This window comes from Diachasmimorpha longicaudata, chromosome 2 (assembly GCF_034640455.1).
Source record: "Diachasmimorpha longicaudata isolate KC_UGA_2023 chromosome 2, iyDiaLong2, whole genome shotgun sequence".
In the NCBI taxonomy this organism is placed as follows: Eukaryota; Metazoa; Arthropoda; class Insecta; order Hymenoptera; family Braconidae; genus Diachasmimorpha; species Diachasmimorpha longicaudata.
The window spans coordinates 9,586,922-10,704,178 of NC_087226.1; the positions used below are offsets into that span (position 1 = coordinate 9,586,922).

Genomic DNA, 1,117,257 nt, shown 5'->3' on the forward strand with positions numbered 1-1,117,257 from the left:
ATGGAGGAGGTTACTACCAAAATTCCTTCGCTTTATTTTCAGAGATATTCCCTGAACATTTGCTTCTTTTCACCCCTTCACTACAGCTTTCCTCAGCTATTGTCGTGAAATGATCGCTACTCTTCACTTCACAATTTAATCTAAGTTTGTCGACGAGCTCACCCTATTCAACATTTACTAAATAATTATTCTGCTCCAAACAAGTCAGTAGTGAAAGAGTTTGCATCGTATCAGGCTTTCGTCAATGAATAAATTTCGTGGAGATGGCGAAAATTTTCTACGTTTTATTTTGCAGAGCAAAATACGAGGTGCATTAGAAGTTGTTTTACAAATTTCATTATTTCCTTCCTTTTGCAAGGCATTCGCCGATAACTTATCCTGATCAAACTACACTTACCTCCCTTTACCACTTCACCATTGAATTCGAAGTTACAGATTTAACGAATCCAACATTCGTGATCGGAAGCGAGATCCTGAAGATTTCCGTCAAAGCTGAAGTTTTCTTCTTGAATAATGCAATGTTCCTTCAAAGTTGGACAACTCCCTTCGTAATTTCTCCGGGGCAATGAAAATCCGAACCTTTCCACCCATTCTCACATTTTTTTAACACTCCAGTAACTGTCGCATTGTAGAATGTTTATTTCCCTTGAAGATTATTTCATCGAAGTATTAGTAGCTCCGTGGGTGTAACGAAATGTCAACACAATATCATCTCCATGCTCTTCAATATCCATATCAATTGCACGAAGTCGTTGATATACGATTTTATGCGAAATTGTTGCTGGAGATATGAGTTCCACCCACGTTCACAATGGAATGAGCTTATAGGTGGTGCGTAGGTTTGAACGATCCACTATCATCAGACAAATCTGAAACTTTGTGGAGTCTTTGCCATCACTGTACACTGGGATGAGTTATCGCATGTGGCAATGAGTTTCGCGTACTACAGTTTACTTTTACCCACTCCCCTTTCCACCTTCCTTCCTTCCTCCTTCCTTTTCTCCCTCGAACTTGCCAATCGATACAACAAAAAAGTATGAATGAGCCGACGAGTTTATCATGGGTCGAACCAATCAAGTCTGCGCCAAGTTTTTTTTTTTCCCCTCTGTTTTTCTTCGACTGTGTTGCTATTTTTACCCAGGCCAATTCGATTATTTATGCTGCCAATGGATCTTTCGGGAGAAGTTCCTCGGTAATGATTTTATACGAGGAGATCACGAAATTTCTCATCCTCATAGGATGACAAGGTGGCGGTTGTTTATTCAGGTCCTTTTTTTTTCTCCTAAGATGATTGATATGAAATAAGCCGCGTTGGAACGTGAGCGGCGGCTGCAGGAGGGAGATCAGTAGTATAACCACACGATGGCCAGACGGATCAGAGAGATTGAAGGTATGAGCACTCTGGGACGCAGGGAGGATAAACACAGGTGGTCTAGACGAATCAGGAACAAGTGTACGATACACATAAAAGACAGAGAGCCTTTTGCAACAGACTTAAGAGACAAATTTGAAGACGGCGTGTAAGTTATGATGACAAATATTCAGGTATGTGGTTTTTGCACATTTTTCACGTGATGTACCAATCTCAACATTCATATTTCAGCGATTTTCAGGGAAAATGGGGGGCGGGGGAGCTCATGAATATTTTCGCGCAACGCCCCTTCGTTTTCTATTATTCGAAGAGAAAGGAAAATACAATGTATTTGGCCCTCCCTCTCATTGATTTGAATGTCCTGTGGAATGAGTTTTGTTCGTTCGTGTCGCACATTTATCTTCTATTGATTTCCGATCCTCTCTTCGTTTATTTGACTCTTCAGACGTCATTAGGTAAATGACCCTAAAGTGAAAAGACATAAGTTCTTGTGAAGCACATCTTTATGTGTTTAAAAAATCATGGCTGACAAAGATTAAGCGGACAATATCCTACGGAGTTTAGCGAGGGGCTCCAATCGTCCCCTGGTGATTGTAATGATATAGTGCTATTGATGATTCTAGTGATATTGTGGTTATGCTATTTATCAATGATTGTTAAGTCTTTTTTCATTGATCTACAGGTAAATAATTCGAACATTACGGAACATTACCAAAAATGGAATAGAGTTTACCGTTATGATAAATATGAGGTACATGCCTTAATAGAACACCAACACAGAATAATTCAAATCGTTGTGAGAGGGGGAATTTGCATGAGGTTAAAATTCTGAATAAAAAATAGCCATTTCACCCAAAAACATGGAGTTGTGAGGAAGAACGGGTGTAGCTTTCAATCCTATGGATATTATCGATTTATTGATGAGTGTATACATTTTTTATCGACTAAAGAGATAATTTAACGGAGAAATGACGCAAGTGGTTTTCTATGGAGACGGACAAGGGAGTTAACTCGAAAAAACCAGACACTCCGCAAATATCATCAAGTATCATCGAATCACTGGTGATTTCCTGTTATCCAATTAAATGTAACTATCAAATTCAGAGTTATTTATGATTGGGATGACGCAAATGGTTGATAGCGAAGAGGGAGGTAATGGATCTCATTAAATAAAAAAAAATTATTTGTAAAGTGTAAGTGGAGAGTGAATTCTAGAACACGGCTATGTCAAGATGGTAATTTAGGAATGTCTTAAGCGTGAAATACACTTAATGAAACGCAGAAGAACCTCTCTCTGTGTCTTCAATTTAATTTACATTTTTCATTTGCCCGCTAAATACGTTTTTTTGATGCTGCAATTTTCATTTTCACGTGTGAATTTAAGGCCATAAGTCTCAAAATGAACCTAGTGCCTTATGTTTAATGTGCTCATTCCCCCTGGAGCTAAAAAAAAGCAGGAAAATAGCCGATAAATGAAATACACTGTAAAACAAACAAGAGGTGGCAGTTGGTAACACGAGCGGGGCCAAGGGCAACTCGTAACGTTATACGTCACGCCACCCGCGAACGTCCACATTGTCTTTTCATAATAGAATGACTCATTCCAATTGAATCAATTAGCGCTGTGAGCACTCATCAAGCCCGGTGAATTAAATAAGTTTCCAAGAACATATTATCTTCCTTATTCAGAGAAGATTAAAAAGGCAGGTAGGGAGAGATTATGAACTAGACGAGTTTTGTTTTTGTTCAGGAAAGCAGTTCGTTAGAAAAATTGCAATAATTATTATTCAACGAAGCTCCATGAAAGTTGTTAGCCGTGGAAAATTAGACGGATACGGCTCATTAGCGGGGGATAACATCTCCAATAATGTAAAAATACAGATAAGAATCGATGAATGAATGGATAATTTAAAAATTCCATTATTTTCTTGGAATAGATGTTTTTTCATTAAAACATTTCCCTGAAATACGACGTACGTTCAAATACTGCACACTCCCTTTTCTGCAGAAATCAGAAATATCTTTGCACACAGCATTTGAATAACTATTTTGAATTCATAACTCTCCCATTCCACTCATTTATGTACTAAAAGCCTGAGTTTGCCCAGTACGTAGACACGGAACAACATCTCCAAAATCACATATTCGTTATTCGCATACGCGGGAGCTGTGGTTGAGTTTACCAGAAATAGGTGGAGGGAGGTGGGATGAGAGAGTGCCAGGGGGGTGACAAAGGACTTCTAAGATGATGTAGAGGTGGGTAAACACGAATATGTGGTCAGGAGGGAGTCGAAACGACTAGGAAAAACGTGAGAGAATCCACCCTTTCCCGAGCCCCCCGTCTAACTGCTCCCTCCCCAACCCCCAATATCATTATCACAAAAACCAAAAAATTTTTACTGTTTTTTCCTCTCACACCCCCCTAAATTCTTCATAAGACAAACAAGATGAAAAGAAAATCAACCGACGTCTTCCCACACTATCCACCAAGGGTTGTATGAGCCCGAAGTGTCCGGGAGGGGGTTCGAGGGGTAGGTGAGGAGACACAGAGAGTCCAAGTGTCGAGTTTACGGTGGGGTATGCGCAACGCATTAGAACGATGACGCGCGTTCGCGCAGCGTGGGTGTTAGTACTGGTGAGGGCGCCAGCCGGCTCGCTCCGCTCAAAACTAACCCAACCATCATCTCCACCCCGTGCTTTAGCTACCCTCGTACCGTTCGCCCCACCGCGCCCGTCTGTATTATATCCCAGGGTGGTGCGGACCGAATGTGCCACCTCTATCCCCCCAATACCGGTGGAGCAACATCGAGGCTGCTCCAGCATCATCAGCTGCAGACTCAACGTTAAAGGCTGACCATTCGTATCTCAACGTCAAAATCTCGAAACCAAAGCCACAAAAGAAATTCTGATTGAAGAAGAAGAAGAAGAGGAAGAAGGAATGGAAAAAGAAGAAGAAAGTTCTAAAGATTGAACTAGACTATATTTACTCCAATTACTTTCATCAGACAGAAGTGCGAAGGGCTGGAGCAGACACCGGAGGTACTATTCCAGTCTTCGTCACACATTATTAAAAAAAAAAAGTTGCCGAGAACGAGGGACTGAGTATGAGATTAATAGAGGAGGAGAAAGATTAAACGAGAACCACGACAGTGCCATTTTTTAATAATGTTGTCATTTTGACTTTGTTTTACGTTATCTACGTTGTTTCTTCGATGAAAGAGTTTACAATCTAACATTCCGATCTATCCCGGAAGTGCCTGAAGAGGATTATTTAAAACAAAAGTAAGGAGAGGTGTCGAGACATCGGTGCAAGCCGGTTATATTTTTCTTCTGAGCCTAATTATCCTGCATCATTGAAACTTGTGTGGAAGAATTCGAGTACTGTCACGATTCATCGCTCAACGGCAAATAAGCCACATCAATCGATTAATTTGCCCTGAAAATGTGAAAACCGTGGAAAATTGTAGAAAAAAATCAAAGTGAAATAGTCGAAAGGGAGGGTAAACTGTTGACTTTCCTTCGGGGGTATTAAAAAGTGAAGTGACAAAAGTGAGGTATCGCGGGTGACTCCCGAATTGATGTACCACCAATGCACCAAGCAAAAGCCTGTGAGTATGAATTAATGTGAAATAGAGAAAGAAGGAGTGGGAGAGGGAGAAAGAGAGGCGTGTGCAGATAGGAGGCCAATACTCGTGTTGAGGGTGGGGGAAACAGTGAGACAAGGGTGCCGAGAACGAGGACGAGGTGAAAAAACAGTTGGGGATTGTGTATGGAAATGAAAAACCGAAATAACCGAGGTGTGAATGATTAAAGTGCTAACAATACCGTGAGTTTTTAATGAATGACCTGAAAAATAGAAAAAAAATTATACAGAAAAATACGTACGTAAAAGTAGTCAACATTGCCGTTACACAGACAGTGAAATTGGTAAATAAAACGGGGAATTAAGCGATCAGTGACGTCAAAAAGTGGGTAAAAACGGCATCAAGAATAGTGAATCAAAGCTGGGGGAGGAGGAGACGGAGGAGGATAGAGTATATTTCGCTGTTTGTACATAAAACTTTGTCGTTCAAGAGAATTCCAATAAATTCCACAACTCCGGGGCTGAATAAATATTCAAGTACATCTTGTAACAGTGTACGTCAGCAATTGTTCGTCGCATCAACATCAAATCATCGACGCCGGCTAACAATATTTGGTGCATCCTCAGCATCTGTGACGATTCGTACGTAAGCGAAAATCCAATTAAATTGAAATAATAAAAATCGATAGAGGGAAATAAATCAATTGCAACCAGCGGTGACAATTGATCAGTGATTGGTTGAATATATTAAAAAAGTATAGCAGCACCAATTTTTCACGTATCTATGATTTTTATTAAAACGTGTAAACATATTTTTTATGCACTTTTGAGACACCTGTTGATTACACCGGAATTCCACCTACTGTATATTTCAACCTGTGATTCAACTCGGACACGATACAAGAGAGAAATCATTTAGCTCTGGCTGATCATCTCTGTTTGATATTTCTTTCATCCTTCTACCAAACAGAGAGATTTAAAATCAAAACGTTATTGTTACAACTGTTCATTGTTACCAATATTCACTGAATGTCACTGTTATTCCTGTTGAATGAGAGTTAATTTTTCCCCCAATTTAAAAGCACTTGAAAGATAAACATTTCCTATTTTTACAATTTCATTTGATTCCTTTCGTGTTAATTGGCGAAAGTCTGCACCAGCTGAATTGAATGAAAAATAAATAATTCAGAGGCACTGTATTTTTCCAGCACGTTTTACACGGCCACAAGCACATATTTATTGTTACACAATCCTAATGAATTTTAATACAATGATAAACCAACAACAAAGCACCATGCAAGCCTTAGCATGTAAGCGCACACCTATGTAAACAATGTACCTATTCATAAATGAAATAACGTATATTTGTAAGTGAACGACGTTGTCTCGTTTAATCGAGGGACAGAGAGAGCGAAAAAGAGTAAAGGAATAATAATAATAATATTACAAATGAATAAATTTCAAAGTGATGAACAACAAATAGAATAACTCCCAATTATGTATACACGCACAGATGTAATTTATATTATTAAATGGGCATATATATTTATATACTTAGATGCCGTCCAATGAAAATGCCTAGATGAGATCCATATACATGAAAAATGTTGATTATATACATAGATTAATAGAGTTCATAGATATATTTGTACGTAATTTACATAATTTGTGAAACTGACAGGTGATAAATATTGATGATAAAGAATAATAGGCGAGTGATTAGTTGTGATAAATCGTCGAGTACGAAAAGATAGTAAAAAATATGTTGAGAATATCATAGTAGAAAAACATTAAATTACGGTAATAAAAACCCAGAAATTTTACCAAAGAAGGAGGATTATAGTTTTAGCGTGGGTGGAAATGGTGAAGTGGACAGGGGTTGAGTAGAAGTTTTGTGAGTTGCGCGTGAAGGGTATAAAAGGGGCGGTGGATCCAGTGGGTGGTGGGTAACGGGGAGAGGATTGGTGGAATTCATCAAGAAACGGGAACAAAGAGAGCGAGGATAGCATTCGAGTTGTTTTTTCTTCACATTTGCATTACTGATAGTGACAAAAACGCCCGTCAGTGACTAACAAAAAATAAATCAAAGATCATAAATGTGTGATTATGTTGATTGCCTGTTGCTTGTGCCACTAAAATTATGATCAACGACATCGCACTATTTTATTTAACTGCACTCAACGCACCTGCACTCAATGCATTGATAAATCATTGATAATGACCACCAAGAGCACCACCAGCACAGTCACGCGTTACCATACGCACAATTACGTATTGATGTGCAATAATCATACGGTTATAATCACCTGATTTCAGGTAATCGACGAGTGCTGGGGAACGTGAGACTGTGACAAATTCAACGTGAAAAAAACCCCTGAAAGATAAAGGGGGAAAAATAGAAAACAACGAAGGGAAAAAAATCTCAACCACCGAAAGAACAGACTGAGTGTACAATTGATTCTGTTACAGTTGTTCAGTTGAGTCTCAATTCTATTTATTACCTACCTTCTACCCCGTTGTTCATCCACTCTGACCTCTCTTCTTCCTCTCCCCATCTTTCCTTTTTCCTCGTGTCTTCTTCCTGTGTAGCGCGCGCAATCACTCGCCAGACCCCCTCAAACCTCCTCCTACCAATCTTCCTCTTATTATTTCTCTCTCAATAACGTTTTTTTTTTCCCTCAATCTCTCCTCCTTGGTTTTACTCTCTTCGTATTTTTTTCCTCTCGTCTCTTTTTTTTTCCTCTTTTTTCTTTAATACTCGAATCACGTACAAAGCGCCGTGCGTCGATGCCTGAATAAAACTTGGCTAAACAAAGAAGAGGAAACGTTAGACGGATCGATTTTGAAAGTGGTGGTTGGCTGGCAACGTATTTTCCGCGTAGGTGGAAAAAACAAGTGGTCGCAAGCGTCTCAAGTGGAAATCACGATAATAGTAAACTATCAATTGAAAAGTTTCATTGCAGCAAAACGTATCTACCGCGTTGGATACACTTTGTAAAAAGAAGAAGAAAAAAATACAGTAGAAAATTGGTTGTTAAAAAATTGATAGATATGGCTTGTCAAATGATATGGTTATTCGGTTATGTGAGCCTTGGATTGGCATTGACACTTGGTAATCGTCCAAGTGTGCATATTAATCAACGTCCACAGGTTAAATCGAGATATGATCATCGCTCGCGTACATCTGACAATGAATTACCATTGGCATCAACGGCCACCGTTGTCATTGGTAAAAATGATAAAAATACTGATATTGATTCGTCGTACAGATTTGGTATGGAATCAGTGCCCTATGATTTACCACCAGATTGGTTGATGTACGACAAGAATGCCTGGAATTTGCCAGATAAGCAGGATAGATTAGTTGGAAGTAGAAATGGAATTTATGATAATGGAGTTATTGATGATTTCACGAGTGCTGTTATTGAGACACTTTATCCACATAAAAATAATGATAAAATGAGTGGTGATTATTTTCATGATAGAATTGATGATACATTGAAAAGTGTTAATGATAGAACATCAATGTATGATGGTACAAGTGATAATGCGCTTCCAATTGATAATCACTATGATTTTATGAGAAAACGTATCTTACAACGTAATTCACGTAATGGTGGGCTTACGGTGATCAAGGGAAATGGTGTTTTGCCGATGAAAACAGCTCCAGTATGGCCATTAGATAATGTAGATGAAGCGTGGCAAGTACATGTCGATGATGACATTAGGAGAAGCAATGATGTTGCTTATGCTAGGCCAATGGGTAAACGTAATTATGGTAGTGCAACAGGACGTAGAAGGTCAACCAGTGATACACGATCGCAAACGAACCTTCAAGTACAGTCGCAATCTTCATCGTCAGTGCCATCGTCACCTGGTGGAACAGCGGGTGGTATGGCGACGCAAATCATGCTGAGGGCATCACGTGGAAATCGACAATACGACGTACCACAAATTGGTGAGTGTCTTTCCCTGTTATTTTCTTCTCTACCGTGTTTCGCTTGTGCTGGGGTGGCTTTTTCTTTCTTTCTATCGTTATTCTATCTATCACCAGTATGATATATAATTGGACAATTGTTTTGTCCGAGGAGATGTGGGGATCTATGGCGCTGAGTCATCGGGGGTTATGGGCTATGGAATGGAAGGGATATTTACCCGTTTGGGGCTTTTTTATTTTCTTACGGGGGAAAATATCTGTGGACAAAAAGTGAGAATCTTTGGGAAATGATTTACCCACTCCAACTTTATTTTATAATCCACTTTTCTTGACGAAAATTTCAAGGGAACAATTCCCTTTCATAGACCCTCCGAGGGTTAAAATTAACAAAAAATATATTTTTAAATATTTAATGCAGACCAAATTAATTTAACGTCGCAATATCCATAAGGGTTGTATGGATATATAAATATTTGAATTATATTGATCGGTAAATATCCATTCATTTGAAAGCTTTTGAAAGCTTATTTCTCTCAGTTAATATTCTATCTATCATGGGATATACAATTGAAGAATTATTTTATATGCGGAAATGTAGAAATGTGTGGTGAGTGCTGAGTCATCGGGGAGTTCCGGATATGGAATAGGAGAGATATTTACCCACTCGGCGCTTTTTTATTTCTATGAGGGAGGAATATTTCTGAGCGAGAAGTGAGAATCGTTGGGGGATTGTTTGCTTTTTCCTTCGAGACTGATTACCGGACATTGAAAATCACATATTTTTATACGCAAATTTTTCGTTTTTCTTTCGGAATAACTGGTTTTCATTTCATGCGCGTTAGGGGACTTTTTTATTTTCCACATCGTTGTTCTACCTATCTTCAGTACGACACATATAATTAGAAAATTATTCTATGTGCTGAGATGTAGGGATGTCCGATAGCTGCTGAGTCATCGGGAGTTCCCGGATATGAAATAAGAGGGATTCGCCCTTTCGGGTATTTTTTACATCGTTGAGGGAAGAGTATTTCGATTCGTTTTTCGACCGATGATTTTACGACAGTTATGTAGCGTCACATTCTCCCATCATTATTTCAGAATGTCATCATTTCTGCCCACTGATAGATTGACTCATTTACTCTCAACGAACTGCCTTGGTTATTAAGTAATGGACGGGTGGAATATGACGAAATAAATATTTACCAATAGTTAATAAATAGGTCGCTCGCATTCATCAGCTATTAATGAATGTACACTTAGTAAGACCAGCAGACCCTCCTCTTCGATCAAATTCGTTCGTTAACCCTCCTGAACTGGCTCAATGACCGGAGATTCGTCGACGGTTTTTTTTTATTTTTCAATGCAATGAGAGACAACTCAATCTCAAATCACTAGAATGTGCATTGCTGACTCTATTCAATTTATTTATTTATTTTTTTTTGTTTTTATTTTTGTTTCTGCTCACACTGAGGGTGTGGGACTGACTGCACGCTGAGACACACCCCTTACTCCATAAAATTTTCAATGGTAAAAATTGTGAAAGATCATTTCACATATTGTTTTTACAATCTAAAGGTAATGAAAACCTGTCACGCCTCTTTTTCAATGAATAAATGAATATCTTATGATAAAAAATAGTGTGACTAAACCACTAGCCAATCATGCGTGCGCGCATTCCGTATCCCTCCGTATCACTCACCTAGATTAAAAATTTTCACATTCCATGGCATTTGACTTTTCCCCAGAATTACATAAAACAACCTAGGATAAAACCGGGAAGTCCTGGGGATAGTTATACACAACAGCTCAGGGCTACGTGCGCCCTTTCGCTTGCGTTCTCTTCACACAGGTATTCCTCGCTGTAACGACATAATGAATCTCGGGGTTAGAATATCCCGCAGGGGATCCAGGAACTTCGATCCAACCACTCATCTTCCATCTCGCTCTTTTCTATCTCCGCATCGTTTTTTTAAGCTCATCTGTCCCTCTCATAGTCTCCTACGTGCGCTTTCAATTCCCCTCGCATACGCCCGCGCTCTCCTTTTTTTTTTTTATTTTGTCTCCGGTTTTTTTCTCTTTTTGGTCTTCTACTTTACTGCCGAGTACCTATAGGTTCTTGCCCGTTGGGGCTGGGCGTCTATATCGAGTCGCCCACGCCGCTCCCTTTTTTTCGGCTGCGTGGGGAGTTCCCTTGATTTAGAGGGCCGATGGACCGAGCACGACGCCTGAATAAAAGTCGAGCTCCAAATGTGCATTTCTATTGTTTGGGCAAATGTGCATTATCCACCTGTTTTTTTTTCCGGTCACCACTTGGAACAGCACTATTTCAGGTTTTTTGTTCGTTGTTTTTTATTAGTGCTAGAGATGTGGGAGGATAATGAGGGGATCGGCGAATGAATGGAAAAATATGCTCGGGGGATTCTGAAAATTTGTTGAGAGTTTAACCTCGGAATTTTAGAGCTTTTTCGCAGTCAGTTTGTTTATGTTTTGGATTTCTTTTGTCACTCAAACATATATTTTGTTATTAAACGAGGAAAATTGATAGAGTCATTCCTGTACACGGACGATGATGAAGCATGAGTTTGTGCTTAATTGAAAAATGTCTTTATTCTTTTTTGAATTTGAAATTTGAATTGGGCGAATTTTTTAATATTGGGTTTGTGAGTATTTCCGATGAGATCATCGCTTGTAGCGTATTTATTTTTAATTTTCCGCAATATAAATAAATTTAATTAAGGAAACAGTACTAGGCTCAATATTGAGCCAATATTAGCAAGTATCCCCAAGGCATGAGCTAATCTGACGGGCTCCCTAATTCTAATTCTCTTAGAATTATTAAATGCCCGAAAGGGATTACGCGGTGTTTGAGGTGAATTCGAGTGAGAATTTCTGCGGTTTCCGGTAGCTTAATGGGTAAAAGTGCTCAGCGCGTATGTGAGACACCTGAGTTCGATTTCCGGTTGGATTAGGGGGAAATGTTTACTCCTGCATCGAAGAATGAGCTCAAGTAATTCTTCACAAACGAAACATGAGCATCATCTTGAGGGAGAATAAATTTTCTGGTGCATTAGTGTACATAAAAAAATCTTTTCATTAGTTTTCATCGCAGATGAATCCATCACTAATGAGTCCATCTACCTGAAATGCCAAGATTGCGCCAACATTCATCACCTTCGTCACCCTTCCTCCCGCCCCATCAAGATATCAGCACTCTCCTAGCCACCTCAATCATGCATAATTTATGGCGCTGAAAGTATCAGGCTTGCGTGAAGCTTGGCGCAACTTTGGCGTTACCTCTGAGCCTCTGGTTGCTCTAGTTTAGGTCATTAAACTCTCGGTGAAGATGTAACTAAAGTTCTTTGATGCATAATAACCGAAATTCATCCAGTTTTACTCCTAGACACATCTACTTGTGGATTCTGGCATCAGCCAACACTCGACCAGTCCTCAAGCAGCTCTAGAATGTTGGTTACTTCCGTCCTATTTCTAACTTTTCAGGATGTCATTCCCTAAGAAAAAAGAATAACAAATTCGCTCTGAAGCTTCAGAAAATTAAGAGGAATGTGTGATGTCATTTTACTGCAGCTTCAACCCGTGTATAAAATCAATATAAATTTTACCAATATCGTTTCCTCCGCTGCAATGACTCGTGTCGGCAATTCATCTCGTCACTGAGGGATTATGAATGACTTCTCGAATTTTCCTCTTCTTCTATTTTTCCGTTGAATGCGATATTCAGGGTTATTCTCGGCGCTCGATATATCTACGTGATAATCGATCGAAGACGAAGACGAAAGCGCGAGCGTTGATGGATTATTCTGATATGCCAGTGGCGTATCTCTGTTCGTCCTCATCAATGGTGACATCGGTCTACAAGTCAGCGAAAAGAAATCTAGGATATAAATGGGCCGCGGGGTGGGAAGAAAGTGGAGGGAATCAAAGCCGTCAAATCATTCTTAAAATAATTGACTTCGCAATCTATGAATGGCTAAAAGTAACACAGCGGCAATTGAACTAAAAAAAACGAGATATTTATTTTTTAGAGAGGGAAAGAGATTTAATTTCGTCCCGCGTTTCCAGCCAAATTGGTCTAGAAAATTATGATTTTTGTTTCATGTTACTCATTGGAAATTGAATAAAATTAGAGAGAAATTTCTTATGAAGGTAACACGACTATTCGCTGAAATATATCACGTCTGATTGTTCGGAATTCTTAGTCTAGTCAGCTGCATTATTCATTTTTTTTTCTCGGACAAAACGAGACCACCGAGGCCGATTCCTCAATCAGCTTCACATTGGGAACAAATGACTACGCCGTGTATGAGGTATAGCTTACATCCTTGGAACAGAAACAATAAAATCATTGGTTTTTCCAACCTAGTGTAGAGCGAATAAATGTTTGATGCCGCACATCGTTCTATAAAGTCAGCTAGATATTCAGCCCATGGTCCAGGTGTAGTGTTCTCACCTTCACGATTACGATATTGGAAAAATAGTTATGATGAACAAATATCCGTTCGGTGTTTTAGCATAATCTTTAGCCCAAGGCTCGCTTGAGGTTGCGCCAGCAATTGATAATAACTCTGGGTGGAAATGAAAAATTTTCCATCCCTCCGGGAGTGTAAAAATTCTCCGACTTCATGATTTGAATTTCCCTGTATAATTTCCATTCTCAGTGGCTATTATTCAAGAATATATGACTAATTAAGGACACATTATGTAGATTGAATCAGACGTTAATGAATTTCACTTTGGAATTCAAGTGGATGGCGTTTTCATCCATATTAATGAATCGTAAATAGTTTTTCATTCACCTTTCACTCAGAATGAACGAGGCCTTTCAGTGAAAGAACCTAAGGAGTAATGGATAATTAATAATAGAAGCAGCATGCATGAATACTTCATTTCAGTGTTCAGGAAGTAATTCCGTCTGAGTTGATCAATGACTCTGTAAAACTATTTGAATCATGAGCCTTCAGATCAACTACACTGGGAGAAGTTTCTTGAGAAGTACGTTAAAGTTTTATGAGTACACTTGTATGAAGAGACTCACGGTTCAAAAATTGTCGAGAAAAAAATATCTTCAGCTGAGAGAGAAAATAAACTATTGCCAAGAGATTTTTAATTTGTGTCAAAGTGGAGGATAATTTTTTCCTTGATAAGAAAGTGGGTTCTCAAACCAAATCCGGTGAAATTAATTTACTCCGTAGGTTTGTCCTCCTATATCTCGCTCGCACTAATAAAACTTTCAATCAAGTTTTTGGGGTTGATTTGGTAGACGTCATTCGAACCCCCGATACTTGCCTTTTTTGTAATTACGAGGAAAATCATCTGCATCGATTAATCAATGGTAATTGTCCACCTATTGCGTACAGCGTGTTTCATACCTGAAAATATCCAACCGCATCCTTCCCTTTGTTCTTGTTATTCTGGGCGGAGGGGTAAAAAGTAGTGTGGGAGATGAGGAAAAAAAGGGATATACTACCCAGCGAGAGTGACATAGTCATACCAAGGTACAAAGAAAATTACATTACAAGCTTTTGTGGGATCTAGGTAAGAAAAAAAATGATGTAGGAAAAATAATAATGGAAGACAATTGCGGCAGGATACCACCTCGAGGGTTACGTGACATTTTCATTCGCTGGTTAATTAATCTCGTAAACCTGACATATACTTATTATCTGCGTGCCACTGTTGACATTATATCAATGTAGCTCATCCCCAGTATTTAATCATGAATAAAAATAAAATAAAAATGAGATAGATGAGGAGGAATGGAATGAGTGACAAAATGCGTTCTAAAATAATCCGTAATGAAAAATAAATGGGTGGAACGAGAAATATTGTTTTCTTTTTTCGAGATAAAGAAATGAAAAATCACAGTGAGATATGAGAGGATCTTACCTGCTGTGTAAATAACAGTCTCGCTTTTACCCAGTATCATATATCATTCAGAGTGAGCCAACATGACTACGTGTCACGGGTACCAACGGTGATATATTGCAACCACTGCGCACCACCAAAATCTCTTGGATCATATAACGGATATCGTCTGTGGATTTAGTGCATTAGTTCTGATCCCGAAAATAAAAAAAAAATAGTGAAACTGCGTCAATGAATTATTTATCGGTTGATGATGGAGGCGAGTGAGGTAGAATATGAAACATTCAGCGAGATCGTTTGCGAGAAATTCCGGAACATTGTCGATTGATTGCCAATCATTTACCTGACTCTCAATATTTTTGAAATACTTTTAAAATTAATAAAATTGCAGGAGAGTTGGTGGGATTAATAATTTGGGCAATTTTCACAATTATATGATGGTCATTTAAATAACTTTTTGCCTTTGGATTGCCAAGTCTCTGTTAAACTTTTGATAGATGTTTGTCCATCTTTTTGTCTCGTTCGTAACTCTTCAGTTTATGCAATAAATTGTTTCTTTGTTTCATGATAAATCCTCTACCTGAGTCACTGGTAAATAATTAAACTCTTATTTTCTCTCAATCCCAGAGTACCAGGGAAATTCAGATGAGTTTTACTTCAGTGTTATCATGATCGCTTTTCATTGTATCAATACCTTGGTTTAATCTTTCTGACATCGGGCTTTGATTTCACAATTGGTTTAGGAGAATTGAGGGCCTTTATAGAGCACTTGGGTAGTCTGCCATAGCAAGATACTCTCGCCCGGGGGTATCACTAATTACGATCATTGCTAACAATGGTACAATGGATTTTGCGTTGTAACTGCAGGTGAAGCTGTTCAATTTGGTGATTAGAGGGGTATTTAACACGCTAATATTCCCTCACATTCTTTCCCGTTGTGTTCCCCCTTCATTATGAATAGTTCATCAGTTGAGTAAATCATTCCTCAATTTCCAATCCAATGAATATTCTTTTTTTTTCATATTGGATTGAATAACATTGGAATGTCAGAGTTTGTCAGATTTATCCTGTTAAGTGGAAGAAGTTGTTAACTGGGAGACTGGTTATACCATGTTTCTTGGTTTTTCGGATGAATCATTATTGAAAGGTCCAACCAATTATTTCTGCTGTTAGCTGTTGTACTTTTACCCCCGTTAGTTGAATAAAGTGAACAACATTGAGAGCCCCCGGGTTTATTATCGTTTTTTTCTGTCGATCTGGTGTTCATCGCCGTTCTCTGAAATAATGAAGCTGTTTCGGCCCTCCAGTCTCTAGTATTTTTTTAATTATCGTAACGATTGGATTGAATAACTCATATTATTCCTCATTTATTCCTGACAAAGGTAACTAATTCCACCTCATGATATTTATTTCATCTTCCCTGGTTCTTATTAATTTCCAATTAATGACAACTAAAAAAATCTCCTGAATTGATTTCCATGGGCTTGCAGGGGCAGTAATAACAACCGAGTATTTTCCACGATAAAAGCGGTTACCGAAATAACTTTCATCGTGTAATTTAGTTTATGTTATTTTCACCAATGCGAGCACACATATTGTTGAAAATCCCCCAGTTGTCTGTCCAAACTTTTGTGATGATCTATTTAAAGCATCAGTGAGCCAAAAGTGTTTGAGAATTTCTAAATGGTTAAATTTCGAGGCAGCGTATTCACCATAAATTGAATGAAATTAGTGCCAAACGACACCGAGTGAGTTGCAGTAATACTTAACCAGTGAATTAACCTGTCTTGAGCCCCTGGATCGTTCTCAACTCCCCTCACACTGTGAGCGCACCCACGCTTTCACCCTCTGACCTACATATTGCGCAACAGGATTTTATATTCTCCATCTATTTCTATCGTCGTTCTGTATCCATCTTATTTCATCGGCACACCTTGGCTCGGTAGTTATAATTGAAAGCATAGTTACCATAATTAATATCCAATAAAAGTTGAAATTGAATGATTGAAGATGGTGGGCAGTGAATCGAGGAGAAGCGTCGTCCTGCCCGGTTGCATGAGCAAACCGAGTGCTTTCATATGCATACGAGGGGAAGCCAGAGCCGCCGACAGGGTGACATAAGCGGCGCCGCTCTTAAGCGACCATTGCACCCCAGTACCAAGGGTCGGCTCACTGCCAATAGACCTGCGACGTGTGCGCATATCCACTATGCATTCCAAGCTTTTGTGGTCCCACAGGTATAATGTCAAATAGTATAGATGTATCTCTGACATAGATTTTTCATCTGTGGAATCATTGAACCGGTTGACGTATTTCTGATGCAGATTTTCAGGCTTTTTTTTAACGGAAATTGGCAAACCTTTTCATAGAACAGTTTTAGAAATATTTCCTGCGAATTCTGTGAAGTACCTGGTGGAAACTCAACCTGAATGGGAGATTGAACTATTCAAGGGGATTTCGAGTGGGGGGAAAGCAGTTGACAGCAGTGTAGGGCTCTGTATTTTCGTCTCTGTCGCATTGATAAATAGATTTTTTGTGGGGGTTGTCGTAGGTCCCGGTGAGGAAAGGTGGGGAAATAGAAGGGGAGAGGAGTTCTTTTTGGGGAGAGTCTCTCATATAAAGGAGGAATTTCTTAGGTTTTTGTCACAAGCGTGGGATTGCGATATTGTCCAGTACTTGTAATTAAATAGAAAATTTTTCTCTGTGTATAGAATATATATTACTGTCCTCGAACCTTCATTTATTACCTGCGTAACAAATTACTGAAGCGGTAGGTAATTTTTTTTCGAAAAATTCTCCTCGTGTGAGTTTGAAAGCATCCACTCACGTGTTAAGTACACAAAATGACAGGAGAGAAAATTTTTCTTTCACGAAGAAACACTTTTCATACGATAAGCAACATAAATTACACCGAGATAAATCATACAGTTTTGTGGGAAATTATGTATGCAATATCAATAAATTTCCTGCAGTACACAGGTATATTGATTATCCATAGATTGCATCACGCAAAGAAAAGATGATGTCACGCAGACATAAGTCATGTGCACTTTAGCAAATATTACTGCTCTACGTGCATTACCCAACTTCATCGGGGTTACACTATTTTTCCACCCGGAACGCCGTAACCCCTCTGAGTCCACACCATATTTTCCGGAGTGCAAACAATACCTTGTGGGTTTACTTATGCTCGTAAAGTAATTTCCCATGCATTTTATCTTCATTCGCCGAGTAATAACTCTATGTAGTACTGGCATGGTAAAAGCAGTAAACCCGTATCCAACTAGAAAAATCATCCCTTCCATTTAAAGCTTTAAATTTATCCCAGGCAATATCAAAGGAAAGGGGAAAGGTTGATAAAATTTCCAATCTCTCTAAAAACTCACGTAAAATCCAAATTTATTAGCTCTGAAGAAACTGAAATTCCACAATTTACGTGAATTTTTATGACAAAATTCATATTCACCGTCGAATTTCTTTGAATTTCCCGGATACCTCGAAAGATGTCCAATTTTAACCGATTCCCCTAAAAATTCAGACGAACCAGGACGCCCCAAAAAAATTCTCCGCATGTTATCGATTTTTTAACTGAATTTCCACGAAATAATTAAACTGATGTCCATCAATTTTTCCCACGTAAACATAGTAAACCCATTTTAGTTCGACTTTTGTCTGCAAACTCTCTCTCCCGTACATCACAAAGGAGATTACCTTTCCCTCTTCACCACCCCCTCAGCCCCTATCTACACCATAATGAAGACCCTGGCGATTTTAAGCGATCCAAACTTCGTTTAATCACCCGAATGTCATGAGACCGGAGACAAAGAGAAATCCCCGTGGGCGATATTTCAGAATTGACGTTCCTGTAGAAAGATCGACAGCTAATTTCAGGACTATGAAGGGGACAAGTAAAACGGCCAGTTGTTAATCATCAATTACTAGAGAGGGTCAGAGGGAGATGGCTCCCCAGCTCTTTCATCTACTAGACATTTCTTCGAGTTCTATAATGAGTCCTGATTTCGCCAGATCCGCTCTTGACGCTTCCCAAGAACGATTCTGCCAATTTTTCCAAGCCTAAAATCCCAAGTGCCAGGCCCTTTACTAATCATCTAAATATCTGCTTCAACGAAGATGATATCACGGTGAGATGAACCTTTGAACAAACAGGTAGAAGTGATAATGCAGAGTGTCATGTCATTCTCAGCGTTTGGACAACCCCTTCTCCAAATCACGACAATGATACGTCAACTGGATTATCTAGAGTTTCTCATGACAACGAATACATTTGTTGTGAGAGTAGTAGGGAATCAGCCCTCCCAGATACATACATACATACCAATTATTGTAGCTCAGATAGATAGGTGTATCAATGCAACGGAAATGAAGGGATGAGCACTTTATCACAATTTCAACAGTCAGATTGTCCCGATAGCTGCTCACACTGCTACGTACAATTCATTCACCCATTCTACCGTATATTCAATATTTAGCATGGCATTACACGGAATAACACCCCAACACGAGCCCCATCTCCCCCAGGATTATTCAATCCACTGATTTGATATTTGTTCTCATGCACTACGCCATTCTCTCCGATACATTAAATCATTGAATATACTGCAGAAGAGGGTTCTGAAGAAACCACTGTCAATCGAATGTAGAGTTATATGTGCACATGTCAGCAGCACAGCTGCTACGTAGGTCATGGGTCATGGTTTGTTAGTATCGAATATTATGGTAAACCAACCGTACACGATTGAACTCCCCATCAGCCAACAGCATATAGGTGCATCATACTCTGTCCTCGTCATAAATCTTTTACCCACCTACGGATTATCCAGGATTTTATCCAATTTAACGGAGGCCAATTGGTGAAGGAGGAGGGGGGGAGGGAGGCAACGATAAGCAAGAAATATTGGAGCGAATTGAACGAGAATGAGGACACGAAATGAAAGAAAAATTGCGAACAGTTTCATCGATATCTATGAGAATCTCTGGTGATGTTATCTAGAATGTAATCGGTCAATAGATGCGGATAATCAGGGGGTTTTTCGGTGAGATGAGTCGATGCGATGGGAAATTGCGTGCACCTTTTTTTGATGATAACGAAAAAATATTTTATGGCTTTAAATATTTATTGATTAAATATTTTTTCCTCCCCCTCCCCTTTGGCTGGTGTCTAAAACTCAATATTCTGCAGAAATTCTTGATAATTTAATTTTTTATAGTTCTTTTTCTCCCGAGAATATTTTGCAAAATATTTTGAAAAAATGCCTATAGAGCTGCGACTGTCTCGCATAGCAAACAGGAGAACGAGGGATGGAAAAAGTCGCTCAAATGGTGTATCGCAAGTTCTTGCAATTCTCATACGCTATATCACCACCTGTATACACTATACAACAAAGTAATCTTGGGTAGCTCTTGGAGAAAAGCGTCGGCGGCGACGGCGTCACGGTTAGTCTACCTTTGTATGTATGTAAGAGGAATGGTAGTAGGGGGCTCATACGACAGAAGCACGCCCGGGGATTCTCAAACTGGAGCACCACCACAACTCTTTCACTACCTCCTCTTGACGTCTTTTTCAGGTTTTTTCTTCACTACTTTTTTTTGAGCATTTTTTTCGTACTTCTTATCTTCTCTTTTTCACTGTCAACTGCATTTCTTTCAGTACTTTTCACTCGCACATGTCAACTCCTCGGAACTAAACTGTTCAGGTGGACTACTTAATTTAACGCTTTATATTTGAATTTCCTTTTTACTATTTTATTGCTAACCTTTCAAACTGGATTTTTCGAGATCCGGAGGACATGTGAATCCGTTTTAAAGTTTTTTATTTTCACCCTTTTGGGATTTTTTCCGGCGATACTAGGAAATGTGATTGAGATTTTGTTGATTCGGGGTTAAAATATCGAGTTTCAAAAACTATTTTATTACTGTTGTTACCTCAATGGAGCGGTTTAAATACGAAAACAATGATTACATAAGACTTTGAGATTTTGATGCAATTATAAATCAATTGGGTTGAAGTTCTGATAGTTTTTATTTTTAGCGTCTCGTAATTCTTCCTGAGAGTGCAGCAAAATTTGACTTATTCCTTTATCGACTTTGAATTAAAATATTGCGCTTTAACAACTGCTTTCTCTGCGAAGTTTGTTCTATCACTGAAGTTGAGTTGGTGGGGAGGTGAAGTGCATAGTGGCATGTACAATAGGTGTATGAAATGTGAAAAGTTATTTTTAGAGGAAACCATTAGAATTGATTGAGAAAGTTCAAAAATGTTGAATCTAGATCTTCGAGGCTTATGGGAACGGAAAAAATTGATTTCTCGTATGAATATTTTTGTATTTCAGACAACAATTGAAATTTCAATTTTTTGATGCATATTATTCACCACAACAACCGTTACATCGGGCTTTCATCTCGGCGTTGTATAAAATTTTTTTATTAATATACTCCCACAAAATAACTATGTGCTAACGTTATACTGATTAGATGAAATCATGAAAGTTACGTGGAAAAAGTAATTTCAAACACGAATATCCCACTATTTTTCCAACCACCCCAGTTATCCAAGACATTTAATAATTCTGGAACATGAGAATAAATAAATGACAATAATGACAATAAATCTGGAACATGAGAGGTCTTCCTTTCTCACATTTCCCTCGTTAGTGGAGAAAACCTGGTGAGATAAGTCTGTTTAACTCTCCCAACTCATCTGCATCGTAAAGCACAATTAATCATCGCTAAGTTAGGATAATTTTTATCGAAAATTTCTGTTTATCCGTCGACGCTGTTCTCAATCATAAATTCGAATCTCCTGACGGAAAAAAACATGAGACATTCTACTGACGTTGAGGGTAAATTAAACTTAACAAATCGTGAATTCCGCTCAGAAAAACACGATTTACGTTCAAGTTTTTCCATGTGCCATGTGCACCGATCGATTGATGGCATTGATTTCGTAATATTTCAAACGCATTCTCGCTCTATTGAACTGTGGAATTTAATGAAATTGACAACGCTCCAAATAACATCCGTGCTTGCTCTTTCACCTTTCATTCATTAAAATCACTTTTATGCATTCTCGGTTGATGTGAAATTGCGCACAGGAGTATGTCGCAGCGCTATGAATTTCACTGAAATGCCTTTATCATTCATTGCTATCATAGTGAGTTTTCATGAAGATTTAACACTCTCCAACTCTGTGGTCTTTTCGCACCGGTTTTAGATCCCAACACGCGAACAATTTTATGGATCATTAGAAGATTATTTATAGAACGGTGAACACGGAAAAGATATTCTGGAAGCACGAACGGTGTGTATACGCTTTTCAAGATGTATTTCGGGGTTGAATAAGGAATTTGGGGGGTTTGTCTGGGGAAAATAATTCTCCAGAGAAAATTGTTCCCCAGAAAGTCGAAGAATAAAAAAAAATCAATTTGAAATGTAGTGATAACTGTAGTCTGACTTTACCATCACAAATTGTGGTGCACTAGATGGGCTTTCGTTTTTAGGGAGTTTTCCACTTTCACATTAAATTGAATTTTCTTGAGTGAAGTGCGTTTTATTTTCATCCCTAGTCCACAAATTATAACTAAAAAAATCCAGCGTGGTAGCGAATGAAGTGGGATTTTCCAGGTGTTGATATTAAATTTTCTCACTCAAACTCGAGAGATCCACCATCGCGATATTTTTCTCAATTCTTAACACGGAAAAAGATCGATCCTGTTGAGTGACTTCTTGCCGTTGACTGCTATACTGTGAGGTTCATAGTCACGTACAGATTCTTACTTGAGATTTCTCATGACCGTAAGATTATAAACTGGGGAACTCGTGGTATGAGAAAGACAGAGAAGGGGGTGAGCATGAGACCGAGAACATTCCGCGATAAAAATAGTTCCCATTATCTTTGATATTGAGAATGAAAAATGGAAAAAAATGGAGAGTGAAAACTTCTATATTAATTTAAAGTTTGAGTGTCTTATAACGCGATGCACACAGATATCGCGGAATCTCTTCCAGTTTGATGATAATAGAACGAGAGATGGAGGAAGAAGGAATATCAGGTGAAAAGGAGGGCAAAATAAGAGAAAATAACGGGATACTTGAGGATGATTCGAATAACACCCAGAGGCTGCTTCCGTCTTGCAGTCGGAAATTGGAAATGTCTCTAAAGTGTTGCTCATATTTACCTACTACGAGTTATTGGATTTTCCTCTATCGTCTTTTCTCTCGATTTTTATTTCTCGAGATTTATAAGGAAATCACCGTTGGATAATTGTACTCAATAGCAGTTAAATTCATTATTTTTATTTTAATACGCTTAACAGTTTTATGCGAGACGATTGCTGAATGGTTCTGTGTAATCAAATCAATAATCACTTAATCCCTTAATTAAAGAACAAAAGAAAGATGTTTGTAAAAAAATGAATTCATTACTCACTTGTTTTAATAGATAACAATCCTTTGAAGTCACATTCATGACGATTATTTCAAAACTTGATGAGGTAAATGTCATGATAAGAACCTGTTAACGAAGGTAATTATCTAATAAAACTGTCATAGCTTCTGTAAGTACTATCCTCATATTCTCTCGCTACTAAAGATACTGTAGAAATTATTCATTATCTTGCATTTTACACTTTATTAAGGCACATGAATATTAAATTCACGAGTGTTCGGTACTCTCATACTACTTGTAAGACGGATAATTGGCCTTTAATCTTTTCACTGGAATAATCTGACCAAATTAATGAAATAAATAATTGACTATATTTATGCTGAAATCTACTATTTTCTTACCGAAAATTATTCCATTGATGGAATCCACTGGGTTTTTCCAACAAAACAATTTTTATAAAAATTCAAAATATATTTTTAATGTGGGCAATATTGGTCAGGTAATAATGGAAATTCGGAACTGATTTAACTGAGTTCATCGCTTCGCTACTGATTTTTCTTTCACCGTGTTCGCTCCAATTAAACAATATAATTAGAATACCTTCGAACCCGCACATTTCACTGAGGGACGACATAAATTCCACCCACCAGCCGTTAATATACACGTACAATGGATTAAAATTATTACATTATTAATGAACAACCCCATTACTCAATTGGGTTGTAATCCTGCTTTATGGCCACTAAATAAAACAATAACCAGTCTCCAATTTAGATCTTATCGAGCATCGAATATCAAATTATATTCCAAAATTTCCAATAATGCTAATACCGTACAAGTAATAACAGAAAAAATTCTTTCCAATGATAATGAATTACGTCACATGTACCAATCCCCAGACATCCTGGTTGGCGGCGAAACATCTGTATGTGGTAAAACAGAATGAAAAGCCTGGTCTAAAAATAGAGCCTATCGATCGGTCTAAGCTCAGCACCTACCTGTAGCATGTACAATCACATGACGGTAAGAATGAAATGGTTAGAACGAGGGGTAGGGGGAGAAGTCTAGTGTGAGTCTTCGCATTGTGTGTCTGAATGTCCTCCCATTCTGTGGGCATCACAAAATGATTTCCTCCTAACCATATGGGTATTATACTCCCCTCAGCAGTAAGAGAAAAAAAACTATTCGAAGAAAGAAATGAAAAGAAAGTGGAGAAAGATTTTACAGTTGTAATCTACTGTTGCGAGAAATTTTTGCGACTACAATTTCAAGAATTCGAGTTATGATGAATTAGAAAATTATTATTCAAAAAAAAAAATTGGAACAATTTGCCCAATATAGGAATCTTTATCTGTCAAACAAAATAATTTTTTTGTTTGTTTGTTTGGTTTATTGAAAGCTAAGATAAAATTTTCATTGTATGTCAGCATAAAATTATTAATTCTGGTGCTCAAATAGTGTAGTAATTGAATGGGTTGGATCGTAACTATTATGTTTCATGCTTGCTTCAGAGATTCGCGGTAAAAAATTCAGAGTTATCCCTAGGTCGATTTAATGACGATTAAAGCGGACTGCCGAGCCCGACTACAAGGAAAAAGACTCTCTATTTATTATAATTGGATGGGTAAGGTTGTCGCAGTTTGTCGTTTTATTCCGTAATAAAAAGAAAAAAAAAACCCCTCGAGTCTACCATCGCTGAGGTGTAATTAAGGCACTTGAGTACGGTTACGTGTAGTGCATTCCGTCTGACGGAAGCTTTACCCTTTCTCCTCGCTGATTCCAGTGTACGTATTCATTATAAAATAATCGTAAAGGGGGAGGATAGTCGTGTTGAAATGATTGCCTTTATCTTCTAGGCTTTGAAGTAGTTAATCCAAGGACATGTTTGATGCACTGAAAGATAAAGGAGACTGAACATTTCAGGATCAACACAGCCTTGGGATTTTCCCTAGTCTGATCTTGGCAATGATAGGAAATTAATTTCAATTAATTAATTAACTCTCAGGATATGAAAATCCGTGGTTGTTCGTTGTAAATTCATCAGGGCCGGAGCAATGTTAGTCATAGAATGTCGACGGGGATTTAGATGTTGGCACTTGAGACGTAGGTGCTACATTAGTTAAACACAACATTGATTCTCACCGGGAATATTGCAGCTTTTGCGCCCTACGTGCATGTCGATCCACTATAAGCAAAAGACTTCGTATATGCAGTATATATGTGTGATAAGTCTTCTATGTATTTTCGTATACAAGCTGCAATAACGCGTTGGCACATGGGCCAAGAATACAAGGGAGGCGGCTTAATAGTTTCTCACGAAGCCTATCAAGGCTTAACCCTCTGCATGTCACGTTTAAGTATCTTAATAATACAATTAAATTATTATCACTTTGTTATAATGACACAAAAAATATTGGTTAATACTGATAGCAAAAATTATCTACGAGTGTCATCTGACAATCGAAAAAAGTTAGTACTGGTGCTGGTTATTCTTCTGTTTATTGTAGGGTACAAGTATTTTCAATTTAAAAAATAATGAAAAAGCAATTAAGTAAACTATCGGATCACGGCATTGTTGGCACATTTTTTAAATCAATCCGTCTCAATTCACTACTCTAATGAGGTAGTTCAGAAGTATAAAGTACAAATGACGAAGTATTCTGTTTGGATCCGGACTCCTCCAGGAAGTTGCAAAGTGTCCTTCAAGGGGCCATAACTTCTGAGTCGTTAAGGAAGTTGTCGACAGACATCTCAATCCTGAATAAAGTAAATGATACTGAGTAATAGTATTTTTTATTACTCCAGGTCTATTTTTCCTTCAGTAGCGTCATAATATTTTTATGCCCGTCTTTATTGTCTTTCATCCTCTGAACTTTCCAAAATCCATGAACCAAAGTTTGCAGTAAGTCATTTTCGGGATAGTGAGAGTATTACAATGTGAGATGCATGCTTGTGTGCAAATGTAGTTATCGCGTGACCGTTAACCACTTGAGGGTCTCGCACATATTCACATCCTGAAAAGCCCACATGCCAGGCTTTATTACGCCCTGAGGGATACAGCTTCGAAATTATGGCAGTAGCGATGGCTGAAAAGTTTTTCGTTGAATCACTCGGTTATTTTGTTTTTTTTATTGAATTAATAGTTGAAATGGTTTTTTGTGATAATTCTGGGTTAGAGTAAATGTCAATTTAATAGCGGTTGAATGTCATTATTGGAATGAGAGAGTATGATGGTTATGTCGATACCAAAAACATCCTGGAACAATATGTCGTTCATGCACGATTCAATAATTTGTCAATATTATAAAAGATAATAATTCTCTTTGAAACGTTATTTGCATAAGGCCATTCATCATTACCATTTTTTCTCCCGCAGTGGAATTAATAATTTAATGATTCGATTTATTCAATTTAGCATGCGGTCTATACTAAATTGAAAGGCAAAGAACATGGCGCCCTTAATGCAAAACAAGTCAGTAAAGTTCCATCAATTTAAGAGAGAACCGTCACATGTCGGATTGCCAGTGATAAAGGCTCATCCTCAATATCGTCTGACTAAGGAAAAATATCATCTGTCAATTCCGACAATCGATAAACCTCTGATGATCATCAGATTTTGTAGTATTTTCCGACTAGTTTTCCCAGTGTTTACCCAGCGTAGCCTCATGAATTTCCACATCGCATTAGCCAGCATGTAAAATTCCCATCAAATTACGATTGACGATCCCTCGGGTGATTATAATTACGTAAATGCATACAGTATTCGCCAGTAATAATGGTGGCACAAAGACCCACAGGAATTATTTTGAGCCCTTACAGGTGAGTTACACACAGACTACAAAATTTAAAATTTCCATGGTTCATCCATATATGCAAAGTTTGTTGGTTACCATTAGCTATTGCCCTCCAGTTATTTATCGTGGGCACAATTCAAGGATTTATTTATGGAAATGATGAGAAATTGAATATAAACCGCTGAAAAAATAGTCCAAAAAGGACATTGAGGTGAACAGTAGATTTTACATCGAAAAAAAATTTCCATTGGAAATTCTGAGGAACATCATTTGAAATTTTAAATAATTACAGAGATACCTGAAATTTCATTGGTGGACTTTATTAACGAAGCTGTCAACTTCGCAAATGTGAGCGTAATTAAATAGCAGCGAAGAGAAAAGCATTGAAGTATATTTTATGAAAAGTGTAAAGTGACTTTTACTCCTCCTAGGATTACAACTCGTAAAGGATTAAAAACGGTGGAATTTTCCAAGGCATTTGCTTCCGAGTGAACACGGCATTAACATTCAACATTCATCCACGAATGTGGAAATTCTACATATATTCAACAGGCAGCGAAATGAAGTTGAGAATACAAAGTACTCTCTCACCAGAACTTTGATAACAGTGTTAATTAGTGTTGGCGGAAATATATCACTCGTGCGGACGCGAAAAGACGTACAAACTCAGTGTATTCATATCAATTACACCCTTCTGACTCCAAGCCAGACTGTTAATTCCACCTGGAATGCATATTCCGTGCCAATCCTTTTGCATTAATACGAATAGTGTACACTACATTCGCATGAGCTGTGAGTAGGGTGAATTCAACACCTCTGACAATGATTGTCACAAGTTGAAATTGCAACATCACTGGACACACAATACCACCACAACTTTGGTTGATAATGAATGATCGAGGGCAGGACGGACGTGTCGTAAAAGAAACAAACTCATTTATGCCAACAGTTGCTAGAGAGGACTTTGCATACACTGATGAACTGATTAATAGTTGACCTTGTCAATTTGGCTTTCAAATTTTCATTCGATTTATCAATTTTTTATAAATATAGTGCATATGTGCACATGTGTGTTGCAGATATTTACAAAGTTTTTTGACGAAAATTTGTTGGATTGCAAATACTGAATTACTAGACTTTTTTTAATTGATTCTGGTTGATGGGCGTCTGATGAATTGACATCGGTTGATTAATACAAATTATATTTGGCGAAGCCAAATAACAGAGGGAATCAGGATGAGGGTCAAGCGTTAAACGATTTAAGATGGAATATCAAGCTCATTCATTTCCGCAGATTGACTCACTGCGACGATTAATTAGCCGATGCTTTACTGGGTTCATTGATTACTGAACCTCTCCATTAGTTACCTTTTCTATCAACCGCTCCAACTTTCATGTGATATTGATGACTTATAGACGTACTTCGTCATTCTTCTTCCATTGAAATTATGTCTTCATCCTTTTTATAGAAATCCATAAAAATAGATTCATTGAGAAACCTTCGGTGCAATTATTATTTCTGACCTTTCATGTATCACAATAGATGTCCTTGATCACTGCATTTGTCCATAGTCATCATTGACTGGCCATTTCGGCTGTAGTTTTTTCTCTATTAAGCCTTGTACACGGAGACAATAAATACAGGAAAAAGAACGAGATCGTCATAATCGTCGGCTGGAAAATCAGTTTATTTCTGTATTTGGAATCTTCTATTTGGAATTTTTATTTCCACTATCATCTACTGTTTGATTTTTATGTATTTAATTTTTTTCCAGTGTCATATTCAGTCTCAATAATTTTTCCAATCTTCGGAAAGCAATTTTTCCGAAATGTTCCCTTCCGGTCACAGCGCTGATTCCATAGAATATCGAAATTTTGTTCTACTTGTTATATAAAAAAAATTCTAGTGGGAGGGGCGGCTCTAATGAAATGAGTTAAAAACTCATGAAACAATCAGTCAAAATTCTAACAAGTAGATTATTCTATGATTTATTTGCTACTCGTATTTCTCGGACGATAAAATATACCAAGATTTTTTGGATCAATTTCCCTCAAATATTCTCTCTATATGCACACTACAGAATCAAGTTATTATCGGGCAGTTGTGAGTATTAGTATCATAAAGTTAGTCTGGTGATTCCCGAAAATACAATTTCGCTTGAGGGATAAACGTCGTATTCAGTTGGCTTTGACTGCTAGCAACTTCCACCACCTGTTGCATACAACAAATATTATATGACTAGTTTTAAACCCGAAGAATGTACATATTTACTGAAACAGTTTATGAAAGGGGACGTTTAATTATGCAACTGCTGGAGTGTTAGTATTTATGGATAATTCTGAGTGCCTGTGAAGAACTGCTTGAGATTAAATGGAAAGAGTTACTAGTGTCGTTGACAGAATAAATTCTGTTGTTGAAATTTGAGTGGATTTTTATGATGCCTTGAGGGGTTATTACCTGAACATTGAAATTAATATCTACATTAATACGGGCACTAATTATAAATTATTATTATTGTGGCAACTGTGTTGCTTAGATATTATCATCACCGATTAAGATAATATGTAAACAAATAACGTGACCAGTGACCAAAACTGGAACAATATAAATATTTACTGAAACAATATACATATAGAAAGGGTCTTTTGATTATTCAAATGTTGAAGTTCGGAAAGTTATCTGTAATTTTGAGTTTTGGTCAAGGACAATTTGGAAGTGATTTCGAAAAATATAAATTGTTATCAGTGACGCCGCGAGCGATGAGAATTATTTGATTCTCTTTGTTTGTTAAAAATGCTTTATGAAAATTTAACGCAAAGCCATAGCACTCATGAAATCCCCCTGAATTCTTCATTCGTTCGAGGTTGTCCCATATTTTTGAAAAAAGAAATCTATAATACTCTTTCCAGAATTTTTTCTCCATCTACGGCGATGATAAAAAGCTGTATCACAGTTTTTACAGCAAACATTGCTCTTTATGGTCATGGTAATGGTCAGATAAGAGGAATGGAAAAGGTCACCCGTTTTTCGACCCATAAACTCCACTCTATTCAAAATTTCATCCCATCTCCGGCTTTCGCTTTTATTTTCCCATATCTCTGGCCGATATTGCAAAAATGCATCACCACTTTTGTGCAACAATGGCTCTCCTAACCCATTGAAAATTGATATTTTCAGAGTGTCCATCATCGGAGGATGGCATGGAGAGATTCGCGTGTCCCACACCCGACAGAATGGGAAGATATCGTTGCATTGACGATCACGTACTCTGCGATGGATTCATCGATTGTCCAAATGGAGAGGACGAGGATCGTCAAGCATGTATGTTCTACAAAACCGTAAGTGCATAGAATTTTTAATGTATTAGTTTTCCACGATAGGGTAACTACTCAGGGGAAAAAATGGAGGAAAATAATAGAGGAGATAAGTAATTATGAAAGAAAAGAAAAGACAAGAAAACAACATTGGATAAGAGTAAACAATTTTCGACAAACAAAATAACACAATCGTCTCCAATATTCGAACCCGATGAGGTCTCGTATAAATAGCATTGAACAATAATTATCTGATAACATTCTGGTTGTATACATACATGCATATGTATAGTACATGTACGGATATAAGCTAAAAATGTTATATTCGGAATCAAGAAATCAAAATAAGTTGATTCGACACAAAAAATGGGCACGTTAGGGGTTGATAAATACAATGCTTTCATTGGAAAGCTTAGATGTGGATATTGTTTATCTCTATGTCTGTTTGTTATAATTATCCTCTCGTTGATAATCCCTCTTTTCATCGATATTTATCCAGCGGTTCGGTTATCTCACTCTAAAGTAAGGCAACATGTTCCCCGACAAGTCTTGCTCGTTTGACCTGCCTCGAGCTTTTCCTCAACTATCACAATTATTTTCGCCAACGTATACCCCTCGAGGAACAATCTCCAGGAGAAATCGGGAGATAAAAAATATGCTTTTGTTGGTGAATGGAGCGCACGGTTATTAACAACATTTACCTCTTATGTTTCAGACAAAAGCACACTTGGATGTCCTAGCGGATGCTCTGTTACGATGGGTGAGAGGTCGCTAAAAAGTATTCTTATTCCATACATGATTCTCCATCAATTATCTCCAATCTTTGTTAATAAATACAATCGATGAATGCATCGTTATCAGTAAACTATGATTCATGGAAGCGAGAACGAGGTAAATCGAGGATTCGTCCATTAATTGAAAAATGTGAACAAAAAATCCAAATCCGATACTTCTGATAGATTTTTCATGATTTAGTGAATTCCATAATTGTTTGTCCTTGTTATTTTATGATTCAGCAGAGTGAATAATCATTAAAAATTATATTAAAAGTTGGGTTGAAAAAAATTTTTAAAATAAAATGAGGACTCGACTATGCTGCCACGTAACGCAAGCAGTTATTACGAAGCATAATGGATTTGAAGGAAGTTCAGTATTTATCATGCGATAGATAGTTTATGTCAATTCTACCATGTGCATGTGAGACAATCTGAAACAAAATGAGATTAAGGGTAGGAGTGAGCTGTTTTTTACAATTGATGTTGGGTATAAAAACAAGACAAACAGAATTCACCACGAGTATTGATTCGGGCTCTATTCTCAACTAATCACTACTTCTTTTTTTACTCATTTGATAACCAGTCTGAAAAAGGAATATCTAAAAATAAGTACATTTGCCAGAGTGACCTTTTCTTTCATTTTGTTTTTGTATGCTCACTGCACGCGCAAAAAAAAACAACAACGGCCCTTCCGGCCATTTACCATTGTCGCATGTGTTTTTCTTTTTGAACGGGTTAACAGCGAAAATAGTGTAATTTCGGTGGGTAATATTTCCAGGGGGAAAAACTATGATATGAGAAAAGAAAAAAACATGCCGACGAAACATAATGCCCGGAAATCGTTGCGTCATTCTATACCAAGGTGAAACACTCAATTTAATTAACCAAAGTGAATCCAGCCCGGCGTATACATGTATATAGGCAGTATATATTGTTAGCTATGTACTCTGTTACCCACTCTACTAGAGTGATTCGTCGATTGACTGAAGGATTCACTTCGTATAGATAGAATGAATCAATCAATATTATTACCCATATATATGTATCAATTGCCATTACAATTCCTGTTAAAATTAGTATTATTGAAATATTATTATACGATTTATTATTAGATTATATCTCATTTTTATGATTGTAGATATGTATTTGAATATAAGAGTTTTCGCGGGGGGATGGATAAGACAATTTTTTATTGAAGAGATTATGATGAAGATGAAAAAAATATTGTTTATTTTAGTTGAAGAGTTAATAAAATTTCTAATTTATCAATAAACAACGGGAGGATCAGTATAATTTTTCTCAAGCACTTACTTTCTAGTTTTATTATTTTCAATTTTACTTTAGAGATTCACAGACACTTCGGTTATACACCTGAAATATATGTTATTCGTTCGACTTGGCGTTTAGTAAATTTGGCTCCCATGTGAATATGAACGTCTCGGGGAAGGGGCTGGGGGAGGGAGAGGGATATTTTCCGTTGATATTTGTACATATATGCATTTATGTACAGTGAATCTAGATGAATGCCGAGTCGAACGTTGGCAGAGAACCAAAAAATCCAGTAGTTACACGTACTATCTGTCGTTGCCATAATATTCGCCAGACCCCTTTTTCAGACAGGCAGGCACTGGGTGGGTTCACGGAGAAGGGGACAACTCATCAATTTTTCTTTCCTTTTCTTTCTATCTTACGTAACCACATCCCAAAGGCAACGACCCGGGGGCAACATTCGATCGTCAGCATACCTATATATTTACCTTCTTTTTTCAACAGTTTCGTGTCTCATGCGCTCGCTTGTACCATTTTACCAATGCTTATATGTTCATTCTTCATGACAATTTATTTTCTTCTTTTTCACGGACTGAATCAATTTCTCATTTAACCGATAAACAGCTGTGCACATTCCTAACACGAGGATGACAATTGTCGAGTCATCGTATGGAAATTGTTGGACGATGGGGAATATTTAGGGGTGAGCATATGATACGCCAAAATTTTTTTTTTAGATGAAACTGGGAATTAGTTTCGGGGACTCAACGGGGGAAGGGTTGTCAGGATAAACAGGGGAATTTCATAAATCTGGGGTAATGAAATTGTGATGAGAGTCCTGAATTTAATTAAAGTTTTCACATTCTCTGAAAAAATTTTCATTTGCAAATTGACGAGGAAAATTATAGTTCTGAGTCTATTTTGCTGGAATATCGTGGTTGCTTTATTCGCACTGAGATTTATTTTTTTGTATTTTAAATTAATCTCAGGGTTTGGATTGTGGAACCGCGAAATTTACAGAGAATTCAATAGAAATACATAGGATTTTTTCGCACATGTATTCCTGCCCGAGTCAGACTCTAGAATAATTTCCCTTTTCGTTCATCGGAATGTTCTATATCAAAAACTTCACAAAGCATGTCTGACCACTTTCCAGAGTGACGAAAAGTTTCGCACAAAATATAATCACCTAGCTATATTGATTCCCCCTCAAAAAGGAGGAAGGAATATACCAAACTTTGTCATGAATTTGATAAATTTATTATTCTGACGCATTCCCAGCGTTAATTCATTAATAATTCACCGACGAAATAGAGGGAGCAATTGCTGAAAGCCATCAAATCTATGAATTTCTTTAAAGCAAATTTTATTACCTCCACCAGTCAAACTGTACATCGTCGATCGTCACGCGAACAATAATCACCGATCGGAAGGAATTTTGCAACGTTGAGCATTACACACTTAAAATCAAACTAGAGTTATCCTGCGCTTACGTAGACACCTTAGAATAAATTATTCAAGTTGCGTGCTTACTCGAATTCACAGAATAACCTGACGTTGGTCAAGCTGGTTATAGTAGTCACAAGCGGATCTAGTAATGACATTTAGAAGTGAAAAATAATGTAAGAAGGTTGATAAGAAAAGAAAATTGTAAATCGATGGAAGCTATAGCATCAAATCGGGTCGCCGACCGTTCTCCTGCACTTTACGATTATTCCCCCTCTTTTTCCACCTTATTTTGCATTCGAACTTTTGCCTTCTTTAATTTGCAAAGTTCCATTTTTTTTTTCTACACAAATATTTTTATAAAAAGTATCACATGTCCGTATAATTTGTTTTGAGCCTATGAATGATAGCAGATTTCTCTGTTATCAACAATTTATCATGGCCTACTGTCCTATATTAGCTCCACTCGACGTAAGTTGTTTACGTCAGTATGCGTTAAAGGTTGTCTTCAATAGTACCTATAACCCCAAGCCACAATCAATTAAACAAGGCCAAAGGTAATTTTGTCCATGAATGCAAGTGTAACGATTTGCATTGAACGACATTAATAGAAGCAATCCCTATCACGCCCGTAAAAAAACGATCCTATTATTTATTCAGGATAGTTCGTCTAATACTCTGCTACTTGTTTTACTGGCCCAACAATATCTTTATTAGTAAAAAAAATAATTTAATTTAATTGTCATTGTGAGTGCGGCAAATTTCTCTGATTCCTCCGGGTTTTAAATATTCTGAGGAGTTTATTAGCACAATAATAATAATAATAATAGTATCAACTGTTAGTGAAAATAATATACTGTTAGTTTCAGTATTATAGCGATATTAAATATCGAAAGTTACGTAGATGGTAGAAGTATTAGGGATAAGTGTAATTAGTGGTTTATCGAAGTATTTAAAATTTATGGAAATAATTTAATGGATGTCAATTATTACCCAATTTTATGATAGCTCTGGGCTTCAGGAGGCTGGGTCGATGAGGTTGAATTTCCGTGAAGGTAAAAATTCTCGGAGACATTAATAAAAATGTTTGAAAAAATTTAATTGAAAACCTTCAGTAATAAAAATATCTACTGTTGTGAGCGACGGGCGATGAGCAGATTTTGCAAATGCAATTGCTGTTTATCTTGAGCCACCCGAATCCTCGCTACTGGAGATTTAATAAAAATCTTAGATGCAAGACATTGAAATGAAAACATGGAATTCTTCAAAATCGACTCAATGAACCCAGTGCAAAAAATATCTAAAAGTACGTATGTATTTGATCGTTTAATGAAGAGAGAACTATTATGGAAAGTATTTATTCAATTATTCGTCTAATATTAAAAACATTTAGTGGCTATTTGATGTATCGTAGCGTAATTTGCCGCACTCGCGAATATGTTTGGATGGTGAATAATTAAGTAAAAATAACAGCGAACCGTGAATTTTATTTATTTGTTTTTGCCGTCTGTAGTCAAATTTCCCGGATTGGCACAGAGCAAGAGGGCTATAAAAATGCTCGAACCGATACTAGAAAAATTCAAATGTTGAACGATGACATTTTTTGGAATTCATGGCAGCATTTCTGGGAATTTTTGTGACCCTTTTCAGGAAAATGCTGGGTTTTCCCATAAAATTTCCAGTGCCACCATTGCAATTCCTTCCTCGCCACCACTGAGTACCGGGTCTTTGCACTAGCATGAGAATTTTCGAATGCAAATGAGTTTGGAATAACATTCTCATCTTATGCAAAAAAAAATATGGGCAACATTGAATAACCTTTAACGTTCATCCAGACATTTTTTACAGAACTGAAGAATAAATTTTACAGTTTCCATAGAGTTACGTTTAGTTGGTTTTCTTATAATTTTCTGTACCCGCCTTGAATTTGTTTTTCTTCACGTATTTTTCTTACTAAAATGTTTCCTCCAATATTATGACAGATATCATCGATTTAATGGGGAGCGCCCGTACGTTCCGGAATATTGGATCCGCTTGGAGAAAATACAAATAGAGAGCTTTTATCAAAACAATGATAATCAAACGAATAATTCGAATGCATATGCTATGCGTACATTTTTTATAATTTCGTAAATATCTCAGAATCGAGGGGCTTTAACAGAGTTAATCATGCGAAAATTCTATAGAAAGTTCTCTTAAGCACAACAAAATTCCCTTATCAACACCAATATCGCACGTGCTTATTGTTAGCAACTTTGCTTCGTCACCATTCGGTGGTAATTATTCCTTCAAAAGAAAATTTCCCTCACCACGGATATCCATTCATCCCCTCGCTATCGACCACGAAAGGTCACAATTTGTATAATTGCAGTAAAATTCGCCGCTGGAAAACATTTGAAATTAAAATGCATCAGCAGTCAGCCATACTCTCCATTTACGGTCTATTTTCATGAATATTAATCATGAATATTAAAGCCCGTTCTGACCGTTTGACTCTCCAATTAAATTCCTCCGCGATCGACCGATAATTCCACCGTTAATTTCATCTTTATAATAAGATCAAACTTTATATGACTAATTGATCACGAAAAAAAATTTCTAATTGACCACCTTAAAGCCAATATGTTTGGAGGGGTGGGCAAGGCCAAATGGAATATTTTTTAACGTCAATTGTTTATCATTAATTCATGAATTAAAATATGCTCTACCAGTGAACACATACAGCATTGTTTAAAATTTATTAGACTCCATAGTCTGACGCTGAGAGTATTAATGTTTAAAAAGCCACTTCCCAGGATGGAAATGAGTGAAATAATAATGCAAAATTAATAGTTTTTTATCACCTAAAATTCACTTGAAACTGGAACTGTAAATTTTTTAAATTTTCCCAACGTCAATCGTCGATCAATTTATTTTAATTTGGCGAATTTATTGGAAAAATAATTTATTTATCCCTCCCCTACCTCTCATCCCTCATCAATTTTTGTTAAAGAAATGAAATGATAAAATTATGAAAATGGTTAAATGTTGCTTCGTGAAGTTGAAACAATTTTCCTGAAATAATTCCTTCACAAAAATGAAATAAATATCAAATCTAATCATTTTTTATGGAAAATATTTTGTGTTCTTAATTGTAAACTAAGAACGCTAGAATTTTTGCGTGGTATGATGGCAAATAATTTCGTCGAGTCTTTGAAATCCGCGGGCAAAGAAGAATTAACTCATAATGAACAGAGATGAAGAAAATTTTATCGCATCGATTAATCAAGAAATAAGGAACTATCTAATTAACGTGAAGCAATAATTACATATTATAATAAGAATATAAAAATGAAGGAAACTTCCAACATGTCGCTTGAGGTGAATTGAATTAATACGAAAGCGATTGGGAAAAAAATAAATAAATTCGATTGAATATAACTCGACAGTTCGATACTACGTTAGTTCGAGTCGACTGAGACTACGACTATAGCATAGAGTGTATAGGGTTTATATACCTGAATCAAGTTCGATCGTGATAGTAGCACACCAAGATCAGGGTTCGTTCAGGCTTTCCAAATAAAGTAAATAAATAAATGATAGCTGAATAATTAAAGGAGTGCAATTGAAAATAATGACAATTCGGTGTTTTAGGTGGAACAATAATCTAGTCAATTTTTTTTTATCACTGATGCGGTAGGGGGATGAATATATGGGGGTAATAAATACATTTTTATTGATCCTTTGCATGAAATAACAGTAAAAAAAGTCCAATAGTGAAGGAAATACATTTATTCATTTAAATTTCAACAAATTGCTTTTATTCCTAAGCAATTCGATGAAAAATCTTGGAAATGGCGGAGATGGAGCACAATAAATGTCCATAAAATCACAGGGAAAATCCCCTTTCTGCAAGATAACCTCGGAACGGTTATGCCCTTTTTCAGACTGTAATTATATTTCTCGATGTAATCGAAAAACTTTTTCACAATGAGAAAATGTTTTCGAGATATTACTACAGCTGAGAAAAGTTGAAAATTTAATTTTTGTAGAAATGTCGGAGTCTTTTCTGGATTTTTAAAGACACAAAGTACATCATTTGTATTGCAACTCTGCATCGCTGGGGGTCTTGAGTCAGATTATTGCATGTTTGTCGGGGGAATTAGGTGGATGAACGTAAAGTGAAATCCTTCCTCATTACCGCGATACGGAAAATTAGTGAAAAGGTCATGGAGATACTGAGATACTTTGCTCTTCTTATCTTTCATTAGAGGTGTTCTTATTAATCTTATGAAAAAGAACAAAAATCAACGTAAAATTGTCGAGGTTTTCTTACACTTTTTTCATCAACAACTGATCCTTTGGGGGTAGTTCGAGAAAAGGGATATTTCCTGTTGTGTCGGATCCATTTACCTCATTGTTTAATTCGGTCGCTACTCTGGGTGTTTCCAAATGTAAATTTGTCGGGTCCGATTGATTGCCTCCAGCATAATCCATTAATTTTATTTCTCCCAAACTCCAATAGTTGATGAACATGAAACTTTATTTGCCACCCTAGAATTGAAAAATGTTTACATTGAAATATGTAGCCTTCACGCACCCTGCAATCTGTCGATACTGGCGCGGTCGTAATTGAAAGAGGAATAATCGTATATGTTGTTATTGATTGAACTTGTAACGCGTCATTAATTAACGCTCATTGGCTGGTGGAATACTGTATCAATTAAAGTAAAAATTGAGTACTGGGGTCATGCTGTCACTCACATACATCCTCATCAGCATACATACACCCGCGTGAGATGAATAAATGGGTACGTTATCGAGAAAATATGTACTGCAGAATGAAAATTTGCGAAAGTTATGAGGAGCGTTAGAATTATTCTTGTACGTGCCATTCTCGTAATCATAGATCGTAATATTGTGAGTTTATTATCGAGGTTTAGCTATTTGGCTGCCGTATGATCATTAAACTCTCCTCGACTACTATTCTGCTTCTCCATTGTTTCCACAGTTGAGTTGATCTCAGTTTGAATTAGAACATTTCCATATATCAGCATGTCAGTAACAATCGTTAAACTTCATGAACTTGTGTGGGATTGTCAGATATACTATTTTTAACTTGCCAATTTCAAACATTTGATTGCTCCAGGTAATTTGACGGGGTCCACACAGTGGAAAAATTTCAGAAATGATTCAGCAAGCGGGAGGCATAATTCCCTCTTGATTAGAAATATCAATTGATTTCAAATGAATTCTCGTGAAAATATTTGAATTTTATAATGTAATACACCAGGCAATTCTCAATTTTCTATCAGAAACCAAAAATCCCCGTATTTCTGGCCGTGTGAACCAATCAATCGCAAAAAATTTGATTACAGTCAATTGAAAATGCAAATCACGGCTTTTGAAATGAACAGAATTCTATTCTGAATTTCAAATGAATCGCGAATCCAATTTCCCGTAAAATGGAATCTCGTATATATACTTCTCGGTGATGTTTTCCGTTAAAAAAATGAGTTGTAACTGTCCCTAGCCGCGAGTACCATTATTCCACTGTCCATAAATCCAGTGTTTAATTTAACCCGCATTTTACTACCACGAAAATCATATTATCCTGTCGGTGAACGTTGGAACGATCAACGACACATTTTCTGACTGATTATACAGACTGACGCCGGGTGCACGGCACGGCACAAATGTCCTAATTATGTACATTGAAGACAATACATAGATCCCCTCTGTGTCATTTCCATTCTGTACTTCAGGAATTTTAAAATAATTCTTTTAAATTCATGAATAATTCTTCCGACTCATGTATTTTTAATTTTCATTCGACTGAGTTATGATTGAATGACGGCTAATGCTAAGATAAGAGAGTATCAAATTTCATCCGTAAAACTATATTTTCTGTCTGACTTATCATTTGGTATTTCCCGTGGCGTACATGTAACTCCATTCACCTGTATGATTTATTTATCCATGAAATTGTACATACGTCAACTATGGTTGATTATCGAGTAATTAGCGGAGATAGAATAGTTTATAATAATTGTATAAAAACAGAAATAATAACAGTTGATTAAAAAAACAACGTTTTTGTTGATTGTTAGAAATTTTTTTAAAATTTTTTTCAGATCTTGTAGATTCCCCGTAGAAATTATTTTTGTCGATTGAACAATTTACTTTGAGACTTCTTAAAAAAATTTATTGTAAATAATTTATTTATTTTAGTTGGATCTTTGTGAAGCCTATTGTTTTTCGAGACATCAACCTCATTCACGAATGGCACAAAAAAGTGTTGAAGTGAAAAAATGGTTAAGAGTTAATTAAATTATTAATGATTTAATATTTACAAAATAAATAAATTTTCTCTTGTAAATACCGAATTTATTTGAAACTGTATTTTTTCTAAATTGTCTATCACACACAGAAAAGCATCGAATCCAAAAACGGAAATAATTTATCAAATTGCGCCAGTTTTTAGAACTTCATTCATAGTAATCTGTAAAAAGCATTTTTTCTTATTTTCTTCTTCAGATGAATCGAACATCCGTATCAATTCATAGATCACGAGATTCGAGTACATAATAGGGGAGAGTGGGGTAGTACGACCCACATTTAATCGTCAATATCTTCTAAGCAAGCAGTGCTACTCGGATGATTGTATTCTCAATTTCAAGCGCAAAAAAAATATCTGGGAAATGAGAAGAAAAATGAAAAATGATAAGATAGTACAGTTGACCCCACTCTCCTTTTACACATCCCATGTGAAAGCTACGTTCACCCTCCAACACCATCAACAAATTAATAGTCCATCAAAATAATACTTTCTCACCACCAGAAACGAGTGCAATGTAGAGTAGATAAACATTGAGGACCCTTATTTTTTTATCGAGCGACAAATTATTTTGGGAAAGCGCGAGGCAGTGACATACGCAAGATTTTTTCGCTGCATATGTATATTGAGATAAATGCGATAGATGGATATCATCTTTGCTCTTGATTTTAACCTTCGAAAAACAGTTCAATTGAAAATTGAATAATTGTCAATTACGATATTACTTCATCTGTAAAAACTTGATAACGGGCCTAGTAATTCCATTCATTAATTTCATCGTCATTGATCAATATTCACAATATCTTAACAAATAAAACTACAGCAATATTATACTTTTTTTTAATATTATTTTTTATTTTTATTTTTAATTTTGGTGGTCGAACTTCACTTTTCTTGAATGAATTGGAAAAAACAAGAAATTAACTACAAAAACACTCGAATGAATAGTGTTATTAATTTTTCCTCCCCGAGAGGGGGTGTAGTGACCCTTGAAGACGAATCTATGAAAGAAAAACCCGTTAAATTAACGGGAAATCTTATTTTGGATACCTCAAGTCCTGAAATAAAATCCTTCATGTCATTGCGATCAGTCAGGACCGATAAGAAAACCTCCTTCATTAAACCTCATCAGCGCGAATGATGTCGAAAGATGAATGAAAAAATCTATAATCTAAAAATAAAAAAATGGATCTGTGGCCTATCCTGACAGGGTGTTATCGAAACACACGTTCGATCGTTCAACTTCACAATAAATAAAAGTGTTGATCTAAATGTTTCAAAATAGACTATAATTTTGATGACAGAAATTCACACAGTGGCCAGGCATAACAAAAGAGAAAGAAGCGAGCTACGATTGTCAAAAGACAAATCGCCCTCAATTCGATGGAAAACCAAAAAAAAACTATTAGACGATAAGTGATATGCGGCAGCATAGTTAACGACATAAATTTCGCTATAAAGTCTTGTTAAACTCCCCAAAAGAACGAGAAATTGTAGCGAGATGTCTCAGCTCAAAGCAAAAAATCAATTAAAAAAACATGTTAACACGCTCATCGTAATAATATCGATCGACAGATCTACCGTTATTTTTCATCTACTTTTTCACACTTTACTTTGATTAATCACAATGACATTAAAAAAAATATGAAAAAAATACAAAAAAATGTCGTGTCTTGAATATAATCTGAAACACTCCAAGAAAAAAACCTGTCTCTATATGTACCTGCTTTTTCTAGATGTAAGAATTAAACAATTTTCTGTGTCGATAACAAAAATGATTAAACCGCCTCGAGAAAACAACCTTTTAAAATTAAAAGAGCTCCTCAAATATCTATATTCGAGATAATGATAATAATGAAATAATCTAAAATCGTCTTTAAAAAAACTCCACCCTATCATTTTTATCCGGTTGTTGTACTCAATTACAAAGAATACCTAAAATTCATAATAAAAAATCAATCATTACTGATTATTCAACTTTTATGTGAAAATTATCTCATCCCTTGTGTCGCCCAAAATTCAACAGAAGAACGTAGAACCCTTTTTAACGATAGAAGACAATGGCAACCGACTGTAATAACAAGGTTGCACCATGAAATTCGATATTAATATAAATAACAATGAAATGGCATTACAGAGCCGATGACAATCTTTAATGACGGATGTTACAGGCGCTAAACAAAATTAATTATGGGTGGGAGGGGCAGAGAGCATCATCATTAACCGTATGCTCTCTTAACTGATACAAATAGTTATTAAAACTGCTGACATGTTTTACCCGAGTGTTTTACATTCATGGCATGAAACCATTATTTTAATTGGAAGAAAAAACGGAAAAATAAAAATTCATCGAGTTATTCTGTATTGATTTACTGAAATTCCAATTAATTTTCAATGGTGATCAATTATTATTTATCAAAATACACCACCAATATAACTCCATCTAAAGACTGCTCATAAATAAAAAATAAAAAAAAGATATATAATATTCTCACGAATCATGATAAGAGTTATTCGACGATGATTGTGTATTTTTGGCGTGATCACGATGACTCTATTAAGAACATGGATCAATAAGTTGATTGATCAATGATTGAAAAAAATATATTAAATGATACAATCAACTGACTTTACAGTTCAAGAGTTTACATGTCAATCGATTCCTATCCCAAGTGAAAAAACAAATAGTAGATGAAAACTGAGTACAGACTCCCATAAATAACCAAAAGATAAAAAAAACTAAATGATAAAATGAATACTGTAATTATATAGATATGTATTATGCATGGAGACCCTTTGTCTAATTGACGAGAGGGAGAAATATTTATTTTAGATAGAGAGTATTTTTTATTTTTTGATGGGGAAAGGGCGGGGGAAAGGAAAACATAGTGGCAAATTTTATAGTTATTTTTTCTACATTATAATGTTAAAACTTCCAGAATTCATTGTTCAGATAAATATAGAATAGAGCATGGTATTTTTTGGTTCAATGTTCTTCATTGAATATTTGGTTAGACAGGGGGCCTCGGTGTGTATGAAAACTATTATAGTAGCTAGCTCGCAATTGTTGATATTTAAAAATCGATATATTATATCAATAATATTATACATTACTCAACGATGAATATGAATTATGTGTATATTTTACTATAATGAATGATAATGAAAAAAAAATCTATTGAAAAAAGTAAAAAAAAATGATACTTACCTTACCATAATAACCCAATAAATGAATGATTGATGTAATGTCATTAAAATTATAAACGTTATTATGGATAAAGTCATTGTGGATATAAAAATATATAATTTGACTGTGTCTGCAGCAATAATGGACACTTGAAAACAATACAAACTACATGATGACAACCTCCAGAAATTCTCACCTAACAAAAAAATATATATGAGAGTATATATGTATAAAAGAGAAATAAATGAATAATAAATGCCTCAACCGATCAATATCGTTTTTATGATTTATGGAAATAGCGGCGATGTCTACCTTCCTCAGAACTATCTACCATGCCAATGATGACGAATGTACGTACAAAAAAAAGAAGAGTTGAGGAATTATCGGGAGAAAACATAGCTAACGTCCTTGGATATCCGTATACGCCACTGAATTTCATGAAAATTTTCAGAGCGTTTCCACGTTTCTTCAACCGAATTCTTCAATGGAAAATCCATGACACATTGTTGAAAATTTCCTGTAATGTCAGTCATAATGTTGTCTGAATTTTCAATGTTGTTAATTTGGATTCAACTGCAAGACGACTTTGAAGACGTTCGCTAATTCTCGCATTTGTCTTGCAAATGACCAAATTGTGTTATTCATGTTAAATCATTATGAATTCTCGCGTTAAATTTCCAATGTAAATTTCCAACAATGAAGAAGAATTCCTGTGGACAATATTTTAACAGAATGAATGCGATGTAAAAGCCTAACGCAGTTTTTCTATTAAATGCCAAAATATTTCAAATGCAGTAGGAGAAAATACTTTTTATAGCACCTCAGTAGGACATTCCCTCTTTGATTAATTAATGCATCAGCAGTGCATTTGTAAGGCAAATGTATTTTTAATTTAGCCTCATTCAAATTTCCAATAGTTTGTGTGCTATTTCTTCGACGGAGAATTGAGATGATTGCGCTGGTTACATCATCTGAGAACAATCCTTAAATAATACTGACCTGAATAATTGCTACTTGCTGTCAACTTTGACTGAACTCACCTGGATTTCTGGTGATCCAGTTTCCAACTTGACGGTTGGCTTCAGGTGATAACATGATTCCAGAAATAGAAGATAAATAAGGTAAAGCATGAAAGTATCCATCAGCAGTACTTCAAATTTCAAAGCAGCACCGATCGCGCCATCTCCCATCGCCCCAATCATAAGGAATTTCTGTTTTACCAGCACTCGTACATCATTAGTCTTTAAAACTAACTAAAATAATCTTGAAAATTACATTTCCACCGACAATAATTCAAATAATTCTTCATAAAATCCCTTCCATCAGTCGTTCACTAGAAAATCCAATAAACAAGCTTCAATCTCCTAACCAAACATTATCACACACTCGTACTCACCCCTCACATAAACGTACCGCCCCAATGTACTTAGCCAACGGAGGGTTGCAAATGGAAAAACTAACTAATGTACATCATTGTACATCTATTCATTTTATTTGCAACCCCGTGGATAATTAATAATCATTTGAATTTTGCCCGCACGATCTAACTGCTGCCCCCTCTCCCTTCGCCATTACGCGCCAGTAAAATAGACTCGAATGGGGAGTAATCACAATTTTTATTTGATTATATTCGATGATTGAGGTATATAAAAACAAGCAAATCATGAACTACAAACGATTTCCGACAAAACTAGCTTCAGTTCAATTAAAAAAGTTGATTTTTTTCTTCAGGCTAACATCACGGGCAAAATTAAAATGATGATGATTAATTATCCACGTGGCTACAAACAAAATTAATATCTGTACAATGGTGTACTAACGATATATAATCATATACACTAGTTAGTTTTTCCGTTTGCAACCCCCCGCGGGTTAAGTACATCAGGGGTTAGTCGACCAGCTGTTCCTTAAGTTCTCAGAAATGACACTAGATACCAGACCAGACCGGTATGGAGTCTGTGATCAGAAGGGATAGAAGACGGGAGGTTCGATCGACGCGTCCGTGGAAAAAAAATATATAAAATTGGTGGCTAAAAGTGATTTGACAGAAATGGTAAAAGTTTGTAAAGTTTACAACAAGAGAAATCAGTTAATTTCCAATATCCAAGAGTTCATCAGGCGTGTCGTGTACCTCCCGTCTTCTATGGTAAACCTCATCCATCGCGAGTGACAGCCATAACCCTTTCGAAGCAATTGTCCACTGCGTCGTTTGTGTTATTCCATCGGAGACAAGTGTTTTCCAACAATTGACAATGGCAATTCTTCCACCCGATCCGATCTATGTGTTTCGGGGTGACATGGGCCCTGTTCACAGCCTGCTCTTTAGAATTTCACCGTATATTGAGCATTTGTATGCCGGAACTGAGAGCGGAAATGTCCATATTTGGGACCTGAAGGTAATGATTTATTTATGACTATTATTCCTTTTTATATAGATGCAAAAATCATTTATAAAGCCAACTGGCTAGAGAATAAGACCAGATTTCTATTGAAAAATTCCAATTAAAAATTTGCAAGATCTATTGAAAAATTGGAAATCATTTTGGGAAAAACTCTTTTTGTATAGTTTTTCCCGCATTAATTCCTCAACATAATTCCTTTAATTGCTCATCACTGTATGTTATTTCTCTTCTCGTTGAAGGCAGAAAAACCGTATAATTGATATTAGAGAAATCATGTATTATAGAAGAATCAAATTCAATCGATTTTTTGCATGGAACACCGGCACTGAAATATTTCTATTAATGGGAATAAATATTAAGTCAGATGTTCTGAGCAATAATTCATTCAGGCGCATAATTTATAAAGATTGTAGACGGGATCTTGGTGTCATTCATTCTTCGGTAAATCGGCTAATCTCATTTATTCTGCGAGTCACTGGTTTATGAAAAATCAATGGATTTTGTCCGCTTGGAGTGATTCACTTGTTCTAATGCCATGAAGAGTCATTCATTGTTTTACATTATTTACGTTGCGTGGTTTAAAACCGTTCAAGTTCAATGATGATTGATTTTTGGTGTATCCAATGGCAATTTCCGCACCAAGTTACGTTGAAGGTATTCAAGTAAGCATATTAAACACTGCATGATGAGAGCGATTGGACAGTTTCACTGAAACTTAGGAAAAACTAAAAAAATGAGGAAAATTGAGTTCGCCTAGATGATGCAATTATTCGTTAAGTTAAATTATTTATAATATAACGATAATAATTATTATTCAGTCGCTAACACCAGGAAAATTGGGCATGTTGTCATATTAGAAACACCGACAGGCATCCAAACTGAAAATAAACGATACAAACAAGGAGCAGTGCCTTTCACTGCACACCCTTGGTGATGAATACCTGATTGTACAAAGGAAAGGTGGAGGTGTAGATTTATGGAGTGCGGATGGTTCAAATTGGATTTTTGAGAAGAGAATTGACACTGAGTACCATGGATTTTGTAGGTAAATGCTGCGGGAAATTTAATTCAGTAAATAATAAAAACTTTCCATCACTGTATTATTTCCAATACCACACTGAGAGAAAATAGAAATATATCGAGATATTGACAACAGACAAGAGTGAATTCTAAGAGTCTTCAACGTAGATGTTCTTCATGTATTTAAACGATTGATTTTTTGACTTTGCTGGTGTTTGCAATGATCTAGGTCCCAGATTTTGTCTGAAGATCTCGTTCTTCTTCCACTTCCGAGCTCTAACGTGGGAGTTTACTCGTTAAAAAGCAACAGCATTGTAAATAAATTAGATCCATCCCAGATCTCAACGTCCAAGCCGCTGGGTGAAGTGATGGCTATTAAGAATTGTGGTCTTCAGAATAATATTATACTTGTTGCCTACGAGAGTGGTGCTATAGCAGCTTGGAACGTTAAAGAAATGGCTGTAAACAGTTGGCTGGAGACTGATACCTGTCCAATGGCAATGACTTTCGATAATTACTGGATGAGAGGAATTATTGGATATCCAACTGATAAATTAGAGGTAAATATTCACAATATAATTATAAACATACTGATATTTTCCTTATTTTTAAATTCTTCTTCTGAATTGGTGGAAATATCAGACAGTTTGAACAGCTTCTGTTGCAGACCATAAGATCTAAAAGACCAGCAGGGTTCAATGACTGAAAATATTCTTGTAGAGTCTATCTGTAGATATACACGAAGAAAATTTATTTTTTCACTATTTTTCGTATTTCCTTCAATTTCAGGTATTCCAGCTTTCAAAAACTGATCAACTCATCCACAAGACGACAATCTCAGTAAAAAATTCTGGTATATCAGTTCTTGCATCGCGACACGACTCTAAAGTATTTTCATCAGGTGGTTGGGATGGTAGAGTGCGTATATTTTCCTGGAAAACATTGCGACCATTGGCTGTACTGGATCAACACAGATCAACTATTTTTGATATTATTTATTCAATGGAGAAGGTTGAGGCGCACAACAACAAGAATTTAATGGCAGCAACCGGAAAAGATGGCACTGTATCACTCTGGGATCTCTACAATCAGTGAATCAATGAAGATCTGTTTTATCAAAAAAATCAACGAAAAATAAACATCATAGAAATGTATCTGATTATTGTTTTGTAAGTGGAGAGAGAATAATACAATTGCTTTCAAGTATATTATATTGTTTTATACCATAAAATTCATGAAGATTTAATTCATTTTTTTCTGGTTATCAGAAATGACTCATTTGGATAACGAAATCCATCATTTTGTTTCAAACAACTTTTTACACATTTTCATTCAACACCAACTTATCGGCATTTCACAAATAATTACATATAAATATATACAAAAACAAAGACGACAAAAATAACATAAATCGTAACGATCTCACTGTTTCTAAACATAAAAACACAGTTTTCGTATGAGGCACCTAACAATACAGCGATGAAGAAATCACTCAACTGATGGCTAGATACCATTCAGTATTAGAAAAATCATCAAATATGATCAACATTATGCACTAATTAACAATGAAATATTGAGTAAAGCTCCAAGGGCAACAAAATCATTGCCAAATCCTCACTAATAACGTCATTCAGCAGTTGAACGAAGCAAAATTATTTCAACAAATGAATTTTCTTCGAACAATAAATCAACATTAATTTACTGATAGTCGAGTATAATGGTCGTTATTTCAGAATACAATCATAACTAAACCAATACCTTACGGAGGCGACTGCCTGAAATTCATAATTCTTATAATTATAATATGACTGTTAGGCGATCGTCTTGATTGGTGCACCTGCACGAGAGAAGTTGAGAAGATCCCATGACAGTTATATTCTAATTGAGGGATTGCTTGGATCAGATTCCTTTCTACCCTCCCCCCGCTATCAACACTCTGTTGGTCCATTTACACTCAGTTAGTCAATTTAATACGCTGAATATTAAACTGATAGGCTCATAGTAAACAGAGAAGCTAGAAGGGATTCTCTATCATACCTCAAGAATCTTTGGCATTTACCTTTATCAAAAAGTGCGATACGGTACTCCTAGCGCGACCAGCGGAGTGATAAACATCCATCTGTTCAAAGACCCAAATCTCTCAACTACATAATCAAACCTCAATCACCGCAGATTACACAGATTGTACGTTACTTCTCCTCTTGATTCTCCCCTCAACATCCTCGGGATTCCCCCCAGAGAGTCGTCGTCTCTTCCTCAAGGGTCTCTTCAAATTGACTATTGTTTCTCCCCCTAAATCAACCCCTTCAGCCTCTAAAACAACTGTCGGCTGATTCGAAACACCAGCAACAGGTGGTGAAGCAACTGGCTCATCGACCCGCAGAATTTTCGCACCCAAATTTCTACAGTTGTCATCGAACTTTCGGTGTCTGGATAGATCTTGAGGGCTCTCACTAGAGGACTCAGTGCTTCTTTCACATTCTTTCTTATTACTATCTTCGGAATTTCGGGACGTGAAAAATTTACCAAAAAGTGGAATGGGAATTGGTATAGGAATGGGGATGGGGATGGGAATTGGGTAGGGGACCAGCACAGTTACTGGGGGTAACAATCCTGTTTGGGGAGTATTCATTTGTGAAGGCATTCCTGGATGGTAGGGGTGGCGAGGTGGTTCCATTGGTCCCATGACGCCCATCGTAATTTGTTGACGCAGTGGGTAGTTCTGGGGATGGGGAACGTAATTTGGGATGTCTGAGGGGTTGATTATGCCACCAGTGGATCTGGGAACTTGGAGATCTATCGGAATCGGATCTGTCAACCATTTTCTGGGCCTCGAGTGATTAGAGGTCCTGTGGCTTCCCTTGGACATCAGTTTTTTTATGTCTTTCAGGTGAATGCAGTTCTCCTGGGGCATTGGCTTTTTCGGAAGTGAATTATCTTTGGGACTAGCAGATTTTCGATCATCGCGATTATCAGTATCTTCAGGGTCTTTGGATTTTGACAGGAACTCGTCTTTTTTACACTGAGATCTCCTCTGCTCTTCGTCTTTCAAGGATTCTTTTATCGCTTCCTCGACGATCGCTTCTTCTGCGTCGATGTTTGAGGAGGTCATGTCGTCCTGGTTGGACGAATCTGTGGGGATTACACCGGGTGAAGCGTCTTCGGGGTGGCAGGGACGGGGCTCATCGTCAACTATGAGGGGATCTTCTTCGGGCTCTTCGGGACTTGGCGGAGGGGACCGGCAGTCCCGTAGCCAAAGATCGGGGGTTATCAGACCGCCGAGATTTAATGGGTTCGTGGAGAGGGCGGATGGGGATGCACTTGTTATGCCGTGCAGGGCTAGGTGGGTCTGTGTCTCGTGACAGAAAATGTTCATTTTGTACTGGTTCAGGCACTTGTCACTGCAAAATTGAAGCTGACTCTCTCCGTCCTGTGAACGAGGAAACGGAAGAAGACAGTTAATTTTTAAAAATTTACACTGACATTATTACATCGAATTTGCATTTCTCAAGAGTCACACGATTTTAAGAGGTTTCTTTGAGGCAGTGAAAATGTCAGGAAGCAATGGTCAATTGTCATTTGTTACTGGAAGATATAAATTCTAATTTTTTAATTGAGAAATAATTAAATTACGTCGAAGTTGTGAAAGTCGAGTAAAATGATCGCTTGGAATAAAACGTTCCTGTCGACATCACGGAAACTGAAGTTTATTTATTCTCCCAGCTATTTACGCAGATTATTTACCTGGAAGTCAACATAACTGACGGAATGTCGAACGTGCCTGCACCAGTCGCAAGTTCTGGCTCTTTTGAATGCAGCACGTCTGCCTGCTGCGAAGCACGCTTCACTGCAGAAACGACTGGAATTGTTTATCACACCGTATGACATTGAACCAGTTGAACCCGGCTCCCATGTTCCACCAGCCCTACCGCACCATGAACACGTCGTTGAACTATCTGAAATGAAAATAGATTGGATTTAAAGATGCGGATGAATATAAATTTACCCTTCCTAAGCATGTTTATAGAGCAGGAAAATACAGGAATTACTCAGTGTGAAATACGATATCTCATTCGTTGCGCCCGAATTTTAATGAATTATTCTTTTTAACCGATCGACAATTAATACAATTAATTTTCGATTATGCGTCGAGTAGAAGAAGCAATATGTTATCGTTTAAAAGTTCTCTCAACTGGCTAATCTGCGTTGATTTTGACAAATCATAATGAAATAAACATTAATTTTTGCACGATGAGATGAGCGAATTTTTTTCATATTTCCAACACACCCGCATATGTGTGAAACTAGTGTATTTCCAGAGGCAGAATCACTGCGAGAGTTTGTTAATTATCATATTTCGTAATTACAAACGTGATGATTTCTGGGATATATTTCGGTATTTTCATTCTGATTTGAGGCAAAATTTCCTCTGTGTGCAATTAATTTACAGATATCATACATATTCATTAATTCCATTTATCAATTGTAAATGTCATCATTATATTTGCGTGATATTTAATTATGCGGCGCATCCAGTCCAATTAAAAAGAATTCATTTATGATGTTTATGCAAACATTGCATGAAGTGCTTTTGAAGAGGAATTACGGAATTAATGTTACATGAAATGCTATATTAATTGAACTAAAGTGTGGGAATGGTATTCTTATGACTACAAAAATAGTAGTGAATAGTAATTTCCATTTAATATGAATCAAAAAATTGCTTTTATTTATGGTTTCCTCATGTTTACATCTCCTACCCACGAAAGTGAATATTCCACATTTTTGATAGGAATTCTGTCCACTAAAATTCTTAGCGAGTTTGAGTAAAATGTTAAATTTATAACTTTTCAACCCCTCAATCGCTTTCCTGAAAATTAATCATCAACTCTTCATGAATTTGCCTCTAACAATGTAGGTGATAGGGACATGCCTTATCGCACTTGTGTGTTGAATAATTCGCTGATCGATTACAACCTTGTACTTGAAAATAAAAAGGAGGAAACAGTGTTCAATCTGTAAAACATTAACAATCTATGCAAAAGCCAAAATACGTATAATGTTTGCGTGGATAGAATGAACCAGTGAAATACACGAGGGAAATGGAAAAGAGGTATATTCAGGATGAAATTCAACCGTCATCCAGTTGCAACGTATCAAGTTGCTTGATGGACCAGCCACCATCCTTCACCTCTCCACCTACGCACCAAAAATCCATATTTCAACATGCATTTGGCTTTAATCACGGTGATATGAATACATCATTATGTTTATATTCCCAACATTGATCAATTCGCAGAGAGAATGTACTCAATCGAAATCTGGGCACTTTTCTACAGAATTTCGACTGTCATTTAGTCGAAATGCTCAACCCTTGAGGGTTTATTTCCCTCATCTACGGTTCATTCATTGACTTTCAATAAAAATTCAACATCTGATCGTAAGGGACCCCCTACATTTTCCTACATTTACCCCGGCGCTCCTGTTCATAACTAGAAGGACTTAAATTTCGTTCTTCAATGTTGTAAACAATTCTTTCTTCACAATTATTCAGCGGTTCAAACGTGGAACAATGGTTTCCTGTGTCACACGCCTCCGAATAATTACAGCTACATTCTCAAATCTGCACTTCTCTCTTTTCTGATACCGGGAAAGGGTGATGCTGCAGCAAAGTGGAAAGGGGCAAGGATTACCTTTTGCTCATTCGAACCATTTCCCAACGGAAGCTTCTAGGATTTCAAGCTCTGCTACCTGGCTATAACACACCGTTGCTATCCTGTTCTGTGGCTCTCCGTTCATTCTGTTCATACATGTCAATGCGAGGTAAACGAGATGGACGCTCTACACTATTTCTAACAAAAATCGCTCTCACAATAGTTTTTCGCTTGTTATATGACGTAATATTTCCAATTATAAGGAAATAGATATGCGGACGCGTAACGTAGCTCATCATGTGATGATGTGATTGGTATTGGCAATTAAAATTCTTTATTCCAATCGAACAGAAATTTCTTATTGATGCGTCAATTGGAAAGCAAAAAATGTGTAATAACATCTGTTACGTCGTGTTTCATTTTGAAGCCACCACAAAGCTGTGAACATAGTACAGACATCCATGATAGACAGGTATAGCATAGAGCTTTCAACCTTTCAGTTCATTTAATATGTGAAGAAACAGAACCAGAGTATTCCATCCAAAAAGAAATCTCTCCTCGATGTTTCTGAATTTAGTTCACTTTGTCGTGCAATAATGACTGTTACGCCAATCTCTTCAGTTGAAATTCTATCTCCATATATTCATTCCAAATTCTTTGGAATTTTATTCGCTGTTAGTGTAGCCACCATTGGGGTGGAAAATGTCAGACAGGTGTAAAATAACAGGCTGTCGCTAATTATTACTCCCAAGTTTCCGCAAAGTTTAATGCATGCGGTCCTTCAGTGGCGGTTACACCGAAGACCTTTCGAGGCCCAAGATGGCGGGATATTAATTGGGCACTACCTAGGTTTCCAAGGATCCTAGAACCATCTCTAAGATATTGGGGTTCTTCGATTATAGTACGTGAGCCAAAATTTTCCGCAAATTATTCCGGTTTTATTTTGTTATGATCCAAAAATCTGAAAATTGTATTTTTTCACACGTGTCCTTGTGTGGCTGGGGTGATATAGGTACAGGGTGAATGGATAGAACATATAGGGTGAACTTTTGCTTCAATTCTTCACTTCTGAAAGTATGGAGTTAAAGACAGAAGCAGTTTCCCACTTGACAACTAGTTGTATGACACTCACTTCATTTTGAATTTTAACATCTCTAGTTTTAGTCTTTGGGGGTGAGGGGGTGCATGGTTTTATCAGTAATAGAAAGAATTCATAATTACCGGGAGTGTCGGACGCTGAATCACTGTTTTCGATAATCCTAGGACTCGCCGGTCCCGTTCTGAGAGACAGCGGTGGAGATGATTGGACAAGACCATTCTCTTTGTATGATACAACTGAAATACTTGGTGAAGACCTTGAGGTCCTTGATGTGGGCGACCTTGAGGTACTCTTCCGGGGAATCCCTGGAGATGTAACTTTAGTGGACAGCCGTGCTGTGCCATGGTGATGGTACTTGGGACTTGAGGAGGAGGCAAAGTGATCCAGATTGAGACCACGGGTGCAGCCACTGTCGACTTTGTCGTAGCCGTACCAACCGAGGAGCTCACTCATTGCGTTTGCCGCATACTCCTAATGAAGAAAAGATAATCACGTGTTATTTTATTTTATGTGGTCAAATAAAGTTTCATATTTCTTTTTTCACTGAACTTGTATTTTTTTTGAAAAAAAAAAACCATAAAATCTGAGCCGATGAATTTTTGTATTCCATAATTTCTGTGATTTACACAAAAACGTAGGAACTTTATGAGACTAAGATTTTCGCCTTTGTCTAGTGTTCTTTCAAACACATAGCTTGCTTTCTCGGAAAATATGAAGAGTAAATTAATGAAGAGATAAAAAATAGTGATTCAATCCAGAACACGATGATATCGTCATGAAATTACATATCTTAACCTTAGGTTTTGTCATCGTAACTGGTACCATCTGCATTCTATTGTAAACACGTTTAATATCCACTTACATTTACATCGATCGATCATACTGCCAGCGTTCGATGCCAATTTATCTGATATACAAAAATCCTTCTCCTTGAACATCAATCATGTCCAATTTCACAATGTAACGAGGATTGTTAAAATTCCTTTGAAATATCAGATAACATTGTACTGAGATGAAACCAATATGAAATATTCCATTTAACGATCACCCGCAGTCATTTCACTTTCGTATAAAATGAAATAGAATAATAGAACAAAGGAAGAAGAGAAAAAAACTCGCGAACGTGAATCTAGTTACCAATTCGAAACTTGATTATATTTTCTCTTATAAATTTTCCTCTGGTGCCAATCGTTCTCAATTCATTCAATTCTATCCCCATTATATTTGAATGGAGTGAGTTTCATCGATGAGCAATGAAACTGATACATGTACATAAAAACGAAATGGATATTCACGAAATTTGACGGCACATTGATCAATCCATTAGTCGAAGGACCGAATTACAATGGAAAGGACGGTCTGCTTATGCGAACAATTCCATCATCGTTTATTTGAGGTATAATCAACAAATCATTTGGATTCATTTTACTCTTGGTGATGTAAAAAAATCCATTTTATCGGAAATGATTTTTATTATCGGAAATATAATACCAAAACCGTGGCATTCAGATTGATCAGTCGGTGAGAAACCTTCCAAAAATGCGGAGAAAAATTATTTCATTCATTTCATAAAAATCTTCAGTCTACAGTTTTTTTATTTAAAAAAATGTATGATCCCCTGCAATATTTTTTTGAAAATATTCATACTGTCGAGGTGTGATAACAAGAAAGATGCCAATGCAATGGCTTTATATAAATCTAAATTCATAGACGTTGTACTATTTCGATTCAATTATTATTTCATGTTTTAATTTTATATTTCTCAAGACGACAATACTCCTTCTAAATTTTTTAATACTGAAAGAGTAATCTGGAATGATCCAGGGAATAATTAAGACAAAACACGCAGAGAAAATTTAATGAAAATTACCAGAAAAAAAGGCAAAAATTACTCCAAAAGGTAAATCGCGAAGAAAAAAAATTGATGAAAAATCAATAGAAAGTGTGAGTCTGAAAATGAAATTGTCAGAATCATCACGAAAATTTTATGATCTGTTCCATAAAATTTAACCAATCGACTGATGGCCCTTTCACACGAAACACCCTAAAATGCCCCGAAACGATTTTTCAAATCATTATGTCGAACTGAAATTCAACATGCGCAGAAGTAGAACGCGATTTTTTTCTCAGATGAGTAACGTTTACATCGCACATATGCAAGGGGTAATTCAATAACGCGGTGTTGGGTTACTTCTCAGTTACTATTCAGTTCAATGTGGCATAAAATATACCCTGGGAAATCGTAAACAGGTTCTGGGAAATATCTCTTTACCTCTACAAATTTGTGATTATTTGGTTCTTACATCTTGACACTAGCAATTAACTACGGATAGGATGGCATTCCGCAAACCTTAGCCACCTTTTTGCAATAGTGAAAAAAACATGTTCAATGTATTATACCAATCCGCGTATTACACTCGAACTAAACAAAAAATCATTTTCCTCAGATCGGGATAAAAATTCGCATAAATAATCGAAAAAATTGTTCTTTAATTATTAAATTCATGAACTCATTAATTTGTTAAGCATTAAGGTGACACTAAAGATGTGTTAAAACAATCATTTAAGTTTTTGTCGCTCTAGGGTCCCCCTAACGCGTCCGGAAGCTGCTCCTAATGAGCGTCCGGAAACTCGTCCACCCACTGTAACTCTATCTCAAAATGATTCGACTCGCAGGATGAAAATTAATCTGCTCACATCGGCAAATTTTCTTTCAATCAAAAACACGACTGTATCGTTAATGTCATGATAAAAGGGGGGTTGATCACCTTACCTAGGCACATGTAAATATATACTTAACGTAGCGAAGCGTGACGTCAACGACTAACGTGGCATGCAAGGTGGTTGTGTGGTATCATATTACCCACGTTAACTCGTGAATACACATGTACACAACACTAATACCTGTATCCAAGCATCCCCTATAACGATACCCATATCACTGACACGCGAAAGAGTGTTGGAGTAAATGAAGAAGGGTAAAGGAGGCCGGGGGTGAGACGGAAAGAGGAGAGAAGAGGTATACATTACTCTGCGCATACGTGTTTGTGTCTGGACTAACGTTGAATATACGCTGTATCTTGGTATAATCGGTCCGGATGGTGTTGCCGAAGGATCATTTGCAACGCGTTGAATTACTGATTTACGCCCGTTGTCAAATGATACGCCAGAGTTGTAACTGAACTGCGCGAGCCTAGCTGGAGAATCTAAAAACTGGGTATTTAACTGTCATATGAATGTAAATAAAATGTTACGAAGTCTTGAGAAATATGGGGTTTCGTAGCAGGGATGGGTTTTAGTAGACGTTGAGAAATTATTCATTTGTGAAAGTTCATTTCATAGAAAAATCTTTAAAGGCGAATGTTTTTTCTCAAACTAGGTAAAATATGTACATACATATATAATGCACATCGTTGAGTATGTAAATAAAAATTCGAAAATAGTTGGATTTAAATTCTTGATGATGGGAATTTAAATCCAATTTAAGATTAATGAGTGTAAGGAATTTCTTAATGGGGTTAGCAATTCTGGAAAGTTGAGAATGTTATTGCAAGTGAGCTTGAATTAATTAAATTTAGAATATCTGAGCGATGCATTCCAGGTATGTTAAATATTTAAGATACTTTTAATAACAGCAATCATGAAGTCAAGTGGATCTATCAATGAATTTCCTCTCAGCATGATTAACCAACCGTCAGACTTGTTCGCAACTAACAACTTCAATGAAATAAAGTAGATATTTTTATTTCAGACCCGGTTTTTTTAGTGATCTTGTAATGGAATTTTGGAAGTTTTATCTCGGGCAATAAAGGTGTAATCAAACGCTGCATTGCGGTTGTAACTCACCGCTCATTTACTCACCCACCCTCCCCCGAAAACGAAAAGCTCTCCTGCCCCTTTTCTCTTTTAACCCTGAGTTAGCCAAAAGTTCTGTAGCACGCGAAAATAAACTCAGACTGCTTATCATGTACGGCTAAATTGTATACTTGCACAGGGGTACAATTATTCGAGGACGATTAATCAAAAAATTCAATGATTAGCTGCAATCGTCTGAAAATACATATTATAAAAATCGATTTTGTTCACTCTGATAAAAGCACGTGTTTCGAAAAGTTCACTTGTTCGCATATAAAAAAACAAAATCCTGACTTGAAAATTTTCGTAGAAAAAAACTTTACAGGAGAAGAATGTCCTACATACAGTCAGATCCTTAATAATTTTCCTGAAGCTTTAAAGTCGTAATGAGGGACCTTTTTTATGCCACACAAAAGTTGGTATTAGCTCCTACAATTCATCATCTTCTGGACGGTTAGCATGGCCCACCCGCTACTTCTCATATATCCTGAGGATTGTTACTCAACCCCCTAGGATACCCGCCCCCTCAATTTTTATCTGCCTTTTTGGAGGCGAAAACACGACAGAACAAGAAGAAGTATACATTACAAAAACGAGAGAAATACATGAAAACACGAAGTCTGATGCTTGCACAAAATAGCAGAAAACCTTTCGTAATGCTCAAAGACGCAAAGGTCCAAAGGGTAGGGGGAGTTCTATTCCGGTCCCAGCCGTCTGTTTATTTAAAACCTCGGGCACGTGCTTCTCGAGTCCATCTGAATCCCTGACACATACTCGTGTGTATTCATCTGTCCAAATCCAAGAATATTGAAAGAATAAATTTCTTATTTTTTATCGGCTTCCATAGATGTTTAGGGTACTATCACACTCCACTCCAATTAGCTAAATATTTCAACGAAATTCTTGGATTTATGCCAATCAAATGATTGAATTTACTGAATTTCTGCACGAGTTAATGAACTAATACCGTAAAATTAATGACCTGATGATACTTAGCAGGAAATAAATTGATTGCTCGATGAAACGTGCTTATTTTATTTCTTCTGTTACCAACAAAAACGAAAACTCTTCAATATTTTATTGTCGATTTGGGAAAATTCATTTTCTTTTTATAGCTAGAATGCTACTCAAGTCCTTCAAATTTGCGGAAAAAACTTGAAAAGAGTTTTGAACTCAAGGTCGTGCTGTGAATAACAAACGGAGCGTTTTTTTATTCGGATTTTAAATATTAGATGCATTGAAAATTATGAAATATGAATTATAATCGAATTCTCTGATTTTTCTGCTGGAAAATATTAATTTTTCAAATATTACTGTGTCATTCAACCTTCCTCAGTCAACATTATCAATTACCATTGGAAAACATTTGACTCTTTTAATATCAACACTGTTAATTACGATAATAATTATACGACATCAAAGCCCTCCACAGAACCATTACGTACACTCCCTTGGAAGCGCCTTCACACATGTAAAACTCATGGATATACCGTAAGAAACTGAACGGGCTCAGGTGATCATACAAGACAAAAGGTATAATGATGTGAAGCGAGCCGTTCTGGTGTCGCATTTCAGCCTATTATGATTCCGAATAAATCAGGCGAAGGAGATGTAATACGATATATAGCCAAGATATATATAAATATACCTACACCCTGCACCATCTTATTTCTCTTTTATACGTTCCCTTCCTCGTTTTTTACCTCCTTGGAAAGCAAACCTATCTTCCCTCGATACTATATATATATTGTTCAATGCCGAAACTGAAGACGACTTCTCTCTTATTTACGATAGCATGAGGTACAGCGCTCTCTCCTCATCTTTTTCTTCCTCTCTAGTTTTTCTTACTGGAATACATGGGCTTTTGTTCGGTTATTTTCGCAAGAATGAAAATAGATACCGATTACATGAGGAGAATACCACGATATTTTCACTTGGGAGTGCCCGGGTAATCGTTTCCTCCTTTTAACTCGATTAAACAGTTTTTGTGATTTGTTTCAATGAGGGAAATCGTGGATATGTCATTTTAAAAAGTTTTTTCATGTGTAAACAATATTTAGAAAGCGAACGCACGTCACAAATGTTCATAGAAAAAATTAGAGATGTTATTGGACTTCAATTTCTACGGGACTTTCTAGGTGGAGAGAAATATCTTGTGAAAAGTACGAATCGTGCAGTGCTCTCACCGATTGGAGAGCGAACTCAGAAATTTTACATGACGATATCGTTACTTTTATGGACAATGCAGATGGTAATTCCGGAATGATTGAGGAAAAATTCGCTGTCTCATGACATTCTCACCACATTTCGCTCTAGAATTGCGGAAGAGGTACATCATTTTTATTTAATTTTTTCGGTTTATTAAGCTCCAATTAATATGATATTGTATCAACAATTATTGATGAATTTGTCGATTTGAGAGATGAAAGAGCGCAACTTCAATGTGCAGCCGAGTTTCATCGCTTTACCTCGTAAAAAATGTTAATAGTAAATGTTATCTTGACGATGGAAAGTTCCTGCAATTATTTCTTATTTGAATCGAACAATTAATTGATAACCAGTTCCTCATTAAATTCAGTAGTCATTGTTGACTCCATCCACAACACGGAGGATAAAAAGGTTCAACAACTCATCAGAATTATATATTAAAATTCGCTGCAATGTTCTATGAAATTTCATCGCACGTGACAAGATTTTATAATTTAATTTTACCTTTATCTCATCCTCCGGCGGTTCTTTTTTAACTTTAGCGTTGACACTGTCCTGATCACGACAGCTGTTCTGACTCGATAACAATGAATTCAAACGGCTGGATTTTCTTCTCACACTAATTTCACGTTTAGAAGACAACGAGGAAGATGACGAGCACGATGATGACGACAATGGAGACAGTCGGAATTTACTACTCATTATACATACAACTCATTACGCAAAATATTCAATGTTTAATTTTTATCATTCACTCATCACACGTTACAGAGCAAAAATCAACATCATCTCATCTCTCGTTCTGTACTTTATTTCTCTTAGCAATAAATTACTTCGACAATGGCGCGTAGTGCGTGTAGTCATGCACCACGATAAATGCACTCGAGAACAGTTTTTGATGATTCAAAACAAAAATAAATATGTGTCATGTCGTCTGACCGTAGTAACAAAAAATAAATAAAAATAAAAAATTCTTTGAAACGCCGAAATTTGAAGACTCAAGGCTGAAATTATTCAAATTAAATTGAGTTGTTTTTGGCGCGTGAGATTTTCTGTAAAAAGATACTATGTGGAATTTACATTTGAAAGGAGAAAAATAATGCTGATAAAAATAACCGCGTACTATTCAAAACGGATGAGAATACACGCGCGGCAGCATTGAGTGTTGCTGGCTACGATACGTTCGTAACTTCCCGTGAACAACTGAGCGCAACTACTGGCTTTTGCTGGCGCGTTTCTACCCGATGCCACGCAACGGCGGCGTCTCGACGCCTATGTTGTAGGTACACACGACGCAGCGATTAATTATGTTTTCCAACGGATTTATCAGTGCAACATTAATTTTCATGATTAATTCCGAAAATGAATCTCGATTATTCATTTTATTTGGGATTCCTATTATAATCAGGGGAGAAGAGATATTCCTGATTTTATATTAATTACAGAGCAATTAAAGTCATTATTACAAATGAGACGAAATCATCATATTATTCATGATATTGTGGAACAAGCTGGCAGTCATCTGAAATACGTTATTTGGATTAATGTTTTAATTAATTGCAAAAACCTTCGACTTTTCGGGCAGGAAACCTGAAACTTGTGGTATGTAGCGAATATCATTATTGTTAAATTTATAATATTCACAAACATTCGATGTACGGTTGAATATGGCTTCAATTAGAATAAAAAAAGCTAAAAAATCTCCAGGTACAACAGTGGGAGGAGTGACGGTCCCGGATGGGTCAGACACTAACTATCAAGTAGTTTTACATTCAACGTGTCGTACGATCAGTGGAAAAAGACGCGCGAGAAAGACATGAATGTGAATTATTGCAATTCCATGAGATGTTTCTATTTAAATTGTTGAGACACCAATTTTTTTTTCAGAAAATTTGAGAAACCGACAATTATTGCCTAGCTTTCGTCCTTGATGCGAAATCTGACCACTCACTCTCAAAATTAAGACTCCGAAATCATAGCTTACGCTATCTGAAGTATGCAAATAAAATATTCAAATGAGGTAATTTAAACTAGATTAAAAAGACGTACAGAATCGCAATCGGACAATTCCTATAAAAAATGTATTTATAGAATAGGTTCAATAAGGGGATGAAACTCTACTAATAATTTCTATAAAACATTTTTTATTTTAATGATAAAATTCTTAACAGAAGTTCAATTAGCACCAAATGTTAATCAGTTTCGAAGAAATTATCAACGATTCAGAAGTTCCTCGTTTCTAAGGACTTTTGCCGATTTAAATATTTGGCTTGTTCACTTCGAAAGTTTTTTTTTCGTTTTACAACTAATTCAAAGAACGCGAATGCGGAAATTTCTTAATAATGGAAACGCAATGGAATTTTCACGCAATTCGCTCGGTTTTTCTATGATTTAGTTTTATAAGAACGTTTGGGAAAATATACCAGTTATCTAAGTTGTTATCTGTACGTAATTTACTAAACATTCCAGCACTGTTTCATTTAATTGATAACGTCTAGTCACCATAGGTACATTGTGTCTAAAGCCCGTCTAAAAATATGAATTCTTGTCGATGTTTGGCAGGTACATCATGAAGACACTACAATTTCTGATCAATGTTCGCTATCATAAAAAAATACTTATGATCAAGGCGGTGATATATTTTGGAATTGACGAGTGATGACCTGTTATTTTGTACTTTCGTCCTCTCTGAACGGGTTCAACAAGCCTATTTTCCCTTTCCAATGAACTGACGTAAATGGCTTTGAGCAAGTGACATGGGAGAATAGTAATGGCAATTCGAAATTATTGTTTTTCTCTTGTAGCGTAAGATTTAAGTATCCTCATTTGTCTGAGTGACTGATGTAGGGGTGGTTCCATTAATCCGCAAATCTTTTAGCTCCTTTCGTCCTGGAAATTCAAAAAATTGCCTATTTTCACCGTCATGGAAACCGGAACAATTTACCAATACCCACAAATCACAGAAATCAAATAGATAAGATTTTTTAAAGATAGGAAAGGCAAACGAAAAAAAGTGCAAGCGTTTGAGAATTGATAGAAGTTTATTCAAGTGTAGAAAGAACACGCAGACGTGCAGTTATCTAAAGTATCATCATCACTTCTTATGTTCTTCATTTTCTATATTAAATAAAAAAGCCAAGACAAAAACATCTTCAATGCAACAAATAGGAGACCACTACTCACAGTTAAGTAGTGAAATGGTAAAACAAGATGAGTCAATTTCATTTGGTGACTATTTCTTCGAAATGTTTAGAATGAATTTTCACTGTATGAATTTGTTTTTTTAGAACGGTCACTTCAGATTTTATTTTTATCTTAAAATGATAAATGTTCCTGTCATCCTGTCTAATATTCTGTGAAGAGAGTGGCAACAAAATCCTAGTCACCATCATGACTCATTTACTTTAGATTCAAAAATATCTTTGAAGGAACTAATCACCAATTTATATTCGACTCGTTCATTCACGAGAAAGCAGAAAGAAGAAAGATAAAGCGGATTTTTCCATAGCCAAGAGGATGATTTCAGAGCGACAAATAGAAACATCGATCACTCCACTTTAGTAGAAAAAAAAAATCATTTTGTTCACGATTGTATTCGTGACTTGGCACCACGAAACTAATGATAACACAGCTCATACAGCAGATAAAAGTGAGAAAAAATGATTATCAGTCTATTATTTCGAGCGAAATATTTCGTGCTTTCAATCACTCAATCAATTTAGTACTAATCAATAATGGAACACTTTCAGAGTATGTAATGCATCCACAGCCATTACGCTGAATTTCATTGGAGCATCTGTAGTAGGTGACTGGACAGTCCATGAATGGCTCGGAGTAACAGGCACGATCAAGGTTCCGTTGAAATTTAGCATTGCAAAGTGCAGCGGCTGATAAATTTTGATTTTTTGATGACCTACCTTCCTCTCTCCCTCTACCAGATCCATCGAGTAATTCGCATCTCGGCTTCGCTATTCCTGTGAATCACACATTGAACCACCACCATACCGAGACTCAAACTATAAAGCAGGAGGACAACAAAAAAAGCCAAATATTTGAGGATGAATTAGCGGATTATAGAAATAACAGGGTGAAGAAACGTTAATTATTTGAGTTTTGCATTCGACTTCGAGGAAATCGATTATGAAATTGAATGGAATAAGATGAAAAAATCTTCCCATGACAGATCTTCAGTGATTTTGCGTTTCAAAATCATCCTCTCTATCGAGTATATATTTAAAAATACTGAAAAATGGAAAAATCAATAAGATCGTAAATAAACAAGGATTCTCCTTATTCCCTTCAACTACACAACTCATTTTTGAATTACCAACCATTGAGGCAAGCATCGTCGTTGATGGATTCTTCAGTTAGATGGTTCTTACCAGATTCCGATTCGGAATCGTCCACAAACCACACTAGGAACATGGCGCCAGCTCCAATTATCGGGGGAATCCCAGCCAGAACTAGTGGTAATGTATAAGACCCTGAAAATCAATACAATACAAATGACTCAGGCAAAATTTTATCCTGGTTTCTCTCAATCAACGATTGCGCGCTCTTTTCTCACTATGTCATAAATGTTGACCAGCTCCGATGAAATAATTGTTCGTGAGGTACGATGATTGAGAAACTTACCTGTATGATCGAATAATAAACCCGCTATGGGTGGACCAACAGTTAGAGGTATGGAACACATTCCCAGGAGAAATCCAATGGCTTGGGTTGCTCCTTCCCTTCCACAAATATCAAAGGCAATGGGACCAAGTAATGATATGAAACATCCATCAAATAAACCCATGATCAAAGTTATCACAAGAAGAATTGAGTAGTAAGGAGGTGTCAGTGGCAAGAGCATCGTTAAGACACCAATACTGAGGAAGGATATCTAAAAATGGGACATTGCTCATAAGATTTTCCAGCCTGCAGAAATTCAGATAAATCGAAATGTCTCTCACTCACTTGTTGTAATAGTATTCTATTAATCCTTGGCAAATCCGCAATGTATCCAAAAACAAGACGACCAATGCCAGACGTAATTCCAATACACATAATCGGGAGACGCTCGTTGGCATTTTGATCAAATACTTTCTGTACGAAATTTGCTATGTGAACGTAAGGAACGAAATACCTGGAAATAAATGAACACTCATTAGGAGAAATTCAAGCAGAAATGCCTTTTTTTGCCTAGTTCTAGAAGTAAGTCCAACCCGAAGAGTGCTAAGGGGATGGCACTGGCCCAGACAACGTATTTTTTCCGCTTCCAGATGGACGTGTTTACTACTGTCTTCATCTTTGACCTGAAGGTAGCCTTCCGAGGGACTCCAGACTCCGGTGTGTGCGCTGCTTTATTCGCTACTGAAAAATTTATAAGATTGAGAAGATTGGACTCGAGGTGTTACCCTTCATGCCATGCCCTTGTTAGTATATTATATATTATTGTATTACCAGGTATTGGCTTGAAGAGAATCGCACACATCATAACTACCGATGTAAGGACCGCCAAACTTCTGAGTGTACCGACCAGTCCAAATCGCTTCAACAAGCTACCCATTAAGTAAGGCATAATTGTAGTAAATACAGAGCTTCCGGCGGTTACAACCCCATTAACGAGCCCCAAATAACGTTTGAAGTAGTGCCCCAAAATGACTAAACTCGGTGTGTACGCCAGACTCGCACCCAGACCGTACATAACACCGTAAGTTAGGTACAGAATTTCAACCTTGAAACAATTCAACAATCGTGAAGCAAAATAGAATGGAGAAAATTGTATACAGCGTAATACTTACCCTAGTGGAGAACATAGAAGACAATAACATTCCTCCAAAAGCCAGTGCACCACCGATAAATGTTGTCATCTGAATTCCAATTTTGTCAGTAAGAATACCAGCAACAGGAGACAAGAAAAATGTTGTTCCTATTGTCAGTGAGCCAACCAATGCTATAATGAAATAATTACATTATATTATTCATGGATTTACCAATTCATCCCATCAATTGTTAATTTGCCCGTTAATCCCTGCGATTCCGCAAATGCTATTAAATTATCTTGTTCGTTTATTTAAACAACGTGACCGCAAGGGTGCATATTTAGCTATCGCATAATGAATAATTAAAAGTGATTTTTTCAATACTAATTTGGAGTATTTGTTTATCTCAAACAACATTATATTTTTTCTCTCAGCGTAAGGGTGATTGTTAATGAGTTTTCTCATTAAGCATTTCCGAACTTTTCATTGAAGTTCAATTTGCATAGGTAAAATTCGTTACGGCTAATGAGGTCCATCATTTTTGCGACAGATGAAATCTTTTGACTTAATATAACAGTAATTTATTATGGCGGAGGGTCTATGGGAAAGATGATTGATGTTGTCAACTTCTCTGGCCACCGTACTCACGATGAAGAATTGACAACCCTCCACTGTCACTTGACCCTTTCATTACGGATGGAGTACAGATAATTGCTCGGTAGATTCCAACAATGACTGCTTAGGAAATCCTATTGTCGACTTCATTGACAGACAAAGTAAGGTATTCCGCGTGCATATATGATTTGTTTATTAGTCGGCAACTTGACAATTAATTTCACTTTGATTTGTTAGAAATGGTTGGGGTCTACTCGATTCCATTAAAGGTCCATGCGTTAACATTTAACGAATATTCCCTTGGGCTAAACAAATTACTCTATCAGCGTAAAAATATACGCAATTCTCTTGGCGTATTGATTGAAAGAAAATCCATATATTCATTCTAATTTGGCTTTGACATAAACAATCAGAGTAAAGTTTGCCAGCTGAGTTTACTGGCTCATATTATCACATCCACGGGATGCACGAGACTTAGTTTTCTACATTTCTTATGAGAAAATAATTTATGGATGTTTGTGGCAGGTCAGACACTTCGATAGGGTACTATCAACTACGGGAAATAATGCGGGAAACTTCACACGATATCAATGCGGTTCAGCGTCCAATTTACGCACATCGATATGTCTGTAAGGAAAAACTATGATGATAATTACACAATACCACGATTCATTGCCATTTTTAATGGTATTGCATCGCTACGCATGTGACAACTGCTGTCCCTAACTGAACGTGAATTCTGCATCCTGATTAATCAACAATTTAAGGACATGATCAGTGAAATTTTCATGGCTTTATCCACATGTCCGATTACTAGAATTCAATGAATTGTTCTCCCAGATTGTCGTCTCTATACGACAAAAAATATGATTTTACAACCTGCAATAATTCGCAGACGTTCTACGTCTGTACTTATTTACAAATCTCATCATACTATTTACATGTATTGAATATCGCAACACGGATATCAGAACAAGTACTCAAGTTTCAATCTATTCCAACCGGTATTGGAATCGATCGTTCCTGGACTCCCTCCAGGTAGCGCAATTATATTGACTTTTTATGATTTGACATAACATCAGACAGGTGAATATCTAATCGGAACTCTCGACTTTATATAAATAAAATATAGTTCTTGGTGAAGGTCTTCGAGGAGTGACTGCGGTTGCCAGTTCTGAAGGGGGATCGCAGTGAATTTCGTGGTAAATCAATAAATAATGAATTTAAAACTCACAAGCTTTCGACGAGACCTCCGTTTCCCCGGCGTCTCTCAGAATTTCCGATAATTTGAGAAAAATTAGGGAATAGGAGTTGATGACACTGAACAAAATTCCATTAATAGTAAAACTTCCTAGCATTATCATCCATGCCCGGACTCCGCCATCCGGTGGTAATTTGTCATCATCATCATCCTCATCCTCAGGTTGGGCTTTCTTTCGTGGCAATTTATTCGGCGAAAGATTGCCGGACTTTGATTGTCCGCTTAATGAAACTATTTGAGGATGATTATTATCAATAAAAGCTTCACTTTCGTCTCCGTTGTCACTGGACTGCCTTTCTATTGGTGTCACCTTGACACGTGTCATCATTTCTTCAGTGGCTCTCTGATTGTCAATGACGCATCTCGTGTCTGCTGAGCCGACATTTGTTCCCACAATTCCGTTTGAGTCGGTGTATTCGGTTGCAGTCATGGTGGTTCAGAGGTAGTTTATTGTTACAGATAAGTTTTTAAACTCCTGGAAATATAATGCAGATCACAATGTTAATGGATGGTATTGGAAATAGTGACAATGAACAAGAATTAATTGAACGGAAAAAAAAAATTTTTCCACTCTTGGTTGGTTTACTAACAAATTCATTAATTTGTTTTGAGATATATACGATTGGTCTTGAAAGTATAAAAAATTCCATTTCAAACTCATATTAGTCTCCACGTAAATGCATTCATAATTAGTTTTACCCAGGAATGTGAAATATTTCTCCTAAAATCATTAGCCAGGTTCTAAAGAGGCAATCGACAAGATAAGTCGTCTCTGTTTCAGAGTAATTCTTCGGGGAATCCCATCTAATCTCATAGGGAAAGAGCAAAAGAGCGTGAAAGCTCATTAAGCGATATAAATCGAACATTATTTCCTTCGACCCGGCTTGTAAACCTCACCAACGCGAAACATTGAAAGAGTTAGGGGCACGAGAAGTGTTTGAAAAATCGTGTATAACTAGCAGTACAAGTATCTGTGACACTCGCAGTTGTCTCTACTTGAGAACTTATTTTTACTCGAATAAATTGTAATTGAAAATTAAATATAATCGTCTTTGATGTCACAGGTTCAAAGATCATTCGAAGTTTACTCGATAATCTTACAATTGTTCTTTACAGTCTGGCTAAATATTACCCTCACTTAATCACGTCTACAGAACTACTGCCGTCAATCAATACCCATTTTATTAATGACGACAGATTAATTAAAGTAAAATAACGCTGATCACTCGTCTTTTCTTATTCTAAGTTAATCTAATATTTCTTCGCTTTTTATGCCGCGAATCGAACTAATAACATTGGACACTTAAACGAAGCTCAATAGAAATGCAATAGAATTGTGTATTAAGTTCCCTTCAATTTTCTATCAGCGTTTGTACGTGACTGGGACAATCCTAAATTGAAATTCCAACTGTTATACAATTTGCAACCGAAAACAAAAAAGGGCAACGATTCGCGAACAGAGAAGTTAACGAAAAAAATTACTTCACCATTGACATAATAAATTTGATCTGATAATTCGAACCGCTTCATTGTTAACAAATTATTGAAATATTTACGAACCATCGAAGCAGTCAGTGGAGCGAAAATCGGTGAAATAAGTTGACATGAGGGAGAATAAAATGCAAGAAAAGAAAGAACAACAATTCAAATTGATTCTTAAATTACACGAAACTCGAGTGGAACAAGAAGTGAAGCACACTCGACACTCGTCACTGCCACCGAGTGAATATCAACTGAAGCCACTGGATTTTACGCACATCCTACGGCTACTCCGATCGGCGACGATGTACTACGCACATTAGTGGTTCGGCCGGTCGTCTCCTTGTTGAAATTACGAGTCTATTACCGCGGCTATTGCATGGAGAAATATACTCAATAAAAATTAATCATCTTTCCTGAAATTCCGAGGCGAACTGAATTGTAGAAAAATTTCCGTACCTATCACGTTATTAGGATCTAAACTGTCAGAATTTTTACATTATTTTTTTCAAAAAAAAGTTACACCATCGATGTAAGATATATCGTAAACTAATTCTGAAAATATTGAAAATATATTTTAGAGATTGGGCGGAGAGTTCTTCTGCCCGTATCAGGTCAATGGCACATTTTGTTTTATAAATAAAACCAAATTATAACGAAATACCGTATTATGAGGAGTAAAACCAATAAGAAGTTCAATCGAAATTCAATAATTTGATCTGTAAGTTCGCTGGGTTTTTCTACGAAATTTTCTTCCCCGAATGTTTTTTATTCGAAACATTTTCGGGTGCAAATACAATATTATTTTAACTTTGTAAAGAAAAATCTGTAGTGTATTTACAACCAAAGTTGATAGGATAAAAAAAATATTTTTGCAGTCCTATGGACGTTTTCAGATTTCAGGAAATATCGCAATCCATGCATAATCAGAAAAAATAAATAAAAATTCTCTACTCAACCTGTACATTATCGTAAACTCTTATAATAAATACCTTATCGTTCTACATGCCCGGAATGACATGCTATGTCTACACTACTTAGCCAAAAGAGGGAAAATTATTTTAAACAATATTTTCAGAGAGAATTCAATGGATCAATTTATGCACTTATCCAAGATAAAATTAATGGGATAAATAACCGATAATAATTAATTTTTTTGGCTTTACATTCCATTCTTCCTCGTTGCCTTCAACGACTCAACGGGAATTTATTCATACTACTTTAAAGCGATCCATTATGACTGACGTGTATTTATAATCTGACGAAGGAGGGGCTCTCGGGCAACCCTTCATTGATATCAGTCCTCACGGGTTCATTATATTGTATTTACATATGATACATGCATCATGTTTTATGTCTAAAACCAGTGAAATTATCAAGTGTATATCGGTCAAAATTTGAAGCGTTGGGGGTATTTATTATTAGAATTTTTAGAACGGAAGTTTACCGGGGTCGATGACCTTCGACATTCTTTCTTCTTATTCACGAAAAAATTTCACATATGAACCTAGCAAATTGATTGATCATTACATTCTGAGTATGGAAAAGTCGAGAAATGTTCACAGAAAATGTGTACTTTCCAAGCTTTCAATTTTCTTCTATAAAATATCTTCTATTGAACATTGGAATTTCCACGGAAAAACGCATCTATCAAAATTCTAAACCAGGTCCTTCGGTTCTTCTATAAAAATATTTGTTTTTTTTCTTTTATCAGAAAAACAAAATTGATATAAAGCAATACTCCCATTCGGTAGCGAAAATACTTTCACAGAATAGTAAATTAATGAATCAATACTTCACAAATCATCAACGTGATCATACACAGATACACCGGTTAATCAATTTTGAAAACTCCAATAGCGGTATCGAAGCCGGTATGTCTTACAATTTTCTTCCAATGTTGCACCACTCCCTGCCAATCAATATCTATTATGGCACATGCATTGGCTTATCAATCAATTTCCGAAGACAATTAGTTGCAGTCAGCGAAATACATCGTCAAGCATTGACCTGAATTGAATGTCTGGCTGTGTCAATTAAAACAAATAGTTTAATTTGGAACAAAAAACATACATGACTGTGTGAAATGAGTTCCGCTCGATACTGCAAGGGTATCGGATTTTCACTGATAACTGGGTCTCAGGGGACAGTAGTTAATGCTCGATATATGGAACCACACGTGGCGCCTAACAACAGTGCTGGTCATAATTATGTTTAACCATCCAATGAATGTTCAGTCATCACTTTGTTGATCTCTGGCACTTTGTTCACAAGTACTGGCGCACATTGTTATCACTGATGATTATGTGGATGAAAGAGACAAGGTAAGAGCCCCCACTGGCATCGACCAAGGCGCTAAACCCTGACCTTACTCGGCAAAGCTCACACACTTTCCCTCACTTCGATCTATTCCACGTGCGCGATATAGCAGATGTTCGAATCGCAAAAGTCGACTACCGCTCCTCTTCTCTTTTCAATGATCTTTAATGAAACTTGTCGAATTTCGTACCGGAATAATATCAGAGAGAAATGATTTTTGAGAGTATTTTACTGGCGAAATTTCAAAAGCTTCAGACCTCAAAGAAATCATAGACTGATCGATATTCAACTGGCAGAGGTCTATACTTTTACGAGCGGGAACTCTTCCGCTTTCACATTGAAGATGGCGGCACCTTCCGCTAGCCACTTTGAATTCAAATTTAAGTCAACAATGCCTCAAAGTTTTCGATATTTCCAATCATCAGATTTATCAATTAAATTGCATGATGCACCATTCGCAGTATATTATTCATAGCATTACGATTTTATTAAAAAAAGTTGACTATCAGCTGCGATTGTGATTGTTTCAATTATTATCTTGTGATTTTTTGTTGTTATGCCAAGTTATTGTAGAGGGCATCAGAATTTTTTCCATGTAGAAGTTGTTTAGAAAATTACAAAATAAGTTACGAAAATCACGTGATATCTGCGTCGATAAAACAAATCAGATCCAATGAAATTTCTTCGCTCATATGGCATGTTCTTCTTTCAATGGAGTAAAAATATCAAGGTCAAACAATGCTTACATGATACTTTGATGCAATCACTTCAGCGCTACACGATGACATCTGCCACAATTGCGCATACATAAGGCCTCTCTCAGTTAATCTGTTCAGTTCAGTCTAATCTGAAATATTTAAGTAGACGGTTGAGTCTCGGGTCAACAGTTCAACGTTTCTATATGTCAATACGAGAGGAATATTAATAAGTCTTCGTTATTGTTCGGCCGTTCAGTTATTTCAAGTTTTATTGTTAGGAGTGGTTTTGATTGAAGGCTTCATTATTATGGCATCGAAGAAATTTATCAATTCCGTTGACAATGTTGTCCATGAGACATTGACTGGACTGTGCGCTGTTTATCCGGGATTGAATTATCATTCATTAAAGAGAGTTGTGCTCGCTTCCAATGTATGTATATTTTCGGTGAAGATTCTCACGATTCCTCGGTGGGAAGTTAATATTCTGTACTTCCCAATGTGTGATAAAGTTCATTTATCCTTATGATTGACCAGTCTTTATCTTAATTAACATTTAAGTTTGGAAGCAACATAATCACGGCTAAAATATAATTAGCTCTGGGTTGAAACCTCGATTGGTTGAATATTTCCATTGACAGTGCTTCTAAATACTTCAAATTAGCCCGTTATTTTTTTCAAATTTGCCGAGACTTCAGTGCAATGCGATTCGAAAAATCTGAAGACAGGAAGACGGGCAAAACGAACTCTAATCCCTCCTGGTTTTCTTCGCTTTTTAGGATAATGAAAAAGACAGAAGTAAAGTATCTGTTATCTGCGGTGGAGGAAGTGGACACGAGCCCTTTAGTGCAGGTGTCGTTAATTATTTTCTTCCCATCTTCTATGGTATGTTTTACTCACGTAGAGCAAGTTCTCAATTTGATGTTTTACCTTCAGGATTTGTGGGAACTGGAATGCTCAATGCTAGCATCGCTGGCTCGGTTTTTGCTGCACCACCACCTAATCACGTTCTCTATGCGCTAAAATCTGTTCAAGGCAATGGTACATAAATTCGATCAATGGAGTATAATAGATACGCATATGATAAATAAGTATATCATCAATAACACTGCACATACATTGTGGGCGTGGAATTTTAGCCTGTTCGTTACGTTGCGATGAAAAATAGGGCTCGGTATTCGTAGGAAAATGCTCTTTGGCCCTTACGAGAGTCCAGTGTGTGGGTCCAAGACTTAAAAGCTCGTTACTGAAGTAATTTAAAAGATTAAAAATTCTCGATTGTCCACTTTTAGCGGGAACTTTGGTAATCATTCCTAATTACACTGGAGATTGTTTGAATTTTGGCATTGCAATCGAAAGAGCTAGGCAGGAAGGTCAAAAGGTAATTATGAAATAAAATCAATAATTCTACTATTTTTAAGAACTTTTTAAATATGTTACTGTTTCCAAAGCGCACTTTTCAGAGTCGTATAAAAAATGGTTAGATTTTAGAAATTGTCATCGGTGAGGATTGCAGCATTCCTAGTAACGAATTAGGGAGAGCAGGGAAACGAGGGCTAGTGGGTATGCTCTTCGTCATAAAAATTGCAGGAGCACTCTCACAGAGGGGTAAATCACTAGAGGATGTTCATCAACACGCTACAATTATTTCTGAGAACATTGCTACATACGGAGTTGGCTTGACGGCTTGCTCTCTACCGGGACAAGGACCCATGTTCACCCTCCCGGATGATGAGATGGAAGTCGGCTTGGGGGTTCATGGCGAGGCTGGGTATAATAGAATGAGGATTCAGGAAGCAAGAGACATTGTTGCCATCATGTTAAATAGAATTTCACAGTCATTGTCTTTGCGGAGAGGAGATGATATCGCTGTTATCATTAATAATTTCGGAGGAACCAGCCAGCTGGAACAGGGAATTGTAGCTCATGAAGTGGTCGACTATTTGAGTATGTTCGTTAATTATTCATCAAATGAAGAAAGCAAAGTATTTCTAGTATATATTGTGCAATAAGGACGGAAAGTCGTGGTTGCCCGCCCTTGGGTGCATAGTATTCTATTCTATTCTCCATTTTAGTTGGATTTTTCAATTTATTAACTGGTATATTTACTTGAACGGAAATGTTTAACTGTCTGAAAAAAATAATTTATACAGTTTCACTAAATTATGCACTAGAATCAAATACAAAAAAAATCATTTATGACAATTTTAGAAAAGAAAGGGATAAATCTGTTGAGAATTTACTCTGGAGTACTCATGACATCGTTGGACAGTACGGGAATTCATGTGTCTATTGTGAAGCTTCCTCAGGCTCATAAAGATCTCTACATTCAGTGCTTGGATGACCCCACTGAGGCCCCCTGCTGGCCAGGACGTTCATACAGTTTGCCGTCAAACTCAACACCACAATTTACAGATGAGAGCCATGTAACTGTTCCTGAAATGGGGAAACAGCTCGGAAATGAAGCAACTAAGATTTTAAGAGAATGCTTGAGGAATGCTTGCCAAGCCATTACCAAGAATGAAGAGAAATTAAATAATTTAGATCGTGGGTGTGGAGATGGTGATTGTGGATCTACTCACAGAAAACTAGCTGAGGGTAAAGACGTCTAGTAATTCAATGAAACATTCCTCGTCATAATTAAAATTATCAGAAATTCGCAAATTTGTGTCAAAAAAATCCTATAGAAAATATTTCAGTAGAAGGAACTCTAGGAAGAGATCAAATTCTGTTTTTTTTCAGTAGATAATCGAATGGCCCAGCAATTTTACTACGCTTGTTCATGCATTTTTTGTGTATCTAGGAATTCTTTCATCATTGGAAACATTTAAAATATCTCATCCGGCTTCTTTATTGATCGAACTCTCCGGAATCGCTGAGGAGGGCATGGGAGGCACTTCCGGGGCTGTTTACAGTTTATTCTTTGCAACAGCTGCAACAACTCTGACTCAAAATTCATCAAAGGTCAATTGGAATGAATTGTTGACTGATGCTTGGAGAAGTGGTATTGATGGAGTGATGAAGTACAGTAAAGCTCGGCCTGGAGATCGAACAATGGTAAGAACAATCGATGATGTCAATTTGTTTTAATAATTTACCGTAAAAAGTACCTTTTTTACGACCATGGTCGTCTTCCATTTTTACCTGTAACTGCCCATCCGTAAATTTCTAATAGAATGAATTCCATTTTACTCCTTACAGTGTGAATTTAATAAAGAATTTTTTTTGGTTATTCATTCCAGCTAGATGCCCTAGACCCAGCTCAGAAAGCGTTCGACGATAATTCAACAAAACCCCTGAAAGAAGCACTGAAGGCCGCAGCAGACGCGGCACAGAAAGGTTGCGCAGCTACTGAGAAAATGCTCCCCAAGTAAGAATTCATTGACAATCGATTTGTACATTGATATGACACGTTTTCAATTTAATAAAACAAATTAGGAATCCATATCACTTGAGTTCAATGGTTACCTTTGGTGCATATGGATTATTAAATTATTTAGAACGTTATCCATTAGCTGAAGAATAGAAAAAGTTTAATTTTCGGATTTAATATGAACGGTAATGAACGATGTAAAATTCAATTTTTCTAACACTTGACTCATGTGAATCTTGCTTATAAATTTTTACAGAGCTGGAAGAGCATCGTACGTCAAAAACTCCGATTTCCTTACGAACGTGGATGCTGGTGCATTCGGTGTAGTGATCTGGCTCAGAGCAGTAGTAGAAACGCTATCGAAACTTTAATAAATCGAAATTGAAATAAAACAAGACCGTTCGTACATAAAGAGCCTCTTTGGTTTACATAATTTAATGCGATGAATACTTTACACGTTTACGTCGCAAATGAGGGATTATAAATATTCTAACAAGGATTTTTATGAAAAAATAGAAGAGCAGTGGTTAGACCGAAATTTGTCAACAATAAATGAAAATGCACAAATTTTCTTAAGAGTTCTACAGAAGATCCCTTCAGCCTACGTCTCTTCATTTTTCTCCAAAATCATTCCTCATCGAGTTGTTTGACTTTTATGACAGCCACTTCTCACCCTATTTTTCTTGTTACGTTTCAGTTTTACCCATTGAATTAAATTGAGAAATGCATTCCTCATGTGAAAAAACATTATGTAAAAACTTAGCAAATTCCTTCGACAATTCTACAGAATTATTATTGTACTGTTTTTATCGATTTATAAACAAAATAGTAATTATCCCAATAAAATAAATTGTACAGAAAATTGAAATGGCGTTGAATTATGCCATAGAATATGTGCTATTAAATATTTCAAGAAATTCAGTTCAATAGAATTGTCTAGTGAATGTTTTAAGTCTCTCCATTAACTGTTGACATGCGTTCCTACAGGTATTCATACACACGTTAACTTGTGAAATAGAATAAAAGTAAAAAAAACACGTTCATTCATTGCTAAACACTCACATTCTGGAAAAAATCACACTGCTTAGTTTAATCGACTTTGTCTAGTGCCTCGAGACGCTCCAATAGAGGTGGATGATTGTGATGCCATCCCGAGTATAATTTATCAAACAATGGATAGGCCAAATTATCCTTCTGTAATTTAACTAGAGCACGCTTGAGTGCTGAGGCGTGGCCAAGTTTCTTTCCGAAGGCGTCAGCTTGGAATTCAAATCTCCGAGAATTCACTGTCATCAGGAATCCAAACAACTGCAACAGAAATATACAAATTCATTTAGTTGCATGATCCTTGTTGATTATGAATGACAAGGTAATTACCGTGTTGAGAGGAGTGAGGATATACATCGTCACGATGATGAGTCCGATAAAGATTGGTTGGCTGTTGGTGAAGCCAAACGCTACGTACATCGGTGCATAGTTGATTAATTTGGCGAAGGGAATAAAATTCATGATGAAACTTATCTGGAAAGGTTTCAGAGAAAATTAATTATCCAATGATGAAGGGCCTCTGATCATGAATAAATTTAATTTTAAAACTTCCTCAGGATAATGAATTGATACGGCACCAAAATTTTAAATTGAAATCGAAATAAAAACAATGTCAATCATGATTATCCACTAACCTGAGCAAGCATAAGTCCCTGCAATGTATGGCTATACTTCCAGTGTCCCAGTTCATGTGCCAAAATAGCGAGTACCTCATCCACCTCACAGCCACTTTCCTTATTATCATCATTTTTATCGTTCTTACAAAATTCTTTCACAAGAGTATCGAAGAGAACGATTCTCTTGTTCTTATAAAAACCATACAAATAAGCATTACTATGGGAAGACCTCTTGGAGCCCTCGACAATGTACAATTTATAAAGTGGAAAATTGAGGGAAGCAGCAAGTGCCTCAATTTTCGTCTTAAGCTCGCCCTCGGGAAGAGGTGAATACTTGTCGAAGAGGGGTGCTATCACCTCTGGATAAACCACTGACATAAAGAGGGTGACAACTACTACGAAAAGCCAGACGAAAAGGAAGAAGTAGTCTCCTCCATTCTTGACGATCCAGATTAATCCGCACAGGAAGGGTGGACCTATCAGTTGGGAAATGAGGAATTTGAGGGCTTGATCTCTGATGAAGAACTTTGTCGTCTGTTTGTTGAATCCGTGTCTCTCCTCGATAACAAAAACGTTGTAGGCTTTGAAGGGAAAGTCCACGATGAATGAGACGGTGCTCATTACCACTAGGCAACCAGCACTCGCCAGGATTTCATTATCACCAGAGGCCCCGAGGGCCTCTATCAACATTATCCCCCATTTCCAATAGTAGTGGAAGGCAAACGTTAGGATAAGTACCTTTGGAGAGGGAAAAAATGAATTCAGGGTTTCAGGCATTTGATAAAAAAATAAAATCAATGTGCCCTGAGGCTCAAGGACGAGAATTGAATTCTCCAGAATAATTCTGATTGTGAATTTCCATTGCTATTCATACCGTATTAATAATTGTGGAGTATAAATCATGAATATTACTGTACGCATTCCTATCCAATGCGTAAAGTCTTGCTTTTTTGTAAACCTCAGCTGACATAAGGCCATCCAGGCTGGATGGAACGGTTACCAATTTGTCCATAAGTTTCCTCTGTAACATAAGATAGTCCAAGACCCTTTAGAAAACGACAGCGGAAAACCAGAGATATTGCACCGCAACTACGCTCCATAACTTCTGGTTCAAGCAATTTCCTTCCTTATTAAATTATAATGCGTATAGTGAAAAAAAATAATGCGTATAATGAAAAAATCAGTAGATTCAGAAAATCCGAGTTGAGGATATTCTGTGTAGAATATTCCACTAGAATATATTGTATAAAAAAAGCGAACTCAATTGAATAGTTACTTTATGAAGCATTTTTCTCGATGAATTACTCTACTGTAACTACAATCCAACAATATATAGAACTTTTCGAGAGTAATTAAATGTATCTAACCTGCCGCAAGCTGAGGTACAATTCCCAAATGTACAATAGCCATATTACAGCGAGTATCTCAAAACGTATGTGTTCTTCAACAAAAATCATCAAGGTCTCCATAATTAATTAATTACATAAATTAACCACTCCGATATTATCATATGGATGGTGAACTTGATTTTACGGATACTCGTTTACGGTTAGAGCTGAAAACTAGAATTAATCGTCCAAATGATACCGGTACGAAGGTGGTTACAAATCACACTGATAACAAGGAACGACCGAGCGGACGAAACGAGGATAGACAGTGGCTCAGTCAAAGAGGATAGACCAAAGTAGAGGCTCAGTTCTGGGGGTTTGACTGACGCCAGTTTCTCCACGTTACCGACACGATTTCACCCCCGAGGAGACGGGGCGCCACGAGTCCTACTGGGGTATCTGCATATCGGCCAAGCGGGGGGGCTCCGTTCGTACTTGTTCAACTGTACAAATGATCAACTGTACACAGAATTTTCAAACGGTAAGAGCACCGTTTGAAAATTCTAAAATTCTAAAAAGCTAGACTGTACATGTGGCGCTGGGTCCACATGTACAGCCTAGCTTTGTCTCTCGACAGTTGAATCCCTACACAGCAGTGCTCTCACCGTCTAAAAATTCTGTGTACAGTTGATCATTTGTACAGTTGAACAAGTACGAACGGAGCCTCCCCGCTTGGCCGATATGCAGATACCCCAGTAGGACTCGTGGCGCCCCGTCTCCTCGGGGGTGAAATCGTGTCGGTAACGTGGAGAAACTGGCGTCAGTCAAACCCCCAGAACTGAGCCTCTACTTTGGTCTATCCTCTTTGGGCTCAGTTCTGGGGGGTTACCGACAGGCACATTCACCACCGTAGTTCATACGCCACCGGTACGAAATTTTGCGATCGAAGACGCTGCACAAGCGTCGACAATCTACCCTATACGTTCTGCGTAGAGGTCAAGAAACTTTGTGTTGGAGTCCCCAGCATCTCCACCAACCACGTTCGACGTGGAACGAATGTAATTGGACCGCGTACATTTGACGCGAGGTAATTATTTTCGCAAACATTTATTTTCAAAAGATGTTTTACGTCATTACAATCGACAACACGCTTCTAATCGAGTGAAGCAAGGTTAGGAACGTATTTTCTCGGGCACAATGGCTTACAATAACATCATAGCCACGATCAAAAACCTGATTCTAATTGCCAGAAAAGTGAATCCCTCTTTCCGGTCCAGGTGTGAAAGTCCTATTAATGATAGAAATTATTATTCTTGAATCAAAAAATTCAATGAATGCTTCGAATGTCCAGGTATTCTGTACAGTATCGAACATATGAGATTCACTAACAAAAAAAATGAAACTATTAATCCAACAATTCCCAATGATGAAATGGGTAAAGAACATTTGAAAAGTTCACGAATCATGAGTCAGTTCGTCATCTCTATTTTCGTCCTGCGAAAAAATAGTTCTACTCATAAAGATGAAAAAATATTCGTCCAGCATGTTAAATCAACCTTTATTCCAGTGTCACAAAACTTCAGACAATTTATTTCGAAGTACAACCTTAAATAGAAAATTGTTTCAATATTTTAAGTCTGAAAATATTTCTCGAGAAGCTCTTCATAGATGTCTTTGTCTGTCTGCAGGAAAAGGCAAAATATAACACGATCGATCTATAAAAAAATTACACGAATAGTACATTGATAAGACTGCACATTTACATTAACGGTTATGATTGCTTATTAAAGTACAATTTTTATTCTACCTTATCTGCATTTTCCTGGAGAAAACTTTTGACAGTGTTAATGGCAACATCCGCAGCAGGTCTCTGAGGATAACCATAAACTCCCGTTGATATACACGGAAAAGCAATAGTCTTTAAGCTATTGTCTTTAGCCAGTTGAAGGCAATTACGATAACAGTCTTTTAGTTTGTCTGGCTTTTCCCCTCGAGGTCCCACCGTATGAATGACATCTGCACAATAAAATGAAAATAATATACGAATTGCATAAAATTAGAGCTTCAGAATTTCAATGAGAAATGATTGATTCAATGTTGTGGAGCCATACATTTAGCTGGCAATTTATATCCTCCAGTAATTTTTGCTTCTCCAACGGAGCATCCGTTCAAGGTGGCGCATTCTTTTTTCAGATTTGGTCCCGCCGCTCTGTGAATTGCTCCATCAACTGAAAAAACACAGATTTTTGGGATTATTAAAAGAATCAAAGAATATTGCGATAAGGAGAAATGATTTGATTTGTTGGGTAAAATCCGGATTCAATGAATGTTCAGATACATACTTAAATAGTTGATGAAAATTGGGTAATGGAGTTAAATAGGACCTTCCAGATCATAAATGAATCACCTTGACTATTTTCTAATGGCATATATTACCTCCTCCACCTCCCATCAAGCTTGAATTAGCAGCATTGACAATGGCGTCGATTTCAAGGGATGTTATATCACCCTGCCACATTGAAATTTTTTTTGCTAACTCAGATTTAATTTCAACACCTCCTGTGTTTTTCTTAAAATATTCCGGCAGTGTCATGACCTGCTCCAAATTGGTTATCTCAGATTTATAATGCTGCTTCTTCTCGTCTCTGGACATCATCAAAAACTTTTCTGAAATCATTTTTTGTGGTTTAAAAATACTGCAGTAAAAGCGCTCAGAAAGTCTCCTGATTATTAACTTTCTTTAAAAATTCAGTAAAATTCGATTTTTGCATTTACATGAGACATGTACATGAAAGAGAAGGGTCTTTTCTTCAATTAAATACTATTCTGAAAACTCGTCCGAAATTCAATAGAAATATAATTCAATTTTCTAATGACTTCGCTAGGCTTTCCGATAAATTTTTTTCGTCCGTGAAAAAGCGGTCTAATCTGTAGTGTGGCTGATAATCTGGTACAAACTCTAACAGATACGTCGACGTAGATATCCATGAATCCATATCAGGATCACACTAGACCCAGCGGTGCATTAATCCGTATGCATAAGAAATTTATAATATTCACCTTTCTCCTCCTCGAATGACATTGTAGACAAATCCTTAGCGACTGGATTCACTTCCACACCAAAACGTCCCCACAATTTTTTCAAAAAAAGAGGTCTGTCAATCCCCCTGACCACCTGCAATTTTCAAACAGTTCAATATCAGTCGTTGCGCATTACTCTGGAACACTTACTCTGAGTATTTTCATGACGAGCTACTACAAAATGGAGGATATTTTACCTCTATAATTAATCAAAAATTATTTTGATCAGACGTAATGAACGTTCCCGAACAATGTCGTTAAATATAAGAATAAAATTTTGATTTTTAATGTGAATGATTACAACCGGCGTATTTCTACGTTACAGGTCAGCTGGAGTGTTACATGTGTTGCAATCGATTTACACCAGTGCATTTGTGTGCACATATATACGTATTTTTGCCACCGGTCGGTAAGTCAATAATTCAAATTTAATGCGAATATGAGGACCCGATTTTCTATTCTTTCCATTTGTTATTTTAAAGAAAAGCGCACATACACTTTTTTATTTCAACAGCGGCAACATACGACTTAAGCGAGAAAACAATTTCTACAAATATAAATAATTTCGTTGTATGTAATAGCTTCTTCTGTAGATTTTATTGATACATAAGAAAGAATAGTAAGATTGATCTTTATGACAAGGTATTAGCATAACATTAGTGGTATACAAGGTGGTTAATCTGTTGCTTTTTTTCTTTTAAATCAAAAATAAATGGAATTACAAAATTATTCTTCAGATTCGTTTGCCAAGCGCCTTTTGCGTGGCTTCTGTCTTTTTCTGGGCAGCCTGTTCCTTTTGCTTCTTCTCGTCCTCCCTTCGTTTAGCAGCTTCTTCTCTTTGTTGCTTAATTATGGCTAATCGTGCTAGGTCCGCACGCGCTTCATCGGTCTTACCAGCAGCATGTAGCTTCTGATAATACGCGTAGGCGCGCTGTTTTTCTAATTGTTCTCTGCAAAATGTGAAAATATCCGTTATAGAACAATATATCTATTTGTTAATGTCTACCATGTCTCGTAATATTCTTAATAACATTGCATTTCAGGAGGCCTCATTTTATCACACCATGGGTCACTCACAAGTTTTTAATTCATATAAATTCGTCAATTGAATTCACCGTTATTTACCTTTCTCGTCGAGATAACTCAGGTTTCGACGATTGTTGTGCTAAATCAGCATTCAGCGTTGAAAGCTTCTTCGTCTTCTTCTGAACTCTGTTAGGATTCTCCACCTCAATTAACGCTTCAACACCCTTCGCCTTTCCCTACATTAATGAATAAACAATAATATTATTTTTCGGTGTTATTCAGGAAAAAATGACTAACATTTCTGGTACAATGAACTAAAAAAATCGCTTGGAAGTGACCCAAATTCTCCAAATGTCAAGAAATGACGAAATAGCCGATAGTTATTTCCCCATCCTTATCTAATTCTCTTAACATGGATATCTGCAATTATTTTTCTTTCATCAGTCGATCTCTAATCCACCTCAAATAAAACAAGAAAATAACACTTAAAAACATCAAATAAATAACTGCTATACTGCCATTTGTCAAGGTCAATAACTTAAAAAATCGAGTTAAAAATACTTCCCTCTCCTGAAACGTTCGGAGATTCGGCTGATTTTGGCCTCACAAGTTTTCTCTAAACCCTTGGGAATTCTTCGACTCCCTATAAATCCAAAAAAATCGATAGTACGTTCAAAGTCCTCACCTCATTCTCGGACTCTGAAGATTCTGACTCGCTCTCGGTCTCCGATTCCGACGCATGTTTTGACTTGCTCGGCTTCTTAGCTTGTTCCTCCTCTTCACTGGATGAGTCGCCTCCCTTTTGTTGCTGAAAGCCCAAAAAAAATAATGAAAAAACCCCGAAATCACTCGCCTACATCAATCGACTTAACCTCTGAGAGACTCACCCTCCACCTTCTCTTCTCCTCGTCCGCTTTCCTCTGTTCCTCCAGCTCCTCAGGATTCGTAAAATGACGATTACGTCCCTTGTGATTGACAAATTTACCTGTGTGAAAAACCAACCATCCCCAGAAGACCATTAAAAAATGATAAAAATGTGTTCAGGGTCATCCCGACATTGAAGATTAAAAACCCACGTCTTCAGGGTTATAAAAAAACGTGGGCTTGGTTGAACATTTTATTCAACAAAAATTGTCAAAAAAAACATAAGAATATTAGTCGTCGACTCACCACGTGGCATTTTTATTCAACTAAACTTTTTCCGTAGAAAATTTTCAACACAATCTTTTTGGTTGGAGTAAGGTTTTTGTTTGTAGATGTTAATTTACGAAAATTATCTTGACGTAAGAACCGTGAGACTGCTGTCCGCCGTGATGTCAAGCTAAATAATCAACAGAGATATCGTTCCCTTGGATTTCACAAAGAATTGTAATTGTTCTGTTGGTGAAACTGTCTGACTCGAATAATCAAGTTTAAATTATTAGCTCGTAGAAACTAAGGAGAATATTTTCTTGTCAATGTTCCATGAACAAACGAGATTGTTTTTAGAAAATTTTCTCCCCCATTTCCAATTATCCTCTGGCTATAATTATTTATTGAAAACTGGGGATATTCCCATGTAGTGTCCAGACTGTCAACTAATATTTTGGTTTGACTGTAAGAGGGCGTACCTGAGGTATGAAAATCATAGCTTAGGCGTACCTACTGGTTGTTTGGACGCATAACCTCAAATTCGCAGCCTCTGAACACATTTTTATTTACTTACGTGTGTTTTTGCGGACAATTAAACATTGATTAGTGATATAAAAGTAGTATTTGAAGATGCCAAAAGTGAGAAGGAGCAAGAAATCACCTCCAGAGGGTTGGGAACTGATTGAACCGACTCTGGAGGAATTGGAGCAGAAGATGAGAGAAGGTATGTTTTGAGAAGATGAGAGAATACAATTCTGTTGAACTTCTCCTTTTATTAACAGATATATTACTTTTTCGTTGATTGTATTGAAGAACTCGACTGACTTACTTTTTTTTGTCCGAACTTTCCAATAACAACTGTTTATCACAAACATTAGTTGAGTAACTAGCTAGTAGACGTTCAGGATCCAGAGGATAATTTTCCATAAATAAGTAGACTTATTGCTGATAAAGGAGTGAATGAGTTTTCTCCAAATGGATTCCTGTCTCCTCAGTTTTCATTTCAATATTCATTTCTTTTTTGTCGAAGTTCTTCAATAGAATGGATCAAAAACTAATAAGAAGGCTCGTAAAATATCTATAGCATTTTTGAGCTAATTTTCAACGATCTACTACGAAATGTTGATGATGAAGCCAAATGCTGGACCTTTATGCGATTGCATTGATGTGTATTAAGTCTTTATGACGTAAGGCCGATGTTTTTTTTTTAATCACTATGAATTATAATGTTCACATTTGATTTCAGCCGAAACCGAACCACACGAAGGCAAACGAAAACAAGAATCTCTGTGGCCTATATTCAAAATTCATCACCAGAAATCCAGATATATTTACGATCTGTTCTACAGAAGGAAGGCTATTAGCAGAGGTAAGAGGAGATATTGATCAAATTTTCGTAAAGTATGGCAATTAAATTCGCAATAAAGAATTTTCGTGTGCCTGCGAAGTCAGTCGTTTCATTCTATTATTGAAAAAAGTTTATTTACGGTTATTAACTTGTCGACATCTAATTCAGTTATTCATAAATTATTTGCAGAGTTATATGATTACTGTCTTAACGAGAAAATTGCAGACAAGAATCTCATTGCCAAATGGAAAAAAGTGGGATACGAGAACTTATGCTGCCTTCGCTGTATTCAAACCAGAGATACAAACTTTGGGACGAATTGTATATGTCGTGTGCCAAAGGGCAAACTTGAGGAAGGGAGAATCGTTGAATGCATCCACTGTGGATGCCGGGGATGTTCTGGTTAATTTTAAGGAATTTATAATTATCTTAAGACTTAGGAATTATCAGTTGTATCTAAATCAATTACTCTTGTAAATAATAAGAAATTGATGAATAAATGACACATTATTATAGTAATACAAACCATTTTGTTCGGTACATAAATTCTGTGCTTCAAAAATCGCTTAACATTTATTCAATCATTAACATAGATATATATAAGATAAACCGATTTATTAACATATGTATAAAAAATTTATTTAACCATTACATTCCACCTTTTCGACTGTAAAAATCTGGCAGCGAAATAGAGTGGAGTTTCAGCGTTCCAATAATAAGTGACTGCCTTATCCGAACATTCGATATTAACTCGTAAAGTTTCTTTATCCCTTCTCGTAATAGTAAATATGATTCTGGCACCAGAATGGACGGAGGGGAGTTGCATGAGTTTCTCCTCTCCATCCATGAAAATTTTGCCCAGTGCAGTAATCATCAGTGATCCCCTTCGCTTCAAAGAATCACTTTTCCCTCCAAGTTCTGATAATAAGGCAATTCCCTCATCACCTAGGGCTTGAGCTGGAACTTCTAAAAACTAACGACGAAGGGATTAACCGAATGCTCTGAAATCTACTCATTCTCTCCTTCGTTTCTAATCTCATTACCTTGAACTCAATTATTTGATTGGCGTCTATGAGGGCATCACGGGAAAATACCGCGCTGGCGTGATCGTTAATTTTCGCTGCGACTGTACCATTATTCGTGATCATGTAATCCTCATTGTCGAAGGACCAACCTGTAGAGATGAATCTTGTTATAGGAAATACAGTCAAACGATTGAATTGCTGATCATAAAAGCACTTGTTATGAATTTCCGAATATTTTTCAAACTATTTAACGGGTTTTTTTCTTGTAAAAACCATTCCAACCAAATTGTTCAATAATGTATTTCAGATAATTTTTTTACTAATTAGCAAAGCTTCCCCAGAAATGAATTATTCAAATTGAACAAATTGATTATTAAATTCCCATGTCATCTACCATAGTGGGGCACTGATGTTTTGGTGATTCTCATTGAACTCCAAGCTGACTCCATCGATTGAATTCCAACTCTGAGAGTAATCGGACGATTAATCTCGACATTCTTAACGAAGCAAGACTCCTCACTCCCCTCGTAGATTGTCGCAAATTCGTTGGAGGTGGGATCAAGGACCTCTCCAAATGCTCTTTGAACAACGTAAATGTGATCCTCAAAAGCATATTCAGGATCAGCGATGCCCCACTTGACAAATACTGACCCCGGTTTTTCTTCTACATCGGTTATCTGAACTGGACCTAGTCGCAAGATCGTTCCCATGTTATAGAATCTGTGGAGTAGTTCATTGACTTGTGTTCTTGATGGCGCCTTGAAGTTTAGGTAGGGGAGCTCGTCCAAGAAAGGCACTGCGGGTATTCTGTGAGAAGTGGAATGCTATTATTACTGCTAATACCACTATATTTGGAACTATGGTTTCTACTAGAAATACATTTTTTGAAGAAATGCTGTAGAATCCAAGAATTTATGAAATGCATGGAATTTTATTATTATGAGTGAATTTATTCACTTCCATTTCATTCCACTTCAATCACGGTTCAACTGAATTCTTGAATAAATAATGGTTCATGTACCCTCCAATTTGTCTGTCTGCACTTAGCAATTCATAGTGTTCCACATGGCTGACACAGTCCTCTTCATTTTTCATACTTCCAACTGTAGAAATCGACTTTTTGGTCTTCAATATTTGTCTATGGATTTCTTCACGACAGGCTGTCAGCGGGACTAGGCTTTCATTCTTGAATACTTTGGCTTCCAATTTCATTAATTCCCGCTTTTTGTTTATCTCTTTTGCTATATTCGATAGCAAGTAATCGTACGAGTCATCGATTTCCTGCATTACGCGATCTGTGGTTTTGATAACCTGAAAGGATATTCATAAATATTAAGGCCTTTGACAAATTGACAGAGGAACTATTCTGTGCTTATGCCACTGTCTTTATTTGTTTTAACATTATTATTTAAAATTTTGAGCGAAATTTCTTGGAACGTTACAAGCCTCATGATATTTATCCCTTAGCAATTTTCGAGTCTCACCTGATCATCGGCTTTATCCAATTCCTTGAACTGTTCCTCCAATTTTCTAACATACTCCTGAATATTGGATATGATCTTCAACGAGTAATCGTTACCTCTTTCCAATCTTTTATTTACAGACCCAAGAACAATGTCCGAAGACGTTTTCGATAGGCTTGAGATACTCTGCTCATATTTATCAATGTTTTCTTCAGCAGATTTCAGTTTTTTCGTCAATTCTCGATAACGTAATTTATATTCTGCATCGTCTGAGGGTGCGTTAGATTTGTCCGAAATGCTTTCTAATAATTGTGAGTCTTCCGTTAGGGTGGAGTTCAAGTCGTCAAGACTTTCATCCTCTTTCGTATCCATGATTAATGTGCGATATTACAATAATTCATCTTTCAAAATTCTGGAAAGAGAATCAGGAAAGTTACTAAATGAGATAATTCAGTCCATCTTAGACTACGAACGCCAGAAATAATTGTCAAATGAATGTTTGTGAAAGTTTAAGGAATTTCAATTACTTATTTGCATGCTAAAAAATAGTTATTATCCAAAATATACATCAAATAATGCTCAATACTCGGTATCGCAGAGCGTGATAGGTATAGAACTGTAAAATACTAGAACATGCTTTGATTTTTTCGTGCATATATTTATTGATATTGGAAAATAACTTCCAATAAAAATCCGAAAGAGTCTCAACCATTACCTCATGACAATTTTCCCGAGTGTAAATAAGCCTTTGTCAAATTCTGCCATGAATACTTGACTGTACAGTCTGTAAGATCAGTATGCACTCCTTTATCTGCTGTGCATTGTGTGCCTGTATTACAGACAAAGCGAGGTTTGTTAGATACATCATAACAAGGAGTGCTATTTCCCGTGGTGACATTTTTCCCGGACGATCCAATCACAATTCTCCCCTCCCAGTAGTCATTATCACTCATCAAGTAGGATAAATCATGCAGAGAAGCCTGAGTCCCCATTCCAATCACTTCCCACGAATACTTGATTCCGCAGGGATAATTTCCAGATGTTCTCAAATTTTTTAACTGTTCAATCAAGGTCTGGGACGTTTGAGACGCAATCCCAATTATTTCCCACGAATATTTGATTTTACATTCGTTTATTGTCCGCCTATTTTTCTCAGAGGGCGGAACCCAGGTTTTCAAGTCTTCCCAGGAATATTTTTGCTCTACTTTTAATTCCGCAGGATTTTCGATTGAATTAACGATATCATGAATTCCTTGAGAATCAGCAAATGAATCATGAGGTGAGAGAGCAATTTTAGAATTTGGAAAAGGGTTACCGGAATTTTTCCCTGCGGTTTCTCCCGGTGAAAATAAAACTGAAGAAATTTCGGTTGATTTACTCGAATAGGTACTTCTCGATGATGTCGAACATTTATGTAATTTTGGTCGCTTCCTGCTTTTATCAGGTCGATATACCGATTTTTTATTGATGCTCTGGGACTCCGACGCGGAATTTGGAAACTGAAGATTTTTCATTTGTTTATTGTTCATGATCTTGAAATAATCATCGATGATGGATGAATTTGTTTTTACGAACAGCGATTTGTTAGACATATGTTTGCTCATCTTAGAGATTTTTTAATTTGCAGAGTGAGTGATATTAGAAGGGTGGAGTTGTCAGTACCACAAGCATCTGAAAGTGAATATTAAGGGTGAGAAGTGCAGAGGAGTCAAGCAAATGCAAAGAAATGTGCCAGAGTATCGAGTGTACAGGACTTTTTGATTATTTATGGTACTCACAGCCGGATTTCACGAAAATTTTCGAACCGTGTGTAGAGTTTGGAGGTTAGATTTCTAATCTGTTGACAAAACACAGGAATGATTGTGATTTGTGTTATGAGTAGACCCAACGAACACCGTTGGCAACACCGGGTGTTACGTTATTAGTCAACGAGAACGGACGCTTGGGAGTTATCGGTAGTCGGTCGTACAGTCAGTGGAGGGAAGACGCTCAGAAGCAACGACGCTTTGTTCAGTCGCGTAATAGATTTCGGGAGTGTTAAATAAATAAATTAATTGCTCGTGTTCAAGCGCATAAATACTTTTTATGCATTGATAGCTGGTTATGGTGAGTATAAAGTTGACTAGTATTCGATCAATTGATGAAACTCATCAAATTATTATGTTCATATCAAACGAACATATCAAAGGACCAAACCCACATATCAGGGAATAGTCTCTGAAAATTCAACAAATATGGCCTCCTCATTATATATTATGTTCTCACAGAATGATACAAGCCTACGACTATTAGTTTTGGATTCTAATGGATGTAGACTCTTTCTTATTCGCGTGAAGCACTCAGGGAATCTTAACAAAGCAAAGTAGTTGTTTATCAACAAAAGAATGAATATTTTCTGAGGAAAACTTGACAAAATATTCCATTCGAACAAAAACCATGCAGCCAGCGTCTCTTGTGGAAACTTTATAATTAGTAGTCTAATTTATTTATTATCATGGGAATGCGAATGACATCATACTCGTGTTAAAGATTTGATTCCCCTGGATGAATACTCAGGGGGACAATTATTTGCAATCCACATTTTCCGGTTATGGCACATGGAACTGGATGCATTAATGTGGCGGGATCACATTATGTATCGCTAATCTGGTTAATAATCCATGAGAGCACCCACTAATTCCATTACATTTTCAAGATTCTGTGGGATTAGCCGAATTCATTAAATTATGCAGCAGCACTGCTCCATCATTTTGGATGTTTCGTTAACGAAGGTGCGATAGTGTCAAGAGAAGTCTTTGTATGATTTGTTTTTTTAATGGATCAAAAATTAATGATGCCATAATTACGTAGCAGTGGTATACTTTCATTGATTACATCTCCAATATTTTTAAAGAGAGGATCAACTACAATTGTCCATATTGGTTATTGCAATAATGTTCCAATGCAGCATTAGATAAATTTAGCAGCTTTTTTTGATCATCGAGGAACAACTAGAGGATTTGGAAAATTTTAGAGTTCGACTGACACAAAAAATGTTGAAAGAAAAGTCCTTTGGGAAAAGTTTTACAATAAATTTATTCATACAAAGGCTCATATTTCTCGAAGGCACTACGACACGATGGGAATTTCTAATTTTGTTAGAATCTACTCTTCTAAATATCCCTAGACAATTCGAAGCAACTGCTTGTATTGCAGTTGGTAAATATTATTTCGATTCACTCCCATTTACACGACAGTCGGATAATATTTGTACGAGAACTTGGTGGCAAGTTCACTGACGAGTTCTCTGTAGACAATGGGATTGACATTCTGGGCAAGTTGATGAAGTAGGAACCAATCACCAAAATTCAATCCTCCAACAACAGTCTGAACTTGGGTATTTGTTAAAACACGTGTGTTAGCACGTAAAATATAAATACGTGCTTTGTAATGGGTGTAGAGGATGATTCTGTACAGGAGATTAAGGCTACCAATACAAGCGAGAAATACAAGCCAGAACCACACAAAGACAAAAGTTTTCTCATTCACAACATTAAGTGGTAGTACGCAGAGTGCATCGTGAGTCTGTTGGGAGCCTGAGGAGCCAAATGTATGGATTGTACATTTAGTTACTTTGGGAAATAGACGAGACATAGGATCGACTCTCTCAAAGGGCTTTGTTTCCATTCCAAATGCCGCAACTGCCGGTCCATAATGAGTAAATTGACCCTCCAGGAAGGCATCCAGGAGATATATTTGGGCAATCTGTAAAGTTTTATTTTTAATGAGTGTACAATTGACTGAAGTTTCACGTCGGCGCGGCAGTGGCACCTACGAGCAAATTTTATTTTTTCAAAAATATGCACAAGTCATCAGAAAACTGCGCTGTACACTCTATAGACGATATTTATGATTGAAATATTTTTATCGCCAACGGCGCGACAGTACGCTGCCAAATTTATGGATGAAATCGGCCAAAAATTAATACAGAGTTCTATAAAAATCTTTGCCGTGGAGACGTGATTTACGAAATTTATAGCAATGTATAATTTATTTTGCATTTATAGTGCATTCAATTCTTTTTCGATTATTTCTAAAAAGGGGGGGGGCGATTCGGATTTTATGATGTCGAAGCTGTTTTGCGACACAATCATCGCAAAACATGCTCCCACATATTCCTAACTTTTTTTTCTTTGCTATTGAGATCAACTTTTTAACGAGGGCGGGAATATCGATTGGAACCGCAGTGAAAAGCGAAACGTCCTTCAAGTTTCAATTTTTTTCTTCATTTATTGTGGATAAAAAGTGAACAGTCGTTTATATCAAACCAAAGTTTAAATTGGTCTCTAGTCTAGTTTTTTTCCAACTTGGCTTTTGAGAACACAAAATGAAGAAAAATGAAAGTACGAAAATTGGACCGGTTTTTTTGCGGAAAATGGAGCAGAATTTAAAGGAAACTGAGAAAATACTCTACTCACTGAAAACTTTTTTCAGAGAGGAAATTATTTTCTCCGTTGCAGTTCTGTTATAAAAATTTTCCCCTCAATACTGATAAATTAAATGATACCGGCGCTTCGTGCTGGAAGGAGGGAAACTTATTTGAAGGAAAAATGTTATGATGAACTTGAGAAATTGGCATTTTGATCGATAATTTCCCTGTCAAAGTGGTTGGAAGAGATGTGATGGAAATTCTTCTATGAAATGTTTTATGAAATATCCTGGAAATGAAGTAACTTATCAAAATTTATCGAAATTTTGTTATTCAGTGAAGAACCTATCATGATTCAAGAAAAATCTGGCTATGTCGATTTTCAGAAAATTAAATTCGAGTTTCAGTAGTGCCATTACTTGAGAATATACAAAGTGCTTAAATCAAAATTTATCTACAGATCGTAATATCAAACATTAAACCCGAGGAATTGATTCAAAACTTTTTAACGGGATCTTGATTGTGGCTTCTAGACATATCTCATGATAAGAATTTTCTTATGGATCTCTCCACCAATAATATGCTGAGATAAGGCATGAAACAATTTCGTTTATTGCATCGCAAATACCGATTAATGTTTATCAATGAATTTGCAGGCACTGCGAACATGCAACAGAGTCAATCGATTGATTTTAGATTAACTCTTAATTGGAAATTTATTATAAACCCCTATGCCACCCACTCAATTCAATTTAGTAAAAAAACTAGACATAAAATCAACAGCGAAATTTTGTTCGCTCGGGCCCCGTATTTTCCCGTGTGTTGGCTATTGTCCAGCAATTTTGTTCCCTCCAATCATCGCGATCCCTGTTAATCACGTTCGCAATCCTATTGCCGAATGTAAACAACTTTTCAATTGAAAAATGACGAATTTGTAAATAAAAAATTTTGCGTTTACCACGGAATTTACCGATTTTTCCACTGGATAAATAACTCTATGGATAAATGAAAAAAAGGAAAGAAAAAAAATCCACAAAATACACATTCCAGAAAAATACCACTCGACTCCTCTCCATAACTCACTTCACATATTTCGGAAATATTCGCAACAAATATCAATGGATATCATGCTCCAGTGGTTCCAATTAAATTAGAAATGGGTTGATGTATACCACTGTTATACGATAGTTTGTTCGACTGATGGAAACACGTCAGTGTCAATATTTTAGTATTTTTATTATGATCGTTCCATATTATTCTACTGAATCGAATGGAAGTCCTGACTCAATGCTATGGATGAAGAAAATGACAGTAAAGTAAAAAAAAATCAACTTTTTCATAGTTTTTATTTTGATTTTTCTCACGAGACGAAAAGAAAAATAGACTGATAAAAATGCGAACAGTCAGGGAAATTTGAGTAGAGGAAATTCTGCAAAAAATATTTAAAGAATATAAATTATACAGAAAAATCATTCGATTTCTTCTATCATTTCAATAGAATCCACTAAAAGTGTGGAATTGTCAACAGAAATTGGATGACATTTCGCGAATTCGCTAGATCTTTCTGCTAAGACTTGACTATTTACGAAAAATTCTGTAACAGGAAGTGTTTTTAGGAGAAGAGTTGTTACTAAATTTTTTACTTCACTTTATTTCCCGCGATTTACTTCCTTAGATTTTTGTGAAAGATCTCATGCATATAAAAAATACAAGGGCTCTAAAAATAATAAATCGATAACAACATACCACATTGATAAAGTTGAGTGTCTCGCAGAACAGATAACACAATGCATAAAAGTTATGGGTATGTAAATGTGTCGATGCAAAATATTCCACAAGCTGTTCTTTTCTCTCTTGACTCCAGACATCTTTCAGAAAGGGTGAGGTGAGATCTCGGGTGAGTAGTGCGACAGTACCACGCTCCCAGACACCCCACAGTGCCCTCGGTGTATAAAAGATTATTGCTTGGAGACCAAGAACGAAACAAACCTGTTGCACAGTTTTGTGACAGTGAAATAAAAATACGTTAATCCTATGGGTAATCAAGTTTTAGTAGTTTCTAGATACTGACCCATTGGTAATAGCGGTGATGGTGTATCTCGTCGTTTTCAAGTACTGGACCAACACCGGGACTGGCAACATTACGTCCTGGAATACCCCTCAAGTGTCTCGAAACCGTAAATGTACTGTATATCCAGCAATAGGCATTAACTGGCTCCTTATCTGATGTAAGATGGATTTTGGAGTTTACAATTCGCTATTTGTCACAGAATCATTGAAATTTCATAAACATAGTAATATTGTTTTAATAGTCGATTTAACAGGAGGATTAGGGGATGTTTACGTCCAATGAAAAATTTTTTCAAGGACTGACTATACCCTTATCCCTAAATTATTTATGTCGCCTCTCAGTTGATTCTGTATCGGAATATTTTCAAAGAGTCAAACATTTCAACCTTGACATGATACAACTTATCCATTTGCGACTTTTTCTGATATTAAAGTTCCTCCAGCAGTTACGGCAATAACTTTTAATAGCTTTCCGTAATTTCTCGTCGGTTCTTTATTCACCTTTGAAGCCCGAAGTTATCTGAATGAAAAGTTCAATTTTAAAGCCGGCCAATACAGAAGCTCGAAAACTAGTGCAATCGACGAGTAATTACCAATAGCTCCCATAAAATTGGACCGTAAAATACCACAAACGCTCGGAAATTCACTATTTGATGTTCTCAAACTTATTGATTGGGAAGTTATTATTATTGGTTTTGGTCCAGTAGTCACGGATGAAAAAGCTTAATCGAAAAAGGTAGTGTATTCGTTGGCGAATTTAATATTTTGTCACATCTATTCAATTTTGTATAAAAAACCTTTTACGGTGTAGGTAGGGAATAATTGTGAATCTGGGAAGAAGTTATTCAGTCCCAGGACTAATTTTTTATCATTTCACATGATCCGCAAAAAAATCATGCGCATGTTATTTTTATTCCCGCATTTTACCGTAAAACGAGCTAATGCCACAAGCAGGTATATCCGGTGGAGGGATTAAGTCTCCTACAAACCGGAGAGGCTTAACCCGTAACTCTATTCAGATGCTGTTTTCGTGTTTTTGGTGAATGGGGAGAAAATCCGTTCCTAAGTTACGTGCTACAAAAGCAATGACGTATAATTTCCAAGTGTTTTACCAATTGATCCGACCGCTATAGGGTGGGTTCGTAGAGCAGGCTACAATACCAAGTTTATCCAAACTAGATGTCCACTTACCAAATCTGTCCCTCGTCAAGTTCATCATAACAACTTCATGGGCATAAACAAGAAATTTTATCATAAATTCATCCACTTTACCTCCTTCGTATCAGGGAGATCAATAACTAATAGTTCAATATTTTCTATTGCGTATTGTTTTTAAAAAAGTCCATTTTTTAATCCACTAGACAACAGATTCTTCCAGCGAAGTCGCTGTCTTTTGCACTTGTAAGATGACTTACCGATTGATGAGTCAGTTATGCATGAGATTGGCTCGCCAACATATTGCTTGGCTGAGATGATGATAGAGCAGGTGACGAGGATCACAACAGTCACCCGTGAATGTAACCTAAATACGATATTGTCAATAATAACTGGCTCTCGTGACAGAAGACACTTGACCGGTTGAAGCAGTTCAAACATTCTTTTGTGAAACTCGATAAGGGGGAGGGAATTGAAGGGATGGAGAGGAGCAGCGTATTAAATAACGAGTCAGTTTCAAGTTGGAAATATTACCCCGGAGAGTCTTCTCACAGAATCAATGAATGATCTTCGAGTGGAAAATGCACTCATTTGAAGTTACGTTCAAAACTTAGAGACAATTGAATAGTAACCCAACGGTACCTTTACTATGCTCTTCTGGGGAATCTCCTTTTGTTAATGTCGACATTCTATTGTCAAAGTTTCGAGGACACTGGGTAGATATTCGGACGCCGAAATGGCATTAGGTTTGGGGTAAGTTACTTCTGCTGTGAGGGCTGTTGAAACTTTTCGATATATCATTGGTGAACTTGGAGAATTGGAAGAGATAAGGGGATATGAAATTTTTTGGTTTGCGCTTTGATGGTATGTAGAGATATTTTTTGTTAGGGAGGAGAGATGGGTTCGAAGTTCTCAATTGATGGGTTTGGACTAGGGGACACTGGGTCCGGTGGGATTATTTCGGGGCGCTTTGTTGAAAGGAAGTTTGGCAGGCAATAATTATTTACCAGGAGTTTCTCGATATTGGAGAGCTAACAGGAGGTAGCGAAAACTGATTTCTGATTGATTAATGGATGACCTGGAAGTGTAGAAGTCAGTGGCGTAGCGATAAGTCGGATTAAACTGATTTTTACTTCTGGCCACTTTTTGGCGAATATCTCACAATTTAAAGGAGATACAAACATTTTTATTATAGTCTGTCAAATAGAGACAATTCTGTGGTGGAGTACTAAAAATATCTGAGCTAAATTATTGGGCTCACTTGGTTTTTGATAAATATGTCCAAATCTAGAAGTAGTGAAAGAATTTTCGTGGAGACTTTTTTTTAAACTTATTTGTTGTTTCCTCTCTTTTTCCAGATATTCATGAGGAAAGAAGGTTGGAGATAAGCTCACTTACTTCGTTTTACGACTTCACTTCAGAATGGCGAGGTATAAAGAAGGTATGACCAAAATTTGATTACTTCTCTTAGAATCAAAGCAACTTAATTCATTATCGAAGTATAATTTTCGTGAAATCATTATTCTGAAATGCATCGTGACAACCTCATAAGTTTCATCGTCTTTATTTGTAAAAAATATAATAATCATTGATACAGTAATAATTACAATATTAATTGCGTCGATATATAATTGAAATCTAAACTAATTCAATAATTAATCTTCATATTTTCTTTTTTTTTTCGAAAACAAATGGTAAATCAATGCCTACCATCAAGGGGAGGGGGGTATTTACAAGCAGAGATATTCATATTTGTCATTCTCTCTTCAATTTTAATAATATCTTACTTCTCGATCTATTAAATTACTTCTTAACTGGATTATCAAATTTGGCGGAACGATTATTGTCTCAGTCCGCCACGTTGGAAGTGAAAATTGGGTCAACAATGTGCGCGGAATTACGCCAAGCAAATGTCAGAAACTTCATTCTGTCTTGTCGAATATTCCTTCATCAACACTGGAATTTAATTATACCTGTCATAATCAATTTCTGAACAGGTATTTGTAACAGGATTCCCCCAGTGTAGCTAAGGTCTGGATTAATTCAAACTGTTACGTATAAAAATTCTATAGGATGTTTGATAGTGCCGTCTTATACCGTTTGTCGCCAGAAACTGTAGCTTTTCTCGTCTGTGTGCATAAAACACCTCTAGAAAATTTCATCTCACGGGGCAATTTATCAATAATTTCACAGATGCAGCATCAGAGTACCCTCCGTAAATAAATCATACGATATGTACATCGATATAACATAAAAATCGTTATTCACGATTGCTTATATTTCCAATCCAGTGAATAAATATGAAATTCAGATGAAATACATAATTTAATGGTTCTCGGTGACATTCGAGGGTGGAGCAGTGCTCCGAGACCCATTTCTATGTATTTTTTTTTTACATTTCTCGAATGCATATGACCGACGGACTTGTTATTTACTGAGATCCGTCGATCTCGACTAATGAACTTGATGCATCCAAAGCATGGATACTATAATTTTCAATATGAATTTCCACCGTAGATCTTATTCACCGAGTAAGAACTATTGGGATTCTCGGCCATCAAAGTGCATTCAACTGTCTAGTGGCTGTGGGCTTATTTTTAATCACTGACTCGATTATATACCGGATAATGCGCTTCGAAATCTTGTGAAAGCTTCATGTTAAGACTTTGAAAGATCGCAGTTCTGTAACGAAGTGGTAAACAAGGATGCAACTTTGGATTTAAGCAATAGAATTTTTTTCAAAAGTATTGCACTTATCCGAGTTTACGACTTTGGCATAGACTTTGAGAGCTTCATAAACTCAAGTTGATATTTCATGAACTTAGGAAAATTTCGGCACGTCTCATCGAGCCTTACGATCGCTTTACCCCTTTAATACGGAACATGAATATCTCTGGATCTGCTCCTCCGCCTGCACACCCTACAAACAGCAACAAGACAAGCAAGACCAAGCATAATAGCTAGACCAGCACCAAGTCCAGCTCCCGCCCATCCAGCTGGACCACCCATTGCACCACTCCCCCCAGCTACAGGTCCCCCGCATGTCTCAATCGACTCGTCGTCTGGCTCCATCAGGCTGACATTGTACGTGCCCGCAGCCAAATTTACCGTTGGACAATTAACAACTCCATTGCACACTAAATGCTCCGGTATACATCCCGTGTTACCCGGACACTGAAATCCACATCCCTCAAGTTTCTGGGTTTTCAATTGCCCGGAACCATCACGCGGTAATCTAAATAATTCTGTCCATGCAATCTTAAAGGCAACTCGAGCTGGTGCCATTGAGCCGGTGAATAAAATAACAACTGGTGGTGGTTCGCCATTGGCAATTTTCGGCTGGCCAAGCTGAATAGCTGAAAATATTGGCATCTCCCTAACATAGCTCACATTTTCACCGCAAATGGCCAAATATGGCTCCACCATACCACCGAGAAATATCTCCAACTTTCCATCCTCACAGGATCTCGATGCAAATTTAATTTTATCAAAATGCAGCCACAAATCCTTCTCTGCATTGACCCGTAATTCCCAGATACACTTGATGGATCGGGGTGGTGTCACATAGCCAAGCGCCTCATAATTGGGAAATTCAATTTCTCCATCAGTTGCAGGTGGTAGTAAAGCTGGCCCACACAGTGGACTATGTACAAATTCATAGCGTGCCCTGAACAGAGCAGCTGAGTGTTTGAAATAACTGTTTGCAGCATGACCACCATCGACCATGAACTTCAACTCGAGCCTGTCACCGCGTGAGACAATCTTCAATGGTGCCAGTGGTGGTGATAATCTGCAAAGACAGTGTCCTTTGCCGGATTCTGGTGCTGGTTCACGTACAATAATACGATCAGCACGACTCTCCCAGCAGTGGCCACACTGGCTGTATGGATTATCTTTGAATGTTACTGATTCAACAGTTAAAATAATACGAGCGAATAGCCTCTTATCGGTGATGAATGTGTACGTGCAGACCAGATCATTGGGTGGATCGCCAGGGCGTTTATACAATAATGTATTCAATGGTGACCTCATTTTACCGGACTGAGTTTTCCACGACGTAAAAGTCTCATCGCACTCGGTATTTGGCACCGGTTCGCCGAACCTCGTAGCATTGAAGAAATCATAATGGGCCCAGTAGTACAGTGAACTACCCGAGTAACTACCAGTTTTACTCTCAAATCTGACAAACATTGCGTTGGACGTTGATACAAAATCATACTTCTCCATTGGCTTGCTGAATGTATCGCAGAATGTCTTTATTATTCTGGCATCATCTGGCCAATTAGCATCGTAGAGGGTGAGACTCTCACCGCAGTCGCCGTCGTAAGGCAAAATTGGTGATTCAATGCGATTAACACGGAAACTTGGAAAATAGAGACGTGCTATTTCGCCAGGTCGTCCTTTGAGAAGATACGTACAACTTGTGTGGGGTGGATACCAGTGAGCAACCGATAGAAATATACCTTCGTCATTTGCAACAAGGGATTCACTGTTTAGGAGCCAATCGCATGAGCCATTTTTAACACCAGCTGTTTCAACGTGTGCTGGCCAATTGCCAACGTTAAAGTGAAAGCCAGTGTTTAGGAGTGGTCCAGCTGGTGATGAGACAAATTCAACGTACAGATCAGCACTTGTACCGATGATGCTGTATGGAAATTTTCCCATACCGCAGAATGTACCAATAACGGATGATGTTTCATCTTTGCCATCGTAAACTCGTATGTAGTCGTAGGGGCAGTGTTGTGAGCCAGAACTTATTGGTCTCATTGGGCATGTCATGATGTTCTCGCATCGTTGACCATCGATATTAAACTCCTCGTTCTCGATGTATAATTTTATGAAGGGCTGCCTAGTGTTTAGACGGTATTTGCAGTGTAGTGCACGAGGATATATACCGGGATAAGCTGGACTCTGGACGTAACATGTCTGGAGACGACAGTCCTTGAAATCACGCTCGCAGTAACTACCTGGCACTACCTCACCACGACGATTTGGATATAGCTCAGGATGTTGGCCGTAACGCAAGTAAACTTCGAACTGCTGCTCTGCACGTGAGTCAAAACTGAAGTAAGTTTGGTCAGTGAAATTGTCAGCGTGGAATAATACGCGGACAAAACTCGTCTCGGAGATGAAGGTTTGGGGCTGCTCCGATTCACCGCAAAATATTCCGGGATCTTTGCGATTGCTCACTGCGGTTTTTGTGTTTCCATCGATTATCTGGAACATTAAGGAGAGATTACGGGTGAGGATTGACTCACTGAAATTTCAAAATGTCCAAAATAAAACTTTTAGTGAATATAAGTCTGAATTTTCAATTTATTGAAGATTTGAAAAAATCTCGATATTGAAAATTCAAGGGAATTGGGGAATGACAATTTTTTTGTTATTTAGTGAATTATCACCGTCGTAATTGTTCTGCGGCTTTTACGTGGTGAACGAGTTTTAAAAAAAAACTTTTGCTGCGCTGTAGTTTTCGGTATCAAGTTGTTCGGGGCAATGAGTTTTGAAAGAAAATTGAGGAATGGGGAATGTAGGAAATATCATGAAGCTCTTTCTCTTCTGCCCCTCTCATTTAATTTCCGACATGCGTTGCCGGAGGAGCTTCGTTAACTCAACTTTAGGGAGAAAATTATCATATCACCGTTGAGGATACTTTTCTCTCTCTCTATCTACCGTCGCGAGACAATTTGATAGTCCTGCACAGGTTAAATCGAGTTTTATACGTCGAACAATCTGGTAATTCGTTGAATATATAGCGCCAAGTATTCCAGGTTAAAATTGAAGTTGAAAATTCAAAGCTCCGGGTGAATTTCAACAGTTAATAGATTGAAACTCCATTTTTTGAATTGACGTTATGCAGACGACTGAATAAAAGTTCAAACTGCCGAGAGTTTTCATAAAATTTCATTGTAACGGGGATTTTCGTTGAATCGATACTTTTGGTGGTAAATTACTGGTATCGATGGTATTGAAAATTTCAATTTTCATTATTTCATTTACGGTCTTTGGCTTTAAATTTCATTACAGAAGCAATTAATTCACGTTCGTGCATACATTTCAAATATATTTAATGATTGAACACTTTTCCGAGCTTTTGCCGTAACAATGGCTCTTGATAAAATTGATACTGGCGGGGAAACGAATATGAATTGTTCTCTCCATCTCATGTTTTTTATCTAGGGTGACGGTCGAGTCTGTGTAATTTATTCTGGCATAGAATCAATTTCTCTTTTTCATCGAATTCATGTCCTGAAACCCCCGTGATTCATAATTCTCGTAATTTTGTTGTTCAAGTTGTTTTAATATGTCCTAAATTTCGGTGACGTTTCCCAGGGGCAATTTATATTATTGTAGCCCTATTTCTAGTAGAAATCCCTGTGTCGCTGATTTTTATCGACGTTTGGGGTCATCTTTACATCCAAAACCTTTAGACAACAAAACCGCAGGAAAATTTTGTAATAAATGCTCTAGATCTTTCCACAATCTTGCCAAGACGTAAATTGTCACGTGCCTGAAAAATCTCTAACCAATAATCTCTAAAACAAAATTGATTTTCTGTTATTACTTTTATTTTCAACATCAATTGCTGCCCAGGAAGGAAGTGGAGCATGGATTTTGGGTAGTGCCTACGAGGCTATTTCATACGGTTACAATAGACTCGGAGTGGCGTCCAGTTGATTTGGCCACATGAACACAACTGTACTGGACGCTCGTTGTTTCGTGTTAATTAGGCGTTGCAGGGGTCACTGGGTGCACCCACAAATTCAATACTCGCTTAACCCTATCTACTCGACAGCGTTACCCAGCCATTAAAACGAGAAAATGAGACTGCACGGGCTTTTTTGGAGGAATGGGAGAATATTTATATCACAATTATGGTAGGAATCTCCATTCAGTAGTGAAATCCGCGAGTAGTCAGACGCGAGAATTTGAATAAATCCACAGTTAGTGGAAATTCCCAGCGAAATACTGGCCCATGTATTTACGAAGGTTGTTAGAAATATTTATGTAATTGTAGGGGATGAGTCCAGTGAAATTGCATTATAAAGTCCAGATTTTCTGTTTAATGGAGATGAGTTCATAGAATTTTTTGGGATTGTAAATATTCTCATTCTTTAGTTAATGAAAATATTCAGACTATGTTTGATGGGGTCCTGCATTTATTATTAAACACTATTACAATGAGATATTAATAATCCCGTAGGGAAGCTGTCTTTACGATCATTAGTGTTTCTAACTTAGTAAAAAATTCATCTCATTTTAAAATAAATTGAATAGTAATCTTAAAATATAGTGGTGACTTCGGACTTTTCCATGAAATATTTTCCACTTAAATTGTCGAAATTTTAATGTTCTCTTCAATATAATGAGAAATATTGGGAAAATGTTTAACGCAGTGCTCCATCGAGTGGAGGATTATAGACTAAAATCTCTGATTAAACACTACTTAGCAATTAAAAACGCAATTCCCGAATCCTCCCACTGTTGATATTTTCATTGGAACATTTTCCACCCCACTTTTACTACTTTCATATTAAATGAGTGTGGGCTACTTTATTTGAGTTATTTTACATCTATCGAACTAATTCTGTTGAACTGAATTGAATGTTTTTCGAGTAAATAAATGGGTTCATCCAAGTAGTTCCTTAGTTCAAATATTAATACAATAACGTAACGTATTATTTTCGAATAGACTGGGGATTTTCCTTTTCGAGGCGGATGAGTCAATGAAAATTTTATGAGCGGCAGATGTTTACAGGCGCATATATTTTTTGTTTCATGGAAATATTTGGGGAGATATTTGGTATTTTATTGAATGGAGAATGATGCAGTTAAATCGGTGATTTAATAGCACTCAGCAATGACAAATGCAATGTCTGAATGCTCCCAGAGTTTTCATTTTTTTTCGTTACGAGGTTTTCCGCCTCTATTTTTGAAAATTGCTGTAGTCTCTATATTTAATGTGTGGTACTGCCATTGGAGTTGCTAATTATGATGTTAATTATGATGTGCTGTATCATTTCACAATCACAAAAATAGTTTTCTTGATGTGACTAAATGTTATTTAAATTAGGGTCATTTTCGAATTTCATGGAGTTTTTGCTTTGTAAATATTTCTGGATACATGCGTTTTTTATTCAACGAATACACAGGTTTTCGTTTTTTTGTATGTATCAAAGTTCCGCATTTTGCATTACAATCCTCCATCGAAATTGTTGTGAATATTCCCGACTTTTCCCGGATTAAATTTTAATATTTTCCAGAGGAGTGGTTTCAGTGTGAGGCAAGAGTTATTATTCCCCACGGGGGGATGTGTCGAACAGAATTGAGGAAAATCAAATAAACCCCGTTGAATATTCATTCAATTATTTGCCTGGCTTTCTGCAGTATGATCAATTACATCGTAATTAATAACCCATGTATTACCCTTTGGTAAACATTTATTGTTGGACATTGGAAAGAATGACATGAACAATGATGTGAGATAGTTTGCAACAGAATAACGAAGGAACGGGAATCAATGAATATTATTTATCTATCGGCTGCAGTCTATGGGGGTAGTCAGGGAGGAATGGAAGATAATTGCACAATGTAAATATGAGTAATTTGGCTGCCCTCCGATGGGTGGGGGGGAAGTTAGACAAAATTAGCCATAAAATTTCACTGATCAACACAAATTTTAAATTGCTTCTCTCCTTGCAATTTGGGTACATTTGTATTTCCAAAGACTTATTTTACAAATCAGCTTTTTATGTTACGTATCATTCATCGTTGCATATCATTTTTTCCGATGAAATTAAATTTTTTCATTGATTAATGGTATTTTATTTCTTATTAAATTTCTGCTATGAATCAAATCTTCATACGGAAGATTCGCCGACTCTTGCCATATTTTCATCCAAATTTTTTTTACATATTCTTCATTTGCTCCATTCGCCCTTTACAACCTGATTCGTGCACTAGTTTTTGTTATCCCCCAAACCTTCTCATTCCAGGGTCATTGTGCAACGGCTTACGTGCTTCAAGACTCTGACCGTTAACTCCTCGACGCTGGTCCTACGTGTGTCGCATATTTAATTGTAAATCCCTGTGCTACCACCCTGAGTGTTTCTTCAACCATGAAACGTGGCTGGAAAGAAGACTTTGTTTCGAAGAGGGACTTTCGGATTAGCGGTGGAGACAGAAGGGCCTACCCCCGACAAACTCATTTTATCCTCATATGAGAATGTAAGTAGTAGCCATCTAATACAAAAAAATTTCATGGAAAACGCTGATTTATCAAAATGTTGTAGTAGCTCTCAATTGGATTTCTATTGATAAATTTGGCCACTTCGATCGCTTAAAAACGACATTCGATCGAACATTTCCAACTATAATACCCGGCTTGGTGACCATTCACTAGATTACTCCCCAAATTCAAATGTCGACCAATGTGATTCCACTGACAAAAATAAATTCTGTGAAATTGACTCTATACTGATTGTAATATTGACACCAATTTATTTTTGTCATTGTTCATATTGAGTTATCTCTGCGATGAGTTCACATGATGGATTATCTGTGTGACGAATGATGAATTGGCATGATGTATTATCAAGATGAATTGTCCATGAGATTAATAGTCCTGTTGCCATTCCACGGAATATCGAAGTGAAAAAATCTACTCTAAACTCAACACTCTTTGACTAAAGCCTCTCGGATAACTACTCCATCGGCTCGTTAACCCTTCAAACGAAAAACTGGTCAAATTTTCTCATTAATGCTGCACATACAGAAGCACAAAAATTTTTCACTAAAAAAGGTACAAAGCAGGTTGAACTGAACATGACACATCGTGATTGGACAAAAAAAGGTCCGAAAATACTCAACTAGATCAACTCCCTCATGTCTTGCATTTTTCTCCGTCCTCCATTTTTCAATTTTTTTTTTCCTGCCATTTCCCATCCCAGGAAGACGAAAAATTCCAACACAATTATTCTCTCCACGTCTACACGCGCTGTCTTTTTATTTTCTCATGTTTCCAACAATTGTACTTTTTTATTTTCCTCCTCCATCTCCTCCTTCACCCACTCGGGTATCTCCGTCTGTCCGTTAGAAATTCAAGCAGACAGCTCCTAACCCCCTTCCCCTTTTTTTCTAACTCAGTTTCATACCAATGCACAACCACACCTCTTCCCTCCCTTCACTCCCACCCCTTCAATTCCCTGCGTCGTTGCATCCAGCAGGCGCTCACTCGGTGCATAATGCAATCCCAACTTCGTTCACCCCAAGAACGTCGATTACCTCTGGAAAGCGTCAACGACAGAAATTCAAGAGAGAAAATTTTCATCTTTATGGTCGACCTAACTCAATACGAGGAAATGTCCCCCATTGACATTTAATGTCAGATTGATTGACACCGGGCTGTCTCAATTTATTACAGGAGGATTTGATTCAATAACCGGGATTTTTTCCTTAAAAGCTAGGACTAACTTTGTTTATAACCAAATGCTGTACTACCCAAGTGACACTAACAATGCACTGCATGCATGTGGCCATGCAAGTGATACCGAAATTAGTAAAAATATAGTGCGACCATTTCTGGACGTCAATCGGTCTTAAATTAACAGCGAGTTCAGGTACGATGTCCTTATGGGACGATGTGATTTTAGTAAATTAAATTCTAACGTAGTATCTGAACTCGTCATCATTAAACCTCTGAGAATCAGAGCTCTGTGGGAAATAGGAATCTGCTTTAGTCTTTTCCTGGCGATACTGGAGCTACAATAAATATGTAAACAAGATTATCCATCCGGCTTTCACGGTATGGTACATACCTGTACGTATATGTATATGGGAATGAAGCGACCAAATAGGTCTATGTGTATTCCGATAAAAGCAGGGCGCACAGTGAACAACTCTCTGGGCGTTTCTACGGTATTATAAATAGATCTCTCTCACAGAGAGAAATAACGTGAGATATCAGTGGAAGTATAAAAGGTTAATTCCTTTCTTATCACAGTGGTGTAATGCGTCTTTCGTGCTTGCTTTTGTGACATTTAAAGATAGAGGAGGGGATGAACAATGGGGATGAGATAGTGTTCAGGTAAAAAATATTGAAGTGGGTGGAGAGGAAACTCAGAGTCGGTTATATTAGGCCCAGGATGTTGCATGGAGACAACAAATTTGTTCTAACAAGAACTAAAGTTAATTATTCTATCGATATCTCATTTTTATCGACGATGTTACGAAAATAGTATTTCAGTTGTCATGGTTTCCTGACAGCTTGTCGCATTTATTTTATCCCGGGACATTTCAATTCATTTATATATAAGTGACAGGAAACACTCGACGCATGCGTTCTAATTTGAAAGTTCATATTTTATTGGAATCGAAGGAAAATTGACGTAAAATTTTAAACGAATGTCGAATACCTCCGGTTAACTGTGTTCAAGTTTTGGTTCTGTCACATGTCATATTTCCCTTTACAGCGAACCAGCAATTCGATAAATGACAATTTCACGAGAGTTTTCCAATTATAACAAGATCTATTAAACGTTCAATTTAGTATCACTGTTTTTCGGTTGAATGTCAAGTATAATTCTTCATCTTATCGATCACGAAAGTCGATTACCGTTGCCCTGGGACGTTCGATGCTCCCATCATTCTTCCCTCCGGTTAAGACAAGACTATTAAATTGCATTCGTCATAGAAATTTTAAGACGCCATCGTGCACTATGCAAATTTCCATCGCAAAACACAGCCACACTGACTCATCAAACTTAAATCCCTGATTGACTCTGATTGATTGAAAATGTCGTTCTCTTTTCATTAATATTTTATTGGCAATGAAATACCTCAAAAGGGAGTTTTGTGCGACTGTGTGATTGTTAAAAAATAGTGAGCTTTTCTATGTGAAATATCAGGAGTAATTTCCAACAGCCCATGGGTCTGTCCCCAGAACCAGCAAAAAATCTTAAATCCACCAGCCTTGATCAAGCCTCCTCCATTGTTCTCACCCTCCCATCGAGATTTACTTCCGGACTAGTGGTGAAATGTTGGCCCATGTCTGGTCCATTTCTCATGTTCTACCCAGAGAATCCAATCTTTTACAGCTTTCTCGTCTTTTCAACGATGAAAACAAAACTTAAAAGATACTAATGCCCATTATGAGGGGTTTGCCGTTCATACTTATTCATTTGCAGAAAAAGAACGTCCAGAAGGAGTTGAGTTTCAGTAGATGATGAGGAAACTTAAGATATAGGTTAGACACCGCTGCACCGGGACACAACCACTACTCCTGCCATGTCCAGGTGTACCATTAATCTTCACCAGGCCTCTCACTCCCACTCTCAGCTTCACCACTATCGCATTTGTACATTGTATACCACTATACATATTTATATATAGTTATCTATAAATCGCACTTCCTGGTGCAAACATGTATAACGTTGAAGTTAAGGTATAGGTGAGTGAGAAGATTGAAGAGGGCTGTGGCGGCTTTTCATCCATTACTTTGTTTTCCCTCATACAAACTGAAATTATTTCTGGAGCTAGAGGTTTACCTGGTACATGCCTCTTGGATTAGGATAAAAGCTTCTAACGGGCTTCATTTCTCTAACGAGATTAATTAGTATTCTTGTGTTGTTGGATCTGTTTTACTCGTGCACGGTTACAGTAGACGAAGAAACATGCCATATTGTTCTAGGCAGTTTTGCAAGGTAGTCCTCTGGAATGGAGGACTTGGAACCTTTTTGCTGTGATCTTGCTTTTGATGGTCCAAGTTTACTCAGCTCAGATTGCGCACGGGAGTAATTAGTTCAAGGGTTCTAAGATGGATCTTAGATGGGGCAATCGTGAGGCTTTTTGTCGTACTACATTCTCTCATCGGTTTTCATTTTGATTCGCTAGAGCACACGCTTCGTGGATTTTTAACGGTAATTTAGTGTAGGATGCGCCCTCTATCTTTTTATAATGTCAAATTATATGGATGATATCGTAATATAAATTGAATTTTATTAGGAAATTCTGGTGTAGCACCAGTTCTGGAGGAGATCGAAGCACTTGCATGGTTTTTACTGGGACTTAACTTTTAATAGCCCAAGTTTACTCAACTCAGATTGTGCATGGAAGTAATTAGTTGAAGTGTTTCTACATATAAATTACATGAGCAGATGGAGAAGTCATGATGATTGCGGGGATTGAATGCGGCTTGGGTCTAGATAAGGCTTTTTATGCGCGTGTGAATTATTGAACGCTTAAAAATATCCAGGGGAATAATGCAGCACTTTATCCGATATATTGTTTAAAATTTCTATTGAAACTCAATTAGAATTCGCTGACGCCTGTACTAGGATTTTATCTGAAAAGTTCCTTTCAAACCCACGATCAAGACCACTGTTTGCTTAAAATAATAATCATTTCCAAAGTCTCAAGTTCGAGTTTAAGAGTTAAATCCGAGGAGCTGAGCTCCTAAAATTGTTGTAAAAGTCCGGGAATACCCAATGAGACAAACATTTCAGTGGAAAATAGCTATAAACAAAAAGTTCTTATCCTCTACCAAAAAAAGCTCAAAACCGGAGCCCCAAAAACCGAAGATCCTACCCAGGGCTTGAACGAGGAGTTGTATTCTCCGATACTCGCCGTAATGTTCACCTAGAAAAGTCTGATGACAGAAAATCCGATATTTTGCTATATCAGGAGTGAATATAGTGATAGCGTGTAGTGTACAATGTCCATAAAAGGAAAATTCTCGACATGCCCGAAACAAAAGTGAATTGAATATTTTCTGTGCAGTGATTTCTCTTTCTATTCTATGGAAGATCCCGATGATCATAAAGAAGTCGTTATGTGTGTCTCATGTATATCCACAGAGCTTACGTTTATATATTTTTCCTGCGCCCGTCGTGCCATTCATGGGCTACTGTGTCAATTTTTTCCCCCATTATGTGTAAATGTAAGAGCTTCGGCTGTAAAACGGTTGAGAGAATAAGGGAGAGAGGGTGGAGGTTGGGGTATTATGGAAGACCTCGTAAAATAGTTTTTTTCAGCATTCTTCTTTTTCATTCTACCTCCAGTGCGACAAATCCACCGTTTTTTATAGCCTAGGTGGTTCAACCATAAAGGACATTACCAAGTAATACACGTGGGAAACGCTCATCAAATTATTTAATTTTTTTCCGTTGAAAAAACTTAAGGTATTACTCAACAGCAGTTTATCAGTTTTTTCAGTGCACAACCTCACACTGGAATTCACATCGTGAACTTTTAGTGAGTGCTATGAGTCATGAATATACTCAAGGGCAGTTTATTCGAAGTAAATGCATTTTTGGATTATCTCTTGAATTCTTCAGGTATTTCTCATGTGATTGCGGTTTAGTTCGCTTTAACGTTCTTTCTGTTTGTTTCTCACGCGATTGGAAAAGTTAAGCTCAGCGCTATTAATGTTCTCACGTGTCGCTGTAAATATTATTAACGCTCCAATAGTTTCAGTACTTCACGCTGAGACTTTGGTCACGTCCTGGGGGATCGGATGTTATGCGAGGCATAAGAAGGCAATTTTAGTTTGAGGTAATAGTGTGTTGGGAGGAAGGAGGAATTTCGTGAAAAGTTCTCACTAATGTGACGATTGCGATTGAGGATATGTTTAATTGATGAGATTTCAGGAGGGATGGGTGGGGCTTCGTTTAAGAGATGTGTGATGACACATTTTGTGGAATAGGAGAGGCTGAATAATTATTGAAGACAAAAATATAATAATGATTACCATCCACTGGTTTCCGTGTGGGTGGGCATTTTAAGTTGATTTATGGAAACTTTTGATTAGCAAAAAATAATTCTTCTGTTGAATATTCAGGATTGGTTTCAAGAACTTTGTTATTTAATCCAAATAAATGTAGTTGGAAAAGAACTCATGCATGTTTAGAGTAAGATTTTATCCATTTGAAATTGGTTCAAGGATACAGGACTTGTTTCAAGAGAAAGAAATCTCGATAAGAGATTTTTTCTATTCCTGTTCTATCGGTGTATGCTTAATAAAACCTTATGTGTCTTTGGATTTTGCAGGTATATCCGGAGGCCAACAAGAAACTTTAACAGAAATCTACTCAAATTTTCCATCGGAGGGCTATCGTACAAGAGATCCCGTGCGATTGCTGTTTCCTTATGAAATTATACAAAACCCTGGTCATGTCGTCGAGTTCTTCACTGGGCGGTTGGTGAGTGGAAATTTATTTATAGTCGATGAATAAGTTATTCGTTGACCGAAGATTTTGCTATGAAATAACTGATAAAAGTTCGAAAAGTTTTCATGGACGTCTTTTCTGGTATTTCTCGAGGCGATATACATAGAGTCAGAAAACCGATATTTTCTGCTCACTATTTGTTCAGTTTTATCGACTTTTCTGTCGAAAACAATTAGTGCGGAAATAACATGAACAAAGTTTATCTTGTGCATACTCATGGAAATAATAATTGAACTCAGTGCCAACAAGTCAAACTCGACATTTTGAAGCGGTCACGTGTGTTGTTGGAGTAAAGAAGGCAATTTTTCTGTGGAATTTTGTGGCATGTCATTCACTTTATACCCGCTTTATGCTCAGCTCTATGCAACGGGTAATCCCGCCAACATGCAATTTGACCGTATGGTCGTTAGGAATCATGATGGAATTTACGGGAAAATCGATGTTTCAAAGGACTTCATAGAATAGACGGTAAAATGAAGGGTATCAAACGTGAAGACATTGTTATGGCTGATCATAAAGTCCCAATAGACGAATTATCCCACTGGAAGAAATGACCGAATGACACAAAAATAAATTGCCAAAATCACACAGTAGCATACGCCGGGAACAAATTTTTTAGGAAAAATTAGCGAACCGATTGCTAATCGTGTTGCATGTCGGCAATTTGCTGTAAAAAGTTTTTTTTGCCCGAAACTTTACTAAACAATTAGTTCTATTTTTAAATGACCGATGAATGACTCGTAAATGCAATTTTTAACAGTTCTGCCGCAACGGAACAATAGTCTTTGCTCCAATTCCTCGTTTGGAGTTTATTCATTTCAAAGAGATCATTTCCTAGCACATGGACTCGTTTCAATTCTATACTCCAACTTCTCAATACCAGGGACTCATTGTATCAATTTGAGAGCAAAAGGAAATGCAGCGAATTCCGTTAAAAAGACAACAGCATCGAGTTGAAAGGGTACTTGGTTCCTTTGTTCTTATGGAGAACCTCGCGAATGGTCTGAAAACGACCGTTGCAACAGAATAAATTTACCAAATTACTGTTTCACGTGCTTTGCACTATAGTCCCCTGGAAAGATTGAAACATTCATTTGAGGTAAAGTCGTTATTGAATTAAATTCTTCACTCTTCGGTTACAACCATTCAGGTTTCCATTTAACAAACCATAAATGAATTGATTTTTCATTTGTTTGAAGGAAAAATTCCTCGGAGTTTCCCTGAAATTGAATGAAACGTGTTTAAAAATATCTTTTAAAGTTCACGAAAAACCTAATATTCTCACGGTTCGTCACTTTTGTCATCGTTTTCCATCCTAGCACGAGGATTAAAAAAATGTCTCTCCCTGAAAATAGTTGTCCCTCGAATTTTTCCTCTCCGAAAATAATACTTCAGGGAAAAAGGGATTTGTTAAAGCTCACGCATCTCCTTCATCATTATTCGGACTCTTCAGTATTACCTAATTGACAATTCTCTCTACCCTGTCCTCAGTTCTTTCTCCCGATCGAGCAGAAAGGGCCTTTGGAAACCCCCCAGCAATAATACGACCAAGCGCGTCAACCGCGTTTCTCTTTTTATCCTCAGGACCTTTTGTTTTTTTTTTTTTTATCACATCGAATTGTTCAGAGAACCAGCAGTAAGAATGCAGCTCTGGCGTTTCTCTAATCAAAATCAGAGAAGTAAGATGGGATAAACAGAGATGGAAGGCCAAAAGAGCGAGTATTGGGCATGGCGGATAGTCCCGGTGGGTCGTGAATTGCAGGAGAATTGAAAGTAAGAGGGACAGAGGTAATTGGAATGGGCGAGAGAAGGGAAAATAGAGGGAAAACGATGAGTATTCGGCTTTTGCTTTCTTTCCATTAGACTTCATACGTCGGGAGGTTGGAGACGAAGAAAAACGTGCCACAAGTTGATTTCTTACTATCGTATATGTATGTACAAACAGTGTCTATATCCCCACAGGTATTGACGAAAGATCAATACTCGATAGATGAGATTGCTTGTGAGCCGTTTACAGCTACATGTCTGTAGATTTTTCCTCTTATTTCCTGAATGCGTCGGGTAGGTGGGGGGGTCGTTCAAGCAGATTTACCTCTCGGAGTCGCCTGTTATATTGCGTTTCAGAGAGATACCTCACATTTGAGATACTTACGAGGTTCAGGGATATATGAAATTTGTGAAGATATAAATTCAATTATTATAGAATCCATATGGCGAAGGGTGGGTAAGCGCCTATTTGATAACTCTATAATCTCGAAGCTGAGGAAGTGGGGTTGGGCATCTTTCCAAAGAAATATTGGCATTTTTTCAAACGATTTTATGATAATCGCATTGGATTATAATTAAATTGAACTTTCAGTTGTTCTAACATCAGATTTTTCGTGTTTGAAGAGATATTCCGATGTACTGAATTAAACACTGAACTTCTCAGTGAAAATCACCGGAACATTTCTGGGAATTACCAAAATTATGATAACAACGTACAATCAATTTATCAAAATTCACTTGCTAATTCAATCATGTTGTGAATTTCTATTGAATATCCTCCAGATGAATACCGAAGTGAATTAAAAAGGAGGATTGAAAAAAATTATACCATTAATGAGATATAATCCAGACTGTGCGAATGGTGGAATGAAATGACGCAATTAATTAACGGAATTAGTAGTTGGTGGTTTGGCCAGTGTAACCGAGGGTGAGTGCACGGTATGGATGGGAATGAGTGCTCATAGTTGTGAAGCCTTCGAGCATAAATATAGTGCATAGTTTAAAGAGACAGTGAGAGGTACACGCTTGTATGGCTCTACATAATTATCCTCCACTAAAATTCACGTTTTATGTTTTTTTAAATTTTTTATTTTCGTTCCCACTTCAAAGAACTTGAATCCCTCTACAATTTTCTCTAATTTAATGATGCTACCTAGCATATCAAGTGCGACGTTGATGTTGAAAAGTGTAGTTATGTTTTTTCTCTCCTTTGATGAAAAAAAAAATGTGATGCAATTGTTCCCGAAAAAGTCATGTGGAACAGTGTAGCAACACAAAACAAAGAGATGAGCAGAAAAAATAACGAAAAAACACCTCGTTTTTTTTTTTTTTTGATGCATACAGAAATGTAATGGTTTGATTCGATTGGCACCCATCGTCAAGCATACTTCATCGAAATTCCCGATGGCCTTGTGGGTATGCTCCGCGCCCAACCATTGAGTTTGCGTGCATCCACGCGTGAGTGATCAAAAGCTTCTATGATTGGTTGCGTCAATGCACCCGTAAAATCACGTTTCAAAACGACACGCTATTCAATTTCACCGCGGATACAGTACAATCGCTATTGTCAGACATCAGTGGATACAAAACTAACGTATTCATTTGAAGTACATGCACTTGAGAATGCAATTATTTGAAATTATTTCCATTCAAATGAGTAGATGGGCATTCGTATTCGTTTTGTTGTTAACGAACGGGCGAATTGGGCTGCAGCAGACTACGATCAAACATTTTGATTTTCGAAAGGGAATGGGGTAGCATTTTGTGTTATGAGTGAGGAAAATTGGGAACATTATTGATTCGGGGATATTAAACAACGGGGATTTAGTTTAGGAATTAATTTACTTTTGGGAAGTGATTATAATTTAATATTTGGTGATGTCGAATGATTAATTTCCAGTCATTGGTGGGACACTGAGTATTTTCTGGTTGAAATATGGGAATATCTGGGAGATGATTGGGAAATGTGATGAATTATTTACGTAGACATGTGGAGATGGAGTCACTCAAGTTTTAATGATTCCTATGAATTTAAAAACTCTCCCTTACCTGAAGAAAACCACCCAGACATGTCGTGGCATTGGCCAAGACACCGACTTTGAATTTCTTAAATCTCACTCGCAATATCCAGTCCCTCGGTGTACCACGAAATGCCCTGAATCGGTACCAGCAGGTCAATGGTTTGCCCCAGGTATCCGGTGTCACTGCTGGACTAGACACATCCTCGTAAATGTCCACAGTTTTGTTGCAGTGATCGCGTTCCGCTGCAAAAATACAATATTTTTTACTGAGCTTATATCGTACCCAAGCGCTGTTTGCTATAAAATTCTTATCAGTCTTCCCAGGGATGTTGAAAATTTGTAAACACGAGAGATACTATTTCCATTGGATGGGAAGGGAATTGAGTTTTGCATGTGAAAAACTCATATTTTCTATTTCCAAAAAATTACGTGTATAAATTTTCCGTTCAAGAGCTCATACATTCGTGACATTTTTTTTTGCTCATACATCAGGATCGTAATTAAATCAATGAAGTCATGAAGGTATGAGTGTAGATGAAACAGTGGAAATGATTAAATGACGAATCGTGGCTATGAACAAAACCAACCCACAGTTATTAAATTGAAAACATTTTTTAATACAATCCGAGAGTTTCAACAACTTTTCTACATTGAAAAAGTTTGTTTAAACCCTCCAGAAAAATAAGTTGGAATACTTTCTCTACTTTCTACTCCATAAAATGGAAAAATACCGGGGAACGTTCGTGAATTGTGCTTGAGCAATTTTAAATCCAAAAAAAAATCAAATACAAATTGCCTCAAATCCTCATAGAAAATTCAAAGCCACATCCACGTACGTTCGACATAATAAGATTGACGCGTCTGCGGCCCGAGGGAAACGTGACACAGGAAACCGCTTTTACCCGTGAACACATTTCGCAGCGCTGAAAATGTATATTTTTTTTCTCGCAATCGTTGTGGGCGAAATATTATTCCTATTTCGACATATTTCGATTTTGATGCACCGACGCCTCCATTACTGATGAACCAAAAGTTGTTCCGAAGACGAAAGTTTAGATAGCGATTTGCATCATGTGCTATAACATGAAAATGTTCACTGATGAACAAAACAGCAGAACTTTTGAACAAATTTTAAATGAACCTCGGAAATTATTTGATCCGAATTAGAAATTCAATTTTTTTTTACTCTACCATTAGTTTTCAGCTTTAAAAATCCCTTCACATTAGAGTTCTATATAATTAACGATCGATTTCTGCAAATAGAAAACTTTTTCACCGTTAATTCACAATTCAGTGGTGAAAAGTTCCATTCTACACATAAACTTCATCCCTTTCCTGCAAAATTGTATCATGAATACCCCAATTCACAATCGCAATGGTGAAAGCACCCCGGATGGTGATCTTGACTTCTGAACTTAGTTGGTGTATATGCAAAGCACGTTCATCCTGATTACCGCTGGCTGACTTACTGAAAGTTATATGAGCAACATGACAAATGCTTTGCACCTGTCCGAGTCAGCAAATTGTCAAAAGTACGACTGGAGATGAAAGGAGTTGAGCAGCGGTGAGTGTAGTGACAAAGTGAATGAGTGAGCTTGCGACAAAAAATGACGAAGGAGCTGTAATGAAGATCTGAGAAACTTCTTGATAAGAATTACCAATTCTACCGCCCCATAATAGTGCATCGTAAAATGACGAGTCTATTTTTCTGAGGACAATTAAAAATTTTGAGCTTTACTGAATTTATTACGGTCTGAGCTTTTTCACGTGCCCACAAAAAAAAATTGAGGGTTAATTTGCACTCTGAGTAAACACCAAATGGAATAATTGCAGGGAATTAATCTGCAATTAAATAATCAGTTTTTGCCGCGTGCGCATACAAAAGATGGTGAGAAAATACAATGCGAGGGTATATAACAGCATAAACCCCGGTCATCAGTGAATGATTACCCCATTTGACTTGGTCCCATAGCCAGCGAGTTGGTGCCATAACCATAACTGCAGATGTCGAAAAAAAGTTGTTGGTGCGTCAGAGGAGTTAAACAAAACAGCCGAATATCGTGTATTATATTGCCCTGGATTTCAGCGCGTGTGACATGACCCACTCGTTGCGAATGTCCTGTTTTACTCCCTCTATGCATAATGCCCCATGGTAAATGGCAAAGGGCCATAGAACAGGGAAATATCTGTACAAAAAAAAATGTTCATCGTTTCTGTGGCCATTGCATAAACAGCTTCTAGCGTGACCTAAATTTTTGATGGAACCACCTGAAATAAAGTGATAAAACCAGCAGATGCTTCTGTCCAATTCAAGCTAATCGTTTCATAAAAATTTATAAGGGTCGTCAATCCCAGGCAGCACCCGAGCCTCAATGATCGGCCCAAGGTTGGCTCAATCTCACTTGGTAGAGTTTAAGTGTGGCTGGGCCGACCATGGGCTGAGAATATGGGCAGGTAATTTTTAAATAGTTATTCTCCCCGTGTAATCATAGATTATATTTTTCCGTAATGATTTTCACGTTTTTCCCAGTGACAGGAGCAGGACGAAAAAATAATTGTCAAGTACCGCGTTCTTGTCGCCCTATTTTTTGCACAATCGGCAGTTGGATGGATCTCTCCACTCGCTAAAAGACACCCCATACAAACTTCGCGTCCCTCACGATCCGAAGGATCGCTCCGAAAATAGGTAAAACACTTTCCCCTCCGAGAGTAATATTCCGGAGAAGTATATTCGGTTCGTGCATGGCCTCGATTCGTAAATGATTGGTCCTCATTTTCTTTCTCATATCGAACAAAGAAACTTTGATGGCCGGAAGTAATCTCCTCGCCACGGAAAAGATGCAGAGTATGAAGGGCGACCCGGACGAGGTCAGCAGTCGAAAAGCCGAGAAAAATACCCCCTCTGTTATACTTTTGGCTTACCCTCGGAAACGCGAACGAATCGATACTCGACCTCCTTTCGTTAGACTGGATATCCTATCTCACATGTGAAAGCATTTTCACTTCTCAATTCAGTACGAAAGTTGCCAGTTGCGACAATCAAATCTCTCGTCAGCAGTTGTCGTCCAGGGATTTTGCAACTTTAATCTCGTCAATCTGTCATTGCATACACTTGGCATTGTATAAATCCCAAAGCACATGAGATATTTATCGACACTTTGAGTGCTTACGGCCATTCATTTGAGTGGGCAATAAAAACTGAGCCAATATATTTTTACGAATCCAATGAAACTGGCGAGATGAAAACAGAAAGGAACTCAAGAGATGAAAAAAAAAAAAGAAAAACCGCCGGCAAAGGGGCGTCAAAATACACAAAACGTGATGTAGGTGTGCGAGCGCAAGTACGTGTATACTTTAAGACCAACGAGACTGGAATACGACCCAACGACTCGTAAAACTTGAGTGAGAAAAAAAATAAAGTAGATGAAGGGCAAAAAAAATGCGATGGAAAAAAATGTTCAAGGACTATAGTATGTGAGAAGTACTTGAGCTCGGACATTCTAGCCTCGGCCACCGCGATAAAACTTGAACGAGCTTGCCGTTCGACTTTACAAGTCAATTCATGGAGCATTTGACGGGAAAAGGACTTGGTCAGGCGTTTCAAACTTCGTTAGACTATTCACCGCTCTCTTTCATTCTCTCTTCAAAGCTAGACTCTAAAATTTTTATATCCTTCCCCTTTTTTTTTTCGACAAATATTTGAGAAAGAAATGTGTCTACTTTTCTGGGAAACCCGTTGAACAATGGAAATTGTTGGCTCGAGTGAAAACCATCACGTTTAACACCTACGGCAATTTATGAATTGATTTCTTCTTTTACATTTTTATTTTTCATCTCGCCATCTATATTATGAATTTTTCGGGTTCATTCAAGGGAAAAAGGAGAGAAGTTGGCGAGGGAGATTAACAGCTACAGTGAAACAAAAGTGTTACTGGGTTGTAAAAAAATTGAAAGTTTCCTCTTGACTGGGAATTGAACACAAAAAATGGATATACGTGAGGACGGGAGGAGAGTTTCACAACAGCACGAATGCGGGTCACCAAGTGAATCGATCGATCGATGGACATTATTCAGTTTTTTTTTTCTCTTCCTTTTATCCGCCTCCATCCTAGTTTTCTTTTTTATATTTTTCCTCGATTCAAGTCATTCTGGTCCACCTTTTTTGTCCCGTTAACCACTTTTTTTTCCTTTGTCTCACCTTTTATGTACGCTGTGCGGTATATGTAACCACTTAGAATTTTATTATTACTTTAGGGTGGGAGAAACAGGGATGAGATGACTTCCTTAAAGAATTACGAATATGCGCAGAAAAAAATAGTATAATTACACCAATTCTTACATCTCCTTTTCCCCCTAAATAAACATTTATTTTTGTACTTATGAAATCGCGTTTTATTGCAATATAAAAATGGATTTTGTCCTGAGGTGACAAAATCGCTTTTCAGAAATTCAGGGTAAGAGGGTGGATATAAATATACTGCCGCTCTCACCCTAAATTTCTCAAGTGATTTTGTCAGGGCTTGACAGTGACGAGTGAAATCGCGAAATACTTAGTACAAAAATTCGCCCTTACTCCCCTGCGGAGTTTGATATTCGAATATTTTCGATTGAGAATACTTTTAAAATATCCGGTGAAATCAATGAAACCCAGGCTTATCAAATATTCCCGATATCTCAATTTTATCTATTATAATTTTCCATAGTATTCGCTTTTATTTCAAACTCTCCTACTTCTCTCCTTTTTTTTCCTTTAATAAATGGCGTAAAATACGAGATATGGGATTTTAATTGACCATGGTCCCGGATGGGTACTGGAAGAGCTGCGAATAGTCCATTGAGAATACCCGATAACCCTGGAAATTTAACGCGCAGTCCCCGGATGCTCATTGTAACGCTCGAAAAATATTCCAATAATTTAATAACACTGGTGGATTTTAAGCTGAACGAGAGTAAGAGAACGATCGGCGTCGATCGGAATCACCGGAGGGGGTGGAAAGGAGGTAGAGTAACTGTGTTATCACCAGCACATATCGTTGGACTGAACGTTCGATAAAATTTTCATGCGCACGTGAGGCGAGTGTCAATGTGCTTATCGTTAGATGTTTCAGTTCGTAAAAAAAAAAAATTCTGTTGAACAATGAAACTGAAGAATCATTCTCAGATCCCTGATAAGAGTTTACTTTCGTGATTTGACTTTTTTTCGACTTGAGTGAGTTGGGGAGCGGGTGCCCCTATCGCTCAGTTCAGGGAGACTGACTATTGGGAAAAGAGTGATTTTGAAATGTTCTTTTATTGCTCACATTTATACGTTTTACGCTGAACAAATAATTTTTGATGCCTGAAATATTTCACTTGAGATGATAATTTTTTACTCGAGGACTTGAAGTAATTCGCTATATTTTTTTTCCATTAATTTTTTCAAATCTCACTGCACAATAACGTTAATTAACTCCTGAAATATGCGAGGTTTCATAATGAGGCTTCACTGTTGGTATTGATTTCATAGTTTGATGGAAATGTTTATGCAATTACAAATCGTTTCATATTTGTTAAACTGCATCACACGAAAACCGCAACGTGAATTTGAAGGGATTCGTTCAGTTATTGTTAAATGACTAATATTACACCAAGAGAAACGTTATGTAAAAATAGTCTTTTGTTTGGTCGTTTTGCTCCAATTTATTTCTCCATATAGTAGTGGCTGTATTAACGTTGGCAGAGAAATTGAATAACAGTTCTTTGAATGAACTACTGTCACATGCCAGTATTGAATGACCAGATCAATATGACTCCTCGAATATCTCCAGATGCCGCAGTAGAACAAAGTCTATCAAGTCAGACATCTTGACACTCAATCGTTTACTATGTACTCTATTTACTATATTAGACCCTGAGGATCCGCAGCTTTTCCGCTTGAAATTCCGTCACAAATTCGCAAAAATAGGAGACGAATCTTAAGAATTAAATTTCCCTTTCTCATACTCCAATTTTTCAAAATTTTCTTCATCAAATTTCCCAGGGGAATTTCTAGGACTGAAAGTGCTTCAGTCATTCAGTGTTAATAACTCTGATCCTTGTCCCGCGTGATTTCACACAGCCGCCCCCCCCCATCCCCATCCCTCAGATTCCTTGAACAACCACTACAAAATTGTCATGCTACTTTGCAACTAATTTACAATGCGCAGAAATAACTCTGAACTCAACTTCCTCTCCACACGTACAAAATCAAATCCATTCAGTGGCACTCGTAAATACCTAATTGACATGCTTCAGGGTGCTTTTAATCTGTAGCTCTGTTCTCATGCAAATGTACTGCAAAGTCCCATCCTAAGTAGGCAACAGTAGCGCACAACGTGAGAGAAGGTTTCATGATATATATGTGTTGGGTAAATGTAACAGTGAGAATGTATGCACTGAATACATCAATATACGATATAAGAGGATGGAAAATTGGAGAGTGGGTGTTGGATAACAGCAGCAAAGTTTTGCCCTGGGGAACTGTGGGAGATGCTTATGGCACACTGATACCCCAGTACCGACTTTCTCGTTGGGAATCGTGAGAGAAAAGTTGGAGGCGTTAAGCCATTCTGAATGATTTTATGAATAAATATGAGATGTTAATGAAAATTGTTTGTACTTCATCCTCACTTCATCATTCCGGGGACAGTGATAGATGTCAGGTTATTTGATACCTTCAATTATTTTTGTGTTTTAGACTGAGATGAAATATACTCGGAAAAATGGACGATTTTAATTAACTGAAGTGTTTTACTTCAGTCGTTTTTCTTGGGTTTGGATAGTAGATGCTTGTGGCTTCATCCGATAGAAAGATACTAAGGAAGATATACGGCATTCGTGAATGGGTGGGTGTTGTGGTCTGCAGAAAAATACGGAGTATATAAAGGATTGGGAAAATGCTGTGTCAGATATTTAGAACGAGGATTCATTGATGGGAGAATTATTTACTTAAAATTGTGTAATTATAATGAGTTTGGGAAGGAGGGAAGTAAATTGTTCTGAAACTGTCAGTAAATATTTTCGTCTGTCACGGAAAAAGTACGAAAAAGAGATAATTTTAGTGAGAATTCATAAAATTTCCGTAAAAGTTCCAGAATTATTGTGGCTCCGAATATAAAAATTCCTCGATCCTCAATAACTTTTACGGAGCGGGCGTCTAGATTTCGGATTCCAGGATACGTAAATTTTCACGGGTGGATGAGCTATCCCTATGGAGTAAAGATTACGTAACGGAAATATAAAATCGCCGCTCTGACTCATAAGTTTCATTCAATTGGCATTCGCTCGCTGATTACTTTTTTCAGATATTTTTTACTGAATATTCCTCGCCTTATTATCCACAAAATAAAGGGGTAGGTCAAGTGAAATATGACGTCTTAATGTTTTAAGTTGTGTGACAGTGTCGGTCGAATTATTTTTGAGCATTGTTTGATAGAGTAAGGGTCGATTCACCCGAAAAATGACAAAATCTAACAACACGGACCAGATCCATTGTAAAACAAAAAATTACTGAGCTAAACGTTCCATCAAACCCGGTAGCGAAAGGAGTACAACTATTTTTCGAGTTACTATATCCCGAGTAAGAGACAAACTTTTCCAACTCTCAAATGTCTGCATTTGTGTTTGTGCGAGGGAGTATTATCGTTCGCGAGTGTGTCTAAACTTGAAGAAAATCCTCCGTCGAATGCATTCGCCCTGCGGGTCGAAAAGTTTTGTCGTCAGTTCGCGGAGATAAAATATAAAAGGAGAATTAAGAAAAAAATACGGGAAAAAGTAAGTGAAGGAAAGCACAACTGGTGGAGTATAAGTCGGAGGACTGTGCCTCTGAGAAAAATAAGGGGGCGAAGGAAGTAGTGAGTAAAACAAAAAAACTAAAAAATACGTTGAGACTGAGAAGTCTTGCGGGGCGTGTGGATTTTGTGAGAAGTATAAAAGGCACAAACCGCGTCTTGGCACGAGCTGAGAAAATCCAGCGGGGGATTAGGAGGTGCTAGGTAACCGGTTTTCTTCACAATCCCCACAGCGCCAATCTACTGAGAGTTCACGCTTTCTACTTTCATCTTTTTTCATCTCCACTCACACCCCAGTCACTCCTTTCATCCCTCGTTTATTTCTCGTCTCATTATCCAGTTAATTGGTTTCTTTAACGTTATTCTGTGTTTATGGAGGAAAACAATATATAATTACAGCTCACTTTATTTCAGGTTGTTTCACGCTTTTTTCATAAAGGAGGAGTGAAGCAAAGAAACACAGAGAGAAAAATAATTGTCAAGATTTTCCTTCTCCTGTTTAAAGGATTCTTCTTTCACCAATAATGTGACGTGTGAGTGGGGAGTGAGGGGTCTGATAAATATCTAACCGTATCTCGGGCAGCACACACGATGACATTTTTAATTTCCCTCAATGTTTGATGGAATCTAAAGTCCGAGGAACAATACAGAATTTTAAAAAAATATTTCTTGCAAGAAAGTCGATATTTGACCGGAATAATTTCTCGTCTTAACGTCGAGCTTTCGTAAAGCTACTTTTATCCCTCCCTGCATTTTAAGACCGTTGAAGTCTTACTATAATTTTAAAGACAATTTTTTGTAGTCCTTTCAAGCATTTATGTTGCATTAAAACTAAAAACTCTACGATGATTAATCCCAGTTAAATGAGAAAAACCTCTGTATGAAAAAGACTCACTGACCGTAGAAGGTCCGTTAACGGTATATGTGACCCAGCTTAATTACTCCTCCATGAAAGCTCCAAAGAGAGATTAATTTCCGTTCCTCATTCTCTTCGCATAAACGCCTCCCTCCCTCCCCCCTCCCGCCCCCATTTTATTAGAAAACAAATCTCAACTGGGGAATGCCATATCTCTTACTGGATAAAAATTATCCAACGGATTACGTAACAAGGAATAAAACGTTAGCTGGATTCCCGTATACAATAAATCACATGTAAGCCGACACCATTGGGGTTGGCGGTAGTAACCCATGGTGCATTCACATTCGCTTCGGCCATTTGTATCGGGGCGATTAGATGGGTTGCAGGTGCAGTATAAGAGAAAGAGACAGAGTTGTGGTTGGGTGAGTTGCATTGCTCTTTACCTTTGCGGATTGCCGCTGGACTGGGAGTAACTAGAATGAGAAGAACGACACCGAGATACGGCAACAACCACTTCCCCATTGCGTTAACCGCCATCTTTGATGGTCCAGTTTTAGTGTTTTTTCCGTCCGAGGTACGTTGTTCTTCCAGTCACTTCGGACTGTCAATCATTCACTTCCATCACCTGTCTCATTTGCCTGACGTTCCATCTGAAACACAAATTTGCAGTGGACATGTCATAATTGGCGGTAAATGAGTTTCTCGAGGGTGGTATATTATATTGTGGGTTCATGAATGTGTCAGGGATTCCTCGTACAAATCAGTCATTTCCGGATAGTCATTGTCTTGAAATTTGTAATTTGGTGAAACATTTTCATCAATTTTTACGATGACGAGGGACCACCTGAACTGACCCATTTGGCGTGAAATACCATATGTGTACTTCGGAATCCAGCATAGTATATTCTGGATCCTGGAATATTCGGTTACCTATTCGGAATGTATCCCATGGGAACGTATTCACAATGTTTGCATCGGTAATTATAAAATATCTTGAATTACGAGAAATCCATGGTTACATGATAGTTCAATTTCATGATTGACAATTATTCGTTGTAATTGAATACAACAGTTTCTGTAGTACAGTCTAGGGTACTGAGTACCGCACCGTATCAATGAATACCTAAACTAATTTAATTAGCCTATAAGCCTGACCGTATGAGCATTCAGATGAGGCAAGTCCTATAGAACCAATATTTACCAAATAAAGTGGATGGCCAAGATCAAAATTTCATGCGACAATTTAATTAGTACTATATTGTACAGTTATTAATGTATTGATAGATCGGTAAACTTACGAGTTCACTGTCCCGTTATTTCAATTGTGGAATGGGATTGGGCGATTTTTGATAATAGAGATGATGTATTTGGAGATTCTGGTGCGTCACGAATAAACAATTAATCAGCTCATATTAGTGGTAAATTTGCGCGTGTAATCCATTTGCATGGAAGTGTTTTGGTGAGGTTGATTGCATAATTGTTAATCGCAATTAGTACCTTAGCAAAATTAAACGAATGATGCTATGAATTGAAATAACGAGTAGGCAGATCAATTATTTCTAGAAGTAATAAATAATTTGCTGAATTGTATTTTTAGTTCCACTCTCGAGCTGCCAAGCCACCATTTTGAAAACTGTACAGTTGTGATGTACACTAATTGAAAAAATACTGACAGAAGAAAAATTCTGACATTTCTGTCACTCATTCACTTCCACCATTAATTTTATTTGTTTGACGCTCCATCTGAACGTCATCATTATGCCATGTTGTTATTAAAATGAGAACGTTAATATATCCGAAAAAAAAATCCGTCCGTCACTCATTGACTTGTACCACTTGTTTCATATTACTGACGTTCTTCATTGTAATAAAGAACGTACATTTTCAGTTATATTTCTGGCTGGATAATTCCGCCTTTGAAATGCAGCACCAAAAAATGCCATTATACCATTTTCATTATTCGATAAATGTCATCGAAATTCAATACCTCCAATTAGTCAATGAAATTCAATTTAATTAACAGTCTTCTAAAACTTCAAAGGAAATGTTATATTTAATCCCATAAAAGCAGTTCTGTTGCAGTAACATGGATGAATACTTTACATGGCATTTACTTTTTTTTTCAATTTCCCTCTCGACTCTTTTTATTCGGTACTCACCCCTCAATTTGTGACTGTGGTGAACTGCCCACCGCATTTGTATGAAGACAAAAGGAATCCCAAAAACGTGTGTGAATATTTTCATGTGCAATTTCTCGCATACCTTCTGATTATCGAAGGAAAAAATTTTTCATTTTCTAGTACATTTCAATAATATTTAAAAATCTATCACAAATTCCTGAGCATTTGCCATTGTAGCATTCCACGAATGCAACATTTTGCGTGAGTAGCGGTGAGTCGCATTAGACTGACTGACTAATAGTCACACCTCTCATTATATTCGGTCATTCGTGTAAATAGAAAATTCCAAACAACAAAGGAATTAAAAATTGTTTCCCTAACAGGTAGTGTCAATCGTTTTTTTTTGTTTATTCTCTTTGATCCCATTCGTTATATTCCAACTTTCTTTGTCTTCCGTTTTTCCAATTCGCTCGGTTTTAACATTCTATTCACCATCTATTTTTGTATTCATGTGTTTCACTATATTCTCATCCCTTTCCATCCCCAGTGGAATGGTCAGTTCTTCCGTGTTCCGTTTTCAAAACCATTCATCGTTCATCTCGGACTCACCGAGTATATACCATGCCAAAAAGAGCCATATCTCACAGTGAATAAAAAGAAATTTACATGAGGTATCGATGCTTTTTTTTTGTTGAATCTATTTTTCTTCTTTTGATTTATTTTTGCGGCTTTCATACCGACATTCACTCGTTTTCGAATTATATCCATCCACATCTGCATTTACGCTGTCTTTCAGTTCCACTGGGATTTTCCAATTCTATGGCATGTTTTGGTTGGCATTCCGATGAAGGAATAAGTAGATTAATTAATTTCATCCGACAATCTTGACATTCCTGTGATATTTGCCACGGGGGGAATTGATCATCTAGAGTGCCAGCGTCCTTAATTATTTTGGAGGAATTTCCGACATTCCTGATCACCCATATGGGCTAATAACTGGAGAAAATTCATATAATGCTGTACATTGCGCAGTTGTGAATTTAAATTAAACCATAAAAATAATAATTCGAGGGAATTTTTAGCCGCTGATTCTCGATTTCTGTCGTTCATTGCATTGAATCTAACGAAAGATAATGAGAGCAAGATAATTAATTGGGTATTGTTCCTTTAGTTGAAAAAATCCCTAGAAAACTATTTGAACAATTAATTCGGAAAGTCAGTATATTGACTAGAGATGTAGTACGATGTCAGTTAGTTATGAAGAGGTATGAAGATGTTGAGGTTCACTTGGTATTATTAGGACGTAATGAGGTAATTGTAATCTTTTTAGTTCATTATTCTTGTTCGGTCGTCGCTTTTGGGTTACTCGCCGTTATTGATAAATATTGTCAGAAAATATTGATGTACCAGAGTGTACACCTGACCCTTACAACCTCAGGGAAGGTTCAATTACGAAATTAAGTGGAGTTCGGCGATCGCGTCAATAAAACGATATTATAATTTTTTTAATAGAATCGCAAACGGCTAAATGTTTCATTGAAGTCAAGTATCACTCAGACATAATCTGAATATCTCGAGCGAGTTACTCATGTATATAAGGACAGGGGTGGAAGTTGAATACACTGTGAAACCATTTCACCTCAAATTCCGAGTCTAAATTGTTGGAACAGCTACGTAACTTGTGCAAACTCTAAATAGGGTGCATCACTGAATAATCGATCAGCTTTTTTCTGACTTTCCTGGGAATGTGGGGTTGAGTTCGAGGTAATCAAATTCTGTGCTGTATAAATGCGATGCAGTGTTCATGATGAAACTGTGGGATAAATATAAACTTCACTTTTGGGGAGGTCTAGTAGACAAATAACAGTGAACAATGCACCCAGTAGTACTGTATTTTATCGACTATCAAATCAACGCTAAATGTTGTACCGAAATTTTTGTTTCCATCACTTGATCATGAGATGGATGAGACCCTTCTCACGCTTAATTTTCCAGAGTAGGATTTTATTTTTTTAGTGTAAAATGTCATACAGCAGTCTCCACAAGTGCTCTTTCCAATCTCATCGTGTGTATTTCAAACCAAATAGGTTGTGAGAAATGAAAACTTGATATTCAATACCGATATTGGAAGCCATGAAGCTCCCGCAGTATTTATTTGTCACAGTGAAATTGTCAGGGTAGCTTTTCGATGAATTGGATGGATCTTTCAATTTATTGAATAATTTTAGATATTGCTGCCGAGAAAATAAATATCAGTTATGTCAATTTATGAAATATCCAATTGCTCTAAAAACATTAATCTCAGGTGCCTATAATTTTTGTCATGTATATATCATATATGGTATAATTAACTGTATGGTATGATTAACTCCAGAATGGGATTGACATTCGCATTTACTATTCCATTGATTAAATAATTATGGTCAGTTATATTATGGAGTTGGAGTATGGTGTAGGGATGAAAATGTACACATCAGAAGTGAATTGAATGACTCGTCTGCATGTGATCTATTTATTAGAATTTTTCCGGGGAAATTATCAGTACAATTTCGGAGAATATTGATGGATTGATGATTGTGTAATTATTACTTTCCCAGAGGAACTTGGAATTTTATTAACGCTTCCTTTCCAAGGACATTTAAGGTCTTCGTTCACATTAGCAATTTTTTCTCTACACACACAAAAACGAATAAAGCTGTTTCGCTCCTTACCCAGGGAAAATTCAGCCCTTCGTGGAGGTGTTTCAGTACTTACTGTGGGAATTTCAGCTGTATGGTGAAACACTCTGTGTAGAGGTAATTTACACCCAACGTTAAGGAATATCACTATTCGCCCCATTGGTGTGAATGACCTACATTACTTTGTTAATTTGTGGTAATTCTCCCCTTCAAGCTTGAGGGTGAATTCACTCGCGTCGAGCATGAAGCAACCTTGCCTTTTTCATGCCTACAGTCAAAGGCACTTTTCCAAAATTTTAGTGAATATTCTCCGCAATATTCTATTTAATATTATCCTGCGGTTCCACTCAGAGAGAAAAATTAAGTAGAAATTACCATAGCGTTTAGAAAAATTTATCAACTTCTTAGTAACAATTATCAAACCCTTCGATAAAAATCAGTCCACTGTTTTGTATTATTTTTCAAACGATCAAATGACTTCCACAGATTGTATTATTTACATCGGCAACTCACTGCTACATGTGTGTTGCCGATGTAAATAATTCGTCCAAAGTTCGACGATTTTTCAATGAGCTTTTCAATTGACAGAGAACAACCCCTCCAGTGTACCTCGGAGTGTTGACTTTCTCTGTGGAAACGTTCATTTCAAATGGACGACGTTGAAAACCGGTAACGGAACAGAATTTTTGCTCCAACGATACTGTGTGCCTCCCAGCCTATACTATATTCTATAAGTAGAATTGTCGACATTTTTGGTATATACACATCGACGAACTCTCTCCTCTACTCATGCAGATGTTTCGAAATACATCATATCATCATGTTCGACAATCTATTAAAGTCATCCAAGCGTAATCGAGCGTTTACCGCTGACCGCGGAAAATACATCGACATTTTCATCTATCGAATTTTGTACTATAACTGGATGTGGAAAATCTGCAGATATTTTTATGTAAACAGTAGCAGTCAATATCTATTTGTGGTGATTCCGCAAAACGAGATGGAACGGAAAAACGTATTTTATGCGAGATTTAGTTCCATGAGATACCAGAGATATTTCTCTTATCGTCTCACCGAAAGTCCAAAGATTCTCTTCCCTTGCTTCTCTCACCTGGGGTCAATATACAAAAGCCAGAGTGACAAAATACGAGTGAGGCAATGAAAGTAAAAAAATGAGAGTCAAAAGATCTGTCCAAATCTCCTGTGGTAAAAAGTTTTTCTTTTCACGTCAAAAACCCAAAGGATCACTCGACAATCCCATTCTTATCAATACTGTTATTGTTATTGATGATATAAACCTTTTGAGTCTCGCTGACATCAGTCCCCCATGAATAACTGAAAGAATGATTCATAAATATTGCACTCAAACTAATTGAAATTGGCTGCATTACAACGTCCGAGAAATATTGATTCGTACTACTGGCGTACGTCCCAAAACCTTTCACCGTTCGCGTACCCTAAAGTTATCGATTATAAAATTTAAGAGTGCAATTTTGGAAATGCTTTCAAACATCATGCGATGTGCTTAAACTCCTAAGTAGGAGAGATTAATTTCCCACTCTTTCAAACTATTGCCCTACTACCTAAGCGACTGCGCTAGACAACTCGACTTGTCCTGCAATTTTGAGCTTCGAACATTATTAATGCTTCTGACTGATTAATCGCATAATTAACGAGTTTCTCCTCGGGATTAGGGGCTAATCAGGAAATCAATAATTCAGGCGAAAATTAAGATGAAACTGGGGCAAACACTCGATGTACTATACACGAGGAAAAAAATGAAAAACCATTGAACAGGCGGTGGTATCATAGAGTAAAAAGTAAGATATGGATATTTAATCTCATGGATCCAGTGATTTAGACAAATAATGGGCAGCACGAACAGTTCACACGAAATTATATATTCTTGACAAAAATAGATTTTCTCGTAGCTTATCCCGCCGTTATGATCCGCTTTTGCAAACCCAATTCACCAAATAGGGCATGGGAAAATCGCTCACGCAATATGTGCGAATTCAGTCAACGCCAATAACCACTGTGGACGATAACCATGACCGTATTTCCTGTTATCATCGTTAGAACAATTAAAATGATATAATAATGATTTTCCCACTAGTGCACCTGCCAGGTAACTCATTACTAGTTCACAAGCGCCCTGAGCATTGTACACGGTTTTCATTTTATTTGAAACTGAATAATGGCGAAATGGAGAAGATAAAAGGATAAAAAAAAAATGGTGGAACGGGTGACACTTGAGAAACCAGGACTATCTGCTACGTCATGCGAGTGCTATTATATTCCCATGGGAGTCCATCGAGCCATACTGTACGCTGACGTTGTCTCTATCGTTTGCCATTTGCCTCCCCTTCTACTCCCACTTTTTTATTCTGCCATCACCCTTGTGTCAGACCCTATGACGAATCAACCCATGTTCCCACTCGGATAACATAATTTTTTTTAGGACAACCATGAAGCGGATTGTTCTCGTCTCTCACAGTCGAAAGATAATGTTTCCACAATTAAAAGGCGCATTCCGGGAATTTGCGAGAACTTCGAGAATTTTTAGGTAAAAACTGAAAGAAAAGGTTTACTGAATTTTTAACGGTATGTAAACTTAGTTACATTATATACCTTGTGTGGTATACATAAAAAATATACCTAACAAAATGTCAAATAAAACGGGAAACTCTTGTGGGAATTATTGCGTGAAAAGTCGGAAAGAAATGCAAAACGAAAAATAAATTCTTCGTGTTGTTGTACTCGGGATATGTTATGGATTGAACAGTAATTTCTGTATAAAGCTCCAAAAAAGTCACACGACATCCAGTGATTTCTGGGAATTTATAGCTATACATCACAATTACGTCAGACAATGTAATGTTCTCATGTTTTCAACGGTCTTTTGCCCCCAATTTTTTATCCGCACCCCTTCGAATAGATTAATCTACAACATTACGAGGTAGTCATGCCAAAAAACGGATTTAGAAAATCAAAGTTAACTTTCTCGGTAGAAATTTTAGGGGGTGGATTAGAGGTGTGAAATGTTAAAAATTCAAATTGAAGTTCCCATAATACTATTGCTCAGGCCTGGTGGGGTAATAAAATAGTCTGTACAATTCTATAATAAATTTCTCTTCGTGTACGGGATAAAGCTGCACACGGGGAACAAATTGCTGAAAGCCACTGGATTTATTCCCTCTGGATCCAAATTGGTGGATTGGAGAGGTATTTAGTTGGAATTCGATCCAAATTGAAACAAGCAGCGAAGTCAATTGCATTATGGGTAGAAGCAATATGAATATTTCACATCATTTATATATATCGCACTCTAATGAAGACTTTAGTGACCCAAAAAGATTTTCAAGAAATAAATTAATACGAGAAACGACTGAATTATGCTTCATTCAGTAGTTTTTTGATAATTTTTCATTGGGCTTTGGGCTATTAAAAAGGTCTTGACAATTTTTTTTTCGTTTTTTAGATTTCATAAACTCGCGGACTGAACAATAGTCAAAAACAAGATAATCGTATTACCCATTCGCTACTGATTTCTAATGAAAGAGGCTTAAACGTGCGTTTTAGCTTTTCCCATATATCCCGAGGAATTTCATATTCTCGGTTTATATCTTTATGACAATGTTTATAGGCCAATGAAATGTTGGAAACTTCATTAATGGGTAAATTTTACTTGGAATGTAATTAGAAAAGTTTTTAATTGATAATAATTCATAAATCAAGCACTTATTCACCTAAACGGTGAATAATTAAATAAAACTGAAAATTAAATATCAGTCATTATCGAATAGGTCAACCATTCTTCGATCACATCAATCTCCAAAAATTCATGTACCAGCACAATGAAAGTCGAAACCTCACGACATCCTCCCCCAATCGTGTCTACATATAATCACACACAAAGTGTCAAAACTTAAGAAAAGAAATCACGAAATAAGTCTTTCACAGCTAAAAATTTCCATCAATAACCGCGACCTCAGCGATCGTTCGTCTCCGTGAGATAAAAAATTTTCCAAAAAACCGAATGACCGTGAAATATCGTAACTTTCCTTTTAAAAACTGTGTAATAACTCTTCTAGTACCAATACCCTCTAAAAATGATGAATAATCACCTAGTGTTGGCCGCAGTATCCGTGTCCTTGAACTTAATAACTCACTATTTAGTCCCACGCACCCCCAATTCCCCGGTAACCATGTGTCTGAACCAAACTTTATAAAGCACAAGCACCAATCAAGCCAAATCCCTCGTGGTCATCAGTAAAAAAATATTTGCGTTCATTATTTATCGAGCAATAACTTGGCAACGACCTTGATGCAAACGGTTTCGCGTGTTCAGTTGATTCCGCGCAGAAAGCAGAGCTATCACACCGGGAAAGTTGTAGCGACCGCACGGCTAAGCTCACCGCGGTGAACATCAACTCTGACCGAGTGTCGCTCTGGTGGGTCGAAGCTCGCGCAAGCTCTCTCGTTTAAGCGTGGCGCGCATCACAGCTTGTGGTAGGGGGGGAGGAGGGCAAAGGGACAGATGTATCATGGAAGAATTGAGGGAGAAATAGGGACACGGGGGAGAGAAGAGTGAGGTTTGATGCGAGGTAAATGTGGAATGAGAATTCGGATGGGAAAGGGGATGTACCTGAGGACTTTGCAAGCTCAGGAGATAGCTTGTGCAGTGTTTGTTTATTAAATGCGTTCATCTCACCCTTTGCCTGACATTACTCTCCGAAGTATCGAGGAGTCTATACCATTCGTCACTTTCTAAAGTCCGAAAGAGAGGGGGCTTGCTTTGATGGAGTGAGAGTGAGTCGAGGAAAAGGCTTTCGGAGAGTCGAAACTTTCTGGGATAAAGAGAATTTTTTCTCTTTGCTCATTGACTTCTAAAGACTGGTTCAGTGCTAATAGAGTGTGGGATACATTTGCGTTGATTTAAGGGTTGAGGTATGAAGAATTTAGAGAGAATATGGAGTATGCGAAGCTGGATTCCCTGAAGTTGGAGACATATTTCAAGAACAGGTGCCTAAACATCTGAATTCATTTTTCAAATTCAGATGAATTTTCATTTTCTTCAGACGCTTTTTTCCAAAGCCCATTTTCTCTGAAATCGTGAGAAATTTTACCTCAACTCCATTTTTTCATACCTGACGATCTGTGATATTTGGAAGCACTCGTACTACAATTTTCATACAATTTTTACTGAATATTCTTCGTGGAAGTTTGTTTATCAAATATGTTCATTCTTCACTCTGTCCCTGAAACTCTCGTGTTGTCCCCGTTGCACGGCAATACTCTTCAAAGTATCGTGGATTCTACACCATTCGTCACTTTGCAAAGTCCGAAAGAGGGGGAGTTACTTTGATGGAGCGAGAGTAGATGAGTGAAGAGGCTTTCGAAAAGTCCAAAGTTTCAGCGATGAAGAATTTTTTTTTGTTCAACGATTTCTGAGGGCTCATTCAGTTTTAATGGAATGTGGGATACATTTACCCTGATTTATATGTAGAAGTATGGAGGCTTGATGGGAAATAGAAGTGTGGGGAATTGGATGCCTCGTCTAGAATCAGAAATCAAAGTCTTATATAACCGAGGGAGGCGACCTGATATGTCTACCAGTCAGACGTGTTGAGAATCGGTTTCTTCAATACCGGGATCGACGGCCTAAATGAAGTACTCCACAACAGTCACTTCAACTTCATTGAAGTACTTTCTGAACTTTTACTCGCAGACCCGTACACTGTTATAAAATTACGCTTGAAATATCAAGGGAAAAAGCTGAAAATTTTTAATAATGTCGGTCCCTTCCGGAAATATTAATAACATTCGTCAAGAGATTCAAGTAATTCTTCATTTTCAAGATTATACGGTAGTGAGCACTACGACAATGATGACGATTCAGGTGCTAATTTCATTGAATTTTTAAACTGTTAAAAATTTAATTGCTTCATTGAAGAGTCAATAATCACTGAGCATAAAAAATTCACTGTCGTTGCACTTGTAATGTCCATTATAACGTCGGTGAATGTTTCCAATTGAAATAGAATTGAAATCCAGCATTTCAGTGATGTTTCACGACGTTTTGGAGCTAATGTCATAATGGAAATTAATAGAAAAACTTGAGTGCCAACTAAAACGTTTGCTAAATCAGTGTTCCCTACGTTATGTACGATTCTTATCACTTTAAATTAAACAGTTTTCAACAAAAACACATATAACCTTATTACGTACATTAGTAATTGGATGAAGAAGACTGCGATCAACGCAATGAAATCTGCAATTAGCAAATTACTATCCAATGAATGCTGGTGCAGTTGGCTCTTACGCTCACTGTGTGTATAAATGGAAGCTTGAAGCTTTCGGCTTCAACGTATATATGTATATATATACACTCATGGTATGAAATGGGAATTAACGAGTCCTGGTGACAATCCCCCGGGAACAATTCATGATTGGAAAATAAATAAATACTGAAATAAATATTGAAGGAAATACAGACAGAAATGGATCGGTAATTGTCGCGTGAGAATCGGAATAGGACTATTTGAATTCAATAAAAAATGTTCCCTTGTCGATTAATATGTGAAAATACCTACATCAAGGGAATTGATGACACAAAGGGAATTATTGATGGAATACCTACCATGTCAAAACTAATAGGTTACAGTCAGTTATGATGGACGTTAATTAATTAATATTGAAATCAATTCATTTTGGGAATAAATAGAGAGGATGCAGCAAAATGGAATAATTTGCGGGGGATAAAGGGGTTGGGGATCGGGAATGAAACCCGGTTCTCACGCATGAGTCCCTCGTACAACCCCGTCAGTTTTCAACTTTTCATTCATAATTCATTTTCCATCTAATCCTCAAAATTCCAATAATGCTTATACGACTTCAAAGTAACGCAAAACCGCCACCATTCTGGCATTTTTCCCTCGGAATAGAGCAAAAAAAAATCCAGGGTAGAATTTCACTCGGTGATTACTCGAATCGTTCTGGTAATTTGTCGTTTATTTTCTTTTTTCGTGTGAAATATTCCGTCAGTGGATTTCCATTCCCCTCCAGACATTGATCTAAAAAAGCATTTCTCTCCGTGCATATTGGATTAATCTCATTCTATCTGTATCCCTCGGATACATGTTGACCAGAAGGAAGTATGTATTGAACTCAATGAAGCCAAAACGGTGGTACTAGATAAGGGACATATAACTCTGGGTACATATGATGCTGTAAAATGTCACTCTCCAACAGACACAAACTAATTTCCTGTACATAAACGGAAGAGGGTACACCAAGTTGATTCTATCAGAGCTGACGCCAAAGCGACGAAGTGAGAGCTAGCTCTACGGGTGAAGGAATGGGTGAAGGAGAGAGAAAAGTGGTTTGGTGTTTTGTTGAAGGCTATCCAACGTCCGGTTAGTAGTGTCTATTGTTTTTACGGTTTAAAACGTTTCAGTTTTAGTATCGGAGTCAGTATGTAACGGTGTTGAATGTATTGTTATGGTTGCCTCCTTGAGTTCAATGGACTGGTGGATATGGAGACTCGAAATTTGATATCTTGGGATAATGAAACATCAAGTAGACCGCCCAGAAATGTTGTTGTTGTTGTTGTTTGTCTTTTGATAGCGTAAATGTTAGTGAACCAACGGGGGTAATCGAAGCAGAATTTACTGACATCGGGACTTCATGAGGAAGTCGATTTTATGTGCTTTCAGCTGAATTTGGAGAGTACATTTGCAAGGAGTTTGTTCCTTCCTAATTCGACAACTCATACATGAATAACTTCAGAACTCTGCTGTAGACACCTGAAGAAGGGCTCTTGAATAAACACGAATTACGTTATAATCTCGTGATTTTTAATTGGGAATTTTTAGTTGTAATTTTGTATTGCGGTGTAATTGGGCCAGCGAACATTTGGAAAGATAAAATTCAGGCAAATATTACCTGGAATATCACTCGAGCGACAAAATTATACTTAACGTAATCAATTATTTATGCGCAAACGGTTCGTTCATCAATTAATCAATTTGTGCTTTTTCGAGCCTCATATGTTCTATTTATACGAGAGAGTCTCGTATTTTTTGGTCGTTGACGTCATTATGAAGTTAAAGCATTTTCATGCTTTAATCGCGAAATCGATAAAAATTTCGATATGGATCTTTAATATGTATTAGTACGAAGATAGAACAATGATTCACTTAATGAACGTTTTGTAAAATGGATTTCTGTGTTAGCGGGTGGGGAAGGAAAGAAGTAGAAGTGATGGAAAAGGAGTCAGACGTAGGAGACTCCTGGTGATAATCAATTCCATCGGATCGGCGAACAACGGTACTAAATCAATTTGTGATTGTAATTTTCACATACAGTTAGCATGGGAATATGCGAAGAATTCAATTACCAATTCATTTAATCAATTCGACATTTTAACTGTTTTTACTCAATCCCCGATATAGAGCGATCAATATATCGGGAGCTGTGCGACTAACGATATATTTTAAAACCAAATTAAATGCTCCAAGCGTCTTTTGAAAGCTAGGGGAATTCTCACTCAATCGTAAAGTTAGTTACTCCTAAATTTGTGTTTTACTTTCCTACTAAATGATAAATTAGGTCCATGAAAGAGTAATTTACGGTATTTCTGAACATAAAAAACCTCAAATTTTCCATGTTCCCGTTGCATGAGGAAAAACTGACTTAACTCAAACATGAAATGAAAGACGTGTCTACGGAAAAAATTTCCCTTCCGCTGGATGGTAACCAACTCAGCAATGAACTTCTGAAGTAAAACGGTGTGATAAACATCGTTCGCTTAAGCCATCTTATTGGCTGTGTGTGAATCTCGCAAGTTTTTACCCCTCAACTGAAGAAAAGCGATATGAGAAAAATGAAATCATACAGAATCCTCCGAAGAAAGCTTGGGCTCGTTTATACCTCCACCATGGATTTTCCACAGAAAACGTGGGTTGTTTGAAAGGAATGAAAACGAAAGAGTTTCAAAGAAAGATGGAGGAAGTGAAGGAGGCAAGGTGTGTGTAAGAAGGTAGAGGAATGAACGCTTCATGGCTCACAAAAGTCGCTTTTGGTTCATCCTGTAAGCCGAGCCCGGCTTGAGCCGCCGAGGCTACATGAGATCGACAAAGATGGAACCAAGTGAGAGATGAAGAATAAAGTTGGAGTATAGAGGCTCTGTGCTGGGAGGGGACAGGGAGGATAGATGGATGGATGTGTGCCTCTTCCATCCACGACGAAAGAGCCGACCGAGGGTAAAATATTCCCATTACGCCTTATATCCATCGCTGGGCGGGATGCAGAGACAGGAAAGAGAGGGAGAGAGAGTTAATGTCAAGAGTAAAAAAGACATGATAGGATTCCTTCACTTTTCCAAATCTCATTTCTTCATTCCTGTCTCTAATCTAGAATGTCAAAATAACTCATGCTTGGTAACGCTGAATGGGAATTCTCCTATCTGGCGAAGAACAGTGAATCATATAAGTTTAAAATGTGTCACGCATTTGCTGATCCACCAATGAGACTTATGATTTCGCTGGCTGAATGCAAATTTGTGAAAGGAGCTCTCATTGTCAGACGCGCAATTTGACGGGAAATGTTTAGAAACTCTCCTGAAATGGTGATTCGTGAAGATGACTGCAGTGTTGTGTAGTGCAGGGACGCTCACACCAGAGGTCGTTGTCAAGGGGAAGTAATACGAGAAGGAATATATCGCGCGTGACGCTCCACTTGTGTGAACAGAATCTGAGATGAGTGGTTGACTGTCTTTGAAAGCATTTCGGTAGTAATAAGATGTATGATGCATGACTATGAGAATTTGAAAATAATTTCACTCATTCACTGGTGTGATGTGCCTGGTTGAGACATTCTCCGTTTATTTTGAAATAATTGTGAATGGAAATGCTGATGCACATGATGGCCCGGGTATATTCGTGTGGTATATGGTGTATAATATTGATGTTCCTCTGGTAACAGGTACGAGTGGTTGGTGCTTCCTCGTAGTATTATATCTATTTATGAAAGATTACAAAGGAGTGCAGCAGGTGCTGACTTGCGATGAAGGAGAAGCATCTCAGAATGAGAGTAATGGTAACGCGGAAAATATTGTTGTGGGAATAAAATGGTTGAGACGAACAAGTTGTGGTGGGCTGAGTCAGCTGGTGAGAAGCTTCGTTCAGAATATATTGTAAGACTTGTAATTAACCGGAGGGAACAAAGAGTTTTGCCAGAGGTCATGGCAATTACCTTTCGTAATTTACCTCTGGTATATTACCGGCTAGGTTTGATAGTCCTGGAAATTGCTGTACTGATATGTGTCGCAGGTATGATGAGCCATAATGGTGCGAGTACCGATCTCTTCATCATGGATTAGTACTAGGATTTAACAATTTTTCGGAATGTCATTGGAAAAAGGAAATTCGTCCTCGCAATGAAGACATCGACTCGGGGATTTTTCAATAAAGAAATTCGATATTTTCAAATGAGATTTGTAGCTCATAATTTCCCGATCATCGAGCAGGTTTCGATGAAATATACTGGCCCGGGATGATCAAAGAAATCTGTTGGATGTTGTATATCAAATGAATTACTTTAGCCCGCTGGCCAGTTTGTTGAGGCAGTAAACTACACACGGCGAGTTTTCGCACATTAAGAGGAGTTACTGCCTCCAGGGCTCTTACCCCATTAGTGGCCATGATTGCACCAATTTATCGACCTAAAAGAACTGGACGCGTGCGCGTTCAATTCAAATCTCAAAGTAAATTAAGCCCTGTATTTTTCACGTAAGTGCGGGACGGGAGGGGTATTTTTTTTTAGAAGAAAATAATTTTCACTGGAAAACTTGATGGTGGACGATAAAATGCAGGTGGGATTAAAGGCGCAACGTCGACGACGCGTAATGGAACAAGGCATTTTCTTTCTGTTCCCTCCATTCTACAACAAACAAAAAGTAGTGTATTCAGCAAAAGAGACGGACTAATTAAACTTTCAGTAATAACCCTTCTCCCTCCTCTCTCTCTCCCGCAACTCTCTACAACACTTTTCCACTTCATTTAGTCCCTTTCCCTCGTTCTCATTTTCGTTTCCTCGTCTAGCACTGCGCGAGGTCTTTATTTATTTAATTTTTTTTCCAAAGTTTGTATTTTTTTTTTTTCAAGTTTCGTGGAGGGTTGAAAGTTTACGAAAAGGTGTGGGTCGAGAGTGTCCGGGGCAAAGCCCTGATGAAAGAACGGTCCCCTTCGAACATTCGTAGAAACGATGGATCGAAACTTTTACCCTCAGGCACTCATTGTTTGGGAAGAAATAAAGGCAAACAATGAAGGTACCATTTCCTGTCAGTTCTTTCGCTCAATTAATTTTCCACTTTTGTCTGATGAAAGAGAACATCAATATAAACTCCCTGATAAAAGAAGATATATATTTATCATTTTTACGAATTAATTTCTCGAATTAAATTTGAGATATTCTCCCCGTTGCTTGTGGATGGTGAAGAGGTCGGCATTTACGTTGAGGAGGAATATATAATGCAGACAAAAAGTGGAGGAATGAGTTGAAGGCCCCATGCACATGGCTTTCAAGAGTCTGTGCGAGAAATTACGCAAGAGAAAAAAGGCTCCTGAGGAAACGAGAGCGGAGTGAAAAAAAAATGAAAGCGGATTAAAAAAAAAGAGGGAAAAAGAGGTTGAAGAATCCGTTTCAGCAGGGAGGAGGATTTTGGACGGGACACACATTTTCCGTCCTCATTTCCGTGCAAATTTTCGTTCCTCTCAAACGGAAAAAAAATTTCCAGTCATCCGAAAAGCTCTCAAACGCATGATTATGTCAATATCCAGATGACAAGCGCACCAATTCCGTACCTTTTCCAAGATACTTCATTGAAAAATTGACTGACGATGAGCTGTCACCTTCCACCGGACATCACATCGCCGTCGGGTCCCCAAGGGCGACGTGATATGAACAATTTTAATTATAATTATTAATATATATTTATACAACTCTTATTAATGGATTTTCAATTCCAAACGATGTCTCTCAAATATTCCTCCGAGATGGAGCTGTTATTTGAGAATTTTAAATGGTTCTATCTTACCCAGATTTTCATTTTGTCCTTTCGTGAACTACGTTGTACCCGGTGGCCCATAAATATTCGGTCAGAATAATACGCCCCGTAGCGAGTGGGTGTCCATATATATACGTCGAGCCGAGAAGGCGGACATTTGCGACTATCGTTGAAATTAAATACACTAAGGTATAAGCAGAGGGCCCCGTGTCAGCAAAACTTTTTAATGAAAAATTATTGAACTAGACGCAATATCAGTCCTTGTATTCAAAAATACCCAGCTTTGCTGTGTTGATACAGTATTTATGGTTTATAACTTTCGATACTGTATTGACTCATGAATCATTTATTGTCGTTATCGTCGTGGCCCTTGTGAAAATAAATCTCCAATAACATGAATTTATCGATGGTTAAAATGGCAGAAAAGTTCTTACCTGCTGTTGACACAAGTAATGTACAGTAAATGCTTGCGATATGTTTTAAAAAATCGAGGTTTTATGCTTCCAAACAAATCATCGCTCTGAGATACGAAAGCTATCGGCGTAAAGTATTGGTATTATTTATAAGTGCGGAAAGGGCGGGGGTGTGCTTTTGAGGGTCGTAAGGAAAGCGCGGGTGCTCACGTTTCCAGGGACAAAATGATGGGGAGTCGGGGCCCCGTGAGAACGTTGAATGGGTTAATCTTGTAAACTGCATATTGTACTTTATAGTATTTGGGTCGAGCCAGCGAGGGCGGGAGAGATGAATGCCAGCGTTCGCGCGCGAAAAAAACCCTATTTAGGTTACAGGGTCAGACCCGGAATACATTTGAGATTTATCAAGGGTGATAGTAGAATATTGTGTTGCTGTATAGCCCCGTATTCTATTATTATCCCATGATCTTGAGTCAGTAGTTACCAAGTTGAAAAATTCTCATCTTTCTGCGTGTTTAACAATTCAAAACTCCATTCGGTTTTCAAGGAAGTTGAAAATTTCATGATTAGTCGCTTCCTACATTGAAATCAATATTTCTCCCGTGGAAAGTACGCTTGCACGGGCGGGAAGTTGGATAAAAATGACAAGAAATGGCGTGACAAATTTCACAGTACACATGGGGGAAAAAGGTTCAATATAAATTACCGGGAAGTTCCGTAATGCGCAAGTGGTCCGATAAAAATTACTGAGGATTCAGAAAAAAAGTACTGAACGCTCTGTGAATAGTACCCGGAAGTTACATAATTTTTACGGAACGTTTCGTACATTTACTGGTTCCGGAATTTGTATCAGACCTTTGTTCTCACTTGGTAATTACGGAAGTTCCACGTAATTTTGATTGAACTATTTCTCTTCACGGAGAAAAAAATTGAAACGTCTCCGTTGCACAAAAATTTATTGCTCTTCGTCTAAAATATCTTAAAATTTCAAGGAATTTGAAAAGGTAATTTTTGGAGAATTTTTCTCTTGATGAAAAAGAAGGGAAGACAGACTCATTGGTAATCGCTGATCACTTCAGGACAATGAGTAGTCATCTGATTTCAATAATTGATTACCTTCGCAAGGTGGAATATATTCAACTAGTATTATGCAGTCCATTAACCCGCATATTGAATTATCGTGTAACTTTCTCTGACGCTAATTCCTCCTTTATCAATCGATAATTTCATCCTTCTTACATACGGAGAGGTATAAATTCGAATGAGTTCACGGGGTCACTGGCACCCCAGATATTACGGAAGCATATATCCGGGAAATATAGATATGCAGTCATCTGGATTGGTGCTGCATACCACCGAGTAAGAGGCGAAGGGTGAAATGGAAGAGCACACACTGCATTATTCAGTTTCCATTTGATCAGCTTATGGTACAACACATTTGTATAGAGTCCCTGATATCGCATTCTCGGACTATCACATATCCTTCTGTATCGATTTTCCAAACGTATAAAAATCCTTCCTTTTTCAACACTCTGACACTTATTTGAATAATATTGTTCGTGAATTAGAGAAAATTTATAGAGAATTTTTTTTCCATAAACAGAATAATTCGTTTGTATCGTTGAGAATTTTTACCTGAACATTCCAACGCAATTATCAGAAATATTTCATAATTTTTCACTCATAACACAACTCCACACGCGCAAAATTGTATCGGTTTTCCGGAAATTACGTTGAAATATTCAGCTCTTCTGCACGTGATATTGGCCCCAAAATACTCCTGAAAAAAAATTTCAACCATAAAAATATCGAAGCGATTAATAATCTTCTGAATTACCAGAATGAAATAATTTCAATCACGGTGGCTATCAGAATGAACTTGACAGACCCAACACACCTCGCTGGATAATTAATAATAAAATACTCTGAAATTCGAATGTAATAAAACACCCTCAACATTGAAAAAATATTGCACGAAAGATTTCTGTTATGTTCAAACACACGCGATTATTCATTATGAAGAGTACTTAATCTCCTGACTTGCAAATTAGTTGAGATCAGATTTGCACATTAAAGCAAATGATGATAAGAACTGCGAGTTTTTTTCCGACATACCGACAAAATCAACTCCAGTGATTCGGTCATGTATGCACGATGCATGGCTAGTAATTATATTTATGACATTGCCCGATAGCGCTTTTAAATTCTCTGCCTCATATCCATTTCAATCTTAACAATGTTTAATCTCGTGATGGAACTCTAACAGTTTCAAATAACAGAAAAACGTTTTATCTCCTGCACTCCATATGCATGATCATTAAATTAAAATCTTGAAGGAGAAATTAGACTGGATTTATGTATTCTTTTTTTACATAACTGACTCACACGGTAGAGGGCTAAAAAAACAAGGATTTAATTAACATTATAAAACTCAGATCGACGACATTACGAGTATTAATCCCACCCCTCTTCTTACTCCAATTTTTTTTTCGTGGTGTACTTATTCCCGGAAAACTTCAACTCTTTATGAAATTAGGGACTGAAAATTCCCACTGTTGAGATAATGTCGGCGCTGATTGAAGTCCGTCGCTGTAATTTTCACATTGCGGAGCTTCTCAACTTCCTTTTCCTTTCTCAAACACAATGAGAGAGCTTGATCCCACCGCCTAGTCATTACGTAGTATAGATTCCTGCCAATTCTAGCATATCCGACGTATTTATCCTAACGGTCTATATCAATATAATGAAGGGATATTTGTAATTTCCCGAGAAAACTGACAGCCACATGCTGAAGAAGAAAATTCACTCGAAATTGTCAATCGCTATGGAATTGAAACTTCTCCAGTTTCTCATAAATTTCGATATGAAATACATAGAATACTCCAAAGCAAGGGTCCACATCCATGCTGATACAGTATCAGCCCGAAGTTCGATGTTTATCCTGGAAATATTGGATAACCCTTATGAGTGAGGTTCCTGTCAAGAGATGACGGCTATTCACTCAGGAAACAGAATAGTCTACTGAGGACAAACTGAGGATGTGCAATGGCTTTGAGCATAGCTTCACCCTCCCCTGGAACGCTAGACGGGCTTTCCATTGTTCGATAGCGATTCGATGGTGTAGCCAGACATAGAAGGCATGTTTCTCGCGTCATTGCGGTATTCTACTGAAATACCGAGTGAGTAGAGGAACAGTGGATTCAATGTGGACAATGCCTATTATTTCCTGAATCTGGGAATTGAAACTGAAACATTCAGCTTACACGTTTGTACAGATAAATGGAGAAGTGACTACATCGATCACACGGGAAATACTGAGGTGAAAGCTATGGAAACCCATTCTATCAAATTTTTTTTCCTGGGGGTGAGAAATTTTTGATAAAAATTTTTTTACATCGAGATCGCAAGTTGAGACTGAAGTATTGAATGGAAATGTTCAAATGTGCCAATTTCAGAAGTGCAGATCTCACTTTGAGACCGTTGAAAGGCAGACAAGTTCTTCAGAAAAACTCTAGTGATGTGAAAAATCTATAAAATATTTGTTTCATTTATAATTGTCACGGGCGTTGAACAAATTAATGAAATATCGTTGTCGTACTCTCACTCTAGCGTGTCATTATGTGGAGATTATTTTCAGCCGGCAGTAACCATTTCCAATCAATATCTCACAATGGGGAAATTGCTCGGAGTAGTAAAACCCAGTGTTTGGTCCGCCGATGAGAAATATTCCACTCCATAGATATTCTTGAAGCCTCATTCCATATTGGTACGGAATAGGAGAGTAGAATTTCAATTGTCCATTCATGAGGAGGAGCACGAATGCACGGAAAGGAAATAATGGATCGTATCTACTTGTCATTTTATTCCATTAGTGAACATTGTTGCCATTCTTCGAATATATCTACATTATTGATCATGTATGGAGTGCAGGACTCTTGATTGTTAGCCGCGGGTCAGTCAATCGCAGGAATAAACTAGAGGGACGAAAGAAGAACCACTCGAGGCAATAAAAAAAAAATCTTTTGGGGTGACATGTGCATCCAACTAATTTATTATGCACTTATTACGGACAATGGAAATGCAATCCGCTTATGTTTCAATTAGTCGTAGCTCTTAATGACGTTCTTCACTGACAAATCGAGTGGAAAAATACACTAGAGAACAGATTTGATTTTTCTTGATTTTCTCTAGTACAATTCATATGATAAAAAATGTTTTAACAAATTGAATAATTACTCACGGGGCATTACTATATATAAATGTACGACACGCGCATACTCTGTCCTTGTGAAATTAATATTCAAAGGATATATTGATTATTTGATCCAAATCTGATATCTGATTTGATAAAATCGCTGTTCAAAAACCTTGAATTGAGGAATGAATTCACCACGTTCCACACCTTCGCTGATGAATTTGTCATCCATCCAATTCCAAGCGCAAAAGGAATGATCCGAAAAAGTCCTCCATTTTCATATCAAGTCTCACAACTGTGCGCCTCAAGAGACTTAATTAGCAGTGGCCCCCAAGCACGGAGCCCTCTCTGTCTCGAGCGGTGAAAAAAATACCGGAGAAAAAGTTCCAATAGTATTCTAGAAATCACTAGCGAGCTGAAGTCGCTTGAGGTGGAAAGAACTTTTTAATTTTTATCGTTGAAGTCGGTGAAGCAAGAAAGATATCGACGGGGGAGCAAAAGAGGGATGCATTCAGGCACTAGAAAAATGATACCGGCTTTGGCTGGGGGGGAAAAAAAACCACTGACAAAAAATACGGTTGGTTCAATATTTTCGAGTCGAGGCGCGTAGTGTGTCGGTTCGATTATTTCATATTATTTCTCCTCCATTCTTCGACGAGAAAAAAAAAAACGTTTCTGCTGAAAACGATGGTTGGTTATATGGGATTGCATGTGGTGAAACCCCACCCCCGTCGTCCTATCACCCTTTTTACGACAGTATAAGAGTATATAAGGAGAACATAAGAAGGAACTGGACGGGGAAGAATGGAGCGGAGGAAACGATGAAAATTGGCAAAATGAAAAAGCTGTCAATAGAAAAAAAGAAAACAAGTAAAAATAACCAAGGATTTTCATCTGAAATTCTTTCACGTCCGAAAGTGTCGCGACTGGCAATTTTTCTCGTTGATCTACGAATAAGCAATGTCCGTGTGCACGCGAGGGTGGATTGAATCTCGACGTTGATATCGATGGCTCGGGCAAACTGGATTTACGACTTAAGGAGGGTAGAAAGAGGAGGGTGGAGAGGAGTGCCAGGGGGGGGAAGGGAAGGGAAGGGATACCGGATAAGAGATGGAAGCTAAGGGGAAACTTCTCGCCATGTGTATACTCCCTTACCTCCCTCCCCCTCAACTTCACCCACCCAGCCATCAACCAAACACCGGTTTTCCAGCGTTTCGGTACCTGCACACTTATACCACGAATAACCGTAAGCATCTGTGAACTCGATGTGAGGGGAGAAAAGGAGATGGGAAGAGGGCTGTGTGCATGTGTGAGTATAGACGTACATAAGAGGAGAGGGAGATGGAGAAAAGGCCTCGGGGGAACGCTGTGGGACTGCTTGACGAGCCACAATTTGTCCGCGTGACAAATTGCTAGTCGCAATTAGTTGCCCCAAGTTTCGGACCCAGGATGTGGTGGAGGAGGTGAGATGGGGGAGATTTTCGAGACTACCGTAGAATCCTTCTCTCTACGGGTATCCTGTCGTTATGCTGCTTTTGGGGTTTTACTCCTTCAAACTGGCAAAGTCATTTCATGGCAATGACGAGAATGTTGGAAAAAAAAATATGAGCTATGCGGCAGTTTGGATGGTATTGATCCTGGGGGTGGAGAGAAAGTTTTTAGTGAAACTGGTCATCAGTGGTATGGAAATACCCAGAGGGTGGCAATATTGTGTATTCTTTATTCAAATATTTCTTTTCGTATTTACAGTCTCTAATGCTACTATCGTTTATTATGAACCGTATGAGGCACATTTTTTTGGAATGACTAACGTACAGTTTTTGCTTGTGTCATCTTTAGGTGAATGCTCAGCCTCCTTAACAAGACACCCTCCTTCCCCTCCATTATAGAAAAAACCCCAGATCCGTTCGAAATTAATAAAAAAATCAGAAAACCCCAAAACAATAAAGAAAAAATCTTAGAAATTTAATTAAAACCTTTGGGACCTTTCTCCTAATGTCCCAAACTGGAACGCTTTTGGGTTCGATGTCATACCAGGATGCTACAGAATTAACCCCTGAGATATTTGACTAAAGTAATGTTTTTCCCAGTGCACATCTATCCTTCTGATTGGTGGCTTCGCTGAACTGCCATGACTCTGTAATCAAACCATCCATCCATTCTCTCAAACATCACTTCATGACGTCCGTCAATATTTCCGTAGCCCACAAAAGCCATATCTCCGCACATTAGCCCGGTTTTGTCCTGTCAAGACAGGACCAGCCCAACTAACTCATCTTTGACACTGCATCATACGCAGCCCTGACATCTTCATTCACCAGTTCGATTTTCATGCTCCACCGACGCACTCACTCTCCTCTCAAATCGATAGCTTCCACGCTCCAATACTGACCTCGTGCATTGTCGCTGTATGGGTATGAGTACATTCCTGGGAATCTCATGTATATTCAGTTGTCAGAGCATCGCGATTTTAAAACAGTCTTCTTGCAACTTCGCTGAAATATGGAATAATTGACACCTCTGCGTCGGTGACCTACATTATATTGTACCTTCTAAAAATGAATTTGGGTATTTGGCTGAAAATGGCACAAATAGGAGAGCGAAAATAAGTAGCACTTTGTCCCCCGAAGAGACGAAGGACGTATTCAAGTGATTTTTGATTAAAATCGGTTTTTCCAAAAATTCCATTCCAAAATTGGCTGAGTGAGATTCTGGTAATCGATTCCCTGGATATTCCAAGTGGATAACTGGACTCACGTTTGCGAGACCCCAAGACAGGGAAAATCATGGTTTAAGCTGCAAAGCGTCTGCCTCTCTTCTACACTTGACTGTCACCTTAGCAAACGAACTTCTCCGGGGGGATTACATAAATACTGTTAACCACAACAGCAAAGCTATAATGGGGCACCTGCAGTACTTATTCACAGCAGAACCCACAAAAATCAGCCCCCAATTGTATAACCCTTAAGCGTAACCAGTGCTTACGTATGCAGATGCCAATTGCTCCGCCAGTTCCAGCAGCATCCACCGAGAGAAATATCAGTAGTAATTTCAATCATGTGCGGACACAAAGAAATGATTACATTAACAATAAAAAATGGAGATTCAGCTATTCAATTAAAATAAAAATTACATCACGATCGTAGTAAATCCAGCGATAAATTCTAGTTTAATCTGCCTTTGTAGTTGAAATTATCATTAAAATTTCTCTCACCGTGAACTTCATTCCATAAAGTCTTCCCTTCCATCTGCCCAAGAAAGCTTCATCTTCAATTATCATCAGAGAGCAGTATGTGCCAGGTTTTTAAATTTTAATTTAATGGCTCCTACCTTTTCATCAAAGTCTTTGAATCATTAAAGTTACTCTTTCACAAAAAAATTCTCGTCGATGTTAAGAGAGAATTAAATAACGAGATGCGCTATTTTCTTTGTACTTCAGCTGCTACTCCAATTTACACATTTTTCGTTATTGAATTCAGAGTTTTCTTCTATCAATATATCCTACCATGAAGTGAATCGATTCACGGTATGATTCAGTCTACTCCGTATCGATCACATCCCTCGACCTATTTTACCAAGTTTTCTTTGTGAAATTGAACAATTACTCAATTAATTCCGACCACGCATACTTCATTTGAAAATACCTTCTATTCCGTCTGCATGAGAAAATGTTTTTCTCAATTATCACTATAATCAGTATGTACCAGGTTCTTTCGTCCTCATCTGATGGGTCGTGCCTTTTCATCAGAGTCTTTGAACTATCCAAGTTCCTCCCTTACAGAAGCCGTCTGGTTAATACTGAGAGTATAAAAGAGAACTGAGTAAAGAGCTGTAACGCTTCGCCCAATTTCGACAACTGTCATGGCTAACAGCTAGCTTTTCTGACTTAATTAGACGCTATGGACGAGAGAAAATGGAGCCAGGAAGTAGCTCGAGTTTCATTCCAGCTCACAAAAGTGGGGATATTAGACAAATTCGGCCATTTTCATGCATCCAATTACTGTGGGCACTCGTGTATGAACAATGTGGACGTTAAATTTTCTGTAATTTTTCCCAATATTATTTACCCTGTCGTGCTCATGTCACATCGAAGGTTATACCAAAAACAGCCGTCTCATCATAACAAAAATGGGAACTTAAATTTCTTGGCTGGAGGAAATGTATTGGGTGAAGTCGATCAAAATTTGATATTCAACTTTATGAAAATTGTGTAGACGATCGAATGAAGTTCTAAAGAGTGTTTCCAATCATTGTTATTATTACCGACTTCCCGGCGATTAAACATGGAAATCCAGACTAAACTTACCCTCAGAAACCCTGAATAGTTTGTCTGAGTGGGGTTCCTTCATGCAAAAATCATGTCCCCTGCCGTGATATTATGGAAGACCACGTTATCGGAAATACCTCATCATCCGGGTCTGATGATGAACTATTCTCACCGCTCTACACTTCACTAATTCACGAGGTAATTGAATAATCGAAGACTGCCCATCAAATTTTCCAACCCTCAGTAAATACTTCATATTCACATCAGATCCGCTGTTCGCTTGAGTTCAAACGCAGCATGATATGGATAATTTAACTCAGAGCTCATTATGTTACCCGCAACGATCAAAATCTGTCTATTCTGCGTGAAAATTCTCCCCCAGGATTTTCCTGTTGATTCAGCGTTCTTGCCAGGCTCTGGAGTCGAATAAATATTGGAAAATATTGGCTGGCCAGTAGATGAAGGTAGAGCGGAGTTCCATGATCAACCACCAATGTGGGTTGAACATTTATCCCTTGATTTAATGAGACTAGGATGTAAGTGGCTGGTCAACGTTGGACCCAGCTGCGAGTCGACAACCACCATTTCGAGGGATATCAAATAGCCTCGTCTGTCACTCATGTTATTGCAGTGGTGTTAGTGCGTGCGTATTCAAGGGTGAGAGGGCAACGGAGATGGGGATGAGTAGTGGAGGCACACCGGGATATCCTAACCAACGCACTCGGATTAGGAGCATCGTAACCACGATATACGATTTACGAGTTTGTGCATATATACCTTGTACACATTGCCTGAACACTAGTGCACGTAATACAAAATATTTTGGGAGTTGGTTGAAATGGAGGTGGTTGGTAGGTCGAGGGCTTCTACGGTGCGGGGAAAACAGATCCCCGTACTACCTGGATGAATACAAAGTTAGCTTACCCAGTGTTGTATGTGTATACGCCTCCGGACACGGATATTTCATTTTAGCCTCACCACATCGATCCACGAAGTGTTGGAAACTTACGACGTGCTTTGCTCTCCTGCATTCTCGATGAAAAAAAAAAGTGATAAGCGGGGTAGATGAAGCTTTATTTTTGTTAAAGGCATCAATTATCGATTCGATTCATGTTCAGACATGTGCGATAACCAGGTTTTAAAGGGCAACAAAGTGAAATGGGAAATAGTAAAGTGATTGAATTGAAATTTTTATGAGAATTTCGAAAAGATACTGCGCCGCATTGAGAGAGACTTTTTAATGGAGGGAATCCATTGTACGATAAGGGGATCTGATTTCCATTACTTGAATTTTGTTATAGAATTGTTGAACTTGGTGAGAATTTTTTCGCCATTTTTAGGGCTCAGGAGGTAGGGAAAAATCGAAAATAAATTTCAATATGTCAAGATGAAATATTAACTTCGCATTCCCTCAACGGCATTGGCAATGGCGGAGAGATGAATGGGATGGTTTGATATTTGCAGTGGAAGAACCTAATGTGGCGTCAAAGTCTGCAATTTAATAAAGTGCTGGAAGGAGTGAAGTTGATTTGCACTCTGCGGTAGAAATGGGAACATTATCAATCCTTGAAGGATTGTACCCGCGGTATAATCAATCGAGAAAGTTTGTCCTGAGAAGTACCCGGGACTCAGTCAGGCAAATATAACTCTCAAGAAGGCATCCCATGAATTATCGAAGGTCTTCTTGAAGAAGTATCATGGTAGAAGAGCTCTGTATCGATTGCAGTTTCCGTACTTAGTTTTACTAGGATAGCTGTAAAGTTTATAGGACTCGTCATGTGGTCGTCAAAGCACGTAAAAAAGCCCCTTAATCTCTTATTTGTTTGACGCTTTTTGTATGTCCTAGAGTTTGGAGCGTGATGTGTATTTATTTTTCTCAACGCTTTTTTCTCTCGGATGTGTATCGTTTCCTCACCAAAATTCATGTGAATGGGAAAACTACAATTTCGAAGTGCATCCTGAATTACTGGAAAAACCACTTGATACGGTGCCCAACAAATAAAAATCGGTGATTCTTTTGTTTTCATGACTTCATGAATTTTTTATTGCTTTGGTAAGTCCTATTTTCCAAATCAAATGGAAATTTGCAGCGACTGTAACTATTTTTAGAGTTCCGGAATGTGATAAGGGGACCAGCCACGTAAAAATAAGAGTCGTTTTGTGTTTGTGTGCATGGGACGTCCATTCAGAAAAGTGGGACATTCGGATCATATAAAGCTGAGTTGAATAGCACTCAATAAAGCTTTGCTTTTAATTAGATATAAATTTTTATTTTACATTTCGTTAATAGGGACTAAATGGTATCTTACTGTTGATGAATTTTCATTGGGTTCAAGTGAAATCTTTAGTCTCAAACAGACAATTTTCTCACACTGACCTTTTTTGCACAGGAAGAAATTCAGTGATGCAGTTGATGGTTTAGATAAATTTTCCTCGAAGAATCAACTCTGAATTGAGGTGACATGCCTCACTTTATCACTTCACTCCTGATATATTTTACCATAAGTTATGCATCCGGGGCGATCAGAAACTCCATATTCGTGAATATATTATTTTTCTCGATCCTCTGGCTTCATTGTCATTACTCATTTCCCAGATGTTGGCCGTCTGTTTAATACCATTCCTCACAATCTTGTTAGTGATTTTTATACGACTGGAGTCAGCATTTCTCTTCGCAACACAACGACAAATGACGGGCTGAACATGAACATGGGGAATGAAAAGAATGAGGTGAAACGCTTCGCTTGTTTGTTCAAGTAACATGGAACTCTGTTCGTGGTGTACTTGTGGAGACGAAAAAGATTCCCGAGATAACGAAGTGTTCTCGACCCAAACCCACACTTGACAACGCCAGCCCACACCGCTTGTCTCTCAATTTCGTTGTACTTGAAGTTTTCAAATGCAATTGATTTTTCATTTTTTTTTTCCTCCTTTCGTGAAGTAACAAACTTTTTCACGATATAAAGTTCATTGAACTTTTTGTATATGCAGAAGAACGATAACATGGGGAGGCTCATCCAATTAGCGTCAGCGTTGAACGGTAAACTACTTAATTACTTGGAGTTACTGGATCGGACATCGAGCGTCTGCCTCTGAGAGCACTGCCAGGGATAAAAATGAGTGGGGGAGTCTCGACCCAAGATTGCTAACATCCTGTTTAATGAGTTAGTTGAGGTCAATGAATTCGGCGTTGACATTTTCATTTCGATTGAAGAGAAATATGACGAATCATTCAAAACAAGATGCCTCATTTTATAATTTTTTTTCCCCCGATTGCCACCCTCTTCCGGTGATTTTCATTTTCACTGAACTTCTCTTTCTGATTGTGCTCTAGTTGACGTAAAAATCCGGAATTTAACTTTAAAAATTCCGTGAAGTTCCAGGCGTCTGAGCGACAGCATAATACGACTTAGAATAAACATGAGCAATATCACTCCGCTACTGATGTGTTTTGATCTATCGATAAAATTCCCTTGGATTATTCAATTCTCCCATCAATGAGTTTGCTCAACTACCGTTCCTGCCCATCATGAAAAGTATTGAATTCCCCTCACACCGAATTTCCACAATTTTTAGAACAAATTCCTTATTCGGAAAAGCAATAATCTCGTTTCTCCTCGCTTTTCAACATGATTTTCCTCAGAAAGATAAAAGTTTTTCGTATAAAATTTCTTTCCAATCCGATTTCAAAATTGTTTCTTCAACAGAAAATGTTTTCTCATTGACTGCACGTCTGTGTCTGCTGATAAATCTCCGTCGTTTTTGCGACATATCCACGAAACATTTGCCCCACCTCCCCTATAACCCAAGTTTTTTCAACTTTCCTCACCAGTTGTCTTGAGTCTTCCTCACGGATAAGTTCTGTACGTTGGGTTGGACAGATGGGGGTAGGGGCGATGGCAAGGAAGGAAGGTTACAAAAATTTGTGGAAAAACGATGATAAAGTGGGGGAGTGGGGGAAAAGAGTGGTTCGCGGATCATCGCAGACAGATATAGCCATATTCTCTCGTTTGCTATTGAATGGATGTACAAACGAAGTCAGTGAGATATACATCTCTACCTCAGCGATTCTGGATGGAATTGAAGAGCCAACCCATCTCGTTAATTTCCCATCGCTCAGCAGCACTCTTGTGTATAGGGATCTGACCGTCGGGTAAGGAAGAAGGGGACGGAGGAATTTTTAGGACAGCTCCCTCTCGTACCTTTCAGTCCACGAGTCATGAAGGATTGAACTTGAAGATTGAAAAAGGGGTTGGATGAGATGAGCCATTCTATGGAGCCTAAAGTTCAATAAATATTACCTAAACAATCGCAAAACGTACATTCTGAGTAATTTTTGAAAAATTATGCTATTATGCAGTTAAATAACGACATTTCCGTTTAACATCGCTTCAATGGAATACGAATTACTAATTAAAATAGCTATATGTACAGAGAGCATTCAGTGAACCATATTTCTGGACACGAACGAAACTTTTCCGTAAAGTTTTACTTTCAGAAAATAGTTGTTTGCTTGATGCAGACATTATAATTGTATGCGTCGGTCAGTCCAATTTTTGATACTAAATAATTCCCATGTGCATACTCACGAAATTGGGCCATGCATATCCAACTCGCTTGCATTAAAATCCGGAATTTGCGAATGGAGAGAAACTACTGGTTTTCATCCTCGTAAAGTTGACAATCTGAAATGTTAAAATTCATATATACTGAAAAATCAGTCTCCCTGTCTACCCATTATCACGATCCAATCATTCCATCTCACAGAATTGCCCTGAAGACTTCACTATTCGTAGTATTTCACTCACAATTAATACTCAGAAAAAATTTATTTAAAAAATTTTATTTTAATACAGCAAATTAGTGCTGAGGTATTGCATATCATAAAGACGTTGTGAGATCACTTGTTCTTACGATAGCACATTCGCGTTTTTCGTTCCCTTTACAACCCCAATGACAAACCTGACGAAGAGTGACATTAGGTAGTCGTCAACTCTACTCAAGTCATTCTCCATACCCTGTTCACGCACTTTCCTTTCGTGCTATTATCCCGTACTTCCTCCCATTGTCGTCGGCAATTCTCGCCTCCAGCTCTCCAATCACTACCTTCGCACTCGCTATCTTCACGAATTCACGAGTTCCAACATTATCGCATCTTCCTTCGTGTGTTATTCCCATTCACAAATGGATTTCTGTGAATGTACATGGTATTAATTAGACCGGGTGTAATTAATTAGGCGTGTACCTACAAGCTTGTACGCGTCGGAAATATTATAATACTGTTCACCCTGCGCCATTGTTGGCTTTAGAATAAAGTTTCAGTACGTGGAGTAAAGCTCTCGTGTTCATTAGCTCTCATAGTCCACGATTTTAGTAAAAGTCTGAGTGATATGATGCGAAATGGTTTATCAGCGTTTGGATACGTGAGAGGAAAGTTGCTGTAAAATTCCGGTAATTGACTGCTTGTGTCCTATTATATTTGGACGTTTCATGAGACGTTGCATCCTTTTATGACATCTTTACGGATATGTATGAGTGTTTTCAGTTATTCAATTGCCTTAGAAAATTCTTTGGAATAGCTATATTTAGCCATTACCGAAAAATCCCGGGAATATGTGCTGGTATTTCCATTTATACAATACTTTCTCCGAAAACTTCTATCTCTCTACATCTGAAAAGTTCCGACATCCTCGATGTTAGTGAAAAAGCACGTATATGAGTGCCGTAATACCCACGAGGATGATAGAACAGACGAATAAAGAAGGGTAAAGGCACGTAGACATAAGAGAGGACAGATGGTACGAAATACCCTGTGCAAGACAAGGTTTTGTAAGTACACTGAAAAACGCAAAGTATTCCGGGACTGGTTCTCTTTGTCTAAGACCTATGGAGTGTGTGGCGTCGAGAATTCAACTTTCCAAAAGAAAACAAGGAAAGAGGGCGGGTTGCAGTGTATTCCACTCACTCCTATCCATTTCCATTCTACCAGTCTCAGGCTGTTTCTATATATTTTTACCACTTTCACGCTTCCCTGATTGTAGAATGCGCTTCTTTCATTCTTTGCACACCTCCTTTTCTATGTTCTTTCAATTGTGAGTTTTTTTTTTTTTTGAATCATCAAATTTTTACCGAGATCAATTTGATATTGGAACGTGAGTTCTATACGAATCGGTGAAATTGAGAATGTGCTATTCCTTTTTGGGAACAAATGAAGTCCACATGTGGTTCACTTTTATGATCGCGTTTCGAAATTACTGCGATTTATAGCTCCAGTGGTTGAAGACTTCGCTTGATGTTAACGAGTTTGGGTAATGATTAGCGAATAGCGCTGTTAAAGTCGAAGAACTGAATATTCGTTAATAGTTGCCGAATGATTCAGTCGATCGGTGGCATGTTAATCCGAGTAAACCATTCGGTAATAATTGCTGAATGGTTCTTCGAGAAGAATAAAACTTGGGAAAATGTAATCAAAGTCATTCAACATTGCACAGATATAGAGAATATGTAATTATTGATTTGTCGAATGGAAAATGTGATACTGCCAGTCAATCATTCCAGTTCCTTCTCCTGGTTCGGCGAAAAACATTGTCGATAGTAACCAACTTTATCGACTTCGAATAATCCGATTGAAAAGTCTTTCCAGCGAGTTGTAAGCTCCTCATTTATAAAATACCAAGACCCTCATCAGTAATCCATTTGAGGATAATATTCTTCCCCAGAAAGTATCATGAAACAGTGGGAAAAGTGTTTTTTCTTCCTATCTTACAAATACAATTACAGCACTTCAAAGTAGTGAGTGTAATGAAGAGTTATCGGATTCTTTTTGCGTTTCCATGGAAAATACCAATACCCAGAGTGCATTGTCATTCAATATTGGAATAAAGTCGATGAGAGGAAAATCTAATGTACTTGGAGAAATTTTTCTTTGATCAGTATACCTTAATTAAAAGCAAATTATGACAGAAAATATCACCGAAAATTATTAATTGGTAATTTACCCTCCCTTCCCCAGCCCAACTGGATAATCGCGTTGGATTCAATATGTTAAATCAGATAAAATCAGCTATCAAACTTAACATTTCTCAACGTGGACAGATCAAAAACCTAATTGATTCTCCTCCATGATTATTATTCACATTAAAATTCAAATTAGGAAAGATTTCAACGAATGTCCGTCCAGTCATTTTCACTTTGTCTATTTACTCGTGATTCACCAGTGCCATTGCCATCCTTTACGAAGCCGGAGTTGAGAGAATAGAGATGTTCCCTAGAATGTCATTTCTGGTTGTAACATTCACCGGAATTCATTCGAAAGGAGAGATGTATGCTACTCTCTCCTTTCCCTATTCAGTTAAAAGAATCGTCGTTGTAGCTTACGCTGGTCTCCCCTGGCTGGTGGCATTAAGCGACGTCATGTCAGACCGGGTCCGTTGGAATTTTCAAAGGAATTCCAATTTTACGAGAGAAACTCAGTGATATATATACCACAGCAATGAGACCCTTTCATCTCAATAAATGGAAGCGTGAAAAGAGTAATTTTCCCAAGAAATGCGAGGCCAGAAATGCATCAATTGCTTTGAAGTTTGTTTTCCATTTCTTTTGTTTCTCATCATTCATAACTAATGACATAATTTTCTACTTTATGCTGATTCAATTTCCATGAGTCGTATATTTTAACGCTGTATCACTTTGGCTAGTTCATTTGATTTTCCAATACACCACTGAAACGTGATTCCAGTATAGTCGTGTGCTATGTATATACGATGTATGTGGTTGTCGCCTTGTGCAATGAGAAAGTTATGGAAAAAACGTGGAGGAGGGCAATATAGCATGGAGCACAGAGTGGTTTTTGTTGCCAGTGGAAAACGTGACACTTGTCGGCATGATTAATGTTCCTCGTTTCCCGCCAAAAGTCGTATCACTTTTTTCCCCCTCATTTTTATTCACGTAAAAATTGCCATAAAAAAAGAGAGATAGAGAACGGGGAAAGTATTTAATTATTTCGATGATCTCGCTTTTTCATTATTTATGAGAGTTTAATGAAAACAGCAATTAACCTTTGAATGTTTGTTAAATATTGCAGCTGTGCACCTTAATCTTGTAAATATTTGGCGAATTTCCCATGACTTCAATATCATCAAGTTGAGTGATTGAACTGGTACTCATCATCATATTCTTCAGTTGAAATCTTTGTCAATATTCGCTAAGCTCGTACAAAGCATCCAATCTAAGGTACAAATAAAGCACGAATCAACAGAGATAAAACGCACGAGAAAACAAGATAAAAGATATTGTTTCGTTTACCTCAGACATGTTTCATTCAATCCTCGTACGAGGAAACAAAATCTGATCTATGACAGAAATCGGAAGGACCAATAAAGAACAGTCGTCCTATCTCGTCTGCTGGAGGCAGTGTAACCTATATATACGAGATACGGAACAAGTCACTAACGTATATCTACCAAGAATGGAGGGTTGCGAGAGGTAGACAAGAAAAGGAGGATAGCCAGGAGGCGCCTCGCTGGCTGCACGTATGCAGCAAAAACCCCAGTGTCATCTCGATTGTACGGAGACAACTTAGTGCTTTGTTCCGGAAGTCACGTTATGAAAACATATCGACGAATTAATTCAATCTTGGTGCACGCCGAAATCAGACCTAATGAAGAGTAGTGGTGCTGTCAAAGACTTTGTCGGACCACATTTTGGAGAGATGGTTCCAATCTCAATGACGGAAGAGATTAAAGTCTTTGGTATTGTCTTGGTACCCTAGTGTCAAGTATTGTCACAATGTCGTACATGAGAAGGAATTTTGAATAAAAATTAAACCTTTAGAGGGCGAAATGACAATGAACAACTTTTTAGGTCAAGTTTCGTGGGAAATATGAGACTTGGAGGGATAATTTTTCCCCAAAATTTCTTTCCGTCTAGAGAAAAATTACGATCTCTTTCACCACCCAACATCACCTCAAAAGTAGGAAATCAGAACGACGACAGAATTGATATATTTTCAAAATAAAGCACGAATTTTTACTCCAACAAAATCTCAAGAGGTCGGAAAGTGGACGGTACATCGAATGCCGATAACGTACACTGGATGGGCTGAATGGATTCGATGTTTGCCCGTTTCCCAAGGGATGGGTCGAGTGGTTGGATGGAAGAAAGGGGGAGGAAGAAATGAGGGGCGTGAGTAGGGAAAAAGGGAATTGAGTGCAGAGGGTTACAGTAAGAGCGACGAGAAAACCACGACGTACGTGCATTAGGTTGCACGGTTGCTTTTATTGAACTCAAGGCACGTATACACCAGCCATTACGGATTAAACGCCCGTAAGGATCCATAACCAATGACCAAATGCTCAGACCCACCGGCTCTCTCGTAGTGCTGTATGCTAGTTGCATTGCTTTTCCAACAATATATGGTGTACTTTGAGCTCTTACTTTGACCTTTATGCTGGGGCACTTCAACCAGCCACCTGGTTTCCTTCCTTCATATTCTATTCATTTGGCGAATCTCAAAGAACTGGGTTGCACTGGGTTGTATTTTTTGGTAGCCTTCTATGGAACAGGAGCACAATGCACTCTGGAGAGGGGCAGGAGGGGGAGAGATGAAATATATAAAAAACTCCTAATAATACCAAAAATAATGACCGAATTCCTCAACACCATCAACTGCAATGAAGGAATACCATCAACTAATGGACTAATAACTTAATTTACCCGATCGTAATTTCATCTCTGTTTCCAAAGAGCAATTTCTATTTGCTATTGTTATCATAACGATAACTTTAGACGGTTTGACAAAGTACTCGATTTTCTGTCCTCACATTCAGTTCATTCGTAAAATCTCTAAGACGATGGCCTGTATTTTAGATCTAGAGTTATTTGGAATACGGGCACAATACGGCGAAGAGAGACTGAAATGCATGAAAAGCTTTTGATAATGGTAATATAGCTTGCTTACCTGAGAGCCGGATGAAAGGATGCAGTTTTCATGTTGAAATATAGTAAGAGGCTACGTCTCAAATGGCCCCACCACTAGTGTACTCTAGATGTCTGTGAATACGAGGTACTGTGGCATGCAACATAATCGTGTGAATTGAATTATGATAGTTTAAATTGTCATCTCATTCCGTGCAATGAACTCACAAGGATATTTCATGGTGAGATTACATTATCATTTGTGATTTGATGTGTATGATGAGGAAGCAGTACATGATCAATTAAGATGGCAGTGAGAACATACTTTGAGAATACTATTTCCTTCCAAAAAAGGATACGAGAATCGCTGAGTCCTGGACAAAACAATGGAATTCTCCAGGGAAATGCTGATATTCGTAAAGCAGTTTTTAAATTGAGATTTTGTATCGTTACGGACGCGAAATTCGCAGAAAGAAAAATTCTGGAAAAATTACGTGCCTGTTCTGTAATCTGCCAGTCAAAATAATATAAAAATTACGGAACAGGTAGACAACTTTTCAGGGAAAACATGTATAACTATTTCGTAACTTTGACTGATGAACAGACAGATAATTTTTAAACAATTTTGCTCTCCGTGTATCAAAGTTGATTTGTACGCAACGAAAAAAAATCATCCATTGAATTTATACATCGCACTTTTCCTCTTCTCAGCAAAAAAAAATACCGCATAGATTTATCTCCCTGAGCTACTTGACATAATTTATGCACGAGAAGAGAATAACAAAAAGAAGAGAGTAAAATAGAGAGAGTGGAGAATGGGTCTCAACACCTTCATATATGAACAGAATGGCAACTCCCAAGGGTTGACCCGGCTTTAATTTCCAACAGCAAAATGCTTTTCCAGTTGATGGGAAAACGGCGACAGGCCAAAACCGTGGAACGACACACCGGACGTGAGGGGGAATCAATTTCACTCGAGGCAGTTAAGTCGACGAGGGATGAGTGTTTAATATTTCACGCCTGTCTCTCCAGCTGTTATGTATGGGAAACAGAACAAGTATATATGTATTTTATATTCATGACACTCTCCATTTTAGTGCGTAGTTTGTATCACCTGGTAATTACTAGAGCCACTTCGAATTATTGCTTTAAAATGCGCCTATTGATGCTGATCAGTCATTATTTCCATCCCATAAATACCCCGCTACCGAGTGCAACAGTACGCAATTAATCGGGAATTAGTGCCCAGGGTCAGTGAGAGGAAGATGAGGGCACTTAATGAAAAGCCACTTATTTCGTGCTATAACGAGGCTGCTCAGTGTCACCATCTTAGGTAACACTAGGCCGATAAATTATAGCTCCCTGAATGTGATTAGCATACAGATGGTCCCCACCCCGCCACCCTCACCACCACCATGTCCTTCCCACTAACGCTCGGGAAAGTCTCAAAGGTAACGGGGAGGAGAGCATCAGTCATTGAGAGAAAACTTAACAAACCCAAGATAGGCAAAGAAAAAGAACATGAAGAACACAGTGCACTATGATTAACTCCAGTTAATCATCATAAACTGCGTGACGGTAAATTAAATGGAGTAAAAAACTTTTTATTACGTGCTAGTGAAAGATGCGATAAATGGAACGGAAAATGCGAATATGCAATTTAAAAGGGTTCTGGAAACATCGGAAATTTTGTGAGGCTCGATAGCCACATCCCCGGCACTTTTCCCAAACATCGTAACTCCAGTAGAACGACCGTTTTATTTTCGAATTTCCCGTTGAGCCATTTCAATGCAAACATTTAATCCTCTCGTTATTTCCGGTGAATTTAAATTGATAAAACAAGAATACGCAGAGAAAAAAAATTATTGACATTACGAACTTTCCTTCTAAATTCCAGAATCTGTGGTTTTTGCCTCCAGATTTGTAAAGTTTAAAATCTTTTGTTCAAGTTGTAGAAAATAAGTGGTTTCAAATTCTGATAGAGCACTTTCTCGCTAATATTATGGAATGAGTTCAGTAGGGGTGGTCTATCAGGCAGCATCAGGGGGGAGGAAGGTTAACCGATAAATTCTTTCCCACCCTTCAAGGAGATAATGGCACAAAGAACATATAATTATGCACAGAATGCATCGGAAATAGTGAATAAGAAACTGGACATTTCATGAGCAATCATCATTTAATAATAAAATCGCTAGTGAGGGATGCAAAGTTGATGAATTGTTTACAGGGTGCAAATTTGCGGGGAAATACATTGGTTTATAAGAGCCGCTACTACTGCCTTTATTTATTCATCCCCGAAAGTGCTTACTACACTATTGACGTCCTCTGCACTGTCATTTGAATGATTTACGTGAGAAGATATAAACTCTGTATGGGTTTACAGCCCCCACAGTTGGTCCATATTTGGTATAGCCGATTCATGGAGTTCGAAAATCTGATTTTCTCAAATTGCATTTCTCTAAAAATAATTTTCAACGTGCGGAGCAAATTATTTTGCCGATAGAAGCGAAATACTGGGACAAATGGAATCAATTCAATTTGAGGAACAGAAATACAAGGGAGCCATTACGGTGATTTGTCAAAAGAAATTATACAAAATCGTAAAATCATTCTGAGTAATCACTTAAGTAGATTGTTGTGAGACACCAGAAATACGTCAATCAAACTACGTAATATTAGTATCCTATGAATCGAGTAACTTTCTATTTAATTTTTCGCACCTGTCCATACAAAAAGATAGAATTGTTAATGTTCATTACAAACTACATAATTATATGGAAAGTAGGAGTACATAATTCTGGTGGACACATTTTAAATTACAAAATCTCTACCAGAGCTAATATTGCGTTAAAAAATCTATTTCGTGTCTTAGTTGTTAATCTGGCAGTTTGTAAAATGGTTTTAAATAATTCCACAGGTAAATTGAGTAAAGTATCCGCACACTATAACGGTGAGTGGACATAGAACACTCCTGAGAAACCAACGCTGATACAGTCGATCCCTCGATTGCCCATTCCGGTTCTCACGAACTGCTGAGGCAATACCTCCAGCCGACCTGGAAGATACTTTCAATTCCCTATTGACGTTTAGTAAATATACCAAGCTACCAAGCTTCATTTATTTAAAAAATACAACATATACGGGTATACAATCCGATATATTGATTATCCTAATTAACATTTGAAAGCTCCAACTCATAACAACTTAAAATCACAGATATTTGAAGACGGGAATATAATTCGATAAGGAATAAACTATTCTTTGTTTTAGACTTTTCTGTATTTTCCACTTTCCCACTGAAAATCCCTCAAGGTCTTTTGTGGCTCTTCTGCCCGAAAGGACTCATATTTCAAATTGCCCTGGAGTTACCCACGTAACCGAAGAATATCTCAAGGAAAAATGTAGCTCGCGGAGTCTGATCACGAATTTTCTACTGCCGCGGGGAAATAAGATTGTTGTCAATTTGAATAACAGTATATTCTAACGCAATACAAATGCTGATACTGATGAAGATTCATCGATACGGAATACCACATCTACACTCAAAGAAAATTTCAGTCTGCAGAAAGATGACACGTTCCCCTGAAAAAACTGTTTCCCTGTTCTTCCATCTCACTACTGAGATCGAGAGATCGATATTAATTGTCTAGCCAGAATATGAAGGAATATCATCGGTATGCTCAATACCTAAAAAAAACAACCAGTCATGGAATTTATTACATTCCATTCTTCTCAACTCGCTCCTCTTGTCAAATGAAAAAAGTATGTCCTCTCTAACCGGTCAGATTTACTCCCGCAGGCTTAGCAGAGAAGACTCTATTCAAAAGAATTTCGATAATAATAAACTGGGGCAGATCCCCCGCTCAAGTATTGCTCCGTCCGATCAATATCCACCACGAATGCAATATTACTGGCAAACTGTCAAGACGAGTGAATAGATCGATTTAATGGACCTTAATGTATGAATTATTGAATGCACTCGCAGTAATGGACTTAGCAAACCGCGATCATCATTATCATCCGAAATTATCACATCATTAGACTTTCACTTCAATTATTGAAAAATACAACTGAGAGACGCGACAAAATTCGGACCCCATAGTTCCCTGGTGAAGGTGGTGATGATGTAGTAAACGATAAAAAATATTTTTTTTGATGAGAAAAATAATAGAATGACACAGAGATAAGGAATGATTATTTCTAAATTAGTGTAACCAGTCTCTGGTGTAGGTCACATTATTCTGTGCAGTTCTCTGTACCTCACCACGTACATGTCCTTTATCCGTAATAACGATATTCGTTAAACTAATTTCCTCGAAAGCTGAAATTCCATTTGTTGGAATCACAAAACCCACCGTCAAATTCATCTTCGTCCGTTGCCAAATAGACCTCAAATATACATCAGAGAACGTTCTGTGATAAGATTTATATTTTTATGGAGACTGCTCTTGGCATTAATTCCATCTCTGCCATTTGTAATTCGAGTTATAGAGGTAGAATGGCCTTCATCTTCATGACAAATAGTCAGAAAGCATCGTGAGTTAGAATGTCATGGAGAAAACGCATTGCTTGTTTGTTGGTATGTCCAAGTTCCCAACCCCGATCTGAATTAATGAGTAAACTAATCTCACTGCACCGCATACTTCCTCGCTAATTGATTGTTTGTTCAAACAAACCGGAGAATCGTAACTGATAATGTATGTAGCCACGTGTAATCAACTACTTCATCATCAAACAGTGATCCATCAATACGCCTCCTATTGGAGCATTTCATTGCGTGGCATATCAGCACTTCACGCCTGATACAGTTTACTAATTAGCAGTAATAGCATTTAAGTCGCTGTGGGTGATGTCAATGGACCCAGATTTCAATCTTGCAATATTGAATGATGAAAATTAGTTACAGGAAAATTGAAATATTGATGTGATTACAGAGAGAATCACGTGCAATAGACGAACAGAAATTTGAGGTGAAAATTAAAAGAATTTTTCCAACAAAACTTGACCTGAAAGTGGTCGATTGGAATTTCGTCCCACGTTGGCTCCTCTGGAGGTTTCATCTTTATCCAATATTTATTTCCGTGTACAGGAAGGAAAAAATCAGATGAAAAATCAATGTCCAACGTTGGTGACCAGTGAGAAATTATATTTCATAAATTTGGGATAAACGGTGAATGGCTGTGCATAATGACAAGTAAATAATAATATGTAATATCTTATTCATAGGTCACGGCTATCATTGCATATATTTTCCTGAAAATTTCTTTCTTGTTCCTCCATATCCATAATGGTCTTGAGTTTTGTGTAGAAGTTGTATTGTCAAATATTATTCACAGTGATGAATTCATAAAGTTTTCCATCATTGAAATCGCAACTCAGTAATCCGATCCTATATTGTCTACTTTCGGGAGCGTTCTAGTTGCATTCTGTTTATCCCTCGTAGCATTACAAATGAGTGTGCAAATCTCCCACTGAATTATGCAAATTCCATCGTGGACATGAACGAAACTCTCTTCTCCCACAATAGTATTGCAGTAAGTAGTATTTACTTATTAACGAGTCAGACATTTTAATGCAATGTCAATTCCGTCTCAACCTTTTCTATCAGTGTTATTGCCGAGTGTATTTTATATTTCACATAGTAGAGCAAAACTTGTTCACAAATATGATATAATGATATTCATATGAATCATTTGGCTAAACAGCCATTCAGGGTTTCTTCAACTGGCCCCAAAAATGCTCCCAGAATCTTCACAAAAATGTCAACCGGGCGGGGTCCCATCTTTAGACCCTCGTTACTAATTTCTAGATGACGTCCTTCCACTCCTGACTCCGCCCATTGAATATTCATAACTTCCTCCTCAGTGACATTGGGTGTTGGATTGCTGCAATAATAATATGAAACCTTCATCAAAAGCAATTGCAGCGAATTATAAACTATATCTTCCGGAGAATTTCCTAATTCTAATTATTTTTCTTAGCACTATAGACGAAAAGTTCACATAAAGAACATTCAACTGAATTAATTCTGAACAAACGACAAACTGTACTGGATTTTGAAAATTATTCCAACATCACGTTCCTGTAAACAGCTACCCTATACTTAAACCAATTATTTCATCTGCCTCTTATGACATTTACCCGAATTTAGCGAAATTCGTCCACAACCTGACTAATCTCCGTCGTTGAACAGCAATATCACTAGTAGGATCGAGTGATTGATTTTTTTCTGACATCCAAAATAGATGAGCGAGATCGTCTGAATGGGCTGTTCCTATCATAAAATTAAATGAAATATTATTCCATTCCAATTTTTCTACAATAACCGATTCCCTCACATATCGGCTACGAACCATTTATTGGGAATCCCTCAATTTTGTGCAATGCCGCATCATAGTCAAAAGAATTCCGATAATAATAAACCGGCGCTTTTCCTTGACTCAAATACTGCTGGGTGCGATCAATGCCAGCGATAAACCACAGATCACTACTAATCTGGAAGATAAATAAATCATCACACATATGGCCATTTAATCGAACGTAAATTTCGTGTAATACTTACGGCAATACTTTGAGCAATGATATCCGGGCTGACAACATCAAAAATTGATGAGTTTCCAGTTGCCGATCGGTGGAAATCAATGACTTTGCTTATAATAGCTGAAAGATAACTTAAGAGGTACAACAGTCTCGGGATAACTTTATTTATGTACTTGTGAAAACTTAATTGAAAGATAAGTCAACTTATCTCCTGTTTTTCACGTTTTTTGGAACTTTTAAGAATATTATTAATTATTTAAATAGCTTACATGGAGCAAGATAGATTGTTTCCGAACTGACCATGCCCAGCATATGCGGTAAATCCACATAATTATTTGATTTATACCTGTGAATTGGGCATTCAGTGATGAAAGCATGTTCACTACTAAAGTCCCTATTTTCCACTGTCGGTATAAAACCCATGTCGATCTGTAATGAAATATCTCGATCGTCATATTAATTGTTAACATTCCTTGATCAGTTGAGCTGAAAATATTCAGAACTATTGATGAAGTTACCCCGGTAATCGATCGAAACGTCGCCATCACCAAGTCTTCAGCAGGTACATCATACAAATCTCGTAGGAGATCCTCCACATTCGTTGTCGTTAAATTTAATTCTTTACCCAGAGCAATCGCTTTAGAAAGGGCATTGCTCGATGTTGCAAAGCCCCAAGGATTTAATGGCGAACCACTCATGGCGATGGACCCCCTGAACAGTCCTGGGATGAGGGTGTGATGTCTCATGAGTGTTTAAGAGTTAGCTGATGCCTTGATGAAATTCATTGTCCTTCTAGTCATTTCCTTACCTGCTGATTGATCCGATACTTTGTGAAGCTCAACAGCTGCCCCACCAGCACTGTGTCCAAATATTGTAACTTTCGCTGGATCACCACCAAAATTTTGTATATTTTTCTGCACCCACTTCAGGGCCAACACTTGATCCTTCAGTCCAGCATTGCCACTGGCATTTGGATGGTTGAGAGACAGAAATCCTAAGTAAAGGAATGAATCATTTTCATTAACTGCGATATTAAAAATTCCAAATTAGTGGTACGAACCTAGTGCACCGAGACGATAATTCATGGCAACTATAACAACGTTATCTTCAATTAAAAAATCAGGACCAAAAACAGAACTGTTAATAGATCCCTCGTAAAAGCCACCACCGTGTATCCATACCATTACCGCTGATAATTCTCCATCGGTGGAATTGAATTTTGTCTGAAACGTTATTACAATCCCCTGGTTCATTATGCAACATTTTCATCGTTACTGGGTGCATCGAAGTGCGGATTTTTCGATAATTTGGGGCCACATTCAGGGAATTTGACAGATGATATTATTAATTAGGTGGAATCATGACATATTGAAATTAAGATGAACACCAGCTACTTTATCACAATCGACTTTTCAGTCTAATATCGGAAATGGTTGAAGTGAATGGTATGTTTTATTCATCGGCACTTGGTGACACTGGCTAATGTCAAATAATTCTGAATGTTGTATCAAAGAAACATCAAAGTCATTATCCACTAGTCAGCTAGCAGAAATTCTTTATGAAAGAAGCTAGGATTTTCAGATTTGCTTTTGAATAGATTATTCGCAACTCTGAATAATTAAATTCCTCACCTTTGGCGTGTAGACATTGAGATAGAGACAGTCTTCATTACCGGTTGAATGTCCAGTTCCCGAGGTAAATTGAGGACAACGTTCCGGGTCAGATGTAGCATCCACAGTGGTATCCCAACTATCTGCTTCAATCGGAGCCTGGAAATTATTCGAATATTGATATTTTTCCATCGATCAACTGCCTCTTGGAGCGATCAACTACGTGTGTTTCAACCTGAAGCCTCCCTTTAAAACATTTTTTTAAATAAATTAAATATCACCTTAAATCTTAAATATCCAAGTGGTGGTTTGCCGTAGGGAATCCCTTTGAACGCCGAATATTCCACCGAATTTTGAACCGTTTTTAGCAACACACCGCGCACATATCCCTTGTCCGTGAGAACAATTTCTGTAAATCTCTGCTCCCCACGTGTTTCTAGTATGAACAATGTTGTAATTATGACGATCAGTGGAATAATCCGTTCCATGGTAGTTCGCAGTTCTGCAGTCGATCGCAGTTCTAATCGAAGTGAACCTCGATTTGAAATTGCGGGAGAAACAAGCTGGGTACTAATTCCCGTCTTTCTTAACGGTGCTGCATGAATTATTCAATATTTACCATCACTTATTCCTTATATCAATATTTTTCGATGAATCATTGAAGGTTGCAGACAACATTGTGGTTCGATTTCAAAGTCTGTTTATGCAGCAAAATAATGTTTACGATTGGCCACTGATAACATTCGTGGGTAATAATTTATTGATAAATGAGAAGCTCTTCACCACTTGGATGACTTCGTATTAGATTACATGAGGAAGTAAAAGTTCGAATAAAAATGGCAATATATTTTCCTTTAAATGAATTTTAATATGTACGAAGGAAGCATTGATTTTCTGACAAAATCTGTACAACTGATTAAAACTAAAGGGACTTCTCAGGCTCTAGGTCAACGTGACAACTTCTATTTTCGGTACTTTGCGTCTCGAAAAATATCTTCCAAAGATTTATGAAAAAATTATTTTTTTCTTCGCTGGTGTCGACAGTTTGTTGCCAAATGATTGTCTAGGGGAAATGTTGAACCGACGATTCATCAGTCATCCACTGAGTACCCAGGTCGACAAGCCAGGTCGCTATTCAATGACCATCAATCGATCTTGCGGAAATACTACTGTCGAATGGAAAAACACAGACTGATAACATGCCGGGATTGTTCAGCTCTGCAACATCCGCATCTTTAATGTCATTCTGTTGCCTTGGAAATATATTTTAAATAAACCAAACGATCATAAGGCACATGAAGTTGAATGCGTTGGGTTCTTATTCATTACTAGAAACCCTCTGGATTTGATACCCAGAGGCCTATACTTTTCAATTCAATCAGAGACAGCAGCTCACGAGAAATGAATAACGCTGGCCTTGGTGAGAATTAGATAACTGAGAGGCGTAATTAAATGATAGTGAAGTCCATCAATGAGCCCATGCAGTCTTTTCCGACGAATGTAAATTTATCATCTAAAGTGAAGGCAATAACAGTTGCAAAACTGACTTAAGAGAAAACAGGAGCCTCGTGTTTTCAAAATAAAAAAATTATTGCGTATCATATTATTATTCATTTTTATTTGTGAAACTAGTTGAGCGTCTCCGTCGTTACATTATGCATTCGGTGAAGTGATTTCCTGATTACAGATTAATAATTGGGAAAGAGAAAACCAGTAGAAAATTTATATAGACCCGAAAATCTGGTTACTTCTTAACATTTGTTTAGCGGATGTGATAGTAGAGTTAAATATTTTTTAATGGTGCTCTAAAATGACCGTGAAAAGTTACGAGCCAAATTTTAGCTTCCGGGTCCATTCAACATTATAGTAGAAGAATAGGGACGGAAAACGACGTACTCTCTAATACGATAGTTAGATAATCATTCCACGCATGTCGGAATTAACAGTGAGACTGAGCAGAGAATCAAATCCCAAGAGAAAGGAAAAAATAGGCGGGTCAAGTGCGTCTTCCTCCAGCATAGAATTTTAATCCATGTGGATGATTTTATTGTAACGTTGTTTATGCCCAAAATCGACAAGGAAATTTTTTATACCATTTGTTTATCATGTCATCGCTGAGAGAATTTTCAATCAGAGTTGATAACTCAACCGCTGTTTATTCTCCTGGTGATACAATTACTGGAGAAGTTTTTGTGGACTTGAATGAAGCACAAACATGCAGAGGCAAGTAGGACTTGATTTTCAAAACCAAACTTTATGTTAAGTCCCTCCTGCCTCTCTTGACATCTCAATTTGAGGTTAGGTTTCTCTCATGCACAAGTTTATTCATTCTGCCACCTGTGGGATGAGGTGAAAAAAAATAAATAAAAAAACCGGAAGCATTAATTGACAAATTCTGTTGAATCCTCCTTCACAACATCATGTTTTGGGGCAATTTTCAATCGGAATTCTGAAGTAAATAAAAAAATAATGCAGAATTTTTGGAACGAATTTCAACTCAATTAATTGAAATTCATATTGATTCTTTTTTCATCTGCTTCATCTGATTAATCAATGCATTTCGTTTAATTGTAATGATCTTTCTAGCCTAATATCTCTAATAGAAATGACCCAGTAATCATGACATGAGTGATAAAGTTGTAGAAAAAAACGCATCGCCATGCTTTAGTACACAAACAAAAGAAGCATTTATTCCTGAATCAGCAGAGGGCTATTTCTTCCTTTTTGAAGTTGTCACATGCCTTTTTTATTGCCATACTAATAATTAACGAATTTCTCAATTACGAAGGCATTACGATGATAGCCTCCCTGTTTATATAATTAATAATTTATTCAGGAATTTCTTTGAGATTCAAAGGAAAAGCAAAGGTCAAGTGGGTTGAGAACAGACATAGTAGCAACAACAGAAGAACTTATTTAGCAGAGGAAAATTACTTTGGGACGGAAGTTTATGTTGTTGGCGCATCACGTAAGTAATTTTTACGTGTACATTGAGAGAATGATCTGCATATATTTCTCAAATATCAAAATTTTCTATCCATTTTCTAGATGGCGAAATTCAATTGGTCGGAGGCCAACACATTTTCCCTTTTACCTTTACATTACCACTGAATATCCCCAACAGCTTCACCCATGAATATGGAGACGTTGTGTACAGCATCAAAGCAGTAATGGATATAGCATGGGCACTGGATCCTGAAACATGTCTTACCCTCACCGTATATTCTCCTTTCGACTTGAACCAAGCTCCGTCTGTAAGTGATAAACCAAAGTAATGAGGAATGTACCCCCTGTTGCATCGTATCAATATTTCGTTGTACATAACGTCTCAAGGGAACAAGTCAATAAAATAATATTTAATGAAAGAGGGATTGATGCGATGCAACCGTTGGAAAGAATTAGAAGAATTGGAATTCGATTGGAAAAAGGAAAGAATTTCTTACTAGAATATTCTGTTGAGTTTCTTCATACTCGATTTTCTCGACAGCACGCTATCGAGGACGAGCTGCATGAAGAGTACTGCTGGTGTGTACTCCCCTGCGTCAGTGAAGGCTTCATGGAGGCACAGATTTATATACCAAAGAGCAGTTGTGCAGTTGGCGATCAACTTGACGTTTTTATAGAGATCGACATGAATTCGCCATCTGTGGATATCTTTGGAATTGAATTGCGATTGAAACAGGTGACACTAAAAAAAAATCCCTGCAATAATAACAGATTGAACTTCGTGTCAAGTCTCTAATGACACATCATATCACGCTTTTAACGTCTTTTGTTGAATTCCTTTCAGATATTAGAATTTCATGCTGATGGTAGAACTAAAACTCAGAGTGAAACCGTCGAGAGATCTACCAACAACGGTCCCTTCGAAAGGAACACCCGTATCAATCTTAGACTGCAGGTACCGTCGGTTCTTCATTCCGGTCTTCAACATTGCAACCTTATAAACATTATGTATCATCTCGGTATCAAATTCCTCGTTTCTGACTGGTATGGCTTACTATTGGTATCGTAAAGAGTGGTGGACTACTTGGTGTAAAGACATTATTCGTTTCACAGCCATTGTGATACTAAAAAGTACTATGCCATTATGATCGGTGCCAAATCAACCGTCCCGACAGAGGAACAGGCGAGGCCTATTCCACCTGCAAGTGCTCCAAGTGATTTAGAAATAATGGGAATACCTTCCATTCCTCTAGTACCAATTCCAGGCATGATAGGGGATTCGACAGCAATCTCAGAAACATTAAATCCACCACCTTACGCTTCAGCACCACCGATAGGCTTCCAAATTCCAAATCCCTCAGCACCTGTAGATCCTACCGTAGCAACAAGTGAGTAGAAATATCCCATCAACACTCTAGGGATTACCGTATTTTGTTTATTGTGGCTTATGAAGAATGCGTGTGAAAAGTTTATGAACGAGAAAAAACCTTCTAGAGTGAACATGAGAACTCTGTCATTTGAAGAAGGACATGGATTAATTTAGATCCTAACTGCTCAGCTGATTCATTCTTTTTTTGATTTCCAGTGCCCCCACCATCTTATGAGTCTGTGATGGCCGAGGAGGTCAAGAAGTGATTACTTCAGGGCAACGAATGGACGAATATGTTAATATTTCTTATATATCGCCTCGCCAGCCTCGTGGCCTCCATAATTGGCTGATATTTTTTTACTCGAAGGAAAAGAAGTGCATTATTTTATGGAATCAATGGTACCTGAAGATTACCAAGAGAAAATTTATCCTTGAAGGATTAAATTACTTGCCTCGCAATGTGCTTAATTGAAGATAACATATTATTATATATTCTGAATACAGAAATAAATGTGACTTATATTTTATACTTGGATTTGATTTATTACCATTGCCTTCTTCAGCCCCTATTCCTGTTTTGATTTAAGACTTGAGTTTATTTGCGTGCTGTAATGTTTTGGTTCGACATTTTTCAGTAATGGAAATCTCCTCACGATCCACTGAAGGTGATGAGTTACGGCGAAAGCTATAAACGAACCGAACATCTTCAACTTATTCGAGGCCTATCGACTGGATTGTAAAATGTATGTATGAATACCTCTCTTCTTTGAAGTTTAACCAACAGTTTGAAACAAAATATTGTCAACTATTATTTATCTTACGATTGGGGATTACGACGAATTGAAACTTTTTTCGGTAAATCCATAGGGCTTTTCACTGAAAATAAATATCATCTTAATACTAGGAAAATAGAAAAGAAACGCAATACATGAATAATCTGGAATTCATATATTTCCTCAAAATTTATCCGAAAGCCCATAATATCTTCCTTCTCCTCAATCATATTACTCTCCATCACTCCATTATCTCTAACCCATCCTCATATCGTCATAACTAAATTTGATAATTCATTCCTACTTGTCTCAATCGTCTCAACAATAATCTTCCACCAATTACTGTTCGTATATCATCCCTCATCCAATATCTTTAAACTGTCAAGCATTGTTTTCGTCATTCATGAATGAGCCGTAAGCAAAAATAATACAATTTGTGTTCTATTAAAAATGAATCACTTACAATGACTCAAATTATGCGGTCCAATTCGTCGAATAAAATTGTAAAAAGCATTTTATGCCTAGATCACCCTAATCATCAGATTTCTTCCTTCACATCTGATATCCACTGACCAAAACCATCAAAACTTTTTACTCAATTCGTGTCTCATTTCCGTGATACAATTCGCGAAGGATGGAATATTAATCTCTCTTTCACGATTATTTCCTTTCCACTAAATAAATGATGATTATACCTTCTATGCATTCACATTTGTATTTTCGTATCTGTTTACGCAATTTGCAGGCGAACAGAATCACAATACTAGCAGCAGCAGTGCCAGCCTCTACTCTTCACTACCAATATATTCCATGATTCCTGGTATGTATTTTTTTGCACAACAATTTTATGTGCTTTTCACAGAGGAATAAACAATTTATTTATTGTACGTGCACAGTCTTGAAGTCCACAAGACACTCCAGGCCCCCTCGCACCTCCCATATCCGTACTTCTATTGTTTTTAATCTTCTCCCCTTACTTCAGCAAATTATGTCCATAATATAATGTTCAGATTTTTTCCACTCACAATATTCCGAGGATATCCTCCAATAACACTATCGACCTACGTCGTTGGTTTTTTAAAAAATAAATATAAAGCTTTCACATTTTCAAATGATTTATAATCAGAAAAAGGGGATGTCACATTCATAAGTAATACCTTTATCAGAAATGTTGGGTGAATTCAAATGAGTCATTTATACAATTAATTTTTTTTTCCTTCTGTTCGCTGCACATACTTCGTCTCTCTACTATGATTATTAATTCGCTTTCAGCGCTTTCATTCGAATATCCCTAAATCATTTCGTCTGTTATTTTCCCATCTTTTTCTAAAATTTCTATAATCATGCTCTTTACACGCTAATCGTCACAAAAATAGATGTCACTTGCTTATATATAATTTGTTTAATTTACTCCCCTCGTTTACCATTTTTTATTCACTTATTTCTTCCTCTACAAAATCATATAATAAACATAATTAACGATTTGCCTGCGAAAAATTGAAATTTTATAATACATATTCTTTTTTACTGCTTTGTTCGAATTTACTCCGATCCTGAGGTATTTTTCAGCATTCAGGATTGAGGATGTAGATCAACCGACTTTATTCGTTTTCCTAGTGATACTCGGGAGAGGGGTGAGGGAGCAAGATAATGGGAATAATTATCACTGAGTCCTAAGGGAAAGAGGCACCTCAGGGCGCCCCATTTTGTTCTTTTCGATAATAGACCCTTAATATTATTCAATCGAATATATCATATATTCATTCAAATAGACACACACACACATATACGTGTATATACGGGTATAAATATATATAATATATACACATACATATGCGTATCTACAAATTAGAATTGTTGTGTTCCTTTATTATTATTATTTTTTTCCATTTATTTCATTCTGTTCTGAGCTGTACAACGTGACGAAGGAAAAAAATATGATTTGTTCCATAATTTATATCTCGCTCATAACAGCATTGCCATCACTTATCATTTTCTTTCAATAGAAAATAAATGCTCTATTGAATGATCTTGCAATCATGTCGTTAAAATGACAAAAGGAGACGGCGAAAATATTCACATGACATTTTTGCAGACATCTCTGTAGAAGCAGGCTTAAAAAAAACATTTTTCATAAAAAATATAATGAACTAAGAAGTACTCTACTGACATGTTATCTTGAAACTATTCGCATCACAAGTCCAAATATTTGTTTATCCAAATTATCAGGGAGAATGTCAGAAAATCAAATAGATTGAGCACAAAAATAGTGGATTTTTTTTCTAGTTCCTGAAATTTTCTACAAAAAAGTTTTTTTTATTCTCCTCCTAGGTTTTTTCGCTTCATTGTTTGCTACAAAAAAAATTGAAAAATTTCTAAGTTCATCTCTTCCACCAATTACTCGAATAACAGTAGAGCTTGCAGATACTTTTCCATTTCGAATGTGACAAATTTTACGAGTTCTATGGAGTAGTTGGAAATAAGCAGATTTGACAAGCTATTAATCGTAATTATACTGGGAAAAGTTTGCAGCTGATTAACATTATTCAGTGACAAGCAATTCGTAATTTCATACTGAACTACAGTGTTTCGATAGTTATCAATCAATAATCAACAGCTAAATTTCTATTACCTAGAAACATTCAAATGCCATTGAGATTATCTTGTCGGTGAATGCGGAATAGCTCGGGGTTCAATCAAAAACTGTCAATCATCTTGATGAAATAATGTTGACCGATTTCTCACATTCTTCTCTCCAACTGTGTAATTAAAATCCGCTCATCTGTGTCACGATTTTCACGGGATAAAAGCCAACTGTGAGTATGAAACATTTACCTTTCCCAATATAAATACGTACATATGTTTTCTATACATTTACATCATCATTTTTTCTTTCATTTTCACGAATGGACGTATTTGAAAATTAATGAATGTTTAATGAAAAACATGACAATTTATACGAACAAAAATAGTTTTTACAATCTTTAGAAGATTAATTATGAAACTCAAAAACCATGAAAACTAAAAAAAAAAGTCAATTCATGAATGGTTTTAGATTATTGATAAATCTTTTTAATATGAAACAATGAATTTTACCGTATGACTTTGATTAATTAAAAGTAACAACATTCTTGTTATAATCTGAATAACTGGGATATTAAGAATTTATCTGGGGGAGGGATATTTTCAAGAAACTCATTCGAGTTTCAAGTCAGACGGATCATCCACTCGCGAAATAAACGAAAAATCATATTTTCCATGGAACAGATATTACCTGGCAGTTTATAATGAATAAAAAAAATGATTGACAGCGAAAAAAATTATTATCGGTTACAATTGATCATGAAAAAAGACCTATTATTACTAAATCCCTACGTTTACTTTATCACGGCCATTTAACGACTTTTTCTCATTAATTACCATCTAAAAAAAGAGGAGAGGGAGAATAAAGTAAACAATTCAAGTCAAAGCGAAAAAAAAATATTTTCGCTCTGAAAACTATCCATTATTAAATTGTAAATTGATCGTGAAATTGTACCTCATCGTTCGCATCGTTGCAGATCGAGCGGACGATTCGTCTGACGATTACCAAATTGTAATCATAACAACATTCTACTTTTTCTTTTGTATGTTTTTGTTAAATGAGAAAATGTGCAGCCTACTGAAAGTTATTCAATGATCATCCGCGTCGTGAACGCGCTGTCGCTTTTGCTGCTGCTGTTGATGCTCTGGAGGCTCGGGACTCTCGACAATTGCAAGTGGTGCTGGGGAGCCTGGAGAACTGTCTGGCTCCTCGTGGGCACGCTTTGTCGCCCCAACGCCTGCGTCAGGGCCAATGAATGTACCACTGAGGAAATAAATATCATTAGAATATTTTTCCTCGGCGAATTTTTAGAAATTAGAAATTTTGTTGAGATAAAGTCCACGATTTTTCGACATGCTCTTGAATTGTCCCAGCGAAGGAGAGAGCCACTAAGGGAACTAAAGGTCAACGATGCTTCTACCCTTAATATATTTTGGAAAAGCCCTCTAGTTCTTCTTACCATGCTACATTGAAAATAAATAGGTTAAATTTTCCATAAAAAGCCACATAATATTTACCTGTAATTATATGTTGTTTGTACAATAACTGGAGCTGGACTGTATTGGCCAGCCGGTGATAAGGATTGCTCTTCTATTATATTTCCAGGCACCAAATATTTTTCTGAAAACAATGAATAATTAAGTTCCATCAAGAGTAAAATACCTTTATCTTCTGAGAATTGTCAATTGCAACTGCATTAAATCAATGAGATATATACTTTTTTTCATATTTTTCAAATGAAAAAAATTTCAAAGATAAAAAAGTGAGGCCTACGACTTTTCTAAATGTCTACCTTCGCGTGGAGTATCGTTGTTCACGCCATTTGTAACGACAGCAACCTGCTGAGCAAGGCGACCTTTGTGAGTTGGTGGTGCTGGAGAAACGTAGGGATGTCCTGGTGAGCCAGGGGCTGACTGACTCGACAATTGTCCAGCAGGTGATGGTACAGAACTATCAGGATACGACTCTGGCCCTGGGGAGCCTTCTCGGCTCAGACATTCAGGGGTCATTATACCACTCATGCCCACATGAGAGGGTGACGCTGGGGCACTCCTAAAATTCAATGATAATTTATAAAAATTAGTTAAATAATCAATATTTAATTGAATCAATCCTCTCGGTATTAATGTCATGTTAGAAATGAAAAATTTCAAAAATAATTCCCAAGGGATCGCTTTTACTTAGTAAGATTCATCAATCAACTGAGGTAAAGCCTCAAGTGTCTCAAGGTGAAACTTTTGAATACATTTGATATAATGAACAATGTCGTAATTATCTCATTATCGAAACAATAACGATGTCATTCGCGTAGTCATTGACACGACCTTAAAAGGTAAAAAACTGGGAGTCATCGTATGTTTTAACAAAATACTTTTTCTCTAAGCATTTGCAGATTTTTTTCATAACAATCGATTTCCACTCGGTTTAAAGTTCAAAATGGCAGAATGGAATATTTGCAGTGACGACAGCCTTGACCAATTTTCACAGGCTGAGTAATGGAGAAGTTCAAAAATAGTATGTATGTATTGTCTCTTAGTGTATTCAATGGAGACGAAAGTACTCAAATGCAACAATTGCCTCTCATGCATGACAAAAGTACCATTTACATCGACTACATATGTGCAATTCCGCATTCTTGTTATTTCTCCTCGAGCGATTAAAGGACGTATTGTTCTACAATCCAAGGAAAATCATTTCGTTCTCGAAGTAATTCGATCTCAGAAAAAAAAATTACGAAACGGAAAATTGATTTATAACTTGGAAAAATAAAATTTTTTGGTAACAATTGACTCAGCCCACTGAAAATTCGTAGAGCAATCCTGCACAACTCAAACAATAAAATTATGTAAAGACCAACAAACCTGGATGAGAGTCCAAAAGGAGCCCTGAAGCAGGGCACTCCCCTCTGCCTCCGCCTCCTGAATGCCTGTTCAATGAGTTTCGCCTCAGACTGTGGATCTATCCTCCAGAATGAGCCCTTTCCAGGCTCCTCCTGGCTTCTGGGTACCTTGATGAAATACCGATTCAACGAAAGATTGTGCCGTATTGAATTTTGCCATCCTTTATCAGCAGTACGGTAATACGGATAATTTTTAGTGATGTACGAGTAAATACCAGACAGCGTTAGCTGTTTATCCTGGGCTGATGCAATAGCTTGTACGATTAATTGAGCATATGAGTATGGTGGCTTTGAATCGTCTTTCGGTGGACTGTAGTGTGATGATGTACCATTAGCCCCCTGAGCAGCGTTATTACGATAACGTGAATCAGGACCTGGCTCTGGACTCATCTGTTTACTTGTACTCTGTCCAGCCTCTTGATGTCTGTCACCAGAGCTTGGCTCATTGGCAACCGCTGCTGCATAAGCAGCCACCATTTGCAAATCAGCTGATATATTACGTCTACTCTGACCAGCTCTTGGACTTGCTGGACAGGAATTAGCAGCACTTATTGTGCCTGTTGGTGATGGAAATGGACTGCTGTAGCCAGTGTCTGGTATGTTTATACGCAATGGTGGTAATGGGGCACGTTGCTTTGGCGGTGATGCCATACGAACGTTTGTCTGCTCTTGTTCATCAACCAGAGATTGAAATACGAGGCGAATGTTTGTACTTGGAAATCTGAATGTACATCTGTAAAAAATTCATAAATTCCATTTGCAATTTGAAGAACATGGGTAATTACAAGATAATAACATCTCTCGCTGATTTTTATCCATTATCTGTAGCTTTGTGTCAAGATGAAGATAATGGAGATATTCATTAGACAATAATCACAAATTAATTTTTGAGGTCATCATCATGGCAAGATGCACATCGATGTAGTCTGCTTTTAAAAATCAAACTAGACAAAATCCATTTTTGAAATTGCAATACCAAAGTAATTATCTGGGTTAAGTCAGTGGGGAAATGAAACGACTAGTGTGATTATGGAACTATTCCGACAATAACTAATTAGAAAAAAAAACTATTAGGACCATTCGGGCTGAAATATATCATAATTTTTTTAAACAAAAACTAGGGTAATCCCAAGATGAATAACTCATTTTTATCATTTCCACTGATTCATTAAGTCAATAATATAAATTTAGATTATCAATAGATTAAATTATCGGCATGATTTGTAAATCCAATCCCAAATGAATCATCGAGGTCACCTCAGCTAAAAATGAAACCATTTGTATAATAATCAAATTATACCGACAATTACCTCTCATCATTTCATCTTAAAATACTCTTTCTTTCATTTTCCATCTAAGAATGTCATCATATTATTCCTCCAGGAAACAGAAAATGCAGCAACTCATGCAACCGGTGAGCGATTATCTTGACGACTAATGCAAGGGAAAATTAACTGACTTTTTAAACCAATATTATTAAAAATTGCGCCCCAGGAAAGTCCACAACTATGTCCCCCAAAGCCTTAGACTCTAAATTCGAAAAATGTAGGCATTCCACTCCTGACTCGATTTACAAAAATTACAGGCAAACTTTGATTACCATCAGACATTCAATCGTTATCACGAGAACATCGGTTACGTAGATATTGATTAACCAATGCTAAAAGTGTCTCAAGCCAACAATAAATCCCCAAGAAACCTCAGTCCTCAATTCCGATACTTGGACTCAATTCACCCAACCAGAATTATCATCTCCATTCATTAATATAAGTTCATGGTGAAACATTTCCACAGAGAGCTTACCGCTTCTGTTTACATCAGAATCAACAACATAACAGAAAGGGGGAAAGGGAGAGGAGAGTGAAAAGATAAATATAAACATGGCAGACTAAACCAATAGCAACATTTTCCCAAGAATTCTCAACTATCAATTAAAAACCGAGAGTTTGAAATTAGCTCAGAATAATCACTGTTACATCTTATGACGTAATTCACTGGTGATGTTTTGGCGATGTAGCAGTGACTCTCATTGTCAATGATCAATCATTGTTTATCAGGGTACGTGATGTGCACAGGCTAATGGAGCATTTGTTTACACTGGACGATTAATAATACATCAACATCACCACCATTAACACACGAATGAACTCAGCATCATGATATTCATTGAATTGAAAAACTGTAATCAATAATAAATAGAGCATCGATACTCACGTTTTGGGTAATTGAAAAGCCGGTGCTCCTTTTCGTTGAAAGACCCCATCAACGAAAACTCCATTTTTACCATTACAAGTCATGTAGAAGTACGGATGATCATAAAATACTTCCAAATGTCGTCGTGATATAAAACTCGAGTGTCCCATATTAACATCAACTTCACCCTTACTACTATTACGTCCAATTGTTATTCTTCTCTGTCTGACCATGTATTCAAACTCACGTCCCTCTAATCTAGCTATTGGGGCACCCTTTGACTCGGGATTCCATGGCATTTTAGTTGGACTTGCTGGTGCTGATTTAAGGGCAAGTAGCGCCCACGCGTCACTCTCCTGTGTACGTGAATATGTTGATGACATCTTGACGAATTTATGTTGAAAACTCCAATGATTTAGTCCAAATTGTTGTGGAAAAAACTATTGAACAGGAAAATCTTCACAGGGGGAATTCAACTCTTTTTATCTATTTTTTTTATCTCTTCTATTCACCTCCCGATCTCTCTCTCACTCTCATCCACTCACTTATGTATTTGTTTTGTTTATTTTTAACATCAAATCAATTGTTCATATGTCCTAACCCCTCCCTCGCTGTAGAATAATGTTTAATGTGCACGCGTTCACGCACACAATCGCAAATAGTGGGGAAAATGAGACGAAAAAACAACAAAAATGAGGAAAAAAAGCGAGATACCGACTCTCTTGGCCACACTTTATTTCTTTCACGTAATATGGCCGGCCCACCCGATTTATTCAGCCTTTTCACTAATTGTTATTATAACTCATTGATACAACTACGAGGTTATTTAGAATTCACTGATTATGATGCACTCGTTACCTTGTATTTACGATTTATATTTCACGTATTATACGGAATCTGTAGATCATCAAAACTCTATTGCCTTCCACCACGTCCCTCACCCCTCTGAACCGTCCTGTTTGATATCTCTTTTGCTCTTTAGAACGTTGTTACTCTCTCTCTCTCAGTCACATACACACTCACTCCTGCAATATATGTACTTTCTCACTCCCACTCTTGTTCGAACTGTTCAACCCCCCGGTTTGATGTGTATTTTCGGGTTTTTTAGTTGTCGGGATGGCTGGTTTATACACGTCGAGTTGTTTAATAAACGTTATTTTTTTCGAGAGATACACAAACACAATCGTAAGCGGAACAAATGTAATTTTTGGCCTTTGTTTACCCACAATAAACCGAAACGTGGGTGGCCACCACGTGACACGAGACACTGGGTAAAGCGGTATTTATGACGTATTTGAATTGGTTTTTAGTCTTTTAGGGTGAGTTTTAATTGAGAATTTTCAATAGAATTATTTGAAACCAGTTGCCAAATGTTTCCATTATTTTTTGAGTCAATTGACGATTCAGGCTGACGCCAGTTCCTCGTGTTTTAATGCAACTGTTGCCATCTTCGTTTCGTGTCGATGAGATTGGAAAGAAACCGGATGACGGCCGGACGCCATTGCCGTCTAGTTTTTGTAGGTTGGCAGCGTTGCGATGCTTGAAATTGTACAATTTTTTTAGAATGAAAGCCATCAAAGTGAGAAACGAAAGGTTTTTATGAAAGTTTATTTAAATTTTTGAATTTTTTTGCAGCATTTAGAAAATCGTCAAGTCGCCTGGAGGGAGGGGCGGGGGTAATACTCGGAGAGACCAATCGATTCAATTCGTTATTGAACAAACATGGGTGACACAACCGTAAACACCTTCGGTTGCGTAACAACTGGTGGAAAGATTGCGGGATTAGATGTGAACTTTTTAAAATATCTATTGGAGAATTTTATTCTGACGATTTGAACGGCAGAAAGGTTTTCAAGGATAAGGGTTTATGAGGGCGAGACGGTGGGAGGGAAGGAGTTCACTTCCGGTAGGTTTTTGATTTGTATATGAAGGACTAAATATCAAGTTCGAACGAAATTTGTGTCTGGGGGAAGGGGGAGAGTATTTTTTCAATTAATTTTATTGAATCAATTTATCCCAGATTTATTGAATCGTATCAGAAAATTAATTGACTAGTTGATATACTCATGACTAAATCAATAAATTAATTAAGCAGTTTATTGCGATTAAATTGTTCGTACAATTATTTAAGTATTGAAAAATTAGTCATCAAGTTGCGTAAGACAAGCGACACCTCTATTGATCCAATGAGACTCTTGCAGTCTTGTTGGAATCAGTATATACATCACAAAATTGGATGAGTGACCTGTGGTAGCTAAGACTCCTCGTCTTGCGCTGGTTTTATATACCGGACAGGCATAACTCGGTGCTGGTTTGAATTTCGATTTTTCGCCTGGCTTCAACCACAGCACTGGGAGAACATCGAATATTATTTTCGGTTTGGATTCATCTAGTTCATTGACTTCTTTATTCCAACGTGCACCTTCTAAGAACAGTCCCTGAAAAAATAATAACGAAAATTAATGAAAGGCAATCTTTATGTCAGATAATCGATTCAACTCTAAACGAATTTTTCCAATCGAACCCATTCTGAGTTTCCAGTAAAATATGATTGAAAATTTCTTACATGAGTGAAAACACCTGAGCTCGCAGCCCCACCCACCTCCTCGACACTCCCCATCACCTCGAACTCAAAGTCCAGATGATCAATCGGAATTTTATGACGCCTGGCATAATTTTGCATAACTCCTGTCAAGAACGATTGCGTGAAGAAGAATCCAGAGAGCCAATAGACATTGGGGGAATCATGATCGATCCAATCTTGGAAGAACTTGATCCTCATCATCAGATCATTCACATAACTCCCCAGAGGCTTCAGGGAGGGGTATGACTTCTTATCCCACGCCCCAGGTACCTTTCCAATACTCATGCTGAAAAATACATCCTCCAGCTCCGCAGACATCACCACCTGTCCCTTGATTGCCTTCTGGACATTCTTCAACGATGCCTTGATAACAGCAGTCAGTCTATTGAACCTGATCAGCTCTTGTCTTAAGACGGTATTCATGCTGTTCATGTAGAGCACCGGGTACTTCTGGGCGACTTCTTCGATGTTAAACTGTTCTGGCATTTTTGACAGAATATCACTCGCCAGAAGAGAGACCATGGCATCAGCGTCTCCCTCGGCTCCACCGACGCTTATCTGCGTCTGGGTGAGAAGAACTCCCCCCAACAGCTGCATTGATTCATTATTATCCTTTGTGATATCAGCATTATCATGTAATCCGAAAACCTCTGGCCACACGTTGATGGGCAGAGTCTTTATGTACTCCAAACACCCTTCATAATCCGTCTCTTTTGGAATTTTGAATTTTCCACTCGGCGAGAAGGTATAATCCTTGTTGCTGATCACTTCAGGATTGTAATAATTCTTTAACAAAGAATTCAACAGTCTTCGGTCCTTGTCATCAGTGACTCGACCTCCATAATTGCATTCTCCAGTTAAATACAACAGAGCTTCGAAAGGAACCTCTTCGTAATCATTCAGGAACATCTGGAGTTGAAGGACACTAATACGAAGATCAGATTCATTAAATTCATAAGGTATGTTCCAACCCAAAGGTCCGAATTGTCGTCGTTCTTGGACTACAGCGTGGAAAAAACATAACGAGAAAAGAAGGGACTCCCACTCGATAATTCGCTTGCAGTTCCTGAAGAACTTCTGGTCTGATATTGGATCGTTCAGGTAGCTTCTCAGAAGATTCTGCTTGACTCCTTTAGGAGGCTCATTGGTCATCTTCACACCGTTCTGCAGAATTGATACAGGGAATGCTTTTGACGGATAGCTTGTCAACCAGATCCGAAATTTATCGTGGGTATTCTCTGGAATTATGGTCTCGTCGCAGATTCTGTCTAGTTCCTTCATCCAAGACTCCGCAAGATGACAATTTTGTAGAACTACCCATTCACCAGATTGAATCCCTTTTTTGATCATGTCTGCAGCGAGAGGTCCTTGGCCCTGTCCCAGGGAGATCGTCATGAGATTTTTCTTAAGGATACCTCTTGTCTCTGCGAATTTTATAAGGCCCGCCATTGGGTCAGATCCAGGCGACAGGATGAAGATGAGAGGAGATGTCTTGGTTGAGTCGTCGTAAGAGGCTTGAAGGTCGAAAGGTGGAGGTTCTATGAAGGCCTGACTCATATTCAAGGAAATGAAGCTCTGAACTGCTGAGACGAGCTTATCCGGCCTGATGCAACGAAGTATGACTAAGTTTCTCAGTTCCTCGCGAGTGACCGTGTTAAAGGGCTTCGGAAAGGAATGATCCTGAGGATTGGCTAAATCATAGTACTCCTTCCAGGATAAAAGGTTCTCCTCGAAAGATCGTCTGAGGCCTTGGAGGCCGGTGAAGGCATCAGCTCTGGTGATTTCCGACCAGGATTTTTCTGTTAACCAGCTGGGATCAGGGTTTTTGAAAGGATTCCGAAGAGCAACACCTCCGGTCAACAAGAAGGACCACAGGTCTTCGTGAATTCGTCCTTCGGCTCGGTGAATGCCAATCGTCAGAACCAGGGAGAAGATCAACTTGTCCTTCTCAAAAAGCGATCGACAAACATTTCTGTAAATGCTTCTAGTGAAGATTGAGTTCAGGCTCTCGATTCGAACGCTCAAGTCTTCTGATTTTTCACTACTGGCGATAGCTGATATATAAAGGTTGATGAACCAGGGAAGAGAGTACTGGTACATTGGGTCGATATTCGCTAATTCGGAAATACAGAAGAAAAGAACAGCTCCATGCCGTGAGACTGGCTTGTAACCATCACGAGCATCATCAATCTCAATCGTCGTTTTCGCCGCAACTTTTTGCTTCGCTTCAATATCTTCCGATAGCAGTTTTGAGGATGATAGAATTTTGATGGCCGTTTCATCCTCGAGGATGTTGCCCTCGGACGACGACAAAACTTCCAGGATTTTGTCCTCGATTTCTTTGAGAATTCGCTTGTTGTTCGCTCCTTCGACAATCAGCTGATTCTTCTTGTCCTCCAGGATTGGGAGATCTTTAGCAACTACTATCCCCAAGAGTTGATCTTGAAGCCCTTGAGGAGTAATCATGAAATTTAACAGAGTCACCTTGACCGCTATTTCCGGGAGGTAGTGAGGATTTCGGAGTCTTGTAGTGATGTAAAACCGAAAGTTGTCATTATACTCCAAAACATTCTCCCCGAATTTCATGTACAGCACTCCTCGTTGTTTGTAGATGTTCTTCAGGAGAACAGGCTCAAGAATTGCATCCAACTCCGTCAGAATATTCTCCAGCAACACTGGAAGCCCCAGTTGAATGGCGTTTTCCATAATCCTGACATAATTAGGATCAGTGAGTTTGATGACATTCAACTTATTCTGTTTCTCCATGTTCTTGATCCATTTGTTCGCCGGTCCCTGCGGGTCGATCATCAAGGGCCACCTGTCAGCATACCTCACGATGATTCCATTTTCAATAGAGAAGTTATCGGCTGGTAGCCCATGGATCATCCAAGCTCTTATCTCCACAGCTTCTCCTAGAATGTCCGGAAGACTAAATTGAACGCTGCAGGGGATCTTCATATCTCGGCAGGTCTTGTGCCACTCAGCAATCAGATTATTACGATATTCCACTGTGAAGGCCCCGAGATAGGCAACGATCCCCGAGGATAACAGGACATCGCCTATAACATTACCGAGACTGGCTCCAAGATTCGAAGCTGTCTCACTCCACCTGGTCTTCTCTCCTCCCAAGCCACCGAGAAGCTTTTCAGCTCTGTCCAATTTCTGCATACAATGGTCAATTTGATCCTCGAGTTTCTTCTTCTCCCTCATACACTCCGCAAACTCGTCGTTCAAAGTCTGTAATTTATCGGTGACTTCTTGCAAAAGAGTTCTTTTTGCATTGAGTGTCTCCATTTGCGCAGCAAGTTCAGCCTCGGCCTCCGCAAGCATTGCTTTCTTAGGAGCTACGACCTTGATAACTCTATCATAAACCTCCATCGCCCGTACCCATTTGCACAAACCCTCGCAGGCAGTGGACACCTTCTTAATAACTTCCGGTTGAAAGCTTCTGTCGTTCATGAATTTCTCTCGAATTCGTTTCATGTAGGCCGGTGGAATATTGTCCTTGTCGAAAGTCTTGAGACTCTCCAAGAACTTCATGTCTCCGAGAACTTTGATGGACGCCGGCCAGTAGTCGTCTATTGTTACACCTGAAGGATCCTGAACCCGTTCTGGTTTTACTCCTTTGAGAACACAAACAGCTTCCATCACTAGACGAACGCCAGCAGGTGGACTTTTCATGGATTTGACAATCGTCACGTCAGCTGGCTTCAAGGTGTCCAGAGCTGAGAGAGCGGCTTCCAGGGCTGGTGTAGCCTCCGCAAGGTCACTCTCGCAGTCATCTTTGATAGCTTGTGCTGCAGCTGCGGCTTCATTCGCCAGTGCTTCATCCGCAGCCACGACTTCTTTCTTCGCTTCGACATTGACCGTGTCCTGTTCGATCCTGATCATCAATTTGTCACTCAACTGAGACTGAGCCACTAGTTTGGGCTGCAAAGCATGGAGTTCTTCCTGCATTACGGCAACCTGACCCGCAGCAAAGTCCAACTTTTCCAAACCCACTTCATAGCGATTCTGCTGAGAGGTGATCTGATCAACTTTCTGACCGTACAATTTGTACAATGACTTGATGAGCTCCAAGAAGCTTGTTGGAGTGACGTAATTTGTTCGACCCTGGGTTCGTTGATAGTCTTCGCTGGAGTGTTGGACTGTTTCGTGGAAATTCTTGCACACGATGACGCATTTTTGTTTTATTTCGTCATCGATATCTAGGTCCTTCAACGAGATTGTCGCGACTTTTTCCAGAGCGTCGGGAGGCCATGGCATGTACCAGTCAATGGTGCAACAGTTGATCAGCGAGGGAAACATGCGGATACGGTTTCGAAAGGCGTCACCGATAGGAGACATCGTAAGCACAATATGGAGGAATTTCTTTACTCGTTCGATAAAGAGATTATAAAGGGCCATTGGGGTAGTCTCAACTCGTTTCCCGGAATCCTCTCTCGCCACATTCGTCATCTTCTCGAGTATCTCAGCTTTCTCCTCGGTTCCGTAGAGATTTGGCACATCTCCAGTGTTCAGGATCATGTTGATATCTTCTACAAATGATTCGTCTTTAATCTGATTGTCGGCAAACAGGAAGACTGTTGGTTTTCCATCACAACCGACTTTCAAGAGTAGATGTTTTAAGTCGTCCCTCCATTCGGATGGCCCATAACTCCGGGTGATTTCAACTTGGTGTAGGATGTACTCACAAATTCCAGTAGCTAATTTCGAGCAGGATGAGCGCCCTGAGCCACCGACTCCAACGAGCAATGCATTACCATTGTCCTGCATCAGGACTCTTGAAATCCTCGAGATGTGTTCGATGGCGTATCTGAAGAGAACTAAAGACATCGGGGTCTTCGACATCATGTTGTATTCCGTTAGATAGTACTCCATCTTCTCTTGAAGATCGTTGAGATCTGTCACTTCATCGTAGATCTTTGGATCCGCATCGGGCTCCATGTACATACCGAAGAACAGATCGCGAATGTGAGTACTTGTGATTGTTTTCTCATCCTCTTTTAGGTAATCCGACAGGACTTTGTCCAGTGGCTGACGAAGTTGATCGTAAGTGACTCGTTTTATCATTTTGAAGAGCGTTTCTCTGTCCTGTTCGTCTACTAAACGATCGTGGAAAACTCTATAAACCTCGTGAATCCAAAGTTTTATGAGTTTATCAGGGTCTCGCATTCTAGATGATGGGACGAGAACGATTCCATTGATGACTCGGCTGAAATCTCTCAAATTGAAAGTGTAATGGCTTTTTGCGGGAATCGGGAGGAAGTTTAGGATGGCGTCTTGAAAAATATCCATCGTTGCTGAGACCAGCATTTTTCCGAGGCGAGAGACACTAGAGTCAAAGCCCTTGGCGAAGTGCCAGTCGAGAATTGAGGTGAAGATCTTCGTCATCGTGGCGTCCTCGAAGGCGTCGATTCCGATAATGTGCATATGACGAGTTAAGCGAGGGGTGACAACATTGGAACCACCACCTGGAGGGCCCATTGCAGCTATCATGAGGATGTCCATCAGATATATAATTGTTGTATCCTTTGGATCGAACCAGTAGCCGTGGTCTATCCAGTGACGAAGGAGTTCTATTGGGGGCTGGGCGCCGTAGACCTCCTTCTGGGGCATTGACAAATCATCGACGAAGAGGATGCACTTTTTCCCCATTGTTGGACCGTAGACACCTTTTCGACGTCTGTCCAATTTCGACATGACGATCTCTTGGGTCTGTGCGGCGCTGGTTCGAGCGCTGAAGTTCACCACGTTCTGGATATATTTCTCCTTGGGTAGGTTGACCAAGTAGTCCAGTACTATAGCCGACTTTCCTGTACCTGTAGGTCCCACAAAGAGGATTGGGATAGAGCGATCCAGGAGCCTCTTTATGAAAAATCGTTGCATTGACACCTCATTCGTTTGAATAATTAGATCACTGACTTTCGCGGTTGGAGGAAGTGTTATTGGAGGAGCTGTGTCCATCCACGAAATCCAACTCCCATTATTCCTCTTATCGTACAGCCACTCGTAAATAGTGCCTCTATCGGGGAAGAGTTGTTGCTTGGACAACTTAAAAGCCTTCGGCTTCGGGTATTCGTCCACCTTGCCGTCTAACAACTTTCGGAAAAATAAATCGAACTCCTTTCGACTGTCACTCACAAGTGTTGACGCGAATCCCCAGATCATGGAGAAGAGCATCATACACTGCAACCATACCGTGCTCACTTGGCTCTCTCCTTCCAGCATGGTACTCAACATTCTCGTAAAAGACAGGAACATATGCAGATCAGAAGTATCGACAAATGTTCGGCAGTTGATTCTGATGAACCAGAAAACCGGTGGTGTGAGCCACTCAACAAGTTCGACAATCAACTCGAACTGTTCCACTAGAATCCTTTGTCTCAAATCTTTTTTATAACTCTCGAAGATCGGTTGCCATCCGAGCTGTGACGGCTCCATGTAGATCATTCCACACCTACTGACTGTAGCAGGTGATGCCTGATCAAGATCAGCAGGCTCAAACATCATATTCATTTTATTCGACATTATAATTATCTCACCGGACATTAAACAGAGCTTTTTGTTATCGTCTAATACTGTATTCATGTTCTCAATCCACACAGCATCAACAGGTCCATCAAAGACGATCCATTTCCGGTCAAAGCTCAGAGACTGGGCGTACTCTCGGAATGTGTTTGCGAGAATTCCATCGCTCCACTCGTGAGAAATGGGATCGAAAGAGCCATAAAGTAAGCCCATGGTGATCGCCTTGGGATTGATGATCCTGTAAATCGTCTTGAATTCCTTGATCACAGCTTTGCGTTTTACAGAGAGCTCTCCAAGAGCATCGGCGAGGGCTTGATAGGCCTGAGTCTTTCCTCCTAGAGTGTCTCCCACGACCATCAAGCCATGCCTAACCAATATCATCTCATAGATTTGAATGACCTTCTCAACATACCAGTCAGTCGCTTGGAGATTCCTCTTCTCCAGGTTGATTTTTAACAGTTCAATTAATTCATCCCTGTCAGGATTGGGCAGATCCACTCCCGGGAATAGATCACTGTAAATTCCCTTGAACAAGGGAACATCCTGAGCCAAGAATTTGGGAAGATTGACATCCACAATAGCCCTCAGGACGAGAATGGCTTCATTCTGGTTTGGATACTTGAGCTTCAGATTGCCAGCAGCTGTTAGCACAGTCTTGACAGCTCGCATACCGTAATCGTAGTGACTCTGAGAACTCAATTGTTCAGAACACAACTTATACGTATGAACAATCTTCTCAGCTAAACTCCTGGCGTCCATGAAGCCGTACGAGTACAAAGTGATCTCTCCTATCATTCCGTAATCAGGGACCATCATAGCGACGGTCCTGAAAAGAACTTTCAGATTATCAGGAAGCTCCTGACGTCCAGCGTACCCAGGATTCATAGTGATGAAGACATTACAGGTGGGATTTAGCTTCAATTCAGTACCTTCAAAGAGGAATCGTTCGACCTTCATGCTGATCGCCATTTGAATGGTGTGGATTTGTTGAGCAATTACAGACAGAACTTCTAACTCGATCCTATTGAACTCGTCGAAGCAGGCCCAAGCACCTGATTGAGCAAGACCTTTGAAGAATTTCCCCATGGCCTTGTAATCAAGACCTTCGGAGCAGTTGAATACAACGCACTGTTTGGCGACAGCTTTAGCAAGATCTTTAGATGTTTCGGTCTTTCCTGTACCAGCAGGGCCCTCTGGTGCTCCGCCCAAGTTCAATTTCAGTGCTCCCATCAATGTTCGATAGCACCTGTCAGTTAATGGCGTGATGACGAGACGAGGAGTGTTCCCCAGGTACTCAAATCCATACATGACGTCTGTCGTGATCATCGATACAGTGATGGCACCTTCCAACCAATAGTATCGAAGCTGGCAGATCCAATTGAAGTCTATTGCGTCACTCACTTCTCGTTCCACCAGCATTTTTACAACATCTCGAGCATGGACATCAATAACAATCAGAGCATTCAACGTTATCCTCGTTCCTGGGTCTAACTTTCCCCGGACAAGCGCCACTGTTCTGTCTATTTGATCACTGCACTTCTGCAGGTAATTCGACGTAGAGGCATCCTCGAAGCTCTCGATGACTTCACTGGTCCAGTGAATCTGACTGCCACAGAGAACTATTTGTCCTGGCCAGGAGAGAATCCATTCTTCCCTCACTGCTGTAAAGTAAGCAATTACGCTGTCCTGCGCAATATCCCGTAACGACATGATCATCATCTCTTCTACCTGACAGAGCCACTTCTCTACCATTCCTTTCGCATCAGCCGGATAGATCTTCCCGCTCATTGGAACGTATTCATCTTCATCGGAGAGCATCCCTATGATCTCCTCGTCCTTGGTGAATTTAAGCTTGCTGATACCTTCAAAGCATTTTTTCAAGTGGGGCTGAACTCTCTGAGGGTCTTTTGTCTCGGATAGAATCTCCAACAATTCGTCATTTGAGAGGAAGAAAAATCGCGGAAAGAACAATCGTTTCTTCTCAAGATAATCATTCAACCCTTTCTGGATTTCGTCGAGAAGCGAATTGCAGAGTCGAAACTGATCAAGCATATTTGGGATTCCTGTCGCAGTGGTGACTTTCTTGTCCTCAGCGACAGACGTCATCATCCCACGCCACATTTTATCGACTTTCCTAAAGTTGTTAGCTTCCGTGGGCATCTGTCTCATGATGTCTTCACTGCTAAAGATCGGTTCCAAGTACATCCAAGTGGCTTGACACGTCAGCCACTGATCGATGATGTCTTGCATAGTGATCAGTTTGTTCTCCCAGCTCTCCATCTCGTGTTCGAAGGCTTTTACAAAAGGCGAACCCCTCATTGTTTGAGCTTTGAGAATGTGATCATCAAGAAGCATTTGGATGTCGTCAACGGCCGACAAAATCTGCACACCTGTTTCCCGATATGGAGTCAAGTCAAAATAGATCTGCTCCCACTCTGCCTTCATCTTCTCCAAATTCTTCTCCAACGTATGCTCCTTCGTAGCTGCCGACGAGATCTCTTCGAGTTTAGCTATGTGGACAGGTAATCCGTACTCAATCATCTGAGACAGACTACTCTGCTCACTCGCGACGATAGTCTCTCCCACTACTTGACTGATTTGATCCCAATGACGTACTTGCAGTCCAGGATTGCAAATCGTCTGAAGAACTGGAATGAATTGCTTGAACTTTTCGACCTTTCCTCGTATCATCTCCGCGATTCTCCTAGCTCCGGGGATGTCTGTCAGCGCTCGTCCAAGTTTATACAATGTCCTCCAGGCATTATCAGTCTCCTCTCTTACTTCGTCGGCGTCCAGACCCGAGAAGGGGCCGTAGTACCACTTTTCATAATTTCGATGGAACTGGAGAACAGTATGCCAGAGTTTGTCAAAGGTCTCCACTGTTGATGTCATCCCAGGGAGAGACAAATATGGACTGAGTTCCATGTCTAAAAGGCCCTCTTCTTCGTTGATTTGCTCAGCCTCCTTTCTCATCTCCCCCATTGTAGCTGATAGCTGTTCAATTTCTTCGGTCGCTTGCTCCATCTCCTCAACTGTCAAAACTGGCGGATCTTTCTTCTTGAATTGATCAATCGCCAGTTGCATTCGGCTTATCTTTTGCTCGAAGTTGTCCCGTCTGGTCCTTAGGACTCCTTCAACGAATTCCTTCCTCATGTTCAGTCTCGTCGTTGCCAATTCCATTACCGTTTCCATCTCCTTCGGCCACGTTAGGGTGCGAGTATTTAAATTAATGTCTTCATCGCTTGGAGGCTGATAATCAAACAGGAATAGAATCAATTCTGCGCATCTTGCTAGCTTACTTCTCAGACTGAACATTGTATTGTCCCGACTGTCCACCAGGAAGTTGAAGAGATCAACAACTTCTTGAGTTGTCTCGGGCATGCCCGAGATCTTGTCTGCAATTTCATCGAACACGTGACAGAGTTCACGGTTATTCGACCGCAATTCTTCGAGAAAAAATTCACAGATCGATGCTCGGAGATCATACAAAGTTGATCTCATCGAGTCGTTGACAATCGAACAATCGATTTCGATCATGTTCAGGGGGATCTTATTTCGAAAAAGGCAGATTTCCTTGCTTAGGCTGTCATAGCCGTCGATTCGGTTCCCGAATTCACGGAGGAAGGGGATTGGGTCTATCTGAAAGTAGTTTTTGAGATTCTCGGTGGCTTGACCGTCCAGGATATAGGATAAGTCTTGGTAGTGTTTCAGGTAATCTTCAGGGCCCTGCCTATTGCATTTTATGGCATCCAAGGCTTCATTGATGATTTGAGAGACTGATGACTCGGCTCTTGAAATTAGGAACAGACAACCGGTGCACTTGAACTCTGGGAAAATGATTGTTTCGATTCTTGGAACTTGAGCTCCCACGCGAAGGATTTTATTGAAACATCGGGAAACTGTATCATGGAGTTCCTTGATGCTGGGGATGAGACGAAGTTCAGAGGTGCCTAGGACTGGTTCCACGGAAATAGTAATAAATGGGGGTCTAATGAATGTCAGATCCTGGTAGTTGCCCTCAAAGGAGTTTCCGTCTTTGTATTGGATGAGAAAATCTTTGAATTCTTTTAGGGTCTCGAGCATAATGATGCGGAGTTGACGGGAAAGAAGACTGTTGACGGCTCGGAAGTACTTTTCGATATGAAAGGTAGGGGTGGTAGGACTCTTCTCGAAGAGGGAACACCATGCGTGCTTCTTTTCGAGGAAAAGCTCAGCCACATCTGCCAGCCACTGATGTTCCAGCTTATCGATTGCCAAGGCACACAGAGATTCTACAGCTGGTTCTAGAGCGAGAGCTGGAATTGGGAGAATGCCCAGGTCTTGCACGTCGATAATGCGCATGGAGCTGTATCTACAAATTTCAGAGAGAATTCAAAAACATAGTCACACTATTAGGGGAAGGCTGCAGTCTTGATTCATCATCACTATAATTTATTTTTCAATATTATTATTCAATAATTTATTTTTCATTCCGCCTATCATTTGCTCAGAACTTGTAATTAGAAAATTACCTCGAAAACCACAGATCCCTTATGTCCCTGAGAATCTCATTAGTAATGAACAAATTATGCTCGTTAGAATGAGTAGCGGTAATAATAGACTGATGCCAGGGCACAGGTGCACGAATATGAAGCACTGGATACTCGACAGGAATTTCTTTCACACCAAGACGTTCTCGCTCATCTTCATCCAATACAATGTAATGAACAATGGCGATTCGCACGCTCCTCTTATAATCTTCAATAATTTCTTGGTCCAGCTCCTTCAAAAGGTCATGGAAACTGCAGAATAAATCATTGGCTGTAAAAATTAGTAGACTTTTCCAGGGAATTCTACAAGAATTCATTTAGTATGCAAATTTGTTTTTATGACTTGTTTTCCTTCTAATTCAATACAATACCCACTCTTTCCTTCTCCTTAACTTGCCATCTATTCGTGCTTTCGCCATTTCAATGTTGATATAATCGTAAGGCTCCAAATGATGATCTCGGATGCCTGAATTCCCCAGAAATCCAATCTTCTCGATATCCTCAGGCTTCATATTTTTATTCATCTCGATTTCCTTCGCAGTCGACAGCTCAGCAAGTTGAGACTCTACAGATCTTGGAAGGTCGGCCTCACGCTTCCTCAAGTCCTCTCTCTCCAACAGGTCCCTTTCAATTTCCATTTTTCTTTTTTTCGTAAGTTTTTTCTTCGCCTCCTGAAGCCTTCGACTTCTCTTCTCAACCTTTCGTCTGAGCCACGTCCCATTAGCGAGATCAACGAGACTGATGACGTTTTCAGGCAGAGAGTCCAACAATTTTGTTTTCTCGTCATTTCTTCGCACTACCTCTTGCTCATACGCACGAACCAGTGAAATCGGCGGGTACTGGAGTTCTCCGTCGTTCCCTAAGAAATCTTTTATCAGAGGTTTAACCTTACGACGTCTTTTTAACGTCTGGAGTCGAAATTTCAAAGCAGAAGGTGTGTAGAAACTGGCGATACTCTCGGAGGGTTTCACGTACTTGAAAAAGTGCTTGAAGGGTACAGTCTTTGTCCAGGAACGGTCTTGGATAAGTGGTTGAAGTTGCTGGTACTTCAGGGCCTCTGGAAAGTGGGGGGTTGGCTCAGGGTCGACTACTGGTATCCAGGGAATTGATGGCTTACACTTTCTCCCCTTCGACGACATATCGCAGACTTCATGTCGCTAAGGGAAATATCGAATTCAATTGCAACTTCACGGTAATTCTATTTCTTGGCATAGTTCCGGGACTTCGTTTGTCTCCACATGTTCCTCACATTTTCTGAAAGACATTACTGATATTGTTGATTATGGATACGCAAGAGATACTTTGTGTCCTTAGCAACGGAGGAGTCCTAGAGTCGCCAGTACCTTTGAATGAAGTGTTTAAATTAAAAAATATGTACACAAAAAAATTTCACTGGTTTTTTTATTTAAATTTTCATGTGAATATGCAGGAATTTCATTAAATAAAATATTTTTGATGGAATAATGAAAATTTGAAAGATACTTACGATCTCGTACTTTAATTATCTTCAATTTTAATTTTTTTCCTTAACCCTAGTGATGAACTCTGGTTAGTCTTTTCGATAATACAAATACTTTGGCATATGTAATTGGAAGACTTGTGATACAAATATTGCACAAAGTGACTAATTGATCTGTAGCTGATAAACAATTTATAATAATTATCATGCTTAATTTAAAAACTCGTTATCAAATGTCACGTAATTTCTCGAACAATTCGGCGAGGATACGTCGACATTTGTGGATTCACGTATCTCATTTGAGAACTTTTGATTCACAGTAGCAGATTGTCGGCCCGACATAACACTGCGACGATTCTCGTTGGCTGTCCTCCTTTTTAACCACTCTGGGAACAAAAATCGTTACGAGATGAAATTCTCTCAGAAATATTGTAGAATTTAATTTCCATTCTCACCTTCATCAGCTACTTTAGAAAATTCATTCAGTAAAAACTCTTTATCTCTTGATTGTAACACCAACATTTCCCTGAGTATTTGCACCATCTCTCTACCAGCTAGAGCTTTAGCGCGTAAACAATAAACTGTCATACTGAAATGAAAAAGAATAAGGATAATGTAATGGTAACCATTGCCTCACATACGACAAAAGTGTATTAAAAAAACTGGGTGACTTCTTTATCAGAATTGCAGTGAAATTTCTAGACTTACACCATAACAATTAAAATGGCAGCTCCTACTCCAGGTCTCGCAAAATTCGATACAAAAGTCCACAATCTGCTGTCTCTTCCTAAATTCAGCACTTCCTCGATGATGACATACCACGTGTAAGCATAATTTCTAAAAGGTCCACAACTGTTGCTCTCCACACTGGTGATGACGTATCCCAGGACAGTGAGGGCCCCGGTCATCCCCAAAAATGCCAGTGCCAAGAATAACGTGTGAGTCTGAGCAGCTCTCCAAGGAGTCGAGGGGGGTTCACAATGTCTCATAAGCCCAAATTTCTTTATATAAAATGTTAAAATCATCTTCACAACCATGAGTAACGACAGAGGTGGACTGAAGTAGAATGCAACCCAGAATAAAATCTGGTTGTAGATGAGGTTCAGGGTGTTCAAAGCAATGTCGAATTTCGGGGCTGAAATTGCACTCCAGCGTGTAGATAACTGACATCTAAGGAACTCCATGATGAAACTCCCGAGAGTGAAGACTAGAAAGTCGAAGATTATTAGGCGATAAATCTCTTGAGCAAGTTCAGTTTGCCAGCAGTAGTACATGCTTCGGGTCAGCCAATATGCGAGCAATGTTCCTATAATCACTACTGTCATTATGTAGGTTCTTATCATGTTGACGAAGAGAGATTTACGTTTCGAACTGTAACGTTCTAATTTCACCTGCAAATGATGAACACAATATTTATTTCGTATGTGATTGAGAAACTAGTCATGTATTATGCTCATTAACGTATTTTTGACTTTTTACAGTGTCTTCCTCCCCTCAGTTTCATCTAAGCCGTGAAGTTATTTCATTCTCTAAAAAAGATGATAGTAATAATGATTGTTGTTGCTAGTCCCCGAAATTATTGAATCATACTATTAATTTAATTGGAATTACCAATTGTGAAGTAACTGCAGGAAAAATATTCATAATCCCAGTAACCACTAATGGTACCATGAGCAGTGATGCAGAATTCATACTCTGAGGTTTATGGTTCAGCAAGAGATAGCCAAGAAGACAACTAGTGCCGCCCATGGCACCCAGTACCACTGCTGTCATTGAGAACTGAATGGACAATGCAGTCAGTCGTTTCAAGAAGTTTGAATTTTTCTTGGTGATCGACTCGGCCAAAAGCTCCTTCAATTCTCTGTAGATTGATTGGTGACAACGATTTGCTGCTTTTAGCGAAGCGATGCTGTAGTCCCATCCACAGAATATTTTCGTCGCGTATAAATTGTGAATTCCACCGGAAGTTTCGATATAGCATTTTCGATAAGAACTAGCAACTCTGAAAGTTTTGTTTCGATTGTTAGGGCATTTTTAATTTCTGCATTGAAGAATGTTTGAACATTGCATATCTATAAAAGTTCCTAATACTTGTTGGCGAATTCTATAGCAATGTAAAATAGAAAATATTCTACAGAGAAAGTCAAAAGAATTTTATGTTCTATGCTACTTATTCTATTGAGCAACCTCCTCGAAAATTTCCTCAACGCGACTTTCCTATTTTCTCTGATTGTTGGACGAAAAATAAAAGAAATGGACGAAAAATAACTCAGAAATTAAATGAACAGACTGCTGATGGCTCATTACAATGGTAGAAAAATGTGCACTTACTTCATAGAAAGAAGAATAATCGTGAAAACGTAACAGAAAATCATTGTTAAAATATAAGCCGATGGTATGCTATAGTGAACTCCAGGTATTGCTTCAATTGTACGATTTGTATAAAAACCATAGTAAAAAATAGTTTTCTCCATAAAACCCTAAAATAAAAGGCAACAAAAATCATACTAAGTAATGAAAATTATATGTGAAGAATAAATTGGTAAGTAAACAATGATACATAATAATGATAACGATAATTACATTTCCGATGAAAAAATCTCCGAAATTGAACGTCGAGTTTCCATACGTGGCAAACATAGATTGTGGAAGAACGATAAAAAACATGCTGGAAATAATAATGGTATTAACAATAGGGCTTGCAGACATCTGGAAGCGTTAAAAAAATTTTTTTTCATAAAAAGAAAAAGCGATTGTACCTAAGAATACAATTGATTACATTCAAGATGAGTAACCAACGAAGAAATTTGAAATATGTCGCAACTCCACTGCCAAAATGGCCTTCGATTGACTTGATTGGGCCGTACCACAACTCAATAGTTGATGAGAATTCCCTCATCGCAACAAAAGACTAGAAAATTAAGAAGGAAAGCGAGTAAAAACAATTCAGTCCTGGAATTCAACGTTTTTCAATTTGAATATTGGGACCTCCACGAAAATTAATTAAAATATGGCAATTTCCCTGGATAATTGGATGCATCAGTAAGGATGGCACTACGTTTGATCGGTTTCATAAGCAAAAATTGTTGAATTTATAGGTGTAATTGTCCTAAATTATAAAAGATACGTGGACATCTTCAAGAATTACCTTCATGAAAAAAATACTCATTGTATATTTTATCCTCTTCCACCTACTAAGGACCCTCCTGTCCCCTTTCAAATTTATTGAACGAGTCAATTTAGCTCTGATGGACCTTTTGACAGTGAGACATTGCGGCATGTCCCTCAGAGCCTCCAACCTTCTCATCTCAGACACGGGATCATTCTGCATGAGGTCCTCCTGCAGCTCGAGATGGCATGCAATGGTCTCAGCATTTTCTTCGATCTGCGATCTGCTGCCAATCGGCGAAGGTGACTCAACCTGGGGAGCGACCAGCTTCAACGTAGAATTGTTGGCTTTTCCCAGAACAGCAATGGCCCTGGATGGCAAATGCCGGGTGTGTTTTGACTGATAACGTTGGGCCGAAGCTCGTCGAGCTGTTAAACCGAACCGCTGAGCCATCTGACCTTCACTGCATGCTGACGAGCCCTCGGAGGCTGTTGAAACTCATTGATCACATCAACTATCTCATCCTAGAATTGGAATAAAAAATGGCTTACCTTCTGATCGTATGCACACGTCCTCCTGCACCATTTCCATTCTACCCAATATGGGAATTGATTTTTTTTCTGGTAAAGATCAAGAACAAATCAATCGGTGATAAGCATCGATAGCTATCACGTTATCAGATAACAAATACTAAAAGTGTGATATCCGTTTGTATCATGCTGGTTTGACAGCTACGTATTCATGTGGAACAACAAAACTACTTGGAGGTTTATAAATAGTACAGATATTCCGCCATAATATTGGTCTTGTCACTACATACATAATTTATTTAAAAATAAATTAAAAAGTAACGAAACATTTTAAATTCAGCACAAACGGGCACAAACCTAATACAAACGATAGAATTAATTCATTTTGCAACAAGAAATGACCGGTCGGTTATATACATACGAAACTTTTTACCGCTGACTGTCACCAGAATTGACGGTGGTGCCTCTACATGCCGGGGACATCACTAACATTGGCGCAACCGTCAACGTTAATCTTTCCCCTTCGCCAAATAAATGAGAAACTAACGCACATTTTAAGCTCAGGACAAATGGGCATAAACTCAGTACAAACGATAGAATTATTTCATTTTCCGACAAGAAATGACCTGTCAACGATTTAAACACGAATTTTTTTGCGGCTAATTGAATGTACCTAATGAGGCGTCATTATCCCAGTTACCCACGAAGATCTCACTCCAAATAAATAATCAAACACGTTTTAGAGACATACAATAGTTTCTGAATTTTTATTAAAACTTATCATCACAGAAATGTCAGAAAAACTATATAATTTCATGAATACAATTGTACATTGTTTTCCTTCATCAGTTGCCATGATTTCCCCATTTATTCCTGCGAAAACAGTTCAACTACATAATTCCTTTACTTTCTTTTATCACTCAACTAGTGACGAATTCACTGATTACTATTAGAAAAACTGAAAAAATGAGAAGAAAATGCTGAATGTAACTGTAAACATAGTTAATACAGTGTAAGAAAAATAATTCTCATCTCAAATGAATAACAAGAAAATGTCAAATTAATGTGAAGACCATAGTCGTATCTAACTTATACGACATCTAATTACGAACAAACGTAAAATAAAAACATGATTGGATAGCTCCTCCTTTTCATTGAATCTTCACACCGGTAGTTATATTTATTCATTCGTTATCTATGTTTTAGAGTAATTAAAATTAAAGCGTAGCCATCAGTCAATGCTTCTCGCGCAATATTTTCTTTTTTAATTCGTATAAAATGAAGGGGAAAGAGTAAATAGTATGAGTACACTCGTGGAATCTCGATACTGTCTCGATTATTAGGGGGGACGTTTTTTTATTCGTCTTCGACTTGTTTCACTTAGATTTTGTTATCGAGTGTCATCAATATCTTACTATGGAAAAGTAAGTACAGCTGGATTTTAATCCTTCACCACATACTGTAGTCTGAGTCATCGTGATCGAATGTCATGAAGAAGCCAATGAGTGTCGAGTAGACTACAACGTTTCCAGCTAGAGTTAGAAAACAGGCACCTGGTTGAATCTGAAATTTGAAGTATTCATTAATTTAAAGTACCTCTACCCTTAGGGTAAATTTTAAGATTATTGAAAACCACAAATCAATTCCAAAGAATCAAAAAACAGATTATATTCAAATTCGCAAATTTCTTGTAATTAATTATCGCTTTTTGGTTTTTTCAAATAAAACATGTTGAGCAATCGAGATTTAAGCCAGTGAAGAAAGGTCTACTACGTCTGGGTATATCTTTATGAAAATTTTTCACATGCAATTACGTTGGATAATTGAAAAACATCAAGAGTATTGAATTAAATAACTCGATTGCCCTTGATTTTTTAACTCAGAACCAAGTAAAAAAATTTCGAATCGAAAAAAGAAGCTCTTACCGTTCCTACATCAGCTGGAGCTCGCGCTAAAACGATGGGAAGAGCGAAGGATGACACAACAATACCCATTGTTATAAATATTGCTAGCTCCAAACACGGATTACTGTTGCTACCAGAGTCTTCAGTGTATCTCCGTGCTATCATAGTTGGAATTGGGGCGAGTACATAAAATAGAATGACGAATAGTGGCCACCAAGATCTGAAAACAATGGCATTGTTCTTATCGTGGATTATCACTACTTCAATTCAATTAAATCTTCAACAAGAGTCTCTTTTTAAGCTACATCCAAAATTAATGCAGTGCGTAATCCTAATTTTTCGAGACTCCACTTACCCATATATCGGGAGAGCGCAGCCGAGAATGACAAGTGTCATTCCTATGGAACCAGCAAATGCCAATGAAACCAATCTAAAATAAAATGAAGAAAAATTTTAGAGAGACAACAACTGGAATAAAAAATCCAGATTTTTCTGAGCAAATCAACAAAATAAATTAGATAAATTAAAGTGCTTTACTCACGCTGTAGTTGTCCAGTCGATCCACCAAAACAGGGCATGAAAAATAAAGAAGAAAACATCCTGTTAATTAAGTCATCAAGATCTATGACATATTTATCATGAATTTTAAGGCTAATAGAGAATGGAATGTGTCCTAGAAACAATCATCAACAATTATGTAATTCTCCACTTATTCAATGGTGCCCAAAGGCCCTAGAATAATTTACATTTTTGTAGTTTGTAAGGTATCTCATCATGCAAGTTCAAGTTCTGTCAATAATTAGACAACTAGAAATCCCCGAGCAGTAAAAAAGGTTAACTCCTGGAGAACAGAAAAACACATCTGAGATTCAACAATTAAATAAACCGAAATGTCAAGTCGTGACCAAACAACGAAGAATGTATCTGATCTTGTAGGTTATGTTGCCTTGAATTCTGAATTGTTTTCACTTTAATGAAATGCCCACACAATCCATAATGATCCTCGTAAAAATGGAGAATTGTACAATGTCGTCAAGATATGTCCTTTTTCTTATCTATCACGTTCAATGAGAAGTAATTGTACCGAATAACCTTTAATCCCGGCCATTGCAGATGATTTTGACAATCGACGATGAAAATTAACTCATCGAACAGTGTCACGAGAAAGTGGCGTACGTAAACTCAAAAACAGCCTCCAGCAAGCATTGTTCGTGAAGTTCGCACTGGTAGGAGAAAAAAAAATGGTGGAGTTTCATGAAGCGCCCATAAGAAAGGCGGGACATACGAACCGACAGACATTCCTGTTTTTGAACGGGGGATTCGTAGTCATTTGAATTTTAATTGTTTCATAGATCAAATAGATTTATTTTTTATGCTATATCGCCGCCTGATCATGTTCAATATATAACAAATCTGTTACCTATTTTTCCGCCACAATTCACACACTTTTGCCCGCAGCATGATGAAAATATTTTTTTTGGCCTGCAGTAATGAATAATTCGAAAAACAACAGGACTCCAACTGAAACAATGAAAAACAGAAAAAGGGTTAATGAATTCCAGTTTATTTGAATCGGGAGTTTCCATCAATTTTTTTCAATTTTCTAATCTTGAGGTTGGGACTCATAAGAAGTAATTTTTGATTCCTTAACTGATATAGAAATCCAAAGGATTTCCAAAGGATTTCTATATCATCCAAAGGATTTCTATATCATACGAGGATTATGTGAGTGAGAGATTAACAAAATGACTCTTCAGGCAATTTCCCTGTTGAGACGCCTATAAATTCCATACCTTTCCTGCCTTTTCATTTCCCTTTTAACACTCCCATATTGGTTGACTTCAACTTTTTCTTCATTTGTTTCAGGTGACCTGCTGCACGAATAAACCAAACATTCTCCAATAAACACGATTACAGCAAATGAATGTCCCAGAAATGTGAGTACTATAATTTGTCGCAGAAACTCTGACGTTGATTTGTTTTCTGCGTCGTTGTCTTCAATTTCCTCATTCCCTGGAATCGTTGCCTGGTTCAATGAGTAGTACCGAGCCATTAACCCCATTTCCCGATATCGTTCAACAATGACATTCATTTTTTTTTTACCAGGCAAACCGTGACGAAAAGCGGCAGTTAACATAGCAAAACAAAATATGGGTTTTCCGATTTTCAATCGATGACGACCGCCATCCCTATAAAACCAATATTTATCCTCCGCCACCGCCTTGTACATCAAACAACTAACATTGTGATGCAAAGCCGCCATTTCAGCACAGTCAATGTCCTTGAATGCATCTGGGGATGCAGTTTTCTTTCTCAAATTTAATTTGGCCCCATCAGCTTCCGCATAAATGCTGTTGATATCTCCCTCAGTCGAGATGATCGGCAATCCTACCTCATCGATCTGTTCAAAGGTATCATACTCCTTCTCCACGAGAGGATCAATACCGAGATTCGTGAAGGAAGCATAAATTTCATTAGAGTACATGAACCCCAGTGTGGTGACGACGATGAATAGAATTCTCTCATGATTCTTCGAGGGTTCACGAGACATTCCGATGGAAAATATCAAGCTAAAAATCGCAAAGAACTTCCAAATATTCTCGTGAAACTTCAGAAGAACAGTCACGATCCAAACAGCCATGAGGATGAGCAATATGTAAGTACCACTCACTAAACTGCCGTTAAGTATTTCGTTATTGAACTCATACTCATTAGGCATGAGCATAACGATTGGTCGTATTGTAATTAATCTGGATTTGGAGAACTCCGTATCATTAAAGAGAACAACAAGACTAAATATGTCAACTAAGCTTGTGTTCAGAAAGTCCTCGTAAGAATCGGCTGGCTGATCCGATGGAAATCCCGTTACTGCTAAAGTAGTGACGTTCAAAGTTCGAGTGATGCTGTCAATCATATCATTAGTGGTGTCCGAATACTGTATTCTTATCGCATGCCCATGCATATTGTCCGCGAAATTGGGGAACAGCCGAACATCAGAAGTCGCTTGTTGGTGATAGAATTTTTTGGTGAAAAAATTGAACTGATGCATTATTACTTGGACTGGTCTGTCTTCTTTGATTTTTCTGATCGTACCATGACATTTTAAAAGTCCACAGGTGAGGAAATGGGAATTATCGGAGGATCTTCCAGCTAATGTTCTAGTTTTTGTCCGCAAGCGATTCTCAACAATCAAGATATTGGACATCGACTGGTTCCAGGCATGTTGCAAGATCCTTTCTATACCTCCAGTTAAATTCGACGATGTCCTCAATATGATGAGGATATAGTTCACAGAAAAATCGACTAATTTGTTCATAGCACGCATCGCTGCAAAAATATGCGCATTGTCTCCAGAGTAATCAGAATAGAAAATGAACAACAGAGAACTGGATTCTTTCGATACGACGAAATCCACTGCTTTTATCTGGACTCGATCATCCTCTATTTCAACTGCTACACTTGGCATTGTCTCCATAATTTTTGCAAGAAATTCGTTGTTGATTACGTCAGCAGTACTTGCATTACGCGGATGTATCACAAAAGCTGTGTGGACATCATGGGAGGGCAAGAGGCGCGAAGCTATACTTTCAAACCAGTGGATTTCTGGATGACTGTGAGTTTCATTAGTTAACATAATAAACATCGCCACTAAAGCTCTTGTCATATACATAATTAATGTCTCTTTTAAGAGGAAGAACTATTGAGGAAGACGACAACTGCTACCGTAGGTAGTAACACCCCGCTATCAATAGACAATTAAATTTAAATTTATTATGATAAATTGAATAGTTGTTTAGTCTAAGGAATCACGAGGGTAAATGAGTAGCTTAATACGAACTCATTTATAGGACGAAGTCACAGAAAGGGTGCGATTATATTTACGAAGAATTAAATTGTCCTGAAAGAGGGCTTTCACGAAGCTGATGAGTTTCGCTCTTGATTTATGGGGATGATATGAATAATTCGTTGACACTGTCACATTGATTTTGCCAGGTGAATGATGCACTGATCTGATATGTCAAAACTTCGTTAACTTAATTATTTGCAAGTTCAATTGAATTGCGTGATAAATTCCGTAATGATACAGAGATGAAATACATAAAGATTAACAATAGATGTATGAATGTGGTTGAATAACTTCTGCTTCGAGAGATGCCGGGGAACTATCGAATGTTGTTGTTTAATCATCGAGTATCGGTCAGGAACCTTTATCCTCACGAGGCGGTGAACCACCCGCACCCTGAGGGGTGATAGACCCAGTTATGGGAGTCCATATGACATATCGTACCCTTAAATACGTTGACATGCGTCAGAACTCAGTAATGAACCCCTGAGACGCACTGAACAACACCCTCTCCAGAAGGGTGATAAACAATTTGTCCTCATGAGGGGAGATGAATGATAATATTTCAAATATTTTTGATAAGCGATCCATAATGAATCATCATCGATGTAAACAACAATTTCCATGTTTACCATCATGATATGGAGTGATACATGGTAAAGTTTTTGGAAAAATGAAGACTGGTCGGCGGTTGCAGAATATCGACAGATAAATTCAATCGATAAATCCGAGGAAAGTATCTGATTCAATTACTACAACAAAAAATGTTTAGACCTTTTTTGTTCGTCAATGGAAATCGTGTCATTCAAAAACACCTCGCTCTTCATGAAAACTTCCGCTATTACTATCGGAAATCGCCACATCAGCGACATGACAACATTGGCCTATGGTAGGACAAAGCTATGATACAGGGAGGTGTTGTAAAATTTTTGTTGTCAACATCAAAACAAGTTCCTAGGGATGTTCCATGCGGCGCTGTGTAGCACCTTCTCCTCGTGCGGGCTTCGTCCCCGCCATTCAGCAATTAGCGTCCAGTGTTAAATGTCAATGAAATGAGTTAATTTTCTTTCACTTTCTCTGAAAAACAGATGCGCTAATTGACAGTAAAAATTATTTATCGAAATTGTGTATCGAAGGGAGAGGAAATAAAACAAAAATCGAAAACAATTTCTTGCTTATGTTTTTCTCCGTTATTTTCCTATTTTTCAGAATAAGTTTCAAGTTTTTTGGCTTTATTAAATATTTTTACAATTTTAAAAATAATCCCACCTGTGCCGAACAGCTGCAGAGTGGGATGAGAAAGCGTGGAGGAGAGGGTCAAAGTGACCGCAGCGCCACCTCGTGGTTTCTGCGAGAACTTGCCCCCTGTTTCTGGCTTCACAATCCCCTCTGTATCATACGTTAGCCATGACTATTTAGAAGCTAGCCTGCAGCTTATGACGTTGGGAGTTGGAACTCTCAGAACAGCTCTAGTAAACTGTACATGTTGATCGTGCATTACATTGAAACGCAAACAAACTAGATTTGTACATTTAGAAAACACCGATAGTAACCATGGGTGATCAGAAGAGGTAAGTAATTCCCTAATTATCATATTGAAGTATTAATTTCATTGTACCTGCAATGATTTTTATGATTTTGGTGTGTGGGAATCGCCGGCGAATGTGATTCGTGCACGTAGGACGTTTTCAACGCTACATAGGCACTCTACCCCCTCAATTCTACCTTGTCATCATGTCGACTCTGAGAAATTTTCACATAAACTTTCACTGAACAATTATTTGTGGATGAGAAAAAAATCACGGAACGATTGAAAAAAATACAGATAAATCTTTTTTTTAAAGTAAACATTGGGTTTGTTGCCAGGGGTGACCGATCGTCTTTTTTAATTCAGAGGCATTTACTCATCGGTTCACTTTCGATCATGGCCGTTTGCGCCTCCTCAGCGGCAGTAAACCATGACAAAGGAATTTTCACAGCTGACATGATATAAATAAAATGAAAAACTCTAGAATGAATCTTCAACCGTCATCAGTTTCTTCTATCGTCTTTTTTCCGAAGCCTTCGTGGAGAGCAGGAATATCCTGACTTTTTTTCATGGAATTTTGTGTATTTTGCTAAACCAAAAAACAAACGAATGGGACAGAAAAGTCGAATTAAATTCTCTACTTCCAATTCCTACCAAGGCTCTTATTTTTGTCTCGTAATCGAATAATTTTAACGGACAATGATAAAGGATAGTTTTTACGGAATTTAACATGAGAAGTATTTTTCGGACTTCTCGAAATGGGGAAGTTTTCAGCTTGCAAAAGAATTTTCATGCCAAGTTAGGTTACAAAGAGCGTGATCTAACCTTTTCTCGTGTTTGAAATCATGATTCATCGAACAATATTATCATTCGAACTAATCATTTTAATGAATAATCTCATAAAATCATCCTTGAAACTCCGACAGTCATCTCCCAAAAACCAATCTCGAAAAATAATGCACTAATCCAGAATAATGAAATAGAGTATCAAAATACTGTAATTCCTTTTCTGAAATTTTCAGTGGTGATTTGGCAACAGCAATCCTTCGCAAAAAGGACAAACCTAATAGGCTCCTTGTGGAGGAGGCTGTTAATGATGACAACTCTGTCGTTGCCTTGTCGCAGGCCAAAATGGACGAGCTTCAGCTCTTTCGTGGTGATACAGTCCTCCTGAAAGGAAAGAGACGTAAAGAGACTGTCTGCATTGTACTATCAGACGAGACATGTCCAAATGAAAAAATACGAATGAACAGAGTCGTCAGGAATAACCTTCGTGTTCGTTTGAGCGACGTTGTATCTGTTCAGGCATGTCCCGATGTCAAGTATGGAAAACGCATTCATGTACTGCCCATGGATGACACTGTCGAGGGGCTCGCTGGTAATTTATTTGAGGTTTACTTGAAGCCTTACTTCCTGGAGGCGTATCGTCCCATTCATAAAGACGATAACTTCATTGTTCGTGGGGGTATGCGAGCGGTGGAATTCAAAGTTGTGCAAACTGATCCTGGTCCTTACTGCATAATTGCCCCCGATACCGTTATTCATTGCGAAGGAGATCCTATTAAAAGGGAGGAAGAGGAAGAAGCTCTCAACGCAGTGGGTTACGATGACATCGGAGGTGTCCGCAAGCAGCTTGCTCAAATTAAAGAGATGGTGGAGCTCCCCCTCCGTCATCCATCTCTCTTCAAAGCGATCGGAGTTAAGCCCCCACGAGGTATTCTCCTGTACGGACCCCCAGGAACCGGAAAGACGTTGATTGCCCGAGCTGTTGCCAACGAAACTGGTGCCTTTTTCTTCCTCATCAACGGCCCCGAGATCATGTCGAAGCTTGCTGGTGAATCAGAATCCAATCTTCGTAAGGCCTTCGAAGAGGCCGAGAAGAACTCACCAGCTATTATTTTCATTGACGAGCTTGACGCCATAGCTCCAAAACGTGAGAAAACCCATGGTGAAGTTGAGAGGCGTATTGTCTCCCAATTGTTGACCTTGATGGATGGTATGAAGCAGAGTTCTCATGTTATTGTCATGGCAGCGACGAACAGACCAAACAGCATCGATGGAGCGCTTCGCAGATTCGGTCGTTTCGATCGAGAAATCGATATTGGAATTCCAGATGCAACTGGACGTCTGGAGATTCTTCGCATTCATACGAAGAATATGAAACTTGCTGAGGATGTTGAACTGGAGCAAATTGCTGCTGAGAGCCATGGGCACGTGGGTGCTGACTTGGCTTCGCTTTGCTCAGAAGCTGCACTCCAACAAATTCGAGAGAAGATGGATCTTATTGATCTCGAAGACGATCAAATTGATGCTGAAGTATTGGCCTCACTCGCTGTCACCATGGACAACTTCAAATATGCTATGGCTAAGAGTAGCCCCAGTGCTCTACGTGAGACCATCGTCGAAGTACCAACTGTCTCCTGGGACGATGTTGGAGGACTTCAAAATGTTAAGAAGGAACTGCAGGAGCTTGTTCAATATCCTGTCGAGCATCCTGACAAATTCTTAAAGTTTGGAATGCAACCGTCAAGGGGTGTACTGTTCTATGGACCTCCTGGGTGTGGTAAGACACTGTTGGCCAAAGCTATTGCCAACGAATGCCAGGCGAATTTCATCTCAGTTAAGGGACCTGAATTGCTAACAATGTGGTTCGGAGAATCTGAAGCCAATGTCAGGGATGTCTTCGATAAGGCAAGATCTGCAGCCCCTTGTGTGCTTTTCTTCGACGAGTTGGATTCGATCGCAAAATCTCGTGGTGGATCAGTGGGTGATGGTGGTGGTTCAGCTGATCGTGTCATCAATCAAATTCTCACTGAAATGGATGGCATGGGAGCGAAGAAAAATGTATTTATAATCGGCGCAACGAATCGTCCAGACATTATTGATCCAGCAATCCTTCGGCCAGGTCGTCTCGATCAACTCATATATATTCCACTGCCAGATGAGAAATCACGCGAAGCTATTTTCCGAGCTAATCTACGCAAATCACCAGTAGCTAAAGATGTTGATCTAACGTACATCGCTAAAGTCACACACGGATTTTCGGGTGCTGATTTGACTGAAATCTGTCAACGTGCCTGCAAATTAGCTATTAGACAGTGCATCGAGACTGAGATTCGCCGGGAAAAGGAGCGCATGGATAATCCATCGGTGTCCATGGATACTGACGACGACGATCCAGTTCCGGAAATTACAAGGGCTCACTTTGAGGAAGCAATGAGGTTCGCTCGTCGTTCAGTGTCGGATAATGATATCAGAAAGTATGAGATGTTCGCACAGACGTTACAGCAGTCACGAGGCTTCGGCACCAATTTCAGGTAATTATTATGTAGAGTAAAGTGAGGACAGGAAAAAGGGATTAGCAAAATCAATAAACGAGTAATTTAGGTCATTTCAATTCGTATATTTCCAATAAAAAAAACAACGTGAGGAGGAATTTATTGCTCATGGGCTTTTATTAATGTTTCAGATTCCCCCAAAATGCTGGTGGAGGTCCACAAGATTCGACGCAGGGTGATCAAACCTTCCAAGACGATGGTGACGATGACCTCTATGGTTAAGTCTTCGTAACTGTAATGTTCAGTGCAGTGAAACGCATTACAAAAGGGGCTATCTGATATTCTCATTGTTTACCTCCCTCTCTTTTTCGTATGTAAGTTTTTACGCCTGTCACGATTTCTAGGGCTATCATTATCCATAATTCAATAGAAAATACGAAATGAAAAGTGCTGATTAATGGTGATCCTCTTCATAATTAATTGGGTGGATGAATAAAGCAATCTTATCACTGATCATCTCAGATCATAAACAAAATTTGGGCCCAGGGAACTAAGTAATTAAACAAAATATGAATGAAATAAATAAGTAAAAATATAACAAAATCATCTTCTAAAAATGAAGGATTCGTTTATCATGTTTTTATACCGTTTTGATGATTCAATTAAAAGAATTTTATATGCCCCAGAAACCTCATCTCGCATTCCATTTTAACGAAAATATGGGAATATTTTGACGTTTTCTTCCCTAGATTATTGTATGATAGACCCTTTTGTTGTGTCGTCACTCTGCAAGTTTTTTCACGAAAAAAATCGTCACAAGTAGGTTTGAAAAAAAAAAATTGTCGATAATTCAGAAGTGAAAGATGTTAAAGCGTAACTGAACGAGTTGACTTATCGTATTTCGTTGAATCTGAAATTATCTCGATAGCAAACGATTCTAGGGGAAAATATGTGATTTCCGTTGCAAATTCTTTCACTAACGAAGTTCTGATATCTTCCCCTGAAATATCTTGGTCTGGGATGACTACAGAATTAACAAATAGGAAAATTCTACTCCTTACGTTTTACCCTTCACACCATAATTCATACTGCGTTAAGGTTAAAATAATAACAGATAAATAAATGAAATAAACAAAAATGAATAAAATATTAAAGCTATGCATTGATTGAATGGAATTCCTGCTGATTTTGCCCATTTTTTTGAAAACATTCACTTTTGCCATTTTCAAGTCTTGAAGGATTATCTTAATTGTATGTGCCACATGGAGGACTCTTCTTTCCTGACAATATTGGAAACAATATTCTTGTCGTAATGGATTGATTGTTCATGAACCATTAATTCAAAAACATCGGAAAATAGAAGAGACATAGTATGTCAATTTTTAAAATTATTTTGATTTAAAAAATACTTCTTTTTTTACTCACTTCAAATCTTTCTAACCACTCCAAGACGAGAAACATCACTGTTATTCGATAATTTCAGGCTAAGTGAAAGCTTGAATGGCAAATGATCGAATGGTGTTCAACGAATAGAAAAAATGCTCAAGTATCCTATCAATGAACGAATTGCACGAAATTTATGGAACTATCATGGGGTTCAATAAAGTCTAATAAGATTTTCTTAGATTTTATATGTGTCATTACAATCATCTCTCATATCTTTTTCACCTTTTTCAGTTTAGTTTTGAAGTAAATTAATTCATCTTTCAAAAAGAATAAGAAGAAATTATCGCGAATGGAAAGGAGATCATAACTATTCACCAAAGAATAACCACATAATCACGTATATTCACGTATATTCATTGGATTTGTCTATAATATTTGCAATTAACGACAATGCACAAGCATTCGCAATAGTATTTACATTGGATTATTTACGCATTAATTATTCATTAATTACTTATCCACATAATTTTTAAATCTTTTTTGTCTCTTTTTATTTTCTCATTTTTATAAAAGTAAAACTATGTCGTTTTATTTCTTTTATTCATTTTTTTTCATTTACTAAACAAAGACGCGTTAGTATAAAACTGTCGAAAGGACACGTATCGTGGATCTATTGACTGTAGCCAGGGTTATTAAACCACTTCGTTCATACCCATCACATTTTTCACCTATTTTTGTCACCATAATGTATCAGAATATCATGTTAAAAATTTCTTTTATTTGGATTGTAAATCCTGCCTTGAGCGCATGTGCGTGAAACATGCACATTCATACATAAGAAAGAGACAAAATTTCTTCGACAAATGAAAAAAATCATTACGCTTGATTTATTCATCAAAGTGATGATTCCTGAAATAAAATATTTGAAGAAAGCGCGTCGTTGTTGCTAGTTATCATGAAATCCTCGTGAATCTGCGAACAAATTGGCACCGATCGTGACTCCGTGGATTCATCAATGATAGTTCATCTAAGTATCTTTAAATTAAATAGACAACAAACGTCTGAGTTAATTCTCTTATCAATTTTTTTGTTCTTTTGTATTTTTATTGATTTTTTTGCCTTTTATTCAGCATGAAGAGTGTCCGTCATTAGGCGCGACGTTAATTATATTTTTAAAAAACGTCGTCAAAATAACCAGTTGAAAGGGAAATATCTACTTCGAATAATATTAAACGTACGTTCATATTAATCGTTCTTTTCACTCTTACGTTTTATTTATATTTTTTCGTGATTTTTTTCTCTTTTTGTTTCATTTTTACCATGCATTTCCTTCGGAACAATCTTTTCGTTTGAACTCTTGCATTAATTCCCTCTTTTCTTCGTTTTGCCTTTGATATGTTTCGATATATTATCGAGGCTTTAATTTCTTCAATCCGTTCTCTGTGTCACTGGTGGAAATTCAGTGTCATCGTCCAATCGGAAGGTCCCGCCTCCCTTCGGTGGACTCTCCGTAGCTGCTATCATCTCGTGGTATTTTTCCGATTCTAGAATCCATTATCATGGTTAATAATACGACTTCATTGTAGAGTTAAGAGTTATTCATTTTTTTATGCACAAAATCTTCAACGAGAAAAAAATTGGTGTGAGCATGATTTAGTTTTGATTGATGGCTATTGTTATTGTCTCGGGATTATTTCCGGGAGATGATGGGGTAATTACTTGAATTCGCTGGATGATTCCCATGGAGGAGGATGGGATAGTGGGTAGATAGGATGAGTGGATTTCACTTAAGTGTCTCTTATTCATATCACTCCATTCGAGGGAGACAATAAACAGAACATTTCGTCATTGGGCCGAAAATAATAAATTATGTCGAGCGATACACCTGGACCCTGGGACCAACTATCACCGGTCAATGTGTGATGATTGTTCAATTATCGATCAACTGTTACACTGATAATTGGGATCGACTAACCGCTGACCGACAATGGGCCAATGATCGACCATCAATCGACTGATAAACGTCTAGCAATCAACCAATGATTAAAAATTGACTAATCCTTCATACCAACTATCGAATGATTACTCATTAATTAATTGCTTGCATCGATCAAAGAATAAATCACATTTGATCGGCCATCAACCGAGTGAACCAGCAGACAAATCGAGCCATCATCAAATGACCATCGATTGATTTGCCAGTTCCATGACGGTTGCATCATTTCTTTGCTTCATTGAATTTTCATTTCAACAATATATATTTTTTCAATCGATTTTTGTAGGCCAGTGCCAAGAGTATCATTCCGTCTCCTCCCATGTTAAGTCATTTTCTCCTCATTTTTGGTCGATATCTTTGTTCTACGGGGCTAAAAATGATCTGGTGCTCAAATAACAAAAAATAGCTATCAACACAAGTGCCTAAAACTGTTTTTAATAGATAGATGGCTACACATGTGAAAAAATTCAATGTAAAGGTCTAGCAAATTTGATTTTTCTATAAACAGACATTCTATTGATACTTTTCCTGTAATATTCCTTCGCCTCTAATTTTGCAATATTTTTGAGATCAAAACTGTAAAAATAGAGACTGCAAAATTGGAGCTGAAGAAATTCTACAGAAAATATTTAAAAGCCTCAATGAAAATGATGAATCAGGTCAATTATTCCATGAAAGTTAACAAAAATAAGGAAAACCATGATCAATACTTTGTTTAACTGTCAATTAGTTAAACGTTGCATAATTAGCCAGTCAATATTGATGTTTTCATTAAAAATCCACTCTCATGACTTTGCTCCTTCTAAATCAAATTTAGGGTCCCCTCGTCAAAACATATTGCTCAACTGGCCCAGGAATTGTTGGATTATCCCATCTAAAAACAATAGTTACAATGATTCTACGAGACAAATACAATTATTCAATCTCATGCTACGTACATGCCACACATGAAGGTTTTTCGTTTTATTTTTATATATTTCGTTGATAGTCCCGCTATCACTGCCAAATAATCTTGAATTGTGGACTTCGAGATATGAAAATTTGAAAAATATCACACCAGTGATTGTTATTTCGACTGGATAAAACAGCAACGTCATTATGAGGAGACTGGGGAATTTGGAGATTTCGCAGTTTTTTTGTTCTTCAATGAGATTCAGTTTATTTAAACTAGTTGCTATTTAGTGGATAAAAAAATTCCCAAGATATTCATCAGAAACTGGCCAAAAATTGAAGCCTATTCAACCGGATTTACCGCATTGCTACTGAATCCCAGAACCAAAATTAAAAAATTAAAAAAATCTCTGGTAATTCCTACAAATTTCCCCAGCCGCAACCAAGGGGACTGGTTAATTATATTAATAACAAAATTATAAACAAAGAAACAGAGAGTTAACTGAATTGAAGAAGGTGCATGCTTCAATTTAGTATCGATCGTGCATTAATTAAAGTTATAATCCACAGATTTCCCAATCGTATTTAATTTTATACGTAAACTCGCCCGTCAGAATATCTCAGCACCCACTACCGTAATAAAAATATTAAGAAAACTAAAATTATGATTAAATTCCTCCTTGGAGGTAACAGCATTGAGTGGCCAACTATAAAGTTGTGCTCTTCCCCTTGAAACCCGCAAAATAATTTTTTGACATCATTATTCATAATTTCTGATGTCAAAAAATCTACATTAATAATCGCGCGTGTGTGTGTGCGGTTAAATGTTAATAAAATAAATCATTAAATCCATTTCTGTCAATTCACAAGAAATTCGACGATAATGGAATTAATTTTTTTAGCAATTAATAAATAAAATGGGGTAAAACAAATCACTAATTTATGATCAGATAAATTATCAATGATTCGTGTAAAACTTGAACAACTTTTTACCAACGAGACGAATTATTTTGTTCAATATTTTTTTTTTGAGATGAGAGCGAATACGGGGGTGAATTTGAATAGTGGACATACCAGTACCTGACATGGAGTCTGGTGAGCGGCCGCGCAACGCACCCGCGTAGCTATTTATGCAGGCTTCAGCGGATAATAAAAAGAAAAAATAAAAAATCACATCAAAAGTTGAGGTCATAAACTAATGAAAAAGAAAGGTCTCCGGCTCCCACTACCCCACGACAGAGATTGTTTATTCATTTATTATTCATTTTTTGTTCATCAGTCAGTCTCATTGCGGGGGTTAAGAAGCGAAAGAATGAAGCATGTGCTTTTCACCGATATTCATAGAAAATGATAAAGAAATTTTATGATGAGAGAATAGAAGAGCGCACACACGCACCCACATGGGTCATGATGAGTAAATAAAAAAGATAAGAAATTCAATTATGTGGAATTCAGCGGCTGCGGAATAAATGTAATAAGTGGACTTTCCATGTTTTGGTAAATGTGCAATATTATACATAGCAAGGATGAGAATTTTCGAGGTTTTTCTATGAAACTTTGTCACTCTTAAGTAAACACACTCATTTTTACCAATTATAGGTAACGGAATTTTTTAATAAAAAAATCGTTTGACATTCCTCGTAAAATCAAGGTTCTCTGCAACGAGTACATAATCTCCAAAAACTAAAAATTCTACTTATTACGTTTTACCACTCCGCTCGAAAATGACTCCTACGATTCCTACGAGTTGACGAGAGCAAGCAACTAATAAAAACAGATTTTTCTGTTTTTATCATCAATAAAGACGAAAAAATCCATTTTAATTACTCTATCGCAATTGAGTTACTAAAATAATAAAAGAACAATATAATTAATCTACTCATTATTTCTGGCGGCAAGTAACGTATAAACTAAATTCGATAAATGCTCATACATTTTGCAAATGTGTGAAGATCATCATTCGTAAGTATGTGTAATTTTTCCCAGAAATTACAAAGAAATTCAAGAGAGGAGTTTATTCATGCATTACAGTTACTTTTCCGCTTTCAAAATGAAATATCATCTTAATCATCTTCAAATCGGAGGAATGTTTTTAGCGAATGGCTAATGATACGATAAAAATTTCTCGGAATTTTTCAATGTGAACAATCTTGGAAATTTTTCAAACGTATCAACGTTCATTTGCTTGTGTGCGTGTGTGGCATTAACACGAGGGAACGACACTGTTATTATTGTGTCGCTCACCGATCCCCAACAATACGTGCAATAAATCACGGAAACAATGTGATATGTAAATTTTCAGCTAGAACTATTACTCGGACAATGGAAGTTAAAGGAAACAGGAAACAATAATTTCTTATAATATAACAAACGTTCATACTCTTAAGAAGAGATTATCCTACTGGTCACTTCTCAAATGATAGTGTCCATCCGTGATTTATTTTTGCACATTTCATCGGTTCCCTGGGTGTTGCCAAAAATTCTTGTTTGATGACAGATTGTCATTGATTTTCATTGTCATTATCATGCGACACAAACTTACTTCGTAACCTAATTTCAATAAAATTAATTTTGTTGAAGTAATTTTCAGCAATCTTTATTACCTGGATTTTGTACTATGGGGGCTGCAGGTGTCACGTTAGCTGTGGTTTCGCCTGCGGTTGACGCACTAGCGCAGTCTACTTCGTCCTGTTTTCCATCTAATCTGGTTTTTATAGAACATAAAAGAAAGTTACAAATAATATTCAACTAGTCGACCCTTTTTTCATTATTAAACTGCATTTAGAAAATAATTGCCGAAGAATTGCATTGGAACTGATGAGGTATTATTGTATTATTGAAATCGGTTCATTTTATTGCTCTGGGTGTTAATCAGATTTTGAAAGATACCTGTGCTGCTTCAAAAGTGTGCAGTCGCCGCCCTCATTGGGATCCAAATTGTAGACATATAGATAACCATCTACATTTGCCACGAGTAGCCTCAGTACTTTTTGTATTCTAAATCAAAATAGAAAAATTAATTCATTCCCCCTCGACTAATTTGAAAAATTCCATCACAACAAAAACCAAATGAGAGAAAGCGCCAATCCAATATATATATATAGCATACAAGCTTCTTTGTTAAATAAAAATAGTGAACTAGAAATGATAATGAATCTACGATTTAGCAAAATGAAAGCGAGAAAACCATGGTGGAATATTAATAACGATTAAGCAATAGATAGAGATACTTACGTAGTGATGGCACAGACGTTTTTCAATCCTTGAAATGGCAGGTGCACACTAGCGAATGCACGGCCTTGATTGAATACATCAGTAACTTGTGAAGGTAAATAATTTGCTGAGGCTGACACTGCTTTCGTCAGGTAGCCCATCCAGCTTTGGGTCTCCTCAGGTGCCTGTTTCGGCCTAAAAAAAGTTTCCATTATTAATAAGGAATCCTTTCTATTCGATTTTTTTTCGGAAACTCCTAACTTACTAAATTGTGTCACCTACAGAAAATTGAACAGAAAAATAATCAAAGAATTCTTACGCTTCTTTCGGTTCCTCCAGTTTAAATATGTGTACCGTTTCTGTATTACTAGAGCAACACAAAAACATGGAGTCGATGCTGAATGCCAAACTACTGATTGACACGCATCGTTTCACACCTCGGCGAAATTCAAATAATTTAGTTCCATCGTGAACCTTAAAGAGGATAAACAATAGGTTAATTAATTCTTCAATTGTAATGACAGACTTTTTTGTTCTCAACGTCCTTCGACTATACTTACTTGAAAGACTCTAATCACAGTGCCTTTTTCTGATGCCGTTGCAACTTTGGTACCATTTGGACTGAATGCAAGCGCTGCCAGGGGACTGTCATGAGCTGGGATCATTGTTTTTGCTTGCTAAAGGAACGAATCAGAATAATCAGTCCAATTATTTCGTGACGAAAATTGTCACGAAATAATTAGTAAACACATTTTCAAAAATTCCGCATAACTTGACAATATTAAGGAAATCTACAAATACTGTTGGGAATTTTTTTTTATATCTCAAATGTAAAAGATTCGGGAAGTGCATTATGGATCCACCATTATTGAAGGCTGACGCGCTTTCCGAATAATTAAATTTCTGGACGATCCAATTAATTTACCAGATTGATGGCATCGAATATTTGGACTTCGCCAATGGTATTGGACCCAGGGTAGGCGAGGTAACAGTTGTCACTGTTTATCGACAATATGCAGAGGCCTGCAACGTTAGGCGGTGTATCTCGAATCGTGTGTAACACCTTCATGTCCCGTATATTGTGGATATACAGAGATTCCTCGAGACAGACTACCAGTCTCTGCAATCAGTGAAATTATTTTCATTACCCTCCACTTATTCCAATACACATTTTGTTACGATAACGATACATTAATGTTAATATTCAATGAATTTACCGCTCTGTTAAGTTTCACAGCCAAAATTGTATTTGAGTAACTGTAGTTGCATATCTCCGTTCCCTTCCTGAAATGACAAACTTTGAGTTTTCTTGGAGATGAGTAGTTAACAACCGCCATGAGGCTGCTGCTGAACAGCCTCTCGACAATGCAAATGTCTTCGGAATCTGAAAAATAATAACACAGATGACGAATTAAAATATATACATGTATTGGCAATACAAATAATGATTAAATGCTAGACAAGTGATTTCTCTTGCTCCTAAAATTGGCCGTCATGACTAGTGGTTTTTAATGAAAGACACCACACCTTGCAAAACAATTTGATATTCATAGGGCCTTCACTCCAACAATCCGCTTTAAGAAAGAAATTACATTTACTAAATATATAATTTTGTAACAGAGAAATTAGAGGAGAGCAGTACCACAAATGTGTTATCTTCTGAAAACATTAGATTAGGGTAGAATATCAGCTATTTTCGAACCTTTTGAAATATCTAACGGAAAACATTCATGGTCAAAACCTGTTTTCGTCGAGGATACACATGCGAAGAAATTCAGTGGAAAACCCAATGCTTTCAATAAATTTCGTCATCGAATTTTGAGGGAATTCATTATTAAATGATCTAAAATGACTGTTTTCCATCGGCCCAAGAAATCTCCGTGGTTTAATGCCGACAGTACATTTCTCGTTAGCATTTTCTAAAGACTCCTACCATTTATCTGCTCTGACATTCTCTTTCATCATTCTTTCGACTCTCCCCCCGCGTCACCACTTCTGATAGAATTATTATCTTCCGTGAAATATTCTCAAACTTATGTCGACCTTTTCATCCAAGATTTCCAAGTAATTTCCTGTTTTCCATACATATTTTTTCCCTCCATGCATTCGTCGTTTTTTCGAATCCGTTTATGTTGACGGAGATTAATTAATTAACGAATTTCTACGCTGCTTTGAAAGCAATGCACAACAATAGTGCACAAAATTAGCGAAACTCACCATTTTCAAATATTTTCTCCAAATAATCAACGGAGGTCAGTGAAAATAGTTTGTAACCGGACTTTGACCCAACAGCCAATGACCTGAAAACAAAAAATATATCAATTACAGGGAAAAAACACGTAAATCAACATTTTATTCACCCCGACCTTCGCTCAATTTCGGATAAATCCCACTCATTATCACAGCACGTACTTTCATTCTATAAATTACAAGGTCAAAGACCTTGGGAGCACTCCATTACCTCATACTGGTATTTCTTTTGTCCTCAAGAGCACCGGAGTGACCAAAACAAACGAGAAACAAACTATCTCTCCACTTTTTCATCAGTAAACTCTCGCGAGACCCAAAAATTTCGAAAAAAATTCTTCTCTTTAATTTTTGAATCTTAACAAAATTATCATTTTCCCATTCAAGCCTAGAACACAGTGTGATGCATGGACATAAAAATTGTACGCATTTAGATTGTGCACAAGTGTAAAAATTTAACAATACATGCACACCAGTATTTCAAACGTTCATAGCTGTACGCGATAACATTTTTCTTGTGTCAAACAAACGGAATAAAATTTTAAACTCTTTTGTCGCGGGAAAAGAAATGCTCTCAAAAAGATTTTCATTCTTAAGAAAACCCTCATTTTCCAAATCTTTTATTTTCATAAATAGGAGAGCCATCATCATAGTCGTAAAGAAATTTGTTTATTTTCTCCCCGACAAATCCGGCCAAGGCCTGAGTACATAAAAAAAACACCAGAGATTTTCCATTCCTTTCCAAATAATTTTCCAAATCGTGTCTACACCACTACAGCTATATTTTAAAAAAGGTAATTGGAGGTCGTTGAATACCATCACCGACACACATCGCCGAGAGATTGGACAAGGACTCGTGTGGCAATCGAACTACATAAGAAACAAACAGACTGATTGAATAAAAAAAACCCTCATAAACGCAATCTCGCATATTTTCCAATGAAATCAACAAAAACAAAGGAAAAAAAAACTATTAGAAAGGACAAGCAGTGGCTATCCCCTTGGTATTCCCCGGGTCTCCCTCAAGTTATCGTCAATTAATGACTGCCCAACCCCTTAATTAATCACCGCGTAACAAATTAATTTCCAAAGAAAGAGAAACAAGCTTCAAGTTCGGGGAGATGTGAGGGCAAGCCTAGTTGAAATAGGTAGGTGAATGACGCATGCAACGAAAACATAAGCAAACGGAGAGGGACAAAGAGGAAATAAGAGGGGCAATACGTTGTACCAGTTGCGCGAGATGAGAAGCGCATTGATGCACTCAGTGAGGGTGACGCCAACAGCAGTTTCCACTAAGATAATTGATAAAAATATATAAACCACGTATTTATGATTTAATCGAGAGAACCAAAGGGACAAATCATCCAATTTTGTTTGCCAGATGCAGAAAAGGGATGGATTTTGAGTGGAACGAAGCAAAACAGAAACAAATGACGATAGAGGGAAGAACAACAAAATAGACCAAGACACAATGGAATAGCAAGAGCATAGCTGAGGACATGAACTTCGTAGTTTATGAAATGTCCGTAAAATCCTTGACAACAAAGACAATGACATCGGTCATTTCAAACTCACGACTCACGCGTCTCATGTTGTTTATTGTTTTGACTATGGTAATGAAGATTGTACTATCAATTTATTGGATTTTAATGGCTGTTTGTAGAGGTTATAGGTTGCAATGGTACTTACGTGCAGTCCTGATTGAAATTAACAAAATAAGCTCCACTCTGAGGTTCAGTTGTTCGATTTGCGAGGTTCATGAGTCCAGATATACTGTATTTAAGTCCTTGCGTCAATACATCCACGTTGCGCGCTAGATTTTGCATATATTTTGCACCCAATAATTGTATTTTTAATAATTGTTTATTGAGAATGTCTGGGTGATGTAATGGAGTTGCACTGTTAACGCACTGGGAAAAAAATAATAATATTGTGAAAGATTTTTGATGGTTTATTTGGTTGTTAGGGGGGGGAGAGAGTCGAGTGGGTACGGTCACTATCCACTGAACTGACGGGACTGGCGACTATGCTATTATTCCATATTGAGCCAAACAGCTGACAAACCGTTTGCACTGAATCAGCGGAACGATGGGGGAATGGTTATTGTCAAGCGCCATTCCCTGTTCCATTCGTTCCGTTTCCATAGTGATGCACGCAGCTTGCGTGCTTGACGCCGCGGGATGAAGGGGTTTGAGTGTGTACAAGGTTGCCGGATTTTCATCATCTGCTCTCAAACAGTTTGTCTATTTTCTTTTGGTATTGTGGAGAAATGAATTTATTTTTTCGATGCTTCTACAATTTTTATTCTGTAGTAAACAATGAGATAATGTACAATATATGGGATTGTAAAATAAACATCGTTTCGAGTAATTAAGTCAATTCTTCATCATTGAGTTTCATCGAAATCTCCTTATTCCTTTCTTTGTCCTCAAAATTACTAATGGACTTGATGATCGTCTGAATGATGCAGAGTATCAACTTGTCGATGAGGTAACGTGTTCAGCCCTTAGGTTTTTTTATAGTAAAAAACGTGGATATATGTCAGAAAGATGGAAATATAGATTTGTTAAAGCTCGTAAAGAAGAAATGGAATGGACATCAATCGGAAATTGATAACATCAAGAAAATTTATGAGTGGCATCGATTAAAATTTTAATATACTCATCAAAATTGGAAAATAGTCTAATGCTTGACGTCAATACGTAATAATATAATGATGAATCACCATATTCTGTACAAGAAATGTGAACAGGAAAATTCTTATGAAATGATCTCTCCTACAGCTGTTCCAGTTTACCATGTGTTTTCTCCCCAACCCCAGTGGCCTGTCCAGTTTTCCCCGATGAATGAGGGAAAACTTCGCTTCAAAGAAAAACCTTTACTGGGCCAGGTGTAATCCTTCCCTTTAAAAACTCCTAGTCGTTAGTGAAACTGCGGGATTTGAGTCTTCCAAATGTTGTCCTCCCGAGCCAGGTATCGAGGACCCGTACCCTCGGCATATGGCAACCTCACACTTTACACTGAGAGAAAAACTCGGAAAAATGGGAAATTCCGTTTCAACAGAGTCGAAGAAGATTTTAACATTAAAACCTCCGCAAAGGTCATCAAGATGATTGATAATTTATTTCCAAAAAATATCTCTTCGATGCTGTCCAAATGGACATTTTCATTTTTGATTGAAAAATAGCTAAGAGTTTGCATTGACTATGTATGCCATTATTCCTGCAATCATAAAAAAATACAGTAAAAGTTTCTAAAAACTGGATTTTTAAAACATACAACATAAAATGAAAGCCAATGCATAAATAAATAAAACTTACTACATAATTTTGATTGCAAAATCGTGTGTACTGAACAAAACAACATAAAACAGAATACTTTATGACGCAAACTTGCGTGAAAATTGCCGATAACAACACTGAAAAAAAAATAATTTTGCCAATGATAGCGTGTCCGGACAACCAAATATCCAAAAATTCCATTGAGATGCGCTTTAAATTTTTATCAGAGGAATACTTGATTAACAAAATTATATTTTTCTCTCAGTGTTCCTTCGTAGATATTCTCGCTTCCACCGACCCCTTGAAATATCCAATTTTATCATTGTTATACGGAATTTAAAATGCGCATTAGGAATTGTTTTTATCCCACACACGAAGTTTATGAGAGCAACAAGTATATCAATAATACGTGACAAAAGAGACGCGAGAAATATGTTCCATAAAATTTATCGTTCACCATGGATATGTATAAATTTTCCTCCATTTGGCATAAAGGGCTCTAGGGTAAATGTTACGCTATCAGTATAAATCACCTTAAAATTGAGAAAATTTTCCTGGCTAAATGGGTCGAGATAACCCTTTCACCTGATCACATTAATTTCTTATCATTTCCCTGCATCGAAATCTCCCTAATCCGCTCCTTTGTCGAATTCATTAGATTACAAACTACTCTAGATTAAGCTAAAGTAGGAAGTAAGTGATCAGATGATCCAGTGAAACCTTAAATTCGTAACAGTTAAATAAAGCTCCATTATCAATGATGCTAATTACTCTAAACCGTAATGAATTAAATGCCGACTATTTAAAGAAATATTCATTCAGGAAAAGCAATGTCCAGTGTAGATCTAAATCTCCTGTCCCTTCGTTGCCCTTCCGTTTTAGAACCACTTATCTGCACGTGGCAACATCGCATCGACCGTTTCTCTGATTGGCCCCGACAAGTTCCTGCCTACCAGCTGTTTGCCTCATAACTTATTCTATTTTTATTTATATTTTTCCTTCCTTTTTTTCCTTCACTTTGCAATGACGATAATATTAAGGTTGACGCAACATTCGTTATAGTCTAGTTATGTACAGTGGAACGTGGAATGACACTAGCTCTACAGTACCGATTGCAGAGTACGCTGGGGAGTTTAGAAAAACCATCAGCTGATTTTCGGAGCAAATGAAAAATTTCACTAGCTGTCACTGTAATAACTTTGTTCTTTTCCTGTGAATTTGAGTTAATGAATAAATGAGGATAAGTACAATTGTTGAATAATTGAAATGGCAGACTGACTAGACCAGACAATAATTGTTGAATTATGCATATCATGTGGAAAATTGAACGCAGCAATTCTTGATATCAAAAGGTGACGTGAACTGCGTAAATACATACAGGAAAAAATGTCCAAGAAATCTCCCACATTTGCTAATATTTCTCTGAATTTCTACTGAGCTATTATGACAATATTTATTAGTTTTCGAAATTTATTGTCAATATTTTCGTTCATGTTAATAATTTGTTGTTTAACCATTCATCTGTATATGGAAGAAAAATGCTTGAATTGATCTATTCTTATTATTACAGCACTAGGTTCTAATGTTGTATTTTCTTTTAATTTTAGCAATTGCTGGGCCCTCAAGCAGTGTGATTGTATGTTTGAAAACAGATAAATATTTATTTGCCTAATTGACTCACGAAATGGAGACTGAGAAGGACAGTGGAAATAATTCTGTAAGTGGTTGTTGGATTCTGTAAAAAGAGTTCACCCTAATAATCAATCAAGACTTAATTATATTTGTTACTTATCCCTATTAGGGTCCTGATGATACAACAAAAACAGACAAGAAACTTAATAAAGAAGACCTTGAGGAGCGTTATAATAAGGTAAGTAAAGACTGGTCAATCGATCAATTTGTTTGTTTAATGTAAATATTGGGATTTCAGCTGAAAGGATTCGCACTTAAGTTGAAGAAGAAAGTAAACGATTTGTCTGATGAGTTGAAAATTTCCGAAGCTGAGAAAATCAAAGCTGTTGCTGAGAGGGAGGAAATACAAAAGAAAGTATCTCAAATATCAGACAATGCTAAGAAATTACAGGTAATGCGTCCATACTGGTAAATTAATGACACGAATGACAATCAAAAGATGTTTTCGAGTTGAAACTGCTTAGACATTCATGAGGGAATTTTTTTTCATGAGCGTTTCAAGAATAATGTCTACAATTTTGTTTACACTCGTTTGCATCAACTTTCAATACCTTAATTCGATTTCTAGACAATTCAACTCGAATACGACAGACTCCAAGATGCTCTTGAGGCGCAGAAGAGTGAGAATCGTAAAATAACAAAAAACCTGGAGACCCTCGTTCTAGAAAACACAACCCTTAAACAATCCCAGTACGAGCAGAGAGAGAACGTCGCGCACATCAACTCAGATTTGGAGAATCGCACGAAGGAATTGGCGGAGTTGAAAGCAATCTTCAAAAAAAATCAGAGCTTAATAAAAAAATTGGAAGATGAGAAAAGGGCGGAGGTGATGATCAGAGAACAGAGAGAGAAGGATTACGAGGAGATGAAAAATCAACTGGAGGCGGAAATTCAAGCTCACAGAACGACAAAGGGACAGTTGGACACTGCGAGGCAGGAACGAGCCACTAATAATGTTCTGTTTTTGGAGGTCGATAATTATGAGGTGAAAATTGAAAATAAACTTCACATACGAAATGAAATTCAATAGAATCCTCAATCTGAAAACAAAGACCTATCGATTTTTCTAGGCATTTAAAATTCATGAACGATATCATAAATGTTTTTAATTTCATGTACTTAATTTAGGCCAAAGTCTAAGAAACATCTCATATCTTATCACCATTTGCTGTAAAATTCTTGTTTATTATTTTACAGAGAAGCATTGAAGACTTGAAATCAAAACTAGCTGACGAATCTGATAGTCGACGAGCGTTGGAATCTACGATAGAGGAGCAACGTCAGCTCCTTAGTACTTCAGAGAGTCAATTAACGGAGCTCAGGGACACGTGTTTCGCGAAAACAAATCAATTAACCACTTTGGGCGAAAAAAATGAGAGCCTAAAGTCTGAATTGTGCGATATGCGACAAGAAATCGTACAAATGACAAGGGAGAAAGAGGGTCTGCTGGAAGTAATGGAGACAATAAAATCTAATTCCGATAAATTATCGAAAGAGTCAGCTATTCACACAGCGGAGAGGAATAAACTTCTCTCAGATAATGAGAATCAGAGAAAAAATCACGCGCAGCAGGTGGAGATATTGAAAGTTGACATATCCAGGTTGAATGATGCTCTTAAGCAATCGAACGACGAAGTCGAGTCCCTGAGGGCAGAATTCGAGGGTTACAAGCTTCGAGCCCAGAGTGTTTTGAGGAATAAACAGAGTCAGGATAAAGAGTCGGGCTTAAACGGCCGAAGTATTAGTGAGATTCAGGCGGAGATTAATCATCTGCGGAATCATTTATCCATACTACACGAGAAATTAGAGTCCAGGGACAGTGAAACCAAGACACTGAAGACAGACTTGAGTTTGGCGAGGGAGGAGAGGGACTCGGCAAGAGACAGTGCCAGGGATCTGGGAAAAAAACTGTCAAAATTGAGCCAGGATTACTCGACATTGAGGGAGCAGTATAGAGCGCAACTGAATGTTGTGGAAAAAATTAAAGAGGAGTTTGAAGCGAAAGAGGAGAGCCTGAAGACTAATCACGAGGTAAAAAATTTCAGGATGTTCTATTGACATATTCGTGGCTTGTCTTTGCTCGATATATATTTACAATTTGACCGCAGAGAGCAGCAATTAAGAATCCATAATATATTTTGGATGCCTGTACGTTTTTCAATATTTGTGCTTGTCAATCGTTTAAAACTTGACATGTCTATCAATGTGGGTTGGGTGAATTTCTATGAAGTTAAGGGTAAACCGCAGGGGTTTATGAAAATCTTTTGATTTCAGGTTCAAATTTCAACTCTAGAACAGAGATATCAACACGAAATTGAGAAACTGCGGTCTGATGTTAGCAAAATTTCCTTAAAAACCACAGACAAATCATCAGAGTACAGATATGACCTTGATCATAATATCTCTAGAAATGATATGCACTTACTGGAGCGGGAGGATGGCGAAGGCTCTGAGAGTGTGGATTCCTACACAGTCGGTGGATTTTCAAATGAAAAACAAAGAAGACCATCATTGATGCCCCTGGACGAACTGTTAAATTCATCCGACGACTTTTCGAAATCAAATGGTCCACCTTTACCCTCCAAAGTTGATCGCCAGGAGCTGGAAATATCTGAAAGAAGAGTTAAACATTTGACCGTTTTGCTGGCGGATGCTGAAAGAGATGTGGCTAAATTGAATCAGCTGAATCAAATGCTGAAAGAAGACATCCGAAGGCAACAGAGAAGTGTAGAGAGGGAGCATCATGCCAACAACTTTGAATATCTAAAGAATGTTATTATGAAGGTACAATATTTTAGTGGAAAATCTTTTTTATTCTTCTGGGTAACGAATAACATTTTTCTCTCAATTTTTTATAGTTCGTTACTTTGAAAAATGGAGACGAAAGGAGTCGCCTCATTCCAGTTCTCAATACAATTCTCAAGTTGAGTCCTGAGGAGACTCATCAACTTAATCAAGTTGCTGGAGGTAATTTAATTCATGGATAAAAGTACAGAATTTATGATTGATATTAGATCCTGGAAAAATAGGGAATGATCTACTGTGATGATAATTTAAATCGCTTTCCTCGACATACTTTTTCCCAATTTATGAGACTGTTTTCAGAATTCACTTTATTTATTTATAATTTTGACTGACTCTCCCAAAATTAAATTGTCGGTAACACATTGAACTCAAATTTGGATTTTTTTCATGTTCAGTTTCAGGACGGGGATGGTTACCCTCTCTCCCCATTCCTGGATGGAGTCACGACTAATTGGCCTCATTGTTTCGCGAAGAAATACGAAATATTTACTGAAGAGTATTTTCAAACCCCGAGAATAGCAATAAAACATATTTTCAATCGAGGAGAGGGATCACTTATTTATGGACATAATTATGTAGGACAAATAAACAGTAATTTTTCAACTATGATAGTGCATTTACCTTATTTAATGATTGTGGAGGTGTTACCACCCACATCTAACTATGCTTTCCTCTCAGAGTGGTACATCTCAGTTGCAAAAAATGGAGAGATTTACAAGACTCTTCAAGATTCGTAGTGGCCAATGCTGGAAGTGTGCAGCAGTAGTAGTAGTAGTAACGGCGAAGTAGCAGGTGCTGTATTCAGCACCTATCACGATTATCCACACGCTAAACTCCATTTATGTTTACTTTCTCAGTAATTGGTATATTTCACTCTATTTTGATTCTCCTTGGACTACAAGAACTAGTTTTTCCGTACATGTGTTATTTTCCTGTTTGCAATACTATCATTGACTGCGAAGGCAGTCGCTCCAATAAACCAGTGGAATAAACGGAGATATAATGATTAAACATAACATGCAATTAATAACGGAAACCAAGATTTTTCCGAAAAGTTGCACGAGGGAATCGTTCCCATTCTAAATTTATCAACTGCAGTTGTTGAATTTTTTTATTGGTCAACCTATTTCTCTGACGATGAAGAACTTGCTCAATCAGAAAAATAATGAGGGCTATGATGAATGCCCCAGATAGCGCAACGAAGAGTGATATGACGCTTTCTAGCTGTACAGACCCATGAAGGGGTTCAGGTGGACCTTCCGTATTATATTGTTTCATCCATAGGCTGAGCAGTCCTCTCTCTGCATATCGCTGAATACTTTAATTGACAAGAATTAATTTTGATTACTCAAGTTCTTATCTCACTGTGACATTTCACTTACTAATAATTGAAAAATGCTGTATACTCGCTACCTAACGGCATGACAATCCCTGAAATTTGTATGTAACCAGCCACAATCATGGTGATTTTACAAGGAAAATTATCGTCCAGATAGTTTGTCGTATATGTGGCACTTAGATAGAATCCAACTTGTTCCGAACAGACCTATATATTCAATATTCAGTCTTACATTCTTCCGCGCCATTAACATTTTTTCTCGGAATTTTTCGTATCAAATCATGGAAATTTATATATTTATAATTGAAGAATAGAATATTTCATTGAGTTTCAATTGAAAATTTATAGTCACATGACGAGAGTAAACTCTCGTCACTTGTCAAATTAATGTAAATACAGAATACCTGGTGGAATGCTTGTTCTTTATTTTGAGGGAGTGATTCTTCAGGCATCATCAGGGGCCACATTTTTCGTAAGACTGGGTCGTTAGAAAGCTGGAATGAAAAAGTGAATTCATCTTCGTCATTTGGAATAATAACCGTATTAATATCATTATTTAGTAAATGCAGTAAATACTCTACCTTGAACATTGTGTAATCTAAACTATCCCTTATCGTGATTAATCCATAAGTGCCATCTTCAGCGAATCCTGTGATGGTGTTAAATGGTAACTGCGGTGTGGACACAGTGAGGAAGCTAGTAAGAGATGCAGAGTATGTTATGCTCACAACTAGCGCTGTCACCAATGTTGATGTGTACAGTATCCTCGAAGACGTCTCAGTAGGAAATACTAGTGGAGAAATTTTTCTATTTAATTGTCTCAGAATCACTTTTCCATCCTTCATTACCTGACAATCCTTGCTGGCAGTAAATCCTCCATACAGATGTATAATTCTCAAAAATCAATGGAAAGAAGGGCAATCGTTTCCTGTACATGATCAAGGTTGAAAGAAGGGGTATTGTTACAATGGTACCTATGATAACGGCCCATATCTCCTCATGAAAGGCCTGTCAATAAATTGTCAATTATGCAACTAGGCATATCACTATGAGGTAAAAATAGTTAATAGTAGCAGTAAATACCTGAAAGTAAGCATTCCAGAGGATAACAGTTGCATTTGGTTGCTTGATGTATATTTGCGAATCTTCGTCGTAAATAGGCAGCGTAAAATCCATGACTTTTTGTCGCTTAGACGTTATGATACATCGTGATACAATCATATCAACTTCCCCACGGATAAGTCTCCGAAAAGGACCGGTCCATTCTGAATTATCTGGATCCCGAAAACCGGCACTATCTTCCTTTATGATTGATGATATGGTAAAGTTCAATGATTCAGACAGTGCATTTAGAAGTTTTCCGATAGGTCCACGCACATGACCATCTTCCTCCCAAATCTGCGCCGAATCCTGAGGAGGATGATTAGTTTAACGCATGTCGTGAGAAAAAAAATTATCACCAAGAGTATAAATAAAGTATTTCGTAGAATCCATAAGATCTGCTGACGGTATTCATGGCATCTCTCTCCCATGAAGAACTAACAGCTCTGCATTTTGCCCTCAGTGTATTGGTACGTATCACCAGGATGGGAATAGATTTCACAATAAATCAGTACTTAATTATTTTCTAATAGGTTTTACCTTGGCGATGACTATACGAAACGTCCGACCACCCATAGATGTTCTCCGTTGAACTAGAGCTTCGTTGGACGACCAATCAATCCCACGGTTTTCATCAATCCACCGGCCCAGTTGCCCTACGCTTGTGTGATTATTGTCAATCGACCACCACTCTTCGATAATGGTTGAGTCACAACACGCAATTATCATTTCGGAATTGAATTTTAAATTGAATAAATTGCCCACTGGATTGCGACAGAAGCTACAAGGATTCTCATCGCTATCGTTGGAGAATAGTAACACCCATTTAGCTTTGCTCATATTCAAATTCATTGCCAGTTTGCTGAAAATGTATACATCTTCCATACTGCCAAGAACAACTGCTACGAGTGGAGGAAGAGGGTGTGCAGCATGGATTGTGAATTTGTCGCTGAATGATTGGTAATCGGTAATTGTTGTTGCTATTCCTCTGTTAGACATTTCTATGGAAATGGCATGCCAGAACGTGAAGCTTTCAAAAGCTAAAATAATTTATTCATTTGAATATTCTGATAATGTTGAAGGTTTTCGATATGATATCGACTGATAGCGATTAGTTTTTAAGCCGATTCTTTCCTTGTTCAATTATTACTCACAATAGGCCTTTTTCGCCGATATAATGATGACCCCAGAGGGATTATATCTGCGATAAGAGCTATCAATTACAGATCCGTAATAATTAATCTTTTTATTGCCATTCGTTAAAAGAGACGCGTGCATAGCAGTGAAATACAGTGTCAATACAATACAGTACTTCATATTGCTTTATCGAAGAATTCAACTGTAACTTGAAACAGGTGAACGTCTAACAATGGAGCACACCTCTGTTATGCTTCCTCAGGAACGCTGTATACTACGAATACCCGGTGTCGCTACATAACAAAATTGTTTGCATTCTATGGATAATAATTTGCTCACTTTCATATAATATAACGGAGTAAAACCATCATAATAAACAATACAATACGGTGCCTTTATATTTCTACAAGGCCCCTAATGGTTGTTATCTATATCACTCTATCAGTACTTTCGTAATTCTGGACTCTATCAATACTTCCTGCATATTGTGGCCTTGCAATTTTCGGAAATAGTGCCCATATCGATCCACCAAATGCAAAAATATAGCATGTCAAAAACGACACGATCGTAAACACCAAAAAGCTGCCACACGAAAAATGATTTAAACTAAAAAAATCGAAATGCATTTGGACTTGCAATTTTGTATCTTTAATTTCTATCACTATAGATTCATTTGTAAGACCATTAATATGAGAGTCATTTCTTCACAATTGAAATCGGTAAATTTACACCAAATTCGAAGGGCAAATTTTTGCAATGCAAAGCATGAGTTGTTGCTATTGTTTATCCCTGTGTAGGATAGTTAATATTATTGCAGAGCACATGTTTTAATTTTACAACTCAAACTGGTACGTTTTGCCTCCGAATGGAAGTTTTTTTTCAAAGTTCCCGTTAGAAATTTCCCGATCATTTCGTCATTTTGCATCTGTAACTACTATTTACTTGGACGCCAGAACTTGAAATACGCTCTTTGGTGTATATTCTTTTTACTACTATGTGCTTTGTTTACGAGTGAGTAAATAAATCTTTCCAAGCTGAAGATTATTAAGGCCCCAAAAACTCCAATAATCAAAATAAGCATAATCAGAGAAACTTGCTGTAGAGGCACCGGTACGAAACGCTCTTCATTTTCCTGTGGCTGGGTAGAGTATTTTTCCTCGAGACGTTGCATCATGCCATTTGTTTTCAACTTTTGAAGGCTTGAACAAATGTATTCCGTTTAATTATTCATTCGTAAACATCCACATACACTGAGATTAAAATTAACTCCACCAAAAAGGTGAATGTTTACCTGTAACTGGTTATATCAAGTGGAATAAATACCTTTTTAGCAGAACTAATTTTGTCTCGCACTATACTTAAACTGTGAAATGATAATGAATCTCACTAATAATTGATAAGTTCCTTGAATTCGCTGCCCTTTGGAACGATCATCATCGAGGGCATCAGTACTCTCGGTCCTATGGACGCAATTTCGCAAGGTATCAGGTGATTATAGAACTTTCTTGTTATGTCACTGGCATAAAATCCTACTCGATTACTGCATACCTGGAAATTATTACGTAACAATACCATGAAAAACTAAATTATCTACGCACTCCTAATGATAAATACCATTATGGTATGATTCATGTGCTCGACTTTGTATAATTCAAAATAGAATCGGTTTTCAAGTTCAGTACCTGTTCAAAACCTTCTTGTTGAGTTTGAGGGAGTAGATGTGGTGGTTTCATAAGAGTCATCATTTTTTTCAAAAACGTGTCATTGGAGGTCTGTAAATGTTAACAAGTGAATTATGCACTTTAATATATTATACGGACGTCCATTGGAAGGGACTTTCGTAGGTGGAACCAAAATTAATCGTACTCTACTCGTCTTCAATTGATGATGTCCAATTCCAGGACATTATAATTCTGAATAAAAATCAGTACATTGAAATTGGAAGAAAAGATTGATTGTCACATTTTAATTATTATTGTGAAATCATAATAAGTAATAGGTTTTTTCTACGCGGACACCCATGCACACATTATAAAACTCTTATTGATCACCTTGAACATGCTATAAAATAGAGAATTGTTCAGCACGATCAATTTATAGGAGCCGTCTTCAGCGAATTCTTCAAGCGTGGTGAATGGTGAAAATGTTGAAACCACAGCTAGAGTGCTGGTCATCAATGCAGTAAACGCCGTATAAATGATAAGCGCCAGCAGAGATAGTGAAAGATAAATTATTTTCACTGGTGATCCAGTGCATGACCCTAGTTCAAGTATTTTATGTAAAATAATGAACATATAAGATACATATTAGCTGTTGACGTTCTTTACCTCCCAGATCGTTGCGGCAAAACATAGCCCAAACCTGTAAATAGTTGTCTGACAGGAGAGGAAGTAGAGGGCATTTCTTTCTATTCACCTCAATGAGAGTTATAAGAATGGGCGTTATAACAATGAACCCAATAATTACCACCCACACGTCCAGTGCCAATACCTGTAGATCAATAAATGAAATTTTGAAATATCATCAGTAAATTGTCATCAAAACTGATCTGCTCATTCAATTTAATTTTTTTTCCACTGATTTTTGCATGCAATTGCATTGACATGCAAAAATCAGTGCCGGCCTCCGATTGGGTAATTTCACAGACAAATCTGCAAAATTTTTCGAGAATTTTTCTCCCCGAAGTCTTTGCTGATGTTTCAACTCAATTTCTGTGCTAATTACAACAGTCTGTTGTTGAACTACATGTTATGCGAGGTAATTTTTTTCTGTGCTCGCTAGGAGCTTTTAAAACCTTGAAATATGCGTTCCAGGCTACACGAGCAGTTTCAAGTTTCCTCAGGTGTACTTGCAAAGCTACATTAAAAACGGGATACGTGAAATCAACTGCATTGAATCGTGCACTATTCATAAGGAAGTCGGGAAGCCCAATATCAACTTCTTTTCGAAAGACTCGGCCCATGACCCCATCCCAATGTAAGAGTTTATCATCCCAGCGTCCATAGGCCTTGTCCCAGATTGGCGGACCCAACGTAAAATTCATTAGTCGAGATAGTTCAGCCAGGATTTCACCGACATATCCATGGTATCATCCATCCACTAGTGTGCATAGTACCGTGTCCTGGAACCACAATAATTTCACATAAACACATACGGAGAGAAAAGTCAATAAAAAATCACCAGGTAAAAAAACGCAACAATTATGTTTGGAAGGACAATCCACGAGTGAAAAATCGATAAAGAATGTGCGTCACAACCGATATTTGATGTTAACTTTAACGAAACAAATTATGGAATCATTAGAAACCCATCTATTAATAATATTTTCTAATACGTTTTCTCATGAGCCCATGGTAATTTTTACATTTTGACTTTCTTTGTACAATGTGCGCAAATTTTACTACTAAATGTTCACCGAAACTGCAGTAATTCGTAATTCTCGACCGTGCAGCGATTTCCTGTAACGATGAATCGATGGGTCGGAGGCCCAATCAATTTTTTGATCATTAGTAATCAATCGGCCAATGTCTTGAGTCCATGTGCGGTCATTTTTAATAGACCACCATTCTTGAATAACCTTTGAATTACAGCATAAAACGAGTACTTTAGAGTTGAAGCTAAGATTCAATAAATTTCCGGGTGGATGACGGCAAATATCGCAGACATCCTGGGTGACACCTCCACTGAAGAATATCAGCCAAACGGAAAACTGCATGTTTATGCCTCTGGTGATTGCTTCGAAGTTACGCAATCCATCAATTGTTTCCAAAAAAATTACAATGAGCTGGCGATTGTTTTTTTTTTTATAAACAGTGAATCTGTTTTTCAATTGTCTGAAGGTGAGAAAATGTGTTGTCAGTCCTTCATTGAATAGTATCCTGGCTGTCTCGTACCACATTGTCATGGATTCAAATGCTGTAAATTAAATTCGAAGAAGTTTTTAACTGTATAATGATTAATCTCTGTATCAATAGAAAATCACTCGAAGTACATCGGTTGTAAAAAATTAGATATCATTCCTATGATTAATAAAAAAAAATCAGATACCAAATATTTTCTTATCTTGGTTTGCCTTACATGGCTGATCCCTTTCTGGTGCAATAAGGACCTCAGCAAGTTTATATTTAACATAAACCTCTTTGATCAGTATTTTGAAATAATTAAAATGACCGATTTTTTGCGAAAACACTGTGGACATTGCACTGAGAGTGCTCAACACCATAATTGTTGTTAGGAATTTCATTTTTTTTTGCAAATTGGAAAGCCAAATATTTTCGTTAATGTACTGATTAGTTCTGTTGATTCAGAGAAGCGAGGTAATACCGGTAAGAGACTTTGGAATCTGAGTAACACGTGGTAACATTGTCCTTGCACCACTGATCACAAATTATTTTTCCTTTGAGGATAATTTTCCGGTTATATTTTCGACCCATATGTGAATGTAATTTTGGCTAATCCTACACTGTCAGTTATTGCCACGGAATGAGGTGTTATATCGTATCGAGTGGACTGTTGGTTTACCCTTTTTGCAAAGACTGAAATATAATACTTTTTACTTATCTTTTTATTTTTATCTTAATATGGACTTAATTTGGAGGGCGTCACCCATAAGAAAATTCTCGCAAAAATCCTGGTAATTGCGGTACTGTCTTATCAATTTTTGTTGACTATTGCCTTCCATTTTACATATTCTTTTTAACAGAATACTGTTCCATGTCCCAATTGGGACATGGAACATGCTTTGGACTTATCGACAACTTTCCATAAATATTCTAATGGAAACATTCAAATATTGCGATAGATATTTGCGAGTCACGACTCCAGCGATCTGTTACCCTATGAACTGATAAAAAAATAGAACCATCATGATAAAAACGCCTGACCAAGTCTACGAAATTCTGATTGAATATCACGAGTTATTGGAGTTATTGATTGTTGACACCAACTCGATATGATTCAGTTTCTATCGATTTATGAATATTATGCCAACAATGTTATACAATGGAAACCATAGGAACTTGAAAATTTCCTGCAGGAAACACTGTCCCACGTCTAATTAGAGGGAATCTGTTAGTAAATAGAAATTGTTTCCACAGCAAATAATTACTCATCAGGAAAACTAATGATTCAAAATGACTCTTCCAGAATCGATAGAAATTGGAACACAATTAGGTGTATGTCAAGCTCCAACCGAAATGAATGGCTTAACATCCACTTCTAAGTATAAGAATAATTTTGAGTATCATGTCATTGTGGAAAAAGAGCGATAACAGACCTGTAATTTGTTGATTCCTAGAATTACCCCCTGTCATAATTACTAAGTTCATTATAAGTTTCGAGAAAATTTCCGAATTTATGTATGAAGTGGGTAAGATCCTAATCATTATGGGTTACCCAGGAAGCTATATAAAAACGCAATTCTATTCCATTGATGTCAATACAAATTTAAATGTCAAAGTGAACCAAACTCTATTTGGTATTTCTAGTCAAGAATTAATCGAACAATCAGAAAGGTTCGCATACATAGAGATGATAACCGTAGGTGAAAGGAGGTGGTAAATAAATTTCAGGGATTAAATAATACCTATTAATACTAGTGTCTTTTTGAAAAAACTCAAATTTCTATTCTGGAGGAGAATGATATCCCTCACGTTAGTAATCCTGTGTACAACTTGCATAATTATTCCCATTTCATTGTCTCATGAACTTACCCGTTATGAGTCTGTGATAAAAAATACTCATGATAAATCTCGAAGTGTCGGGGTAGTTGTAGCGCTAGCGAGGAACCATCTCTGTGAGTAAACTAGAAAATTAAGTAAAAAATAAAAAATATTTGAGTTTTCATGTGAAGTGATTCAAATAATTATATCAGAAGAACGAGGTTTATCAGAAATGAGAAAAATTAAAAAATATTTGTTCTTTCCTTAAATCATTTCTTCCATAAGAAATTGTTTAAATTACGAAAGATATTCTATCAAGAATCATAAAATGAGTGAAGAGAATCCACTTTAAATTGAATTTCTTCTTTTAAAAGGAGAGCAAGTGCATGAATTCTGCAACAATACTCATGTATTGATATAGTATATAGATATTATTTATTTTAAAATGAATTTCAGCTTTCGAAAAGACAACAATGTGGCATGAGCTAACGAGGACGTTATCTAATAAAGGAATATCGACGATTATCATTGACTTCCAGCAATTGGAAAGCCAATTGACATTCTACATAGGAAAGACTTATTCTCCGCTGATTGTGATTGATATCGATACAATCGAAGATTTGCGTAAGGTCGAGATGATCACAGAGACCGCAAACATGAATTATTTCGGGTGGCTAATATTTTTCAATGGAGAAGTTGATCCCGATGTCTGTAGATATTGCCATGAGCCACCTGGGAATTTATTTCATCTCAATTTCGCCTCAAAATTTCTCATTTCATGCTGCGACTCGAATATTCTCCAAGAATGGTGGTCTACCCGGAAGACCCAAACCAAGAGACAGAATAGTGCACGATTGACCAATGAAAAATCCGGAATTGTGTGGCTCTCTCCGAAATTATTTAACATAGTCGATCGTTCAATGGATGGTGAAGTATTCCGTATTACCTCACTCCTGGTAAAAATGAGTCAACTTTTAGTTAATAATGTGTATCAACCCTGTCAACAGTACTTGTCGATAAACTGCCCATATCCTTTTTCCACCGATAAAAAAAGTCTCCATGGAAATTTTGTTATTTCCCTGAGTTTAAAAAATATTCATAAAAATTGGACAATAGTCAGGAGCGACTTATCTCGTTTTACTACTTGGATACTGTATTTATTGGCGTTTTAAGTAACTATTTTCCAAGGATATATAGTTCATTATAAATTTCTAGGATTTGCGCAGTACAAAGAAGGAAGGTGACAATTTCATGGCAATTGCGGCAATTATCAAGAAATTATCTCAATCAATGAATTTCACACTGGGAAAAATTTTATGGGAGAAAGCATATGGACTTCGCTATAAGGGAATGTCAAATTGGACAGGAATAATTGGAAGAATCCAGCGAAAGGAAGCGGACTTGATTCTTAGTCCTTTAATAATGAGCAGTGAACGATACGATTACTTGCAATTTACTAGTCCTATACTCTATGGAGTTTATCAACTGCACGTCAGGAAACTTGATACGGCTCAGTTATCATGGAATGCTTATTTTAAGGTTTTGAAGAGTAACACTAAATCTAATATTAATTACTTCCCGTAGTTTCAATTGAAAAAGATTAAATTATAAATTTAATTATATTCATTAAATCAATTAAAAAATGACGCAAACCACCATGGCGTTCCTCAGAGTAATTTACACAAATGGTCTCGCAATTTTTACCGAATATTTATCAGCACACATTAATAGGTATTTGCAGCTGATGTCTGGATAGTCATTATTGGATTAATTTTGACGGTACCTATTATTTTGACTTTTATGGAACGGCATACAAAAAAATCCAGTTTTCTTGTCCTTCTCAGCAAACACTACACATTTGTTTGGGGTGTATTCTGCCAACAAGGATTGTCAGGTAATCAGGAGCGAGAGATTATTAGTGATTTAATCTTATGTTCAAAATATTTCCAACAGACTTCCCCGATGAATTACCTTTGAGAATTACCTATATATCACTGATAACGTCGTCATTGATCGTCTCAGCCACGTATGGGGCATCATTCATGAGCACCCTCGCGGTGTCATCATCCTTTGCACCATTCTCTTCAGTGGAAGAGTTCTTGAGAGATGGACGTTACAAACTCATAGTAACGAGAAATTCCACATTTTATTATGAATTCAAGGTAATTAAATAATTAAGGAATTAAGTGACTGCTTCACTCAATGATAGAATTTAACTGACTACGCTTTCACAGAATTCTAATTTGACATTCATGAAGCAAATGATGTCCCTCATGAAACCAGTGAATTTGCTTCCCATAAACTACGAGAACGGATTCGAGCAGGTGCTTTCATTAATTGGAAAGGGAACTCTAACTGAAATTTAGAATTACGTTTTCTCCTAGAAATACTGATCCTTATCTATAAAAAAAGCACAAAGTAACATTATTGGTGAGGTATAATTTATCAATCTGCAGATATGCACGGAAAGAGTTGCCTTTTACACACATGAAGTTGCAAAAAAAGGGCTGGTCAATAACTTCTCCTGTGAAATTGCATCCATCAAAGCTGGAAACATGGAAACCCTAGCACTGGGCATGCCACGAAACAACCCATACTATGAGCCTATTAATCATTTGTAAGGACTATTACTACTGACGAATTGGAATTCCAATATCCAAATTATGCAATAAACAAGTAATTAAATTCATTCAAGTGTGCAGAATATGGCCTTGAAAGGAATATTCCAAGAATTGCTGACTGAACACTCCACGACACCCAGCCTTGAGAATGGCTTTGAATCGGTGTATCTTCAACGAATAACACCACTTATTGTCGTCTGGCTGATTGGACTCGGTATTGCCTTAATCATTTTCATCTTCGAGAAAAATTTGGATGTGTCTATAAAGGAAGCACGCGACAAGAATAGAGGAGTAAAAAACAATAGAAAATAGCCCATTAATTGCCTGAAATTAGTGCATTCCATACTTGCTTGGGATTGAGGCAAAACTGAAGTGTTATTGTCGCTACCAAAATATGTTAAATATATTGTTATAGATTCTATTTATCCAATACATTTTTTTATCTGTGGTCCTATGTGAAAATCATGGGATCGCCCCAAACGCTAGCATCGCAAAATTCTGCACCTGCACCTGGCCAAAGTCTTTGCTCTCAAAGGCCAGTTACTTCGTGGCTCAGGACGAATGGATTATAGAAAGGTTGCGGGGTGACATGAGAACAAATTGCAATAATCCAAAATTTATTTTAAAATATCATAAATCACTTCATGTCCAAAACCTGAAAATAATAACGAAGAATACTGATTGCTTTGTGGTGGTTAACTCGGGACATCATCATCAATGTGCATTGTGCATACATCGTCTTCTTGGGCTCATTATTTTTTTCGTGAAATTTTGAGGATTCGTAGACGTCGTAAGTTGCCTCTTAAAAAGTGAAAACTCCGTTCCATCAAATAAACTATCGAAGCAGCAATTAATCCAACTACTAGAATGATCAAAATTGGTATAACTCCGGACAACTGCACTGGCTTGTGAGCTGTATTAGAAAGCCCATCGTACAGAGCATATTTGTGAACCAGCCGCTGTAACACGCCATTTATTTTAAGCCGGTGAAGTCTATAGAAAATAATATTTCATTTATTTTTCTTCTCATATCCCACTTGCCAGGAAACGTACTGATAATTAATGACGCTTTTGTACTCGCTTCCTGCTGGCAAGATAATGCCCGACAATTGATTCGATCCAACTTTAACCGAAATTGTCTTACATGGTATAAAATTAAACCCTCGTCCACTTGAAGGTTCGTAGTGAGTGTAGAAAGCCACTTTCTCATTACATGTCTATAAATAGTACATAAATTCTATGAGTTATTGAAGAATTATTTGAACTATTATAGCTCGGATCTCGGATACCTGGCGAAAACCTGAAGAGTAACTTTTAGGCAAACTTTCAGCAGGTTTCATGATGGTCATCATTTGGCGCATGATTGCGTCACTAGCAAACTGTTTGATAACAGATAAGTCATAAGTTAACTCATATATTTATGTTCTGAGTGTTTGGAAGTACAATTTTCCAACACTAAAAAAGAAATTAGTGTTCATCAAAAAAATTTACCTTAAATTTATTAAAATCCTCACTCTCATATATGGTTATCAATGGATATGTGCCATCTTCGACAAATTGCTCCATGTTACTGAATGGTAGCGGTGAAACGGCAAGAAAACTAATGAGTGATGCGGAATACGCAGATAATACAACCAATGCTGATAGGGATATCGAAATATATGATGTTCTCAAGGGCATTCCATTGGGAAATTCTGTTAAAAATTATTTCATCATTACGGGTAGCTGAACGCATAATTATATGTAATTACCTGGTATGCCTTGTTGACAGAAGATACCCCAAACATGTAAATAATGTTCAGCGATGAGACAAAAAAAATTAAATCTTCTGTTGTATTTGATTAATGTCAAAAAAAGAGGCATTATTATAATTATAGCAATAATGGCTTCCCACAGCGGTTTAGTGAAAACCTGTAAATTAATTTGCAATTTGGAAAACGTGCAAATAATTAGTCATAAACTATGGACAAACAGCAGTCAAGCAACCTGAAAATATGCATTCCAGCGAATAGTTGGAGAATCAGATTTAATGTATATTCGAGAATCGACATTTATTATCGGAACAGTGAAATCGGCTACTTCACGTCGCGTGCTCGTTGTAGTAAAGCCATCGACACCTATATCAACCTCTTTTGCGGCGATTCTCCCAATAACCCCACGTCAAATAGGCGGTGGTGAATCAAGAACGCCATATACATCTTCTTCAATAACAGTTGATATTGTAAAGTTCATTGCTTTACCCAATTCCTGAAGAACATCAGCTAAAAATCCCTGAAGCTGACCATCTTTCTTCCAAATGTAACTCGATTCCTAAGACCAGAATGTATGATTCGAATATTATATCATGCTGATCCTAGTTTTTCATCTGATTTGACATTACCTTAACAAAACTGATCCGAAATGACCTGCCTTCTAGTGAACTTCGTCGTCTATTGAGAGATTTCTCGCCAAACCACTGAATTTCGTTTTTTTCTGCGATCCATGTACCCAGATGGTGTGTATTCGTTCGATTTGGTGTAACTGACCACCAGTCTTCGATCATGTTGGAGTTACAACATACTGTTAACATTTCCGAATTGAATTTCAAATTGAACACATTTCCCTGCGGATTCCGACAAAAATTGCAGGTATCTTGATCGACGGTTTCAATAAAGAGTAGCATCCATAAAACGTCATCCATGGACATATTCCTGGTGATGTGTATCCAGTTCTGCAGATCTCCCGGTTCACGAAGCACGATTACAACAAATGGGCGGTTGTAATGTTTTTTGTAAGACTCCAATCTCGTCATGAAGTACGTAGAACTCACCATTAGCGATGGTATCCCTTGCTTAGAGAAGGTCATTGATAGCCCATGCCAGTAAGTGACTTCATTAAATGCTGCAATAAAACTTTCAAGTACAATACCCGAATTTTCAGTGATTTAGAAACAGTGTGCTGCATAACATGTGTGACGAACGAGTACATTAACATAGCACCAATAAAAAATACTAGGGCACGAGTTAAACATTCTCTCTTTTTCCATTTGTAAAATAAAATAAATGTTATTTGTGAAAAAAGCAATGTACTTACAGTGGAGGGAATCCGATGGCGACATGACAAGTATACCAGCGGTGTTATATTCGTTATATATTTGTATAATCATAGGTACATAGTAATCCAGATCTTTTACAGCATAAGTTGAAATTATGGATGGAATAACAGTGAAGGATAGTAACAATATGCCAATATTGTTCATCTTGCCCCTACGTTGGTTGTTTCTTATGATGTACTCTGGCAAAGACTATCGTGAAAACTTTACATTTGGACCTTCCTCAGTGAACCTTTAGATACTTCGATGTTATTGGTAGCAACGTATTCTCCCATGAATTCGCATGGAGTTATTGCATGTAATGATAGGCCGACAAAGCCACCATAATGTTGTTAGAGAAGATTTTAAATGACAGAAGGAAAAAATACTTTCTGGGATGCAGTGATGTCAGATAACAACAACGATATAGAAAGGTAAACCTTTCACCCTTTAATTCGCACTTTGTTCCAACCAATAGCAGAACACATTGTCACCCAGAAAATGTCTAGTCATTTCAGTTGACTCCATTTGCAGTTTTAGTGGGATACAAACGTTTTCTCGGAACAATATATTAGTTTTTCTGCAGACATACGATTTTAGATGGTATCGATGATGTTCGATATGATCAGCAGGCTTGTCATCGTTTTCCATTTTCAAAGAATGCGAACTGAATATGAAATAAGTAATTGGCCTCGTGACAACCGATTTTCTGTTCGGTCATGCCTTAAAGGATATGACAGCAGTGTTAAGGAATATAAAAATAAAAACATTAAGAATTGATTGGATGAAAGATTTTCAGCATCAAAAACCCAAGATCTGGAGTTGACAAAATAACTGGTTCAAAAACTGCGCATGAAGACAGACTCAAACTGCAACATATTGTCATCTAGCAGGTTGTTTTGGAATTTATAGAAATTGTTCCATCGGAATTCTGCATTATCGACTCGTAATGGCGTGCTCATGTCGACCGTAGGCGATGGCACAAAGACATCTGACGCTTTCGAATCGTTAATGAGAGGAATCGACTCAGTTATTCCATGTACAAATGAATAAATCTTCAATAAAAAGTGAAATTAACCTGACATAATTATGTCTATTTGTGCCGTGAGAGATTGCACACCACGTCATACTTTAATCAGATGATTCGCGGTGCCATCTAGAATGGCTTCAATATTAGACACTATAAACCAGAGACCAGAGACCCCATGGTCTCTGCTATAAACATCCAGGAACATACGAAACTCCCTCCACGCCACTTGTCTGCTAACATATCATGTAAACAATTATAGACATATTTATCTTCTTTTGATCCTCATTATTTAGTTGTGTGCAACTCTAATCGCCATTATGAAAAGAATAAAAGCCACGAGAATAAGGCCCAATAAATTATTTGAATCATGGTTGGAAGAGTGGAGAGATGAGGCTAGCCTGCGCAGTTCTGGATTGCAAGATCATTTTTCAAAAGCACTCGAAGCACTCAGGAAGTATCCACTGACCTTGGAAAGCGGTAGGGACTGCATTATACTTCAACACTTTAGTAGTAAATTATGTGCCATGATCGATATGAAATTAGAACAACATCAATGTGCCCAAGCACCTGATCAATTTGAGAGTAATCCTGTCACGGTTCAAACAGAAATGATAATCAACTCTCAGAGCAAGACACAGCAGGGGCAAAATGGAAAATCAACTGTTATGAAAATTTCGGACGATGAACTCCCAATAAATGAACCGTGTAGAAGTAAAAAGGCCAGGGTTACTGCTCTTGACAATGATGGATCTACAACGGATGACTCTAGCAGCAGTAAGAATTCTAGAGTTATTCTCTCAGATGATGAGTGTATGATGAATGATCCCGGTTGCAGTAAAAATTTCAGAATACCTCCTGTAGATGACCAACCAGTGATGGGAATTCCAAACTACGAGGAAAAGGACGAAGAAGAAGACGAACCTGAAACTTTAGTCAGATCGACTTTTACCCTATTACCCGGATGTTTTGATATAATTTTGTTGGTTGATATTCAGGAAGTTAAAGGGTAGGATCGTATTGAAGAGAACCATTTTCATTTAGGAACCGTAGTTTAATGAAATTCCTGCTGGTTTCTAGTCGGCACAAAACGTTTCAATACAATAGAACTGGTTTCTTAGAACGTTCTATTGAGTTTTTATTAAAAAAAATATTTCTATTGAATTGAATTTGCAGTTAAAGAATAACACACTGTGGTTCAATGTAAAATAGCGCGAGTTTAATATTTCTCTTCTTGGACATTTTCCAGAAAAGATAAGGATGATCCTGTAATTACACAATTAACGCGTGAAAACATATCCTTCGAGATTCGTCGTCTCACTGTAGGGGATTATCTCTGGATCGCTCGCTGTCATAGCACAAAACAAGAACTAGTGCTTCCCTATATTGTTGAACGCAAGCGAGTCGATGATTTGGCATCGAGCATCAAGGATGGACGCTACCACGAGCAGAAGTTTCGACTGAAGGAGGCCGGGATTCCGAATATTGTGTATCTGATTGAAAAATTGCCTAATGAACCTATCAACACGTTGCTACCTGTGACGACTCTTTCACAAGCAGCAGTGAATGCAGTTGTTCAGGATGGTTTCAGCATAAGGCATGCCGAAAATCATCGAGATTCTATGCTATATCTAGCAACGTTTACGAAAATACTTATAAAATTATTTAAGGTGAATGACACAATATGATGGAATTTTTTCACTTTGGTTTTAACATTTCTGCTTCTGCTATGCACCGACATTTTCCAATTCTTCGCAATTCCGTATGGGGGATTCCATTCACGAATTCACGTCTAGCGAATTCGTTAAGAAATTTCATTAGACTTCCACAGGACTATCCATCAGCTATTGGACTATTATATTAATATGTTTAGCGATGAATATTCAATCAAACAAGTCCACAGAATCTAATTTTTTTCTATGTTTAATCTACTGATATTTCTCCGAGAAAATTGCCTCCGTTCAATTTTTCTACGCCCTCCGTTTCATTTTACTATAATTAATTCTACCATTCCCAGGATAAATGGTTGATCGAATGTGATAGAAACAGTCCTCAGAAGAGAATCGACGTTAAAAGTGAGCGAATATCGCTGATGGAATTTAAAACATTTAATCAATCCTCAACAAAAGCACAAGTAAGTAGAACAGTAATCAATACTATGGAGAAAATAATCACCTGCAATATTTCAATCAATCATCCAAATTAATTATTTTGTGCTATTATTCACAGATGCTAAAAGTCAAGGACGTGTTCATCAAACAACTAATCCAAATAAGAGGGTTATCCCTCAATGCGGTCCTAGCAATCGTCAAAGCTTATCCATCCCCTCTTGTCTTGAAAAAAGCGTTCGAGGATGCGGGAAATAATGGAGAAACGCTCTTAGCTACTATAGAATTTGGTGAAACTAAACGGAAACTGGGACCAGTGCTCGCTAAAATAATATACCAACTTTATTCATCAGAAGATCTCCGCTGAATAAAAATGTAGAACCTGTACTAGGTGTTTATGAATTATTATTTCTAAAATAGAATTTATAGCATATACAATATAGACAAGCAATATATATTATTATGATTTTTTAAGTTACAACGAAAGTGGTGAAGGCTGATGAATTCAAGATGCATCGACCAATCACTTTGCGAGATTTTTTTATAGAAAATATCACCCGTAGGGAAGATCCCTTAAGGTCGTTCTCTTCGAAATACTATCTACGAAATGTACAAACTTTTTACAGTTTATTTAGGAATTATTGTTCATCTCAGTAATTTTTGGAAGGAAAGACGCTTATTAATTAGAGTTTCTCCAATGTACCATATCATTTTCGGCGATTATCCATTAACTTCACCAATTATTCAAATGTTGTTCACATGACGTTCATCGTCATCAACTCGTTGATTCGAGTTTTTGAATGACATTTTCCTCAAATTTCTGAACTCACCCGTCCTTCACCATTTTACTCTAGTCTCCCTGTCCCTCAGCATCATCAGACAGTCGTTACTCCAGTGGGAACATTCGCAACTGTAGGATGATGCTGCTGCTCTTGGGGCTGATTGTTGGTCGAGTAGTTGGACGATGTATGCGCGAGGCTCGAAGAACTCAACATAATGGAAACTTGTTCAGGCAGTGGGCAAGCGATCAAAAGTTGTTCCTCACTGCTGTAATTTCCATGCAACCACTGCGACAATTGTGTAAACATTGCAACAATATTATTTCTAATCGGCCTAAACAGAATCGATTCAGTCTCCCGATTGGCCAAGTACAACTGCATCGACTGCTGAATACTGGGTAGCTGGAATTTAATCAGTCTGATGACTTCATTCACCACTTGTGCAACTACCTGAGGATCCACTTTAGCTAGAGCACTACTTTTCTGAGCATTGCCACTCCCCGGAGAGCTCGTGACATTGGCATTGCTGTTGATGACAGAGCCAAGTGATTTATCAATTGGGTCAACAAGCAATTTCGTACAGTGCTGAATGAGGGTCTGACAGGCAGCTTTGAGTTTTGAATCCACGTGCTTCCTGGAATCTATCAAATGCTCCTTCATTCTGGGTGCACCCTCCAGTAGAAATTCTAGCAAGGCATTATTTGATAATGCAAAAACTCTGGATCTTCTCTCAAGTAATCCAAAAGCTGCGGTTTTCACTTTTGAAAAATCGAGTGAATACTCCTTCACAGTAAAATCAACCTGGAACGGTGCAATCTGCTCTCTTAGGATGAGCAAATGTTTTACTTGGAATAATAAAGCGTCCAATGTTGTCGCTCGAGTCTCAATTTTTTCCTTGGCTCTTTCGATGCTTTCGATACAAAAATTGATGGCTTCTCTGCTCAGTGATTGAAATACAGGGCGGTCTAAACATCTGTAGAGTCTTGACAGGCAGACGAGTGTTCTTCGTACTGTTGGATACCACATTCCGTGTAGATCAGCCGGAGAATTAGTGACGAGGTTAAAAGAAGAGGAGGATGGAGCTGATAATTTGTGAATGGGATCGAAGCCAACGATTGGAATGAACTTGGAAGCTTCCGATTGTTCCTGATTATTTGAAGTTATGGAGGAGACAGAGGATATCGAGGAGACGGATATCTTCTTGATTTTTGCCTGACGATTCTCTTCTCGCAGGGACTCGGCTATGTCCTCCATCATTTTTAGTTTATTTGGATAGGCGAGATCCCCGGGGGATGGATTGTATCCCAGAATATCTGACTGTAGATACAGATGTGTGCGAAAGACTAATCTCTCTTGAGCGTCGTGAAGCAGCTGGAGACAAATATTGCCGAAGCCCTCGAGAGCCTCTATGTGATTCTGCACGTGCTCCTCCAGCATTTCTACTCTCAGAATGCAACAAATCTCGGCGAGTGTTTCCAGGTGGTTGATGTGGATTATTGAAGGCCTTAGAATGTCGTACAGAGACGTACAGAGACCCTCAAGGTAGCCAGCAAGTAAGTGGGATTTCTTCTCGAAGAATTGGTAGAAAAGACGATGTTCGTCGATGGACGCGTGCAACAATAGGGAACATGCGTGACGAACGAAACTACAATGATCGCCATTGTATTTTTCTTTCACAGATTGAAGTCCCTTTTGGACACTTGCGCTTATTACTCCTCCTCGTTTCATCAAATACCTAGAAAAAAATTTAGTTCTGTTTGTCATCGATTTTTACACCCCATGGAAACTTTGTTTCTTGAATGAAACATTACATTCAAGGGTATATTGCTATTGTTTAAAATCCGGGACAATTATTACGAACTTATTTCCTAATCTTCATAGAAATATTTGGCGATAGTCCATCAGCTTTTGTAATTTTCTTATTATTCATGATTGTAAAGGACTTTTATGCGACAAACAGTCCAAAGAAATTGTGAAACCTTTTCAATTATGAAGAAAAGATAACGATTAAATGTTTTTCCTTAACTAAGCACAAATTCTATTCGAACGTTTAAGTAATTACCTCTGATGACACTCCAGCAAGAGCGTGTCATATTCCTGCCGTTTGAACGATCGTTTCTCCATAATTATAATAATAGGTTTTATTTTTGGTAAAATTCTCTGGAACCTGCCGTATAACAACGCCAGCGTCTGAGTATCAGCATCTGGAGATGTTGGATCATCCCCAGTGGATTCTGAAGTTGGTAAAGAGTTCATAATACTGTCAGTAGCTTCATCCAATATATTCATTATCCACTGGTGCATCATCCCAATGACCTTTGACTGACAGTGTCTGTACTTTACGAGATAGACTGCAGACTCCTTGAACTTATCATTTTTCTCCATGAAATCCATGTTTGTATCGATTTTATCGGTTATATCGATGAATGTATCACTTCTAACTGACAAGTTAGCGGACTCCAACTTGTCCATTATTAAGTCAGCCTCTTTGAAGTACTTAACATATCTAGCTATCTCATTTCCTATTTCGTTCAGCTTTTCCTGCTCAGATATTAATTGTTCTGTTGCTGAGTGAAGGGACATTGTCTTGTTGGAGACGATTCCATACTGTCTCGATAAGGCAGACATGTCCTCTAGAGCTTTATCAATGTCTTTGCATAAACTATTACAATCATCTTTGCGAATATTCAACTCTTCCAGGTACATGCAGTACCTTTTGTATTCTATAGATTCGTATCTAGATTCCAGGGCAGCATAGTACTGCAGGAGTTCGTGGCACGATTCTATTTTTTTGTCAATTGGAATAATAGGCTCATTATCAGTGAAATTGCCTTGGTCTTGGTTAACAACCGGTATCGACGTGTCACTATAGCTTCCCAATGTTTTGGACACTCTCTCCTCCAATGTCTCGATCCAATCTCGTTGACTGTCTGACAGAGGTGCCAGGCCATCTTCTAACTGATCCCATTTTATTAAATTCATTCTGTCACATGTGAATAATTTGCTGAACGCCTTTCGCACCTATTAAAAGCATTAATAGATTACCTCCTCAGGGGTCTACTGTGCAGACAAATTCTTTAGATACTCACGTGGCATGTAGATATTTTGATTGTCAGCAAGAGGATTTAATTGACAAATTAAAACGTATTGTGCGGAAAACATTAAAGGCAACTGCCAGGAACTTTCGACTGACAGCAAATGACATATGCACAACTCATCACCGCACTCACACGTCGACCATTCGTACAGTGTTAATAGAAGGAATACTTCTGTTACATGACAAGTTGGAGCATAAGCTGTCAGAAAAGAACATGACTTTCGCAATATTTTGGAAAATTTTATTCCTATTTTAATCTTAAAAAACCGTTCATGTCACCCCACTTTACCCTACTAAAAGTATAAACTGTTGGAAATGGGGTCCATTGTCGAGTAATAGTTGTGTCCGACTAATGTCGGAAACTACTTATGCGATGAAAATTATGAGCAATGTGGCGTTGCCACTGTTACCAACAGCGGGTCTGCCAACTCCTATACCGACAGATTTTCCAACGACGCCATCAAACACTTAGCACTTATTTTTAAATGAATACTTAGAAATCCAACATGAGAGAATAAATGACAAACTAACAAAACATTTTAAGCTAGGTACAAACGGCTATAAGCCTAGAACGATCCGATCTCCCGCTCGAATCAGAATCTTCCAGACAGATCCTATATCCTCCCCTTCTGCCAGTTCTCATGAGCTTTCTATGCCTGGAACCAAACTATACTCATTTTCGTCGCCATTGTGTATATGCTCCCTCACACTCACGTCTCCCACTCAGAAAGTATGAACAGGGAATATCGTCACTCTAGCGTAATGGACGACTAACCCCCTCTTAAATGACACTTCTCCTCCCACCCACCCCTCCTTCCTTAAAAAATATGAAAAACGTGCAGTCAGCAGAGTCAGCTTCATGAATACAGCCGAACCTCTGGATATCTGGACTTCAACCAGCAAAAAGCCAATAAACATCCATTTAACTAACTAGCTTTGCACTTCATGTTTCTTGGACTAGTGTACAAAGTGTCTGCTCTAACTGTTGGTGCCTCAATGACAATGATACAGCCAATGTTCATGTCAGTCAATGTGTGGACGTGCACACCGATTTACACGGTTGCAGGAATCCCGAATACGTCTTATTAATAACAAACACTGTAAGTGTCGGGCATTGTTCATCGTACGAAGATGTGTCCTTAAGCCATATCTGTGGGTTGATATCAAACATTCATTTGGGTGTTCAGAGCAGTGCACACAACGACAACAGAAATTATATGTGAGTTTTGGTTAAACACTAATTAATAAGGGGTGTTACTACCAATGAATGAAATTGTAAAGTGCTAACAGTTGCGAGATATTTAGATGGCGTTTGTCATTACGGAGATGACTAAATATTGAAGTATTTCGAGAATTATTTAGGTTTCTCTGAGGTTATACATGTGCTAGGAGAAATCATTTTTTTCGTTTTCATATTTTCGTCTAATCGCCATCTTTTCGTTGGAAAATTGAGTCAAGAATTCCCATCAATCGGCTATTTTGTCTTATTGATTTAGGGTGGATCTACTGATATCTAACCCTTTATTATTTTGCAATAATCCACAGATCAATTTCACGAGTCTCAGATTCCTGCAAGCCTGGACAAAATGCCGAGTAATCCACTAACAAATTTATTGGAACAGTACAACTCTGATACTGATGAGGAGGACGGTCATCAGCCGAATAAAGTATCGAAAACCAAATGTCTGGATAAAAAAGTGGATGATTTTCTGAAAGAAATCCAACACATCACACCGACTAGTAATGAATCTGTGGCTCGCAAAGATCAGGAGGGCCAGAAGAGTGGAGGGTATTGGCAGGAGTGTTTTGACGAGTCCACGGGTTACCCCTATTACTGGAACACGCAAACTAATCAAGTGACGTGGGAAATCCCGAAGGATCTGGAGGCGATAAAACAAGGAAACAATCAAGAAGTACCCCAAACATCAGGCAGATTTCAGGCCTACGAAGCACCGAGGCAGAACCCGCCAGTAAACAGATATAAATTATTGCAGGATAAAATACCAGAGGGAATGATACCAAAGGAAGTGGTGGAGAGAAGTAAGAATAGATTTAGGGAGAAGAAAAAAATTATTGTCAGTAATAAAGTACAAAATAAGAGCCGGAGTAGTTTTAAGGAAAGTAGAGAGAGTGATTCTGATGACGGGAGGATAGAAATGATCACGTCGTTTGGTAGTGATGGCAGTGAGACTGATGAGGAAGATGACACTGCTTCTAAATCCAATAATTCACCTGTAAATATTAGTTCCGAATTGAGTAATGCCGCTAGTAAAAAACAAGAAGTTAGGATTGGGCCTAGTCTCCCCCAATTTCATATCAAAGAACAGGAGAATTCAAGGGAAAATGGAGGAGAGAGGAATGATAATTCAATGGACAACAGTCATAGATGCCAGTCAAATGTGAATTTGGAGGAGCAGAGGATAAAATTTTCGTTGGTCCCAGGTTATGCTGATGATTCTGACAATGATGATGAGTCTATGATGGAGAAAAGCCGCAAAACTTTATTCCCCATCAATGATTTTGATGATAAAAATTCAGATATTGTTAAGAAGTTGGTAGACCATAGATCACCTGACTCGAGTGATTCAAATTGTCCCAGTAATGATAAGAAGTCTGGGAAGAGTGAGGAGACTGTGAAGACCAATATGTTTCTGGAGACCTCTGAGACACCTACAAAAGCATTCCAGAGAAAACGACGAATTGGATTTGACGTGAGACCGAAAAATGAAGTGAAAGCTGTTCAGATTGAGCCGAATAATGATGGTGATGAGCAATCCGAGTTGATCAGGGGGAATGACGAGAGACTTGGTTTTGGGTTCTCCAAGAGTCCGTCGGCTGTTGATGCCACTGACGACAATATCAACACTAGTGATTCAAATAAGAAGTCTATGGAAACAGAGAAGAATGAGAGTATTTCCTTTGTCCGGGGGGAAACGTTGAATTTACCACCAGTTGTCAATGAAAAAACCGAGACAGAGAAGATTGAGACAAAACAAGAGATTGAAAATATTCTGGAGAAACTGAAATTCCTGTCGGAGGGATTTCAAAGTGCGTCGGCGGTGCAGATTATGACTATTCAGCTTCAGGTAATTTGAACATCATGTTTGAAAGTGCATATTAATAAATGTAGCCAGTAGCCACCATTGAATTGAACCGCTTTACCAATTGTCTACTGCACGCTTCACACATCCATCCAATTTCCAAACATTTTAGACACTTTTGACTGCGTGGGAAGCTGGTGACCTGAAGGACCGTTACCTCGACAACTGGCTGAGTGGAACGAGCCGTGAGCTATGTCGTTTAGAAAAAGCAGCAGCCCCTTCAGGATGGAACTGTCAGTGGGATAGGTATGGTCATTCAAAAATGCCACAAGTTAAAATTCAATCTAGTTCTATTATTCACATTTCTTTGATCTCATATAATTTATATACACATCATGTAATCAACATGATGAAGCAACTTGAAGACTCACTGATCGTGTTGATGATAATAAAAACCAAAAAAAAACTCATTCAATTTTATGTAAAACAATGTCTCAAGCAAAACCAGTGATTTTTATAATATACATTTTAATGTGATTTTTCAGAATGTACGTATTATACTATTAACATCTGCATAATTTTTCGTGATTTACGCTTTGTCTTGCTGTTGTAGGTCCTCAGAGAGCGAGTATTATTTCAGTGGATGGTGTACCGGAATGTATGATAGTATGGGCGATCATTGATTTAATGTTTTGACCCTTTTACGATTATTTATTGGGTGCCAATTCATTTGACAGAATGTCAATCATTATCAATTATATCGATCGATGTTCGAAAAAAAAAATAGAACTATCTATTTACATATGTTGGGCGTCTGTCTACGACATTTTTGTCATCCCTTTGGTCACCACGAACATCAGACTTTCAGGAATGCATTGCACTCCGTATTTTCTTGTTGGTCACCTTTTTTCAATTTCACTCATATCTGTGATTGGAGAATCTGAATGATACTTTTTTGTTTCATTGATTTTACCAATCCAGAGAAGCAGGTAGGGATCCTAGTGTACATATAATTATACATGAGAATAATAAAGACCAAATTCCGCGGAAATATGTATTTTACAATAACAAAGAAGTACACTTGTTTATATGGCATTCTCATTATTTTGCGTTTGGAATCTGGGGGTTGTTTCTAGGTCTCATAAACGGTACTATTATCAAAACGAAAGCACCGGTGAAACGAGATGGAATTATCCGGATGTTATTGGAGGAGCCGAAGAGATGGAACTGTGCACTACACCTCCACCAACCGATAATGATGTTGAAGAGATGGAGGAGGATAAAAATGGAATGAATAATGGGATTGATGCGTCGAGAGTGGAGGGAGCCAAGGGAGATGCCAATTCGCCGACGAATGAGGCGAAACCACCAGGTTTGCTATTGATTTTTGTTCGAAAAAAAATAACGAGTAGTTGCAATTGTACTTGGAGCGCTGCGTTTAGATTTGTATTGATTTTCATTGACAACTCATTGATTTGGAGGTGTGCGGAAACGGTGCGGAGCATGAAGATGCTGTCCAAACTAATATCTTTCTGATATTCAACATGCTATCAATGTTTTTACAGAAATCAATGATGCGCCCAAGGAAATGATTCCTCCACCGCCACCACAAATTTCTAGTCCAAGTCCACCACCACCGCCGCGGATCAATGCGGAGGATCTGAAGAGGGGAAAGAACTCGCAAAAAAATGGTGAAGATGAAAAACAAATTGCTGGTAAATGAAAACGATATTTATATTTTCTAACATCTTCTATAAATTCGGTTTTCATTGACAGATGATAAGTCTTCCTTGTCCGAAACATCTGAGGTTTCGTTGGTAGTTCCACCGTTAGTGGGATCAGAACCCCTCCCACCTGGAGTTGACTCACCGGAGATATCCTTCTCGATAGGAGGACCTCATCCATCGATCGAGCCCACTGTTATTTTTGCTGCTACTCCACAGTCGACGAATCCTCCGTCCATGTACGCAGCAGCAACAATACAGGATCCAACAAGTGTTTCTATCATTGGACATCATCATCCGGCATTACTACAGAGCCAACTGGTTCATTATCCAGCGTATCATCAACACTTGCATAATGTAAGTTACCATTCTTTGCTTGAGAAAAATCACAAGAAAAAATTTGCAGCTCAAACAATAAATACGAGGAAATTTGTAAATATGTTACTGAGTGAATTTTTTCTTCATTATGTTTCAGCAAGCCATTCTTGCGGCGGCCAACAGACTCACCGGCCAGGACACTGTCCAGTTCGTCCTAGATTTTCCCAGAATCTACACAAATACTCAAGTAATAGCAAAACCACCGATTACGACGAATAAGGAGTCGCTTGGGTCGGCACTGAATTCATTCTACAGTGACCTTGCTTCATTAGAGAGACCTGTGGATGAGCATCAGGCAATTCCATCTCCACAGTTAATTCCTGTTGAACCACAGCCTGTACCAACGACGACCCCACAACTGACGGAAAAATTATCAGTGGTGGCTGATACTTACAAAGAGAAAAGAAAGAAGAAGGTTTGTTCACCAAAATTTTGTGTAAAAAATATCTGGAATTTTGTCTAATATTCGTCGGGAGATCCTTTTCATTAATTTTGGATGGATTTCTGTTTCAGGTGAAAAATGTTGTCAGCAAAAAACAAAAGCAAGTGTCTTCAATGGTTGCAAAGTGGCAAAAGGCTCAAAACTACGAGGAATCCAATTGATACAAAGAAATACCAGTTCTGCTAAACTTCTACTCATACGTCAAATACAATATTATTTTGTAACTCCCTATACTTGATTTGTTTGTTGACATTAACAACTATGTAAAAATGAGAATAGAGATATAAATAAGAAGATTTTCTCATGTAGAAACAGGAAGAAACATAAAGGAAAAAGAATAATAATATTTTTCATTGGAAATATGTAGTTTTTATTTAATAGCAAAGAGTTTTACATGTTACGCCACAAGAGCACTTGCTGTGGAGCTCTCGTATTTCCAGGTTGGTGGAAGTGATCCCTTGGATTTGTAGTAACGAGCGAGCCTGTGGATACGCGACTCAACAAGAATAAGACGGAATTTGCTGTCCTTATCCTTGCGATTCCTCTCCAAGTGCTTGCGAATAGCAACAGCTTTCTTGATGAGGTAGTAGAGATCCTCAGGTAGATCAGGGGCTAGACCCATGCTCTTCACAATCCGAAGAATTTTGTTTCCAGTGCGGAAACGAACTTGCGCGACTCCATGTGAATCTCGAAGGATAACACCTTCATTGGGATTGAAAATGATAGTTATTAGAAATTCTGCGAACTGGTTAAATGATGCCAATCATTGTGATAACTGAAGAATAGATATTCAACCGTACAAATAATATGTTTAGAATCAGAATATATTTATGCATATACCTAACTTGATCCGAATCGATTGAAAAAAAAAAGAGTGCCCCAGAAATTTAAACAATTTCAATGATTTATTAATAAACAACAAATGTTTAAAAAATATTTCTGTCCAAAAGAGGCATCAATTTATAAAAGATGGTTGAATATGCTTGATTCATTATGAAGCATCTGCATCAAGCAGGTTACACTATTAATGGAATTTTCATGTCCTGAGAATGATTTCGACAATAATGAGAAATGGACCTATGAATTTAGGAATTTCATGTTGTCAGATACCTATAACAAACTGCACGAATAATTCAGACAAGTTTGCCTCAAACGCTGACAGAATGATTACTTTAGCAAGAGCATTTTTCCTTAATGAGTTTCATCTCAGGAAAGTTAAACTGATGATTAACCTTCCCGCAGAACTCTTGCCTCAATTGAAACAATTCTTACTCCGTCGAAGTTATTAGAAGGAAAATTAAAATCACATATGAACAACTAGTAACGTGTAAGAAGGTGGTAAAGCAAACAAAAGGAGAATGCCGCCAAGATTATTTTGGAAATATCCCTGAAACTAGTGAGATAACAGGAAATAGTCAAGAGACATTTTTGTCTTACATACTAGGGTTATGTCGTAAATTTTTTGAAGCCTCTCCACTTCCGACATATTTCCAAAATATTTCATATCACATCTCAGTCCATTCAATCATGAATAAGTGTTGCAAACGGAATAATTACCAATTTGTGAGGGAGTGTGGCCTTTTTTAGCAAGTTTGTAAATGAGGTCTTTGCAATCCTCAGGCGTGAGCTTCAGCCATGTCGGTACACTTCGTCTATATGGTAATGCAGACTGGGAGATACCCTTTCTGGAAAAGCCAAAGACATATCATCGATTATAAAACAATTCACAACAGCTTTAACTCGTAAATTCCTTCTTTCCCAAGTCCTAAACAATGGCTTCGAAGAATAAATTGTCCCCAAAATTCAACCACTTCGAATAAACCTCGCTTGACAATGGCCGGAACACATGGTCACGATGTCCCATGCCCCGAAAATCCCTTATCCCTCTCATCATATGTGATTATCCCGTTTTCTATGATTCCATTACTCAAAAAAAAAATGGGACATTTCAATAAACCATTCGTGACCTTTAAAAAACCCTTGCAAACTTATATTTATATGATTTTACATACCCAGGAGCGTGCATGCGACCCATGATGGCGGCTGTATCGTAGACAAAAAGGCCTGTGTTCACCGGATCATGAACTATGCGAACAGTTGTCTAAACCTAGTGTCACCATCTCCCGTCTTTTTACGGATTTACTCAGCAACTCACTTCCAGCTCCCTCTTGCTTGGCGGGCTTCCGCCCTGTTCTCCATTGCCGCCACTTTTCTGCACCGTTTTGTAATAAACACGTGAATTACTCGTTCTCTTAAAAGTGAGATTAAATAACGATATCCGCCGAGGAATTCAGGGAATAATTTCCAGCAAAGACTATAAATCCTTAAAATAGTATAGACAACTCCCAATCATTCACTGGAAAATTCCATTTTAATTCTAAAAAAATTGTTGTGGTTCTTTTTTCAGCTAAAACTAAAATACATTAAAAAAATTAGTAGATTGTTCCACCAACTGTTTTTTTTCAGCGATTTTTTCGTAAATTAGAGCAAAAGCCATAATCCTTCTCAGATAGGCTGACCAAATTTTCAATTCAGATTTATATTTTTTCCCCACGTGGCGGAAGTATGACTCTTCCCTCAAATTTTAAAAAATGTAGTAAATAACCCAACCACCAAACAGCATTTTATTTCCCTCCACATTTCCCATCGACAAGCAAACCTCTCTACAAACTGCCTACCCAATGCCTCAGCGTGCTGTGAATTAAAATGGCTACTATGTATCGGCCATGATGGCGTTCAAGCACAGGGATAGTCTAACGCAAACATGTACTCTCAGTGAAATAAAACAATTGTACCAAGTGCATGAGTGTTAAGGGTGCATCAATAATGATAATCATTGACCAACGATGAGACCTTGATAAATACCACCGTGGTGGGTGTTGTGGGGCCTTTTGTGGGACCCCGATACGAGCCCCACGTTGAATAAGAAAAAATAAAAAGAAACACAAGACGGTGGATCCAGTGAAGCTGAGAGAGAGGTAGTGAGGGAGAGAGGGCACTGAAGTGAGACAGATATACACGATATACACGAATTTGCAGTGAGTGTGATAGTGACATTCACTACATACAAGTACGCCCAGAGTCTCTTGGCAGTCGTGCATACACAATACACATAATACATAGTACATAGGTTGTACATATATACAATGTCCATGCATACATGTGAACACTGAAATACATGGATGAGCAGTGATTATGTACACGGTGTCCATGCATATACGTACGTACATGTGTAATATATATTTATGTGTACATAATTCAAAATTTTATGAAAAATATACACAATTGTTGTAGAGTGGCTTGATGCTCGGGCAAGTGCAGACACATTCCCAGAGAACTCTGTATTATTATTTTTTTTCTTTCATTCGTAAATAGGAGTGATTGTGCGGTTATTTTTTTTTCGTCCCTCGTACGGTGATCGAACACATGGAACATTTGTAAATTAACATCAGTGATTTTTTCACTTCTGCTCTAGGGGAGGGGACAACATTCGCGGGTGTCTTGTGGACATCCTCCTGACTCGCGAGACAGTGATTTTGAGGTTATGTGACACTTTTTTTAATGGAGAATGTGGTTATTCAGTGAGATATTGATTCGAGAGATGTTGAAGTGATTATTGGGAACATCTGTGATTCCATGGGGTTGGGAAGTGTTTTTTGAAGGTTTTTTTATTGTTAGAAGTGAGGATGAGCAAACTGTCATTCAGGGCTAGGGCCCTGGACGCCTCGAAGCCTATGCCTATTTATATGGCTGAGGAGCTACCTGATCTACCGGATTACTCAGCAATTAACAGAGCTGTTCCACAGATGCCTAGTGGCATGACCAAGGAGGAAGAATGCGTGAGTTTTGAGGGTTTTTCCCCCGGGTAGACAGGATTGGAATCAGACATGCTAGCATGTTTTTACAATCATCCGCCATTTTGGAATTGTGCACGATCTGGAGGGATTTGTAAACAAGAGGGAGATGGAGGTTTCAGGGGTTTTTGGGGATACTGGATTTTCGTGGCGGGCACTCGTATCAGGGTTGTTCCTCAATTTGGGTAGGTTTTTTGGGGTCCTTTGGTGATGAGACTGACGATGTTGATTGGGTCGACTTCAGTTGGGGACGTATACACTGCAAGAATCAATCTCATCAAGAGAATTTGCTTCGGATGCAGCATCATTTGGTTGTTAACTGTTAAAAGCAAATGATTTTGTATCAGAATGTGAGATTAGGAATCCACAAACACTTTTAAAACTTCTATTTGATACTTCAAGAAGTATTGTTCAAAATCTTTATGTAGTTTACATTGTCAGGAAGAAAAGAATGTTCTTTTCGCACATAACAGGCTTAATTTTCTGTCGATTTAATTTTATTATTATCGGTATTAGAGCATTATTTATTGACAAATTATCGATATTATTATTTATCGAGGAAGTTATTGAAGATTTCAACATGAAAATGCTAATAATGATATTGCCTTTCGCAAAATGAAAAAACAGCGAAAATTTCTTTAATGACGATGTTAGTCTGGAATTGGTTGACTGAGATGAATCACGGAGAGCGATGCGGGGAATGTTGACATTGCTGGAGCATATCGCTGGAGCTTTAGTAATTGTTTACGTTGGAGATATGAATTAATACCTCCACGTTTTCTCTCCTCATTTTACTGATGTGTTTGCCTGAAAAATCATGCTTCAATGCACGTTCCAGGCAAACCTCCAGGACGTGATGAATTAATTGCTTCCGAGATGAATCTGGAATTAGCAGTTGAATTCAGGAATCATCTGTATTACCAGTAAAATTCATAAAATCCTACGTATCTGCGTGCAAATATTTTTCGATCGCAATAACTACTGTTGGGTGGGAAGGGACAATAATGTATTGAAGAAAAAAATTTTTTTTCATTCTGTTAATCGAGGTGGGACGAAAAAAGAATTTAGAAATTAATCGTTTGTCGCACAATAGCAAGGAATTAATTGAATACCTGCTAACTACAGGAGCATCACCTCCAACGGGCAATATGCGCGGGACTAATAATCCCCACTCCAGAGGTCACCGACTTGACGGATGTGGAGGCATACGACAAGATTTACCCGGCTGATTACAAATTACCTCGGCAGTTGATTCACATGCAGCGTAAGTGAACATCAGTTGAAATCGATATGGGAAACTGTTAAACCGTGAAATTCAAGGAAAAATATTCCATTATCTTCGATGGTTTTGGAGGGAAAATGCAAAAAAGCACTCAAGCGATGTAGATTTTTTCTGATATTGTTGAATTTTACAATGAATCGATTATGAAGCTCCGAATTGTCAATTTGATAAGAAAGTTGACGATTGGATGACTCATAATGTTTTCTTTTCCTTGTGACACGAGTGGAATGAAACAATGAGTGAATCTTTCCAAATGTTGAACAAAAATATGAAGCGATGACGGGAGGAAGATTTTTTTTTCAATGTTATGTTAACTAATATGGACGATCAATATTCTGTTGCAAAACTGAGCTTCTTCCCTTTGCCAAACAGTGAATACGGCAATAGTGCCGAAGTACTAAACACGAGATGAGATACCTCATCTCCAACTTTTCTTTATGATACATATGTGAAAATCAAAAAGCAATGCAAGAATTTTTATAAACATTTTTTTTAGAATTCATTCACCCTTAGAGGGAAAGTAATTATGCCTTTAAAAATAAAGCTCGAGATAAGTTAACTTACCTCGCTCTATCATTTCACTACAGCATAATAATTGGATATTTTCAAAGATATGAAAACAATATAGAAACGGAGACAATCAACGGATATTTACAAACTGAATAAAAAAACACGACGTTTTGTAGCGTTCGCAATGGAACAAGATATTCCAGACTACGACATGGACTCGGAGGATGAAAGATGGGTGGGAGTCCAGAGTAGAAAGATGGATCTCACACCACTGCAATTCGAGGAGATGATGGACAGATTGGAGAAGAGCTCTGGCCAGAATGTTGTCACTCTCAATGAGGCAAAGGCGTTACTGAAGGAGGATGATGATCTGATAATTGCTGTATTCGATTATTGGCTAAATAAACGTCTCAAAACGGTAAATTCACAATTTGTTTCGAATAAACGACGCACAATAAGTCCCATTATCTTCTAATCTCATGATGGATTTTTTTTTCTGTTCGCTTCAGCAACATCCCCTCCTACTGACGGTAAAGACTGATCATCGTTTGGGGTCAGCTGCCAATAATCCTTATCTAGCGTTCAGGCGGATCACCGAGAAAATGCAAACGAGGAAAAATCGCAAAAACGACGAGACAAGCTATGAAAAAATGCTCAAACTACGAAGGGATCTCAGTAGAGCAGTCACTCTTCTCGAATTGGTCAAGAGACGAGAAAAAACGAAACGTGAACATTTACATTTGACTATTGAAGTCTATGAGAAGAGGTAAGTGTATTGATATTCATCAAAGACATTATTTTTTCATTACTCGTTGACTTTTTTACTGCATTTTACTGCCTTTTTTTACATTTGAAAGCGCCGTTGTATGGGTTATTTGTTAGTTAAAGGGGTGAATCCATTTTTCAGAAACATATGAGATACATTTTTGATTATTTGAAGATTGAGAATTCATGTCTGTACGATTTGTAGGTACCAAGCGGAAGATTTCAATGGCCAAATACTATCTGACGTGTCGGCATTGAAGACGACTAGACCTGCATTCGCACCTCTATTTACTAATCAATTCGGCGTACACCAGAATTGGGCGAACAAACTTTCGAACAAGGTAAGTCACATCAGGGCATGGGCATTTATGAATTTACTGACCTGAGAAATAAATTCTGTTTGTCTATTGGTCAGTTTACAATGAATATCGCGAATCTAAGGCGAATAGTTGAATTTTTGTAGAAAATATTAAGAGCTTACGAATAATTGAATATCTTGTTTAAATGTCTCTGTCGCTCTTTTCTCACTGTACACAATTTTGATATTCTAATAATACATTCATTTTCAGGAGGATGGATTACCTCGTAAGGAGAAACGACAGTATAAGAAGAGAAAACACAAAGTCGATGGTAGAGCTGGTGGTATCGATGAAAGTGGTGTACGAATTGGTTCAGGTACTGGTAGCAGTAGGAGTACGAAGACCAGTGTGATTGGTAGTGGGCTGGACCCGCTGGCTAGCTCGGATGAGGACAGCCCCTTTCCGCACACACAAATGTCAATGTCGTCGGATCGCGATGAGGAGGATAATACCGAGGATGGTCTTTTTGCCTTCCGACGAAATCGATATTCCACTTATCTTCCAGTAAGATGCATTCCACATGTGCCGGTTTTTTTTTCATCGTATACGAAGAGAAAAAAAATTCTTTTTCAGCGAAGTGGTAAAACGAGGCAGGTTAACGTATTGGCAATGTTTGTCGTTGGTGAATATCTAAACAAATAGAGGAAATGACGAAAGTTTCCTCATTACTTTTTTGTTGAGAAAACAGTCTATGAAGATATTTCCATTGGTTCTAAATTTTGAGATATTCATAAACAACGAAGGCTGGACATGAGTTAGGTGTCTTCGTTTTACCACACCACTACAGAATTGTGCCAATTATGTTTGTTCCGGACAAGGAAATCTGAAATTTATGATCTATGATCGAATGTCCGAACTGTCGAGTCGATAATTTACTTTCAATTCTTGTCAAAAAAATAGTTGATTGGAAAAAGTTTATTTTTTTTTTCTTCAATGTAATAATGCCGTTATCTTTTTTGATCTGGAAAACGGCCATGTAAATTATCGACTCTAAGTGAGAATAATAATTTATCTGTATTGCTATATTTTTCTTAACAGCCTGTATCAAATGGCTACGGCAATTGGCCCTGGTGTGAGAAAACCGAGGGGGGTGCAGCTAATAAAAAATACAGATTTGCACTCACCAGCATTAGTAAACCTAGTCCGAGGTGTATAGGCCTTGCGAGGCGGAGGCTAGGTCGTGGAGGAAGGTAATTTATCCATTTCACGTAATTAATTTTAATTATTCAATTATTACTTATGTAGTTGTAATTTTTTTCAACATAAGGGCACCGCATTTCAAGAGAAAAAAATCTCTTTATGCATTTACTTCGCAATGAATTGAACAGATGATTTTAGAAAAAAAATAGAAAAAAGGAAAATACAAATACTAGGGGTCCAGTTTGGTAGAAAGATAACTATAAGTTCTGAAAAAAACATTTAGTGATTAAACAATTTTTCATTTTAATGATTTCATTGTATTTCTTTTTAACGCCAATAGGAATTCACAAGGATGTGCAAATTGAGGACTGCATAATGATAAATGGATTTTGGCAAATTAACAAATTTTTTAAATTATTTCAGAGTTATTCTAGATCGCTACTCCAACAGTATGGATGACATATGGTCATCGTTAGATTTTACAATTCACGAGTCACAGAACGACGTATCAGTAGATCCTATGGCGACGGCAGCCGGTACAACAACTATTAAAAAGGAACCGTATGTATCAATGCTCTCATGCACTGGTAGACCAGTGATTGGGTTTTTTTTTAGAAAAAAAAATTGCGAAATTGTTTTTCCCATTTGAAATGAAATTGAAATTCGGAGTGAATAATATTCTTCTAGTTCGGATGACGGGTGATGGTCGAATCTATCTAAAAAACTTGTAGCTCATTAATATTATTTATTTAATTCACTCATCGTAAAGTTCATGTTGCATCGACTAATTAAGTGAACGATCCTTGTCACGATGGGCTTCATAACAGTAATTCAATATTTACTAGAACAGTAATACAAGAAAAATTTGAAAATAATGAAAATTGCCATTGCAGATTGCACTTTCGACCAAAAACCCCAGAATGTGATTACCAAGCTTCAGATGCACTCCAAAGTTCCTCACCAGTGGCAAACAATAGCAGCAGTACCGAAGAATCCGACAATGATTTGGAGCCAGATCCACGCACAAACCATCAAGTTTATCAATTCCCCCAGGAAGCCACATCCATATGCGTCGACTTTGAACCAGACAGGCCAGGTGATGACTCTCCATTCACAACTGAATTCAATGTATCGGATTATTTTGCTGTCGATACACTGTCGGAATTTGATCTTGGCCTGTCATCATCCATAAATGACGAGCAGTATCAATTTGGCAGTTCGCGCTTCAATGTGATACAATTGACAGACAATTCTATATCATACCGTGGTAATCAGTGCAGTGTTAGTAGTGCATCTGTAAATACAAATGTCCCCATAGTGACAACAAATTCTACACCATCATTGTCGTTATTATCATCGTCAGTATCATCAGCAACATCGTCATCCATCACTACCTCAATTGCCAATCCTTCCACATCGACAGTTATATCGCCAGTCATAAATAGTACACATCAGCATCAATTTGTTGACAATGGTAATTATCAACAATATAAAAATCAACAGAGACAGTCTTTATCGCGCAGTGGTAATTCATCGATATTGAGTAAATCAGTGGTTACTGGTGGTGGTAGACATAGTGCTAATGTTGATTTAACTGGTATAACGAACTTTGGAAATGGACATCAGAATGGTCCGTCCAGTCATTTGCATGGTACTAGTGTTGTACTGCAGAATAGTGGTGGTTATAGTGGACATAGTCAGGGGGCATTGTTGTTACCCCAGAAACATCCAACAACTGGACTGTTACCGGGTTTCATAGCACCCAACAAATTGGCCAGTCTTGCTAGGCAACAGCAGCATCAGGTACAGCAGACTGGAAATATTCAAGGACAACAGTTGACGATGTCTAAGGACATTACGCTTAATAGTAATAATAGGTAAATATGGAAATACTGTTTTTGGTTTCATTAATTTTTCTTGAAAATAGAATAGAGAAGGATTTGGGATTTTTTCATTAAAATAAAAAATCAGTACTTTGTAAAAAAAAATATTAGAGTCTATGTATATTATCTTTACTTCCCACTTTTTCTATGAATTTTAACTGTCGAGAAAATTGTAAATTGATAATTTTAATAGTCAATGCGTTCCTCCATTTTAATTGTTATCAAATTTAATGATAGTTGTGATGTATTTACAAAGATATCCAGTGGTTCCGCGCAAAAATTCTCATTCCCAAACTCAATACGAATAAATAAATAAATAAAATAAATGAATCCCTTATTAATACTTTTCAGTGAAGGAATGGATATGGAGGTAGACGGTGTTGAAGGATCATCATGTGATACAAATTCACAACAGCAGCAACTAGTGCGAACTAATAAGACAAACTCACTGGCAATGGAAGTGACATGATGCCTGTTGTTAAAACCCCCGTCATATATTTCACGTTACAACTGGGGGCTTCGCTTAACAATTTCACAAAAATTTCAAGCAAGAGACCGGAAATATTACTTTCCAATGGCTCTTCAAAAATCTCTCATTCGTCATTTTTTTTATCTGTAAATGGAGAACTAATGTTGGATGATCATTGAGTTGACAAAGTGCGGACTACGCTTATTTTTTATTCATTATGTGTAATATCCGTTGAATGATGAAAAAAAAATTGAGCCCTCGGGGCACTCACTGATTGGATTGCAATTAATCTAGAAGAAAAAATAAACATTTAATTTCGGACTACAATTTATGGTGAATAATATTCTCCTGTTCCCGACAATGTGTTATAGTCAAATGTAGCTAAAAACTTTGTGAGTCACTAATTGACTGGACTTCCACGGGAATTCAAGAAATTAACATTAATATTGAGTAATGCGCATTGCTCAATTTTTTGGGAAAACACGGCGTATGCGGATGATACAAAAGATTTTCATTAATGATAATTAAAAGTTATCAATATACCTTCATGTACATCGATACCAGATAATTTACAAATTCGAGATTTAATTGTGGAGAAATGAAAATAAATTGTATGTGAATTCAAGTTTTTCTTTTAAGCTCAAAAGTACTCGCTCTTGGAAGTATTAACTCATTTAGTCAACACATTTCTCAGTTTTATGGTATATCACGAGTGATAAAATAGAATTGAAAAAAAAAGTAATAATAATAATGAAATATTAAAAGTCGTGACATTCGAGACGAATTGGATAATTCATTGTTAACAAAATGAGTAGAGAATTTCCATGATGACCATGTAACACTGAGTGACTCTGCAGTGAGGAAACTGTAAAAAAAACTAATGAATGGGGCTGACGATGATGATGAGAGTGAATGAATAGGTATATTCATTTGAACGATTTCAATTAAACATATAAATGAGAGAAAAACTACAAATATAAATGATAATAAGAGAAATTTTGTAAATACAAAAATAATTACGCTTACTGTATCTTTTAATTTAAGGCGATTAATTAAATCAATGTAATTAAATGTTGTTGTGGTAGGTGCGCAGTGATGTGTAAAAAAATATGACTAATTGAAGGATAGAAAGAGAATAACACGAAAGAAATTAATTGAAACAAAATCACAGGGAGAATAATAAATAAATTTGATCCTGACATTGAGAGAATGTTTTTTCCTGTGTTTTCATTGTCCTTGTCTTCACTTTTGTACATTCCAAATTTGTTTTGTTTTGTAAATTCCAAATTATTTTTTTAACCAATCATTTAACTGAAACCATAGACGACCTATCCTCATTTTATTATTAAAAAACATTCAATTTGTGGAGGTTCAGGGAATATTTTTTGATCCGCTAAATGATCAAAACGACCACTACATTTGATAAGAAAAATAATTTACTACAGGGTTATACACGACTGGCATTATTCGAAAGTTAGATAATCATAATAATATTCATTCTATTACCTGAGAAATATCCACTGAAACTTGAAACTGTCCACAATTTCATCTATCAATTACCTGTTGGTTTTTCTGTCCTCATTCAATTGAACCGCTCTTTTCAGAGTATCGTTGTAGCTTCATGGAAACCCGCCCAGATGTTATCGTCCTGGTTGCTCCGCCACAATTGGTGGATTCCCATTTCCTCCTCACACAAGTGAAACCGCAATTTTATGACTTGGACCAATAGGCGAATGCCAAATACCCAGAAAGCGAAGAATAACCATTAAAAAAATGCCCTCCCTCACTCAGGCGTCCTCCATCAGTCATGTTGTGATGCCCATATCTGCTCTCGTTATCGCTTCGACAACACCATCATCATCGAAATAACATTGGTAAAAGCGATAATGCATTAGTAAGTGTGGCGTGATCAAACGATGCGGACGTTCAGGTAATCTCCAATAAAAAAATATACATCTGTGTGCATCACCACATCAACTGCTCCAATTGTTCTCCATGAGCACACTTAGCAGACCAAGCTGATGTTCAATTGACGTAATACGGTGGACAGTGCCGACAGTCTCAACAATAAAACTTATTCGTAAAAATCAGTCGCCAGAATTGGGAGACAGTGACTTGCGCCATTCGTAATGACTTGATTGTTCATCGAGTTGGCAATTGTTTTGATGGACTTGGAGTATTGATTGGTCTATTATCTCACTAATTTAATTAAAATTCTTGGAAATCGGGGGAATCAAATTGCTCTGAATTCCGGAGAACCGAGAATTCTTCATCGTTGAAAAGTTTCAAGTGAGCAGATGTAATGGGGCATAATAGTGACATTGGTGAGATGATAAGTCTAGTTGTTAAGGCACCGGATCAACAGATTAGTGATCAAATTGTCAAGTGTCAGCTTCATTGGACTGTTGGAAGGTTAAAGGAGCATCTAGAAACCGTTTATCCTACGAATCCAGTGAGTCATTAATTTACTTGATGTTGTTGGGGTTTATCTCGTCAGATAATTGATTGTAAATATTTTTGTAGATGGGAAGGGAGAGAGATACTAGTTGATTTTATTGTTTGGGCAGCTTTGTAAATAATGTTTGAGTTATTAGTCACGATTTCGCTATATATGGAGTAATTGCTTTTTAATTTGTAGTGTTCCATTAGGATCCAGTGTTTCAAGTTCATTTAGTCGTAATTAAATGCTTAAATTGTCCTTCAATACTTACACAAAAAAATCCCTACCAATATCCTTTGAATGTATATGTGTTTTCTACACAGAAAAAGTTCTAGAAACATTTGGTATGTCACCCAGATATGGCTATCTTTGCTGACGAATAAAAATTAGCTTAATAAGACTAATGATTCCCTCAATATTATCCTTTATTATCAAGCCATTGTCATCATAAAATACTTGTGATATTATACAGAAAATTCCTTGGAATTCAGTTTGAACCTCCACTTTGTTTATAAGTCAGACATTTTTTCCACAACGAGGTCCATTCTTCAGCTATAAAAGATATTTATGAACGGTTTAAAAAGAAAAATAACATTTATTAATTGATCCCCATATCAGCGACGTGCAAAATCATTTGTTTTCCTAAGATTCTTAATTAGTTTCTTTATCAATTTCACGTTGATGATAATTTTATTGGAGCTGCCTGTGAATATTGGATTATTCGTCATTGCAGAAACGATGCGAACAGAAAGTAATATTTTCTGGTCAGCTCCTGAGGGACTCCATGGTCCTGCAGGATGTCCTTCCACAGCACTACAATCAGAATACCCCCCTGGACAACACGTACATCATTCATTTGGTGTGCACGTTGAAACCAACGACCTGCCGGCCATTGCCGAGCTGTCAGGTGACACCCAGTGCAGTTCACACACCTGATATTATGACGTCGTCGTCGACGGTACAACAGTACTATAGTCAACTCAATAGTCAACAAATGGCGTGGATGCAGCAAGCCTATGCTCATTATTTAACGCAATACATGCATCTGTGAGTGGACCATTTTATCTTGACTTATGTTAATGGGTGGAAGTGGTGGAAGATAAGATAATGACTCAAGGGAATAACTTTACAAAATAGTTTGGGAACAATTGAAGTTGAAAAGTTATACTTTCCAAATATAACAATGTCGATATTCATACCTGGGAAATTAATTGAATTAGGTGTTGTAATAAGAACCTTCATTTTCGAAACAAAATGAAAGTACAATGAAAAAATATTATAATTGGAATGTCACAGAAATGTTGAAATCCCTTATGAGACTAGTTTGAAGGTAATTGGGTGGAATTTCAGAATGACAGCCCAAGGAATTCAGCTACAGAGCACGATTCCCTACGTGCAGTCCTCAAATGCTCGCAGGTCAGAGCCAACCAATAACGCCAGTAATCAAGTCCACAATAATGCTAATCAGGACGAGGGCAATGATGATAATCATGGAGCCGAGCAAGATGGAGTCGATGCAGGCGTCAACCCAGCAAATAATAACGTTGGAGAAAATCGAGAACCTGGTCTCAATCGAGATTGGCTCGATGTCTTCGATGTACTTGCTCGTATCGTCGTCCTGTCCAGTATTGTTTACTTTTATTCATCCCCCTGGAGGTTTCTGGTAGTAACTTGCCTGGGATTCGCGATTTATCTGTACGTATTCTTGGGAGATGAATCACTTGGAGATATCAATATTTACCCTGACCCTGAGCGTTTTTAAATGAATTTTTATGATTTATAGGATCCAAAGTGGATTCTTCAGAGGCCAGCCAATATTTCCCAACGATAACGGTCGAGCTGAGAACGATAATAACGCCGATAATGAAGCGGCTCAACCAGCAGACTCGATACATCAAAGGAATCAACCCCCAGCTGCTGAAACTCCACCCCAGGAGCAGAGGGCGACAAATCCCAATGAAGACAATGGAAGGCCCGGTGCTTGGGCACTCACGTGGACTTTCTTCAGTTCATTCTTTGCATCTCTCATTCCTGAACAGCCGCCTCCTGTTCTTTAAATTACTTCGGTACCAAAACTAGTTTTTCAGCGAATTTATCTTTTTACGATCGTAACGTTTTCTCCACATGTGCAATCAATAAATTGACGGTACGTAGAGGGACTTTGGATGCAGGAAAGAGTTGATACTCTATTAAAAAACTATTGAATGAATAAAATACGTTCAAGTTGCCCGTTGTAATTAGGTAATTTCTGAGAAAGTGTTTCAATTTATTTTTGTCTATGGTTATCGATGGAAGATATTCAGGAGAAAGTGTTTTCTCTCTTGTGATATAAATAAATCATTCATCAATGTTGAGTGATTTTTATTGCATTGAAAATAAAGGGTATTCCAAAGATTTACATAAGTTTGTGATATTATTTTAATAGATTTTAAGGTTATAATCTCAAAAAGTTTGCAATCAGAAAGCTGCAGGAAATCTAACACGACTGAGTAAAGATAACTAATTCCATGAAACAAAATGATGTACGATAGACGCAAATCGTGAAACAAATGGCGGATTAATAAGAAGATAACACCGACAAAACTTCTGTATTCAGATGTCTAGAATATCAGACTTACTTGATGGTCCTGATGGCTCTCAAATGAGTCCATGGGGAATAAAGTTCATCGTAGCAACAACCATCACTTGGTCATGAAGCAAGTATGGTCGGGTATTGATAAAAATCCCCAGTATCACGCGAATTTGTTTTTCATAAGGTATGCACCACATGAGAATTCTTCTTCATTTAGATTTTCTTTCAACAAGATGAATATTTCTAAATTAACTTTGCACCAAGGTCTCTCCACAATGAAATAATTTCTCTGAATGTCAGATGAGATCGAGGTCTTCTTAAAAATCTGGCTGTTAGGCAATGTTAATGTTATTGTGCGTTATTAATTCTTATAAACATCTAGCCTCTGCAAAAAATATCCTCAGTACTCGAAGTACTTCACCACCGAACAGAACGTTCCCCTGTCCGTGGACGCTCGAACGAGTGCCAAATTCCGATTGATTATCGAGGCACTAGGTTATTTACTACTCGATTCATATAAAAAGCAGGATCAATCAGACTACATCACTGGGTACATTGCGATGGTCCACAAGGATATGGACTTGATGCGTTCGGATATGTTTGTAAGTTCTTTATCCATTTTGAGACTATTTTTTGATGAAAAATACATTGGAAAATAGTTGGTTTGAACACTCGTTCTCACCTGATTATTTTCAAGTCAATGATGAATAAACGGTTTCATCAGTGAACTCTTGAAATTTTCAAGAATTTCGGCGAAAGCCTGATTGACTACCTGGCCGCGACATTTCCTCGATCTATGACTCCGGACTGTCAAAACATTGTTTCTGGATACATTCACAACCTCTTGAATGAAATATCCCAGAAAATGGAGGCTTTGAGGGAAGATGATGTCAATGCAACTGATTTTGCCAGACAAAATGAAAAAGTAATTCGACAATTCCAATTTTTCATTAATAACATTCCTATCTCTATTCACACACTCATGATCATGAAAATCATTGAAATGGAATGGCCTGGAAGTGAATAACAGTCTTATAGAATGTTCATCTTCAGAGATCTGTTAAAGAAAGATTACGCCGCAGATCGGATTCGATCTACGGTCACCCAGTGGAGTATTGGGTAGAGAGGAAGCACCAGTGGGAGGAGCGGCTGGATTCCTGGAGGCGCCAAGCCGAGGGGGTAAATAGTGAAATTGAAGTCCCTGCACCTGAAGAGGTCCCGAAGGAAGCTACCAAGGAAGTCGCCATAGCATGCGTCGGTTCCAGTGCCGATCAGTTTCTCAAGTCCTACGGGGTCTTAGAGGCGATAAGGCAGACGGTATAAATTATCTACAACGTTCACAGGAGACGATCCCCCAGGAAATAATGCGAATTCGAAGGAAAATTGTGTTGGATGCTCTAGGGCAGTTTATCTGCAAGTCATCCCTTCACTACTGATTTATTACGATGATAGAGTACCTTTAAGTCCGTTCTATGAAACGATACCTTTTTTAGAAAAATCGAATTTTATTGCATTGGTCTACAGAACATTTTCCATTGAACATTTTAATAGCAGGTTAAAAACTAATGTCAAGTTCAATGGAGAAAAAAAACGTTTAGTAGGAATCCAATAGAATTATCCAGCGAATTCCTCGGTTTTTTCCACGAAATTTTTTCATACGAGTCATGTTCACGTGTTTTTGGACAGTCCCACGACTCCAAACGTCGACGACCAACCTTGATGACGAAGAGATCCGGTGAAATGCAGTACAAAATCGTGGAGACGATGATCGATGCTCTCAATAACTCTGATCGAGACGGGAATCGGATCACCACTGATTCCATAGCTAGACAGAGACGTCGTCAGAGGCACTCAGACTCTCCCTGAATGGGTCTGCTGGTCTTCAGGTACGCATAGTTTATCGTGTCCAGTCACTTCATTCTTCATCCGGGTCATTTTCGTGGATCTAGTTTTCCAATATCTCGGGATCTCCCTCCACGCGACGGCTTTATCAGACTCACGTTGTTGTCACTCGCCACTCTTCGTAGCTTATTGTCCCTACAATGTGATGAATATATAGTAGAAGAGAATGATTACAAGTATCTGCAGAGAAAATTTCCAAATTTTGAAGAAGTGTAGTTTCCCAGGAAAATATCAGGCCTTCCATTTCTCTTTCCTGGAGTACCTCAATATTTAATATCTCCAAAAAACCAGGACCAAATAATTATTTCAACAATAAAAAATCTCATGAATGGAACAATGAACTGAAAGTATTCCTGCAAAACCCTCCCCGATGAAAAAAATGTAAACTTACTTTGTTCTCGACACGGTCGAAGAAATCGGCGGAAATTTGAATAAAGCCGGCGAATCAAGGGGCCTAACAATAGGCCCCATCACGCTCTCGATTTCCCTGGGCTCTGGAATTGGCGGCAGTGGTGATTCCCAATCAGAATCCGTCGAGCTACTGGCCATCCTGCTGTCATCCAAGACCTCAACATTCCGGGAAATTGGCGGCAATCGGTTATTGAAGAGCATCGAGGAGACAGATAAATCTACGAGATTGCTGTCATTGTAAGCAGCTGCGTGAATCTCCTGCTGGTACATGAGGTACAGCCCCTGGAGATCTGTCGGCAGCTCGAGTTTGCCGTCCTCCATGATCCTCCGCTGTCTCGTAATTATCTCGTCTGATATCTGTCTCTGTCTGTCGTATCTCAATAGCAGTAATTCACGTCTTCTCAACTCATGTTGTTTCACCAGCCTCTCACTCTGCAGCATCATCTTGTCGGCTTCCAACTCGTGCACTCGAAGCATCAGCGCCAACAGCTCTCGTTCTTGGTCGGAATTTATTTGGGAAGGAAGTTCATCCTCAAGATTTGCGCTACGTTGCCTGCAGGTTTCTAACTCCCGTTCTGTTAGGGCTCGTAGTTCTGAGTAACGTTCTTGCTCTTTGCTGATTTCTGACAGTTCGTTCCAAGCTTGTTGGACGGTTACGTCATCTATCTCGACTTCTTCGGTTGAATCTGGAAATTACGAAGTAGAAGCGGAAGCAACAACATGGTCTGAGTTAGCTTCACTCAACCGGGGGCTAATTTGATATAATTGGAATCCACATTTGTGTGGTAGCCAGAATTTTTCTCATTACCTTCATTGTCAACTTCCTCGACTTGGCTGTCTCCACTGGATCGTCTTCTCGTTGAGTCTTTACTCGCTCTGTAAAGTTTATTGTTCCGGGATTCCCAGTGGGCGATTATCGCGTGCTGCTGCTCCCCCGCAATATTCAAACCGAGTAGGTGACTGTCCAACTCCATCAGCTTACGTCTGGAAGAGATTAATTGCAGGAATAATAGCACAAATTGTTTTGTCTGGAAAAATTGAGTGATCCCGGCCACTGAATATTTTAAAATTAATTGAATGACTTAATTGATATGATCATCGGTGATTTTACCTCAATCTCATCTGTTCCTTGAAAACAGAAACAATTTTCTCCCGTAATCTTCTCAAGTCAGTCGACTGAGCTTCTGTGATCGGTTCGTCGGTGTTGGATCGCGGTCGATCTGAGTCATGCATTTTCGTCCTGAGCCTTGAAATTTCGTTCTTCAGATCACTGATGATGTCTCGGTACTGGGACACGTGGTAGTTCACATCGACGATGTTTCTCTCGACTTTATTCGTGATTCTGTTGGCTCGATCTGCGTACATGAGGGTGTTTTTGCTCTCGTCTCGGTGGGCTGCGACAGGAGATACGTGAGCGATCATGACGGTCCGGCTGTTTCCCCCGAGGGCGTCCTTCAAGAGACGAGTCAGTTTAGAGTCGCGGTAGTTGACATACCTCGCACCACATGACAGGGCTGTGATGCAGTTGCCCAAGGCCAGGAGGGATCTGTTTATGTGGCCACCTTCTTGAAGTCGTTTTCCTTGGTTCTAATTCGTGGATTAATTGAGCTTTACTAGCTGGCCATATACTTTTTCATTTTTTCCAAAAACTACTCGACAAAGATTTATGAGTCCTTTATGATTGGGTATACTCCGGACTCGAGAACAATTTAATTCCAAACAGGTGTATGAATTCGAAAGACTCAGTGTCTTCTTGAGTCCTAAGACTTTATCATTTTATTTAGGTTTTATCAGGTAGAATTTTTCCTTTGACAATATGTAGTCTTTGGACATCACACAAGAATTAAAATTGTAGTCACTCTTATTAATCGATATGTAAAGTGTCAAAATTATTAGGGGAAAAAACATACTTTTGTTTGCTTAGCACGTTCCGATCCAGCAAGATCAATCATAAAAAGTTTCCCCTGTTTAACCCTCGTCCTCTGTCCAATGTCCCTCCCTGACTTGGGTTTACTTGTTTGCTTGACCAAAACACTGAGCAACGCATGACTTCTGGATGACGTCTCATTCGCCGCTGTCGGCTCGACTGTTCTGGCGGTGTTCCCCCGGTGCAACAACTTCATCACCTTTAATCAACAAATTGAATCTGTTAGTCAGTGGGGAAGTGAAATTTAATTAGAAATTAGTTGAGTGAAGGGAGGCAGAATCAACTTATTACTTCCTCCGTGGAATTTGTTGATATCTCCGTGAGACCCGCGACTTGAACATTACGACCCCTAGACTCGTCACGCAACTCCAAGTAACCGGTACTGGGATTCAACAGGTCGCGTATGTTCTCATTGTATATTTCGAGATATGACATTGTTACCTGAAACAGGGGAATTGAATTTTAGGGTTCGATGCACAAAGAAAAATATTCAATGAAAATTGAGTACACGAAAACGAAATATCCATTTGTGAAAAATATGGTGTAATGATTTTTTAAATTACTAGTCCGTTTATCAAGTAATGTAATTTGATGTGTTTATTTATGCACTGCAGTCTTTTTGTTATAGTTATGACAAATACATAGTCAAGGAGATGATGGGGTATGACGGGCTTGTGGCAACTAAATCACTCATAAATAAGGAAAATGCTGGAATATTAAATGTAATAACTTCAATTACTTGAACATCAACGTTATCAGGGGTTTGTCGACTAGCCAGGAAGATATCGTTGAGCGCTCGAACCATGACTCCAGGCTCTGCAGAACTGCCGACCATCGTGTGGGTTTTCCCAGCACCAGTGGCCCCATAAGCGAAGACTGTTGCATTGAAGCCATCGATAATATCCTGGACCAGGGGTTTTGTCGTACCTTCATAGACATCTGCTTGTGTGGAACCTTCCCCGAGGACCAGATCGTACAGATATTGTCGCGGGGAACTTCGCTTGAGCTTGTCTACCTCCAAGTCATCCAACATTACCATCTGGAGTCAAATATATAATTACATGCACCCGAAAAGTGTAAGGAACAATAATTACAAATTTCTCACAAATATCGAAATTTTTCAAGTCAAAACTATTTTTTGTTATGTTATTTCCATGAGGGGAGGAAAACAATTGTGTAAAAAAGGGGAAAAGATTATGACTAGGGCCTTCAACAGAAAATGAAATTCACGTTTCAATGGACCTTGATAAGAATAAATTGCTGTCCAATAAAATATCCCTGGTCATTCCATTGAATTTCATTTGACGTGCGGAACACTAATCAATCACCTCTCCATTATCATCACCTTATTATTAACAGCATGTATAACCCGAGGGCCGGATTTATCATCACCCAGTGGTCTGATCCTCACCGCCACCTGATCGCCAACCAGAAAAGAAAAAAAAAATATTCATGAGAATTCAGGAAAAATCGATGAAACTCCTGGTGACCTGCAAACCAACAGTGGTAATTTGTGTGCAAACTGAGCGGTCAGACGTTCGCTCTGGACTCCACACAATTCATTGCCGGCACAACGACCCAATATCGATCAATTCTTTGCAGGTATCCACCCCTCTTCCTCACTTCGCCACTCGCTGATACATCTCAACGAGCCTCGTGCACGCGACTCAATTCATTTGTTATTATTTCATAAATTATTCACAGTGACAAATTTTGCTTCGCATCCCTCACTCTTATTGACAATGAATCCCAAGGGCTGTAGAATGGACGAATAAAAAAATTGAATAGTACAGTCTAGCACTTGTAAAAACTTGTTATGTGCCTCTGTTTTATTTAATTTCGTTTTCTGTGACATTAGACTAAAAATTTCTTAGCATTCCAAGAATTGTATTGAAATTCTCAGAGCATTATATGGGGTAATTGTATTGGGTTTTTGCTGTTATTGTCATCAAACATACAACATCTAACAACTAAAATTTATGGTCCCCCAATTTTACCATAAGTTTTTCCTCGATAGCCCGATTGGACCGGTCCTTCGGCACTCTTCTGCAACTGCCACTAGAGCTAGTGGTGCTACCACTCGCGCTGCTACACTGTGTCATGTTCACAATAATGATCACCGAAGTAAATCAAACCGAGATCATCATGTAATAAAAACAAAATCACCACACAATTTTCTAAAAATTTAGTCGCGAGGGGAGATTCTCGGGGAATTCCCTCGGCAGAGTTCGAACCCTCCGAGCATCGCACTGTGTTCGATACGAGCAACTCAATCGAACGCAGATCCAAGCACGACTGGTCTGGCGAGGTGTCCAGAAGTCCTCCAGAGCGTCCAGTCGTCCACCCACCCACCTCCAACAGCGCAAGTCCCCCAGAGGCACGCGTACCTTTTCGATTTCACCCCTATGCCCGCGCTTTTCCGACGTAAACATCACTCTTGGCATTATCATCAGCGTAATGAGCCCCATACCCACTCATTTCCAATTGTCAATGTCAAAAATCGAGCAGGGAAATGCCGTTACCTCGATTATGCTAAATACATGACATTTATCTTCGTGCACTACAACTTCCTGGCTACAATGTAGTATTTATTTTTATTTTCAGTTGCTAATTCTGATGATTTAATCCGGTAATTTGCCAGTTACAGATGACTACTTACCGGGTTTATTGAAGGATAGATGAATTACCTATGGACGGAGCAGAAGAAGAACTACATCAAAGGGGTGGATCGATGGGGCAATTCTGGTGAGCATTTGAAGCTAATGATATTCTTATGGCTTCCGCAAATAAATTTGATTGCGAGAACGTGGAGTGGTATGAGTCGGTTCAAGGGTAACGATCGGTTTTTAAAGGCCTCAGAATATAAATCTTATTTTTTTCCAAGGAAAGGAAAATTCCATTTTCTACAAAATTAGTTCCCCAACAAATGGGACAGAAAAGAATTTAAAAATTTCAATTTCACTTCATTCAACTCTTTATTTCCCTTTGACCGACTCTATCGAAATGCTCGATGGAGAAAGTGATTAGAATTTCATAATATAAAAAGTCAAAAATTGATATTTGAAAGATTCTGATCCTCTCATTCAGGAGCGAAAATAAAAATAGAAATTCCATTCAAGATTGAAGTCCACTGTCCCTGGCCACCTCAACAAGTCCTGACCCTCATTTACATTAATGAAATCATTGACATTGACGATTGCCGTAGCATCAAGCCCTACTCCAACGAGACTCACTCTCGAATAATTATAAATTCACCCTATCGATAGTACGATGAATTGAGGGCGACTATAGCGTCGCCGGTGCAACCATCGCGAATACATTTCTTCTCTAGTCATCCTTGCTCTCCATTTCGTCGACACGAATTCGTAATTGGGTGTAGGCCAATGAAATACAGAAAGCTGCCCATTACGTGCGTGTTCTCTCGTATAATGGAGATGCTAATCTCAGTACTGTAATCTTCCGGGTACATTTAAACGGGGGGGGGGGGGTGGTGTATTTTACCCCTTGTTTCAATGGCTAGCCCGAGTGGCCCCAAAAATACACTGAGGAGAGTCCTTTTATCGGGAAGTGACGAAGGTCGTCACCTTCGTGGGACTCGAGAAATTTTCGTGACTCACGCAATCCGTCCAAGGTGTTATTACACGGGGGGAGGATAGATTAGCTGAGGTTTTTCTCAAATGTGCGTCAGGCGAAAATCCAGGCCTAACGTTCGAAAAATTAGGTGAAGTCGGTCACTTTCTTTATGTTGGTTTCCTTCCGTCATTCTGCTCGCAACGATAGGTCACAATGAAAATGGGTTGCACATTTTTTTAGGTAAATACACGTGTCAAAAAATTTTATGGAAAAGCCTAGTCGACTTCCTTGTAAAATCTGCTGCATTTCTGCTTTTTTATTTTATAATTTTAATCCACAACATTCTAGAGGTAGAGAAATGAGCACCGACTTCCCCAGGCTCCGTATTCGAGCGGGGAGGGTAGCCCCCAGCACATGAAGACAAATAAATTTTCCGCTTATTTTTTTCATAATTGACCGAGGAATAAACATGATGTAGAAAACAAAGTTTCCTGATTAAACAAGATTAAAAAAATTAATTCCATGTTTTTTAAGTCGTGAGGGTAAGGAACCCCTACGGAAACTTCTTTCTTACCTGGAGTTTTGGAGGAAATACTATATCACACGGTTTATTTATAGCTGTTGCTAGAGTCTCTAGAGTTCCACAGAACGCATAATATCCATTCACAAGTCACGTGGGAAAGGGTAATAAAAAACGAGGAATTATTGCATGATCCCACGAAAATGAATCACTTTCATTCATGTTTCCTAAAAAATTGATAATCCTTATGCACCTGTTTCGTGGGCAATAAAAATAGGGGGATCTTTCGCCTGTTCTGGGTTGCATGACCCTTCGAACTCACCCCTCCCCCACCGTCGGTGGGCTCCAGAGAAAGGCGAGTGTCCGCGAGTATTCCCAATAAATAAATATTCAGGAAATCGATGGAAAACAGTTATATCCATATAAAAGACCAGTACAGAATATTAAAAATAAGGAAAGCAGCCGGGAAGACGATTCTGCTCCTCTTGTCGATCCACTGGGCTATTTCCTGGGGAGTCATTGTGGTGAAATTGTGGAGTTTAGCTAGAGTTGGCCTCCTCCCTGCACCACTCCCTGATGGAGCTGTTGCGACACTGTCAATTGTCATTACACTACTCGACAGCTCTTGGGTTTTCTCCTCATCTTCAATCCTTACTGATGGGATATTTATGGTACTTGGAAAGCTCTGCAATATCAATAATTTGTCCCGTTATGTCGATTTCATGGAACGTCAATGTTCAATGGAAAACAAAAATTGGCTGTTCTGCTATAACATTTTTTCGTGTGTCAATACTCACATGAACTGTCAGATAATTCTGACTACTGTAATCGGGTTCGCTCGTTGACTTGTCCAGAGAGGACCAAGACCGAGATCGCTCCAAGTTCGTCGCATTCTTCTGGAATTGTTTCCGAGCTAAATGCGGCGTCAATGTTGATTTTAGGATGTATTTGCTATTGACTTTCTTCAACGGCACATTTTTCCTGGGAAATCAATAAAATGGATGAAGATACATTGACTGGGAAGTCAACACACAAAATATTGAATATGTCACTGGGGTAATTGAGGGGGAAGTACTCGCTGGGCGGAGCGAAATAGAGAATTAAGACTTATTATCGTTGTTCAAACTGATTTTTAAGCTGATCACGTGCAGTTGAGGGTGTCAGCGACAGGAGTAATTGAGGGTAATGATATAGATGTAACTTTAAAAATGAATGGAATAGAATGATTCAAAGCCACTCCCACCCTCTCATGGAACTGCACATAATAATTATGACCCCATTTTTAAATTTGTCAGAAAAACGAAAAATTTTCTTTGATTTGGTCGTCGTTGGGCCTGACGTACTCAAATATTTACAGTGGCTTTACACTATTGAAAAGTGGAATGAGATTTTACAATTCTGTCTGATTTTTCCTCAAAGCATACAGAATTTTTCATGTCAAAATATTTTGAAGTTTCAATGTCATGGAAATACAGTAAAAAACCTCCAGGATTTTCCGCGGAAAATTTAGACAAATTTTTTCCAACGTGCGCCCACCTCACCCCGCCCTCCCTTACTACCGGTAGTAATGATCATACTTTCTCCTGTAGATAGTGTTGACGAAGGCAAACTCCACCATAGCAGCAAAAAGAAAAATAGTGCATCCCAGGAACCAGATCTCACTAGCCTTGATGTAGGAGACTTTCGGCAATGAATTCTCCACCTTCGATGCCAGTGTCATGAATGCCAAAATTGTGTTTGATCCAAGAACAATTCGTGGAGGGCTGGCATCCATATGTAGCCAAAATGACACCCACGAAATTACGACAATCAATATCGAGGGAATGTAGTAATCCATAACGAAAAAGCCCATTTCACGGGCGAGTTTGAAGGTGATGCTTATGGAGCTGAAATTGCCGGCTGTAAAATACAGTTCATGAGGGGCTAGATTTTTATTTAGAGGGTAAATGACTGGGTCAGTGAGACTTATGGTTGTGAATTAGTGGACATTACCAAAATGACCGTAATGCTGTTGCGCAGCTGTGTACGATACCTCAGTCCCATTGACCCATTTTTCGACCAGTCGATATTCAGTCAAATGTAGTTCGTCTGCGACTACTAATGGCGACTCGTCCCAATCCAGTTTCATTTCTTGAACGCTGTTAGTCCCTGGGGGGGAAGATTAATCACCATGGTGAAAAGAGTTCGGGGAAAAAGATGAAGAAGATATTGGGAAATTCTAGACATTATTTTGTACGAAAAGTTGATAGAAATTTCTCAATTGTAATCAGACATTTTCTGGAGAACGTTTTTGGTTCCAATTTGAATTTTTTTTTGATTGAAGAAATTCTATCGAAAATGTGTGACGGGAATAAATTGCATGGGAGAATCTAATTTTGAGGGGCTGTTCTACTGAATACTGGGAGCAAATTTTCATTTTGTTTTTGAGAATTAAAAAAAATGAGAATAACATGATGTTGATCTACTCACAACTCTCAAACACCAGTGGACACTCCTGAACGTCGAAGGGAAATTTTTCAAGTCTCAATCCGCAATTCAAAGTAACTTCAAGCCTGAAAGATAAATCAACTTCCTCTTTAAAGTGTAAAATTACATCAGAATTAATACGCCATGAAATAATTTAATTAGAAGACCTAGTGACTGTTGGATAATTCTACTGGGTTTCCATTGATTTTTCTCTCAATTTTTGTTATAAAATATTCCATAGAAAAATCAATAGTTTTTTAATGACTGTGAAAGTTATTGTTTCCATTCATTCAAAAAATTAAGTGAACATTCAATGACTAATAAAATTATCCAGCGAATTCGCCAGTTCTTGCATTAAATTTTTTTACGCGTTTAACAAGCTCATGAATAATAAAACTTCTGCGGCGCGTAAAAGTAATACTGCACCTGGTATTTAAAATAACCATGCCAGTGGGATCGATAGATACGAGTAAATCCTTAACACCGTTTCCCATAATTGCGGAGCTCCTTTCGTTGGCAACGTAGACTGTCGGCGTCCAGATGAGATCGTGAGTAGATCTTCCGCCGTAAATTTGGGTGAAATGAGGCGCTATGTCCGAGAACTTCAGTCTAGGATCGCGGTAGCGGAATTGAAGCATCATGTGCACATCAAATTGCTATTTGTAAAATGCATCACGATGATATTAATAAGTTTCGCAACGAAAATATGTTTCATTCCTAAGGTTTTCAATGGAATACTTTGGCCCTCCGCCTGAGGAGTTCTATTTAATTTCTATTAAAATTCTGTTAATTAAGTCTACGGGATTTCCAATAGATTTCTTTTTTGCTAATTTTTTTATTGAAATCACTGAAACCTAATGAGAAATTTTTAAAATACTTCATGTCCGCCTGGTTTTTCCATTGAATTCTTTCTGAACTATGAAAAAAATGTAAACAAAGTACTTACAAGTGTCTTAGCCATGTTAGACTTTATCGTGTATATGTTGGCCCTGCATACCACATGAATCGGGTCACTTGCATTGATCTCACCTGGTGGCCTGACCATTTTATCGTAGCGGCAATCGTTTGTTAATTCTTGAAGCAGTTCCGTTTGTGTCAATGTACTCACTGAGGTGAAGGTCGGGCATGTACCATCTTCTACGGGTCTAGTGATAATTAAAATATAAATAAGATGGAGTATAAATCAAATAAACTGTTCCATCAAAGAATTCATCAATCGAATTCGATTTGTCTACACAATTTATTTCGACAAATATGTTCTATTGATATTACTTGGTTATCGAATCTGGAGCTGATTTTTTAAAGAATTTTTGTAAATTTATTCATTTGAAAATCCATAATTTATCAAGGAGCTTAATTAGTTAATAAAAATTTGTTTATTAGATTTCTTTTTCACTTCTCAGGGCTGACAGAACTCAAGGGGGGTTTTGGGGAGACTCCCATTGGTTCCTCTGATGATTTTTCTGGAAAACCTATAGTTGATCGCAATTATTGTAGGCAAATTAGGCAATAAAAACAATATTGACATTAACCTTTGAAGGCATTGTTAAGTAATGATTAACGACATTTTTAATCATCTTTTTTCGACTAATAGAGGTTTTGCTATAAGAAAGTTAGTTATACTATTGCATAATGTGACATCGTTTAATGACGAGGAAACTAATCACGACATTAAAAACTAATTGTAATTAATTTCACAACCGCAAATCAGTGAATTTCGGGAATTATTTCCTCTCCTCATTATAAACCGATTTTCAGAGAAATATCTCACAAACTAGATATTCTAAATCACCAACAAATTGCGCTATTACCGTGTTATCATGATAGCATCAAAAGGGCATCAGCATTAGACTATTAAACTATGATCAATGAGTCAATGACAATTTTTAGACTCACGCAATCGTAACAAAGTTTGGGTATAAAAATTCAATTATATTGTGGTGTAATTCGATTACAAATGACGCAGGTACGGTCACTGCCGTTTAAGTGGACTTTAAAAAAAGATTAAAAAATCTTTTCCACTCGCAATTCAGTAGATTTTAATTATCATCTTTTTAGCAATCGTTAAAAATCGGCGTTTCGAGGCCAAACGATTCTCATTTACCGCAAATCTTTAACTTTGTGAAAAAAAGAATTAGAATGAATTTGTGAGCAGTAATTCGGTTAACGTTAATCATCTGCCGCGGGTAATTGTTAAAAATTGATTTTTGGAATAACATCTCCTCAATAATCTATTATAATTCATTAACAATTGATTTCATTGTTATATTTAGCATCGATTTATCTGGCAAGATTGTGAAATGCGTATTTTTATTTTTCATCTCCTACATACAAATTTCATGACTCCATTTTTTAAATTATTTCATGATAAATTATCTCTAACGATGTCTTTAAATTTGCCGATTGGAAAAGATTGTAACAGTTGTGCCGAAGAAAACAAATTATTCAGGAGGGAATCACCGCTTTGTAATATCCAAGATAAAATTGAAAAGCAAATCATTGAAACAAAACGTATCTATCCAGCTATTGACCTAAAACGAATGAATGAATGACGATGGTCATTATGGTCCACAATACTATGAATTCATTAGTGATAATTGTGAACTTTCTGCGTCACCGAAACAGTGCAATAGCACCAAGTAGACTAACAATGTAAGTTCAGGAGAACCATTCAATTGAATGCTCATTATGCTTCCACACGTCTGCAGTAATTATTTTAGTATGAATAGTTGACTAGGTGTTTTTTCGACCTTAGGCAAGAAGTCCTCGGAGTCGATCAATTAGTTTCTTAGCGATTTACCCAGTAAAACCAAATCGGGTAGCAATTATTTCAATTTTTGTTAGACAAACAGATACGAGAAACAAATTATTAAAGGGCGTACGTGTGGAGTTGTAGCTTTTGCGGTGAAAAATATTCATATGTGTCAAACAAATTTGTTTGAGAATTCAAACAGAGATTTCAACAGGACATTTTCGGTATTCAGCTGTGTCAAGGTATATTTGTTTTCTGGAAACCAAATCTCATTCATTTTTGACAGCGATAATTTACATAAAAGAGAGAATAAGAAGAGGATAAGAATTTACATAAAATTTAGTAATTCTGGAGCGCAATATGCTCCAGAAAAACAATACAAAAGCTCAAATTTTTATGTGACAATGAAGTTTACATTCGGAAGCCACAAAGAAGAGCATAAAAAAATCGGATGACGAACATTACATGATGTTGCGATGACAGCTCATGATCGCGTTTTCAAACTCTCGCAAACAGAATTTTCTCCGTCCACAGTAGATGATAAAGAAGCTCAAATAATCTCCTGATAAAATTATTCAGTCTCAAACATTATGACTCAGGTAAAACAAGTGGTACCATTTGTTTTTCAGTGGAGCCTAGACACTCCAGTAAAGACTGAATGACTTATCTATGCGCGATTGATTCCAAAAAAATACTTCACCCTATCGTTTGCACAGGTGAAATCACTGGAATGCGAGAAATCCTCAGTGAATTGAAAAAGTTCCGGGAATTCTGAATAATTTCATTGTTCTCACTTTTTCCTCAATCCCTCATGTTGTTAAACGTATTAATGACCTTGCATTTATTTAACCGTTATAAACATTTCCATCGAGACCTTGGGGTAATCTTTTTTCGTTAAAACCAGAGAGAGAAGGACGCATTGTCATGCACTAGTAATCGTGGAAAGACCTCACTAAATCTGAATTAATGATAACTTCCGAAATAATTTATTACTGGGTGTTAAAATCTGTGGTCTACCGCAGCTACATTAACTGTGTCACTGCCAGAAAATTATGCTTCAGGTTTAAATATCGAACAAATGCAAAAACTGATAGACTTGCCCACAGGAAAAATTTACCAGAAAAAAATGAGAATTAAAAAAAAATCTATTGAATTTCTGTTGATCTTTCTATTAATTTTTTACCATTTCCATTGAAATAGTCAATAGATTCGATTTGTTTGGTTTTTTCTGTATATCTTAGTCTCTTCAAATCTTTGCTGGACAATTTTTCCTCATTATTCATTACAAAATGTTTTGAAAAACTGGAACAGTTTGAGTCGAGGAAATTGGACCAAAAAATTCTCGTCCCCTTGAATAACGTTCTTTAATACATTGATTAATTCATTAATTCGGGTTTTTATACGGGTAATGATCTAAAGGAAAGATTGTTTAACAAGCCAAATCCTTATCCTCAAATAAAAAAATATATAAAATCTCAAGTTTTAAAAAATAATATTTTCTTTCATTATTCGATTAATTGAATAATAGGCAAGATTTATTACTTACTTTCGTGCACTGATACCAGAATGCTGCATCACACAGAACAAACCAAGAATTATTTCCACAAATAATCTGATTGTTCTCATTTTCACGGGTGAAAAAAAATTAAGTAAAAAATAGCAGACTAAGTAAAAAAAATTGGAACTGATATTTTGATCGAATGCGAACAGCAGCACTGGCTGACTGTAACTGATGTCGGTACTCTGAGAATTAAATTATCTCACTTGTTTTGGTTTTAACCATTTGCTTGCGTAGTCAAGCGCCAAAGTCAAATGTTTAATTTCCCCTTGCGGCAATCGACTGCTTGCTCACCTCACACATAAACGTTTAAAAAGCCATCCCAAGCGACTGTCAAGATGGCACAAAGTGGGTATTATGTACACCTCGAGAAGAAAATTAATACTTTAATTGCCCTCACGTGTACTCCACAAACAGTTGGTGAATTAAAAAGTTTGGCGAGTCTAGGGAGCACATGATCGTCTATTAGTCTTCCGCCATTTTTTAAATATTTCATTGAATTGACAAATCGGAAGTGAAGCTTGATTGATTTTTATTTGATTTTTACCGTCATTCAGGGAATTCGGAGGTATTGTGTGGCTTTATGTAATTGACAGTGTAATTCAAGAAGTGTAGATCCTGCAGCAATCTTGTGACTCTTTTGAAATGCCTGTCGGTGTAGGGAATCAGTGCCTCCAGTGATGATGACAATCCACTAGTTTCTAAATTACTGCTTTCAGGGTCATTTAACAATGCGTTTATCACGAGCTGAAAGAAAAATGGACCGTAATTACAGGGTTTTGTATTGAAGAAAAATGGAAGAAGTGAAAAGAAGGGGTACGATTGAAAAAAAAATCACATCGAATCGCTGGTTTACGTTTCTTTCGATGCTACAAAAACAGAGGATTTTATGATTTTTTCCCCACATTATTGAATCCATTTATTTTATTTATATACTTTGTGCTACCAAAATGATCTTCTCTTCTCAAGGCTATTATACGATTCCCAGCAGCTTTAATTTTTGAAAATAATCGAGTTGAATACTACAATAAATGTTATTACGAAAAATTTCGCTCCCAGAATAGCAGATAACGCTCAGAAACGACCAACTTATCTCGTTTTACTCCCTCATATTAAAATTTTGCCCTTTAAATCCTCACCTGTGCAGCTTGACAATTCCTGCTATTAGTATTCCACCCAATAGCGGCCCTCATGAGTTCCTCCTTCTCCCTCATCTTGAGTTCACCCACAGCCTCTCCCAATCCCCCCTCACCCTTCTTCAAGATATTCTCCACGATCTTGAGAACTTTGTGAGGCTTCTCTAGCCTCAATGCGAGCTTCAGCGCCGCCACCAGCTGCTCTCCCTTGAGCAAATTCGCCAGTTTCTGTTCCTCCAGAATCATCTCCTCGCGCTCGGCAATAGCCTTCTGCCTCTTCTCCGCTGTCACGTCCCTCCACACAACCATAACCGAGTCAGCCCCTCCAGAGATGATCCTCCTCTCGTCCTGGCCAATCGCCAATGCCCAGACCCTGCTCTCATGCTCCTCAAATGTGCCCACGCACTCCGACGTCTTGACACTCCACAATTTCAACAATCCATCAGCACCAGAAGTCACTAATTGCATTCCCCTACTTATAAATTCCGCTCGTAAAACCGACGACTGATGTCCCTCGAATGTCTTCAAGCAATTCAACTCAGACAGTGACCACAATTTCATTGTACAATCGGCAGAGGTTGTGAGGAGGACCTGATCAATCGGCGAGAACCTGGCGCACCAAACGCCCCTCCTGTGGCCCCTCAAAATCCCCAACAGCTGCAGGCTCTCTGAACTCCAGAGTTTCGCTGTTTTGTCCTGTGATCCTGTTGCTATCAATTTATCATTTGGCGAAACAACCGCGCAATTTATGTCCTTCTGATGGGCAAGAACTGTGTGCGCCGCATTGAGAGTACACCCTGAGTCAACTGTCGTCAACTTATCCGGAAGTTGCCATAATTTCAAGCACTGATCCTGACTGACGGATACAAAGAACTTTGCAGAGGCCTGAGACAATGCAACAGAGCCGACAGAGGCTGTGTGACGGGTGCCAGAAGCTATTGATACCATTGACAATGTATCGGGTGACATTAGCCAGACTCGCACACTGTTGTCCTTGGCCGAGGACACCATCAGATTCCTATTCGCTTGGGTAACGCAGAGGGATAGTACAAGATCGGTATGACCTCTCAGTAACTGACAGCTCATGGTTGAAGTGTCGTAGAGCTTAATGTCACAGCTGTTTGTCGCAACTGCCAGGTGACTACTGGTATCACCTACATGTACAATGTCCAGAATTTCATCAGTGTAACCGACAAATTGTTTTTCACATGAGAAATCGGTTAACGAGTGGATGATTATGTTGTGATCCACTGAGACAACGGCGAAGGTTTTTGAGGACTTGTTGGAGAGGAGATGGGTCACTGCGAGACCCCCATCTTCCTTTGACGGTTGGACAAGAGGGTGTTCTTGGGTATAAACCTCTCGACCTGATCGCATCTCCCAGACCCTGATCGCACCCTTCTCCCCGCCGCTGGCAACGAGAATCTCGTCCTCTCTTTGAGGATTGCTGTTAAGTGAGAATGAAGCTGCAGGGAATATGAAAAGCCCTTCCAGGGACTCGTAGACTGGAAGTGTGCGCAGGGAAACGCCTTTGTTGAGGTCCCAAAGGATGAGGACTTTATCTCGTCCTGATGACACCAGGTGGATATCGTCGTCGTGGAAGGATAGGCTGGTGATACGGCTGAAGTGACCTGCGAGTAGTCGCTGGAGAGCTCCGGTGGTAATGTCCCAGCAGTGGATTTTCGTGTCATCCCCGGCGGCTAGGACGAGATTTCTGGTAGGATGAAACTTCAGGACACTCACGACTCCCTGGACGCCCTTCAGATTGTGAGTGCATGCGTGGTGGTGGAGGTCCCAGAGGCGCACGCTGGAGTCACTGCCTCCGGAGGCCATCAAGCGGTCGTCCGAGGAGAGGGCGATCTGGGGGACTGGCCCCTTGTGAATGGACTTCCAGAGTTTTTTGGGGGCTGGATCGTTCCCCGTGAAGAGCTTGAAAAGACCGCTCTTGTGGTGGGTTATTACTGTGTCAGAAGTTGGACTGAGGGTAAATGTGTTGATTGTGTCTTCTTCTGAGGTCGGGGGACCCAGGGCCGCTATCACCGTGCCTTTTGCGAGGGAAAGGACTGATATCGAGGCACCATTCTGACAGAGAAGGTGCTTACCATCTGCACTCCACTGGTTTTGAGAGAAAAATGAGAGAAGAATTAAGAAAAAAGTTCGTGCATGATTTTAGAAATCAATTCCAATTGTTCAGTAACAACCAATAAATGTTAATGAATATCAATTATATGGAAAATATTAATGAAATAACAAGTTGAAACTTGTTGAATCCATTTGGTCACTTGTATCAGAAAACTATCAAAAATGTTTGGATATTTTTCGAGAGATTTGATGAAACACCAGAGCTTTCATTTCACAAATGTTAATTAATAAACATTAGAACATACCTGAACATTTCCCCCTGTGTAAAAAGGCCCATGTTTGGCTTCTGCTTCGAATCTGCAAACAAGTAGAACGTAAATATAACCTCCAAAACCTTCCCATGCGGCAAAACCATGCAAAAATGCGAATACTCACGTCTCCTTGATGTTCGATGAGACACTCATGATAAAACTAGTTTTTCACTTTTGTCAATTCAATTTATTCTCCAACAATTGTCAATCGTGATGTTTTGGAGCCGAACCACGTGCTGCTCTCTCACATGCTGTCCAAAACAAGGCCTGGAGACAACGCCTCTAGGGGACGTTTTCGCCACTTCCTTCTCCCCTCGCGAAGATTAAAATAAGGGGAAGTAAATAACAGAATAAATACTGAGTCGGGAGGGTCAATAAATTGTTGAATTATTCAAGAATAATAAGATAATTCAGTGAAACGCAATGTCACTGTTGGTCAACAATTGTTGGAGGCTGACATCCCTCAGCCGAGGGTTTCTTCGTTCATCAGTTGTTTCTTCCCAATTCGTACCCCATCAAAATTCGTCTGGAAAGTTTGAGTCCAAGAAGTGGCCAGGGTATCACGTTATATACAACCTGCCGCATGTGAAGAGGCTCAGTATAATAAACCGAATGAAGCTCAAGGGGACGATTCTCTCGTCAATAAGCATACCAGCGGTCCTCCTGATGGAGGTTAACTTAGGAACCCTGTCAGCAATGGCTCATAACGCAGCAATGATATGTGAGTGTATAAGAATTTTTGTTTATTTATTTTATCAGGGATTCCGAGACGCGAGTTTCATTCTTGCTCTCGTTTTTTGTTGTTCTGTCATTCACAACATTACAGTGGAAATTAAGTTTCATCTCAGGTGCGAAGAAATTGTATAAAAGTTCTATTGGTTTCTGTATATGATGTGGGAATATTTTTATATAAATAGTTTATGTAGAAATTATTGATAGAACTAAATTAATATGTGACAGTGGGTTCGATAGTCTCAAACCCATAATCATCGTATACAAATAATTTTTATAAAAAAGATTTCTACTTTCTCCGTGAATTCTGCACTTGATAAAAATCATCCCAAGCAATCACCCAACTATCTGCAGCAAAACTTTGAGATCAGTCAAAAATATCGTCTTTCTTTCTAGTTGGAATTATAACGGTATTTTTCCATTCAATTGGCTACTTCGCCAACAACGTAATTGGAATAATCTATGCAAAGAAAGACTCCAATGATATAAAAATATCATATGTAACTTACTTTGGCAAACGAGTGGACCTTGACACGACTTACGACGACATCAGCTGTCCAGAACCCATGTCCAGGTTCAGAGATCCTCTGTTCAATCCGGTAATAGTTGCGTCACAAAAAAAGAAACTGCGGCTGTTCGCTCAGGGGAACATCATCGATGACGAGAAATTTTCGAAAGTAATCGGCGCTGAGTTCTGATCTAGTGTAATTAGTGATTAAGAAAATAAAGAATTGCGTGGTTAAGAAGATTTAATTTATTTACAGTACATTATATTTTCAGGATTTTTATTAGCCAGACCATCTGAAGTGGGCGTAGGCACGATTTGCCTCGCACATTTTGTGGAGTTCCTGTTTCTTTCTTACGACACGTCCCTGGGGGAGAAGAAAATTGCTAATTAATTCTGAAGGAACTATAGAGCTACTAAATCCTGTAGAATTCCTTGCATTCAATATCCGTTGTTGAAATATTTCTTCCTTTAGACCTATTTTTCGTAATCTTTCTTGATTTTTTAAATTTTTGCTCGCGATAGATAGGAAATATATTTATAGAATTTCACTGTAAATAATCCATTGTAGGTTCATATATTGATAGAAGAAAACAAATCTAATCACTAGTTTTTCACAGCCAATGGATTACGATTTATATTAGCACTCGGAGTAGAACTTTTCTAAGAAATTGTTCACTGTGTATTACTCAGATTAATCCCGGAATTATTGTTATTATTACCTGATTCTCGGCTGCATCAATGAGTTCTTTAGCTAATTGCGTTGAAAAGGGAATACGCCCATTTTTATCTTGAGCAGCTTGGATCAACCAATTCATCGACAAAAATCTTTGGCGTCGTTCTAAAACAGGGATAGGGACCTAGAAAATAATAGGAGGTTATTCACATCCTCAAAAATATTGCATAGAAAACCTTTAAAAACTTTCTATTGTTCAAAAATTGTTTGAAAAATCTCTTAAAACCTCCAGGAGTTCTTTGACCTCATAAGACATTTTTCAGAATTACCAAAGAAGTTCTCCCTTTTTGATGAATGAAAAACTTACATATTTCTCTTTTTTAATTTTTGTATTTATTTTCAAAATTATGATGAGAGCCCCAGGAACTTACTCGATAGTTAGACCCTCCTTTCTTCATCGACATGAGCTCCATAACCGGCTTGCAATTGGCAACAGCAACGTGTAGAATTTTCCTCGGACTCAGAATAATCTTCACTCGTTCTTCAGGTGTGGCTTTGTGGTACCTCTCCAACTGCGCTCGTTTTATCTTTTCAAATGCCTCTTCTACCAGGTTTCTCGCAAGTTCCTTCTTTCCTTTCCGTAGGACAAAATTGATGAACTTGCTAAGGAAGGACAGAAATGATGCAGACTTTTCATTCACGTCTGACGGAAAATTAATTGTTTTTTTTTTCTTACTCAACGACAGGATCGAAGAACTCTGAGGATGTTTCTGCCTTCATCGCCGGTAGAATCGGCACATGAGCCATTTTCGCGAACTCTCCACTCTCCTCCATACGTGCTTGCTCGTCTTTGCTGAATACCGGCTTGACGTGATAGGGGCTGAACACACTGTACGCCCTGATTGCTCCAGCTCCCAACATTCTAATAAACGAGAATTTGATAATGTCCCGTCTTTCGGACCTAAACGATTGACTTTGGAAGAGTGTGGGTTCATGTTGGAGGTCTCAAACAAGTATTTAGAGAAAGAAAAACCTGTCAAATTGTCTCTGTGAATGTGGGGAGATCGATGATAAAAGTTATTTGGAACCCCCCGCCGATGTTACTTGAATGGCTATTTTTGGAAAATATCTTGATATCCGGAAAAATGGTCAAATTTTTTCCATAAGGTTTTCTATAGGAGAAATCGAGATCTATAAAAGCCTTTCCCATAACATTTAGCTAACTTTCTTCAATAAGGAGATATCGCCCAAAAAATTAAAGTTCAAAGGGAATAGTCCTAAGAAGAATTAAAAATAACACTCGTCTTCAATCGTCAACAACTCGAAATCGGCAGAGGGAAATTCCCTGATTCTTTCACATTCCCCAAATGCTTTTACAGTCTTCGGAATAGAAAGTGTTTGATCAAAATCATACCATTTGATCCTACAATATTAGAAACAAAAAACATTGAAACCCGGATACTGCTGAAATCCCCAATTAGAGGTTATGTCCTCTCCGCTATCCAAACAATCAGAAACCCCCCATGTCACTTCCAAATATTCACCCCCCTGCATTCCGAAAACCCACCAAGTAATCGAAAGACCAAATAAAAATATAAATACCTGTTAGACACATGTTTAACAAGCGATTGAATCCTGCCGACAGTTCCCATGATTCTAACCTCAAAACCGTTTTTAAAAAATCCAAAAACTTCACCCCTCTGCCCCTCCTTCCGAGAGATAAATCACTGCACCCCAGCCTCTAAAATCTCCCCAATAACACCTCAATCACCTCCAATTTCCTTTAAAATCCTGACCACTCGGAGTCTCCCAATAATCGAATTACCCCCTCACTTCGTTATCTCCCTCAGCCAATCGCATTCGAAGCCTTCCTCCGGTGCTATTCACGTCATTTGCGTCCACCCTCCGTCTTCGTCCCCCACACATCCACCCGGACATCCATTCCACCCCCCTGCCCCCCAGAAATTCCAGTTGATTCCACTTCCACAGTGGAAAACCGTAAGGGCAGCACTTGTCGCTCGAAAAATCGATTAAACGCAGGTGCTGGTGTTGGACAAACGGTTTTTCCGTCTAGTTCACGTTGTTCCTCACTTGTTTCATGATCACCAGAGTAATAATAAGTCTCAGGAGTTGTGACAAATGCCGATAATCATCGGAAAGAGCCTCCAGTAAAAGTTTCGACAGTTGCTTCCAGCTCTACAGAATATCGAGAACGTGATATTCAGAGAAAAAAGTGTTTTTTTTTATGTAATTAGTTCGTGAGAACTCTTGTGATTTACTCTTTCATGTGTTTGGGGATATAGCATCGGCTTTATGACATCCGGAAAGGAAACTATGGGGTAAGTTGGGGCAATTCGTTCCCTTAGTTGATTTTATAAGGGATTTTGAAATGAATGAAGTTCGTGTCGGGGTTTTACTATCTTAATTGGTCGGTCTGAGGGTGATTGACACAGTTTGAGCTCCTCCACACGATCATTAAGTCGTTGGTGTCCCTCAAGACTCGATTACGACAGACTGGATGATTTATTTTCTGGGGTAATTGGGGCAGAAGATTTTAGTCAACAATTATTTCAGTCGGTTATTGATTGTTGTTTGTGGAGACGAGGGGCTGGAATTTTATGTGTTAACTTTTTTGCGGGGCTTACTGCCTTTGGGGAACAGGGGATCTCTCAATTGATGCATTTATTGTTCTTGATTGACTCCAGTGAACAGCCAATTTTCACATGCAAAGCGCATGTCTTTCACATCGACCCCAAGACCAAACGGTCATGGGTATCAGCATCAACTGCTGCTGTTTCTGTATCGTTTTTCTATGACTCGACGAGGAGCTTGTACAGGATTATTTCGGTGGAGGGAACCAAGGTGAGTTGATGATAATGAAGAGGAAACTAGAAGATTTGCCGTGGGGAAACCTGGCGTTGTGTCTAAGAATTTCAATTGAAAGTCCATTGCAAAAATCATCCAGACACGGGGATGCCGTTTCACCCTTGCTGGATAATCCACTAGTTTCAGATTTAATTTGCAAAAGCTTTTGGGGTAGTACTTTTGAAGAAGAGATTTTGCTTTTACAGGCGGTTATCAATAGCACTATTACCCCCAACATGACATTCACCAAAACATCGCAGAAATTTGGACAGTGGTCTGATGTCAGAGCCAATACTGTTTATGGGCTAGGGTTCTCCTCAGAGGCTGAATTGGGAAAGGTAGGTCTTTCGCCCTTCCCTAAGGACCTCTCCGAACAATAATCCTCTCAATGCAAACTACGATTTTTCCACACAAGTTTTTTTAACCAAAATGTCTCAAATAATTCACAGTTCATCGAAAAATTTCACGAGGTGAAAGAGGCGACAAAAATAGCTGGTGCCAAGCTCCAATCAAACAGTTCATCAGTGACCCCATCGACAAGTGCAAATGTCAGTCCCATAACCCAACGCTCCTGCATGCCATCGTCTGAGCAAGATCTCATTGATCCACCCAATTCATCCATGATAAACTCAAATCTGTCAGCCTCGAATAATCCCAATCCCAATGCCAACATGATATCCGCACAAAACAGTGTGTCCTCGGTCAGCAGCAGTCCACTGCCAGGCACATGTCAGAACAAAGTCGATGAGGAGTTGAAGAACGCTGTACATGCCAGGTCGCAGATTATCAATCAGCAGCAGAACACGGAGAGCCCACAGCATCAGGGGAAACAGGGACAAATGGGATCCAATCAGGGACAGAGTATGGAGATGCAGCTCAAGTATGAAAATGATAGGCTAAAGCTTGCATTGGCACAAAGCTCCGCCAATGCCAAAAAATGGGAGGTGAGGGAGATTTATTTTTGATTTATTAAGGGTGTATTTCACTAGAGAAATTAAATTATGTTGGATTAAAAAATATTAATTCGATGCAATTTTTATGCGAATTAAATTTCCAACTTGAAGTCCGTGAGAAACATTTGAGATGGGACTCAAATAAAGGTTTGAAATGTGTCTTTAAAAGAAAATTTAAATAATTGCAAGGCTTATATTGAAAAAAACAACTCTGGAGATTGTCAGTATTCTGTGGTTCGAGTGCTTATTTCGACGTATTATTTCTGTCTGTTTCTGCACGTGGCTTTTACGAAGAAGATATAAATATACCGATTCTCGACGTTTCGCAAGTCCAAGCTCTGATAACTTCCCAGAATTTTCTCCAGATGAATCATACATTCAGCTTAAATTCTCTTTGGGAATTTCGTTGGATTGAAATTGGCAATCGATATCTCGATTAGCCGCCGATTTTTTCATTAAATAATGCAAATGGGTTAATTAAGTTTTCCTTCAATTTCGTAATTACACTGGTAGAGCCCACATTTGCTCTAATTATTTTGATCATGGGCAACTAATTATAATCATCATTGATTGGCGTACCAGGTCAATGTTTTCCGTTCAATTGTTTTGTAAATGTTTTCTGAATTTTCCTCTGAGTACCAATACATAATGACATCTTTCGTAAGAAAATATCATCATAATTTATGCTGCTAATTAAATTTTTAGATAAAATTGTAAACGACGAATTAATCATTAAGACAAATTTTACGAAATTGTCCACTTTTCATTAGATTTAAAATCAAATGTAATTTTTTTCTCAAATTCATTTTCAAGGTGGAGCTTTCGACCCTAAAAATGAACAACGCAAGACTGACAAGTGCCCTCCAGGAATCAACAGCTAATGTAGATGAATGGAAGCGGCAGTTGCAGCTGTACAAAGAGGAAAATATGCGTATAAAAGCGAAGTACGCTGATTTGGAGTCTGGAAAAGTGGCTGAAGGTAACAGTGAGGCCCTCAAACTACGTGTGGAGGCATTGGAGAATGAGTTGAGGACAAGAAACGAGGAGTTGAAAGCCATGAACATGGCCACCAAGAACAAAGACTTCGTGGTGAGTACTTCCAATGTCAATTAATTTAAAGAATCCTCTGAAATTGTTAGTATAACAGGGATTTCCAAAAACCGTTCATTTCCTTGACATTTTTGGTATTTTCAATGTTTTTAAATTTTCAGAACTGTTAAATGGAAACGATAAAATATTGAATTCCTTTTCGGTAATAATATAATAATAATTTGATATAAAAATATATATATTCATTAGATCGCTGCAATAGCGCTAAAGATAGTTCCAAAAACATTACACTGGATTGTTTAAAAGAAGCATTTTTTCGTAACTGTTTCATTTGAATTATTACCATGAATTTCTCATGATCCCTAGGCCCTACAAAAAGAGAACGACGAACTCCGTGAGATGCTGGGTGTTGTCCACGAGCAGCTTGAGCTTGCATTGAGTGCAAACAGAGTGCAGAAACAAAATTTGGATACATTGAACTCACGATTAGCTGGTTATATTCAAGATTTGGCGACAGTGCATCGAGAAATAACCAACACACTTCAAACTTAAGTAAACATTCTTTTTTTATTTGAAAAGAATTTAAGAGAATTATTGTGACGCAGGACGTGACGACCTGATCATGAAGTAATGAAGATGCAGGATATGATTTTAAAACAGTGAATAAAATGCAAGAGGTGAAACACCACATAGAGGAGGATGAGAAACGAAGGGCCATGTTCCAAAAAAATACATATCTTAGTAAACTCCTTCCAGAAGAATTTCCACTGTGCCACTCTACGAGGATTAACTTTAGTACAGAATGTGCCAGATTATTTTTTCTTTTTTATTTTGTGAGTTCATTAGGGAAGTTGTAAAACGCATAGGAAAATAGTTGAATTTTTCCTTGAGAATTTTTAATTTATCTCGAGGATTAGTGGGTTTATGGGATAATGTGGAAGGATCTCCTTTTGTAGATGGGAAATTTCAAAAAAAAATTCTAGCGAGATAATTTACTGTCTAGTATTGAAAATATCTCGAGAATTACTACAATTTGAGTTTTTATCCATCGAAATATCGCGAAAACAAGTGGTTTCCTGAGAGTATGTCACAAAATATTTTTTGTGGGGAAAAAAATTCTTTACAGAAAGTTTATTATGACATTTGCCTGTAGGATCACTGATTATCAAAATAATTGAAAATTTAGCACAGTGACTAACGTATGTAATCCAGTTTTTACGTTTGACTGTTTCATTATTGATTTTTTTACGCTTTAATGCTTGCAAAGGCAGATTCTAATAGCATTTTCCAGAGCAGTCATTAACAACGATTCTTTACACATCGTTGTTGAGCACAATCCGCCATAATTGTATAAAAGGCTTTGAAATCAGAGGGTGACCTAGAGATTGAATTTTTTTTTAACACGAAATCAGTTTCGCATCAGTGGCTAGATATTATTAAACGTAACTATTATTAATATAATTTTTTTTACAAATGAGACTGATCGTTCTTTAGAGTATTTTGCGTTTCTATTGACACGAATTTTCGTCGCTTAAATGAACAATGAGAGCTTCAATATGTGGAGGAGTTGAGGAAAACAGATCAAAGGAGATAAACATATCAGTGTTGTTGATATGGAATAATGACAAGATGCTGTAGTTTTTTTTTGGAAACTGCCCCTTTGATATTTGTAGGAATAACTATAATTGCAAAGTGCACGAAAAACAGTTAGCGAATAATTGAATGAATTATTTCAATTAAATGACAAATAACTCACGTAAAAGTTAATAGGGAAACCTTGCGCATTTTTCAAAAACTGTATTAAAGAATTCTCTTTTTTGCGTCGATTCTATTACAAATTAGTTCAATCTTCAATGAAATTGACGCATAAAGTTATTTAATTGTTAACAGAAAGTGATGGATTTTTTAATAAAAATCCTCTCGTACGAGTTCACACAAATTATTTCAATTTTGTGGTATTTTCAGAGGGAAGTTGAACTCCTTGTGGCAATGTTGCCTTGTAATTAACAATTTTGGGAACCACAATTTGCTTAAATTTACAATTTCTCTATTACGAAACCTTGACCCCAGGACATTTTCTATTCCAAATGTTCAAAAAAATTTCGATGCGCAAGTTGGGAAATGAAAAGAACCAACTTCATGTAAGTCCGCGTTAAGAAAAGTAATCAATTGAGACATCGTTTTGCGCAAGGAAGTTGTTAATAATTTTGTATCTTTTAATTTTTTGATGAATTTTCAAAATGCCTGCAGTACGTCCATTTTTTCAACCAAATAATTCAATAACAATTTTGCCAACAATGTTCGCACAACTCCAGTTGATCAACAATTACCATTGTCAATTTACAGAATTATTTGTTGATATTTTAGTTTTAATTACCAATATTTTGGTACAATTAATGAAATATTTTCCCTCGACTTACGATATTGCATTGTCAGTGGATGTTGAAAGAATAACTGAAGTGTTAATGTAATGAAAATCAGGGAAAACTATAAATCTGAGCTTCGCTTCCTCAAAACTTAGCCAATGACACTCTCGTTTTACAATTATCACTGTTATCAAGAAAAATTTTTAAAAATGAAAAAAAGTGAAAAAAAATATTAAGAAAGACTCAACGAAGTTGTTGATGGAGTTTATACAGTAGTCATCTAGTCCTCGTCGTATACGTGAGTCTATGCACAAAAGAGATGTGAAAAATAAAAATCATGAGTGACAATTACCTAATTAATGACTTGAGGATACGTGAAGAGCGAACGCGCAAGTGCAGTTAATCTCCAAATAACTACTATCAAATCATACTAGGACTTTGTTGTAAATTTTAATGATACATTTTTGGCATTTACAATAGTTGAGAGTTCAAATGGGGGGAGGGAGGGATAATTATTTTAACAAATGCACGATCATTGTAAACACCGATCGGTCCTATTGGGATACACTGAGGGGAAAAAATACACGTGTTCAATTGAGGAAACGAATTAACATGCGATAAGTAAATCATTTTGAGGGGTGAGGGAGGGGGGGTCAGTTTTCTGATGTATTTTCTAGGAATAAATTCATCAAAAACATCGAATAACATTGTCCTCCTGACAAATGTATCGTTTTCCCTCGGTGCCATTAACGAACGAGATAATGTATATTTAAATTGGTTCAATTAACCTTAATGAAATTAATCAACCCATCGATTTATTTAATGCAAAACAAGTATGCTCATCGTAAGACAATATTTTTCAATTAATTTTTTTAAAACTATTCTTCCAGGATTTTAACTTTGTACTCTTGTATTGTATTTATCAGCAGCTAATAATCGTCGTATTAATGATTTTAAAGTAATCAGTGTTATGAATCTCAGTGGCATTTTATTTGTATTAGGAATGATATTAATTTTCTCTCGGCTGTTTTTTTTCGTTGTTGAATTGTGAGGATTAGCGGTGATTAATTGATCTCGAGGGGATTTGGAAGTGGAAAAAATTTACAGACAGGGGGAGGGTAAACTGGAACTTATTACTACTATTTTTCAAATGTAAATTCCTAAACTGAAGCTTTTGTTTGATTATTATTAATGGGAAAAAATCTTGTGCTCTTAAATTGAGAGATGGATAAGTAATTACCGATAAAATCTAATCGGAATAGATAATCAACAGAACAAATTGTACAGAACCATTAATTGCATTCGATTGTTCTATCGTCGTTATTCAATTAAAGAATGTTCTGTGGAGAAAGACACACATTAAATTCTATATAATCAACAAAATTTAATAGAATATTAACTAAACATTCGATACAATTTTTGTTGCATTTTAGTATTTTTTTCCACTCCCAATACCTCTCACTGATATTGATCTGATAAAAAATGAGAAAAGTAGGGGAAAAAATGGGAATACCAAATATTTATTCCTTGATAGGAAGTAATTAGTCACGTATTTAAACATTTTATATGAAAGAGAGGGAAGAAATTATACTTTACATGTTTTTAATCATCGGAATGAGTAGATAAGTTTTTAACATACATAAGTGATAATTTTTTTAACAAGTGGAGACGATAAAAATCATATTGAACGATGTGGAGTGTACACGAGGCATTACTGATTGTTCCATTTGTAATGCCAGTTATTTGTCCAATGAGTTGCCACAGTTTCTATTGACATAATGATGAATCTCGTTAGATCTGATTAACCATTTGTTACTGTATCATTTGTAAGAATTCATGGAAATGTTCCTCAATCGGATGATCGGTACAAACTATTAATGATGTATATACAACACTTTTATTTAATTGTCGGGGGGGAGGAACGTGAGGGGTTGGGGATTTTGGTTGATCATCGGGACAACACGATTTACTTGAGGCGAAGTAATAAATGAAGTAATAACTATGCAATTGTTTGTAAAATTGTGCATGTTTTTAAGATGAACCGAGAGAAAATAACGTGGATACGTAGTGATTGAAATGAGAAAAAGGATACAATAAAAAATTGATGAATAAATAAATGAGAGTTTTTCAATACTTATTTATAATTACCTCTTAATCTCAGCGGTATGTCTTATGGATATCATTCATTGTCAAGGTAGTCGGGTTATTATTGGCTGAATCAGCTTAAGAATTGCTGGAATATACCTCCTAAAACTTAACCATACCACGTGATTTACTACTAGATATTTAATGTTGCAATGACTCTTAGTACCCAAGTCACTGTTGTCCAGAAATTTTTTATTTACAAAAAAACAGTGGTGATGGCAAATGGTTTTTTCAAAACTAGTATGTCCCTCTGCCAGCTGTGTTTGAATGTTTTTGAATTCCTCCCCTAACCTCAAAACACAAGCTCATGCCGTCACCATGAGTTTCTCAGTATCAAATTCCATCTTAGTTTTGTGCACCTCCGAGACAATTCTCGTGTTCGACCTGTCAGATCACTCTCTTCGGACGATAATTCTCCCAAAACTGGTCATCGCGACTGAGATAAAGCATCACAACAACGTGGAAATCGACTCGTTTCACGGGATAACCTCAGTCTCAATCTCCAACGATGGGCAATACCTCAGCATCTGCACGAATCGCAAGCAGCTTTGCCTCTACAAGACTAAGGATTTTTCCCTGGTGTCGAACAGGACTCTGGTGAGGGCAGCTAGTCGAGTGAGGTTCACACCTGGAAATGACGTGATTGTCGCTGACAAGTCCGGCGACGCTTACCTGTTCGCCACACGCTGTCCTGAACAGCCTGGGGAGCTCATTCTGGGACATTTGTCGATGCTCCTGGACATTCTAGTCACAGATGATGGAAAGTTCGTTGTCTCAGCTGATAGGGACGAAAAAATTCGTGTGTCCCGCTTCCCGAACGGCTACAACATCGAGTCATTTTGTCTGGGGCACACGAAATTCGTCAGCAACATTTCGGAGCTGCCACATGACAAGAGAATCTTGGTCTCCGCTGGCGGAGATGGGCAACTCAAATTTTGGAATTACATTGATGGGGTTGAGGTTAAGAGGGTTGAATTTATGGGGCACATCCAGGAGAATCACGTGACGAGGCTGAATGATAGCTTGAAGGATCTGGAGCTCCAGGAGCCTGTAAGGAATCTTCCGATGAAGAGGCTGGCATTGGAGATGATAAATGGAAAATCCATTTTGATCTGCAGTTTTTATGGCTCTGGGGTTGTGCTAGTTTATGACATTGATAGCGATCTGGAGGTGGAGTTCCTGCAGATGATTTGTGAGGAAGAAGAATCCTTGGAGTGTGTGATGTCAGGGGGGAAACTGTGGATTTTGTTTGACTGGGGGATTAAAGTTTATCGTTTTGATGGTACTTTTGTAGTTGATTCGGAAATGAACGGGTCCTTGATGGAATTGAATGACAGGTGGAAGGAGTTGAGAACGAAAGTTAGTGAACAAATGTTTTATCCAATTTTATACAAGAGGAAATTTGATAATTTTCAGGAGTATCACGACAGAAAAAAATCACGAATGAAATTGTCTAATTGACCTCGGGGCTCCATTCAGCGTAGATTTAAAGACTTAACAACATTATTTGTATATTTTTTATAATGAAACTTGTTCCATTAAATACAAATTTTAAAAGTATAATTTGTGTAATTGTCTCATTTTCTTCTTCATCTTTTTAATTTGCTCCTCTATCAAGGGCAAAATGAATGACGAATGCCATACAATTTAGGAAATATCTGTATATTCATTTATTTGTATATTTTTTTTACGAAACTTCAATTAAATACAAATCGCAATTGTCTGAGGTCTTCTTTTATCTGCCTTATTAGATATTCAAATGGTAATAAGCGACAAAAAATATTTCAAATGATTAATGATATTAAACTGGCTTGTAGTCTAGTTTAGACTCGAGTTTTTTGTTGTCGGATACTTTTCTCACTGCTTTCATGAAGTCTTCCTGGATAACATACTCACGCTCAAGACGAATTGCGAAGAGACCCGCCTCAGTGCAGACGTTACGGAGATCGGCGCCGTTGAAACCGTCGGATAATTTGACAACTGCTTCGTAATCTAAGAAAGCAAAATCAATAGATCCATGAATCAGTGTATTTTCTTCTTAAACAGAGGACTGAATGAGCGAATAATTTTCTAGTTGAAGATTCGAAAGTTCCAAGTCCTCCAACAAATAATTAATAAATGATTGACCGAATGATTTTTTTTCTCACCAATCTCTCCATGTTTAGCAATGGGTGCAGCATGAATCTTCAGAATTTCAAGTCTCGCCTGTTCATTAGGCAGAGGAATTTCGATTTTCCTATCCAATCTACCTGGTCGTAGAAGGGCTGGATCTAGTGTGTCTGGTCTGTTCGTAGCCATGATCATCTTGACTTGTCCCAGCGAGTCGAATCCATCCATCTGATTCAACAGCTCCATCAGGGTTCGTTGGATTTCACGATCTGCACTCGTACCTTCTGAGAATCTGCGTCCACCTGAAATACGTGCATTTTCAATGACAGAATTTTTTGACATTTCATTTTTTGACACAATAATTTATCGCAATGTCAATTGGGTATTGTAGGAAAATACTAACCAATAGCGTCGATTTCATCCATGAAGATAATGCATGGCTGATGATCACGAGCATAATTGAACATCTCACGAATCAGTCTGGCAGACTCTCCAATGTACTTATCCACAATAGCACTGGATACAACTTTGAGAAAGTTGGCATCAAGTTGGCTGGCAACAGCACGCGCTAGGAGGGTCTTTCCAGTACCTGGGGGGCCGTACAACAGGCATCCTTTGGGTGGAGTTATCCCAACACGTTCAAACAATTCGGGATTGAGCAAGGGCAGCTCGATTACTTCACGAAGCTCCCGAATCTGTTCACTGAGACCACCAATTGCTGAGTACGTCACGTCTCCTGGGTCTTCGTGGGACATGTTGTAGACTAAAGGATCAACCTGAGAACGAGATTGATCACGAATTGATGGTGATGAAAATTCAAAAGTAGTCATTGTGATAATTAATAAGAACTGAAGTTTTTATCGACTTGGGGACTCACCTCGCGAGGTAAATAGCGCATGATCGTTAGGGTAGTCATGTCGAGGGCTACCCTGGTTCCAGATTTGAGTTTATTCTTGTCCAGCTGACGTCTACAGCCTACTACGTATCGAGGGCCATTCGTTGCTTTCACAATAACTGAAATTGAAAAATTTTATAATTTATTTCTCTCCATTGGTGTTTATAATTTCTGCACAATTGTTTCAATGCTCAGGTACAATTTACTCACATTTTTCTTCAGTAAGTTGCTTCAAAACCTCTCCCACAATCTAAAATAACAAGACATTAATAAATAATAATTCAGGGAAGAAGTTTTTTTCAAAAAGCAATTGATTGCGAGTGATGATGATGTTTGTCATTAGTTCTACCTGTCCAACACTCTGCAGTGCCTTGAGATCATTCTCAGACTTGTCGTACTGTTTTGTGAGGTCCTTGAGGTGTTCTCGCACTAAAACAAAAAATAGAAACAGGTGTGACAAACACTGAAAATTATTGACAACCATTAATCCATTATGTTCATGAAATAAATTAAATGTCCTGATTGAATGAGCCATCAAAAGGGAGTGGATGACAGACTCCAAACGCACACAGGTTAACCCCAGAACTCGAGTAAAAAAGTCAACAAAGGACGACAGTGTTTGCACCAAATAATGAGTAAAAGACCTCTACTTACTTTCCTTTAAGCGAGCCTCCACCTCCTTGTGCTCCAGGAGTTTTTTCCTGTAATCTTGGAGGGCCTTTTCTCTAACTGAATCCATGGGAGCTGCCATTTCTCCCGGATTTTGCTGTATAACGATTGAGAAGTGAAAATTCTGTTTCTCTAGATGTGAAAAACATGGGTCACTGTCACTAAATCATAGATCATAAGAGACAGATGGCCATAAAATTTTCTGTGGAAGCATTTTCACTCACCAGAGGACAGCCTACCCGAAAAGATGGCGGAAAAGTTAAAAAAATAATTCGTATGTGTTTCTCATTAATGTTTAAATAAATAATGTAAATAGTGACCTCGGTCTGCTACCGGCGGCATCCGTTAAATATTACGTTCAAAAATTGGGAAATAATTCTTAACCGTCGAACCGCCACAACAATTAAAAAATTATGAAAAATCTACTGGAAATATCTACGATTATCCGTCGATACTCAAGGGAAATTGACGACAAATGGCCGATGTGAAATCAGAGTTTATCTAAAGATGATAATTGAATTCTTACGATTGATCGTTGTCGCCACTTGTCACGATAATTTATAACATATAATTTAATTTTCGAGGCATCCTTTCACCTGTTTGTTGAATAATATTTTTCAAGTGAAAAACATCACTGTATACGTACGCCAGATTATTGAGTGCGTCGAGGTAGTGCTTAATTTGATAATCGAGAAGACAAGTCAGTTTTTTTTCTATTTGGCAGGTGTTCAATATCACACCCATGACCTCTGAGAGCATTCAAATTACGTAAAAACCTTGGAATTAATGCTTTAATTTTAGTAAATTTCCTCATTTGAGCGTTTTGTGTCCGAAAAATGGTTTATTGGATCCTTAAGAAACGATTTGTCAAGAGGTACTGTACCCCAGTGATTAATTACTCGTTAACTGGGGTTAATTGGGGAGTGCATGTGGTTTCATTCATTACTGCTTTTGAATGGAGTCTTTAAATTCCTCAAATTCCGTTTGAAATTCACGTCTGCTGGGTTTAGAACTAACAGTTTTCTAGTCTCCATTAAGAGTGCTTTTAATCTCCAGTCATCAGTTCATCAAATTTTTTTCGGCCTCCAACGAGTTATCATGGAGACCTTGACAGTGAACTAGTGAAGAGTCTCGTCAGATGTTGGCACATGATTCTCATTGAAATAGCAAAACTTTATGAATGTATCCAATTTTTGCTGTTTATTTGGCCCAGTAGTATGATCTTTGTTGATTGTTGAACCAAAGAGTCTCAGAAAAAATTGAACGCGAGTCATAATTGAAGATTTACGGAGATCAATCATGGAATGGAACAGGTACGCATTCACTTGTTAATAGCATTTGATTTTGGTCATGAGGGTTGGGGGCCACTATAGGGAAAATCATCGTCAAAATAAAAAAATTATTCATCGAACATTTGCAAAGCGAAACAGAATTGCCACCCCTACGCACGACAATTGCTGATTCACGAGAAAATATGGGGATAAGACACAATAGCACACAACGCTCAAAGTTGATTCATACTCCAGCTGTTGTTTTACTGTACCACATGGTGCTCCCTCACACTTGATCGATTTTTTTTGTTTAGGTTTTGTCTGTCTGGTGTAGACAATAACGATTGAGAGTGCTGTGTACAACAATTATTTATTTTTCACTGAAATTCTTGGAAAGTGTCAATTAACATAGAGCTCCAGCTCATTTTGAACCTAGCCAGTGATCAGTGTTTTATTGACAATAAGTCAATTACTAACAATGCAGTCGAAATACCTCCTCATTGCTGGTCTGGTGCCATTCATCGCTCTTGATTTCTGGCATACCGGAGCGTAAGTTTATGCTGACAAGTCTTTTTTGTCGAATTCATGGACTAGTTTGTTGTTGTATTAAAATCACGGTTTTTATCATTAAATGCATGGTTAGTGTTGTAACGTCTCATAATCCATTTTCATGCAAAATCGGTTAAATAATTCAAAACTCATCAATAAAGCCACATAACATAAAACTTTGTTAAACATCTTGCCGATGTTACTTTGAAACAAATGCTAAAATGTAAATGTTAAAAAATGACGATTCTATGAACGAGCTACTAGTGTGTAATGTCATTCATCTGCACGCTTACTGAAACATTATTTTGTGTATTTTAAAGTCTATTGTTAATTTCGACTGTGAGATTTCTGTATCAATAAATAAATCATTTTTTATTTCCCTGGCAGTCACTTTTGTCAGCTTTTTGTGATCACCTCCAATTAATGACATATTTCCATTTTCGTCGTTTCGTCTGCATTCCAAACACTCATTACATGCTTTACATATTTTTTGCTCATCTACGCATCAACTTGATGATAAAAGGGGCTGAGGAAGTGAGCGATTTATCATCTGAGAGCAATGGATTTATTATTCATCAGTAGCATTGCTTCTTGTGTGTTCTTGTAACATTAGATTTTCCCTCAATATGTAAGCCATTTCTTTAATTACTACCAAATTTACTGGAATACAATTGAATTGTCATAATTTACTTCACAGCGAGTGCGAATTTCCGGGACTTTCTATACCATTTCCTGGGTCCACATTTCGTTAGTTTCTTTTAATATTTTTTTATTTATTGATTCTGCTCACCAAAAGAATGAAAAAACCCAACCAAATTGGGCCAAAGGGTCCACTGACTTTCCCATAGAATATTTTCGATAGAATAGGACCAGTAAAACCAACACGTTGAATGCAGCGCCATATTTTTAACAGAATTCTCAGGGGAATTAGAAAATTTTCCAGCAAATTCTCTGGTTATCTCTGTAATTTTTTTTGCAACTGGTTACGTGATCAGTTATCTAATATTGAAATATTCATTTACAGAGTCGTACTATGGACAGCCAAAGTGATGATCGTGACGTACCTTATAATATTCGGCATCTGTCCGCTGATATTCCATTATTCATATGCATTTCAACGTAAAGTACTCTTCTTAAACTTTGGTGAGACACATTTTTTACTACCGTTCATTTTTTTGTCGTTCACTCAATCTTCCTCCACTACCTATTTGTCAGCAGCAATAATAAGAGAATCTTTTTTTTATGTAGTACATTGGCCCCCATCAGTGGATTTTGACGATCCCCAGAGTGTAGGACTCCAGGGAGCGCGAAATTTCTATTTAAGTACAAGCGAGGGTGTTAAAATAGGTGCGTGGCAGATTCTGCCGACCTCACTGGTGAATGAATCGGCCAAGTGGACTGATGATGATTTCAATGCAGCACTGAGCAACCCAAAAAGGCCTGTATTCCTGTACATGCATGGAAATAGTGGAAATCGTGCTAGCAGTCATAGAGTGGAGCTATACAAGGTCTTTCAGCAGTTGGATTACCAAGTCATTGCCTTCGACTACAGAAGTTATGGGGACAGTGATCCTGCCGATCTGTCGGAGAATGGAGTCGTTGAAGACAGCAAGTTTGTGCTGCAGTGGCTGATGAAGAAGGTCAATGGGACTGTCCCAATATTCGTCTGGGGACACTCTCTGGGGACTGGAGTATCTAGTCATGCCCTGGCACTCCTCGCTGAGGAGAATGTCAGTCCAACAGGACTCTTCCTGGAGTCTCCATTCAACAACATGAACGATGAGCTGAGTTATCATCCCTTCGCCCAGATATTCAAGCATTTGCCCTGGTTCCATTGGGTGATCGTGCAGCCGTTCTATGGTAATGGGTTGAAATTCGAGTCTGACAAGCACATTGGGAATATCAAATGTCCTGTAATGATCCTGCATGCTGAGGATGACAATGTTATACCAATTTCACTGGGGGAAAAGGTAAATCTCTCACAAGAAATTCATATTTATTAAGTGCGGTTTATTCTTGAATTGAGTACATGTTTTTTCATGTTTCACTGGCAGTTATATAAGGAAGGACTGAGATTACATAAGGATGATCCCAATCAACTGGAAATGGTCAGGATAAACGGATCCTTAGGGCTTGGACACAAGTACATATGTCGATATGAACCTTTGCCAAATATAATTGAGTAAGTTTTCTGCTGTATAGACGTATTATTTGTTGAATACTTTCTTGTGTGATTTAAAAAATATTCCAATTTGATTTTCGTCTGTAATTTTGCTTTCTTGTTTCTTCCAGGACATTCGTTGCAAAAGCTCAGTCTAGACATCGTCAATGAGGAGATTTACATAAATTCAGGAAATTTAGTATAATATTCGTGCCGAAGAAATCCGGCGAGTTCAATCAATTCTCATTTGATTTTACCAGAATTCAATAATACTTAATTACGTATTATATGAGCGACTAGTGCCCAGTATTTTTGTGATAAACAAAAAAATTGAAAACATGTGGATTAATTCGTTACTAGGTTTTTCTTGGAAATAAGTCTGATCATTAGATATTGTGTGAGTGTACATGCTTCAGTGAGTATTGATTTCAATTTAGATGTTTGCAGTGATAATTAGTACATTTTTAATTCACGAAGGAAAAGAAATGACTCATGCTATACGTCGAATTACAGGTAATTAATTAAGAGATAAGCACGTGGGTCAGACGTTAGTAAATGGGAGGTGGAGATTTTTATCTCCACCTAACTTTTTTCTGGCATTCTGTAAAAAATCTTCGACGTATCTGTTTCATTATATTCGTGAAGTCTCTCGGAATAAATTATTTTTATGGGCTGTTGATTTTGTCATAAAAAAGAGAAGGGAATAATCGAAGCTTCATATTTTCGTCATGAAAGTTATATTTTCCTATAGTTTTGCACCATGTTCTTGTTGAAATTATTTAATGCAATAAATTCAGAAAGATTAGGGTGATATTGAGAGGGCTAAAATTTGGCGAACTGACCTAATTCTTGTGTTATTCCACTAGTATTCAATAATTACGTACTATATGAGTGACCCGATCCCAATATTTTTGTAATAAATGCAAAATTGAGAACGTGTACATTATTTCGATATTAACTTTCTTCTTGGGAATAAGTCTGATATCACATGTTGAGAGTGTCTATGCTTCAGTGAATATTTGTTTTAATTTATGTTTGAGTGATAAAAGATATAATAAATGTGAAGATATTCGTCTCAGCCTCATATTTTTTCCTGACATTTCCTCTTCATCTGCTCTATTCTGTCCAAGAATTATTTTTTTCAAGTAAATTAGTTCTAGTGTCAGTCGGTTTTCAGGAAAAGAGCGTACAACAGTGCGTCTACAACCATTGAATTAAATTTTCATTGCACTTACTAACATCAGGATTTATATTCACATTAATTAATGGCAAGAATTAGCAATGTCTTGAAGCAGTAATTTTAAAAATTCATATCATCGTGTGACTTGGAGTTTTGTCAGCTGATTAGTAATTCCATAAATCCTCAACAGAGGAAGATTTTGCTAGCTGTTTGAAACTAAAATATTGTTGTCATCGTCCCGTTCAATTGTTTGAACTTCTCCGAAGATCCAACTCCTCAACGAGATAAAAACGGTAGCACTAAGTAGAAAAAGAGGTATTTCAACATTACAAATATTTCTGCATGAAACTTCGACCCTAATTTTTTAAACAAATACTGTTCAATATAAATTCGGTGGAATTTTAACCTCAAAAATATCACCGTCACTGGGATTTAGAGTGATAAATAACAAAGGACAGTTATCGTATTATTGAAATAATTGTTTTTAGGAGAAAAATGAGTCGAAAGGAAGCACTTTCACAGTTTATTCAGCAAATCCATGGACGCCCGGTGGTCGTAAAGTTAAACAGTGGAGTTGATTACCGAGGTAATATTTCAATCTTGATCTAAAAAATGTTTAAATAGTTCAATCCAAGTAAATTCAGTGTAATGACAACTAATGTTGAAGAGTTAATTTGAGAGGAAAATTATATTTGTTTAAAATGAACGACAATTTATTAGGAGTTCTGGCCTGCCTGGATGGATACATGAATATCGCGCTTGAGCAGACTGAGGAGTACGTGAATGGACAGTTGAAGAATAAATATGGAGATGCATTTATTAGAGGGAACAATGTCCTCTACATTAGCACCCAAAAACGACGAACATGAGAGGCTTTCACGTCTAATTAAAAATTAATTACCAATCACTTTTCCATCGCTCTTAGTCACTGTATGAAAGGACAAGGCAGCATTTCATTTCTCAATAAATCATCTATGAACATTTTGTAGTACAAATGGTCTTTATTATATCATATGTGCATTAGAAATCTCCCAAATAACGAATAAAAAATGGAACGTCTTAAGGATCTCCGAGAATGGAATTAATTATTGAAGGGACGAACGATTGCCCTTGACAAACATGTTCACAACAGCGCCAATCTCCTTATCAAGCTCCTCCTCAGTCAGCAGTTTCTTCGAGGCAGTGGTTTGGGTGAGACCAGAAGACGAGGCAGTCGATATTTTCGAAGTGTCCAGGCTTTCTTCATTCATCGATACTTCTTTCTCCACTTCTCCTGTCATCTCCTTACCCAGCTCCATCTTATCTCCATCTACTTCCACTTCTCCAACGTCTTCCGAGGCTTCGTAATCGTGTTGAGTTCCACCAAGTTCATGCGAAACTTCAGCTGTCTTCTTGCTTTCAACATCAGGAGGGCCTGACGATTCTACGTTTTCCAATGGATTCTGTGTGTCCTCTACTAACTTCTGTTTCATTCTGGCCAGTCTCCTCTCTATCGCCAACTGCCTGTTCCTCGCGATCCTCTTCCTCATCTCCTCTTCTTCATCAACATCTTCACCAAGAGCTGCTGTCTCCTGAGTGTTCCCCTCTGTCTCTCCAGTTTTTTGGGAGATGAATCCCTGAGACTCACCATCGACTTCACTCGCTTCTTTCTCAGCCTCAACTCTCTCCCTCTCCCTCATCTTCGCCAGCCTCCTCTCCATCGCCATCTTTCTGTTTGCCTCCGTCCTCCTCTTAACTTCCTCATCAGACTCCTCCATCACCCGTGGGCTCTCCTTCCCTAGGTGACTGCTCACCTGCTTCGTTCTCTCAATCTGCTCAGCAATCAGCATGTCAAACTCATCGGCAGGCTCAGGGGATCTTGCCCTCTCCTCGCCCATCTGCTCGTCCTCCACCTCCATGGCCTGATCATCAGTCAGCATGTCTTTCCTGTACTTCGTCAGGTATGTCTGGAGTTCCCTCTTCGTTCCCAAGTGCTCCACCTTCTCCAGAAAGTCGTCAAACTCGTACTTGGGGAAGAGCCTGTGCGCCCAGTGCTCCAAACGCTTCATAACTCGGTCCAGGTCCGCCTTCTCGTGACCCTTACCGTGGAATTTGAAGCCCTCGAAGTACTTCTCAATCGTTGCCACACCCTTGGGTCCTTTCAGGCGAGCTGGATTCAATGTTGGAATCTCTCGACGAGTTATCCTCTTCTTTGATGTTGCTGGGTCTACTCGTTTTCCCTCATCCTCTTCACCGTCTTCATTTCCTGAGAGCTCTCTTGCCTCCTCGGGGTTCTCTTTAATGGACTCTGGGTCTGACAGGGACATCCTGGTGTCCTCGTTGTCCGATTGATTGTGAGACATCCTGACTGATTGATCCAATTAATGATTCAATTTTCGTTTTGATTTTAGCTCTAATTTTCGAGTTTTCTTAGGAGCAAGTTCGGGCAAGTCTCGATCCTTTCAAAGTTTTCCAACGATCGGTGAGCTTCCACAATGAGAAAATGATGATTGTCGATGGGCTGTTGATGATTTTGATGCTGTTATCGGTGAATAAATGATCTTGAAAGTAAACTTTGAGTTTTCGATCGCCTTTTTGGATTTCTTGGAGAAGTTAATTGCTCTATATTGGCTGTGAATTTTGCTGGATGTTTACTACTCAATTTTTTGATTATTTGGAGATCTTGGGATTTAATGTTTTCAATTGTCCAGAAATTTTTTATCGCTTGGAGAGTTTAATGATTTTTACTGGTCTTGGATAGATGTAGGGATGACCTCCTGCTATTTTGATCCTGGAAAATTAATGATGATTATCAACGATTGCCATATTCTAATTAATTATTTAAAGATTTAAAATTTGTTTTTCACGATTTAACAGAATTTTTGATCGTTTGGAGAATTAAATTTTTAATCGTAGGGAGAATGGTCTACATTCAATTTAAAATGTCCTTAACACCGTTGATCCCCCAACTATTTTTCCCAAAATAAGAAAAAATTAACAATAAATATCCATTTATACGCCGTAAATCGACAATTGAATTATAAGAGGTGAGAAAAGAGGCCCTCAAAATGTCCATTATCATTCATTACTTCATGATTTAGAAGTGTAACTAATGACTTTCAACAAATCATTCGAAAGGGCCTCAGAAATTCCGTTATTTTTCATCAAACCGCCGTGTTATCCCCGTAGGCAGTTTCCCGCCACTTGTTTTCCTGGAGAGTTTGTCAAAATGGTCGCAGACTGTAAGTTGATATTTTATAATATTATTATCGCTTTGGTTAATGTTTAGTGGCTTCGATAGTTCAATGGCGAGCTAATATATATTATTTTGAGTTTCAATCAGTGGTAAAAAAGGGTTTCAGTTGTTACTTCATAGCGTTCATCAAAACATAACCTCACCCTCGAGTATCTCCAAATTTTCAATGATACAATGGGTGTCAGATATTATTTGAAGTCACTCTTGTCCTCCTCTTTTTCAGTCTCATGACACTCCCATGCATCAAAATCACCGTCTTTAGTCATTCGTTGGAGAATAGATTCCACAAGTTTTTTATTCAACTTATCTGTCTGCGTTAACTCGCGCACCACGTTGCCTTTGTATTCGGTATTGCCTTCGTCATCGGACCGGGCAATATGTTGATCAACGTTTTTGTGGATGTTCTCCTGATTAATCGGTGTACCTGGCATATTTATCAATTTCCCGTACAACAAAGCGATTAATTATTCACAAGGAGTGACGAACGTTGGTGAGGAAGGTCAAGTGTCGTGTTTCCACTTTTTCCGAGCAACTGATAGGAGTTGGCGCGTAGGTAACAAATTTTTTTGCCCGTCGAGGGAGAGCGGGGAGTTATCGTTTTAGTGACGATTCTGAGGATGGGAGGGTGGCGGCATGAGAGATTTCAATTTTTAATTCATAATAATTACAGGTTGCGAAACTGTTGGCAAGCAGACAATTGCTATATATTTTTGTAATTTTCATTTCTAAGCAGAATAAACCATCAGATTTGAATGCATAAAAAGAAAATTGTGAAACAGGATGTGATTCGTCGTCGTGAGGGTAACCACGTGGACTTGCTTTCCCACCTGTGTCATGCAGCATTATTAGTGTTGAGAGGTCAGAGGTAGGGAGCACAGGGAAAATAAAATCTGAAGACCTGAGCGTGAGAAATGGAAGGGATAAGGTCATCTCTTCGGACACAGCAGAATGTAATTTTTGTCACGGTTGCATTAATATAATCCACGTTATCGTGACACTAAACAACTATCGTGTGTCGATTACAATTGTGTGGGGGGTAATGTTTTACTGGTTCAAGAGTACGAGTTCAGTGCAGTCCGTCCCTTGATATTGTCCCGTAAATATCGCTCGTTGTTGGAGTAATTTAATTTTTACGCTCAAGTGAAAACGTGCGGTACTACTCTCTTGCAGAAATATTACTCTGGAGTAATTATTTTGTGAGTGGATTGAACAATTATTATTCAAAAGTTTATCATTCAATGCCGAAGTCCATCGATTTTTTCATTATTGGATTTTCAATGAATTATTTATGCCATAAATGATTTTATAATTTATGGGATTTTATTGATCCAAACAGAATATGTAAAAACTATTTCGTGGAATCTAAAAGAACATATGATACTCAAATTTCATTTTGAAATCGTTGTTTTGGAAATACGCTAAGCAATAACTCATTAATTATTACGTAATTAAATCATTTTTAATATTCATTTTTGGAACACTTTGTTTTTCATATATTCACGTAGTCAACGTATGGATACGGAATAATTTGAAGTGATAGGAGTCGATGAATCTGTTTAATTATCTTTTTCTTATCCGTTATGGATTCAAAATTACTGCATGACATGACGTTAGCGGGATTAGCAAATGTTAAATAGAGAAACACGTGTGCAGTCAGGGCGCATTCTTTTTCGCGCATAATTTTCAACACATTTTTTTAACTTTCCGCTCAATGTTCAATTACCACATGAATAGAAATGTGTCCGGGGTTAAGGTACAATCGTAGATTTATTAGCTCTTGGGAAGAATGGAGAATTGTCGAAGATCTTCTTCAGCTGCTTATGGGGTAAATTTAGGGAATTGTTAGTTTATTTTGGTGCTTGGTTCATCTCGTTGGTTGAAGTCAGCTGGAATGCGAGGGTGATTCCGAATATACCGGCGTTTTACGTTCACGAAGTGCATTCCCGACGTTAAAAGTGGTCACGACGCTATTGCAGTTTATCAGCTTTTGGCGGATTTTATTGATTGTTTTTCGCATTCTAACTGTAGCCAATAGACGCAATATTCAACGGATAATTTTTTATAACTTTACTGATAACTTTTCAAGTTCGCTTATATTAAACAAAACAAAAAAACAATTGTTGGATCCATGTAACTCTTCATGGAATCGAATAGATTGACTAGATATAAATCCGAATTTTGTGAATTTTGAATTATAATTTTGTCTCACGGTGTAATTGAAGTGGCCGACATTCAGATAAAAAAATAACCCCCGAATATGACTGAAGCCCTAGAATTACTCGGGTTTCACACTCAAAGTTCATTACGAAGAAGTGAAGTCATCAAGTTTTCCACTTCATCTCACCTTATCTCGTCCTTGATTAATGTACATCGCCTCGATATCTTGAAATGCTCCAGTCATACATTGTATCACTCGTAATTTTTTACACTACTTTTATTAGCATTTTATTTATGCTAACTAAATCATCAGTTTCTAATCGCTCGCCGAACGTTGTGCTTCTGAACATGGAAATTAATGAGAAGAAAAATATCCAGATCATCATTCAGTCAAGAAGGAAAAAGAAGCATTAACAAACACCCTCCACGTTCTACTTTTTTTCCTGATGTCGTGTGACACGGAAAGAATATCACAGGATATGTCCGTTTGCCCTCGTAGAAGTTTTTTCTAATGAGAGGAATGTATCATCTACATTCAGAAAGAATTCCAAGAAACTGAAGGTCTGTGATAGATCGAAATTTAATTGAAGAAACTTTTGCTGAGAGAAAGAAATATCGATTTGAACTGAAGAAAGATTAGTTTATACGGAAACGATTTTATTATAGTAGAGCATATTTTATTTATTTATTTACTCATCAATGCCCTTTTGGAGTTCTAAGTTTGTTCAATGGCATCGATTTTATACAGCGCGGATTAGAGTTACATAAAAGTCACAAGAAAATACAGCAGAAGTATAGTGTTTGAATTAGCAATACAAGTCGAGAGATAAATCAGTGAAATAGTAGTCTAATGAGTAGAAATGTATGTGCAGAGTACTTCTGGATAATTACATGGTGTATTCGAAGAAGATATTTAATGATGAGAGATTGATATGCTTGTACCAAGTAGTAGATAATAGCAAAAAAAACTTTACATAACTGATCACACTTCCATCAATCGAAAACAGTAAAATTAATAATCATTTTTTTATAGCTAATAAATCGATATTTCTGTCTTACCACCGGATTTTATTTTACGACTATTCAATCGATGAACGATTTCGATTGATCACAGACGTTTTACTTAAAAATTATCCATCGTGATCAATGAAATTACACGCCATATTGGATTAATAAAATAAGGAGAAAAACAACTTCCTATCGGGAAGTTAAAAATGAACTTGAAATACACATCGAAATCTCTTACAAATATTCGATAAATATTGATAAAGTTCTACAAGTTCAAATGACACTGAGATAAACACTAGGTTTATCATACATACCTTACAAACACTAAGCTGCATTCATTATGTAATCTTTACCCAATAGCCGCCTGCTGATTATCAATAATTAAACAAATTGTGGTACTTGGTTTTTTCAATGACAGAATGAGTCGGAGTACATCATGAAAAAAATGATAATGAATAGGTACAAGGAATGACGGGTGTAATTTTTTGTATTTCAGTTGAGGAAATGCATAACTCTGGAACGCAAATAAGTCGTGGGGAAGAAGATTGGGAATTGTAATCCAAAGCTGGGGAATTTTCTTATGATGTTATTTTGATGCTGTAATGTTTATTTTTTGAGAAATAGCAACATTATTATTACATACTTTTTTATAGAGTGAACTGAGCACTGTAAAAAATTGTTTAATAAGAATTTCTCTATCTCCTTTAGATTGAGAGATATCAACACCCAAAATTCATATATCAATACTCAAAATTGATGAGCAGTATTTCTTCGCTTTGCTGCGAAATCCATTTGGAATAGATCTTTAATCTCTCAATGGAGGGCTCGAATGAATTATAATTCCCTGGAATGGATTGCAAGCGGATGAATAATTCAATAAACTTAGGAAGAGTCAAAGATAACTGATTTGGCGCTTTTACCGTTATGTTGTTATATCGTAAAAACGGGTGATGCGCGTGAGTCGGCGAACTCAGTCTAGTGGTTTAGTTTGTATCTCCTTCAAGGTGTGTCAAGTACGGCTTAAATTTGCCGCCAGAAAGTGGGGTGATATTTCCCTCGAGCTCTATTGATTTCTGTAGGGCCAGGTTTCTGTCCACTGCATTTTTATTCCAAAGCCATCTGAGTGCTCGCGCTCGTTTTACCGTTGTTAATTCGCTAAATTTTCACAAGTGCAATGGTTATCCTACTGTACAAAGGTATTAAAATTGTTTTTTTTTGGGGGTGAAGGGAGCTTTCTTGGTGCAAGTGCTCGGGGAATTTTTGAAGGGTTGAAAAATTTTTGAGCGCCGGTGAGGAAATGCATTCGGGGTGTGCAATGTCGGGGCGGAAGCCGTTAGAATGCCAGGAAATATTTACGCTTCAATTATTCATATGTCATTTTACAATTGTTAGACAATCAGATCAATGACTTTGATATTTTTTTTGTTGTTGCTTTATTGCAAATTAGAAATGACTTTCGAGGCATTTGATGGGAGTTTCAACTGTGAGAGGAGGATATTTTTTAATTCAGTAATAAAGGTCCATTGAAATATTTTTTATCTACTCAATTTGATGATCTCCACTAAAGTTGATGATCTTGGCTCTCACCTGATTTCTATCTCCTGGATATCACTCCCTGGATCACATCATTCTAGCATTCTTCACGTAGTAATTGTTGTCGCAAAACAATCATGGGATTATCGTACTCTTATTATCGTCGATAGTCGATAAGATATCTGTGTAATTAATCACACATCAATTTAATGACGTAAGCAACTCGAGGTTTGAAAGACGGTATTGTTTTGATTTGAGAGAATCCACGTAATAGATCATCGCAATTCTGATCACTATGCGTTCATGATGGGGAATGAGTCATATTTATAAGATTTCTATCATATAATATAATTAGAATACTTGAGATAATAAAGATTTTGTTCATTTTGTTATAGATAACATGTCGGCAATACAGCCACTGTCGAACGGACTCCTGAATGGGTTCGCGCACGACGAGAAGGTGAGGATAGAGACTTTTTTCTATTTTAATTACTTTCCAATAGATTAAATTCAATGAAATATATGCCTTCAAAAATTGGCTCATTAAATTATCGTTAACTATCATTATGTAAACAGCTGATAGGTTATGGGTACCGTCAAATCTATATAATAAATTAATGAATTATTTTCTGCTCATTGAGTCGAGGTGTAATTACAATTTTTTTTCTTCTTCAGGTGCTTCCCATGGCTGACGACGATGGCTATTTGTCACCGAGTTCAACGGGAAGAGATGGTAAATATATAGGAATAATTATAAGGATAATAACAATTTGATTAATTGTGGGACAGGGTAATCCTAGACTCACGGGCAAACTTAGTTGAGCTGGAATTTACCACTTCCTGTCATAAATTGCGTGAATTTTGTTCATATTTCTTTGAATTCAATTTTTAAAAATTCTAGGGCCTAATCAGATCCTCGTGGCAGACATGGACACAACCCACGAGCCGAATGGACGAGTCAGGATTAAAAAAAATCCGGACGAGGGACAATCTGACGTTTTATCAGTGCCCGGCCTGTTGATGAGAGTGGCCAAGAAGCACCCGGATCGTCCAGCTTTAGTGACATGTCCCCAAGTCGATGGTGCACGTAAAACGTGGACGTACAGGTATTGCAAACAATAAAAGGACTTCTTTATCGGTAATCAAAATTATTACTTCTGAGAATTACTGGTCTAGATCGACAACTTGAAGCCCTTTGAAACAATTCATCTTATGTAGCGGAAATAGTTCAATCAGGATTTAACAATATCAATAAACGATTAATTACTACAACACATAATACCATTTTTTATGTGATAATTACCATTCAGGGACTACGAGCGAGACGTGAGGACAGTCGCCAAGGCATTTTTGAAGTTGGGATTGCAGAGACATCATAGCGTCGCAATTTTGGGATTCAACAGCCCTCAGTGGTTCATCGCAGACATGGCTGCTATCTACGCGGGGTATTTACTTTCTCATAGAATGAAAAAACATTTGCAAGACAACAACCTGATTTTTAAAATATCTCAAAAAACAGAAATTGAGTTTTCACATAAGAGCATGTGAACGATATTGCGTTTCAATATTTTACATATTATTGTTAGGCCTTAACATTGCGAATTACAGGGTCCTTAATAATTACAGGGGATTCGCTGCTGGAATTTACACTACAAATTCAGCAGACGCTTGTCAGTACTGTGCTGACCATAGTCGTGCTAATATAGTTGTCGTGGAGGATCATAAACAGTTGGAGAAAATATTGAGTGTCAAGCATACATTACCGCACTTGAAGGCAATTATTCAGTACGAGGGGTCACCAAAAGATAAGAGCGTACTAAGTGTAAGTTCTCTGTAATTTTTACGATTAAAAATAACAATCAACATATTAAATGGATACATAACTGAATCAATTTCAATTATTAACGATCAATTAATGACCAATTATTATTGGTGTTCTAGTGGAATGACGTACTTGCACTTGGAAAAGCCGAGTCGGACGATAAGTTAGAAGCAGTATTGAAGACCCTCGGTGTCAATGAATGCTGCACACTAGTCTACACGGTACCATATAAATCCTAATAATCGATCAAACCCTTGGCACAATTATTGATAATTATTAATCACGAGCATTTTACTGTCAGTCAGGTACTGTGGGTCGTCCCAAAGCTGTTATGCTAAGTCATGATAATTTAATTCATGATGCAATGTTGATAAGAGATGCAGTACCTAAGTCTAATGAGATAGAAACTGTAGTCAGCTATTTGCCTCTCTCTCACGTTGCTGCTCAGGTAATAATGTAACAAATTAACTCATAGATATGAACAAGAGAATATTATTTGCGGTAGATAATTTTGATGATTCCAATGATGATGAAGATTTCTTTAACGGATTTTTTTCAATGTTTACTTCGTGTAACACCACTTCAGCACAAGTTTGACGTCCATGGATAAATAAATCTAAAAAAAAACGTGTGTTTTTCTATTAATGTCAGGTTATTGAAATATTCACGAGTCTGTGGATGGAAGCAACGGTTTACTTCGCTGACAAAAATGCATTGAAGGGAAGTTTGGTGGAGACACTGGTATACGCAAGGCCTACAGCATTCCTCGGTGTACCCAGAGTCTGGGAGAAAATCTACGAGAAGATGATGGTGGTGGCCCGCAACAATGGGCCCATTAAAACGTGGATTGCCACATGGGCGAAAAATCAGGGACTCAACTACAACATGAATAAGATGAATGGTGTTGATTACAAAAGTTGGGGATACTTGATTGCTAAGTGGCTCGTGTTTAATAAGATCAAAGCCACGCTGGGCTTGGACAGGTGTGGTATGTTCGTCACAGCTGCTGCACCACTCAGTATTGAAATTAAAAAATATTTCATGAGCCTCGATATACCTATTATGGATGCTTTCGGGATGTCCGAGTGCGCTGGAGCTCATACACTGAATTTGAACGATAATTACAGGTAATATTTATTGTAGTATAGGGTGGGGTGGGGCGAACACGTGGAGTAAAGAGGACATACATTATTTTTACTTTTGACAAATGATTAGAGGAATATTTGATTGCAAGAAATATTGTGTTGTAGATTGGGGAGTGTTGGGAAATTCTTGAAGGGTTGCAAGACGAAATTGGATAATCCTGATAATACAGGAGAGGGGGAGATATGCATGCTTGGCCGACACGTCTTCATGGGATATCTGGGGGAACCGGAGAAGACGAGGGAAGCTAAGGATGATCAGAACTGGCTGCATAGTGGGGATTTGGGAAGGCTCGATGGCCAAGGATTCTTATACATTACAGGTGAGTTTAATTATTTCTCGTCAGATGGATTAAATATATCTTAGATACCCTTGGATTTTCTGCAATAAAAAAAATAGAATTTGAGCATATAATTTTTCATGCCTGTGTTTATTCTAACGTTAATTATTTTTTTTAAGTATCAATGAACAATAGAAATTGTTTATTCCATTATGAGGGGATGTATTTAAGATATTGTTCTTACAGGAAGGATAAAAGAATTGATCATCACTGCTGGCGGTGAAAATATTCCCCCTGTTCAGATTGAACAGGCACTATTGAAGGAATTACCAGCACTAAGTAATGCAATGCTCATTGGGGATATGAAGAAATATTTGACGATATTGGTGACCCTCAAGGTTCGTATATGTAGAACTCTACTTTATGTCACGAACACTTATTGACAACCCTTATGCATTTAATTTTTGTTCTATGCATGGATCCATAATTATCCTGTTAACATTCACAGACGAATATGAATCCTGACACTGGTGGACCTCTAGATAGCCTTTTTCCTTCAACAAGGTCTTGGGCCAAATCTCTCGGCAGTAAAGCCACTACAGTCTCAGAAATAATTCGCACGCGAGACCCGGCAATTTACCAAGCCATTGAGAAAGCAATAGAACGGATGAATCTTCAGGCGACGAGTAATGCCCAGAGGGTCCAGAAATTCACGATTCTCCCACATGATTTCTCCATTCCTACTGGTGAATTGGGCCCTACTCTTAAACTGAAAAGGGGTACTGTTATGAAACAGTACGAGGATTTCATTGAGGAGATGTACAAGTAATGGATTAATTGAAATGAATTATTATATCATCACATAATCAGCTCACGTGGCGGAAGACGTTGGGTTGGATTAGGTGGGGTACTTTGGCCTAGTGTCTGCAATTCATGCCCAAGGAACAGCCAAAAATTATTATTTAACTATCTGTTAGTGGTAAATTTGTTTGGAATGACTGAGGTATTCGGTTTTTCTTGCAGCAAAAAATTCCATTGAAAAATTTTGTGAATTCGCTGATACAATCTGCTGAATTTTTGGTGAAGTTATTCGCTTTCAATCAGAATGTTCCATTGAAAGAATGTCAAAAATGAGTTCACTGATTTTTTTTAGTTGAGAACCTGTAATTGAGAGTTTTTTTATGAAACTAATAGACTTTTTCTGCGAATTCGCTCATTTTTCCTTTAAATTTTTGTTGTGCCTGCACTGTACACAACAGAGTCGTTGAATTATTTCGAGAAAATTCGATGCTGAACAAGTCTCTAATTACGATCGAATCCCGAAAAAAACTCAGCAAAATTATGATTTAAAATTAGGATAGCTTTTCATACTGTGTAAATTACTGGGGAGAAGTGTAAATACAGAGAATTATTTGTAATTCTCTGACCAATCGAAACGTATGGCAAAAACATGAGAGTAATGGTCCTGGTTTTTCATTGTAAATGAAACATAGAATTTTTTTGTTAAAATGATGATTTATGGCGTATGGATACTTAAGTAATAACACTAAGAAAGTGCCTTTCAACAGCTGAATTATAAAAATAGTTGAGGAATTGTGAATTATTCTTGTTCTAGAATAATTTTGAGTGAACAGACCAATGCATAATGAAATGGATCTTCAGTTATACCGAGAATTGATTAGAATTAATTAATTAATTCAAGATAAAGGTACTTATCCTTTTGAAATTAGGGAAAATTAAATGACGAATGAGGAATTTTTTTTCACTTTCGATTTGGTAAAATAATTGATGAAACGTGATATATGTATTTGTCATTAATTATTAGAAAAAAAATACATAACGTCCCATTGAATATCACAATATCTACGTAAATACGTCGCAATTGAGGTGCATGGAATATACTGGTAGTTAATTATGGTTTTGCTGTAGAAAAATTGAGACAATTATATTGACAGGGTGACAATAAACACGATTTATGTTATTGGTTTATTTTAATTTAGCGGAGGTAACAGGCACTTTTTGTATTTGCCATAATCGAGCGGTGGAAAGTTGATTATAATGTAATATTTATAATAAAAAACATGCAACATGATATGCTCTGTTAATCATTCATTTATCAGAAGGAATTTTTCAATAGAAAAATCTTCCAGGCCAATGACAGTTCTTATTGTAAGTCATTAATAAAAGAAAGTGATATAACCAAATCAATGATTACCTATTCGGGGCGATTGAACAATAAAATTTTGAATCAGAAAAAGAGTTGAATAGGATTTGATATATTGAAAAAAAAACCATTCAACAAGATGTTATTTCTCAATGATTTATTCATTACACGAGCAATTCTCTGAGACTAAAACTATGGCTAATTTCTCATATAAAAATAAATATGATTTTTTGAGGGGGAGACAAACGTTGAGAGAAGACAGTGCATTTTTTCTTCTTTAATTATTCGGTGTGTGTTACTACAAGTTTTGTTCAGTTGATTTTATTCATCTTTACATTATCTCAAGCTGCATTTTCCACTCCCATTTTTGTATTCTTATGTTAGTGGCTAGATGATACAGATTTTAGTAACAATCTGACTCGTTATTTTTTCAATAAGAAAAATATTCTAAGCAAATCACAGCGATTGGCAAAATGCAGATCTATTAATTGTCTATTTTTAATGTGTTTGAGTAATTGATTTCATCAGCACAGAAAAATAATACGACCGAATCAACGATTGTTATTCTATATGATTGATGTAAAAATTCAGGAAACTCCCACGAGGGAAAAATGATTAAGGGTTTAAAAATTTTACAAGTACATTTTCAATCACTGAATTAATTCCCATGTCCGGCATTTCTCTACTCTCACTGAGGAACAGAATTAATTATTTAATTACAGTACAATACAAAAAAAATATCCTCTCACATGTGGACATGAACATGCGACGCATAAATACAATTAATTAGTTGGAATCGTTTTCAACGACCAATTGATTACTAATAATGGGAAACCGATTCGTTCTACTTCTCATGTGATTCAGGCGTTCCTTCGAGCATTCTTGAATTATCTCTGATCTATATCGAATTAACTATCAAATCGTAATAAATTGTCCTCACGATTATAATTGTCAGTGCTGGTGTTTTACGAACTAGTCGATGTGTTGAATTTCTGTTGGATTATCGATGTTTTACGCTGGGGGACTGTCTCCGGAGTTGGAATAGCATCGCCAGTGGAGCAAACACCCAACGGCCCTGGGGGCTTCGGCTTTGCTGTTGATTTCTGTTTTGCCATTTGGTAATCACCGGAATCGAAGAATTTTTGCTGCAAGGGAGTTTCGAAAATTCGTTAGTCGAATTAATTTATGTTTGTTAAGAGCACATTCCAATCAACCAGAATTTTTCATAAATTTAATTTTGTTAATTCAATAGTTCAAATTTAAATAATACATGTGTAGTAAAAATCCCCGAAGCCTATCTAACTAACATAAAGATAAAAAATTAATTATTACCCCTTTGGCCAGTCTTTTCTGGAGGAACGCCGAGTGCCCACTTATTGGCCGGCCACCAGTATTTGGAAACTTGGCCTTGAGTTTTGCCTCCTCCAGTTTTTCAATGGCATTGGACGATAACTACACATCAAGTAAAAATGATAAAAAAATTACATCACTCAAAACGATTTTCAATGAGACAAAATTATGAATGAACTTAAATAAACTACTGTTGTGCTGCAAAATCACGACAATTGGGACAAATTGTAGGGTTAAAATGCAGCACACAATAGTGAACCTCCAATCATGTGACGAATGATGATAATAAAATAATTTCTGTAATTATCACCTCGGGAACTTGAGGTGGTTCCATCGTCGTCTGCTCGTCGCTCATTTTTGCTCGTTTCGGCGTAATGTTGCTTTCAATAAGTACACGCTTGACACCAGTCACCCTTGGCAGTCACCTATTGAAGCCTGCGAAATCGTATGACATGGAGATGGCGGTTATGATCAGTTGTAATGAAGCCTGTATTTTATCGATGTCTCAACACCAATGAGAAAATAGTCTCGTGAAATTAATTAACACACAGTTATTGTGAATCTAATGGCAATTATCGCTTTTACGTTACTGGAGATCAATTGTTGAGATAACCAATAAGGAAATTTAATCAGCGAATTGTCAACAATGAAGAGATCTCGACGAATGAAGAAAAGCGGGATATTCATGTATGTGGGGGGGGGTACACGGTGAGAAAAAGATGGCAGCGCCACACAGCTACCGGCCATTTCAATTGCTCAACTGTTCATTCGTCAACTGTCAACATGAGAAACATGGATTCAATGAGAAAGGTAAGAAATCAATCTTTTGTATTGTATACTAAAGAAAAGATAGTAATGTCGAATCGTGTTGGCAACCTGAGGTTGTTTCATGGGGTTTTTATGGCCATGATATGATGGGAGAATTTTGTGGCAGTTCCCCCACAGAAAAGCATTCTTTAGTCGACTAAATAACAAACTCTTCGCCTTGTTGTCTCTCCCCAGATGAACTGGCATTCGTCAACTATATCTCTGAATGCGAGTTCAATAACAGGAAGTCAAGCGAGCACAAGAAGTACCTACCGTCCCCGTGATCCTCAGCAAATTCGTCAACCAGACGAGACAAAAGAAAAACTGGAGCCCCTGATAAAGGGGATTCACGAGACATCAGCTGAGAACAATGCCTTCATCAAGGAGTCGATGACTCTCCTGAAGGCCCTGGATATCGAGCCAAGATCACTCTCACCAGAGACGAACGACCAACTGGATAAAGTATCCGTCATCTTGAAAACCGAGAATCTGGCAGTCCTTGACGAAACTCTGCTAACGATATCTCGAAATAGAAGGAGACTTGATGACATTCAGAGATCGAGGATTGACAGAAACTTGAAGAGAAAGTACGAGGATCTCTGCAGTCGTTATGCGAGACTCGAGGAAAAGGTGAATAACACCCAGGAGCGGGTGAGTTTCATAACCGATTTTGTGGACACTGCACGAGAGTTCAACGAGAGAGAGTACTCTGATATTATTCATAAAGCGACGAAGTTGAATGAATACAGAGAGGCTGCACGTAATTTGGAAAATGAACTGTGTGGACTTGATGTGGCTGATGATTATCCAGAAAGGATTCTGGAGAAATACAGTTATTATTTGGGGGCCACTGGAGAGCTTGCAGAGCTGAATAAAACTGTCAATCAGTATGGAGAACTACCGGCTGATATTCTGCAGGCGAAGGCTGCTGTCGAGCAAAAGGAGAGACGACGTGTCGAGGTGAAAAATATGTTGGACGAGCGGATGATGAAGTAGTCGAGTGCCTGTGTGTGAGGGTAGACTCTTGAGACTCCATCTAATGAGACAAATAGTTTGTAATTTATGCAATGAAAGAGATAAAATGACGGTCGTATTCAGAAGACGAATTTGAATGAGTATGCTGTCGAGCAGAGACAGGAACGACGTGTCCAGGTGCAAATTTGTTCGGACGACTGGATGATGGCGTGGTCGAGTCGAGTGCTTGAGGTTTGATTTGGTAGAATCATTTGTAATTTACGAAATCGAAGCTAAATGACGAAGATAACCTTTGATCAGGGTGAGATATTATTTATACGAAAAAAATGGATAATGAGACACAGTGAAAAGACCATCTTCATAAATCAAAAATATTATTCATACAAAAAGAAGAAAAATTTGCATTTCTTTGTACAATTCACAACTTTAAAATCCATATTTAGATTTCGTTTGTTTTCTAGCCATTTTGTTTGCAGCCCATTGGTTCTGCAGCTCGATTTCCATGGCTTTGGCTTGATGGGCCAGGTAGGTGATCTGGTGCTTCTTCTTGGAGGCAGTGCTGGGGCCAGCACTGGACAATGACACTGTCCGTTGTACTGGCTCCTCTGTCAGGGCCTTCACCAGCCACTCCCTCTCGTCGGGCTTTATGTCGTCTCCACTGATATCGATGATGTTCGTCCCCTGGATGAGTTCGTTCTTCCTCTTTATTCCTCGTTTTCCACAGAGATACTCGATTGCTTTCTCGTCGAATGCCACGTTCCCCTCAGCGTCCACGTGATACTCCTGCTCGGGTACTGGTAGTTTCGGACCAACTTCAGCCTGATTCTTCAGGAGAATCTCCTCTCGTGGAAGATTCATCACTGTGCTCCTCAGGGTCTGAGTGTCCCCAGATGTTGGGGTCATTTGTGGGGTGTTGTCCAAAGTTTTTTCGTGAGGATCCCTCTCCGGGGGAGGAGGCAGCATGAGGGAGGCCATCGCCTCTTCAGGCACTGCGATTTCGACTGATTTCGAAAGTGAAAAGAAATCAAAATTCTTTTGGGGTGCTAAACTTTTCTCGTCGTCTTCGTCTTCAGAGTTTGAGTCGTATTTTAGTGAATTTAGGGCGGAGGATATCGTTGGGGGCTGGGGTTTTTTCGTGGGTTTGCGTAATTGAGAGGGGGTTAAGGAGGATGAGAGGGGCTTGGGCTTTGTGAGAACCTGTGGCACGAGGTTCTTTGCACTTGGTAGGGATCCTCCTGGGGCTGGTAACATGCTGAAGAGGCCACTTCCACTCTGTAATATATAGAAATAAAAAAGTTTTCGTTAGGAATTTGAAGTTTGACACCCCTCTCTTGAGATTAATAGTGAAAAGTCCAGTAATTTGAGAGGGTAAACTAACATTCAATATATCCTTTTTTTAGGGAACAGTTGAATTTATACTGGAATATAAAGGAGTAGATTTTGGGTTGGAATTTGAAGAAATATTTACTTACCGAGGAAGGTTCTTTTCTCGTTTTCTTCTTCTCCATTTCCTCGTCAACATCTTTGAACTAGAAAAAATAGTCAGGAGAGATAAACAATATTAAATAATAATAGATAAATTGACGATGAATCGTTAACTGTGCTGGACAACTAGAAAACTTATCTTGAATTTTTTCAACTCACGTCAGATAGAGATGGAACTAGAAATTGTACAGGAGCTTTTTCCCTCTTCTGTGGGAGTTCTGAAGGTATTTGAGTGGTTTTGGTGACAGGCATTTCATGATCTTCTGCTAAAGGAGGTTGACAGCTCCTAGGTTTGGGTAGAGAGTTGAATAACGAAGATTCAGGGAGATTTTCATATTTGTTGGGTTCAGTTTCCTGAGTTTCATTCGCTACTTCTGGAAGATTACTTATTCTTGGGGCATTCCCATTGTTTATTATTGTTTTTGGAGGAACTAAAGCATTTTGTTCATCGGACGTAACCTCGTCTCCACTCTCGTCACTGCTGTCATAAGCCACTAGACCTACGAGACTCATTCCGGGCTTTTTTTTAAAGGAACTCAGATTTTTTTTTTAATAAACAAATTTATTAAATCACATGTCCTAGGGGGTTTTCAATTAATTTATGGCTAAACTCGAGTGAAAATTGTTGAAATTATTGGAATGACATTTTACTAACAAAAAGTGTCAACACAAACTCACGAGGAAAACCTTGAGGTGGGGTAGCGCATGCGTAAATGTTTTTTTGTTTTTTTTTTTAACCGAAAAGCTGCGTAAAAGCAGTGAAAAATGTATCAGCCATCCAGTCATTCATTAATAACAATCGATGATAATAATTTAATTACAAAATTAGGCCGTTTTATTGGGCATTACGGGCAGTAAAGATGTGTAAAAGCAATTGGAACACATTCTAGTCCACAGCGCAGCCCTGCGCGCACATCAAATATGGCGAACGGCCTGTGGCGTTGTAAGGCACGTTTGGCGTTCGTTCTACGTTTTGTTTGGGAAATTGGGGAGAAAAATACGTAAATTGAGCGAAATACTGTCTAATAAGGTAATAATTAATAGATAATAGTGGAAAGTAATGATTTAATGACGAAATCGGTGATCAGTATGAGTTATTACATGTGAAAACATGTAACAAGCCTTATGACCAAAATCTCCAACCCGTGCGCAGCTCCCCGGCGCACGTTCAAAATGGTGGCCGGTTTTTTCTACGCAGCAGAGGTGTTCGCGTGCACTCTACGGTTTTTTGGAGTAAAGGGACGGTATGATTGACGAAATAATTATTAATAACGCATCAATCCAGTAGCCAGTTGGTCAGTAAATAATTAATTATCGAATCACTATCTATTATGGAGTATTTTACATCCATTAAATATGGAGAGACAAAAATTCTCCAGGCCTTTGCGCAATCTCTCCGCGCATGATATGCCGGACGGCCGCAGTGTTCTCTGTACAGATTTTGCGAGAAAAAATGGATTCAATGAACGAAAGAACTCTTAAAAACATATTACTTAATTAATGAGATGGACAGTAACTAATAAGTCACATCATTGGCATTTATTATGGAGTATTACATGCAGTAAACATGGACGAAATGCACATGAAAAATATTTGCCAGGCCTCTGCGCAATTGCCCCGCGCATGCCCAATATAGCCATCAGCCTTCGGTGCTGAGTGAAGGTTTTGGAGTAGGATTAACGTGTATTGGGATACAGATAGCAGCAACTCAATGCAAATATCGTCAATAATACACAAACGGATTAACAATCATGGATGACAATAATTTTGACACAGGATCCCTATCTTATGGCGCCAATTCAAATAAATTACAAGTCAACCGAAGAATACAAAATTGTCAAATTGTCAAAATTGACGTTCTGTCATCCCTACATGGTCGACGTCCATGGAGGGTCACTAGATGGCACCTGGTGTTGTATTCTGGTCAAGAGACAAATGTCTGAGATGTTTGGACGAATGGTTATTAACTAATAATCAATTGAATCCAATCGGTTGAAGGACTGTAAAATCAGTGAGAAAAATGGACGTGGAGGACATAGTTTGTGATTTTGTGATAGTGTCATGTGATAAAGTGTTTCGTGAGTTTCGTCATTGTCGATGAGGTGATTGATACGCCAGATGTCGTTCTGTGGTATTGCTTTTGCCGGGTAAATCGGGGGTTTTAATTTTTTGAATCGTGAGTGAGTAAATTGAGTGAATTTAATTAGGAAGTGTCGTAGTGTCATTAGTGGTTGTGGAAAGTGTCAAGGAAGCAACGAATTTTTGGATGATCCAGAAATCTTGGGTATTGATTGGAGACATCCTGAGCAGTACCTGGACGAGGCCTTACTCGGTGAGTCATTAATTATTATAAATATATTACGATTTTATTTTTTTTCTTGTTACGTTGCTCGAGAAATTTTAAGAAGTCAACCTCGGTTGTCCTTCCAAGAGGAAAATTTATTCAACCGAGGTCTATAATGGATAACAAATCGACCGTCGGTTAAGAAATCTGGTTCTTGGAAAATGTGATTAGTAGGAGATAATTATGTTACTAAATTAATTCATTTTATTCTGAATTTTTAACTTCCCTTCACTCTTCACTTAATTTTTCAATAATGGAAATGAATAGAAAACATTCGTGATTACATTTTGAATTCAAGATATTGAAAGAATTAATTGAGTAAGATGATTAATTAACACTTCACTGATCTATTTAATATTTAATTAAGTTCACACCCACCTCTAATGATTCAAAAAAAGAATAGGAAAAAAATCTGCCATTAAATTCTCATCGAACTTGTGGATACTTTATGTTATTGTGAATTATTGACATGACGATATTAATTAAATTCAACTTCAGAAAATGAGTCAGTTAAATTTTTCTATCAGTAATTATTAAATCATTTTCAAGTCATAACTTAAGCCAAATAATAGGAGTCATAAGACGATAGAATTATTATTTTTTACAAACGAGCTCTTCGTGTCACCTCAAGCATTAAGTAATATTTATTTCAGCAATTTCTTTTAAATTTAGATTTTTGTAGTATTTTAGTTCTATTTTTAATTATCGGAGTTTCTAGTAGAAAAAGAAGGGAAGAATGATTTAATTATGATTTAACTGATTCCAAATCCACCTTCAATGATTCGAAAAAAAAGATTGAAAAAAAAATCCCTCTGATTACTCTCGTCTGCAAAACCTTGCTCTTTTACGCAATTTTACCGTTTTATTAAAGTTTGCTCGCAAATGAAACGAAACCCATATAACCTACCTAATTTAGCGAGTAGCATTTTCGAGTGGGTACCACTCCAAGAGGAGTAGTAGGGCAGGGTTCTATTGACAGCGGTTATTGCCTAACTGCGTACCTCAACCTAATATGCGCCCTCTTCGTACCCCTTCTCATCCCTCTCTGGCTTTCTCCGCTGCCTCTATCCCACGTAGACGGGGTGAATCCTGGGTATATCTGCCTATGCGAAATGGGAGTGGGGATTTTTACCAGTTTGTAGTTAAATTGAACAATGACGTAATTGCCTGAACAAGTTTAATCATTGCAGTGGTAACTCGATTAGCGGTATTTTATTACAATAAATTTATTTAACAAATGAGATGAGCGAGACAAGTAGTGATTTTTTTATTTTTCTCATTCGGGTCATATTCTAAAAATATTGTCTTATTTAATGTCGGTAATTGCTTAATAGACTGCCTAATTTGTTATAACAAAAAATGTTTGTTTATGGCATGATGTCCTATGAAGCTGGGGCATTCGTAACTCGCAAAATAAATTCTAAAAAAATTTGAAAAAAAATCAACAAAAAAATTAGAATCAGGGACGAAAGCTTTTTGAAAATTTATTATTTTGAGAATAACCGGAGTCGTAATCTTCCTATGGGAAATCGATAAATTTTTTTTTTCTCGGATAAATTCGGGAGAAACAAGATGTGCTCGTATTTCAACAAGATTGAAACGTGATTAACTGTATGATTTCATTGAAAACTTAGTTTGATTGTGGTTATATTGGTTGACGGTAGTTTTGGACGTAGATTAAACCCTATTGTATTGCTGGTGAAAATGATGACATCACTATTAAACTCCCGTCAACCCACGGAAATTGATTAAACCATCAAATTAGCTCTACCAATATTAACACATCAACGTTTGAAACTGCCACGGTAGGACCTCTGCACTGGCATACCTATCAATCTATCTCCCTTCCACTCGTGGCTGTTACTATTTCACTTCAGTTTGACTACATCCTCTGCCTCTACCTTCGGAGACGGGTTCTATAAACCCGATCGTTCTATGGGCCATTCCACATTCTGATTATTCTGTAAATGGTTTGCAACAAGTTTGGCCCCTGGGTAACATGTAATTTTAATGTCACTTACTCGATGTCAATGTCGTGGCTAATGTCGCTGGATTGTGCAAATAAGTTTGGGGTAATGGCGATCTCATTGATGGGGGTTGTTGGATTTTTTTAATTACACGATTCAATAACTCTGAAAGCTGTCTGAAAATTAATACACTAGGTAACACGTGCGGTAAAGATTTTTTGACACATCTACATCGAAAGTTCGTAACTTTGTTCCTAGCGAGCGAGAGAAAAGTGACAATTTTCCGTCCTCAGGTAGAAAGTACTCTCTCCTCGATCGAAAATATCGATATTGAAATATTAGAATATATCGTAAAGTGTTTGTGCATTAGAAGGATGAAAATTAAACTTCCCATAAGACTAGTAATTTTCAATTATTTATTTATCAACAACATTCCATATTACCAGATGCAATATCAATGGCACACAACACTCCCAATTTATTCAATTTTTTTCGTGCACTGTCATTGATTAATTTGACGAGTTAACTATTATTTAAACACGTCGAATGTTTTTTTTTTATTTTACGAACACCGAGTTTTTAATTTCACTTATGCAATTAACACTTGAACGTAAAAATTCGCAAAAAATCTTCATTTCAATTTCGATAATGTTCCCTCATTACGGCGGGGGAGGGGAGAGGGGAATTTTTTTCATTCATATGATGATAATTGGACTAGACATGTCGTAATCGAGCGATTTAAACGAGGTCCCCCAGGAACTACGGTGTGTCGAACGTATACAGTGAATGTCAAGGGAAGTGTGAACAATTTAATGCATTGTACAATGTAGAGATGAGACATCCATGGGTAGTAAGAATAAAGTGAGTGTGAGAGAGAGGGAGAGAGGGAGTGTGTGTTGAGGATTCACATGGATACGGGTATAATTATTGGTAGGCCGTTTGAAACTAACTGTTTCCTTCATTAGCAGTCTCAGTTCGTCATAGTCGTTTTCCACCCGCTTCGCAAAATTTGTCGTGGCGCGCGAGAGACGAATTGCCCACCATTATCATAATTGCGCTATTACCGATAATATCAGAAGGTGGAGGGTAGTTTCAACGTCGTTTTCCTCACTGTACCAAATGCGCTTATAATCCATTTTCTATTTATAGTTATATAGTTATAATGTTGTGTTGAGCTATATAGGGCTTTTTAGTTGAGTGCGAAAATACCTGGGGGTAGACTACTGCGGTTACCACTTCATCCATCTCTATATTTCGGCTGAGGGGTTGGAGGAAGGGGAAAACTTTTCGACAGTATTTACGTGATATTTCGAAAGTTAGGGGATTATGGGAATTAACAAAAATGTTTATTTATTTGTGTACTTGTGTATCTTTTTAAAGTTCAGGCATTTGGTCTTCATTAGCTATTGATAATTGCATTTATTTTTATTAGAGATATGATTATCGATTTGATGATTGATTTTTCGAGATTTAGGATTTTTTTGGGAAACAATTGAATGGTTAGGATGAATTGATAAATTCTGAGGGAAATATTTATTTAAATTCTTTTTTTATTAAATATTTCGTCGAGAATGTGACTTTTCACATTTTACAGAGCATTTTTTTTTTTCATGTCATAAACATGCATTTTCATTATTGCAATAGATAGATTGTTTTCTCTATATTTTCATCTAGTTTGTACGACATATTGATGAAAATAGAGACATTCAATTTGCAATTAGTTAGCACAGTGGGTGGTCCAGTGATCCTGAACGTGACAGTTTTTACAAAAGGGGTTTTTGATGTACAATGAGTAGAAGGGTAATGTAGGAGCGGTTTGCCTCAATCCTTCAAATAAAATCTCATGTGCCATTAGGGCCTGATACGCTTTCCCCACTTACCCATGTTTCATCCCTGTACTTTGACCCCCACAAGGCGACCTATAATATGCCAGGTATAATAAGGATGGAAAAACCACAGGATATTGATCTCTTGTCTCTGCTACAGCAATATCCGTAAAATAGGAAAATTAAAAAGGAAAGGGGTAATACGAAGACAAAAGTTGAATGAAAATTGTAAAAATTTACAAAATAATTATATGATAAATGATTGTTTGTAACATGACTCGAAATTTCTGCTGAAAATTTGAAAAATAATAATAATGGGTATTATGTTAATATTAACATTCATTTATTAAAATACCTCCGAACGAGAGTGTAAATTCATTATCATATAGTTATTTCTAGTAAATTTCTAGACAAAAAGGGAGAAACAGTGGAAAAATTTAGGGAAATTTCACGTAACTCTTTATGTTCTCATTGTTAAAAATGTTCGATCTCTTTTCACAAACATATATTTTCGCTGAAAATTCTTTATCCAGTAAAATTTGCCACAATCTTTTTGATAATTTTATTTAACATCTCTCTCCACGGGTATAATTGAAGGATGTAAATTATCAGAATGAGTATTTTAAGGATCTTGAATGAGATACTTGATGAGAATTGATTAAAGAAAAACACTTAAACCCATTTTATTATCATCTTGAGAATATTCAATGTAATTAGGAATATTAATTTCGTTTTTAGTAATAGGACAATGTTGGGGACATTGAACGAGTGGGTGTGGATGAGGGGGTGGGGTATGCTCCCGCGTTTTGAATGCAGATGTCAACCCATTATCATTCACCATACCCCAACTGTACTGTTACAATGGATACGATATTCTCTCTCCCTCTTGTTCGCCCCCGCCTGTTTTCTGACTCTTGCCAGCTCACTCCCTCGTTATTGTCGCATTTCAACGAACGTTTTCACCGTCAACTTGACAATGTTACTTTGGATTCTCAATTCTTCACGCTTGTTATCGTTATCGAGTCAATTATGCTTAATGAGAATAAATTTTTCTCAGCCTCATTAAAAATAATTCCCTATTTTATTAATCATTAATTAAAATTTTTCGGTGATAGGGCAATATATAAAAATTGAAAAATTTGAGAAATTTGCGGGGAGAAATTTCTGGTCTTTAATTTCTTCTGTGTCGGTGTTTCAATAATTTTTTCTCGTCATCCCCTTACATACATTTAATTTTCAGCTGAAACGAATAAACTGGGATCTTTATACCTAAAGAGGAGAAACGTTGAATTGAGAGTGAAGTAGAATAAAAGGGGGTGTGGGTAGTATTTTAAAATGGAATAGGATGGGTGAATGGGATGAGGAGGAGGGGGAGGGGGGGGGAGACGTTTAATAAAAGTACGAATATCGCCAATAACTCGGTCTCTCATTCTTGAATAATTTCCACTCTATCGGAAAATAATTATACTTTATCGCGGGTGCCTCTCGACGATTCTCAAATCGCTCAATTATACTTTTTATCCTTTATCCCCACCCTCTATCTCACAGTCGGTCTCTTATTACTCATTCTACCTTTCATTTTCTTCCGTCGCCCGTAGCCCATCATTGTCTCGATCCAATCTGGATATGGGCACAAGTATCACTGGTAGATGGCTTTTGCTCTTTTTATTCGTTAATGCCTATTCTTTTCTGCTTTATTTATTCATTGTCTGTGGGAAAGCCATTGGAATCTCGCTGTAAATGGTGAATTGATGATTTTCATGCGTATAATAGAAGGGACGATGAGTGACGGGATGCTGGGAGAGATTTTTTCTATAAAAGTTCTAGTCCAAATAGTCAAAAAATTCCAAGTTGTTGATTCTTAAACAAATCTAATGCTGTAACGTGCAGTTTTGTGAGATTTTTGGTGGAATTATTCGGAAATAATGACAGGAACTCGAGAAAATCTACATTTAAGCCAAGAAAATTTTCAGTGTCAGTATTGACTTTTTTTCTATCTACAACTTTACATCTTTTTCCGTGCCACCAGAATAAAAAAAAAATTTCTCTCATTTAAAAGAGGTGCCGGGCACCTAGACGGGCAGTAGACATTTTATTGGTTAAATGCGAATTTTTATAAAATATTTCTCTACGTGTATGATCACTGTCATTTATTTGTAAATTTTTTTGCACATCCGCTATAAAATAGTTAATTCTCAACCAATTAAATTTCATTATATTTTCTCTGCTATTCAACTTTATCAATTGAATGATTCCACGCACCTCTAATCCTACAAAATGAATGGCAATGAATAACCGTCCATTGGATACTGTAAAAATTGCTCGATGGGAGCAACCCAAGGCAGCCATTCGCCATCGAATATCCCCAAAGGATCGTGTAATAACCGCTCACTTATATCAATTTACCTTTCCGCGCTCTTCATAAAAGGTGCATTCACGCATTTCCAATTGAAAAGGGGGAGGGAGCGATGGAAGAAGAGAGGGTGATCCACGTTACGTTGGAATCCTCATTCGTTACTGGGCAAATGGCCCACCCTTCGTACCTCGTGATATCTGACCTTTAGCCATGTTACTCCCTTGCTAACTCATCCTCTCTCGACTTTCTTCAATCCGTCACGTACTTCCGGGCTCTTCTATTTTCCAACGTTTTACATAATCCCAGGATTCTCACTTGATGCTCCATGCTATGGAACTCACGATTACATCGTTTTATTACCGAGAACGATTGATTGAAATATATTGCATTTTTTAGATTGAAAAAGGGACACGATTTCTTTGTGCTTTTTCTCTTCATAAGATATAAGACTGCAATTTTTTCATGAAATTGATCTTGAGTTTTACAAAGACTGGATGAAGAGTGATTTAAGAATAACTGAAAATACAACAAAATTTATACTATTTCCATTAATTAATAAATTTTTTTCACAATATTCTACGGAATTCTCCCCAACATTAACAAACTGGGAAATTTTCCGATGCCAACTTTAGAATTTTAATCGCATATTCATTCCGATTAAAATTTTTTCCCATCTCTTTCTCCATCCATCGCAAATTCATTTCATACTGTCCGCAAAATTTTCACAAATTTCCAACGCTCCTAAAACCGTTTTTTTTTTCCACAAAATCTTCATTATCTCTCACCTCAAAGCCCCTCCATCTTCCAAATGAAATCCAATCACCTAAAAAAAAAAAAAAATTGACGTGGAAGAACTCGAGGAAATTGTTGAAAAGAAAACTACCGGAAGTGAAAACGTGAGGTAAGTGTTCCTCCGAAGAAAATAAACGCTGTATACAAACACAATAATTACTATCCCTTTATTTGGCATGTTGAAGTTCCTCTTTCCTCTCCCCCGCAAATTGTATCGTACTCCGCTCGTTTGCTCATTCAGCTGTATCCTCTCCTCTCTTCCATCCCACCCCCGCCACTTCCCCCAAGTCCTACACACCCACAAACTGATGATATATCGAGTAAAAGCTAAATCGTGGAGCCACAGGAGTCACGGATTTCCCAGCGTCGTTGTACAGAAAGTTAATAAAATCCCAGTTTGCTAGCAGAAGGTTGGCGCACGACGCCGGGGGCCAGTTTATTTAGCACTGTGGTGACAGTGTGGTGAGAGTGTATATACCAATCGTCTCGTCTCATTTTCACGCGAATCTTTCTACTATCTATTTGTCTCAATAGGTTTTTTTTTTTCACTCACCATTGATTACGTTTCACCAATCTTTAGTTCATTTATCCTATAAAAGCTGGTCCTCTGATGGTCTCTTGGCTCTGTGTGATGGCACAACAAGCGACCTGAGGGACGGGAGAGCACCCTCAGGGGATTAATAAACCCCATACGCACAATCCGTTGGGAGAAATCGTCGATTTTTAGGGTATAATTAAATATGGCATTTAATTGATTATTCGGCTTTGTTTCCTGATTCCTTGTTTTTTTTTTTCGCTCTGAATTTGGGTCTTAGGGCAGCCTGAATGCCTCAGGGAGAACATTTTTTTTTACTTGAACGGAAATTTGACTGAACTAGTTATAAATTCGTCTGTTATAATGAGATTAATTAAATGGAATAAATAAACACGTGAGAAATGGACAAATTGGGGCGTTTCTGGGGTAGTACTTTGACAAAATGTCTTTTAACAGTCACTTCCATGAAGAATATCGAAATGATGAGAATAAAGGCGGGAAATGTGCGAACGGAAGAGAAATGCAGGATGAGTGAGACAGGGCTCAGAGGTATGCAGTGATGTTAGATGACTGAGAATAGGGCATCGTTTAATCTGCAAAAGAGGGATGATATATACGTGTGAAAAGATGAAGATGATAGGAGGGTGAGAGAGGGGGAGGGAGGAGAGGGGGGAGGTAAAGTGATGCCATATAACGTTATACAATTGACAATGGGCTCGACGAGCCGATTTCAAGATCAAACAGCCACGTTACTGAGCATTCAATCGTCCATATAACCTTTTCAACTGGTGTCAAAGGACCGTGGAAAATTGATAAAGTTTTTATGGAGTTATTTTATCGTCTGGCTAGATATTAACCTAAAAAATTTAGTAGAATTGCATTCGCTATATTAGATCAATTAAAATTGTGCAAAAAAATATTTTCTGTTCCACTGATAACAATGTCAATCAAAATTACGAGATCTATGAATTCAATGAATGAATTCACTGTTCGCTCGTCGATAATGGAGTGGCCTGGACAATGTAAGCTAGGATCGTGTAATTTTTATGGTCTAAAATTCAATTTTCTAATTTCCTTCGGAAAATTGATTGGTAAAAAGATGTAATTTTGAATATTTCTTTCGATCAAAAAATGTATCAACGTCAGAACCGAGTTTTGAAATGGTTTTTCACATTAGAAAACCATTACTTCTGATTTTTTTTCATTGAAATTTAGAGGATATTTTTCAATTGAGTGATGCATAAGGTCTTTAACGTTAAGAGGATAAGGAAAATTCCCTCTGTAATATTCCTGGAACTCTTAATGAAATGTTTGATCCAACCCTTTACCCTGAAAATCTTTTCCACCCAGTCTTAATGAGTATTAAGTTTCATAAGCAAAAAAGGATAGAAAACCATTGACAATTAGCCTTTGGCGGAGGTACACATTTACATGATACCTGACACGAGATTATTGCATACATGCCATTGTACCAGATTATTAATATAAACTTTGTTGCAGTTTCCAGATGAGTTTCGTGAAGTTGTGAGGAAATCGTGTACCTGAGTTTGGCGGAAAGGAGCCGTATGATTCATTTTCGAGGAAATACTGAGTAGGTGATTGTGCAAGTGTAGTGTTTTGTCTGTGTGGGACAATGTTCAGTGAGTAACCAGTATTTTTCAACATTGACTACAATGATGCAGATCGGTGAGTCAATTAATATCATATTATATATTTTTATGGTAATAAGCGTAATTTTGAGGTCCTTGCATCGATGTGGACGAATTGATTATTAAATTCGTGGACTCGTACACTTACATTCTCTCCCTGTAATGAATTTCATACAGAGGGCCGAGTCTCTGGTCCACATTCAAAAGCATATAGGGCGGTTTATTTGCATCATAAAGCCCCGTTATAACCAGGATATATCACCTCTCGTCGCTCCACCCTCGGTTATCGCCGGGTGGGTGTGGTCGAAATAACGCGGAATCTGAAACCAAATGAGTCTGGGATACGTATATGTTGCTTCGAAAAATTATCCACAAGAGATGGATAAAATGAAAATGGAAAATTTCAACTTTGTTAACGATACACTGGGGATATTTCAGTCGTGTAACTCTGTGATCCAGTACTATCGATTTAGGGAGTGGGAGGAATTGGGAATATGATGCGTTCTTTGAAACATTTATCGTACACTGGAATTATTTACTATTCTAGGGGACATTGACATGAATAAATTGTTTAGTTGCATCAGGAATTAGCGTAGAAAAATATGGATTTTTTCATAAATCCTCGCAGGAACCTTCAAAATATCTTCGAGAGATTCACTTGACAACTTCTTTGATGAGCCAAAAAAATCTTATTGGAAAACAATATTATTCAAGATCTTTGGAATACATTTTGTCAGACTGGGAGATGAAAAATATATGAATGCTATAGGTCCAAAAAAAAGTTTATTGCTATCCCTTGTGTCTGGAAAAAATATCTTTCCCAGATCTTGAGAAAAAATTATCCTGGCAAAATTGGGAAATAATAAAATTCTCTTCCATAGATCTTTACGGTCCACCATAAATGTATCCAAATGAATCTATCGAAGATATTTGTAGTAATTTTCCAGGGATTTCTGGAAGATATTCGAAATTTTCACATTTTTCAACACGGAACCAGAATTATTATTTGATCGTTTTTTTCTTCATGTTAATTTCCACGTCCTTATAAAATACCACAATCATACGTAAGCAATAATAATAATTATTATAATAGGTCAGAGTAGATTACCACCATTTCAGTTTTCCCCAATGGTGATCAGACCCTGATAATTTATCCATTAGAGTTGCCCTTTTTTGTTAAGTGGATTAAGACAAACTCATTTTAAAAGTTTAATGGTTATTCCCCAATAGTCTTAGCAATTGTCTATACTATAATGACCTATCACAATTCCTCATGAGGTTAACAATTTCTCTCCCGTTAAATTCACCGAACATATATATCCGATTATTATTTGGCCTCGTTTTGCGGAAAATTGGAACCAGATACAGTTGGTCCAACCATCTGTGAAAATTTATCTCCGGAGATAAGTAAAAATTGATTTAATCATGCCGAGGGACAAGTGCATTATTTGTGTTATTCTTCCTTTTGTGACATTGTTGAAAATGGTTAGTAATAAGACCCAATAAGTAGTGAGGCGTCGGACTCTGCTTAGGATTAAACTAGTTGATTTAAGCTCCAGTGTCTAGCACCCAGGCCTATTACTGGCAAGGTGTTGTCTTAGAATAAGTAAGGATAATCACGTAAATTTTTGTGGATTTTGGAGACTAAACGTGAGAAGAACTGCTTTTGCAAGTTTTATGCTTGTCGGTTTTTCTGTTTCGATCTCATTTTTCGTCATTTACGGAGGAAATAGGGATTTCTTTGACGGTAGCATGAAGTTAGTTGTGTAGATTCTTTCAATTTGTTGAGGAACTCTAATCGTTTAAATACGACATTTTGATTTTTCATGTTGTATCGAACCGTTCGATTATTTCAAATTCGATAATCTCATTTTTAGATCGTGAGTGTATACGTATGTTTCTATGTGCAAAATGATTTCAGTTTCCTCAAATGTAGTTATTATGGCGTCCGGTACATCTTGATTACTTTAAATTTAATTGAATAATTGAATGATGCGATTAATTTTAGGATTTCTCAAAAATCCAAAATGTTTACTTTGGATTATTCATAGATGATCAGATTATACAGATTTTCAGGGAAAAGGTGGTCTTTTGAAAAGTAGAGTATTTCTGGAAGAATTTGATTTTTGAAGATATTTTTGCGAAGTAATGACTAGCCCCTGCCAAAAAAAAATGGTTCAATACTCATTTTCGCACTCGTAACGAAATACATTATTATAATCACTCGAGTTATTGGTACTGTGCGAAGCGGGAAATTAATAAGAGGTGGGTTAGAAGAAATGCCACGAATCATCTGCGAATTACTGATTAAAGTGAGGGGTTGCAGTTGTGTAAGTCACTGTAAAATGAGTGATAGAGTGGTGGAAGAATTAAAAAAAAAAAGTGATGGAAAAAAATAGCCGGGAGATTTAACGCGGCAGAGTAAAATATTCTCCGCCCCAAAGCATCATTCAACCCTCAACGAGTGAGGGAGCTTGCGTAACGGCGCTGTAACACCCCATTGGCTCATTGGCTAATATGGCGGTGTTGCTTTGTGGAGGAGTGGTGGGGCGGGTGTGTGCGTTATTAGGGGCTGCTTTTCACGTTTGAGGGTTAGTCCGTGTTGCGCCGTTGAATGAAGCAGTTCACTCAGCCTTTCAATAGAAACAAATTGTGTTTACAACGGTATTAAGCTGTTTTTAATACGTCGATGAAGGATTTTAAGTTTACTACGACGACACAGTTCAAGTAATGAATATTTGAATATTTACTGGTATTTTGGACATTTTTCTTGGGACATTATTGAAAAGTGTTGGTTAACAATTGGTTGAGAAGTTTGATGATGACACAGACTTGCAATCAGAAGCGCAATGCTTACAGCATTGAACAACTACTTGGTCATTCGACGAAAAATGAAGGTAAGTATTTATATATTTTATTTTATTTATTAATTATGTAGTTTTTCCATTATATGTTTTTAAACGGAACGTCGGAAATAATTGGATATTTAACGATGATCTTCAAGTATTTGTTAACTTGTTAACAGTCTCAGAGCTTTCAGACAGGCACAATTTTGTTATTGGAAATTAAGGATAATTTCGTCAAGAATTTATGAAGATTAAACACATTTTACTTTTCGAAGTCATTGGAGAGGGTGTTATTTATTTAGAATCGTTTGAAAACAACTTGTCTCTTCGATTGACTTTATCTTTTGAATTAACCCAGTTTAATTGAGTTACAGAAAAGGTGGGATTTGAGACAGCTTGGGAGAAATTAGAACTCAGTGTGATATTTTTGTAATAAGTATATATTCGTTGGCAAAATGTGTTTACATCTGATGAAAATATTAGACTCGTCGGTGTCGTATAGTGCACCAGTTTAAATAGCTTCCTTTATCGACGAGTCGAGAATTGTCTTAGAATTTCATGAGGGATGACGATAGAAAATGTCTCTCTCAAATTCCGGCCTTCGGAATGTGCAAGACATTATGAGAATAGAGATTGAGGAATTAATTTAGTGTCGCACGCGCCGCAAAAAATTAGTCTCGAAAAATCCTCAATTTCTTTCAATATCTGTAAATAATCCGAATTAAGACAATAATCACAAAAAATAATACATAATCAGCAGTCAAAGATTTCAACTTTTAAATTTAGTTCGTACTTTTAAAAATTTATAAATTCTTTTAGTAATCAGAAGATTTTTCTCGTGGTCCAAGAAAATTATTTGGAAGATTTTTAAAGGGCATTTTTTTTTCATGAGATATTCTGATTTTTTCATCAAAAAATATCCTTAAAAACTGTTCTAAACATTTTTAAATAAACTTTCCATATGAAGATCTTGCAAAGAATTTTTGGTGATCGTCGAAGATGTTTCGTTGATTTTTTTGAAGATATTTGACAGTTCTAACAGAAAGAAAATTTATCTAAGCGGGTCTAAACGACTTTTCTCATATTACTTGAACGATCACAAGCAATCAATAGTCACTAATCAATGATTTAAATGTCGATCAATACTTTATATTGGCCAAAGAAACCTAATAAAGATTGAAAGACCGTTGGTACATTTAATATCAGTTTGATTGGCTCTCGTTCCCCGATTTAATGAAAAACCAAAATGAGAATGAGAAAGGGGGGTGAGTGGAGTGAGAGTAGGTGGGGGTGGTTGAGGGCTGTTGGGAAACGAGAATAGAAAGGCTTTGGGCATCAAGTGGGTAGCCCCCATTGTGCCACCATCATAAAAACATTAAAATCTCTCTATTCATGATGGATTAGCTCCTGCATACGCTGTGTATGTGTATTTCCCTCTTCCAAACGTGTGTCTGTGCATTTGCGATTACCTGATGTGTCTGTGCGAATAAACGAACGATAGCACGCGGCTTCCCAATGGTATATGAAAATCCGAGTAATATACCTTGTATAGGCCAAGAGTTTCCAACTAATCAGGGGGAGATATATCGCGTTAGTGAATATAATAAGCTATAGAGTTACTCGGTGAAATGATGCGTTAATGATTATGTACATTTTTTTCGCTATTACTTAATTGGCTGAGCTATTCAACGAGGATTGGGGGTATTTAGCTTCTGAAAATCCGGGTATCGGTTAAATGAGGTAATTTTAGATAATTATCATTGCATTTAGAGACAAAATTATCACCATAATTCATACAATTCTTGATAATAACTAAAAACTAATTGCTAAGTTATAGTTCATCATCAAAATTAATTATTCACTCGAGTCACTATTAATTTGCGATAAAAGTAAAAGTTGAAAGTAAAAAGTTTTTCAAATTTTTTTATAAAAAGTCAGTGATAAAGACAGGAATTAACCCTTTTTTCATGTGTGCATGCATATTTATGTTTGTATTTCCCCATTCTCTCACAATTTATTTACTAAACACTGATAAACCCTCGAAACCTTCCACCCCTTCTCTAAAAATATTTGCTAATCACTCTTTAAGTACCAATATTGGTAAATGTGAATACACATGTAGTATCAGATGCACATCTCCAATGAGGGGGTGAGAGGGAGGGAGGGAAAGGGGGGGGGGGACAAGTGAGCTGACGAGAAGAGTGAATCCATCAGTTTTCCGTGATGCAAAAATAGAATGAAATGAAAGATAAAAAATTGAATAAAAAAAAAAAATGGAACAGTCCAGAGCTAGTCAAACTTCTGCGCCCTCCTCGCCCCTCCAATAAAATGAAATACTCGAGGATTAAAAATTGGCAAATCCGTCGGTCAGACATCATCGACGTATCATATATTTTCGACGATTCGTAAATCGCCTCGCCTCGTAGTTTTACGTTTGACGGGGGAGCTTAAAAATTTAATAAAAACGATAAAAAAAGGTGAGGGGGTATTGTCACCGAATTTACAGCTGGGTTTTCGTAGCTGACATTCGCTCACCTCCGCAATTCTTGATTTTAGTTTTTAGTTGGGGATGTCGGAAAATATTTGAAATGGGTGAGAAGATCTGAGGGCCATAGATTTTTCTTATTTTACGAGTGAAACTGTATTTTTTTTTATTCACAACAGAAATATTTCGTTTAAAGAAATTTATTGAACTAAAATAATGAAAGCTAATTTTAATTTAACATCGAAGACGCTCAATTCATTCACCTGAATGATTATTGTTAATTTTCATAAAATAGTTGAATTGTTTTCATTTCATTTAGTTACTCTGGAAGTTCTGGAACTTTCAGAAAAACTAAATTATTATTATTTCAGATAAATTTTATTGGAAATTTCATACAATCATCTTGGAAAGTAAAAATATGAAAATAATTCAATTATGAAAAATATTCAGTAATTGAATGTAAAATTGTACGAAAGCTCTGATATCCATGAAACCCAATAATAAAAACATTGATAGGAATGGAAAAACTCCATAACACGTGTATAATTAACAACTAGACTGAATTTTTAAGCTCACAATTAAACATAAATTACGAATAAATTCAATAATTTTTTGACAGATGATTCGAGACCATCACAAACGGTGGGTCATCTCTCCACCGATGATGAGGAACTACTTGCGGGTAGTCAGGGATATAATTCAGTGGTGCCAGTAAAAATAGATGACATGGATAGACCAAAAAAGGTCAGAAGATCGAGAACAACATTTACAACTCATCAGTTACATCAGTTGGAGAAAGCATTTGAGAAAACTCAGTATCCAGATGTCAATTACAGGGAATCACTAGCTTCCAATTTAGAATTGTCCGAGGCTCGAGTTCAGGTCAGTTATTCACCAATTAGTTATTCATCTTAACGGTAACATGCTCCCAGGGATTAGTCCCAATTTCCCACTGAAACTCGACGATTTGGTGAATCATTTAGCAATTTAATGAACACATTAGCCAGTGCTTTTGTCTTTAATTTCTAATCGCCTTAATCAGCGATACTCTGATGAAATTCAATCATAACAAACGTTCTTCTCTTCTAATTGTTTATCTTGCCATTCTTGGGGGAAGTGAGTTTTTTTTTTTTTTAACATCGACTCATCACGAGTGCCTGCATAAAGAATATTCCTGCCTCTCTTTTATCTACGTAGTAAAGCCACTTGACTAATTAGGGGTGGCATTGTTCCTCGTAGCTTCAACGCTTCTCTGTGTGGGCGTAACTGAAAATACACTCGAGGGTCTATTAGACGATGAGCGTCATTAAGAATCGGCTTTCAAATTTGCACTATTCTATTCACGAAAAAAAAAAAATTTTTTGTTTCTGCGAGGATATTTCCCTTAGAGTTTGGGACAAAATCCCTTTGACTGCAGCTTATTCGATCCGATCAATCCAATTATTATCAATAACCCGATCATTTCCACTCCTCCACTATCTATTCACGTCAGCCATTTTCAATGAATATTGGTGAGAATTTTTCCTGAAAAGCGTTAGGGAAATTTGTGACACGTTTCATCATGTTTTGATGTTTGAATCCCCTCATGATAATTTATTTTCCTCAATTTTGATGTTACGTAAACTGAGTGATCTTGAGTTATATCCATGAGTAATCAAACGACTCATTATTACTCAACCAATTCAATCAAATTTGTAATAATTTCTCCGGCCATCGTTCAAAAGCGTCGAAACTATAATAAATCCAGGGAAAATATTCCCAATTCTTATCCCTCCCTCTCATCTCATTAAAAAAAATTGACCAATAATATCCCCTCTCTCACCATCAATTTTCCATGTCATTCACCACAATCCTAAATGCCTCATTCACCATCAACTGCTATAAATCACTTCATACTACCAGCAAAAATGACTTTTCTATTGCTGTAAAATTGGTTACTCGATTAACGTAACTATCCAACACCCGGTTCACGCGCATTCCGGCTCGAAGGGTGGTCCGTGGAGGAGGGTTAGGGGGGGGGCGGTTGTCCTATACTACCCTCCCCAGTGTCAAAGAGCGAGAGAGATGGAGAAGAATCACTGTTCAAGGATGAGAGAGGGAAAGTTGATAGAGAAGAGTGAATGACAAAGATACAGAGATGCTCTCAGTGTTGCTCAGGAATAGTAGAATGATGAGGGGGGGGGGGCGGTGAGGAGGGGAGGAGGAGAATCACAGTAGATTGAAATGTGTGGGTGAACAGTAGGCAGGGGTTGATGGTTTCAGATGGGGGAGAAGGGTGTAGGTGAATGAAAAGAGACAGAGAGCATTCCGATTGGCCCATTGTGGTACAGCGAAGCGACAATGCCGGCAATTGGCTGTCGCTCGACAAAACCGCTAAATGATCCGCCGGGCGCAGTGGTGCCACGGCCACTTTATTTCAATCTGTCCTATCCCCCTACCCTTCCAACCTCTATGTACCCTCATACCCTCCCATCACCCTTCCTCACCATTTCTGTTATTGTCGTACACTGTACTCGGAAAATTTTACCTACAGATTTCGTGGGGGGTTAGGTAATAGCCCGTTCACGCAAAAATTTTTTTTTGGGGCCCCTTTTCGTTTTATTGTTGTGTGAACTCACATTAATGAGACGGTACAACTGAATTGTGAATTATTTGACAACGTCAAATAGTTGGAATACGATAATGGGAGAAATGATATGGGTGATGAACATTTTGGCAGGTTATGGATTGGTAAATGGGTGTGGGAAGTGGGAAGTGGTCATTCGTAGTTCATTATTATTGATTGGAATGGTAATTAGAGAGCTGAGAGTGTAGGTTTGATTTTAGTGGAATCGATATGTTATTCGTGAAAATGTGGGGCGTGATGTTGAGTTTGATGGGGATCAAGAGTTTTTCATTTTGATGATGTAAATAGTTTGGTGTGAGATGATGGAGTATAGAATGATAGGTGGGGTAACAATAGATGTGCTTTCGGATTTAATAAGGGTCTTTAATTGCTGACACAATTACAGGTAGCATGATTCATCAGCATAAATTACAACAATTGTACTGTATTATTGTGATAATTTATATATTTTTTTTTCATTGAAGTAGTTGACATGGGAGACAAACAAAAATTATTGAAACTTGATTTTCTAAAATTCTTGGCTTCCTCGGTTCATCATAACGATAATTCGATGATTTGAGAAGGAATTCACCCTCAATAGGGTGTGATTCCGGTTTCTGATTGGACAGTTAGTTTCCGGAATTTTTAACTCTCACGGAGTTGATTCATACAGTGATGGAGGGAAAGGGAGATGATTTAAATTGGCGAGGGCACTTGAAGATTTGGTCGGGTGATATAAATTGTGGGAAGCTATTAAATAATTACATGCTATTTACGGAATGAATGCAGTCGTTAACTCGTGTGTTGGAGGGATAGAAAGTACCAGGGGATGATTCAACTTGTTTAAATTTTTGTAAAAATTTTCTTGTTGACTGCCTGTTATTTTTTTGATAGTAACAAAATTTCTTACTACACACACAGATTAACAATTACCATGGCTTGATTACGACAATCTGGAGTCAAAGGGACATGAAATCACGGTGGGACAATAGGTATTATCCCGAATGAAATAATTTACTGGATTCTAGGAGGGCAGAAAGTAAAATCCATGAAAAAAGAAAAGCGAATCAACTGGAGTGGAAGGCAAAAGCATTTATACACAAGGACGAGCGAAAGAGAAAGAACAGTTCAGGGGGTGGGTGAGGGGCAGGGAGGGGAGGGCGGAGGGGTTGTTAGTAAATTGGCCTGTAATGCACTCAGAGGGCCAGAGGAAATCAGGATAATTGTTAACAATTAGCTTAATCAGCCTCAAGAGCATGCTTTTGTTGCCGTGGGCTTCGATATATAGCGCTTGGGTCTACTGTTTATGGGGTTCTCATACAATTTTTCTATCTCCCCTATCATCCTCTGCACCCTCTACCCCATGTCGATATTGGAGTACACTTTTGCTAAAATCGTGTAGGTATTATACTGTTTGAATTTCACATCGTGTTCGTGGCTGTTATTTTTTGCTCATCAAAACTATGCAATTTTCAATGGACCGAGAAAAAAAATTTAATAAAAATTGCCAGAACAAAATGTGAATATTATATTTCAAAATGTAATTCGTGAGTGAAGTAAAAATGGATAAAAATGGAAATTGGAGATGACATTGTACGAACTGCCATGTGAATTTTGCGATTTATTCCATCAAAGTAATTACAGAACGTATAAATAAATCACGAGTTTCGTAAAAATTGTTGAATTTTCACAATTTTTTTGTTCTCGAGTAGCAATAAATCGAAAATTTTCTCTTGCAGTTCTTCAAAGGTCTCCAGAAAATATTCCGTAGTTGTTATAGTTTCGTAATTGTTAATGAATATTTTTCTCGATGGGAGTAAATTCATGTAACATTGTCGTGATACATGTCAGGTTTTCCTGGTGCATCTTATCATTCGCAAATTTTTATTTAAATTGTTTTCAAGTCAAGGATCACCAATTCGTCAGAGAGATAATTCGAATTGTCATTTTACCCCTTCGATATTACTAGAAAGAGGATATATTCTCACCAATAGTTTGCGAAATAGTGTTGATTAATTATTATGTCTTATGTTCACACAGGTATGGTTTCAAAATCGTCGTGCTAAATGGCGAAAGAAGGAAAAAATTCTGGGGCGTGAGCCAACTTATATGCACGTTGGACAAGGAGGTAGCAAATCATTAACCGCATGCACTGATAGACAGAAATTTTTTTTTCCGAAGTGTAGGGTAAACTTATCGATACATAGACGATTTCCATTTCTCAAATGTCGTGTAAATATGACAATGAAAATTAAATCAATTTCTGTGAAAAATTTTCTGAGCTTCTCAGAGAAATTTTACCTTGAGAACATTAGATTTTTTTTTATAAACGAGAAACTGTGATTTTTTTCCAGTACTCATACGCAAATTTTCATGGAAAATTTTTCTTCATGTACTTGCAATACCTCGAAGAACCTCAAATTTCCCCTAATCGTCTATCGAATGGGTAGTTTACCCTATACTTACACTATTTTGGTATGATTACACTGGAGGCAGACGCCTCGAATTGTTGTGCACCTGCTCCAGCGGGTAAAGAGGGGGGGAGGGGAGGGGAGGAGATCAGGTGATTGTGGAGGTGGTTGGGACATCACGTGTTGAAAATTACCATCTAGTATTATGATATATATAATAAATTCCCAGGTTAATACAGGTATATAGATAGGAGTTTATTTCCAGGGCGACCACATCGCCCTACTGATCTTAACACACAATATCACAAATGTGAGTGATTAAACAACCATTTCCAGGGTTCATAATCGATTTCTCTTTTCTATTTATGTGTATTGGTCTACTAGCAAGTGAATGAGTGAATAGACATAAATGACTGGGCGGAAAGGGGCTGTACTGTTTTGTTGTTTACCGGGCAGTTATTTGGTGTTTGAAGAAAGGGATCTTTCATTATTTCTTTGTCTTTTGAAATCAAAGTCAATGAATGCGGGAGATAATAATCGTCTAGTGGATTTGAGTATTTATTGAGTTCAGGAGAAGCGAGGAGATATTAACATTGATATCAATGATATTGCGGGAAATTTTGTTATTGAATATTTATGATTTTTTTCGTTGGAATATGGAGGGTAATTTCAACCTTTGAGTTATTTATTCAGGGAAAATTGTTAAATCTGAGTACTTAGGTAAATGTATTTTTAAGGTATAAAGTGGGTAAATATTCAGGTAAATTCGGAGCTGAAAATGCACAGGTTTAGTAAGTTGGATGTTCAAGTGTTTATAGAATTTATGGTTCATCTTGGACATTCACTAAAATGAAATTAGTTATTATGAATGTTCATTAACAGTATTAAAACTGAAAATGTCGTTTCCAGTCAATGTAAAAAAATGTAAACATAAATATAATTTCTCGAAAATTTCTGTTCTTGTTTTTCAGATGTCAATGAATTATCTCTTCACGCCCATTTTCTCCAATCGGCTGGAATCCCAGGTGGAAATCCATCGGGGCCTCCCAATAGTTTTCTCTGGCCAGCTCTGATGCCACCGATGTTCACAGCCCCATGGCTATCTAATGCTCTGAAGATGCCCCAACTCCATGCAATACTATCTCAATATAATGGACTGGGTCCCCAAAACCTCGCATCCCTTATTCCACCGGGATTTCCATCAAATATTCTAGCGCAATCGCAAATTCAACATCCTCAACATGGACGAGGACCTCAACATCCTCTTCTCGTTGACATTCAAAATATTCCGCAGAATTTGAGCTCGAAGCATCAACCGGAACGTGATGATGATTCAGCTTCCTCTGACGATGAGATGAGGAGACAGGTGCAGAGCGCTCATGGCCTCAGGGCTAAGGCCGAAGAAGTCATTCGCAAGTCTGGTAATTAGGGGATGAGCGGTTTGGCAGGTTACCATTGACACTCAGAGTCATTACCGCGAAATATTTGACGATTGTTGGGGGTTTTCGGCAATTTCCTCTTTTGTTGATCGTTTTATTGGATTTCACTGTGGAATTTGCGAGAATTGCGAGGGTTTTTTTTAGGAGAGATGAGGGCTTCTTCATTTTTGGGAGTTGTGCGGGGACATCTTTATTATTTCATGCGAACAATTCTGGGAAATTGATCAAGTATCGATTTTTTGTGAAACATTTTGTTCTTGGAAATAAAGAATCAAAGTCGTTAAGAAAATAAACGATTGATAGTGAATGATTAAGAAATTATTAAACTATTCGATTAAATTGAAAGTTTAATGAAAATGATTTTGAATATTTGCTTGCAAATATTCAAAATCATTCAATTTAATTGTTTGAAATATAGGCTCGATCGTTCTGAAAATACGCCCAATCGTCGCATAATTCCATAAAAAAACGAAGAGATTCTGCTCTGTTTGTTCTGCTTTGCTCTGTTCGACTAGTCTTGTTTTGTTGATTCACGCGAAATCTCGTGCATATTTAAACAATTAAATTCAATTGTGTGTATCGTATTTAACCTCAACATGGCCATTCACCACACATGCGCATATTTCACTGATGTTAACGATACTCACCACGAATAGTCGATTGTGCGGTTTCGATAAACAATACACCTGTGGTTCCTGGATTTTCTCTTTACACTTGTGTCTGGTTATCTATCCATTCGTCGAGTAAAGTAAACAAATGAGTGAAGATGTCCCGGACGATACCCGAGGATTGATAAAACCACCCAATTTTTGTACAATAAACGTTGTATCATAAATATCAATAACCATGTAAATATGTAGGTATTGAATTATTATAATATTTCATGAAGGGGAGGAGTGGTGGGAGAATGAAAATACATGAGAATATAAAACATATGTTGTTGTATCGATAATTTCGCCTGTTTTATTCACAGTATTTTCATTTTTTTCGTTTCTAATCAAGAATTCAATGCGTTAAATCCAAAATGACCCTTTTTTTGGGTGAGGATAATTAATTTTGGCGTCGCGAGTTGAAATTTACTCTTCCGTAATCAACGCTCAGGGCCATAATAGTTTATTTCGTTACGAGTGCGGAAAATTTGTTTTCTCTTTTGGGAGAACTTCTTATGCCTCAGAAAACTCTTCTTCCACTAGAATTAAATGGAAAAAATTTAATGCGGGCGCAATACCGGCAGTTTAAATTTTAACAATATTAAATTCAATGAATCATTGATCTTCAGAAAACAAATTGCAGTAAAATTGACTATATTATGATAAATACTATTTCCCATGTGCTTAATAGCCTGAAGAATATGTAGATGAAAATCATGGGCGGGGAATTGAGTTAAAAAACAGTTCTTCAGTGCCAAAAAAAAAAAAACATTCAGCATTTTTCCCACGATCTATGCATGCGAACCCCCTTCCCTGTTTCAACCCCAAAACTATTATTACGTTACAATTTTTAAGGGACGTCTCATGGTTGAAAACGGAAAGGAGAGAAAACGAGGAGAATCTATTGTACGGTACGTGTCGTGCTCGACTTTGAGCAGTGACACGCACAATGGCAATTAACAATCGGGCCAATTTATTTATTGTTATCAGTAAAATCGGTTTGACATAATTTCTCTTTCACTCCCTTTGGAACGATCAAAAATCGTTATTCGTGTGACTGGCAGAGTGATGAGACGACTGTGCAATTATCGGGACACCTGTCGTTCCCATTATAGTGATAAAACATTGGGGATAACAAAATATGAGGGAATTATTTCTTTGACATGGGAAACGTTGATTAGATAAATGGATTTAGTTGTTGTCTACTCTGTTGCTGTCGTTGTTATAAAATAATTCCCATGAAAATTATTTGAGGACAACTATAATATTCGGTCCGATCGTTTGAATTATTCAATTGCAATATTGGTTGTGATATGTCAAACAATTGAATTTAAAAAATCTCTGTCGTTAGTTTAGCGATAAATTAATGTTTTAAATGAGAGTTATGGGATGATTATTGTAGATATAACCTTGAATGAACCCTCTGATTATTTTTCAATTTTATTTTCCTTTTTCTCGAGGAAATATTTCCTCGGTAGAAGTATTTCTTAAATCAGCACACGAAAATTTTCACAATAACTAATTCCATAGTTTTGATCCAACTTTCATCCCGTTGTTGTATAGTTTTTTTAATGGAAATGTTTGAATTATCCTGCTGACAACCACTGGTTCGAGATCGTCGTCTATGCGAAAGGACAATTAGATTAAAAGCAGCGCCTCTCGCGGCGGCTTGAGATCCATTAGTGCCCATTGTAACCACCCCATTTGCACCCCCTCACCCCCTCTTCGCGTTTTACCACTGCCCCCGCGCGAAGAGTTTCATTTCTCCCCCCAAGTCAATCCCCACCCGTCTTTATTCTCAATAGTAATATGCTCACTTTATACGTCCACTCACCCCCTTTTTTCCATTTGGACATAACTCTCACGATTTCTTCGTCTTCTACCCCTTCGTTTTTTTTTTCCTTTTCAGGAGCATTTCTGCATTTCGCATTTTTTTTTTTACCTTGACGTGTGCGGGAATAAAAGTCGCGACCGGAATTTAACGGAGTGAATGGCATTGCAGGGGGTATCACGTACTGTGAAGTGAGACTTGATGATGCACGAGTGGTGAATGACATCAATTAGAAGTGACTTCAGTTTTTACAATTGCTGTCATTTATGAGGATTTTCTCGTTAAGATTATGAGCCGTGGGGATGGTCTCTTGAAGGGTTTATCTCGAGGAGGGATGAATTTTTAAGGAGTGATATGAAAATTACCCACACAGAGAGATATTTTCTGTAAAAATTCTGGTACAAATAGAAAAAATTCCAATTCTTCGATTGTGAAAAAAACTTGTACCAGAATTTTTTTTTTAAATTCCTCTCTGTGTAGATAATTGTATCCACTTTAACAGGTACGGCAATTTTTCCCTGTATTTTCACCCTGAGATTCTGGATATTTTTTTTTCTCTCCTTGTTGTGATGTTAAGTTCTACTGTCTATGTCATTCCGGTTACCCCCTCACCCCTCTCCCCTATTTAATCCCCGGAATTTTTCCATTCGAACAAACCAATTACCTAAATTATAAAATGGTAATTACTCCAAAATTGATGTTTTTAATCCGTTCATTGAACATTCCCCCTTGTCATGGCTCCCACCCAGTTACGCTGTAAAGGGTGATCATTCAGCTCTTAAAGTGCTCGGTATATTCGCTATTTTCGAATCCCCTTAATCGCTCTGCAGGGACATATCAGTTACGGGAAACCACCGAGCACTCGGTGGACTTTTTTTTTTTTTTTTTTTCTCTATCCCCCGAAGAATCGAAGACATGAGGCACACAGGGCCCTTGAATACACCATAACCCCGTGGGTTATTGTATGGAGAGACGTTCTTATTGGTACGAACCGTGTTTTAGGCATCGACGCGCTCACCCAGTCGACCCCTTAATGCCCTGATGCTCTCTAATAGCCTTAATGAAGTGTGTACACTCTGGCAATGGTCCATTTGGGAATAGGGTACCAGCTTATGCTTATTATAATGACACTAATTTTTAAGCATAACTGTACAGTTAACTTAACAACGTGCGAAAGTGAGTTCTTATTCTCACGAGATATGTCTTTTGTGATGTTGGAATGGTTTTGCACTGAGAAAAAAAAATGTTTTGTCAAAAAATTTTATATTTCAATTAATATTAATATTTCTTGCGGTGTATGAATCAATTTAAGATTTTAAAACTCGTTAATGAATTTCTTCTTCAATGAATTAAAAAATTTATTCACTTAAAAAATTAAAATTTGATTCATTAATCATTTAATCGTATTACGAATTTTCAATGGTCATTTACACTATACGTTTACAAACTATTTAGTGATATATTTCTGAACGATTTCCAGAAATTCGTTGCATTCAGAAATGAAACGTAAATTACACTGGAGTTAAAACCGACAAATTGAACTGAAATTGAGCGATTTATTGCTATCCGGGTTGTTGGTAATGTATAATAGATAATGTCCTGAATGAGCGAGATCAAAGCATCCGATATATATCTGGATACGTATCGGGGCTACACTGGTACACCAATGCCATAGGGCTTGGAACCTTTTTCATACGTGATCGATTGAATCTGAATTGACGGGGGGGTTGAGGGGGCAAGAGGGAAGAGGCGTTTACCGCTTGATGAAAGGTGCGTCAAGGCATGCGTGTGCATGCATCCCAGTGTCGGGGATCTGTCGTGCCTGGTGTCTAACACACATTCAATGTTTATTGAATACTGGACATCTACGGCAATGCATCATGTAAATGCCGTTGTCAAGGCCCTTGTCGGGCTTTTCATTGCTATTTTTTTTGTCCCAGGCTTATCTAAAATGCCTTCGAAAGGTTCATCAAGATACTGGAAATATCTGCATTCATTTTCAAGAATGAAAACATTTTTAATTGACAAAAAAACAAAATATTCGGTCATCAAGAATGAAAAGTTTTTTGGAATTTTGAAATTCCCATGTGATTCAATCACAGTAGAATTAATTTTTGAATCTTATTACGTGAGAGTTTAAATCGTCTGCAGTTCACCTTAAAAATATATCCAAAAAGCGACAATAATCACGCTTAACCTTTCAGAAAATGCATTAAAAAATTCCCCAAGTTCACCCCCTCGAGTGGATTAAAAAAAAAGCTACGACAAAGCGTAAAGTGTAATGAAACTTGTATTTTTTCATCCACCTCTTTGCATACCCCGCCGAAAAAAGAGGGAAATTCCAAGACCACAGTCACTCTACTCCAGTATCCATTTAGCTTCAGTTATGCATTTGTCAAAAAACCAAGTCCCCTCCCCTCCTCGTTTAATGTTTGGTGGCGTCGGTTTAATGGCAGTTTAAGGGGATTTTCGTCGGGTAATTATGGGGCAAAGAGAGAGAGAGAGAGAGAGAGAGAGAGAGAGAGAGGGAGGGAGAGAGCATAGAGTCAGTCAAAATGTGAAGGCGAATGAAGAACCTTGAACGCAACGTCTGTCCCTGTTTCTCACCCTGAATGCCACCGACAAAGGGTCTCAGTTACGCGATTACTTGCGCCTCGTCTACTCTCATATTTTTTTTTTATTTCCCATCTCCAGCGACACCTCGGGCCCATTGGCCAATGGTATGGGTATTACTGGTTGCCACCTTCAATTGGCTCCGCGCATAAACGCTAATGGTATCGTCTAACCGCATAATGAGCCTATCCGAGCCTAAACCTCGAGTGGCCTGAAGAAAGCAGGAAACTCAAGTTGTCGGGGATGTGAGTGTTTACTGCGCACGCCACTGGGCGGATACTCTCGATTCTTGATCCTTTATAGTGAGGTAGGGCCACTCTAGCCAATCTACAGGACCTCCCGCTGTCAGCCACCGGCAGATGCGAACACTCGGCATATTATTCCTGCAATTTTTATTGTCCTTTGAAAATCCCCTCGATTCAACGGAAGAAAAAAATGAGATGTTTGCCCACAGAAGTATCTTCCATTGTGGAGGTACTGGGTACTTTAGCGAGTGAATTTGAAACCGGGAGGGATGAAATTTGTAACTGTTTATTTGGTTGGGTTGACCCGGAGAGATTTTTCAATGCGGAAATTTTGAATTTCCGTTTGACATTTTTTTTTTTGGGTGGAAAAGTGAAGGGTTGGGCTGAATCAGGGCAGTGGCAACTGGAATAATTAATTTTTTTGAGCAATATTTGTTGTAAAGAATTGGAAAATTTTTAATCGAGGGAAGACAATTTTTTGTGTTTACTTCAGCTCTCGATACAAAGATTTTAATTCAAATTGAAATTTAATTGATTGAATAAAATCTCCTCGGGAAATTGGGCACTTTAGTCAGTGACTTTGAAGGGAAATAGAAATGAATCTTCAGTTTGAACCTTCATGAATCATTATTCGCAAAAAAAAACCGGGGGTATGTAAAAATTGAACGAATTCAATGCGTCCATATTGCGAGAAAAAATATCGCGATACCTCGACAATCCCCGACAAATCGATGAGTATCGATGGCAAGTGGCGTAATCCCAGAATAAAAAAAACAATGAACCAGAAGGTAGAATCCATGAAAAAGTTGAACGGATCGCTTCGTTTTCCAATTTCTCGATGAGAAAAGCCAAAACGGATATTACGACTCGGCTTCTTCTCATCCATAGCCTTCGCTCGTCAATCTGACAGGTATAGTTTTCCGTTTGATTTTGGGACAAAAGCACGTCAGTGGATGGGGCTGATATCTGATGGACTGATGGCAGGTTTTATTTTTCACAGCGATTAAGCGTACCTAGTTTTCACGACGTTGCTTTTGAAAAAAAAAAAGAAACAAAATGGACGATTTATCGCGTATAGTTTATCGTTCCTCCAAATTCACAGTTTATTTCAATAAAAATCAGAATTATTTTCGCGTAAAAATCAGGTAATTCCCATGAAAAACCACTTGACGATTGGTGGTTAATTCACCTGCAACGATAGATCGGCGATCGTGCAATGTCGGCTTTATTACTAAATGTAATAATAAACCCAAACCCCCTCACAAGACCCCAACCAAACTCACCCCGTGAGACAGAGACGCAACGAAGGAAAAAAAAAACTGTCAAGTGGAGCCGCGCAGAGCGCGAGGGGGATGAAGAGGGAGATCGAACAAGAGGGTAGGGCCATGCCATTGTTTCATTCGATTTACACCCCGTGAAACTCTCTCGCGAGCTGAATGATTTGCGCGTCGGTGGTTATGCGCATACGCGATACACTGAAAACCGAGCAATTTACGGGAGAATGAAAAGTTAAGCTGCTACGGAGCTTAGGGGTTGCTGTCCAGACAATGGGCGGGGTGAGGAAGGGGGTGGGGTGGGGGGGTGGGGGAAGAGGGGCGCAAGCTTTGTAATCGCAACTGCAAACAAACGCCACGATCTATAACCCCCTCTTATGGCTCCTGTCTTCGCTGCCATTTATCTCAGGACCACAAACCTGAGGATGGTAATTGAGATATTGGGATCTGATTAGCACATGATGAAATATCGATCAACTCCAGATGTTATTAAGGTTCAAACTCTGGTGAGATTGAATGGATCAGGTGGTGGAATATTGCGAATGTATTTGTAGAATTTACACTCAGAAAAAAAATGTATTTTGGTTGATAATATTTATTTTGGACCAAAAAAATGTCCAAAATTCTAATTTGAAAAACCGCTTTTAATTCATCTCAGCAAGAATTTGATGAGTAAAATTGTCTTGTCCTCAGATTGCGATGATTTGATTTAGATTTTAAATTTTTTGAAGTAGGGACAGAGATGGAATTAATAAAAAGTGAATTAGGTTGAATTTTTTTATCCAATAGTGGAATATGCTCAGTAGATGAATTAAATAGTAAGGGTTAATCCTTAACTTAGTAATTTAATCAAGTTCCGAGCCTCGGGGCTTGACCAAACATCCCAATACGATGACAGATATATTAGAAACGCCTCAATAGAGCTGCCTGCATTGCATTATTCCTCCGTCAAATCTCTACAGCAAATACGAACGAGTCTTTTCCCATGAAGAGGCCCCATTCCAGTGGCTCTCACAGTGTCAAATATTCTGTGTACTGATAGAAGAATTGGGTTGGTGTTATTAAGAAGGCTAGGTAACTGTTACTGAATGACGCTATTGAATTACACGGAGGAGAATATTTAATAAAAATGATCAAAACGTATTATTTCGGTATTAATTTGGGAGCGAAATGTGCACAAGAGCGAAGACTTAATTCCTGGCTACGACTTTGCGCTTCTTTTTATCTCCTGCTACGAGAATTTTTCAAGAAAAATTTCTGTCATGCGATTGAAGAAAGTTTTATGTACTTCATTAAAGCGGATTAAAAGAAAAATATTCAATTGAATTCATTGGTTTACATTAATCCAGTCTTTCTTGAACTGTAGAATTTTTTTTCCCCCTTCGACGATGCAAACAGAGCTATCGATAAGCAAAAAAATTCCTTCTGAACTCGATAAATGCATCTTGTGGCGTTCAGACGATGTATTAACTGTCCCCAAGAATCTCATTAACTGAACATAAAAGAGATAAATGAAAAAAACGATTGACAAAGGTAAACAGTGTGGCAAAACAGAAATGGAAAGCGCTGGACTGGTATAAACAAGGGTCGACAATGCAATATTAGGGGGCATTAAGTCGCCATAAAGAGCGCATTAGAAGCTAAGGGAAGAGAAGTGGAGGGATGAACGATGCCCTTGAGGGGTAGTTTAGCGTTTAATTGTCCTCGCTCCCCATTTTTTTTTTGGTCGTATCAAAGGTCTCGATTCCTCGTTTTTCGGTTGAACCATCATCAGGTTCTACGGTGGTCTCAGTCCACGTGTGTATCACACGTTTTTTAATTCACCGGGGTATTGCGTCTATTGCTAATGGGATGGACATGGTACGGGGTATCTATCATTATTAAGGGGGTGAATTATCGATTTTACGGGTAATGGAGGGACAATTTGGTGTTGTGGTATTTAGAGAAATTGGAAATTTGTAGACGATCGCGTGAGGGATTTTAAAGAAAAAATCATAGGTCATCGTTATGGTTCCATTTAGGAGGAAGGGGAATCTATAAAAGTTTAGATATGACTTAAATTTCAATGAAATTTACAGTACCTGTGCGGCTGTGAGCATGAATTTTTTCATTAATTTAAAGTTGGAGAAAAATGTACTTCGACATATTTTTGTGGAAATATTCGACTAAAGTCAACAGTGAACTATTGATTTACTCAAATAGTTAGATTGGAAATAACAAAATCCCATATATTTTCAACCATTTTTTTTCCATTGAAAACAAATTAATATCTTTATTTTTTTCTTTATTTCAACCGCGTATTTGAAACGAATACGCGAAATTGAGTAAAAAATAAGTAAAAAAATAAAATAAAGCGCCCGGAAATATGAATAAAAATCACCCACAAATGTAGTGAAGTAAATATCAAGAGATCCCCTTCCACCAAATTGACCATCATGTCAAACAAAACTACCCCTTCAACTCGCTGACAAATCTCTCATCTGCACCTAATATAAACATTAAGTATCATTCAATGGAAATGGAGAATAGTGTTGAAGGATAGACAAAGTTCAATTCAGCGGTTGAAGGAGCGAGAATGACGTAGAGGGAGGGAAAACGTATAAGGGAAACCTTAAGCGAGTATCCAACTTGCTATTGAACCGATTTTGAGCAAATATTCACTGGGAAGCAGATCGGGGAGACGGAACTACCAGTGGTAGCGAGTGAAAGAGACTGCAAAGGGGCTGCAGGAGGTTGGGGGGGGGGAGAGGAATGGAGACAGAGTAGAACGAGTATACGACGAGCATCGATGGTGAGGGGTTTTAGAGGGAAGAGGTAGAGAACGCTCACAAGCCCTTCGGCAAATTTCATAACCGAACTTGTCGTATTTACCGAGATTATTTCAATATATTCGACTCAACCTGGCAATCTGTTTGGTGAGGAGAGAAACCGGTGTATATGCGTGAATGGAACTTTGCGCGGCAAGCCGACTCTACGCCGGTGTCTATAGGGGCTTTAGATGGATATCGTATGTGCATTACATATACCTGAGGGGTTTTACAAGTTGAGAGTACATTACAACCAATATCAAAATCATTTGAAAATGTCACTTCAATGAACGATGCGAATGGTACATTTCTTTTCCAGATGAATTTCAACAGTTTTTTTTTTTTACTGAAAATGGTGTGATGATTCATCATGTTGTGCGATCCAAGATATTGGGTATTGATGTACAATTTATTCATTGGAAGAATTATGACACGTGGATTCAGTCTTTTTGAATCCAAGGATTGGGCTAGTTCAGTCCCAAAATTTACCCTTTTTTGGTGTCATGTTCTCTGCGTGTGAGGATATCTGTTTGTGATTTAAAATATTTTTTCGAAGACCATTTTGATCAGCAATACGGTAATGTTGATCGCCAATACTCAATCCAACTTATCAAATTCAATGAAATATTTTCCCACGAAAATTTTGATTAAAAAACAATTGCCTATTTATTGTCAAACATATATTGACTTATTTTAGTTGCACATGTCGTGTTAGAGGTATAATATCTATAGAATTTTGATATCTATATGTATATAAAAATGGCCACCGTATTCAATATGGTTTTACGAGGAAATTGGTGGAAATTAATGTTTCAAATGGGCTAATTAAATAAAATGTCTTCTTGGTGAAACGAGGCGTTTGGGGCACGCGACATCGACACGTGATGTCGGCACGTGCCGTCCTCAGTGCACCTAGATATACACTGCTATAGTCGGATGCCCTCTCAACTCCCAGCATCATTCACAGCCCATCGAATTCTTACTGGTTAACTTTGATCCCTTTGCCATCATTGCGCATCGTCCGTAATACTGTCGTTCATTGAATGAATTCGACATAATGCTCGTTTATTAGCACGAATAACATGGGCGTTATGCAGGCTATTTATATCTATCATTCCGGGGCATTTGGAAATCAATTTTAGGGGTTGGGGGACAATGATACTCGTTAATTTCTTTCATCCGGGGGCTTTCTTAGGCGCCATTGAACATCTAGTGGGAAAAAAAGAATTGTTTAATAAATCAGGAACGGTTTCCTGAGGTGAGAATATCGCAGTAAAATTATGTTTTATATTTTTGCATAAACATTAGAGCTTCCATGTGACTCCGAAGTTTCTGGAGAGTTTTACAATGATTTTATTATTTAAACTTTACTGGGGAATTTCAATCGCGATTCTGAGTATTCACAAAATGTTTTTTAAATAAAGAAAAATTAGAGGGCGCACTTTTGGAAGGAGATTGATAATTACTGGACCAATTATGCGCCTCTGATTGGTAAGAAATTTATTAATATTATGAATTTGACCAGAAATCGATTTTAGGGGTGGGAAATAAGGTAATGATTATTTATTGAAAATTCCCTTGTAATTGAAATGACCATTGAAATATCTCTCAGTATATCCCCCGAAGATACCTGTCCAAAGCGCAAACCTCTTTTTTTTCCACTTGACACAGTGAATGGTGTTAGTTCTAACGCCTGAGGCGGCCAACACCATGACAACTGATGCCATTCAAACGCTTGAAGGGGAAAAATAGGAGAAGAAATGTCTCTTGCCTTCTCTTACCAGATCGTATACATATACAAGACGGGTAAGAATGAGAGATATAGCGGTACAAGGGATTTTCAGGAGTTTCGCAAATTCGGTTCATTTGTCACATTGTCACCGGCTTAACGAGAAATGAGACCCTCTTGAGTGAAATCGCGGCCAAAGACGCTTGAAGTTTTACCGACGCGACGATGAGTGGTTGAAAAAAAAGTGAGAGAAACGAATCTAATGCATTTAGAGGAGGTTTTTCAGGGAAGGAATGTCTTCGTTGAAAAGCTGATACTTCAACCATATTTTTTTGCTATTGCTATGGGTTTTTTAGGGTTTTAATTCATTAGAAATTATCATGTTAGGGAAATAGTGGAATTGCGGTACAAAATTTCCCAGAGATTTTCAGGAGTGCGATATTTAATTCCGTTAAGGGATGAAGAATAATGTAATGCAGGTTTCATTGGAGATTTGAGGATAATTTTGTTGAATTTTTTCATCGGAATTTTCTCCATTTCTCTCCACCTCAACCCCAAATCTTCCACGAAATTCCCCAAAATCGACTTCTTCACGTTCACCAATTTTCTCCATCCCCTTCCTCCCCAATTCATCGTCCATCAATTTCGTCTCTCAATTCAATAAAAATCACCTAAAGTTAGAAGAAAAGAACAATAAAAAAAAAAAAATCAACATCCCATACCAAAAACATCGTTTAGTCGTTTTGAGAATGAACGAGACACGACATGGCGTGAACGCGTTTTCCGTCCAGAGGCTTTAACCCCAAAGAGTGAGGGAGAGAAAGACCAAAGAGGACAGCTCTATATGGTCAACCGTTGGACCCCAGCATGTGCCAGCAACGAATTTGTCGGCTCTGAGTGAAAAATGTTCGCGACGCATTCGCGAGGACAAACCCCTCACCCTCCCTCACCCCTCTCCCCCTTCCACTATATATTTTTTTTTATCTCCGTGCCACATCACCATTTTCCCAAACTCCCACACACGCTCAATATTTTTTTTTTAGCTTTAAACTAATCTATCGACAATTTGACGATAAAAAAAAAAATACACAACGTCCGCCATTTTTGCACTTGTTTGCGGATTACTCATTCTATCACTCTTTTTATTTCTATTTTAGCCCGTCCCATCGTGCCTCATATTTCTCTCTCTTTCTCACACACTTCATCCCTCCCTCCCTCCCACCAACCATCCAACTCATCCCCTACACCACTGGGGTCTCACTCACACTCTAAAACCCGGAGTAAAGCTATTAAAATTCATAACGCCGGACATACACTGAGCGAACGGGTTAAAACACAGCGGTTATATGCGAGAGGGGGAGATCCTCAAATGAAGTAACCAAATTTTCTGGAACTCGTATACAGTTGTGTGTGCAACGTTTCGAGTGAAGGCTCAAAAACAAGGGACAAACCTGGATGCCCCCTCCGGGTGAATTTTGAATATGCATTGCCTCCTGGGTTTCATGGCACAGGTTTGTTGAACGTATGGGGAGGGTGTGTGGGTGTATTTTATTCTTGTTTATGTCGTTGGAATATGCCTCGAGGTTGGATGAATGAACCGATGGAGATGAGACGCTAATGTCTGTCGCCCTTTCGATTATCACGTACTGCGAATGGCTGTTTGGAGTTGGATGAAAGTGCTTTCGAGGACGATGTGGGGGATTTACATATTGTTGGTTGGATTTTGGGCGAGGGGAGGTTTGATTTTTTGGGACATGTCAGTGGCTTTTCGATACTGTAATGGAATCGTTTGAAAAAGTATTCAATAAATATTGCGCAGGTGTTAGGAACAGATATCGAGTCGCTCGAGAAAAATTACTAATTACAAGTGTTTAGCACTTCTTCTCAAACGATTCAATTATTTGTACCAAGTAACCAATAAATTTTGCTAAGCGATACGGTAATTTCTACTGATTTTCATATTTAAAAAAATCATTGAGTTTTTCTCTTCGTATTTTGGAATGATTACGACTGGTTTTTAAAATTTTTTGTCGATAGCGTTCATTGTTATTCGAGTGAAGGCGAATGAACATGTGCTGGCATATTCAAAAATTTAGTTGACCAATAATTTTTTGCAAATAGTATTAACGAAAATGATTTACTGAATAGGTCCTTAAATTACGATGATAAAACATATGACATGTGCGTCGAAGGGGAGCACCGAACAATTTGACGCTGACTCTCTCCCTCAACAATTCAATTTATACGTTTCAACGTTCCCCGTTTTTGTACTCAGCGTGAAATTTCATTATATCATTTTGGATATATTAACGATTATTTGATTATCGTTGAATTATTGGTAGTTGTTTGATATTTTCGGTGATGAAATTGCCATTCGAGAAGGGAATTGGGTTTGGTGGAAATGTAGGGAATACATTCTATTAATTCCTAGCTGATGAATTGATAGAAAAATCCCAATTCCCAATATTCAATTGATTCCCTAATTTACAATTTTTTAATCACTCGTTTTTTGCACTTCTATTTTTGGAATTTATCCGCTATTTGACAGTCTATGTTATCCGTCGAGGTTATGCAGGTGTCTCAAGGGGTAACGACTATCGGCAGGGGTAATTTGGGGGTTTTGGAGCTTTTCGGCCGCCCCTTCGTGTGGCAGCACGTGTTCCACCACCAGTGCTCGGTGCTCGGGGTTGACTAGGGGTTGAGGGTAATTTATCGATGGATATGAAGGAATTCCTCTTCATTTGTTGATAAATTAAACATCAAAGTGTGAAAATTATTTTAATTTTCAATGCATGAACGATCAAATACGTGACAATATTAAAAATCTGAAATGATAAAGTATTTTATATTGATAACAGAAAAATTTTGATTTTATTGAGGTGTCGTAGGTCCCGAAGTGATTCAGAGAATCATTTCATCGAGAACCATCCCTCCTTTTTAATTAGGGATTCCTTAGTATTTGAGGGTAACTTACCTTTATGATGTGGCTCTTATCGAGACGAAGTTGACGAAAGAATCTAAATATTTTTCATTTACGAAAATAATCAATTATATGATGTTTTAGCACAAATTATGATTTTCCAACATTGATTGTTCATGAATTATCCGTAATTAACATTGTTTGAGACGTTGAAAACTGACTATATACTATTACTATTATTTAGAAAACATTATTGATTCTAATTGCACTCATAGCGAATAAATATGAATTCCAGACTGTTAAGAATTTCATTCAAGAACAGTGAACCGTAAAATTTTCACTCCGCGAGCTCCACTCACCCTGAATTTCACCCGTTTCCTCCCTCTCGCGATATCATTTCCACAACTAGTGCACTGTTATAATTACAGAGTAGCAATCAATTAGTACACCAATCATGCGTCGATTAAGGGGTCGATTGGGAACGTAATGGGCCCTGTAGGTGGTCAGTGATAATTAACGTACGCGGAAACCGCCCTGAATGCGTACTGCATAAAATCAAATGCGGGCCACTCTGGTACCGGAAGCGAAATACACCCCATCCCCTTCTATACTATCCCTCTCTCTTTGTCCCACAATACACCTGTCTATGTCCCATCCCTGAATCCATCTGTGGGATTGAGCAGGTGATTGAATGAGATTCACGCCAGTGCGGTGGTCGAATATTTTATTTCCTCTTCGAAGATACACTGAATGGTAAGTCCAAGGTAGATCGGGAGTAGTGTGTCCGAGGAAGGTAGAGGAACGACTGTCTAGAGATCGGGAAGAGTGTGGGCTTATAAAGGAAAAAGTGTAGGAAAGGGAACGCCTTTGGATCTCTGGTTTAGGGTTCGGAATGCGCCGGTTCTGGGGAGTTCCCCAGTCTCTAAATAATGGTTTATTGCCTGTAGATGACCAGGGTTTGGGGTGTTCCCCAAACTGATGATGGTCGAGAGGGTAATTAGCCTCCGAGGGTCAGGTCCGGGGCTAGACTCGGTTGGGGAATTTCCCATCGAGTTGATGGGGTGTCCTGGCGACACTGTCACCACAGTACCCCCCTGCCAGTGATTTGGATCACGATGATGATGCTACTGTCCTGCCTGGTAGTGGTTGGTGAACCTGACGCGTCTTCCTGAGCGCGTTGTTGGTGGTGTTGCTGGTGGTGGTGGTGGTGGCTCTGGTACTTCCGGCTCGGGTGTTGCTAAATTCTGGGTGGCTTGTTGGAGACCTGCTTCATCGTCAGCGATGACATAAGCTGGTTTCAACCTGTCGATGGAGACGTTCACGTCCTTGCCCCTGATGTGGATGGTGAACGTCTTGGCGCTGCGGCGGATGACCCTGTATGGACCTTGATACGGCATCTGGAGAGGTCCTTTTGGTGCGTCATGGCGGACGAAGACTTGCTCTGCCGTGGCTAGGTCTTTGAACACAAAGGTTTTGTGAGCTCCGTGTCTGTTGACCTTAGCCGGGCGCAGGTTGGCTAAGTGCTGGCGAAGTTCCTTGACGTAGTCCGCTGGGTCGTCTTGGTGACTGACAGCTCGGGGGGCCAGGAACTCTCCAGGTAGGCGTAATGGCTCGCCGTATGCCAGGTCGGCTGCTGATGCCCGGAGGTCTTCCTTCCAGGCCGCTCTGATCCCCAAGAGCACCGTGGGGAGTACCTCCGTCCACGTGGTGTTCTCATGGCACTTGATAGCTGCCTTGAGTTGGCGATGAAACCGCTCGACCATGCCGTTGGCTGCTGGGTGATAGGCAGTTGTCCTCAGGTGAGTCGTGCCTGCCAAGTAATTGAGGTGCTTGAACAGGTACGACTCGAATTGCCGACCTTGGTCTGTGGTGATGCGGAGGGGAACTCCGAAGCGGCATATCCATCCCTCGTAGAAGGCTCTAGCGACTGTGGGTGCCTCCTGGTCCTCCAGGGGAAATGCCTCCGGCCACCTGGAGAATCTGTCGACGCACGTGAGGCAGTATCGGTAGCCCTCGGAGATGGACAGGATGATCAGGTCCATGTGCACGTGCTCGAACCTCGAAGATGGTGGGGCGAATTCTCCCACTGGCGCTGAGACATGCCTGGTGATTTTGGCCTGCTGGCACTGGATGCAGGCGCGAGCCCACTCGCGGCAGTCTGCTTTCACGGACGGCCAAACGTAACGTTGAGTCACGAGTTTGACCGAGGCTTTGACTCCAGGGTGAGCCAGGTTGTGGATGATGTTGAAGGCTGCTCGGCGGTATGGAGGTGTCAGGTATGGTCTTGGTGATGGTGATGACGTGTCGCAGAAGACAGCTACGCCTGCTCCTGGGATCTGGATTTGCTTGAGTTGCAAGCCTGATCCTGAGCGTAGGTATGTTTTCATTGTGTCATCGGCCTGCTGTGATGACGCCAGGGCGGTGTAGTCCAATGGTGACGAAACTGCGTCGATGCGGGATAGTGCGTCCGCGACGACGTTGTCCTTGCCGGACACGTGTTGGATGTCGGTGGAGAACTGCCCGATGAAATCCAGGTGCCGTGCCTGTCTGGGTGAAGCCTTTTCCAACTTCTGCCGGAATGCGAACGTGATTGGTTTGTGGTCCGTGAAGATCGTGAAGGTCCTGGCCTCTACCATGTGTCTGAAGTGTTTGATGGCGAGGTAGATTGCCAGGAGCTCACGGTCGAATGCGCTCCACTTTGTTTGTGCTGGACTGAGCTTCTTCGAGAAGAAAGCCAATGGTTCCCAGTCCCCGTTGACTCGTTGCTGCAATGCTGCACCGACGGTGTGGTTGGAGGCGTCACAGATGAGCGCGAGGTTGGCGTCGGCCTTGGGGTGAGCCAGGAGCGCTGCGTCAGCTAGTCTGGCCTTGCAGGTGGTGAAAGCCGTCTGGGCTTCCGGAGTCCAGTTGATGGGAGTTCTGCCCTTGATATTCCCCACCAAGAGCTCGTTGAGTGGTGCCTGGTCCTGTGCAGTCCGGGGTATGAATCTCCGGTAGAAATTCAGCATACCCAGGAACTGTCGGAGTTGCTTCGCCGTTGTTGGTGCTGGATAGTCCAGGATGGCTTGGACTTTTTTCGGCAATGGACGTGTGCCCTCCTTGGACACCAGGTAGCCCAGGAACTCCACCTCAGGCTGGCCGAACACGCACTTCTGTGGGTTGATGAGGAGGCCGTAGGATTGGAGGCGTTCAAATAAGGTCCCCAGGTGCTGTTGGTGTTGTTCTGGTGTTTCGGAGGCTATCAGGATGTCGTCGATGTACGCGTAGCAGAAGTCCAAGTCCCGTAGCACCTCGTCGATGAAGCGTTGAAAGGTCTGGGCGGCGTTGCGAAGACCGAACGACATGTAGGGGAATTCGTACATACCGAATGGTGTGGTGATCGCCGTCTTCGGGATGTCCGCCTCGGCGACCGGAATTTGGTGGTACGCCCGAACCAGGTCGATCGTGGAGAAGATCTCCTTGCCTCGGAGTGCCTGCGCGAAGTCCTGGATGTGCCGCACTGGGTAGCGGTCCGGAACGGTGCGAGCGTTGAGCGCACGGTAGTCTCCGCATGGTCTCCAGTCATCCGTCTTCTTCTTGGCCATGTGGAGAGGTGAAGACCATGGGCTATTCGATGGTCGGGCTGTACCTCGTTGGACCATGGCGCTGAACTCCTTTTTGGCATCGGCCAGGCGGTCTGGGGCCAAACGTCGTGGTTTGTTGGCGACTGGAGGTCCTGGAGTGGTCTGGATGTGATGCTTGGTGTCATGCCGCGGGGATGTCCCGGTTCCATCGGGTCTGGTGAGGCCGGGGAACTGTTGCAGGAGCTCGTGGTACTGAGAACTACCTGTAACTATTTTAATGCTTGATAAATTAACCAATTCGACTTGCCCGGGTGAGGTGAGCGAGGTGATGGAGTCCACGAGTCTGCCGTTGCGGAGGTCCACCAAGAGTCCGTAGTGGAACAGGAAGTCTGCTCCGATGATGGGTTTGGAGACGTCGGCGATGACGAAGCTCCACGGGAATGCTCGCCGCAGCTTCAGATTGAGGTCCAAGGAGACCGTCCCGTACGTCGCAATGGTGCTGCCGTTCGCCGCCGAGAGCTGATAAGTCGACTTGCGTTGCGGCCCGCGCACTAACCGTCGTGGGAAAACGCACAAGTCGGCTCCTGTGTCGATCAAAAAACGTACCTTGGTTTCCTGATCGGTGATGAATAGGCGGCGCGTCGTCGAGGCAGAGTCACTACCCGCCATTAGTGACTGCTCGGTCCGTTTCCCTGAGCGGTGAAATTGCACGGTCGTGTGCACATTTTAGCCTCAGGTCCGAAGCGCCGATGGTACCAACAGATGCGGTCGGTTCCGTGCTGCCGGTGCGTGGAGCGCGACCTGGACCTCTCTCGCCTGACGTTGCGGCCGCGGGGGGATCCTCCGTCTCCTCTGCTCGACCGCTTCAGGCTCTCGATTTCAGAGCGTAAGTCGCCGAATTGTTCCTCGAGGTTGAGGGCCAACTGGGACAGCTTGAGGCTCAGGAGCGCCTCAATGCTGTGCGCCGCTGCCTCAGCGACCTGTGGAGCAGCAGGTGGGATCCTTGGTCTCAGGATCTGGATGGTTTTGTCGGCCAGATCTGCAGCGTCGTCGAGGGAGGCCTTGCGCTGGGTGGCCAATAACACCTGGACGTCGGCCGGAAGGCGCGTGACCCACAGTGTCCGGAGAGCATCGTCCGGGAAGTTGGGTCCCGCCAGGTTTTTTAGGTGGCGCAGAAACTGAGACAGTTTCATGTCTCCCATTTCTGCGCCTTCTAGGAGTTTCCTCGTCTTCTCCTCCTGGGAGGAGCTCAGGCGCTTTATGAGCTCCGTTTTTAAATAAGTGTAGGGGTTGTCCGCCGGAGGGTTCAGGATGATGTCCCTCACGTCGGTGGCGTACCTTGACCTGGAGAGCTTCCCGCAGATGTGGCCGAATTTTGTTGATTCGGAAGTGATCCCGGCTGCGTGAAAACTGCGATCGGCGATGCCGAAGAAGAGTTCAGGGTCCTCCGGCGTGAACTCTCCTAGCTGCACGGCTACTCGGTTGATTTGGGCCGTACTCTCCATCAGGTTCTGCTGCTGTTGTGGAGGCCACGTGTCCTGCGATGGTGGTGAGGGGCACTCGTCGGATGGTGCTCGTTGCTGTAGTGGCCGCTCTCGTTCCACGACCATGTGGCGTCTGCTGGTGCTCAGTGTCCACGAACTTCCGCTGGATCACGTCGGGGTCACCAATTTGTGGGATTGAGCAGGTGATTGAATGAGATTCACGCCAGTGCGGTGGTCGAATATTTTATTTCCTCTTCGAAGATACACTGAATGGTAAGTCCAAGGTAGATCGGGAGTAGTGTGTCCGAGGAAGGTAGAGGAACGACTGTCTAGAGATCGGGAAGAGTGTGGGCTTATAAAGGAAAAAGTGTAGGAAAGGGAACGCCTTTGGATCTCTGGTTTAGGGTTCGGAATGCGCCGGTTCTGGGGAGTTCCCCAGTCTCTAAATAATGGTTTATTGCCTGTAGATGACCAGGGTTTGGGGTGTTCCCCAAACTGATGATGGTCGAGAGGGTAATTAGCCTCCGAGGGTCAGGTCCGGGGCTAGACTCGGTTGGGGAATTTCCCATCGAGTTGATGGGGTGTCCTGGCGACACTGTCACCACACATCCGCTTCTCCATCCGCATCTCGTGATGTGCTTTGCCCAATTGCAACCGTTTACGGTGGTAATTAAACAATTTTTCAAGAAAATTGTCTTTCTATCAGACCTTTACGATTTGAACAGCAATACCATCTAACCATTATGACCCTCAAAAGGTTTATAAGACACTGGTCAATAAGTAAAATAAATAAATTTTCTCTGGACGAGTTAATTCTCTGAAAATAATTTTGAATCGTCTAATCACTCTTCAGAGTAATCAGGGTATTTGACAGCCAAATATTTTTTTACCCCGATTACATATGAGATAAAGGAGAAAAATTGTCTCATATTTTTGTCGAATTTATGACTTCTATTTCGCCACAGCGAGCGTGAAATTTGATTGGAAGCTCGTCAAAATAAATAAATACAGAAAAAAAATGTACTCATCACACCGTGCGGAAGCGCGCCAATGGTCAACTTTTAAATAAAGTCCGTTTTATTTCCCTTCTTCACCCCCTCCCCCCCCTACTTCACTATTCTACGATTATATGGGGGCTTTGAAATGCAAATTAACGCGAGTTTGGCGGGACAGCGTTCTCTCCTCAACCCGCCACCATGAAAAAGCGCGCAATTAGCGGCAAAAACAATCATGCCGTATTTGTCCGATACTCATTTTCCGGCATAGCCAACACATATACAGATATTTCATCCGCTCTCGGTACTCGTGACCATTTGTACATTGGTTTTTTTTTTTCAGCATTGTGATCGGTACGATTCATTCTATGCTCTCTCGAATTTTTTCAACAGCTTTTTTTTTTATCCTCCCCCTTCTCCGTACGAGCGATGACAATTAGAGTCGCGATGAGATTAACTCAGTCGAAATGAAAAATTTTTGTTCGCGATTTCATTGTGCCGGTAGTCCCCCTTTTTTTTTCATTTATTCGTTACGTTTGTAAATTCAATTGAAAAGTCGATGAAAAAAGAATTGTATTTTGCGAATAGCGATGGACAAAATAATTGGGTCGCGGGTATTAAAGGGTGCTTTTGTAAAAATATAAAAGTGATAGAGTTTTTTCAGTTGTCGTGGAACAAGGAAAATTTGCGAATAGGACTGCCGGAAAAACGAGGGGACAAATTAGCGAATATGTTAATTAATGGTGGGAATAAGACTTGCGGATGTTTTTGAGATTTGAGATTTCATTTCAAATTTGAAAATGACATTTCATTTATATATGGGTGACAATATCATTTGAAAGTCCCAATTGTCATCAACTGTCAAACTGAATGGGAGGTTCGCTTAACAATTTTATCTTAAATTGAATTGAAATTTTCAACATTACAAGTTTAAGTGTGAATTTGTGTATAATTATCGTAAAATTTCCAACAGTGAAGCTGAACGTGAAAGTAATATTTTCCGAATTTAACATTTCGTGCATGGTAATGAAAATATTTTTTTATACTGAGTAATTGCAAAATATTCTCCATAAAAATGTATTTTTTCGTCGAATGACGTTTTACTTAACTGCTACCGTTCGTACAGTTAAATTTGCCACTATTTTCTCCGTAATTTTTATTCAACCTTTCTCTCCACATGTAATTATGGGGATGTGGATCACTTGTGAACTGCCACAACCAAACGAATTCTCTTATTATACTGGCAAGGGCTAGTCGGTGATGGAGGGGAAGGTGGTGAGGGTGGGTGCCCTCTCAGTGCGGTTATTTTAATGAGAATCCGGCTCGTTTGAGGCGCCATCTTCCTCTCCCACTCGGCATTCACCGCCCGAACGAATCCTTTAATGAACGCCCGAGTAAATATTATTTCTGCTTATGTACTTGGGTAACTTAGTGTGTCTTTGGTCTTAATTAATAATGCTAAACAGCTTTTACGGTGGTTGTTGATAGCTAGTTTATATAACTTGACTCGACATTTAACCCAATAACATTCCATTTGCTTGATAATGTTGGGAAAATTTGGTTTTTAATATTTTCATGCTGAACGTTTCATTAAAATGATTTTCGCTCTCCTGAGTTGTTCCGTCGGACTTCCATGAATTCTTTCGTGTATCTTCGGATAATTTATGTCTGAAAGAGAGCGATGAATTTCTTATTATTTTTGACAAACGAAGAGCGAAATTTCTGTAACTTTTTCCAGCAAAATAGAGCCACATTGCAATTACTTTAATTTTGTTTATCGCAATCAGTTCATTTCTCCATTTTGGAGTCATTCATTCATTAGGAATTTTCACGCAACCCTAAAATTTCCTGCAACCAGGACTCACTCTGGAATTCCGAAAAAGAAACGTATTTTTTTATTGAATATTTCCCTTCGTGCATTCGAGTTTTTTTTTCTTCATGTATAAGACGTCACACTCGAAATCTAACAAACGATATCGCTGTCGAATAGGTCCAGCCCACCCTGTGCATATAAAATTCCCCCCCTAGCTATTCAATTCCCATCCATATTGGTCTTAGGAGTTAGGGAGAGGTTACGCACAGACTCGAATTTCCAGACTCGCTCGCATGGTTAACTCTCACAAACAGAAATTACCATTTTATTGGGTGAGTTTTAGCCCTGACGGCCCTCTTAAACCAATCCCCCAAACCTCTCCTATCCATTCCTCCATCTCGACTATGGTTGATTCGTTCGATCAGTGTCTCTCTTTTCACACTTGAGAATAAACTTCCCCTTCCAAACTTCTGACGCAACGATTGGAATACGTAATGGAGCCTGTGACCATTCGAAATCAATTGTTGAATCCCCTTGCCCACTAGCCATTGGCCCAATCTCTTATTTATCTCCTCTATTCCAATGTTTTTTCATCTTAAATTCATTTAAATTCTATTCAACTGCTTCTTTCGAGACTGATTGGCTGATCAATTCAATTGTCTTAGGTCTTTGTTTTCACATTGGTGGGTGGAAAGGTGAGAGGGTGGAGGAGGAGGAGGAAAGGCTGGAAGAGAGGGATTGTCATTGTAATTAAAGTGAAAGGTGAAAAAAAAAATCGGCCAATAATCAAATGGCCGAGACTCCACCGAGCGAAATTAATTGAGTCTTAATTAAAATCATCCTTTGATATGCTAATTCCTTAACAAACACTATCCTCTGCCTTTCTGTATATTCACTCTTTTCCTCGCGTAATTCTTTTTTAGCCTCATCTCTTTGATATGCCACAAAAGTGGATTTATTGATTTTACATTTCCAAATTTATGAGGATTATGATTTTTTTTTTCGTGCAATTAAAATGACTCCGAGACAGTCTGTTTAAATATGTACATCAAATTTCTTTTTTTTTATTTTATCACGAGCAATTATATACAAATAGATGTTTGGTTGGTGTAGCGACATTTCATGGGGCACAAATTGAAAGGGTTGTTGTCATTAAATTGATCTTAAATCATTGAAAAAAAATTTAAATCACCATAACACTAGAATTTTCGAGTTTCACATTGTTTGTCGCCTTATAACTTATTAATACTGCATGATATTGTTACGTGAATGTATCTCCATGTTACATTACAATTTCTCACACTTCGGTTTTTTTTTTCTTATCAATTTCACCGTCTGTTTCGTCATTTTCGTCTACGTCTCTAGAATCCGCCAGTTATCCACTTCAAACGTCTACGTAATCTACATATAAATTTATATATTTATAATATTTATAATATTTTAGATCCTCTAATAATAGCGATTCGATTTTAATCAGTTTCATTCTCGTGAAATAATCAACACACTCAACAAATCTTGAACTATTATCTCATCACGTCTGTCTACATTCTTCATCAGATCTTGGTGTTAATCGAGATAAATGAAAATTGTAGTTCATTTACTTGAGCTACTCTCTAAGTTATTCTCACCCACGTTTCTCTATATTGCACATTGCAACTCTTGACTCGAGAAACGTCTCCGGAATTTCCAATGATAATGGATCGAAGAGCTGTCACATGGGATCTGTATTATCGGACAGTTGTGACCGTGTGTCAGAGACACCGGTATCCTCCGTATTTCAAACCATCTGAAGGCCCTTGGTGAGACTCTCGACGTGCTCCTTGGCCCTCATTCTCAGGGCTTGGATACTTGATGTTCGTGGATCGTGTCCTGGTGGGCTCGGTGATGGCTGCACGTGGGGAACTGAGGTTATGCCAGATAGACCGCCGTTCAACGCTCCTAGGGAAAGTATAGACGAACTGTGAGTGATTAGTACTGATCTACATGGTTAATTATGAAATTAATGGTTCAGTGAGTACGATATTTGGTGTGTTTGTACCTGGAATTCCGTTGCCAACGGATGCAACATTTGGAGGTGATGGCAGTCGTCTTGGCGAGGTTAGATAGCTTGGATAGCCGGTGTGAGGAGCTGCGAGGAATCCTGGGAGGGCTGTTAATAAACCTGGTGGTGTTAACCAGGGATCACCAGGAAGACCTAGCGTCGGGGCTCCATGATTTCTGCGGAAAAATATCAAGCGTTTTTGAATATTATATCTGACTCGAGAATAAGTTTGGAGGATAATTCGGAGGCTGTCGAAAGGGCAAAGAATGTTCCTAATATTCCATGGAAAGACCTTTCTAACTAATGACATGACAAGCCAGTCTATACTTGAGAGTAGCGAATGCTGTGTCGAAAAGATAAGGAAAGCCCATCATTTTGGACCCAAATTTTCCCAGGAATTCGGCCTAATGGCATCGCTGGTCCTCATCAATCTCGTCAACTCTTGTAACAGGTGAAAACAACGTGATATCCATCCATTCTCACCTGATAGCTGCTGGATGATGATGATAATCGGCAATTCCCAGTCTGGCAGCTTCCATTTTCTCCTGCCTTCGCCATTTTGCTCTTCTATTTTGAAACCACACCTGTAACAAAGAGGTACCACAGTCAATAACCATTAATTTCCTACGTCAAGTTCCTTCCAATTTCTGTATTAGTATTGTACCGGCTTTCAAACGCTTCCATCCATTCCCAAACATTCAGCCTCAACATTCTTCATATTCAACAATGAACACGTGTAGTCATCAAGAGTCATTAGTGCCGTAGCACCTCTTAAACGGTAGCTCTTTTGAAGTATTCAGCGTCGGAACACATTATCCGAACTCACGGTATCTCGTCATCTCCTAATTGGTGGTTTTTAACAGACTACTGCCACTGCACTACCGCCCAAAGTACATTATCGCTGAGTAATCGGCAAAAAAAAAAAAAAAACTCGAGTTGAGTCACTCACGTGACCTGTTCACCTTCAAAGATCATTTCCACTATCTTGGCTATTCCCAACCACTTCCCCTGATATATTGGACTGCGGAAAATCGGTGAAACGTTGAAGGATATAACGAGACAGGAGGAGTCGATGGAAGTGGGTAATATAAGTAGTGAGAGAGGTTTTTTTTTGTATTGCTACTGCAGAGAAAAAAAAATAAAGGAAAAAAGGTGAAGGGGGAGGGGTTGAAGAGAAGAGTAAGGAGAAATGGGCGCGAGGAAAGCATACAGCCTGAAGGCGAAACGTCTGGGGCGGAGCGGGTTTGGTCCACCCCTAAACTGGCTAGTAAGAAAAGGCAAGAAGGGGAGAGGATAGAGGGATAGACGGGATTCGGGCTCCACACCCTTGCTGGGCATCAAGGAGAGTAACAAGCTCGAGGGCGAAATCGAAAGTGAGGGTTCGCGGAACGTTTGCCACAGGGAGGGGTACTCTCATGTCGGCCATGTTGATTTCTTCATTGTAACGTGGCCCTGCTATTGGCAGGCTTCATTAACGGCTTAAAAGGGGAAACAGTTTTTTCTCATGATTGCAATCATCCACGGAGAAGTGACGAGAATGAGAGGGAGAGGGAGGGGGAAAAAAAGGTGAATGAAGGAAAAATTATGATGAGATTATTATGGGCTAAACTTCCTTTCTTAAACCATCACGGAGTAATTCAATTTTCCTTGGCGCATTTTATCGTAAACTTGGAATCTCATATTTTCTTGTTAGAAAGTCATTTTAAAAGAAAATAACCCCAGCAACGGGAAAATATTATTTCGATAATAACTCCTGAGTAAATTCAATAGAGTTGTACGTCTTGGCGTTTAAGTTGAAAAGGCAAAATCATCGTCGGGGTGACGACTAAAGTGTAAGAGTCATAAAGAAAGTGGAGAAGGAAGAGAGTGGAATGGTGAGGGGGACAAAGCAAGCGCGTTCCTGTAGACGATATTTCCCAAGCTCATCAGGACGATATTCTATTTATGAAGAGGAGGCAATTTTCTTTCGGCGCATCGTTGAATGAGAAAAGACTATGGGACAAGATGCCATGCTGGAATGATGGGAAAATAAGCGAATTTCACTTTGTCCTCTTATTTTGGAGGGGGCTGACACTGGCGTACTCTTATCTCAGGAGAGACGAATGGCGGCGAGGAAGGAAGGATGAGAAAGAGAGGGAGTGAGGTATTGTAGTGCAGTGACGCTGCCCCCAGGGGGGACAACAGTCGCAGTCGCCAAACCGACGATTGGATATTCGGGGAGGATAAGTAGAAGTTAAGGAGCCAGTGTGGGTGGAGATGGGGAGGGTATGATGTTTTTTTACCTCGCGGAAATATAAAGAACTGTAGTAACGTAGTTTAACCTTTTTAGGTCATAAATCCATTACCGTAGATATTTGCCTCCGACGGCAGTGGAGTTGGTCTCACACCCTCCGACGGGCAGAATTGCTGGAAAATAAACTCATTTAAGGTTGATTTAACTGTTGAAGAATTGAAAGAGAATGAGAAGTCAATATTTTTTGTCTCCCTATTAAATTATAATTTAACAAAGGGCGGACTTTCAATGCTTGAATTTTGTCGATGTTTTAACAAATCAGCGAGCACTCTATGAACCATTGTCTACGATATATTGTTACGTGACACATTGAGTTATCCAACGGACGAAAAAAATTTGACAGAAGGTACCCAAGTACTCAAGAACGCATCCCAAGTGCTCGATATCGCGCGAAAAAATCACATTTTCAAAACTGTTTTTTCTTTCTTTCTTTTTTTTTTTTTGTCTCCTCACTTCTCATTGAAGAGGCACCAAACACCGGTCGGTATTATTCTGTGTGTTGGCTTGGGTACTTTGGATTATTGTCGTGAAATGGTATTCGAGACCGATTGACACGCAGCAATGATCACATTGTTGAATGCACTACGATGGGTACGCATTAAGAGATTTTACGCTATTGTTCAACGTGTTCTCACATGACCACTCGAAGCAGGAATGAGGAATAAATAGTGCAGGAGAAAAGAGTTGGGAAGTGTTGATGTGTCTGAACGAATTTCATGGTTGACTGCGAGTTTCTCTTTTGGGGATATGGATGGATGCCACCCGGTAAAAACCACCAGAGCTCGTCGGGAAACAACTCAAAATGGTGAAGAATTGATTTATAATTATTGCTTATTATTTTCTGAAATCCCACGTGCACTTCACAGTATGAGAACTCTGAACTACCGAATCATAATAATTAGACCAAGGGTTAATATGAACCCACCAGGGGAATGTAATTTCCATAATAACAGACATAAATCCCATCGGGGAAAACCAATTAGAAGAAGTTCCGCGAGGACTTTTTCATTTTACACTCTCAGGAAAGATCCCGCAGCAGTAAACTTCAAAATAAAAGTGTTTAAAAAAATACGGGAAAATGTTCGCACCGTAAAATTTTCCTTAACCCCAGTGCACTCTGGACTAACGTCAAAACATACGTAATTGTTATTGAATATCACTCTCCATGAAAAAAAAGGAATTCCATGAGTAATTCTCCACCTATTTGCGACCATGAAAATTTCAAGAGGACCAATCAAACGAAGATCTTCGATTATCAGCCGATATCACTTACAACCTATAACTGCCTGTCCACTTACAGAGCAATCCAGCGATCTTTATCAAAGCACCCACCAATCCAAGAGTATACCCTGAAAACATTTCATTGAACCAATGATAAAGCGAAGATATACCAAAGCGTGTGGTGTTACAAGCGTCAAATACGAGGGCGACTGTTTGCCGAGGGTTCAGCGAAGTCTATTATTCAACGTTGCTTTTTATACACAACCCCATGTCAAACTGTCTAGCTAAATTCAATCTTCCACCGTTGGTTCTCATCTACCCACACAAACAATTGTCATATTTCATCGTAAAATCAGTACCAGGCAATTCAATTTCCATTGAAACAGTATATCATCGTAAGGGGTGGGAGAGAGAGCGAGAGGGAGAGGGAGAAGGATAAATTAATTGCAAGTATTAATAGTTTCATCAGTTGAAACTGGCTGAACTGTTTTCCCTTGTGATGCGATGTTAGATAAGCATTTTGATAATGATCTGGCTGATGGTATCTCACCGCATGGGGCACCCGTTGCCTTTCAGGGTTTTGTCTCTTTCCAAAATGAATTTACTGTTCCCATAGTATACACTACCGACGGGTACGTAATCGGATCCCGAATGCTGTTATTGCATAGATGGTGAGTTGAGAACCACTGGGTCATGAGTTCCTCCAATAAAGCCACCCCTGTCGTCGCGTGTAATCACCCTTAAACACTCCAACGCTCTGCCTCTCCCCCCCACCCCTCCCTTTCCAGAATAGTATTCTCTCTCCTTTCGCTTCTCCCTCCCCCTTCCCCCGCAATACAATACTAATGTGCTACAAATAACATTTCAAACCGCGTATAAACGATTTTGCGCCTTTTATGACGGAAAAAAGAGGTGTAAAGGAGCGGAAAATCAAGGCCTCAAGGGGAAACGGGCCATCTTGAGTCAGACAAACTATCTTTGTTATTTTCAAATTCTTAAAAATCTTTTTTGAAAAGAGTCTGTAGGGAATGTAAGCTTTTTTTCCACCATTTTATTATATTTGTGTGATTATGTGAATTCTGAATGACGACAATTAACTCATCGTAGCGTCAACTCGTAAAATTTATGACATCTAGAATTTATGGGGACGACTATGAATGACGAGAGAGAATTTTGTTGTATGGTATAATAGTGAAATGAGGTCACGTTATGGGGTTCGCGGTTTTTTTTTCAAGTAAAAACAAATTAGCCGTATGGCCCAAGTATTTTGACACCGAGTATTGTCGTCACCGGGCAATTTTTTTCGTTTTCAATGAGCCTATTGTGCTTAGTTAGCTCACGGAAACATGTAAAACGACGACAATGTGACTGGCAAACGAATAGGTATACGATTGTTGATAAATGTTGGAATAATTTGTGTATATAAACAATGTAATTTAATGTGTTTTCAGTAGCAAGTAAAATTTAGTAACCATAGTTTATTTTTACGGTGAAAATTTTCACGGGAAAATATTTTTCAACGACAGACAACTCCGGGAACCGTAAAATGTAAATCTGTGTGAGTATCGGCACACGTTTGGGGATGAAATTTGAGAATGGCAACATGAAAATAATAACTCGTAATAAATCCCAGTGGAGTCATATTAGCACCAGGGACATACGCGTGGCCAAGTACAAAGGGTCGACCCTTCGGTAAACACTGTGACTTTTGATGATTATTAACTCAGCTAAAAGGGAATGAAAAAAGAGAGAGATAATGGTGAGCGTCACCCACATTCACAAATAACCTCCCTTCACACCGATTTGGTGAATGGGTACACATAGGCCTCTGGTAGACAGTAATCTGCTTCATACCCGGAGGCTGTGTTTCTCCTTCCCTATAGTTGCTCTCTTGGTGTATGTGCCACGTCGATATTTCTCCGGTTTCCGCATGAGAACCAAATTAATAGTTGCGACCGTTTCCTGGCGTCTTCCGATTTACCGCACCATATCTTCTGCCGGTGACAGCCATCTTTTCGAATAGTCCCACTAATTACGGACATGAGTTACTTTGTAGGTTGTGTCAGTGGGGGATCTAAATTAGTGGGTCGATCAAAAGAAACAGACGCTATTTGAGTGGGGGGGGGATAATGATCATTCATTTGTTTAACAGTTTACGGATATTTTTGAACCCTCAAACGATACCAAATTTCATAATTATCTAAATGTAATAACTGTTCGGTGCCAGTCAAGATGGGGGAAAAATGCTCAGTACTCAATGTTTTAAAAATAGAGATACGAATTTGTATATATTTTTAATTTTTTAAATTTTCGTGGGCGAAGAAAACGAAAAACTCCGTGATTTTCTCATTGTACGATCATTAACGAGTTAAACATTCGCCGTTGCAGTCCATCGAAGGCACCATATAAATATAAAGTTCATTAGTCAATGGAGTTGAAGCGTAATTCAAGTTCCAAAAGTATAAAAATTGTTACAATCGTGTAATAAAAAACCGGGAAAACATATTCCCTATTGTAAACCTATCATGATCTCAGGAAAGGGAGGGGGAACCTCTCGCCATCCCCAAAAAATTCTTGAAACGGATATATTTTCACAAAGTGACATTCATCCAGCGACACACGAGTCCCTATATCCCGAAAAAGACGGGTCCTTTTGCCTTTGTAAGAGATCTCACTGGCGGGATCAGTGGGACCCACTTTCGTTGGAAAGTTATGCATCTACCTACCTACTAGGTATACCCCCACTCCTCATCTCTTATTTTAGGGCGGTAGGTAGAGTGACGGGGTTCATCTTGCTTGTAAACGACAAGAAGCGGCTAGAAATTTGATCTGAGGGTGGATGTGATGTTTCATAAGGGAATTGTAAGTTGAAATAAGAGGGAAAAATTTAGCCGAGGTCGATGGTGGGAATTGAATACGTTTGTACCTGGCGTACCGACACAATAGTCCACGTAATTCGATTACAAGGACCGCCGGCTAATTGTTAATTGCCGGTACATGGTAATAGCACTGCCGACAAAGGATAATAAATAGATTTTTTTTTTTCCTATTTCATTGAGGGAGAAATATTAAAACGAGGAGTTTTTTTAATATGCGCACATGCGATTTATGAATTTTTAGAGTTGGGGATCTCAGTTGTGGGGAATTTTGTGGGAATAGTCAAGTAATTCGGGTGGTATAATCGCTGTGGCTCAGAATTTGATAAAGTGTAAATTTTTAATAACAATCGCTAGTTTTCTGGCCAGTTACCGAAATGGGATTGAAGAGGAACAACAAAATCAGACAAATTTAATGTTCAATAATTTCTTCTGCGTATCTATTTTCGGTTTCCCGTACCAAAAACTATGTTTCTCACCCTCTTGAGCGCTTTTTTTTTTCGTTATTCAGGGGTGTCTGCTTCTCTGAATGACACGTGTACCCCTCTAGCCCCCAAAACGGTGTTTAACAGCTAATCTGCCAAATGAAGTGTTTTTGTGTTTGAGCACAACACTCCGTCTCAATGGATCGGGCAAAACCGCCCTTGGTAAAGGGTTGCCGACATGATTGATGCTCGAAGAGTGAGGGAGAGGGAGGGGGGAACTGGCAGAAGATAGAGGTCGAAAGGGGCTTCGGTCCCTTTCGCTCTTCTCCTTCAGCTTCTCCCAGTTTTAGTCAAGCGCACACTGAATGAAGTACTTAATTGAGCGCTACAGTCTTCGTGGTTTCATGGACAGCTAATTTAGGGCTCGTATCCTTTCCTTTATTTCGGTAGACCTTCCTGGTTTTTAATCCTAGTTGTAGTTTTTGGGGGAAATAATTAGGACTGCACAAGGGTCAAATATTTTCGAGGGAATTGATGAAAAACGCAGCATTCGAAAGTCATAATTATACAAATTGAATAGACTAATTGTTTCAATCATTCATTAATTAGCTAGTCATTAATTCTTTTAATTGTTTTGGAATTGGTGATTTACGGGTTTGTCGAGTTGCGTTTGAATTCATTTTTAAACGTTTTTTTTAAATTTTCTGCTATAAATTTCGAGGATCTCTGAATTTTTATTTTTGCATATGATTTATAAAAAATAAAATCAAAATTATCAGACAAATGATTATCTGCATCGTTTCATCTCAATTAATCGCTACATTCGATCTCCATTTTCACGATAATATTCCAAACTCGGTGGAAAATGGACTATAAATCTCTTTAGTGGTTAATACCACGAACAATATCATAATTATCTACAACATCATCATCACTGGACGATCCTTAACACACTTCATGGTGAGATTAAAGCCATCGTCTGGGTCTCTCTTCCCAGTATCTCATTCTCGCCGTAACAGCAGGGTGTATACATGAAGTTAGAGGGATAGCGAGAGGATGGGATTTATACTACACACGAGAGAGGCTTGGGTTACTGCAACGAAAGGACCAAACACTGGCCCCGTAATGGAGTTTCCAAATATTCGGGGAGCCCTCGCTCAATTTCGAACAATTTGCATTTAGGGTGAAGCGCAATTAATAGCTGCAGGGGTGGGGAGGGTGTAAGAGAGGGTAACGAGGGGGTAGGGAGGAAGTGTGGGGAGGGTAGTGTTGCCCTGTTCTGTGCCATTCCACGCCTATTAACACTATATTCCACAGAGTTTAGCATATCGAGGGGGCAATATTGAGTTACCCGACAGTAATTATAATACTCGTTAGATGACGCTGAGAAAGTTAAGGGGGAAGATGCATATGTGGGGGGGGGGGGGTGAGGAACATTGGATCTTGTCTAGGGTGCTTCAGGATTTATATTTCAATGCTAATTGCATTTTCTAACAGAATATTTTTTTTTTAAATATATTGAGAAATATTCCGGGTCTCAAATTTTCTTCTATCGAATCAAATGATCAAATGTTTTGTCGACACCTGGACATGCGAAAAATTGTATTTCCTCGTTCTCTCATCGCAAATTTGTCAATTCCTCTGGCAAATGCGGGATTCAATTTATCACAACTCGAGATTAAATAATTTCTCATCTTTTACTGAGACAATTCCGTCCCGACGCGAAAGCTCATCGAGTGGTTTTTTTCCCCCAAAGATAGACTCAGATATCTTCGCATTATATTTTTTTTTCCCCCGCACGTCGTGACAAAACAGGTGTCAGAGATCTCACGGTCTCACTTATTTCTCGGGGTTCCTTAGACTCTCGCCTTCTCTGTTACACCCGATGTTTTGGATCACACTGTTCGGTCTGGTTTGGACTAACCCCTGGCATCATCCCCTCGACATGTAACACCTCTTGGTCCCAGCCATTATCTTATTTTACGCTTGAAAACATCACACGCCCTCGCTTACGTTCCAGCGGAAGGAAAGACACTATAACTAAGGGGACATTATGATCTTTGTTTTTCGGTGATATTTTTGCCGGATATTATGGTGTTTATGATAAATAATGGAATACGGGAGTAGATGGAGAGTCTTTTTCTTGAATTTTTTGAAGATTAAAAAATGTTACGGAAATTTTTGGACGTTTGACAATTTTCACGAAGCTCTTGTAATCGCCATTTTATGTGACTGATAGATTACATTTCCAAGTGTCATTTTATGATTTTTCTGGTAATTTTTACTGAGCCATTATCACCGCTCGTGCAATTTCTGTCCGAAGAAATAAAATCAATCTTCACAGCCAACACAAATTCATAAAATCTCATAAATTTAAATTGAATTGAATTAATTATTTCCCGTTAATCAACATTATTTACTATTTGACATCGGTACACGTAACGTGTCATGAATGACTAACCACGGGATGTTTAACTCGTTTGACTGTGGCTCAAGCCCAACAACATTACATTGATAAAATATTAGGGTAGAACGAACGATGTCAAATCAGTCACGCACAAGACGAATGTATCCATGACTGTTTGAGCCCCGAATCCTCCGAAAATACTCGTGATATCGCCCCGAAGGGTGCTACCCCCCTGAATTAACAAATGATCCCGACGTAATGTTCCTCTCTCTCTCTTTCTCACCTTCTCCTGCTCGTCCCATTTCCGAGAGTCAAAACAAAAAAAAAAACTGTTCGAGGGAAAGAAGCGCGTGACAGAAGTCCGAATTACCTTTCGGAAATTGACGCAAATCGTTGGATAATCCCCTTAGTCTCACGTCGCTTGAAGTACATAATATTCGTTGGTGCTGAAGATTGCTCAACCGTGAAAATATAAGCCCTACTCTCACTTTCTCACTCACTCGTGTGCGTGGAAATGGCGATATCTTGGGATGTAGTAATGATGCCAATATGTGTACGAGAGCGAACACATAAATCCGTTAACTGGGGAGAAATCGGTGAGAACCGCGACACTGGACGATTTTTATTATGCCCCATAATATGAGAATATGAGGGATGACGGATAAATCATGTTAATGGGGATCTGCAGCCGGATGGGGAATGTTCAATTTGTTGATGGAATCATTGAGAAAACTGTACCTCACAGGGAGAGAATTTTTTTTATCCTTCCAATGCAGTTATTTATATGCAGATAATAAAGAAAGTTATTAAAATGGTGGGTAAATTTTAAGGGATTGTTTTTAGGGAATTGTACAAGAGGGTAAGAATTTTTTGTGCACTTTTCCTGTTTCCATGCCGACAATTCAGTAAATAAAATCGACCAAAATCCCCCCCCCCCCTCCCGCCCGGGGGGTTACATTCGCGTGATACCCCGGAGACGTTAGAAACGTCTCGAGCATTATCGTTCATCCGCTGATTCTATTCGTAAATGACACTTGTAACTCCACCGTTCAAAAATCAAAGTCAAACGATAGAAATAAATACAGCGAAAAATTTGTTGGGATACGGCAGAAATATGAGTGGTCGCTGTGAATTGTTAATTTCGCAAATAGACAGTTCGGGTTTTTGCTCGAGAAAGGGAGAAAAAAGAATTGAAACCAAAAAGATGTGAAATTGAAGGACATGCAGGCGATCCAACTAGGAAATTAATTTCGGGCTACCGCGAAAAATCAATCTTCTTTTTTATTCCGCTTGTAGCTCGTCCATTCTCTCGCCCCCTCCCCGCTCTCGTCAAATCTGTCATTGGCAATTTCGCGTTCGAAATAGAATCACGCTCGAAATAGTTCAATTTACTAGGCCAAGTGAAATATCTTCTAATTTAAATGAGACCGTGGCACGCGATTTAAATTAAAAGGAAAAAAAAAAATGAAAATGGATGACTGGAAATTACCCGAATGGAGAACAAACTCATGCCTTTGGAATTAATTTCAATCCATCAAATCTCAACCCCTCAAGTTCGTCGGAAATGTAGAATTCTCACACATAATTGAATGAAACCACTGGGAATTTTCAATTTTATTACGCCAGAGCCACTAAAAAGGGCTCGTTACGCATTTTGACAGATAAAATCCTCAATTTTTGGAATTTATCGAGACATTTTCGTTACATCTTCTTCACCCATTGCCAATCCTCGAGTTGATTCGTTTCAGGAGAGAGCAAGACAGGGGCAATCGCGCCTGATCGCGTGACAGAAATGGTAATGCGCCCCCCCCCCTGCTCCCCCTCCCCCGCGACAATGGGCCGTGTATAATGGATCGGCGTCGAGGCCGTCCCGCGATGCTTTCACCTTTCCACTCATCCCACCCCTCCAACAAACGAATAAAAAAGACAATAAGAATGAATACGCCAGGGAGGAGTGAACGTACAAAATTTTGTGGCGTAAGCTGATTTTGAATTTATAAAAACAATTGTCATGGGTCAGAAGGAGTTTCTGGATTGGAATTGCACCACCAAAAGAAATCGCTGAATTTTATATAGATTTTTTTAGAGATTTTCCGAACCCCGACGGTTCTTATTTTAAGAACCCACAGTAGTAAGTTTTTGCGGAGTGAAATTTTGGGTAAAAATTAGACCACCGGGGGGTGAAACGAGGGACGAAGGTGAGTTTTATCACGAAAATTAGCCTTCCGAGTCTCATTTTTCCAATAAAACTGGACCGATAAAGTGATTGATTGGCATTTCCTCCCACGTTTCACCCTCTAAAGGTCTAATTTTTATCAAAAACTTCTTTTCGTGTGGTATTCGTCGGCCGTCATCGCAATCCAGAGCTCTTATTCTCAGGTATTACAATTTAATTGAAAATACCCTATGAGCCCTATAAACATAGTGAAATATTATTGGCCCAGCGCAGGGATGAATCCGATCAGTGTCCTGGGTATTCCCCTCCCAAATGCAATTACAGAATGAGGAGAAAAAAAAAATGTGGGCGGATGCGCGCTCCCTTGTGGTTTCGACGCAAGAGGCAAGTGCGCGCGCATTCGCGGACAAAACGTTTATGGTTTAAATTGGATGGTGAACGGTGGTGGGTGAGGGATGGAATCCCACTGCCACTGCGGATTTCAGAATAAATTAGCGAGGATCGGGTGATATGGCGTCGAGGGAGAGAGGGAATGATATTCCAGGGGATTTAATGCACGTGCTAAACACATCCCTCCGTCGTTCATTCCCCTCCTCCAAGCCACTGTCATTCGATAATACCGATCACTGAAATCGGGTTTTGCCATGTGAAGGTAAACAGGAGTGCCGCGAGCACGTCCGCTAGTTTATCGCTTGTACGGAGATACCTAATCATCGAATTAACTGTCGTATACGATGGATGTTGTTGCTGTTTAACATTTATTGGGAGAATAAATTGACATCTATTACATCAGTTAATTTGCGCGAGTTTTCGTAATCATTTTGAGGGACTCGTTGATGAATGAAGAATGGGGTAATTTCATGACTCTTTATGACATGATAATTTTGATTGACGCTAGATGAATTTATGGAAAATTAACCGAGATTAAACTGAATTAAATTAGTTATGGGCATAACGACAATCAGGAGGATTTTTCAAGACCTCAATCTGGACATTTCAATGGAATCATAATCCATTTCAGTTGGAAAAAAATTAACATGTCCACTTGATAAATAAATAATTCTTAATTTCTCGTCTTTTCCTTGATTAGCTATTAATTAATTACTGCCCTTGTCGTGACCCGCAAACTCTCGATTTTTAAAGCGTCAACAACTTAATAATAGAAATGGCAACTTGTCATGTTGTAAATAGATAAACACGAGAATGATTTAATGTTAACACTAAAATTTATCAGTTGAGCTATACTTTTAAAAAACCGTAACTCAATAAACCCGAAAATTGAATAATTACCCATAATCTCTGTAGCCACAAATGACTTCCACTGTAGTGTCCCATAAAATCCCAATCCTCGAAACCTCAACATTTGAATGTAAAATGGAAATGGCAAATCCTCATGTGGTGCAGCACTCGTATAAAACTAAATTAAATTAATTACGTGCGTGACAGGGATAATACCACGCAGTCGCGTGCGTCGACATATCGATTAAGCCAGTAAACTACAAGCCCTATGAAAACCACTGCATCAGCTGAAAATTCACTCTTTCCACCTAGACCTTTTCATTTCCATAACATGAATTCATTTTTCCGGAATAGTGACTTTATCCCACTATTCCTAGAAAAAACCCCTCGTAATTTAATTTTTCAAATTAATCCCCGTCGGATAATTGCCCCAATTCGTGTCATTCTGAGTTACTTATCCCCTCGAATAAAAAAAAAAAAAAATTGAGAGAAGTGGACTCAAGGACACACAGTGGGAGACGTGCCAAACGAAAGAGCTCAGTAAAATAGTAATTAAAATTTTTAATTGCGTTTAGGAGCCTCCTGTCGTCCACTGTCGTCTCATTCTCTCTTTCTTTATCCCCTCAACCCCCTTCCCTCATCACTCCCTCTCACTCTCCCGTAAAACGACAAGACTTTTTCCAATTTTCACAAAGTGGAGTGACGCTTACTCTTCTCACTGCTTTTATTTTCGTTTTCTCTCTTTTTTTTCTCATTCCGTCCCTTTCTATCTCATTCCACTAGTACCAACCGCCCCCCCTTCCCCCCTTGCTGTCCCCCTGTTACTCTGCGTGTGCATCACTCTTTCCTCTCCTAATCCCTTAAGCTTATTACTCGAGATAAAATAAAATAGGATGAAGAAAAATAGACAAGTGGAGGAGGGAAGGAGAGAGCTGAGTGATTTCGTCATTTTTAATTGACAATTGATAACGCTGAGTGTCAAAGTCTCATGCGAAAAGTTTATAGTGATAGGGTGAGTGAGTAGGGTGGGGGAGGTAGGTAATTAAGGAGGTTTTTACTGCATACGAATGGTAGGAATACCGAATTTTTAAATGCTAATTATTTAATTTTAGCATTTGGTGAATTACGAGGAAAACTGTAGGTCAATTAAAAAATTGAAATTATCCTTTATGAAGTAATTATTTTCTTTTTGTATTTGATGAATAACATTCACTAGAAATATTGGTAGCACTGGAAAATTTTAGGGTCTATGGATTTTGTCACGCACATAATTAATTTAATTTATCTTAATACGATTACCGAACCACATGAGAATTCGACATTTCAATTGTAAAGTCAAATGTTAAAGTTGTGAAGATTGACATATCGGGTCACGGCACGGGGAGTGATTCGTTGATGAAAGTGATTATGTTGAATGATTTAATTTTATGATTAGTTTAATTACGATGAAGAGAAAAGGTGCAATGAAAATTGAGCGTGTTTTTTAAAAATAAAATGAAAAATTCTCCAGCCGTGAAATAAATTGTTGATGCTGACGAGAATTCAAGAAAATTGAAATTAAAATTAACTAAAAAATTGATAGGTCCTTCAAATTTAATAATAGTTGCAATTTTTCAACTTGTCTCCCAGTTTTGTTATTGGTAAATTAACAATTAAATTTACCTGAACACGGACTTCCGGTAAATTGACCTTCACAGCCAGCTCCTCACGCGAATAAACGTCCGGATAATGTGACTTTTCAAAAGCTCGTTCGAGTTCATGAAGTTGATAAGTCGTGAATGTTGTACGATTTCTCCGGTGTTTCTTTTTGCTTGGATTTACATCGTCACAGTTGGCACCCAGTTCCTCGTCACTTCCACCACCCGTTGAATTGCAAGAGTTCTCACCTATAATTTAATTAAAAATCCTTCATTGGGTTGAAAAAATTTTGGGGGACTTCAAAATAATTCAAAATAATTTAAATTATCGTCTTGCTGTTCTGGAATAAGTTTCATAAATTATGCTTTGACATCACAACCTAGACAAGTCTCTCATCTCCCCAAGAAACCGTAAATTTTTTATTGTCTTTGTAGTATTCGAAATATTACAACTGTGTAAATCCAAATGAAGAACAGAGATGCTGATTCTCTCGGGCACAACTCAACCAGTTTTCGATTCTAATTTTTTTCAACTCCTTGTATTATACGAAAAAGAAATATGAGATTGTATCAACGGCGAAGTGTGTAAAGGGGTCCTTACCAATGCCCAGTGAAACGTTCTAGCTACTTAAGAGATTGACACGTGGAGATAGGATAATGGACTCGGCGGACGAAACGTTTTTTTAACCTCTAATGGGTGCTCTCCTTCGATCTCATCGATAAATTTATCTCACAGGGAAAAAGCACTTGGCGTTATTACAGTTGTCTTAATACTACCTTTTGGCTCCGATTTAATCGAGTTAAACTTTGAGGCGATCGCTGCTGATGGAAGCATCAACTCAGACGAAAAAAAAAATTTCAATCGAGGTCTGTTAGAATTAAATAAATCGCAAGGTACAAATTTTGAAAACTAAATCCGATGATGAGATGAAGATTTTTCGTCGCAAATTTTTTCTACACGGAGAGAACTCCAGTTCGATTACCGATTTGCGAAGGTGACTGGCAAAATTTGGGTGGCGGTACCCTGATTTTTCACCGATTTTTCCCCCACCCACTTGAATCAATAAATCATTCAATGAGTTTAACATATTGAAATTATAATTTCAATAATTAAAGAGAGCAGGAAAAAAATATAGTGAAGTGTAGTGAAATTTTTAATGATTTTTTAATCCTCTGGGATATGAAATTGTTTTATTTTCGGGTGTTTCATGAGTGTCGATTCGTCACTGGTACGTCGACTCGCTTGAGAGGATGCAGCCTTCGGAGGAAAAATAAAATGAAACATAGACGAGAACTCTTAAGAGGCAATGGGTGTTAAATAGAGAGTTCAGCCTCGCCGCCGTCAAAAGACCAAAGAGGATTAAGGAATTTAGTCCTTTCTGCTGCTGACTTCACTTTGAGTCTCGTGTTTAGCTTGCATTCGTTTTTGTCAGATCGTATTTTTGGTGCTGTTGAATAAATTGATAAATCTTCAATGAATTAATCAAGTGCAAAAATAACCGTTGTTTCGGGATCCATTACTTTAAGGTTTTGGGAACGAACCTTCGCCATCTGTTAAATTTTACAACAACTTTATTATTTGACTGTTGTCAACCCGAGTTTAAATCTTGATATTGATCTGGCAAAGTGCATTTCTCAAATCTTAATTTCATACGCAAATTTTTACAGTGGAAATGAGGTAAAATAAGAGAAATTCGAAATCCCCGAGAGTATTTCAATGAAAAACCTCTTAAGCTGTCATCGGATTTTACTCGCTACCTTTCTACTCAGTATAACGTTACATTATTGTGCACCACCTATACATTGATTTCGCTTTTGTGCATATGTCCTTGGCACACTGGCATTCCTCATGCGAAATTCAACTACCATCGAATATATGTGTTTGTGTATTTGCCAACGAGGAAAATCAAGCTGTCGAGTACAAACAATCTCATGTCAAGATACAGCCTCTCAATTTCCCCCCCGTGGAACAGAGCATACCTCAAAGGAGTTTTCTTCATTTCATTTTAAAATTGTTTTCTCTCGATTTCTTGCTATTGTCATATTGCAAAAATTCTATTATGAAAATTTCTAGCTATTTTTGAAGAATCGCTTTTGCTACATTCTTAAATAAGGATTGAGCTCATTAAAAAAATGGCGAATTCCATCGAATTTTTCGAATTTTCATCCCACAATTGAATTCTAAAAATCCGATAAATTTATAAATTATGTAAGAATGGCCCGGATAATGTTCACTTGCAGCCTCTAACCCCATTAACATCTCCCACCACGAGTGCTCCTCTCTCGTAGCAAAACTCCCTCCAAGTCGATTATGCCGCCGGAAAACCCAACGAAAAAAATGATACAATTAAATGGAAAATTGTGAGTCCTTGCACACAGGCTTCATTATAATAGTAATCAGCGCCTACCATGCCTCGTTATCGCTACCGGTTAATAATTTAATTGTTTGGTGGCGTGCTAGGCTTTATTGGGATATCTCTGGTGGCATCGGGCTGCGGCGCGCGCTTCCAATGTGTCGAGCCGTCGTCTGCACAATACAATTGAGGGAAAGCTTGCCTTTCCTTCCACTTCCACATGCACTCTCATTTCACCCGAATTTTTTGGGTACAAACGGCAAAGGGGTACCTGGAGAATTTTTTTTTAATAAAATTGTTCGACATCGAACGCTTACACAGCGATAGAAGAATATATTTTTCTACAAATTGCACGCCTCAATATATTGCCCGACGTTGACATGGAGATTTTATTGATAAGTCCCAACTTCGACCCCCCGAATGCCCCTATCTAAATAACAATTGGACGGGTAGAGGGCAAAATGTGGAACAAAATGACGTTTTGGTGCAAAAGTCCGACTTCGGCGGCTGATTTTTGTAATAAAATTAATTTTCGTCCCTCCTTTCACCCCCTGGAAGTCTAATTTTTACCTAAAATTTCTTTTCGTGTACTCAACAACATTGTCCCCACAATGCGACACCTCATCCCTCAATTTCCTCTCTCATGCCCTCACCATCCTCCGTCTCCATCCACTGCAATCGCCAGAAGGTGAAAAAAACCAATCACTCCCAAAATTGAGTTTGTCTTCTTTCTAACGAGTTGAAATTGATAATTGCTCGTTACCCAATTGCAATTGCTCGTGCCTCTGGTATTGATCAGTAGTCTGGGGGTATCCCAGCTAATGTGCAGTAAGACCGGAGTGCATGTTTGATTCATCCATAACAGGAACGGTAATTCGTTTAAATCGTTCTACCGATCTAGAGTTTGATCAGCCGTGAGAGAGAATTTCACGTGACGGGAAATCATTCAACCGGCATTCACCCCGTCCTTCGAGAATTTTTCCAGTGCGACTCGTCATCAGACGATAATTACAAGGCATTTTGAGGATGAAAAATTGGGAATTTACCAGACAGAGATTTCTATTCCCCGTTCATTCTGATTGAGAAAATTTGATCGATTCTCAACATCGGTATGCGGTTGTACCACCTTCCACCGCGTGATCATGCGGGTGTTGGTGGTTGTGTATGTGTGTGTATGTGTGTGCGCACACGGGGCGATTCGCTTCCGTTGGCCCACGTGTCCTAGCAACCGAATAGGGAGAGTCGTTTTATTCCCAGGTGTTGGTTTTTATATTTTTTTTTTTTTTCGTCTCGAAAGTTAAATAGTGAAAACGGAAATTATTACGCTACATTTGTCTTTTTTAAATGTATTGCTTTGATAATTTTTTATTATCTTCGTGTAAATGAAGATTTTTCTACTATATTCCAAGGATGGGGTTTTAGTCAGGATAAAAGAAATTTTCTCGAAATATTTGGAAACAAAAAATGTTGAGATTTATTGGAATTTGATTTAACGATTTTACAGAACCAAAAAAAATCTGAAACAAAATACGAGCATTGAAAAAAAATCATCATCGGTGATCATCTATTCGCAATAACAAACTTAATAAATTCTGATATTTTTAATCCAGTACAAAGTTCCATTAAAGCATTAAAAATATGAAACAAGATATCCCTTCATCAGATCTCCAATAATAAATAATGTGATTACAGTTACGATAAGAGTTTTAATGAGCCCAGAGGATTGAATAATAAAACCCCCCGAAGGTAAATGGATTGAAGCTCGATCCGATTAATTTACTTCGATAAGTTTGATCTCGCACGCTTGTACATGCCTGGAAATGTTGGCCTGTCTGTAACTCAACTTTCTATTTTTATTTTCAACATTCTACTCTAATCCGTTTTCACTGGTTTTTTTTTTTTTTTCAACGACGTTTCATTTCGGCAGTAGTCCCTGGGAGAGTGTGACTTATGGCCGAAAAAAAACAAGGTATCCAGTATAAATGGGTATGAAATTACACGTAATTGCCTCGGTGGGGCCCGTGGCAGTGTCACGCGATCAGTATTACTCGGTATTACCCCTATAACAAAGCCTTTTACGACTGCCACCCAATGCACTTTTACCACATTTATGCTTATACGCCTTCAACTCACCCCTCTATTACCATTGCTCGGTGTATTTGTATTGGTACGTCAGACCGTTACATTCACGATCTTCTACAATACAGACATTATCCCTTCCTCGAGCTATTGCACAGGAAAAATCAATTAATTTTTACTTTCTCACCTACTTAGCAAATTATTTCAATTGATTCTTCAACAACAATTATCATTGATCTCACGACTTCCCTTTTCTGCTGTAGAGGCATCTCCTCAATCTTCTAAGACTCTGTCTGCAGAAATTAATTTTTTTTGCTAAACAATTGTTATTTTCGATTGCAAGACACTGCAGAAAAAGCGATTATTTTTAAATTGGAGTATCTCCAAAGTGGCTGAGTAAAATTTGATAATTCGAACCCCATTTTCAAGATCTTGTGTAAACCTTCAAAATGAAATGTGTTTTACGGAAATAACGTCGTTAGTAATTTATCAAAATTAATTTAAAATATGAATTTGCAAACAATTATGCAATTATTACGTTCATCACAAGAAATTGGAAAATTGAGGAGAAATGTTGGGAAAAAGCCCCTTAGGGACAACTTAGCCGGTCACCAGGGGTATCGCTCTTCAACAAATTAGTCGTGGCAAAGCGCTGCACACCACACACTCTCCCGAGAGAGATTGTTACGTCGATTATAACGATTTTCCAATTATACGCTGACATTGTCCCACGATATCTACGTCAGTTTTGCACAGTGTACACTGTCTCCAACTTTCCATCCTCCTATTTTTTTTCTCACTCTGAAGCACTATTTTGTTCCATCGATTAGCGTCTCTCGCGTTTTCACGATCACGCACTGTGAAATTTCATTCTTCCAGTTCCACCGATAAAACTACCCATAAAAATTGTTCAATGCATTTGCCCCATTTGTCACAGTTAAATAATTTTTATGGTAATTTTCAAGGACACTTTCGCGCAACAAGGATTTTTATCACTTAAACTTTATAATTTCAGTTCTATTTTTATCTCAATTTCACGATAATTTGATTTTAAAAAATTCTGAGTTTTAGTTTTTCATTAATCAAACAATTTATAAAATATTAAAAAATCCAAATCATCCTATGTCTGAATAATATAATAAAAATTTATAATTTTTGCTGATGAAATCCTGTAAACTCCCCTAACTTATTCAGAAGTATTTTCCCTCACCCATTCATTCCCTTTTCTTCTCTCAATTAAAATTAACATCTCCATTAACTCGAACGTCGATCAACATGACGAGCCTCTCACCCGCTGTTAGATTAATATCTAAATTCCGCCTCCAGTCCTAATTAAATATGAATTATTTACGACCAGTTGGTAAAACTGGGCATCAAGAATACTTTATGAATTGTTTTAGCCTCGATTTTAATACGCATGTGGGTAAATCTAGACACGCGGTCTAACTAATTCTGATTATCGTCGTGATTAATTGCACAGCTACCCATTTGACCTGTTCACTGAGGGTGGCGGGAGGGGTGAGGAGGGAGGCTTATTAGTCAACCGAGAGGGGTACCTTGTGCACTCGCCGTCGGACTACCTCGCGGCTTATGACGAGGGGGAAAAAAAATATTAAAACATATCAGATAAGAAAAATAAAAAATAACCTAATTCCAATTAATTATTCACCCTTAAAACAGACCCCAAATAACAACTAAAATAATAGAATTTCTCATTAGCAATTGTCCCGTCAACGTGAATGTCATTAATAATTATTTTAGGATAATTTCTCTCGGATAAATAATGGAACAAAAATTATTTTTGTCTCGATGTCTCGTTGACTCGATTGCATTGATTTTCTTAAAATGAATAAATTACCGGTACTCTCTTGAGTATCCTTCCCAGGAAACTGGATATCCCTAGTCCCCTCCTCCATCTCCTGATGATTTCTCTTCTGTCCTCTTCCGAGTATCGCATCGATACTGTGCCTAGGAATACTATTAGACGGTTTAGGCAGTCCCAAATCTTCGGAATTCGATGCCCTCTCAATCATCTGTTCAGACTCCATAATCAATATCACCAATCACAATTGCATTAAAAAAAAAATCCACAACGAGAATCAATCTCTCGCGTACTGTGTCATTGTCTCCGATTGTTCTAATTCAACCCCTTATTTGACCGATGCAGTACCGCGTCCCTCGATCAACTATTTCGGCTGGTATCACTCATAGTTTAAAAAAAAAAGATAAAATCAATGCACTTGATAAAATCAATGTAACTGATTTTACAATTAAAACAACACTTCAATTTGGCAAATTATCATTGCAAATTTATTTATTACTCGTTCGTTATTGATTCGCGTGATTATCACGCGGTTTTTACAACTGTTATCCGACGTTACCGGGACCGTGTTGATCGTGCGTCGTGTGAGCATGCACTAGGAGCTGATGGAAAGTGGTGGCTCACGCTTAGGGGTTAGACACGTCACACATACTTGACTGGACTGGATGAACGGAGAGAGCGAATTGGGGGAGGAGAGTGGTGGCACACGCCGGTTTACGGTGGGGTAAAGCAGTGATGTCGGTTCTGTTATGTTCTGTTCTGCAATATCCCCCAGTATTTTCTCACTCCCTCCCCTTTACCCTCCTTCCCTTCGCCCCTCAGCCATCCAGAACGTAGGGGAGAGGGGGCGGTGGGCGTGGCTGGACGATGGCCAATGTCAGGTACGTCCGCCAATGCCGATAACCAATGGTGAGAGAGTATCGCGAACATGGCGAGTCAGTGGTGCTCAACTCTCACTTCAACTAATGGCTGGAGGGGGGTTGGGGGTGGAAATGGGTGGGGAGGGGGAGGACGGGGGAGAGATCCAGTGGAAATGCGTTTTACGGTGAATTCTCTGTCGGATTCACACAAATGCCGTACGATTTCTGTCGCTGTCTCACGGGTGGGGCTAATTCGCGGGTTTGGGGCGATGATAACGGAAGATGCTGGTGCGAAAGGGAGAGCTGAGAGTGGATATTCAGGAGGATAAGTTTGGGCTTCCGTGATACTACCTCTGTGCTCAAATGTATTTTCCCTCCCCGTGTGCTCTTGGGGGAAATTGTTAACTTTTGTTTGAGGATAAAGGAATCTTGGGTGAGGGGTGGACGCATGCGCTAGGGGGATGGGGAGGGTGGGTGATTCTTGTGGTGGATTTCTGGGGTGACGGGTAATTGTGGGGAGTGAGAGGGAAATACTGAGTGCAGTTTTCGAGGCTGAAAATTTAGGGGGAAGAGGGGGGGGGGGCTAATCAGTTGGAAACTGGGGGAATGGTTTAGGTATTTTTAAGGATTTTGCAGAACGAGAATTTTTGTAAATGAATGTCAGTGGCAGTAATGATAAAATGACGATCCAATGGGTGGGAACAATTTTAACACTTGATATGAAATTTCTGAGAATTTTGTAAAATTTTGAGAATTATATTGTGTAACAGGGATTCATGTGTTTATAATAGCTGACATTTTTTTGCAAAACATCTCTTCGTATAGGGGTGTATGTTCTCTCTGGTGGATTGATTTTCTACAGGGTATGCATACCATAAAAATGTTCTCTGGCATTTTTTGTTGATTAAATTTCAAGTGAATGAGGAATACTTCCCCGAGAAATTTCATGGCAAAGGAAAAAATTTGAACAAAAAATTTCAGCCTCCCAGGTCCTTGGAATTCCATGATTAAACAATTGATTGATGGAATTGTCCAAAATTGTTCTCCGCTCTTTTATAAAATAGGAAATGGTGGATCCGGAAATAGTATCCGGTAGTTCCATCAGATTCGTCTCAACATAAATAAAACCAATTCCTATAGTTTTCCCTTTCTCCAATTCGTCCTTTTTGTCCCTATTTCCTCTTACCCAATATTGCGGGAGAAACCATTGGAAATAAACCGAAAAACCAAATTAGCTCTCCCTTCCACAAAAGGGAGACTAAAAAAAGCCATTCACTTTTCTCAATTGGCCCTCTACTCGTATGCACCCACGCTCTCGGTACACAACAATTTTCTCGTTTATATACAACGTATCGTTATATTCCAGTTGGCGTTTTTGCCCTCAGGGGGGGTAGAGGGGGATGGAAGTGAGGGTATCCGCCCACAGAAAACCCCACAAAAGATATATGAGATGTAACGAAACAGTGGCCACTGGACAAAAAACAGAAAATCGATTTCCACTCTCAATTCGTCAGCAAATTATACGTTTTGACGAATGAACTTTTCTCTTTCAATCTTTATTCGCTCGGTCTCTCTCCATATCAATTCTCGAATCTCTTGTTGCTGGAATACTGCGGTTAAAACTCTTACTCATGATGTTTTTTTTTTTATTTCGATTGAATGGAAGGAAATGGAATAAGGGAAATGATTAATCAAAGAATTCACATGTAAGCGGAATTATTATTTTTTTCATTTAGAAAGGAATGTTAATTCACGGTCTCTGATTTTCTTACACGAAAAGAAATTTTAGGTAAAAATTAGACCTCCAGAGGGGGGGGGGGATGAGGACAAAGGTTAGTTTTATTAGAAAAATTAGCCTCCCAAGTGGAATTGATTATTATTTAGTCTCACGTCATATGCTAAATCGTGAAAATCACTTTGAGCGTTAAAACCACTTACGCATCCCCTCCAGATCAGCTGTCGAAAGTCGCACTTAACCGGATTCCCATTCGTGCAGATACCGAATCCGATAAAAATCAGTGGATGAGCGAAACAACAGGGAATGTAGTTCACTTAAGTCCACTCTCCGTCCTCTTTTTCACTTATAACGTCAAAAACTGGACTCCAGTTTAAATCGTCTAATTGTTGGGTACGATCTCTGAGATTTAATACCACTGATACCTCCCCTCGTTCTTTGTCTCAACGAGATATTACCTAACACCCAGGTATGAGTCTTATGCGTTATCTCCACCGCTTTCGTTTTTCAAAAATTCCCCCTCGTCATTCTGACTCCTCAGGACCGGGGAAATACCTGAATTTCACAGCGAGGGGGAAAGGAAGATTGCTCGAGATTACGATGCCATCGTAACAATTTGTATCTCTCGTATCTCAATTTCAGAGACGGAAAACGACTTGAGTTTGTGAGAAATAAAAAAAATATACTTTCATTGGGATGTTGTGAGGGTCGTGACCAGCCACGTCAGACAGATGATTCAGGATCAACCTCCGATAATTTTCCGCAATTCAAACCCTTTAAAATTACAAGAAAAAAGATTAATAATCTCCAAATTCCCAAAAATTCACTCACAATATTCTCAAGTACATTTCTACTCTTTTCTCGACCCGTGCGGAGTGTTATTCCAATAATGCCCTTTCACTATTTTCATTTTTCATCAATTCAAAAGCGAGATTTTCTCAAAACGACTCCTGGAGTGGTGGCTGCAGACTATTGCGGTCGAGTGGATGGGGGATCGATCGGTCAACAAATGTTTTCTTTGAAAGAAAAGCGATTGGCCCTCAATAGCTACCAAAAAGAGCAGCTACTGGAAACTCAAGACTTGTTTGCAAATCCGTGAACAATAAAAAAAAAAAAAACCTATAAAAGCCGAAGATTCTTCGGGGAGCAAGAGAACTCTGTTGATTGTGTGGGGTATATGGAGTGAGTGCCGCGTGCAGCTGCGGCACTAGTGCAGATCAGACTGTGCAGATAAGTCTAATTTCGTTGGGCGTTCTCTCTGCGGCATTCAAGCAAGAAAATCCGCTCCAATTTTCCACTGTCTCGAGTCGTACGTCCTCTTCGTCATACACATCATTGTGAATACATGTTCTCGCTCTATTTCTTGGATTGTGTTAAAGAGAAGGAATGGGGAAATAAAAGAAATCATCCCCAGATTTACCACCCGTCAATGTTTACCGGATTGAACGGCATTTACATTATGAGCTGGTAATAAAGCGAGCGCGAGAGAAAAAAAAAATGGGTAATCTCTTTGAACAGTTTTCAATCTTTTCATTGGTTTTGTACACAACTCGATGGGCTTTACTCTCACTCCGCGGTGTCGGTTTTACTGCATTGTGGATAGTTACAGTTGTGTTCAAAATAAGGGATTTTTCCTGCGGTGAAGAGATTAACAAGTTTGGGAAAAACTCACTGCGGGAGATTTTTCCTACTAAAAACCCGATCGCCTGTGCCTGGCCGGTGGTTTTGGACTCGTCGTGATGTATATATTAGCGAGAATTGATGTGTCATTAGAGATTGTGAGTGTATGCATGTCTAATTGTACCCCTCCGCGATAATAATTTTTTTCCTCTACAAAATTATTAACTACCCCGTCAGCAAACAAATGAAAAAAGTAAATTTTCATTAAATGTGAATTGAAACATCGGACAAATTGATTTTTCACATCGATGGGATTTACCCAATCAATTGTAATCGATCTATTAAAACATTTTCTTAACCGCACATCACAAATTCTAAAATACTGCTATGATATTCACTCTTCCAAAATTAATATTTTTCCTTATAATTGAATCCCCCATTACCTCCCTCCCCCTCCCCCTCCAATCTCCCCAAAATTATCAGAGATCCGTACATCCGTTGAGTAAATTGCTGTTGCGGACTAATAATGGAATCCTGAAATTCAAAGTTTCTACGGTTAAATCCCTCTCCCTTTCTCTCTCTCCTGCACATGCAACCGCAGCATCTCTGTCTTAATAAACTCGCAAACTGGTTTGGATGTCCTCCTCTAGCATGACGACTCTATCCTTTTCGCACCGATGCACAGTGTCAGAGACTAGGCAGAGACGAGGAATCCACTCACCCATCTCTGCTTCGGGGCTCACCGGGTACTCTGGCTTAATTAACTGTGTATACACCGCAGCCAACTCCTACTGTTGTCTTGCCCCCGCCAATTGGCGTCGAGCTACAGTGCTACACCCGCCATACTCCGGCGTTATTCCTCATGGATATGCGGGTGATAATACGTACTAGTGGGAGTTCACCGGCTTCAGGGATAAAGTGTGTGTATACGTGCGTTGGAGAAAATCAAGGGGGAATGGCAAAGTAGTTTGTCTGTGCGCGGGCGGCATTTGGGGGGTGGATGGGAATGGAGGGGGTGGCAGGAGGGGGAGGGTATATACTCGCTTAATTTTAGCTGTATAATTTCATCAAGTCGCGACCGTCGTATTCGCATTTTGCGGCGCATAAATGAACGATGTGGTAATAAACTTGGCGTTTTCGTGATACCACATCACTTGTCGTTTTGGACTTCAATAAATGGTCACACAAAAATGAATTTTAGGCAAAATTTAGACCTACGGGGGTCGAAACAAGGGACAAGGATCAGTTTTATAAAAAAAAAATAGTCTTTTAAAATTAATTTTTCCACTAAAACCTGATTTAAAAAAAGAGGTTTGATTTTTATCCAAAAGTTCTCACCGTGCAGAGAAAAATTTTCTAGAAAAATTCTAGTGCTAGTACTAAAAAAAAAAGCACAATGCCTCAGTTGGGAAACAATCTAATGATAAAAGCCATTGAATAAAATCCAAAAAATCCGTAAAATGCAAATTTCCGAAAAAAAAAAACATTTAAAAAACCATTACTCTCATAAAACGATAACTACAGTTGTTCCATAGCATTTATGTCACCCCAGATCGAGTGAAGCAAGCAGCACGCCAGTGATTTTGGTCCCCAGGTTATGTATACAAAAAGCACAAAATTAAATTTCACTTTCCCCTCTTTGCAATATAACGAGAGATGAGAGAGCGAGTATAACGCGGGGACAAAAAAGGGGGTCGCGACACAGGGCAACAGGGGGATGAGAGTGCTGGCAAGGGCGGTATAGACAAGGGGGTGATGGAGGGGGAGGGTGATGAACGAAAGAGCGGTGGAGAATGTCGTCCTCCAATGGCGTTTAGCGGGTACGTTAACTATCATTTGGTCTCGCCCTGGGGCCAATTCGCTAACCCCGGTGTTTACCGATGCCCTGGGCGCTGTTAAATAAACTGCGGGACCATGTCATCGAGGGGTGGCTTCTCGCGTTTGCGTTTAAAACTGTCTTTTCATTCCCTATATTTTTGAATACGTGGGATATTCTTTTTTTTTGAGTTACCGCTTCATTTCCTTTTATTAATCTCACGAATTATTGACGATAATTGGATTTTGGGTGTTGGGTTTGCATGTGGATGTAGATTGGACGGATAGGGTTCTCATCAAGGTTCTAAAAATGTAGGGGTAGAACTTCTACCATGTCTTATAATTTTTTTATGCAAAAAGCAATTCGTCGATTTCGGGCGCCTTTGGAAATGTTCATATTTTATTATTAAATCAATGAAGGGGAAGTGTAGATGAACTTCTCCAATGATTTCGTCAGTAAATGCAGTATATATATATATATAGTGCAAGTAGGATTATTTATTTCATAAAGGAATTGACAAATAAATACATAAAAAAATTCAATACTCCCGCAATATCACGATTAATACCAGCGTTGAAACATCTGATTGCTCTTTAATTACACAAATCTCGTTTATCGGAGAATTCAATCGCACACAGATGCAAGAGGACGGTTACCCGCTGTGTACATATGCCCTCCACCTATAACTCCAAACTTGTGAGACGCATTTATCTCTGTTGGATACTTTTGTAGACGAATTCAGAGTACCCTTTGGTCACCATGTGTCCCGTTGATACATATAACTTTTTTTTTTTTCATGTCAATATCTTTCTCATCAGGACGTAATTCAATACCCTTTTAATACGTGCCTTCATTTTCAATTTTCTCTGTCATCTTGTTTCTTTTCATGGTCCAAAAAAAAAAAATACTATTGTCGTTTATGCGAGTGTTCAATTCTCATAAAAATTTATGAACACGCAATAAACTTTTCACGCTAATCTAGAATTTCCTAATTCGACTTTGCACTCCGTGTCTCTGATATTTGCAATTACAATAAATAATTTGAGCATTCTTGAAATACCCATGATATCCCCCTCAGTAAACATATATCTGTCGATTATCCCACGCGCTCCGTCTGGCCAATGAATTTTTCCCCCGTCTTTCCACGCGCCGCCCACAAAACCCTCAAAAACGAATAGTCACACACGCACGCGAATGGTGGAATGAAAATTCCATTGGTACAACAATATTCTCACCGCATAAACTGCCACAAAGGTGCTTGAAAAAAAAAAAATATGTAGAAAAATTTGTTCCACATCGTTTTCTCCTTTCACGACAATGCAGGGAGGGTTTCCTTTCTTCCTGCCCTCCTGTGTCGAAAAACTCGTCGCTTCAACGCGGTTTTATAAATTTGATGTTTTTCACTCACTTCCTCTCACTCATGCACCATGCCAAGGCAACGGTCCCAGCCATGTTTGCGGATTTATAAATTGGTTTCGGCGCTGGGGATTTTTCTATTAGGGTAAAATTGGTTCTTTCAACCGCCGCCCGTAGGGCACACACCCTCACACATGTACATCGTGTGTTAGTCTCGTTTTATCGGGTATTCTGTTGTATAGGTCTGTCTCACTTTGGCCACCCTCACCTCTATAGGTTCACCGTTGGGCTCGCGATCTTCGTCTTGCGAACGGAACTCTCCGGGGAACGATGGAGGCCATGCGGGAGGGGAAATACGCCAGGAGTCAGGGCTTGCGGCAGCTCGAAAGTCGATATTTCCGTCACCGGTGTTATCGGTGTTCTCTACATTCTGTCCAGCATCCCTACAAATCAAGTTAGCGATCAAAGTGTCGCAGATGATTTTTCGGAGATGTTCGGGCTTTCGGGGATGATAAATCGTGGGGAGGGAAAAATTCTAGGGATAGTGTATTTTTATTTTTTATTATTTTTCCTCTGGGACTGAGAGAAAAATTTAATTTTATCAATTATCTTCGTTTCGGACAGCTAATTGCTCAAAATTTTCAGTCGCCAAAATTAAGGGAAACCGGGGTAAAATAGCTGTCTGAAAAACTGCCGATTTTTCCTTCCTCCGCGGTGCTTTCAGCCAAAATTTAATAATTCACATCGTTCAAATTTTTCACAGAAACATCTCTATCAATTGCAAAACTTGTTCCATCCAACTATCAGTGAAAATTTCCCACACAATTCCGAGGGAAAAAAAAAATACCTCCGCTATTTCGAGGTGGACTAGGGGTAGTGTGGGGACAAAATTGAAACAAACAACGTAAAATTTCTATTGTCCACCGAGCGATGGCCGATAATCGATTGGCCGATAAATGAAAAATTTGGGGGGAAAGTTTATTACTCGTGTGGAGAGTCATCGAAGAGGGGTGGGTGGCATTCAGGGAACCGCGGAGGGTAAAAACCGAAAATTGGAAAAGCAAACAATCAAACCAGTATGCAGGCCTTCATTGTAGATATATAATTGTATTTTGGGAGGACAGCACGATACAACGCATCTATGGAAAAAAGCTCGATCGTAGAAAACTCGTTTGCGTTATATTTCGTTGTGACTTTTATTCTCTCGGCAATTTTTTACTGCAAATTGAGAGACAACTGATGATTAACGTCAATTCTTTCTGCACATTTTTCAGGATGAAAAAAAAATGTTACTTGATTCAATCGTCACTGGGACGATGAGGGGAATATCAAAAAAAAAAATCTGTAATCTTCAGAAATCTGTCGTTGTGTTGAATTGATTTACATTGTCCCTCAAAAAAACCGGAGTTCCATCAACTTGCAAGCACTCATCGAATCCCTCCAACATTCCCTTCCCCCCTTCCACACATCACCAATTCCCTCCAAACATGCGGCCTCTCCAGCCCCTCTATCCTCCATAATATCCAAACTGTTGCGGTTTGCACTTAGCGGTTGATTAATACAGTCCCACAATCCAGCTCCTCATCAATTCCCCCCCTGTCCTCCCTTAATTAAAAACTTAACACTTTAATACTCTAAAATTTCAAACTACATTAAAATCAACGAAGTTAAATACTTTCTTTTTATCAATTTATTTTCACATTGTGCGACGAGTCGTTTGTGTTGGTCAAGAGATTAAATTACCCCGTCGGTGGTGAAATTGAAAAATCTCTTAAACCGAGGAAACTGCGCATGAGAGGAAAATAAGTTGAGTAAAAAGGAAAGACGTGAAATACAGTGGTGGGAGGGTGGAAAGAAATTTGACGTGCGCACCGGCGCAAAACTCGTTTAAAGATGAAAGAACGTCTAACGACTTATTTTCGATAAGAAGGAAAAGTTAAGGCACTTGCGCCTGAAGAGGGTGCGGCAACGTCAGAGGATTGCCAGGGGGAGTGAGGTAAAGAGGGAGATGGGGTGGAGGGTTAAACTTGAATGTCATCCCCCCTTTCCTCATCCCTTAGCAAGAGCTCCTTCGGCCTCTCTTTTACCCGCGGTGTCTGCTGCAGAGTCAGAATCTGGTCTTTGAATTCATACTCGTCTCCCTCAACACGGATACAACACACGTGTGATGGGTAAAATACAACAGTTGCGCAATGGCCCAACTCAATTGCCATGTCAAAACGATGTGAAATGGGATTGATGTAATTTGGTTAGTCGAGACTCCCTTCTCCCTTCATCTTCTAAATGCGGCGTTTATACACTCGTGTAACGGGTGTTTCGTGACAAACTACGGGTCTGGGGGTGGGATTCTAATGACTTATGAAGTCAAGCCAAATGACCAGGGCCATACCCCCTGCCAGTACCGGGGAGTGGAAATGTCCTGGGTTTGGTGAGTTTTCGAGTGGAGGGACTCGAGTGCAGGTTGACTTCCTGCCCAATGGGAATTTCATAATTTCATTTGACTGGATGCTGGGGGCTTCAGTGGGGAACAATTGTCTCTCATTTTTATGGGTTTTTTTTGGGGTTCGCCTGCTTGGAGAGAAAGGTCGGGTTGAATTATCGTCGGCAGAAATAACGAGGCGCAAACTAACAGTTTTTAATCGAATCAAAGACGAAACTTTCTTCTCAGTCGGATTGGGAATTTCCAGTTGCAAAATTCTGGAAATGTCAATGGATATTTTCGAATTGATATATTTCCATATGGGAATAATGATTTCACGGATTCGTGTGTGTTGATGCGTGTTTATATCTGACCGGTTGCGGCAGCCCAATGGGGAGATGCGTATGGTTTACTCCCGGGTCGCACACAATGGGTAGAGAGTGAATCCGCTTAGGAGAGTGACATCTTTACGCAATTACCAGTAATTGGACGCGGCTGTGGAGCTTTGAGGCTCAACGAAAACCTAATTAGACCTTGAATGCAATCTGAGATGTGACGTTGGGGTAAACTCAATGGCTCCTGACATATTGTGGAGTATTTATGGTGGATATTTAACCACAAGAATCAAATTTTTTTTCAGCACCACCATACTGCCATTAAAATTCTCGTGATAAGAACCGTTGACGTTATCAAATGTTGCCGTTGTGATTTTATTTCAATTTTTTCTCCGACTAAATCAATCAATCGTCAAATCGCGAATATTCACTAAAAAAAAATAGGGAAATCCATTTAATACTGTTATATCAGATGGAATCTATTCACTTGACCAAAGACCATGAACATTTTAATCGGAAAATCTCTCAACCATCAGATTATGATGAAGTGCTTAAATGCCGAAGAAAATTAAAAAATCTGAGAACGAAAAGTGAGGAGAAAAAAAGTAGGTGGCAAGTATGAGAAACGTCCGGCACCGGACGAGAAAATTCATTTACCGAAGGCGATGTCTTTTCCAACGTCGATGAGGCTAACGGAATTACATCGGAGGCCCGATAATTGCTGATAATTCGTTGGAACTTCATTAAGACGCTCATCAGGCCTTCAAGAGGGGCATCAGAAACTGGTGGGTGTGAGGCTGAGATAGAAATGCTTTCATTCGATTATTACTCAATTTTGATAACGCGATTATCAGTGACAGTGTAAATATCATGGCAGTTCATCACTGTGCGCCGAAAATATATTCATTGTTGAGGAAAACAATGTGCCATCCAATAACATTAATCAGAATCAATTAAAAATAAAAATTTTCAAGATATCTTCTCTGAAAATTGGGCCGTCATTTTTGAAGATTCTGAAAACTGGCGATTTTTGTACTGCGAGGGGTAAAGGATGAACGGACTTCCTTCGTAGAGTAAAATCCTCTCCCCTCTGTCCCCTCACCCCCACCCTGAGTAATATTTCTAGTCTGTTTTCCAGCTCGTGCGTGTACACATATACCCCACCGCGGATTGAAGTATTTTGACACCCTGAGAATAATGGGGCAGCATGGGGTGAGGCACCCAATTAGGTATCGTCGGGGCGTGAACACGTATTCTACGCCGGTCGAGATACAAAGTGTCTTTTACGAATGTACAATGAGGAAAAAGAATGGGGGAAAAAAAAAACGTTTCAACCTGGGACAATTCAATGTATATCTGGAAGAGGGGTGCAATGGACAATGGAATTAGGACCTGAGTTTACAAAACATGGACAACTTTTCTTTTCGTAATCACACGTCGTGGGAGATTTTTTTCTTCTCTTCGTCTCTTCTATTAACAAATCCACGAAAGATGACCCGTTTGTCCCAAGAGATTCGAAAAATTGAACTGAATGTTGAAAGCAAAATACATAAAATGGACGAGGAGATGAATTTCGTGATGGAATTACTGGAATATAATTGCACGGCATCTATTCACCTCCTCGATAATGAAATTTCTGACATAATCGGGGAACGATTCCATTATCGTTTAATATATAATGTCACAATCTGCGCATTCCATCATCATGATTACTGAAATACATTGGCCCTGGAGACAATCTCCCGCGGAGATGGCTCTGCTGATTTTTCCACAAATCTTTTCACTGTACTAATTCACATCATCCGTTTTATTCCTAGCTGTTTCAATTCCCCATCGATGTAGATCTATTTCCTATCGGGTGTTGGGTGGAATTTTTTTTTTTATTCACTTCATCCCAACGTCCTTCTGAAAATACTATTACGCGCGTAGAATTCTCGGTTAATAATCTGGAGAAGGATCCCAACGGGAAAAGGAGGTAGAAGTATAGTACCAAACGAACGGAGGTTGAATGAGGAGTGGTAATTTTAGGTTGGCTAATGTAGTTTCGCTTTTAATGAACTTCTACGTTCGTTAAGTACGTTTCTCCATCTCCGTCTCCATCGTTGGGGCGCTTCTTCGAACATTTCATGTCCGATGGAAGTGACTCTATCCATTTTTCCTCTAGATTCAATCATTTCAAGATTTTGTACTTGAAATGTTCACTTTATATTTTTACATTTTTTCGAGTACAAGATATTAACACACGGAGAGAAGGATCAGATAATTTTTGTTTGAGTGGCGAACGCTAAAATTTTCCCTCGGGAATTTTTTAATCCCACACCGAATTTCCTGGGCAGGATAATTTTTATCTTGTATTTGTTGAAATAATTTTATGTTGGACTGTAATCTATTTATTCATTAAATTACAATTCGCTTCACAATTACCTTTCGCCCTGTCGAATTTATCCCGATTTTTGAGTAGTTGTTATCCATTTGCAGCCTTCACTATAGATTCGGAATACAGAAAACCAATTAAACAATTCTCGACAAATTCCCATCACTATTTTAAAGAATAACGTGTCCAGTATCGAAAACCCTGCAGTGAAACCATAATATCCAATTGGAGTGGAATTCATTGGAGGCTGATAACCCGCGGGTGTGTTGCCGAGGCGATTGTTTCTACGCTCAATCGCATGTTAAATTGTTTGTTTTCATTCCTCATTATCTCCGGCTTTATTATTCTCCTCGTTATCGAAATTATAAACTGTGACGTCAGAATTATCACTAACAGAATTACAACAAAGAGCCATAACAATAAGGACGAATAGTGGGAGGTGGTAGGATTAAAAAAATTTGATAGCACTGGGAAAAGTGGAGAATTGCAAAACATCGATTCAATCGTTACTTCTCCACTGTATCGCCATTCATAAATTAAATTTTTATCTCACCAATTCAACTTCCGTATCAACAATAAAATTAAAAAAAAAATTGTTCACAGTGCAACCCGTCAAGTCCCCAAACTTCGATTTAACTTTCGGAATTAATTGTCTTCTGAAATTACATAATTCGGTGATAATCCCAGATATAACAGCAACCGATGAGGCAATCCGTCATGCAATGCCAATGATAATCATCACAAGGATTATTTAATTATGTTCACATTTACCGCGATTTGATAAGCAAAACAATTCCTCATTAGATGCTTGGAAAATAAACATTCGCTATCTCACAATTACTTTTTCCGCCTAATCGATATTATTTTCATCTTCTTCCCTCAAATATATCGCATTATTAAATTGCATCAGAAAGGTCACTTACGAAATAGTGGCCATATTCTGCGAGTCTCTTTATCGAGTTCTAAGAGATAGTTTGCGGAGGGGAGAGGCTGTTTTAAAGGGGGGGGGATATATATATATATATATATATATATATATATATACTAAAACTGTCTAAATATTGCTATCGCTATATCGGTGAACAGTTTATCATTGGCTTTACTTTTACGTCTCGAGGCTCGATAGCTTCGCCGAGGCTTGCATCATTCATTCACGCTGGAGTTGAAATTTTTACGTGGGTTACATCATAGAAAACGGGTCATTCATTCATTCCGTTGAATTCAATGTCTTTCCCGTGGTAATCTGATCGAACTTACGTTATATTGATAAATCTTTATCGGAAGCGAGGGGATTCCTTGAGGAACCAATATATGCATATTTTTCCTGGTATTATATGAGAAAAAACTTAATGAAAAAATCGAATCTCATTAGATTATATCATAGTTATGACGATTACGATTTTTTTTTAAACACAAGGGGGTTTTTCAATCGTCAATAATGAGGGAAGAACAGAAAGGAATTTTTTTTTTATTTAAATATTTTATTTAGAGCATCCCAACGTCTGCTTTATTCTGCTAAAAAAATTAAAACTCTTTGATTTATTGTAATAATAATTAAATATATACATTTAATTTTTACATAGTCCTATCTGTTTAATCCTCAGTGATAATGACAAGGTATAATGGCAAGTTACCCCAATTATAACGAATTATTTGATTAAAATAAATTCATTGATAATTTAAGGCAGCCACAAACTGCACTATATCACATAAATATGTTTTCACAGATTTTTTATTCCCACGCAGAGGGAAATGACATTAATTATGTTATTGTAAGCCACATCGATTAATTGAATATCAACAAATGTGGGTGAATCTACACTTACGCTGGTAGGTCTAGGTGGCTCCGAAATTTACGATATGACGAGTTGTCATTATCGTTGACTGAATTGCGAAATAAACACGACTCTACTGATTGGATAGTCAGTGGAATGACGATAACGAGGGTTTATTGGAACAGATGTTCGGCAACTTGAAACAAGTAGCCGAACATCTTTACTGATTGAAAAAAAAAAATATCGCGAAGAAACGATAATTCATTTATGAAGATTTCGAAAGTAAGTGGTTGTCGATTATTTTGGATGATGAAAATTGTGAGAATCTTGATCATATGGAATGATAAGCTGACATTGCAAAATCAGCGCAAGTGTAATTTTACAGTCTGTTTGCATTTGATATGTCTGATCAGACATCAGTAGAAAAATAATATCTCATCGATAACATTAACTTGCAAAACTGCATTATTCGTTTACGAAAGATAATGCTGGTACAAAAAAAATGCATTTATTGCTTTTTCCTTAATTTCACAGAAAAATTATAGCATTCATGACGCAAAGAAGATATCGATCTTTCTCGCTGATGAAAATTCGTGAAAATATTGATCATACATGCTGGAGGAAAAGCCATTACCGTAAAATTCCTGATAATAGAATATTCGTATTGTTTACATGTTCATGATCAGTAATTATGGTGTTGACAATACTAGAGATTGATGAATGAACGGATAAAAAATCAAGGAGGAACATCCGAGAAAATCGGTAAAATCGCGAGTTATACTGTTCGTTAAAAAAAATAATGATTCAACATGATATAAAAATTTGCTAAATATTATTTTTTTCTCCAATTACCTCAGCCATATGGTAATGTAGCAGTTTAATCGTTGTGAAGTGTGTTCCCGATCGCCTTCATTGACTCCCAAATAATAGTCAAGAGATGCAAGACTGTGATTTTAATAATTTCAGTGCAGAATATTACAATTCAAAGGTAATCTTGTCCCAGCATATATTAAATTCTTATCTGACGCAACGTAAGAGTCATGTCTACAACGCTCCATATAAAAGCGGAGGAACAAACGGTCGTCAAGTCAGTGTTTTCAAGACCGGTCAAGAGTGAAGTGCTAAGGCCGATAATTACAAGTGCAAACGAAAAGCGTATGAATAATTTCATCAACGAATCATAATCTATTTCATATTAAAGTGTGACAATAAATCTAGAAAATTGTGCAATGAATAAAACAAAGGCTAATGTGACAAACGAGATTCCTCGTAAATTGGATAAGATGACGAAAAAATGCAAGGCACAATTCAACATCGACTACGCTTACTTCAAGACTGCAATGTCAAAGCGTCGAAGAACTGCAGCAACTCGAGAGCTGAGTAAGATTAAATTATCTTCATACCCTTCAATCTCCACCGATTTTCCAAATTGCCGGTACAAAATTAACGATGAATTGTTTCTAGCAAAAATAGCTTACTCGATGCCACACAGCGTGATATCATTAGCGGAGGGTATGCCAAATGAAGAAACTTTCCCCATCGCTGAAATTTCCCTGAAGTTGGTTGATGGTACGAGCCTCGTTCTGGATGGTGAAGAACTTGGGGTTGCACTCCAGTACATTCCGAGCCAGGGATATCCACCGCTTGTTGAGGTAATGAGAAATTGCATTGGAAATACTCTAAGATTAAACAAATAATTCGATACCGCAGTCTATCCCCATTCATCAGGATCAGTATTTGTTGTGCTTCATCTCCAATCAGCCAACACATTCTAATTGTCCCCATGCATGTCAACAATTCACATTATTTATCTAAATAAACATTTGCAATTGTTCTTCTCTCCAGGCGATGAGGGACTACCAAAAGAAAGTGCATAACCCTCCCCTGTGGGAGAGTCGAGACGTCGTGGTGGTGTCCGGAAGTCAAGATGGCCTGAGCAAAGCTTTGGAAGCCATCATCGGACCCGGCGAGCCAATACTCGTGCAAGATCCCCTCTATCCCGGAGCTAGTGTCGTTGTAAGTCTTCAACAAAACAACCTGCCGTGTTCCATAAAAAATTACCCCCATAATCAAATGACTATGATCCTCTTAACCAGCTTTCGCCGTTGCAAGCCGAGATGATTCCCGTCAAGCAAGACAAACTTGGCATTGACCCGGAGAATCTCCGAGGGATCCTGATAAAGAGGGAGTCGGAAGGAAAAGAGATGCCGAAGTTGATGTACATCAACGCATCTGGGGCAAATCCGACGGGCACAGTCATCCCCTTGGATAGACGAAGGGAGATTTACAGAATTGCTTGCAAATATAATTTTCTCATTCTTGATGACGATCCCTATCACTTCATGTGCTTTGACGTAAGTGATAATTCATCGCTTCATTCTTCTGATTAAATTCATGAAATGACGGCATATCACAGACATAATTTCCTCAGCAAAAAAAATTAAAAGTTTTCGCATTCACGTGATAAATGTTTGTCTTAAAAAACGTGGGAGGATAAATATAAAAAAAAATAGGAATATGGAAAGATTTAGAGGCAACAAGAAATTTTATGAAGGTGTCCTGTCATTTTTATTCGAAATCATGAAATTTTTTCGGCCGTTAATTTTTACGTGAATGAAAAACGACGATAGTGTCACGTAAATATTCCATAGTTTCTACCTCGCGTGATATATTCAACTGTGGTAATAAGTTTCGTGTTATTACGTGCTTCAGGAGCAGCCAAAGTCTTTTCTATCCCTCGACACTGAGGGCAGAGTAATCCGATTAGACTCCTTCTCGAAAGTCCTGGCTAGTGGCTTGAGATTGGGCCTAATCACCGCAGCAACTCCCCTCGTCGCAAGCATAGAGCTACACATGCAGAGCAGTCATCTACATGCATCAACGTTATCACAGGTTAGTGGCACCAGTTAGTAAACAAGCAACAAATCCAATTGACATGATCGTTGACTATAATTTTTTCACCGCAGAGTTATGAGTAGTTCAATGTAATCATTTGATTTCACTGAGGAAAAAAAGGGAACTATGACCGCGTCGCGTGTCTACTTATCGGGAATTGATTGAGGAAGTTCAAACGGGTCGTTAAGATTCATTTTAATCTGTGCATTGTACGTCACATGAATTATTGACGATTAATCACTAAAACGTGTTGTCGATATTCTTCTTGTCAGGTCCTGTTTTATAAAATATACAAAACCTGGGAATACAAAGGTTTTATGGAGCATTACGCATTCATCAGGTCGTTTTACAAAGAGCGACGGGATAAGATGATCGAATTTGCCCAGAAGCATCTCAAAGGTACGAGAACGAATACTGAAATTTTACTGATTTTTCTGAATCAAAGATCTTCGGATTTTTTCCTCGTGAATATTTTTCCATCTACAAAATCAAATAAAAATCAACAGTTCTTCTCGGTATTTCAATGATTAGCTACATTTTCCTCCTAGTGCATGAATCCTGAGAAAAAAACGAGTTTGCAAATTTTGTAAATGGACTATGGTTTTCATTTTCACTAGAAAATTACGCAGTGTCTTTCGAACGTTCAGGAATTTCAAGCCGAATGGAAAATTACAGTACCATAAGAAAATCTCACCGATTTAACCCCCTAATTTTGACTGAACATTTTTCTTTATCTGAACAAATACCTAAAATACAATTCATGAAAACCGGGAGAAAATTTTGCATCGAAAGCATGAATGAGGGGAAAAATTTCAAGGAAAAAAGTCCACTGGGGAAAAATCCGAGAACTTTTTAACGGGGAAAAACGTCCAACCGGAAAAAATTTCAAACTAACTGAAAGCTCACATTACATCTAGATTTGGTTGAATTCGATGCACCGAGTGGTGGATTTTTCTTGTGGATGAAGATCAAAGGTATTGAAGACACCTGGAAAATGGTAATGCAGAGTGGGGTGAAGAACGGCGTATTGTTGGCACCGGGTGCTGCATTCATGGCAGATCCTTCGGAGTCTTGCTGCGCCATCCGTGCTAGTTATGCCAAAGCTTCATACGAAGAGATGGAATTGGTAAGTTATCGATTGCAAATGTATCACTCATGAAGGGCAACAAATAATTTGAACGTTACCCTTCATCACTTCTAAAATTCCGAAGGGTAGGAAGGAGTAGCGGATATAGTTACCCTTTACCGCTATCTCTCAGATGTCCTTCTAAATCTACCCCTAGTTATGCAGAACTCAATTGTTCACTGTTCACAGGCAATGGAACGGTTGTCACGGCTCATAAGGGAAGAGTTGCGATTGCGGGCCGATGATAACACGTAACCATGGAGTCATTTGATCATCGATAGATGAAGATACTTCTGGGATAAATACAAGTGCAGTGATAACTGCCTGTCAGTATCTTGACGCAATCTAGGGGACATTAGATGCAGTGACTATAGATAATATTGTAATCTTAAGGAATCAAAGGCTTTTTTAATGTGCCGGGAATTACGTCTCGCGTAATGGATTTCTTGTACACAAGAAGAGTAAATGCTCAATGAGACTATTTGTTTGAGTTCTCCTGGTAACGCCAGGTGAGAGAGATGAAAAAAAGTAAATTTTTTGCATATGAAATATTCCCGAATTATAGATCTAAAATTTATTTACGGTACCATCACTATGATTTTATCATTATTATATATTTATGTTCACAGAGCTTGCTGATAATATCCTTTTAGGTATATCCTCTTATGTATTTACATAGCTTCCATATAAGCGTCGTCACTCGGGTCCATAAATTTTTTAATAATGAAAGAACAACAAGTCGAGTTTCTGAATCGATATAATAACTTATTTCTTTGGATATCGTTCAGTCACCGGCATAAAATATTTAAAACGGCAACTCGGGTCATTAATTATCACAATTCTGCATTAAGAGACGTCAGGATGATAGGGGTTTGATCTGATGTAATATTATCACAGTCTTAACTATTGAGTTTCTATTAATTTTCGTATTTTCAGTCCAGCAAATGATGTCAAGAACTCCTTTCAAGTAAACGATAATAATTTACCGATAGAGGGTAACCGAACCACCGCTCGATCATCTCCTGGCCGAACAATATCCTCAGGATCGAACATACTGATTGAACAATTGAGTTGTGCCAAATGTGGCTTCTTAACCACTGCCTCGATTCGTCAATAGTTGACGAGTCATACTGACAGTTAAGAATCTTCAATTAATGAAGTGAATTGGTTATTCGGTGCTGTTAGAGTAGATTCCTTCGTCCTTCCATCATCAAGCGCCATCATCACAGCAATCGCGTACTACCGCAGGAAGTCGGTTATTGGTCTTTCAGGAAAAGTTGAATGAAGTCAATATCATTCAATAGTCGATAATTGACGATTTGTGGTGATTCGTGTGATGCCATTCATAAAATGTCCCGGATATTTACATCAAGATGACAACTCAATGAACTTTTTTATTGTCATTCCCTGGACATAGTATCGACAATCTCGTCGAAAATGACTGTGTCAATTTAACACACCTTTAACATGACTCAACGCATGCGCAAGTATTACTAATGACGATGAAACAGGTACAGGGAATGAAATGTAAGCAAGCCGCAAGTTGAAAATGAGCAGAACAGACGAAAGCCAACTCAACTCCTCTCACTTAACGCTAAACATCTTAACGACCAATTAATTTACTGGAAATTAATTTAATCTCGCTGGTAACATAAACAACAGGGAGTTGTCCTGCTACCTACGCTCTCAAATCTACACTTTGATGCCATTAAAAGTTTCGCTATGCAATCATTCCGTTCTGAATAGGTATGAATTTCTGAATAGGTATGAGGACGTTGGAATATTTTGTTCAGAGACATGTGTAGAGAACAATGCGAAAAAAATTGGAGAAAGGAATAGTTTATTAATTTTTGGAGGGAAGGAACAAAGAGATTTCGGTGGTAAAGTATTTTTTGGAATAAATTTTGGGGCTTGTTTGGCGACAAAAAATTATGTAGAGACGGAAGAGGTAATATGGACAACTCTTCATTTGAATTAAAGTAGTTAGTTTCGAAGAGGAAATTTTATTGAGTTGTTTAACAACGTAATAAATTTTGCGTAAAAACATGGTTGAACTCAAGCAGAACTCAATAAAATTTTCAAACCCCATTTCGCAGATGTACATAATCATCAGCGAGTTTTTTGCGTTATTTATGTTTTTGTGGTTTTCGGGAATGTCACTTGCCGCTCTATTAATTTACCAATTGCTAAACATTTCATCTATTTGCGTTTGTTGAAAGATCGAAAAATTTCAAAAAGTAATAATGAAATGTTTTTTAGTAGGAGTCAATTTAAAAGTTAACATTGAATATTTTTTTTTTTCATATTAGAACGGTCCATAGTGAGAAATATTATCGCAAATAATCCTCAATTTTTCCCTTCCCAAAATTACAACCGTGGATTTAGGGTTACAACCACTACTTTCTACATGCACAGGAGGGTAAAATCCCATGGTGCCATGGGGAGATATAGTGTATATTAAAAGACGTTTCGGGAGTTACCGGGAAAGTCGTGTAGGGCATCAGCCCGATCATACGAATGGCCACATTTTCGTCCGCGGGATTTGGTAAACAAGCCATTTACACTTCCTTCTTATCGACTCGCCGGAAATACTCACTTCCATCACCCGATCAAAATTCCCCAAAAAATCCAACACCACTCCGAAACACATATAACACAAACTCACCTAAACTGCATTTTCGGGGGCTAGATACACTAGTCACATAAGATGATCACATCCCAGCAATTTCCGCGGCATTTCGACCTCATAAAAAATTTTACAACCCGAAGGAGAAACAGTATTTTACGACACAGGTAAAGAGAGCCTGAGTAAAATGACTCCACTGAACAAACCAAAACGAAAAAGCGACAAAATGATAAATGAGGGTGTTACAATAGCGAGACGATTGAAAATCGTGACTACCTCGAGTCTCGGAAAAATAAACAAAAAACAAAAATTGAAGCAAATAACTAGAGTCACTGAATGCCTAAGAGAACAGGAAAAAACGAAGAATAGTTTCAATATTGAAAAAAATCTAGAATTTAATGTAAATGTTCACTCAATTTCGTTAATTTTTTAATCCTCTTAGGGAGTGACGATATTGAACGAAATTCATTGAGTTAATATTAATGCGAAATAGCATTCAACATTCTACTGACAATTCAATACGTATACAAAGCAAAAAATAAGGGACCTGCAATATCGAGGTGATTGAAAATCGTGACTGTCTCGAGTCTCCGTAAAATAACCAAAACAACAAAGGCAGAGGAGAAAAAAAAATAGTCACCAAATCCGAATGAGGGACAGAGAGACAAATAAAACGCAGAATGAGAGAGAGAGAGAAATAAATAAATAAGACCAGACGAAGGGAGAAAAAACGAAAGAGACAGGAAGTGCTGGAGATTCTGGCGTAAGTCTTGACAGTGGCTGGGTAGGGGGTTGGGTGAGGTGCAGAGGGGATTGTGTTTCGCTCTGTCTCTCAGTGCGATGTATACCGTAGTGGCAAGGGGGTTATTCCCAGGGGGTGGGCGAGAGGGTGGGACGATGAGCGCTAGTCGAGCGAGGAGATTCTGCGGAGGTGAATGCAAGGCTGGAGTTCTGCCCAGGGTGAGGGGCCAGAGGGGCTGGATGAGAGGAATGGGAATGGTCGGCAAGAGGGTGAGGGGGTAACAGAGGGGTAGTGCAGTTTCGTGTTGGCATTACTCTTGATTTCCGTGGTGACGTCGCTACCTCTCGCTATATACCTCTAGCCACTGCTCCCCCTTGTCTTGTGTTTTGCCGTTTCTCTGAGTCCATATTCCCTCTCTGTTTTCATCCCCCTGTGTGTGGGCATAGCCCACGTGTACGAATGTACTTGGAGAGGTTGATGTGCCACTACGGTAGAACCATTGGCCATGGACCTATCCGGGAGATAGATCTCCACGATTTTCTGGAAAATCTGGTGGACTTCAGCTCGTTTTTTTTCTTCTCGGGGCTGATTCATTTCTTTTTTCCCAGTTTTTTTTTTCAATGCTGGCAAGTGCGAGATTTGCGGGGGTGGGGGTGATTGGAAATTGGAGTTTAATGGGTTTATTTAGAGAGCGAAATTATAATGCCTGGAAATTGTGGTAAAGATAACAGAGATATTGAGATAGTAGTATATTGTCCAGGAAGTGCGGAAAATCGTGTTTTTCTCGCGTATTCCCAAAGGGTTAAACTCTGGGATATTTCCCTAGATCGAATTCAATGTTTGATTTTTTTCTATCCACAATATGACATCAGAGGCAGCAATGAAAGACACATTTGCATGTCTCCGATTTGGTGTGATATAAAAAAAATGTCTGATCTCATTGAGGGACACAGAGTAGCCGCGCTGGCAATATTGCCAACGATTGCCCAGTAAATATCGGTGCGAAAGGTTATAGCCGAGGCTCTGTGTGGCCCCGTAAACCAAGACATTAAATTTTATAATATTGCCCTGTGTCTCGTGCTACACCGGCCCCCCTTTCGTCCCCAGCCCTGCGCATATCTCTCCACCCATCGTTGCTTTTATTGGCTATTTACAGAGGAAATGGCTTCTAAATTAACTGCAGAACTGCCAGGATCACCTTGATATTTTCACCGGGAAATGCAAAAAATTTTACAGAGTAGTTACTCACTGAGAAAAAAGTTGATGATAAATTACCCAACTAGTTGAGTTATCGTGACGTCAACTCCATTTTCGGGAATTCGATGGGGGTCATTTATGCCGAAAAATGTTCTTCTTACATGAACAACAATATTCAATAACAATTACCCGCAAAATTGGGTAATTCTGGACCAAACTGTCACTCGTGAAAAACCTACCAAATGAACTTGAATTTTTTCATCGCGATAGAGAAAAATTATGCTGCAGTCATTTATTTAACAAAAAATCTAATTAAAAATTGTTTTCTGAGATCTTTCAGAAATCAGACACACGATTTTAATTTTCCCTATCAGTGGATCATTTATCCTCGAATTGCCGAACTTTTCGGGTGGTTTTTATTCATATTTTCTCTTTATACTGTTACCCATCATTAAATCGAAATTGTTGGTGAATTGTTGGCTCTCGATCAAGAAATTTTGAATGTTTTGAAAATAAAAAATGATTCAATTCGATAGAGTCATGTGAGGAATTCGTTGGTAATGCAACAACGCATGTAATAGCGCCCCCTCCTCCCCCCTCGCCCCTCCTGGAGTAAATTTCATATCTCAATTAGTTTTCGCTCACGTGTCGACACGTGCTGGCCATTGCGCATCTCGTGTCGTCGGGACACAGTTGAAACACCCTCTATGGGGAGCATAATTCAAACGCAAATATATTAGGTGTTTCTGGAGCCCCCGGGTTTGCAACACATTGTACTAAATATTTTGGTGTGTGGGTTTGTCAATGAGAGAATCGGGGGGGATGTGTTGCGTTTTATCTTTTTGAGGTGCCTACGATTTTGATAAAAATCTACGTAAGCTCGGGGTGATGATGTTCATTGAAATCGATGGGGTGGAATTTTTATGTCATGGGATACTTTGACGATTTTGTCATCGGGAAAATTTCAAATGATTTATACGTCAGGTGGAGCGATATTTACCGTGAAATCGATGAATGAGGGTTCTTAATTGTTCGGCCAGTCGAACTCTGCCGATGTGGACCGGGGGTGGAGGGGGATTGAATAAACGGGAAAATTCTCCAGAGGCGCAATAGAATTTCTAATAATTCAGAACTTTGAGGACTTTTCCCGGTGACAGCTCTAGAACTTTTCTCCTTTTTTCCTTGGAAAGCTCATCTAGAATTTTTATTTTTGGTTCGATGACTTTCTACTAAATTTCAAGATACGAATGGAGAAACGATAGTTCATGACACAGTTTTCGAACAACAATTGGATAATTTATATTGAAAACTTCTCATCGTGAAGCAAATCTGTCTCTCACTGTGGCGATGTTCAGTGCAACCCTCAAATATTAAGAACACCATTCACTTTGGTTTTCCCATACTCATTCCGTGTTATTCATGGGTGTGAACAAACAATGCAGCCCTCGGGGGTTGCGCCCTTGCGTTGAACCGTATCCTTCAGCAGTTAAAGTTAAAATTACCCCGAAATCGATATATCGACGATTCGTCCGTACATCGTGGACGAGATTTACCAGGCAAATTGCCGGTCACCATTCTTAATTGGTGGCTCCCGCTGGGAGGTATCGCGAGTCAAGGAGAATACTCATTCAAACCCCCAGATTGTTCCATTGATAACAACAATCCCAATGACGTAACAAAAAATTATAAAAATGCAAATGATTTTTATTCGACAATTTCCACTTACTCCGGGCTATTCGATTGAGTCAAGTCAGCGACAGTTATAAAAACCCAGTGAAGTTAGTCTCCATTCGCCCAGGCATCTCACCCCATCGGATTACCCGGACCCCATAGAGGGAAAAATGTAATATAAAAGGCTTAGGTTGCTAAGCCGTTAATATGTTGTACGGCGATGCCACGGAAAAGGTGATGTGTATGTATGTCACCAACGTACAAACATATGTCCCAGGATGATCATGTATATGCGTATCACCCCTGCTGGGTGAGGGGAAGGAGGGGGGGGGGCTATTTTGGGGTTGACTTTTATCGTTGCATTAGGGCCATTTGAATTCGATTCACTGGAGGAGGTCAATCTCGTTGATTTTCTTGAGAAGAAATAAATGTTCGATAAATAAAAAAGTGTGTGAAGGGAATGTATTTGAAAATTTTAAAGAGAACTTCATCGCATGAATTCAAATTGCGATTAATTGCAAGGAACATTTCGGGAAATTTTTTAATTATTTCAAAGCTGTGGGATATTTTAACTGAATGATTATCTTTGTGCAAATAAAAAATAATCAAGGAATTTCATAGATGATTCTACAACACATTTTTTTTCCGGGAATGCAGTGATTCGGTAGCCCAACGAGTGGCAATAAATCTTGAGTTTGGAGTCAAGTTTTTCGTGTAAATCTTGCCACGTTTTAGCGGTAAGTCCGGCTTCTCAGGCTGAGGGGATCAAGCGTTGCAGACTGGATGGCGTGTTAGTATCCCAGGGAAAGAGGTGGAATCCGCTGGTGCTGGCGTGTATAGTTCGCTCTCGATGTTGTAAAATCCACTTGTCGAGTTTTAAATTGAGGGTTACATGCAGGAACAATACAGCCAGAGATACATGAGTTCCATTTGGATGAAGAATCTACCGACAAAATGGTGTTATTTTGGTAAATTTTGCCGGTCTTCATTGGCAAGGTGCCTTCAAAATGGTGGCTGACCTGATAAAATTTATTCTACTTAGAAAAAAGAAGGAATCGGTCACGAACGACGTTGCAAATGTTTTTTTTAGGCCTCTTCTCACGTGAGGGTAATGTAGCCCCACTAAAGGACTAAAAAAACGTGAAAAAACTCTGTGAATTTTACGCGACGATTTTTTGACTCATTTCGGACACTTGTCCCAACTTTCCTCTCGTGCAAATACCGATACCTGTACCCATCGTATTTTACCCCACTTTGTGTTTTAGTTCAGAGTATCATCACCCCCTTATTTTCAATCTCACGTCTATTTCTATCTCCCAAACGCCAATAAGCACAGAAATGGGTATGAGTGGACTTCAGGTCGGACTATTCGTTGAGGGAGTTTCTCATGAATGGAGAGAAAATTGAAAAACTTCAACGTTGGAAGAAAATTGTCTCGGGCCCTGTGGCACAATTCTCTCTCTCTCTCTTCTTATCCTGGAAAAACTTAACTTTCCCGGGCGTCCCCATACATTTCGAAAACTAATTAAACTTTGGACACCCGCATGGACCCTCGGGCCGTGGAATAAGGATAAAAAGGAGGTTTTCTTTATACGTTGTTTATAACCGAGTTGGTTCTGCTGAAAATAGAATCGAGGGGGTGAAATAAAAAACTATTGTTCTTTAGTTGAATAATAAATTTTAACTCTAATAACGGAACGACGATATTGCGGAGAGAAATGTTCAGTAAAAATTACGGACAGGTATATCAGGTAAATATATACGCCGTTTGCATTCCCGACGTAATGATGTGTAAAATAATATCGTTACTTCGATACGGGAAATGTGCCAATTTGATTTTTTCCATTGAAAATCAGCGAATCGTGAGATATATCTAGCAACGCGATGCCATTACAAATGAAGTGGTAGTGCGATCGACTAGTGCGCGGGGCCAGGATGTTATAGACTTGTAAACGAGGCTTGAGAGTAGCTTCACCGTTAAATTGAAACGCTCGAAGGTAACGTCTAATGAATGCATCCCGGTGTGCCGGGGCTAATGTGCCCCCCACATACACCTCTGCTTTATCCACCATTGCCCCCCTTCTGTTCCTCGTATTTCTCCCTTGAAGCTGCAATTTTGCAATCCACCACTAGAACGCAATAATTTGAAAACGGTACTTCAGATTCTGTGGATTGTATGTGCGCGTCTGTAAACACAGTATTTCGGATTATTCGAGTGCTGGGAAAATTCACGAAAACTCGAGTCTGGAAAATTTTCCGTATCGACTGTTCACTACTACAATTTGTAACGAGATGATTATTGTTTCCATAGGAATTCAGGATTAACTGGCTGATATGGAGATGAAATATAAAAATATAAAGGAAAAATCAGTCAGAGGGAATTTTTTGATAAAAGGGAACGGTCTAATCACATTTCTGGATTTTCCAGGGAAATGACACGAATAAATTTTGGGGAATCACTCTAGTGGTGGGAACGGGGAATTGGGTCAAAATGATGGTCAATGAGAAATTGGATATTTGAAAATACCTGACTAAATTATACATAGAAATTTGTGATTATTCATTGATAAAATTCATATGGTCACTGGATGTAGAGGGAGAGTTCCAGTAGTGAGAGAATGCGCGACGGGACTAGCTGCCTGTAAGCACAAATTGCCACAAATTGAAGAAAATTGAATGAAGCTCCGAGCTTAACGAAGGCACTAAATCCTCATGAAAATGACCTATCTCAACCGTTCAACCCACTTTTAGTCACAAGTGGCTTCATACCTAAAATCTATCAATCAATGAATAACACGATTTTGATTTTTCCATTTTTCATGATACAAATTAACTGACCGCTACTCAAACTCCAACAACTCAACATTGGCTGAGTCAAACTCAAAATTTTTACAATCCTTCAAAAGCTGTTCCTCAGACCTTACCATAACATATGATTCATACAAATCCCATCATTTGATCTCCACATTTTCACTCTAGAATCTAACAGCCGAGTTCAGTTCAATTTTTTCATGAGGAACATTTCAGTCCACAGTTTCTTAATGTTCAGGTTTAGTTCGATCCCAGAGATTCAGTTTGAGGGTCAAGACCCTAATCAGAACATCCACAAGATCTCAGTCTCAATGTTCCTTCAAATTTAACATTTCAATTTTTTCACATAATTACATTTACCTTAATTATTAATTGATATTTACTCAATCCCCCTCCGTAAGGCCTCTAGAATGAAATCAAAACTGTTCAAAAAATTAATCAATTAAATTACCCGATAATTACCATGAAATAGTCACAACTGCTGCCCAACACCTCACCTCATCTCATTTCATACACTCTCACCACAGATATTTCAAAGATATCTGCTCCCCCCGCTCCCTCTCCCTTTTCGCCCACTCCTCATATTCACGTACAACTGTCGGAAGTACACGGGTTATAGAATGTACAAGCCGAATCCCGCGATACACATACTCTCCTGGGATTGTTACGTGGGGCAACGTGGTATAGCATTCCAGATTCAGGTATGTAATATGAGAAATTCCTGCCTGAATGTTGTCGTATGTTGCGAAACTCGCGGGAAGGTAGCAGTTGTGAGTGTACAACCCATTGAAAATGGTATGCCTTTGCAGTGTTTGTACCCGTGGGGTGAAGGGAGGGCGATGGGAGGAGGGGAGGGAGAGGGAGGATTCTGTGCACGCCCGATTTTCCATCGATCCACCAGTCGTCTCTGGCCCAACACCACTGGGATGATGTATCTCTGTCTCGTTTTCGACGAAACACCCGAAACCCCAGTCGAGTATCAAACGATATGATATTCGGATGCCTCGGTGAAGATGCTACTAATCCCACTCTAGAAACTCATTCAGTTCGGCCACTTGAACTTATTACATAAATTGAATTCCTCGGATTTTAGTGTAGTGGATCTGCCAAATAAAAATTGTATTTCAGAGGGTAAAAAATAGCAGAAAAATTGATGCACATAAACGGTAAAATTCATTATTGGATTAATTTTTAAAAGTTGATGCATGCATGGAGAGGATACATTAAATTTGCTGAAGGTTTATTTATACTCCGTTCAATAATAATAGAAGGTCAGAGGAATATTCTGTATCTTTTAGCACCAAAGGTATCGACGTGTAATATAATTTGTAAAAGATGAAAAATTTTTTGGGTTTACTTTTTATGGTTTTGATAGGAATTATCGTCGCATGGGGTATATTTTGGGATTCAGGTGTAAATGACAGAGAGTTTCATCGCCACGTGCCCTTCATCCCCGAGAATATGCCTGGAATCGTTTAAAATCGATCAAGCACAGGCTCCCATCACCCTCCCATGTCCTGAGGATTCCGAATCCCGCAGCGTTCGCCGCCAAAAACAAAAAAATTCCACCCCCTTCCAAACCTCTTCATCAATTTCAGATTTAATTAATGCGTGTTCTTGGTACAATTCAAAGTGAACTCAGAATAACAGTTGAACCAGCCGGTTTATGAAGTTGTACAAAACGTTTGGGTATTAAATTAGAGATTGCGAGGGAAGAAAATTCGCGGGGACAGAGTCTACAGTGGAGAGGGCAGATGCGATAAATAAAAGTGGAAAGAGGATAGAGAGTGTGGGGGTGAGGGAGGGAGGGAGGGAGAGAGTGAAAAATAAGAAAAAATATAAAATGAAGAGACAAAAAACGAAAGCAGGGCTGAAGGAGCAATCTTTCCTTTGGCTGGGCCATTCGTCCCCCCTCACCCCCCATTTCCCACACCCTCTCCCACCCCGCGGGATAGTGTTCCGTCTCCCTCGGTGTACTATCACCACTGGAGTCTGCTATCCCGCGGGTTGCGCTCTCTCGCCCGTTCCATAAAAATAAAATTTCAATAAATCTCAACAGCACGACGGCGAACCCAGTGGGGCATCCAGAGGGCGGGCTACTCGCTCATTGGAGGGTGGCTCGCAGCGGTTACGCCTACTCAACTTACACAGGGATACAACTGGGTATGTGGCGCGGGTCAGGCTGATTCACTCCTTTTTTAAGTTTTTTTCTTTTCAGTTTTTTCAGCGGTTACGGATGTACAGGGGCTTGCAATAAGGAGTCGTTCGGAGGTTCAATTTTTATTTATTTTGGTTTTGAGGAATTGAAAAAAAATCGGAGGAGGGGAGGAGAGAAGAGCTATCAATACGTGAGAAATGGAGATGGAGATGATTTTGGTGGGAGAATGATTTGACGATTGAAAAAACATGTTCATTAGTCAAGAGTTTATTTGATTAAAAAAACATTATATGAATGAAAATGGTTTTGTAAATTTTCGATGAGTATTTGGTAATTCAAATAGAGATCAGTAGTTTGGAGTGAAAAATCGCTTGGTCATAATTCTTCATTTGGAGTGAGTGAAGTTATCGTGAATGAGATATTTGACTCCTCTAGAATAAAATAGTATATTTCTAATATTTATGGATTTTGGTACATCATAAAAGTTTCAAACAAAAATCACTTTAAATGCCCGGCTCTCCTCGCAGAGGTGATCATACTCGTCATGTTCCCAGAGGATTACTGACCAGAATTAAACGACAATTTCACTTCACGATTACTTTTTCTCTGATGGAATGAGAAATTAATTCTCTTCGCGGTTTAAATTTGTAAAAAAAATTAAATCCTCGGGCATCACTTCTGACCGTTACGCTCCTGCAGTCGCAAAACCGAAGTCGAAGGATAGGCGCGATTTAATATCACGCCCCCAAGTGAGAAAGCATTTGGAAGGAAACGGGAGGGCACCACCCGCATGTGCGAGGAAGAAGCCGATAGTATCTGTGTGCGGATCGCTGATATGTGTCAGACAGAGTGAGCTCAGTAGAACGGTGCGAGTTGATCGAGAGGTGGGGAGTTTTGGAATGGCAGCTGGACAGTTCGCCGTTAGCCTTCCGGTGGTTCGGTCCGACGCTGGTTACACCGGTCATTGGACGAACTAATAATTATAAAATAATTGTGGTGTTATTGGGTGATTGTTGTCATTTTAACTGGTAAATCAAAGTGTTACCATTGAACGAAAATTCCCTCGCGGTGTGCAGGAGTATTGCTCCTGGGGAGGCATGCTCAACAATATCTCCGCTGGAGCTTCCGTTCATGGCATCACCGGTGAGTATTCATTATTACTAATTACAGTACTAAATATTATTTCTATTAATTTAATGAATTAAATACACTCGATTTAACTATTCCACCGATTGTCCCGGCGCCGTCGGGTCTTTGCGACCCGAGATCATTTGTTTTCTTTCAATTTTTGTAATGATAAAAATTATTTGTTATCGTATCTCCCAATTTGATTGTCTGGAAATTTTTATCTAGAGCTATTTTCATGCCCAGATTTTCTGAAGATTATTTTCATATTTTCTCTCGTGTGTAAATTATAAATTCTGGGGAATTATTCATTGATTTTGAAGGGTAGTATCCAAAGAAAATAGTTGGTAGAAATTACTTATTTTTTTCGTAATCTCAGTCTGAAATAAGATTGTAAAAAATTAGCAGTCCGACACGTGATGTTCTTTAAAGGTTCCCTGTTTTTCCTGATCAGTTATCTCCATCGGGGAAAAATCGTGAAGTTTTCGATGTCACTAAAAAATTAATGTCTATTGGCACTCAATATTTGTCTTAAATTGAAAATTATAACGAATGAAAAAATTACCGTTTTCATAGAGCGTAAAAGTCTGTAAGTTTATTAAATTCGCAGAGCTTATGTTTCGGTTACACATTACAAAATTACTTTTGGAAATTCTACTGACGTATTTTTGGAAAAATTTTCGAGTAATATTTATGGAATATTTAATTGTAATTTTGTAACCCCTCAACTGAATTGAGTGCCACTGCCATTAAAAGTGATATTCAACTCCCCACGCAATTTCCTTTTTCCTTTCCAACAGTTGTAGTTGTAGTTGCTTGTTGACAATGGAAAGTATCATCCATTTTCGGATGCCGAAAAAAATAAACAAAAGCACACAGAAGCCGATGCTACAACCGGTAGACGTCCGACTGCAACTAAATGATGAGGATCAAAGCGACTAAGCCGAATCATTTTTAAGTGTCTAGTGCCTCTCATAAATCCCCAGACCCTCGCACCCATCTACATCTACCCAATAAAATCAGAAAGGCAAGCGTCAGGAGAAGAGGTGAAAATAAAAAAAAAACTCAATGCGGTATGAAGCACTGAAAGTCGTAAACGGTTTTCCATTCATGACTCTTGGATTGTTTCACGGTTATTCAGTTAAACATCAACAGGGTGGTCTCCATCTCATTCCCCCCCGCCTATTCACCCCCAGGGTATTAATTTCTTTGAGTCAATTCGATGGAGTAGATATTAATTTTAAGCGAATTTAATTACCAGCATTTTTTATTTTGGATACAAATTCGTAAGCCTTGGCTGACATTATTAAAATTATTCCACTGAAATTTATCGTTAGAGTTTTGACAATTTTCGTTCAATAAACCATTGAAAATTTATAGTTTCATAGAATTAAAAAAATTATGGATTAAATTGTATCATTTACATGAAAATTTGGACAATTTTACTTCCAATTCATATTTTTCCATTTTTTTCTGATGATTTTTCATTGAATTTTTCTCTCGTTGTAGATCAAGTAGAGCACGGTAATTCAGCTCAGTGCATGTAAACCGAGACATTGTGTTCACTTCATCCATAAGAAGAGCAACCAACTCTTTCCGATATCACACACGTGGTGTTTTAATGCCCGCGTAAAGATGTGTTTTCAGTTGCGTATGTATTTGCTCTCTTCGCCTAGAAGCCAAGAGGCCGGTGACGATTCTCACACCTCGGTGCTAAGTGACCCCGTGCGTCCCTCGCCACTACCCGGTCGGCTTCTGCTCCTATACAAATTTAAACTATACACGTTAGTTCTTTTGGACAATTCCGTGGGTAAAAAGGAAAAAAGGAGGAAGGGCGCAAGAGGGAAAAGATCAAAAGGCTGGTGATACGTGAAAAAATACGGTTTTAATGAAATTAGGTGGAGGAAAGAAAATACGGAGGAAAAAATTCACTAGAATACTTTTTAACAGAACTCAGGTATTTTTGGTTTCAATTCCCCTCTTAATTTTAATATTTTATGTCTCTCAAATTCCTCCATTCTTCCTTTCATTATTTTATTGTCATGAATGTGGTCTCAATTCCAATTACAAAATTTTATTCTAAGTCAGGAAATTTAATCCGAATGAACTTCAATCCAAATAAAAAATAGACATTGAATGAAATGCAATTGAAATCCAATTAATCCACCATTCAGTTACGGTTGATAACAAGTGGGTAAAATGTAGAAGAAATCTAGCAAATTTCATTTGAAATTTTCTCCGGTTTAAAATTTGTTTTCAATTGATTATTGGAATTTTAGGACCAGTATTTTTATTAGTCATTTCTCTCTATGCGTTTAAAGTAGTTCGATCAGGGATAATTTAAGACAGTCGATAAATTCAATGAATTGTTTGATTTTCTCGTAAATACGTCTCGGAAGATTGTAATAATGAGAATAATTTCACTTGTACACAAGCTTCAGCAGGACAACGGTAATTTCCGAATTTTTCTTATATTGCTGACGTTTCGATAATGTCAGGAAAAGAGATGAAACGTTGGATAATTATTTTTTGAGTAAATTGACTCTGATTCCAATTAAGAAATAATTTACACCGTTGATTGCCTGGGATTGTTTCCTTATCCGTAATAATTCATGGAAAATAATCACCAGGAACGAAGGAACTTCACGCACAGGAGCTGAAGCACGAGAAATTGGAGAGCGTGCTGGGGGCTAATTTGGCTGGAACTCTGTCCAGTGGTGGGGGGCTGACACTTCATCAAGAGTTGATAATGGGAATGCCTGGAGCAGGTAACATCTCGCTGAATTATTGATAAATCGAATATGTCTTTAATAATGAAAAAACTTTCAGGGATTCTGTTGTCATTTTCAGGGAATGGAGGAACAATTGGTCAGGGTGATGATAAACCCGCGAAACAGAAGAGACACCGGACGCGGTTCACACCGGCACAGTTGAACGAGTTGGAGAGGTGCTTCGGAAAGACCCACTATCCGGACATATTTCTCAGGGAAGAAATTGCAATGAGGATTGGCCTGACTGAGAGCAGAGTGCAGGTAAGTTTTATTTATTCTTTATGCTAACATTACTGGACAATAATAAAAAAAAAAACATTTTTTATTTCTCATATAAAAAAATATATTTGAAGTACAAAAGTTGTTTTTTTTTCTCTGAAAAAATTGACAATTAATATCACAAGTGCGTAAAATATAATAAATTATATAAACCTTTTTATTATTCAATAATTATACGTTTACAACATAATTTATTCTCACGCGTTCCTTATCAATTTGATGTCCTCATCTTGAAGATATTCTCCAAGGCGTTAGATTTCAATTGTCAAGGGCACGAGTGGCTTTTACGGATTAAACTGAAACTTGGAGTTGCTAAGCCTCGGGTACACACCACCCATGGGGTTAGAATATTCGTCCCCGTGGGTGATATCGCCATTCGGATCTTCTGGTCTGTGCGAGGGACAGAAGTAGACAACCACAAACCGCGGCGACGTCGTCCGACGGTCAACCACATCCGCGCTCACTCTCCCTCGGTCTCTTGGAGTGTTTAAAATTAAGTCAATACGTACCATTCCGGGGGTAATGCGCCATTTATAGCTTCAATAATAGAATTATGCAGGGAGAAAGGAGGGAGGGGTGAGTGTGGCTAAAGAAAGAGGATTTTTTTTTATCAGTTTGGAATCTCCGGGGCTCGCGGAGAATACGCAGCTAATAGAAATTCATGAAATTTTTATTCGTGAAAAACTCAAAGCGTCAGTCAAGTGAATGCCAACCCGCATATAAAACAGTCACTGCTCCCATACGGGAATTTTTCTGTTATATTCAGCCACGTTGTGCTATAACTCGGGCTTCGGGGCCCTTCGAGGCTGCATAATGAGACGAATTGACGCTTCATTCAGATACCGGAGAGCTTTCACATGTCATAATCGTGGAGAGCTTTGGGGGAGGGGGTGACAGTGAATTTTGGGAGACAATATTTTCGTGAAATACACGGAGTGAACGATTCGGTGGAAATTCCCCTCACGAAGATAAAAATTCTATAAAAATCATCAGAAATAAATTAAAAACTACGTTTCGATATTTGTTTAACGAGTGCAGGAAAATTCAATAAAATATTTTCACTCTTGACTTGTTCATGATAGACCTATAAAATTCTTAAATATGCTTTGCCGGTATTCGGAATACGCCAAAAAATTGATTTTCAAACTAGAAATTTCACTTGGTTCAGATAAAAACTATAGGGGATTGAATGTGGGAATAAAAACAGTAAACGATTCCGAGAAAAAGCTCTCTGAATCGAGCTCGTGAAGCGAGGATACACACAATTGAGGGGCTCACCTACACCGATGCTACCTCCAAGATAGTCGCATAGTTGATACGAGAGAAAGCACGAGACATTTGAGGGTGGCGAGGATGGTGAGGGGTGAGAGGGAAAAAGGTAAAAGCGAGGGAGACTATAATTGAAAGAGGCCTTCTATCCGTGAACACAACGGGGGTAGATATCAGCGGACGAAGCGTTTCCAAGGGAACATGCCCGCGAGTATTCCGCGTTCAGATGGGTTTCGGGTTGAAGCCACCAATGGGGCTGCGGAAACAAGCGCCGGCGCTATAGTGAAATCCAGACGCTATTGAGCGTCAGCTATCAAAGATTTCTTGTTTTACTATGGCCGGTGTGGGAGGGGATTTTTTTTCAACCGAGTCTCCCTTTGTCGTCTGAATTTTAACCCTCAAATTCATTTTATTTTCCTGAAATGATATTGCGGTGGGAAAATTTTGTTCATTTATTTAATTTAGGGTAGTTAATTGCCAAAGCCATTTTAATATTTTTATTTCTTTTATTTTTAATCTGGGGATGGAACGTTAAATATTCAATTTAAACTACATTTGAAGTAAGTGAAAGTTGAGAACAGTATGTGATCATTTTCGCATTTAAACTTTGAGGACTTAAATTAAATTATTTCCAAAAACTCGTCAAATTTTATGAGGGAAATTTTTATTATTATCGAACCAAAAACCGCTGAGATTTCCTACCTAAAATTGTCACCAGTGCATTATCAATTGCTCCCCTCAAATTGAATGAACCCTCCCACCTCGGTCCGCCATTAATCACTTCAAAAAAGAAATCTCACTAAAATCCCCAGACATTTGAATGAAACTGCCCCATTGACGTGCATAACATCGACACTCGTCATTGCTCATCATAACTCCGCGATAAAATCAATTGAACAATCACAACAACCGAGACAAGAGCTTCCTAAATTATACCTCCCACCCCCTCCTCACCCCCTTCACTCACCCAAAAACAAACGTGTGAAACCGTGCTGTCACTAATTCGTTTGGAATATCGGAATTAAATCCTCACGTTCATCCACAGCTGCTCATTCCCCTGCAGATACAGTCGTTGAAAACTTTTCGTTGAAACATTCACGTCCTTTTTTTTTTTTCATTTTATTTATTTATTTTCATGCACACCAACGGTTCGTCGGACTAACGATCCCTCCATTCTGTGGCATAAATAAATAAAAATACTGGATAACGAGCGAGACCATTATTTTGAATAAAATAATAGCAAAAAACGGTAGAATATCTCGTAAAAATTGACTGGAATAGCAGTGAGTTGTAAAAAAAAAAATTATTAATTCCCAGTGGCGCAAAAATATGAAATGAATTTCTCGCCGGAAATCGTGTTATACTACTCAATATATTTTCAATGATATTAATCCAGTGGAATTCATAACTCGACACTCGATGGACTTTTAATTTGTACAGTTTCTAGAAAAGGGTAATTCATTAGTTTCGTCAATCTTTATTCAACTCAATTAGCATCACATCGTCATAAAAAAATATTCGTTATTGTTTTTTCATAAAGCTCACTGGGTGATAACTCATATCGATAAATCATTTGACCGAATGTGAACTGAATGGAATGCAAAAATACACGCTGGTCGGAGCCGGGGGTGTGGGGGACGAGGGGATGGAATGAACATACCTCAGGAAATGTCGAATTTACTGAGTGATAAATAAATACAGGGGAAGTCAATGATTTCAGCATGAAGATGTGTCAAAAAAAATTTGTTCACTGTGGCAATGTGAATCAATTTTATTTTCGTCCCGAGGTGAATGCTCGCGAATTTTCAATTGACAAAGGGATTTGGTACACGGGATTGTGTTGAGGTGCCCCAGCGGGTGGATTCTTTCGTCCCGTCAGTTGATGAAATGCGCTGAATTTTCACGGGATTCACCCATTCTCTGTCCTTTTAATTAGTCTCAATCAGTTGACATCGACGTATTATTTTTTTTTTACCTCTGATGCAACTCTTTTGACGTTATTCCGGGGATTGATTGAAATTCCCCAGGGCTTCTATTTTCAAAACATGTTTTTTCGCTCAAGAGGATTTAATTACGTGGCAGTTTCAGTCCGTCGCGGGATGTTTCTTGTCTCTGGCGCACCGGCAATTGAAATGGAATAAAGTGAATAGTGGAATTGCGCGAAATACGCAGAGGGATTCTGGAATTTTTGGGGTGTTCGGAACATTTGGGGGATTCTATGAGAATACGGAAGGATTCGGTGCAGAAAAATGTCTGTCGTTGGCTGATCCTTCAGAGATATTTGGAAGAATTCCGCTAGAATCACGAAAAAAAATTTTTGTTCCTAGAAATAACTTTTATTTCCCTTCGCGGAAAAAAGTAAACAGTTGGTCCTCCACCGAATATCCTCAACCCCCACAAAATATCGAATCAAGACCCCAGCGACGGCCAATGAAAAATTCAAAAGCCTTTCATGCACTCCAGACACCAGTGCCACTCCCAAAGCCTGCAAAAATGATGCTGAAAACAATGTATGGATTACATTAACGACAGTACAACGCAGGTGAATATCCCAGCTCGAGCTTTATTGAAGGCCCAGCACAACGATTTAAATTTAATCGTAATGAAGTGCCGATTAAAATTGCAATCGTCCGCGGAATAGGAACTCTCGGCGCACGGTTGGCAGTTAACGTCTGCTAACAGGGGCATTTAAGTTAACAGCCCGGGTGGACGCGGGTTGAGGTAACTGCCTCGTTTCTAGGCTGAAGGGTCCTCTTTCGATTACCACTATCTCCACCCCCACCTCCGCGACTCCCAGAAATTTTATGTACACTCTGGACGCGATCGGCTCTACTTACGCTGCGGCTATTTCTCCAACTCCTCTCCAGATCAATTTTGCAGTGAGAGAAATAAATATATGGTCCAGCAGGATAAACTTTGCACGGAGAGGAAAATTTAGTGAAACTGGCTACAAACCAGACGGGAAAATTATCTTTTGGAAGGGTTCACTCTATTCTTTCTTAGTAATGATTCCCTGTCTTCTAAAACTATAAAATGTCCAAAAATTAAACTTATGATTTTTCCACGTTTTTTAGGCTTTCACAATGCGGGTTAGTTATCGGTTTCGAGCTGTGGATGCGGTTCATCGAGTCTTGATTCTCCCTGCGAATGGTCAGGGGTGTCAGGAGTCACCATATGGGAGACTCCCGATCGCTCTCAAAAGTATTCCTCGGGGGTTAACACTGATGGCAGTGTAAGTCTCCTTCTGTGTCTCTCGCGGGAATGCGGGATTCACGGGGACACAAATGTTTATGGCGAGAAGAAAAATTAATGGTACAATGAATAGTCAGGAGTATTTCCCCGACAATGAAAATTCTGTGCGAAGAAAAATAGTTTTTCGATTCAATGTTGTTCCGGCGATAGATTTCTGGATTCGTGGAACTCCTGGAGATATGCAGAATAAATTAATTCAGTACTGACCAATTTGATAAATAAATAATTAAAAATTCATGATGTAAAAATTCTCTTAAAAAATCGTAATAACTCCGACACAACACAATCTTTTCTATGCAACGGCCTATGCATTTTAAGGCGAGAACGTAGGGCTCCCCGTGATTTTTAATGCGGTATAAATATGCATAGACTGTGATATGAGCTCTTACGTGTCGTCGGGACGAAAAATATAACGCGTATAATGCGAAAAGGGGCGCACAACCCACCACTGTGTACGCGAGCTTAATACCGCCAAAGTGCGAACGAGAGAGTGAGAGAGAAAGAATGAAAATGAGAGAAGAATATCAGCAGGCTGAGGGGTGAGGGGGGTGCGTGGTAGAGAGTGGTCTGGTGTATATATATGGGGATTCTCAATGGATAAACTGTGTCGCTGTGGTCCACCCAAGGGACCATCATTCGACGCCCATTTGGTTATGATCTCGCACCCACTATACCCCTGCTAGAGTCAACCATGTCAAGTCCACCCCAATATTTTTTTGATCACGATAAGTAATCGCATTAATAAACATCGATATTTAATTTTCGAATTTGTGACGATTTGCCCCACTTGTGACCATTAAAAATCTCTGATTAATTGAGGAATTTAATTTTCATCTGATGGTGGGTGGATGTTTTTCGTTGGTTAATTAATTAAGATATTCTTTGAATAGATATGCTAATTTGTAAGAAATTTAAGAGATCCACAGAAACCAAAATTCGCGATTTTTTCGGGATCGGAAATAAAGAAATTCCAAAGTTAATGAAAATGCCTTTGTGGACATGATATGACACTCACTTAACCCCTGATAGAGTCAACCAGTCAACCACGTGTTCCTCCCCTTTTATGTGGATCGCGATAACTAATCGCATTAACAAACATCGATATTTAATTTTCAAATTTGTCTCGTTCAACCTCAGGTATTTTTATTAAAAACCTGTGATTCATCGAATAAATTTTATCTCGTGAAATGACGTGGGAATATTTTATTGATTTATCAATAAAGTCGTTCGAGTAAATAATTTTTAAAGATATCCCTTCAGTATTTATCAAGTTTATGATCTCGTATATTTTATATCATTGTAAAAAATTGAATAACCTGACTTTTCATTCGGAAAAATATTTTGTAATGAAGCTTTATACCAGGGTGGGTTCATTGGCGATTTATCGTGTCATTTTGGGAAATAAAACAGTTTGAAAATGGAAATCGATGATTTTCATGCAACCAGAACTGATGAAGGGGCCAAAAAAATTATTTGTACAATATTTTTGAAAATTTTTACGTCCTCTTTCAGCCACGAGATAAAGTCACCATTGCAGTTTTAGTTAATTTGACGACGTGACGCTTTCCCGAGTAGGTACCATATACGGCCAACGATATTGCCCAGGTATCCATGAAATAATAATAAAATATAAATGGATCAAGTTTACGATCGGCCTCTGTAGCCCAGGCCCATGTGCTTTCCCTGGGTTTTTATGGTCCACCTTTTTCACGATCTCACATTTTCTCCAGCTTTTTTTTACCATGCAGTTTATTCCGAGAATGGCCCTGTTTCCCGCTCTTTCATGAGATACTTCATTTCGCATTCCTTGAGAGATTATTTTTAAAAACACATATTCTTGATACATGGTGAGATATTCCATTGAGCTGTCATGAATGGAAGGAAATGACGCAAAACACAAGTTTATACGAGTGTTACGGCTCTAGAATTTTATTTTATTAAAAAATATGCATTATCCCACGATGCGACATCGTAACCGTTAATATTCATTATTATTATTTTACTATTTTACTTATATAAATTTTATTTACGAATATCAGACGTATTCATTCTTTATGGCATGTGAGAAACAGGGAAAATGGATTTTCCCTTCATATCCATATTTTTGGTCCCTCCCGTTTTGCCCCATCATCCCTTATACAAACTATTACTATGTTCCAATCCTCTTCTATCGATTCATCTTTAATTCCACTGTTAAAATTCGGATTTATCCCCAAACGTTAAAAAAAAATCAACGAAATGTTATTTGAGTGAACGTTAATAATTTATTATTCCACTGTCCCCCACTCTCCGGATCGATTATTGAGGTTGGTTGGAGGTGCTAATGGTCCCCTCCGAAGACTGTTACCATCCCACATAATCAAACATTATAAACGTGTGTGAAGAGATAGAAGAAGCCCAGTAGGTGGTCCAAAGTACAGGGCAGGGTAATGCGTCTTCGCAACCCCTCGGACAGGGTTCTCCTACCATCATCGATCAGGCCACCCGAGTTTATACAATATTTATTCTCATTAAATGTATCCCGGAGTCCCCTCTCCTCGAGTCAAGACGAGAATGTGGACTAGTTTCAGGGTACTTTGTTGTGTCTTCATTTTGGTGCTCCGTCTCTGTCGAACGGATTTCATTTATTCAAACTTTTTAGCTCAACTCAATTTTTAGATTTGCCTCTGATATGTTGGGCTTGAATTGTATTGGTTGCGTTCGAATTAACGTTTTGGGGGAAATTAAGAGAAAGAAATTAAGATTTGCATCGTCGTTGTTGAATAACGGGTAAATAAAAAATTCGGAAATTTTTCATGAATTAATTTCTCGAAGTTGATGAAATTTTCCATCATTCAAACAATACCCGAGAAGCCTGCACCCCTTTCCCAATAATTTCACGTAGCCATCATCATCAAAGTCACCCTCATAATGAAATAAAGTTTGAAGCCTCCGAGATTTTCTCATTCTCCCCGGGCAGAACCGAGTGGTTTACTTCGAGCTTGCAGTGGCCCATGAGAAGCCACCATGGAAATAAAAAGGAGTAAAAGCCAAGACCCTGAAGATTGAGAAAACGCTTGGGGAAAATGAGAGAATCGTTGAAGACGGTGGAGAACGAGAGATAGAGAATAGTTCGATAGTTATATGTGGTGCCTATGAAAGGCTTCGTAACGGGAGTTCACTGGGTACTGATATAAATTGAGCTTGCCATCAAGGCAAGCGCTGGGATCACTGAGACCCTGGAGATATATACGAGTAGATTTTACACTGCCATTGAGTGATCGTTTTCTCGAAAACACGGCGTCGAGGTGAAAACTGGTAGTAAGTGAGGCGAAATTTTGCGGTTATTGAAATAGTCGATATTGACTTGAATAAATTCTGGAAAAGTTCATTAAAAGGAAGGGTTTTTCATTTTTTTTCAACAAACAAAGTAATTAGTAATTTCCAAAAGGATTGAAAACATGGAAATGTCAGTCAAAAGTTAATAATTGTTGAATATAGAATAAAAACGATATTCGTGAAGTTGGACGACGAATAAGGAACTTTAGGAATTTTTTGTGACCTCCAATTTTCCGAGAATTCCCGGAAATCTCTGAGTTTTTATTTCCAATAAGAAGAGAATGGGGTTCATACTTTCCCCTCACTTTTCCCATCACTGCCAAATCCCGTTGTTCCCCACAATTTCGACCAAATTTCCCTGCACTCATATCTGACAAAATATACTATTACAACTATCAATTTTATCTACAAGATTTAACAAAATTAACTGAATACTTTTCATCATCATTATTACTCTGATTAAATGGCAGGGAGATCACCCCCAGCGGTGATTTAATCCAGGTGCGTGAACTTCACCATCTGCAGCCACTAAAGAGGTGTAACACCGATGATTGACCAATTTTCGAAGGCGATATTGGCCCCCACGGTGTGCAGGCTGCTCTCTTAGTCATTCACCAAGGCCCTTTAACTTCATTGTTCTCCCCTAAAAAAATAGATATGAATCTCAACCACATCATAAACGTCGGAGTGACTTTGCTATACACACCCTCTGATTCTTCATTCTCCGTACTGATGGGGCCAGGGAACACGTTCCTGGCACATTGTTGAATTATCCACGGGCTTTTAGCTTTTTTCTCTGGCGTGAAATCGTCGAGACCGCACCCACTAACCCGCCGGATCTGCCAGACTCGGTGGGGAGAGCTGGAGTGAAGTCTCTTTCGACGTCCTAGAACTTTAAGATAAAATGGTGAACAATCCTTCTGAACAAATTTGTTTTCAATATCATATATCATACTTTATCATACTACATTAACACTACCGATGACAATAATAATTATGACATTACTTTTCGCCAATAAAACCACATCGAGATAAAAAATCACATTATAGTACCCCACACAGAGACAAAAATTCTTTAATTCTTTAATTACCTGTCGATACTATAAAATTACATATTCGGTAAATTAACGGAACAGTTATGAACTTTTTCAGTGAACATTCAGGAAAAAGTATGAAACGTTCATTAAAAAAATGCATAACTGTTCGCTAATTTTGACTGATTACTGTTTTGATTGGCAGATTGCAAAACAGACCCGTAATTATCAAAGAATTTTCTTTTTCGTTCACGAAAAACCAGATGCACGCATTGCGCGTACATTTCTACTAACTCAAAAAAAAAAAGCTCAATCCCCGGAACTAGACCACTGAAAATCCTTTCCCCCCCTCCCCCGAAATCCAATAAATCCAATTAGACTGAAATAATCCATGCGCATTTGTGCAGAAAGCCGCCGGCATACACTTTCGCCAGTATCTCCCGCTCACTACAAGCACCCGGTGTACGTTTGCGTGCTAATGCCAAAGCACTAATTTATGGTGCAAAAGCACGAGTACACGGGGAAATATCATCGCTGTTGGTTGAAGGTAGTGCACACAGGGATGTATACAACACCAGGGCGAGCACATTCGCCCAGTGGTTATAATGTTTGAGGGGCAAGAAAGAGATGGACACATTAGACGAAGCGAGACAGGGTGTAGCGGAGGGGGGCTTTGCATGCGATATCAATAAATCAAGTCTCTGGGCACCCCCGCAAGCTTAGGACGGGGTGGGACCCACTACGTGGCCAGAATCAACAGCTCATAACGTCGGCTAATAGCTACCGGTGGGCTCTCCTCCCTCTTGCCCTCTCTTTCTCGCTCGTGTATGTGCTGGGGTCCAAGATATTGTAGTAACGCCGAGGGACACCTTATCGTTCTGCCTGATACCTTATGTACCCGGGGAACATTATATACCGATAGCCAACACACACAAACACCATATTAGGTCGGATTTTCCTTTGAATCTCGACTTTTCCCCTCGCTGTCTCGTCAATTTGTTCTAACAAAGAAGTATTTTTACCGGTGGTTATTATCGCGTCGTTGGGGTGATTATTCATTTGGGGATGTGCCGATTGGATTTCTTCAATGGTGTCCATAAAATGCTGATTATGAATCAACGGAAAAACTTTATTTGGATTTGTTTTACAGGACAGATTTCTTACCGCTCAATTTCATTTTTAATTTTATATTTAATGACAAATTAAAAATATTATTGACTTGTATTTTGCTGCCTCCAGAATAAATGAATTATATTAAACAAATATCAGCTATTTCGTTCCCTATTGCAGGTCTGGTTTCAAAATCGTCGAGCCAAATGGAAGAAACGTAAGAAGACGACGAATGTCTTCAGAACTCCAGGAGCATTATTACCTTCTCATGGATTGCCACCCTTTGGAGCAATGGGTTCAGACCTGTGTGGTGCAGCTGCTGGAATGTTCCACGCGCCTACTGACCGCTGGGGCATGGGCCCAGGTTGTTGTCTGATCACATATTACGATAACTACTGGGAGATAATGGGGTTGTCGGGATGATTGAGATTACTGGTTGTTTTCAGGGCTTGGACAGTTGGGCCAGGGTGGAATGGGCATGGCTGGCTTCGGCCAGAGCCTCGGACAGCTCAGCCAGCAGGGCACCGGGGGTCTTGGCTCGAGTCTTGGCTTGGGGAATTCAGGACTTCCAATCAGTAGTCCTTCGCAGACTGTTTATCAAGCTAGTTATGGTCTTAATTCATTGGGTGAGTTTTTTTCAAATTGAAGAAGTGAAATTTCCCATAAAGTTCCCGATTTATCACGTCATCAGAAATGAACATTTTTCAACTAGGAATAATTATTATAAAGCTCGGGACTTCATATTTTTTTCCTATTGATTTTCCCTATTGTTATTATCAAAATTATTTGTACCTTCGTATTGAGTTCGTAGGCCATGAGAATTTTGGCGCGGACACGTAGGTGACAGTAGTTACGTCCTCGCTTTGGTCAGACTCCACTCTTTTGCGGAAAATAGAAAATTCAATGCATCGGGCTAGTGTTTTGATAAAAGACAATCACTGATATTGATATTGAAGCGACCCGGGTTACGTCAAATCGCCACTTCACCCTAATCACCGTAGTGGAATATTTTTATTGCATAAATACTGAACTTACACAAATTTTTAAACAGCCGTTGAAAAATTCCGAAAGTTCATCAAATCCGTAAATCCTAAAACCTCGCGATAATGAATTCAAGAAGATCTCGCACGTAAAGAATTTGAGCCAGAAACATAAAGTCCATCCAAGTCGACTGTTTGCACAGCGAGACCTCAAGGTGGTCGCACCTAGGTGTGAGATCTTTCGCTGTTATGTTTACCATAACATCCCGATGCAACTTGTCTTGCTTCACACAAAATTCCACCCGCCAAGCACAATATTGAACATTATCTTCCAAAAAAGGGAGGGGGGAGGTGAAGGGAGGGTCCTGGTGTTCGGTTCGGAGTACATGAGCCTCAAATATTTGGGCGCTCACACAAGTCCGAGGGACACTGACATTCTTTTGCCAGAAATTCTGACAATTCTCGGTTTTTTGTCCATCCCGGCGACAGTTTTTTTCCGATGAACAACAATTTCGTATTTCCTCGCGAGGGCACTCACACCCTCGGACATATAATGCAGCATTTCATTGCATGGACCGTCCAATTAGTGTAGATTATCACCGTGAGGCAGTATCTCTCGTTACTTAAAAATGGATCGTCTTTTACGACTGCAATTATTGGTGGCTGTCGTTGCTACTGTTTTCTCTTTTTATCTTTCTTTTTCACTCGTGCAAATGTATCGATGGGATTCTGCACGGTAGTGGAAGCCTACAACGATCAAGACACGTCTCCCGACGGATAACAAGTCCCGCAAACACCGGGAGAGTTCGGCTCTACTTTTTTTTTTCTCTTCAACTTCAGTTTTCAATGATAATTAGCACATTGGAGGCGTGAGACGCCGAACGACTCATAGAACGATTATTATGCGAGGGCGGTTGTGTATGTGTGTTTAAACTATGGAAACAGCTACCGAAAACGTAACTCCTATGAAGCGTTAATTAACACCAACGAAAATGGCCGATTTAATGTTGTCCATTGATTTGTTTTCATTTTCTGGCTGAGGGTCAACGGGTTTAAGAATTTTAGAGGTCTTTTTTGGAATTTCGATGACCAAATTGGGGGAGAGAGTTTGCTCTGAGTGTTCACGGCTCGTATGGACATCTTTTGAAAAAAAAATATTGGTTTTGAAAAAACTTGGAAAGAGTATTCCTGGATCACCAAGATCTGCCAGAGGTCTTTCAATGATTGTTGTGAAGATTTGCAGGGGATAGAATTTCAAGAGACAAAATCATTCCAATGGTTTTCTTTCAGGTGGTGTTCACGTATCGGCGTCCCGTGGCTCACCACCGGGTGCCTTGACAGTGGGTACTGGTGGTGGACAAGGTGGTGGTGGCCTGGGTGGCGGTATGAACTGCGGACAGGGCTCACCGGGTGCTGCATCCGGCAGTGGTGGTGGTGTATCCTGTGTGGGTAGTGCAGACGGTAGCGCCGGTGAGGCATCAGATTGGAGAGGTGCTCACAGTATTGCGGCGCTGAGGCGTCGGGCATCCGACGCATCCCAGCAGTACAGTCCACAACCACCACCGCCCCCAGGACCGCCCCAGTACTCATCCCACGATCTCGAATACAGTTCCGTTTACTGAGGCTGAATCATCACAACGTCTAAATAAATATTGAATTGAATGGGTAAAAATTCCTGGGGGAGAGATTAAACCGGAAATCATTGGTATACGAGGAGAGTTTTAGTTTTATTTCATAATTTTATTTATCTCGGGCTGTCGTTTGTTGCTGAGCTAAGCCGAGGGCGATTAAGTGAGAATTGAAACATGTATACGATAAAGAACGAGAAATTTAAATTAGTTTTAATGTGTGGGAGTTGTGTAAATAAATAACAGTCGAGGCCGATTCTGCGACGATTTTGCATTGTTGCAATTGCAGCAATGAATATTGAATTCGAGGGTCGTTCGGATTACTTTAGGGCGATGATTTTTTATGACTATCGGATCTCCCTGGAGATCCTGTGTCTAGGCACTGGGAGGTGACCAATATTTCTAGTGACGACTATTTGCTGAGATAAACGATTTTGGGGTATTTATTGGTTCTTGTGTCTCAATAAATTTTAATTTTTTTTTCAGTTGATCAGAAATTATGAATTGAGTATCGTATGAATGATACATTAAAAATTCCGCCGGTTCTCATAGCAGAACGATTATTCATGTTGGAAACATTTAAATTTAAATCCAAGGATTAGTTTCCCACAATCTTTGCAGGGAATTTATTTATTCAAACAAGACTTATTAGTTACCCTCTCAGTGCAGGCTGGACTGAGGTAAAACGGATGTTCATCAATCAATAAAGATTTTCGGAGCTATAGATTCAGTTCTCGATAATTAAATCTCCTTTTAAAGGCTACAGAAATGCACTTGAAGTGAAAGAAAATTCAACAGTCCATTTTACCCTACTCGCTTCAACATTTTCTTCATTTGGGACAGCCAACGTGGCCAATGGCTTTGGTATTCATGAATGACGAGAATTACAAGCGACATGATAACGGGAACGTAATGTCGTATGATGTTGCTCCAGGAAATTCAAATAATGCCTTCCTGTCTAATTGATTTCTCAGTAAATAATTCACTTTCCATTGATAATTAATAGTAAAGGAGAAAAAATTATTTTCCTCTCATAATTTGAATTCTCGGAATTTCCTTGAGCCTCGGCATTACAGGAAACACGCGGCGGGAAATGTTCAGTAAAAATTACGGAACTCACGATTGCCTCACCAATTACGTGTAAAGAATTTTTTTCCCATATAAAGATCTAATAATTTAATTAATTCACGTAATTTTTGGCAGGCTATTCAAATAACAAACTCTGAGCCAAAATGGCGTGACAGTTTCGCAAAATTTCCTGCAAATACATTTCACTCTGAAATTACGCAACAGATACGCATTTTTTATTGAATATTTCTCTTGGTGCACATAATATAACAATTCTAGGAATAAAGCAGAAAAAAAATACTTGAAGACAGTTGATTGTTGCGCATTTGGGAAACATGTGCAAAGATTTTTGTAAATAAAGTATACATCTTACGGTCAACATAATAAAATATATTAAGCATCAATAAGGGATGATAAGTTATCGTATTAAAGAAATTGATGATAAAAATGAATGAAAAAATAAATAATGAAACGCGAGTATACTTGGACATTGTGATATTAAGGAGCATAGACTGTTTTTTTTCTCTCAGCCAACGCTCCATTATGGTATTACATAATTTTTTTTTGATGATGTAATAATGAACATTGAAATGAATAATGTAAACATCGAGCGGTTCATTGGATATTCGTCAATGCCGCGTGCAAAGATTGAATATTCTAGTTACGAATTTAACTGGGTAGAGTTTACCATAAATTTAATCGATTTAATCGTAATTAAATTTAGGCAAGTTGTCGGTGTATCACAAAATGTATACGATTTTTAATGTACAAAAATGAAGGTAAAGATAACTAAAAGCAAATAGAATTTTTATTTGAAATTTAATTGAAATATCCGGGCGAATCATGAGTAACGAGAACTACACGAATGATTCAATGGAATGTAAAGGATGGACGACGCCATTTTAAAAGTATGTTAATTTAAAGTGTTGATATGTGTAATTGTTGACGAATCATTTGTTTTCCGTTATTTACCAGTGAACATTCACAGCAATAATTTGATATATTTTTTTTGTTCTTCGATGAGTTCCAGTGGAAATCGATAAATGAGTGAATTATCATTTTCATCGTTGTATAGTTGTGTATAGAGGTCAACTGAATGTATAAAATAAATAATTAACGAAGATATGAACTTTCAATTCATTCAATTGATGATAAACCCAAATTGTCGAATTGAAATTCATTAATGTGTAGACTCAAACCATTCACTTAATGACTTTGTAATCAACGTTTAAGCCACTGTGAGCATTTATTATTATCCAGAGATACATAATGGGGTAATCATTGAGTCACTTAACACCATTTCGCATTAGTTATCTTGGCAAGCACCTCGTACTGGCCATTCATGTCCTCTCTTATCCCCTTTTTACGGTGTATAATGTCAATTTGCACACACTGACCTCTCGCCAATGGTCCCCCCCCCCCCGGCCGTCCACCTCGAGGAAAAAGGTAAATGAATTAAAAATCCATGGAGAGTCTCAGTATTGTTTGGTAATGAACGTTATACTCACACAAACATTGATTTTTTTTATTGAAAATATACACTTTCAGGATTGGAATTTAAATGTTAGAGAAATGCATATTTTTCTACGTCAAGCTACAGTTAAACCGGTGAAAACTCACATTCAATTGGATTTTTTTTCAGCCTCTAAGGGTACACTGGGGCTGCTCATCCGCGAAGGGCTAATACTGATTCAACCTTTGAAATCTTCCGATATGTTGTTCGAAATTTTATGTTGTCTGATGGTCCATTAAGTTTCGTCTAATGACGTAAATATCGGGGGATATTTTTACTTAGTTTCAGGTTCATACCCCTCGCCTCCCTTCATTAATAATTAACATCGGGATAAAATAATCATCAATTTCCTGCAAGTTGCGGGCTTCAATGATTATTGCAATACGAATGAAGTATATTCATCGCGTATCTATTTAATTCCATAAATAACCAAAAATCGTCTGGAATTTCTTAATTTGTCATAATCATTCGAAACGAGAAAATACTCTAATACTCGCCCTCTCATAAAATACAATAAAAAATTTCACGCAAAGACATTTGACAGGAATAGAAATGACACGATAGAACGAAATGAAAATGCAATCATCGATTGATTACATTATTTTGAGTTGTTATCTGTAATTAAATAATGAGACCCTCTTCCCCACGCTCGTCTTCAGATGTCTCGGGTTCGGTGTTCAATTTGCTGAAGTCCTTGGGGTTGGGACGTTTATCAAACCGACGAAAGCCTTTCTTACCCTGTCGCGATTCCAACACTCTTGACAGCTTGAAGTTTTCTTTTCTATCGCTCTCCCAGTAGGATTTTCTACGCACTGATAATAAGCACCCTGTGTTTATAAAAAAATATTCTCAAACATTATCATCGAAATTGAACAATTGTTGACACAAATCACATCTAAAACCAAAGGACGAAAATAAAAAAACACAATGAAGGAAAAAAACAGTAAATAATAAATAATGCATTTTAATTGGTGTATTTGCCTTTAAGAGTTGATGGGACATTGCTAAATAACACACGAAAAGTATAATACGATTGATAACTTTCTCCAGAGAAAGACATCAATTCAGATCAATTAGTCTATGTATACGTCAGCACACCCAGTGTCTTAATTAATAAAGTCCTTACGTGAAAATTCGTGGAGCTGCTGACAGCTGATCTTAAGCGAATTATTATGGTTTTAATTGAGCACTCTGTGTTCGTAAGAAAATGCTCTTGAATATTACCATCGTAATCAATACAAAATAAAAATAAAATATTATCATCGAGATCACATAAAATCCACACAATGAAAAATTAAAATTATCATTGCAATTACGTCGATTGGCCTCTAAGACCAGAGGGAAAAGTGCACAGTAGCTTAGAAAAAATATAATGCTATTGATTTTCGTTGTCGTTAAGAGCGACGGATTCATTGAGCACAACCATAGTGTCTTAATTAAGAAATTCATCGAGTACGAACTGGTTAACTCAGCACTTTTCAAGTTAATTGTCATGCATTCGAATAATAAAATATCGAAAGCAAATAAACAAAATAAGATCACACGGGAGGAAGACAATTAGTTCCCACAAAATACTTGGCTAAAAGAGAGCAAAGGATGAGGGCATTGTGGGAATGCCAATGAGGTAAACGAAATATTAATGATTTCAATCGACTAGTCGTCTGAATTCCATACTGGGCTCATCCAGACGTGATAAACTACCTCTCTTCTGGCATCTGGCGATGAGAGCAGCCACTGCTATGCAGAGCCCGATGACGATCATAGAACTGATGATCGTCACCAGAGCTATCGCCATGCCTCCCATTTTCTTTGGTTCGTCACTGATTGTTGTACTTGTCAGCAGTTTAGACCCATGTCCTATGGGTGCTTTCTCAGTGGATGGCCCAGGGGGGGAGGAAACTCCGACTGGAGAGAAATTAATTGTAACGTTATGATTATTACCAAAAGCTAGGCCCAGTCTAGGGAATTCATTCTCAAATGAGAAAATACTCATTTGGGTCCGATACGTCCATAAAAATAATTACCCTGTAAAAATCTGTAGATAGCATGGCTATCCAGCTCAACCACGTAGATCTCCCTGCCATCCCGGCTAACAGCAATATCGTGAGGTGCTTTCATGTCCTCTCCAGGACCAAATTGCGACACAACATCCCCAGAATTGACATCCAAGCTGTACCCCCTGACGTGAAAGCTCTGTAAATAATCATTTCCATTGACTGTATAAATCCTCCCCTTGGCATAAGCAACACTGTAAACTTTACTGCCGACAGCAGGATGTCTGTACTCTCTATGGAAGCTCTCGTTTTGCGCGTGAAAGCAGAGAATCCTGCCGTTCTCCCTGTCGGCAACGTAGAGAAAACCGAGATCTTCAGCCAGTGCCAGAGCATGAGGTATGTACAGGGAGTAGGCTGAGGGCTGCTGCGGATGGATTCCAACTGACCAGGCCCTCCCAAACTGGGAGATTCTCTCTCCCTTGAGATTGAATTTTATAATGCGAGAATTGCAGTAGCCATCACTTACAAAAAAGTCACCATTCTTCATGACAGCGACAGCTGTTGGTTTACAAAAACTCTGATTGTCATTGCCTGGTTCAAAAGGTACACCGAGTGCTAGCGATGGTTTCACTATCGAGTCTCTGAAGAGATTATTGAGATCAATTGTTATCTCTCGTTGAGCTACAGAGGCTTCTGCTTTCTTCAATGCTTCCATATTTTTCTCTATTTCTGATGCAGTGAACTTCATGACCATGTGCATTGCTACATCGGTCACCCAGTAGTTACCCTCGGCATCGATCGTCAAACCGTGGGGAAGGTAGAACGTGTTACTTCCCCACTCGATTATTTTTTTACCCTCCTTATTCAGGAGTTGTATTACATTCTCTGAAATGGGGCCATTGCGTGGATCGAATTTGTCGTTTGTGGAAAATGTATCCTGTCCCCAGACGCGCGTTCTTCTGCAGAATATTGCTATGTTACCAGCGGGATCTATGTCCACAGCAGATAGTTGGCCAAGGGACGAGATTGACGTCCAGTTTTTGTCCCATTTTATGTCTGTAATTCATTGGAATGTGAGTGGAGATGAGGACAAGTGGATGATACCGTGTATTAGAATGCCGTAATTAATTGAACCGAATTTATACGACATTCTTCATATTTTGCGACTCTTCATTATGGCGATGCTGGGGTATGATCTCTTGTGGATCATATGTAGAATTTAGAAATACATACTTGGATCAAAAATGTACGATATATTCGATGTCTTGGGTAGGCCTGGCGCACTTCCAAGTAGTCCATCTCTCCTTGGATTCCCAAGGTAGTTGGGATCTTGATCCTCCATTGGGATCTGCTGGGTCTCCTCCATTTCCTGATCGAATTCATTCTCATCGAAATTCTTGGAAGGATGATGAGGTCTTCTATGCTGAAATAAAAGTATTAGTAGTATATTGGGCTCCAGGAATGAGAAATTGTGATGACCCCGGCTCATGTGTACATTAATATATTCCCACGTTTCTCCGTGCAGTGCACATCTCATTATGCGCGCTGGTGTAGGGATCGGAACGTCTCGTTTAGGAGGGAGCAAGATATGAAATTTCGAGGGAAGTGTTTGGAAATAGTATATGGTACATCCCGGGCAGACAGACATTTCTCCGGTCAAGGTGCACATGCTATTCAGTTCGAAAAAAAGAAAGGAGAGAGCAATGGCGCATTGTTGAAAGAACAATTAAAATGTGATACAATTATTACTTTAGATCAATTCTTAACGATTGATGACTCTTAACTCATAAATCTAAAAAATCTTGAGCTGTTGAAGATAAATTGCAAAGTGAAATCGAGCAAAAAATAAAAAGTAAAAGTATCATAATCTCGTAATAAAAAATCGGAATGTATAAAATACATATTAAATTTACACTCCCGCTGATTACAATAAAAATGATTGTTCACTCGCTCACTAGGAACATGAATTTTTACCTGGAGATCTAAGAAATCCTGGAGATCGCCACAAACGCAAAAGACTAAAGCGAATAAAATAAAAATTTTGAAAATTCCATGGGTTCGATAGTGCGTCATCTTTTGTATCCAAACGTCATCAGGACACTGTCAACCACACCAGTTGATTCGCTGGTCTCACATCAACTCCAAAACGTTTCAAATGTGCCACAGTCCCCACACGTTCCTCATAACTTCCCCGTTATTGTAATGTATTCATGAATAAATTAACAATCAGCCTCTCTCGTTATTAAATCAGTCAAATATGAGAGATAAAAACGGGAAAAAACACAGCTGTTGTGACCTACTGTCACGGGTTATCACTGCTGCTCCGAAATTACACTATCAATTTGGGAGAAAATTTAAGTCAAATATAGGAACAATTTGCCCATTAAAAATTAAAACTTTGCGCGGTTAAAAATCCGGCGAATTGGATATTGTTTATTGAAGTTGTTCCTTGTACACTGGCAATGCGACGTGTCAAACAGGTGACGCTAACTCCTGTGGAGTACCACTGACCGGTAGAAAGCACTATTATCGACAATCACGCATTGATTTTTAATAAAATTCCTGGAACTTCCCTGACAGATGGGGCTGTCCGTACTATATTCAGTGGATATTTGTTGTTCTCCACGTACTTGAATATTTCAAATCTCAGTGTAATTAAAATAATAATTATTAATTACCTACGGGGCTATCAATAAAATCAATACATGTACAATGATCTACTAACAATTTACAATCATATACATTAGTTTGTTTATCCGTTTGCAACCAGTTCGGACAGGCGCCACAAGGTAGCGCAGTGGCCATTTTGTATCTCGCCAAACGGTAAACAGCACCCCGCACGGTGTCCAAAGGTACTTATCCACTGTTCCGATAAATAGAGTGGACTAATATAGGGGACCCACGCTAATGTTAGTACTGACCCCGGCGATGAGAGGGCCCACCATCACTTCAATTTACTTATCCGGCGGCAAATAACACGTGAAATAATTTTCAAAATGCAATTTTTTAATTTTTTTCACTTCAGTATTATGGGTGACTGGAATTCGAAAAAAAATAAATTTCTTCTCATGTCCTTGAAGTGAACTGTCAGAAAAATGAAAAAAATCGAGCATTACCCTTTCCAGGCCCCGATTACAGAAAAAAAAACGAGATCACTTTCAAAAAGGGGGAATGACTATCATTTAAGCCGCGGTAATTTTTTCCCCTGAATGTGTACTGAATTCTTAATACTCTCATTCGCAGTTAATATATGACATTCAATGCCCTTATTTATGTCAAGTGATACACACCTGCACTTGACATGTTTGCCCTCATTCGACAATTTTTATCTTCACTTGTGCATAAAATAAAAAATAGGATTCGACGATCGTTTGAGCGCGTGAGTCACACAGAGTCATGTTAAGGTTTTGTACAAGAAAAATTGAACCATTCATTTGCTCTTGATTGTTGATTTCCCAGGGAAATGTACAATTAATTATTCACCCCGTCAATGTCACCCCTGTGACAATGACATACAACCGAGTATTAATTATAACGAGATCATCAATAATTCAATGGAGCTATTCCTCAAAATATCGAACGCTTCAATTTTCATTCATCTTGAATTCCATTTACTTCCCCCTGTGAATAAATGGAGCAGTGAGGGATGTACGGGGGTAAGAGTTTCCAAAGTTGGACTCTGCTTTTCTCAACTTGAAGTAGGTCGGTTGTTTGGGTATAGGTACGAGTGTGTACAATCTTCGACGAGCAGACCGGTTTTCCGTGGATTCTTGTATAGTGATACAGCAGTATTGTTGTTGAATGGACGAATAAATGAGGGAGTACGAAGTGAAAAGAAGTATTAGGGGAAAATCGCACCCGATTCAATTTTGAGTAGATTGAACAGAGTTGTCGATTGACTTCTTGTAATTCTAGGCAACTTCATTTCAATGCGAAGATTAAATTGCATTTTGATCGAGTGCAGCACGATAATGGGACTAATTAATCACCTTCAACGAGTGTATTTGACGAAAAATACATTTTCCCCTGAAGAGATATTTTGTTATTTGAGAACAACCGCCTTATGACCAATTTTTTTCAAAAAATATAATTCACTGCCAGAACATTAAGTCAACGTATCTCACATTATCACTTCACTACTGCGCTTCAATTTAAATTTTCACGTTATGAAAAATTAAATAGGTGATGAGACAGAGTATTAAATTCTTCATCACTTAAATAATGTTAAGTTGAATGTTGGATTTCACGGAATTTAATTGAATATAGATCAATATCTCTAACGAAATTATCAGTTAATCACATCATTGATAATATAAATATTTCAATGCATTACTGTGGTCATTGAAAATTTAAGAGCGTCGTTCATGGCTTGACTACTTGGAAATTAGACGCCAATCATGATTTATGAATGCAGTTATCATCGATGCAAGGCAATTTCAATAATGCTGAACAAAATTAGCAATTGATGAAGAATGTATCGATTCTTTTCGTTCGCAGTAAGTTGGAAACTCATCGAGCTGAGTTGACATTTACGGCATTGAATTAATTTTACGTCACCTCCTTTGATGTCCTAGTTCGTCCAAACTCAAGACTTTCAAGGGAACTCCAGAGGAAGAAGAAATGCCGAATAAAATCGATAGTGAATTTACATTTCAGACGAATTCAACCAATTGCCAAATTGATTTTAGTTTATTCTCACTAACTTTGAATATCCATGACGTGATTGGTCTGCATTTTCTCCACTGTAATTTCCCTATATTTGTATCCGACATAGCCGGGAATATCGAAAACTCCTACTGTTCATGAATAGACCTGCTCTTCGCTTTTCATTTTTTTTTACTATTTATCTCTACTCAATATTGGAGGTGCAGCGATGCGTATTTCATCGTGAGAAGCTTCAAAGTTCATCGCTCAACACTTGTACTGGTGCACGTGATCGTGATAAAGTTGCAGGCATTGTGATACAGCAACTTGATGCACGCTATCTACTTCAACGATCCATTGTGGGCTCATTCGAGGCTCACTTGCACGATACTTATGAATTCATGTAAAAGAGCAAGGTGGATTAGATGGTGAGGTATTGTTCATGTGGATTAATGGCAAGTGATCGAGTACACGAAGAGAAATTTTTGATAAAAATTATCCTGGGATTCTATAAAAGGGTATCATGAGTCCTCGTTTCCTAATTTGGATAATCATATTTCTATTTTAAAAGCGAAATGGACGTTGATCGAATTAAATCGAACCTATCGACTGATGAAGTCTAAATCTGTCGAATTAATTTCTCACTGTTCATTGGTCACGACTTCTGCTCATTTCTACTTATAGACCATTTTTAATTGTCGAATATATACTTTACTGTACATTGAGAATCTGCAATTTACTTTCGTCCAGTGAAAAGTTTGAGTTTTCACGTTCGCTTATCGATTACAAAAGTGATGAGACCAATTAAGGTGGTGGTATCGTACATTTTTCAATGAACATTCAGATAACCCAAAGAGGTCAATCCTGCATTGACCGCCAAACAGGTCAATACTGCATTAGAGAGATCTGTTATCGAATCCCTACGACAGATAGACTAGTTTGTACAAGGAAAAGTGATTGGATGATTCATCCGATGGGTCATTGACAAGACATACACGAGTCCAGTGAATGTGTACCCACCAATGAGGGGAGACACTTAGTCATATCAGGGGCATTTGGAGCTCACCGGTAGTCGTGCTCCAGCACTTAAGATTACTGGACGGTTAATGCGTGATGGGAGTAGCGGTTTTACAGAAGGAAAATAAATAATTTGGAGTGACAGTGGTCAAAGTGGATTTTACAATGATCATTAGTCGACGAACCGACATTTTTTGGTGGACGATGACCTCCGAATGAATATAGATATTGAAGTAATACAATGATTACATTGTTCGGGACAACAGTCCATTTTATTGGAATCGCGAGAGCCTACGAGAATTGTAACAAGGAAAATGATTTCCAAAGGTCCGAATGATAAAAAAATTTCAGGGATTTCATTACCCATTTAAGGACCATAAAAATAAAAAATAAAAATGAAAATAAAAATTATTGATGAATCGTAAAATTTTTACAGCGAGAAATTTTTGATGAAAATTTCGGATAGTTCTGCTTCCCATTTCATAAAAATAAAAATGCACATTATTGATGACTCATGATGCTTTTAATGAGCGCTAGGATAAAATCCATCAAAAATATTTTTCTCTATATTTTCTATATCGATTTGGCGCATGGGGCATTTTTATTGATTATTTTTCCCACCCAAATTTCAGCCAATAGAATTGTACCATTTGTTGATATTTTGTATAGCCTACCTCGAATATCAGCGATAATTTTTTGAATATTTTGGTAAACAAACGACACTTAACCAAATAAACCTCTTTTCATGTCATGGCACAATTCTCTTGGCCGAAATTTGGATAGGAAAAATAATCCCCTGAATACCACTCGAGCTTCAAAATTATAGAATATTTCCCTCTAGGTTCCCTGCATACAAATGAAGTCGTCAAGTTTTTCAGGAAAAATCACTCGTGCTTCGCACTCGTGATTTTTTAGCCTGAAAAACTTGACTCCTTCATTTGTTTGCAACGAATCTATCGGGAAATATTCGATAATTTTGAACCACTTGTGGTATTATATGTGAAAAAAATTCAAGTCCTTGAATGGACCGCTACGCCTTTGGTATACGATAGCCATTTATTTCAGTGTAAGATGTTTTAAAATCCCCTAAAAAAACTTTGCGATAAATTCTCCGTGTTTTTTAAACGAGAAGTGGAGAAAAATGTCTCGTAAAACATTGACTTCAGGGAGTACTCTGAATAATCTCAAAACCGACTGAGCGCACTCTGAAACAATTCGAATATTCATTTCCCCCGATACATAGCGATTTGCGGGAATTGCTGTTCGCGACGATGCAGTAAAAAATACAGAGAAAGTTTTTGATAAATGGGGGCGAGAGGGATGTGTAAGGGCGGGTTGGAGAGCTGTCTTGGGGTTGGCGACTGGCCACAAATCTTATCCCCATGGCAGGGCATCCTCGCGAATAATGTAACCCATGTACGCATGTATTCAGACAAAATGTCGGGGATAACGGAACGAGAAATTTGTGATGAATCATTCTGGATTACTAATGAAATACCCAATACCTAAAAAATGATGTGAATAATTTATCACGGAGGGACACTAACGAATTGATCTCCACTGATCATTGAATATTCGAGGGAATTGATGGAATTGAATTGAAAACAACTGGTTGATGGCATCTAGAGAGCTGGTGCTATTAAAATTATTTTTATCCTAATGGAAAAACACTCACAATGCCCATCACATTCACCAATCAATTGAATTATTTTTGCACTGTAAAATATTACTGATAGTTATTATAAGAAATTTCACGAGAGAGTGCATTACACGAGGCTTAATTATTAATGAATCACGGTAATAGTAGAAAAGTCACCTTCGGTACAACTAAACTAGTCCACCAGTGCATACTTAAAGTAAAATATGATAAATTATATTTCAAGACGACATAAAAATACTTCTCCTGTCACCGTGCTACCTAAATATATTCTAAAATTCCCCCATCATGAAATCGACTGCTACATCTGATTCACTCTTGAAATGTCTGAAATAACGACATACCTTCAGAACAGAACGCGAAATGGCTCAGAAATTATATTCCATTTTCAGAAATATCCACGTCAGTGAAAATAGCTTCACAGTTTGCAGAATTAAACGTGGAAAATGATCGAAAAAAATTTTACATCCACATATATTCATCAAAATGAGGAACTATTTCTCCTGCCTGTCATAGGATAGAATTTGTGCAATCAATTGTAGCCCTTCTAAAACATCTCTAAACTTATCCACCCTCGTCAAAACGGAAACAGTGACGCAGGCATAAATAACATCTCTCTCTGCTCTCTGACGTTTGAAGGAATGCTCCAGCGGATGATGACGCAAGTGGGGGACGCGCTAAATTGGAATGTGGGTTAAATTCGCAGACTGTGCCACGGGGGTTAGTTCCAGGGACGGTTCCTTACCCCTCGCCTACAGCTGTTTCCGTTGGTATGGAACAACAACGTGGAGAGTCCGAGTGGACTGGTAGAGTTGGACTGTGCGATGAGCTCGTGTGAGGATGCTCATCATGCTGGTGGTTTGTTTCTGGTGTCATTTGGGTGAGTGGAGAGAAGAGGCACTGCAGCTAGGCATCCTGGAGACCCTGGTTGGATACATTCGGCCACTACACACACAACAAAATATTTCAGTACAACTGTATTTTGATTAATTCGAATGGAATTGTTGATGCAAAATATTTTTATGGTGAATATTTATTTTTTCGGTCGAGGTAATTTCATCCCTCGATTGGGGATTTTTCACCCACTGCAAACTGCAAAACTATCTGATTTATGGTATCGCATTAATGAGCACAGGTGAATGAACAATAAAAGGAAATCAAGAATGCAATAATCCTCTTACTCCGGAGGTATTCGTTGTATCGGATATGAAGCAGGTCACGGGTTAATTGGGTCCAACATCTCGCGGTATTTACGGTACGCAAAGTGGGTCATTATTGACCACGATGTGATCCCTCATCACGGCAACAATTTATACTTGAGAGTAAAACACAACTTCCGTTAGCTGTTATGTATCCAATCGAGCCTTTCGGCTGGTACTCGCCTGTCAGTTATGATTTATCGTTAATTTTCAGGGATTACGTTTGACCTGGACGGTTGGAGGTGGAATGAAATATCCTTTCGGAGTATTCATAGTTCAGGGGGATTATTTATTAGTTGATATGACGTTCCTGGGATTTTCCAACGCGAGAAAAAATTCAGTTAACGTCAGACGGTTTTTTTTTATTTCAATAAAGTTTTCTTCCGTTAATCTTCTACGCTGTTGTCTTTGGAAACTGTTATCACAGAGAAAAATAATTCGTAAACAAAGCGTACAAATATTAATTTTCAATTGACAATTTTAAAAAATTTTCAGACCTTTAAAAAATAGCACCCTCTCCTGAATGACCAGAAAAACTTAAATTTGCCGAGACTATTTCCCCTTGAATCACCATAAACCTCTTGAAAAAAATTTGAACATTTCCGAAAGAAAAATAGTTTCATTGGAATTTTTTTATGACTTCAGAAAGTCAGAATCGGATTTTTTCGTTTGAAACAAGAATTGTCTGAGGAAATATTTGCTTTTCTCTCAATGTGAAAAAATATGATGGAAATTATTCACCTGGGCGAGCGTTTCCGGATGATTATTCACTCGCCTTGATTCATCCTATTCTTCAACGGATGCTCAAAGTTTAACGCTAGTTAACGTTACCGACCGGGCGAAGTTACTTGACGGAGAAAGGGAGGTTTTTTCCTCTCCCTTCCTCCTGCCACCCCTCAAGACGTGATAGCGTGGCTGGTGGGTTTTTACACAGGGACTGTAGGGTTATGTGCTTCGGAATTGGCCTGGGGCAAAACATCGGCAATGTTCCTGAGTTTTCTTCTCGTCTAAGTACTTTCTCGAAAGTTCGATGTGGGGTAAAAGTTTAATAATTTTCGATGGGGAGGGAAAACGACGGGAACATTGTATCTTAACAGCGTGTTATGCTGTGGGAGGCATTTCGACAATGGGCTGTGATGATAATACTTGCATTGATGGGTTTTTTACGGGACATCTTTGGTTGTGCATCGTAGAAAAAAAATGGTGAATTAAATATTAAAATTGTGAATTTTGACTCGAACTAAAATTATAATAATAATAATCGCATGGTTTTTTTGCCTGTAATTGTTGATTGTTAATTATTCATTCTTTTGAATTGAAAATAAATGCATGTCATTTCAACATTCGGCAAACAGAACAGAAAATCAAAGGAATGTTCTCTATAAGAAACCAGTCTCAATTAATTAGAAATTCGAGAGTTTAATTATCCTGATAGTGTTACTTTTATAAAATAATTGCCACCATAAATTTACAGTTGGCATTTACGTATTCCTAAACCGTGGAATTTCCACTTTAAAATTCCGTCAAATTTCACTGCTACCATACTATAAAAAAATGATACGGTACATTTAAATATTAATAAAAATTTAATGATGAGAGTTTCTCATCAATTTCCAGCAACATTTTCCACACTTTATTTCTCCCTCATTATCCACAAGGTTTACGATTTGAGTGATGTTTTCATTAAAACCATCTTCCACATTTACACGTCGTCAGAGTTAACTCGGGAGTAAACTTATATGTTCTCGGGGATCCTTGGAGTAACGGGTGATAAAGCCACGATTCACGTCTTCATATCTCTCCTATCTGAGTGTTGTTGCGCCCAATGAAAGCAACGAATGTAAAGGGCTCGCGCGCGTGCCAGGGATATTACAAACAGTGATCAGGGGTGGTGAGGGGTGACGGAATTACATGAAGTCGGTTTGTACACGAGATAACCGGGATAATGTCCCTCGTTATTCGGCGGTCCACCTGCACACTCAAATTGCAAACGCACACGAGATATTTTTTCGCCTTTATCCTCTGTTCGTTCATAAAAATTTCATATCAAATGCCATATCATGAGACCCTTGTATTCATCAAAACGACTCTAATTTTATTACTAAAAAATTTCGGGAAATTCAGGGGAAATTAATTAGGAGGGAATCAATGACCTATCACTTGGTCCAATTAATTAAATCCCCTCTGATTGTGATATTCACGATTCATTGATTTATTATTTCGAGAATATTAATATTTTTATCAGATCATTTTTTTTAAAAGGCGACCCTTAAATTAACAAAGTGGAAATTAAACGTATTTTCTGCATGAATTTCCCAACAACAGCTCGTCAAAAGCAATACTGACATCCTCCCCACTCCCAGCCCCCTTCCCACCCCCAACCCCAACTCCACAAACACTTGCAACACACCCCAGAAAAACCAAACAACCTCCCCGGAGCATTAACTTCCCCCCTCCGCCATCCAGCCCCACTCGAACAATCTCCAGAATTCGCGAAATAGCCGCGGGTTATCTCAAATCCAAATATAAAATATACACAGGAGAATCGTCCACCCAGAAGACACTGAAGTGTGTTTGCCTCTCAAAAGAACCCGCTTATCGTACACATCCCCCTCATTCCAAGTTTACGAGCTTCTCGACCGTTAGAATGGCTCGGATAGACTCTCCTCACTCCACCCTCTTATGCGAAAACGTTGGATTATAAAGTCTGGGTCGTGTGGCTGTTAGCAATTTTCCCGGTGAGGGATTGCGGGGGAGTAAATGAAAAAAAAAAAAAAAACCTAAAAACAGTGCCCACACTTTGCCGAAGAGAAAAATTCAAAAGAACCTGTTATTCTGCCCTGATGGGTCGCCATGGTGATGCTGTATCGCGACATCAACACCGTCAAAAATTCAATTCACCGGCGAGACTATTTCTCTTCAGAGTAGAGCCAAAGGAGGGCATTCTTCATTTTTATTTTTTATTTCTATTTATTTCTCTCCCTCATGCATGCCCTCGCACTTATCTCGCCTCTTTGGCTCGTGCTGATGGAGTGGGGGAGGAACAGTGTCTCTGAATTCTTAACAATTTTCAGCCCCAGAGCCGAAGAATTCCGCGGCGCGTGCGCCAAGGCCTCGGGATTAACTTGGAAAATTAATTAAACCCGGGAATAGGAAAGTGTTTGGAGAGGGGAGTGCGTTCTCTGGAGAGAGATTAATTCTTCTGTCTTTCTCTTTCGCGGCTGTTCGTCTTATTTTTAGGGGACTTTGAGAATATTTAAACATTTTTTGGTTTCACACTGATCACAGTATAGAGGCAAACGATTTCTGTCACGTAATTTGTTAATTAAATGGCGTCAGGGTTTTTAGGAAAAATCAGGAATATTAAGTGCCTTGGAAACGATATGTCACGCTGAATTATTATTTTTGGAAATATCCACTGTTGCTAAATAAGTGGTTAAAACAATTTTGTAGAATTTTACGACAGGAGGATCAAAAAACTGATCATCATGAATATTGATTGTGCACGGAAAATTCGCATTAATTATGCAAATGTTCTCTGACAGCGCAATATCGGAGATTTCAATGCAGACTTGCAAATGAAGGGATGAAATTCACGTGTGTCTCAAACTGTCTACATTCCATCTGAGAAAATGTAATCAAAATGATGTGCCATGTTCATGAAGAGAAATATTCGATAAAAATTATCGCTTTTCTGTAATTTCAGACCAAAATGTCGGTCTGAGAGATGTGACGGATCTCGCGACACATCACGTCACAGTATTTTTTCAGAACACCTCTGTCAGTTTTATGCGAATAATTTATAAAAAATTACGATACCACTATTTAAATTATTCAATTACTTCCGTAACTGATAAGCGAAGTCAAGTTCCGTGATTTTTATTGATTTTTTCTTTCCGTGAATTTAAAATTTACTTGGAAGACCTTTCCACGTGTTGAGCAGCTCCTGATAATTCTAATTCAACGTTGATTTAATTTAGTTAGGGTAAGTGGAGGGCGATTAAGGAATGTTTGCAGGGGAGTTGTTTTGCGTTCACGAGCTCTGTTCATTCGAACAGGTAAACAGTCAGGGTCGGGTGGCCAGCCACAACATTTTGTGGTGGTGTCGCTCCTCTTCGGAGCCTGCAGCCTCTATCGGGGTTAGGAAGGGCGCGAAATTGTTGCCGGAGGGATAAACGGATTTGAGAGAATTTCTTCTGGTTTTCTTCCAGAACGATCCATGGGAACATGAATATATGTAATCCCGGTTTATGGTGATTTTTTAATTCGTTGACATTATACCTTACAGTTTATTTATTCTGCCAATTTTTGGAAAATCATTAAACTTCATTTTAGGATTTCAGAGTCTATTGCTTTTTCCTACGATTTTACCGTAAATTGTTTAATTTTACCTGATGAGGTTGTGGAAACCTTCTGTTTAAAAACGAGAGAAATTTCAGAGGAACTTTTCACTGACATTAACATTTAATTAATACGAAAATTCACCGACGGTGGTGGGTGTGCGGTTGGAGTGCCAGACTAGGATGCCACTGATCCGGGTTCCATTCCCGGCGACGGTGGTCAAAATTTGTAGCGCTCTAATCTCAGGGTTTCACTGCCAAGTGGTAGCCAAGGGGAGGTTTTCCCTAGTCCTTCGGCAAATGGCGTGTCAGGGGGTTGGGGGTGGGATGGGAAGAAATCGTAAAGACCCGGATGGATACGCAGGGGGAGCATAATTTTTTTGATGCGAAAATTCAAGAATATATTTATTTGAATTCTTCCGACAAGGGAAATTTCCATATAATAATCATATATTAAAAAATTGGTGAACCAGTTGCTGCCACCGATGTATTTCATTCAGTTATATCACGTTATTAGATCATTTCATTTAATACTTTCTCCAGCACTTTTATGCATTATGGAATGTGGCAAATGAATATATTTTTAATGAAATTTTGATGAAACTGCGCGACGAAAATAGTGAACAAGTGTAGCGTGAATTTCAACAAAAAATTTTCAAGTCTAATTTTCGAGAGCCCCTTTACAATCAGAAAACAGACGATATGTACTCACCGAGATGGTGAGAGCCCTCGAAAAGACAAAGGAAAAAATAGAGAAAATAAATCGAACTGTTTGCAGATCGTTAGTCGTTGAATGGAGTCGAAGCGATTGAGGTAACGAAGAAGAATAACTCGAATCCGGGCCCTCGGTTTTCCATTACTCGCTGTAGGTACTGTACTTCTTTGGACTTTCTTCGACTACTCCTCGGACAGGACGGAAATTCTACCCTCATTTTTAGCCATTTTTTTCATCCCCCTCCATTACCTCGTTTCTCCTTTTCGTATATAAGTTTCAGGGTGGCATGACGTATGGAGTCTCGTAGGTCTTTGCCCCTTCCCACCCTTCGCTCAGTCATAAAGTCACGGGGTTTACATGATATTCTTTCCAACTTTTACTGAGAATTCTTTCGTTTCTTTTTGGAGAGTGAGGGATGTGGAAAAATGGAGGGTTAATGCAGCCGGAAAAATGGGCATCTTATTTTAATTATAAAAATGCGAATCCTCCTGCTGAATACTGTTAAAAGGTTTTGACTGACATTTTCCACACATTTTTTAATTGTTTTTACTGCGTTAGGGTTTCATCAAATTTACGGACATTTTGCAATCGCAAATGGGCATTAATTTTCTTTAAAAAATCCACCAGGAAAAATCAACAATTTTTCCGGGTTAGAAACTCCCCAGACTTTCGACATTTCTCCAACTGTATGAATAAATTCCGTCGTCCTGAACCACTCACTCTCCCCTCCACCAATAAATCTGTCGCGAGAAGCATATCATAAAAATATACCCCTTCACATTGCATATCTTGTGGTGATAGCCCACCCCATGCCCCGATAGACTCAAAAAAAAAATTCATAACCCCATAATCATCACTCTCCGCGACCTCACCCCTCCCCAGGCCACCCACAATCCCCCTCCCATGCCATTAAATCGCGCGGTCAAGTCCCGCGCGTCGTAAACCCCCCCCAAAACCGCAGCCCCCCTCCCAAAATTCCATAAAAGACCGATCGGGCCCTTTGGCGTGTCGCTGACCCGTGTAATTTGCCGCACGTATCCCGCGCCATCCAAACACATAGATTTGACCTTGCGGATTTAACGCCCCCTCGACGGGTCGCATTTTGAGCCACTTCAACACGCGGTGGCTCTCCTCCACGACCCGGAGGACCCGTAAAGTGGGTGGTCCGTGGGTGAAGTGATGGCTCAAAGGGCCACGAGAGGGGGAGGGCAACCCGCCCCCCCCGCCCCTCTCGAGAGCATTGCGGACAAGTGTAGTTGCCTATCTTCGAGGGCAACCCTCTCTCATTCCATCCCCCACGCCGCCAACATTGGCCGTTTCTCCCTCGGCCCCGAGGCGAGGAGCCACCGACGTCAGGCGCTTTTGGTGCGAGGAGGCCACTCGTGTGGCGCACTTCGCCCCGACAGCATCGCACCAATAAAACCGCTCATCCCGGCTTCACCACGACGTCAATACCACGCGGTATTCCGCACAGTTCGTCTACCTGAATTTTCTCCATTAAAAAAAAATAAACAATTAAAGAGGAGAAGAAATTTAAAAACTGAAAAGGAAAATAATTAAAAAATCTCTTCCATTTCGTTGCCGAGTCCTCGAGGCTCACCTGATTTTTCAGGAAAAAAAAATCCTGTTGAAGCTTTATTGTACTGACGCGGAGGGAAAAAAAAGCTCACGTCGAGTTTATTGAGTTCACGTCACGTTTGCCGACGACACGGGATTTTCAAATCAACGGTGGTGCACGGTGAAAAGCTTCAAGAGGGAGGGGAAAAAAATTTTCCGAAAGAATTGAGAAAGTGAGAGGGCTGGGGGGGTCCTGGGGAGGGGGTGTAAGTGGTGAGGCCACTTTAAAAGAGTCGCAGTGCAACGAATCTCGGGGACAGAGTGAGAGAGGGAGGAAAAAAGTGGTGAACTCGAGAACAAAATCCACGGAAGTCTCTTTGTGGTGACTTTTTTTTTTGTCTTATTTCCTTCGTCCATTCGTGCGAGGGCCTACTGTTGTGTATGAAAAGTGAGGATATTGGGAGTTTTGTGGGGATCAAAGTGAAACGTGATACGGAAGTTTAGGGGTTTTTTTTACTGTTGAGAACAACAAATGTGAACTGGGGGTTGGAGAATTAACGTGTTTACGATTGAGGGGCATTCAATTACCGCTGTTGAAGCTATGGATTTTCTGCTGCTGCGGATTTTCGTGAGTACAATTGATTCGTTATTTTTGGAAGTTGGAAATGCGCAAACGATTTACTAGTTAAACAGAATGTCAATAGATTCATCAATAATTAAGCATGGAGAGAAGTTAGGACGTTCAATCCACCAAATTGGATAAATTAATGGAATAAATTATATTGGAATTCATTCTGGAATTTTCCCTTAAGTGACAACTAAAATTGATTCATTTGGCGTTTTCAATAGGAAGTACATTTCGCGGAATTAAAGCGAATTGACGTTTTAGCATTAAATATCTCTTGAAATAATGACCCTAATTGAACAGTTATTTTATTGTCAAGATATTTATGAAATGACTGTGAATTGATTAAAATTCACTCTGTCAATCTCCAGATATTGCCCAGGAAATTCAGTTCATCGTATCATGTCAATTATAATTTATATTATCGGAACGAAGGACGATTGCCATTGGTTCAGTTAAATGTCCCTCGACCCACCGATTCAAATTAACTTTCCATCTTCTCAAATGTATAAAAAAAATTTTGTAAAGAGATAAATGAATCATAATTCGCTGTATCAATCCTGTGTGATTGCTGATCATAATTTATTCCTCTTACCATTTCCATTCGGATATAATTACGCTAAAAATCCATTGAACCGTTGATTCGTATGAAACCTGTTTTCCTGATTAATAATTGAAAATATTTAATAATAGAAATTAATGCATTTTTCAACTCCAATGGAATTTGAATTTTTGGAAAATGAAGAAAACGTTAAACAGAAGAAATAAATATAAAAAATCAATATGAATATTCAATACGAACAGAATCGGTCGGATTTGGAAACCTTGACAAAATCCCCCAAAATACCGTCAAATACGTCCCAATTCCCTCACCCAATCTCGACAAATCGCCAATCAAAAACATTTGTCCTTTCTATCACTTTTCTTACTCAATAAATTACGATTGACAAATTACATTTCCCCGATCACTTCTTCCGTATTGTTCTCGCCCCATCGGTAAAAAAAAAAATTGGTCTGACATCAGAGCGATGAAATAAAGGATGCCGTCCACAGCAGTAGAAAAGAAATCCCAAGGAAATTAATACAACGGGATAAATAAAACCTTGAAGCTCGAGGGGTAAAGAAAGAAAATGACAGACGTCTGGGCAAGAAGAAAAGGGGATCGGGGTTGCGCGGATGCGTCCCTCTCCTCTCCTCCTCATCCTCCTCCTCGCGCCACCTTGAGAATCGACCAGGGGCCCCACTAATAAATCCATTAACCGATAACGCACGTTTTTTTTTACTCTTCCTCTCCTCCAACTCATTGATTTCACCAGAAAGCGCTTTTGTGGCCTCTAATGATATCTTATTTTACGCTGTTAGGGTGCCCTCGCGTATCGAAAGTGCATTTAACGGGATATCGATATAGAATCGAAGGCAAACTCGATCACTCGTGGATTGAAAAATGGAGAAAAAATATTTCTTGAACGTTAAAAGGGTGCTCCCGTTATATTTAGCTGGGGTATTTCAGGTTAACGGGGTGTATTATGCAGCACGGGGAAAACAGTTGAGGGAAAATCATTCGGAAAATTGTGATAGATTTTTATCAGTTTTTCAACGGCATGGAAATGTCACATTTTGCGACGTTAAACATTAACCCGTGGGCAGGACAGATTTTAAATATTATCATATCGTTATATCAAAGTGGATCATGAGTCATTGGCACCTCATTCCAATCCTGAAAATCAGTGAAAATTAATATGTGATGATCGAACTTGATTCGGGATGGGATAAATTTTTATCCTGATATAAATGAAAATTACTGCAGCAGTAGAGTAAAATTACTGTGCCCCAACGGGAAAAGTGACCACCAGTTTCAATTTTTCGGGAGAAATACAAATTCGCTGGAGAATTTCCCATCTTTTCTGATAATTTTCATTGAACTTTTCATTCCGTGTACATTGTGAAAATTTTTATGAGAAATTTTTGGAAAAAGTTGGAAAGCAGTTGACACTGAAAGATTCTAAAGAAAATTTTCTTCCTAGAGTTGTGGGGATTGGACCCCCCGCTGATGCTCAAGGAACCACTACTGGTTTTTCATAATGGTGAATAGCGAATTCCCGGTGAGGTAGAATTTTCCAAAAAATGATACAAAATTCTTTTGATATTCTTGTCAAAACCACACGAAGGGCGCTTCAGAGGGGATAATTTCAATTTTCCTAATGCTCAATTCTGGATTGATAATCACTGACTCATTGTCATTTCTCTCATGAAATCCTTGATGCGATCACTCGACTCAATTCTCTCGCATGAATTTCGCGCAACATGTTATAAATTCACAACACGTCGGTTAAATCGGTGAAGCACTATTATGGGCTAGCGCTTACAGAATTTATTCGGTGAATATACTTCCCTTTGAACCAAATATAATTTTACTAATATTCAGCTGAATTATAATTCTTATGTATTTGTTTAAAACCTATTCTGTAGAGGCAAGTGAGATTTGTCCTTCAAGACATTAATAGAATTAAATTATTTCTTAGCAACAATTTGTTTCTGGGACAGTAAAATTTACCGACACAATGACCTGATGATTGAAAAAAGAATTTAGTTGGAGACTTGTGTTGAGAGAGCTTTCAATTATAAATCCAATTGCAAGGAATTTTCATAAAACAATGGTGACGGTAACAATAAAAATGGCAGCTTCAACTACTCCATTAAAGTGAAAATTCCCTCACAATGTTAATGACAACACTGTTACTACTATTAGTATTACTTACGATTTCACATAGTAAAACCTAACGATCAATTCTAATTTAATCTGCAGAGTTTATTGTTACTGTTAATCTAATTTCATTGTGAATTCTCTTGTAATTGAAATTACCATTGAAATTTCTGTTACACTGGTTGGTCGTTTTTTTAATTTTTTGTTGGTCAACAACTAAATTAAATTGATTTCATATTGTTCAACAATTTTTATACGTATGAGTAATTGGAGCTCGTGGTGATTTTCACGGAATTCAGGCGGATTTAACCTGGCGATACTTTTACCTCTATCTTCGGATAGAGTCTGAGACGATGGTTTGACGACACGTCAACTCTAATGCTCTCAATTCCACTCACGCCTCTCGATAAGTCCTCCTTGCGGCGCTTGGGAAGGCGTGCTCGGATAATAATGATTCTCATGCTGGGGTGACACACACGGGTTGGAATAGACTAGAATCCACAAAATGGAACGACGGGGGTTGGTGGGGTGAGTCGAGAGATGGAGATGACTAATAAGTGGATTTCTAGAATGTTTACCAATTTACGAATTCAATAGAAGATATTTTGATCATCTGAATTTCACTCTCTGATCATTTTCTTTTAGCCCACCCTTCCTCAACTCAAAAGAACCATTTGTTTAATTGAATATAGTCAACCCATAGGGGTTTCACAGCGCTAAAAAATTTTTTCTAAATAATTGATAAAAACTTCCAGACTTTCACTTGTAATTTGGAAAAAAAATTTCCAGCACTGCAACTTCACCCCATCTCCAGCTTTACCCGCGGAATCCCGTTATGTTCCCTCACCACTTCTCCCAACTTCCGCATTTCGGCACTCTCTATGCTGACTCCAGCTCGGTCCATTGACTCACCCAAAAAAAAAATCACGATAAACCCTCCCCCGCCCTGAAATAAGGCGACCAAAAAACGTCACCGTAAAATGGAATTTCGAGAAGTAATTTTCTTTCTTGTCTCGAGTGCTCTCCCTCGGGCGTAAAGTGAAGCGTTTCTCATACGGGGGCGCTGAGAGAAAGGTTGAGACGTAGAAATAGATCTCGAGGTAAAAAAAAATACTAGAATAGAATAGACCAGAACAAGAGGACAGTTTCCTCGAGGTCCAATCCACGAGGTATTTCTCACCTTCTCGTTTCACTGGTAAAAGATAAACCTGCTGCTTGGGTCACCCATTCCCAGGCATTTATTGCTAGTCAATTTAGCGTGGGTCATTGAGAATAAGAAGTGTCTGGAGGCGCCCCTTGTGGTGAACGTCGCGCCCTCCCTCCTCCCCCCTTTCCCCATTGTCAAAGCTGTCCTTTTGTTGACTCTCCCGTCGTCTGAATTTACCTGACGTACCTGTTCCTCTCGGAATTATCTCGGTAAAAATGTTCTTTCGGTGCCTCCTTGGGGGTCAAAAGGACCGCACATTGGCGCGCACCACTTGGCAGGCTAGGGCACCCATGACGCTGAGGAGTTTCAGGAGTCGTTGGGAAAAAATCTCCTGGGTCACCTGTCTCATTGAGAATTGAGTGATCTTAAAATAACGGAAGTGTATCGTTCCATCCTATTTTCATTTATTTTTAATGAAGAGCTCTTCAATTTTTTTACTACCTCGTGGTTTAATTAATTTTCTTATTCGTCGAGGGGGTCGTAATTGTCAAAGGATATTTTCTAATTAAAGTGATAAGGGTGTATCTTGAAAATGACGCTTTTTCAATTTTTTTTGTTGGCAAAAAGTGAAAAATTTAACGAGTGGAAGGGAAAAACACGTTGAGATTTCAATTGGATTCTGAGGGAAATGGCAGTTTAGGAGAAAATTGATGAAAATATTTAATACTTTTGGGGGAATTTCCGGCTACACTCGTTGTTGAATAAAATGCCGAGTAGAGAGAGTCCACAGAAATTGAATCGAAGCTCATAAAAGACAATTTATATTCAGTGGGAATATTGAGAATGAATGGGTGATTTTTCGATGCTACAGTTAACACTTGAATTAATTTCATTGAATAGGGCCCCTTTCAATCACTGCCAATACAATTCCATTTGCCATATTCAGTCATCACTCGTGGAATTGATGGGATAAATAGATCACCAACGAAGAGGATATTCTATCAAACTAATTTACTTCCATCCAAATCTCATATTTTTTTCGCTCTCGAGACAACGACCAGATGGATAATTTCTAATGAAATGTAATGAAAAATGAACCGATCATTTTTGACTAAAGTTCGAGTTATTTAATTCGTTTGTTTTTTTAATAATATTCTGTGGAGTCCACGTTAAATTGGGTCAATTAAAATTCACCAACAGGATATTCAAGTGAAAAATAAATGGCGAAGTTCACTCCAATTATAGAGTTTCTTCACGAAACAGTTACTGGACTGAATAAAAGACGTTCTGATGTAATAAACTGATGAAGTGGTATCTAACATAACAAATTGAAACTGAAGAATATAATACTGAAACGATCCCGAAGCGTGAGCGGTAAAACAATCCTAATTAGTAGGAGGAGTCACACCTCGAATTGCAATCACAATTTTCATTGTCCCTCCGTACTGTGTGCCAGTTTCGCACGTTCATGGATATCGTAACGAGGGGATGAGACTGTAAGAACCCTGGGGCTGTGAAGACAGGTGGCAATCGTTACCTAATTATTTTTCCAATTTCTCGGGTATCGTCAGCTCTTTTTTTCGTGAAATCATAGACCATCTGCTACACAATTTTTTTTTCAAATTCCAATTGCTTTTTGGTTCAACTTTTTTTCAGCTTTTCATGGCTTATACTCTATTTATAGTTTTTTTCTAAACCCCTGTGTGTCATCCAACGAGTGATTAAATTCGCGCGACGATTCGTACTAATTCAGATCCGACTCACGTTTTTATTGAATTTTTTTTGATGATTTTTATTGGTTTTTTCACAGCGCAAATATCTCACTGTGCGTATGACTTTCAAGCGAAATGAGAAACGGTGCATCCGAAGATGGGCAGCAATTTAGCGCGTCACGGTAGCCCATTTGGCGTCCTCCAGTGCACCAAGGAAGGTGAAGGTCCACTGCGGGTGGGCCAGAGGTAAGTAGGCGGCCCAGCAGAGGTGTTTTGCGATGGTATATGTTACCCCCATGTTACACGCTCGGTGCAGTTGGAGCGAATTAATTGCATCGTGGGGTACATCGGGATACCTAAAGTTGGCCTGAGTTGCATATGCGATGGAATGAGAGAGAAGAGAGAGAGAGAGGAAGAGAGAGAGATCGTGAAACGTGTAAAGAAGTCAGGTGGAGAGATTTCCACGATAACTCGGCGATTGAAATTACCAGGGGAAACTAGGAAGTAATAACATGGCCCAGTGGTTGGCCAAGGGGGTGTTGATCCATCATTTATGCAGAGTGGAGGAAACCGGTCACGAAATGGTGGTAGTTATTACCCCAGTGTGAGGGATGATCATTGAAGGGTTGAATTGAATTTTTAATTGAATGAAATATTCGTGAATGGAAAATTTGAGAAAATTGTTTTGAATTTCCATGTGAATGAGTGACTGGAAAATTTAAATTTTTCCACTTGAGATTGCAGAAGTTTTTTTCCGTATAAAATTTTTTTAGAAAAATCATCCGAAAAGTTTGGCGATTCGGGAGCAAAGTCTCGTTCAGGGAAAAATTACCAAATGGGGGTGAATTGTTCGAGGACATTGGAGAAAAATTATGCCAACACTATGCTATAGTGAAGGCTCATTTCGTAATTTGCCCCTAGACGATATTGCCCTCCAGAGTTACTAAACTTTCCAAAGTCATGGAAATCGCCCGGAGAGAGTGACAACATTGCGGTTATGATTACGCGGAGGGAATTTGATAAGTCTATTTGAGAGGGTCACCTTTTACCGAAGGAAAATGTAAACAATGAACTCTTATCGTTTATCGATATACACGGGAAACTGGCCGTCACCTCGCGATCGTCTCGAGAGGATCTCGCCTCTTCTGCGTTTTATCTTTCTCCCGTCGCCTCTTAACCCGTCACTTCGTGCCACGGAAGGCGTGAATTCTCGTGACACCAGACCATTCTATTGAAAAATAGAAATAATCGAGAGAAGATATCAATTCTAGTCAATAAAAATAAGAGTTATTGTTGTATCGGAAATTTATGAAGTAAAAAGACAAGTTCTTCAATATTCCGGACGTGTATTTGAGTCACGTAATTTTTCCTCAACCCTTCTGTTCGCCCATAAATTACTATTATTAATGTGATAAAATCATCGGGAATTATTACCGAGAGTCCATCACTTTAAAAAATTCAAACAATTTTTTTTATAAATAATCCTTCAAACTTGGAACGATCTGACTATGTAAATGCTTGGTAATTTCATTTCTGTAATCTTCCCCTAATGAGAGAACGTTCAAGAGTTATTCAACCGATACGCGTTCAATTCGTGTCCATTATCTCATCGATTGACATCAAAGCCCGGTACTCGACGATTGTTGGTCACCGCTATGTCCGTAAAATACCAGTTGTAACGACTCTGAACACCATCACTGGAGATACAACTGACCTGATGCCACTCGGCATAATCCCTTTAGGGCGGCAACATTCATCTTTTCTTTTCACTTGAAAAAGCGATTCAACTGGAGCCCGTTGAGTTTATGGAAGCACCACATAGTGGAGATTAACCGCTTATTTTACCATGGTGTATTTAGGGGGTCCTTTTTCCGATCGGCTTTCCGGAACTGGGCTCAAAGTCAGCTCTAGAACCGTTTATTTTCGATGTAAACACCGGCCCATGAGCGCTCATCACATGAAACTCAAAGAACTGTGATGGGCTCGAGGGGATGTTTTCTCATATTTTCTCATGATGAATTTTTGTTTGATCTCGCATAATTATTCACTGAATCAATTGATCAGAGAGTGAACGCCGGTACTTGGTATCCGATAAATTTCTTTGAACGGGAATGAAAAATAAACAGACATTGATTTTTTCGAAAGATCCGGGTACTGCAGTAATTATCGTGGATTTTCGAGAATTTTTACTCCCCAGCAGATGAATCTGTGAGTCAATGTTTGAACGGATAAATTCAAATCCCACATGTGCAATTAAAAATTTATCGTTTGTATTGGGTAGTGGGAGTAATAACGGTTTAAGAGGGGCGTATATTTTTAGACACGAATGAATGTGGAACGTTAATTTCGTCAATCGAGTATTGACGTTTTCATAATGAGTCCGTTGGTCAGAGGATGGAAACATGTCAGTCGACGGGTGAATTGAATGACGGGTGGTGGAGAAAAAAATCAAATTGATGATTGGCGTGTGAAGAGGTCAATGTTGGCTAATCGTAGCTATCGAATTGATGTAATGGGAAATATTTTCACTGATTGTTGTTGATGAATCCGTGGTGAACGTAATAAAAAAAATAAATTTTCTAGTTTTCGGGACGATCCCAGTGATTTTTGGCAGTTCATGGTTATCAATTCTCTTGAAATATCAATTTTCCATGAAATTCATCATCCCTTTGTCCGGATAACAATTTTATGCGAGTAATTAACCCACAATAACCCAGCAACACCTACTCACTTTCCGTTCCAGCCGTTTTCCCCTCAATTTATCTCCCAATTTTTTCCTTCTTTTTCAACTCTCCCACCCCCTGGCCATCCTGGCGCTAAATGTTCGTAAAAAGTCAGTAGCCACAACAATGAACTAGAATTTTTTTCATCCTATCCGCGCGTTTTTACCGCCGTATTTACACGGGATAATTAATGGTAACATTCCCTCGTAATAAAGAGGAGAGAAAAAAACCAAACAAATTATACCCCCGTGAGCGAGGAGTAAAGCGTAAAATCGTGTAGCGGGTTTAAAAGAAATAATTGCGTGTCCGATCAATATAATAAAAAAATAACGGCCCGGTTTGAGCGGCGGATGAGCCTCAAAACGCTCCGTGTCGCAGGTAGTAATTTCTCCCCATTCATTAGAGGGAGGTTTTTTTTTGCAATTGGCCACAATTGAGAGAAAATCAAATTTTTGACTCTCGAAGAAATATTTTTTCAAGAATAACATACTACTTCGAGTCTCTCTCCACCGAAAACCTCTTGAAAAATATTTTTTGAATTTGTTTTACCGGCGCGAAAATTTTTCATTTCTCCCTGACGACTGATGAAACCGCGCGATACGCTGTCAATACCTCATATTTATCAGAATCACCGGTAAAACAACATCTTGGAGGGGTGAAAGATGGAGGAAATCATTCATGCTGATCCCGGGGTATTCAGCGCTGCGCTGGAGACGAGGTGGGGTATTTTCAAACACCCGATTATCCCACGATCGACGTCAGCCGGGAGGACGTACTACCCTGGAGGTAAATTCATGCGCTCCTCTCTACCAACTTGATTCTTCCCCTCATTCTTTTTCATCCCCGAGGATTGCTGAAACGAGGTCAAACGTTTTGGCATCCTCCTCGGATGATATGCGCAGTAGATTTTCATAACTCTTTATCAACAACGTTAAATATTCAGGGAATTGTGTAGAGGAAAGGTATGTTCGTTTTGCAATAATTCAACAAATCTCTGAAAATCTCTGGATTTTCCCCCGCGAAGGATCATGAATTTGGCGCAAAAGAGTACAATTAAATCAAAGAAATTTCAAGTTTCCCTGAACCTTCAAGGAATGATTATTCAATAGGCCCATACAACGATGAAAATTCTATAAACAGAAACCAATTTCATCAACTCCCTGTCGATGGATATCGAGAGTGACATTTGAATTTCTATTTAAAGTCTATCATTGCTATACGAAAAGTGAGAATGCGTTGTAAATGCCCATGAATATTCGAAACTCGACCCCTTTAAAATGTCACTGAAATTCGACAAATCTCGAGTGAGGACGGAATTCAACACCCATGTGGTTATATTTTCAGGAGTATATTTCAGATAGATGTGATATGGCATACAGCCGTGATGCTATAATCGTCGTATACTCAGTGCATTCATACCCGGAGTCATACGACGAAGGGAGGAACTACGGCTGACCCCAGTCGTCTATTTTACGAGAGTGTAAAGTTTTAACTGGACGATATATATGTTCACTGTGTCGTATTGCTCTGTCGTTGAACTTTCCAGCGATTGTGGAAATGATATTCTTGTTTCATTTAAATATTGCTTTATTCAGCGATGCAGATGATTTATAAACAAAATATATATATATATCTCTGAGAGAATTTATGAAAGATTATTATTTTAGGTGAATAAATCGCAAGATAGACTAATTTTCAGAATATACGGTATTCTCCACTTTTTACGAATTATTATCATGCGCGGAGTAACAATGTACCGTCAATTTCTCTGCGCAGATGTTTTATTTTCACCGTTAAAATATAAATACCATCATCTGCTGGCGCATTCGTCACTCTGTGTTAATGAATATAACGTAAATATTGATAGTTTACCGAAGTACTCTCGCTTCATGATATATCACCCGAGTTATGGGTCACGTGGAGATATTGAATGTATCCCCGGGAGCGAATAACCATATGTTCCACAGTAAGCAGTGGTGAATCTGCATGTTTAGCGTTCTGCCGTGTCATATGGACACTCTATGGGGCCCTTTCCTTTAAAGTACGTAGTTTTCTGTCACATCACAGGAGTTGATGGGAACGGTATGGTCCATGGTATTGGGAAATATTTACAGCGATTTCAGGAGTTACAGGCAGTACTTGTTAGTGAGAGTCGAATTTCTTTATAAGAACTACCCATAATAATGGAATACCTATGGATAGAAATGGATAAAAACCTCTACTGGAATTTTCAAGTTAACTGGGCATTATTCTCCTTAAAAATATCCCTAAACTTATTTATTTCATTGATGGAATGATAGAATGATGGAGACAAAAATTCTTCGAGTGTTCACGGTTCGTAGTGTTGAATTCGACGAAGAAAAAATATTTGCTGCATGATAAAACCACAAAGGACATTTTCGACGACTATTTGAACAAGCGAGAAACGAAAATGACAAACAGGATTTGAAATAAAATTACCCTCTATTTATTTTTACCCCCGTCTGTCACGTATGTAACGAGAAATCAGAATTCTCAGGGCACTCGGTTGGAATTTCGAATGAAGTGAGTCATGGAAAAATCTTGAGATGCGTAAAGACTCGAGGTAAGCTGTTTAGACAAAGCGATTTCACCGCAAAAAGAACCAGTGAAAAGGAGGAATAAAAGCACGATGAGGAAATAAAGGAGATGTCAAATAAGCATGCGGTGGAATAAGAAGAATTCAATATTTGTAGAGCAATGCTTTTTGATAAGTTGCCGGAAGGCATCACCCTCCTAGATTTTTTCTTCCAGCTCACAAACTGACGTTGAATGCTCTTAAAACAGAATTTTCATTTCCCGTCATATCACGATGCCAGAAAGTTCAAGGAAAAATGGGAATGTAATATTCTCTACGGCTGAGACAAACGGGTTGTAATAATAGAGGGGGATTTTCTGGGTTAGAAAATTATGTCGATTCCTATATTACTGTGAGGTCATTGCATTTACATTTATGAGTGATTTGGGGTTCGCCGGGGGATAATCAAGAAAATCGAAAATTAGAGAGAACTAGAAAAGATTCTCCGGGGAAATATTTGGAATAAATAAATTCGGTAAAAAATCCCTGAGCACGAGGACTTTTTGTCAATTCAAATGATCTATTTATCTCTGTATATAACTTCAATCAATCGATTTCCACTATCGACTATGGTGTACTAAACGTCTCTTTAAAAAATTAAAGACAAATGTGAATGAAATATCAATTTTTTTCAACGCTGCAAAAAAAAACTCAATTGTCGTAGAAACTGACAACTGACGTTCTATCCCTCCCCAAACTTGTGGGATACATCTAGATAAAGGCGGTAAAACGTGTCCAATGACCAATGCCCTCTGACCGGATAAGTTTCGGCCACAAGAGGTGTGAGAGGTGCGCGATGCCCGCGGGACAACACTTTGCTCGGTGTCGCACTTATTCCTGGAAGATTTACTGTCCCCTCCTCCCTATGTACTTTACCTTCGATTTTCCCTGTCCCTGTCGGGCGTTACGGTAGGAAATGACATATTCCCGTTGACAGGTTTTATTTATTTATTTCGACGTCGCACGATTGGGAATAGTAACCACTCGGATGTGACAAGATCAGTCGGTGAAAAATTCAAGACTCGTTGAGTAGGAAGATATGAACCGAGAGAGGGAAACGACTTCTCCAGGGAATTCTCGGATATTTGGCGGTGGGTGAGTTTATGTGTGTGGGTTTGGGGGCGAAAGTTTAAGGTTTTTTTTGTGTCAACGAGGGGGAAAATGAGGGTCTGGAGTCGTGGATTGTGCTGTAAGCATAATTTTAGAGGCTGAAATGAGAGGATGTGCTTATCTTCTCGCGTTTACGGAAAGAAATATATTCGGTAATAATTTTGAAACTATTCACATAATCTCCAATAGAAAGTAATTTTCCGATAATTTCCATAGTAACTGGAGGGAGAAATTTGAAATGCTGAGGGAATTGTCATCGTTCTATTCATTTTTCGTCCCTTTGTCATAACGAATAATTGAAAAACATTGAATCCATCAGTTCAATGCGTTTTCCCGAAATCGAAGGGAGGGAATTTTTTATGTCATTCAATCGGATAAAAAAAATCTCTGAATACACCCACATGCGAGAGAACTCCATCGCAACCAATTACCCCCGAATTTTTTTTTTCATATCTCTATTGACCTCTCAACAAAAAATCTGTACGATAATTTTTACAACATCGTTACTAGCCATCATCTCTGTGTCGAATCTAGCAATAATACTAACGCTGGAAAATGTTGGTGCAGTGTTTTATTTGAATTTTTTTTTTTCGGTGGAGTGACTCGTTGATATGTAGAGCAGAAACATGGGGTATTGAGCGTTGCAGCAAAAGGTACGTTGAGGGGAGACATTTCACCCACTTGCTGCAGTGACGCGAAAGCTTTTGGCATTCGATGCAACCTGAATGCCATTCGACATTTTTCCGGTGTGCTGTTCGGGGAGTAAACATTGAACTTGATTTTTTTTTCTCAGTTTCGAAAGGGGATGCGAGCTATTCAGAGGGAGAACAGAAGGCTAAGCCAGATGAGATCGACGTTGCATGAACCAGTTGTTTATGAATTATTGGTTAGTAGATTTGGAAAAAGTCATTTTTCTCAATCTAGTTTTCCTATACGCGAAGAAAAATATTTACTTCTGAAATATCGTTCAAAAATCCTGGGGAGAATCTGTGGAGGATAAATCGAAAGAGCTTTTCGGTATTTCAACCAGCAAAAATTATCGTACATCAAAGTTTATTTTGGGGATCGAGTACTAATTGCACTCTATCCCTAAATTGGAAAATACAATTTACACTTGTTTACTCAAAACTCAGTGATGGAAGTTTCCTGGTATTGGGTGTTGATGAGATGGTGATCCAGTGACAATTTAACTGACTGAGTTTAATTTTAACCATGACATGTTAATACCCGGCATCGCTCACCCAGCGGTATTTTTGGGACACTAAGGACAATTTTTTTCCCCCTAATCCCCTCGAACTGATCGCAGGCAGAGTTTTTTGGGGTGACACCTGGGAATTAATCCGGGTTCTTGGATTTTTCAATGTTTTCTTTGGAAGGGGTTTCGCTCGGAAGAACAATAAATTTGTCGTAAAAGTGTAAAGTTTATGAGGTGAGATTATCGAGGGAAGTGGAAAATTTTTGACGTCAATATATATATATATATATTTTTGTTACCACCGAGGATAATATGATGCCTTCATTCGTCGCAAGACTTCCGTCTCAACAAAAAAGCCGACAAATATATCCAAGAAAATAAATAAAAAATTAAAGTCCATTTTTTTTTACGCTCTCGGATAGTTTTCTCTACCTATCGATTATGTATCCAGGCCTCTCTACCATAATACTCTCAGGATAGTTCGTTCGTTCGATAAACTCAGTGAATAGAAAGCCACCCAGCACGTGCAACACCTACCCCCTGCCCTCCCACTTTTCCGTGCACTCTGGCATTCTGTATAACTCCCGTAGACGCGCTATGTATTCCAACTGCATCCGAGAGAAAACGCCGTTATGATAGTGACTCTGCACTCTCCCAGGGGAGCAGAGAACCTGCAGAACAGGGACACAGGGTGGGTTCAAGTAACCGAGAACCTCTAGTTCTCATCTTATCCGATGGTTCCACAGTCGAAAAAAATCCGAAAAAAATTACCAAACGAATCGAAGGATCCTGCATTATCCACGAAGTCCTCTCCTCCCTTGGAGACTTCAAGCGCTCACCGAGGAAAAGGGTGCAATATAAATTTTCCAATTTTTGTGCTAAATTATGACTGAAATAATATTCGATTGGTACAAGAATTATAATATGATCATATCATTTATTAAAATTGGACAATTTTATGATTAATAAATATTCAAAGGGGAAAGAATAGTAAAAGGTGCCGAGATCAAGTTTTAGAGGGGGTAAAATGTGTCAAGATGTTCTGAATAATTTTCCTCAAACCTCCCTTCCTTTACGATATTTTCATGGCTCGTTTTTTCGTAATGGCTGTGAAAATATCGTGAAAAATACTTTGACATGTAATTCCACGAGAATTCGATATCGCGGGTAAAGAACTATTCGGGGAGAAGGATTTTGATCGAAAAACGTCATAACCAGGGGTATGTCCAAGTTTCTATTCATATATTTCCGTGTCCTGAGAATCGACCCGTCAAACTAAACAGGGTGCTTTGGGTGTGGGGAGACGTGCAGAACCAACACAAAAGCCGTCCGGGCCGTCCGCAGTTCGTATGTCAATTTGGCCGCTCCACAATGGCTCAATCAGAGGGCAAACAACGCTATTTCAGAGAGGGCGAATTGCATTTTACATTGGAGATCTTCAATGTAAGCTGGTGCATCGCTCAACAAGGATTCTTTCAAATATGCGGTAATAGAATTTCGTGAAGTCGATATATTCGAAAAATGGAATTTCCATTCAAGAAAAAAGAAGAAAAATTATCTATTCGGGATGTGCAAAAATTTTGTGACACCGTGACATGAAAGAGGACAGTTACGTCTGTAGTGATTTCTGTTAACTACCATATCTACCCCAATTACATGGTATAAAAAATTGTGGAGTTTTTAAAATGAGTAAAATACGGTAGATGATGAATGAAAATTACTTTCAAAGTTCTCAACCAAATTGATAACGATCAGCCACAATTTATAAATATGTCTTCGAAGTCAAATTAAATAATTAGTCTAATTACACATTAAAAAGTATTCCTGGAACGGTCAAGATGTCTGGAATGCAATAGCTCACGAACAGGAATTATTTAACAAATTCTCAACACAATCGGCTGCAAGCGGTAATTATTTCCTAATATGCATTCAAATTCAAATAAACGCAAGTTCTTTGACCCACACTGCCCGTGGAATGCTTTCCACTGGTTAATTTATGAGGATATCAAGGATTACAAATGATGATTTTATGTGGAACACACCACCTCGTCAATCTCGTACAACGATGAAAGGCAGAAGTCCACAAAATGGAACAATAAAAATATATCCATACGAGAGACGCAACAAAGAAGTCTCTCGTATCGTGACGAAATGGTACACAATGATGACGTTCTCAACGCATAATTGAATCCCCATTGTAAAAGCCAACAACGCCTATTTTTCCTTTTTCCTCTTATTCTTTCTGTTATTCATTTTTTTTTTTATTTATTTCTTTGTTAGTGAGTGAACGGGGCGGGAATCAACGCGCGTGCACAAGGCACAGGGCGAGAGGGGGCGGTCTTGACTGCGCGGAGGTTATTCAAGATGTAGGCGCGATAACGAACTAATATGGGTTACGCCACAATCTGCATAATAATACTGGGGCGTTATTGGCTTGAGGATTTCACTCTTTCCCTGCATACAGATTCAAAATTATGGGAGATACTCTTGAGCCTCTTCTCCGACTCACGCGATAACGAGTCAATGGTGAAGACATGTTTTTATTATTTATTAATTCTTTGGTTCATCATGGTGGGGGTTGGGATATATATCATAATTGTCGAATTTGTCCAGTAAAACTCTGAGGATTTTGTAATTAAAAATTTTCCGTTTCAAAAAAAAATTAATAAAACTGTTGACGTCACCACTTCACTTATTCCATTAAATTCCATCAAATCTGACATCATATAATTACTTTCATTAAATGTAATTTTATGTCACGCTCTTAAAAGGAAAAAAATTATGATTAGTATTTTTAATGAGTTTGAATTACGCTAAGCAGAATTATTAGTAAAACCGCACACCTTTGTGGGTGATTTTCATAATTTATTCATTAGAAGTTGATAACATGGCCTGATGAACGAATAAATCAGAGAATAATGCAATGGAACTGTCATTATAATTCCCGCCCCTCCCAGAATAAAGTGATTACCGAAATCCTAACTTTCAAATGAGTTCAAGCCCGCGAGTGAGAAATATCCGAGGGGTTTTCTATAATCGCGGACAATAGGGGAAGCTGGAATGTCAAAGGTGGTTTTGGTATCCTCCCACTGGGTTCCCGGGTGCTCCACGGAAAATACCCAAGCCGGCTTTATTAACGGCATTTAATTTGTGTCAGACTGTGGGTAATCAACATACGGGACTTTGCTGGGGCCGTCACAGTAGCTGAGGGAGGGACCGGGACACGTGCTGCATGAGTTTCTAACAATGGCGAGTGGTGTAACCACCACATACATTGAGCTCGTGTTTGTAACTGTTGTTAATCAAAAGCTGCTGCATGCATTGTTCATTAAAATTATTCAAGATTTATGAAAAATGTTTAGCAAAGTGTTTTCACTGGAAGAACTAGGGTATAAAAATATCCGTAACTTTTATTACCATTTTGAATTGAGAGAGAAGAGAAAATTTCGAAAAATCATTAAGAAAATTAATGAAATTTCTGAGTGTCAACTGTTGGGAGGAATAATAACCTTTAATAACCAAAATGCCCGCTTGATGCAGATACCTCAAATAATAAAAAATCTCGAGTAGAAAATTATGAAAAATTATCAAAATAATGAAGGAAATGGAAAAGTTTCCAACGATAGAACAACTCTACTTGTTTACTTTTCCCAATGACCTATCAAATGTCTTCATCCCTCTCTCGAACATCGACCACCTAATAAATTCTGAACGACCAAAGTTGCCGAACACATTGAGAAATCAATTCCCCCCCGCATAATACAATTACTTTTTTTTTTCCTGTGAAATCAATAATGTTGACATAGTAGACCAGTTCCGCTAGTTTCAATCCTCTCCGCGCTCCTGAATAATAGAAGACCCACTGATGTGTCTGTTGACCCTGATGCCACGTTACCAAATGATAGATCTTATCTGTCCTATTTAAGACACCTTAATGCCTCAGCGAGAGAAAACCTCGAGGAAGAAGTGGTACCTTTTCTGCTGGAGTAGAGGTTTTTGCCCTCATTTGCCAGCCGCCCATTGCCACATCTCTCGTACATGGCAATCTAACCCTCGGGGGGTTGAAAAACTCCTGGAGGCGAGTTATGGTGGGATCGACTGGGCTTTTATTTGTACATCATGGGGATCTTTGTGAAAAATCAGGCGAAATTTTTTGAAGCGCTATTTTTTTTCCTTTTTTGTTAACCGGTGCTTTCTAAAAAGTGGTCTTTAGTGCTTTATCCAAGAGCGCTAATTGTTCAAGTGTCATCGAAGATTGATTTAAGTAAATTCTTCATAAAAAGTATCCTCAACCCACGACGATAGGATATTTTTTCAACAATAATAATTGTCATCTTTCAAATTTCCAAAAACCCTTTCCTCTGCCCCTCCGCACAGATCTCCACTGACACGAGTACAACCCCCAGTTGTCTTTTCCTAAATCCCCGAAAAAATACTTCACCGAGACCTGAAAAACCCGAGTGATGATAAAAAGGAATCTCAAAAAGTACAATACCCATCTCAAGAGATTTTCTCCACCTTTCAATATGTTCGCACACACCTTTCATTTCTCGAAGTGGTGAGGAAACATCTCGTCTTATCCTCCCTCCCCCCTGCCCCTTTCTTCTCACCCGACTACAGATATAAAAAGGCGCATTGCTAGCATAAGAGGTAGCGCCTGAAAATCGCGGCTGAATATTTTCCATTTTTCCCGGACATTTCAATTTTTTTTTTTCTACCCTTTTAAGGATTTTCCCCAGCACGCGGCAATGAATTCCGTGGATATGCGACGACGATCCACGAAGACTGACGTATGTACGGCCTCTATGTATCGTTCGGTGGTCGACCGAGTTGAAAATCCCGCGGGATGTAACGACGAGTGTTACGTTATGTACTAACATTTGGCACACGATGGCCTCGTAAAGCAACACACACAAAGCGATGTGCTTCGCACATAGAAAGTGCATCTCAAAGGTATTAACTGCGGTGTATCAGTACAGCTAAAACCTTTTTCTGGCCCTCAACCTTGTTGGGTATGATGTGCTGCGTAGGTATGTGTGTGTGTGTATGTGTGCATATGCATGTAGGGGGCATATGCCTTGCGTGAGGGGCTTTGTTGCCAGGCGAATGGTGAACGTGCCGTGGGATTTGTAAGTCGGCGAGTGAACACGATTCGTCATGTACAATAGTGGTGGAGCACTTCTGTGACCATGTGTGAAAACATTTGTGAGTGGGTCAATGGGACTCTTGCATTATGCAATGTACCTGTCTCGTCGGTTTATTGAACAGGATCATCATTATTCAACGATGTGGGAATTAATTTTTGAGACTGATGGAGAGAGGGAAATGGAGTATTTTCTCGATTCGAGTAATTTTGAATTATTTATTGTTATGGGAGAGAGTAATTCATTGGCGGCTTCCAGAGGGGGATGTTTTATTGTATTGGGAAAGAGTGAAATCGGGAATTCCAGATTTCAACGGAATTTCGAGGAAACGTCGATGCGAAGCGAATTCTCTTCAACCGATAATCATCAAATGAAATTCAGTTGCAATTAAAAATTGAATATGTACACGGTGACTTGCCACAGAACAATTCCTATTAGCCCATGAAATTAGCACGGCACTCGGCAAAGTTACCAACAAACTTTCCCATCTCATCTTTAGGTACATTGAGTTTTTTCTTTTCCACTTTTCCCTCGTTTTTCTCTCCTTCATAAACGGCCAACTCCCTTCAAACTCAAACTCGCTGCAGTTGGGTGGACTTGGACCTCGCTTCCAGTGATACTCACTTTTCTCCTTGCGCTCACTGGTGCATCTTGGCAATTATCCTTGGGGACTGTTTTCCACTCGGTACCTCCTCTGCTCCCATTTACGCGGGGTATTATTCACCCGTCGTTGGAGGTGGAGAGAAAAAAAAAAGAAGGGAAGATGGACAAGGAGATAATTGATTCAGTGCTGGTGTCGTTTAGTACTTAGCTTTGCTTATTTTCTGAGGTCATGAATTTTATTAACAGGAGTAATTAATTAAACGAATTATTTCACGGAAAATGTGGCAGTAATTGAAATGAATAATTGATTTGCTTCATTCCAGTTGATTTAAAGTTGTTATTAGGAATTCTCTTAGTTTTTGGGCGCGAGAAAATTACCAAATAGTTTACCCACACGTTTTACCCCAACAAAGTAATCGTTCCACTCATTTATTTCTGATTGGGAAGATTTGAGAATCGATTAGAGTAATGAGTGAGACAGTGCCCAAGACACTTTGCCAATAATCAAAGTTCTCATCGAGACAAAATTTTCAACAGTCAGTGCCCGTCACTCCCCTCCTGCTCTACTCTCCGAAGGCTGGAAACTGAGTATTCCCAAGGTCCAATTCTGAAGGCTCTGTTAACCTCCCAAGATCCGTATTACCTAGACAGTGGGAGATCACCAAGGGTTTCATCCGAATCGGGTCGCGCTGGGGCTCAACAAACTTGAACTTTCCTCAACCCGGTAACTCGAAACCCGTTGAACCACTGGGAAGACCAACTACTTTTCACCCAGGAGCGTTTACAAAGTATGGGAAGAGACTCGTGAAGTTTTTTTTATGCTCTATCTTTTGAGTTTGCGGTGCGATTAACGATGGAGGCGAGGTAACGAGATCTCAGGGAAACAGATATTTACGGTTTTATCGTAGTTTTATTTTCGCGTAAAGAAATCAATGTGCGGGGAAAAAGTTGGAAAAAAATGACTGATGTAGTTAAGAGATCTCCTCGGAAATTTTCTAGAAAAATTCTGGGATGAGAATTGAAAAAAAAATTGTCAGGAACGCGAATAATAATAATTGAAAATAAATAAATAATGTACGTTATTAGTAAATAGTAAATTTCAGATGGAAAAAAATATTATCCAGATTTCTAAACAACTCACGAACTGATTGTTGAGATTTTTTGTCATCTCGAACAATTAATGGAACGAAAAAAAAATATTTCATGAGTAAATGCGTGAGATATAATCCTAAACAAAACTGTTGTCCAAAATTTCATCGTAAAAATACCCACATTATTCCCGTTGATTTTATATTCTCTCCATCACAAAACCCATTCAGCAAAGTTATTCCTCGTAATAATCCAGCGACTCTCATCATTTTCCAAACCATTCCAGTTGGCATATGAAAAAAAAAATTGCCATCCAACGAACAATAGAGTCCCGATTAATTGAAAAATGAAAGAGCAGTTGGAATAATAATTTACGAAATACAAATGTGAAATAAAAATAGAGAGATGTCGAGTCTTTTGATATCACCCTCATCAGCTTTGCAGTGAATATATCCATGATGTGCGCTGAGGTTTTAATTGGGTCTATTGGAAAAAACTTTACCGGCTACCGCAGTCGACACAGCCCACTTCCTCCCTCTTTTCTATCTGAATCTACGTCAACGAGTGGTTGGACGTGGTCGATATACTGTCGAGATCCACTAGTTTGTCTGCACCCACTCGTACTTTCTTTCCTCGTTTCCACTTTTCCACCTTATTTTTTCCCCTTTTTATCTTAATTTTCTCTTTCACCTACTTTTTCCTGCAGCAATTTTCGGTACATCTCCGCTCTGCAGATCTCATTCCAATAGCCAATGCAGTATTCATGGATTTTGCAAGGCCTTTTTTAAGGTTTTACTCTGCATTTCCCTTCCCTTTTTTCACAACTTTTCGTGGTCGATTTCTAATGTTTCAATGATTAAAAAATAGCACAGGAAAACACTTGAGTATTATAAAAATTAATATCAATAGCTTCGCTGTACGAATTTTAATAACCCGTTGTCACATGAACTTCTGGAGTTTTGTGATGTGAGAGAGACATTATTTATGTAAACAAGTGCTTCAAGTCTGTTCATGTTGTTTTCCCGTAAATCTTAATTTACAACATGAATATTCAATACTAAATTACGTTGAATTTTCCACAAATTGTGTCAGCATAAAACTTTCGCTTTTTTTCCCACAAGATTTGAACCGTAAACTTTAAATTACGAAACTTTGGATTATCAACAAATGAGGTCATCTATTTCCCCCCCTAAAAATATTTAATTTCAAATTTTCATGCACTCCTACCCTCCACATACCATTTCAATAACTGATATAGTATTCTAGAATTTTCGGAGAATTTATTTGGCTAATGTATATTTTCGTAGAGTTCACTAATTAGTGAGTTTCACAGATTTCATTGTTTCCCGAAGCAACGCATTCCTCTCGCGCGCGTAAATTGCACTGGTTTAATTATAAGTTAGTCTCGTGACATAAATAGACAACGGCTGAGTGCCGTTAAAATCCTAAAACTTGTGGGTAACGAGAGGAAAATTATATTTATCAGTATACGGTAGGTGAATCGGTAAAAAACAAGGAGAGCAGAGGTATTGAATAATTCGTTACGTTGCGAACTCGATTTTAATGGTATTTTTAATGATTGTGATTTTGAATTCAATTAAAAGTTTGACGTAGACCCCTTCATCACTGGATTTTTCATGATAAATCCCGAGTTTTATGCTGCTCTGAAAAATTCTTTTACGTGAAAAGTTTAAACGTTGAAAGCTACAATGCACCATTCCTCAATTTGTTGGACAGTTACCATTGTACGAAGGGACAATTTGACCTCAAAGAAGTTTGTCTGGGGTTGTTAAATGAAATATAAAAATGAAAGCTATTTTAGAGACATGAAAAGCCAGTCTGGCTAATGAAGTTTAGTATTTTAATGGTCTCCTTCGTGCTTTAACGCACACAGGACTGGACAGTTCTTATTCCACTCGCAGATATAAGACTATTTCAACCGAGATAATTATCAATTAATCCCAGATTTTTTTCAGCGGCGACACTTCCCCCGATTTCCCTCTCCACATCGCGAAATAATTCGTAGAAATGACTATACCGATCACTAAAATTCCCGAACGATTCGGTGAACATGATCTACCCATTTGATAGAAAATTATCCAACAGTTAATTTTTCTCGTGTAAAATATATAATTGTGTTGGATAAAATAAACGGCTATAAATACCTTCTCCGCATCACCATCATCAATGCACTTGACTCGTCAAAAAAAAATTTATTCCCCCTGTTTTCGTATGGGCAATGTGAATAGTTTTGTGAGTAATCACAGTGGCAAGCGTTTTGGATGAGGTTAAAATCGCTGGTCCGTTCCGGTGGCTCTACTACCACGTTAACCTGCAAATGTCGTACCAAAGCAGGGATGGAATTTGTCCCTCGGGACACACTCTTCCTCGTACCTAGGAACTTTACACACCGGTTCAGCATCAGAATAGTGTTGGGGGGGGGGGATGGTTTGCGCGTTACTCCCCCTGGTCTCACACCTCTGCCCAAGAGTAACGTGCCCGCTCATTCTCACCCCCCTCTCTCCACTCCAGCCCCTACCAGCATCAATTTTCTTACACGACTCTTCCCCCTTAACCAACACAGAAGCTACTTGGCACTTCCGTCAGACTACAGTGGTTGCAGTTACTCTGCAAAGTCCACCCTGTGCCGCAGGCAGAATACTAAATACCATTTGGTGAAATGCACGCCCTTCTCTACAGCCGTTGGTCCGGGGAGTTGAAGAGTCGTTCAAATCCCAGCAACTAGTTTCTCGTTCGATATTTATTTGCACCCGGGGTGAAGCGAAAAATATAGTCCTTGGAGCACGTGATTTTGAGAATTTTACCGGATCAATTTATTGCACTTTAAAAAAAAAAAATCGGTGATTTAGGTCCGCAGGGGTTTCGGTGCGGAATTTGACTGTTAAAATTTCACTGAACGATGGGTTAAACAGGAAAAAATATAACTATTTCAGTGCTTCCATTTGGAAGCAGAAAGAGTGAAAGATTGACGTTGAAGCTAAACAAGTTTAAAACACTGGCTCGTCCCTGGTGGCGATGTTCAATATGTTATTCTTTTAGATTTCTCCAAAGACTTTATTAAACGCCACTGGTTCACTCGAGAGAAAACTTTTTAACGTGATTTTTTTATACTCTCCTTCGCGATACTTATTTCGTTACCAAGTTTTGCCGTAAGAGTAGCAGCGACAGCGCTCGGTGTATCCCCCATGGTGGTTTTCCCGTAACGGCTTTTATCGTCAGGTGAAAGATCTTCTGATGTTATTTCAACTCCCCTTGTTCCATTTCCAGTGTAAACAAACTCTGTTTTTCTTTCTCCATGTTTTTCATTTTGTTTTTCATTTATTTACCGTTTAATTCGCGGAAAAAAATCGTTGGCTATTTTAGGTAGTTCAATAAGCGTGTCATTAGCAACAAGTTCATTTCTACGTTCCATACAATAATATTTATTGGGAAATCGTAATTGAGATACATACGGGTCAAGCGCTGCAGAATTGTTAATTACGAATTCAATGAAATTTTTGGATGTAAACTACAGATCTACATTCACAAACGATATTCCCATTAATTAATTATTAATTATGATTTTCGACCTGCTCGTGACATTTTTCATTAGCAAGTTATTTCAACTGTAATTTCACATTGTACTGCTATCGTGAAAATTTTCATGTGGAAGAAATTCTTCAATTTCTCGGGATTATCCTTTTCATGCGAGGAAATTATTCACCGCTTTCGTGAACACTCCTCCTTTATTATTATATTCATAAATTTTGTGTAACCCGTTAATTTTTTTTCTGTTACAGAAACGATAATTTGGTACTTTATTCTGGACTGCTTGCAAAAAATTCGGATTTTTCATTTTGGAAGATGCAGCACTTTCTTTTATTGGTGAGTGAAATTTTTGTGAACAATTATCCTACCGATCTACATATAAAAGTAAATCATGAATCATCTTATCTGATTCAACAAATATTGTGATTAAACTTGATCAACATGAAAATAATATTTTTGAATAGCGCTTTGAATAATTGAAATTATGATATATTTAATTAGTTAGATTCACTTAATTTTTACCCCATATAATAAAACTACCAATAGCTCAGTTGGATGCCTGAGGTCAATTGGATATTCTATAAAAAAATCGGAAATTTGGAATTCCGAGAATACAATGTCTCCATTGGAATGCAAAAAACCATCGGAAACAAGGGCGATTCATTCCACCGGTACTTGCCGCCCCGAAATTTGGCAATATCAACGACTAGGAATAAAAAGCCGGAATAATCGTGAGAGTGAGTTCGATAAAACCCCGATGGTCTGTACACATTCCAGAGCATCGGCAGAAAGGCGACCGCGAATAGTGGAGTATCGACCTCCCAGACATAGCCAGGGGGAGTAAAGGGGGAGTGAGAGAGGGATGGGACATGGGCGAGGTTGTGTGTCGTTGAAAGGCAGCCGTCGTGGCGCCTAAAAGAGCGTCGGGACGCCACTGGGAGGGTGAGGAAACTGGTTACATCATCCGATACGGTACCCACGGGAGATGACTGGAATATCTCTGTCAGGATGTCCTCCATTTCGTTGGACGAGATGGTGAAATGACTGCTTCACTTCCGGTGGAGCTGTCACCCTAACTTCTATTGATTCGGGAGGTTAGTCCGGGGCTCATTAAAATTCTCGAGTAACGCCGAAAAATCTGGAATGCACGAGGCCCGGTGATACCGACACCGAATGCAATTTGTAATAGTTTGTCCGGACGTTTCGCATCATAAACACAACTAACTGCCGTATTATTCAAATGAACACTGGGCGCGTATCTCGGGTGGAATGGCTTGCCCTGGGAAAGTTTCTTGGTCCTTTTTTTGAAATATTGGCGCCGTGTAAAACCCATTCCTGACGATGTATACAGTAAAATCTTTGTGTTAAGGTATGAATCTTGAAAATGGCCGGGAGGTGGGTGGTAAGAGTCATTTTTTGACAAATTTTCGTCTTGAAATGTGAAATATTTGCCGCTCCCTCCGACACCGTTTGTCATAAAGTATTTTAGATTTTAGGATAAAACTGTAAAATTCTTTCTTTAAAATAAATTGACAAATTTTTAGATTTTTTTCTGTCCTGATTTTGAGGCCATATAATGATTTATCTTTACTTTAGATTAGGAGAAGTAAAAGTCGAGTCATTTTCCGCGTAATTTTTCTGCTCTAGAATTGTCGGATATTGTGATAATTTACGAATATCTTGGATCCATTCGATCCGATTATTAGCCGATCCCCGGAGTTTACATCCCGAAGTAGAGGTATAATCCGAGGAGATAAAATGACGCTCGATATTGCTACGGGATTTTGTCCATTGTAGACTCCGCAATACTGTTCAGTATCAAATATCGGGAGATGAGCGCTCCAGGCTCATGCTGCGCCGATCGTAATCCATTCTAGTACAACTTGTCCATTTTTATCCCTTCGTTCCCAAGAAATTCATTCGGTCAGGAGAAGTAAGTACCTTAGCCAGCTGCATCGACAATACGTGTACAGAAATATGGGTTTACAACGTGTCTGACTGTAGCGCTGCCGTAACTACTGGAGTTTTTCATGGATACGAGCGCTCAATTTACCAACTGAGAGAAAAAACCACAGAATATCACACGAGTTATTCTGGACGTTATGAAAATAATAGTTTAAAGGAAGAAGAAGAGGTCATTCATATTTTAGTTTTATTTTCTTAAACTGTTCATTGAAAACGAACTCTCAGAAAATCACCTGGAATTTGATGAACCTATTGTACGATCGTAATTATTATTAATTACCAATGTTCAGAATGGTGACATTGGAATGGATCTGCGATTTTATTTCTGTTCACTCCATCAGATCAGCAATAATTATAATATAATAAAATTATTTTCCCCTTCATTGCAATTTTAATTCAATTATCCTGAAATAATTCAATTGAAATAGAGCACTTCCATGGATTTGTCCATAAAACTCCGATTTTTTTACGACGATAATCCTTCGAATTTAGTAATGCCAATTGATTTTTTCCTCTAGTACATAGATTTCCCCCCCAATAAATTCTTTATCCTGCAACTGACAACTGACTGTTGAATGAAATCTCGCTGTTCGAATGTCTCTCATAACGAGAATCTCTCTAAAATCTCCCCCCCCACCTCCCCTCCCATTTCACCAAACTGCAAACTCTTCCCCGAGATTATTTATCCCCCGTTCAATTGTCCTCATTTCGTTTATCAGATGAACCACCCACCGAACAACTCCTCTCAGACAGAAGTGGTAGATTCGGGCTTGCGCCAAACTTCTCCTCTTTGTCACTGGTTATGCCAAAAAATCCCACACCCTCTCATTCATCCATCCACGTTTTTCCATCCTTTTCATCCAACGAATGGATGCACATACACTGGTAGATGTGGTCTGGCGCCAGAATGGCTGTATCTACTAGCGGCGCTTACGCCCGAGTGAGAGGCACAGGGACAATTAGGTCGATATTCATACGTAGAAGTGCGAGTGAGAGAGAGAAAGAGCGCGCCAAGAAGTGGGAGAGCAAGATGAAGAGGAAGAATTCAGAGGGATAGAGATGAGGAAGGGAAAATGGGTTGAGAGGGGGTAGGGGGGGGGGGGGCAAAAAATGGAGAATCCCCGGGTCATCCAACGAGATGAGAATGAAATATGATGTTCGTGCTTGGCGAGAAAAGTCGGGTTTAATAAAGGCGATGGAAATCCTATCGAATATCATTGGCTTAGTGGGTGAAATGAGATTATACGGAAAATCGTGGAATTGCAAATTTTATCTGCATGTCAAGTGTTATAAAAAAATAATCCACAGGCAGTTATTTTTGGTAATAATTATTCAATGTTGAAAAATTTATGGTGCGAACCCTGTTGAGTATGAATTATCAGTCAACCAAAAAATTCAACTAACTTTCATCATTTAAATTGACTTTAAGGTTGACTCTGGTATAATTTATTCATCGTTTCATATTTTCAACACCACATCGCCCATGAAATACGATCAATGCAACATATTAGATCCCCCAGATGTCCTGAAATTATAGCACACTCCTAAATCAAAACCGTACGTCATCGAACGTTTAATCGGCCCACGTATTCAGGGATATATAGCTGTCCGCGGTATTCCTGTATCGTCGGAAATTGTAGACGTAGCTGGAGTTATATCGCGTGCAGGCCGGAAGGTGCCACTGACAGGACACCCAACGGGGCGCGTAGCACCGAAGCGCATATAAGCTTTTGGGGATGGAGTTGATGCCCACGGAATTGGCAGTACCTGCGGCACCACGTTGGCACATAACCCAATCGCTCCAGCCTCCCTCCCTCCCTCCCACCCTCTTTCATCTACACGCATCACCATACATGGATCTACAATGTATTCATCTCAAACTCGAATGTTACGGTAAATTTTGGGAAGCAATGCACATATCAGATTGATGAAGCCTCGTTTGACGAAACTTATCGGTCTACTGAGGCCTCTTCAAGCATACCCTGAGTCACAGAGTAGATTATATCGATTCACAATCGAGCGGTACCAGTCGCCGGCTGGAGGGCCTCTTCCTTCGGTTTACGTAAATTTCGCGTCCTCGTCACGTAAACGTCAGGAGTATCTTCCCCCACGTATTTCCATCATCGTTGATAGGCATTTGCAAAATTGTTTACGAAACTGAGCGATATAAAATGTGATATTGAAAAATATGGGGGTAAATTAGACTATTCAGTGGCAACTGCCATGAATTGTTCACTAATTGAAAGTTCAAAAATATATTCATCTCAATTAAATGAAGAACCTTTGAACAGTTGACGAAATTTTTGATTTTCGATGAGCACAATTGGAAAAACATTTCCACGAAAAAGTACGAATGAAGAAAAATGTCTGACAGTTTTTACCCTCCCGGCGAAAATAAATAAGAAACAAATAAAAAAAAAATGATAAAAAAAATCTGCTCAAAACTGCAACGTAGTTGTGAGAATAGATCAAAGTAGCCGTGTATCTCGGTAAATTTACCACCAGGCTTTCTCTCTTCGGTTTCCAAACGACAACGACGCGACCCCGACACAAGATACGAGCTTGGACGGCGCCTTGGCGCCCGTGGATTTATTCCTATTCTGTTTCCTCTCCTCAGCATTTCTCTCCCTCTCATTCCACACTTCCACCTCGTTCCATCTCTTTTCCACTTCCTGATCCCGTAAACTCACTCTTCTATCCCCCTTTCCAACCTCCTCCCCGCAGCGCATTTTCTGGGTTCTCGCATTCTCTCAACCCCCGTCGACACTTTATTTCCATGAATCCTCACAATGAAGATTTATCAAAACGAAAGCCCTTTCGATAAGTAGGAAAAGCCTTTCAATTAAGTAAGATCAAAATCTTCGGTCTAGAGGCTTTCCTCTATTATTGAGAACAATCTCATCAATTACGGGACAGAAGGGAGGATTTGCATCATAAAAAAATCGTAATTGACAAAATTAATTGGGAAAAATTTCGGTTCAATGCGGTAATACAAATCCACTTACATTAGCGGTATAATAATAATCCATTTTCAGATAAAATGACCCAGAAATTGAAAGCATACGATGCGTCAGTTCTATCGCACTCATCTGAGACGTTCTAATGCGAAAACTCTAGTTCCATTAGTAACGAAATGGTTTGAGTGTTTCGATTTGAATGGTAGGTCACTCTGTCGTATATTTCAGCCATCGAGAGCGTGATGTAAAATCTGGGTGAACTATTTCCAGAATGATACCTCCATCTAGTCGAAACCACTCGCAGTTGCTTATAGAGACCATTTAAATTTTTTATTATACTATGTTCATCTCTGAAGCATGCACTCGATCGCTAGTAAGTTTTTTATAGACACCGTGATGGCATTATCCAGGAACATTTGATCTTCGAGTGCTCTCACTCGAGGTGAATATAAGTTCGATATCAAAGGTGAATATGAATATCTCCAGTGTCACCATGCGACGAAAAAAAAAAACTTGACGACTTCTCCTCGGGCTTCACAACCGGACGTAGGATGAAGACAATTGGGTTATGGATTTGATAATTTTACTCACCGTAACATGAACTTTGACAGTTTTCCTCGATGTAGAAATTTACATGAAAATTTGAATAAATCGATTATATGAAACCTCCTGCGTTGATGGGGGAAAGGGAATAGAAATCGATAGCGATGGTGCTCCTCGGTACTCGCGATAATTAATTCATTGATGGACCTTTCCCTCGGTATGACATTGTCGTGTGTAATTACTCTGATTATAGTTCACCTTGACAGAAAATACGGGAGGACTATCACTCTCCAGTTTCCACTGTCTGTGTATCCAACAGATACGTAATACCAGGAGTTCCTTACTGCGGTTCGGTAGTCATGGAGATAAGTCGTCTAGTGGATGCCGAGGTGGATGTTTACTCTGGTAAATGGAAAAGGGATGAATTTCATGGGGGTAGTGGCATTGTCAAATGCCTTTGAATAACTCGATTAATGACTTTTCGAGAATTTGCCACAATGATTGGGGGTAATATCACTTCAGTTCAATAGTTGGGTATAATGCATTCAGAAAATATTGACAGGGTGAGAAAGTTTGAATCAAAATTATCCAACGAGCTCGGAGAAACTGGAAAATGAGCTTGATTTTTCAAGTGCTGTTAAAGGCAAACGATAATCTGTTTCGTGACGTTTCTCTGACGTCATCTAAAAATTCAAGTTGGTTTTGTAATATTTCTTGAATGACAGCTCATTTCAGAATTACCAAACTTTTTGATTAATTTTTCTTCAACTTTTCTCTCCGTGTCATCGGGCAAAACGAGGGTTAGTAAATGCAATTTTTTTCTGATGGACCAAAATTTTTGTCATTCATTAAAAAAAAATAGCAATGGGAGGAGGAACTGAAGTTGAGGACATTCTTGAAAGTACATTATAAATGAAAATTCCAAAATGAAAAATTCATTATTGCGCAATAAAGAATAGTATGAGTATTCAGACAACGTTTCTAAAATGGAGTCCAAAATATTTAAAAATTGTGCACATGTTTTCACTCCGTCCAGTTTTTTCGGTGAAAGTATTTTTGATCTCGTGGAGTCGCCACCTCCCGTTCTCCATACCTTGGTATCATGAGTTTGACGGCCCCCAGGCGACCAAGAATACGTGGGTAATAACTGCCCTAGGGCCACCGCTGTACTTCAATATTAACGCATTTGTGCATGGCACATGCCCTAGCCCCTCGTCGATGAGAAAACTCGCACACCATGTGCAGTTTGTCCATGCGGCCGAATGCGTGCCAACGTGCTATGGCTACCTATCGATTTATCGATCATTCGAGGCATCAGCTACTCCTTGCTCGTTGGGACATTGCTGTTATGTGAGTTATCAGCGCGGAGGTATTGACACAAATAGGAAATCATTTCGTGGAATGATGGTTTTTTTTTATGAGCGTATTGCGTAATCGTAGTTAAGTCTATTTTGCGTTCAAGTTTTATTTGCCGTGAGAGTTATGAGGGCATAACTACGACCCCTCCACAAATTGGATTTTGCTTCATCCAAAGGGCATATCTTTTACTTTTATTCCCACACTCGGAGGGATGGTATGACGCACTTGAATCTAATGAAACTTCATTTATAATTTATTTTGATACAGTTGCAGGAAAAAATTCATAACCTCGTATATTTATTTTATGTTCTGATCCCGGTATGATATGTCGCATTTCGAGATAGCAATAGATATTAGTCGACAAAATAAAAAAAATTCAATTCAATTGAGTGTTGATAATTAGAGATGAATTTAATCTACTGATGTCTACATAATCCCTCAGGTGATTTGTTCCTTCGTTCAATCAATAATTAAATAATTAAAAAATTCCATGCCCATAAAGAACAGAACGAATTACAAATGTTCCCAGGGCACAACGCACTTTAGACCAAAACAAATATCAATTGATCGGTAGAAATGTTTTGAATAATATATTTAAATGTTTAAACACTGTCGGCCTTTTTTAATTTTAGAAGCGAGATCTTCAATAAAATTTTGCTTTCGGACTTCAAGTTCGTGGTACACTCCGAGAATTAAACAAAGGGTTGAGACGACTTAACCTGGTTGACCACTTTTCTACAGAGTTCATTACCAATTGCCCACGGTGGGAGGGATTATCTTTCCATCCGAAAGGATGATGAGGGTCTTAAATTTTCAGCAGGTTCTTATGACGTATAATCATGAATATTATAAACACGAGGAAATGAGGAGGATTAACGTACAGCCAAGGGAATGCTACATTTGATTGCAATATAAAATTGGGGTTATCCTTTGTATAAGTTATTTTGAAAACTTTTTATCGAAAATTGCTTTTCGCGAAACAAAAAATCATCGCAAGTCCTCTCGATCTCAACAAAAATGTGTAAATAACTTTGTCGTCTTCCTCGAGCTTTCATAACTATTTTTATAATTTTTGTTCATCATCAATTCGACTTGGGCTCTTATCATTAAATTCAGAATTTTGGAATTCTCCAGTTGGTTGCAATTACGAAGTGTGTCCTGAGTCGCTAATGGATTAGGATAGTCATGCAGAATATTAGTGGTCCACTGAGTAACTCGACGATACCCACAATTTCTGGGTGTGTTGTTACCTACAATATGAATTGCGAAAGCTCAGGTTTGTAGAAAGAGATCATCTTCAATGTGTACCCGAAGCCCGGAATATTAATTCATTAGCGTCGAGCCGGTCAAGTATGGTATATTGAACCGAGTTTATAATTTTATACGATACATTGAGAGCACCGCTAAACATTGGATAGCCTCTCAAGATGTGGGTGGGCCATTATTAATTTTCAGATTCTCTCGTAAACTTCAATTTGTCGGATGATGAGTATTTTTGGGGGAGATTAAATTTTGTAAGTGGTGTTATGGAAGGACAGGAGTATTTTCCATTCAACTTATCTTCAAAATAGAGCAGGAATACTCTGCGAAAATTTTCCGTCATATTATTTAGACACCAGCGTCGGTGAATTCACCCTACACTCGTCGAGGGCATTTACCGGGGTTCCGGTAACGTCGCATCCCGTCTTCATTCAATACGTCAAAACGTGTGAATAAAATAAAAACTTCCCTCTCAAAATTGTAAACATGAGTGAATATGAATTTAACTTTTTAGACGAGAAAAAAAAATTCAAAAGTTCCCTTTGCAGTGGTAATTAGTGAAATTGTTTGAAAAAGGACATATTCAAATTTGCCTCACACAATGTAACCGACAAATTTTATGATTGAAAATGGAATCTCGGCTTTACGAGTTGATACAAGCCATTTCACAAATGAATTATAATTAATAAATTAAAAAATCAATTGATGAAGTAATTAATTAAATTTTTAAATTTATTTCTCGACTCTGAATTTGCAAAATTTGCAGAATAATCTGGAGCAATAATGGAAGTGAAATGAACGTTATTCATGATATAATAAATTCTCGAATTCAAAGTGACATGCCATTACTGCAAATATTAATTAATTATCAACGTATATGAAACAGGGACTTCAAACAACTTCTCTCCGTGCAGTATAACTCATCTGTTTGTCTGTTTGACTCTGACATGCTGCCACATCTTCCAATGCAACACGATTTACGAATCCCCTAAATTGAAATTTACCGTTTGCCTATCTGCTTGAGAATATCGAACACCATGCTATCCCCCATCATCAACTGCCCAATGCATTTCCCCGGTCACTAATGCAAATGTGTTCTAAATACGGAAATTCCAGTCATTGCCATTAAAGCACCATCGCACCGAGAATATACGCGACATATTAGAGTATCAACGAATCGCGTGTATGTGTCGCACATCTAGAACTTCAGCCAATTGGATTCACGCCATATTATCAAAGTTCGATACCATTTTACGATGGAATGTTGTTTTATTGTGATGAGAGAAAAGTTGGGAGAAGTGATTTCAATGTCCGGGGGAGGGGTAAAGGAGAAGTACGGATAGCGGAATGAAATTTTATATGCGCTGAGGAAGAAGATTTAATGGCCATAGTTGAGTTATTGTTATGAGCGTTGAAGATATTATGTGCAGTTTTAGCGGGTGATCATCGAAATGGATATTGTCTCATCTGAAAATAAGGAATTCCAAATTGGAGTAATAACATTATTAAATAAAATTCATTTATCACGCTGTATCCAACATGAGCGTGACGGCACACCCACTTTTCCCATTATTAAACAATACTCATAAACAAAGTGTTTTTTTTTTTCACTGATAAAAGCCCGTACCATTCTGCGAAGGTTCGACCCTGCGCCCTGCGACTCATTTTCCAACCCTCTCAGACCTCAGAAAATCATTGGCGCATGGAGTGCGTAATGTGCTCATTCCGCACTCGTGTCCAAACAGTCTTTTTCATATCGACGTACAGTACATTGAATAATCAAATAATCTGCCACCCCCTCACCCTCTCCAATAGCTACTGTTTAAAGAAGATAGCAAGTTCACGAATAATTTTCTCACAAACTTCTCCCACGATACAATTTAAATCTTCTCTGTTGTTCTCCACTTCTTTGTACCCCTTATCACAGTCGGAAATTTTTTATCCACAGCAAAATGTATAAATCAAGTATTTTACGCGGTATAAAAAGAGTATTTAAAACGTATGCGAGCTCTCAGAGTTATCGCTTTTTGTATTCTACCCGCCCTCCCCGTCGCTATTTTGTATGCAGCAGTGGAGGAATAAAAAAGAAGAAAACAGTGTGAAAGACTTCGAAAGGAAACGGCGGATTTATCAAAGAGGATTTCACTCCTGCAATAAAATCAGAGAGGGAGATACCTAAGAGAGAGAGATAGAGGAGGGACAGCTGATGTGGGAGTATAGTAGCTGTACGATGCGCGGTTTTGCGGTTTGTGAGCGTCATCACAAAACTCACCTATAAGTCCATCGAGGCGTCACAAAGGCTAACCCACCCCTCTGCGGTCCCCGGGAGACTCTCACCGGTTACTCTGGCATCAATAGGAACGAATTCTCAACAGCATGTTGGGTACCTAATGAAAGTATTCGCTATAAATCAGGAAGCAGCGGGGGCGTGACTCTTCACGCGTGACCCAGCACTTTCATTCAAAGCTCCTGCGGCTTTTATTATTAGATGTTTTTTCTTTTCCTTTTTGTTTTCATGAATTTTTAGTGCATGACAGTGGGGAAGCTGGACCGGTAGGAGAAACTCGAATTTTCAGTTATTTATATTTTTTTGCTGACACTTATTTTTGTTAAGAGTTTGCAAAGGGAGAGGGAAAAATTAAAGGGAACATTACTCCAGTGTTGCAGAAATTTTCATCATAAAGAGCATTAATTGCCTTAACAGAATATAGCGAATTTCTGGAAAATTTCAAATAAAGTGGATTTATCAATAAATGGATTTTTCATTTTCAATTGTTTCGTACATTAAACATTCGGGTGAATGTTTCGCGACAAACAAATGTTATCTATTTTTTTTTCGCACATGTATGGCTATCTCCCTATGGTTGCAACGGTATTTTCAGGGGTGGAAGTAGGGGTAATACACTTTTCTGTTTTGCAGCGATTCGACGGAGGAGTATGGAGTCGAATAACGAGATAACCCCTTTCTCCGAGTGGCATTCAAACGCTCTCATTTTCCGAAAGCTGGTTTTTCGTTCTAGAACGAAGGACGAGGGAGACAGGGGTGGACTAAGAGTTTTCCGAGTTTTCGTTTTCAGTATTTCTGTTTCACCCCGAGTGCTACCATTTTGTCTGGCTTGGACCCAATAATACGGAATCCCAATATCTAGGGGATTTTCTTTGGCGAATTCCCTTTTTGTGCGGAGCTTTTGTTTCAGTATCGTCGGGATTTCTATTGATTTACATGTTGAGTGTTTATTGACGTGTGCGAGTCGAGAGGATGTATTGACTTCAGAGGGCGTCCGGGAACTTCATTCAGAGGAAATAATTTTTTTGAGGGAACGGAAAAAAATATTCAATGAGAATTACCAAATGTTTCCGTAATTCTGAATCAAAATGTGACTGTTAAAATTTTATAGAACTGTCATGGGGTCTTTCAGAGCATTCCATTATTTATAATGAACATGTTTCTCCGAGAAGTCAATTTTATATGATCGTAAGCTGCAATTGAATATCTGAATTACTGATTCTTTCTAAAGTAATTTTTTTCAACAAGAAAGAATTCTAACTGTCGTTATTCTGCCATAAAAAATAAGAAATTTCCAATGTGTCGGACACAATGGATCCATTGAAAGGCAAAATACAATTAATGCATCTGATTACTCCGCCATTTGAATCACTCACGTCATGACTACGTCAAGATTGCCGTTCGTCTCGGTTCTATCATGTCCCGGCTATTATTACCCCGTGACGGGGCGCATCGTCGGGTACCCTCCGGCGACCGCGGGGAGGACACAGAGTAGACGTATTGTCATTGTCAGATGTTTCGTCTCGACAACTGGAGTCTAGCGCCAATGAGGCAACTCGATTTGCCAATACACCCGAGATTGAAATTCTGTTGTTGATATTACCTCTGTCGTCTCTCCGCCAAAATCACGGAGAGGATCACCATAAAATCTCAAGAAAAGTACATATATACCGTCTACCTCATTATCCTCACCGAGACCAAATGGAGAATCTCCTCCGAGAAATGTGCACATATTTTCTCCTATGAGGGCATTGTCAACATCTTGCAGGTTTTATTTTAAAAGATATCTCCATGAGAAATTGAAAGGGACAAACAGATCTTTTCTGGTACGGTTGACAAAAGCGATCTGTAATGTACCTCACTCGGGGCATTACAAAGAGCCCTTGACATGTCCACAAGACTGAGAATGTCGTAAAACGAAGACGTGATCTCCAGTTACATAAACGCGTGACACAATGTCCCCTCATGCCTGTAGAACTGAATTTCGCGGTGTTATTTTTCCTCTCTCCCCTCCAATTTTTTTGTTTTTCCCGATGTTTTTGTTTAAAAGTACGGGAGATGTGCCGGTACAATAGCTACTGAAACAACACACCGTCTGGCAGCTCTTCAGGAAAGTTGGCTACACCCAGTGGAATACGTTCCATCATTTTTTTCTGGTGCAAGATTACAATTTGTGTATGATTTTAACATTGACAGTTGTGCTGCCAAGAACTGTAATTTTAGATGAGGCCTTTATTGTTCAGTCTCAATATTTTATAATGAATACGAAATGAGGGCTACCTCGACAACAATTTTTCTTGTTAACAATCTAATTTTTATTTTGAGCGTAACATTAGTTACCTCAGCACCAAAAATAAAAAATCGGGAATTAAAAAAATATAATGCTTTCCCTTCAGAAGGAAAGACAATAAAAAGTAAATGAAAAATTAAGGCTGTGACTCTTGCCCCTGGAACTCTAGATGGACAAACCCACCCGTAATGCACCTCCACAAAGGCTGTCAACGATGTACTTTCGTTTATACTTTCAACCACTCCAACCAACTGCTGTCCCATATTTATTTTATCGATTCCGTGTAAATCTAAAGTTGAACTGATACATACAGTCTTCAGAACATATTTCCCCTTCGGTTTTTCCCCGTAAAAAATAGTTACCCTCAGCATATACTTCAGGTTATACTGCCAACGATTTTCGTAAAGTGTGCACACTTCAACTTACTACCCTCTCGTCCTGTGACCCTGCGGCGTCGCATTATCAGAAACCTTCGAGGTTATCTCTTTTGCTAGATTATAGCGATTGGTAAGGTATGTGCTTTCTTAGGTATGAATTTAAGGGTTATGTTCTTCGTAAGTTAGTGATATACGGATTTATGTGCGGACACCCTAGAAAAATTGTACTTTTGAATCGAATAAAACTTCAGTCGAAATTCCCTTATTGAGGGGGAAAAAAATTCTCAGAGTGAAACTATGGCACGTGAAAAAAGTGCAATTCCATCGGCAGTTGATTATTAAATTAATTGTTCATTCTGACATGAACTTCATGATGAAATAATGATATTTGGATTATCATAATTCGCGCTTATACTCAACATAATAATCAATATTCATGCAATGGAAAACCTTCAAGTGAATTTCCAAAATTACCATATTTATAAATATATCGGTAAAGAGACTCGGGGAGGATTGAATCCGCGCGTGACTTCAATTTGCCTTGTCGATTCTGCTTCTATCGATAATAATAAAAAAAATGGGGAAGAAAATTGTGTACCTTAGCCACTGAGCAACGAGCCGGAAAAGAGAGCGGCTGAGGGGGGGGGGATGAAGACGGCGGGTAAAAATGGGGATTGAACATTACGTGATCGACGAATTGCTTGAGCGTTGAATTTCGAGTCAGAATTCATCTCCCATCCAATCGATTTCGCCTATCTGTCAATGATTGAACGGGAATTCTACTCGCGTCTCGATAACGTCGCAAAAATTATATCAGACATTTTTTATTTCATTAAATTACGGGGTTTCCTTCTAGCCTAGGGATCACATTGGAAAATTGATGAACCGAGAAAAGAAAAGCCATACGAATTAGGTGGATTATTTATAATTGAAGAACATTTATGTTTAACATCAGAATATTCCGAATATTAATTGATAATTTGCATTCTTTGGACACAATTACCCTTCTCGTTGATTAACGTGTATTTGTACGTGGTTTTTATGAAGTGGACACATCGAATACATATCCCATACGTCAAATTCAAGTGTCAGAAATTAGTACATAGCAAAGAGATGAGATTCTTCAGTGTAAAACACAACTACCAGCAAAATTAAATGACTTTACTCATCCCCAAATTTGTCTCCTTTATTTTACCATCAGCTTGAGCACAAGCTACCACCAGTATGAGAGGAAAAATCTCAACAAGATATTTCGGAATGTTGTTTCGTTCGCGTAATCTAGGGGATCATGCTCTCCTGGGGACACCAGCCATAACAGTGATATTTGAAATAAAGGGAAACTCAAGTTATCACCTTACGAGGGCTCGTTTCAGGGGAAAATCTCATTATCGTGGGCTAAGCTTTAGATGGTTGTCCTCTCTCTTGAGTTTGAGACTTTTGTGGATCTATAAGAGGTAGATGGAGTTTCGGAGGGGAATGAACATTTACTTTTTTTTATCGCAAGTGTTCCTTCCACAGGCGAAATTCCTAGTTTCTCATGTTTCTAATGAATTAACTCAGCGGTGAAATTAGTAATTCGGTTCAAATCGACGGAGACCTCGACTATTTTTAGCAGAATATCTCCAATTCTTAGAGAGATAGTCAAATTTTCAACCAGATATCTGTATCATACCCCTCAATTGGGTCTACATGAGAGGTAACGATGAAAATGTCATTATCTCCCGTATGTTCTAAGGTATTGATCGCGAAGGAATTAATAGTCATTACGGAATTACGTAAATTATTGGAAATTGTTCGCTTGAAGGTGCAAACTATTTTTCCTGCCATTAAATAATCTCTCAATTTTTCTCATAATGAGACATCCCTCGTAGATTGCCAGATACTACTCATGTGAGTGAAAGATTTAAACTACTGAATCGTGAATGTCATCATCATGAAAAATAAGAAATGACATTTTAAATTAGAGCAGTGAATGTGGGCTCTTTATTGCGGTTGAGCCAAGGGGTTAAAGTATCCTTTGGTTTCACCAACGCAGGTCATGTTCGCAGGGACGGTATCCTCGAGAGGCCACCAAATTGGGTTTTACTGGGAGTCTGCAAGAAATCCGATTGAATGCAGTCGAAGAAAAAATTCATACCCTCGTGCACTCTAGAGGGGACGACTATTCGAGGGAAACTGGGCCATATACTATCCACCTCACGCACTGATAATTCAGAATGAGAATTTATATGGACTCCTTCTTAGGACGGTGAATGTCAGGGAGTTTCGAGATTGAAAAATCAATATTTTATGCAACTAGAGGAATGTTTTTTCGAAGACTTTTAATGTAGAGTCCGATTTTTTTTGGAGAGAAAAACGAATTTTGTCTCCGTGTCTGTTTGATTTTTGAAAAATTCAGAGGAATTTTCAGCAGTAGCTCTGGTATAGAATAAAGATCTAGCGATGCTTCAGTTATCCAATTATCCCGCGGTAGTTGAGCTGTGAATCGCCAATTCGTGGAAGATCAATTTAATGCAGCAGTGGTGCGCGTGACCACATGTGTTGCTTTCCCATTGCGAATTTGTCCCCCGGCTCCATTCGCTAGAATGCTGAGTAGCTAAATGCGGCTGAGTGAGACCCTAATTGCTATCGTTAATCTAGCAATCGAAAACAAGAGGTAATTATAATTTCATTACGTAATTTTCTCGAGTACAGCATGAACACTTGGTTGTCCCTGTACGCTGGTACTTGTACTTCTGTTAATGAGTTGTGTATTTATTTGGGAATAAATCATTGAGATTGGCAAAGTGTTTTGAAACGCATAAAATAAGAATTTGTGATATCAAATGAGTTGGCACAAATGTCAATGATGAAATGCTTGTGATCAGCGATTGAATCCTCTTTTAGATTTGATCTTTGTTGGGTAATTCAAAAACGATGACTCGTAATTAAAGACTCATTAGCTGGGAATTTGTAGAGGGCCATTTGCAACCGCTGATCCTAGCAATTTTTTTTCAAGACTCATGAACCCTTGAATGGATTTTTCTACGGTATACAAAAATAATACCCTCGTTCGTGGGCATTAATTCAACAAGCTCTTTTCATTCTTTTATTCCCGGAAATTGGAGAGAGTGAATGTAAAAATATATTGAAAGCAAAAGATATTGAAGAAAAATACTCATTGTGGTGAGCGGCTGATCAATTTGAGAATTCCAATTTTTTTCCAGTTTTAAAATGCCCTCAAATATTTTCATGAAATTATTCCCAAAAAAACTGGATATCCGAGAGGGTTTGCCCATTGTTATCCAATATTTTTATCGTGCGAAGTTCCAGAGCTTTTAGAACATAAATATCCCCACATTTGAATAACAAAAATAAATAGTGCAGTTTAAGAATTTAATCCGAATATATATTCGATTTTTTTGAATTTTCATTGTCTCAATGAAGACCTCAACTAATATGAAAGGAAAAAGAAGGATTTATGAGGATATAAAAGCGACAAGTACGTACAGGAGGAGAGAGCCCATAACAAATATATCGTTCGTATTGTCTTCTGATGATAACGTCCAACTAATTCATCGCGTGTGACCCCAAAGAATTTCTCGAAGCACCGTAAAACGAGGTAACGATGCCTCCTCAGATAATAAAGGACACTGATTAAACCCTAAATCGTTTGGTGTAAATGCCGAAAGGGGAATTGGCGTGTAACCCTGGCCAACGTTATCATATCGATGGATCGAAAAGCAATTTGGTAGCAATAGAGAGCTCCTTCATTGACCCCTTATCCGATCGCGTTACTCCCGCAAATTTATTTTCAGTGGAGTTCCATCAGGAACACTTCCGTTATGACTCGGCACGAGCTTTCACCAATGCATTTGCACTTACTCTGGCCTAGAATACCGAAATGAAACTATATTACTCTTCATTTTCAATCGTCAAATGGGGAAAATGCGTATCCTTGGATTTTCTGATGGACGAGAAAAAAATAAAAATTTCGTCGTAAATCGCTGACATGTCATTGTTCGCAGCGACTTAAACTTTCTCAATTTTCTAGACTTCGATTAATTGCCCTAGAATGATTAACCTTTGGAATTAGAATCAATTTTTCTGACAAATTTAATGTTAGAAACATGAAACTGCTGGAGTTTCTAAGAAAATTAAAACAAAAGATACATTTTCATCCGAAAATCTTTAACGATTCTCTCTTCCCACATGAAATCCAATACTACTCTCATCCTCAATGAAAGTTTCGTCTTTTCTCCAACTATGAAATTCAAACTTTCCAAAAATATTCCACACTCCAGAATCCGCGCATTCCATCCACAACAAAAAAAAAACGTGAATCCCCTTAGAACTGAAGCCAGAATATTCTATTCAACGAAACAATTTCAATTGTTACCCCACAGATTCTGAGACAGTTCATTCAATAATTTATGCATAGCCTCCTCATACCCTCCCCACTCACTGAGCAACATAGATTCGATTTTCGGGAGTTTAGGAAGTCCCGGTGTGTACGACCAAATAAGTCGAAGAGCCACGTTTCCAAGATTCCAACTGTGTATTATATTCCAAACTCAAAGTTTCATCGCATTATCACTGGGAAACTTCTGCATGTACGTTGAGAGAATGGTTGTCAAGATACTTCATCCCTTTCATACTTTTACCACAATATAACAAAACTAAGCAGCACGCGAAGAAAACAATTCTAAATAAATCAATTATTTGAAATTAATGGAAAAATTCCATTTATGTATAAATGTGAATAAAATAATAATTTAATAGTGTTAAATAAATTATTTAGTTCAATGTAAATCAATGAGTGACTACGAATTTTCATGAATAATATCTCCATTCACATTTCGTATATATTCGCTCAAAAACCACAAATATAAGATAAGAAAGATTCTACTGTATCTTCACTTCTCGCGTATGTGAACGTTGTGACAAACGATTGAGAAATAAATTTCAATGTTTCTCGGCTTAAGGGACATTTCCTCCCGTGTGCACAGGGGGTGTCCTTTATTTTTACCGATGGAAAAGTGGTTTTTGAGGATAAAACGAGAAAAGTCTGGATTATAAATTTGAAAATCCACGGGGTGGAATTCTGTGGTGTTTAGTCCACCTAATTGGGCAGTAAAATTTGTTTTCATGTCGGTTGGTGGCTGTGGTGAGGAACTCGATGGTGGGAGGTAACCGCCACTGGCCAACGGGTCACATTTCCACGATTTACAGAACGTGGTGTTTTTCTTGAAGGACCACCAACCACTCGGACAACCGGTCAACATAATTGTTTTACATTGGTGTTTTCAATGTTGAAAAATTTTTGATAAATATTTCCGATTCGTCTTTAGGAAATTTTCTAATTTTCTTCATGAGCATCTTAATTTCAATACTTTTTCAATACAGTGTTCTAATACCCTACTTTGTTCATTCTCGTGCCCAGCTTCAAATTGAAATTTATGACTTCTTGGAAGCCGGGATTATCCTCGCTTGCGAGATGCATTAATACAGGGAGTGAGAGAGAAATATATATAGAATAGAGGGAGTGGGATGTGGGTGCCGGTGGCTATTATCAACGGGGCTGATCATATCGGGAGGATTTTATTCAAGGGGTTGAACGATTTCTCCAAGGCTATTGGTTCAATGTGAGATCTAATCGATTAATGGATGAGGAAGGTGGAAGGGGTTTCTTTAAGTGGATTTTTAGATGACTGAATTCAATTATCAATGTGCTAAGTGATGTATCCCACGTATTAGTCAGGATGATGGAGTATTTTCGTTGGAATTGTCAAGTTGACGAGGGAAAAAAAATTGTTAAAGCCATATTCACTTCCAGTGAAAAATCATTTCATAATCACCTGTTCTTCAACCCTCAATCATAAGTATGTATTCAAAATATTCATGATTTACTTATGAATAAATGATTCCATCTTATTTTCAATCCCTGAAAAATCCGGTTAATAACAATTTTCGAGTAACATATCACGAGAAAAATAACAGAAGAATAGACCCTCTCGCATCGTCTACAATAGAAATTTCCCAGTATCCGCAGTTCACCCCGAATATTCACCCAATACCAGAGAGCCCATTGAGAAAGTTTACAACCACTTCTCCAGAATTTTCCGAAAATCTCGTGTCCCAGAGACAAATAAAATTCCAAACATGGCAGTTGGTTAACAACGCTCCCCACACATTTCCCTCCCGCCCATATCCATGTAATGGGCTGTATTGCCTTCAGGTAGGCGCGACAGATCGCGCCCAAGATCCTTATCTTCTTGCCTTTTACGACATACCTGAAAGTTACGGGAAATAAAAGAAAAAGGGAAGAGTCACTGACGTCGAGTGACATTCGAGGGATATTTCCTGAGGCCCATTCATCCTCCACTGTTCCATACCCCCTTACATTTCCCTGTCCCTCATCAGCCCCATAATGGAAAAGAAATATTGTAGAGGACTGGAGGAAGTATCTCCAGTGGAAATGGTTGAATTCAATTTTTTATTATCTTCATTTCGACTATCCCGTGAATTTTCTTCAATTTCCTGGTTTACATCGTTCACTAGAAAGTTCAGTCAAACGTTAAAGGAATGGAAATGCGATATGCAAATATCCAATTAGCCGAGCGCATACACGAAACACGGGGCCAAGTTGGCAAGGTTTTACCATCCCTTATTCCTCCTTTGTTCTTCTTTCATCTCCACCGGGAAAGAATCGAATGGAAAATCAATTTTTTCGGAGTGAAATGAGAAAAAAAATATATATATATGTATATGCCTGGAGGCCGAGGCTTTGTCGTAAATGCATCGGGGGAACAGGAGGCTGGCACCCTGCGGTGTTTCGTATTTCTCCGGAGGAATAATACGTGCGCAGAAGATAACAGTGGGAAACAATTTTCGAACAATTTGATGATAATTTATCGGTCATCCGAGAGATTGATTGATGGGAAATGTTTTTTTTTTTCTGATGGTGTGTGAGAGGGGGCGGGTTGACGCCGGCGTTTGAGGGAAATTGATATTGGGAATGGGGGTAACAAGGGGCTGAAAGTGGTTTGGTACCTGAAAACCATGACCTGGGGGGTCTCAGTTGTGTGATGTTATCCACCAGATTATCGCTGAAGAACGACAAATTTAATTATTCGAGTGATTTTTCATTTTTTTTTTTGAGGAGGGAGGGGGACAGGTGGGGGTGGAAGAGATCGGGGTTTTGGGTGGTAGCGGATACGGGCAGGGTATTCCTGGGGTTTTTCCCCGTGGGACTATGGTTCGTGGGTGATTTAAGCCATTCTCACACATCACGATATCCCACTTAGATGGGGAGTAAAAATTTGTTAGATGGACAAGAAAAATTTCATCGTGATCTGTCGATCTTCCTCTTATTTCTAAATTATAAACAATTTATACAAAAATTATTTGGATTTTTCAACAATCTCTCTATGGAATAAGTCGAGAATTTAGAAATGAGAAATTCTCATGGGAATGATTTGTTATTAAATATTTGTATGATCGAAAAAAAATTTGCAACAAGTCCTGAGAAATACGTGTGAACGATATTATCTGCTGTTATATAACGACTACTAATCGACAACTATTACATAGTTCCCCCTACTCCTGTAGAAGCTCCATCGACTTCCCAAAATAATTGTGCTATGCACCAAGAACACCAGAATTTACCAATATTATCATTCACCATCGGCTCATTGTCTCTGAACATTCCGTACACCCACTGCAAGCTCAATATTTGTAGAATAACACGGCTGGAAATATCACGAGTCAGTGTAGATATTATCAACACAAATTTGAAAATTACTGTTCGCTCTACTGACTCCATCATATTACCATCATGTTGGCAATTAAAATTAATAACCCTAGAACGTCTCGCTTATTTTTTCTTCCAGAGTAGACAGCCCCCTAATTACCTCGATAAATTGAAACAAAATATTTTGTACAGTGGGTTAATGAAGTTCCATTTGTATAATTCAAAGAAAATATTCTGAGCTGCTGTATAAACAAGGCTCAAAGTATTTCATCTAGTGGGTCTTGGCATCATCTGCATACGTTCTTGTCTTTAGGTTTTGGCCAGCGGCAGCATGTGCATTAATTTTGATTCACTCCGCCCATTATGAAAATACAACTGTGTCGAGCCACCGTGTGGTCATGATCATGATCTATTTACGTGGCCATGATTAGGGAATTAATGACAATTGTTAATTGTAATAAAGTCTGGGATTTGATATACCAAGCGGAAAAATTGGAGAGAAATTATCCGGGAAATTTCAATTTAAACTATTGATCAGATTTCAATAAATTAATTTCGTTCAATAAATTATTTAAAAACCCGTAAAATAATTTTGTCGCATGATTAATCTTGAAGAAGTGAAATCTCAGAAAAAATCTGACCTTTTGTGCCGCTCCAAAAAAATTTTCAAAGGTTCAGCAATTTTTGGGAATTTAGTAAATTATTTGTTCACATTTTTGCCCTAATAGCGATGAAGGAACGAACGAATAGAGAATTTTTACGGAGCAAATCGTAGGAATATCAGTATGAAAAATAAAAGATAACGCAGTATTTGCCGGAATGGCCGCCTGAGTATTGTTCTGTTCCCATGTAATGGAGGACTTCTGTATCTTAATGAACTGTTCAAATATTCCCTCTTACCAGTACATGGAACAGATCTCAAGTATATGACTGTAATTCATTAACACCGGCGTATAAAGTTGATGGAATATGAGATTGTGAATGATAATATTATTCGTGAATGGTTTAGTCTCATGTCCATTGTAGTATCTATTGTTCTACGGGATGTTGTTAGTCGAATATTTCTGTAAAAAGATTGCGAAATCACAAATACGCCTGAGAGTGAAATTAATTATGACAATTACTATTATTTCAGGAATAATTAGAAAATGAATTCATGTTCATGGTTCTGCTTTATTCCTTCTTATTTCAGCTCTACTTTCCATCTTCAGCTTAAGTCTCATTAATTATGACCTCTCATAATGAATTTACTACATTATTTACCTTTCATTTTCACGTGTTGATTTTATTCCAAGCTTTCTTCTGTTCCTTGAATCGATATCTGTTTTTTGCCTTTATTATAGCGCATGGTGTGCCACTTATTTCAATTCGACACTTATAATTTTTCTTATTACTTCCGGTATGTGATTTATGCAATTACTGATACAGTTAATAAATAGCGATCGATAAAGCAGGGCAGCACGTAGGGGCTAGTAATTTTAATGAAATTTTCCCCTCCAAGATTTGCACCCAGATGAATAAGAGAGCGAAAATGCCCAAATTTCCAAAAAAAATATTAACAAACAGTCGGAATTGAACATTGACCTTGATTTTCATTAATTATTTTTTTTTTCATGTTTAAAAAATTTCTTTGAAGACTTTTCCTAATGAATTATCAATATTCTAAGCCTGACATAATAACCGTCATCATATTTCACTCTCAGAAAATTCCTAGCACTGTCAAAACGCCTGAAACCCCGCAGCGACTGGCATGCGAACGTCCATGTGCACATTTACCTCAAGAATTGTTCGAATCTCAGTATAATTTCTTTTCAGCAAACGTTTGCATGTCACGAACATAATAACATTGTATTCTACTTTGTGATGACCTTTGCTATACCCCGGTAAAAGGGTCAAACATCGAGAGACTCGCTAACCGATTTCTCATCAGGTGAATTTTCAACTGCGTCCGGAGAGCAGTGTCACTTGGCACCGGATATCGGCTTTCAACTATGAAAGTTCTGAACCAATGGACATGTCCTAGAATCGAAAGTGTATGATATGTGCCAATCCGTGTGTGCAAAGAATAGAATTTTTTTTAAATTACTCGCAATAATTTTACAAATCATTTCGATCAGTTCCAAATCCCCTGAATAATCAGTACTAAATTTTCAGAGTGCAATGAAATGCGTTAGAGTGGAAATAACTTTCAGCCAAATGAGTTTTGCTATTTCTACATTTATCAGAACTCTGCACACATTTTTTGGCAGAAGTGCTAGTCCAAGCGTGAACTCGATCGTGCGTAAGTTTTCTTCGTGATTTTTTTTTTTTGGGAATGGGAATGGAAAAAAGATATGGCAAACGAAATTGGCGGCACTCCAAGTACCGGAAACCGTAGGGAACTGCCCAAAAAAAAAGCCTTTCTTTCACTTCCTTCGTGACCACCGACTCGATAAATATCTCCGGTGAAATCGGGAGTTTTTATTAGGGAATTTCTACATTTTTTGGTTTACACTGCGCCACTATCTGCAATGATTATCAATGTGAATTATCAATTTTTACTATCGTCAAATAAATTTGTGGAGTACCACAACACCACCGCAACAGATTTTAATCAAATGTGTAAAAAAAAATGCTGAAATTGCCTAAGTTCGACAAATATTTCAACAGAAATGTAATTCTTTAAATTGAATGGTTTAAAAAAAATTCTTAAAACTCCCTCCGACTATCCAATCAATAGAGAACATTCATTTTACCTAATCCGTCACAAAAAAAAAACATTTAAACCAGTAACTTATTTCCTTTTCATCAATTCCCAGCTTCATTATACTGTTCACTTCTGCCTGCAGGCCACCGTAATCCCCGGAGTCCCGAGAAACAGGGGTAAATAACAGTTAGGTTCGTTGAGAGAATAAAAAAAACAATCCACCTCTCATCCCAAAAAATCACTCGTGAGGTTCAGCACGTACGAGCTGCGAATGGCTTGCATCCCTTTAATTACGTGGAAATTAATTAAAACGCAGCGGGCGTGTTGATTACCACATGCGTGGCACGCGATTCTATACAAACATGAAAATTATGAGGGACTAGTGATGGCAAAGCGCGCCAATTGGTGCTTCGACACCTCATTAAATTGTGCCCAATCTGGATTTGAAATCTTCATTCTAAAGCTAAATACATGGAGATATATCATGAACACCATCGGAGGATTATTAATGATCGTTTTGCGGGGGAAGAGGGGATGGGGGGGGGGACGGGTGGAAGGGACTACAAACTATCGGTTATGGGTGAATTCATGAGGATCTAATGGAAATCTATAACTATTTTACGCTGTATTTCTTCGGGGTTAGTCAAGTGTTTGGGGGATCCGGAGCGATTGAGAATGCGGATGGGCAGTCGTCCGTGGTATAGGTTTTTTTGATTATAGGGGGATTTTTATCGATATGATTTATTACATCAGAGAATTTTTTTTTTCAACGAGATAGCGCCCTTCATTGCCGAGCGATTGCTCGTGCTTCGATATTTGATTTGATTAAATATAGCTAGTATTGAAAAACTGGGGTAATTTCACAGCGAATGGATTTTTGAGGGACAAAAGGGGAGACGGGGCCAAAATGAGAGCCAAGTTATATCTCAGATTGACCTTTCTGCAATTACTGATTAATTGAATATCTCATAATTAAGAGATTTAATGTAATACAGGACTAATTGAAATGTCAAAAATTGCAATCTAAGTTTAAGTGATTCTTTTAATTGTAAGTGACATTATGGTAAAATTTTTCTTCTAAATTCATAATGTTTTTCATTCAAAGAGTTGGCACAATGCCAATTTCCCGATTTTTATGATTAATGCATAAGCATTGTGGATGAGTTTGAATCAAACATGAAGTTTTTATTAGGAATGCTCCATATTTCAGGTGAGACGAGAAAATTAAACATTCCATTATTATGAAGTCCATTCCGTACACTCGTTATTCCAGACTAGAATAGTTAAGCCACTGGAGAGGATACACTCGTTATTTTAAAACTCGTGGATAACGCTTTTTGCGGTGAATATATACGAAAAGTGTCTGTTTTCCAGCCAACTGCGAAGACAATTAAATTGGATTCAACCCGGCAATTGCAATTCGAGTTGCATGCAATCTCGTTCGTGTCACTCGCGTAACAGTACGTAGCGTGAAAGAAATAATGAAATTGAATCACTTTGACATTGACGATTTCAACTTGCAAAAATTTTGATTTTTAGTCTTTTTTTTTCAAATTTTCACTTTGTCATTTTTCATCAGATGGGCAGAAATTCCAGGGGCATATGTACACATGGAGACTCTCTGAGAGAGAATAATAGAGGATAATGGAGGATGCGGAAACAATGAAATTCACATGACTTCGTGTTATTCATTTATTTATGGTCGTTTGTTTCAGATGTGCCTTGTCGGCACTGCACTCGGGGAAAATAGCACCGTGGACGATGTTTTTGGAATAACTTCCACCGGAATTCATGGAGAAAACGAAGGGGTGAGTGATAGCCTGATTTTTTCAGGAAAAGTTTGTTGACGTTCAAGGGATGACACTCCATTGCACAATAATATTACTAATAATATATTGTCCATCAATTGAAAATTTCTGCGTCATCCGTAAATTTGGATCCGGTACGTGAGGTGTTAGAAAAATTTGTAGGAAAATTCCGCGGATGATGATGCGAAGTCAACCTTAAATTCTCTCCAGCTCGAAGCAAAAAAAAATTCGCATCCACTGAGAAGAGATGAGAGAAAGAGACGATTTTTCTCACACTCGCAGTATTTTTCGCGGAATTTATTCACTTGTAAAAATATTATTTCTCGTCTCAGTGTGTGAAGTGAAAGAGACGTGGGTTATAAGACGAAAAAAAAAAATGCCTACGAGGTTTGTGTAAAAACTTCAGGGAAGAATTCGCCTTTTCCGTTCTCCATTTCCACCTTTTTCTCTCTTGTAACCACTTCACGCCGACTCACACACATACGTGTCAAAGAACCGAGGAACACTCGTGACCCCGAGACTTTTTCAACCCCCGCAGTTTTTTTTTTTACCTCCATTTCAACTCTTCATTGTTCGTATTCCACTTGTTCATGGTAAAAAGTAACGTCTCTCGTTTTGCTCTGAAGTACATGTACGTCGCGTCAATATCTTGAAGATGTGGGGAATAGAAGTGAGCATTTCTGACGTTAACATCGGAGGAGAAGAAATTGCGAGAGATTCTGGAAAACGTGTACACATGTATCCAGCGAATTTCACTGCTGCGAGTGTTTTTTTTTTTTTTCACGATGAACGAGAGCTGAGGAAAATGTTTGAGAAAAATTCATCCCCCGAGGGGATGAAAAAAAAAAATCAAGGAGACATTTACATCGGAAAAATTCATCCTCAAGGAAAAATACAGGAGATCGTTGTGAAATATTAATCAGGAAGGGTAGATTTTGAAAGTTTATCAACCCCCTATATTCAGAAGTACATGCAACATCGGAAGTAGTCCAACGCGAAATATCCGAAATACTCGTTTGGCTTTACGACCAGTGCATAAAGTTTTCAGAGTGTACCGTCCTATTGAAACGCAGCTTCATCTTGTTACCCACTGTGCCATTTTCCTCGTTTGAAGTACGTTGCAAAAGTCAGACGGTTGCATTCACCAGGGGGATGGGCGCATTTCGTATGTGCTTTAAAGGGTCATGTGACAGTCGTATAACGAAAATCCAGGGTAAATTCACTCGTTCGTTACACTTGCATCGAAGTGAATTAAGAATTGGATACATCTGACTGGATTAGAAATACTAAGTTGGGGTATTTGCTAGTTCTGCACATTAGGTCGCCGCATTGAAAATACAAAATTCTTACCCTGAAGATATTTACTAAGGATATGAATATTTACTGGGAATTAATATGTCTTATGAAAATATTTACTGTTCACTAGTGAATTATGGAGATAAATATGGAGATAAATTTTTTGGCAATTATCGAGACATCGAAATTTCACTGAAATTCAGAGGATAATTTAGTGGCTCCAGTGATTAACTTTACAGGTCTGATTGACTAATAGAAAATAAAAATCATCCATCTATCCGGGTAAAGATAATCCTCTGTAATCAACTTCACTCTTTAACTCTAATTTTGGATACATAAAAGGATTCCAGTAAATTGCATCACACATTGGCACGCGTTTCATCAAATCCTTTGAACCCTCTCCCACCCCAAAAACCCAGGGATAAACAAAAAGAATACTCGAAAATTCATATGAAAATAACAAAAACACGAAGCTGAACATCCGAGTGTTAGTCGTGTGTGATGCAAAGCGAGGAACCACTGGAGCGTGAGGCACACAGGAAAACCTTGTTAGCTTTCACTGTACAAAGCACAAAGTTTAAACTAACGCCAGTGAGAGACTCACGTCAAGTCGCTTAAAGTGATTTCCGAATTGGACCGGCCATTGCGTCTGCACTACTCTCTACCATACGCCTTTGTGTGTGTAAGTGTTAGCATCTCACGATGAAAATTGTTTACAAAATTTGGTTTGCGAAGTTTGACGTGAAATTTTGGGGTCGTAACATTCAGTGATTATGACTCGAGTGTTTAAAGGGGTAAATGTGGGCACAAGTGGCGAAACAGGATAATCAAGTCAACATGAGGATGCGTTGTGTTATATATCTCCGGGTCTGATCGCACATATTAAAATCAGTGATTTAACGTTTATTTTAAAGAAACATTAATGGAAAAAAAAGTGACAATTTCATAAAAATTGAACATAATGTTCAGTAGTTTATCGATACACCCCGATATAATTTATTATGAAACGTTAGATGAATTTTACAGCTTCAGTAGAAGTAAGTTTTACGTTCAATCAATTGTCTCGGGTCAATGGGATTTTTCCTCGACACAGAATAAAAATGTACTGAAAATCGTGTTCCCTCAACAATTATTGAATTTCCATTGCTATTTTTTTTCAATTTTTTCTTTATATGGAGATAGTTTAAATTTTAACTCTGTTCTGCCTCTTTTAATTCTGTTGAATTTGAATATTACATTAATGTATTCATATCATGTTTATATCATTTTCATTGCGTCGTTTTCAGTGTTACGCTGGAGTCATTCCACTCCCTACTGAGAGCAGAAACAACAGAATATGACAAAAGGCACAGACACACAATTTTTATTAGTCTGTACTAAAAAAAAATTAACGCATATCCCCCTATATTAACCAAAAATATCCCGAAAAAAAAATTTTAAAAAGTTCTACTAATATTCTTCAATCTGTTCTCCAATCTCAAAAATTAAAAGAAAAATCATACGACTGTGTTCCTCGCACTTTCTTAAGTAGACAGACGACTGCATCGATTTCCAGCAGAAGTGTCTCTCTAAAAGTCGGATAAATTCAATTTCAAGATAAAGAAAAATACTGAAGTCAGAAAAATAGAGATACGTCGACTGCCGTAACCCAGATATGTATCCTATCCTCACTCTCGTCTGATCCGTTTTGTCTATACCTCCTGCCCCCCCCCCCCCCTCCCTAGCACCAGCCCATACATCCACTATTACACTACCAGTAAAATAGAATGGGAAGGCATTCGCAAGAGACACACTTGCATTGGTAAAGTTAGTTTTATGCGACCGTAGAGGGAAGACTGAACAATATATAAATATAGATTGAAAGGTGCAGTGAAAAGGGTGATGCGCAATCAGACCACGAAGGAAACTCCAGAAATGCTGAGAGGATATCGATATTCGCGCACGCAGTGTATATATTATTCTATTCCTCTGCAAATATCGCGTACGAATGAAACTCGTTATGGGACAGCAGAGGGGAGGGAGAGAAGAGTGAGTGAGTGAGTGAGAGAGAAAGGGGGAGGGAGCAAGAGCAACGGAAATGGAAGTTGTCGGTCGAAGTGCCACGGGGGCTTTTAGTTTTTATGTGCGAGTGAAGTTACATCAATTTAGTTTACCTTTTGCATGTATGCTACCTGCTAAAGCAAAAATTACATTGGATGCCAAAGGTATGGGATATGCTCGGTGCAACTGAAATATGTATATCAACGGGATTAAATTTTAGAAGGTATATCTGCGCTTGATGGCTACTCACAGTTAGTGGGATGTTAACTGAAGTTGTGTTTATCAGAGTTATTTGACGGAAGTTTGATAACTGACTGGTATTGCGAATAATACTGTTGGGAAGATGATTTTTCTACGAGTGATTTCAATGGAAAATTCTATTTTGTTGAAGTTTCAGGGATTATTACGGTTTTAAATAAATTTTTGACGAGGATTGAGTGATGCTATACGGACTAAATAGTGTTTCATAAGGTTCCTAGTTTCATTAATTTATGCGGAGAGAAATTGATTAATAAAAATGACGTGTTTTTTCCATAATTCCAGAGCGAAATGTGCTTGAAAAAAAATTGACGAAACTGTAAATTAATGAAGAACAACGCATGAAAAATTAATCAAGAGTATTCCTGATTTTCGCATCAACTTTAATAAAAGATTGTGGAATTTCTTCCCTCCAATATTATTGGCAATATTTCGTATCGGCTCAATCGACTCTTCATTTAAAAAAACGACAATCTCCAATACTCATTTATTTTCCTCTCTCCGAATTCATCCCAGAAGCCAATCGGGACCTGACGTCATCGAAGTGGGCAGTAAAGTTTGTTGCCGATATGAGACATCACGATGAGAAATGCCGACAATCTTCTACTCACGAAAAATCGTACAAGTAGAAGGAGATATGGTTATAATCGTAAACACAAGGGAATAATCCATTTTATTGGAGAACGTCGAGCATCAAGTCTGGTGGTCGTCTCCTCGTGAAAAGAGAAAAATCCAAAAGAGTGAAGAGCCAGCGAATGGAGAGAGAAAGAGACAAAGAAATAACAAAAAGAGTAACAGAATTGTTAGACATTTGGAGGAGGGGGGCCAAAGCTTTTACAATGTCATAAAGTTCCTGTCTGTCTTGGATATCATTCCGTATTTAACGGACACTTGACTCGAAACATCCAGCCTCTCTTCACGACTATAACGAATGGAAATTTGTACTTTACGCGTGGGCCAAAGAGTAGCCTATTCGAATTCTCGTATAAAATGTAACGATCTTGCGCCTTCGACATTGGATTTTTCGATTGTCCAGGCGTCGCGCGTAAAGAGGAATGAAAAAGGCATCGACGAAGCTGGAATATTCACGCTTTTATCACCTATCGTTATTCCTCTATTCATCGTCTGAGTGATTTTTTTTATTTATTTTCGAGACAAGTGAGGATTGTCAACAGGACCATTAAACAAACAGCGAAATTTTAGGAGAAAAACTCCAATAAACATTGAAAAAATTCATGAATTAAAAATGCAGTATTTTGACTATTCAATATCGCCCTTCTCGAGTTTAAAAATATGGTAATTGATTCGATCAGGTTTTTCCGAAAAAATTGTCTCCTTAGAAATTTTTAACCAAGAAAAATCGTCTTGCCAGCTCCCTAATGATGTCATTAGCCGTTTTCAACCTGTTCACTCCGAAAATCATTCGAATCTCCAATACCTCCGATGGTTACCACTGGAATCCCCTTGGAGTGTTCTCCAGATAAAAAAAAACTATCCCCGAAAATTGATGATTAAACGATACCCAGTTGACCACACTTAACCGTGTACCAAAATTAAAGAGTCCAGTGAGGTCAGACGTTGAATCTTCTCGATACCGTTATCTGAGATCTTTTGAAAGTGGCCCTACCCTATCCTACCCTCCACCACCATTAGCAAAGGCGAGTGGAGCCACTTCCTCCGCTTGCTTTCAATAATTTGGAAGTCTAATTTACCCCTCCCTCCTCCTTCTCCACCACCCCATCTAAAACTACCCGGTACCTTCATGTCTCGTCGCCTATTCCCAAAGACTATTTCGAACGCTATCTGAAATCACACAGAGGCAAAGTTGAATCGACCTCAGTCCCGGTATCTAGCTGTCTGTCTCTGGCCTTCTTCGGTAAAGCTACCGAGAGAGAGGTGATTCGGGGATTTGTGGAGAGAGAACAAATTGACACCTACAATCGGCGTAAGGGGAGAAGTACTTGAGGGCTTGGAAAAGCCTTCGGAGAGGCCGCATTTCACGTTGGAGGGTTTGAATAATGCAGTCTGCTCGAAATGCGATCACCGGACGGTATTTTTGCTGAATGGAAAGCCTTGAACTTTTATGGGATTGAGATTTTTCGGTGGATTAGGGAGAATTAACATTAACAACAATTATGAACGGAGTTGGGAGGGGCGGTAATCTTGGGCAGAATGATTTGCGGTGCACAGAGAAAGCTCACTGGCTCACTGGCTGATATTCACGAATACCATGGACTTATGTTTTATTTAGACTGCATCTTGATTATTTTGAAGTAATCCTTTACATTTGAAAATCAGTGCTAGTGCTAGTGCTCATTAATTCGACTACATTGCTGGGATGCTTTTTGAATTAATAAACGGGCGAGAAAATGAGCTTACAATGGCTTCAATTTCTGCTCGGTAATTCATTAATTTTTTAGATTCATTACCGGTGGAATAAACGCAGAGTTCATATTATTATTTCACAAAGCGTATAATTTTCCATTCTGAAAAATGTTGTGGAAGGATTAAATCGACATTATTATGTAGGGAGGACAATTTAATAGAAATTACCGTACGATTCAATAAAATTGGTCAACTGCTTAGCGATTCGAGAAAAATGAACCAAGAGTTGAGTAATATTTCTCAAACGAGCAAGTAATTTTCACCAAGCAATGGACGAATCCTCTCGTCATCTCAAATTATCAACTTCCGGAATTATCGAGCACTCGACCGAATTAAATCAATAAAAGTAAATGGAGTAATTCAAGTAAAAGTCAAAAAAATTCATGTGTTTGTTCCATCGTCAATTTTTGTCCGTTGGCAATCGTGAATTTCAAACTTGGTGATGAGTCCCCTCAGCATCCCGATGATTTTCAAATAAAAGCAAAACGTTTTGAATTCTGCAGTTGATGGCGCAGCGGTTAACCAATACGTTTCCCATTCGTATTTCCAATCGAAAATCAATCTTACGTTTTACTCGAACTGAACGGAAGAGAACGGGGAAAAGGGAGAAGTGGGAAAGAATCACAGACGTAGGGAAAAGGTGGATTTTCGATCAATTTTAACCGAGTCCTCGAGTCTGCATTATTCAAACGCCGTCTTGGTGGTTTTCGGCGGCACTACCCTTGCTTCAACCGTGAACCCGATAGCTCGTGAGTAACTCCTCCTCCACATCTTAGTACCCCACGAGCTTTCAGGCATTCTGCGAGGCCAAAACAACGGGGCATTTCCTCTGTCACTCCTTTCTTCCTCTTGACACGTTTCACTCGCTGGCATTCCTTTCAGGGAAGTATTCATTATTCCGAATGTACATTGTAATTTCAGGGTGAGTGGGAATAGATGAATAAGGAGTTGAAGATATCCAAGATGCGGACGAAGACTGTTGGCAATTTACTACATTTTTCGCAACAATATATTTATCAAATTTCTGAGTTTACGCGCTTTTGAAAAATTATTTCATTATATTCCATTTCATTGAATTGATGGTTGATTGGCAGGCAACATTATTAATGAAACCCTGAATGTTCAGAATGGATATCATATTACACCAATTGATTGAACTGAAATTTTTTATGCTTTCTGGCTCAGAGAAACAATTAATTCTGTTGAAATAGTATATGACGAAACAAATAGAAAATAAAGTAGTAGCTGGCCGGAGAGTATTGAATGGCTTCATTTCAATATCCCTGGGATCCCGAGTGGACCCATCAAAAAGTTTGAAATTCCCAATTTACCAGGTACTAAAATCGAGGAAAGACCGAAGTCAGAAGTTTTGCTGAATTACAATTGAACTTCAGTTTGAAATTAATTCCATCCAGCACTCGATAATTTCTGCAATTGACAAGGTGATGAACACAAGGGAACATGTGGAATCATCAACTTCTGATATCGTTAAGAATAATTTATATCTCTACAGGATTTTTCAAAATTTTTATCTTGAAAACCGTAGGAGTAATTAAATAGTCCCATCATCCAATATTCAATCTCCAAATAAGCGTCAAAATTTTCGAATTTCTGGTGAGATAAATCACAAGGAGGAAATTTTCAACTAGCATTGAACATCAACCGAACACCCCTTCAAAATAAATTCGCCCAAGTCCTCAATAATTTCTGGAATTGACAATCTGACGAGCTCAAGAGAATCAATAACTCTCTCACTCTTCTATTATTCACTTCTCCCCGTTCTACTGAAATAATAAATTCATAGTCCTCCAGCTCGTCAACGATTTCTATAGTTTCCTATCCATAACCTCAAGTCTGTATTCTCGAATTGACTGAAAAGTACAGAGACGTCACCAGCACGAGACACCACCATTGAGACACCTTTTGTCACTTCTAACAAGCCAGCCCTTCCACCATCAGAAATCTCTCGATTTCGTCAAGCACATTATCCCTACGTATTCCATTGAAAGACTACAAGTGCCCTCTCAATTGAAATCCCTCAGCCTGTCTGTCCGTCTCTGATGGTGGGGAGAAAAAAAAATTTTTTTATACGTCTGGTGCAGCCAAGAAGAGGGGTCAAAATGAAGGGGTGTAGACGCACGTGATGGTACATCACGGTGGAACAGTAGGGTAGGGATCAGACATTCATTGACTAATCGAGAGGCAAAGTGCCTGGTGAAGCTTCAAGATGGGCATACAGCTGCCCTTCTCACGGCAATCGATGAACGCACAAATTTATAATGAAAAAGCACTTCACGCGGGGCTTCCCTCGCCCTCTCGAATTTCCGCCATCGTTGCTCATCGAAGATCGAGAAGAGCTAGGGAATGCTGGCACTACGTCGAGTGAATCGATTTCACGGTCTCCTTGGTTAGATTTTCTTCTTTTAACTCAGCAGAAACGACGCAATGTCATGCGTTAGTTTCCAATGAAAAAAATTCCTATTTGATGATCCGAAGTGATCTTCAGGAGAAAAATTTTCTAGGAAACTCTGAAAGCCCTTCCGAAGACAGTTACAGAAGATTATCAATAAACAATCGATTGGCTTCGGAAGAATTTGCGAAATTTGTATTCCTCTTTATCTGTGTCAAAGAGCAGATGGATTATAATCGAAATAATTCTGTATCACTTAATGATTTCAGTAATTCCACAGTTGCAATTCAATTGCTGGTGATGAAGTCCGTAATTTATCTCCGAGGATTGAATTTATGTACCTAATGCAATCTGACAATGCCTTGAAAAATTCAAGAAATTAGATTTTTCACTTAGTGGCCAGTTAGCACTATCGAGACTATCCGCCGAGTAACATATTACAGTTGGTAAGCCCTCATCGATCTTTCAGAGTGTTTCTGCTTCACCTCCTACCTACTTTTCTTTCACACCCTGTGAACCCGAGATACTCCAGAGTATGTCGTACCAACTAAAGAATTCATCTCACCGGTTGCATCTCAATTCGTCCTGTTTTTTTTCACTTTTTGATATTTATTCACGATGTCTCTTTAGTTGAAATCAATGGCTTTAGACGATAGCACATCGATAGAAGTGACCAGCCCCAATATATTACCCTATATCTCAAACCAAAAAGCCATTTTTTAAAGACATTCAATGCCGTGGGCGCCTTTAATACAGAGAACGTATTTCTCTCAATGTTAAAAAAAAAATTAGTTCAGAACAATCTCATTTTTCTCTCAGCGTACGAGCGAGGCCATGGAAACACTTGAAAAGCTCAGTAAATGATGAAGCATCGATAGCCGGTGTTCTTGATTTAAGAAGAAAATTTTCTCTGCGTTTAATTTTTAAACTCATATCGAAAGAATGATGTTGTAAAATTGATAAGCCAAAGTTATTCCGCACTTTGATCGATCGCAAGACCTTCATTAAAACTTTGTGGAGGGGCTTGAGTTACAGGCGTTGACGAACCTGAAGTATATGAGTTATTAAGAGTTGTGAGGGCGAGGACTAAATACCATCCACAAGTTCAATAATTGATAAACTTGTGGAAGGATTGTCCTATTTTCATATGTTGAATAATTAATAACTGAGATACATGTTGTGAGTCGAAAATAATTCACACGCTTTTTGTGTTTCAGGCGGTCTCATGGGGTGAGTGGTCACCGTGGTCGAAGTGGTCATCATGCACCAGGTAAAAATCACTCGGTTGTTAAAAAAAATTCAGACGTTAAAATTCACGTGTTTCTTAAATATTCAAAATTCATTCATTCATTGGAAATAAATTATCCTGTTTGTCTCGACAACTATGTCAATCACTACAGATGTGAAACAACACTATTGACATGATAGGTGAATTCACATATTCCCATAATAACATTCACGTTTGAGTAAATGAGTATTTACCAAAGTACAATTTTGAAAAATAAAAATCCAGGAAAAATGTATTTCGAATAAATTAATTTGTGAATCAACTCAAGTCGATATGATCCACTCACCGTGTTCAATGTCCCACAAAGACTTTATAGTTTACGACTTGCTCCAATACACCGTACAGACAGCAACTACGTGAACTACAGCATCTATTTTACGACCCATGCCAAATAAAACTCTCACACCCTCGATAATTCCAAAACCCTCCCCCGGACTTTTATATTTCTTCTCCAAAGTTTTTTTTTTTTAAATCACGGGGTATATCACAGTGCCACGTTCATTCTCATAAAGTGTGAGTTTCCAAGCGGGTCGGTTTAGCCAGACCTACTTCTGCCTTCTCGTGTGCAGGAAGGAAGAAATAAAAATAATTCTGTTGCTCTGGATTTTTTTTTTTCACTTTAAATACAATTCTGGGTGTAATTGAATGCAACATTTTTACTGGTATGAATTTAGGTGGAATTCAAGTTTGAGAGGATGAAGTTTGCAGTGAAGGACAAGCGGATTTCATGATTTACCGTGGTAGATGCATTTTGTCGAAGAGAATGGAGAAAATTTTTGTTTCATTAGATGACGACACTTTGAGAAACTTTAGATTATTCAATTCACTAATTAGACGAGACAGGGAAGTTCAGCGATAATTGATTCATTTTTGGAAAAGAGGAACTATCTATTGTCTAACAAAAAAATGACAAATCGCATGAGCATTAGTAAATTTTTTTAAACAACTTGGGAAAACTCGCACTTCCATTCGCATTTTGCTGGGTAATATACAACAAAAGCTCGTAATTACTTAAGTTCCTTAGAAATCCCTTCGTTGAATCCTACGAATGAAAAAATCAACGTCATCCTTTAAACTTTGAAGCAAGGATCTGATTAAATATAAAAAAAACATCAGTTTTTTGAAAACCTCTTCATCCCTTTCCACGAATTCCACAATAATTTACTTAATCCCTTGTAATTCCAGAAACTGTGGGGGCGGAATATCACGACAGCAGAGACGCTGCCGGCGTAAGCCCTGCAAAGGTAAATCGTGGAGCATAAAATACAAGATCTGCAACAATCAGGTAAGTCACCAATATTTTTCAAATAATGGTAGATGAAATGAAGTAGAAAACCAATGATACGACAGTCGTTCCTGCCACCCAATAGTCTTGCGGTTGACTCTCAGTTCCTCGACAACACACAAGTACATATTCCACGTGCGCTATAGCGATTATAAACTGTGTTAACGCGGTTGGGAATTGGCGAAAGGGGGGAGTAGGAGCTTATACGAGATACCACTCGAAATCGAGTTAACTCGGGCTATATTCGTTTGATAACTTTGGGGAGTCTGTTGGTGTTTCCCTTTAACGTTTGATCTTGCAAAACTTCTGGGTAACCAGAAGCTGTTATCATTGATTTTTCAGGGCTGATGTTGGTGAGAAAAGTTTTATTTCCTGGATCAGGGAACAATGCTAGTTATTACATTATGAAATTGGGGGAATTTCTGCAATATTATGACCACACATGGACAAACAAAAACTAGAATCATTGCTGGACGAGACTAATTATGTTGTAGAAATAAGAGTCACGTTGACTCACAGGATAATTATCAATTCTTGAATATTTTCAAAAGACATTCGAAGGAAATCCTCGTCCAAAGATCTTCTGAAGAATGAAATGTCTCCAAAAGTATTCGACTGAATAATCTCTGAAAAATTTTGTCAGAGACGTTTGAAAGACATTACAAAAATAGATATTCTCCTATACAAATAATTTCCCAAATTGATAAGAGAAAAGTCATGTCACACTTCTAGCAAAAATCCCAAAAAATCTAGAAATGTCCAAATGTGGAACAAAATCAAAATGAAATAAATTTCGCTATAAAATAACTTCACGTAATTTTTGACGGAGAAAGTAAGCCCTACTTGTACGAAATATCTCAAAGGAAATTCTAATGACACTCACATACGCCGAAATTATTCCCATAATATTGTGTATGCGGCGCATGTGATATAAATCGTCGAGTTTCGCTGAAGATATCTGAAATATGTTAATCCGTCTCACTGAAGTACGAAGATTCAGTGGCGGATGAAACTGGAGATGAACATATTCCGTTGTCACAGTACTACATAGATCCTTGGGGGTTGGAATTGTTGGAAGGGGTGGGAGTGAGGTAGAGAGTCAGGAACAGGGTTTGTGTCGAAATTCGTGCCAGATTCGAATGTAGGTCGGGTCACCTGCATCGCAGCATGCCCAGAGGGACCGGGCGTATCTGCAGAGAGGGTTTCTATTCCAGCAGTTACGTTAGCAGTAACATTCAGCTGTACACATGGATATTTCAGTCTCAATATCGTTCGGAGAAGACACTCTATATCCTGTTTTGAGATACAACTGTCAGCCAATTCACTTTCCATTTCAATGAATTGAGCCTCTCCTGACTGTTTCTGGGTTACTATCAATTGAAGATATTTTTTTTAATTCTTAAATTTCGCTTTTTAATCCGCCAGAAAGAACAAGCTCCACCAAAGAGCTACAAATGCTCGTGAAAATATTTCATGAATTTAATTTAAGATAAAATTTTAACGTATCAAATTTAAAAAATAAGATACAATAGTTCATGCAATTTCTCACTGCAGTTTAAAATTCATGACTTGACACTGATTGTACACTATCAGAATTCATAAAAATTCGGTGTGAATAAATAATGGATTAAAAATCAGCTGTCAGTGTTGAAAATTCAGGAATAAGTTTCCAATAATGATACACTGAATTCATCTGAGAAATTTTTCTTTTCCATTTGAGGAAATGTACATTCGCACTATTTTCTTTTAGTCTACTCCAGATTTTATAAGTGGATAAAACACTTTGTTTGATCCACATCTAGCTGTGCATATACAGTGCATTCAAGTACCCCCACACCACCATATACGGCGCACTAAAGGAGAGTTTTACCAGCTTCTGTGGAATACCCCTAAAGCTGTCTATTACACCGGAGGTATTTCGCGAAACAAGAGCCCCAAACTGTTTCATAGCGTCATCCGGTTTCACCAGTTATAACCGTAAACTTGTGAAAACTATTCGCAATAGATTAGTTTATCCCTTTCCCCCCTCCCCCTTGCTTGCAAGTCTTCTGAAAGCCTTAGCCGTTCAATATATTCACGTAACTAGCCTTCACCTAGAGAAGTATTTAATTATCGCTTTTCTTCAATTGAATTAATGAGAGAGAGGGAATTACTTGTCCTTGATTGGTTGTTTGATTAATTTGCAATTTGAATTCCTCTCTCTCTCTCTGTCATTGCACAAAAAATCCACTGTCAATCTAGTGATTTATTCTCAAATGAAATATGAATATTCAGGATGACGTATTTAATTGACACAACCCGGTTTCCACGAAACTGATATATCCCAGGGTGATAAATTTTTATGTGACCTACAAAGCAAAGCTCATCACTGCTGTCGACCTGAATGTTATTTAATGAATAGAGGGCTATGAAAGGAGAGGCTTGAGGGAATTCAAGTCTCATCTGTAGATTTCATTTGATCGCATTATTCAATTTTCAAATTGTCGATTTATATATTTTTGTGATAAACGAAGATGAGATTGAATTTTGAATAACTGTTGAAAAATCGAAAATAGCGATACTCTTCAAAATAATGAAAAAATATTATTTTGAATTTTTAATTGACTTCATTAATTTTTTTTCTGACTAAATGAACTCGTTGCACGTCGTAATGATTTGAATCAGTTAATTTAGAATTTTTATTATTGATTATATTGCTTCCCTCAATTCACTTACCCCAAGCCCCACTCACAGCAGTCGTATACTCGGGAAAGGCAGTTTGTGAGACAATAATTTCTCGGGTCAACAATAAATTCTAAGTTAAAATCCAACCGGATGGGATTTACTCCGTGGAATACCCCGGGGTTTCTCTTTCTCCCTCTCTCTGCCACTACTTCCGTCTGCACTTCCTGCTAACTCTGCATGTATGTATGTTCTGGGAATACAGTGCGTATACATGAATCACACACAGCTTAGTAGATCTTTGCCGGCAACTATCTCTGGGGAAAGGTACTCTTGCTTCGTGCTCGATAATTAAACTTAACTAGTTGAAAATGTTTCGTGTTGTTTCTTTCGGAACTTGGGGAGATTTATTACATCACGCTTAGTGTTTATTATTTACGAGGGTTAATGGGCTTATGGAAATGCGGAAATATTAATTTCACAATTGAATTCAGTTAAAATTTTCGTGAATAATTCATTTACAAAATTTAATTGAGTAAATTAACTAAACATTTTTGCGTCATACTTTCAGTTAAATTGACAGTAAGAACGAAATATCTTGTACTAAGAAAAATTGAATTTACTTAATTAATTTTTCTGTCTTTATCTCAATATAAACCAATTACCCCATTCTTCCAAACGAATATAATTTTTTTACGTAGATTATTGGTATTAATTTTAAATCCAACAATTGCAGGAATTATCATTTTCAATTTTCATTTGAGTAAGAATATGGTAGATTATTTTTCCCATCCAAATCTTGGCCAATAGGATTGCACCATTCGACGTTATTTTGTATAGTCAACACGGTATTTCAGCGGATATTCTTGGAAATTTCACTGGAAATTTTGCATGTTGATATATATAAAAAAAAACAAATGTTGAAGTAACCCTCAATTGTATCTGACAGATTAAATGGCAATTCGTTGAAAATTATGTCTCATGGTGCAATTCTATCGGCCAAGATTTGGATGCAAAAAATAATCCCCCGAATACCACTCGAACTTCGAAATTATCTGATATTTCCCTCAAGGTTCCCTGCAAACAAATAAGCTCGTCAAGTTTTCCAGAAAAATCACTCGCGCTTCGCGCTCGTGATTTTTAAACTGGAAAACTTGACACGTTCATTTGTTTGCAACGAACCTATCGGGAAATATCCGATAATTTCGGAGCTCTTGTGGTATTATATGCGAAAATTTTCGAATTTCCCCTTCAATTATCTCAATAACATAACCCAGCGCAATTTCTAGTCAATATTTCGTGGTTGAAATAGACATCACAAAATTTCCATAGCCCTCTAATGAGCATTATCGATTACCCTCATGTTTATGGAGAAAAATACATATTTCAAAAGTATACTCAACGAATGAACATTTCCGAGAGTCATTGGGGGGATGAAATACTGTCAACTCCGGTTGCCAAAGTGTCGGGCCAACGTAGATATCACGTTTTTATTACGTGCATTCACCGCGGAAAAGTACAACGGGGCCAAACAACTTTTCAACCTCTGTACAGTTTACTGCTATTTCCACTGTCGTTTCAACATTATCGGGCGTTCGTTTATATTGAAACGAAAAACGTTATTAAACGGCGATTCGTGTCACTGGGCATCGATTCAACGTTGCGAGAATTTTCAATAAACCCAAACATTGGTAATTATTTTTTTCGCGTCTCGACGAGTTTGGCGTCATTTATTGCTGGGGTAGAACGGATCAGTTTATGATATTTTTTAAAATTTTTATTACTGTAGAAAAACTGCTGTCGGAAATTGTGACATTTTTTGTTCACTAATTTCAGCAATTTTTACTGGTTGAAATTCGTTTGTTCGCATGTCTGACTATTTGCCGTCGTAACCACTGGCCAGTGACACAGCTCGGGGATCGGCTCATTTGTATGACCAGTGGACGCCTTCAAAAGTACACTCATTAAACCATCGGTAGAAAAGCGACGCGTGGCGCACTCGTAAAGCTAGTTTGAGCAGACCCTATATGATCCTCATTACTATGCTAACGACAGCGAGTAATATCTGTCTTTCCTCGTTGAATTTTTATCTTTTTACAAGCTCTCAGTGTTTATTTTATTAGTGAGCGTCACTCGCATTTCTGTCGCATATTTGCAATTTTCCCGCTCCGGGAATAAAAAATTTATGAACCTTTTCTTTTTTTTTTCATGATGCGAAGCGGGGAATTGTATCTTCAGTACATCGTTGATTTTGATTTGTTTTTATTTTTAATGCTATTCGAACAAACGATGAGAGAATTTCAGCCAAGTTATTGATAAAAAAATTAGTGAACGAACATTAACTTTTTTTATGATTCTGTTTTTTCATTCTTTTAGAATATTTTTAGAAGAACAGGAGTACAGCTACTCGTCTTTTTGAAGTCACGGCTCAATTACAAGGGGTGGTGGAGACTTTTATTCGATAGAATATAGGGAAGAATAGTTTATGCTCTTTTAATGGCCTTCGACCTTAACCCCTGGACTCGTTGCCACAGGACTATAATCCCGAACGATTTCCCGGTGATTACATCGAATTTAGGTTAATTACATCGACGTGCCGATTTTCCAGGCGTTATGGCTCGCGTAAGAAGAGAATCGGTTCGTTACATCAGGAATTGACCCGTACACTGTACACTGATTTTCTCATTTTATACGACGGATGTCGGTGCTTCCTCACCCTTCGAGTGATGCTCCAACGAGCCCCGTCCTCCGTTCATCGTTATGAATGTCACCAAAAAGTTAATAAAAAAAAAAAACCAACGGGAAATTCTCGCATGAGTCGAGTTTATTTTTTGTGACTGCAATTGCAACGATATTTTTACATGCAATCCAATTAATAAATTAATTATTGACTGATGGATATTTTTAATTGGAACTGTAGAGTCCACTTGAAAATTATTCACGTTGAAAATTTTTCCTCCTGATTGACCGCTTCTGTTGTATTTCCAATTCAATTGGACTGATATCTGATGGAGGAATGAGGGAGACAGAAATTATTGGAGTTGAAAGAAAAATCAGCTCGTTAACAATATTAAAATCAATTTTGTAAATTAATGGGGCTTCGATGGAATTGCTGTGAGCCTTTAAAGTGCAGGAGAGTTCGTACACTCACGAATGGAAATGGATAATAGTAAAATGAGAGTCCCCCAGGCGAATGAAATGTACGAAATGAAAAATCGCTCTATTCATAAGCCATTTCACTTCCACCCGAGTCTATATCCTCTCCAGCCTCTTCCACGCAGTAAAGGGATCTCTATCTTCAGATACTCTACGAGATCCTTCCCCCAATCCAATCGAGGATCCATCTCATCCTCAATTTAATCCAAAACAACTCGGTGGGACAGAGTGAAATTTCAGGTTTTTTTTCACATTTTACGGATTTTTTTTTATTGTTGAAGATGAGGCGTAATTCTGCTGCATCGCTGCATTACATTTACGTAAACTTCGTCTCGTTTCTACCAATTTTTATTATCACATCCAATCATCGTATTTGCACGAATAATTTAAAGATGAATAGTTGCTCTAACAAAAAAATTTTTACTTGATCAGAATAAAAAAATTTAATTTATTTAATGTAGACTATTTCTCTAGTGGTACCATCAAACAATATTTACATTCCTAATATGCGCCTAATGATTCCATAATGAGCGCAAAACTTGGCCAAAACTTTTCGAGTATCTCCCAATCTCCTTCAATTTACACACGCTGACGTACAAATCACGCTCGTTAACCATTTCACTATGTAATTGCGCGCACGTTTCACACGAGTATACGCGCACACTATCAACTGGAGAATTCAAATAGGTTGGTATGGTTGGGGGGGGGGAGGGGACAAGGGGAATGGAAGAGCGACGCTATCCTCGGCATGTAGCACAATTGTGTGTGCCCACGACCAAGTTAATTTCATTACGCGCCACCCAAACTTGTCCCCATGCAACTCAACCGAACTATACTCTCTCGATAATGACAGCAAACAAACCCCGAGGATGACGTTATTTTCAATAGTAAATAGAACACATTGGGGAGTATCATGAATAACATCTGAATCCAACAATTCGGTGGGTCCAGTCCTACAAACTGTCGCGTTATTACCGGGTTATTAGCGTGTCCATGTTGAATTTTCGAATAGAAATTGAGAGCAAATACACTGGGGATTTTTCGTCATTTAGATGAGAGGGGATTGGATAAATCGAGAAATTCAATGAAGCAATACAGGATTATGCTGTTTACTGGGGATATGGATATATTGTAAATAGGTGGGATTGATATAATTGGAGGATCACTTGATGAGTGATTAAAGGTGGTGAAGCACTTCTATTGAGTCGAGGATTTATCAGAAGTTAATAAGGGAGTCATAGGGTGATTGAGTGCAATTAATTCATTGATATTTCAGATTGATCGAAAACTTTGAATTATTCATAATCCGCATGTGTGATGAAGCAATCCCACTCCCACCATCTCATATTTTCCATTCTATTTGGTGATTTATTCATGCGATAGTTTCATTAAGAAAATTAAACCCCCAAATTATATCGATAGAATGAAATTACCTCTGAATTCTTCAGTAAAATTTAATCGAGAATTTTCCGAATAAAATTGATGAATAATAGAATATTATTGATTAATCGCCATCATTCAGTCGACTAATGTGGTTTAATGAATCTATCGTCTAAAATGAATGTCTGTTCCAATTTATATTCAAGAATTAATGCGCTCCAATCGTCTGATCATTGCTATTCCATTTAATTGACGATTTATCGGATAATTCTATGAAACTGAAATAAATCGCCCGACTCATTACCACAAAATTCCCCAGACGTATTTTCCCGACTATTACAAACTCCTGAATATTTCACCCCATCACCCATCCGAATAATTCAACAGCTCCAGAAAATTCAATTGTTCTTAGAAAGTGTAAATACAGAAACCAAAGGAAAAGCCCATGCATACTCTCTTGTGCTTTATTCCCCTTCCCTCCTGGTACTGCACAAACTCAACGATTCACCTCAACTTCTTGATATAACTTGATGTTTCAACTTGGAGTTGAAAAGCGTTCAGCCATGATCCTGAGCCCGCAGGGCCAACTTCACTTGTACAAACCGTAGTCTCTGCGTACATTTATACTGTTACAATTATTATTAGGGCAATCGAACCGTATTTTCTCAAACCCCTCTAGTTATTTCACTAAAAAAATTGAATGTATTTTTACTCCTAGAATTTAAATGAATGGCAGAATCCAAATAACCATCAACTTTTTTTTCAATAGTGAACCAAAAATATCAAAGAACTAGATATCCAATGATAAATATTCCATTGAAATCCCTCTGAATTTGACGATGTTAAATTAAAAATTAAACCGTATAAATTCTAAATGTATTTATCCAGCAATAAAAGCTTCGAGTTTGAATTCTAAAAATAAAAATATTCCATTCACAGTCAAAGAAAAGCTATCCTCCCATTAAAAATTAATTTCCCCCATCCATCGCCAACCTAGATATTCTCGAGAGTCAAAATAGATATGCCATCATGGAAAATAAAATTTTCTTCTTGCATAATGATTGCTCTTACAATTGAGTACTTGTCTCTCCAGAATCTCCGATATTTCTGAGAATAAAATTCAGCCCAACGGGTAAAAATTTTAAATCCACGTGCCTGGCAAACTGCCACGCAATCTCAACTCCTTTGACATTTTTTCCTTATTTTTGATTCACAAGAAACCAGGAAAAAAAAAATGTGTAGAGATAGAACTACAGGGGGTAGCGTTATTTTTGAGAAGCGAGTCTACCTCTGCTGGAAGGACTAATCTATAAAAGTGCCAGTGATATAGGTCTGAACGTGCCCCGATTTTCTACTCTCAACTACCTGCTGTGTCCAGTATTTCTACACATGAAAAGAATTGCCCATGGATACAGTGGTCTGCAGATAGAGGAGTGGGAGTTTTAGGGGGATAAAGGGGGAGAGGACAATTACCACTGACCAAAGAAGAGTAATGGCTGGTGGAATCATCCGTCTCAAGCTCTCATAAACTACCAATGCGTTTTACATTCATCTTTTATCCCCACAATTGAATTTCACTGGGAGGAAAAATTAGTTCTTCTGATAAATCATATATTTGAAAGAAGTCTGTTGTCATATCGGGAGAATTAATTAATTAAATGATATCCATTTAATAATATTGAGGAGAAAATCTGTTTCACTGGATCAAATATTCTATCTCAAACCGTAATCATTCGACAGACTAAATTTGTCTTTTCAGTATTGATATAAAAAAAATTTCTGAATTACAGCCGTGTCAAGTACCGAGTGATTATCGTGCTGAGCAGTGCACCAATTTTGACAATGTACCATACGGTGGACAGTTGCTAAAGTGGTATCCCTACTACGATGAGTCAAAACCGTGCTCTTTGATCTGTCGTGGAGTACAGGTGGATAAAGTTACCTCGGAGGCATCGCCAAGGGAGGCATTTGACAAGTCCGAGGAAATTAGAAACAAAATTGATGGAACTGGCGGGGGATCGATTGAGCCTGGTGAACTGGAGTCTGATGAAACTTTCGTGGTGCAGTTGGCGGACAGAGTTGAGGATGGGACCAAGTGTGGGGATGAGAGTGTCGATGTTTGCATTGGAGGGAGCTGCATGGTAAGTGTAATATTTTCATCACCTAGTGATGAATTATGAAATTTTTTAAATATTCAAATACATTTCCAAGAGACTAGAATATCATCAAAATTTCCAATGATATCGAAAATAAACTAACAAAAAATCATTGGCAGTGCCAGGAATGGGGGCTGGTAGGTAGGTATGTCCTCGTGAATTCTGTCCTATCGTCATCCTCATAAATAATTTCAATAATAATAAATGTTGAATTAAAATTCCCACTCCAGTATCAGGTTTTATTCACTTCAATCACTCCGTTCCGACCACGTCAGCCAATCCACTGAAGAAATTATCATAAATCAAGTAAAACTCCAACAATATGTAATCAACGTTTTCCACTTTTCATGACGAGTGTCTGGGCAATTAAATTTCAAGCGGAGGTCGGTGAACGCTAACTAGCTTTGCATTATTTAATGGATGGGTTCCTCAGCTCTTCGGTACTGCTGAGTAAAAGAAGATTCTCACGTCTGCGAGAGAATACGAAAGTACTCAACCCCAAAAATTTCGACCCAATTTCCATCCACCCATGTATCTCTCTTAGATTTTACTTAATAATTACTACAGATGAATAGAAACCTTTCAAGCCCTTGCACTCTAGAATGACAGGTTCAATCAACGCTGAATTTGTCTCGTGAATCCCTTACCCCCGATGAGAAGATACAGTGAAGAGGCTCGTTTGAACTGCCTCACCCACATCCACATCTCTCACACTCACTTTCATCTTTACTGTTTCGTCATACCATCCCTTGTTTTCTTCTGTAAGCAACCAAGTGCATGAGTAACCCTCCCAATCCCATTTCCCGCCTTTCACACGTGCACGCGCACCGATGATAACTCGCGATACCTCTTGCTCTCCATACACTAGGCTTCCTTCATTCTCTCGTGTTACTTTTTTGTAAAAAAAAAAAAAAAAATGTTCTCATCCCACTACACGTCTCGAAGCTCTTTCGTTATTTCTCTCCTCAGTTCTTGTATACATCTGTGTTCTTCACCTTTTTCACTTTCAACCTGAAGAAAAGTCTGGAGTTATGAATGGAAGTATTTCTCTTTTCCATAAAAAAACAGTTTTATCAATGTTTTTGGTACTTTATGGTTGTAATTTTTTTTCAACTGATGAGAGAAATGTCAAAGGCTTTGTCAATTTGACAGCTCTTCAACGGTTTTCTGCCAAAACAACCTGCAAATCTGGAGTAAGTTTTATCACATAAAATCATCTGAATGCAATTTTACAGAAATAAATTCTCAAAGCGAAATCTCCTATTCAATTTTCCTCTTCATCGAGATAATTCGTCATCGCACATGTCCGGGAATAATTTATTAGAATTACAAATGAATTCCTTAAAAAGACTTATTCCCCTCTGAACCAACAGCTGCAAATTCAAACCCACTAGTTTGCGGATTTCAATTAATTCCAGAAACAAGTGATAACCGACTGGTGGGTAAAATTTTGAGGACAATTAATGCTTTACAGCGTTCTAAGCAATGTACCTGGGATTTCAGTGAATCCCAGAACATTTCACTGGGCTCTCTGGCCAGGGTCACAAGCTGCAGTATAAGTCGAAACCCAGTTGTGGGGTAAGATAAGGGGATGAATAATACAACCCACCAAGCCTCTGAGTCCTCCAAAGTTGCAGCCTGAATGACAAATCAGTCTTATGCTTCGTATGACGGGTTAACATGAAAATTTTAGTCGAGAAAGATGAAAAATCGATGGATTGGGGAATCATTTACGACTATATTTATCAAAAGTGGAATTATTCAAAGAGGAGAGATAATATTTGCACCCAAAATTTGAATATTACCGTGAAATAAATCGAGCAAATATTTCATTAATGTTTTATGCTGTATAAATCCTCTTTTTCAAGTGAAGAGATTTTCATAATATTTTGAAAATGATCCCGAAATAATCCCAGCGAACGTTGCATTAATATTTAATATTTTTTTTAATGACCCGACGCTGAATTGGGGGTTTTAAAATTGTTTCACGATAAATTCAACACACAGAAATATTCGTGTAAAGTTACATGTCTTTCGGTAATTCCTGGGGGATATGACATAATTTTTCTATCGCATCTCCCACATTGGGAAAGGAAATTAGTGACTCCTAACACTACTCCTAGAATTTATATTTTTTTTCAATTTTTCCTCAACATAATTTTTATTTGAATCACCAGTGAAAAATTACGATGCCGTCACACAAATTTTCCGGTTCAATTTCCTAGTCAGGGTGTGACCAATGAGTTACCTCCCTTTTAATAAATATTCTCCCTATGTAATGCTCATAATTTTTACTGATCATTTATCAGCGTATGAAAAATAATTGATAATTTAATTAAGTTTCCCATGTAATGGTCCATTTAATCAACGTCAACCTACGTTATGAAGGTAATTCAATTTTCCAGTAACACTTTTTGTCTCAATATATTGCAGAAAGTCGGATGTGACATGAGAGTAAACAGCGGCAAAACTAAGGACGCATGTGGTGTATGCGGTGGAAATGGTTCAAGCTGTCAGCCAAGATACTCCTGGAGTTTAGAATCAATATCAGCATGCTCCAAGTCCTGCGGAGGCGGTTAGTCTATTTACCCCTCCATTCCACCCTCTGGCTTGCTTTTATTATTATTATTAAAATGGAGCATCCGAATGCCTCGCAATCTGTTAAATGCAAAGTCCGGCCTGTCAATAACGCCCCTTTTATCCACCCACTTTTTATTTTTTTCTTCATCCTTTCTTTTTCACTGCTTCTTCCGACGATCCAATTAAATTAGCGGTGTATATAAAGCGTTTTGCCTTCCACCAGGACAAACTCAGTTTTCAATGATGAGGTCAAAGGTTGAGAGTACAGCATTTTACATGAATAGGTGGAAGAGAGCTTCGTAAATAGAGAATTTTTTTTTTGTTCTAAAGGTTCGGGGTAAAGATTTGTAGGAATGCTATTCCAACGTTTGACAATGTTTGAGAATTCCATTCATAAAAGTCATACGAATGGCAATGCAATTTGAATGATGCCTAAAAGCCCGAATTTTAAGTAAATTTATTTTTCAAAAATTCCTCAAATTAGCCTATCAAATAATTCAGCGAAATTTTTTTACCCATCTAACTCAATTTCCCCGAATATACCAAAACTATTAAAGGTTTCAAAATGGCAATGGCAATCTGCAAATCATCACCAGACGACAGTATAGTTGACGAGATCAATTGCAATACCGACCAACGACCAACGAAAATGTCAATGGCTTGTAACACCCACCCATGCACCACCAAGTAAGTACAAAAAACTTAATTCATTAAATTTTCCCACAAACTGAAACAACAGAAAATGAGAATAACATTTACCACCGCTTGTCAACCCAACGACTTTTATTATTTCACCTTCCTCTCTGTTGAACGCCCCTTACCCCCTTCCCTGTCCTTCTATCCCCCAACAATTCAACACCACCTAGAACAGTTTCCCTAAATCACAAAAGCAGAAAACTGCCAGCAGGCCGGTTTGTCCCAGAATGAAAAAAAAAAAAGTCTGAAATAAAGTGAGCGAATACATTTTACTGGAGTGAGGTGAATTTAGTAAAAGAAAATGAGAAAGATGTTGGTATGTAGTTCCCTCCACTGGTAACACCGCTTTTCATCCCTCTCTTCTACCCCTCCTACGGCCCACCACCCACTTGAACGGCCATTAGGGTGGCGAAAGGCCTGCGGCCGTTCTTTCTTGCATTCTCCAATTTCCCCCTCCCCCCCCCACTCCCTCTACCTTTTATTTATAAAACTTGTGGGAAGCAAAAATATAGAGACAAACGACACGCGATATCAGACTCGACTTTTCGTGTTTTTCTCGATGAAAGCAGTCTTTTGATCATCGTTCCTTGGCACTTGATAGAAAAAGCGCTTTCACCCTTTCTCTGTCTTCCCACCCACCGCCCCCCCCCCCTCTCTTGCCCACCAACTATTTGTGTATTTTTTTTTTCTTTGACGTTTTGTTTTGTGCCTGCGGTTAAATCGATCTCACCATCCGCGAGATAGTTTGAAATGAATTGAGGCCAGTGACAGATAGGCTATGAGGGAAGGGTGTGGAGAGGGGAGGGTGGTTATACGTATTGTTATCAAATTGCGTTGGCAATACGGTATTTCTATGCGTTGACGAGGCCTCTCGGAGTTTGCAGTGCAAACTGTTATGTGGAACAGTATACCAAGGCTATAGCATACGCACCACAAATCGTTAATAAATCAATGAGTATATTGTTGGGTGATAGAAAGGGGGTGAACATTACATTGTGCTAATTACTTGACCGTTGGATTTTGGATCAGTTTTAGTGTTATGTGGCCTGATAAAATACAGAATAAATAGAGCAGGGAAAATGAAACGATTTTTCAATATTTTCAAAGGGTTTTAGTGGACAAGGGACATTCGATAAAATAGTGACAGTTAATCAAGTTCGGAGCTGTCAATAAAATTTAGTAAATTTTGGAAATCTGTCAAGTCTTTACTTTTAGTTCTGAAGATCTTTTATAAAACCTATTGGGGATTATAAATGAGGTTCTATGAGGTTTGTCTGCTGGGGAAAAATTATGTGATATTTTTGTGCTTAATTCGGTGATAAACGTAAAAATTCAGTCACCGCTTCATATTTTGTCCCTATCTCCCCTAAAAAAATTTTCGGTATATCCTCATCGCGGATAACGTGAATAATTGTTCAATTTTTATTGATTATTTATCCCTGTATATATTAATGCTCTGACAATATTATTCAGATGGGTGACAGGCGATTGGACGAGATGCAGTACAACATGCGGAGGTGGATCACGAACTCGTGCTGTTTTTTGTACCGAGGAGAATGGAAATGAAACAACTAAGGTAAAAAATAAACAATTTATGCGCCTGTTGTGAAAGCACTTCAACTGAATCTGTTGTGGGAATTTTATCAGCTGCCAGATCATCGGTGCAACGCCAGTCATAAACCGCGTAATCAAGAGATGTGCAATACTATTTCGTGTCCTATGTGGGAGACCAATCAGTGGAGTGAGGTGAGTTTGTTTTTTTAATAAAAAATACAAAAAAAAAAACCTCCAACAGCCGATGAAATTCCCTACATTTCCCCTCTATTTGCCAATATTTCCCCCCCGTCCCTAACTGGGAGTAAAAAAAATTGAATTGCAAATTTTTCCACAACATTATTTTTGCCAGGGAATTGCGTGAAAGCAGTCGAAAGAATAAAGAGAATAGTGAAAATCATAAATACATACGACATCTTGGAATGATTTTTATTTACCCAACGACACTAGAAACATCATACGCTCGATTTAACGTCAAAGACGATGAGTACAGAGAATATTTCAAGAAATGAAATATGAAAAATGGCACAAGTGAAAATAAACATTTTAGAGAAGAAAATAAACGAAGTGGAAAATTCAAGCGACCACTGACGTCAAGAGCGATAATTATTTCTACAAATAGCCACACAGTTTATTGAGAGAAACAAGGCAACAGACGATAGAGTAATTAAATCATAAAATAGAGAAAATACTTGTTTAATTTTATAGACAAACGACCCAGAAGCATTTTATCAATAATTGAGAATGCATGCAGTCCATTCACTTTTCCAATAATTTCCATTAGATTAAAATTCTAAATTTGCGAAAATCGTTCTTGTAGAGAATAATTGCACTAGAGAAACTAATATCATAGATGAGAATAGAATTTTTTTACATTCCACACTAAATATCATGTCACCATAAATGCATAAGCCCAATAACCCCGAGGATGTGTGCGCTGAAAACTTTCGAATGGAACACTTGAAAGGAGAAAAACGAAAATATCCAGAAAAATGGTTTTACACCCTCCGACCAGCCCAAAGTGGTGGCATGCCTTATTCATGGGGTTTATTCCTTAATACACGACACCATTGGCATTTTATGTATCCAATCTTTTGGACAACAAAGTAGAGCCATTAAACATCAGGTGTCAACATTTCGAGAGGAGTGAAAACAAATTGGGGAGACTTTGGTGGCAAAAAAAAAATTGTAATTTTTTTTTTTTCAGGGTGAACGAGTAATGTATGCTAAATAAAAACATGATAAAAGGGATTTGATTTACGGGTATGCATCAGTCTTGGGTGGGCTCACAGTGGAGTACCTCGAGAAAAAGTAGAGGGCACGTTCCACTCAATAATGATTTCAAGAATGGAAGATGGTGGATGAATAAAAACGGAAGATAGAAATTGATAGATTTACGTCTATTGTGTATGGGGGCAAGCAAATATAGGGGGTAAAAGCACGTAGTGTTGCGGGAGGACGTATTGGATAACAGTGAATAAGAGCTTTTCCATTTTTCCACCGCATCATCTTCCATTTTCTGGTGGATAAGTCGGCAAATACAAGGGAGAATTTCATTGTGGCTTGTCGAGAGTATTGATTAATATTTATCTACGTTCTCTCGTTATTTCTGTGATTACAGTTGAGAAAAAAAAAATCTAAGAAGAAATTCTATGATTAATCCTAATCGCTGAACGGTTGAATAGTCGAAAAAGAAAATGCTATTGTGAGAGAGAAATATCGATGAAATTTTAATGTTTTCCATTGAATCAAAATGAGAGCAGTTATTTGAAATTTTTTGGTAGAGATGTAGTGGATAACAGGGAATAAAAAAAATTGGTGGGTCGTTCAGGATATTGAATAATATTTATCTGAGTTCTCCCACTATTTCTGTGATTACGGAATACAGTCTGGCATTTCGATTTTTATTGATTGATTGTCCGGAGGAAGAAATAATTTTTAAAAGTATTTTCAAACCCTATGAATTTTAACTACCCATATTTTATAGGAGGAAATAGTAACAACTTCATGATTGAAAATATTGTTTGAAACTCATTGGCATATTGTTTACGTAATATAGTCAACATAATCACTAATATAATTGAACAAGTCATGAGGCGAATATTAGAAAAATATTGAAAGAATAGAATGATCAATGAAAAAATTTTAATGACCTCTTCAATTTTATAACTCTACTGTGAATTGCACCCCTCAGGTATTTACGACCTCTCTCATCAAATTTTCACGACTTCCCTTGGGTCAAATTCATTAGATTGAATCTAATAAACCACCACTGTTAATTCCAGTGTTCAGCGACCTGTGGTAGTGGTGTAAGAACGCGAAGGATTGAGTGTAGAGATGGAAACGGTAGATTGTCCAACGATTGCGATCCAGGGGAGCGTCCACGTGAAGAGCAGGAGTGCAAGAACAGTGTTGATTGTTCTGCATGTGAGTTTTCAAGTTTATTGTGGGTTGGAAAATTTTAATTATCTGAAAATGACTGTTTTTTTGGGGATTACAGATTCGGGAGAAATGGCACAGGAGCCCTATGCAGCCCCGCCTTTGCCAGAGAAATTAATTGATCAACCAGTGCCCTCTGAATCTACGTAAGGGATTGAAACTAATATACGAGATGTGAGGTAAAACGGATATCATTTCATTTAAACTGTTCTTGTATTTCTAGATTTATTGCGGACGAATGGTCGCCATGTTCGGCCACCTGTGGCGAGGGTATTCGTCATCGTCAGGTCCACTGCAAAATTTTCCTCGATTTTAGTCGAACAATAGCTAAACTACCGGACAACCAGTGTGCTGGTCCAAAACCCCCTGAAACAGAGAGGTGTATGCTACGAGCTTGTCCACCACTGGACAATAGTCTTTCTTACAGAATTGATACTGTAGGAGACAGTGGATACGAAGAATCCAATTTGATGGATTCCTATAGATCCTCAGGAGGGAGTGGAAGTGACTATGAGAGCACTGTTAAAGTTGCACCTGGAAACTCGGGACAGACAACCTATTCATGGAAGGAAGGTGGATACAGTGCCTGCACAGCATCTTGTTTGGGAGGTACATTACAAAAAATTTCAATTAAAAAAAATGGAAGGTGAAAAATTTATATATTGAAAAATATATCGATAGATCACTAAGAAGAGATATCAAGGCAATTTCAGTTTATAATTTTGTGCCGAATTTTAATAAAATAGATTATTTTTTTCTATCAACTAGGAGTCCAGGATTTGATAATAAACTGCGTACGCGATGATACGGGAAAAACTGTGATTCCCCTTCTCTGCACTAAGGAAACAAAGCCAGAGTCACGCATTCGTACATGCAACGATCACGCCTGTACCCCCAGGTAAATCACCCACAAATCACTCCTCATTAATATTTTATTTCCCTCATTCATATGAATCATGTTTGTTTGTCGTCATGTTGGCTCATTTCTGGTTGAATATATTCTGGACTACGGCAAATCAATTTGGGTCAACCTAGAGATTGTGTTGTACGTTATCCCGTTCTCTGTTCTTGATTTTCTAGGTGGAACTACAGTGACTTCTCACCGTGCAGCGTTCCCTGCGGTATTGGTATACAAACGCGTTACGTCACTTGCATACATGAGGTGGCACGGGGTGCTGGGAATACGATAGTCGTACCAAACCATATGTGTCAGGCACCACCACCGGTAGACAGGCAGCATTGTAACGTGTGGGACTGCCCACCAGAATGGAAACCCAGGAATTGGGAAAAGGTTGATTGTTAACGAATTTTTAATGAAATTTTGATACACTCATTGGATATTTTTATCCTATCAGAGTTCCTCTAATATTGTAGTTAATTTGATCTATGAATATGAATAGTTGTGCCGTTTCTACTGAATATATCACTCCATGTGAAAGGACCTGAAAATTATTTAAAAATACGAGGACTGTCCCCATTCTTACCAGTTGAACAAGTCAATGAGGATGATTCAATAAACTCAGTCTCCTTTTCGACAATAATATCTTGACATTTCTCAAATAGCGAAGATATTTATAAGATACTTAAGACAATGGAATATTGGATAATTTCATTTTACTACTTCGTAACCGAAATGTCTGTTTTTGTCTCTTGTTATGCCGGTTGATATTCGCCATGAACGCCAGAATCAACCAAATTATTTGGCTTCTACCAGTGGAAGTCAATCAATAGTTAATTACGTTAATTTTCTGAAAAGGCGTTGATGGAAAGTCAGGACAAAAACGAGGACAGTTGATTGAACTTCGTTACAGGGTTGTGATAATGAAATTACCGGCTTCTGTTCTGCTAAGATAAATCTGTCTGAATGTTTCACATTTCAGTTGTAGGTTGAGTAAATAAGAGAAAGAATTAAATTTTCGTTCTAAATATATTCGTTCGTTTGATATGTTAAATATAAAAAAAACTAGTTCTCAATTTTAGTTGAACTATTCCGTTAAAATTAAGAGACATGAAAATTGGAGTAATTTGTAACGATTTTTTATTACCTCTGGAATTGGAAATTTCCGGATATTTTCTCTACTAAATCAAACACTTCCTAGAAGAATAACTACTAGCCCATCCCTAAAATTTCAATTTTTTTTCTTCTAACAGTATAATTAAATTGTTAAACAGTGTTCCAAAAGTTGTGGCGGCGGAGTGAAAAGGAGGGAAGTTGTATGTGTCCAAGTAATGGCACAGGGACACGAGAGAACAGTACCTGACCGTGAATGCCATGGGAATAAACTAGCAACTGAAAAGCCTTGTAACACCCGAGCATGTCACGAAATCGGATTGAGTGTGCAACCAGTGATATTCAGTCAAAATTCAACATTTACCCAGAGAACACCGGAGGAAAAAGTTGATTTAAAAATTGGAGGAATAGCTACTGTATTTCAAGGGATACCCATGGTCAAGATTCGTTGTCCTGTTAAAAAATTCAACAAGTGGGTCCTTCTTGTACTCTAGGGAAAAATAAACGATAAGTAAATGTGAAAATAATATTTTCCATCTTTTTTTTTCTTATTAGACAGCAAATTTCGTGGACCAAGGACCGAGCGGAGATCCGTAAATCGAGGAAATACAAAATTAGTAAGAAGGGAGCTTTGAAAATTGTGGATATTGGGGTGACCGATGGAGGAGTGTATTCATGCAGAGGTAATCAATGGCTAATCAAAGCCCGATGGCGATGCATCGAATGAATACTATTGGCAACAAAAAGCGATGAGAAATGATAAAAAGAACCATCAATTATCGATAACAATTCCTCAATAACAAAAAAAATATATATTTCCACGATTTCAGCGGGAGGTACGAGGGCTGAGCTTCGATTAATCGTGAGACACCGTACCAGAGAACAAATGAGTAGTGAGGAAATTCTGCGATTTGGTAATGCCGTTAATCATCGTCCGGACATTAATTTGGATCAATCCTCCAGTTCCGGGGAAAATCTACAAATTGACCACGCCGGTATGATATCAATACTGAACAATGGACGAAGATAAATAGATTGAGCCCAACAATGGAAGACATGATGAATTATTTTTTGTTACAGCTCCAGCATTCCAGGGGGCATTTGCCTATGGTAATGATGATCAGAGTCATGAATTTAAACCGGAAATTCCCAGTGCTGCTAAACCCACTAAAAAATCTCGTGCTCGTAATCGTCGACCCAAGACAAGTCCACCACCACCTGATGGTGGATCACCTGGGGAATTTTCAGTTACTTCAATTCATCAGGTATTTGTGTGTTGTAGATGCATTTATGTATTTCACTACTGGTTGAAAAATTATTCTCCATCAATTTAATCAATACAAACACTAAACTCTAATACTTCAATAAGGAAATAACGCAAACGAATGGAATTTCGATGAAGGAAATTCAAAGCCTGGATCAATAATACCTGGTGGGATGATTACCATTTGTTAATTCATCATAACAACGGAAATTACGAGTACTGAAATCGCGATAGGCCAGTGATGGATGAGAATTGTCTCCATAAATAATTCCAAAATCAGTGATTGGCTTGATTGGTCAATGGGGAAATTTCATTTACATGCATGAATAAATTCGAGGGCTGTCTAATGCCATTGTACTAATGAATTATTCTTCCACTTTTTCTGCCTGCTAACAATTTTTCAATTGGTGATGGGGGAATTTTTTTTCATGGAAACAGCCTGGCTATCACGAGTCCGTGGAGTCAACCGCTTCTTCGGGGGCTAACACCCTTCTGCCAACGTTCAGCCATCTAATATCTACTTTGAAGGTGAAAACACATCAATCAAACACTCCACTCCAGTCCTTTTGTCATTCGAAATGATAAATCTCATGAAAAAACATACGGAAACTGTCAATTATACTTCAATCATTCCCTGGAAATAAACCGGAAATGACATTCTTTTATTACGCCCCGCTTTCTGGCTCGTTCGATATACTATTTTCCGATTCACTGTTCACAATTATTTTTATTGCAACAATTCCGAACAACGATCCGAGCCATATATAGCAACTTATAAGTTGTTTAATTACAGATAAGTTCATGCAATAAATATTGTCCGCCTCTTCGGTATTAGTATTATTTGTTCAATATGAAAAAATCACTCGTCACTGTCATTATATCGTATTCAGTTTCATTCGTCATTAGCCTAAAAAATATGAGGTAATGTTACACCTCGCAAATATTAATAAAGTCTATTCTCCTCTCTCTTAATAGCTTGAACAATCATCCGTTCATCTTTTAAACTATACTATTATTCGCTTTACTTCCTCCATTCGATCCAGAAGTTCTTAAATAAGATTCAGTGACACTCCTCTGAAATTCGCAAGAGAACTGTCCATGAAAATTCAATCTCCTAGTAACACTGTACCATTTATCGATTTTTCCCAATTTCGTCTCTCCCATTTCGTTTCTTATTTCAAAAGCAGATAATCATAAAATGAAATTAGTGAGCCCAAAACAACCTCTAAACTTCATCAATATTTCTCCAGTCTTACTGGCCCTTCCAAGGAAACAGCGGATCATCACGCAACCACCGAACAGTGACATCGCCCGATGAAAATCCCCACGAAAAAAAACGCAATTTACGTTACGACAGCGGGGAAAAAGATTTTAGTTTATTCAATGACAACACAGTACTCCCTGACGAACCCTTCGGCCCAGACGAGGAGAGAATATTCATCGATGACGATCCCTTCGACATGAACACAGCCATTCTATCCCTCGATCAAATGGAGGAAGCTAAAAAATCCACAGAATCACTGATCAAGGTTCATAATCAGCGTTCAAATACCAAAGACACCAAAGACTACCTCGAGGAATCCTTGAAGCAGGCGAAGAGACACAAACACGGAGACATCGACAATTACCTCAGGAATGAACGTGGAGCAAGTCACTCGCACGAGCATTCAAAGCCACCAGAAACTGATAGATATCATGATCAAACCACTCACGCTACTGTCGACACTAGGTCTAACGAGCGCACCCAGGGAGGAACAGAGATGACAATTCTGGTGAATCCGACCAACATCCCTGAAGACTTCACAACGTCAAAAAGAGAAGAAGAATCACCAAAGACTGATTACATTCAAGCGTCCCTGACGTCAACATTACCAGCCGAAAGTATCAAGAAGTCACTCGAGACGTCGACACGCCCTCAGGAGGATGATGACAGAGGATTCGATTCTGGCAGTGAAATGGAGCAGACAGAGGACTCTTATGAAACAGAACTGACCCGTCAAAAATTCAACAAAAGCGATACAATTAAACTGCTGTCCAACAGCTCCAACGGCAGTGAAATGGTATCGAGTAATGAAAATGCCAGGGAGATGGATTCCGAGGGTGATGACAGGGGAGCTCTAGAGGTATTGAGCACCGAGGACGGTACAAATAGGTCCATTGATATCAGGACTGATTTGATGATGGAAATTGGAAGACACTTGAGGAACAAGAGTCATGTGGAGCATAGGGGAAAAATTGGGGAGGGAAAGGAAGCAGTCCAGATTCTTGGATTTGACAATGATGATGAGCAAGCAATCAACGTCTTCAGCAAGGGTAACATAATGTCTTGAATACTAAGAAGAAATTCAATGTTAACGGCCGCTATTAAGATGGCGGATAATTAATAGCAGTTTATTTCTCAGGAACTGGCGAGGACTTGGTTTTCGAATGGGTCACCACCGAGTGGTCCAAGTGCTCTCAGACTTGTGGAGGCGGTGGTTTTCAAGTGAGTTATTACGGATTTTTTTTTTTATCGGGTAATTAGTGAAGAGGGAGCAATGGTGTTTTAGCCGGGAATTTCTTTTTAGATGAGGGGTGCTCAGTGCACAGTTCGCTCGAACAAGTTAGTTAATTCCACGAGAGTACCATCGAGGAGTGTTATAGGTGCTTCGTTGTGCGAAGACGCTGGATTCCCAGTGCCACAGAAGGTCAGAGCTTGTGGATCAGGAAGGTGTCCACAGTGGCACGCGGGAGAATGGACTCCCTGTGAATCGTCACGGTGTTTCAATTGGAAAACTGGTAATTTTTTATTGGCTTCTATGGGGGTGAATTAATCTCAAAACAATTATTATTTCTTGAGAAAAAAGCGAATTTGGAAAAAAATTGCCACGACAATCAATTTAATTGTGGTAACTGCGTTAATCAAGTTATATTTTTGTGTTAACAGCAATGCAAAGAAGAGATGTAACATGCCGTTTAGTTGAAGACATAAATGGCACAACAAACGTAACAATTCTCGAATCAAGTAAATGTGATGATGGAATAAGGCCACCGCAACGACAAGAGTGTTATAATGACGTTTGCAAGGGGGTTTGGAGAGTTGGCGAGTGGTCCGAGGTAAAATATTTAATGAACAACATTTCCCCAAATTCTCTCAGCTCAAAAATTAATTGTGTTCTCGTATTTTCAGTGTACCGCATCGTGCGAAGAAGACGGTATAAAATATAGAATTCTCCAGTGTGTCTGGTTCGGAACGAAAAAACCGGCGGGAAATGCCTGCAGGGACATACCAAATCGTCCAGCTGTGATGAAAATTTGTCACGGTGCCCCGTGTCCAAAAACTCCAGGTAAAAATATGAAGAAACGAAATTAATCAAATTTTTTCAAAATTTCTGAGATATGGAGTAATCAAAAATGTTTAATTTTGATATTTAGGTGACTGTGAGGACCACTCACCACTCTGTAATAGGGTGAAAATGATGAACATGTGTCAAGTACCACTGTATCAAAAACAGTGCTGCAAGTCTTGCCACTAGACACTCAAAAAAAAAACTATCAACAACTAAAACACCTTTCGTATCCCTATCAACGAAAGTAAGAAAGACAAAAAAAACAATTAAAAGTTAGATTGTTCAGAGCAGATAGAACAAAGTTCTGAGCGAGTGTAGTACATGATTAAAACAAACACTACGAAAGGCCAGAATAAGTGGTGAATTGTCACCAATAGACAGATAAAATTATTTATTTTGCGCACACTTCGAATCTGTACCCCTTGCGATAAAAAAAAAAAGGGAGTAACTGTACCTCGAATTTTACGGAGCCACGAAAATCCTTCTTCCTTGCATTCCACGAGAAGAATGATAATAATTACCTGAGAAACGATTGAGATGTTGTTAAAGTTCAATGATAAATTGCAAAAGATTTAACCTGTCCTGAAAGGATTATTGATGTAAAATTTTAATACTAATAATTTATTGAGTTGTGAAAATTAATTTTTTTGACAAATCGTACTGATGGATATTAACGGTATTAACTGGACAATTTAAATAATTATTATCATAACTAACTAGGTAAAATTTTTTTAACAAAAATCTACTATCCATTTTTTACATACTCATTGAATAATTTAGCCATATTTAATGAATATTTTTGTTGAATTCACATGTAGATCTTTTTTAAGACTGAAAGAGACATTTACAAATATTCCTTTCTGCATGAAATGGGAAAAGCCCTTCAATTATCTACATTCCATGAATGGAAATGAAAAAAATAAACCATGAAAACTTTTCAAGTTGATTTAACCTATTGTCCTGTTATCGTTGAATTTTACGGTGAATTATTTGATAGATTAAATTATATAAATAGATATAAAGTAAATGACACTGAGTAAACTATTAAACGCCTACACACCACCCTCAAGGATCGTACGTAAACCGATTGAATGTAAGCGATAAATAAGTAATGTAATATAATATTTTACTAAGATAGCCAGTGATTAAAGAAGAATAATAAATTATTCATTGAATATTTTATCATTCATCGACGTGGCTCGAGGAGTACGTGCCTCTCTTTCATAAAAAAAACCATCAATCAGAGCTCCTTTTATCATTTAAACAATTGAACAAAAAAAAAAACTGTCATTCTAGGGGAAAATAAATTTCATGTAACTGCTAATTCCAGCACTGATGCATTAGATATAATAATCGAAAGCTCTCGACGAATTTGCCATTATCACTTAACGAATAAGCGCCAAAATTATATAGTACTTAAAAAAAATATAGTTAGACCTAAAGGAATGAAAAATAAAACCCTAACGTCGCATATTCTCACAATGATTTTTATTTATTTTTTATTGATATCAAATCATAAAGGAGTGTTGATTGGAATTTCATTTGATGTTAATTATGAATTTCGTATGTCAACGCCGAAAGTATAATAACCTAATTACCTAATTATAAATTAGATCAACGATTTTTGTATATAACTAACACAACACAATGTAAAATGGTTACTGCAATATTATCAAATGAAGAGTATTAATATTGTTCATTGAAATCTGTATGTAAATATTGTAACTGCCTACGTATAACTGGATCGAAAATAAAATGGGGAGAAGGTATATCACTGCATAATAACAGAGTAAATTATTTTTAAAAATTTTAAAGCCCCTTATGTTCAAAACCTTCTATTATTCTGCCTATCTATTATTTATCATTTTAAAAATCCAAATATCCCTCATCATGAATATAACATAATAGAATTATCTGCATTGTTCCACCACAATTCATTCAACATTACCCAAATAGTAACAATTATGTTATTACTCTATTTCGAATAGTGATAATGACTAATCTCCAGTATAATTGACAAAATTATGTACATATAATCTAAGAACAAATCAAGATAGGAATGAAAATATCATGTTCCACCGTTTTTAAATCCCCCACATTTTGAAAACTGCTTCCTCATCCATGATCCACAATTCCCTCAATATTTTCCACCCATTAGCAGCTGTCACTATAACGTAATCATTCTTAGGATTATTCAAATGGGAGTAAGCCCCCATGACAAGACTCTGACACAATCTAGCACAGACTCCAATCTTTAAAATTTTCCTCTCCAATTCTGTTATTTTCTTTACACTCAAATACCCATGTATCACATGTCTCCCCCTCTCTATATCTTTCACCTGAATTATCATATAACACAAGGCAATTATTAGTTCGAAAATAAGGCACGAGTACTGAGAGTCCCCAAAATCAATAATACCAGAAATTGTCTGATGATCAGAATCAACAAGCAGATTCTGTTCATTAATATCACCATGTATCATTCCCATCTCAAAGTGATCAATATTATCTAGTACACTGGTCTCGAAACGAACAATCACCTTTTCCACTAAAATTCTGTCCCTATGATCTTTAATGACGTATGTGTAGTCACGTAATTTTGGTATTGAAAAAAGCATCCATATGAAGTCTCGGCTTTTCAACGAGGAATTAGAAAATCCCTTCAATTTTTCATCTAAATCCGCCGAGAAACGTCCAACGTCTCGGAGGAGAGCGTCGGAGGGTTCTAGATTGTACAAAATTTCTCCTGGACGATAGACTAAAAGACGAATCTAAAACATTGGAGAAAATTTCTCAACCACTTGAATAACATTTAATTAATTTATCGAAGAGAACCAAATCTACCGATTCGAGAGTAAAATTCATGTTTTAATCATCGTATTACATGTTGAAGAACCAGAACTCCTTTTGAAATGTTCTATTCCCGTAAACCGATCGTGGAAATTACTTGAACTTTCGAAAATCAGAGTAATTCTTCTACGCAAATTTCTACTTCCGAATGGAAATTTCGCAATCATTAACTAACCTGAGTGACTCGAATGCTGATATGGTTAACATTAATTATCCACCGATATTAATTGAAATTTAATGAATCCAACACTTTTCAATGTTCAAAAAAATAGGAATTCCAAAGTATTTGTAAATACCTCCTTCAAATGAATACAATGACAACTTTGATAATTATTTTCCCAAATTTTCGAATTTCCCGTCATATTACAATAGCCGAGCAATACGTGGAAAGAAGAACCGACGAAAAATACAATTTCAAGAGCTGGAAAATCGTTGATTGATAATATACACATCGAGACGCAAAAGGCAAAGACATTTTGTGTTGAAAATGCCAAATTATTAAAAACGCAATGGCAGCCCGCGACGAAACAGAGATACGAGGAGAGATAGAACGTCACAAAAGAGATAATCGTTTGTACGAAAGACCGGAAAATTATGCGCAAAATGACCATTCGGAATTTGATTGTTAATTTATTCCTGAGAAAGCTCTACTACATGAAAAGAAACCGAATTTCCCGCCTTTTTCCAATTTTCCTCCCACTGATCATTAGGCAATAATAACTGCCAGATATTATAAATGCAGGGGTAAAAGTACTTCAACAGTCTACATTAAAATAAATTAAAATAATTAATAAACACCTACAACATTTTTATTGTTTTTACCCTCGCCAAGATCCTCGAGTGAGTAATAACTTCCTTTCGAATTCATCACTGGAATGGGACACGAAACTGATTGCTGATGGAGATATAACATCATTGCGTTCTGTCCCTCGACCAGAGAAATGTTCTTCGAATCCAGAGAGTTCATTATCTTCAATACATATCCATCTTTCTCGACTGATTCAACATGAGGATTATCAAAATCTTCTTCTAGACACTTGATTCGTAAATTTTTATCATCGTATCCATTCAATTCTCTAATACTTATCACCTTGAACCCATACAAAATATTTACGAGTTCGATGGCAGCTTTATCGTTTACATTCGGACGATTTCGAACTTCAAGAGTGGCTTGATCCATATCAATAGCTTTAATCTGCCAAATACCAGTTATTCTCGATCCAATATTTTTTCAAATGAAAAAAGTGCATCAATTACGATGAAAAATTGATGTCTTATCACAGATCGTCAGTAATTGATTCAATTTTTATCGCACACACAGTGAGAATATTCTATTATTACTTGGAAATAAAATTCCACTGGTCCCTCATTCGAGGGAGAGATAATAGAGTGGTCAACTGATTGTCTTGAACGAGACTAAACACAATTTTACTCATTGGGCAGTATGTACAATTCCCCTCTCTTCTCCGTAGTTCAATAACGGAGTTAGCATGATAACAGAGGATATCTGTACTGAAACATGAGATTTTATCAGTTTCTCCCGCAAATTATCTGACAATTATCATAGTGTTCGTGAATAAATATTCAAACAAAATAGGAAATATTAACGAGTGAACCGATCGAGGAAAGATGTCAAAGTATTTCCTTACCGACTGTATGCAACCGATACCGACCGATGATAAAAACCAAAAATACCTTCTTTACCTACTATCGCCACGATTACATTCAATTCTACAATTTTTAATTGAAGGGAAACTGACAAATGTTGTGAATGATGAAACTGACGACCAAAAATCCTATCCAAATGATGAAAAATAAATAGACTAGGTGTTAATGACTTTCGGAAATGAACAGTCCGTAACGTGCAAATTAAATGTCCCCGACCAGAGGAAATTTTGTTAGAAAATTCATTAAATCACTGTAAAGTAATGGTCCCTTATGCAGCGAGTAGTTGATTCAACTTTCTCCCCCCTAATTTTTCCACCGTACCGTAGCTTATTTCTTTCCCCTCATTTCTCCTTCACCATTAGTACCAGCAAATCTTCCACTCTCCAGTTACCGAGAGGATAAAAAAAAAAATAAAATAAAAATGAAACCTCGAACAAAGTAACAAACGGTAAAGACATGAAACAGTACTCGTCTATCCGGTTGAGATTGAGTTTAGACGAGGACAAAAATATGAAATGAAGAGCCTTAGAACGAAACTTTCCCGTGAATGGTCGCGTTATCCTCACGTACACGAAATACTAGTGAACGATCTATACTGTATTCGCACATCACTATGTTCTACAGTTAGGTGAGGTCAGGTCAAAATCCAAGGCAGGTTGAAATTTACGAAGCATCCTGTTTGACCACTTCCTACCCCACATGTCGGTAAATTTTTTTTTATTCAAACAAATACCCCCAATCGGCCTCTTTTACTCTCGACTAATCACTATTGAAACACGAAAAAATATAATTTTACTCTAAAGACAAATTATCTGATGGAGATTGACCGATTACTTCATGAAACTATCTTAAAAATCAAATTTTCAATTTCATAAATCCAGTCGTGAGAACACTAATAAAATCTGCTGAGCATCTGCAAGACAGTAATTGATTAAAAATTATAAAAATTATTATTTCTATTTTTGCAAAAAATTCTGTTCAACAGACACCCGTTTTCTTCATGCTGAACATAAAAAATTTATGATAGCATTAACATAGACTGATACTCAAACTATATAGATCACGGTCCTTCCCCCATTTCATGACATATATTTAATGACAATAACTTTGTGTAACCGTTATATTCTATGTAAACCATTGCTCCTAAATAACCACCAAAAATCTATGAAGTCACGGAAAAGCGACAATAACTCTCTATTTTCACTAAATCCTCAGACTCTAAAATTGTTGGCTAAATCCACGAATAGGCAAAAAAAAAAAAAAAACAAATGTGATTTGTGATGCTAGTCAGAGGGAACAAAATTCCAGAGATTTAAAAGAATAAATATTTCAGAAACATACGATAAGAGAGACCACCTGTATGTGCTTTCTGCGATGTCCCAATTCTCCTTATTTTAATAATTCCCTCGAAATAGAACCGACTAAGCGACATTTCCCCTTCCCCCCCCCTCCCAATAAATGACCCGAATAATTAAATAAAGTGAAATAAAATGTCCTCCACCACGTGAAAAGTAAAATCGTTTGACAAATGACGGTTAACTTGCCGTTTCAAGGGACTGAACGATAAAAAAAAAAATTAAAAGGCCGTGATGAGTTGATAATGAGCTGAGAAGTACAGGAGAATTTTCCTCGGTGTACATCTATATTTAGTTGAATACCATTAAGCGAAATGCATATAGGTTAGGTCGGTCGAAATAGCCACCGGCGTTCTCTCAATCGCGACATGCCTCGTGTGAACCTCCGGCACTCACAGATGAGATAAGACCGGTGTGATATTTCATATCTCCAGTCTAATCCCATTTCGTTAATTTCTTCGTAAAGACGATGAATTCGAAACTAAAGTGAAAATACAATCCATTTTGACTATATTCATCGGCAAATACAATTTCAATGTTCATTATTTTCCCATCACAAGCATCTGATATCGGCTAATCGATTTCCGTTGCGAGGGGCATGTGTAATGCTTCATTGCAACCGTACACAAACAATTAAAAATTATTGGTAAAATCGCAATGAATTTTTTCATTTGGTCATTTCGGATATTAACCCATTAATTAGTGGCTTCTAGGTATTTTAATGTAGAACATCGCAAGCAAAAATGTGTCTAGAAAGCATGTCTCAATGTCTGAAGGATATTTAAGTATCGTTTGCAGGTTGGTAGCAGGTAGACTAGACTTAATTATTTTTAATCATTACATTTGTTAATTATTTTCTGGTGGGAGATTGATTTCTAGTAAAATTCTGAATATAAACTAATTTATGACAACTTTAAAACGTATTCTATTTTTTTTTAATACAGATTTGAATTGAAATTGAAATCTCCAAAAGCCACTGTAATTGGTAATTTCGCAAGGAGTAAATTCGCATAAATTATTCTCCCATGTCTCCCACACTTGTGTAAACGTACAAATGCCAAGTATTTCAGCCTTATCATTTTTATCATGTTCTATTCGCCACTAGAATTTTGTTTTATCTGATTCCCTCAATCTGATTACGATTCGGACAAATTTCTATGTGCAAACATGGGGGAATACATCATAACCATTAATAATACCGAGGGATTTCCCACTGTAAAAAAAAAAGAAAAATTTCCTCTTTGAACACCGGCGGTGGGTCGTCCCTAAAAACGGTACATCTGCCCCGTGTCTTCACCTGCGCGCTCAACCGGCAGCTGTTCCCCCTTCGAAATAAACCCGTACTCGTCGGTCTTACGTTGACTGGTGGCGCGTGCCCCATCATACGAGGTATAAAAAACGAAAAAAAAAAAAATACCAAAGAAGAAGAAAAAATTATAGTCCGGGTGAAAATCAAAACTCCATGCATTGGTGAACGGAATTTGAATTCCAATATCAGCAGATTTACGATAAATCTTATGCATGAAATTGACTGAAACAAATTGGGTATTTTTCCAGAGTTAAAAATATGTTTTCAGTTAGTTATTACTCGCCACATGTTAAATAGAGCGGTGTCGATCCATAATCAATGGTACGCATGCTCAGACACATGCGCATAACGCTCCACAGAGCCACCCTCGTGTGAAATTCTTTAGGGATAAATGTGACAATAGCACTACAATGTTGCCCTATCATTGTAAGAAATTATTCATTATCATCATTCGTTAAATATTAACAAGTACTGAGAACAATATTTTTTTAATGCATATCATGAGAATTATATTTATTTTGAATGAATCGAATTTTATTTGATAGTCATTTTAGTTTATCTTATCAAGTGAGCAAAATTATTCATAATAATCTCAGTCTTTAAATGAAGGGGGAGTATTCCCATGTTTTCCAGCGAAAACAACATTTAACAGAATTTCTTGGCAATTGGTTTATTCAAGTTAATTTTAAGATAATATTAACTACTCATACTCATTGGAAACCATTCAAATAGCTATGGAATATATGTCAAACATATTGTTTGAAAGTCTCAAAATTTTTAAAAACGCAAAGAAAATAAGAACTTTGCCGAATTAATAGGGAAACTCCAAAATACTCTTTCATCTACATATTCACCAGAAAACGAAATGTTTAACTCCAAAATTCAAAATCCCCCTTGTCAATGCCCAATTACAATAAGTATTACATAAACAAAATATCGCGAGAGCTAAATCCATTCATTTTATCAAAACCACGTGCCAATCTAGAGCACTAAAAATGTTCCTCCAATACCCCTGTCCGATAATATCCCATCAATTCCCGAAAATCATTCCCAGCGACCCGTGTCACCACCAATCCCCAAAAAAGAAAAAAAAAACCGCTCTGTACCATTTATTCAATCACTATGTTATCCGCGAAATCTTAAAAAGAACCCGATAAGCAATTGTGAAAAAAAAAAATTCCAAGAACGAAATCCAACTCTCAGTCAATCATTCCGAGGGATAGATCGCACCGGAAGTGTAGGCCACCGCGAAACTTCTAGAACTTTCCACAGCCCCCCCCCTCCCCTTCCGTTCTGCGCACAGCGCATCAGGCGTACCGCATGAAAAACGTGGGAACGAGCTTCAAAAAATTTCCAGAAAACGTCTATCACCTCCATGCATACGAATGGAAAAAAAAAAGAAAGCCCATTTTTCCGGACAACAGCCACTCACTAGATGGTGCGGAAGGGGGGCTGGGGGGGGGGTCAAGAGACTCCTAGTGCCGTTCCTGCACGAACCGGCACTACAAACTCTCGATTCACATCCGGAACCCCCCGATCTCGAAGACACACACAGACACACACAACACACACAACACACACATGCACACATAAGGAAAAATCCCCCGTAAAAAGCAGAATAACCCCTGAAATTGAGCAAATAAAAAATCGATAAAAAATCATCACTCACCGATGAAAATTGTCAGCCCTTATCCATGATAATCACCCCCCTCTCCCTCTAACTGTGCAAATGAAACAATGAATAATGAAACGAATTGCGCGTGTGCGTGTGACTAAAGAATTGTCCCTCCCCTGAAAGGTGAGAGAAAAAATACGACATAAAATGAGAAACGAGTGAGAGAGATGATTTGGGTTAAAGCCAGCGACATCTGCAAACGAGCGGGAAAGACTGTTGTTTGAAGGCCGCTAGTGCCGCCGGCCGGGTGATGGAACGGGGAGTAAGACCAACTCTGCCATTTGCGCGTCGGTAGGCAGCCAGTAGTGTTACAACTGATTCTCCCTCGTCAACACGTACACCGTTAATCCACGGATTTTCATTATCCAAGTGTGTTTTACGATTTATAAAACAAAACCCAAGTGCTTCCACTGTTAATTTATCAATATAATTATCAATATCAACACATCATAATGGCAGACGTTGAGACAAAGTAAGTAATAAGTGACAATTACTCCCCTAAAAATTATTAGACTCATGAGAGAAGCCGTGTTGAGCCGTTACTCGTGGCAAGAACCACGCTATCGACATAACTCTGATAAATTTCCCTAAACTAGTCAATTCTCACCTCACTATACATCTCACTAATCACCTCAACACCTTATCTATGAACTTTCCCTCTCCTGTAAAAATACCAAACATTCCCATAATTTTTTCCATTTTTGTTTTCACGAGAGAACCGGCGGGAAGTGAGGCCACGCTGTCGCGTGTGTGTGTGTGTGTGTTTTTTTTTATCGCGATTCACCAATGAACATTCACAAAATCCCAATTTCTCCCGATTAACCAAAAAAAATAATTGATGATACACATCGCTAATTGAATAACCCCGATGGGAAAATAATGAGAATTTACGGGAGTTATTCAGTGGCATCGTGACGCTACGAGGGGGAGGGAGAACGGCAATGGGGAAAAACGGGGTTAAAAGAGAGGGAGGGGGGGACACGAGAGAGTGAGAGGGATGGAGGAGGGGACGCCAAGCGAGTTATTTTTTGCACATCGGCCCACGCACCTTTCGAATAAGCGGGATTTGACAGTGTTTCTATAGTTTTATGCACTCAATCCATAAACAAATCCACTTATTGACCTTGTTAATTCCAAATAATCGGTGAATAAACGACACCGAAGGATTTTTAAGTGAAAAAAAAAAAACATTTTGAATATATCGACTTGTTTATATTTTCGCGGGGATCCTCGTGAGGAGTCAACAGTTGAACTGACAAAACTTGTCGGCAATATATTTATTCTCCCCCTTCCTTCATGACTCGTTGAGAGATTTATTCATTTAGTCCCGGATTTAGGTCGTTGGCAAATCTTTATGAGGAACGAGACTATAAACAGGGGGGGATGGGACTTTTGTTTAAGACTGTACGAGCCGAGCGTCGCGTCCGAAAGAGAACGGCCGGAATATCGATCCACTTTGCCTCGCTATGTTGGCCCCCCGACAGTCAATTCCACGTATCTAGTTTGTTTTGTTTCGGCAGCATGGTGATTTCCTCCTCAGGGGGTGGGCGGGGGGAGGGTTTTTAGAATTCATTTGATACTCGCGCTGCTGGGATTTATTTTTTCGATAGTGTCATCAAGACACCGGTGAAATTGACGAACGAAGAGCGTAAGGTAAAAAGAGACGATCCATGACGCCGGTTTTAGATGAGAGAGAAAGACAACTCGAGGCCTTTGGTGATTTGCCGCGCTTGTGAAACACCGGGTGATGGTCGGCTAGTAGAGGGGCAGAGGGGGATCGTTTGAGGTTGTAAGGAGGGCGCCACTGGCGGGACACGCGCGCTGATACTCGTCCATGGCGGGACGGGAAAGTTATTTATTTATTTATTTTTTTTCTAAAAACGATCGGGCAATATCTCTAATTGAAAATGGAAACTCGAACGAGTGGAGAAAGTGAGATAGTTTTCATGAGTACAATCGGCTTGGGTTGAATTTTCATGAAGCCTGCTTAATGGAAAATTAAAAACATTTTGTGGAAGACCAACGAAAAACCGTAACTTTCAAAATTATTTGAGTCTAAATTCTTCTGAATGGTAAATGAAGAAATTTTTACACTAAACGATTTTTTTTTTTTTTAATGGAAATCCTCAAAAATTCAAGAGTTCTGAGGAGATGATAATCACCTGGGCCTTCAGAACTCATTCATAATTGTTTGTGACAGTATGCGAAGGCAAAAATACTTCAATGTTATTTTAATGTGCTCTAGGGAAACCACAGTTGCTTCGCCAGAGAAGAAAGTAGTGGAGGAGGTTATTGAGAAGAAAGAGAAAGAAGTTAAGGAAGTAGAGGAGGTGGACGAGGATTCAAGGGCATCTGAGAATGGTGATGCCAAAGAGGTCAAAGAAAATGGTGAGGAGAAGCCAGTCGAGGAGAAGGAGCCAGAGTCCACGGAGAACGGTGATTCCACAGGTATAATTTATAACAAAAATTAAATGATTTTTCTTGTCTCGAGAATAAAAAAATTAATGAGGAAAAATATATGCAGATGCCCCGGCCGATGCCTGCTGCATAAAGAGGAAATCAACAGCGGGTGTTGAGGCCAGTGCAGATGCACCAGATGGCGTAAGTCCCGAGAAGAAAGCTAAAATCGAGGAGAAACCAGTGGAAACTGCCGAGAGCAACGGTGAAACAGAGACCGCGGCCTAATATATCAAAAAAATAAATACTAAAACATTAACAACAAACCATCCCCCTACACTTTAATGGACATTATCACACATACAAGCGTGGAGTCAGAACATTGAAAATAATTATTTCATCGTCGACGCATCGGAGAAAAACCGTGAAAAATAATATACAAAAGATTTTTATTAATTAATCTTGTCCAGTTTTCTCAACAAAAGAACAATAAAGTTGTACTTAAAATGCGAGCACTTGGTCTACGATGATTAAATTTGATAAATAAATGTGAATTGTGTACATGCATTGTTGCAGTATAATTTAATATATTATTTTTCATTTTCCCAGGCGTTTTCTCCGATGCACAAATTTACACACACACAGACACATTTAAACCCGTTATATTGTTACAATTTTGAGATGAAAATGATAAAAGTTTGGTGGATATTTATCCATTGACTATATTTGTAATTCGGAGAGTTGAATTTTTGATGCGGTGCTGTAAGGGGTCCGATTCTTATCAAATGCCGAATTAATGATAAAAAAAAAGATATAAATTTTAAAGATTTAAAAAAGTCTATGTGCACGGCATTAATGGTAAAGATAGTTATTTTTCTGCGAAACTAAATACATTCCTGTATTACAAAAATGACAATTTGGCGATAAAAACAGAATAGTTTATGTAATGACAACCTTTTGAGACATAATATAATTTTTTCACGAAAATATCTTTTTCCATTATATCACTTAATCGTTTGAGAATTATTATTCAGTTTAAGACTGGTTACTCTCAAATTAATTGGGATATTAATGGTGTTTATCCAGTAGGAAATCGACTTTCCTTGACAAATCATTAAAAAAAAACTTGAGACAACTGAAACAAGTTGTTGTTCGTTGTGTATTAATGTGAAAATGTGTAGGTTTGACATTAGACAATTTTTCGACAAAAAAGTAATGATTCTTTTATTCTTCTTCTCATAATTATCATTAAGTTCATTCTCTTTATTTACATATTTTTCGTTTGAATCAAATACTTCAGATAATAGTACTTTATTTATTGATTCAAAGTTCATTTTCAGTTAGTTTTTTCATTATTTTTGAGGAAGAAGCTAATGGTGCAATTGCGCAGCTAAGAATGCAAACTTCATTATTTCTGACTTGTAACAGTTAATTAAACAGATGTTATATTGCAGGAACGTAATAAATGTGTAATAAAATATCACTTGATTACGAGTTATTTTGATTTACTTTGAAATTGAGTTTTTCATTATCAGTTTAAAATGCGCTGTAAAAATTAAAACTCAATAGGAACAAGATTTTAATTCAATTAACCCTTGAAAATTACTACGAGAAAATATTATTTAGGTATATCAAACATTCACTGTTTATTTTGAATTTCAGGTGAACCTGAAAACTGTTCGAAACTTGATAATTGCATTGAATTTTCAGTGAAATGTAATCATCACTGCCCTTAATAGAATTCGACATCGCTTCCCTCAAAATTACTTGTTAATTGCCCTTACAATTTTAGTTCGCGAACCCTTTGATGGTCGTTTCACCACATTACGTTTCTTTTGAAATCCCGATAAATTTCATAAATAAAAACCAAAGGATAAATGAGAATGTAAATTTTGATTCTCATCGTGTAAATTGAGGAATCTCATTCTATTCACCAAAAACGAAATGTCTTATGGAATGTACAATGTATTTGTCTTATTTAGTTAGGTTAAAGGGGAGTTTACACAACTCTTGTCGCCATACACTGACATATTTTTTGTTTGAATTTGAATGAATCACCATTCCAGGGATTCCCCTATTTAAGAACAATCAAAACCCGGGCTTCAGTGTCGCATTGACTTTATCGCGGCGCACCGAACCTTTTAGAAATTGAACGGTAGTTTTTTTGTAAAACTTTAGACAACAGAAGATGAATTTCAATATTCGCTCGTTCGCAATATTTTTCGCGTTTGTGGGAACATTTACGAGTAATTCAGCATTTGTGTAAGTATTCCGGATAATTTTAACTACTCAATCATGACAGTTTTTTGTTTGTTCATGAAATTGTGAATGAACCAATGAGTGAAAGAGAAAAAAAAACTAGTGAGTAAGATTTTTTAAACATGGACTAACGATATTTCTGCTGGCTTATATTTAATGAAAAAGTGCTAGCTACAGAAGTCTAACCTTATCATATCAGAGAGAGACGTAATATGAATCACCTTCTCAGTTATCGGTTGTGTATTATACGCAGAGTTATATACTGCCCTTTTATGTACGCAGAATCGACATATACCGAGACGATAACAGTTACTATGGGGATCATATAATTGACGATTTGAATACTCCGAAGGATGCTTGGGATTACGAAGTGGTGACTCTATATAAATTCCTCAATGTATGTAGAATGAATTTGTTTTGGGTAATACAATCTAAGAATATGTCTTTTATGTTTCATCATAATTTTGATAATTCTCTGTTTCAAAAGTCTTCATAAAAATTTCGTTACCAATAATTGGAAAAAAAAAATAATAGAACATTATTTTATCGGCTTTTTCTAGGCAGAATATTATGGAATCATTCGCATTGGGCGTCCTGCCCAAGAATTCAGGGTAGTATTCGATTCAGCATGGGCCGACTCGTGGGTTCCCTCCCAACATTGTGGATTTACAGAACTGGCATGCAGTAAGTGAATAAACTTGAAGAAAAAATATTAAAAATTTTCTTGATTGATTATAACCCTGGATTTATTTTCTAGTGCTTCATAATCGATACGACAGTTCGAAATCTTCAACTTACAAGGAAAATGGTAGAATATTTTCTCGAAAAAGTCAAGAATTGGAGCTTGGTGGATTTCTCTCTGTCGACAATTTCCACGTATGTAAAAAATTGGAATGTTTAACATTTTCGATTATCTAAGATTAACCGAAATAGGAAATTTCTATTTCAAAATGAATTGTGAAAATTCAACATAACATCTCATTGATGTTGGCCTCGATACATGCATCCATTCATCCGTTCTTTAAATTCATAGTTAGAGCACATAGAGGTGGCAAACCAAACCTTTATCGAAATGACCCACATGTCGTGGAAGCCATTCGCACTTCAAAAATCCGATGGAATCATTGGCTTGGGATGGAGAAGTCTAGCTACCAATGGAACCATTCCATTTTTTTACAACATGATCAAGCAGAAACTAGTAAAGCAAAATCTCTTCACATTTTACATGAATCGGTGAGTTCTTCAAAACGAAAAAGAGCATAAAATATTTTCATAAGTCGAATAATTGCAGAGACGAAACAACTAATAAAGCTGGAAAACTAATTCTGGGTAACACAGACAGATCTCATGCCAAAGACAATCTGACGTACGTGAGAGTCGTAGATAAGGGCTATTGGACAATTCAAATGGACAGGTATTGATCGAGCTTCACCTCGTATGATATCATTCGCACAAACATATTTATATATTTTTTTTTGTTATACTCTAGGGTGACGATCGATGTGAAAAAAATGAACAAAACATACGCTTTCTGCAAAAATCATTGCCAAGTTGTGATGGACACAAGTGCTAATACTATCAGCGGGCCTGCCAATGAAATTCAAGCTATAAATAATTTATTGGGGGCAAAAAACATTTGGCCTTACTGGCCTTATAAATATATGGTGAATTCACAGTATATAATTTTTTTCCTCAATTGAAAATTTATTCTGGGGAGATTGTAAATATGTTCAAATTCATCGCATTAGAAATTCAATTCCCTATACGAAGAAATTATCAATTTACTTCAACGCTAGAACGATTACTGAAATATATTCTCAAAGAATCTCTTCAATAAAATTATAATTTAATTTAATAGGTAGACTGTCGTCAATATGCCTTGCTGCCACACGTTAGCTTTGTCTTCAATGATAAAGAATTTACAATAGATTCTAAATACTACGTTCAACATGTAAGTATGCTGTAGATATTCAAAATTAGCCGTACATTTATCTTCACTGAATTATTTTCAATTAATTAGGGTGACTATTGTGTAAGTTTTTCTAAAGAACATAAACTTTAAAATTGAAAATTGATTGGCAAGAGCAGAGAAATATCCCGGATTGCACTATTTCATATCCTTGAGACTGAGAAAAGCATTCCTTTCGAAAAAAGTTGGATAACAATTTGTCTTTGATTGATTATAAAAAATTCAAAAAATGATTAGCTGTCACGTCCTTCTGTATTTCTTGGAATACTGTTTGTCTCTCATTTAGAAAATTCACGGTAAATGGATTTTGATACGGAATATTATAGAATTGCAGCAGTGAAATTCCCTACAATATCACAATTGATAATGAAAGATTTCGAAAAATTTCAATATTTATTACTCAAAAATTCAGGGGTTAACTTTTAACAGCCCAGAAGTAAATGAATTCGAGAATTTCCAACTAAATTACACAACGAGTTATTCCTATACCCACGTGTGTAATAATTTAATAATCAATTCCAGGTGGTTTACCATGGAGTACAAGTATGCTTGTCTCCATTCGTGACAAGTGCCATTGGAACTTGGGAATTAGGAGGTGCATTCCTAATGCAATTTTATACAGAATTTGATTTTGATAACGAGCGCATTGGAATTGCAGAAACCGTGTTCTAAACTATCGATAAAAATCATCCTAACATGCAATTATATCCCCTCACTTAACATACTTTTTATTCAAAAATATGTTGTAAAGATACTCATCTATTTTTTATCTCAAGTCTTAATAAATATTTGATGAATCAATATTTATATTTTATTCCACTCTGAATATGTACAAAGCTTGCCTACATTGTAAGATTGCAATTGAATTACTGATTAGTGACACCAAAGTCCGGTGTACATCCTATAGACCCGTAAAGCAGAGATTATGTTAAAGCTCATACTTGGTTGGGTGCTGAGAGTCACATGACCTACGATGATTCAACAATAATCCACGGGAGGGGGTTACAGAACGCGTTAGAGTACGGTGGAATTGTCATAACGTTGCGCCATTCACAGCTGACCGCAGTTAAAATTTTTCATTCAATTGTTCATTAAGACATAAAATCATTAGCATTAGCAAAATGCTACGTTTCGTGGCGTTTTTCGCCTTTATTTTGGCACTCGCCAGTGCTGATCTTGTGAGGTGAGTTTTTTTATTTATCCAAAAATAAACGAGTTTTAGAAATGAATCAAAAATAAAATTATGCTAGAAGTTCGATAGATGTCCAATTGAAATCAACAAATGGAATAATTAATCCTCCATAATTAATCATACAGTGTTTGGTTATTTGTTCCTATTTATTCTTTAAATTCAGAACACCATTCTTCTTCCTTAAATTAGCCTTCTCATTTTTTTATTTTCTTTGTTCGGAAGTGACTCAGTTCGGCTTTATTGCTCTTCCCGGACGAAACAATGATAAAATGAAAAATACCAAGACTCTGCCAAGAACTTGAATAGCATAGTCTCACGTTTATATCGCCGAGAAAAATTTACAAAAATAATAACCTAATATCTTCTTCATCTACTTTGTCTTCATTCTATCTGTTTCTAATCTTCCTTTCTTCCTCATGAATTGTATCTTTGTTCTTTGTTACCGCCTTCCCAAAAAGAACCGAGAAATTTTCCTGAACGATCAAACTGATAATGAAACGATAAAGCTGAGAATAACCCTAATAAGAAAATATCAAGAAAATCCACAACGAATTGATTTCCTCCATTCCACATATACTTTAAATATACTTGTGAAGACAAAAGGTCACCTTGATAACCACTTTGACCTTATCAATTAGAAAAACCCAATACAACACCACTCATTTGAATTCACTCACTACTCTACCCAAACATATGATGATGATTAAAACTAGCTCGTAAAATTGTATTTAACCGAGTGAAGCCTTCATTATTGTCTTGCCTCGAATTAACTTATCGTGAAAATTGATTGATTGACCTCCAGAGTTCCAATGCGCCGCATACCGACCATTAGGAAAACTCTAATGGAAATGGGAACTGAATTATGTCAAATTCGATTGAGATATGGAAGCCAAGGTCCAGGACCAGAACCACTGTCGAATTACATGGATGCTCAGTACTACGGGGAAATCGGTATTGGTACCCCTCCCCAGAAGTTCAAAGTCGTGTTCGACACGGGCTCATCGAACCTCTGGGTGCCATCAAAAAAATGCCACATCACCAATATCGCCTGCCTAATGCACTCCAAGTACGACAGCTCTAAATCATCAACTTTTAAGTCCAATGGGACAACCTTTGCCATTCAGTATGGATCTGGAAGTCTTTCTGGATTTTTATCTACTGACATTGTTAATGTAAGTCCTTTGAGTGAATAGTTGTATTGTCCATTAAAAAAATGTCAGAATTTACTAGAAATTAATTTTCATTCTACTTTTTAGATTGCAGGATTCGAAATCAAAGACCAGGGCTTTGCCGAAGCCCTGAGTGAACCAGGACTGGCTTTCGTGGCAGCTAAATTTGATGGTATCCTGGGTATGGCATACAAGACAATCGCAGTTGATGGAGTAACTCCCCCATTCTACGCAATGTACGAGCAAGGTCTGATAAACCAGCGAATCTTCAGTTTCTACCTCAACAGGTAAAAGAATGAATTCTCACAATTTTAGCTCTTTCCTCCATTATTCATTTTTCGATCAAATTTTCCTATTTTCTAGAGATCCGAATACTGATCCTGGCGGTGAAATGATCCTAGGAGGTTCGGATCCAGATCATTATGATGGAGAGTTTACATACGTCCCGGTAGATCGTCAAGCTTATTGGCAGTTTGGAATGGATTCAATTGTCATTGGGGATAAGAAATTCTGTACAGGTTGTCAAGCAATTGCTGACACTGGTACCTCCCTTATCGCTGGACCAGTACAAGATGTTGCAGCAATTAACAAAGCAATAGGTGCTACTCCCATTATTTCTGGAGAAGCCATGATCAACTGTAATCTTATTCCCAATTTACCTATTATCAAATTTGTCATTGGCGGAAAAGAATTCTCACTGACTGGAGACAATTATGTTCTCAAAGTTAGTCAATTTGGAAAGACTGTTTGCCTGAGTGGCTTCATGGGAATTGATATCCCCCCACCAAATGGACCTCTTTGGATCCTTGGTGATGTATTCATCGGTCGTTACTACACGGAATTCGACATGGAGAATAATCGCCTTGGTTTCGCTATCGCTAAGTAAATTTTCCTTCGGAGATTAAGTGATTGCTTCATTGAACGAAATTATTGAGCTAAGAAATTTCAAGGGAAGTCAATCGTAGAATAAATGAATTGACCATTTGTTCCTCATTTTTTGATTTTTATAATTTTTGTCTACTATCGCGAGGATTCATACTCGCAGTGGCATTAAGATATTTTTTCAACTAAGTTTTAATCGTATGTATTCAGAAATTATGATTGAATTTGAATAAATTGAAAAGTTCTGATATTTTCTATCAAAGATATTTGAATATTCCGAATGTTACTTTTATCAGGCTTTATGGTGCCATCAGCGAGGAGACAAGATTCAAGAATTCGATGGTTTTGTGTAAGTACGTACTTTAATGGATTAAAAAACGTAAAAATTATCAGATGGCCGAGAAGAATGGTAACAACTAATATTCATTTCTAAAGTGGCGGACACGTGAACCCTATAAGAGCAATCTCGAAATTATCACCATTTGATTTGAACTTATGCTTAAGTGGCAATTGAAAAAGTCTGTTTCATTATAATTCTCCTACGCTATCGCAGATTATGTACGTCCTTTCGCCAAAATTTAAAGCACGTTCCAGGTTTGTTAATTTTCAAGTCTGATTCTAGTAATTGAAAAAATCACGCAGAAAATTAATTTTTACGGCGTTTAAGGGAACGAGAAAGGGAAGTAGAATTCATCGTGAATTCTGTGCCAATCGCTTAGCTCCTGCCTCATATATTTGCGCGAGGAAGTCTCGTTTCCACTTAGGAAACAGCATGCAACAAATTGAAGAATAATGTTTGTATGACCCACCAATTACTGGAACGTACAGCTTTACCTCTGGATGTCGATTGATGATTCTTCTAAATTGTAATCCATTTGATTCCTTGATTGACACTTCTCACAAACACTAATCACAGCACTTATTCACACTTCACTCACGATTTTTAAAAAATTGAAATTCTCCAAATCTGCCGGGCACAGATACAAACACTAAACGCAATCTTACACTCTTATGACAGTGTCGATAAAAAGGGAACCAGCAAAAACACCACATTTCACAGCTACAGATTCAACCCTTAATGTCCACGTCTGTCACTCATGTTAACATAGTCCACTTCCATCATAGAAAAAAAAATTTTTTTTTGTTAAAATATCAAAAAAGACCATAAAAAGTTTTGAAGACTTGTCTTTTGACCAAGTCAACAGACCAGGCGCTATCTTCCGACAGTACGAGTACGTCGGTCATGTAGAAATAATACTTTTGATGGACGAAACTAATTTTTTTCTGTCGTTTACACAGGTCATAAAAACCTCCAGTTTGATGATGAAATAATTATTACACATAGTGTGTAATTATTTAGTATTAAATTATTCGTGATCATTTTATCGATTCTATCCTCGTTTCTCCTGACAATAGACTTTAAACGAACGCCATAACCTCTCTACCGGGCCACGAGGTTGGCCGTTCAACATGCGCGCAGGAGCTGCGTGGCGAACTTGAGTATTTTTCTGAAATGAACGTTTTCCACGTTTAGGGTTAAGAATGCTCCGTAATAATCTCTAAATTCATCATACAATCATTCCCACCCTCATGATTAAATAAATTATTACCTCATAAACATATTCTCTCTGAATTTTATCTTCAATTTTCCCAAAAAATAACTAAATGCACGTCCCAGCTAGCGTTTACTGCCGAGGACTGGGCGCCATGTTCGATGGATGCGCAGGGCAGTGCGCACACGACTCGATAATGATCATATGTACAATTTCTCGCCAATAAACTTTATATACGTTTATCGTTTACAATACCCCGTCATGAACTCCAAATTCTTTCTCAAATCATTGCCACCCTCATGAATAAATAGATTATTACCTCATTAATAATTTTTCCATGACTATTATCTTCAGTTTTTCCAAAAAATATGTAGATCGAACGCCCACAGGAGCGTTCACTACCGAGGACTGTACGCCATTTTCGACGACTGCGCGGTAAGGTGCGCACGGGACTCGATAATAATACGCATAATATTTTGCCAATGAACTTTTTATACGTTTATCGTTTACTATACCCCATGACACTCTAAATTCGTTATGATATCATTGCCACCCTCATGATTAAATAAACTATTACCTTATTAATAATTTTTCTATGGATTTTATCTTCAAAAATTCCAAAAAATACGTAGAGCGAACGCCCAAACTATCGTTCACTACCAAAGGCTCTACGCCATTTTTCATGGATGCGCAGTAAGATGCGCATGGAACTCAATAATAATATATACAACTTTTGGCCAATAAATTTCCTGTACGTTTAACGTTTATAATGCCCCATCATAAACTCCAAATTCGTTATCAAATCATTGTCACCCTCATAATTAAATAAATTATTACCTCATTACTAATTTTTCTATGGGTTTATCTGCAATTTTTCCAAAAAATATGTAGACTGAACGCCAAAGCTGCTGTTCCCAGGGAGAAGCCGGCTACCATGGTGGCCATGCGCGGAGGAGATGCGTACACGACTTGATAATTTATCTCAAATGAAATTCTGACACGTTCAGCGCTTACAATTCTTCATAACAAACTCCAATTCCTCCTAAAATAACTGTCTCCCCTTATGACTAAATGAATTATTACCTCCTGTATAATTTTTTCCTCTGTTTTACCTTAAATTTCGCCAAAAAACTGCAGAACCAACGCCGAAAGTAGCATCACTACCGGAGACGGGACGCCATGTTAGACGAGTTGCGCAGGGGTGTTGCGCAGGGGGGTAAGCATTTATCGCTGGTACCATTGAACACAGCAGAGTACAGTCATTCCTCGACATGACTCGGTACGTGCGGTAAGTTAATTTGCGAGGCTCTGCAGAAATTTGTAATTTCTCAATCTAAGAAAAATATTGTTCTATGGTGTCATGTGCTCATTTGATACATATGTATATGCATATACATACTTTTTATTTAAATGATTTAACAGTGATGTGCCCAGTGATTATCCACACTGCATGACGTGTCATTGTATTTCATTCTATACGACAATGTTCGTAGATATCACATTTGTTTGATCACATTTTATCCCAATAAGTATTTTTGTCTATTTTCTGTACAGATTAGGAGTGTTACTCCTTTCTCTCTTGTACTTTGCTGTCGCCGTTGATAGAACCAACTTCAAGACCTGCGACCAGAGTAGCTTTTGCAGGTAAATAATCATCACTTCGAATGCTCTGAACCTGCACAATAGAATTTATCCCTGTAATATTTGATTTTCAAGTGCTTCATTTTTCCTCGTTATATACATATGAAATAGCAGTCGGTTGAAGGCAACTAATTGTCAGGATGATTGAGAGATTAAAAAAGAACAATTACTGTAAATGGACCGTTTGACATAGAACTTTACACGCATTTAAAACTTGTCAATATCACCTCCCTGACGATGATGACGAAGGTCCCTGACCTTCGAAACGAACAGAAATTGCGAAATATTTTATTAATTTATTTGTTTTTCACTCATCATCTGTTAAACTGACAGGTGGTCTTGCTTACCTATTAGTTGTTTTTTATCTCTGAGTTATTCCATTATTTATTATGCAATAATTTTAATTCTATATCCTGGTTCCTCCTTTTCTTGCCTCAATAATTACAGTCACATAGTCATCGCAATTAGTTCAGATATTGACGAGGTCCTAACAGCCAGTAAATCACTTCTAGCCTCACATTTTCAACATTATACAACTGATAATACCTAATAAAATCTAGTCAAAACGTGATGATAATGATGATGACTGGTATGCTTATGTTCATTAAAAGAATTCCCAGTAACATTCAAAATCCTTTCTAATTTTGCAATTATCGACATTGAAACATCCCAAGAACATTGAAAATAACTTCCAAATACGCAATTATCCTGACTTATTGGAATTTCCAGACGATGTCGTAAAGTCAAACCTAACGAAACCCCCTATGAGGTTGTCTCCTCGACAGTAATCCAAAATGACTCCACCCTCCAAGCAGAATTATTCAACAAAGACACAGGAGTAAGCTACTTACTGCAGCTAACATCCCTCAAAGATAATATCTTTCGCCTGCACATAAATGAAAAAAGCCCTCTCCACAAACGTTACGAGGTGGAGAACGCCCTTCAAGATCATCCTCGCCAGGCTGAGCTAAAGATTGTCGAGTCGTTGTCAAATAACGTCACAGTGACGAGTGGTCCCAACAAAGCAGTCCTTCACTTCTCCCCCTTTAGAGTGGATCTCTACTCGGGCGATCAACTAGTCGTGTCTGCTAATGCACGAGGTCTCATGCGATTTGAGCACCTGCGAACAAAAGCAGTGAAGCAATCTGAAGACAACACCGATAACAACGCCGGTAATCCAGAGGAGACGGCTCAGTACCCAGGAGATGGTGCCGAGGACGACCCAGGGGCATGGGAGGAGAATTTCAAGTCTCATCAGGACTCAAAGCCCTATGGTCCTGAGGCCGTTGCTATGGACTTCAGTTTTCCAGGTGCTGAGCACGCCTATGGTATCCCCCAGCATGCTGATTCATTGGCCTTGCGCTCTACCAAAACTACCGATCCTTATCGTCTCTACAATCTCGATGTGTTCGAGTACGAGACAAACGAGAAAATGGCCCTGTACGGATCAATTCCTGTGCTCTACGCTCACGGCAAGGAACGAACGACTGGTGTCTTCTGGCACAATGCTGCCGAAACATGGGTAGACATACTCCCAAGTGCTGACAATAACATGGTAGACAGTATCGTCAACTTTATGTCTGGCAATGTCAAGAAGCCACAAGTTGAGTCCCACTTTATGTCCGAATCTGGTATCATAGATGTGTTCTTCTTGCTCGGTCCTAAGCCCCTGGACGCCTTCAGGCAGTACACACTTCTCACCGGAACAGCCCCACTTCCCCAAATGTTTACACTGGGTTACCACCAGTCAAGGTGGAATTATAATGACCAAGAGGATGTTGCGCAGATAGCAGAGAAGTTTGATTTCTATGACATTCCCATGGATGTCATCTGGTTGGACATAGAGTGGACCGACAGTAAGAAGTACTTCATCTGGGACGCCCGAAAATTCTCAAATCCCCTGGAAATGGTTCAGAACTTGACAACCAAAGGAAGAAAGCTCGTTGTCATTATAGATCCCCACATAAAACGTGACAACACGTACTACATCCATAATGAAGCCACTGCCAACAACTACTACGTTAAACATACTGATGGCAAGGACTACGAGGGCTGGTGCTGGCCAGGTGCCTCCTCCTATTTGGACTTCTTCGATCCAAAAGTGAGGGAATATTTCGGTGGTCAATATGCCCTTGATAAATTCCAGGGAACTACCAACGACGTTTACATTTGGAATGACATGAATGAACCGAGTGTTTTCAATGGACCTGAGATAACCATGCCCAAGGATTTGATCCACTACGGTGGCTGGGAGCATCGAGACGTTCACAATCTCAACGGTATGATGTACACCCAAGTGACTTATGACGCTCTCTACAAACGATCAGGTGGAACTCTGAGACCATTTGTCCTCACTAGAGCACACTTCGCTGGCTCCCAGAGATCAGCTACTGTTTGGACTGGTGACAATGCTGCTGAATGGGAGCACTTGAGAATCAGTTATCCCATGTGTTTGTCGGTTGGAATTGCTGGTATGTCTTTCTGCGGTGCTGATGTCGGTGGTTTCTTCAAGAATCCCGATTCTGAGTTACTGATAAGGTGGAATCAGGCTGCCGCTTGGCTTGCTTTCTTCAGACAGCATTCACACATTGATACCAAACGTAGGGAGCCTTGGACTTTCAACGATGAAACAACTCAGATCATCAGGGATGCTATAAGAATACGTTACTCTTACTTGCCGTATTGGTACACACTGTTTAGAGAACACGAAATCAGTGGCTATCCTGTTATGAGACCACTGTGGGCTCATTATCCAGGAGAAACAGCCACTTTTGCCATTGATGATCATCTGCTTGTTGGTGATGCTATTCTGGTCAGGCCTGTGTTTGAGCCCTCGGTTACAGAGGTATCTGTTTATTTCCCAGGAGAGGGGAAGGACACTTGGTATGATGTAGATACTATGCAGGAGAATAAAACACCAGGGGCAACCAGAATCCCTGTTACTTTACACAAGATTCCGGTTTACCAGAAGAGTGGTACTATTGTACCAAGAAAAATGAGGATCAGGAGGAGCACGGTTCCTATGAAGAATGATCCTTATACTCTTGTTGTCATTGCTGATGCCGAGGGAAAAGCCACCGGGAAACTGTACATTGATGATGAATCCAGTTTTGAATATCGTCATGGAAAGTACGTTTATTTGAGGCTCAACTTCGATGGAAAGATGCTTAGCAGTCGCTATATTGATAATCAGGCTAATTTTGAGACTGCCAGTTGGCTGGAAAGAGTTGATATCGCTAATCCACCCAAGGGAGTCAAATCTGCGAAACTTACTTCACAAAGTGAGTAGTCACCATATTTCAATTATAGTAGGAAGAGTGGGATACAAGGAAACAGTAAAAAAACAATTTCAGCATGTCGGTACCTTTGAATCCTTTATCATTATTTTCTTTCCATTAATATCTCACCGAATAGAAAAGACCCTAAAATTTTGGGCTTCTCATAATGAATTTTGAAGTTTGATAAATATAATTAATACCTTTTTTTATTTACAGGTCTTGGAACTGTGAATTTAGAGGCCAAATACAATACCAACAACAACGTATTGACATTACGTAAACCAGGTGTAAATATGGGTGAAGAGTGGTTCATTGAGCTCATAAATTAAATTTCATTAATTGAATTTTTAGATGTATTTTTCCAGTTGTAAACATCAATTTACTGAGAAGCAAGTAAATGTGCGCTTTTTTGCTCTTCTTTTTTTTCTGTTCATGTATGCAAAAAAAAATAGATTGTCTTCGGAGGGTTATGTGGCAATTATGATAAGATTTTTCATCAATATCGTAAAAAAAATAATAGTGATAACAATGATGAACAACGAAAACTTTTATTATCTTCATAACCGTTCAGTGGGCGCTTGTTTGTGAGCCAAATATAGAAAGACAATTGATGACAGTGCAGATACTAAAAATATAACGTCAAACCATCGATGATAAAAGTTGAATTGAAGATCACCAAGTACTTGAGTTATTATCATTCTGTACTCGGCTGGCATATTCATCCGCATCAGTAGCACTGACGAGACAAAGTACATTCCCTGAAAACAAAAATGATAATTAAAAATTTTCAACTCAATAAAACGAGATTAAATGAAAAACTAGTAATTACGATCCCTTTTTATTACCATAATCTGGGCAAGTATCATCACTATAATGTTGGAAGACTTGCTGCTGGATATCGCGTAAAAAAACTGAAATTAAAAATAAAAAAGTCATTAATCGATATACTCTGTAATAATATGCTGTTATCAATACAAATATTGATGATAAAGACTTTCTCTCTCGCCTCCTCAAATTCTCCCCACCGTAATAATCACCACAGAAGTTTAAATGAGTTCATCTTGAGGAAAGAATGATAACCAGTAAACAGAAAACAGCATGAATTATTATATTATTGAAAGTACATCAAGTTCTTTCCAATCATCCCCACGCAACTATCGATTGTTAAAAAACTTCAACATTTGAATGTTTAATTGTTAATTTATTTAATAATTCAAATGTCATTGGCAATATTAACCAACTGACTAGTTCAAAACTTATAGTTGTCATCTAAACATGCTACAAAAAGGAAAATTTTATTATTGAAAATGAACTCACCTTGGTAAGTGTGAGGAGAAGACCCCGAATAGATGTGACGACGATGCATCCAACAAGAAAAAAGGATATATGCTGTGACCAGAAGGTTACGTCGATGTTGAATCCGATCCAGTGGACCGCGATTTCAATGCCTCGAGTCACAGGATCCTTCTTCCCCACTCGGTCAAAAACAATATTTATCGTTGACTAGAAATCGAACAATTACATAAATTGCAAAGAAATATTTCAAGAAAAAATCGTACTTAGTCCACAAAATTTCCAAGTGACTCACTATAAAAATTTTCCACGTGCAATAAATTGAGAAAAAATATCCTAAGAAGTTAAAGTATTTTCCCTGCCATGTGGCAGCCCACTCCAGTCGCTCCCTTGCATTCTGAATGTCATGAGTCTCCAGGAACAGCTGACGGGATAATTCTTCGAGGCTTGAGACCTCTGACTGCAATTGTCTGATATCTAAAAATTATTTCAATTATTCTCTGGCCGGAACATTGAAACAAAAACCACCTATTTTTGGATTTACTCTAATCTACTAAGATAACTAATGGTTCGTATAACTACGCACTCTCTTGATGCCCTTTGGAGCTAGTTAACGGCGACAACATCCCCCAGAGTCTTGAACGATTGTCTGAATGCGAGACAACATCTCCTTTCTTGGCCAGTGCTATTCTCTTTTTTTTAGCAACGATCATGTCCATTGTCTGCAGGAGCCTCCGTTCAATTGCCTGGAGGTCTGCATACGATACGGGCCTCATGAAATATGCCATCGATGAGTATGGATAGTTAACAGCACCAAAACCGGATAACAGTGCCATCACAGTGACTCCAATCACTCCGATTCTACTCACTCCTTGTTCTATTGACAGGAGGCCTTTCTTGGGGCTCAGTATTGGAAAGGGATCGCCAATTTTCCAAAATAAATAGAGGTAGAAGAGATATATTAAAAAGGTCAGAGGACGAACCAATTTTTTTCTAACTGAAATTTGAAATATTACCATATTAGTAGATCTCAGTGTATTAAATGTTCCACATTTAATTCTTACCAAAACCAATGTTACTGATGATGAAATATGCAATATAAAATGGTATCAACACAATGACCATGAAGAGTATCATGTAGAGTCCCACATTCCAGTGAAAATATCTAGAACTATTTGAAGATAAAAAGTTATTTAGACAATCCTTTGCGAGCTTCAAATTTTTGTTTAAAAAATCTACGTAGTTCACCTAGAATCAAGGATCCCCGCAATCTCGAAGATTATCAACTCGAACATCGTGCAGGATAACGCGAATGTCGATGAGAATATCAACTGAACCAGTCTATGATGGACCTCATAATCTCGGAATAGTTTTTTCACAAAAAATACCCATCCGCCTATGAAGAATAATACCTGCAAAAAAATATTGAATAGGTATATATATATCTCAGCCTCCAGCATCCCTTATAAAAATTTTTTAATGATTACACTCGGAATTAGGAACTATTGCTTTCGTCTCGCAGCTGACTCATATGAATCTTATTAAACACAAGACTGAAATAATTTTAATTTTGAGTGAAATCTCCTGTCGTTGAGGTTAGGAAGCACAAATTAACAGAAGAAACGTAAAGTTGAAAGAATATTTCTTACCTGTGTGATAAGAATGATAAAAGTGTCTTCAATGAACCCCATGATTGCTAAAGTAACGAACAATTATATCATTTCTTCTAAAGAATTTCTAAATCAACTGAAAGTTGACAGATTGTCAGAACGCCGGACATTTGTTGTCATTGGTATTTATCGTGTCATACATACACGTCGTCGTTTTGCTGCGGCCAATGAACGGCTCTTCGATGAACAGAGGGAACTGTGAACTGTTCAATCCATCGACGAATTAAATTTTCATGAATTAACATGAATAATTAATTTTCTTTCCAAATTAATTCGGTAATAACGACCCAAAAATATTTATTTCCAACAAAATATTTATTTCTTTATCTATTAATGTCCATTGGAATCTATAGGAGCTACTCGGTTTTTCCTATTTTTTACGAATCAACCACCACGATACAATTAAAAATAATACATAATAAACAAATTCTAGGCGTTTAGGCGGGTTGTATATATATTTTTTTTAGAAAAATAAATCACCGCAATTGATGCCTAGTTGCGCCCCGGTGTGTCCCACGGTGGAAGCGCCCAAGTAGTACACACCACACCGAAAGGAGCACCTGTTGCTGAACACCTCGTACCTGTTTCTCCTTCCAATCGTGCCTAGTAGAGTCAGTACGTCGTACGGTGTCACAGTTGTCACGCGAAAGACGTTCAACCCTCTTAAAACCTACGTGGCATTCACTAAAAAATATCCCCCAAAGTTCTCGCGATCAACCCGATCGTCAAAAAATGAATTGCAGCAGTTGCTTTATTTCCAAAGAGCAGTGTAAATGATGATTGAACATCGGCATTGTGAATAGTGTCAACAAGTTGTGCGATTGAGAAATCATGAATGTCCCAGAATCGGGCAGTTTCCTGATTGATTAAAAATACAATCCACGAAGCGAGGGCGAATCGAGAGGAGAGAGAGAGAAGCGAAAATATGGACGAAGCCGATCAGGATTCTGTGTGCTACGGCCCGGGTAGCATTGCAGGGGCTGTGATCGGTACATTTTTGACGACTGCACTTCTTTTAGCCATCGCTGCCTTCTTCTACAGGCAGTGGCGTCGACATAGGGGTGAGTTGCATTCGTCCAGGTATTTTAAGAGTAAAGAATTCCAACAGATCTTACACGATACCAATTTTACTCCTTTCGCCAACTCATTTGCCTCATTTTCCTACAGAAACGAGTCACATGATTCACGAACATTCGACATTCACGCCTATTGCGTCGTAGCGCAAAATAGTTTTTCCTCAAAAAAATATATCCGAGAAAATTGAGGTGAAATAATCCTCGAAATTGTGAGCAATCGGTGCACATGATAAATGTGGAATTCCAATGGTTTCAGTCCAATCCTTCACGGCTAGCACACCAGTCACGTTTTTGATGATTGAAAACACTGCTGTACATACATGTGTACGTGTTTATCGGCTTTGTATTGGTACTGGATTCAGTTTGTTAAGGATACTCGATTGTACGTATTACGAAGCGTCTCGCTCCGATGCACCTTCGGCACGATCATTCTTTTATTTATCCTCTCATTCAGTATACATTCCTTCAAAAGAATGGCCAGTTCGCAATGCATTTACCATTTACTATTTTTACCTTTTATCCATCATTTAAAATTTCGACATGACCCACCATAGCTCACAAACCAATGCACTTTCCCTGTGGCATACCATCGGTTTGGGTCAATTACTCACGATAAAAAGGGAAATGACAAAAATGTTACTGCATTTGCCGAGTTAGAAAAGTGAAATTTTCGATGGAATTTGTGGTATTTCATGAGTAATACATAAGCATTGGCGTTCGAAGTCGAATGTCTGGGTGTCGAGTTTTACAAGAGAGTAATTTCCTGCTGGTGGTTTTTAATCAGTCGTAATGATTAATTGCAATGATTTTCTTCACTGGATATCAAAGTGGAGTGAAAAAATGCTTCGTTTATATTCAAAAAAGCAAGCACAAGACAATCAACGACAATTCCAACCACTACGGTGTTAATAATTATGATAATGTGCATCAGAAAGCAAAATTTAAACTTTTTCATTATCTTTTACATGTCCCACTGCTATAAATTGACAGACTGTTGATAATCAAGCGAATTGACTATGAGTTCATGAATATTCATAATCCACCTTTAAATTCGTTAAAACTACCCGATGGAGAACTTTGTTATGAATTTTCCATTTAAACAAATTCATTTAAACCACCACACTAACCGTTATAGCGGGACGAAGTTGAGGATGAGAAAGTAAAAACTACAATAAAATAACCTGACCCCTGCGTTGGGTCCCATACTGGCCGTAAAAAACGTGTCAGGAAGCAAACATCTACCTGCTCATAGGTATATAATCCGAGAATGTAAAAAAAAAATCGGGCGAATCGGTATACACACAAAAGCTCGTCGTATCAAAGAGACCCAAGCGGCGGCCTTGTGAATGAGGATCTGTCCTTTTGTTTTCATTCATCGTTCGCTGCACACGAGTTTTATTTTTCATCTTCAATCTCAATACACTACAATCCCAATACTCAATTCCCTCATTTTACTCTGAAAAGTGAAAAAAAAAATCTAGATTGAAAAATTGAGGGGATCCCTCTTGACGATTTATGTTAGCCAGATACATCCCGTATTATGCACACACTCATGTACATAAAAATACCTGGGCGAAATCTGTGGAGGCCTTTAGAAAGTGTACACACTTGGATTTGTTAAAAGCCAGTGGGTCTGCGTGCGGGCCTTGCGTCCAGGTCGTTGGAGTTACCGATAGCCAGTGGGGGTTGGCATGCAGCAGGTATGCACCTCTGTCCCCTCTTACCCCTCCTGTTCTATGCACCGACTACGCGTGCTGTACTGTGTCTGCATTTTCTAATACAAAATCACGGAGAAAATGAAATAGTTGGGACTACATGTACACTGAAAATTTCAACGCTCTGGTGATGTTAATGCGTGGAACTGAGTAATAGTGATTTGAGTCAAGTTGTGTCGAAGCATTCGATGGGATACGTGACCGGGACGATTTATTTTTCAATGATATGGGATCTAGTTTATTTAAATTTAAAGCCCAGTTATTTACCCCATCATTTGGCTCCCAGGAAAATCCTCAATCAGGGGATTTCCTTATTTTTATTGAAATTATGTTGGACTAATTAAAAATTTATGTGGGTACATAGATAATTACATGTATTTCCTAGAGTATTTAAATGGTAATCAGCTATTTACCCTTTCATGAATTGGTCTTACGGATATTTGGTTGATGCTTATGTTATTTTTCGTTTCCTTCTTTCTTGTCCCCCTTCAAAAAGGTAGGATGTGTGCTGGCCAAATCTCAACAGGTGAAACCTGTTGGAGATTTTATCCCACTATTTCTCTCTCGTCCGATTCCCCTACTGTCATAATAGGTAGCCAGACTCGGGTGAATGGTGTCCTAAATACCGGATTTTTGACAGATTTTGGATATGATTTTTTCGAGCTGTTTACATTATTCACATTTCAAAAATAAAGCGAATTACTCAATATTTCGGGTGGTAAATTGACACGGCGTCAGGGCAATTAATTCTCTATTATCTAAGCATATCTAGGAAAAAAAAAAGATAGAAGTCATTACAGCTAAGGTAATCGTTATTTGTGATAACCCACGAACGTAATTCAGTAGCAAAGTAATAAAACCGTTTAAATATCACCAAATTGAAGAGAAATAATGAAATCTTCGTTAACGCCTCCCAAAAATCTCTTTAAAAAATGTTGTTACCTCCTTTAGATTCCAAGATATTCATTGAAAATCGCGGAATAGTCAAAACAGATTCCAGCAATTTTATCGCTTATCTACTGAATTAATAAATCATAATTAATAACTCAAGGATAATTCAGATATTCTTAAGATCAAGGTTCTCCAGTTATATTCAGAAGAACATTTTGGCTCCGAATACTTTATAAAAACTTAGAAAGGCGGTAAGATGACAGAGCGCTAAATACTTTTTCGTGATAATTGAGTTTTCATTTCCATTATGTCTAAATTTTCGGAATTCAATGGTTTATCTGGGTTGATGAATTTTTGGAATATTTGACATGCCTTCGCTCCTCTAGTTTGATTGATAATTGAGAACTAATGAATTTTGGACTATTAAACATATCTAAATAATGAGGTCACGATGAAAAGTTGTTTACAAAATCGGAACAAGATAATGTGAATATTTAGCTTTAGTAGAATCGATGACACCGAGCGCTTTTAGATATAAAATCTGTAGAAAAATTTATTGTGTAAATAGTGTGGGTTACTTTGGTTCAAAATTATGTCATAACATGACTGATAGTTATTTGTATTTTAATCTATTACGCTTTTCTCGAGTCAAAAATTTATTTATATTCTTATTTCAATGTGGAACGGTCACACAGAAGAGGGATGGAATGAGAATGCGCGTAAACCGATGTCCCACGCTTTCCTCTCGCGGAGGAGGCGCCTGGAATTTCTAGTCTCTTAATGTATTTTGAATGAAAGAAACGGCCCATAAATACACATGATGCTTTCATGGTATACCCACGATAAGTGAGAGATACATTGCTTTATTCGTATCGTGTTCAATGACATGAGTTCAACATTACGATTGATATCACGTGCGAATCTTATCGAGTGTCGAATTGTTATCAAAGCTATCGCACTCGTAAAAATTTCACCCATCCACGGTTTCTGCACACGTGGTCGCATCCAAGTAGAATGAAGTATCATATGCCATTAAACTAATGAGAATAATCTCTTAGGTGTGGGAATTAATTTCTACGGCGACAAATATTTATGTGGATATTTACGAATTTGGGCAGTCAATTTTATGAATTAAATTGAATGAAATGTGTAAAAAAAAATTAAAAAATTTTAATTGTATGTAATTGATAAAAATGTGAGAAAATATGTGTCTTTGGAATATCTCCCAGTCATCTGTGGAAGAATCTTTCAAAGATTACTCCGAAACGCTTTTTGGTGACTCAAAAAAGCTTTTAGACGAGTAATTCTTCCAAAGCGAGTGTTTTAAATATTTTAGAAAGATCATATTTTGTAAACGTCTTCAACCACAACAGGATCTTTCCCTGGAAAAATTTGTCTTCTAAAGATCTTTTTAGTTTATCAAAAAAAATGATGGAATGTACTCCACAAACATATTTCTCTATGCGACTGGTTCTGAGTAATTAATTACCTTCATTGCACAGCGAAAATAAATCAAAATATGAACTTTCTACCTATTGGAATGTTTTATTCTTCCAGACCCTGATGCTCAACCGTTGAACACAAGCGTCGTCGTCGCGAAAATGATAATCACATAGGAGAACTCAGAATAGTAGAAGATAATCCCAGTACCCGGTCGCTGGATATTCGCAATGCGTAAACAGCCAGCTATAAACCCCCACCCCACCACTATTTTTTATCCACAATCGTTTTTATTTCTCCTTCAAACATATACATATTTTCCCCCTCGACTACCACGCCTCAAATTTTTGCATAATTGTCGCTTCCCTGTCACACACCTTTACTCATTCCTCTTACATATCCCCACTATCTCCTGGTATGTTTACAACCTTTCGCGTCTTTTGCGACTGGTGAATTCCATTTGGAGACTGACCGGCCACTTGGATCCTACCATTATACTCCAAAGCTTTGCTATGCGCCAATGATTAGTTGTCCCCGATGTTCACTATTGTGGCACTCCGCAAAACTATTTCGAAATCGAGTGAGGGTGTGTCTCATCAGAATTTCAACAATACTTTTCCGGAGAAAATATCTGGACTGACGAGAAAAAAATTGTTTCAGAATAATGTGAATGTATTTAAATACATTCAAATTATTATCAAAATGGCTCCATTTTCTTAACAACCAACGAATTACGTTGATAGTTTAGCCTCGTTAATATCAACTAAATTCTTCCGTCCCCCTAGACATCATTGAGATTCCTGAATACTGATATTAATTTGCTATTCGAGTAACGGAATATTTCCTGTTACTTATCCACAAACCTAAGTCCCTCCAAGGTCCCAACAAGTCCCCATTCTAGTTTAGCCAAATAAATCCGTGCTTTCCTTATACAGCAATGCAGCTATTAAGCCTCGACCGACATTTCATTTTCCCCAAGTTAAGACTTTAGGGTTTCGAGTTGCGCTTCAGTAATTGGAATAATTCGAAGCCCCTTACTATTTCACTTAAATATTTTTCATCCCCTGAAAGGCCTCGCCCAGACAGCATTTTGTTAATGAACCATAATTTTCTCGGACAATCATTACCTACCTGACAAATCCCAACAAAATTCTTCAGTCAGTTCTGAACGTCTTCTCGAACGAGCAGGACCTGATTCAAGATTTCCAGTACAGACTAAAAGACTCGCTCTTTCCACTTCGCATTATTTAAATTCCAATTTCATTGCACGATCATCGAACGATCCAAATGAATTCGATAAAAATCCATCGTTAACGCGGTCAAATATCTGGGTGCACTGGATTTAGTCAGAGATGTCTTCGAGCAATTTGCGAAGCGCTCAGCTTTAACGCAAAAGGCTCTAGCGCTGAATCTGACCTCGACGGTTTATCAGTATCGGTGCCATAAAATGATGGAGGTGACTAGCGTGAAGAACCACTTTGAAAAAACAATTAACCAGAGAAGAGCCCGGGACCCCTACAAATGCGACTAATTATTCTCGCCAAAATTGCATAAATACTGGCGATTTACGTTTAGAAACATTCGGAGGAGAAAGAGTGACGGGGACATCGCTGACGGCTTGCGCTTAATAGTTGATGCGATGCAACTTAAGAATCATACGGGTTGAGGGAATTTTACAGAAAAGAAGAAGAGAAAAATGGAAGATATGTACATGTAAAGGAGGAAAAAGAGATGAAAAGGAGAGAGAAACGTGAGCCCGCTCACCTTGGTGCCCATGGTATGCGCCCACTGGCGTCACCGTCAAAGGCGTAGTCACTTCAATCTTCTGCTGGTCTTGAGTTCCCACCATTCTGCCCCGAGTTCTCTTCCTCCTCTCTCTCTCTTTCTATTCCGTCATCGGAACGAAGTTTACCTTTCAGCAGTTTTTTATTATTGGGACTGATAATAGCAGATTCATCGACGATGATTTGCAACTGTATCGCATAAATATTTCTTGCCCATTTCGTTAAACGTATCAAACAGATTGTCGGGTGTGCGGTAATGATACACATGATTTACCAGTTACCGAGGTAACGTCATTCTATGTATTATCCTCACCTTGTGTCAAGTGTTAAGGATGATTAATCACAGATTCATGCCGCGTGAATCTTCACTTGGCACGAGCGTGGGTACGACGATTGTTGCATGCTAGAGTAGAAGTCGGAGGAATAAAAATTTATGTACCTCCAAGACAATAATTCTACTATTTTTTCGATAGCGGGTAATAACTGGATCTATCACCGATTGCGAGATAGATTCGGAAATTTTCATTGACCTTGTGAACTAACGACGCATGCCCCACCAATTTCCTAAAATTTCCTACCCAATACCCACGTTATAGACAATCTTTAGTGCACCTGTCGTTTAATGTACTAGTAGATAACTCATGTTAATGAAAAAAAATCATAGCAAACCACAGGGAGCCATTGTATGAAGACAGCAAGAATAAAATGAGAATTGATTTGCTGAGGCGATATAGCGGGAACACGTGACGGTGAAGAATGCGCTTCCTTCCTGTGGGGGAATGATCCTTAATATGGAATTGTCGGTATTATAATCATCCGAATGGCTGAGATGTATATTGATCCCCCTTTAAACCCAGCTGATAAAAATTAACACATGAATAACTATAAATAAATATATTTTCTAAACCTGTACCTTTATTCCAATAAAAACAAATTAAAAAAGAAAAAGCAAAACATGATGAGTAATGTTGTTACCAAAGAGTTTGAGCTCCTGTTTATTCCTTATCATGTCCGTTGAAGATAATGAATACATTCATAGCACCGATTAAAGCCGATTAATCAGCTATCATATTAATATCATTAAATGAATGTTCACACAGTTAAGGATTTAGCTATTTATAATTCCACTTTTCTTCATTCTCAAAAGAGAATGAATAATTACACCTCGTTACTTGTTTTTATCTTACCGTACAGGCCCATGTTAGCAGCATATATCGTTGGCCTACCGTTCACTCATGATGATTATGAGCAAGAATGAAATTTCATTACATAAGAGTCAATAGTGTCAATTGATGGCAATAACATGTCAGAATCATTCAATGATGAATCACGACTATATTCGTGAATCCCAGCAGCTCATAATAATACTTCATTGCAGGAAAACACCTTGTGCTGGTGACAGATCCGGAGATTGTCGAGGATGCCTATGCATTCGATAATCCCTGTTTCAAGGACGCATCATCAGGACAAATAGGAAGTATGGAGAGGCCACTGTCTGTTGCAGCTATTGAGACACAAATCAAAGATACACCAAAGTGGTCAACCCCGTGGTCAGGATTAGGACTAGGGACTGGCAATAAGCATGACAAGAGACGAACACTCGATGATTCCTGTCTTGGGGTGAATATTTATTGCATATTAATTTTATACCAGTGAAAATTGGAGTGACATTCAGCTGATTTATTGATTGTCAGCCAAAAGCTACACGAGTCAGTGTAGTGAGCCTCCGGAGTAGAGACTTCACCGGCCTTGGGTTTAACGTCGCCGGAAACATGAGGGAAGGTATCTTCGTGAAGGATCTTCTGCATCGCGGTCCAGCTTCTGAATCCGGTCGCATTCATCCAGGTCAGTTTACTAGATGTTACTTTCAAATTGTAAAATGTCAGCCACTGGCAGTTTCAATTGTTCGATTTGATTCGTCTTTCTGGAGCAATAATTTTAGTGGATATAGAGTTCGACAGAGCGTCAGTGTAGTCGTGTATATGTAATTGCAACGAATGCCAAATATTTTCTCGAATCTTTTCTAACGAGGTCATTATCTACGCTATCGCGATATCCTTGGGCTTTAAACACATGGAATGTTATCAATATTATCGGAGTATACATAACGTCATATGGACGTAGTGCGCCTCTTTCATGTGCACATCCACATATTATAGTGAGCGTATTATTGAGTGACGCTTCAATGTATTTTTTGTCGTTGATAATTTGATGATAGTTAAATGTCTGGAAAGCGAGTGTCAAATGAAGCTTTAAAAAAACCTTCATTATTCGACTGCAGAAGCAAGAGCAAATTTTAGCAGAAAAATAATAGCCCAAGTTCTTGGATATCTTTTATTTAACGTGTCTCAATCATGTAATTTAATAGTACAGCTGGCAAATTGCTATACCTTTCCTAGGAAAGTCTTTGTGTTCGCCTGTGCAATTACGTGAGAGTCTATCATATTATACGCCTCAAAGAAGATTAAATTCATTAGCAGGCCGCTCCATGGAATTATTGAAACGAATTTAATTGTCTAAATTAATTTGCGATATGGTCACGTAATTTTAGTATTACCCATGATTCATCCTCATTAAAATTGGCCACCACATTAGTCATATCGGCCACCATAATTGGAGTGTAACAATTTTCCCCGGTCTCAATTATTCCAATGGCCTTATTCATCATTGCCTCTAAATTCCTCTGTTACAGGTGATCGAATAACAAGCGTAAAAATAAGCTTCCGAAGCATGGTGTACGAGGATGCTCTAACAATCCTGAGTTATGCATCGCCTTACGATGTTGAACTCGAGGTCGAGAGTGGTGGCAGTGGTTCGCGTCCAACGACCCTCTTAAAAAAGACAGTGGGTCCAAGTCCCGCCCGCATTTGTCACCCTATCTACCGAAGCCAATCGATTCCCGAATTATCGAGAGCCCACAAGTCCTCAGCAAAGCGACTCTTCATTGCTGACCCCAATGACTCCCTTAACTGCTCCAACTACTCCCCATTAAATTGTACTCTAAAATCATCAAAATCAACACCAGGAAGTCACACGTTAGAACGTCAACATGAGGAAGCCAAATCCAACAATCACCACCAGAAATTTGGCATCAAAGTGCTGCCCACACTGGAGGGAACAGTCCATAGAATTGAGAATCAAAATGAGCACAACACAAATCTCGAGCGAAAAAATTCACGAAAAAAGCTCGATGTAGAGAGACGAGAGATAATCTCCTCAACGCCAATTCCCACGGAGAAGATCCAGGAACGTCTGCGCCAGCGGGAGAGCCGCAGTATGGCGAATGGTGTAGATTCAACAGACTCTAAAGTATCAAACACACGTCCCCAGGACGATGAGAAGATGGTGATCCCCTCGGAGGTACCTGAAGAGGTCCACAACGCCGCGATGGCAGCGAGAAGAAATCGAAAGAACAGTGCAGAGCTGTTGAGTCCCTTCAAGCCTGACAATGAGTTGGGAACTAGTAACCCAGAGGAAGATAGAAAGAGCCCTCAAAAGAACAAACGAAAGGCCCCAGCGCCACCTGCATCGCCCATAAAAGATGACCAAATGACCTCAATTAATCACCAGCTGCAAAACAGAATCGATACAATCGCCGATTACACTGAATCATTGAGTGATTACGTTGAGAAGGTGATCGAGGCTGAGACTGATGGTGATCAGGCGCAATTGTCCCGTGTGGATGATCACTCAGAGCGAAGAAATTCAGCAGAATCAGACACTGACTCCGAGATGCAGCACAGTTTTACAACGATTGAGCTCAATCCATCGGACATTACAATCCATCACACACCAGTCCCAAGGGCACCTGAAGACGAGAATGAGGATGATGTCTACAGGAAAGCAGCGAGTCTCGGTGATTTGTCCAAATACGAGGCGAAGAGTTCAACGACCCTGGAGCGAGCACAGAGCCTGGACATGGCGGACGCTGGCTTGAAGAAACGAAAAGCTCCCCTGCCTCCGGAAGACATTGCTGAATTCAACGAGGACTTGAGCAAGCTCGATGACATGGAGGCGTTTGACAGAATAAAATTGAAGAAGTCGAGCGAATGGGGTACCCTGGAGGATGCCATTTGGAGTAAAACAGACGGCGATAATGAAGAGGTCAAGCCAAAAATAAGGAAGAAAAGCAGTGGTACCTTGGAGAGGTCGAAATCTGCAGTTGAAATCAAGCTGAAAGAGGACAATTCCCTCGGTCAGTCTCACACAACTCAGGACAAGCCCAACGATTGCAGCATAGAACTATACAATCTTCCTTTGAGCAAGCGCCTCACTAGGGACTTCATCCATACTGAAAGAATGTTTAATCCTGATGAGGATAATGCCCTCGTGAGAATCGTCAACAACGGACGGGTCTTGAAAAGTCCAACACCTGAACAGGTTGAATTGGATTTTAAACCAGCCAAACCTATACCTGATAGTCCCGACCAAATGGATACTCCAGCTGTTGTGGATTCTTTCGATCAAGCACTGAGATTCTCTGACCTTCATTCACGCTTGTCCAGTAAACAACTTGAAGCAGACCTTGACACGATTAATGGAGATAATAGAGAGATGTACGTGGGCATGAAGCAAGTAAGGGAGGAGCCAGTGAGGAAAATTACAGTGAATCGAACGTGTCCCATTTGCGAAAGAAATGGTCATCATGACAAGCACTGTCAGCTACACGTCAAAACTAATGGCAATTACGATGACTCATCCAAGTTGGCTGGAGAAATAGCACCTTCCACGCTGACTGATATCGAAAAACAGATAGAGAGCATTACTGGGCGAGATATTGAGAACGATGATGATGTTGATGATGGCTGCGATCTGGAGTTGGGTGTCACTATCAACAGCAAGAGACTCACCCCCGAGGATCAGCACAACATCAGTAATATCAGTGTTTCGAGTGAGGACAGCGGTTTGGTTGGAGAATCTGGCGAATTTAACGCTGACTCACGGCCGCCATTACCGAACACCCCTGCCCCGCCTCAAAAACCTTCCAAAAAACAGACTTATATCACTGAGATCAAGGTCTCCCCCAGGGACACCAGGGAAAACCTCCCTGAAGTCAATGAAATTCACCCAAAACCACCTAGGGGTCAGGTTACAATAACTTCCAACGGCAAGCCAACACCTGCAAAAAAACCACCAGTTCCCCCCAGGCGAAGTGACTCCTCTAAGAGCAGTGGTAAAGATATTGCCATTGACAAACAAGTTGTTTATGTCTCGGAGTTCAAATCACCGGAGATAAGTCAGACTGAGGTGGCCGATGACAATGATAAGTCATTGGGGAGTAAAACATTTGAGCGCTGGATATTCTTGGGTGAGAACAAGGATGAAAATTCTTGGGGCAATGGATCGAATCAGGCCCAACCGGTTACAAACATCGTTGTCTCCTCAGGTGAGGAGAAAATTATCAAATAACAGTAAAAACAATTTTTTATTTTTTTATTTATTAATTTGTTCAGAGGGGGAAAGGGTTCATAGTCGCAAATGTGTTAGTCACGATTAAGTTTTACTGACGTTTGAATGTTCTTGGGATGGGGATGCTCCTTCGTAGGGGTGCGCCGTCAAAATTTTTATCCTACGCTACATTGAAGGATGAACCTCCAAAAATCTGTTAGAATTTCGCATTAAAAAAAAATCGCTCAGTTTAAATCAATTATGCAGGAAATTTCATTAAAGCTACTAAACCTATAATTTATTAATTATGGGGCCAATTAAGTGTCCACTAAAATTCATGAATAGAGTACAGTTATAATACAACAAGTTCGCATGATTTTGTATTTTTTCATACGGTTTTATTCTTTAAAAAAATTCTCTGATGTTCTTAAAACATCATAGTATTGAAATGAGCAAAACTTAGCATCCCCTGTAGTTGAAATAGAGACGTAAAAGTTTGCACACCTATTTTATTATTCGTTTTGAATGAAACGAGCCGACGATACGACCAAAATTGACCTGCACCCCTATTAAGGACTCCTCATTGACGATCGAATCACAGGCAAAGTGGTAAAAGGGCTTGAGTATATTTTGACTAGACGCCTTTCATCCCTTCCCTAATGAAACAGAAATATTACACCCGTTATGTTTGTCTTTATCGAAAAAAAAACAAATATCGTGATATAAGGTGAATGCAAGTATTACTGGAAAGCTATGTGCCATAGAGGAAAAATTTGAAAAGTCAAAATATCGTGACGTGGCAAACGCTTTCTGAGGATATGGTGAAAATTGTTGTGAAGTAATACCAATTTTCCAGATATAGTCAGCAGTATTTTTATTCACCTGCTGATTCTAATTCCCTGTTCACTAAAGATAGTTTCCTTAGTTTATTGTATTCCAGTGGAAGTATAGAATGCATGTTGCAAAAATATTCATTAACATCCCATTTAACTGATTAAAAAAATGTTATAACAATTGATATTGGACTGTACATTCTCCATGAAATTAATGTAAGAAATGTTGGTGCCGGAGACATGTCTTTCTCATCGGGTGTTTGAATCTTTTTCACACAAAAAAAATCCCGACTCTAAATGATAGAATTGTATATAATACTCATAATGTATAAATTCAATACCTACTTCACACATTAATTAATATGTATGAATGGATACTGGGACTATTTTACAAAAGAAAGAGGAAAAATTATATATATAAAACATATTATTGATATAAATGTTACAATAGTAATCACACAATATTGTAAATTTTATTATTATAATTATTATTTTTTTCTAATCTAGCGAGCAGTTGTTGTATTGTATGTAGTAATAATTTATACTTTAAGAAAAAATAAATTTTTGTTCATTACAATTCATGAGGATTCGTTATCAAGTGATTATGTACAACAGAAAATTATTTAGCATTATTGAATTTTAGTTACGTTGCGGATTGTTTATAATTCTTAGTACTCATGAGTTTTTTTCCACACATAGCACAGATAGCTTTTTTGTAGGCACAAGACTGACAGTAATGGGAACCGACTTGATGTACCTTTTGCCTACATATTTTACATATTTCAAATTTTGCTGTGTAAGGATTGAAGCGATTTTTCGCTGCTGACAGGGCCTTGTTTTCACCTATTTTACGTCCACCACTCTCTACTGTATTTCGGGCACCTGACTTCCATGGATCTGGAGTTATTACTTTTCCCAGTTTCTTCTCACACTTGTCACACACCATCTTGACGTATCTGAAATTTTAATTGTGGATTTGTATTAAGTGTTGGAAAGTATATTATTCATATGTCACTTTAATAATAATAGCATTGCTATCATAACCACTCCATTGATGTAGGAGAGACTCACCTAACAGGAGACCAATATTCGAATGTCTGAAATCACTTTAAAATGTCAACCATTAATTAGTCCCTAAGGACTGTGGTGCGGGGATACTACAATTGATGTATCCCAGGTACAGATTCAAGGCAACTAACGATTCCTTTATTGTGTCAATACACTGGTGTCTTGTTACTAGTGAGTACAAACATCAAATGGCTGACAAATCACGTAGAACGACCTTTATAAAGAACGACACAGGTGACTGATCGATCATTTAACAATCGATTAGTGAAAAAGCACAGGTAAAACAGACATCAGACGTGAACTAACTGCCCGAGTACCCTAAGATCTCCCATTGGTTGGCTCAGTCACGTGATAGCTGATTGCCAGCGCCACACTTGTTCCTCAGCGGTACTAATCTTCGTGTAATGACGGCGACATCAAAGCTCTCAGCATACCTCCCTATACCATATCTTACGCCGTTGTTTCTCCTCCACCACCACCACCTCTTCCTCCCCAGCCCCCCTGTCGTCTTTCGACAGTATTTTTTTTCCACATACACAACCAACAGTGCACAACAGACTTTCAGGACTGAACAACAAGGGATTCAGCATTCACCAATCATGTCCATGTTCCTCGGTGTTGCTGTACGTACCCTGATGAACATGTGTCCTCATCAGACACCATCAATCCTGTGCTAGAAAATCACTTCAGGAGTGCTCCCTCGGGCTAGTGAATTTGAGGCTGTGAAAATACACCCAGATAATCCACGTTATTTGGGTTATAGCGAGCATTCAGTGAGTGCACGTAAAATATTCGTGGAAAAAAACAGAGAGAGAGAGCGAGAGTGAGAACGTGAGTGAGTGCAAGGGAAAAAAGGGTAGAGAAAAATAAAGAACCACTTGGAAAAATAAAGAGTCGAAAAATACGGAGTGCAAACCTACAGTATGCTCAGAATTTTTAATATCGAATTATTATGGCTGGGGGTGAGGCTGCTGGGACAAAGCCTCGTCAGGAGAAACAGTACGATTATCTTTTGAAATTTTTACTCGTCGGGGATAGCGACGTTGGCAAACAGGAGATACTCAGTGGCCTCGAGGACGGCGCATCCGAGTCACCTTTCTGCAGCGGCAGTGGTATGTTATTTTACGTTTGCATCATCATTTCATGGATTTATTTGACAATTTTTTTGTAATGGAGAAATGAGTTTCTAGCAGGAAGTGGGGAAATTGACACTTTTATTAGTATTTCCTGTAAGTCAATGGGTTCCAAATTCTGATAAAAATGATGGTATTGGCCTTGAATTTCGATCTATTTATTGAAAACTAATTAGTCTTCTAAATTGTTAAAAGCCCATCAGTTGCTGCGTTAGGAACATCAAAAACAAATTTCAAAGTATCCAGTCTACCCCTCAGTACTTGCATGTCTATTGTGTGTTGATAATGAGGATGATTTGACAGTTATATGAGGGACATTTATTTACAGCTTACAAAACAACAACTATCCTGCTGGATGGGAAGAGAGTTAAGTTACAGCTGTGGGATACGTCGGGGCAGGGGAGATTCTGTACAATTATCAGGTCTTACTCCAGAGGGGCACAGGGAATCCTTCTTGTTTACGATATTACAAACAAATGGTCGTTTGATGGAATCGATAGATGGCTCAAGGAAGTTGAAGAGGTGAGAAGTAGTTCCTATCCACGTTTTTCTGGTCTAAAGGCGAGAGCATTGCATGTAGGAAAATTCACGGAGTCTTGCATCGAGTTTAATTGTTATTAATTTTCTTTCTTAAGCACTTCCCATCGTTCCAGTCACAACAAACTTGTTTATTAAAGTTTTTGCTTTTGAATGGAAGCATTATAATCTTTAAAAAATTAAATGTCATGAATTTTTTCTTAATCAGCACGCCCCAGGTGTTCCAAAGGTATTAGTCGGCAATCGCCTGCACCTGGCATTCAAGCGACAAGTTGGGGTTAGAGATGCTGAAGCATACGCTGCAAAAAATCGTATGGCATTCTTCGAAGTGTCACCATTATGTGATTTCAATATAAGGGAAAGCTTTTCGGAACTGTCGAGAATGGCACTGCACCGTAATGGGATGGAACGTTTATGGAGATCGAATAAAGGTAGTTCCCTCATTAAGTGTCATTAACTAATCCAATTTTAATGGCCTATTTGAATATAATTATACCTGTTGTTGGTACGACCTGTTAAAGTCTATTTTAGTCGGCCACCCGAAGGTTTATTACCTTTCAATTCATCCCCTAGACCCCAATAAATACCTCAGAATGGAAAAAGTGCCACATTGAAAAAATATGTTTCATCGACTTCTGCCAAAGAACATATTGACAAAGACTTCCATTTCTCTTAAAACCGATATTCGTCCTCAACCGTTTTAACCCTTTCCTACTGAAAATGCACTACCATTTTTTTTAGTCCTCAGCCTCCAAGAACTTGCCTGTCGGGCAATAGTGGCACGCACAACAGTGTATGGAATTGATCAGCTACCCTTACCCACGTCGATAAAGTCCCACTTGAAATCTTACGCTATGACGACAACAACGCAGCTACGTTACAACGGAAATCGTTCACAAAATTCGAGCAAGAGCCTTGGATCTTATCATCGCAGGTTACGATTCGTCGGAGCGTGTCACAATGGACTGACGACACCGGGCAATTCACCTGGCAGCATAACAGACTCTCGTTCCAGTTGCGCTGGCCGTAATTCTTGCACAATATCCTGAGGGTATAGGAAACAACCAAATCTTGTATCGTTCAGCAGTCATCCTTGGAACAAGCACTTGTTTCTTCATTCATTGGAAATCATTTTAATAGTTAACGCAGTTGACAGGTAGGATGACAGATATTGTTGGGGATAAATCATTCAAATCGCAATATTTTTTTGGCAGCACGTCTTTCCAACACCGATATATCAACTAATTTTATTTCAATTATTTGACTTTGAAGGATTAAACGAAACCCGTTGACGCATGCAATGTATAGACCATTATTTTTCCATGAACAATTGTAAAGAAGTTTGAGTTTGAAAATTAAATTTTCAATTCAACGTTTGTTATAAACTTGCGATCACTGCTTCAACGCACAATTCCGTAAATCATTAAAGAATAAAAAATAGATGCTGCTCCAATTAATAATCTAACACTGATCAACAAGTCATTGATTCAAAGTGTAGCAGTTACAATTTAATTAGTTGAAATATCGCTTAGTTGAGGAGACATATATTTTTTAAAAATCAACTGGAAATTTATTTCATTGTTTACATTGAAAGCAGTTTCCCGTTGAAATACAGTAGTTGAAGACTCAATATTATATATCCAATATACGTAACGGTAAAAATGCGGAATTACAGCGAGTACTTACATGATTTATTGTGGAAAAATGATCAGTTCTGAAGAAAATTAGCCGGTTAACATTTGGTAAATGAATATTTCCTCGTGAATCAGTTATTTTAGTGATTGATTATCCAAAATGATGGCGCAGAGCCATCCGTCCGAGCGTTAGTTAAGAAACTTTCACGAACAGTGAAAAATAAACAACAAAACTACCATCATATGATTACCGTAAGTTTTATTTATAAGAAGATTTTTTATGTACATATATTTATAATAATAATTATTACTATATTTTAAATGTTGAAGTTTGTAATTTGTTGATGGATCAGACTCTAAAAGAAATTATGTACACGGTGGGTGCACAGAAAAACAATGTGAAGAAAATGAAAAATTGAGTGTAGGGTATAATGCGTGAATTTGTTTAACTAGTCCTTTTGAGAATAATTCGACGTAGCATAAGAGAAAATGAAGATTAAAAAATCGAATCAGGCAATGATGGGCAAAAAAGTATTTACTAAATTTTAAATAATCAAGTACTGAACTATTTAATATTTTCAATCGAACTGAGTATTAAATGATGGAGTATTTAGTATTTAAATTGACATTTTATTGGAAAAGGGTTCAGTTTTGCCCATCATTGTAATCAGATGACCAGTTATGGAATATTTTATACACTCATGACTTTCTCAGGCTTTCAATTTCATAGCAAGTGTCAGAGACACCGTCCTTGGATTGGTAATTCACTATCGCTAATCCTCGTTTTTTGTTTTTAACCCCCAACACCCTGCATAGACCAAATAATTCGAGTTACATTTGTTCCTGTATATAATTAGGTTTAGTCCCCAGTAATAATTGCTCCATCGACGTTGCATTGGAGTCCCCACTCGACTGCCTCCTGGTGATTTTATTGCATTACCCAGTTTTATGATGATTTGAGGTACAAGTGGTGAATCATCTGCAATAAAATGGGATTTATGACATTCTTTTCTTTCTCAAACCGTTGTCAGTAGTGAATGACCACAACTAATATTCCCAAGAATTAATTCTATTACGGAGACCTTTCTACTTGGACATTCTAAACGATCATTACACAATTCTTCCTTGTTCATAATCGTTTTCTTTATACAGTTCATTTGAAACAACTTCAACAGGTGAGACACGTCCAGTATTTTCATACTTCACTTTCACCTGTCACTTTCTACCCAGTACCATTAACCGAAGTAGGGCTAACTCGTTTCCAATAGCAGATGAACCCGATTGTACCCTCAATTACCTGCAGCAGATCAATTGTCCCTTTTTTTCTCAATCATCGTGCCATTACGCAAAAAGCAAACCACAACTCCGTCTTTTGAATGAGAAAAGAGGCAAGAACGAGAATAAATGAAAAAAAAAATAGTAATATTGGAGAAGATTTTTGCACCGACAATATAGGATATATGATGCAAATTCGGATCTTGATAATTATTTTTGAAATATTTACTGACGTGAAATAAAATGAAATAGAGCTCATAGACACTGTGTTTGATAGAAGCAAGTGCGTAGGTGGAAAAAATAGGCCAAAATTTGTGTCAAAAAGCATTAAACTACCCTCGATTGTCTGTAGCGGGCCCATATCTCTGTGGCCTATTTTTTCCTTCATCAAAGAACTGAAAGAAAAAAATACAATTCACTGAAGAAAAAAAAATACAATGGACACTCAAAGAGATGATAGAAATACTCAACGCATGATTCTGTTAGTCGCAGTGCAAGTAGTGACATTCCATTCACTGTCAAAAATGATCAGTGAGCAGTGATTATTACTTATCGGAAGAATGAAGAATTTCAAAGATAGCTTATGGAATTTTTCATGAATCAGCGAATGTACGATTCATGTTAAATAAAAACGAGAGTGATGGTGGGTGACAAATGTAATCGTAAGCCGAGGCATATTTTTGTACACTGTGTATAAAGTATGTTAACTGAAATCTCATAAAACCCATCCAATAAATTTTCAAAAACTGGTTTCAATCACAATTTTCCAATGGCGGTACCTTAAAATTACTCGATAATCTGAAAAACAGATGTTATTTCAATTTATAGCATTTTTCCCGCTGGAATTTCGTAAGGAAAATGATTATAAAGTAATGATTGGAATTAAAACTGGGAATCCCAGTCTTATCGTGGAATAAGCGCCTAACAGCATTAGTAATGAAACGATCAAATATTTCAAGTCGTTTTCGCTGATTAGTCAGTTTTCAGTAAATATCATGGAATCTAAGGCACATGGCGAAATGTTCATTAGACTTTTTGTGGTATGAGTTAAGGACTAGAAAACCCCTCGACAAAAAGTACATTACAAAAATTTCGTTATCTCCCTTGAGTTCGCAGATATTCTGATTTGAACAGTTTAACCGTTTCGATAGTGCATTCTGAACGCAAATAAATTGACAGTAATTGACGGAAAAAAATTGACCGTTGTAAACAGTAATTATCACTTCTTTTATCACCAACGATGAAAAAAAACAAAAAGGGTAATTATGTGTATTTCTGCAAACGTCGTTTTACTTATCCTAGGCTAAAAGTAACAATAAACTAAAGGCAAAAAAATTGTATCATAATAATTTATCTATAATATTTATTTAATTCAATTATATACATTGCTAAGTACATTTGACTTTAATAAATATGAAGTAACGAATTTGACACTGAGGAGACAAAGAAAAGTCGTTTCTCTATTGTTTTTTATTTTTTTTATTTTGTCAATCTTTCTCTTAAAATTATCATCGACCTTTTCCGGCGTCAACTATCCCTAAAGCTTGGGAATATGGAGAACATTCATCGGGGTGAGCCGGATGACGATGGAAATACCTTGGGATCAATGCGATCCGTGGATCCTGTTCCACAGTCGTTGAAGGAAGTCGTTGAATTAATGACCTCCGTGAACGGACATTTGGAGGATTGTGCTGTTGAATGGCAAGCGACACTGTCCAGGAAACAGTGGAGAATTTTAGAAGCACAATCTACAGCTCATACCCCGTGGGAACACTCACTACTGGCGAGAACATATTTCACCGAAAAAAATCTTGATGACGACTTCACAACATTGAGAATCAGTGGGAAAAAATTTCTGGCCGATTTGAATAACTTCATTGGTAATTAATGACTCCTTAAATCATTCTGCGACTTGCTGCGAAATTTATTTTCCTTGAACAGGTTTATTGAGAGGGGAAAATCCGCTGTTGGGCCCGAAAAATGTTGAAAATCAGCCCTCGGATTCTACGAAGACTAGAAAACCTGTGACACCACTGGACCTTTCACCTCTCGCAGATCATAAGAACCCAGAGGAAAATTCTAGGAGACGAAGGAGCAAAAGATTGGCAGGAAATGCCATCAACACCGTTCAAGAGTCTTTTGCTGATCTTATAAAAGCTAAAATTGACCTTGACACAAAATTTCTGGGTTTTGAGGCAGCACTCAATGGCACCGTCGCCATCACCCCCTCTGCACCCTCCGAAGGGGCCAAGTGTTTGTGCCAAATTTGCTCGAGTGTTTTGGTAAACAAAGAATAGAAATAATCTCTCTATAACACCGGAAATTAAAAATTTTAAAATAGGATAAAAGTGGAGATTGACTAATGCTTTTACTTTTATCATTTCATTGCTTTTCATTGCATAGGGTAGCGTGATTCATAACAATTATTTTCGGAGAGAAGCTGCGATGAAGCCAAAAGTACGCAGGGTGGCCAGGACAAAGACTAAAAGACTGCGGAAATCGCCGAAAATTTGGAAACGCAATTCCGAGAGCATCACGCATCAATACCCTAAATAATCCTCCCTGCATTAAGCCAATGATAAAAAAGCCCAATAAATAATCCGCAAGACACAGAACATGCTTTTGGAAATAATTTATAAACATTCTTCGTTGAATCAATCGTCATTGCACGGTCAACTTTTATTGTTACAATAAAATGTGAAATATATCATTTTTTAAATTCTCATCTCCTTTTTTTAACTATTAAAACGTAATTGAAATTCTCATCTGTCTTATCGTCAATTGTATACAATTTAAGATATCTCATCGATCGTGCTTTCAATTTACGTCTCTTTTCCCCTCAATTTCTACCTGATAATTTTAGAAAGGATCATTCATAGTGGCATTCGGTCATTGCACGCGTCATAATGATGATTACAGACTAGAAATAATTGTCATCACTTGGAATATCACATAAGATCACCTAAATAACGATGCACTTATCACGAATGAATTAAAAGAGAGGAGAGACATTGATCGAAAATTATTATCTACTTTTTAGCTTGAACAGCCACTATTGGGCATCAGAAAATGTGCCTGCAATTATTGATCTAAAGAGATTACGTCCCGAATTCACAGATAATTGAGTGAAAGGAGAAATTGAAAAAATTGTTTTTGTGCGAATTCGTAAATCAGAAAGGAAGTAGTAAACCGGTTTTAATTATTTTTGAGTGGTAATTTTGAATGAATATCTTGGAATTCGAGGCAGACTGCAAGTCATTCCTGAACAGTCTCATCCATTTACAACTGAACTATAAAATTAAAAATTTGAAATACATTCTTCCTCATTGCGCAATACCACATTATCACCGTCTTCCGATCTCGTTCTCTCTCCTCCCGAATTTAAACTTCACCCAATTAATAGTGGCAAACCAAAGGTATGCATAGAGTACGTATGATCGTTACTTCCATTATGCTTTGTTCATAAGAATACGTACATTTACATCCATAATTAATGATAATTATCAACGGTTATTATAATATCTGTCGATAAAGATCTCATGATTTCATCGTATGATTAAAAAAACAGACTATTTTTGTCCGAAAAATAGGCAAATCTCCCTCCCAATCCCTCCTTGATTTTCTTAATTAGCATTTTCATGTTAAAAAAATTGTATCAAAGAAAGATGTGATGATAAAACAGTACTGTAGTCGTCAAATGATCTAGTAAGCTTTCATTCAATATTTGTACTGGAGTTTATGCTTTATATTTTGCAAAAAATGCCAGTGTCGCCACAGCATTTGGGAAAACTACGAAAAAAATAGCAATAATTATATATTATTCGTTTTGTCTCTTTACTACACTCAAAATTTTCAACATATTCTAGCAGGTTTTCAACATACATTGCGCACCAAACCCATTCACACTCAAGTCTTTGAATAAAATTTTCAAGCAAACAGATCTCACATTTAGAATATCAGTATGCCGATTTTACAATGAAGTCAATTACTAACGCAATTGTAAATTTGTTCTGCGTTTGAGTGTACAACAAATAAACCCAATGATGTTAATTTACAATTTAATGATACACCTAAGATTTTACAATTCAAAAATTATTATTGTTGTTCTTTTTTTTTACAATTAATCATCGTACACTATAAACAAGCTTATCACGCAATATTGAGGCACTCAATTCCCCAAGACTATCACGATTTGTCGATATTCTATATTGGAGAAATTAAAAATCAATGCTGATGATATTTACGTCATGTTTCAATTGAAATTCTGGGTTCTAGTATGCTGTAATTTTGAGATCTGTTTGTTTCAGTTAAGAAGACGTAAAGCAATAGAGGGTAATTGCCATGGATCGAGCCGCGGGCATTTATTTCACCTGAACTCGTAGATTTGTATACTGTGTTCTGGTACGTGTCTGAGGTACAATGATTGATACCTGAAAATTATGATAAAAATGTGAATTGGTTTCAAATTGGATTAAGGATTGAGTGAAACGGATTTATGCATTTTCTTCAATAATTTCAGTTTCTCAACATGGATTATGATTAAACAATTAATTGAAAAAAGGCACAACAATTGAATACAAAAAAGGGTATTAAGAAGCACTAAAATTTTTATTTTAATCGCAACTGATGAAGATCAAACTCACCACTCGGAACTGCGATGGTAATAATACCCCTCGATCGAAGCGGCAGATTTTTCAAAGCATATGTAATAAAATCCCGCAAAAGATGCCCCATTAATGTCCTTTATAGTATGATCAGGAACTAGAAAATGTTCCTTCCATCTCATGAAGACGAAGTCAGTCCCTTTCAGTGCTTCATAGTCAAATGTATCGGAATTAAAAGACTTAGCGTACTGGCAAAATGATTCGAATTTACTCTGCAAAAAAATGCTCATGCTCAACTTGCTCATGATTATCGAAATAATGTCGTAATTATGAGTCGTTGACTCATTCTGGGAAATTCCATACCCAGTGTTTTTTATCAACGTCTTCATCTGCGTCCCATTTACGCGTGAGAAATGGATATTTCTTCGATATAATCTCACCATCAAAAAACGTTGTTAATGTGGGAAATTCCTCGGTGAGGCCTTTTATTTTTAAATAACCGCAGAGATAACTATTTTCCTCATCCACATGCTGTAAAAAAATATTAAATAGATTCATCAGAAATAGAAAAGCAAATGTGATGACGAATGAGTAGAGGAAATGGAAAAAGTCAGCGAAAATTAACGATTTTGTTGAATAATTTTTCCGAAATGTTACTCAGCTTCATGAAGAAAGGAAACCGAATTTAATTTTGCTATACAACTTGGTCTGCTGAGATATTTTCTATAGAACTTCGTCACAATATTGCCAAGTGCGTTTCATTCTATTTTTATTTTATTTCTACCAAAATGGCAAACAAATTGTGAATCAAAGAAAGAAAATCCAATTCCCTTAAATTTTCCTATCTAATTATTCTCTATTTAACATGCCAACAGGAACAAAAATAAATGAATCTTGCCTGGTCAATTCACCAGGTTTTTACATGAATTTTTTAAATATTTCGACTGGCACTGGTAGATCTTTAACCCTAAAATATGACTCAATCCCTTGAAACATCATAATGAGCATCACAATAGATTAATAATTCACTCGCAAATAAATCAACCCCGAAGATGATGTGAACTGCAACTAACCTGCAAAACCACTTCTACATCGTAGCTATTCCCCTTGGACTTTTGAGATCCCTGGAATCTCGATCCATTGTACAACAGTGACTTAGTGACCCCCGGTTGTTTTGAATTGGCTGGTGGTGGCGGTACCACATCTACTTTGACCGGCATTATCTTCCAAATCCACTCCAATATTACACTTTAAATAACTTCACTTATCAAAATCGTAGTAATCATCACAAGGTCAATGTTCAGCAGAATATTTAACTCGTGCTTCGTTCCGTTGTTCGGAGATTATCGGAGCATTGAAGACTCGTTGATGGATGGAGTTGTAGAAAATAACTAAATAAAATCTTCAACTTTGCAGAGACGTAGAAATCAAACGTCGAAGTCTGTCTGCGTAGGTCAATTACTAGCCACTCCCCTGTTTCACTCTGCGAAAACTTGATTCACCTCTACGCTGGAATATCCCACAGAATAGCAAATACCGCGTGTGTGTAGGTGTGCCTGTGAAATCTCAGATGCATTGGAAATGTCAAAAAAGGAAAAAGAAGAAAAAATGAAAGAACGAAGTGGGAAAATTTCTTTTGGAGGTTGGGATTGATGAATTATCGGAATTGTCACTCTTTACAATCGACTACGGGATCATGTACGTGAATGTGTACATACCGGATGTTCATCTGGAGCATTCAACCCTATCGTGCTCTGGGGATTATAGGATGGAATAGCAGTACTTGGAGTCTCCCCACCAACGAGGAGGGACTAAAGGAGAGGCTCTCACTTCTGGGGGTTTGACTTGACGCCAAGAGCATCGTAGTACCTCACCCCAGAAGAGGGAGGGCCCCACATGTAAATCCTGGGATGTCTGCCCGTCAACCGAGTCAGGTAACTCCTCGGTAGCAGTCCTAAAGTGCTCCTGGAAGTATTGATTCCTATGAAATTAGCCACCGGGCGATTGGTATTCGCAAAATCAGCTAATTGTAAGGTTTGTATTAGGCCTGCACCCGTTTTTATCTGAGGTTAAGATGAGTGGGAGGCGCCACCGTCGATCATGGCGGCTGGTAACGCCAGCCTCCTCAAACAGGATCACCACACATTTTACAAGTATTTTCGACTCAAGAATTTATAGAATCCAATCCACTGAAAGTTCAGGAATCAATCGAAAAAATCCCCAATTCATGAATTTTGTTCTGGACCGCCTCAGAAAAGTGGAGCTATTTCGGTAGCCATTTTACTGGGTGTTGTGTTCGCCATGCAGATGGCGCACACGGTACCGTCTGCGCCACACTCGATAATCACGGCATTTTCGTGATATTCCTCGGGCAAAGCACGAAAAATGGCTTGCTCAGCAGTGAGATGTCCAATTTTACGTAATTCCACAGTAAGTAATTGATCCCAATCACCTCCAACGAAGAAAAATAAATTAAGTCCATATTTTTTGGAGTGCAAACTCGAGTTGTCCATTTGGTATGTGCAATTTTTTGTTCCTGAAGTGTTATGTAAAACCGTGGACGTTTGGGACAACTGTGATAGCTATGGACACCTCATTGGAAGATTCTCACTGACAACTGACATATTGTCGACGGTTCAATGATGTTCATTGCGCAAAAATATCGTCTTTCTCGTGACAGCATTTTTTCCCACCCGGGATGGGACTTTCAAGTTTTTGGATGAATTGATTTGTAGTGTTGTCATGTGCTTACAGGTAAGGAACTATGCTGCCCTCGCCAAAGCAGCCCAGTCTTCACCGGCGGCCACTGTTGACACCCAAGTGCTCAGTAACAAAGTGACTGTTGCTGCTCTTGATAACAACAGTCCACTTGCCCAGGTGTCAATTATTTTCAAGTAAGTCTAAACCAGAATTTTTCGCCAAGGGGAATGTACGTTATTCTTGTGCAAATGCTGCTAGCTATTACATTTTAATAATGTTGACAGTCTAAAAATCCGTCAAGCAGTGAAATACGACTTGATTATTTTATTTAATCAAAAAATCTACAGGGAAGGGTGAGGTAATATGGACTTTTATGGGGTTTTATGAATCACTTGCCGGATATTCCGCCATTTTTGATTTCAATCTTGTAGAGGAATTCCTCTTACTTGTTGTGAAAATTACCAAACTGTCATTCTCCCAGAACTGGCTCTCGCAACGAGACATACGATACCCAGGGCATAACTCATCTGCTGAGGATCGCAGCAGGTTTAACAACCTCGCGATCATCAACCTTCGCGATAACCCGGAATATTCAACAGCTCGGGGGCAATCTGTATACAACAGTTGATCGGGAATCCATTGCCTACACTCTCCAGGTCACCCCTGACAAGCTGTAAGTCTTTTTTCCTCCAACAATAACACAAATCATGACAACACCATTCATTGAATTTCCACAGAGAAAAGGCCCTTATATTCTTGGAGGATGCAGCGACACGTCAGGTATTCAAACCTTGGGAAATATCGGACTCGACACCTCGATTACGGTACGAACTCTCCACCATTCCCGAAAATGTTCGCATCGTTGAGCTTCTGCATAAAGCTGCTTATCGCGAGGGCCTGGGTTACTCTCTCTACTCGCCAAAACGTCAACTTGATAAAATTTCATCAGAGACTGTAAGTTTTGTCTTATGTCTCAGAAGAAAAAATAAATTCGTTAAGCCAATGAAAATTATTTATAAATGAATATTTTGTCCGTGAATTTTCACTTCGATGAATGTGAGATCGCAATTCATCAAGTGATTTTGCCATTTATTACTTTTAAAGGGTCGGAAAGAAATATCAATCCTACCACAATACCCCATTTTAGTTGCAGCATTACGTGAACACATGGTACACAGGTGATCGATGTGCAGTAGTGGCGACTGGCGTATCCCTCTCGGAGATATCTCCACTGGCATCACGTCTTCAGCTCGGTTCTGGTGCTGGTAATACCGTACCATCGAACTTCAAAGGCGGTGAAATTCGCAAAGAGCGTAATTCACCGCTTGCCAGTGTAGCACTCGCTGTGGAGGGCTCGGGCTTCGATAAGGAAACCGATGCCCTAGCCCTCGCGGTCCTTCAGAAGGCTGCGGGCACAGGGCCACATGTCAAGTGGGGAACTTCAACGGCACCGCTGCAGAGAGCTGTTGCCTCAGCAGCTGGATCCGAGCCATTTGCTATCACCAGTTTTAACGCCAGTTATTCAGACTCTGGAATCTTTGGATTCCTTCTTCAGGCACCTGCTAATACCGTGGGATCCGTAAGAACAATTTCCTAATTAACATTTTCGGTATTAAATAAAAATTTCATTTGCATTTTTTTGTATTAGTAGAATATTTATAAACTAGCTATTGGAAAAATGACTATCGGATCTGTTTGCCATAAGGCTTTGTCTTTCTATCTAGCAATTATTTTGTCCTCCAGTTAACTAAAGCTGCATACAAATGGATGTCATCACCAAACATCACAGACGCTGATATTGCACGTGGAAAAACCGAACTGAAGGCTTCCATTCTTTATGATGCTGATAATTGCACAAGCCAGATTGAGAATTTGGCACAGCAGACCCTCTTCAAGGGACGCGTCACCTCTCCAGCTGGCCTTGCAGCTGAGGTCGATAAAATTAGTCCAGCTGATGTCAAGAAGGTAGAAAAATGAAATAGCAATAATAGTTGGAAAACGGTAATTGCCTGCATTTTGAAAAAATTTTCCATCCTTTCAGGTTGCTGGAAAACTCACTGGAAAATTGGCACTTGCGTCAATTGGTAACCTATCTACCGTACCTTATGTCGATCAGCTGCGTTAGATTTTCTAATCTAACATTCCGCCGTTAATAGTGTTGAGCTGACTATTTATCAGAAATGTCGAAACCCATCGTGACGTCATTTTCATGTGCGTTTTCGGCAGTTCGCGTCTGCAATTCATGTAATTGTGTACATAATAAAAAGTAAATGAATAAAGAGATAAATAGTTCAATCGGAATGTTAACTTTTGTTGACCCAACGATTGGCGTAATAAAACACGAAATCAATGCTTCATTTACAATTTTGTCATTTATTTATCATTATAAAATTAATACAATTGAATCATCTCTATCGAATAGAACTTGTTGAATCCTTTGGAAGATATTTTTAATGGTTTTCCGTTCAATATTCGCTGGAGCATGGGTCTCAGCTCTTCCATCTCTTTCTGTACCTGGAACTGAGTAAGAAATAGGAATTAAAATTTGTATTCCGTTAGCAGCCCCCACATTAAATTCTAAATGAAATTCGCAAAATTTAAATGGAGGAGCTCAAATGGAAAATAAGCCACATAAACTCACATGATCATTCAGAATGTCGTGCAGCTTCCCGAACAACCTGAGCACCTGAGGGTCTTTAGACAGCAAATAATGTTGATAATGCGAATCCATAATCAAACTGCACCACTCATAAAGCTGCTTATCATTGGCCTCCAGGTCACCCTCCCCCTCTCCCTCTTGACTCAGTTTTCCTATAAAATACTCCATCAGCCTTAGCACCTCATCGAACATCAGACTAGCCTTCAGATGAGGTAGCAAGCAAATATCAGAAAAGCTGACACTGAATATCCTGTCCAAAAATTGATGCCTGGTGATGATGCTTCCGTGTTTCTCTGAGGCGCCATTCTGCATGGGAACAAAACTTTCCTCCGGGGTTCTAATTCCAAACGCCAATAAATCAATGAGCAGTTTCTCCGGGAGATCCTTAAAATTATTTAAACACCAGACAATTGCCCTCACGTCTTTTCCCTCAATCAACTGAGGAATCAACTCCCTCTGAATGGTGGCATCGCTGGCCCCTTCATTCACGTGAACTGTTATCTGTTTGGCGATATTTTTGGGTACCCCTACGATGGGAACTCTGTCAGGTACCTTGATTGACTCCTGCCAATCAGCAATAGTGGATTCTCTGATCTCCATGACATCGCAATCGTCACTGGTCTGATCGTCGCGCTGAAATCTCAGGGAGGACCCAAGCATCGTTTCTATTCTCTGGGAGGCCAGGCGATAAGAGACAACAGCTAAATGTTGATTGGCAGCTAACAGAAGCTTATTATCCATCTGCCAGAGTTTGGCCCCTTTGGTGTAGAGCTTGAGTTTGTGGATCGCTTGAGCGAGTTTAAACTGAATATTGTAGATGATGATAACAGCCCCTTCCTCATTGGCATCCGCTCCATACATCGCTATTGTTGATTCGTTGAGGGCAGCCATTGCTACTGGATGTTTGGCACTGATGGAGGTGATGACGCTCACGAGAATTCCTGGAACTGGCTCTGGACAGGCACCGGTCAAGGGATAACTGTATAGACGACCGTGAGACCAGAGAGTCAGGAGATACGCGTTGTTCTGGTCCTGGAGAATGACGTGACCTACCAGCTCCTCCGATGGCCTTTTTAACTCTATCCTCACGTCAGTGTCACTGTTACCAACGTACGTCTCGCTGTCTACCTCGCGTACCAAAAAACTAGAGTGCTCTGGAGGTGTTTTTGTGGAACTCAGGGCACAAAGATACGTTTTATTGTTGATGCAGAGGAGGCGACAGTCTGAGAGCTCTTCGCTGGGTGAATTTGGGGGAATCTTGCTGCTCCAGGTCTTACGATTCTCAAGGGCCCATGATAGGGAAGCTGTTGCTCCATCTCGTCTAACCAGGACTGGCGAGTCTTGCTCAGAGGAGGGAACGACTATGGCACGAAATGGAAGTTGGAATTTATATTTTTTCACTTTGTGCAAGTGCTTCTCGGTCTTCTCCCATAATCGGAGGTATTTCTCGTTGAAGACGGCAACGTAACTGTTGGTCTGTCGATCGTAGACGACTTGCGTTGTCAGCCACTCCTGGGATGACCAACAGCTCGCTTCTTTGAGATCTTGGAGCTAGAGGGTGTGTAAGATTGGGTAGAATACAAGGAAAAAAGAATACTCGTGTCAACTATCACTAATTTAAGACGAATAATATAATAAATGAGCTATAACAAAAATATTGCCATCTTGCTTGAATATCAAGTAGTCAAAAGTGACTAATCTCGTCTTACGTTCATGGTCTTTTTAGTATCGGAAATTAACAGATAAAAGCTTTCATACGAGATGAAGAAGTCATTGGTACATTGTAGAATATTTCTTTACTTCATCAAGGGTTGCAAGGTTCTTTCTATTATGCATAAGACATATAACAAAAAGGATCAAGAAAAAAATGACATTCCTCTGTATCAATTGTTTTCTTTAACAGTAAATCAATGACGTCCTGATAAGTCTCATTGCTTTTGTTAACAATTGAAATAGCAACAATAAGAGTCTATCAAAATAAACTAACCTTATATCTGTACACCATGTTCCTCCCCAAAGTAACAATTGCACATCCCGAGTCAGCATCCTTTTCAACACCAAGTAAATTCTGTGGATCAATCCCGGGGCACAACGTATGATATGAACTGAATTTTGCCATTGTTTGTATTTTTAATTTTTCTAAATTTTGGTTAGAGTGTGAATACAACGTGTTGCCATGCCGCCAGCAGCTAAAGAGCTACGCGGACGAACTACACTCGATCGGTACAGAAGATTGCGCGGCGGGAGAGCACCAGCTAATTTGAAATAAGGTATTTACGCATTTCACCCGTTAAATGTATAAATGCAAAAGTACAGCTCTCGAACCATAATTTCTTTGTAATAAATAACTGAAGAATTTGGTAAATAGCATAAAGTGCGAGAAGCTGAGACAGCCCCTTCCCGGGAGGGTCGATAAACTTATAGGAAAGTTCCTAAATAAAACTTTATCCAAGTTAGTTGGAAAATAAATTAGAGGCCAATTTTTTATTCAGCTCCCTCGTACTTCTGAGGGCCTGCCTCACAGGGAAACTGACATCCACGCATATGCATGTCTCCTCCGATGAAGGCTTTCGTCTTCATTTCCTCAAAGTGGTTCCACGAAAAGGGTTGAAGAGCAATTGAGCTGTCAAGCGCAAGTGTTGCATTTCGTCAAGTTCTCGCATACGTAGTGAGCGTATTACGATGTCAGTCTGCAAGCGGAGCACATGCAATATGGACTTTTGGGACCAGCGATACTACAGCACAACAAAAACTCTATCTTGTCTGATGGGATTGTGGCCATATCAGTCTAAAACCCAGCTTATTGTCCATCGTAGCATTATTTTTTTATTATTTATTATTCAAGTCATACCCGAGGTAGGTTATTAAACTCTTGATTGTTTAATCCATCTGCGATTATTGTTTTGTTAAGTGTAGTCATACAGGTGAAAACTATTCGGGAAATGCCATCAGCCTTAAAAATTCATTTTCGTCTCATTTTTTCTATTCATATTCCTTAAATTTGTAGATTAAGATTTGATATCTAATTTTTGACTTCTTGGTTTGGTAATTTTCATAGAATTTTTATTTTCTTCTCTTGGTGTAGATTCTGGCTGTTTTTCTTAACTCGGCCGATCTTGATGTTATCATGGACTCGGTAGGAACGTTCATAATGGATGCGGGTTTTTTAATAAATGCATTTACATATTTTTGGAATTTTAAAAAGGTAAGACGCACATTTCATAATCATACTTCTCTCTGATTCAGCAATGGTATGAGCCCGTCATGGAAAATTTTCAGATGAAGATTCTTCTAGATAATGTCAAAGAAAACTGGAAAATATTTCCGAAGAACGAAGGACAGCAAATATTGGAGAAATATGCTAGAGATGGTGGCAAGCTGGCCACCCTTTACGCAGGTTTAATCCACTGAATAATAATTATTCAATTTATTCTTTACCCCGCGTTCTTATTTGATTTTTTTTCAAAATATAATATTTGTGAACTATTTCAGCCGGCATCTGTGCATCCGGAATTTTTTTTACAACTGAACCATTACAGTGGAGACTGCTCAACACAATGTTAAACGCCAATTTCAGTGTTCCGCTGTTCTGCACTCCAATGGAATATCCGATGATTGATGTTGAAAAATATTACTATGTTATTCTATTCATCCAGGAGATATCTGTAGCTGTTGTCATCAGCATGGTTGTCGTTTATGATTTATTATTCTTCCTCTTCTCTCAACATGTTTGTGGATTATTTGCCGGTTTAGGGTGAGAATAATTATTCGAAAAATGTAGAAACTCAACAGTAGTGGAGACCAATTTTTTAAATTACATCGCACATTCTTCTATAAGGTATGCAATTGAGAATTTGCCAGTTGACAGGCACAGTCGATCCGATGACAGGGGATTTCGATATGTCAAACGTTGTATTCAAATACACAGTCGTGCGATAAGGTGAGTGAGTAAAACAAAATTTATTTTATTAAACTGCATGTATTACCATGAGCTCATTTAAAATGTGAGATTATTTATAATTAAAGTAGTTCGTATCAGTAAATCATTGTTAATCGTTTAGATTCTCTAATTCACTTGAAGACCTTGTGGTTTGGAATTTCTTCTTCATGATGGGACTGAACATGATAATCATGAGTTTAACCGCAGTTCAGGTGGAACTGCTTGACGATGTGAGAATAAGTTCTTTTGATAAAATTAGACATTGTTTTTATAACAGGTAGTCAGCAACACCAACGCCATAGGAAGACTTTTGAAGAATTGTGTATTCGTGATTTCGCAGTTGGTGCATCTCTTCATAACGTGTTTCATGTGCCAACGAATCATAGATCATAGCTCGGATCTCCAGGCGAAAATGTAGAAATTAATGATTCTCACCATTTTAGGAATGAATTTGTAAGGTGATATAAATGCTACGATTTTCTTTCTCTAGAACAAATTCCCGATGGTGTTTTAGTACAGTGAAGACCCAGCAGTTGATAAAATTGATGATCCTGAGGAGTCAAATTCCGAATCAGCTGACAGCAGGGAAACTTATGGTCATGTCACTGGAAACATTCACAGTGGTGAGATGACTAAAAATGACAGCATTCACATTCACCTGCGAGGCCTCTTTTCAAATTCGATATTTTCAAAAATATAACTTTAGAATTTTATTCACACTCTGTGACAGGGAGAGAAATTAATGATAAAATTCATTGACACATGATATTTCAGATCGTGAAAACATCAGCATCTTACTTTACCGTATTTTTGGCGATGCAATAAATGGGGAAGAAGACTGGATGAGGAGTGAATTAAAATATATCAATTATTTTAATAAGCGCTTCTTTATCACCAGCAATTTTAATGTACAGTTAATTTACATAGACTTGTGCAAAACCTGACAATAAACATTACGAGTACCGTACTTTTGCGTGCTACACTTTTGGCTATCATCGGCCATTCGGAGAAGCCCTCACAAAGTTCTAGAAGTCAAAAGTAGCGAACACGTGCCGCCACCCGCTGATTTTCCGTCTAGACACATTGCAACGGGGCAATTCCGAGGGGTGTAAAAATCCCTTGCAACATAGAGAGAAAAAAAAGTAGAAGCACGTGAGAATTTCCCAGACATTTTCATCTCTCACCCGTGCCAAACCCATCAATAATTACGCAATTCTGAATTAATGATGAGACCTTTGAGGAGTTACCGTCTTATGATGTGATGCAACTCTTTTTTCACTTCCCTCTCATGAAATGTAACGGCATATTCCCCTAAGCAATTTACCTGTCATCTAATTCCACAATCTTTCTCTTCACTCCGGAAAAATATCGAATCTATGTGTGTTCTAAAGGTGTATGAGTTGTCCATAAGGGAAAACTATTTTATTACCGCGAGGGGCTGTTTTACGTGGGAAATTCGGAGTCAACTGGTAAAACGATTCAAGTCAACTATCGCAATCGTCCAGTTTTCGATGAATATCTCGAGATCTGAGGCAAATAGCAAAATTTGGTTGAAACCTTTTTTGTAGCTCTCAACTAGTGTGATAAGAAAGGTTATAATCAAAATTTGTGTATCTCCCTTAGATTTGGACATATTTTCGAAAAACTCAGCCGAGGAATGGGTAGACAACTCGTTTTACCGCTTCTAAAATTCTAAGGGAACTGCAAACGAACAATGGAATTCTGGAATCAGCGTCATTATAGTTGTCTAAAAGTTTTGTCATGTTTGTTGGGACTGTGGCCATATCAGTCCTCAAGGGAGATTCTTATTTATCGAACGGCCGCTGTCGTGTTATTTATTCTTCAAACAACACCTCAGGTGAGTTTTTGTCGACTTGTCCAGAGCAAATGTAAAATTTCTGACGTTTAGTCATAATCCAAAGTTCATTAGAGGCAGATATCCTCGTAAAGTTAATCCCTACGACATTTTTCTATTATTCCAGATATTAGCACTCAAAAGTTATTATTACGACTTTCAACTTGTTATGGAATCTATGACTTATTTCATGATTGAAATTACATTTATAGTAAACTTTGTCACATATCTCTTCCAATTCAATAAGATAAGTAATATGAATCACCAGTCGTGACAGCCAAAAAATTATTAAAATCGTGAGAATCCCATGCAGGGTTTGCCGACGGTGCCAAAGGGGCCGATCATTGGGCCGAAATCGGCTGGCCGATCAGCGGCTAACTTGTTGCCGACTTCGGCCCAATGTGTGGCCGTTGTGTACAACCTTACGTGGGTGAATGATTGGTGAAATTGGCAAAAGGAAAAAATTAGTGAATGTTCCGAATTAACAGAATGTCACTTGAATGAATTTTAATTATAGATGAGAAATATGCTGGATATGATTAGGGAAGATTGGGGCATATTTACGGAAGACAATGGACTGAGAATACTTCATACATATGCCAGTCAAGGGCAGAAATTTTCAGTCTTATACGCAGGTGAATTTGATAAATAATAAGATATAATCATTCGATTTATCGTCTATTTCCCGGAAAATGGAGAGAAATTACAAAAATTTACAAAATTCTCTTTTATTTTTATTAGAAATTTCTTTCTGTGCGGTTTAGGAACATCTCAGGGCACCTGGGGATGATATAGAAGTTGATATTAATTTTTCCTGTTCAGTATTTCTGCGCATAAATACTCTGGTAATATTTTCCTATGCCTTAGGCAGCCTTTACGTCTCCGGCGTCTTCACCACGTTAAAACCTCTGCAGCTGAGACTCATGAATATCCTTTTCAAATCTAACATCAGTGTTCCGAAATTTTTCATACCGATGGACTACGGCATGATAAATGTCGATAAATATTACTACGGTCTTCTGTGTCTCTCGGAAATGTCTGTCAGCATCATTGTGGTGATGGTTCTTGCATATGATCTGTTCTTCTTCCTCTGCGCTCAACATATTTGCGGACTATTCACTGCACTAGGGTATTGTGCACTTTGGTAACGTACATTGAGTGCACTGAGACAGAAAAATTAGTGAAATGATTTCCTGGGGCGCTGCACAATAATTATTTCAGATAGACAAATTGGAATTTAATTATTTGTATAATTTCTGTGATTTAAGTGTTGCTGTTGAAAAAATTCCAACTGATTGTCAATTGTTGGTTGATGGGACATATAACTATCTGAAGACCTGCGTTACAGTTCATAAACGTATACTTAGGTATGGAATAGCAAAACCCATCAGTGAATGTGATTTTTTCCTGTTAAAAACGCATTTTAATTCGTCTAATTTTCACAGATTTGTCAATCTACTGGATGAAATTCTTCGTTGGAATACTTTCATCTTGTTAGGATTCACCATGATCGATCTCAGTATGATTGAATTGCAGGTGAGAGGACTATAAGGAGAAAAATATTAAGGAAAAACTAGGGAACAATTGGCGAAGTCCGTAATAAAGAGTCGTTGGGTAAAAATTGCGGAACAACTTGCAGTTGATTTTCGCCGAAGAAATTTTAGAAAATCTACGCGACGATTTTTCCAATTTATTTCTCGAAGCACACTTTCCTATTTTCCACTTCGTGTATATATCCATAAGTCATCGGGGACTAATGTCAGTTGAATATATTTTATTTTTTCAGCTAGCGCTGCATTTGGACGACATTGGAGAAGTTCTGAAGAACCTCGTGTTCATTGGGAGCGTAATGACGCGTTTCTTTATCATATGCTTTGTGGCTCAACGAGTAACGGATCACAGCGTTGATTTCCAGAATAATCTGTACAATGAAGTCTTCATATTTTTCAACTTGAATTTGGGTAGCGAAGGGGTAAAAACTACGATATCTCTGAATCAGGGGAAAATGCGGTCAATGATCAGACCACTTGCACTCTCTGTTTTACACTCAACTCACTTTTCAAATAAGTTTTTAAACGAAAATTGTCTGTCTTCGATTCCGAGATATTCAGTGACTTGAATTGTCTAATTTCTTCGCTACTGATGGTTTTCCATCAAATAATAAGAATCGTGGTTTCCAGAATCAATTCGCGATGGTGCGATATCTCTCTGAAGTCTCGACACTTGATCAAATTCTTCATAATGAGGAGTCAAAGACCTTGTCAATTGACCACTGGTAAAGTTCTAGTAATGTCCTTCCAGTTGTTCACAGTGGTGAGTACTTTTGATTTCAGAGTAGAGAATAATTGTTGTTCCTTCAAACATTAGTTAATATTTACAGGTGGTAAAGGCATCGGGCTCGTATTTTACAATGCTCCTGGCCATGCAAGGACATTGAAATGATAAACTCTCAAAATATTATGATAATTATTGAAATTAATTATTACGATTCTATCTCAACATACGTTAATGAAATTCACTGGTGTAATTTATTCAATAATTCGTTGCTCTGAATTTCAAATTTGTTTAAAATTCATACTAGAGGTACATCATCGCCAATGCAGGGTTTGCCGACCTCAGCACCACGGCCGATCATCGGGACCCCGTTGAATGTTTTTTGAGGAATCAGCTGATGATTTGTCATATACATATGACCACTAGTTTATTCCTAGGTCCATGGGTAATGAGCTGCAATGTAGTGTAAACTATGATTATTAATAAATAGTCAAATATTGTACCATCAACCTGTAATCAAATTAATTTTATTGATTTTGTTAATTGGTTCAATTGAGTAGACAGTGTCTGGGCGATGATCGGTACCGATTGGGCGCAGATGGAGCTGAGAATCCAAGGGACAGCAGATGATCGGCAGGTCATTGATGTTGATCATCGATTAAGTCCGTGCTGACCTCACCCCAATGAGTGGCCGTTGTGTACGACCCTACACCGATCGAGTACCTCCGAATTCTTCGCCTCCTGGTGATGTAATATCAGTACATTGTTAAAAAATCGCTTCTGCCATGTGGAAAAAAATTTTGAAATGTCGTTCAGCTAATTTTCCCGTTGACCACTACCGGTTTTTTGACATATTGATACTTCCATGAAATTTTACACATGACAAGTTGTCTGCGAGGTCACTACACTGTACCCCTGGAACGAAATTTTCTCCCTGTCTGATTTTTTATGACTCTGATACTCCGCCCGTCCCAATATCGATTGCTATATCGCTCCCATGAGAAAAACTGAGACACAGAAAATGAAAATAAAGTGTAATAGCACTCGTGAAGCTAGAGAAACATAAACGCTTCAATTCCAAGGTGAAAAAAAAATACAGAGTGTGAAAAAGGGGAAGATAAGTGAACATTTAGGTCCCATTAACTGAGCGATTACAAATCAATAATAAAACTTGAGTGAATGGTAGCGACTGAAATCGGTGCACCTGCACCACTGCAACTCTTTTTTCCCCTTCTGTCCTGTAAATTATTGCGGAAAATTGTGCTGAACAACTTGCCTGTCACTCACGACTGTTCGATTTTCCCTCTCAGACGAATATCGAATTCATTTCCATTGTTACGAAACGGAGGGTTCCTTCTACTAGGAGTTGAAGCACTTTTGAAGGAAATGAAAGATCTATGCGTTTGAAATACGGGAAAATATATTGTGGACTAGTAGCAATACACATATCGAGTTTATAGACAAAATGGCGAACAGTATGGACTTCTGGAATCAGCCTTACTACAGCTGCCTAAAAATTTTGTCACGCTCACTTGGACTCTGGCCATATCAGTCCCCGAGGGAGAGTTTTATTTGTCGATCGATCGCAATATTCTTGTTCTTCTTTCAAACAATCCCTCAGGTGAATAATCGCACGTGGAAATTAATATTTAGGGAAAAAAGTTGCGTGAAAGTCCCATAATTTGTCAGAGAAAATTCAGATAAAAAATATAAAAAGCTCCTAAAAGTTTTGCAACTGTTCCATCAATTTTTCCTCAACATTCTGTATTTTTACAATCACAAGATTGTTGGGACTTGAAGAATCTTCCGAACATTATTCCGATGAGCTTTTTAGTGATCGAAAACAATCAGAAGACCAATTCTTCCAGAGATGACTTATATTTCACACGTGAATTTCACATTGTTGTAGACAATAGCTCTCCGAAATTATTACAATGACTTTCAACTTGTTATGGAGTCCATGACTTATTTCATGATTGATCTTACAGTCATATTGAACTTCATCACGTATTTTTCAAAAACTGAAAAGATAAGTTGCTCTCATTAAAGTGTAGCCAGGAGCTGGTTAATCGAAATTGCATGCGTTAACGGGAATTTCATCTGCTTTAATTTCATTTATAGATGAGGAAGTTATTGAATAGAATCAGAGAAGATTGGGAACTATTCACGAAAGACAATGGATTAAATATACTTCACAAATATGCCAGTCAAGGACGGAAATTTACACTTTTCTATGCTGGTGAGTTTAATTAAAAGCTTGTGGTTCTCTGAATTTTCATTTTTTTAAATTAAACCCTTTGTTAATGTTAATAATAGGAGAAAAATATTTAAATTCTTTCCCATTTAAAATTCAATTCTGTTTTTTTATGCTCTATCGACCTGTTATAATCCTGGAAATCCGAAATCGCGATTTTTTAAAAAATCACTGTTGAATCACACATTCACTAAATCAACTGATCATTCATATTAATTTTCTTCAGGTAGTTTGTACTTATGTAGCATGTTTGTAACGCTGATACCCCTCGAATTGAGACTCATAAATATACTATTAAAAACGAACATCAGTGTTCCGAAATTTTTCATACCGATGGAATATCCTATGGTCAATGTCGATAGATATTACTACTGTATCTTCTGCCTGACGCAGATGTCGGTCAGCATTATCATGCTGATGATAGTCACCTACGATATCTTCTTCTTTCTCTGTGCGCAGCATATCTGCGGATTATTTGCCGCTCTAGGGTACTTACCCATTCATCAGCATCTTGTTTTGTGTGCCATATTGTGACTAATTGATGATAATTCCAATCATGATTTATGTCCCACTGTCAAGCGCTGCTATCGAAAGAGTCCCGACTGCGCCTCATCTGGACAAACGGACGTATGATTATCTTTGACGCTGCGCCCAAATTCATGAACGTGTCATCGGGTATGAAACGACGTGTATTATCATTGGAATTATATAGATCAATTACTTTATTATTATGGAAAATACATTTTTTCATTACGCTGTGCAAGAATGGTATATTATGCCCCTACTGTGCAAATTTGTTTTCTGAAAATCCGTTTTTCCGTTTTTATTTCTGATTTTTTTTCCAATTTGTCACAATTAATGTTTGTCTTATTTTATCTGACAGACATGTCAAATTACTTGATGAAATTCTTCACTGGAATACTTTCATCCTGTTAGGATTGACTATGGTTGATATGAGTATGATTGAATTGCAGGTAAGAAATTCTATCCACACATGACAATATGATATTTTAATTATTAATATTGTTTATTAGTTGGTACTACATTTGAAGGACATCAGTAGAGTTTTGAAGAATTTCATTTTCATCGGTTCCGTAATGATGCGTTTCTTCATCGTATGCTTCGTCTCTCAACGGGTGACAAATCATAGTGTTGATTTCCAGAAAAATATGTGAGAAAATCCATATTTCCTTAAGAGACGGGTAAAGTGGGTAATTCGGACGTTTTTACGTGGCAGTGACTCATTGAGTTATTGATGAAGTGCGCCACACAGCCGATGAATTAATAGTAGTTATTGTGACCACTCGCGTGTTAGAAAAGTTGGAAGTTCTCATACTCCACTATTCCCTCCTGATTCTCATGTGCTTGAAACGATTAATTTCAGAATGAATTCACAGTGGTGTGACACCTCACGAAGATCCCAAAATTTGATAAAATTCGTCATGATGAGGAGCCAGATACCATGTCAGTTGACTGCGGGTAAGGTCCTAGTAATGTCATTCGAATTATTTACAGTGGTGAGTACATTCCCAAATTTTATCTTAATCTCTGGTTTATTAATTGCAATAATTCTTTAATATTTACAGATTATGAAGACATCTGGTTCGTACTTCACAATGCTTTTGGCAATGCAATGAAGCACCAATGAATCTTGCCAATGACTCGTTAAAATTCTGTAGAATGATTTCAACTGAATAAAAATGAAATTTTGTGGCAGTTTGTGTTGTGCCATTTTTCAACTTCGTATCCTAATACGAAGTTTAAAAATCATAATTCTTTGTTTTAAATTTCTTTTCTAAGAAATTAATTTGTCGAACTCTACAAAACGCTAAATACAAATCTTTGAAATTATGAGGAATCAGGAAATCATCGAATCACCAATCAATATCACAATTCTTTGAGTTGATAATTCCTCGAGGAATAAATTCAATTACGATGAATTTATCCATTTCAGGATTTTTTTTGTAAATTTAACGACAATCTGGTGATTAAGTGTTTACTTTGGAATCCCTCGGGGCGACAGGAGGTCCTGATGCCACTATATTTATACAAAAAATATAATTTCCCGTTGTGAGCCGGAAAAACCACCACGTAAGTGAGATACACCGGGTCTCCAAAAAGTCACGACAATGATCCCATTATGAACACATACATGGGGCGTCTTCCGATCTAAATCAATTTTCGCTAAATGCCCGTTAAATTCAGTGGGGAGTGCAGATGTTTTTTTTTTCAACCTGAATTGAGGGTTCGAAGCCTCAAGACTAGCGGGGGCCCACCCAAGTGAGATTTCTCAATTTGGTCCCATCCACGCGTCACAAATCTTCTTCACGAAACGAGTCAAACCCCAAAAATCTTCAAACTATCAATACGAGACCGAGCGTTTTTTTTCCCTAACAATAGTAGGGAAACCCCGAGAGGGATGTGATGCCCCGGATATAGTTGTCCATGCGGCTCCTGGCATTCTATTGTGGTCGGATCTAAATGGAGGGAGGTGGCCCTGCATTTGGGAAAACCTTTGAAAATTTGACGAATGGGAGAAGGAAAATGAGTGGAAGACTGGCATATGTATGGGGAGGGAGTGTCCGAGGGATGGATTTAAATCGAAAATTTGAAAATTGGATTTAATCTGTGTCAATAGGTGGTTGGTACATACACTGGGGAATAGAATTTCTGACAAATCGAAATTCCATGATTGATCAAATTTTTTGAACCATTGAAGGGTCGCAAAATAAAATCCTATTGGGAAAATCGATTTGAATTGAACTAACATTAAATTGTACAAAATCCATTGTAGTTGAGTAGAGCATATTTTGTTTATTCCATTGAATTTATAAAATACATGTTTATGTTGACGTGGAATTTACTCGGTCAGGACGACTATTTCCGGTTCCTTTTTTCCGGGAAATGAATCAGGAAATATTTTTTAATTTGGAGAACAGTGATACTAAAAGTGATTTAGACACAGAAATCATGAAATTTCCAATCGAATTAAAAATTCAATGTAAAATTCTGAAATTTTCAGTGAAATCCATCATTTCCAGATTTTTTAAACCCCTAAATCGCATTCGGTGCCACTGTCGTGAAAGTTAATTGCCCACTGTCCATGAAATTGTTTTTTTTACAAGTGTTCTCTGCATGAGCAATACCTCGTGACTTTCAAAATTCCCAGCAGTCTCCCCAAAAAAAAGGTCTCCAGAAAAACCTAAAAAATTCTTGTTGTATCATCCTAGGATGACAGCCAGTGACATTTCGTGTACATCATATCTATCTCCGTGAGATTCCGCTGGCAGGGCGAGCTATCAGTTTTGAGAAAGATAGCTGGAGCAGTGGAGCCTTGAAACCCTCTCAGCGGGTATCTTCGGTAGAGAAAGAATTTTTCGGCTTGCCGGGCCCTGCCGCCACCGAGGCTGCACTCAGGACCCACGCTGGGAGAATAGTGGGGGAATAATGTATATAGCTCTAGGGTTGGTCCCTCGGGGTCGACAGTTCTCTACGACTTCTCATCCCATACGTTTGTGATTCTATTTTACATCCCGCGTGCTCACTATTTACGGTGTATCATCGACAATATGTGATTCCGATAGATCGATACGAGATCAATTACTATATCTGAAACAATGGTCGCGCGGAGAACAGTGTTATTGTTGTTTATAATAATAGGTAAGTGTAAAAATAATTATTTGGTTTTGCAGTTGAAATACCGGAAGTTTATTTTACAATCTACGCATAGAATTTGGAGGATCTTTACTGCACGACCATTTTTACCATACGTCTCATTACCATACGAATGACAATATTGTGTTCCAACTTGTGAAATTGTTCTGAAATTTTTCTGCGCGTATGATAAGTCAACGAGATTATCATAATACCGAGGCTCTATTATCATACCGAAAATAATTTTTTTTAACTTTCTGTGAATCTTTAAAAATACCAATTTGAGGCAAAGACTCTCCTTGAAGAATCCCACATAGCATCACGCTCTCGAAAGGCTCTCGTTCAGGTATGAATACCAATTGAAACAATAGCGACCGGGTATAAAGAGTTTGATGACCACCGATATCGGAAGGATGCTAGTGTGTAATCGACTGCCAACGTTCCCATCACAATGGAATAACTAATTTTTCCGTTACCCCCACCAACAATTGCACCCGACAGACTCACGTACATAATGATGTAGAAACCACAAGTTGCAAGGGAAAGTGAGGGACGACAGTTCAAAATAAAATTTCAATATTTTTTCGAAACAATATACCGGTCTAGATGTGCGTAAAGAATCACTTTTCCGCACGCACACCTAAAATGACCGATTTTTGTGATACTGACATTGCTTTTTATCGCAGGGTGCGTAAAGGAAAAATTAATATGTTTCACCGGAACGTGCGAAACGCTGGATTTTTCGCACATATCGCAGGGAAATTGTGTTTAAAAATTTTTTGTATTAAAACCAGTTGTATAAAGCACGAAAAATCCAAACCCTCAATGCGATCGAATACTTCCATTCGGAAGCAAGAAACGTCCGCGCCTGTGTTCAAACGTCATGCGTAATTTGAAAGGGCAGAGCTAATGTTTTTGACGGTTCCCTTGTCGATTCTGTCCTTGTAGTAATCCTAGACGACCGGTCGGCGCTCAATCAACCCCTAAATACGATTTTCCCTACAATAATACTCGCACACACGTGCACCCCTGAGCGGCATGTGGGGAGAACATCCTGCGGGGGCTTTACAATTTTCCCAAAATCTTTCAGAGTAGATGGTGTTATGGTCCTCCACCAGTTCCCCTATTTATACTGGTTAACCAACCGTTCCCATTCATTATCGCTCCCTTTTTCATTCGTAATGTGATAATCTCACAAATGTCAGATGTTTCGTGCTGAGATTTGTCGAGGTGTTGTGGGGATATTCACCAATTTCGCTTCTTTCACATAAAATTTTCCAAATCAATCAATAAATTAATAAACCAAACACGAATGAATGACTAAATTCTATATCTTCAAATGTTCGGATACTTTAAAGTGTCCATGGAATTTGTTCAAGGTCCTACCATAATTGCAATATTTGAAAATGGGTATGGACCACCTGGGAACGACTAGTTAGCAAAAAAACTGTTTGTTATCTCTGGAAAAAAAAATTCCTGCGTAGAAGGAATTTTTTCTCACTGTTCAGCGAGACAAAAAAATCCTCATGCAATTGCCAATTGAAATGGGATTCACCTCACGATGTACCCTCTCCTTGAAAAAACCATTCCTCAATATTCATCTCGTCACCTCGGCCCTTCCCCGGTGTTTTATATCCACACGAGACGGTGACGGGTTCGCCAAGAAACTCATAAAATGACAAAAACTCGGGGAAAAAGAGAACTGCGAATGAAAAAAGGGAAATAGGCGGTGTTTCCTGATTTTGAGCTGTGAAATATCCGAAAAGTCCAGTCTCCCCCCCCTGGGATAAAGATCGGAGCTTGTCACCTGGGTCCTCACCGCAGGGTATTCACTCTTCCTCTATTTCTCCTGTTATTTTTTTGTCTTTTCCGCTTCGTCTTCCTTGAGCGCGACTGCGCCGATTCAGGTAGTAGCAGGGGGTTGAATCCACAGGGTGAAACGTAGATAATCCAATATACGTGAGTATTTATCTTTTAGAATCTGTCAGGCCCTAAATCTACGGTCCCGGCCAGCGGGTGGGCCCTCTTCTCTTCCATCTCACTCGAGAATAGACCTACCTGCTTCAGAGATATCTCTCATCCTCTCTCTCTCCTTCTCTGGCGCGTTGTTCTCTCGCGGGACTATGCAGAAGGAGAGCACTGGACTCCCGTGGACAAACGTCCGGGATGGCCGAGATATGTACGGGGAAATTTTTATACACGGAAGATATGACACGAATTTATCGTTCAGCATCTAAACACTGGCTGCGCGACAAAAGAAATGCTTCAGTTTTTTTTTCCTTTCTCCGCGTGTATCAGAGCGATAAAATCGAATTGTTGGGAATCTGAAAGGAGATATTTGGGTAAATGACCTGGGGAATTAATTTCTTGGCATTTATTTTTGTCAAGAAAACGCCCCCATCCCGACTTACTCCCCTAATTTAAATACATTAATTACAATTAATTTTCTAATACTTTTTTCAACATTGTCATTTTCATTTTTTTTTAAATAACAATACTATGTGCAATATTGAAGGAATTTTTTATTTTATTTTTTCTTCCTTTAGGTGTCTGTCACAGCTATGGAATTTGGAGCACCGACTGGACCGACACGTCGGGCAGCCAGTGCGATAGCGCGATCAGGGAGACAATCCAGGAGGACAGGGCAACCATCGTCGATGAGACACCAGACAGACTTCATTCTACTTGGCTATCTCAAGAGTGAGTCCCTTCCGTCTTTCTTATCTTCCTCTTCTTTTTTTTCCCGTTTCCCTTCCTCACCAGTTGCCGGCGTGCACTTTTCTCGCCCCTCATTACGAACACATGGCGTGAATTCGGGGAATCGTTATAGTTTTTGGAGGTCTCATTGCTTTTAATGGGGGGAACGTGGACCCAAACCGGATGATAAAATACTTAACGGTAGTTGAATGCTTAGAGATGGTTAGAGATTTGCCTCTCATTTATCATAGAGTGAATTGAGAGTCGAATACAAATGCCAGGGGCAATTCGGTTGAGCGATTTTTGTTAAAAGGCTCATAAGTGTCAGGGACTTGTATTCAAAGTTAAAAAATGAGGAGAATCGATCGGCCAAATGTGCCACTCAGATCTGTGGATATTCCGATTAAATTCATTTTTGGTCGGGGAAATTTTTGGCTTCTCCTATTGTCCTGAACTTTGTGGAGCAAAATCGATGGTCTGGGGGATATGCATTGTCACGAAATGGTGACACCGGTGTGAAGGACGGGAGACGTCTTTCAGCTATCCCCCGAGAGCAACACCAGACGCCCTGCACTATTGTCCGATTATTTACGAGTGTTACCAAGGCTTCCGCTGGCGTGAAAAATTTTCTCCTCTCAATTCTCAGAAAAGTAGGAGCTTTCATTTTTGGCCTTTGCAAGGTCCTTGTCAAGGAGATTCAACAGACTCTTTGACATGTGTGGAACGAATCGTTCTATTGAGCGTTAATGACGAATTCGAGAGAAACGAGAGATCGGAAAAAGTTTGAAAGAGAAATTCTCAGTTTTTTGAGGGGAAACATTTTCAACAGTAGTCCTCCATTTTCACTCTATTATTCGCGAGAGCGTTAGACATATTAATAATCAGATGAGCAAATTTTATTAATTAGAAACTACTGTGTCAATAGGACAAAAATTACTGTACCGTTAAATTATCCTCTGTGAGCACCGAGGTACAGATCGGGCCCGTTCGTCCTTGTTCGTTAATCTATTCTCAGTTAAATTTTGGAGCTTTCCAGATGTTCCGAACATAATCATAATTTATGAGAATCCTCAAGGTTCAATCTGTCCATTTATTTACCTAAACTTTCTGAAGTATCTTACCGACAAAAACACCTCAATTTTCGCCACATCCAAGACCCACCGAAATAGTTTAATCCTCAGAAAAAAAATTCACCCTCGATTACACTCTTAACACTCACCCAAGAAAATGCCTTCCACAATGTTGTTTTAGGATGACCACGTTATTTAGAAAAGATCATAATTCTGTTATTCTCCCGGCAGATGTGAAGTGAGGGCGGGCCCGGAGTATGTCATCAGGAAATACACATTCTTCAAGAATGGCACATATTTGCTTATAAGGCATCATTATGCTGAGGAGTCTTGTAGCGTGGCAACACACACTGTTGTGGCAAGAGGGGTCATTCGAATCCTGTCATCATCTGGATTAGCTCCTGGTGCTACGGAAGCGAGTTACCAGCTGGAACGCGTTTATATTGTACCCCTCACACGACAGGTCTGTAAAAATGTTTTGAAATGTTTTCTTTCTGAGGCAGATGAAAATCTATCACAATAAAAAATGCACGAGGGGGTCATCAGTGGAGGAGAAAAATAAAGATAAACACTTATCCGTTTCAGTCGACTGCACGCCGATCAATAATAGAGATAGTGATCGTTATTATTTTTTTTTAATAGGTTGCACACAAATTAGGCCATCGTGTGAACGTAACTTGCACACCGCAGCCCCGTTGGCGCCCCTACGTGCCCCAAATAATCTACGAACAACCGCCGAAGCGATTGTCGAAATTCAATTGGGAAGGACCTACATTCAATTCCTTTCAACTTCCAATTCCCTCGAGAAAACACGGAGTCCTCAATTGTCTGGAGCCCCTAGGTATTGATTTCAACGAACTACGACTTGTCAGGGTTCAAAAGAAGCCCCCAACATCGACAGTATTTGGATTGGGATCTAATGAGGAGCCGAAAGTGGAGCTCTTCCTTGGAAGTTTACCTCCAAACGTTTATCTCAGAGCATCGCACCGATCTACGTCGTTACAACCTACCGGACTCCTTCGTGCGGATACGGTAATTATCCATTTATCATTTTCATATCCATTGGCATTAAATAATTTAGCTCCCGGGAGGACTTGTTGCTCCTTTCGACGACACCCTAAATCCTCATTTATTTGTTCTCTTCACAGATAAAAGGATGTTTAGTCTGCAGTGCAATATCTCGAGGCACTGAGAACAGTCCACCCCTTCTCCACGAGGTGGCAGCCCTTCCAGCCCTTCTCGGTGGCTCGTGGATCTCCTCCAACTGCGAGAGCTGCGAGGGTGGTTTGTGGATAAAACGCCAGCTCAATGTTTACTCCGGTGACTTGTTATGGACCGGACGTTGGGAGTACTACGGTGATTCCGGATGCACCAGGTTCATCTACGCCGTGACTGCAGCCGGAAGTTACATCCAGCGGGCCGGTCGCCTGCGCCGTCACCAGCTCAGTGAGCGGGACTTTATCGAACCACAAGAGACTGTCCTCAGTTACCCAATTGACGAGATGATTGACTCTGAACAAAGTGACTTAGGCATGGAAAACCCGAAGAGATTCAAACGAAATGCTGACCAAATTGAGACGCAGAAGAATTTTTCACCGCGGATTAAATCGGAAATGGCGAAGAAGCTGTTGGACATTTATGAGGAAGACCGAAGCCTTAGCGCTGCCATGATACCGAAAATAAATTTCGAGGAAGCCAGGATTGAAGCAAAAACCAAGACAATATCAACTACCTCATCACCAACAACGATGACAATGACAGAAAGACAAACGGAAAAAATAACACTCGAACAAACAACGGAATCTCTGGTGGATTCAGCTCTACGAAGAACTTTGACCTCTGACGACTCCTACCGACATCTTCTTCGGAGTACACACCCCTCGTTGGCCGAATCATTTGCCACAATGCTTCGGGGAAATCAGAGACGCGAGGAGACAACACAAAAGCCCTTTGTATCTCCAATTCCCACGGGAACAACTGAACTTGATCTTCATGTTGCTGAGAGTCTACTTATTGCCGGTGATCTCTCGATAGCGGCACGATGTGGGGCTCAGATTGTTAGTGATGGAAGTGGAGGATTGAGAGTTAAACCGCTGAGTTCGTGGCCAAGACATTGTGTTAGACACGCTCTCGAGGCGCCCTCGACCCTTGGATTGAGGGCGAGGGTGGGAGTCAATTGGAGGGAACAGTATACATTGCTCGTTGGCCCGAGGGATGATAATTTGTGGGAGGCACCCCTGAGACGGTGTGGGAAGACCCCCAGTCGCAATTCCGCACTTAGGATTCATCTTAGGCAGAGTTTAGGGCACAGATATGGGCTTTTGACTTCTGGTGCCGCAAATTTTGGGACATGTGGACATTTTTATCTATTGTCCATTGCTCTAGTGACACAATTGTTGCTGCCATTCGCTATCCACTGGCATGGAATGTAGTGAGGGATAGGAAAGTTATGGAAAACTGAACTGCATTTGAAATTTCCTTTTGCAGAGACTCAAGCTATTTTTAAATTGCTCCGTTAAATACTCAAATTATTTTGTACAGTTAATCCCTAGGTATTTAAATTCATGTAAATAGAGATATCATTGTATATATGTATATTATATTGACGCGCAGTTGATCTTTTCACTGTATATGGACGAACGAAACCCAGTGACTCATTTGGCGAATACATAGACTTACAATTTAAGATTAAAAATGGGCTGACTTCGGCGCCTGAGGGACACCACCCCAGTGAAATCTTTTACGATTTAAAATTGTGTACAGTAGGATAAGAAATGTTAACGGACTGTGTATATTTAATGTTTCAATATAGCTATGTTTGAAAAACACGCAGGAATAATGTTCTTATCTACTCATTTGAACCGTTGCAGAATGGAATTGTGAATTTTTGGTGTTTGCTCTGTAGTGACGCCGGGACAACTGTAATGCGATGTCAGGGAGACAGCAATGTACTGGGCATTAAATGTGTGTTATCAATGGTAATAAATAACTCGAAGATGTATGATAACGTTTTCACTGGAGAATTCAGGATGAGTGGGCACATCCGAAAAACATTGCAGTAACGTAAATGTCATCGCAAGATTTGTATCGTTCATCAACTCGAAAATTTGTTTTGCAAGAGATTGTAATCAGTCGAAATGGTTATTAATAAGACTGATGAGTTGGACTACGTATATTTGACATTTGGATGGATTGATTACACATTTTTTACGCTGCTGTTGGGGGTCAGTTTGGCTATTGGCATTTACTTTGGATTTTTTAAAAAACAGGACAATACGACTGATTATTTCCTTGGGGGGAAGACTATGAACTACTTCCCCGTAGCTATGAGTATTCTGGCGAGGTAAAGTAGATCTTAAAAGTCGTTTTGCATTAATTCTTTGCTGATATCAAATAAAGTGATCATAATGGAATATAGTGGAACCGTAGATTTTTAGAAAATTTAAATATCTTCATTGAATTGTGAAACAAACTTCACAGATTAAAACAAAATTAGATTAACTTTATTATTTCCAGTCACGTTTCTGGGATGACGTTACTGGGGGTTCCTACAGAAGTCTACTTTCACGGGTCTCAATACTTGGCTGTAGTGTTTACAGTTTTGTTTATGGTTCTGGCGACGATCTACATATTTCTACCTGTTTTTTCTAAACTTCAAATCCCCAGTGCATTCGGTTATCTCGAGGTCAGGTTTGCCCGTCCAGTGAGACTTCTCTGCTCATTTCTTTACAGTATCTCTCTGTTGATCTTTGTACCGATGGTTGTCTACGTCCCGGCGTTAGCCTTCTCCCAAGTCACCGGATTCAGCCTTCATGTACTCTCCCCGATACTCTGTATTGTCTGCATTACTTATACGACCATCGTAAGCCTGTTTTTTTCTGCTACGAATTCTTTAGAATGCTTTCTAATTGAGAATTTCAGAGGAGAAAAAAATGTTTGAGTTTAAGTGATCTTTTATAGACATTTTTCATACGTCAACAATCATTGGGTACAGCGAAAGCTTGGTTGGACCTCAAACGAACAGGTACCTGGGCCTTTCTCAATTCATATTTAATATATGAAATCAGAGATTGTTAGAACCCGAAAAATGTCTACATAAGATTTTTCGTGTATTGCACACTTTGATCTCTTAAATTAATTTTACGGTAATTGTACATGACATTATCAGGGCGGATTGAAAGCGGTTGTCTGGACGGATACAATACAACTGTCAATCACCTGTGGTGGTCTCTTAGTCATTATCGGATTGGGAATAAAAGCTGTGGGAGGATTTCTGGAAGTCGTCAGAATATCCGATGAAGGAGGACGTCTCATATTTTTCAAGTGAGAGTTTAAATATTTTTTAATATCTTGAAACTTCAGTGACCAAAGCATGAGATAACTCGATTGAAAAAAATTATTATTCTTTTTTATTTAGCATGGATCCGAGTCCTTTTCAGAGAAATACATTCTGGGGCATGAGTATTGGAATGACATTTCATTTCATCAGCCACATGAGTATCAACCAAGGATTTGTGCAGAGATGCCTAGCGGTACCCAGCCGAGGGGACGCGGTGATGTAAATGATTTTAATTGTAACTCGCTATTTAAAAATCCCGACTCATCAGATATTTCTCAACTATTATTTTTGTCACACAGTTCGATTGTCTTCATGGGAGCAGGAATGGTGCTCCTGAAGGCTTTGTCAGCATTCGTTGGACTCATCATTTACGCGTATTATCACGACTGCGATCCTCTAGCAATTGATGTGATTTAACATTCTTATTTCATGAATTTTAAGGGCATCGTCTTCTGGAAAATTCATTCCCTTACAAATGATTTTAGGCGATAGAAAGGAATGATCAACTATTCCCCTATTACGTGATGGATGTGGCTGGACATTTACCTGGACTTCCAGGTCTATTTCTAGCTGGATTAGTCAGTGCAGCTCTATCAACGATGAGTGCCAACCTTAATACGGTATCGGGGAGTGTGTATGAGGATTTTATCGAGCCGTGGATCCCTGAGGGGCCGCGAAAGGAAGTCATCGGGGCGAATATTATGAAGGTAATAATTCTAATACTTTGATGTTGTGCAATTCATCTAATGCTTTATTTTCTAAAAACTTCAGGTAGTAGTTGTGATATTCGGCTGTTTGGCTGGGGGTTTAGTCTTCGTTGTTGAGCATTTGGGAACTGTTTTTCAAATGGGAATAGCCTTGAAATCTCTGTTAGACGGCCCAGTCCTTGGACTATTTGTCCTTGGGATGATGGTGCCTTGGGTTAAAACTCGAGGGGCTATTACCGGCGCCCTGTTGTCCATTGGCATTATGGCATGGCTGATTTTTACAACTCAGTGGTATCAGTCCCAGGGACGAATCAGAAATGATCCATTACCGGTTAATGTGCATGGATGTGCTGCACCGTGGAATGAGACCATCATACCAACCAAACCATCAATTTCACCCGATGATGAACCTTCGATGATTTATCAGATTTCCTTTTTATATTACACACTTATTGGATTTTTTTTCACTCTCCTGCTGTCAATTACTGTCAGCCTTATGCTTGGGGAAACCGATATCTCCAACATAAATCCTGATCACATTACTCCGTGTATTCAAAGGTAAATTATCGATCATTCCATTTGGATTCTTAATTTTTAATTGATTTCTTTTCTTCCGACAGATTTTTAGAGAAAAGAAAGTACGCGGAAGTTTCACTCAAGGATGTCGACACAGGAATAATAACGAATGGTGAAAAAAAATGAATCCACTTGTCATTGTTTGTCATATATATATTTTTCTCACACATTATCAATTACAGTATTTATATCCTTGTATATTTGTAAATGTTTTTTTTTCCTATTGCTATTCCGTGCATATTGTCTATTTTTTATCTCAAATAGCGTAAATATTGCACTTTCGTTTGTAATAAATATTAAATCAATGACATGAAAAAAACATTCGTCGGTATACCACTCTATACATGTACATGAAATGCCTTTTATGTGATTATAATTTGCTTAGTCAACAGTTTAAAATCATCCATCACCTACACTTGTTCACCCACGTACCCAAGAAGTATTCGATGTTTTTCATTTTAATAGCGAGACGGTAAAATGATTAAATTATAACGTCAAAAGATTAATAAAGAAGGAGAATAGGATATTTATTGCTTTGCACTTTTACAGTTTTACGTATATACCGGAGCATTATACAGTTCATTAATTAGAAAATTATAATTAAATAATGATCAACTACAAGTTGTAGAAAAACTTATTTATCATGGATCTGCATTGAGACTCAAACACATGTCAATTTTGCGTGAGTCCCATCGAAAATACAGTAACCAAAATTATCTTCAACCATTTTACCGCTCAACTATTTAATTAATTATTGTATAATTATAATACTACGTTTTAATCGTTGCGTTTTCGAGCCATAAAACAACCTAGGGAAGCATTTAACAATTACGAGATAGGGTAAAATGACCAATGGACTGAGATGGACAGAGCTCTTCACCAATTTCTTTGTGTTGTTTTCAGTCTCGTAGTGAGCATCGCCCCAGACAGACGTGCCCCCATTGAATAAAGTTAGTTAAAGCCAAAAATACCCAGTAAACAAACTCATTTATTTTCAACAAATATTAACAGTTTACAGTTAAATATTCAGCATAAGTCGTCCATCTTGTCGGAAAATTACCCTACCCTGTAACATCGCATTTTAAACCATCGTTCATTCACATCAGTATAAACCGGAAATAATATCGGTCACTTTTCCCCTCTTAATAGCCGAACTTCCTGAATTTCGTCTGCCTCCTATTCCCTCATCAACAGTGGGATTTCCCGAGTACTTTCCCGCATTGAATCGATTTTTCCCCAATCCAAAAGCATCGTAAGGCCTTCCCGAGGGCAAGAAAATGCCTGCCTCATTAACTGAGAACTTATTCATCCCCTTCTCCTGATAGAACGACGTGATAATAGGGAGATTGTTATTAGTAAAGTTATGAATTTTTTCAAAAGACGTCATTTCATGATTGACTCTCTCGACACTCCACCGAGATCGCTCCTTGTACAATTCATCATTTCTCAGGGCCCCCGTTGGATGAAATTCTCTGTAGAGTTGATCACTCTTCAGTTGTCCGTGCTTACCTTCGTTGCCCTTTATTCCTGGCTCCTTAGCAGTCCCTCGTTTTACTGAATTAGTCTGTCTCCCCTTTCCCTTATCACAAGATCTCGAATACTTGGCATTCCTCTCGCTGGCCAACCTCCCCTGCATCCACCGTTCAGATTCCCCGATAACAATGTCAACCATAGTGTCCAGTCCCTCGTCAATCCTGTCCAAGGATTTTGTCAACTGATTTTCCCCCTCCGCAAGCTCCGGCTTTCTCATCGTCATGACAGGCTCCAGATCAAAATCTGTGATGTAATGAAGTCCACTGTCACTGCCAGCACGACTGTCTCGTCTCACGGGATTGTAAACATGATGACAAGATTCTGATCGACGAATCTTTCGACAATTATCAGGATTAGATTTTTTCTGATTATTCCAATTGCCGGAGTTGTGAGAGAAGTTCTTCAAACTCGTGTTATCGAATGAATTCATACTCTCAAATTTTCTGATTCTTCCTTCGACTTTACTACCAGATCGTCGTGATAAGGGACTTGAGTGTTCTGAGCTCAAGATGTCGTGAGAAACAGATCTTCTGAGGAGTTTTTTCCGCTCAGGATCCTTCATTCTGTACCTTGAATTACCAATCTTCGTTGTGGGCTCGAACTGATGATAAACATCCAGCTTCGACAGACAGTTGAAGGAGTTGTCTTGGTTAGTCTTGAGAGAGACATCAAAATTTCTGATTGTCTTCTTACACTTGCTATCGTTATTCTCATCACTTTGACAGGAGTCCTTGGCCTGAACTCCACTCTTCCCCGGGTACAATCCGTGACCTTGTACGCTCTCCTGATTCTTGATGTTGTACTTGAGCCTTGAAGCACTCAAAAGAGAATCACTGCCGTCGCCGAGAGTCTCCTCCTCACCATCCTCGTCGTCCTGAAGATTATAAACCACCGGATGATCTAAAAAATCCTCTTGTCTCGTTGCGAGGATCGTCGATAAACATGGAGGAGTCCTCCTAGGTGGTTGAGGATACAAAATCGCCGGGACTATAGCTTCCTCGACATCTGGACCCTTGACAACGATCTTTAAGCTTCCTCCGTCGATGCTCAACGGATACTGAGCTTGATTATTCATAATTTGTTGCTCATCATGAACGTAGTAGCTGACAGGAACCTCTTTATTATCGACATTCGACAGAAGATCTTTGACTTTCGATTTGCTTTTTGTCTTGGTCAATTTGGCTTTCTGATTGGAATCCTTTCGGCTCTTGTGATCCATCCGGTCCTGTTCTTCAGCGTCTTTGACGATTATCCTCAGTTCTTCGATAACATCGTCAATCGTTGTCTCCTGATCATTATCGTTGTCCATTGTCTTAGCCTGGTGAAGGTCTTCAGGGCTGCTGGATCTCTCGGAGGAGCTTATTCCCTCGTCCTCACCATTTGATGACAATCGTTGCACCTTCGGGTCACTCTTAGTGATTTTTATTTTACGATCCTCCATGTTGTTGCTGTTTCTCTTCTCCATATGTAGTTTGTCGAGCTGATTCTGGAGGAGGGAGACCTTATTACTGAGCATGGAGCAGGCCTCTTCGGCTCGGGCCAATCTTTTCTGCAGAAGGTCTACGTCGACGCAATTTTGCGACCATTTGAGTACTTCTTTCTTCAGTAAATCCATTAGGGCATCCTCACTACGGCCGTCAACATCCGTCAGCCAGTCTTGGAGGACCCGGGGCTCTAGGCCCGCCTCGCACGCCTCAGCCTGCAGTTAAAAATACACCTGATAGCTCCACATTTATCATGCAAACTACTGATTCGAGTTGTAAGGGACTGGAGAGTAATGTTTTATTTATTTTTTGGAATTCAAGAGGTGATGATGATTACCTGGATGTAGAGTCTTGTTTGTGTTCGTGAAGCAGATGTTAAGAAGGCGTTGAGGAAGGATATTCCGGCCACCCTCAGCGCTATCGCCGCCCTCGGGGCTAGGAGGGCTCCGGCAAGAAATCGGAACCTACCACCCTCGCCGTATCTTAATCTCAAGGTCGAGACAGCTTCAGATACCGCCAAATGTCCGTTGGGTGTCTGGCATACCTTCGTCAATAGCTGAAATCATGAATTATTTGAACAAGAACTTGGAGAAATGACTATAATTTTTTACGGTAAATATTTTATGTGAAAAATTATTTTCGATAGAATTTCGAAATTTAATGAATGAGTGTTTTGTCATTCTCGTCATTTCTAATGTTTGGGAAATGTAATAATTTCGGAAAATTTTGCACGATTGCACTTGGCGTTCTGCAACTTTCGGTCATTTATGGAAAAATTTTATTGATATCCACATGTGAAGATGGCCTGGTTAAACGAACCGTGAATATACCGATGAATTGGTCATCAAAAAAAGAACCGCTCGTCGATACATTCTGGAGGACCCAAAACAGGTTTTCCTACGGTTTACGTTCGTATGAAGGGTATCTCAGGATAACGGTCGTCCACCCAAAAACCCCTTGACCAAGAATAACTGAACTCAACCACATTCCCCCGCCTTATCGATTGTTCGAGCAACCTGTTCGATTGATTGAGGAATTTGATAATTGGAAAGACAAATTAAATTATTTACGAAGTCTGATGGTCTCAATGACGATCAACAATGTCCATCATTGCATCACATTCCAAGATCTACAATAATAATCTTCTCTCAAGTAATAAATAAATTTTCGAGAGAACTATTTTGCCGAGGAGAGCGGAAGGTCAGGCTCTTACTCCTAATGCCGACAATCTTTCAGTGTCAAAATACAAGTACCGACAAAAATCATTAATAGAAAGAATGTCGTCTCTGGGGGAGCGGAAAACACGACAAATAAAATCCAGTGACTCATGTTTGGGAATGGAGTAACGGTAACGCTGAGGCGCGTCAATTGGACACGGGAGAATCCACAAGTACCTGAAGAGCCAGAACCCGAGACCGGTTCAGGCTACTGGTAAGACATACTGCCAGGGCGAGAAGTCCGGGTTGTGCTTGGGCCAGGAGTCGCGGTGCATCAGCGCATCTATCGGTGCATGCTGCCAAGCACTCAACACATCCAAGCTCATCAAGGGCTGCTCTCCTGGTCCCAATTCTGGGGCCATTCTGACCAGACGGTGGTGTACTCTGCACTAATTGAACGCCGCGTAGGGTCTCGAGGAGGAGAGTTATCCCGTCGGCTGGGGCTGACGAAAATTCCTGAACAAAACTGAAACAAATAACTTCATTAATATTTCTCGTTACACACGAAATTATACGCGAAAATATACACGGAAAAAAATTCTAGGGAATTATTATTATATCTCTCAGAAAATGTTCTCCCAGTATGTGCGTAATTGCATTGCGGACTTCATTATAAATTCTTGTGTCTCTGATGTTATTGAAATATGACTAAAGACACGAAAAAAGACAAAAGTGCTGGTTCCCTGTTCTATCGATCCCTGGACACATAAATTCAATGAGCACCAGCAGTTGCTTCCCAGTCACGTAGTATCATGACTCGTTGGCTTCTCTTTATCATTGTTTTTCCATTATTTTCACACCAATTCTATAGACTCAACAATTTTCTCGGCAATTGACGATGTAATTTCTTTCCAAGTTATTTATTAAATACAGGCGAAAAAGAATAAATTAGCAAATAAAAACACACGCGAGAATTCATTCAGAATATAATATTGAGAACGATTTTAATCTCTCGAATCATTAGGATTCAATGAGTTATGAATGAGCGGGGAGAAAAAAAAATTAAAATAATTATTTCTACCGAGGTACGTTAGAAGACATGGAATAATGTGGCGTGCCACAGTACCATCATCCATTATGGATATAGACTCTTAAATATTCAAAAAGTCGATTGGAATGGGTGAGGCGTCCGGTTCTACGATATATTTTATGATACAGCAGTGTCGATAGTCGCTCCAGTGAAAAAAGGGGATCGGAACGATTCGATGTGCACACGTGCTTCATATATTATCATGCATAAACACTTATGAGACAGTAAGATTCATTCACATCTCGATTCGAAGAATTTTCTGATTTGGTTTTCAGAGATATTAATTCATAACCTGGGGATGTCCGAGATGGAGACGAGACTTCATTTTGTACGCATACAGTCACTCAATTGATCAATATCAATAATCCGTAAGAAATCACTTCTTCATGAGTTGTTCAGTATCATAACAAATTTATTCATTTTTTTTTATTGTCTTTCGATGAAGTCTAGAGCCTGAAAGTTGTTCGCAACAATCAGGAGGTTTCTCTCAAATATTTCTAAAAAAATATTCTAAAGACAGATATTTTTCAGCGCGGGATTATTCGCTCGTTTGCGGAATTCTCTGGTAGAAACAGTTAAATATGAAGACTTTATAGCACCACAATTTATGTTCTTCGCACGGAAAAACGTTCGGTGATTGGTGAAAAGTATTATAAACAGCAAAGAGATAAAACTGGCTGAAGAATGCCGGGAATTTTCAACTTCCTCTTGGTAAAATACAATTCAATAATGGATACATGGGAATCGAATTTGCGAATGAAATGGTAAAAAGACTTTTGCATCGCCGACGCACAATACGTCTATGTGTATCTGTTAAGGAATCCGTGGAGCAACTAGCTGGACAGGAAATCCCAAGGGGTAGACGACACGTCTTGGATGTTTTGATGCCGTTATGTGGCTCTCAACAACGCAATTAAATCACCACATGTTGAATAGAGGATCCAAACAGTTCCGGTACGAAAATGCATTTGTAAAAATGTTCACATCTCCTTTAAAAATTTTTATTGCTTCGAGTCCTTTTTTTTTTAAAGTGGTACTATAGCACCAGGTCTAGTCGAGGAAGTGGGATCCGGCATTGGAGGGTTTTTTGTCATTAAAAAAAAAAATAAGAAGAAGAAGAGAGAATCGAAGGCACACACAATGGGTTCAGAGTGAAGAAGACCCTCAGACCTTCGACCTGAGAAATAAAACTCGAACGAGCGTTGTGCACCCCGACCAGTTGGCGTTACACTGCATCGTTTGTTATGTTCCAAGACACCGACTTGTTCCCCTTACCCACAGCATGAATACCACCGATATGTATTTTCTTGTAGGTAACCAAGTAGTCCCTTGTAACCCGTCCATGTAGCTCTGTATATTCTGTCCAGACTGGTATGCCTCTAAATTTCAGTGTGAAATTTAAAGGATAGACTCCTCTCCTGTTTTGAATAGAAAGGGTGCAATCGGGGTATCAACTGTATCGAAACATAAAATCATTTTTTGTAAAAACATGAAAAATCCCTTCCCATTCCATCAGATTCCAATAACAGACTTCCAACATTGTTTTAGAAGACCCCCTAGTGTTTGAAATAATGGAAAACCTGATTTTTGCAAAATACTTCGTTCTAGTTTCTTTCCAATAATAAAAACGAGCAAATTAATTTGCAAAAATCCAAGTGAATGTTGTAAAATTGAGTCAGCATAACATTTTCCTCGGCTTGTAGAAGTGGTGGATACGAGCACAAGTGATCGTGTAACCAACTAATGCCGATGTTAGTGGATCCTGAGAAGCTACTGCGGTGGCAGCAGTAATATTAAATAAAGGATCGAATTTCGAAGAAAAGAAAGCCGGCAGCTCCTTGATCCAAAAGAACGAGCCTTCATTGCTTCTGAAGTTCGTTCTATATCCGTGTTTCTCTCTAACATCGATCATTCCGCCACAAAAATGCCCCACTATTCATCGAATTTAGAACCGTAAGAAGGCACTCGGTGCAGTAACAGTATCACTTATAGCGCCTTGAGTTATGCTGGCCTGGAGTTGCAATACAAAACCACAATTTACAACTTATCCCGTGGTAGGATTACGAGGACCACGAGGAATCATACGGATTATTACTCATTTATGTGGGACAAGAGCGCAGACAACGTTGGCCAGATGCTGTCGGCTATCGCGAGTGGCGCTTGTCATGAGAAAATGACAGACGATTTCTCGAGCGCTGATTGCACCACTAAAATAACGAAAAACAAATACAAAAAAATCTGAAATAAATTGTTTACTATTTTTCATCAATTTTTTAAAGGCATTACTCTGTATGCATATGAGTTTGAGTGAGTTTAGAGAGAGGCTGGGATCGAGCAAAAGAAGTGTGTAATGATGGGGTATCCATAAAAACTAAACATAAAGTGCAATCCCGGCTGACTCGCGCGGCCGTATCTACTTGACTACTCGTCCCTTTGTGCTGAAGCTCTTTTTGCACTATCGTTGTTTTTTTATCTGCTCCATCTGCCTGGTCGATCGGTATCGGCGGCTACCGATCGACTACCGTCTTACCTCCAGCTTTTCGTCAGTGCCCATCGTAATTTTACAAAGGAGTTGTTTTTCCATTGGTTGATCAAGTAGTAATTAGCTTAACGTTCCGCTTGGGGGTTCCCCGTTGTAGTGGATACAAGAGAATTTTTAATGAGAGTCTCACAAGGAATGATCGAGCGAACGATATATCGAATTATTTTTTTTTTATTTTTCGTTATGAAATATATAACTAATTCTTGGTACGTAATTGGAATAAAATTTCATGCTATTTTTTAAAAGACAGTTGTAACAATATAATTATATAATATGTAATCAATGTATGCGCTGAAGTTGTATGTAAATAGGTATATTTTTTTTGCGTGGGACGTCTTTGAAATAAAAATAAATAAATAAAGTCTTCTCACCTGGGAAATGCTAGTCTGAGATCAGCTCGGAGTTTATTGAGAAGTTCACTGACTGATGTGAATTGCCTCAATGTCATCTCTCCACTTCCTGATACATATCCCGATGAAGAACTCGTTGTAGACGGTAAAGTGCCCTGGGAGTCTTGAACACTTGTCATGGGTCGTCTTCCCCAGCGTCTCAGTGCAATTGCGTAGTCCTCGGCGTTGTACGTAGGTGGTCGAAGGCGTTCCTGGATATAACCACAAGTGCATATGTAAGTGGAAAGTATCGATGAGATGTATCGATTTTTATGAATCATGAATGTCTCTCAATGAGAGGGTGAGGTGTACAAAAAATTAATGTCAAGTCGTTTGGAGGTGATGAGTACCAGAGAAGAGACACAACTATATATTTATCGTCGTGACAGCAACTCTGATATTAGTTTCGTCATGAATATTTCATGGACTATTCCACCAGGCACTATAATTTTCACGATCGTCAGTAATAAATACGATTATTACAAACCCTATGGCTGTGATGAAAATTATATTACATATTGAATGTATCGGGGACATAGTGTTTTAGTGAAATTATTATTATTTTTTCACTAGTGTGTGAGGTGGGTTTTAGCCTGGGGCATCTCATTTGTCGTGAATATATATTTTTAGTGCATTTGGATATCAAGACAATTTTAAATTTTGATTCAACACGGAAAATTAATATTCCAAAAAATTAATAGTGCTCTCCATTAAAAATATCAAAAGGGGAATTTTGGACACACGTAAATATCCACTAGCCGAACAATTTTTTTTTCCCAGTCTGGGTAAACAGTCTACATTGTTCCGAAATGATGACAGTAGAGATAATTCCAAATGCTATTAATCATTCATTTCATTAATTCAAGCCAGAAAATTCAATTTTGAACTGTAAAGTATTCACCACTGGGAGAAGACAAACGAAGCCACGAGTAGAAGGGGAGCGATTAGATCAGCATATTTATCACCGGAAGTTGGTGACTGGAAGGTAAACGAAAAAAAAAAGAGTTGAAAAAGGAAAAAAAGGCCGCGTATGCACGAGCGTACAAAAACTTGCGGTTGGTTGTCTCGGTCATGGGGAAGGGGACGTGGATAGGGAGAAGAAATTTCTAGTTTGCGGTCTCTTACAGGGCCAGTGCAACAGTAAAAAAAAGGGGGGGGGGAGGGTGGAGAAGGAAAAATTTCCATGTATTCGTTTCCTTCACAAAACCACACCATCATATATTCATGCCAAAAAATGTTTATGTGAAAATCCTCGAGGCAACTCTTTTACTGGTAGATTTTACGGACAAATTTATTGTCGCTTGTAAAATCGTGTAAATATGGAAATGCGGTTGAAGATATTTTGTTGTTGGAGTTTATGCGCTATTTTCCATTATTCCTCGGAGCTATTTAATTTTCTTTGAGTTAAATCCGTTTCCTCATGATAAATATTGTGGGAGTTGTGGAGATTTACCTTGTGCCGCAAATTTACCTCTTTATTTGAAATAAAAAATTGCTAACAAGGCATCTGGACTCACTCGTGTGAGGAGTTTCTTGATATTTTAACTGGATCTTTTTCGTCATGAATGAATGAATTGCGTGTCTGTAATTTGGCTCTGGCTAGAGTGAAAATTATTTAGTCATCATGGCGGATTTAACGCTGATTCCCCTATCATCTTTTTGTAATCATCGCAACGTGTGCTCGAGGTATCTGGAGTTTATTGATGTACGAAAATAGCGCAGTGTTTGAACAGTTCACATGCGGGGAGAATTTTTTTATAAAAATTATGCTACCGTTTTCTAACAGTGTATCGTCGGTTATTCAGGTGTACTAAATTTGCAGAATTTCGAGATAGAGATGCGGAAACGATGACCCATGATATACTTTCATAATAATAATTATTCTGTAGTTAAAATTATTGTCATTCCATTGAAGCCGATTGATTGATTGAAACAATAATTCATCCGTTTTACTACATTTTTCCTTTAGGGCACCCACTTTAAAATTAATGTATAATAACGGAAATAATGACAATTTTTTTTCATAAAATCTTGATCAATTTCAGCTAATTAGTCCGTGAAAGAAAAATCCCGAGTAGAAAGGAAAAAGTAATGTCGCACAACTAGTTTATGGTTTTATTTCTTCTTCGTTAATCATCCAGAGAATTTTCTACCTAATGAAAAAAGGAAATGTCATAAAAGACATTTATTTTCTGGCAGTGCACAGCATTGTTTTCGTAATGACGCGGTTTCTTGCAAGTGAGACCTTATGAATTAATTCCAATCGAGTGTCTTTAATGAGTGTCTCAGATTAATGATAACAATCATCATGATATAAACCCGACAGTTTCCTGGAGGACTAGGAACACAAAGTCATTAATTATATTTTGCAAGAATGTTAGTCACACGAAGTCCTAACTAGGAATATATTGCTCATTAATGCACTCTCGTTCTGAGGGTGTCCGATGAATGAATTTTTCGGTGAGGAATTATGTTTTCTTTTACTTTATCTTGTTGAAGACTCCAGGGCTTCACCGCCAGCATCTCCTCCTCGGCGTTTGGCGCCATTTCCGATTCGCTGGAAAAGTAAATAAAAAATAAATTAATACTCTCATTTTTTCCAGTAGATAATCATGGTTATTGTTACTAATGAATTAAAAATTTGTTTTCAGAAGCGCTTTCGTTCTTAATAATTTTCTTTGCACAGCGTCCATTCAGACGCAAAAAAGGAGCCTAAAAATTAATTAGTTACATTATTTAATTGGTATAGTTTTATTTATATGAAACCTGGGGCGACATTTGAGTTTATGAATACCGGAAGGAAAGACGCCAGTGAAGTGACTCGCCAGTCTGTACACAACATATGCTGGATATGTGTATCGACGGACCCGGTGAGTCCGGGAAATCTATCTTTCTCGGTTCCCCTTCCCATCGTGGGATTTTCAAACGGTAAATAGCCGCGATGCGGTCGTTCCTTCCAGATGGAACGGAATCAACGTGTCGATCACCTCTTGGATTAACATTTTTAAAAAAATCTTTTCCATCAAATTTCACCATTCCTAGCCTTTTCCAACAAAATTTGTGGATTATCCCCCCATCGATTTTCCTCAAGAACTACTGATTAAAAAAAAAATCCAACATTTCCGTATACATATACAGGCCACATATATTGTTTGATTTCGCTCATTGAAATTTTTTGTTTAAAAAAAATATTGCTCTCCTGTAATTCATTCAGCTTCATTCAAGAGGACTGTGAATTGATGGGGTCTCTTGGAGACCAGAATTGGGTTATGATCGTCTGATTCCTATTCAAAGTGAAAATAACAGTGGTCGTCGGACCGACGTTCGTGAAAGAAGTAGAAAAGGACGAGCAGTGTGAGGACAGCCGAGGCATTGACCCGTGTGCTGTTAGTCACGGGCACACACACAGTACAAACCACCTCCTCCCCCTGTGCTGGACGATCGAAGAAACCGACACACGCGTTATGTTCGAAGTCTCCGGTCGTGGTATATACATATGCCATCGTCGTGCTATATACATATGCCATCGTATGCACCGTACACAAGACCAACCCCTCGTGCAGCCGGTGCATCCAAATTAAAGTAGCACAAACTTACGTGAAGACTGATAGCGTTTGCGCTGAATTCACTCGAGTATTGTTAATAACAATTCGTGAATTCTCTTCGTATTGCTAAAAAAAAGAAGCGAATATTCGGCTTACCCCGACTGCCTTGAGGAAACCACATCCTTCATTACGAAACATAATTTGATGGAGCAAAATTCTCAACGAATGTGTGAATACAATCAAAACAGATCAAACGCAGAAACCCAGCGGAAAAATATGAAGACAATACAGAATAAAAATCCACGTGATTATAACAACTGACAAGAACCATCCACTCCCTCTTCACTGATTTTTCCGCTACTGTGTCGTGACTTCCTCGTGTGAAACTAACGCATTAAACACAAGAGTTCGGGGATAATTGCAGTCTCAGATGAGTCGCAGATCTTAAAATAATTGCAAGTATGTTGATATTTTTATATCACACCGCATAACGGATTGCAATGACTTTAGCAAACAACAATTATAATTTCTAATAGGCCATACGGGGGAACAGAACCTCTTATTATGGTAAAACGTAACACAATGTAATTACAAGAGAAATTAATCAGTATGAAAATGGCTTTCATTCATTCACATTTTGAAATCGCATATGGGAGGGTTATTTACATGTGGAGATTGGGTTTTACTCAAAATTTAATTACAAACAGTTCCAACTAAATTCCATGAGAAAGAATAGTAAAAAATTATGAATATTCAGCGTTATTTGAATTAAATTTTCCGCAGAATTATTTTTTTTATGTCACGCTGTGCAATAAGTCGAGTTTATCGCACGCTGCGCTTCACATGACGTAAAATATTGCAGATCACGGGGGTATAAACTTCGTTTTCAACGAACTTCGCCTACAGCTTGAACTATAAAACATCACATTCGTCGAAACCGAAGTTTAAAAAATGTTTCCCACATATCCTTCCATCGAGCCGAATAACACTTTCAAATTATCACAATTTCCCAATACAACATAAATATTCCGTGTTAAATTATCCTAAATCTTAAATATTAATTTCGATTTCCTCATTCTCTCTACAAAATGTACCGTAATTTTCCAGCTCTCATTGATATCTCCCTGAAATTCCAAATGCTCAATGTCAATATATTTTGAAACCCCCGAGTAATTGCGATACGAAAAAATTTCCCGACTGTCACTTAGAATCCAGACAAAATTTTCAACAGTGAGATCGCCTCGACGTTCCCCCTCGCGATATTCAAGCGACTTTTACCGTTGTTGGAATTCGTCACGCATTGAAAACAGCAAATCGTGGAAACAGAACGATGTTTGACGCTTTTCACTGACGCACTAGATTCCCAGGGTAATGAGGCCACTGCGTAGCCACAAACTCTCATACAGTGAAATATCCATAGACAGCGTTTATGATCGTTAGGATTGCGCGGACGAAGAAACATGTATTGATTTTGGATTTTTGATTCAAGTTAGGAAATGGTAATCGCTGAAGCATGCCGATATGCAATAACACGATCCGCCAGAGCCGATCCAATCTCCCATTTATTATCCCTCGTGCTTCTATTCTTGTTTATCCACTTAACGGTCGTGATATAGTTGGTCAAGCTGGCTCTGCAGTATGGGAATCTCTCCTACTTGCAATCAATATATTGCCTCGAAAGATCCTGGTTGGGCCAGTCATTCAAGACGAATGGCCTTTTCAATTTGTAAACCTGTGCATACGATAATTTATGGATATTCATTGACCACTTTACTTTGTATTTTGTCGAATGCTGGGAGATTTGTGGAGCTTTAACCGACACATTGGCGCCACTGGCCTCGGCATTCAGCAACAGTTGTTGCTTCTCCATTTGCCGTTTTCTTCCTGGATTTTAAACGCCCCTCTTGGAGACTCCAGTGGCTATCTTACGTATAACTTTGAGATAATAATCTGATTAACAGAAGCGTGAAGCATTATAAATACGCAACACGTCGGGCAACAGAAGCCTTCAGGGCTTTCCTTTTATTACGCCCGTGGACGAGAGGAGGAAGTTATTTCGCACGCATTTTGAACTTCTTTTATGGTTCTTTTTTGCATTGTGTTTCCATGAATTTTGATTTCTTTTCTACTGCGGGGGAATTCTTCGCTTCGCCCACGTCTATCGAACGATTTTTTTCGTCACAACTCGTGTAGACAACAAATGGATTTAGAACGTTTTTTATAAATGCTTGGAAGAATATTTTAGAGATTTTTGGATGGAGAAAAATTTCCATTCGGGGATAGATTTATATACTTTTTACTGACAATACTCGTACAAATTATCGCTATTAATATTATCTTGCGATTGAAATTCACTGCGGATTTTAATCTTCAAAATTCAAGCTATATTTATGCTTTAATGTTCAGTGGTTGGATATTCCCTGATATCGCACGAATTCATCCTTCTCCAATTTTCCCCATACCCTCGCGAACCATAAGTCAATTACGCGATCGCGTGTCTGGAGGAATCTCTCAGGTTGCTAGTTGGTGTTACAAAACACAAGCCATATATCTTCACAACTGATCAGTATAATAATTACTATATTTACGATGAAAAGATTGTATTATCGGTTTTTCATTCGTTCATTAAATCAATAATTGTTGCATAATGATCAACAAAAATGGTTTTTCATTGTACATCGGAATTAGTCAATAATCGAGGGAAACGTGCATTGAGCTGATGAGAATTTTAATTGAAGATATTTTCCAATTATCGGAGAGAAAAAAATCAGGGAACAAAATGACAAAATGTCGGTTTTCTTTAATGAATCCCCTTTGCAGAGTTATTTGTATGGAGTGAAATTTCGAGTCTTGAAAAGAACTTTCATTTTGAAAAATGATAGTGCTGGCCAATGATTGTCAGGAAAAAATAACAATTGTCATTAATTGCCTGGCTATTAAACCTTAATGTTAAAAAAGAATACTTTCTAAACATAATTTCGGTTGAATAATAACCTCCTGCGACAGTCATTCCCGGTCTTTTATTTCCATCATTCGTTCTAGGTCGCCTGCATTTACCAACACAACCGTCATTACCACAAATTGCTTTTACTATCACAAAAAAATAACTAATGGCATTGTCAATGCACGACAATTCTATTTTGCTGATTGTACATAAATTCCGTTATGAAATATGCTAGTTATAAAACCAGGTCCACTTCTGCCTTCATCTTCCAGGCTCATCCTCATCTCGAATATGTTGGTAGTCAGGAGTGCATAACTGTATCTTTTCCGTGCGCGTTACACGCGTACCCATTGCGCGTAATGCGCACAACTCATGCAGGAAGTCAGGGCCAGTCATCCGCGAGAGAAAAAAGTGGATAATTTTCGCACTGGAAGAGACAGAATTCTTGGAAAAATGAACGACAGATGAATGTCCTGCAGGGAATTTTTCTATTGATTGAAGTGATGGAAGAAAAGCTTTCTGGAGCGATCTATGATAATGAGGTGAAAAAAATTATAGTTTAAAATTTTCCAACGGCAAAATATTTTTTCACGGGGATGAAACTGCGGGGATGAGACACTTTCGCCGAGGACTTGCGTTCTTTCTGGACGGAAGACTTTTGTTTCCTTCGTTCTCTGAAGTTTGTTCTCATTCACTCAAACCAATCTAATGCGATTGTTTCTGGGCGTATTGCGCGATCGATTGATGTGAAAAATTCCCAAAGGGTTCTTTCAATTCAGTCAAGAAGAAATGGAACAAGATATTCATTGTTTCCGTTGAAGCAATTCGTCTTTGATGATTATGTGGAAATTTTTGGTTTGACAACTTTTCCTTCCCACTTTGGTTAATTTGTGAAACACCATATATTGATGCAACTTCCTCGCTAAACTGTACACCTTGTAAATTCGTAATACGATGAAAATTAATGCGACAAACAATCGTATGTCACACTTTTCATTCGCCTTATGAATGAGATCTGGGACTCGAGGGTTTTACGCTACAATTTCTCGAGTTTCATTCGAGGGAAAAAAAGAAATTCTTCGGGTTATTATATTATTGTGGAGACCGGATCTAATATTCCCCCATGAAAGTTGAGAAGTAATGAAGGAATAGATTGATTTGGATAACGGAAATTACTTTTTTTTCATTTTCTTAAGGCTACTACCATTGGAACGGAGTTGCGACCACATTTTTATGGGACATTACCTCAATATTGCGATAATATATTGATCCAAAAATTCACACAACGCTGTCTAACAATCTTGGGACAATCTTGAGACGAATTTCACATAAAGTACATCGTCATGGAAAAGCCTTTCACAGGGAAAAATCCACTGAAAAGACTTTGAAAAATAGCAATTGCTCGCAAGCATAACTTTTTAATTAAAAAAAAAACATGTTGAGAATTGATTGCATTTAATGCGGCATTTGTTGCCATCAAGATTGATATTTGCGTACCAGGGGCAATCATTATGCGCATTCTACACCCACGCATACTGAATCAAGATTGTGGATAGCCACCGCGGTGGTCTGCCGTGATTGATCCATTGCTAATACGTGCGATCAGGAGTTGTTTGGTATATAACTCGTGTTGTGGCGTCAGGCTCGCATATACCTGAGCAATTCTACAAGAGAGTATCGAGTTTTATTTGCAATGAAAACTCGATCCTTCCGTTTGCTGGAAGGATACTGACGGCAAATGATCGTTGGGCAATGCCATGAAAATTCTACAACCAACAGTGTCAGTGGTCAACGATATAATTTGCGGAAATTATTCCACCACACTGACATCCCAATGATTTAATCATTAATTGGTGTTTAGAATCTCATTCTGAATAGATTTAGCGAAATTTCTCTCCTTCAATTGCTAAATTTTTTATCAGTCTCAATTGGACAGACAACCTCTCACTTTTTACACAATAACCTCGTTAATCCTGGGGAATTATGAAGTCAAATGACTGGTGACAATAATTACAATAATGCAACAAAATTAAAGTAGGTTAAAGACCCTTTGATTTTGCTAGTTGGAATCAAGAATTAATTCTCAAGGAGAGTTAATGTAAAAATAATGTGTCCAGTATTATTGATGATCAGTAATTTAGAATAACAAAAAGAATGCAAATGAATTAAATTTCTATGTTCACTATAAAAATTACCAGTTGAATGTTGAATGGAGGGATTTTTTTTTTGATGCGTTTGAAGGTTTTTTCGTTACACTAACGACTCAGCTAGAATTTATTTACACATTTTGAATGGAAAAGTCGAGTATTCCAAGTTTGAGGAGATTTCGAAATCAGGATGTCCCTAATTGTTCAATTATCTCAAATGACCTCCGTAATTTTAATAAATCCTTCGTGTCCCGGTGGAATTCCTCCCACCCCGGTACAAAATATTGTCGCGTGACTGAAATGGACATCGTCCTAGGACGAAAAAAAATACGTCATCTTCACTCCCCTGATACGACTGAAGCATTCCCGTCACGCTCTAGATTTGCATTGGCGATCCAACACTCTGTAGTTATGCTAATCTTCACGGGACAATTTCTAATCCGTTCATTATTATTTCTTGGTTTCTACTCGACGGGATAATAGTCAGTTCTCGTACCGCTGATTCAGCCGTGCGAGACATCCATCAAGCCCTAGTTCGATTATTTCAGAACATTATTGGAGAAATCATGTTATCATTCTCGTCCCGGGGATCACTTGAGGATAATCTCCGGTCCCATTTCTCAGGTCAATCGAGGAATCAATAGGCCATAATTAAGAAAGTGTTAAGGATTTTTCTTTCTTATATTTAATGAATTTCACGAGGAAAGTGGAATAATCGAGGGGAACTAATTTTTTTCGTCATGATTGGGAGATATATCGTGGTGATTATCGACTAGCAATGGAAAAGCAGATTTTCTCTTTACTTTTTCTTTTCACTCTTATCCGCAGGATTTTTCATACTCTCCAGGGCCTCATCGCCATTAATGTAATGACTACCCCCTTTGAAATCATCACATCGTCGTACTTTCCCCACAACCCCATTCACAAAATTACTCAATACTCCTTTGGCTCGCATTCAACATTTTTCTTTCGATAAAATCAATACCGAGAATCCTCTTTTTACCGCGGATTGTCTTGATGAACGGAAGAGTTTAAAAAATAGAAAATAGTAGAAAAAAAAGAACAGACGTGAACAATGGGATACGATGGCCAGGAGGGTAATGAGTGGAATGTAATTCACTACTACTTGAACCCCAGCAATCATATCTACATACATTGAGAGCGAACGCGAAGCCACAGACGAGGCGTGCGGTAGATTTTTGCATTAAAGGAGTATTCCTTCAATTGCAGTAGTGCAAGAAAGTAATGGTCGGACATTAAGATAGTTAAATGTAAATAAAAAAGTGTAACAGCTAGACAATTGTACAGAAAAAAATCATAATATTTGTGGAACGATATTTGTCTGTTCATTTGTCGAAATAATTGGAGAATTGATGAGTGGGGCGAGACGGACACGCAGGGGAAAATGGACCGCCCTAAAAAAGTATTTCGTTTTCAACTTTTTGATTTTTGTTGTACTGATAAATATAAGTAGATGAGTAAGACTTGTTGATAATACAAAAGCACATGTAAAACGAAAAATTCGCTAGCGATTCAGCACATTTTACGACTGCATTTTTTTATCTCAGAGTTGGTGTATTGCTAAGCGATAAAAAATGTTCTGAAGACCTGAATCATGCATTCCCTTTGACAATAATGGATGATAACAATAAAGTACTTTTTTTGTATATTTATTCCACAGTGTCCGTTTACCCCAACTTCTCCTGTAATCGGGGTAGGATTTTCCGTTGGATAAACAAATTACGGATTTTACTTTTACACAAAATGCATATGAACTATGTACGTACTTTCTCGAGGAATCAATGATGACTTTTTTGAATAACAATCATGATACGAAGAAATGCACATCAGTTTCACTCACTGCGGGTCGATAGTATTAACGTAAAAAAAAATTTGACACAAATTTGAAATAGCGGGCACACTCGAGGGCAGCGTCAGTCAGCGCCTGGCAAGATAGCCGGGAGTTTACTGACAAGTCTGAGTACCGGTGTAGTGCCACCTGCTTGTGGAGTTGCCCGTGTGCTCGCTCGAAAGGGGTATGCGTCATGCGTCTTGGAGGGGACAGGGAGAATAGGGATAAGCTGATAGTTGCAAGCACGAGCCACAGTTTAAAACGTGTCATTAGATTTTTTTCGTCTCCATTTTCCCTCTATACAGCCAAGGAACATAATACTGAGTATTTTTTTTGCAGATCATCATTGCAACTGCTGCTTATTGGACACTTGCAGGTGTTTGGTGGAGTGATATGTTAGGTGCTGGGCTAGGAGGCCCTTGCAACATTGTTCAACGATCTAGGTCGGGCTTTGTCGGGCCCATCAGCCCCGGGACGAAGGGCTGCGACGAATCACAGAAAAAATGCTCGGGGCAGACCGAAGACCACCGAAGCTCCTGATTCAGGGGTAAGAAAATGCTACTCAAAATATTTTGACAAAATCAGAGGACATTAATTTTGTGGAGGTGGTGGTGACTGTTAATTTATTTTATTCTGAAAAATATTAATATATCTTGAGCAAGAAACTGGATTAAAAATTTCTGGAGAGTCATTAACATTGTGGCTTTCTGGTTCCATTGTCTTTTTTTTTCGATAATTGATTTATTATCAGCTCATAATCAGGTATAATTTTCTACTGATTGTATTTTTCCCATGTTTTCCTCAATAAGTTTAGAAATTTGAAATAAAAAAAGACTTTGTTCCTCTAAACGGCAGAACAGACTTTCACACTGACACCGGTCGATTAAATTATTACCCGTCGACACGGGAGAAAGTCCCAGCTCCTGCAATCGGTAACGAGAAGTTCTGTCTTACCTGTCGAAGATAAGTGAGCCTGGATGATAATTACATATTTCACATCCACTGCATTTTGATGATACTTCTGAATTCCTATCACTATCGCCAGCCTTTCGCAGCTCCCTGTCACCCCGTAACCCATTCCACGTACGATTGATGACATAAAGTAAATAAGTTTTCTTTCTGTGCCTCCGGGGCACCTGCGATCTGGAATTTCCCATTACTTTAATGAGATTATCCGTCGCGTCTTATCCAGTCTCGTTCCACAAATGAAAAATAGGAAAAAAAACGCATGAGCGTCTTCATTAACGGTTTACTGGACTTGCTGCTGTAAACCAGACGCTCTTAATTTACTAGGTCGACTCGCCGATGAATTCAATCCTCAAATTAGCAATCTTAGCGTTCCATTCTCTGCTTCTGGAATTCGTGACTTGGATATTTGCAAAAAACCGCACACATCCGTTTCTAATCAATTCACAATCACTGACATTTACCATTGAAGCCTCCATTAATGACCGACTTGCGGAGAAACTTGAGATGCAATTCATCCGCCGATGATGCGTTCACTTGACTAATTAAATATTTACTTGCAATTCTCGCATCAATATAAACCGTTTACTTGATCAACAACCCAGTTCTCAAGGCAGCATTGACATTTTTCCAGCTCTCACAACACAAATCAATTTTTATGAATAATTACACATTAAAAAATTCTACTCAATTAATTATATTTTCCTCCTTAATTCGGCCCGATGACTTGATAATTCAAGACTCTATTGCACCTCAAATTCAACCTCAACACACTGAAAGGTCCATGTGCAGTCTCACATCCCACCGTCTCGAATCAACAACTTGGCCAATCCACTCTCGACCAGGTAAAAGATCACGCCAACTTGACCCACACACGAAAAATCCCAATCCACTCCGTTAATCAACCCGAATGCATAATTTCTGGGCAAGTGGGTTGAATTTACATTCCAATGGGCATTGCCATAAATAAGACATAAATAACAGGCCGTCCGATCCGGAATTTAATCTCTCCCACCGCATTTGCCGCACTTCGTTATGCAGAGTGAAATCTCAATGAAGTCGCAGTGAAGTTTAAATTTTGGAGCGACTTTATAACGTTCCCCAGGTGTGAAGACGCCGATCTAACTCGTTGGAGAACAGCCGAGCGCTAATAAAACCCCGGAAGTTTTATTATTTTTTTTTTCTTCCACTTGCTACCGTTTCGGATGTACTGCACACTTCCTTCTCGCAACTGTTGTTCTATCCTGTCATGTGCATTGTGGACAGGTCAATGGTATCCACTTGATGAAATCGGAGAACACTGTTACGATATTGTTTGATATACTTCACCGGATACTTTGCGCAACGTGAGGTAAATTATTCACAAATCGATGATACAATGATGGCTTTTATTTATGGAAGAATGAGGGATCGACCGGTGTTCGTCGACCTGGTGAACACGGATGCCGAGTGGGAGAGGTATCAGAGGGCTTGGCACGAGTGTTCGATGATAACTGAGGATCTGGTGGAGGCTTGTTGCACGTGTATATCTCACGAGAGCTGAAAGCCGGTGTCTTGGTGTAGGGAACAGCAGAGAGACTGATATTAAAGCAGGATGAGAGGGTCTGAAATCGCCACGCGAAAGCAATCGACTGTAAGACACGGAGGGATGTGGGGGATTGGAGAGGAGCTAGGCGGTTTGTAGTGGACGTTGGAGGAGGACAGCTAGGTGGTGGACGATTGACCTCATAGGTTGCGGTCACCAGTGCATCAGTTGTAACGGAGACGGTGTCGGGCAAGTTTTTTTTCACCTTCCTGTCTCCATTCACGAGGATCTTATTCATTGGAGAACCAGCTGCGAACGTCAGCCTGATTTTTGACGTCGTTTCCATAATTTCGATCATCTTTTTCGATGATTGCAGCAAAACAATTTAATATAATATACAATAATTTTAACAACTACATCATAATTCCGGTGACGTAAATTAGACACATTGAATCAATAGAAAAATTCCATATCAACAGATCTGAATGCCGTCTCATATTTATGAAGTAACCCATCACCGTCTGTCTAAAAAAAATTGTATTGTTCAATTGTTCTCTCGGACAGTTGAATAAGTCACGTTAATTCTTTCTCCTCACCTCCCAGGATTGGAAACTGTTCATGTGGGTGTGGTTTCATGCCACCGGTCGATTGACCGTGGAATTAACGTATCGTCGATGGTTAGCGAAGGCGAGATATGATATGAAAGCCATCATTGTAACTGTCTAGGAGGTGCACTGCAACAGCACCGCGAACTTGCCCAACACTATGATGCTTGACCTCAGCGGCCATTGCCTGTAATCATTTTTCCGTATTCATTTTTTTTCCTCTCATTTTATTATCCTTCCTTCGTGCACTCAATGGGTGTGACCGTGTGGAATTGCCAGTAGAGAGATGATGCAGTGAGGTCAGCCAACGAGTCACGGATAAACACCACTTCTCATCCTTGTGGGAGAGAATTATCTCATGACTTTTCTTTTACTGGATTTTTACTCTTTTTCAACATCCTTACTTGGATAATGTACAGGTTCCTGCCACGAAGGTATAACGCCATATTTTTCCGGGAAATGGGGTAAAGCGGCCAGGGGAATGGGAGTTAAGAGTTCAAATTAAATTAATTGTTCAATTAATTATTTTCAAAAGTTTTTCAGATGTCTCGGAATATATATAATATGCAGGTACTGATTATTTAATATTTAGGGCTTTGATAAGCGTGAGAACAATTTCCTTTTTTAATTATTAATTTATCTGACACCTTTAGCGACAAATTTTTCCACAATTATCAGTTCTTTTCGCACTTGTTTTGAAATAAAAATAAATGCAAGTGAGAAGCAGTTTCTCGATTCTTGCTTGCAGGAACGGAAATGGGTGCACGAAGCGGTTGACTTGTTCCACTAGGCGAAAAAAATGAAGTAGTGAATTCGCCAGATTCGCCACAGGAAAAAATAAATCGGTGATTCATTTTTTAATTTTCTTTTGATTTGTTTTTCCCAGTTACAGCCAGTGACTGTGAGAGTTTATCCATACGACTTTTCCAGTGTGATTTCAGATTAATTATTAGATACCATTGTGGGAGACATAATACTGTCGTGAGACTTTTACTTTCCGCTGTGTAAGAAAGTTTTTCCTCGGGTTCCCCCCGCCCGGGAAATCCTGAAAACATGAGACCGCGAGGAAGTCAAGTGTTGGGTAACCGTAATGGTAAGATAACCGAGAGTTCAGCTGCGTCAGGAATCAAGTGCTAGTTCTCATTCCTTGCGTTATGTTCTCCGATCGTCTGATCTCCTACACTGCGAGAAAAATATTGGAAATTCTCCGGAAAATGTATTTTTAATGAATATGATTCAAGCAGTTCCGTCAAATTTCCCTTAACATTTCGCTCCGGAATTACGGAAGAGATACGTAATTATTACTGAACATTTTCCTCGGCGTTATTTATGATCGGCTCCCATCAAAGGGGGTTTACCTCGTGTATGGGAATGGCGCGCGTCTCCTTATGTACATGGTAGCCCGTTCCAGTTTTCCTTTAACGCGAAAGTAATAGATCCAGGCATCGAGACTGCACCTTGCTCGTAGAACAAAAATTCCAGTCAGAAGAAGATGAAAAAGTCTGCACGAAGGAGACACCATATTTCCTCGCTAGACTACGGTTACGCCCATTTTGCATTTTACGGTGTACCGTTACAATATTCATATAAGAGTGCAGAAATTTTATGCTGTAACGTCTATTCATTCCACGTTACTCGCCTCATTAGGTGTCACATTTTTTTAAATGTCTGCACATTTTTATTTTACTCTCAGTGAGCGCAGTAGTTCATTATCACAAAAAATAATGTAATACCTAATTTGGAGGTTGCGGGGAATCCATCAAGGAATGATTGACGTCCAAAAATTTATTTCAAATATTTTTCTTTGTTTAAGACTTTTATAATATATTTGTTTTTAATTTTCGACCGATAAATTATCTTCTGGGAAGTTGCCTGTTGCAGATAAGTTCACCATGTCTGTCTATTGCTGGTAATGATTCACCTACCCCTGATATATCTGCCCAGGATACCCCTTCGTCGATATAAATATTTAAAAGAGATGTTCCACCCTCAGAAATTCCCAATTCCTCAGCTCCGGGATTGACACATAGGCCCGCAACATTTGGGTCTCACATTTAGCTCTCAGATAGTTCTAGACCTTCTCAGGAAGTCATCGCTGTAAAAATACGAGCACGTTCTGCCATGGCCAGGGGGAAGCTCTAAATTTAGCATGCATAGCTTAGACGGCACCCACAAAAGTTCCAAAGACACGTTTCGTGTTTTTGGAATCAGTGCACATCGATCTTCTTAACATTTGATTAATTTTCGCATTATAAGAAATTCACAAAGGAATATTCAAAAGTTTACGAACCCATACCCGAGTGATTCTGCCGAATTTCAAGATTAAATACTGGGCTTTCTGCACGCAATGTGTGCAGCTGAAGCTTGACGCTTCGTACACGACAATAGTCATTTGAATGGCCTGCAGGCATTTTGGTGATTTTTTGTGTACAGAGATTGAGTCATCAAGATGACTGGATTTACTCTGACATTATTTTTCTTAGCTGTGATTCCAATAGGATTTACTGCGCCGAGACGTTTAAAAATTGGTAAGAATTTTCCAAACACTAGGAAGAGACGTTCCATTTTTTCGAAATCGAGTGTAACAATTTTTGAAGCATCTGTCCGTTGTAGAGGAATCGACCAAATATCTGTACATATCTCAATAATATTTTATTTTGTTTGAAATATAAACTGGGAAATTCAAAATTCGCTTTCAATACATTTTTCAAAATTACATTTTGCTACTATGGGATTCTGGTTTGTGCAATACTGTTTGTTGACAATAATTGTAAAGAAGGGAGTGATTTAAAAAGCTGCAGATTCCATCTAAATATAATTCAAACCCATTGTTCTATAGGGGCCATTTTTCATGAAGAAGAAGAGACCAATTATTTGGCGTTCACACGAGCTCTCAGTGAAATACGAAGGAATTCCATCGTAGCGAGTTTTCAGTTGGAGCCCATTATCAAATGGGTCAATGATAGCACGGACAGCTTCAAAACATATCTCACAGGTGAATATTATCAGTAATCATATTCCAAGGCTGCGAGAAGAGTCGATTGAAATCGAAACGTTGCAAAAATGTTAACTTTGCAACGAAATTTCACTCAGCCTTCGGTGAACTAAGTTATGACAATGAATAATTTCTTATCCAGCATGCGGTCTCATTGAGCAAGGGGTGGTCGCAATATTCGGACCTGGAAATTCATTTACGAGCAATATCGTCTCCAGTGTCACATCGCGATATGATATTCCCCATATCGAATATATATTTCGGCGAAGCGATGACACCGACTATAGTAACACCACTATCAATATGTATCCAGATGCTGACATCATTGCAGACGTTAGTAATAAATTATTTCTCTTATGAAACTCTGGAAGAATTTATCTTGGGAAGATTTTTTTATGCTACAAAAAAGCTCTGCGGAGCTCTTCTGATTGAAAAATATATTTTTTTTACACTTACACACCAACTTACAGACCAGTTTACAGCTAATGATACTGTTGCATCCTGTTCTACCTCTTTCAATTTCGAAATTACACCCGAGCTCAAGGACGCCTGTTAAGGCTATTATCAATATCAGACGTCCTTCCATTCTCTGAATTTATCACAAAAAGATCTTCGAATCTCTCCTGCCCAATTACTTATTGACGCCCTTATTATTTTATTAATTACATTTTATCTATATTATCTCACTAGATATAACAATTCTATCGCAGGCTCTCGCCGACCTTCTGAACGTCACGCATTGGCCCCAGTTCACGGTGCTGTATGAGACAGACGATGGACTATCAAGATTACAGAAATTACTGGAGAAACATGGCCCACAGGACTTTCCCGTGACGATACGGCAATTGTCTCCGAGTTATGATAATTTTACGAATGAACCGGACTTTCGATCGTTGCTGAAAGAAGTGGCCAACTCATCTGACTTCAATGTCATCCTGGAAGTTACTCCTGGCAATATTAAAAAAGTTATACAGCAGGCCCATGAGGTCAAACTTCTTCAGGATTATTACCACTATTTAGTGACAGATTTGGTATGCCAGCAGAATTATAACTGTCAAGAATGAGATATCACCCTAATTATTTCAGAATTAGCAACAAACAACTGATAATTTTGGTTGCAGCACACACCGACGGCGATGATGGCGGAAACTCTCAACAAATCACGTGCAAATGTGACAGTCCTTCAATTATTAACTGATGAAATTACTGAATTCGATCTGACTACGGTAATAATGAGTGAGAATAGTTGAAAAACTGTTGATCATTGTTGTGAGTCGACTCGAGTTTATCTGATGGAATTAATAATCGCCATCGATAAGAATAAATATTTTGTCACTGGTCTGTTGCAGGTGGAAAGTGCTGTGCTTTTTGACGGTGTTTATCTTCTCAATGAAGCTTTGGAAGTTTTCAAAAGACGAAGGGAAAATGATGAGGAGGATAGTGCAGATATTGGACCGGATTTTTACACCTGCAGTAATCCGGATAAATATCTGGCTGGACCCAGTTTAGTGGCTCTTATGCGGAAGGTGGGTATATAAGCACTAGTGGGGTAAGATTCCGCATATATTTACCGGACAGGTCCTCCAATAATGGAAAGTCCCTCAGGAAAAAAAATTAAAAACGTAGAAACCATCTGCGCATTTTTGAAATATAATTTTTAAGACACCTGGAGATTACACTAAATAATATATTGCTAATGATAAAGGTCAGGATAGATGGAACCGTGAGTGGACCAGTAACCTTCCGCGAAAATGGTGGAAGATCCTTCAAGTTGACATTCACAGAATTTCACAGTGAAAGAATTGCTATATCCGGTTATTGGGAGGATGGGGAATTGCAAGTCATCAGTAGTCAAGAGGATCGCGAAGCTCAGGCACAACAAAGCATTGAAAAAAGAATGTTTACAGTTACTTCAAAATTGGTACGTGCTGAGATGATAATTATGCGATTTCGTATGTATCGAAGATCGATTTTAATATTCGATGATATGATATTCAATTATCTGCAGAGTTAATTTGTTAATTTTGAGGCATACAATCGATCTCCGATGGATTTAAAATATCCTTCCAATACCCTGTGACTTTTGAAACCCCTAGGAATTGTGATTAATGTAATCCTTTTAAGGGAGAGCCTTATGTGATGGAAGTAGCTGACGGATCTGCAAGAGGAGTTCCCTTTCTGCGTACAAATAAACGACACGAAGGCTATGCTATTGATCTTATCGAGGAGCTCTCACAACTACTAAAATTCAATTATCAATTTGAACTTGTACCGGATAATGAGTACGGAAAGGAGGACTCAGATACGAGACAGTGGAACGGTCTCATCGGTCGTCTCCTACGACGAGCAAGTATCACTGATCATATCATACTCTGCAAACCTAGAATAAGTGACTGTTGTTATTTCAGGAAGCTGATTTGGCAATATGCGATCTTACGATAACGAAAGCCCGGGAAACTGCTGTTGATTTTACGATGCCATTCATGGACCTGGGTATTAGTATCTTATTTGCAAAATCAGAGAATAAAGAGCCGGAGCTTTGGTCGTTCCTTTCACCTTTCTCAGCAGATGTTTGGATATACATGACCACAGCTTATGTTGCCGTATCTGTGTCACTTTATGTACAAGCGAGGTACTAACTCTTCGCATCTTTCAGTTACACACATTCAGAAAGATTGGAGAATTAATTAAAGGCTAAAGATCAGATTATATATGTTTTTGGCAACAATATATAATTTTTTAAATGAACCGTCACTACCTGAAGATCCTTGTCTTGGAGGAATATCTTTAAACATTTTTTTTCTGTCAACAATACTAATCTTCAACTGAAAGAACTTTTCTCGTTGTCTGCGATGGAATTGAATGAAGTAATTTTCCTTGAAGGATAGCTCCTGGCGAGTGGAATGCTTCTCATCCATGTAATTTCGAACCGGAGGAGCTGGAGAACGATTTCAATATGAAGAACTCACTCTGGCTGACTGCTGGATCACTTGTACAACAGGGTTCAGACATTCTTCCCAGGTGAATAACTTAAATTTGAATTTAAATTGACTGCATAAGGTTGAATATGATATCGGTAATGTTCCCTTTTCCCTTACATTATCACCATGAACACCATAGAGCTAAGTTCTGCAACTTTATGTTTGCACGTCTTTTGACTTCCAATTTAGGACTCCATCAATCCGTATGGTAGCAGGTATGTGGTGGTTCTTCGTTCTGATAATGGTATCCTCTTACACCGCCAACCTGGCTGCCTTCCTCACAGCTACGAAGATGGATGTGTCTATCAGTAGTGTCACCGAACTCGCTGCCCAAACGAAAATCAAGTATGGGGCCATAAAAGGCGGTTCGACAGCGGGATTTTTCCAGGTAAATTCCATTTCCATTTCATTTACTAATGAAATTAATCGAAATATATCTCAATGATTTTTCAACAGGGTGCGAACAGTTCAGTGTATCAGAAAATGTGGGCTGCGATGGTTGACGCTAAGCCAAGTGTCTTCACTAAAACCAATGCTGAAGGGGTAGAAAGAGTCGCTAAGGGAAAGCAAACTTATGCTTTTCTCATGGAATCAAGTGGTATTGAATACGCTATTGAACGCAATTGCGAATTAACGAAAGTCGGCGATCTACTTGACAGTAAAGGATATGGAATTGCTTTGCCACCTAGTAGGTTCAGAACTTATCTAATAAGAGGAGACTATCACACTCATAGAAAAAATTTATTTAACCGGAGCTTTAAAAGCCCTCCTCTTATGGTTATTAGCCTGATTGTGAGATTTTTGGAGTCTTTAACAAATCAATTTTCAGATTCACCATATCGCACTCAGTTCAGCGAGGCCATTCTCAAACTTCAGGAGAGGGGTGTCCTACGTCAATTGAAGGAGAAATGGTGGCTGCAAGGGAGTAAAAATTGTACGGCCAATCAGCCAGAACCATCTTCGGGAGAACTGACTATGGCTCATGTTGGGGGTGTTTTTTTGGTCCTGGTGTTTGGACTTATCTTCGCTTTTTTCTTTGCTATAATTGAATGCATATGGAACGTTCGAAAAATTGCCGTTGAGGAGAAAGTACGTAGAATTCATTTGAGTGCATATCGACACATTGAGTTAAAATAGAATACGATATCTGAAAATTACGTAAATACTTTCAGATTACACCACTTGAGGCATTCATCGCTGAATTTAAATTTGCGATAAATGTCACTGCCCAAACGAAGCCAGTTAAAATGGCAAAATCGATACAGAGTAGTCGCAGTTCAGCTGAAGAATTGACTGATGCCGCTGCTGCTGAACGTTCGATGGGAGGATCATATCTGCAACTGGATATTCTAGATAAAATAGATCACAGCAGAGCTCTTCTGAATAGCAGATCTCCTCGTTCAGACTGACCATCACGTCCCGAAAAAACTGTCACGAGTATTCGATACATCTCCATGGGATTTACTGTTATTAAGATGTATATAATACCACAAATTATATCCTATGTTTCTTGTCAAAAAGGCTTTGCTAATTAGAGGGTACAGTGACTAAATAATTTTCTGATTATATTATTAGCTGTATCATCAGTCAATGTTTCACATTGTTATGAAAAAAATCGTTCGATACTCGGGGAAAAACTACTTTTTGTAAACTACCCTACCTCCACCCCTCTGCAAAAGCCAAACAATATTTTTCCACAATCTTAATTAAATATACAATTATAGCTATCAGTGTTGAATCTAATGTACGTGAAAGTTACTGCAAAATTACCACAAAAAATATAATATTTATCAAAAATTACAAAATTCAATAATTATAATGTTTAATAAACCAGATTTTTTTAATCTTATTTCTTTACAATCAGGAGGTTGAATTATCATTCATCCATACAACATTTTTTGTACATCGAAATCCACATTTTGATAAAGAATTTTCTCCTTTTAATCACTCATAACGCAATGCAATTCATAACGTGGCGGGACGAACACGAAAATGGCGGAACCAATGGGAATCCGTACTTCTCATTGCCAGTGTCTCAGCCTCCATAAATTTCGAGGTCACGTAGGTATTCGGTGCTAAAATGGTATAAATAACACACACAACTACGTCATGCGTGATATGGCTGTGAGTTAACATGTGTTGTTGATTGGGGAGAAACGTGAGAAGGGAATCTCATTGCTTGGACGTACGTAGCACATCATCGTAATCATCAAATGTGAGCGGACGTTTTAGATTACAGAGAGAATTTATGATAGTTTGTTTACTATTCAGTGGATACTGCGTCTGTCTTTAAAGTGCTTTATTCGGGGTGAGAATACCATTTGCTGGCATTATTCAGCGAAAAATCAGTGAAAATCAATTTTTTCTGACTAGATTTTTAGTTACAATAATTTAGAAACTATTTATTATCGTGAATGTAATGCTGCCCATTATTCAGGAGTGAAAAGTTTTTTAGTGTCTAAAAATATTCATTTGAATGATTTTTGAGAGTTTAAAAAGCCGTTGGCCAAGTATTTATGAGACGAATGGAATTAGATTTTTTTTTACGCTTTCTTATTTTCCTGAAAGCCGCCTTTTTGTGAATCAAATAGGTTACAGTAGGCTCTGAGGTACCACACTATCAATTATGAAGAGCTCAACGACGAAGTATCTTCTCCAAAATGGACTGCAGTTCTTGAAAGTTGATGGAAGGATCCTGCCACGTTCCAATTGCAACATTTTGCTCAGGGGATGCAATACAAATCAGCAGACTAGGTGAGTCGGAAAAATGAATCTATTATAATCTATTATAAATGGATGAACGAGTGAACGTGATTCAAAGCTAAATATTTTTTAATTAGATGAATTCTAACCGTTTCCTTTATCATTGATGCATGCTCCAAGTCAGTACAATTTTCATTTCATCGTTTAACAAATATTTCGTGGAAATTAAAATGGTCTATGGAAATCTGTCTCCAATGAATCTATAATTATCGAAAGTAAATTAAAATTCTTGCCGATCATTAAGCCTTATTCAATCATCGCTTACGCATTTAAGACAGAATAAATAAAGAGGAACAATAAATGTAATAAAGTACAAAATGAAAAAAAATCCATTAACTGTCGTTCAGAAAACAGCAAACCCATTTCGAAATGCTCAATTATGTTCATTGTTCTCGTTATTTTCAAGTTAAAAAACTATCAAAAAAAAATAACTTTAGATTTTTTGTTCCCAAGGCAAAAAATATTTCCTGCAAATAGGTAACGTTGAAATTTGAAGTAGCTCGAGGTATATCGTTACCACTTTTGAAGGCTTCACATTTTCCGATTTCTTATCAACTTTATGAAGTCACTTTTTGTCGCTGTTGGGGGGCAGTGTATCACAGTTTGCATTCCACGATGAGTAATTTTAATTTTCACAACGTCACGTATAGACTCACTGATTTTAGGATCAGGTGGTATGACACTCTAATGAGGAGAGTAATTTGTTAATTATTCAGAATAATAATTTAGTAGCGAAGTGATCAATACAGTTAAGTAACTTCCAGTTGGAAAAAATCTCTGGTCCGTATTTCCAAAACTAAGAGACATAGCGAGATTGTACTGGATAATATGTCAATTTAATTGTCTTAAGTGCGATCAGAAACCGGAAGAATCAGAAAATTTATTACCACAATTCATTTTGTCCCCCTATTCCGAATATGAAACAGAAAGTTCCGGAGATTCGTATCGATTGGCCCTTTCGCTACTGAGTTCAATACGCAAGTCCTTAGAAAGTTCGGATTTTAACTTGAAACATTTTTATGTTATTGCCTACGCTTGCGTTTTTGTTATTGGTACCTCTAGACTCGATGTTCTGGGTTCCATTGGTTGAATACTTCTGCTCAGTGGCGGCTTAACACATGACACTGCTGGGGATTACAGGGAGGGGGATGTTATAAATATTATGGAAATCATCTGGACTAATGGTAGCTCAGAGTCACATCACTAGGTCATGGGGATGTCGATGATCTTGTAAATTGAGCGGTTTCTGTGAAGGAATATTTCTCACCAGATATCAGATTCCAGGAGCAAGCCAATGTTAATTCTTTCTAGTGTTATCAATTTGCATGAAGATAGCACTCAGCGCTTACATGACAAATGAATGTTTCAAGGCCATTCGTGGATAGATATCTCCAGTTACAATCATATAATCACGCAATAACACCAGTTCTCGGTGAGAAAAAATAAAATGATAAAAACTGGGATGTTTATCAGTATCTATCGCATCTATTGCCATATTTTCACGCTTATTTTTATTTTTGTGAGCTTTGAACTCACGAACTCTGAGCCATTCAAATCTATTTTCATTTACAATTCTTTACGAACGTCACGTTTTTCGGCCCAAGGGTATATAATGCCAGGAGCCATGATAGAATTTTCAGAGTCCAATATTATGATGTTGGAAGAGGGCTACTTGTCAGTGAGGATATTTTGTCACATTTAGATCTGTGAGATTGGCCCATAGCATGGCTCAGACCAATTGGGTGTCCAACAGGGACGAGAGTCGTGAGATGATGGGAGTATGGCCCGACATTGTCAGGGATTTGACTGAAGCTGGTCGTCATCTGGAGATTCCAGATGCAACGAAATGGATGGCCAAGGTAATACACCAAAACATTGAATAATTCCAGTCTAATTCCGATGAAAATATTACTCAAATTTGAAATTAGTTTGTGCGGATAAGTTCGCTTGAACCACGATAATGACATGGAATTAAGAGGGAATGATTATATTTTTGAAAATTGTAACATATAACACCCACCCCAGGTACTGCAATACAATGTTCCAAATGGTAAAAAAAATCGTGGACTAGCTGTGGTGTACGCTTATCGTAAACTGGCTGCCCCTGAAGATCTGACTGAAAACAATCTGAGGAAGGCTCGGATACTGGGCTGGTGCGCCGAGTTGGTGGGTATCACCGCACAATGGATATTATCCAGAAGGTGAATTAAAATATTGGCACATTTTATCCTGTAGTTTCAAGCCCACTTTCTTGTGGAGGACGACATCATGGATCATTCCACGACCCGAAGAGGCCAGCCCTGCTGGTACCTCCACAACAATATTGGTCTAGCTGCTATCAATGATGGGCTCATATTGGAGCAAGCTGTGTATCAATTATTGCGCATGCATTTCAAGACAGACAAGAGCTATGTGAATCTTATCGAGACATTCCAAGAGGTATAGGAAGGATTTTCAGTGGAATAGTTTCTATATTTCCTGGTATTATTCACCAGGTTTAGTTTTGAGTCTCATAAATATATTTTGTTTCCAGACAACGATGAAAACATGCATGGGACAAACACTCGACATGATCGCCATGAATTTCGGAAATCGACCGAATTTAAATCTATTCACGATGGATCGATACAACGCCATTGTTAAATATAAGACAGCTTATTACTCATTCGTTATGCCGGTCACCTTAGCCATGTATTTTGTGAGTAATATAACAACATTTTGAACAAGCTTTATTCAAAGAATTGCCAGTTATCTGCGAATTAGTTTTGTATCATTGTAAATTTTATTATTCTTACGAATTCAGGCTGGAGTTAACGATTCTGAGATGCATCGACAGGCGAAAACAATATTATTGGAAATGGGACATTTCTTCCAAATACAGGATGATTATCTCGACTGCTATGGTGATCCCAATGTCACTGGAAAGCAGGGTACTGATATTCAGGAAGGAAAATGCTCATGGCTGGCTGTTGTTGCTCTGCAACGAGCCACTCCTGCACAGCGACAAATTATGAGTGTAAACATTTATTTTCTTTATCGGTCATACAGTCCGTCGATTGAATTATCGTAATTTTATTTATGACATTTTAATGCTTGTTCAGGAATGCTATGGATTCGATGATGTTGAAAAAGTGGCACGAGTTAAACAGTTATACGACGATCTGGGATTGTCCTCCACGTATGCTATTTATGAGGAGGAAAGCTACAACCTCATGAATACGCATATCCAACAGATATCACGTGGCCTTCCCCATGATTTATTCTTCAAATTCCTGTCCAAGATCTACCGCAGGGATGCTTAGACAGCCCCAGATATTGTGTTTCCAGTTTAAAATATTCAATAACTCAGACGATATTCAATCAGTGTATATAGAATTCCATGAACGGTACTAGTTTGTCGATTTTCGTTCAAATGAATTTTGTAATTTTTTGTACGAGTGAATAAACGATTTCAACAACATCTAAGTACCGGCTGTTAATGTCAGTTGGATTCCTTTGTTCATTTTGCGGGAGGATTCAATGAGATAACGAGTTCGGGGATGAATCGACGTACCGAGATATCTGAACATAAATAATGATTTCAAATGGAAATTATTATATTTGAATGGCGACTTATAGTCTGCTGGGACATTTCCTAAGGTACATACATTTCCTCCTTCTAAATTTGAGTATTGACTCTGATAATCGAAACTCTGAAAAATTGAATAAAAATGCATCATGAGTATGTCAAATATAATAACCATAAAATTACTTGAAACGATTTAGGGGGCTCACCATATCGCTTTCGACATTTATCAGGCAAACTCTGGGAAGAGAATTCTCTGAGGACACTGTTCACAGCGAATATTTCTCAGTTATGCCCTGGGCGTCTGTAGGTGAAGAAAAAAAAAATAAAATGAATGAAGGTGCAGAAGAAAGGCTGAATTACTAGACAAATGATGAATGATATCGTACACTGAAATAAAGCAACTCTGTAGATACATCATCTGCGTCTGGCGTATTCTGTGGACTGAGCAGCCTAAGGGCTTAATAAATAATTAATCCGTGAGTATACAAAGTTCGAATTAAAAAATCACTTCGTTGTCTGCTAGATTGAATCCTCAACTCACTCATCAGCCGATGAAGCTTCAGTAGTCGGATTTTTCTTTGATTTCTTTTTATGCGCTCTGGCCTCAGCAGGTGCTTTCTCATCTCGCTTGCGCTTTTCAGCAGCCCTTAGAGTGGCTTCACTGGGAAATGGTATTTTTATATCAGCCAGCAGCTTCATCAATTGCCTGTGATTGATGCCGGAAGCAATGGAACCTAGTTCGATATAAAATGATCCATGAAACAAGGTTTCTCAATCAATGAACTATTTCTAAGTAAAAAACCTTAAAAATTCATTCAACAATGACTCACATGTCACCGCTTTGCAATTGACCTCGTAAGAACGATCGTTATCCTTCGGAAAATTACGAGAAGTGTTAACACTTTTCACCTCTGAGCACCCATCACATCGTATCTTGAAGATCGAAGCCAGACCAATTTTCGTTTCAGCTTCGACTCGGGAGAGACTCAAGCGGGAGTGACAGCAGTTGCATATCATTTGTTCGGTGAGATATCCCATGTCCATGATCCTGCGACCTCGCAGAATGTATTTTGCCTGTGATTCAGTCACTTCACAATCAGCAGCAACAGGCTCCTGTCCCTCAGAGCTGTCATTGGTCTGAGTCTCCAGCCTCGTTTCACGTCGTTTTTGTTCAGATTCCTTGACTGATCTTCTGTTCTGTATTGGCTGAGTGGCTGATACCGGTGTACCGCTGGATTTACTCATTTTTCATGTCGTAAACTCGAAACGATGGTCAAGAGTGACGTTCTGAGAGGTTAGGAGTTGCCCGCGACATTTGGAATCCTTAGGGCGGATTCACATTAGGTTTCTTCGAGGGCCATTGTCTACAAGTGCGGGAATATTTGAAATAATTGTAGACAAAGCACTGAATTTATGGTGGCACAGAATATTCCGTATAATAAATTTAGATTTGTTAATGACAAATTCAGTCGAAAATTAGACTTGTTTGTGATCAGCCGCAACTATTAGAAAAGTCCATACATCATGAGACAGGACGGAACTTTCCACTATTCCTTGGTCACTATTTTTCATCTACTTAAAGAATAAAATTACTATCTCCGTAATATAGACGTAGGTTCATTTTTTGAATGATGAATTCATGTATCGGTGAAGAAAAATTGCAGTAATTTTGAATCTACGTTTAAAAAGTTTTTTTTTTTGCAATTCTCTCAAGCCCGGCTAGCTCAGTCGGTAGAGCATGAGACTCTTAATCTCAGGGTCGTGGGTTCGAGCCCCACGTTGGGCGATCTTTTTTTTTTTTATAAATATAAAATATTTAAAAATAAAAAATTCCAAAATGGCACCGGCATTGTCTATCTAGGTACACAGATGATTTTTAACAATTTGCGAATATGTACAATTGGAAAATTGCAGTAAGAACTCGGGGGATTCACCCCCCATGACTGGGCCGACAGATATAGTAGATTATAGCATGACCCTGAAGCTAAGTAGAGTCCTCTGTGTGATACGGGCGGAACACTCATGCCTACAGGGTGTGCTTAATAGTGAGATTCACCTTTATGTTATAAAATCAGCTGTTTCACAGGGCTCTTTAATTTATTAAAGCAATTGTTGTTGGAGAGAGTCGAAATTATGCTGAGGGCAGTTGGACAATTGTCATCGAGTCAAGTATGGCTAACACATAATAAAAATTATGCCTTAACACTTATCGAGAAAAATATCTGGATAGACTTTTGGATTTTAATAATGAAACACATTTCCATTGTTAACCTCTTATGGTTTAATTATATAAAATTGTTCTGGTCCATTTGAATGAATTAGTGCATTATTACAATGATTTAATATGACTTGCTGCTGTTCCAAATATATCCTTTGGCCCACATCCTCCATGAGTTTGATACCATTGACATGAACAACATTAATTTTCGTTAATATTTCAGCTGAAATCGTTGCCTGTGAGACTTTACAGTCAAAAATCAGGAGCTGCAAGCACTAGTCAGCCACCTCCAAATCCGGATGTACCTGGATTAAGCGAAAAATGTGTTGCAGTGCCCAATAAACGTACGTCTAGCGTTAATTTATTAATTAAGCAGTATCCCATGATTTTCTATTCATTAAAAAATTTATTTCTCGTTGATTGTTTTTTTAAGATTTTCTGTTCAAAAACAAATACTTAAGATAGTACGACAATTCTAATTTTTCCAATGGTTTAACTATTTCGGTATTTTACTGATGAAACAACAATAATATTTGGATATCCTGAATATTTATTGAATTACTTGTTTCGCAGCTGTCGGTCCAAACGCCAGCAAAAACACAGATTACAAAAATCCCGAGTACTTCTGCTACCACGTAGACAGCTTCGCTGAAGCTGAAGTGGAAATGGCCAAATTTCGTCTACCAGCCCCAACCAACCGGGAAAAATTCACCCGTAATTTATAGAGCTCTGGAGGGTAAATAGATAATTTATTGAGGATTTGAAGTTTATTGATGTAAAGATAAACCATTAGAATCAACCTTTGGGAATAATAATGGTACGCATTATTCATTTCAATATATTCCACAGTTTGATATTACTATTGTCTTCCTGGGTTGTCCTGTTTTTGTTCCTAGATCCTCGATCTGTGATAATTGAATGAAATATTATAAGGAGTCAGCATGAATTATGGAAAGCGGTGTATTTGTTTTCTTCTATTACTCTCGTGCACGTCAGCTAATATAGAAGAGTAAAAGAAGAGAATCAATTCAGGAAATGGAAGATCAACAGATTCATTAGAAAAATGCCTTTTCAAAGAGCAAACACCGAATTAAATTTGAAACAAAAACTCTGGAGTGTTGAAATACTTAGGGGCCATTCAAGTACAATCCAGATTTATTGTTTATAAAAATGGACGGGATTGAAATACTTTATAGATGTTATTGAGTCCTTGAACAACTTTTCCAAACACGACGTTTTGCCCGTCCAGCGTTCTCAACCTCTTAAAAATCAAATTAAATTTAGAGTCATTAGAGTCCCTCGCATCGTCGTTTGAGCACATGGAGAGAATGCCGGGGCCACTGTGGACGAGCTCAAAATTCTCATCTGGGAATTTTTCTCCATAAATCGAGATCCCCCCGGTTCCGTTGAATTTTGTGATATCGCCTCCCTGGCACATGTACCCTTTGATTATTCGATGAAGGGGGGTGTTTCTGTAGGACAGACCATTATGACCGATGCAAAAGGATAGAAAGTTCTTGCATGTTTGGGGTACCACGTCGTCGTATAGCTCCATCACTATCTTCCCCAGGTTTTCATTTGTGTTGAGTATTTTAAATTCGAAAAAACATCGAGGTCGTTTAGACAATGGGGGCATTTTTAGAGGAAGTAGCTTTGAGGAATGGGTTTGTAATTTTTTCTGCTTTGAAATCGATGATTTTTTCGTACGTCGTGGGGAGGAGGCGCATTGCCTGCAGGTAGACAAATTAATTAAATAATAAAGAGGGTAAAAAAAATTGAAAAGCTCTTCCGGTCTTCTCATCGTGGAAAGACTCCAACGAGAAATGATATTCACTCATAACATAATTATTTTGGAAATAAAAAAAAATAAGAGAATGTGTCAAGAGAAATAATTTGCTAAAATTTCTCTGGAGTTTTTGTTACTTATCACTGAAAAGAAAAATTCATTACTTTGCATTCTTCTCCCTCTTCTGTTTATTTTTCTTCCAATCCTCCACCAAAGCGCGAAAGGGATACATGGTAACGGCGTTTTTAATTCTATTGTAAATTTCAAGATTTTCTTTATAAATTTTCATATTATCTGCCTCGCGATTAACAATACTGTAGTTAGCTTTGGCCTTCGAATTGTCGTTGTCTATATTTCCCTACATGGCGAACAATAAAATCAACAAGCTTACATCACAAGACAAAATGAAATTTTTCCTCACTTTGGTTTGACTGATGATATACATGCTTTTTATAATCGCCATGTTCTCCTTGTCGATCTCCATAACCCGTTTTATCTCATCCTCAAGAATTCGGGGTTTGTACAAGGTCTCGATTTTCAATCTTGGCGGCTTATTATCAATTTTTGCTGGTACATTTGCGAAGTCCATGGCTTACAATTGAAGTAATTGAAATGATTGGCTAAATTGACACTTGTTCTTTTTTGTACATCGAATGAATATTTTTTTCTAACTTATGACAGAGAGGACATTCCAGAAACAACTGAAGTGAAACTGAAACGCGGCTCATATGATGCAGACATTAAATTAGCAATAGAATTTTCGACGCAACTGTTTCATTTTTTACCTATTTTTCTTCCAACTTTGATAGCTCAGTAATTAACATTTATTAATACAATTGACACGTTTCAAACTTCGAGTAGAATTTCAGCTACAGTTTAAAGATAGATGATTCAACAGACAATTCCATCGGACGTTTATAGATTTGTGAATGAAATCAGTGGTGAATTTGCAATAAAAGTCGATTCAACTCAAGCGAGATCGACTCCCCGTTTGTCTTCGCCACTGATTCTATCGTTGATACGTATAATCAATAACGACGCGTTAATAATTGCATCAACCACATCGAAGACACGATTTAAAAATCAACAGAGTTATTAAACTCTCCATCAATACACCCGGAAGAATATACCACAGTTTTAATAAAAAATAAAGAACTTTCGAGATCTCTAAAACAATAAAAAAAAGTAAAATCAAAAACAGGAAATTGACTAGGAAATAAGAGATTTCTTCTGTTACAAAATTATGAACATAAATCTGGAAAGACATTCTGAGAAAGTCGGGGACCTTGACCAGAGGAAAAAAACAATTTCTTGCGCTCACTCACTGATTCAGTGAGTGCATGTGAATTAAATTTAACTATTTAAAGTTACTTGCATCCTTGTAATATTCATTGTATTATTGTCAACGTTTTCTCAGGTTACTTCCATACTGCTGAATACTGGCAGATTCAGTTGATTTATTTAATACCTAGAAGATTTTCAGCAACGCCGAGGTAGTAGACGGTTTGTGCTATACCGAATAGAGGGGCTATGACGATCATACGACAGGCCCCGCCCTTGAAAAATGCTGTTGGGCCTTCATTTTTCAATGTAGTCCTGCAACGAAAATATCCACAAACCCAATTAATTTTTTTCACTAATCAGATAATTTCTGAGGAAAAATTACGGGAAAATATTGATGGCTGACGTTGAAGTTATTAAAATTAATTTAAAATACACCATCAAGAGCTTCATTCAGAAGCAAATCTCTTGTTTACCAATAATAATATAATGATTATGTTTGTCAAAAAAAAATTGAGGAAAAGAATAAAATACTCACATAATGCAATCCATAACGCCATTGTACGTGGGCTCACCAGGAGCTTTGTTAATGGCTTGTAATCTAGTCTTGATGACATCGAACGGATTCACTAACAATGCAGCAGTGGAGCCAGCTGTGCATCCAGCCAAGAATGAGCACCAGAAGACAGCTAGAACAGAGAAAAAAAAATGAAATTCGGTGCTGGAGTGCTGAAAATCAATTGGATACTTACAAGATCCATCTTCACGCTTTGGACCCAGATCATTCAGCCGGGCGAACAGTGGGAAGTAGATGACAGAGAAGGTGACATCCCTGAGCGCAGTTGCACCAGTGCCCTGGTAAAGTCCCATAATTCCACGTTTTTTGAACAGTTCTTGAGTTAGTGACCATGCCGATATTTTTGGAATACTTTTTCCAGCTGAAACGATAAAGAGAATGAAGAAGATTAATATTATTTGTCATATTTTTCGTTAAAAATTTATTAAATTTTTCATAATCCAGCTATCTTCAAGAAATTCATCATTAAATGGGATGTAAAAAATTGAATGACGAATAGAACTGGTTTTACCTGATTTAGCTGCAGCTGCGACACGACCAGCATCTTGCATTTGTATTTTTAACAGCTCCATGGGAGTCGTTATCACAATTTGACAAGCCCCGGCTGATCCACCAGCCAGCATTTCACGTTCTAGTGGCAGTGGTTGTCTGAAATATCCAAACCCATGCGACATTCATTCGATAATACTTGAAATTCAATTTGAAAATATTATTTTCTCCATTAAGAACATTCTGATATTCAATAAAAGTCATTTGATGAGCTGTAATAGCTATTTACCCAGGTCCAGGTGATAAATAATGTCGGAACATATCATTGGCAGTCAATTTAATAGCTTTCTCTGGAGTAATTAGTAGAATATTTACACCAGAACCCTTGTACATTCCAAAATAGCCTTCGGCCTTGTATGTTTTTTTGAAACAATCAAACCTGGGGAAAAAAGTCAGAGTATTATCGACCTGTGGAGGATTACTTTGAATATATCAATCGCTATAAAGTGGTGATAGATGTTTGACTCACATAGAGGCGTACATTCTCTCTCCTTTAGGCCCTATCACCTGGTTTTGGAGCCTCGTCTTCACTAGATCCAGGGGAAACACCACCGATACCCCGATTATCCCCGCAATTCCCCCATTCACGATTTTTGGAACTAATTTGAATTTTTGGGGAGATGCTGCTGGCACCTCTTGCTTTGCCATTTTGCTGACTATTAAAAAAATGGAATGCTGCGTCAAACAACAGTTTATATTTAGAAATGTTATTCAACAGAACTTCGAACAAAATTCCAATTTTATATTTTTAAAATTTGAAAAAGAAATTTGTACTCCTGAAGATTTTATGTATAACGTCAGTGATTTTCATTCTTATCTCTCTTCGGTTCTTGCTCACGAGATTACAAATGAATCACCTTTTAAACATTGGCTCTCGATTAATAATTTTTCAGTTTATTATTTCTCCTCCGAGGATAGTTAACCATACGTTGAATTTTAGGAACTGAATTTTTAAGTATTGAAAATTGTGAGTTGAAATGGTTGAGCTAGACTTTCACTATTGATCAGTTGTCACTGAATATCTCGGTATTGACTGCAGATAGTGAAACTTTTTTCAGGACTTTTTTTTGGAGCTAATTAAGATTTTCTGAAAAAATGACAAAAAATCGACTTTCCTTCGATAAAATTTGGCTAGCAACGATTAAAATTATTAAATAAATGGTCGAAAAGCAACTGCACAGGTAAGTGTACGAGAAAATGAAAGCAATGGAATGTATTGTCATTATAAAAAAATCCATATCTGACCTTCCAGCATTTTTAATAAACAATACGAGTGCTGAAGGGCACTGAGTAATAATTTCGAGCAAAGTCTGATTGCATTATATTCATAAAATTCTCCTTTTGCTCGTGAATTTTCAATTCGAAATGTAAATGTGCCTTCTATTCGTCCCCTCAACAATAGTTATTGTTGAGGTGATTTTATCAGTTAAATTAATTGAATAACCAAAATTATCAAAAACTTCCTCAGGTATCAATCTGCTAAAGATATTAAACATTAACCCAACACAACAGTATCAATTGTTAATGCTTGACGATTAGACATTTAATTAACAACAATTACTCACTCACCCGAGTCTCAGTTAAATCGCGTTCAAACAGAAAATAAACTCCTCGATAAACACATGAAGATAAACTATCACTCACTCTCTTCTCCCCAAATGTCCGATAAGACAAATGGAAAAGAGAGCTGTTACGCTAACGTTACTCGTCAATTTCACCACCACCGTGTCACCGGTGATAAACTTTTTTTCTCATCAAATGTTCCAACGACTCCCCCTCCCGAATCGATTGACAAAAGTGGCTTTGGGTGAATGGAAGACAAGTGGATGCCTACTTGTACGGCATCAGCTTCATCAGTGTCGTCAATCGGTTTTGATAGAGAAGATTATTGAGCAGCTGCAGCTGGTGTTTGACCTCGGGGTATTAATGCAGCCCAAGGTGGTTCCTTAATGCCTGGGGGAGAGGAACAATTTGTGTCATTGGCTGAAAAATTGATTTTTCGCCAATTTTCAGCGTCGATAGAGAAGCTTCCTGAAATACTCCATCAAGATAAGGACGGAAACGCACTCGTGCGGCTCGTCATGTGTTTCACGGAGGGAATCAAGATGGCGGGGTAGGGGAGTTCCCCGATTTCGTCGTATTTTGTGACAGAGAGAGATGGGCAATATTTTTGAAAATTTCCATTCCCGACAAATCGAAATGGTCGAGGAATCGATAATGTAAATTGATTTTCTTTTTCCACAAGTCCATTCGAAAAAAATCAATTAATAATTGAAAAATATTTTGAGTATTTTTTTAGGAATGCACCCCGAATGGGGGAATCCCCTGGGACAGTCGCTCGTTGACTAATTATACACCGAAGTATTCATCCATAATAATTTATGCAAAATTCTATTGGTCTCGCTCCGGTTCTCTGATCACGTGTAGATATCCATTATGTTCTCACATCGACTCACCCAGTAAATATCCTTAAATACAACGTAGCTTTCTTTCCCGTCTCGCGATTGATCCACATTCAACCCCATTCCGACTATGTGATGAAAAAAAGATAAAGAAGATGGTAACAGTTTTTTTACAATCCTACATGTCTACTATAGTTGTAAGTACGATTGAGTTTTCTCACAGGTCATTATCAAGTGAGTCATCTTGTACGGCAATCCCATAGTGTGATATTTTTTACCGTTTTGTTTGACGGCAACGACACAGGGACAAAAAATCACTAAAAATCACCAGAAAAAACCCGAAAATTATGTTTTGAATCGCGATTCGCGAGCGCATTGGAATTCAATAGATCACTGCAGGGACAACAAATTGTTCCATACTTTTTACGGAATATTTTTCATTCCGAAACATCAATTGATTAATTGAGACGTGTCTACGGTATTTTTTGAAGAGTTATTTCTATACTCATGAGACAAAATTTTCTAATCATCCATAATCCATGTTATATTATATAACATGTCGTGCTGCGTATAGAACATTTTCTTTAGACAAGTCCAATCCATTTATAAGACAGAGTATATTTTATAAAATTATAAGCCTAATATCCACCGAAAAAATAGCTCGACGATGAAACGACTTTCCCAAAATGTTTCTCCTTTGTTATATGGTAAATAACAATGGAATTATTGCGTCCAGTGTCAATAATACTAGTGCATTCTTCGAAGCATTCGGCCAAGTCCCAGACCGAAAGATCCTTTTGATCTTCAAACTTATAAATATTAAACAAGGATCCGAATACTCTGATAACATCGACGTTCCCATCACTCAAAAAATTTGAAGATAAGAAATCTATACCGGTTCCCTTCTTCTCTCGAAGAATGAGCTCGGAGAAAATTAATGCTCTCCAATCATGGGAGACATCGACAGAAGAAAAGTGACAACTCCTTACATTTATCAAACGTTCATTCATCTGAACTATTTTTTGTTCACAGACGTTGTACACCACCAGTTAATTCATCTCACATACATCATAATAGTTACGAAACATAATTTTCAAAACGTTAGGTAACATTGAAAAGCCGAACTAAATTCATCAATTTTTCCATCACAGGCGATAAAACCCCGTAATTATATAACTGCAAGTGTTATTATATCAATTACAACGTCAATAATGAACTGCAGACCTATTTAATTGCAACACTTCATAGACCGCTCTTCAAATTGATACAAGATGGTGAAGATGATACTAGTTCAACAATCAGCAACATCAAGGGAAAATTTCCCATATTACCGAAGATCCATAAATGTTTCATATTCATTAGAAACTATCATTAGTGCATCCTGCAGGTACTGTCAGGTGGTTGTGCCGAGGGGTACGACGAACTAATGAAATTTTCATGATAGATTTTTGCATATCTGAAGATCTGTGAAGAAATCACTTCTGCCAACGTCAAAGTCATTCAGAATAAAATGTCTCATTTTAAGGCACTATTATTACTAATTATCATTATTACAAAATAGTAATATTAGTGGAATTTACTATTATTTATGGACACTAGACAATTTTTATTTAACTCGTCTTTAAATTTATTCCAAAACGACTAATCAGGGCGTAAATGTCATTTCGCTAGACGATGAAAATTCTTGTTATTATTCTACTTTTTTTGGGCATTATTTTTGTTCAGTCGGCTTCGACGTGGAGTATCCAGGGGTAGAAGGTCTCACGTGTATCACATCGGTGATTTGTGTATTACAAGTCCATGGATGTTGATGATGCTATCAACGTGGAGATCCAGTGATATTTCTGTTTTTTTAGTTTCTCAGTTGTTACATTGTTTCATCTGTTATCAATTATTGTCGTATAGTAGGTGGAAATGGAAGATCCCTGATAGAGTCTTTAACGACCGGAAGACGTCGTTATTTCTCCCGATACCGTCAAATTTTATTGTTATATTCATAATTTTTTTATGGAGCTACAGAAACGTTAGTTCGTTGGATTGTCTAGTTTTCGGCTGGAAGTCTTCAAAATGTAGTAAAACGTTAATGATGGATGATGATTTCAGGAGATTTTAAGGTGCATGTGTGTAGGTTTGCTTGAAACTGTGTCAATAGGAAAAACCGTACACGGATCATAACATCCAGAAAAAACTTTTTTTTACAAAATAAACATCTTTCTTCGAAGTTTTTTACTTGTCCAACGAAAAAAAATTTAATTATGTTAAGCCAACAATTTATCCATTTCAAATAAATTTCTTCATTAAAGTTGAGAACGTAATTTAGTTCAAATATGTGTTTTCTTTTATATCAAATTAATAGTTTTTCTGCTTCATTTTTTTTTGTCAAAGAAATTCAAAAGTTCTTTTAAAAAATATGAGTGGGCTGCGTGGAGAAAGGTTCTATAATCATTTATTTATTTATTTTCTCCCTATTAAAAGTCTTCAAAATTAAAAAAAAAATCATTCGTCTCGGAAAGCCTCCCTGACGATGATGTCATAATTTTTCGCAGACGATTCGCATGAAAAGTCTTTGGTAGAAATTACAAGCCAAAGAAATTTTTTCTATTCATCATTTTTAGATGTTACGCTTCAATATTTAATATCAAATGATTTCCATCCTCATTCTTCAGTACACTCGCTTAACGAGATGAGGGGATATTGTTGATATCGAAATCATTTACTCGGAAACTACAGGGGGAGGAAGGTCTCTAGTACCCACTCAGCAGGTTTCTCCAGCGAGGAATTTCATTTTTCCTGTTGTTACTTTGTTCCGTAGTAAGGGAATTTCCTTTCTTTGAGAATACACACTTTGTAATCGAATGAACGATAGCGTTACAATAGGAGGTTCATTATAATAGAAGAACCATTTAGGATTTTTCTCGAGTGAGGGAAACAACTTTCATTGAAAGTGGATTTTTGTAATGAATAAAACTTTCAAACTCGCACACGTGATAAAACTATGAGAGAACTAGAAATTTTCTTTTTCATTGGTTAATTAAAAATTTCCACAGCTCCGTCTCAATCGTAAGAAATTTAACAAGGATTTTTTCTCTCTATCCTATTCTTTCATCCTTTTTTCTATCTTTGAAAGTGTCGTTCAATTTTTTTCCCCTCCAGAGCCTTCACTTTTATCCTTTTTCATCTTATGGCAATTATCATTCTATTAGCGATCGCCAGAGCGCGACGAAATCCGGAGCGAACAAGAGAGAAATCCTCCCTGAATTCATCACATACCAGCGATTATTTTTTTTTTAGATTTCTGGAACTTCCTAAAAGACATTAGAAAGTCCCCGTCAATTCATACCTGACGTGTACTGCCATGTTTCATGTCCTCTGGGGGACGAAAAAATGGCAACGGAATTCATTGAACACTTTCTCCGCATTAAAAAATATCAACATGAAATCGATCTGACGTTCGACGTCAAAATTTCCTCTCCTACTCTATTTCCCTTTCCTCCCCATTTTCCTATATTTTTCCCCCCAAAAATGTATTTTTAACGCTACGTTTCATCCCATATATATTTTTATTGTCACCTAAGAGGGTAACAAAAATAAATACCATCAAAAAAAAATGTTAATATGTTTATTTCCCAAATAAAATAATTCTGATTCCACTGGGATGACATGACTCAGCGGAATATATCGGTGACAGAAAATGTTCCACGAATTTTTATTATAAATATAGGATCCATGGTAATATGAACTGTCATTCCTCAAGTGGCATGTGTACCTATTTCCTGGATACATAGTCCACAGCCATTGAGATATGAGTGAACGGCAATTTCAATATGAAGCATGCGCCTCACCTGACTCTTTTTTTTTATTCATCCCCGGTATTTCTATTTATCTTCCATTTCCACGATTGCCCGTCTTCGTACTCGCGGCTCGGCACTTCTACCAGCAATTTTGCGTTTAAATGTACTATATAAAATTACAATGTATACGTGCACTAACCGTTAATCTGGGATACATTGTAGAAACTGGAAACGTAATTAAGAAAAAAAAAATAGAGTAGACAGGGAAGAGGGCGGATGTTGGCGGAAGAATCCAATCGTGAAATAAATTTTACTTTTGCCGCGATAATCAACGTCACCTCAGGAAATTCTTGTCAAGGTGGATCGCTTTCATAGAGTGACAATCGTGATTGGAGCAAGTCAGTCACTCTCATTTTTTATTGAGTGTTTTATTGATGAGTTTGAATGATTAATTGGAATATTTGTATTTCGTGGTGTCGGGACACGAGGCCTTTCATTATTTGTTTTAGTCTAGATCACGTGATACGTTTATATTTGCTTTTTCCACAATGACTCTTCTGGATTGGACATGTTGAACCCTGGATCGGAATGGAGATGCTAGTTATTCATCAAGTGGATACGCCCAGGTGTAACCAATCGGTCAATTGACCCAGATAACGTTCGAATTCAATGGATCTTTTGTGTACATTATAACCACATACCGACACGTGAAGTTTTTAAATATTTTTGTGCATTGTGAAGTCTGAAGAAAGTCGTATGGGTTTGGTACTCGTGGAGGCAGTGATTGAGATGTTGAAAAGGATGTCAATGATTTTTTTGAATTTTTGGGAAGTGGTTTTTTCAGGGAATTCCAGTTTTTCGGTTCCAGATTGAATGTACGAAATTATCGGTCATTATTTCAGGTCTATAAAAAATAATTGAGAACAGAGGGGAAGGAGAATCGCTCTAGTATTGCATACAGAAGAGTTGTATAATTTATCGTTTATGTGATGTCGTTAAACTGAATCCGTCTTTCTCTAATTAATCTTAGGAAATGAACAAATGAGGTTTAATTATAAAATTATAGAAAATATTGATAGCATCGACTGAAGGTCCTCAGGTAATGTCGGTTGTCAGTTCGTGGGCGAAATGACCTGCTGGCTGAAATGATTTCACTTATTTAAAAAAAATATCGCTAAAAATATACAGATTAGTTCGATTTGTAGGAATTTTTTATCAGGATCTATTAGAAATATAAATTTTCAAAATTCAAATTGTGATTCGACATTTCCTATAATTCAACACAATCCACAATCTCCAATCTCAAAAAAACGTTTCCCACCGATTTCAATTAGATTTCTCGAAATGCGACGTACATTTACAGTTAAACCTTTCGTCCACGCCTGATTTAGAGATTGCAAACGACGAACGTGAGGCGATTCACAATAAATCGGCGATCCCAGAAGCTAATTCCTCATTGCTCCTCGCTATCAATTTACACTTAAACCCTCACATGTCTCGAAACATGATTGAGTACCCCATCCCCATCCCACCAAGGGCAAAAAATTAAAAAAAAAACAGAAGCTCTGTGAACAAAAATCTTCGAATGACCTTGATCCATTGCACAAAAAAATCAGCACCAAAATCGTTGAATGATATTTCGATTACATGAAAATAAAAAAAAATAACATGAATGTAATTTCATTTGGAATTAATCAGAGCCTTTCTATCCCACGATGTACCGCTTTAAATGCGGTACCGTTTCCGAAAGTAAGCAAAGGATACACATATCTCCAGTACCTTGACTTATATATTATTTTTTGCATACTTTTATTTTTTTTTTACCACTACACTTTTTTTCCCCTCGGTGCTCTGCTCAATTCCGTTAACTTGGCCACGCGTTATGCTAATTTAACTTTTTCGTTAATTGTTAGCCACCTTCCTGCGCACAGCATAATTCCCCACTTTATCACGTGTTACGTACAATTCTGGTGGTTTTTTTATATTCGTTTAATCGGCTTAATTGTGGCTTGAAAAAATAGTTCGTCGAAGGGGGGAGAGGGAACGGAAGTCATTTGTCGTTTTGGCGTGTACGAATTCTCACACTGGGTTTTAACACAGTGAGGGAAATATTGAGCAAAAATTACGGAACTATTTACGTAATCTGCAAGAAGAAATCATTATCCGGAAATTTGTATAGAAGTTGAGGAGAGAAATGTGGAACAGTGAGAGAATTGTCGGTTTTATCACCGAACTGAAGAAGGGAAATTTTGCAAAAAATTTCCGATGGGTTCTGTCGCCATCAGGAAAAACCCTAGAATGTTCACCAATTTTTGGGAATCTTGTGAGTTATGCTACGTTCTGTCGCGGAAAAATTGTCCATCCTTGGGAAAAAATTACGGAACGACTTGTTGTTCTACTGCTGTGAGTCATGAGGCGGTTAATTCAATTTTACGGGATTTTACGCTGGCGTTTATTTTGTAGTGATGTTCGTTGAATTTTTTGCAAAAGACCTGAGTAATGTCTTTAAATGAGACTGACATTCACACTGAGAATAAAAATTATCTTTGCCAAATATCCATTTACTTGAGAGAAGTGTTTTCTCAATATTGTGTTTTTCAGACGCGTCATTCCCGGGCAATTCTCCTTCAGATTTAATTATGAAAATTGTGTTGCCTCCATGAAAATAGAAAATAATCATGTCGGCGATGGCCGTGAGTGAATTCCCCCGGTAATTCTAAGAATTAATAAATCAATTCAATTCTTCCGTTTGGTAATGAATTTCGCTGAAGTTGAAATCTCTTGAAATCTGCTTGTCCCGCAAGGACTGGGCCAAGGTGAAAGCATCGATTCCTAGTCCTGTTCTACACTCGTTAAGTCCTACCGCAATTACCCTGCAGTTGTTTTTTTATTCATTTATTTAACAATAAAAAAACCTCGGTTTATGTAATCAGGGGAATGCAAGTGATTTGTTGTGATGCCGGTGACCATGAAGTTTCGTTCCCATTCGTGATCATGACCCACAGACACTCATTGATTGGATAGACATGAGACTGAAAATTAGGATGACTAAACGATTTAGTTTCCATTTAATTTCATCGCAGCGAAAGTTTTCATTTTCACCGTTCCATTCGATCGAACGATTTAATCAGTCGTCTTCCCCACAAATTCTTCCGATTTGTATCCGTCTCTTCTCTCTGAACAAAATTATGGGCGGTGTTGAATTAATTAGTGAATTTCACGTGAAAAAATATATGTTCTGCAAAAATTGAACAGAAAAAAATATTGAAAAAGTCTATATTTTATATTTTACTTTTCATTTTAAATGTTAAAAGTCGTCGAGGAATAATTTCACTTGAAGAAAAAAACTTTCCTGCACAGGATCATTTTTAGAAATAAATTTATTTTGTCAGATACAAATCCATCGTCCATTAATATCAAATATGTTCTCTTATTTTAAGAAAATTTATTTATTTGAAGTAGAGGAATCTTCGTGAGTTTTTCAGTCACTGGAATGCTCGAGCCCTCTTGCATTAATATGATACATTTCTGACCCTACGGGTTCTCTACATTCCCTCCTACTCCATTTCTCCGGCACCAACTGGATGAGACGGAGGATCTGAGATCACTTAAAAGCATCTCAAATTACAAAATTTAACGCAGAATAATTTTCTAGAAAATTTCTAGTTCAATTTCTAAAAAAAATACAATCCATCAGGTGTGAAAAATTCCAGTGGTGTTAAGTCAAACTTTATCAGGATTTCTCATCAAATTATTTGACAGAATTTTTGAATGAAATTTCCTTGAAATCCTTTGAACCCAGCGATCCCCATGTCATCGGATTTCCAAATGAAGGCCCCTCGTTACTTCGGATTTCCAGACCAAATTCTCTTGAAACGACATTCTTGTAAACATCATCCTCAGATTCCTCTCCCCTTTCTCGCCACGCCCTTTTCCTATTCCTTTTTCCTCGCCGCTAATGCCCTTGGTCCACGACTTTTAAGTCATCTTGTCTCAGGTGCTTTCTCACCGGTAGCTCGTCCATCCTGGAGCTCATTTCTTCCAGCGCAGGTCTATGTCAAATGTCTAGTGATGGAAAGGTCACATTTCTGATTTTCGTTTCTTCATTAAGATATTCGTGACGGTTCCTCAACGTTCACTCGAAATAATCATTGACCTGACGGCTCATTAGCCCAGACAAAATCGATGGATGTGGGTAAAGAGTGCATGGGCCGTGTACTTCAAATGAGAATTCTGGAATTTTCCGAGTTATCTGGGGAATTAATTAAGGCTAAATGGTAATACTCAGCTCATCGAGATTTCTCAACATTATTCAGTTTGTTGGTATTTGAGTCTTATATTTTTCATTATGGGAGAGATGGTAGCCGTCGGGGGTTAATAGAGCTTGGAGAGAAATCGTTGGGGCGATCGACGTTGTGGAGATCGATGGGATTCTTTTAGGGAATCTTAACACGCAATGACACTCTGTTCTCATGAAGGTTTATGAGTGAAAACTCCAGTTGGGAAATTTCACTTTTTAGAATGTCAATGGACAGTTTCCCTTATGTGGGGGGTACGGAGAAAATCTTGGGGTCTGCATGATCACTGATCAAAATTTTTTCCTAGATTTTCAGCGGAAAATTTCGGTAAAAAAATAAACAATTAATTAATGAAATAAAATTTCTATACGGATTGGAATTATATGGGAAAGTCATCAATGAGGAATTCAATTTCCTTCAAGTTTATCGCCGCCACTGTAATGATCATCTCGTCTAAAAACCAATAGAGAAGAATATTCTGTCGTCTTCGAAAACCAGTTTTTCCACTAAAATAAATCATTTGCCAGCTCTAATTCCCATAATTATTTGTTCTCAGACTCATTCCGTTTGTATAAATTCATCATGAAAGACGTAAGTACAGATTTATCTTGCACGTTTTACAAACAACGGGGGGGAAAAAAGATATATTCACGGGCGGAACTGAGTACCTGAATTTCATTAAAACGGTCCTGGGTAGCATTCTTGACGATCTGGTGCAACGGTCATGGTGAACTAGAGCGACCCCTCTTCACCAGAAAGAAGAGAAAACTCCGCTGTATCACTAAATCAGGGAAGAAATCTTTCCCTCAAATGTTTCATTTCCTTTTAAATGTACAAATACACCGTGAGCGTTTGAAATAGCAAACCGTAGTCACTTTGCACCAATTAGAATCATTCTGCGAGATAATTATCTGCCATTTGTAAAATAAATCTTTAACTTTCTGGTATGGAAAGGGTCGTCAGCGGAAACACCGCTTTCATCTGTAAATTTTCTTTCATACACTGGAAAATCGTTGTACTTTCTAATGAGTTAGAAAAAATCTAATTAATGTATCAGTCGATCTATTCGAATTTTTGGCATTCACCGAACACGAAAGTCTCAAGGGAAAACGAATGCTCCCGTCCAATTTGAATATCGCCTGACTGATTGCGAGTGATTTGATCGATTTCAGGTGATATTAACAGTTGAAACTAAAATTAATTTAATTAAATATTATTTGTTCTGTATTTTTTAGAAAATTACCACTAAAGTAATCCCCCACAGAGACCAAAAAATAGGGAAATAAAATTATTAAAAAATTGCAGTGTCATCTGCAAAATTTATCCTGTCTTTTGACAATTTCCTTGCAGCTGAAGTTACAATTGAAAATTCTCTCATTTCACATTTTATAACCAAACATTTGTAATTTTTTCCTTCCCTGTAATTAACCTTTTCCGTGGAGGGAATTTCGTTAATCAGATTAAACCGATAATCTCCCTCGTCCGTATGCGCCATCGATACCCGGCTGATTACGCTAATTATCACCTGGTAAAACTATTGAGAAGTCATCTCACCTGGTGAAAAATCATAATTAAATAGCAGTGAGGAAGAAAACCCCTTCTCCTCAACTCATTAGATTTTATCCCCCATGAGGTGCTTCAATAGACGTATGAAAATGATGGGAGAAATATTTTAGCAATGGATGTACCAGAGGAAGAAAAAAAGGAGAAAAAACCCTAGGGGTACATCCCATCAGGTGGGCTGGTGTGAAAATTGAAAGGCGAGCAGCCGTGAAATGTCCGTGTGAAATCTTTTGGTTAAAAAGCCTACGTAACACCACGACTACCAGGAGGTGGAGAGTTTGCCCCGTTGGTTCCGACTCAAGTGAGACGCAGGGAGCGTTCTTCTTATACCTGAAGACGCGAAGAGCGCGAAGATTCCGCTCCGCCACTACAAAACGTAAACCCGGTAGTGGGGAACTCCGCATAAGAACGGGACAACCTTAAGAAAAGCCTTCATTCTGATAGCCGTTGGTATTCCATCCAGTGGAGATGAATATTTTTATTTCAAATGTTTCAATATTTTCTGCATCACCAATAAAACAATCCCATGAAATCAACATTGCGAATAGTTGAGAAATATTATACTTTATTTATCTGTGATTTTTTACTCCGTGATAATTTTATTTTTGGTTTTTTATTAAATTTGTGAGAGATATTCCATCGACACTGTGGTGATCGTTCTGTGAATAATATATTTTATTGTGAACATCGGACTGGATGGAGGAGGACAACAGGGGGATCCAAGGGACGTCTATTGGAGTTTTCTGGGATAATAAGGTGTGTGACATTGCTATCAATATTTTATAGTCATAGATTATTGAACCAGCGGCCTTCGCGCTATTCCTGTGTGCACGTAATAACTCGTATGAATATTATCCAATATTGCCGGATGCTCGAGGACGTACGACAGACGTACCGTTCATTGACACTTATTGATCATATCGATTTCCGTTTATTTATCGTGCAATGACTCGTCGAGTGGAGGAATTATTGGCGGGTCGGTGAGCAAGGGCGAATTTTTTTTCGGAATTTTTACTGTGAAAATCACATCTCTCCGGGGAAAAAAATCTTCACGCTAGTCCGGGGATGGACAAATCATCGGCAAAGTGAACGACATTCTGGGACACGCGCGGTGTATCAAAGTGGAACTTGGGAATGAGATGCAATTCGCACGTGTTCAACATAAAAAAAAAATCTTACTGTACCTAAATTGAGCGTGACCTTTTGTCGTTGTGAAAAAAAAAACGTCTGAAAATTGTCAAGTGAATTAACCGTTTTTTATTGTGAGAAAATGTCACTCAAATTTTTATCAGTCACAACATGACAAAAAATCCCCAAAAAGTCAACGCTACCTGGCAGTTCCAGTCGTTATGGCGAACCTGTTTAACACTTTTAATTTTTGATATTATCAAATTACTTGTCTGTAAAAACTTGTTGTTCCCTATCTGATCGTCCAGCTGACATAATAAGTCTTATTTATAGTATTTCGGAGCGGAAATTTTCCCGGATGACACAATCGAAATTGATAAATTCCCCCCGCTCCCCCCGAGAAATTCACAACAGAAGAAAAAACAATGCACTAATGAATTCTTCAGCGTGAAAAAAAAGTTGGTCTCCTTCGACTCGCGATTCATTCCAGACTCGGCGCCCGATATATAGTGAAACGATAAATCCGGAATAATTGAATGGAAAAATGATTGACATTAATAAATCGTCCCGAGACTGGGACGTTGAGTCGTGCAAAAAGTGGCGTTTTTTAACGAGTGAGAAAAAAATGTTTATCCAGGTACGGTAACCGGGTGTCGGAGCATTGGACGTTTTCAAGTGTTGAAGAGGAGAGTGAAGGCGCAATGTGTAGCCTCGTTAAGTGACTTCGTAACTTTGAACAGACGCTGATGAAGTCTTTTCCCTGTTGACTGAAGTGTGATTCTTCCCCGCCGGTTTTCATTGCGAGTACTTGAGGCTAATAAGAATTACCAGCAGTGCGCAATTAAATATAAGTGACGATGGGGAGAAACAAGATCGGAATTTATGGATTTGACAGATTGCTTATGTTATTATCCCTTCAAAATGGAATTTAATTAAATTTTTGAATGACCTGTAGAGGCAGAAAATTTTAATAAAAATTATGCCACTTTGTTGACCATTTTAATTGGCATGGCACGATTATTTGTGCTTATTATCATTTCAGTTATTCTTCACACCAAAAAATGAGAATTTAACATTAATATTAATCATATAAATACAGAGACTAGTGTATAGTATCGCTCATCTTGTTGAAATTGAGATTAATGTCGATTTAATCAATTATTTTCCGTTTTATTGCACCAAACAGATAAAACGATTGATCAGTAATTAATTGATCGAACATGAAACGACTGGAAATATGTTGAGTCTAATTGACCGATGCAAATGCTGAATATTCCGATTGATCTGGGATTAACGGAAATTCCAGGGTAAAAGTAGATGATTTTAATCCAGGATAGGCGATTTAAGCCCCCGGTAATGCTGCATTATTACCTATACGCTGGTTTCAGTTCGTGTATAGATATATTTATGCATTATCACGAGAAGTGGCAGTGGCCGTCCTTTACCTGAATCACCGGCTCATTATATCTTCCAACGATATACCTTCCATCCAATACATATCGATGTGTTGCTGGTCATCAACGGCTATCGCGTGTTACAAGTTGCAGCGGCTATCTGGGATACGAAATATAAGTTGTGGAGAAGTCGATGTTACGTAGTACTGCATCAGTTACGGTTTTGAAGTGATATGTGGGTCTTAACTTGTGGGCATCATAATTTATTAGTTTAATTGAAATTTATTTACCGTGAGATAAATTTTTTTCGTGTCTTTAGATAATGAATAATTCCGGATTTTGAGAGCACGAAATGAAGATATCTCTCGTTTGGAGACCTTTTGATTTTTTTCCACCGTAAAAGATGGTGAAGTCAAGAATTGATAGTTTTTTTAAATTGATGTCATTGGCTTTGGGATGAATTCCGTGTTTTGTATCAGAAAAAAATCAAAGTGTAAATAATCTATTGGAAAGAGGAATTTTAAAACTAAACTGATTATGCAGATGACAGGTTTAAAAAGGTGATAGTAATTCATCATAGTCATATAGCCGTATTAAGATCTAATTGGTGTTGTAATATGACTATGAAACTGAAGCCCCAGCTCTCGCTATTTATTGACTCAATTGAAATGTCGGACTGTTATCCTTCTGTGGTGGCTCCTCGATTGGTTTATAGCAGCAGGAGCCACGTTTAGCTGCATTAAAATGACCCGATGATGATACCACTATCGTTTATTGCTCCATATAATTCCCTGTAATTACGGATAATTACAATCTCATCGGATTTGATAACTGCGGCTGTCCCGCAAATCAATTCGACGAGTTGAACAATCCTAAAAGGAAATTAATGTCAAACATTGAGACTGCTGAACGACTGATCCATCAATGTAAATTATTTCAATCGGAAACTTCCTCAACTTTCCAATGGCACATATCATTCGTCGTATTTATCTCCAGGATCTCCGGGAAATGAAGATCAAGAGAGAAAACCAGTATTTTAATTTAAATCAGTATTTTTTACTTCTCTATTTGCTGAACACTGTGGGACTACGGCAAATTCCCATGATAAAATTTCACTCAGTATTTTATACGTATTCACGTAGCCATTTCACTGTCCATCTTCCCACTTGGACATCTGCCAATCTCATCTCTCCCATCTATCACCACATCCTTTGCTATTTTTATTGGAAACTCTTTCGGTGCAATAATTTTAAATTCCATGACGTACGAAATGTTCATCGAGTCGGCTGGAGAAAAGACGATTAATTGGAAGCTCATTAATTGTCGTCACTTAGTGAGGCGGCTTTTCAACTCCAAAATTGGAGAAATGATTGTCAAATTGAAAACAAAACAAATTACTGTAATAGATCAAATCAACATCAAGTATCAGTCATTGACATTGTTGAATGTTACTGATGATTAGGGAACTCGTTTGATTGAACGGTGAAGCTTGTTCCGCCCGACAAAACGGGCCCAATTAAATTGAAATCGGATGAAAGCTGTGGCATAAAAAAAATGTTTCTTGACTCGAGGTAGTATGAACACGGAGTATGAGTCGCTGAGCCTAATCAAGAAAGTCAAGAAAAAGTCATTCATCTATATAAATAAAAATGAAATCGCCTTCGTTGGTAACTTAATTCAATTAGAATTTTAATTTTCACCTCATTTATAGAAAAACCTACTACGCTTTTATTTTATTTTCACATTTGTCAGCCATTTCCAAAGGATTCTATGGAATTCGGAGAATGATGGAAAAAAAATTATACACATTTTAGACATTAATGAATTTTACTTGAACTTTTTATTGAGAGCCTTCAAAATTCACATGATCTGTGTAAAAAAATAAAAACTTCGAACGAAACAATTCTTTCCTTCAATGGGCAATTTTCAGTTTTTTTTTCACTTTCACAGAAAATCGGAGAGGCCATCGAAAGTCGTAATATTCGTCGTGACCATGAATGGCATTCCTGTCGTGAGTCCGTAAAAGAATAAAAATCCGTAAAAATGACACTGATGGAGGCACCATTATAGCCTAAGAAGCATGCAACTTTTTTTTTTTTTTTTCAGATATTTCTTCACTCCCATTTCGCTGCTGGCAAGTGCTTCCCTCCCATCAGCATTTCATACGGTCATTATATAACAATGTCCGCTATCTAGCCGTATACCGTAAATAATATCTGAGAAATCGACACGAACTCCCCAATACATCTACCCTGCATTCGATTCTTTAAACATTTTCAATAATCATTATCTTCGCGAGGTGAAATAATTGAGGATTAAAAATAGATTTCGCTCGCCATTTAATAACTACTACCCACGCCAGACAATTTGTCTCCCCTCCCCTTCCGCGGCTTGATTTTAGTAGTGAAAGGTGTATCATGATTAATAGTCCAGTGAAAATGACTCGTCGCCGTGAAGAAGAGAGTAATTGAGATGTTGCTACGGCTGAATTGTTAATTTCATAAGAAAGTACTTGAGAAACAAAAACTGTCTTCTTGCATGATAATTCATCCTGTCATGCACATGATGCGTTCATCCCCCCTCCCCGCCCCGAATCTCAACCATCTACTTTTAGTCCAACAAAAACTGTGACTTTTTTTACCGCAAACGAAATTGTTATTCAATTCATAATGAACTTGTTCCAAATGCGACAGGAGTAACGGAGAATTCAAACATCCGGAGAAACATAAATACCATTAATTAAATTACGAAAGCAGAAAGTTATTGCAAATCGGTCAGCAGTGGACTGCAATAATGGTACCCCGACATCAAAAGCTCATCCATTGAGGTCAATTGAGTTTAAATAAGTAGACAAAATTAATAATTTTTAAAAATTTTTTTTTTGCGTGCAATTTTTTGAACAGCGGTCCTTTGACCGTGAGCTGTCGGGAAGGAAATTTATAATTCTTGAGGAGTAAATTTGATGGAATTCCTAGCGACACATGTCGCCTTAAATATGGCATTGAATACCCGATGAGAAATGAATGAATTTTGCTCGCGGACTGTAAATTGCCCTAGAATAACGTGACAATGTATTTGGAATTCTGCGTAAAAGTGTGCGCCACGAATGCGACGGTGATGTAAATGTTATTCGGTGAAGGCAGCGGGTACGTCTGAAAGGCTAACGAAGTCAGTGTATAACGCGGTTGGCTGACCACCCTGGGAAAGCACTACTCACCACCAACGTCTTGGTATAAAAACCCAAGTGTGCCTTATCTTGTCCTTCGATTCGATAATATTTCCGCAATTATAATTAATTACACATTATTACGCAATGTGAATTGAGAGTCGTGTCACTTCCGGCGGATGCTGTAGTTGACGTGAAATAATTCTTCATCTTATCACATAAATTTGCATATAAATTCCCTAATGATAGTTCAGAGTCATTGAGCGCATTTTATCGAGGGAGAAAGCTGTTCTCAGGGGGAAAGAGTACCTGCGCTTTGCGTCAATTATCCAATGGATAAAATAAAAACTACTGATGATCATAAATAAAATTTCATCAGTGGGCTGAGAAAATTTACAACTTGCGAATGAGTGATTTTGTGGAATATAAAATTCTATTCAAATTTTAACGGTTCAACGATGTTTTACCGTTAATAAATTGCATTCGCTCAAATGTTATCCAGACACTGGAGGAAAAAAGTAGCTCAACTAAAGATATATTTAAATTAATAATCTGGTTCCTGAATTTTTTGCAGCAAAAAATCACCTCAAACTTCTTCTTCGGAGTATTTTTTAAAATAATTAGGCAAATATACTATCATAGATAATAATACCCGAAGGAATTTATTCATTAGGGTTCCACAAAATCGATAATTTACATTAATTTCTGTCAGTGAATATTCATCCTTCCGACAGCAGTTAATATTCTCCAAATAAACAAATGATTAAGCCCCCTTGGAATTTCCCCGTAACCTCTCTCTCTCCCTCCCCCAACTGAATTGATATAAAAATAAAAATGTACTCTTAATTAATCGATGAATGGAATTCCCGATTGGGGCTCCATGCATTATCACCAGATCCAGCCAATTAATAGCACGAAGATCGTGCGTTCCTAGGTGCAATAACAAGACATCCTCCTCGATCAAACATATCTCTCCTTCTTCGTTATAAAATTCCCTCTTATGTTTACACCAGAGCTGTACAATCGGGCGCCGCGAAAGGAGCTTCTTCCCGCAGGGATTCGCGAAAGCGCGCGATCGCGCGAGCGCCAGTACTTCAATTTTCGCACGCCTCAGCCTTATAACAAACGGGTCTCTCCAGCGCTTGCCCGGTTAGAGTTTCACTTCCTCGTGACGTTGTAATACAAATAGTAAACCTCCCAGCGAGTAAACGCCGGCTGTCATGTAAATAAATTCTTAAATAACACGCGTCGAAGAATTGTGTATTTTATGGCCTGTAACCAACTACTCTGTGAAGTATATGTGAGAAGACCCAGAGGTCCAGCAATGAAGATCGGTCGTAGGCGATACTTGACCTGTACGACACCGAGTCAGAGTCTAAATTAAATGACTATATTTGTCGTCAACTTGAACGGCTCTGACATTAGGGAGTCATCGGCACCGGAAAATTTCCTCATTTTTACCGGAGAATTTTAGATACGATTTGATGGAGTGTTTGACCGACGTTCGACTTTATATTTTCAGGGATTTCCTATTTACCTACTCAGAATAACTCTCGCGGCATTTCCAGCCCTTCTGACCCTAATGACACATCAGTTGAATTCGTCAATCCCACGAGTATTAAGTGTTCGAGATGATTTATAAATTATTAAAACTTTTCAAGTCACAGCCTTTTCATTGGTCCTCAACCTAAAAACCCCAAAATCTAATTATTCATTGAAAAATCTTCCTCCCCCATCGATTCGTGCGAGCATATCGAATTAACACGTAAATAAATACCACGGACTATTGACATTCTTCGTGTCTCAGGTGCTTCTTCCCATGCATCTAACGAATTACGAAAGCCGCGGCTAGCGGGAAGAGAATAAAAAAACCCACACGCAACATCCATTAATACATTTTATTTGGTTTGAATTCACCTCGAGTCTAGTCCCTAGAATTAACAAACCATTCTGAAACAAAACGCTGGGTATCACGATAAGATTTAATCAGTGACAATCCGTAGGAATTAAAATACGGTTTCACGGTGAATTCATCGTGTTTGAGAAGTCGGGTCAATTTCACTGGATGAATTGCAAGTTTTTTTTTTTATTTCCTTCAACGTGAGAGGAACCGTTTCACACTTAATTAATTTCTTCATTAGACGAGTACCCCGCTTCGCTTTTGTGCTTGTAAATTTGGGACTCTGAAATGCTCGCAGTCATTGTTCATTTTGTTTTTTTTAATTCAACCATTTCCAACGTCAAATGCCTTTTGTCGGTTTCGTTTTGACTGTTAATGAAGGAGCATTGTCTAATTTTAACACAGGTCCTTGGAGGTCAGGGGGAAACATGAACGTTTGTCTTTTCAATTTCTCCAGTTTGTACTCCCTATACATCACCTGCCTTTTTCAACCTCATTCTCATCTTTTTTCTCATTTCGTTTTCTCCATTTGTGTTAACGGGTTTACTTGTCACTCACGTCCGTCGTTATTTCTATTGATTGGATGAAGAAGAACTGCGGGTGAGTGAGTGGATTGTTACACGTTCGAGCGTTAAATTCCTGAGTGTCATCGGGTAATTAATGACGAGTCGGGAATCAACGGATGAAAAATGATCGCCCTCATTACGAAAATTCTCGTAATTCAAATGAAAAAAATTATCCAAATATGGGACTGTCGATAAAGCCACTCTCTACGATTAACCGTTGGAATATAGACCGACATCTGCTGTAACGACTGATGGTGGTTACAGCCGGGAGTTCGCCGACATTCATAGGTGGCAGAAGCTTTCATAGAATGAATTTCTCAAAAATAAATGGATTTATAATTAAAAAAAAATCGCAACCGCCGATGGGGGGAGAGAACATGAGTCATCATAACAATTAATTGAGTTTCACATTCAGTTTCAATTTTTTTTTAATAAAAATTTCCCGATAAATAAATGAGGAACTGAATGATTCAAGATTAATAATTGCAATAAGGTCCCTAATAAATCAGAAAATTTTACTTTTCCTTTGTAAATGTCCTTTGATGTAAATGTAAAAAATTCATTGAATTTTTTACCATCCCCTGTTATTCAACCCCCTCAGCAGTTCCCCTGAAAAATCCCCTCGATCAAACCACTCGAAAATAGGGGGGGGGGGGAATAGCGCATAAATATTGGCATTGCACGAATTACATGGCTCCGATCAACAAGCAAGCGTGCGCACACACTGCGGTATTATTGAGTGATTACTAAGATCGAATGAAAAAATAACTCCGAGAAGGGGAGAATTTTTCCAGTAGTACAGATGGCTGAAGGGACGACCACCAGTCCGGAAGGCATGGCAAGTGAAACCAGGCGATATTCATCGCAAACCCGATAAAAAAAAAAGGGGAAGAAGACGAAGAGCTGAACCGGGAGGACGAGGTGAATTTATGAAGGAGGTGGGGATAAAACTCGGGGGATGGGTGAAAAGGAGAAGAAAATAATATTGGACAGCTTCAAGACTTCGGCGTCTTCTTCGTCGTAAAAAATATGGAATGAGAATAAAATTAAAAGAGCGACTAAAACGGACGTCGCCAATCCCTTGGCGCCAATTTATACCTAATGAATTATCTGCGAATAAGGGGAATTATTGTTGCGGTTACGCGCACCCCCACTTCTCCCTCACTTTTGAAAGCTCCTCCATAAAAGTTATTTTTATGAAAAATATTACATTTATCATTCCTCGACGAAATAGCGATAGTTATGTATTTGAGAAAATGCTAATAAATCGCCGGAGGTTGGGCTTACCCACACGGTTATCTACTTCATTACCATCCCACTGTCTTCGTGACGCGCTGGGGTGAGCTTCAGGTAATGTTAAACGAAAATTATCCGAACGTCCTTCGGGAATTCCTCACAAGGCCATTCAACGAACAGTCAATCCCAATTTTCTTTACTCGACCCATTCGTTATTTTTTTTTATCATCACAGGGACATTGATTAGGGATGTGGGATGATGTCACGTCTGAATATTTTTCAGGCGATGAAAATGTGAGTCGACCTGTCCCTTTATCTCTATTTGTCACCTCGTCCTTGAATTCTTCCATTTTTCGTTCGACCAATTCAATATTTTTTCCTCCTCTGTGCAGATAACCACAATGACGTCACTCCTCCTGCTGCTTCTCATCGCATCATCAGTGACATCAGCCCCAGCGCCCAGAAGTTCAAGGTCCGAGGAGTCGAATGACGTGGATTTACCAAAGAGGCGCATGCAGTGGGACGAGAGCCCCAAAGATCCTGGGGAAGAAGAACCAACGGACCCAAAATCCCAACTCACATCGGATAATTCTCACTCCCTGAAGAAGGGCCGAATGCACAAGGCGTCCTTCCTGAATTATCCTTACGCGCCTGAAATCAATACAGGCGTGACGGTATCGACCCCAGTGGAGGAGCACAACGACGTCACTGAGGAGCGATCTCTGGGGATGAGGAAGAAGTACAAGGACAGCAAGATTTTCTACATTCGTCTGCCTCCCTCGCCGTATTTCTTCGTTCCCGGTTTGGGATACATCTCGAACCCCCCAAAATTTACCGCGTCATCACTGGGGCCTCAGGAGAATTCCAACAGGTCCCAGCGACCTCATCGTCCTCAAAATTCCTTCATCAATTTGCCTGTGGAATTTGTTAGCAATGGAAAACCCACCGGTGTCTACCAGTACGAGAGCCCGAGGAAGCCGCCAAAACGGAAGGACACGATTCTCTCGAAACTCCGCAAGGGGCCCTACCCCTTCAACGGACGACCCACGAGTCTCTATCTCTTAGGGCCCAACGGAGAGGAAACCAGAAGACAGCCCATTATTTATTCGGATATCAATGGCAATAATATTTATTAAATTTAGTAATTCGTTGATTAATTTTCAATTGCATTTTACGAGGAGAGGACGTGATAGCAAGACTTCTAATGACTGACGAGAAAATATTTGAAGGTTCCAATGCAGGCCTCAAGTTGTAAATTTGCAAAATTGCAACGATTTGTCTCAGATATTAACGACTCTCGGGGCATCACTCCATCAACTGGGATTGAAACCTTGAAAATAGATGAAATATCGTCGGTTCATCCCATATTTTCCTGCATGAAAATCAAGCGTGCGTGACTGTGTCGATGATTTTACCAAGTGGCAATGGGATAACAACTTGCGGTGGCAATTTATCCTTCAGTGTCCTTGAACGATACATGCCAAACCCACTTGGAGGACTGAGTTGCCTCGTCCTCTTGATGCTACTCTCGACACATCTGTAAAATTGTGTACGTTCGACGGGATGCTGTGTTTAACGAGTGAAATGACATTCAACTGAAGAATATGACACTCTCCGACTTCCGCGAAGCAGTGACAGTTGTGAGAATCATCGTTAAAGAACAAATTCACGAGTACTGTGGAATAAATTCACTTTCCGATGATGAACAAACTTCGTGTGTGTGATCAAACTAAACATAGCAAATTATTTTTGCTCAATTATTAGTGCTAACTTATGAATTTTTACGTCCAGGGCATAATGTCGGTATCGAAATGGCGAAGCGATATATGTGGACTTCCATAAACAGAATTTGACTTGAAAAATTCTAACTCTAATTCGGTACAAAAATTATACTCCATACATTTTCGGACATTTCTGGGATTTTTTTTATAGAAATGAGAATCTCTCAGTCGAATTTTGGAGCGATATCTCCCAACGTGAGAGAGATAATGCAATTTCTGTAATTATTTTAATTAGCTGCATAAAAAAAATAATTGAAAAATTTTATCTCCCTCAGATTGCGATATTTATCGAAAACTGGCCCAGTCAAAATTTACTTATCTCGTTTCACCATTTCGCTACTAATTTTTTGTTCACAAACTAGTTTAATGTAAGGAATTATTTTATGAACGTCAGATTGTTATAGTTTTTATCGAAATATCACAATCATTCTTTGCTCTATCGTATCTCCATAATCTTACTGTAAATATTTGCCAACAGAAGAGAAAACTTGAAGTTGTTTAACTTTATTTGGAAACCTTTTACTCCGATCCCTGGGGTGTGAAAAACTGCAGTGCTTGTTGATTTAGGATAACAAAAACCTTGTGAGAAAATAATACTCAGGCTTTTTTCGGGGAGATTTATGATTTTTATCAGACAAGAAGGGGAATTACTCTTGTTTCTGTCCGGCGAACCGATCCCATTGCTCTCGCTCTCTCTCATCTTTTTTCACAATCAGCCAAGGACGAGTGCAATTGACCACCTCTATCAGCTACTCTTAAAATTATAAAAATATAACGCTTCAAGTGCAAGAGCGATCGAGCAGGATATTACGACTCTAATTGCGATTATTACGATGGGGAGGGGAATAACAGTCATTACCGTAACTCATTCAACACCTCAGTGATGTTGAATAATGTAAGCTGTTGCCGCGCCCATATTTATCCTCAGGGAGGGATGGAGGATCAGTGGGGTAACAAAGGGCTAGATGAAAACCCTTCTACTTCGGCTGATCATTGCACGGTGTGTAAGTAAACTAATTTGATTTGAAATAAATAAAAAAATCCAAAAACTAGACATTCGCCCTTTCAAGTGCGGAAATTAAGGACGAAATGAGAATTTAAACCCTTCATTTCCGGATGATCATTACACGGCATTACTCCGGCGAATAATTTATCAAAAATTATATGGTTTGATTTTTTTCTCATCCAGGGAGAACAAACTCTCATTTTGATGAATATTCAACAGTCAGTTCTACATTCTTCGTAATTGAATTGGCTTTTTCAGCGAAGTAGCCCTCGGTTATGATTTTCCCTGTAATTTTGAACAAAAATTCGCGAATGTAAAAATATTGGGGTCTTACGTGATGAAACTGGGCGGCTTTTCCCCGAGAATGTAACATCCCCGTTATTTATGAACCAAAATTTGTAGCTGAAGGAAGTATAGACTGGCGTAAAAGATTGCTCTTCAATGGTCTCTCATCACGCATCCCTCAGCAAGTAATAAATCCCCGCGGTGTACAAAGAATTATAAATACTTTATTGGCTACATTATTTTCATTCTTCGTCAACTTACACCTAATACTTATACATTACATTTATGTATACGAGTACAAAATGTTTGGAATGTTCCTTACAATTACAAATAAGTATCAATAAAATCATGAATAATTTTACAAAATACTCGTGAAAATGTGGAGTCGAGCTCCGTCAAAAAATTACTATCAATAAATTGTATAAAAATTCCACTCCTCATCTATCATCTACAAATCGTTGAATGTGAAAAACATTGGAGTATAAAAATGAGTGTCAACAGTGGAGGTATCAACTATACAATGCCTATTATTGTACTCAATTCGACAATAAATTCCAACGATTTGGAATTGAAATAAAAAAATGATGCAGAAAAATTACATGAGTCAGATGTGAAAATTGACATGACCTGAAGTACATCGATGAAGAAGTTTCCAAGTCTCTTTCTCTCTCAGTCAATATTAAAAGAAAACTCGAAAAATTGTTAGTCGTACTGGTCTTTTATCGCCATAGCATAATTAATATCATCAGTCAAAAATTGAATTTTCCCCTTGGCTTCCTCCCTCTCTGGATTAATCGATTGACTCCCAACAAGCCAATTCAATTATGGAAGGAGGGGATGATAGTAAACGGGTTTACGACTTTTCTCCATAACGTAGAAGGCCTTAGGTTTCCCGTTCCCAGGGAAGTTCTTGTGGATGCTGGTTGAGCCGGTTTTAGTTGTGATGGGTGCGTAGTAGGACATGGCTGCCTTCTTCCGGTGTTTCTTCGGTTTCTGTAAACCACTGGTCTTCATTCCATGAAAGTCATTGGACATGGACCAGGTGGCAAGACGATCATTCGACTTATGAGCAACATGATACATCATTGAGTCCTCGAGTCTGAACATCTTGTGTGTACCATTGGCCTTGGCATTGTCAAAGATACCATTGACACGCCTCGTGTCATCGGGATAGTTCAGTATTTTGTCATTATTTCTCGTGTGCTTGATCGCCGATTGATCGTTGGGATTTGTCAGACTGTTGGCCAGGAATCTCTTGGTGTCATCCTTCTTCAGAAGCTTCATGGGGACATTCAGAGAGTTATGATTCTGTTTAATGGTTTCAGCTGCTGTTCTTTCAGCCTCAAATTTTTTTCTCAACTGATCCATTCGGAATTGCGCATGGAGCCGCTTCTTCTCACTGATTTTCTTCATGACTGGAAGATTCCAGTGATATATCTTGGCTGGTTTGCCATTGCTGTGAAAACCAACGGGCGGTGATTGATGTATCACACTTGAGCTGACGGAATTCTTATTCATCGGCATCTTATTCCCTAGTTTATCATCTTTAACCGGTGACTTGTGGGGTGTCGTTATGGTGTAGTAAGGTGGGCTTGCTGGTAACTTGACGACATAAACGTGACTGTCACGATTACCATGACGCCGGCTGTAAGGCTGATGCAGGCGTGTCTGGAGGGCCGATAATTCTGGGGGTTCTGGACCCGCCAGGCGTTTCTTGTGATGGCCATCGGGTATATCCAGTGGTGCCAGGCCTAAACGATTTAATATTGCGGCATTGCTGTTGTGGACTGTCTCAAATGTGTTCTGCGATGACCCCGTCACCCAGGAAAAGAAGAATATCGCCAGCAGACAAGACCTGAAAGGAAAAGTTACAGATTTTTCATTAATTATACTAATTTATTAGAAGTCAGGCGATGATGATGTGGGGACTATCGTTTTTCCGTAATCTCGTCATTATTTTTTGACTCTCAAATATTTACCCTCATTATTACATTTGTAAATCGCTGAAAAAAGGAGTAAAGTTACCCCGAAGCGGGTATTCATGTGGTAATGAAAGAAATTTTTCAAATTAGATTTCACCAATGACTACGTGCTTGATGTCTCGAAGTGCAGTTGAGGGATTTGGATTTTATATTACCCTCCCTTCCCTGGTAGTATCAATTCCAAGAAGCCACAGCAGTCCGTCACGCAATATTCATAAATTAATGTGACCACCGTGTGCTTCGTCCCTTTGAATCGCCAGTCCCGTAATATTATTCCTCCTCCCCAAGCATTCTATCCTTCTCGTATTTTTATTTTACTCCTGCTCATTCTTCTCCAGTTATTTTTTGGTCGATTTGCCGGGAGACCCCCCGCTACGTGGGCTGAGAAGTATGTTGCAGTGAATAATCCGAGAATGTTTATAGTGTAAAAAAAAATAAAACAAGGGGTCTTCATCATTCCGGTCTTTGAAAAAAAAGAAAGAGGATAATTGATTGGTAAATAAGTGGTGCGGTCGGGTGGCACTGCAAAAACAGAACGGAGCATCGATATTGCAATAAGAAGTGGCGTTAAGACAATCGTTCTGGACAAACAGAATCAGATACTTCTTCTCTCCCTTCAATTTTTTATCGCAATCATGAGTTACACTGTATGTAAATAACGAGGGAAATCACCAGAGGAATTATTCAGAAAAAGTCGCTTGTCATAATTTCGTTTTCATTGAGATGAGTCACCACTTTCTAATCCACTGGCTCCCGCGGTGTTGCGTCAATGGGAGCATTGGCCAACCGAAAATGCTCCACATGATGATCCTTTTGCACCTCTCGATACCCCCAGACTGATCTGGGGGGAGACCTTGGATGGAATGCGGAAGAGGCGAGACATAATGAGGAATTAAATCGAACCATCACAGGTACATCGAAATTCAACGATTTCCGACGTGTTGAGGAGAATGAGGAAGTACCCCGGGTGCGTGGGATTATCGTAAATCTATATCAAAGGTCTTGGCGAGTGGCAAGCTTTCTGGGAGTTACCAGTTGGCTCGTACCAGGAGTAAGATACGTCGGCTCAGTTGTTCATGTGCCGCTTCTCTTATTCGGTCCCCCTCTTCAGTGGTTTTCATGGGAGTTTGTTCACCCTGCCCAGCAGGAACGGCAACACCAACTTGTGGATTATGTATAGAATGTTATATGCCAACATTCTGATGTTCATGTGTACACGCACGTACACACCTTTCACTGCTGTTCATAAATCCACACGTGAGAGGAGTGTCGTGCATTGTCTCATGCTTTTCGAACAGAGGTGGAGAAGTTGTGGCTGCATTGCTCACCCAACGATTATTTTCGCATCTCAAACGATGGGTTCGGGGAATAATTCTGGTGGTACATCATTCTTTGGATATTCGGTGGCAGTTTTAGGAATTTTTGAGAGCTGGAGCTCAAGATAATTCATGAATTCACGAAGTCTCCAGCATTTTCGCGAAATAATTGACTGAGAAATCAGAAAGTCCAATTCTCTTCTCAAATTCAGATGGAGAAAGGAAATGTTTTGTGAATTTTGGGCGCCATTAAATCCTTGAAATTATTTGGTAGCTCCACATTTTTTAGGCGGACATGAATGAAACTGAATTTGGTGTAAAAATGTACTGAACATGGCTCGTGATTTTTTCACTGGTGTCAATTGTCGGGGGAGTCCATAGACACTAATGATTATAAATGTTTTCGGATATTAACTCCGGTATTTCCTTCATTTAAACGTCAGAATGATTTAGGTGCAAGTGATAGTGTAATAAATAAGGCATTACGAGAGTTACGGGCAATACGTGACCACAATTATTTAACCCCTTGTATTCACGTGTACGGGTTTTCTTGTTGTCAGAAGTGGTTTCAAAGGGGGGTTCATAAGAAGCTGGACGACGTGCGTGTTGTCCTACCGTTTGCAATTGCATTCTGGCGCGTGACGGTTCGATGAATTTTAGCACGTGGATTTGTTGTGGGAAACAGACTAGGTAAATTGATGGGGGCATGGAGTGAAAAATTTCAGCAAAATGACCGGAACAGTGCGAAAATATCGTTCCGAAACGTAATCCATGGGCGAAGGGAAATTCAATAAAAAAAAAAGGACGACGGACCTGAAATCCACGATTTGTTTGGCAATTTATCCCTGTGGGGACGACCAGGCGATTTTGCGATTCACGTTTGCACTCGGTAAACCGTAATTCATAATTCTCGTAATTCATAATTTTGACTGAAGACCTCATCGCGTATAATAACAGAGTGTAAAAAAATGTCCAGGAGGACCTCAACACCGGGGAAGACTGTCCTTCGTCTCCAAAAAAATCATCAGCCCCTTAATTGCACCTCGCACGCAATGTCAAAAACTGTTAACCACCCAAACGAGCTCCCAATACGTCTACTCATGATCCCCGTTCGTCAAAGTGTGCCGAAAGTTCACCGACCGATCCCCGTAAAAGGTGATATCAACCCATCTGAAGAGAAAAAAAAAAACTCGCGAGGTTACCCAACCAAAGGATTTCCTCGGGTCACGTCGACGGGATTGTCTCTCATCAGAACTATCTCCACTATTCGTGGGATTACCGGTGTTGCTTATACACCAGGAAAGGGGCTCCCAGTTGTCAGCAACACCATCAATGGGCTCTCCATTCTAGAAAGAATTTTTCTCCAGTCAGATCCATCAAGCAGCACAACTTGTTGATGTTTTTCTTCTTTTTGACGATGGAAAATGTTAGCCGAAGATGACTGAACTCGATGAATGCCCAGTCCTGTTGCTATCGATTTGCTCATTCTCTTTAACTCGTAACAAAGTACGTTTTTATCGGCGATTCTTTAGGTCTTGTCTCCCCCTCGAATAACCAGCGCTGGTCGTATCGAACGGCATTCTCTTGGCTATAAGTAAGCAGCCGAGGGGTGGATATTTTCCTGAGAAAATCAGCTATATTTCATCGCTCTCAATGCTCGTAAGACTTGGCCAAATAGCGTCTCATTTCGCCTCACTTCAAGAATTCTATCAAAGCGACGCAAAACCTAAACGACGACTCTATCCTCCAGTGACAGCTGCTTCAAGGAGACATCCAGTTTTACCATCGGTGTATCTTGTCTGCATCACGTGGTGTGTGAGAGGGATATTGCGTTTGGTGGCAGGAAGATGAGGGAAATTGAATGGAGGTAAAACCGGATGGAATTCAGGAAGAGGGTAAGAAATGAAATTACCAGGGCTGCTGTACTGCGTTTGGGTTTACTCAGTCCTGTTGACTCGGTGAATTCAGGAAGACAGGACGAATAATCGAGTGACTGAGGGACATGATAGTCCAACTTTACGGGTATAAACTTGAGAAGTCCCTCCGGGCGTGTGATTGTTCTCAGTGGCTTTCGGCTTTTGTATCACTTCCGGTTCCTGGGTTTTTTGGACGTTGACGGTGGATCCTTCGGTTATAATGGAGTAGTCGTGTTATTTAGATCTTTACATTCGGTCGGATGTCACGGGACTTTCAAAATTACTCGGCAATGTAATTAAAAAATTCGTTGTCAGGTCACTATGATCGTTCGGCAACTTGGAAATGTTGTTAACTAGATGAAAGGCATCATTTGGCGGCATCTGTGACTCCTCCTCTTCTTTTATATATTCATGATGAGGGTAGAACTGTCCGAGAGGATAATTCGTGATAACCGTTAGAACTGGAAGAGAATTTTATAAAAAAAATGTTCATCCCATTGAAAATATATGCATTCGATTTCCAAAATGTTCATCTCCTTTTTAATCAGAACATTTGAGACGCGGTGACAGTCGATGGGTCAAACGGCGTCCCAATGACGTCTTTCGTTCGACCGTAAATTTTTTTTTCCTCTCTAATGATGCACTTGTCAATCACAATTCAGGTTCTTCACGAAATAAAAGCGGATGATCATTGAATAGGAAAAAGTAATCAGAGGTGTGCATTGAATCGATAAAAAATTTAATTAAACGTGAAATTTTAGATTCAACCGGAAAAATCATAAAGAATTTATCGTAAAAAACTAGTTTTTTGTACAACTCGTTCATTGACCATAACTAATTATTTCTTCCGAAATCATTAAACCGCATTTTTACATTAAATTTACATATGATATAGCGTAATTACTCGGACTCCAATACCTCGCATAATTTGTCCATGTCATTATTATTATCAGCAATTATTTATCGTTGACGTAATAAGAGTTTCTGAGGAGAAAATTGTGGAGCAGTCGTTTCGTCTCGAGCTATTTCTTTTCCATGTGTCTACGCGTTGCATCCACCATCTCATTTTCTCCCTTCTGGCATCAAGACATCAACGTGAATGAAAAAATTGTTTCTTGTCGCTTTCAAAGTTCAGCGATTATAAAATTACAGGCTCAACTGGTGAAAAAAAATATACACCTGTGGATAATTATTCGCAGAGACTAAATGGAGTTGCAATAAGCAAACAACAGTCCGGAAACGATTGGTAGAATTTATATTTAAACCACTCTGGGACGATTCAATGTAACAGCACAAAATCTCGTGGAATTTTAAACTCACTCAAAGGGTGCAATAAGTATTGAATTCATGCAGGATTATTTTTGCTCGTAAATAATTGCGAATTTTTTTTCAGTGAAGCCAAAGAGGAATTACTTAATGAATCGAAGAAATATGAACGAAGTATTTAGAGTTGTTAAAGTACCTCTTCAGGAGGAAAAATAGAGAATGCCATTGGATTGGGTAAATTTTATGAATTTTCTTATTACAATTTATGACATACCGACATCTTTTTCATCAATTAATATTTACTCCTGGAAATATGGAGCGGGAAGATGAGTAAATCACTGCAATAAATTCACTGGTAAAGTGCTGATTCATAGCGACGTTTTTTATTTCCATTAATTCCGTGATCAAGTGGTTGAGGAAATATCTTGGAAGAGTTTTCTCACTCGCAAAATCATTAAACTAATACAGAAATCCTAATCGGCTGACAGGTAAAGGGGAGAATACAGTAAAATAAGGGAAATAAAAAAAAATTGCCTGGGGAAGAAAAAAGAATTTCAGCCAGAGGAGGCCGGCGTACGTGAGTGGAATCGCACTGGGCCCGAGACAGCGGCTGTCGGCTGCACGTGGAATCGTAACCACTCGTGGAATCCCCTGTGCCAATGGCCAGCGTAAATTTTATCGAGAACTGGAATCGGTGATGGTTCAAACGTCCATGTATTGCGGTGCTTTATTCACCAGGCATTCTAGGCTTCTAAACCAAAGCAGATAACGTCGGCATTGTTAAAAGGAGTATGAATCGACTTCAGTTGACGTGGTGAATATAAAAATGAAAAATAAACGGAGAAAAAAAATTATTGGGGGGTAATTTTCAAAGAAATATATAGTGTGTTTTAAGATTTGAAAGATTTTTTGTGGCATAAAGACTCAAAGTGATGGCCGGAGAAAAATCCAATGATGGCACTGGAAATTTTATTGGATTTAACGTGAATTTTTCCAGAAAACCGGAGAAAATTTATCTCAATAGCATTAATTTTTTTTACAATCGAGGCATTGCCCTTTGTTTCGATTCTCATCCCAGTATTTTTCTAAAAAATTGCTCTGCATGTGCTTCTGAAAGTTCATGTAATTTTATCCGGTTACGACTTCTAAAAAAATCCTCAAATTAAAATTCATTAGGTTCAGAAAAATTTTCGTAGTTATTCTCCGGAGAGCAATATAAACAAATCGAAAATGAAAATAGTATTTCAAAGGATAGAGAAAAAAATGTCCTCGATTCTCGTTGGATCCCCACAAGTAAAGCGTGCGTGCAGCACTGTCTCAGTCACGTTCGGCTCTGTTGATCCTATGATATTTGAATCGTGACGAGACTCTTCACCATACCCCGGTAATTAGGTGTAAAGAGTGTCCTATGATTTTTAATCACCTCGAAAAATAAGAAAAAATCATTTCGACACACGAGTCGTCATAAACCAGACGAATTCCATTAAATTCATCGTAATTTTAAAACCAAAAAATTTCACCAGTTCTGTCTCCACACGCGCTTCACCGACGGATAATTACAGAATAATTACAGAATAATAATGATACCAGCAATCATGACATTTTAACGAGCCATTCACCCAAGGCAAACCATCCAACAATTAAAACTTAACAATCTCTACAGCCAAGAAAATCAGTTTAACTGAACAAAAAATTGATTGAGTTAACTCGTCAACTGTCCTCAATACGCCCTAAAAAGTCCATCTCCCTGACAAAAATACCCAACTATTCCTCGAATCGCCATCGATCTTGCTAACGAAGAAAATTGGAATTTCCCATTTACTTCTGTCTTTTTATCCTCCCCCCTTTTCCCCTCGCTAATGACAAATGTCATTGGATAAAAATTCCACGTTTAACTGCATTAGACTAACGATCGCATCAATCCTTATAGAAGCCACGGTAATGTCTCGTTCCCCGTATCAGTCTTCCCTCGCAAGCCTCCCTACCCCCACCACAATTTTAATGCTCACGTACACTGGAGTACTCAGTGCTCTCCTAGTGAGAAAAACAAATTGTCGTGGCTTCTAATTAGCGTGAGTTTGGTGGTGGGGAGGTCAGTAGGGATTATTGCTCTATGCCAACTCCCTTGAAATTCGCAACATTCAGTCGGGAATCGTAGGAAACAAAGAAGTTAGGATGTTACGTTAAAAAGGGAGAGGGCAAGAACTGCACATAAATGGGATACTGAGGGAAACAAGAATAATGACTCGCACCTGTATCATCTACCCTGGATTTTTTTGTACTGCAAGTCTTGCAGTCAAGGCCCTTATAAGTCGAGCACAACACTGAATGATGCATACGAAGGCAGCAAAAAAAAAATGAGAAAAAAAATCCGAAAACGCAAGGGATCGACTTTCCAGCTGAACTGACTTTTTAGGTCCGCAATTAAAATCTTTGTTCATTTGCTCCATATTTTGCAGGAGTGCTTATTGATTTGCGGGGCAGAATAGGGTTTTCGAGAATTTCGTCGGGGATCACTCAATTTTTTTTTGGTGGGAGCCCATTTCTCGAATAAGAGGCCCTCAAGGATCTCCTTTATACTCATCCGCGCTTTATCTCGAGTTACCATCGCAAATGCGTGTCCCACCAGTTGGCTTGCTCGATTAACAAAACTCTTGACCTTGAGAAGTTCTTAATTCATGAATGGATGGGCAGCGCATTTAGTGATACCTTCGGGCTGATTCATTGTACGGCCCGTTTCTTCTTTCTCATTACATTAATCATTGAAAATTGTTTTATTATTAACAATATATTTTTAGGTCGCGAAACACGATGAATAAATGAGGAATATCTCAGTATCAAATGATTGGAGTTTCGCTCAATTTGTCATGCGAAAGTGACTCAAGAGGAAGCATTCGGTATTATTTATTTGTTCCCACGTAAATAATTTCATTTTATTCAGCCGCCAGCGAATTCCGAGTGCACAATCTCAACTGCACGCGAACGAGTTTACGAAATAACGCGGGGAATAAATTTATTTAATTTGTGAATGATTTATTAAGTTTTTCAAACTAAACAGGAAATTGTATTGAAACCTTTTTCTTCCATTAAATTGTTTTGTTGGGTATTAGAATTTTTTATCGCCTCAATGTATTCGTCTTTTTCGCCTCCAAGTTCAAGGCCCAAGGGTAGGATAAAAGTTCGGGTTTAACCCTGTCATTACGCCCGATTCCATGCGATCAATGATTACAACGTATCTTGGCGGAATGAAAAATGAAAAGATGAATGTTTCCACAATTGGATAGCGTCCCAAGGTACGTGCACCAGTAATGAAATATTTTTGGTCAGACTCCAATGATCCAAGTGGAAACCACAAATAAAAACTAATAATTAAAACTTGTGTCAAGTCCTCTCCACATTGTCATAACAGCAGTAATATTCTCGCTCGCAGTGAGTCCGGATATTGTCTGCCAACGCATAAATTCTATCGATAAGTTCGTAATAATACACATTAAGTTGAGTGTTTTCTTGGTGCAGATGGGAATTCGCCATGCCATTGGGGCCACTCGGAATTATCAACGGATGATTCCCATAGCGATGAGGCGTAGCACCCGATGTGTTTTGCATATCGTACATTCGTCACGGCTGTACATGGAGATGTTGATGTGTTTTCCTCCCGGCAGTTTGGAATCTGATGCCAGTCGTGACCGAATGGTAAGGATGAATCAGGCAGTTCCTCATCGATCGGATTGAAGTGATATTTTTTTTTATTGAAAGGGTAATTAAATGATTATGATCGATCACTGCTCGTTCTGTAGAATATTCACTTTCACTGGTTTTCATTTTTTCTAGGGTGAGTGCTTTGACCAGAGTCTCTTCAGATTTTTTTTTTCTCCATTTCCCGGAGAGTCGGACTGAGATGTTTTAATCTTCGAGTGGAATGAACTTGGAGATTTTAAAAAATCAGTAATGAAGTTGTAAAGTAGTTTCAGGTAGTTTGAATGATCTCGCCTTGAGCAGTAGAGTGTGACGAAAAATAAATTCAAAAAGAGTTCGATGAGTTTAATAAATTGATATATTGAATTCTCCCTTTGACAATTTTTTTAGACAATCGGGTCTCATTTGATAGGTGGAATGGAAAAAGAATGATTCATAAACAAATGATTAACACGTTTACCAAGAGGGAGACCTCTTTTAACAAAATAAAATCATCTCCTCTACTCAATTCCATTCGAATCAATCGAATTGATTTAACTTGAAATTCAGATCTCGTGACAGAGGAACTTTATAAATCCAAAATAATCGTATTTCAATGGAATACGTGTGACACAATCGGCAAAGCTCCAAGATACGTTAAACGGTTACCCACGGGACCGTTATATGCATAGAGAATGACCGTTCGGGTCAAACAGGAAGAATCTAGAATCCAGGATGCGGTACACGGTCACTGATCGTTCATGGTGTCACGTGCATGCAAGGAGCTACCACCGACATCTGACATCTTGCACGTTTTTCCATTCATATTGATAGGTTCCGGGGGCGATTACCAATGTCTATTGGGGCATGATTAGATGTGATGGATGGACTGATCGAAAAATTGAGGGAGAGTGGGTGAAATATCGAGCTGCGGTGGGGTTTATCTTTCATGGGAGGCTGGAGCTAATGGGAGAGCGAATGCAGTGGTTCAGACACCTGGGGGAATTTGATTCGTTCCAATTGCACAGTCTATTATTATTCGAGTATATGGTTGGGGAAGATGAGGGTGTTGAGAAATTATTGGAAATTTTTCGATCAAGAGAACAGAGAAATTTTTCGAGTAGAATTTTAGCAAATCGGTAGAGAACAAATTGAACTTTTTTTAATGACTACCTCTGAATCTAAGGCAGATAGCAAAATTTTTGTTATTCCCTTTTTTGTAGAGCAGATCGAGATCTGAAAAAACAATTTCTACAAAAATTTCGCTATCTCATTTAGATTTGGAGATATTCCTCGATAACTCAAGGGAGATGAATTCATTCAAGTTGAAAATAAATCGCTAGTCAACGGAATAACTGAATAATTAGTTGCAAAATTAGCTGATGTCTCATTAATCTTCCTGAGTATTTGCAGAACGATAAAAAAAATCAAAAGCTATTTATCAAATTATTTAAATGTCCCCAGCAATTCGTGCGATGATAATTATCCCCCTGTACTGGCATCCACTCTCTAATTTTAGACCTCGATTAATTAAATCCACTAGATCGATTGGGATTAATTAAGCGTGTCGCGCGTGTGTGAGCTCCGGAGAGTTCTGTTGCCCCTGGTGACTACTAGATTCTCGGTATTCGGTTACCCACTGAAGCCGGTTTTCCACTGTTCACAGGTGCTAAATTCTTGTTATCTACCGATTTAGCACACATTTAAAGTACTCAGTGTGCATGTGATATCGCCAGTGGTGGGAGAGGGGGCGGGGGAAGTACTTCCGAAGGGTTTTGAGTTTCTTTACCTCTGGTATCAGTTCCTAGATATCATGCCCACTCTGGTAGACAGAGTGCAGCACTTTTTATCGACTCATAAATTCAGGGTCTGTGTTAATTAAATTACAGAATTGAGTTTTTAGAGATTAAAGTGGTTATCTCCTTGCAGATTTGTCCCCAGTGGTTATTGAATTCTCCAATAGGTAATTAATGGCAATTAATCCAACCGAAAATGGTCTTGGCGATCATGTAAAGCTGCAGTTCAATAAATATAATTGTCGAGTGAATTTATTCATCAGACACAACGAATTTATTCTGCTGGGCCAGAGGGGCTTTTTCCCCGAAAAATCCTGCTTCACGTACTTTATTGGATGATCACTAGGACCACAACTACATGAAAAGCCATTCTGACCCCATTATCGCTGTCTCTCAAGCCACCCCCTCATCCCCAACTTGTGAGGACTGCACTTGATCCCCGTCGTTGGAGCGTGAAGAAAAGCAACCGAGTGATCACACGAATCCTAGTGGTGTTGGAGTGTAAGGCACCCTCTTGTCAGTATACACTGTACCGGGTAAATCGGATGACTAATACAGCGTTGAGAGCCTGGGGTTCCTTGGCGTGCCAATATCGTTCTTGGCTCTGATACCCGGGGAGTTTCACCGCAGTCTGGGATTTGTGCGTGCGTAGAGATAATATTTACGGAGCAGACGAAAACTAATCGTTGGGTATGAAAGTGTATTATTTTTTTATAGCCGATGAGTTCAAACTGACTGCTAGGTAAACAGGGAAAGGAAATTACTGGAATTATCATGTTTTTATTGACTCGGGAATTTCTTGATGTCTTGATGAACATCCCGGGGACATGTCAAGATATTTCCGGTGCTTAATGATCACCGAGTAATCCTGATTTTTTTTGGAAGCATCAGTTTCGTCAGAATCGAAATTTTTAGTTTTTTTGTGACAGATTGACTAGTCGAATTTTTTTAATCGACTTCAAATGATTTGTATTATCTCGAGTAAATAAATATCTGGTTGGAATATTTTTCTCTCTCAGTGCAGTTCCACTCCGTAAAATTCAATATCCAGCCCCCCGTCCTCTAAACTCGTGCTCATAATTACAGTTAATTTGTAAGATGACGTGCAGATGTTCAAATTTTCTAAGAAAAAGCTCGTATTAAGGGAGCGCTCTATTTATTCTCTAGCTCTTCACGTTAATCGCCACCGCAGACGAACGGAATTTCTATTCTACGATGCATAATGGTCTCGGCATTCAATTAACAAAACAGGCGAATTCATTAGGGTTTAGCGTTTTCCTGCAATTGTTGAGACCACGAGCGTTAATGGACGATATCATCGGGGCTACTTCCCACTGAGATTAAACACTCCGCTCATGTATTATTCATATTCGCGGTACCTGGACCATATCAACCCACATGTGCAATTGTACTCGAGCATGTGTGTTTGTATCATTGTTGGGTTAATGGTTGTACAGGCCTGTTATATTTTTCAAGTTCTTTTTTATTTTTATTTTTTTCATCGGCGAGTACTCAAGTGTCTGTCAATGCTTTTTATGGGGCGCGGAGTGACGGGTACATTTACGAGAGGTCTCTGAGAATTTAAACGGTGAAGTGGTAATGAAGAAAGGGGGAGGAACTGCTTTTTCCCGGGATAACGAAGATGTTAATTTTTTTTTCTTAATTTTGCAACCAACGGAATTATGGCTGAGCTCTACGTTTTCGGTGAAAATGGAATAGCTCATGTCATTTGGAGAATGATGAATACGAAAGTTAATTTGAATGGGGTTTTTCTCGGTATATTCAGCTCTATTCGATCCTTTTATCCATTGACAATCATTGATTGAAATGCCAGAGCCTCGACAAAGGGGTTTCAACGTTTCAACAGCGTGAAAAATCGTTTTTTTTTTTATGATGAAATTCTATGACAGTGGAAGACAAGCCATTAATACAACGGTTGTGGTCAATATTTACTCAGTTTCATGAGTGAAAAATTCACTGTCGTTTGAAAGAAATTCCGTTCGTCTTCTCGAGGGGAAAAAAATGCTCGACAAATATTTGAAGCTATTAATTTTATTTCATTTCACTTTTTTTGTGGAGTACGAGCGATCCAGGTTATTAAAAGGGGGAGAGTAAGAGGATATTTATGGAGAATTCATGGGCATAGGGGGAGAATAACCTTCGCAGGAACTTGGAAAATGTACAGCCGAGGTATTTCATATCTATTTTCATTAAAAAAGAAATTCAATTCCCCATGAATTTCCGCGATAAAATTTTTTCCCCGCTGATTCTACGGCGATTTAAAAAAATTTTGATTATTTTTCCTTGGAAAGTATCGGAGAAGATGATGATGCATAATTAATTACTGCAATATTATCACCCGGGAGTTCAGGGAAAATATTTTCAAGAAAAGTTGACCCTGAAAATGAGGGGATTTAACTGGCTTGACTGAATTTCCATTCACCTTCTTCCCCAATAACCAAAATTTAATTCTCTCAACCATAATTTATGTACATTTCAGGCAGTGATATATCTATATCCACCAGAGGGTACGCAGACTCGAGTTATATAGATGTACCAACCGCGTTCGATATTGGATTCGCAGGTGAAGTGTGACGACCCACCGGGAAATTCCTTTCGCCCCGATGGCTTCCATATTTCGATTCAATCCAGAGAAGTACTAATATTAAATCACTCTGGCATCGAATTCAATAAACGCACTAAAATAATATATCTCCAAGATAAGTAATAAATCGCGTCCAAATATTCCTTCATTCAGAATTTGCCATTCATTAAAAATTCTCTTTGACTTTCCTACAGATGCTAATGCCCCTCCGAAGTATTTTTGCTGAAAATACCCAAACGGAATCAATACAAAAAATTAATTAATACTTTTTATCACCCAAAGGCGTCAGCCTGACGTCATAACCGAATTTTCAAAGGATCTGGAGCACAAGAGGAAAATCCTGGTCTCCTGACATTTGTTGATTCTCCTCAGAGCAATTGTCGCAAAAAATGTAGAAATGTCCCAGTGGACACAGAAAAAAATTAATATTTTTTCCCATCCCACGGTCTCACCCCCGTTTTTTAATCGAATTTTGCCAAAAAAATGAGGCCAAAAAAATATATCAACAGTCAGTTCAACTCACCTCATCCTCCTCCACATTTTCCTCAATATTCTTCTCTGATTACGAACAGCCTGAATAAATAAATCTTCAACACGATGTAATGGGTATAATTAACATTGACTAAAACATCGATAACACTCGGGAATGAAAATTCAAAGTGGATTGATGCCACTCGTGTGCGTCCTGGTCCAACAGTTGCGCGTCAAAGACTGAAGTCAGACGGTGTGAGGGCGATTTAAAAGTACGTGCAACGGAGCCCCACCGAAGTTTGCCGAACCACTCCGATTGTACCGTTTTAAAACACCACCTATTTTACATCGCTGTTTTCGTGGTGAATTGTTATTACGTGAAGTGCATCGTTTAAACGTGAATAATACTGAGTGGCTGTGGAATTATTAGCATCGCGAGAAAAAAGGGTAATTCGGAGAGAATTTTCCTTTTGTTTTCATCGCCCTCGGCGCTCAATTGTCGATTGTTAAATTAGAATAGATATTTTCCCGAGCCTAGTAGGCCTAGTTCGAATTCTATTATCACTGGATTAATTGAATGAATGAGGGAGATTTAGGGAGACTTGAGGGCGTACCGGAGATATTTACCATTCCGTTTCATATTAGAGGACCCCATTTGCTCCACTAGTGCCCCAGATTCGGGGGGCGAAGCTCCGAACAGTGAAAATTTCATTCCTTTCTATCTTGAGAATTCGGAATCCACGACAGGAAAAGTTTTTTACTGGAAATTTCCCTGACTTTCGAATGAACTCGTTAAAATCGACATTTCACACATTTTTCCACTTGACTGTCGGGAAAATTAATAACATAAAGGAGAGAATGAGCGCAAAGTAGTTGGCAAATGAAGGCATTGTCACGGAATGCTATTTTCAAATACTTCAACTTTTCATTACCTTCAATTCTCTCCAACACCTCGAAAAATTTGTTAATCAGCGTGCGCTATTTTTACCCTCAAAACTACTAATAAATACTGATTGCAAAAATCAACGGTTCAATGTCTAGCCGATGTACAGCGTCGTTTAAACTTAAAATTTATACGATAATAAATAATGACGGGACAGCGACGCATAATTTACACATTAAAAAAAATATAAAACTCCCCTCTTGACGTCTTTTCCATCAAAATCTCTGGCACTGTGAAAAAAAAACCCAAAGGACTCGAATGTCCTCAAAAACTTTAGTTAACAGGAAATTGTATATTCCATAATTTGTAACCCTTGAGTGTTGTACGAAATGCCCGATGTTATGGTCTGGAAAATGTGATTGGCCATGCATACGTGACATTTGGATCCTAGACTGACAAAAAAAGTCAGCATTTAGAGCGGATATGGTAGACGGAGACCTGGAGGTAAATGGGCCATGCTATTCATTTGTGGTCCACAGTAAGCCGTTGGCAATACACAGTAAGGACAACTTCCTACTGCGTCTCGGGGCCTGAGACACGACTAGAGGAATAAATACACCCGGCAATATTCCCACAATTCGATCGCGCGTGCCTTCGGTGTACATTCCGTCGTAAAACTCCACTAACGGAGAGTTAGAGACCTCTCGGCAATTCCCATTGGCTCTGGCCGAGTGCCTCAGCACACCGGTACAGGGATTCAATTGGTACTACCGTGGGTGTTAAATATCCCGACAATGCAACCTGATTCAACAAATTTTTTTTCTAGTTCTACAACAAAATAGGAAGAGCCACCGATGTCAAGGCATTTGTTTGGTGGTCACTGTACGCAATCATTAAATAAATAAAATGACGAGTCGTAGAAATTAATTATGATAAAACCCAGTGAGAAATGGGTTTATTCACTCCATGCTGATTAACTCAACTTGTTTAATTAGTGTAAAATGATGGGAGATTGAGACGGCTCTATTTTTAAACTTATTTAGTAATCGCCATTCATAAAATTTCCCCTCAATTACCCCCGGAGTGCCTTGCAATTCCCGACATTCAAAGAGATGAAGAATTGCGGCAATTAAAATTTCCCTTTTCCACTATTAGTTTTCACACCAGGATTTTACTCACATTTCCACTTCCCTCGAACAATCACCTTTTCCTTATTTCCGTGTCTGATGTGATATTTACACGGCGGAAAATAAAGCACAATGAAGGCCCTTATGCATCATAAATTTTAATAAACTCTTATCTTTTTTCATTCGCCGGTTGAATTTTTTTCATCGTTAAAAAATGCAGGACTGAAGAACTTTTCTTACGAAACGAGATCGTGATATCAGGGCGTTGAAAACCCCCTAGCGTTGTAGGAACAGCATAGAATAAAATATTTAAGTCATGAAAAATAATGGATCGAATAATGAAATGATAAAATGAGATGAGTCGACGCAAACTTTGAAATGATGATCGGTGTTTAATTACTACCGGATGTCTATAAAATACGCTATTGATCAGATTCAATGAGGGATCGTGTTAACACACGAGGAAATCCCTAAAAAAATTCTATTGATAGGGGGAATTATCGTACTTGAAGATATGCAATGCCAAACTTTGGATAAAAATTATTCTATCGTTCTATAAAAATATATCATTAGTTATTGTTTCCTCATGTCTGCCCCGAAATCTAACGAACTCCCCGGCCATCGACCAAATGAAAATTTTTTAATCGAACGAGTGTCCCCGGGCGCGAGCATTGACATTGGGAAATAATCGAAGATACCCAGGTGGCATTAGTTGAGCCCACACCTCCAGCTGGACATTCCGTTATTCACCCACTCCTGGAACAACCATTTAAAAGGATTTAAGATTTAAAAGGCGTAGCGCGCACCACAAGCCAGTTAAACTCGAAATCCTGACATTTTTCGAGTGGTATCGATACATCGATCTGTCCCCCACCTGGGAGATCCCTTCAGATGAGTCCCAAACACTCTCTCCCCGGTGCCTAAATCAGATAAAATGATCAACATCAATTGACATCATCACTGTCACGATGTCATCACAACGTCACGTCGTCTGACCCAACATTTTTTTATCCCCTGATCCCCAGCGTTGGGCCAGTCCATCGCGATGATTTTTTAATGGAGAAGCAAATAAACTCATTGATTATGTATTGAGCTCATATTGTTGATAATATTGGTTCTGTATTGAATTTATTTTTAATCCATAACATAAAAATTTTTTTGATTCACATAACTTGATAAATAAATTTCTAAAAATCAATAAAACAACAGTAATTCATTATCAAGACTTGAATAATAATTTTTATTCGATAATTAGTCCCTAGATATGTGTAATAATGAAAAAATGAAAGTCTCCCATCCGAACTACTCACAACTCCGGCGCCTGTATTGCGCCAGTAGTGATACAATGAATCCCTGAAATTTACATACTTATTTATCATCATTTCTACCATTTGAGAATTTATGTCTCGGGGATATGCGACGAGAGCACAAGATAAGATGGCCTTACAGTTAACGTGGTCTCTGGTGCAATGAACTTGACTAGTTGTGCCGTGAGAGGGTTGGCGAGAGAGGAAGGCGTAGGAGCCCAACAACCAGAGGTATAATACAGAAGGAAGACGTTGTCCCGGCGGGCCAACACCGTGTGGCTTGCGGTCACTATTCATATTCGTGCTGGGCATAACACACAACCTCCACTCGTACATTCGCGCATTACAGTCCTGACCGTGACCACTTGGTATACATCCCTCTCGACGGCGCACTGTAGACTCTTTCCTTCAGTGTTTACGTTCTCGTTGGGTGATAGGTGCTAATTCATCGTCGGCTTAGGCGTCTCTTAGAGGAGATTAGGGTCGCTTTTTCTGGCGACTCTGGCTATTTTTAGATCGTGAATTGCTCACTTTTTCCCTTCACATGCGGCTTTTCAGGGATGGAAATTGACGTTGGAGCAGGGTGTTCTTCAAGATCTCCAGGGAAACAACGATGCAAGGATTGAAACAAAAAATTACTTCGGTTATAGAAGTGCCTACAAAATAATGAAAATTTTTAGAAGAATATATTTTATGAAATTCCAGGAGATACCAAATTATCTCAAAGAAATAATTTTTTCTGATGGCAAAGGGAAATGTAGTCATTATTTTTAATCCACGAAATAATTTTCGTGGAGCAATCTACAGGGAGTACGGCGACGCTGCAGCTTCCTGCTACGAAAAATGCAATTTTTTCAAAAATTAAATTTAAAAATTTGTAATTTTTTCCGCACCTAAAAAAAAATAATTAGAGTTCCTACGTAATATCTTCGGTGCTATGAACAGTCTCATTCCCGCGAAGGTTCAACAGTCATAAATAATTGAGCATCTAATCATCACCGACAGCAGATGCATTCAAACAAATTCATCTAGTTAACCACACCACGAGGCCTTTCATCATCATAACACGAGAATGATAAAGCAAAAATCGAAGGGATAATGAAATCAACGGATAGAAAAAGATCCATGAAACCCGAGAACGTGCACGTGTTACCGTCCCCGGTGATGTTACTGAAAAACTCGACGTACGTTTCAATAGCATGAGTATCAAAATACCCACTCATGTGGTTGTCGAATATGGATAATTAGTGTACTGATCATAATTGGCGATCAAGTGTTCTCCATTTATCAAAATTATACAGAAACAGAATTTAATAAAAATCAGTGAAAAAAGGAGAAAATTAATTGCGCGCTCAGACATGATTTACGGACTTTATGAAATTGTTAGACGACCATGAAATTTATTATTTATTATATATAATTATTCGTAAATAATGATTAATTATGAAAATAATAGATAACTCTGCGCGAAATATAATTTGATTGACACAGGGTATTTATTTCTTTGAATTTTTCACGCACAATTTAATTGATAATTGATACTTGGGTATCTTTAAGCTCTGGCCATGCCTCGAAATCGAAACGAGCTTCTGTAAAAGGTTTGAATGAAATTTGCGGCGGGGGAATCCCAAGAAATTCGGCAGTGCATTTCAGTCGCTTCTACGACTCCCCAGCCACTGACAAGGACATTCTCCAAGGAACAAGGTCAAAATTCACTGGGCAGATGCTCCACAAGTGAGTGGGAATTATCCTAATTAATAATTAAGGATGATTCCTCAAAAGGGACAAAGCTCAACATCCGGTGGATTAATTTAGATTGGAGAGCCTCTCGGGGACTAAGGATTATTCAGCCGAAGTGGCTGCTATGATTAGAACGGTTTCCGAGCCTCCGAATTTCTCGGTAAATGAAGGGCAATTTAGGAGCCATTGCACCGATATTCCTACATAGGCAAATTACAATTTGCAAAATCAATCTATTGATATAATTGACGAAGGTATAGTTTTTTAATTCCATGTGAGATGCGAGTGCCACCCAGAGATAATTACCAAGGAGCCGAGGTCCACCGAGTCGTCTATCCGCTCTGGTACAGAGAGCCCAGCGCAACAACTTGAGTAGCACCAATAGTGTCCCAACACGCCCCATCCAATGGGTTTGTATCAGCCGAGTAATTCGCACAAGGCGGGCACCCCCGAGACCATGCGATATTCATGATGCCATCTTATGCCATATTATTCATGAAAGTGTCATTCATTTTTAAACATCTCCTTAGATGGACCACAGTGGCCGCAGGCGGAGATCTCCCATGGATAAGTGCGATCTCGTTACTGAGGGTCCCCATGGCAGACGTCTTTCTCGGAAAACGAAGAATACAACGAACAATTTTTTATGCATATGACGATGGTATTGCTATTCACCAGGCGAAAAATTCCCAGTATTTTCACTTTTTCCAGTCAACTCCTGAAAAAATTTGCAGGCTTTCCAAGCCATCTAGACTGTCCAGAAGTTAAATTTAAAGTTTTTGTAAAATTTAGTACGATGCAAAATGAACTCAAATAAAAATTAATTATATAATAGATATGACACTTGACAGTTATACGAGCTAATTTTTAATCGTTTTATTGATGAGCCATTTTTCTTAAACGACCGATCAGTCGACTAATTTTATTGAACACTGCGGTATTTTTTTCCGAGAGATCAAAATTCTAAAAAATTACCAGACAGTTCGGTCATTTTTACTGAATTTTTTCCTCTGTGAAGGATGAGGGAATTTAGACAGTTGTCAAAAAACCTCTTGTTATGTGACGGGTCATATAACTCATTCGCATCCCCAGTTATGACTGACTCTCTGCCTCGGAAAGCCTTAGATCACACACGTAGCCCAATTACACTAGCATTGTGAAGCAAAATTAGTAATTATATTAAATTATAGGGTAAAGGGGATATATCACTCGGACGTCATCGTCAAGAACCATAATTTCGAAAGCGCAATACTCTGTTTATTTCTCTGTACATGTGGGCATAAAATATATTGTATAGGCAGAACGAAAAATTAAACAGGCTTCTCAATTGATTTGCAATTTTTGTCAATTACCCGTCCGTTGAATCGATTATTGCACTGGATTACCGAGGAATCTTATAATTTTTGGCGGACCCTGAAAATTTCCAAAAATCCATAGATATGTTATCTGCTATTTTATCCGTTTTCGGATACAAAAAACTCCAATTTAACCGTACGACAAATGACTTTCTTGCTGAAACAGTCTGAGATCACACACACAGCCCAATTAGGCGAGGGCTGTAAAGTAAAATTAGTAATTATATTAAATTATAGGGTAAAGGGAATATATCACATGGACGTCATCATCAAGAAAGATAATTTCATATGCACAATACTGTGTTTATTTCTCTCTACATGTAGATGTAAAATATACTGTATCGATAGAACCAGCGTGTAAATCATTTCTCCGAATGATTTACATTTTTTAGTGATTCGGCTCTTTGAATCGTCTTCAGTTGTAGGCAATTGATGCCTTTAGTTCTTCATACTCTAGATTACAATTACTCTCAACACTCCCTTCTTTTCTCTGATGACGATGACATTATGCTATTCGCCAGTTTCAAACAACAAATCTGAGAAGTTACCGATTAAATGCAACGATGCAAATTAGAATTACTTTTCTCATTAATTTCTAAGAGCTTTACAATTTCTCTAGGTCATTGGGGCTTCCCAGAAGTCCATTTCGAAGATTTTTTCATTATTACTCCGATTTCCGAAGTAAAAAAAATTATTTAGTGGTGTAATAACTGACTTTCTTGCTTGGAAAGTCTTAGATCACACCTTTAGTCCAATTACAATAGCATTGCGATGTAAAATCAGTAATTAGAGTAAATTACAGGTTAAGGGGAATATATCACCCGGACGTCATCATCAAAAGCTGTAATTTCACGAGCACAATCCTTTGTTTATTTCTCTCTACATGTAGACATAAAATATACTGTATCGACAGAACGAAAAATTAAATAAAATCCAAATTGATTTACAATTTTTCTCAGATAATCGTTCCTTTGAATTAAGTCATAGATGTTTAATTCCTCTGACTCATTATCCTCTAATTCATTCATTCTTCAAACTTCTTTCTTTATTCTCAACATGATATCTAGATTCTATTTACAGTTTGTCGTATCATTGATAGAGTGGGAATTAAATCAATAGTACAGTGACAACACAAGAAAAATCAAATAACACAAGAGTTTTTTCTAGCTTGTGATGAGTGTCTCTGAATCCAAAGGATAAATTCAACTTTAAAATTCATTTTTGACATTAAATCACCTGGAATACATCGGAGATTTTCTCAGTACTCTGAAGAACTTTCCCCATCTTCGAACTTGATGCTTTTTAAAAACTAATTGAATGACAATTTACAAATTTCAAAGATCAAACGCTCCTTCATTCCAGGATCAATTAAAAATGATCACCAAAACCACTGAATCATCCGTAATTGCACCATCAACACTGATGAACATGAGTTCTCCTTCATTTCCAACAGAAAGGAAGATAATTTTGTTCTCTACACGAAAAAACTCCACGTCAGCGATTTTTGATTGATCTGATTCGCCACGAAAATCGTTCCACACCAGCAGACCGATAGAATGAAATTTATTTAGAATGATTTAATCCGGAGCATGATGTGACTAGCCGATATCCGGTGGTGGCTGGGGCCTTCCCTAGGTCTTCTTCCAAGAGTAGAAGATCTCAAGAGGTCTGTTGACGCGCCAGAATTTATCGTTCACTTGTCTCAATGTTTGGGAACCACTCAGGACTACGTATTGTCCTGGAGATGGTGCAATGTAAATGCAGAAGTTTAGGAGTCGATCGGATTCTGATAATTCTGTATCTGGGTCAAGGGTCAGTCGCATTGCGAGGTATTTACTCAGGTGATCGACTGAAAAATGGACGAAATCAAAATTATTTTAGAAGAATTTGGATTTGGAGGGAGCAAATAATCCTTGGTTACGTGTATAGTGTTTTCGGTGATGAAAAGGATTACAAGTGTTTAATTGATTTTATCCCTCATATAAATTCTTACCTGTTGCATTAGCAGTTGTTTTTATATATCTGACACTGTTCTCCCGAAACGCCTTGATGAGTGAGTTATCCCCAGCCATTTCAGTGGGATGTGGCTTAAACACAAGTTCGATTTCGTCCAGAGTCGAGGGCTCACTTGGACCCTCGCCCTCAGTATCAACCATCGAATCACCACCACCAGTCTCAGCTTCAGCACTCGACGAATCATTTTCCGAATTTTGCAAGCTCTTCTGTCGTTTCGGAGGTTTGGGAATTTGATTCGCTGGATTTGGTGATGGTGTCGTTGAATTCCTAGATGTTGTCCCTAAAATTAAAAACTCCTTTCACTAATGGAATTTCTGCTGGACTTACTCTTCGTAAAATTATCAGCATGCATAAATTTTTTATAATTATTCATTGAAAAATGGTCACAGAAAATTAATATTCACATCCATCTATTGGAGAACTGAAAATTACCTGAAATAGCTGGACTGCTCGCTGGTTGTGAGACACTATTGGAGTTCTGTGACCCTGAATTATTAGCTCCACTGTTATTGAGAGCAGTCGGACCCTGCGACGAGTCGCTCTGATTAGCAACATTAGCTGCTGGATTGGGTGTAGCTGGCGCACTAACATTAGGTGTATTGTTGTACGAAGGAACATTACTGGTATTCTCTGGTTCATTGGCATTTTTCCTGGACCTCTGAGGCCTGTTCTGACTCTGGAGTTTAATTCCTTCAGTGATTGAATTAACTAGAGCTGCTTGCGAATGGGATTTATTTAATTTAGCAAGGACTCGCTCCTGATGTGCCTCATACTCGTCACGACTTGGGTAGATTTTGGATATCAGCAGGTCGAAGTTAGGGTCTGGTCGGAGGGAACGTTTCGATACAAGTTTTTTCCTGCATGTTGGACATTCCTAGAACATTCGTCAATGGAATTAGACGACTTTAACGAATAAAATTTTCATCTGATGATTGCTGAGTTTTTTATTGAACATTCACTTTTCAGGAGTACACTTAACAATTATCGTCAACTTAGGCCTATGATATGCGCAAATAATTGGAAAGAAACATCAGCTTTAATTGAAAATGAAATATCAGGTTTTCATTTTATCCCGTTATGCTACGCAAGGTCAATTTGAAAATAAATAAACATCTTCCCACAAGTGACAGTCACTCTACATCAGTCCGGTCGTTTCGTCGAGCTCTCGAGTTCTCGAGCCCCAAACGATAAAAAAAAACTCATAAAAATCCTCCAACACCCTCAGTTCGATTGAAATGGAATGTAAACCAACCATGGAATTACCTTATTTCCACTCCGGAGTGCAGTGATAATACAATCGGAGCAGAAGCGATGTAGACACTCTTTGGTGGTCATTGTTTTCTTGAGCATATCCAGACATATTGGGCACATCAATTCACTGTGTAAACTCCGAGGACTCACTGCAATTTCCGTATTATCAATAATCGGGTCCTGAGATTGTCTATGAAGTTCGTACAACGATAATTCCCAATTTTTATTCAATCCAACCTGCTCGGTGGAAGCCATTTTGCTTATTTGCGACGCGACTGCCGACCGAGTAGACAACTACATACTGAAGGGGCATCTCAGGCGCACGCGCTTCGCCCTGTTGATGCTCACGTTCTCCTGTTGACTTCTTGTAAACTCCGTTAGCCTGCTGATCCCTTTTAATATTAATTTTTCAAGATTACGGGATGAACCTCAGCTTGAGCACGAAGAGTTTTATTCTCCCCTGAACAGCGATGGTTTCATTCGTTGATGTTGATTAGAAAGATATAGAAATTTCTTTAAGAAGCAGGAGAATTTTCGGGCAGTGGGCCCAGCTGCCAAATACGACGGTGGCGCCTCCCACCACCGGGGTCAGTACTAACATTAATGTGCGTCTCTACTGTAGTCTATCCTGTTTGCTTGAACAAGGGTGCTGGGGGTGTTCTGCCTTTGGCTCAGAGAGGCGCTGGTGCCCCAGTGGTTGGAGTCATTTGAATTCCAAACATTTTAACTGCGATGGTACATATTTCTTCCCAGACAACTTCTACTGTACCCACCAAAGAGGATAGACCAAAGTAGAGGCTCAGTTCTGGGGGTTTGACTGACGCCAGTTTCTCCACGTTACCGACACGATTTCACCCCCGAGGAGACGGGGCGCCACGAGTCCTACTGGGGTATCTGCATATCGGCCAAGCGGGGGGGCTCCGTTCGTACTTGTTCAACTGTACAAATGATCAACTGTACACAGAATTTTCAAACGGTGAGAGCACCGTTTGAAAATTCTAAAATTCTAAAAAACCAGGCTGTACATGTGGCACTGGGTCCACATGTACAGCCTAGCTTTTTCTCTCGACAGTTGAACCCCTTCACAGTCGTGCTCTCACCGTCTGAAACTTTTGTGTACAGTTGATCATTTGTACAGTTGAACAAGTACGAACGGAGCCCCCCCGCTTGGCCGATATGCAGATACCCCAGTAGGACTCGTGGCGCCCCGTCTCCTCGGGGGTGAAATCGTGTCGGTAACGTGGAGAAACTGGCGTCAGTCAAACCCCCAGAACTGAGCCTCTACTTTGGTCTATCCTCTTTGGTACCCACCTTCAACATGGAACTGGCGGAATTACTAATATTGGGTTCCTAACCTCCATCTTAACCGGTATCAACGGTATCAACTTATTGGATTCTTCTAGTAAATGAAGAATTGGGAAATATTATTCAGAATTGGTGAGTATGGATGTAGTCTTAGAGAGAATATCCAAGAGGAAGTCTTGAAATAGCCATCATTTTCAGAAGTTATGTTACTGTTTACCTGAATGTATATGATGGCGAAAAAATTGGGGTGTTGCAGGCTCTTTTATTTTTGGGTTTGATTTTTCGCAAGTTAATTGACTATGGGTGAGCTTTTCAAGGCCTTATTTACAATGTTTTTTGTATGTATAATTTCACATCTGGTATGGTAATACAAGAATATAAAATAGTAGGTTATGTTTTTGAATTATAAATTTATTGCCAGTGATACCTCACTAGTAACGTCTTCAAGTAATATCCACTTTCCAACCCTTTTTAACACCCCTCTCAACATTCAGGAAACAATTGGCGATGGCGTTCTCTCACCGAGCTTCCAATCCCCTCCCGGACCGTGGATTTTCTGATAATTGGAATGAGGAGCCCTCCGCCAATGAGTCATCTCGGAGAGGTCTTCTTCCGACTCCGTGGGAAGCTTCTCAGCATACCTCATTGCCCTTTACGGGTCAAACAAGCAACATGCCGTTCTTGCGGAAGCAATCCCTTCCGAGCGAACCCCCTCCTGGAACTTTTCATCCCCCTCATGTAACGTCCTTCAATCGCTTTACTCCTAATGGGCTGTCCAGTCGTCTGCCAGGGTCTTCCATCGATGACTCTTCTCACAGAAGTCTCCTGCTCTCGCCTTCAACGTCGAATCCCTATTCTACCTCACGCCTTCCTTTCCAAGACGACTCTCCCGTCAGATTTTCAGATCGCATCACATTGTCTGATTATCGCCAAGATGACTTTCCAGGCTTTACAAATTCCTCAGGCTACATGTCGTCAGAAACGTATCGTAGCAATCCATCCACCCTCCAGAGGTCCCAAAATCCAGAAGCACCTCCGAGAGCACTTAATCCACCTGAATTCGACCTGGAGAACCTACCACAGGGTATCGAGACGATGCCAACGAGGAACTGCTTCCTCTGTACCATCTGCAATACCGAAATTCATCCAGATGCCATTGACTCTCACGTCACCACAGTCGCTCATCGGACCGGTGGCAGAAAAGTCATCTACAGGCTCAGTCCCTTGGAGTTCAAGTGCAGTCTTTGTGATGTCATCGTCGAGAGTCACACTGAAGTGCGAAAACACTTGAATACCCAAGCTCATATGTCAAGAAGAAACCTCATGCTCAATTTACAATCAGATGCCTTGAATGAATGGTATGAGTTGCCCAAGGGCATTGTGAAGACGAAGAATGACCAATGGCTTTGGTGTTCCCTGTGCTCATGTGCACTGGAAGCAAGTAGTGCGGTTGTGTTATCGCACACGACGAAATTCGAGCACAGAGAAAATTTAGCTGTTTGGAGGGAAATGAGTCTGGGGAAATCAGGGGAACTGTTTTCAGAGGAGAACCGAGATCACAGGGCATCTCAATCCTCAGCATTTCGTTACAGAGATAGATATGAAGAGTACCATAATCGAGATCAATCATCATCACCTTTCATAAGGGACGGAGATGGATCCTATCCGTCGAGGAAACGTGATTATGAGACAATGCGACAGGGAACGTCGGCGTCTCCGCGGACATTCGAAGAGTATAATTCGAATAATTTACAATCATTCTCAGCGCGGGGACAAAACATGCTCCCGTTACTTTTACCGAGAGACGAAAATTATTCTTCCTCACGAGGTCGTGATCATGAAGAGGGGAGGACATTTTCTGATGCCATGTCATTGGCTAAGGACTATTATTCTCGAAGGGATTTACCATTTTCATTGAGAAATCAACCTCATGAACTTTTATTAACACGAGAGCAACACGAAAGGATTGAATCGAGATACTGTAATCCGTCAGACGATTATTACAATCGTGAGGAGCACCTATCTTCATCGAGAAATAAAATTCGTCGGCTTTCATCACCACCCAACAAAAATCACGAGGGGATTGAATCCTGCTCTACAAAAAATTACCATCCTCCAAATGATTTGTCCTCTAGAGAAATAACTGAAGAGAATCATTCACGAGGATCAGACTACAACACAGAAGACTGCAATCTTGAGAATAATTTGCCATCACCATCAAATAGCGAAAAAGACGACAATATGGAACCCGTCGAATCTAACAATGTTCCGTCATATTTATCGAACTCAGCGGACACCGAAGCACAATCACCATTACCTTCCGCTGAAAATAATAAAATTCCTGACGAGAGCTTTCTCTGCGATATCTGTAACTGCACAATCCCTGGTGGCTCCCAGGCCATCCAAAAACACAATGAATCCGAGAAGCACCGAATGAAAAAGAAGGCGTCCCGCCGGGCCTCATCACCTGACGAGCAACTTCCCGAGGGAATTGAGCAGCCGAGAAATCAGGACTTCTACATATGTCTGATATGTGGCTGCAAAATAGCCCTGTACAGTTCCATCGCGAAGCACGTTGCCACCGACGTTCACCGGAACAACGGCAGGAACGTCCTCAGGAAACCGTGCAGGACAATCTTCAACTGCACCATTTGTCACCGCACGATGAAAAACTGGCACGACGCCCTTGTTCACGTGGGAAGCCCGAAGCACATCGGCAAGAGGGAGCTGTTCAATCGTCCTTTAGCATCGAATTCTGCGAAACCTCTACCTATCTTGAGCACAGCCAGACTTCGGGATGTTCCTAAACACGAGGAAGAGGGCATTCACGTAGTCACGAAGGGAAACGCAAAGCAACTGATATGCACCACTTGTGGCTGCAGACTCTTGCAATCGGGGCCCGTGGCCAATCACATTGAGAGCATCGACCATAAGATGAATGGTTCAAATGTTATTGCCAGAGCGGGGAAATCATTATTCAAGTGTAGAGTTTGTGATTGCTTCTTCCAGAGTCCTGAGAAAACTCTGATTCATGTGAGAGGAAAGCAGCATGCGGCGAAAAAAGCCGAGGAAATGCCGCAGGAAGCAGCATTTTTGAAAGCGCTCTACAAAATACCCGAGGGAATCATTAAACGTGGTGGTCACACATACTGGTGCCAGGTGTGTAATATCGTTGTGGGGATGCACTTCAAAAATGTGACTAGTCATGTTCAGGGGAGCACACATGTGAAATTATTCGAAGATTACAAGAAGAATTCTGTCAACACGCAGGAGGATGTGCCGACTGTTGTGAAGGAAGTTAATGCTGATGGGGATGACGATGCAGTCCGGAATGAGCCTGAGAACAGGGAAAAGGAATCATCGATTTCTACGCCATTAGTTGTTAATGAACCATCAGTCGGGGATGGCCAGAAGGATGAGAAGATCGAGGCTGATGTGGCTACTGAGAAGTTTAACCCGACGGAATTTTCGATCAATGATTTCATTGTCAAAGACGAATGTTATGGGTCTGATAACGAGAAAACTAGTGAGGTTGAGGCGCGGAGGGCTGCGAAAAGGCAGAGGAAACGGCAGAGACAAAAGCTCAACAGAGAAATGAGAGTGAAGGGAGTGGAGGGAGTTGTTCCACTGAGTGATAAGAATTTTATGCTGTGTCTGTTTTGTAATAGTACTTTCGCTTCTAATCTCCTGGAGAATCATCTCGCTGAGCAGAGTCACGGAACGAACAGGGACAAACTCCTCCTTGAAGTCAATGAAACCCAGTTGGAGTGCAGAATTTGTCATATTCCTCTATACGATGTAGGCAGTGTCAATGGACATCTTCAGGGTAAGTCGCACGTCCGAAAATCTAGATTTCTGGATGGGTACGCAAAACTGACAGGTCAGTAGGAGAAGTCTAGTTATCTGTTTTCACCCAATAAACGGTCTGCGGTGGATGAAGATTGGGACTGATCTGAATGATGAACCCTTGGATGAAGGCGGTCTTCGGTATTGGTGGGAGGAATTTCACTTGGTGATTATAAGACTGAGAAAAGGGAGGGGTACCTGTCGGGGAAGGGTATCGACGGGCATGAATTGTTGATCAATGATTGCCCTGCCATGAGACTCACCAGGGTTATGGGTCTGATGGAAATGGGACTGTTGATAGAAGGTGAAAGAAGAGTCAAAAGAAGTCCTACAGGGGGCGAGGATTCCCGAAGGGGAGTACTCCGATGGTATTTTAGTATATTAAGTCATACAGTAACATTTATATTACATAAACAAAAGCAAAAAATTACATATGGAAGTGTATGCATCACTGGATTTTGATTTTTTTGTTTGAAAAAATAATTAACAAGACACCTTAGTTATAATGTCTGTGTGTTATTAAAACGTTACATTTTCATTTTTTTATTTAAAGGCAGGATTGCCAGACCGGTGTGCTATTTTTTATTTCCAGTCATAAATAATTTTTTTTTCATGTACAAAACCATAATGTTAAGGCAATCTTAACGCGGGCTTTATGCTTTTCTCCAAGTTGTGCTTTTTCTCGTGTTTTCAAATGACAAAATGAGAAAGATGTCGGTTATATCAGAGAGATGAATGGGAACAAAACATACGATTATATTATTTGCAAGTGAACTTGGTAATAAAAATGTAATTTTATTATCGTTACATTCTTACTTTGACATTTCATTATCTGCTCCGTAGCAGAACGTGATGTACTCATTATTATTTACATTATTTTGAGAAGAATAATAAAAGATTGAGAATTCACAAGGATATTATGGTCTCCTGATTTTTCCAGTTGAAAATTGACCTGAAAAGACAAACGCAATTTTTATCTTCTACTTAGATTTTTATAAGTTTTGTACTTACATTTTGGGCAAATTTTTTATGTATAGAACTGGTTTGAGATAGCCCTCCGCTGTTGATTTTTGTCTACACCTTTCTTTCCAAATTTTCGTCGGTTTTAGGAATGTCGAACCTATTCTAGATCTTGCCGGACTCGTGCTCATCTCCGTGTTGGGTTTTTTCTCCTGTTTGGAACTGAGGATGTTTTTACGTTTCCTCAAATAACTATTGTCACGTTGTCTGCGAATAATTAAAAATCCATAAAAAAAATATAATTATCAACTCATAAAGAAATTAATTAAATATGAAATATTACCGAAAGCTTTTGACCAGCGCTGGAGCCTTCACAATTTCATCACTGCGACTATTTTTTATTTTTTCCTCGGAGAGTTTTTCCTGCATCTTCTTAGCCCAGTACTCGTCGAGAGCCGCCTTAATTTCGATATTTCGTAGTAAAAATTGTTGTTCTTTCCACAAGCGAGTGCCCTCCACTTGATTCTTCAGTCTCTCTTCATTCGACAATTTTACGTTTTGCTTTTCCATTTTCCACTTTTTTATTAATTCTTTCTTTTCGTGTAAATGTTCAAGATCAGGTCCAGAGGGTTTACGTATCCTCATAGATTTACTGTCGCTTGAAATTCTGGCATCACTCGTATCCTCACCTAAGTCATTTTGGAATGGCTTTCTGTTTTTCTTATCATCAAGACCGTCATCATTCTTTTTTAACGACCTCGTTTTCTCCAGCTTTTCCAAGTCCTTCTTCTTTCTCCATTCTTTGACAGTACTCTTCTGCTTCTCTCGTAAGTCGAGATAAACTTTGTACCACGCCTCGTGGTTGATGATCTCCTCGGCTGTCAGATCCGGACATTTTTTTCTGATCAACTGAATCATCGCAGGAATTTTTTTATTTTTCGTCCGGACTTTCAGGAAGAACAGGTGATCTTCCTGTTTCCAATACTGTGTGTGGCCTGGGTGTATTACACAAGTATTAAGTGAACTCAATTTATAAAAAAATTATGAAGCTAATTTCAAGTGATTAAAGGCAATATTGACTATCAGTTACTCTACCAGTTTTAACAACGAGCGATTCAAAATTCTCAATCCCATCATAATCGATATCTAAACAGTCTTTTCTATTTAAGGTAGTATTCCTTGGGCACGCGGCCATCAATCTGCTGTTCGGCTTCTCATATTCATGAATATTGACTCTAAAATCGAGTAGAGCTTGTTCAAGCTCCTTCTGCTCGGCTTTAAAAATTTCTAGCTCCGGCGTTGGGTCAAATTCCTTAACTTTTTTGGCCAACGATGATAGTTTTGATCTGAGTTCTTCTGGATCTGATTAGCAAGAATACCATAATTTAATTCAATTGTTATTATTCATGCGACATTACCAAACATGAACTATCGATGAAATATGAGAAACAAAATACCACATTTTATAATTCATATGGATTACCGTGGGCGGAAAATAAATAAATATTAAAATCTGAATCATGAAATATAAATACCGATGTTCTTGCCCTCATGCACTTCATCCACCATCCCCTTAACAGTATTTAACTCATCAGAAATGTCGGAACCCCTCCGATAAATAGCATCTGTCACTTTTTTCCTGCAGGATAATAAATTACAAATAACAATAACACGTTAAATATTTTTAACACATCTCTTTATTAATTTCATTACCTCTCCACCGAACATTTATCCCGCGTTTGCATTAAATCTCGAGTAACATCAGTTTCCACTTTCATTCCCGAGACAAACGTTTCAATACTTTTCTCTAGAAATTCTTCTTGCTGTTTTAATTTAATCAATGTGCTTATCAATTTCTTTTTCTCCGCCTGACTCATCTTGTTTATAAATGTAATCAATCAGGATTTTATTGATACGATTGAAAAATAAATATATTTTTTGTTTCGTGTGTTTATTTATTACATATGATTAGAAGTACGTGACAATCTCTCATTTGCCTCGTGTTTATTCAGCGGCCACTGTCTGTCTTCTGGCTTAATTCGCAGTGCGTAAATACTCAGGGTCCCCATGGAGACCGACGCAGGTTCGCCCCTTATTCGAAATGGTGTAGTCAGACAGGTGTGAAATCGATCTCCCTCCAAAGCTCGAGCCAATCCTCCGGGTGTTGTAGAGCTAAAAAAAAATTCGATGTAATAAGTATTGCTCGACAGAGAAAAAACTGTAATTCTTACCTCCTATGATCCGCCAGTGGAAAGCTTGTAAATGGATTCATGATCATCAGTCCGTTGTCTCTGCTATTCTCTGGAATTCATGTTCTTCCCCCGTTCTGACGCCTTGGATGGCCCATTATTACTAGAAACAAAAACACACAGACGAGCAGTATCCATTCTAGTCATAATGACGGAAAGAAAGACTATTTTGTATTTTATTCGCTGTCATTTTATTACATTTTGTTCTCTCCCAACCCCATCGCCACTAAGGCTGGGTGTGATAAAAACTACCTATTTCTTAAATAAATGGACTAATCGCAAATATCGAAATCAAACAATTGAACAAAGGTACATAAACGAATAATAGTAGTACCTCCCCCGCCCTGAGCTTTCATTTATCAAAATAAAATCACAGCAGAAAACAAAATTAACTCGACTAAAATCCATGATGATGTTGTTGCTGCTAACTTCAATCAAAATTCCAATCAATCAGCCTACACCGTAACCAGTTAGTTTGACGTCTGTAATGAAGATCATTTATCTGAATTGAAGTAAAAAAAAAGTCCAATAAATTCTCATCGGAATCGAAACCATGTCACCTCGTTAATTGAAAAATCAAAGAGCGTGATTTCACTCAAGCCAATCAATCCCTTCAACGATATTTTTTCACCAAGAGCCGGAGGAATTGAGCCCAATCATGAATTAATTTCTCGAGTATCAGAAGCTCGTAAACCCTCATTTGTCGACTGGAGTGTCGCTTCCAGATCAATTGAATTCAAATGGACAGCGACGAGAGAGCAGCTTTGAACTACGACTGTAACTATAATCTTTTGCTAGCTAAACGTCTTATCAAGAAACTGGGTAAAATCCAAGGTGATACATTCATTCGATAATTAAATTATAAAATATCAATTCACGTTGATCTTGAGTACTGGTATTTTTCCAGATCGTAAGCTAGTGGTTCAATGGCTAAAATACCTCATGTCATTCAGTAAAAACCTATCTGAGATGGAGTTGAGGAATGCCTTCATGTACCACCTAGTCTTGAACATGCAGGAGGGTACCCTAAAACCGCCTTTCTCCGCTCAACCATCAACAAAAACTCCTATCTCTGCATTGGCACACTTCATTGTGAGTATTTCTGCTAATATCATGTGCTCAGAATCTTGACTCATCGTTTTTAATAGCCTGATGGAAACGACAAGACGATGACAGTCGAGGAGATGATGGCGGAAATCGATGGTAATGTTAATTTGGGGAACAGCAAACCACTCGTTATGGAGAAATCACCTGATGGTGGAGCTTTCTTTTCCCAGCAACCCATGCCCCACGATGGAGCTTTTGCCTATCTCACAATCAGCACTAAAGCGCACAGATCCATGAAAAAATGTCCTATAGATTGACCATCTTACGGTCCTCTTTACTTTTCTCTTTTTTTTTTAATTTTTTAACTTTTTACCTCTTTACTTTTTTAATTTCTGCCTAAAATCTTCATTTTTTTGCAATCTCTTTAATCGTGGATGGGACAATTCTAATAAATGCCTTTTTTCTCGTTAATCGTATCCATGAATTGGTGGACAGGAATGACACACACAGAAGGGATTTTCGAAAAAAATACAATTTACTAGTTTAGATATTCTACATGATATTTCTAGAGATGCATTATCTCCCACGCATCTATATTTGCCCAGCAACATATTTACGCCGCACGCGTCGTACGTGTGAAAAGTTCCTACGGCAAATACGATAAGAAATACTCCGTAAAGATAACTTACGTCACGGAATGGGAAAACTTGATACAATGTCATACGTGTACACAATCTCTACACTTCCATTCAAAGCCAACACACAGTACAAAATGATATTTAATATTTAATTAAATATGTTCACTCGTGAAAACAATCCAAAGTGCATGTGCATTCTCAAGATGAGCAGCTACTGAAACCTCATTATTATGCTTTGAGTATTGATGTTGAATAATTGGCGATTCAAAGAGGATCATTCAAATGAACATCTTCAGGGTCACGAATTGCTGAATTTTTCATCGGATGCATCGCTTGAAATACGGTCACGGATTATTCTCCATCTATGAATAAAAGAAAATCCCCCCTCGATTTTCTTGCCTTCAGATATTCGAGGGAGCTCACAAAAAATGGCAACTCCCTCGAAAATCAATCGTCAGTAAAATAATGCGCTTTTAACGAGGATAAAAAATTAAAGAATTCAAAAATTTCCACTGTCTCGGCCATTAACCTGAGTATAATGCCAATGGAATGACATGATTGGTGTTACGTGGAGTGAAAAAAAGGAAAAATTCTTCAAGAGAACAATGAATCTTACATAAAGATAACAAATCAATTACGCACCAGGAAATTATTTTCTAGACAGCATTATCTGGGAAGAAGCAATCTCCCGACCTTCTAAAAATCACAGCGACGAAGAAAAAATTTCTGCAGTTTGATGAAGAAAACGATTTAGATAGTAGTATTTATCGTAAATATTGAATGAGACAAACTTTAGTCGTAGGCTATGTATGTTCAATAGTTAGAGGCCACGAGGAGTAGGAGAAGTGTGAAACAATGCCCCCTAAACATTCAGTGGATTGTTCAGTTTGCACTGGTGTCTATCAGTATGTAAATTGTGCTGCTCAATACATACGGTTTTTATATCAATGCATTAGTGACGTGAAAATTCGCAGTGTTAAATGGCAAACCAGTCGCTACGATTTTTATGGTTTTATATCCTTTTATGAGTGACTCTGGGATTACCTCAATTTGAGTTTAGCTCGAGGACAACATGATTCATGTGGAGACATTTCAAAAAGACCCAGGGGATCCATTAATTTTCTGCACACATAGTTGAAATTGGGATTCATGAAAAATGGAATTTTCAGAGGATGGCGTCACGGAGAGAATATAGAATTAGAAGTTGCGATGTAAACCGGAAAAATGGTAAAATTGTAGACATTTAAAATTGAATATTTATGATGTGCATTCCGTCAATTTATTTTTTTTAAGATTAAACATAGAATTTTTTTATGATTTAAAATTTTAGTCTGATAAAGTTGCCTCATTATTTGGATACATTAATAGTAAATAGACACTACATATTTATTCAGTAAATAAAATTCTTTTGCATGTCATACCGCGATGATAAACAATAATCTCGATCATTTTTACCAGTTTTACCCCAGATTTGTTCAAAATATTTGTCCTCCTCGTACACCGAGAGTTCATTAAAATTGATTTTGATTCTTTTTTTTTCGGGCATTTCTCTTTGATCATAAGCATGTTCATACAATTTCTGTTCTGATTAAACACTCCAGCTGATAAGAGCTCATTTGATAAATGAACGAAATGATTATTTTCAGTCAGTGATCCACCGGTGATTTCGGTAGTACGAATTCAGTCATTGAAAGAATAAAAATGAAAAACAAACATGAGAAATCGCAATACTGAGTATTTACGCTCTCCATAAAAAAAACTCTCACAACGTGATGATTGCACTTCTCTCTGAATGGCAGAAGCAATTTAATTTTACATTCACACGATCGAAAAGTATTTTGGTGACTCCAATAGCTGAAGTCCAACAACGAGGAAAGAAATTTATACGTTTTCACTGGTGTTATTTTTACACGATTTGCGTTGTGTTCCGGAATATATTGAATTTTCATGGATAGAGAGGTTCAGTGTGGCTTGTGGAATGTACAGTGGTGTCGGGGAAAATGCCAAGTGGAAAAATGCAAAATGAAGTGAAGTAAATATTCGGTGACTGATGCAAGATGGGCTGCTCGACAAGTGCAGTCCTCATTTGCATGAGGAATAAAAAAAAATTCAAGTGCCGAAAGGCTGAGGAATCTTTAGTGCAAACTGGTGAGTGTTTTACATATTTTCAACATTCTTTCTATCAAATAAAAATGTTCTCATCACACTAATTCAAATTTTCAATATTCGTACATAAACATCAGTTCTCTGACTGAAGGCAAATAAGTCTTACAATTTTGCTATTAATAGCGTCTTAATTCTATCCAAATATTATGGAATCACGTCTTAAGCTCTCAAGTTAAAATTCAAATTTTTAATTTTTTATCGCAGTCAGATATATATTTTCCAAAGTATATAGGCGTGTTTATGGATATGTATGTCTGCGTTCTTATAACTTTGTCAGGATGCATTAAAAGAGTTATAATCTGTATTTATTTCGGGCATTTGTACCTCACATTTTGTAATGGCAATTAATACGCTCTCTTTATGTTTATCATTATTCGATAACATGGAGCCACGCCACGTTGATTCAATATGCCGAACCGTTGCGTATGATGCCAGATACGTCGATACAATCGAATAAATCCTATACGTTATGAGACACGGTTTCGTGATACTGTCGATTGAATAACAATGATTAATGCTAATTGCAGTCCCTCGTCATCAGCACAATCTCGAGTAAAACTCGTTTGAACAAATTATGAACGTTCATGACTGAAGTTGTAATTTTTTATCGCAGAGACCTGCCATCACACTTTTTCATTGCAGGAGAGGACATTTTTCATGCAATGAGAACGTCTCTTCACGGAAAATTTCCTCTGTATTTTCCCATCACTCCTAAATTTTTTTTCAATCTTAATAATGCCCAAATCCATTGATGTTGTAAATAAAAAAGATCAATCGATACGAATCTATGAATTCCATTCAAAAGTACCACAAAAAAAAACGATAAACGATAATGAGTTGAACCTTTAAAAAATTGGGCCAAATACCACCCCCCCCCCCATATGTGCTAAGTAAAAATAGTGAAAGTAGATATTGAACGATCGATCAAAACCCCAAAGAATAAATCCAATTCAGTGAAAAAAAAATCACGTGAATTCTAAGTCCCAAATCAAGACCCAATGACTCTTTAATTCAAGATCGGAGGAGGTGTCGAACGTGAATGGAATCACGACATATCGTTGTAATATCACTAGCCTAAGGCAACAGTACTCACGATGATTTTCATGGCTATACCACACACATACACGTCCTCTCCCATTCACTCTCCCAACGGGAGCAAAATTGTACACTCCCGTGGTATTTTAGTTCAGTCGTTGTAAAACCACTGACGATGGGCCACGTATCGAAATTCATTCGTTAAAAGTTGACACACAATGTCATAATATCTCTCACCCCACCCCGGCACATTTACCACGAACAAAGTTCAGATCCTTGCGAATGGAAAAAAGAAAATTGATTAAAAAAAATGCTGTAATCGAGTGTCATTTCTCTAATCACCAGAAATGCAAATGAAACCCATGGACTCAACAATTGGAAAAATCCTCGAGTGCGCAGACTAGAGTTGAATCATTACCCAGTCATAGTTATCGCGATCGTGCTCGTCAAGGGAATGCCTTTGTTCCTCCAACACTTATTTATTTGTTATCGAAAGAGTTGTAATTCTATCTTGGTTTCACTGCGTCAATGCAACTGCGAAAAGGAAAAATAAAATCAAATTTATAGGGAAAACATTGAATGCCATGGAGAAGGTAGTGTAGGCGTTTCGACGTTTGTTGTTTCATAAAAATAGTGCATTGATTATGTTCGGGGTGGATCATCGATCAAGGTGGCTCTAACGATCGGCGGATCGATCCATCACTCCGTGAATTACGGGTGCTACATCAACCGCAATTCGACATTTATTTTTGTTGGAGAGAAAATAGTGTAATTGTTGTTGTTTAAAGGGTAATTTTATGGGCTCGGGGGAGTTTATATGCACTGGCCTAAGGAGACTCGAGTCAGACGGGGATTGGCCAGCTGAGTTAGTGATTTTCATGGGGTAGTTCAGCCGAAAAGGTGTCTTTGAATTTTTATTCTCACAAAATCGTTGGGAGACAATTGAGTGAGTGATTTTTATCGCATATTCAACGAAAATCGATAAATTGACAATGGAATAAACGTCATAAAATTGAAAATAGCCACACACAAGATTATTTTATCAGAAAACTCAATCGATACTGCGCATCCGATTTTTCCTACCCGCGAGAAGATATAAATCATCATGAAATAAAAAAAGTAAATATCGACTCAGCGATCAGTGAAACAATCGATAAATCCAGGGGGATTTTGTGATAATGCGTTGGCGTCTATTTGCGACTGAAGGGTTATCAGCGAAATCGCTCCATTTTTCCAAAAATTACGAGTAAGTTACTGATGTGATATGACCTGAATAACGATAATAGTTTAAAAAACTTGTGGGGAAGTGGGAGTGGGTCATTGCACTTTGGATGATCGCGTGATATTTACATATGACATCGAGTCCGATCGACTGCAATTTCTATCCCAGGGAGGATGAGACACTGGATGAATCACGGCTGGTCACCAACGGTACGTTCCATTTGTCTATTTCCGGTTGTTTTTATTTTTTTTAGAAAGGAATTGCCTGCATTCGATGCGGGGAAATGGCATCACGACACATGGGAAGGGGTCATCGCTCTCGGATTTCCTCTGTATCGTCGGGTGTTTTATTATTCGCGCATCGCCTTGACAACGGTTTTACGTCATGATTTTAATCAGACTCTTGATTTTATCGGAGGGCTGACGGCTCCCCGGTTCCTCGTGATTACGTTAGTTTGAGGTCTCACTTTTCAGGATTTTCCCAATGCCAGAGTTGTTGGGAGACTAGGGGCTAGACATAGGGGATGCAAGTGTTCTGGGATCGCTTTCAGATACCTGAGATGTATTGACACAATTTCATTTCAATGATCCGTTTATTTTCATTTACATATACAAAAACAAGAAAAAAAATTGCCAGTTGACTCCACGATCTTTACTCGATTTTTAATTGGAGAAAAAAAATTACTCAATTAAGTGTTTGAACGTGGGCTCCATATTGAACCTATTCCTTGTCTGGATTTATATATTTTATCCTAGATGATTACTCAAGCTCATTACGCATTCAATAATACATGACAATTTACGTCTTCATCAATCACTCGCAGAGGTCCATGGTACCCTCGAATCGCAAAAAACGATCTTAATGAAAAGTAACGCTGTGTCGTAATACTAGAAAAAAAATACCCCCAAGTGTCCTTCGCCAAGAAATTGGCAGTCATTGAATTGGGCCTCAGGCAGTGAACCCACGACTCAATACGAATCTGCCCCCCGAAGTAGTAATGCCTCGTGCGTGGAAAGCCCCTCATTGACTTGACGTAATATCCCCTGTAATGTTACACATTCTCGTCTTGTTGAGCAATTGCGCAAGAGTCATTACACATACGGAATACCACCGAAGATTCGCCGCGGCCCGTCAAAGAACGGGGACCCCATAAGATAAAAAAAGGAAATGTGGGATTGTTGGAGCGAATAAGGACAGGCACGTGTGAAGTGGTTACACAGTTGCTACTTTAATTCGTGACGGTAATTTATTAAATTGTCCCCTTGGAGATTAAATAAAATGAGTGACGAATATGGGGAGTTATTTGAACTCCATTGGTAGCTTGAAATTCTATGGGTTTTTTTTCGTTTAATTCGATTGCGAATTTCATTTTAAATATTGTGAGAAATTCATATTAATTATTCCGCGAAAATTAATGAATGTATCTGCAGTATTAAAAAAAATATACTCTTGAATTCGAGGGTCCTCTGAGGGGTCCAGAAATTCTTAGAATAATTTTAGAAATTTTGGGAATTGTAAAGAGTAGAGAGTAAAGAGTAAAGAGTTCACATCCTTAATTTATGGCATGGAATCCATCGTGTACTTGAATAATAAACATGTGTCGTTGTTTGTGCAGGTGACAATGCGGATGTGGATTACTGGAAGGAGAAAAGTATGGTGGGTTCACCGATGCTCTCCGGAGAAGAGGATATGGAGTGCACCATGGCTGTGAGTACAGAAGAAATTCATCAACAAAATGTTGAGGATTGATGATTCCTTCCCAAAGGAGCATAATTAGGCATTGAACCATTTTCAACAACATTTCAATTCAGACTGTTGCCTCCAAGTTATCGAAAAAAATCAATCTGAAAGCAGAAAATAACTAATCAATTAAAACTAATACGGTGAGAGAATTAGTGAACGACTTACGAAAAAGTTAGAAATGTTGAGATATGTTGAGACCTCAATAAGAAATTGCAAGAGAAAAAATCCGTTTCTCTCATTACTTGGATTCTTCGTCACTCAATCTCAGAGTGTTTGCTTCGCCTTGACATCTGAATCCATCACTGTCTCCTCCTGTACTCAGAACACTTGGAAATATGAGGAGTGCAACTTTCTAAAAACAGCAATTATTTCTCCGTCCACCCGTCGAAATTAACGAACCGAAAATTGCGAAAAAGGGTCTGGCGACCCTAAATTATAATTACTTTTTTTTAACCAATCACCATTGTTCGCCGGACTCGCAGAGCAGACCATCATTAATAAACTGTTGGGTAATTTCTACTGAACTTTTCTCTCCATTTGACGAAAACGAGTCCACGTGGCCACTTCACCAGATCATTATTAATCATTAGAATAAATAAATGTCCCTCAATCAGTCACTCATCGCATCCATCTTCCCCCAAGGTCTCCAGTCATCTCACCACTCTCAGGTTTAAGTCCAAAGTGAAGCTCTACCTCCCGCTGATGAAATGAATCCGATCGATGAGCGACAATCGTCGGAACCCCCACACTCAGCAATCGTGACCACTACCAATTCATAATAAATCACCACTCAAGAACTTTGTCACAGTCTCATAAATATCTAACGACAACGATTATCCCCGACATTTGCAAGTTTCAAATTGCAGAAAATTGTTTTTTAAAAAACCAATGTTTGAGCACTGAAGGGGTTGAACTTAGAACAATTAACAATGCATGAGGTCTGTCTGGGCTGATGTGGCCTCTGGAGTTCGAGGACCTCGAACTCCAGCAATAGAATCACTTCAACATGAATCCAAAACTCTGAAAATTATTCTGGCTTGAGAAATCACAGGTGGAGAGGCAGAGAACAATTCTATTTTTTTTTTCAGCGAAAGGGTGAATTTAGTTTTTGTTCGAGGCAAGGAATTAAATCGTGGAAATGTGGATTTTTTCAAGGGAATAGAAATAGCCTGGGGGGTGGGCGGGTGGTTGCTGGGTTTTATCGATGAGGGGTTGCGTGATCTGGTGATCTCTCGGGTCAACCCCTGCGCCTTAGTCCGGGATTTTTTTTATGATTGTCGGTGGTCAGTGCGCTTTCTGGCTTTGACGCGGACGGTCTGGTTTTTTTATTCAAGGGATGAAGAAGATGGTGGGTCATGACGGGGGAGACAGTTCTGTCTATTTGAAAAAATTGAGAGGTTTGTTAATTGTAGATCAGGAGAGTCAAAAGAAATCTTCAGGGGTCTTCACTATAATTGTTTGTTCTTAACAGACGTTAACACCTGTATCATCATCTCGATACCTCCCCTTTCTTTTTTTATCGTTTAGTCATTATTATTTTCCAATAGATGCTGTTGATAATTTTTCCAGGAAGTTTCAAGTGGTCGGTTTAATCTAAAAAAATTGTTTCCAACAAGATACCAGCCGTCACCGTAAAATTTCCCTTATCTAAGATAGTTTACGCTGGGCTCGAGTTGTATCGCCATGGATAATCTCGATTGTCGATCAGTATCGTTTCAGCCTCAGTGTCGTGACAGTTCGGGCCCTTGGGAGATACTGTCCTGACATTTCCGCATTTCGTAAACATTCATCTCCCAAGCAGTTATTTTTCTCAAGTCAAATGTGTAGTTTCATCCTGTCTTCCAACATTTCAAGTCAAGGCCAGGGTTGGCCGGTACTTTGAACGTGAAATAGTGATTTCAATCGGTTATTGGTGAACCGCATGGCCGAGGTGACGGACACCAGACGTCTGACCCATCGCACTCTTCACATATCGGGTGCTACTGGGTCAGATGATGAGTCCAAAACTGACGCAATGTCCAGCTCTTGGATGTCAGGATTTTCTTCGATATTCTGTGGTCAATTATGGAGGCGGAAGTTATTTGGTAGTCGGGATAAGATGAAAGTACTTGCGGTACCGGAGACATTGAAAAATTGCGTAGGTTTTCGATAATAATTTCGCGAGTAAAAAGCCAAGTCAGGCACGAAGTGAATATAAAATCAATTTCACATTCGTTGATAGATATCGTAGTGATAAAGCGGAGCCGACTCGTCTTCTATAACTGAAATAATCCGTAAAAGTAGTAAATTAAATAAAGAAGATTATAGTAAATATATTTTATTTATTCATTTTTTTCAGAAGGGACCACAGGATTTCAACTCAACCTTATCAATAACTGCGCCCTCGCAAGTTGTGGAGGTAAAACAACCCCAGCTAAGACTATCTATCCACTTATTCTAAGATAATTGTAACAGTATTCTACCCTCCCAGGTGTTACTGGTATTTCCACGGGAAGATCGTCAACTGGAGGCCCTGGGAGCAGTCTCCAGGAAGCTAGGATGGAGTGTTGAGGTAGTGAAGAGTGGAGAAAAGGCAGCTGAGGTTTTTCAGAGTCGATCCCACGATTTGGTGATCATCGATAGAAGAGGGCATCGGGCCAACGAGGCAGATTCCATTTGTCGGTAATTAAAAAAAAAACTTTAAATAGAAAGTATCATGATTGTTGGTATATATTTCCTGAATTTGTTCATCAGTCAACCATCAACCTGACGCTATGAGAGTTTCAATGAACGATCTAAATAAATAATTTATGAATTTTTCGTTGTATTTCAGAGCCATTAGAGCAACAAATTGTCATCACAGCAGTGTAATTTTAGCATTAGTTAAAAAGTCGTGAGTAAACAAGTAAACAAACATTTTTAGTGCAATAAATCAGACGCAGAAGTTGCCCATTGATTTTAATTGCTCGTTTTCTATCGATATTGAAAGCTTCTTCACGGTGGCCGATAAGGATGAGATAGTGACATTGGACTTGCTGAATACGGGATACAGTAGAGTGAGTCATTTAAATTGTCATAAATGACCTATCCAGGGCCCTTAAATTGCCCTTTCCAGACCCTTGCATCGTCGAGAATTCAACGAAGAGTTGCAATTCTTGCACGTTGAACTGAACACCGTAGGAAAAATTTAGTTTCACTTTGCATTAATGTAATGTTTTTAAATAACAATGGTAAACGGTCTAGGCAATGATGGAGTGCACACACGAAATACTTCTGGGAAATCAATTGATCGGGATTTATGCGAGTGAAATACAGCCTAGGATGCAGCTTGCTGCAGCACATGCGCTTTATGTAGCTGTCGACAGATGCAGGGATATGGTACATGTTACTGACGATCAGCACATCGTTAGAGTGAGTGCAATAAACCTTGAAATCTGAAATAACTTTTTTTAATTTTAGACACTTGTAAATGTTAGTGGGAATTTTCAATTTTTCTGCACTGACTGACATTCCATTTTCCCTCAATTGAATATGAATGTGTCTACATATGAGTTTTACAAACGATAAATTTGTTTATACAAAATTTCGTTACGGAATAAAAAGGACTCAACAGCGTGACATGATTTTTTGTTATCATTGAAAAAAAAATCTTCAGACGATTTTTAATCGCTGAAAAATGTCTCCATGTTCTTGTGTGACTGGTAGCCAATATTGCCCCACATAAAATTGTTTACGTGTCTTCGTTCGTAAGCCGAAACGTTGAAAATACCGTAAATTTTTATATGTCTCCTTCGACGAGTCCAAGATACCTTCAATGATATCTTTCGAAATTTGTGATTACGTTGTCATTTGAATTACGTCATTTTTTTTTATCACCCCATGCAACGAATCATCATAAATAACTAAAAACCATAAAATAAATGTTCCAGTTTGTGAACAAGGCCAGTGAAAGGTTGCTGGGTTACAAATACGAGGAGATGTTGGGTCGAAATCTTTCCGAGATAATAACATGTGAAAATTTTGCGCTTATGGACCAGCAGCTCCAACGCGGACGGGAATTCGAGGGTAACATGAACTGCAGGAGAAAGTTCAATGACACTATCACCATCAACTGTCGGATTATTCCGTTCTGCGCAACGGGAAAGTGCGTATCTTTATCATTGAACTTGACTTGTAAAAGCCTCATTATCATTAACACACCGTTCACCGAAACATTATTATTGTTCATTATTAATCATATGTGATTATCAACCGTTTACAATACTTGCTCTTCAATCAATGATTAATTTTTTTTACGTCCCTCTAGAACATAAATCAAAATTCAGAATCATTGAAAATTGTTAGTTTCATCCAAACGAATAAAATTTTTAATAATTTTCTCCCAGAAAGCCCTCGCATTACGTTTACGTCCACGACACGATGTACCTCCTGGAGAACATGGGGGTAGCCAGCATAACCCTCGGTCCACATCCACGAGTGAGCCTCCAGTATCCTCACCGCAGAGGCTCCTTCGACGTCAAATCCATCGGGAGCGATATCGGAAGTGAGGAAAATGATTACGATCTTATCTATAATTTATTATCTCCACTTATCGACTCACTGCACCTCCCCACTGTCAGTATTATCACCCAGGGATTATAATTCACACTTTCCATTCCATTTTTCGTGTTTTTTTATCAATCACTCGAATCACAAAGGGATTTATTCGCAAAAGACTTGTGATCCATAATCAACATTGAGTTACCATTCAGTCTCCATTCTAACGAGTCGAAAATTTTTCCATTTATTGACAGCGCAGAGACGATCGAGCCTACAAAAATTGAATAATCTACCTCTTGAAGCACCAATCACGAAAGTAATGCTATTACTTACGAATGCCATGACAGAAATAGCCAGCACCAGTCCCGATTTAGCTATGCAAATTGACAAGGTGAATGTCAAACCCGTGATGCATTTCATATTTATTGTACACCCACAACGCTTGTTATTTTTTTTAAATTTTTGTTTTTCGATTGTTGAATGAAAAGGCGATTGAAACCTTGAAGACGACAGAACTGTACAGGCCTTATCTCAAGGAGGACACCAAGATTTATAACGATCCCGTGGCTTCGGATCTCGTGGAGGCACTTTTATCAGTGAGAATGACAAATTACTTGATTTAATACATAGAATTACGTTTGCAAGCGTCTTTTCCTCTGGAAAATTTGGCGATGGAAATTGAAGAAGCCAAAAAAAATGCTTTTTTCAACGAATTTCAGAAGAAGTGTTGGAAGAATTTTTTATTGACCATTTTCACTGGAAAAATTTTGACGCAACTGTAGATCTACTCATCTAATTCAGTGTTTTTTCCAAAAAAAAATAGATTAAATCCCGATCTCTCAAAATTTACCATCGAAATTTTCAGAAAAATTGTCACTACATAAGAGACTCAAGACGATCGTCAAACGATTCGACTCGAAGTACCCAAATGCGAATAACCCTTCCGGCAGCGACGAGACTCCAGTTGAAATCTCCCCAAGGTCCGAAGGAAATCGAGGAACTCCTAGACCGGAGTCTGGACTGGGACTTCGACATTTTCAGCCTAGAAGTCCTATCCGAGCGAAAACCCCTGGTCCACCTGGGGATGAACCTCATGGGGCGTTACAATGTCCCGGCGCGTCTCAGCTGCGACGAGCAGACGTTGCAAAATTGGCTGACGGTGATTGAATACAAGTATCATCTTAGCAATAGTTATCACAATTCAACGCACGCCGCGGACGTGCTGCAGGCAACAGCCCGATTTATGCAGTCCGATCGACTCCAGATGATCCTTGAGCCGATGGACGAAGTCGCTGCATTGATTGCAGCAGCGGCACACGATATCGATCATCCCGGCAGGTCAAGGTAATAATTGCATTGGAATTCCGCGAGGAGTGATCCTCTAGGCAATATCAATTATGGAGTGGATATAAAAAATTTTTATTCTCAAGAAAATTTCCTCTGGAAATGTGATTGATTGATTGATTGATTGATTGATTTTATGACTCACGATCGATCGAATCAAGCCGACAACGCGAATAATTGACGACTGATGGAGTCTATTCTAAAAAAAATCCACGAACTCTAAGAGCCCTCCCTGATCCCTCGGTAATAATTAGTCACTTGTAGAGGATACAATAATTATCAGAACTGTTTAAACAACACTTTGACGAGCACTTCCGTTACATCTTAAACGATTTTACCGCTTCGCTCCTGAACTCTAACGGCTTCGGTTTTGTTTACAAAAATACACGTTTCTTTTCAGTCAATTCTTATGCAACGCTGATAACAAGTTGGCAATATTATACAACGATCTTTCTGTACTTGAGTCTCATCATGCAGCACTCACGTTCAAGCTCACACTAGCGGACGACAGTGTCAACATATTTAAGGTTTGTACTACTTAAAACGGAAGCTCTAAACGTACTCTCCCCGTTCCCCTAATCGCCATGATTTATTGACAGAATTTGGAGAGGGAAACGTACAAACTCATCAGACAAAATGTCGTTGACATGATCCTAGCGACCGAGATGACAAAGCACTTTGAGCATCTAGCTAAATTCGTGAATGTTTGTAGTGCACGCGGTGACGAGGTAAATAGTAGATTTATTGGTTTAATTATCGTGTTCTATTTGTCACTGTTATTTACGAATTCGGGGAATGAATGGATTATTTTTAGTATTACACGGATGGCCCAGACATGGCGACCCTCTTGCTTCCGGAAAATGTCACACTTATCAAGATCATGATGATCAAGTGCGCGGATGTGTCCAATCCTACTAGACCGTTGAGATGCTGCGTGGAGTGGGCTAAGAGAATTGCTGAGGAGTACTTCAATCAGGTGAAATATTTATTACATCGGTGACTAAATATTAGGTTGGCCGAATTCTATTTAAAATTGCAAAATCATTTCAGACTGACGAAGAGAAAAAAAAACGAATGCCAGTGGTCATGCCAATGTTTGACCGCAACACTTGCTCCATTCCAAAATCCCAAATAGGTTTTGTCGATTACATAATCAACGATATGATCGAAGCATGGGACGGTGAGTATCCAATAAGTTGATGGTCAATCAAGTAATACTTCTGTTGTCGCATAAAAAAGCTATTCATCGTTCTAGCTTTCATCGATGTGCCGGAGATGGTGACCCACATGCGGCAGAATTACGAGATATGGAAGGAGTATCATGTGAGTAAATCACGGATCAAACTCACAAATTTGTGGTGACGTATGTGTTGTAATTATTTGTTGACAACTGCATCCACAGGAAAAGGGAATATCGACTCTGAGTGACATTGAAAGACTACAAACCTCAGCGGAATTGAAGATTCCACGTGTACGCGATCCACGGTGATGTTTATTTATTGAATCTACGATGAAATTTATCGGAAAATTTGTAACGCCTTGCTTGTAAATTATTTCTCTGAATAAAATGTCTATTTTATTCTAACAATTCAATTATTTCGTACCATCGTCGTCTAGGGGAAAATTAACACAGCAGCGAATCCTCGGAAATGAGCCATTGTTGAAGAAACCAATCTAATTCACTTCAAGTCTCCCAGCGAACGCTTCCGAAATCATCGATTTTCCATTTATAACTTTCAAGTATTAAACTCGAATCAATTTTCACCCTCAATTTCCTGCCGTCGTTGCAAAAACATCTGTAAGTGGGAATATCTCCAGCGCTAGTCCTCCAGTGACTAGGGAATCGATAAAAAAAATCGATATCAACATGCACCGACAAATAAAATATCACCTGAAAGTTGAACCTCTAGAAAAATCTAAACAATTAAGGGGAATAATATCAGAACAGCGAATTGACAATTGATCCTTCAAAATCCATATTTATTGATATTCTCTTTTCCCTCGATCACTATAAATCATTTCTCAATTACAAATGGTGTATGAAGTTACAGTATTTTAACCAAAAATGTATCCAGATAAATAGTTATAGAATCAGCTATTAAATCACCAGATGCAACTCGTCTGAATTATAACCCAGAGGACTATACAACGACCATCAAAGCACGCCGCAACGAATCCTCATTAATTACAATCATCGAGATGTTTACAGAATCGCCACTGGCTATGATTACGACTATTTACTTTTACCTTATCATCAGTAAAATTACTTCACCTCAAGTTACATTCAACGCTCAAACCGTAGTTACCAAGTTACAGACGATTTCTGATAATTTTCCGTGAGAACTATGATCTAAAAAAAAATCTTATGTATGACGAAATCTAAATAATGGCTGTGAGAATGACAACAGCCGTTTTATCCAGTACCAGACGTGTTTTTTCACTTCGTAATGCAACAATTTCAATTACATTGAAATATTGGAGAAAAAAAAATGGTTCTCAGTTAGGGAACCACTGGGTAGCAGTTTAACACCACCTTCAGCCTCAAAACCTCTCACTGTTTTCTGTTCTCCAGATGTTATGATTTTAATTTTAATCATTAGATCTCCATTAATTTTGAGTTTGAGTTGACTTCATTACAGTATAAGCGCTCACAATCTAGCATTCTTAAGTCCCTAATAGAGTAAAACCTTAGTATCTACTAATGCCGCGATTTAAAATCCGATATTCATTATTTCAAGACAATTAGGACATTGTGTTGTTCTGGATAGATCTGTAATTTTCCTCTATTCTGGTTGACGATCGTATTCAATGGTGTCTGTTTAATATCATGCTATTGCTACCACAGGATGAATTACAGTAATCCACATCGATGATACCCTAGACATTTCATGTTTCCATCCTCTTTATTTAGTGAATAATCTCAATTTTCATTACTGAGACATGATTCGACACACCCTAGCAACGTATCTCGATTAATTACCATTGAAATGGAAAATAGTTGTGATTAATTTCAAATCGAGACAGGTGTTTATCGTGCAACAATAAATTACAATGAAACATCAAATATCTGTAACACGTTATGTGTGCACGAGTGTAAATACGTCAAGAGTGTTTCAATTGCTCCCTCACAAGCCCCAAATATAGACATCTCAAAAGATAATGCTGTCCTCTTAATATCTCATGAATGCTATCAACAAATATTCTGACCAAAGTGTTGTTGCATATTCATAGTGCTGTGATATCATCAAATGTGTCATCAAATGTATCAACAAAATATTGTCTCAACCAGTTAGTCAAGCATTCTGATGCTAGTGATTCATCCAACTACATCGGGATTTGTATTATTAATAGCATTGCAAAATATTTCGTGCTTTTCGAAAAGCTTAATGCGTGGGATGAAACTTCCTGAGTGCCACCAGTAGGCGTCGCGATGCCAAGCGTTTAGAGCTCTATTTAAAGAACCCCATCTCAGTGCTCCGGATTCAGTTGAACCGGTGAAAAGGAAGTACATTTCATTGTGGTATCTTGTGGGGGATATCATCATCGAGTGATTTTAAATGTACGTAACGATGAGTCCAATCAACTTATCAAAATTCAATTAATCCTATGTCAGTTACCTTACAAACTAGTTAGTCTTAAATGAGGTACATCAATCATTATTTGATAATTAATTAAGATACTCTGGAAACCCTTCTCTCGATCGTTTGGAGGTTCGTTCTTCCGGTGGATGTAAAATGTTATTTGTGCTGTTATTGTTTATTGATCTTCGCGGTGAGGACACGAACCCGTTATGTTTTGTGGTGATTTTTTTTAGAGATGCCCCTCTTAAATTGCCATTTTTCGCCTTCGTCACGGTTTAACTACTCTTCGTTTGACTAGACCACTAGCCAGTCGTAAATCTCCAGGAAATTAATTTCAAAGGAATTTTACTTTTCCCGAGAGGAGATGGAATTATTCTCGCAGCGTAGCAGTGAAGTGATTCGCGTCGACATGATTTCTACCTGAGTATTCGAGAAATATCTCTGAACCTAATTGAGACAGCTAAATTTTCGTGAAAATCTCAATTATGTTTCTCAATTTAATCTACGAAAAACATTGTGCCGAAAATTTGTCTATCTGGCTCAGATTCCAAGATATTCATTGAAAATTGATGAGTACTACGTCGACTTACATCGTAGGCATCGCGATGTCAAATTGTCCAGTTCTATTTAAAGAATCATCTCAGTACTCCAGATTTAGTTGCACCGGTGCAGAGGAAGTACTTTAAATTGAATCAATTATCATCAAATGATTTTGAGTGTACGTAGCGATGAGCCTAATCAACTTATCACAATTTACCGCATCCTATGTTAGTTATCTTACAGATTAGTTAGTCTTAACTGAGGTACATCAATCATTTTATAATGAAGATACGCTAGAAACCCCAATTCTCCGATCATTTCTAGTTCTTTGTTTCAGTGAATGTCCACGTTATTTCTGGTGTTATTGATTATTGATCTGTGTGATGAGGATGCGACCTCGTGACGTTCTTTGATAATTTTTTTTCGAGAATGTGATTCGGACTTTAGAATTTTGCATTTCTCAATTTTTAGTTGCTCATTTGGCTCGATGAGATGTCCTTCATGAATATCCAAGAAATTAATTTCAAAGGAATTCGCGCACACGGGACGATAGAAATATTTTCGCAGCGACACAGTACATCGATTTAAGACGACTTGGCTTTCAGCTGGATTTTCCATAAAGATCTCTGGCCCAAAGCAAAATATCGAAATTTTTGTACTTGTCTCTTTTTTAGAGAAAATTAAGAGCTACAAAATAGGTTCTAACAAAAACTTCGCTATCTGCCGCAGATTTTGAGATATTCATCGAACAATAACCATTAGTCAAAATTGTCTTAAAATGTTATACCGCTTCGCTAGTGGCTTGTAACCTCTTATTCGATGTAACCTGAGATATTTTTTATGTTTTCATTTTTCCTCGTAATTTCTCACAATTTTTCATTCACCCCCAGAATTCCCATTATTGTTTAGATATATCGTAAACATTATTATCAACGCACATCTAACGATTCCTAACGTTAACTCTTACTCTCAGTAATTCGTCACAGCTTTCACGGGATTAATAACTACTTAAAAATTCAATATCAGGCACGACAAAGGAATTGAGATAAAAATAAATCGATAATTGGAGCTTAGGGGTATCAATTCACGGAGATAATTAATTTATATTAATTTAGCATTCTTGTTCCCATCTACCTTGGTCTATACTATCCATACAAAATATTTGTCTCAGTAATCGGATAGAAAAATAATGGCAAAAAGCAAACTGAATTATTGAAAATGTAATTATTGATTAATCGATAGATTGTCTCGCGAGATGTCAACCATCTCGATTTATCCTTAGTCAATTGACAAAAAGTAAAAACAAAATCGTCCAAAGGTTGGAAAAATCAAACTGAAACGTAAAGTGGGAGTTTCAAATCATACCAAACTAATTAGTTACTCAATCTCGCTTATTCATATCTCAAGTATTAATCCTATTTTAGACGTATTATTTTTAACTATTAATTGTGCGGTCGCCCGATCGGTTATGAGTTGTCATCCGATCTCGATAATTCTTCGCGATTGTACCGGTTGCCTTCTCACAGGTGTTGATGATTTCACCGAATAAAAAAAAAGAAAAAAAAATCCCCAAACGGTACAACTCCAGACCTTTTTCTTATCATAACGATATCCGTAACTCCTATATTATCCTAGTAAACCCAATGATATAATTGCCTTAAACTAATAGGACTCAAATGATCTGGACTTAGTGCTGTACGTGCTGGGTCTCTTGGGAGAGCTGCCTCAAACCTCTACGATAATATTTGAGAAGATACCATCTCTATCGTCAATTAAACCGTTGTACTTGATTTTCATCTGCTTATTGAATCTTATCTCCATTCTCAATTTATTCCAGCACCAGTAATACCTATTCCTTAAGCCTAGGGGTGTTCAAATAGCGATTGGAGAGATAATAGCAAGGATTTAGATTTTAATCGCCTCCCGATTGTTTTTGTTACCCTACATCATTATCAATTTTTTTTTGGTTTTTCAATTTTTTTTTCTCTCTCTCTCTCTTGGTTTGAAATGCCGTAATTAATCTATTTGACATGCTAATTAGACTCATCGTGTGGTGTTATCATTGATGTTCACAGAATGTCTATTGTTCCACTAATGTTTCGCGACTGGTGGGAGGAATTCGATCGTCCAGCATCGAGATTGATTGATCAGCACTTTGGTAGTGGCCTGAGTCGTGACGATTTACTAACGAGTTTCTCATCATTGGGACTTGGTAGATCACGACCGTTGTTCAGCACGCCCGGTTACTACAGGCCATGGAGAACATTGGCAAGACAAAATTCTGGTGGTGCGAGCACTATTCAGTGTGACAAAGACAAATTTGAGGTGAGCATTGGATATTTTCATTTTTATCTCTAGCACGGTCCTTTTTGTTAATTGTTCTGATTATTGTTGCTACTTTATTTTTTTCTTCTCTCAATTCTGAATATCTTCTGATGATCTTACAAGCATTACGTCAAGTGGTTCGGTTCCCCGATTACCCTAAGATATTATCGAGATTATCATCACAACGTTCAACTATCGTTATATCTAATGAGTTAGGCATAGATATAAGATGTCTTAACCTATGATTATTATCGCGATAGCATCAAAAATCCTAGCTTATAGAAGTGGAGACATTCACGGAGGTTAAGGGGCTCCTATATTTAATTTTTTTAATTTTTTTTATATTTTTTTTTTCATTTTTCAAGTTTTTCAAAGTAGTGAATGATTACGCGGTAATTATGTGTAATTTTTACTTACTCGATTTCACAATGCAAATTTAGATGGGCATTAGATGGCACCTGATGGACTGCCCGCATTGATAGAAAGTATTAGTTATTGTTAACGAAGGAATTTGGTTGGAGATTATGGCATTATTCAGTCTCACCAAATATTCATTCGTTGGTAATTGACAAATGCATATTCGAGGAGCTCTGCTTGACTCCACTTTAATCTTTCAACTGAACTCCGCGCTTTGTTAATAATTAACAAATCTCCTTTAGAATAATTAAGTCATTCTATCAATGCACATTTTTTTATTATGTTTCCTAATTAGAGTCTTATTATCAGGAAAAATTGTGTCTCTGGTTGCGAATAAAGACCTCCTGATTTTATACTGGCCAATGTCGATGTAATTTTAAAAATTCATTCAAATTAAATTCTTTTCAGTTTTAAATTCAAATTTTTATGACTGGAATTTCAAGTGCTGGAAGATTTACGGTATTTTCATGTTGTCAAATCGCGAAAGGCGATTCCTGTTTCTCCCCGAGTTCTCAACAGATGAAAACTCGAGGAGAAGCAGGAATCGACGACGGTTTAATGTCTTAAACAATCACTACTATTGAATTAGTTTTTGGATTAAATAAGGCACGATTTAAAAGAAATACGAGAATGCTAGCGTATGGAAGATCGCAATATTAGTTATTCAATCGTCTCTTTTTCCCTCTCTTAATTTTTTGTTACGAATGGAAGATATCGATAGAGCTTTACTCCCAGTAAAAGTACGTTGAATCGCCTAAGGCGCTAGATTGACCACTTTGACAAAAGCCTCGAAGCAATCAAATAATTCAGGACAACACATGACTTTTCAATCCCCCAATTGAAACTGAGCGACTGAAAAGCCGAGCATTGTCCGAAGTCAAACAAAATTAATCAAATTCCAATAATTTTTGAATCAATAATGCAATCAATAAAAGATATCAGAAACCCAGATAAAATGGAATAGCAACGATGTAAAAAAAAGAGATGATCAAAACTGTCAAATTACTTTAGCAAAAGAAAGGGAAAGATACTGTGGAGATGCCACACGAGACACAACACGCAAACCAATTACTTAAAATCTAATAGTATACCTTGCAAATCACTATAATAGAACTCCCGACCTTTGAAAGATGTTAACTAATAAGAAAAAATCATCAAATACTCGCGATTTCCAAAAAACATTGATTAATAGTGAACAACTCCTTCAGAATTCATTAACCCTCAATTTTGATTTTTTTTTAAATAAAAATCGTGTCGTGGAAGTACTAAAGTACGACTGGGCGTACTGAATCGTACTTCCACGACACGAGTTTCCCCTCAGACAGTTATTCCCTCAGAATCGGAGCACCTGATGAGCTTTACTTTTACTCAGTTCTAATTAAACGTAATTTGTTGATGTTTGCCTCGAGCCTTGACTCTTTGGCTCGTCGTCTAGTGGATGGAATGATCTAGTTTATCTACTAAGTACGTTTCAGATTAATGTACCGATTTATTACTCGAAAATTTTCCTTTCTGTTGTTAATTATTTACTCGTCAAGGTAACTGGATAAAACGCCTCAGTAACTCCAACTCCTCGATGATTTTTAAATCTATTGCATACACCTGTAACTCAGCAATACTTTATTTTCCTTGAGCGTTGATATATAACTACGTGATAATACGAGAAAGATGACTTACAAGTAATTTCAATCTTCCAAAACACTCGATTATGAATTTGATGGAACAATTCAATCCTCTAGATCGATGATGATGCGAATCAAATGATTTGGCATTCGTAAACAGAATTTTTCACAATAAAAAAAAATAATTAATGACTCGATCTTTCTTATGCTCGCATCGAAAGTTTTGATGTGAAAAAAAAATCGACGAATCTCTGTACTATTTTACAATTGATTGAACAATCAGAAGCGCGTGACATTCTATGATACAGTATATTTATGATCGCGATCGGTACATTGTCAGATGATTCATGAGATGGATGTCTCTATTCTGTCATTCACGAAAAACACTGTTGCATTTCAGTGGAGCTGACCCCCCTCAGTCAGGGGGGCGCTGTGACTTTCTCAAAATATTAAATTGTACCAACAATTACGAATTTTTTTTTCAAATACTTTCTTCAAAATGTACAATAATTTCGAAAAGATCTCAAGTGCCTCAGGGGAAATGTAAAATCGTCTGTTTACCAAAATCACAGTTGTACCTGCTATTTTCACAATTAATACTCTCACTATCGGTTTTTTTTTTAATTCAGTGTTTGACTATTTTATAAAAAAAGGTGCTTCTCATTATCAATTCAGTCTTCGATAAAAAAAAATCAAAGTAATGTTTTAAAATGTTTTTCCCTTTTACAAAATATTGTCAAGCCACACGGTATCTCGGGCCGTGTCCAGGGGCCTCGGAGCGCCCGGCACCCCCCCCCCTGGGGCCTCGGCCTTATTTTTTCAACGATAAATATTCCTTCTCTTCAATCTCGGCTTGTTAAATACAATATATAGAAAAATAAATGCGTTACAACCCCGACGGCCAATAAACGACGCAACCGAAGGTGTCAACAGCTCTCTCTCTCTCTTTTTCTCTCTCTCTCTCTTATAATTTCACCGCTCTCACATACACATTACTGAGTGATTACCTACATACGGAATCAATTAAAATTAGGAGTGGTCATTCAGAAAGGAAAATAATGAAAAATAATTCCTTCAATTCTCAGTTCTTAAGCGATAGTAATCGCTCAGCATGCGCGAGGCCCTCATATCCCTGTCCTTGATAAAATTGTAATTTTCAATGAAGTAACATGGCGATATGCCCTTCCTCCTTTCAGCGTATACTCCGCACAAGTAAATCATCATCAACTCTACTTCGGTATTGATATCAACGAAATATTCCCAGAAGTTGGTGTACTTCGTAATTACATTTTAGACTGAAAATTCGATTGAAATATGTTTGATAGATGGATGCGGGCTACGTGTAACACATACATAGACTTGATATTTCTCAATTAGTTTAAAGTAACCCTGATTTTTTTTGTTTTTTGTTTATTTCCGTTGAAACCCCTATCGTCGAGCGAGCGAGCTCGCACGACCCAGGTTTATCTGCCCGCTCTCGTGCAGATACGAAAGAAGACTAGATCAACGTACGATTCTTACCGAACGATGAAAATAATTTTAATGAAGAATTCTCTTATTTGTGACGAGTAAAAAAAAAATACTGGCGATGTAAACGCTAACCTTTTCTACTCAGTGTTTAATTTCCCTGGTTCTCCAGTTGTCTTGTGCGATGATAAAATGACCCGATGATTAATTTCTCTCAATCAGGTGATACTCGATGTACAGCAATTTTCACCGGACGAAATACGTGTGAAGACAGTCGATGATAATGTTATCGTCGAGGCCAAACACGAAGAGAAGAAGGATGAGCACGGTTTTATAAGCCGTCACTTTGTCAGGCGTTATTTGCTACCTGCGACACACGACCCACTGGGAGTCACGTCGAGCCTCTCCTCCGATGGGGTTCTCACGATTACAGCGACCAGAAAGGTAAGTATTGGGCACCTCTCGGGCTAACCCGACAGGGGATTTTTTTTTCAAGGGCCCAGAGAGCCAACGGCCCCGGTTTAAACAGTTGAATAATTCGGCTCGATTGGACTTCGGTCTTTTTAATCACGGGCTATTAGTGTCCTCTTCTCCTTTATTGTTATGACATTGGCTTTTTCATTGGGGGTACGAGATGGAGCTACATCTCGAGTGAAATTTTATGAACTCTGGGAGACAGACAATCAGTTCGGTTAGAGGTGTCTCTTTGGCTTCAGTACAGACGTAGTAAAACGTTTTTTGATAAAATGTTAAGACGAACTGCGATTTTTAATTTGGAAAATTTCTAATTATTGTGATTTTTCAAAATGAGAAAACAAATTATTAACGACTGAGAGACTTAGACTATTCTAACTATTGGGGCCTCTCGATCATATGCTGTTAAATCATTTTGAAATGAGTATAAATTAATTTATTGTATTTCATTAGTTGTTTTGTTATGGTATGTAAATTTGAGTGAATTAATCTGGGAATCGGAATATTCTATAACGTTTTACCACTTCACTACTGAACATATTGTTTCGATTTATCGATTTCTTTCAGTCTTACCTAGAAATTCATCCAGTTCAATGGTGATATTGAATAATCATCAGATTAAAAATGAAAACCTAACGCCACAGCTGGTACAGTTGTTGATTGAGTACGGATTGTTCAAGCACCAAGCCACAAGGGCGCTCTAGAAAACAATGAAAAAAAATTCTCGTTGTAACAAAACCTTCGGAAACAACTCATCCTAGGGAAAATCAGACAGAAATTTCTTCCATTTCAGAATATTACCCCAGCGGGTACCGAGAGAATCGTCAACATCGTCAAGACTGGAACACCAGCGGCTAAATCAGAGGAGCCTAAGCAGCACGTCATTACAACCGAGGAAGAGAAATAATTCCTCTAAATATTCAATATTGTGTGGAATTCCCCCATTTACTCAAAAAAACATTTCTCACATTTTCTAGACCTTAAAATGTAAAACTACCCTCAACATTGAATAAATATTCACAATGAATTCGTAATTGACTAGCATTCTTCGGCAACAATTTTTCATCCAACTGCTCCAGATCTCATCCATCAGTATTTCAGAAGAAATTAAATAAAGACATACATGAAGCGAGCAATAATTGGAATAAATAGCAATAATTTCCCCAGAATTAAAATCGTCCCTATTTCCGAAATATTCAATACTATTTCGTCATCAAACTAGAACTGATCTAGACTCATCCACTCGCCTCAATAATCCCTCATCCAAACTTCAGTCGAGAAATTCTACTCATGAAGCAAATAAATAAAAATTCTAATAAACAAACATAATTCCGTTCAAATATTCAATTTTCTGAATTGAATTTTCGAAGTTCCAAAGAAGATAAATTTTTTAGACTTGGAAATCATCCAAAGGCCTGAACCTAAGTAAAAATTGCATGTTACTTCGTAATTGCAAGAGTACGTTCATAAAGAAGGAGAATCAACCAAATTTGTTCAGATATTCGGAAAAGTCTTGAAAAAAATGGACAAATGTCCGATAGACAAACAAATACTCACGGTAAATGCTCGCGCTCCGCACTGCGTCGCCGTTTCTACATTGTATCACCGTATTAATAATATACTGTCAATGTATAATATACACGTTTAATGAATAACGTTTTAGGGTGTCGAAATAATGATCTGAACGCTGCAGTAGTTTGTTTACGAATGCGAGATGCCGGCAGTGCCGGGCGCCTTATATAGGCCGCGGAGTGGCGGTGAGCACCTTCCAGAATGTTCCACCCCAGAGCCCTCAAAACAAACTGCGCACATTCTCCATAGCGCAGTAACAACATTAAATTTTATCCCAAAATTTCTCCATAAAATTGTTCACATTTTTACAATAATTATAAAATCATAAACGAGTTCAATGGTTGTCAAAATCGCCGGATTTTTAATAAAATGTGTCATCGGGTGGAGTATTGATTTGGACCGGTGTTGACGAAGATTCTGGTGCCTCCACCATCCCGCCCAACCCCGGCGGATACCTCCAACCGTCACGTACACCATATCCAACACACATACATTTCTGTCTCCATACACATGCCTTTTTCCCGTGTTTGTCGGCACCTCCTGCCATCGAAATACGACGTACATAACCGACACCGGCCGGGGAGTCCAAACACAAGCTGGCAGACGACATCTACGCAGTTACGAAATTTCGGTTTGATAATACCCGATTAGGGGGTGAGGGAGCAACGGGTTTTTTCAGTCTACTGCGTATGTTCGCATCACGCGAATTTTTAGGTACCATCGGCGCAAATTACAATTTCCTAAACGGAGAAATAACAGTTTTTTTATTGCATGAAGTTAAATCTGACTTCAGATTGGAATAAAAATAATTAGGAGTCATTTAATGTGAATTTGCAGTAAATAATAATTTTTTGGAAAAGTTCAGTTAAGTAGAGAATAGATTTAAAGAAATGAGCAAGATTGATTTTTTATGTGCCTTCAATTTGATGTATTTATGACTCGAGTGATTGGTTATCGTAGGAATTAACTAATTAGGTTTTTAAATTTGGAGCATTTAAGAATTCATCTGTTGTGAAATGTGACACAAAAAATACTTCTGTCATTTTGTTTGGGTTTTTCTGGGGAGAATGTTTGGGTTCTCCACCTGTAGAGGCATTCGTGTTTATTATAGACGGCCGCCTCGACGTGTCGATGACCTCCATTCGTGTTGTAAACAAAAACAATGATTGACACATTCTTCAATTTAAAAGCCAGTGCCAAGGTTCTGGAAACATATGTTCCCTGGGCGACAGATGTCATCGGTCTACATTAATTTTTCGAGAAAATGTACGCACTAGCTTCAACGAGTGGATCTACTTAGAATAAAATAAACAACACATTGAACTCTATTACGCAACTCAATTTCAATAAGTTCGACTCTCGATAAGCGGAAAAAATGGCTGATACATCCAAAATGAGTTAAAACCCACCGAAATTAGCATATTTGCTTTGCCCTATTTTTGCGATATTCTATTCTATTTTGTCGGTGGTCTCAAACACAATTTGCGAAGAATTATTTTTACAATTTACTTCTGTAATCACGATATTCTTATCCGCATTCGATAAGGTCTCAGTGGGAAAAAAATGTTTCTCTTTGGAAACAATAAAAGAATAACTTCGTACCGGGAAGTTAATAAAAAAAATATGAACGAAATCGCTCTAAATTATTTACTGTTTTTTTCCGGTAATCATTGAAATATAATTTATTTTTAATGATCGATGATAGCATCGATAATCCTCATTTTAATATCTGAGAGACCCATAAGCTGATGCTTTTATTATTCTCTTCATTCTATGGAACCGGACGGTTGCTATGGGGGCCTCTCCCAGTTTCCAGAAGGTTCCACCGCCGGGTGCAGCTAAAATCAATAGATTCTACTGCGCCTCAACTTTAAACGCTGCAGGTCCATATTTCAATGATTGCAATATATTAATAATAACATCAACTAAATTATTGAAATTAATTTTCTCCTGCGGACACGAGTGCCTCCACATGCATGAGAAAACATCATTCAGAGCTACTCGTTATGTAGTTAATGCCCATTAGGAGAATATCATTGTAAACAAAGCTATTAATACCTAATGCGTGACTTAATCATTAGCAACATGATTACGATGACTATTTTTACATCTCGTATCCGTCGCAAAAAAAAAAATCCCACAATGCGCAGATGCAGCGCTGTCACGTAGGCGAGAATTTTCTGTTGACCCAGGATTATCGATCCCCGCTATTGCTGACCCGGTAACCGTTTCTAGACTCTTCCAGGCGGTTTCCAGTTCTATTATGACATTTTGCGTGGGAGGAACTCAAATATAGGAGAGTTTCAAGACCACCCGAGATCCGAGGAGATTTTCCACGATGACACGCAAAAATACGCAAATATTTTACGTTTAATGATAAAATATATGGATAACCAAAATTAGCAAATTAAAATTCATAATGAAATCCTGTGAATTACGATGACATGTAATAGTATCGCGTTAGCATTCAATTCCTTCTCCACATTCTGTCAGAACTTTCATGATCTATGAAAATAAATCACCCTTGACAAGAATAATGAACATGAATAATTAACGAATGTTATCCCCCTAGGATAATGACTTGCCTTGAACTAATATTCGTAACTTAAATTTTGAAGATGAAAATCTGAGATAAACTGTAAACGGAACTTGATGTGAATAAAAATATTTTGATTGTGTTCGTGGTCAATTCATGGTCTAGCATTACTAAAAAAAATCCCACCTATTTTTATATAAATTTCTCTACTGACCATTTCAATAGAATCAGCCGAAAACGATTAGAAAGTTCGATAGAAACTCGATGGAATTATATTATATATCTCTGATTTTGTAGGATAAAGAGAAGGAGAGATGCAAAAAAGTGAGAGGATATGCATCTGGAGCAAATAAATAAAAATAATTGGAAGCTCAGCTGACGACGATGAAGGTAAAGACTTTCTTTGCCTGGTTCCCGTCTCACCGAGAAAGTACCATTTCTCGTCACAATAAATTTCAATCTCATTGAAAACGAGTGACTAAATTATTAGCGAGTAACTGGGCTAAAGAGGACCATGAATTATTTATTCCATAAATGGTGTTCAGTTTCAACTCACGGGGTGTCCTCATGCATAATATCGAGTTCCGCATCAGCAGCTATTATTTGGGACTGGTTCCCGAACCGGGTTGTGAGAGTAATTGCACACCTGGACTTCGCATAATCACCGAAATAGGGGACCTGCGAGGAGCCGAATTTAATGCAATGGCATATGCGGGTTTTCCGGTTGGAGCACAAATTTCAAGGTCTCCCTGATCTATCTGATGAGACTCCCCATGTTTTTTTACGTCTTGAATTACATCGTGGGGGCCAAGGTCGTTCAGTCGTAGTACCACTTCTGAAATTTTTGAATGGCTGGGTTAGTAACTGCGCAGTTAGTTATTTTTAAAAGAGGGTAGTTGGGTGGAGGGACATAATCTTGAGTCGGCTGAATACCGACGGATAGTCAGGTAGTAAATACTTAGTTGATCCAACTAATGGCAATGCCCCGACTATTCACGGAATTCCAAGTTCACCGTCCACTCATTCCACAATCGAGACTGTAGATTCTATAGAATCTACATGACAGATTAAGTAAGAAAAACTTTTGACCAATAATTTTTCTAGCTATAAGTTCAGGAGAAGTTCACAAAGTTCGCTTGGTAGCGTAGGATATAAAAAAAAGTTAGAGAACTCGTTAAACTTTGATGAGGGTAGATTATAAGTTTGTGATTCTATAGCTTATCTGTCTATATCCCTTTGTATTCCAAATCTTCAGGGGGAATTAAATGCAGATCAATTATCTTATGGTCTTGGTATAGGATTATCCTATCGCTTTTCCGATGATAGATCTCATGCGAATCTCGATGGCTATAGAATTCATGCAGATTTGCAGATTATCGATTCTTCACCTCCAGTGTTATGGCCTCTTCTGCAATTCTATAGACATGAATCTACAACAGATTAACACTCTTTCTGTTGATCGATGATCTTATATCTGGCAGATTTATCAGAATTATAGATATCTGTCTCAGTAGCTCACACATCGACCGTAATGAACACATCAAGAATGACTCCAGATTAAATAGATTATGAATGAAAACCCCAAACACCCAAATGATCCTTCACATTATTTATATTTCCTCATTATACATTAAATATTAAAGGAGAAAGTTGTAAGACAAATACCTAATTACCCGTTTTTCATCTATTGAACACAATTAACCTTGAATTTTAATACAACTACACATCCCCCAGTGTAGCATGACTAGCAACAATGAATAACAAAATACACTGGTATTATCAGAAATAATGAATCATTATCCTTATTATTCTTTAGAAGACGGGTTACGACGAATCTACGACCTCTAGTTTGTCATGAATAACAGATAATTCCACACTTTTACTGTAGGCCGTATCCGTGTTTTTTTCTGAAGCGGTGAATAACACCTGATAGGTGTAAGTACCTAGGAATGCTCCTAGAACTGGCCCTATCCAGTAAATCTGCAATAAAAAAAACAGATGAACATGTCATCGTGTTATCAGAAAATTGCACGTCTTATCATAAACAGGGAGTTGCGGATGTATTTGCCACGAGTAAATAATAGGATTATCTGTGGCAACATAGCAGTTACTTATCGATTACACAGATTACAGCGAGAAATCACAACATTCCCTGAAAACATCGATCTTATCTATGATGCGTTCATGATTGCTTGATCATGACCAGTAATATTTCTGTGGAATGAATCCATCTTTTACATTTTTTATGAGCCAACATTGAGTTATTTGGAGGTAATGCTGTAGGGCAATTTATCCAAAGACATTTGTTCGTGCTGCCCTGCATCAACTTGACCTCATGAAAATTAATTAATTAGATCATTATTTAAAGGTCTAACTCACCCATTGGTTCTCCCACGCACCATTAAAGAATGCCGGGGCAAACGTTCGCGCTGGATTCATACTGCAGCCAGTGTATGGACTCTATAAATGAACACAATCAAGCTTTTGCACATAAATTTTTATATTAATTTTCATTCATGCAGACAATTGAAACAGTAGTTTCTCGAAAAAGAGCTTACCGCAGCAAAAGAGAGGCCTGCAATCGCCATTCCGAATTTCAGAGCCACTGAATCAGTGGTGTGAGCACATCGAGGATCCCATGTGGCACACGCTGTACAAAGGACAATGGCTGTGCACAACATTTCGATCAGGATTGCTTGAATTGTTGATACTCCAGGATGGACCACGGTGACGCAGAGGGGAACTTTCGAATCAGGAAAACCATCGGTGAATAAGTCCTCTGGTGTAACAATCTGTAATTATTATTACGTGTAAAATCGAGGGGCTGACAGTGTATTTATTAGAATTTTTGGGGCCTTAGGCTTTACCTTGAGCAGTCCATATCCAATTAGTCCACCAATGAATTGGGCGATCATGTAAACAAGGCCTGTGGCAATCGTTTTTTGCCGGATGATGATGGAGCCTATGGTGACTGCGGGGTTTAAGTGAGCGCCGCTTATGTGTCCTAACATCTTTTCAGGTGGAGAATTGGAGTTTTGCATCAGCATTTTTCAATGTTGAATATGAAAATCGAATATAAAATGTTAGATACGTAGTTTTTTTACTTAAAAAAATGCTGAATGCAAAATTCTCATTCTTATCAGGCATCGCAATTGAAAAATAAATACATAAATGTAAATAAAAAGAAATGTTGTCATGCTCTCTCTCTGTAAGGTGGAAATTTTTCAGATAAAATTGGACGTACTTAGCTATGGATTGTTCATTAATCTTCCTGAATGTTCTTCTTACCATTATAATCATATTGACTGTTAAACCAAATGTAAATGCACTCTGCATAGGAGGTGGTGGTGCTCGGCCCAGGGTACCAACGCCGCCCATGCATCCGACGAAGAGTAAGACCCCTGTGCCCACCACTTCTCCGAGGAACATCGTCATTGTTCCCTTCTGCAGTTTCCATAATCCTTCTAAAGAGGAGATGATAATTAAAAATAGAATGGGTGGGTTTCGAGGGTTTCCAGGGATCAGGAAACGTGTCAGGGCAAGGTAGGAGGTTGACGGAAAATGTACGTCAATAAACGGAAACAGTATTCTGTCAAATAGTACATTATTCACACTGTAAATATTAGCTCCATTTGTCCAGAAACATCACCTCTATTATCCATTCCAATGAATAAATCAAAGCTCCGGACACAAAAAAAAACAAAACTCTGAACGAACCCCCTTAAAATTAGCCGACGAGGGTCAATGGTATCCGACCATTACTAGGTATAAACTATCAATGGGTTGAAATTATCGAAACGATAAGGAAACCTTATCTGAAATGCCTGGAACACGGCCGATAAACCCCTCTCATCAAATGAAATCATTCCGATTCATTAGGCATTGAGACCTCGTGTCTGTTCCTGACGACATTAGACTTTATCACCTGGTTAACCCTATAGATTTCGAAATCCATCCAGAACAACTTCACCACATGCAGAGTAATATTTATCACACGAAAAGGAATTCACAGTAAAAGTTCTCGTTTCTGTACTGGAAAAAATCGCAATCGTTCGGTTGTGAAAAAATCTAATGCTGTTAAGGCAAAATATCTCGAGCTTTTCGGTACAATATCTCTGGACATGTGGTGATTATTGAAAAATTGTCACAGAAATATTTTCGAAAATTCAGAATCCCTCTACAATTGCACTAGAACCGGAACCTTAACATTTTTCCGAGTCGATAAAAATGATATAATTATTACCTAATTAGAAACAAACACGGACAAGTATTATCATCGCATAACTAAATTTTTGTGAGCGGTCGCATTACCCCCAAAACGTTTCACTCCATTTTTAAACTGGCCAATGGGAATGATCGGCTCCCCTGTCGTCCCTTTGACATCTGAAAAATTCAGCATTGCCCATTGTCAACCGTCATTATGATAATGGTTTCGCCAAGTTTCGTGAATAAAAAGTTTAGATCCAACGGCGCAGGCGTTCCAAATAGTCTTTCCATGGTAAAACCCTACGATTTCCCTCAAAAGTGATTCAACCGCCGATCTCACAAAAATGGAAACTCAAAAAGCTCGTGGAAAGTACGAGAACACAGACAGCGAGGCTAACATAAATTACGTCGTAAAGATATCAAGAACCTTATTGACACCAATTGGAATCTATCCGCTTCATGGATCAGGAACAGCAATCAGTGATTTTCTCGTGACAATTCAGATCATCATCGTCTTCTCCCTGATGCTGTTCCTCCTGATCCCCCACCTGATCTTCACATACTGGGACGCCGAGGATCTGACCAAATTGATGAAGATCATCGCAGCTCAGGTCTTCAACTCCCTCGCCCTCATCAAATTCTGGACGCTGATCATCAATAAGAAGCCCCTGAGGTGGTGCCTCGGGGAGTTGCAGGACAGCTGGAAGAGCGTCAGCTGCGAGGAGGACAAGGAAGTCATGATTAAGAACGCGAAAACAGGAAGATTTCTCACAGTTGCTTATCTCAGTCTGTCCTATGGTGGGGCATTGCCTTATCACATTGTCATGCCTCTCGTTGCTGAACGAATTGTCAAACCTGATAACACCACCCAGATACCCCTGCCCTATCCTTGCGATTATGTATTCTTCGTTCCTGAAGACTCGCCTGGATATGAGATGCTATTTGTCACGCAGATAATCATCAGTAGTTTGATATTATCGACTAATTGCGGGATTTATAGTTTAATTGCAACGTACATCGTGCACGCATGCTGTCTCTTTGAAATGGTTGGAAGACATCTGGATCAAGTGGGTAAGGCGGTTGAGGGAGAGATGATGGAGAGGCTGTCTGAGGTTATTGATAGACACATCTTTGCTATGAAGTAAGAATTATTTGGAAACATTAATTGTATTCATTACTTCCCAAGGGAAGCAGATTGATTTGGCTCTGGTTGATGAAAATAAATTAGGAAGGAGGAGATCAGAGTTGAAACATTCAGCTGGTGGCTTATAAGCAGGACAATATCCTATTTCAATTTTCAGGTATGCATTAACTCTCGAAAAATCTCTCAACATTGTTTTCCTCTCCGAAATGCTGGGCTGCACTGTCATCATTTGCTTCCTAGAGTACGGAATACTCTTGGTAAGGATAGAAATAAAAAAGTATTTTAAAAAACATGATGAAGTCTCCTTGTGGAAATTATTCACAGGATTTTGCGGAAGGAAACTACCTGGGAATGGTGACATATGTTGTGCTGATGACATCCATTCTAGTTAATGTTTTTATTCTCTCCTACATCGGTGATCGTTTGAAGGAGCAGGTAAATCCAGTCATGATATACCATAACAATTAAAATAAATGTAAATCGTCAAATCGTACATTGAATAGAGTTCAAAAATCTGTGAACACACGTACGACCTTGAGTGGCACTCGCTGCCAAAAAATATGGTGAATAATTTGCTGTTCATCATGGTGCGATCAAATCAACCAGTGACATTGACAGCTGGAAAGCTGTTTGACGTTTCCCTGGTGGGTTTCGCCGACGTAAGTGCCATCAAATCATTAGCAAGATGTTGAAATATTTCACGTTATTATGAATTTTCATTCAATTTTTCCCTCTCAAATACTGGACAAAATTGAAAAGCTGAAAATTCATGTAATTTTTCTTCTGAGTATTCATTTTTCAATTGAATAATATTCACCCACAGGTTGTTAAAACATCCGCCGCATATCTGAACTTCCTGAGAGCAGTAGTCTAGTCTTCATGATCTAGAGGCGCATTAGCATAATATAAACTGTTAGCATAATGTGAATGTATCGCTGTACTAGTCCCTAAAATTCAGTTTCTATGACAATTTCATAGTGAAATGCTACGATAAATAACAACGTTGAGTGTCGATACCCTCAGTATCAATCAAAAAGACGATTTGATCATTTCAAAATGTCCAAAGTTCCACAAGTCATTGTAGCTACCAATATTTATCATCAACGGGAGACATAAAAATTGTATTTACTTATATGTACGGTGAGATTTCACTAGCACGTTACCTCAGAAGGGATTTATTATTTCAAATAAAAATTGCTAAATTTACCAGATATCGGAATATCTTTCAGACAACCATTTCACTGAAGGGCGGAGGGACGACTATTTCCCCTCATTTTCTCATAAACTTCTGACCCCCGTCATCGAAACTTCTCCCAGTCATCTATAACCTCCCCAATTTGCATAAAAAAATAATCCAGTATTCTTGGCAATTGAAATTAGAGGTAGAAAACTTTAGAATGACTAACGTTCAACGCAAGCGCGGGACTGGTCTCCTTTCATCAGGGACTGACCACCCAGTGCTCAATGATTTTTCCATGAGAAAGGATGGACGAAAAGGCATTCTACATTACAACTCCAAAAAAGGATCAAAGACAAGATCAAAATCTTGGACGAAATTCGTTCAAGGCGGATGCGGATTATGCTATTGACATAATCAAATGGCTCCTCAAGCCACTGGGATTATGGCCAAAAACACTCAACACAACGTGTTTCGAAAAGATGACAGCCATCTTCCTCATGAGTATTTGCACCTTTCTGTTGGCTTTCTTAATAGTTCCAGGAAGTCTATTCACATTTGTGAAGATTAAAAATCCAGCTGTTAGACTGAAGTTAACCGGTCCCTTGAGCTTTTGCGTCATGGGCATAATGAAGTACTATTCCCTGGCCGCGGAACGTCACAATATCGCTAATTGTATCCGACACATGACAGCCGACTGGCAGAAGATCGTTTCAACAAGGGATCGAGCCATCATGCTAGCATACGCCCAATTTGGAAGGTATGGAGCAACAATCTGCACTGGTTTCATGTACAGTGGAGCCTTGTTTTATGCTGTGATTCTTCCATACGTATCAACTGGTGCTAAAAATGAGGCTAATGTCACGATTAGATCACTTGCCTATCCAAGTTATTATGTTCTGTTTGATCCACAAGAGAGTCCGGCTTATGAACTTGTCTTTTCAACTCACTGTTTATGCGCTTTTGTTATGCATTCCATCACGAGTGCCACCTGCAGTCTTGCTGTGGTCTTTGCTATGCATGCATGTGGACAACTGGAGATTTTGATCATGTGGCTGAATGATTTGGTGGATGGAGGTGGGGATAAGCACAGAAGAGATGATGATGCCGATGAGAGGTTCTCGGAAATCATTGATCAGCATGTGAGAACACTCAGGTGAGGTTTTTTTTATCATTCCATAAATAAAAGGACGATCGAATAATTATGAATGATGATTTGATAAATTAAATATTATATGAGTAGACTGCTTTTCTTTCTAATTTATTTAGTCACACGTTTTTCGTAACATCAAAAGCTGAAGAGCAAACGTTGGAGACATGTCGTCTTCAGGTCTTATGATGTATTAATTAAAAATCTGAATGTATCGATGGCAATGACAGTACATACATGTAGTATGATGTAGTAATGATGCGTTGGATTGTTCGGTAGCTTCATTATCCGTGCAGAAGGTGTTCTTCGGGAGATTTGTCTAGTCGAAATATGTGGCTGCACATTAAACATCTGTTTCATCGGTTACTACTTGATGATGGAGTGGGCCCAAGCTGATGCTATGGGAATGACAACATACACAATACTTCTCATCTCTTTCGTCTTCAATATTTTCCTCTTCTGCTATGTTGGAGAGCTTCTCACCGAAGAGGTGAGGATCACAGTTATCTCATCAAATTAGAGATAGATGTTATGACTGAGAAATCGCATATACATACGTCATTTATCAGTGCAAAAAAGTAGGTCAAACGACGTACATGATGGAATGGTACAGGCTTCCTGAGAAAAAAGCTCTAGGTTTGACACTTGTCATTTCAACTGCTCAACATCCTGTGACGATTACTGCTGGGGGAATGATTGCTCTGTCTCTCAGCAGCTTTTGCGCTGTGAGTATCTTCTGTATTATGGAATTGTTGTTTTAATATGTTTATATCTTTTACTTATTTACAAGGTCATCCGAACAGCTGTTACATATCTCAATCTTCTGCGAACACTCATGGATTGAGATCGAAACCCGACTCATTTGTAAATAACGAAGAACGTTGTTAATTGATAATTAAAATATTTTACTATTGGAAGCGTAAAATTGTGAACTGATATTTATGAAATAAATATGTGATGGCAAAGAGAATTTATGTCCTCTTATGTAATGAGAAAGTCACACGAATCTTGAATTATTTCGAGAAATTTTCTTCAAGTGATCTGCACTGCACAAAATCAAATTTGACACAAATTTCGTGAACCTCGAGGAAAGTATTCGCAGTGATTTCAGTTAAAAAATTAGTAGTCATCGTGTGCTCCGAAACTGACAGTGATAATTCTGATCATTCCTGGTATCCACAAGCGTGTTGATCCATTATTTTACCCTTTCCTCGGTGAAGCATAAATCGGAGATAGCACTAATTGCTTCACAAAAGCAATTGAAGTTCATAATTGCCGAGCCTGCTGACTTTCCCATGAATTGCGTAAAAATAATCGTCGTAAAGTTTACCTCCGGCGCACGCGCTTTTTCGCACTTTCGCTATCCATTTCGTTCATTTTCTCAGTACGATATCAACTGTCATCTGAACAAAAATGCGAGACGAGCACTCCGTACTGGGGGTGATTCCCGCACCTTCAGGGCGGTCAAAAGCCGATCTGAGATACAGTACCGAATTGAGTCGTTGGTTCCTCGCACCAATTGGCATCTGGCCGCCTAAGAGTGATGCTCACATTATCGAGAAGATAATTTCCGAACTCCTGGTATTTCTCTCCTGCTTTCTAATTTGTTTCCAGCTGGTACCCTGTCTCCTGCACGTCTTCATCAAAGAACAAAATCCGAAGCGCAAGATGAAAATGATTGGTCCGTTGAGTTTTAGCTTCATATCCATCAGCAAGTACCTCTTCATGATCGTAAGGAAACAACAAATCTACTATTGTCTCGAGCACATTGATGTTGACTGGAGGAGAGTGGCTCATCTGGATGATCGAGAGATTATGCTGATGAAGGCCAAACTAGGTAGGTTCGTCGCTTGGTTGTGTGCAGCTTTCATGTACGGTGGGGCCCTCTTCTTCCACACAGTCATACCCTTCGCAGCTAGAAGTGCTGTCACTCCTGACAACATCACCTTACGACCACTGGTCTATACTATCTACGATCCTCTCTTCTCCGCCCAGACAACTCCTTCGTATGAAATTGTTTTTACAATTCAGTGCGTTTCCGGATTTGTCGTTTGCAGTGTTACCACTGGAGCTTGCAGTCTGGCCGCTGTCTTCGTGCTTCACATTTGTGGACAGCTCACAATTGTGAGGTCACGGTTAGACACTTTTGTGCGAGGTAGAAAGGACGAGAACAAAAATGTGGAGAGACGAATGGCAGAGATTATTGAACTTCATTTGCGAGCTCTTAGGTAAGACTATCCCCCTAATATGTTAACAATCTGGGTGTATTCCCACTTGTTTCAGATTCGCGATTCGTATCGAGGGAATTCTCACGGAAGTTTGCTTCATTGAATTAGTTGGCTGCACTATGAACATATGTTTTCTTGGATACTACTTTATGACGGTAAAAAATCATTCATGAAATTTTTAAAGATGAGTCATAGTGTGATTTTACTAGGAATTTGACCAGAATTTAGCTTCTGGTCCGATTACGTACTGCATTCTTCTAGTATCTTTCGCCTTCAATATCTTCATTTTCTGTTACATAGGTGAAACCTTGACCCAACAGGTATGTGCTCCATTTCCTGAATCCCCATTTGAACTATTGCTTGAATGATTTTCAGGAGGACAAAGTCGGTAGGGCAGCGTATATGATAGATTGGTATGAATTACCACCAAAAACTGCCAGGGATTTAATTCTCCTCCTGGCTATGACGAAAAATTCAATCAACATCACAGCTGGAAAAATGGCAGAACTATCATTACAGACCTTTGGTGGAGTAAGTTTCAGTTTCCATTCCTAGATGAGCATAGGTTACTGTAGTTTATCCATTTTCCAATACCAGGTATTAAGAACTGCAGCTGGCTACTTAAATCTTCTTCGAACCCTTATGATGTAATTCAACGGTTAACAGAATATATTTTATTGCTCAATTATCAAGCAGAGGCAGTTGTCCGTTTCATCTTGATATAATCCTGTCCATAAGAACGTAAATCAATAGTTGGTCGATCCAAGATCAATAATGAATTGTTGGTTTCTATAGGATCGATCATCAGTCGATTGCTAGTTGACAGTTTCTTAGCGCACGGTTGATCAAGTACTGGTCAATTTGACTGTAAATGATGAGTGGATTATTGGTCACTGACTACTTGATCCACGATCGATAACCGATTGCTGATCGATGTGTAATGACGTTTCAAATGATCATTACTCATAATTTTAAAATAATCTCAGTTACCTGGTGCATCTCACTCGATTTACCCGCGCAGGATCAAACCCTTGGAAAGGATTTTTGCAGAAAAGTATAACCAATCTAGTGCTCAGAAGACGACAGTGATAATCCTGATGACTTTTCACATCTGGAAGATTGAATCGTCCCCCCTCTCTGCTGTCTCGATGAAGTACAAGTCAGAAATAGTAATAATTGTTTCAAAGAAGCAATTCAACTTCATAATCGCTGAGCCAGCTGGCTCTCCCACCAATTACGTAAAAATAATCGTATCAAAGTTTACCCTCGCGCACGCGCTTTCCCCACAATTTCCCTGCATTTTCCTTTCATTTTCCGGTTAGTTCGATATCAATCGCGATTGAGAAGAAAATGAGAGACGAGTTCGCTGTGCTCGGGGCCATCCCCGCGCCTTCAGAACAATCAAAAAGTGATATGAAATATAGTACTCAATTCAACCGTCTGTTCTTGACCCCAATTGGCATTTGGCCAACTAGAAGTGATGCTCACATAATCGAGAAATTTTTCTCCGAATTTCTCGTTTTTCTCTCTTGTTTTTTAATTTTTTTTCTGCTGATACCATGTAGCCTTCATACCTTCATAACGAAGCAAGATCCCAAGCTCAAGATGAAAATGATCGGACCGTTAAGTTTCTGCTACATGACTATCACCAAGTACTTCTTCTCAGTGGCAAGAAAACGAGAAATTCGCCATTGTCTTGAGCACATTGACACCGATTGGAGAAGAGTCAGATATATTGATGATCGAGAGATTATGCTGACGAGTGCGAAATTAGGTCGATTCATCGCTTGTCTGTGTGCTGTATTTATGTATGGAGGTGGACTTTTCTACCACACGATTATGCCCTTCACAGCTGGAAATTTTGTTACTCCTGACAACATCACCATTCGACCTCTCAGTTATGCTATCTACGATCCTCTCTTCTCCGTACAGACAACTCTTGCGTATGAAATTGTCTTCACAATCCAGTGGATCTCTGGATTTGTTACTTGCAATGTAAGCATTGGAGCTTGTAGCCTTGCTGCTGTGTTTGTTTTTCACATTTGTGGACAGCTCAAAATTGTGAGGTCACGGTTAGACACTTTTGTGCGAGGTAGAAAGGACGAGAACAAAAATGTGGAGAGACGAATGGCAGAGATTATTGAACTTCATTTGCGAGCTCTTAGGTAAGACTATCCCCCTAATATGTTAACAATCTGGGTGTATTCCCACTTGTTTCAGATTCGCGATTCGTATCGAGGGAATTCTCACGGAAGTTTGCTTCATTGAATTAGTTGGCTGCACTATGAACATATGTTTTCTTGGATACTACTTCATGACGGTAAAAAATCATTCATGAAATTTTTAAAGATGAGTCATAGTGTGATTTTACTAGGAATTTGACCAGCATTTAGCTTCTGGTCTGATTACGTACTGCATTCTTCTAGTATCTTTCGCCTTCAATATCTTCATTTTCTGTTACATAGGTGAAACCTTGACCCAACAGGTATGTGCTCCATCTCCTGAATCCCCAATTGAACTGTTGCTTGAATGATTTTCAGGAGGACAAAGTCGGTAGGGCAGCGTATATGATAGATTGGTATGAATTACCACCAAAAACTGCCAGGGATTTAATTCTCCTCCTGGCTATGACGAAAAATTCAATCAACATCACAGCTGGAAAAATGGCAGAACTATCATTACAGACCTTTGGTGGAGTAAGTTTCAGTTTCCATTCCTAGATGAGCATAGGTTACTGTAGTTTATCCATTTTCCAATACCAGGTATTAAGAACTGCAGCTGGCTACTTAAATCTTCTTCGAACCCTTATGATGTAATTCAACGGTTAACAGAATATATTTTATTGCTCAATTATCAAGCAGAGGCAGTTGTCCGTTTCATCGTGATATAATCCTGCTCATAAGAACGTAAATCAATAGTTGGTCGATCCAAGATCACTAATGAATTGTTGGTTTCTATAGGATCGATCATCATTCGATTGCTAGTTGACAGTTTCTTAGCGCACGGTTGATCAAGTACGGGTCAATTTGACCGTAAATGATTAGTGGATTATTGGTCACTGACTACTTGATCCACGATCGATAACCGATTGCTGATCGATGTGTAATGACGATTCAAATGATCATTACTCATAATTTTAAAAGAATATCTGTTACCTGGTGCATCTCACTCAATTTACCCGCGCAGGATCAAACCCTTTGAAAGGATTTTTATGGAAAAAGTATAATGAATCTAGTGCTCAGAAGACGACAATGATAATCCCGATGATTTTTCACAACTGGAGGATTGAATCGTCCCTCCTCTCTGCTGTCTCAATAAAGTATAAGTCAGAAATAGTAATAATTGTTTCAAAGAAGCAATTCAACTTTATAATCGCTGAGCCAGCTGACTCTCCCACCAATTACGTAAAAATAATAGTCTCAAAGTTTACCCTCGCGCACGCGCTTTCCCCACAATTTCCCTGCATTTTCCTTTCATTTCCCGGTTAGTTCAATATCAATCGCGATTGAGAGGAAAATGAGAGACGAGTTCGCTGTGCTCGGGGCCATCCCCGCGCCTTCAGAACAATCAAAAAGTGATATGAAATATAGTACTCAATTCAACCGTCTGTTCTTGACCCCAATTGGCATTTGGCCAACTAGAAGTGATGCTCACATAATCGAGAAATTTTTCTCCCAATTTCTCGTTCTTCTCTCTTGTTTTTTAATTTTTTTTCTGCTGATACCATGTAGCCTTCATACCTTCATAAAGGAGCAAGATCCCAAGCTCAAGATGAAAATGATCGGACCGTTAAGTTTTTGCCTCATGTCTATCACCAAGTACCTCTTCTCAGTGGCAAGAAAACGAGAAATAAGCCATTGTCTTGAGCACATTGACACCGATTGGAGGAGAGTCAGATATATTGATGATCGAGAGATCATGCTGACGAATGCAAAATTGGGTCGATTCATCGCTTGTCTGTGTGCTGTATTTATGTATGGAGGTGGATTTTTCTACCACACAATTATGCCCTTCGCAGCTGGAAATTTTGTCACTCCTGACAACATCACCATTCGACCTCTCACTTATGCTGTCTACGATCCTCTCTTCTCCGCACAGACAACTCCTGCGTATGAGATTGTCTTCACAATCCAGTGGCTCTCTGGATTTGTTAATTACAGTGTAACCATTGGAGCTTGTAGCCTTGCTGCTGTGTTTGTTCTTCACATATGTGGACAGCTCAAAATTGTGAGCTCAAGATTAGAGAGCTTCGTCAAGGGCAGGACAGACGAAAGAAGGAACTTGCAGAGCCGACTTGCAGAAATCATTGAACTTCATCTTCGAGCTCTTGGGTTCGAATATTTTATCAATTCCGAAGGTCAGTCTGAGTCAATAAGAAATTTTTCCAGGTTCATTATTCGTGTGGAGAGAATTCTCAATGAAATTTGTCTCATTGAATTTATTGGCTGCACTATGAACATATGTTTTCTTGGATACTACTTTATGACGGTAAAGAATGATTCGGGATATCGGGAAAGGTGAATCATGAAGTCATTTTCTCAGGAATTTGAACAAAGTGCAACGATAGCCACAGTTACATACTGCGTACTTCTAGTATCTTTCACCTTCAATATCTTCATTTTCTGTTATATCGGTGAAATGCTCACCCAACAGGTAACCACGTAAGCTCACATATACCGAGTGTAAATACTTTTATGGTGATTTTCAGGGTTATGAAGTTGGCAGAACAGCATACATGATCAAATGGTATGAACTACCTGCTGAAAGTGCACGAGGGCTGATTCTTCTGCTGGCGATGACGAAAAATCCAATGAGCATCACAGCCGGAAAAATGGCAGAATTATCATTTCGGAGCTTTTGCGGAGTAAGGTGTTAATTTGGATAGTTTAATCGATAAATATCACCATAATATAAAGCTCCTTGGATTTCAGGTTTTGAAAACAGCAGCTGCTTATTTAAATCTTCTACGAACGGTTATAATGTGATACAAAATATTGATAGAATATATTTTCCAATATTGTTGACCTCCATGCAATCTCGATATAACCTTATAATGCTTTCGAATGACCTTAACTATCACCAATTACCGTCCTCAATTGCAACAGGAGAGGCTGATACCCCTATTACACCCACTACCTCAGCAGAAACAGCCCTTCGACTCATTATACTACGGTTACAACGATCTCCTCCAGTTAAAATATAAATACCTGCCAATATCTATCTTCAACAATACTTTTTGCCAATGAAACACAAAAGCTGGAGGAAAAATCTTCTTCAGGAGACAATCCCAAATCACGAACGTTGTAATCATCGATTCCGCCCAATTTTCCCGTCCGATATTATTTATTGGACGAAAGAAGACATCATCACCGGGTATGAGTCACCCCCAGAAATCCACCTCCGGTCTCACGAAACTTCTGAACCCACCTGATAGTTCAGCTCTATCTTCAGAGTGTCACATCTGGTCGTTTTCCCACCGTTCATCAACACCCTTTTTGCGCAGTCGCAATGATCATTGCACCCTTTCAAATCCCCCAGTGTCTTTCAGACATCACCACCCCAAGCATGACAAGCTCAGCATTCAGTCTTGTCTTCGAACCGACAGACAGATCAAAATGCGACTTTGCATTCAGCACACAAATAACTCGTTTGATCTCGACGCCAATCGGCCTCTGGCCTCTTGATCTTCCGGCCAATATCTTCAAACGATTTATCTTCGAATTTCTAGTAGTTATCGCGTCCTATTCCTTGATATGCTTCTTCATAGTTGCCTGTGGCATGCACGCCTTCTTCGTGGAGACAAATATTCACCTGAGGCTGAAGATTCTGGGTCCCCTCAGCTTCTGCTTCATGGCAATCAGTAAATACTCATTTTTCCTGGTGCGTCGAGACCAAATCCGCGACTGTCTAAATCACATCGACATCGATTGGCGACGCTTTGATGATTTTGATGATCGAGAGATCATGCTGACCACTGCTAGGATCGGACGGTTCGTCGGGACACTCTCTGCGTGTTTCATGTACGGTGGAGGGATATTCTATAGGACTATTTTACCATTGTCCATTGGCACTCGGGTGACACCTGACAATATCACCATTCGTCCCCTCATCTGCAAAGTTTATGAGCCCCTGTTCGGTGGACAGCTCAGCCCCTCCTATGAGCTGTGCTTTACTGGGCAATGGTTCGCGGGTTTTGTTGTTTACACTGTCACCATCAGCACCTGCAGCTTTGCATCTGTATTCGTGCTGCATGCGTGTGGACAGCTTGAAATCGTTATGGCTCGGCTCCGGGGACTTGTGGATGGGAAGGAAAGGATAAAGACTACCGTTGATCAGAGGATCGCGGAAGTCGTGGTGATTCATCTGAGAGCGTTGCGGTGAGTGCCTTATCTCATGCACGTGGGGTTTCGTGAACCTCAAGTGAGAACTAAGATACGATAAAAATTACGGGGGATCCAAAAAAGGAAAATTATTAAACTCACTGCGGTTTATTTAGGGAGGGCCCGGTACGTTTCCTACACCGTCTGTAATTTTTATCAGATGTTTGTTCGCTTTTTCACGATAATTTGTTCATTATGTTTATTATTAAGTCTTCTCTCCGTGTCAGCGAGAAATTCAGGGACAAATATTATTAATTCTATTTGATTTTTCAGTTTTATTTTTCGCATTGAGTCAGTTCTGAACGAAATCTGCCTTGTGGAGATTGTTGGGTGCACCTGGAACATATGTTTCCTGAGCTATTGTCTCCTCACGGTAATTGTAGTCATGAAATATACGTGACGAGCGAAAAATATAATTGTTGATTTATGAATTTAGGATGTATCAGACCATATGGGAATAATATCCGTCATTACTATGTGTCTGCTATTCACATCGTTCACATTCAACATATTCATTTTTTGTTATATCGGTGATATGTTGACGCAGCAGGTGATATTACCATAGCAGTAATCATTATTGTCCGGTGAAGGTAAAATTTAAATTAATTTTTTCGGGGAAAAAGGGAAGGAAAATCGGGACGACCGTGTGGATGATTGATTGGTATCGACTTCCTAATGAGAGGGCCAGAGATCTGATTTTATTACTCGCTATGTCTAATTATCCCACTGGATTGACAGCTGGAAAAATGATTGACCTCTCCTACACGAGTTTTTGTAGCGTGAGTAAATTTTATATCGATATTTTTTGTACTGTTTGAACCCTTGACACTTGGGGATGACACTTGGGGATTTTTCAATAGCTTCATCAAAAAAATTCAATAGATTTTATGTTTCAGGTCTTCAAAACGGCAGCGGCTTATTTCAATTTCATCAGGACTATGATCATATGAAAAATAACAAGTGACACTGCAAATATTATTGTCACAGGAGTCCGTCTTAGTAGTAGTCTTCTTATATCTTCAATAAAATGAGATCTCATTAGCAGAATTCCTTCGTGGTTCTGCCCCCCGAGTCGTCCTTGATTATTACTTTTCAAATAAATATTTCAGAATTTCCGAGAGAACGAAACCGTCATGTCACAATTTTTTGTAACTGTTGTGCAGTTTGGAAATAATTTTATTTCGAAAATATCACCGTCTTCCTTAGATGTGGAAGGACTCCTTAAAAACTCAACTGAGATTAAACTCCGCTATTGAGTTATTGTAAAGTAATTAAGCTCCTGAAACCAATCTATTTCTACTCAACAGAAACGCACACTTTGTCTGAGCGAGTGGTCTCCCCAATCAAACGTCTGTCAACTTTCCCAGGCGTAACCACAAATAGAAATTTGCACTTTTGAACAAGGGGTGCTTCCTCCCCCACATACGCAGGCGCAGATCAACAGGATTACCCGCTTCAACGTTTGTTTTTTCAGTATTCTTTCAATTGTCGATCAGTCAGATATGAAAAACCAATCGTCAATGCTCAGTTCCCTACCAGAGTCGCGTAAAAGATCAAGACGTGATTTCAAGAGGGCGACTAATATCAACCGCTGGCTATTGACACCTCTTGGCATATGGCTTCGAGAAACTGACGTTAATATCACGGAAAAAGTGCTATCAGGATGTACAATAACAATTTGCTATTTTCTAATATTTTTCCTACTCATTCCCTGCGCTTTGCATACATTTCTAGTTGAAAAAATTCCCAGAAGGCAGATGAAGATGATAGGACCGATGAGCTTCTGCGTAATGGCTATCATCAAGTATTTCTTCATGATAATGAGACGCGAAAAAATCCTCGTCTGCTTTAATCATCTCGACGTTGACTGGCGACGAGTGGAAAGACCCGAAGACCGACAAATCATGATGAATGACGCCAAAGTTGGACGATTCATTGCCAGTTTGTGTGCTACATTCACATACAGCGGGGGCTTCTTCTTTCGTACAATTTTGCCATTCGCTGTACCTCGAAAAGTGCTACCAGACAATACAACAATGCGTCCACTTATATATCCAGTTTACAGGGCATTATTTAATTCACAGCGTACACCAGTCTATGAAATTGTATTCGCCACTCAATGGTTTAGTGGTCTTGTTATGTACACAATTACAGTTGCTGTTTGCAGTGTAGCTGCTGTTCTCACTCTCCATGCATGTGGTCAATTGAAAATTGTCATGTCACGGATTGATGATTTCGTGAGGAGCAGTCTGGATACTGAAGCAATGTTGACTCATAAACTGGGAGAAATTGTGGAGCTACATGACCGTGCGCTGCAGTAAGATCTATTCCAGATTAATTATATCAATCTTCGAAAGAGTATTTTCCTTATTTTTTATCGATCCTGGGTTAATAATAATTGATACTTTGATTATTCACATGACTCTTGCATTGGTAACAATTTCCATGATTTTATTGACAGGGAAAATTTTAATGCATTTTATCTGTCTGTGTGGTAATTTGTCATTTATCATTGTTTAAATCCATATTCATTCACACTAGTTCAAGAAAATGATGCAATTAGTCAATATATGAATGTTAAAGAAAGTTCATCCAAGTTGTCAGTGGACCAAGTCGAATGGACTTAATTCCCATCAAGAGCCAGTCCATTAGCATTGAAGAAGTGAAAATAATTGTTAACTGATATCGACTGGATATTCACGATCATCTGTGATATTTCCTGAATTTTCAGACTTGTAGTAAAAATCGAAGGAATTCTAAATGAAATATGCTTCGTCGAATTTATTGGATGCACCATGAACATATGTTTCCTAGGGTATTATACTCTCACGGTACTCGAGCATTGACACATGCTTTCAGTAACTCTTTTGTGACTCGATCCGTGAATTTTTCAATACCCCATTGGATTTCTACAGGAGTTTCAGCAAGGGCAAAGATCGACAATAGCGATAGTGACGTACAGTTTTTTGATGATATCCTTCACGTTTAATATATTCATATTTTGCTACATCGGAGAACTTTTAAATCAGCAGGTAAGACCTAGGGGTGGCGAAGTTTATTCGGCAATGTGGAATAGCCCTCACACTACCAAAGTGTTGTTTTTAAATTTAGGGGGAAAAAGTTGGAACAACTGCATACATGATTGAATGGTATAAACTTCCAGGGAAGAGTGCGTGTAATTTAATTTTACTCCTGGCAATGTCCAACTGTCCAACCACAATTACAGCTGGAAAAATGGTGGAATTATCCTATGCGACATTTTGCAATGTGAACTGATATGAATTTTATTGAATTGAGTGATAATAGTTTGGAGAGAATTAACTGCTGATTTTTTTCAGGTTCTCAAAACAGCGATGGCTTATTTCAATCTCTTGAAGTCTGTGATCTTGTGATTGATGAAAAGTTTCAGCACAGAATCTTCATTTTACTGGAGTTGTTGGAATAATTGTAAAATACTTGTAGTCTCAGTCTGGCATAATTGATCAGAATGTGCCGAAGTTGCATTTTTTCTCTTTTTCCAAAGATCATGTTAGCACACTTCGAGCAGTTTATGTTGATAGCTATAACGATTCATTGATCTCCGTAATAAATGAACGATTGATAATGAAACGTACTCACAGTAATTCAGCCCTTCAATGGCACTGCCATTCCACTAAGCAGAAGTTCAAGAATTATTTCTATTCCCCATGATAAGTTCACTCCACCCACGACAACGTCAGGCAACTTTCTCACGGTCCTCCAAGAATAATCAAACCTCCTCCGCCCTCTCCTGTGGTCGCAAATTTTACCTGCGCACACGCATTTCCAAATACCTAATTCACCTGCATAAACCAGTATTCCACGACAGTTTCATAGAGAACTTTGCACTGACTCATCATGAGAAATCAATCAGCAGTACTTGGCTCTGTTCCTCCAGAGACCGATGAATCTCTGCGAGATACAAAGTACGGTATAAATATGGCTCGATGGTTCTTGATGACCATCGGTATTTGGCCATTGCCATCAGACATTCACGTCATGAAAAAAATACTCTGTGAAACATGGATCATCACGTGCCACGCTCTGATAATATTCATTCTCGTCCCTGCATTTCTCAATACAGTACTTGTCCAGAAGGATCCACGCAAGCAGATCAGGATGATTGGACCAATGATATTTTGCCTGACAGCATTGACAAAGTATAATTTTCTTGTTGGAAACAGATCGGGTCTCAGCAAGTGCGTGGAACATATGAACATTGATTTCAGAAGGGCCAAGTGTCATGCTGACAGGACAATTGTCCTAGATTATGCCAAAACAGGAAGAGATATCGCAACTGTATCCACGACTCTGATGTACGCTGCTGGCTTTTTCTACCGGACCATTCTACCCCTCACGCGACCCACCATCATCACCTCCAGTAATCTCACGATTAGGCCATTGACAGCACCCATATATGATCCTCTCTTCAGTGCTTACACATACAGATCATGGACAATTGTGTTCATTGGCCAGTGGTTCAGTGGATATGTGATGTACACGACTGCTGTTGGTGCTTGTAATTTGGCTATTGTCTTCGTTCTTCATGCGTGTGGACAACTGAAACTCGTTATGGCCAGATTGGAAAGCTGCGTTGAGGGAAGCAAACATGTTTCTGTCCGGATTGACGACAGAGTGGCGGAGATTGTGGAACTGCACGTCAGGTCGTTATGGTAAAAATCATTTTTTTTCCACTCATCGATGATTTTTTGGTACGCCAAATGCAAGGGGAGTGTTGAAATTTCAGTTTTGCGTTTCGAGTGGAAACAATTCTGAATAAAGTGTGCTTTGCTGAAGTTGGTGGATGCACACTTGTCATATGTTTCCTCGGATACTATCTCATAACGGTGATTACGAGGAATTATACATACCCGAGAGTCTTGATTAATCTGATTTATTATTTGAATGAAATATAGGATGTCAATTCTCATGAAACAGCTATATCTCTACTCACGTATTATGTACTGATCATATCTTTTACCTTCAATATATTCATATATTGTTATATTGGAGAAATGTTAACACAACAGGTGAGTCTGTAGCCCCGGATACTTATGTCAACCGAAGTTACAAACAAAAATATGTTCTGGAATTTGTTTCGGCATAAATTATGGTGTTTTTCGATTTCAAATCTGAATGTTTTAAATTTTCAGGGGATGAAAGTTGGTACAGTCGCTTATTTAATCGACTGGCATAAATTGCCAGTCTCAAGTGCTAAAGGAATTATGCTCATAATATCAATGTCTGGTTATCCCACGAGTATCACAGCAGGAAGAATGATGCAACTCTCGTACAACAGTTTCTTAAGTGTTAGTATCACAGTTAACATGACAAAATAAATTATCAAAGGATAATTATTGCTTGCAGATTATGAAAACATCAGTGGCATACTTAAATGTACTTCGAGAGATGACGGATTAATTCATCGGTTCATCCCTTGCGCTCATTACAAGAGTAATATCATAATCAATGTGTATGATAACTTGATGATTATCACACTATGAATTTGGAATAAAAATTGAGATTAAGATATTTTTACTGATCAGTTCTTCTTGAGAATTCTTAAGAGAAATTAATCAGACTTTCAACGGAATTTATGAGCCTTAAACACAACTGACAACCGAAAAATGTTGATATATAGACAACGAGCAATCACCTTCACTTTCTGCATTAAGAAATCAGAATTCTGTTTGACTCTCCTCTACTCGCGCCCGGGCGCGCTAAACGGTTTTTATTTTTCCATCAAACTAATTCCTCGAGAAAAAATCCATGTGCACCTTTAGCGAAAGAAATAAACACAGAACTTTAATTTATAAGAGTCCTGAGCTTTCTTTACATTTAAGACAAACATGATTAATTATAACAAAACTTAGCTCTTAGCTGAGTCTTTCAAGAGCTTTGGATTCACATTTTCACGTGTTCCTCAGAATGCTCTAATCCAGAGAATCACTATTATTGTCAAGTCCCATGATACTCTGACATCTCGCCCTCCCTGCGATCCCACCAATCGCCAATACCAAACTGTTTCTTCAGAAATTCTGTTAATTGGTAACCGCATGCGCAAATCCCCTCTCCCCCAACCCGGCCCTAAATATTTCTTTAAACTCAAACTCCGATCCATGCCCAGTCAATACATCTGTATCGTTCAAACCAGCATGACATCTGAGCCATCCCAGCAAGCCCTCCCATTCCCCATCGTCTACCAACACGAAGCTAATATAAACTATGAGCTCCAATACACCCGTTGGCTACTCACAGTCCTCGGAGTTTGGCCAATGATGACAAACGACGTGACAAAACGTACAAAGATATTCTCAATTCTTCTCATCGGCATCAGCATTCTCGCAATAGCTTTCATCCTCGTTCCTATCACGGTCTTCATGTTCGTGAAGATGAAGACCCTTCGAACTCGTCTCGGGTTCATTGGCCCGATAGGATTTCGCATTTCAAATATGTTTAAAATCATCATGATGATGTATCGGGCTCGTGTCATCAAGGAGTGCATCAACCAAGTCAAGTTTGATTGGTTGTCAGTGACAATCAGAGATGAAGAGAATGCCATGTTTAGGAGTGTAATTCTGGGACGTACTTTGACGATTGTATGTGGAATTTTCATGCTCTCCGGTGGTGTTTTTTTTCACATTGTCATGCCACTCCTTAAGCCCCGGAAATTTAACGCTTTCAATGTGACAATCAGACCCCACGCCTATCCTGGCTACGACTTCTTCGTCGACTCCCAAGCAACTCCGGCTTATGAAATCATCTTCAGTGCTCATTTTTTATGTGCTACAAGTGGATACGTTGTTGTTACTGCTTCGTGTAATTTAGCCGCTGTATTTGTCTCTCATATTTCGGGACAGGTACAAGTTATTAAGCTGAAATTGGCGAGACTTCAGCAAAATGATGGTGAAAAGACCGAGGATTTGAGTCGACAAATTGCTTCGATCGTTAAATCTCACGTGAGAATATTAAAGTGAGTCTTTTTCAAATGATCGCAAGAAAATTATTTTTTGTCTGCTCTCAAATGAGCTAATAGTATTATTAACTTGTCATTTCTATTTACACAGATTCTCTGATAAAATAAAAATGGTGTTTCGCGAAATATGTTTGGTAGAAGTGGTGCTATCAACCATCGTCATCTGCTGGCTAGAGTTCTATTGTATAACGGTAGACGAAAGACTGATATCAGTTTTTAATTTTAATTATTTCACGTAATTGTGAATCATTACAGATACTAGTTGTCTTTATGTCGCATTGTTCAGTCATGATATTGTCAGTATAAATAATAAACTACATCGGAGTCATCGACACATCTTGTCCCTTATGATTCTAGCATAACATTATTTCTTCGTTAATGAAGAGAATGTATTTCCATATTGTGACAGAAATTTTTTAAAAATTCCCGTATGATAATTCAAATGTGTTTTATAGGAATGGAAGAACAGTGCTACCATATCCATAGTCGGGTATTGCGTGATTCTCGGATCATTTTCGTTCAATGTTTTCATCTATTGTTATATCGGACAAATATTGACGGATCAGGTATGTTATCATCAAATTGATACTCATCTGATGGTGCACAATTCACAGAAATAAATCACCGGAAACTTGTTAAGTGCGAGTCTATCGGACAAATGGCCTATATGATCGATTGGCATCGAATTCCACCGAGAAATATATTATCACTCAGCATGATCATCTCGATGGCGAGATATCCAAGGCACATAACAGCTGGGGGCATGATCGACCTCACAATTCGAAGTTTTGGAGATGTGAGTACTGCCAATGATTTTTTTTAAATATTCAATGACATTATTTGCAGGTCATGAAAACGTCTATTGCTTACTTGAATGTGCTGACAGCTATTACCGCATGATTCAGACAATGGAACGGAATTGCAGGCAATTGAAGAATTTTTTTCATTGAATCTGTTCAGAGAGAATTCATGGATGTGATGGGGCTATTGGGCTTTTGGCAATTTTTCACATTTTGTTCCACTATCGCATTTGGGAGATTTGGAAGAAAAAATGATAGGGAACTGACAATTCTACTATGTTTTTATAAAGTTAAGATTTTACGAATGGCACACATGAAAGGTAATCAATGTTCATAACTGAGAAATAAATCTACGAATTGAGCTCAGTCTGGACTCACCTCAAAGAGGGCGAAACGCATTTTATAAACAACAAACCAATTATCACTTTTTATATCGCTTCAACTGGTTAATCATGGTATTCCAATAAAACTGATCACCTTCTAATAACGCAAATAAATATCCCCCCAATGCCAAGATGACAAGAATATTGAAGACTAAACTGACCCGCGCCTTCCAAACTTTCCTAAACCCGCGAGCTCCAGCTGCAAAATACCGCATGCGCGAATCCCCTTAGGCAATTAAATATTGAACCCTCAGCTTTCCTGGAATGGTCGAACACCCATATCCAGCCAATATCCAAATCGACCTCCCCGACCATGGTTCACCAACCATCAAAGCTATCCCAACAGACTCCAACCCATGACAAGAAAGCTCGCATAAACCACGAGCTGCAGTACACCCATTGGTTGTTGACAGTTCTCGGTATTTGGCCGCTCATCTCCAACAATATGACGAGACTAGCCAAGGTATCATCACTCGTTCTAATTGCCATCAACATATTCGCAGTTGCCTTCGTCCTAATTCCCCTTGTAATGTTCATGGCGACAAGAGTAAAGACTCTGCGTGGAAGATTCACCTTCACCGGTCCTGTTAGCTTTCGCATATCGAATTTTCTGAAGCTCGTCATGATGGCCCATCGTGCCGACAGCATTAAGGAGTGCATCGATCAAATAAAGAATGACTGGGTAGAAGTCGTCATAAAAAATGAACAGGAGGCGATGCTCAAGAGCGTTGAATTGGGCAGAAAATTGACAATGATCTGTGCTGCTTTCATGTTCAGCAGTGGAACGTTCTTTCATGTTGGAATGCCACTCCTGAGGCCAAGGAAGGTCAACGCCTTCAATGTTACCATCAGACCTCATCTTTATCCTGGCTACGATGTCTTCGTGGATTCTCAAGCCACTCCAGCTTACGAAATCATCTTTGCTGCTCATTGCTTCTGTGCAGCTAGTGGCTACACTATCGTCACAGCAGCTTGCAATCTCGCTGCTGTTTTCGTCTCGCACATCTCCGGACAAGTGGAGGTCATCAGACTAAAACTGGAGAGGCTTCATGGCTCTGGAGATAATAAGGGGATTGATTTCAACGAGCAAATAGCCAGTATTGTACGAAGTCACGTCAAAATACTAAGGTCAGCCCTAAAAGTTGTTGATGTTGTTGATTGTAGCTTGTGGACTATTAAAATTGATTTGATTCTTTCACGTAATGCAGATTCTCTGAACACGTGAAGACTACTCTCCGTGAAATATGTCTGGTTGAAATCTTATTCTCAACTGTCGTAATTTGTTGGCTCGAGTTTTACTGCATGACGGTGAAATATAAATAGAGAAGTCATCACTTATATTCATTTCACATGATCGTGTATCGTGTCATTTATAACAATTGCCATTTCTTATTGTTCATATTAACGTCATTGTGAGGTGCAACACATACCCTTTGCGTCATTGAGACACAATAAAATACGTTCATACATTTCATACTCATTTTTGAATTTTTCTAACTGATGCCCATTTGTCAATGCGACAAGATATCAGTAATTTTTCATAATCCAGTACCATTTGACAGAATGCCTTTTTTTCAGGAATGGCACAATAGCGAAGCAATATCTATTGTCACGTATTTCTTGTTACTCGTATCGTTAACATTTAATATTTTCATCTACTGTTATATTGGACAGATATTAAAAGATCAGGTACACAACCGTAGAATTCACAATTTTCATGGTTTCTTCCATCGACAGAAATAATTGAAAAATGATTATTAAGTGTGAGTCTGTGGGTCTGATGACGTACCTGATTGATTGGCATCGAATTCCAAGCAAAAACATTCTATCCCTGGCGTTCACCATCTCCATGGCACGCTGTCCGAAGACAATAACAGCAGGAGGATTGATGCACCTGACTATTCAAAGTTTTGGCGATGTGAGTTAATGAATTTCACTGTAATACATCTAACTATCGTTGATTGCTAATTCTGGTGTAGGTAATGAAAACATCGTTGGCTTATCTGAACATGATACGAGCAGTCACAGCATAAAGTGCATGACAGTGAAGGGGATGAAAGAGTAATTGTGATACTTCGGGTGATATTTTTGTTATGTTACATCAATATTCGTTCACGATTCTGTCAAGGCATTAAAAATATTAAGATTCATTTTGTAAGAATGCTCCTGCACTTATATTTTCATTCACAATTTCCTTCTGCAGTCAACCCTTCACTCATCAAAGAAAAAAATTATCAAAATCAGAGGTTTATGACTGTGATGGTTGCTTTTATGTCCACGACGATTAATTTTCATTTTTATAATCTAAGGAATGAATCACCGATGGGCATGAATCAGCCCTCCATTCAATTTTCAATCAATTTCATGGCGCCGATAGCGCTGCCATACGCAGGCGCTGAGACATCATGAAATAGGCATCAAGAGATGTTCGAATGTGATCAAAAATGGTTACAATTGGAGGAAAAAGTCGTCAGTCTTCGTAGAATCCTCAGTTCTATCAGATGGTCATCGGTCGCTAGTTATCCTACTTTCCCTTCATGTTGAACGAAGTTCTTTCCAAATTAGAAAATTCAGTTGGTGTTATGTGAAAATTATAATCTCGCTAAATCCACGTAGATAATTTCAATATTTTTGAGATTTTCTATCACCGGAATAACAAATTAGGGAATCAACTAGCGAATTTTCAATGAATATCTCGAAATCGAAGGTAGACAGCAAAACTTTAAGGAAAACAAATCGGTATTATCACTCTGATATTCAGCGTACGTTTCGAATGACCAAATGGCTGTTGACACCTCTCGGTGTGTGGTTGCTGATATCAAAGAATCCAACGCGAATCCACATCTACACATCAATCACCCTGATAGGCACCTGGATGTTGGTCATTCTGTGGGTCATCCTGCCTAGCACCAGGTATTTAGCTTTCGTGGAGAAGGATCGCAACGTTCGAGTGACCAAAATCGGTCCAGTCAGCTACGTATATAAGACTGTCATTCTGTATAGCGTAATAATACTGACAGCCAATCGCATTAAAAAGTGCATTGAGCATGTCAAGTCAGACTGGCGTCAACTTGCACGTGAGGATGATCGTCAGATTATGATAAAAAATCTAGACTTCAGTCGAAAAATCACTATTATTTGTGGAATATTCATGTACTCTGGGGGCTTGTCCTATCACTCTATCATGCAAGTCTGGTCGGGCAACAAAATCAACGATCTGAACAAGACCATCAGACCCCTCGTCTACCCTGGAAACGATGATTTCCTAGATTCTCAGGCAACACCGGCTTACGAACTCATATTCACGGGACAATTTATTATGGCTTTTATCTGCTGCACTATCACAACCTCCTCTTGTAATATTACTGCTACCCTGGTCGGCCATACCCTTGGACAGATCCAGATCCTCCGGATGAGGATCAAAAAGATAATCGATGAAGACGATACATGTCATTGCGATTCTCAACAGCGGATTGGCGCTGTCATTCGGGCACATGTTAGTGTGTTAAGGTGTCGATGATGATAATTTGCTTTGTATTTTCAGGAACATGAATGTGCTGTGGTTTCAGACTGACAGCGGAGATTGAAAAGGTTCTACGGAACATGTGCTTAGTCGAGGTCTTCGGATCGACCTTTGTCATGTGTGCGGTGGAATATTACATCATAAAGGTCAGAGACTTTTGTTATAAATTATATACATCGCATTTTATCACATTTTATAACGCTATAGGAATGGAGTAACAGCGATAGCATCGTATTTCTGACATACGTGGCGCTATTCTTCTCCCTATCATTCAATATATTTCTGTTCTGTCAGATCGGAGAGATAATGACGGAAAAGGTGATCTCATTAAAATATCTTAAATGAAAAAACACCCCAATCATTTGGATAATTTCAGTGTGATTCAATTGGACAGCTGGTGTATGGGATACCCTGGTACAATTTGCCCAGTAAACTTAGCCTTCCCTTAACGCGAATCATCGCGATATCTCACTGTCCACGAAAATTATCTGCCGGCGGACTCCTGACGCTTTCTATGATGAGTTTTGCAGCGGTAAACAAACACATCGCCATTGACATAAGATTGTCTTTAACATTATGAGCATTGCAGATCATGAAAACATCTCTGTGTTACCTAAATCTTCTGTACACTATGGACTCATAAGAGGAATTCATCCAGACCAACATTCGGAGATATTATATTATCTTAATCTCACTCACCGGAAGTGGAGTACTACATCCATCCATCCATCCATTATTTGGAATATATTCTTTTCACTGGACATCTGATACAAAAAAAATTGTTACTACTTTCACTTCTTATGAAACATTAAGTTAGAAATTTTTTTAGTATGTGAAATTTGGAGATTCGGTTCTGTTTCGTATTCCTCGAGCTTCCAACTGCTTTGAGTGAATCATCCTCAGGTACCTCGACCGCATGCGCATGCGTTTTAAATTCTAAAATATAAACCCCCTCGTAAAGTTTTCGATATTCCCAACCCCCAGTAGACACCCAAGTCCCCTGGCGTCAGAATGTCTCTCAAATTTTCGGAGCTGTCCTTCCCGAGCAAGTCTCAAACGTACCATCATTGTGAGCTCCAATACACTCAATGGCTGCTAACAGCCCTCGGTATATGGTCTATGGTATCAACAAACATTACCCGAAAGGCAAAAGTCTCATCTCTCTTCTTGGTTTGTCTCATTCTATTCGCCATAGCCTTCACTATATTGCCCTGCATCGTATTCGTAACCGTCAGGATGACGACTATGAGGAGTCGGCTAGTGTTCTTTGGTCCTCTAGGATTTCGCATAACGAATTTGTTGAAGTATCTCTTTATGATGTACCGTGCTAATATGTTGAAAGCTTGTGTGTGTTGTATAGAAGCAGATTGGGCAGGTGCTACGCGAAAAGATCAACTGGTTATGGCGAAGAGCGCCGAATTGGGAAGAAAATTGACGAAATTATGTGCTTTTTTCATGTACAGCAGTGGAATATTCTTTCATGTGATGACATTTCTTCGGCCAAAACGCACAGATGCATTCAATGTAACAATCAGACCGCACGTTCTACCGGGGTATGATTTTATCGTCAATTCTCAACTCACCCCGACTTATGAGATTATCTTCGGAATCAATTGTCTATGTGGTGCAGCTATTTATACCGTTGTCATAGCCACATGCAATCTAGCCGCTGTTTTCGTCGGTCATGTCTCTGGACAAGTGCAAGTTATCAGATTGAAGCTTCTCAAGTTGGAAAAGTACGATCAGGACTTCGAGAAGAGCGCGAATATCGGTAACGATATTGCCTACATAGTAAGATGTCATGTAAAAATATTGAGGTAAGTGAAACAGAGAATGTTCTGATCATTTCTGAATTACCTTTCCTTCTGTTGGAATAACGCAGATTCGTGGAAAATGTTCGAGATCTCCTGCGAGAAATTTGCCTGGTTGAGGTGGTGCATTCGACTACTGTCATATGTTGGCTCGATTTTTTTGTGTTAACGGTAAATTATGAGATATAATAATCGGTATTAAGTCCATTGGGTCTATAGATATATATCTCTAGCCAAGTGGTGAACCAGCTTCAGTCGGTTCGAAAATTTTGTTGAACATTTTAACAAAAATTTCGGTATCACCGTTCAATTTTGAAAAATTATAAGAATTCAAGAGAAAGTCAAGTCTTGAATATTGACTCACAATGAAATTAGGGAGTCATATATTATTACGTTTTAGGGGTGGAAAAACAGTGAAGTAATATTCATAGTCACATACATCTTATTGCTCATCTCCTTGACATTCAACATTTTCATGTTCTGTTATATTGGAGAGATACTGAAGAATCAGGTATGCCGCATATGAATAGGCTCTCAAAAATACTGAATTGATGGTTCAATATGAGTTATCAAGTGCGGATCTGTGGGTTATATGACTTACATGATAACCTGGCATCGCATGCCTAAAGAAACTATTTCATCGCTGAGTCTGATAATAGCCATGGCAAGGTATCCCTGCACCATAACCGCTGGAGGAATGATGGAGCTGACAATCAAAAGCTTCGGTTACGTGAGTGCAAAAAATCATTTCAACGAATCTCCAGTTTCTTTATGGAATTTTTATTACACAGATAATGAAAACATCGCTGGGGTATTTTCAGATGTTACGAACAATCGCCGCATGAGTCTTCAGCACATCAATAAGGTTCAATCGTGAATATTTATACCCAAACCGCTACATAATTACTCCTTCCGTACGGAATATTGTATATGCAAAGATTATGTATGGGCATATTACCAAAAAATTGGATATATACATAAGATATATTATACATATGTATATGCAGAATATATTTCGACATTTCTTTTTTCCCTGCAAGTGGAGATTTCACTTGAATTTTTTTTTATTTTTTTAAATTTTAAATTTCCAAAAACTATAAAATTTAGATATCACGGCAATTGATGTATCGAATTAATGTTCACTGAATGAATGAAGAAAAAATCCGCTCTAGGATATCCTCCAAGCAATTTATAAACTGTATGAGACAAGACTATTTTCAAGTACTGGGAAGTTTACCAACTTTGGACGCATGCTCGAGAGGATGGCAGCCGTTGAAATTAATTATTAACCTCAGTATTACCCTAAAGAAATGCTCGCCTTAGCACCCACATTGTTCACGATTCACTGTCTTTGCGTGAACATGTCTCCCACGAGTTCTAAAAAAATCCCCAAGACCCGGTCTAGTCGCAAACACAATGCCTGCATTGAACATGAACTTCAGTATACCAGATGGGTCCTTAAATCCCTTGGTATCTGGTCGATGGTGTCTGATGACACCACCAATTTGGACAGAATTGCATCTTTCATACTAATAATTTTAAATCTATTTGCTATTGTGTTCATATTAATCCCGTGCTTGCTGCACATGTTGTTGAAAGAAACAAATCCCAGGAGACGACTCCATCTCGTCGGCCCCATAGGGTTTCGCATCTCCAACATATTGAAGTACTTTTCCATCATGTTTCGCGTGGACATCATCAAACAGTGCCTGAATCACGTGGAAAATGACTGGTCGTACATTGATTCGGAAGTTGAGCAGAAGCTTGTTATGAACAATGTCAATGTAGGACGAAATTTAACGCGTCTCTGTGCTATTTTCATGTTCAGTGCTGGGGTATTTTACCACACAGTGATGCCGCTATTGAGGAAAAAAAGGATCAATGCATTCAATATGACAATTAGACCGCACGCCTATCCTGGCTACGATTTTTTTATTGACTCTCAAGCTTCTCCAACATATGAAATAATCTTCGTCTTGCATTGCATCTTCGCTGTCGCTGGTTATTTCATGACTATTGCTGCCTGCAATTTAGCAGCGACATTTGTCACTCATATTTGTGGACAAGTACAAATAATAAATGTGAAACTACAGAATTTAACTCGGTGCACTGAGAAATCCAGTATTGCAGAGAGAATTGCTTCTGTCATCAAATGTCACGTGAAGGTGTTGAGGTGAGAGAAATTGTGTCATTTTGAACAACAATGAACTGATCTCTTTCATTTATCAGACTGTCCAGGATGATTGAAAAAATTCTACGAGAGATTTGCATGGTGGAAGTGGTGGCATCAACTCTGATTATATGTCTACTAGAATACTACTGCATGACTGTAAATATCGAGATATTTTCTGCTGAACACGTCCTCACTCTTCATCAGATATTTGAGCAATTTAAATTCTAGTGATTCGTTCTTTTTTTTGTCCACATGTCATTTCCCGTTTCATCATCATTTCATCACTCTGGTAATTCGGGAGCAACACGGTTAGTGTGCTACATTTCTAGTCTTCTTCGCCAACGTAACAGCAAATGCACGATCTTCGAGTGAAAATTATTATAAATAATGATCTCTCTTATTGGGGGAATTAATCAACGGATAAACTTAAAGAATCATTATAGCAATTTAATCATCAAGAATAATATGATTGCACATTGCAGGAGTGGAAGGACAGCGAAACAGCATCACTAATCACGTATTTCTTGCTACTGACAGCACTGACATTTAACATTTTCATTTTCTGCTACATCGGAGAGATACTGAAAGATCAAGTATGTATCTCATTAAATTATTCTCTTCTGAAAAACGAATAATCTTAAATTCCAAGTGTCAAGTCGTGGGTGAAATCACGTACATGGTTGAATGGTATCAGATACCCAGTAAAAATAGTCTCAAACTTGCACTCATCATCGCCATGGCCCGAGTTCCACAGAAAATTACTGCTGGGGGAATGATGGAACTGACAATTCAGAGTTTCGGATCTGTAAGTTGACAATTCTACTTTGACAATACCAATTTTTCATAATAATATTTCAGGTCATCAAGACATCGGTAGCGTACCTTAATATACTACGGGCCATGGCTGACTAACAGCCTTCAACTGATAGAAATATAGAAATAGGTTTATCACTAGTTTATGATATCGCTGTCATTGAAGTAATTCTTTCATGTGCATGCTCTCGATGTAATGACGAGATTCTATAGACTTATAGCGGAATTTTCTAATGAAAACCCTCTGATTGACAACACCTTACATGTCTGTCTTATACGTCCACGGCGGTAATAAAGATTCAATTTGGTAATTCCAACTGAGTAGCAAAACTGATAGAATACTATTCTCACGAGTGCTCCCAACCGAATGTTCTACGTCATAAAAAATTTAGAATAGCGGCTATACCCGATCCATAAAGGATCCAGTGCTCATAAATATTGACTGGTGAGTGCTCTTGGACATGGGGAGCCGCATTCTGGGATCAGTCCATGTCTCCACGGCTGAGTGAGACCATGACATCTACAGCTCGCCCATCCCCACAAATATCCAAATGCAATGGGGAATATGAGCTTCAGTACACACGTTGGCTCCTGATAGCTCTGGGAATTTGGTCTAGAACATCAGACAACGCTGCACAAACCGAAAAAGCTTGTTCAAGGTTGACCAGCTGTGTTTTCGTCTTTGCTGCAGCTATCACTGTGATACCCTGTCTCATGTTTTCATTGATAACAGTCAAAACTATGGAGGAGAGATTGGTGTTTATCGGACCCTTAGGATTTCACGTTATAAATATATTGAAGTGGCTTTTCATAATGTGTCGAGCTGACAGCATGAAAAAATGCATCAATCATATGAGAACTGATTGGCTCGAGGCTGTTACCAGAGAGGAGCAAAATGTTATGCTGAAAAGTGCTGATTTGGGACGACGTCTCACACGTATGTGCGCCATATTCATGTACAGTGGTGCAATATTTTTCCAAGCAAAAACTATTTTCGCACCAGAAGGAATAGCTGTCAATGAAACGAGTAGACGACACGTACTCCCCAGGTACAATTATATCCTGAATTGGCAATTGAGTCCAGCATTTGAAATAGCGTACAGTACTCACACCACTTTGATGGTATTTCTCTATACAATCGAAATTGTAACATGTAATTTGACAGCAGTATTTGCTAGTCATATCTGCGGACAAGTTCAGGTGATGAAGCTGAAGTTGAAAAGGCTTGAAGATTTTAGTATTTGTGGGAGGTCAGAGAGTGTCGTTCATTGTATAGCAGCTGTGATACACTGTCATGTGAGAATATTAACGCAAGTAAATTGTCGTATGGAATTTGTTGTTTGGTGTTAGGTGCTATCATCAATAATGTTGAAATGATTCAGATTGGTTGAAAATATTCGCAATGCGTTACGGGAAATCTGTCTGGTAGAGGTGGTGTATTCAACAGTCGTCATGTGTTGGCTGGAATTCTACTGCTTGAGGGTATAATATGATTTTGTTGAAAAATATTTTTGTGTATAAGAAAAAAAAGAACTGCTTGACTTAGAGTTAATTTTGTCTTGGTTTTTGGGAGAAGATTTCAATGGAATTGGAATGAGATTAGATGAGAAAACGTTGAACATTTTTGTTTAAAAATTTGCTACGAAGAATTAATGGACTTTTTAATGGAATTGCAATATATTCACACAGCTGGGACATTTATGCATTCTATTTCTCTCTTTTCAAAATAGAAATCTGGACACCGCAGTGAAAATGAATCTATTAATGCAAAACTGAATTTCAATTAAAATTTATAATTTTGCAGGAATGGAGCAACAGCGAGACCCTCTCCCTTGTCGCCTATATCACGTTATTTATATCACTAACATTTAATATTTTTATCCTCTGTTACATCGGTGAAATACTAAAAAATGAGGTATGATGATCGTAAAATGAATTCAACTCATAGTCTATCAAACTGATTTTCGAAAAATATTCAGTGCGAGTCTGTGGCTGAGACAACTTACATGATAGACTGGTGTCAAATATCTCCGAACAAACTATCATCCCTGATTTTAATAATCACCATGGCAAGATATCGTCTGGGCATAACAGCAGGAGGAATGATGGAAATGACACTTCAAAGTTTTGGTTCTGCAAGTATTTCATTTATGCCAATAGAAGGGCAACTTGACTTTCATAATTTAAATTCATTGCAGGTGCTTAAAACATCATTTCTATACTTCCAAATGTTGAGAACAGTCACTGAGTCTTCGTGAAGACAATTTAAGGATCTGGAGAATGGTCAGTTGACCGTGAAACAAAAATGTATTCATGAGGTGAAGGACTCGCGATATTTCTAGGGTACCATCGAGCTAATAATTGTGAACATGGGTCATATCAATGAAAAGACCACCCTCCTGGACGCTTTCATCAAAACTGTCGATATTCCAGTAATAGGGGATGAGACTGGATTAGTTCTATCGACAAAAACTTCGACGTGATTAAATATTGACAGAACCGATTTTACCCGAGTACTCGAAATCGCGTTTTCGTCGACAGTCTGTAATCGTACAACTCGCTGTGACAATGTTACGAACAGCCCCTGCACCCGTACTCGAATCTTCATACCGATTAAAATATATAAGCAATGCTGAATATGAGTTTCAATACACACGTTTGCTCTTAACAGCCCTCGGAATTTGGCCAAAAATATTCACCAATGCTACACGAGTTGAAAAAATTTTCGCATTCCTTATTTTCGGTATTTTCATCCTGACATTGACTCTCAGTGTAATTCCATTCGTTTTATTTACATCAATAAAAGTAAAAACCATGAACGATAGACTGGTATTTCTCGGCCCTTTAGGATTTCATTTGACAAATTCCGTAAAGTACATTTTCATGATGCGTCATGCCGATGCCATGAAAAAATGTCTGAGTCATATGAAAAATGACTGGATGAGAGCTATTACAGCAGAAGAGCAAAGAGTTATGTTGAAAAGTGCAAATTTGGGACGAAGTTTGACACGTTTGTGTGCACTATTCATGTACAGCGGTGGAGTATTTTTTCAAGCAATGGCAGTGTTCAAACCAAAAGAAATTGATGAATTTAATGTGACAATTAGACAACACGTGCTGCCCAGATATGATTATTTTGTTGATGCACAAATTAGTCCAGTATTTGAAATCACTTATGCTACGCATGTTTTGTGTATAATTTTTCTCTATACTATCGAAATAACAGCATGTAATCTAGCTGCTGTTTTTGTGGGTCACATTTGCGGGCAAGTTCAAGTGATGAAGGTAAAATTAAATAAACTTCAACAGTTCGAAAAGTTTGGAAGTCCAAAACGTCTCGATAATCCAATAGCATCAATAATCCATTGTCATGTCAACCTTCTAAAGCAAGTATAATTTCATATAAAAATTATATTAATCAAGTTTTTCTCTTCAACTTCTCCAAACTATACTAATTATCCGAAAAGTTCAAACGTATTTATCACAACAATGGGATTGTAAAATATGACATTTGAGACCAAATTCGATAAAGATTTTTGGATGTTCTCTCCTTTTTTAAAATAAATTTCAACTTCTGCGATCAAAGCACGAGCTCAGAGAAGTTGAAGAGTAGATTAATCATAATAACTTCATGAATAATGTTAATGGTACAGATCCGTCGGAAACATTAGAACAGTTTTACGTGAAATTTGTTTAGTGGAAGTGATGTATTCGTCTGTTGTCATGTGCTGGCTTGAATTCTTTTGTTTAAAGGTAGATCGTAATTGCTAGATATACTTATTTATCTCGTTTAAAAATTTCACTTCATGTCACAAGAAATGATGAGGGAGATAATTTCGAGTAATTCATTTTAATGCCATAATTTGTCATGTTGCAGGAATGGAGCAATGGTCAGGGTTTGTCTGTCGCGACATATTTCACGCTATTCGTATCTCTGACATTCAATATTTTCATTCTGTGCTACATTGGTGAGAGATTGAAAAATGAGGTTGGCTACTTTCTCAATCATAATAAATCAAATCTGCAATAATTTATTCTCAAAATATCTAGTGTCAATCTGTAGCAGACCTGACTTATATGACCGACTGGTGTCAAATTCCTCGAAAAAAACTATCATCCTTCATTCTGATCATTGCTATGGCCAGATATCCAAGGAATATAACAGCAGGTGGACTGGTTGACTTGACACTTCAAAGTTTTGGTGACGTTAGTAAGCGATTCACTACACTGTAATAACTGTATTATAATCGTTCAGCATTTCTTCAGGTGTTGAAAACTTCATTAGCATATTTGCAAATGTTGCGGACAGTTACAACAACAGCCCGATAAAAACTGGAAGTCTCCTTTGTCGATGGCCTTTTTCACCCTGAACCAGTGCCAAATGTCCACGGTTCTATAAAAATGGTGAATGTCATGTGCTCGAATCCATGACAGCTGACTGACGTAATTAAAAAATATGGAATTAAGATCAGTTAAAATTTGATTTCTCCATTTAGATGACAATAGGGGTAGTGAAGTTTTAGTTGTCTCATGTTTCTGGCCGGGAATACGTTCCTGTGCAGTTATATCGGTGATTTAACGGATGATCAGATTGTCAAAAAGATATTCCTAGACATATTACGAATGATAACTAAATATTCACAGTGGACGGACCCAGGAGAGTTAGCTTAGTCAATTGGTAGTATCTATCACCGGAAATAGTTATAGCAATAGTTCTCTAGCAATAGTATAATCATGGCTACTGCATAAGTGGTACTTTTTATTTTCGTATTAATTGTCAGTGTGATTCCATGCGTTTTGTTTACATCAATAAAAATAAAATCTATGAATGATCGATTGGTATTTCTCGCCCACTTAGGATTTCATTTTCATTTTACAAATTCTTTAAAGTACATTTTCTTGATCCATCATATAAACGTCATGAAGGAGGTGCAAATTTGGGACGAAGGAACGTTTGAACTGAACACAATCACAGAATTCTAGCGGCCGACCACCTTTAGCGCATCTCTAATGCAGGATTTCCAAGAATTACAAGCTGGCGATATCGAAGGGCCGCAAAAGACCGACTGCAAAAAAGCTGATCGAAGCTACAATAGCAAAAAATGGGTATGAGTATCGTGAAACTGCTGCGCGTGCGCTTATCACTGAAAACCTTTCCATACCGTCTTCAAATTAAATTGACAATTTCCCCTGCGTTCGATCCCTCCATTTTAGTAGGATTTTGACAGCCATTCGTGTTCGATCCCAGAATATTCACTACACTATTACCTAAATATACGAATTTACCAATGAATTTGTCCATAAAATACACTCGTTGGCTTCTGACAATTGTGGGCATTTGGCCAGTGATAAAAAAGGACTCAACATCAAAAGACAAAATTCTCGCTTTTTTCATCAAGCTGATGTGGTTCTGTATACTATCTTTCGGTATAATACCGGGAATGTATTTCATGTTTTTTCGAAAAGCGACAACTGCTCAGGATAGAATGGCTGTTGTCGGTCCTATTGGTTTTTGGACAATGGTGTCAATGAAATATAGCCTCATGGTTTACCGCCAGCAAGCGATAAAAAAGTGCATCGAACATATTGAGACCGACTGGTTGCGAATTAAAGACGAAAGGGAATACGACGTTGTCTTCAAGAATTTTCTAATCAGTCGAAAGCTCACTCTTATATGCGCATGGTTCATATATTCCGGTGGATTGGGCTTTCACACAGTTGTACCATTTGTCCTGGGTAATGCTTACACCACAAAAAGACCAGATCGCCCCCTTGTCTTTCCCGGTTATGAAGATGCTTTCGATGTTCATGCGACACCAATCTATCATTTGGTATTTTTTTCACATTGCGCTGGTGCTTTTGTCATTTACACTGTTACCATTATTGGCTGCAATCTTGCAGCAAGCTTTGTTACTCATGCTTGCAGTCAGCTTCAAATTGTCATGATGAAGCTCAACGGGTTAGTGGTAGATAATTATAAGGAAGACACTCAATCACTGCAGGACAAGTTGAAATCTATCGTGTGGAATCACGTGAGAGTTCAGAGGTAATTATTTTCTTTCATTGATTAATTTAATCATTCTAGATAATTTTGACTTTGCAGATATGCTGGAGACATTGAAAATGTTTTGCGGGGCATATGTTTAGTGGAGATCTTCACGTCTATTATCGTTATTTGTTATGTGGAATGGTCCCTTCTGAAGGTAATGGTGATGCAGGAAGATACAAAGAAGTTTTATTATCGAAATGAAGGACAATTTACGAGGATCGATAACACCGTTTTTCCTTTCAATAAATTGAAAGTTAAGTTTTGGATTATTATTTCAGACTTGGAATGAGAGTGAAACCGTAGGAATAATCGTTTTCATCATACTCCTCATTTCTCTGACCTTCAATATATTCGTATTTTGTCATATTGGTGAACTGCTGAAGGAACAGGTAGTGAAAAAAATATTTTTCGATATATTTCGAACGATAATTCAATATTCTCAGTGGAGCGATGCAGGAGAGGCAGCTTATTTAGTCGAATGGTATCGTTTATCACCGAAAATAGCTACAGCAATGGTTCTCATTATAGCGACTGCACAAGTGCCGAAAAAAATAACTGCCGGTGGAGTAATGGAGTTGACATACGCCAGTTTTACATCGGTACTTTTTCATTTAGCATTGATCATCGATTCATGAGGAATGTAAGACACTCAAGATTGTTCTGTAAACTTGCAGGTGATGAAGTCTTCGGTAGTATATTTGAATATCCTGAGGCAAATGAACCTATGATGCTTGAACATATTAGAGAACTAACACACGGACATATGTTTTGAAATTAACAGCATAGAATAAGAAATTAATAGCAATATTCTAGGTTCCAGATGATACTAGTTTAGCAATGAAGCATTTAAAAAGAAGGAACGACTGCTTTGTTATTCAACGTTTAAAAAGATTTTCCATTCACCTGCAAATACCGAACAAGGGCTATAGCTCACTTCCAACAATGAAAAATAATTGCAACATGAAAACCTGGATTTTTGTGAATAGGAATAAGCAATTTATCAATCACTTCGAAATTTCCAATCACGTAATTAAGTCAACACCGAATTAAGAAAAAATTCCAAGTCCCTTATTCATCGCAAATATAATTGAAAGTCCTCGCAAATGATAACATCGTTGTCTCGAATATTTTGAACATTTTTCTCAGTTTAAACTGGAATCCACGTTATAACAGCGCCAGCAATCTTTTCCAACTAAAATGCAATCATGATCTACATAAAAAAAATGCTATACTGTCGCAAATTATTTGTACTTGATGATTAAGCGCAGGCGCTGGCGTCTCCAGAGCATTTATCCAGCAGCTTATACCCGTTAAATGCAGTCGTATTTCCACAACCATCGGTCGTACACCACCCAGGGTGTTCCCAGCGTTACAAATGTCACAATTGTCGTCGGCAGCCGACATGGATTTCGCTGGGATCAAGCCCATCAGATACACTCGCTGGCTTCTGACAATTGTGGGAATTTGGCCAGTCATCAAAAGATATTCAACACCACAAGATCATTTTCTCGCTATCATAGTCAGGCTAGTGTGTTACCTTTTAGCTTTCTTTGCTATGATACCAGGTCTATATTTCATGTTTTTTCGAAAAGCAACGAGTGTCAAAGATAAAGTGGCTCTTGTTGGTCCAGTTGGTTTTTGGGTGATGGTGACAATGAAATATACCATTATGATATACCGTCAGAAGGGGATAAAAAAATGTATCGAGCATATCGAGACCGACTGGCAGAGGATTAAGAGTCAAGAAGAGCACGATATTGTATTTAAGAATTTTCTCATCAGCAAAAAAATAACCATCATATGCGCATCGTTTATATACTCTGGTGGATTATCTTATCACACAGTTGTACCATTTGTAGTAGGAAGTGCTGTTACCACTGATCGTGAAGATCGACCTCTTATTTTTCCTGGTTATGATGATGCTTTTGATGTCTATGCTACACCTGTCTATCATTTTGTATTTTTGTCGCATTGTCTTGGTGCTTTTATTATGTATACTGTGAGCATTATTAGTTGTAATCTCGCTGCTAGTTTCTGCATTCACGCTTGCAGTCAACTTCAAATTGTGATTTTGAAGCTCAATGGGCTGGTTGAACGTGGATATAATGAATGTAGTGAATCACTCCGAGATAAGTTGAAGTCCATCGTGTGGAATCACGTAAGAGTGCAAAGGTAATAAATTTTGTTTATGTCGTAACAAAATAGGTCTGGAAATTCTTCAATTTGCAGATATGCTGCGGATATCGAGAGAGTACTGCGTGAAATATGTTTAGTAGAAATTTTAACATCAGTTATTATCATTTGTTGGTTGGAATATTTCGTGCTAAAGGTGACTTTCCTCCACTCAAACTTTTTTCAAAATTATTTCGGTCTGTACGTCACATACTATTGGAGAATTTTTGAAAATTAAACGATAATCGTCCTTAAATTCTTAATAATGTGACTAAATCACCGAAAAGTGGCGCTTGCAAGACCCATTTTTCCTAACAAAATGTACAAAAAATGCAGTTTTCCAATTTTTATGACAGTATTGTTTCTGAATGAAATTTTTCCCTCCCAGAATAGGCATATCATAGTTTATTACTATTTCAGACGTGGGACGACAGTGAAACGATAGGAATAGTAACTTATTTCATACTATTGATGTCTCTAACTTTTAATATATTCGTTTTTTGTTTCATCGGTGAACTTCTGAAGGAACAGGTTCATCTCATAACTTTCTCCCGAAATATGGCAATATTGTTTCCATAGAAATGCATTTTTACAGTGGAATGAAACTGGGAAATCAGCGTACCTATTGGACTGGGATCGGGTATCACCCAAGATAGCTAGGGCGATAATCCTAATAATTGCCACTGCACAAGTGCCAAAAAAAATAACAGCCGGTGGACTCCTTGAATTAACATACACGAGTTTTACTTCAGTAAATTTCCGCCTCATTTAAATTATCTGTTAATGAACTTATAAAATTTCACATTGCATTGAATTTTTAGGTAATGAAATCTTCACTGATATATCTGAACATTCTGAGGCATATGAACCTATGACTGGTCCTCTCAATATGAGGTGGACACCAACATGCTAGAGTTCTAATGTGACTGATTCTCAATACACCGTCTCTTATATTTAATTTTATCCAATGAAAACCTTGAGATAAAATAAAGAGTGCCTTTTATGTGAAGATCTTTCTTTTCATTAACAAAATTGAGTAATAAATACTTGAAAAATTTAAGACAGTCGATAATTGATAGCAATATAGTAGAAATTTCATAGAGATTCAACAGATTTTTCTATTGAAATGTAAAGATCTCCATATTTTCCCATATTTTCAATAAATTATAATTATTCCGAAAAACTCTCACAATATTATTTAAGTGCTCCATCCGCTCTGTCAAGTGCTTCTTTCTCAAATGGCGAGATCGATATGAATCACGCTGCTTATAGTCGAATATCTGGTATCTCCGTTTGTCAACCAGACAGAAAACCCATTTCAACGGTAGTAAAAAATTCTCTATTCGTTGATACAAAGCCCTCACTCAGTCACAATTTTTTTCCAAGAATACATACGCAAGCGCACAGGTCCCTGCCAGTTCTCACGTATTTCAAACGTCAGTTTTCTCAATTCTTTTCATTTCCCAACATCTCTCCAACGTTCTCCATGATACTTCAATGACAATGTCAGTTGACAAAGTGAAAAACTCATCAGAAGAAATAGAAACCATTCAACTGACTCGATGGCTCCTGATAACACTAGGTCTTTGGCCATTTGTGACTGACAATTCCACAATTATCGAAACATTCCTTGGAATAATAATTCAAATACTCTCTTACGGTCTTCTATTCTTTACAATTGTCCCCACGACGTACCACATATTCATGCGCGAGCAAAATTTAGACGCCAAGATAACATTAATCGGTCCAATCTGCTTCTTCACAACAAATTTCCTCAAGTACTGTGCCATTGTTTACCATCGTGAGGACATAAAGCAATGTCTAAACTCCCTGAAAACTGACTGGCAACTACTAACGACTCAGAGTGATCGTGACATCATGATGAAGAGTGTGTCAACAGGAAGAAATTTGACAATTTTCTTCGCTATTTTTATGTACAGCGGTGGAATGTTCTATCACACATTCATGCCATTTCTCATCGGGAGTCCAGTAACAAATGCGAAAAATACTTCCACTAGGCCATTGGTCTACGCAGGTTACGACATACTTTTCGATCCTTATATCTCTCCTGTCTACGAAATAGTGTTTTTCTCCCATTGTCTCACTGCTATGGTTGTTCACACTATTGTCACTGTTTCTTGTAATCTCGCTGCCAGTTTTGTGGCACATGCTTGCGGACAGATACAAATTATAATTGTCAGGCTCAATTCCCTGATCGATGATATTGCTCAGGACAGTGCTCGTAGTCATCGAAAAATGGCGAGTATCATTGACTATCACGCCAGGGTTATCAGGTAATCCCTCAAGATGGGCTGTCATTTCTTACACTAAAAAATTGAGTCTTAAATAGACATATTTACACGCAGAGAAATTGCTAATTAAAATTCCGGTGCTAACGTGAGGAAAAATCCTAATCTCATCACTGTCAGTGGAAACTTTATTAGCTCAAACTCTTAAGAGTGTTATAATATAAAATATTTTAACAATCCAGGGATTGTAATTTTTTATAAAAACGTACTGGCAATTTTACTAAAAAAATCACTTCGTGTATTCTATTTCAATTTAAGGCCCTATTTTCCTGTTTAATCACTGTGTTTCCTAATAGTTCAATACAATGTATTCAATTTATCAGATTTACTGTTGACGTTGAAGTTATTCTTCGAGAAATATGTATGATCGAGGTTGTGGCATCTACCTTCGTAATTTGCCTACTTGAATACTATATTCTGGCGGTATAATAATCGAAAATTTATGTAAAGTACTTGCATCATGGAAATGTATTCATGAATAGATGAGAAATAGGATTTTAATAATTAATCATTTATTCATCAATTCATTTTCTATCAAGTATTTCACAGACTTTGGCCAATATCACTGAAGTAAGTTTAACCATTAATTATTCCAGACGTGGAATGGAAGTGAAATAATCGGTATCCTCACTTATCTCGTACTGTTAGTAGCCCTGAGTGTCAACGTTTTCATATTTTGTTTTATCGGTGAAAAGTTGACTCAACAGGTGTGCTGATTTATTTACGACAATTTCACTGAACTAGGGGTAACAATTGTTGAACTTGCAGTGCTACGAGGTGAGCAAAGCTGTTTACATGATAAAATGGTATCGCTTACCACCGGATGTGGCTATAGCACTGGTGCTATTTCTAGCTAATGCACAAGTACCGAGGAAAATTACGGCTGGAGGGTACATGGATTTATCACTTAACAGTTTTGTTAAGGTAATGTTTTTGATAAAATTTGCCATTCAAGCAATAACATGAACATTGTAATTTGCATGTGCTGTTTCAGGTGCTGAAAACGTCAGTTGTTTATCTAAATTTACTCAGAACTGTAGAGAATTAGTTGATGTTCTTTATCAAATTCTTCGTTGCTAGTCACATGCAATTATCAGAATTGTAAGAACGACTCATTATAAACTGTCGATTAACGCAGCCGACAGATACATGACACCAAGTAATAGTGAAAATATGTAGAGATAAATGACTGATTAGAATTGAATAACTGTAATGAACGTTACGTTCGTGACTGAATAAAGGATTACTAATGATTGACATTCACCATTCATCATTATCACAAATTTCACGAGAGAATTATCTCATACGAGACAATAACTGTTCAAAGAACCAATCTATTCACATTTCAGAGCTGCTCATGAACGACTGCAGTGAGTTCATCCTCTGCACTCGATAGTTCAAGTGAGACTAATGTCAATCGATACTCAATCCTCAGACAAGCTCAACCCCGTTCTGAAGAACGACCTCCACACGAGCCAAGTGAATATCTGAATCCAAATCACGAAAACTCGTCAAATTAACTGTCAATTTAACCCAAAAAATCATTCGATTTTCCTCATAAATTTTTCTCCACATAGAACTGGATTATTCCCTCAACATCTACTGGAGGAACATCAATACTTGATGGATACTTAATACGCAATGAATTTCAGACGTAAAACGCCTGCGCGAATGAGAAATATTCAGTGACAACGAAAGCCCTCTCAGTTCATCACCACATTCAGCCAACTCAACATCAAACTCTCACCTAAAATTGTTATATCGCGGATGTCTGTCACTCTGGAGATAACTCCTGAAGAAATAAAGAGCCTCCAGTTCACAAAATGGCTTCTAACACCTCTTGGTGTCTGGCCATTCGTGAAAAGAGGCTCAACCCTGACAGAGATTCGTCTAGCAATTCTACTACAGCTATTCTGTCACAGTTTGCTTGCATTTGTCATCATCCCCTCAGCATTTCACATATTCGCACGTGAAAGCAATCTGAACGTGCGAATAGCTCTATTTGGACCAGTTGGCTTTGTGGTGACGAACCTTCTGAAGTACTGCGCGATAATTCATCATCGCACTGGCATCAGAAGATGCATCAAGTACATAGAGAACGATTGGCAAGAATTGCAGAATCAACATCATCGTGACATAATGATGAGGAACGTGTCAACAGGAAGAAACTTAACTGTTTTATGCGCCACATTCATGTACTCTGGAGGAATGTTATATCACACACTGATGCCATTCTTACTGACCAATCCAATAGCTGCTGAGAAAAATTCATCAAATCGACCAATTGTCTATCCCGGATATGATGCTGTATTTGGTGTCTACGTATCACCGACGTATGAGATTATATTTCTCTCTCATTGTCTTACTGCAATGATCATCTACACAATCACTACTGTGTCTTGTAACTTGGCTGCTAGCTTTGTCACTCATGCTTGTGGACAAATTCAAATTCTAATTGTGAGACTCGATTCTCTGGTGAACAGTGAAGGTGATCGAAGTGAACGATACTTGAAGAGGAAGCTGGGAGATATAATTCATTATCATGCTAAAGTGCTGAGGTTCTTGGATTTTTTGGAGAGGATGAGAATGACGGGGGAATGAAAAAAATTATCACATTCCACTCGAAAATTTTCCATCTACTTCTCGACCTTTCATTGATTCAATCATTTGCATTCTCGATACTCATCAATTATTCTCCTCAATTGACTAGATTCACCGTAGATATCGAAGAAATTCTTCGTGAAATCTGTCTGGTAGAAGTCGTGGCGTCTACCCTAATCATCTGCTTGCTCGAATACTACTGTATGACGGTAGAGATTTGGTCCAAGGAGTGACATGAATCAGTGAAAGATCCCCGAGTTATTAATCATGATTCCAGACGTGGAGTGAGAGTGAAACTATTGGGATCTGTACATACTTTATCCTCTTGATATCACTGAGTTTCAATATTTTCATATTTTGCTACATCGGAGAGCTACTAAAGGGACAAGTATTGTGCCATTTTTCATCTACTCTGAGTATAATTAATTCCGTATTTGCGGAAACCGATGATTTTTGTAGTTCAGTGACGCTGGTACTAGGACTTACTTGACTGAATGGTATCGACTTCCACCAAAGTGTGGACTGATGTTACTTCTGATCATTGCTACTGCCCGAGTACCTCGGAAAATCACAGCTGGAGGACTAATCGACCTATCACTCAACAGTTTTGTTACTGTACTACGCATATGTTGTTTATAAATCCTCTGTCTGCTAATTCATTATTTTTCAGGTCATTAAGACGTCATTGGTGTATCTGAATCTGTTGAGAACCGTCGAAACTTGATCAATTCACCCTCGACAGTCGCTTTTGATCACCGATGATGTGATGAATGTAATATTTTTTTACGTGGGGTGAACAATGCAGAGAAACGATGATGAGCAATCAAAATACAAGTTATGAGATGCAATTACACCGTTAACTTTTTATCAAAATAAATTTCATAGCACAGCTCCTCAAAAACGAAAGTTTTTGTTTCATACACCTGTTGTAGGCACTTTTCATCCAATGAACATCGGAATAAAATGGAAGTTAGTCTGACTTTCAACAAAGAAATGCCTAAATAGCTGAATTTTTTCTGATTTTATTTACTGTCTGAAAAATATCTACAAACCGTATGTGAAATTCAGGCATTCGTTTTCACTGTCAATCCATCCTTAGTAAATTCAAGTACACCAATGACCTTTTCAGTATCTGAGATTTCAGATGATGCCAACGTCACTGGTGTACCTGATATTTCTACCTTAATCTTCTCCCTGGCTTCCACTCTATATTTTTTCAGGTCTTGAATGACGAAACGATCACGAAATTCTCTTTCAATACAAAAGACTATGCATAAAAAATGTAGAAGTCTCAATTTTGTTACTGTCTTACTGCCTCACCATCAACCAAAGAAGCTAAATCGTATTGAATGTCACAACCAAATGCAAACGAATGATTGAACAAATCACACAAATTAAAAATTCGAATGAACATCGAGTCGATCCAAGCTTCTTTGCTCCACTGGCTACTCCAATACTCAATCAAAGAATTGAAATCACTCTTGAAATACGGCGCAAGCGCCTGTGGTTTCAGTTCACCCTCATCCCTCCGACGACCTTTAGGTGATCGTCAGTACCTCGAGCGTCGCTTAATCCACAATATCAATGTCAGATCTAGCAATACCAGCGAAAGAAATTAATGCGATTGTGCTCACCCGATGGCTCCTCACACCACTCGGTGGTTGGCCATTAATGAAGAAAAGTCCATCAACTGGGGAACTATTCATCGCAATTATTCTGCAATTTTTCTGTTACAGTTTTATTCTATTCGCCCTCATTCCAGCCATATTCCACATAGTTTTTCGCGAAAAAAATTTAAGCGCAAAAATTGCATTATGTGGACCCGTTGGCTTCTTCATGATGAACATGCTGAAGTATTCAGCGATTATTCGTCATCGAAAGAGCATTAAAAAATGCATTGAAATGATTGAAACCGATTGGAAGAAGGTCCACAACGACAAAGAATGGAATATCATGAGGAAAAATCAACTGATAGGAAGAAAATTAACCATTGTGTGTGCTTCGTTCATCTACACAGGAGGAATGTCCTATCATACTGTGATGCCATTCCTCATGGGAAGTCCTGCATCCAGTGAATATTGTGGAGATGACCGGCCCCTGGTGTTCCCAGGTTACGATGTCCTATTTGATCCGCTTATCACACCTGTCTATGAAATTGTTTATTTTTCCCATTGTTTTGCTGCTTTGATTATTTATACTATAACTACAGTGTCTTGCAACATTGCTGCTAGTTTTGTGACCCATGCAAGTGGACAAATTGAGATCATTGTGGAGAAGCTCAATAGCCTTGTTGGCGAAGGGATTGGGCCAGATCAGAAGTGTCTTCATAAAAAAATGGGAGATATTGTTCGACATCATGGAAGAGTGATCAGGTAAATGAATTTCCTCGTGTGATATATCGAAAAATGTGCTAGAAACCCACCATCTTTGAATATTTCCTGAAAACCTCTAGGAATGAATAATTTCCATTCAAATAATTATCCTAGTTCACCACTACGTTTGTTATTCTATGATAACTTTCATCGCAATTTATTCTGTTACTATCTACAGATTTACTAGAAATATTGAAACAGCTGTCCGTGAAATATGCCTCGTGGAGGTGTTTGCATCAACAATAATCATCTGTCTGCTTGAATACTACTGCCTGACGGTAGAAAAATGTACAAAATCGGGTATAAAAAAATATCCAGTTTTTTTGAGTGAATTTTGCTTCCAGACGTGGAATGAAAGCGAAACCATTGGAATAATCACTTATTTCTTGCTCCTGGTTTCCCTGAGCTTTAATATTTTCATTTTTTGTTACATTGGAGAGCTTTTGAAGGAAAAGGTATGACAACTGCAGTCCTTTTGCTTATAAAATTGCGGTTGTATTTATTCGCAGTGCTATGAGGCTGGATATTCAGCTTATTTGATTGACTGGTATCGTCTACCACCGAATACGGCCGCTACTTTGATATTGATCATCGCAAATGCACAAGTTCCGCGGAAAATCACGGCCGGCGGAATGCTTGACCTATCACTGAGCAGTTTTCTCACTGTACTTGCCCAACCCTTACTAATAATTTTTAATCTATTTTACTTTTGATACTTTAATCGGATGATGGACATTTTGTAGGTCATGAAGACGTCATTGGTGTACTTGAATTTATTACGAACCGCGGAAGCTTCATGAGGTGCAACAGAGAGGAATCAATTTGTACATCGCGTGAAATATTAGAGGAGAAATTCTCTTCATTTCAATATTTTTGGCGATTTTGAGTATTTTATCAGTGAAGTAATACGAAATAAACCTTCACTTGACGAAAAAGTACAAATTTGACAACGGTCAACTTTTCCTATAACATTTGTTCTCCCCATTGACTTTATAATCCCCCTTTCACTGTGTAAAAAGCGAAAACAGTGAAATAAGATTATTTTCAATCCCATGACTCCGATTATTGACTTTTGTCTGTCGAATATTGAAGGATTGAAGTAATAATTAATTGGAAATCACTTACCCCTTCGTCGTTCCCTTAAACAGCATCCAGACTCCGCATCCGAAACGGAAGTACACCTGCAAAAAACCCCAAAGGCACAAATTAAAAAAAAATGAAGTTGAAAATCTGACAAAATTAGTTGCCAAGAGATTTCACTCAATTTAATAAAATGAATTGAAAAATTGCAAACAAATAAAAACAAAAAGGTATCCGGTGGAGGAGAATAATGACTTTCACTTCATAGTTTAGTATAACAAATTATTCAAAATCCTCGTACCTTTTGTTAATAGTTGTTCTAGGAGTGAATGTCAGATAAGTGTAGCACAGCTAGTAAAATTACAGGTGCTACTGTAATATGCCTCCACTGTCCTTGGTCAATGCCGGGACATGGCACTCAGAAGGAGACTTGTTGGTCAGATGTGATTCTCAGGAGATTCGAAGACCAACTGAAATTTTGGAAATGGAAAGACCTGAGTCACTCATGCTCAACACAATTACATAAGTATGTATTTTAACATACTATTCCACACTAGTCAGAATTTTGCCCAAAAAAGTGCGTGTTTGCACCCCTCGAAAAGTTTGGAGTCTCGAAAAGTTTGGAATCACGAGAGGAAACAAAATTCTAATATCGCGAAGAAATAATTCATTTTGGACATGGAATAGACGATACAACGTTCGATTGAAAATTTGGGATAATTATCTACTGATAGAAGATGGCTTACGAATAAAAAAAATGAGAAACTTTTGTAGAAGAGAACCAGCAGTATTAATTTGATTTCTGTGACGAATTATTCACGTTTTTGGTAAGAGTTTTGCGGAGTTGTGACCACAGTATTATATTCAATGAATATTTAATATGCCTGGAATTTATTATTCCGAAATTTACAATAAATGGAAGGTTGTATCGGAGATAAGAAATATGTGCTAGTACTAACTAACAAATCTAATATTTTAAATTAGCTCCATCCTCTCGTTGGGCTTTCACGTTTAATTTTGACCCAAAAAATATTTACCCATTCAAATCAAAGGAAATGTCGATACTCACCACAAACAGCAAATGGGAACCGAATTGACAATCCTGCTCTCTAACTCCCATTCCATCATATTCCCCAAAACATTTACGATTTTTCCTCTATTCCTCTATTTTTCTTCTCGGAAATGAGGAATTTATCTGAACACCCGATCCTTCGATTCACCACACATTCACACGATAATTATCCACAACACTTTTCACTTCCCGAAACTGCATCACTATTTATTTTGACTCTCGAATCGCCATCTTCTTCATTCCAACTGCCTACACTCGTGGCATCCGACTAATGGATTGTGACCTTGAGTTGTTGAGCCCTCGATCTTCTGTTTATACAGAGACTGACTGTATATGCCCTTGAGGAGAGCACTGGAATGATTGTGATGACTATCAGTCAACTTACGACAACACTCCGAGATGCGGGACGGTGAGAACTGTCGGCCATTTCTCTTCCAAAACATTTCACTACTAACGAACACAGCGAACGCGTCAGTCTAGATCTCTCACTCAATACGCCAACAGAATTGATTAATCCCCAAAATTCAATGCAGTAAGCATTTATCTCAAGGTTTCCACTACACTCTCGATGATTTCAATAGATATTGTCTAAAGTTAACTGTGTTTTTGATAATTACTAGCGATCGTTGGTTTCAGTTGGCGGAGAGACCGGTACTTACCGCCTTCCGAGCACCGCAAACTGACAACTTCAGGTTGGTCGCCATTACAGCGCCACCGCGGATGTTTTCGCCGGTCAAGTAAGAAATAATTGTATTACACGATTTTGCAGGCGCATTTTACAACCCAATGAAGTTATAACATACGAAAATGGAACAAAAAACATAAACAACGAACTTATTTCTTTCGAGACACCAACTCGTAATTAAAACCGCGGATTTTATTTACTAATAAATTCACTCGGAGAATGGAGCCGGAACGAAAGCCGTTTTCAGTCTGTTTTAGGCACCACATACAGATAGCTTCAAGTTGTTTGGGGAGATAGCGTCACCCGGCGATGTTTTCTTGAATTTCTTTATTTAACGATGAGAAATACAACAAATGGGAGAAATAAATGAAACACCAACGGTTTGTGGTAAATAATCAAGAAGCCAGTTGCAGAAATGTCTACATTATAATGTGATAATGCATTGTCTTCACACTATTCTTAGAAATGATATGTTCGTCCATTGACAATTATTGGAACGTGTGAACAGCGGTTCAATAGATTGATTGCAGGGAAAGAAAAACACATGAATACACGATAAAATTTTATTCTCTTCTAATGATACTTCAAGGCATTTTCATTTGTTGATGTCCTACCTAATCTAGAAAAGTCAAATTCGAAAAGACGAGCATAAACAAGTCGAAACTCGCAATTATAATTTACCTAGACCCACAATTTGTTGTTGAATTCGTAGAATATTTTTCATCTCTAAACGCAGCATAACTGCAGATAGCATGAAATATTCCAGGCCCTATTATTTTTGGTATGTAAGCGATCCATAATTATAAGTTGTAATTTGATCTGCCTAAATCATAAATACTAGATCAATCGAATAAATTTCTTTTTTCATAATTTTTCATTAAAAAAATATTTCTCATTTAAACAGCCTGACCAACGAATCCATTAATGGATCGAAATTTTTTAACCTTTTATAGCTTCGAGACAAATGTGTTCAGTTAAACACAATGAATTAGGGAATTACGAAAAATGTGAATGATGACAAAAACTGAATGATAAAAAAAAAAAAATGCAGTTGAAACAAAATAAACAATTCCATCATCAACGCTCTCTTTGAAACAGTCAGTTCAGCCCAATCTTGGCCTATCTCAAAAGAAAAAACGTATTTTTTTGGAATCTAAAAATTATCTCATCTCATTAACAATTGACTGATGAATTAGCCTTTGGGAACTGTCAAAGGCCACAATCTTGTCTCACAAATCGTACAATTACATTATTGAATATTAAAGAGCCCCTCTAATTCAATAAAATTTCAATCAATAAAAGGCATTTTTAACTTGACTTGTATCCCTAAAAATCAATGAACTGTGGAATCCTTCTGGTCAGGCCTTCTGGTCACCTCTTTCCAAATAATTCATCAAAATCATTTCGAATGAGAAAGATAAATTATGGCGAGTAAGGAACACATTTTGGCGAAAGAGGCTGTACTTCCCACAGCCATATTAAACGATATAAACTTTCAAGACATTTGTTACTTTTCTATTACAAATGGGACAGTACTTCGTTGTCTTCCATGTTTTAACAGCACACCTGTAGCAGCAGCATATGTGTGACGCCTTGCCATGAACGAAGACCCCATCTTTTGGGTTAACCGTGCACATATTGCAGAATTTACTGTCACTATCGTCATCAGGTTGTTCTTTATCCCGAATAATGTCTATTTTACTTTCTGCATTGGATTGCAAGTCTTTTGGGGTTGAGCAGTGGCTCACGGTTTTGAGAGGAACAAAACTGGGGGAAGCACTATCGACAGAATCTACAGAGTTCTTTAGAAACGATGGGGATGCTCCCAGGGTTGTGTTTGCGCACTGAGACGAAATGACACTCTCAGAATCAAACTCTGATATTGACTGACTCCCCTGACTCGAGCCTAATCCAGAGTCTGTTTTTATCAGTTCTTCTTGGGAGGAGTCTTTTTTCTCTGGAATCGACTTCTTCATGGGTTTGAGAAGCGTTTTACTCCTCTGCCTCTTCCATTTTGGACGTGGGGGGTAGAAATTCTTTCTTATTTGAAAACATTTCTCACAGTACGGGAACAGGGGGTTGTTCTTCTTCGTATTGCATTGCAGACACGTCCAGTAATCTGCACGTCCAATCTCACTGTCTATTGAGGAACGAGAGTCATCACTGCTGTCCGCTGGGTCCAGCTCCGATTCAATAATGTCGACGAGTATGCCCCGGGGGATTACGTCCTGCAAGACATTATTATGGTTCAATAAATAAAAAACCAATTTTTCAACCACATGCTTGCCCCATGAATTATTCCAAAAATACTATCATTCCAAATAAAAAAGAATATTTTCCAAAATCAAATCTAAAAAAATACCTCAGGATCTGACGAGGTCAAAGTATCCAAAAAAGGATTGTCTGACTCAGACATCGATGCCACTTCATACTCGACAGGCAGAGACATGTTTCCGTTGTCAGTGCTTATCCATGTGTTGGTTGACGTGTCCGATGTGTCACGAGCGTATTCTGGAACCATCAACAATAAATTGAGTCTCCCGAAGATCAAGAGTACCATTTAATCATGAAATTACAATAAGCAATAATCATTTAAGAATAAAATAATACACACCAGTCTCCTGGTCCTGCACACTGTAAACAGATTCATTATCACTCTCATCCTCCGATGTGCCATCTGGCGTTTCACTCTCCAGTGTCACGTACCAAGAGTACTTTGGCTTCTTCGCCTCTGGCTCATTACCTTGTTCTAAACATCGAATAAACAATTAACAACATTAATGCTAAGACAATTGTTCGAATTGCAGGGTTTTCAATGGCGGCATGAAGTGAGGTTCAGTAAATGATATCCAACGATTTTTTTGTTTTCAATGTCCCCCAATTTTACTTTATGAAATTAGATGAACCAAGATGAAACCCATTGAATTCTGAATACGACCGTAACCAATGCCATAATTTCACCAAATCAAATCTCATCAGAAAAATAATGTCAAAAGTAAGGGGAAAAGGCTACATCTCGTACCATTAAATTTTATTAACGATCTATTGTGCCATTTCTCCCAAGTGGAGATGAAAAAAAATGCAAACAAAAATTCTCCAACACTGTTTCTCTGCATATTTTACGTCGGAAGTTTCTATTTTCACCATGCAATCAGTTCTATCCCATGAACGAAAGATTTTGATAAAAAAAAAATGGGCTTACCATCCTCATCAGATGCTCGTGCCTCCCACACTCCGGGACCAATCGAAGCTGAATATTGGATATGAACAAATAATTATCGTTGTCTGTCTTTCGTAGTTTATTCTCATCATGAATTTGTTCAGTGTACATACCAGACGCTGAGCGTTTGAACGGTGTTGCTAGACTCATTTTTTGGTTAAAATGAATTTTCGGCTTGGCTTTTCTTGAGATATTGGCGTGAAACTTGGTCACTCGTTTCCTTTTTCTGTGAAAGGGCAGCCAAAAACCACTCAAGGTCTCCCGTACGATGCCTCAGAGTACGCACACCATAGTATAGTAGAATAGAAAGACGTAAAAAGGAAGTTGCTTCCGTGCGAGCATCGACACGCTTGTGAAGATTGAGACTGCGGTGGCGAGGGAAGCTCTAGGGGAATGTTATTTTCGGACTGCTGCGCATGCGCCAATGGGGCGGCAGATAAAAAATGGTGTTGAATGGAAGGCATTTCCCCCACTACATTCTAGATCCTCGGGTCAGGGGGAGCCACTGAGCGGTGAAAATTCAAATTTATTTTATCCAGCTGCAGAATTAATTCTAATTAATTATTGTAACTGATTAGATTGGTGCGCGGAATTCAAAATAAAATGATTTCAGGAATTTCCACGGTGTCAAGTGGAAGGAATCAAGATCAATTGCAATCTAAACTATAATTTATAAGATTCTGGATCAAATCTTTCGTGAAATTGTTGATCTTTGCTAATAATTTATTATCTGGATACGCGAATCAATTGCAAAATTTTCAATTGAATTATTGAAAAGCGGAATGAACTTTTTCCAGAAATTTTTACATAAGTATAAATATTAAACAAATACCAGTGTCGACACGTTGACACAGCAGTTGAACGTGTCAAGACACGTTTGGACTTTTATGAGCATCCATCTGATGACTGATATTGTCTGGAGCCTCTTGACAACCGTTTCTACCCTTGAAGGTTTTTGTTTCAGGGAAATTTTCCACACCTCAGGTATGTCTGGGATATAATTGTTCAGATACCTGCGAAAAATTTTTTTGGAAATGTTTCTCCACAATTTTCTGAGAAGTTTTGCCTCGACGCATGACATCCGCGGATATTCAAGCACTTTGCATTGCATTAACAAAACTGCCCGTGCGTTCGTTGAACTCTTCCAAGAATTCCTTGCCTCTTTCAATTCATACAATAATAATAGGAACAGAGAATTCTTCAGGAGGTTGCTCTTGGTGGTTTATTCTTAATATTTGTTCTTCTGGCGTTATTCGAAATGATTTGAAGGGTCAGGAGACTATTACCAAAGTAATTCCTTAAAGAGGTGTCAAAATAAAATTGGTAATTATTGGGCACACACCCATCTGGCCCATAAACTTGTTCAAAAATTATCGTAAAATTTGAGTCTTCGATGATAGAAAGAATTTTAAAAAGTTGGACGAGTTTTTCGTATCATTAGACTTTTCTAGCTGTTTATCCGGATTTTTATATTACTGTAATATTTTCATTCGGTCTTTAGCTAATGCGATTTGACGAAAAGATGGTCTTCTGGACTATCCATTAACTAATCCCGGTCCCAAATGCTATCCTTCCACGCCGGTAAAATTCAAGCTTAAACCTGCACAGAATTAGTCATAGCTCTGTGACCTGCATTTTTTCCTCCCACTGACTAGCAATTTTACTGACGTAAAATCCTTATTGAGGTAATTACTGTCAAGACTGCTGTTTAAAAATTATCATTCGGAGCGCCCTCAGACACAGACGATGATTTTTACCGCAGTATTTTTCTGCTGAATTTTAATTGATTAATTTAATTAATCGGGAAAATCAATTTCGAATTTTATACGCAAGTTAATGCCAGTTCAATTCCTTTTGCAGCAAGGAATAAGAGAATGCCCCAATTCTAACTCCAACTTAGTAACGTTAGAACATTGTTCTAAAAGTGTGTCACGAAATTTAGCCAGTTTTTTTTTAAATCACGAATTTCACATTTTGCTTGGATTCAATGATTCCGATCCAATTTTAATTTGAAAAAAATCAGCAGCTAATAACTTATTATACTGACTTGACCCCCGAATAATTGCCCGGAAAATTTGAATTTTGAGTGACGCTGCGCCTCGCGATTCTCCGAAAACAATAAAAATTTCCGCGAAAACATTTCAGCAATAATTTCAAATCAATGCCAACAGTCTATTGAATGAACAATAAAAAATCACCATTCTCCATCTTTGGAATCTAAGACGAAGTCTATTAGCAAGTGTCCCACTAAACTTCCCCCTCCCCCTTTCCACCCGCCCGTCGAAACCGGCGGCATCGATGTGAACACACACACTCGCGTGGGCAGTGGCGCAGTCACCGTTGTAGTTCAAAGAAGCCCAACATGGCAGCCCGATCGAAAACAACTCGATGCTTCTGGAATTGAAGTGACAAAGCATTAAACTCATATTCCCCCGGTATTGTCATAAAATAATACTCGTCGGTTGTGTCCAAAATGCAGTCGATGATGTGATAATAATCAACTCGGGGGATGGAGAGATAACGGTTTGAGGGAATTCGTGTTCGAGAGCGAGAGAAAAAAAAACGACTGGGATTTTTGTATACTTCGAGCCTCGTATACTTCAGGTGCCACACGACTGCAATTTCCGTCGGTCCAATTGGGCCCCCACGAATACTCCAGCACGGTTCAAATTTCGTAACGGTCGTTCCGAGGTGCTCAGAGATTCTCACAGTTTGACAGGTATACGATACAAACTATTTGTCGAATTGTACTTGAGTAATTTTTTATTCACGGTTGAAATAAATTTCTCCTATGAGTCCTCTCTGATGTCGATTTGGAGCACATCGTGATGTTGTTTGTGTATGTGAATTGTTAATTGCCGCGTCAACAATATTTCATATGTAACAATGATATGAGGAGGATCGATTTTGTCGTTTTTGAGCGAAATCACTGTAGTGATGTTTTTTCGCCGGATTTTTGGAGCCTATTTTTTTTTTAATTTCAACTAATTTAACTGGTCGTTTTGATGTATTACAGGAGTTTTTTATCACCGGGGAATCATGGAAGACTGCAGTGAGGTGCTGGTCTGTGCCACCGAGTTTCTGAAGGGTTCGTGGATTTTTTAAAGGGCTTTGTGGGGTTTCTGGAATAGGTATTTTTCGTAGACAGTCTTGAGTTATTTTGAGGAAGTCTTCAGGGGGAATTAGTTAAGTCCGAGGCTAGTGTAGGCGTACCATGCCAAAGGGAGTGTCAAGGACTACTCCAATTGCGTTTAGCATCAGTGACTATTTAATTTGTCTACGATTATGTAAACAAGCCTTTGAAAGTTGTCATCTCTGATGGGTTATTATGCTTCAGTAGAGAAATTATTACTTACACTTCTTGAGTGAAAGTACAAAAGTCCAAAGAAAATATGTGAGCCTTAATTAATCAAACTCGTGCCCGCAGTACGGAAAAATAAGACATTCTTGTTTTTTTCCCTGTCCGCAATCCCTACTGAATCAAAAATAAAAGGAATGAATCGATTGAATGTTAATTTCATTTGAACTCAATTTTATGAAACCGAGTTCGTGCTCTTAATAATTAAAGACCACTCTTTGACGTTTTTTTCAACCACTATGTCGTCGAAATTCATAGTACATGAACAAATCTAATCAATCGATCGAGCTGTAATTGTACCCAAATCAAATTTCATTCAATATCAAGGGTTGTGTGATTAGCGTGTCAGATTGGCATGTGGGGACCCGGGTTTAACTTTCCGACTGGCGCCAAATTTTCTGTCATAAATTTCAAGGGGTCATTGTCAAACGGAAGCCTCATAAAAAATTCGACTAATCCTGGGCAAGGCTTTCCTCTGAGGGGAATTGTCCCGTGTCCTTCGGCAATTGGGGTACGGCGATTGGGTACACAAAACCGAAAAAATTATTCAATTGATCTCGTGCTCCTGGCAGTTAAAAATTAATTTTCGTTTTATCGTTTCCCCCTCAAAACAAAATCTCGGAGAAATGATTTTATCGTCTCATATGGGAATTACTGATCATAATCCTTCGCAGAGGAAGCACTAAATAATATTCTTCTTTATTCCAGATCGTTTCTACCTAATAACCCTGAAAACCGATGTACACCCCAAAAGCACAGCAGACACGCACTATTTCAGTATTGACAATGAACTTGTATATGAGAATTTTTACGCTGACTTTGGGCCCCTGAACCTTGCAATGTTGTACAGATACTGCGACAAAGTTAATAAGAAACGGAAAAATGTTGCCATAAATAAGAAAAAAATTATTCATTATACAACTACAAATCCTGAGCAGAGGGTCAATGCTGCATTTTTAGCTGCCAGTTACGCCGTGAGTATTCGTTGTGTTGAGTACATTTTGTATTAGATGATAATCAAATTTATTCGTCTCTCTGATCGTCACAAAATGGTGAGAGAAATAAAATCCAGGCAGGAAGCTTTAGCTGTTGAATTGAGGTGTGAGAGAAACGATAAAAAACGGAAAATATTCCTTATTTTTAGATATTGTATTTGAAGAAGACAGCCGAAGAGGCCTACGAATTGCTGATAAACAGTCCCCACAGTCCACCATATCAAATGTTTCGTGATGCCTCCTTCGGCACACCGTGTTATCAAATATCCCTGAGGGACTGCTTGAGTGCCATTTATAAATGTCATCGCCTCGGCTTCTTCAATTTCGATGATTTCAAGCACACTGAGTACGAGCATTACGAAAAAGTTGAGAATGGAGATCTCAATTGGATTTTACCTGGGAAATTTATCGCTTTCTGTGGACCACACGCCAAGTTAAATAATGAAAATGGGTATCCATTGCACGCCCCCGAGTCATATTTCTCCTACTTTCGTCGTAACAATGTCACAACGATAGTGCGATTGAATCGGAAGATATACGAAGCTACGAGATTTATAGAAGCCGGTTTCGATCACAAAGATCTGTTTTTCGCTGACGGATCGACCCCCACAGACTCAATCGTACGTCAATTCTTGAAAATATCGGAGAATACACCGGGTGCCATAGCTGTGCACTGTAAAGCTGGTCTTGGCAGGACAGGATCATTGATAGGATGTTACATAATGAAACATTATCATCTTTCTGCTCATGAGACTATCGCATGGATCAGAATATGCAGGCCTGGATCGGTCATTGGTCATCAACAGAGTTGGCTTGAAGAGTTCGTATTCATCGTTTGTTTTCAAGAACATGAAATTCATTTCACTTTGCAGTTTAGTCCCAATTAGTCAGTCCAAGTCTGAGGACAAATTTCGTTACGACCTCTTTGTATTACATCATATTTTAAGCTACCTAATTTTATATAGGAATAACACATATATTTATTTGAGAGATTGTTTATAAATTTGAAGAAAACAAGCAATTGGCCCTAATGATATATTTTCCAAATAAATTAGTCCATGACGGTATTTAAACAATTTCAATTTATAGAAAAGAAAAAAGCCTCCACGCACTAATAAAGGAGCCCCTAAGAGCTGAGAATGGAAATCCCCCTCATGCATTCGGTATTTACTCGAAAATTGGAAGGCCAAACGCCTTCTTGGCGTTACCGAGATGCCCGAATCTGGGGCAGGACAATGTATCGGGAATAATGCACAGGGTTGATGGTATTCGGCTAGACGACACGTCGTCCCCAACGACCAGCACCAGTGTTGCTGCTAAATTTTCATGCATGACGCAGGGCGACAAATTGAATGAAATTAAAATACGCAGACGGCGAACTGGCACCAATGTTTATGTGGGAAATGCAATGGGGCAGCCTGCTGTTGTACTGTGAGTGGAGAATTATTTTTCGTTTCATTGTGTTCATGTAAAAAGTATATTTGACGAGGAGATGATTGACTTGATGTACCACTTGAAAAACAGAAACTATTCAAAGATAGAACTACTTGTAACTTTGAAGTTTATACTTCGATGCCCATTTCCAATATCCGTTGGAGGTTTGAGATGTTTTTCCATGGGAAGTAAAGAGTAATAATTTACTGAATGCAATCATCTCCTCGTGAGTCTGTCAAGCACTAATTCAATTAACAAACTCTAAGAGCAAGAAAAAAAATCGAAAAAATATTTCAGTCCAAACTTGGGACTTTTACTGCAATCGAGAAGTCAGAAAGGCGGAATATCACCATTAGTTGGATCCAAGAAGGATACAAATAAGCGTCTCCTCGCGCGTTCAACCACAACGACACTCGTTAAAAGGTCCGTTCATTAATAACACTCATTACCACCTATCTGTGTGTATTCATTTGTGCTGTTGTATCGTTTAACAAAACTATTTCCCAACGGTCACGCGATCTGCATGGGGGCAACATTTACCACTTTAAGTTGATGATTTTCTTTCGCATTTGACTGAAATGAATACAGCTCTCTTCCTTGTTATGTGAGATTTGCAGAATGTGTGAATGTAGAAATGAAAAGATATATTTTTCAAATTTCATATATGCTTAATTTGTCTGTATTCTAATCGACAACAAATGCAGAAATACACGAAGGATGGCTGGCAACTGTAAGCCATCGTCGTGCTACGTAAGGCCTAAAACAGCGAGCCAAATAGCCTCGGCAAAAGCCACAGCCTCGGTTGAAGCTAAAACGATGAGTGTAACGAAACCAGTGACGAGATCTAATCTCAGAGACACGTGCTTGACGGACAACCGTGCTGCTATATCATCGACGAGCAATCATCCTCTCCAGCAGTCGCAATCTGGCATGAATATGGTGTTGAGGTCAGCTGATCGAGTCAGCCGATATAATTCACTGAGGCAGTAAGTGATTCCCTCATTTTTTTCCTGTATCCTTGTAACTGAAGTTTTGCATAAGAATTTTTTTTGCATTGGATATGAAAGTCTATCAATAGTATGATCGGAATAATATTCAGCTCGGCTGCTTGATGGTTAACATGAAAATATCACAGGTGATAATAATTTTCATATTAACTAAACTGAAATATTAGCTACAAAATCTTGTAGATTTATAAATTTTCGCATTCGTGACACAGCGAGAGTAGAATCTCAAGACCATAATTTTCTTTCGTTGGTGAATTAAAAATTATTTCGAATTCCCATAACATTCATAAGATAAACAAAATATTTCGACAATGTAAATAATATTCAGCTTAACTGCTTGATGATTGATATAGACATAGTGTTGGGGTGGCTAACAAAAAAAAACAAAAACCATATCCCGTTTGCTTTTGTGACTTGCAGTGCGCGCACGACAATAAGTTCGAAAACAGCATTTATCAGATGATTAACCGATATTCTTAGTGGTGTTGGGGATGACGCAACCATCAGCCGTGCATCGAGACAGCGGAGAAGATCTCACCGATTAAATCCCATCATCCAATGAGAAAATATCAACCTGAAGCTTTCTAAAAACATTACATTTGTGGTATCAGACAGCTAACACCAATCAACACGATAAATATGGCTAATCACGGCAATTGTTTGAGTGTCTAATGCATTATACACCGATGTGATAACACTACACGTAATTATCGGGGTAAAGACTTCAATCAATTAGATAATAGTGTACGTAATTTTAATAATCATTAAATCTTTTTTTTTTCATGATTTTGAAATTTTTATAGATTTAACCGCTGTAAAGTAGTCTGTACCGATCTAGTGGAGGCTAATATTCTTGTATTAATATTCTGAATTATGTACATAGTTGAATTATTATGTGGTAGCACAAAATTGGGGGATTGATAAACAATATTAATAGTTTAGGTGAAATCCCTTGTCTGCAGTTTTTTTATATATTCAATAGATATTTTTCACTTTATAGAGGATATTTGCGGTCATTTGTGATTGAACATTGGAGTTAATATTTTTTGAATGAATGTTAATGATTTATTTATGGGGATTAGGAGATTCTCAAAAAACAGGGGTTGAAGGACAAATTATGTGAAAAAAAATAGGTACCATAATTGAATTTTAAACGGGTTTTGGCATAATCAAAAGAATACAACTGACCATAAAAATAGCATAAAATAATTGATAAAAAAATTAAGCTCAATGGACAAGGTTCGATGATCATCTACTAACGGCCATTGCTTTCCAATTTTGTACATTAACATTGCTAGTAAAAGTTGTAGGATCTCCATGAATTGAAGTGATTGTGATATGAAAATTTATGAATACATCACAAATGATGCATCTATCACTTTTTAAAAAATTAAACTCACGAGTTTTTATACATTTTTTTGCAATATAGAAACTAGATTTTTTGTTGATCAATGGTGCGTGTACATTTATATATAAGTAGTACAGAGAATAATAAAATAACAATTGCGTACTTACACATTCTTATTAATGAAAATGCCGCAAAAATGCGTCCGAATGTCACTTAATGTATTCACAGTATTTTAGTAAAGAGTAATTCATTCTCAGAGGTTTTCACGAATGTATAGTGTCTTATGTAAACATAGGAATCATTGTCGAGGCACATTTGAATAGAAAAATTATGAAAAATCCATAAATCGAGTCATGAATTTTAACGATCAGGTTACATGTTTCTAACGAAGATCGATCGGTGAATAAAAAAGTGTAAAGACCATCGAATCTCTTACGCATATGCTCTGTTAACATTTTGTCAATTTTAATATGAAATAAAATGAATACCAGAATTGGTAATAATGGCAAACTACAACAACAAAATTTCAATGTTATCATTAAGAAATAACAAATGAATTTATTTAGAAAATCTCATTTATTCTCAATTCATTAATTACAAAATCTTTTTACAAATATAAAAATATAAAAATGTCATGGGACATTGAATTTGTGACTGAAATAAATAAGATGAATTCAATTCATCGATTAATGGGTATCGGGACTATTGTGAGTAGAAAAACACAAAGACAATGTTTATGACATCACTGGACAGTTCTTCTGTTCCAACGTTCAAAATGAGCGACATTTTCCAATTTCCTAAATTTGCATCAATATGGTGCCTTTAAATTTTTCTCTCATAGCTATGGAGTCCCTGTGAGCAATTACCATTAATTTGTGAAGTGTAAAATAGGGCTTGGCAAAATGATAAAAAAAAGGAAATCAGCAAAGATAGAATGAAAAAAATGGAGCTCCTCACTGAACAAGTATGAGAATTCAAAAGTTTTCACAATGAAAAGACTAGTTCAAGAATGGTTTCAATTCTCTAAAGAATTCAGATTTATTCCCCTCAATTCCCTCTTCATAATCTCGCAAATTGATCGCACGCATCAATGTCTCCACGGAAAAAATTGAAATCGAAATTTATCTGAGTAAAAAATAAATAACATAGGTAGCCAACGCAACCCAGTGACTGGCGAATCCCAGCTGTGACCACTTATCGATTGTGTGGCTGTAGCTGTATCCACTCTCTTGAATATCCGAGGTATCGAACATTAGTCCTAAATAAGCTAAATGGAAGATCGATAATACTGAAAAACTGAGGTTTGCCACGATGACCCAGTAACAGTTCTCAGAATTTTTTTTATGACAGCACTTTTCTGTTGGGCATCGTTTTGCTGAGATACACGCGTCAAATGCATGAGCCAGAATATTCCTCAGTTGGAACTCTACGTATGTGTAGAAGCCTAAACTAAGGAGAACAGCAGCTAGTTGGAAGTTCAATCCATGAAGGAGGGCACTGGTTAAGTATGTCAGTGTCACTGCACTGAATTTACCTATGCGTTTGGTTGCTGGACGAAATATATCTGGAACGGGAACGAAACTCAGATAACATTTTTTTCATTATTCACACTTCTAAGAAGTTGAATTTGAATATTTCCACAAAATTAATGACTATAATTTAGACGTGATGCAGCCTTACATAATTTCAGCCACGTGTGCATAGGAATATTCCACGAGACAACGACCTGAACCAGCGATCTGGGCATTTCAATATCCCCAGGTTTGACAATCGTCGTGAGTGACGATGGATATCCACCCAATAACAAAACACTTGAAGAAGCATAAGAGATAAAGTAGTGAGAAGTTCTGAAGGATAATGCGTCTCGATACGCCAGAACCCATCTGCAAGGGAATTTTTTATTTTTTTAAAGATGTACTTCTCCATTTACGTTACGATGGCATGAAAAAATAAATTATGAACAAAAAGGCATAGAAAAAATATGTTCCTCACTTTGTTGAACTATCGGCTAACAGCCACCCACCCCAGCAATTCGAAATACTCAGGAAGATGAACGATACTGTGTAATGCTTGATGATCTGGATAATCCACTCCAAACTCTGGAAGAAACATTGAAAAAAGGATTTCGCTGCCCCGAAAATTTAATTTTCAATCACATGAATCATTTAAATTATTTCCAACTCACTAATGATGATCTCTCGTTATCCAACAGTCCAATGTAGTCTTTGAAGCTGATCCAAGGTCCGAAGAGGCATGTGGCAGCCCCAAATAAATATCCTGGATACTGGTAGCTATTCGGGAAATCGTTGTTGTTGGTTTTATCCAGGGATACACTCACAGCCTTCATCGCAGCTATCATCATGACGCTGCGAACCTTGTGCCAAGCTGAGGGGTCCATCGTGTATTCACTGATTCGACAAAGACCTCGATTAATTATCTAACCGAATAATGAATTGAAAATTGGAATAAGACGTGATTCGATAATGCCCAAGTACTCTGACTATTCTCCTAGGTCTGTCCGCAAGTTATTCATATGTTCTATTTTTACTTTTCCCACGCAATTGCAGTCGATAATAGTTATATCTTTAGAACATTATCTATTACAATGCAAAAGACTTTGGTGACTCTCCAACGCATTTCACTCTGAATTTTTTAAATTCAATTTATGCTCACCAGTATAAAATAACTAATAGACTAATAACGAAGACTTCTCCTCCTCTTTGGTATCGTCGAGGTAAACACAGACAGGCGTACGACAATGCAGCATAGATGAGCAACAAATATAAACATTCAGGCACATAGTGCTGGACTGTGTAGATTCCGATCACAATTGATAGCAGGTGAAACAGATAGTGCGGCAGTTTTTCTGGAAAATAATATTCGTCAGATGATTTCCTGCATGCAATTGTCCAAGAATTGAATGGTTCTCTTAGAAAAATAGCTTGGACACTTTGGAGAGTTAACCGGCAAACAAAATGTTCTGACACAAAATAACAAATGACTGCTAGTGGCTGGAGTACTTACTGATGAGAATTATCTGAGTTAAAATATTGAAAATGAACGAAGCTAATAACAGAGGACTCAAGTACTTGGCTGTCTCAAAAACACTTGGCACAATGCAGTTGTCGTAAACATCTTTCAATGTGTCAACATTGATGTCCTCGTACTCGTAATCGTACTCGAACATCCGTTGATCGCAGTCCTCGCAGTCAGTGTCCTCGGGGTAAAACGGTGAGTCGAATTTGTCACTGTACATTTTAAATCTAATTTGCCAATATCAGAGAAAGATTATGTTTAAAATTTGGGGAACACGAATTGACCGGAGGTTAGTCTCTCACTTGTGTTTACCAGAGATTATAGGGGAGATTGCTTACGCTTATGGAGTAGTTCCAACCGCAAAACTTCGTAGGGATGGCGCATGAACTACAATTGAACGTGCCTGTTGGTAAGGCATTACCACAGAGTATATGGCATGCCATCTGGGGCAGCCCATTTACGATTCTTCTAAGGCCCCGGGACAGAGATGTCGCCACTTACAACATCGCGGAGGCACTGGCTTCAATGGATTTTTAATCATATATTGTAAAATGATTGAAGGACTACGGAAATATTTTAAGATCAGTACAAACGTGTACAAACCAACTACAAACGATAGAATTTATTTACTTTGCGAAAAGAAATCACCTGTGCGCTATCTACATACGGTTAATATCAGCCTACAACTCCCCCTCCTCTTCCGCACCGTGACAGCGCCGCCCCCACCTCCGGAAAAAACCTCACCAAACTTCAGAGTGCGTGCGCTGCATGTAGAAAATGGTTGACGCACCTTGGTATCCCGTCGTTAGTCCCTAAAATTCCCAATAAAACAAAAACTAAATCTACGACAATAGCTAAACGACGATATAATAAATCCAACGTTTGACAATGTCAGTGTAATTCCCAATAGTCGATCACTCCTCAGAACCATCTGTTTGCGGTTCACCTCCGGGAGGGGGTACGTACCAACTACCTGTTCTCCACGGTACGGAAATAATCACCGAATAAATAATCACAAACGTCGGATAATTAATGAGTGAAAAAAAAGAGAAAGGGGGGTTAAAATTGTTTGGAAGCGTCTCACGGTTGTATTTTAAGGCGAATGCGGTTTATGTGCATTGAAAAGTAAATTGTTGGTGAAGCTACCTGTCATTGGAGTTGATCTTGGCTTTCCCTGGCAACAAGTGTCGTTTTACCAACTCCGGAAACAATGACTTATCGACAATCGAGCCCACGCGATTCGTTAATTCCAGGTTCCCAGTCATTACAATTGTCGAATTAAATCAGACGAGATTAAATCGACTTGTTTTAACACTTTCTAATTATTCAACGGATTATCAACTTATCAGCGAGTGTTAGATAATTGTTTAATCAATTTTTCCAGAAGCTGTTCGGTTGTCTAATTTGTTTGGTAGTTTTCTCCTGAGTAAACGTGGAAAAAAAATCGTCTGAGTCGATTAATCAGAGTTGGTTGATCACTTTCTCTAATTAAACTCGTTATCCAGCCGTTAATAAGTGTAAAAATTGTTCAACATATTTTTTTTCGTTGATCCGCTTTTTTAGTCGTGAAACTGTTTAAACGATGGAAAAAAATGTCGATTTAGTTCGATCTTGATTAACGCGATTTGTTTGATCCGTCTGGGCAGTAATTAGACTCGCTATTAACCCATCAACGAGTGTGAAAAAATAATTCAATGATTTTTTAAACCTTTGATTCGTTATTTTTCCAGTCATCAAACTGATTAAATATTAAAAAACTGTGGAAAAAATTGACGGACACGATGGAGAAACGGCAGGATGGGCTGGCTCCGTTTTCCTCTGGTGAGTTGTTATTTTAAATAATTAAAAATAGTCAATTAGCATATTTATATTATGATTTTTTTGGAGCTTGCGAGGGATAAAAATCGAGGGGAATTAGTCGGGGGGATTTAGGGCTGGTCCAAGGATTTCCTAGGATGGTGGTGGGGTTGGGTGGGTTTGGCTGGCTCTCCACTGCCCCGTGCACTGCTCGAGGGGTTGCAAATATCCGAGAGGGGGTGTAGTATTGCTGTGTGTGTTCGAGGTCGTGGATCAATTCGCTATGGTGAGGGTTCTTTTTCGATGAAAATGGTCGAAAGCAACAGTTCTTGCCAGGTTTTATCAGTGACGAGGTAATTGTTGCGAGCATTAATTTCGGTAGTAGGGGAGGGGGGAAGTGATAAGCCATTGCTGTGGTCGTGAGGCTTTGTTGAGAAATTTTTAGTTGTGGTTTTTTTTTCGAAGGAAAGGATTCTGTTGTGAAAATGTGGCGATTTAGTTGTTGAGGGAGATTCTAATTTGTTGATGGGTGAATGGTGAATGGTAAATTATCGTTTTTAGAGTCACCACACTGGAGTAACATTGGAATTAAATTATTTAACTTATTTGTTGACACCCAATAGATAGTGTAAGTTGTTATATGAATACAGTGGCAGGTAATTAAATTAAAATTGATTTAATTATCGAGGAATGATGAAGATCCAGTTTTCCAAACCTGTCACGATAGAAAATAATAATCAAAATATTGAGAATCTCGATAGCGATTCAACTTCCCACTGAATGCATCAAAGTGACCTGGTTTTCCATTGTAGATACTTCCACTCTGTTAATACGAAAATACTTGATAGACGTTGTACCTATATACTGCAATTGTTCCCTTGTTCGCCATCCCGGGAGCAAAATGTGAGAGTATCGGAAAAAGACTCAGACTATAATCAGAATCAAAACACCAGTGCAAAATATTCATCATGCAGTACTCAGTGAATTTTCTCTTTGATCTTTTTCTGATAAACGCCTGAGGAGGACTGAGGGTCAGAAATTTTAATATATTTTCATTTGAAATTTAAGGGAGTACCTGGTGAAAAATAGAGAACAGGAAATTTTCAAGGTCACTAGTTTTAAATCTCTTTCGAGGACCTCGGGCCGTATGATTCACTTCCGAATGCTTGAAAGCCCACGAGAATGATCAAGTACAAAGTTTCTTTTTTCCTCAGAAAATCCCAGGAGGATATCGAATGAAAAACTAAAGGAATTTCCGGTGAAACACACACATTGGAGTTTTATTTCAATTCACTTTATGAGACAATACAATAAAACATTCGGAAAAGCAGTAGAAGAAGTGATAGAATAAATTGACGGAAGTTTATGATTTTCGTTTGACATCTCGGGACCTAGCGAAACGTCTGGCATTTTCTCTTCTGGAGAATCCTAAGCTTCGTGAGCGAATATTTTGAAGTAAATTTCAGCATTTTCCAGTCAAGTTGACTTATCGAAACGAATTTCCAGAGGTATTCGAGATATTGACGGTCTCAAATATCCCAGTTGATCTTCAAAGATGGCTTTCCATTTCCCTGAAGACCTTCAGTCTTAATAAACTATCCCCCAATATTTGAAAATCCACGAAAAGGTCGAACGTCCACACACAATTTTTCCCTTCGGAAATCCCCGAGGAACATTAAGTGAAAAACTAGGAAAATTTTCGATAAAAAACGGATTGGAGTTTTATTCGAATGCACTTTGTGAGGCACTGCAGTAAACCCTTCAGAGAAGTGATAAAAACAACTAAATCGACCGAAAGTTACACTTTTCGTTTGATGTCTCGAGACCCAGCGAAATTCTTGTGGATTTTTTTATAAAGAATTCTGACAAAACATTTAAATGAAAGTTTTTGGAAATTCAAATCTAGTGGACTTATTAGAACAAATTTTAAGGACATTGAGGGATCGATATGCCAACGGAGATGCTCACCATCGAAAATATCCCAGTTGATTTCCAATGAAACTGTTTTCAAATCCCCTTCAATGTCCACCGGCCCAATAATGTCGCATGTTCAAAGATTCTATCACGGGAAAAATTGAAAGAATGTCCGCTCGAGAATAGAGAGAAGTGTATCAAGGTACAGAACATTCTCTATTCATACCTTCAATAACTAGAGCAGATAAATGGGTCGTCAGGGTGACTTTGCTACCGGAAATTTCCCCAGCTGCTCTATTGCAATATCTCAAGTCTTCTTTCTCAACTCGCCCGAGAACAGAAGAACCTTCCCCCAAACTTCAGGTTCACATTCTACTCCACCCCTGCATACGAATATTCATAAATTTTTTCATTCCCTGCTCAACTTGTGAATATTCCCCAACTTCCACCGAAGTTCTTCCACGTCGTTCCTCCACCAGAGTATCAAAAAGCACTAAAGTTATGTTGTAATTGTCTAGAGAATGACTCTTTTGAAAAGAAATTATTAAAATACATTTTTCACCGGGAAAATCGTTTCATAATTTTCCCTCGAATATCTCTCTCTACAGTTATTTTAAGAATTAATGAAGACTTATCTTCGGAACGAGGAAATAATGTATAGAAATAAATAATCTTCTGTGTTGATAACACATTCTATCATTAATTTCAAAGTGAGAAAAAATCATAAGCAAAGCCCAGAAGATTCAATACAATTTAATTTCATAATGTCAAGCTTCCGTACTCATAAAAATTCAAATAACATCACAATTTCCAGATGAATGTCCAAACAGTGGTGAAGACAGCGATGAAGACGTAGTGACAGACTACCTTAACTCAGAGCAAACAGACTGCAGTCATGCATCAGCTATTAACGGTGAACTAGTGGGCTCGACCATTGATGGAACTCACCGCCAATCAGCTGATTATACCAAAGATAACGTCGATATGGCAATGGCCGAGACTGGTGATGACCGACGTAACCCATCTTCCCTTGGTATCACCAGGAGTCAGCAGAATCCCCTTGTCCCGACTATCAGTGTAACGCCACATTCTCCAGGACTGGCTAAACACTATCCAGTATTGGAGGACAATCTTCAGCAGTTGAACGAGATTCACAACAGCATCCAACGTATGCGTGACCTGACTGTCTGCACTGTCGGGTACAGACTGCTGTCCCAGGCGGAAAATCTTCACAGACTGAGTTCCTCGTGTCCATCGCTGGGACCACTGGGGAGAGGCCCCACTGGAGACAGGGTACCTGGCTCCGATCCCGATTTGGCTAATTGCTCCACAAACAGTTCACCCACTCATTTCCCGCAAGGGCAGCTGCCACCAGGTATGCTTGGGGTTGACAGGAGGAGAAGCTGGACTGATCTTGAGGAGAGCAGAAAAAATCGGCATAGATGCGGCGTACAAAATCATCTGCAGGCACAGAATATGGTAAATAATATTTTTTTATTTGGGATATTTGTCCGCGGAGAGCCATTCTGCTGAGGAAAAAAAAATGATTGGAAGAGTTTCTGTCTCACAAGTTTTTAATGAATATTTTAGAATTTTGGGTAAAATGAAAGATCCAAGGAAAGTTCCAATAATTAATCTCCTTAGTATTCAGACCTTTTTATTTATTAAAAACCTGCGGAGTCAATTTTACCTTGTATGGCGTCGTCTCATTTAATATCTCTTAATTAGGTGTTTATCTCAAGAACTTCTGCAGATTAATTTTTTTATGAGCGAGAAATTTGTTAAGACAGGAGTCTTCTGATAAGAAAGGTCGAGGGTGTTCCCCCATTCAGGGAGAAAGGATGTTTTCCACTTCATAATTAGAGAGTATTTGAGATAGAGAAGTTGGAGTAATTTAATCCCGACTCGGTCGTTCTTAACAGGAATTCAGGTGTCACTTAGAGCCTCTTTCCACCCACACGTTGTATCTCTGAATTTTTTATCAGTTGATTTCCATATTCAATGACGCAAGAACCTGAAGAATTTGTAAATAACCAAGAATAGCGAACTAATATTCCAGGCTACACATCGCCCTTCCGCATGTGAAAATCAATGGTGCTCGGATGTGTCGACCTTAGCCTTTTCCATGCAATCAATTATTCATAAAATAGGGCATACGACAGGACTGGGGAAGTTAATTTAATGAATAAGTGTTGAAATGTCATCAATTAAATTTGCAATTTTTGGGGCTTTCATGGTTTTATGAGACTTTCAGGAAATTTCGTTCGTACTGCAACTGAAAATTTATTTCCAAATTTCGTCCCTGCAGTGATTTTAAGGTTTTATGGCACTCAGAAGATGCAAATTGTGCATTTATTCGAAACATGAGTGATCCTAGAAAAAAAAGATTGACATGAATTTCCTTTAAATCCATTAATTTCCGTAAAAAATGCAATTTAACGAAAAAAAAATTGCTTCAACAATCTCCGCCTGTCTTTTATTAATCGATTTTCATTAAAAACTATCCGTCCTCCATAGAAAAGCCTGCAGAAGCCAGAGAAATGCCTCTGGAGTAAAAAAAAATTACACAGCATATGTTTGCAAATGTTAGAGACACGTAAACCGAAAATAATTCCCTGAAAAATAAGTGAGGTCCACAAAAATGCGTGACTCGCTTGTGACACTGAAATTTAACGATATTTTCGGTGACTGATAAAAATAAGCGCAGTGATTTTTTATTTCTAATACAAATGACTAATAGGGGGAAAAGTGACGTCTCTGTGTTTAGAACCGGAAGCCTGTCTTTCCTGTCATGTTTATATATATATCTTGTGCCTTGCGATTCGCCGTCCACCGTTCAATCGTAACAACAGGAATAAAAAATAATTAATAAACGATTCGTCATCATAATCCTCGGGATTTACCAGTGAATGCCCTTTGCATTTATGAATGGGATGAAAATTATTTCGCCGAATAAAGTGAAAGATTATGAGCATTTTTGCAGCTCAGTGATTCCTTTGTGACATCGACAACTGTATTTCAATAGAAAATCCTGAAAATCCCAGTTCACTGCATTGCATATTGAATTCTCATTGATTATTGCTATTTATTAGCCGGTGATTAAGCAAGATTAAATCCATGAGGCCGCCGAGCACTGACTAATAACCGCATGAAGAAGAGAAAACACATGAAGCTAGATCATTTTTTAAATTTTCTCTGGAAGAATTTAAAAGTCAATTTTTAGAAATAATTACATTGAGAAATAAATCTCTATCTTGACTTTGAAGATTACCCTCATTTACTCGGCAATGGTCTCAATACGCGAGATAATTAAGCCTAATTACGAGACATTCTTCAAAAATCTATTGTGAAGTGAAACTGAGTGATTTAATTTAAACGCTTACTCACTGGGATTCAATAACGACTTTTTGATAATTGCATATTTAATGGGAAAAACATAGTCATTATAATTTTTTACTCTCAGCGACAGCGAAGTATCAGCCTAAGTAGCCTTGACAGTGAAATGGACCTTGAAATTGATGGTAAATCAACATCGGCATGTGCAAGTGTGGCAAATCGCTCCTGTAGATCTCAAACCAGTACTCACTCACTCAATGAAGCTGACTTAGTTCAGGTAAATTATAAAGCTCCGATTCACTAAATAATTATCTAATGTATGGTTATTTTTATCGAGAAATGTCAAGAGAAAATTATCAGCGAAATATTTTTTCTCATGTTTTTCCAACGAAGAATTCCTTTTCCGTTAGAAATCAGTGTATCATCCATAGAAACCTTCTCATCTATCAAATATTCATTTGCTTCGAATTAATACCTACCATTAATCATTTTTTTATGATAACGAACTGAGGAAAATGCACTGTTGAAACATTTAAGATTGATCCACACAAGTCAGCGGTGAAACGAGTAAGCCAAAGACTAACAGAGACTGTGAATCTGTTGCCGGGAGTGACAGGATCACGTTTACCACTTCAGAAATCCATCTCCACTCCATCAATTATCGGTCCACCAGGACAAGCACCCCTGGAGGGCACAAGGACAACGCCTTCTCTAGCCACGTAAGTTGACATTAACTCCAACATTTTTTTTTCATATATCTATGCGTTTGCTGTGCCTAATTCGCTATTGATACGAATTTTATCTATATTTTTTAGAGGATGAAGTCAGTAGTGAAGTGGTGGAAGGAATGATTAAACTTTTTTCTCTTTAAATGTTGCACTGTCTCTGGGAGGAATTATTTCGTTGGAAATTTAAATTTTCACATACTCTACTCACCATTTTCCCCTAGATCCACTCATTCTCAAGATGGATAACTGATTATCGAAAGATTTTCGCTGCTTCAACGAAATATAAATTCTAATTTCATTCTTTGCTCCATTGTTTATTATTTACGAAGTCAATTCTTAACATTCTCGAATGTTACATTATCCTCAAGAGCAATTTTTCCCCTATTAGTTTAACTCTTTCCAAAAATTCCTTTTAACCTTCTCCCCCCGGGTTCCGTCGATTTCGAAATCGATAACTAATATCCAAAACAACTTCGCTACTGCACCAGAATATAAATCACAATTCCATAGTTTATCGCACAGCTAGAGTCTTAGGCATGCCACTATGCAATAAACAAAGTTTAATTTCACGATAATAACTCACTATATAATCACCAAAGACAAACAAAATTCGCCAAAGCTGCTGCTGAACTCTATTAAGTCTTTTTATTTATATGTGTACATTACTTCACGAAAAAAAAAATTTAGTGAAAAATAGTATGTATGTGATTTGTGTGTATTGCACTGAAAAATTTTGCAACAATCGTGCATGACAGCAGAAGACACGAACCAAACGAGAAAGGTAGTGGAAGTGAAACTGAGACCGAGGATCCACCCCACAGTCATGCATATCATGGTGATATTATTCGTGAGGGTTCCCTCAATGCCCAAACTTCCCTCGACGAGCTCATGACCGAGTGAGTACCTTAGATAAATCACTGATATAAATTTCGTCATCATGGAAATGGTCAGTTTAGTCACACAATAATATCAATGTTATTTGTTTCATTTCTCGATATTTATATTTAGGCTTTTATTAAGCATAATGAGGGCTTATTGCTTGCAATTTTCATTACTCCATTGATTTATATATGAGTGATCATTTATTTCGGTTATTTACACTGGATTACTCATGATTGCAGTGGAACGGTGTACGATGATCATCACTCGGAGAAAACCCGGAGAAAGCGGGGATCGTTGTTCTTCAGGAAGAAAAAGGTGTGTTCTGTTTTAATGGATCTATCATTGTTTTTTTTTTATCAGAGAATGGAAGTTCGTTTAAAGGGTATTTTTAGATTCTTTGTCACTGTTATATGGCTGAGGGATTCATCAATATTATTATTTTCATCGCTTTGTTCTCTCTCGACGACTCATCAACCAATTTTTTCCCTTTTTTATTTTCTATTTTGTTTTGGCCTACTGCTAGGTATTTTATTCATTGCATTTTCTGTCCAGGATAAGAGTGGTAAGAAGCCTAGTCAACAGACTCACCACTGGGTGACAATGAGTATCCAGGGAAATTACGTTTGTGATTACTGCATGAAACAGTTTGGAAATAAATCAGTTCTACATTGTGAGAGTGAGTACATGCCAGTTCAGATATTTCAATTTTTTTTGCGTTTATACGTCAAGTTGGGCATTAGGATATCAACGATTTAGTGAAATTATTCAATTATCATTCACTCAACAGTCTGTGGTGCGATGGTTCATCAGAACCAGTCATGCAAGGACCAGATGTCAAGCGAGTGTGTCAAGTCGAAGAATAACTCCCACAAGGGCTCTACAAAGTCAATGTCAAGTGTGTCAATTGTGACGAGCAGTGGGCATGTCAAGAGGGGCTCCACTGTCTCATTACCCCCATCAAGTTCAACCGGTACAAACAGGTGAGTTTTTCTTTCATTACATTGAAAAACACATTGATTTCTTTAACATTTATGCGATTAATATATTGCATCGAGTCTTCGTGTCCTTTGGTTCAAGTCTCGCACGCTGCCGACGCACGGTCAGAAGGAAGCTCGGAGTTTTAAATATTAAAACGAAAGAAAATAAAAAATTCAATCGTTCATTTGCATTGAGGGGAGACCGCGGTAAAATTATAAAGTCCTCGCCCGGACTCGAGAATATTTAAGTACTTTGGATATTTTTTCCCCCAGTGTTTTTTTACTTGTTTTCAAGTCAAGCTGAATATTTCAAAATCTCAGGGAAGTGATGAAATTATAAAAAAATCAATCTCTTATCGAAATTTTTCCATTTTCCATCAATTTCAAGATTAAGAAAATTTTTTTCTTGAAATACCATTGATTCATGTATATTATGACCGCCTTTTTGATCCTAAATTTCGGCGAGGAAATTTATTTGTCAATCACTCCGAGGCTCAGGCTGGCTCAGGAGCTTTTACCAACATTAATTTTTACCAATTTTTGCAAGATGAGATTAATAGAGCGGCAAATATTTACATAATTATTTATTAATTTATTAATCGTCCGTGTGTAGTTGCGTGTAGCCAGGTCTGTGGTGCTTTGAAATATCGCGTTACTCAGACAACTCAATTTACATAATTACTTTCATTATTTTTGGCTGGATATATTCACATGGGTTCAGACTAAAGTTACGCTAATGAAAAACGCCACCACAAAATCGGAGGATTATGGTTTGCTAATGAAAAATGTAAAATTGAGAGCTTGCATGGTGGTGTTTTTTTCATTCTCGTGTATGTGTGCATTCTACGAAACGAAATTAAAGAAAATGTTGGGGCTTATGTTGAGAATAATTTTGAGTAAATGACTAAACTGCAATTGAATGAAGAAAAATAATGGAAAGAGAGGACGGTGGAGATCATTCAAAAGGAAAGGGAAGAAAATTAATTTAATTTCAATTTGTTTAAAAATATGACTCATCCATAGCTCATTAGGCTCTTTACATTTTATGTAATGATCACTAGAGTTGTTATAAAAATATAGATACCAGATCAAAATCAATTTTGAAAAAATTAGTTTACCCCGTATTTGCGCGTTCGGTTGTATGATAGATCTATTGGGATTGGGTTCTAATCTCGCAATGAAATAACAACATTCAGAAAACCTCATGCAAGTTCCATATTATGTGCAATCGAATGACCCAAAATAACCGAAGGGGGAGGGATCATTGAAAAAACGAAAGACATAAAATGCGTCAAGTTGCGCTAATGCAGTGTGTGCTTTCTCCTTCCTCCGTGCATTCCCTCCCGATTGCCAACTGTATTCGATATCAACGGTAAAAGGGAAATTAGCAACAAGAAAACGGTGACAAACTACAGCCCTTGGCGGCGTGTCGCCACAAAGCTTGGAGTCAAGTAAGTCGTCCCAGAATAATAATCACAAAATTGTGTCTATTCTCGGTGTTATTTTTTTTCTACTGTCGATACATAGACTCTTATCCATCACGTGTAATCAGTTATTACTGTTCGTTCTGTGTTCTGAGATGACATTTCAATGAATTTTCTCAACTCGTCGTGGAATTGGTGTTGCTAGTTGTTTATTTGTTAAATTTTTTTTAATGAAAGGGAACTGATGGGAATTATTATAAACTGATGAAACAGAATGTGTCAACATCACACAAAGATCAATTTTTATGAAAATTTTCCGTATTCTCGGACATTTTCTCCCAAAATGATCTTGAGAAAAAACTGATTCATTGAAGAAAGTGAAAAAAAATTACATGCCCTCAATTCTTCTCATTTCCTCCTACTAAATGTTAACTCTGTCATTCGCACAACATCATGACAATGGAAACTGATCTGAATTGGCACTTGATGTTTATATTGAGCGATTTGAACTATAGAAATGATATTAAAAATATCCTGCCCTGCCTGAGCTTGAGAACCACCTGCTTGTTTCGTTTATTTGTTACAATATCACAATTATGATTTATATTATCTGTTAATACTGTATTTATTAATACTATTCCAACTATTCATTTAATACTAGTAAAAATGTGATTGAGCCTGTAAGGGCGACAATGGCTTTGCTTTGCTTAATTCGTGTTTTTTCCTCAATTTTGTGTAGCACATTGGGGTGAATTTTGGAATTCTTCCAATAATATGTTTACGTGGTACCGTGGACAGACACTAATGGGATGTATGTCTGAACATTGAAATGATTCTATGATTGACTATGAACGTCAAGTAAAGCTCGACTGTTAATGGAAAAGACATTCGCGAACAGAGATTCATGTGGATGAATGCTTTGTAGGAAGGGGGACACCGAGTTAATTAGTTTTTAGGAAATTAATGAGATTTTCGCAAAAGGAGGAGTAGATATTCACGCTCAAAGTTTTTATTTTACAGCCAATCGATCAGCGAGGAAAAGGATGGAGAAGGACAACGTGATATTGTCAGGTAATTGAATTTTTCATGTTGTTAACGCTACCTTGTTTGAAAGCACTCTCTGTGAGGAAACAAATTCGATGATGGATGTGACCTATTCGTGAATTTTCGGACGCAAATTGTCCTTTGACATTTTCATACTGTGTATTGTGTGGTTGAATTTCTAATCCAATGGTTGAAAATTTTAAACTAAAAAAAAAATAGTCATTAAAAATTCAGAACTGATCAATGTCTCAAATGATGTTCCAGTGGCTGGGAGGAATTTGACTTCGGCGATGAGGTGCACCAACTGTCAATCGGTGATATCGAGGGCCTAGATCCTGAACTCGGTCTCGGCAGCGACGAGCCCGACTCCTGGAGTGCGGCAATTGGTCGCAGTGACGCCCTACGACTGGTGAACGGCAATGATCGCGAAGTAAAGCGCCAAGAGCACATCTACGAGTTTGTCCTGACCGAGAAGCACCATTGTCTGGTGCTTCTCGCAATGGAGCGAATATTCGCGGAGGGCCTTCGTCGTTATTTTCGTTTAACCCCACCCGACATCGAACGAATGTTTCCACGTCTCCGCGATCTCATCGATATTCACTTAAAATTTCTCCTCAAACTTCGCAAACGCCAGAGAGCAAATCTCGTAGTCCCCACCATTTCCGATATTTTGGTCGACCAATTTTCGTATGAAACCGCCTCCCGTATGAAGAGTGCATACGGTGAATTCTGCAGTCGTCACAGGGACGCAGTGGATTTCTACAAATACTATCTTCGAAACGATCCCCGATTCTCCCGTTTTGTCCGCCTATGCCAAGCTAATCCCCTTCTCAAAAAGAAGGGAATCCCCGAGTGCATTCTCTTTGTGACCCAGCGCTTGACCAAGTATCCCCTCTTGGTAGAGCCCCTGATCAAAACTTCCACCACGAACGACGAGAAAGACGATCTTCGCAAGGCCCTTGGTCTCGTCAAAGAAATTCTTGCCGATGTGGACGCATGTGTTGCCAACAAAGAACGTGAAGATCGAAAACTCGAGATCTACCATAGAATAGACGCCAAGTCCTTTGCCACTCATAGAGGTACAAAATTCAAAAAGTCCGATCTAATGGCGTCCAATCGGGTTTTGAAATTTGAGGGAAATGCCTACCTGATGCAGGGCCGCGCCAAAACCGTGCCCGTTGTCGTCGTTGTTCTGTCTGATATTCTGTTCTTTCTCGCTGAAACACGTGATCAAAAGTACGCGTTCTTTGTACCTGAGAATAAAGCGGGTGTTGTATCCCTGCAGAAACTTTTGGTGCGGGAGAAAGCCGGTCAGGAGTCACGTGGTATCTACCTGATCAGCAGTAATCCCAAAGTCCCGGAGATGTTTGAATTGAAGGTCCAGAAGCCGAAGGACAAGCAGATTTGGATACAATCAATTTGGGCGGCAGTGGAGTCTTGTCCACCGGAGAACGATTGCGAGAGTGACGGTTTCGATCGGGGAATTGGAATATCCAGTGATATATCACGCTCGGGGAGTTCTGCTTCGTCAATGCTGACCGTTGACGAACGTCAAAAAATCGCTAAAGCTAAGGAAACACACATCCTGGAGATCGTGGGGGAACTCAGGAAGAAGGACACTGAGCAGGCACTTCTACTCGAGGAGAAATTGGCGCTGCAGATGCGGTTACTGTATGCAGCCAGTGTCTGCAATGAGAATGATGACAACGAGAGCCGAGGGGACAAGGTGGAGCGAAGCGAGAAGGACATTGATTACACGAGACTGGTGCGAAACGAGGGAACAGATTCTGCACAATTGTGGCAGGAGGTTGTCGTGGCTGTACAGGAGGTAACGAGACTGGCGAGTTCATTGTCCTTCAGTGCTGGGGGTGGATCATTGTCTAGGAGTCTGAGTTCAGCTGGGGAGCGTCACAGTGAGGCATATGTACCTCCGGCTCTGGCTGTTCCCCGGAGAGCGGAGACGTTCGCAGGTTTCGATCACAATAAGGAGAGATATCCTTGGAGGGACTCAGCAGCGCTGCACTCAGTGATACCTCCGCCGAAGCCCTGCGAACTACTGAAACCGAGAGATAAAACTGAGAGACCTGATGAGGAGGGCCCAGAAATCAACAAGGATCAACAGCTAGCAGCGATAAGACTTTCTCATTACGTGTACACACTTTTATGCATAATAACCAACCAGATGACAACGATTGACAGTCTCCAGGCGCAGTTAAATGCCTGTAAAGACTGGTCCGGCTCCTCAGGAATTGGTAAATCATTGAATCAAAAAGTCAACTCTAATCGCCAGTTGGAGGAACTCCGGAATCTCCAGGATCAATTGAGTCGCGAGAAGGCTGCATTCAGGGCAGTGACTCAGCAGGAGAAAATGCAGATGCAGGAGGAGAGGAGTGATTTGTCGAGATTGAGGGAACAGTTGGCCGCTGAGCAGAGGGATGTCAATCAGCAGAGGGATCAGTTGTATCGAAGGTTGGAGGCTTTGGAGAGACAAGGCGTTTCTCTGGTCGCCCCATCTACAGCTAATCCTTCAGCTGGTGGTCACGGCCATAGCTCGCACTCATCTCATGGATCGCAGGGAGGTGACACTCTGCTCCAGAGGAAGTCCTTACCCGATGCCAAGAGAATACCTTTGAATCTCATCAGTGCTACTAATCAGCAGAAAGCCTCTAGTAGTCTTCCTCCTGTTAAACAACAACTTCCCCTCAAACTCGCCAGTGGTAGCAACAACAACAGCACGAGGCACAATACCGGCACCAATAATAGCCCAGACAGGCATTCCAGGACTTCAAGCAGCCCTGCCACCGTCAATCCCTCCGCTTATGCGTCACCAGAACTTGGGAATTATAACAACGGAAACACCTGTCAACTGAATCGTTCATTGAGAAGTAATAAGTCACCGCCTGAAACGTTTCATCCGCTGCATCATTCACAATCGCACTCCCATGCACATTCTCATCATCAGGGACATCAACGGGTGGAGGTGCCACCGCAGGCTCAACAGAGAGCCGAGTCACAACCACCTCTCGAGGAGGAGGTCATCTTCTTCTGACGACTCTTTCGCTTTGGCCGAAAACCTACGCGTCCACCCAGAGCTGTTGATACTCCAACGTCATCCAGCACTCCTGTTACTACTCCAACACCATCCAGGAGTCAACCGAAGGATTCGCAGAGCAGGAGTCGAGTCAAGTCGTTTTGACTTTCAGATTAGTAACGATGAGGAAGGTATTTACGAAACCGAATTCAATAGAGTATTTCAATCGAGTATTACAATGCCATTTTAATGTGGCTGGCAGTAAATTAGTGCTCATCTTGTTGCTTACTCCGTTAATATTGTTGATGAAAATGATGAAATCGACTGAAAGTTCTATTATATAAACATTTTCACGTATCACATCCACGTCAATATCTACGTACGTATATATATTCATGGGGGGGGAGGGTCTTCAGAAAGTGGTGAGCATTCCATGAGGAACGGAATAGTACATCAGATAGAGGTATTTGAGAGCGATAGAGCGATAGGATAGTCTCATAAAACCTAATTAAAATGGATACTTATCTATCTAATCAATTAAAACGGAGTTGCTAAAATTGGAGGGAAACATCTTTCTCTTAAATTGCTCTCACAAATTTCTATCGAACATTGGGGAATTGGGAAAACAGGAAGATCTATCAATTTGAGAGGTTGTGAATATTTTGATGGAAGCTAGAAATTTCATCGGGACAATTTTGCTACCGTCTTTGGATGCTACGTATTTTCCTGTTCTATTGAATCATTACTAGAATAAAGTCCCGGACGAAGTCGATGGGAAATTGTGTGTCTGTGCTTTTTCATTATTTGAGGACACTCAGCTGTCCTCAAGGATGACCGTATAACCATTTTTGTACATAATGGTGCAGTGTGCATTATTTTCAGGTGATTAGAATTTTTTTTGGGCGAAAACATGATTTGGTAGAGAAGTCGTGAAAAGGATGAAACAATTAAATTTCTTGTCATGAGAATTCAAGAATTGTCTTCTGTTTTACCACTTCACTACTGAATTATTTAATTATTTGATTTATCAAGGGATGAGGACGCTCATGGGCGATTATTTTTCAAAATAATATGAGACAGTATTAATGCAATGCACACTGCTTATAATATAAGTGAGGCACTCTTGATTCTATGAAAAAAGCCCACCTGAGGTGACTATTTTTCAGTTTCCTTAATTTTAATTAATGATAAAACGATGCATTTAATGGAAAGACTTAATATTATTGACAATCGAATCTAATCCGGAAATTAGAAGTTCTATGATATCTCAATTATAACGAGTGTCTCACGTTTTACGTAATCAATCAGTATCGATAGATTTTTCGTAAATGAATTCAGCGCATATTATAGTTGTGCTAAAAAAATTAGCTGACTTTTCTTTACTGGTACTTCAATCCAGAAAAAAGTAGGGAGAATATTCATTAGATTGATGAGGAGTCTGATAAGGGCAATGATTGTGCCTCAACTTTCATTTTAGTTCGTGCATTTTTACTGAGTTTAAGGCAAGTTTTAACATTCCTTTCGCATTTATTTTCGTATAATTCCAACATTTATTTAGGAATTCCCTAGAAAATGATGAAAGGCTGGATTATCCACTGCCATTGTTGTTATTTAACAATTTTTCTTTCAACTTGACACTCAGCAACTGTACGATAAATTTGTTGAAATAATTGTTTTTTTTTATTATTGAAAATTATGAACTTTCTAGGGCTGAATAGGGAGATGAGATCCGTGCTTGTAGAAATCATATTTTGATTCGGCAAAACGGCCCTCACAAAATGAATGACGATCTCATCTACCAATAGGGAACTTGCATTGATACATTGCTACCTTGCTCGTAATTTTAATATTTACCCATTCCATAAAATGCGAATGAGCCAAATGAAGATAATTATGAAGAAATGCTGCCTCAGTATTCGATAATAATTAATTGAACATTACACTTTTGCGAAACTATTAATTCGACTTCATGAAGAATTTTTTAATGTTCGAAATTTTGAACTTTCGTCGACAATCACTGATTAATGAATAATGAGCATTTTTAATCGTTAAGAATGATAAATCGGAATCAATTCCTAAAGTGATCAGAGTCAGGGGGCAACTAATGTGTGATGGAATACTTCAAATGAAGGATTAAACATTGAAGAACTTGAAATTAAAAAAATATTTTTAACAATCCTGCAAGTTCCCTATTACACTTGATAAAAAATATCTATCTCCTTGACATTGTCATCGAAATAATTTCGTGATACGTTGATCTGTGTGCCAGTGTGCAATATAAATAAAAGGATGATTTAAAATCTCGTGAGGCAAAATGGAAAATTAAATTGTCAAGTGAGACGAGTTGAATTCAATTGATAAGATGAAGGAGAGTGAAACTAAATTATTGCAAGAGCACTCTATCCGCAAATCAATCGTGGTGACAATAGAATATACCGTTATACAGTAATCAATTGGTTTATAAAGAACCCTAAATATATCGGGGTATGACGATCACTGGAAGAATGAAAATCAGGAGCAAAGCGGTGAATCTTGAGTCAAATTACATTAATCACATTTTCCATACATCTGGAGAACGAGTGGTTTCAGAAAATAAAAAATTCTAGGGACATTTTTCGCAGTGGGTTAAATCAATCGTGAACTAAATGAATTGGAAATTTATTTAGTAATTCAAATAAATCTTGACATTTGTTGCTCAAACTACTTGTTCCTGAGGTGATTCACGGTTTATAAGTCAAAAATATTCTTTTTCCTGATTTTACTACTTTACTTCTGCAATGAAAAAAAAAGCAAGAAAAATATATATATAAACATAAACCTCGTTGTTAACTCGCATTGTTGTGTGAACGTGAAGACATCCAAGTTCGTTAATAAATAATAAAAAATAACTGCATTTAATGATTAATAATTTGTAAGTTTCGGAGGTAAGAAGTAATACTGAATAATGAATAATTCAGGTAGATTCGGGCGAAATATTTCGAGACTAGAAAATCGTCCTTATAAATTGTAAAATAATTCGTGATTATTCATAATGAGAGATGAATCATTCCAATTTAGAATTAGCTCAAGGCTAATCTCTCTTGCGCTCATTGAGAACTTCGAATGAATTTCCATATGCCGCTTTATTATTTACTATTCTGTAAATCTTTTAGACTTAAAGATACTGTGTTATGTCACGCTTCAGTGATGAAATGACGTTTGATATGTCGTCCTTTTAATCTACTATTGTTATGGGGAGAAAATGAGGTGAGGAAATTTGGAGGTGAAGTGGTGAAGTGCAAATTATTGAGAAAATTGCTGAATTTTTTCATTGTTCATTTATGTCGGAGAAACTAATGCTTTAAAAACGTATGGAAATGTTTTTATGTGGTCGGAAATTTGTATTCAGAAAATGCTAAATCCAAGATCAATTGTAACTGTTTAATGACGAATAATTACTGCAGAAAAGTTAATTGTTCTAGTAATTGTCCGTTTAGACAACTAATAATATGAGAGAAAATGTCAGACCTTTTGAGATTTCACCACTTCACTCTGAAGATATATTATATGTAAAAAAAATCTGAAATTCGACAAAAATTGTCGAAAACTGTTGACTTGATATCGAGTTCTATCGGCCTACCCAGCTCTATTCAACTCCCCATTGTAATATCCCCTCGACTGTACTTGCTTGAAACAATCGCCACACTTCTCTGGGAATGATAAATGACAGATAATAATAATGTAAAAAGCGAATAATAGAAATGATCATTGAAAGATAATTAGAATGGAGTTATATGAATGGATATTTCACGAATCAAGTATTTTTGTACGTTTACCTGTACTTTTCAAAAAATTTTAATGATGGAGACAAAAAGTAATAACCGATACTTTAATCTATTGTTATTGTGATAACGGAGAAGCCGATAATCGTCTGCATTAATTTAATACCTTGATGATTACTGAAATAATTAATGAAAGTGTCGATAGTTGAGGAGTGCAGCAGAATGTGAATTACAATTAACAATCAGTTTTTAAAAATATTTCTTTTCGAGTATGAGATATTTATCAAAAGCCTCTCTACTGTCGACCAATCCTCAATTTTTAATCCTCGCCCCTTCGCCTCCCATCCAAGTACTTGTGTATGCTGCATGTTCCAATCTTGCAAAATCAATTTACAAAAACAGACTGTACTTTCTTCGTACCATTAATTTAACTATCGTAATTTCCTCACTTTTTATTAAAACAGGGATATGTCTTTTTTATAGTCAAATGAAGAGAGTCTCAGAATGTCTAAATAAACAAAAGTATTCCTGAATTTCCTGTGAAACTCATTTCTCCCTTAAGATTGTGGGGCATATTCGGATAACAGTAGCTCTTCCCTCGCTTTAAATCTGGAGATTATTAAAAACTATAAACAAATTCGAAAAAATTCAATTAAACCCAGAATTTTCTACGCAATTACTCCGCTCATCTCTTCCATTCATATTATTAATTTTCTGCTGAATTTCTTAACATATTGTTAGCAAATAAAACATTATAAATACTATTTAATTAACGCTCGTGCAATGGGACATGTTTTATTTGGCCTGAGTTAAACGATTTTAGCTACAGAAATTGAGAGAAATTAGTATCACAGGAAATTCCGGGACATTTGTTTATTCATCAAGATTCAGAGACTCTTCACTAGAAATAAAAACGAAATATCTTTGCATCATTAGCAAGTGTCAAATATGCTCTTCTTTTTAAAGACTTATTGTATAATTCCCGGATCCAGTAATCGAGAATTATCAATTGATTAAATGTAATATCGATTGAGTGTTGATGAAATTTTCCTCTTCCACTTTTTATACATAAAAAAAATGATGAAAAAAAAATCATAATAATCCAATGATATACAATTGAATCTGCGCCGACGATGCAGTTTTATAATATTTATTCCTGTTGAATCGTGTATAATGTTAAATCTAAAAGAAAAACTAATGCAAAATCATTCGTCGAGGTAATGACAGAAATGTGAGAGAACGAAAAACCACGGCGATTTAATCGTAACAACTGTTTGAAACATTAAGAGTAATGGTTAAATTGAATATGAATAAAGAATTAAAAAAAATCTGTATCTTGAGTGCCGTTCACAACTGACGGTTGCGCTATATTTTCTAATGGACTTACTACTTTATCTTATATTTCTTGTGAACCATTCGATGGATGGAGGATTTACAAAAATACCTAAATGACACTACTTGAAGACATTCTATGTTTTTTATCATTATATTGTATCATCCACTGATTCATCGAAGAATAATTAGCTGCCTGATGACAAAAAAAAGATAATATTTATTATTAATGTACATAAGACAACGGAAAAAATGATGTTATTGTAATAAAATGGAATCAAGAGGGTAATATACGATTAATTAAATCTGTATATGAGTTTTTCATCACCTTATAATTGGTTTCATCTTCAATCATGATTTATTCATTACAAATTTAATTAGAAAAATAGGAAATATTGTACATTTCTTAATGTTCGACAAAAGACGACGGTTGAACAATTTTTAATTATTTTCGATTTAATATGGTTTCGTTCGATGCTTGTCTCGACCACTGGACTTGCCATTGCTTTTCGCAAGGGGTTTGGGTTCACTGTTTTGCTGGATTAAAGTCTTTTCATTCTGCTTCCATAGATTTATGACGCCACCCTCGCCTCCAGTTATCAAGCAGCCACTCTGTTTATCGGAAAATTAATTAACAATTTTTTCTCAATGAACTAGGTATTCAAAGTTCATTCGAATTTAATTGGATTGTACCTTAGCATGATACCAGCTGTCTCTCACCAGTTGCTTATTCCCAATGAAATCAGTGCACCATTTCATCCCTTCAGAATTGATGGTCAATCCATGCAAATGCTCCCTGTCGATTGTTTATTCATCAATTAATTTGCAGTCACAATGAATAGAGTTTCTACATCAAACTGAGGAAAATGGGAGAACTTTCAGTTGAAGGAAAAAAAATTACCGACCCTTTGATGGTGGAACCTCCTGCGAGTAGGAAGGGGTCTCCAGAGCTGCTACTCTTGTGCACCCTCACGACATAACAGCTATCCTGATCTTCATGCTGTTACAATAACAGAAGAAAGATGCATATCAGAAGCAATTAAACATCATAATTGATGTGTATTAATGGGTCTGAGGGCATATTGACCATAAAATTCGCTGCTATGGTAGATCGATCGTATTTTCCATAGGGCGTTGCGTCCTCGCAATCCCAGAGCTGGAGACAATGAGTGTGAGTCGTGCACCAGAGGTGGTCGTTTTCTAGCCATCCTATTCTATCCTTTTGAAATTAAATGGAATTTAAATGATTATTTCAATTGAATGACCGTATTTGCAGTCTTCTTCGCGACTAAATAATAGTGACAATTGTTCAGGGATACTCCAATTTTTTTAATAGTCAGTAAATATCGAAGTAAAGTTTTTATCATTACCACTGACGACTCAGTATTGAGTGAATAATTGAGCGCAGAATCCTCTGAAGACTGACTGAGATCGAAGACATTGATCAGTCCATCAGTGCTACCAGAAGCTAGGACATCAATCTTGCTTGAGTGAAATGCCAAAGATGTCACGTCATCCATGTGGGACTCCCAGTAGCCACCGAGGAGGTCGTTTTTCCTGCTGTCCGATCGCGAGTTGTTGGGACTGCTGTACCTGATATCCCAAAAAAGGATAAATGCATCACCACCGATGTGCTCAGTACCAGCTGCTATCAATTTATCATCGGAGCTTATGTCGAAGCTTGCTAGGGGCTTGAGTTTACTGTCAACTGATCCATCTAGACAGATGTGGAGCTATTTTGTTAGTAACTATCGATTATAGACCATTGAAATTTAATAGCAAAACTGAAAATGAGATTTAAAAGAAAATTATCTGACACTAAGAACTACATTATCAATCCAACAAAAATATGGAAAATATTATTTTCATCGTGGAAAGCAGTACTAGGATTGCAATAATCGCAAATTACCTCTCATCTCAGCCACAACTTTGCCCTTCGCCCTCAGATCGCAAGCAGTTATCTCCCCATCCCTCGTGGCAGCGAAAAGAATATTCTTAGAACTGGGGCTGAACTTGATCCCAACAATGGGTGATGTATTGTGCTCCAACGACATCAACTTACTCAATCCTTCATTCACATTGTAAACAATGCACGAATAGTCTGACATTGCCGCGCAGAGTCTGAACTCCGGTTCGCTGGAACGTACAAAAATGAACCCCAGATCATGAAAAATTGTTCGAAATACAGAAAAACAGCATCCAATGTTTCTGACGAGAGAAAAAACTCACTGCTGAGTGCCACAAAGTGCGAGAACATAATTGTCATCCCCTGGAACCAAATCCTCCGTTGCCACGATCATTTCGCACCGGTTCGCATGATTTTTATCGCTATCACTAGTGTTATGTGATTCACTGTTTCCATTTCTCTTCCTCGTGGAGTCCACCATTCGCGGCATTTCTGATGCTAATTTGCAATGAGATACGAGATGTTTAGAAACTATTTACACTAAATGTCGAAGAATACCATGCGCTTCACGTTTCGAGTTTCGAACAGCATATGGAAATATTTGGAGGTTATGGAATGAAAAAGCCCGCGACATTTGAGTGTTACCTCTCAACTTTCTTTCTGCACAATGAGAATATTCATTCAATGACAATTAGAACTGTATTTTGGTTTTCAAGAGGGATTTTTAGACTAAACAAGAGAATAATTATTTTGCTTAATAAGTTAGACTAAGTATTATTTTTAATGGTGTCACTATTGGGCACCAAATGAGATACAGATGGTAATAATGACCGGACACCCGTACCTGAGGTTAGCTGCATAGGTCCCCGTCTATCACCCGTATTTGGTGTCCAAAATAAATTCAGGAATAGGAGAAAAATTTCATATTTTGTTTGAAGTTAATTTATAGTAAGAAAGTCATTAGAAATGCCATTGCCTGCTGCGTTAGCTGCTAGACTTGCGAAGAGAGGCCTCATCACAGGATCAGACAAAAATGGTAAACGTCAACAAACCTCACTTTACAACACTTAACCTCACTTTACGTCTGTGTCTTCTGTATTGTTTCTGTAATTATTTACACTTTCGTAGAATCGTCATGGAAAAAAGAGGCGAAGAAGAAAGTGCATGAAGAAGTTATAGCTGAAGACTACGACAATGCCAAGGATGAGATCAATGAGATCGATATATCGGAGAAATTCATGGTGAGAAGTTCAATATCGCTGTCACAACATGCAAACAAATTTTAGGGGCTTGGGAAATTCAGTAAACAACGTCATTAGATTTCCTTTGGTTTTTTTTGGCTAGAATTTGCATTTTTTGTACGAGAAAAGTTTGGTATAAATTATTCCATTTAGATATTCACTGTAGATTTCTTTCTGATTTTTCGTCACAGGGATACAGCGGATGTCCAAACAAATACAATATTCACCACGAATGTACGAAGAAATGTAAAGAATTGTGGGGGACTGGCCAACTGCAGCCTTCAGACAAGTACTTGAAAAATCAAATGAAATTAATTCAGAAATATCCGTTACCTGAAACCTGGAAGGCTGTCTACGATCCGGGCTCGTCAGTAAATTCACAATTTCAATTCAGCAATTTCTGCTGAAAATTCTATTATTACTAATTAACGAGTTATTTTGCAGTGGGCAGCATTACTACTGGGACTGGTCATCGGATTTAGTCTCTTGGCTGCCACCAGGTCACCCAAAATGCCAGATATCTCAGCCAGCCTCGCAATTACGAGAAGAATTGCATCTGAAAGCTGCTGATCAGGATGATAATATGTCTAGTGATGACAGCGGCAGTGATCAAGAGCCCATGGAGGTGAGATTATTTTGTATTCTGGCTCATAAGAGCAAGAACATGAGACAATTACTGGTGAATGGGACTATTCAAGGATTTTTGTAACTGTTGCTGTCTTTTCGCGTTAAAGAACGTTTTGATTATTCAAGTCTATTTTTATTTTTATTAGGTTGATGAAACTGAAACGAGGAGAGAACACAAAGCCTCGAATAGGGATAGTAGATTCAAGATTCCAGATGCGAAGAAATCGTACAAGCCAGACGCGAATAAAGATAAGAAGGATCGTACCCTGGATCCAATGGATCCAGCCTCCTACAGTGATATCCCAAGGTAAATGATGATGAATCAGCGTATAAATCCATATATATTGTAAATTTATTGATGATCCAATTATTAATAATTAATATCGAATATTTTTCACAGAGGTAAATGGTCAGATGGTCTTGCTCGACATAATGAGGCCAAAACTGGGGTAGATACAACAGCATCTGGACCACTTTATCAAATGCGACCGTATCCAAGTCCTGGAGCTGTTCTGAGATCTAATAAATCATCCAAACCCGAGTTGGAAACTCAGAATAATAAACCAAAAGTATCTTTTCCTGAGAAACCTGAATAAACTGTCCTCATATGACTACCAATAAATTTAATTGATTTAATAAATGGTGTTTCAATATTTAGTTACCTATTTACGTATAAAAGCACTTGATAAAAATACATAAGTAGAATTTCATGTTTGTTTACAACTTTTTTATCGAACTATCGAAAGGTAGAACAGGATACGTGAAATATAATTCAAATAAAATTTACATACTGAAAGTTGGCAGCCATGGAAGTGGTAGCCCTGGTGCCGCCATCTTGGTCTTGAAGTCTATAAAAGGGACCCTTCCCGTCCAGATCTTCCATTTTCTCCGGGGATCGCATTATGGTGAGTTCGTTAACGTTATTTTTTCATCCGTCGGAGAACTAACAATCGTGCATAAATAATCCAAAATAATAGTTCAATCGTATTTACAAACAAATGTTCTTCCATTTCACGTCTATATTTTCCACAAATACATCGAAATATCTCGTAAATTCGACGATTAAAAAACCCTGAGAATTTGCCACATGGCAAGATGGCTACGGTCACGCGTTATTATATGATGATTTAGATAAAATTAAGTTTATGGTTGTAACTGATTAACCATGAAGATATTATTCTAGGGCGGTCTGAAATAATTAATCAATTGAAAATATTGATAAGGTAAAAAATTCTTGCAAACTAATTTTGTTGCATCTTTTCAGTCTCACCGAAAATTCAGTGCTCCCCGTCACGGGTCTATGGGGTTCTACCCCAAGAAGAGGTCTCAGCGTCATCGTGGTAAGGTTAAGGCCTTCCCCAAGGATGACCCTAGCAAGCCTGTTCATTTAACGGCCTTCATCGGTTACAAGGCTGGTATGACCCACGTTGTACGTGAAGCCGATCGTCCTGGCTCAAGTGAGTACCATAATCTTCAACAATGTTTAACTCGTCATCTGTATTCGTTATTTGCAAAATACCGACGCTTATACTCTCGAGGGATAGGTGCCGCAAGGCACTGGTCTATCGTGGAGTTGTGGCTGCGAGCTGCTTGACCCCGTGCAGTAAATTCCAAGCCACAGCGTCGAATATCAACTCTGTCCCCCTGCTTTCGGTGGGGGTTGATGGGGACACGGCATATTCCATAAACTCTTGATAGTCCATTGGACTGGGATCATTGAGACAAGCCATGCCTGGTACAGATTAAATATTTCCACAACTTCAATTATTAAAGAAAAATAATTGTGTAGGAAATGTCATTTCATTGATGCTAAATATGCTCTGTTTTCTCTTTTTTCATAATTTTCTTTCTTCGTGCCTTTCAGAGGTGAACAAGAAGGAAATCGTGGAAGCAGTAACAATCCTGGAGACACCTCCCATGGTGGTAGTTGGTGTTGTTGGATACATCGAAACTCCCCACGGTCTTCGTGCCCTCACCACTGTCTGGGCTGAGCATCTCTCCGAGGACTGCCGTAGACGTTTCTACAAGAACTGGTAATTTTCTATTTTCATAATTTCCTCGAGTATTGCCTTCCCCATCACCACTTGACAAAGTTACTAATGAAATATGATAAAGCTCTCCGCTCATACGATGAGAGTAACAACATGGAATAAGCTAATTGAGGATTGATTAATTAACAATCATAAAATTGCTGCTCCAAAAATGTGTTCAGTCTCCTCTCGTTGATTCCATAAACGATGAGATTGGCACGTTTCAGATGGGCGAAAATAAAAGCCACGAGTTTTTGAAGGGATGAAATGGATTTGTTCATTAATTCTTGGATGCAGGTACAAGAGCAAGAAGAAGGCTTTCACCAAAGCCTCCAAGAAGTGGCAGGATGATCTTGGGCGCAAATCCATTGAGAAAGATTTCAAGAAGATCGTTAAGTACTGCAAAGTCGTGAGGATTATCGCTCACACCCAGGTAATTGATAAAGATCTATTACATTGAATTTTTTAGATTGAGAAATTATTTAGACATTTTGATATTTTTTACATGATTGAGCATTCGATTATTCATCATCTTGATGACATCTAGAACTATAATTGATCAAAATTCTTGTCAATTTTTAGATGAAACTGTTGAGACAACGTCAGAAGAAGGCCAACATCATGGAAATCCAGTTGAACGGTGGTACCATTGCCGAAAAGGTCCAGTGGGCACGTGATCACTTGGAGAAACCAGTTCCAATCACCAATGTTTTTGCTTCCGATGAGATGATTGATGTCATCGGTGTCACCAAGGGAAAAGGATACAAAGGTAAGCCCATTTGATCCTTCAATTTTCTTTTTTACTATGTGTAATTTTTTTCAAATTCTAATGGACTGAATGATGAAAGCATGTTGTGCCTTTTCTGAGAACTTTGAGGATAGTATCATGCTGCCTTCCTACTGAATGTCCACAATAATATTATCTTATTAAATGCAATCAAACTCTGGAATTCCAACTATAAACCAGAATTATCCATTCTTGTTAGCTAATGATTCAAAACGTTTTATCAATCGTCTTCATTAATTAGTGAATAACTTTTGTCAAATTTGATTAATTAATTTTTATAAATAATTTTTCTTTTGGCAATCAGGTGTTACATCACGTTGGCACACGAAGAAACTTCCCCGTAAGACACATAAGGGTTTGAGGAAGGTCGCCTGTATTGGTGCATGGCATCCAAGCAGGGTCTCCTTCACTGTTGCACGTGCTGGTCAGAAGGGTTATCATCACCGTACTGAGATGAATAAGAAGATCTACAGGATTGGCCAGGGAATTCACACCAAGGATGGAAAGGTAACATTTAGTTTCTCCCAAATTTTGTACTTTGAAAAGCCTATCAATGGATCAACCCTCGGTTCTGTGGAGGGAATGGATTTTTTTTCTAATCATTGACCAGGCCAGATTGAAAGGGCTTGTACATAGTACCTAGGATAATTTCGTGTTATTCTGGGCCTCCAGTCAAGCGACAGTGGTCTTATGAACATCTAAATGGAAAATTATTAGTAATCAATTAATGTAATTATTTTGCCACTTCGACTGAATTAAGTTACAACAATGAAAGAATTATTTTGAAGTCATTCGTTATGATGACTAATTAATAAATTATGTGTCTTCGTATTCAATTAAAAAACCGTCTTCTAATCTTGTTTCCAGGTTGTAAAAAATAATGCCTCAACTGAGTACGATCTCACTGAGAAATCCATCACCCCCATGGGAGGTTTCCCCCACTACGGAGAAGTGAACAACGATTTCGTCATGATCAAGGGATGCTGCATGGGTCCCAAGAAACGTGTCATCACCCTCCGCAAGGTAACTAATCACCCTATTACTCCAAAATCTTGAATCTCCATTGATATGTATTAAAAATAATTTTTTTCACACCATTAACATGATGAACATAGAATAGAGCCAAAAATTCTGTATGAAAAATTCGTGATCTCTAAATGATAGGACTGACTAATCAACTTACATAAATTACGTTGTTGGTAATTGAGACCCAAAAATTCAAAATTTATATTTCCTTTTCAGTCATTACTGGTGCACACCAAACGTGCTGCCCTCGAGAAGATCAACCTCAAGTTCATTGACACGAGCTCCAAATTCGGACACGGTCGCTTCCAGACAGCCGCCGACAAGGCCTCATTCATGGGACAACTCAAGAAGGACAGAATTCGCGAGGAACAGGCACAGGCTGCATCAACTGCTCCATCGGCAGCTGCTGCCCAGTAATTTTCTATTTGTTGTATTCTTCAGACAATGAATAGAGAATCTTTATAACAATATTGTGGTGTAACATATTTTATTTAATCCTGCATTCCCATTTGTACATAATCATTTCTTCGTAAGTCTCGTACTTTCATTATTTTTTGTTAATAAATGGTATTGAATTCAATGTTGAGATTTATTATTTATTTTCGAGAAAACCTATTCAATAGATATTTACAGTATCAATAATTCGATGAAGAGATCGACAAATTCAGTAATTGAATCGTCTGACGTGAATTCATTCTTTTTATTAGATTTTGCAAATAAAAACAACTAGTGCTTAATAATCAGGAACCAGTTGTTTAAATCTTGCGAATATCTGAAAATTATTGAGCCATTCATTTTAGAAAACCAAGCAATTTCTGCAGAAGATAGCTCAGACAATTTTTACAATAGAAAATTAATTTTCAATCATATTTTTTACATTAAAAAATGCAGTAATTCTCCGATAGAAATCCAATAGTTTTCTATCAAAATTATTCGTATATTATGAGTCAACGAAAGTAGCACTTATGGAATATAAAAAACAATTGAAAAATCCCTTGACATTTGGTGTTTCCCTAAACTAAAAAAATCCTCAAAATTTCCAAGTTTCTCTTGAATCGAAAAACCGAATGACCCCAGAGAAATAAGCCAAATCGGATAGGGATGTCACGAGCGGTGAGAAAAAGGAGGAAAAGATGCCCGGGAATGCCGGAGGAGCGCCTGCTGACCCAGGAGATGTTGTTACAAACGGCATTCGCTAAATGGGAAAAACGACTGGGAAATTTGCCGAACAGTCATATTTATCCCTGCGCGGGTCGACAGGAAAGGTTGGCTGGCGGTGGTGACGATGATCCAGAGGCTGATCCAGAGGGTGAATCGCGAGTATCAACCACAGCGCAGGAGAAAGACTCGGCAGGGAAGGAGAGAGCCTCTACAGAGGAAACTCCTCAGGAGACGACTCAACCAGAAATATTCATCGACACCGTATCTCCAGGGTCTCCTGCGTCTCCCAACGCTGTGGAATTTTCCCAAGGATCTACTGGGTAACTGCTGGGTGTAGGGATCTCCGCGAATTTGAGCGAATTTCGTGATTTCAATCGAAAGTTCCATAAAATAACTTTAAATTAATGATATGGAAGATAAATATGCGAACGACCATTAATAAATTGTATAAACTTACCAGAGATAAAGAAGTGGACGAGATATTTGACAACGCAACTCAGCACCTTCGGGAAGTCGGAAAAGCCTTGGCGACCCTCACCGGAAATGTTGAGCACGATTTAAAGGTTGACACCACGTCAACCCCTGACAAACAGTAAAATAAATATGAAATTGAAAATCCCTTCCAGTTGTCCCACTAAAAACACTAAAATTCAGGTGTGACGTGGTAAAATTTTTCAGTCAGTCCCACTCCATCAGGGTTTTTGTTTCTCTCGAATACTCTCGGACCTAGTGAAGAGCGAGATTGATTTGAAGACTTTGTAGTTTTCATTCTGCTCCCCAAAAAATCGCAATCTCTCTCTCATATTTCAAGATATCCGTGAGAAATGAAACCTGAAGTAGAGTTGGTGAACCCAAATGTTACCACTTCGCTACCAATTTCGATCCCACCCCTCGACCATAACGAAAATATTTTTCTGAAGCTGATGCTGGAAGAAGCGACAGTGAAGATCGGAAACTGGAGAGGGGCTGCTCAGAGTGAAGTGGACAGTGGGATAAATGCTTTGAACGATATCAGAAAAAGAGTTGTCTCTCAGAACCGAGAGAACGAGATGAAAGTAGCAGAGGCTGAGGCGACGAAGGCGATGTATGAAAAAGTCATGGCCGATGTGAGTGAATTGTTCTATTATTGTCGACAGAAATAGCGATTTCTTTTGCATTTTATTGCTTTATGATATTTTAACAACCAGTACGTCATATTGGCTTTTCGCATTCACTAAATTGTTCTATAATTTGTTTTCTACGTGTATCATAATCATCAGATGATTTTTTTGCAGAGTGGCCTGAAGACGACGATTGGAACCGATCCCTCATACTCTAGAATTCAGTTACCTCCATTGCAATCAGGAGGAGCACCTCCAGTCCTAGGTTTCCCCACCGAAAAAACCAATTTATCTTTAAAAATATTACTTCTAAGCCTTTCACCCTGAAATATTTTTTTTCCAGTTCAAGGTCATCCACAAACCCCTGGGGGGATGCCTCCGGCAAAGGTAATGTCACAACTACCACCAGGAAGTCAGCGGCAAGCAGATGGATCTGTGCTGATGCCGTCGGGGGCGATAGTACCGCTTTCAGCGGTTTCATCGATGGAGATCCCTGGAAGTGTCTACGGAGGTCAACTCCCTGGGGTGCCTCCAGGGGCACCCGAGGTCACAGGAGGTGCTTTCAGTTCGCCCATGGGTGCAAATGTTTTTGATCCATCGGCCCAGGGAAGTGCATTACCTCCAGCTGCGATATCTGGAGGTGCTTTGGATGGTACTGCGCCTCCTGGAGTTGGACTTGATTCCTCCAGACCTCTTGGAGGTACCTATGCTCCAGGTGCCCCTCCTGGTGGCGTATTCCCTCCAGGTGTATTTCCTGTTGGTGCATTCCCTCCTGGTGCATCTCCTGGTAGTGTATTCCCTCCAGGTGCATCTCCTGGAAGTGCATTCCCACCAGGTGCATCTCCTGGAGGCGCATTCCCACCAGGTGCATCTCCTGGAGGTGCATTCCCACCAGGCACCTCTCCTGGAGGAGTCGGACCTTCTACAATTCCTATAGAACAGTTGGCCTTGTATGACGGGAAATTCCAAATGCCGACTAATGTCCCGTTCGGGCAGAATCAGAGAGAGATGGAGGTAAGGAACTCCTATATTCTGTGATCTTTCCCTACATAATGTAGGAAAGGTACTGGAGAAGGTATAGACTAGTGGATAGAATAGAATAGTGGAATTTCGTGCAGGAATTAATTATTGGAATCGGTTCTCAGTTGGAAGCGGAGGTGAATCGCCTGCGCCGAGAAAATGAGAAAATAATGAACGAAAGGGCTGATTATGAAAACGCTATACAAAGGGCGATACTCAAGGGCGTTACCTCGTTGAATGACGAGGCTCTAAAGGTCTTGAAAAATCCACGAATGGAATGTTGGACGCCTTGTTTACCATGTAACTCTACTGATGAGGGGAAGGCGTGAGTTGGGAATGAATTTTCTATTAAATATCCTAAAATGTAAACTGAATAAATTTTTCTAAGGGCCATTAGGATTCTGTTAAAAAATTCTTGTTAGGATTTCTATAGAAAATCTGTCAAAAGAAACCTTTCCATGAACACATCGAATTGTTAGACAGAATTGATTAAAATTTCAAAAGAAATTCAAGGGAATTTAATTGAATCGGATTTGACTGATAATTTACCTCACCTTGAACAGAACCACCAGGACATCGACTTCGAAGCTTACGAAGGACTGTTGGACTAATCAACGTGACAAATCTCGCTCGATCCTCCCTTCGAAATTCGATGTTTTATGTCGTCAGAAGCCCGAAGAGAAGCGCGAGTCTTCTCGGTGCAGAAAAGCACCAGCGATGAATGTGTGTTATTCATCACCAGATGATAAAAAATCATCTCAGACAAACATGATGTGGACGGAAAACAGTCCTCCCCCCTATCCAAGGATATCCGCTGGTCCTGGCAGCGTCGGATCCAAAACGATCTGCCTCGATGGAAAATATCGAAAGGCTTCCAGCTCCAAGGATCGGAGTATGTGCCCGGCGAAGGGCAATTGTGCAGGTAAATACGAAAAGAGATAAGAAATTGTGAAATTCCTATAAACAATATTTCAATAAAAGATCCGGCATGGCCGGAACACCAAATTCTACTGCTTTCTGTAAAAAAAATTGTGCTATAAATTTTGCATTTACTGCACAATCTAATCTCGTCTTGTTTAGAGTTGCTTCACGAAAATTCACGTACCCTTCACTGCATTGACATTTTTACACCAGCAATGAGACAAACCACTCAAGAGACCAAACGCTGTGAGCCCTGTCAAAGGATTCGAAAGATTTTTGACCGCTGAATTCGGGAAAGAGGTAAACCACAGGGTTTTAAATCATACCATCGACATTTCCATTTAAAATATAATTATAATCTCATATAATATCAGAAGAACATCGTAAATTCAAACAATTAAACATTCAAAAAGTATTTGTCACTCTTCCATCAACAATTGTCGTCACCAAGTAAATAGTTCAACAATTATGATTAAAATTTTCCGCGATCTTCATACAAAAAAATAATGTCCGAATACTCGTAAATAATTCACGACACTTGTTCCCATCGTTATCTTGTCGATCGGAGCTCCGCAGAGCCCGCGTATTAAGAATAATTAAAAGCCTGTGCAATTAATAAATACGGTAAAAATAATAGTGAATCTCTAGCATTGGCTATTTCCATTGTCACCATTACCGAACTGAACTGTCTAATAATAAATTCATTGGATCAATAAAATACTTGACATTTAATGCTGGATGATTTGATATGATTTCATGATGATTGAAGTATTTTTTATCGTTAATTCATACTATTGGGGACATTTGATTGAATAAATTATCTGTGAAGTGATAGAACAACAAAATTTTTCGTCAAAATGTAAAACATTTTTCGTAGCTGGGTTTCTCTAATTTTATTTTGATGTTGTCAATATTATTTATCGTAGAAATTTAATGGGATTGTTTGACGATTTTGATAGATTTTTCAACAGAATGTTCTACCACTCCACAATTCCAAATATCATTACCTATTAAATAAACTAGTGATTTGTGACGAAAGGCACGATCAGACTACACGCGACTGGCTGTATCGCACTGTATTCCGGAGATTATTGCCCTCTATCCCATACTGAGAGAAAACCTTTTCAAAAAACAAGCCGCAAAAAACGAAAATTCAACGTGGATGATTTCAAAATTGTCCTGAGATGAAAATTTTTCTAATAAAAATAGATTTAGTTGTTGTAAATAAATTATTTCCCCTACAAGCGAGAAATGTCATTTCTACACGTGGGAAAAAATCAATAGAATTGTCTAACGAAATAGCCAATAGAATTCGTTATACTAATTTTTTCATACATATAGCATAAGCTTCTCGAACTTTTTCCATTTTGTGGGTCGAAGAAAGACTTGTGTGAATAAATTAATTTATCTCTCAGTTGATTCCTCCTACTAATCTTAAATAATTCATAAGTTAGACAATCGGGCAGTTTCAACAGGTCTAAAAAATAATTAAAAAATCACTTTCAACTGCAGTATACTTTCGTTAAAGTTTTTCATCCCTGTGAAATTTAATTTTATCACTTGTCGTGAGATCCATGGCTGTTGAATCTTACGACCATTAGCTACGCTCCAGACGTTTCACTTCCGTTATTGTCAAATTTCATAGCAAGAGTGAAACGTTAGTTTTAATTCAGCCGAGAAAGACATGAATCCTTTCGCCTGCACCTCTATCAACAAGAGAAACTTGCGTAATTATCATTTGAAGATCATTTAAGCCTCAAATAACTAGATTATTGTCTCTTATCACAACATTCGCAGTTTCAATCTTCTCTTCAAGTTTCTCTCGTTTTCGTTGTCATTGGATTTATATTTCGTAGCTCTTGCGTACTTGATTTGGAAATTATTGAAGATGTCATAGGCTCCACTGATTATTTAAAATTTCTTTAAGAAGAGGATTCCCATGCCATTCTCAACACTCGCTCGTCCCTCGCTCGACGATGAAAATAGGAATTTATTCTGATTCTATTTGGTATGAACGAGATTGAGAAATTCCTCTCGAGTTTTGGGATCATCTCGAAAAACTCCCAGCATCGTGGAGGTCACGGTCTTGCTGTTGATTTTCTGCACTCCACGCATTACCATGCACATGTGACTGGAAATTAAAAAAAGGGAAATTCGTTGAAATTCAGGAACAGGAAATTCAGGAGTCAGGAAATGTTGAAAATTTATCTTACACTCCTTCGACGACAACAGCAACTCCAGCTGGTTGAACCGCTTTTGTCACCGCTATTGCTATTTGCTTCGTTAAACGCTCTTGGACTTGAAGACGTCTGCTGAAGATTTCTACGATTCTGAGAATGAAATAGTTCATAAAACTGTTAACAAATATAGTTATTGGTACGTCCTTCCTTCGCCTGTTTCATTTTTTTCGTAACTTGTCAATGTCTCAAGGTGCTCTATTCCGCGATGTCATACGCATAGAATTGTCCGCGTGAAAGTCAGTCGACCTGGCTCTCTATAAATCGATTTTTCAGTATCTCAACACAAGCGTATGGAGCCAAGGCCACAAATTAGTTGGCAAATGCAACGGATAATGTTCAGTTAAATGTTGTAATACGTTAGAACGTATGCCATTGTATGGTTCTTTGGCCTCTACCAGTGTATTACAGAAGTTGTAAACGCGTGGTGATTATTCATCTTCAATCTGATCTTATTAAGAATGGAATGGGAGCTGATTACCTTGCGAGTTTACTGAGTCCGAGGATTTTCTTGCAGGGGAGATAGCCGATTGATACTTTTCCATAAAATGGAACTAGATGATGTTCACACATTGAGAACATCTCGATGTCCTTCACCACCACCATCTCGTCATGATCCTCGTCGAAGACAGCGTCGTTTATCACGTCTGCAAATCAAGAGTAATTTTTTTTTCACTCTTAACGTGATGCAACTCCACTACCGAGTTATTTACAATGTCACATAATTACTAGACACTCTGAGATTGGCTTTTGTGCGGTGAGCGGAGGTTACTATGAGCTTTAAAGGTTCCGGGCTATTAAAATTGAATTTTTTATCCTTTTAAAGCTGATCATAAATATCGGAAGGCAAGTAATTGCCGTGAATTGTCTTGGTATTGGGAGAATCGCCAAATTGTGGAAAAATGTTTTGCATATTTGCGAATGTTATCGGAATTTCCTGAACAATGTTGACAAATTATTAGCATTCCATTGACTCGTTTAAAAATTCAGTGAATTCCCAGGTAATTTTTACAAACCCTTTGAATTCTTACAAAATGGAAAAAACTTCTTGAATGACCGCGGGTAATGCAATTTCTCGATAAAAGCACAAATTTCACAGCCGTGAAAAATGATTTTCTTTTGACTTAATGGAATTTTGTGATATTATGTACGTGATATACCCGATATTGACCTAGTTTTGAGGGTACATGAGCGAATGGAAGGGTAACGGAGATTGTGCGTCAGTGTGCTCGTGTCAACGGTCCTGGGGGTGGCTCTTGTCCGGTTACCAGGGCAACCTTAACAAGCAACACCTACAACCAGTGCCCGAATCATAGTTAAATACATAGTTAAATTACAGTTCAAAAGCTTTGACCTATTCGATAGAAATGGCAGACTTTAAATATAATGGCAGATAAAATTTCTCTCAAATCAATAATAAGATGGTTTCCACGTTGATTTCAATATCTATGAAACGTAATTCATTCAATAGTTTAAGAAAATTGGTCGAAAAGCTCTCCGTGTGCTTCGATTAATTTTTTTTCTTCATTATAAATCGCAAACACCAACAGAGCGAAATGACATAGAAAGATGTTTCGCTTCTGTATCTTTGAGCAATAAATCTTCCCTTCCGAGCAAGAAAAATAGTGAATGGTGTGAAATATCTGGAGAGGAGACAAGTACACCTCAACAATTCCGAAATACTCTAAGTCTCTGAAGCATTCACTGATGGAGAAAACGAGGCGGAATGTCCCCACACAATAGCAACCCCTCCTCTTCACCCCCTCTTTATGTCAGAGTGCTTGAGACTCCGTTCTGATTCACCACTGGGGTGAGCTACTTTCCGGTTAACTCGGCTTATCAGGCGGCGAGCATAAAAGCACAGAGTGGTAGGTGGGGTAGACTTCCCTTGCCACCTGTAGCTATCGAGCTTCTCCAGATTCTCATTGACCTTTCCAATTTATTTTCCCATTAATTTCTGCAAGGGGTGCTATTCTCGACGGATATATAAGGAATGAAAGTAATAAATTCAATGGCGATTTACCGGATAGTAAATTCCGTTCGAATTTCTCATGATTTTTTATACGATGGGGTTGTTTACTCCCCGGGATTGGTCAGGGGGAAACGCTGGAAAATTTTAGAGATATTTATTCCTAGATTAGTCATTGGAGGAGGGGATCTCCGCGCGTCGAGTCTCCTCTCATAAATTATTTTACAAAGAACAAGTGGATAATTACATTTTCTGTCCATAACTCATAAATAAAGAAATATTATCTAATAACATTGGTTTCCTCTCAGGTGTCTCAGTATCGTAACCATCGAGGAGTGTTAGTAGCAAACAAAAGTCTGTGAAAATTTTATCGAGCGTAATACGAAATCATCTCACATCATCAGAGTCAGTTAAAACCTGAAGATATTCAACACGAATGAAATATACATGACGGGGGAGATTTACTCCACCCACACAAGGGGCTGTCGAGGGAATTGCGATTGTTGCAAAAAAGCACTCTCCAACCCCACAGTACAAGAAAATGCTGCCTCCCTCATCCACTAGAATTTCCGTTAATCTCTACTAGAGTCACTCCATTCTCTCCCAACTTTCTCGACAAAAGAATAAATGAGAAATAGGGGAGGAGATGTATTTTATTCCCACGAATTACCGAGGTAACCACTCGGTCTCCTAGGTAACTGATACTCTTTGAGAATAAAAAAATCTAGGGCAATGGAAAATGCATTATGGATTCCTCGGACCAAATGAATAAAAGAAATCCACGTACGAACGAATTCCACAGCAAAATCTAACGCTTTTTCGAAGAATTCTATTAACACGATGAATTCTATCGAACCTCAGAAGATTTTGTTGAGGAAATTTACAACTAAAAATTGGTAGCCATATCCAGAATGTTTTTTTATTCAATTTACCATCGATATTCTGATCATATCCCTTCGTGAAGAACAGCATGGCCTTGGCAGCGCGTTCAGGTGTTTTCAAGAGTCCCTCTCGATCAGGATCTTCGCCGAGCGACCCCAGTAACAGCCTGTAACTCCTCGACATCTCTGGTAGAAGGGCCTCGCGCGTTGGCGGTCGATGATCCAACTCCAAGTCATGATGAAACGTACACTTCTCATGGCCTGCATTAATGAAAATTGATAATGTTAATGTGGGATCAGTTTCACGACTAGTTACTGAAGGTTTTTTCTTCTGAATAAAAAAAGGTTTTTGCCCTCATTTACTTGACTCACGCACTGCGGTTGAAGCGTATCCATTGCGCGGCTATGAGATCAGATCACACGAAAAAATGATCCACGAGGGGATTTCATGTTCTCGTGTTGCAATTGAGTGACATATATCTGGTGTGAAGCACGATGACTTGTCTTTAGCTCGCGTTTATACGATATTTTCGTGATTTTTATGATTATTTTTCAGTCAAGAGGATGTTTTTTTTATCCGACCTCCCTCAGATTCAGAGATATAATCCATAAACAATCGGAGTTGATTGCAATTAATGACACTGCTATGTAATAAACTACCGTAACATTGCTTTATCCGCTGACATATATTTTATGATAAAAGTCTTGAAGTGACGAAATCACTTGGCAAAACAATTGCATGTATTATCTGTACGATTTGTCCTTACAGTGAATTTTTATTCAAGCGATTTTTCCCCTATGCGTATGCCTATATCACTATCACTACGATTATTATTTATTATTATTCTTTGTTTTTTCAATGTTTTTGAGTCGATATGAAAACACAGCTTCGATGTTCAATACATATCTTGAAACAAGAGCGAGATAGGACCATTTTCTATCAACTCTTATTTGCAGAATATAACGGGATCCGCAAAAATCATTTTGAGAAAAAAATCTCCTATCTCTTTGTTAAAATATGCAATGATAATATTTGAACATCGATACTCAATATTATTTAATTACGAAAAAATATTGAGTATATGAAAGAGCGGATGCTTCCCATATCCTATATTTCTCTTTTACATTCAGAAATATTCAGAAAAACCTAGTTAATTGCAATTAATAATATCGCTATGTAATGAACTAACATAACTTTGAGATATGTTTTATCCACCAGTAAATATGTTGTGATGATCGGAGTCTTAAAATGATGAAATCACTTAGCAAAATGATTGCATATGCCAGCTATCGGGTGAGTTGCTTTGCTATGTGACCCCTCGTTGAACATAATGACAGTGATAATGACAAATCATGTGGAAACACTTTGAGTAGTGTGATCTCCGGCAAAACATTTTGTTCTCCTCACAAGTAAAAGGAAGACCGCTGTTTAGATGTGGCAAGAATACCCGCCCATTTCACGGTCCCCCCGAATCTTGTAATTATCCGATCGTTATCTACGAAAATAAGTGTGAGAAGTGAGAATTGAAACTGTTGGACTGTGCACGCCTTTATTTTCCCCTCATTTTTTTCATCTAGGGGATAATTAAAACGGACAATGGAGTAATAAAGAAAACCAAAAAAATCTGGAGCTGCTTATTCACTTCCGGCCGATATAATTTCACAGCGGCTATTTGTACATCTACAGTTATATTCGCGGGATACAATTTCTGGATGATAACTGTAATCTGCTTTTGTTCTCACGTTTTCGGACTCTTTTTTTCGTGTGAACCACAAAATTTCATAGAAAATCTAACGAATTTTGGGGAAAATTATTTCTACTACATGTGATATTCGACTAATTTTTCAATGGTTTAGCCCACGTTACTCGCACAAGGATTTTCTAATAGAAAAAAAATTGTAGTTTCAGTTATAGAAATTTATCTATATCAGGTCCAGGTAATTGTCCAGGTTTTCTCCATCCTATTCATCGTAAAGAATCACACCACAAAGTTCGGTCATAAAAATCAGAGTTGGAGGATTTCTATAGAAATAAAATGGAATTTTTACTCGACAACATCTCCACTCGATAAATTCCCCTCTAATTATTAATTATTTCTCAATTCCAATGTAAATTATTCCGTTGCGACATCCTCAGACCAGAAGTAATACCTGGGGTTGTTGATGTTCTTGGTGTTCTAGGTGTTCCCGGCACGTCTAGATCACTCTCCACATTTTCATTCCACGGTCTCAATGGAGCTAGCTTCTTAACAGGTACCTTACCAGTCTCATCAACAACTGTGTTACTTCCGTTAATCATCTTCGGGACGAATATCGACTGATACCTCTCGAAATTCGGCTTCACCACACAATGCGATAACCGATGAACTCAGATATAAATGACAGCTCGAAATACGATCATCAACAGGTACCTGTCATCCAGGGAGAACTCTATTGTCACTACGATGAGTCGAGGTTTTTCATCTCACAAAAAAATTCCACCGCACGGATTCTAATTATTATCGAAGGTTAAAATTTGATTGGATGTACGAGTGAAACTACCCAAGTTTCATTGAGGAACGGAGTGTCAACGTCAGTTTTGGGTGGAGTGTTGGCGGGTACCTTCTCGCGCGAGCGATGCCGTGCAACTGAGCCCGAGTCCGACGGTTTCGAATATATTAAACTGTTGCGGACCCCCGTGTCAATTAAGAATAACGTAACAACTCTGCAAATATTGAAATGGCTTCTTAAAAACATACATTATTATAGAATAATACGAGCGGCAATTAAATGAAAAGCATTGTTGAGATCGTTTTACAATTTTTTTTCCTAAAAAGAAATGGAAATCCTATAATCCCCGCAACAAAATCAATGTAATAAAAAAGTCTCTGTCATTTTTTCACTGCAATTTCCTCAACTTTTTCAAATTTTCAGTTATATCTACTGGCAAATGTTTGAAAAGATTATATTTATATTTAACGTCAAATTCACCAGACGTTCGTAAATTTGTTGGTGGCAAAACGATTGGTATTAACTTGTCAGGACTAAAAAGCTGGGCTTTCACCCTAAATTGGTCACCCTATGAAGGAACCGCCGGAGTGTATCGTTTTTCATTGATTATTATGACTCGGACTCATTAACAAAATTGATTTATCCAATTAAAGTATCTCTAACACTGTAGAGGCTTCAGAACAACATAATTTTCCAAATTACCAAAAAAAAATTCTTCTGAGAGGGGAATAATTTTTTAAAATTGTAATTGATTGAATATTTTCGGACCCATGAACCTTTCCAATTAATTGTTAATGAAATAGTTATAAGGGGCGACCTCAGCTAGTGAGGAATCGTGCTCTTATTTCTCCATTCGTTCCAGGCTTGATCAGGAATAGAGTGTGCATGTGACAAAACCTCTCTCCCGGGCTATTATCTTCACGTACATGATCATAACTCCTGTCACTGACACTCTCAGCAATCGAGAGGACATTAAATGTGATAATAAGACAATCCTTATCGCGGATTGGGAGTTTCCTTGTCTCTCCCGGAAAATTCTTTCAGCGCTTCTAGATTTTGAGATTTTTATTAAAATCCACGGGCCGAGATAAGATCATTTGGCTCATTTTATGACTTCACTGCAAATATTGAATTGCTCGAAATTATGTTATTTAAAAATAAATTCTTTCATAGGGAATCGCTTGATGGCTTTCTCCTTAGTGAAACCAGGTATTGTCACAAGGTCGTGTCTTTGTTTCACCCGGATATCTCAATTTCAAGGGCTCCAATCAGCAAGCAAATCATACAGATCGTTTGATGAAATAAAAAATTGTTTCAGATTCGAGATTCACTTGATCGTGACGTACTGAAACGCTGATCACCTCCTGGTCCATATTATGATAATTAATTCATTGAGTAATTATTTTGTACGGATTTTTATTGGACGAGTGACTGCTGCGAACATTACAATCGTTGACCAACATTTGATAAGATTTTCCCCCTCGTTCCGGTACCAATTGCAACATTACTGCCATTAACTCCCCGGGCATTAAAATTTTTAGCCCCAGTTTATTAAACTTTGAGTGATAGACTAATGGAGTGTACGAGGGCGATTATAATTGCATTTGGCGATACCTTGAGTCATCGAGGTTACCAGGAACAAAACTCTGGAATTTTATCGATTGTTGCATTATTCAACAGCACGTTGGAATTGACTCATTTTTATTTTCCCATTCATTTTTTATCGTTTGTTCTTGCATATGGTTTTGCCCAATGTCCTTGAGATATACGGTAAATCTCTCCGTTCTTGAGAATTGTGAAACGAGCTTCAGGATATATTCGGGGATTTTCTACAAGGATGAAAATAGTAACCAGAAAGGCTTCAGAATATCGTTAGATAGCTCCATCGAATTTCGTGGTGAACTTTCTACGAGTTTTCGAGGGATTTTATGAAAATGTTTAACAGAAAAATATGTGAAGGCGAAAGTCACTGGAATTTAATTTTTGTACATAACTGAGTCGATTACCATTCATTTTCTATAGTATTTTAAGTTAAGAATAAATTATATTGAAAAATGAAATCCCTTTTTATAGTTTCTAGTAAATACTCCAATTTTATTTGAAATTATGCAACATTTTTCTGCATGCTAAGTAGATATTTGTTTATGGAAAAATGTCTGTACTCCAAATAAAATTTTATGGGATTTTTTAAAACACAGAGTTGCAATAGACATTCAATAGAATCTGTGAGAGAATGCGTTGGGGTTTGTATGGAATTTTGCCACGTGTTAATTGAGAGGAAAATAAGAAAAGAAATCGCAAGTTTCCCCGGAAACTTCTCGTTTCTGATGTTTTCCAAGTTTGTACGTTCTATTATCCTTATCGTTTCCTTGATTAGAATTATTAAGGGCGGATTAATGTGCCCCATTGGGGTCAGCAACTACATCAATATGTGGTGCGGTAGTTTTTGCGTGATAAATTATTATCGGTAATGCATTTAGTCGTAAATGGCCACATCAAAATGTCAATTAAATTTTTAATGTACTTTTCGACGTCGATATCAATGGGGAATGAAAAATTCCGAATATTTCGTTTCTTCTATCGTTTTCACCAATATGTGATAGGATTTTCACCGATAAACAAAATGTGGAATGCAAAAATTTGAATAACACTCACCCTTGCTCTCTCCAAGGATACATGTGCACCGAGCCACACAGCAATCCATATCGTTCTCTCCTCCTTGCTGCATCCACTCGTTGACAGATCACGATCGATTAGCCGTTTCAAGGGTTTGTCGATCGCAAACTATGACTGTATTTGGATTGTTGGTATTTATATGACTTAAAGGCTACCTGTACTCAATCACCGAAGAACAATCCCCACCTGTAGTTTTTCAACCTCACGCTGCTCTCATTGTTTTTAGACGCATTTTTCTCAATTTTAGTTTTCCCTCGGGCACGAAAAATTGCATTGAAAAATCGGCCAAGCCGGTGGTGGTTTTATTAAACTTCTGATGCACTTCTAGTAAAAATTCTATTAACTTTTTATTGGTTCTATTGAATTCGCTAGTTTTAATACGCGTTTTTTGCTCCCAACTTCCAGGTATTCTGTAGAAGAAATTGATAAAAATTCGTCTTTATGTGAAAAAAAATAATAATAATTAGAAAAACAGAAAATTCGTTATGAAATATTTCAGCAGAACAAGTTGTGTAAAAAAATCAGATCCTGATTTGCGGTTTTTCAATAGAATTCTTCATGAATGAAAATTCCTACCGAATTCGCTAGTTGTTTCCGTAAAAATCATTTCCAGTGAAAAGATTTTTTCTAATCAACGTAACATATCATTCGTAAAATCGTATATCGTCTAGATTTTCGATTACTCAATGACTCATATTCACTCTAGACTCTCCTTCCACTGACGTCAGATATGATGAATGCATGAATGACAGATGCAAGAATATTTTTCCGCAGCATCGAATGTCAATTGGAAATCCCAGGGGAAACCCCCTGACGTCTTCGGACGTGCAACTTGGAACAACAAAAAATGACATTCGGGATTCGACCTAAAAGTGGGTCAATCTAATGTCCACAATCCTAATTCATCCTTGACGAGAATTGAATGTTTCTGACGACTGCCGGAGGCTTACCGGAAGGCCGTCGAGAATACCCGTGCCTTTCCAACACGTGATGCAATCGTGAACTATTCGGTAATTCCCCATTTCATGGCATTTATTGTTTCGTACATTAAATAGTTCATGATTTTCAATAAGTATATGAGACACTCTATTTACCATTCACATTATTTAAATTAGCACTGGATTTTCGGAGAATCATGTCAAACGTTCAACTCCACTTGAAAAAATAGACTTTTTTCAAAATTTATAACAAATTAAAATAAAACTTAGTGTAAATTAACAAAATTACCATCGAATGCCAGGAATTCTTTATCCCTTTAAGTACGTCGTTCTTTATTTTTAATAATTGTTTAACCAGCACAAAGTGCTCGAAGAATCATGTCAAAACGTATTCTTTGCGATAACTTGCTCTGCACTTAGCAAAAAAATTAATTGATACAAGCTAACATGTTTATTAAAGTCACTTTTATGACTCTAATAAACATAATTGGCGATAACATAGGAAGATCACAGCTTTCTAAAAGAAATTTATAATAAATAAATGTAATATTCCAATCGAATCCCAACATGACTACTAATGTTGATACAAAAGGGAGAAAATATTTCGTCCCATGAGAAAATCATGATGACATTTTGACATAATTCTATGAATAACCCATGCACTTCAAATAAAAAGAATCCCAGCCAGCGGAAATATCTAATAAAAAATTACAAAAGTTTAGAGTAGAAAAAATGCAGAAAGACGGAAGCAGGACAGTAATACATCTTCATAAAGTGTGATTGTAGTAAATATATCATCTGGGATCTTACAAGAGACCTCCAACATCAATTGGACATTGAAAAATAGATCGAGACCAAATGCTCATTTCAGTGGAATATTGGCTGAACCGTTCACCTTTACTTTTCTTTGGACGACACGACCTCGAACGTCACTCCATTCTTGTTCAACTCCTCTACCAACGAAGTTTTAGCGAAGGCAGCCCCCGGAGGAAAAACACCACCGCTGCAAAATGAAAAAAAATAGCAATAGAAATAACAACATAATATTATTCTTAGTTGTGTAAGAAATACTATAGATTATACAGAATATATTATTAATCTTAGAAGATAGTGGATGCAATCTATTTTAAAAACAGTGAAGTATGTATTTGTTTTAAAGAAGAAAACATCCCGATTTCAAGACGAGAAAAAAATTCTAAAAGGCTAGATTTGACTGAATTAGCCCAATGAATTCTTATTGACAAATTAGTAAATATTGGTAAAAATTGAAATGCAGGTACTATCTCTTACTTTTCCGGCATTTTATCTTGTTCTTTGAGTACCATGAGGGCTGCTATCATCAACATTGTGCAGGTGGCCCCGTACCCTGGATTTTTACCCGACACTTTGGTTACCATTTCTTTATTCGGGGGCTGCGAATGCTTGTCGGTCGGCTCCGCGAGTTTTTCAGTCCATCCAATGGCTTTCATAGTTAATGAGAAGTAATTCTTTTCCATAGCCTCGGGTAACGGCCCGTCATGGCTCACCATTCCAGCAGAAAATATTTTTGGGTACTGTTGAATAATTATTATGTCTATAATTATATTCGAAAGTTGCAAACATGAATGGTACGAGGAATATAATTGTTGTTCAAAATGATTTGGTGTAGTAGACCTACCCTCAGCAGCAGACTTCGTCCACATTTACATTTCGTCATGAGGGAAAAGACAGCGCCCACACACGCCATTGATATTAAAGTCCACAAGGATCTGGAATATTCATTACAATCTGACAAAATGCAATGAAGGGAATATTTTAATATCATTGAAATGTTTACATTTATAGAAATATGAGGATGAACCTCGAATGAAATACCTGATCGTCATGTATGTTTGGACTTGCACAGGACGTGTCTTGTCATTTTCAAAGAGATAACGTTGAGATCTAGTTGAAACTGATCTATCTGATCCAGGAAATACGACTGAGTATCCCTCAGAAATACTGCTGCGATGTACAACACCCCTGAAATATTTATATTATTCTCGAATCAATAAAAAAGAAAGTATTCCATGCTGATTTTTTTCGTAGGATACATGCTCATTGAAAAGTTAAATAAAAAATTAAATCCGTTGAAATATTGAACAAAAAATATTCTTGTTAAATCACAAACAAAATTTGTCTCGATATGAGAATCCAAAGATGAGATTATTTCCGGTTTTTGAAACATACCTTCGTTTCAATTTTGGTTCAAATGGTGGCAATCTTTTCGGATAAAGTTTTGATCTCAATCCCCTCAGTTCATCAGCGTGGGCCAGCCCATAAACAGCTGATTCCCACGTACCATAGTGGAGTGCAGCACCACCGAGATCGTGATCTGACCAAGTACTGAAGTAGGTTTCGATGCTGTTCACTTCGCCTTCGAATTTTTTCTGAGTGAAGATTATCCCAAGATCACACGGGATGCTATCGAAGCCACATGCACTTATGATATAAACACCAGCTTTTTTAGCAGGTTCGTTGTACTCCAGTTGAATTTTCTCCATATACTGGAATGTATTGGAAATAGTAATATATATTGATATATATTTTTAAAATAATTATCCTATTTTTATCCAGTTCTTCCATTGATCACTTAAATAATAAATTTAGTAACAATATTAATATTAACCTGAGGTTCTCCACTGACATCAACATGATGCGTTTTAGCTGCAATGCAAGCCTTCACAACAGGCTCCCCGAAGAACCTGTAAGGTCCGCAACAGTTGACAACGACTTTGGCCTTTTCGGCCATTTTTTTAAGAGACTCTTCGTCCTTAATATCAGCGATAATGACAGGGACATTATCTATAACAAGTTCAATCATAAATATGAATTCCAGGTTTTTTCCTGATCAAGGAATAAGGATTAATTAACTGAGTTGTGTTGAAGGTGAGGCTTAAGCAGATTAATTATAACTAGCGGAATACAAATTATTTTTTTTTCAAGGATGTCTCAATGTTTTTGATGAATGACCGTCGATGATTTGTGATTCTGGAGACTGAGTAACATAACTCGTATCATTAGTGGACTATAATTATCACTTGAATTTTCATGAAATTAGAGATGAGTTACTGAATATTTGAGAAAATCTCTGACATTTTTTTTTGCTTGAAGTTGAACATTGGAATCAAGATTGACTTCTGCAGATGGATGATGATAGCAATTAAACGATGAAGCAATGCAGCGAGTGATGTGTCACCGCAATTACCCAGTAATAATTGTATGTGATGAGAATATTTTCAAGTAAAAAACATGAAATTGGCTCGAGTAATGTGAGGCATAGATCAAGCTCTCGATAAAAATGATCAAATTAAAATAAGCGAATGAGAACAAAATAAATTTGCAAAATGAATAGATGAGATTTCAAAAACTTTTGAAACAAAATTAAATGAATTAAATAAATAAAATATCTAAATTATTTAAATGACATCTGCTTTACCAGCATCAGGCGCAAATTCCTTAAGAACGGCCTCTAAACGTTCCTGATTTCTTCCAGAAATTCCCCACGTAAATTGGTGAGATTTGCACAGACGATGGGCCTCTTTGACGGTGTATTTACCCGTGAATCCTGTCGCCCCAAAAATTATCAGGTCCAATCGTTTCTCAGCCATGTCTAAAAATAAAACGAGTTAATAGTTTCATTGATTTTTCTTCATTATTCTCCGAGGAGTTTAAAAGTATCGATGTGAACTCGGGATAATTGTCTAGAGAACTGTCCAAAAAATGAAAGATCGTAGACAGCTAAAGGAACAGAAATTAAATTGTCAACATCTTGACAAAATTTCAACATTAATTTTTTCGAATGCCGACAAACAACCATTAATTTTACCACAGAGTGCAGTGAATTCCAGAAATCGAGAATTGGCAATTAAATTTTTATTGGATTATCGGTAGATTATAAATAGGACATGATTATTATCATCCATTTCAATTTCAAAGTTTTTGTTTACACATACCAAGGTCTTATGCGCATCACTAGATAAGTTATTACGTCGCGAACATAGGTCAAAAGTTAATACGACTCCAGAAATGCGGCATAAGTTCCCAGAAACTCCAGGAACTTCCACTGGCATTAGGAGTGAATAGATCTAATTGTCAGTACACCCCACAATGACAACAAATCAATTTACCTGAGTGATCTGCGGAGAAATGAATGGCTCAATAAATCGTTCCTCGTGAATCTTGCTTAAGAGTGTCAGAGTGTCCTTAAACGTCAGAACCCCGGTGTCGAGGAGCGGGGTGGAGTGGTTTTTTTATCCACCCAAGTATATAAAATATAGATCGCAAGCATCAGTCGTTGGTCGTCGCGAAATTAGTTCCTCCTTCCGCACGTTGGCGCTTCGGTATCACAATTATAGCCGGAATAAATCGTATCCAAATACAAAGAGGATAGACTAATTCTCTTGTCGAGATAGCAGACAGGTAACTTCTTTTTGCAAAACAAACTAATTCTATCGTTCGTACTCGGTTTGTACATGTTTGTACTGAGCTCAACATGCCCACCGGGTGTCCACAAGTAGTGCCCTCTGAAAACGTCCCATGAAATTTCTTTACCAGCATCCGACAATCTCCAAGTGCATCAAGGTCAGCTGCACTCTGCAACAGGTCATCTGTCAACACAGTCACGCTTCTGTTACTCTCAAAACGCTGTCATTTTGACAAAGAATGGACAGTGTTGATAATAACCAAGTGATACTCATACTCGGTGACAATCGTATACGAGCAAATAGGGACAAACTCGCCAAGCACAGCCTCTACTTCTCATCATTATTTTCGGAGAACTTCAATGATCACCGGCAGAATGAGTACCCAATCAATTATGGTGTATCACTGGATACTCTCAAGGTCTGTTCTGTACATGTATTTATAAAACAAAAATCCGATCGTTAGGCTTGGGTCTGTGTAACCGAATGTGTAATATACATGGACAAAATTATATTATTTTTAGATATGAGAATATTTTGTTTAGTTGAATAATTGGATCACTCGTTCACTGGCGCGAAATACCGCAATTGTATTTAGCAAATGTAGAATGATAGCAGATTGGAATTATTACGGAAAATGTTAGTCTTTTTAAGATTTCAAGTGAGTTAGAGATTGTTATTTACTCCTTGAAACCTTCAGGACACACCAATCTGTAATTTTCTCGTTCAGTATTTAGATTGATGGATTTTATGAAGGATTTTATTCATGTTCTACTAGTGTATGTACCATTTCCTGAGGCTAGACAACTAGAAGATAGACATGAACTTCATGAATAGTCATATAAATGCTAATTGTTCACTGGGATGCTTCTTCAATAGAATTTCTCGGAGCAATTCATTGAAGATTTATCTCATAGCCAATTATTCATTTGTTCCCATTTTCCATCATATTCAATATCAGGGTATAACATTTCTCGATATTGATCTCTTAACCCTTCAGCCAGACAGTTAACACATAATTTCCCCTACACTGACAAAAGAAGATTCAAGAAGCAGAAATTCTATGATTCTATAATTCCCAGGATTTCGTCAAATGGGCGGAAGACACGAAGCACAACGATCCAAAGATTCAGACGCATTACAAAGTTGAAAAGTGCATGGAGAAATTCACAAATACTCACAACTCAAATCCCCTCGAATTGTTAGAGCTGAGTGTTGTATTTATGTGTGAAAAGTTAACGAATGATTTGACATCGATCATCATCCTCCACTGGCTGTACGCCGAGAAGATAATCGAGATCTGGACCCTAGCACAGGAGTTGGGTCTGGATAAACTGCGGGATGTTGCCCTTGGGGCATGCCTGGACAGATTCGAGGAGCTCCCATACTCATCGCTCTCTGAACTCACCCTGGAGAATCTCCTGAAACTCGTTGGCAATGTTAACGTCAGCTGCTCAAGAAGATGGCTGAGGTTTATTGCCAAAGAGGCTGTGCAACACCATTCAGCATCTGCCGAGCATGATCCATCAAGTCACCTCTATAAGTCACTCTTGCAGGTATCAGAGACCCGGTAGAATTCCCCTTTGATATCGAGTGCTCGATGGTATTGTGGTAGTATTCGCCCAGGAGTTTTATTCAATGAAGCTGAGATTTTTCAGTCGTGCATGCGTAGAAAATCATACAGAAATTCCTATAGAATTTCCTATACAATATTCTTTAACATTAAGCACTAGGACTTCTTGTTGAATTTTCTAAAAACTGTTCGAATTTACCACAAAATTTTTTCAATTCACTTCGGCAAGAATTTTGTGAGGAATTTGGTCAGAATCAGTATTTCATCAGAATTTCGTTCATTTCAGCTTCATTTAGCATTTTCCAATCTTAGAATTATCATCAATCGATGATTTGATTCAGATTGCAGAGGGTCCAGTTGACACATGCCCAAATTCAATAAAGAACCGACCAAAATATGTGTCCTGTGTGGTAGCACATAAGTCCATGGGGGACAAGGGGAAAATTCCATGTGTCTACTGGTGGAGAAATTCAAAATTCACGGAGTTGGTGGATCTCAAGGACATTGCAAGTATCATGGATAATGGAAAGGAAGTTTTTGGGAGACAAGTCATCGGGAGAGGTGATTGAACAACAAAAAATAATATATATGTAAAGCGTACCCTCTGCTCTAGTAACAATGAAAAATTTAATTTCAGGATTTAGTATCTATGTGATAGGTGGGGAACAAGGGCTGGGATCAGGTCGTTTCACCAAAACAATTTGGCGATACTGTTTGCTCTCGAAAACCTGGTTCTCAGTGGCGGAAATGCCGAGACCCAGAAGACACATGGCTGTGGCGTTTATAAAAAATAAATTGTACCTGATTGGCGGCATTGGTCAGCACCGTTTAAAGCTGTCAAGTGTAGACGTATTGGATATTCACACGGGGCTGTGGTCCAAAGCCGCTGAAATACCTGAAATGTTCACAGAAGTACCTGCATCATGCGTTGTTGACGAAAAATTAATTTACTTCAAGACGAACTTTTACGTTTATGATCCAATTATCGATGAGTGGCAAGCAATCAAGAAAAGCTCCTGCGATGGGTCGTCCGGCCTGAACCATGTGGACTCGCTGATCAGCTACGAGGACAATACTTGCTGCAACGATAATAATGTTTACGTGGGAATTGCCGATAGCGATAATCAGCGAACGCTCCTGTCTAGGTTCTCTTTGGACTCGACAAGTGGAAGGCTCAGGTTCATATGCGAACAGTCCTGTGATTTTCCTCGCCAAATATTCAATGGGTCCATGCTCTTCAGCTTCTCTCATTCCAATGGAGAAGTGAAGGTCGAACGTGGCACACTGGAGAGCATTAATTCATATCAATTCATGGGAATCTGTAGTACAATCGTCAAGAGTATTCATGAGTCGGGGTTCCAGAGTCGTATTGGATGTTTCAATGTTATCGATCCAGCAACTCTACATCAGCAGATTTCATTCACTGATCAGGTGATTGTTTTTTGTTATAGAGATGTTAAATTAAATTTTATTTTTTATAGAGGACCTAAAAAATACTCTATTAACCAAACAAGAGTGTTTGAAACAAAATCCATGTGAAAGACATTGTTTTGTCATTTTTATTGCCACCAAAAATGTGTTGTGCTTTCAAATAATTGTTATTTTTAAATTTTTATTTCAATCTGAAATTTTATTTACTTGCACTCTTATATTGACTCGCTGAAGAATATTATCACAATAAGTTAAATGCTAAATACTCTCTTAGTAAAAAAAAATTAATAGGGAAAATCAAAAAGGAAATTGGAAGTGAAAAACGTGAATTATTTTTCAGGTCTGCATCAACGTTTAATCACCCTTGTTCCCCCCCGAAGGATTGAAAAACGCATTATCTCGTCATTTTGATTCATGAAATTTTTATTCATCGTACATGTTGTAACGGAAGCAGTCTTCAAACAAATCTACCACGACATATTGTTTCAATGGCTACATTGGAATAAAAAACGAACTGACGTGCTACCAGTGCATTTGCAGGATGGGTCGTGGCTAAAAAATTGGAGAGAGAGAGAGAGATAGACAGACAGATGTGATGGATTGTAAAGTGATACTCGTAGGATTATACCTTTATAAATTTTCTCGTGAGGATGCTGGCCAACCGCACGAGTACCACATTCCAATGGTCCATCCGACACTCGACCTGACAGCACGTAATTCCTTTTTCTTCATGTCGTGTTCTCACCATAATGTTGTAAGTTATAATAAAATTCGCGTCACGTGGCATGGAGTTTTTGTAAGCTCGAATTAGCGTTGCAAAAGAAAAAAAAATATAAGATAGACAGAGAGAGAGAGACAGAGAGACATAAATGTAACTGGATGGCTGGAGCTATCCGATTGAAGGCGATATGACAAAACACACGGAAAAGAAGAGAAAAAAAATTAAAACAATGCATTGTAACAATAATAATAAATAAGATGATTCACTTAACATTTTATACATGAGTTTTGATTTCTATCTAATGAAAATATACGTCGCATTGGCGTCAACATTTTTTTTTTGTATTGTTTTCTGAATTCCAATTTATTTGTGAAAAATCAATGGTTAATGTATGTGAAAAAGAGAGAGTTGTGTTCCAGAGTTATTTTCACTGGTCGTTGAGACCGATAACGTTGAGAGCAAATGCCGCTGATGTCTCGCCCTTCTTGCCAATTGCTCGTGCTGTGTATTGGCCGATATCACTGGCTGTGCAGGATTTGATGCTTATTTCGAAGGATTTGTCACCATCTGAACTGAATGTATATCTACTGCTTGATTCGTCTATTGGCTTATTGTCCTTCAACCATGTTACTTTCAATGGCGCAGTTTCGGTTCTGCATGTGAAACGTACAGCCTCCCCTTGGTTTATTGTTGCTGACTCTGGGAATGTCGCGAACACTGGGCTCTTTGGTTCCTCATTAGGAAGAAGGACATTAAGGGTACACGACGAGAAACTTTCCCCAGCGTCATTGAATGCCTCACAAGTGTAAGTGCCAGAATCCTCTGGGAATATTTCCGCAATAGTGAGTTTGTAAATGTTCGCCTCATTTGTGTACTGGAAGTCTTTGCTGGGTTTGATCTCCTTGTTGTTGTGCAGCCACACAACATCGAACTTCTTAGCTCCAATAATTCGACAACTGAGAACAACGGATTCACCGTCCTTGACAAATGCCGATGCCAGATGATCGACAATTTTCGGTGGTTTATCACCACCCGATTTCTTTCCACCAGCATTGGCCATTGGTTTGACACTCAATCTGCACGATGTACTGGCTGTGCCAACGCTGTTAGTGGCTGTGCACTTGTACTCACCCTCGTCCTCAGGGAATACTTCATTGATGATCAGGGTTGCCGTGCCATTCTTGTACTTGAGATCAATGACCTCGGACGATGTCAGGGCCTTTCCAGCCTTTGTCCAATTGATCTGGGGCTCTGGATCCCCATCAACCTTCACCGATAACTCCAACTGCTCACCGTCGTTGATGGTGAGATCCTTCAGCTTTTGCGTGAATTCTGGAGGCCTCATTGAGTCGTCTGATGGATGAACCAACTCCCTCGTCGCATTTCTCGATCTCGAGGGACTGCCTGTCGAGTCAAGTCTCGCTCCGTACTTCTTCACGCTCTTCTTGTCGGACGAGTAGTCCTGCGTTATTCTACTTGATGACAGTGATGAATTGTGTTTTGTGCTTGTTAGGGATTTGTATTCTTGCTTTATTATTATTGGTGGAGGCGCTGGCTTGATGGGCATTTCGATGAATTTGCGATCTGAAAATCGGGACAATCGGTGTTATTGGGGATCTATGAATGGGCGGGGTTGAGGGTTCAAGGAGGATTACGATTTTCGTTCATGTTTCTCTTTAAATTCTTCTTTTACGATTCAAAGAAATTGATGTGAATGAAATAGATTGAAATATCTGAAGAAATAAATGGAACGTAAACAAGTGAAATGTGATTGTGAATGAAGTTCTTGAAATAATCACCAATGACCTCTTTTCGGGAATTTGTAAATGTCGGGATATAATAAAAATGTATTTGATATATCTTTATAAAAGGAAGACAACATTTTCGGAGCTACTCTCCCAAAGTCATTGTTCACTAGTGGAAAAGGAAGGGGGAAGCAATAAGGGATATTAAAAAATGAGTCATTATAAAATATTTCATTCATTTTCACATTTCAAGGGATATTTCTAAGTCCCTGCTCCTGGCGTATGGACTCGATGAATGTTTTATCTTTTATGATATGAGAAATTCTACTAATATGGGTTCAGTATGAACTATTGTATAGAGTTTCAAAAATAAATAACAAATACTCGATGAAAACATTTTTTTTAACAGTAGACAAAAATTTAGATTTTTTTTCCCTCATCAGGAATAACTGGACAACGCAAATCGTAAAGTTCCCAAGTGAGGAAAGGCTGTGAGGGGTTCACTCGTAAATTATCTGTACCTCCAGAATGTAAGAAATCGTGGGCTAATTGGATTTGTTCTTCAGTCTCGCCAGTTCCTGCGAATTTATCAGAATGAAAAGGATTAATAATTATTCAGTTGAGTTCTATGAAGTTCAACTTCATAGAAAAACGTAGGGAATGTGGTAGAATTTTTGGATTGATTTTTTAATTGCAAAAGCTCTAATAGGGTCCAATCAAATCATCTTGCCAATTCCCTACTTCATCTACAAAAAGTTCCCCCTGCGATCGACCACTGACTTACCTTCAACAATGACAACACAGCTAGTTTCATCAGATCCATGAACATTAGTCGCGATGCATCGGTACTTTCCACTATCCGATGGTTTGCAGTCAACAATTTCCATCGTGACAACTCCATCAGAAGTGGACATAGCATATTCGTGTTTAGACAATTCCCTACTATCCTTGAACCACCTGACAGTGGGCGTTGGTTTACCACTCAAGCAGCAGAGGAGCTTGCAGGTCTGCCTGATCTGCATGACACGTGGTCGAAGAGCAAAAGTGAAGCAAGGAGCTGACTCTGTTTGTTCGAGCCAGAAGTACTGGGGCAGTGGCTCTCTGTGACGTGGAGGCGCAATATCCGGTTTGTAAGGTGGCATTTCCCTAGGCAATGGTTGAACATTCAGGAAGACAACCTCCTCCCTGTAGCCGTAATGATTCTCAGCCCTAATAACGTACTCCCCTCTGTCCTCCAATTTAGTTCTGTTAATGATGAACGTGTAGTCGTCGCCGATGTATCTCTTCATGAACTTGACGGACTGTCTCAACTCCTGATTATTGTGGTACCAAGAGAGTGTCGGTGAAGCAATGGCGATCACACGACACGTGAACTTGACACTTTGTCCCTCATAAGTGAATGCACTCTGAGGTTTGATAACAAATCTCGGTGCAGCTTGTCTGCGATCAAACGTTGAGTCGTAAATTTTGTACTTCTCGATGAGCAATTTCCGAAGAGATGAATACTCCGACAATCTGCCAATTGGCAGAACATATTTTTCCCAGTCTTCGTATTTAGCTCTCAGTCTGTCTCTGAAGCTGACGTAGCGGCTGCTAGATATTCTGTTATTTCTGTCACTGTGATCGCCAGTCAACCAGGCGTGAACCAGACACTCGTGTGCTGTCATTCGTTTCTCCTTGTTCTTGACAAGGAGTCTCCTGATGAAGTCCTTGCCTTCATCGGATACGTGGCGGAAGGCCTCCTCATCGAAGTCCCAATCACAAGCCTTGACGTTCTTCAGTGTCTCGATGTCGTTGTCACCAGCGAATGGTGAGAGACCACTTAGCAGTACGTAGGCTAGAACACCACAGGCCCACATGTCAGTGTAGAAACCGACAGGCTCACGCTCGACAATTTCAGGTGCTGCAAACTCAGCTGTTCCTGTGCTTATCTTAACAACCTCGTTGGGATCTAATTTTGTGGCCAAACCAAAGTCGATTAACTTGATGTTAGTGCTGTTTCTCGTCTGGCACATTATATTTTCGGGCTTGATGTCCAGATGAATAATGTTCTTCTCGTGCATGTGCTTGATGGCGTCGCAGATCTGTCTCATATAGTTGATCACCTCTGATTCTGACATTGAGTAGCCCTCGGCTGTGATCCTCTCGAAGAGTTCTCCACCAGAGAGGAATTCGTAGATCAGAATCATTTCGTCGTCGTCCTCGAAGGCGTCGTGTAGATTTATCAGTTTAGGATGGTGTAGCTGATTCATTATGTCGATCTCCTTCCTGATGAGCTCTTTCTCCATCACGTGAGACACTGGGATGAATTTAGCAGCGAATATATTTCCAGTTGCACGCTCTCTGCATCGGTGCACAACGCCAAATGCACCAGTGCCAATTTCCTCGAGAATGTCATATTTATCGTACACCGACGTTGTCTTTATCTCCACCGGCTGTGGCACGTATTTGCTGAAGATGTCGAAGACATATTGATCATAGTCCTTAACCTTCTCGTCGTCCCTTCCTCGAATCTTCTTTCCTTTGGAGTCATACTTGACCTCGTACTTCTGGGCAGGCTTCTTTTTAGTTCCCTTGGTCGTGATCAGTGGGGTTTCCTCGCTGGGATCTGACCGTCCGTAGACGTTCTCAGCAGACACACGGAAGTCATACTGGTGTCCTGGTGACAGATCATGCACAGCAATAGTGCAGAATCTCGTGTTGCCAACGCGAATCCAGGTTGTCATCGGGTGTTCACGTTTCTCAACGACATAATTTGTAATGTTGCTGCCACCGTCCCACATGGGTGGCCTCCAGCTCAGTGCGAGTGAGTCGTGGCCAATGTTATCCACCTGTGGGAATCTCGGTGGATCTGGACGATCGCTGATCTGAATCTTAATTATCGCTGTGTCTTGGCCGAGTTCATTGGCAGCTGTGATGCGATACGGTCCCGAATCGTTTCTGTGTCCATCCCTGATCGTCAACAGAGCGTGTCGCTCAGTTGTCTCCACGCAGTAATGGCCACCCGACTCAATATTCTCACCTTCCCTCACCCATGTGATCTTGGGTTTCGGATAGCCTGTGAAGGGGATTTTGATAATGACGTTGACACCCTTGTCGAAGAATGCTGTGTCACGGAAGCGCGGTGGTACATTGAGCTTCGGTGGTGTCATGATCAAGAGCTCTGCCTTCGTTGACTTGTGACCACCTCGATTAACTGCACGACACGTGTACTCATCGGCGTCCTCGCCATATACATCACGAACAACAAGTGTGTGACAATCTTCCTCGGTGAAGATCTGGTATTTGGAGCTGTTCTGAAGCTCCCGGGCTCCCTTGTACCATGTGATGGTTGGATTTCCTGTGATGATGCACTTGAATTCGGCATTGTGATTCTGAATGCAGTTGACGTTCTTCAGGCCCTTGAGAATCTCTGGAGGTTTGTTTATCTGAGGATCGACTATCTTCACTGATGTCGAGGCTGTTGACTCCTTGCTGAGGCCTGCGATATTCTGGGCGAACACCCGGAACTCGTACTGCCTTCCCTCGATCAAATTGGTGATATTGATGATGGTAGCGGGGCAGATTGCAGGATTGACACGAATCCAGGCTTGGGATTTACTGCCCACTTCGCGTTTTTCGATCCAGTAGCCCTGAATTTTGGCGCCTCCATCGGTTTCAGGTTTCTCCCAGGTGAGATTAACAAAGTCACCGCCGATTTCCAGGACCTTTGGAGTGCCTGGCGGTCCTGGTGGGTCGAACGGTGCCTTTGCTTTGATGGGATTGACACCGTCCAGTGGTGGTCCCATTCCATTCTCATTGGCTGCTCTTATTCTAAATAGATACTCGTGTCCCTCTGTCAAGCCTTGTACCAGGAAAGTGGTGTCCTTGCAAGAACTGGCGATTGTCAGCCAGTGGCCCTGTGTCATCTCCTTGCGTTCGACAACGTAATGGGTGACGCGAAGACCACCGTCCGTTTTCGGTGGCAACCAGGACAATGTGCAAGTGTGTTTATCAATTTCTGACACATCCAGTGGTCCCACTGGAGGCCCAGGAGTACCAGTGATTTGCGCTGTGAAGGACCCACTGACGCTGCCACTGTCGTTGCTGATGGAGAGCTCGTAGATCCCCTGGTCGTCTTTCTCAATGTCCTTTATGAAGATTATGAGGTACTCGTCGAAAACTGTATACTTGATGTGTGAAGACTCTACTACCTTGTGGCCATCTTTCTTGAGAACAATGTCCATGGGCTGGTCTCCAGTGTAATGAATCTTGATCTTGGCATTCTCTTTCTCAACCAGCAGAAGAACCTGAGGCATACGCTCTATTCTCGGTGGTGTACCTATCTTCAATCTCATCGTTGTCGTTGCGATACCAAGTGGGTTAGCCGCCTGACAGCTATAATCACCACTGTCAGCCTCCCAAACTTCGGAGATGATGAGTCTGAAAAGCCCGTTCTCATGGGTTTCAGCTCTGAACCGACCACCCATTGTGATTTCGCGTCCATTTCTTAACCACCTGGGCGTCGGCATGGGTTTCCCAGACGCCTGGCATTCCAGCACAAACGTCTTGCCAAGTGGCACACCCTGACTGACTGGGAGGGGCCTCTCGAACTCAGGCTTCTCACCGCCCTCAACCTCGCAGACTTTGACGGGTATTGTGCAGGAGCTTGGCTCAGATCTTCCAGCAGCATTGACAGCAAACACTCGGAATTCATAATCACCACGCTCAATCAGATGCATCACAGTATAATCGAGATCGGTGACATTGTAGTCATTGCACTTGAGCCAGATCGCCGATCCAATCTCACGTTTCTCAATGACATATCCTGTTATCCTGCTGCCACCATCGGAAACTGGTGCCTCCCATCTGAGGTCAACGTAGTTCTTTCCAACTTTGATGACCTGTGGTGTGCCAGGTGGTGAGGGGACATTGAACTTACTGCGCAGTTTGAACTGAACGGATGGTGGACTTGGCTTACTGAAGCCAGCAGCGTTCTTCGCTCTTACCCTGAACTCATATTCATGGCCACTGGAGAGGCCGTAGCACACGTAGTGGGTGTCCTTCACAAGGTAGTCATTAGCGACTTTCCAGTGTGCGTCAGAGGGATCACGCCACTCGACCTTGTATCCCTGAATACGGGATCCACCATCTGAGACAGGTTTCTCCCACTGAATTGTGATGCTGTCTGAATCCCAGTCGATGACACGAGGCTGTGACGGTGGCTCCGGGACATTGAAGGGGAATTTGGCCATTATTGGCTCCTCACCGGTAAGTGGCTCTGATACACCGTACTGGTTCTCCGCACGCACTCTGAAGTTGTACTTTTTATTTGGCTCGAGCCCGATCACATTGTAATGAGTATTGTGAACGAAGCTGCAAAGCTTGACCCAGTAGCCACCAGGATCGAGCTTCTCAACGATGTAATTGGTGACTGGTGAGCCGCCATCGTCGAACGGTGGCTTCCAGGCAAGGGTGCACGTCTCTGGAGTGATGTCCGATACGTCCAGAGGTCCTAGAGGATGTGAGGGCTTGTCAACCACCAACACCCTGCAGGAGGCTGTGTCAGAGCCCACAGTATTGACAAGGTTAATCGTGTAATTTCCGGTGTCACTGCGTTTGGCCTTAGAGTTGATGAACTTGGAGGAAACATCAGAAGTTTCAAATCTGATTCTGGTGTCTGTGTACACCTCCTCTCCGTTGATGGACCAGTTGGGCCTTGGTTTTGGATTGGCAATGAAGGGTACTGTGATGGTGAAGGGCTCACCAGCGATGACAGTCATGTCCCGAATGCTGAGATCACTTGTAATCTTGGGTGCGAAGGTCGGTGCACAAGCGCGAATGGCGTCTGAGCTCGCACTGAATGGTCCCTGGCCAGCTGCATTCACAGCGGCAACTCTGAATTCATAATCATGATTAGCAATGAGTCCTGAGACCTTGTAGCTCGTGTCCTGAATGTGAATTGGAGTTGCCTTGATCCATTTCTCCTCGCTGATGCCACGCCTCTCGAGGATGTAGCCGGTGATTGGTGAACCACCATCACTACGTGGTTTTGTCCAGGAGACAGTTATGCTGTCCTCACTGGTTTCAATACCTCGTGGAGCGCCTGGTGCTGTCGGCACGTCGAAGGGATACCTCGCTCTGATGGGCTCCCTCGTCTCGGCAGGATCAGATGTGCCATACTGGTTCTCCGCCATCACCCGGAAGTCGTACTCCTGTCCGACGTTAAGATTGCGCACACGAACAAAGGGCGTTGTTACGTAGCCACTGATCTTCACCCATGATGCGAGCCTTCCCTCGCGTTTCTCAATCACGTAGTTCGTGATGTCAGCACCACCGTTGTCCTTGGGTGGATTCCAATACAGGGTCAGTGCATCACCAGCGAACTCATCGGCGCGCAGGTTTTGTGGTGCACCAGGACGATCGAGAACCCTGACATTGACTGTGGCAGTGTCGAAGCCAGCTTGATTGCGCAGCTGCAGTCGATATTGTCCTCCATCCTTGCGTCTGGAGTTCTTGACCACCAGACTGACGAAGTCATCTCCCTGCTGTTGATGAACTCGCTTGTCGGTCTCATCAAACACAACGTCATTGGCAAACCACGTGGCCGCTGGCCTGGGGAAGCCAATGTAGGGCACGTGGATAGAGAAGTCTTCACCAGCACGCACGGTGATGTCCCTGAGTCCACTGAGATCCAGAATTGGTTTGTTCGGCTGCTCTTCGATGACGATGGGGTTGCTAGCACGGCTGGGATCACTCTTGCCCACATCATTGACAGCAATGACTCGGAATTGGTACTCATCACCTTCTCTGAGCTTGGGAACGGTATAAACATTTCCAGTGATGATGGCTCCATTGACATCGTTCCAGTCGCTCTCGTCTTTCCTCTTGGATTGAATGTGATATCCACGAATCTTGGCACCACCGTCGTTGCGCGGTGGACGCCACGAGAGAGTCACGGAGTCCTTCGTGATGCGATCCGCCTTGGGCGGCTCTGGTGCGTCGGGGCGCAGCCTCTGGTGTCCTGCGGTAATTGGCTCAGTCGCCCTGCTGGGATCACCTGGTCCGGCCTCATTGACAGCTATCACACGGAATTCGTAGCGACTACCATCGTGGAGATCCTGAACTGAGAAAGTCGTATTTGGTGTTGGGTAATTGTTGGCCTTCAGCCATTCTCCACCTCTCTCACGCTTCTCTACGTAGTACCCGGTGATCGGTTTGCCACCAGTGTTGTCTGGAGGATTCCAGGCGAGGGTGCAGGTGTTGGGAGTGTAACCGAGAATTTCGGGCTGATTAGGTGCACCAGGAGGATCGAAGGGACTCTTGGCAACCACTGGCTTACCGTCCAGGGGCTCTGACACTCCGTAGAGATTCTCAGCACGCACCCTGAAGATGTATCTTCTGCCTTCTTGAAGACCTCTGGCTGTGAAGTTGCAGGTTGGGCAGTATCCTGGAACCTGCCTCCAGTTGTCCATTCCAAAATCGCACATCTCAACGATATAATTGGTAATGGCTGCACCACCGGTGTCGTCGGGTGGACTCCAGGATAACGACACTGACTCGTGGTTCGTGCCAGAGTAGAGGAGTGGTCCCTTTGGTGGTGAGGGTTTATCCACAACGATCACTTGGATATCAGCAGAGTCCTCTCCGTATTCATTGGTGGCTCTGACAGTGTAGAACCCTGCGTCTTCACGAATTGATTTCTCCACCAACAGGACGGTGTGATCGCTCTTCGTTTCCGTAGTCATGCGATACACGTCTGGAAGACGACCACCGTCCTTAAGCCACGAGACTGTTGGCGTGGGAGCACCAGAGATGGGAATGTCGATGTGAATGGGCTCGCCCGCACGCACCCTGATCTTGCGACCGAGGAGTGCATCGAGATGAAGTTTCGGTTTCTCCTTCATCGGTCTGGCTGTGATAACGTTTGATGCGTCACTGGCTTTTCCAGGACCAGCAGCGTTAATGGCTGTGACACGGTACTCGTACTGGTGACCATCAGCCACATGTTCATCGAGGTATTCCTTCTCCTTTTGTGGCTCTTTGTTGAGCCTTATCCATCGTCCGGTGGCACGATCACGGCGTTCTATGTCGTAGCCGAGGATGGGTGATCCTCCGTTGCTGATTGGCGCCGTCCACTTGATGGTAATGTGATCCTTGTCGGCGTCAACGCATTCGGGCTTGCCGGGTTGTCCGGGCACGCCGAATTGGTTCTTCGCTACAACTGCACGATCGGTCTTCAACGGTTCTGATCGTCCCTGGAGATTCTCAGCAGACACCCTGAATTCGTACTTTGTGCCTTCCAGAAGACGTGGCACATTGGCGTATGTCTGTTTTGGATTGACATAGTTGACCGCTGGAACCCAGCCACCACCATGAGTCAAATCACGTTTCTCGATTACGTATCCAGTGATTTCACTGCCTCCATTGTCTTTCGGTGGTTTCCAGGAGAGGGTCACCGATTGACTGGTAATTTCTTCGTATTCCAATGGCGCCTCCGGTGGCCCTGGCCTGTCCAAGACAATCACATTGAAACTACCTTCGTCGGTACCACTGTCGTTCTTCAAGTGGAGATTATAACGACCTGAATCAGATCGCTTGGCATTGACAGTGTGCACAATCGTGTGATATCCAATTGATGTGATTGTTGTTCTCTCGGTCGTTATGAGTTCCTTACCAGCAACAGTCCAGGTGACCACAGGCGTCGGCTCACCAACGAAATCAATGTCCACATGGAATACTAGACCGGCCTTGATACGAATATCTTCCAGAGGTGTTTTTATCTTCGGAGCGAGGAACCTGGCCTTTGCAATGATGGCATCGCTTGGCTCTGATGGTTCTGATTGTCCAGCATCATTGACAGCAATGACCCTGAACTCATACTCTTGTCCTTCGGTCAGATCGGGTGCGGTGGCACTGGTCTTGCCAGAAGGCACGTGACAGGCATTTATCCAGTAAGGACTTCCCTTCTCCTTCTTCTGGACGATGTAGCCAGTAATTGGAGAGCCACCATCGTTCTCTGGTGGAGGCCAGGTGAGGTCCACATGATCCTTGTCCCAATCTGTGATCTTGGGTTTTCCAGGCGCGCTTGGTTCGTCGAATTCATTTCTAGCGATTATGCTCTTGGTGGTCTCCAGTGGATCTGATTCACCCACATTGTTGACAGCCTTTACCCTGAAATGATACTCCTTGCGATGAGTTAGTCGGTACACCTCGTGACTGAGGGTCATAGCCATTCCAGCATCAGACCACGTGCCCCTGGACACATCCATTTTCTCGATGATGTAATGGAGAATGGGGCTGCCACCGTCGTCGAGTGGTACTCCCCAGGACAGATGGCACATATCTTTGGAAACATTGCTGACAACAAGTGGCCTCTCTGGTGGAGATGGTCGATCAATGACAGTCACAGTGGCACCAGCGGATATTTTTCCATGATCATTGATAAGAGTCAACTTGTAACGCCCAGCGTCTGACCTCTGGGCGAATGGAATTTCGAAGGTGGTATTGGTGGTGGTGGTGAAAATGTCGTGACGAAGATCCTGCTCAACAGGTACGTCATTGATACTCCAGTAGGCAGTTGGTTTCGGTGATGCCTGAATTGGAATATCGTAGAGGATCTTCTGACCAGCACGAACAGTCATGTCTCTGAGGAGATGTCGGTCGAATATTGGCGCTTGGAAGCGAGGTTTAGCGATGACCGGTGCTGACGCCTCCGATGGCTCTCCGGGGCCGGCTTTGTTCACAGCAATCACTCGGAATTCGTACTCTTGTCCCTCAGTCAAATCTGGAGTAGTTCCTCTGCAAGCTGTTCCTGGTACCTCAGCAGCCTTCTCCCACTGTCCGAATCGCGGTCGTTTTTCAATGATATATCCAGTGATGGGAGCACCTCCATCGTTCTTCGGAGGTGTCCACTCAAGATCCACGTGATCTTTGTCCCAATCAGTGGCAACAGGCTGTCCAGGCTTGTTCGGTTTTCCAAATGGATCCTTCGCTGTGATCTCGTCGATGCCAGTCAACGGTTGGGATTCTCCCATTTTATTAACAGCACGAACCCTGAATGTGTAAGAGTGTCCCTCGATGAGATGGTCAACTCTGCAAGCACAGTGATCAGCCTCAGCAACTGGCACCCATCGCATGCTTTCAGAGTCCATCTTCTCAATGGTATAGTGAAGAATCTCACAGCCACCGTCATCTCTCGGTACTCTCCATGTGAGAGAGCAACCGTTCTTGGTGACATCGTCCACCCTGAGAGGTCCCTCAGGGGGCGATGGCACGTCCATGACGATCACATTCAGTGTAGCACTGTCCATTCCATTGATGTTCTTCACCGTCAGAGTGTAAACACCAGAATCAGGACGATGTGCATCCATGAACCGGACTTTGGTGTTGTAATCGGTATTTGTGATTTTCACACGGTCGTCGTTGCTCACAACAACGCCCTTCAGAGTCCACTCCTTGGACGGAGGTGGCTCACCAATGACAGGAACATCAAAGTCGAAGAATCCACCGGCACGAACTTTGACATCCAGCATGTACTTGCGATCAATTTTGGGGGGTAGATTCTTGGGTCTAGCAATGTGAGGTCTCGTCGAGTCAGATGGCTCTCCAGCCCCTCCCTTGTTCACTGCCCTCACTCTGAATTCGTATTGTGTCCCTTCGATGAGATCAGGAACTCTGCCATGTGTTACATCCCCTTCGACTTTAGCACACTCCTCCCAATTTGGATTGAATTTGTCACGTTTCTCGATGACGTATCCTGTGATGGGTGATCCACCGTCATCAACAGGTCGACTCCAGCCGAGCTCAACAAAGTCAGTGTCGTAATCAGTGATCGTTGGAGTGCTGGGTTTACCAGGTTGATCAAATGGATTTTTAGCTTCGATGTTCTTCGCCATGGACAGAGGATCGGATTTGCCCTGTTTGTTGACAGCACGAACCCGGAACTTATACTTGTGTCCAGGAATAAGATCGCCGACTTTGAGGCTCGTCTCAGGACCCAGGGTTTCCCCAGCTGGTACCCACCTTCCTGTAGCGTCATCCATCTTCTCGACGACATAGTTCTCAATTGGCTGACCCCCATCGTCCTCAGGTGGGTTCCACGTCAATGTGCATCCTTCAGCGTGAATATCAGACGCCCTCAGTGGTCCCTCAGGTGCTCCAGGCTTGTCAAGTACCGTTACCTTCACCTCAGCTGTGTCACTTCCATTGATATTTTCAGCAATAATTGTGTATCGACCGGACTCAGCTCTCGTTGCCATTCTCACACTCAGACTAGTGGCGTAATCGACGTGTTTTACCTTTATACGATCGCTTGAGCTAACTTCTCGGCTGGCAAGCTGCCATCTTGTCGTTGGTGCTGGCTCACCCGTGACCTTAACATCGAAGTTAAAGTTCTGACCAGCTTTGATCTTAATATCAATGAGATTCGTGCGATCGATCTTAGGCGCCATGTTTCTAGGTTTAGCTATGATTGTTGGTGTTGGATCTGACGCCTCACCAGGTCCAGCAGCGTTGACAGCGCGCACGCGAAATTCATAGGGCTGTCCCTCCACTAAATCGGGAACCTTGGCGAAGCAGATATCAGCAGGTACCTCCACAGCCTTCTCCCAATCTCCATATTTGTCCTTCTTCTCGACCACGTAACCGAGAATGGGTGAACCACCGTCATTGGTTGGTGGTGTCCACTTGAGATCTACATGGTCCTTATCCCAGTCAGTGGCCTTGAGATTGCCAGGTTTGCCAGGTTCGTCGAATGGATTTTTAGCCACGATTGTCTCCTCAGCAGTGAGTGGCTCGGATTCACCCTCTGAGTTGACAGCTGCCACGCGGAATTTGTACTCTTTACCTGGGGTTAAACCGGTCACATCGATGTTAGGCTCTGTAGAGCGCCCACAGGGTACCCAGCAGCCAGTCTCGGGATCCATCTTCTCCACTTGGTAGTATTCGATAGGAGTGCCACCGTCATCCAAAGGTCTCTTCCATTTGAGTTTGCAGCCCTCCTTGTGGACATCTGAGATCTGAAGGGGTCCTTCGGGTGCCGTGGGCTTGTCAGTGACAATTACTTGAATTGTTACTTGATCTTTGCCTGATGTATTGGTGGCTGTCACCACGTATTCACCACTGTTACCCCGCGTCACCGGACGAATAATCAATTTGGTGCTGTACGGTGGGTTCTCCAGGATGGTTGTCTTTCCTGCCACTATGGGAACAGATCCACAACGCCAGTCAACGTGTGGTGGTGGTTCACCAGTGATTGCTGCATCGAATTTGAGGGTCGATCCAGCAGAGAGGGTAACATCCCTTAGGTGTCTTCGGTCAATCTTGGGAGCTAGGTATCGTGGTTTTGCCAGGAATGTCTTGCTGACATCTCCAGGCTCAGACTGTCCTGCTTTGTTGACAGCAATAATACGGAATTGGTACTCATTGCCCTCGATGAGGCCCGTTATGTGGGCCTCTGGCTGCGGTACGGTCGTCTCTAGGGCCTTCTCCCACATTGTGCTGTACTTGTCCTTCTTCTCAATGATGTAACCAGTGATTGGTGATCCTCCATTTGTGAATGGCTCCCTCCACTTGAGATCAACGGTGTTGGCTGACCAGTCAGTGGGCTCAGGAGCACCAGGTGCTGATGGCACTGTGAATGGATCCTTGGCGATTATTGAGCCATAGGTTTCCAGGGGCTCGGATTCGCCCTCTGAGTTTATCGCCTTCACTCGGAATTTGTACTCGTGACCTGGGGTAAGTCCCTCGACTTTCATCTCTGTACCTGCGCACTTGCCAACTGGCAACCAAACGCCTGTTTCGGGGTCGTATTTCTCTACCAGGTAGGCCTCGATTGGCTCACCACCATCGTCCTTTGGTTTCTTCCATTTTAGGGTGCAACCTTCTTTGTGAATGTCAGAGACATCCAGGGGTCCTTCAGGTTTCGATGGCTTAGCTGGAAGGTACATGCAATTGAAGACTAACATTCTGGATTAATTCAACGTAATCAAAATCCTTACGATCGTAGATTATCGAATTCGATTAGAAATTAATGAGAAATACTATATGATGAGTGATATACCACCACATAACAACTGAGTTATGTAGTCGAGGATTTTGATTAGGTTGAATTCACATGGACCATTTTTTGTACTGATTTAAAATTTGTCAAATGAATAAATGAATGAAGTTGATCAGCTATTCAATCTATAAATAACTCATTGCGTTGAAATTGGTCAATGCTGAAATTGAGAGCCGAATACTTTTCATTGACAGTGTCCTTAGCCTAATTGTCCCATAGCGGAAAATAAACAAATGGTACTTACAAACGACAACGACCTCGACCTCAGCAGTATCACTGCCGTACTGATTGACAGCCGTAATTTTGTAGATACCGGTGTCTTTACGCTCAGCTTTGTCATTATAGAATTTCGTGTTGTTGGGTTCATTAACGATTTTACGATGAGTTGTCACGTGTACACTCTTTTCATTAATCAACCACGTAACATCTGGCGCTGGTTCACCGGACACCTTGACGTCGAAGTGGAAACGCTCGCCTTCGCGAATGTTAACGTCACGAAGATTGCGGCGATCAATCTTCGGTGGTACTGGAAGCAAAACAAATATGTTATAAATCAGTTTCATTCTTCATGTTGTCAAAGGACTCGTGGGACCAAATTCATTAATAATAATGAATTGTATTTAGAAAAATGGTGTAAGGTAATATTCACCTCGTCGACACTTGGCAATGATGGATTTGCTGGCGTCAGACGGTTCACCGGGACCTGCAGCATTGACTGCCCTGACACGGAACTCGTACTCAGTTCCTTCGTCGAGATTCTCAGCTCGACCCTTACACTCTGGCCCCACAGTTTCGCACGCCTTGACCCACTTTGGTGTGCCCTTCTCTCGTTTTTCAATCACGTAACCGGTGATTGGATTTCCACCGTCAGTTAACGGTGGAGTCCATCTTAGATCAACGTGGTCCTTATCCCAGTCAGTTGCCTCTGGGCGGCCTGGTGCACCTGGCTCATCTACGAGAATACAATGATGGGTATCGGGTCTAATCTAATCCATCATACCACTATAATAAATAAACTTACCGAATGGATTCTTCGCCACAATACTATGATCCGTCACCAAAGGCTCGGACTCTCCCTCGGCATTGACCGCAGCAACGCGGAACTTGTACTCCTGCCCAGGAACAAGATTATCAATCTCCATATTCGGTTCCTTCGTCCTGCCAACAGGTATCCACCTGCCCGTCTCCGTGTCCTGTTTCTCAACGACATAATGCTCAATAGGTACACCACCATCGTCAAGCGGTGAGTTCCACTTGAGAGTGCATCCCTCTTTGTGCACATCGGACACCTTGAGAGGCCCCTCCGGTTTTCCAGGTTTATCAAGCACAAGAATCTCGATGGTGGCCTCGTCCCTGCCGGAGTCATTTTCCACTTTGAGTGTCAGTGTGCCACAGTGTGCCCTTGTGGCGGCTCCCACCATGAACTTGGTCTTGTAGTCTTCAAACTCAAGCTGCACAAAATGTCCATCCTCTTGTTTGACTTTATTGTGCCACCATACCTTCGATGGAGGCGGCTCACCACTGACTTTCACGTCCAGACGTATGTGATTGCCCGCTTTGATGGTGAGATCCCTTAGGTTAGTCCTGTCGATCCTAGGTGCAGCGTAACGATCCTTGGCAGTGAGAATATCACTAGCATCGCTGGCTGGACTCACACCACCCTTATTGACAGCCTTGATCCTGAACTGATACTTCTGTCCCTCAGTGAGATCCTCGACTGTTCCCCGAGTTTGGGTGCCAGGAACTTCAGCAGCCTTCTGCCACTTTCCATACATATCCTTCTTCTCGATTATGTATTTCTCGATGGGCGCACCACCATCTCGTTTCGGTGCTGTCCACTTGAGATCAACGTGACGCTTGTCCCAGTCCTTCAACTCAGGTTTGCCAGGTGCATCAGGCTCCTTGAATGGATTCTTGGCAGTGATTGGTATGTCAGTTTCCAGTGGCTCGGAATCGCCCTCTGCATTCACAGCCTTCACCCTGAACATGTAGTCCTTGCCCTCATTGAGACCAGTTATATCGGCCTCAGGGTTTTTCGTAGTGGCGCATGGCACCCATCGTCCAGTGTCGACGTCCATCCGTTCAACGACGTAGTGATCTATTGGCTCGCCACCATCGTCTTCCGGAGCTTTCCACTTAAGTTTGCAGCCATCTGCCGTCACGTCAGCAACATCCAGTGGGCCCTTCGGCTTACTGGGCTTACTGGTGACGACTACTTCCACCTCAACTTCGTCAGTTCCACTGTCGTTGACTGCTGTTACTGTATAGCTTCCTGTGTCCGCTCTCTGCAGCTTGGTAAGTATGAAGAGGGTGTGATAATCCTCATTATCAATCTTGAGACGATCAACCGTCTTCAGGATGGCCCCCTTGTACTTCCACGTGACCTTTGGAGGTGGTTCTCCCTTGATGTCAGCCTCCAACCGTAGCATCTGCCCAACTCTTAACGTCTTCTTCGTCAGGTTCTTGCGATCTATCCTCGGTGCAAGGAATCTGGGCTTGGCTATCACGGACTTGGACACGTCACTGGGCTCACTAGGACCGGCCTTGTTAACAGCCACCACTCGGAATTCATACTCGTGTCCTGGCTCAATGCCCTCCGTGACTTTAGCATGGGTCTTGTCACCCACAACCATGGCAGCATCCACCCACTGTCTGCCGTCCTTGTCTCGCATCTGAACGATGTACTTCTCGATATTGGCACCACCGTTGTCTTCAGGTGGTGACCAGGCCAGATCAACAAAGTCCTTATCCCAGTCTTTGATGTCAGGGCGACCAGGTTTGCTAGGCTCGTTGAACGGATTCTTCGCTATGATGGATTTGTCAGCCTCAAGCTCCTCGGAGTCGCCCTCCTTGTTGACAGCCTTCACTCGGAATTTATAGGGCTTTCCTTCCAGAAGACCAGTGATGTTGGCTTCAGGCTCTGTTGCTCTAGCGCACGGAATCCACATCCCCGTGAGTGGATCCAGCTTTTCGATCTCGTAGTACTCGATTGGTGAACCACCGTCGTCCTCTGGTCGTTTCCACTTGAGTTTGCAACCGTGTTTGGTCACATCGGTCACGTCGAGTGGTCCCTTTGGTTTCGTTGGCTTACCAAGAACAGTTATTTCAATCTCTGCCTCGTCCTCACCGACTTCGTTCTTCGCAAAAATTTTGTATTTTCCTGTGTGAGTTCGTTTCGCCTTCAACACGAAGAATTTCGTGTTGTAGTCAATGTTGTCGATGCGATAGACATCGTCTGTCTGGATGGGAGAGTCCTTGAAGGACCAAGAGACAGCTGGAGGTGGCTCACCGATGATATTCACGTCGAGGCTGATTGTCAGACCAACTTTAACCGTCAGCGGATTGAGATTCGTCCTGTCTATGTGAGGCTTCAGCCAGCGAGCTTTAGCAGTGTGCAGATTGGTCGCCTCACTCGGCTCACCGGGTCCGGCTTTGTTCACAGCACGAACACGGAACTGGTATTGATTTCCCTCCACCAGCTTGGGAACTATTCCTTCGCACTTGGGGCCGAATGTCTCCGCGGCTTTGACGAAATTCGTTCCGAATTTTTCCTTCATCTCCAAGACGTACCCAGTGATTGGAGCACCTCCATCTCGGTGAGGTGGTTCCCACTTCAAGGTCACTGTGTTCTCGGTCCAATCGATGATCTCTGGTAGTCCAGGAGCTGCTGGTGGGTCATAAGGATTCTTCGCGACAATCGCAGTATCTGTGTTCAACGGTTCGGACTCGCCCTCCTCATTCACGGCCTTTACACGGAATTCGTATTTATGTCCTGGTTCTAATCCGGTGATCACCTGCTCTGTCTTCTCAGGATCAGCAACACCAGCCTGCACCCATCTTCCCGTGGTCACGTCCATCTTCTCGATAACGTAGGACGACAGGGGTAAACCACCGTCGTCCTTGGGCTTCTTCCACTTGAGCTTGCATCCCTCTTTGTGAACATCAACTACTTCCAAAGGACCTTCTGGTTTATCAGGTTTATCTAGGATGATGATTTCAACATCAGCCTCGTCGCGTCCCGAATCATTGACAGCTGTGATGGTGTATTTTCCCGTATCCTTACGAGTCGTGTGAGACATATTGATCTTCGTCAGATAGTCCTCATTCTCGATCTTGAGATTCGGTGTGTTCTCGAGGACCTTGGCACCACGTGCCCAGGTTATCGTTGGAGGGGGCTCACCTTCCACGTCGACCTCGAGCTTCACATGCTGGCCGGCGCGTACTTTCACCTGCTGTAGCTTGTCGCGATTGATGTGAGGTTTGAGGAATCTCGCTTTGGCAGTGTGTGGTTTTGTGGGATCGCTGGGCTCGGAGGGGCCAGCTTTGTTGACAGCTCGCACCCTGAATTGATAGACTTTACCCTTTACGAGACCCTCGACGCGGCCCTTGGGCTCAGGCCCAGTAGTCTCAGCAGCCTCCTCCCAGTGGGGCGAAAGCTTCTCCTTCTTTTCGATGATGTAACCAGTGATGGGTGCACCACCGTCGCCCTTCGGGGGCTTCCACTTAAGATCCACCCTATCGACGTCCCAGTCCTCCAGCTCTGGTACACCGGGTCTGTCAGCAGCGTCGAATGGATTCTTCGCGATAATTCCACCGTCTGTCGTTAGCGGCTCGGACTCGCCTTCTTCATTGATCGCTTTAACTCGGAATTCGTATTCGTGGCCGTCTGCCAGCCCCTTGACATCCATTTCAGTGTCATTCGTTCGTCCAACGGGCACCCATCTACCCGTTGTCTTGTCCAGCTTCTCCACTTGATACCCGGTGATTGGCTTGCCACCATCGTCTTCTGGTTTCTCCCACTTGAGTTTGCATCCGTTCTTGGTGACGTCCGACACCTTGAGTGGACCCTTGGGCTTGCCAGGAGCAGAAAGAACAGTCACTTCTACTTCTGCTTCGTCCTCTCCAGAAGCATTTACAGCCTTGATCTTCCAGACACCAGTGTTCTTACGAACAGCATCGGAAATTGTGATCTTGGTGTTGTAATCGACATTCACGATCTCGATATTTCCACCTGATTTTACTAGAGTATCCTTGTGGTACCACGTGATCTCCGGAGGTGGTTCACCACGAACGTCTACGTCGTACTTGATAGTCTTGCCAGCTCTCACGACAATTGGCTTGAGATTAGTGCGATCAATTCTTGGTTTCAATGCCTTGTGTTTCACCATCTGCATCTTGGAGGCACCAGAGGGTGGTGATTGACCTGCTTTGTTAACAGCTATAACTCTGAACTGGTATTCAGCACGATCTTTCAAGCCATCCACTCTCGCCGTCAGATCGTCGGTCGCAGGTACTTCCATGGCTTTCTCCCAATCGGGCTTGTATTTATCTTTCTTCTCAATTATGTATTTCTCGATTGGTGCACCACCATCAAAGTCCGGTGGTGTCCACTTGATACTCACTGATTCGTTGTCGTAATCCGTGATAAGCGGAGTGCCTGGTGCATTAGGCTCATCGAATGGATTTTTAGCTAGAATTGGTTTCTCACTTGTCAGAGGCTCTGAGTCACCCTCATCATTGACAGCTGTCACTCGGAAGAGATATTCACTGCCTGGATTTAACCCGGTGATCTCGAACTCGGTGTTCGGTGAGTTTCCTGGTACTTTTCCACATCTGACCCATTTACCTGTTTCAATATATTAATATTAACAATTGAGTATTTTTTTTTCACCTTCAATTTTTATTCACGAATATTTATAAATTTTTATATACGGTCTGTAAAGTACTATACCTGTCTTCGTGTCCATTCTTTCGATCTCGTATTCCTTGATAGGAACACCCCCATCGTCCTCTGGTTTCTGCCACTTGACTTTGGCGGACTTATTCGTAACATCTGACACGACAAGTGGTCCACCAGGTGCATCCGGCTTCCCAAGGACAGTAAGCTCGACACTCTCCTCATCCCTTCCATTGACGTTCTCAGCTGTAATTGTGTACTTTCCAGTGTCTTTTCTCACAGCATTGATGATGCTGAAGTCAGTATGATAATCGACATTCTCGACCTTAATCCTTTCCGTGGATGTCAGTGGAATATTGTCCCGCCAGATCCAGTTGATAACTGGTGGTGGTTCGCCGATAACATCGACAGACCACTTGTGATTGCGTCCAGCCTTGATGACAACTGACTTCAAATTGGTCCTGTCAATTCTGGGCTTCAAGTTTCTGTGCTTGCAGATGTGGTTGTCAGTGGGCTCGCTGGGCTGAGAGAGACCAGCCTTATTTGCCGCCCTCACTCTGAACTGATAGACCATCTTCTCCTTGAGCCCCTCAACCTTAGCTTCAGCAGTAGCATCCGGTGTCTTCAGGACTTCAACCCAATCCGGTGAGAACTTGTCCTTCATCTCAACGACATAATGAGTGATGGGACGTCCACCGTCTTTCTCGGGTTTCGCCCAGCGCAGGGAGACACTCATATTGTCATAATCAAATATTTCAGGTTTACCAGGCTTGTCTGGCTCGTCGTACGGATTCTTGGCAACAATTGCCTCATCTGTAACGAGGGGTTCGGACTCTCCCTCCTTGTTCATCGCCTTCACCCTAAACTTATACTTCTTATTCGGCGTGAGACCAGGGAACGTGAAGGTGTCCTTGTCAGGACCAACTTCACCAGCAGGAATCCACCTGCCAGTGTCCATATCCATTTTCTCCAGTGAGTATCCGGTGATGTCAGTGCCACCATCATCCACGGGTTTCTTCCATTTGACAGTGATATGATCAGACCGAACTTCTTCTGTGACAAGTGGTCCTTTCGGTGGTGTTGGTTTGTCAAGCACAACGACATCAGCCGCACTCTCGCATTCCCCAGAGCCATTGCTGAGCACCAACTTGTATTTTCCAGAGTCAGCGCGAACAGTTTTTCGAACTGTCAGTACAGTATTCCTTTCGTACTTGTCAATTGTGATTCTCTCAGCCGCGTCCTGTACGAGTTCCTTGCTCCCCAGGAACCACTTGACCTCCGGCTCTGGTTCACCACCGTATTTGATATCATACTTGATGACTTGTCCTTTCTTGACGACGAGATTTGTCAACTTATCGCCGATGATGAACGGTTTCACAAATCTGCATTTAGCTATTATGGGTTTGGTGGGGTCTGACGGTGTGCCAGGGCCGGCTTTGTTGACAGCACGAATTCTGAACTCGTACTGTCCACCCTCCTTCAGGCCATCGATGGTTCCCTTGGTGACATCGCCATCGATCTCCTTCCCCTTCACCCACTCCTTTCCAAATTTCTCCTTGTACTCGATGACATAACCAGTGATTGGTGCGCCTCCGTCACTCTCTGGTTTGCTCCATGTCAGGTCGGCGTGATCAACGTCCCAGTCAACCACTTCAACATTACCAGGCTTGCCCGGTTCGTCCCAGGGGTCCTTAGCAAGGATGGGTTTGCCAAATGTAGCTGGCTCACTCGAGGCTATTTTGTTGACTGCGCGAATGCGGAATTTGTATTCCTTCTTGGTCTTGAGGTCTTCAACCTTGAACGTGCACTTCTCACTCGGTAGTACCTCACCGACACTGTCCCACTGGTTCTTCAAGCTCATATCCAAACGTTCAATGACGTATTTCGTTATTGGCGAGCCGCCATCGTCCTCCGATGGCTTAAACGACACAACGCAGGAAGTCGCGAAGACTTCCGTTACGTCGACGTCTCGTGGAGGCGATGGGGCGTCCTGCATGATGACATTCACGTCCTTGACTTCCTCACCCTGGCCATTTCCAATCCTCACTTGGTAGATACCAGATTGATCACGTTGGGGCTTCTTAATTTTGAATGTGATCTTGTCCTCTCCGACGACGATTTCGACGTCCTTGAGGGGCAACGCCTTGCCGTCTCTCATCAGTTTAGCCTCCACTGGGGTCTGCTTGGTGCCTTCGATCTTGTAAGGAATGGTGAAGACTATGGGTGAGGCGCAGGGGCCCTCAACCTTGTCTGGTATATCGGCGATGGGTTTGCTCTCACCTTTCTTCACTGTCAATTGACAGCTACTGCTCAACTCTCCACTCTTGCATGTTATCTCTCCGTCGTCAATCATCTCTGCTTTGTTGAAGACAAGCTGATGCTTACCACCTCCCAGATTCTTTATTTCAATTCTGTCGCTTGGCTCGATGGGCTTGCCATTGAAGAACCATTCAGCTGGTGCTGTCTGGTCCTGTAGCTCAACGTCAAGCACCAGCTTCTCGCGCTCGATAGCTGTTGTGTCTTTCAATTTTTTGTTGAAACGATTCAGGTAGTTGACGATTATCTCTGCTTCGGTCTTGTCAGCATTACTAACGCAGGAGTATAAGCCGGCATCTGTGACTTTGCAATCCTTGATGACGAGCTTTCGTTTGCGTCCATCTTCCTTTATCTGAACGCGTTTATCAGCTGTGATCTTCTGATCACCCTTGAACCACTCAACATCACCGGCTTCGTCGTCCAATTCGCAGAGCAATGTGATGGTCTCCTTCTCCGTGGTTGTCTGGTGCTTGAGAACCTTGACGAATTTGTAGGGGTAATCCTCGACTGTGAGAACGGTTTCGGTTTTCTCCGTTTGCTTGTTGATTTTACAAGTATATTCCCCACTGTCCTCCAGTTTTCCTTTCTTTATTGTCAATCTGCAAACACCGGACATGTCCTTGGAGATGCTGTACACCTCGCCATCTTCGAGTTTTGTTTTTCCCTTGTACCAGGTGACTGTTGCCATGTTCGAGCTGAGGGTACATTCCAAGAACACCTCGTGCCTGGTGTAACCCGCTGATTGTTTGGAGAGGGGTTTGATGAAACTGTAGGATGGATCGGGTTCTGAAAAAAAAATGGTTTATGGCAATGGAAGCTCACCAGGGGTAGCTTAAGGAGGGAAATCTTTCATAAAAACATTTAGCGAATTTGCCAAATAGTTACCATCGACATTCAGGAAAGCAGTGCTCGTAATACCACCGATATCAATGGTATACTTTCCAGTATCTTCGACTTTGGGGGTTGAAATGATGAGTTGGTATGAATCTTCTTCGTTCTTAAACTTGTATTTTGCCGATGGGAATAATTCCTGCAGAGAACCAACAAAATTATGGGATTGAATTAATTTAGAATGTTGATTTAGTACTGATATTGCATTGATACGAAGAAGATTGATCACTCACATCCTTGCGGAAGAACCACTTGGGCTTGGCATTCGGTTTGGAGAAGTTGGCGTCGAAGCTGACCTTCTTGTCCTTTCCTTCCTTGGCGTACTGATCCACCAGGGGCTTGAGGAAGGAGTCTTGCTTCTACAAACGTCAGGAAAAGCAAACATTAATCATCAATAATTAAAGGATTGATCGACCATTTATGAAGACATTCGCCACCTATATGAAATGAAATAAACAATATAAAAAAATAGTATGGCTTGGCGGTATATCCATGCCTGATTTAGATGCTGTTAGACCAGCCATGTAATCCTCGTGCGATACAACATCTCTTATATCTAACTTTATTCTCTGCGATAAGATGGATGTTTTGTGTGAACGTGTTATCAATGTTGTTTTGAAAAATGTTGTAGTGATGAGAGTGAGTCTATGGAAACGTGTACGACGTGCAAATAACATCCATGACGCAGATGCATGAAAAAAAATATAATAATTGATACAATAATAATACGAGTACGACATTAAAATCCATCAGTGATCGGTTTGATCAAACCTCCGTCTTGACGAAGTGGTGAAGGACCGGCCAGTCCGGTATTAATTCAGCCAGCGATGGCCTACGTGATCCACTATTTCCACTAGTCTAGAAATAAGAAACGCGTCGAGTGTGAATTTCGCAACTGGCAAAAGCCAGTTGTGGCGCCGATTTTTGCCCTCGATTTTTTGGCGCCTTATGTCGTCAATAAAAAAAATCAAACGCGTATTTTTTGGACACGGGTATAGTCAATGTTGACGATTACTTATTCACGTGCCTCCCAATGTATTCTCTAATTTTGAAATGTCTATTTGACTCTAGCGTATTAAAAAATCATGAAATTTCGTGATTTTTAATCTATAAATCCTATTCAGTGTTGCTGACCTGAAAATTAATAAATATTTTTTCATATGCGCCAAAATTAGTAGGAGCGCAAAAAAAATCAGCGCCAAAAAGTAACGCATCATCTGAATTCACCAGTGAATGTTTAGTTGTATTCAACATTGCTCCCAATTAATTAATTGATTAAAATGTCAAGAGAATTCGGTCTGTTAAACATTATTTCGGTGGGTGGAGAGGAGTCCTCCAATCAATGTACAATATCGAGATGTTGTAATTCTCGATGAGGTATTATTGAAGAATATCAAGATAAATAAATAAGCAACTGGTGTGGGTCGGCTTCGTTTTGGTCCGGCTTTTAATGGCACTTCGAGGATCGACCTTTCAAGTGAGTGAATAAATGTGGATTCATTCCTCTAATTTACATGAGGACAGGGCAAGAAGAACACCTCAACACGAAATTCGAAAAAAACCATTTGGTCAGAGGCCGATGTTAATGGAATTCCTCATTATTGAGATGGGTTTTTGGCAGCGTGGATGGGAATTTCAATGATACGAATTTCGAACCTTTTTCTTTATACGAACGACGAGCTTCGGCCAATCGGTGATCAACTCCTGCAAACTCGGTCTACGCTGAATGTCGAATATATCCTGCCTCCGTCGAGTTATCGCATGTGAAAATTATATCAACGAATTAATGACTTGATCCTCGAAGTACCTGGTATCATTCTGATTTAAGAATAAATTTCACAAAACCTGGAGAATCCATTGGAATATTCAATTAGATATCTGTTAGTTTTGGGACGATTCCTTCGGATTATGTGACCGAAAAAGAAGGAAAAAAATACTTAAGCAATTTATGTCAACGATTTTCAATAGGAAATACATGTATAGAAGAAACTTGAACAGAAAATCTGGAAAATCGGGCAAAACCACTGGATGTGTACTAGGAATCTAATCGAATGTTTTATCAATGTCACGCGCTTTTTTTGTGAAATTTATTCATTCATTCATGATACTCACAAGAAAATAATGGGAGGCAACAAATCGAGGATTTTCAATAGACCTACGAAAGGGGACTCACGAGGAAATTTTGCTCATAGAATTGGAGCAATTTATTTTTTCTGTGACTAGACAAAACTCCTAGAAAATAAAATAAAAATAATATCGGATTGATCGCTACCACGAGAGTACCCAAGGGTAACTTCTGTAAAACAAAATAATGAAGAGGGCAAAAAACTCAAAAAACATGGAGAAAAATCATACAAGGGCGGACAAAAAAAACTCATAGGATTATTGAACAGTTGCCTCTGAAGATGGGGGGGGGGGAGGAGGAGGAGGTGTTTTCCATGAGAATGTGAAAAAACCTTTAGCCAGCTCCAGTTTGCCTCGCCCTTTTTGTCAAGTGGTATTCTCAGCTCCTTCTCGTCCTCCACAAAGATGACAATCTCATTTCCGTCCTGATACCAGCTTCGCCCCCCAGGAAGTGGCTAAAGACATTCCACACCTATTTCTCAACAATTCAGTGCGATACAATTACGAGGATTGAAGGGGCTAGACGAATTGTTACAGAGTACCGTATAAAACCGGATTAGTCACCCCAAGTACCGTCTCACGAGTGGAAAAAGTGAATGAGTAAACGAGTTTCACGACATTCAAAGTGGTAACCACAGGGGATCAACAATAAATAATTGACTCACGAGTTGAGACTCCGTTGGAGTTGGCTTACTTATTTCGATGATTTTAATTCTAACGCAGAAGTTCGCTGTTGATTATAGTCATAATGAATGTATACCTCGTTGAATCGAGGTTTTTACGTACCCTCTCAACTTTCTTCAGGGCGACCGATGGCTTTTCGACTTCCTTGAGGTCAGGCTTCTCCAATTCAGATTGGTCTCTTCCCCATTTCGCGTATTTTCGTTTTTTCAGCATCGAACGGAAGTCCATACCACTGGCATCTGCCGAAATTAATTGTTTAATTGTTTTCGATTGAATTCAGGCAGAGACTTTATAATGTAATTAATTTCTCCATCTGATTAAATGTAATCAAGAGATTGAGTGTTACTATTGATATAAGCTGGAGCTCATTAAATCCACCTTTCAACAGATAATTTTCCCCGCAGATATCCCCCTCAAATACGCCCCTTCGTAACTCACCGGATACGTAGACAGCCATTTCCGCCGAGTCCTCTCCATGAATGTTACTGACGACAATCTTGTACTGTCCCTCATCATTCGGCTTGACTTTTCTCATGCACAGGGTGATCGTATTGGTCTCAGAATCGGTGAGAAATTTGAAACGACCACCCTCGTGGATCTCTGTCATGCCCTTGTACCATTTGAAAGTTGGTGCTGGGTTACCTTCCACCTGAACGGTGACGTAACCCGTGGCATCTTCAACAACGGGATATGACTCCTGCACATCGACGATGGAGGGTGGCCCACCGGATCCCACATCTCGGAGGGGGGTACTAGGCTGGTTGATTCTATTCTCGAGGTCCGCCACGCTTGGTCTCCTGAGGTCCGCACTGGGACGACGTCGCTGTTGGTATTTAACATTGATTATCAGATTTGCACAGAATCGCTGGCTAATCTAGGCTCGTCTATCTATTTGTCAAGCTAACGTTTCATCATTTTCGGCATTTCTTCCCTTACCTGTGTCAATGCTGACTAGCGCATGTTCTATTTCAATTTTTAATAAGCACGAAAAATATTTAAATTATTTGTCAGGAAATTCTATTCAATTTGCCCCAATTTGTTTTATTTAAAATATTCATTGACATATTTACTTGAAAAATCTCGGATTCTTGGCACAATTCTTTCGAAAAAACTAGCAGAAATATCTGATATTTTGAAATGTACCATACGTGCGTGTGATTAAAAAATTCCATGCACTAATTAACTAATCGCGTGATTAGATAATCACACGCACATTTTAACGCCGAAAATGATTGATAAGCCAACAACTAAAGGGATGCTAAATACATTAAATTTGTTACATATTACTTGAGGTTGTTACGTTAGACAAATTAGATATGATCAATTAGTCACAACGAGTTACAGCACAAGAGTAAGAAATTAACAAGAGAAATGAAAGGTTTAAACACAAGAATGAGAATTTCGGTGATTATGTTTCCTGAATTATGAGAGATAATTAAACAATGGATAGAATTTCAGCAGATAGTTGGGGTGAAATGGCTTGATTATGGATGACATGTGGAGTTTCTATAATGAATAATATATTACATGATGGAGGAGAGAGACGGCGAGACAATTACACTCCGTGGAACACCCAAGATAGATGAAAAAAATTCAAGATTCATGGGCTTCAGGAGAATGCTACCCCAACTGACGTCTTCCAATTAGTTTGAAATTATAAATCAAGTACTTGATCTCCTAATCTGGCTCTGTGTCAAGGTATTTCAATTATTTTATTAAGAACATTACGCAGGCAAGTTAATTGGGAATCAATGAAATTAATCATTCTCGACACATTTGGTCTATATTTGCAATTGAGGTGCACTTGTCTCGCAGTCTCGGCTCCCTAAATAATGACATGGTGATGAATATTTACACTTGGCGAATAATAGTCCCTTGAGAGTGAAATAGTGAGTGATATTGGAGAATAAACAGGTGAGTAATTCGAGATTGTAGGTCTCTGGTCCCAATATCCGTTCCATATGGATGTTTTCTCTACTCTACGACATGTGTATTATTTACAACGATAACATATGTGAATATTTTTATGAGATATTTACAGAGCTGTTGAGTGAATAATTAACGAAAATATCGTATCCATATCAGCTTTTCTATCTAAAACATGAACTGTACAGCTTAAAGTAGCTCTATCTTTCAGAATATTTTCGGATTCGCAAAGTTCACGGCTGAATCAACTCCAGAAATAATGAGAAAATCATTTTTAAAAAGATTTGAATGAGGAAATGGTTTCGCGAAAGTGAGATTTCAATGTTTGTGTACCGTAAAAATTTTCCGATTTATTTTTCTCCGGTGGGGCGTTGGGTTTCGACTCGATTTTTTTCTTTGGAGAAATTTTGATTGTAAAATTATAGAGCTACTTTAAATTAGTATCGAAGATGTAAAATAGGAAAGAACCATCAACTTCACTTGAAGATAAGTTCATTATCGAGAGCTCATTTTGAAGTGAAGTCGAATAGGTATGACAAAGTTTTACTCTTCGAATACTTTTTTTTTTATGACAAATGTCAGTGAATATCTATGCTTTATACAAATCTTTTGAATAATTAACCACAGTGTTTGTACAATTCAGTGACGATTAAATAAAAAAAACACGTGACAAAAAAGACTTTGGTATTTCATTCTCTTCGAAAATGCCTAACCTGTCTTCCGGTTTGCACCTCACCAGGGCGACCGTGCCTGATCTGTTCCGTAAGAAATAACAAGTTGAGTGCATAAAAAAATATGTAATAATCATGACATGAGAGTGAATTATTTCAGGAATACTGAGACACTGTTAGGGCTTTGTTTGTTCAGATGAATTGATCGGTTTAATATAAATATCAGTATTAAGATAGCGGAAATGTTTAAATGTTTATTTTTGAATTATCAATTGGGCGTTGTAGCAGCGACAACAGCAGCGGCTGTAATTAGCAAAAAACATCATTAATGTGTTGATTAAAGAGTGAAGAACATTAGGGACTTCGTTAACCGGTTCGGCGGTATAAATATCTCCATTTGTCATAGTCGTTGTCCTTAATGATATGGCACTGATGAGAATGAGGATGACTGAGTGGTTCCACATACGAGAATATTTTACGAAAAAACAGTTATGCACTTGTTTAAAAATTCTATTGGATTTCCATTGAGTTTTATATGACGTGTTTCATTCTATTGAAAAATTCCTCAGGTTGTCTGTACCTTTTTTCTACTGGAAATATCCAATGGAAAATATTTTATAGGAGAAATCCAGAAACAGATTGCTCTATACAATTTATTCTCTTGAAAATTTATTATAGAAAAGATCGGAGTATTTTCAACAGAAGCCAATAGAAATCAAACAGAATTTCCTAAAGAACTCGCTACGTTTTTCTGTCAAATTATTTCATACGTGTGAGTGCATACGAAGATGTTTAACGATTAATCTGACAATGGGTCAGGTGATATCGGGAAGAAGAAAAAATTGCAAAGGGGGAAAAAAATAATTAGAGTATTGAAACACTAAACGATATCTGTAGACCGGTCTTAGCTGGTAAGCTTTGTGTTACAGCTAAACACAAATCTCACCTTAGCGTCATACACCTCCCCTGGGCGCAATTTCCCACCCTGCACAGAATGACATATACAATGAGATGAAATACTAGACAGTGATTGGTTAACATCTCAGATGGAAACAAGATGTATCTTATATTATATTTTATAATCATGACCTCTTTTCGATGGCTCTATGTAGGGACAATGAATTTTCATGGCAAAATGATGAACGATGAGGTGATGTCCATGGCTGTATGAAATACACAATAACTTATTAAATTATTGACAATGAATCCGTCCGCCGCTCCGCCGAAAGTCGTTGTTGTTATGGAATAATAATTAGGGGGTGATTTCGATATTCAAGGGCTAGAAAATTTCAATAGGAAGAGAAAGTCGGTTGGAGCATTGAGTATCCTCGAAATATCAGACTGTAAAAAATTAATGGAAAATTCGGCGCTTTTATCCCGTAGCTGACGTCCGATACAAAGTGATTCCAACTCAGTCGAACATCAGTCGTAATGATCGTCACATTTAATCCGTACATTCATGTTAACCTGTTAACACGTTGTGGTTGAGATACCAAGGCATCCGTAAGACAATTCGTCAAGCTTAATTGCCTTCTGGTAACATTTCTCGAATGGTAGTAATGCATTTCCATCTGCCCTCGACAATGAGTGCCAGAAGCATGTGGTTTTGACTCGGAATTATTGCCAGAGGGTCTTTTGCATTGAAATCGACACAATAATGTTAACTGAATTATTGTTTCTCACACTTGATGAAATTGAATGTAAATAAATAAGAAATTCTCTCAGTTGCATATGAGGGAATATTTGTATAAAGAAACGTCGTCTATAAATTTTGAGGGTGAATTTATTCTTGAATTTTTCCTGAGATCTGAGATCATAAATGAATAATCTTGGCATTAAAACAGTAATAATAATCTTGGCATAAAAACAACGGTAGTTGAATAAAATGTGATGATCCATTACGAATGTTCAAAAAATACCCCTCTATTTCTTTGCCACCTCGCGGCCCATTAGCACGATTTCGCCGGTTAGCATTTAATGATTCACATAATCCGATGATTACAGAATGCAAAAGTGCCACGAGTGTCAGGCTCAAAAGCATAGAAAATCTGCCAGATGGCAAAATACCCTGGGTCAACATTAGTTACGTACCAAAACTGACACCCAACTATTTTCAGATATTATATTTTAAGAAATTTAATTACCCACCCTGCGGGTCAAATGGGCGTGCAAAGTGGTCTATGCATCGGGCCTCTCAATACAAATGTGCCTCTATTCGAAAAGTGACAGGGATATTTCGAGGTACACTCAGACTTCCATTCCGATTTTACGATATACTCCGTTATTATTATTACACATAACGATATTATTATCCTCGTCAACGCGTTCATCGATTAGGTAAAGAGAGTGATAGAGACGGGAATGGTGGGGAAGGGGCAACGGAAGAATAGAGTGAGATGGTGGAGCATGCTTTTGCTGTGGGACTTCGTCTGATAATCCGTGCCAGGTGCAAGTAGTGCATCATTATTAATGCTCGCTGCTGATTTCACATTTTTTTTTATCTGCAATTAATTTTCGTTCCATCATTCAATGTTGCATATTCAATGTTCCTCAATATCGAGTCTCTAGAATCTTTCATCTCTTGATGATGCAAAAAATATTAATTTACTAATTAACGTACTGAGCCTTAACGTTTCCAGTAAGTGTATATGTAACTAATTATGTATATTACTATACTATAACTAATTCCGAGATTGCATACACATTTCAAGTATTGAAACATTGAACGTCTCCTTTCATTAGATTAAAAAAAATCCAACAGTGTAAATAAATCACTGAACAATCAACGATATTGAAGAATATTTTCACACGGAAGTGGTAGAACAATTCTAGTTATACATGCCATTGAATTTTTTAAAGAGGGTGTTCACCACTTCACTGATGCAACAATTAATGAAAGGGAAAGATTCAGCATTTTTCCCTTTCATCGTAAATATTTTAATAATATTTTAATGTACGTGCGAATGCAAAAGTGTAAGTGAAAGTGATCAGTGCATCATCATTATTAATGATCGCTGCTGATTTCACATTTTTTAATCCGCAATTAATTTCCGTTGCATCATTAAATGCTGCATAGTCATATCCTTCGATATCAATTGAAATACATTGACATCGTATCATTTAAATTCGTAAACAATGGATAAAATCTGGGAAAGTTCCGGATATCGAAGGACATCACAACTGTCACCACTTCGCTGATGCAACAACTGATGGAAGCGAAGAATTCATAATTCTCCTCTTTCATCGTAGATATTTTAATATGTACGTGCGTGTGCAGAGTGTAAGTGAAAAAAAAATTGTATTGTCAGAGTTGCAGAAAAGACATAATATAAATTAGATTCGTTGCATTTAGTAGATTACGTGAGATATATAAATTGTAGGCCCATTAATTTGCGGCGTACAATATCTCACCTTCTTCTCTTCTATCACCTCGCCAGGACGAAGTTTCCTATTGTCCTATGAATCAAAGGGTTAAAGTGTGAATGTGTGGGGTGTAATGTGTCTACAGCTACAAATATTATAAATTATTCCATTTGTTCCTCTCCACCATTGAATTCAGCGATCTGAAATAACGAATAGCCTACGCCGAGAGCACAATATCGAATCGTCCATGAATTACAGATAATTAAATAAAAAATTATGCATTATAATAGAGGAAAATGATTTGAGGCACAGGATTGCTTCAGAATCTGTGAATACTGGACCATAATACAGGGGATGAATACTCGTAACAATAGGCTACGATCACTCAATAGTCTACATAGCAAAATAAACAATTGTCAGAACAAAACAAAGAAAGGAGATAGATAAACGAATACTTCACAGAGTGCTAGGATAATAACGCAAACAGGTAACGAATAATCTACTGGCCTCAAAAAACCTCAGAATAAAAATTAAGAGAAGTAATGCTGCAGTGAAGCGACGAGACGAGCGCTAATTTTGAGTGAATTTTTCATGAACATCTTCGTTCACTTCTAGAAGGAAGAAGGAGTCATCTCGTTTCGTCTTCATTACAGAATCATTGAAGAAAAGAGTAAACATTACTGCTAATAGCTCTGCTGATGGTCAAATGGTTCTTATGAATATTCATATGTTGTATCGAGTCTTTCACGGACGAAAAACTTGAACGGAAAGTCTTAATTGAAAATTTATGTAGATTTTCTAAGAATGTGTCGTTTATAATAAAACAGAAGGAAATAAAGTAAGATGCATGACCCAAGATTCTTATGGAAAAATTATACAGAATCTATAAATGGTTCGGGTAAGAATTTGCAATTAATAGAATTTTTTGGAGAAATGAATTTTCTGACCACCAGCAGGTTTACATCCCAGGACACCTGATAATCTCCCAGTAACATACCTCGTCACTGATGATAAGACTCGCCCTGCGACCCAATTCCTCTGGCGGAATGAGTGATCCTCTTCGGCTTCCAGCACCACTGGGCACAAGAGATGGTCTTCTACTACCAAGTGGCGATGGAGTCGGTGATTTTTCCTTGGAGACTTCGATAATCGGTGCCTCGGGAGCTTTGATCTCCGGTGTTTTGATCGATGGAACTTTCGGCTGAAAACAATGAACCTCGTTTCACTTATCGCCGTCCGATTTATAGCTGATAATTCGGTTTATCGATAGGCAAGAGCCCTCCGAGCCCTCGAGTTACTTGTTGAGTCCATGACTGACCACACAGTTCGGGCTGAATTGGTGACCAGTGGTAACAAGTCACACGACTCTAGATCTTAAAACCGAAAATAGAAAATACGTGTCCCTGTGACTGTGGCCCGACCATTCCGGCCGCGATTTAATCTTTTTTTGTAATTAGATAATTGACGATGTGTGGAGAGGGCCGAGGAATTGCCTCGATCATGATGATAATCATTGGCACAACTGATATGAGCAATAGTTATTCGATGAAAATAGCCCTTTCTACCAGTCGTATTCATCGTGTGCCAAAAAAGAAACATTTCATTTGGATGATTTTGCACGATTAAATGGAGTGAGAAGACAAGTATAATTATCTGTGGAGTGTTCCATTAGTTCTCGGAGGAAGAAGCCGTTGAGGAATAACGAGTATTAAATTTCGAGCAAAAATATTTGCGTGGATTTAAAATTTGCAGATTTTTTTTTCTTTTTTGGGAATATTCAATTATTTCCCAATCTTTTTCTAAATTATAGAGAAGAGCAAAGACAATGACTTTTATCCCAAAACTAATAACGAATGAAGCCTTTACATTAAGTGAGAAATTTTTTCGAAAAAGTAAACGGTAGTAATGATATTTGGTGCTTACCCCCGACTCGAACTTCTGCGTCGTTGGACGATCGAGTTTCGTTTTGTCGCGGCCCTCATAAGCGCTGAACTCGAATTCCTGAGGTTTCTCCAGAACCGGACGTTCATAATCCGGAATCTCCGGTAGCTCGTAGCTCTTCTCCTTGTCCGCCTTGGATCCCTTGACTTTTTTCACGTCCTGCTTCTCCCCTCTCTCCGTTTTCTATTTTTTTTTCGACATAAACATTCGTTAGTGATGATTGCAAAGTCATGAGGGCTGACATGCTGGTTACTACATGCTATCACCGCGTTGATTGCAATGGGTGATCGTTGGCTTTATTTTTCAAAGCTGGTTGTAGGTATGTTTCGGCCAAGGTGAAAAATAAAAAAAGTTCTCATGTTTGCGGGTGAAGTTTAGGAGAAATTGAAGTCGACTCAGATATTTGCATGTGGAGAAAAAATCTAGTTAAACTTCAAACTGAATAGGAAAGTCGCTACAATATTTCAAAATAGGAGTCATTTGTGCTTAGAAAATTTTCTGAAAAATATGTCTAATATTAAAAGTTCAATATAAAATTCAATAGAATTGAATGCACTAGATATTTTTCTTCATGCCGATGTTAGGAAGATAAACGAAAAAAAGAAAATAAAGAAGTAGGAAAGATTGGATGGTGATATGGCAGAGGATGAATAATTTTGATGTCTCTTCACAGGGATACCTTCAGGTCGGGAATAATAAAGCCATTTTCTGATGTTTCAGATTTTTTAGGCTCTCGGACAACTGGTTTGAGTTGGATTGTTTTGAAGGAATCGGCATCTATCAGTGATATCCTACGCATTGGTTTGTTGATTACTCCAACTTCAGCTCGCACTGGCTACATTGACACAGGATGATGGGTTTTTGGGTTTAGGTACAATATTTACCACCAATTGAACATGTAATTGGATTAATTAATTTTGAAAGATAATTTACAATAGGATTTGGATAAAACGACTATTTACAAATTTTGATAGAATTATTTTTGGCGAGTGACTTACCTTGAGTTTCACGTCGAGGTTCTTCTCTTCCGGCTGAAATTAGAAAGATGTTGGTGAGATTTTTCGCCTTCGGGTTTTGTCGCCTCGGTAATAAAAATTTAGGAGAGAAAGACTCAATACATTTTAGGAATCCAAAAAAAATCAAGTCATTCAGAATGTTTTTCGGAAATGAATGGGACTGACTTTTCTTTTCTTTTCCTGAGAGATATCGTAAAGCTTCAAAACACGTACCTTCTGCACAGGCTTTAGGCTGGTCTTGCGCAGGATCGCTTCCTCCTTCTGGAAAAAAATTCAAAGTTGAATGAACTTTTCGCGATTAGTGCTCAAGTTATCCTTTTACGTGGGAAATCATTTCGTAGAAAAATCTAGAATTCAGTCGCAAATTGTATGAAACATTTTCAATTTAGTCTCGATTCTGTCGAAGTACTGAATTCTTCAACACAATCGGCCAAAAAAGAACAATGTCTCTCGAATTCACTAGACTGTTCTATGATTCTTTACGCGTGCTTAGACTCCTGCAAGGCTGAATTATAATAAAAAAATTACTCCAGCAATTAGTGCATTAATAAATTCATAACGTTCATGACAGGTGAGAAATGGTATGTCAGGGTTTGTTTGAGTACGTGAAGTATGATTGAGTCGTGAGTTTTGGTAAGTCGTGTACCTGAAGTGGTTGCGGTTGGCCAAGAGTACTTTTGGGTTTGGGGGTAAGTCCATCCTTCTAGAAATTACATTTATTTCGAGATGAATATTTGGATAATTTTTGGAACATTTGGATAATGCATTGAAGTGACGAGTTTGTGTACCTTGAGCTCCTGGGGCTTTCCAAGAGTCGTTTCGGGCTTGGCCGCGTCCTGAAATCGTGTACGTTCGGTTTACCATTTTTGTTGAGAATTCATTTGTTTATTGCGGTTAGTTCATAGTATTTTATTGTTTTCTTTTATATTATTGATTGTATTATAGGAAGGCATGTGTGAAGGGTTTGGAAAGTATACCTTGGGTTCGGGCTTTTTGATACTCGGTCTGCGAGCAGTGTCGTCCTGAAATTTTATTGTATGTATTTTATTGTTGACGACACTATTTTTTATTTTATGAATGTGAGAGTAGTTGTCGGTTTTATGTATACCTTAGTATCTTCGGGTTTCGTCAGGGTAGTCGGAGTCTTAGACTCTTCCTGAAATGTGCAGTTTTTTCATTAACATCATTGGGTTTCTACTAATTTTAGGATTTTTACTAATGTGTCTGATGTGTGCGGTAAAATATTTGTGTACCTTCGGTTGCTCTGGTTTTTTGAGACTTCTTCGTGTAGGTTCCTCCTGAAATGTTTGTATTTTCATTGTTGAGAAAATGTTTCTATTTTCTTGATTGATAACGTCGCAGTAAGTAATGTCTATCTTAACGTGTTATTAAAAAATTGCTCGTAAAAAATTTTGTTTATGGATTTTTAGGTCAGGGAGAGTAGAGCTACTTTAATTGTCAGGTTTGTGTACCTTAGTGTCTTCTGGTTTAGTAAGAGTAGTTTGAGGTTTAGGCTCTTCCTGAAATAGCACATTTCATTTTTGAATTTATGCTTGTCAATTTGTTTATTGTTGTTATATCGAGTAAGGTATAATGTATGTGTACCTTCGGCTGTTGTGGTTTTTTGAGACTAGATCTGGGTGTAGATTCATCCTGAAATGTTTGTGTTGTATTGGTTACGTCGGAATGTAATTGTTTCACGAAATTTGCAGTATTAATTCGTAGATTTGTGTATACCTTAGTGGCTTCGGGTTTAGCAAGGGGAGTTTGGAGTTTAGAGTCTTCCTGAAATGGTTCATTACGTTCTGATTAGTGTAATCGAGTCTTATACCATTGTTTCTACTTTGTGAGCTAAAATGCTTGTGTACCTTAGGCTGGTCTGGTTTTTTAAGACTCGGTCTGCGAACGGATTCATCCTGGAATGTGTGTATTTTATTGTTAGTGCTCAAGTGTTTGATTGTTTAGGGGTATGTGAATAGAATGAATAAAATTTTACATGTTTGGAAGAATTAATTGTTGATTTTGTGTGTACCTCTTCGTGTTTACTAGGGGCGCTTTTGGATTTAGGCTCTTCCTATAGTAATTAATTTTATTGTTGAGTTAATGTTACTATATCTTTCGTTATTATGATGTTCATTGTTATTCCCATTTAGTGGGGTGAAATATTTGTGTACCTTCGGTGCTTCCGGCTTTTTGAGACTAGCCCTGCGTTTGGTATCGTCCTGAAATTGTACATTTTCATCGTTTGAGAACTCATGTTTTTAACTGATTTTTCTGTAATTGTGTTGTCTTTTGTCAATGTGTACCTTAGATTCGTCTGGTTTTTCAAGAGTAGTTTTGGGTTGTGCTTTGACTCCCTCCTGAAACGTTTCATTTTGATTTTAGAAAAAATTCTGTCTCGCGGATTAAAGTATACTGTGTGATTTTTTTGTTCATTGTACCTCAGGTTTCTTTGGCTTCTCTTCAACGAGATCAGGCTGAGCCTAAAATATTTTTCATCGAATTAGATTAGAATTGCGATTCTAAATTAGTCGGTATTTACGAATTCGTCAACTGAACGATTAATAATCATTTTTACTACTGTTACTCAGGACTGACTCTATCATGAATAATTTTGAATACCTTTCCATCTTCTTCTGGTGTTTTCTTCTTTGAAATGGACGGACGTTTCTGAAATTTATTTATCGTGTAATAATGGGCCAATTGCACATCGTGTATGAGTGCGTGTAAAATTGTAGATTTGTCAGTTTTACCTTCGCAATATTGGGTTCATCCACCGATAATTTTTCAGGCTTCTCCTAGAAATTTACCGCGTAATGAATTTGTGAAGGACGATAATTAGAGAAAAACCCGTAACTTATCAAACACATTTTGTTTAAACGAATGAAATTACAAACTCAAATTCGAATAAAAATTTCTCGGTCCATAATTTCAATTATAAATGGCCACTTTTTACCAATTTTTTTAGTTCAAACAAAATTTGTTTGAGAAAATATTTTTTTCTTTGCGGGTGTATTGAGAATTTGTGTAGGATATCTCGTGTTTCTACCTTAGTGTCTGGGATATTCTCTTTTGGTTTGGCTTTCAACGACGTTTCCGCTTTCTAGAAATGATGGCAAGTGTCCAAGATTGAAATTTGTACTTGGAATAAGAAGAATTTTCATAACCGTGACTCACCTTTTCTGATGAGACTGACTCCTTTCTCTTCGCGATTGAGGATCGACGGCTCTCGGATTTTTCCTCGTCAACCTGAAGAAATTAGGATAAGACCGTTGAAGAGTATTTAAGTAGTTCAGAGTATCTAATCTTATATATAAGACTATACATATACATATAAAGGAGAAGCCATTTTTGAGGCGACTAAAATGCCCAAACTACAATAGATGTGAGCAGGAGCTTTTGCCTCCCACTAAGAGAGAGTCGCATAACTGATCAGTTATATCTTCTAAAAAAAAATAAAAAATGAATACCTGCGTCAAAGACACTCGTCTACTGGAGGGGAGCGAACCGTCTTCGGAAATCTACGAAGATTGGATTCAACAAAATAATCCGTTAAAAAAATTGATAAATAAAATAGCAGTCGGAGCTCAATTTTCACATTTGGATTGACATGCATCAACTACCAAAAGGTCTTTCGACTCCCCTATTATTCCCAATATCACTCACCGTTTCCTCCGTTGTGGAGATGAGCGAGCTACGTCGGCTCTCCGTCTTCAATTCCTCGACTCGACTGATCGAGGATTTGCGAGAAGTTATTTTTTCAGGTTTCGGAGTTGTCTCACGTGATACATCCTTGGAGTCTGGCTCCTTCTTCTTAAGAGTCTTCTTCTTTTCCGGCTCCTTCTTATCCTCTGGTTTGGGTTCAGTTTTTTTCTGCAAGTTTATCACAAGAGGAAGTCGCTTTAGTGAAGTTCATTACGGGAAAAATGAGGTAAAATTCGCTATGACCAGAGAAAAAAAAATTGATTTTCAGAGACATATCACATTTGAGCATATTTAATAGATGAGAAAAATCAATGGTTTCTATCTCTGGCGTTTTTTACTCCTACCTTAATAGATTTCCTCTCTTCGACGACTTCAACATTGTTGACGATTTCTTCATCCTTCTTCTATTCCAAATAAAGGATAAGATTAGAATAGCCTGTCAGTACACAGATATTTGAGCACTCGGAAAAGCATGCAATGTGTTCATATCAAACGAGCAGTTATCATACAGTACAAAACGAATTGGAGGATTTTATCGCAATAAGGGGAAACATGAGGTCTCCGCCTTGGGTCTCTCGTGTAAGCGAGGCTTGAGCCACACGTCAACTAATATCACCGATTGTTGAGCTGAGGACAATTAAAAAAGCATTAATAAAGAGTACAGCAAATAGATGGTAATGCTGTGACAGCATAAATAATGTAGACATTAAAAGCATTATATTTATAGCATGAGGAGTACTTTCAGTATAAGTCTTTTGACTCACCGAGACTTCCTTTTTCTGAAACGAAGAAAATAAGAATGATTGGTACAACTTTTAAAGCAAAATTATACGTTTTAAAATTATCTTTGAATTGTCAAGACTTTTTACAATAGGGACGAACTCAGGTGCATGCATTGGGGTTGAGGAGGACAAGTAGAGGGAGAGAAATGCTCGGTAAAAATTACAGAATGTTCAGGAAGGTTATAGTATTGCAAAATGTCCTAGAATTTCTGAACATTTCCCTTCCTATTAGGAACAATAAAACTGATGGCAACGAATATTGTACATATGATAATTGTGTGTATAGAACTGTTCTCGGTGAAAAAAAAATGTGTTACCTTTTCGGGTTTCGCGAGACCATTTGGTTTAGCATCTCCATTTTCCTTGAAAAAAAATGAAAACGAAATCGTATTGATGATCCAAAAATAATGAAAAAATAAGCTTCGAAGGGGAGAGTAAAGCATCGAGTGTATAAATTATTTTCAATTTTTGACCGAAATTGTCGTCATAAGTTTTGAAAAGTTTTCTCTAAAGAAACTATCTACTAGATAGTTCCCTTAAAATTGTGCGAATTTTGTTGTTAAATATTCCAAAATTAATAAAAAGATCTATGAGGAGTACAGTGTATCCCAATGACTGCAAGTGTACCTCAACGTTTGAAATGGATTCAAAAATGTCAGACTCTGGTTCATCGATGATAGGTTCAGCAATACTGGTCTCGATGGCACTCACCAGATCTTCAGCATCATGATCAGTTACCTCGCTATCATCACCAGCATCATTTATCGAATTTGATATTGAATGCTCCTACGAACGTACGTTCAAACACGAAAAATTTTGGTTCATCAAGAAATCGAGATAAAAAAAAATAAAAATATTGGAAGAACAGGCCGTTGCCAATCGCAGAAGACGAATGTAGTGCTGGCGTTGCATGGCAGTAAGAAGCACTCGATCCTCGAGTTAAGATTGTGAGTGCGCATCGAAGCGTTTTCTAACATCTAAAATTGTTAGTCAAGTCAATATATTGAAGCTGCGAGTGAATATCCCATTTCTGCTTTACCTTTTCCTCGATCTTCTTGACATCCTCGATTTTTTCGTCAACTTTCTTCTTCACGTCTTTCTTCTTCTCCTCGACCTTGGCCACTTCCTCGATTTTCTTCTTCTCCTCCTTTTTCTTCTCCTCGATCTTCTTCACCTCTTCAATTTTCTCTTCAACTTTCTTCTTCTCCTCTTTTTTCTTCTCCTCAATTGTCTTCACCTCCTCGATCTTCTCGTCCATCTTCTTCTTCTCCTCTTTCTTCTTCTCTTCGATCTTCTTCTCTTCCTCCACCTTCTTCTCTTCCTCAATTATTTCCTCCTCTTCCTTCTTCTTTTTCACAATCTTTTTCTTCTTCTTCTCCTCCTCCTCCTCTTCCTCCTTCTTTTCCTCGCGTTTCTAGAATTTTTTAAGGGTGAGGCATGCGAAACATCGAGGGACAATCGGGAGTGAAAGTTATCTCGGGTGGGCACTGAATTAATCACCTCTGGGGCAAGAATATTTAGGGGAACTTCACAAGTTCGAAGGGATAAATTGCGTAGCTTGAAAAGTTGACCAATCATGAAAATCTTTTGACCAATATCTTATAACTAATAAAATTATCAACGTCTCATGTTCCATATTGATGATCTTTACCTTGACAGTGACTTTGGCACTCGACTCATCCTGTCCAGCTTCGTTCCTCACAACTACTTTATAGGTACCACTGAACTCTTCGGTCGATGAAGTTATAATGAGTTTCATCTCAATTCCATTGAATGAAATGCTGATGTTCTTCGTTGTTGTGACGATCTTCGAATCTCTGAAATTATTGTAATGATCAATAGGGAAACAGCGAAAATTACAATCACTAACAGAGTTCAGTGGAGGTCATGTGCAACCTAATTATGCTCAAGACCGTATTCCAACGTTATTAATGAGAAAATTGACTTACTTGTACCACTCAACAGTGCATTTGTTCTTCTTATCCTGCTTCGTGAGACAAGCACTCAGCTCAACTGTCTCTCCGTGTTCAACAGTCACAGTTCTCAATCCTGACCCAATCTTTGGTTTCTCAACTTCCTCCGGTAGTTCAGCAACCTCGACGACTTGTGAGGTAGCTTCGCCCTTCTCATTTCTCGCCACAAGTTTGTATTTACCCTTGTCAGCAGTCGACACTTGCTCGATTTCGAGCTTGACAGCAAACTCACCCTCCTTGATCTTCTCGACATGAAGTTTGTGCCTGTCATCAACTTGTACTGCATGTGCTTCCTTGAACCATGTGCAGTCAGGGGCGAATTTGGAAAGAACTGTGCATTCTACAATCACTGTCTTCTTCTTTATTATCTTGACGACCTTGGGCTTCTCCTTGATCACTGGGATGACTGGAAGAATTAAAAAGAATTGTGGATTATTGAGTTATCATTTTTACAAAATGAGAATTACTTTTCAGTTAATTGAGTTCCAAAAAAACTTACTTTCAACATTTAGAGTGAGATTGGCATTGAGTTCACCCAGGTTGTTCTTGATATTGCACTTGTAGAGGCCAGAGTCCTCGGCGCCGGGATCGTTGAGTATCAGTTTTATGTAGTAGATACCCTCTTTTTCTTCCACCACAGTCATCGAAATTTTTGACGATTCCTTGATGATCTTTCCAGCATGAGTCCAAACAATGTCTGGTTTGGGTTTGGCGCTGACCTTGCAGTCCATAATGACGACTTTTCCACCGTCCGACGACTGGATCCTCGGCTTCTCCACGAATGTGGGACCATCACCCTCCTGCTCAGGTTCCGCCTCGATGTTGAGATTGAGATTAGCATTACTTTGGCCGAATTCGTTCTCCACGTGACACCTGTATGTACCACCATCTGGACCAGAGGGTTCCTGAAAGGTTGGGGGATTTGATAATTGATGGGCTTTGAATATTTCCAGTGACTGGCAGAATTATATTTCTTCCTCGATCTTACTTTTATCTCCATAGTCAATTCATAAACATCCTCTTCCAGCGATTTTTCGCTAATCGTTATCTTTGCGGTTTCCTTGACGACATTTGAACCGCGGAACCATGTTACTTCAGGCTTGGGTTTGGCTTTGCACTTGCACTTCATGGTGATCAGTGTACCACTCTCGTTCGGAATGATGCGCGGCTTCTCGATGAATGTCGGTGCGAAACCAGCCGCGTCTTCTGCATCTTGGAAATATCATCAATTAGGCAACTGTCGTGTGCTATTAATCAGCGATAATCAGCGCGAAAATACTTGAGATACTTAGAAGTTTCCGAGTTAATGATGAGGATTAATATTATGAAATTATTCATGTGATTAAAGTTATTAAAGTTACCGAAGCCAAAAGAGACGAGACAAAGAGGTATGTTAGATTGGACAAACTTACCCGGGATATACAATTTAAAAAAAAAACCACCCCATATTCGAACTCAATCAGTTTCATTTCAACATTCCTCTTCTAAATTCGTGCACTCAATCCGGTTTTTGTTTGTGAAATGGAATATTTTGTGGAGTAAAGGTGTATCGCAAAAATATCGATTTCCGTGCACGAAAAAAAAATGATAACGACTTGCCTTGGAAATTGAGTGAGATGTTTGCATTACTCTCTCCGTAATTGTTAAACGCATTGCAACGGTAGTTTCCACCGTCTGCCTTTGTAGGATTTGTGATTTCAAGGGTGAGTAAATAAGTGTCCTTGCCAGTTGCTTTCCTTGACATCTTAATCCGTGAACTACCGTTGATTGGTGATGTCCCTTGGTACCAGGTTATATCGGGGACTGGGTGGGCCTCAAGAATGCACTCCATTATGAGCAAATCACCCTCTTGACGGATTGTCGGCTTTTTTGGAAAACGTGGAGCCTTGCCGTCCGGAATTCTGCGCGGATCGTCGGTTTTTTGGTTTTGTTTTTTGATAGAGTGTGAAAATTCACGAATTGAGAACTCGAGATGGTTTTCTCAATTGGGGAATTTTCAAGTCATTTTTAGGTCCGGATTTTCGACGAAATTTTGACTTGCGGATGGAACGGAACCGTTTTTGTAGAGTAGCAAAATGCGATTAATTTTAGAAAATATTTTTCCTATCGAAAATTATTTATATTTTTCGCGGTATAAGAGACGATGATAATCAGTGGGTTTTGGTTCCGCAATAAAAAAAATTGAACATTTCTATTTCGAAAAGAACGAGCACATTTTACGCACGGAAAAATCCAACAGAATTAAAATTTCGTCGAGTACTTCAATGTTGTTTATCACCATACTTCGGTTTATCTCCGCCTTCAAAATTGAGATTAATTGTTGCTGTCCCCTGTCCATTTTTGTTCTTGGCAACAGCTCGGTATTCACCCCCATCAGCTTTAGCGACATTGCTAATCTGCAGTCTAGCGAGATAGTACAGTTTCTGGTCAATCTCAAGGGATATCTTGAACCTTCCACTCTCCTTCAGTTCGTTGGTTCCATGATACCTGATTTGGTTCATTGTTTTCCGTTTATTCACACGATCAATTTAATTAAAAAAAAAACTACAAAAAAATTATAATTTTTTCTTCCCGATTTTCTTACCACTTAACACTAGGTTTTGGATCTCCGACTAATCGACACTCGAATGTTATAGTGTTGCCATCATCGGACTGTCTAATGACGGGTCGTTCGGTGAATGTCGGCTTGATGCCGTCATCGGGTACGGGCGCTTCGTCGCCTAGGTTTTTCGTACAAATTCATCATTCATTCATGTATATTAACATATGTCACTCCTGAGTGACGTATCGATCGGGGGTACATCCTCAGCTGCTCAGATCCCTTTGTCATTGTTTATTCGTCGATGAACATATGATACATCCCGAATCGACTTCATTTCATTGAACATTTGCTTCAGAGGATTTTTATTTACGGGTGGAGTAAAAAATTCACGGTACCTCCGTTATTGTCCGTTCAGTTTTGAGACAAAATCGGTAATGAGGTATTCAACAGCGCTTTTAGACTCCCACACGACAAACACGTGTAACAATAACAGATAAACCACCCGGAGAAAAATAGTTGGGGATAAATTAGAAAATAAAACTAGTGATCGTGGAGCGAAATTCAGCGGTCTTTCTGGCTCGGTAGCGGGGAAATATAAGAGCTAAAGGAAGAATTTATCTCTGGTTGGTTTGAAAAAAATTAATCAACGTCAGGCTAATTTAATTTAAAATTGTGAAATTCATGGAAAATTGTGATGAAAAAAATCGTCCGATACTCTTGAAAAATAGTTTTTGGCCCGTGAGGTGTATCGTTAGCCTTCAGATCATGTTTCCACACTTGCAAAAACAAACAATTACTCAACAAATCGTAAGATATTTTCCACGAAAAGAATATCTCGCTCCACGATTGGCTTTCATATGATAAAATATTCCAAATAATTTTCCCCCAACTGCTCTTCCTCTCCGGGATATGAAAAAAATCTAAGCAGCAACCTAGTGAAGCATCAGCGTCAGGCCAAATATTGTTTTTGGTTTTTGTTTTGCTCTGAAGTAAAAACTATTAAAATTAATAAATGTCATATAAAGCAGCGGATGATTGGTATTTTCGTTATTTTAGTTGATGAATGATAATCGCGCTCTACTTATTCTGTCTGACGACGTGATAATCCACGTCGATGTCAGTCAAGCCGGGCTGTATATCGTACAATTCGATATCTGCTTCTCTCACTATTTTCTCGTTTCCTCTCTGAATATCAATATATTTAAAACTCCAGTGAACGATCGATACGCCCCTTCAAGAATCACCAGCGATAGTTGGAGAATGATCATGATAAATTAAAAAATACATAAACACAAAGTTCAACTAATTGACAGAGAAATAATAATGGAATAAAACAAAATATGAAACAAAAAATTAAGATAAATTAAAAATTGAGGAAAATCTTATCAATCGAGAGTTGAAACGAAAAAAAATATTTAAAAAATCATAACAGTGGTAGAGAAATAAAGAATAATGATAGATCGATATACATCCCGAGTTAGGATGGTAGTATGAGCTTTTGAAGTGTGTGAGGTGGATTTTATTAGTAAAACTTACTATCGAAATTCAGGGAAATTGTTGCGTTGGACTCGCCGAGCTCGTTCGTTGCGTTGACCTTGTATTTTCCAGCATCCTCAACGGTCACATTTTTAATCTCGAGACTGGCAAAGTACGAGTGACCATCTTTATCAATGGCCAGCTGAAACAATCACCATCACACGGGTGTCAAAATTAACAGGGAAATAAGCGAAAATAAACTAAAATCTTAGTATTGTTGATTTATAAATTATTCATGTAGTGGATAGTGGAATATTATTTACCTTGTGCCTCGGCGAATTCTTGACAAGATTCCCATCATGAAACCACGATACTTTGGGTGTCGGATCGGCAGTGATGCGGCACTCGAAGACCAGCCTCTTGCCATCGTCCTCTTGTCTGATGGCGGGTTTTTTCGCAAATGTTGGCGCGATACCATCGATTTGTCTGCAATAACCAGACGCAATAATTAATTATTGTCGGCAATCATTGAAGCAATTCTTCGGTGAAAATTGTTCCAATATCGTCGAGGTTTGAACGCTCGATTTCAAATGCACGCGTCGTATAGGCGAGCTTTCTAAATTTGGAGGGAACTTGTCTATTTAACCTATTTTTACTGGAGAAGCAGCAGATGGAGGGCATTTACTTAAGAGTAGGTGAATGAAAATCAACAATTATGTGCTATTTATGGATGGAACTTATTTAAAGTACTTGTAAATTGACTATTGAAATTGTTCATTGCTCTGCGGAGAAAATAATTTAGGGAAAAATACGTGACAGTTTGAGAAAATAGACCGGAATATCCGCACCGGATATTTTGCAAACTAAAATGGAGTTTTTGGGTGTAATTTCTAATTTTAACTCATTTTTAGTTTACCTTTTTTTTCAATAAGATTAATCATCACACAAAACTCGGAAATTCAACATTCAAAATCCACTGGTTAAATAAAAAATAATAATCTTCAAGAGAAAACATCAAAGCACTCACCGTTTCCTCAGCTTTGGCTGAGCAGCTAAAACCAAAGAGAAAAAAAATGAAAATTGGAAATAAAGCAGAAGTGAAAAATAGTTATGAAGCGGTAGCATAGAGAAGTGCAAGCGTAGAGACAAAAGTAAATAATCACTTCATCAAGAATGCTGATATATTTCTGATTAATTTTGCGGAGAGAGGCAGAAGCAGCTGATCAATGCGCAGAGTTTGCAAATCAAATAAATATTGCCTAAAGACTATAATCGCAGCTAGTGGTTTCAATCGGCCAAAACAGATATCAATTTCAAACATTTCCAAAGTCCTTCAAATTTTTTACGAAACGATTCGCTCATTGACTTACTTTTCTCTAGGCTCGTCCATGGCTGCAAAATATAACCATTATTACTGAACCGAAAATCACTAAATTGTTTAATGAATTTACGTCCAAAAAAATGCGATAAAAAATTCTACTGTATTTTAATTCAGTTTTCTTAACGCTCTCATTGCTATTCTTACTCATTAAATTGACACGACTGTTTTATCCCACAACGTTTCCCTGAAATGTATTTTTATGCTGAAAACGCGAACCAAACGCATCAGTTTACAATTCCGAATCCCAGAATTCATAAGAAATTTTAAGATAAATAAATATTTTGCACCACATGCCTGACTACGTTTCAAACGATCCTTAAGTGATTGAGAATGAGAGAAATATCGGATTTACAAAAAAAAATAGTTTTGCGGTTCAAAGTCATGTCACTAATTTTTAAAAATTTATCAAAGATATCCGTCACTACTTTACATTATCGAAATTTTCTGCAAATTAAAGATGAGTTCTTGAACATTAGTTCGATGTCCCGGAAAATAAAAACGTTCTTTCTTGACTCATTTACCCCTTCGTTTCAGATTTAAATAAACACAATTTTTTATTCATTCATGTAATTAGACTTACGACTGAAGTTCAGGTTGATAGACGCCGCCACCTCGCCCATCGTGTTCTTGGCCTTGACCTTGTACAATCCAGCATCAGTCTCAATGACGTCATCGAGCTCAAGTACAACGAGGAATTTATTAGCCCCAATGCTCTGTATTTTAAAATTTGTTCTGTCATCCTCGCTGAGTTGTGTTTCACCCCTTGACCAAGTGATTTCGGGCTTTGGTGAACTAACAAGTTGACATTCGAATATCAAGCGATTTCCATCGTCCTCCTGCCTCAGCTGAGGCTTCTGAGTGAAGCTCGGTGCGAAATCATCGGCGACCCCCATTTTCAACGGGGTGCCCTCCTCTAAACTCTCTTATGATGCCCCAATTAATATTTATTACGCACTATCGAAGGGATAATTCTTCAATCCACCGGTCTGTCCGCCTTCAATGATTCAATTTTCGTGGTGACATTCAGATTGAGCGCTATCAGCGCTCACGATTGTCTGTCTATCGTGTGACACAGCAGTGTCTCCTGAAATCCAAAGAGGAAGAGACATTAATCGGTGATGATTAATTTTTATTTCGCACAGAATGACCCATTGAATTTGCAAATTTGATAATTAATCATAAGCGATGCCGACACTGTGACGTAAATCTTAGTTCCTATTATTAATACGATGCTTAGCTCGAAATAGACAGCTCAGTTATCTAACAGAACAGTTATTACGTCTGGCATTACAAGTCATCTCCACTCTGCACTGATACTACTTACGAGAGGTCAAAAATTCTTCGCGACCGAGCGGTGAATCTCCGAGCGCTCAAGAGTCTCTCCCCGAATTTTACGCGAGTGACGATAAAAGTCCGTTTCCTATTTAATTTGCATCATCATTTGTTCCTTGACATCTCACCCGTACTCATGAACAAACACTTTGTGAATACCAATGATTTATTTTATTTCACCGCCTATTTGTTCAGGCGAATCCGAAAAATTACGCAAAAATTGTTTTCATTGAATGTTAAAATGAATAAAAATACGAGGGGATAATTCGCGTGACACAATGTGTCCAATGTGTAAAAGTTGGCAAAAGGATTCGTACAAGGCACACTTGGAGATCGCTGCCCCTCTCGTAACTGTCGCTCACATTCTTATAACTCAAACCGCAAGTTATTTCTGTACATTTGGCGAAACTTATAAATTTTATCGTAACATTTTTAACTCGTCGTGAATTTGGTACAGTCACTCATAACATTTTCATCATCCCATGATACATCAATTCACCGAAGGAATGACTGTATTCGAATATTAACCGAATATATTTATTTATTCCAGATGAAAATATCCGCGAATACAAAAATACAGGAATACTCACTGGTCAAAAAATAATATAAGTAAAGCCGAGATATTTGACACAGTTTATCGTTCGCGTTACGGTCTATTTTCGCGATTACCCCAGAAAAGTCATCTCAGGGTCATGCAATGCGATGCAAGTGATTGTGTTTACTGCACCTGTACATCAACTATTCAGGACATTGGATAACGAAATCAAATTGCATGACGAGATGTAACAGTTCGGTAACAATTTTTATGATTCATCTTATCGGGAGTGGAACGGACGGTGATCAATCGGCAATATCATGCGACCGGACGATCCGATTTAGACGAGCCAGGCCTCATTATGAAGTTCAAACAGATACCTTCAAAATGAATAAAAAAATTGGGAATTTCACTCTGCCAATTCGGAGATACAGCTGTTTATTCTAATTCAGGGGAAATGCATTAACGAGGCTGACTGCACACGTACGGATATCCCTGATTGTACGTTCCATGCGTAAGTGGAAAGAGTCGTGCCGGTCAGACCTGTTGATCATATCTACTAGTATTCAATTTTCCCTCGAACATTCAGTAGTAAAGCAGTTAAACCGGTCAAACGATTGCGTCAATACAGTTGTTGTCAAGAAATATCTCGAAATATAAGAGAGATATCGAAATTTTCATAAACATTTTTTTATCGGGTGAATTGAGGACTACAAAAATATCTCGATAGAACTTCCGGTGTCTCCTTCAAATTTCGAGATATTAATTGACAACGAAACTGCTGAATTGATTCATTTTACCCCGTCGCTCCTGTACTATTCACTTCTACTCTCTGAAACATAAAAATTGACGATTTCGTTGGACGAAACTCTCGGTATGCGGATATTTTTAACAGCTGAGTTGTAGTATAACGTGGAAGGGGCCGTCGGTGGATATTGCCGTGAGCCACCCACGTCTCAGTCTCCCGATTTCCGTTGAAATTCCCTCGGTTTTCACAGTCAATAGGTCGACACAAGCGTCTGTAAGGGAATTACCCACGAAAATTTTTCTCGTTCATAGGAATATCCTGGTGTATGCGACAATTATTCAGTGATTGGTGACGGATACTAGGGGATACCAACGAAATGCTCTTGGGTTCGGCGCCTCTGCTCCTCCTCACGTTACGTTTCTCTAAAAATAATACGGACACCGAGCCTAGATACCTAGATAGACGGCTACGAATAGGGAGACACGAGTTGTTCAACGAATAACTGCGGTTTTTCGTTTAAAAAATCATATATCAGCGGTCATTTGAGATTTTGAATCAATTTCAAAAAACTGATTTTATTTTCAATGATCCGTCGAAAGCTCACGATTTTTTCGCTTTCACTTCGTCAAAAAGGTGATACAATTAATTAAAAACTCACTCGTAATTAAATCCTCTCCCGAAAGCTTAATTACGTAATTAGGTAAATTAATTCACTACCGCACGTGTTATATCGTTGAAATGCACTGAATTGTCGGGTAAAATTCACAGAACTTTTTCAAAAACAAGTCCCTCCCCCCCCACCCCCTCCCAGGGGTACATTTTCTCAAAACATTCCTTATTTCTCGCAAAAACTTACTTGACGATATAGAGTTGCGTTAAACTCTGGGCGTTCGTTCGTCCGCGCACAGCCTTATAGGAAGCTCAGCAAATAGTCGTCGTTGGTAAGAGAGCTCTCTCCTTCTCTCTCACCCAAAAACGTTGACAATCCGCTTAGCTTTAAAAAGTGGCCAGCAACGAGTGTTAATGAATCCAGCAGAATTGCTTGAAAAATTTCGATGAACTTCGTAGAAATTTATTTGAAAAAATAAATAAATAAATAAATATTTGACACTTAATCCTCACCACTTCGGTGCCCGAAAGAGCACTTACCCCCCCGTCACGTAAATGATAACTACTCAATGTTACAACTTTTATTTTCTATTTATTTTGTTTCGTTGTCTCGCGTCTGTCTGTCGTTCTACTGCGTTGGCAGTCCCAATCGCCCGTGGCCCTGCGCGCGAACTAACCAAAACTAAATTTTAATCTGCTACTTGAGGCGCTCATCATCGTACCTCGACACCCCACCCCTCAACCATTTTCAGACTCCCACCCTCACTTCAGCTTGAATTTTCACACGGCAATGCTAGATCATCCCCCGTGAACGATAAATTAGGGAGAAAAATAATTCTTCGGATTTTTATGCTACGAAAATATGTGATATCTAACCGCAGAATGAGAATAAATATCAAATATTTATCCAATTTATTTGTTATTTCAGAAGACCCAATGGGTTAAATTGCTGTAGAAAAATTTATTTAATAAATGTGTATGCGTTAATAAAATCTACACTATTTTTATTGGACTATAAGATCAAACGCTTTGAAGTCATACGCCGACTAAAACCATAATAAAACGCATCCAGTGACTAATTTTCATACCGTCATATCCCTCAAAAATCCATCATCATGCCCAAATTATCACAGACGAAAGACGAGTGAAGTCCATCACTCGAAAGATATTCAGATAATTTTGGCAAGGGAATAGACCATTGGGGGTACAAAAGCCAGTGTCGATGACTAATCCCAAATGTTGTCAGTCGGGATTCGATGACGTTGACCCGTTCGGTCAACCAAGTTTTAAAATAAAGTTCTGTCTCATAAGACTCTAAAGAAAAAGCGAAAAATAAACTCTGCCATATACGACGGTTGCTGCTCGTGCTAATCCAATGATGCACAATGTCAAATTCACCCACGCACCCCTGTGAGTGATTCGACACTCAAACGAAAACGTCATGTGACTGACTGCAATGTGAACTATTGTATCGTTTCTCCATCAAGAAATTTCTGTCGAGACGTTTCTAGAAATCCATTTCCATCGTCACATATTTTTAGCTACAATTATGATTTTTCTTGGCGGAAAAAAATATTATTTATTAAAAATCTAAGACTGGGAAAATACACAATTATCGTTTATTGATGTCCAATAGAGAGGAAGCGTCGAAAAAAATTTCGCATCATTATTTTGAGGAAATTAACATCGTAAAGTAAAATCATAAGTGCACCAAGAGGCTTTCGCAGATATTTCGCATGGGAATGTTCGCGATTTAAATGGGTCATCCACACGTTACTTACGCAGTAACATCGCAAAATTGCCAAGGTTTCCCAAGGCCCATGCATATGATGTATTATCCCCAGTAGAAAAAGGAGTCAAGGCCATCAGGTGACACCAAACTGCTCCAGAACAAGAAAATTTATAAATAATTTAATTTCCAACTTGGCTCAGCTCCTGTCATATAATTCATACCTGGTGAAATTGTTCTACAATTGCGATGGGAATATTCGTACTGATGTACGACAAGGATGGCTCACATCGGAATAAAAGAAAAATGATGTACCAGTGGATGATGTGAAAAAATGTATCTTGGTGACGAGAGTAAGACAGAGTTCACGTATACAACATATAGATTGTAGTAGTCAGTTTGGTAGCGGTTCTGGCAAGCCCCGAGCACTTATCTAAATATACACTATCGCCCCTCACTGCTGAATCTATCTTTACGTATTAGAATGTATAGCGACCTGAAGGCCCTAGGTATATGCCATACGAACAGCCATTCTCATGCAGCTGTCGTCGATGGATGGGCCAGTGTTATTCCGTTTTTTAAAGTCACATGGGTTAAGATCACCTCTCGGGATCAGCTAGCTCAATTATTTCACGGCCGTCAAATGATAAGGGACATTTGGGCAAAGAGAGTAGAGGATTCTAATGGGAACTAAATTGTTCCATTGGAATTTCAATAGTTTTTTTTTAAAGAATTTCTGAAAATTACAGAGCTCTCCTTATAAGAAGGAAATTCCGAGAATTTTTATGGAGAAAATCTGGAGGAAATTGCAGTGCTCTCCTAGAATCGAAGGACTAAAATGTCTCGATGTGGGGTAATTCCTGTCTCTAAGGATTAATCAAGTTTTTTCAATAATTTTCTAGCGATTGAGCCAGGCACTAAAATTTTTCCCCGACATTTCTTTCCACGCAGCAGAACGGATGTTTATTCATCAGCAACAATATCCACCCCCAGTTATAAATAACTTCACTATCGAAATTTTTGCGATGTGGATTCCACCCTTATCGAAGCCATAATAATTCAAAACCCTCGTGACGCAGATGGATGCTCATCCGATGAGCAGCTCTCGCGATGTTGAGTCAGGTCACGGAATAGATCTCCACATAGATTCCATGTTTTCCCCCGTCCCTTCCCCCCACCCCACAAAATTACCCGCTGGCATTAATCGCAATTTATATCAGCGTTGATTTACGAAAATATAATTTAACGGGTTCAATGCACTGAGATTCATCTCCCAGTGACGCGCAATCTCACTTCTACCCAATTTTGCTCTGTCGTGTATGCATATCACACTGGCACATTGGGTTTCTTAGTGAATTGTGCAATAACACCAACTCCCTCAGCGCAGATGACTAAAGTTTAAAAACAACAGAGTGCCGGATAATTTTAACCTTGACTAGTCACCAGAGTATTTGCAAATTTTTTTTTTCTATCTAAAATGAAACTAAATTTAAATACGTTTAGACGACTGACAAAAACACGATGATAATCACGACTTTTAGTTCTAAGCGGAGAAAAAAAAATTGTAAACAGGGAACTCGACAAAATTGTGAGCTGTGAGTGACATCGAGCGGATGAAGAAATCTCGCCCAAAATTACAATATCGAGAGATAAATTTTTTCGTATATATTAAATAAAAATCTGTTAATAATTAGTATTTTTTAAGAGAAAATTAGGTTCAAATTTATTCTACATGTTCCACTCTAGATTCAGAAGCTCAATATATTACTTGAAAATCAATCAATCATCAAAAGCGTCTTATGATTTTACGTCTTAATGGGGTTAACGTCTTGTAGTGTCGCCGTCATAAATAACAACTGGCTGAATGGTGTTCAAGTGCCTCAAATTGAGCAGGAAAAATGGCTTAAAATTGGCGATCGTATGCGAAGACATTATGAAAAGTCTCTTCAATCAAGTATTTAGCATGCACTCGGAAAAACCTACGAGTTTACCGCAGTCGAATTTCAGTTATCCCGATGTGAGCCAATAAGTCACATTCCTGTATCTAATGTCTTAAATTAATCCGTCTTGGAGTCGCTAGAGGCAATTTCCAAATCGTCGAAAGATCTTTGAAAAAAGTGTCAGTTGCTCCAGAATATTTTTAGTCAGCATTCTCGAGCAGTTAACCGATACAGAATGAAAAGAATAACGTCAATTCTCACGAGCCAAAAAACTCGCTCCCACTCGAATAATCGTGTCTGAATATTCGAGAAAACAGAGATGCGAATCCACTGAGAAATATCTAAAATAGACCGATTGTGAGACATTGATCACAGTCGGATTAGACATACGTACGTGCACATATGTACAACATATAATGTATATGTATGTACACCCACGATAATAACAATTGGCATCTAATAAAAAATTCAACACAAATATGAGAAAAATTACAATAAATAAAATACGGGAATAGTGGAGCCAGAAAATACCGGAAAATTATTCTTGAAGGAGGGAATCATTATTTGCGGTAATTAATTGAGGAAAAAACCATTGTTCAACTGGATTTACTCTTAAATACGAGAATTCCAAGTACATGACCGATGAATTTTCGGTCACGAGTGGTGAGTGAGTACAATGAGAGTAAAACTGTTAGAATTGGCTGGGATGTTTCGAGCTACTCTTCAATGGAAGAACAATTTCACATTGACGTTGGAAAATCATCAGTTGGAGGGGGTATGCATGTAGTTGACTGGCCGAGATTTTGTTATAAGATAAATTATGTCCATCTCTCTCACATCCCACTAATTCCAACCTGGCTCTTCAATTTTGTGGGCCAACCTGAGTCCGCGGATTGATGAACGGCCGAGTTCTGAATAGATTTGCCGACCGAAGTAACGACCCAACATTCAATGCAGGTGTAAATATCTATCTCTGGGAGGAGTTTTTCACCCTGTTCTTCTACTCTCAATGTCACTCTTTATTTTCCTCTTTCATAATTAATATTCATGATTTTAATGAATTTTTCAGCAGAAAAAAATGTGGGTAATCAGAATGTGAACGAGAATGAGAATAAATTCCATCTTCTTGCAATCAATGAGTCTCGTATAAAATATCGAGCTGATACGATTACGTTGAAAATTTGTTTCTCATTTTTTCATCGCAAAAAAATACCGTGCGCCTCATCGTCAACTTGTGTTGAATGCAAAGAGTGAGGGCAAATATATGGAACGGTGTGTCTAAAATTACCCACCCGTTACGTTCTGGAAATAGGTGTTATGAGTGCGAGGACAAGACGAGACATCAGATCATTATGTTGTTAGTGTATTCATATAAATGAATTCAATTGAATGAGAATACTGTTGGAAAATGATTGGTGTGCTGAGTGCCAGACATTCCAATCGTTTCAATCGATCGACAAACATTCACGACCCCAACATACCCAACATGGCGCAGATCCGCCGGAAGTTATGATATTGGTGAATCAAATGTTCATTCAATCGCATCATTCCACGTGACGATGATTAACCGGGAATGTAATTGGTCAGCACATGCCAGTCTTCTTATGCCATACGGTAAAAATAATCGTACCGCAGAATTAGTCGACAGCATCGCCATTTTGTTTGGATGAATCAAGAGGATTAATTCGTATTATTGAATATAAATCAAAATTGCATAATTAAAAATTTTAATTTCCCCCGTAACTCAAGAGATGTCAGCGATTTTTTTATAAACTTACTGAACGGTTGATTTCAAGATCAGTTCATCCGATTATAACTACATCATATTAGTTAATGGAAATAAAATTATGAGAATAGGTACTCAACAGATTTCGAATCATCCTTCACACTAATTTCACGCAAGAAATTTTTTTATCACCTGAAATATTGAAATCAGTACACAACATTCATTTACAATATTGATATGCTGTTGTATACTTATTCTACATTGTTTCAAGTATTGGCAAATTATTTCTACACATTCATAGTCAGTTTCACTCCACTGGCATAGTATCATAGGTCAAAATATTGAGATTCTACTCCACATGAGTAAAATTAAAGTTCCATGAGCCATTTACGGATTATTTTTAATAAAAAAATATTGAATTCGATTTAGAGAATAAAATTCGCAAAATGTAAAATCATATATTTGTAAATTTATTTAGAAATGCAGTGAAATCTGCTGAGTTCTCAATAGTAATCAAACATGTTGACGACACATGGTCATTGCCGATATTCATTCAAATTTCGGTGGAATCATCGCCTCTTAAAAATTCTCAATGACTCGCGAGATTGAGAATTTCTTGTTAGCAGGCATTCCCGATAAAATCAACATCCATTGATTAGTCGTTCCCACCGACATAATTCAAAAAAAATCTCCACAATTATAGAAAGCAGGCAATCCCCGATAATCTCGAAATAACGAGAGACTCCGCCCCCTCTCCCTCCTACTGAGCCATTATCCTCAACGATGCCCCGATATTTTTGGGCAGTCAACACACTGAGACAGCACGATCGTCCGCAGGAACGAGTGCGACAAGAAGAGAAGCACCGAGTAAACGAGGAGGAGAAATAATACATTGGCGATGCTGTGGACGAAGTGGGGAAAATAAACGAAAGAGAAAAAGCCGCGGGGGCCGGTGGAGAGGGACGAAGCATCACGAAAGCTGAAGGCATCAACATGCAAACTGTTAGCGCCGTCAGCGTAACCTGAGCTTTTCGTTACCCCCGACCATATATGTCCGCCTGAACATCTCCGTCTCTCTTTGACTGAGGAACTCAATTCGTCTTCTCTCACTCGCACTACCCCTGATGTTCACGGTTACTGGCTTGACATTAGGAATTTTCTGGCGTACGTTTTCATCCCTTGCCAGATTAACTCCATAGGAAATTTCATTTAAATTAATTCTGAAGGCGTTTGACATAATTTAACGGGTAATTTGCCCAGGAATTTCAGTGGTAGTGCTGTTATTCTGAATTAATTTTACATTTTGGGGGAGAAAAGGGGGGAATGGGTGGACATCGCGGATTTCTATTGCCATTTTCGCGTTATGGAAGTCTTTAATAATTTAGCGGTAAAGGGAATGAGCTTTCTCAGTATTTACTGTTGTCCCGATGGGACTCTAGCTTATTCACACCTGATAATTAAGATTCCTGGTGGAAGCAACCGGAGGAAGTGTCGGTATCTTTGTTATCGAGCGCCAGACGAATAGTTTAAACTTTTTTTGAGAGATTTTGTTCAAATGTAGAGAACAAAAACAATAGAAAAATTGGGAAACAATAACAGACCAGAAAAGCTTCATTTTGCCCTGGTGTCCATTTCGCCCCGTCTCCCTTAGCATTTCGTAATTTTTAGTTGAATTTTCTGTGAAAAATTGTTATTTAATATTTCTCTCGGTGTATAAAAATTATTATGGATTTGCACCCACCGAGGTACCGTCTAAAATATTAATAACTAAGCAACAAACAACTCTTCAACGTTGTATGTATTTACAAGTACACAAGAACAACAATACTCATACATACGCAGTCGAATGCGCCAAACAAATATTAACTCATCTAAACTTATGTAATAACGTTGAAAGTGTGCGATGTTTGTAACAACGTGTGTAATTGGCTTCGGTATTCTTATGCACAACGTACTGATCATCTATATACATACTAGGTCATTGGTGGAGAGCCTACACCAACGGCTGATCTATCAAACTGACAATTTCCATCATGCGTCGAGAGAAGGAGCGAAATATTCCCCAATTTTCCAAAAACTTATACCGACTCATCCCCGGGGGTTCCACCCCTTCCCGATATTTACAATAATCAGGACTGCAATGCTTTCGTCATTTTTACTTAAACGTTATTGTGCGATTCTTGTACCAGAGAATTCGCATTTTTAATCCTGATGATGATTGCACCAATATGTGTTCACGAAAAAGCTTACAGCTCGAGTCCAACTATAAATTATTACGCTCTCATCGCATAATTAAATATCTGGGCTGATAGCATGCTATATAATTTATCAATCAATTGACATAGGGTGAGATAGAATGGAATGCTGGGTAAGTAGAGTAGTGGCGAATTTTGGGGGCCCCCTCAACGTCGAATTATTAATTCTGAGTTCTCAAAACTATCTCATTGTCGTTCCACATTCATTTCTTCCCACCGCTCCATATTGCCCCACCCTTCCAGGTGAATGATAAATTTTCAAGGTCATTATCAACTAAGTATTGGTATTGTACCATTGAAGGAGAAACGAAATAAGAATATTGTGAAATCAGTGAATCATCTGGACAATTTGGGGACATTTTTCAGGCATCGATTTCTCCATTGATAAACGGACGATCGTGATGACTGTAAGCCTGAATAGGTGGGGAAATCGATACGATGTAAATGACCGCAAGTCATAATAACATTTCGGTCAATTATGATGATTCACCAAACACGATAATTGACTGCAGTAGTGAAGTGATAAAAGGAGATAAGGTAATGTAGACGATGTGTACGGTGCAATCAGAAAGGCCGTGATTTTTTTGGGAGAAAATCTAGAGCTTATGGTGATTATAAGATTCAACTCAAAGGGGTAAAGTTGAATGAAAATTGGTGTCAAGGTCTTATTTCTTAATCATTTGCACAGGCATCTGGTCCACACATAGTTTTTATATAGTGCAGTATAGGTATGGGTAGATTCATTCATATATTAATTTTCAGTTCATTATGATAAACTGAAGACCAATACATATGAACAGAAATATCCAGCGGTGGAATGATTCATTTATTCCAAACGCGACTCGTTAACTATTAATGAACCGCAGTCGCATTCGTTAAGTATAACTAGTCCGTTCCATTAATGTACAATTCCGCTGTTTTTTCATAGTATAATATTCTGCTGTATTAACTTAAAGTTTTGAGCGATTGAGTACAACAAAAAAAATCCCCCTCAACTCAGTTGAAAGTTGAGATAACAGCTTTTACCTCTTAACGACAGATTTGGGATAGAATTAATGAAATAAATCGCTAATGGAGAATAATATCTTATGATGAGTAACATCGTTTACAATTCGTATACTGAAAACCTCGGTAATTGAATCATTGCGTAATGTTAAGTCATTAGGTATGCGTTTGTCCATTGAATTGCACATTCATGATTAGTATCTCTCCCCGAGATCACTCAATTATCCGTTTGAATGGGAGTATGAGAAGGAACTAGTGATGAAATGTGCATCACAACGAGTGATTAACCAATCGCATTAACAAAATAAAAGGTAATGAAATTTAATTGCATAGGAAGCCAATTGCACAGTGACAAAGGTGGAAGAAAAAAAAGTGATAATTAGGAACGAGGTTTCTTCAAACATGGACTGCGATTTTCGCACACAGCCACATTGTCTTATACACCAAATGAAGAATAAAAAGTTGTATTAATCATTGTGTCTGTTGTGAGCTGTAAATCGCAATGACGGAGACGAGATGATAAGACAAAATCAACATTTCAACAGAAGTAATCGTGATAAGGATTGGTAATTCGTTGAAGAATGTGGAATGCGCCATTTACAATTTCTGAACAATATCAAATTTATCTTTGAAGCCAATTGATTCCTTCTTGGGATCGTATTTTTTACGCGCAGCCAGCTTGGCACGTAATTCCTTGGCACTCATTTTAAGATTCAGTCCCTTTTTTGTTGCCGGTACAGCACCATTACCCGTGCCTGAATGGTCGTCAATGTGTTCGGCTACTGGTGCTCCTTCTTCGCTGTCATCTACACTTTTGCGGCCGTTCTCTTGGGTATTTTCATGGGGTCGGGAGTTTTCATCATTCATGGAGGCTGTTGTTGCCGGCACTGTACTTCCACTGTTGGAGGTGTCATTTGAACCGATAGACTTTTGCATATTCTGAAACAGCAATTGATTGGGCTCAGTGAGGGCTGATTTGTCTGAGTGGCGTGATAATTTCTTTAAAATTAATTTTCTGAATATCTTAATCATACTTATCGTAATAGGGAATATTGAAACATGTCAATAGTTTGTCAGTCATAAAGGAATCTTCACACGTCTGCATTTTTGCCGGAAAAAAATGTATTGTGAGAAACTCAACAATTCAGTCATTAAGACGTTGGCTGATAAGATATCTTTTGTCCCTGATTTCATCAGTTAATTTTTCAAAACATTCAGTTTTTAGTAGAACGTTCAGTATAAAATTCTAAAAATAATTTCAGCCTTGCCTAAAAATACCAAGCAATTAGCAACTGAATGTTTATGACAGATTTAAAATTCGAATGAATAAATTAAACCGATCACGCCTTAAAATTCTGGATTTTCCTGAATTTTCAAAATCTTTTATTGATCATCAACTATCTATGAGTTCATTTTTCTCTCTAACAGTGCTTCATAGCTCTGCTCTAATCGCCTTCCAACCCACCTCTCGATGACATTCTGAAATAGTGGCGGGTTCATCGTACGGTTTTTTCGGCTGACCCACATGGGACAGAGAGACGAAGAAAGCAAGAAGGGAGAATGTAAAAGATGCGTGTCGCGTACCAAGGTCGATCGTGCTTGGAAAATGCTAAATTATTTGCTTATTCGTTCATTTTTACTCTTCTATCACGTCACGATGACCCGTTTTCCATCCCTCTCTCTCCCTGTCTCGTGTATCACTGTACTAAAAGGTGGAGCAAAAACTGGGTGACTGATATAAAAAAGTCAGCTAAATTTATTGCTAGACTGAGAATTAATAGGATATGTCAGGGATCAATGTCCGGTTCAATTAGTGAATGGTCGGAGATAGCCTCACGATCCGGGTAATTGTTGACAATGATATCAGATGATGGGGGGTTATTGCATGTGAGAAAAAGGTCGGAGGGTAATGTTCATCATGTGATGATGGACAAATATAATTGAATTAGCGAAGGTGAGGAAGTCAGTTATGGTGAATTTAAAGACTATTTTTAGGAGGATTTCACTAAACCTAAATATCAGACTCAATTTGGATCAACAAGATTTGATTAAACGTCAAATATTATCGAAGTTACCTTCACAATAGAAAAAATCATAAAAAATTTAGAAAACCCAATGGAATTGGCTAACAATCTCACTAGGAATTTCAGGGACATTTTTTATATGTGAATTGACTTATATGTTATGCCCTGGTATTTTTTATCGGAACCTTATGAAACATTGTTGATGTTAAAAAAAATCTTAAGAATTGTAATTCAAACATTGAAATTATCAGTGATTTTTTTTTTGTGTTAACAAAAAAAAATCCTGCGGGAAAAACCAAGCAGAGTCGTGATATCACCGCTAACTATCCAAGTGTTTAGCGTGATCGTCAGCCAGTTAAGAATTCAAATAACTCAAGCGTAACGCAGTGAAACGAAGTGACAGGAAAAACGACCCCGAAACCGGTTTAGGAGTCCCAGGGAACTCGAAGTTATTCAACACGTGGAATCGTGTCTTATCGGCTTTCTTTTCAATTGACCTATTGATTGAATTGAAGAAAAAAACTCGAAAATGAATAGAGCGTGAGGTGAAACAATTATTTATTGTACCTGTTCTATTCTCTTGTAATGAGAATTCAAATTCAGGGACTTCCTCTATTAATCAATTTTCGTTATCCTGAGCTCGGAAAAAATTGCGTCGAAATGCTGGAGTGGAAGAGTCAGGTGCATTCTGGGAAATTGAAACCAGGGACGAAGTGGACGGAGGTGAGAGAGCCCCTGGAGGAAAATTCAATAGATAATGCCAGACGAAAGACGTCAAAATTATACTTTGAAAGGTGATCCACGAGTTAAATAAAATTTGATAAAAGTCGTTTCATAATCTTCCCTCAACACGCAATAATTTTTCCTCGCAGAGCGGTCTTTAAATAAAATGTTTACGAATATAATGTCTAATAATTCGTTGTATATTTTCCTCAAATTTCGCTCTATTTTTTGCATCCATTGGAAAGTTTAATTTCATATCTCGTCATTCCTCTGTAATCGAAGCTACCCAAATGTCCACATTTATTACCCCATTCTGCAAATATGGCCATCCAAATACCTGCATAAGAAGCATTACCTCGATAACAGGAAGCACTGATCTCGAGTTATGAGTGGGCAGTGAATGGTAGTACAATTATTATTAATCATAATCGGATAGGAACGCCAGAGTGAACCTCCGCCGCTCATATCCTCCCCGCGTGATTTTCTGACCGCGATTCACAAAAGGGTCTTACATAATGATGTATTTCAAGGCGCCTATTCACCGACCACCACGTTAAGTAGTATTCCCGAACGATTTTCCGTTTTTTTATTCCTTCAGATGATTTTTCTTAATAATAAGTTTTTAATGGCCTCTTGGAAAATACGAGGAGCATTAAAGCATTCAGATTATTATCTGTGCCAGGATAAAGAAGATTTGCGAGAATTAATGGAAAATTTCAGACGCTGATGTTAGTTGTGTGTTCTGTGTGAGAAAAAAATTATGCAACGCGCGCGAAAATTTACAATGGCATTACGCAGAGAAAAATCACATGTGGAGATACTGTTTGATCTCGGGGATGTCATGTGGCAATTCCAAGCGGATATATTTCGGCTTCAGATAAGTCATTTCCGTCTGAAACTTCCGGTCAATATCGTCCGTGATGTGTCGGAAAATTATCGTGTATTTTTAGCCGTCGGGAGTTTCATACACCCGATGAAAATAATTACTAAAAATAATAATTATTAAAAAATCCAGAAAATTCAGGAAAAATGACAAAGTCATCAGTTTCCTTCACAATAGTCAATTTAAAGTCCAAACAAGTTGTGAAATGTCCGCCTCGATTTCATAACGATATTTTCCCTACATCACATGCAATATGACTCACAAAAAAAATAGTCCCATACTTTCCTTAAAATTTAGAAAATTTTGTCATAGCAAAGTCGATTATGACCATTGATATTTCGGTTTAAAATTTTTCCTTCATCCGGTGGCAAGACCCAGACACTCGATTAGATTAGATATGATGGAGGGTGTTGTAGCGTCGTTATCACCGATATTGTTTGATCAAATGAAAATGGATTGATTCTGTTTACATACGATATGAATTGTCTGAATGCAGTGTTGGAGTAGTAGATTGCAATTTCTAAATTATTCATGGGTTTCCGCTAAATGAATCCACACGCGTACCAGCACTCTACGTGTACTGGGTCGAGCGAGAGAGGAGAGAGGCAAAAAAAAAAATTGAACATTCGCGTTGCACGACAAGTTGGATATATTCGCAAAGTGCACCTGGTGCGTTTTTAAACTGGAAAAACCGAGAAATCCAGAGGTGGAAGATTGGAACAATCGTTGGCTGTGCGATAAGACCCAGAGTGAGACCGAACTGTTATGTACATATTACTCATTGTGTATAGTCTCGGTGCAATGATAATAAATACATTCAATACATGTACATGGCTGTAAAAAACACGGTTTATTGATGATCGTTCATGTGCATTCTGGATCTGCAAAGAGAATATCGTCAGAAAAATAACTAAATTAATTAATTCATTTATCAATTTAATATCCTATCTCCCACCTCATGAGACGAAGCCAGGACCAGTAGAAAATGCGAATGTTAAACGATTAAATATTTGAATTGAATTATGTCAGACGTAATAGAAAGGGGAAGGACTTTTCAACGAGAGAAGATTCACACGAACATGTGAATCACACAGCATTGTCATGTCCTCAATGAGAAACTCGTTTCGCACATGATCACAAATCTCTTAAGTAATAGGCGAGAAATTCGATTAGAAAGAACTGCGAATGATTATTAGTCATTGACAGCAGGTCCAAACACCCATTGATTTGAAATTTGAAGGTGAGGTTTATCCGATGAAGAAAAAGAGCGAAACAATGTGATTGTCTTGGGAAAAAAACGAAGGATAACCCAGTCGACCTTGGTGACGTCGTGTACCAATCATGTAACAAATCAAATCCCATGTAGCGAGTTATACTGGTAAATTCAGGAAAACAAGGCGATTTATGGATGCACACATGCGCAGGTAAATTTCTTAGAAAGCTGACGGTAATAGGTATAATAAGGCGGGAATTCAGCAATTGTGAAATAATCTATTCTCCGGGAAGGAAAAATATATTTAATTGCGTCCACGAGGTCATCGTAGAAACGAATTTCTAACCGAATCAGAGATTTTGTCCAATCGTGTCAAATATTGAACTTTGAAGTATTTCTAATTTGTTGCATGTGAGACGAAAGAGGGTAAAAATTAACAATTTGAAGAATTTCAATGGAAATATTCAGCCGATTTTTAGGATCTTGATGTGAATGGAATTATTTAAAGAAGCAAATAACGACTTAAAAATTGAAGTAACGAAAAACCAGTAGATTTGTACACATGCGCAACAAGTTTCGTAGAAAGTTCACGGCAATAAGTGGGTAATAAGGCGGGAATTTAGTGATTACAGAATAACCTATTACTCATGTAAAAAAAATTCAGTTAATGCCTAGGTAAAAGTGAATCTGATCGTTTATGAAGTTATTGATACGGTGGATCGATAAGCAGTCCACGTGTCATGTATTATGTTTTATCGACATGTGCAATATTGAATGTTACGTTTTTCAGTGAACATATTTCAATTTTGAGTGAATGTTCGGAGAAAATTTTTCGAAGGCCACGAAATTATTAAAATTCTCGTATGATATTCGTCCGATTTTTTTGTCGCAATACGATTATGCACACATAGACACAGCACTAAATTTCTTAGAAAGTTGACGGCGACAGGTGTATAATAAACGTGAATTTAGCGATTACAGAATAACTTATTCACCAAAAGAGAAAAATAATAGTTTCCGTTCGTCCCGAGGCGATAGTGCACCTGATTCTTTATCAATATTGAATTTTAAGAGTTTACATTTTATGCCCGGCGAAAAAAAAATTGGCAAAATCCGGGAAGGACACGAAGTCATACCGAATCCCATCCTAATAAAAAATTAACGCTATAAGATTGGTGATTTATTCGTTGGCAAATTAAATTGTCAATTACTATTTGGATAACTCAATGTTCAGGTATAAAATGCAGTGGACCACGCGTTATTAATTGAAGTAGATTTTCAGTTACCCTCAGAACATGAGGGTAATTAGTCGATTTCTTGATCACCACGAAGAATTCTACTTTCGATGTGAATCTCAACGACGCATCAACGCGGCCGTTGCCTAGTTTCCGAGAAAGCTGCTGGCACCAGGTGCATAATAATCCATGAATTTACTGATTACAGAATAACCTATTGCCCACAGAAGAAAAACTCATTTAATATCATTCTCGAGCTGACGCAGTCGACCGATCGGCGAGCGATTAATTTTCCGCGTGAAAAGTTTCTGTCTAACTCAGAATCACGAAACTCTCTACTGGACTCCGCGTGTATTATTGCATCAACGAATTACTCAATAATTTATGTTTCAAATGAACAATACTCCAGAGCTAAAAATGAAACAGGCTCCGAAAAATTGACAACTAATCTGAGACTTTGATGGTTCATTAATTATTCAAGAATTGAAACATTTGTTCTTGGTTAATTGGAAAAATTATATTACCTTTAATCAGATTTTTTATCTATTACTTAAATTTGATTTAATTTCGATGTGATTTTTAAGTCGATTTAAACACAATCGAAAGTATTATTTTGTTAACAGTAGGAGGATATCCGACGGTTTCAGTTTGGATTGTCAGTGACGAATGCCCCAGTAAATGAATTCAATAATAATAATAGTTTGGAATACAATGACGGGGAATTTCTCTCTTATATATTCAGGTTGAATTGATTAAGTGACTTGAGTATTTACTGAGCCTGAGCAAAGGATTAAAAATTTGAATGGATTTCTCGAATGCTTTAATGTATTTGTACCAACGGGGTAATGCGTAAAGTGGACTTTTTCATTTGCGTATGGCTACGACAGCATTCGCATATTCAAATGTAACATTTTGTAATGCTGTTTTCCAGCTTAAGACTGACAAATGCATAATATTAATTAAAAATTAAAACTTTGAAGTATTTTGTGAATGTGTTCAAGTTAACTACTTCAATATTTTGTCCTAAAATGTAAGAATTTACCTCCTCGATTGAGCTGATACTGCCATCCGCTTTTTCCTCACTCTCAACGCTCGCGGGATTTCTCTCAGGTGTCTTGATCTCCTTGATACCCGTCATTGTTCCCCTTATGATGATGTTATTGGCCTTGTAATAGTCATCCGCCTCCTGGTCAACAACCAACAACTTGGTTTCACTGGGAAATGCCTTGATGCGATCCACCACTTGTTTGTGTGTCTCATTTGCGATGTTAATCTCATTGACTTCGATAATACGATCGCCCTGTCGAAGACCAGCAGCTTGGCTCGGTGATCCATCATCAACTTTGCCAATGAATTGTCCATTTTTTCCCCGTTCAGCGTGAAGATTGAAACCATATCCATCAAAGTCCTCCCATTTTACGATGTGGCAGAGACGAGCGCACGGCACTTTATCACCCTTCAACGACATATTGTTATGTATTTTACTCTTTTCTATGGACTAATGAGAATCGATTGAGATCACAGAATCACTTGGCCACGGTATCACACGTTATCATTCGAATAAAAAATTATTATTCGAAATATCCAGTCGATATTGACGATCTATCGACGAAAGACTTCAACTCTTACTGTTGCTGGCCCCTTAACACTCTTCAGTCTACCTGTCACGATCTTCCACTCGGTTTTATCTCCTCTTTTTTTCAGATCCTTCTTCTTGCTCAAGGACGCAGCGTGTGGATGAATCCGTAGATGAGAATTATGAAAATTCTCAACGCCCGGCACTTGTTGCTGTTGACTTCAATGACGCCGGCTTCGTGATTTTTAATGAGGGATTAATCAGTGAATTATTGCACTCGATTATCGTGAGAGTGGTGATACCACAGAATAATCCATGCGAGGCGCTGTCGCCGACTTGCGACAAAGACGGAAGAAGCGAAGGTGAGTTGCTCAGGCCTCGGCGAGTTGTACAGATTTTTTGGGATCGCGGGTGGGGGAGAGAGACCGGTGGGTGCGGGCGGTGGTTGGACGATTGTGGCGGCGTACGGCGGATAAACACGTAACACTGTTTGAATCGAGTATTTTACCGATTTATCGATCGAACTTGGAGGGAATTGCTTTTCTAGATCGGCAATTCGTGGCAAATTAGCCTCAAAAATTCCGTCACACTTGTACTTAATGTTAAAAGATGTTGTCGGGATTTTTCTCGGGAACTCCAGGACATGTTGGCATTGAAAGTTCAGAATTTTCCGGAAAAATCAAACAGAATCCTGAATTTTCGTTCCCTTTTTCACTGTCACTATTCTCGAAATTAATACTCAACTGTCCCTGACATTTTTTTTCTAACAGCGAAGACAATTAATTTAGCTTCCAGACAAAAACAATACAAGGCCATGAAGACAATTACAATTAAATCATTTGTTAAATTTGCTATAAATATTTAGCACTAGTGTCGTCAATTTCCTGGCATTAAATTGTTATTTGTTATTTTTGGTTATTTGCGCCAGGAGAAATAGCTCTTTACAGCGGTGGTCGTCATCGCCGACAACAACTGAACGATGAATAGATTAATTATTTTTAATTTTCCCTCATGCACTGTTCACTCTGGAGGGATAATGAATGACGAAATGAAACGAGCCGGATAAACGCTGAACGTACATGTGGGTACATGGATAATATGTCGTAATGCTGGGAAGGCAAAGATGTATATCGTGAATAACCCTGGATAGCGTGATGTAACCAGCTCGGGTAGAACAATGGGGAGCAGAGTAAACATTCCGAATAGGTTATGGAACGGGGGAAATACTCACGAGTCAATTGAGATCATGATATTCATCGATAATGGGAGATTGATCTCGTTTCCATTGATGAGATTATGAGGATTTGATTAACGGGGGCGCTAACGAGAGAGATTATTGTCGCGAGGACTTTCTGCAATAGTTAATTAACGCATGTTCACGATACTTAACGATTATGGAAATGATTGTGTCTGAGGGCAGTGGTTAATGCTTCAATAGCATACGTTCCTCGAATCATCCAGAAAAAATTGCAATTGGGAATAACCATGATTATAAATATGATATTCCGTGAACATGTTTTTTTTTTAATCTCCATTTCAAGGACAACCCAGGAATTTCCAGGAATTCCCAACGTGTAAATTCCTGTCGTTGAGAAATTCCTAATTACATTGAATTTTATTCGGAGGGAATAAAAAATTGCCTCCAAGAATTTTCCCGCCAAAGCCACAATAAATGGCGATGGCCGTTACTCATCTGCGTTGCTCATGCAGGTATAATGATTGACTCATTGTCAGACTCACCAGACTCAGGTAAATTTCTTCGAATCTTACCCACAAATCCATGACCTTGCGTTCCAGGCATAATTACTAAGTTATCTCGCTCCATTTGGCAATTTGCGTACAGCGTCGATCTCCTTATCTCGAGATTGAAATCCATTGTCACAGGTCTTGGCGTCCCTCTACTGCGAGGCGTCCAGATATCACACCACATCAGCATCATGACATCACAGATCAAAAATAAAGGGTCATATTCCCTCGACTTTCCGACTATTTCCATTAATCGATCGTTTCAGAGCACCTGATACGGACAATATACCAAGATTCCCTCCAACACAATTATCGATGAACCAAAGGCAGAGGCTTCAGAATCTCAACGTTACGTCCCTGAAGTGTCGAGTGGAAGTGGCGCTGCGCGAGCAGAGCTGCGTACTGGCATTTTCAACCTGAACATGAATGTAAAATGGGTAGAAACCGCGCAAGGTACCGAAGAAAGACGATACATGGCATGTGGAAATAGTTGTCCGTGATCCACGGAGCTTCACGGTTCCACTAGGTGTCGCATCCCTACATTACCTGTCATTACACCGATTACTTCCAAATAAACACATCCCCCCTGGGTTCCTGAGAACACAGTAAACAAGTAAAAATAGTTGAGGTACCAAAAGTTCAGGGGAATAGCCACCGACTGTTTGCCAACAGTTCCAAAGGTGCGAAATTGTGATGCGTCAGCGGATGAGTGATAAATACCTGTGCAGCAGGCGTGGGATCTAGTGTAAATCGACGATAGGAGAGTGACTTGGGGGACAAAAGGAAGGAGATAAAAAAATTCCCCGAGTTTTCTAATGCCATCGAGAAAATAATATTCGTCGTTGAAAAATGTGGAGTCCAACACATGTACAAGTAACAGGTAGGCTGTCGTCATTGGATAATTCTCTTGACGCTTTTCTCGACGTTTTAATGATGAAAAAGACATTAGCTGGTGGGAGGGGGTAATGGGTTGTCATGATGTCAGCGACCTTGAACTCTCTAACAATTTAATTTTGAGAGAGGGATGATGATGATTATCGAAGCACCATTGCTACCGGGGAAAGGGCAGTGCGAGGCGTTGATAAAGTGGATAGGTAGGTCAGCTCAGTCAATGTACCGTAAGTGAACATGCTTCACGAACATGTGGATTCAATGATCTATTTTTTTTTCACTGCCCACACACATCAAATTCAATCATTCTCGTATCTCGGTTAATTTGCTCACTGATGGAAACAATGGGGTTGGGGGACATACTACGGTGGTCTTCTGGATTTAGAAAATCGCGTCAACGTGCCAACTCCCCTCGGGTCACTTTGTCTCTTTGTATATTGCCTCGGAAGCCAACTAACCCGTTACGTACGACGACACCGAGTTGTACAGTCATCGTGGAGAGTTGTTGATGGGTTATTGAAGGAATTGAGGAAGAAGTTGTCGTGGGTTTTTTTTATTTTTCATTTAGGGCGGTGAAGAGCATTCCTGGCAGGGTAATTTAACAATAGACATGTCAATCACCCTTAAGGTGTGCACAATAACTAAGGAAGCAATGTTCGCATGAAACATAAACAAAACATCATAAAACTTAATTTAAGAAACTGAAAAGGCCCAAATTGGAGAAAACGAATGCCCAAATGTTTTAATTCCAATCACTGTTTCCACTCAATTCAATAAATTTCTCGTGCAGGTGAAAATGGGGAGATTGAACAGCTAGGGAAACCGGATCGTCGATTTCCCCTTTGTAACACGAACGAGAGCACGTTTTCTTCTTGTAGTATACGTACCTCAACCATCTTCACACGAGAAGAGAAAAAAAAATAACTCGAATGCGATGTATCTTCCCCGAGGTGAATCCACTCGAGGATAAATAGCCCGTCCCTGTGGAGAATATTCTCACAAATTATTTCAATTTACATATTGTATTTATTCCCCACAAAATTATCATTGAATCACCCTGTGCGTACGCGTGTCGAAAAATAATGGAGGGAAGAATGAAAACGAATGTAGCGAGGGGAGAGGCAAAAATGAACAGAAAAAAAAAGGAGAGAAACGGGGAATGGAAAAATCTTGATGGGTGCGAACGACATACCAGAGACGCACTCAACGTGTGCATCAGCGTAGAAGTCACGTACTGTTGGCCTTTCCCCCAAGAAAAATGGAAAATATCAACTGGAATATGGAACGAATAATAATTGAGGGAAATTGTTTTTGTCAACATGTTTTTACGAATTAAAATAAATTACCGGAATCTTTGCCAAGCACAAATCCTTCCATAAATTTCCTGCGATTTCCTGTGGATGGGATTCGATGTTTGTCATCTGTTAGATGACACACGTAATTTTAGTTTATAAAATATACGATACGCATCGAATGGATCGAATCAAACAGCAACAGGATGTCGTGATTGGCGTTCGTCGTGAATTGTCGTGACTCGTAATTATTAAATGATTAATTATTGGCATTCAGTGCACCCAGTAACTTCATGCGTTATTGCACTACTTGATATGTGGGATTAACTGGTCTTTTCTCTTTTTTTTCTAGTTCAGAGAGCGAAAGGATTGTTGACCAAGGGAAAGCATCGTAAGTAAATTTTTTATACAAATTTTTTGCGAATTACATTTATTATTGTTTTACTTTGCGAGGTTCATGGGTTAAATTTATGAGAAATTGTTATGCTTGTGCTGTCTCACCTGATGAAAATTATAATGCGCTCATGCCCTGCGGTGACAACAGGGAGAGATGACTGTAGACGCCTAATGAGGAGATGAAACCAAATTGATGGCTATAATGGGAAAACTTTCGTACATCGCGTGGGCTTGACTTCTCCATCGTGTGTACCGCATTGAGTAACACAATTTTCCCCCCTTGTAGGAGTCAAGTTTCAAGTAGAATCATGACCGTGGCGATGGAAATGATGGAGATTAATTGTGAATTTGCTAAACTCATCAAATTTCTACGGCCATGATTGTGTGGCTCGTAATTCGAAAATATTTGCTGAGTTTTTCTGATAATGGCGAATAGTAACACGACACCATTAATGTTGATAACTCACCCATCCACTTGACCTCTTGTTCTTCAAATTCAGTCGACGAATAATAAAATTCGATGGTTGGTCGATGATTCACATGATGAATTAAATAAAGTTCTCCAGAGTTTTATTACGTAAAAAATAGAATGGTATTCATCGATTAACTGTGAATTTATTTATTCATTCAGATAAATTGATTCTATTAATATATTCCTATATAAACCTTCTCGGGTCTGTATATTTTTATCCTCTCCTTGTTAAAATAAATTCCCCATGTGAGCTAGCTGTTTTTTTAAATATAAATTGATTCAGACACCTGTGATGACAGTAACGACTGGGAAATACTACGAAGAATCAAAATGCTTTTCCTCAGTTGGATAGTCTCGTTATTGGGTCCATTCCACGTTTCTTACTTTCGATTTCACAGAGACAAACGACTGTTTCGTGACGATAGCACTTGGTAAAGAGAAGTATCAGACGTCGGTGAAGGAAAAAGCACCGGAGAATGTCGAGTGGCACGAAGAGTGCGAGCTTCAAATACCATCCCAGGGGAACAAAGCGGAAATTGTACTGACAGCATTGCACAGAAATTTTCTCGGGGTTGATGAATTTTTGGGGATGATTAGCGTGCCACTGGCCAGCTTCGATGTCTACGAAAGGCCGCGGAATAGGTGGTATGTGCTCATTAAAGATTTTTACAATAAAAAAAAGTCAGTTTAATTATTCGATAAAAATTCATAGGATTCTGGGAAATTTATTCTGGAATTTTTAATTAATATTGAACTGTGCGATCTCACAATCTTTAAGTGTATTTCATTATCACTTTCCTAAGAATTGATACCCAATTGTCCGTGAAATGACAACTTTCTCTAGCAGTGTTCTCTAAATATTCTCATAAATTCATTTGATCCTCGATTAAGCGCGTTATAACTTCATCAACTTTTACAATTCTCTTCCACCCGCAATTAGCCCCAGGTGTGGGTCTCATATAACGATCTTATGCCTCCATAAAACCGACATCTAATCCCGACGCACCCAGAGACCTTTACAGCCCATTGATATTGTCAACAGGTACACCCTCGAGTGTAAACCAGGAAAGGAGAATACGAAGGACCGTGGAGCACTGGAGGTTAAAATTGGATTTATCGTGAAAGCTGGTAGTCTAACAGATTTAACGAGAAAAGAGCGGCACAAAAGTTCACTGGGACAACTATCAACAGCAGCCCAATCAATCGGGGGTAGTTTATTGAGTATCGGTAGCTTGGAGAAGCGAAAAGGATTGAAAAAATTAGCAAAATCCATTGGTAATCGTGTCAAAGGAAAGAGTAAAAATAAATTGGATAAGGACGAGTTTGATGAGGTTGAGGAGCACCAAATTAGGCCCTCGAGACAGGAGCCTGGTGAGGCTGATCCTGGAGTCATCAGCGAGGACGATGATGAGTTTACTGTAAGATTCAGTAATAATCACTCTAAAAACAGAAGTGGAAAATACCTCCACCATAACGTCGTTAATATTTTTTTATTACGGTCAATAAATTTGCCATTTGCTGATAAAACCATCATGAAATGAGTTTACTACTTTCAGTTTGATGATCTGTCACACAAGAGTTCCGCATCGTCTCTGAATGCACCAGTGTCGAGTACTATCACACCGACGTTCTCGACGAACTCGAATAATTCGCAGAATTCATTCTCTCGCGTGACAACTGAGCCCAACACACCACCACCAGCGCCAATCAATGTTGCACCCAATAAACCACCGAGGATCACATCCCCATTGAATTCCTCCTCTCCAAGGATTGACGAACGTGACCAGGATGAGTGGGGAAGGAAGCTTTATGGAATACAGGGGAACAATGTTCTCAAAAGGTATTTATTTGTTGCTGATTATTGACTGGTTATGTTTCAAAAAAATATTGAGTAGAAATGAATCGTCATAAAAGAAGTGTTTACCGAATTACAGATGGGATAACAAGACAAATCCAAAGATCGTGATAGAGGAACCAAGTGAGAAATCCCCGTCAGCATCCCCATCCCCAACGTCAAGATATCGTGATACCCCAGAGCCACCGAGTCCTGCACCACGTGAAATAATCACTTCAAAGCGGCCAAAGGATGATAAACTTAAAGAGAGAAATTCAAAGGATGATAAATACTTTATAAGAGATAAAAGTCCCAATCGCAGAGAAGATAAATACATGAAAAGTCCCAAGGAGGATAAGCCATCAAAGAAAGATAAGAAGAAGGATAAGGAGAATAAAGGAAAAGATTTCACTGACGAACAACTATCCTCTGAGAGGATAATTATTGGTGGCGAGGACGGTATGAAGAATAATATGGGAGGCAAGAGTCGGCTTCCGCTCGAGGTACTTCAACAATTCGAGGGGAAAACCAGAGAGGTACTTCAATCATTCAAATTCAATTATATTTTTATCTATTAGTTTGTTTTGTTTTTTCAAATAATTTGTCATCATTCTTCTTGGAAAAAAAATCCCTAGGTCTAAGGCAAATCATGTTCCACGCAATCGATTGCTCAATTTCCATATTTCTGAGGAAAATAAAAACTATGGATGGATTTTGCAATATTTAAATGAGAGTAAAAATACTTCAAAATAATTCAAGTTGTGAAATTGCTCTTTAAAAAAAAAAACATGAGGTTTCTAATGAAGCTAATCATTTTTGCCTTCAGGATCTCATTGAGTTAACGCTGAAACTTCAGAGTGAAGTGATTGATAAAAGAAAACGTCTGGCAGATCTCGAGGAGTACATCGATGCCCTTCTGTTACGTGTGATCGAGTGCTCCCCACGACTCCTGCAAAATCCATATCAGGCGAACAGACGTCTGTCCTCACCCCCCAAGCAATAGATCGTCGATCTTCCAAGCTAACATTGCCTGAACTTCACAAATAACATTTTCCTAATTTATGATTGTCGATGATGATTTAAGGATGTTTCTTAACCATTTGGATGGAGGTACTTTCGATAAAGTTGGAAGGTCAAAACGACCTCCGATTATTTTCATATAAAATCATGTTGATGGCTTTCAATGACTGATAATTAATAACTTAGATTGCGAGACAGTCTTGTCTTCCCAGATAAAATACTGAGTTGGATTTGGAAGTTCATTCGTTCGTCTGAAGAATTCAATTTCCAATGAGAAGTATGTAATTTTGTTATCGTATTTGTATGGAGGGAACATGTTGTACATGGATAGGTCCAAGAGCAATTAGTTGAGTATTGAAACAAGTGCCTTATGCATGCAATGAACCTTGTTGAATGTTATTGAATTATTAATGATTTTTCGTAAAATATATAATATTATGTAAAGCAATATTCAGGTCTGGTATCACTCAATTTCCTCAATTGAAAATACCATTTTCAATGGAATAACCTTTTCTTCATCCATAATCCAAACATAAATTATCTAACAATTCAGTTACAATTACTTTAGGAGCGACCGAAGGTCTCATGATCACATAAATCAATAAAAAATGAAATCATATTAAATTATTTAATAATTTCTCGAACAAAAATTTCGTACATGGCACTAAATTTTTGCAATAATAATATTGAAATTTCTGACGTAATTTGCTAATATACACGACGGTACGGAAATAAAGCCGGATTAGACTTTACCAACGGTTGTTCGGTAAGGCGATTAATGACTGGTTTGAACGATGGCGGGTAGATGGCTATGTTCCAATGGTTTGAGTACTCTAAGGATTATGATAATTCGAAAGTAGATATAGGTGAGGTGGCCCGACTTTACAGTAATTAAAATCGAGAAATTTTAATTGCATGTTATAATTGGAAACTTACACTGTGCGAACTAGTATCTTGAGGACGGCTTAATTTAAGATATTAGGCTCAGAAGTTTGTCTTATCAGCTCACTTCGTGACTGAAATTTTGCATGTCTTGCAACAGCTCTCTTTACAGTTTTTTGATGTTGCAATTAAATTATGTTGCAATTACATGAGGATCAAGTTTCAGTACGTTTTTACGGCGATATTTTTCATGGAAACGTTGCAGGGAAAATTTTTTCCTGAATTTTTGGCCAAAAAAATCATATAATGGAAATTTTCTAGTGTATTGATAAATGGAATATCATAGGATGGACTTGCAATATAGATTTTATAGCGCATTGGTTGCTGCATTTTTAACGCTTCATGCATTTCGAATCATGGCTGATTTTATTGTTGGGAACTCTGAAAATTGATAAATGCGTGGAAAACCTTGCAATGTTTATTTCTACGCGTTGGATATGGAATTCCATCCCTTTGTATTTATTCATCAGCAAATTCAGGAAGCCTGTAAAATTTGTTGTTTGGTCTGCATTCGGTCGTTCAATCTATTGGAATATTTGATAATTCCGAAATGAAAAAAAAAATTATTTCATTTCGCGTTCCTTTGAAATATTGAAGCTTATCTGAATAAAATCCATTAACTATTCCGTGCACGATGGAGTTAATCGTGATTGGATTATTTCTTTTTTGGATAAAAATATCTCACCAATTTTTTTCAGTCGTTCAGCGTACACTGTTTGCAGTCGTACAGTATCACTGTTAACGATTTTCCCGATTTTATTCCCCCAAAAACTCACATTTTTTTCCAAATTGAAGCAATGTTTGCATATACTGCTTCATATATTTTTCTTGACTATTTTCAATTTTTTATTTCCAAGAAGAACTCCATTTTGGTGGGGGAGGCTTCATGTTTCAACAATATGGCGTCTTCACTTTTAGTAGTTGAACTGCGTCTCACCGCAGAGTCACGAGTAAGTTATCTAAATTTTGGACATTTTATTGAGTTTTCCAATACATCCCCCCCAACCGGCAGCGGTTAAATCCTCTACGAAAATGAGATTCGAAAATCACGTAGAAGATCGTGGTGAGTTTATTCAGTAACTCCTCCATTCAATCCACGTATAAAACTGTCCTCAGCACTCGTTCATCCATATATACACGTTTCGTTGATAGATTTATTGTTCCAAGGATTTTATTCATCGAGCATCCTCATAATATCCGAGGCAGTAAAATCGATGGAGTTACCAGTAGGAGAGCGTGACCTATTGCCAAGGAACTTCAATCCCCCGTCCATCGTTGGATGGAGGTAGCCTAGCCAATTATTTCCAATTTCGATCATCCTTACGCTGTTCTCGTCGCAAAGTTTTCCAGATGGGATGAGGAAGAATCGAGGCGTCCAATTGGTAAAACAGTGAATGGTCACAGTGATATAGCCAATACTAATGAAGCCTGGAACAATTGACGAGGTAATACGAATGAGAAATGTTGGATAAGTATTATAACCTCATTGTCAAGGAATTAATAGTTGAAATAGGATAACTGGGAGTGTTTTCAAAATAATAAATTCTCACTCGCGGACTCAAGTATGGAATTGTATTTGTATAATTGGCCTTCATTTGGGGGCTTTGTGAGGTTAGTGCTGATACAAAAGCCACTACGAGTGCTGCATTCACATTGCCTCAGCGGTTTTTACCCTGTTTATTCTACCATTCAAAATCTCATTCTAATGGAATAGTGGTTTTCATACTGATACCGAAGAAAGAAATTGAGAACTGTTTAATGAGAATAATCGTGGGTATTTTGGCTGTTTATCATGCACTCTTCACTCGTCGCCTTTGGAGAAGATTTTACTTCTCTTGTTGTCTACTAACAGTCCCCAAATGTTTGAAGACATTTATTGGTCGTCGATGTTCCGAAGTCGAGAATTCAATACGAGCTTTTATATTTTATCAGCCATTTTTTCCCTGTTCTTTCAACCATTGAAAATATGATTTTAATGGGGTTGTGATAGTGGTTTTTATAATTATATTGGAGAAAGCAAATTGCGGACTGTGTAATGAGGATAGTGCTGAGTATTTTGGCCATGATAATTTAATTATTTTGCATGAGATAATTTATTTGTTCTACCGTAATCATTATTTGTCATTTTTTTTATTTTCTCTGGACCCTCCATATTTCCGCGTCCGATATTCCTCATAGTTCAAAACGTATCGCCCTGTGTATCTCGTACCAGGAAAAATCAAGATTATTAACAGAGAATAATCCCGACTCATTTTATAATGATATTGCTATTTTTCATGAAGTAATTTATTCATTCCTCCATAATATTCTATTCCTCATATCGTCACGCGGTCTTTGGCCTCAAGACTTCGTATTTCAGCTCCCAATATTCTTCAGAGTGTAAAATAATAATATTTGAAAAATCGGGGGAAAATTTTCCACGTCTTGTAACCCCCTAACGATTCCGAAAAGTTTGAAGACATTTATTGGAAGGAGGCGTCCAGAAATCGTTAACTACGTGGCAAACGATGATGGCTATCGTGCTGACATCAGCGTTGGCCAAGAATAGCGAGCGATCTTTCACAGTGTCCAAGATGTGTCGCTCGGGGTAGATGTGCACACTCCAATCAACCAACTTGGCTAAAATCCAGGATCAAGTGACTACGACCAGTGACTGCGGATCGATATGGCTTCGACAAAATACAATCCATCAGCATTGAATTTTTTTTTTTCCAATTAAAATTGAAATTCTTGCTTCATGAAAGTCAAAGCAAATTACTTTGTTCGAGACAATTATCGTTGTTTCATGTTTATCTCTTTTCACAAAACACCCCTTGAAGTTAATGGTTTGACACCGCAATTTTCTTCAAGTGTACCTCGAGATTTACACATTATCTGACGACCCGACACAGCACCACAAGCTCTCTTTTCATTCGACTTTACCCAGTGCAGGAACGTTTCGCAAGAATAAACCGTAAATGCTTTCACTCAATTTCTTTCATTCGAAAGTCTTTTGGCTGTTTTTATGTTTTATTTGTATACTGATAGAAGAATTCTATTGTGTGGACTTTGGATTTTTTAACACTATGATAATATCCATTAAATGATGAAAATTATCTGAGCACCGATTAATATTAATTTGACAATGCAAATTAATCCAGTACGATTATCTCATATATTATTCCAACATCAATTTTTTTCTAACTGATTATCTTGGTTTCAGAATACACCTATCATTCACCCAAATATCCAACGTCCTTTGCATAAAATAATTGGAGAGAGATTAAATCAAGTATTGGGACGACCGACATTATTTCCAATGCACCACGAAAATTTTATACATGTTAACAACACAACCTAGTGGTATTTCACTCTGAGCGGACGATGACATGATCGCCAATGCCTGGGTTCACTGCACGTATAGCTCGACTACTCGTTCTACTACGGCACGGATAGATGGGAATATTTCTGATGGAGTTATAGCTGAAGGTAAAACAATTACAAATTGAATTGAAAATATCCAGTACATGCTTCATCCATTTTTCACGTATTCTGATGTGATGGCGCCTCAAAGAGATTAGGAAAATATTAGGTCACGCGTTGTTTGAAGTTTTTATTCCTTCAGCTTTCGCGGAACATAATTTCATGTTTTTCTGAATAATTGATGGAGTCTGACTCCTGTTTATTGTGAAAGGCTTCTAAAAACTGGATTTTTCTTTTCATAAATAAAGTTTTGTATTTTTTCCGTAATATTTCGGTTGATATGCCTGGGAATTCCTTACTAATTAATTTTTCATTGCAATTATTAACTGTCAATTTCAGTGCAATTATACATTGTTAGTTCAATTATCTTTATTTCGATTACAGATTGCGGTGGATTTTCAAGGAATTTTCCATAGTTGGTGAGTAATTTTTCGAGAAATTTTGCAAAAACAAATTTTCAATTTATTCTCATCATCTTTTGCATGTATCAGCAAGAAAAAAATTGATTACGTTGTGATGAAAGCAATTTTCCACTCGTCCCTCCAGCGAGTGTTTTTTGATTTAATGAAAAAACTGCTTTCAAAAAACGCCAATCAATTCGAAGGGTAATTATTTCCCAGATGATACCCGCAGATGATGAGTTGTAGTGGGTGAAACGATAAACCATTCTTCCATAACGTTATACGTTGTCAGTGTACATCCTATCAAACGTATACAAGCGTTGAGGTCAGTTATTACCGTCCAGAGACACGTACGAGGAAAATATCGATTCGTCCCAGGTCGTGTACAAACTAGTGTATAGTACTGAGTGAGTAAAGTGAGAGAGAGAGTGAGACAAGTTGGTGTGTATGGGAGGAGGGGCTTTAACATTGGAGTGCGTCGGCCTCACTCGAATGAACGTTGGTTTTGTATACATGCACACTCAGGGATAGTATAACAAGCCTTGGCAACACGAACCAAGCGTCAACGTCGGCCACAGAGCCACGGCCCCGACTGATTTAGGAATATGCACAAGCCCCAAAGTTGCTCGTCGCAACAAGCTTCGGAGTGAACATGAACGTTACGACATATCCTATGACGTAGTGCCGAATAACGGGGGACCTGGGGCTTTACAGGTGATTATTCGACGTGCGAGGCGAGGATGATAGGGGGTGTGAGTGGGTTAACGGAAGGTGGGTCAGACTCAAATGCGTCATTGGCACGCGAGAACACTTGACGATAACTATCTGTATTGAGACATTTCATTCGCCACTGCCAACACACCGCACACTGACAGAAGAATTCGAGGGATGTCACGTATTAACAAGAAAAATTTAAAAGGGTTAAATGTTTCGGAGGCGACGATGATTCAAATTCAGCAATCAATACCAACAAATGCTCCCAAATATTCAGACGTCGACAACTGTGGTTGTCAGCTAAATCGGGACGATGCATTGAATTATGAGGATAAAATGATGAAACCCTTTGGAATATTTTGAATAGCTTCAAAATTATAATTAGAAGACCCTTTTCATCCTACACAGCCGAGAGGCACGCCACGATACGGAGATTGACTCTGAACTAACGGTAGATAGTAGTTAGACCTAGGGCTAATATGGACCCAACAGGGCAATATAATTTTCATCCCCTGAACCACCGCTCGGCTCTTCAGTTTGACCCCGCTAGATGTACCTGTGGGAAAAACCCCTATTTGGGAAAAACCCATCAGTAAAAGCCTCGAGAGGATTTTTCATTTTACACTCTCAGGGAAGCCCCACTAGCTATAAACTCAACATATAAAAGTGCTTAGAAGAGCAATTTTTATATTGCGGGATTTTCAATTTCTATAAATGTCTTTCTGTAAATGTATGTTTGTCAAATCGAGGGGAAAATTTAACTACCAATTTTCAGCGGGGGTTCATTGTCTACGAATTCCAATTCCATGATGTGACAAGCGTCAATAATGCCCCATAAATCCGTCGCTGAATTATTCGTTAATCATCGAAAATTTGAATTATATCGAATAGGGAATCATCTGGTTCTGTTTAATCTTCTCCACCCCTTCCAATTACTCCTTCTTTATCAGTTCATCCCCCACTCTCGACCATAGTTCGCTTATTATCCCTCTCCATCACACAATTCTGACAAAGTTATGCGCCAGCACTCGGCCATCATCGACATATTAAATTTTGCCCACTTGAAGCGTACCACTACACAACATCCCATGATATCCCCGTGAACAGTGATGCAATGATAAATAACTGACATCGAAATTATTGAGATTGATCGGATGTTTCAACTCATCGTGCTTACACGCACATTATCAGAGCGGAATCCTTCCAGCATATATTTTGAGTGCAACATGTTTGATCTCGTTGATCTCATTTAACGAGACTCAACGCTGAAAATTGAGATTTCACGTGGTTCAACGGTGAGAATCATTTCATGGTGCCCCGGAATCACCTAATTAAATTGTTAGTATGCCCGTAATGCAATTTCATTTAATTGGAGTCGTGATACCAAAATCATCAGAGTTAAACTAGCGCAAATTGAAAAAGGATCGTTGTAAATAAATTAAAGAAGCCATACCATAATTTCTAACCCAACGAAAATGGCAAATCTAGGGGTTAAGTAGAGAGACGTTTATGAATATCGGTAAAACATATTGGATCCATGACAATATAACAAATGAATTGTCCCACCACATCCTTCAAATCAATCCTCGTATTACATCTTTCTCCGACATTCAGTATCCCATATAATTTATGCACCTCGCAATATAAACTCAATCATATCAGCCACCTCTTTTCCTCATAAAAATCGATAAAGTCCTCCAATCCAATCAAGTTCCCCCCGACAGCAAGATTTTATTGAAATCGTCGATAAATTACTCATTCTCTAGAAGATCTTAACGTGACTAGAATCGAAGGGGGGAAACTGCTACACTTACAGTCTTACATCCCCCGCCCTTCCCCAGATGATTGCCCTATCGCCAGTCGGGATAGCTCAACTCCGAAGGCTGAGAGAAGAAGTACGGTGGATCCCCCGCCTCCTACCACCCTCAGCCATTCCCGCACCACCCTGACAGCCCCGCGAGGAGCGCGTTGCTTGCTTTTCCAACCGTTCTCTTTCGCTACGACTATAATGCGAATACAAATCCGCGCTTGAGGTTATAACTACGTCGTAGGAAAGACGGTCGCAATAGGGTATGCACCGAGCAATAGAAGGGGGGGTTGAAAGGGGATGGAGAATAGTGGAAAGGAGGGATCGTTTTCACGGCTCTCGCTCACGAGTATAAGCTCATCCTGGGCCCGAATAAATATTGAAAGAGAACTTTCAAGCTATTGTTCTCCCTGGGAAGGCCATTGCGGAAATGCATTCCGCCTCGAATATTCAATTCTTTGACCCCGAAAAACCCCATTCGGACTACCTCCAAGATAACTCTTTATCATGAATTGAGATTAATGGATGAAATGCCTGCTGTGATGGGCAGTGCTAAGTGCATTAGGAGGTGAATTCCCGAGTGGAGTGCTGAATGTGTGGGATATCAAACATTAGTCGTACTTCAAGGACAAGTAGAGGTATTTAACGAAGGACACGGGGAACATTTTTCCAGCGCTCGTGACGGACACATCATCGGCAGTTCACATAGCCCAAAAAAAATTTTTTTCCCAACATATATCATATCATACCCTAATCGAACACGGCCGATTTCATGGAGATAATCGATTATGTAATACTCATAATCGATCATTTGACGATCGATAATCGTTAGTGAAGAACAGAAGCACAGTGTCGCAACCGCAGTGGCGCTAGTGTTCATAAACGTAAGCCAGTATTTAGTGCAACGATAATTCTACCTCTCAAGTATCTATAATCATCGCCCTGAAAATAATCTCAACCCCTCAATTCACCCATCATCGCCTGTTAAAAACCTCGGAATAGTTCAAGTGCTATTTACACGCATAACCGGGTCCATAATATTCTCCCGATCCCCTCATCATCTCAATCGCGAGAATACCCACTCCTGAAATGAAATGCACACAACCGCGTGAAGATAAAACTTTTTAATTGGCCCACGGTGGGGTCCAGTGGCGCTGTTATACCATTGGAAAAATGGCGAAGAGGCACAAGGATGTCGAGCAATTCGTAGTCGTCAGACGTAAGTGTAGTATCGTTTACGGGTCACCGGGAGCAAGAGAGAAAGAGAGCCATCTCCAGCAATGTCATTAAGGGTCCCGTAATATTCCACCGAAAAGCTCCTGCGGGACGCAGTGTTGACCTGGCATTGGAGAGAACTAGAGAAAAAAAAACCCAGGGGAAAAAAAAACGAAATAAACAGTGACGCGCGTCAGGAGCGAGTGTGAGTGAGAGGGAATGGAGTATCGGGCGAACAGCGGCACCAGCAGTACGACCGGCGGCAGAGGACAGAGGAACCGTAGAGCCTCGACCCATGTCGATGGACCCAGGGGTTGGGATGCTGGTTGCGCGTGCTCGTTGAGCTTCGGCCGAACTCGTGAATCTCCGTCGATCTCTGCGGGGGCAGAGGCCTCCCCACCCCAGCCTCTCATTGCTGACTGCTCCCTCCCGGTCGTGAGGCACACACGCGTCTGTTCCTTCGACGAACGAGGTACTTCATATACGCCAGTCAATTTTATTGCGTGAATTTTTGAGGCCTCAGCAGTATGGTACACCACACCGGTACACCGTCAATACAGACTGTTTGTTTTGTTCGTCAGTGAGTATTGATACTGTAAACACAACGTGTCGTGAATTTTCCCACCCCTCCCTGAGTTCTTTGTTATATTCGTCCCTTTTTGAGTTTTATTTCGTGGAAAAGTAGCCTGTGAATATCAGTGGACAATTGGCAATGGCCATGATCGTGTGATAATGATTCGTGGGCTGGTGTAGCGGATACCTGGCTATTCGAGTCAATGATCCTCAGGCAGGATCGCAACTTTAGGGTTACAATAGCGGTGAAAAACTAACACGCGCCACTTAGCGACACGTGAACCCTACGTTGGATCGATTCTAGTGCGTGACGCGCCCGCTTTTTCTCGTGAAAAAAAAAAAGGGGGGTGAGATCACCGGATTTATCGCTAAAATCGCAAGTCCTCGGTGCATTTTCTACTCGTTTATGGGCATGAGGGACTCGAGCATCAGTGGGTGATACAGAAGTGTTTTTGTCAGCTGGACTTCGCGGTGAGTGCGTTAAATTCTATCTGTAAAGCCTAATAACAGGCCGGTGAGCCTCTCGAGATTGTGTAAATACGCCCACTCGGCAATACGTGACCACGGATTATCATTTTTTTTTTCTTCTGAACGTGAAAATAAAAGTGCGCGAGAGACTGCTGTGTGTGCATCGAGAAACTCACCAACTCCGGTTTCCTGATTAAACTGGCTACGGTGCGCATAGCTGAGTGACTCGAGTGAATAAAAAGAAGGGTGAATTGAAAGAAAATACATTGTTGTGCGGGGAAAGAGTGATAAATGTCCTTGCTCGATGTGGAGGAGTGAGGTGCGATGATATATATGTAAACGGCTGAAATATTGGAACTCGTGACGTCAATTTTGTTCCGGGGTCAACGCTATCGAGTTTCGGAAACGCCCCACGCGCGTATCAAAATTGACGTCTATCATCGCAATTTCGGGGGGAAAAAGTCTCTAGTCGGGTAGAACAATTGTTTCGGTTTTTTTTTGGTGAGAGGTAGGGGTAGTAACATTGGTGTTGTGTGTTTGTGTGTGTTAGTTTGGCCAGAGTGATTTGGGAGTTAATGGCTCTGTGGAATTAAGGAGATCGGGAGAACACGTTGATGATGAAGCTCCAACTCAGGCCCAGTGGTGCGTCGACGATGACGTCAATGCTGATGATCGTCCTGGCTGTACTGTGGATATCGCAGGATGTTAGAGGTGAGTCGTTGTGACTTCATTTGTTTGTTTACGTTAAGGGGCCTCGGACAATGGGCTTAGGTAACTGGCGCCGTCTGAGAGAATTCGTAGAATTTCAATTCGTTAGAACGATTTCAGGAGTATATAAAATAATTGAGAATATTTTAATATTATATGCGGTTTCAACAGTGGAATATAATATTTCACTGGTGAAAATTCTCTCCGGAAATCTTGATGAAGTTTTATTATTAAAAATTGATACATTTAGACAAAAACTTTTGGAATCTTTAGAAAATTGCTAGAAAATTTTAACGGCAACAATTTATTTTCATTTGAAAATTAGCGTAAATTGACAAATTTTCGACTTGGAGTGAAATTTCATTTGTTTTCTTCAAATCAAATACAAGATCTATGGAGCAATTTTTTTTTGCAACAGCGAAAAAAATGATTGTAAATAATTGATTTGCTCATGTTGAAGAGAGTAAATGAAATTTTCCAATAGCTTCGGCTTCACGTCTTTATTTCGAAGCTATGCGGGGAGAATTGTTGCACGTGCAGTGGGTGAACAAAGACAAGTGCAAAATAGATATCGAGGGTGAGAAAAATGACGTTTATCAGCGGGAAAAATATTGCCGAGCTCACAACGGAAACAATTCTTCATTGTTCTCGGTTTTTCTTGGTACAGGAGGACATGAGAAATACTCCAATATCTCTGATTTACTTTGGGCAATTGTCTCTAACGAAAATGAGAAATCTATTAGCGATAATAGTCCATCAATTCTGGTAGGACTCAACCGCGGAGTTGGCTAGTGATAGACAGAGGAATGCAGTATCGGTTAAATGCTTATTCTATTGATTTTATCGGATAGATTTGGTAACTGCACTCTCATCGAGAGAATCGAAATTCTCTCATTCTTTTATTCACGATAATTCGATAACCACAGGGTGAAAGTCTCGCATTTTTGTTTTTTTACGGATTGAAAAATGAAAATTTGAACTTAACTATGGCTAAAAATCATGAAATTACAATTTTCATTAACGATTTCTCGAAATTTCTTTCAAATTTGATTCTTCTCTATTAAATTACACAGAATAATCGACGGCAAAATCTTGATTACTGTATATTTTTCAATGTCTTCTCCAAAGTGTTTTTGTGCTCTTTAAAAATTGACATAATTCGGCTAAATCGTACCCCTCGCCCCGCCATAAGGGCTATTGAAGACACCCCCGTAAAATCATTCCTCAATATTTCGAACAGACGATTAAATTCAGTGGTGCATAGTTCGCGTGCGACAAACCGTACATCTGAAAATCCGACGTGTAGAGGGGAAATAATACCGCGGGGTTTAATTGTTCTAAAGACTCTGACCCAACATTCTGATGGCGTGAGAGAGGCTAAATTCACGATAGGTAGAGAGAGGGAGAGAGAAGGAGAGTAAACCTGGGTATTAGGAGTGAAGCGGGAATAGGCTATCCGCTTTGGGATCGAAACACGTAATCGGACGTGCATCGGTGCACCTGTGCGTCCAATCTAGGCGCGACATATGCCCATAACCACACAGTCCTCCCAAACGCATTACACACTAAAATCCCTCTCTACGATGCAATTAGCGTTAAGGAATATAGAATTCACGGGGTGAGGATATCTAATTGACTCGGATAAGTTTCCGGGGTTGAAATTGTCGGTTATGCGGTCAAATTCATTCCGACATTTATTATAATTTCTCTTAAACAGGCTAATTAATGAGTCTTGAAGTTTATGCTGTACTCGAGTGCCGAGTAAATAATTCAAACTCCTTTATTTTGTTGTTTAAATTTTTTTATGGGAATAAAAAAAAATCAAGATAAATTGATAATGAAGGACACGAGTGCCGTAAATTTAACTAAACGCAGTTATTGGATTTAACAGGGTGAGATGTGAGTGAGGAGAGTGAAAGAAATGAGTTTAATGAGGCGAAATTATTTCTTGGATTTCATTAGATGACGGGCATTTGTTAAAGGTGTGTGAGCGAGAGAGTTAACACAGACACATTACCTCTACGCTCTTGTCCCTCGTATTCTTTGCTTCAATTATTGAGAGTGATGAACCATATCAGCCTAGAGCAGTCAACTGAATCACTCATCAGGTCGATTCATTGGATTTAATTTTAAAATTCATTGGTCCTTCGATTTCTTGCGGATAGAAAATTGTCAGTTGACCCCATTGTTTTCCCTCACCCTATGTTTTAATTATTCATACTCAGGGAGAAGTAACTTATTTTTTCAAATGCCTAAGTAATTGCTCCCATTAAGTTGAAAATAAAAAATAATGCAATAAATTAAGTAATTCATAATTTTTTGGGGGGGAAAACCTAGGGGCAAACTTTTAGTCCGTATTGTCTTGGGAGCCTTAAAAGTCTGAAAATAAAGTTGAAATTTTTTTTTTCGTACGCGGGTGACCCTAGGAGTCGTGGAAAAAGCTCAACCCAGTGGTACCGTATGCAGGTGAGCAACATGTCTGTGACACTGAATGCGAAATAGCGCCCGGGCTGGTACTCTGCAAGTTTCCTCTCCTGCCAGTACTCTCTGACGCGAATACGACTGTTGGGTAGAGAGTGTGAGGTGAATGCACTTGTCCACCTTGCTTTTTTCATTGTTAACATAGGGTACACACGTATGGACGTGATATGTGTATATGTGTGTGTGAATGTATAGGCGAAATGGATATCCATTTCGAGAATACGATATAGGTATTCCTCGGTGTTTCGAATATTGATATTTTATTCTCCTTCCATATTCGTACAATCCTTGTCACGGAACGTTGACAGCTTCCTCTTTCTCTTTCGGTTTACCTTTTCCCCATTTTAATTATCTTTTCCAATCAATATCTCAGCGGTCAATTTTAGGAAAATAATGGGGGATGGTTGGCAGGAATATATAACAGTTTTTATAGATTTTTAATGGGTAATAAATTAGCTGCATTAATTTTTTCTTCTTTTTCCATTCATTAAATATCATTATTCGCCATTGGAGATTTTCAAATGAAAGATGAGACGATGAGCTTCATATTTTGTTCCTTGTTCTGTAAAAAAATCAGATGTTTAAAAAAATATTACGGTTTTTAGATTATAGTTTTCTATGGTAATTTTTGGAATTTAGTCAAATCTTCATTAGATTCAATTCTTTTTAATTTGAAAGCATTTCTCGAAATTTCATCTCAATTACTCAGTTCGACAATTTTCTATCAATTCAATGGACAATAATTTTGCATTATCGAGTTTGAAGAATGTCCTCTTGCAGGAAATTTTCGCCATTAGTAAGTGGTTTCGATAGAGTTAGGGCTTCAAAGTGTCATCGTGCTCCATTGACTCCTCTGAGAATACGCGAGAGTTAAGGTGCGGCTTATTTCGTTGGTGACAGGTAGAGAGTACCTAGACACTTAGGGATTCTCACTATCTTCCGTTTTGCCATGTCGTCCCTCTTCATCAATCCCCTACCTTCTTCTCACCCTCTCTCTCTCCCACTCACTCTCTCACGTGCGTTTGAGACCAGTGCATACACACACCCGAGGCACACCTTGCCGGAAGAGCACTAGCTCTCTACCTCGTAAAAAACAGGTGGCAATTACGGATACCTGAATTAGTACCACTGGAGTTCTTGAACTAATTTTAGCATTGTTTCGCACTGTCATGAGACCCTTCTCTACTGAGTAACAATGGCTGGGTAAATATGGATTTATTTCTTATTCTTCGCTCATTTTCACATGGCTTCAGGGTGTGTAGGGACGAGAATTGTTCAGTGGAAAGTATTACAAATCTCCTGAGCCCTTTTGAGGATTTTTCTTTTTTTAATTAAAATAATTGAATTTATTTGAACGTTAAAACGACTGAAGCGTAGAGTTAATGTCCTGATTTTTCCAATGGCAACTCATTATTATTTAAATTGAATTGATCATTTTAAAAGCTGATATGTACTAGCCAAATAATGTCAATTCACCAATTTTCTAGTACCATATTCCCATTTTTTTTTCAACGACAACTCATTATTATTTATATTTAACTTCCCAGTGTTGGCAAATATTTGTTGATACGACTCTACGAGTCGTTAACCCCTCAAATAGTATCAATCACGAACTAAAATCACCATACAGTAAAAATCGATGATAAAACGAGCAGTAGAAAATTGGTTGGCCCTTTTCCTAACCCACGAAACATAAGATTGGTGAAAGTTAAGGGAAAAGTAAGGAGTTTCCATCCAAACTCCTTTGGAGCTAAGCCAGACGCGATTGTCGGGCGAATTCACGACGCCCAGCTTCCTCTTTGGCCCGACGTTATATACCACACGGGGAGTAGTGCCCTGAAGGGTAAAAGACTCGGTATAGGGGATGGAAGGAGAGGGAGAGGTAGGGAGCTTGCAGTTGAGAAATAGACTCGATAGCGAACTCTCGCAAAAAGATATCACCGAAAGAACAAAAAAAAAAAACGTTACGTTTGTTTCTCCCCCGGCATTATCTCTCCTATTCCGATAAAGACGCGAAATTAAGTTGAGATGAAAAAAAAAAATTGTTAAGATTAATTTATTACAGTGTCGTGTGACAACTATTAATCCATCGTGCAGTGTGAAAAAATTTTATTTGCAATTTCACGCTCACGTGGCTGGAGCTGGGGAATCTCATTAAATCGGGACCGCGCCATGACGTCACGCTTGTGGGTTGGGAATATATGTAGATATGTGTGTGGGGTAGACGTCATGCACACGTTCAGAATCAACTGTCGAATAAACTCATCGATGAAGTATTAAAATGGGAGAAAAATTACGGTAAATCATAATAAGTCAAAAGCAACGTCAAATGCAAATTAATTTCTGGGTGAAATATTTTTAGGATCTTTGATAGGTGTTTTGATTCATTCAAATTGTACTAGTGAGATATTGCCCTTCGAAGGCACATACGAAGAGAATTTTTTTTTTTCAAATTTCTCTGTGACATCATTGATGATCGGTATGATGTAATAATTGTCAAACCGTGAAAGATAGATTTGTTAGCCAGTCGAGGGAAGTAATAGTTTTACCAACGATAAGAGAAAAGATTTATCATCACCATCGCTTGGATCAATTTTTTTTTTTTATGAAGATTGGTGTGAGGTTTGAGAGATTACGAAGCTTCTTCATCATTATAGAATTTTCTCGTAAGTCTGTTTATTCGAATAAGTACATTGGAGATTCAACCGGCGACTGGAGGATGCTCCTTGGAGGTGTCTTATCGATCTCGGTGATATGTATACCTTATCAATGGAGCTACTCACACCATCGTGCGACACTGATGTCCCAGACGCATCTCCATATTTTCTTGTTAGCTCGCCGCCTTTTTTGATGGGTATACATCCACTTTAGACGTGAAATAGGGGGCATTCACGGTTCCCTGAGTTGGCGCCTTATGCTCATGTTGGTAGTGAGCTACCCACCAACACCGACTAGAATACAAATTACGTAGTTTTACTCGACGTCCTTTTCCCACCCATTTCTTATTCTTTTTTTTTTTCTCGCCTCTTCGTTTTCTTTTATTAGGACAGGTGCAGGATATGCGCGTTCATGGAGACTTTATAGCAATTTAATTAGAATGAGGGAGGGACAGTGAGAAAAAAAAATGCTGACTTTGAGTGGACACTGTTGACTGAGAGAACAAATTGGAAGTTTCATGGCATAACATTTGTTCTTTGAGAATCTCTTGAATTTTTTTTTCCATGCGCTACGATTTTTGTCCATTTAATTCACAGTTTCATTTATTTTTTCTAAAATTTGCTAGTTCTTTATCTGGAAATGTTTTCAAATTTCAATGATAAGACAATTCCTTATTGACTCGAATCTATAATTAAAGAGTGATAATTCATAATGATACAACATTTTTCAATTAATTTATTATCAATGAATTTTTAATTGAATTCAATAGCAAATAAATTTCATTGAAAACAACATTAAAAATTTCGTTATCCTCCCTATCCAAACCTGACAAAGTTTATCCCTGAATAATTGCAAAGTACAATGGATTAAATCTCGATTGAACTCGGAAAACTCGTAGAAAATTCCATTCATTTTCCCTCCAGCCACCTGGTTCTCCTATCAAACGATCACTTTTGAAAACTCACTTCCTCTTTATTTCCTTCTTTTCTCTCTTCTTATCCTTCATCTCATTCTCGCTTCCTTTATATCACGTTCAATACGCGTAGTGGTACCAACAGAAGCTGTTACGAGAACCGAAGAACAACTGCTGTTCGCACCTCTACCATTCCCATCCCGTCCAACAACCATCATGATCACGATAGAATGTATACGAGTGAATTCGCGACCATGACAATGCCGACTGGAGTTTCTCCTCTCTTTAAAATTGCCTTCAACGACAATGACACGAAGATGCTAAAACGTAAAAAAAAAATAATAATAATGATAAGAATAAAGCGCAGAGGAGGTGGAAAAGAGAATGGAAAATCTTGTGAAAGAAATATCGAAGTGGTGTAGAGCATCGAGACTGGAATGCAGACTTCGTGCATAGACGTGTATACACGAGTGACAAGGAGAATGAAAAAGAATGAGAATAAAGGGGAGTGACAAAAAACAACAACAACAACAACAAGGAATATTCTTTACTTTTTTGTTTATTCTCATTTTTTTTTTCTCACAGCATTCGAGACGCACAAGCGACTCACTCCAGTATTATATGTCTCGTTGATATGGGCATTACTTTTTCGTCTCTCTGTACATCGATACAGCACTTGTTCTTCCCTCATTCGTACTCACCCTCTCACCGGTTCTCATGCATTCACTTGTCCCCCCCTCTTTTGGAAAAGGAGAGTCTTGGGCCTTTGTTGTTCGCTTTCACTCTGTTGAAGCAATAGCTTTGGCTCTAGGCGCTGGCGCTATTGGTGGTATCACTCCCTCTCGGCCCTGTTCCCGCTTCCTTCCGCCAGTCGGGAGAGACCTCCTCCCCTCTCGCCCTCTCATTCTTACCGTAACCGATTTCCTTCCTCACCACTCGCATTTCTCCGCAACCGGAGACTCTGTCACTGTGCGGGCAATGTCGTTGCACTCTTGGTGTGATTGTGGATTTGGGGGAAAGGGGATGGTTCCTGAATCTTTGAGACATCTTTCTGGAATTTTCCTTCCGAGTTGAGGTATCGACAAATTGTATATTCATAATTTTTTGAGGTCACTTTTAGGATTCTTTATGAATTTATAATTCAGCAGGGAAATGAAATGATAAAGGAATTGTATGATCGTCCCAGGTGTCTTCACATCTTCAGTTATCATTCCTGATAATTAAATGAGGCATGATATACATATGTCAATTGAAATGGTATTTACTTCCGAGTGATTGAGTATATGAGGGTTGACTGTTGAGATTATTTAGGACATTTTAATCCATTTTTCTTTAGTATTTCTTGCTGCCTCATTGTTTCACGCCCACGTGAGAGGCGAAAAAAAAAAACTTTTCGGGGGATGGACCATGGGGTGGTATCAGGGGCAGGAAAATTTGGATTGATGCCAGGGTAATAAATCCATTACGTCCTGTGCAGGAACGGGCATCGCATCCGTATCGCCTTATTAGACTTCTTCAGGTGGAGTCATTTACGAACAAATCCCCTATAAATATTGTAATTTCCGGTCATTTAATCTCGATGAGGGGAGAGGGTACACGTGAATGAGTCAATCCCCATCCAAATAATGACAATCGCATCATTGCTTTTTGTTTATTCATACATTGTCGACAATTTTAATTGAAATGTGAATAAATGTGTGCATTAACTATTACACAATTAATATGATGATCCATAAAATCAATTGAATTGAATTGTTAAATTATTTGAGAGTAAAAATTATTCTAAAAATATTAAAAATAGATTTTCTTATCTTTCTAAAATTAATTAGAATAGCATTTCCCCTTGAGACATATTTTTAAAATATAAATGTACATCATAAACTGCAAAATTGAAGTCTTCGAATAACTTGAGGCTTTTTTAAAATTATTGGAATATTTGGATGGGCGAGAGAAAGGGGAGAAAACCGAAGAGGCATCTCCATATCGACTTGCGAAGTGATTCAACAACGATCAAAAAGTTGGAAGAACACCCCTGAGGGCTTTCATAAATTATCAACTCTCATAAACTGCATTATGAATGCAGTGATAAAAATAAAATCTTTAGTGTTGGTGTTACACAAAGGGCAGATATTTCTATTGCGAATAAATTCCATTAATATGAGAATATATATATTTTTCATTTCAAACCGTGGAAATATACTTTCATTCGCTTTTTCATCTCCAATAGCATCCTCTTCTATTCCGTTGCGAATAAATATCTTCCCTCGAATAACTAGAAAGCGTAGAAATGGACGTGGAGAAGCATATAAAATGATGGAAAATATATTGTACAGAGTTGGTGGGCTCGAGTGATGGAGACTGACGAGTGAAAACCATACGTAAAATTTGTTTTCCCCGCTTACTGCTACAACACCCCCTTTCAATTCCAACATTTTTGAATGGCAAACGACAGGTTTACATCCTATTGTCGATATATTTTCCATTGTTTTTTCTTCTTTTTTCTTTTTTTTTTTTTTGGAGCTCTGCACTTTCAATCCAATTTCAACCTGGCATTACGTTCTGAATTTCCGATCTAGTGGATTGAAACAAAGAATTTCACCAGAAGTATGTTGTATAGTGATGTACACCGAGTACAGAAATAACGAGGAAAACTGAAGTTTGTTGTCAAATACGATAACTCCCACTGGGCGTGTAATTCCAGAGAATTCGTATTTCAAAAATTTATCGACATAAAATTTCATCGAACATATGTGTGAAAATTTTACATTCAATTTTTGACCGGTTTATTGACCAATTTTTATTAACAACATTGAAAAAATTCTAATGCTAAGCCCAGGCAAAGGAGTATATTCACCCATAATAGTGCATCATCCTTTTATCTCTCCATTTCAAATCTCATATCTTCTTCCTTGTCTAACCATCGTATCCCCAACATTCCCTACACTCGACTACTAACACGGTATAAGTCACACCGATGTTTGAAGCTTTTGGAAACATTTTTCCCGCCTCGATGTGTGCGCCATTGAGAATTTACAACCCCCGGGAAAATTGTTTCGCGCACGACCAATCCCTCCCTCTCCTCCCCCTCTCTATCTCTCTCATCCCTTGCCATCTCCTTTCCATTTGCAATCCTATACCTTTATAGTGTGTACTGCTGGCAGGGGCTAGGCTTTCACACTGTTGGCTACGCCAACGGTTCTCCCACAACCCTCGTAAATACTTCGTTCTGCTTTTTGTTTTTTCTTCGACCCTATGAATTACCTGAGCTGACTAACGAAAAGCGGAAAAATGGAGTGGGCGCTGGGGGAGGGGGGGGGAGAGGGGTGGAAGGGTTTGCGAAATGCCAGAGACAGATGTGCGACGTTTACTATCTCGTTTCCTCGGTTCCACGTAATTGTTTCGTGGTAATTACAAGATCGTTTTTCATTCGTGAAATTGTTAGAAAAATTGAAGAAAGAATGGGGGAATATTTTTGAAAGGCTTTTTGAATGGTTTGCATAATTCATTAGTTGGTGGGACAATCAGTGTAAATAACGAGTTTTAGGGTAATTATTTGGTAGACATTGAGGAAAATGTTTAGGTGATTGAAAAAGTTTTCTCGTGAAGTTCATATTTTAAGGCGTCAATGAAATTCATGGATAATTAGAAAATTTATAACTTTTTTTTGTTGCGGTCCTCATAATTACAAGTCGAACAAAAAACATCCAGGAAATTGTGGAAAATTTTGCTGTATTTAATTTAATCGGAAACCACAATGGAATTCAAGGAAATAAAATTCAGAAATTTGTGAGCAACTAAAATAGGTTAATTGTACACAAAATACATTAGTCGTGTAATATCATTAATTAAAACTGCGAATAAAAATTAACTTCGAGTTTGAATAACAGCGAAATTATGACGCACTCCCCGATGCTTTTTATTAAATGCAAAAAAAACTTCAGTTAAAGGGAATCATTCGTGTTTCGTTGTTATAATAAAAAAAAAAAATGGATAAAGATTCCGTAGTAACTAAAGGACACCGAAAACACGGTAATAATAATCCACGGATGTCCTGTGAACTGATGACAAGAGAAACATTTAGCCTTGACAATTCAAATATGCTAGAGTGACAACGGATTGTCAAACTTCCGGTGACGAAATGCACTACCAGTGACTCCTGGCAATGAGCGTCGTGTATAGAGATTCTTCAACACAGACGTGTTACATTTGAATACACCTGTCCTTGTATAATAGAAACTCCCTTTATGCCCTCTCACCCGGGTTACCTCTCATTCCCAGTATATTCCCTGCAAAGCCAACAAGAGACGGAAATAATTTTGCGCCCCAGCGAAATGGAATGTTAATGTGGTTCGCGTATACCCCTCCCATCTATACCCCACCACCCAACGAAACCCATGACCGCAGTACTCGAGGACTTGGCTCGGTAATATAACCAACAGTGTGCGTCCAACCAAACCCCATCACTTGAAATCGCTCAAACTCGGGAATTAATATTGCAAAAGAGGTCAGTGGAAAAGGGTAAATCAAAGGGAAATGTTTATCGCTTAGATGTTGGGGGTAGGGCGAAATTATTAGGAGATTGAGGGGGGGGGGAAGGAGTGGAGAGGGAGGTTTAAAGACGACTATTAAAAAAAATTTAATGTAATTTGAAAAATGGGAAATGGTCTGGGCGGTCTCCAACAGTTATCAAGTTAGAAATATGGTGGGGGGTAAAAATCGGAGAAAAATTACCGTAGTAGACGAGGAATTACGATGCAACTTTGATTTTTCCAGATAGCTGACTTAACGTCAGGAGTAATTTTTCAAGTGTTAAAATAACGAAATCTATTTCGTCAATAGTTGGAATTTTTTTCCCCAATTTTTTTCTCAACCTGTAATCATCAGAAGATTAGACTATAATTCCCATGGAATTGCGGAGGTTCCCAGATGAAGCAACTAATAATCGTTTTTGGCCATTCCCGATGTCATTTCGCTCACCAAAGTGGGCTACGTGCGAGGTAGAATATCACTGGGAGGAAGGTTGAACGAACACTCCCAACGGACATATAATTCAGACGATTTCATGTACGACGAGTTGCCGTTGGTGAAAATTGCTGGCACTTGAATGTAGACGTTTGCGAACTAGAGGCATCACAAAAGTTGACGTATATACCCGCCCGTAGTAGACTCGATTCTTCTTTTCTTCATTCCTTAATTCAAACTTTTGCATTGTCGACGGTGTGAGTTGGAACGTTTAGAGAATTTTCTGTTTCCAATTTAAAGGTCTGAATGGAATCAAGGGAAGGAATTGAAGAAAATGGAGAAATATAGTAGAAAAAAAATAAATAAAATGAAAGTTGAACGGAATAAAGTTTATTTAAGTCAATTTTTTCAAGCGCTCGGCGCCATATTAATTCTCAAATGAAATAAGGTAGAATCACTTTGAAAAGTACGTTGGAAGGACTTCAAAAAATACTGTTAAATTTCAATTCAAGTAATCTTTAGACTTTTTATTAATCAATTATTATTATCAAAATTTTGTTAATCATCTCCGGATCTGGGAACGTCGTCGATTATCAGAATGATGTTTCAACTTCGTGAAAAATATTTCATAACCATTTTCTTTGTCATTGAAATTTCCCGTGTCCGCTACAATTACCGGGCTCAAATGACGAAGCTCCGATATTTTCCGCAGCTAACCCGTCACTCAAGACATTTCCTGCAGTATTTCATTCGCCATCAAAATTCATGGTTTTTGAAAGGGGCCGAGAAGAGGTAGAGCGCATGCAAAGTTTAAACATCACGGGAATTTTCGGTGCCCTTTGAAGTGCCTCAACTCCTGGAGAGCAAAAGAGAGACAGAGGGAGAAAGAGAGAGAGAGAGAGAGAGGACACATGAAAATTGTCGAGAATTTCACCCTTGTTGACCTTACAAGGCCTTTTCAAATCAAGTGATATATATAAATATATATATAAATATATGTATACACATATATTCCATATTTGGATGGCTTTGAGGTCCCCAGTTTCGTTGAAAATTCGATTAATTCATGAAAAACGATGGATCTAAGGCGTCCTCACTCCTCCGGTATCTTTCAATTTTCCCGAAAAACAGACATGAAAGCGCCCATTCGAGTACATGTACTTGTCCCATATGTTCATTTCTTTGAATATTCACCAATACTCCAGTTTTATTCGTCAAGAGATACGATGCAGAGAACTATAATTCCGTAAGAATAAAGGACTATGATGATGTATATTCTGGCATGGCTTTGAGATTCTTTGAGTTTAGTATTTTTATTCGGTTGATTTAAATGCAACGGAGTCTGCTGGAGTATTCGGCCACGAATTACCAGTAGCCACAATAGAGCTCGAGTATTATAGCCGTTCATTTCCTCTATCCGCCTCAGTTGGTTTTTCTCCCGAAACAAGGCTCCCTTCTTTCTCATGTACTTTTCCAACTTTAGTATCATTGAGTAATAGGAGAAACAGAGAGAGACATGGGACACATATCCATGTCGTCTAAATAGCAACGTCTTCGTGTCTGTGTCTCTGGCATTTTCTACTGAGGAAACTTTATGCCAGTTTTCTCTCTCTCTCCCTCTCTCTCCATCCGCCTCGTACTGCCAACTTTCACGTGAAATGTCAGAATGTAATGGGAAAAAGAGGCCCCGGAGGACGCATCGTCAAACTCATCTCCTGCGTGTACCCGCACGCTGAGTTTTTTTTTCTGTAGGGGAAATTGATAATTTATTGGGAATAACTAGCACAGGTTCGCGAGGTATTTGGAGATGTTGGGGGGGCTTGGAAGGTTATAATTGTTAGTTAATACTTGTCTTATTGTTTATCATGAATTTACCTTGTGACAAAATTATAGATTTAATTCTGAGGGTTTTATTGGTCTGTGGGAGGGGCTTTGTAATAAGATACCACTTCACTTAGAAAAAAAAAATCGAGTTTGATAGAAAATCAATTGTAAAATTCGACAAATTGAATGTTAGTACACAGTTCGATCTTTCTATTATTTATTCACCTTTCAAAAATATATTTAAGACCTGTAATTTATATATTTTATCATGTACTCGGGGCCTCCACATTAAAATAAATCCGAGGATTTAAACAATTAATAAATATACAAAACGTTGTTGAAGTACTCATGAATTGTTATCATGCAATATTCCAACGGTGTGTAAAACTCGTAAAACACCGAATGAAGATCTAATAACTTTTCCATCCCCTCATGTATAAGTAATGAAAACAATAGCACCGGTAGTGTACGTGTACCGCAAGCGGTTGAACGAAACCCCCGTATTCTGAGTTTATACCATAAAGGTCGAAGGTCAGGGCACGTGGTACACAGGGGTGCGGTTCCCCCTGTAAAAAATTTTTTTTTTTCTCTCCTCTCATCTCTACTTCATCCGCAGCATCCTGTGGCCCACGGGGATCGACAAATTGCTTTTGCCCCGACATCCTCGTTGTCCTCTCAAACTCCTTAATCATCTCAAACCCACCAAATTTTTCCGACAACTCACACAACGCATTATGCAAAATAAGTAAACTATTTTTTGTTTATAAAGAATCCTGAAAGACTTGACGATATGAAAAAAAAAATTCTTCCATGAACAGAATGTTTTCAGGATAATAATCGAGCAGCTGCAGTCTCATTAGACTCGTCAGCCCGCGGTTATGGATATTTTTCGACTACTTTGGAGACAAAATTTTTTATTATTATTATCAACATATTTAAATTGCAATTTTTTTGTTAAAATTGAGACTCAATTCAACCAAAAAAATTCAGAGATGTTCACGTAGTTGAAATATTTATATTTTCCTTTCGGTGGATTCAAACTCAAAGTTAATTTAATAATTTTGAATAATAACTTGAATTATCAATAGATAATTTAGTGATGAGAAATATTCCTTGAAAATCTAAAAATAAATTTTCTTTAATGCAAAATGTTGTGACAACAAAAAATGGAAATATTTGTGTTTTCCTGTGGGAAAGTATTTTTTTATCAGAATATTTTTTCATCCTTCAGCCACATTGTTGTCCTTTCATGGTGATAGAGCCAACCTGTCAGGTGTCATTTTGCGGGCTGTATATCATGCACACTTGCATACCCCGAAATTGAGTTCATAGTTGTGGGTATTTCCGGTCTCACCTAATCCGTTCATACCGTCATAGTTTGGTTTCTGTGTCAGAATTGGGGGGAGAAAATGGAGGAAGTGGAATGGATCGAAACCAAGTAAACCATGTATACGTGGAGTAATGCAGACAGCTTAGATAGTACAAGTTTCCATGCGAAATACCTTGAGCAAGTTGATCCCGAGGAGATAGCTGAGACTTACTGATCAGCTTTATTATTGGGACATTGTGGGGAGGGCAAAGTTAACGGGAATACATTGAAGAAATTGGACGACATGTTCACTATTTTCTAGAATACAATTCTTACTCTGCATTAGTTGAATTATTTTGATTAAAAATTCTAGTGCACATAGTAGTACATGGAAAGTTGGAAAATTATACATATAATAAAAAAAAATCAATAGAAACGGTAAATTCCAGTCAAGTTATTTCATGAAAATCGGTGGAATGAAACGAAATTCTAAATGTGTACTTTAATTTTTTAATATTCCACAAATTTGAGGAACATTTCATTAAAGAGCATTATTTACATTTCACGTACGTAATATTGCGCTTTTCCGGTGTATGGATAGCCAGTCCCTTACAGATGGCTATTGTCAATCCTTGAGTGTTCAAGCGGAGACAAAGTGAACAAATATATCCTCGCTACTGAACAAACAACCTCATGCCTTTTCGTACGAGCTTTCATCTCATAGACCACACTTCCCCTGGTTTATTCTCCATTGCTTTCAACAAGGGTCGGTTCAATCGATATAAATTTACTGATGATATTTTCTCAACTCCTTCAATCAGTTCAGCGATACCATCGCTTGCTCATTTATGGAAAATTCTACGTAATTTTCCATCCTCATTCAATTAAAAACCGTAACATCTCTTATTTTTTAAATATTCCATTGCAATTATTATCATCATTGAAAAATAAATTCCCCCCAATTAATCTAGTCGGATGTCTTTAAAAAATTATCTATCGCCTGTTCAAAATAGATAATCATTCGATGGATAGCTTAATATAGTAATTCAGCTATTCCTGAATTTAACCAATAAACATCGAGTCAAATAATTATTCAATACAACAGACATTATCAATAAAATTCATTCTCATTAAAACCTCATTAAATTTCTGAATCCACAACTTAATACAATATGGTTATCCCTTATTACCTCGTGAAATGGAATAAAAAAATATCGTGTCCCCATGACAATAAATATTTACAATACCAACCGTTAACGTAAATATACCATAGAAATAATGTCAAAGCTGTTTTCGTTGGACCCCCCCTGTTGCAATAACCACCGGGTATAAAGGCCAAAATGGAGGACACTGCGGGGAAAACCACGAGCCAGGAGTAGAACATACATTAATGGCTACTGCATATTTATCGGATTGCTTCTCTATGTTTGAAACGTTAAAATCGTTCCCGCTCAGCACCTGCCTCGAAAACACACGAATAACGAGCCCTCATGCCACCACTCCCTCGTTTGTTTGGTCTGTCATTGAGTCGTATAGTTTCCTCTCTCGGGGGTCTGCGTTGGAGTGCCCTCCACTCAATTTCGTGGCGCTGAAGGGATGAAGAGGACTAAGGGGAGGGTTCGCAGTAGCCTTGCACGATCTTCCGATTTCATATGGGATGAATATACGTTTATACTGGTGGTGTAACGAGTATACCCTCTCGAGACGATATTCCAGTTGTTGAGATTACTAGGGAGATATTACGAATGCGCCAGACGGTATTTCATAATACTTCATAGGTCTTTTTTATTCCTTTTGGATGTATTAATCGTCATTGTTATACCATGAAAACTCCAATAATGGTGGACTAAAATAATGTTCGAGGTGAACAAACTTATTTTGTGATGAGAAAACTACTTTGGAAATTTAAAATATTCAAAGAATTGTTTTTCTAATTCAGTATTTTATTGAATAGACGTGATTTTTCAATGAATGGGGTTACAATTGTGGGAAATTAAGGGAGTCGCGTAGCGATAAATTTTTCGTTGTCAGGAAAAGTATGAATTTTTTTTTTCTGAGATGTAGACGAAAAAGAATCAATATTTTGCGCATGATAGAACTCAGCCAACACTCAACGCGTCAAAAGTGAAATGAAGAGTGTCTCCTGGGCCCCTTGAGGCTCCCTCCAACTGTAGTCCTTGAGATGCACATGGATAGTACCTCTTCATGAATAAATCCTGCAGAGGCCAATGTAATGCGCTTCATACGACACATCCAGCCCTCTGTCTCACTATGAACCTCTCGACATTGCCCTCAAGTTACGTAATTTCGAATGACTTTGGTTTCGATATGAGTAATAACAACAGCAATTGATAGTTTCAGAATTTTTTATGAATATTCATTTTTATATAATTAGTTGTCTCATTACTTTATCAGATTATTTTTAATCCACAGAAAGGCAATCGATTTTTGATAAAGAGTTAATGAATTTTCAAAAATAGCTGTCCAATTTTGACAAATAATTACTTAATTTCGACAACTAGATGACAAAGCTCTTCATATATTAATTTGCATTAAAAAATTGCCGAATTAACAAAGCGAATAAACTAGATTATATTTTGGACGAACTGATATTCGTCCTTTCAATTTATAATGTCATGTTGGATTATTCCATTTTCATTTAATTGCTGTCCTATTAATTAGCGGGAAAATGTTTTCAACTCCTCATCATCATCAAAGTTTTTCCTCATTTAATTTGTTCAACAAAGCACTTTACACACTGTCCTCAGTGGAATTCAAGACAAATCCTTTGCCGAGAACTCTTTTGATACAAGTCACCCTTTTACCCTTGACGCCAGACGCAGGGTGCACAGGGAGAGGCATTGAGAGGGTATGTACGTTCGCGTGAATTAACGAGGTTGCCAACACGATGGGGTACAAAAAAAAAAGAATACAAAAAAATATGTTGACGACAAAAACGTATGAAAGAAGTGAAAAAATGTTTTTTTTGCTATTTTTTTTTTTTTTTTGAAAACCCCTTTTTCTTTCGAATGTCACCCACTCCAACTGCTGTTGGAATAAACTTTTGCTCTCGGTATAGCATATACGCGTCGGTGAATAATTTGCGGCACAATAAATGTGAAACAAAGTGAGAGCGAAAATCAAGGGGATGAAATGATGAAAATTCATTTTGTAAAAAAAAAAACTTCATGGAATTATGAATAATTATCAGTCGCTCGGGAATGCCGGATTTTCATATGAATAAATATTTGCTCTCATTTGGCAAATGCTTTGGCGGATTGATCTGCAAATTATGTGGTATGATGGCTTTCATGTAGCGCTTTTAATTTACATGTAGAATATCATAATTTGCTCAATAACAACAGGAAAAAAATGTCAATATTCGAGTGCTTTTGTTTAATTAATGTTGTAATTGGTTTTTAATGGCGAAGCACAGTTGTTGACATTTTGTTTCAACAACCAGTTGTGCAAATCTAACAGATAGTGATTACAATCCTCCAGAAAATTGTTAAATATGAACAAATGTTGATTGAAATCGGGTTAATATTTTGCAAAATTTTTCCTATTTTTGTTCAATTTTCCTTCAAATTCGTTGTAAATTTGTCTATGTCAAATCCTGAAGTACTGAATTATAAAAAAATTGAAAATCATTCAATGAAAGACCAGTAGAGGCTCAAATCCGCAGACATGTATGCGTGTACATATATGTGATGAGAATGAGAATAGCAGAGCCACCCGCACTAGAGGTTAGCTGTAGCTCGCATCGGCCTGGCAGACCGCGAATGCCCGATCGATCTTCTCTCAGTGACGTCATTCGCCGTCTCTACCATCAGGACAGTATCCTGTCCTTTTCGAACGTACACGCGCACCTCCCACTGTACACGCCCGTAGAGTCCACAGAAGTTGCCAATTCTCCTCTATCCCTTCGACTCAACTTATTATCCCACTCTGCTCATCACCACCTCCATCATCTTGGAGCTGTATGCAACTCCATCCCGTAGGCTTCTACTGCTAGGTTGGCGGTGAATTGGCGGGATCTGGGGGGGGGGAGGGGTCGATGGCGGAGGGGAAAGGATGTGAGCCTTTAACGTGCATAGACCGTCAAACACGCGGTATGCCACACTACTATAATCACATTTTCGGGGAACTGTAAAAGCTCCTTTCCCTCTATCCACCGATATTGCTTCCACCATTCTCTCTCCCATACATGTACATCGACAAGAACCTCTTTCTCACCCAGTTTATTCACCCATAATGGATACTGCGTTGAATCTGGGTCGATGCAAGCCCACCATACACAGGGGTAAAGGGGGAGGGGTACAATAGACCAACTCAAATCTTTTGTCCCTGGTAATACGTGGTAGCTTCGATACTGTACACCGATTGCCATGTTTTCAGTGCAATGAAACAACTGATGAACTATCATGTAATAATATTAAAAATTTGTATAGATTTTGGGGGATGATATTCGATGGTGTGTTTATGAGAAAAATTCTGATTTTCAAATTTAATTCTCTATTGATAGTCGGTGCAATTAATGATGGTAAAGGTTCATAAGTTCGAATTATTGTTGAATTTTAGTCAGTGATATTTATATTGGTATAAATAGTTGTTTAGATTTTCACATTTCAATGGGGAGTGAAAAAATGGGAGTAAAAATTTTATTCGAGCATAGAATTGACGATAGATACGATAAGGAAGGTTAATGCTCGGATTCGAACAGACTCTTTCACGTCGAAGTATGAAGAAAGCCCGGCGGCTTTCTTTTTCTTTATTGCATCATCATATTTTTAGGCTCCTCTTCTTTCCCGCCTCGTACCATGCCCTTGGGGCTTTTACAACGAACGACCTTTTTGACATTATGAAATTCCAACTTAGTAACGAAGTTCCGCGGAGGGTGGAAAAAAATTAAGAAGAGAAGTTGAATACCCGAGTATGAATACTACCAGCGAGGATTGTCGAAATTACAAAGAAGGTGTGAAAAAGGAGAGGTGATAAAGAGGAGAGTACATTCGCTCGTTGAATCCTCATTCCTTTGTTTTATCTCTGCTGCTTTTTTTTTCTTTTTTTCAATGCTCCGAGGCGTGCAGTGCATTTTCTCGTATTAATACTCGTCACACAACATCCGCCTTTGACGTATTCTCGTTCTCCAATACGACACCGCAGTGGATTATTGCTGTTTGATGTCAATTGGATTTACAGATGATGAAAATGGGAAATTATTACTACGAAATGGCTTGAATTCAATTTGAGGGGATCTGAGATATTCACATATAATACCACAAGTGGTTCAAAATTATCGAATATTTCCCGATAGATTCGTTGCAAACAAATGAAGGAGTCAAGTTTTTCAGGCTAAAAAATCACGAGTGCGAAGCACGAGTGATTTTTCCTGAAAAACTTGACGACTTCATTTGTATGCAGGGAACCTAGAGGGAAATATTCAATAATTTTGAAGCTCGAGTGGTATTCAGGGGATTATTTTTCCTATCCAAATTTCGGCCAAGAGAATTGTGCCATGACATGAAAAGAGGTTTATTTGGTTAGGTGTCGTTTGTTTACCAAAATATTCAAAAAATTATCGCTGATATTCGAGGTAGGCTATACAAAATATCAACAAATGGTGCAATTCTATTGGCTGAAATTTGGGTGGGAAAAATAATCAACCAAATTATTAATTTTCTGTTGCAGTCAGATTGTAGTTTCGTTGGAAATTTGGCGCTCCTCATGACTTTTTATTGTGGGATAGACCTTTTCGGGAATTACAAGAAGATTTATAGCAATTAGCTTCGATTTTTCATGAATAAAAAATTTAAAAATTGGATTGTTATGATTTTCATGAGTAATTTCATGGAATAATTATATTAAAACTCACCCCGCAATGATCAGGGTCTTGACGTTATCTCAATGCTCCTCAAAATCACTGTTCGTGGCATTAATGACCCATCCAACAAGCTCATTATGGGTAATTCATTCACTGCTGTGAGATAAATTTTTTTTTTTACTCCTCTCGCGTGAACAATTGACTAATAATGTATCCAACATGATGTACAACAAATGGTGTATCGTGGGGGATTGGTTTAGATGAGTTACCCAGTCGTTCTTATTACCGCGGAAAATAATGGCGTGAGAAACGACGCCGTCAGGTTGAACCGAAAAAGGGCTCCTAGAGGTGATGGTTCTTTAACACCACCAAAGGGGGCACGAATATCCGCCTACGTGTTCGCTGAAATCCTCGGGTTAATTCATGGGCGTTCGTTCTTTCCGCTGATTCTTTCCATCGTACCTTCACCTTGTCGTTCGTCCCTCCTTAACCAACTACCGGGCACCCTTTACCTATCTGCTATACCTTTTCTTATCGTATGGGAGAGGGGAAACTGGGTATAAGAAATGATTAAATCCGGGGGGGAAACGAATAACACAGGAAATACTGGAGGGAAATAAGCCCTACCTGGGATATTTGTTTTATGGTTCAATTATTGTTAACGTTTTCTTGTCACTTCCTCTCATTTAATGCCAACTATGGCAATAGCCAAGACATTTCACGATATATGATTTTTTATAATCATGTGGAAATATATTTCCTGGAAATTTCCTACTTTCTCCCAATTTTCTGGATATAATTAATTACAAAATCGTAGTTTACCTTAATTTTTCTCCTGAAATTCGAGCAATTTGCTAACAATATAATTTTCCGAATGGTGGACCTAATATTTAATTGTAAATTTGGGATAGAAAAATTTCAATATAAAAATGTCACGCAATTAGAAATAATTCTCGTTCTAATCTCGCACGGATGTTTGTCAACAGTTGATTATATTTTACGATTATACAATAAACGAATGGAATTGACTCGTTGGCCTAGATGATGATGACAATGATTGATCACAAATTAAATACCGGGTCCAATGTGACGGTTGAGAGAACCTATTTCACTCTGAAATTACTTTGCCTTTTTTCTACTGCTTTAGTTTTCTTATCTTCTTCTGCTTCCTTCTCAACACATTTTCGGAGGATTGTACAGTAGGTACTGTCTTTTTTCCACTCCGTGGGTATTGTCTCACGAACATTTACATTTCTTCAAGGGCTAATAAAAGTTAATAAGCGAGAAGACGGGCGAGTTCTCTTACTGATTATTATTACGCCGACGGGTGGTAGAGGGTAAAGAACCATTTCAGGATTTTTTTAAGATGATTTTAACGCGAACCTTGTTAGTTGAGACAAAGGCACAGTGTTTTGAATTTTTAATTTTCAGGGAGTGTTTTTTTTTCTTTATAAAATGTCGTGTGGAAACTAGTGTTTTAGACGTCTTCATTTGAAATATTAAAGAGAGACTGCAGGAGGAAAAATTTTTAATGATCATGTTAAGTCTGGAGGAAAATGTAGGAGAGAATTCTATGGAATTATCTTGTGATTTTTAATTATCATCACAGATTTTTTTTCTAAGAATTTCATCATTTTCATTACGTTTGTCAAAACTCGCGTGATTGTTTATCTGTATGATAATGAAAAAAAAAATACTTTATCATTTTGTAAAATGGTTATAGCCGATACCACTTGAAAGATGTTCCAATTAACTCATACACTCGAGGAACTTTCAATAGTCAAAAAGTAACATGGAGCATTTCCCCCTGAAACCCAGTGATTTTTCATATATTTCGCATATCATTGACTCCTCGGATGACTACACGCAATATAGGCGGATGCGTACAGCAGGTCGGGTTCGTCCCTTGTATACCTATATCCCCGTTATCGTCTCGTCCCAAAGCAGTGCCAACAGCTCCAATTTTTTTTTTTTTTCGAAAAATAGGGTAAGAGGAGATGAGAGTTCTCGTACTACCAATATATGGTGAATTTACTGGAAAAAATATATCGAGCGGAAGTCCGATAATCGAGGCCATGAAAAAAGACAATTTGCTGTATCGTCTGCTCCCTTGTTTTTCATAAACACTGTTAAACAGCAGTTTAGGGTCAAATGTTGATGGAAGTGATGGAAAAATATTGGCTGTATCGATTTTTCTTCTACAATCAGTGCCAAGTCCCCTCATTATTTATTACATTGTTCGAGGAAAAATGGAAATTTGATAGACGGTTGATGTTTAATGGTATTTAAGGGGAAATTTATTTAAATTGAAAAGTTCAGGGATCGTCTGAGAATATTTACGGACAATTTCCGGTCATTTTTAATTGCTTTCTTAGTACGTAAACTCCCAGTTATTCAACAAGTTTTCTGGGAGAGTCCTTGTCCGCAAATATTTGATGAGAGTTGTGGAAAAAGCTAAAGGCCAAAGGAGTTGACTCTCCAAGTGACTCCAGGAGTGACAGAGCTTTCATGTTCTCGTACAAACCAAAGACAAAAATTTTTCTCAGGGTAGTGGAAAGTGGTGGTGGGGGGGAAAGGAGGGGTCGACTTTTCTCTGATGGACGATGGATCTTTCGTTCTTGTGGGTGGACACGTGACGGAGGATAAAGCGAGATTACTCGATTCATCAGAGCTGCTGGGATAGGGCACATACGGGAACAGCGCTGAAAAATTCAAATTTATTACGACCAGGGATGGAAGTTTGCCTCAGCTCTCCATCATCCTCAACGAAAAAACGAAGCATTTGTTTTCATAGAGTATCAGGATGAGTTTGAGACAAATTGCAGGCAACTTTGTTGTATAAGTATATAATGTAGGATGTGTGCGACTCAGGTACCAGTGGTTGGTGAGATTTTCCAACACATAATAGTAATTTCATTCAAATGGATACACTAATTAATGTCCAGGGTTAGAATTTCTTTGATATTTTTCTTGAAATTTGGTAGTTATTCGTATTGGAGAGCATATACTGAAAGAACAATTCCATTTATGTTATCGATAACGTCACTAAATTTTTTTAGACATACTAGCACTCAACAAAATGGTTCAATAACTATTAATGAATATTTATTTTTATCCAGATCATTAGTGTCATTAGGTAACAGTTATAATTGTTAGAAGCATTCTAGTGTTGAACTACATGAAATTTCAAATTCCATTCAAACAATCATTTGAATTGAAATTGTCTAATACCGATTTTCAAGAGTAAAAGCGATTTTGGATGGAATATCATTCCCTTAGAATCGTCCTCTGAACGTTATTCGTGTGTTACAAAATGGTTTCATACAAATAGTCCTCCGAGATTATCTCACACCTAACATCCACTCACCCACACAAATATCCCATAACGCACGCACGTTGAATAACCTATTACGTTATCAGGAATTAAGCTATTGAATCGCGTCACTAATGTGCACAAGGGGAAACGTGTGGATGAAGTTACCATGGAAGTTCCACCCAACGAACGGTAGAGATGAAGGCAGCCAATCTGTATTAGAAGCGAGGGGTTGGTATGTGAGTGTATATGCCGCAGGTGACACTAGGTGAATCCCACGTGAATAATCCCGCATAATGGATAATTCCTCACCTCTCAATTATACGCCCAAACGTCGATGTTTCACTCTACCATTCACTTCCCTTTTCTTCATACTCCAAACGCGTTTCATTATTCCAACGCTATTGTTTTCAATTTTTCAAGAAGACTAATGAATTTGTGACCATCTTTTCACTGACGGTTGTATTGATCCTCACTAATTGCTTTGCGACTGCAGTATTGTGCAATAATGATGAAAAAATTATTAATTGGGAAGGGGGAGGGGACAATTTGACTCTTGTACGTGTGGGTAGAAGCTGATCAAGAACTGGTAGTCTCACCAAATCCTGAAATATCAATTTTTTCATTATAAAATTTTCAATTCCAATCAAACAACTTTTTTTTTTTAAACTAAATACTCAAAAAACCCAAAATTCCCACACATTTTCCACTGCCTTTTAAAGCTGGTAAATTATATATTCATTAAAAACCCCTAAACCATAATATCAGTAATAGATCTTCACGATATTCTCCCTCTCTCTCTGAAACACATTAGTTTCATCGTAACGAAACCCAAAACACGAAATGCAACGACTAGACAACCGAAAAAAAAACCCCTCCAGATATAGGCAAAAAGTATCCATAAAAATGACGTCAGTGGGCTTAACGCATGAAATATACCCTCTCGCGCTGTTAATGGACTCTGTGTCGTTGTTGGTACTGCAATGCACGGTAGCACAAAGTGGCAACAAAACTCAGCCTTTCTCATTGCGCGTTAGCTCTGCACTTCTCTCTCTCTCGCTCTTCGTTTCGCATTCGTACACTGGAGTATTCAACCTGTTTGTCCGTGGTAATACGTGCATGTGTGTCACATATCTATATCCTGTGTGCTCTAGGGAGGTAATGGTTATACGTGGCAGCACCCGAGAGTCCGCGGCAGCTGGTGTTCACGTGCCACAGACTAATCTCGACAAAACGCTCTTCTGGAAAAACTATCTCTTCTTTCCTCATCTCTCACTCTTTTTTTTTCTCTGTCTCTGAGCTCCGGCCATTTCATAAAAAAAAAAAAAAAACATTATTTCTCCTCACTATTTTTTTACTCACATTTCCGTGTGATTGCAATGAGTGCACTAGTCATTCTCTACGTGGGGTCTTTACTCGTTTCCAATGAACGTCAAAAGCTTATCGATAATCTTTTCATCCTGGGGATTTCTCCCTGGTCTCTATTATATTCCTGTTCAGTCGCGTAACTTTCTTTATCCATTTCGAAAATTTACATTCCAATCTAGTGACTGGTTGAATCCGAGGGATACAATTGTCTATGACTCCCCGGTGAATATAATGCTGGGTCACATCATCCTCGATAATCGCGTTGGAGAGACTCACCTAGTGGTGTACCGAACACATGTACAGACGAGAGTAGATTAACTTCGTCAATGTGTGCAACGGCACGTGATTGTTCAGTCGGTTTTGCCCCTTCGTTTTAGTCCAAGTGGGGAGAGGGTAAATAATTTTGTTTTCTATTTGGGAATTTTGGTGAGTGGGCGATCGTTATTTGGATTTTTTCTTTTCAGAAATATGATATAATGGAAGGGTAAAATGGAATAAAAATCGCCAGAAAAAAAACGCAAAAATCCGGGTTTGAAAAAAGTCAAATTTTTACTGACTAATTCTCTCCGGATGTAAATGAAATTTTTATTTATCTGTATATGCTACCCCCAACATCAGAAAATTCCGTAGACACGGCCGAAAATTCCCAATAAATATTCAATAGTCTAATCTAAAAGATAAACTACTGGCTCGCAGCATCTTTCCAATTTTAACATCATAGTCTAGCCATTCCCCGACGAAGAGCCCTAGCACCTTTACCTCCATCCAGATGGCTCCTATGGCACGAGGCCTGTACGAATGACTCGTGCGGAGTTATACACATGCGGCACTAAACCGAGAGTGACCAGCTTGCCAGCAGGTGAGGATTCACCTGTCTCGCAGCTGGCAGACCATTTTTACAGCACAACCTGTAATGTCTTGTTATAATGAACGTAGGGGGATTACTAATGCGAATGATGGCCTATTTTGGTGAGCTTCACTGGCAGTACCAATCGTTAAATATTTAACGTATGTGTGGGAAAGGGTCATGGAAAATTGGTACATGTGTTGTGGGTCTCATCACGTGATGCATAAGTACTACAGCACTTCAACTAGGACCATCGGTGGAGTACTTAGTGCCTGCTGGATTTGGGTTTTACCGTTGGTGGAGGCATTGAAAATCAACCTCAGCCCATAGGCTTACGTAGGTTTACCTCCGTTTATTTGAGTATTCAAAGCCACACATGGACATATATATATATACATATACATGTATATCTCTGTCCTTATGCCCTTGCACCCAGCTGCGGTGATATTCATGACATAATCTTTGTACTTGCGGTGGACTGGGAGATTAGTCACTGTATCAGATTGATACGCTGGGAAAAAAGATCAACTGCGCTTAACGGAAAGAAATTTCTGATCAAAGTTTTGGTGATAGCACGAAAAAAGAGGCGTAAAAGTGGTGGTTAAGAATAAATTCAGAGCTGACACTGAAAATTTTATTGGCTCCAATGGAATTTTTTTCTCAAATTTGGTGAATATTTTCTAGACATCTCCAGTCTGGGGATTTACCAGAAATTTCGAGAAATTTGATTTTAAGAGCATTAGATTTTTGTGAGAAATAGAAGTTATTCAATTTCGCTAATACTCAGAGTTCAGTGGAAATTATAGGGTAATTATATTGCCTCGATAAAACCGGAATGTTATCTAATTCCTAGTAATTTTTTCCCCTGCACTTTCCCAGGAATAATTGCCGGTGTAACCAGAGATGGGCTGTATTATTCACGATCCATCACTGGAATCAGTAGTGTAATTAAAATGTCCCGAGGACACATTTAATTATAATAAGAGATAATAATGAATAAATGACTGAAGATAAATTAATAAAACGGGATAATTAATTTCACCATGTTTTGTGTTTCAGGTAAGCTGTGAACGATGAAATAATAAATATACCAAATATACCAGATAATACTCGAGGGAAATTTCTGTTAATTCGTAAGTACATAATCTTTCTAACAAGAGAGTAAATATAATTTTTTAAACCGCTAATGGTACCAAGGGATTACTACCTTGAATCAATGATATTCTCTCCATGAATAATCTCTCTCGAAAGAATAGCGATTCTTCCGCAACATGGTCCAAATACATCTTTAAAAAAGGATGTGTAAATTAATTGATTTCAATTATGAGAGAGTGGAATGCTGCAATTAGTCGAGAATCAATTAATAACGCCCTGGGCTTCCCTCCGTTGGGGCTTCGGGAAAGACCAAGGGAATACCCTCCGCTCGACTCCGTATACTTTCCTTTCTCTTTCTCCTTATCGCTCAGAATGCCAGTGAAAATCGATTAGCAATTATACACTGGGATGGCTTCCACTAACAAATGAATAATTGTGATGGTGCTACTGTTCAAACCGTTCATCTTGCTTTCGCCACTCGCCCAATAGTACGCCTCAGCAATTTACAAGCTCATGGAGAAAGAAAATCTAAAATATTTTCGTCAACATTTCCGTGATATTGAAAAATGAAATAATATAATATATATAATATATATTCACTTCTTTCTACTGTTTGCGGTTCATTTCACAAAAATGGATCGAAAGACCATCGGATACAGGGTGAAGAGAAATTTTCAATAAAAATTACCCTGACGTTCTACAGAACTTTCTCATGAGTCATAGTTTCCTCATTTCTATCTAGAAATTTGGTAAAAATTGAAATATGATGATCAAATTTTATTTTAGGAAAAATAAATTTCATCTGGGTAAAGAGGAAAATAACACTGTCGGTGGATTAAAAATTATCTAGTCCAGAATAAATATTAATCATCATATATTAATTATTATTAAATTTTCAAACTGAAATGAGGAATATTTTTTATCTAAAATTTATCTCCAGACACTTGACTGTACGAGCACATAATTTTTTCTCGCACATCTCTCTCCGTCTGTATGACTCTTCCTCTCTCCGTGTTTCGAAAATACCAGAAACATTTGTTTTTCATTTCAATATTTCTCCGTTGGTGTTCAGGCCCTTCTGCATTTCGCTCTTTCTCTCGTCTTTTTTTTTTTTTTTCGTTCTAGCAGAAGTGTCAAATGGCTTTCGGGAGTGGCCTATTTCCTGAACTCTTGCATAGACGCATACAAGTGTACACAACAGTGGCACGATCGTTCCTTTTCCTGGGTGGAGGCAATTCATGTGCCATTCTCATACCTCTCACACTCTACTTCCAACTGTTTTTTCCTGCATTTTGTAAAGGCTGAAAGTGCATGATAAATCCACTGTGCAAAATGGGACTTTGGTGTATTACTTTTTTCCTCTTGTGCAGTAAAACATAAGGAGAGAATACATTTTTTTGCTTTTGTGAATGATTGTACTACCTGCGTGTATGCGGAGCCCGTCGGGAAAACCTATTTCGTGGGGTTGCTTCCAGGGAATTTCGTGTACTCTGGTTACTTTATAATCTTCATTGATTAGATTCAACTGAGAAGTAATGGTAAATGTCTAGAATAGCGTCAGAGAAAGGGAGGGCGGATTTCACGTTTTGACTTTAGAAATGGGTTTATCTTATTCTGACGGGAAAAGTTAAAAGGGCTAATTCTAAATTTTATATTCCTAATACTTGTTGGAAACAAATTAAAGGATATCCAAGTACTTTAGATAATTTTCCTTTAACTAAAAACTATTGCAAGATTTTTTTTAGATTTCACCTATTTAAATACCAGATAAAAAGCATATAAAACTATTCATTCACGTTTGAGTACAATTCTCATAATCTTTCAATTCAGTGTCACGCAACTTAATTGACAAAATTTCATGGTGAGAGTAAAAATATTTAGATATACCTTGAAAAAACATTTTTTTCTCCATTTAAGGGACTAGTTTTTTTTTTGATAAATATTTAGAAAATTTTTATGGGGACTGACGCCGTAGTTGCGTAAAAACCTTAACAACGTAATAAAAAAAAACCGACCCTACAATTAAATTCAACTGTCCCTACCTATTCCCTCCCAATTTCCGGTTCGAATAAAAAAAAAAATCAACGTCGAAGCCCCTGATTACAGATCCCCCAGATAATGAACTCGTCACAAATCCGTTATCCGCACGAATAAATCATCCATGCGATATAAGTAGACAGCTAAGGGCACAGTATTACTGTAAACCAAGAAAATCAATGGCAGTTATACGAATTAATATGAACCGGTTCAGCCAATGGTATGTCGTAATAATGAGTGGCATATTTACCCCATCAGCCACACATTCCCGTTTCTCATAATTGAATCGTGGCTGCACCGAGAATCACCGCTGTAAGAAAAATAGTGGCATAATCGGTGTGACGAGTGACGCAAAGGAGATGAGTGAGATGCGTTGAACGTGAAAGCATCCCTGCTAGAGGTATCTCTCCGCTAACAAGTTTTTTTTTTTTTTTTCTGTCCCGTTCAAATTTTCCTCCTCGGTAGAGGAATCTGGGGCAGAGTCCGCTGGTATTTCTCCTCTCCCTCATTCCCCGGGACTCGAGTGATAGTACACGGGGATGCGAAAAAGAAAATACGGGACTAGGGGGATACAGATGAGGAACAAATAATAGGGAAATGTATAAATCATAATCAATTTGCTGGGTCTAGAATGCTAATGGTACGGACGATAAGTTATAAAGCCGGTGGTGAACGTGAAATTTATGAAAGAAGAGATTTTACCGAAGGGGAGGAAAGCGAATTTTCTGAATCTAGTAATCCGGGAAAATTGTGTTTTCACTTTACGAGGGACTGGAAAATCCTGCAGCCTGAGGTGCCAAAGAATTTTATAAAAAATTCTAGCGAATTCCATATTTTTCTTCTGCCTTGGAAAAATTACCGAACAATGGAAATATTGCTTTTGATTTCATGTTATATGAGGCATTATAAAAATAACTTATCATACCCCCGTAACCCCCGTATCATATTCCCGTAATTTTTTACCAAAAATTGAATGAATACGTATTAAAGACATTAATGTTTAGGATGCAAATAGGGAAATAAAAATGTGTGAATCATAATCAATTTGTTAGGTTGAGAATGCTAATGGTCCGTGACGATAAAGCTCCATTGGAGAACGTAAAATTTATGAAAGGGGATTTTACGGGGGGGTGGCAGGAGGAAAACGCTAGCTTTCTGTTTATAGTAACCGTGGCAATCCTGTCTGTTTCCACTTTACGAGACGACCAGCAAATCTTACCATTTGCCTCTCCCTCCTTCACCCCCTTCCCAGTCAGAGGGAGACGGGTAAGAGTGAAATGGGGGTGGGGGTGGCGGCGGGGGGCTTACTATACACAACGACATGCAGATTCAACTCTGGACCAAGGAGTTTAGCTGTGGAGCGCTGGTAGTACGGTTAAACTTCGCTTCCGCAAACTTCCAACTACCCCCAACCCCCCGTGCCTATAGTGGATACCCAACGTTTCCTGGCTTCTCTTTCACTATGTCTTTTGCTCCTGTGAACATCTCGGCTGAACCCCTGTCTCTCTGCTTTACACCCAGGCTACAGCTACAACTATGGTTCCCAATGTGGATTCATTTACCCGGAAAGTTACACGAGGTACATGCGTGCTGGAGAAATTTCATTTGATCTACCAAGCAACCTAACACGAATTGTACATTCTCCTTGTTTTACGTTAACGACATGCCTTGACTTCAGGTGGATAGGATATGAGGAATCGAGAGGAGGAGGAGGAGTGGGTGGGGGAGCTATTGTTATTTGGAATGGGGTTGATTTTTTAAAGCGATGAATACGTTTCCTGAAGATAAATATATTATTTTTAATTCATTAAAAATTCATTAAAAATTAAAAATAATAAATTTATCTTCAGGGGACGTATTCATCGCTTATAATAATCAATATTCAAGTAATCCACAGTAACACATAATTTTCCGAGGATTTTTATTGGAAAGAACCAGAAGGAAATTTCAACGTTGAGTGAATTCTCAGGTTCATCACCGAATAAAGTACGAAATTGTCGCGTAATTTTTACCCGAAGAAATAAAATTTATAGGTCATTCTCGATTCATTGCATTCTTGACAAGTGAAAATTCTTGAACGTTCAATAATTTTTTATGAAACTCGTGATTTATCTATTCATTTTGTTCCGTAAAATTTCTCGATCGTTGGAGAGAAATTACCGAAAGACCTAACACCGGAATCATCAGACAGGTGGTTAAATTTTACGGAAAGAATGTTAGAATTTACGTTACGACTCATAAAATTTCAATTCCATTTTAAAAAAGTAATATCCACATTTTTTTTATGGTAATTTTTATTGAATTAAAAATAATATATAATTTTTTACATGAGTTTATTCTTCATAACGTCGACAAAAAAAATTTTTTTCAATTCACTGGTAGCCACGAAATATCAGTATACCTCCCTCTCTCCCTCCTCCCCCACCTCCCACAATAAAAGACATCATTTTGTCTGATTGACTTATCGTCTTTTATTTTCACCAGTGAATTATGAATAACACGAGACACGCGTATATTTATTATCGGTAACGCCCGCGATACGCCTCTAGTATTCTCTCCCCATCTACCCCCCTGGGGGATATTTTTCACGAAAGGGGGGGGGGAGAGAGAGACACGTAACACATGGCCCATTTGCTCTAGTTCTCCATGATTTTTTCAATAACATTATGTCACAAGAGCTTTACCAATATAACAATATATCCTCGGGGCAGAACAGGTAATGATAAGGATGCGGTAATGCTTGAGTTGGCATTTGTGGGCTGAATGGAGACCATATAAATATTCCTTCGTAATATAATACAGAATGTAAACCGACACTGGGAAATAAAGAACAGAGCGAGGGGTGACGGCTTGGGTCTGCACGAGGCAGTGAAAGACATAAATATTGGCTGCACACGCGTCCGAGAAATGGAGAAATGAAACGAATGGTATAAAGGGTAGCCGTTGGTGAAATGTATTTTATCGGTAGGGAGGGGAAAAAAAAAGAAGGATATAGAGGGGAAGAGGTGGAGGAATGAACTGACAGGATGTGTACACGAGAGGAAAAACGATATGCCGAGGGTGTACATCCGAGGGTCACCTCATGACACGTCGATCGGTCAAGTTTACTCGTGCACACGTCCTCGGATTAAGTATCAATGAAGTTTCTTTTTTCCTTCGTCGCTCTTCTTATTTCTTACGGTGTATGACTCGAGGGCAGGCCTGTGAATAAACTGATAAAACTTGTAGGTTCGAGATATCTTAATTTAGGATGTCGAATGGTATCATCTGGAGGAATATCAGTATTTAGGGGAGATCGAGAGAATATTTTTTGTCATGAAATTAATGAATTTAGGGTAGAAGAGAAATGATCGGCTTTTGAAATTTAAAGTAAACTTTCTACTGTCCCCTATGTATCACAAACTTGGTTCGTATCGATCTGGTCCAATGTAGAATTTGAACAACATTTCCCTGACAAAGTACTGAGCTCTGTACACCCGCACCTCCTTCAATAATTGATCAACTTGTTAAACCCCATATCCTTGGTATCTGCCGAGATCGTTGAACATTTATAGGGGCAATTATGGGAATAGGTCTTCTGTGATTTGGCGGAATTCATCCATTAGGTTCCTCGTATCTCCCTCGTGGAATTTAATTCCCTTATGTATTAGCTAGGAGACAGGATCCACATACGGCAATGCATGACTATATTGCATGGTCTCAGATGATTTGTTTGAAATTGCAACTGATCGCATTGAGCTAGGGCTTGCCAGGCTATTTTAAGGGAATATCTATCTACCTCTATTGTTTGATTAGTGAATAATGATACTGCAGTATTATTAATTACATTGTATAAGGCTAATTGACGATTTACCTAATATCGAAATTGCGGGGATAATCCCATTCAGAGATTTTGAATTTATTCATTGAGCTATAATGACAACGAAATACTGTTTATTGCCATAATAATCAATAACGAAATGCGAATGCTTCTTGGATAATTAATGATATGGACATTTGATATGATTCGTCCATTTATCTCCAATTTGACTAAAAAATATAATATTTCACGAATTTCGTATCGATAATTTTCGCTCTTTTGTTCTTCTTATATCGAGATATTTGCCACGAACAAAAAGGTTAATTTTATCCCGCAGTGTTGGACTAACATACACTATCTCTGAATTATAAAGCTCCAAGGAGGGTTTTATTCAACGATAAAGACTTCAGCATGAGGTAAAAATAAAGTGAATAATGAAACAAGGAGAAACTACATTTTATAATGAAATGTTTGCTCGTGTAGTTTAATTAAGCAATTATAAAGATTACTCATCAGACTAAAAACCATGTAGACAGAATTTTTTGTCAAATCGATGGTAGAAACCATTAACGTGTGAATGAATGAAAGAAAAATAAGTGAGAATTGTTGGAATAATATTTAACTTGTAACAAAGGGTTTGGTAAGTGGTAGCAAGTGTTAGAATGCAGATCGTTTTATCAGGGAAGAGAGAAACAGCTGGAGAAAGAGAGTGGTGGGTTTGCCTCGAGGGGTGTTGGCGTTGTTTCCAACAACGGACAGCTTTAACGAGGTCCATCCCTCACCACTCCAAATGTCTAGCACCTTGGTTCTTGTGGCTAAGCTCTTTTATAATGGCTTCGATGCTAACTTTAACCAATTAAGAATTTTTGTTGAAAATGCATTAGTGAAGCGAGCGTATTTGCATGTTTACTCAATTTTAGATTTTACCGAGGGCGACAATTTTTACATGATTAATTATGCCATTATTGCTTTTATTAATTTTCTCATGTTTTGTGGGGCGACTTGAAAGGGAAATTCTTTGATTAAAGAATTGTCTGAGGGGCTGGGAACCTGCGATGGAGTGCAACATTTAACATTGCAAACAATAAAAATTCATGAGTCGATAATGTCATCGATTCGGAACAACCCGAAGCAATATTTTTCATTTCCAACGTATAAATACGACTGACAGTCGCAAAATTCAACAAATTCAACGGATAGTGTCAACGTTTCCGGGTGAATTTTTGGGTGCTCGGTGGACGTAAACCCCTCCCGATGTACCACACCCTCTCAACATTCGTCATCCCGTACGCCTGTCACGGAATACAGTCCGACACCTGGGGGCTGCGCAAGAGGACTCCACATATATACAAGCCTATATGCCCTCCAGAAACAGCGAGGCGGGACCAGGAGGATGAGGATGAGGAGGGGGACTTTGAGTATAGGGTAGTTCGTGCGGGAATGAGAAGAGTTGCACACTGTAGGTTTCCCACAGTCTCTCTATTCTCAACATTGCTAGCACGTACTCGGAGTGGGAGGGCTCGTCAGTGTCCCTCGCACCCTTGAGAAACTCATATCCAACAGGGTACTAGACTAATCTTATCGCAAAGCCGGTAATGAGAGCAGTGGGGAAAAATATTCGTGAAGTAAGAAGGAGATAAGGAAAAATTCACGAAAAAGAATTTTCAATGGGGGATAACACGAGAGAGTCTGTGATTTTTAGAGAGATTTGTGGGAAATAATTTTTTCGCTTTTGAGGCGACTTCAGAATTAGAAACATTTTTCTTTCCTCTACCCGTCTCCGAAATTCACTTTTCGAAACGATTTATGGAGTTTAGAGTGGGAGAATTATGCATAGAAGCTACTTGAAATTTTTTGAACTCTTACTTTCCATTGACTTTTTCCACTTAAGGGGAAATGGAACTTGTTGGTCGGCCTGAAGATAAAAAATTATTTCTCCTATACTTATTATTTTTCTATGAAACTATTTTTACGGGTCAATAATTGCTTTATTGAGTTAATGGAAGAATTTAACTTGTTTTCTGGAAAAGTGAGTCAAAATGTTCTCATGGTGTTCATGAAGACAAGTCAATCAAATCCATTAAAATCAATAGAATTTATTTTTAAATTCCTGCTGAATGTAAAATTCTCTCTCTATTTTCAATCCTTTTCCCTTCCATGCCCGAAAAAAAAACTCCAAATCCCATCCTCCAGCTACCTCCACCAACCCCCGAAAATCTCAATTCATAAACTTGAAAAAAGAAACCACAAAGACACTGCAGTACTCATGTAAAAACTCGCAAGTATCAATAACAACAAAAACAACTCGAATACAAAGAATAAAAGTGTTCTGGTGACCGCGTTGCGGTCAATACTTCAGCATGAGTGGTATCGATTATATTCACACACTTCAGTCAAGATATTCCCACGGGATGACGTGAAAACTCGTGCAAGTCCTTCGGTATTTTGGAGAACTCCTTCCTTGAAACTTTCCAATGCATACGCCACTCCTCCCACCTCACCGCCCCTTCAGGTGTGCCAATAAACGAGCAAAACCCGTCAACCGGATGAGTAAAATGCCGTAAAGTTCTTCGTCGAGATTCATGGAGGACGACGAGTCCTTGACTATGTTTAAAAAGCCCGAGGTTGTAAATGTACTGAGGAATGGGTGAGGAATACACACACTTCGTAGCTCAGAGCCACCAGGTTGAATCAAAACTATATTACGTACATGCGCATACGTAATGCCCATATTATTCTATGAAAATCTGTCGGATTTAGGGAAATCCGGGTGTTTCGCACGTTTGGAAAATTCAACACCAATTTTTCATCACAATTTTCCACGTAACATTCAACTGAAAATTCAGTTTAGTTCTGTCAAAAAAAAAGAACTAGGTAATACACGAATGAAAGGATGAAAAAAGTGTTTGGGGTCTAAGGTTCACCTGGTGAACACAAAGGAACGAATATTACGTAGATACACACACATAATACACCCATTATTCCAAGAAACTCTGGAAATCAGGAAAATTCAGGGGGGAATATATTCTAGAGTTTTTCATCGGCTGAGTATTCAACATTTCTCATTGGATATTCACGTGTTGAATAAAAATTTAGACAATACATATTCTTTTCAAACACCAAATCTGTTGACATAAACAGAACGGTGTGAAAATATAAAAAAACAATTTTGAATACAAAGTTTAATTTTATTCAAACGCTTTGTTAAACAAAATGATCTGGTTAGGCAAATTCGTGAAAAATATGAGTTCAATACACCACCAAAAAAACAGTGAACAGCTCATGAGATATATTTTTCCCAGCAGTATGCGTAAATTGTTTTTAGATATCTCTCCCCCTTATAATTTATAAATTCTCCCAGTGGAAAAAAAAAAATGTAGGTAGCTCATCCACAAAGGAATGGCTGAAGAAAACACACGGCTGGCATCTAAGAAACACCAGCATGCCACAAAGGAGGGAATACAACGTACATACACATGCATAATCCACATATTATATTCTCCCCCAGAATGAAGAAGAGCAATGAAGGAGTGAAAGAGGATGAAAAAGGAGCACAAGAGAACGATCACAGCAGTCTTATACAGCTACAACACTGTTGTCTGGGTAGAGGAACACGCGTGGCTCCTTGGTACTTTCCCGTTCTGATTGGACGCTGGCTCGTGGCTGGCGCTCGACCATTCACCGGAAACCCAACAGCGCCCAAGCCTTCATCAACGAACTATACAAAACTCTTGGACCCTTCTCCCACCAACTTACCTTTACCAAGTTGATCAATTCACTCTCCTTGTTCATTTCTCGCTCTGTCTTTATTCACCTATCATCTCTTGGCAATGTCCTGCAGCGGATCCTGCGCAACCTCACGCGCGCCTCATTGCTCTTTTCCTCTACACCATGAGCTACTCTTTCTTGTATCCACCAGAAAACCCGTTCTACCTGTTCCAACTCATCTAACCGTGGACTTATTTCGCACAGGTTTATCTTCAATGTCGTGCTGAAGATGGACTCAAAATTCTCGAGGCTTTGGATGGTTTGTTTAAGGATTTTTCGTTCTGTTTGGAATTGGGGGATTTTTTTTTTTTGACAGAGTTGATGGATAGGTTGAGGAGAGAAAGGGAATTTCGTGAAGAAGAAGAAAGTTTCGTTAATCGAGGGCATGGAGAGGTATTTTTCAGACAAAAAAAATTACTCTTGAAATGAATTCAAGGAATCGTTGGATTTAATTGCGAATTAATCATCTTAGAAATTTAATTCTATATTGTACATCATTGGTTCTATAAAAGTATATCGTGATTCATCGTTTCCTCATATTCATCTTGAAATTTAGTAAAATTCAATACATGAAAACTAATATATATTCTATTTTCATAAAATTTTATTCTGATTCACATTTATCGTGATAAAATACTTTTAGAAAGAGGTCGAATAATTTTTATCTACAATTTCTCTCTCTCTCTGTGGTATTTTTTTCCAGTCGTTATGAATGTTAACTTTCATCCACATTTAGATATAAGCGAAACGTTACATATCAACTTCTTTTATTTTTATTTTTACCAAAATTCGTTGCAAGTCAGTTGCGAACCTGCAACTGGCGATCGCCCGAAGGCCCTCAGCCAGATATTTACAGAGGTAGTGTGTATCTTTTATCACACGAATGCAGCATAAAGTCGTGCGATGATATAAAGAAAATCAATCTATAAATAGATATTATTAAATTTTATTTTACGTCAGAGAAATTTTTTCGATAGGGTAAAATTTACTGTGCAAAATGACCGAACGATGGGGTATTATAAACTTTGATAGAACGATGACATAATTTCCATGAAAAATATCTCTCCATGTTATAATCACAATTCAAGATAAGATTTCACTTCCACGAGCACACACTATAGCTCCTGAAATCCCTCCCAATGTCTGAAAATTTCTCTATTTGAATTAATTCCAATGCACACTGTCGTATCATCTCAAAAGAACCTCACGCGCAGATTCAGATTGTTCCCATGGCCCGGGGTGAAGCCATCGTTTGCAAATGGAGAATGAAATAATCAACTCTTAGGTAGAAAGCCAAAATTGTGCTACGTAAGGTTAAACATTAAACGGAAACTGGTGGTTTCCACCAATTTTGTAGGTGATACAGTGTACGGAAGTAGAAATATGTAGCGCTAGAGGTGGAGCTACTGGAGTTTCTCTCGGTGCGTTAACTTTTCGGTATATACACAGGTATATGTGCCGTATGTGAGCCTCATACTATATGTTCATTATGCGGAAGCGATCGAAGACTAGTCCGTCGTTTGCTACGGATGAATAAATTATCGACATGGGGGGCTAAGAGTATACTGAACAGTCGAGAAGCTCGCGGATCATCGATCCAGATATATTCCACCTGAATATTCCATTGAATTTTCCCTCGAGGTAAATCCATATCCATTGCATATATGGATGTTCACTAATTGGAATTGGAGGTATTGAAATTTCTGGGGAAAAACCACTCTCAGTTGAGCTGTTTGTGGATAATGTAATTCGATATTTGTCTTCAGCTGATTCTTTTCAACTCTTTTTAACCGAATGTTAACCAATAGTTCACTGGGAATGAGGCAGGAGCTTTAGATGAATTTCAAAATGTTCAAAATTTCACCAAAAAATTTAGTACCCTGAATTTCGCTTGATTGTTCTATTAAAATCAATCACAATGTCCATTATCTGCTGGTAAATTTAAATAACAAAAAAGCTTCGTTCATCTCTACCAAACATTTTGTAGTATAAAAAAAATTCATAACTATTTTTCATTAACGTTCAATGGATTTCAACAACGTTCGCGAAATTGTGTAAAAATTTTCTATTTTTAATCCTCCAATACCCCACCTCGTTCACAACTCAAAATGAATTTTCATCCAGCCCCATATCGCGAGAACAAATTAAACTCTCCCCCCCCCCATAGTCACCTAAACATTCCACTCATTGGACCATGAATACGTCAGTGGTTATCAGAAGCGCATGAATCAATTGCGAGTATTTCAGGGTTGTTCATAGTTGAGGCTTGCCAGCAAGCACTGGCCTACTCCCCGGGGGTGTTACAATGGGTAACACCCGAGAGCGGATGAGTCCCAGTGATTTTCATCACAAAAAGCCCCGAGAGTCAAATTGAAGCGGGGGTTGTCTGCTATTAGTCGACTTGTTCATACACTATCCTACATACCTGGATACACATGTTTCCCTTTTATGCATCCGTCCAATCCATGTCGTACCCCTCTCATCAACTGAAATTCTCTCTATTAACCCGGAATTATCAGTTCAATAAATCAACCGGGGAAAATTGCTCTCCATTTTTTCATTAAAAAAATTATTTTCCTCTGATATGATGATCAAATTGATGTTGTCAGCGGTGAACCCGGAGCAAACATTCTTCTGACCTTTAAAATACTCCAAAATGTTTCAAAATTAATTTATTCAAATCATGAAAAAATGTTAAATCCTCTAATCTCATTTAATTAATAAATGAAAAGTGGTTTATTCTCCAAAACAGAAAAGTACACTATGGAATAAATTATTCCTTCATTTGCAAAGAAACTGCAAATTTCAATTATTATCCATTAATATTCTTTCATTTTATTTTTTAAATTGAGATATAACAATTTGAACAAATTAAAAATACTGGAAAATCCACAATAAAAATAATTTTCGTCTATAATCATGTTAATAAACTCGAATAGTTCTCAACGTTATAACTGCAGTGTTCCAATTTCAAGATTCACTAGAGAGTTACCACGAAAATGAAAATGTCGAAGGTTACGAGGGACCGATGGAAATATGCAGAGGAAAAGAGAAAGAGAGAGAGCGAGCGCTTTGTAAAGCGGCCGGGATAAACCGTTGAACGATAGCTGGAGTCAGCAATGCATAATTAACTATTGATCAGGGCGGTGGCTCAACTGTTTGAGAATATACATTCCCTCCACCTGTTGCCGGACATTGTTTCAGTCGATTCGGCCCCATGAACTTCGTCGATATCAACTCTTATTTATGCACCGGTTGAACATAAAATTCCTCATCAAAAATTCCACTGAATACAATCCGCGAATTGTTTCAGGTAAACCGGATGGGATGTGTGGTATTTCAACCTGTTATGCCCCCCCCCCTGTAATCAACCTGTTCACTGTCCTTCCACTGTGAGCATGTAATAATTCATAATGGGAGCCTGCGTGTGCTCCAAAAACTAATGTCTGATATTCAGAATAATTTTTTCATTGCCACGGGACATTTTTTTAATTTTCACTACGAGCAATATTTGATAAAAATTATTCTACCGTTCGCATAGTTCATTTTTAATAACTCATTTATATTCGAAAACTTGACAATAATTCATATACGATGATTAAATTTTCCTGTACGCCAGAAAAATTATATCCTGATGAAATTAATAATTAAAATGGCGGTGCTGTAAAAAAAAATTAGTACTCGCAAATCAGACGAATCAGTTCTCTCTTTATAGACATCCTGACCTTGCGACAAACAATATTAATCACACCAAATAATTAACGAAGATGCAAAATTGCTGATTCATCCGTTGAACTGATGGTTCAATGGATGATTGCAATCAAACGCATAAAAAATTAATTACACCACGAGGGGGAATAACATTAGCGACATTAAAATGACTTTTGCATATACGCTGTTGTATAATAAAACTGAAAGGTAACCACAAATTAAGCGTTCCGGTCGACGAAACAAATCTCATCTCGCGCTCGTGGTACCGCAACGAGGTAGTAAGCAAATTCCTTGGGTTTGGCGTTGAGGGTGTGTGCGCTGTAATCGTTGAAAACGAATTCAACGGAAGCTGTTCTAACCTCGGTTCTAACCGACAAATCACTTCTCCGGAGGGTTCTACACTTGTCTTGGGCTTGTTTTGTGTTATTCAGAGTCAAATAAAGGGGATAATACATATTGCTGTGTAATTTGAGATAAAAATAGTCGTTATTCACCGTGAAAATCAGGGAGCAACTTATTGTGCAATTTATTGTGATTAATGTTCGTGTTCACGTTCATTTGGACATGTAGAATACGGCCAATTGGCGAACGGTTAAAGGAAATTGGAATTTCTAAGTGGGGATATGATGCACTGAGAAGAATATTTTTTCTTGTGCTTTAATTTTACTTCTGAAGATTGTATTCTTTTGTGCCATCACAAAGAAGTATTTTTACATTCAATTGTACTTGACTTCACCATGAATTTTCATACGGAAAAATTTTCTACGATATTCTCAATAATGTTCTTTAACATTTGCTCTGCTGGTATTGACGGTTCACCACAATGAACCCCTAATGGAAACTCTGATTTAAGTTATGCTACGTATTCCTCGCTGGAGTTAGAGAATTATATAGAGAAGCACTGGAAGTTAAATAACACAGAGAGAGACTTCAAAACAAGGTCAATTCGTTGTGTCACTTGATCTCACATTTGAACCTATCTCTGTGGAACGCCCCTTTCGTCTTTCTAACTCGATTCGCTTTCAGTGACTGCAGGTCAATTTTCGTTGATTGGAATTGAAAGTCTGATTGAATTCTATCATTTCTGGAGTAATTCTATGACGTAATTACGAATTATTTGAATATATGCATTTTAAATAGACATTGAGGTGCGTAAAATATCTTCACGTTCGGTCAATTATCATGCGCTAAAGGAAACATCAAATTTCTGGGAATCTTTCAGCAAATTTTCACAGCGATTCGGGAAAAATTTCAGGATTAACGTAATGAGATTTTCAGTGTCAATTTTGTTATTTTTTCCTGGTCACTACTTTACGCTTTCTACCCTGTGCTAATACAGGAAATATATTCCTCTTGGAAATTTCTCTCCGTGGTTAACACTAGATTTTTTAGCAGTCGGAGGATTGTAATTTTTCCAGCAGTCGTATGAGAATTCCTCGCGTGTGTCTTCCTCGAAAACCAAGGGAAATATATCACTCATACTTATTCCGACCAAGACGTCCATTTGTGCAAATATTCCCAGTCTTCACATGAAAGACAAATATTACTACCATATTTCGTGACCCGCGTGTTTGTTTATTAAACCAGGGATAGACGTAATTCTCTGGATGATATACTTTCACCACGTCCTGGGGGTGACATAACGAGCGTAACGCTCGCAGACGTTACAACTGACATAAAAATAGGTACATTATCAGGCTAATAAAAGCTGTAAGCATTTTCCTCCCACGACGATTACACATCCCGTCCCGTTTTTCATTATGCATGAGAGAAATTACGAATCCAGGGGGAAATATTGTATTCCAAAAAATATCTATGAGATATATAGCTCCTAGCTATTTTTACATGTACTTAAAAAATTTGGAAACTATAGGAAATTTGTTCAGGCGATATCTTTTCATTTGAATTTTAGCTAATGAAAACAAATTGAATATTTTTTTATAATGTTTCTGTTCAGAAGATAATCCATAATTTTTTCGAATATTTTTCGAAAATACATAACAATGAAATTCTCAACGCATCAGGTTGACATTAATTATTTTCCCCGTGATTTGCATCATCAATTTCACCATGTGGGCGTAGGCAACATGATGATTGTTATGTGCTAATTTGATTCGTACCATTGATCTAAAGCTGTCAATTGACCCACTCGTTGGGTGATGGAGACCGACGAGAGTTGAATATAGTGGATGGTCGTAGGTCGCACATCAAAGCACAAGACCATTCACGGGTTCATCGACAATTAATGGTGATAAGGATTTTGATAAATAAATCCAGAAATTAATTTCTTTAAAAAAATGGTATCTGCAAGTGTCAAAGACTCCTATTGTTCATTTATAAACACAAAAAAAAATGTAATTTACAAAATACAACCGAAAGAAACTAACTACCATCAATTAAATATAAAACAATAGAATTTTGAAATTCCCACATTGAAAATTCCCACGCAGGTGTTCCCTAAATTCCCAAAATGCTCAAATGACGTAATCACGATTGTTCCATCGATTCAACCCAGTGAATAACGTCTTCCTTCTAAGTAAGAGAGTTATAACGCCAACGAAGACCCGAAAAGATCCAGAGATTACCGAAAGTTGCGTCTCGCAAAGGCTCCATAGAATGGGAGAAAAAAAAAGAAAAAAAAACATTCGATTGTCGCCCAGATGTTTCTTTGCGGGAGACTGAAGGGGCGATGATATACGCTGGTTCTTATTTCTGTTAAACCCGACACAGAGAGTTCCCTGGTGGGACAAGTGCATGGACAGCATTAAACCCATGCAGCGCTCTAAACTGCTCCGCCATATTTTGTCAGCATATGTACAACAGTCGTCTCCGTATGCGTTTCTGTAAAAAGTAGGGGTGAGAGAGTTTTATTACAGATTTATGGTGACATAATATCTGCCAGGATCATTTATGATCAGTTAATCATTTGAATAGAATAATTAGAACATTTTTATTTCAATTATTCCCACTCATTTGATTTGAACTTAATTATCATTGGGATAAATAGAAAAATCAAGACTTGAAGAATATTTGGGAGGTGATTTATTTAAATTCGATAAATTAATTTATTACGTTATTTGTACTGCACCAGGAAAATTGAGAAGGAAAAAATTCATTTGATTTTTTTCTCTTGTTGTGCACATCGCGCATTCCAAATCAATACGAAACAACAACATTCATGAATCTCGGCGTTATGTACCCCACCATCGACTTTTTATAGTTCCACACATATTTATCTCCCCAGATACATAACTCTTCTTACATGTTAGTTCTTGGGACTAAACTTACCCTGGAAGTTGGCTTACGCTGAGTTTGTACCTCGCGTAAGTTGTACTAGAATTTATGTCAGCCAAACTCGTTTTACAAGTGGCAGATCTAGCTCCGTTGCTTTCAGCTCCCTCACGATGTTATAAAATCTCGGTTTTAAAGGATGAAATGATGAAGCAAGAAAATTCATCCGCTCTTGCACTCATCGATTAACCAGGAAAACTCCAAGAAGAATCTAATATTTCAAGGGAATTAATTTTTTCTTTTTTTTGGCGGATGAGAGAAAAAAAAACTCAAGAGTTCTTTCATACGGGGGAGAGATGTTTAGGAGAGCTCTCGACCCCCAGGGCCTCGTGGGTAACTCTTGGACGGCCTCCTAGCGTGTGATTCCTTCAAATTTAACACTTTAAAGTAACGCTTGGAAAGAGATTGAATTCTTAGGCGAGTCTTTATCCTGGAGAGGACGATAAAACGACGATTGATTGAACTGATCTTAAAAGTGCTTTTGAAGGAGGTGATTTTTAGATATTTCACTGAATAAATGGTCTGAAATTGATAGTATTCGGTAGTTGTTCTATCGAAATTTTCATTTCCAATGATAGGATAGTTTTATTCAACGAAGTTGTAATAATCATTTCAGGAAAAAATTTTCTCGATTTTTTCTTCCAACTTCTGTAATGATTTACGAAGCTTTTGAGAGTTCAGGGAATAATTTTTCAATAAATACGTTCGCTAAAATTCTATTTTCATTTATCCTCATAATCTTCATCTGGGTACGAAAAAGTGAATGTCCCGTGATGTGTATCAGTGTGGGAAATTTTACTGTACCGGAAAAATCGTTAAAAAACCTCCACAAACAGGTTATTTTTTTCATCAAATCCCATTTCCCATCTACGAGTACTTTTCATACCGTAAAATTTGCCACAATTTATTTCCAGAGGATTTTATCCAACTTTTCTCTCCATGCAGCTCATGGGAAGAGATTGAATTTTCAAAAAACTTTTCATCCTAAAGGGGACGATAAAACGACGATTGATTAAACTCACTCTAGAAATGGTACTGAGGAGTGATGTTGGATAATGGAAAACCTGTTCAGCTGGCTCTTGAACAATACCGTATCCGTATGAGGGATGCCATCTAATTGGAGAGCGACCGCTTGGCATTTCTTTTCACACTAGCGTCTACTTACGCCCGTTGTACGCCAAGTTGGTTGAAAAACTTGACGCTTTCTCGTGTGTCTGGACATTTCAAATGTGGATGAAAATTTTAGCTTCACTGAGGGCGACAAAAACACCTGAAAAATCACCTGCATAACAACCTTTTTTCGGGATCCCTGTTGTTTCCAGTGGACAATAGCTGTTGAGATTTACAATAATTACAAGTGGCGACGTCTCCACACATTTTTATTTGTCTGAGTGTTCTCTTTGTTCCATGTGGAGAGAAAAGTCAGAGAATTTTTACGTGGAAATTTCAAAAAATCTAATTTTGTAGGGAACATGATGGGCGATGGGAAATTCCTAATGTTTCCACGAGTTAATTGAATTTTTCCCACAATTTTTTACAAAATTCTCGACTAACTTAACGTACCGAGAAAATTTCTGCTGACAACTTTTGAATTTCTCTCGTTCTTTATTTTTATTCCGGTTAAAATAGTTCTCCAGCTTGCGCCTCATTTCTTGTACCGCATACTAGAATTTCTCCCTTATTTTTCTATTCGCGTACGTCATTTCGACGAGTAAAATTTTTTTCGTTGATCTTGTCTCTGTTGATCTTCTATGCTGGAAGTCTTTAATGAATTGGTGGAATATCAACATTGAGCAACGGCGACGGGGCGGGAGAGGAGAATGACCGCGAGGGAAAACTCGAACAATGGAAATGACGCCTCGATTATTCGAGCGTGTGTATTCTAACGGTAGATTGTGTTTTCGCGGGAGAATTCCCATTTCATTGTTTGCATTATATTCTGACTGTATGAATTATATCACAAAGTAGAGGCTGGATTTATTACTTTGGTCCCTTGAGTCATTCAAACCTTGGAGAAAAAAAAATTGAGGATTCGTTTTTCTTTGATTGGTTTTGGAGTTGGATTTTTTTTTATTCTCAAATCTTTTCCTGAAAATTCCAGGTGAATAATTAGTCCCATGTACGGACGGAATAAGTGGCCATAAATTTTTTTCGAGTTTCATAAGTAACCATTCCAATCATCCTCACCCCCATTTGAAATAAAAAATTGTATGATCGATAAAAAAAATGACAAATGATTAATGAACGCCTGGCAATTGCTACATTCCCTCGAATGATGGATAAATAAAACATAGAATTGTCGGAGTGCCTTCTCATCTCCCCGGATTTCCAAATTCATTACTCTTTTGCGGTTCATTCGATTCGACCTTATCTCAATAAAATATCCAACCCTCGTGAGGGAGCTTGACAGGACCCTTGGAATTCGCTTGGAAATCGTGATGGAAAATGACAGTGCCAAAAGTGCCCAGCGTGAAGCTCACGTCGTTCATTATTCATTCACCAAGTGCTACCGTATTTCCTCTTCAATCTCTCCAGGGACATCTTTTAAACTGACATTGAAAGTCACTCTGTTAAAGGAAACTCCTTTTTACAAACTCTTAATTGAGAAAAGAAAGCAGCTTTTAATCGAAATAATGTTGAAATTTCTGACGTTCCATTTATTCTTTGGAAACAGTTAATTAAACTCAAGTGACATGTCAGTTAATGCTGGAACATTTTAACCTGATAGAGTGGTTACATCATCTCGTGGGGAAGAATTCCCAGAGCGAGACAATTTTTATAACCGAGAGTTAATAAATTAATCACCTAAACTAATGGATGATTTTTTTTTTGTTTCAGGTAAGCTCTCAAGAATTATTTTATCTACTTTGAGAGGATGACGTAGGGCAACTTGAGCGAATGTGAGTTTTATTTCTTAATTATTAATCGGACTTAATTCTTGATCAGAAATAGTTTAAATCATTTTGCTCCCGCCGAACACTGCGAAATCCCTACCGTGGTTCATTTCTCGTCATATATTTTTTTGTCAAACAAATTGAGCATTTGTTGACTTTTGAAAATTGACACGTAAAATAAATAGCGAACGAAACTTGAGGTGCAAACAGAACTGCTGCGCCTGTATGAAGTTTCGGAGTTCTGTTTTCCCTTGGAATAATTATATTTTATTCACGAATAATTACACTTGGTACGTAATCGGCTCAATAAATTACGAGGTCTAGAAATTCATTTAATTCAAATTGTTTGCGGAACCGTGCTGGAAATTCACAGCGACCTAATGAATAGTAAATTAAAATATTAATAACTTATACATTTAATTATATGAGTTATTAATTATATTCAAGAGTTGTTCTCGAAATCGTTCTTCTCCGTAGAGTTGTCGATTGTAGTATCTTCTCTTCTCGATTGTACTGATGATTACAGTCCCGAAAAATCGTAAAATCCCAAAAAATAAATTAAAATTATAAATCCACTATGAAAATTATCTTCAGCTTCAACCTTTCACAACAAATAATTCAAATATCTATTCATTACCATCCCACGTCTCAAATTAACGTAATAAAGACCTCAGTGTGCAATTTCTCCAGCGGCACTGGACCAGCCATTACTCGTCAAGCTCCATAAGTACCGAACATATGATACCCATTGGATATCTCTCCCTTTCAATACCGGCTAATATCGATCATTGTGAGAATTGCCCTCCCGCAGCATTCTCAGTCACTCAATATTCTTCTCACTGAGCCAACCCCGTGACGTGCATCTCAAATTTTGCGGTGGCACTATCATTCCTCCGTACAATTTCATTTTCCCATGAAACCTTGTCTCCTCATCGAGTCAACTTTCATTACAACCAAATGTTCAGCTGTTGCAAAAATCGCAAAAGACCTCACCGACGACATCTGCGAGTCTAGCATAGCAAATATCGTTGTAAAAAATTCTCCCCAAAATCCTTACATCGTCGAATAATTTCGTGAAACAGATACTTTTGAATTTTCGCTTGTCCAGCGTCTACTCAGCTGCAATAAACGGCCATCTCCCGGTCTCCAAGGACTGGGGGGGTAAAAAAAAAAGCCACCGGAAAAATTGAAAAAAGTAACTGCAAGCAAAAAAGGGGCAGACGCAGAGCACCGAGTGCTTCATATATAAGAAAATAGAGTAAAAGGCCAATAGAGAAGGATAAAACAGGTTGGGAAAAGACACGCGACGGGCAAACGGTGAGGGCTCGCTGCTGGGGCCGGCAAACCGGTTCTATCCGGGGCTCAATCTTGTCCTCCTCCTCCTCACTTCTTCCTCGGGTGTCGTACTGTCTCTGTTCAATGCCACGCGAACGACGTACGGCCTAGGGTCCCACTGATGCACCTGCACTTGCTCTCGAGCGCGCGCATCTCACAACTCTTGGGTGTGTTTCTCTTCTGCTCTTCATTCTCTCCCTCCCTCTCCCTCTTCCTCTACCCCATCATTCCCCTCGGCTCCCACCCCCCCCCCCCCCCCCGGGTACCCGTTCACCCCTGACGTTGCCAACGGGTTCTCATCCTCCGAGTGTACTTTTACTCTATGCTGTATACAGCCGTCTTAAGACCGGTCCACCGAGTCCATTACACAGAGGAACTTGTCCATAACGCCTCGGGGCTATCATCCGCAGAAGCCAATCCCCTACGCTGCACCGAAAACATTCAACTTCTTTAAGTTGTTTCACGTTGTCTTTAGAACAATTTTCTACTCGCAAGCGTATTTTCTACTTTTCGTAAGTTGGTTATGGCCGAGGTACAACAAGTCGATAGGATCTTCCTTTCCGTTTGTGGTATTTTGTCGGTTGAGGGAGTGCGAAATGCAGAATTTTAGAGATTGCATAACCAGTGGTGGATGTGAGCTTGCAAATCATAAATGGAAATTTCAATTAGGGAAATGAAGTTTTTTTTTTTATTTTAAGTGGAGAGTCTTAATTGATTGCAATTATATGTGGGGAGATGATGATAGTCACTTTTTGAAGTGACACATAAGGGCATTGACATTTTTTTATGTTTCACACCCTCTTTGGAGGCTTTGTGTGGTGTATGGTAGATGTTCGAGATATTAATTCTTATTAACATTCGGGAACAAAATGAAAATTTCTCCAAAACCAATAAAGCAACTCGGGTAAAACGAATCGGTCACCTAAAAAATTCCATTCTCCCATTTTCCCATCAATCAATCACCCCAATAATTATGCAACCTAATAATTAATTCTAATAGCCGATGAAGAGGTTGGAACCCACCCATGAAGAGCTCTCAGCAGTACTCCACCAAATCTCAAGAGCTCTCCCCCTCAAAAATTTTTCCCACCCCCTGTCTCAAAAATCCGACTTTTCTCGACAAGCCAACATTTCCCATGACTCTCAGAATAAAAATCCAACCGTTTCCTCTCATCTCACTCCAGAAAATCCAGCGTCTTATTATATCCGTGTTATCCAGCCATGTGTATGTGAGAGACACATCTCCATTCTCCTTTTCAAGGGAACCGACATTTCGCAAAGGCCCCGGCAGGTTGAATGAAAATCTTCTCACGTTGAGTCAAAAAAAAAAAAAAAAAAAAAAAGTAAAAGAAATGTATTCCGAGGTCGAGAGTCTCGTATCCACCAAACGAGAGGAAGTTCTCCGAAATAAATACACTGAAAATAGCCGGAGCAGTGGTAGAGCGAGAGAGAGAGGGAGAGAAGAGGAAAGGATGAGATGAAAAAAAATAAAAACGAAGAGTACAATAAAATGGTGGCGAACACGTAATTACACATTAGGTCGTCGTTGTAATCCCCGAGACCCAAGGATGAATGAACGAGAGAGAGTATCTCATGAAAACCGCAGCAGCCACGACGCTGAGGGTGGAATGGTGGGAGGGGGAGAGGGGGGGTAGGCGGGGAGGATCCAAGTCGAAGGTAAAAGGAGAGCAGTTCGGGGTGGTGGGGTGGATGGGTGGGGGGGTAAATGGAAGCAACCAAGTGCAAAGCCTTAATCGGACGAGAATCAGTAAGAGGGTCTATATAGACTTGAAAACCGGTCCTCCACTCATGCTGAGTGGCCACGATACTCGCGTTATAACAGCTTCCAATGGGCCGGAGTAGTGCGGAGACGTCCGGGGACCCGACGACTTGGGATAATCGTCGTGAGACACGAAACAAACGTAAATGAGGAGCGATGAGGTGGTGGGGAGGGGAAGGAGAAGAGGAAAGAGCAGCCCGCATGGGCATTAAAACATTAACCGATGGGAATGGGTTTTCTTCGGGTTCGAAATTCGTTAATGAATTTTGAAATAAGAAACTGGATATATTTGTTGGGGGGGCTTCGATGGGATGGGAGTTATTCGAAGCAGATCGATTATTCATTTTGGGAATTAAACTGCTTGTTGATTATGGAATGAATTATTGGGAATTAAAAATTTTGGAGAAATGTTGGAGGGAAGTGTCTGTTTTTGAGGATATTGGGTTTGATAAATCAATCGAATGGATTTTGTTGGGTAAATCAAAATCATTGTGGATGAGGTATATTTGTTTATCGAGATTACAGTTAATAGACAATGTGAGAAAGGGATTGAGTGAAGGGAATGGATTTAATCCTGGTACAAGCGTTTAATGAATTTGGAAAAAGAAAATGATGATAGTTCTTGAGGTTTTCGATTCGAACGTGTGATTGGTGGATGCGTTTGGAGTGGATCAATAAGTCATTCAATGTAATTAAAGCATTAATATTAACCCAGCATGGTTGGAAATTATTGCGATCTCGTAGCAATTAATGACTGCAATTTTCAATTGCGGGAGAAATATTAATGAAAACGCTCAATTTAGTTGAATTATTTAACGAAAATTAATTGACTAAATGCTTTTTCGGTATTCAAACCTATTATTTATATGAAAAACCATTATTTATCGGACTCCGCAAATATATATATTTTTTTCATGTGCCTATTTTATAAAACTAATGCAAATGATGGGAAAAAGAGATCGACCGATGGGAATGCGTTCTCTTCATGTAACATTAATTAATGAATTTCGAAGTAAGAAACTGAGAATATTCATTAAGGTTTCGCTTGGATATGAATATATAATGAGCACCCATTGAATGTAATATATTAAATGCGGATGAAAAATCATGGGAACATTTTGAATCGATATAATTCTCATCAGTTTATCTTATTCTTTCTCTCGAGATACTATTTTTGAGGAGATCATTAGGCGGCATCTCGGGAAATCAATATAACAGGAAATGAGAGGGGGAACAAGGGGGCAGGAACGAGAATTTATGAAGTTTTAAATTTCCAGATTGGAGCTTACGTATGTGTGTGTGTGTAAGTTGATGTGAGATAAGATGTGGGTAATCGTGTTATTTCACTCTGCAAGGAGTCACGATTTTTTTGCAATTTGCGTCCCGGTTTAGATGAATCGTGATGATTTTTTATGCAGTTGAATAAAAATGTATGGGAATGAGGATGGGGACGTTAATACCGAGACTGGAGGAAGTGAAATTTAAGACTAATCGATTGTAAATTGCAAACGGCACGGAAAGGTCGATGAGACGTTGGGTGAAAGTGTCGGTGCTGCCATCTCGTTTCACTGCTCTCGTGACTGTGACATCATTTCCGGGTGTGCGCTTCCTTCGGGGGGATGCTTCCCCCTCGGGCATGATGAGGGAAATTTTTGAGAAGTTTAAATTGTGGGGGACAGAGACCGGCGGAAGGAGAATTCAATTAATTTTTTATGGGAATTTTTGGAGTATTTTGAAGGTGCAAGGGAATCCTCATTTTTCCATCAAATTTTCAACTTCCAATTCTGAAATTCATTCACATTTACAACCTCTTACTGCAATAATATTTCCTTTTCAACTCCCATTTTTTACTCAACTTCACTCTGCTCGTGAATTTCATTTCAAAATGCAATTTTCTCTTTTTATCGTTCTGGTGATTTTTATTAAATATTTCCTGCCGTGTGAAAAGTGAAATTTTCCACATGCCCAGGGAGCGTATAATTTCCCTTGATGCACAACTGATGAAAAAAAAAATTTGTAACTAACTTTACAATCTCGATGTTGTGCTATCGACGAGTTTGGAATTCGATTTGTTCTGCATCACTCTCAACAATGGACAATCTACGATACGACTTCAATGTTGAATGTTGTTGACTAAACTCCTTAACTGATCGACTTTATCCCGTTCATTCAATCTTTGAAGAGGAAAAAAAAAATGGCGCTGAGGTGGGAGACGAAGGTGGTGGTCACGGGTGGCTCGTTTTCTTAGATTTCGTCGATTAGCAACGGACGATGACGACCGTACTTGGGAGCCTCGGTGTAACGTGGGAAGTTACCAGACCGGCTTCCGCGGACAGTATCAAAGTCTGTTACATTCAACTATACACCTGTGAATACACATAAATAATTCGTGATGAAGCGATTGTGATTATCCACTGGATGAAGGTGTTTCCGGAGAATCAGGGATTAATCATCAAAATTTTGGCTGCCCCGAGTTATTTAGGATAACTTACCGTGAGAAAATTACGAGAAATTATTTTCTACGTTTTTGAATTTCTCAATTGATTCGGGAAACATGTCCCAAGAAAGTTGTCAGACCATTTCACTGAATTAAATTCACCATTCGACTATCATATTGATTAAATGACTAACATACCTTAAATTACCAACATTAATACTCTGCACAACGTTCAATCACCCCCCGAACCCAAAACTATAAACTTCTCCCATCCCTAAAAATTTCATTACTCCATTCCCGTTTCTGTAATTCCATCCATCAGCGAAAAGGATTAGCCAAACACTGATTGTCCAGAATATATGTACGAGTGGAAAAGGGAGATAGACCGTCAACAGGGAAAAACGGATTATCAGTATTAAATTCATTTTTACGAGGTACAGTTCTACCAGGCAAATCCTTGGCCCAGTATGATACCATCTCCGATCACGTCTGCGCGCATTCCAACGATGGTAGAAGGGGAAATGGCCACGCTTAGCCAGCCCTGTTGGCAGTGGGGAGACTAACACAGAGTCAAAGAGGAACATCTGAGGTTTAAGCACGTGAACGGTCTCTGGGAGTTGAGAGAATGAGCTCAAACGACCGAAAATTTTTGATTGTTTGCTACATGAAAGGACGAAACAGGGGGTAAACATAACTCTCACAAAGATCGATCATTTTGTCAATTTGTCCTCCAGAAATTTTGTAAAAAACCGGTCCTGAAAGTTCAAACTTTTTCTCAATATCAAGGACTGTATCCAAACAAAATTTTGGCCCAAAGGGACACCCTAAATCCAAGTACTTCTCTCAATTTATAATCTGATGCTAAACAACTCTTGAAAAAATTAAAAAATCACCTGATTCAATGTACAATCACCGGAAAAATCGGTATCATAATCGACGTTGAATTCCCATACCCCATATACCACATCCGAGTGCTGTGATTTTCAAACAGGGGAGAAATATCTCTCCACATCCCCCGGTACATTCTGAGAAATGATTATTTATTTATACCATTTATTCCCTCCTTTGTTGTCTCGAGGAAAAATCGATGATTGTGGGGCTGTGGAGACGCGAAGATGTACGTCAGATGGGGAAAATTTAAAGGTGATGGGGCGAAATGAGATGGGATACTACGAGCATCGGGGGAGATAGTGGAATTGGGAGGCAAAGACTCCCTCGAGACGTTTCAGTAATAAATATCAAATGAGAGAACACGCTCGGTAGATGGTATTCACGAGGACTTGTGCACAGAAATTACGTTCATGTCTTTCATTACCACTTTTTCATCGCCCCTGTTTTCTCGTAATAAAATCTCCACTCGACAGCGTGTACACTCGAGGTACACTTGGCTTTTTTTTTGGGATGTATACACTTGATTCAAGTGATCGTGAATGATCCGGGGAGCTAATGGATTAATTTCATGGAGACTTTTGATTTAATTTGTGCGATTAATTTTTTTCAAATTCAGCCACGATAATTATCTCTGTTATTTGTGGGGCAGAGGAGGGGGGGAGGTTCATTGAGAGCCTATGATACACGTGATACACTTGTTGGTGATGTTCCGAGGGGAACACGGTGCACAACGTGGTACTTGCAGTTTTACATAGCGCGTATGTAAACGGGTATGTAGAATATGTAATTTATATTGGATCAGTCGTGTAGGTTGTACGTTATGTGTGCCTCACGCAAGACGAGTCGAGCATCCTTGCTCGAATCATATTCATCGTCCTGTTATACCTCCGCAACATCGTTCATTCAAGAAATAAGGGATCATCAGGAGTGTTTATCTGGGGTATTCATGAGGTTCTTAGAAAGTTTAAAAATTCTTCACAAATATTTTTGGGTAGCTTTTTAGGGAAATTATCATGAGTGAAGTGAAATGAATTTAATTGCGAATAATCAAATAATATAAAATGCTGAGGCGAAGGGTTTTGATGGTCTTATGTACGGGGAGAATCGAATTTGATTAAATTCAATTTTTTCCAGTAAATGAAGGTCTATCTCGTTTTAATTCGACTCGTAGATACCAATAAAAATCTGCGACTCGGAAGAAAGGACGATAAGAAAAATTGACGGCCACCTGGAGGTAATTTTCTTGATAGTAATTAAAAAAGTTACGTATCTAGAATTTTTCTAGTTATAAAAGTGAAACAAGTCAATGGTAAGGGCGAACAACTGACGGGCAACGGAATTTTTCCCACAAAAATGGCGTCCAATCTAGGGTTAACAATATAACCCAATGGTGAAAAATACGAAACAAAACTTGAAATTGGTGGGTAATCGATGGAACATTACGACTCTCGGTGTTTATGTACCTCGAGGAAGTCGTTGCTTCTAAGGGAGTAAAACGTGAGGTTTTTATGATCGCAGCAGAGTGCTGTCAACTGGATTTTATAAGAGGCTGAGTCACGACTTCACTCATACCTCAACTCGGAAATTAAGAAAAAACGTTGGTGAATCGCCTTAGCGTCATTTCGGGAAAATTTATTGTCAGTCTTTAACCGAAGTGGTGATTCTCAACAATTGCCACCGACACTGGAGGCAACTGTTAATCGCATATCGGCCGTGTCATCGCCATCAGAATTAGACAATTAATGCAGTAATGGGTACGCGGAACATTAAATTTCAAACTGCGTCATTAGGAGATAGGTTGGATAGGAAAATTGATTTTCAACATGATTTACGATGCGACAAACTTCCCAATACATTGGTCAATTCAGGGTCAAACAAAAGTTATCATTGATAATTTTCCAGTCAATAAATGGAGAATTTCTAGCTACTAATAACTCCGGAGAACTAGTGATGAATGAAAAAAAATATTTTGCGTTTATTACCTTTGGAAGATTCGTCAAAAATTTTCTAACATTTCACTCAGACGTTTTTATTGCACCCAACAATTTTGAACAAAACGTTTATCAGCATTGTCCTGATTTCCATAAATTCAACGGAATAATTCGACCGAAATATCAGCGCAACAAACCGTTGATTAACAAAAACTCAGACCCCATCGACAATTGAGGTGGAAATTTGTCACTAGAGCCCAATTCACTTTTTGTGTTCATCTCGTTAAATATTCAGACAGACGATATTTGTCAGTAAAAGCTCGTTTTACACATTTTTTTCTCCTGCTGGTTTGCAAGCAATGAACGCAATGAAATTAATACTCATGTGCATTCAAGGAAAGGCTCGTTACCGGAAAACAAAAAAAAAACTTTTTTTTAGTTTTCACAGCAGTACAGCTGAATGATTCAGTGGTTAAAAAATAAAAATAACTTGGGTAGATTTAGCACGTAGCGTACACAACCAAGGGCTCACCTGAATCATTTAATCTGACATGAAAAATATGACGACAACGAGCTTTTAGCGCATACATTGGGTAAACAGCGTCGTTTTGCCATCTCTGGGTAACATGCATCTATCACAACTTCATTTTTTTTCATTTTCGAAGTTCATATATATTTTTTGTTTATAAATTTTCACTGCCTCCCGGTATATAATGCACGAGCATTAAATGAGTGAAAGAGATGGAAGGCAGAGGTGGAGAAAAATGAGTGGAGAATGAAATAATTTTACCAGTAGAATGTTGCGTTTTTACGAGGTCCTGTACCATGACTTTATTACCGTGTAACCGTGTCGGATATTTCTAGTGTGAGTTATAACCGTCGAAGCTCTTGAAAAATTCAGTTTCATATTCGACGCGAGGTACACGAGACAGAACGATACAAGTCCCACTGGAGTTTTACCAGGCTTTCTGATATTAACTCCTTGGGAATATTAACTCATTTTCAACGATAAACTCGATTTATCGGGTCATTGTTATTAAATTTTTATTTATGGAGGCATGCGAGTGCTGGTAAATTGCTTTCTATTCATTCTGGAATTTTTATTTTCATTCGAGAGAGATGAGAACACGAGGAAGCCAAGAATTCTTGGGGGTGAGATGAAATTTTAAGCCATTTAAAATTATGGTGAGGGAATAATCGTCGAGAAATTTTTTTTTTTCGGAAATATCACGAAGAGGGAAGTACGATAAACATTTTCATGCTCACAGAGACAGGGGGATTTACATGGTCCTTCCACACCAAATTATCGAAATCAACTAAAAACTTGTCGTATGAATTCCCCTCGTAAACGAATTCTCAATTTATCAGCAAAAAAAATGATTCAACTGACATTTACAGTTTCGATTGATTTTTTCATAAAATTTTAAAGCCTCAGTTAAACTACAGTGCGATAAAAAAAAAATCCCAAGAAGTGTACCATAAATTTTCGCCGGCATTTTTTAACTCTGTAATTGATGAAATTCATTATCCAATTTAAACCTTTTTTTTTACGACCCCAAACGGGGGTGTAAACGCGAAGAATTTCCCAATAAGCATTCGAACTGAGTGGAGTGAGGATAATGGATTGACGTCGTTTGCTCGAAAGACCGTAGAGGGAGTAAGAATGGCAAGTTGAATTCAATTCGATGAGACACCAATCTTCTCAACCTCCCTCAATCTCCGAATCGTCGAACTCCTCTGACATTTCATTCTAATTGCACAACAAATGGAGAATTAGCGCGATGTAAAGACAGACGAATCGTTTCTGAGAAATGAGAGTATATGCACACGTGTGTGGGAATTGTATATACTTTTTTTTTTTCGGTCACTTCCTCTTCATTAACGACATGCCTGGGAAAATCTGGGGCTGAAGAATAGGAACCTCGGTGCAGCTCTCCTGGAGCCTATTAAGAGTATTCTTGGGACGATGGCAATTAGCAATGAATTTTTCCAACGTTCGTCCCGACCGTAATGGCGTCTTTTACCGCTTGGTGGGATTATTACTTCACTTCATTGCATTATAATCCGTATTATCCAGTATATAATAATACGTAATAATTATATTTCATTGTTACCAGCGTTGCTCTGCTTTTCAGCGAACGAGTCACTCGATAATCCCCATGAGGTGCGGAAAATTCGTTTAAATAAATGTCGACATTTCATAAAAAATTATGCAACTCTTCAACATCAAAAATAAATTTTAAAAATATCCGGAATGAACCGAAGCTCCATTACATATCAAAATATATACAATGAGCCTAAATTATATATTCTTAAATGAATTTTCCATGAGGTCGTTTGAAAGCGTAATTTTTACATTTTTTCCCGGTAATTTTCGTTGAATAATTCGCTCTGTGTACTATACCATTGCCATACAACCGTCCACAGCATAATTATCAACATAATTTTGTAGATTTTGCCAGTCATAAGGAAACGGAAACGATACCATTAATAAAAATTCACTCGAATAAAGAATGCAGACACGCGAGTAGAGCAAAACTCCATCCCCATATAATCGATAATTCCGTAGGTGCACGCAAGTAACTAGTACACTTTCATGTGGAGAAACTCGACGAGAAATTCACCCCATCGTACATAGTAATGATAGTTGAGTACGCCAAACGGAATTTCCGTGGCTGAGGATCTTGCCGAGTTTGAGTGTCAGAATGTAATGTGCATGAGTGAAAGACCATTTCGCTATATATCCACTGACGAAGGTCACTAACAAAACGGAATAATCAAATTGGGAGCATAGACGAGACCGCTTGTCCATGTATTAGTACCTTCACAGACAGGTTAACTGGAAAACACTTGAGTCCACCACTGGCTACGTATTCCTCTCTCAAGTTTGAGGGAATATCATTCAATTTTGGCGTCCAGTTGTTCCGGTGGATTATCAACGTACGTATGAAGTGCCTTTGTCATGGAATCTTCGAATATTATTGGCAAGGGGATGGAATATCTTATGTATTTAGTCAACACAAAGGGATATTACATTCACTTGCACGTTTTATTATTTTTATTAAATTTATTAGCATAAATTTTACGTTTTCATTGCGTCAACTTGACGGAGAGAAGATTTGCATACCTCAGCCACAATTTTTCACCCAAAAACGGAAAAATTAATGAAACAAGTTTGTTTGTCGATGGGAATTTATTTAAAATATTCAGAGGGGACAATTCATAATTAAATTCAATATTTTACCTTTACTTATCTAGATATTTCACTCAACCCTTCAACGCAGTTCCGAGTAATCGTATTATTGTTTCCCTGTGGAGTACCTTCATCCTGAAGCACTGGGATTAGTTCTGAAAATTTACTGTGAGCACTGTAATTAGGAAAGCATCACACGTCCAATTATCATCTGTCGGTGGCTTGGAACAGCATGATTGGTTTCGTAAGTCATTCTTACCATCACGGGTGGAAGGGAGCTTGAAATTTCATGGACTGTTAATAATCCAAAACATTAAGTATTTGATAAATTTTTAAAGCATCTGACCAGCATGAACCTGATTATTCACTGAACCTTCAAGATTTCTTCTCTTCTACTCCTACAGTCCCCTGGGCCTTGTTTGTCGTATTGTGTATTGCCGGAATGGCTCCGTAATTTTTATTGAATAATTCTGATGTGTGGGGACGACAGAAATATTATTGAAGAGTAAAATAAAATTTTCGTAATTAACCATTGACTATAATCCCGACCAACGACTCTATTCCCCCATTTTCTCTTTCACCCAGTGAACGTATATCAAATATTTGATATTCGTTCACTTTGAAATTTCACGCCATACTGAATACAACCGTATAAACCATGACAAAGGTGTTGGTCTATCGTTCCTTTTTGGTGTCCGTGTGCTACCATTCGCGCTCAGCGCGGAAACTTTACTCCCTACTAGTGAGGGCGAGGGCAAATGGGTGTTTTGTCCCCACTGTGATTTGCCCCATCTGTACAGGGCATCTCTATAACGAACCCATATACAGATGATGAATGAGAGAGAAAGAGGTGGCATTTACTCGTCCACTTCACTGGTAAATTTCAAACAAGTTTGGATTTTGAATTTACCATAATGTTATTTGAAATACTCTACAATTCTCCAGGGATTATCTGGATGTGGTTTATCATTCGTGATTCATAAATTAGGGAATTCGAGAGATGACACTTTGTTCAGACAAAACACTATTTTATGTCCTAACGAATTAAACAACTTCATAATGAATTACGCAACTTGACAGACACAAGAATTAATTCATCTCAATCTCCTGATTTAATCATCAATATCCCGACCTAATGATACGATTGGATTTTGTCAGGTGTCAATTCGAAGGTTATAAAGTAAACTTGGACAATGAAAAAAAATGTGATGTCACTGAATCGTTATTGACAATCTTCAAAAGTTAATTCTCCCCTCTGGAAAAAAAATCTATTGACCATTGAAAATCCTACGGGGTATAACGGGCACTCCAATGGTTTATTCACACGAAGTAAATTGCCAAAATAGTGGTAAATTACCATCATTTCCAGATACATCAAATAAAATTTATCGTCACGAGCGTAACTCGACGAAATTTTGACTATCACAATTTGTCTTTATTAAAGTGAAACGGCCCAATTCCACTCCTCATTATTCAGCCGTGTAGAATCGATTACGTATATACATATATAATAAGATTTTAGTATTCCAGTAAAATGTACGGAAGCGTCTGAAACATTGCATTTTAATGCCGCACCCCACTGATATATACAATATACCTTCGGTTTTCTTTAACGAAGTACAGCGAAACGAGAAGAGATAGGTGGAGAGGGGATGGAAGGGAGGAGGGAAAGGGAGATACTTCATGAAACTTTTCACAGAGAATTCACCGTCGGAGGGATTTATGAACGTGCCAGACACACGTATATACATATGCACCCCTATTTCCACAATGAAGAGTAAAAAGGGGACCTTCATTTTTAACGCTAGCGGATGATTTTTTGTCCAAGTCCCTTCTCCCACCTCCTCACCCCCTCTTCACTATTTTTTTTTTTTCCACGTTTTTGTAACCACGTGAATGCTTGTGGAAAACTATCAGCAATGCGCCCCAAGCGTTCTCGGGGTAAAGGTACAACGACAAACTCCCTTTACCCTCAGCTATATGTGCAGAGCTTTGGGGGACGTTTTTATCTTTACATGAGTGAAAGCCTATTGAACGCTGGATGAAAACAACTGTAGGACCCGTTAGCGATGTTACAGACTGACTACTTCTATCAGTCAATTAAAAACAGATTTATCGGCTGAAAAAAAAAAAGGGAGAATTGTTGGGATATGGAGTGCCATATTGGCTTGTTGCTTTTCATCACTTTTTTTTTATTGGCCTATTGTGATATTTATGCATGGAGACAATTATTTTCGTCGCGGATTTCTCGCCCGATAATTAGTGAGAATGAATGGGTGATGGTAAATGATTAGAATATACAGAGGAAAAAAAATAAAATTGGATCGCCTTTTTCCATTCACTCGATTCTCAAAAATCCCGGACTGATTGAATTCGTCATTTGAAGTACCCAATACTTTTCAATCACCCGAATTTACCCGAGACCCAGTGGCATTGTCCGAGTATGTGAGCCTGTCACATCTATTGTAGTGTTTAAAACGGTCTCGTGCTCCGTTCAACTAAACTCGTGAGTTTTTGACCCAGACTGACAATACCTTGGTACCCTCTGAGTGTCTCGTATTACAGCCCGTACGCTCCTATTTCCATCATTCACTTTTTTTTTTTCAACGGGCGGTGTATAGGTGCCCCCAAAACACGTCGACATTGCACTCTGCTGATCGCATGGACTCGTTAGTTTAGTCTTTTTGTTCCTCATTTCATTGTTTTTGTTGATTTATCGTTATGAGGGTAAATTCGATTCTATTCACATGAGGACAGCTATGCCACAGCATCCCCAGCTGGATGGAACATGTTTTACTTCTCGAATGAATGTATTGTACTCGGAAAATTTCAAATTTCCATTTTTTTTCTTTACGTGCCAGTAATTTTGGACTGAAGAGTCCCAATATACCATTTTTAGTGGGCGTATTTTTTCCGTAGCTGGTGGACTACTAAAACCTCTTCGCATATCAGTTTTATTCATTTTTATGTGGGCAATAATGCAGAAAAAATTAATGGTTTTGAGAAATAATTCCAATATGAAAACTTAATTATTGAATAATTCATTTGAACGCGTCAAAATGTTCACCATCCTTGCTTTCATGTCCCTTTTGACTTTTGTAAATTTACATTGAATCCAATTAAAAAGACATTCACCATTAAATTGCCAATTTATTATCAAAATATAAAGTCCGCACAGCGGCAGAAACCATTTTTTATCCCAGTCCAAACGGATGAAAAATAAAATTTATCTGATAATCATTCTTCAACCGTAAATAATTGAACAAGTTTAAAGAAACAATGTGAATAATGAAAGTAATTTTATTAAACTCTACGCCCTGAACTATTTTCACAAAATTTTAATACCAAAACTTCCCCACTGTGCATACTTTTTCAACTCTAAACGGATTCAGGGTTGGTATATGAGAAAAATCAAAAGATAACGCGCATAAAGAAGCCGCACACAGTACAGAGTCTAGATTGAATCTGCTTGTTGCAGTAGATGCGAACATACCGAACGAAATACTTCTCCTCAGATATTAATGATTCGGTGAGAAGCGACGGTGATTCCAACTCTTTGCATCATGTGCACTTTCTTTGACGTCGTTTTATCTCATTTTCTCTTCTATTTAACTTCTTTCCTGGGGAAAAAAAAGTCCCCATCCACCAATGTATACTCTTGCCCCCTTTCTCCCCCTTGTCATTCCCCCCTGCCACGATCCTAAAGCCATGTACTGGGGAAAGACTGGCATTGCGGCATCGTGAGGGGCTGGTGTGTGTACAACGGTCAAAGAAAGGCCAACGTAAACGACCAACATTGCTCTGCCAGTACCACTGAAATTACATCCGCAAATTGCGTGCTCCCGGGGGTACTGCCAGTGTTTAAATTATGCCTCGCAATTTCGTCACGTTAACACTTGCAGACACAATTGACTGCTTTCTTACAAACTTTGTTCGGTTTAATGTTCGTAGAGGTGAGAATTGGCGAGGAATAAAATTATCGATCATTTATGGAGGAAAAGAAATATTTCACGAGAGATGCTGAAGAAAATCTATTTAAATTACAGTTGTGGGGGGGGGGGATGGGGAGAGGTGTGAAAAAAAAAAAATGGACGTTTCGTTTCATGATCTTTATATTTATTCGTGGACCTCTCTCGCTGTGACGCTGCCCAGTCCACATGTCTCTCACGTTGACTACCCAGTGACGTAAGGGCTTGATTGGACGTTGATAAACGGTACGCGATGGGAAAAAGGTTTATCGATCGATTTGCCAATCCTTCACAAAGAGAGAAAATCACTCCAATCTCCTTTGACTTCAGATTACGCCGGCCTTTCGCCCGCTCTTCTCCCCTTATCGCTCCGTTATTTTTACTCTTCATTGACATCCTTGGTCTTTACCAAAAATTTAAGTTTTACCTCATCGCAACCATTAGATGACTGACATTATCCGGTGAAATTCCATCAGTTCAGGTCTATGTTCATTTTCACGGATTACAGATTTGAGGGAAAAAACATTTTCCCAACGAGGTTAACACACCAAAACTATCGTCCAAAAGGATTATCCAAACTTCGAGGAGTGAATTAATCCGACTTTGAATTCACGGTATTCAACAGGGCCGTTCGTAATGAAAAATAATTGTATTTAACCGTGCTCGGGTGGATACTCTATTTTTTTGCCAGGGAAATGACTTTCTACTTTGGTGGACACACGTCAGAGCTTTCATTTAAGCTTCCTTCAACGTTCAATTTCCGAATTTTTAGAAATAATCTCATCCCTTAATAAGTGATTGAGCAGTGAGCAGTGATTTTTTTTCAAAACGTGTGTGTGTGTGGTCTGTACTGAACTGTAAAGATCTTTTGATCACCTTGACTCTCAGTTTTTTTTTTTGCGTTGAAGTGACTCCCGTGACGATAATTCAAGTCTCCATTCAAGTCTCTAGTGCATCGCAAAAACTATGAAAATGCAGCGTAAACTCGGGGTAAAACTTTACATTGATAACTCCCGATTACCGGAAATGCACGACAAATTGGCATCTCGTGCTTCATTACGGTACTCGCTTCAAAGAAGTTTATGATCCTCAGGGTCTCCATTCTCCACAGCTTGATGAGATCATTAAACGTTGATACCGCAGGAGCAGGCACTAAACATCATTCAGCTTGATCGAAAGAGTGTACAATCAGTGATGAAATTCGAAGGAGAGAGAGAGAGACGTAAAACCATCCGTCTTGAGGCGTCGATATCTCCTGACCGAACGAAGCAATTCATACATGCTACAGCTCATTTTAAAGCTTAAAAAAATACCTCGAGAATGAAAAAAAAACTGAAAAATTTCACTCAGCCGTTTTCTATATATGGACGATCAGAGCCGGCTCCTACTCAATGGAAAAATCAAACTGTCTCTCCGAGCCATAAAATGCAAACAGATTTGCGAATCTCAACTGCATCCGCCTGTATGAATAATCGTTATACGTTTGTCACGTGATATGAACATAAACAGTGGTGATAACTGCACGAAAGCGTATTGACTTTCCATAAATCATTTGTGATATAAAATACTCGTGAAAGAACTTGTGAATCGGAGAATTGGGATTTTCCGATGGAATGTTTCATACCATTGCATTAATGTCATGGGAATTTTCAAACGGATACTAACACTCCGTTATGGAAAGCATTAAAGATTATTAATATTTGCTGAGACAATTTCTAGAATGTACATTTCCAATTGGACCTGTGCTCATGTTTGATTGTATGCAACATCGTGATATGACATCTTTCCGTGTGATAAGTCCTTTCACCCTATGTTCCTGTAATTAACTGCCGTGCACAAAGCACCGACAGGTGGTGACAGAAAACGGGCTCGGAATGGCCAGATAATGTAATTGCCGAATATACGGATTCCCATAAATAGCTTGAATGGCAGTGAAACAGTTGCAATTAACCAATTGTTCCGTTTGTAATTAATCGACGGAATTTGTGGGTGTTTATTTCAATAGCGAACATTTTTGGACAGGGAAAATTTCCAGGAATTTGACAATACGAAATTGAAATTGGTTAAATTGAAAAATAAATCATTCGGAACGAGTCGATGTATATTTTCAATATTACAGTGAATATACATATAATACATCTGGATGCGAAAATTTTATGGTGAAAAATTAGAAAGTTAAAAAATCTAACGAAGACTGAGACTAGAATTTTGTGTTCATCTGATCAGTCAAAATGATAGACATCGTCAGGTATTAAAAATTAATCGTAATTCAGTAATGCGCCCTATTTCTCGTCAAGTGGAGCCTCTCATCCTCCTAAACTCTTCAATACCTGGAACAGTAACTCGGTAACGACTAGAAGTGAACACCCGATGTTTCAAGGATGCACTTGCATCTTCTGAACACCCCTAATACACAATATACATGCTACGTATAAGTGCAGCTCAGTGTATATAATAGTTTGAAACGCGAGAAGGAGGCGGTAACTGCCACGACGAATACAGGAAGTTACCCGGTGAGCGTTTAGTATTGCCATAGATCGATCAACCGTTATAATTATATGTTTTGTATCAGAGTGAGAGATAAAATATGGGAAACTGTAGAGTATGCGGAAATTTAGAGGCATCGGTTAAAACATGATTTATCGAACCTTCGAACTTATTAGTTTATCACACCGATAAAAAACTACAGTTGATGAAGAATTTTCCACGTTTGGTAACTTGAAACAACCTGAAACGACTGGCTGTTCAATTAAAAAATGATCTATTAATCAGAATGACTAATTTCACATTTTATTTCCAATTAAATTCCTCAATGATTTATTTAACTGAACAAGTCCAGTGATTTTAGTCCATCTGTTTTGTACTGTTTTCATTATTATTTTGCTATTCAATGAGTTCCAATTCATTCTTTGAACAGTATAAACGGAATAGAGGATTCAAAAATCCTTACGTTGGATTTTTTAGAAATCAATCAGCCCTCCAGATGTTGCCACAAAATTATTAGCTAAAAAAAAATAATTCTCAAGTGCACATCCGGGATTATCTGATTACCGGAAACTTGAAAACTTTGAATCTCCCTCGTATGGCTTCATGTTTGTGTAATCCTGATGTACACATTTCCATGAAATTGACTCTAATATCTTACTCGATCCACCGGAGATCCACCAGACGCATGCGCACGTCTGGGCATCTCCGTCATTCCATTTATCACGCATCGATGATCGATTGTGTGAATTTAATGATTCCATGGAATTCACAAAGGTCATTTTGCCCGATCGTTTTGTGAACTGAATTACCAAAGGGACAGAGAGAGAGAGAGACTGATTCAGAGAGGCAGGAGAGAATCCTGGAGTGGTGTTTGGATTACCCGGGATTGTCGAGGGTGAGAGGTATAAATGGGAGTACCATAATTGTCGTGTAATAATGGTCCACGATTGGTGTTCCCCTCCTCCGTCCTGTGGAGCGCGCTAATAAAGCTAACGCAGTGCAATTCAATGTTGTATTGAAGCTATTCACCATTTATCCTGTTTCAATAAGAGAAAGAGGGAATTTTTTTTTTTTTTATTTTCAAGTGAAGAATGAAAATAGCGGTGGGGCATGCGCGCGAGAATTGAGACGCCATCTGCTGCGGATATATGGGATCATGAGTGGCTTCAGTGTTGCGGGACAACGGGAGTGAAGGAGCTAAATGAAAATAAATAAAAAAAAAAGGCGATACGACCCTTCGGCCATTGCTTGTTTATGGAGAGGCTGGGATAGTAAGTCGAACAATAAATGAAAAACTGTGATATATATCGCACGCCTACACACCCTCGGCTTTTATCCTCAAAGCTGAGGATTGGCGATTGTAGTTGGAGAAATGATGTTATCAATCTTTGCATTTAAGGAGGTTTTTGAGCTTGAGAAACTGGCATTTTCGAGGTTGAAATTGTGGGTTAAAGAGGGATGATTTTATGGTGTTGGTACATCTATTCACGAGGATTTTTCAAATTTTTCCAGCAGTGGTAAAAATCAACGTAGCTCCTTGGTCGTAATATAAGCTCAGAAGTTATTCAAAATTCGAGAAAGTCTGTTTTGGATGGGTTGTCACTGTCTATAACAAATTTCCTTACATTATTTTGGTTTCTTCCACTGTTTTCTCCACTCAAGAGAGAATTTCTTGAATTAAACCGCCCTCGAAATGCTAATTTTTCCAATGTCCAGGTCACTCCACATTTTCAGCACATGTTGATCCCCTCAATTTTCCAAACGACAATCACTCCTCCCCTCAGTGTTATTTACCATCCATATGAAATTCCTGTTGTCTCCACAACGCCCGAGTCTCCTCCCTATCTCATATCATTTTCGTCACATGTTGTTTTTTCGCAATCTTCCTCCCCGTGTGATCAAAAGACCGAGGAGAAATATGACGTATGTAAATCCACCAGAAGATGCCCCTAGGACAAAAGAGAATGTTCTTCGTGGAAAAACAGTGAAGTCACGAGGGGATACCGAGGGGTTTTTTTTTCCGAATGGTACACCTCAAATACCCTGGGTCCAGGGTAATGTCGAGTTCAAACGAGACTTTTCCTTTTTCTCTTTTATTTCGGTGGCCAGTGGAGATCTGGCGTCTCTGGGGTATCGATTTAGGCCAAGTTACACAGAGGAATAAAATCTCGAATTGGGGATGTCATTCTCGAAGTTTAGGAGATGAAATTCAAGGCACAAAAACCAAAAAAACAATTTTTAAATTATGCATCGAAATGTTCGATAATTTCTACGCATTTTTAATAATTTTTGTTTAATATTTCTCTCTGTGCATGAATAACCAGTAAACTATACTGTTCTATCTAGCCCTGTCGAGTAGACAATTCATTGCCTCGAAAGCACTACACAATAATCGCCCTATCCTCAACTCCCTTCTCCCACAGTTCGCCAACATCCTGTGTTACAATGGGCAAATCCTTTTTTCGCTTTTCCATCCATGCCGCAATCCAACCAAAATAATTGACCCTGGGATATGTGGGAAGATTTAATAAGAAACGGAACAGAAAATGAAAGAGAATGGATGGATACCCTTGACTGTTACATTCCCCCCAGTGAGTGAATTAATTATTGTAATCAAGAGTTCGTTTAACTATAGACAACTCCATATAGACATCAAACATTCAAAGAGAGAATGAGACACGGGAGGTGACGGGGGGTTGAGGGGGGAGGGGCAAGGGCACGTGCGTGGCGGAAGTTGCACGAGTCTTGCCAACTTCCGATGCCACTAGTTTCGAATCTTAATTACACGTCTCCTCGGTATGGCGAGGCTTTGTCATTCCCCTGAGAATTGCGTGCTCCCTGGCTTCCACCGTTGAACCTATGAATTTCAATCAACCTGAATCCAGTGCTAATTTGACTTTTATCTCGCGCATTATTTGGTATTTTTTTTAGATATGAAAAAATTTTTGTTGAAATCTCGACCGGACGAGTCTAGAAATATTCCCAGAATTAATTGACAGCAATCAAGCCGTGTAACAAATTAATTGAAATTGAATTCTCCTAATTGGGTGCGTGTTTTGAATTTTGCAATTAATCAAACCCTCAATTTATAATAAAAAATGAAGAGTGAATGTATAATCTGGCTGATGATAGAAAAATTGGATCCCCTTATGTGCATTAAATACCATTACTCTGAAAATTACTAGTCAACTGTTCAGGCAACAGAGAATTTTCCAGAATTAATTATGGGCAATCAACTCGTGTAATGAATTAATTGAAATTGAATTCCCATACTTATGTGCGTGTCGGAAGTCCGTGGCATTTTTATGGATGCAACGTCCGACAAAGCGTAGGGCGTAATCACTTCAGACGATAATCGTCATTGAGTTGCAGTGAATGTGAAATTAAATGGATTATGATGGGCTATGGGTGATTGGATATTCATGGTAATACCCGTGGGCATCATCCGTGGAACTGATTTGAATCTTTCCATTTACTGTAGTGCATAGAGAGTTGAAACGTCTCTATCATGCATAGCGGAAAATTTCCGGTTTTATTCTTATCAATTTTTATCACAAGATAAACATAATTATCTTGAAATTTCAATTAAATTGAGGTCAATCAATTTTTGCATTTTGAGTTGATCAAAAAGCTGTTAATTACGAAAAAATACACCCAGACAAACTGGAATCAATGCATTAGTCAATTAAATTTCTTTGAAAAAGGGACTCCAATAAAAATAGGATTACAAAAAATAATCAGAGAATAAAAATCACGTGTGGATTTGGACGGAAATCTATTCTTCGGACGCTCATAAGAAATAGAAATAAAAATTCCTTCAACCCGAAATTTTGTCACATGAATCATAGAGTAACATCCAACACTCTAAAATTTTCTCCTTCTTTCACATCCACTGTGAGAGACTATAACTTACAAGCGAGCGATGTTTGTCACAGCGGGTGAAATGAGAAAAAAAACTGTGGACAAGTGGGCGAGAGTAGAAAAGAAGATTGAGCAAAGGGAGAACTGAAAACACTAAAAAATAGTGAAAAGACGAGGAAAAAAAAAATTCAAATCCACGTAAGAAGGGGGGGAAAAAGCCTCGTTCTTTCGTGCTTAGCTAGGAGATAAATGATTTCATGCTCGGCTTACTCTGTATCATGCTTCGCAGGCATTTGTCCCTCCGCTCATTTCATCTCTCTCTCTTTTTTTTTTCGCTCGTGTCTTCCTACCCTACCTCCATTTCGCCTAGACCCCCTCCTCGTTTTGGACTCTTTTCTCTCGATGTGACAACATACTACGGCTAGCTAGAGGAGAAAAAAATGGGAGATCATCGCAACGAGGAGTTGCTAAAGATGACTGTCAGGAGGGTGTAGTTTCAGGGGAGGAATTGAAGATTTTCCTGGCTAATGTCCCCTCGTAAATTTTCATTATCGTGTCGCATCTGAATCGAGTAGTGGACTTTCACAATTGCTTCTTCTTTTGTTTGTCGACCATTTGGGGAAGTAATTAGGCTCCTGATCGGGGGGAGTACTATGGTACCGATTAATTGACCGATCATTCATGAAATTATTTATTGAGGAGTCACTTTCTGGAAAGGCATACGGCTCCAAATTGTTGGATTAAATTGAGGGGAAAGTTCAACACATTTTCATTTCATGGAAATTTTAATCAACGTTGTAATGACAACTTTGTATTTTTGGAAAAAAATCGATGAACGTCATCGTATTTCACTCAATTATTCAACGGAAATTAATGAAAATCAGAAATATTTCGGTGAATATTAATTTCAAATTTATTGTAGTTCAAAATATATTTTCAACTACGCGAGATTCCAATTAATGGAATATCAATTTTTTAAACTGGGAATTCAGTGAATAATTACAGCATTTTAAAAACTCAAATTACAAATTATTTCGTAATGGCTCAGAGTTGACCTGATTTTCCAATGAGAGTTGAAGTGAGTGTTTGTCAAAAATTTCAGATTTTTTTACGTGAAATTTCCGGATTAATTTTCTGCTGGAAGGCCTTGATTACCAATATCTTTCTGTATAAAAGAAGATATGAGTATTTGGAGCAGAAAATCTTCCCCCTTACCCCGCCATCCCACTACTAAATTAATCACGTTGTCATTGGGACAAACGTCCCCAGAATATCCCCCTTCCTATAGATCATCAAATTACCAATCTCACGACATCTCCACTCCCTCAAAAATAATATCTCCAAAAGTCAACCAGATCCCCTCTTCCCTCCAATCCCAGTCAAACGAACCCCCAAAGATACCCAGCAGTAATACACTCCATCGTTAGTCCTTGAAGGCGCGTCAAGAAAGTGAATTGACTTCATTGGAATAAATTTAAAGTTAAATTCGCATGCGATTGCAATCCCCCATGGTGGAATGTATTATCGTGTGATAAGGAATTCTAAGAGGAAATGGAGAATAAAAAAAAAAAGAAAAAAAAGACGGAGGGAAAACGATGAGAATGGGTTTCCATCCATCCGAGACTATCCTCCAAGTCGGAAGTAATTTCTAGATAGAAGAAGACGCAGACGATCGATGACCTCAATCCATGAGATGCGGCTTGACGTGGCGAGGGGGTGGGACGTGAAGAGCATCGGTACAGAATCAGACAACATTTTTTTCTTCCTTCGAAAAACGTGTCTCGATAGGTTTGCCTGATGGATACGGCTTCATGCATTACCCCCGAGTGAATTTTAAAAAATAAAAATAAAAATTTAACGTAAAGACCAGAAACAGGAAAAATCGACGGGGGAGTATCGGGAGAGCCCCTCCCAACCCCCTAGGGCACACATGAAATGGCAGAAAGCTGGGGGGGACACGGGGCTGAAGAAGGGTGTAAAGGTATATAGATGTTTGAGGGGGTGAGTGGCCATCGGTGGTTAAATCCCAGCTTCTGTTGGTTTAATCTTCGCGTGGCAGAGCTTGGCACCTAGCCAGGTGGCCCTTTACTATCTCCCTTCTGCTCCTCCCCTGCAGTTTACCGCGAGTCCCTTGCTCCATCGTACAGATTCACTAAATTTGAATTTTTTTTCCCCAGCTCTCCTCGCTTTATTATTCGCTTGAAGTGAATTTCAGGAATTCAATTTCCGGGGTGGCGAGGGGAGTAATAATTTCATTCATGGAGTGAAGGTTGAGTGGATGGCGATTCGAATGAATCACGTCTGAGGTGATTATTCGCTTCGTTCGGATTTTAGAGTGTTGAGCGATATCGAGGGATGGGGAAGTTCATGTTGCTGAAGAAATTTCAAAGAAATTGTGGATACGGGTCCTAACCCTCTTCAGGAACAAAAGTGTATTTTTTTAGTTCTCGGAAAATTTACGGAAATGACTGATCTATTCGTATTCCATTCATCGATTAATTTAGTATTTTAATAATAATCAGTGAGTTTCTAAATTTTTCTTATATCAATAAATTTTCTGAGCAAATTTACCTCATGAAATTACAATTCCATTACCAGGCGATAATAATTTTCAAGAGGTAAACCGGAAATACCATGCAAAAATCATCCCTTCCTTGGAATTCACCAGGGCAGAAAAAACTTAGGGTAATTTTCGTTCCCCAAATTATTTATTATTGAATTCTCTTTCCCTCCGCGCTCCATTTCCTCGACAATTTCCTGAAAATTCTTCTTTCCAAGGATTCCACTTATCCCCAGGCTTCCATGTCAAGAGTTTAATAACTCTCCCTCTCCCTCATTAAACTCAATATCCAGATATAGATATACATTTGAAGGACTGTGGAAAGTCGATTGTTGTCAACAGCACAGACTCTCACCCCATTTCTCATGGGCAACTGTTTACAAACACAGGCAGTCGTAAGACCTCGACTCCTGTGACCCCTCCCCGGTATTCGCTATATCCTGTCATGTTACCCCACGGTAAACTGTGGATGAGGGTCAAACAGGTTACTCGTCCGGCGGTTATTATCGAACAAAGAGTGGGACCAGAGTCACAATGGGGAATAAAAAATAATGACAAACATATACCTCAGAGAAGGAAAAGACAACAGAAGAAAAAAAGTAAACATATAAATGCACGCTCGGGGCTAATAAGTATCTCATATGTGTTTTTTTTCTGTCTTTTTTTCTTTATTTGTATGAAATCAAGAGTCGCACGCTCGGGCCTGTGGCTATGTTGGTTAGTGTGTGGCATCTGTCCGTCCCAGTTACGTATATTTTTTTTTAATGCTTGTCATTCTTTTATGCAGTCCTTCGCTGTCATAACCTTATTCGTCTCCTTGCCAACCCACCCCCACCCACCTCAGGCTAGTTATCCTGCGGCGACAAATGTTCACGACACATGGGACCACAACGGTATACGACCTCTACTGACAACACAACCACAATCTTGTTGCCTGCACTCGTACAACAATTGACCTTTCACCCCCTTCGACATTCATTTTGGTGTATTTTACGAGAGAAATGAGTATTTCTCTTTTACCACCACACTGAGGAAAAAATATTTATTTTTTACAAATACTCAGTTAGGTGAGAGAAATATTTATTCGGTAAAATTAAATTTTTACTATTGTTCCACATTCCCAATAAGGGAAGGGACTAATTAGTCTTCCCTCACGGCAATTTCATTCCTCTTCAGGATAAATGATTGTGCTGCACATGGCCTTAAACCTAATCAAAATGGCCTAGTGATTAGGGCAATACGGCAGAGCTATTGTGAAATTGGGAATGAAAAAAAAAGCCCTGAATTCTATTCGCGTTAATCCACCACCGTCAAGCGTTTGCTGCACTATACATACCCCAGCTATGTGAAGTCCAAAGTTTCCGGAAGTTGGACTCAACTCAGTTCTTCAAGGGTACGAAGGCGAGCTGTACTGTGCAGCTACCGCATTCAGAGGGTCGTTGGAAGTAGAAAAAAAAGAAGGGACGAATAAAAAACGGAATAAAAGACGCTGAATTTTCCTCCACTTCCTTCTTTTCACTTTTGCCAAACGAGCTCGAGGGGTTAATCATGGGCCTTCCAAGGAGTGCGCTCACAGCCCGCAAGTCCTCTCTCCTCTCCCTTCCGACGGTGAACAATTCTACACTGTTTAACCTCAGACCTCTGCTTCCCTGATGACGGACTTTCTCCAGCTAGTGGTTTCATTTACAACCAACTTTTCCTTCAGCTCTCCGAGTCTCACACCCTCTTGCCAGCCGCTTCTCGTAACGCAATCGGCAGACGAAAAGTCGGGCGCCAGTCTGACGTACCTCAATTAGATTATAACTTCTCCTCTCGCTCTCGTGTCCCTTATCTCTCTTTTTCCCTCTCGAGTTTTTGGCTTTTTTTTTTCATTATTTCGCTCTCATTTTAGTACCCCTCGAATGCTCGGCGTTTGACAAAAGAGGGAGACGAAAAAAAAGGGATTTTTCGTGACTTGGCACACGATATCCGCGACGAAGGATTGCCTACGATCTTTCAACGAGTTTTTCGGTGGATGAGGATGAAGTAAAGAAGAGGTACTCGCTGGCTGTACTAGATGTAGTACTGAGTGAACGTGGGGGGAATGAATCTTGATGTACATCTGTGATTATGAATGACATACATCAGTCTAAAAGCTATGTCTTGATTCAAGTTAGAGGATCATTAGCCAATCTTGTCCGAGTTGGAGACTCATTACGGGGGTGAAAGGAGATTGGTTTATGAGGCACAAAATTTGGGAATTTTCTTCAACTGACAATTTCAGGGGAATTCCAAATAATTGGGGCAGACAAGTGGTAAAAGTCGTTGAGTTGTTGACTAATCTCTGGCCCTTGTGTTTGATCAACATTTCGAAATCTAAAGCCAAAATTCACAGATAATTTTATTTCCATTAATTATTCGCTGCTCTGTTTGGGTAAACAAATCAATGAATTCACGTAAAAAAATTATTTGCTCCAAAAAATCGGAAAATTTTCCACTTCCATAGATTTTAACAAACTGGTGGAACCAATCTGTAGCAATAATGATAAGCTATCATTGGCACCAATTAATGATTAATTGATTCAGAAACGCTCAAATGGTACGGTAAATTCATACCCGCTCCCAAGCGCATGTTCCAATAACCCCACGTGGAAATTATTACTCCGAATAACATATTTTTCGCATTTGGAAATTGGTGTATATTCCCGTGAATTTTTAAAACACGTCGAAAGACGACTGGGGATTGGCTGGGTGGAGTAGAATATATGGTGCACACTGTGAGCGTCGAATGCCAACACAAACGGTCAGAAACATAAAAAAAAAAGGCAGTGGATCCATGGACATGAATAAATATTTCCTGGCTGAAATTTCATAGTGGGGTATGTACATGCGAGTGTGCATGGACGTTATACACGTATGAACTGACAAACACAAAAGTGGAGAATGTAGTGTTGAAAAAGCTCTCATGGATAATAATTTATCGCCAACTATCCACGCTTGCCATGGCATATTCCCCATGATTTATCTGGAAATCCAATAATACAAGTTTGGGCATGAGCTGGAGTGAAATGGAAAATTTTTGGAGAGTGTGATTTTGATGATCGATGCAAGGTGAGAAATTCTTTAGAAAGACTCGAGTGCGAATACTCAATGTGGAAGGAGAACAATCAATCGTCAACGATCCGGAAATTGAAATAAAAATTATTTTAAATATTACGCAATTATGCCTTATCTTGAAAATTACGCAACTTTTACTGCTTTTGTATTGTCTGCCGAGTATATTATCCACCTTGTAAAGAAAATGACCTCTTCCCTCGTGGAATTGTTATCTCATTACACAATTGGAGGGGGAATCCCCTACATTCGAAAGGAGAATTTCTTTTGGAGAATGAAGTGAAGACAGATATTTTCCTACGCTAGTAGTCAACAAGAAGATCGTTAAAAATTCAAAAAAAAAATATTCTCCTTCAAAATTTTAATTTTTTTCCTCTCACAATTTAAGAACTAATATTCTCACATTATCCGTGGGCCCATAAACATGGAATAACTCCGCAGAGTCCCACATTGTAATTTTACGCTAAAAGAAAACTCACATAAAGACATGCCCTAGTGGAATAGAAGTGGAAAATCCAACGCTTTCGCCCGGTAATACATTCTCCCTCACGAGGTGACTCAAAACGTAGTGAACTTTCGAGGGGGGGGGGTAGAAGGAGGAAGATATAAAAAGCATAAGGGCTAGGAGGTGCCAATCAAGAGCCCGTGTAAGGACACCGAGGAATAATACATATACGTATGGATAGATGTTACGGTGTGGTGCCCCGTGTGGGACTCTCCCACGGGCATTTTGTCTTCTCACCCCCTTATGTATATATATATACGTTATCTGTCGGCTCATCTGCGTAATACGACCGGAACGACTCGGTAAGACACGAGCAACCGTCTTCCTTCCCTTTGCGTACATTTCTTGTTTCACTTTTTTAATGGGCTTTCACTTTTTTCAAAATTGTTTTACCATGTCCGAGTGGATTATTCGACATATATCAAATTAGAATATTTGATTTTTCAAATGAATTGTATTTTGAACGATAGCAAGAGAATTCCTCTTAACTTCCGAGCTTTGTATTTTTCCCGCCGATTGGATGTTTGTCATATGATATAAATTTCTCCTTTGTCTGCTTTCCATTTTTTTCAATAAAAAAAATTACGAAGCGAGGAATGTTTCATATATGGAAATACCAATTGTACATATTTCAATATTGCCGTTTTTTCTATTCAAATCTAGAGCGATTGTATGACTGTTTAATTGAGTGGCTGGCATTTGTTCGGGATTGTAAGTACATTTGCTAACGCTACCCCAATTTATTCAATATTTGTTTTTCCAGTTACTCCTGAATGTAATTGTGAATAAATAACAGTGGATACATATGTATCCAATTGAGTAGAATGAAGCGTCTCGGCCTGTTAGTATTTTTCTATTTTCAGTACTGCTGATTCCATCAGTTTGGCCGAGAAAAAAAATATACACTGAATCCACACTTCAATTAATTCATCTGCGGACATGAGCCGGATATAATTGACGTTAGTAATGGACGTGAATAAAAAATAATTGGCCGAGTTCAACGTTTGATTGAGTTTTCTGGGAATTCTAGTATTTCAATAATAGTCAACGGGGCGAATGAAAAAGTTAGTTAGTTGGAGTTATAAAAAATGGAATTAATCAATTATAAAGGGTTTCAGAAAGAGGGAACAATTGCAGGAAAAATTTGAAAATTTTTAATCACCCCCATGTCAATCAATTTTCATGGAATACTCTGAATAATTCATAATTCACTCAAAATTCCCCTAAAACCCAAGCCCGTGATCCGGCCGATCAAAAAATAATTTCAATTCTATTAAACTCGAGAAAACGTGAACTGAAAATTTAGTTTTCCTCAACGTCTCCCCAAAAACTCGAATTTCTACTGTGAAAATTCCTGACAATGTCAGCATTAGTAATGTGCCGATAACATTCCTCAAATATTCCCCACTAAATTTTCCCCCAGCCTCTTGAACCCTCTTTCGAAAACTGCTCACAAAATCATGACACGTCACCAACTCAGCCCTCGTTGTCGAGAACCCGGTGATATTGACCGATGCCATCTTGAATAGCAACGCTGCTCTGATTATGGGGATACGATTTCACTCGGTGTGACAACGAGAGGGTTAATACTGAAATGGAGGACAATAGGTAGACGTACGTTGGGGGTGATTAGTGTGTTCCCTAAGTGGCAGAAACCATTAAGGCCACTGTGCAATGGCGTTAGCAGAGAGTTTGAATAGTTCTTGGTTTAAGGCGATGTGTGCAAGCCGCCTACTAACGTCTATGTCGCTTCTCTTTGCCTCAGCAATGCCAGTAAAGGGACCAGATACGTCCCCATGTCGCGGAATGGCGGAGGGGAGGGAGGGGCGGTGAAAGTCGAAGACCCCCGGCCCAGGGAGAGAAGGGTGAGTGGGTACTATGGCCAAAGTTTTCGGTTATAATGCTCATTGTGCGGTACGAGGCCGTGTGCTCGTTAGTCAAGAGCCATCATCTTGCCTCTGGGTCTCTGGGTATGTGCCTACCCCAGATTTAACCATTCCCATATTCAGAGTTGGCAATGTCTCGCTGAAGACAACCCAAGGAGAAAAAGAAACAAAAGAATTAATTAGCTGTCTAATTAATTCATGTGCTCCATATTTCTCTATCTCTGTTAGGGCTGGAGAAAAGAGCTTGTAAAGTGTGAGAGAAACATTGGAAATGCATCTGAGGTTGCGGCTCGTTGGATGCACAAGCTCTAATTGCGTTGGAAGACAAAAAAAAAAATGGGATGCCCTCATGTTAGTGAAACCAGTGTCGGTTGGGGGGACATTTTTGTCCTGTAAGTGATATAAGTGACTTTTGGGGTATTTAATTCATATTTTACGCCCCTCTGATGTTGGGACTTGAATAAATTGAGAGAAAATTGATAATTCGGCATGAATGTCTACTGAGGTCATGTCTGATTTGAAATAATAAATTAGTATAATTCATGAATGTGAATTAATAAAAGGTAATTGTTAATTCGATGAGGGTTATGCTTCAGGTAAGCTGGAAACGATGAAATCATAAATATTCCTGATAATGCTCGCGTAAAACCTGTAAATCCGTGAGTACATAATCCTTCGAGAGCAGAAAATGAATGACAATTTTATTCACAATGATTTTTTTAAATGCATCGAAGCCATTTGGCTCTACTCAATTATTCACAATGATAAACGACAAATATACAGAATAAATCTACCAAGGGATTTCTCTCTCCACCGATGATTTTTCATTTCTGTGAATAATCCTCTTCATAAAATGACAATTCTTTCCCAACGCGGTGGAATCGTCTTATAGGAGAAACATATACAAATCCGTAATTCAGTGGCTTGTAATTCAGACATAAAAATGTCTCGTCGGTGAAACGTCGTGTCTTTATATCGAAAACTTTTCATTTTAAAATGCTTCGGAAATTTCCGTCATAACCAAGTTGGCAAATGAAAGCCACTCTAGTGTCTAATGCCTCAACTTTAATATGTCGTGATGTCAGTGGTTTCCACATTGATGCAGAGATTGAGCTCCATTATCAACAAATAAATCGAGGAGAAATTGTCATGAGAAACATCACGGCAATTGACCAAAAAGTCGGAGTTATTTCAGCCGATGATAGAGAGAAAACTTCCGTGTTGGCTTCAAACATTGAACGGAAGGAATTGTCTTTATTACATCTCGAGGATACGAGGGATTGGAAAATATTGCCAGCACTCATCGTCCCCCTTCTCTATCCACCTGTGATGCCATCATCACCGAGGGACATCAAATCTCATTCATCGGATACAGGGAGCCCGAGGGGCATAGCATCTCAAACCGGATGCTGTCAATTACCCATGGATAAGAATAACGACAGAACTGACCTTGGAACCAGTCGTACAGTCAACTTATCCTTCTTCTCAAACACTTCAAGTACTCCCCACTCTTTTTACTACCCGCTACATTCGACACGAGTTGATGGTGCACAGCTATACAGATATAGTGTGTGCCACCTTGAATTTATGAGCGAAACCGTAATCCTGATAATCTCCAGAGGCGAAGTTGGGTAGCGCTTTGCCACTGTACTACCGTGTGCCCCTCTCAGCCCCTCGTTTTACTGCGATCGTCGTGGCGTTCTCCACTGATTTATTGTACTTAATGTGCGCCACGACTCGGGGGTTAACACCGGGTTGTTTCAACCCTTTTCAAATAACGAACACTTTGGCCGCTCCTTTGCCAACGGCTGAAGAAAGCTGGATGTTCCTGGATTGGAGGAAGGAGCGGTAATGCTGAGGATTTATTTGTTTCCTGAGGTGCATCGAATTTATCTGGATTATTACAGGGTAAAAATTGTTTGGTGAGAAAGTACTGCAAATATATTTTTCACTGTTGAACATTTGTGAAAATTTTTCGCAATGATTTTCTGCAGAAAGTTAGGAATATTTTTCAATACCAAAGCAATTTCATGGGCTTCATCATCCCTTCAAGTTTGTTTTCAAAAAATTTATTGCTAAACTGAAATTTGGTTTTGTTTCTACGAAGTATCTTATTTGCAAAGCCCAGTTTTTATAGCTCCTGAAATAGCTCTCTCCCTCCCCCCCCCTCCATACACCGGTTCAGTATAAATCGTACTGGTCTCGTTTTTACATCGAAGTCTCAATTATCGCCCCTGTACTGATAAATCGAGTCGGCCAGCTTCTTACATACAACGCGAAATGGCTAAATGCTCAACTCAGTAAAATACCGGAAGTCCCCAGTTATTTATACTAATAATTGAAAAACGAGGATAATGACGTCTGGATAAAAATTGGATTGGGACATGTGATAAAATATTTAGACCCAGCGGGAGAAAGACGAGTGCAATTTGATGGTGACGTAAATGCCGGATCGATAGAGCCCGGTGAATGTGTGTGTGTGTGTATGTGCGAGGGAAGAGATGCTGAGAATTGCGCGTTCTATTCACGAGGTGGAGTCTGCAAGGCAAATCGACCGGTCTTAGCTTTCTCTTACTCACTCCATCGGCGACTGTTTAACATACCTTCTTGTTTTGTGAAAATGCGAACGAGCTCGGAGACGTGATGGACGCACAAACCAGATACTTTGACTCCAGTAATTTAATGATAGGATGATATGACTCGAGCATTTCCGCTCTTGTGACAATATATTACAATGTTATTTTGGGATAATACAAATTGAGGCATTGGCGCGATTATCTGGCGTCTCGTCTCCCAGGAATTCTTGATAGCAATTATCCGAGTGTGAATAATGGATCAACTTCAATTTTCAATAACTTGCGAACTGCAGAGTCAGGTTACTGGATTTTTTCCCCTCGAGATATTTTTCAAATGAGAAAAATGAAGAAAAGAGGATTTAAAAAATTATGTAACTCCGTAAATTCATTTTAGCACAGACTTTCCAATATGGTTCATCATTAAACTTTAATTTAGTCAAATGAACGTTAAGACCCTGAACAACTGTACAGGGAGTATAATGGATTATCTATAAATTACTTATCAGAATGATATATAAATGCTCACAATCATCTTTAAGAGCCGACTAACACGTTTCCAAAAAAAAACTGGATATTTTAAAAGACATTCTAGTCAATTTATTCTTGTTTCTTGAGATAAAAATACAGTGAAGGGTCGCGGTGGTCCATATTCTCCGCCATGATAAGAGGTATCAGTGCAGGAAGAAACATATACATGCAGAATTCGAACAAAAAGCGAGGGGAATGCATGGCGTTCGTGTTGCCACCTTAACCGGTCTCCCAAGCGTTGGTCTCGACTCCTTAGCATTTGCCAGCCACGATGATTTGCCATTGTGATAATCACGCGACGCTCCATTTTCTGTATCTCACTGGGCGTTCACTCTCATAGTTATAATTTTATACCAATTATTATCACTGTTATTACAGACATCCAGGATAAGGAGCTGTACCCGTGTGCAGAATAAGCAGTTGAGTCGGCACAACCCCTCTATGACCTCCATATACACATATTTCGCATTATGCACTCCTCCACTGTCTGAGTAATTCATACCGAGAATTATTATTTTTCCACTGGGTTCATTTGGCTTAATTTATCACGGTTTTATTCTGCTAGTTCCCAGCTTTTTTAACATCATTAGATCATGATAATTATGTGTAAGCAATATGAAAAATTCTCCCGCACTGGTAGAAAAATTCCGTCGATGCTAACGAGATTCAGTAGTTGTTACCGAAAGATTCACTGATCAGTACTGAACGACTGCAATACTATTATGAAAAATTGTATCACAACGCTCCCTTGATTGCCAACAAATACTCTTCCACAGGCTGAGCCCCTGAAATTTCCCTGGAATTATCACTCGATAAAAAATTCCAACAATGGTAGCAGAAAATTCAGCTAAAAACTTTTACCACTGTTTCGTTGGCGCAATAGAATAACTATTTTTCTTGCACTCCTTTTAGTTGAACTCATGCAAGTTTTTTACCGCCACCCTCCCAGATGCCTTATACCTCATCAGATAATGAACGTGGACAAAGTTACTCCAGCATTTTCTCCTATTTTTCTGCCTCAAATATTTACATTAGCATACCGAGTGTGTATGGCGAAAAAAAATAGGAAGAAAAGAGGATGAAGGGTGAAACAAGAGAGGAGAGAGGATACTCTGGAGTTTAAATTTCTGTGGCTGCAGATATTTTCTATGTGTACTTGGTAAAAGAGCAGAAGTCTTGGCATAAGGTATTCATGGAGTACTTAAAATTTTAGTTGGCTTGTTGTACACCAAAGAGACTAAGAAAATTTTGCTTTGAGGGGGGTGGGAGAGGGGGCAAAACCGGAGATATATGGAATACAGACTTACGAATATGAAATACATATTTATTTACATTTCTCAGCTATGGTGCCATAATTTCTCTCATCTTTCTTGTAAAAATACGATTGACTCCTCCGAGGAATTCAGGAAAAATCGATTTTCTAATCAATTTGATAATATGGAAGGGACTATTCAAGAATGGATTGGTAGAACTGATAAAATAGAATCGAAATAATTATCGATAGGATCTGCATTTCCAATAAAATACACATTCCATTTTGATACTAAAATATTGAAAATGTGAGTAATCCGTTTATACTTGAAGTGAGTGATTCTCATGGGCAAAGCTCTTATGTCTGCACTCACGTAGGGCTCAGAGAACAGTAGGGCCGAGTGAGAAGCCAAGTACAGCCATGAGTAGGTTAGGTAAATCCTCGAGATTAAAATCCATATGACAAATTTGAGAAAAAGTTTGCGAATGAGATTTGCAGTTTTTAGGTCGTTTGATATAGGTCTTGAATGAAGAGTTATCCCCTGAAGCATTTCAGGTTCACTTATATTAGCAGGGAAACTCTCATGATTTAGTATCATTGTTCGAGTTATGGTGAAAATTATGGGGAGAATTAATTTTTTACTTGCCTCTTGCTGGAGACTGGGGTAATCTGAATCGTGCAGTAAAATAACCACTTTGAAGAATCGTCTTAAAATTAAAGTAAAAGCTTTTGCAATTTTTGATAAAGCGTAATTTACCTTAAATTTCTATTAATATTAGTAATAACAAATCACAAAGACACGAGAGACTGCCATGAGTGTAAAATATTATTTTACTATTTAATGAACGTTGACATTTTTTCAAAACTAGCGAATTAAAATTGACACAAAAAAATTATCCCATTTGTGCATTTCTTTCTCGTCACTTGTATACGCCCAGAGAATTATATTCGCTCGGTCACAACCCTTGTACCAAGTATCCTCTATGAATAGACCTCAAGTTGATCTCTTTTAATTCAAATGAAGGAGAAAAAGATGGACGTTCTCGTGGAGGATTCTTACAACTTGGTTTTTCTTCCGCCCTTTCATTTGCTCCCAGCGTCTACGTTTACCTCCTTAATTCAAGATATTCCCTCCCTCCCCGTGATCTATTTTCTCAGTCTCTTCTCATTTCTCCTCTGCCATTATTTTTTACCCCCCCCCCCAGGTTTTTCCCTTTAATTGTCGTTTCTGAGCTTGGCTATTCAGTTATCTCCTAGCGTTGTTCTCCCGGTCTGTTTACGAGGTCAGCCTCCTCCAAAAGCGCACTCGGCAAACGAGTGAGCTCTCCACTCTAGGCACGAAAGGGAATATTTTCACTGAAACTCGGACTGGCGATTATTTACGAGCTTTCAGACCACTGCCTGCCAACCTCACTCGACGATTAATTGTTCTTTTTAGAATACTGCCGCTTTTTTGCCGTTAGTCCCTTCGCCTATTTGTTTTGTAGCTATCTCGCCAGGTCCTCTAATCAAAATATCGTAGGATGACTTTATTACCAACAATTTCTGCTCACAATTGTCTCTGAAATTTAGCGAGTCTAGAAGTTATTGGCTATTCAGTAATTTTCCTCAGGTACCTTCAGTCAAAATGTCTCGTCTATCAAACGACTTATTTTAAGACGTCTGAAATAGCAGTAATCTTAAACCTACTTGATGCGACATAGTTTTGAGTTTAATATTTTACATTAAGATTGTATCATGATACTAGATTACACGTTGAACGAAAGGTATCGCATGATTGGAGGAAATTTTCAACTAAAAAATGTAAAAACTATCATATGCCCAGACTTTAGAGCTCTCGAACAGCAAGTTGTTGGGTATATATTCCTCAATTCCATTCCACAGTATTATGACTTTTTTATGGTGTCATAAAAAGTCTTTATATGGGCGAAAATCCGGATTGTTGGAGTACATGGTACTTGATTTTTTGAATTCACCACTTCGACAAGTTCAAGTGGCATATTTTATCAGGGTATTCCTTCTTCATTTGGAGCAATTTCTATTCTATTTGAAGAATCATTGATTCATTCAGGGGAGAAATAAACTACTTCGAACTCCTATTCTGGAGGAATCATTTATTTTTGCAATGAAGAATTTATGGCGTAGCAATTAATCATTTATTTTATGGTATCCAATCCATTTTCGTTGAGTGGAAATTTTTGGCTGAAGAGCAACGAGTATTTGGATATCGTTAAAGAGGGCGAAACAAATATATTTCAGTCTGAGTTATAATCTTGATTTGGGATTCATTCCAATTACACCGCGAGCACTGAACTTTGTCATGGTTTTGTGGATTATTCTCATCCCCAAGGCGTCAATGACGATGATCCTTGAACTTTAAGTTTTTCTCAGTTATAAAAAGGACAATGTTTCTTGCACATTGGTGTTAGCTCGTCTCTCACTGCTCACCGGAATCCCTGTTTTCAGAGCGCTTTGCACTGGGGTTATATACCCTGAGAATTAATGCTCCAAGATCCGACGTGTAAAACGAGGGGCGTGGATTCACCGTTTTGTTTCCTTATACTCTAGCTTCTTCAGTGTATGCATACATACATCTTTAGGAAAATTGCTTCTTATACCCACCAAGTTTGCCCTTTTGTCGGGATGAAATACAGCCAGCCAACACGTTTTCCGGTTATCACACGGCTTAGACCTTTTGAGGGAAAATATTTGTGGAATTTTCAGCTCAAGTCTCCGCGAGAAAAAAAAATCTTTAGACGGAGGATCTGTCGAGTAATGTAAACATGGAGTATAATACTTGCATATTATATAATCCACATACAATATATATATATATACATAATTTATTTGCGTGTGCATAATCTTGTGTATATACACCAGGAATTTGTTATCGAATTTTTGCTTCGATATATTCCAAATGGAATTCGAAGAATAAAAAATTAATCGAAGAAAGATTCACTTTCGTACACATCTGGATAATGTAGACAAAACACGGATAATTTAAAAAAGGCGAAGTAGACATTTTACCCTCTCTCCTCATGCGTAACGAAAGTGATTTGGTTACGTCCCACAGCGTTGAATCCACCGATTCAATTCCGATAAGTCGCTCCAGCGAATCAACCATTCTTTTCTCGGGCATGAAAACCACTGAAAAAAAAACCAAGTCGTAAAATTCACGTCTTTTCTTCATCCACCCGTGATTCAAACTCAATCTATATACACCCTGTTGAAGAGAGGAGTTTCCACGATGAATTGCTGCATACAAATGCCAAAAACGTTGCATCACCCGCACGTCCAGCACCCCAATACCGTGTGCATCAAATTACGCGCACCAATTCACACTGAAATTGAAAAACTTCAAGGGAATGCCCCGAAAATAGATATATTTCGTAGGCATTTATTTTATTTATCTATTTCCACAGAGTTTATTTTGGCAGACAATCGTCTCGACTCTCGGTTTCAGTGAAATTGCCCATTCTTCGAATACGAAGGGAGACACAAAAGAGTTTTATCAAATTCATGTGTGTGAATAACATTGAGAGAGTGAATTTACTTTTAGACTTAAATACATTTTTCGTTCAGACATTTCCACTAGATGTCGAGCAATATCTGAGGCTCTCCATATCAAATGAGTCCATAGATTTCTCAAAAAACTCAATTTTTTTTTACATTTTTTGACCGCCCACTTCGGAGCTGGAAATTTTCGAGAAAACAAAATTGAAAGAACTGTTTTTTTCAAGGAAAATGATGTTAGAATGGCCAGAGTTTACGATGCCGATAGCCAGTAAATTTTCTCTTCCTATTTTGATAAGCCCTAATAGCATTATAGATAAACCTCATCGCAGATGAAGACTGCGTTTTATTGTCAACCGCAGATATCAAATATATTGTATTGATCGACCCTCCATAACAGAATATAAATCCGTTTACTTTGCTCAATGGGTTTATATTGTTACGGCTATTGGTTCTACAGTGATTTGTAACGATACAACATTCACGTCATCGATTGTGGAAACATCGGTTTCTGCAGAAAGACATACAGATCACGAGATGAAATTGAGGGACCGAGGAAAATTACAGAGATCGAGCACGAGAGGCTGATAAATGTGATTCCCAGGATGAATAGATATTCAAGACGTTTAAAGAAGTTATTCAGGATTTTAAGAGGAAATTTTATGTACCTTTCGTAGAGTTCCCTTCTCAGATGGCAGAAAAATAATTGAAAAAAATATTATGAGTGTGCAACGCCATTAAAAATACATTTTCTATAGAATTAATATTTCCAGTATTAATTGGTTCCATATGAAACCATTAGAAGGTTTCTAAATTTATTCTACAAAATCACTTCAACATATTCTCCAACTTGGAGTGAAATGGGGTTCAAATGAAAGCTCTGACACTCGGCTACAAAAATAAAAGTGCATTCACAGCGTTGAAAACGAAAATTTATTGTCCAGTGGTCGACACTATTATTGGGGGCAGTCACATAAATCATTGAATTACTATTCAAATTCCTACAACTTCATGGTGATGATCACCCAATCCTCCTCTAGCTGATACACGACTGTGCACAATCCGTCTTCATTACTATTTATTGTCTCTTTACAGGCGAAGTGAGTCAACAATTCTTCCAAGTGAGGCCGGTTAACAAGTCGGTGCAGGAGGGTGGCTCGGTAATGATTCCCTGTGTCGTGGCGAACCGGATGGGAATCGTTCAGTGGGCCAAAGATGGATTTGCCTTCGTCGTTCAACCTGGTAAGCCTTACCATTCTTCATTAATTAGAAATTTGGCAATGGTAAATGAAAAAAAATGCAGGAAAAAAAATTACCAAATTCTTGTCTTGTCAATTGTTATTTATTAACATTTTTATTGACGGGTATTGAAGAAAAAATTAATTTTCATATTGATAATAATATTTTGTGTGAATAATATATTCTGCGAATCAAGATTCACGGAAAATTTTATTTATATTTTTTAGGAGGCAGCATTGTCGGCTATCCAAGACTGAGGTTAAAGGGTGATCAGGCACATGGGGTTTATAATTTAACTATTACTGATGCTTCACTGACTGACGATGGGGAATATCAATGTCAAGTTGGTCCCTATGGGAAGAGCAAAGCCATTCGAGCTAATGCACATCTGGTGGTTATCTGTGAGTACTATCATTAAAAATTATATTTAATAACTGACGAAATATCATCGAGCGTTCTGGCACCAGCTGGATACCACGTTAAATACTAGATTTGATTTATTTAAATTCAGTTTATAATTAATTATTTAGTTGCGTCATTGGCTTTCGGATGAATTGTTCAATTGAGTATTCCATTCTATTAATTCCCTAAAAATATTTTCGGGGAAAAGAGTTTCCATTTAAATAATCTCAATGACATTCAGAGAATTGATAGACAAAAACGAGTGATAATCAATTAGAACGGTTATCGTAGTCTGAAAAAATATACCGTTGAATTTTTCTCGTTTTCCCTGAACGCTAAATCGAAAAGGCCGGAATGCATTCACTACTGAATGAACAGATGAGAAAAGAGGTAGCAGTAGATTTGGAAAACGTGCTGAGTCCTGGCTCTTGTGGTCCCTGACACAATTTCCTCACTCACTCGATATTTCCGTCGGGGATAGTAGCAATATCCTCGGAGCCCTTTTCATCCTCTCTCGCTTTGATACTCACGCGTTCATTTCGGGGGAAAATCCAGGGAAAATTTATAGTTCATTTCAATTTTTAATTTTCCAGGAGTGGATGGATGTAATCCCTCCTTTGTTGTTGCTATATTTTCAGCAATCGTTTTATCTACTCTTGGTAGGCAATAGTTACGTCCACTAGTCCTCGAAATTTTTTTGAGGAAAGCATTTAGATCGGATTTTGTCAAAATTTCAATGATACATCATAGAACAATATGAGAATACCAACAATTAATGAAAAATATTGGAATATAAAAAATTATTCAAAAATATACCAGAGCATTATCGATAAATCAAGAAATGGTGGCACAACCAACGCCTGACTATAATCACGCCTTTACTACTTGATCACCAAAAATTATAGAAATACAACTAATAACAAAAAATATATTTAAAAATCATTCCGGAGTGACCAAACCATGAAAACTTGGGCTTCAATCGAATGTCTGACCATATGCGGGCTGTTACTACTGCGCGATACAAAAGCAACTTCTGACTTGTGTTTTTTGTCTACTTTATTGAAAGCAAATAATGTTTTTTCAGTAGTTGTTAACTTGTGATGTTTATTCCCCTAAAACAACTTGTTTGAAAAGTTTCTTCATTTTTAACTCGATATAAAATATCTCGATTCTACCCATGCAGTAACAAAATTCGATTTAATACCTTTCACTGAAGAGGAAAAAACAATTCCTGCGGTGCACAAAAACAAGGCTATATAATAACAATGAAACAAACGGGTTCATGCAACCTTTCTCGTAATTTATGAGAATGTCGTCGAGGATTACAGTGGACAAGTGTACAATTGCCACTGTATACATCCCCGAATACAGTGACCCGACTGTATAGTCACTCCCGGAGAATAGATGGACATTCATGCCAGGAGGAAAATGCGCTTTCGGGTGAAGAGGTAGGGGGTATATTCTCCTAGGGGATTAACGATTACAAGCGTGTCTCGTAACGTTAGTTCCTCGGGGATTAGCTACTACCCCAAAACCGATCGTGGCTGTCTTGGTGTAGAGTTCGCTTTCCCTTCCAATTTATTTTACTGCTCTGGGGCAAAATCGATTTTTTTTAATGTTCAGTATATCGGGGATGGTTGAATGGAATCCCACGATTTTTTTTTCACCCACAAAATATTTCTTCAAACTTTAAAATAAGATCAGTTACGACCTACTGGGGGTTAAAGACTGCCTGGTAAAAAGTTAGCATGAGATCGTTTTGAAATCGATTTTTTTTTCAATGTTCATTATCTTGAAAACGGTAGAGTCAAAAAATTCAAATCTTCTCTCATCTAAAAGGCATTTTATTAAGCTTTAAAATAAGATGTGATTCATCTCAATTCCATCGTTGAGTCAGGACATATTGCGATCTCATCCTCGTCCACCTGAAAGTTTTTGCCGCATCCACTTGATTAAAATCGTATTAACAATTCAACCAAGAAAAATGATCGCGTGATTCCATTAATTTAACAATATGCATAATTTATATGGAATACAGTTAGCTCTGTATACATGACATTTCCGAGAAAACCGCGTGACTCGGGTAAACCGCATCGTCGAATCCTCGTGGATTATTAAGTCGACTCTGCTTAGTATACGTGGGGGCGCGTGTTCCAAAGGCTCACTTGTCGGAAGTTAACCGTAAGTATTAATTCCACTTAGTGGGATAGAGTGCTCACAACTACGTATCAAAGTTTGTTTTCTGTTCCTTATAATAATCGGACTTTACCCCTCTAGTTGCACGAGGCTATCTCACTTCCACCGCTCCATATGGATTTTCCTTGCTTTAGCCTCATGCAGATGGGTCAGAGCTGTCGGTGCCACCACGAGTTTAGCATGTACAATGCCCTCTCACTCCACTTTAATTTTCCAGCGTGTATCCCTTACCAAAGCATGTAGATTATTTTTTTCAATATTAAACTCTGCTGGGAAAATTAGTAACAGATGTCTCAGTTGTGACTTGAGGAAATGACAGGAATTTACAAATTTCGGTGTACTATACAGTTTTGAGAAACATTAATTCATTTATTCAAAGGTACAATTAACTTCAATTTCGTACAGATTTGTCACTATAAATGAAATGTTACCAATTTTTTTCATTGACTTCATATTTTTTTTTATTTACGAAGAACGGTTTCATTGGATCTTGAAATGCATTTGAAAAGAAGAATCTTCCAAATTCGCTGGAATTAAACATAAAAAATTATGACTAGCAATAGGAAAACATAATTAAAAAACTTTCAGTCCGTTTATTTTCATTTCATTCTTCAATTCTTTTTCGTAATAAATGTGTGTAATTACTCCCCCACGATGGCAAGGGGATGCACAGTTGATAGTATTGATTTATTACATAAATTGTGCTTGCGTTATGTGAACAGAGGGTGGAATGAGGAGATACATCTGGAAAATTATTTTCCCGAGGGATATCGATAACGAGCGTTGTTGCAAACGTGTTCCGGAATATTCCAATCCTCATTTTATATTCAGTTCAAGATACTGCGATAAATTTTCTTTCATTTCTTCTCAAACCATAATCTGATAGCTGCAATATGAAAATAATCCCTTATCCCAGGGTTGAATCTGTAGGAAGTATTGAAAGCTGAATTTTATTATCATAAAATTTCATTCTTCATGTAGAGAAGAGATGAGAGATTTCTTTTAATCGAGTAATTAATTCCCGCGAAGATGAATTAGTCGCGAACAATCAGTCCACATTAACAAAAAAGATTTTCGCATTGAATTTTATCAAAAGGTCGCCTTGTTTCTCTCCATCAAAACCGATTTTTATCGAGTTGAAGAAATGATTTTTAAATTTATTTAGTTTATTCTTTAACTGTGTTCCAGTAGATATGATGGCTATCATACATTTTTGAAATAATGACCCCATAACTCAGATAATTCATTGAACGAATAAATTCAATCAAATAAATTTTTAAAATATTGGCCATGAAGCAGTAAATAACATTTCCCTAAATATATAAAAAAATGAATGAAAATTTATGGAATAATTGAGGTGAAATCAACAGTTTCCATTGACTACCCCATCAAATTCTGAATTACCCCGAAATTTTCTTCGTGAGATGAAAACGTCAGTTTCGAATAATCTACAGTCATAAAATCCCGCCACAGACACACAAACATTTCCAAAATTCTCATACACTCTCTCGGTTTGTTATTGCGCGAGGAAAAAGCAATGAAGAGAGATATAAATTCATTTAATAGCATATGTGTGTAGGATATTCTCAGATATTTCCGTCACTTTATAGTGTCACGTACGCCCTGACTACAAACGTCTATTCGTAATATCATATCCTTGCGGTTCAGCATATAACGGTTCAGTTTCAACCCCTCGCAACACTCGGCGACGGAGGTGGGGAGTGTCGAACTATACGCGTGTAGCTTACGTTATACGTCACGTACAGGACCAGCTTCAGTGGGCAATAGCAAATGTTATGGCAAACCGGCCGGCTAGCCCAGATTATTTCCATATCTTCGACGGAGGGGTGAAGAGGTCGAGGTTGTGAAATCCCGACGCGGGGGGACTTCACATTCCATTTGTCTACGCTTAAATCTTCGTTTTATGCGTCAAGAGGGGAAATGGGGTGACCTTGGTGAGATTAAAAGGTAACTAGATAATGGAAGATATATTTTATTAAGATATATAAGACTGGGATTTTTCACAAAGATACAAATGTCTCATTACATCGTATCTTACCTCATCTCATCCAGATTGTTTTTTTTATTCCATTCAAGAGGAGTCGAGATGAGATATTTTATTAAGATAACTGGTTTTTTAACAAAATAAAATGTTTTGTCTCTTCTGTCGCAGATGAAATGAGATAAATACAAATAATAGTTGACAATTCGATTTGCGATCATTTTTCCTGTCTTTCACAATACGAAAACGCCAATTACACCACCACACTAATTTCTTATCGTGATAATAGCCCATCTATTCTCGTTATCAGTGCCGTCAAGTCTTTATCGTACATTATACCCCCTAATCGTCATTACAGTCCTCCGATTCAAAATGATCCCCCACAAATGCTCAGCTTTCGCCTCTTCCGAACTTCGGAAGAATTGTGTGCACAATCGTCGACATTCACCAGAGAATGAATAAACCAAGACAAGTGTGTGTTTGTATTTGTACATGGCTGGGTAACCCGAGGACTAAGCCACATAGTAAACGATCGATACTCGTTTAGTTTAGTCACGGAGTTGAGCCAAGGATGCAGAGAAAGGGAATGCTGGGGATACGTGAAATGTGGTGAGAAAAGTTTTTAGGCTTCAAGCCAAACCCACACCACACACTCTACCTAGCTACTGCCCCTTTATCTTCACCTTTTCCGCATTATTCCGAAAAATTCACTCTACAGTTAAAACTTTTCTTTCTCTTTAAATCAACTTCAGTAATTCGTGGAAAATTTTCCAGCCCCTGCATTTTTCATAAAAATTTATCCCTCGATCGGTGATGCCTCAGGATAAAGAGAAATTAATTATCGGATAAGGCATTTTGGGTCTTTCATATTCATTTCCACAATTTCTTTGAAAATTGATCGATTCAATTTTTCTCGCTTTTCCCACGGTGCCCTTAGGCCTCTTGTTACCATTAGTTTTCTCATTTTTTACATTCGTATCATTTGTTTACACAAACATAAATACCCTACGATTTGCTATGTGAATCCTCCTATTAATTGTTACACATAATTACTCCTCCACGATTTAACAGACATAAAATTATTGATTTACGATTTATTTTATTCTATCCGGATGATTGAGGGGATCGGAGTGAATCTTTTTTTGCGTACTTGGGAAATCTTAGAGAGATCTTCAGTGAGTTTCTTGGAGGATCCCTCAGCCACACCCCTCGACAGTTTGGCAAGCCTCGTTTCGAGTGTTCTGTCCTGGTTTTACTAAAGGAGACCATAGCTCGGTGAATTGGCTCGAGCATGCCAGTACTCTCTCGACCCCGAAGGTAAAAGTTTCAAGGAACCAGAAGGAGACAGCGCATATCCGATCATTCTCGGTTTTGTTTGCTCGTATCGCTTTTACGACTAACTGGGGAATCTCAGACAAATTTCAAACTGCTGGGGGAATTTCCAACCGTTGCACCCCTTGTTTCTTTTTTATTTCACTAAAACTATTTACGGGTGAAAGATTTATTGAATATGCTATCAATGAATTTATTGAATCAGGTTTGCCAAGTGGAAGGGCAATTTACTGAATATTTCCCTTCGTCCACGAAGCCATGAACGTGGGTAATAATAAAAAATGTCCTTACAACAAGTGGAATGACCCATCGCCTCAATTTTATCTTCACATCAATGTTTTCCTTGAAGACAACATCCCACTCACTGAATCGCTGGCCACTGTTTCCCCAAATCATCGAATGCTCCAGCTCCCCCAGCATCGGAATGAACATTTTATTCAATTCCACATTGGCCGAATCCTCCACTGAACTGGAATGAGTTTCATACGTTTCCAACATTTTCCAGTGAATTCGCAACTCTCACCGTCATAATTCCCTATTTCTCCTCTTAAATATGGTAGTCCGTGCGGATGGTGGAGGCAATCTAATCGATATCTCACCGCTTCTCCCCATTACACCTCTTACCTCACCAGCTTATTTTAGAAAAAGGTATATGTGCGATTCTGGTTTCTCACGGTGGCCGAGACTCCCGGGAACCGGCGAGATTTTCAAGCTGGATGAAATCAAATAAAGCCGAGGCGAGACCGTAGAGGCAAGATCGTAAGAAGTAGAACTAGTCAGGAAGTGGAATAAGGAGGAAGTGGCAAACGAAAGTCAAGATTTTTCACTGGCAGGTGAAAAGTTGAGATTTTTCTAATGCAAGACGGATGTTTTTTCGTTTTTCTCACTCACTCCCGCCCCTCTCTGTCTTCATCCATCCTGCCGGAACCGCTGGAGGTAATAAATTGCACATCCGGGGTGTAATCAAGCGTCCGCCATCCCTCAGAATTACTAAGTATGATATTAGCGTCTTCTTTATTTCCGGCCACTGCCAACGGAATACCGAGAAAATCGATGTGATAACGTTGGATTTATTTATTCTTAGGACTCAAACATTTGCAGGCCAGATTATGGAGAGTGTGTGCATCCCGGGGAATCACATGGAAAGCGAATAAATTGTTTTATTAATCGTTAGGTGTTTGTGCTTTAGACAGTTGAATTTGGAAAAATTTTATCTTTCCGCAGGTGAAGCCAAAGGAAAGCCAAAGCCAAAATTTCATTATATTTTCTCGGTGTAAAAAATTTCTGTTCAAGTGTTTCGCTATTAATTAAAAAATTTAAGCGTAATACCCTTCTTCCCATAAAATAGACTGCATCAGGGAACACTTACTTTTACACGAAATAGTTCATCTCCGCTTTTTTCAAGGGACTATTAAAGTTGGTGTCCGTGCAGCGGAGATTTTTATCGCTCATCAAAAGAGAAAAACGATAACATCTAAAGGTAACTAAATGATAATATATCGTCCAGCGTCCACGCCTTCTTACGGTGTATAAGTAAATAGTTGAGCTACTTGACTGCACACTTCCAAGGTACAGCCCAGCCAGCAAATCAGACTCCCGTAAACGTCTCTAACATGGACTCACCCACACACACGTGCTCGTCACACCCCGGATATTTCCCAGTGGAGAATGTATGTTGTTGCTCCGTAGGTTTCACCAGACAAGATCGAGTAGAATATACCATGGCATTGGCTCACAGTGAGCTTGTAACACCCAAGTGGTGTACATTTCGGTGTGCGAATAAGGGTTGGGTCCTGAGAGGCGGATCGATTTGTACGAAACTTAAGTTTCCATGTTTCTGACTTGGTTTTACGCGGTTTCCTCTCCCTGAATTCAAATAAATCGATGGCATACGAGTGGGAGGAGATGAATCTGGTGATGAAAGAAAAATGAGGACAATTGGCTTGAAATTTAAAAAATATTGAATTTCCAAGGATTTTAGAAATTACTCTCCGCCCTTTTCCTAAAAATTGACAGAAATCAGGGGAATAAATTTATTAATTTACTGTACCATATGATCATTTTATTTTTCATAGTATTTTCCAGTATTTTTCCATATTTTATTGACTGAAAAATGGAAAAACAGTTAATCCGTAGAAGATGGGAAAGAGCTAAAATTTCAAATTGCCAATTTAATCAAACAAAAGGCATATATTAACGACTCAACATCTTTTGGCAATTAATAGTCGAAGCAAACCAATGAAACCCGAAACCATGAAATTCCTAGAATTCCAGACTTCCGCCAAAGTTTATGTCACGTCCCACTAAATCGCTAATTGATAAAGTTTCTAGTGTATATTTTACCGGCACTCAGAGTGATGCACGTTCTAACCTTTGATTCCCCCATCAAATCCTCAACTTTGACCCAGATCCACCGGAATCATCGTCAGCGGAGAGATACACAGAATCAATTGATCTTGAGAGTGGAGAGGAAATAAGAGGAATACCATAGCACAAGCTTGTCCAAATTTCCGCAAAGGAGAATACATCGGGGATTGGAATTATTGATACAGCCACAGAACCGGGGGGCTCTTTGACGTAAAGAGCCAAATTCAAGTCGCCATTCTGCATGGTAATGTGCAAAGGTGAATTGTGTGACTGGATATAACATCAACCAATTATTCCACTTGATCTAATTATCGGTGTTAACATCCCCCTCTCCCATGGGGGATAACAATTAGCGATTTGTGATCGATTGCTGAGCTCCTGCGATTTAATCCAGGAATAATTTTCAGTGGGATCAGTCGGGGCTCGGGAACGAGGGTGATAAGTAGAAGAAATTGTTGATAATTAATTTCTAAAATAAATGCGAAATTGGAAGTTGAAAAACGAAAGTGGAAAACAAATTATTTTTTCAAGAATATCAATCCTTGATTTAATTTGTTTTCCTCATTCCCCTTAAGAAACCTATTACATTATAAAAAATTACTATTATGAAAAATTATCCACATCATTGATCCACATAAAATTCACTAATTATTCTACATAAAATACAATTCGGTCTGGTATGGCGGCAGAAATGATCGGTGATATTTTTTCTAAGCATTTAACATTTGTTTATTCATTCATTTCTACTGCTATAAATATTCGATGAAGACAAAGGCATTAATTACTCATTGAATAGTCAACTGAAACCCAGATAATTATAACCGAGAATGTCAACCGCTTCTGCAGCGTCGAAGAATATACATCAAACTAATATAACTCCACCAGGAGTCGCGACATGATATTCCACTGTGTACAAAGCGCATGCACCATGACCCCAACGACATGTATTAGTCAGGGCATATGCTCAATGGAAAGCAAACACTGGCATGAATCGTTGAGTGTACTGTGCGCTTCCCACGAGATACACGAGTTTACAAACAAAAAAGGAAAAACTTGAAAGTATTTTCAGGGTGTTATGACAGTCGGGAGTATCCCATTAAGATCATTTGGGTGACGGTATAAACACGTGTTAACGCCAAAAGTGGGTCTCATGGCAGCTGACGATGGCTTACAACCATTATAAATAATCTCACACTGACAAGGACAATTATTTTTGTTAAGAATATACAATTTCCCAGTCCTTTACGAGTATCACGTTGAACTAAAGAACTATTATTCAACAAATGGCGAACAAACATAGTTTTTTAATAATCTAAAGGATTCACTGGCTTTTTAACTTTTTGTTTTTTGTTTCTTCTTTTTTTTCGCATTGTTTAAATCAATTTCCTCGAAAAATGTAAAATAACAATTGTAATCGCTTGGATTAGATCTCCAAAAACCAGTTTCACTCAACCCCCTGCAATTGAATTATTCGCATACCGTATGTAGGCAGAAACAATTTGTATAGGAAATTGTTGTTTGATACCATGATTGCAGCGAAAGGGATGTTCATCATTTCGAAAGGGTATAAACCTCTTCAATCAACATTTGTAAATATTGAAACACATTTTCGTTTCCCAGACTGAATGACTCTATTATCCTCATGCAATTACCAAGTTATTTAAAAAATTATACGCCAAATGATGTGTTACAAGTGATTACTCCTAAGTGTACTCGTGCTAGAATTGTTATAAAAAATTTATCCCATTTTTAAATTCCCAATTCATCTCTCATTATCTGGAATTAAAAGATTACGACTTCCCTTCAATTCTCACTGAATTTAGTGATTTTTGTTGTCTCAACTATAAATAAATTCGCGATTTTTTTTTGCGCAATCAGCTTGTCGCCGATTATTACAATACCTTTGACGTTGATTTATTCGTCAATGGAGAGACAAGCAACTTTGGCAACCATTAAACGGAATTTTTAAAGCGCTAATATAATGGAGTAATCCTCTCTCATCGAAGTAAAACTCACATGCGCTCAGCTTGACATCAGAGGCAAAGGGAAACGAGCGACAAAGTGAATATTATGCAGGTGCACGCAATGCCGTCAAGACGTAATCTCTAAACAGTATGGACAAAGAAAGATACCGATCTCCATCCCGCGAATCAATTCTCCTTGCTCCTCTTGTTTTTCCGTACAACGGAGAGAGTAGTCCACTAAATAATGTAAGTGTCGTGAATAATGCATGCCAGACGCGGAAGAAATGCTGGAATAGGTTGGGAGAGTACAGAAAGCTTCTCGAGTAACGCAAGTAGTGCATTAACATTGTACAAGCTCATTTATGTACGTAAATTTGTATTTATGTACTGCCTAGGAATGTCCTAGGCAGGAAATCTACATTTCGACTGAAGAAATGCGTTTACGCGATGGAAAAAAATTCAATAAAAATCAGGAGAGAACAGTGAAAGTTGCAACAAAGAATAATTGAAAAATAGTTGTGATTGTCGTATGGAAATTAATATTTATAACATGTACAGGAAAAAAAAGTTTTGAAAAAAAATTTGTGTATAAAATTTGCACACGCTCACTGAAGATGTAACTCGGTTGAATATTGAGTGAGCCGTTGAGTCCCCAGGCCAGTGCATTTATTATAAACCCAGTTTTCATCCCCCACCCTCCCAAAAAACAAGCTCCGCACAAGAGGCGTCCTCGCATTTATATTCCAAACACCCGGTGCAACCCTGGAAAAGTCGCCGTGCGCGAACTTCCGTTGGAGTGACTAGCGGTTGGTCGAGCACATTTTCCACAGTGTCCCAGAGACGAAGTATTCTCGTGGCACTACTTGCCTCATCCAAAGAAATATATACCACGTGGGTCACTTCCTCTACGTTTTCCCGGGGAACGCACTCAACGATGCATGAAATCCCCGGGGAATGGAATCGTTGATCTTTCCTTGAAAAAATTTCTATAAATAGATAAACGCATAATTTGATATTTACATTTGACTGGATTTCACCCGGGGTGACTGTAGCATTGACCATTTGATTTGAGTCTTGAAAAATGAAGGAGTCATCGATTGAAGACTTTATTAATTAGGGAGAACAGGGGAGGCTAACAATGGAGACTTTTGTTCTCATTTATGAGACCTCAAATCAACTTTAATTTTCAACTGTTCAAAAGTTATTGTGAAGCCCAACACTGAAGCCATATAATGAATAGAATACTAATTATTTCAATTAATTTAATTATCGCGATTCTATTTTTTTTTCATATTAAATTCACAATATCACCAATTCAAGTTCCACCATTAGTTAATTTTTTTAAAAATTCCAACAGTATGTACCTCGACGTAAACTCGAAACGTCATTAATTTCCCCCTCTTTTCATTCGCACAGTCATGCCGCCCGAGCGGCTCTTGAAAGTGACACCGCATACACGTCTCCCATTCTGTCTTGTTTGTCTTCTCAATTCTGGTGCCTCGGCGGTAATTGAAACGAACCACTGCGGATATTGCAATTAAGTATAATCAGACGGCGCCTCCAAGCCGACACCGTCATCATCATTATCATTGCACCGAATTTGTCTTAATGCTGTCACTGTCGTGGACTAGTGAGGGCTAAACTATCAACTTCCAAATTTCTCCAAATAATAATAAAAAAACAGCTAAAATTCTCATAAAAAGAACAACCAACAATTAAATAAATTATCTTTATCTAAAAAAATATTACGACCTGGGATATTTTTCCCGTTAAATGCCCGTCACATAAACGATGTAATACCCTGAAGTATTTTTCTGAGTAAATGTTAAAAATCTTAGTTAATGGTTTCCCAACGATAAACTGTTAATTGAGTAAAGTATATGAGCCTCGACCTTACTCCTGCAACGCGATATTCTATCAAGTACGTTGAGACTGCGCGCAAGGTAGCTCCTTGACACTTGAATTTATGATGGTCTCCACGCCCGGAAGTCGCTCCCTTCACCTTTTGGCCCATAGTAAAATCTACCCTACTGGGTTTTGATTTACAGGGAGTGTCCCCACTGCACTTGCGCCATATAACAAAAATTAACGATCATATTCTCACTCGTTACGACGTCGAGATGCCGCAAATCGTTATCTCGTCATCATTACCGAAAGGGCTCTTATTATCATAATTACGAATCCTTAATTATTCGGGTTTTTTTATGCCAACGATAAGAACTCCACTGGAGTCCTCAATTAATCATTGTCCACTTGAAAAATTATCAACTACATTGAAAAATTTATCATCTGAAATTCGTGCATTATCCCTTTGTTCTCCCATTTACAGCCTTTCCAATTCACTGACCAATTAGCGATAATTTGGAATAATATTGTGGAGTGGATCGATTAATTTGACGTGATGAATTTATCAGCTTGTGCTTGAAATTTCATATTCCATGGAATGCCTTTGTGTTCCCGTCAATTGCATATTTTAATGATCAATTGGGTTGTAGAATTGTCTTTGAGTGAACCGAAATTCCAATCGCCTCTGTACTTCGATAGCAATTTACTCCGAAATTAATCGATCCGTATTCATTTTTAGTATTTCAATCAAATTTCAATGGACATAATTCACTTCAATAACTTTACTTTTATATTTTGTACACATGCATATGATAAAGCTCTTGAATTATGAATTTCAGCTCCGCCTCAAAAAGTGGAAGTCAATGGTCATCCCAATCACGGTAAAATTGAGCTGAACGTTGGCGAATCGAAGAGTCTGGAGTGCACGGTCAGTTTCGCAAAACCAGCCGCTACAATAGTTTGGTATCGTGGAAATTTTCCGATCAAAGGTGGTGATACGAGCGTCACTCCAATCTCCATTGAAGACGGTGAGTTGCAATGTTCAATACGTAATAAAAGTAGAAAACAAAGAGGTAAAGGCGTCAAAAAGGCTGGAATGCAGACGCAAAATAAAAGAGTAGAAATAGCTTTGTGAGGGTGATAAAAAAAAAAATACAGGAGTACCAGCCAAGATTGCCAACGCCAACGACTAGATGAGATTGGAGGGATATTAAACGACGCGTTGTGGCACAAACTGCGAGGCAGACGGAAGGCTGACCGTTCATACGGATTTTCCCTTTTATTGTGGACGTCTGGTTATTAGTATTTAAACCGGGGATTTGTTCATCGATTTTCTGATCCGTGTATGCTTTTGGGAAAATCGTAAAAGTCAAACTACTGTAGATTATTCTGGATTAAATTTTTTTATTCGCACATGGGAATATTTAAAACTATAAAATGCAATTGCTCATAGAAATTGTCACATTTTTTTTCCAATACAAATTAATGGAGTAACTAACACCTTTGAAAATATTTAACCGAGCTCGCCTGATGAATCATCAAATTTTCCATTTTTTCTACAATTGATAGTGAAATAGATTAAATAACAATATTTTCCAATAAAGTTTCATCCATTTCCTTCCATCTCATCTTGTCCCTTGCCTTATTCCATCTTCCGGGACTACAAGGAGTCGCATGAAGATCCTGTAATAAAAAAAAAGTAAAAATATTGTGAATCAAGAATAACTCGCAGCTCCCGCTGATCCATGAAGAAATATGTCGTCACCAAAAGGACCCAATAAAACTTGCAGCGCCAGGAATCGACCGTCTTCACACTCAACCGTAACAAAAGTGAAAGAAAAATAGTCATAAACAACGAGTAAACTTCAAAGTGGAGATCTTTCCGTCCATATCCAAACTCGTCGATGCACCCCAGAGTGATTTCCAGAGCGTATCTCCAACTATCGATTTATGTCACTACGCTATTCCTTCCTGCAACATCATCCTCAATAACTCGGCGCCCCCGCTCGCCCTCCACCAGCTCTCCTGTCAGTGGCTAGATCCTGAGTGAGTCAGAAAGCGAGTGGGTATGAAAGGACAAAGTCAGAGGAACGTATTCCAAAACTTCCGCCTCAACAGGGAAAAATACGTACTCAGAAAAAGTCATTTTCTTTTTCTCGACTTTTGCCGCAGCCTCGGTATAAAAAAAAAGCCGCACTTTTTCACACTCGGACGTTTTTGGAGTGAAAAATCCTTTTTCCATTTGCGAAACAATGTGAATATACTGGGTGCGAATATTTATAAAATATAACTCGAGGATTTAGGAAAATCCCCGTCCTTTATACCTGACCTCCTCCAATCTCTGCATATGACTCGCTGGCATTGTTCCAGATTTCAGAGTCAACGATTTTTCTGTTTTTTTTTCGTTTATATTCTTCTATCAGATTTTTTTACTCCTTCAACTTTGTGTTGGCATTTATCCGTGTTTCCTTCCGATTCTGCAACTCCGGAGAAGTCTGTGAGAATATGAAAGTAGAAAAGGGGGTTGATGGGTGTAGGCAGGGGTTATTGACCAAAAAATGAGGTCTTCAACATCACTTGTTTGTGAAGTATTCAAAAATACAACTTTTTTTCCGATTTCCTTTATTCTTTGATTTTCAGTAACCAAATTGATTAAGTAAGATGTAATTCCATGCAATATCGTTGTTATTAAAAACAGCTGGTAATTAATTATCTCATTTCATATATAGATAAAGAAATACCAAAGCCAGGAGAAGCCAAGCGGAAGCTCCTGAAATACGACACTCGAAGTTCAATGACAATTGCGCCTACAGTCGATGACGATGGGATGGATTATGCGTGCGAAGCGAGACATCCGGCCATTCCCATTGACAGACCAATGCGTGCAACAGTAAAACTCTCAGTATTTTGTAAGTTTTATAAATTTAAACCTCTTCTTCTAAACTTCTGAGGCGTACAGTTTCTCGTCTATCTCAGTTTTTATGTAATCGCGCACAAAATTACCCGTATAAAAATTCTACTGCTAAAAAATTGGGCTGAAAAAAAATTATTTTACTGGAAAAGTATTTTAGGCACCCAAATATCGGTCATTGTTCCTCTAAAAACGTAAGAAATACTGATTAATGTCAATGAATAATTGAACCAAAATGTTGATTATCACCTGAAGTCTCCTCTTCCAGTTCAAAAGAGGAGAGGTGCAGTCGAAAAGAGAATTTCCAGAATTTTTAATCAGACATTCCTAGCGCATTCCTCCTTGTACCCCCTCCCTGATTCTCAAAACCTGAATAAAACCATTCCTCCAGATCCACCGGGTGCTCCGTATATTGAGGGCTACAACGAGGGTGACGTTATACATCGTGGTCAGAAGGTGGAGCTTGTATGCAGATCACGTGGTGGTAATCCACCGGCTCAAGTGGTCTGGTTCAGGAAGGATGAGGTCAAGAGTAGTGTTTATCGTACCTACAACAGCCTCTCCGAGAATGTCCTCTCATTTGAGGCTCAGTCAGAGGACGACAAGGCACGTTACCGTTGTGAGGTATCAAATGTCATGAGTGTCACACCAATGAAAGTTCACGTTGATTTAACAGTCCTCTGTAAGTGTTTCTCCAAAGAGGCAGGTTTGCCATTCCCGTAATACGTTTTATGTTAACTAAATACAGATGTTTGTACTCAACAGTCCGTCCAGCTGCTGTTACTATTACGGGACCCACTGAGGCTAAAGCTAATGAGAGAGTAACTATTACTTGCACAACAGACAATTCTAATCCACCGGCAGATATCAAATGGACTGTTGGGGGAATGGAATTTAACAGTACCAACTCACATTCTCATCTGGCAAAGAAAGGAGGATCGATCACAACGTCCAATATCACATTCAATATCAATCAGGATGCTAGGAGTGTTGTTGTTATTTGTAGTGCTATAAATTCACGACTTGCTGAGTACACCATGAAGACTCATACGATCAACGTCATTTGTGAGTATTGGAGATGGATTAAATTCCGTTAGGATTCGATTGCTTATTTCATTGGAATTTTATTTTCGAATTCAGCAGGTTTAGGACATCCTTTTTTATTTTATTAAACAAATATTGATTGGGCACTTTCTTGAATATTCGTAATTTTAAAAAGCCCTTCATTTCCATCGAAAAATATCAAGACTAATGAATCAAAATAAATCGAGTCTTTGTAAGGCTCACTTCACAATTTAACAATAATTGAAATTCATATTCAAGATCCTCCTGCAAGACTGATTATCAGTGGTTACGAGGAGAATCACCAGATTGATGCTGGCGCAGTACTGAAACTTCTTTGCACAGCAACAGCTGGCAATCCCCTGGCCACTGTAACTTGGTATAAGAACGACAAAGAGGTAAGTTCCTCCCTCTTCCCCCTCAGCACCAAATCATCTCCCCGAGACATGAAAAAACCTGAAAAATATTCAACATTTTTCATCAGATAATGGGCACCATAAGGGAGCGAGATCACGCTGTGTCAAACGAACTCGAGATTCTCGTTAATGCATCAGACAATAATGCACACATGAGGTGTGACGCTGTCAACTCAGCGACAATAATTCCAATGAGTAAAACAATTATTCTGAAGGTGAACTTTCCACCTGCTCAAGTAAAAATAACACGTGAACCCAAGGAATTGCGAGCTGGCGAGACTGGCAAATTAATATGCGAATCTAGTAGTAGTAATCCAGCGGCAGAAATGTCCTGGTGGAAAGCGGGAATTGCGGTTGACGGAACGAAAAATACATCGAGAATTGGTTTACACGGGGGCTACGTGTCCACTGTCGAACTACAGCTTCAGTTGACTGACAGTATGAACAGTGAGGTTTATACTTGTGAAGCGAGGAATTCTAAGATGCAAAGGTCAACTCACGATGCCACGACACTGAATATTCTATGTAAGTTTCATTGATTTAACGAAAGAAATTAATTCGTATGTGAACCCATCAATTACTATTACAGTAGACGAACTAGAATCAATTCAAAGAAAATTTATTTTTCATTTTCAATTTTTACACTGTAGTTTTTTGAATGTTTTCTATTAAAGTGAGAGGATATAAATTGACTTTATGGAGATTTCTCATGATTACCTTCTTCAAATAATTTCACAGACAAACCAATATTCACGTCTATCGATTCGACGGAGCTGGTGGGTATGGAGGGTGAGCCGTACGTCATATCAGTATCAGCCAAGGCCAATCCAACGAACATTAATTACTCGTGGACGAGGGATGGACTGCCCTTGAGCCGAGACAGTGCGAAAATTAAAGCACGTGACTCGACGTTGAATATTACGAAACTACATAGGAATGACGCTGGAACATATATTTGTCAAGCTTCTAACAAGGAGGGTTCCACGTATTATCAGCTCAATATAACAGTTCAATGTAAGAAAAAGTGTAATTCATTTTATCTTCATGTCATCCAGATAATTTTGACATTAAATATTCGAAATTATTTTGTACTTTCCTCGCCTGCGACGTGACGGACTAGTTATTATTAAAATGTGGGGATTAATTATGTTATTGCAGACGCTGCTGAAATAAAACGGACATCAGAATCAGGAATGGTGTATCCTGGTGATAGAGAGGCTAAATTATTCTGTGAATTGGATGGCAGTCCAATTGCTGATGAATACGTAACGTGGTACAAAGTTGGCTCGACAACGGAATTGTCGAGTCGTTATTCAACCTCTTTTATCAACAAAACTTCGTATCTACACATCAGCAATCCAACTGAAGAGGACGTCGGTGAATACAGATGCAACGTTAACAATGGAATTGGAAATGTTACGTCAAAGCCCATCCTCTTTATCACTAATTGTAGGTTCTATGCATATCGGTTTATTTTAGTTGCCACGTTAAGAGGCCAAACGCAATTAAAGTAGTATAAACATAACTCGAACTTTGGTGATCAAAGCCCTAAACTAATTTTAAACGACGGTTATTATGAATAGCAACAATCTAATTGCGTTTGGGATTAATAAGTAGTCTACCAGTCCAAAAGTATCAGAAATTTTTGTGTTAACTTGGTGTAAAGTCGAAGTCACAATTAATGGGACGAATATCGATAATGATTTCTTTTTACTTTTAAAATGTTTTTTTTTTGTCATTTATAATTTTAATTCCACTTCAGTTGAGCCCCAGATGACGAACACAGCGATAATGAAGAAAGCCGCTGCTAATACTGGCTCTGATGTGAAGCTTTCGTGCAAAGCACGTGGCTCACCACTACCGAAATTCGTCTGGTACTTCGGAGAGAAAACACTTTTACCCAACATGACGTCCCGCAAATACGAGATCTCCAGGAAAGAGGTAAACAATCTGTTAATGACATGTTCTCCTTAATGACGCCGGTGTGTTCGAATGCAATGCAGTGTTGCGATTCGATTAATTGCTATGTTTTAATGAAATGAGACTCGTGTACACAATGCTGTATATTTACTAAATATTGCCATAGGTAATTAGCTATTCGCATACAACATTGTCCATTGCAGAGAGAAATGCCGGACGGTCGACGGGTTTTATCATTGATTCAATCGAAATTTAAATTCAAATTTTCTTTTCCGAACTCTGCACAATTCTTCGATCATAAATTTCCGATGCATTATACGGCTTCTAACTGTACTGCGAACGTACAAAGGTGTTTTTAATGGAGTTACTTTCGTGTAGACGTAATAATTACTTATTTGAAATGCAAGTACTTGGGTGTTGTTCTATTTTTTTTCTTCCTCGGGCAAATGGGATTTCAGATCAATGGAAACGTTCAAACGCTAGCACCGAATCGACGTACATATTGTGATCCATAATTAATTATTCGAAACCGATATTGTTCATTAGCCATGCAAGTGCTATCCGTTTTATGTTATGCGGTTTATTAACCATAATTGTTTCAGTGGAAATGCAAATTGAAATTTTCCCTTTCACACCATACGATTCTGCAATCCTAAATTTCAAACATATTCCGCGTAACTTGTAATTCCGTTTCCAAAACTCAAAATGTAATTCCATTTCACAAGTTTCGAGTCTCTGGAAATGCGTTCAATAGAGTTATCCATGAATAGACGCAATAATTCGTTATTTGAAATACGACTCATTGCGTTTCTCTACCTGAATAGTATTCCCTTTTCCGAGAGGTCATATCGAAGAATAATGGAAACTTCCGAAAATGTTCGAGCTTTCCAAATTGAAGGAAAAATCAATATTGACAATATACAATGTCGATCAACCTGCATATTGCATTAACATCATTCATTTCTCAGAGAAATCTCACCCAATGAATTTTATAATTGCTTCAATTGACGTTCAAACTCACCTTTCTCCTTTAAAATTGTATCATAAATTTCAAACTTATTCTACGTAACTTGCAACTCCATTTCGCCAACTCAAAATGTGATTCCATTTTCCAAGCTTCGAGTCACTGGAACTGGTTACAATACACTATTAGAAATTACTTGAAGTTTAAGCAACAGATGTATTTGAATATGCACCAACCCAAGTGCTTTGCCCATGAGTTCAGATCAATAGAAATCTCATTAAATTATTAATTATTAAAGATTGAACCATTCTTAGAAATTTCTCTCGCAACTCTCAAAAAATCGTAGAGCCATTCCCGGATACCAGAAATAATTCATTCTTTGACCTACGACTCAGTGCTTTCCTGCGAAAATTCTCTCTTTTTACAGTCCAGTAAAAATCCATTGAACAATGTTGCAGGTCTCCAAATTGGAGGTACAATCAACATTGACGATATACCACGTGAATCAACGTGATTACGGGACCTACAACTGCAGAACTGAAAATCGTCTCGGCAAAACGTCAGACTCTGTACACCTCGATGTCACCTCACCCCCAGATCAGCCAAGTGATCTTCAAGTTTACAACGTCACGCACGATAGTGTTACGCTAATTTGGAAAAGGGGTTTTGACGGTGGTCTACCAACATCTCATCGTATCAGATGGAGGCAGGCTAATGATTATATCGACAGTTATTATTATCTTGACGTTAAACCCGGCGATTACACAGCAACGATAACAGGCCTCAATTTGGGGACGTACTACGTCTTCAGTATAATGGCGAGAAATTCTAAAGGCGAGAGTCCCTTTCTGCCGGATCTCGTTAAAATTCAGACTCTGCGTAAGTATAGGACAATGAAGGAATTCAATATTTATGTTCATCGGCCCCCTCCCCCGCCCACAACTCGCCATTGTCATCATTCATTTGTCATATCAAATGCTTCAATTAGTTCGTATAAACACAAACACAAGCGAATGAGTAAAGAATCCATTGCATGGGTAGTTTAGAAGTTAATGATCAAGTCAATGCACAGAGAGAAAAGTTCGGTAGATATTACCCCGCCGGTTGGTGAGCGCGTTGCATTCGGAGAAAATTACAGTAGCGTTAGAAAAATTTCGCTGACTGCTTGATGGAATTTAATTAGATCTGGTGCATAATCTAGTCTTCCGTGAGAGATTAACTAATCGCTTACCAAACAATGTTCAGTGCTCAATAAAAATCAACGAGGCTTCTGTAGAATTGTTATTGAAGATGTTTAATTGTACTGAGCGGGCAAGTAATTCTGCCCAAATTGTCAAAATGCAAGACCATTACTAAGACGAGATGTCCTGGACAAGAGAGGGCACAGGCGAAAGTCGCACTGTTCATTGTGCTGGAGTAGTTAAGTGAGACTTTAGGTATTGATGTTGGGATAAAGAAAATCCTGCGGTAAGTGGGTATTGACAATTCAGAAATGCTAAAATTTTAACACCCTGGTAAATATTCTCTTGTCAAGCATTTTTTAAGTATAATTGCTAAATTTTTACTTACTTATTAAAAATTCCCAAAACTTTAAAATTACGTTTGGTTGAACCCCCGATTTTCTATTTGTTTATAATTGGAGCCTGCTGAACATCGTATTCTTCAATTTCCCTCGAATATCCTCCACACCACGCCTCAATTAGACGCCCGTTTCAAAAGTTAAACATCGAGAGCCCAAACTGTTGTAAAATTCGGTTCGCTTGTTGTACGTATTGAATGGCAAAATTGTAACTCCGTAAATACAAGTTACCTAAATTAAATGTAAACTCAACTAACGGTACCTAGAGGTGCATGAATAACACTATAGGGTGATGGGGTTTATTGGCTTGGGTTACAGGCGAAGCACCACCAACAGAGTTGACCGCCAGCGAGATTAACACCTCCTACACCATCGTCATAATCATCGTTGTTTCCGCCTGTGCTTGTCTACTCATTGCTACGCCCATACTATATGCCACATTAAAGTCCAAAAAGAAGGCCCACCGCTCTGGTAACTATATATATTTATAGCGTGTTTCTTTTTGTTTTTTATGAACAATTAGGCCCGAATAATCGTGACAGACAGCAGGATGTGATCCTGAAAACGAGTGATATACCCATGAATTATATCTATACTGTAGCAGCAACGTCAGCCATCTTTTTTATTATTAATCTTTGCATCTTATTGTGGTACATTGTACGAAAACGAAGTAAAGATCGTAAGTTCATTTAATTAATTATCATAAATTCAAGTATTCACGTGTGAAAAAATTTTATTTTTCTATAATAACTCTTTGGCATTAATTCTTTATACTTTGTCCTATGATTTTAATATAGAAGGCGCAAAATTTATACCAAAATTAGGACAAAATGTCGTGTAGAAAATACAAGATTTTTCTCTTTCAATTTTTTCACACGTATTCTCCCATCCAATGATTGATAATAATCGCCTCAATTAATTTACAGTGAGCCTTTCTTCCGAAGTAATTCTCCCCTATTAATTGTGATTAATTATATATTGTCCAGGTATCAACAAATCCCAAACAGCCGACATGTACGCACCATCCACTGTCAATGGAGACACAATGACGGGTGAATTAAGTTCAGTATCGGATGAGAAGAGTGACGTTAATTTCGACGCTAATGATTACGTGGTCAGTGCCATCAGTCAGTATGTTCTTAGTAACAAGTAATTACGGAGGGTAGGTTTGAGTTCTATTAACCCTTTTATTTTCATTCCTCTTTATTTTCGTTATTCAAACGATGAGAACCTACCTCCAGCCTTTTAAGTTTCAACTTTTCTTTCATTTATTTCCTTTATATTTATTTTCAAAACTATTTCTTCAATTTGTCTCTCGTTTAACTAGGGGTTTGGAGACTAATTAAATGCACGATTGAGACTTTCTATTTGCATCGTAGAGATATGAAAATTGATAGGGACTCGTTGGATATTGGGCTAGTAAACTGGTAAAGAAAAGGCGAATTATCGGTTATTTTTCACGAAATCTGACGAATAATTGGTTTAATTCTCGTATGATTTAGGACGAGGGGAGAAAGACAGCAGCCAGTACATATTTAATAGATCAGAGTATCCAAGAATTTGGTAAAAGTAGCCTTGAAATGCAGGTACATCATCAAGGAACACTTGGCAGACGTGGAAATCACGTGTCCAGTATTCTACCTATGGATTCACCCCCACAACGCACCACTGCCAGTGGTACACTCTCGGGTGCGTCATCCACACCAGCTACTTGCGTCGAGACCACCAATAGGTGCAAAAACCTCTCAAGTTTATCGCTGTTGATGTCTTCCCAAGATCAGACTATTTCACTACTCAATTCACGTGCGAAAAAAATTTCATTGAAGAGTCTAGGAAATTTTAATAATTCATTCGACGTTGTGGATAATTTTTCTGAAAAATTCTGCAAATCAATAACTGTCAATACAACTGTAGTAGCGATCCAACATTTTCTGTAAAATTCAGGGGGTTTTCCATGAATTTTTTTCACAACGTGTGGAGTCATTTACAAAAATGTTATATCATAAGTATTGCTGAGATGATAAATTTGTGCATGATGATGATCACGTAGACACTGTGTTCATTTCCACGGTCTGGTCAGCCATTTAATCATTCTCTTTCTCGATATTTTCATCGATTCCATGAATGAATATAATGTATCAGCTTGCTTGTGATCAACAGGTAAATAAGTGGAGACACATGAGCGTCATACACTTGCGAGGTTTTTGTCATAATTGCATGGTCATTTTTCAGTAAAGTGGAATCGAGAAGTGATCAATATTTTCGATTTTTTGTGCCTCAAACTGGTGTGCCAAATTGGTCCTCGGTTCCACTTGATGTTATCGTATCACGTATTTTCTTGTCTCATAAAATTATGAGGATTCATTGATTTTCGGGCAGCAATCACGTGGAAACTCTAGTGCTGAGATTTGTAAAAATATTCGAAAAGTTACTTTCAAATTTTATAATTGAAATAGCTGATGCACAAATGATTTTCCAGTGATTTCACCTTTCAACCCACGCAACAAAATGTCATGTAGAAAATTATTGCGAATCCGTTAGAAAATTCAACTTTATCTTTATTCGAAATACTATTAATTTTTAATGACCGAGTTTTCTAGGGCTTTTCCATAGAAGTTTCATGGCGCAAATGCCCTAAAATAATAGAATTTAATGTTTCTAAATTTAATTTTATCACCGGAATTTTTAACCGAATTCGCACTACTGAAAAATGATGCGGGGAATGGGCTATAAAATTAACAATAAAATTATCCACAGTATCGAAATCGAGTTACATCGGGAATCCCAGTCCAGCACCACCGAGCGACGTAAATTTCTACAGTGTGGAGATGGACAGTGGCCGTTATACCGGATATGAAGCAAATCCAAGCCCTGTACCGGTGATGAACGAACCCGGTCCAGGTGCCTACTATCCGTCCCTAGGAGGTCCAATACATGGAAATCAATTGCACACAACCGGTACCGGTACACTGACGAGGAACAGAACATTGCCAAGACCGGTGCCCCCCCCAGACGTCACTGTTATGACTGCCGGAGCAAAGTCACCAATTCCCCCATCGGTACCCCCCCCGCCAGCTACATTTGCACGTGCGGGCCCCATCCCCGTACATTCCCACGGGCATCCACTGTCAACTTTTACATCGACACCTAGTTACTCGGATATCGATGGACATCTCGTCTGAAACTCGCTCAATGTCTCGGTTGTGGCTAATCATCCAATGCTGTCACCGGTCACATCGAGGCTAGATAATAAAGTCAGGTCTGAACGTGTTACGCAACTTTAATTTATTTTATATTATTTTATTTAGGTGTAAAGATGAAAATATTTGGAGGAAGGATCCATTGGTAGTTCGATATCACTGGAGAGTCGTGTATCATCCTGATGGGTTTACTACTTCCGTTTACATTAATAGAAAGAAAGTCTTGATGAAGGTGCATGTTTTCTTGTATCAAGAGACTCATGACTAAAAAATTGATGAAGTCATAATTCCATGCAAAACTTAATCTATTAATTCAATCATTTTTGTTACATTTAAATTGAAGTCGTAAACTTATTAGTGCGACAGGCAAAAGCACTTCTGATTTTGAACCATCAGGGAAATTTTCCTTTAGCAGAAAAACTTAGCGCTCATCTCGAGAAGTTCAATTAAATTTTTATTGGAATTCTATGAGGAATCCTAGCACTGAGTCTTTCGAATAAAATGTTTTTTTTTTGGGGGAATTTCGGAATCTGGAAATTCTGTGGCTATTGCCTTTGCTGCTTTAGTAATGACCCATTTTGATCATTTTTTTCATTTTTGAACTTCTGAAAAATTATATCAAACATGGTAGATATCTATCCTTGCATTTCAATTAATTTATAAACAATTGGTTATAGCCATTAATCAGTTAAATTAATGAATTAAAAATTGTTTAATTCATAACTAAAAGTTAGACATAATAATAGTCTATTTCTTTAATTGTGTATGTTGTATTGACGAGTATTTTATATTTTTTATACTATACTCGTATTTTATAACTCCATTTCATAAACAAATTTATCGAGTGTATCCTTTTAAAGGAAACAAAAAATTTAAAAACACATATTTCTCCTGTTGGAAATAAATTTCCAAACGCTGTTACCAATGAAAAAAATTGCGGTGATATAAATTTTTTTTTATTAAATCCGACCCTAGTTTTCGACAGAATCAAAATAGGTAATAAAAGAGCGCCAAACACGCAAGCTTGATCGATTCCGAAATCCCTCCCTCGTTACGTACTAAATTGATGATTCATTACTTTGATAAGCACTAAAATTTGGTCAATTAATCCGTCATTCGGCGGTTCGGCATAATCAGGAGGTCCAGTCCACAATTAAACTGCACAAAAAAACGCACCTCCTGAGAATTCAGTCACCAATTCGTCGAAGTAATGATCCCATCAATCACGTCACCGATTGCTTTAACTACCCAGTAATTTACAAAAAAAAAACTGGCTTTGCACTTTCTGAATGAGAAACGAGCAACGCATAATTCCGTGTACATACTCGATCATAACGAATTTTACACACTTGTGAATCACACCTTTCGTCGGGCACACAAAGTCCTCAACTCCTGCGACGTATTTTAGCCCTCACGAGCTATCAAAGTCAATAGGTGCATAAATTCTATGCGAAGGGGTGAAGACAAAAAAAAATATGGGCTCTCCATCAACGAAGGGATTTCAATTGATTGTAATATATTGTAGTGGATTTTTTAACGACTCGATTCCTCCCGTGTGGTGATAAATATCCTCGGATAGCAGATCGATAAAAGAAAATTAGTCGATAAGTTGTAAATTTTTTTGTTCCAATAGAGTAAGAAAGAAGTATTGCTCCTGTCCTCTCCACAAAAGCTCGGAAAATGAAATTTTTTGCGCTCTCAGTTAACTGAATAATCACAATACGATACGTTATATTTTTTCAATTTATTTTATAAAGTTTAATCCGTGTAAATAGAGATATACGTAAATTTAATGAATAATTAAACGTCTCTGATTGATATCTCAACCATTCAAATAAATGACAAAATACCTAATAACAAGAATAATAATGATAATACGAAAAAACAAGTAATGACAACGGATCATATGAGGGTCTCACGATAATATTGCATTATAAAATACCGACAAACATTTAAAAAAACAGAGAAATATTATGAAGACAATGACTAAAGCATTTCTTTTCGTAGAGCATAAGAGTGCACAGGCATTTGAGGATTAATTTGCCATTGATTGAGACGTATTTACTATAATTTTGTCATTCCAAAAAAAGCCTAAGTAGTATATATTTTTGAAAAGTACTAAAACGTGGATGAGAAAATTATTGAGAGTAAAATTTCCATTTTCGTCTGTCTATTAAAAAAATGCAACTGCAGCATGCAATACACATACGTAATGGAAGAACTATTGAACATGATGAGGTAAAAAAGCTGAAATGTGATGCAACTACTGCCTAAAATTTATTTTAAAACATGTTTGAAAGTAGAGAAGATAATTTGCCAGACGAGTAAATGTACCATAACGCGAAGGTAAATAGGACATTCAGTATATTCAGTGGCCCGTAACGTCACAAATAACACCAGAAATGTGTGTTCCATGCTCGGTTAGTATTTTCGGAAAGTTTTTAGCGTAAAAGAGTAAAAGAAAAAAAGTGAGGAGAGAAAAAAATTTAAAGGAATTTATGTAGACTACGCCGAATGTTATTTGATTATTGCAATTATTTGTTGATGAAAAATGAGTAAAAGTGGTTAGTAATTCACAAGCTTATTGAGACATGTATTGTTATAATGCTGTTGTGTGTGGAGTCGACATTGGATCGGCTTAGACTGATGATATTAAAATGATGAAAATGAAAAAAAAATAATTAAAAAAAAACATTCACGTATGCTCAATTAGAGAACATGTTCGCGCATAATTAAGAATTCTATTTACATATACATGTTTTATATTTGTAATTGACGGAAAAGGACATTGATTGACTGGAATGAAAATCATCTATACTAGTATGACGTGGACGAGAACAAGAGAGAAAGAGAGAGCGAGAGAAAAACAAATGGGTGAGAGTAAATGATAACATTCGATAGATTATGTAATCTCCAAAGTATTTGCTCATCAAAGTGCTAGACAAGTTTAAGAAGGGCCGATTATTTCGTCCATAATAGTACCTTGGAGATGGACATATACCATCTGATAATGGCATGATATTTCATATTTTACATAAAGAGGTGATGAAAAATGAAGATGAAAAAAAAAACAGAAAATAAAATTAACTCATTATTCCGTTGATTATTCTAAGGCATAGTCAATCCTAATTATACAATCACTAAAGTATGATGAGTAAATGAGAGGGAAATATTACGTAAATAATCGTTTTAATGTGTAAATAATTGTAAATAAAATTTAGATAGTTATGAAGAATTGAAAAATGATCATGGTTAAAGACAAAAACTTAATAACGAATTATATCAATGCTACGAGAGAATTTTCATCAATGATCGTAAGCTTTTTTGTAATGCATGAATGAATGATAATCACGTAAACACTTGTTATGTTATTTTTTATTATTTCGTTCGAACAGAATGAAATATTCATCGATGGTGGTGGCCCCTCGAAGATGCAGATTATCGTGGCAAAATAGACATTAAAAATAATTATACTGCACCGGAACTCGTTTTAAAGAGAACAACAATTATAAAGTTATTTAATGTAACTCTCGGTCTTTCAATTTTTCAATTGTATAAATATATATTCGCGAATTGATTGTCGCTCAAGAAAATTTAATAAATGTTTGGAAAGCATTAAAATGTAATTCGTTGATGAATTGGCATGAGGTGAATTGTTTGAATAATGACTCAATTTTTTAAAGGGGGAGAAAAACAACCAAAATAACAAAAAAATATTCGCATTTTCTTTGAGAACGTACCAACAACGTGTATTGGTATGCCGCTTCCATTTATGTGCCAATAAGTGAATGTTTTTTGATAAAATAATATTACGAAAATATGGATAATTATCATACTGTTACAACGGCAAGAAACATGGTGTCCCAGATTCGAAAAAAAAAACAAATTTATGAGATATAAACGAGAAATTCATCTTTAAGTGTTAAGTGTGAAATCGCGATCACTCCAGGAGCAATCATCGCTGTTTTTCCAGGTACAACGTAAATGTTGACAAATGCTCTCCAATTGTATCGATATAATTGTAATTTAATGAATGAATTACCCCTCCCCCAAAGCCCCCTCCCGTACCCACCAAAACTCATCCATTGGTATACTATAATTACTGTACATATATATAGTATTTTTACATTCTAATTCTAAATTCAATTTCCAATTCTAAATGGTACATAAATGAAGAATCTGTGTGCTTCGTCTGTCATCTTCGCATCATTCGACAATCTAGAGAAATCATCACACGAATTGACCCCATTTTTGTGATTAATTACCCAAATTTTACATAATACCACTTCATCGTAAGAATAAAAGGCGTGCAATGTTCCAAAAAAAAAAAAAAAACACCAAAATGTTTCGTAAAACGAAGGATAATTTTAACTGAAAAATTGACGAATGAGAAAAAAACTGATTGTCTTTATGTTCCAACAACTGCCAATTAATTCCTGCCTTTTTATAATGAATAATTACATCGAAAAACCCTGACAAAAGAACAATTATGAATTAATTTTTTTTATTTACTGATACGTTTCTTCGTGTTTCTATTTTCGATGTTATTTCTGCCTACCACAGACTGATTGTCATTTTTTATTGAAAAAAACAAAACAATATGTCGAATTATAATTGCTCGTATGTGTCATCGAAATTCATAACAAGAAAAAATAAATAAAGAAAACAGTTGGAAAAAAATATATATTAATGATTTGTGTCAGGACAGAGTGAAGCTCAACAGACTAGTCCTTAATTTAAAACCAAAGTAACGTAACAATTAAAATAGACGAAATGAGAAAAAAACGGAAGAGCAAATTAGTCATTAAGAATTTCCATCGAGTGTACACCAACAATTCAATCATTGTAATTAGATAAAAAAAAATGAAGCGAATGAAAACAGGTGAGAACGATTAAGCGTAAAACAAGTGAACTAGATACAGTTAAGGAAAAAAACTCATTGAAGGAGTATTATTTTTTACTCAATCACAATCATTACTGTATGTTTTCATTACGTTAATTACGTCATTATTTTTCAAGAAACCTAGATTATTCAGTGACAAAACTATGCAATTCTTTCGTGCATTACAGATAATATCCATTTTGTAATTGTACATTTTGATTTGTTTATATTTTATTCTATTTTCTGGGATTAATTAATTAAAGATCACTGTAAACATGATGAAATGATTATTTTTTATTTTCCCGTATGATTTAAAAATGATGTGATTAGTGTAAGAGGACTGTGTTTAAAAACTCAGGAAAATAAGTTCCAACAGAGCAAGAATCTCCAATACTTATCATCAAAGTACACCAAAGATATTGAAACTTTCAAAAGCCGAGTCTCTTATCCCTATCAGAAAATCGAAAATCCTCGTGGCCCATTTACCAAGTTGCTCGTGTGCACGTACATCGATCCTCGCAGGTAATATTCCAATGTCACATTTTTTACTGTGCAACGAGACACAAAGGAATTCAAAGTAGAAAGGAATGACACTGTTTGATGATTTCAACCGAAAAGAGTAGAAAAAGGAAATATATTTCCAGAACAATAGAATACACTTAGCATTAAACACAGGCTGAATTGATAAGCATTAATTGATGTCATCAATAGTCAAACTGCGAACTCGGAATCGTAAATGAACCATTTAATCTGATGGATTTATCTCTAAGAATAGAGAGAAAGAGTCAAGAGTAGAGAAAAAAAACTTTCCTTTGAGCTGAAATTTTTCCATTTATATTCACGTACTTGCACGCAGGCTTTCTGGGAATAGAATACAAAAAAACTCGGAACAAGGGGAAGAGCACTTGTCTTCAATTTTATTGATGGAGAGAGACAATGCACTCGAAGAACAGATTACATCTGTCGAAACATTATATGATTCATTTGAAGAGATTAACTAACGGGACTAGATTGATTTAGCCCCTTTTTGTCCATTTCTATTCTTATTCTGTCTTCACGATTCGAGTAATGCAATTTTACCCATTTTTCACTTTTACGATTTGTCTCTCCCAATTCTCCAGGTACAATATAGAATGTAAATATATTTTTGTCATCGTTTTTAGTCCCGGGAATATTGACGATGCAGATATTTTTCGCGTTACTTTCGATTTTTTTTCAGCTCCTCCCGGGAAAGTGGCGAGAGGTAAATTTAATAATTGTTCTAATTATGAATACAAAAGGATAATTGGTGAATGTTCAGGCTGAATTGTCACGTATGTACTGTACCTTTCACTGGAATTGATGATACGTCAATGCACATTCATTTTTGTAATATAATAGTTGCTCTACGAAATCATCAAGAGTGAAAGAAAAAAGATGACCAGCAACCGAGTTTTCTCATTAGAGAAGTTGGATCAAACTTTTGAAAATATTATTACCTCGCATCCCATTGCCCACCCGTCCTCGATGTTCAATTTTGCCAGATGAGATACTCCACCTCTATTTCACTCCGCAAATCTAAATAAAACGTGAGGGAAAATGAAATTGAAGAGTTTCATGTCTTAATGGACGTTCATAATATAAAATATAATAGCAAAATAATATCAGGTATAAAAAATTATGACAGAAATTGAAAATTAACTTTTCCAAGCATTTTAAAAGGAAATTTAATTAATGAGAGAAGATAAAATAAAAAATATTATTATGCAGCAATCCTCGATTGGGTATCATCAATCACCTGCTATAGTCACGAAATACAGATAAATAAATGAATTAAATAAGCAAATTAAAAAAGGAAAAATCAGGAAAAAGTGAAGTTCGAAAACAAAACGTGTCACCGCAAAATTTCCTCGATATTTCCCTCAATATCCGCCAACACCTCACAAAAGTGCTAGTACTCGCCCTCAACCCCAAGGATCCGTTCATTTTATGTGGCCACGTTAGAGTGACAAGAAAAAAAACGAAAAAAATTGCATTTGCTTTCCCCACAAGTGAAGACGATATAAATCCGGTTAAACTCTTTCCCCGCTGTGCACGGTCAAGTTCTAGCCAATGTCCTAGCTGATGGTGGGTTTAAAGTATTGCTTTTACCTCAAGTTCATGTAGGAAGGGGCCAATGGGGATATAAAACCGTAACGGGAACACAACAACGTTCAGTTACAGTGGGAATCCCCATGAAACCGGGAGCCCATTCAAATAATACGCGTTTAAAAAATATAAATTGATTTTCGTTTCTCATCGTTATTGTTATCTTCGCTCAACTGTGATCAGTAAAATCGACGAAAAATGTTGTCAGTGAGTAAAACCCAATTTAATGCTCATTAATTATTCATTGAAACATTTCAATCGAAATGTATCGCATTTTGCTCTGTTATCTTTTGATTCTGTGGATGGACTTGGAGTTATAAATAATTTGTTTTTTTTTCCAGTCAGCTATAACAACCGGATTCGTTCTACTGGCAATTGCCGCTACATTTGTCACCAGTAAGTTCTCGCTTTCATTCGGTAAAAATTGAACGGGGAATAGGGAGTGTAAAAACACGTCGCGTTTAACGAAAATAATCGCTAAATAGTGAATGCAAAGTCTCAGTTACCGCTACATCAAACGAGTTTGAGCTCTGTTTATGATAGAAAACTGAAATAAAAAGGAGAGAAAAAATAAGTGTCCCACTTTCCAAGTAATGTGGAGATGTTATGCATGGCATACATACTCAATGGCCCAAATCAGACGAGATCGGAGAGGGAAAATGTATCGCTGGAAATCACTATGATTGGGGTTTTTATCGAGAGATTAGAAATCCATCTGCACGATTTGGCAAATGGTGCTTAGGAGGACTACATCGCACGCATTCTTTCGCTACTATACTTTCTGACTAGTTACTTTAATGTTTTTTTTTTATAATAATGTACACATAATTATAAATTTAATTTCTATACTTATTTTTTCACTGAGTAAATAGGATGAACTAGTTTAATACTCACCTCGCTCTCTCGTCACGAATCTCTCGTCTTCCAGGTTACACAATCGGTAATGCTCAGGACTACTCTTCACCGAGCTACAACCCCAGTAGCTTCATAAGCCTGAAGGAACCCCAGAGCGTAGTCTCCACGAATTATGCAACATCAATATCTCCACGTTACTCCCCAGTCTACAGTCCATCTTCTTCCCACCCGGAGGTTTCCCAGTCGAGTGGGTACGTGGGACACTCCAGTGTGAACGCACCAGAGGTCTTAAACACCCTCACAGCCTCGTACCAGAGTGACTCAGGGTCAGATCACGCGAGCTACTCATCACCCCAGAACATCGACTACGTCTCCAGCGGACACAGTCCCTCCTCAGGATCTGTCAGCTTCTCGGGATACAGTGGGAGTCAAGGATCAAATCAGGACTTGGGGGTAGAGTATGCTTCCCCATCAACGGCGTCGTCGTCATACTCGTCGTCCCCGTTGAGTGGTTACTCGGTGGCAAAAGCAGCCGCCTACTCCAGCAGCGTTAATCATCCTAGCAGCCAGCACGGCACTTCTTATCCCTCGAGTTCAAACGTAAATTACGCGAGTCACTCACCCTCGACATCGGCGGGTCACGCCTCCTACCCAGCGCACTCAGGATCATTCATCGGAGGAAAACAACCGGGATCTTCCTACGCCGGCGAATCCGCCCAGAGCAGCTTCTCCGATGGTCACAGGCTCTCTCCAAGCGCCCTGAAGAGCTTCATGAGCAGCCTTCACAGGGAGTCCCCTGGAAGTTACCACTCGTCTGGCCCCAGTCATTCGTCCAACTACATCCACCCAGCCCTCGCCAGCGCCAGCTACTCTAAGTCCCCGGGGCCCTTCTTCAGCGGTGGCTTTCCCAAAGGCGCTGGCAAAATCATCATTATCAAGGATGGATCTGGAACGCACGCTCTGATGCATCCTGAGTCCAGTTATCCCAGTGGCATGTTCTCGGGGGGATCTGGGTACAAGGTCAGGAGCGCTGGGCCTTTCTCTTCTGGGCATCATTATGGCAGTCCCAGTAGTAGTTACAGCCACTCACCCGGGTATTCTGGGACCAGTGGGCATCCTAATACAGCAGGCTCTGGTACTTCTTACTTTGGGTATTCGTAAAGTTTGTAGAAGACGTGTCGCTTGGGGACTGATGAAGTTATTCTTCTTTATTTATTGTTGTTGATATTTGAATTTATTATTATACTTATGATTGATGGTTTAATGTTGAGTTGAATAAAGTGTGATGAAAAATATTACTTTACTCACGTTTAATTTTGTGGTATTTTTAAAAGCTACTGCCTCTCTTTCCAAGAAGGAGAGTTATTTACAATAAACACGAAATTAAAGTAAACCCTCTCACCTGATTAGGCTTGCCGTACCCTGATTCTGCTTGCCCCATCCCAGTGCCGAGAAAGCAAGTAAAAACACTCATTAGGTGGAGGGTTCCTCTCTTGTTGTTAACATTTGAGTTTATTTTGATGCATACGATCATTGATACAATATCGATTTGAATAAAATGTGCTGAAAAATACAATTTTGCTTCTAATTAATGTAAGAAATTTCTGAAGGCACCAGAGTTAAGGAAGAGATGGATTCAATCATAACGAAAATTATTCCTGAGAACAGTTGAGTCCACCTACGGTGAAGTCCTCGATGAATTGCTGATTATTCCATGTGCTGCGGCTGATGGAGGTGGAGTGCGCGTGATCTTGGGCTTCGCCGCGAACGCCTCCTCCTCATCATTTCGAGTTGAATCGTTCATCCGCGTCACTTCAGCCGCACCACTGCAATACAGTAAAAAACATTGGAAAACATACGACACGACAATCACGACAATCGAATGTTGCAGGAGAGGCGTAAAATCGAAAGCCAATGGTATAAGGAAGAATATGGCTCCACGTAATATTGTGAAAGGGCACTTACAATGATGGGATACTGCCCACTTCATTCTCAACTGAAACATAAAATGTTGAACGTGATGAAGAACACAACGACTCCCAGTCAAATTTATATCCTGTTTTCCATTTACTTTCGTTTAGTACGTGATCCACTTGTTTTCATTGTTTTCAGGTCATGAACTGTGGTCACTTATTCACAGTGAAAGTCAATAATTTCACCAAAATAGAGAGAACCCTTCATTCGTACGTCCCCGGTATTTCTGTTTCATTGGCTTTTTAAGTGAATTACTACAATTTTATTTTCTTTTTCATTCGCCTTTTACTTTGAGAAATTTTTTACCTTGAATTGGATCGCCAGACGCTACCGCAGTCGTTGCATTTGTGGAACTTTCCCTGAAATGAAATTAACCATTTTTTGATCATCAAATCAATTAGGAAAACTTGAGATATAGATAGGCGTAATATTTTTTGTTAGTTTATTTCTCATTTATTTTAACTGACGCGCAAGTTGAAGTAATTTGAATGGCAAAAGTCTTCAATTCGTTCAATAATTGATGTAATCCACTCCTAATTATTCTTTACCATTTACCTCATTTGTAATACCATTGTTCCCTCCATTTTTTTATTCATAATTTAATTAATTGAATGCCCAATCGCAATTGGACATTAATGAACGAGACACAGTTATGATTTTGGATTAATTATCTATTTTGATTGAACATGTGAAAGCGTTTAAACACAATCATTTACCAGCGCCCAATTTTTCCAATATAACAAAAATTTTCTCTCGTTAATGCTCATCAATCAAATAATGTCATCTGGCTCGTCAACATCGAAGTTTATGCGATATTCTATGAGCCACTACTAAGCTTGTGATTGGCATACATATACACTTTCGCAGCTATCCCGGAATTCTTCAGATGAATCCGTTTTAAATTGTGAAACTTTTCAACTCCTGAGGAGCCGAAGTTTCACACGCTGCGAAATTTTTCTCCCCCAGCTATCGTGAAATCGTTTTTCCTCCATAAGTACTTTTTAATTAATTTCCACCGCCTTTTGAGCAACTGATGGTGTAATTGGATCGATCAAGCTTTGTAATTGAAGTCTGGGAGGGTGAGAAAATTAATACAGACAGTCTTGAATCCGCTGACAGGTTTTCTTGATTCTCCAACAATCTTATACTTGGAAGCGAGTTCTCGGAGGGATTCCCGAGGGTGAGCAATTTCACGGGATTCGGATACTTGGGTTTGTGGGTCTGGGGCGTCAATCTAAAGAATAATTATCATTTCGTTGGATTCATTGTATTAGTTGGGGAATTAAATCGTTCCATCCACCGAAACACTGACAAAATGAATAATTTGTTATGAAAAGATTGGAAAACTTACCTGGAGGATAGATTCTTCCGGTTGATTGTTTCATCCTCTACATCATCCTCTCTATCTTTCAATTCACTTAAAATAGACTCTGAAATGCGTTGCACCACAGTCGGTGATTTCGCCTGTAGTACGTCAAGGCTATCAGGAGGGAGATCGGTAGCTAAGGAATAGCAACTTGATAACAATGTGTCGCCAAAGAGGTCCCCAATGTTGACTTTCACCGGGTCCATCTCATCCAACTCATCTTCAAGAACATCAAACTCTTCCTGTAAAACAGTCAATTCAAATTGCAATTAAACACGACAGCTGTGAGTCGGTGAATCACTTGAATTACCCGATCGTCATCGTCGTTCAATAATTCTTCGATCGTTTCATTTGGTTGTCTTCGATGTCTCATAAGAATATACTCCAAGTGTTTTCTGAAAACATATTGTTATGCTTATGCTGTTATTGTCAATGGATTGGATCAACGAATGGCGATTCAAACCTCAATTCTCCGGTTCTGTGCTTCCGGTGATACTCCAGAATAGGTCCAAGTCCCATTAATTTGGCTTCCTCATTGATGGAGCTATTAGCGAGAAAGCTGTTCAATGCCCCGTTTATGTACGGTAATGCCTGATAAATAAGGAAATAAATATCGTTGAAGAAATCTTCAACAGATCAATTCTCAATGTGATGACATATTATTCATAGAATTATCTCAATATTTGAGTTTAAGATGCAAAAACTTCAATATAATTTATTTCATGCGTGTAATCAGCCGGAAATTATCTTGTTGATTTCCCCTTCCGTCAACATCATCAAGATCAGAAGATCGTAATCACTCACTGGCAAATGTTCAGTAGATAACAAGGCAATCAGGGTGGACATGACCATGGTAGCGATAGCTGCGGCTCTTATCTGCGCCTCTTTATGCAACGATAGGTTCATTAACAAAGCAGTAGCATACTCAAGCCTGTACGAGCCCATTGAGTGGCACTCGGCTTTCAGATGATGAATGAGCCATTCAACGAGGCCAGAGGCAATCATGTATAATCGCTGATGTCTTCTCAACGAGAGTTTTTGCAGCATGGCGATTATCATATCGCAGGTGAATGCGTCTATCGAGTCTGCCTGGGTACTATCGAGGCACTGTACCACCTACAATTGTCCACACAGCGAAAGATCAATTGATATTCTTTGAAATATTACTTAAAGAAAATGTTTTTCAATTATTAGTACAGCAATAAAAAAATTAATCGTTATTTTGTTTTATTGTCGATCACCAGTATGACCAATATTTATCCATCGTAAATATGGATTCTGTAAAAAAAACACTAAAAGCTGGCGTGTAAAAATAAGAACAAACTGAGAACATGAGAAAATTCGTTTTCATACTTCGTTTTTAGCCGTTTGTATCGCTAAATGTTTAACTTGATTTATTCGCTGATTTTCACCATTAGAAGTACCCATAAAAATGGCCAGTAAAATATTGTTTTACCCAAGTCAACGATTTTTTATCTCCGTTATAGCATCGAGAGTAATTCCCTGTAAAGAAACATTCATCTTACCACATTCAGCACCGTGGGTCCCATCGCAAGATAATCCCTTCCGCATTTCAAGGAAGCAAAAGTGTTCAACAGTCTGGCAGCAGACTGCTGGACCGGGTGTGGCTGTACAACATCGAGAGGTACCAGCAAATAAGGGAGAATAGCTCTCCCTGAGTCCCCAGCGATCTGCCCATGCAGACCGAGCAAATCGCTGTTGATAAACTCATTAACAATCTCGTCCCTCTCGTCCGGTTGACTCAGAGTGATCTTCCACCTCAGTGCCTGGAGGAGCAACAGTTTTACCCTGACATTTCCACTGATGAGATGAAATTTAATCTTCCTATAGTTCAGCTGCTTTGGCAGAAGTGGCACTGTCACCAGAACCGACTTGTTACCGTTTCTCTCGTAATTATCACTATCGCACAGAGAAATCTTGCTGTCGCGAATGTTCTTGTCGAACAAATCTGGGTAAATTCTCATGCAATTTTTCAACGTTGCCTCTATCGATACTGGCTCATGATGAATTGAGCTCGACAGTGACGACGTTAATTCACCGGTTATGCTCATTAATTTGTAGTAATCGGTGTGGAGCCGATGAAATCGTATTTTCAGCTGTTGATATTTTCGGTGGACGTTTGACAACTGCGATCTCGTCAGCATGAGCTCTTGGCTGTGCCTGTTGGGAGGTGCTTGTAAGGGTTTCTTTGCTCGAGGAGTTGTTGGACTGGTCAATTCACTTGTTAATAGGTCACCTCCTTGATCTTTCCACTGGGTTTGGGTACTTTTCGACACTAAATACCTGTGGGCTTCGATCTTTCTCTCGTTTGCCAGGAAATCTGGTATATCTCGGTCATTTGACGTCAGGGAATCGAATTTTGGATTCATCGTCGAGGAAATCCCCGGTACTTCCGGGGGAAACGAACGCTCGCAATTCGATGCTGATGACGGAGATTCGATTTCCTCGACTTCCGTTATTTCAGTCGTAATTTCTTCGGTTAATTTGTTGTTGAACTGCAACAATTGGTGTTAAATAAATCAGCTTCCTCGAGCTAAAGCCTCGGAAATTTATTTATATCCATATTTTTATTACAATTTTTTACCTGCGATTCAGACATCTTTGGGGCTCCTCATGGCTTCTCCGTCGTTACCACAATGTTTTTGTTTAGGACTACGAGAGTTTGTTTTTCCCCTCAATGCGGGGCTGTAGAAGTAATCAATAAATGTCCTGTGTCTGGAGTCATTAATTATGCATGACGTTCCTGCTTTGCATGTCCTATTTTGTAGGGAATACGTACAAATGGGGGTAAAGATTGTTCAATCCGTAGTTTTTCAGGCTTTGGGGGGATTTTGGAGTGTCAAATGCTGGGCGTTGGTTAAACCTCGGAGACCTGTCAAGTTGTTCGGATTTTTTAAGAATTTTTTTGTGCCGGAGCATTCATAAAAACAGCTGGCAAGATTGAGGGATGGATTGAATATTTGACAATGGAGCGGAATATTGGGGAGAATATTTTAATCGCTGGAAACCTGGTGTCCAAGGTATTTTTTATTATTTATGCCCAAATTTGAGGTTAGGACGGACGAATTTTCTGCGCAATTCTGCTGGAATTCTATGGAAGACTATAGGATTTCGGTTGGATTTTTGATGAAATCTATTGGTTGTCTTCTGCGAGAGTTTTATAGGAGATTGTAAATTCTACAAGGTTTCTAGAGAATGTTCTATTGCCTTCCAACCATTTCTATTGAGAGATTCACTATAGATACATCGAAAGAAATCTCCAGAAAAGATCAATAGTACCAAAGTTTTACACACCATATTTTCTAGAAATTGCCTTGATTCAAACTTTTCTTGCTTCTATGTCTTTGTTTTTTCATTTTTATGGATTTGCAGACTCCTCCATTAGCTTATTACATCCCTAATTTCATAACCGATGAAGAAGAAGCTGAAATAGTAAAGCATGTTAACAATGCCCCTCAACCGAAATGGACCCAGTTGAGTCACAGAAGACTGCAGAATTGGGGAGGTATTCCGCATCCTAAAGGGATGATTGCTGAAGAGATACCAAGGGTAGGTCTGTAGTACTTGTGCAGAGTTTAAATTAGGAGAATCCATTCTTTCATCAAATTGGAAATTTCTCCTGAGGGTGTCACCGCGATTTGCCACATAGATTTATGGAGAGAAAAATTTGAGTATGCTCATGCAAATACTTCATTTATCGCATCGTATATGTCGCCGAAATACGCCCTTTTTATGATTTCGTAATCACAAGGGGCATGAGTTATTTAAAATGAACGTAAAAATCATACTTTTGCGGATAAACAGTGGAGGATGGAACATTAAAACGAGGTTAGGGTGCGCAGTCTTACCGTTGAAGGAGAAATTATATTCCATTTTTTTTCATCATCAGGTGATTAGTGCGCAAGAGGCTAATTCAGACTGCACTCCATACTATATTATTAATATGACTCGGGTTTTTGTTGAATAGTTGTTGAAGTGGAGAAAACAGCCAGTGTCCTGGAATATCCTTGACATAAAAAACCATTAGACCTATTTTGTTTTAATCTTGCCCAACACCTCTGAAAATGTTGAAATGTTTATTATTTTTCAGTGGTTGCAAAAATACATTGATAAAGTCACTTCCCTGGACGTGTTTGACAGAAAAACACTGCCAAATCATGTTCTAATAAACGAGTATTTACCTGGACAGGGGATAATGGTATGATATCGTCAGATCGTATTTTTTGCTCTGTATTTTTATATTCAAAATAATTTTAATTACAAAACTCTTCCGCTATCCTGATCAATGGTGTTCTTAATTATGAAATATTGTAGATGGAGTTGATTTTTACAGGGACACTCCGATGGCCCCCTGTTCCATCCCATCGTCACGACCATCAGCTGTGGATCCCATACTTTTCTTGAATTTACCAGACGTCTGGATACGAACGAAGTGAGTTCGAAAATTGGAAAATTATTGTCACAAGTTTAAATTAAATAGCTGATCAACTGCTGAGACGATATCCTGATAAAGTCATTACTCTTAAATTACGTTCATACTAATGGACTGACAGAAAACAATTTAATGGCATTAATACTTGAGAAGAAATTCAACGTTTCACCAGAATTTCAGTGCAAACATTTTTTAGTGTATGGTAAATGTAGAAAATGTCGAGTTTTCTACAGGAGAAATTTTCATAGAAAATACCGAATATACGTGGTAGAAAATTCTATCTTGGCATTTACTTTCAGGAAGACAGAACTATGAACACTGAATTCGCATTCCTATTGGAACGAAAAAGCCTCCTGATTCTCCAGGAAGAACTGTACCACAATTATCTGCACTCAATATCAGAACGCAAAGTCGACGTTGTATCAGTCGACAATATTCGCAATTTGGAGTTGTGTGCAGCCAAGTACATGGCCGGTGAAATACTGGAGCGAAAAACGAGACTATCATTGACCATTCGTCATGTGCCAAAGACCAGCAAACTCAAGCTCAAATTTTGATCAGTTGATTATGCAATGTTCTAGATTTTATATCTTTAAAAATACACGACAACTCACATCTGTTAGTTATTGGTCTTTTTATTGCATTCACGTTGCATCGTAGTGCTCCGAATCCTCGTAATTCTCGAGACTAACGTCCATTATTTCCTCGTCAGACTCATCCAACATATTTTGAAGGGAGTGGATTGAGGATATTAACACGTGGAATTGCTTTCTTCTCATTTCTAATTTGTGTTCTAAACGCTCTGATTTTTCCTAAAACAAAAAAATACAATCCTATATGGAACCCTTCGAAAAAATAAGAAATAATCAAAGGGATCGGAAACTTTACCTTCAAGTTCCCAAGTTCTTCCTTCAAGGTTTCAAGCTTCTTATTCGTCTCCTGTCTGTCCGGTTGTTCGTTGATAATTTCAGCCAGAACATCATACTCAATTCTATTTTTCCTAATCTGTTTAGCCTCTTGCAGTTCCACCTTAGTGGCATCAATAGCCTTCTTAGCCTCTTCGATCTCCACTTCAATATGCTTTGACAAGGTCTCGTAGTTCTTCAGCTCCTCCTGACTCATTGCAGAGACAAGCCTTGTCTTCTTCTGGGCAAACTCACATTGTGCCAACTGTGAGATTATCCTCTCGTAGAGAGTATTGTCCACTTCTGGATTATTCACCCATTTTATGAAGGACTTCAGCAACATGTTTATCCTGCGATCGTCTCCAGTCCCATCCCCATCGATCAGCAGTCTACGTCTTATGACTTCCTCTGGAAATAAATGACTTGTTAAATCCGATCATTTTTCAATAGAACCAGAAACAAAGAGAAATTGTTTACCGTCAGACATTTTTCTTATTTACAACCCGGCTTACACGAGGGACTATTTGTGACTGTAACTCCCCCAAGTGTAGCGGCCGCTTCTCCGAACCTCCATCTCAACCTTGCATAGTCGGTAACAGCGAGAGGGGCCGAGGGATAAGAGCTTCATCAGTGCCTTCTGTACCTAAAGAATAATGAAAAAAAAACGAATAAAATAAATTGAAATGCTCAGAATATCAAGTATGAACCATTAAATGTATTTCGCAGAGGACTACATAAAAGTATCAACGTATATCCATCGAGCTCCACTTGCCTCTGATCGTTGTATTGCACTGAACTTCTCCGCAGCTATACCACGATATCGAGCACAGCCCCAAACATAATTCATTTCCCGCGAAAATATTTCTATCCCCCATGGACCTATGAATAATTGATATTGAATATATTGCGCAACACAAAGAGTATTTTTCCTTGACGCAGCATATGTTTTTCTTCACACGAAAATAAATAAATAAGTGAGAGTCCACATTTATTATTTCTGCTTGTTCTTGCATGCGTTCATCCAGAGGCAGTACAACATGAAATCCGAAGAATCCCATACGTATCTTCTGGTATTACTGGGGTTGCACGAGTTTTGGAATAGTGCACTTTGGCAGAATAATCAATGGCAAATGCAGGCTGGAACAAAGATGCAAAATATGCATTGGGTTTGTATAAGGGACTGATCCGAATATTAGGAATTTGGCCACTAGATAATCGCGGAATATTTTCCACTTTACGGATTTTTATTGTTGTGTCCATTCAAGTGAGTTGCTCATTTCTTTCTACTCTCATATGATTGCTGCCACAATAGCATAAATTTTATGATCTGCGAAGCACCAACCAATTTCTGATTCAGATCACTATGGCAGCAATTTTTCTTCGTGATTGGATTCTCAAAGGTAACTGTGGCGCTATAACTGAATTGGTTGATGCCATAAGCATCATTGCAACCAGTCTGATGTCTGCGGTGAAGATACTCCTCCCCTGGATCCACCAAAAGAGGGTCTCTTTCCTCGTCAACTCGGCTTTGCAAGACTGGTTGCACGTCGAAGGGAAGATACCTCGGGAAATAATGCGACAATACGCCTCCATAGGAAGACTTGTCTTCACCGTGCAAATGTTGGGAGCTTACATGACAGTAATTCCCATCATATTGACGAGCCTCCCAAGATTGGTAGAAGTTGGACATGTGGATAACACAAGCGTATTCCTTCGAAATATACCGATTGGGCCCAGATGCTGGGTCTCCCTAGAAATTTCGGAGCTGACATACTATCTTTATTACACCTTCGTATGTATACATTTGTTCTTTTTGGCGACTGCTTACCCCGGAGGCGATGTCTTTGCTTTTGGCCTCGCAATGCATCTGTGCGGACAATTTCAGCTACTATACAGGAGCTTGGACGAGCTCAATGGTGATGAGCCTGAATCAACTCAGCGGATGAAAATATCCACATTTTCTAGGCGTCACGATCAACTTCTCAAACTGGCCAATGACTTTAAAGCAGCATTTCACATGATCATCTTCTTAGAGCTCGGGGCAAATACATTCATCATCTGTATTTCAGGTACAGGCGGTGGGCTATTTGAGCCCAAGGAATTAATAAACAACGAATAAAAGATAAATGCGAGTTTGACTTTTTGTAGCATGTTATGAAAAATAAAATAGAAATTTTACGATTTTTCTATCATCCACACGGTGATATGTGGAAACATTGGAAAAACCTATCTACAAAATGAAGAAAAAGTGATCAATAAAAAAATCTCAGTAGGATCATTCGATATGTAGACCAGAACAAACAATAATATTTTTACCAGATATTCAATGAAGTTTTTACAGTCTTCTATTTTTTCCGCAGAAATTATTTTACTCTTAGCCTGCAAAACCGGAGATACCCAGACAATATCAGCGATGGCAATCAGAATTTACATGATGTACATCGAAATATTCATGTACAGCTACATAGGCGAGCATTTGTCCACACAAGCGGAGAAATTACAAGTTGCTGTTTACAACAGTCCCTGGTATAGAATGTCGTCAGCTATCGTGAGAGATATGAAATTCATAATGATGCGAAATAATTATCGATTTTATCTCACTGCGGGTAAAGTATGGCACATGGACTACGCGAATTTCAAAAATATCGTTAAATCAATGTTCTCATATTTTTCAATACTTCGCTTGGTACTCCTCGGATAAACACATATTATTGATAAATCATGGACATTGTAATTCAGGAAGAAGGAATCTATTTTTTCACAACCTGTTGAAAACCGTTGTTATTCGAAGATTGCAAATAAAAAATTGTTACGTACAAAGATGTTGAAACTCTCCCAAATGTTAAGTAGTAGGCATGGGGACCAGATGAATGACATCATGGGTGGATAGACCTCAACATTCCAACGAAGACTACTCACAAAGAGTGTCTACACAACCCTTCTCTAGATTTTCCGTGGAACATTTCTTTACATGACACTTATATCGAACACACGCACTCCTATGGAGTAAAGCAGGTAAAAATGCATATTCCGACTCGAAAGCAACTAAAATATTTTTCCAGAATAGCATGCACTTATAGTTGTAACATGGATTATCCACGTCCAAAGTGTCTATGTCACAAGCTTCGTCACCTTGTATAATCGGTAACAGCGAGAGGGGCCGAGGAATGAGCGCTCCATCAGTGCCTTCTGTACCCAAAGAATAATGAAAAAAAACGGGTAAAATAAATTGAAATGCTCAGAATATCAGGTATGAACCATTGAATATATTTCGCAGAGGACTAGATAAAAGTATCAATGTATATCCATCGGGCTCCGCTTGCCTCCGATCGTTGTATTGCACTGAACTGCTCCGCAGCTATACCACGATATCGAGCACAGCCCCAAACATAATTCATTTACCGCGAAAATATTTCTATCCCCCATAGGCCTATCAATAATTGATATTGAATATCTTGCGCAAGACAAAGAGTATTCCTCGACGTAGCATATTTTTTCTTCACACGAAAATAAATAAGTAAGTGGAGTGACACATGAATTTGTCATACCGTCCAAATTCATTACTTATGTTTGTTCTTGCATGCGTTCATCCAGAAGCAGTACAACATGAAATCCGAGGAATCCCATAGGTATCTTCTGGTATTACTGGGGTTGCACGAGTTTTGGAATAGTGCACTTTGGCAGAATAATCAATGGCAAATGCAGGCTGGAACAAAGATGCAAAATATGCACTGGGTTTGTATAAGGGACTGATCCGAATATTAGGAATTTGGCCACTAGATAATCGCGGAATATTTTCCACTTTACGGATTTTTATTGTTGTGTCCATTCAAGTGAGTTGCACATTTCTTTCTACTCTCATATGATTGCTGCCACAATAGCTTAAATTTTATCATCTGCGAAGCACCAACCAATCTCTGATTCAGATCACTCTGGTAGCAATTTTTCTTCGTGATTGGATTCTCAAAGGTAACTGTGGCGCTATAACTGAATTAGTTGATGCCATAAGCCTCATTACAACCAGCCTCATGGCTGTATTGAAGATACTCCTCCCCTGGATCCACCGAGAGAGGGTTTCTTTCATCGTCAACTCGGCTTTGCAAGACTGGTCGCACGTCGAAGGGAAAAAACCTCGGGAAATAATGCGGCAATACGCCTCCATAGGAAGACTTGTCTTCATCGTGCAAATGTTGGGAGCTTACATGACGATAATTCCCCTCATATTGACGAGCCTCCCAAGATTGGTAGAAGTTGGGCATGTGGATAACAGAAGCGTATTTTTTCGAAATATACCGATTGGGCCCAGATGCTGGGTCTCCCTGGAAATTTCGGAGCTGACTTACTATTGTTATTACATCTTCGTATGTATACATTTGTTCTTCCTGGCGACTGCTTACCTTGGAGGCGATGTCTTTGCTTTTGGCCTCGCAATGCATCTGTGCGGACAATTTCAGCTACTATACAGGAGCTTGGACGAGCTCAATGGTGATGAGCCTGAATCAACTCAGCGGGTGAAAATCTCCACATTTTCTAGGCGACACAATCAACTTCTCAAACTGGCCAATGACTTTGAAGCAGCATTTCACATGCTCATCTTCTTAGAACTCGGGGCAAATACATTCATCATCTCTATTTCAGGTACAGGCAGTGGGCTATTTGAGCACAAACGAATTAATAGATACCAGATATTCAATGGAGTTTTTACAATCTTCTATTTTTTCCACAGAAATTATTTTACTCTTAGCCTGCAGAACCGGAGATACCCAGACAATATCAGCGATGGCAATCAGAATTTACCTGATGTACATCCAAATATTCATGTACAGCTACATAGGCGAGCATTTGTCCACGCAAGCGGAGAAATTACAAGTCGCTGTTTACAACAGTCCCTGGTACAGAATGTCGTCAGCTATCGTCAGAGATATGAAATTCATAATGATGCGAAATAATTATCGCTTTTATCTCACTGCGGGTAAAGTATGGCACATGGATTACGGGAATTTCAAAAATATCGTTAAATCAATGTTCTCATATTTTTCAATACTTCGCTTGATACTCATCGACTGAACACATATTATTGATAAGTCGTGGACATTGTAATCCAGGAAGAAGGAATATATTTTTTCACAACCCGTTGAAAAACGTTGTTTTGCGAAGATTGTCTGCAAATAAAAAATTCTTACGCACAAAGATGTTGAAACCCTCCCAAATGTTAAGTAGTAGGCATGGGGATCAGATGAATGGCATCATGGGTGGATAGACCTCAACATTCCAACGAAGACTACTCACAAAGAATGTCTAGACAACCCTTCCCTACATTTTCCGTGGAACATTTCTTTACGTGACACTTATATCGAGCGCACGCACCCTCATGGAGTAAAGCAGCTAAAAAATGCATATTCCGACTCCAGCGCAACTAAAATATTTCTCCAGAATAGCATGCACTCATAGTTGTAGCATGGATTATGCACGTCCACCATGTGTATGTCACAAGCTTCGTTAATAAAAATATGAGTGCATAAACCTGTCTGGCGTCGGAGCTCCTGCACAGCTGAATGTAAGAACGATGGCGAAGGTGGAAGCATCGAGGGCAGCTGACCCCTGGTCACCGGACACAACATACGCCCTCGGATATTACAGACTCTTGGGGAGAGGTCTTGGAATATGGCCTCTCGACACTCGCGGGTTTGTGCCAAAAGCGAAAATTTTATTTGTTGTCATAATGCAGGTAAATGTAGTCTTCAATAACTGCATTACTCGGGTCTAGGAAGACATTTTTCCCGATAATTTCTCCTCAGTTGTCATTTCTTGAAATTCTCCGTCTGTTCTATGAAAAAAATCGTAGCTTATTGACGCATTTTTGGGCATATTCAGCAGACTCAGCACAAAACGAATATAATTTCTAAAATAAATTAAATAAAACCTCAACTGAATCTTTCATCAATTTCTAAATTTTTCCCTGAAACCACTTCTTAAAATTTCGTAAAATATTGGGGGACAAATCACCGAGGAAAAATTTCTCTAGGAGAAATGCCGCTCGGATATCCATTTCTTCTTTCCAGCTCCTGATCTTTTGAATCCAGTTATGGATGTCCATCAGTCTGACCAAAAAACTCCTGACCAAAGGAAACTGCGGATCTGAAACTGAATACGTTGACGCCCTCAGCCTGATATTGTGTGGATTTCTAACGGTAATGAAAGTTGCTATACCTAGAATTTACCAAAAAAATATGATGGCTATCGTCGATTCAGCTATTAACGACTGGTCATCAGTTGTCAGTAATAACCGCCACCGGGTAATGAAGAAATATGCAAACATAGGACGGATTGTGTTCCTTGTGCAGATGAGCGGTGCATATACCGCCGGTTTTCCCCTCATTTTCCTTAAATTACCCTTCGTCAGTGCATTGTGGAACGAGCCGGTGGATAATGGTACTCTTAGGGGGGTGCCCATGGGGCCTAGATGCTGGATATCTGACGATATTTCCACATATCACTACGTTGGCGAGTATTTTGTTCAATCGGTGCAATTGTTCATCGTCTGCACGGCGTACATCGGGTGCGACACTTACTTCTTTGGTATTGCGATGCACGTCTGCGGACAGTTCCAAGTGCTGCATATGAATTTGAGGGGTTTGAGTGCTACTGACGACAGCTTGAGGTGGAGACAGATGCTCCGTGACTTCGTCAAGAGACACAATCATCTTCTTCAGATGGCTTTTAATTTTGAGGAGACGTACAACGTTATTATTCTCGCTCAAGTGGCGGTCGATATTTTGCTAATTTGCATATCAGGTAATTTGTTTATTAAATCAGTCCATAAAAATTCCTGGAGATGATTGGATCATTATTTGTCTTGTCCATCATTTCCGGGTCTCTTATGTCCATTTTTTCGGTCAAGTATTTCTCAATAAAATGGCACGTTAAAATGGCCCTAGTCTTTTATCGTGATCTTTTTATAATTTCACTTTGTAGGGGTTGCTCTACTAATGAGTTTGAACTCCGGCGATTTCGTCGTCATATCGGGCCTCACGATTCGAATCTACCTCGTCTATGTACAGCTGTTTATGTACAGCTATGTGGGTGAGAGCTTGAGTGCAAATGCTACAAATCTTTCTGTCGGTGTTTACAACAGTCCCTGGTACAATATGCCACTTGACATTGTGAAAGACATGAAATTTATCATCATGAGGACAAATTATTATTTCCACTTGACTGCGGGAAAGTTATACTGCATGAACATAGAAAACTTCAAAATCCTGCTGACCAAGATCGCCTCGTGTTTTTCGGTTCTGAGATTAGTTTTCCACGAATCGACATGATTTATGATAACATTTATATTTTTTTAACGTAAAAATAGATGGACTCAGTCATCCTTTAACATGTTTAATTGAGTCTGAATAAATCAACCTTCATGCTTCATTAGTTTAAAAACAACATATCTAATATTTGTCATTCGATTTTGATATCCAACATTTGAAAAATCTCATGCAAAGCCTTTATGTGCAGAAAAGCTCTCAGAGCGAATTACCTCGGCATTAATTGTATGAACAACTTAATATTTCAACAATTAAAACCCCACCCTTTATTAACAAGCAATCACAAGAATACATTACTTTTAATGAGCAGAAACGTCAGAGATGTCAGTCCTCGTTGCGAGAACCATAACTGAATTCTCAGGCGTCATTTTATAAACCCCAAGTTCAGCCAAAGCTTCCACAGACCTAGTTTCGTCATTGCTCTCCAGAGTGTCGATCAGCAGCATAGCCGAGCCCAAGAGGGTATTCAGTAGAATACAAGCTTCCCTCATCCTGAAATAAATGTTATAAAATTTGGAGGTGTGTCAATAGTGAATGAGAGCCCAATAAAACCTGAGACTATTCTAGCCCTTACAGAGGAAAGTACGACTCTGGTTTATTCGTGTAGAGTCCAAAGAGAGGGAATAAATTCCTAGTGATGTCGAATTTGAGCTGTTCAGCTCCACCCACATTGAACCTATTGACAAGAACAATCTCCTCGAAGAGATACTGATCAAGCTGTCCGGCTAAGTTCTTCCAGGCACCGTTGAAAAGGTCGAGGGCTAGAATCTGGTGGAGCTGGTGGAGTCCAGCAGCTAGTTCTTGGAACATTGGACATCCACTGGAGGTCACTGACAGCGAGACAACTTCCTTCTTATTCTGCATGGCAAACCACTTGTCCGTTCTGTAGGGCCTGCTCTTGGCTTTTACGTCCAATATCACGTACTGACATATCTCACTCATGAGTTTGTCCTCAAGTCTCATCAGGAGGGCAACTGATTCGTCAAATACCGTTCCGTCAGCTTCGGTGTATTCAGACAAATCCATTCCTTGGTCTGTCGCTAGTTCTGCTGCTTCACATTGGTTTTTGAAGAAGTACAGCTGTAGAAAATGCTGGAAAATGTTACAAACATTGGTTTTTCGTGTTTCGCAGGCTTTCATACCTGTCATCCATAAATTCCTCCACGTCCCACCTCTTTTCATTCATGCACCACTCGTCTTAGATGAAAATGAATCATCTCCACATTAAAAGAAATACAAACTCACCACAGTCACTCCCCACTCCATCAGAACCTTGCAAACATAATGAATGGAGTTCAAAATCCTTGGAATGAGTGATTCCAAAGGATCCTCCCGATCATCATGGAGTAGTTGTAGCAGTCTGACTCTCCAGTCATCGATGAGCTCTAGCTGAAGCTCCAGGAACTGAAGCCGATGGCCCGGTTGTGGCAAATGGTTATATCTGTCCGAAATAGTCGTGAGCAGCGTGAGAAAAGCATCAGCGGACTCAGTGATCTTCATCTCATCGGTCTGGTCAAGGTTGACCCTCTCCCAAGCGGTAGTAGAGCCCAAAATCGATTCAATCTTCTCGATGGCATATTTTCTCTCCATATTGATCCACTTGACGAAGATCTGGGCCTGAGTCAGGATGAACACCGTAGCTGGCTGACTCTGGGGGTATAAAAGAGTCTCTCTCAACTCCCTCTCGAAGCCCAAGGCCTCGTCCACTACGTGAGCGAAGAGGGCGTCGTCGTACTGGACAACGGGCAACTCAGAGTGGAGTTTTTCAACTGCTAGCTGCACCAAGGCCCTCATGAATTCAACTTTGGTGTTAACGTGGTTAAAACCCGTTGTGTCAGCCACTGGTTGGACGTTTTTCTCTATCCATCGGGCATGGTCCTTGATCCAGGTGAGGATTTGGGTGAAGAACCACTCGGGTTTGTCTCGACGATTTGTCTGTTTAGCACCTACATTGGTAATTATTTTCAATCAATTTTTGGGGTATATTATACTACATTCTTTATTGATATCATTTAATTCAGTGACCTGTAAAGTGGTAGACAAATCTTTGTCTCAAGGGACGGACTAGCAAGGTCACAGGGAGGCAGACTGGACTAAAGTCCGCTAAGAGGGACGATTTCACAGAAGATTTTGAGCCTTCATCCGGCAACTGGAGCTGAAGGAGATACTCTGTGAGAATTTTGAACCTTGTCATTGTCTCTGGAAGTGGGGACACTAGGCCTGAGGCATTAATACCACAAAATGGCCACTTCAAGGACTTTAAGACGTCCATATACTCACTGAAAGGAATGTCATTCTCATTATATTTTTGCCTTTGCTTCCCCAGGTACAACACTGAATAAACAATAATTCTGTCAAAAGCCACTGAAGTTCCACAAAAATGAGGAACAAGAGAACGCAAGTCTCATGCAATTATTGTTAGACGATTTGATGCCATTACTTACTTGGAAAATTTGTCTCTCAAGTTGTTATACCAGAAGTGAAGAATTTCACGCATGTAACTCATTAGATTGTGGCAGGACGAAGACCGCAATTGGCGATAGACTTCAACTAAATTTGTGAAGGATGTTATCATCGACTCTTCGTCTCCAATTCCCAGCGATGTCTCCATCTCCTCACTGATGTCCTCCAAGTACTTCATGAGCTTGAGGTAGGACAGAGTACGTTCCAATTCGTTGATTTTATCAACTACTTTCTGCACCTCAGCAGCTTTTGTGTCGTCATCAAGTACTTGATTTATAGTTTTCGCAAGTTTTGTTGCTTCTTCGATCTGCAATTCATACTGAGATCTGATAGCCTCAACGTTTTCCACGGCTGCCTTCACTTTTGATGGTGCTTCTGTCGAGGCCATTGTCAACTGCAATCAAATGATTTATTTATGATTATCATTATATAATAATAATTTGTTTGATGGTGGCCTTGTCACTTTTTCTGGGCTGTCAGATGATAGGTTCTATTGAATCCTATGTCCAAAGGAATTGATTGGTCAGACCATTAGTTTAGTCATTCATATTTATTTATAGGTGATAATCGTAATCTTGCATTTAAATAAAATCGTACTGATTGTTCAATTCCTCGTTTATCAGCTTCAAGTTTCTCATGAAACTGCTCGATGTTCTCGAGATTCTTCAACTCGGCTCCAAACACTTCATTGAACTGATCAATAACTTTCTGCCTAACATCCATATTTGCAGAGTATGTCAAGATCTAGTTATTAAACCACTTTAATCACGAATAATAGTCGGGAAATAATGATCCATCTGTCCTAATTGTTTCTCCTGGAGGCTACAATAACCTCAAATTATTCCAGTGTTTACACGATTGACAGTTAAATTCGGTAAATTAGAAATCTCAATGACCAGCAGTGATTCTAGCGTTTCCCATTGGTTGTTTCACCTGTCACCATAGCAACGGCAGTCGGAAAAACGTAAACAATAGACTTGACATGACAACAATTATGTAGTGTGCATCTTACAGTGATGCGTCAATTGTTCGGTGTTCGATAGTAATAATATTGTTGTATTTAAAGAAAAGATACAATAGAAATAGATCAAATGTTCAAAATGATTTATTAATAATTGAAGCTTAACCAATTAACGTGACGTTGACTTACCTCTGTTTACCATTTCGCCAGAGAATTTAACACCAGACTTTTCCAAAGTCATTTTTCTTTTAATCGAATGGAGAACTGGCTTTAAACAATTTCATGGAAAATAATTGTTGTTGGATCCTGCAAGGGAATTATCATCAGTTAGAGTCTGGCAAGACCAAGTGTCTTTCCAAGATAAAAGGTTTCTACAATCATTCCCTATCGTAACTACGATTTGTGGATAACAAAGGGGTGAAGATGTGGCAAGACTATGGCAGAACTTCACGTCTTTGGTGAGCTTGCACATGCTGAGAATTTTCAACAAGCTGAGTTATTCTGCAAGTGGAGCTTTCATGCAGGTAATCATTACGATTGGGGAGCTTCCAGGGTTTTTAATGATACAAATACCAAAGCCTAACGATACATCTTCTTTCCTCATGCCTGGAGGTGCACAAACTCTGAGAATCAAGATATATTAATGTTCCAGGTAATGGTTGGAAACTGATAAATGGAAACCCCGAAGGTCAGACTCAAGAATGCCAGAATCTCTACACAGGAAAGCCAACCTGGAGTCATCCCATTGATCTTCACTACTCAACTCAGTCCATCCAGGCGGCACCGAAGCTTTTAATCCAAGTGTTCTGTCGAGACAAATATGGACGCATTTTATTCATCGGCTATGGGATTTCCACTATCCCCTTGACTCCTGGCTTTCACGAGGTCCAGTGCCATACGTGGAAACCCATCGGTAAAGTGTCCAATCTTATGTCACAATTAAACAATTGTTTCTTCAATTAAAAGTTGAAAACAAACACTAATAAAAAATTAATTCTTTATTCCTCCACTCAGAATTTTATTCATGATGAACTCATTGAATTTTCGACTGTAGGTAATTGGCAGGATCGCTTGAGGGATCGTTTCCTAGGGATGAGCCTGCAGCTGAAGACTCCAAATCTCCTGACCAACGGAACTGACAGATTTGAACTACTAACCGAGAGTGTCGGTACCGTGCACCTACGATTCCATATTTTAACGCAGAATTTCAGTAAATTCGGTTGTTTTCTCTAAGTAAAAAGTGCCAGGACAACAGTGCATATTCACAAGACAATTCATGAGAAAAAGATGAAATTGCATTCAGTGGAAAATGCAGTCGTCAATCCCTTATTGTATCTCCCTCTTGCTCCCCTCGATTTTCATAATGTCTACAGTTCAACAAACCCCAAGCATCGATCTAACATGTGATCCCGATGGAGTGTGCATAAACTCCTCGTCAGTCCTCCACGGGAACACATCAGAAAGCGACTACGACGAGGAGGACCTCTTGAAAAATTTCCTGAACATATCAACCGTGAAGCCAACCCCCCGCTTCCCAGACCCTCCAGGGGAAACTGACCTAAAGTCAAGTTCGATCGAGCTGAATCCAGCAGGGAATGCCTGCCCCTGTGACCTTCTACCCACATGCGACATAAACTGCTGCTGTGACCTTGACTGCAAAGACTATCATCTCACAGTCTTCTCCCATTGCTATGACTACAATCATGCAACAAAGTTGTACGACAGTCGTTACTGCTATAGAACGGATTTCATAAAAAAGAATAGAACGGATTTTATTCTTGATCGACTGGCTGACAATTTATTTTGCATCTCTCATGACAATCTTCCACCGTTCTACACTTCTATTACAACGATTGAAGTGAGCAATCGACGGAATTTTGAGGAGGTGCTAAAAGACCATGAGGAAGACGAGTCAGCACCATTGTCCTATCAATGGCCGGGGGAGGAGACCGAGGAGGTGGAGAAATTTAAGATTAGTGGACCGTACATCCATGGAGATTTACTCCAAAGGTATGAGAATAAATTGAAGGGAACTGTTGACGTCCCAAGCAGTGGATTCACCGGACAGTGTTCGTCTCGAAGAAGCGTGAAGTACTTGGAAGACTTCCAGTCCTTCTGCCTCCAGACACAACTGTCCAATTCCAATGAATTCTTGTTTAGTGAAACCTTCACGAACATTTCCCTCGTCTCCAACTCTTTATACATGAAAAATGTTACATTGAGGGAATCTGAGTGCCCCAGAAATATCTGTGTTCCCATCAACTCCATTTTTTGTAGAAACTCATCGGCTTGCAATGGTACAGCTCCTCCAAAGGGTCATTGTGATGCAGGAGTTTGCAAGAACATTGTGAGACGGGTCAGTTATATTTTTCATCATAATGGAACCAGGGGAATTCAGAAGGCAGAGGTATTAGTAGAACTGGGGAATACCTCGAGGAGTTTTCATCAGCACTTTGAGGTTAGATTCGAGTGGATTGAGAACTTGAACAGGACAGAAGGGGTTGTGGCAAGGAGTGGGAATCCGGGGCACCTTGTTGGGAGACCGATAATCATTGGGACCTTGGTCACATCCAACATCACGAAGACCAATATTCTCAATGAGATCATAATCAATTCTACGAATAGTTTTTTGAAAATTCCTCTCGGTGGCAAGGATGGGGAATGCCTCGGGAATGAAGACAAGTTGGTCGTTGGGTTTGGGGAGAACATCCAGTCCAAGTGCTCAGTATCACTGGAGACAAAGGATTTCTCTTCGAAATCGTGTGTCAAACTTCAAGAGATAATCCTAGAAAGACTGTTTGGAGATACTTTAGTGAATGTGTCCCAAATTGAGCAGTACAAAGTGCATGTCTCGAAGGCCAGCAATACCTCGAGTAACATCACACAGTGGACGCAGGTACTTCTGAATAAAATTCCTCGGAATAACGTGAATACGGAGATCTTTGGAGATCAGATCGTCTGCGTGGGGGTGATCAAATCCTTGAAGATTGATGTGCTGTATTCGGTTCTACCCAAGCTTGATGACAAGGAACATTATAAGATTATTGGGGTGGGCATCACCGTGGGGGAGGGCAGCCGTGTGTACTGGGATAAATGTCGTGGGAATGATTGTACGGAGAGATTAGAGACTAAGGTGGTTAGTTATGTCGTGTTTCATGACATCTCCAACCCTTCGATGTATTATTACGCTGGTGGACCTAATCTTGATATTAGTTTGCCTTATGATTTCTTCTACCCATTCCTCAGTGGTGGTACTTACAGTGGAGCTGGGGAGAATCGATTTAATGGGTTATTTTACTTCAGCTTTTTATCAATTTTGTATGCCTCGATTTAAGGGAAATCCCATCATCTTCGAGAGCTTTTAAAGATTTTGATATATTCTAAGAAGGCCTGAGTGTATTTTAGTATAAAAAGTTTATAACATATCACTGAAAATCTACATTTCCATGAAAAAAAAATTCATACAATTTGTAACAATAAATCCTTTTGCAATAAATACATTGAAAAAAGAGTGGGCAATTCCTTCTGCTATTTTGAATATTTCCCAGTGCAATGAATTAATTTTCAATAACGGAATCAGATTGAACTTTTCAAAACCATCAAGTCCCTCTAGCGTTCCCGCTCCTGGCGTCGGTTATGCCATGCAATGTACAGAGACTCCCAGAACCTAACAGTTGCGCGACAGTCGTGTGCGAAAGGGAGGAGATCCCACCGGGAAAACAAGATGGCTGTCACCAGTTAGTGAAATATTTATTCCTCTCCCCACGAAAATTCAATAAAACAAAACAACCCAATTATCATCAGGTGTTTGAACAAACGTTGGAAACGTGCTGTGCCTAACCCATCAAGTGTTCTCGACGCCTCCAACAATTGAGGCGTCCCATTAGCCCTCAGTGTTAAAACAAACGGGATCAAACACCCAGTGGCTGAATTTAAGAGCAAAAAAAACCTATTTTTGTGTTTTCTTTATTATGGATTATGATAGCGCGTCACTGCCCTGCAGCGTGAAAGTGCCTAAGTGGTAAAAAATAATTCACTCAAATTAACCTTGTACATGTGGTGTTGTGGTGCAGCTACCCCCCTATTTTGTGTACATAAAATGATAAGTGAATAGTGTGACAAAGCTGTAGTAGTGTAGCACCACAAGAGCGAGATAACCGAAACTACTGGTGGCTTCTCCAAGTCTAGATGAGAGGTGAGTACCCAAACAAAAACACTAAATGAATGAATGAACAATAAAAACGCTGATAAGACGATACATATCAGGCATTAGGGCACCTCATTGTAGCGTGTCTCGTGCATCATATTAGTCCCATCGTTTGACCTCGGAAGTACTTATTAGCACCGTACAACCGATTCTAAGAGTACCTAGTGTCATCAAGGTGAAGCCAACTGTCAAATGTCTTGGGCTTCATCACCACATGTAGTGCTGTTGTTTGCGCATGGATGGTGGAGGTATTAGGAAGCGGAGGTGTCAAATTGTCTTGCGTAAACCAGTGAATTAGTTCGATTCAATTAGAGGAGTGATTAAACGGGATGATAACATTTTCGGGGTGATGGGAGAATAGGGATTCGCTTCAGCGACGATATCTCCAGACCTAACGATTCGATTTTGAAGATTCACGTCTCGTTTTAAAACGCGAGAAAATACCTCGAGATTGCGGGGAAATTCGAGAAATTTCACTCTGCTGTTGTCGAGTTATAGATGATTAAATATCGTATGTGTAAAAACCCTTGAACACATCTCCACGAAGAATCGAGGGAACAAAAATAGATACTCTGAACCTCGGGGAGAAATTTAGCGTTATAATCCCTGATAATCCTGTGAATAGGGTCCACGAACAATCAGTCGATGCCGAGGTGAAAAAGGGCGATAAAGGTGTGGCGGGATTAAGGAAGAGGGATGAATGGAACGACAACACCGTTGCGCCGGGCCGTCGGTGCTGGTAATGTTGGACAAGAACCACTGCCCGTTGCAACTCTAGTTGTCTACAAAGATGATGCCGGTTATGGAATGAAGGTATCTGGCGATAATCCTGTCTACGTCCAGTCCGTTAAAGAGGGTAAATCATTATTAATTATCTTTGTCAATGTGTTTTCGTTGTTATTGTTGATTTAAAAATGCTTCATTTGGTATTTCAATAACGATAAGGATGTATTAGATATGCGATAGATAGTGATTGTTAACGGAACTTGTAGGTGGTGCTGCTGCTAGGGCTGGTCTCGTTGCCGGCGATAGAATACTCAAGGTGGGTGTCATTCCCTCTTTCATTTCGCTTATTTGTTTATGTTTTTTTTTTCGTGGTATTTTAATGTTTCGCAATTTAATAGGTGAATGGAGTCAACGTTATGCAGTCAGTGCACACGGACGTCGTTGAGTTGATAAAGTGTAAGTATATTATATATTGTTGGGGCTTAATTGTGATGTTGAAGCTGGTGGAATTGGGGGTGGATCATTTGAATTCTGTTTTTTTTTTAATACCTCGGGATTGGAAACGATTACATTTGATAAAATGCGGGTAACACCATTCCCTTTTTGTTCTACTAGTTTCAACTTCATTTTTATTATTTATCCTCGAGCGACAGTGTTGAATGCTGCTTATGTGCATTGTACGGTAATAAATATTATCAGCTGTAACTATGATGCAAAGACGTGTTTATAGCGGTGACGAGCACACTCCGTCATTTCGTTTATGTTTTTATTGAGGAAATATGTGGAGTGGTATGTGATGTTTCGTATTGTTTGTTATAAGTTTGAATGACATTTTGTTGCTCGGTGTTTTGAGGGTCTTGGACTTGCACGAGGAGGTACGTGGTGATCTGAAGTATACGATTTATCGCTATAGGATTTCATTAATTTAAAAAATTGAGAATAATCAATTACAGTTAGTCTGAGAAAACAAAGTAAACTTCCCGTCCAGGCCTTCTTAGCGAACTTACATCAGATTGATAATTGACCCATTAAGAGTTATGAAATCAAATTAAATATATTTAATGTGGGCTAATGGTTGACCAAACAAAAACTTGAAGCAATTTTCTTAAACCAATAGAGAAAACATCTTAACCCAATATTTCTCATAAATTTTCACAAAGAAAATAATTTTGAGGGATTCAGCAAATAAAAGCAAAATTATTTTTTTTGGAAATAAAAATACATAAAACGTTACATCAAGTGATTGGCAATGAGTTCATCTCCGGGGATCTCACACACAACGTGACCACGTTTAAACGCCTCAATACGTCATTCATATTAATATACACCTGGGTTTTCTCAGCACAATGAGATGTTTTTTTTTTCCCTGTATTTCGAGTTTTTGATGGAGACAGTTCAGTCGATGACGACCTCTCCGAGCTTTCACGTCGCAAATATTGATTGATAAGATGTAATTGACCATAATTTTCGCAGTGATAAAGCGTATTAGTTATGTAAGCTGGGATTGCTCATTTGGATTTTTATTTGGGAATTTTTTTCTCTACAGCATCGACGCAGGTGGTTCTGACGGTACAGCCAGACCCAGTTCTAGCGACATTGACAAATCATCCAGTAAGATCCACTGGAATACACGAGGGACAACCGAGGCCAACTAGCCTGACACCATCTGGATCAATGGTGTCACCTTCGCAATCAGCTACTTCCTTGCATCGCGCAGCCACCGCTCCCGCTGGTGGTGCTCCATGCTCCACTCGTATCACTGGACCTCAGCCTGTTGATGTGAGTGTTGAGATGACAAAAATCTAATAATTTTTTTTTTAATGTCCAGTACTTATTAAATATTCATTAACAATTCCCCATTGCTTTTCGCCAACGATAAATGATCCCAATGAATTTAATATTACTCCAGCATGAGAAAAAGAGACAAATGGACGCTCAAAGGGTCAACACATTCCAACTAATGTTGGAGAAGGAACAGAGCTACGTGGACAAACTCCGAAGCGACTTGGCAAAGGCTGGAGTGAATTCTGGAAATGCTTCGAACATTATAAACCTCCAGTCAGAGTTGGCTGGGGCTGAGCGTAGAGTTCGAAAGCTGCAGGAGGAATTGATAGCAATGGCGCCCAATGATCAGGTGATTTGCTATTCCTCCATAATTTGAGGGGTGGGGGGATAAAAAGCTTTTAGTCGATGTTTAATCTGGATATTAATGCTGTACAGTATTGTCTAGCGTAGAAAAGCGATTGGTAATCCCTTAAATTTGTACAGTTTAACTAGATCCAAAAGCTTTAATCCATTCTAATTAAAAATCACTCCATCGCATTCAGCACTGGAGCATCAAAAAAAATTAATCTCCCCTCGATTATCAGCAGTGAAACAGTCAATTCCCTTCACTGCTAAACTCAACAAAAGTTGACCCCATTTATTAATTGATTCAGTTTTTATATCGTATGATTTTTCATTTCATTAATTTTTGTTGAATATATTTTTTTTTTGTTAACCTGCTTTTTGTTGTCTTACAGCCTTGCTCGTTGGTAACAAATGCTTCGTCTCCCTCTGGGCACTATCCAGGCACAGTAGCTGGTGGTGTCACTGGGCAACCCAGTGATGTACCACCACCACTGCCATCACGTAAATCCCTGCCTATCCAATGTCTTTCCCCACCTCCATTACCTCCACGACCCCCATCCACATCAAATACACATAATATTATGCAATCTGGAACGTTAGAGACGGAGCGATATCTGATGACTCATTTAACGGCCCCAACCACCAGTTACAGCATCCCTAACTCTGTAAGTAGTGATCTGGTGAAAATTTAACAGCAGCGTAAGAAGGAGACACACTAGCTTCCCTATTACCTTAGCTGAATTAATGTGTGGGGGACGAAAGCATTTTATTGGTTAATACTTTATTGTTTGCTGAGTTTTGCGAATGTTATTTGTACATATTTCATTGACTGTCTTTTTATTTATGGAGAAAGATGTTGGAGAGGGATGAAAGGGAATCAAGTCATTCAGATTTGATTATATCAATATTATTATCTTGTTGTAAGAATTATAGATCTTCAGGTTTATTACAAAAAAAAACATGAACACATCCCACCTACCCCCGAATGATTACTCTATTGCCTCCACAACGTCTCTCCCAAAAGTATCATTGTCAATCTCCATAATCAAGCCCAACTGATTTCTAGTTCTCTCAGGATGCCCGCATGAGCTCGCCAACCGGCCTGAGCAAGCACCAGCGAACGAAATCATCGCCAGAGCAATTGGGCACCTCGATATCCCCATCGGAAGCAAGTAGAAGATTGATAGCTTCAGAATCAATGAATGATCTCTCTCCATTCCGTCACACACGTCACAGTGGCATCGATGTGGACGACCCAATCCGCATAACCCCCCCAGGCACTCCACCACCACCATACCCACAGCCCCATCAGAATGCAGATCTCCTCTCATCAACACTGAACGACAGCAGTGTCAACGAGAGCTTCCCAGCAGCTTCGCCCCCACGTCAATCTAGCACAGACAGCCCTGGACTTCCCACAATTCAACAGCCCATAATGTCCATGGAGGACGACGACATGAGTGATCAGGAGGTTGGACAACTTGAGGATCATGGACCCTTCAAGTCTCTGTCACGCCTCTGGGAGCACCATGCACACCTTTCGGTCTTCATAAACTATGTATTATCGAACAGCGATCCCTCAGGTCTTTTGTTCTACCTCGTGACAGATCTTTACAAAGAGGGCAATGCCAAGGAGATGAAGAAATGGGCCTACGAAATTCACTCGAGTTTTCTCGTGCCAGGTGCACCACTTCGTCTCAACAATGTTGATGAAAATATTGCTCGTGAGATTGATGATGTATTGCTGAAGGAGTCCGACAAGGAGGAAATACTTCGTAAAATATTTTGGAAGGCCAGGGCCAAGGCTAAGGAGGAGTTGAATGAACAGTTAGCGGATTTTCAACAGAAACGTACAGCTGGATTGGGTATGCTGTTTGGACCCAGTGATATTATACTGGATGAGAGTGAGTCTGACAAATCCAAAGAGACCAAAATCATCGAAACTTTCCTTCTACCCAAGATGGAGGGCTATCTCGAGGATATTGAGAAGGATCAGGGGGATTTACGTCAATTCACTACTGCAGCTGGACTTGCAACAATATTGACGAAAATATTTCAGGTTAGGTGTGTCTCACTTGATCGTGTACCGATATTTGTCGCTAAGGACAAATCCAATATCAAGGCGAGATTACTTACTGCTAAAAATCGTAAGATGACGGTCAGGGGGCATCATTTTGCTGCACATCAATATTTTACGGTTACCTATTGCAATCATTGTCAGCTAATTATTGGAGGTATTGGACCCCAAGGGTACCAATGCACTGATTGCTCATTGAGTGTTCATCGGCCATGTGTTAGGGTTGTTGAGGAAAATTGCCCGGGGCCTGTGGTCAGGAAGGAGAGGGCTAATGATGCTCTCAGCAAACTCATGGAGAGAATTTACAGACCTGAACGGAAACCTCCGTCCTCTCATCATTATCATCAGAATCAACTGCATTTGGGTGAGGTCCTTGTCACTATTCGGGGAGGAAATTTTTTTATGGGGGACAATTTATTTTTGGGAGGTTTTTTGGAAGAATTTTAATCTAAGCTTCGCTGACATTTTTGTGCTTCAGTTGAACGTGCTAAGAGAGCGGAAGAGGAAGGCGCATTGATAGATGGTGAAAATGGTGAGTTTATTTTTTGTTGGAAGAGAATTAGCGGTATGCAAGAGCTTCTCCTGCCCCGGAAGAGGTCTTCGTTTTTGAAAGGAAACGAAAAAAAATTTTATCATTCAGAAAATGATTTCCATTATGATTCTATAGTTGTTCCCATTCATCAAATAGTTGAACTAATTAAGTTGTCCATTTAAAAGGCCTGCAGAAAATTAAAGGTTCCATTTTTCTCTATTAAATTTCATTGTCTCCAACGAAACTCCATTACTCCTACCTGATGAGTGACAAAAAGCCAGTATTAAAGTGCCTCCCAAGCATCTATAACTTTTAAAAGTAAAGGAAATGGCAGAATTTAGAATTTTCCAAGGCTAATTCATCATTGTTCAATTGCATCAATTAATTCCTTGACTAATTCGAAGTTTTCATAAAATCATGAAGTCAATTAATTACTTTAAAATTTTTGGAAAAAATTGAGAATTTAATTTCTCCTGTTAAATTCCATTGCCTCTGACAAAATTCAATTATACTCATGGGATGAGTGACAAGAGGGCAGTATTAGCGCGTGTCCCAGACATCCATTACCCCTGAAAAATGAGGAAAAAAGGCCCCACTATCCAGACAAGTATACATTTCAAACGCAATGGGGCCAATGTGAATAGCGTTCTGGAACAACATCGGAAATACATTTTCAAGATTATTTTTGGTTTCGTACCGTAATGGGGACTGCCGGGAATTGGAGATATTTTTTTAAACTTCTTCCTCCCTCTCCCCTTCTCTTCACCCCTCCGAGTCACATCCGAGGATGTTAAACGATGTACGTCAAAAATGTTATTTGGGGGAAGGGGCAACTGTTGGATCTATACTTGGAGCAGTGCTCTGTGAGATGCCTTGGCTTTCACAGACCATCGTTGCTTCGGCGATAGAACTTGCTATGGAATATTTGGATACCTGCCAATACGTCAATTTACGTACATATCATAGAGCTTTCGTAGACTTGGTTTGTCAATATTTTTTCAGATCAGATTAATATATATTTTTCACGGTTTTATATACGTGACTTATGAGTTGGAACCGAGGACAATTTTAAGGGAATTAATGTACCATTACTTGTTAATTTGCAATTTTTATGTTGGGGCTCTGGGAAATCACAAAAATTATTTGATAATCTCTTGTTTATCGTCGATTTCAAGGGGAACATCGGGGTGTAGCAAGTGGTAATACACGCAGCAGTGCAGAGAGAGGACGACTCTTCGGATTTAACGATCATCCTGATAACATGGACGACCCCTTCCCCAGAGAGGATATCTCAGAAATGTAAGAAGATTATTATTTTTTATTTAGTTAGCTACTTGTACCCTTTCGGGTCTTACCATTTTGTTTCTCTGTTTCAACACTAAAAATACCTTTCACCGATGAGTTAATTTATTATTTTTTTTATCATTATTGGCGAATTTATTATTGCCTGCCGGCTTTTTCATATAATGAATGATTTTTTGAAATATAGGGTGCAGCAGAATATCTCCAGCAAGCCAAAGACATCGAACATAAACCGATCCGAAAGTTATAAAGAGCGAATTCACAACAAGGTAAATAAATTGGACGTTATTGATTTAAAAAATGTCTTTCAAAAACTCTTCGCATAAATCTTCCGGAAAAATACTTCATAGCTTCTACAAGATAGGAAGACAGTCTTTATCTCCTGTTCAGAAATTTTTTTCCGGGAGATTTGTTTCGAAGATGGAAATTCCGGACACTGACCTTATTATAAATTACGTTTTTGCGTTGGAGGATAACACTTGGGGTTTATTTCAGCGACAACTGAGGGAGAAACGAAAGACGAGTGATCCTAATCTGTCGAAGACCAAGTAAGTTTATGAACTGGTTCATTTTTATTTTTATCATTACTAGGCAGATAATAAACCCAGCTAATGAGATTATTTCATAACAAGAATGAAACTAGCAAAGTCCATTCAAATTAATCAATTAAAAAATTAATTCTGTAGTGAACTGGTAAACAAAAACAAGTGCATCTTGCTGAGAATGAGTTATCGATTAATATCTTCTAAAAGCAGGGAAATGGCAAAAAAATCTCTTTATTTATCATTTATTGATTGAAGATCAAACTTAGTAACATATACTTAGCCTGTTTTACCACGTTACTGCTGAATTAAATCCTACAACTGTGAAAAGGGTAAAGTTAAAAAACAGAACGATTTAAAACACCACAACAAAAATTTTTTAAATTCAAAGTCGATGTTATGCCACTTCCTCTATGAATTCATTCTCGTAACAAATATTTTTTGGCAAATGGCATTAATATGTGTATATGGACGTGCGCACGCTAGTTCCCGAATGTTGTATTCCTGGATTCTGCCTCTGTGAGGGATTTTCGCTGGGAAGCCAGCGTTCAGTGTGACGCCGAGCGTTACGTTTCGCGCACGTAGGCGATTTTTATTTGTTCGGTGAATGAGAAATGAATGAGTGGATGAAGCGAATAAAGCGTTTGCGACCCGAGAGAAGAAAATGAGAGAGAAAAAAATTGTCATTCGAAAATTCCTACTCTCCCGGTTTCTCATCTTCGGAATATTCTAATAATATTGTTCTGCTCTGTTCTATCAATTCGACGTCAGTCTAGGTCTCTGCTGTGTGGCCTCGTATGACCAAAATAAATATTATTTGTTGCAAAAAGTCATTACACAGATTAGGGCCTGGGGAAAGTGGTGGAATCAGTGCGGGCGGACGGACATTTTGTGTTTAAAAAAAATTTATTTGTTTATCGTGTCAACAGCCAATGGTATAAAACCATTATGAGTGATTAGAGAACTAAATCATTACAAACAAGTGGGGAAACTTTCTTTTCGGTCAGCGAGAATATTTTTTTTTAATACACGACTGAAGAACGATTTTTTTCTTTCCCTGTAATTTAGAAGTCTGAATCTTTGAGATAAATAAATTTCCAAGTTATAAATATTTTTGGAAAATCGACAGTGTCCATTGTCTCGATAGGCTTCTAAATACTGCTGCTAGTTCATTTTTACATTTTTTGTTTGCGTGACGAGAAAAAATTGTAATTTGCCAAAAATACATATGAAATTTATTTATGGATTTTTCAACAAGATTTGCTGAAATTTCAGGGAAATAGAAGTGCGATAAAAATTTCCGAGGTTCTCTACGAAAAATTAAGACGAAAATTTTCCACTCTATAATTAGTATTCGTTCATTTGCGCTTGAGGTGTAATTTCGAAGCACAATTTTCACGAATCTATCTTATCGGACAGCGTCACTTTCATTGACCGGCTATAAATTCTATCTTTGACATGCCACTCCCCGCAGCGGAGTTCCTGTATAATGGCCATGAGACAACATACTTTTATGAGGGGGATGGTGTATTAAATACTAATTAAATACTGAGGGGCCCTACCTTTCCAATTTTTTCCATTCGTCTGGTCTAATTGAACGGAATTTTTTCTGTACCGGGAACTGCATTTCTGAGAGCTTGTGACCGAAATTTCTGGAAATTGATAGCTTAGAAAATTCAATTACACCAATAAATTCCAGCTCAATCGTTCCATGAAAATTGGTATAAATAAGGTAAATCCGGGAAAGTAGGCTAACCCAGCCAATAGATAGCCACCTAATGAAATTGCTCAGTAGACAGACGTTCATTTAAAAAAATGCAAATAGAAACTCCATTGAAAACGTATTCATTTCCAAAGTAGGTTCTATTACCGAGTTAAATATTACTTAATACCGAGGTACCCTACATCACTTAATGTACGTTACAATGAGGCAGGATAAATTCAAAATATAAACACAAATATTGACAAAATTAGTATTAATTAGTATTTTGCCCATCTGGCAAAATGTAATCGCCACCGTGACTCTTTAAAAATTACCACAAAATTTGTTTAAGACATCCCCCTAAAACCCCACCGGAAGCTATGGAAGCTATTGAATCTTAATGCAATAACTTGGAATCAATTTTGAAAAATTATTCGAAACTTTATAACATTTCACTCACCAGACATTTCATTAAAGTTGTTTTTCATCAGAAACGCCTCGAATTCCATCTAAAACAAATTTCATTGACCCAGATATCAGACAGTTTTCTTCCATAAACGTTACATCTCTCCCCTGGTCTCTCATTTCCCGAAAGACATTATAATTCCCCTTAAGTTTGTCTCCCTCAATGTTTTATTTCCGAAGCGATCGATACTCTTCAAATCAATACTTTTATAGTTTCAACCCCACACCCCCCCAAGTCTCCACCACCGCCTCGATTTCATATGTAGACGTAGTGCGACCCATGCATCAGAACAGAGTGCTTGTCCTCTTGAATACAAAACATGTGTAATAACTCGAGACATGTAATACAACAGTGCTAGTGGAACATATGGCCGCCCACGTGCAAGTGCTGAGGGTGCCAGGGATTCTGGGGGGGTTGTACCTCTGACGGAGTTGATTAAAGTGACTCTGGAGGAGCGCCGAGTCTTGATAGAACTGCACAAGCAATGATAATCAACTGTAGAATTATCTAAAGCCTGCGAATTGAATTCTGATAATTTATTCGTAAAATTTGCGCTGTTTCCTCATGGAATAATAGAATGTTGTCTTTTTCTTTTCTTATCTCAGGATTATCGAGACCAGCTCTTTAATTGAAATTTTACCGAATTGCCTAAACACTCGGAATTAAATTCTCATAAATTAATTATGAAATGTCCGTCATTCTCTCATAAAATGACCAAATAGAGAACACATTTTTTTTATTTGAAACAGTGACCTTATGGTTTGAATGGGGTCATGAGTTTTTGAATCATCCGAAAGGTGGAATTGACGGAAGTCGGAAAATGTCAATGCAACATTAGAGCGAATGTCAGTGATAACAGCGCTTGATACGGAAAAGGTTCCAGTGTTTTTTTCATTAAAAACTGACAATTTGCACGGGTGTTTTTGAACTATAATTCGAAAAAATGCGACAACGCGCGTCTAGACGCACCCGAGCTAAACCCGATACCGGGAAAGTTAGCAATATCCCTGACATTATTGGATATAAAAATATTTCGGCGCCATTGGAACGCACACGCAGTGATATTACCGATAAATCGTTAACTAATGACGATGATGACAGTGGGAAAACACAATTAAAACAGGCGATTAAGAGGCGCACGCAATCAGAAAGGTACAGAGGGTTGAAAACGACGAGATTTGCGTGAATCAGCTTCAATTTTTTAATTTTTTATTTGCTAATTTATTCATCACTTGTAAATTATGTGTTCTGTATTATTAAATCATCTGTTTACGACACAACTAAAATTTTAACGATTGACAGTAGGACTGGTTTCAGTGATTGCGAGGCATCAGGGGCATTTCCAGGAAATTCAGCGGGTAGCTCTTCCAACAGTAGTTTATCAACGAGGAGCCTCGACAGTCGGAGCACTAGTCTGGAGCAGGTGCACTCAACTGCACCAGGAAACAACAATACATCCTCATGGGACAGTGACGTTGATGTTGAGCCAGATCCACCTGATTGGAGTCAGGGGGTATCTGAAGAAGCCCTGTCGCGTCTCAGTAATTCCGAGAAGAAGAGACAAGAAGTTATTAATGGTGCGTGAAAAAGTCTTTCTATTTTTATGAAAGGATTTGGCGAAAGAAGTTATTCTTAAGAATCTTGGAAAAATGATTATATTTCCATAAATTTTCAGAGTTATTCCATACGGAGAGATCGCACGTACGTGCATTGAAAGTTCTCTCCTATGTCTTCCACAAGCCCCTCCAGGAGCACCAAGTTCTCCCAGTTGATCAGATAGACCTTCTCTTCTCGAATCTCGATGAAATGGTGACAATTCATTCCCGCTTTAATCAAGCAATGAAACGTAAGAAGAAGGAGAATCCGTGCGTCGGCGACGTTGGCGATTTGATCCTGGACATGTTCGACGGTGAAAACGGCGAGACTTTCGAACAGGCAGCCTCGACCTATTGTGCAAAGCAACAAGTAGCCCTTGATAATTTGCGCGATCGTCGTCGCAAGGATCAGAAGCTAAACTCATTCCTGAGTGACATTGAATCAAATCCCATGTGTCGTCGTCTGCAGTTGAAGGATCACATCGTCACAGGAATGCTACGACTGACCAAGTACCCACTGCTCTTCGAAAATCTAGCTAAATACACACCCGAGACGAATGAGAGAGAAAGAGCAGCTGTACTACGCGGTCTCGAGAGAAGCAAGGAGATCCTGAGCCTTGTCAATCAAGCTGTAAGAGAGGCTGAGGATTGCCAACGTCTGACAGAAATTCTCAGGATGATCGACAGATCGGCCTTCGACAAGTTTGATCACCCAACAGTGCAGGAGTTCAAAAATCTCGATATAACGAAAAGAACTCTGATCCACGAAGGTCCCCTCCAGTGGCGCATTGTCAATCGTCCAAAGCCAGTTGACCTCCATGTTGTCCTCCTGGACGACACCATTCTCCTGCTCCACAGGCAAGACGAGAAGTACCTCCTGAAGTTTATGAACACAAATCAAGTGAACTCTGTCCTCAGTCCAATTGTCAAAGTTTCCACAGTTCTTGTTCGCAACAATGCCGTTGACAAAAATTCACTCTATTTGGTGAACACTTCCCAGAAGGGGGCACAGATATACGACCTTGTAGCAGCTTCCTCGGCTGAATGTAAATTATGGTGCAAGCACATATCAGAGGCTGCTGATGCTTACAATAAGGCAAGGAGTCGCGAGGGTCGTAGGCCATCCTCACCTCAGGCTTCTTTGAACAACAGCAATGAGGAGGCCCCCGAAGGGAGTCCAGAGAAAGTGGAGAACGACAGTGATCAGCAATTGGAAAAGGATAAGGCTGGCGATAAGGGGAACGATGGTGAACAATATTTATTGGGTGATAATCGAGACTCTAGTTCTAGTGTAAATAATTTGGGGGACTGTGGAAAGGAGTCTGAGGGCTCTGAGGCCAACACTAGTCCTTCAACACCTGGAGAGACACCTGGAGGACCGGAGACTGCTGGAAATAATCCTTGTGAGTCAAGTAATACGGCGATTGGAGAGACTATGAGGCTTGTTACCTGCACTCAGTGCTCACTCATTGATCCCACTGAAGTGCATGCCGAGGTGAGACCTATTCACGTTGCAGAGCCTGTCCTGACGCCCATCGAGAGACTCAGAAGGAAGGATCAGGTCATCAGGGAAGCTCTTATCGAGAAGCAGGCTCTTGTGGCTGATATTCTCAATATTCCTAAGGAGGATTTTGAACATGTAGCTGACATGGCTGACATGGCGTCTGAGCAGAGAGCTCTGGAAAAGGAACCTGCTGAAGTTATTCTTGTGGCTATCAATCAGGCCAATCAACTCATTAGTCTCATTAACATGGCCCTCGTGGTGACCGAATCGGAGGCTGTGCTTGCGGCTAAAGGATCCAGTGGAGCTGCGGGGGGGTGTGGTACTGTCGGATGTCCGGTGCCTAGAAATACTGGAGATTCACTTCAACCGAGTATTCCTGTTAGTGCTCTCCAACCTGTTTGTCATTCTCTCAATATGCAATTGTCTCAGCTATTGGTAAGTGGAGAAAATCTGACAATTTTTGAGAATTTCAGTTTTCGATCATTAGATAATAAATGAAGATAGGGAAATAGTTCTTAGAAATTTTTCCAGTGTGAAGTGTGAGTTTCAAAGAATGTCTTACAAGGAATTTCACTATTCACTTGCTACGCTTTCTCAGAAGATATTCAGCCGTGACTTATCTTGAGCAATTTTTGTTCACCTTCTGTTATCACGTCCTTAGAAAATTTATTACTTTTTTTTTAATGAAATTTGCACAATCCATGAAGAGGCAATTCTTTCAAACCAGTTTCTTTATTCTTTAATTTTCAGGAAATTGTCAAAGAGAGAGAAGGCGAACGTGAGCGACTGCGAAAGGAATTGCGTAGAAGTAGAGAACGTCTTCATGCATTTGACGTCGATGCTCAAAAACGCGCACCACCTCAATCAGACCCAAACACTAGCCAATCATCTATCGAATCGCCTCCCTGCACATTATCGGCAGAGGGTGGACACAACGACTCCGCCAAGGATGAGTTTGTAGATGCCAACGAGGATAGCCTCCAGACAAAATCAGACGAAACTAAAGACACTGTCAAGACACAAGTGATGGGCGACTGCGTAGGTTGATGACTGAATGTTGGTACAGTCGCGTATTTATTAATCAAATATATCTTGGTGCATTTTACTAGAGCGTTGAAGCCTGGCTGCTCGCATCGAAAAATAGATAAATCAGATAATCAAACGAGGATGAAACATTGGCCATTGCCAGCTGTTCCATAAGCTTAATGTTGTCCAATATTTCGCTTTACACTGAATACAATTTTTCGATGAAAATTCAATTTTTTAATAATGCCTTTACTCAGCGATTTCGTGTACATAGGATTCGATATATTTTTTTTCTGGTAATACTTTTTTGTCTTGTTTCGATTTATGACACAGTATCCCATTACGAATGATGAACAATTTATATTAATATATTTTCTTTTGTACTAACTGCGTAACACGTAGGTTTTTAATACGACAGAATGCATTAAAAATACTGGTTTTTTCGATGTTTTATTGACATGTGAAATGATGTGATGCAGCTGAGAAAATTATATTAAGTATGAACATGAATTTTGTACAGGATAATCATTTAATCATTGAGTCTTACAATTTGAGATGAAACATTTTTTACACTTGTAATTTTGCCTTTTTTTTGGGGGGGATGGGCGAAGGTGGCAGAACTTTTTTCGAGGATTAAGCAATGTTTGATAGCAATTTTGATCACACTATCGCAGCTCTCTGGCTCCAGAGGGTCCTTTCAAAAACCTTTCCCCCATTTGGGAATCTCATATACAACTGATATAATTGGTAATTTAACTGCAATGGGAAAACACTAGGGAGATAACGATTAGCGACGATGGAGTCAACGTTCATTGAATCTCTGTCTTCATTAATTTACAATTTATTATATGAAATTTAGTAATGAGATACCATTATTATTATATATACACTGTACATGTATAAAATATTTAATAACATTATTATTTACAATTGTATACAAATGATGAATTTGAAAATTATTTCTCCCAATCGATTAATTATGGAAATTATTATTGTTCATTTTTTTCAGTGACAGTGATTCTCCTCGTTAGTAAGTTTCCTGAACTGTTCGTTATTGACCGGAAAATTTTGAACGCAAAAATAATAAACGACAATAATATAGTTTTAATTTTTTGGTGAAAAAACAACATCATCATCGTCTCTTTCAAACATTATTTTATTAGGAATTCCAATACGCCACAATTGACTCAGATGCTTCATTCAAAAAATAATCACTCACTTGACGACTCATATGCAAATCTACCTAATCATAATCATTCCCCGATTAGAAACATTACAACAAGTCTTCCATTTCTTGCATAAACTGCATATATGCATCGTCCTTGGTTTTGGGTTGTACCGGTCTGGCAGTATAGACCTCGGGTATTCTGTCCGGTACCCTGGACACATTGCTATTACCCGTTTTCTTCTTGTCCTCTCGCTTGACTCTGAGCGATGTCGGCAGAAATCTGGTAACATCTGCAGCTAGATTTCTTATCTGAGGCTTAGCCTCGATTGTTGTGGAGCTCTTTCCATCCTTTTCGTTTCTGTTTATGAGCTGGGGAGCAGCTGATAGTACATTCGGTTGCTTCGTTTGAGAGGCATTGCCACTCGTGACAGATTGCATGTGAGAATTTGACAGATTTTGGATGCCTGAGAGATTGTGAATCTGCATTTGGAGGGGCGGTGGCATGCGGGGCATGCTGGGGGGCCCTGGTCGCAGTAATCGGGGCATTCCTGGTGGCGGTCCTGGTGGCAGTCGGAGTCCCATCCTGGGCGGTGGTGGAGGTGGCATGCGCAAATGCATAGGTGGAGGTGGTGGACGGTACATCAAAGGTGGTGGAGGCATGCCCATCGGTGGCATTCCATGCTGCTGTTGTAAATGTATCGTTGACTGTTGAGAACCCTGAGACGATCGATTGACCTCAGAGGACAACTCAGCGCCCTCACCCTTCTCATTCTCCTGTCCATTATTGACCTTCGAGGAGTTGCCTTCAGTTTCAGCATCGAGTAAGGATAATCTAGCATTCAGATCCTGCGCCCTCTCGGTCTCTCTCTTCTTGTGGACGACCTCCATCTCCCTCATGAACTGATCGATGTCCTGTCCAGCCATCACCAACATTTTCTGTTGTAATGTCGTCGGCTTGACTTTCTCCAACTCCCTTTCCTGACCCTTTTCCTTCTGAGAACTTTGCTCCTTCTCGGATAATTTATTCTCATCTTTGTCATCTGCGAAGCGTATTGTCCGAGACTTTTGAGACGTGATTGTGGGCTTATCTAATGATTCATCATCATCACCAGAAATGTCAGGTGGCGGGTAGGGAGGTACCCCAGGAGGTTCTTTACTAGGGGCCAAGGTTGACACTGCTGCTGCAGTAGAGTAGACACTAGTTTTCTTGAGAATACTAGGGGGTATGGGGATGGTCATCAACGGATGATGCTGAGGTATATAGTGGGAATGTGGAGGGTAGATGTGAGCTGGGGGCTGGGGCAGATCGGGCAGGGGAATTTGAGATGTCATAGCTCCTGGATATATCCTGGACATGTCAGTATTTGGTGATGGCAATGGAATTTCATCGACTTGAACCTGCTGTGCATGTTTCACGGCTTCAAAATAAGACACTAGGTCAATTCTTCGTCTTTCGTACTGGATCAATTGCTCTTTCAACTCCACCCACTTCTCGTGATCGTCTTTGGCCTGAAACATGTGTATTTCCAAAAATTTCACTCTGCGAATGTTGAGTAATTTAGACAATCATAAGTCATGAATGAAATTGCATTATTCAAGTGTTTAATTCCCATGAAATTTTTAATTACTACTTACATACATTTTCAGCACTCGATCTAAAGTCTCCTTAAGCTTCTTCCGTTTATCTTTGAGTACTTTCTCGTTGAGGGGCGGTGGCTGCATGACATTGTATTCTGAAAATAATAAAAATTATAAAAACAGTAGGAACACTCGCAGATTATTGTCTTACCCATCTGATCAATCTTCTCCATTTCCTCTATAATTTGGGCTGGATCCTTGCCCTTTAATACGGCTGCTCTCACCAGTTGACGTTGCTTCTTGTTCTTCTTGAGTTCTTTCTTGCGTGCTTCCTTACCTGTCAATCAAAAACAATTGTACAACTGCAAGTATCCCTTAATAGATTCAAATACAAAAAAAAAGCAAAACATTGATTTTACACACGAAAAAGTGTTTCGTGTTATACACAAAAAGCCGATCTATAATCAGACTTTCCCATTTTTGATTGCTCTGTTTTGTTTCACAAAAACCTCAAACAATAACACTTAGAAACTTAAAGCGCGAGCATTTCTAGATTTTTATCTATAGACTGCATTCTCTTGAGCTCATCTTCTGGGCGAAAATGCTCAGGCAATGGCTAAATCCTTTGACAGAACCTGCCGAATCTCATACAAACTTAATAGAATATGATAAACCAATGCATTGCATTTTTCACTGTACACTATTTCATGTGTGAGGTTATGTTACGTCAATAAACTCACGAGCTTGATCAGTAGGATTCATGTATTTCCCACTCTTGGTGGTATTGATGGATCGCCGGCCCATTTTAATCAGTATTAACCGGCACAAGCTATGACTAAAACACAAATTCCTCCAGAAACTCAATTTTTCGTTGAATAGCTGACGGCTGCTCCAAACCTGCCCCAAAAACAGGATAGAAAACACTCACACGGTCGATCGTGACGCACCCTAGCCCTCGAGGGACTCCAGCGAGGGGCGTCTCTCGTAAAAATCCACTCGATTCTCAGGAGTGGGGAACTTTATCCGCCTGAGGATCATCTAGAGAGGGGATTTTTCATGAAAAGAATACTTCACACACTCTTTTCAAGTGCTCTCAGCTCTACAAGTCCAGGGATATCTGTCGACTCTTGTAGGTTCAATTTGCTAAAATTCCTGGAAGTTGAATAGTGATGCTCGTGCCGGAGGAGTCGCCATAGCACCAGTTCTCCTGATTTTTCGTCCAGAATTACAATAATTCAGCCGTCAAGACGATGTTTAGATCACTGAAGTAGAATATATCTCTGAATTCTCATTGTTTCATTGTCCAACATCAATCGATCGTAGTTCTTTGGCTAGAGTTTGTGGTGCAATTAGTTTTCGGGATGAGTGGAACAATAATTGAAAATCTGAGTGGGAAGAAACTCTCGGTCCTGGTGTTTTTTCTAATTATTGCACAGATAACGTGCTTTCTGATTGGAGGCCTCGTGGGTGAGTAAACAAATTTCAAAGATATTTCATAGTAGATATTTGTGAGTTTCTACAAATTTGTTTGGGTTTTTTATCATAGAAATGTTGTTGAATATATTTTGTAAATTAGTTATTTATTTACTCTACGTGAAAAACTCGATATAACTTTGATATGAATGAGAGATCTGCAGTGAAAATTTAGTAGTAAATGTGGATTGTTTTTAGCACCGAAACCTGCGACCAACCAGAATATTCTCGGTACAGCGTGTAACGATGATAGAGTCAATAGATCAGGCCACGAGCCATCAAAATGGTACTACTCGCGGGGAGTCGGAGCCTGCAAGCCTGAGGACATGCATCGATTTGATGTTGATAGTCAGTTCAAAGCTTTTCAGGTCGTCTATTCATTTCAGGTAAAGGCTCATAATTTTGAAAATAATTAAATTTCAATATGTTGGTTAAAAAATAAAGCTGGAGCTAAGGTCACATGCAACAAATAACGAGAAAGTATTTGTCTATCATTGAAGATGCCCTTGCCGAGGAATAACATCATCTTGGACTACTCCAGATGGCAGCAGAATCTCATTGGAGTATTGCAGGTAGAGAGTGTCTATCACGATCAAGTTCAACTGGCCCCCAAGATTCCAATGGTCCTCGATGCTCGACTGGCGTACAAAAACAAGGGTGATCCCGACGATGCCTGGAAGCCATATGCCTCTTCCAGGATCGAGAGATACCTGGAGTGCTCTGTCGCCGACGAAATCGAGCATTACAACTACAATTGTGCAATGATTCCCCTCTTCGAGCTGGGCTCGCTGTACCACGACTACTATCTCCTTAATCTTCGTCTACCCATCGAGAAGAATGTCAACCAGGGCCTGGGACACATCAGTGACCTGTATCTGACAGTTATTAACCAGAATGGCGGCTTCACCAAGGTCTGGGTCAGCCTCAAGACCATCTTCTTCCCCATTGTCATATGCTTCATCGCCTGGTACTGGCAAAGAATCAATTCCATGTCACGACCACCTGCACTACTTGAGTACATGCTTCTCGCTCTGGGCTGTGCTCTGACTTTCCTCAATCTACCTGTGGAATACTTGACACTGTCCTATGACATGCCATTCATGCTGCTGCTGAGTGACATTAGGCAGGGGGTTTTCTATGCTGTTTTGCTGTCGTTCTGGCTTGTCTTCGCTGGAGAACATTTGATGGTAATTAAATGGAGTTTTATGGACTTTTTTCGAATTCTAGGAGAAGAGTGAGGATGAGAGGGTTATATATTTGGTCAAGAACTAATGTCATAGGCTGATCAGAGTCTGAGACTGCCCTGATAAAAATTTCCACTCGAGTATAATTTATTTTGGTTCTTCGAACAGAAAAACAGGAGATACTGACATTAAATTACGTAAAATAATTAAAATTTCAGATCCAAGATGGTGACCAGAAGAACGGTTTAAAATGTTACTGGCGTCACCTGAGTGCAGTAGTGGTAGGTTGTCTCTCCCTTTTCGTATTCGACATGTGTGAGCGTGGAGTTCAGTTGAGGAATCCATTCTTCTCGATCTGGGTGACAAACATTGGTGCCAAACTCGCCCTATCATTCATTATCCTAGCGGGTTTATCAGCAGGCCTGTACCTACTCTTCCTCACCTACATGATATGGAAAGTCTTCATGAACATCAATGTCAAACGATGCGCCCTCCCCAGCATGAGCTCTGCTCGACGTCTGCACTACGAGGGAGTGATCTATCGTTTCAAGTTTCTCATGATAGCCACCCTCCTGTGTGCGTCCCTCACTGTCATTGGGTTCATCCTGGGACAGGTGGCAGAGGGACAGTGGAAGTGGGACGAGGAGCTGGCGATCGAGACAACGTCTGCTTTTTTCACTGGGGTTTATGGCATGTGGAATATTTATATTCTTGCTCTGCTCTGCCTTTATGCACCTTCCCACAAAAAGTGGCCCGCTGAACCCACTGATCAGAGTCTTGGCGAGGAGATCGAATTTGCTAGACTGTCAACTGAACCTAATGAGATGCTGTCTCTCACGGCTTTCGCCAGGAAGACTGCCACGGAATAGATTTTAATCACGGGTTTTATTTATTTTTTTATATAAGTTCCACTGAAGTTCGTTGACGAAATCTCTAGGTTTTTCTGTGAAATTTCTTCACAGGTGAAGATGACCAGTTGTGACGCACAACTTCGCAAGATCTTAAGTAGGGAATTCTCCGTGTATTAGGAAGATTTTTAGCGATAAGGTATGATTTAACGAAGCCATTGAACTTCCAAACTTCTTCGATGTGTGTAAAAATGTTTAGACTCATGTATTCATTAAAACATTGAATTCATATTCTTCCACGTAACATTTACCACTACTCTAGATTAATTTCTTATTGAAATAGGAAATTTACTCGGATAATTGTTAGTGATGAGTATTGCCATTCTATCGATTATAAATATCATTGTAGGTGAACTGTTTTACAATATTTCGCATTAGTGATCATGTTTGTAAGGAAGTACTTATAATAAGTATAGAATAGTGCAATTATATTAGGTTATTTTTCACTCCAAACGCTCGTTTGAGAGCCATATTAATTTTTATATTGGGTTAAGATGCAAGTATTTATGCAGAAACTGACTTGTATTATTTTTTTATAAATTTTTGTAATAGTTCTTGTCGGAAGGTGCGTGAGAAAATAAACGACTGATTTTTTCACTTTTAAAAAGACATTTTTTTGCACCCAATGAGGCATTTGCAAAAAGCCAATTTAGTTTTAATTCTGTTATCTGTACTTTTATCATTCCTCCAATTTTATTTTATTGATTCAATCAAAAGACAAAAGCAAACGGCCGATTTTATTGAGCCAGAAAAAATGTATCTTTCAGTATTTGAGTTGTTTGAAGACATTTACCCTCCTAAATTGAGTAATCCAATATTACAATGATAAATAAACAAAAACAAATAGTTTTTACGTTTTAGGTGAATTTTAAATTTTAAGAATTCCCTTCATTACCGACAAAACGTGAAAGTGAAGAAGTGAAGGGAAGAAATAGGATATTCTATCTGGCATCGTGTGCCATCGTCTGAAACTCGGGTTTCATGGAGATACCGTCAGTATCTCATTTTTTTAACGATTCGCGCTGTCATTTAACTCCACAAAATGACAAAAATAGGAGTGAAAAAATCCGCATTACTCGATAAATCATGTGACTGCTAAGAAAAATCGTATGAACATTGTTGTGACAAAATCAGAATTGATGACTCGATTGTTTCGAAGTACTGGGGATAGAATGCCTCCCAGCATTCTTGTCGAATTGAAATAATGACGCTGCGGATGATTACCGAGTGTACACTAAAGTGGGATGAGATGTATCGTGTTTTTATCACTGGCTACCGCCTGGCGGAAATAACGCACGGTAAATCATTCTACGTATATACGATTCAACTGACAGATGCCAACAGTGGAATCAAGTATTCGATTGAGAGAAGATACAGTGAATTCAATTCGCTCCACAGAATGGTGAGTGATTGAAAATTCTTTTCCTATTTTTTACAAGAGAAGATCAAGAAAATTCTCAGAAATAATTCTCCAGCATTATTGCATTTTTTTCAAAAAGAAAAAGACGATGAAAACAATTTCGTATTAAAAATAATTGAATTTCAATTTTTCCACTGAGTTATTTCCTCAATGAATTCCTCCCAGAAATTTCCTGAGTTGTTCCACATTTTTTTCTCTTCAAATAGCAGTAAATACATAAAAAAAAAATTTTTAAGTTTGGGCCAAGACCTTTCAGCCCTGAAATCTTACCTGCTTATCTTCTCCAACGTTCTCAACTTAATCTCATGAGATTTTAATAAATTCTAATCTGGCAATACCTGCAACGTTCCAATACCTAAATTGTGCAAATTCTTGTTGAGCAGCTGTCGTTTCAGTTAAAGAGGGTCGGCGAGACGGTGGCTTTTCCACCGAAAAGAGTGAGAAACAGTCAGCCTAAAGTACTGGAACAAAGGCGAGCCGCTCTCGAGGTTTATATTCAGAAAATGCTGCAACTACCCAGCACTCGACAGCAAGTCCTCGAGTTCTTGGGGATCGAGGGAACAAAGAGGAGCAGCAGAATTCTTTTCAAGAGGTATTCATGAATATTCAATGTTTTACTGGCACTGCCATTAAATTTTATCCTGTATTCAATTCCAAAAACTTCCGCATTCCGTTCAAAAGTTACGGAAACTATAGCTGAGGGATGGGCCAATGGACTTAATTATTGTTTTAAAATAAGCCAAGCTATTACTTCCGCAATTTATTCATTTTTCCGAATTGACGTGAGCTATTCAATATTTCGTGTAATCCACATACTAAAATAACGAGTCCTTGAGAGTTTCATTTCCGAGCGGATGCTCCAGCACTAAAAATTTAATTGCTGATACTAAATTTTCATTACCAGACTCGATGGGAAATCCAGCTCTGCCACAACCGCTGCCCATGTGTCCCCAGTGGTGGGCCCTCATCCTGTGATAACATTCAAGTGCGATCCATATGTAACAGCTGAATCGCAAAGTGGTCTTCCCGACATTGTGACTCAGGGGGTTCTAACAGGTTTTTACAAATCTGAGAAGTATTAGTTCCAATGACTCATTTTAGCCGATTATTTATACTTTCATACATTTCTCTTGTCTGTGATGAATTTGAATAAAGAAAATGTCTCTCTACCTAATTCGTAATTTCCTGTGTACGTCTGTGATAATCACAATCACGTTTTTCGAAGAGATGAAGAAACTACTACCGATTGAATTAAATTATGCCATATTTATGTGATATTCAATCACATGATCAATCGTTTAACCAGCTGGACCAAAAAAATATGGCGGAATTGTTATTGTCTCCATTTATTATTTACAAGTAAAAAATCTGGCTTTTATATTGACCCACTACTTGGATGTAAGTCAACTCGATTATCAACTTTTCGGGGGTTTTGATAAATCCAGACTGTATCAACGCCCTGACCAATTATTCGAATTGGCTTCAAATTTGGCAGGGGAAATCGACAGGCGATAATGGCACTATCGCTTTTTAATTCTGCTATGAATTTTTTTTCTATCTCTTCCATCTGAAAAACGATACGAGGACATTATTATCGGCAGGAGAAATGTGATTGCATTCCATTCTGATGATGGAAGTGAGTAATCGTATTGTTTAGTCACCATTTGAGGAACTCCGAAAATAATCACATTGTCGTAGCTGCTCAAATTGAAATTCAGAAGGTCTCGCCTGTGGAATTCTGTTTTAGGGGATAACCCGCGAAAATAGGCGGATAATCTCGAGTACAGGACCAGCCAGGGGTTCAATTCAACTCCACAAGCTTGGAAGCCATTACTGGCTGCAGCAAAAACCTTCAGAACAATCGTGGATTTTATTTTACAATCTGAATTCTCAATCAATATGATAAGAATAAATCGATCATCCGATTGCTGTATGATATAATTTTTCTCTTTGTGGAAGAAGTACATTATTATCCAAAGCGACTGAGTCAATAGGCTACTCACTAGTCTTCCATCTCCACTTCCCAAATCGATCAGCCTCCCAGTTCGTCCTCGGAGTGCCTGCAGGACATTATCAACTTGCTGAGTTGTTGCTGGTACATATGGCAAACATATCCTCCTCAGGGCAGGACTTACAAAGGGAATGCATATGACACTCAAGGCCACACCGATTCCCCCTGCAACGATATGTGACGACTATAAACCTGGTGAATTTGGGATTACTATTGTTCAATAATTAATAGAAAACAGAGTAAAAAATTCAAGATTCATCAACGGATCTGAGCAACATAAATAAACATTGTAAAATTTCCAATGTAGATTCGAAGAAAATCCCATAAAATTTCTTGTTGAATTCCCTGTCAATGAATTTTTTTCTTTCATACCAGTGACACTTATGAGGAATATCCCTGTCTTTGAAGATGAACGTAGTGTCTCACTGGACATGTTTTTAGAGGTTATATATCAATCACAACTTTATTACAACCCTTAGACCTTGGAGAATACGTTGGAGAGGCAAAACTCATTAAATGAAAGTTGTGATGCTGCTCACTGTCATACTCAGTGAAAAAACAACTCCCATTCTTTATTCAGATAAGTCCAGAAGAATAAATTATCACAGACATCAAAAAATATCCGTCCTGGAACGTTTTTCGAGGAGTTATTTGAAATTTACCGCTGAGGGACTCCAGGGTTCCCAGAATGTTGGGGGCTCTAGAGACCCCAAGATTTTCCTAACCTGATTTCGACTCGAATGTTGGCTAAATTGTGAGCAGTATGAACATAGTTGCAGAACAAAGAGGCTGAGAGCCATTGTTATCAATTATTATCGAAGTACAGTACTTTTGATCGTGACAACTGAACATTTTCTGAAAAAAATAATAGGTACGTATTCCTCGTTCGTACTCGTTTAAAATTGATTTTTATCTTGATAATTAAAAAAAGGATTGAAAAGGGTCAACAACTACAGATGAAGTGACTCTCAGAATGTTCACTACTCTCTGATTGATTGAATATTCAGAAGTTTGGCTTGTGTTTTTATTTCCTTCGTATCTTTTGTTGACTCTCGAAGAGCCCATCATGAACATTTGTTTATGTAATTGACAGGAGAATTTTCGAGAGAAAAACTTCGAGCAATGACGATCTCATCTTGTGGCAACTGTCACCATGAATGACATTTCTCGTACCTGCACCCGTATACATATGAAGGATTACCTTCATTAGTACTAGGTAATTTATCTAATAATCAAATCATTGAAACTCTAGAGTTTAAGGTTTAAAAATATCGTAGGTTTTTTCCGACTTGGTACAGACCGCTCTATGAATTCATCTATTTTGGATCATTAGATTTCTGAATTAAATCGCGCGAAGAAAATTAGAAATTAATTAATACAAAAGTAATTGACGGGATAGAAATACTTCGTTTCCTTATGATATAATTTCAACTTGTGAATGTTTAATCTATTGTGACGATTGGTTATCACTGATTATTTTTTCGGATAGGTCACCAGAGGGTATTAATTTTCACTCTTTCATCCACCCTCCGAAGTATCATCCCTCCATGATCCAGTGATCATCACCAGTGGAGCACTGACAGGGGGCAGAATAAACATTGAATTAATGGCTGACGATAATTACCACCAGCAATCTTTGTCGAAAGGCAATGATGGGATTGTCTTTCACTATGATTGGCCGCCCGAAAGACGATTGGCCCTGAGGGATGCCAATGGCAATGGGAAACAAGCATCAACATTTGGTAAACAAGCTCTGCCAAAAGCCCTCGATTGCTATCACCGACAGCAGGACTCTGACGATGGCATCGAATGTGCTGATCTGGATTTTGGATACGATGATACAGATACACATACCAATGAAATTGCTGAGTTGTACAGTTACACTGAGCAGAATGAACTTACTCTCAATCTCAAGGCATTCGAGGACCTCATGGAGAGCTACAAGCTCCGTCCTTGGTGGCAGAATGTTCCGCAGCCGCAACAAAAATCAGTGATCCTCAAACTTCTGGACCAGTTAGAAGTCTCCAACAAGCACTCGCGAATGAAAGCCGCCCGTTGCATCCTGTACCTAGTTCAGGGCTGTTGGGCAGAGGTACAGTCTGACAAGGAGCAGCAAGACTGGACACGAACAAATGTCATGATGCTATATGAGGCTGGAATATTCTCAGCTTTCGTCGAGCTCTTGAACATCGAGATAGAG

At 38.5% G+C, this 1,117,257-nt stretch overlaps 128 protein-coding genes, 6 long non-coding RNA genes, 2 other non-coding genes and 1 pseudogene across 332 annotated transcripts in view; 81 read left to right on the forward strand and 56 right to left on the reverse strand.

Annotated features, from left to right (window-relative positions):
- Window positions 1-3,832: 3,832 nt before the first annotated feature.
- Window positions 3,833-43,316, forward strand: Jeb (jelly belly). Of its 2 annotated transcripts, none has more exons than XM_064137805.1 (4): window positions 3,833-5,601; window positions 7,272-8,913; window positions 30,152-30,312; window positions 31,004-43,316. In XM_064137805.1, exons 2-4 carry the CDS (start codon window positions 8,007-8,009, stop codon window positions 31,061-31,063), a joined length of 1,128 nt encoding a protein of 375 aa, XP_063993875.1. In that variant the 5' UTR covers window positions 3,833-5,601; window positions 7,272-8,006; the 3' UTR covers window positions 31,064-43,316. The 2 variants fall into 2 exon arrangements, with proteins under 2 accessions (XP_063993875.1, XP_063993865.1); XM_064137795.1 differs by having other exon boundaries at window positions 3,833-5,597.
- On the reverse strand, window positions 38,174-45,163 carry LOC135171337 (uncharacterized). Its single transcript, XR_010300543.1, has 3 exons — window positions 44,679-45,163; window positions 44,323-44,615; window positions 38,174-38,312 (listed from the first exon to the last, which is right to left on the reverse strand). It is a non-coding gene; the product is annotated as an uncharacterized LOC135171337 (long non-coding RNA).
- Window positions 45,164-45,222: 59 nt separating this feature from the next.
- On the forward strand, window positions 45,223-47,910 carry LOC135171331 (guanine nucleotide-binding protein subunit beta-like protein 1). Its single transcript, XM_064137818.1, has 4 exons — window positions 45,223-45,678; window positions 46,542-46,729; window positions 46,934-47,264; window positions 47,494-47,910. The coding sequence occupies exons 1-4, from the start codon at window positions 45,535-45,537 to the stop codon at window positions 47,797-47,799; spliced, it is 969 nt and encodes a 322-aa protein (XP_063993888.1). The 5' UTR covers window positions 45,223-45,534; the 3' UTR covers window positions 47,800-47,910.
- On the reverse strand, window positions 47,685-61,495 carry LOC135171250 (sine oculis-binding protein homolog). The gene is made up of 5 exons (XM_064137662.1): window positions 60,644-61,495; window positions 60,025-60,524; window positions 53,580-53,928; window positions 50,449-50,660; window positions 47,685-50,134 (listed from the first exon to the last, which is right to left on the reverse strand). The coding sequence occupies exons 2-5, from the start codon at window positions 60,220-60,222 to the stop codon at window positions 48,878-48,880; spliced, it is 2,016 nt and encodes a 671-aa protein (XP_063993732.1). The 5' UTR covers window positions 60,223-60,524; window positions 60,644-61,495; the 3' UTR covers window positions 47,685-48,877.
- A 211-nt stretch (window positions 61,496-61,706) lies between these two features.
- LOC135171254 (monocarboxylate transporter 10) lies at window positions 61,707-71,236 on the reverse strand. 11 transcript variants are annotated; one of them, XM_064137720.1, is made up of 10 exons: window positions 68,704-68,939; window positions 67,117-67,618; window positions 65,307-65,458; window positions 64,966-65,239; window positions 64,728-64,875; window positions 64,480-64,648; window positions 64,156-64,405; window positions 63,903-64,004; window positions 63,438-63,494; window positions 61,707-62,409 (listed from the first exon to the last, which is right to left on the reverse strand). In XM_064137720.1, the coding sequence occupies exons 2-10, from the start codon at window positions 67,571-67,573 to the stop codon at window positions 62,333-62,335; spliced, it is 1,686 nt and encodes a 561-aa protein (XP_063993790.1). In that variant the 5' UTR covers window positions 67,574-67,618; window positions 68,704-68,939; the 3' UTR covers window positions 61,707-62,332. The 11 variants fall into 11 exon arrangements, 9 of the variants coding, with proteins under 9 accessions (XP_063993790.1, XP_063993781.1, XP_063993807.1 ...); XM_064137711.1 differs by having other exon boundaries at window positions 61,708-62,409; window positions 63,852-64,004; XR_010300519.1 differs by having other exon boundaries at window positions 62,318-62,409; window positions 63,438-63,536; window positions 68,704-68,938.
- A 524-nt stretch (window positions 71,237-71,760) lies between these two features.
- LOC135171300 (triokinase/FMN cyclase-like) lies at window positions 71,761-75,580 on the forward strand. The gene is made up of 9 exons (XM_064137762.1): window positions 71,761-72,069; window positions 72,416-72,488; window positions 72,573-72,677; window positions 72,929-73,017; window positions 73,121-73,583; window positions 73,848-74,234; window positions 74,440-74,693; window positions 74,879-75,006; window positions 75,266-75,580. The coding sequence occupies exons 1-9, from the start codon at window positions 71,947-71,949 to the stop codon at window positions 75,378-75,380; spliced, it is 1,737 nt and encodes a 578-aa protein (XP_063993832.1). The 5' UTR covers window positions 71,761-71,946; the 3' UTR covers window positions 75,381-75,580.
- Window positions 73,934-78,305, reverse strand: LOC135171309 (CAAX prenyl protease 1 homolog). Of its 2 annotated transcripts, XM_064137783.1 has the most exons (6): window positions 78,041-78,305; window positions 77,548-77,694; window positions 76,692-77,411; window positions 76,387-76,530; window positions 76,072-76,317; window positions 73,934-74,072 (listed from the first exon to the last, which is right to left on the reverse strand). In XM_064137783.1, exons 1-5 carry the CDS (start codon window positions 78,140-78,142, stop codon window positions 76,099-76,101), a joined length of 1,332 nt encoding a protein of 443 aa, XP_063993853.1. In that variant the 5' UTR covers window positions 78,143-78,305; the 3' UTR covers window positions 73,934-74,072; window positions 76,072-76,098. The 2 variants fall into 2 exon arrangements, with proteins under 2 accessions (XP_063993853.1, XP_063993845.1); XM_064137775.1 differs by lacking the exon at window positions 73,934-74,072 and having other exon boundaries at window positions 75,414-76,317.
- Window positions 78,306-78,938: 633 nt separating this feature from the next.
- Window positions 78,939-171,037, forward strand: LOC135171482 (arrestin domain-containing protein 3-like). Of its 7 annotated transcripts, none has more exons than XM_064138059.1 (11): window positions 78,939-79,088; window positions 81,408-81,491; window positions 96,067-96,149; window positions 103,705-103,936; window positions 109,754-109,905; window positions 169,032-169,163; window positions 169,244-169,449; window positions 169,683-169,877; window positions 169,986-170,185; window positions 170,255-170,529; window positions 170,727-171,037. In XM_064138059.1, exons 7-11 carry the CDS (start codon window positions 169,366-169,368, stop codon window positions 170,774-170,776), a joined length of 804 nt encoding a protein of 267 aa, XP_063994129.1. In that variant the 5' UTR covers window positions 78,939-79,088; window positions 81,408-81,491; window positions 96,067-96,149; window positions 103,705-103,936; window positions 109,754-109,905; window positions 169,032-169,163; window positions 169,244-169,365; the 3' UTR covers window positions 170,777-171,037. The 7 variants fall into 7 exon arrangements, with proteins under 7 accessions (XP_063994129.1, XP_063994165.1, XP_063994155.1 ...); XM_064138069.1 differs by lacking the exons at window positions 78,939-79,088; window positions 81,408-81,491 and adding exons at window positions 93,318-93,380; window positions 93,540-93,711; XM_064138095.1 differs by lacking the exon at window positions 103,705-103,936.
- LOC135171507 (ADP-ribose glycohydrolase MACROD2-like) lies at window positions 79,539-81,452 on the reverse strand. 2 transcript variants are annotated; one of them, XM_064138118.1, is made up of 6 exons: window positions 81,233-81,452; window positions 81,062-81,176; window positions 80,438-80,668; window positions 80,113-80,229; window positions 79,809-80,017; window positions 79,539-79,716 (listed from the first exon to the last, which is right to left on the reverse strand). In XM_064138118.1, the coding sequence occupies exons 1-6, from the start codon at window positions 81,245-81,247 to the stop codon at window positions 79,633-79,635; spliced, it is 771 nt and encodes a 256-aa protein (XP_063994188.1). In that variant the 5' UTR covers window positions 81,248-81,452; the 3' UTR covers window positions 79,539-79,632. The 2 variants fall into 2 exon arrangements, with proteins under 2 accessions (XP_063994188.1, XP_063994197.1); XM_064138127.1 differs by having other exon boundaries at window positions 81,280-81,450.
- On the reverse strand, window positions 81,658-83,582 carry LOC135171519 (28 kDa heat- and acid-stable phosphoprotein). The gene is made up of 5 exons (XM_064138140.1): window positions 83,279-83,582; window positions 82,996-83,093; window positions 82,794-82,916; window positions 82,208-82,344; window positions 81,658-82,032 (listed from the first exon to the last, which is right to left on the reverse strand). Exons 1-5 carry the CDS (start codon window positions 83,286-83,288, stop codon window positions 81,816-81,818), a joined length of 585 nt encoding a protein of 194 aa, XP_063994210.1. The 5' UTR covers window positions 83,289-83,582; the 3' UTR covers window positions 81,658-81,815.
- Window positions 83,726-85,112, forward strand: LOC135171525 (protein BUD31 homolog). Its single transcript, XM_064138153.1, has 3 exons — window positions 83,726-83,963; window positions 84,486-84,608; window positions 84,777-85,112. Exons 1-3 carry the CDS (start codon window positions 83,870-83,872, stop codon window positions 84,992-84,994), a joined length of 435 nt encoding a protein of 144 aa, XP_063994223.1. The 5' UTR covers window positions 83,726-83,869; the 3' UTR covers window positions 84,995-85,112.
- On the reverse strand, window positions 85,186-93,479 carry LOC135171424 (uncharacterized). Of its 7 annotated transcripts, XM_064137969.1 has the most exons (8): window positions 92,442-92,560; window positions 90,688-90,819; window positions 87,791-87,904; window positions 87,097-87,487; window positions 86,634-86,923; window positions 86,007-86,419; window positions 85,631-85,761; window positions 85,186-85,560 (listed from the first exon to the last, which is right to left on the reverse strand). In XM_064137969.1, the coding sequence occupies exons 4-8, from the start codon at window positions 87,445-87,447 to the stop codon at window positions 85,225-85,227; spliced, it is 1,521 nt and encodes a 506-aa protein (XP_063994039.1). In that variant the 5' UTR covers window positions 87,448-87,487; window positions 87,791-87,904; window positions 90,688-90,819; window positions 92,442-92,560; the 3' UTR covers window positions 85,186-85,224. The 7 variants fall into 7 exon arrangements, with proteins under 7 accessions (XP_063994039.1, XP_063994024.1, XP_063994032.1 ...); XM_064137954.1 differs by lacking the exons at window positions 90,688-90,819; window positions 92,442-92,560 and adding an exon at window positions 88,854-88,968 and having other exon boundaries at window positions 87,791-88,746; XM_064137962.1 differs by lacking the exons at window positions 90,688-90,819; window positions 92,442-92,560 and adding an exon at window positions 88,854-88,963.
- Window positions 96,257-131,617, reverse strand: LOC135171352 (cubilin-like). The gene is made up of 4 exons (XM_064137838.1): window positions 131,313-131,617; window positions 122,831-123,037; window positions 113,749-113,963; window positions 96,257-99,925 (listed from the first exon to the last, which is right to left on the reverse strand). The coding sequence occupies exons 2-4, from the start codon at window positions 122,922-122,924 to the stop codon at window positions 97,580-97,582; spliced, it is 2,655 nt and encodes an 884-aa protein (XP_063993908.1). The 5' UTR covers window positions 122,925-123,037; window positions 131,313-131,617; the 3' UTR covers window positions 96,257-97,579.
- On the reverse strand, window positions 163,171-166,806 carry LOC135171414 (juvenile hormone esterase-like). Its single transcript, XM_064137948.1, has 10 exons — window positions 166,477-166,806; window positions 166,217-166,354; window positions 165,646-165,808; window positions 165,394-165,579; window positions 165,104-165,306; window positions 164,855-165,014; window positions 164,608-164,705; window positions 164,399-164,540; window positions 164,187-164,319; window positions 163,171-163,930 (listed from the first exon to the last, which is right to left on the reverse strand). Exons 1-10 carry the CDS (start codon window positions 166,681-166,683, stop codon window positions 163,735-163,737), a joined length of 1,626 nt encoding a protein of 541 aa, XP_063994018.1. The 5' UTR covers window positions 166,684-166,806; the 3' UTR covers window positions 163,171-163,734.
- A 406-nt stretch (window positions 171,038-171,443) lies between the features above and the next one.
- LOC135171406 (forkhead box protein K1) lies at window positions 171,444-180,391 on the reverse strand. Its single transcript, XM_064137938.1, has 5 exons — window positions 178,981-180,391; window positions 176,729-177,499; window positions 175,660-175,919; window positions 175,385-175,487; window positions 171,444-175,130 (listed from the first exon to the last, which is right to left on the reverse strand). Exons 1-5 carry the CDS (start codon window positions 179,340-179,342, stop codon window positions 174,956-174,958), a joined length of 1,671 nt encoding a protein of 556 aa, XP_063994008.1. The 5' UTR covers window positions 179,343-180,391; the 3' UTR covers window positions 171,444-174,955.
- Window positions 180,392-180,956: 565 nt separating this feature from the next.
- LOC135171346 (dynein axonemal heavy chain 3) lies at window positions 180,957-193,742 on the reverse strand. The gene is made up of 4 exons (XM_064137823.1): window positions 192,979-193,742; window positions 192,586-192,855; window positions 181,526-192,425; window positions 180,957-181,397 (listed from the first exon to the last, which is right to left on the reverse strand). The coding sequence occupies exons 1-4, from the start codon at window positions 193,740-193,742 to the stop codon at window positions 181,101-181,103; spliced, it is 12,231 nt and encodes a 4,076-aa protein (XP_063993893.1). The 3' UTR covers window positions 180,957-181,100.
- A 414-nt stretch (window positions 193,743-194,156) lies between these two features.
- On the reverse strand, window positions 194,157-198,129 carry LOC135171369 (transmembrane channel-like protein 5). Its single transcript, XM_064137855.1, has 10 exons — window positions 198,059-198,129; window positions 197,723-197,791; window positions 197,211-197,659; window positions 196,822-196,973; window positions 196,646-196,730; window positions 196,394-196,542; window positions 195,674-196,064; window positions 194,771-195,453; window positions 194,518-194,651; window positions 194,157-194,448 (listed from the first exon to the last, which is right to left on the reverse strand). Exons 2-10 carry the CDS (start codon window positions 197,760-197,762, stop codon window positions 194,273-194,275), a joined length of 2,259 nt encoding a protein of 752 aa, XP_063993925.1. The 5' UTR covers window positions 197,763-197,791; window positions 198,059-198,129; the 3' UTR covers window positions 194,157-194,272.
- A 309-nt stretch (window positions 198,130-198,438) lies between these two features.
- On the reverse strand, window positions 198,439-200,353 carry LOC135171533 (leptin receptor overlapping transcript-like 1). Its single transcript, XM_064138165.1, has 4 exons — window positions 200,147-200,353; window positions 199,961-200,035; window positions 199,627-199,825; window positions 198,439-199,264 (listed from the first exon to the last, which is right to left on the reverse strand). Exons 2-4 carry the CDS (start codon window positions 199,999-200,001, stop codon window positions 199,151-199,153), a joined length of 354 nt encoding a protein of 117 aa, XP_063994235.1. The 5' UTR covers window positions 200,002-200,035; window positions 200,147-200,353; the 3' UTR covers window positions 198,439-199,150.
- LOC135171400 (uncharacterized) lies at window positions 200,147-202,930 on the reverse strand. The gene is made up of 4 exons (XM_064137926.1): window positions 201,399-202,930; window positions 201,026-201,126; window positions 200,352-200,828; window positions 200,147-200,278 (listed from the first exon to the last, which is right to left on the reverse strand). The coding sequence occupies exons 1-3, from the start codon at window positions 202,928-202,930 to the stop codon at window positions 200,788-200,790; spliced, it is 1,674 nt and encodes a 557-aa protein (XP_063993996.1). The 3' UTR covers window positions 200,147-200,278; window positions 200,352-200,787.
- LOC135171553 (uncharacterized) lies at window positions 201,271-201,845 on the forward strand. Its single transcript, XR_010300568.1, has 3 exons — window positions 201,271-201,330; window positions 201,472-201,542; window positions 201,712-201,845. It is a non-coding gene; the product is annotated as an uncharacterized LOC135171553 (long non-coding RNA).
- Window positions 202,931-204,866: 1,936 nt separating the features above from the next.
- Ter94 (Transitional endoplasmic reticulum 94) lies at window positions 204,867-209,421 on the forward strand. Its single transcript, XM_064137848.1, has 3 exons — window positions 204,867-205,020; window positions 206,000-208,294; window positions 208,447-209,421. The coding sequence occupies exons 1-3, from the start codon at window positions 205,004-205,006 to the stop codon at window positions 208,535-208,537; spliced, it is 2,403 nt and encodes an 800-aa protein (XP_063993918.1). The 5' UTR covers window positions 204,867-205,003; the 3' UTR covers window positions 208,538-209,421.
- Window positions 209,422-210,908: 1,487 nt separating this feature from the next.
- Window positions 210,909-219,992, reverse strand: LOC135171457 (WD repeat domain phosphoinositide-interacting protein 2). Of its 5 annotated transcripts, none has more exons than XM_064138015.1 (11): window positions 219,678-219,991; window positions 217,959-218,041; window positions 216,959-217,125; window positions 216,667-216,861; window positions 216,302-216,418; window positions 216,061-216,215; window positions 215,763-215,936; window positions 215,418-215,525; window positions 215,132-215,232; window positions 213,609-213,665; window positions 210,909-211,185 (listed from the first exon to the last, which is right to left on the reverse strand). In XM_064138015.1, exons 1-11 carry the CDS (start codon window positions 219,812-219,814, stop codon window positions 211,070-211,072), a joined length of 1,410 nt encoding a protein of 469 aa, XP_063994085.1. In that variant the 5' UTR covers window positions 219,815-219,991; the 3' UTR covers window positions 210,909-211,069. The 5 variants fall into 5 exon arrangements, with proteins under 5 accessions (XP_063994085.1, XP_063994076.1, XP_063994094.1 ...); XM_064138006.1 differs by having other exon boundaries at window positions 213,603-213,665; XM_064138032.1 differs by lacking the exon at window positions 210,909-211,185 and adding an exon at window positions 211,194-212,511 and having other exon boundaries at window positions 219,678-219,992.
- A 2,455-nt stretch (window positions 219,993-222,447) lies between these two features.
- On the forward strand, window positions 222,448-226,372 carry LOC135171375 (GRIP and coiled-coil domain-containing protein 2). Its single transcript, XM_064137863.1, has 9 exons — window positions 222,448-222,621; window positions 222,877-222,986; window positions 223,071-223,139; window positions 223,200-223,352; window positions 223,530-223,946; window positions 224,159-224,992; window positions 225,236-225,745; window positions 225,820-225,928; window positions 226,162-226,372. Exons 2-9 carry the CDS (start codon window positions 222,954-222,956, stop codon window positions 226,215-226,217), a joined length of 2,181 nt encoding a protein of 726 aa, XP_063993933.1. The 5' UTR covers window positions 222,448-222,621; window positions 222,877-222,953; the 3' UTR covers window positions 226,218-226,372.
- An 81-nt stretch (window positions 226,373-226,453) lies between these two features.
- LOC135171385 (glutamate receptor 1-like) lies at window positions 226,454-234,011 on the reverse strand. Of its 2 annotated transcripts, XM_064137886.1 has the most exons (14): window positions 232,759-234,011; window positions 232,138-232,464; window positions 231,671-231,833; window positions 231,395-231,603; window positions 231,026-231,115; window positions 230,731-230,891; window positions 229,361-230,542; window positions 228,747-229,246; window positions 228,189-228,515; window positions 227,954-228,113; window positions 227,687-227,895; window positions 227,510-227,599; window positions 227,180-227,312; window positions 226,895-227,084 (listed from the first exon to the last, which is right to left on the reverse strand). In XM_064137886.1, exons 7-14 carry the CDS (start codon window positions 229,521-229,523, stop codon window positions 227,041-227,043), a joined length of 1,626 nt encoding a protein of 541 aa, XP_063993956.1. In that variant the 5' UTR covers window positions 229,524-230,542; window positions 230,731-230,891; window positions 231,026-231,115; window positions 231,395-231,603; window positions 231,671-231,833; window positions 232,138-232,464; window positions 232,759-234,011; the 3' UTR covers window positions 226,895-227,040. The 2 variants fall into 2 exon arrangements, with proteins under 2 accessions (XP_063993947.1, XP_063993956.1); XM_064137877.1 differs by lacking the exons at window positions 231,395-231,603; window positions 231,671-231,833; window positions 232,138-232,464; window positions 232,759-234,011 and adding an exon at window positions 231,210-231,383 and having other exon boundaries at window positions 226,454-227,084; window positions 227,149-227,312.
- A 936-nt stretch (window positions 234,012-234,947) lies between these two features.
- Window positions 234,948-238,109, forward strand: LOC135171394 (probable glutamate receptor). 2 transcript variants are annotated; one of them, XM_064137912.1, is made up of 8 exons: window positions 234,948-235,137; window positions 235,460-236,156; window positions 236,219-236,542; window positions 236,735-236,897; window positions 236,957-237,165; window positions 237,238-237,327; window positions 237,460-237,620; window positions 237,699-238,109. In XM_064137912.1, exons 3-8 carry the CDS (start codon window positions 236,255-236,257, stop codon window positions 237,934-237,936), a joined length of 1,149 nt encoding a protein of 382 aa, XP_063993982.1. In that variant the 5' UTR covers window positions 234,948-235,137; window positions 235,460-236,156; window positions 236,219-236,254; the 3' UTR covers window positions 237,937-238,109. The 2 variants fall into 2 exon arrangements, with proteins under 2 accessions (XP_063993982.1, XP_063993971.1); XM_064137901.1 differs by having other exon boundaries at window positions 235,460-235,959.
- A 124-nt stretch (window positions 238,110-238,233) lies between these two features.
- On the reverse strand, window positions 238,234-241,017 carry LOC135171542 (uncharacterized). 3 transcript variants are annotated; one of them, XR_010300563.1, is made up of 7 exons: window positions 240,697-241,017; window positions 240,005-240,504; window positions 239,376-239,934; window positions 239,116-239,318; window positions 238,914-239,003; window positions 238,678-238,841; window positions 238,234-238,617 (listed from the first exon to the last, which is right to left on the reverse strand). It is a non-coding gene; the product is annotated as an uncharacterized LOC135171542 (long non-coding RNA). The 3 variants fall into 3 exon arrangements; XR_010300567.1 differs by having other exon boundaries at window positions 238,234-238,583; window positions 239,116-239,934; XR_010300562.1 differs by having other exon boundaries at window positions 239,116-239,934.
- Window positions 241,018-241,634: 617 nt separating this feature from the next.
- Window positions 241,635-244,196, forward strand: LOC135173059 (crossover junction endonuclease MUS81). Of its 2 annotated transcripts, XM_064139652.1 has the most exons (5): window positions 241,636-242,201; window positions 242,331-242,730; window positions 242,971-243,391; window positions 243,739-243,855; window positions 243,951-244,196. In XM_064139652.1, exons 1-5 carry the CDS (start codon window positions 242,042-242,044, stop codon window positions 244,194-244,196), a joined length of 1,344 nt encoding a protein of 447 aa, XP_063995722.1. In that variant the 5' UTR covers window positions 241,636-242,041. The 2 variants fall into 2 exon arrangements, with proteins under 2 accessions (XP_063995721.1, XP_063995722.1); XM_064139651.1 differs by having other exon boundaries at window positions 241,635-242,730.
- A 21-nt stretch (window positions 244,197-244,217) lies between these two features.
- On the reverse strand, window positions 244,218-248,330 carry LOC135173049 (conserved oligomeric Golgi complex subunit 3). Its single transcript, XM_064139637.1, has 3 exons — window positions 247,698-248,330; window positions 246,671-247,629; window positions 244,218-246,343 (listed from the first exon to the last, which is right to left on the reverse strand). The coding sequence occupies exons 2-3, from the start codon at window positions 247,588-247,590 to the stop codon at window positions 244,705-244,707; spliced, it is 2,559 nt and encodes an 852-aa protein (XP_063995707.1). The 5' UTR covers window positions 247,591-247,629; window positions 247,698-248,330; the 3' UTR covers window positions 244,218-244,704.
- Window positions 248,331-248,527: 197 nt separating this feature from the next.
- Window positions 248,528-253,650, forward strand: LOC135173047 (formin-binding protein 4-like). 2 transcript variants are annotated; one of them, XM_064139632.1, is made up of 8 exons: window positions 248,528-248,924; window positions 249,251-250,791; window positions 250,919-251,052; window positions 251,883-252,118; window positions 252,312-252,461; window positions 252,523-252,827; window positions 252,946-253,263; window positions 253,362-253,650. In XM_064139632.1, exons 2-8 carry the CDS (start codon window positions 249,292-249,294, stop codon window positions 253,449-253,451), a joined length of 2,733 nt encoding a protein of 910 aa, XP_063995702.1. In that variant the 5' UTR covers window positions 248,528-248,924; window positions 249,251-249,291; the 3' UTR covers window positions 253,452-253,650. The 2 variants fall into 2 exon arrangements, with proteins under 2 accessions (XP_063995702.1, XP_063995704.1); XM_064139634.1 differs by having other exon boundaries at window positions 252,312-252,437.
- LOC135173091 (small ribosomal subunit protein uS15) lies at window positions 253,637-255,443 on the reverse strand. The gene is made up of 3 exons (XM_064139720.1): window positions 255,303-255,443; window positions 254,848-254,975; window positions 253,637-253,992 (listed from the first exon to the last, which is right to left on the reverse strand). Exons 1-3 carry the CDS (start codon window positions 255,323-255,325, stop codon window positions 253,688-253,690), a joined length of 456 nt encoding a protein of 151 aa, XP_063995790.1. The 5' UTR covers window positions 255,326-255,443; the 3' UTR covers window positions 253,637-253,687.
- Window positions 255,444-255,983: 540 nt separating this feature from the next.
- LOC135173048 (enhancer of polycomb homolog 1) lies at window positions 255,984-264,762 on the forward strand. Of its 2 annotated transcripts, XM_064139636.1 has the most exons (11): window positions 255,984-256,510; window positions 256,585-257,129; window positions 258,270-258,408; window positions 259,113-259,354; window positions 259,446-259,702; window positions 259,907-260,042; window positions 260,271-260,564; window positions 261,099-261,250; window positions 261,624-261,761; window positions 262,094-263,077; window positions 263,435-264,762. In XM_064139636.1, exons 2-11 carry the CDS (start codon window positions 256,977-256,979, stop codon window positions 263,550-263,552), a joined length of 2,613 nt encoding a protein of 870 aa, XP_063995706.1. In that variant the 5' UTR covers window positions 255,984-256,510; window positions 256,585-256,976; the 3' UTR covers window positions 263,553-264,762. The 2 variants fall into 2 exon arrangements, with proteins under 2 accessions (XP_063995706.1, XP_063995705.1); XM_064139635.1 differs by having other exon boundaries at window positions 255,984-257,129.
- On the reverse strand, window positions 257,597-259,119 carry LOC135173098 (uncharacterized). Its single transcript, XR_010301230.1, has 3 exons — window positions 258,991-259,119; window positions 258,257-258,442; window positions 257,597-258,026 (listed from the first exon to the last, which is right to left on the reverse strand). It is a non-coding gene; the product is annotated as an uncharacterized LOC135173098 (long non-coding RNA).
- Window positions 264,763-265,336: 574 nt separating the features above from the next.
- On the forward strand, window positions 265,337-268,395 carry LOC135173074 (homocysteine-responsive endoplasmic reticulum-resident ubiquitin-like domain member 2 protein). Its single transcript, XM_064139683.1, has 4 exons — window positions 265,337-266,004; window positions 266,726-267,039; window positions 267,343-267,687; window positions 267,776-268,395. Exons 1-4 carry the CDS (start codon window positions 265,855-265,857, stop codon window positions 268,047-268,049), a joined length of 1,083 nt encoding a protein of 360 aa, XP_063995753.1. The 5' UTR covers window positions 265,337-265,854; the 3' UTR covers window positions 268,050-268,395.
- Window positions 268,396-268,541: 146 nt separating this feature from the next.
- Window positions 268,542-269,929, forward strand: LOC135173085 (uncharacterized). Its single transcript, XM_064139712.1, has 4 exons — window positions 268,542-268,748; window positions 268,947-269,166; window positions 269,310-269,489; window positions 269,618-269,929. Exons 1-4 carry the CDS (start codon window positions 268,642-268,644, stop codon window positions 269,885-269,887), a joined length of 777 nt encoding a protein of 258 aa, XP_063995782.1. The 5' UTR covers window positions 268,542-268,641; the 3' UTR covers window positions 269,888-269,929.
- A 486-nt stretch (window positions 269,930-270,415) lies between these two features.
- Window positions 270,416-277,294, reverse strand: LOC135173051 (kinesin-like protein KIF19). 2 transcript variants are annotated; one of them, XM_064139640.1, is made up of 9 exons: window positions 277,220-277,294; window positions 274,150-274,221; window positions 273,544-273,843; window positions 273,096-273,245; window positions 272,788-273,003; window positions 271,989-272,464; window positions 271,686-271,861; window positions 270,858-271,563; window positions 270,416-270,601 (listed from the first exon to the last, which is right to left on the reverse strand). In XM_064139640.1, the coding sequence occupies exons 3-9, from the start codon at window positions 273,841-273,843 to the stop codon at window positions 270,496-270,498; spliced, it is 2,130 nt and encodes a 709-aa protein (XP_063995710.1). In that variant the 5' UTR covers window positions 274,150-274,221; window positions 277,220-277,294; the 3' UTR covers window positions 270,416-270,495. The 2 variants fall into 2 exon arrangements, with proteins under 2 accessions (XP_063995710.1, XP_063995709.1); XM_064139639.1 differs by lacking the exon at window positions 277,220-277,294 and adding an exon at window positions 274,802-275,638.
- Window positions 275,761-284,042, reverse strand: LOC135173058 (pH-sensitive chloride channel 2-like). Its single transcript, XM_064139650.1, has 8 exons — window positions 283,662-284,042; window positions 280,310-280,508; window positions 279,790-280,019; window positions 279,367-279,449; window positions 278,890-279,045; window positions 278,475-278,796; window positions 277,695-277,878; window positions 275,761-277,582 (listed from the first exon to the last, which is right to left on the reverse strand). The coding sequence occupies exons 1-8, from the start codon at window positions 283,739-283,741 to the stop codon at window positions 277,310-277,312; spliced, it is 1,527 nt and encodes a 508-aa protein (XP_063995720.1). The 5' UTR covers window positions 283,742-284,042; the 3' UTR covers window positions 275,761-277,309.
- A 146-nt stretch (window positions 284,043-284,188) lies between these two features.
- LOC135173050 (transducin beta-like protein 3) lies at window positions 284,189-287,488 on the reverse strand. Its single transcript, XM_064139638.1, has 4 exons — window positions 287,327-287,488; window positions 287,197-287,248; window positions 284,813-286,924; window positions 284,189-284,420 (listed from the first exon to the last, which is right to left on the reverse strand). The coding sequence occupies exons 1-4, from the start codon at window positions 287,353-287,355 to the stop codon at window positions 284,223-284,225; spliced, it is 2,391 nt and encodes a 796-aa protein (XP_063995708.1). The 5' UTR covers window positions 287,356-287,488; the 3' UTR covers window positions 284,189-284,222.
- Window positions 287,487-288,680, forward strand: LOC135173090 (transmembrane protein 186-like). Its single transcript, XM_064139719.1, has 2 exons — window positions 287,487-287,923; window positions 288,331-288,680. Exons 1-2 carry the CDS (start codon window positions 287,626-287,628, stop codon window positions 288,630-288,632), a joined length of 600 nt encoding a protein of 199 aa, XP_063995789.1. The 5' UTR covers window positions 287,487-287,625; the 3' UTR covers window positions 288,633-288,680.
- LOC135173086 (small ribosomal subunit protein uS7m) lies at window positions 288,666-290,931 on the reverse strand. Its single transcript, XM_064139713.1, has 5 exons — window positions 290,718-290,931; window positions 289,852-290,037; window positions 289,547-289,778; window positions 289,162-289,299; window positions 288,666-288,806 (listed from the first exon to the last, which is right to left on the reverse strand). The coding sequence occupies exons 1-5, from the start codon at window positions 290,765-290,767 to the stop codon at window positions 288,723-288,725; spliced, it is 690 nt and encodes a 229-aa protein (XP_063995783.1). The 5' UTR covers window positions 290,768-290,931; the 3' UTR covers window positions 288,666-288,722.
- A 210-nt stretch (window positions 290,932-291,141) lies between these two features.
- LOC135173063 (homer protein homolog 2) lies at window positions 291,142-298,425 on the forward strand. The gene is made up of 6 exons (XM_064139658.1): window positions 291,142-291,454; window positions 291,821-291,977; window positions 292,187-292,318; window positions 292,430-292,924; window positions 293,747-294,022; window positions 294,350-298,425. The coding sequence occupies exons 1-6, from the start codon at window positions 291,429-291,431 to the stop codon at window positions 294,533-294,535; spliced, it is 1,272 nt and encodes a 423-aa protein (XP_063995728.1). The 5' UTR covers window positions 291,142-291,428; the 3' UTR covers window positions 294,536-298,425.
- A 103-nt stretch (window positions 298,426-298,528) lies between these two features.
- Window positions 298,529-300,057, forward strand: LOC135173068 (tRNA (guanine-N(7)-)-methyltransferase non-catalytic subunit WDR4). The gene has a single exon (XM_064139666.1). The coding sequence runs from the start codon at window positions 298,762-298,764 to the stop codon at window positions 299,953-299,955; it is 1,194 nt and encodes a 397-aa protein (XP_063995736.1). The 5' UTR covers window positions 298,529-298,761; the 3' UTR covers window positions 299,956-300,057.
- Window positions 300,058-300,140: 83 nt separating this feature from the next.
- LOC135173070 (26S proteasome regulatory subunit 10B) lies at window positions 300,141-302,313 on the reverse strand. The gene is made up of 7 exons (XM_064139670.1): window positions 302,153-302,313; window positions 301,848-301,927; window positions 301,709-301,748; window positions 301,481-301,617; window positions 301,007-301,379; window positions 300,642-300,905; window positions 300,141-300,486 (listed from the first exon to the last, which is right to left on the reverse strand). Exons 1-7 carry the CDS (start codon window positions 302,247-302,249, stop codon window positions 300,296-300,298), a joined length of 1,182 nt encoding a protein of 393 aa, XP_063995740.1. The 5' UTR covers window positions 302,250-302,313; the 3' UTR covers window positions 300,141-300,295.
- A 367-nt stretch (window positions 302,314-302,680) lies between these two features.
- Window positions 302,681-307,226, forward strand: LOC135173077 (lysophosphatidylserine lipase ABHD12). Of its 9 annotated transcripts, none has more exons than XM_064139692.1 (6): window positions 302,686-303,041; window positions 303,753-303,987; window positions 305,012-305,130; window positions 305,236-305,957; window positions 306,042-306,169; window positions 306,280-307,226. In XM_064139692.1, exons 2-6 carry the CDS (start codon window positions 303,917-303,919, stop codon window positions 306,317-306,319), a joined length of 1,080 nt encoding a protein of 359 aa, XP_063995762.1. In that variant the 5' UTR covers window positions 302,686-303,041; window positions 303,753-303,916; the 3' UTR covers window positions 306,320-307,226. The 9 variants fall into 9 exon arrangements, with proteins under 9 accessions (XP_063995767.1, XP_063995766.1, XP_063995762.1 ...); XM_064139693.1 differs by having other exon boundaries at window positions 302,686-302,935; XM_064139695.1 differs by having other exon boundaries at window positions 302,720-302,836.
- Window positions 307,227-307,360: 134 nt separating this feature from the next.
- On the forward strand, window positions 307,361-308,316 carry LOC135173096 (U6 snRNA-associated Sm-like protein LSm6). Its single transcript, XM_064139726.1, has 3 exons — window positions 307,361-307,643; window positions 307,817-307,914; window positions 308,049-308,316. Exons 2-3 carry the CDS (start codon window positions 307,824-307,826, stop codon window positions 308,195-308,197), a joined length of 240 nt encoding a protein of 79 aa, XP_063995796.1. The 5' UTR covers window positions 307,361-307,643; window positions 307,817-307,823; the 3' UTR covers window positions 308,198-308,316.
- On the reverse strand, window positions 308,310-310,098 carry LOC135173065 (TIMELESS-interacting protein). Its single transcript, XM_064139660.1, has one exon. It carries the CDS (start codon window positions 309,668-309,670, stop codon window positions 308,414-308,416), a length of 1,257 nt encoding a protein of 418 aa, XP_063995730.1. The 5' UTR covers window positions 309,671-310,098; the 3' UTR covers window positions 308,310-308,413.
- A 306-nt stretch (window positions 310,099-310,404) lies between these two features.
- On the forward strand, window positions 310,405-320,598 carry LOC135173052 (very long-chain-fatty-acid--CoA ligase bubblegum). 3 transcript variants are annotated; one of them, XM_064139642.1, is made up of 12 exons: window positions 310,405-310,549; window positions 315,657-315,721; window positions 315,937-315,994; window positions 316,163-316,367; window positions 316,572-316,706; window positions 316,888-317,083; window positions 317,203-317,304; window positions 317,385-317,531; window positions 317,735-318,210; window positions 318,334-318,548; window positions 318,753-318,904; window positions 319,015-320,598. In XM_064139642.1, the coding sequence occupies exons 1-12, from the start codon at window positions 310,420-310,422 to the stop codon at window positions 319,333-319,335; spliced, it is 2,202 nt and encodes a 733-aa protein (XP_063995712.1). In that variant the 5' UTR covers window positions 310,405-310,419; the 3' UTR covers window positions 319,336-320,598. The 3 variants fall into 3 exon arrangements, with proteins under 3 accessions (XP_063995712.1, XP_063995714.1, XP_063995713.1); XM_064139644.1 differs by lacking the exon at window positions 310,405-310,549 and adding an exon at window positions 311,572-311,759; XM_064139643.1 differs by lacking the exon at window positions 310,405-310,549 and adding an exon at window positions 314,766-314,924.
- A 214-nt stretch (window positions 320,599-320,812) lies between these two features.
- On the reverse strand, window positions 320,813-322,472 carry Endos (endosulfine). The gene is made up of 3 exons (XM_064139723.1): window positions 322,331-322,472; window positions 322,003-322,122; window positions 320,813-321,815 (listed from the first exon to the last, which is right to left on the reverse strand). The coding sequence occupies exons 1-3, from the start codon at window positions 322,373-322,375 to the stop codon at window positions 321,636-321,638; spliced, it is 345 nt and encodes a 114-aa protein (XP_063995793.1). The 5' UTR covers window positions 322,376-322,472; the 3' UTR covers window positions 320,813-321,635.
- A 223-nt stretch (window positions 322,473-322,695) lies between these two features.
- LOC135173083 (uncharacterized) lies at window positions 322,696-324,200 on the forward strand. Its single transcript, XM_064139710.1, has 2 exons — window positions 322,696-322,830; window positions 323,023-324,200. Exons 1-2 carry the CDS (start codon window positions 322,804-322,806, stop codon window positions 323,821-323,823), a joined length of 828 nt encoding a protein of 275 aa, XP_063995780.1. The 5' UTR covers window positions 322,696-322,803; the 3' UTR covers window positions 323,824-324,200.
- LOC135173064 (proline-rich protein PRCC) lies at window positions 324,160-326,143 on the reverse strand. Its single transcript, XM_064139659.1, has 3 exons — window positions 325,447-326,143; window positions 325,275-325,331; window positions 324,160-325,074 (listed from the first exon to the last, which is right to left on the reverse strand). Exons 1-3 carry the CDS (start codon window positions 325,798-325,800, stop codon window positions 324,229-324,231), a joined length of 1,257 nt encoding a protein of 418 aa, XP_063995729.1. The 5' UTR covers window positions 325,801-326,143; the 3' UTR covers window positions 324,160-324,228.
- Window positions 326,144-326,205: 62 nt separating this feature from the next.
- Window positions 326,206-441,526, forward strand: LOC135173075 (homeobox protein orthopedia-like). Of its 7 annotated transcripts, none has more exons than XM_064139686.1 (9): window positions 326,206-327,619; window positions 336,608-336,793; window positions 422,454-422,557; window positions 422,598-423,695; window positions 426,308-426,445; window positions 426,507-426,709; window positions 436,891-437,074; window positions 437,157-437,336; window positions 438,981-441,526. In XM_064139686.1, exons 4-9 carry the CDS (start codon window positions 423,650-423,652, stop codon window positions 439,310-439,312), a joined length of 1,083 nt encoding a protein of 360 aa, XP_063995756.1. In that variant the 5' UTR covers window positions 326,206-327,619; window positions 336,608-336,793; window positions 422,454-422,557; window positions 422,598-423,649; the 3' UTR covers window positions 439,313-441,526. The 7 variants fall into 7 exon arrangements, with proteins under 7 accessions (XP_063995756.1, XP_063995755.1, XP_063995754.1 ...); XM_064139685.1 differs by having other exon boundaries at window positions 422,613-423,695; XM_064139684.1 differs by having other exon boundaries at window positions 422,454-423,695.
- Window positions 339,342-349,477, forward strand: LOC135171633 (retinal homeobox protein Rx1-like). Its single transcript, XM_064138264.1, has 4 exons — window positions 339,342-339,653; window positions 342,707-342,969; window positions 346,733-346,820; window positions 348,075-349,477. The coding sequence occupies exons 1-4, from the start codon at window positions 339,575-339,577 to the stop codon at window positions 348,530-348,532; spliced, it is 888 nt and encodes a 295-aa protein (XP_063994334.1). The 5' UTR covers window positions 339,342-339,574; the 3' UTR covers window positions 348,533-349,477.
- Window positions 371,501-393,828, reverse strand: LOC135173082 (retinal homeobox protein Rx1-like). 2 transcript variants are annotated; one of them, XM_064139707.1, is made up of 5 exons: window positions 393,073-393,828; window positions 386,807-387,030; window positions 372,991-373,091; window positions 372,505-372,683; window positions 371,501-372,404 (listed from the first exon to the last, which is right to left on the reverse strand). In XM_064139707.1, the coding sequence occupies exons 1-5, from the start codon at window positions 393,260-393,262 to the stop codon at window positions 372,244-372,246; spliced, it is 855 nt and encodes a 284-aa protein (XP_063995777.1). In that variant the 5' UTR covers window positions 393,263-393,828; the 3' UTR covers window positions 371,501-372,243. The 2 variants fall into 2 exon arrangements, with proteins under 2 accessions (XP_063995777.1, XP_063995778.1); XM_064139708.1 differs by having other exon boundaries at window positions 372,268-372,424.
- LOC135173061 (kynurenine/alpha-aminoadipate aminotransferase, mitochondrial-like) lies at window positions 408,403-411,906 on the forward strand. Its single transcript, XM_064139656.1, has 8 exons — window positions 408,403-408,706; window positions 408,791-408,978; window positions 409,172-409,342; window positions 409,423-409,680; window positions 410,039-410,218; window positions 410,494-410,620; window positions 411,139-411,347; window positions 411,537-411,906. Exons 1-8 carry the CDS (start codon window positions 408,556-408,558, stop codon window positions 411,600-411,602), a joined length of 1,350 nt encoding a protein of 449 aa, XP_063995726.1. The 5' UTR covers window positions 408,403-408,555; the 3' UTR covers window positions 411,603-411,906.
- A 330-nt stretch (window positions 441,527-441,856) lies between the features above and the next one.
- On the reverse strand, window positions 441,857-563,993 carry LOC135173056 (peptidyl-alpha-hydroxyglycine alpha-amidating lyase 1-like). Of its 2 annotated transcripts, XM_064139649.1 has the most exons (7): window positions 563,787-563,993; window positions 562,206-562,904; window positions 451,957-452,156; window positions 445,127-445,316; window positions 443,924-444,949; window positions 443,601-443,804; window positions 441,857-442,726 (listed from the first exon to the last, which is right to left on the reverse strand). In XM_064139649.1, the coding sequence occupies exons 4-7, from the start codon at window positions 445,257-445,259 to the stop codon at window positions 442,521-442,523; spliced, it is 1,569 nt and encodes a 522-aa protein (XP_063995719.1). In that variant the 5' UTR covers window positions 445,260-445,316; window positions 451,957-452,156; window positions 562,206-562,904; window positions 563,787-563,993; the 3' UTR covers window positions 441,857-442,520. The 2 variants fall into 2 exon arrangements, with proteins under 2 accessions (XP_063995719.1, XP_063995718.1); XM_064139648.1 differs by lacking the exons at window positions 451,957-452,156; window positions 562,206-562,904; window positions 563,787-563,993 and adding an exon at window positions 445,868-446,407 and having other exon boundaries at window positions 441,858-442,726.
- Window positions 458,849-544,746, forward strand: LOC135173041 (protein madd-4). 4 transcript variants are annotated; one of them, XM_064139621.1, is made up of 27 exons: window positions 458,849-459,650; window positions 465,309-465,456; window positions 483,471-483,555; window positions 508,391-508,483; window positions 518,090-518,142; window positions 519,346-519,445; window positions 528,433-528,783; window positions 531,232-531,373; window positions 531,936-532,065; window positions 533,548-533,650; window positions 533,722-533,820; window positions 535,914-536,055; window positions 536,129-536,213; window positions 536,291-536,676; window positions 536,836-536,965; window positions 537,148-537,358; window positions 538,240-538,550; window positions 538,634-538,761; window positions 538,909-539,073; window positions 539,159-539,343; window positions 539,781-539,870; window positions 540,593-541,655; window positions 541,733-541,827; window positions 541,910-542,120; window positions 542,269-542,438; window positions 542,512-542,668; window positions 542,757-544,746. In XM_064139621.1, the coding sequence occupies exons 2-27, from the start codon at window positions 465,368-465,370 to the stop codon at window positions 542,855-542,857; spliced, it is 4,875 nt and encodes a 1,624-aa protein (XP_063995691.1). In that variant the 5' UTR covers window positions 458,849-459,650; window positions 465,309-465,367; the 3' UTR covers window positions 542,858-544,746. The 4 variants fall into 4 exon arrangements, with proteins under 4 accessions (XP_063995691.1, XP_063995692.1, XP_063995693.1 ...); XM_064139622.1 differs by having other exon boundaries at window positions 541,745-541,827; XM_064139623.1 differs by lacking the exon at window positions 539,781-539,870.
- LOC135173078 (uncharacterized protein) lies at window positions 543,670-546,926 on the reverse strand. The gene is made up of 2 exons (XM_064139701.1): window positions 546,324-546,926; window positions 543,670-545,442 (listed from the first exon to the last, which is right to left on the reverse strand). The coding sequence occupies exons 1-2, from the start codon at window positions 546,699-546,701 to the stop codon at window positions 544,756-544,758; spliced, it is 1,065 nt and encodes a 354-aa protein (XP_063995771.1). The 5' UTR covers window positions 546,702-546,926; the 3' UTR covers window positions 543,670-544,755.
- LOC135173092 (neurofilament medium polypeptide-like) lies at window positions 551,797-555,405 on the forward strand. Its single transcript, XM_064139722.1, has 3 exons — window positions 551,797-552,000; window positions 553,774-553,976; window positions 554,053-555,405. The coding sequence occupies exons 1-3, from the start codon at window positions 551,981-551,983 to the stop codon at window positions 554,211-554,213; spliced, it is 384 nt and encodes a 127-aa protein (XP_063995792.1). The 5' UTR covers window positions 551,797-551,980; the 3' UTR covers window positions 554,214-555,405.
- LOC135173072 (lysosomal aspartic protease-like) lies at window positions 556,027-558,954 on the forward strand. 2 transcript variants are annotated; one of them, XM_064139680.1, is made up of 9 exons: window positions 556,027-556,187; window positions 556,467-556,581; window positions 556,745-556,868; window positions 556,942-557,060; window positions 557,218-557,417; window positions 557,476-557,598; window positions 557,674-557,848; window positions 558,043-558,135; window positions 558,676-558,954. In XM_064139680.1, exons 1-9 carry the CDS (start codon window positions 556,114-556,116, stop codon window positions 558,823-558,825), a joined length of 1,173 nt encoding a protein of 390 aa, XP_063995750.1. In that variant the 5' UTR covers window positions 556,027-556,113; the 3' UTR covers window positions 558,826-558,954. The 2 variants fall into 2 exon arrangements, with proteins under 2 accessions (XP_063995750.1, XP_063995751.1); XM_064139681.1 differs by having other exon boundaries at window positions 558,047-558,135; window positions 558,676-558,816.
- On the forward strand, window positions 559,175-561,646 carry LOC135173073 (lysosomal aspartic protease-like). The gene is made up of 4 exons (XM_064139682.1): window positions 559,175-559,336; window positions 560,148-560,517; window positions 560,602-560,801; window positions 560,878-561,646. Exons 1-4 carry the CDS (start codon window positions 559,275-559,277, stop codon window positions 561,398-561,400), a joined length of 1,155 nt encoding a protein of 384 aa, XP_063995752.1. The 5' UTR covers window positions 559,175-559,274; the 3' UTR covers window positions 561,401-561,646.
- Window positions 563,994-564,148: 155 nt separating the features above from the next.
- Window positions 564,149-568,861, forward strand: LOC135173044 (neutral alpha-glucosidase AB). 3 transcript variants are annotated; one of them, XM_064139629.1, is made up of 4 exons: window positions 564,149-564,237; window positions 564,504-564,593; window positions 565,320-567,871; window positions 568,085-568,861. In XM_064139629.1, exons 1-4 carry the CDS (start codon window positions 564,221-564,223, stop codon window positions 568,195-568,197), a joined length of 2,772 nt encoding a protein of 923 aa, XP_063995699.1. In that variant the 5' UTR covers window positions 564,149-564,220; the 3' UTR covers window positions 568,198-568,861. The 3 variants fall into 3 exon arrangements, with proteins under 3 accessions (XP_063995699.1, XP_063995700.1, XP_063995698.1); XM_064139630.1 differs by having other exon boundaries at window positions 564,206-564,228; XM_064139628.1 differs by lacking the exon at window positions 564,149-564,237 and adding an exon at window positions 564,385-564,434.
- On the reverse strand, window positions 568,401-571,288 carry LOC135173060 (Golgi pH regulator). 2 transcript variants are annotated; one of them, XM_064139653.1, is made up of 8 exons: window positions 570,811-571,288; window positions 570,410-570,573; window positions 570,226-570,332; window positions 569,748-570,158; window positions 569,457-569,638; window positions 569,186-569,371; window positions 568,714-568,779; window positions 568,401-568,626 (listed from the first exon to the last, which is right to left on the reverse strand). In XM_064139653.1, exons 1-8 carry the CDS (start codon window positions 570,850-570,852, stop codon window positions 568,426-568,428), a joined length of 1,359 nt encoding a protein of 452 aa, XP_063995723.1. In that variant the 5' UTR covers window positions 570,853-571,288; the 3' UTR covers window positions 568,401-568,425. The 2 variants fall into 2 exon arrangements, with proteins under 2 accessions (XP_063995723.1, XP_063995725.1); XM_064139655.1 differs by lacking the exon at window positions 570,811-571,288 and adding an exon at window positions 570,649-570,733.
- Window positions 571,289-571,404: 116 nt separating this feature from the next.
- On the forward strand, window positions 571,405-584,464 carry LOC135173042 (uncharacterized). The gene is made up of 4 exons (XM_064139625.1): window positions 571,405-571,892; window positions 579,116-579,357; window positions 579,432-579,582; window positions 580,430-584,464. The coding sequence occupies exons 1-4, from the start codon at window positions 571,757-571,759 to the stop codon at window positions 583,144-583,146; spliced, it is 3,246 nt and encodes a 1,081-aa protein (XP_063995695.1). The 5' UTR covers window positions 571,405-571,756; the 3' UTR covers window positions 583,147-584,464.
- On the reverse strand, window positions 584,368-585,305 carry LOC135173095 (cysteine-rich PDZ-binding protein). The gene is made up of 2 exons (XM_064139725.1): window positions 585,030-585,305; window positions 584,368-584,914 (listed from the first exon to the last, which is right to left on the reverse strand). The coding sequence occupies exon 2, from the start codon at window positions 584,902-584,904 to the stop codon at window positions 584,602-584,604; it is 303 nt and encodes a 100-aa protein (XP_063995795.1). The 5' UTR covers window positions 584,905-584,914; window positions 585,030-585,305; the 3' UTR covers window positions 584,368-584,601.
- A 244-nt stretch (window positions 585,306-585,549) lies between these two features.
- On the forward strand, window positions 585,550-591,036 carry LOC135173081 (ras-related protein Rab-40C). Its single transcript, XM_064139706.1, has 4 exons — window positions 585,550-586,138; window positions 586,488-586,681; window positions 586,905-587,127; window positions 587,438-591,036. Exons 1-4 carry the CDS (start codon window positions 585,979-585,981, stop codon window positions 587,743-587,745), a joined length of 885 nt encoding a protein of 294 aa, XP_063995776.1. The 5' UTR covers window positions 585,550-585,978; the 3' UTR covers window positions 587,746-591,036.
- Window positions 591,037-591,156: 120 nt separating this feature from the next.
- LOC135173084 (uncharacterized) lies at window positions 591,157-592,330 on the forward strand. The gene is made up of 3 exons (XM_064139711.1): window positions 591,157-591,485; window positions 591,547-591,887; window positions 592,009-592,330. The coding sequence occupies exons 1-3, from the start codon at window positions 591,158-591,160 to the stop codon at window positions 592,159-592,161; spliced, it is 822 nt and encodes a 273-aa protein (XP_063995781.1). The 5' UTR covers window position 591,157; the 3' UTR covers window positions 592,162-592,330.
- Window positions 592,331-593,403: 1,073 nt separating this feature from the next.
- On the reverse strand, window positions 593,404-596,264 carry LOC135173088 (glucose-induced degradation protein 4 homolog). 2 transcript variants are annotated; one of them, XM_064139717.1, is made up of 5 exons: window positions 595,928-596,264; window positions 595,283-595,765; window positions 594,573-594,740; window positions 594,249-594,481; window positions 593,404-594,035 (listed from the first exon to the last, which is right to left on the reverse strand). In XM_064139717.1, the coding sequence occupies exons 2-5, from the start codon at window positions 595,427-595,429 to the stop codon at window positions 593,972-593,974; spliced, it is 612 nt and encodes a 203-aa protein (XP_063995787.1). In that variant the 5' UTR covers window positions 595,430-595,765; window positions 595,928-596,264; the 3' UTR covers window positions 593,404-593,971. The 2 variants fall into 2 exon arrangements, with proteins under 2 accessions (XP_063995787.1, XP_063995788.1); XM_064139718.1 differs by having other exon boundaries at window positions 595,283-595,774.
- A 219-nt stretch (window positions 596,265-596,483) lies between these two features.
- Window positions 596,484-599,204, forward strand: LOC135173062 (cytochrome b-c1 complex subunit 2, mitochondrial). The gene is made up of 7 exons (XM_064139657.1): window positions 596,484-596,639; window positions 596,964-597,103; window positions 597,391-597,582; window positions 597,647-597,863; window positions 598,057-598,488; window positions 598,653-598,874; window positions 598,951-599,204. The coding sequence occupies exons 1-7, from the start codon at window positions 596,595-596,597 to the stop codon at window positions 599,032-599,034; spliced, it is 1,332 nt and encodes a 443-aa protein (XP_063995727.1). The 5' UTR covers window positions 596,484-596,594; the 3' UTR covers window positions 599,035-599,204.
- A 58-nt stretch (window positions 599,205-599,262) lies between these two features.
- On the reverse strand, window positions 599,263-601,777 carry LOC135173054 (uncharacterized). The gene is made up of 3 exons (XM_064139646.1): window positions 601,556-601,777; window positions 599,551-601,119; window positions 599,263-599,429 (listed from the first exon to the last, which is right to left on the reverse strand). The coding sequence occupies exons 1-3, from the start codon at window positions 601,685-601,687 to the stop codon at window positions 599,301-599,303; spliced, it is 1,830 nt and encodes a 609-aa protein (XP_063995716.1). The 5' UTR covers window positions 601,688-601,777; the 3' UTR covers window positions 599,263-599,300.
- A 113-nt stretch (window positions 601,778-601,890) lies between these two features.
- On the forward strand, window positions 601,891-604,422 carry LOC135173069 (odorant receptor 13a-like). 2 transcript variants are annotated; one of them, XM_064139669.1, is made up of 9 exons: window positions 601,891-602,424; window positions 602,654-602,773; window positions 602,848-602,965; window positions 603,061-603,322; window positions 603,407-603,508; window positions 603,630-603,738; window positions 603,849-603,922; window positions 603,999-604,131; window positions 604,283-604,422. In XM_064139669.1, the coding sequence occupies exons 1-9, from the start codon at window positions 602,251-602,253 to the stop codon at window positions 604,331-604,333; spliced, it is 1,143 nt and encodes a 380-aa protein (XP_063995739.1). In that variant the 5' UTR covers window positions 601,891-602,250; the 3' UTR covers window positions 604,334-604,422. The 2 variants fall into 2 exon arrangements, with proteins under 2 accessions (XP_063995739.1, XP_063995738.1); XM_064139668.1 differs by having other exon boundaries at window positions 603,630-603,720; window positions 603,786-603,922.
- Window positions 604,423-604,601: 179 nt separating this feature from the next.
- On the forward strand, window positions 604,602-608,678 carry LOC135173071 (odorant receptor 63a-like). Of its 8 annotated transcripts, none has more exons than XM_064139673.1 (11): window positions 604,620-604,977; window positions 605,206-605,366; window positions 605,491-605,608; window positions 605,879-605,998; window positions 606,231-606,507; window positions 606,632-606,730; window positions 606,809-606,899; window positions 607,150-607,286; window positions 607,544-607,676; window positions 607,744-608,082; window positions 608,198-608,678. In XM_064139673.1, the coding sequence occupies exons 2-10, from the start codon at window positions 605,223-605,225 to the stop codon at window positions 607,798-607,800; spliced, it is 1,176 nt and encodes a 391-aa protein (XP_063995743.1). In that variant the 5' UTR covers window positions 604,620-604,977; window positions 605,206-605,222; the 3' UTR covers window positions 607,801-608,082; window positions 608,198-608,678. The 8 variants fall into 8 exon arrangements, with proteins under 8 accessions (XP_063995749.1, XP_063995743.1, XP_063995742.1 ...); XM_064139672.1 differs by having other exon boundaries at window positions 604,621-605,057; window positions 605,132-605,366; XM_064139671.1 differs by having other exon boundaries at window positions 604,623-605,040; window positions 605,132-605,366.
- A 138-nt stretch (window positions 608,679-608,816) lies between these two features.
- LOC135173013 (odorant receptor 82a-like) lies at window positions 608,817-611,607 on the forward strand. The gene is made up of 9 exons (XM_064139587.1): window positions 608,817-609,258; window positions 609,547-609,664; window positions 609,757-609,876; window positions 610,118-610,379; window positions 610,471-610,518; window positions 610,775-610,865; window positions 610,926-611,062; window positions 611,276-611,408; window positions 611,478-611,607. Exons 1-9 carry the CDS (start codon window positions 609,103-609,105, stop codon window positions 611,526-611,528), a joined length of 1,116 nt encoding a protein of 371 aa, XP_063995657.1. The 5' UTR covers window positions 608,817-609,102; the 3' UTR covers window positions 611,529-611,607.
- A 1,140-nt stretch (window positions 611,608-612,747) lies between these two features.
- On the forward strand, window positions 612,748-620,159 carry LOC135173053 (uncharacterized). Its single transcript, XM_064139645.1, has 5 exons — window positions 612,748-613,551; window positions 616,092-616,245; window positions 617,544-617,775; window positions 617,955-618,344; window positions 618,461-620,159. The coding sequence occupies exons 1-5, from the start codon at window positions 613,509-613,511 to the stop codon at window positions 619,742-619,744; spliced, it is 2,103 nt and encodes a 700-aa protein (XP_063995715.1). The 5' UTR covers window positions 612,748-613,508; the 3' UTR covers window positions 619,745-620,159.
- A 167-nt stretch (window positions 620,160-620,326) lies between these two features.
- On the forward strand, window positions 620,327-623,116 carry LOC135173055 (sodium-coupled monocarboxylate transporter 1-like). The gene is made up of 8 exons (XM_064139647.1): window positions 620,327-620,655; window positions 620,829-621,174; window positions 621,481-621,635; window positions 621,730-621,870; window positions 621,951-622,059; window positions 622,137-622,358; window positions 622,423-622,916; window positions 622,979-623,116. Exons 1-8 carry the CDS (start codon window positions 620,450-620,452, stop codon window positions 623,058-623,060), a joined length of 1,755 nt encoding a protein of 584 aa, XP_063995717.1. The 5' UTR covers window positions 620,327-620,449; the 3' UTR covers window positions 623,061-623,116.
- Window positions 623,117-623,902: 786 nt separating this feature from the next.
- Window positions 623,903-643,747, reverse strand: Mwh (multiple wing hairs). 2 transcript variants are annotated; one of them, XM_064139626.1, is made up of 6 exons: window positions 642,572-643,747; window positions 633,614-633,686; window positions 631,112-631,341; window positions 627,346-627,634; window positions 626,289-626,507; window positions 623,903-626,166 (listed from the first exon to the last, which is right to left on the reverse strand). In XM_064139626.1, exons 1-6 carry the CDS (start codon window positions 642,772-642,774, stop codon window positions 624,037-624,039), a joined length of 3,144 nt encoding a protein of 1,047 aa, XP_063995696.1. In that variant the 5' UTR covers window positions 642,775-643,747; the 3' UTR covers window positions 623,903-624,036. The 2 variants fall into 2 exon arrangements, with proteins under 2 accessions (XP_063995696.1, XP_063995697.1); XM_064139627.1 differs by lacking the exon at window positions 642,572-643,747 and adding an exon at window positions 641,553-641,751.
- A 2,980-nt stretch (window positions 643,748-646,727) lies between these two features.
- Window positions 646,728-652,543, forward strand: LOC135173046 (glutamate receptor ionotropic, kainate 2-like). The gene is made up of 14 exons (XM_064139631.1): window positions 646,728-647,241; window positions 647,553-647,708; window positions 647,851-648,041; window positions 648,419-648,739; window positions 648,830-648,934; window positions 649,058-649,234; window positions 649,414-649,629; window positions 649,833-650,058; window positions 650,121-650,340; window positions 650,592-650,729; window positions 650,879-651,077; window positions 651,146-651,377; window positions 651,519-651,778; window positions 651,862-652,543. Exons 1-14 carry the CDS (start codon window positions 647,163-647,165, stop codon window positions 652,096-652,098), a joined length of 2,757 nt encoding a protein of 918 aa, XP_063995701.1. The 5' UTR covers window positions 646,728-647,162; the 3' UTR covers window positions 652,099-652,543.
- A 211-nt stretch (window positions 652,544-652,754) lies between these two features.
- LOC135173066 (farnesyl pyrophosphate synthase) lies at window positions 652,755-656,909 on the forward strand. 4 transcript variants are annotated; one of them, XM_064139664.1, is made up of 8 exons: window positions 652,755-652,874; window positions 653,281-653,443; window positions 655,155-655,311; window positions 655,478-655,618; window positions 655,688-655,891; window positions 655,986-656,150; window positions 656,256-656,468; window positions 656,554-656,909. In XM_064139664.1, exons 2-8 carry the CDS (start codon window positions 653,316-653,318, stop codon window positions 656,752-656,754), a joined length of 1,209 nt encoding a protein of 402 aa, XP_063995734.1. In that variant the 5' UTR covers window positions 652,755-652,874; window positions 653,281-653,315; the 3' UTR covers window positions 656,755-656,909. The 4 variants fall into 4 exon arrangements, with proteins under 4 accessions (XP_063995734.1, XP_063995733.1, XP_063995731.1 ...); XM_064139663.1 differs by having other exon boundaries at window positions 652,765-652,904; XM_064139661.1 differs by having other exon boundaries at window positions 652,841-652,997.
- Window positions 656,256-658,332, reverse strand: LOC135173087 (uncharacterized). Of its 3 annotated transcripts, XM_064139715.1 has the most exons (6): window positions 657,851-658,332; window positions 657,562-657,754; window positions 657,407-657,470; window positions 657,227-657,321; window positions 657,100-657,144; window positions 656,256-657,013 (listed from the first exon to the last, which is right to left on the reverse strand). In XM_064139715.1, the coding sequence occupies exons 1-4, from the start codon at window positions 658,263-658,265 to the stop codon at window positions 657,307-657,309; spliced, it is 687 nt and encodes a 228-aa protein (XP_063995785.1). In that variant the 5' UTR covers window positions 658,266-658,332; the 3' UTR covers window positions 656,256-657,013; window positions 657,100-657,144; window positions 657,227-657,306. The 3 variants fall into 3 exon arrangements, with proteins under 3 accessions (XP_063995785.1, XP_063995784.1, XP_063995786.1); XM_064139714.1 differs by having other exon boundaries at window positions 656,256-657,144; XM_064139716.1 differs by lacking the exons at window positions 656,256-657,013; window positions 657,100-657,144 and having other exon boundaries at window positions 657,236-657,321; window positions 657,407-657,477.
- Window positions 658,333-658,733: 401 nt separating this feature from the next.
- Window positions 658,734-658,806, forward strand: Trnak-cuu (transfer RNA lysine (anticodon CUU)). Its single transcript has one exon. It is a non-coding gene; the product is annotated as a tRNA-Lys (tRNA).
- Window positions 658,807-659,029: 223 nt separating this feature from the next.
- Window positions 659,030-660,097, forward strand: LOC135173094 (NADH dehydrogenase [ubiquinone] flavoprotein 3, mitochondrial). Its single transcript, XM_064139724.1, has 3 exons — window positions 659,030-659,189; window positions 659,462-659,582; window positions 659,812-660,097. Exons 1-3 carry the CDS (start codon window positions 659,154-659,156, stop codon window positions 659,961-659,963), a joined length of 309 nt encoding a protein of 102 aa, XP_063995794.1. The 5' UTR covers window positions 659,030-659,153; the 3' UTR covers window positions 659,964-660,097.
- On the reverse strand, window positions 660,039-661,613 carry LOC135173097 (peptidyl-prolyl cis-trans isomerase E-like). Its single transcript, XM_064139727.1, is given in 3 exon segments — window positions 660,039-660,143; window positions 660,428-660,968; window positions 661,189-661,613. Coding segments are annotated over 3 exon segments (1,038 nt in total). The 3' UTR covers window positions 660,039-660,071.
- Window positions 661,614-661,626: 13 nt separating this feature from the next.
- Window positions 661,627-665,370, reverse strand: LOC135173079 (mitochondrial glutamate carrier 1-like). Of its 4 annotated transcripts, none has more exons than XM_064139705.1 (7): window positions 664,997-665,370; window positions 663,901-664,087; window positions 663,661-663,810; window positions 663,394-663,530; window positions 663,058-663,243; window positions 662,844-662,994; window positions 661,627-662,620 (listed from the first exon to the last, which is right to left on the reverse strand). In XM_064139705.1, the coding sequence occupies exons 2-7, from the start codon at window positions 664,077-664,079 to the stop codon at window positions 662,482-662,484; spliced, it is 942 nt and encodes a 313-aa protein (XP_063995775.1). In that variant the 5' UTR covers window positions 664,080-664,087; window positions 664,997-665,370; the 3' UTR covers window positions 661,627-662,481. The 4 variants fall into 4 exon arrangements, with proteins under 4 accessions (XP_063995775.1, XP_063995774.1, XP_063995773.1 ...); XM_064139704.1 differs by having other exon boundaries at window positions 663,901-664,106; XM_064139703.1 differs by having other exon boundaries at window positions 661,628-662,620; window positions 663,901-664,106; window positions 665,001-665,370.
- A 10,420-nt stretch (window positions 665,371-675,790) lies between these two features.
- On the forward strand, window positions 675,791-687,127 carry LOC135171203 (uncharacterized). The gene is made up of 2 exons (XM_064137593.1): window positions 675,791-676,241; window positions 685,268-687,127. The coding sequence occupies exons 1-2, from the start codon at window positions 676,182-676,184 to the stop codon at window positions 686,009-686,011; spliced, it is 804 nt and encodes a 267-aa protein (XP_063993663.1). The 5' UTR covers window positions 675,791-676,181; the 3' UTR covers window positions 686,012-687,127.
- Window positions 687,128-688,151: 1,024 nt separating this feature from the next.
- On the reverse strand, window positions 688,152-703,222 carry LOC135171199 (uncharacterized). The gene is made up of 2 exons (XM_064137586.1): window positions 703,027-703,222; window positions 688,152-689,802 (listed from the first exon to the last, which is right to left on the reverse strand). Exons 1-2 carry the CDS (start codon window positions 703,041-703,043, stop codon window positions 688,770-688,772), a joined length of 1,050 nt encoding a protein of 349 aa, XP_063993656.1. The 5' UTR covers window positions 703,044-703,222; the 3' UTR covers window positions 688,152-688,769.
- A 4,087-nt stretch (window positions 703,223-707,309) lies between these two features.
- LOC135172732 (uncharacterized) lies at window positions 707,310-708,956 on the forward strand. Of its 2 annotated transcripts, XM_064139026.1 has the most exons (5): window positions 707,310-707,475; window positions 707,849-708,025; window positions 708,107-708,191; window positions 708,311-708,441; window positions 708,562-708,956. In XM_064139026.1, exons 1-4 carry the CDS (start codon window positions 707,390-707,392, stop codon window positions 708,401-708,403), a joined length of 441 nt encoding a protein of 146 aa, XP_063995096.1. In that variant the 5' UTR covers window positions 707,310-707,389; the 3' UTR covers window positions 708,404-708,441; window positions 708,562-708,956. The 2 variants fall into 2 exon arrangements, with proteins under 2 accessions (XP_063995096.1, XP_063995097.1); XM_064139027.1 differs by lacking the exon at window positions 708,562-708,956 and having other exon boundaries at window positions 708,292-708,435.
- Window positions 708,957-710,233: 1,277 nt separating this feature from the next.
- LOC135170752 (E3 ubiquitin-protein ligase RING1) lies at window positions 710,234-713,186 on the reverse strand. The gene is made up of 4 exons (XM_064136815.1): window positions 712,666-713,186; window positions 711,835-712,276; window positions 711,380-711,682; window positions 710,234-711,235 (listed from the first exon to the last, which is right to left on the reverse strand). The coding sequence occupies exons 1-4, from the start codon at window positions 712,906-712,908 to the stop codon at window positions 711,018-711,020; spliced, it is 1,206 nt and encodes a 401-aa protein (XP_063992885.1). The 5' UTR covers window positions 712,909-713,186; the 3' UTR covers window positions 710,234-711,017.
- A 751-nt stretch (window positions 713,187-713,937) lies between these two features.
- LOC135172893 (uncharacterized) lies at window positions 713,938-718,719 on the forward strand. 2 transcript variants are annotated; one of them, XM_064139385.1, is made up of 3 exons: window positions 713,945-714,090; window positions 714,157-714,261; window positions 714,453-718,719. In XM_064139385.1, the coding sequence occupies exon 3, from the start codon at window positions 714,466-714,468 to the stop codon at window positions 717,844-717,846; it is 3,381 nt and encodes a 1,126-aa protein (XP_063995455.1). In that variant the 5' UTR covers window positions 713,945-714,090; window positions 714,157-714,261; window positions 714,453-714,465; the 3' UTR covers window positions 717,847-718,719. The 2 variants fall into 2 exon arrangements, with proteins under 2 accessions (XP_063995454.1, XP_063995455.1); XM_064139384.1 differs by lacking the exon at window positions 714,157-714,261 and having other exon boundaries at window positions 713,938-714,090.
- Window positions 718,616-747,137, reverse strand: LOC135172895 (coiled-coil domain-containing protein 112-like). Of its 20 annotated transcripts, none has more exons than XM_064139389.1 (9): window positions 746,710-747,137; window positions 729,308-729,629; window positions 720,996-721,116; window positions 720,478-720,936; window positions 720,300-720,403; window positions 719,860-720,126; window positions 719,108-719,759; window positions 718,816-719,031; window positions 718,616-718,756 (listed from the first exon to the last, which is right to left on the reverse strand). In XM_064139389.1, exons 4-9 carry the CDS (start codon window positions 720,639-720,641, stop codon window positions 718,711-718,713), a joined length of 1,449 nt encoding a protein of 482 aa, XP_063995459.1. In that variant the 5' UTR covers window positions 720,642-720,936; window positions 720,996-721,116; window positions 729,308-729,629; window positions 746,710-747,137; the 3' UTR covers window positions 718,616-718,710. The 20 variants fall into 20 exon arrangements, 4 of the variants coding, with proteins under 4 accessions (XP_063995459.1, XP_063995457.1, XP_063995461.1 ...); XM_064139387.1 differs by lacking the exon at window positions 746,710-747,137 and adding an exon at window positions 744,814-744,955; XM_064139391.1 differs by lacking the exon at window positions 729,308-729,629 and having other exon boundaries at window positions 746,710-747,134.
- On the forward strand, window positions 730,431-740,155 carry Pde8 (Phosphodiesterase 8). Its single transcript, XM_064139386.1, has 17 exons — window positions 730,431-731,001; window positions 731,203-731,262; window positions 731,335-731,525; window positions 731,677-731,736; window positions 731,833-731,899; window positions 732,087-732,254; window positions 732,773-732,987; window positions 733,229-733,386; window positions 733,637-733,773; window positions 733,871-733,978; window positions 734,248-734,726; window positions 735,127-735,253; window positions 735,326-735,454; window positions 735,541-735,702; window positions 735,777-735,906; window positions 735,982-736,049; window positions 736,129-740,155. The coding sequence occupies exons 1-17, from the start codon at window positions 730,786-730,788 to the stop codon at window positions 736,213-736,215; spliced, it is 2,562 nt and encodes an 853-aa protein (XP_063995456.1). The 5' UTR covers window positions 730,431-730,785; the 3' UTR covers window positions 736,216-740,155.
- On the forward strand, window positions 738,145-746,186 carry LOC135172896 (protein lethal(2)essential for life-like). Its single transcript, XM_064139392.1, has 4 exons — window positions 738,145-738,285; window positions 740,923-741,172; window positions 744,901-745,122; window positions 745,946-746,186. The coding sequence occupies exons 2-4, from the start codon at window positions 740,924-740,926 to the stop codon at window positions 746,057-746,059; spliced, it is 585 nt and encodes a 194-aa protein (XP_063995462.1). The 5' UTR covers window positions 738,145-738,285; window position 740,923; the 3' UTR covers window positions 746,060-746,186.
- Window positions 747,138-750,854: 3,717 nt separating the features above from the next.
- Window positions 750,855-777,991, reverse strand: LOC135171158 (aquaporin-like). 3 transcript variants are annotated; one of them, XM_064137530.1, is made up of 6 exons: window positions 777,945-777,991; window positions 752,549-752,724; window positions 752,128-752,271; window positions 751,819-752,052; window positions 751,640-751,720; window positions 750,855-751,240 (listed from the first exon to the last, which is right to left on the reverse strand). In XM_064137530.1, the coding sequence occupies exons 2-6, from the start codon at window positions 752,693-752,695 to the stop codon at window positions 751,085-751,087; spliced, it is 762 nt and encodes a 253-aa protein (XP_063993600.1). In that variant the 5' UTR covers window positions 752,696-752,724; window positions 777,945-777,991; the 3' UTR covers window positions 750,855-751,084. The 3 variants fall into 3 exon arrangements, with proteins under 3 accessions (XP_063993600.1, XP_063993609.1, XP_063993593.1); XM_064137539.1 differs by lacking the exon at window positions 777,945-777,991 and adding an exon at window positions 773,718-773,859; XM_064137523.1 differs by lacking the exon at window positions 777,945-777,991 and adding an exon at window positions 752,910-753,170.
- LOC135173014 (uncharacterized) lies at window positions 753,195-761,996 on the forward strand (annotated as a pseudogene).
- LOC135171052 (uncharacterized) lies at window positions 755,487-757,875 on the forward strand. 2 transcript variants are annotated; one of them, XM_064137345.1, is made up of 4 exons: window positions 755,487-756,943; window positions 757,217-757,427; window positions 757,507-757,662; window positions 757,741-757,875. In XM_064137345.1, exons 1-4 carry the CDS (start codon window positions 756,096-756,098, stop codon window positions 757,807-757,809), a joined length of 1,284 nt encoding a protein of 427 aa, XP_063993415.1. In that variant the 5' UTR covers window positions 755,487-756,095; the 3' UTR covers window positions 757,810-757,875. The 2 variants fall into 2 exon arrangements, with proteins under 2 accessions (XP_063993415.1, XP_063993422.1); XM_064137352.1 differs by having other exon boundaries at window positions 757,728-757,864.
- LOC135171131 (odorant receptor 45b-like) lies at window positions 758,336-759,874 on the forward strand. 2 transcript variants are annotated; one of them, XM_064137484.1, is made up of 6 exons: window positions 758,347-758,774; window positions 758,838-759,165; window positions 759,221-759,320; window positions 759,375-759,485; window positions 759,541-759,696; window positions 759,763-759,874. In XM_064137484.1, the coding sequence occupies exons 1-6, from the start codon at window positions 758,351-758,353 to the stop codon at window positions 759,814-759,816; spliced, it is 1,173 nt and encodes a 390-aa protein (XP_063993554.1). In that variant the 5' UTR covers window positions 758,347-758,350; the 3' UTR covers window positions 759,817-759,874. The 2 variants fall into 2 exon arrangements, with proteins under 2 accessions (XP_063993563.1, XP_063993554.1); XM_064137493.1 differs by having other exon boundaries at window positions 758,336-759,165.
- Window positions 762,608-766,592, forward strand: LOC135173015 (uncharacterized). The gene is made up of 11 exons (XM_064139589.1): window positions 762,608-763,653; window positions 763,708-763,818; window positions 763,874-764,038; window positions 764,097-764,138; window positions 764,271-764,356; window positions 764,444-764,538; window positions 764,585-765,542; window positions 765,819-765,918; window positions 765,982-766,095; window positions 766,169-766,324; window positions 766,442-766,592. Exons 1-11 carry the CDS (start codon window positions 762,682-762,684, stop codon window positions 766,493-766,495), a joined length of 2,853 nt encoding a protein of 950 aa, XP_063995659.1. The 5' UTR covers window positions 762,608-762,681; the 3' UTR covers window positions 766,496-766,592.
- Window positions 766,925-771,084, forward strand: LOC135173016 (uncharacterized). Its single transcript, XM_064139590.1, has 12 exons — window positions 766,925-767,862; window positions 768,277-768,376; window positions 768,461-768,577; window positions 768,657-768,812; window positions 768,884-768,933; window positions 769,069-769,073; window positions 769,166-769,264; window positions 769,417-770,236; window positions 770,311-770,410; window positions 770,480-770,593; window positions 770,717-770,872; window positions 770,931-771,084. Exons 1-12 carry the CDS (start codon window positions 767,048-767,050, stop codon window positions 770,982-770,984), a joined length of 2,586 nt encoding a protein of 861 aa, XP_063995660.1. The 5' UTR covers window positions 766,925-767,047; the 3' UTR covers window positions 770,985-771,084.
- LOC135171001 (odorant receptor 85b-like) lies at window positions 771,605-773,694 on the forward strand. The gene is made up of 5 exons (XM_064137271.1): window positions 771,605-772,536; window positions 772,631-772,730; window positions 772,995-773,105; window positions 773,180-773,335; window positions 773,386-773,694. Exons 1-5 carry the CDS (start codon window positions 771,620-771,622, stop codon window positions 773,437-773,439), a joined length of 1,338 nt encoding a protein of 445 aa, XP_063993341.1. The 5' UTR covers window positions 771,605-771,619; the 3' UTR covers window positions 773,440-773,694.
- LOC135173017 (uncharacterized) lies at window positions 773,867-777,931 on the forward strand. Its single transcript, XM_064139591.1, has 11 exons — window positions 773,867-774,850; window positions 774,931-775,030; window positions 775,301-775,411; window positions 775,485-775,644; window positions 775,702-775,783; window positions 775,882-775,984; window positions 776,100-776,299; window positions 776,387-777,232; window positions 777,292-777,391; window positions 777,453-777,563; window positions 777,622-777,931. The coding sequence occupies exons 1-11, from the start codon at window positions 774,036-774,038 to the stop codon at window positions 777,823-777,825; spliced, it is 2,832 nt and encodes a 943-aa protein (XP_063995661.1). The 5' UTR covers window positions 773,867-774,035; the 3' UTR covers window positions 777,826-777,931.
- LOC135173018 (uncharacterized) lies at window positions 777,960-782,493 on the forward strand. Its single transcript, XM_064139592.1, has 11 exons — window positions 777,960-779,062; window positions 779,128-779,227; window positions 779,457-779,567; window positions 779,631-779,929; window positions 780,164-780,171; window positions 780,213-780,277; window positions 780,352-781,229; window positions 781,286-781,385; window positions 781,712-781,822; window positions 781,879-782,034; window positions 782,088-782,493. The coding sequence occupies exons 1-11, from the start codon at window positions 778,257-778,259 to the stop codon at window positions 782,139-782,141; spliced, it is 2,688 nt and encodes an 895-aa protein (XP_063995662.1). The 5' UTR covers window positions 777,960-778,256; the 3' UTR covers window positions 782,142-782,493.
- Window positions 782,494-782,518: 25 nt separating this feature from the next.
- Window positions 782,519-784,307, forward strand: LOC135173019 (uncharacterized). Its single transcript, XM_064139593.1, has 4 exons — window positions 782,519-783,387; window positions 783,430-783,524; window positions 783,847-783,957; window positions 784,022-784,307. The coding sequence occupies exons 1-4, from the start codon at window positions 782,532-782,534 to the stop codon at window positions 784,298-784,300; spliced, it is 1,341 nt and encodes a 446-aa protein (XP_063995663.1). The 5' UTR covers window positions 782,519-782,531; the 3' UTR covers window positions 784,301-784,307.
- A 297-nt stretch (window positions 784,308-784,604) lies between these two features.
- On the forward strand, window positions 784,605-787,075 carry LOC135171008 (odorant receptor 22a-like). 9 transcript variants are annotated; one of them, XM_064137314.1, is made up of 5 exons: window positions 784,605-785,428; window positions 785,696-785,795; window positions 785,920-786,010; window positions 786,093-786,248; window positions 786,309-787,075. In XM_064137314.1, the coding sequence occupies exons 1-4, from the start codon at window positions 784,611-784,613 to the stop codon at window positions 786,221-786,223; spliced, it is 1,140 nt and encodes a 379-aa protein (XP_063993384.1). In that variant the 5' UTR covers window positions 784,605-784,610; the 3' UTR covers window positions 786,224-786,248; window positions 786,309-787,075. The 9 variants fall into 9 exon arrangements, with proteins under 9 accessions (XP_063993384.1, XP_063993367.1, XP_063993359.1 ...); XM_064137297.1 differs by having other exon boundaries at window positions 785,920-786,030; window positions 786,309-787,068; XM_064137289.1 differs by having other exon boundaries at window positions 785,920-786,030; window positions 786,093-786,252; window positions 786,298-786,422.
- Window positions 787,076-787,314: 239 nt separating this feature from the next.
- LOC135171102 (odorant receptor 85b-like) lies at window positions 787,315-788,957 on the forward strand. Of its 3 annotated transcripts, none has more exons than XM_064137446.1 (5): window positions 787,315-788,088; window positions 788,146-788,245; window positions 788,370-788,480; window positions 788,535-788,690; window positions 788,766-788,957. In XM_064137446.1, exons 1-5 carry the CDS (start codon window positions 787,331-787,333, stop codon window positions 788,817-788,819), a joined length of 1,179 nt encoding a protein of 392 aa, XP_063993516.1. In that variant the 5' UTR covers window positions 787,315-787,330; the 3' UTR covers window positions 788,820-788,957. The 3 variants fall into 3 exon arrangements, with proteins under 3 accessions (XP_063993516.1, XP_063993521.1, XP_063993509.1); XM_064137451.1 differs by having other exon boundaries at window positions 788,620-788,690; window positions 788,766-788,913; XM_064137439.1 differs by having other exon boundaries at window positions 788,370-788,690.
- A 52-nt stretch (window positions 788,958-789,009) lies between these two features.
- Window positions 789,010-793,831, forward strand: LOC135173020 (uncharacterized). Its single transcript, XM_064139594.1, has 11 exons — window positions 789,010-790,263; window positions 790,321-790,420; window positions 790,684-790,794; window positions 790,859-791,033; window positions 791,085-791,157; window positions 791,467-791,546; window positions 791,621-792,557; window positions 792,896-792,995; window positions 793,169-793,279; window positions 793,341-793,496; window positions 793,567-793,831. The coding sequence occupies exons 1-11, from the start codon at window positions 789,467-789,469 to the stop codon at window positions 793,618-793,620; spliced, it is 2,694 nt and encodes an 897-aa protein (XP_063995664.1). The 5' UTR covers window positions 789,010-789,466; the 3' UTR covers window positions 793,621-793,831.
- Window positions 793,832-793,956: 125 nt separating this feature from the next.
- On the forward strand, window positions 793,957-795,984 carry LOC135171117 (odorant receptor 4-like). 2 transcript variants are annotated; one of them, XM_064137463.1, is made up of 5 exons: window positions 793,957-795,130; window positions 795,283-795,382; window positions 795,451-795,561; window positions 795,633-795,788; window positions 795,844-795,984. In XM_064137463.1, exons 1-5 carry the CDS (start codon window positions 794,340-794,342, stop codon window positions 795,895-795,897), a joined length of 1,212 nt encoding a protein of 403 aa, XP_063993533.1. In that variant the 5' UTR covers window positions 793,957-794,339; the 3' UTR covers window positions 795,898-795,984. The 2 variants fall into 2 exon arrangements, with proteins under 2 accessions (XP_063993533.1, XP_063993541.1); XM_064137471.1 differs by having other exon boundaries at window positions 795,633-795,777; window positions 795,844-795,976.
- A 768-nt stretch (window positions 795,985-796,752) lies between these two features.
- Window positions 796,753-798,743, forward strand: LOC135171066 (putative odorant receptor 92a). Of its 2 annotated transcripts, XM_064137368.1 has the most exons (5): window positions 796,753-797,545; window positions 797,724-797,823; window positions 797,890-798,000; window positions 798,055-798,210; window positions 798,289-798,743. In XM_064137368.1, exons 1-5 carry the CDS (start codon window positions 796,758-796,760, stop codon window positions 798,343-798,345), a joined length of 1,212 nt encoding a protein of 403 aa, XP_063993438.1. In that variant the 5' UTR covers window positions 796,753-796,757; the 3' UTR covers window positions 798,346-798,743. The 2 variants fall into 2 exon arrangements, with proteins under 2 accessions (XP_063993438.1, XP_063993429.1); XM_064137359.1 differs by having other exon boundaries at window positions 797,724-798,000.
- A 2,188-nt stretch (window positions 798,744-800,931) lies between these two features.
- LOC135171144 (E3 ubiquitin-protein ligase Mdm2-like) lies at window positions 800,932-804,735 on the reverse strand. Its single transcript, XM_064137498.1, has 6 exons — window positions 804,435-804,735; window positions 803,716-804,141; window positions 803,585-803,632; window positions 802,997-803,131; window positions 802,745-802,893; window positions 800,932-802,610 (listed from the first exon to the last, which is right to left on the reverse strand). The coding sequence occupies exons 2-6, from the start codon at window positions 803,750-803,752 to the stop codon at window positions 801,861-801,863; spliced, it is 1,119 nt and encodes a 372-aa protein (XP_063993568.1). The 5' UTR covers window positions 803,753-804,141; window positions 804,435-804,735; the 3' UTR covers window positions 800,932-801,860.
- Window positions 804,736-805,907: 1,172 nt separating this feature from the next.
- On the forward strand, window positions 805,908-812,912 carry LOC135170958 (dual specificity protein phosphatase CDC14C). 5 transcript variants are annotated; one of them, XM_064137215.1, is made up of 8 exons: window positions 805,909-806,321; window positions 806,619-806,690; window positions 807,669-807,934; window positions 808,105-808,775; window positions 809,045-809,386; window positions 809,687-809,812; window positions 810,094-810,375; window positions 812,894-812,912. In XM_064137215.1, exons 2-8 carry the CDS (start codon window positions 806,642-806,644, stop codon window positions 812,895-812,897), a joined length of 1,740 nt encoding a protein of 579 aa, XP_063993285.1. In that variant the 5' UTR covers window positions 805,909-806,321; window positions 806,619-806,641; the 3' UTR covers window positions 812,898-812,912. The 5 variants fall into 5 exon arrangements, with proteins under 5 accessions (XP_063993293.1, XP_063993285.1, XP_063993259.1 ...); XM_064137189.1 differs by lacking the exon at window positions 812,894-812,912 and adding an exon at window positions 810,877-812,268; XM_064137206.1 differs by lacking the exon at window positions 812,894-812,912 and adding an exon at window positions 810,817-812,268 and having other exon boundaries at window positions 805,910-806,321.
- Window positions 812,302-816,073, reverse strand: LOC135170987 (protein-serine O-palmitoleoyltransferase porcupine). Of its 2 annotated transcripts, XM_064137257.1 has the most exons (8): window positions 815,927-816,073; window positions 815,119-815,592; window positions 814,769-815,007; window positions 814,418-814,610; window positions 813,930-814,152; window positions 813,737-813,843; window positions 813,425-813,627; window positions 812,302-813,308 (listed from the first exon to the last, which is right to left on the reverse strand). In XM_064137257.1, exons 3-8 carry the CDS (start codon window positions 814,998-815,000, stop codon window positions 812,866-812,868), a joined length of 1,401 nt encoding a protein of 466 aa, XP_063993327.1. In that variant the 5' UTR covers window positions 815,001-815,007; window positions 815,119-815,592; window positions 815,927-816,073; the 3' UTR covers window positions 812,302-812,865. The 2 variants fall into 2 exon arrangements, with proteins under 2 accessions (XP_063993327.1, XP_063993320.1); XM_064137250.1 differs by lacking the exons at window positions 815,119-815,592; window positions 815,927-816,073 and having other exon boundaries at window positions 814,769-815,112.
- On the forward strand, window positions 815,548-835,315 carry LOC135170906 (rho guanine nucleotide exchange factor 2). 8 transcript variants are annotated; one of them, XM_064137088.1, is made up of 12 exons: window positions 815,548-815,765; window positions 816,511-816,601; window positions 819,306-819,970; window positions 821,955-822,104; window positions 822,365-822,546; window positions 823,311-823,451; window positions 823,677-823,752; window positions 823,990-824,113; window positions 824,225-824,417; window positions 825,794-825,865; window positions 826,859-826,909; window positions 827,147-835,315. In XM_064137088.1, the coding sequence occupies exons 2-12, from the start codon at window positions 816,562-816,564 to the stop codon at window positions 829,929-829,931; spliced, it is 4,479 nt and encodes a 1,492-aa protein (XP_063993158.1). In that variant the 5' UTR covers window positions 815,548-815,765; window positions 816,511-816,561; the 3' UTR covers window positions 829,932-835,315. The 8 variants fall into 8 exon arrangements, with proteins under 8 accessions (XP_063993158.1, XP_063993193.1, XP_063993167.1 ...); XM_064137123.1 differs by having other exon boundaries at window positions 823,314-823,451; XM_064137097.1 differs by having other exon boundaries at window positions 815,548-815,738.
- A 4-nt stretch (window positions 835,316-835,319) lies between these two features.
- LOC135171086 (WD repeat-containing protein 89) lies at window positions 835,320-837,896 on the reverse strand. Of its 2 annotated transcripts, none has more exons than XM_064137404.1 (8): window positions 837,757-837,896; window positions 837,236-837,410; window positions 836,916-837,142; window positions 836,377-836,723; window positions 836,094-836,225; window positions 835,912-836,006; window positions 835,700-835,802; window positions 835,320-835,618 (listed from the first exon to the last, which is right to left on the reverse strand). In XM_064137404.1, exons 1-8 carry the CDS (start codon window positions 837,770-837,772, stop codon window positions 835,463-835,465), a joined length of 1,251 nt encoding a protein of 416 aa, XP_063993474.1. In that variant the 5' UTR covers window positions 837,773-837,896; the 3' UTR covers window positions 835,320-835,462. The 2 variants fall into 2 exon arrangements, with proteins under 2 accessions (XP_063993474.1, XP_063993484.1); XM_064137414.1 differs by having other exon boundaries at window positions 837,236-837,572.
- LOC135171151 (polyglutamine-binding protein 1) lies at window positions 837,807-839,420 on the forward strand. Its single transcript, XM_064137512.1, has 6 exons — window positions 837,807-837,948; window positions 838,041-838,153; window positions 838,345-838,520; window positions 838,598-838,778; window positions 838,927-839,087; window positions 839,181-839,420. The coding sequence occupies exons 1-6, from the start codon at window positions 837,879-837,881 to the stop codon at window positions 839,374-839,376; spliced, it is 897 nt and encodes a 298-aa protein (XP_063993582.1). The 5' UTR covers window positions 837,807-837,878; the 3' UTR covers window positions 839,377-839,420.
- Window positions 839,421-839,606: 186 nt separating this feature from the next.
- Window positions 839,607-843,091, forward strand: LOC135171092 (large ribosomal subunit protein uL3). Its single transcript, XM_064137427.1, has 8 exons — window positions 839,607-839,685; window positions 840,045-840,237; window positions 840,645-840,813; window positions 841,108-841,243; window positions 841,393-841,579; window positions 841,902-842,104; window positions 842,465-842,620; window positions 842,840-843,091. The coding sequence occupies exons 1-8, from the start codon at window positions 839,683-839,685 to the stop codon at window positions 843,038-843,040; spliced, it is 1,248 nt and encodes a 415-aa protein (XP_063993497.1). The 5' UTR covers window positions 839,607-839,682; the 3' UTR covers window positions 843,041-843,091.
- Window positions 839,900-839,977, forward strand: LOC135159876 (small nucleolar RNA U43). The gene has a single exon (XR_010298470.1). It is a non-coding gene; the product is annotated as a small nucleolar RNA U43 (small nucleolar RNA).
- A 482-nt stretch (window positions 843,092-843,573) lies between the features above and the next one.
- On the forward strand, window positions 843,574-847,491 carry LOC135170939 (uncharacterized). 3 transcript variants are annotated; one of them, XM_064137172.1, is made up of 8 exons: window positions 843,574-844,104; window positions 844,245-844,347; window positions 844,705-844,890; window positions 845,059-845,149; window positions 845,228-845,898; window positions 846,030-846,229; window positions 846,468-846,826; window positions 847,039-847,491. In XM_064137172.1, the coding sequence occupies exons 1-8, from the start codon at window positions 843,725-843,727 to the stop codon at window positions 847,110-847,112; spliced, it is 2,064 nt and encodes a 687-aa protein (XP_063993242.1). In that variant the 5' UTR covers window positions 843,574-843,724; the 3' UTR covers window positions 847,113-847,491. The 3 variants fall into 3 exon arrangements, with proteins under 3 accessions (XP_063993242.1, XP_063993234.1, XP_063993250.1); XM_064137164.1 differs by having other exon boundaries at window positions 843,575-844,104; window positions 846,985-847,491; XM_064137180.1 differs by having other exon boundaries at window positions 843,757-844,117; window positions 846,985-847,491.
- Window positions 847,172-857,379, reverse strand: LOC135171173 (GTP cyclohydrolase 1). Of its 2 annotated transcripts, none has more exons than XM_064137556.1 (5): window positions 857,058-857,379; window positions 851,964-852,173; window positions 849,544-849,709; window positions 849,039-849,155; window positions 847,172-848,956 (listed from the first exon to the last, which is right to left on the reverse strand). In XM_064137556.1, the coding sequence occupies exons 1-5, from the start codon at window positions 857,128-857,130 to the stop codon at window positions 848,827-848,829; spliced, it is 696 nt and encodes a 231-aa protein (XP_063993626.1). In that variant the 5' UTR covers window positions 857,131-857,379; the 3' UTR covers window positions 847,172-848,826. The 2 variants fall into 2 exon arrangements, with proteins under 2 accessions (XP_063993626.1, XP_063993620.1); XM_064137550.1 differs by lacking the exon at window positions 857,058-857,379 and adding an exon at window positions 854,064-854,211.
- Window positions 857,380-858,092: 713 nt separating this feature from the next.
- LOC135171075 (saccharopine dehydrogenase-like oxidoreductase) lies at window positions 858,093-862,306 on the reverse strand. 2 transcript variants are annotated; one of them, XM_064137382.1, is made up of 8 exons: window positions 862,165-862,306; window positions 861,474-861,647; window positions 860,664-860,839; window positions 860,225-860,541; window positions 859,871-860,017; window positions 859,674-859,764; window positions 859,307-859,569; window positions 858,093-859,019 (listed from the first exon to the last, which is right to left on the reverse strand). In XM_064137382.1, exons 2-8 carry the CDS (start codon window positions 861,643-861,645, stop codon window positions 858,914-858,916), a joined length of 1,272 nt encoding a protein of 423 aa, XP_063993452.1. In that variant the 5' UTR covers window positions 861,646-861,647; window positions 862,165-862,306; the 3' UTR covers window positions 858,093-858,913. The 2 variants fall into 2 exon arrangements, with proteins under 2 accessions (XP_063993452.1, XP_063993461.1); XM_064137391.1 differs by lacking the exon at window positions 862,165-862,306 and adding an exon at window positions 861,991-862,118.
- An 8-nt stretch (window positions 862,307-862,314) lies between these two features.
- LOC135170980 (uncharacterized) lies at window positions 862,315-866,298 on the forward strand. The gene is made up of 6 exons (XM_064137236.1): window positions 862,315-862,456; window positions 862,592-862,879; window positions 863,541-864,014; window positions 864,373-864,592; window positions 864,669-865,462; window positions 865,803-866,298. Exons 2-6 carry the CDS (start codon window positions 862,700-862,702, stop codon window positions 865,818-865,820), a joined length of 1,686 nt encoding a protein of 561 aa, XP_063993306.1. The 5' UTR covers window positions 862,315-862,456; window positions 862,592-862,699; the 3' UTR covers window positions 865,821-866,298.
- Window positions 865,865-917,336, reverse strand: LOC135170795 (twitchin). Of its 28 annotated transcripts, XM_064136854.1 has the most exons (55): window positions 917,176-917,336; window positions 916,910-917,094; window positions 914,019-914,522; window positions 913,085-913,109; window positions 912,381-912,543; window positions 912,118-912,259; window positions 910,624-910,759; window positions 910,323-910,526; window positions 909,639-909,940; window positions 909,028-909,245; window positions 908,539-908,944; window positions 908,016-908,445; window positions 907,718-907,883; window positions 907,106-907,480; window positions 906,694-906,852; window positions 906,384-906,428; window positions 906,049-906,063; window positions 905,629-905,688; window positions 905,246-905,452; window positions 905,050-905,100; window positions 904,757-904,828; window positions 904,629-904,682; window positions 904,333-904,377; window positions 904,202-904,249; window positions 904,021-904,062; window positions 903,886-903,939; window positions 903,754-903,801; window positions 903,576-903,653; window positions 903,448-903,495; window positions 903,317-903,364; window positions 903,185-903,232; window positions 903,052-903,099; window positions 902,833-902,877; window positions 902,688-902,735; window positions 902,557-902,601; window positions 902,368-902,415; window positions 902,226-902,282; window positions 901,793-901,840; window positions 901,562-901,594; window positions 900,546-900,746; window positions 899,620-899,823; window positions 898,671-898,715; window positions 895,302-895,343; window positions 893,101-893,485; window positions 892,765-892,901; window positions 890,626-890,712; window positions 890,088-890,213; window positions 889,849-889,993; window positions 886,702-889,749; window positions 881,992-886,596; window positions 881,620-881,922; window positions 881,215-881,496; window positions 868,713-880,844; window positions 868,450-868,506; window positions 865,865-867,767 (listed from the first exon to the last, which is right to left on the reverse strand). In XM_064136854.1, the coding sequence occupies exons 3-55, from the start codon at window positions 914,329-914,331 to the stop codon at window positions 866,611-866,613; spliced, it is 27,330 nt and encodes a 9,109-aa protein (XP_063992924.1). In that variant the 5' UTR covers window positions 914,332-914,522; window positions 916,910-917,094; window positions 917,176-917,336; the 3' UTR covers window positions 865,865-866,610. The 28 variants fall into 28 exon arrangements, with proteins under 28 accessions (XP_063992924.1, XP_063992940.1, XP_063992931.1 ...); XM_064136870.1 differs by having other exon boundaries at window positions 903,612-903,653; window positions 916,910-917,336; XM_064136861.1 differs by lacking the exon at window positions 913,085-913,109 and adding an exon at window positions 913,428-913,449 and having other exon boundaries at window positions 916,910-917,336.
- Window positions 917,337-923,837: 6,501 nt separating this feature from the next.
- Window positions 923,838-933,358, reverse strand: LOC135159734 (Na(+)/H(+) exchange regulatory cofactor NHE-RF1). The gene is made up of 2 exons (XM_064115738.1): window positions 932,438-933,358; window positions 923,838-926,256 (listed from the first exon to the last, which is right to left on the reverse strand). The coding sequence occupies exons 1-2, from the start codon at window positions 932,861-932,863 to the stop codon at window positions 925,915-925,917; spliced, it is 768 nt and encodes a 255-aa protein (XP_063971808.1). The 5' UTR covers window positions 932,864-933,358; the 3' UTR covers window positions 923,838-925,914.
- LOC135159735 (uncharacterized) lies at window positions 926,601-929,528 on the reverse strand. Its single transcript, XR_010298441.1, has 3 exons — window positions 929,422-929,528; window positions 927,909-928,076; window positions 926,601-927,838 (listed from the first exon to the last, which is right to left on the reverse strand). It is a non-coding gene; the product is annotated as an uncharacterized LOC135159735 (long non-coding RNA).
- A 1,802-nt stretch (window positions 933,359-935,160) lies between the features above and the next one.
- Window positions 935,161-941,070, forward strand: LOC135159733 (rab11 family-interacting protein 2). The gene is made up of 7 exons (XM_064115737.1): window positions 935,161-935,597; window positions 937,253-937,291; window positions 938,167-938,413; window positions 938,811-939,186; window positions 939,325-939,608; window positions 939,703-940,138; window positions 940,429-941,070. Exons 1-7 carry the CDS (start codon window positions 935,567-935,569, stop codon window positions 940,603-940,605), a joined length of 1,590 nt encoding a protein of 529 aa, XP_063971807.1. The 5' UTR covers window positions 935,161-935,566; the 3' UTR covers window positions 940,606-941,070.
- Window positions 941,071-942,476: 1,406 nt separating this feature from the next.
- On the forward strand, window positions 942,477-945,421 carry LOC135172816 (uncharacterized). Of its 2 annotated transcripts, XR_010301179.1 has the most exons (4): window positions 942,477-942,627; window positions 942,717-943,009; window positions 944,767-945,032; window positions 945,411-945,421. It is a non-coding gene; the product is annotated as an uncharacterized LOC135172816 (long non-coding RNA). The 2 variants fall into 2 exon arrangements; XR_010301178.1 differs by lacking the exon at window positions 945,411-945,421 and having other exon boundaries at window positions 944,767-945,243.
- A 3,432-nt stretch (window positions 945,422-948,853) lies between these two features.
- Window positions 948,854-1,064,544, forward strand: LOC135172797 (nephrin). 6 transcript variants are annotated; one of them, XM_064139175.1, is made up of 18 exons: window positions 948,855-950,915; window positions 996,951-997,012; window positions 1,035,898-1,036,044; window positions 1,036,269-1,036,442; window positions 1,048,989-1,049,177; window positions 1,050,879-1,051,058; window positions 1,051,452-1,051,742; window positions 1,051,826-1,052,125; window positions 1,052,384-1,052,520; window positions 1,052,607-1,053,063; window positions 1,053,277-1,053,552; window positions 1,053,697-1,053,987; window positions 1,054,301-1,054,479; window positions 1,055,881-1,056,301; window positions 1,057,525-1,057,680; window positions 1,057,988-1,058,115; window positions 1,058,504-1,058,690; window positions 1,059,759-1,064,544. In XM_064139175.1, exons 3-18 carry the CDS (start codon window positions 1,035,966-1,035,968, stop codon window positions 1,060,181-1,060,183), a joined length of 3,870 nt encoding a protein of 1,289 aa, XP_063995245.1. In that variant the 5' UTR covers window positions 948,855-950,915; window positions 996,951-997,012; window positions 1,035,898-1,035,965; the 3' UTR covers window positions 1,060,184-1,064,544. The 6 variants fall into 6 exon arrangements, with proteins under 6 accessions (XP_063995244.1, XP_063995249.1, XP_063995245.1 ...); XM_064139174.1 differs by lacking the exons at window positions 996,951-997,012; window positions 1,057,525-1,057,680 and adding an exon at window positions 1,057,320-1,057,472 and having other exon boundaries at window positions 948,854-950,915; XM_064139176.1 differs by lacking the exon at window positions 996,951-997,012 and having other exon boundaries at window positions 1,058,504-1,058,733; window positions 1,059,759-1,060,004.
- A 2,612-nt stretch (window positions 1,064,545-1,067,156) lies between these two features.
- On the forward strand, window positions 1,067,157-1,069,368 carry LOC135172808 (uncharacterized). Its single transcript, XM_064139200.1, has 3 exons — window positions 1,067,157-1,067,417; window positions 1,067,552-1,067,606; window positions 1,068,139-1,069,368. The coding sequence occupies exons 1-3, from the start codon at window positions 1,067,409-1,067,411 to the stop codon at window positions 1,069,224-1,069,226; spliced, it is 1,152 nt and encodes a 383-aa protein (XP_063995270.1). The 5' UTR covers window positions 1,067,157-1,067,408; the 3' UTR covers window positions 1,069,227-1,069,368.
- LOC135172802 (lisH domain-containing protein ARMC9-like) lies at window positions 1,068,454-1,074,151 on the reverse strand. 8 transcript variants are annotated; one of them, XM_064139187.1, is made up of 11 exons: window positions 1,074,011-1,074,151; window positions 1,072,932-1,073,921; window positions 1,072,210-1,072,521; window positions 1,071,869-1,071,996; window positions 1,071,716-1,071,800; window positions 1,071,391-1,071,647; window positions 1,070,346-1,070,398; window positions 1,070,031-1,070,061; window positions 1,069,748-1,069,891; window positions 1,069,468-1,069,493; window positions 1,068,454-1,069,254 (listed from the first exon to the last, which is right to left on the reverse strand). In XM_064139187.1, exons 1-10 carry the CDS (start codon window positions 1,074,023-1,074,025, stop codon window positions 1,069,472-1,069,474), a joined length of 2,037 nt encoding a protein of 678 aa, XP_063995257.1. In that variant the 5' UTR covers window positions 1,074,026-1,074,151; the 3' UTR covers window positions 1,068,454-1,069,254; window positions 1,069,468-1,069,471. The 8 variants fall into 8 exon arrangements, 7 of the variants coding, with proteins under 7 accessions (XP_063995257.1, XP_063995256.1, XP_063995259.1 ...); XM_064139186.1 differs by lacking the exon at window positions 1,068,454-1,069,254 and having other exon boundaries at window positions 1,069,490-1,069,628; XM_064139189.1 differs by lacking the exon at window positions 1,068,454-1,069,254 and having other exon boundaries at window positions 1,069,490-1,069,628; window positions 1,074,001-1,074,128.
- Window positions 1,074,152-1,074,244: 93 nt separating this feature from the next.
- LOC135172810 (alpha-ketoglutarate-dependent dioxygenase alkB homolog 6) lies at window positions 1,074,245-1,076,480 on the forward strand. The gene is made up of 5 exons (XM_064139203.1): window positions 1,074,245-1,074,446; window positions 1,074,799-1,074,975; window positions 1,075,517-1,075,624; window positions 1,075,760-1,075,858; window positions 1,076,158-1,076,480. Exons 1-5 carry the CDS (start codon window positions 1,074,393-1,074,395, stop codon window positions 1,076,413-1,076,415), a joined length of 696 nt encoding a protein of 231 aa, XP_063995273.1. The 5' UTR covers window positions 1,074,245-1,074,392; the 3' UTR covers window positions 1,076,416-1,076,480.
- LOC135173021 (THO complex subunit 7 homolog) lies at window positions 1,076,436-1,077,250 on the reverse strand. Its single transcript, XM_064139595.1, has 4 exons — window positions 1,077,241-1,077,250; window positions 1,076,747-1,077,171; window positions 1,076,507-1,076,670; window positions 1,076,436-1,076,448 (listed from the first exon to the last, which is right to left on the reverse strand). Exons 1-4 carry the CDS (start codon window positions 1,077,248-1,077,250, stop codon window positions 1,076,436-1,076,438), a joined length of 612 nt encoding a protein of 203 aa, XP_063995665.1.
- A 14-nt stretch (window positions 1,077,251-1,077,264) lies between these two features.
- On the reverse strand, window positions 1,077,265-1,087,402 carry LOC135172800 (RAD50-interacting protein 1). 9 transcript variants are annotated; one of them, XR_010301173.1, is made up of 9 exons: window positions 1,087,143-1,087,402; window positions 1,086,527-1,086,939; window positions 1,086,108-1,086,361; window positions 1,085,328-1,086,028; window positions 1,084,657-1,085,174; window positions 1,084,380-1,084,574; window positions 1,082,985-1,083,358; window positions 1,081,161-1,082,907; window positions 1,080,010-1,081,082 (listed from the first exon to the last, which is right to left on the reverse strand). XR_010301173.1 is itself a non-coding variant. In XM_064139185.1 (7 exons), the coding sequence occupies exons 1-6, from the start codon at window positions 1,087,266-1,087,268 to the stop codon at window positions 1,084,382-1,084,384; spliced, it is 2,205 nt and encodes a 734-aa protein (XP_063995255.1). In that variant the 5' UTR covers window positions 1,087,269-1,087,402; the 3' UTR covers window positions 1,077,265-1,077,406; window positions 1,084,380-1,084,381. The 9 variants fall into 9 exon arrangements, 3 of the variants coding, with proteins under 3 accessions (XP_063995255.1, XP_063995253.1, XP_063995252.1); XR_010301172.1 differs by having other exon boundaries at window positions 1,082,985-1,083,377; XR_010301171.1 differs by having other exon boundaries at window positions 1,082,985-1,083,480.
- Window positions 1,077,386-1,084,085, forward strand: LOC135173022 (uncharacterized). Its single transcript, XM_064139597.1, has 10 exons — window positions 1,077,386-1,078,027; window positions 1,078,121-1,078,832; window positions 1,079,124-1,079,449; window positions 1,079,503-1,079,530; window positions 1,079,654-1,079,898; window positions 1,080,006-1,080,138; window positions 1,082,024-1,082,200; window positions 1,082,304-1,082,491; window positions 1,082,847-1,083,558; window positions 1,083,739-1,084,085. Exons 1-10 carry the CDS (start codon window positions 1,077,887-1,077,889, stop codon window positions 1,084,083-1,084,085), a joined length of 3,009 nt encoding a protein of 1,002 aa, XP_063995667.1. The 5' UTR covers window positions 1,077,386-1,077,886.
- On the forward strand, window positions 1,080,456-1,081,859 carry LOC135172807 (uncharacterized). Its single transcript, XM_064139199.1, has 3 exons — window positions 1,080,456-1,080,596; window positions 1,080,690-1,081,401; window positions 1,081,490-1,081,859. The coding sequence occupies exons 1-3, from the start codon at window positions 1,080,456-1,080,458 to the stop codon at window positions 1,081,828-1,081,830; spliced, it is 1,194 nt and encodes a 397-aa protein (XP_063995269.1). The 3' UTR covers window positions 1,081,831-1,081,859.
- A 114-nt stretch (window positions 1,087,403-1,087,516) lies between the features above and the next one.
- Window positions 1,087,517-1,088,888, forward strand: B9d2. Its single transcript, XM_064139208.1, has 3 exons — window positions 1,087,517-1,088,030; window positions 1,088,159-1,088,419; window positions 1,088,561-1,088,888. The coding sequence occupies exons 1-3, from the start codon at window positions 1,087,943-1,087,945 to the stop codon at window positions 1,088,737-1,088,739; spliced, it is 528 nt and encodes a 175-aa protein (XP_063995278.1). The 5' UTR covers window positions 1,087,517-1,087,942; the 3' UTR covers window positions 1,088,740-1,088,888.
- On the forward strand, window positions 1,088,816-1,090,840 carry LOC135173023 (tectonic-3-like). The gene has a single exon (XM_064139598.1). It carries the CDS (start codon window positions 1,088,816-1,088,818, stop codon window positions 1,090,838-1,090,840), a length of 2,025 nt encoding a protein of 674 aa, XP_063995668.1.
- A 338-nt stretch (window positions 1,090,841-1,091,178) lies between these two features.
- LOC135172796 (rho guanine nucleotide exchange factor 11) lies at window positions 1,091,179-1,106,256 on the forward strand. 13 transcript variants are annotated; one of them, XM_064139158.1, is made up of 15 exons: window positions 1,091,179-1,091,701; window positions 1,092,339-1,092,569; window positions 1,092,706-1,092,755; window positions 1,092,838-1,092,895; window positions 1,093,986-1,094,218; window positions 1,094,349-1,094,573; window positions 1,094,962-1,095,234; window positions 1,095,636-1,097,010; window positions 1,097,125-1,097,178; window positions 1,098,354-1,098,477; window positions 1,098,668-1,098,749; window positions 1,098,952-1,099,028; window positions 1,102,493-1,102,767; window positions 1,102,866-1,104,724; window positions 1,105,040-1,106,256. In XM_064139158.1, the coding sequence occupies exons 2-15, from the start codon at window positions 1,092,410-1,092,412 to the stop codon at window positions 1,105,334-1,105,336; spliced, it is 5,142 nt and encodes a 1,713-aa protein (XP_063995228.1). In that variant the 5' UTR covers window positions 1,091,179-1,091,701; window positions 1,092,339-1,092,409; the 3' UTR covers window positions 1,105,337-1,106,256. The 13 variants fall into 13 exon arrangements, with proteins under 13 accessions (XP_063995228.1, XP_063995229.1, XP_063995232.1 ...); XM_064139159.1 differs by having other exon boundaries at window positions 1,102,496-1,102,767; XM_064139162.1 differs by having other exon boundaries at window positions 1,102,508-1,102,767.
- A 197-nt stretch (window positions 1,106,257-1,106,453) lies between these two features.
- LOC135172803 (WW domain-binding protein 11-like) lies at window positions 1,106,454-1,109,015 on the reverse strand. The gene is made up of 4 exons (XM_064139193.1): window positions 1,108,802-1,109,015; window positions 1,108,273-1,108,398; window positions 1,108,119-1,108,216; window positions 1,106,454-1,107,992 (listed from the first exon to the last, which is right to left on the reverse strand). The coding sequence occupies exons 1-4, from the start codon at window positions 1,108,863-1,108,865 to the stop codon at window positions 1,106,589-1,106,591; spliced, it is 1,692 nt and encodes a 563-aa protein (XP_063995263.1). The 5' UTR covers window positions 1,108,866-1,109,015; the 3' UTR covers window positions 1,106,454-1,106,588.
- Window positions 1,109,016-1,109,158: 143 nt separating this feature from the next.
- On the forward strand, window positions 1,109,159-1,112,233 carry LOC135172805 (protein wntless). The gene is made up of 4 exons (XM_064139194.1): window positions 1,109,159-1,109,528; window positions 1,109,733-1,109,920; window positions 1,110,035-1,110,721; window positions 1,110,937-1,112,233. The coding sequence occupies exons 1-4, from the start codon at window positions 1,109,423-1,109,425 to the stop codon at window positions 1,111,585-1,111,587; spliced, it is 1,632 nt and encodes a 543-aa protein (XP_063995264.1). The 5' UTR covers window positions 1,109,159-1,109,422; the 3' UTR covers window positions 1,111,588-1,112,233.
- On the reverse strand, window positions 1,111,602-1,115,923 carry LOC135172811 (ATP synthase subunit C lysine N-methyltransferase). 2 transcript variants are annotated; one of them, XM_064139205.1, is made up of 6 exons: window positions 1,115,783-1,115,923; window positions 1,115,430-1,115,684; window positions 1,115,050-1,115,222; window positions 1,114,708-1,114,896; window positions 1,114,217-1,114,613; window positions 1,111,602-1,114,114 (listed from the first exon to the last, which is right to left on the reverse strand). In XM_064139205.1, exons 2-5 carry the CDS (start codon window positions 1,115,488-1,115,490, stop codon window positions 1,114,422-1,114,424), a joined length of 615 nt encoding a protein of 204 aa, XP_063995275.1. In that variant the 5' UTR covers window positions 1,115,491-1,115,684; window positions 1,115,783-1,115,923; the 3' UTR covers window positions 1,111,602-1,114,114; window positions 1,114,217-1,114,421. The 2 variants fall into 2 exon arrangements, with proteins under 2 accessions (XP_063995275.1, XP_063995274.1); XM_064139204.1 differs by having other exon boundaries at window positions 1,115,430-1,115,828.
- On the forward strand, window positions 1,112,831-1,114,215 carry LOC135172813 (sorting nexin-24-like). 2 transcript variants are annotated; one of them, XM_064139206.1, is made up of 3 exons: window positions 1,112,831-1,113,028; window positions 1,113,430-1,113,638; window positions 1,113,951-1,114,215. In XM_064139206.1, the coding sequence occupies exons 1-3, from the start codon at window positions 1,112,831-1,112,833 to the stop codon at window positions 1,114,126-1,114,128; spliced, it is 585 nt and encodes a 194-aa protein (XP_063995276.1). In that variant the 3' UTR covers window positions 1,114,129-1,114,215. The 2 variants fall into 2 exon arrangements, with proteins under 2 accessions (XP_063995276.1, XP_063995277.1); XM_064139207.1 differs by having other exon boundaries at window positions 1,113,442-1,113,638.
- Window positions 1,115,804-1,117,257, forward strand: part of LOC135172799 (striatin-interacting protein 1 homolog) — a 4,719-nt gene continuing 3,265 nt past the window's right edge. The window contains exons 1-3 of the mRNA XM_064139181.1: window positions 1,115,804-1,115,928; window positions 1,116,151-1,116,273; window positions 1,116,547-1,117,257. The exon at window positions 1,116,547-1,117,257 is cut by the window's right edge and continues 1,711 nt beyond it. Coding sequence (XP_063995251.1) covers window positions 1,116,664-1,117,257 — 594 coding nt within the window. The 5' untranslated portion in view covers window positions 1,115,804-1,115,928; window positions 1,116,151-1,116,273; window positions 1,116,547-1,116,663. The remainder of the gene's footprint in view (window positions 1,115,929-1,116,150; window positions 1,116,274-1,116,546) is intronic.

Bases quoted from the DNA above. Each gene is read 5' to 3' on its own strand.
- LOC135171203 (XM_064137593.1), top strand. From the start codon at position 676,182: ATGGAGGAGGACAACAGGGGGATCCAAGGGACGTCTATTGGAGTTTTC. The intron at 676,242-685,267 runs GTGTGTGACATT...TCCTCTGTGCAG, and splicing joins GAGTTTTCTGGGATAATAAG to ATAACCACAATGACGTCACT.
- LOC135171008 (XM_064137283.1), top strand. From the start codon at position 784,611: ATGTTACGAACAGCCCCTGCACCCGTACTCGAATCTTCATACCGATTA. The intron at 785,429-785,695 runs GCAAGTATAATT...TTAATGGTACAG, and splicing joins TGTCATGTCAACCTTCTAAA to ATCCGTCGGAAACATTAGAA. The intron at 786,031-786,092 runs GTTGGCTACTTT...CAAAATATCTAG, and splicing joins GTGAGAGATTGAAAAATGAG to TGTCAATCTGTAGCAGACCT.
- LOC135173049 (XM_064139637.1), bottom strand. From the start codon at position 247,590: ATGAATTTAATAAAATGGGATCAGTTAGAAGATGGCCTGGCACCTCTG. The intron at 246,344-246,670 runs GTAATTACTTAA...ATTTTTTTCTAG, and splicing joins TTGCTGGAGTGTCATCAGAG to GTATTTGATGAAACGAGGAG.
- LOC135173055 (XM_064139647.1), top strand. From the start codon at position 620,450: ATGGTTATTAATAAGACTGATGAGTTGGACTACGTATATTTGACATTT. The intron at 621,636-621,729 runs GTGAGAGTTTAA...TTTTTTATTTAG, and splicing joins GGACGTCTCATATTTTTCAA to CATGGATCCGAGTCCTTTTC. The intron at 621,871-621,950 runs GTAAATGATTTT...TTTGTCACACAG, and splicing joins AGCCGAGGGGACGCGGTGAT to TTCGATTGTCTTCATGGGAG.
- LOC135173064 (XM_064139659.1), bottom strand. From the start codon at position 325,800: ATGAGTCTCGTAGGTCTAGTGGCTTATGACAGCAGTGACGAGAGTGGA. The intron at 325,332-325,446 runs GTGAGTTGAAAA...TATTTTTTCTAG, and splicing joins TAGTTCCATCTCTATCTGAC to TTCAAAGATGTTGACGAGGA. The intron at 325,075-325,274 runs GTAAGTAAATAT...TATATATTACAG, and splicing joins CGAGAAAAGAACCTTCCTCG to AGTGGAAGTGGCCTCTTCAG.
- LOC135173084 (XM_064139711.1), top strand. From the start codon at position 591,158: ATGGAGAACATTCATCGGGGTGAGCCGGATGACGATGGAAATACCTTG. The intron at 591,486-591,546 runs GTAATTAATGAC...TTCCTTGAACAG, and splicing joins CGATTTGAATAACTTCATTG to GTTTATTGAGAGGGGAAAAT. The intron at 591,888-592,008 runs GTAAACAAAGAA...TTCATTGCATAG, and splicing joins AAATTTGCTCGAGTGTTTTG to GGTAGCGTGATTCATAACAA.
- LOC135173078 (XM_064139701.1), bottom strand. From the start codon at position 546,701: ATGGATCAAGCCACTCTTGAAGTTCGAAATCGTCCGAATGTAAACGAT. The intron at 545,443-546,323 runs GTAGGTGTTTAT...CCAATGTTTTAG, and splicing joins GTAAAAACAATAAAAATGTT to ATTCGTCTTTTAGTCTATCG.
- LOC135171102 (XM_064137439.1), top strand. From the start codon at position 787,331: ATGAATTTGTCCATAAAATACACTCGTTGGCTTCTGACAATTGTGGGC. The intron at 788,246-788,369 runs GTAATGGTGATG...TTATTATTTCAG, and splicing joins TGGAATGGTCCCTTCTGAAG to ACTTGGAATGAGAGTGAAAC. The intron at 788,691-788,765 runs GTACTTTTTCAT...GTAAACTTGCAG, and splicing joins CATACGCCAGTTTTACATCG to GTGATGAAGTCTTCGGTAGT.
- LOC135171414 (XM_064137948.1), bottom strand. From the start codon at position 166,683: ATGGAACGGATTATTCCACTGATCGTCATAATTACAACATTGTTCATA. The intron at 164,706-164,854 runs GTAAGCTATTTA...GTTATCTTTCAG, and splicing joins AACAATCTATCTTGCTCCAT to CTATTATAAGCAAAGTCATT. The intron at 164,320-164,398 runs GTTCGTAGCCGA...ATTTTATGATAG, and splicing joins TGAGGGATTCCCAATAAATG to GAACAGCCCATTCAGACGAT.
- LOC135172802 (XM_064139186.1), bottom strand. The intron at 1,071,801-1,071,868 runs GTTTGAATCGCC...ATATGTTTTCAG, and splicing joins CACAGAACCGGAGAATTGAG to AAAACACTTGGAGTATATTC. The intron at 1,069,892-1,070,030 runs GTAAGTGCCCTT...ACTGTATTGCAG, and splicing joins GTGGGCAGTATCCCATCATT to TGGTGCGGCTGAAGTGACGC.
- LOC135171346 (XM_064137823.1), bottom strand. From the start codon at position 193,742: ATGTCGTCGAAGGGGAGAAAGTGTAAGCCATCAATTCCCTGGATACCA. The intron at 192,856-192,978 runs GTGGGTATTGTA...TTTATTCTGCAG, and splicing joins AAGTTAAGGAGAAGGAAAGA to TTTCCATGACCTTTTGAAGG. The intron at 192,426-192,585 runs GTAATTTTCTAA...TGAAATTTGTAG, and splicing joins AGGGATCTGTGGTTTTCGAG to ATACAGCTCCATGCGCATTA.
- LOC135173066 (XM_064139664.1), top strand. From the start codon at position 653,316: ATGAAGAGCTCAACGACGAAGTATCTTCTCCAAAATGGACTGCAGTTC. The intron at 655,312-655,477 runs GTAATACACCAA...CACCCACCCCAG, and splicing joins CAACGAAATGGATGGCCAAG to GTACTGCAATACAATGTTCC. The intron at 655,619-655,687 runs GTGGGTATCACC...TTTATCCTGTAG, and splicing joins TGGGCTGGTGCGCCGAGTTG to TTTCAAGCCCACTTTCTTGT.
- LOC135173075 (XM_064139684.1), top strand. From the start codon at position 423,650: ATGCTCAACAATATCTCCGCTGGAGCTTCCGTTCATGGCATCACCG. The intron at 426,710-436,890 runs GTAAGTTTTATT...TCCCTATTGCAG, and splicing joins TGACTGAGAGCAGAGTGCAG to GTCTGGTTTCAAAATCGTCG. The intron at 437,337-438,980 runs GTGAGTTTTTTT...GTTTTCTTTCAG, and splicing joins TTATGGTCTTAATTCATTGG to GTGGTGTTCACGTATCGGCG.
- LOC135173020 (XM_064139594.1), top strand. From the start codon at position 789,467: ATGTCACAATTGTCGTCGGCAGCCGACATGGATTTCGCTGGGATCAAG. The intron at 790,264-790,320 runs GTAATAAATTTT...TTCAATTTGCAG, and splicing joins AATCACGTAAGAGTGCAAAG to ATATGCTGCGGATATCGAGA. The intron at 791,547-791,620 runs GTATCTCCGTTT...GTTGATACAAAG, and splicing joins TGCTTATAGTCGAATATCTG to CCCTCACTCAGTCACAATTT.
- Endos (XM_064139723.1), bottom strand. From the start codon at position 322,375: ATGAGCGACGAGCAGACGACGATGGAACCACCTCAAGTTCCCGAG. The intron at 322,123-322,330 runs GTGATAATTACA...CTTGATGTGTAG, and splicing joins AACCACCTCAAGTTCCCGAG to TTATCGTCCAATGCCATTGA. The intron at 321,816-322,002 runs GTAATAATTAAT...ACTCCCTTGCAG, and splicing joins AGAAAAGACTGGCCAAAGGG to CAAAAATTCTTCGATTCCGG.
- LOC135171075 (XM_064137382.1), bottom strand. From the start codon at position 861,645: ATGGCTGAGAAACGATTGGACCTGATAATTTTTGGGGCGACAGGATTC. The intron at 860,542-860,663 runs GTTAATATTAAT...AATACATTCCAG, and splicing joins ATGTCAGTGGAGAACCTCAG to TATATGGAGAAAATTCAACT. The intron at 859,765-859,870 runs GTATTTCATTCG...TGAATATTCCAG, and splicing joins CAAACATACATGACGATCAG to ATCCTTGTGGACTTTAATAT.
- LOC135172796 (XM_064139158.1), top strand. From the start codon at position 1,092,410: ATGAATGGAACGACAACACCGTTGCGCCGGGCCGTCGGTGCTGGTAAT. The intron at 1,094,219-1,094,348 runs GTGAGTGTTGAG...ATATTACTCCAG, and splicing joins CTGGACCTCAGCCTGTTGAT to CATGAGAAAAAGAGACAAAT. The intron at 1,097,179-1,098,353 runs GTGAGTTTATTT...GTCGATTTCAAG, and splicing joins ATTGATAGATGGTGAAAATG to GGGAACATCGGGGTGTAGCA.
- LOC135171400 (XM_064137926.1), bottom strand. From the start codon at position 202,930: ATGCGTGCTATGAACAAATTAGTCGATTTTTCTGTGAACTATATCCTC. The intron at 201,127-201,398 runs GTATGGAATTTA...TCATTGTTTCAG, and splicing joins GAAATGAAAAGGCAGGAAAG to TTGGAGTCCTGTTGTTTTTC. The intron at 200,829-201,025 runs GTAACAGATTTG...TTCTCCTACCAG, and splicing joins GAATTGTGGCGGAAAAATAG to TGCGAACTTCACGAACAATG.
- LOC135173017 (XM_064139591.1), top strand. From the start codon at position 774,036: ATGGTTCACCAACCATCAAAGCTATCCCAACAGACTCCAACCCATGAC. The intron at 777,392-777,452 runs GTCAGAGACTTT...ATAACGCTATAG, and splicing joins TGGAATATTACATCATAAAG to GAATGGAGTAACAGCGATAG. The intron at 777,564-777,621 runs GTGATCTCATTA...GGATAATTTCAG, and splicing joins GAGAGATAATGACGGAAAAG to TGTGATTCAATTGGACAGCT.
- LOC135173092 (XM_064139722.1), top strand. From the start codon at position 551,981: ATGGCAGACGTTGAGACAAA. The intron at 552,001-553,773 runs GTAAGTAATAAG...AATGTGCTCTAG, and splicing joins ATGGCAGACGTTGAGACAAA to GGAAACCACAGTTGCTTCGC. The intron at 553,977-554,052 runs GTATAATTTATA...AAATATATGCAG, and splicing joins GGAGAACGGTGATTCCACAG to ATGCCCCGGCCGATGCCTGC.
- LOC135170752 (XM_064136815.1), bottom strand. From the start codon at position 712,908: ATGGCTTCCACCGAGCAGGTTGGATTGAATAAAAATTGGGAATTATCG. The intron at 712,277-712,665 runs GTAATTCCATGG...CGAATGTTCTAG, and splicing joins CACTCCGGAGTGGAAATAAG to GAATGTCCAACATGCAGGAA. The intron at 711,683-711,834 runs GTAATTTTCAGT...TTTTAATTTTAG, and splicing joins GAGCAGTCCAGCTATTTCAG to GGACAACATCTAGGAATTCA.
- LOC135173062 (XM_064139657.1), top strand. From the start codon at position 596,595: ATGGCTTGCTCAGCAGTGAGATGTCCAATTTTACGTAATTCCACA. The intron at 597,864-598,056 runs GTAAGTTTTGTC...ACCCCATTTTAG, and splicing joins ATAAAATTTCATCAGAGACT to TTGCAGCATTACGTGAACAC. The intron at 598,875-598,950 runs GTAGAAAAATGA...CCATCCTTTCAG, and splicing joins GTCCAGCTGATGTCAAGAAG to GTTGCTGGAAAACTCACTGG.
- LOC135171406 (XM_064137938.1), bottom strand. From the start codon at position 179,342: ATGTCATCAACATATTCACGTACACAGGAGAGTGACGCGTGGGCGCTA. The intron at 177,500-178,980 runs GTGAGTATCGAT...AATTTTTTACAG, and splicing joins GCTTTTCAATTACCCAAAAC to ATGTACATTCAGATTTCCAA. The intron at 175,131-175,384 runs GTAAATATTATG...TTATTTCCTCAG, and splicing joins CAAACAACATATAATTACAG to TGGTACATTCATTGGCCCTG.
- LOC135173023 (XM_064139598.1), top strand. From the start codon at position 1,088,816: ATGCAGTCGTCAATCCCTTATTGTATCTCCCTCTTGCTCCCCTCGATT.
- LOC135171086 (XM_064137404.1), bottom strand. The intron at 837,143-837,235 runs GTGAGTTTTTTC...TGTACGTTCCAG, and splicing joins GCACTTTGTGGCACTCAGCA to CGAACCGGAGTTCAGACTCT. The intron at 835,619-835,699 runs GTACAATCCAAT...TCCGATAAACAG, and splicing joins ACAGCTGGTATCATGCTAAG to AGTGGCTGCTTGATAACTGG.
- LOC135172811 (XM_064139205.1), bottom strand. From the start codon at position 1,115,490: ATGTCCAGTGAGACACTACGTTCATCTTCAAAGACAGGGATATTCCTC. The intron at 1,115,223-1,115,429 runs GTATGAAAGAAA...ATATCGTTGCAG, and splicing joins ATTCCTCATAAGTGTCACTG to GGGGAATCGGTGTGGCCTTG. The intron at 1,114,897-1,115,049 runs GTGAGTAGCCTA...ATTGTTCTGAAG, and splicing joins GAAGTGGAGATGGAAGACTA to GTTTTTGCTGCAGCCAGTAA.
- LOC135173083 (XM_064139710.1), top strand. From the start codon at position 322,804: ATGAGAAACATGGATTCAATGAGAAAG. The intron at 322,831-323,022 runs GTAAGAAATCAA...GTCTCTCCCCAG, and splicing joins ACATGGATTCAATGAGAAAG to ATGAACTGGCATTCGTCAAC.
- LOC135159734 (XM_064115738.1), bottom strand. From the start codon at position 932,863: ATGTCGTTGAAGGGTGATAAAGTGCCGTGCGCTCGTCTCTGCCACATC. The intron at 926,257-932,437 runs GTAAATTCTTAC...TTGCTGTTTCAG, and splicing joins GTATCAGCTCAATCGAGGAG to AATATGCAAAAGTCTATCGG.
- LOC135173072 (XM_064139680.1), top strand. From the start codon at position 556,114: ATGAATTTCAATATTCGCTCGTTCGCAATATTTTTCGCGTTTGTGGGA. The intron at 557,418-557,475 runs GTGAGTTCTTCA...GAATAATTGCAG, and splicing joins TTCACATTTTACATGAATCG to AGACGAAACAACTAATAAAG. The intron at 558,136-558,675 runs GTAAGTATGCTG...AATCAATTCCAG, and splicing joins CTAAATACTACGTTCAACAT to GTGGTTTACCATGGAGTACA.
- LOC135171092 (XM_064137427.1), top strand. The intron at 840,814-841,107 runs GTAATTTTCTAT...TCTTGGATGCAG, and splicing joins AGACGTTTCTACAAGAACTG to GTACAAGAGCAAGAAGAAGG. The intron at 841,580-841,901 runs GTAAGCCCATTT...TTTGGCAATCAG, and splicing joins CAAGGGAAAAGGATACAAAG to GTGTTACATCACGTTGGCAC.
- LOC135173074 (XM_064139683.1), top strand. From the start codon at position 265,855: ATGGGGCATAATAGTGACATTGGTGAGATGATAAGTCTAGTTGTTAAG. The intron at 266,005-266,725 runs GTGAGTCATTAA...TCGTCATTGCAG, and splicing joins CCGTTTATCCTACGAATCCA to AAACGATGCGAACAGAAAGT. The intron at 267,688-267,775 runs GTACGTATTCTT...TATGATTTATAG, and splicing joins CTGGGATTCGCGATTTATCT to GATCCAAAGTGGATTCTTCA.
- LOC135173087 (XM_064139715.1), bottom strand. From the start codon at position 658,265: ATGAGTAAATCCAGCGGTACACCGGTATCAGCCACTCAGCCAATACAG. The intron at 657,755-657,850 runs GTGAGTCATTGT...ATATCGAACTAG, and splicing joins CAATTGCAAAGCGGTGACAT to GTTCCATTGCTTCCGGCATC. The intron at 657,471-657,561 runs GTGAGTTGAGGA...TTAAGCCCTTAG, and splicing joins GAAGCTTCATCGGCTGATGA to GCTGCTCAGTCCACAGAATA.
- LOC135173047 (XM_064139632.1), top strand. From the start codon at position 249,292: ATGCCGAGTAATCCACTAACAAATTTATTGGAACAGTACAACTCTGAT. The intron at 252,119-252,311 runs GTTTGCTATTGA...ATGTTTTTACAG, and splicing joins GAATGAGGCGAAACCACCAG to AAATCAATGATGCGCCCAAG. The intron at 252,828-252,945 runs GTAAGTTACCAT...ATTATGTTTCAG, and splicing joins ATCATCAACACTTGCATAAT to CAAGCCATTCTTGCGGCGGC.
- LOC135172895 (XM_064139389.1), bottom strand. From the start codon at position 720,641: ATGAGTCAGGCGGAGAAAAAGAAATTGATAAGCACATTGATTAAATTA. The intron at 719,032-719,107 runs GTAATATTTCAT...AATTATTCGCAG, and splicing joins GCGCTGGTCAAAAGCTTTCG to ACAACGTGACAATAGTTATT. The intron at 718,757-718,815 runs GTAAGTACAAAA...TTGTCTTTTCAG, and splicing joins ATAAAAAATTTGCCCAAAAT to GTCAATTTTCAACTGGAAAA.
- LOC135171482 (XM_064138050.1), top strand. From the start codon at position 168,301: ATGTCATCGCTGAGAGAATTTTCAATCAGAGTTGATAACTCAACCGCT. The intron at 169,450-169,682 runs GTAAGTGATAAA...TTTTCTCGACAG, and splicing joins ACTTGAACCAAGCTCCGTCT to CACGCTATCGAGGACGAGCT. The intron at 170,530-170,726 runs GTGAGTAGAAAT...TTTGATTTCCAG, and splicing joins AGATCCTACCGTAGCAACAA to TGCCCCCACCATCTTATGAG.
- LOC135173082 (XM_064139707.1), bottom strand. From the start codon at position 393,262: ATGGAGTCTGAACAGATGATTGAGAGGGCATCGAATTCCGAAGATTTG. The intron at 373,092-386,806 runs GTAAATTTAATT...TCTTTGTTACAG, and splicing joins TACCGGAAGTCCGTGTTCAG to GTGTGGTTTCAAAATAGAAG. The intron at 372,684-372,990 runs GTGAGAATGGAT...ATTTTTCCGCAG, and splicing joins CATCATCCAGCAGCTATCAG to AAATCATGGAGCCCCGACGC.
- LOC135173068 (XM_064139666.1), top strand. From the start codon at position 298,762: ATGTTTTTGAATTCCTCCCCTAACCTCAAAACACAAGCTCATGCCGTC.
- LOC135173050 (XM_064139638.1), bottom strand. From the start codon at position 287,355: ATGAGTGTCTCATCGAACATCAAGGAGAC. The intron at 286,925-287,196 runs GTATGTTCTAAT...TCTCAAAACCAG, and splicing joins ACACAGGGGGAAATGTTCAG to TGGAGTGCAGATGGTAAGCA. The intron at 284,421-284,812 runs GTGAGGATTTAA...TTTTTCTTTCAG, and splicing joins GGAATTGTCAAGCTGCACAG to CTCGTGATAAACGCATTGTT.
- LOC135173088 (XM_064139717.1), bottom strand. From the start codon at position 595,429: ATGCCGGTCAAAGTAGATGTGGTACCGCCACCACCAGCCAATTCAAAA. The intron at 594,482-594,572 runs GTATGGAATTTC...ATTTTTTTGCAG, and splicing joins ACGTTGATAAAAAACACTGG to AGTAAATTCGAATCATTTTG. The intron at 594,036-594,248 runs GTGAGTTTGATC...CATAATTTTCAG, and splicing joins TACCATCGCAGTTCCGAGTG to GTATCAATCATTGTACCTCA.
- LOC135173042 (XM_064139625.1), top strand. From the start codon at position 571,757: ATGGACGAAGCCGATCAGGATTCTGTGTGCTACGGCCCGGGTAGCATT. The intron at 579,358-579,431 runs GTGAATATTTAT...ATTGATTGTCAG, and splicing joins TCGATGATTCCTGTCTTGGG to CCAAAAGCTACACGAGTCAG. The intron at 579,583-580,429 runs GTCAGTTTACTA...CCTCTGTTACAG, and splicing joins ATCCGGTCGCATTCATCCAG to GTGATCGAATAACAAGCGTA.
- LOC135171352 (XM_064137838.1), bottom strand. From the start codon at position 122,924: ATGGCGGTTAACGCAATGGGGAAGTGGTTGTTGCCGTATCTCGGTGTC. The intron at 113,964-122,830 runs GTAAAGAGCAAT...GTATTTTTGCAG, and splicing joins TCCAGCGGCAATCCGCAAAG to CGGAACGCGATCACTGCAAC. The intron at 99,926-113,748 runs GTAAGGGAGAGT...TTAATGTTCCAG, and splicing joins GTCTGGGTGGTTTTCTTCAG to ATAATCGATGGAAACACAAA.
- LOC135172810 (XM_064139203.1), top strand. From the start codon at position 1,074,393: ATGGAGCGGAATATTGGGGAGAATATTTTAATCGCTGGAAACCTGGTG. The intron at 1,074,976-1,075,516 runs GTAGGTCTGTAG...ATTATTTTTCAG, and splicing joins TTGCTGAAGAGATACCAAGG to TGGTTGCAAAAATACATTGA. The intron at 1,075,625-1,075,759 runs GTATGATATCGT...TGATTTTTACAG, and splicing joins TACCTGGACAGGGGATAATG to GGACACTCCGATGGCCCCCT.
- LOC135173053 (XM_064139645.1), top strand. From the start codon at position 613,509: ATGGTCGCGCGGAGAACAGTGTTATTGTTGTTTATAATAATAG. The intron at 613,552-616,091 runs GTAAGTGTAAAA...TTCTTCCTTTAG, and splicing joins ATTGTTGTTTATAATAATAG to GTGTCTGTCACAGCTATGGA. The intron at 618,345-618,460 runs GTAATTATCCAT...TTCTCTTCACAG, and splicing joins GACTCCTTCGTGCGGATACG to ATAAAAGGATGTTTAGTCTG.
- LOC135170939 (XM_064137164.1), top strand. From the start codon at position 843,725: ATGTCACGAGCGGTGAGAAAAAGGAGGAAAAGATGCCCGGGAATGCCG. The intron at 844,891-845,058 runs GTGAGTGAATTG...ATTTTTTTGCAG, and splicing joins ATGAAAAAGTCATGGCCGAT to AGTGGCCTGAAGACGACGAT. The intron at 845,899-846,029 runs GTAAGGAACTCC...ATCGGTTCTCAG, and splicing joins AGAATCAGAGAGAGATGGAG to TTGGAAGCGGAGGTGAATCG.
- LOC135173052 (XM_064139642.1), top strand. From the start codon at position 310,420: ATGACTTTCAACAAATCATTCGAAAGGGCCTCAGAAATTCCGTTATTT. The intron at 310,550-315,656 runs GTAAGTTGATAT...ATTTTGTTATAG, and splicing joins TGTCAAAATGGTCGCAGACT to ATAACATGTCGGCAATACAG. The intron at 317,532-317,734 runs GTAATAATGTAA...TATTAATGTCAG, and splicing joins TCTCTCACGTTGCTGCTCAG to GTTATTGAAATATTCACGAG.
- LOC135170795 (XM_064136854.1), bottom strand. From the start codon at position 914,331: ATGGGGGTCGCCGATGATTTCGCACCGAGCTTCACTCAGAAGCCTCAG. The intron at 903,233-903,316 runs GTATACACAAAT...CAAACATTTCAG, and splicing joins CTAAACCCGAAGCCACTAAG to GATGAATCTACACCCAGATC. The intron at 893,486-895,301 runs GTTAGGCATTTT...AAATACCAACAG, and splicing joins AGGTGCAAACCGGAAGACAG to CGACGTCGTCCCAGTGCGGA.
- LOC135172805 (XM_064139194.1), top strand. From the start codon at position 1,109,423: ATGAGTGGAACAATAATTGAAAATCTGAGTGGGAAGAAACTCTCGGTC. The intron at 1,109,529-1,109,732 runs GTGAGTAAACAA...GATTGTTTTTAG, and splicing joins TCTGATTGGAGGCCTCGTGG to CACCGAAACCTGCGACCAAC. The intron at 1,109,921-1,110,034 runs GTAAAGGCTCAT...CTATCATTGAAG, and splicing joins AGGTCGTCTATTCATTTCAG to ATGCCCTTGCCGAGGAATAA.
- B9d2 (XM_064139208.1), top strand. From the start codon at position 1,087,943: ATGGCAGAACTTCACGTCTTTGGTGAGCTTGCACATGCTGAGAATTTT. The intron at 1,088,031-1,088,158 runs GTAATCATTACG...TTAATGTTCCAG, and splicing joins CAAGTGGAGCTTTCATGCAG to GTAATGGTTGGAAACTGATA. The intron at 1,088,420-1,088,560 runs GTAAAGTGTCCA...TTTCGACTGTAG, and splicing joins CCATACGTGGAAACCCATCG to GTAATTGGCAGGATCGCTTG.
- LOC135171507 (XM_064138118.1), bottom strand. The intron at 80,669-81,061 runs GTGAATATTATA...AAATGATTTCAG, and splicing joins GTCATTCGAGGAGGAGAAAG to AAAAGTTTTTGATGATGTCC. The intron at 80,230-80,437 runs GTAATATATGCC...GTGTTTTTTCAG, and splicing joins CTTGATGGGAGGTGGAGGAG to TTGATGGAGCAATTCACAGA.
- LOC135172893 (XM_064139384.1), top strand. From the start codon at position 714,466: ATGGCGTTCTCTCACCGAGCTTCCAATCCCCTCCCGGACCGTGGATTT.
- LOC135171309 (XM_064137783.1), bottom strand. From the start codon at position 78,142: ATGGAGACCTTGATGATTTTTGTTGAAGAACACATACGTTTTGAGATA. The intron at 77,695-78,040 runs GTTAGATACATT...CTTATGTTACAG, and splicing joins TGTACCTCAGCTTGCGGCAG to AGGAAACTTATGGACAAATT. The intron at 76,531-76,691 runs GTTAGTGGATAA...AAACCTTTCCAG, and splicing joins AGGGACTTATGCTTGCTCAG to ATAAGTTTCATCATGAATTT.
- LOC135173054 (XM_064139646.1), bottom strand. From the start codon at position 601,687: ATGGCAAAATTCAGTTCATATCATACGTTGTGCCCCGGGATTGATCCA. The intron at 601,120-601,555 runs GTTAGTTTATTT...CACACCCTCTAG, and splicing joins ACATGGTGTACAGATATAAG to CTCCAAGATCTCAAAGAAGC. The intron at 599,430-599,550 runs GTGAGTTTATGT...TTTCTTACTCAG, and splicing joins ACGACATTCTGAATGATCAT to TTCCAGGTACAGAAAGAGAT.
- LOC135173081 (XM_064139706.1), top strand. From the start codon at position 585,979: ATGGCTGGGGGTGAGGCTGCTGGGACAAAGCCTCGTCAGGAGAAACAG. The intron at 586,139-586,487 runs GTATGTTATTTT...ATTTATTTACAG, and splicing joins ACCTTTCTGCAGCGGCAGTG to CTTACAAAACAACAACTATC. The intron at 587,128-587,437 runs GTAGTTCCCTCA...CATTTTTTTTAG, and splicing joins TTTATGGAGATCGAATAAAG to TCCTCAGCCTCCAAGAACTT.
- LOC135173090 (XM_064139719.1), top strand. From the start codon at position 287,626: ATGTCACTGTTGGTCAACAATTGTTGGAGGCTGACATCCCTCAGCCGA. The intron at 287,924-288,330 runs GTGAGTGTATAA...CTTTCTTTCTAG, and splicing joins TCATAACGCAGCAATGATAT to TTGGAATTATAACGGTATTT.
- LOC135172797 (XM_064139173.1), top strand. From the start codon at position 950,819: ATGATGAAGCTCCAACTCAGGCCCAGTGGTGCGTCGACGATGACGTCA. The intron at 1,052,126-1,052,383 runs GTGAGTATTGGA...TTCATATTCAAG, and splicing joins TCATACGATCAACGTCATTT to ATCCTCCTGCAAGACTGATT. The intron at 1,053,064-1,053,276 runs GTAAGTTTCATT...ATAATTTCACAG, and splicing joins CACGACACTGAATATTCTAT to ACAAACCAATATTCACGTCT.
- LOC135172813 (XM_064139206.1), top strand. From the start codon at position 1,112,831: ATGACGCTGCGGATGATTACCGAGTGTACACTAAAGTGGGATGAGATG. The intron at 1,113,029-1,113,429 runs GTGAGTGATTGA...CTTGTTGAGCAG, and splicing joins TCAATTCGCTCCACAGAATG to CTGTCGTTTCAGTTAAAGAG. The intron at 1,113,639-1,113,950 runs GTATTCATGAAT...TTTCATTACCAG, and splicing joins AGCAGAATTCTTTTCAAGAG to ACTCGATGGGAAATCCAGCT.
- LOC135173095 (XM_064139725.1), bottom strand. From the start codon at position 584,904: ATGGTGTGTGACAAGTGTGAGAAGAAACTGGGAAAAGTAATAACTCCA.
- LOC135170987 (XM_064137257.1), bottom strand. From the start codon at position 815,000: ATGTACAGTGACAAATTCGACTCACCGTTTTACCCCGAGGACACTGAC. The intron at 813,844-813,929 runs GTGAGTTGGAAA...TGTTTCTTCCAG, and splicing joins ATAACGAGAGATCATCATTA to AGTTTGGAGTGGATTATCCA. The intron at 813,309-813,424 runs GTAAGGCTGCAT...TTCCCGTTCCAG, and splicing joins GCACACGTGGCTGAAATTAT to ATATATTTCGTCCAGCAACC.
- LOC135171117 (XM_064137463.1), top strand. From the start codon at position 794,340: ATGTCTGTCACTCTGGAGATAACTCCTGAAGAAATAAAGAGCCTCCAG. The intron at 795,562-795,632 runs GTATTGTGCCAT...TGATTTTTGTAG, and splicing joins GAGAGCTACTAAAGGGACAA to TTCAGTGACGCTGGTACTAG. The intron at 795,789-795,843 runs GTACTACGCATA...ATTATTTTTCAG, and splicing joins CACTCAACAGTTTTGTTACT to GTCATTAAGACGTCATTGGT.
- LOC135171525 (XM_064138153.1), top strand. From the start codon at position 83,870: ATGCCAAAAGTGAGAAGGAGCAAGAAATCACCTCCAGAGGGTTGGGAA. The intron at 83,964-84,485 runs GTATGTTTTGAG...ATTTGATTTCAG, and splicing joins GGAGCAGAAGATGAGAGAAG to CCGAAACCGAACCACACGAA. The intron at 84,609-84,776 runs GTAAGAGGAGAT...AATTATTTGCAG, and splicing joins AAGGAAGGCTATTAGCAGAG to AGTTATATGATTACTGTCTT.
- LOC135173021 (XM_064139595.1), bottom strand. The intron at 1,076,671-1,076,746 runs GTAAAGTTTCCG...TTTTTGTTTTAG, and splicing joins AAGAACTTGGGAACTTGAAG to GAAAAATCAGAGCGTTTAGA.
- LOC135173073 (XM_064139682.1), top strand. From the start codon at position 559,275: ATGCTACGTTTCGTGGCGTTTTTCGCCTTTATTTTGGCACTCGCCAGT. The intron at 559,337-560,147 runs GTGAGTTTTTTT...ATTGACCTCCAG, and splicing joins GCCAGTGCTGATCTTGTGAG to AGTTCCAATGCGCCGCATAC. The intron at 560,518-560,601 runs GTAAGTCCTTTG...TCTACTTTTTAG, and splicing joins TATCTACTGACATTGTTAAT to ATTGCAGGATTCGAAATCAA.
- LOC135173079 (XM_064139705.1), bottom strand. From the start codon at position 664,079: ATGGCAAAGCAAGAGGTGCCAGCAGCATCTCCCCAAAAATTCAAATTA. The intron at 663,531-663,660 runs GTAAATAGCTAT...TGGATATTTCAG, and splicing joins TATTTATCACCTGGACCTGG to ACAACCACTGCCACTAGAAC. The intron at 662,995-663,057 runs GTAAGTATCCAA...TCTCTGTTCTAG, and splicing joins AAAGCGTGAAGATGGATCTT to CTGTCTTCTGGTGCTCATTC.
- LOC135173096 (XM_064139726.1), top strand. From the start codon at position 307,824: ATGAGTCGAAAGGAAGCACTTTCACAGTTTATTCAGCAAATCCATGGA. The intron at 307,915-308,048 runs GTAATATTTCAA...ACAATTTATTAG, and splicing joins CAGTGGAGTTGATTACCGAG to GAGTTCTGGCCTGCCTGGAT.
- LOC135173094 (XM_064139724.1), top strand. From the start codon at position 659,154: ATGCTGAGGGCAGTTGGACAATTGTCATCGAGTCAA. The intron at 659,190-659,461 runs GTATGGCTAACA...TTAATATTTCAG, and splicing joins GACAATTGTCATCGAGTCAA to CTGAAATCGTTGCCTGTGAG. The intron at 659,583-659,811 runs GTACGTCTAGCG...CTTGTTTCGCAG, and splicing joins TGTTGCAGTGCCCAATAAAC to CTGTCGGTCCAAACGCCAGC.
- LOC135173013 (XM_064139587.1), top strand. From the start codon at position 609,103: ATGGCGAACAGTATGGACTTCTGGAATCAGCCTTACTACAGCTGCCTA. The intron at 610,519-610,774 runs GTATGATTATCT...TTTATCTGACAG, and splicing joins CCTCATCTGGACAAACGGAC to ACATGTCAAATTACTTGATG. The intron at 611,409-611,477 runs GTGAGTACATTC...TAATATTTACAG, and splicing joins CATTCGAATTATTTACAGTG to ATTATGAAGACATCTGGTTC.
- LOC135159733 (XM_064115737.1), top strand. From the start codon at position 935,567: ATGTGGAGTCCAACACATGTACAAGTAACAG. The intron at 935,598-937,252 runs GTAGGCTGTCGT...TTTTTTTTCTAG, and splicing joins AACACATGTACAAGTAACAG to TTCAGAGAGCGAAAGGATTG. The intron at 937,292-938,166 runs GTAAGTAAATTT...TCGATTTCACAG, and splicing joins GTTGACCAAGGGAAAGCATC to AGACAAACGACTGTTTCGTG.
- LOC135171633 (XM_064138264.1), top strand. From the start codon at position 339,575: ATGATGACACAGACTTGCAATCAGAAGCGCAATGCTTACAGCATTGAA. The intron at 339,654-342,706 runs GTAAGTATTTAT...ATTTTTTGACAG, and splicing joins TCATTCGACGAAAAATGAAG to ATGATTCGAGACCATCACAA. The intron at 342,970-346,732 runs GTCAGTTATTCA...ATGTTCACACAG, and splicing joins TGTCCGAGGCTCGAGTTCAG to GTATGGTTTCAAAATCGTCG.
- LOC135171394 (XM_064137901.1), top strand. From the start codon at position 234,981: ATGATATCCCTCACGTTAGTAATCCTGTGTACAACTTGCATAATTATT. The intron at 237,166-237,237 runs GTAATTAAATAA...ACGCTTTCACAG, and splicing joins CATTTTATTATGAATTCAAG to AATTCTAATTTGACATTCAT. The intron at 237,328-237,459 runs GTGCTTTCATTA...ATCAATCTGCAG, and splicing joins ACGAGAACGGATTCGAGCAG to ATATGCACGGAAAGAGTTGC.
- LOC135173022 (XM_064139597.1), top strand. From the start codon at position 1,077,887: ATGGCAAATGCAGGCTGGAACAAAGATGCAAAATATGCATTGGGTTTG. The intron at 1,078,028-1,078,120 runs GTGAGTTGCTCA...TTTCTGATTCAG, and splicing joins TTATTGTTGTGTCCATTCAA to ATCACTATGGCAGCAATTTT. The intron at 1,079,450-1,079,502 runs GTACTCCTCGGA...ATTGTAATTCAG, and splicing joins ATTTTTCAATACTTCGCTTG to GAAGAAGGAATCTATTTTTT.
- LOC135173061 (XM_064139656.1), top strand. From the start codon at position 408,556: ATGAATAAAACAAAGGCTAATGTGACAAACGAGATTCCTCGTAAATTG. The intron at 408,979-409,171 runs GTAATGAGAAAT...TCTTCTCTCCAG, and splicing joins GATATCCACCGCTTGTTGAG to GCGATGAGGGACTACCAAAA. The intron at 411,348-411,536 runs GTAAGTTATCGA...CACTGTTCACAG, and splicing joins CATACGAAGAGATGGAATTG to GCAATGGAACGGTTGTCACG.
- LOC135173018 (XM_064139592.1), top strand. From the start codon at position 778,257: ATGTCTCTCAAATTTTCGGAGCTGTCCTTCCCGAGCAAGTCTCAAACG. The intron at 779,063-779,127 runs GTAAGTGAAACA...GGAATAACGCAG, and splicing joins TGTCATGTAAAAATATTGAG to ATTCGTGGAAAATGTTCGAG. The intron at 780,278-780,351 runs GTACTGGGAAGT...TATTAACCTCAG, and splicing joins TGAGACAAGACTATTTTCAA to TATTACCCTAAAGAAATGCT.
- LOC135172807 (XM_064139199.1), top strand. From the start codon at position 1,080,456: ATGGCAAATGCAGGCTGGAACAAAGATGCAAAATATGCACTGGGTTTG. The intron at 1,080,597-1,080,689 runs GTGAGTTGCACA...TCTCTGATTCAG, and splicing joins TTATTGTTGTGTCCATTCAA to ATCACTCTGGTAGCAATTTT. The intron at 1,081,402-1,081,489 runs GTACAGGCAGTG...TTTTTTCCACAG, and splicing joins ATTCATCATCTCTATTTCAG to AAATTATTTTACTCTTAGCC.
- LOC135173077 (XM_064139692.1), top strand. From the start codon at position 303,917: ATGCAGTCGAAATACCTCCTCATTGCTGGTCTGGTGCCATTCATCGCT. The intron at 303,988-305,011 runs GTAAGTTTATGC...ATTCATTTACAG, and splicing joins GATTTCTGGCATACCGGAGC to AGTCGTACTATGGACAGCCA. The intron at 305,958-306,041 runs GTAAATCTCTCA...TTTCACTGGCAG, and splicing joins CAATTTCACTGGGGGAAAAG to TTATATAAGGAAGGACTGAG.
- LOC135173085 (XM_064139712.1), top strand. From the start codon at position 268,642: ATGGGGAATAAAGTTCATCGTAGCAACAACCATCACTTGGTCATGAAG. The intron at 268,749-268,946 runs GTATGCACCACA...ATAAACATCTAG, and splicing joins GCGAATTTGTTTTTCATAAG to CCTCTGCAAAAAATATCCTC. The intron at 269,490-269,617 runs GTAATTCGACAA...GTTCATCTTCAG, and splicing joins TTGCCAGACAAAATGAAAAA to AGATCTGTTAAAGAAAGATT.
- LOC135170906 (XM_064137088.1), top strand. From the start codon at position 816,562: ATGGAGAAACGGCAGGATGGGCTGGCTCCGTTTTCCTCTG. The intron at 823,452-823,676 runs GTGAGTACCTTA...TCATGATTGCAG, and splicing joins CTCGACGAGCTCATGACCGA to TGGAACGGTGTACGATGATC. The intron at 823,753-823,989 runs GTGTGTTCTGTT...TTTTCTGTCCAG, and splicing joins TGTTCTTCAGGAAGAAAAAG to GATAAGAGTGGTAAGAAGCC.
- LOC135171173 (XM_064137550.1), bottom strand. From the start codon at position 854,211: ATGATTAACGGAAGTAACACAGTTGTTGATGAGACTGGTAAGGTACCT. The intron at 849,156-849,543 runs GTAATCAGCTCC...TTTCATTCTCAG, and splicing joins GGACTCAGTAAACTCGCAAG to AATCGTAGAAATCTTCAGCA. The intron at 848,957-849,038 runs GTAAGATAAATT...TTTAATTTCCAG, and splicing joins GCTGTTGTCGTCGAAGGAGT to TCACATGTGCATGGTAATGC.
- LOC135173063 (XM_064139658.1), top strand. From the start codon at position 291,429: ATGACATCCGGAAAGGAAACTATGGG. The intron at 291,455-291,820 runs GTAAGTTGGGGC...GATTGACTCCAG, and splicing joins TCCGGAAAGGAAACTATGGG to TGAACAGCCAATTTTCACAT. The intron at 292,319-292,429 runs GTAGGTCTTTCG...AATAATTCACAG, and splicing joins CAGAGGCTGAATTGGGAAAG to TTCATCGAAAAATTTCACGA.
- LOC135173070 (XM_064139670.1), bottom strand. From the start codon at position 302,249: ATGGCAGCTCCCATGGATTCAGTTAGAGAAAAGGCCCTCCAAGATTAC. The intron at 301,749-301,847 runs GTAGAACTAATG...TTGTTATTTTAG, and splicing joins CACTGCAGAGTGTTGGACAG to ATTGTGGGAGAGGTTTTGAA. The intron at 301,380-301,480 runs GTGAGTCCCCAA...TCTCGTTCTCAG, and splicing joins TGCGCTATTTACCTCGCGAG to GTTGATCCTTTAGTCTACAA.
- LOC135173091 (XM_064139720.1), bottom strand. From the start codon at position 255,325: ATGGGTCGCATGCACGCTCCTGG. The intron at 254,976-255,302 runs GTATGTAAAATC...TGGCTTTTCCAG, and splicing joins GGTCGCATGCACGCTCCTGG to AAAGGGTATCTCCCAGTCTG. The intron at 253,993-254,847 runs GTAATTATTCCG...ATCCCAATGAAG, and splicing joins CCACACTCCCTCACAAATTG to GTGTTATCCTTCGAGATTCA.
- LOC135171385 (XM_064137877.1), bottom strand. From the start codon at position 229,523: ATGAAGTACTGTATTGTATTGACACTGTATTTCACTGCTATGCACGCG. The intron at 228,516-228,746 runs GTAAAACCTATT...CATCCTCCTCAG, and splicing joins TTCGTATAGTCATCGCCAAG to GATTCGGCGCAGATTTGGGA. The intron at 227,313-227,509 runs GTATTCTGTATT...TTGAATATATAG, and splicing joins AAGAACAAGCATTCCACCAG to GTCTGTTCGGAACAAGTTGG.
- LOC135171151 (XM_064137512.1), top strand. From the start codon at position 837,879: ATGCCATTGCCTGCTGCGTTAGCTGCTAGACTTGCGAAGAGAGGCCTC. The intron at 837,949-838,040 runs GTAAACGTCAAC...ACACTTTCGTAG, and splicing joins CACAGGATCAGACAAAAATG to AATCGTCATGGAAAAAAGAG. The intron at 838,521-838,597 runs GTCAGTAAATTC...GTTATTTTGCAG, and splicing joins GCTGTCTACGATCCGGGCTC to TGGGCAGCATTACTACTGGG.
- LOC135173060 (XM_064139653.1), bottom strand. From the start codon at position 570,852: ATGGGGTTCATTGAAGACACTTTTATCATTCTTATCACACAG. The intron at 569,639-569,747 runs GTGCGTAGTTAT...AATAATTTTTAG, and splicing joins CTCCAAAGGGCATCAAGAGA to ATATCAGACAATTGCAGTCA. The intron at 568,780-569,185 runs GTGAGTTCATTT...TTTTAATTTCAG, and splicing joins TTCTCCTCACACTTACCAAG to TTTTTTTACGCGATATCCAG.
- LOC135171131 (XM_064137493.1), top strand. From the start codon at position 758,351: ATGCGAGACGAGCACTCCGTACTGGGGGTGATTCCCGCACCTTCAGGG. The intron at 759,486-759,540 runs GTATGTGCTCCA...AATGATTTTCAG, and splicing joins GTGAAACCTTGACCCAACAG to GAGGACAAAGTCGGTAGGGC. The intron at 759,697-759,762 runs GTAAGTTTCAGT...TTCCAATACCAG, and splicing joins CATTACAGACCTTTGGTGGA to GTATTAAGAACTGCAGCTGG.
- LOC135171300 (XM_064137762.1), top strand. From the start codon at position 71,947: ATGGCATCGAAGAAATTTATCAATTCCGTTGACAATGTTGTCCATGAG. The intron at 72,489-72,572 runs GTGTCGTTAATT...TTTTACCTTCAG, and splicing joins ACACGAGCCCTTTAGTGCAG to GATTTGTGGGAACTGGAATG. The intron at 74,235-74,439 runs GTAAAGACGTCT...TTGTGTATCTAG, and splicing joins TCACAGAAAACTAGCTGAGG to GAATTCTTTCATCATTGGAA.
- LOC135171533 (XM_064138165.1), bottom strand. From the start codon at position 200,001: ATGACACTTGTCATTCTCGGCTGCGCTCTCCCGATATATGG. The intron at 199,826-199,960 runs GTAAGTGGAGTC...CATTGTTTTCAG, and splicing joins TGCGCTCTCCCGATATATGG to ATCTTGGTGGCCACTATTCG. The intron at 199,265-199,626 runs GTAAGAGCTTCT...TTCAAATTTCAG, and splicing joins CTCCAGCTGATGTAGGAACG to ATTCAACCAGGTGCCTGTTT.
- LOC135173044 (XM_064139628.1), top strand. From the start codon at position 564,400: ATGACGTGTCATTGTATTTCATTCTATACGACAAT. The intron at 564,594-565,319 runs GTAAATAATCAT...TGGAATTTCCAG, and splicing joins GACCAGAGTAGCTTTTGCAG to ACGATGTCGTAAAGTCAAAC. The intron at 567,872-568,084 runs GTGAGTAGTCAC...TTTTATTTACAG, and splicing joins TGCGAAACTTACTTCACAAA to GTCTTGGAACTGTGAATTTA.
- LOC135171250 (XM_064137662.1), bottom strand. From the start codon at position 60,222: ATGAGTAGTAAATTCCGACTGTCTCCATTGTCGTCATCATCGTGCTCG. The intron at 53,929-60,024 runs GTAAAATTAAAT...TTTCTTCATTAG, and splicing joins CGCCGGAGGATGAGATAAAG to GAGTATGCGGCAAACGCAAT. The intron at 50,135-50,448 runs GTAAATAATCTG...CCTCGTTCACAG, and splicing joins TCAGTTATGTTGACTTCCAG to GACGGAGAGAGTCAGCTTCA.
- LOC135171001 (XM_064137271.1), top strand. From the start codon at position 771,620: ATGCGCAAATCCCCTCTCCCCCAACCCGGCCCTAAATATTTCTTTAAA. The intron at 772,537-772,630 runs GTGAGTCTTTTT...CTATTTACACAG, and splicing joins TCTCACGTGAGAATATTAAA to ATTCTCTGATAAAATAAAAA. The intron at 772,731-772,994 runs GTAGACGAAAGA...TGTGTTTTATAG, and splicing joins TAGAGTTCTATTGTATAACG to GAATGGAAGAACAGTGCTAC.
- LOC135172800 (XM_064139185.1), bottom strand. From the start codon at position 1,087,268: ATGGATGTTAGGCAGAAAGTTATTGATCAGTTCAATGAAGTGTTTGGA. The intron at 1,086,940-1,087,142 runs GTACGATTTTAT...ATTTGATTGCAG, and splicing joins AACGAGGAATTGAACAATCA to TTGACAATGGCCTCGACAGA. The intron at 1,085,175-1,085,327 runs GTGAGTTTGTAT...AACATTTTCCAG, and splicing joins TGGAGTGGGGAGTGACTGTG to CATTTTCTACAGCTGTACTT.
- LOC135173046 (XM_064139631.1), top strand. From the start codon at position 647,163: ATGACTGGATTTACTCTGACATTATTTTTCTTAGCTGTGATTCCAATA. The intron at 650,730-650,878 runs GTGAATAACTTA...CTTCCAATTTAG, and splicing joins GGTTCAGACATTCTTCCCAG to GACTCCATCAATCCGTATGG. The intron at 651,779-651,861 runs GTACGTAGAATT...AAATACTTTCAG, and splicing joins AAATTGCCGTTGAGGAGAAA to ATTACACCACTTGAGGCATT.
- LOC135173086 (XM_064139713.1), bottom strand. From the start codon at position 290,767: ATGGGAACTGTCGGCAGGATTCAATCGCTTGTTAAACATGTGTCTAAC. The intron at 290,038-290,717 runs GTATTTATATTT...CTCGTTTATTAG, and splicing joins GTTAAACATGTGTCTAACAG to AATGTTGGGAGCTGGAGCAA. The intron at 288,807-289,161 runs GTAATAATAACA...CTTCTCCCCCAG, and splicing joins TTGATGCAGCCGAGAATCAG to GGACGTGTCGTAAGAAAGAA.
- LOC135172808 (XM_064139200.1), top strand. The intron at 1,067,607-1,068,138 runs GTAAGTTCTCGC...CTCGTCTTCCAG, and splicing joins TGCCGCTACATTTGTCACCA to GTTACACAATCGGTAATGCT.
- LOC135173041 (XM_064139621.1), top strand. From the start codon at position 465,368: ATGGGCAGCAATTTAGCGCGTCACGGTAGCCCATTTGGCGTCCTCCAG. The intron at 539,074-539,158 runs GTATGATATCAA...TTTTTGTTACAG, and splicing joins TCTACAAATTGACCACGCCG to CTCCAGCATTCCAGGGGGCA. The intron at 539,871-540,592 runs GTGAAAACACAT...ATATTTCTCCAG, and splicing joins ATCTAATATCTACTTTGAAG to TCTTACTGGCCCTTCCAAGG.
- LOC135173016 (XM_064139590.1), top strand. From the start codon at position 767,048: ATGAAAAACCAATCGTCAATGCTCAGTTCCCTACCAGAGTCGCGTAAA. The intron at 770,237-770,310 runs GTAAAAATCATT...TTGAAATTTCAG, and splicing joins CTGCACGTCAGGTCGTTATG to TTTTGCGTTTCGAGTGGAAA. The intron at 770,873-770,930 runs GTTAGTATCACA...TATTGCTTGCAG, and splicing joins CGTACAACAGTTTCTTAAGT to ATTATGAAAACATCAGTGGC.
- LOC135173051 (XM_064139639.1), bottom strand. From the start codon at position 274,906: ATGACACAGTGTAGCAGCGCGAGTGGTAGCACCACTAGCTCTAGTGGC. The intron at 273,844-274,149 runs GTGATGATAATG...ATTTGACTCCAG, and splicing joins TACATGCTGTTAATAATAAG to ATGGTAATGTTGGATGACTT. The intron at 270,602-270,857 runs GTAAGTTTACAT...ATCACATTGTAG, and splicing joins TCGACCGTGTCGAGAACAAA to GGACAATAAGCTACGAAGAG.
- LOC135173059 (XM_064139651.1), top strand. From the start codon at position 242,042: ATGAAAAGAATAAAAGCCACGAGAATAAGGCCCAATAAATTATTTGAA. The intron at 242,731-242,970 runs GTAGGATCGTAT...GACATTTTCCAG, and splicing joins GATATTCAGGAAGTTAAAGG to AAAAGATAAGGATGATCCTG. The intron at 243,392-243,738 runs GTGAATGACACA...TACCATTCCCAG, and splicing joins TACTTATAAAATTATTTAAG to GATAAATGGTTGATCGAATG.
- LOC135171519 (XM_064138140.1), bottom strand. The intron at 82,917-82,995 runs GTGAGTCTCTCA...TTGGGCTTTCAG, and splicing joins AGGAGAAGAGAAGGTGGAGG to CAACAAAAGGGAGGCGACTC. The intron at 82,033-82,207 runs GTAAATAACGGT...CACATTTTGCAG, and splicing joins GAGTTATCTCGACGAGAAAG to AGAACAATTAGAAAAACAGC.
- LOC135171254 (XM_064137684.1), bottom strand. From the start codon at position 67,573: ATGACTGCAACCGAATACACCGACTCAAACGGAATTGTGGGAACAAAT. The intron at 64,876-64,965 runs GTAATACAATAA...TAAATTTTTCAG, and splicing joins TCTCTTCAAGCCAATACCTG to TAGCGAATAAAGCAGCGCAC. The intron at 64,005-64,155 runs GTAAGTTTCTCA...ATTGATTTTCAG, and splicing joins TTTATTATTCGATCATACAG to GGTCTTATACATTACCACTA.
- LOC135170980 (XM_064137236.1), top strand. From the start codon at position 862,700: ATGGACAGTGTTGATAATAACCAAGTGATACTCATACTCGGTGACAAT. The intron at 862,880-863,540 runs GTCTGTTCTGTA...TATAATTCCCAG, and splicing joins TATCACTGGATACTCTCAAG to GATTTCGTCAAATGGGCGGA. The intron at 864,593-864,668 runs GTGATTGAACAA...ATTTAATTTCAG, and splicing joins GAGACAAGTCATCGGGAGAG to GATTTAGTATCTATGTGATA.
- LOC135171158 (XM_064137523.1), bottom strand. The intron at 751,721-751,818 runs GTAAGCTCTTTT...GTTCATTTATAG, and splicing joins CAGGCCTCTCTTTTGCTGCG to AGTCCATACACTGGCTGCAG. The intron at 751,241-751,639 runs GTGAGTTAGACC...TTTTTATTGCAG, and splicing joins GTGCGTGGGAGAACCAATGG to ATTTACTGGATAGGGCCAGT.
- LOC135171369 (XM_064137855.1), bottom strand. From the start codon at position 197,762: ATGGAAATGGTGCAGGAGGACGTGTGCATACGATCAGAAG. The intron at 196,065-196,393 runs GTAAGTGCACAT...CAAAACTTTCAG, and splicing joins ATTATTCTTCTTTCTATGAA to AGTTGCTAGTTCTTATCGAA. The intron at 194,652-194,770 runs GTAAGTCTAGAA...TTTTCATTTCAG, and splicing joins GCCATTTTAATTGTTATGGT to TATGACAGTTTATTGTTTAC.
- Mwh (XM_064139626.1), bottom strand. From the start codon at position 642,774: ATGGGAAATTCCAGATCGCAGGTGCCCCGGAGGCACAGAAAGAAAACT. The intron at 626,508-627,345 runs GTACTTGTGGAT...TCATGATTTCAG, and splicing joins CTCGGGTTCTGGCTCTTCAG to CTATTGACGAAGGTATGCCA. The intron at 626,167-626,288 runs GTAATCATCATC...TTTTAACTGCAG, and splicing joins AAACAAGACTCTACATCCAG to GCTGAGGCGTGCGAGGCGGG.
- LOC135171144 (XM_064137498.1), bottom strand. From the start codon at position 803,752: ATGAGTCTAGCAACACCGTTCAAACGCTCAGCGTCTG. The intron at 803,132-803,584 runs GTAAGCCCATTT...TTCGATGTTTAG, and splicing joins ACGAGCATCTGATGAGGATG to AACAAGGTAATGAGCCAGAG. The intron at 802,611-802,744 runs GTATTTTTTTAG...AATGTCTTGCAG, and splicing joins TGACCTCGTCAGATCCTGAG to GACGTAATCCCCCGGGGCAT.
- LOC135172732 (XM_064139026.1), top strand. From the start codon at position 707,390: ATGAAATCAACGGATAGAAAAAGATCCATGAAACCCGAGAACGTGCAC. The intron at 707,476-707,848 runs GTACGTTTCAAT...GGTATCTTTAAG, and splicing joins ATGTTACTGAAAAACTCGAC to CTCTGGCCATGCCTCGAAAT. The intron at 708,026-708,106 runs GTGAGTGGGAAT...GGATTAATTTAG, and splicing joins ACTGGGCAGATGCTCCACAA to ATTGGAGAGCCTCTCGGGGA.
- Ter94 (XM_064137848.1), top strand. The intron at 208,295-208,446 runs GTAATTATTATG...TTAATGTTTCAG, and splicing joins GGCTTCGGCACCAATTTCAG to ATTCCCCCAAAATGCTGGTG.
- LOC135173015 (XM_064139589.1), top strand. From the start codon at position 762,682: ATGAGAGACGAGTTCGCTGTGCTCGGGGCCATCCCCGCGCCTTCAGAA. The intron at 764,039-764,096 runs TAATTTGGATAG...CTTGGATTTCAG, and splicing joins GCTTTTGCGGAGTAAGGTGT to GTTTTGAAAACAGCAGCTGC. The intron at 765,543-765,818 runs GTGAGTGCCTTA...TTGATTTTTCAG, and splicing joins ATTCATCTGAGAGCGTTGCG to TTTTATTTTTCGCATTGAGT.
- LOC135172896 (XM_064139392.1), top strand. From the start codon at position 740,924: ATGTCTATTGTTCCACTAATGTTTCGCGACTGGTGGGAGGAATTCGAT. The intron at 741,173-744,900 runs GTGAGCATTGGA...TCTCTCAATCAG, and splicing joins GTGACAAAGACAAATTTGAG to GTGATACTCGATGTACAGCA. The intron at 745,123-745,945 runs GTAAGTATTGGG...CTTCCATTTCAG, and splicing joins CGATTACAGCGACCAGAAAG to AATATTACCCCAGCGGGTAC.
- LOC135171066 (XM_064137359.1), top strand. From the start codon at position 796,758: ATGTCAGATCTAGCAATACCAGCGAAAGAAATTAATGCGATTGTGCTC. The intron at 798,001-798,054 runs GTATGACAACTG...ATTTATTCGCAG, and splicing joins GAGAGCTTTTGAAGGAAAAG to TGCTATGAGGCTGGATATTC. The intron at 798,211-798,288 runs GTACTTGCCCAA...GACATTTTGTAG, and splicing joins CACTGAGCAGTTTTCTCACT to GTCATGAAGACGTCATTGGT.
- LOC135173069 (XM_064139668.1), top strand. From the start codon at position 602,251: ATGTCAGTCTGCAAGCGGAGCACATGCAATATGGACTTTTGGGACCAG. The intron at 603,923-603,998 runs GTAGAAATTAAT...TTCTTTCTCTAG, and splicing joins TCGGATCTCCAGGCGAAAAT to AACAAATTCCCGATGGTGTT. The intron at 604,132-604,282 runs GTGAGATGACTA...ATGATATTTCAG, and splicing joins CACTGGAAACATTCACAGTG to ATCGTGAAAACATCAGCATC.
- LOC135173048 (XM_064139635.1), top strand. From the start codon at position 256,977: ATGAGCAAACTGTCATTCAGGGCTAGGGCCCTGGACGCCTCGAAGCCT. The intron at 259,355-259,445 runs GTAAATTCACAA...TGTTCGCTTCAG, and splicing joins TAAATAAACGTCTCAAAACG to CAACATCCCCTCCTACTGAC. The intron at 263,078-263,434 runs GTAAATATGGAA...AATACTTTTCAG, and splicing joins ACGCTTAATAGTAATAATAG to TGAAGGAATGGATATGGAGG.
- Pde8 (XM_064139386.1), top strand. From the start codon at position 730,786: ATGGCCGAGGTGACGGACACCAGACGTCTGACCCATCGCACTCTTCAC. The intron at 731,900-732,086 runs GTGAGTCATTTA...TAAACGGTCTAG, and splicing joins TGAATACGGGATACAGTAGA to GCAATGATGGAGTGCACACA. The intron at 735,907-735,981 runs GTGAGTATCCAA...TCATCGTTCTAG, and splicing joins TATGATCGAAGCATGGGACG to CTTTCATCGATGTGCCGGAG.
- LOC135173056 (XM_064139648.1), bottom strand. From the start codon at position 445,966: ATGACGCACTATCGAACCCATGGAATTTTCAAAATTTTTATTTTATTC. The intron at 445,317-445,867 runs GTAAAAATTCAT...CTTTTATTTCAG, and splicing joins AGGATTTCTTAGATCTCCAG to CATAGAAGACCTCATCATCC. The intron at 442,727-443,600 runs GTAGTTTATCAC...TTATAAACACAG, and splicing joins CGCCAGATGCCAGAAGAGAG to GGTGCTTATTATCAGTGCGT.
- LOC135173065 (XM_064139660.1), bottom strand. From the start codon at position 309,670: ATGTCTCACAATCAATCGGACAACGAGGACACCAGGATGTCCCTGTCA.
- LOC135173019 (XM_064139593.1), top strand. From the start codon at position 782,532: ATGTCTCCACGGCTGAGTGAGACCATGACATCTACAGCTCGCCCATCC. The intron at 783,525-783,846 runs GTATAATATGAT...ATAATTTTGCAG, and splicing joins TGGAATTCTACTGCTTGAGG to GAATGGAGCAACAGCGAGAC. The intron at 783,958-784,021 runs GTATGATGATCG...AAAAATATTCAG, and splicing joins GTGAAATACTAAAAAATGAG to TGCGAGTCTGTGGCTGAGAC.
- LOC135172803 (XM_064139193.1), bottom strand. From the start codon at position 1,108,865: ATGGGCCGGCGATCCATCAATACCACCAAGAGTGGGAAATACATGAAT. The intron at 1,108,217-1,108,272 runs GTAAGACAATAA...TATTATTTTCAG, and splicing joins GGAGAAGATTGATCAGATGG to AATACAATGTCATGCAGCCA. The intron at 1,107,993-1,108,118 runs GTAAGTAGTAAT...CACATGTTTCAG, and splicing joins ATCGAGTGCTGAAAATGTAT to GCCAAAGACGATCACGAGAA.
- LOC135171052 (XM_064137345.1), top strand. From the start codon at position 756,096: ATGGACGAAAAGGCATTCTACATTACAACTCCAAAAAAGGATCAAAGA. The intron at 756,944-757,216 runs GTGAGGTTTTTT...ATTGTTCGGTAG, and splicing joins CAGCATGTGAGAACACTCAG to CTTCATTATCCGTGCAGAAG. The intron at 757,428-757,506 runs GTGAGGATCACA...GTCATTTATCAG, and splicing joins GAGAGCTTCTCACCGAAGAG to TGCAAAAAAGTAGGTCAAAC.
- Jeb (XM_064137805.1), top strand. From the start codon at position 8,007: ATGGCTTGTCAAATGATATGGTTATTCGGTTATGTGAGCCTTGGATTG. The intron at 8,914-30,151 runs GTGAGTGTCTTT...TGATATTTTCAG, and splicing joins ATACGACGTACCACAAATTG to AGTGTCCATCATCGGAGGAT. The intron at 30,313-31,003 runs GTAAGTGCATAG...CTTATGTTTCAG, and splicing joins CATGTATGTTCTACAAAACC to ACAAAAGCACACTTGGATGT.
- LOC135171424 (XM_064137976.1), bottom strand. From the start codon at position 87,447: ATGGATACGAAAGAGGATGAAAGTCTTGACGACTTGAACTCCACCCTA. The intron at 86,924-87,096 runs GTGAGACTCGAA...ATATCCTTTCAG, and splicing joins TGGATAAAGCCGATGATCAG to GTTATCAAAACCACAGATCG. The intron at 86,420-86,633 runs GTACATGAACCA...CACTTCTCACAG, and splicing joins GCAGACAGACAAATTGGAGG to AATACCCGCAGTGCCTTTCT.
- LOC135171375 (XM_064137863.1), top strand. From the start codon at position 222,954: ATGGAGACTGAGAAGGACAGTGGAAATAATTCT. The intron at 224,993-225,235 runs GTAAAAAATTTC...TTTTGATTTCAG, and splicing joins GCCTGAAGACTAATCACGAG to GTTCAAATTTCAACTCTAGA. The intron at 225,929-226,161 runs GTAATTTAATTC...TTTCATGTTCAG, and splicing joins ACTTAATCAAGTTGCTGGAG to TTTCAGGACGGGGATGGTTA.
- LOC135170958 (XM_064137189.1), top strand. From the start codon at position 806,642: ATGGAAGACTGCAGTGAGGTGCTGGTCTGTGCCACCGAGTTTCTGAAG. The intron at 806,691-807,668 runs GTTCGTGGATTT...TCTTTATTCCAG, and splicing joins TGCCACCGAGTTTCTGAAGG to ATCGTTTCTACCTAATAACC. The intron at 809,387-809,686 runs GTGAGTGGAGAA...AAAATATTTCAG, and splicing joins GGGCAGCCTGCTGTTGTACT to TCCAAACTTGGGACTTTTAC.
- LOC135173071 (XM_064139673.1), top strand. From the start codon at position 605,223: ATGGAATTCTGGAATCAGCGTCATTATAGTTGTCTAAAAGTTTTGTCA. The intron at 605,367-605,490 runs GTGAGTTTTTGT...CTATTATTCCAG, and splicing joins TTCTTCAAACAACACCTCAG to ATATTAGCACTCAAAAGTTA. The intron at 606,900-607,149 runs GTGAGAGGACTA...TTATTTTTTCAG, and splicing joins TCAGTATGATTGAATTGCAG to CTAGCGCTGCATTTGGACGA.
- LOC135171331 (XM_064137818.1), top strand. From the start codon at position 45,535: ATGGCAATTCTTCCACCCGATCCGATCTATGTGTTTCGGGGTGACATG. The intron at 45,679-46,541 runs GTAATGATTTAT...TTGTCATATTAG, and splicing joins TCCATATTTGGGACCTGAAG to AAACACCGACAGGCATCCAA. The intron at 47,265-47,493 runs GTAAATATTCAC...CTTCAATTTCAG, and splicing joins ATCCAACTGATAAATTAGAG to GTATTCCAGCTTTCAAAAAC.
- LOC135171457 (XM_064138006.1), bottom strand. From the start codon at position 219,814: ATGCAAAATCTAGCGCGCAACGTGGATGTATTGACGCAAGGACTTAAA. The intron at 213,666-215,131 runs GTAATAAAGATT...TATCCGCTGAAG, and splicing joins CCCCATAGTACAAAATCCAG to CCTGCATAAATAGCTACGCG. The intron at 211,186-213,602 runs GTATGTCCACTA...AATGGATTCTAG, and splicing joins AGACTCCATGTCAGGTACTG to AATCGGAAAAATACCACGAG.
- LOC135173058 (XM_064139650.1), bottom strand. From the start codon at position 283,741: ATGAGAACAATCAGATTATTTGTGGAAATAATTCTTGGTTTGTTCTGT. The intron at 280,020-280,309 runs GTAAGTACTTTG...TTTTACAAATAG, and splicing joins CTAACATGGCTAAGACACTT to CAATTTGATGTGCACATGAT. The intron at 277,583-277,694 runs GTGAGTATTGAC...TTGATATTGCAG, and splicing joins AGAATTATCTGACAGTTCAT to AGCTTTCCAAGTACCATAAA.